The 1046205-nt window shown below is 37.8% G+C and overlaps 2 protein-coding genes, 2 long non-coding RNA genes, 1 other non-coding gene and 5 pseudogenes across 10 annotated transcripts; 5 read left to right on the forward strand and 5 right to left on the reverse strand.

The window, feature by feature from the left end:
• The first annotated feature begins 38528 nt into the window (after window positions 1-38528).
• Itgbl1 (integrin subunit beta like 1) lies at window positions 38529-306390 on the forward strand. 2 transcript variants are annotated; one of them, XR_015638141.1, is made up of 12 exons: window positions 38529-38818; window positions 39661-39878; window positions 157665-157811; window positions 164631-164753; window positions 168487-168627; window positions 171114-171254; window positions 188008-188154; window positions 282929-283045; window positions 295537-295683; window positions 300701-300814; window positions 301915-302291; window positions 304456-306390. XR_015638141.1 is itself a non-coding variant. In NM_001017505.1 (11 exon segments), coding segments are annotated over 11 exon segments (1485 nt in total). In that variant the 5' UTR covers window positions 38629-38720; the 3' UTR covers window positions 302007-302718.
• Window positions 91725-91852, forward strand: LOC120097275 (U6atac minor spliceosomal RNA). Its single transcript, XR_015639222.1, has one exon. It is a non-coding gene; the product is annotated as a U6atac minor spliceosomal RNA (small nuclear RNA).
• LOC120097264 (small nucleolar RNA SNORA17) lies at window positions 260743-260861 on the forward strand (annotated as a pseudogene).
• Window positions 306036-936592, reverse strand: Fgf14 (fibroblast growth factor 14). Of its 2 annotated transcripts, none has more exon segments than NM_001411965.1 (5): window positions 306036-309115; window positions 312300-312498; window positions 463294-463397; window positions 466942-467052; window positions 935582-936592. In NM_001411965.1, coding segments are annotated over 5 exon segments (759 nt in total). In that variant the 5' UTR covers window positions 935790-936592; the 3' UTR covers window positions 306036-308978.
• LOC148001168 (RNA polymerase II subunit A C-terminal domain phosphatase SSU72 pseudogene) lies at window positions 313693-314481 on the reverse strand (annotated as a pseudogene).
• LOC120097280 (U2 spliceosomal RNA) lies at window positions 550180-550274 on the reverse strand (annotated as a pseudogene).
• On the forward strand, window positions 694451-762027 carry LOC120097183 (uncharacterized). Of its 3 annotated transcripts, XR_015638586.1 has the most exons (8): window positions 694451-694542; window positions 718374-718448; window positions 738514-738696; window positions 739604-739710; window positions 740362-741745; window positions 742004-742124; window positions 759187-759417; window positions 761873-762015. It is a non-coding gene; the product is annotated as an uncharacterized LOC120097183 (long non-coding RNA). The 3 variants fall into 3 exon arrangements; XR_015638587.1 differs by lacking the exon at window positions 694451-694542 and having other exon boundaries at window positions 718366-718448; window positions 740362-740467; window positions 761873-762027; XR_015638585.1 differs by lacking the exon at window positions 694451-694542 and having other exon boundaries at window positions 718366-718448.
• On the reverse strand, window positions 695695-697779 carry LOC148001169 (uncharacterized). 2 transcript variants are annotated; one of them, XR_015638583.1, is made up of 3 exons: window positions 697710-697779; window positions 697143-697262; window positions 695695-695864 (listed from the first exon to the last, which is right to left on the reverse strand). It is a non-coding gene; the product is annotated as an uncharacterized LOC148001169 (long non-coding RNA). The 2 variants fall into 2 exon arrangements; XR_015638584.1 differs by having other exon boundaries at window positions 697143-697258; window positions 697710-697778.
• Olr1647-ps (olfactory receptor pseudogene 1647) lies at window positions 855311-855589 on the forward strand (annotated as a pseudogene).
• Window positions 936593-985580: 48988 nt separating the features above from the next.
• Window positions 985581-987132, reverse strand: Pkm-ps16 (pyruvate kinase M1/2, pseudogene 16; annotated as a pseudogene).
• Between the last annotated feature and the right edge of the window lie 59073 nt (window positions 987133-1046205).

Genomic DNA, 1046205 nt, shown 5'->3' on the forward strand with positions numbered 1-1046205 from the left:
AGTAGAATACGTGTAGGGCATTTTGCATCTCAGCCACCATGTTTAGGCCCCAGAGATGCTGTCCACTGCATTCTCACTCCTAAATGTTTACTTGCAGGCAGTCGGCCGCAACAGTCATGCAGGAGTTCCCAGCCTATGATTTCACCATCATATATACTCAAAAGTATGCCTTTTGCAGTTGGATTTGCAGCACTAAGGATCAGATGAAGCTTCTCTAAAAGTAATAAGTGAAAACAACTGCCCATCACAAAATAACCAGAGTAACCAGAGTAAAACCGTGCGCGCGTGCGCACACACACACACTAAGCATGCATTTTCTAGCTTTATATATTTAAATTGCCACCTTTATAAACAAACCAATCTTCACAATCCTGTTGGGTTGTTTATGGAGTGTTTGTTTCTGTTGTTGTTTTGTATGTTTTTGTTGTTGTTTCCTTAAAGGGACATGTTAATAACCAGTGTTTCACAATATATAGAAATGTGAGATTGTTTTTCCATCAAATTTCTAGAATATTCAGAATGACCAACTATATAAAAAGTTGCATTTTAGACAAGGGGTTAGGGGTTGGGGATTTAGCTCAGTGGTAGAGCGCTTGCCTAGGAAGCGCAAGGCCCTGGGTTCGGTCCCCAGCTCCGAAAAAAGGAAAAAAAAAAAAAAAGACCTTAGACAAGGGGTTAAAACATTTTCATAATAAAATTAAAAATAGTTTCAATATTGATAAATGCACAAATAATTTATTTTCTACTGGTTCTTTTCCTCATCTCTGTCGCCTCTTCCTTTTTTCTTTTTTAACCTAAATAGTACTTTATTGCTAGTGTTAAAATACATACTGGTATTTCACTCATGGGGTTGTGATTATAAATTAGAATTATAGAAAAACATGATCAGGAAACATTTTAACGCCAAGATTTTGATAAAAATTTGAACCGCATGGGCCAGTGGTGGTTTCACCTATCAGCAATACTCTATGTCAGACAGGCACTTTAGACTCCCCTCTGTAATTATCATATCTCCACTGACAAATCTGATTCCCGCTTAGAAGCCGCACTAGTCCCATGGATGATGCAGGAACCGGATGTAGATCTCTCCTGAGAGACACAGCCAGAATACAGCAAATACATAGGCGAATGCCAACAGCAAACCACTGAACTGAGAACGGGACCCCCGTTGAAGGAATCTTAGAAAGGACTGAAAGAGCTTGAAGGGGCTCGAGACTCCATATGTACAACAATGCCAAGCAACCAGAGCTTCCAGGGACTAAGCCACTACCTAAAGACTATACATGGACTGACCCTGGACTCTGATCTCATAGGTAGCAATGAATATCCTAGTATGAGCACCAGTGGAAGGGGAAGCCCTGGGTCCTGCCAAGACTGAAGACCCAGCAAATGTGATTGTTGGGGGGAAGGTGGTAATGGGGGGAGGATGGGGAGGGAACACTCATATAGAAGAGGAAGGGGAGGGGCTAGGGGATGTTGGTCCGGAAACCGGGAAAGGGAGTAACAATCGAAACGTAAATAAGAAATACTCAAGTTAATAAAGATGGAAGAAGAAAAAAAGAGTCTATGGGATCCAAGCAAAGTTCATGGGATTCGGGGATGCACGGAGAAGCCCAGCACATCCATTCTGGAACCTAGAAATTCACTGTATAAAGAAACTATCATTACAGAAGCACACACTTGATTTTGAAATGCTTTATTACTCCATTCTATCTCATTATTCCTTTAATTGTCTTTCAGTCAAAATGGGAAAATATGGAAAAATGTCTTCTCCAGAATGGCTCTTCTGTGAGTTCATATGATTCATAGATCCTTTTCATGTATTGCAACCTGTTTTTGACAAATTAACTTCAATTTCCAACATTTGAGTACTTTGAGATTTTCAGTTTATTATACAATGTGGAGCTATCTGATCAGGACATATCTGTAACCCAGATAGTAAGAAGCTTCTGGGAATACCCTTATAGGTATGCACAGTCTCCACTGGTCTCCTCTTGCTTCAGTTCCTGGTCCTAGAAAGAGAAGTTTCCATGTGTAAGATGTAGGGTTGACTCTGTATTAGACATTGGAAATGGAAGAGAAAGCAGGGTAGTTTCAGGAAGTTGTGCAGTACAGCAGGAGAAGTCAAAGCTATATGCAACTTATATTGAAATCTATAGCTTTCAGGGAAGTTGTATTCAGAGCCTAAACTGTGCTTGGGAATCACAAGACAGGAAGAACTGATGCGAACAGGATGCTTGCTTCTTTTTTTTTTTTTTTTTTTGGTTCTTTTTTTCAGAGCTGGGGACCGAACCCAGGGACTTGTGCTTCCTAGGCAAGCGCCCTACCACTGAGCTAAATCCCCAACCCCGGATGCTTGCTTCTTAATAACTCATCTGTTCCCACAGTTTAGGTCCACCAAACACCGTTATTCCCCTTGAACTACTAAGTGAATTACTAAGAAAAGAAATTACCATGGTAAAGGAGCAAGCTTTGGATCCTTGGGAGGAATGTTGTGGGAGCTATGGAAATATGGCCACCCAATTCTACTGGAGAAGAATTCTAATGGAGTACAGTTCAATTAGATCTGATTTATAGGAATCTTTTGCTTAGGTAATTGCTCAAGGATCTTTGAATGGCTCTTTTCAGAAATGGTCTAAATCAGTACACACTTATTTGTGTGATATGATTTCAAGACTTACTTGCCTTTCGTTATTGATAGGATAATTTTTCTATTAGAGTTCTATTAGAGACTCTTGGCATATGAAAATAAAGTTTAAACAGACCCACTCAAAAACTCACTGATAACGTTTTTGTGGATACAAATGTTGGTCTAGGCAGAAGTATATCTAAACGAGCAGGGCTTAGAGAAGCTAACACAATGTGCGGCAGGATTCATCACTGCTGGAGAAAGGAGCGGTGTAGTCTTATTGCTTAGTTGTGTGATCTCAGTCATCGAGTCTAGATTGGATGTTTAGGAAGTCAGTTTGAAGAGTTTCTGTGGGGAAAACATTTCTGGTTAGTGGTTGTACTGGTTAGTTTTAACTGTGGACATCTTAAAGTTACATTCAAAGAGAATCTTAACGAGCAATATCTCTGTTAGTCAAGTCTGTGGGCATATCTGTGAAGATTGTCTTGGTTGTTAATTGAGGTGGAGAGATCCTCTCAGAATGTAGGTGTTGGCATATTTTTTAAAACTATTTCATTGTATTCTCATACCTCTCACCTTTCTTTTCTTATTCCACCCTAATCTCTCCCTACTCCACAAAGCTAGGTAGGAAAGAAGTTAAATAGTGAAAGGAACATAGACCTCTTTCCGTTAGAGGCATTGAGTTTCTTGGGGCCAGTCCAATCTTCACTGTCAGTATATCCAACAACTTCTTCTTGTCTCTTTACTCAGGAACACTTAACAAAATGCAACAACTGCAACAAGAGCAACCAGGAGCAGCAGGAAGAAGCAACCACCTCCTTAGAGGTGGTTCTCTCAGAGCTCTGGCACTTATACCCTCTTCGGAGTTCTCAGAATTAAACTATTTGCAGCTGGCAAAGACCACGCCCTGAGGCAAATCATAATCACATGCTGTGAAGCAGTCGCTTATTCCACACCCGAAGTGGAAGTTTTTGGTTGTGTTATGTGATGCATTTTCACATAACATTTTACTGAGGCAAGATCCGTGAAAGGACATGCGATGTCTGGAGAGTGTATAAACAGGACTCAATGGACAGTAACAGGATGCTTGCATAGCTAGCCTGCCAAGGCATCATTGGTCTTGTGTCTTCCTATTTCTTCACTTCATTGGGAGAGGCACAGCAGAGCACTCCTGGTATTCCAGCTGGCCCTGGTTGCTCTTGCTGCCAATTTGCCGGAGGCCTGGCTGTTTCTGCTGTCATTCCACCATTGCTGATTCATGTTTGGTGACACTTTTAAATAAGACTGGTGGTATCCTGACAAACAGAGATTGGAATCGCCCTAAAGAACTACTTCTAAAGAGGTCTGTATCCCCTTGTCTTATTTACCATCTTTCTCCCCTACCTTTGGATGGTGGTCTAGAAGTGGCAGGGGTCAAAGCATTTGAGAACCCTTATTAAAGTAGGTTTTGAAAATTTAAACTTACGCACGCCTGGGATTAAAGCAAAAACATAATCACGTAACATGCCTGGATTTCTAAGAAACCAAATTCTCACTACATGAAGGTAGTGGGCTGGGACAGGAAGTATGGAAGAATGTAAAGTCAGCTGGGCATGAGGAGCAGCATCAACAGCAGCAGCAGGAGGAGACAGGGAGAGGGAAGGGAAGAGGAAAAGAGAGGGACAGAGAGAGTGAAAGGGGGAGGGTGGCACAAATGCACTCATTTCTGCCTTTGACTATGGATGTGATATGACTGGCTCTCTTGCAGTGATGGACTGTAATCTGTAATCTTCTCTAAATTGCTTTGGTCGGGATATTTTATCACAGCAACAGAAATAAAACTTGAACTATAGTCCACCCTTGTCCTGAATATTCTAGATAGAGACCTTGAATAGCTCCTTACCTTTTTATGGGTTCACATCTCCAATCATTTATTTATAAGTTAAATACTGCCAAGGTTTTTTAAAAAATTTTTATTACTTTTATTTTTTTTTTTTACAGTCTAGTCATTGCCCGCATCCTGGTCTGCCCTCCCACAGTTCCTTATCCTATTTGTCCTCCCCTGTCTCCAAGAGGATGTCCACCCACCCCTACCACACCTCCCTACTCCCTGGGGCCTCGAGTCTCTCAAGGGTCAGGCATCTTTTCCCACTGAGGCCAGACCAGGCAGTCCTCTGCTGTATATGTGTCAGAGCCTTGGAACAGCTCATGTGTGTCATCTGGTTTTTGGCTCAGTGTCTGAGAGTTTTTGGGGTTCTGTGTTAGTTGAAAGTGCTGCAGTCACCCTCCTCAGCTTCTTCTAGCCTTTCCCAATTGAACCATAGGGCTCCCTGACTTCCGTCCAATGGTTGGATGTTAAGTATCTGTGTCTGTCTCAGTCATCTGCTTTTTGGGCCTCTCAGAGGACAGCCATTCTAGGCTCCTGTCTGCAAGCACACCATAGCAGCAGTAATAGTGTCAGACCTCGGAACTTCCCCTTGAGATGGATTCCAAGTTGGGCTAGTCACTGGACCATCTTTCCCTCAGACTCTTCTCCATGTTTTGTTCCTGAAGTTCTTTTAGACAGGAACAATTCTGGGTCAGAGTTTTTATCTATAAATTGGCAACCCCATCCCTCCATTTGATGCCTGTCATTCTATTGGAGGTGGACTCTTTGAGTTCCCTCTCCCACTGTTGAGCATTTCATCTAAGGTCCCTCCTTTTGAATCCTGAGAGGCTCTCACCTCTCAGGTCTCTAGTACTTTATAGAGGGTTCACCCATACTCACCCCACCAAGTGTTGCATCTTTCCATTCATTCTGCTGGCCCTCGGGGCTTCTTTCCTGTTCTCTCCCCATACCTCATCATGTACCCCTTTCCCCCTCTCACTCCCGTCTCCCACCTAAACCCCTCCCTCCCTCTGCCTCCCATGATCATCTTCTTCTCCCTCCCAAGTGGGACCAAAATATCCTTACTTGGGCCCTTCTGCTTGTTAACCTTCTTGAGTTCTGTGTATTATATCCTAAATATTCTGTACTTTTTGGGGCTAATATCCACTCACGAGTGAGTACACACCATGTATGTCCTTTTGGGTCTGAGTTACCTCACTCAGGATGATATTTTCTAGTTCCATCCATTCACCTGCAAAACTCATGATGTCCTCATTCTTAATAACTTAATAGTATTCCATTGTGTAAATGAATCACATTTTCTGTGATTCCACACTTCCACTGTGGGACATATGGGTTGTTTCCAGCTTCTGGCCATCACAGACAAGGACATGCTCCTGTGGTATGGTGAAGCATCTTTTGAAGACATCACATATCATATATTTTCCTTTGTGTTAATTTCCTAGTAGGCTATCACTTAGGGTATCTTAAATATTTCTACTATGATTCTGGCTAGAAACACCTAGAATGAGATGGTAACTATGGAGTAGCTCTAAATTAAATAAGCATCTGGAGAGCAAGTCTGTCCCAATTCCACATGCGGCCCTTCTGAGCAGGCTCCAGTGGACTTTCCACTCACTTCTTTCTCTACAAGTCTCATATGGCTGCATTATCATTATTGTACCAGATCAATTCTGGCATCAGAGTTCTCAGGCAGATTTCTCTATGGCTTCCCACTGCCCAGGTTTGCAGAGTCTAATGGAAGTCCCAGGGCATCTTTTCTATTCCCCTCCTCTGAGAGGAATACAGTCGTCTGTTAGTACCATATATTTATGAATAATCAGAAAAGCAACACTCAAACATAAGGTAAGGAGATGATATTATCTTGATTTGAGTGATACAATATGCATAGATATATGGATATATTGAAATACTGTGCTGTACTCATGGATGTATAAAATGCTTGTTTTATGTGCCAGTAAAAAGGTCTTAAAAATGCTTCAACAGAAACAAAGCAAACAAAATCTAGACCTTCTTATCACCAGAAACACCAGTCCACAAAGTCCTTGAACATGTTTTCAATATCATAAAGTGATTTATTCTAAGCACTGTGTGTGTGTGTTGATGTTCTTATAGACCTGGCTAATCAAAATATATTTAGATGTTGAAAATTCCTTTCAATTAGTGGTACACCATTATTTAAAAGCAAAATCCACGATTTGTACAGTATGTAATTAAGTAAAATGTTTGTAATTTAGCGATATTCAGATTCTTACAATTTTTACTAATTAAGAATTAAGCTTTTTACAAGAAAAGAAAGTGGTAAATAGCATTTGAAAGTCATGTGTGTGTTCTGTCTGTTTTTTATTCTCCTGGCAATGAGGCACTATTTGGTCTGTGTATCTATGGCAAGGTTCTTATGCTAAGCCCCAAATGGCTGATTTGTTTTCAGTGATATTAGTTTCATGTTAAGCTTCGGTCTCCAAGGAAGTACAGATAGACAGCTAGAGAAAGCAAACTTAAAAAGAGTTTTCTTCACTATTACCAGCAAGCACTTTTCTGGATCAAACCACAATATTATGGCTTTTATCTTCAAAGTAAAATCTGATTAGGTGATTAAGACTAATTATCAGGTACAGTGATGTGTGTGAAGTCATCTGAAACAAAATGTTTGTCAGTTATGAGACGCTGGAGGGCCATTTTATAAGAGGCTGTCTGTATGTATCACTTTTCAACTTGTCTATGCCTTAGCTGCTTCTTTGTAGACCTTGAAATCTGTAGTGAGAATTTCAGTTTCTTCAAAATCATAGAAATGCTTTGTGAATATATTTTTGTTTTAATCTCAGGTGTGGGATATGGGGCTGCTTCAGATTGCCCACAGCAGCTGACTGTGATTTGCCTCGTCCTCTGGCAGGGGCATGGTTTTGCCAGCTGCAGGTAGCTTCTGCACACAAACAACAATGTTTGGGATTCTGAGGACTCTTGAGAAGGTACAAAAATGTTTGAGCCCTGAGAGAGACTGCTGCTGCTCTTTATCCTTCTCCTGCTGCTCCTGTTCCTCCTGCTCCTGCTCCTGCCTCTGCCCCTGCTCCTCCTCCTCCACTTCCTCCTCCTGCTGCTGCTCCTCCTCCTGCTCCTCCTCCTGCTCCTCCTCCTCCTGCTGCTCCTGCTCCTCCTGCTCCTCCTCCTCCTGCTCCTGCCCCTGCTCCTGCCTCTGCCCCTGCTCCTCCTCCTGCTCCTCCTCCTGCTGCTGCTCCTCCTCCTCCTGCTCCTCCTCCTGCTGCTGCTCCTCCTCCTGCTCCTCCTCCTGCTGCTGCTCCTCCTCCTCCTGCTCCTCCTCCTGCTGCTGCTCCTCCTCATCCTCCTGCTGCTGCTCCTCCTCCTCCTGCTGCTGCTGCTCCTGCTCCTCCTCCTCCTCCTGCTCCTCCTCCTGCTCCTCCTCCTCCTGCTGCTGCTGCTCCTCCTCCTGCTCCTCCTCCTGCTATTGCTCCTCCCCCTCCTCCTCCTGCTGCTCCTGCTCCTCCTCCTGCTCCTGCTGCTCCTGCTCCTCCTGCTTCTCCTATTCCTCCTCCTCCTGCTACTGCTCCTGCAGCTCCTGCTGCTCCTGCTGCTCCTGCTGCTCCTGCTGCTCCTGCTGCTGCTTCTGCTTCTAGAAGTTGCTGGTTGGAGATACCCTGATGATAAAGATCAATCAGCAGGAAATAACCTAAAAATGATGAACCCACTTTTCCCTCCTAACCTTCTTCCTTACCTACCTAGTATTGGGGAGTTGGAATGGAGAAGGGTGGTAGAAAAGGGGACCCACAAAGTAGTCAAAAGTCCAGCTATAAGAATCTTCATCATAAAACCTGAAATTGGGACTTTTAAAAATGTTTATTGGATATTATATTTATTTACATTTCAAATGTTATCCCCTTCCCCAGTTTTCCCTCTGGAAACTCCCTATCCCATCCTCCCTTTCCCTACCTCTATGAGGATGCTCCCCCACTCACCCACCCACCCACCCCTGCTTTCCTGCCCTGGCATTTCCTTACACTGGGCCATTGAGCCTTCCCTAGGACAAAGGGCCTCCCCTCCCATTGATGTCTAACAAGGCCTTCCTCTGCTATATATGTGGCTAGAGCCATGAGTCACTCCATGTATTCTCTTTGTTTAGTGGTGCAGTCCCTGGAAGCTCTGCAGTGGTGGTGGGGAGGTCTGATTGTTTGGCATTGTTCTTCCTATGGGTTGCAAACTCCTTCAGCTTCTTCAGTCCTTCCTCTGACTCCTCCATTGGGGACGCCATCTTCAGTCCAATGATTGGCTGCAAGCATATGCCTCTGTATTTGTCAGACTCTGGCAAAGCCTCTCAGGAGACAGCTGTAACAGGCTCCTGTCAGCAAGCACTTCTTGACATCTGCAATAGCATCTGGGTTTGGTGTCTGTATATGGGATGGATACCTATGATGGGCAGTCTCTGGATGGCCTTTCCTTCAGTCTCTGCTCCACTCTTTGTCTCTGTATTTCCTCCCATTAGTATTTTGTTCCCCCTTCTAAGAAGGACTGAAGCATCTTCACTTCTGCCTTCCTTCTTGAGCTTCATGTGGTCTGTGAATTGTATCTTGGTGGACATCCTACCATTTGTTTCTTAAACAATTCATTCTACTTCAAAGTGAAGCATTAATGAAGGTCAAACAAGGAGAGTTCTTTTCTACATTAGATCCTGCAGTTACTTAGAGCAGGGAGACTTCTGATGGGAAATGAAACATGATCCTAGTCCTCAAGAGTCTCCTAAACCTTGTTTTCAAGAGTTTATCTGCTTCTATCTCTCTCTTCCTCCTTTCCTTTTAATAAAGAATATTGGAGAGGCTGATGAGATGGCTTAATGATAAAGTACTTGCAACTCAAATATGAAGACTAGAGTTTGGATTCCCAGAATCTATGTACTTCCATTTCTCAAGAAGTGGAGATAGAGGATTCTTGGGAAAAGCTGCCTAGTTGGACAGCTAGCTCTAGAGTCAAGTGGAAGACCTTGCTTTTGTGTGTGTGTGTGTGTGTGTGTGTGTGTGTGTGTGTGTGTGTGTGTAGAAATTGGTCAAGGAAAATACTCCCAAAATCAACCTTGTGCCTCTGAGATATATGTATAAACACTTCTACCTTTCGTATTCATGCACAAACTTATATACAAACACATATGTACCACATATATACACATGAAATCAAAAAGGGACACTAAAAATAAAATAGCTGGTAAAACAATGAGGATATTGGCCAGGTTAGAGCCATGGTTAGGAAATGCCATGTGCTCTTTGTTAAGATCCCAGAAGGGTATAAGTTAATGCCATAAAACCTGAGGTGTTTTTAATAACCAATGACTGATACAAGTCTCAACTCTGGTGTTTGTTTCTAGAAAACAATGAACAGCTTCACATATGCCAACCAAATGTATCAAATCTGCTTGAGAATTAGAAATTCTCTTGTAATTGAGTTATTCTAATCTAAAATTTTGAAATGTATTTAAGAGAATGAATTATTGGTATATGCCACATATCTGAGACTTTCCAGGATCCTGAAAAGCCTTATCCAAAAGCATTGATAATATATGACTTAGTTAAGCAACATTTTTTAATTGGAAACAATAGTGTTGAAAAAAGGCAAAAATAGTATTTGACTTGGGTAGCTGGTAAATTGACTAGGAAGGAAATGAGAAAACTGGCAACGAAGGTAATATTTCAAATACTGAAATGAGTTATTTTATTCAAACTTTATGTAAAATAGACCACAAATAAATTGAGATACAGTTGATATGCCTGCTGAATTATTTTGGCAGACGGGTAGAAATGTTAGCAATCTTGAGATTCATAGAAACTTTAGAATTGGTGGAGGGATGAAGGAAACTTGAGGTGGATGAATATGCAATATGATAATAAACTGTTACAGGAGCACAACATGGCAGTAAATCTGAGTCTTTGTGGTTTCATTAGATAATTGTCACATTTTTTATGTCTAAAATGTTTTGTAATAAACATGTATAAACTGTGGTCAGATCTGACTGCTTGCTCTGCCCTTCCTGAAGCCCTTCCCATGGTTACTTCTATGTCTTAACTGGTAGCCCTGCTGCTACTGACCTGTGACTTGCATTCTGTTATGGCAATTAGTGAGAGTAGATGCAATCATTTTAACCTAGCCATGCCTGTTCTCAGAACACAGTAGTAATGTTCCATAATTCTTAGGGAGCTTAATCTGACTTCCTGCATCCAACATGATGTAGCCCCCTTAACGTCTGGAACACTTTCTCTTCTTGTACCCTGCTTTCTGAGTCCTAATGCAGGCCTGGTTCTGTTTCTGCCCTTGGGTTATCCAGGCAACATAGAGCACTGGAACAGACTGGAAGGTACAAAGCTTATCTGGGCAGGTGGGTTCCATAGACTCTTGGTGTGTATAAGTTTTGGAGAAATAGCCTTCAGCTCTCCTTTACTGGGGATAACAAGGTTTGTATAAACCTTGGGGAGTGGGTAGGGGTTTGGGGGTGTGAGTGTACATTATTAGTGGGTGCCAAGGTGCTAGGAATTCTTCATTTGCATGAAGAGGAATTCTAGGTGCTTTCTGGTCATGACCTTATAGGGAGAGTGGAAGGTTAAGCTGTAATTTGGCCACCAGGTTATTTGACTTCCTCAAGGGTGGTAGACGTGGTGGTTGTAAGGCCTGTTTGCCCTGGGACATGCAGGTCCAGAGCAAGGAGGAAAACAGTCTTACTCCTGCTGGTCTTGGGACAAGATTTTCAGGGTTGCATAGAACTTGTGGGAGTGGCCAACCAATGACTGGTCAAACTTCAGGCCCATGCTGGGAGAAGCAACTGATATCTGACAGTTTACCAGCCCAGAGATCTAAGACAGAACCAAACACAACTGGCCAAGAAAAAGAAATGAAAGAACAAATGAAAGGAAGGAAGGAAGGAAGAAAAGAAGAAGAAAGCAAGAAAGAAGAAAGAAACTAAGAAAGAAACAAAGAGAAAAGATCAATGGTATGGTTTCTTATGATATTCTGCTATACTTATAAATTGGAGCCTAGCCCAGTCCTCATCAGAGAGGCATCATCCAGTAGTTGATGGGAGCAGATTCAGAAACCCACAGCCAAACATTAAGCAGAGCTCAGAGAACCCCAAAGAGAGGGAGGGAGTATTGTAGGAACTGGAGGGGCTAAGGACACCAAGAAAATATGGCTCACAAAATCAACCAAGTAGGGCTTAAAGGGGCTCACAAAGACGGAACTGTCAGTCACAGAGCCTTCATGGATCTGCACTAGGTCTTTTGAATATATGTTATGGTTGTGTAGCTTGTGATTTGTGTGGAACTTCTACTAGTGTTAGTAGGGATGTCCTGACTCTTTTGTATGATCTAGAGAACTTTTGCCACTTTCTGAGTTGTCTCCTCCAGTATTGTTGACATGAGGGTTTGTGGCTAGTTTTATTGTAACTTGTTATGGTAGTTTGGTTGATAACTCTGGGAGGCATGCTCTTTTCTGAAGAAAACAGAGGAGAAGTGAATCTTGGGGAGAGGAAAGATCCGGGACATGGAAAGGAGTGGAGGGAGGCATCCTTCATTATGTAATGTAAGAAAGAAAATAAACAGAATGAAAGGCATTATTCGAAGGATTTATTCTCTCATACTTGGTTTTTAAAATATAAGTATAAAATATATAAAATATATTTGAGAGGGTTTCTCTTCTTTTAGTTTATTGTATCTCCTATCTCCAAGTAGAGCCAGATATTATACTCAATATTTACTTTTTGTTTTGTTTGTTTATTTTAATAATCCAGATTTTTACCTCCCAGTCCATTAATAATTGAACTTATAAATATGATATTGCCATGGTTAAAATATAAATATAGTTATGTCTGATAAAAGCATGACCAACTTAGCGAAGTCATTTTGGGGGCTGGTCAGCAGAAAATATGACTTAGTTATATATCTCATAGGTTGATGGAATCCAACTATCAATGAATAACACATATAGAAAATTTTATTTGGATGTCAATGTAAAAGCTGTTGATATAATCATCTTTGAGTCTTTGTATGTCTGGGATAATTTGAGAAAAGTCCCTATAAATAACTTATTGTGGTAAATGGATATTTGATATTATATTTGGATGGAACAACTAAATTTTAAGTTTTGCATGCAGAAAACATAATTTTTATAGAACTATGATTTAGTACTTTGCAGAGATCCTTGTGAGGACAAGTGGGGTGAGACCTGAATATCAGTGAGCTCCATAAATTGGATCATCCAGGAGCCTTGTGCAGAGAGAACATAATGTGCACTGTCAGATATGGGGCATGGATGCAGGCTCCTTTCTGAATTTTAGAGCAGTCAGACACACCTGCCCCACCCCATTACTGTCTGCAAAATTTCCCAAACCAAATGATGGGAAGTTGTGCTGTCTCTTTTAGTTTCTTTTTATATTTCTTGGGTCACTTAGCAGTCTTGTGTCTTTTTTTTTATGTATCAAAATCTACAATGAAATTTACTAATCACAAGTCAATATGATGAAAGAGAAACAGAACACATGTTTTCCCAAACATAGCCTTTAAGCATAGCCTAGATACAAAGAAACATGTTGGATACTGAAGGAAATATTGGGGGAAAAAGCTAAGATTATGAAGCACTGATGCTAGAATTTAGCCCTGCTGTTTCTTTTCTTTTTTTTTTTTTATTAACTTGAGTATTTCTTATATACATTTCAAGTGTTATTCCCTTTCCCGGTTTCCGGACAAACATCCCCCTCCCCCCTCCCCCCTCCCCTTCCTTATGGGTGTTCCCCTCCAAACCCTCCCACCATTGCCGCCCTCCCCCCATAGTCTAGTTCACTGGGGGTTCAGTCTTAGCAGGACCCAGGGCTTCCCCTTCCACTGGTGCTCTTACTAGGATATTCATTGCTACCTATGGGGTCAGAGTCCAGGGTCAGTCCATGTATTGTCTTTAGGGAGTGGCTTACTCCCTGGAAGCTCTGGTTGCTTGGCATTGTTGTACTTTTGGGGTCTCGAGCCCCTTCAAGCTCTTCCAGTTCTTTCTCTGATTCCTTCAACAGGGGACCTATTCTCAGTTGAGTGGTTTGCTGCTGGCATTTGCCTCTGTATCTGCTGTATTCTGGCTGTGTCTCTCAGGAGCGATCTACATCCGGCTCCTGTCGGTCTGCACTTCTTTGCTTCATCCATCTTGTCTAATTGGGTGGCTGTATATGTATGGGCCACATGTGGGGCAGGTTCTGAATGGGTGTTCCTTCAGTCTCTGTTTTAATCTTTGCCTCTCTCTACCCTGCCAAGGGTATTCTTGTACCCCTTTTACAGGAGTGAAGCATTCACATTTTGATCATCCGTCTTGAGTTTCGTTTGTTCTAGGGATCTAGGGTAATTCAAGCATTTGGGCTAATAGCCACTTATCAATGAGTGCATACCATGTATGTCTTTCTGTGATTGGGTTAGCTCACTCAGGATGATATTTTCGAGTTCCAACCATTTGCCTACGAATTTCATAAAGTCGTTGTTTTTGATAGCTGAGTAATATTCCATTGTGTAGATGTACCACATTTTCTGTATCCATTCCTCTGTTGAAGGGCATCTGGGTTCTTTCCATTTTCTGGCTATTATAAATAAGGCTGCGATGAACATAGTGGAGCACGTGTCTCTTTTATATTTTGAGGCATCTTTTGGGTATATGCCCAAGAGAGGTATAGCTGGATCCTCAGGCAGTTCAATGTCCAATTTTCTGAGGAACCTCCAGACTGATTTCCAGAATGGTTTTACCAGTCTGCAATCCCACCAACAATGGAGGAGTGTTCCTCTTTCTCCACATCCTCGCCAGCATCTGCTGTCACCTGAGTTTTTGATCTTAGCCAATCGCACTGGTGTGAGGTGAAATCTCAGGGTTGTTTTGATTTGCATTTCCCTTATGACTAAAGATGTTGAACATTTCTTTAGGTGTTTCTCAGCCATTCGGCATTCCTCAGCTGTGAATTCTTTGTTTAGCTCTGAACCCCATTTTTTAATAGGGTTATTTGTTTCCCTGCGGTCTAACTTCTTGAGTTCTTTGTATATTTTGGATATAAGGCCTCTATCTGTTGTAGGATTGGTAAAGATCTTTTCCCAATCTGTTGGTTGCCGTTTTGTCCTAACCACCGTGTCCTTTGCCTTACAGAAGCTTTGCAGTTTTATGAGATCCCATTTGTCGATTCTTGATCTTAGAGCATAAGCCATTGGTGTTTTGTTCAGGAAATTTTTTCCAGTGCCCATGTGTTCCAGATGCTTCCCTAGTTTTTCTTCTATTAGTTTGAGTGTGTCTGGTTTGATGTGGAGGTCCTTGATCCACTTGGACTTAAGCTTTGTGCAGGGTGATAAGCATGGATCGATCTGCATTCTTCTACATGTTGCCCTCCAGTTGAACCAGCACCATTTGCTGAAAATGCTATCTTTTTTCCATTGGATGGTTTTGGCTTCTTTGTCAAAAATCAAGTGACCATAGGTGTGTGGGTTCATTTCTGGGTCTTCAATTCTATTCCATTGGTCTATCTGTCTGTCTCTGTACCAATACCATTCAGTTTTTATCACTATTGCTCTGTAATACTGCTTGAGTTCAGGGATAGTGATTCCCCCTGAAGTCCTTTCATTGTTGAGGATAGCTTTAGCTATCCTGGGTTTTTTGTTATTCCAGATGAATTTGCAAATTGTTCTGTCTAACTCTTTGAAGAATTGGATTGGTATTTTGATGGGGATTGCATTGAATCTGTAGATTGCTTTTGGTAAAATGGCCATTTTTACTGTATTAATCCTGCCAATCCATGAGCATGGGAGATCTTTCCATCTTCTGAGGTCTTCTTCAATTTCTTTCCTCAGTGTCTTGAAGTTCTTATTGTACAGATCTTTTACTTGCTTGGTTAAAGTCACACCGAGGTACTTTATATTATTTGGGTCTATTATGAAGGGTGTCGTTTCCCTAATTTCTTTCTCGGCTTGTTTCTCTTTTGTATAGAGGAAGGCAACTGATTTATTTGAGTTAATTTTATACCCAGCCACTTTGCTGAAGTTGTTTATCAGCTTTAGTAGTTCTCTGGTGGAACTTTTGGGATCACTTAAATATACTATCATGTCGTCTGCAAATAGTGATATTTTGACCTCTTCTTTTCCGATCTGTATCCCCTTGATCTCCTTTTGTTGTCTGATTGCTCTGGCTAGAACTTCAAGAACTATATTGAATAAGTAGGGAGAGAGTGGGCAGCCTTGTCTAGTCCCTGATTTTAGTGGGATTGCTTCAAGTTTCTCTCCATGTAGTTTAATGTTAGCAACTTATGTATATGGCTTTTACTATGTTTAGGTATGGGCCTTGAATTCCTATTCTTTCCAGGACTTTTATCATGAAGGGGTGTTGAATTTTGTCAAATGCTTTCTCAGCATCTAATGAAATGATCATGTGGTTCTGTTCTTTCAGTTTGTTTATATGATGGATCATGTTGATGGTTTTCCGTATATTAAACCATCCCTGCACACCTGGGATGAAGCCTACTTGATCATGGTGGATGATTGTTTTGATGTGCTCTTGAATTCGGTTTGCCAGAATTTTATTGAGTATTTTTGCGTCGATATTCATAAGGGAAATTGGTCTGAAGTTCTCTTTCTTTGTTGGGTCTTTGTGTGGTTTAGGTATAAGAGTAATTGTGGCTTCGTAGAAGGAATTCGGTAGCGCTCCATCTGTTTCAATTTTGTGGAATAGTTTGGATAATACTGGTATGAGGTCTTCTATGAAGGTTTGATAGAATTCTGCACTAAACCCGTCTGGACCTGGGCTCTTTTTGGTTGGGAGATCTTTAATGACTGCTTCTATTTCCTTAGGAGTTATGGGGTTGTTTAACTGGTTTATTTGTTCCTGATTTAACTTCGATACCTGGTATCTGTCTAGGAAATTGTCCATTTCCTGAAGATTTTCAAGTTTTGTTGAATATAGGTTTTTATAGTAAGATCTGATGATTTTTTGAATTTCCTCTGAATCTGTAGTTATGTCTCCCTTTTCATTTCTGATTTTGTTAATTTGGACGCACTCTCTGTGTCCTCTCGTTAGTCTGGCTAAGGGTTTATCTATCTTGTTGATTTTCTCAAAGAACCAACTTTTGGTTCTGTTGATTCTTTCTATGGTCCTTTTTGTTTCTACTTGGTTGATTTCAGCTCTGAGTTTGATTATTTCCTGCCTTCTACTCCTCCTGGGTGTATTTGCTTCTTTTTGTTCTAGAGCTTTTAGGTGTGCTGTCAAGCTGCTGACATATGCTCTTTCCTGTTTCTTTCTGCAGGCACTCAGCGCTATGAGTTTTCCTCTTAGCACAGCTTTCATTGTTTCCCATAAGTTTGGGTATGTTGTACCTTCATTTTCATTAAATTCTAAAAAGTTTTTAATTTCTTTCTTTATTTCTTCCTTGACCAGGTTATCATTGAGTAGAGCATTGTTCAATTTCCACGTATATGTGGGCATTCTTCCCTTATTGTTATTGAAGACCAGTTTTAGGCCGTGGTGGTCTGATAGCACACATGGGATTATTTCTATCTTTTTGTACCTGTTGAGGCCCGTTTTTTGACCAATTATATGGTCAATTTTGGAGAAAGTACCATGAGGAGCTGAGAAGAAGGTATATCCTTTTGCTGTAGGATAGAATGTTCTATAAATATCCGTTAAGTCCATTTGGCTCATGACTTCTCTTAGTCTGTCTACATCTCTGTTTAATTTCTGTTTCCATGATCTGTCCATTGATGAGAGTGGGGTGTTGAAATCTCCCACTATTATTGTGTGAGGTCCAATGTGTGTTTTGAGCTTTAGTAAGGTTTCTTTTACATATGTAGGTGCCCTTGTATTTGGGGCATAGATATTTAGGATTGAGACTTCATCTTGGTGGATTTTTCCTTTGATGAATATGAAGTGTCCTTCCTTATCTTTTTTGATGACTTTTAGTTGAAAATTGATTTTATTTGATATTAGAATGGCTACTCCAGCTTGCTTCTTCTGACCATTTGCTTGGAAAGTTGTTTTCCAGCCTTTCACTCTGAGGTAGTGTCTGTCTTTGTCTCTGAGGTGTGTTTCCTGTAGGCAGCAGAATGCAGGGTCCTCGTTGCGTATCCAGTTTGTTAATCTATGTCTTTTTATTGGGGAGTTGAGGCCATTGATATTGAGAGATATTAAGGAATAGTGATTATTGCCTCCCGTTATATTCATATTTGGAAGTGAGGTTATGTTTGTGTGCTTTCATTCTCTTTGTTTTGTTGCCAAGACGATTAGTTTCTTGCTTCTTCTAGGGTATAGCTTGCCTCCTTATGTTGGGCTTTACCATTTATTATCCTTTGTAGTGCTGGATTTGTAGAAATATATTGTGTAAATTTGGTTTTGTCATTGAATATCTTGGTTTCTCCATCAATGTTAATTGAGAGTTTTGCTGGATACAGTAACCTGGGCTGGCATTTGTGTTCTCTTAGGGTCTGTATGACATCAGTCCAGGATCTTCTGGCCTTCATAGTTTCTGGCGAGAAGTATGGTGTGATTCTGATAGGTCTGCCTTTATATGTTACTTGACCTTTTTCCCTTACTGCTTTTAATATTCTTTCTTTATTTTGTGCGTTTGGTGTTTTGACAATTATGTGACGGGAGGTGTTTCTTTTCTGGTCCAATCTATTTGGAGTTCTGTAGGCTTCTTGTATGTCTATGGGTATCTCTTTTTTTAGGTTAGGGTAGTTTTCTTCTATGATTTTGTTGAAGATATTTACTGGTCCTTTGAGCTGGGAGTCTTCACTCTCTTCTATACCTATTATCCTTAGGTTTGATCTTCTCATTGAGTCCTGGATTTCCTGTATGTTTTGGACCAGTAGCTTTTTCCGTTTTACATTATCTTTGACAGTTGAGTCAATGATTTCTATGGAATCTTCTGCTCCTGAGATTCTCTCTTCCATCTCTTGTATTCTGTTGGTAAAGCTTGTATCTACAGCTCCTTGTCTCTTCTTTTGGTTTTCTATATCCAGGGTTGTTTCCATGTGTTCTTTCTTGATTGCTTCTATTTCCATTTTTAATTCCTTCAACTGTTTGATTGTGTTTTCCTGGAATTCTTTCAGGGATTTTTGTGTCTCCTCTCTATGGGCTTCTACTTGTTTATTTATGTTTTCCTGGAATTCTTTCAGGGATTTTTGTGTCTCCTCTCTATGGGCTTCTACTTGTTTATTTATGTTTTCCTGGAATTCTTTCAGGGATTTTTGTGTCTCCTCTCTATGGGCTTCTACTTGTTTATTTATGTTTTCCTGGAATTCTTTCAGGCATTTTTGCGATTCCTCTCTGTAGGCTTCTACTTGTTCTCTAAGGGAGTTCTTCACGTCTTTCTTGAAGTCCTCCAGCATCATGATAAAAAATGATTTTGAAACTAGATCTTGCTTTTCTGGTGTGTTTGGATATTCCATGTTTGTTTTGATGGGAGAATTGGGCTCCGATGGTGCCATGTAGTCTTGTTTTCTGTTGCTTGGGTTCCTGCGCTTGCCTCTCGCCATCAGATTATCCCTAGTGTTACTTTGTTCTGCTATTTCTGACAGTGGCTAGACTGTCCTATAAGCCTGTGTGTCAGGAGTGCTGTAGACCTGTTTTCCTCTCTTTCAGTCAGTTATGGGGACAGAGTGTTCTGCTTTCGGGCGTGTAGTTTTTCCTCTCTACAGGTCTTCAGCTGTTCTTGTGGGCCTGTGTCTTGAGTTCACCAGGCAGCTTTCTTGCAGCAGAAAAGTTGGTCTTACCTGTGGTCCGGAGGCTCAAGTTTGCTCGTGGGGTGCTGCCCACGGGCTCTCTGCAGCGGCAGCAACCAGGAAGACCTGTGCCGCCCCTTCCTGGAGCTTCAGTGCACCAGGGTTCCAGATGGTCTTTGGCTTTTTCTTCTGGCGTCCGAGATGTGTGTGCAGAGAGCAGTCTCTTCTGGTTTCCCAGGCTTGTCTGCCTCTCTGAAGGTTTAGCTCTCCCTCCCACGGGATTTGGGTGCAGAGAACTGTATATCTGGTCTGTTTCCTTCAGGCTCTGGCGGTGTCTCAGGCAGGGGTCCTGCCGCTCCTGGGCCCTCCCCCACGGGAGCCCAGAGGCCTTTACAGTTTCCTCTTGGGCCAGGGATGTGGGCAGGGGTGAGCAGTGTTGGTGGTCTCTTCCGCTCTGCAGCCTCAGGAGTGCCCACCTGACCAGGCGGTTGGGTCTCTCTCTCTCTCACGGGGTCTGGGAGCAGAGCGCAGTCTTGTGTCTTTAAGCTCTGTGTGTACAAGTTCTTATTAAATGACTTATGACTTTGGTATAATTTGTGCATTTTCATTGAATATTAGCATTTGTTTGTGGATTTACAGGAATTTTAATCCAGCAACATGGCTAATCTGGCAAGGGGTTACATCCAAAGATATGGTGTGGACAGAATGCAGACTCACCCTTAGTACACCTTTAATCCCTAACAATGAAGGTAAGGTTAGTTTGCAGAAGGAAGATGCTATGTTTGAAAGTGAAATCTACTTGAGGTGCAAAGTAAGGAATCAGAGAAAGATTTGACAGAATAATTCAGAGATTGGATGCACCAAACTCATACAAGAACAGCACAGGGAAGAGAAGCTACTTAAGAATATCAAGAAAGAGTAAAGGGCATGGTAATGCATAGTGTGTGCCTAGGGCAGTTTTACAGAGACAGGTTCTGGGGAAACAAGCTAGACATAGGTGAAGGAGAGAATGGGCCAAAGAATGAGAAGAAGCCAGAAGACTAGAACATACTGCAAAAGTTATTAGGAGACCAAGCAGAGCAATTCAGTCAGAAGCTGAGAGAAGCCAGATTGAATCAGTCAGCTTGGAAGATTAGATGATATGAAGGCTAAAAGCTTCTAATCTTAGGTCTAGGGATAGTTAGAACAGAGAAAGAAATGCTCTGGGCTTGGTCCCAACCATGTATTTGCACAGCTTGGATATGGCTCTTGTCTCATTCCTTCGTCAGAGGAAATAGACCATTTACAATGAATTAGTAAAGCTTGATCAGATATATGCTGCTATAATATATGATGGTATATTGCTTTGATGAATTGAATATGATAAATAAAAGAATACAAGTCTTTTTCTTTAATTATACTAATATTTCTAAGTTCTTATAATAGAACTAATTTCTAAAATTTTAAAAGTTTATTAATAGTTTTCATAAGTCCAGCCTTAGCTCCTGAGAAAATGCTCTGACCCTGACCAATTAGTTTTGGGGTGTGCATTCAATAAACCAGCCCTGTTTAACTGAGACCAGAGTCTGAGTGGTTTAAGTGGTAATTCCTGAACACCTCCCTCTCCAAAAGGGGGAGGGGAGCAGTGAATCCTATCAGGATTTCTTTTGTGAATTTTTTCAAATGAGCCCTTCTTATAAGTTTATGCCTGTTTTTGTTCCAGCTAGAATTTAGTTAGGTACCCAATGAAGAATTTACTATCTTGATTTTAGTTTTGTTGGAATGACTGAAGGTCATTTTTCTCTTATTTTTTAAAAGTGATTGACAAAATATTCAGCTTTACCCTAAAATGATTGAAATTTGAATGGACATTCTGATCTGGGGTTATCATTTCTTTGGTGTGATATAAATGTCTACTCATGGATAAAATCCATCACTTCTGACTTTTTTCCTTATAACACATGCCAAATAGTTTTTGGGGAAAAGTCCATATGTCAGCTTCCATTATTAAACTCCTTTTCTATTTTTGAAAATTAATTTTAGTCCCATTTTATGTTGTCCAAAAATGTAACACTTGAAGATTTTGAATGGCATTCCATTAAGTTCTGGTGTTACTGTGTGAGCAGCTGACATCTTTGCAATATTTCATCAATCTATCCAGAATTATGACACAGCCTGTTTCATTGATGTCTAATTTGATGGTTTGTACTAAATTTATGAATTTTCTCTGAAATAGCTTTCATAAATATCATGCAGAGGCCATTCTTAAGAATTTTAAATATTGGATAATATTCACTTCATGAGTGTTCCTATTATTTATGTCCAAGTTCATTACTGTTATGGGTAGGAGAAAATCACCTGGTTTTGAAAGGCTATCTTATATGTTGCTGCATTTCTGAAGTTTTGTTGATTCTATTAATATTTATTCTTTCTTCCTTTACATATGTTATTATTTTGACATGCTTAATGTGATGCACATACACACACATACAAATGAACAATTATTTCTTCATTCTGAGTGGTTCTAATTAGATATAATTCAGGTACATCAGATTTTGCAGAGACTTCCATGAACCCATGGGTGTGGAATGACTGACAGAAAGTATATTACCACCTTCATGTCTGTTATAAATGAACTCAACCGAGGAGTACCAGAGAAGAAGTCCTGGTGAACTATTTTCACAAGAAAAAAAATCATTATAAGGCTCCCAAGACTCAGTGGGGGGTGAGCTTAGCCAAAATGCCCAACAGTGGGGAGCTGGAACCTGAAGCAACCCATCTCCATTAGTAAAACACAGTGGAGGGATGGGGATACCATCCCATCTTCAAAATTTTTGGCCCAGAATTGTTCCTGTCTAAAAGAAATGCAGGGACAAAAATGGAGCAGAGACTAAAGAATGGCAGATCATTGACTGGCCCAACTTAGGATCCATCCCACAGGCATGCACCAAACTCTGACACTATTATTGATCCTGTGCTGTGCTTGTAGACAGGAGCCTCACATGTCTGTCCTCTGAGAGCCTATACCAGCAACTGACTTAAACAGAAGAATATACTTACAGTCGACCATTAGACTGATGTCGGGGACCCTTATGGAGGAGTTAAGGAAAGGATTGAAGGAACTGAAGCAGATGACAACCCCATAGGAAGACCAACAGTCTCAACTAACCTGGAACCGCCCCCCAAAGACTAAGCCACCAACCAAAGTGCATACATGGTCTGGTCTGAAGCCCCTAACATATATGAAGCAGAGACTGTCTTGTCCAGCCTCAGTGAGAAAGGATGTGTGAAATCCTGTAGAGACTTGATGCATCCAGAGGCAAAGGGAAGACTGGGTGAAGAACTCTGGGAGAGGGAACTGGGAGTGGGTAACATTTAGGATTATAAATAAATAATAAATAAATAATAAAATAATCAATTAATTAGTAATAAAAAAGTTCCAGTTCTCCAACCTAGAAAGGTTATCAGAAATAAGTTAAACTTTGGACAAAACAGTTTTCAATTTATTTTGTGTTAGTTTCTTACAAGCAGCCATTAAGGATACTTCTGTTCAATTTTGTATTCCCAGGATGTAAAATAAGATTAGCAAATGACAGCACCATGCAAATATTTGATTGCTGTTGAATAAAACAAAACTGCAGAAATACATTTATCTATAAGAGAAAAGTGATGTCAAAGTAAACAAATCTATAGGTTTTAGAATTAGCCTTATCCAAATTTCTCTATTAGCAAATGCCAGTCATGTCTACTCTTCAATTATGTATGTTTTCTCTCTTTGCCACATGTTCAACATGAGGGCCAGGCACACATTCCATTTCCATGTCTAGTAGTTGGCTAGAACAAGACATGGGCATGGACAGCTTCCTGCCCAATGAGTCTTGTAAACAAGATTGTCTTAATTTGTACTTAACCTAGAACAAGTCTATAGTCAACATCATGAGGATTATAGATCAAGAGCAAAGGAAGGCAGTGGCTTCAAGATGCCTTTAGTGAGTTTCTGAAATAACCTTAAATTTTCCAACCTGGAGGTTTAGTGTGCTCTACACTAGTACTTATATGACTTATTAGGTTTCTAGTACTAACTGTGGGATGCGAGCCATGAATCCATTGCAGCAAAAGAGTTTTAAAAATACATGGTAACATAGTCTAGTGCACCAAATAAAAGAATTTTATGTGCTTCATATTCTTTTAAAGTACCATATGTCAGAAGAATATACTGGATTGTGGGGCTTAGCTTTCCCAGGGATTGAGTGAAGTGCTCATGGCAGTCTTCAGGAAGAATGAAGAGTTCAAAGTACCTGGAAATGAGAGAAGGGAAAGAGATGGTAAGTGGATGCAAGCAAATCATGTGAGGGTCTGCAGGTTATTGAAATAAGAAGCTTTTCAGCAGTGGAGTGCAATAACCCACTTGTGATTTAGTAATTGCTTTGGCCTAGGTGCTGGCTGAGGTACAAAAATGAGGGTAGATCCAAGGAAGCTTTACTCTTGGTCTTATGCAGTCCTGGCATGTGAAAGGGCTGATGCAGATTAGAGTGACAACAATCAAAATGGCGAAATGTACGATTTCAGCCTCTGAATTTTAATTAAACAGTCTGCCAGAACTTGCTGGTAGATAGGATGTGGTCCATGAGAAACAGAAAAGAGTAGAGTTGAAATGTGTCATAAAAGAGGAAAAGCGTAAAATCTTTGTGGATTCCTTAAGAAATATGGCGTGTGTTTGTGTGTGCGTGTGTTCTATATAGTTCTTTTTGTTTGTTTTTCATCTTTAGTTTCTTTTTGTTGGATATTTTATGTATTTACATTTTAAATGTTATCCCCCTTCCCGGTTCCCCCTTCTCCCATCCCCCTCCCCCTGCTTCAATGAGGATGTTCCTATTCCCACCCACCCACTCCCACTTCAAGACCCTGGCATTTTCCTGCACTGGGGAAACAAACCTTCCCATGACCAAGGGCTTTTCCTCCCATTGTTGCCCAACAAGTCATCCTCTGCTACATATGCAGCTGGAGCCATGAGTCCCTCCACGTGTACTCTTTGGTTGGTGGTTTAATCCCTGTGATCTCTGGGAGTCTGGTCATTAGACGCTAGTAATCTGAATGGTCATGTGCATGACTGATTTTGTGGTATGTAGTCGGTTGATTTATAGTTATAACCAAACAAAAATTAAGATGAAACACCAACTATTGAATACTACAAACAGTTGAGAAGAAACTTCTGGAAGATATGGGAACCATTCACCTCAGATACTGTTTTACATTAACATTTTCCTATGGGAAAATCTGAAGCTGTCACTCAGTATTGTCTCTTAGTAGTTTTTTGTAAATACATATTTTATTTAGATTTTGAACCCCTTAAGTAGCCTAATCTTATAATAATATGCATTTATACTGTTATATCTCATGTTTTATCTAAAAAGCTGTTCAATCAGTGTTTCCATAATAAAGGAAGTGAATATTAAGTAGTTCACAACTTCAGTGGCTTAAGATTTAAATACTTTGTATGAGCAGTATGTCCTTTTGAGGCAATGGACATTTTTAGTGAGACAAACAAGCATTTTTATATTGGGAGCTGATGATTTTCCTTTGCCAGGCCAAAGCTCAGTTTCAAAACACAGCCATGATAATGTCTAATTACTAAACCACCAGGAGACTGAGAATTCCAATTTTAGTGTGAAAATGAAATGGAAGATGATATTGAATAAGAATGTCCTCATTAGTCTTCAAAACGTCCTCATTGAAAGGACGGCAAAGTCTTAGAACACTGGACTGACTTCCAGGAAATAGCCTGAATAAGTCAGAAATATTGTTGTCTTTCTTAAATAAGAGTCTTCAGTGGAAAGCAATTTTTATAAGTTTCTTTATCTGTAAGTTTTTATGATGTTCTATAACAAGATAAAATTATATTACATGATTTTTTGTTTTATAACATTAAACACATGATGCGGTGAAATCTTTATAACTACAGTTTTAGAAACGGGCAATGGCTTTTTTGCTAGAAATGCTCTCATAGTTTCGAATCCCCCAAATCAGACTCGGCGATAATGTTTCTGTTCATCCTTGCAGTGAATATTAAAATATTTATTTCCAAGAGTGACCGACATAGAAGTAGGTTAATGGCAGAGAGGGGAAAATGATATACAACTGTGCAATTTCAGTTGGCACACAAAAAAGAGAGGAGATTTAAAACAACATGTAGGGAAACTTTAGATTATGATTTACCTTATGTGTAAACCTCAGACAAGTTGCTAGGTTTCATCAAACTGTCATCCGTTAGCTGATCAAGAGAGTGTGTAGGGATTGGAAGGTAAAGATATAAGAATAGAAGCAATATCCAGGCTGCAGAAGTAGCCATACAAGCTTGAGGACAGTGACCTGAGATTTGAAGGAACTGGTTTCAAAAGTACATCAAAGAACTTGGCTTCATCTACACCAAGGGAAACTGAATTTAAAGGAATTGGAGTAGTGCTACATAGATGTCAGCCTCCTGTGGGACGCACCTTCAAGATTCAAGGAAGTATAGCTAACAGCAATAAAGCAGGTATAGTATCATACAACAATTAAATGATACAATAATAAACGTTATTTTAAGAGCAGAATTTTCTGAGTTCATTGGACTGAAGGTCATTTAAGATATCAATAGAAGATAGTAAACTTAACTTGGTCTTTAAAGATGTGGAAGGTTTAATTATGAGAAGTGATGCCCTTTGAAAGAGATTTAAAAGTAAGATTTTGCAGTAATACACATACAAGATTGGAGAGAGTGAGGGGGAAAGGGAGTGGGAGGGGGTGGGGGAGGGGGAGAGGGAGAGCTAGAGAGAGATTGGGATAGAATGAAAAGTACTGAAGGGTTGCTTGGAATAAATCTCCAGGAAAGAGAAAGGGAGAAAGGCAAAATGGGAGGAGACCACACCAATCTCTTAAACTCACTGCCTTTTTTCTCTCTGTGAGCCTCATAGGAAACTCTTGAACCAAAATTTTAAAGCTAGACACTGTCAAACAGAGCTTGCTGCATCTTTGTACCATTGTCTTATCCAATGACTGACAGGTTGTCTGGAAATGACCATGACTAAGACAAGCTAAGACAGTGTCTGAAGAGAGCAGTAGGTGATGGCTACTTCTATTTCTTTCCTGACTGGTTCACAAGTGCTCTCTTGAAGGTGATTCTAAGTGAAATGGTTTCTTCAATGCACTCATGAATAAATGCAAGATTTAGTTTATAAAGGCATGGGAGACAATGGTAGTATAATAGGACTAGAAGAGGAACCACCTTTGTCACAGTTGATGAGAAACATCCTTTAGTTCTCTGGAGTCTAACTTCTTGAGTTCTTTGTATATATTGGATATTAACCCTCTATAAGATGTAGGATTGGTAAAGATCTTTTCCCAATTTGTTGGTTGCTGAAACACAGAGGTGCTTCTGGCTAAAGGAAATACAGGGACAAAGTGTGGAGCAGAGACTGAAGGAAAGGCCATCCACAGACTGCCCCACCTGGGGGATATACAGTCCCATATACAGACACCAAACCTAGACACTATTGTGGATGCCAAGAAATGCTTGCTGACAGGAGTCTATTATAGCTGTCTCCTGAGAGACTTTGGTAGCATCTGACAAATACTAGGTAGCTCACAGCTAACCATTTGATTGAGCACAGGGACGCCAATGGAGGAGTTAGAGAAAGGGCTAAAGGAGCTAAAGGGGTTTGCAACCCCATAGGAAGAACAACAATATCAACCGACCAGACCCCCCCCCCCGCCAGAGCTCCCAAGGACTAAACCACCAACCAAAGAGGGACCCTTGACTCCAGCCATATATGTAGCAGAGGATGGCTTTGTATGGCATCAATGGGAAGAGAAGACCTTGGTCCTGTGATTTTCCCAGTGTAGGGGAATGCCAGGGCAGAGAGGTGGGAGTGGTTGGATGGGAGGTATGCACCCTCATAGAAGCAGGGGGAGGGAGTATGGGAGAGGGGCATTCCAGAGATCAACCCAGGAGAGGGGATAACATTTGAAATGTAAATATAGAAAAAATAAATAGTAATAAAAACAGAAAAGAAAAAGCAGAAATATTCTTTAGTTTTGTGGCCATTTCTCTTTGGATCCAAACACCTGGGATTATTCCTGATAACAGCCTTGGATGTATGCCAATTTAAAATGTTTTAAGTAGTTATACCCAAGCAACTTAATTATTCATTCAGACACATGTTGCCAAAGAAGGGGATGGAACAGATTTGATGATGCTCAGGTTCAACTGAAGGAAAATGAGTTGCCTGAAACAAGAGATGAGGGAGGAGAGAGAAGTAACTGAAATGGAAAATGACCGGGTGCAGAGTGCAACTTTCCGTTATTAGTAGACCTAAAGATGATTCTGTTCCAACATAATCAATTGACTTTATTCACGAATGACTTCTTTGTGTCTTCATTTTTGTTCTCTACATTATTTATGTTCTTTAGTAAGTACTACATTTTGAACTCATGAAGTTACTGTTAGGACTGAATAACATAACAAGGTAACATCTTTTTTTATTCTAAGAGGCAGCTATTTTTTTCACAGTTTTTTAAACAAAGCTGAAGCTGGATCAATGCATCCAACAGCACCCTGCAACCAGAATTGACTAAGGCAGTTATGGTTCTGCCAAAGCATCCAAAGCATGGTCCTGGAAACCTGCAATAGAATCAATAGGTTGGGAAGCATTGCCAATGACAGGAGTGGAGTGACTCTTGGGAAACAGGTGTACGTGTGTGTGTGTGTGTGTGTGTGTGTGTGTGTGTGTGTGTGAGAGAGAGAGAGAGAGAGAGAGAGAGAGAGAGAGAGAGAGAGAGAGAGAGAGACTGTAGTTGGGGTGAGGAGCACATTACCTGTCCATTTCAGCCAGAGCTTCAGAGGCAAATGTGAGTCTGATGAGTTTAGCAGAGTTCTAGCTAGGTGTTTGAATGCAAACTGTCCACTCATAGATATAGACAAGCAACAAGCAACTCAGTTCTAAAGGGGTCTGATTTCTTTCATAGATTATTTTAAGGAGAACTAAGTTATAATCTGAAGATGATGCATAACATGGCATGTTGTTGTGCTATTTGATATGTATAGTGATGAGCTAGATTTCCCATAATGCTTTAGGTTTATTGCAACCAATATAATTATAAAATAATCACATTGTTTATCTCCCCTTTTGCCTCCCCCTAACCTTAGGAGGTGTACTGACAAATGAAGACATTTCTAAGCAAGCCTGAATACTTTTTCCAATAAATGTAAAATTAAAGATCAGTTAGCTACATTTTCCTGTCTCTGAGGTCCATAAAACGATGATGAATCTCAGAGCAGACTCTTATATTTGAAGACTTCTGGCATTAAACATGATTGGCACATCATAACTTTAAATGAAATGAATAGCCCAGTTCTCTATATTGGAAAACTTGGGCATGTGAATCATTGAAAATTATTTTTGGAACAATAAATAGCATGAAAATGGAAATAAAGATATGGAATTAAATTATAGCAGTTTTTTGGTTCTATGTTGTAGTTTCATCGCTAAGTATTTGCTATTTTTACTATTCACAATTATATTCTATCAATTATAAAAAAAACCAGAAAGATGATTAATTTTTAAAAATGACAGTAATGAGGCAATGAATTTGGTTTTCATCATATATTAAACAGAATTTCTGCATACCAGGACACTGATAGTAATATTTAGGTTTTCAAGAGCTGTGTATCATAAAGTTTCATGGGGCTCCACAATGACAATGGGGCCAAGTTATAGGCTAATTTGGGGAAAGGAACACATAATATGACCATTTCAGCTAGGATTTAAAGGGCAAATGTGATTTGTGGTGTTGCTAATGTGAACGAAGCAGAGAAAAAGAGGCGATAATCTTGTTACATTAAATAAAAATCTGTGTGAAGTTCTGTTATTGATCTTCTTTGTGATGAGACATTATCTATGACAATAATTTTTAGTCAAACACACTCTAGACAAGCTTAGAAAATGCCTCTGAACTGTCATCTTATTTCAGATTATAGTACATATATTTTATGTAGAAATGTTTAGTTTTTAAGTAGATCCTTTCAGTATGCTCTTTATTCCTAACTTCTTTTTTTTTTTCTTTTCTTTTTTTTCGGAGCTGGGGACCGAACCCAGGGCTTTGCGCTTGCTAGGCAAGCACTCTACCACTGAGCTAAATCCCCAACCCCTATTCCTAACTTCTACTGGTATCTCAATATGATTAGAATAAAGCAGCCTAAATAGCCATGGTATACAAGTTGTCTGGCTTCTGATCCACAACGTAACCCAGCTTTATATTCTGACTCATAGCATGATTTGCATAGAGTGAATCTTACTCATACCTGGAGTAATAGTGGAAAACACCAAAATAGCAGTGAATGGAAAGTGTCAACCATAGCAGTGTGTGGTACACACCATATTAAACAACAACAACAACAACAACAACAACAACAACAACATCAAAAACATCAAAAACAAAGGCCAAACAAAACCCTAGAAGAGCTACAAAGTGGAGGGAGTTGAGGGCTTTAGTTCCTGAGTGTAGCCAGTGGATGAGGCTCCCCAGTGGGGAACGCCTTGGCTCAGAGATTAAAGAAAAATAGACATGAATGGGTAACTGTTTCATTTCTGGAAACATATAAAAGGGCTCTATATGATGCCTCCAGCCAGTAGACTAAATACTATTTCTACCATTTAGGCCTCTAATATATTTCCATGACTACTATTTATCTGTACTCTTCCAGCCCTTTAACTGCAACATAATCACAGAAGTTTGGAGTTAGAATGAACTAAGACTCTCTCATCCTGCTGTTGTGAAAGCTGGGATCCAGCAACTAAAGCAGACCTGGCAAGGTCGTAGCCTGTCAGGTAAATATCACTGCACAAACATTCCCCTGTCTATCTTTGCTGCTCCTGGTTAATCCACTTTCATCAGCCACGAAATAAAAAAATCTATTATTTGTGATGGAAATTATATTTAAGTGACAGTAGACTCCTTTCAGCTTATGAAGCCAGTGAAAATGACTTCTAGATTATTTTCTCTAAATTCTCCCTTCACCACAAAGTACAACTGCAAAAGTACTCACCGGAGTAAACGAATATTTCTTCTTCCAGAGACTTCTAATATTTCCAGGTGTTTTTCCCACGTGGGAGGGAAAAATGCCCTCTGGTCTTGGGCTCACATCTGGAAAAGATGTTAACCACACACCATTTTTTTCTATTCCACAGCTCTGGCCCAGGACAAAGTTCTACTTTTTCTTGGAATTGCAAGCTTATTTTTTATTGCTGCTTAGAAATATTTTGCCTTTATGAATGCTCCTGTGTACAGTCCACTACTTGGAATTTTGAAAGGTGCCCTAGGTTACAAATATTATCCATGTGGGCTTTGAGTAAAATCAAGATTATTTTCGTCACCTTGGAGCTTTACTGAATCATGGGAAAGATTCTTTGTGTTGTTCACACACCTAGTGTTCAATGGGTGATGTTAAAATTTTAAACTTGAGATCAGTTCCTTGATGTTTTCATGATAGAATTTTCTCACTAACTTTTCATTATCTTTATCTGAACTCACCTTTTCAATGCGTGTGCTTGTCTTTCTTCTATGCTTTAGTTAAAACTGCTTATTTTATCAAGGTACAATAAAAATTTAGAAGTCATTATCTGAGAAAATCTTTTTGGGGTGGATTTTTCTAGTCAAGACCCTGAGATTTCAACAAAGGATATAAAAGAAAAAGCAAATCCTCAAATCTCATCAAACTTGCATTGAAATAGAGGACAGTATACTACACAGAAGAAGATAAAGCAATACAAACAGCGATTTTTTAGATCTTAGTGAAGTCCTTTTAAAACCTAAACAGGGTAAAAGATGCTGGGATAGGCACACAGTTTTAGACTGTGGTCAGCAATGGGCTCTCCAAGTTCTTTGTCTTGAAACAGAAAAAGGGGGAATTAAAGGCGAGAACATTATACCACATCCAGGAGAGTAGTGTGCTTGGTTTTTTTCCTCACCTTTAATTTCCTCTTCTTCCTAACATTCTCACTGACCGAGAGTCAGGAATTTGGAAGCAGCCTGCAAAGGACTATCTGTATTCCCTTTTCTGAGAAACATCTTACAAACAGGACTATGAATGGAATTGAATGTCAAACACATGCATGGACCTCCTTGAGACCTATGTGCAATAAGAATTCTTTGACCTTTTAAAATCTGTTTTAATCTAATTCTCTTGTGCACAATGCACTTCAAATCCTACTAGAACCTCTTGATAAAGGATAGTTCATTAAATAAAAGTATGTTTGTATGAAAATAGTATATATGTATATATGGAATCTAAAGAGGGTACAATGTCCTAGCTAGAAATCTCATGCCACATGTAAAACTTCCAATGATAGGAAAGGGTTGTATCTTGATGAGTTGTTTTCTCAAAGGGTCCTAGGGAATGTTCCAAACGTCCTAGGATACAGCCAAGGCTATTTTTTGCTCTCTACAATCTGAAGACAACATTTGTCATTGAGCTCAGAGAACTGATCTGTTTCTTAACTGGAAGCTTCATTCCCTACTGATGAGCATTCATGATTCTGAAAGGTACTCTTCATGCTAATCATCAATATAATCCAACTACAAACCCTCCAACCTATGACAGTGACCTGCCTACAAGATATACTGGTGTAATAGTGGTACAACTGGTAAAGGAGTAGCAAACTTCTTTTTTGGTTGAATTTAAGGCATATTTAATGAGGTTGAACCCGTACTGGGCACTGCTAACCTAGCAAAGAACCTGAGACTTCCTGGGTCTAGGGGAAAACCTAACACTATTGCTCTGCTAACGGAACATAACAAAACATGACTCATAATGATATACAGCTATACCTCTGGATTAGTGCCCTACTCAGTTCTTATCGGATAATCTTCTTTTATCAGTAGATGGAAATTATCACAAGCCCAACAGTTAGACAATGTACAGACAGTGAGAGACTTTGAAACTTAATCCTAAATGGGATGTCTTCCTCAAAGCTCTCATCAAGACTCAGGGTTCTGTAGGAAAAAGGAGAAGGAAAGACTATAAGAGCTACCAGGTAAAGTGTTCTCCAGACACATCAGAACTGATGTACATGTGAACTCACAGAGATTGTGGCACTGTACACAAAAGCCTGATGGGGCTCCAGCACTGAGATGGAGCAGGAAACATATAATCTCCTAGTGAAGAAAGTATCTGCAATCCAGGCAGTATGATACATGACTTTAGCACACTTTAGCTGGTAGCACATGGGATGCAGAGGCAGATGAATTTATGAGGCCATCCTGGTCTAAAAAGTGAATTCCAGAACAACCACCTGGAGCTACATAGAAAAACTCTGTCTCAGAAAAGAAGAAGGAAGAACAGGGGGAAGGTGAAGAGTAGGAGGAGGAGAAAGAAGAAGAGGAAAAAGAAGACACAATTTGCAATTGATTCCTCCAATGAAATGTCATTAGATAATTTCAACCCAAATGGCAGGTCCCATACCCAGGAATGGGAACTCATACAAATCAGAGATATTTTGTCTTGTTGGTGTTTCACATTTTTGTTTGATTCTTGTGTTTGTAATTTTTATGGATCTTTTTGTTTGTTTTTGTTGGGGGACAGAGAGAGACAGAGACAGACAGACAGACAGACAGAGAGAGAGAGAGAGAGAGAGAGGGAGAGAGAGAGAGAGAGAGAGAGAGAGAGAGAATTTTAAAAAAACAAAAATACAAAACAAACAAACACAACACCCTGTTTATACCTGAGTGCAAGTCCCTAGATAATCTGGACTACACAGCATTGAGTTGTACTCCTTCTGCTTATGACATCTACAGGTCCCCACTCCTTTTGTCATAAGCCAGAATTAACATTACTGCCTCATCCTGAATTCTCAGATCTTGTAGTCAAGTGGTATCTGCTTACTGTATTTAATGCATTAATTGCATATTGATAGATATGTAGTAATATTAGGGAATGTTTTTCATGGTGGTAATAAAAGGGTAGGAAAAATTCTTAAAATAAAAGTATACAGCAAGTAATAGATTTTTTCAGGAAATTCTTATGAAAAGATTAATCACATTTAAGTCAGTAACTGGAGAGAGTCTCAGTCAGTGTGTGCTTCTTGAACTAAGCCATTATTGTTTTGAAAGAAGAGGTTGTCTAAGTGTGATCCATTCATCAACTTTATCAACTCTGATCTGTTACTTGTAAAGTGATGCACAGGTGTGTTCATCTCCTGAGAGGCTCTGCCAGAATCTTACTGATACAGCTGAGAATGCTTGCAGCTAACCACCAGACTGAGCATGTGGACTCCAATTGAGGAGTTAGAGAAAGGACTGAAGGAGCTGAAGGGGTTTGCAACCTCATAGGAAGAACAACAATATCAACCTACCAGACCTTCCCAAAACTCCCAGGGACTAAACCACCAACCAAAGAGTACACATGGAGGGACCCATGGCTCCAGTTGCATATGTAGCAGAGGATAGCACTGTCTGGCATCAATAGGAGGAGAGGCCCTTGGTTAAGAGAGGAGAGGCCCATTGTGAAGGCTCAATGCCCCAGTGTAGGGGAATGCCAGGGCATTGAGGTGGGAATAGGTGGGTGGGAGTGGAAGCATGTTCATAGAATCAGGAGGAAAGAGGGACATGGGAGGGGGGAAGGGATAACATTTGAAATGTAAATACATAAAATATCCAATAAAAAAGAGTGAGAGAAATATGACACAATGTCTACAGTGAATTTTACTGCCTGGGTAAAAACCTTAGGGTAGGAAAGTTTTTAAAGAGGTAGGTGTTCTTGTGGAATATACTTGTAGCAGCCATACACAATTGGAATGATCATGGATGAAGTTAGAGTATCAGTGCCCTGAAGCTGTAATTTGTAATTTGTGAGTCAGATGTGAAAGACATGGGGTGCTTGCCTTTATGAAGTATAGAATTATTGGGGAAATAAATGTGTAGGCTCTAACCCTGGGAAAGACACTTTCATGCCTTTAAACCTCTGAACCCAGCCTATTTTTCAGGTCATTATTTTAATGACCTCTTGGAATAACATGGAGTCAAAGGTTCAAGACCTAGGAGCAGCTTTCAAAGACAAGCACTGCTAGCTTTTGCCTCATTGTTTGGCAAGTGTACTGTTAGCAAGTTTAATTTAGAAGTAAACAGTCTTAAGAAAGGCATTACGTCTTTAAATTCTATAGTTTTGTGACCCAAAGATTTAAGGACTACAGTCAACTACGGAGGTCCTTCCATTCTCGTTGAGTCTGGTTCTACATGCATGGCTTATTGTCTCTCTACTGCTTTGAGCCCTACATGATTTAGGGTCTTTCTTCATGTCTCAAAAATTTAGGAATACAGGACATGTATACAAAGCATAAGAGGTGAGGAAATGGATATTTGATAATAAGGCAGGAAAAAAAGAAGTAACTTTGCTTAAAACCAGAGCAAACGTAAACTTATCATTTCATTTTGACAGAGTTTCTGTGGTTCTAAGATATTTTACTGAGTCACCTAGTCAACCACAATGTAATTTCTGAAACCTTGTAATGTAATGATCCAAATGTTTAAAATCTCCTCAGCCACCGAGTACATACTGTCTTTACTACGCAGTTCCACACTCTGTAAACTGGTAGGGTCAAAGATGTGAGTCTGTATTCCAGCTACTTTGGAGGCAAAGGTAGAAGCATCACATGTTTAAGACCTGTCAGGATTATTAGAGTATCAGCTGTCAGGAGTATATCATGAGTTTAGGCCAAGACAATTCCATGAGAACCTATCTTAAAACAAACAAACAAACAAACAAAAACAAAAAGAGGAATGGAGATGTAACCCAGTGGTAGAGCTTTTGCACAGCATGCTTAAGGCTCTGAGTTCAATAATATATATTCTCATTCTTCCGTTTAAATTATTTTAAATATACTTCATGGTTCAGTTGAGCTTGGAGAAGAGCCTAGAAATACATAGTTGTAATAATACACATACACACACACACACACACACACACACACCACACTCACACACACCACACATACACACACACACACACACACTCAAATGTTACACTAAATGAGAGCGAGAAAACAATAGCCTCAAAACACCATTTTAATCCACAAAATAAATATTCAAAATGTTCAAAATCAGTTCTCTGTTTTATAATAAGTCTTTTTTGCTTTGGGGGGAAAAAGCCAAGAGGATAAATAATGCATGCTTCACACAAAAGCTTTGTGTTTTCACTGCAATTTCCTACTCAAGCTTTGAGATAGATGCTTCTGTAATTTCATCTTTCTTTCATCTGCAAGGTTCCTTGTTGTTTGCAGGAAAGTCTATCCACATATCTCCGTTGTCATAGGTATGGGAAGGAAGGAAGGAAATGCTAAAGCTTGTACTAGGAGTGGGAAGACCACTCCTATATGCAGACATCCTTAGCCTCAACCTTGTGTTCTATACATTGCAAGGCATCTCCATTCATTTTGTAAAGTCAATTTCTTGCGGCACCACTGAAAATATAGCTCATGATTCAGTTGGTTTGATGAAGAAGCCTGAAGATGCACGTTTCTAGTAAGTCTCCAGGTGGTGCTAATGCTGCCGATCCACGGACCCCACTTGGGAACTAAATTCCCATTCTGTCTCTCAACTACTGAGCTCCCTGATCAGTCTCTCTTTCCAAACAATATTGTTGATGCCAAGAAGGGCTTGCTGGCAGAAGCCTGATGTAGCTGTCTTCTGAGAGGCTCTGCCAGAGCCTGACCAATACAGTTGAGAATGCTTGCAGCCAACCATCTGATTAAGCACAGGACTACAATGGAGGAGTTAGGGGAAGGACTGAAGGATTAAAGGGATTTGCAACCCCATAGGAAGAACAACAAATCAACCAACCAGACACCCCAGAGCTCCCAGAGACTAAACCACCAACCAAAGAGTACACATGTGTGGGCCTACGTTCTGGAGGTTTTCTACAGAGATCTCTGGTCGGGCTAGGTACACGGGTCTAGGAGAAAGGAAGAGAACTCAGGAAGGTATTGTTCCGCCTCTGTTTCAGGCGGGGCTTAGCCAGCAGGAGACAAGATTCCCATCGAGGAGTGCAGGAGGGCTTCTAGCGGTGATTTTGGGAGAGCAGATCTCTTCCCCAAGTGAAGGTGTTACAGCTCTTATGACAGAAGCTCTCAGATGACAGAGAGATTCTTGTACACCTTTAATTCTGAACTCGAACCTTAAATACAGTTTTTTGGGAGGGTCACCTCATCTACATATTCGTGGGCGTGGGCCTGTCTCTATGACTAATCTTCTTAAGCCTATGTAACCTGTGGTCACTTCCTCACCTGTGGAGGAGGGGCTTGGGGCATTGCTCTATGTGACTTGGTCTGTCTCAAACTTCTCTATAGGGGTTTATGGAGGTTGGGGGCTGCAGCTAGTGAGACCCTGATCTGGGAGGCTGGGAATGCACCTGTGGTCCATTTTAGGGTCCCTTGGGATTTGACCTGTCTAGACCAGGAATTAGGGTACCTTTTACAACTCACTGCCCCCCACATATGGAAAGACCCATGACTCTAGCCACATATGTAGCCGAGGATGGCCTTATCCAGCATCAGTGGGAGGAGAGACCCTTGGTACTGGTGAACGCTTGATGCCCCCGCATAGGGGGAAATACTAGGGCAGTGAGGCAGGAGTGGGTGGGTAGGTGGGGGAGCACCCTCATAGAAGCAGGGCAAGGGGGTGGAATAGGTGGTTTGCAGAGGGGAAATGTAAATAAATAAAATAAACAATAAAAAATTCCTTTCTACCGGAAGAGAAGGTCATTTGGTTCAGGGAACCTGCCAACTTGGAGCCCAGGTTTTTCTTTCTGGGTCACGCTCTGGTACCGGTATCTCAGAATTCCCTCCTCCGAAAGCCTCCAATATCACTCCGTGTACTGTATACCTATTACAAGTCTATCTCCTGATGGATCTAAGGACTGACAAAGGTCAACTGTTTACTAGCATCCATGCAAAGCTCCTTTTGCTACAGATCCAGCGGGAGGGAGAAATAGAAAGGGAATAAGGCCATTTCTGTTCCTTCTTGCTCCAGCAGTCAGTGTTGGGATGGGTTGTACTCTTAAGCACTTGTGCAAATGCCAGAGGAAATTCTACCCTGGGGGAACTTGTGCTGAACCTTAAGGCTCACAAAGCCATGGGTGATTTCTGGGATCATCAACACAAGAAGGAACCAATACACATAAAGTACTCTTCATGGGGTGAAGACTTTCCTCTGTCTGCACTCTCTCCCACATGGCCATACAGTGTGGTTGGCCATGAGCAAACGTGGGAGTCCCACTGTTTTCAACTGAAACCTCACTTTAACTTCCAGTGGACTCCAGTGAGTCATCAGTTCATTCCTTGGATCTCAGTTTTTTATCTTTAAAGTAGGAATAAAATAAAATCGCATCTCTTTTCTCTTCCACCCCCACACTTATTATCGAGGTTAAATCTTCCTTCAGCCTTCAGCTCAGTTCCTCCCTTCTTAGTTATGCTTGTTACCTGTATATAATCAGGAAGTAATTTTCCATTGCATCCCCTGGTTCTCCGGAATTGGTGTTTTTGTTTTGATTGACAGTTTACTAGTCCTCTGCCTTCCCAGAAAGGAAGATGTCCCCTTTGCCCTTTGCATCTCTCTTCCATGTGCCACAGAGTCTGGTGCCTGATAGAAGTGTAATTATCAAAACAATGTGTGATCATTCTCACAATCAGAATTAATATCAGAGGCTGGCGCCAAGTAGGTGACTAAAAAACACCGCTGATTTTTTTTTTTTTTAGTGCAAATCACACCTTAAACAGATATTTTATTTTGTTTCTGAATACTGAAATCACGGGAAAGAATAGAGTGGATTTGGAACAACTTTAGTTTGGACTGTCCAAGTCAAGAAAAAAAAATGTGGCTGTGATAAGAAACTGGCTTGAATAACTGGAAGAAAATGCACTTTTTGGAAATTTAAGAAATTAAATACCCACGGTTAAACACAAAGCTTAATAAATATAAAGTTGTGATCCTCAGCTTTGTTCGTCTGCATCACTCATGCTGCCAATGGGACTTCTTTTATAAAGCTGGTGAAGGCGATTCCCTTCCGTGTTTACCATAGCCCTCCCCTTCCTTTTCACAATTCAGGAATTATTTGAACGGTGCCTTTCCTATCAGCCAGTCCAAATATCCTCTTGTTAAATATTTCTGGGGCCTGTACTTGAAGAAAGACATGATTTTCTCAAATCTGTGAACAGGACACTTTTTTAAAATGTCAAAATAAACCATCTGCTTGTACAACTGTTTCTAATTACTTCCCTGCCTAGACTCTCCACTGGAGGAGTTTGGCACCCGCACCCCGCCCAGAGCGGATCCACTGCCCAAGTGTTCGCAGGCAATTGAGCCTCCAGGAGGAGCCCAGAACCTGTGAGCTCCGGTATCCCAAGTCCTTCTGCCTGGACATCTGCTGGTGACACTTCTTCCTCCTGCTGCCTCGGGTGGAAGCCCCACCTAGCAGCAGTGCAGCTGGTCTGCCCTCCCGCCTGCACAGCTCAGCATGCATCCCCCAGGCTTTAAGAACTTCTTGTTGCTGGTGTCCTCCCTTCTCTTCATTGGGCTGTCAGCTGCACCTCAAAGCTTCTCACCATCTCTGAGGTAAGTTTGGTTTATTGTTGTTTGAGACCTGCCCTGCTGTGGGTGGCAGAACTCAAGCTTACAGATGACTGTCCTAAGCCAAGAGCAGTTACTAAGTGGGACGCGAGATAAACAGTTTTCAACCTGTTCTGCCTTTTCTTTCCTTATTATCTAACCTTAATCTTGCTTCGTATCTGTTCATTCACTTTTCCTTTGGAATAAAACAAGGATCATTTCTCCCTCTGCAAATACGTGTTAGGGTTGTTTGTTTTTGTTGTTTTACCTCAAATCAAAGATGAGCACACTCGTCTCACCTCATAGCCTGTAAGGCAGTTTTATTTCCACTTTCTAATATAGCACCTGCTTGGTGGTCCTGTCACATCTTTTATTGCATTTTGTAAGAGACAAGTTCCGTTCCAACTTTTTAAGCGTAGACTTCTTAAGGTCTGCTTCAAACACAATTTAAAAGCATTACTTCCTATCATATATATCATACGTTAAACTTCTATATATCCCTCTATTTTTACAAAATAATCTCCCTCTAGCTATTAGATAGCAATGGGCACTTTTTAAAGAGAAAGAACAAAAAGCCAGCCAAGTATCATACTTCAGACTAATTTACATTTAATCAAAATGTGCATTTAAGATTCAACGGCAATCCGCCAAGGAGCAAGAGGCCGTCGCCTCTACTTGGAAGGTGCTATTTTTAGTCATGTTTAAAACAGCCCTTCAGAGGCTTGCTTGGCCCACAGAGAAATGAGTGAGGCTGCAGGCCTCTGCTCCATGGAGTGTGGGCTGGGAGTAAAAGGGGCGGTGTCTGTGTCTGACTGTGGCCTAGCTGTGGCCTTTCTTATCTCCTGCAGAAGCCTGTCGGGCGCCCCCTGCAGGCTGTCCCGGGCAGAGTCCGAGCGCAGATGTCGTGCACCTGGGCAGCCCCCAGGGAGCGCTCTATGCCATGACCGTGGCCGGTGCGAGTGTGGGGTGTGCATCTGTCACGTGACTGAACCTGGCACCTACTTTGGGCCACTGTGTGAGTGCCATGACTGGGTCTGCGAGACCTACGACGGGAAAACCTGTGCAGGTAAGGCAGAGGCACTGCCCGCTTGGGAGTCACCTGCCTCCAGACAGTTATTGCTATCAGAAGTCACGCTTCTATGAAATTTCAGTATCATTTATTACAATATTTCTTCTCTGGAGCATTCACTTAAGTGAAAATTATAAATATAAGTGTATATTATAAGCATATAATTATATATAAATGTATTTGATATAAACATATATTTAAATACATATAAATATATTATATATGCATACTTATATAATTCTACACTTCACTTCCCTCTCCTGTGGCCCCTTATCATGGACTGGATTCTTCACAGCCTCACCACTAGGGTTACTTTGATGGACTCCCTTATCTCTCTTGTGCATGTTAATCATATTTGAAGATTCTGATCCTCATCTTATAGGAAATATAATCTGGCAGATTTGCCTTTGAGGTCAGATTTGCCTTTCACTCCTAGGATGAGCTTCACAGACAGAGAGAGAGGAACATATCTAAAACCACAACAAAAAAAAATTACAAAGTCGCATACTTACTTGGATGAGTTTTGTTTTAACTTCTGGGAATTCAGTGCAGTCAGAATGGAGGGAAAGTATATTTATTTCTCTTGCACAATTGAAAGCATATTTCAAGTTCATCAGAAAGTGTCACTGAAAAGGGACAGAACCTTTAACCTCTTTAACAATTGTGTGTAAAATGGGGCCATTTACTTGTGGCTAGCAGCCTGCCTCAGTTAATTTATTGTGACCAATACAGGAAACTCACTAGCAAAGCCAGCATAATGCGTGACAAACAGGGCTTGGTCCATTAATAGGAAAACAAAGCAAGTTATTTTACCCTTGAGGCTGCTAGGACTTAGGTGTCCAACAATAACATCAAGAGACCAAAACTAAATTTATAACAACAATGTTTCCACTCAGAATCTGGGCCTAAGAGTACATTGGGAGAGTTCTAATAATTGGGTTGTGTGGGTCTTAAAGAAATAACCCTAGAAGGTACTCCAAGGAGCTTGGGTACTTCTGGGTGGTTTGTTTGTGGGACCTTGTGAGCAGTATGACTCAACCCTTGTCATATAACTACAATAGCTTCAAGCTTGAATTATTAGGGGTGGCTCCTTGAAATGAAAGCAAAGCTTTATCTGCATTCCATTCCAAATTCAACGATCACCCAGTCTGTAATCATGCTTTTGTGCATGCTTTATTGGGGTCTTTTATCCGCTTTCCTACTCCACCCTTATCCCTTCCAACACCCCAACACTAGGTAGGAGAAAAAGAAGGATAAAGGGGAAAGAGAGTGTTGATCTCCTTAGATTACTTCCTGCTGATTAGAGGCATCTAGTCCCTTGAGGCAAGTTTGAACTTCATCATCAGTATATCCAATTCCTTCTTCTTATCTCTGCTCACAACCACTTCAGCAAACAGCAGCAGCAGGGAAGCGGCAACATCCTCTCTCGGGGCTCTGGCATTTGTAGGCCCTCTGAAGAGTCCCCAGAATTCCAAATGAAATCTCTCTTCATCTGGTAAAATCATACCCCTTCCTGAGCATGAGACAAGTCATACTTAGCTGCTATGGTCAATCTGAAGCAGCCCCATATACTATACCTGGAATTAAAACAAAAACATATTCCCATAACATTTTTGTGTTTTTAAAGAAACCAAAATTCTTGTTATACCAGTCTCCCTGCCTTTACTGTCTCTGGTAAGGCTTTCAAAATAGTGTGAGTTTTGAAAAATAATTCCAGGACTTTTAGTGTTCTTGTTTGTTTAAAAAAAATATAGTGGTGAGATCTAGCCTGTAGCTAGTAAAACTAGCAATGATGGCTCAAGGCCATCACATAAGCTTTCCTGCTAAGGGTCCTGGCTGGTGCTTTGCTGTGAATCTGGCTTGTGATGCTGTGGGCTTTTGAGTTCCTTCTTTCTTGGAGGAATTGGTTGTTTACTTATGACATCTTAGTCACTGAATTCTTTCCTTCTTGATTCTAAACGCAGGACCAAGTCACATGTTTTCTGTGCCTTTCTGTAAATGGCAAAATCCTTGTTTGTTCACAGCTGAGTGAAATGCTTGCACTCATTTGACATTCTTGCACTGCAGAGGAATGTACACACTTAGGCTGGCCACTGAGATTTCCCTTTAGGGTCTTGTATGGTGTCTGCCCCTGACACTGCTGTGAACACATTTGCCAGGCGCAGAAGGAATCTGCACGGGAAGCCCAGAGCTGCCTTGCCAGCTCACCCTCCTGTTCTGTGCTTTCAGATTTAGCTTCTCCATTCTACTTTCGATTTCATAATCAGGATGAAAATCTTGTAAAATAACGTTTTCGTTTGTTTTGTGAATCCATCTGATATTTGACTCAGTAAACTCCTGTAAGTTATTTGTGGAAATATAATAATTGGCAGAGACTTCCTTTCAATTTTGAAGAAAACAAATCCTGCCTCTCTATATCACAGAGATACAAATCTGTCAGAAAATTTCAGACTTCAAATCTTAGTCCATCTACTATTTGAAATTGGATGTTACCTAAACATCCAAGCCTTCATTTCTTCATCTGAAAAAAAAAAGAGAAATCTTTAAAAAATATTTTGATCATTTTACATGTATAAATATTTTTGCTGCATGCTTTCATGACCACATGTCTGTCTGGTTCCTGTAGAGCTCAAAGGCAGGTGTCCAATCCCCTGGATCTGGAGGTATAGATGTTTGTGAGCCACCATGTGGATGCTGGGAACTAACTTAGGTCTTTCTTAAAAGTAACAGTTGCTTTGGACTACCGAGTCACCTCTCTAATACCACAAAATGAGCATCTTAACAGTAATGACCTTATAGGACTGTTGTAAAGTTTAGTATGGGCAAAACATTTCATATAGTGTCTGACAGGTAGTGAATGCTCAAAGAATACTAATGTTTTGAAGTGTGGAGCATTGTGGGTGGACAGGTAAAAAGATAAGTAGGTAGGCTTGGCCTTATGGTTGTTGGGTGTTTGTGGCTGAGATCGATCTAATTTTCTTCATGTAGTCAGGGCCTGTTATTGATTTGAAGCTCAAAAGGTCAAGCAAGGATAGCAGTTTTGGCCTAGCCTCAAAACATCTGCATTATGCACACTCTGCCCTTTCAAAGCATAGTCAGTTAGGATTCTTATACCATGAATCATAAGAACTGTGCTTATTTTAGCTTGAGCTCCTTGAAAATGTCCACACTATCACAAATACCTTTCTTCCAATGCCCAATGTGTTCATGGTACCTGAATCTATCTCTCATTTCTACAGCATACGGAATCTGGCCAGTGACAGTTTCTGTGGGTGTGATGGTTTATTGTGGGATAAACTAATTTTGGTAAATCATATCTCTGACAGCAGCAGCATTTTTCTTTGCATGAAAATAAACTTTAGTTTGGTATTTCTAAAGCATCCCTGGACAAATCCCATGAGTAGCAATGATGCGCTTTATTAAAATAAAAAATAGGTTTCCTGAAAACGTTTTAGAGTTGCTTTTGAAATGTGTCACTTAAAATTGGTCAGTGTTTCTTTCGTGGGCACAGATCTCCACAAAAACATAAAGAAGTAAGGTAGGGTGTTTGAAAGATGGTTCATAGTTAAGAGCACTTGTTCTTATAGAAGACCCAAGTTCAGTTCCCAGCACACATGTCAAGTAGCTCACAGTACCTTGTAAGTTCAGCTCTAGAAGAACCTGACACCTTTGGCATCTTAAAAAGATATATATCTATCTCTCTCTCTCTCTCTCTCTATATATATATATATATATATATAGAGAGAGAGAGAGTTGTTAGGGGGAAAAAGACGTGGGATTCCAAGTAAAAAAGAAATCAAGTACCAGATGAGATTTGGGAAGACATACAGGTGCACTAGGAATAAGGAAAGGCACACAGACTCCGCTTGGCTAGCACCATAGGCAAAGTAGCAGGGGACCTGTTGAAAGAAGTTACAGATGAAGGGGTTTTTGTTTTGTTTTGTTTTGGTTTGGTTTTTGGTTATTTTATTTGTTTACATCTCAAATGTTGCCCCCCTCCTGGTTTCCCCTTTGCTATCCCCTTATCCCATCCCCTTCCCTCCTTCCTCTGAGGGTTCTTCCTTTCCCTCCCCCACTCCCAACTCACTGGGCTATCTAGCCTTCACAAAACCAAGGGCCTCCCCTCCCACTGATGCCAGATATGGCTATCCTCTGCTACATCTGCTGCTGGAGCCGCGGGGTCCCTCGATGTGTATTCTTTGGTTGATGGATTTGTCCCTGGGAGCTCTGTGGGGTCTAGTTAGTTGGTATTGTTGTTCTTCCTATGGGGTTGCAAACCCCTTCAGCTCCCTAACTCTTCCTGTGCGGTCCCCCATGCTCAGTCTCATGGTTGGCTGCAAGCATCCCCATCTCTTGGGATCAACAACAGTATCTGGGTTTAGTATCTGCAGATGGGATGTATCCCTAAGTGGAACAATCTTTGGATGGCCTTTCCTTCAGTCTCTGTTCCACTTTTAGTCTCTGTATTTTCTTTAGACAGGAGCAATACTGGGTTAATATTTTTGAGATGGATAGGTGGCCCCATCCCTCAACCTGGGGTCGAGCCTTACATCTGGATATGGTCTCTACAGGTTATCTCTCTCTCCTTTGTTGGGCATTTCAGCTAATGTCATCCCTCCTGCTTCCCTGGCATCTGGGACTTTCTAGTGGCTACCACCAGTTTCCCATGCCCCAATGCTACACACTTCCATTCAATTTCCTGACCCCCTGTACTTCTCCCCTGTTTTCTCTCACATCTGATCTTCCCCCCTTTTATCCCCCCTCCTCTCATCCCTTCAGATCCCTCCCTCCCTTTACTTCCCATAATTAGTTTGTTCCCCCTTTTAACCAGGACTAAAGCATCTGCACTGTTGAAGAAGTTAAATAGATCAATAAACCTTGATGCAGTTTGTGCCTCTTACACAACAGATTAGAGCAACTGATTTCTGGACTATAGGAATGATGGCTTGTGCTGTGGTTCACAGACATGAGATGGTACACAAGGGCATGGTGTGGTGTGCAGATTCAATGGACAAGAATTTAGTTTAAATGCTGAGTTCATTTGCATCCCAAGGGAGAGAGAACAAGACAGAATTGGGATGATTTTTAAAAGAGCGTTGTTCTTGTGATTGGGCACTCAGGGGTAAGTGAGATAATGGATGGAATCCGAGGGAGGTATGAGTGGATGGGAATGGGATAGAGCAATGGGATAAATGGGTTGGGGAAGAGCTAGATAACTCTTAACCAATAGCTTACAGCCCTTATTAAAGACCAGTGGTTTTTATGTAAAGATGCCATGGAGGACAGAACTATTACTTGAGGAATGAGACTCTATTCCGTTAAACAATAATCCTGGGACTGGATGGAAATCTTGCCTGAACTGTTAACTGGTTTGAATAGACAACTGTGAACTAGATATTAAATTTCACTGAATTCAATGTCTTTATGGAGAAACTTGTATAAGGTATGATATTCCAAATAATTTCCATGTTTACATATAAATATATTTGTTATATAATATGTGCATTTATTCAGACTATTTATCATTCTTATATACGTTAGTTTTATCCACAAACATACAAAAAGTAGTGAAAATCACATTAAATATCCTAGGCATATGTGATTTTTTTGCACAGGGTAGTTAAATAATCACCATTGAGTGACAAAACTTTGTAAAAAATATTATACTTTCTGGATTTTTATAACCTGAGGACTATTTAACCTGATTTTCTGCCCCACAGTTATTATGTTTTCTACTAGCCTATTGAGTAATTAATTTCTTTCCAAGCCTATTTTTATCCCATACTTTGGTTTTTCCTCTCTTAATCATTTTTTATTCTCCATTTCCTTTCTTAAAGACTTGCCTAGTGTTCCTTGTCCACTCTTTTGCCTTTGTCTAGCTTTGCTTGGGCTTAGCCTTCTTTTCTTTATTTACATTTAAAATGTTATCCTCTTTTCCAGGTTTCCCCTCCAAAAACCCCTCACCCCATGCCCAGACCCCTTGCCTCCCTTCCCTGGCATTTCCCTACACTGGGGCATGGAGCCTTCACAGGATCAAGGACCTTTCCTCCCACTGATGCCCAACAAGGCCATCCTCTGCTACATATGCGGCTGGAATCATGGGTCCCTCCATGTGTACTCTTTGGTTGGTGGTTTAGTCTCTGGGAGCTCTGGTCTTATAGATAACCCGCTTCCTGGTTATTTGTTGTTGAGAGAATTTAGTTCCCTGTGCTTATATTCCTGAGGTGCTTGTTTTACTAAAGTTGGTCTACTTTGTTTCTAGGAGTCTTTTCTGCAGACTTTCTGTCAACCTCTGACAATGTCTCAATTATCAACAGGATATTTGGCCATTCTCATGCTGCCCTATTTGAAAGTCCTCTGTTGTTTGTCCCTCATAGATTCATGTCTCTGGTCATTATGTTGAGTCAGCTCTCCACCTTTAATGACCATTAGGCCAAACTCACTTAAAATAAACCAAAGTAAACTATTTATCTCAAGACCCTCCTTTGCCATTTAAGGTGTAAAGTAATCTAGTTATACACTTGAAGACTTTCTTATCTAATCACCCCACTGTAAATTTCTGTGCATGTGAATGGCAAGGAGAAGGTTCTGTGTCTATCAACACCTTAGTCTATGTAGGTAAGACAAATTGTAGGCCAAAGATTTTGTGGCTGGTTTTATATGTATGGTGGTTTGAATAGGTTTGATCCCCACAGATTCACATTTGAATTCTTGGTCAGGGAGTAGCACTATTAGAAGTTAGGACCTTATCGAATGAAGTATGTCACTGTGACGATCATTTATGTTCAAGCTACTCTCAGTGTGAAACAGAGTCACCTTCTGCTGCCTGTGAACTCTCAACTCCTCCAGAACTACTTGAGAAACTACTCCTTGTTTTCTTACATTCCACTACGTTTACCACCATTACTATGAAAGATTAAACCTCTAAAGCTGTAAGCCAGCTCCAATGAAATGTTTTCCTTTATTAGAGTTGCCTTGGTCATATTGCCCCTTCATAGCAAAAAAAGCCCAAGACAGTGTCCCAGTCCCTCCATCAGAAATCTTGCCTGGTTAAAGGCGGTGGCTGATTCAGATTCCATATCCCCAGTTGCTAGGAGTCTTAGCATGACCAACCATAGATTCCTAGGAATTTCCATTGCCCTAAGTTTCTAGCTTATCCCAGAAATGACCTCCCCATTCTAATTGTCTCTCCCAGTATTCTCTCCCTCCGTCCTCCCCACACCTGATACCTTCTATTTCCATCCCCACACCTACTGCTGTCCACTGTCCTCTCTGGGTTCACTCATGATGCTATTTTATTCCCTCCTTTAGTAAGATTCACTAGTCTATCCTTGTTACTTAGCTTTTTTGGGTTTGTGGATTGAAGCACGGTTGTTATTTTTCTTTACTTTATAGCCAATATACACTTATAAGTGAGTACATACCATGTTTGTCTTTCTGGGTCTGGGTTATCTGACAAAGGGATCATTTCAAATTCCACTCATTTTCATACAAATTTCATGATGCCATTGTTTTAGTGCCTGAGTTATACTCCATGGCATAAATCTACCACATTTTCTTTATCCATTCTTTGGTTGAGGGACATCTAGGCTTTTACACTTTCTAGTTATTATGAATCCTCATGGTATGGTGACACATTTTTTTTTTCTTTTTTTGCGGGGTATAGCTGGGTCTTGAGGGAGGTTAATTCTCAACTTTCTGAGAAAACCCCAAATAAATTCCCAAACTGGCTGGCTGTACAAGGTTTCACTCTACCAGCAATGGCGGATGTTTCCCTTGCTCCACTCCTTGACAGCATGAGCTATCTCTTGAGTTTTTTATCTTACCTATTCTGATGGGTATAAAACAGAGACTTAAAGGAGTTTTGATTTGCATTTTTCTGATCACTAAAGATGCTGAACATTTCTTTAAGTGTTTCTTCTCCATTAGATATTCCTCTGTTGAGAATTCTCTGATTAGATCTGTGCCACATTTTAAAATTGGATTACTTGGTTTGTTGATGACTAATCTCTTGAATTCCTTACATATTTTGGATATTGGCCCTCTGTCAGATGTGAGGTTGGTTGACAGAGGCCATCCTGGGAAGGCTAAGGCAAGCAAATGAGTTTTCTGACAATGGCCCACCATTCCATAAGACGGTGATGAGTGAGCACTGAGAATGCAGGTCCTTAGAGACTTCATTCCAAGATTGCTTCTTGTTGCTGATATTCCTTTCCTGTCACTGGTACATAGCCTAATCATTCCTGGGCATTAGCCCACCCTATTGGACAGATTTTCTGCAGATTAATATGAAGAGGCACTTTCATGTACTAATGTTGTTCAGATGAACTGATGATTTCCTAATTCCTGATAGTGATTCTATAGAGTTCGTAAATTGATACAAGTAATCTCAAGCTTCCTATAGAATAAAAGCTGCAAATAGAGCTCTACAAACCTTCATATGTCAATGGCTAATTGCACTAGGAAAAGAAAGCAAGCTTAGAAAAAAATTATGATCAAGGAAATAGTCTCTCTAGGTTAGTTGTGAGACCATTATCTGTCAACTTTAGACAATTTATTGTAGGTACAAGGACAGAAAATAAAATATTGACTAGTTTATCTGTATAAAATTTCCAAAGACACCAGGCAGATGATTTGTCTCTGGACAAAACTGTGCTAGCTTTATCGTGCTAAAATTGTTTTAAACTTATAATGAAGTTAGAACTCTGGGAGATAGATAATGAATATTTAATCAGGTACTAGTCTTGATGGAATGAGATGTAAACAATTCTTTTGTAATTCCTTAAGTCTTATGGATCTATGACATATATTGTTGCCTTAAACCTACTATGGACTTATTGGAATGTAAAATTATTTAGAAAACCATGTAATCAAGTATCCTGTTGTAATAGTTTTATCTGAAAATTGTATGAGGTAATTTTTAAGAATAAGTATAATACTGAGAACAGAAATAAAGGTCTGTTGGAGCTTCTTTTCTCCACTTCCTCCAGAGTGAGTGTTTTTCTGCATGCCTATCTCTTTTTCTTTCTCTCTGTCTCACAAAGAGTGAATAAACTCACCTGATTAGCAAGGGGCCTGAGAGTTAAAAGAACAAAGAGCCCTAATGACTAACTTCTAAATCTCTGGCTGCTAAGAGTGGAAGTCAAATTACCAAAAGGCAGCAGCTTTTGGCCATATAATAGCAAAGAATTAAACAAAAGAAAATTTTCCAAAAGCAAGCTACTTTTGCTCCCACAATTGCAACTTTTGCCCTGGCAACTGCCAACAACACTCATCACTGCCTGCCGCAGTCTACCCTGGATGCTGGGCTGGTCACTGGCAGTGGTGAATATCATTTCCTCTTCTGTGGACTGCCATTTTGTCCTCTTGATAGTATCCTTTTCCTTACAGAAAAGTTTCAGTTTCATGAGGTCTTTCTCTCTCTCTCTCTCTCTCTCTCTCTCCTTCTTTCTTTCTTTGATATCTTATGTATTTACATTTCAAATGTTATCTACTTTCCATCTTCTCCAATCCCCCCTTCCTCTGCTTCTATGAAGATGTTCCCATTCCCAGCCACCCACTGCCACCTCAATACCCTCGCATTCCCCTACACTGGGGAAATGAGCCTTCACAGGACCAAGGATTTTCCTCCTATTGATGCCAGACAATGCCATCCTCCCCTACATATGCGGCTGGCGCCATGGGTTCCTCCATGTGTACTCTTTCGTTGGTGGTTTTGTTCCCAGGAGTTCTGGGGGGGGGGTCTTGTTGTTCTTCCTATGGGGTTGCTTCTTCAGTACTTTCTCTAACTCCTCCATTGGGGACCCCATGCTCAGTATGATGGTTATAGCAGCAAGCATCCTCATTTGTATCAGTAAAACTCTGGCAGAGCCTCTCAAGAGACATCCATATCAGGCTCCTGTCAGCAAGCACTTCTTGGCATCAGCAATAGTGACTGGGTTTGGTGACTGCATATGGGATGGATCCCCAGGTTAATTGTTAATCTTAATGCCTGAGCTGTGGGTTTTCTGTTCAAAAAGTTATCTCCTGTATTAATGCATTCATGGTTATTCACTGCTTTCTCTTCTATCATGTTTAGTCTGCCTGATTTTATGTTGAGGTTTTTGATCCACTTAAACGTGAGTGTTGTGAAGAGTGACTGATATAGATCTATTTGCATTCTTCTACTTGCAAACATCCAGTTAGATTAACACCATTTATTGAAGATGCTTTCTTTTTTCCATTGTATAATTTTGGCTTCTTTGTCAAAAAAATCAAGTGTCCATAGGTGTTTGGATTTGCTTCTGGGTCTTCAATTTGATTCCATTGAAAACCATTTCTGTTTTTATTCCAAAACCATGCAGTTTTTATTATAGCTCTGTAGTAAAGCTTGCAATCAGGGATGGTGGTGCCTCCAAAAATTCTCTTATTGCTGTTGTTTTGTTTTCATATAAAGTTGAATATTATTCTTTCAACATCTGTAAAGGATTGTGTTGGAATTTTTATGATAATTGCATTGAATCTGTAGGTTGCTTTTGCTAAGATGACCATTTTTACTATGTTAATACTAAGATCCAAGAACATGACAGATTTTTCCATCTTTTGATATCTTCTTAAATTTCTTTCTTCAAAGTCTTGAAGTTCTTTCCATATAGGTCTTTCATTTGCTTGGTTAGAGTTACACAAAGATATTTTGCATTATCTATGGCTATCTGAGAGTTTCATTTCCCTGATTTCTTTCTTAGCCTATTTATAATTTGTATATAGGATGGTGTGATGGTTTGCATATGCTTGGCCCAGGGAGTGACACTATAAGAAGGTGTGGTCTTGTTGGAGGAAGTGTGTCACTGGGGGGTGGGCTTGGAGACCCTCCTCCTAGCTGCCTGGGGATGCTCAGTCTGTTCCTGGCTTCCTTCGGGTGAAGATGTAGAACTCAGCTCCTCCTGCACCATGCCTGCCTGGATGCTGCCATGCTCCTGCCTTGATGTTAATGGACTGGACCTGTAAACCAGCCCCAATTAAATGTTGTTTCTTATAAAACTTACATTGTCATGGTATTTGTTCACAGCAATAAGACCCTAACTAAGTGGGTTCAGTCCTCACCTCCCCCGCCCCGAAAAAAAAAAAAAACTCTAACTAAGACAGAAGGCTACTGATTTTTTTTTTGAGATAATTTTGTGTACAGCCACTTCACTGAAGGTGTTTATCAGCTGTAAGAGTTTCCTGGTAGAACTTCTGGGGTTCCTTATATATGCTATCATGTAATCTGTGAATAGTAATATTTTGACTTCTTCCTTTCCAACTTGTATCATCTTGATCTCCTTTAGTTGTCTTAATGCTCTAGCTAAAACTTCAAATGCTACACTGAATTGATATGGAGAAAGTGAAAAGCCATTTTAGTGAAATTGCTTTAAGCCTCTCTTCATTTAATTTGATGTTGGCTATTGGCTTGCAATATATTGCCTTTATTATGTTTAGGTATGTGCTTGTAACATTGACCTTTCTTTCATCTTGAAGAGGTGTTGGATCTTGCCAAAGATTTTTTTTCAGCATCTAATTAGATGATCATTTGATTGTTTCTCCCAGTTTGTTTATATAGTGAATTATATTGACAGATTTTTGTAAATTGAACCATCCCTGCATCTCTGGGATGAAGCTTCCCTGGTCACGGTGGATGATCCTTTTGATGTGTGCTTAGATTCAGTTTGCAAGTATTTTATTAAGTATTTTTATAGCTTATAATATTCTTTCTTTATACTGTACATTTAGTGTTTTTTTTTTTTTATTAACTTGAGTATTTCTTATATACATTTCAAGTGTTATTCCCTTTCCCGGTTTCCGGGCAAAATTCCCCTCCCCCCTCCCCTTCCATATGGGTGTTCCCCTCCCAACCCTCCCCCCATTGCCGCCCTCCCCCCATAGTCTAGTTCACTGGGGGTTCAGTCTTAGCAGGACCCAGGGCTTCCCCTTCCACTGGTGCTCTTACTAGGATATTCATTGCTACCTATGGGGTCAGAGTCCAGGGTCAGTCCATATATAGTCTTTAGGTAGTGGCTTAGTCTCTGGAAGCTCTGGTTGCTTGACATTGTTGTACTTTTGGGGTCTCGAGCCCCTTCAAGCTCTTCCAGTTCTTTCTCTGATTCCTTCAACGGGGGACCTATTCTCAGCTCAGTGGTTTGCTGCTGGCATTCGCCTCTGTATTTGCTGTATTCTGGCTGTGTCTCTCAGGAGCGATCTACATCCGGCTCCTGTCGGTCTGCACTTCTTTGCTTCATCCATCTTGTCCAATTGGGTGGCTGTATATGTATGGGCCACCTGTGGGGCAGGCTCTGAATGGGTGTTCCTTCAGTCTCTGTTTTAATCTTTGCCTCTCCCTTCCCAGCCAAGGGTATTCTTTTTCCTCATTTAAAGAAGGAGTGAAGCATTCACATTTTGATCATCCGTCTTGAGTTTCGTTTGTTCTAGGGATCTAGGGTAATTCAAGCATTTGGGCTAATAGCCACTTATCAATGAGTGCATACCATGTATGTCTTTCTGTGATTGGGTTAGCTCACTCAGGATGATATTTTCCAGTTCCAACCATTTGCCTACGAATTTCATAGACTCGTTGTTTTTGATAGCTGAGTAATATTCCATTGTGTAGATGTACCACATTTTCTGTATCCATTCCTCTGTTGAAGGGCATCTCGGTTCTTTCCATTTTCTGGCTATTATAAATAAGGCTGCGATGAACATAGTGGAGCACGTGTATCTTTTATATGTTGAGGCATCTTTTGGGTATATGCCCAAGAGAGGTATAGCTGGATCCTCAGGCAGTTCAATGTCCAATTTTCTGAGGAACCTCCAGACTGATTTCCAGAATGGTTTTACCAGTCTGCAATCCCACCAACAATGGAGGAGTGTTCCTCTTTCTCCACATCCTCGCCAGCATCTGCTGTCACCTGAGTTTTTGATCTTAGCCATTCTCACTGGTGTGAGGTGAAATCTCAGGGTTGTTTTGATTTGCATTTCCCTTATGACTAAAGATGTTGAACATTTCTTTAGGTGTTTCTCAGCCATTCGGCATTCCTCAGCTGTGAATTCTTTGTTTAGCTCTGAACCCCATTTTTTAATAGGGTTATTTGTTTCCCTGCGGTCTAACTTCTTGAGTTCTTTGTATATTTTGGATATAAGGCCTCTATCTGTTGTAGGATTGGTAAAGATCTTTTCCCAATCTGTTGGTTGCCGTTTTGTCCTAACCACCGTGTCCTTTGCCTTACAGAAGCTTTGCAGTTTTATGAGATCCCATTTGTCGATTCTTGATCTTAGAGCATAAGCCATTGGTGTTTTGTTCAGGAAATTTTTTCCAGTGCCCATGTGTTCCAGATGCTTCCCTAGTTTTTCTTCTATTAGTTTGAGTGTGTCTGGTTTGATGTGGAGGTCCTTGATCCACTTGGACTTCAGCTTTGTACAGGGTGATAAGCATGGATCGATCTGCATTCTTCTACATGTTGCCCTCCAGTTGAACCAGCACCATTTGCTGAAAATGCTATCTTTTTTCCATTGGATGGTTTTGGCTCCTTTGTCAAAAATCAAGTGACCATAGGTGTGTGGGTTCATTTCTGGGTCTTCAATTCTATTCCATTGGTCTATCTGTCTGTCTCTGTACCAATACCATGCAGTTTTTATCACTATTGCTCTGTAATACTGCTTGAGTTCAGGGATAGTGATTCCCCCTGAAGTCCTTTTATTGTTGAGGATAGCTTTAGCTATCCTGGGTTTTTTGTTATTCCAGATGAATTTGCAAATTGTTCTGTCTAACTCTTTGAAGAATTGGATTGGTATTTTGATGGGGATTGCATTGAATCTGTAGATTGCTTTTGGTAAAATGGCCATTTTTACTATATTAATCCTGCCAATCCATGAGCATGGGAGATCTTTCCATCTTCTGAGGTCTTCTTCAATTTCTTTCCTCAGTGTCTTGAAGTTCTTATTGTACAGATCTTTTACTTGCTTGGTTAAAGTCACACCGAGGTACTTTATATTATTTGGGTCTATTATGAAGGGTGTCATTTCCCTAATTTCTTTCTCGGCTTGTTTCTCTTTTGTATAGAGGAAAGCAACTGATTTATTTGAGTTAATTTTATACCCAGCCACTTTGCTGAAGTTGTTTATCAGCTTTAGTAGTTCTCTGGTGGAACTTTTGGGATCACTTAAATATACTATCATGTCATCTGCAAATAGTGATATTTTGACCTTTTCTTTTCCGATCTGTATCCCCTTGATCTCCTTTTGTTGTCTGACTGCTCTGGCTAGAACTTCAAGAACTATATTGAATAAGTAGGGAGAGAGTGGGCAGCCTTGTCTAGTCCCTGATTTTAGTGGGATTGCTTCAAGTTTCTCTCCATTTAGTTTAATGTTAGCAACTGGTTTGCTGTATATGGCTTTTACTATGTTTAGGTATGGGCCTTGAATTCCTATTGTTTCCAGGACCTTTATCATGAAGGGGTGTTGAATTTTGTCAAATGCTTTCTCAGCATCTAATGAAATGATCATGTGGTTCTGTTCTTTCAGTTTGTTTATATAATGGATCACATTGATGGTTTTCCGTATATTAAACCATCCCTGCATGCCTGGGATGAAGCCTACTTGGTCATGGTGGATGATTGTTTTGATGTGCTCTTGAATTCGGTTTGCCAGAATTTTATTGAGTATTTTTGCATCGATATTCATAAGGGAAATTGGTCTGAAGTTCTCTTTCTTTGTTGTGTCTTTGTGTGGTTTAGGTATAAGAGTAATTGTGGCTTCGTAGAAGGAATTCGGTAGTGCTCCATCTGTTTCAATTTTGTGGAATAGTTTGGATAATATTGGTATGAGGTCTTCTATGAAGGTTTGATAGAATTCTGCACTAAACCCGTCTGGACCTGGGCTCTTTTTGGTTGGGAGACCTTTAATGACTGCTTCTATTTCCTTAGGAGTTATGGGGTTGTTTAACTGGTTTATCTGTTCCTGATTTAACTTCGATACCTGGTATCTGTCTAGGAAATTGTCCATTTCCTGAAGATTTTCAAATTTTGTTGAATATAGGTTTTTATAGTAAGATCTGATGATTTTTTGAATTTCCTCTGAATCTGTAGTTATGTCTCCCTTTTCATTTCTGATTTTGTTAATTTGGACGCACTCTCTGTGTCCTCTCGTTAGTCTGGCTAAGGGTTTATCTATCTTGTTGATTTTCTCAAAGAACCAACTTTTAGTTCTGTTGATTCTTTCTATGGTCCTTTTTGTTTCTACTTGGTTGATTTCAGCTCTGAGTTTGATTATTTCCTGCCTTCTACTCCTCCTGGGTGTATGTGCTTCTTTTTGTTCTAGAGCTTTTAGGTGTGCTGTCAAGCTGCTGACATATGCTCTTTCCTGTTTCTTTCTGCAGGCACTCAGCGCTATGAGTTTTCCTCTTAGCACAGCTTTCATTGTGTCCCATAAGTTTGGGTATGTTGTATCTTCATTTTCATTAAATTCTAAAAAGTTTTTAATTTCTTTCTTTATTTCTTCCTTGACCAGGTTATCATTGAGTAGAGCATTGTTCAATTTCCACGTATATGTGGGCATTCTTCCCTTATTGTTATTGAAGACCAGTTTTAGGCCGTGGTGGTCCGATAGCACGCATGGGATTATTTCTATCTTTGTGTACCTGTTGAGGCCCGTTTTTTGACCAATTATATGGTCAATTTTGGAGAAAGTACCATGAGGAGCTGAGAAGAAGGTATATCCTTTTGCTTTAGGATAGAATGTTCTATAAATATCCGTTAAGTCCATTTGGCTCATGACTTCTCTTAGTCTGTCGACATCACTGTTTAATTTCTGTTTCCATGATCTGTCCATTGATGAGAGTGGGGTGTTGAAGTCTCCCACTATTATTGTGTGAGGTGCAATGTGTGTTTTGAGCTTTAGTAAGGTTTCTTTTACGTATGTAGGTGCCCTTGTATTTGGGGCATAGATATTTAGGATTGAGAGTTCATCTTGGTGGATTTTTCCTTTGATGAATATGAAGTGTCCTTCCTTATCTTTTTTGATGACTTTTAGTTGGAAATTGATTTTATTTGATATTAGAATGGCTACTCCAGCTTGCTTCTTCTGACCATTTGCTTGGAAAGTTGTTTTCCAGCCTTTCACTCTGAGGTAGTGTCTGTCTTTGTCTCTGAGGTGTGTTTCCTGTAGGCAGCAGAATGCAGGGTCCTCATTGCGTATCCAGTTTGTTAATCTATGTCTTTTTATTGGGGAGTTGAGGCCATTGATATTGAGAGATATTAAGGAATAGTGATTATTGCTTCCCTTTATATTCATATTTGGATGTGAGGTTATGTTTGTGTGCTTTCATTCTCTTTGTTTTGTTGCCAAGACGATTAGTTTCTTGCTTCTTCTAGGGTATAGTTTGCCTCCTTATGTTGGGCTTTACCATTTATTATCCTTTGTAGTGCTGGATTTGTAGAAAGATATTGTGTAAATTTGGTTTTGTCATGGAATATCTTGGTTTCTCCATCAATGTTAATTGAGAGTTTTGCTGGATACAGTAACCTGGGCTGGCATTTGTGTTCTCTTAGGGTCTGTATGACATCAGTCCAGGATCTTCTGGCCTTCATAGTTTCTGGCGAGAAGTCTGGTGTGATTCTGATAGGTCTGCCTTTATATGTTACTTGACCTTTTTCCCTTACTGCTTTTAATATTCTTTCTTTATTTTGTGCGTTTGGTGTTTTGACAATTATGTGACGGGAGGTGTTTCTTTTCTGGTCCAATCTATTTGGAGTTCTGTAGGCTTCCTGTATGTCTATGGGTATCTCTTTTTTTAGGTTAGGGAAGTTTTCTTCTATGATTTTGTTGAAGATATTTACTGGTCCTTTGAGCTGGGAGTCTTCACTCTCTTCTATACCTATTATCCTTAGGTTTGATCTTCTCATTGAGTCCTGGATTTCCTGTATGTTTTGGACCAGTAGCTTTTTCCGTTTTACATTATCTTTGACAGTTGAGTCAATGATTTCTATGGAATCTTCTGCTCCTGAGATTCTCTCTTCCATCTCTTGAATTCTGTTGGTGAGGCTTGTATCTACAGCTCCTTGTCTCTTCTTTTGGTTTTCTATATCCAGGGTTGTTTCCATGTGTTCTTTCTTGATTGCTTCTATTTCCATTTTTAATTCCTTCAACTGTTTGATTGTGTTTTCCTGGAATTCTTTCAGGGATTTTTGTGATTCCTCTCTGTAGGCTTTTACTTGTTTATTAATGTTTTCCTGTGCTTCCCTAAGTGTGTTCATGTCTTTCTTGAAGTCCTCCAGCATCATGATCAAATATGATTTTGTAACTAGATCTTGCTTTTCTGGTGTGTTTGGATATTCCATGTTTGTTTTGGTGGGAGAATTGGGCTCCGATGATGGCATGTAGTCTTGGTTTCTGTTGCTTGGGTTCCTGCGCTTGCCTCTCGCCATCAGATTATCTCTAGTGTTACTTTGTTCTGCTATTTCTGACAGTGGCTAGACTGTCCTATAAGCCTGTGTGACAGGAGTGCTGTAGACCTGTTTTCCTCTCTTTCAGTCAGTTATGGGGACAGAGTGTTCTGCTTTCTGGCGTGTAGTTTTTCCTCTCTACAGGTCTTCAGCTGTTCCTGTGGGCCTGTGTCTTGAGTTCACCAGGCAGCTTTCTTGCAGCAGAAAATTTGGTCTTACCTGTGGTCCCGAGGCTCAGGTTCGCTCGTGGGGTGCTGCCCACGGGCTCTCTGCAGCAGCAGCAACCAGGAAGACCTGTGCCGCCCCTTCCGGGAGCTTCAGTGCACCAGGGTTCCAGATGGTCTTTGGCTTTTTCCTCTGGCGTCCGAGATGTGTGTGCAGGGAGCAGTCACTTCTGGTTTCCCAGGCTTGTCTGCCTCTCTGAAGGTTTAGCTCTCCCTCCCACGGGATTTGGGTGCAGAGAACTGTTTATCCGGTCTGTTTCTTTCAGGTTCCGGTGGTGTCTCAGGCACAGGGGTCCTGCCGCTCCTGGGCCCTTCCCCACGGGAGCCCAGAGGCCTTATACAGTTTCCTCTTGGGCTAGGGATGTGGGCAGGGGTGAGCAGAGTTGGTGGTCTCTTCCGCTCTGCAGCCTCAGGAGTGCCCACCTGACCAGGCGGTTGGGTCTCTCTCTCACCGGGTCTGGGAGCAGAGAGCTGCTGCGGGCCGGGATCCGCGGGTGTGGGACTTCCGGTAAACACAGAACGTGTCCGGTCCTAGAGAAATTCTGCTTTCCTGTGTCCCAAGCTCACCAGGCAGCTTTCTTGCAGCAGAAAATTTTGTCTTACCTGTGGTCCCGAGGCTCAGGTTCGCTCGTGGGGTGCTCCCCACGGGCTCTCTGCAGCGGCAGCCTAGTGTTTTTATTATTATGTGGCAAGGGGACTTTGTTTTCTGGTCCAATCTAATTGGTGTTATATAAGATTCTTGTATGTTTATAGACATGATTTTATTTAATTTAGGGATTTTTTTCTATGAGTTTGTTGAAAATATTTTCTGGTCTTTGAGTTGGGAATATTCTTCTGTTTCTTTTATTTGTAGGTTTGGTTTTTTCATAGTGTCCCAAATTTCCTGGATAATTTGTATTAAGAGTTTCTTATAGTTCACATTTTCTTTGACTGACATATACGTTTCTTCTATCATATCATCACTGCCTGAGATTCTCTCTTCTATTCCTTGTATTCTGTTGGTGATGCTTGTGTCTGTAGTTTCTGTTCTCTTACCTAGGTTTTCTATCTCCAGGATTCCATCACTTTGTGTTTTCTTTATTGATTCCATTTTCATGTCTTCAACAGTTTTATTTATTTTCTTCTCCTACTGGCATTTTTCTGGATTTCTTCAAGGGATTTATTCATTTCCTTATTAAGGGCCTCTATAATCTTCATAAGACTGTATTTAAGGTTAGTTTCTTGTGCTTCAGCTGTGTTGGAATATCCAGGGCTTTCTGTAGTAGAATAGCTGGGCTCTGGTTGTGCCATACTGCTCTGGCTGTTGTAAATTGTTTATATGCTGGCCTCTGTCAGCTGGGGTTGGAGTTATAGTTTATCTTTGTTAGGCGAATGGTTTATTTATTTTGTTTTTGGGGTCTTCTTTTTGTTTATTTGTTTGTCTTTGTTTTTTGTTTGTTTGTTTGTTTGTTTGTTTCTTCTCTGGTATTCCGGCCTGAATTTGGCTGGGGTTCTGGTAACCTAGTAGGATGTCTCTGCTGGGATTTTTGTGGGCTGCATGATTAGTGAGGTTTTGGGTGCCAACATTGCCTCTAGGGTCTCTAGAACCAGTGGCCTCCAGGAAAGAAAGAAGAAGTCTTCTTATAAAATTGCAGGCCAGAATTTGGAGCTCAGGGGATGGGGTGCAGTTTAGGGGTATTGGTTGTGCTTTTCTAGGAGTTCGCAGGCAGAGGATGGAGTATCATCTGGGGTGCCTAGTGTAGTTGTGGTATCTGGGAAAGCAGCTAGGGTTTTGTGCCCAGGGGATGGGGTTGATTTCTAAATAATCTTATTATGACCCTTACTTTGTACTAGTAATATTTTGGCACTCTGGATTTTGTACATTCTTATAGACATTTCCATGAGCATGAGCTAGTCTTTCAGACATACAAGGAAGTGATGTTACAGCTGCCTTCTGATCTTAGCTGAAAGGAGTTTTAGACCAGAGGCACTAGGAGAGCAACTGCTTTTGTCCTTTGGGAAATTTAGTTCTCAAGGTTAGTCTAGGATTCAAGGGGCAGACTCATCCCTGAGAGAGTGGAGTTTTGTACATCTGGGACCAGGGTGCTGAAGAGATTGTCTGTGGTGTTCTTAGGCCTCTTCACAGGTGAATTCTCAAGCTATTTTCCATTAACTCTTAAATTGTTAAAGATAGAGAGCTGGAAGAAGGTTACAAATCTCATTTTCTCTGGAAAAAGAGTGCTTTGTCTTTTCAAGAATCACATTTCCTGGCAAATAAGAAACTGTATCTTGTAATAGAAATCACTCTTTCATCTATTCCAAAAAATCTTACTTAGGGTTGGGTTGAAGAATGATGGCTTTATAAAGGGAACAGAAGAAAAGGGCTTTATAAGGGCAGTGCCCTGACCTTAGACCACCCCAGTCTTTTCTTGTGCTGTTAAATAAGCGTCACTGCTCCAAGAGCTATCATAGTAATTGTCTATGAGAGTTACTGCTTCAAATACCAAATTATTCCAAGTAGGTAGTTAACCACCAGAGTTTCCTGACTTGTTATTTTATCAGAATTTAAGCACATTTTAAGAGTTCAATGAGTCTGAGCATTACTTCAAATTTCTCATATGTCAAAGCAGTAACTGTACATTCATTTCTAAGTTCATGGGGAAGAGTGAGGAGCCAAGATCAGAAAATCAAAACATGATAAGTCTATTTCTTAATTGATGATTAATATGTTCTCAAAGCTAATATTAAGTGCTGTGCTGAATAGTTACACAAAACTAGTTATTCTTCTAAAAAAATGACTTGGCTGTTTAAGCATTTTTTTCTACAAAATACAAAGCACAAGTTATAGACTTTTTTATTTTATTTTATTTTATTTTTTATTTTCTCAGTCAATATCAGTAGTTACATAAGCTCTAACAGCTGTTTGACCTAAAAATAATCCATTTGTTTCGAAAAAGAAAATATTTGATATAGCGGAAAAAATTCTTTCGATTGCCTGCTTGAGTGGATTGGAGCTTTGGATTTAATGCTGAGATGGTAACACAAAAGAATATTGAAAATAATCAACTTACATTTTCATATGCTTTTTTGGACATAGATATTCAATTTTTGTAACTTTTAAGAAGTGGCAAATACAGTCATTTGACAGTTAAACTGAGAATTACTGAGTAGAAATTTGCCCTTCTTAAGACCAATATAAAGATTATCTTGAAGCGCATTATTAAAGTGAAATTACATATTTGGGAAAATATTTACACAGAGTTTAGAAGAACCAAAATACAGACAAATCTTCAGGGGTTCTCATTTTACATTTTAAGATCCAATGTGTCATTTTTTTTTCTCTAGAAAATCAAATGTCGATTCTCATTTCTGCCTTTGTTAGAGAATGTACATAAAAGCTTAAATACTGAGAAGGAATCCCTTTTGGATGTGATGTTCAAAGAAGTTCAAAGAATAACAGAAATTACTGATACATGATTTCTTGGTCTATCAAGGCAGAACACTTTCTTAGTTATAATTGAAATCCCTCAAGGGAATGTATTCTGCATTAACTATTACCCAAATACGAAAAAAATTCTCCTGAGTCATTAATGGAAGAAACCCTGCAATCTGCAGTCTATAAAAGTAAAATAAATAAATTAATAAATAAGATAATGTAGGTGGGGTGTTGAATCTATGTACTTGTTATTCTCGTGAACAAATTATCTGTGATGGATTTTTAGCTTTTATGAATGACACATTGAAAATGTCCTCTAGCTCTCATAATATTAAAGTAGTCATAAAGGGAACCTAAAAGTTCAACCACACCAGTTTCAATATATATGTGACCTTTTTGATATGAAAGTGTGGGACTGAGGAGTCCTGGGAGTGGGAGTAGGAGTCAAACCAGAGCAAGAGTGCAAGAGTGGGGTCTAGGCATGTTCAAACCATAGAAATTTTACCCTGAGATAGGCAGGAATAGGATTGCTCCCTGCCCCTCTTCTGTGGCCTGGCTAGTAGCCCTGTACCCCTACGTTTTCCCCTTGAAGAAGGTTATGTAGCCTAGTAGCCAGGTTAAACTTCCTCTCCCCTTACAAGGTCATGGCCACCAGCACCTGTAATTCTTCCTTATATAAATGAGGCATCCCCAGCACCCAGGCCCTGTGATGCACACTTACCCTGAAAGGCCCTACCCACCCCCAAAAAGTTTAAGTAGCCTTTGTTTACCCCCCTCTCTCCAATTAAAGGAGTTCTCTCACTGATGCTGGGTTCTTCAGCTCTCACCAGTTCCTGCCTCACTTCCCCTCTCAGGATCCACAGGTTGTGAACTCTGGCTCATTGTGTAGCTACAGGCAGGAAGTGGAGTCTGAATGATGTGAAAGCAATGAGAACCCAGAGAAATGCAGAATGAGGGACATCCATGGAGAACTGAAAGTTGATTCACACAGGGGTGGGAGGAGTGGGGAGGTTGGGGGCCATTAGCTTTATCCATTGCATGCATGTGCTGGGCTTTGGGTCTTGATATAAAGTGTCTGGCAGAGCATGCTGAATAATGCCACTCTTGGAAACTGTCCTCCTGCATTTCAAATGGCTCTGCTGACAGCTGACATAGCACTTTAAGACACAAGTGACAGAATAATGACCTATCATAGCATAGACTTCACTGAGCTAAATAAGTTTTCCCTCCATTGGGAAGCTGAGAGGCTGATTTGGATAGGACAGAAACATCAAGGCAGAATGCCAACAATAGTGCATAGGAACAGGAAATAATAAAACATGCTCTGTTTCCACCAAGTTTGTTCCTTGTTGTGGGACTTTCTGAAGACACTTAAATTCTTTGAGACTCTGTTGAGTTGAAACCATGAAGCATTTATTACACATTTATGATGGGTTATAATGGAAGGATGGGGACATCTTAGGTTTGGACTGTGTTTTGTTCCATGCAGAGATGCTGTGGGAGGGGGCCTGGATCTGGTGATTCTGGGTTGCATAGAGGAGTGGGACACACCCACTTACCTGCATCTGTGTTGAGGAGGGAGATCCTGTGACCTTCAGCGCATCTGAAAGCTCTACGTTCATTGAGGGTTTTAAGAACTTTTCTTCCGCTTGAAGGGGCTCGAGACCCCATATGAACAACAATGCCAACCAACCAGAGCTTCCAGGGACTAAGCCACTACCCAAAGACTATACATGGACTGACCCTGAACTCTGACCTCATAGGTAGCAATGAATATCCTAGTAAGAGCACCAGTGGAAGGGGAAGCCCTGGGTCCTGCCAAGACTGAACCCCCAGTGAACGAGATTGTTGGGGGGAGGGCGGTAATGGGGGGAGGATGGGGAAGGGAACACCCATAAAGAAGGGGAGGGAGAGGGGTTAGGGGGATGTTGGCCTGGAAACCGGGAAAGGGAATAACATTCGAAATGTAAATAAGAAATACTCAAGTTAATTTAAAAAAAACTTTTTTCACTGATAATTATTGTTGTGTGTGTCTTTCAGTTCTCTTTCTGTGTGAATAGAACCAAACATGGAACCACAACTTATTCAGGAAAAAGGTGTTCCTATTGCTAAATTCTGTTGTTTTTTTGAAAAATACAGAATGACCACTATTGATGTATCATTTATATTTATTGTATTGTATCATGTTGGATGCACTATAGAGAGGATTTGAAGTTTATGAAAAGATATGTACTTGCTATATGCAAATACTATGCACTTCATGTATAGATTTGAGTATTCGGTTATTTGTGTCCACATAAGATCCTGAAACAGTTTCTTACAAATACCAAGAAAGAATACTTAGTTGTAACACAGGCAGCACTATTTTATAAAATTGATTCCTTAATTTCCCAAATAATTCAATTTGACTCCTTTATAAACACAAGTTACCTTGTAGCTGTGTGGTTATCAAGAACTGAGTAGTCTGCATTTCTCACTGTGTACCCTACAGATAAGGTGTGGAAGATGATAACCCTAAGCTGAATGGTGCTGTTTGGCAGCACTAGGAAGAGAATAACAGATTCTTTTTCTAAAATGAATAAAAAAATATAAAGCAACTTTATATGGAGTATGGTTATTTGGATGAAAATGGAGTTATATGTTTCAATGTTTAGTTCTCTGTTGGTGGAACTATTTGGAAAGGATTGGGAGGGGTGGGATTGTTAGAGGAGGTATATTACTTGAGGATGGACTTTGAGGCTTCCAAAGCTAATGCCGGCCTCAGTATCTCTCTTTGCCTGCTGCCTATGGGTCAGGATGTAGCTCTTACCTACCTCTCTAGTACCACGCCTGCCCAGCTGCCTACTTTTGCCAAAGTTGATGATGAGAATAAACACTCTGCAGCTTTAAGCAAGCCCCTAGTTAGATATTTTCTTCTATATGTTGCCTTGGTCATGGTGTCTCTTCATAGTAGTAGAATAGTTACTCAGACATGACACAAACTTAAGAAAGAAAGAAAGAAAGAAAGAAAGAAAGGAAGAAAGAAAGAAGGAAGGAAGGAAGGAAGGAAGGAAGGAAGGAAGAAAGAAAGAAGGAAGGAAGGAAGGAAAGAGAGAAAGGTTAATAGCAATAACAGAACTTGTAAGCTTATTATGAGTTTTAAATAAGACATTGATAATTCTTTTCACACTTAGTGTTTGCTGTATTTATTTTACATAGAGTTAAAATCTTGTAAATCATCTCATCACACTAAAGATGAAGACAAGCATCTGTGAGCGATTAAATGAAGTGTTTAAGATCCACATTATCTGATGACCAAACTGCATAATCCTTTATTCTTATTAGGTTAACCATTCCAAGTGATGCACCAATAACAGATGCATAAAATTATTAAATACCCTCTCTGAAATTTTGAATGGCCACATGCAGTATCAGGCTAAAATTATTAAATACTGTTTTCATGCATGGCATTTTAAGAGGCAGATTAGTGAGAAAATGGAAAAAGAAGTGCCTGAGTCAAAAAGCTGGTTCTGTTTATTGTGAACTGTGTGATTTGAGGAAATAAACTGATTTTCTTGTGCATCGACTTCATCCTCATATGGTTATTGTGTGTATAAGGACTCAGAAAAAAAAACCCCTGGCATGCAACAAGGGTTCAACAAAAGGTACTCTTACTACTGTTGTCAATTTTATAAACTCATTCCCATATCTGATTATGTCGTATACTCCTCAAGCACAGTAAAATATTCTATTATATTGTCTTTGTGCACCACTCCCAATTCAGTGACTTATAAATAATGAGTATTTATATCTCATTGTTGAGGATGCATTCCAACTACATCAAAGCCAGGGTCCAGGTTTCAGGCTGGCTTAGATTTATATATGATTCACATGAGCTTGCTTTCATCGTTGAAGATGACTAGAAGGTCGAAGCAAGAAGAAATATGAGTGGTCTTTCAGAACTCTGACTCAGAACGCCTTACCTTACTTTTACTCTACAACACTATATCCATGGGCAAAAAGAATCACCAGGTAAATCCAGATACCTGTGCTGGGTATGAGAGTATGGCTCAAGTAAGTATTCTATCAGTCAAATGATATTTCGCAAGGCCGTATATTTAGATAAAGCAATACTGCCAACAAATAGCTATTTAGAGAGGGACAGTCTTCTCCAGATACAAGCCAATTCCAAGTGGTTATCCAATTCCAAGTGGTCAGTCCTAAACACATACCAGTAACACTAAGTGGACTCTGTAGGGTGTGTGTGTGTGTGTGTGTGTGTGTGTGTGTGTGTGTGTGTGTGTATTTAACAATAATAATTTTAGTGAGGTCATGAAGTGAATATGGAGTTGTGAGGTAGACAGGACAGAAGATGAAGGAGAGAAAAAGTCCTGTTATTTAAAAGAAACTTTACCTACCTTCTATGTGATCCTTCTGCATATGTGCCGAAGATACCACAAAGCGTAGAAGCAGATAATTCCAATTACTGGCACATGTCAGAGTCCAGATGCCATTCACTAACTCATGTATTCTTTTTTAAGTTATTATCGAATATTCATTCACACATTTTCTACCTTAAAAGAATTTCCTTCTTTAAAGGTGATCCTTTCACTTTCTTACTAATATCACATATTTTTCAAAATAAAAGTCATTGTTCTTACATATCCCTTTAAGTAGAATGATATTCTTTATTATTATTATTATTATTATTAGATATGTTTATTTACGTACATTTCAAATGTTATTCCCTTTCCTGGTTTCCTGTCCATAAGTCCCTCCCCCTCCCCCATATGGGTGTTCCCCTACCCATCTCCCTTACCCCGCCCCCCACATTCCCCTGCACTGGGGGGGTCTAACCTTGCCCAAGGGCTTTCCCTTCCACTGGTGCCCCAACAAGGCTATTCTCTGCTACATATGCAATTGGAGCCCTGGGTCAGTCTGTGCATCATAGTCTTTTGGTAGTCGTTTAATCCCTGGAAGCTCTGGTTGGTTGGCATTGTTGTTCTTATGGGGTTGCAAGCTCCTTCAGCTCTTTCAATCCTTCCTCTAATTCCCCCCAAGGGGGTCCTGTTCTCAGTTCAGTGGTTTGCTGCTAGCATTGACCTCTGTATTGGACATGCTCTGGATGTGTCTCTCCGGAGAGATCAATATCCGGTCCCTTTCAGCAGGTAATTTTTAGCTTCATCAATTTTATCTAGTTTTGGCGGCTGTATACACACACACACACACACACACACACACACACACACACACACACACACATATATATATACCACATGTGGGGCAGGTTCTGAATGTCCGTTCCTTCAGTTGTTGCTCTAAACTTTGCTTCCATATCCCCTCCTAGCTATCAAAAACAATGACTTAATGAAGTTCATAGGCAAATGGAATGAACTAGAAAATATCCTGAGTGAGGTAACCCAATCACAGAAAAACACACTTGGTATGCACTCATTGATAAGTGGATATTAGCCAAAAAGCTTGAATTACCCAAGATACAATCCACAGACCACAGGAAGCTCAAGAAGGATGACCAAAATGCAGATGCTCCCACTCCTTCTTAAAATGGGAAAAAAATATCCAAAGGAGTGTAGGTGATCATTTTATCCAAATGGTTTCTTGAAAAAGTGGGTAATGAGACATGCAGGTAAATGGGAAAATGAGAAGGCCCCAGTGTAGACTGTATCCTGTCCTCTCTATCATTTTTTCCATTTCTTCATCACCGCCTTTTCAAAAGAAAGCTGAGATAATTCAGGAACTCTGTGCCCCACATAGCCTAGTCTCAAATGGAAAGACTTTCTCAATGGAAAGCGGATTGCCGTTCTGATGACTTCCCTCTGTCTTCATCAATCACTATTCTTTCATAAAGTGGCACACTTGTGTTTATTGATATCTGCTTTTTGTCCGTGTATTTTTTGAAATTGCAAAGGCAAATAAAGAAGTTTGCAGGATTTTCTAAGGATCATTTTAACTACTTTGCTTCAAGTATTTTCCCGAACTTTATTTTTCTTTTCATAGCAAAATAAAATACACAAAATGTCTTCTCCAATGTCCAAGGAAAACATGAAAGGAATCAGACAATATCCAGAGTCAAAAGATAACAATCTCTGGTTTCATATATTCTGTACTGTGGACTTAGTTTTGTAGCGGTAGACTTTTTAACTGAAGTCATGTTTTCTTTAATTTTTAAAAAATTTCAGTCATTTTGGTCTGCTAGTGTTGCCAATTGGCCCACGTTGCATTTTAGATATGAAAACCAAAACATCTGTCATGAATAAAAAACGGAGCAAGAAGTCAATGGCAAACTAAATTGCTGAAAAATAAAGTTAGTGGATTCGAAGATAGAGGATCAGAAACAGTGCAAATTTAAAGTTTGCATTGTTTAAAAGAAGGAATAAAGCGATGGTTATGTGCAAAGAACTTTTAAAAGACTGCATAGTCTCACAAGTATATCATTTAGTCTGTGGGGAGCAGATGATGTATTTGAATAAATAATAGCTGAAAACATTTCAAATTTGAAGAAAATAGCACAGATAAATCACAATAAATCTAAAAGCAAAGAAAGGCTGAAGAAAACTTCATGGACTCACACTATAAAAAAATACAAAGATTAGTAGCAAGCAGAAAAATATTTAAACTAGCTAGAGCAGGAATCTGTTTCACATACAGAGAGCATTTATAAAGATAACAGAAGAATTCTTTGTGAGAAGAAAAAGTGCAGCTTCAAAGTGCTAAAAAGTAAGGTAACATATATCTAGAAGTTTAGACTCAGCGAAGCAGGGATGTGTTCTGTTTTTAAATAAAATCAAATTTATTATTGCTACATCATAAGTATGTTTGTATGTGTGTGTGTATCTATGATGTTTCTATGGGCAAACATGCATGTTCTATGACACTCATGTGGACATCAGAGGAAAACTTTTAAGAATTGGTTCTGTGATATTCTTGATATCAGACTTAGGTTGTTATTGTCAGAGTTGCAGCACAAGCAATTTGGAAACACGAAACTGTCTCTCTTTGGCCCTTGGAGAAGTATCCTTGAAAAATAAATGTGAAGTAAAACGTTTGTCCGACTTAACAAAGGCTGAAAATTTACTGGCTGACTCAACCTACAAGAAAAACTAGAGGTCATGTCATGGAAGTTGTGCAAGCACGCAAGATAGTTTTCATATATTAGACCTAGAACTCTTACAGAATTAAAGTTTTTAAAGTGATTTGAACGTTGTGTTTAGCACTGCAAATTGCACTTATTTTAATCATTAATGGTAATTGTTATTGTTTTAGGCGCCATTCATTTATTTACTAAGTACATGGGTTTTTAATACTTCAGATGATATAAACATGTCTAAGCTGTGTGCATTTTAGTCGATTTGAGTTTATATAGAAGACTATCCTATAAATATTAAACATTAGCTGTTTTGAAAAAATCATTCGCAGTGGCATCATTCAAATGAAAAAAAAATTTTTGAAAGCAGGTGGGAAAATTATGAGTCCATCCCCTGTTCTTGTCAACTTGGTAATTAGCTGTAATTAGGTCAGAACCCTGACCAACACAGCCCAGTGTTCTGTAACAGTTTTGTCTTACTATCTCTTAAACCTCGAAATGGGCTTATTGCTTGTAGGTTCTAGCAGTGATCTTGCTGACCTGTATTATTCTGACTGCTGCATGTTTAGTTACACATGCCTGTGCTTGGTGGATTAGCTGAGTATCTGACATTTCCCAAGAGACAGGTGGCCTTGTAGACGTTATGGCCGTGTCTGATTGCTTTTATGTCACCTCAGTTGCTGAAAAAGACTGAGGTGTAGAAAGTGATATATGGAGCCTGCCGTTAACAAGTCATGTTTGATGGTGACATAAAATCAAACCAAATTCTCTCCAGTACCATCCCTGATATAGGAATGAATCGGTTACCTTGAATATTTACATTGATGTCACTAGTAAGAGAAAGTTACAATTAAAGATCGTAGCTGTTTTGCTGACATGTTGGCAAGTGCAAACAAGGTGAAACTGGAATTGAGGCAGATAAAATTAATTTTCTGTAATATATGAATGTTACAGCTTCATGATTTTAACTAACTTCTGTGAAGACCCATTGGAGAGGCCAAAAAGTGGTGCAACTTTAAAATTTTTCACACTAGAGGAAAAACCCCTAATGTTCTGCTAGGGATGAGGTCACTTTTATGAAAGGACACTGTACTGCTGATGCGCACTGAAAACACCACCTTCAGTCTGTCTGACTCACTGTGAAAAAATAGAAATGATTGGGAGGTGGACCAAGGTCTTGGTGGGATGATTGTTAGCTTTCAGAACAAGTAAAAGGCAAAATGTTTTCATGTTAACTTTGTCTCACAAGCTTAGTTGTAGGGTGGAAACACTTCAGGGAAAACAGCCTTAGTGTTCAATTTACCCAGCACTTTGAACTGCTGAATTCTGCTCCCTTAAGATTCATGTTTGGAAGCCTGCGCCCCATTCTGATGGCGTTTGTAGATGAAGCTTTTGAAAAATCTGCAGGATAGGAAGCAGTTCTTTATCCAGAACCTATTCCACTGATTTTTCAGTCTCCAAAATTAGGAGAAGGAAGGAAGTTTTAAGCCACCAGAGCTGTGGTATTTCTATGCTAGCAGGCTATGCTGCATGTTTTATGCTTGTGTGTCACTTAGCACTCCTTTCTTTGAAAGGTTAAATTTTTTATTTTAGGCAAATTTATCATATTAAAAATTTCGAGTAATCCAAATGGGCATTGCCTTTCACAGAAAACACTTAGAACATGTACTGCTCTTTCTTTTAGAATTTCATATGCTTTAGATAAATATGTGACTGCATTTGTGGAACCCTTGATGGTTACCCACATAGGAGTTGATGTTGCCATTTTGTTAAGAGAAGGGAAATGGAGTATAAGAGGGGATGCTTTTAGAATCCAGGAAACCATTTGGTTCCATGGTGCTGAGATTTTATGGCAGTTTTCAGGGCCTTTTTATAACTTCAGTGGATACAAATTTCCTGCTCAGCTTTCTTATGGTAAATAGTAGTGAATTTGAAATAAGACAGACTTGGAAGCATCCTGTGGAGTCCCTGAGAGGATGATCAGCCTCCCTTCTGTGGGTCTGTGCCTTACCCTTCCTCCCTCTGCCCTTGACCTTTCTTCTCCCCGAGTTCTCCCATATTTGAAAGGGTATAATGCCATTCTCCTCCTTCAAGTCCTCCTAAGAATTCAACTAGATGATTCATTGATGTATAATTTGCTGCACTTGGCTATTATTGGGTTAACTGGAGGCTACAAGAGGAAGTTAGAGGGTCTTTGTCTTTTGGACAATGCCTGGTACTACAGTATGTTCAGTGTCTTCCTTTGCAGTTCTATTTCAAATTTTAGAAGCTGAAAATCAAGCTCTTCTTTTACTTTGCCTTGACTCTATGATAGTTCTAACCTTTTAGACTGCCTTCTTTCAAATTTAAGAGAAGAAGCCTCAGGTTTGTGGAAGACAAACATGTTTATGAAGACTCCTCTAAGGCAGCATAAGTATATTATAAATTAAAATGTATTTCACACAGGTAGATGATAGATGTTAAATAGAAGATAGTTAAATGGATAGAAAGAAAAAAGATAGATAGATTTTTTGTATATATAGATAGATGAATAATAGATAGATAGATAGATAGATAGATAGATAGATAGATAGATAGATAGATGATAATAGATAATAGAATAGATAAAATAGTTGAATGGGTAGAATAATAGATTTTAGTGATATAAGAGATTTCAAGCTATCAGTGCTATTTACAAGTTTCTATTCTTTGCAGTTGATGTAAGAGGTCAGGGGTAACCTCTAGGAGTTGAGTTAGAAAGTGGCTAAGTTGGAAGACTTCCTTCCTTGGCAGAATATTGTTTTTTTCTTTCCAACTTTAACTTTTAGCCCAAAGATTTATTTAAAGTCAATGTACTACAGAAGGGTGGAAGAAATTCTTATGAGATAATATTAGTGTTACTTCCTGTATAAAATAAAGCTATCTTATCATACATTTAAAATATTTTGTATTTGTTAGGGCATGGTGACACAAGCCTTCTTTTTTTTTTTTTTTTTTTTTTTCGGAGCTGGGGATCGAACCCAGGGCCTTGCGCTTGCTAGGCAAGTGCTCTACCACGGAGCTAAATCCCCTGCTTTGACTTTTTTTTTTTTTTTTTTTTGGTTCTTTTTTTCGGAGCTGGGGACCGAACCCAGGGCCTTGCGCTTCCTAGGTAAGCGCTCTACCACTGAGCTAAATCCCCAGCCCACAAGCCTTCAATCCAAGCATTTGGGAATCAGAAGCAGATGAATCTCTATGAGTTTGAGGCCAGCATGGTCTAGATAGGGAGTTTCAGTCAGCCAGGGCTGTATAGTGAGACCCTGTCTCAAACAAACAAACAAACAAACAAACAAACAATAAAGCCCCCATTATATTATTTATTTATCTATTTGTAAACATATGCTTGTATATGCCCTATCTTCATACACTTATGCCATGGTACATGCTTGAAGGCAGAGGACAACTTGCAAAGTTAATTCTTCCTTCAATCACATGTGCTCCTGATTGAGCTCAGATCATGAGATTTGGAAGAAGGTGCTTTTATCCATGGAGCCAGTTTTGTAGCCCTACTAAACCTTTTCAATTATCCTCATGTCCCTTTCTCATTTTGATTCTTAGTATACAATCAGTCCTTTTTGTTTTGCGAATGTGATTCAGGTGGCATCTAGCATTCTCTGTCATGGTCTGGAGTGATTGATCAGTGGTGGAAAAATTGTACCTGTCAAGATCTACTTTTTCCTTGCATTCTTCAGGTGCACCATGCTCGGTTCCTGAGTGATGTGCCCTTTACCATCACCTGTGATTCCTGACAGTACACTTCCACATGTGCCCTTTTTGTCTGAAGATTTATTCCATAGGCCTGATGACAAAATGTCCTTCCTCTGGGGACCGAAGCCTGTAAACATCGATCTCATTTTCTCTTTGTTGACACAAGTCCATTAGCTTCATCTGTCTTGAGGACAATCCAGGCTGAAAGCCTATCTGATTTTTCTTCTTTGGAGACCTTTCAGAATTTCAAGGTTATGAGAAACTTGGCTTTCAAAAAAGTGCGTTGCCATCTGTTGCTAGTTTCTAATCTGAGATCCATTTACTAGATTTTCCAGGTTCACTTATATAGACATTAAAACTAATTGTGTTTCTTTTAACATGACCCAAGAATGCATAGTTAAATGTTTCCTTTCAATTTTTCTTACCTAAATAGCTCACTGTTCAGGCATTTTGAAGGAATGTGGTTTTCATGTGGTTTTTACAGTGATGACACAGTATCCAACATTTCTTTATTAGGTCTGTAAAACCATATCACATATAGTAGAGAGCAATGAAGCAGAAAGCCATTTAGAGACCTCCTGTAGTGCCAGGGAAGAATTGAACCCATCACCCCCCCCCAAACAGACAGGAGCTGATCTGATGCAAGTCACAGCACGGCATTTAATTTGTGCTAGCATGGGCCCCTCAGCTCACTACCAACATGTAGGATGGTCTTTGGTGGAGACGAACCCCAAGTATCAAATGGGGCAAAGCTTTATAGTAAGCAGCAATGGAAGCCAGGATGGGTAAACGTGCAAGCATCTAATTGGACAGCGACTATAGACTTTAACATAATTGACTGGTCCTAGGAGTCAAACTGTAAACTTGATTTCTCTTTCTTTCTGCATTGGTGGTCATTAAGCGAGAGGTGGGCTTGAAACCTGGGGGTGCAGATCTGATGAGGTAATAACCTGGAGATGGTGGTCTTGTTGGGTGTGTAACCTGGAGATGCAGGTCTTGTTGTGGGTGAGCTTAGAGACTGGAACTAGGCTTGGGATTTTGTGGAGGTAATTTTGTTTGGAAATGCTAGGTACCTTCCTGTTTACCTAAATAAAAATTTAGGTGAGGTTCTCTAAAACAAAGTCTGAACTTAAATGATTTGGCCTCTCACTGCCTTTTGTTTTATTGAAGTCTACAGAGGTGGGGTTTTTCTTTTTCTTTTTTCTTTTTTGTTTGTTTTAATTTCAAAATTGGCTCAGATTTCTCCTGAAATTTGTTTTCAATTTGTAAATTAATTTTTGTTGTGGTAAATATTAAAAGAAGAATCTCTACTATCCTGCACTACTGCTGGCTCTAGTGGGCCACATGGCATCTGCGGGGTATTTTCATCTCAGTCTGCAAAGCATCTCACCCACTAAGCTCCCAATCTCCTAACTACCCTGTCACAGCTACTATTACTATTACTATTGTAACTCTATCATCTAGTTCCCAAAGAGGGTCGCCGCCATGCCAGTTCCATACAGAGTCCACCTATCTTGTGGCTCTCTTACTGTGGACTCTGTTCACATTCCTAGCATCTGCCCTCTAATGGTTATCGTCACAATTTCCCAGTAACCCGATAAAACCAAAAATCAATAAGCTTGTAATTTAGCAATCAGGTTTATATCTTAAATTCTCATTCCACAAAATGTCTACACAATAAACTCAGAACCAATTGATAATGCTATAAACTGTCCACCTAGATAAGATAAATTGTTCTATAAAAATCCATCCCTTATGAAATATTCATAACTACCTGTGTCCATTTAAGGACACACAGACCTGGGTTGTCCTTCTCCTCCATTTTGGTTCTTTTCCTCCTTCCCTCCTCCTGCCATACCAAAACTCTGTCCCCACCTAACTTTTCACTGCCCAATCACAGGCCTTGCTTTATCTTGCGCCTGTCTTCACCTGCATAAAGACAACAATCTACAAATTATATAGCACTACATTTTGGTGGTCATTTATTTTCTAGGTAGATTTTATAACTTCCTTGTCAAAAAGTGACTCTATTTTTGGCTGTGAACCTAGCCTTTAATGGCTGAGCCAACAGAGTCAGATGTTCTCAGCCAACCATTGGACTGAAAACAGGGCCCTCAATGGAGGAGTTAGAAAAAGGACTGAAGGAGCTGAAGGGGTTTTCAACCCCGTAGGAAGAACAACAATATCAACCAACCAGATTCTCCAGAGCTCCCAGAGACTAAACTACCAACTAAAGAGTACACATGAAGGGACCCATGGGTCCAGCCACATATGTAGCAGAGGATGGCCTTATCTGGCATCAATGAGAGGAGAGGCCCTTGGCTCTATGAAGGCTCAGTGACCCTGTGTAGGGGAAAGCCAGGGCGGGGAGATGGGAGGAAGTGAGTGGCTGAGTGGGAAACATTCTCATAGAGGCAGTGGGGAGTGGGAAGAAGGGATAGGGGGATTCCAGAGGGAAAATTGGGAAAGGGGATAACATTTGAAATGTAAATAAAGAAAATATCCAATTAAAAACCTGATTCTATTAAAAGGATAAAATTATTTCTAGTAATATTGTCTCAAAAATTTTAAACTTAAGAATTTTAAAATAATTAAAAATGTGACACTGAAATCAGAATGCATAGCCACATAGAAATGCACGATGCACACCTCCCTAAAGTGAACATTTATTGAATATATATATTATATTATTACATGATCATATAAACCTTTTATATACAGCTTTTACCTCAGATCATTCTTGTTGGAAATAATTTAAGAGAAGAAAAATACTGTGCATGTATGGAATTTTTAAGACTTTAAATATTCTTTGAGTATGTGTGAATATCTGGGTATTTGAGTATAAACCAGTAGAGGACATTAGACCTCCTGGAATTGGAGTTACAGGTGGTTGTAAGTTGCCCAATGTAGATTCTGGAGACTGAAGTCTGATGTTTTTGAAGAATAGCAAATATTCCTCACCATAGTGCTGTTTTCCCAGACTTCACAGAACATTTTTTTCAGAGAAAAATGTATGAGAATTATTTGTACATGCATTAAATCATATTAATTTGAAGCATAATTTTTAGTCATTAAGACAACAAGCAAAGTAATTCATTATATTGAAAATAATCAAGTTTTAAAAATCACCAAAATCTCACTCTGCTTTCTTATAGAACATAGAACCAGCACCCTAGGGATGGCAATACCCACATTGGACTGGGACCTCCTCTATCAATCATTAAGAGAATGTCCCTAACTTTGTCCCTAACAGCTCTCTCTTTTAGAGGCATTTTCTCAATTGAGATTCCCTTCTCTCAGATGACTTTAGCTCATGTCAAGTTGACATAAAACTATCAAGAACACCATCCCAGAAGCAAAAACACAGGCATGCTTTCTGCTCTCATCCTAGAGTTCAACTTAGAATGGAAACATTCTGTCCTCATCTCATCCTCTCAAGGCTGGGTTTGAGAGAACTAACTCCCAGGACCAAGACCCTGCCTGGGAAGATCTCCACACTGGCACTGTACAACAATTCTTTCACAAACACTTTCACAAAAGTAGAAATAGGAAGATTTTTTTCAAACATGATCTGAGATATGTCTCAAATCATACATTAGTGTGGGGTGCCTACTTTATAGGAAAGCACACTTGGACAAAAGACCGAAGAGGCTCAAGAAATAATTTTCTGGGAACTTCCAGGAAGGTATATGCAAGTTCATACTGTTTGACTGGTACATGGTTATATACCTAGAGATGGCAATACCCACAGTGTACTGGGACCTCCTCTATCAATCACTAAGAAAATGCTCCAAAGCTTCCTTACAGCTCTATTTTTTGGAGGCATTTTCTCAATTGAGGTTCCCTTCCCTCAAATAGCCTTTTGCATTTTAGCAGGTAAATAGAGCATGGTTTTTCTTTATCCTGGCAAGTCTCTATATTGAGATACCATGGCATCTTTAAGTTGCTTCTTGCCACACACTTGAAGAAATACAGGGATTCTATGTAACTCACTGAAATGAAAATTACTATTATGTAGCATATGTTATATTATATAATGTATAATAAAATATGACTGCTACTTTCAGATCTTTGTCTTATATTGGCTTTTAAAATATCCTTTGTTACCCATCAATTTCAATTTCCACATTTGATCTATACACAGATTCCTTCTTACCTCCTTGGTCCACTCCATTTCTCCTAGCTCACATATATTTTCCAATCTACTTTATATAGTTTGCATTTCTCAGATTATGATTACTTGAGGAAATCTGTCACCAACTGAAAACACACAGTGAAATCAGACTTGAACCCTATTTAGGCTCCAAAACAGCAAAATATGTTCAGAGTGGAATTTAACTCATCATGCATGGATAGATGAACTCACTGGTAGACTAGTGTGTCTGTAGGGACAACCCTCTAAGATGGCAGTCAGGAGGCCAGGGCTTGCATTAACTCTGTTAGAGCATGGTTTCGGTTACTAGAAAGTCACACATGAAGCCTCCCGTTTCTGAAACTTCATCAGTAACAAGAGTGCCTTGAGCTAGGTGTTCTCTGAAGTCTCTTCTGGTTCTGTGTTTTTTATTGTTTAACAATATGCATAATTGTGCTTTGCTGTATGAAAATCAATCATGAGTGAAAAGTGGCTTGATATTAATGTCTGTTCTTGATTTTAAGTCTTTCATGACTTACTGATCTTTCCTCAAAATATCCATAATGAATATCAGTGGCCTTTGATTTTCCCTTGAAAGCTTAAATTCTCTTATCAATAGCATCCTCTACTTCCTTCTTGTCATTATTCTCTCATTGCAAGGTCATATGAACAAATCCATAAAATAAATGCTATTATATTGAATATGAATTCCAATTTACCTGAACATCCTTTTTTTCAATTAGTGTACCAAATACATGATATTATCAACTTATAAGAGAAATGTTTGTATTGCTTATAATGTTGGAGTTCCAGTCTTTGATTGGTTGATGTCATTGCTTTTAAATCCACAACAGACAACGTATAGTCAGAGCATATGATTGGGTGAGCCACATACTTCATAGTCAGCAAGCCATATAACATGAGAAGCAGAAACTAGATTCCCACAATCCCCTGTAAGGTCATATTCATTGTGTTTAAGTATAGCTCAAGTTTGTAGCTTAAAGACCTTTTAAAGACACTCTACCATAGCAATAGTATTATTAATGAGGGTGCCTAGAACAAAGACATCCTTAAAAAACTCCTGAGACAAGAATTGGGATATTAAGAAAATAGGATCTATAAACCAAGAGCTTATAGGCAGGTATGGTTTAGATATCCAGCACCCAGCTTATGGTTCAAGGGAGTCCAGGAACCAGGCAGGTTAGGGAGCATAGCTGAGGGCCAATTCCACAGCAAGACAGGTTATGGAACTACTTTCCTGACAGTAGACTCTTATGTGAGACAAAAGACAAAAAGGCCACAGATTTTCTTATGAGATAGGAGAAGCCAGACTTGCGGTCAACTGATTCTGTAGTGATCTGACCTGACAATAATTACTTCTTATTTCTGCTCACAGCATCTGGCCGTTGGATTGTGTTATTTCTTACTTGATTCTTCAATGCTTTATATGCCCTATATCTGACAACCAAATTTAGAGAATTAATTTCAATGGCATAGGTAGCAGGAGATACAGTTTTAGATAGAGAAATTTTTTTCTTTCCCCCTTTACTGACTTTATCCTTAAAATACACAATCACATGTAAACTCTTTGTGTGCTGCTAGGCTTAGACATATAGGAAGCTGTAGGCAAGCCATATATGGACTTTTTCATATAGGAAAACACTGAACATCCAAAAGTTCTCTCTAGTTCGGCAAGGTAAGGAAAGAGTGAATTCAGAAAGACAAGCTGAATTTGTTTAATGTGTATGAACCTAAATGAGCCATGTTGAATTTCTGTAAATAAGGGCTCAATTTCTAGAGTGGTCTGATACCTTTTCCCAGGAGTTAGATGCTCATTGCATCTCTACTTTCTGAGTGACTGTGAAGCTCTCCTTAAGGGAAATTAATCTATGTGACCGAGTAGTCTCTAGAAATTACCTGGAAATTTAGTTTAAGGCTGAGAGGCCAATGAGACAAATAGCATTGATCCCCCTTTATTCTAGGGAATTCAGATGAAATGTGTTTTCCTTCTGGGTAAGTACAAAATTCCCCCACTGTCAGACTCAAATGCAAATATTCCTTCTGTGGGGTTGAACACTTTGACAGTTTCCAAGGAGATGTGGGGAGATTTTGATGCCAGCTCCTGGCCAGCACTTTTCCAATCATAGGTATGTCCTGAGACTCTTCTAAGGTTTCAGTTTGTAAGATTTTCCAGTCCAGTCAGTCTGATGAATGGAGACTCTTGGAATGCAGGAATTCAACACATTTGACACTTCTTCTTTCCTTCTAATTTTGTAAAAGAGAAAGGCTCTCTACTGTGATTTTGTACAGTTTCTTCGGGAGCTGTCTCCACTGTCAACTTACATTTCCTTTGAAACCCCAGCGGCTGACCCAAGTTCCTATGTCAAAATTTATTAGATCAAAATTAATATCGAAAAATATTAGAATAATCTTATACAATGACGTGTTTCAGGGTAGAAATTTTGACATATTTTCCCATTGAACTATGTATTACAATAACTTTATTGCATATAGTTTCATATAGGTGTGAAACTCTTTCCACAGATTGATTTGACTGCTTAGGACTTTTGGAAGGCAGCACTACCATGTGTGTGATATGCCTAGAAATCTACAACGCGTTGCTTTAGTTTCAAAAGATTTTGTTTGGCTCAATAAGGCTTCAGGATTTTAAAACAAATGAAAGAATTAGTTAATGCAGGGTAAAACTTCACTTAGCATTAAATTTACAAAGGTAATTAAGCATGCACTGCGAAACACGAGTGTGTTCTGTAAGTCAGCTCATTGAACCTCTAATCTGTTAAATTAGTTGCAAGACCAGTTATATTTAGGGGGTTCCTTATTGATTTCTAGTTGCTCTTCTCTAGTGCTACCTGGCTGTCTTTGTGATTTCATAAAGTGTTCCCTGGTATGGTGGTTTGAATAAGAAATGTCCCTTATAGATAAATGCACCTGAACACTTGGTCCCCAGTTGGTGGCACTGTTTAGGGAAGTGGTCACAGCCTTTCTGGAGGAAGTATATTACTGGTGATGGATTTTGAGATGTATAGCCTTATACCACTTCTTGTTTACTATCTGCCTCATGCTTGTGGTTAAAGATGTGATCTCTCAGCTTCCTGTTCCTGCCACCATGCCTTCTAATTATTGCCAGGCCTCTATCCCGTCATGATGGACTCTTAACCCTCTGGAACCTTAAGCCAAAAAAATTCCTGTCTCTTAAGTTGTCTTTGTCATGGTGTTTTATAATAACAACAAAAAATAATTAATACACATGAATACCTGTTATAAAGAGCTTCACACATCTGCCTTCACCATATATTCACTTTGTGGATGAGAACTTTATCTCAGCCATGGTTAGACAACTGCTTTTATGTTCCCATTGTTCTGCTTAACTCTGCCAAGCTCTGTCTCATGCGCAAATATACATTAACTTTAAAGACATATTTGGTGTAGAATATATTGCACCAGCAATTTAGATGGTTGCAGTTCTGACTGCAGAAAGTATTACAGACCATTTGTTTGCTCCAAGAGAAAGGAGACTATGTGGTAACATCCAAATATTTCTCATTAAGATAATTTTCCTTCTCTAACTTCCACTGTAGTACTCCCTGGGCTCAATTTTGGAACAGGATAAAAGGAACAGGAGAAGTATAAAGTTGCCACTTTTGGCTAGGGCAAATCATTCCTCATGTCTTCCCTGTCCTCTTTTTGTGGGCACTTAGAAATGAACAGACTTTGGCACTTTATTTTCACTAGTAATCAGATAACCCCATAGAGGGTAATGCTTGATGATTCTGACTTGGAAATGAAAAACATTTTATGTCTAAATAATAATAATAATAATAATAATAATAATAATAATAATAATAATTAGTGGAAAAGAGAAAAAATACAAAAGGAACAGGGTGTAGGTTATGGCTTGGATGACTGTGCTTCCTGATTGCTCCTGAGAAAGAACAGGAGGTCTGGAGCAGACTTTTCCAGCTTCAGTTTCCTTCATTTGACACTTCACACCCCTCTTCCTCTCTGTTTGGTTTCTTGACTTGGTTACTAGTTGGATCAAAATCGTGGTCACAGCTGTCACCCATCTTCTACTGTCTCTATAGTCTGCAGTACTGCTCTACAGCACCAGTGTGCCTTAGGGAAACTGTCACCCTTATCTCCCACATTCTCTGTGTTCTCAGTACAATTAACCCTCCATTTATTCATAAGTTACATACCTAACCACTTCAGATAGGTTAGAAAAGAAATAATAACTTTGTGCTAATACGTACATTCCCTTGTACTTGTCATTAGTCCTATGAAACACACAGAACAACTAAATTCATAGCATTTATGTTACATTTCTATTGTACATAATCTGAAAATAATTGAAGTGTACAGGATGCCAGAGAACTCCTAAACCTGATAAACAACTTCAGCAATGTGGCTGGATATAAAATTAACTCAAACAGATAAGTTTCCTCTACTCAAATGATAAACAGTCTGAGAAAGAAATTAGGGAAACAACACCCTTCACAATAGTCACAAATAATATAAAATACTTTGGTGTGACTCTAACCAAGCAAGTGAAAGATCTGTATGACAATAAGTTCAAGTCTTTGAAGAAAGAAATTGAAGAAGATCTCAGAAGATGGAAAGATCTCTCACGCTCATGGATTAGCAGGATTAATATTGTAAAAATGGCCATCTTGCCAAAAGCAATCTACAGATTCAATGCAACTCCCATCAAAATTCCAACTCAATTCTTCATAGAGTTAGAAAGAGCATTTTTCAAATTCATTTAGAATAACAAAAAGTCTCTGATAGCTAAAACTATTCTAAACAATAAAAGAACTTCTGGGGGGATCACCATCCCTGACCTCAAGCTGTCTTACAGAGCAATCATGATATTAAAAAAAAAAAAAGAACAACAACAACAACAAAAAAACCCAAAACAAAACAAAACAAACTGTATGGTATTGGTACAGAGAAAGACAGGTAGATCAATGGAATTGAAGACCCAGAAATGAACTCACACACTTATAGTCACTTAATTTTTGACAAAGGAGCTAAAACCATCCAGTGGAAAAAAGACAGCATTTTCAACAAATGACAAATGGTGCTGATTCAGTTGGTGGTCAGCATGTAGAAAAATGCCAATCGATCCATTCTTATCTCTTTGTACAAAGCTCAAGACCAAGTGGATCAAGGATCTTTACATAAAACCAGATACACTGAAACTAATAGAAGAAAAAGTGGGGAAGTGCCTCAAATACATGGGCACTGGGGAAAATTTCCTGAACAGAGTAGAAATGGCTTATGCTCTAAGATCAACACTTGACAAATGAGACCTCATAAAATTGCAAAGATTCTGTAAGGCTAAGGACACTGTCATTAGGACAAAAGGGCAACCAACAAATTGGCAAAAGGTCTTTACCAATCCTACATCTGATGGAGGGCTAATATCCAATTTATACAAAGAACGCAGGAAGTTAAATTCCAGAGGATCAAATAACCCTATTAAAATTGGAGTACAGAGCTAAATAAAGAATTCTCAACTGAGGAATATCAAATGGCCGTGAAACACCTAAAGAAATGTTCAATGTCCTTAGTCATCAGGGAAATGAAAATCAAAATAACCCTGAGATTTCACCTCACACCAGTGAGAATGGTTAAGATCAAAAACTCAGGTGACAGCAGATGCTGATGAGGATGTGGGAAAAGAGGAACACTCCTCCATTGTTGGTGGGATTGCAGACTGGTACAACCATTCTGGAAATCAGTCTGGAGGTTCCTCAGAAAATTGGACATTGCACTACCTGAGGATCCAGCTATTCCACTCCTGGGCATATACCCAAAAGATGCTACAGCATATAAAAAGGACCCATGCTCCACTATGTTCAAAGCAGCCTTATTTATAATAGCCAGAAGCTGGAAAGGACACAGATGCCCTTCAACAGAGGAATGGATACAGAAAATGTGGTACATCTACACAATGGAGTACTACTCAGCTATTAAAAATAATAACTTCATGAAATTCTTAGGCAAATGGATGGAACTATAAAATATCATTCTGAGTAAAGCAACCCAATCACAAAAGGACACACATGGTATGCACTCACTAATAAGTGAATATTAGCCCCAAAGCTCAGAATATCCAAGGTACAATTTACACACCACATGAGGCTCAAGAAGAAGGAAGACCAAAGTGTGGATGCTTCAGTCCTTCTTAGAAGGTGGAACAAAATACTCACAGGAGGAAATAGGAAGACAAAGTTCAGGTCAGAGACTGAAGGAAATGTGATCCAGAGACTGCCCCACCTGGGGATCCATCCCACATACAGTCACCAAACCCAGACACTATTTCAGATGTCAAGAAGTGCACGCTGATAGGAGCCTGATATAGCTTTCTCCTGAGAGGCTCTGCTAGAGCCTGACAAATACAGAGGCAAATGCTGGCAGCCAACCACTGAAATGAGAACAGGGTCCCCAATGGAGGAGTTAGAAAAAGGACTGAAGTAGCTGAAGGGGTTTGCGACTCTATAGGAAGAACAACAATATCAACCAACCAGACACCCCAGAGTTCCCAAGGACTAAACCATCAAACAAAGAGTACACACGGTGGGACTGATGGCTCCAGCTGCATGTGCAGCAGAGGATGGTCTTATTGGTCATCAGTTGGAGGAGAAGCCCTTGGTCCTGTGAAGGCTAGATTCCCCAGTGCGGGGAAATGCCAAGGCAGGAAGGCAGGAGGGATTCGGTGGGTGGGGGTACACCCTTCATAGAATCAGGGGGAGAGGGAGATGATAGGTAGTTTCCAGAGGGGAAACTGGGAACAAGGATAACATTTGAAATGTAAATAAATAAAATATGCAATAAAAAGAAAAATGTACAGGACAGTATTCACACATTATATACAAACAGCATATCTGTGGGCCTTTATATTTTCAGGTGAGGAGGTCTTGCAACCCATCCCCTACATATTCAAAATATCCTCTGTATGATGCCTTATATTAGGATTATTTTTGTCCATTGTCTATTTCAGCTAGTCAAAGTCCAGGAAGTTATGTCACAAAGTATTTTTTAAAAAAAATATTATTCCTGATTATGGGCATTTTCCACTGGGTTCCTTTCTTATCACACTGAGATTAATGTGGGATAAATCCTGCTGAACAGTGTTGGAAACAAAATCGTCCTTTGTAGGGATGCAATTAAAGTACCACTATGTTAAAAATGTCATGTTGCTCTTTGTCAGGGAGGCTTATTATGCTCTATCGTTATATTTGAGTGAATCTTCTCTTCTAGGGAACTCAATGTTCTTTTTGAATATTAACCAAATGCTAGAAAATACTTGTGAGATTATGATTCTTCCAAATCACATCAAATTTAACAATCTTTAATTAAGCCTCTGAATTTTTCAGAAGTAGGAATAACTGGAACATATTTATCCACCTGTAAAAAATACATCTCATATACAACATTAGGTTGGTGAATACCTATACTAATTTATATGTAAGTAGGCCGTGGGTGCACAGAGACATTGTATGAGACATTTCTCATTTCTGTGACCAAATTACTTAAGAAAAGAAGTGTAAGGAATGAAGAGCTTAGTTTTATCTGGCTGGAGTCTACAATCCATCAGGACTGGATGGTATTGCAACAGTAGTATAAGGGTGCTCACATTGTGTCTATAGTCAAGAAGTGGATGTTTATGCTCTACTCATTTTCTCTCTGTAAATTCACTCTGGAAATCTAGACTGTGGAATGCTACCACCCACATCTAAAGTGGGACTTTACATTTCACTTAATATATAACTTTAATTTCTTCTGTATACCCTCACAAATATCCTCATTAAGTTTGTCTTGTACATGACTTCTCTAATCTGCCAACTTGACAATCATGACTAGAGTACTAGAGGCATCTTAGTAGGAAATACCATTTTATAGTCTTCAAACAGTTTTTTTTCTGATTGAATAATAATAAAAAAACTCTTTTGCTACATAGTCTAAGTTCTTTGTGAATAGCATCTATCAGCATCATCTTGAATATCTAGTTGAAATGTCTTAAACCCTTCTAGGACAAATGGCATCAAGCTTAGAATTTTACTCCAATTTTATTACCCACTGGAGTCCCAGGCAATGTACCTAACTTCATTATTTTTCCAACTTTCTCTTGACAATAAATAAAGTGGCATGTCATTTCTTAACAGCAAAATTTTATGTTTGTGCGATGGGAAGATTATTCATTCGGTAGAATAACAGTGCGATATTGAGGATGTGAGTTTAGATTTCTAGCATCCATGTTAGTATAACAGCATGCATTCGTATTCCTGTTGCTAGATGGACAGAGACAGAAAGATCCCCAGAGACAGAAAGATCCTGTCTATCCAGCCTAATTGAATTTGTGAATTCTAGGTTCACTGATAGAACATGTCTCAAAAACCATGGTGGAGAACTATGGAAGAAGACATTTGACATCAATTATTAGACTCCACATGTACCCATGAAGAGCACATAAACACATATACAACAACACATACACACACACAAATATCTATCTCTTAGCTATTGTCACTCTTATACCATGTCTTATGTCACGTCTCTTGCTCTGTTGTGCAAGCGAGTAGAGGGCTCTGCTTGTTTGTTTGGAAGTATTTGTTTGGTTTTGACTTGATTTTAATTTCTGACTCCTGTTCCTTGGCTCAATTTAATCTCTGATGTCCTAGGTTTGTCCCTATATGGCCAAAAGTCCCAATTTTTGTCCCTGGGAGAATTTGAATAATTTAAAGTGTTTTTTAGCCTGGAGAAAGGAAGGACAACATGAACAAATGGCAGGGAATTCTCTCATGATTTTTGGTCTTTATGTGGTGGCCCAGTCATTGAAGATTCCCTGAATTGCAGTTCCCTACAGCTCCCTTACAGAGTGGCAGGATATTGTCAGACAGTGATCTGTCCCTACTGATGACAATTTATGCTGTAGGCTTCTTCCTTAGATCTCCGTGACCTAACATGCACAGCTATGCTGTACCCTTCACTCTTCAAGTGATTCTATTTCTAGGGAGAGCTTTTCCACTAAGAGTTCAGTGGTCCAGTGATAACATTCTCATTAGAAATATATTGGCTTCAGTGGACCAAAATGAAATCATTCATATATATACTTGATATTACCCAGAGGACAAGCCATAGTAAAGTATGATTTCATGTCCCATGATAGCTCTTATAGTTTCTCAACAATAGATATTATTTGATTGATATATCTTAAAATTCTCTATGGGCCAGTGAAATCAGCTTCTTTCAAATATTATATGTTGAATGGTCACTGTGCTCCCATAAAGTCCAGATTTCTTCAAAGTCTGTCCTGGTGGATAAATTTTTGGACCAGTAGTAAACAAACTATAGCAGGTACAACATTTGGTGCCCAATAAGCATCCTAATGTAAATCCTTATTAATATTTATAAATCTCATGCCTTAAAGATAAAAGACCTGAAGAAGTAATCCAATACATTCATACCCTAAATATATTCATTTCCCTGATAGAGTCAGAAAGGAGAACCTGGAATGGATTTCATCAGTGAAATTCAGAGGGATGCAAACAAACCACCATGAGACTATACCTTATTCCCTCCAAGAGCTCAGAGATTTAGGATCAAATGGGCATTGTATGCATAAGTGCAATGTTTTAAAACCTAGTGTTTTATGAAAGTTTAGAATTTTGTATTCAAAGATTTAAAATAATTAATAATTTTTAGTGTTAAGCACATATATATCTAATTCTCTAAAAGGTTGTATTGCTAAATCAAATATTGATTGGGGGGTCTGGGTTTATAACAATAAGTTCAAATAGTACCAATGTCGAACTCTCTTTTGTGTACATCAGGGCTAAGAAATTGAAGTCTGTGCCGAGCCCTTCCAAAGGGCTGACCCTAACTTTGTCCATCAAAGTATTCATTGTCTGGTTATTTGTTTTTAATTCATTATTTAATTCACTTACTTGGCAAGCATTTGAGAGTGATTAGCCTAGACTAGTCTTTCCTCTTGCATCTGACACAATTATAATTAAATCTTAATTAACAAGGCATCATTCTAAATAAATTTGAATCTTGTCCTTACTGATTCATTCTCTACAATTTCTGTTCTATGGATGTTTTGATAGTCAGGGCCCAGATAGAACTTGTTTATATATTTACCAATTAAATAGATTTTCACTAAGAATTTGTAATGTTTTATGTCTTATGTTGGTAATTAGGAAAGACATGCATGTAAACAAATACGTCTTTGTTTCCACAATGTTTTTCTTTTGTGAATACACTGTAGAAAAGCACAGTAGAAATGCTATTAGTTAATAATCTGAAAGGCTGCAATTCCCTCGGTTCTTTTATGACTGCTTAAAGGCTAGTACTAATTGAGATAAGAGGGGAAATGATTTAGTATGTTTCTTTTCTACACTAGTCATTTCCTCAGAGAGAAGAAAGAATTTGAAAGATAAATTGTATTTTTTGTCCGTCTTTCCCCACAACACCTTCAAATTTACAGCTGTGGCTTCTAACTAATTCAAATACAGTGCTCCTGGGAGCTCATTTCATGTGTAGCCATTAAGACGGCCCTAACCTGATAGTTGTTTGTTCACATGTGCAAAAGTTGAATTAAGTTGTTTGTCTCATCAATCAGAGGTCATATTAGGTAAAAAAAAAAAGCAAGACAATCAATTTAAAAGTCCTTTAGGTCTTTCTGTTGTGAGAAAGGTTAAAATTAGGATTTAGGCAGAATATGGCACAGCCAAAGAAATCTGGCATTTTACTTTCATTTCTGTTGCGTCGATAAATATTCCTGCATAAAACAACCTAAGGTCAAAAGAGTTTACTTTAGTTCACATTCTGGGGTTACAGTTCATCATCATCAGAAAGCCAATGGAGGAACTTGAAACAAGTAGTCACATCACATCCAGGCAAGAGGAGAGAGAAATTAATGCAGGAATGTCTCCTGCTTAGCTTTCAATCTCCATTCTTATAGAGTTCAGAATGGAAACCAGGTAATGATGCAGTCTACTTTTATGCTGGGTCTTTCCACATTAATTCATATAATCAAGACAATTTCTCAAAGACATGGTCATAAGCCAAGCATGGTCTAGGCACTCCCCACCCCTGCAAGACTCTCTTCTTAGATAATTCCGGAGTGTGTCAAATTGACAAATAAAACCAACCAATACATCTAGTTGCACATTTTATCCAGATATCTAAATATTCATCTGAATAGTGAACACAGGAAGCTTTCTTAAGGCTATTTGAAATCACAGTGATGACTGAAGAGCTAATCTGAATGGCCACATCAAACATCTTGTACCTGTGGAAAAAATGGTGACAAAAATAAGAGCGAAGAATCCTCTTTAGGGTGACAGGACAAAGCATTCTGAAATAACAAAGCAAAACAAAGCACAGTCCTACCTTCAGGCTAAGGACAAAGAAGGATGGCTGGGTAAATCAGGACCTCACCCATGGGCTAGATCTGCACAATATCCATCTTGGTTAATACCATGCCTGCCTTTGAACATGACACTGATGGACAACTCTGAATGGTCTTCAACACAACCCCTGGGGTAGGCGATCCTGAATTCTAAAATAAATAGTTACTAAAATTGAGAGCATTAGTTTCTTTGAGGCATCTATATTCCCTGGAAGTAAAGAATCTTTCCTCAGCCACAGCAACTAAAGTTAATGACGTGATTAACAACAGAGCTGAGATTGTCTTCTTTCAAATGATAGAAGAGCCTGTATGGGTGCCAACAAAGGGCAGTGTGTGATAAGGTAAGGGTCTGTGATCACTGGAAGAAGACAGGTTAGACTGGAGTATGTGAATCTGTAAATTCTCTAATCCTAGGGGGTTATTTCATGCTAATGTGATCTGAAAACTGATGGGTTACTTTTAATTTTACCATGTGAGAATAAGGCCACCAACACAATTTTGAGTCAAATTTAAAACAGACTTTGATTAAATACTGGCCAGTATGATGGACTCTGGCCAGCTACATTCCTGGGTTCCCAGAAAATGGCGACGACTCACATTTTGCAGAGGCTTTAAAAGACAAACCCATAAGGCCATCATCTTTTCTACTAGGTCCAATCAAGGACAACTATATATCCTGAAGAATTTTCTGCTTCCGTACCTAACACCTACATTTGATCAAGCACATCTGGTGCAGTTGGCTCAAACAAATTTCTTTAGAGGATCAAAAACATGGCTTATTATCTTCTATACACAATGGCCTCCAGCACTTCAGGAAGTAATTGTCCTTCTGCAAAGGGCTTTGCAAATGTCTGTAAAGGTTGGAGACATTTTTGTTTTATGGATCTCTTAAAACAGTAATTAAAGCTTAAAACATAACTTTGGCTCTCACAGTGCATGATAAAATATGGCCGCTCCCATTAACCTGTAAATGATAGGAGAAATTACCAAATAAGACTATGCAATAAATATTATTTTGCAAAATACTATAATACTTTTTAGATTACAATTAGCTTATAAGATATATGCCTAGGAGGTTTATCAGACACCTCGTGATTAGGATAGATTATGTTTCTAAAATCTAACCTTTATTATTGATCTTCATCTCTCCTGTTTTATGCATAGTTTTAGACATGCAAAGTGGATGGAAAAGGAGTTGTGTCCTTTGAAAGAGTTATAACCCAGTGAGGGGTTAGAATGTAACTCAAGTCTCTGCATCCTGCAATTCATATTTGCTTTGCAGATTAAATAAGGTAAAAAGTGTATGCTGTAATTTCACCCGCAGGCAGGACAGCATGACTTAATAGTAAAACAAATGCTCTACGAATTTTCATAAATATCTTCATCAAAGTACAATTTCCCTTCATAGTACTCATGCTCACAATTAACACATTAATACTTGCATTTATTTTGTGTGTCCATGCATATGTTTGTGTAGGAACAAATCTGTGGCAGGACCCACATGTGAAGGTTAGAAGACTATGTGCAGGAGTCAGTTCTCTCCTTCCATATTGTGGGTACCAGCGATGGTGCTCAGATCCTGAGACTTGGCAGCAAGCCTTTCAGATTCATATGTCTAAGCATATCCTGTGACAATCCCATATTATCTAAAAGCTTTTTGTACTGTACTTGAAAGGAGCTGAAACAGTACCTGGCAAATGACTGACTGACTCTTTTGCCTTGGTTGTTGCTCCTTCTGTCTTGCCTGTTTTAGGGAGAAAATAGACCTGCCAGAATCTTCTAAGGCATATCCACTAAACTGAGAGAAAACGACATCCTCACATAATGCCAGAGGAGGGAAAAGTACCTCAGAGCCTTTTTGCACAATTAGAGATAATTCTACCTAAGTGGAAGAAGGTGAGGGTAAAAGAGAGTGTTCAGTGGGTCATCTCTCCATGAAGTGTTTAATGCTGGGGCATTTGGGATGTCCATGCTGTGCTCTAAGATGTCATTCATTCCCAAGCTTACCTACTTATTTATTATAAACATTTAAAGCTGAAACCTTCACAAAAGGCCAAGATTAACAGCGAATGCATCACACACACACACACACACACACACACACACACACACACACACACACAAAACCCTTAATGGGGTTTCTGTACCATGAAATGGACTGTCAGTAGAATTGTCTAAAAGGGTCTTTGTGTCTCTGTGAAAGGCATTTGAACAGGAAGATCCTTGTTGTAGAAGTGTGTACTTATTTGACTTTTCTGCTCCCATTTTACTATCATTCCTTAAGTACCTATTGTGTACTTGATATCTGTACCCTTAAAGAGTTTGTGGTCATGGTCTAATGAGATAAAAGTAAGCAAATGGGTCTATAGTGTAGGATGCAATGAAAGTTTTGAAAGAAGGGTGATACCTTGGTCCTGGATACCCTTAACAGGATTTGACTTGTCTAGCTAGAGAGATGAGAGGATTAACAGGAGCAACATAATCAATAAACAAATTCCCCAGGTGGTTTAATATTTGCCAGGCACTTGGCATGGGGTGGTGTTTTGGTTTTTCAAAACCTACTTTTAATAAGGGTTCTTAAATGCTTTAACCTCCCTTCTAGCCGAATGCCCACCAGAGATAGTGGAAAAGAAAGCTTATTAGAATATGAGGGGAAGTGAACTTATTTAGAAATTGTTCTTTGGGGGCAAATCCAATCTGTGTTGTCAGGAAATCAGCAGTTTATTTCATAGGAATCAGCAGCGGCAGCTTGATCCACTAGCAAATACTTCACAAATATACCAGCAGTCCAGTTCAGTAATGTCAGGAAAGCAAACCAAATCAGCATCTGTGGCATGACCCAGCAGAAACTGCCAGGCCACCACTGAATTGTCATAAGTCAGTGGGAGTAACCAGGACCAGTAAGGATCCTCTCTCAATGAAGAGAAGATCAGCAAAGAATCAAGACCAAGGAAGCATTGCAAAGCTAGCTATGCAAGCCCCACCACTGTCCATTGAGTACTATTTATACTCCCTACAAACATCATGTGTCTTTCCATGGTGTTGCCTCAGCAAATTGCCATGTGAGTCTTTCTAAGCAAACGTCCACATGAGCCTGTATCAGCTGACATCACTCTGCAAATTGGCCCAAGTCTGAAGAACTGGCAAGAAACTGCCAGAAGACCATGAGAAGATATTTGGTATGTTTCTTTCTATGAAGTCATGACAAATAATGTCCGTTAAGAAATGGCAAGTCATACTACTACCATCCAGAGTATTCTACTATATGTTGGGTTCTTCTTAACATTATGCATCCTTTCACCTGTGTCTGCTTCAGCAAAACGTTCTTTGATCTAACTGACTTTTCAAGGAAACCAGAAGTTTCCACTTCAGTTGGGCATGCATTGATGACGAACAATGACATCAAAAACTGAGAGCGTTTAAGAATTTTTCTCTAATCAGCTTTGTGTTTTCCTGGTACTGAAAGAAGAAAAGTTAGCATTTGACTATATCCATGTTTGTATGCCTTTGAATGCTCACAAAGCAAATATAGCACTGGTTGAATGGACCCCCAGTCAACTGGATTGGGTAGTTTCAGGAAGCAGGTTTTCTATTCTAAGGAAACCAACTAACAACAGAAGCGAACATGGACTTGATGGAAGTAGGCATGTGGATTACAGACCTGCTCAGGCCACTAAGCCACAGCAATACTGCAGTGTTATGAGAAACAGATCTACTAGCAAGAGACTCTGTGGCCACTGAAGGTGGGATTTCTCACCAAGTGAATATTCTTTTGATGCCTACTGCAATGTGCTCAATGTGGAACTAATCTATGCATGGTTTTTTTTTTTTTTTTTTTGAAGCTAGATTTTTTTTTATTAACTTCAGTATTTCTTATATACATTTCGAGTGTTATTCCCTTTCCCGGTTTCCGGGCAAACATCCCCCTCCCCCCTCCCCTTCCTTATGTGTGTTCCCCTCCCAACCCTCCCCCCATTGCCGCCCTCCCCCCAACAGTCTAGTTCACTGGGGGTTCAGTCTTAGCAGGACCCAGGGCTTCCCCTTCCACTGGTTCTATGCATGTTTTTTAACACTTCAGATGTCCTAAAGTGTGACAATGAACTGCTGAGCTAAACAAGGTGACCCAGATGTGCAGAATTTTAGACTTGTCTTAATTCAGGACAAACTTCCAGGAGACAAAGCGTTCTCTTTTTCATTGTACGTGTGTCACTGAAAAGAAGGGAACTGTTAAACAAAATGGTTATAGATAAAGTGTCAATCATAATGAGCTAATTAATCAATCTTCTTTATTATAGGATAAATTTCTAGTTGTGTATGTGTGTCTAGCAATAGGGTTTTGAATGTAATGTTTTTTCTTTCAATGTTGGGAATCGTGTTGTATGAAAGAAGAGAAGGTTAGCACTCCCCTTGACAAGGATGGAAGGAGGCCCTTGGGCCTAACAACACGCATACGATCGATGTTGGGGATCAAACCTTGCGGATGCTAGACCAGTGTTCTGAACTACAACCCCACCCTTCCCACTGTAATTGTGAAAGACTATATACAAAAAGGTACTGAGATATGAGCAAGATGTTTTAAATATTCAGAGTGAAGTAAGAAGAGGTGCATAAACGAGCAAACACAACAATGTTCAGGCAGTGCCTGGATGTGGCCCAGGCTGGCTCTCACACGGACCACTTATCTTTGACCTTCAGGCTATACAGAGCATTTCTAAGGCAGAAGCAGTTTTGACCTTGGAGGAAGTGCTTGGGAAATATTAACAGAGATCAGATTTGCTTCAGCAAAAAGATATCGTTTTCTTTTTTTCTTTTGTCTTGCATTTGATATCCTTTGACACTTGGAACATTCAGGATTCTTGTCTCCTGGGGCTCTGACTCTGAACTGACTATCCAGTAGAACATGAAAAAGTAAAATGCTTCCAGTTTTTAAGGACTATGGATTTTAAGGAGTCATTAGTAAAGCAGAGAGTGGTTTTGAAGATGTAAGTGTAAGAAAAGCTTTCCTCCACAGGAGTGGCAAGTAGGACCTCAGTGGGAAGGTCTTCCCACAACACCAAGGGGAAGTAAAAAAGCAAAGAATCAAAAGAAGCAAAGATCACTGAAGAGGGACTAGACTGAAGCTCATTCTCTCTCCACGACTCTCCACAGTAAAGTCTTTCTATATAACACAAAGTAAAGTCTTTAGGGATGGGGAGACCATGGCTTCTCATTTGTCCATTGTGAAATTTGACCTACTTAATTATTCTCCACCTTTACCACAGAAGTTCCTGAAGAAAAAGAAGACAATATCTTTTCTCTGCTTGAACTGCAACAAGGAGGACTCTGCTTTACAGATTGTACACATAGAACATTTGTGAACAGATAACTTACTTTCAAATAAATGATTATAACTTTATGATTGTGTTGAACAAATAATTGTTCTTTCTTATTATACTTCAAAATGGTATATCTTAGTGAACATTTTACTTTTGATAATTATAAAAAATAATCCTATATATTTCAAAGTAGAGAAATTTGTGATAGAATAACAAATGCATTTTATCTTTTAAAAAGAATATATTAGTTCTTTCACTTTGCTTTTGTAGTCATTATAGGAATTTTTATGTAGCTACCATTAACTACAACTATTAATAATTGCTTCTAGCTAATGTTTTAAAACAGGATCAACATACTGAACTCATGGAAGTCATTAGCACAGTTAAAAGAAATGATTTTAGGAATGAGCCTATAGGAAAAAGCCCACTTTGATCCCGTGGTTATTCTGAATTTTTACCATATGCAAATTTCCTGGACTGCTTCTTGCAAAGGAGTTTGGGGACTGGCATTTTCAGCATTTAGAACTCTTTCCTGGGTATTTCCTATATTTGTGTTTCCTCTGATCAGAGGTTGTCCCCACAGGCTCATAACTGACTTACTGACATGCTTCAAGTCTAAGCACAGAAGTTATTTCTGGGACTTGATAAATGGCTGAGTGATTGGGAATTCTTGCTGCTCTTGCAAAGTACTCAGCTACAGTTCCCAACACGCACATCAGGTGATTCACAACCTGTAGCTCCAAGGAATACAGTGCTCACTTCTGGATTCTGGGCATTTTCACTCATAGACAAAAATACATAACTAAAATATTAAAATTAAAACAAATATTTCTTAATAAACTTACTTATAAACCTGACCATCGAAACATGCTAACTCTCTTTGTGATAGTTCTGGTAATCCATAATTAGTTTCTTGCACCCTCTCTTCTACTAGAATTAAAATTCCACACTGGTTTTGTGTTTTTTTATGACAATATCAGTAGTACCTAGCACTTTTAAACTTTTACAGTTTTGATGAACATTGTTACATTGTCGGATGACACGTGTTTTATACTCAGTTTATTCCCAATTTCCAACATCTTTACACCAAACTCTTTTCTCTGTATCTTTGGCAATTTTCCCAGGAAATGTGACAAGGGAGGAGTTCCCAGATGAATAAGCATGGGCTCTCTTTTTTCCTGAAATTCCAACCTGCCTCATAAGAACATTGTTCTTCTTGACTTTCCTGCCTGGGGTTTGTGAGAACTCTAACCTTATCATTTCACTATGAAGACTACAACTTTCATGTTTAAGCCTGTGATTTTCCCATGACACTTAAAAGTTATTTTTTCTGTAAAATATTTACCAACTTTATATGTAAACTTGGCTATAGTTTTTTTTTTAATTTTTTTTAAATCTTGTTGGAAGAGAGAATGCACCAAGCAAGGCAGATCTAAGTGGGATCTAAATTTTTAGAGAAAACTCCCCATATTGTTCCTGAAATTAGTCTGCAAATCAGATGAGACCCTTTCCTTCTCTTCCTGGATTTGAAGATGTAAAGTCCTATAAACCTTACAGACACAAGGAAGTGAGGGCAGAGCCTTAGCCAGGAAGCACTCTCTGTCTGAACCTCCTTGTGAGAATGTAGCCAGGTGCCACCACAAAGCAAAGCACCCAGCTATGTTGCGCTGAGTCTTTTGACTCATAGAACTGGGATATACACAATGGAAGCCATTTTAAGCATCTGCACTTCTGTGGATTAGTTAGTTATGCTGAGGTAGAAAGTGAAATCAAGCTGTCCCCTTGGCCTGTGTGGTGGGAAAAGGGATTCCTTCTCTCAGTCATGCCCAAAGAGTAGTCCTATCTCAGTGGGCCGTTCATTGTCTTTCTAATTTACATTATATTCATTCTGAAGAACTTCTGTGTTCCCTTTACCCCTCTCTTTGTAATTTTTGGACATTATTTATTATCAATATATATGTATATTTTTAATCAAATCCCCTTCCCTCCAATTTCTTCCATATTCCCACACCACTTTTCCAAATTTTGCTATTCTTTTTTAATTTTAAAATTGTTTAAAAAAGAACTGTTGAATCCATTAAGGGCTGGCATGCTCATGAATGCACGCACATGTGCACACACCTGAGAAAACACACACACACACACACACACACACACACACACACACACACAGAGTGTGCGGCCACCTCCTGGATCACGAGAAACCTCTCAGAGCTCTCATTGCTCCCCCAGTAGTATGGATTGCAGCTGTATCTTCAGATGGCTCTGGGATTCATTAGTTTCTCCCGGTTTTGAGGGCTAGTTTGGTGATGTAAACATCGTGTGGATGTAGTAACAGCTGCACTGAGTTCATTTGTGCAAATACAGTTTTGCTGTGGACATCTACTCCCTCTGGTTCTGACAATAGATTTGCTCTCACTTCTTTTATGGTCCCTGAGCTTTAGGGGAAATGTGCTATGATATAAATGTTCTATTCAGAGCTGAATTATCTAAATTCACTTATTTTCTACTTATTGACCAATTAATATAGAGTCTATATATTAATTACCATATAGTGCAAATGAAAGAATCTCTAATGGGCACTGAGAGATTCACTAATTTATGGGTATAATGATGAGAATTTAGGGGGCAGTTTAGAGCTGTGATTCCCTGTAGAAGTTAAACCTGGTTCTTCCTCACAGCCCAATGCTCCCAGAAACAAGACTCAGACTCAAAATATATTTAAAAATACCTGAACCATATAGCTAGGCTCTACTCTGACTAGATCAAAACTTAGATGACCCAATTATTTTAATCTACATTCTGCCAACTATCTCATTACTTATGCTCAGGTAATGTATGTCCACCACTCTCTCCTCACAGAAGATCTGAATCTCCTGCCTGAATTCTTTCTGCTTCCCGGATGCCCCACCTCTATTCCTAAGCCATAGGCCATAGCCTTTTTAATTGAGAGGTGATGTATCCATACAGTACACAAGATTCTCTCCCTACTGTTATCTTCTAGGATCTAGGACCTAGACAAACATTCTTTCCTCAGCTGATGGTATGGACTTTGAATTCTGTCATGTGGACCGTGCTTTAAATCAACACAGAGAGTGGCTGATTGCTTTCATAATAGTCAGTGCACTTTTAAATCTTAGGATGCTGAAAAAAAATATAAAAGGATCTATTAAAGTAACATAGCAGTAAAAAGAATCCTAATGGCATTCTGCTATACACAGATCACTAATGCTTCACTGATCCCTCTTCTGAGAAGCTCCTTTATATAATAAATGGGAACTTAACACTGAAACCTACAAGTGGACAATGTGCAGGGAGAGACCTGGAACATTCAGTACTAAATGAGATGTCTTCATCAAAACCTTCTCAAGGCTCAGGGAGTTCTGTGGAAGAAGAGCCACAGGGGATGAATGACCTAGGGAACAGTCTGTCAGATACAGCAGGGCCCATACACATGAGAACTCAGTCTGTGGCACTCACACAAGCCTGCACTGGTGTAAGTCATATGGAAACCCAGACCTGAGGGGCGAAAGTAGACATCTGGTCCATTATCTAACCAAACAGTTATTTGCAATTCAAACCTAGTAACAAAAGGAAAGTTATTTTTCTTCAATGCTCTGTCACTAGGTATATTGACTAAGCTCCAGTGAGGCCTCATGCACAGGAATGAGAAAACAAACTCAATGTGTTTCCCCTCCCCTGTGGGCTTTTGCTTTATTATGCTTTGTTTTGCCATTTTAATTTGTTCGTATACTTTTAAAGAAAGTGCATGAATGTGGAATAAGATGGGCAAGAAGGTGGTGAGGATATAGGAATAGTGGATAGGGAAAACATGTTTAAAATATATAAAAATTTAAATAAAAATAAAAATGCAGGACATTTGAAATAATATACCCTTTGGTTAATAATAGTATGCATTCTTGTGAATCTTTCATTCCCTATGATCTCACCTCTCCCCTCACTTTTCTCAAATGAGTCAATTGACTTCCAAGCTCATTTTTTAAAAATTTTTATTAGATATATTTCTTTACTTACATTTCAAATGTTATTCCCCTTCCTGGTTTCCTGTCCATAAGCCCCCAACCCTTTCCCTCCCCCTCCCCCATATGGGTATTCCCCCATATATCCGCCTTACTGCCCCTTATATTCCTCTATCCTGGGGGTCCAGCCTTGGCAGGACCAAGAGCTTCCCCTTCCACTGGTGCTCCAACAAGGCTATACTCTGCTACATATGCAGTTGGAGCCCTGGGTCAGTCCGTGTATAGTCTTTGGGTAGTGGTTTAGTCCTTGGAAGCTCTGGTTGGTTGCCATTGTTGTTCTTATGGGGCTGCAAGCTCCTTCAACTCTTTCAATACTTCCTCTAATTCCCTCTAAGGGGGTCCTGTTCTCAGTTCAGTGATTTTCTGCTAGCATTGACCTCTATATTGGACATGCTCTGAATATGTCTCTCAGGAGAGATCTATATCCGGTCCCTTTCAGCATGCATTTTTTTAGCTTCATCAATCTTATCTAGTTTTGGTAGGTGTATATATATGGGCCACATGTGAGGCAGGCTCTGAATGGCCTTTCCTTGAGGCGCTGCTCTAAACTTTGCTTCCATATCTCCTCCTATGGATATTTTTTCCCCTTTTAAGAAGGCGTAGGAGCATCTGCATCTTTCTTCTTGAGCTTCCTGTGGTCTGTGGATTGCATCTTGGGTAATTCGAGCTTTTTGGCTAATATCAACTTATCAATGAGTGCATACCAAGTATGTTTTTCTGTGATTGAGTAACCTTACTCAGGATGATATTTTCTAGTTCCATCCATTTGCCTATGAATTTCATGAACTCATTGTTTCTGATAGCTGAATAGTACTCTATTGTGTAGATGTACCATATATTTTGAATCCATTCCTCTGTTGAATGACATCTGGGTTCTTTCCAGCTTCTAGCTATTATAAATAAGGCTGCTATGAACATAGTGGAGGATGTGTCTTTGTCGTATGTTGGAACATCTTTGGGGTATATGCCCAGGAGAGGAATAGCTGGATCCTCAGGTAATGGAATGTCCAATTTTCTGAGGAAACTCCGGACTGATTTCCAGAGTGATTGTACCAGTTTGCAATTCCACCAACAATGGAGGAGTGTTCCTTTTTCTCCACATCCTTGCCAGCATCTGCTGTCACCTGAGTTTTTTATCTTAGCCATTCTGACTGGTGTGAAGTGGAATCTCAGTGTTGCTTTGATTTGCATTTCCCTGATGACTAAGGATGTTGAACATTTCTTTAGGTGCTTTTTGACCATTCAATAATCCTCAGCTGAGAATATTTTGTTGAGCTCTGTACCCCATTTTAATTGGGATATTTGGCTCTCTGGAGTCTAACTTCTTGAGTTCTTTGTATAATTTGGATATTAGCCCTCTATCAGATTTAGGATTGGTAAAGATCTTTTCCCAGTCTTTTGTTGCCAATTTGTTCTAATGACAAAGTCTTTTGCCTTACAGAAGCTTTGCAGTTTTATGAGGTCCCATTTGTCAATTCTTGATCTTAGAGCATAAGCCATTGGTGTTTTGTTCAGGAAATTTCTCCCAGTGCCCATGTATTCCCTACTCTTCCCAACTTTTTCTTCTATTAGTTTAAGTGTATCTGGTTTGATGTGGAGGTCCTTGATCCACTTGGACATGGTGATAAAAATGGATCAATTTGCATTCTTCTACATGCTGACCACCAGTTGAACCAGCACCATTTGTTGGAAATACTATCTTTCTTCCATTGGATGGTTTTAGCTCCTTTGTCAAAGATCAAGTGATCATAGGTGCATGGGTTAATTTCTGGGGCTTCAATTCTGTTCCATTGATCTATTTGCCTGTCTTTATATCAATACCATACAGTTTTTATGACTATTGCTCTGTAATACTGCTTGAAGTCAGGGATGGTGATTCTCCCAGAAGTTCTTTTATTGTTGAGGATAGTTTTAGCTATTCTGGGTTTTTTGTTATCCCAAATTAATTTGCAAATTGCTTTTTCTATCTCTATAAAGAATTGAGTAGGAATTTTGATGGGGATTGCACTGAATCTGTAGATTGCTTTTGGCAAAATGGTCATCTTTACTATATTAATCCTGCCACTCTATGAGCATGGAAGATATTTCAATCTTCTGAGATCTTCCTCAATTTCTTTCTTCAGAAGCTTAAAGTTCTTATCATACAGATCTTTCCCTTGCTTGTTAAAGTCACACCAAGATATTTTATATTATTTGGGACTATTTTGAAGTTGTCATTTCTCTAATTTCTTTCTCAGCCTGTTTATCCTTTGTGTAGAGGAAGGCTACTGATTTGTTTGAGTTAATTTTATACCCTGACACTTTGGTGGAGTTGTTTATCACGTTAAGTAGTTCTCTTGCGGAACTTTTGGGGTCACTTAAGTACACTATGATATCATCTACAAATAGTGATATTTTGATTTCTTCCCTTCCAATTTGTATCCCTTTGACCTCCTTTTGTTGTCTGATTGCTCTGGCTAGGACTTTGAGTACTATATTGAATAAGTAGGGAGAGAGTGGGCAGCCTTGTCTAGTCCCTGATTTTAGTGGGATTGCTTCAAGTTTCTCTCCATTTAGTTTGATGTTGGCTAATGGTTTGCTGTATATTGCTTTTACTATATTTAGATATGGGCCTTGAATTCCTGATCTTTCCAGGACTTTTATCATGAAGGGGTGTTGACTTTTGTCAAACGCTTTCTCAGCATCTAATGAAATGATCATGTGGTTCTTATCTTTGAGTTTGTTTATATAGTGGGTTACATTGATGGATTTTCATATATTAAACCATCCCTGCATCCCTGGGATGAAGCCTACTTGATCATGATGGATCAAGATTTTGATGTGTTCTTGGATTCGGTTTGCAAGTATTTTATAGAGTATTTTTGCATCAATGTTCATAAGGGAAATTGGTCTGAAGTTCTCTTTCTTTGTTGGGTCTTTGTGTGGTTTAGGTATAAGAGTAATTGTGGCTTCATGGAAGGAATTCGGTAGTGCTCTGTTTGTTTCTATCTTTTGGAATAGTTTGGACAGAACTGGTATGAGCAAAGAATCAACAAAGTAAGGAGCTGGTTCTTTGAGAAAATCAGACTAACCAAAGGGCATCGAGAGTGTGTTCAAATTAACAAAATCAGAAATGAAAAGGTAGACATAACAACAGAATCTGAAGAAAATAAAAAAAATCATCAGATCCTACTACAAAAGCCTATATTCAACCAAACTGGAACATCTGGAGGAAATGGACAATTTTCTAGACAATACCAAGTATAAGTGTTAAATCAGGAACAAATAAATCATCTAAACAACCCCATAACTCCTAAAGAAATAGAAGCAATTATTAAAGTCTCCAAACCAAAAAGAGCCCAGGACCAGATGGGTTGGTGCAGAATTCTATCAGGCCTGGAACCATTCTTTACTTGACCACTACTTGCTTGTTAGCTCGTCCTTTCCGTTCTCTCCCTTTCAGGGCCCTCATTTCATCTCCCATTCCTACATCTTCCCCATTTAACTCAGTGCCTAAGTAACTGCTTCATGTTTCTCTGAAGAGAAAATACTTAAACACTTTCCATGTTCTGTTTTCTAAGTTCCAAAATGTAAAAAAAAAATTGGGGTTCGTATTCTTCTTTTGTGAGGTTCAGGTTTGTTTTCCTTGAGAGGTGAATACATGAAGCATTTGGTGTTTCATTATTGTGTACAGATCACATATAATTGCCTCATCCAAAGTGAATGATTGTGGGGTTAGTTGCTGTAGGCTGTGAGTGAGCCCGAAAGCCCCTCCTGGGCAATGAACAATGCTTTGTTTTGAGCATCAAAAAATTTTAGGTTCTTGGCAATGGACCTCTTCTCTACACTGCTATAGGACAATTTACTACTCATCTATGAAGACCTGCCTTCAAACCGATCTCTGGACCAGGGCATCAAACAGATTCCAACATCTGTGCCTCTCCAAAACTTGGATTCAGAATATACTACATGAGAACAGAGAGGAAAGATTGTTGATTTTTTTCCTGTATCTGGGTGTGGCAATCGTTTAGTGTTCTGCCCATTTGTGTGTCAGGAAATACTTTTGTTTGTGCTGGTGAAATTGTTTTGTCTAAGATTTCTTTCATCAAAGCTCTTGCATTGTTTTACTTAATACACATTTAGTAAGTAATTATGATATCACAGGTAGTGTTCAGAAGGGAATGGATGGGTAAAGACACAAAGGAATTTCCTTCACTGTCTATAGCAAAGCTTTCCAGACTGCAAAGTGAGTTGAAGTATTGGGAAGAACTGTGAAGGTGAGGCTGCTGAGTTAGGTAGGTACCCAACTGTTTGAAACACAAGGTAGATGCTCAGGGAACTTAATTAAAATATGCATATAGAGCACAGGAATTCTGTAAGCCTCTCAAGTCATTTTTGTGCATGCCGAAATTTGAGGATATTATGTCCTGGTTTTAAAATAATAATGTCAATGGAATTATATCAAAAATTTCTTATAAGTTCTTGTGATTTATAAAGAACAAAATATCTTAAAAGTAGAAATGATAGTCTCGTAAAATTGTTTTTATATAATCAAAATTAGCAGGCAGAGTGTAATTAGAATCCCTCTGCCTTTACAATTCCCTTGTAAGTCTAAATCTTGTAATGTGGCCATTCATAATTATACTTCAAATTAATGAGGAACCATTGACCCTGTAAAATCAAGTTCTCAAATTGACCTACAGTAATGAGTTCTTAATAAGGATATATTACTCACGTCTATAGTCATTATTTTGGGCTAATAATATTTCTAGGTTAAATTATGTTGGAAAACATCTTATATATAAAAAATAGTTATGATCTCAAAGCACAGTGTATTAATGAGTAGTGTAGAAATATTTGATTTTTTCTGCTACAACTAAGAAAGGTACATAAAAACACATATTGCACACATATAGCTATATAATATATATGCATTATATATGATTGATATGTATATCATCTTTACATTTATAGCATAAATTTAATCACATGAAATTAATGCTTTAACTTGGAACTCTTTTTCATTACTAATTACTTTGTGTAGTAAGAATCAAGGTGCTTCTAATGTCTAAAGATACTCTGTTTTCAGAGTTGTTTAATTAGAGACAAATGGCTTATACCTTAATTATTCCACCATATACGTTACCTTTGTATTAAATGAGGAGATGGTTTATTGTACATAAGCTTCATGGTTATATTCATTGCTTGATTGAAATGGAGGGACTTGGATTTGAAGATGTTCCAAATGTCAGCATCTATTAAAATTATGTTAAATTTTATCATTAAAAATGCTGTGACTTAATCACCCAGGGCATATAAATTTCTCCCATGGAACATAATCACTTCTGAAAGTGCGTGAACTTTTCCAGATCAGCAAGGTGTTCTTTAGTGGAGCACGTTTAATTATTATATTTTTATTTTAAAAATCATTTAGGAGTTGATTTGTTTTCTAAGGTCTTTTGTTTTCTTTTTATGTTCCCTTGTGTCATAAATTATATTGTCTTTTAAATTATTATCTATTATTTATTTTATTTTTTGTACATTAATCATACAAATAATGGATTTATTATGATGTTGTCACATGTGCACATAATAACTTTGACTATATTCTCCCTTGTTACCCCATCCTGGGAGATATTAACAATATTCAAAGTTTAGATGGCTCAGCCGGGTGTGATGGAATACAGCTTTAATCCTAGCATTTGAGTGTGAGCAGAGGCAGAGGCAGGCAGATCTCTGTGAGTTCCACTTCTCAGTGAGACCCGGTAGGAAAAAAATTATGCAAATAAAAACAATTGCATCACTAAGAAAATAACTCTACAATTACTGTGAAAGTTCCACTTTTATCTCCTTGCTCTTGTCAAAACCTACCCCATTTAATATGTAGGTTTTGACTCTCTTGCTATCTTTTTAACACCTTATTTTACATATGAATTTAGATTATTTTGTTCCTGACCTAACCACTGAGTAAATTTCCTGAGAAATGGAAGAATAAAGTATGATATATACACTCTGCTGCCTGACCCAGGAGACATCCATTCTTTTCACTCCCTTGGGCTCCCAGGCCCTCAGGTTAGGGCTGTACCAAAAAGCACTTTAATATCGGCCACCAGAGGGCTCTCTTAAGCCTTCCATCTAAGTATCAAACTACAAGTACTGCTAATAGAAAGTTCACCATTGAATGAGAAGTATTGTAATTTATACTACAGACCTTATGGGAGAGGGCAAAATTTCTAAAACCATTCTGCCCTTATGCAACAATGCTTTTAGTATGCAAGCTTAGAGTTAAGTAATTAGATTGTGTGGATGAATTTTATTTTAGTTTCTGCAAGCTCTAAAGTTACTACACTTAATGATTGCTTATGCCCTACTTTAACTACTTACGCAAGTAAACGTGAATCTGCATTTATATTCTATAATTTGTAAACAAATGATGTGAAGTAGAACTGATTGTGGTTTGAGTAATGTAGTTGTATTTATTTTTTCAATCAGAGTAAAATGTAGGGAGAATCCATCGCTATAATGCTAGCTGCTTTTCCAATTCAAAGCCTATCTGGGGGCAAGGAGGTATGGCTCAGAACATCATAGAACAAGAGCACCAAGTGTTCTTGTATGGGCATATTAGACACAAGACGAGAGATGCCACAAACTAATATCTACACAGAGATCACCAGTGATTTTGCTTCTGTGGCTCTTCTCATTGATTCTGCACTGGCGAGTCAATGCAGCCTCCGTTTCAAGGAAAACTCTGGAGGCAGAAACTGCACTTGCCATTTGTCTTTTGAATGGATGAAATTTTGTCTAGTCTTGGCAACCCAGATACCTTCTGTAGTGTTTCATACACAGTGGGATCCTACCATGATGAAGAGATTAGGCATCACAGCAAAGGGAAATAAACATACATTTTTCAGAACAATCTTTGAAAAGGAGATTTTTTTAGGAACATTTAAAATCCAGGTGAATCTACTCCAATGAGTCATCAGATTGATCTCTGAGATGTGCTGTAAGCCATATTCAGTTATCACTGCAATTGAAGACGGTTGCTCTGCCTTTTCAAGTTGCCCTTTTCCCCTAAAATGTTACTATTTCTGCACTTAAATGTGCATCAAGAAGAGTAACTACATAGAGGTCCCTTTAACTAATTATACACCCACACCTAGATCTTGCCTTCCTGACTGTAAGATTGAAATATTGTATTATAGAAGAAAATAGAACAATCTGTCCTTTTTTATCTTTTACATTTTTTTGGTCTGAGAATTATTGATTGTGTTTTTCTTTAGAGAAAGAAAATACCATTAGAACAAATCGCGTGTATCTTGTGTCCATGAAAATAATTTTAAAGCACTATTTGAATTACGTTTTAAACTAGGGCTTCAAATGGTGTTTTTCCTGCAGGCTTCCTCCATTTCAAATTCTCTTCTAGCTCAGTGTTGCTTTCTGTTCATGAGAGTGATTAAGAAGCACTCCAGTGTTTTGTTTTAAATTACCGTACTTGACGGAAACATGAATATAAAATCGTCAGAACGTGAAGTTGGGTTTTATACTCAAAAAGCATTTGTTCATCCGTAGTCACCTGGTAAAAGACCTAGTCTAGTTGTCCCTGTGATTCACTGGGATTTTTGTTTGAAAATGTTCACCAAGAAATGTTTCCGTTTCTGTTCAAAGGAAATACAAAACATTCCTCATATCAACTAAGTACTTTTAAAAATGATACCTCATGTCGAGTTAAAAACATGCACAACAGCATTAAGCATTAAAGAAAAACAGTATTGCTAGTGATCAGATATATACTACACCACAAGTTGCATTTTATTTTATGCTTCTCATCTGGGGATGAAGTTGTAGTTTGGCAGTTAAAAGTGCTTACTATTTTTGTAAAATCCAGAGTTGGGTTCCCAGAGTAAACATGTATACCCATAATCCTTTGCAACTACAGTTCCTGGGGATCTGACACTCTCTTCTCGTCTCCATGCATATACACACAGAAACACACACACACACACACACACACACACACACACACAATTTAAAAAAAATACGTTTAAAAAGATGTTTTTAAAATCAAATTAGTTTCGAGAGTAGGCAAATTTCATTCAGAGAACTATTTGCATATTTTCATACTATTTTAAAGCTTATATTACCTAGGATTAACGCTCTAAAATGTTCTAATTGATATTTCCAAACAATTTCATGCTAAGTGACATACGATCTCAAGGTTTCTGGTTCAGCTTTGAACTTCAGGATGTCTAGACACTGGTCCGATTGTATGTGTTTACCATTTAGAGAGATGTGTTACTACCCACATTATGTGAAATTGAATTGGCAGAAAATGTGCTCGGACTTAAGGTTTATTTGCAAAGGTTTCCATGGCCAATATTCTTTCAGCAGAGATTACATTATGCTACCTTGATCACCTAGGAGAAGTGTATTTTCCTCCTCACTCATTCTGGATGCGAGAAGACTACTTAGAATTTACCAAACTACCCTTATCCCTTTCTTGCCCTGGCAATGCTGGATATTTATGAAGCAATCAAAAGACCAAACTAAATTCCCAATGCAAAGAAACAGTGATGGAGAGAGTCTGTATCACTCAATCTCAAATCTGATAAGCACATGTTCCTAGAGCCATCCAGGGTAGTTAGAGATCTTTGCGCGCGCGCACGCACACACACACACACACACACACACACACACACACACACACACACACACACACATTCTGTTTGGTTGCAGATGATGCTCATCTGCTTGTGATCTTTAAGTCTGAGAGCAATGGCTCCATCCCAAGCTAATTAAATATGAATGGCTGGTTTGAACCAGACATCACTAGTTTTTTAAGCTTACCAGGTGATTAAACTTGCAGAGTGAGCCAAGTTCAAGAATCATTGCCATAAAAAACATTACTGACAAATAGTACTCTAACCCTACATTTGGCATGTATAATATACGCAAGTCTATCTGTGTACAAAGTATTATATGTTGGTACAGAGTGATTACTAGTTATGCTCTCTAATGCCTGAAAGGATTACTTTCCTTGATATCACAAGTTTCACGAAATTGTAGTGCCCCACGCTACATCTCGCCAGCAAGAACACGCGTGGGACACAAAGGATCCTTCTGCAGAAAAGCTTTTGATGCATCTTGAGAGTGAGAGCATAAGCTTACAATACGGAGACCTCGAGTGAGGGAAAAACCATCCCTTATATAGGAAACTATCCTCGCCTAGGACATGTCACTCTCTGCCTGGTCGCTGCCAAACATGCCAGATGACGTACCACAGCATACGTGTCCCCCTGAGTGAGGAATTTACCAGGCGCTTGCGTATTGCCCTTTTACTAGGTGCATCCTGCCGGATATCGGCGCCATCATACAATGGAGAATGTGAGGGCGGCCCTCCACATTGTAGAGTCTAATATTTTGGGTTCAGGTAGAGATAGGAGAAAGTTCTGTCTCAGGTCCCTATGTTTTATGTCAGCCGATTTTGCTAATGAACACATGGGATCCAAGGCAGGGTACTTCATACAGCTCTGCCCCTCTGCTGATCTGACCTGGAATAATCTTCATGCTGAATGTTTTCCTGTCTCTAGTCTTCTCTACTCTTGGAAACATGGATACATAGTTGCTGCTCTGAGATATTAGTGCAACCTTAGTATTTGGGGATGAATCTTTGACAGAGGCTGTAGATCTGCAAAATTGATGCTTGATCTTGTTCGTTAGAAACTCTTCACATTCCCTTTGAGTTTATAAAGAACCATGGAGTCCATGTCCTTGGTCTTGAATTCACCTCTCTTCAGCATGAGGTAGCTTGATTACATTATCACTAAAATGTATATTCATCTAAACTGCTCAGTTCCCAGTTCTTTTGCTGGGTAAGGCGAATTTGTTTCTGTCGTCCCCTGGTGCTTTTGTCATTTGTCTAAGCAGTATGAATCACACACAAAATTGTATCCATTGGCTCCACCATGTGCTACTTTAATCCTGTTAACAACATCTTCTTATCATTCTGAGCCTCTCCTTAATTATTTATTTGGATTAATACAAATTAATTATTTATTTGGATTAATACAAATTATTTATTTGGATTAATCACTTCATTTTAATGAACACTTGAAGCCAATTCGAGGGGGAAGAAAAAACAGTTTATCAATTAGTACCAATACTCAATGTATCTTTCCAGTTTGTTTAACTTTAGGATTCCCAGGCTTTAAATAATGTTGCCCTAATTTACAATGTCCAAGTCAAATAATGGTGATATTTTCATAGTTATTATATGTTATATAATACACTTGGTATAAGTATTGCTTATTAGCTTTCGGCTTTTAATCTTTTCAAAAAATTTGTACTGAAGATTGAACTTAGAACCTTATATATATTAAGCAAGCATTATACCACCAAGCTACATCCGCAGCCCTAACATTGACTTTTGTAGACCAATACTCTTATAGGGTTTCTGCTATTTCATTTCCATTATAAAAATGGGAGAAGGTCTTCAAATAACTTGCCCTAATTTATTTAGGGTATTTGTAATTTATTTGTAATCAACAGTTAAAATTTGCATGAAATACTTAACTACTATACCAAGTCATGTGAATTGAAAGTACTTATCAGTTCTCAATAGTTGAAACAGATAATTGGGAACACACACACACACACACACACACACACACACACACACACTCATATATAGTGCAATATCCCATTGCCTAATGGGCATTAAACTGACAAAATATAAAGTGAGTGTGATGCACTCAAAATAAATGTTTGGATTTATAAAGGAAAAGCAGAGGGAGCTGGAAACATTTTGGAAGTAAATGCTTGAGTGGGATATGAAAAGCAGTTTGCAGGTCTTCATGCAAATGTTTTGACACCCGAGTTAGAGAGAAGGTGCTGTGCTAGTCTTACCATGTTCTAACCTGAGTCTGCTTGCTAGAGCGATGTTTGTATTTGTACAGAACAGAAGCTCGGGGAGCACTTGGGATGAAGACACAGCAAATAAATAATTGAAGCTTTAATTTTATTATATGAACTAACTAGCAATACAGAAAAAAAAACAGTTGCTTTATTATATAGTACAGAATGCCCTCCTCCAGGAATTAAAAGAATACACACAAAGTTTAGAATTAGAAACATGAAAGTTCAATTCCTGATAATATCAATCTGGGTAACACAACCGAATTGTCTCTTTCTAAATGCAAAGGGTAAATAGTATCTGCTCCTTTATTTGGTAGTTTATTTTAGGATTGATGGGACATATGTGAGTAGGTACTTCTGGATATTTTTAGGATTAATGAGACAATCTGTGAGAAGCATCTAGCAGAGTACCTGCTTTAAGTGATGATCTGTTGATGAGGATAATGGTTATGATGATGGTGATGCTGATTTAGCAAATGGGATGCAAGGGAGACTTCATTTCCACATTAGTGTTGCATGTGCCCACCTCTGTCAACTCACTGCTATAGTAACACTTCAGAGTGTTACTAAATCCACAAGTGGAGACCGTAGTCTGTGAACATGAGATAATGGCTTATGCATATGTGTGCCTGCATATGATCATTGTGGCCAGATCTTAAGTATTAAGCTTAGATTGCTAACAATCTATTAAAAAAAACAGAGAAAGGAGCATTTGTTAAATACTGCCCAGGATTTACACCTCAAAGCTCACTTTCTTTTTCTCTCTACTTCTTTTTATACCTACATTCTACATTAGTGATACAAAAAATATAAATAAAATAATTTCAGCACTGTATTATGAAACTCCATTACAATATTTTCTTACCAAATAAGCCAATAACATGTCAGGTTTGGTGTTTGGTGCATATGAAAATTCCAGATGCAACTGTTGCCTTCTTTTTTTATACCCCTGTGAGCAGCATTTCTAACAGAGCAGCATTTGTTTTGTTTAACTGTGCAGTTGGAAAATTTCAGACCAAGTCCTTGAAATGGGTGCAATAGTAGTGAGTTGTAGACAAACCCTGTGTTCTTTGTGGATAGTAGTGGAAGAAATAATCCTGGCAGGAAACAGACCAACTACCCTATGGTTATCTGTCTTCCATTGTTGGGGTGATTCCATGGAGGCAAAAGTATCTAATCTGGGCTTAAAGGCTATACTGTTCCTTCCATCAAGAATAAAACAAGATGTGGAGTATAACAAGTCTATCTCACAGAAACCAAGGGATTTATGAGGAATTATTTAGAAAGGAAAACACCCATAAGACGAGAGTTTAAGTGCTGCCCGGGAATGACCAAGCACCAAGAGTGAGAGCAGAGGTTTATGGGTACATTAATAACCCATTATCCCTGGGGTATTTGAAGACACAGAGTATGTAAAGGACAATGTGGGTTTCTAATAGGGCACTTGGGGAAAAGACCCTTGAGAAGGAAATGGCTGTGAGTGATGAATGTATTGATAAAGGAGTTAACTCACTTCCTTCAGACAGGGAGGACAAGCCTTTTGTGGCCAATTTCTATCTTCAATCAATTTGACACCAGTGATAGTATTTTCACAGGAATAAAATGAGAGTGATTAAATGAAGCAATATTAAAGCCTGATAGAATGAGGTATTATGTGTTATATTTATAAACTTCAGGTAGACTCTGAATTACATACAGAATTTTGAGTCAGTAATGGTAGAGTCTGGTTACCTGGAGATAATACTGTAAAGCTGTTTCTCATTTTTATCCACTTCTTAATTCTTCCATTCATTCATTCCAAGGCATTATTCTAGGAAAAGGGGTAGCAGTGAATACAGTTGTTAAAATCCTTTCCTCATCTGTAGCTTTCATTGCAATTATGGCAAACAGTCAATGAATTTAAAAGAATCAAGAGGTAATGTGTGTTATAGATGATCACCAACAAAACATAAAGGTTACATGCCAAGGGGAATGTGGACTGTTGTTCTGAGGCAAGCTTCACTTTAAACTGGGGAAAAGGTGCCTGCAGATGCCACTGATTTTGCTTTTGTCATAGAAAACAAAACAAAGAACACTGGTGCTGGGGTGGAGGGAGGAGAGAGCAGATGAGATCAAGTTAGCAATGTTCAGGGTCTAAGAAGATAGTAGGGTCTCACAAAAGCCAATCAGAGGACCTCACATCTTCTGAGGTAGAATTCAGAAATCTTTCCGTCAGTCCACAGGGACAAGTAGGGGCCTCTTTTCCAGACATTATTAATCTGTGATTAGTTCAAACACAATCCCCAAATCAAATACTGTATTTTACTCATGGCAGTTACTCTTCCACACATGTTACCTTTCCTTCTAACATACAATGTGACTTAATGTCATCCTTCTGAGCGCTAGGGGCTTGAGTTAGAGGCTCTGGTGCCCTCTGAGTTGGCTTGCAGATGGTACTTTCTGTGTCCTACCTGCTCACTTCTATATGATCTGAAAAGGACGAGAGCTCTGTTGTCTTCCTTCTCTTTTAAGGACACCAGTTCTTTTAGATCAGAATCCCACCTGTGATCCCATTTAACATACTTTCCATGTTAAAGTCTGTCTTCATATTGAGGTCATTTTTTCCACATACTTATACTAGGTAGACTCAGTACAGTCTGTGGCAAAGTGTGATCAAAATTTGTAGCTGATAAAGACCTTGGAGACTTATTACTTTCCAGGAAGGAAATGGCATAGTAAGAGCAGGGTCTGGAAACAAAAAGAGGCAGAGGCAGTGGGGGAGAGTGGGAAAAGGGAGAAGAGAAAGAGTATTTATACTGTTTTAGCCATTTGCTTCCATTGTCCTCATTCTGGAGATTATAACCTCTGTACTCCAAAATGGACTCACAAAAGAGTCTGAGTTTAGCTGCAAGTAGTATCTGGATCCTTTTGTGATGACCTGCATTTTATTACGATTTAAACTCAAATTGCAGCAGCTGCTTTGTGATAAGCAGGAAGATTTGTAGCAGAGGGACCAATCATCTGGGTTTTGGAGAATTCTGCAAATGATGATTCTCATCAGTAGGACATAGACAGAGGTATACTCAGTGAGCAATAGCTCTTGAATGTCTCTCCATGCCAGTGGCTACTGTGCCTTATTTGTGCAGTTGTGTAGGTGTGAGAGTCAAGAACAAACTGGGGGTCTTACACTCATGATGTTTGTATCCTATGAAAAGTCAGATTGCAGAAATCAGAACCTCAGACAAAGGGAGATTTATTTCTTATTGATGCAGGCGGGTAAATGGAAAAGAGAAGGAGCAATAAGGAATGATGGGAACTTGAGTTAGGAAAATATAGTATCTTCAAAGGAAAAAAGGTTTGTTTATGTGGTTGCAGACTGAATTATGCAGTAACGGCTATCTATGTGTGCATATTCTTCTACCCAGCAGCTTTATCTCAGGCCATTCAGGGATGTTTACCCTCTGTGCAAACTTAATTCTCCCTCAATGGAAATGATTCTGTTCTCTTGCTTAACACACACCTGTCCTCTGAAACAAAACTCATAATATATCTTAGGTCCCTTTCCTTGAAATAAATGCTTATTGTGAGGTCTAAGATTTCTTGAGGAGCTGATCTTACATTTCAGCTATCTGTCAATGCCCCAAACTACCTATTTCTAAGAGATAAAGTCAAGCCTGGATGACAAGGTAGCATTTTCATTCTTCCCAAGACTTCTTCTCCTTTGCACAATAGCTAAATCCTCTTTAAAAGAACCTCAGCTTGGTGTTGGCTCAGATGATGTCCTGAAGTGTAGCTTACCACCCACAGTATTGGAAGCCGAAAATGTTTTTGCTAAGTGAATATCGTATTAATGAGCTTTTTGTCTCTAGGTGACATACTGTGACTATACTACTGTGTACCTTTGGTGACAGTGAGCCTTCTACTCTGGACTCGCACTGATTCAACATTGCTTGTTTTCCATGTTAGAAAATCATATGCTTCCTATTAATGCAGGTGACTTCTAAAATGCCAAGCTAGGACTCTGCTTATTCACTAGTGGAGTATGTGTTAGAATGATTATTTTGTTCTCTTGACAATATTTGTCACCTGAGCATCGGACGGTTTCTTGAACGCTTGTAACTAAGAAGAAAATAACATCACGTGTTCATGTATTGCTTCATCATAATGATCCCAAATTGTGTCACAGAATCACTTTGTCACTTCCAGTGATTCAGGACCAGCTGGTAGGAAGGTCGGGCTGCCCTTAGCAACTGCTGCGTGGACCACAATGATTCTTCTACCAGATTCGCTTGCTGTGCCTCAGACCAAGTCTGTTGTGGAGGGTAGAGCGTGATGGCTGTGAGGGCTATGGATGACGGCCAAATGAGTTGTTGCTCCCTGGTTCAGCGTGGGCGAAAGAGAGATGGTGGCAGAATCATTTTCACTGCTGCTAAGTGTGATTAATGTACACCTTCCTAATGAGATTAAGGGGGAAAACAGTTTTCAGCTTAAAACCAGCTCTCTTTCACACTGCAAGTTAAATGACCTGTCCTGCATAAGCTTTGGAGATAAGAACTATGTTCTGCGTTTGATGAAAATTCTTTCTACTAGGGTTATCCTTCATAGTATAATTAATGTCATTGATATGTCTGTTTGTATATATTAGCGTCGCATTGCCCCATTAAGACTTACTTTATAAAAGGAAATAATTTACTTCTTTTGTGTATATGTGTGTATTGATACACATGAATACATGTGTGTTTGTGGACATATGTATATGTGTGAGGACCAGAGATTGACTTCTGGTGTCTTCTTCAATTACTCTCTGCCTTCTGTTTTTGAAATGGGTTTTTCTCTAAATTTGTAGCTTCTATATTTGGCTAGGCCAGCTGCTCAGTAAGTTTCAGGGGTCTACCTGTCCCTGCTCCCTCAGCACTAGGTTACAGGTGTATCACACTTTCTGGCTCTTATGTCATTGTTTGGAGTCCAATCTCAGTATTCATGTTTGTGTAGCGGATACTTACCAACGAAGCCATCTCTACACCATTTCAGTTCATTTTATTGATGAGAGATTTTATTTCTGAAAGACTTATGAATGTGCAAGGAATTAAAATATAGGAAAAATTTTTTAACAACGATTCTACTGAAAGAGAGCCAAAGGGCAAGGAATCCAGGCAGAATACACAGAAATACAAGGATGATGTGTTGGTGATGACCAAACACAGCAGACACTGCAGACACACTGTGAATAGTAATGCCCACTGATAGATAATTTATTTTGATGTGCATAGAAACATCCTTGTATTGACAAGGAACTTGATAATTGAAACGTTCAGAAAAATGTTATTAAACAAATTTATTTTTAATAGCTACCACCACTCATACAAACTTACTTTGTCTCATTCTTCATTTCCGATTTGTTTTCTGTAGTACAGTGTATGGGCTATAGGGACAGTTACCATGAGTACATAAGTCATCACTCTTTGGAGGGCCTAACACAAATGTCATATATTATTTACACCCCACATGAGTATTTAATGACCTGAAGAATGAGGTCATTCACAAAGAGCTAAATAATTGTAACCTGTTAGTACAGGTGATTTTAAAGTCATTGATCAGATAGTTTTGAATATGGCACTGCCATATCTCTAAGCAGAGAGATTATCTTCCTTCTTAAATGTTTACTGCTTCTTAAGCAGATGAACGTGTAAGAAGTCAGTCCTTGGGGTTGGGGATTTAGCTCAGTGGTAGAGCGCTTGCCTAGAAAGCGCAAGGCCCTGTGTTCGGTCCCCAGCTCCGAAAAAACAAAGAAAAAAGAAAAAAAAAAGAAGTCAGTCTTTGCACTGAGCTGAAATATACTATTTGTGGATTTTACTATTCAAAGGAAATCAATGTATCACATTGACTGCAACGATTGGCATTTTGGGATTATTGCTTTATAATTTGTATCTAATTAATAAATTTCTGTTTTCATATTCATCCTATCACTCAAGTACTATCCACAGAAGCTTGAGCAATAGATAATTACAATTTGATAAACTATTTTAAGGAAGAATTTTGTTGAAAAATATGGGATCTATATAAGTTGGGGATACCTATCTGTAATTAAAATTAAGTTGTCTTACATCTGTATTTCCTAAGAATTTCTTACCTCTTTACTGAAAACCTTATTCCATTACCAAGATTATACTTCAAATCTCACAAAACCATTTTTATTACCTAGAAAAGAAGTTAAGTCTTCATTCTATTGTTCCCGTTTCAGATGCAATCTAAATCCAAGTAGGCATGCTTACACATAGACACACATATATGTACCAATTGTTATTTTAGTTACTTATTTATATTTATTTTTAAATAAATGAGACATTTTAACATAAAATTTGAAAATCTCATTCATGGTGTGTTTAGTCTTCTGCCAACTTAAGACAAATTAGAGTTATCTGAAAAGAAGAAACTTCAACTGAGAAAATGCTATCATAAGACTTTCCAGTAGGCAAGTCTGTAGACATTTTCTTGCTCAATGGTTGACGTGGGAGGGTACAACTTATTGTTGGCAGTGACACTCCTGGAGAGGTAGTCATGGCAGAAATGTAGTTGAATATGAGGCAGAGGAGCAAACCAGTTGGTAGTATTTCTCCATGGTCTTTGCTTTAGTCCTTGTCTGCAGATTCCCATCCTATTGGAATTCCTGCCTTGGCTTCCTTTCCTAATGAATTGTGGTTGGGACAAATTAGCTCTCCTAGGCTGTTTTGGGTCTTGGCCTTACGTCACAGTAATAGATAGTGAAGTAAGGCAAGTGGATACAATATATTTTGATCATATTCACTCACTCCTTCCCCTTTAAATCCCCCATAACTTGTGAATGAAACCCCAACTTGATGTTATGAAGAAAAATATGACTCTGGTAAGACAAACTCTTATGTCCTCCTTTTGTTCCTGTGTCATCTCGATCAGGTATCCAGAAACAAACTATATAGGATGTGGCAATCACATGTTTGAAATTATGCTGAAGTTATTTTCTTTTGTTGTTATTGTCTTGCTATCCTATTGGAACTACTAGACAGGTTATAATAAATCTTAAAAAAAAACTTTTAATGGTGTTCAAAGTCATTAAATTTAGCTTAAATGTGCAAACTGATTATAAATTGGTTCCATACAGAAAGCTTCAATACTACTCTATGTAATTAAAAGGTGACTTCAAAAGTTCTCAGATAAAAGAAAATAAATGGTATTTGATATTTCTGCTCCTGTTCCCTGAACTAAAATTATCTTCTTGGTAGTTTGAAGTTTCTATTAATGTTTTTGATGATCATTAATATTCATTCACTTAATCAGTTGTTAAATACTTATCAAAGCATGCCTGCTCTTTATAGTTTAAATACTGTGCTGTTTCAAAGGAATGTTCTAGAAGAGATATGAGATGAAAATTAGTAACTGCTGTATTATGAGGTCAAGGTCAGTAGACAAACTTCTTAGCACAGGTATTGTTGGCTCTGGGAAATGGCCAAATATTCACTTCCTTGCCATGCTCAGAGTCTATACTAAGAAATAGGTGTTTTCTTAGTGCTTTTGAGTTTTTCCAAATATTATTTTATTTCAACTAAATAAAATATACATCTTAAATCATGTACACATTTTCATTTAAAGAATTAATTTTTTTCATGTTACAGGTAGCATTTGAGTTGTTTGAAGATATAATATTAAATAAGTGCATAAAAATACTTTCAAAGATTTTTTCACTTAATTCATCTTTTGTGAATATGCAGTACATTATCTGACGTAGTTTGTTCTTTGCAAGTCAAAAGAAAAAGGAAGTCCAGAAATATTTTGTTTAATAGGTACTTCAATAAATTTTAGAAGATTCAAAATATATCTTAACACATATCTTTGGAATTAGGTATCCAAGTATGTAGGCAATGATTGAATATTACTGTTTCTTTCTACAACGAGAATTCCATAGGTCATAAGGAACAAGCCAACTCAAGGTTTGGTGACTAGTATCTCTATTGGCAATCTTTAATCCCTAGTACTTAAGTTAATAATGAGAAAAGAAAAACAGTTGAATAAAAGTCTTGTCTGAACATAGGCTTATAACATGAATGTAGCACATGAAAAATAAATTTGAATATTAACTTTGCAAACTTATGTTTTCTAAAACTCTGTTTTGATTTAGTAAAAGGACTAAGAAACATTGTGAACCAAAATGATAGCATTTCAGCAGCAATAGGAAAATTGTACTAATTGTGGAAATCTAGGAGCAATTGGTCTTCACTGTTAACATTATGTATTTTATTAAACATTTATTTAAGTGCATGCCATGTAACTGACCTAGGATTATTTGGAATAAAAAACAAAGAAACTCCAGTTGAATGCAAAACCAGCAACACGTAATTGGGTGTCATTTCCAAGTGGTCAGGTCTCAAAATCAATGTGTAGCTGACCTTAGCACACCACCACCATTACCATGTATTTTCTTATAGACATTTTGTCAGAGACACATTTCTAGATACAAGAATGCATTTTCTGAAAGTTGACTAGCACCAATATTTTTTGTGTATTTTTAGCGCCAAAACTTTTGTAGTCAATTTCAAAATCTTGAAGCAGTGCAAGAATGGTGATTCTTTAACATTTGTCTGCCTGTCTCTGTCACAACTCTGCCACAATCTATCCCTCTACACAGATGCTGGTTTTCTTTTCTTTTTTTTTTTTTTAACACATGGAAGATCCAGCTTCATCTTTACTGGTGTTCAATATCGCTTTCAGGATGGTTCTAACAAAGTTGTTAAATTTTTTTCCTTCCTCAAAAAAATTAAAATAATAAACCCCCAAACAACAACAACGACAATAACAACAACAGCAACAAAAATGCACCACTACCACCACCAACAATAACAACAATGGCAACAAAACAATAAACAAACCTCAAAAACCAAAAACCAAAAAAGTCCTAAACCAAAACAACAAAACAAAGGTTCATTCAAGTAATAATTTCTTGTCAACCCTGGAACACTGCTCTCAATAAAGCAGACTTTAAATTATTCCATGATTTCTTAAGTTTTCTATTAAGACTTTTGTATTTTCCTCAGAAATTTGAAAAGTATTCATGTCTGAGTTCTTATTTTTATTTGTTGTTAAACAAACGTTAAATGCATTAAGACTTTTAATTAGAAGGTAAAAGTAAATATAAACACTAAATCTTGATCATATATATTACCAACCATCACATTTTAGGCATTGTGGACAAAATATTTAGAAAGGAAGAGGAAGATTCTGTTGGTCTTCCTATGGAGTTCCTATCCCCTTCCCGGCCCTCAATCCTAACTTGGATTCTTCCATTAGAGTCCCCAAGCTTCATCCCCTCTTTGTCTATGGGTGTCTGCATCTGTCTGAGTCAGCTGCTGGGTGGAGCCTCTCAAAGGACAGCCATGCTAGACTCCTGTCTGCAGGCATCACAGAGTAACATGAACAGTGTTAGGGGTTGGTGCTTGCTCATGGGATGAGTCTCAAGTTGAGCCGGTTATTGTTTGGCCATTTCCCCAGTCTCTGCTCTATCCCTCAAACCTACATTTCTTATAGACAGGATAAATTTTGGATTCAAATTTTGTGAATGGGTTAGTGTCTCTATTGCTCCACTAGGGTTTCTGCCTGGTTGCGGGAGGTGGCCTCTTCCAGCTCCATATCCCCAATTCCATGAGTCATTGCTAAGATCACCCGCATTGACTTGTAGGTGCATCCCTTATCCCAGCTTTTTGTTCTGGTGATGCCTCTCACCTCTCTTCTCCTGTCAGTCGCAGATTTCCTAATCCAGACCCTTGGGCCTTTCAGAGACTGAACCACTAATCAAAGAACACACAGGAGCTGGACCTAGGCCTCTCCACACATATGTAGCAGATGTGCAGCTTGATGGGACTTCATGTGGGACCCAAGCAGCTGGAACAGAGGCTATCCCAAAAGCTGTTTCCTGTAGGTGGGACATTTTCTTCTAGCTAGGCTGCCTTGTCTGGCCTCAGTGGAAGTCGAAGCACCTAGCCTCATGGAGATTTGATGTGCCAGAGTAGATTGTACTCAGGGGATCCCTCCACCCTCTCAGAGGAGAAGGGAATGAGGGATGGGGGAATGATTGTGGTAGGGGGTTATTGGAAGAGGGGGGCAGTGAGTGGGATGTAAAGTGAATAAGTTAAAAACAATAAATAAATAAATAAATAAAAAATAAATAAATAAAAATAAATATACAGAAAGGTGGAAGAGATTTGGTAGCACTCACTCAGATGCTCCCATCGCAAAGCTGAACCTCAATAACAGAGTAGAGGTTGTTGCTTATTTAGTAGAGAGTTTTCCCACCATGAACGAGGTTCCCTGTTTAATCCCCAGTGCTGCACACATCAAGTTCTGTGGCTTATTTTCTAAGTTTAAAAGGGAAGAAGCTGTGTCTCTCAGGAGAGGTCTATCTCTGGTTCCTGTCAGCATGTACTTAGCTTTGTCCATCTTATCTAGTTTGGTGGTTGTATATATATATGGGCCACATGTGAGGCAGGCTCTAAATGACCATTCCTTCAGTCTCTGCTCTAAACTTTACCTCCCTATCCCTTCCTATGGATGTTTTTGTTCCCCTTTGTAGGAAGGAGTCAAGCATCCGCATTTTGGTCATCCTTCTTGAGTTTCATGTGGTGCGTGTATTGCATCTTGGGTAATTTGAGCTTTTGGGCTAATATCCACTTATCGGTGAGTGCATGGCATGTGTGTTTTCCTGTGATTGTGTTACTTCACTAAAGATGATATTTTCTAGTTCCATCCATTTGCCACACCCTTATAAAAGGGGAGGGGGAGGGGTTGGGAGACTGATGGACAGGAAACCGGGAAAGGGAATAACATTTGAAATAAGAAATATCCAATTTTTAAAAAATGGAAAAAATTAAATAAATAAAAGAGGAAAAAAGGGAAGAAGCTATAAAAATAGGAATGAAGCAGAGAGAGAAAAGAATTCAGGATCCATATTATCAGGGACATCAGTTTTTGTTTTCTTTTCTGTTTTCTGATTTTAAACAATCAATAACTGATTGACAGCATCCTCTTTGGCATTTTGCGATCAAACGAAGGTGTGGTGTTGTGCTTCTAATTGTAACACAGATGTCACTGTAAATATTGCAAAGAGCTGGTGCTTAAAGTAAGGGAGGAAAGAGATAGAATCATTGCTCATCTACACATAGATACAAATAAGGGGAAAGAAGGAAAGAAGGTGTAAGATATTCTTTCAGAAACCTGTTTAGTAAGGGTGACAGGAGAAATAGTTACACATGTCCCAGATGAGAGAGTTTTGTTTTTATCTTGGATTTTTCTCAGAGAGATAATAATCAGGTGTGCTTTTAAGTTAATAGAAAATATAAAAATATACGGGAGTGTGAGAGTACAGAAGAAATGTGGATAGCAATTCGTGAGAGACAATTCGTGAGGCAAAAGGCCTCATCAATAGTAAGCTGGAACATTCATGGAAAGCTTGGTACAGAGAATGAACATTATAACTCACAGGATGACTAAGGCAGGAACTTAGATCCTGCTGGCATTCACCTTTCTGGAAAAAAAATAAGGTTGTCTGTTAGGAATGGAAGGGATATAATTCAAAAAGAACATTCAAGAAGCTCAAAAAATCATAAAGATGATGGAAGATATCAGAGTTCAAAAGGACAACTCTTACTAAGTAGCATTGAAGAGTCAGAGGAATCTAGACACCATGGGTGTAAAGGCGTCCCAAAAGACAGGTTTTCGTAATATTAATTATTATTCAAATAGAGAGTCTGAGGAGTGGCTTCACAATGAGGGCAGATAGGCACCTTTGAAGATGATATTATCATCATGATTACTGCCTTAATCTGGTAGCTCTTGTTTGTAGTATTCCTCTTGCCTTCCCTCCTCCTCACTAGATATATCAATGCTTTTGCTATACTCACATTGGCTTTTCTGAATTGTCTATAGCCAGTGATTAGACAATAAAAGAGACTCTTTAATTCATGGTGGTCAGGAAGCAGAGATAGAAGAAAAGATCAGGAACTAGATATAGCCTTTCAAGGCTTTCCTTCAGTGACTGAACCTTTCCAGCTACCACCTATTTTCTAATATTTCTAAATCCTCCCCAAATATATAGCACGAAATATTCAATGTCATGAGCCTGTGGAGGACATGCCATGTCATATTTTTAAAAAATGCTCATGATTAGTGATTAAAATTAAACCTTCAAGTATCTTTCAGAAACTGTAATATCGTTTGTTAATCTGTGCTGTAATTCCCATGTAACACGGATGAGTTGGTACATGCTCTGACTTGAGCACACATTTTATGATGATATTCCATCAGTTTTCACAATAAGGTGAGGCCCTACCTTCCCAAGAATGATTGGTGTTAGTGCTCTAACTTTGAAAATAAAATGGTACCCGGCAAAGACATCTTTATTTAGGAACTTTAGCTTAAGTGTTTAGCTTCTTTTTAAACATCTTGGAAGTCCTAATGGAGTCAAGGTTTGAGAAAATTCTTTAGTGTTCACTTCATATGCTAGAATTTAGACTTATTTGGAGCATGAGTCTATGTAAATTTTCTTAAAATTTTATCCAGAGGCAGTTTTTTCCCGATCACTTAAAACTTAAACAAAAATCTGTACACACACACACACACACACACACACACACACACACACACACACAGGTACACTCATATGCACATGTGTGCGTATGTGTGTGTTCATGTTTGCATGGATGCAGGTGCTCATGCCCGCATATTCATGTCATATAGAGAGCAGAAGGTGGTTTGGGGTGTCAAGCTGAAGAATCTCACTTAACCCTATAGAGATAGAATATTTTATTGTCCTTTAAGTCACCAATTAGGCTAAACTGTGTGGCCTGCAAACCACAGGGATCCTCCTGTCTCTGGTGCCCCACAATTAGAAATATGTCGTTCATTTCACATTACTTCTGGGGATTGAAACCAGGCCCTAATGTTCATAAGGCAAGCACTTTGCTAACCCAGGGTTGGGGATTTAGCTCAGCTGTAGAGCGCTTGCTTAGCAAGCACACGGTCCTGGGTTCAGTCCTCAGCTCCAAAGGGGGAAAAAAAAGATTCAGGAACACTTTGCTAACCCATCCATCTCCTCAGCCAACAGCTGATTGTTTTTTTCAGAACTGTAAACTTGTAAAGACTAATTGTCACCTCTGCCATGAACAAGGACAGTAGCATGCTTTTAAGATACCCAGAGGTCATTTAATCCCTCAGAATTTTATTTCAGACCTACAAAAACACTTTCTTATGCGATTTCCTTATCCAAACCACTTGTTCATAATCAACCTACTCAAAGTTCCAGGTGAATACTTTTTGCTTGGGTTTTAGGAATTTAACCTAGACATTGTCTGATTTCAAAATATTTTTCTCATGGTTAAATCTTCAATTTAAATTTTTGTATTTGATCTTGTACTTGTTCCATGAATTATTTCTCTTTCTTTAAATAACCAGGGAAACTTGGTGGTGCTTAGTATAAAAGGATTGTCTGGCAAATGATCAGAAGGACAGATTATATTTATTTTCTTCAAGAAGAGTATCATCTGCATATCTTCCACAAATTGGGCTTCTTGTCAGAAAGTGATTGCTTTTTCAAATTCTAGAGACATTAGAAAGTGGAAAAAAATTGAGACAACATCTAGATTTCTTAGGATAAATTATCTCAGAAAGAGTATTTAATAACACACATAAGCAGATAAAAATCTAAGGTAACTAACCACACGGCCATGGACTTTCCTGAAAATTACGTTAGAAAGAAGTAAAATTGAAAGGGACTGTGAATACTGAGAGTTGTGCCAGAGGAGAGGTCATGGATGTTAGGATTTAATCCAAAATATAATTTCAGGTAATTCAGTTAGTCTCCCTGTCTAAATGTTGCTTTGTCTTTCACAACTCACAGTGTTAATAATTAGCTGTGATGGTGAATGCCCTGGCCCTAGTAGGCATTATGTCAATCTCAACGTCTTCCTTTATTAGTGTTGTTGTTTTAAACCTGTATTTGTATCACATAAACTTTTGAATTAATCGATACCAACAATTCGTTATTTTAGTATATTTATTCCACTGGCTAATAGTGTTTTGAACCCAATGGATAGGTTCTAATTGGATTACTTTATTATAATCTCAAGTTAATCTGAAAATTGTTCTATGGAAAATATAGAGGGTGCATGTCATTTGCACAAACTCAAGAAGTAAATGACATTTGGGCATTTAATTTTAAACATTTGCAATTCTACCCTGTACTTTTTAACATAAGTATGTCTTACCTAGTGAATAAAATATTCAAAATGTATATATAATATGTTTTAAATATTCTTCTTTTAAGAAGGATATTTTTGTCTACCATACAGACTATATTTTAAAATAAGTATGTGGTAGAGAAGTAATGAGAATAAAGCAAAATGACAAATTTATATGAAAATATAGCGATACCCATTTCTTTGAAGACTAGTCTAGACATTGAGAATATTGTATCTTTTATTTTTCTTGGATATTTTATGTATTTACATTTCAAATGTTATCCTTTTTTCCTCCTTTCCCCTACACCCTCTACTTCTATGAGGATGCTCCCACTCCCACCCACTCACTCCAAACTCAACAGCCTGGCATTGCTCTACATTGGGGAAATAAGCCTTCACAGGATCAAGGGCTTTTCCTCCTATTGATGCTGGACAAGGCCATTCTCTCTTACATATGTGACTGGAGTCATGGTTCCATCCATGTGTACTCATTGGTTGGTGATTTAGTCCCTGGGAACTCTGGTGGGGTTTGCTTGGATGATATTGTTGTTCTACCTATGGTATTGCAGACCCCTTAAGCTCCTTCAGTCTTTAACTCCTCTATTGGAGTCCCCTTGTTCAATCTAATGGTTAGTTGCAACCATTCTCATCTGTATCACTAGTGCTCGGGTATAGCCTCTCAGGAGACACCCATATCTGACTTCTTGGCATCAGCAATAGTGACTGGGTTTGGTGGCTGCATATGTGATGGATCCCCACGTGGGGCAGTCTCTGGATTACTTTTTCTTCAGTCCCTGTTCCACTCTTTGTCTCTGTATTTCTTCCCATGAGTATTTTGTTCTCCCTTCTAAGAAGGAATGAAGCATCCACATTTTGATCTTCCTTTTTGGGTTTCACATGATCTGTGAATTTTTCCTTAGGTAATCCAAGCTTTTGGGGTAATATCCATTTATCAGGGGGTGCATACCATGTGTGTTATTTAGTGCCTGGGTTACCTTACTTGGGATGATATTTTCTAGTTCCATCCATTTGTCTAAGAATTTCATGAAGTTTTTGATAGCTCGGTAGGACTCCATTGTGTAAATGTATCACATTTTCTGTATCCATTCCTCTGTTGAAGGGCATCTGTGTTCTTTCCAGCTTCTGGCTATTATAAATAAGGATGTTATGAACATAGTGAAGCATGTGTCTTTGTTATATGTTGGAGCATCTTTTGGATGTATGACCAGGAGTGGTATAGCTGAGTCCTCAGGTAGTACTATATCCAATTTTCTGAGGAGCCTCCAGACTGATTTCCAGAGTTGTTGTACCAGTTTGCAATCCCACCAACAGTGGAGTAGTGTTTCTATTTCAATACATCTTTGTCAGCATCTACTGTCACTTGAGTTTTTTTATCTTAGCCATTCTTACTGGTGTGAGGTGGAATCTCAGGGCTGTTTTGATTTGCATTTCCTTGATGACTAAGCATGTTGAACATTACTTTAGGTGCTTCTCAGAATTCGGTATTCCTCAGTTGAGAATTCTTTATTTAGCTCTGTAACCCATTTTTAATAGGATTCTTTGATTCTTTGGAGTCTAACTTCTTGAGTTCTTTGTATATATTAGATATTAGCCCTTTATCGGATGTAGGATTGATAAAGACCTTTTCCCAATCTGTTGGTTCCTGTTTTGTCCTATGGACAGTGTCCTTTGCCTTACAGAAGCTTTGCGATTTTATGAGGTCCCATTTGTCAATTGTTGATCTTAGAGCATAAGCCATTGGTATTCTGTTCAAGAAAATTTATCCTGTGGCTATGTGTTGGAGGCTTTTCCCCACTATCTCTTCTATTAGTTTCAGTGTATCTGGTTTTATGTGGAGGTCCTTGATCCACTTGGACTTGAGCTTTGTACAAAGAGACAAGAATGTGTCAATTTGCATTCTTCTACATGCTGACCTCTAGTTGAACCAGCACCATTTGTTGAAAATGTTGTCTTTTTTTCCTTTGGATAGTTTTAGCTCCTTTCTCAAAGATCAAGTGACCATAGGTGTTTGGGTCCATTTCTGGGTCTTCAATTCTATTTCATTGTGGTAGTAGTGTCTTATTATTTATGCATCTTTGTACTAGCACTAATTAGCTGGAACATGTGGGGAAACAATTTATTTTGTAAATCTAACTTGACACTCATTGTTTCTCTTACTTAAATAAACATAAGGATAGAGTTAACAATGTAAGAGCAGGATAATTTCCTTCATTCTGTGATTTAGTCTGCTGGGGAATAATATTCTTAACTAACTGTGTGTTGTACTTCCTGAAACATGAATGGAGTCACTTTGTGCTAACCCAAGCCACATCTTGGCTGTCAGACATGGCCTTTTAGTTCATTCTGTCTATTTGTGAAGACCAAAAACTGAAAAGAATTTTATCCAGAAATCTCAAACAATATTTTTAACATAATTCATTTCTTCAGTGGAAACAATGAATGAAATTAAAATAGTTTTACATGAAATTTATTCCTTATAGAAAGTTAACAACTCATACTACAGTTCTGGATTTAGTTGTTAAGCCTAATGATACACAGGAATCTGAGATGTTTCTATTCAGTGGGTTGACAAGAGTTGAGTAGATAGGTATGGCAGTTTTTATGACGATGGCTCCCACAGGCTCAGGAATTTTGACATTTGGTTACCAGGTGGTGGCACTGTTTCCAGCAGTTTCGGAAGTGCAGCTTTGTTAGAGAAAGTAAGTCACTTGGGGCAGCAATTGAGAGTGTGTAGTTCTGCCCTACTTTCAGTTAACACCCTCCCTGTTCTGTGCTTGTGACTGAGATGTAATAATCAGCTTTTTGATCCTCTTACCATGCCTCCCATCATGATGGACTCTATTCCTCTTTAACAAACAAAAACACACTTGTTCATAAATCATTTTTGTTTAGGTGTGTTTCATAGCAATGGAAAAATAACTAATACAACAATAACATATAAGTTCTGTGGATGAGAGATTTTATTTTCCTTAGCCCACAGAACAGTATATCGCCACTAAATTTCCTATATCCATGGTTGGTACAGTAATTCCAATTAAGCTAAATTATTAATTTTTTAAACATACATATTTTTCATGTAGAGTAAAAACTGCCCCTTTCTTTCCCAGAAACAGAAAGTTTTCATGTATACCCCATGAAATTACTGTAATCATTTCTCAGTCACCTTCTCTTTAGCCTCCAAAGATTGCCTATTTCTTCACTTGAGGGCAAAACCAAGGAGTTATTTGCATGAACAGTAATTGGATTTAATCTTAATCATTTATAATTGGTTAGTTGCAGCTTAATCAACTAGTCAGAGGATTATGCAACACTTTCAAGAGAATTTATTAGTCCTGTGTCAAATTTTGGTTATGTAGATATATACTGCCACTTGAGTCAAGCTTTAAAATTTCACATGAATTAAACCTTGTTATTAATATCTATGCAAATGCTACACTGCAATTTTCCCAGTATTAAGATGAATAAGAGTTATTTGCAGGAGTCATTGTAGGATAATTATACCTTAAAGTGTGTAAAACAGGTTTTTGACCTAGACCTGGACTTTTCAGTTTATGTTGCTGTAACTAAGACTGTCATATTTCAAAAGTGAGATTTGCAGATAGGAAGAAAGGTTTTACATTATATTTTGACCATTTGTTAGCAGCATAGCAATTTTAAGTTGTTTTCATATTCCTGTATTTGTCAAACATTATTTCTTCTTGTTGTTGTTAATTACTACATGCCAAAATATAGATAGAAAGTGAGGATGAAAAGAAAGATACTCACCAACCTAAAGAGGCTAGCGGGTTTGCAGGGGACTCAGGCAAATGCATCATTATGGATGAATAAGGAGATGGGTTTGCATGTGGTGTATTGAAATTCTAGGAAACATTCAAGTAGATTGGAAATTTAAACAGAAGAGAGTCAGGATATGTTTGTGGGTGGAAAGAACATTTCTTACAGACATTTTAAAGTCTATCACAACTAATTCTCATACTTACATTGATATGTGAGAAAACAGATTGAGTTTTACAAACTGATAGGACAATATTTACACATATGTGAAAAATAATATTCATGAGGTTAACTCATCTGGTCATGCACCACATTATAGTTCAGAAATAATTGTTCCAGGAACGAAGTCATTTCTACCCAGCGATTAATACTAATTATAAAATTAGGAAAATTAGTATAAAATATAATACAACAAAGAGTCTAGAACATGAATCCAACAAGCTAAGCTCAGATAAAATCAGCACCTCTATGATCCTAGTGTGGAGTCAATTAAAATCATGAGCCATTTTTTTGCCATAAAATATTTTAAAAGTTCTTTTATCTGAAACTCATGGATATATTGCTTCTAGAAGATAAAAGGTCAAAGAAGAGATGTCAAGTAGCCAAAGAAATTTAAGTAGTATAGACAGTAATTATATACATATATCTCTTGTGCTATCCATGTGGGAATAGGCATATGTGTGTGCCCCCATGTGCTTGAGTATGATGTGAAGGCCAGAGGTCACCCTTGATTGTTGTTCATCTGGAATCAATTATCTTGTTTTTAAGATCGGACCTCTCATTGGGTCCCAGCTAACTGTGTAGGTTAAACTGAGGCCAGGAGAGAAATTGCAGGAATTGCATCTCTCTTTCTGCCACATGGATTCTAGAGCTCAAATTCTGGGTCTTAGGCTTGGCAGCTCTTTTAGGTTTTGGCCATCTTGTCAGCCAAAACGTTACATTCTAATAAAATAAGTTAATCAACATGTATGTTATTGCTATCATATGGTAGATATTTCCAAACACCATACATATATTACCTGATTTAATTCTTACGAAAGCCTCATAATACAAACAGAATTCCCTGTATTATACACAAGAAAGTTCTGAGACTGACTAGCTAAATCAACTGTCTCATTTACTGCCCCAAAACTACATGTTGGGTACATGTACAATAGTTGCAGAAACTAGGTAAATTACTCTTGTAATATTTGGGATAAGGAATACAAGATAAGAATAAAATTATTACAAATGGCAAAGAAAAGTAGATTTTCCAAAATCAATCAGTAATATGGAACACAAGTTAAAAATAATTAGAATGAAGAATATGACTATTTCATCAAATAGATGAATAATATCTGAAGAAAAAATATTAAACATAACTGGTATGCCTACAATATAGAAAAGGAAAAATGGGACAAAATGGTACCTGGAGATGTTTATTTAGATCAGTTTATTTCAAATACATGCATGTTAATTTGTTGAAAGCAAGACAAACAAACAAAACAGCAATGAAAATAAAACAAACAAACAACAGCAACAAAAATGTGTGCCACTCAAACGCAGATTGCCAGTAGCAAAATCAAAGATGGTAAAAGTTGGAAGGCTTGACAGAGAACATCACTTTACTTAGGGAAAGTCTGGTCAACCACTAGATACTCTCACAAAGGGGACATTTTCACTGTAAAGAGTGGCATGTGATACTGTTTGAATCAGCCCTTGGAGAAACTATTGAATGGGAGTTATACATGGGTATGTTTAATGAGCATCTTTTTGGGCATGGTAGGTACAGTTAACAGGACACAACTGTTTTGGTTCTAGTTGCATTGGACTTCTAGCTAGAATGCTATATAGAAAAATATATCAGAGAATAGAAACACTAGAAAACATTCAAAATGTGTATGGCTGGGGTCATATCCACCTGGTTATGCCGACTGAATTATTGTAGTTGTTAATATTGAAAGACTTCACAAATGGCTGGTATAAAATTTGCCTTGACTTTTTGAAGATCCTCAAGCTTTTTTATTATGAAGCCCAGGGATTGGTCTAATAACTAAAGTGAGAAAAGAGCACAACAGTGAGAGTCTTGGCCATCATGTTTTCTGATGGATTACTTCAATTTAATGAATATTTTAAAATCACTCCTGCCTAGACTCTTATTCTTGACATTGACAACCACTAGATATAAATCCAAATTCTGGCATTATAAAAAACAAATTTTTATTTTTTTTTCTGAGATGTTTTTCTAGTTTGGGGCCCAAGATAGTCTGGACCTAATGGCAGCTAGCTTTCCAAATGCAGGGTGTATAGGTGGGAGCTACAACACTTGGCCCATATTGGAAAATAATTGTACAGGATTCACTAAATCAAAATGACTGAGGAACATTGAGTATTACCAAACTACGTGGGACTGATCAAGGTAATATTGTTTACAAATATTATGATCAAATAATGATTAGTTTTGAATAGAGTGAGAGATAGAATACAGTAGAAGTTCCTTTAGTATTTCAGAAAAAATAAGTGAAAATAAACCACGCTTTATATATTACACAAACATGATGCAATATAAAGTCAGGATTCAATGTGGCTTGTGCAATTGAATGAGGAATGAGGGGTCTTAGTTTGATTAAATATTTTACCAAAGACACTACCGAAGGAAGTTAAAATGATATAAGCATTTGATAAAAATGATTATGTAATCATACTATAGTTTGTGTAAGGGCTGTCATGCTGTTATATTAGACAGATTAGAACACAGAAAAGGTCCTACTTATTGTAAGCTTTGGAATGGAATTTTTCTCAGAACTCTGACAAAAAAGAATAAAAGGAAATTTGAACTACAGGGCACTGATCATGGAGTTTAAGAACATCAGAGAATATCAGATATGTAACTCATTCAGTTATGTACTGTTAAAATAGTTCATGATTTTTCTCTAATTATTTTATTTTCCCATTTTTGGAACATCTATCTTCATTTTATCTGTATGTATTATGATAGGTAATGTCATCCATTTTGTTAGGTATTGACGTCTAGACTCATGCAATTACATTTATTAATTTTTGCATTTATCTAGAATCAATCTATACTTTTTTTGTTGCAGTGCTCAAATAACTCTACTCAAATCGTCCCTGCAGTGGAGGTTCCTGAATGAAGCATGCCACACACACACACACACACACACACACACACACACACACACACACACACACACCATTATATTTTAATATGTGTTAAACAACTCAATGGCTAGACCACTTCCTAACCTAGACATAGATGATGTACTTTTCGATAATCCCAACTCATCACTTAGTAAAACCAATATTCCATCTTGGTTGCCCCAGCTCCAGACCAGCAGCTCTCCTAGGCCATGATTCCATGCTCTTACATGTTGGCTGTCTTTCTGTCCTGTGCTTCTCATGTGTGGCAGCAACTCCACCATGATAGCTACATCCTTCCTACTCCCTTGGTCCCTTGTCTGAGAATCCCTAAAGTTCCTCTGTCTCTCTTTCCAACCACTGGCCACCAGCAACTTTATTTTCCAATCAAAACCAACTGGAAGACAGGAACTCTCATCATCTTAAGAGTCTCATGCAATTTTGAGGACCCAATTAACATAATACAACGGTTAGACAAAACCATAACATTTGACCCTTTTTGTCAATTAAAATTGCCTTTTCTCTCAGATATACAATGAACATTGTTATAACAGTTATGTAAGCTTTAAGGTATGATATATGCTAATAACTTCTAGTCCATCAATTTGGCCAATTTAGGTACATTATTCTAAAATCTATCCTAACCTAAAGAATTTACAATTCTACATCTGAAATATGTTTTGATTTTAACTTGTATTATCGTATGAAAACCATTCTTGCAAATCTAGATCATCTTCTTTAATGCCAAGCAACTTAAGTTTGATTATAATAATATAACTAGTCTACAACCCCAACAGATCTCAGAACAAATAAAATATTACATAAATATATAGAAAGCACAAAAACATAGGTTCCAAAACTTAAACAATTTGTAAAGACAGCTGACTGCCTGGCAATCCCCTATTCCTCAAAACATTAAAGTATCTGTCTTCAGCTTCTGTCCCAGAACTATCTGACAGACGCTAAATGAAGAGGAATTATTAAGGACTAGTTTACTCTGTTTTGACAGAGCTAAGCTGTCACCTACCCCTCATTGTGGTTATACTTTCCTGGACAGTATTTGTTTGTTTGTTTATTGGTCTGCAGATGAATTAGGGCAATTCTTGCCCAGTGGCTACCTTGCCATTTAGACCAACTCTATATGGAGATTATGGTGCTAAATTTCTTCTTTGAACTGTTAAGAGGTTACTTTCAGTAACAGACATGTCTCCTGGTCAAAAGATTTATTAAAAATGAAATTATTTTAAGTGCCATATTCTGTGAATTTCTGATGTTTTTGAAGAACACACACACACAATATCTGAACTGCTAAACCTTGACAACTCAGCTATTTCTATTAGAATAAGATTGAAAACACTTTATTATAATTAAATCAGAATCTAATATAACCATTACTTCAGTACTTCACTATCTGGCCCTTAACTTTCATTACGTAATCGTTCTAAACAGTTTGCAATAGTACTTATTAGAAGGACTGGGACTAAACCTTGTATTCTTAAATGAGTTCATAGGCACAATACCTATCTAAGAGTAACAAAATTAATTTTGAATCAATATACAAAGATTTATACCAATGAAAACTTTAAACCTGTATCAATATATAAATTCTGCTTCTATATAATAAATTATAACTTCAATTTTGCATCCAGAATTACAAATTACATTATAAATGTAAGAGTATGGCTCTATAGTGCTTTGTTTAAGAACAAATTTAGTAGTCTAAATTCGTTATAACATTTCTTCTAATATTATTTTATCATTCTTTTCCTTTTCAATCCCCTTCCTTTACCCTAAGAAATTATAGAGAAGAGGAAATGAAAGGCAGAAATCCCCAAGTCTGTGTTCTCTATTTAGTTTCCTCTTGTTCAAAATTATGATCATTTTCAAATTATTCCTTAAAATGACCTATCTATGATAAATAAAATAACCATAACCACGGCAATTCTCCATGGCTTCTTCCTGTAGAATAGGGGCGATGAATATATATGTATATATATTCATATATGTATATACAATATATATGGGTGGGAGGGATAGAATAATTGGAAAAAATTGGTTAGACTAAAGAAAGCTAGCTTTAGCATGTTATCCAGTCTCTGTATGCTTATAAGACTCAGTGCTTCACTGAAGTTCTGACTGGATGCATCTATGTCTGAAAGTCTAGGTGAACTGAGGTCATTGGGAATCACTAGATATTCTTGAAGCTGTTCTGGAAGCAAGTCTCTGGAAACACCATCAGGAGGCAGGGAGCTGGAACAGCAGGTCTTTTCAGTGTCCCCAAGGATGAATTTTGTCAGAGCTGTACATTCTGCAAAATATGAATCTTACAGCCAAAGTTTTAGTAATATATAGATTATTTATAAGGATTGTTCAGGGTGCACAGAACAGTTAAGAATGAGTTTTTTGTTGTTCCTTCTTTGAGCAGGTGAAAGACAACTGTCATTTTTTATGAGTTACTTTGATCAACAACCAATTATAATAAATCTCTGTTCATGCCATGTGAAGGATGGCATGATGAAGCTTAAGAATTTCATAACCAACAGAATTTATTGTCTAATTTTAGCTGAATTTTTTAGATAGAGACATTTTTATTTCACCAAAAAGTATCATTTATGCTTTTGTTCATTTTTAAATTAAAAGTTTCACAATGTTTCCCCAGTTTACAAATAAAAACATATTTAAGAAGACTTACTTTTCATTTACTCTCCTAAGAATCTGACAATATTGAAAAATAATATTTATGTATATAAGATTTAAATCTGGTATGTAATTAATGGTTTTCTAAAAATATTTCCCAATAAGAACACAAGAAGAAACGAAGCAACTTTTATATTAACAATAGTTAAAATCTAGATGTTTTATCATTGTTGAGTAATTAAAGAGGACAAATATTTCACAGATAAAAATAGAAATTTTTAAGGACAGGTCCAGATCTGAAAAATTTTAGCAATGTACAAATTATGGCATCTTAAAACCATCTGTCACACTCCCTGCATTGCAAAATTTTTAAATAATGCCCTAGTAAGTGGGATGAGGGCCATGTATAAGAATATAACATCGTGATTCATGGTATCTGCAGAAGAATATGACAACCTTAGTGGATTCTAATGCCCCTTATCATAGATAAAGGCTAATTAGGAAAAGTATGCAATATTTATACAGAGCTTTAACAGACATTTGAAAATTATATATGATCATTTCTGCCAGAAATAATAAGAAAAATGTAGTAAGAGGTAATAATGAGCAGAAGCCAGTGAGAATGTCCAATGTCATGTTCAATACAATGCAGATAATAATTTATTTATTTCAAAAGAATGTGAGTACAATACTCCCAATATAACATTAATGTCAATGTGTTAAATAACATATAGCCAGTCTTGTTACCATTTAAAGCAGAGTCCATGCACAGAACACCAGCAAACCCTCAAAACAATGATGTAACTGATTATCATTAATTCAATGAAACTTTTATTACATTTATAAAATAAAAAGATAGTACATAAATGAGTATTACTATTAACAAGATATTACTGTAGTTCAATTGTTGAAATTGACTCCTTAATTTTATCTAATGCACTACTATTTATCTATATGTTGTTTACTATACACATATGTTGAAATATCTCACTTTTCTTAAGAAGTTTAATATTTATTTTTGAAACAACAAAAAAATTTTAGTGTAAGGATAAAAACTGAAGACAAAGAGCAGACTAGCCAGGTTAAGTGACTAGTTTAAAAAGTACCGTTTATCCAAATATTTCAAGTGGTTTGACATTTACACATGAAGTTACAAATGTATTATTATGAGATTATACAGATTAAAGGGAAAAGTGACTTGCAGATATAAATAAAATATTTAGTAAAACTCTTTGAAACCAATGAGAAAGAAATCCTTTGTTAATGATGCATCAGACATGTTTATGGGCCTAGAAAAATTAATGTGAGCATTTGTTTTAAAAGATTTAGGAGGCTTGGTCATATATGCTTTAGGAATCTGAAAGCCTATGTTTATCATAGACTCAGAATTATTAAAGAAAATAATGCATAATCAACATTTTAAAAATTTATTAATTTTTAATTTAAAATGTTATCTATAAAGTAAAATAATCAACATATCATAAGAAATAGCTTCCAATATAATGAAAAGAGAAAATGGCTAAATTTTCTATTTTATTAAAATCTTATGCTCATAAAAGACACAAAATCTTCAATAATCCAATAGAAAATAGGCAAATATATACAGAATTAAAAAATGAAAATTTCTTTTATTATTAAACAAAATAATTGCTATGAAAAGATGTTGAGTATCTTCATAGTAGACACATTGCCACTAAGACCAACCAGTATTGTATTCAGTACTCAGATGGATGCAGGTTGTTTGATAATATTTTGCTACGTCCTGGCAAGCATGTCTTTTTATATTATTCAGTAAAGTGTATTTAATGCACCTACACATTTGCTTTTAGCATTGAAATTGTATTGCTACATACATGCATGTATACATACATACATACATACATACATACATATGTATGTCCCACTAACTGAGTTGGCAGATCCATTCATACCTTTGCAGAAAGGTATTGGTAAAGAATTATGCTTGCTAACTCTGGTGGTGCAAAACTATTGACTCAACCATGCTGAGACTGAGACAGGAAGACTGAGATTTCAAAGTCTGCCCAAGCTGCAGATTTAGTTTAAAGTCAGGCTGGCAACTTATTAAAATTCTGTCTCCAGGAAAAAAATAAAAAGAAGGCTAGGGATTGTATCTCAGTGGTAGAGTGCCTGCCTAGCACCTAAGAGTCCTCATTTCAATCCCCAGTGGTATAAGCAAAGGAGCAAACAAATTCGTGACAGCATTATTTGTAGTTATAAATGATCAGAACCCATGTAAGTGCACATTAATGGAGGACTGCTCAAGAATTGAAGCTATGTATTGTGGAGCATTATCAACCAGCAACAAGCAGCAAAGCAGTTCTTCATGGCTTAAAGCATTGCTATGAGCCAGTATCAGGATATAATTCTCCTGGGTCTCTTAGGTTTCCATAATTATTTGCAACACAGACTCTGATATTATTGTCTTATGCTGTCTTATGCATGCAGCAATGTTGTAACACTATAAGGTTTGCATGTTACTTAACGTAACACAATACTATTTCCTTCTGTGTCAAGATTCAGAACATTTCTCTCCTTCTGAGAAGTGGTGATGACCCCTGATCTGGGGTGTCTGTTCTATAACACAACTAAGTGGGGGTGTAAGCATGGCCTGTCTGTCTCTCTCATTCTTTGTGCTGTCCTCAGGAGTTTGATAATTGTTTCATAAGGATGGTAAAGTTATTATTCTTGTAGCGTGCAATTAGTGATATTGACCCCAGCATCTCATGTCTTCTGTGGCCATAGATGAACTTGGACCATGTGAATTTTTTAGCTTAAAGTAGGGTAAAATACAACTTCTGTCTTCCTTTGCAGTTCTTGATGAAAATCAAAATGTATTTTATGGGGGAAAATAAACCATGGTTCAGAATGGTGTCATGGTACATTAGTAAAGATATGAATAATAGTGTGTGTGTGTGTGTGTGTGTGTGTGTGTGTGTGTGTGTGTGTAAGAAAGATGTGGGGGGAGATTAAGCATTGCTTTAAAAAGTAATCTGGGTAGGCAAAGGAAACAAGGCTTTTAATTAAAAAAAGAAAAAATCCACTGGTACACATGATCTTTCAATGCCCCAACTGCTAGTGGATACCCAGAAAAAACAAACAGCTCCAGCTGTTTGAAATCTAATGAGATACAGTAGTGTAAAGACTATCTTTAGATTTAATAACTCTCTCCTTAATGAATTTTGTTGCTCATTTTACTGCTTTGATTGACTTTACCTTTTATATGCAGTGGGATGTCTGGGTTTGCTGTCCTCTTGTCTGTAGGCATGATAGATGAGGGTGAGGATGCAAAGAAGGGCAGGAGGAGTGGGTGAAAAAAAAAGAGGTTGCCAGGAGAGGCAGCCTATCAGGTAAGGATCTAAATGTCAATCGAATTAAGTGGAAAGGGGGTATTAGTCATCTCAGAAAAACAACCATGGCAGTATTGAATCTTGATTGTAAGTAATAGACAAGATCCTGAGTGAAAACTGACTTTCTGAACAGAAAAAGTAGGATTAAATTGAAATAGAGACTAAAAGCAGGGATCTGTGTTTCACTGAGGAAAGAACAGGGAGGTGGGGTTACTTTTGATTAACTTCAGGGTATGAAGAGGAGATGCTAATAAAACCACGAGGTTTGATCTGGAGGAGAGAAAGGAATTAGGGATCTCTGAGAACCAGAGAAAATGAAATCTGGTACTTCTCCTGAGATGGAGGAGACATGGACTCTGGGCCTCAGAAGCTAGGCGGGTGAGAGAAAGGAAGAGCAGCAGGGACGAACTTCATTCTTCACCCTCCACCATTGGTATTGACAGTAAAGTGCTCAACCATTTGCACGAATCACTTCTAGACTCTATCCAAGAATTTCCTCTTCTGTTAGGTTGTTTTCCATGTCACGCACCACTTCAATAATCCAAGTTATTTGTAGCTTAACATGTATTTTTGTTATTTCATGCGTTATAGGTTTGGTACAGCTATTTTCCCAAGGAAATATCAGTGTGCTTGGTGAAAAGTGGAAGTTAAAATCCATCAACTAGAATGAGTGAAAAATATTTGTTTAAATGTAAAATTAGAGGAAGTTATCTAGCATGAATTATATGTATTATAATTATGGGTTGTTGGAGTAGTAAAGAATAACACATGGGTCCTGAGCAGGGGTGGAGGGCATTTTGGACAGAGTTGAGAATGTTGAAAGCTAATCATATTGCTGCAAATCCATTATTGGAGCATCAGCTCCTCTTTTGCTACACACTTTTTTCAATATCCAAGAGCCTTGCATTTCAGCAGTTTCTACACAGAGTGCCCTGGCTGCTATGGCAACCTGTGCTTTCCTTTTTGGTCACCTGAATACACACATGACTATCCCTCTTATTGCCAGTCTATGAACTCTGTTTGCTGAGTGACCTGTATCCAGATTTCATTCTTCAAGAAAGTAGGTGGGTGCATCAGAACAGAGGTAGTGTGATATCCTAAAATGCATTGCCTGCCATGTGGCTTTATCTCTAATTTAATTTTTCTGTCTACTGATCTGGAAGTCTTATCTTTTCAAAAAGGAAATCAAAAGTGACACTTTATTTTTAATATATTTTATCTTATCCATGAATTGCTTTTCAAATTCTGTGAAATATTTCATAAGTGATTAAAAACTTAAGAGAATGAATGAGAACTAGCTCAAATTAGTTTCCATGCCAACTGCAGACATATATTTTCCTGGTGGCTGATTTTGTACTGCAGAAACAGTCATGCTTTAAAGTACTCTTACCACATGGAAGTGAATGATTTTCTTTCTCTTTGAAAATCAAGGCAGCCAAGCCGTTGATTGCTTTCATTAAGCGCCTACCTCATGCCAGCTTATAGTAGATGTCTCCTAGGGAGCCAGAGTTAAGAAGAAAACATTGCAATTAGAGGATTAGTAATACACTTAATGCAAAATGTGTAAATGCTTAATTTCTTAACTGAAGTGGAAATGAAAAAGAAATTGTCATCCATTCTTTTGTAGTTGAGGTAGGGAAACAATCATTCTAAAGATCATCTTACAGTAATGGTGCTATTTAACTTACCCTACAGAAATATAACTTAATTGGCAACAAGACACTTGTATTGCAATCGTACCTCATAGGTCCAATTTGCAGACTATGTTTGCAGAAGGGGACTTCCAACAGCCCATTGAAACCAGAAGTGTTATAGAGTTGGTGGGTGTGGTGGCTATTTCTGGTTGTCAACTTGACTGTATCTGGAATGAACTACAATCCAGAATTGGAGGACACACCTGTGATTCAGATCTTGAGGCTGGAAGACACAAATTTCTGACCTAGATCTTGCAATGGAAATCTTGACATACAGTGGCCATGAAATGCTTAGGCCAAGGGAAGGTAGTACACACCTTTAACCCCAGGAGACAAAGCCAAGCAGATCTCTGCTTTCAAAGTCAGCCTGGGACAAAGCAAGTCCCAGATGCAGGCATGGTAGTACACACCTATATCTGGGCCGACATAAGGACATTGGAAGAAGGAAGAGTCACTCTTTTTCCACTGCTTGTACTTAGTTGCATCACATCTGTTGGAATCTATTTCCACAGATGACCAACATAAACAACTAGCCTCTTGGGAATGAGCAACTACTAGGTTCTTGGACTTCCCATCCACAGCTGACCATTGCTGGGTTAGTTGATGACAGACTATAAGTCATCCCAAGAAATTCCCTTAATATATAGAGACATCCCATAAGTTCTATAACTCTAGAGAATACTGGATAAGAGAGTGGAAGAGGCTTGATTTTGCTTTCAAAGATGATCTTGTTTTTTAAAACAACGAGGTTTGGGGACTGGAGGAATCTTGAGTCCAGTGATCAGAAAGATGTAGCAGAGTCATTTCACCTTTTTCCTTTCCCTCAGTGCTTGTCTAAGTGAGTTTACTTAATGGGGGATTTCTTTTCCTTCATTTTTACCTATCGAGTGTAGACTCAACTAACAAAGAGAAATACTCTTTTGTTTAGAAGTTTCGACCTTCTGTTGTGTGAATTTTCCTGAAAATAGTTAGATAAACGTATGTTTACCAAGTAGGACATTAACAATTACTTGATTAATTAATTAATTACTTAATTAATTAATCAGAGTGAAACAAAGACTACACCATAGCACCTGATTTTAGCTTGGAGAACCAATGAGTTTGTTGAGGTCATTGAAAGGAACACGGATGACTCACATCAGCTCCATTAACAGAAAGCTTGCCCCAATGCTGATGCTGATTTATGAAAATTGATTCCCTAGAACTCTCTGCCCAACTTGCAAAAACCCACACTGAAGGAAACCCCTTCACTCCTGCCCACAATTGTTCACTACTTATGTAATATTGGGGGAGGCTATGTGATTTTTGTTAAGTTTTCAGAGTTTCATGAGTCTTTTAAATTGAGATAGTCCTTGAGATTTATAAACCTTTTTCCTCCTTCCACATGGAATATTTTAATCTGAAGGAACACCTAAGAAAAACTTCTAATATGATATGAAGAATGCCTCTGGATATATATTAGCACAGTGTTCAGAGTTTATGATTCCCCATGAAGCAGATTAACCCCACCTCTTGAACACACAGGTTATAACTTAATGATGCCAATGCATGGCAGTTAAATTTAATGGCACAAACTCACAAAAGTATAGTGTTATACCTCCATACCCTCTAATTTCTTTTAACTAGCAGTTCTCAATCTGTGGATTAAGGCACCTTTGTTAAGCCTCTGTCTCCAAAAAGTTTACATTATGTTTCATAACAGTAACAAATATACAGTTATGAAGTATCACCAAAAATAATTTTATGGTTGGGGGTTGCCAGAACATGAGGAAGTGTATTAAAAGGTTGGAAAACCTTTTAATTAGGAAGGTTTAGAATCATTGCAAACTGTACCTCAAATACTTGTAAGGGTTGTTGTAAAGGAGTACACACAGTAGCTGCTGTATGTTACAGAAATTCATTTGACTTACACCTTTGGGGATCAAAAGTCTGATATCAAGGTAGTGGCTTGGTTTGGTATTTGTGAGGAGCAATGAAATTACCTAGGCCTCTGTTCTAAGCATTGGCAGTTGTTTACTGGGTTTTTGATGATCTGCAGACTGTGGACAGAATACACTAGCCTTTACTTTCATTGTATCAGGCATCTTTTCTATGCATGGGGTTCTCTGTTCAGATTGTTCTTGTTCATAAGGAAACCATCTTCTATAGATTAAGGATCTATCCTACCCTAGCATCACTTTATTTTTACCTGAATGTATCTGCAACGATCCTACTTTCAAATAACATGGTATTTGAAGTTCTGGTAGTCAGAAATTCAACATACCAATGAAAAGGACACACATAACCTGTAATGGTCCTAATTCTATTGATGGAAACATATGATTTTATTCTGGAAGTACTCAGCCTACTTGGGATTTCCTCTGGAGTAAAAAAAGTAATGCAAACGCAGAGTCTCACAGGATTTTATTGCTCTCTCAGTGTTTCTTCTAGACTCTGGATCCCCTATTGCTTTTTGTTCTACCACATCTATGTTTCTCACTTAGTAAGATGTCAGCAGTTCTCACGAAACCATCTACCCATTCTAAACACAAGTTCTCCTTAAGTGTAGCTGTCCATTTAAAGAGAACTGGGATTTCCCTCTTGTGTCCTGCTGGACTTGCAAGATATCAAGTGACCTTGAGAGCCACTTCACTTTCCACTTCTATTGCAACTGTCCCAAGATAGTACTAAAAAAAAAATTTCAAATCTTCCCAAGGGTCATGCAGGGTAGATCGCCAATGTTCTCCTTCTGTATCTATATACCATCATCCTTGATACGGTAGAAGGCTTTTTCCTAACTACCTAGACAGTTTATTCCTCTTTGGTAGAAATCTCATCCAGGCTCAGGATGGACAAGAAGTATGAAAAATACCCAAAGTACCCATAATGTCTCTCCTTCATCTGGCTTAGAATACTTCTTACAAACTTTGCAAATCTATTTGTAACTCAATTGCCTTAAAACTGAATTACACATAAAAATGGAAAAATCCTATACAAATTATATTAAAATTTGTGATTTTATACATCTTTTAAATCAATATTATATATATAATAAACAAAATAAATGTTTCTAAACATATAAAATATAAGTATTAATTCTACTGTTTCCTTCTTGTCATGTTCCTTGAAAGAATGTTAATGCTTTCTAAACACTACTTATGTTAGAATCTTGATTAACATTAATAGAGAGGACAATATGAATTCAGACATTTATTTATTTATTATGTTTTGAGGTATTTAAAAGGCAGTCAATCACAAGGCCTATTATTAATGTAGAAGAATTTTTAAGAAGAATAGGAAAAATATAAACTCAAGCAACACACTGAAACACATGCACATGCATGGTTTGACATGGTTCTAATTTTGTTAGCATAGTGGCTAACACAGGGTCAGGAAATTGAAGGTAGTTATGTAGCAGTGGAGTATGGGGAACTGAGGTTAGCTACTAGAAAGTCCCAGATGCCAGGAAACCAAGAGGTTGCCATGACCCAACAGGGATTACATTAGCCAAAATACCCAACAAAGGGGAGATAGAACCTGTAGAGACCATATCCTGTGGATAGGCAAGGCTCCTGGTTGACAGATGGGGCCACCCACCCATCTCAAAAATATTAATCCAGAATTACTCCTATCAAAGGGAAATGAGGGGGCAAAGAGTGAAGCAGAGGTTGAAGAAAGGCCATCGATATATTCTCCCACCTAGGAATTCATCCAATCTGCAGACAACAAACCCAGACACTATTCCTGTGCCAAGAAGTGCTTGCTAACAGGAGCCTGGTATAGCTGGCCCCTGAGAGGCTGTGCCAGAGCATGGTGAATGCATGCAGCCAACCATAGTACTAAGAATGAGGACCCCAATGGGGGAGTTAGGGGAAGGACTAAAGGGGCCGAAGGGGTTAACAACCCCGCAGGAAGAACAACAATATCAACCAACCAGACCTCCCAAAGCTCCCGGGAACTAAACCACCAACCAAAGAGTACACATGGAGCAACTAATGACTCCAGCTGCATATGTAGCAGAGAAATGCCTTATCTGGCATCAGTGGGAGGAAAGGCCCTTGATCCTGTGGAGGCTGGATGCCCTAGCATAGGTGACTGCTGGAGCAGTGAGGAGGGAGTGGGTGAGTGGGTGGGGGAGCACCTTCATAGAAGCACTTGGGACTGGGGAGGGTATAGGGGGTTTAACTGGGAAGGGGGGTAACATTTGAAATATAAATAAATGAAATAACCAAAAAAGTCAGCATCCAAAACATCAGTTTTTAAAATCAAAAAAGTAAAAATGTATAAAAACATCCAGTAAGTGATTTTCCAGCTTGAATTGGCTAATAGCCTAAATTAAGGCTTTTCCATTATATAAACATAAACTGTAGCCTGTCTCATAATCCATGTGCACTATTACCAGTTGGTTGGGTATACTTTTGTATATGCCCTAAAACAAAGAGGACAGATGATGCTGAATGTGTTTGTACTTTATGTCATTAAAATTAACTGTAAAAATAATTTATTCTCTTAAGCTTAGGATTGTGGTTATTAGGTCAGTGTGTTAGAACACGTATTTTTCAAAGCTTTTGGTCTAGGTGGATGTTGTCTAGCATTGTTATCACACAGTTTCCATTTTTAGCAATCATCTTAGAGACATTTATTACTTACTAACTTACATATATGTGAATGCTGATGTCCATATAAAATGCACATATGATTACATGTATGCATGCATGTCATGATCAGAGGACAACCTCAAGATATCTTTCTCATCTTCCATTTAGTTTAAAGGGGCCTCTTGTTCACCACTGTATATGCCAGGCTAGCTAGCTCAGGAAGTTCCCAGGATTCTCCTACCTCTGCCCTCTGTCTTGCCATGGGAGTGCTGAGATTACAGACAAATGTAATCAGGATCTGGCTTTATGTGCATTCTGGGGACTTGAACTTACATTTTCATGTTTATGTGACGTGTACTTTAACCACTGAGCCATCTCTCTGGAGCATTCTGGGATTTTTTTTTAGATTAATCTGATAAGGTTTCTCTACACAAAACATATGTGTTTTCTGATAGAGTCTTAGGATTTGAAATTAGAAGGGAAAGATACCCAGGAAGATCTGTCCCCAGATTTCTGAGTCTTCCTCTTTCTGTTTCCTATCTTGTTTGACTGGGCACACAAGGCACACCTCCTTATTGTAATACAAACAGGCCACATACTGCTTGGGGTTTATAAGTATTAAACAGAGTCAGGGGATAATTTTAATGTGCTCACACAGACATATTCCCTGCATACTGTAAGAAATAATGAATGCATATATATTTTTATTTTACTACTCTTCTCCTGAATAAGTTGAAGGAAGTGAGAAGGTTAATTATATAACATATCAAAGCTCACAGTTAACTGTAGCAGAACTTGTAAATTTTCTGAATCCTTAAAGTAATACTTGTGTGTTTGTGCATAATAATGCACAAACATTTAATGCATGAATGTATTTGACTTTATGCAACTTATTACCTGATTTCTTCCCAAATACCCTCTTTACTATAATACATTATTTATATTTCAATCTCTTTACCAAAATTTCTAATTTCAGTCCCAATTTTATCAGGATTAACCAATGTCCACTTTACATACAATCAAATTGGCAAATGCAATATTTTTAATGTGTACTTTGACTAAAAAAATAGAATTTTAACTTTTCATTTTGAGTAGCAAATATAACTTAATAACAATTATTTGATTTTTAGATGCCAACCAGTATCTATTTTCAATTGTTTGTTTTGTCCTTGCTTTTGAAGAGTCTGCTTTGCTTTGCTATGAGGAAGTTTCCTTTTTCTGCCCTAAAGTCATAAAAACAGGATTGCTGGTCTTCCTGCTCACTGGCAGCAACAGGACAGCCTGCACTGCAGGTCACCTAGGCAGCGTAGTAGAGCTGGCTCTGATTGTGTGATTTGTTGCTGATGAGCCAGCGAGGAGGGTGTGAGAGTGGGAGAGCTGGCCCAGCCCTGTGCCAGCTGTAGCACTCAGAAGAGTGGTTCGTGAATCTCATCTGGGCAACAGTAGTGCTGGCCTTGCTGTTGTATGCTTTTGTGAGTCAGCCCAGAGGGCATGAGAATTCATAGAGCTGGCTCTAAGCTAGCTAGGGCAATACTGGAGAGGTTGCCCTGATGGTGTGGGTGCCGTAGAGCTGGTAGCTGGTTGATCCAGGCCCAGATCCAGGGCTGTGAGCCTCAACGTCTACCCGTTCATGAACTGCTGGAGAATGTGAAGGGGTTGGTCCTGCAGATCCAAAGCTTCAGGATCTCCATAGCATAGGGCAACAATAGCAGAAGCCAGAGGCCTTGAACCAGACCAATGACTCATTACAATGAGTCACTGCAATTCACGAGTAAAACGTGTTGAAAAAAAGCATATACCGTGGATCATACTGTGACACACTACAGCTTCCACAATGAGGTTTTTTTTCCCTTTGAGGAACCAGGTTGCAAGGGCAGATGGCAGGTACAAAAGGATTAGAAAATGAGTGAGGTTGGGGGTACATGATGTGAAATTCACAAAGAATTAATAAAAAGTTAAATAAAAATTAAATAATTTTCTCTAGTCTATAGTGTCAAATATTTCAAATAAATTGAACCTTAGAGTTATTTACTCTAATCTCTTATTTTTGCAAACAAAAATAAAAGATCTAGAGATATTAGGTGACTGGACTTCTGGGTTTCTACCTGTTTTAGTCTAGCCCAATTTCTAAAAAAAAAAAAAAAAAAAAAAAAAAAAAACATGGAAAATGGAGGCTTTGGTGTCAAGTCCCAGTCCCAGTTTACACAGCTGTTCTTCATGCTACTTTTCCAGGAACAATGACCAACTCTAGTCCACTCATTTCAACTTCTAAGCAGAGGATATGGGCAGAAGCATTTTGAGCACAGGGGATACATAAACATTGGCCTTTTGTCCCCTCACCTGCAAAAACCAAATAACAAAATCTCTTATTGGCTTATTATGACAATTAATGGACTAACCTGCATAAAGTACTTGCCCCAGTGTCAGAAGCCAATAATTATCACATTCATTTTCCTTTGCTTTTCTACTTTCCAAGATCATGTGACTTACTAATGTCATGGCAACACTAAAATGAAAAGACCATTTAATTTTGAGGCAAAAGACTTTTTATATGGAATTTTCCCATTGCTCACATTGAAATGTTCTCAAAAATGAAAAGCAGAAATATCTAAAAGTTAATCGTTTGCTAGTCTGAAAAACTTATTATGGCCAGTGACTGACCCTGTGCTAAAAAAAATACCAAGTTTCTACTTCAAAGTATGAACTAATTGTTATATTAGAAAATGAAGCTTTACAGTGTTGATCAATTCTTGAGTTTTTGGAAGTGCTGAATGTCATGGAATCAACAGTGTCTCAAAAAGACTAGGAGAAAATTGAGTGTGTCCAAATAAGTATGTTATAACTATTCTTATGATAAGGTTATTGTCAGTAAAAATCATAGATAGTGTTGTATAAATTTAAGTAAACAGATATTTTAGTTTTTTAATTATTGCAATTAAATAACTTACACATAAACAAATTATATATTATATACATATGGTATGATTTCAAAATTTAAAATAAGCAAGCATTACTGACAATGGTTAAGAATGCCTGAGTTACTGAAGTGACTAAAGTTATTCTTGTTCATATTTATCGTCTCTGTTTAAATATTGGCTACATAGCCTTGTAAGATCTGGGAAAGCAAGCTACAATTACAATACTTCTTTGATGAGCTTAGCCCCCAAAGAAAATTATGATTTTCCTTTCCATCTGGTCTACAGAGAGCTAGAAAGTGTGGTTTATACCCTAACAATGGAGAAAAGTAGAAAAACTGCTGATTCTCATGTGTTCTCAAATTCCTCTGAAATAACAGAAGAAGCAGTGAGGCCCCAATATGGGAAAAGACAACATCTGGGCTGGAGACAAGGAGAGCACTGACTTTCCTGGAGTCACAACCAAATCCTCACAGGACATAGTTGGAAGCCAAGTATGCCGTAAAGAATATGTAGCTTAAAAATTTCAAGATTTCCTTCAGTCCCTGCTGTATAACTTGTCCCTGTATTTCCTTCCATGAGTATTTTGTTCCTCCTCTGAGAAGGAATGAAGTGTCCACATTTTGGTCTTCCTTCTTCTTGAGCTTCATATGGTCTCTGAATTGTTTCTTGAATATTCAAAGCTTTTGGGCTAATATGCACTTATCAGTAAGTACATACCACATGTGTTCTTTTGTGACTGGGTTCCCTCACTCAGGATGATAGTTCTAGTTCCATCCAATCACCTAAGAATTTCATGTAGTCATTGTTTTTAATAGCCGAGTAGTACTCCATTGTGTAAATGTAGCACATTTTCTATATCCATTCCTCTGTTGAAGGGCATCTAAGTTTTTTCCAGCTTCTGGCTATTATAAATAAGGTTTCTATGAACATAGTGGAACATGTGTCCTTGTTATATTAGAACATCTTTTGGGTATATGCCCAGGAGTGGTATAGCTGGGTCCTCAGGTAGTGCAATGCCCAATTTTCTGAGGAACCTCCAGACTAATTTTCCAGAGTGGTTGTACCATCTTGCAATCTCACCAACAATGGAGGAGTGTTCCACTTTCTACACATCCTCACCAGCATCTGTTGTCACTGGAATTTTTGATCTTAGCCATTCTGACAGGTATGAGGTGAAATCTCAGGGTTGTTTTGATTTGCATGTCCCTGATGACTAAGGATGTTGAATATTTCTTCAGGTACTTCTCAGTCATTCGATATTCCTCAGCTGATAATTCTTTGTTTAGCTCTGTAACCCATTTTTAATAGGATTATTTGGTTCTTTGGAGTCTAACTTCTTGAGTTCTTTGTATATATTAGATATTAGCCCTCTATCAGATGTAGAATTGTTAAAGATCTTTTCCCAATCTGTTGGTTACTGCTTTGTCCTATTGACAGTGTCCTTTGCCTTACAGAAGCTTTGCAATTTATGAGGTCCCATTTGTTAATTCTTGATCTTAAAGCATAAGCTATTGGTGTTCTGTTCAAGAAAATTGCCCCTGTGCCTCTGTGTTTGAGGCTTTTCCCCACTTTCTCTTCTATTAGTTTCACTGTATCTGGTTTTATGTAAAGGTCTTTGATCCACTTGGACTTGAGCTCTGTACAAAGAGATAAGAATTTGTTAATTTGCATTCTTCTACATGCTGAACCAGCACATTTTGTTGAAAATGCTGTCCTTTTTCCATTGGATGATTTTAGCTCCTTTGTCAAAGATTAAGTGACCATAGGTATGTGAGTTCATTTCTGGGTCTTCGATTCTGCTCCATTGATCTATGTGCCCCTCTTTGCATTAATACCATGCAGTTTCTATCATGATTGCTCTATAATACAGCTTGACATCTAGGATGGTGATTCTACCAGTTCTTTTATTGTTGAGAATAGCTTTTGCTATCCTCAGTTTTTTGTTATTCCAAATGAATTTGCAAAGTGCTCTTTCTAATACTATGAAGATTTGAGTTGGAATTTTGATGGGGATTGAATCTGTCGATTGCTTTCAGCAAGATGGCCATTTTTACTATATTAATCCTGACAACCCATGAGCATGGGAGGTCTTTCCATCTTCTGAGGTTTTCAATTTCTTTCTTCAGAGACTTGAAGTTCTTGTCATACACATCATTCACTTGCTTGATTATGGTCACACAAAGGTATTTTATATTATTTATGACTTTTGTGTAGGGGACCAGCCCCACTTGGGGATCCATTCCATATGCAGCCACAAAATCCAGTCACTATAGCCGAGGCCAAGAAGTGCTTGCTGACAGGAGCCTGATATGGATGTCTCTTGAGAGGCTTTGCCACAGCCTTACTGAAACAGATAGGGGTCCTTGTAGCTAACCATCAGATTGAGCCCAGGGACCCCAATGGAAGAGTTAGAGAAAGGACTGGAGGAGCTAAAGGGGTTTGTTTTTGTGAGTGGGAGGAGGGGCAGAGGAGGGAGTATTCTACACAGTTTTCACACTTGTCTCCTGTAACTCCAACTGCATGCTTATAGAAGAGATTGGAAATTACTTTTCAAAGTGATTCATGAACTGGGGACCTTAGGGAGGTCACCAAACTTTTATGGTTATGAGAACTTCCATATGCACTGTCCTGATTTCCCTACAGAACAAAGCTTTCCTCTCTGCTTGGTAAAGACAAGCAAACACTGTTTTCTAGGGTACCAATTGCACCTGGGGGAAAGACAGAAATATTTGCTCAAAGTGAAGACAGAAAAACTTGGAATGACAGGGGAATAAAGATACATTAAATGCAGAAGAACAAAGATAATAATTAGAAGAGACTTCTTGTCAGAAATCATACAAGCATGAGGAAAATGGAGTGACATTTTTAAAGCACAGAAAGGAATGATAAAGCAACGTTGTATTCAGCAAAAGTACTTTTTAAAATAAAAATGAAGGACTTTTCATAAAAGAATATTTATCACAGCAGCTTTACTCTAAAGAAATGTAAACCTCCTCAGGTAAAAGAATATGACGCTGGAAATCACTCGGGCTACCAGAAAAATGAAGATGGCTAGACAATGAAAGAAATTATCATGAAATAGCACTCAAATTCACCTAATTTTACTTGTTCTAGATTGAAGATAACTGTCTAATTCAAAACGAAAGAACAGCATATTGTATTATTATAGTTAATGTGAGGTATGATTATGCAAAAACAAAAACAGCATAGAGAATGAGAGGAAGGAATTAAGTACATGCCCTGTTTTGTCTCTAACACCACACATAAAGTGGTAAAAATTTGGAAGTAAATTCTGATTAATTAAAGGAGTAGAGTGTACATCCAGGACATCCACTCGAACATACAATGTAGTCCTGGTTAACAGAGGAAAACTTGGGGTTGTAAATACTGCTCAACTAACAAAAGAGATGGGAATGTAGAAGTTAAATGGAAACTACAAAATGTTGTATGTATGATTATGCATGAATCCAACAGTAAAAACTACTCAGAACTGTGATCAGAGAATGCTAGTTAAAAAATGGGGTAAAAGTGGAGACTATTAGTTAAGAAGATCCAACTTCATGCCATGTATGAAACCAGATAAAATGTAAGATATGAGTAAGTCAAAAGTAAAAGAATGAACATTTACTTTATTAAAATACTCATAGTCAAAGATGGAACAGCCATCCTAATTTGGAGTGTGTGGACTTTAAGGAAGGGCTTAACATCCAGGTAAGGACACCACATAATGAACCAGTTATGATTCTCTACCAAGGTGAGCAAGCCAAACTGTGTGCACTTAGTGTAGTATCAAAGACATCAAGAATAAAATGGCCCAACTGAAATGGAGACTGAGAATCAATAATCACAGTTGGAGATGTGAATGTTTCCTTGTCAGCAATTGACAGAGCAGGCAGATATACAGTAGATGAGGAAATGAAAAGCCTAAATTAAACCATTTCCAACCCGACTGGTTTACATCATGGAACAAAGTGCAGAAGAGAAATTAAATATGATGGGAACTCTAAGACATAAAATAAACCTCTAGAAATTTAAAATAGACACTATAGTAATATCATACTGGAATGAATAAAACATGTAAAGATCTACTTCTGACAAATCACTAGAAAAACACTGTACCATACATAGTGCATTTTTATGTAACCTATAAGTTAGAGAAATCCTCATGGGTTATTAAAACATATAGTACATTTTTATGTAACTCATAGGTTAGAGAAATCATCCTGGGGTATTTAAATCTTAACCTAAGTGAAAACAAAAATATGATACAGAAAACTTTGTGCATTATAAGAAAAATAGTAGTTAAAGAAAAATGTACAGCATCAAAAATTTATAATGGGACAGAAGAAAGTACTTAACATTAATTGTCACAATCATCAGGGAAATGAAAGTATGATCTAATTAAACTCAAAGTGGAGAATGAATGATTTGATAATACATTCATGTAGAAATTAAAGAAATTTTTTTAAAAGGAAGAAAAAGTCAATAATGTCAATTGGCAATTCTTTGAAAATATCAATGAAATTGCTAGAAATAGCTCTTGAGGGAGCAAATAAAGTCCATGAAGAGATTCAATGCATCAACATAAAATAAGGTAGTTCAGAGCTAGTATTGCTAGTGTTAAAGGATAGCCTGCTGTATTATGAATGCAGATTCAACAGCTTCAATGAAATGGGCTTATTTACTGGAAGTCACAACCTACAAAACAATAATAAAATTAAAAAATCCTTATTGTCCTATTACAGGTGAAAGACATTAAGTCATAACTAACATTTGAAAAAAAAGGTTGTACAGAGTAATGATTTTGCTAGAAAATTCTACGAAACCTTGTGAACAATATACTGCTGATTCCATACAAATTATCTCCAAAAATGGAAAATTGAAAACCACATCTCAGATCATTTTGTTAATATTTTCTGTAAATTAAAATTAGAAAATGTCGTGACAACAAAGAAAACTTAACCACTGAACTGAGAACAGGACCCCCTTTGGGGGAATTAGAGGAAGTATTGAAAGAGCTGAAAGGGCTTGCAACCCCATAAGAGCAACAATGCTAACCAATCAGAGCTTCCAGGGACTAAACCACTACCAAAAGTCTATACATGGAATGACCCAGGGCTCCAACTGCATATGTAGCAGAGAATAGCTTTGTTGGGGCACCAGTGGAAGGGAAGACCTTGGTCCTACCAAGGTTGGACCCCCAGTGCAGGGGAATGTTGGGGGCGCAGTAAGAGGGGTAAATGGGGGGAGGAACACCCATATGAGGGAGGGGGAGGTTATGGGAGGCTTGTGGATAGGAAACCAGGAAAGGGAATAACATTTGAAATGTAAATAAAGAAATATATCTAATTAAAAAAAGAGGAAAAAAAAGAACATGGACACAGAAATCTTCAATGACTATTAGAAGATACATCTAGGGGCTGGGGATTTAGCTCAGTGGTAGAGCTCTTACCTAGGAAGCGCAAGGCCCTGGGTTCGGTCCCCAGCTCCGAAAAAAAAGAACCAAAAAAAAAAAAAAAAAAAAAAAAGAAGATACATCTAAGCCACAAGAGAATATGCTGAAATATAACTTCTGAGAACAAAATGTAATGTGTCTTAAAACATAGTCTGGTACAACATTAAACACTCATAGTTTTTTATTACATTTATAAACTGAGTAATGTTAATATAGCTATTCTTCACTTTTGTAGGTCCATAGGCTCTATGAGATCCTAGTAAAATCTTTGAAAGTATTTTTCTCTTATTTTGTGATTATCAACAGAACAATTTTGAATTTTACACAGAAAACCAAAGTAATTATATTATGCAGCCTAAACATTTTTAAGAACATAAATATGGTTCTAATACAATCAAAATTTTATATTTTGCGAGATACAGGAAATGTAACACTTAGAGAAAAATTTACAGCATAAATAATTATCAAGTTGCATTAAATCTGCAAGTTGCAGGGCCCAATATTATTTATTAATAACAATAAAATAAACTTAACATTATAAGTTGTTGTTAAAATGAAAAATTGATAAAATACATTTGAATAAAACGAAACCCAGTTTCTCTCTGCTTGACGTTGTTAAAGAGAATGAAAATTAAGACACAAAGGAAATATTCTCAAATCACATTTATGACAGAGATGCGTCTAAGATCTAAAAACTTCAAATTCCATTAACAGGGTAAAAGAACTCAAAAATGAGCAAAAGAAAATGCATAGATTGCAAAATAAAGTCTATTGAGAAATTATATCAGACTCATTTGGGAAATGCAAATTAAATCACAATAATGTTTTACAACAGATCTATTAGTATGAATAAAAGGGAAATGGAAAGGAACTAAAGGGCAAAAGGAAAGAAAGTTCTGTTCCCAGTAGTTAGTGGTTGTGAGATTTGGGCCAATTGGATCGTGTACACTTCTCATAAAATGCATGTTGCACGGTCCTACATGTGACTCCATAGTAAAGAGTTTGGTTAACATTTAAGAAGCCTTGAATTCCATCTCCAAAATACAATACACACATGCACGCATGCACACACTCACGCAGACACACATACACTCTTAAATGTTAGTTTCATTGGAAAACACTTTTATGAGTTTAAAAATACAATTTTGTTTTTATGTCTCATTGATACTGCAATCCCATTCCAAAATAAACACAATAAAAATGTACAGCCATTAAAAACCTGCACTCAAATATGAAAATCTGTTTAATTAACAAGTGCTATGAATTTCAAGCCAACACACATGCCATTCAGCCTGTAAATGGACAAATTCTTTTAAACCTGTACAGTGGAGTATTAGTCAGAAAATTAAACACACACACAAAAAAATCTCTGAGTGAATAGCAATTCATTCCCACACAAGATGAACTTAAATGTGTCTTGCCAAGTGGAAGAAGCCCATCCTAAAAAGCTGTTTAGGATGTTATTTTACTTACACTGAAAAACATGCACGGCCTGGAGAACAGAGATACAGACTAGCTTAGTTACTGTGAAAGGACAGGAAAAGGATTCTTCTACAGAGACCATGGAACACTCTGTGGAGTGTTGCAATTGGTATGTAAACACTACATTTAAGAGTCTTTGGTCTCTGCCAAAATCCACTGAGCTGTAACCCACAAAAATAAGTGTGCTGTAGGTAAAATTTAAAACAAATCATCCAGAATGTAGGTAGAATTCAAAAGGAATTTAAAGTGTGACAAATGAATGTAATTGTATTACAAAGAAGTGTCATGACCTCCCCGTTGAGACAAGAGAGGAGAGAGAGAGAGAGAGAGAGAGAGAGAGAGAGAGAGAGAGAGAGAGAGAGAGAGAGAGAAGAAGGAGAAGGAGGAGGAGGAGGAGGAGGAGGAGGAGGAGGAGGAGGAGAAGGAGAAGGAGAAGGAGAAGGAGAAGGAGAAGGAGAAGAAGAAGAAGAAGAAGAAGAAGAAGAAGAAGAAGAAGAAGAAGAAGAAGAAGAAGAAGAAGAAGAAGAAGAAGAAGAAGAGTGGGGTGCTCCAGGGAGTCTGTGAGGATGACTTTAGCTGAGACTCGTAGAAGTGGTGGATATAAAGCTTGAAGTGGCCACCTCCTGTAGCCAAGTAGGGCTCTCAGTGGAAGGATGACAACAACCTACTCACAAAACCTTTTACTCAATATTTGTCCTGCCCACAAGAAGTGCAGCGTCAAGGAGGGAGCACAGAAGGAGGGACTAGCCAATCAATGGCTGGTTCAACTTGAGACCCATCTCATGGGCAAAGACTAATCCCTGACACAAATAATAACACTCTGCTATACTTGCAGACAGGAGCCTAGCATAACGGTCTTCTGAGAGACTCCACCCAGCAGCTGACCAAAACACATGCAGAGACCCACACCCAAACATTAGATGGAGTTCTTGTGGAAGAGTTGGGGGAAGGATTGAGGGAGTCAATAGAGTAAATAGCTCTACAAGAAGACCAACAGAGTCAACTAACCTTGACCTTTGGTGGTTCTCAGTAACAGAACCACCAACCAAAGAGCATAAGGCCTCCCTGCACATATGTAACAGATGTGCAGCTTGGTCTTCATGTAGGTCCCCCAACAACTGAAATAAGGGCTGTCCCTGACTGGTTCCTACTTGGGGATCCTGGTCCTCTGACAGGGCTGCCTTTTCTAACCTATGACATTCTGTGCCAGAGTAGATTAGAATCCAATAGGGAGAAGGGAAGGGGCATACAAGGAAGGACTGGGTGAGGAGGAGACTGGAAGGAGAGGCGTGCAGCTGCAATCAGGATGTAAAGTGAATGAATGAATGAATGAATGAATGAATGAGTGAGTGAATGAATAAATAAATAAATGAATAAAAACAGCATTTTACAGAGGAAAAAGAGATCTATGTACAAGCATTTGCCATAGTTGACCTGTTTCAAGGCAATTCTGGAAATATTTGATGTGTACAGTAGTATGAATAAATCTGTAAGTATTTTAATGATAAAGGGGAGGTCCTTACTGTTGTAGAGTTAAGTGATGCTTCATAGGAAAGAAACATCAGTGTGATCTACGTGTTTGTTGGTTTGAATTTGTATGTGTTGAGTAATAATATACGCACAATATCCATATGCACACATGTGCATTTGGTATGTGAGCATGTATTATCTGTTCCATTTATTGAGAGAGTTGAGAAGTAGTGACACCTGAAGAAAAGTCAGATCACTCAGTGCTCAGTGTCCACCTCTTAATAGGATAGATTTTATTTCATTGTGCATTTGCTAGTGACTTCTCCTGGATAGACATGAAACAGTAACAGAATGGCAAATGTAAAAGAAACTATTTTATACAGCTGTAGCTTGATGAACTGTTGAGTTTATGAGTTACTTGCAAGAGGAATGACTGGTCATGTCTAGGAGCATGGCTGACTCAAGGGTACTAAAAAGTCTTTTCCAGCACAAGAAATAATTCACAAAAGCTGTGTCACTGAAGTCCCTTGCACAACTTGCAAGAAGTTTTCTTTCTTCCAGCATCTGTTTACTATGCATGTAACACTGAGAAGGTGCCTTGTGAGTCTTGTGACCATCATGAGCTTCTGTGGTCTTATATGTTTCTTTTGTTTCCTCAGTCTGATGAGTCTCTCTTGTTTCTCCAGGAATATATTCTTCACTGCAGAGAAAATAACTGCACAAAAAGTTCTACTTAAATAAAAACAGACAGAGATCTTTAGAAAACCCATGAAATCTTAAGTTCAGGATATAAGCAGCATAACATGAGAGTATATTGTAAATACATAGTATATGAAATCTACCTTTATTGATCTACCAAAAGTCTACATAAGAAATGTAAAAAAATTTGTTAATGTTCAAAAGGAGCAGAACTTTAATAATATTATTTTCTCTTTGTTATATGATTAACTAAATAATAGTAGTATTAGATTTACTATGAAAAGTGAAATAATATACAAAGTATGTATTGAAATGAAAAATTATAAGTAAATGAAGAGAAGGAACAATTCTATGATTAGAGAAATTAATGTTGGGAATAAAGGAAATAGAAAAATGCCACTGAATTACCCCAAAGTGTTGTAAATAAGGCTCCATGATAAATGCTAAAGATAAAAGTGAAAATATTAGATTGAAGCAGGGCATTTGCAGGCCCACAAAGTATTCCCTCAAGCTCTCCCACATGCAAGGAGGTGAGTGGAAAATCCTAGTTAACATTGCAGGGAATTCCTGCATCTGTTGACACAGATACCTACCTCTATAAAAAGTCCTTCTGGTAACAGGTGGTTTTACCACACTCACTATACACTGTTAAAAATAATAAATTCAAACAATAATAAAATAACAACAGTAAAATTATCACTATATTTAAGAATTCTGAACATCCTGAGTATGAGGAGGGTTTAGGAATTGTCGCGGATTAGAGACCAGAACTTTTATCATTAGACAATTGTTACTAGTTTCAGGAAAACACCTCCCTTGAAACAAATTCTTTGTTGGCTTACATGTAGCAGCCTCTACCTGTGATAAAGTATGTGTTCATATGCTCCAAATTCACATACATATAGTACATATTACTTAATAAATCTTGACTTTTGGTTAAAGTTATTTCTAAGAACCTCAGTTATAAATTAGGCTCCATTACATACAGAGTGTTCATGCTTTTATACATTGGATTATGAGATAATTTTAGATTCCCAGAAAAGCAGAAAACACATTTCAGCCTCTTGCACACTCTTCATCCTGCTTTATCTACGGTCAACATCCTATGTAGCTACAATGCTATTAGAAGAAAAAAACATTACCTTTTAAAGTCGAATGCAGACGTTTCTGGTTTCATCGCTTTCCCACAGATGTCCGGTTTGGATTTAAGGCCTCCTCCAGGTCTCATGCTGTGCTTGTCAGGCAGTTTTCGTCTCTTCCATACATGTCCTCACATCTTTGCTTCTGATTTACTTCTTTGGAGCCTCCAACACCATAGAAGATTTGGTTGCTCATTGTCCTGGGATACTTGTGGTGGACTTGCTTATCACTAAACATGATCATTGCTGTGTGTATTTCGAGTATCTATTTCTCTACAGGATATTAGTAGATATGAGAGAAGTAAAAGCTACCCTTTTATCATGTTCTCTCCTTTTGTTTAGCAGATGGAAATATAGTAACTTTTCATTGGTATGTACAGATGATTAATTAATTCTAAAATCTTAGAGGTCTTCTAGCATCCACCAAGAAGTGATAAGCTAGTGGTAGCTTGTTTACTTTCTCTCAAAGTCCTTTCAGCATCATTATAGAAGCAAGGAGTTAGCTCACCCAGGAGATTGGGTCTAAAATAATTGTTCCCTAGTATAGAAGTTCTGATTCATATTCTACTGCAACTTGTCTTCATTTTATTGACTGATCCAATCATGGCTAAGCCTGCAAAGAATGAAAGTAACATTGCACATACCATTCCCATTGTATTGGCTGGGACTTATTTTGCTTTGCTCTGACAGTTTCTGATTTGTCCTGACTCTTTTAGCACTTACTTGAAGGTCAGTGGGCCTGTTCTCAAGTATGTTGGATTATTCATTTACATACTGAGATTCAGAGTTGTGGAAATTAAAGTTTTAGAAAAGAAACAACAATAATGCCTATTCCATAGAGTCCAGCTTGGAGACTTCTTTCCTAGCTAGGACTCAACATAGCCATGGGCTAGCTAAATCCACCCTTATTGAGATCCTGGTTCTGGTTCACATGGATTAGGTAGCAAACTCTGACTCACAGAAATGTGTTATCATGGAGAGGCATGAGTGGCATGCTTGAGAGACAAAAGAAGATTGTGTGGGTATTGTACACTGTGGGCACTGTACACTGTGGGGATGTTGTATATTGTGTGACCTGTAGATTGTAGGGGTGCTATACAATATGTTTGCTGTACATTGTGTGTGCTATACACTGTGGGGTGCTATACATTGTGGTGGTGCTGAACTTTGTGCGTGTGGGCTATACATTGTGGGGTGTTGCTCATTGTAGGGGTGGTGTACATTGTGCTGTATATTGTATATGCTATACAATGTGCGGTGCTGTAAACTGTGGGAGTGCTGTACATTATGAGGAGTGGTATACATTGTGGGTTGAGCAAAACAGTAGATGGAACCCTAACATTTGTTTCTATAAATGTCACACAATATTGCCTAGAATTGAGATCTCAAGGTAGAACTGGTTAAGAAGAAATTATGCTGGAGTAGAACCTGGGTCTCCCATGACCACTGTGAGGAATAAGCACCTTATAACCTTGCTTCCACTAATGATCCATGGGTTCAGTTTGGTGTCGACTCTCCCTATCCTGTGTACATTTCCTTTATTTCTATTTTTAAGTGGTATGAATCTTTGATTCAGAAAAATTGTTAAATGTTCTCTCTCTCTGTCTGTCTGTCTGTCTCTCTCTCTCTCTCACACACACACACACACACACATCTTTAAATTAGAATATATAGTGTTCTGTGTAATATAATAAAATCATGTATTTGTTTTATTCTTGAATCAAAAATCACTAACACCACAGTTATTTAGCTTCTAGGTAAATCTTATGTACTTTGCTATTGATATGAACCACTTCTCATCGTGATCAGGCATCAGAAGTGGCTCGAACACAACCAAGAGAAGTGTGGTTGAAGAGTCAATACAATGCAAAGATTATTCACCAACTGAAAGAAGCATGATCACTTCAAGAATTTAGCTTAACAGTTGTATCAGCAGACTGCATGTCAGACAGGCACAATGGCTCATGCTTATAAATGACTCCAAGGTAGCTAAGATGGTGTGGCTAAATAGAATACAAAGTAATACATTTGAATAAAATTACTTTTACCTGGGGTTCTAATTTGACAAATGCAATAGAAATATGAACATGTATATAGTCTGGATCCCATGAAGAGGCACAGCCAGACATAATTTCAGGGTCTGCCGAACATAGCCAAATGGACAGTCCATGAGCCACGCATTCCAAATGACTTTGTGGATGCTCCCTTAGCATATCCACCTAATAAGGTCTGTGTAACCTCAAGCTTTTCTACTCTGCCTCTCTGTTTCCAGAATAATGACTCTGAGACTTATTATTTATGAATAAATGCCTAGGCCATAGATTTGTTCATTTTCTGACTGGCTCTTAACATATACAGCTTACTTATTCTATTCTGTGTCTGCCACAGGGTTAGTTATTTCTCAGTTTCATGTTTCTATTTTCCTCAGAGTTTGGGGCAAATATCTTATTCTTGGCTCTTTCCCAGAATCCTATCTCTCTCTGCCTTCTATTTACTGCCTCAGCTAATGGGATATCAGATTTTGATTGACAAGTCATGCTTCCACACAGTCCATAAGAGATTCTTTCTATACATCTATGATAACAGATACTAAACATAGTGCTATTATCTTGAATATGTAGGGATGTACTTCCAAAACACATCAAAATTTTTCTCAACTTTCGAAGCCCAGTTTAAGGTCAAGGAAGTGTCACATCTTACTCCCAGGAGTTTAAACTATATTCCTCCACATAGGGTGACAAACAGTGGCAAATGAAAATCTCAGCAACCTCTATCACATCAGCTTGAGTTTAAAATCTGTATGTTTTTGGGTCAAGCATTTTATGTATTATAAACTTAAGCTTTGCTTAATGTACAGTCAACAAAAATATTAATAGCTTTCTCAAATCAGACTTAATAAAGCCTGTACTCATAACCATTTAAATGGCATCATCTAAAAGCAAAATGATGATTGAAAACAGAGAGGATTGAGACAATTCTGTGAAGATGTGGCTTTTCTCTTCTTCATGATGGAGTCAAATTTCTTCATTAATTAAAAATGCACACTTTAACATTTATGACAATTCCATGGTAATAGTTCATATCTTTATAAAAGAAATACCAGTCCACTGTACCATGTAGTGATGTCTCATAAGAGTTTGTTTGGGGACTGTGGTGTTAGGTATTGTAAAGTACAGTTAAATAGAAATATTTAATTTTTTAATGTTAGTTATTAGTCTTCCTTTCATTTTTCTGTGTCTCTGTAAATTGACTTAATATTTGTGTTATTAAAGTTGATTATTAAAATAAAGATATCATATTCTTTCTGAAGAATAATATTTCTCCCCAGCCACGCTCAGATACAAGTATTTGATTTTATCATACCACTGTCTTGAAGCAACACCTTCTTGGGAGTCTTTGTTAACATAGTCTCTTTCTTGGGAAAACCATCTGAATCTCACCAGATGTTGTTGATCCTTCAGGCCACGGTACTTGTGACTGCGGCAAGTGTAAGTGTGATGTGGGATGGTCTGGGGAAGCTTGCCAGTACCCGACCAAGTGCGACCTGACCAAAAAAATAAGCAACCAGATGTGCAAGAACTCTCAAGATGTCATCTGCTCCAACGCAGGTAAGAACTACATCCCCGGAGAGTTCTTGATTAAAATAATAAACACTTTGATTTTAATGAAATTTTATAGTCCTATAGAAATGGTGAACATCTGAATGAGACTACTTATGCATTTTTATTTTAAAAATGAAATTTAGATAAATCAATAAGGAAAGAATGTCATGTTGCTGGGACTTGCAGGTTTGATATTCTCCAGTTGTTTCGGATGCCTCCTTTGAGCAAGATATTCACCGGAAATAAAACTAGGGCGGAGGGGTTTGTGTAAATGGAGAACCATGATATTGAGTGCTGGATTAAGGCATATGACTGACTTAGTTATTGTAATCAGAGATTAAAAGTACTTTCAATTTACACATTAGCAGCGAATGGGGCCTAAAATTTTAACTTAATGGAAGTTTCAGATACTGCATATGAACTTCATTGAGGATATAGGGATAGCAAAGTTTGTTTGTTTGTTTGTTTGAGTGCCTGTGCGTGTTTTGACAAAATTTTTGTATATTTCATAGGAGTCATTTAGAAATCTTGCTTAGGAATTACAGGGAAGCTATTCAAATAATTAGCAAAATCACAAAAATCATAATACTTACAGTTTAGACTACAATGATAGTTAGATACTCTTAATTGTAATAGCTTCAACAAGTGCGCATAGGGAACCTCTAAGTCACTTTTCTCACCATATTCAACCTATGCATCCAAAGGAAAGTATTAAAATTTCAGTCTCTTGTGCTGCCCTGGAGGTTCAGCTTCAATTGTTTTGATATGTAGCGTGAACTCTTCTGTTGTTGTTGTTGTTGTTTAGTTTTGGTTTTGTGATTTTTTTTAAGTGACTATGAGAGCATGAATTATTTCATTTTTTTAGAGCGTTGTTTGGTATCAAGTCACTTTCTTTTTATCATAGCCTTTGTTTGCTTCTACATCATCAAGAGAATGAGCAACTCAAACTAGTGAAGAAGCTCTGTGGGTTTTCAGTAACCCCACAGCAAGCCAACAAATCCACATAACAGGCTCTTGAGAGCAGATGTTTGTCTCTGGCTTACTTTTCTGTTTGGGTTTTGAAGCTATTTCGTTGGTCAGTTTCAGAGGAACAAGATTTGTTTCACCTGGTAAAGGCAAACCTTTGACAATTTAGACTTATGACCCACCAAGAAGTTTCCATTCTCTTCTATAATCAGAGCTAGGACTTTTTCACAATCAGATTTCAACAAACTGCTTTGTATAGATTAAGCTCAGTCAGAGTGTTTTGCTAATGGAATCTGGACTGCGTGCAAAGTGAGGGGTGTTAGGATGTGCAGAGTGAGCAGTTATAACCTCATTTCTCCTCATAGTCTCCTCATTTCTCTGCTCACTATAGTGTTTCTCTCAGTAAGATTTCCAAGACTCACAATCATCCATCAAGACACATACACACAGGTATACATGTACACAACCATGTGCACACAGAAACATACAGGTAAAACACACATGCTCACATATTAAAAACCCACACAAACACATTCCTGAAGGTTCATTCCTTAGTAAATGTGACTTGGCACATCAATATTGCACAAAAAAGAAATATGCAAACCTGTCTTTTTCCCCCTTGAGAGAGAATGTCTTACTCTCTGGGTGTTCTGGAATTCATTATACCAGTAGTTCTCAGTCTTCCTAATACTATGGACCCTATAGAACAGTACCTCACGTTGTGATGAGCCAAAACCACGAAACTAGTTCATTGCTATTTCATAACTGCAATTTTGCTCCTGTTATGAATTGTAATATAAATATCTGATATGTGACCCCTGTGAGATCATAACCCATGGTTTGTATACCATTGGACTATGAAGACCAAGCTAGTTTCAGTTCCACAGAGTTCAGCCTGCCTCTGCTTTGCAAGTGCTAAGGTTAAAGTTATGCATTAACATGCCTGGCACAGAATAGTCTTGATAGATGATAAATCATACTTGACAAATCATAAAGTATAAGATATTTGACCCTCTTTTGTAAGATTGATAAATAATTTTATAGAAAATATAGTTCTGGTCCCCTGTTGTCCACGACTCAATGGTGTCCTTCATAACACCAATCCTTTTTCACTAGATCTAATCTAGGGACAGGGTTATGTTGTTATCTCTCCTGTTTTCCCTTGCTTCTACTATTTTCATAGTACCAATAATTTTGAATAACCATAAGCAAAATCTGTACTATAGCCCCCCTTTATTTTATTTCATTTATTTTATTTGGTATGGGGGTGTTAATGTTGTTACTGCTGTTTTAGATTTTTGAAGTAAAGTGTCACTGTGTAGCACAGGCTATCTTAGCTTCCCCTACATTCCCAATTAGACTACACTATTCCTGCCTCTGTCCCTTCTGCTGAGATCACAAGCATGGACCGCTATGCCTATTGTCCATTTATCAATTATCTTCAGTGAAATGTTGCTCAGTTTGGACCTCTATGAAGCCTCCCCACAACATCCATACATTTGCTCATTTGTTCTATTCTATACTACCTACATCTAAAATTGTTTAATGATTTTTCTGAGATATAACTACATGAAATAAATGTAGAAAACCAAAAAGGATTTGGTTCTAATTCAAGCCATCCATTGTCACCCCACCCTAATCATGCTTCAGATTAAGTCAAAGCTATAGATAAGTTGCCTGGCTTCCTTAATCTCTTTGTAGAGTAGACATGTAGCTCATTTGAAATATAATTGATCTTATTTATATTGGTTTAATTTTATTTTTAGGGGTTTTGTTAGCCTTTCTTCCCTTTATTATTAATAAGATTGTTATGTAGATTATGAAGTAGGGTCCAAAGTTAACACTATGCAAAAGGCATACTTAGAGATTCTTCACAGTCACACAGAGAATCCATCTCATCTGGTAAGTATTAACTTTGTATGGAATGAACTTTGCTGGTTTGGGCTTAGTCAAATTTACATTTATTCATTATCTTAAATGAATCTCGTAGTTTGATTTGGCAATCTTGGGTCTCACCACATCTTCATTAATAATAACTTCCACCAACAAGTTTCAAGACTAGTCCCTTAAAACGGTATTATTTCCCCCTGTTGGCTAGTTTTATGTCATCTTGACACATTGGAATGGAAGGAACCTCAATTGAGAAAATGTCTTTATAATATCTGATTGTGAGGCATTTTCTTAATTAGTGATTGGTAGGGAAGGGCCCAGCCCAATCAGTAAGCAGGCTAAACAAACCATGGGAAGCAACATAGTAAATAGAACTCCTCCATACCTCTGCATCAGCTCCTGTCTCCAGACCTCTGCCTTGTTTGAGTTCTGTGCTAACTTCCTTTGATGATGAACAGTGATATGTATGTATAAGATGAATAAACCCTTTTCTCCACAGATTTTGGTCATGGTGTTTCATAACAGCAATAGAAACGTGAACTATATCTTCTTTGGTGGATCTGTCCTCCCTTAGAATTCAGTTCTACGGTAGTAGCTTGGATATACAAGAGGGAAAGGAGGTAACCATTGTAGGGCATAAAATGAAAGGCATGTTTAGAAGGAACTGAGAACAGAGAACTTCCAGAAGCTTCCTCTTTAATGGATTGAGAAAGGTAAAAATGTGCAGACCCCAGCACCTTAGAACAGAGGGTGCTGAAGTCTGGTAAGTCACCATAGAGAACCAACTATGTTAGACAGCAGGAAACCTAGAGCTAAAATAATCAAGTGCAAAGCTACCCATCCTGGAGTGTGATTGACTGGCAACCCAGAGCGAGAAGTAGGACGACACAGCGGGAACACAGGAGTCTGGCACCTTTGCTTGGGCTCCCATCTGCCATGTCTTTGAGGATCAGATGTGATTTATGCTGGATGGTGAGATAGGAAGTCTCTGAACTGTTGTAAACTTTCCACTGTGGTGAGGAATAGGAATGGTTCACATGTGTGAATGGGAGTGAGCCTGCCAGTAGAACTCGTCAGTCATCAAAGTTGGATGCAGTGACAGTTCCTGCCCATCGTTCTGGAGGGAGAATGACTATGTGTATGCATCTCCCACCAAGTTATTCTCTTCTGCCAAACTGTGGCAGGCTCCTGGTATTCCAAGAGATAATTTAAAATCCTTGGCCAATGTTCTTCATCTTTGCCATCTGTATTCCCCACACCCTTTCATCCAAACTTAACTCAGTCTCTTACCTAAACTGTTATTTTCCACCATAATTTTCTACTCATTTTCCTCAACACCACAAATCTTCATGGTATCTCAATTCATTTGTTGCCATTCTTTCTATTTATTAGCAGTACATTAAGGATTCTCTTCTTCCTGATGCCTTTGCACCCTCACCTAACCTTCTGAGGGTTATCTTTTTTGTGAAGAATTTTCTTTGTATCTGTTATGAATAACTTTTTGTTGTTTCTTCTTTCTATTCTCTGACTTACTTAATTTTCTTTATTTTATTATCTTCTATAGTACCTTGACAATAGCATAATAGGTCGTAAGAAAGTTTAATGATTAAACATGTGGGTGGTTGAGAGACAGAAAGAAGAGATGTGAAAGTAAAAGAGAAAGGTGATAATGAGATAAAAAATAATGAAGCAGTTCCACAAATTATAGCATTATATTTCAAGTAAGATTATAACTTAAAATAGGTTCTAGAAAAAAATAACACAAGAGAATTGCACTTAATATATGCCAGATTCACAGGAGTACCCTCAAGGTATAAAACAACAAAATCAGATTTTGCAAAATCCCTTTCCTTTGTGATTTTGTGAGAGGAGGCCCTCTTATAGTAACAGCAAATTATAGGTGGTCTGGGTAACAGAAGGACCTAGAAGGTGTGAAAATGAGAATGTTCTCAGGGTCTATTGATTAAGGTGAGTCTGGAGGAAGTATTTGGAATATGATTAATGTACTAATCTTTAAAGAAAGATGAGGAAAGTTTCATGGTTTTTTGAAAGACTCCTATATACCAGGTACAGCAGTGCCTTCAGAGGTAAATGGCTTCTAGATTTGTCAATTGATCTCATGGTTATCCTGTGAACAGGAGATTGTGTGAACACATAGAATCTGAGAAAGAGATGTGGACATGATCTCAATCTAAACAATTCTTCACCAATCTTTGACTGTAATTGTACCTGAACACAAAGTCTATGTTCTTCCCCGTGTAGCATGCGCAGAATAACTACTATGCCATTACTCAAGCCAAATATCATACCTGAAATTTCCCCTTTATACTCATCTGACCATGAAATTCTGTCTGTTTCTGCTCTCAACAATCTTCTCACATATTCTTTCACTTCTCTGTCATCATTCATCTAACCTGTGTCGTTGTGAAGTAGCCTCCTTATTCATTTCTTAACAGCCAATTTCCCAGTTTCAGTTCATGTTCCTGAAAACAAGTACAAGTCCATATGTACTCTTCTTGTGGTCATTTGATGAGAATGCAGGAGATGTTTAGTACCAACTACACAGATACCAGAAGATACTATCTAATAGTTTTATTAATGTGATGCTATTTTTCAGTCCTGCTGTATTTGTTCTTCTTCAACCAGTGACTGAGGCTTTGCTTTTGTGTCTTAATATTTGTTTGTTTGTTTATCTATTTATCTATTTGCTTATTTCACTTAGCTTGGCTTTCAGTCCTTGGACATGTCCTCAGGGCTCTCTTTGACCTACAGCTCTCAACTAAATTTCCTTGCTTTTACAGTATTTTGAACTTCTCTGTTTTAGCACATTTGTTTTTTATGAATGACTTGATTGCCTATTGGATTTCAAGAATTTATGACCATCCTGTTGACTCATAAAGTCTTAGCTTTCACTGTCAATTGGCAATTGCTAATGACTACTAAAAATAATCAATTGCTGTGAGGATCAATTAAAAATGGAAAATGATTTAGTAGAACAGGTAGAGATCTGACTTGTTAGTATCATTTGGATAAAATATTACTTTCAATAAAATCACTCTTACAGGGTGTAGTCAACCCTAATGTAAGGTGAGTATGTGGCTTTTGGGAGATCTAATATCTCCAGGATCTCTAACATTCTCTGAGCTGCTTTGAGAGTCTATTGAGGTCCCAAGAATTTGTGCCTAAGAAAACTTGTGGCAGTCCTGTAATCCTTAGAACAAGGATGTCAGCTAATATTAAGATGTGACACTCTCAGGCATACATATATTTTTATTTGCTTATTTATTAATGAAACATTTTTAAGTATTTATTATATAAACAGTATGTTTAAACATGTGGTAAAACATTGGAATGGTGCAGAAGATGAGAAGATTCCCTTAGAAAGCTGAAAAGTGCTTTAGCTCTCTTTAGAAACAGTTCATCTGCATATGTAGCAGAGGGTGGCCACCCCAGTGTAGGGGAATGTCAGGGGTGGGGGCAAGAAGGGGGTGCTTGGGGAGGGGAGCACCTTTATAGAAGAAGGAGAGGGGGATGAGATAGAGGGCTTATGTCCTGGAAACCAGGAAAAGGAAGGAATAACACTTGAAATGTAAATTTTAAAAAAATCCAGTAAAAAATAAGTAGGATAAGATAGTATGCTGGGGAAAAAAACAGATCATCAGAATATATTCATTCACAACCTACTTTGAAAGATACATATCAGGACCTCTGCGTTTTGTGAGGGTTACACTGATGCTAATTTAACTATCAAAGGCAACAGCAATAACTGTGAAGTACATATTATAATTCTTGTACCATAATCGTCTCAAAAATGAGTAACTTCCCCTCCATCTCACCATGGCCATAGAAATGTGTAATTTCAGCATTAAATTGATTTGAGTTCTCTACTTACCTGGAAGAAATAGGGAAGGGCATTATTAATGATGATTTCTAGTGTGTAATGTTCTTGTCTTTGTTTCCCTGCTTTAGGTACATGTCACTGTGGCAGGTGTAAGTGTGATAATTCAGATGGACATGGACTCATTTACGGTAAATTTTGTGAGTGTGATGATAGAGAATGCATAGATGATGAAACAGAAGAAATATGTGGAGGTATGTATGCTAAGTGTGGAGCATAAAAGCTTCTGTTTTTCACTTATTTTATTGTATTCTTTCCTTTATATAAACTTCTATTTTAACCTGTGTTGTAAAACATATCATGTAAAAACTTGTGTCAAGATCTTCAGATCATTCTAGAATATTTAATAAACAGAAAACTAGGTTTTAGGTAGAAGTTTAGACAGCGTGCCCCTAGACTGTTATCCTATACCTGCACTGTGCTTCTGACTCTTTATAATTTACATTGCATGCCTGCCTTGGAGTTTCCAGTTTTCTTAGAAGATTACATCCTTACCACACATCCTATAATTTTCCTTCTACTTATCTATTGCTAAGTGCTTGCCCAGAATGTCCATTTGTAACCTTCATTGACGTAATTAAATGGCAGTAGAGAGCTATGAGAGTCACTTTGATTGAGTACACTCTCCTTTGATGTTTCCGAAAGGATTCTAATCTACTTAATATGCTCTGGCATATCCTAGCAAGATCAGTGATACTAGGACCCAAAGGAATCAGAGAACTACAAAAAGCCACCACAACTATGTAACAAGTTGCCAATTTCCTAATATCACTGTGGCTTCCAGCTTGTCTTGTAGTGTTATCCAAGTGTTCTTATTTTATTTTTTAATTATTCATTTTATATCCCATTCACTGCCCCCTTCCCTGTCACCCCCTCCCACAATCCTTGCCCCATTCACTCCTTTCCTGAGTAGATGGGATCCTCTTGTATATCACCCCCATTGGCAATTCAAATCTCTGGGATGCTAGGTGCATCCTCCTGCACTGAGACCAGACAAGGCAGCCCAGCTAGAAAAGCATATCCCATATCTAGGCAATAGCTTTTGGGAGAGCCCCCATTCCAGTTGTTTGGGACCCACAAGCTGCACATCTGTAACATATATGCAAGAGGCTTAGGTTCAGACAGTGTATGTTCTTTGGTTGGTGGTGTAGACTTTGAGAGACCCAATGGTCCAGGTTAGTTGACTCTGTTTGTCTTCTGATGGAGTTCCTATCCCTTCAGAGCCCACAATACTTCCTCCTTTTCTTCTGTAAGAGTCCCCAAACTCCATCCACTGTTTGGGTGTGGGTGACTGCCTCTGTCTGAGTCAGCTGTTGGGTAGAGCCTCTTTGAGGACAGTTAAACATCTGCAAACATAACAGAGTATCATTAATAGTGTCAGGATTGGTGCTTGCCCATGGGTCTCAAATTGGGCTGGTTATTGGTTGGCAATTCCCTAAATCTGCATTAGTTGTAAACAGGATAAATGTGGGATTGAAAGTTTTGAGGGTAGATTGGTGTCTCTACTGCTCCACTGGGGTTCCTGCCTGGCTAGAGGAGGTGCCTTCTTCAGGTTCCATATCTCCAAAGTTGTGAGTCATAGCTAAGGTCACCCTCATTGAGCTCCTCTTAGGCTTATCCTAAGTTCTTATTTTAAACTGGAATGAACTCTGACCCTAGTCTCTTGAGTATACCACCAGTCTAAAACAAATGTCAAGGAAGCTCTTCTGAGCCCGTGTTCTAGGTCAGACTCTATTTAGCACATTCTTCGACAGGGTTTTGTTCAAAAGACTTACAATGAAAACCCTATGTAATTACAATCCTTTTTTCTATTAATTTTTTTTCCTTTTTTAAAAAATTAATCATTCCATTTGTTTACATCTCAAGTGATATCCCACTTTCCTTTTACTTCTCTACCAACCCCCCATCCCACGTTTGCCCTTTCCTCCATCCCTTTGCCTGTAAGAGAGTGCTCTCCCCACCCACCTACACTCTCCTGTCCCACAGCTCCAGTATCCCCCTATGCATCCCCCTTGATATTTTATTTCCAGTCAATGAGCAGAAAAGAGTAAAATGAAAAAGTTTTGAGACCAATGAGTTTTGATATACATCACTGAGGCAAGGCTTACACATGTGCAGACAGAAAAAATGTAACTTGAAACAATGCAGTAGGAAATGTTTAACTTTATTCATTTTTATTTGGTGTTTCCAGGTGTTTGGGTCTTAGGAATTTCATGGTGCAGCATCTCTGACCACAGATACCAGTATCCAATAACACTGTGGGAATGCTATTGCTTAGAATCCTAAGGCTTTTCATGTGTCATTCATATGAAAACCATCCCTTGAGAGATGTTTCTTTAGTCTATCATTGATACTACACAGTAAAAGAGAATTTTCCTCCACGAGTTTAAACACACCATAGAAAGTTATGTTTGTTGCCTGGGATATACATTGTACTGAAGGTTACATTTTTTTTAAGAAAACCTTTTATTTATTTTTTTAGTGGCTAATTTTTTTTATTAACTTGAGTATTTCTTTTTTTTTATTAACTTGAGTATTTCTTATATACATTTCAAGTGTTATCTTAATAGACTTCTGTTGTCCTGATGATGTTTTTCTTACCCTTTCATTTAAATTACTTTTCCTGTCTTCATTAAAGTCTAGCTTTACATTAGTTTTCTTTTCTACTTAACCTCTATCTTTTTAAAATTGAAAATAGATTCGTCTCTCATACAATATAGTGAACCACATTTTCTCTTCCCGCTACGTCTTCTAGCTCTCCATGACCTTCCCTATCACTGAAATTTATCTCTCTCTGTTTTATTTCAGGATTAATCCCTTATATTAATGATTATTTTAAATCAAATACTTTTTGAATTTTATAGGTTTTTAGGAACTTTCACATAAAGTATAAATATTTATGAGACTTAATTAATGAAGGGATACCATAATTGTACAATGGAAAATGTACTAGTAAGCAATTAAAACATGGCCACACTGTCACATTTCCATGACTACCCCAGAATTATGGCCCTAGAAGAAGGAATTGGAAGAATAAATATGAGTCTCACAAATTGTAAACTTTTATGATTGGAAAGTCTAGAATATGAAATAAATAGAACATTCATCTGTATTTGTGTGGAATAACTATAAAGAAAAGAGCATGCAGAAAGTGAACTTAAAGGTAAATTCTATTTTGGAGAAGGCCAGCTAGACATGCAGGATGGAAGTAGAGTGATAGCAGTTTGTTACAGATAGCTTGTTGGGTTGTAGAATTAAAAATGAAAAATATGGGAAGGTGGACAAATGCTGAAGCTTGGCATTTTGGCTCTAGGTGAGGGGCATCATTAACTCTCATTTGTATTCTCTGGACATAGACTTGGAGTTTGGTTATGAGGCCAATAGTGCATTACATTTTACCAATTTAACTCAGAACTTTCTACATGGTAAAACACAACAGCTCGTGGAACACAAAGGAATGAGAAGATGAAACATTTCCTCTGGTTTGATAGTACTTCAGCCATTAATAAAACATGTCTAAATAAATACAAACTGCTACTTTCTCAATAACTAATTTCAAATAAACAATATTAATTAGTTTCAGGAAACATCCACATGGTAAGACCTGTTCAAGTAATGCATGCACTTCAGATGGTAGAGAAATGGACTTTTATAGTCAGTCTTATAATTTCTTTGCAAATGCTTTCATCCTAATCACTTTCCTTGTAGGCTGAGGCAACAGATCTATTAGCTGCCTTTATTTGTATAATTATGTAGATGTAAGCTCAAGTCTTATATTTTGGGAGGAAAAAACCCCCACAAGTTGATTAATTTTAGCAAGGGTCTGGGAACCCTTTGTTATTTCCAAATGGTTGTGAGAGGTAGAAAGGTAATGCTGCTTTGAAAAGTTGCTTTTTTCCTCACTGTATAAAATTCTTTTGGGTAAAGGCCATGGGAAGTGTTACTGTGGAAACTGTTACTGCGAGGCTGGTTGGCATGGAGATAAATGCGAGTTCCAGTGTGACATCACCCCCTGGGAAAGCAAGCGAAGATGCACATCTCCAGATGGCAAAGTCTGTAGCAACAGAGGTGCGTCACCCATCCATGCTACTACATGACCCAGTGGTTTACAAGGATCATTATGATTAAGACCTATCTTCTTGATGTATTTCCTTCAGTGTAGGACAAAGTCATCATCCATAATTAGTGGAAATCCACACTGACACCAACAATCTTTCATTTCCTGTTTCTTACTGAGTAGATAAGGGAAAATAAATTTGTTATTATTCTTTAAGCTTTACTGAGCAAATAGAGCATGGGGGCTAGAATTTCTTTGTTATCTTTCCAAAACTGTTACAGCACAACTAAAAGGTGATTCCTGGAGACACTGTGTTAGAAACATCTCTTGATTTACAGGACCTCGGGAAGCATGAGTATCTGATTGTCCTGAGGGCAGTCAGACAACCTTCCAGTCTTAATCAAGGAAATGAAAGGCTGAATTCTGAAGTGCAGAATTGATATAAATGACCTCAAATTCTGAATGCAGTGCTGAAAAATACATTGAACAAAATAGACAACTTAAACCATGCATCAAATTGTAGAATGACCTTAAAGAGAAATTTTAAATGTCTATCAAATATAATTTAAAGTTAATAACTACTAATATAAAATCAAATTTAAAATTCATTTCATTAGTGTATTTGTATGCTCATACATATATGTGTCTGTGCATACATTTGTCATTGCATGCCTGTGGATGTCAGAAACAACTTGTTACAGTCAGTTCTGTCTTACACTGTGGGCCCTGGGGATCAGACTCAGGTGTCAGGCTTGGCTGATTTACTCACTGAACCATCTCATCAGCAGAGTTTAAGTGCTTTTTCTTCACTTTCGAGGTTTATTTTTTTTGGATTATTTATTTGTTTGTTTTTATTATTTTAAATACCTGATATTTTTTCTTTTCTGTGTCAAAAGGTTGCTCAAAAAGACCCAATCTTACCAAGTTTGTAATATAAATGAGTGCCTTTTTTTCTTTCTTTAAAGCCATTAAAATAGAAAACTGGATAAGTTTTGTTTTTCATATCTATAAAGGTGCAAGTCATTTTAATAAACTATTCTCATACAGTATCCCCTGACAGCATTTTAAATATTGATAAATAAAGACTTAAGAATCTATACAAGAAGAAAGGTAAAATTCTGGACTTACCACACCCCCCAAAAATAATAATTGGAAGGGAAATCCTCTGTTCATGTGAACTGTATTCTATTACATATCACACTAACTTATCTTGTGTTCATAAGCACTTCTCTGCCTAAATCTTTTATATTCAATTGCTACAGAGGCAGCAGTTGTAGTACATCTAGCCATTTCCACAAAGCCTCTGGATTCTGCATGCTTCTATACCAGTGACAATCTAACATCCAAAACAACTTTAATTCATTATTATGTTTTTACTGCTTCCTTCCCCCAGATCTTAACAATCTCTTCATAGTCAACCCTGGTCATGGTTATTATTGATTCCCTATGATACTTCTTGTTCTCTGTCTTTGCCTGTGTTATGTTGGGTATATTTAAACTTTAGGTCTTGATGCCTAAGAGTTGGTTGTATGTTTGTGGGTGCACTTTTGCCTTCTACATGCATAAATACAGATAACGTGCTTCAGCTCCTGTAGTCGTTTGGGTATTCTTAGACTGCTTTGGTCCCAATCTGAATTTCAAATTTTCATGTAGTTGAGTATATTTCATTTTTTCTTTTAGTAATTTTGTTTCAGATATTTTGAATAAAAATGTGAATTTGTTCATATCCTATGGCTTTATTTTGAACATTTGAATTTTTAGTCAAATTGCTACTTACTTTAATTTAAGGAAGCAAGGAAAAGATGTCTTTTAGTTCCTAAATAATTTGTCTTTACTTACCATAAAGGCTGACTGCCTATTTAAAGAAAATATTACTTTCCAACACAAACTCTTCCCCTGATGAGGTCAGACCTTTCAATTTTGTCTCTAACACCTTCTCTAATCCAGCTTTGTCTCACTTAATGGAATTTACTTAGTCCCTTCACAGGCATTAAAGGACCCCACCATCCTCATCATCCTATTTAGTTTCCTTAGATTCTACCTTTAAAGTTGGGTAAGACAGTCCTCCCTCCTCGATACATCCATATTATCTACTCCAGTTGCTCCATCCACACTGCACTTCTCCAGTTCTTAAGATACATACACCTCACTTCACAAAATGTTGTTGATAAAAAATTTTGAGTTTCCTAGAACTTCTATTACCTTTGTCTTCACTTTTTGGTCAAGTTGTTTCTAAATTTCTTGTGGACAAACATTACATATTGTTTTAATATTATCTTTGAGAATCTCACATAGTTATAGATACTTTTTATTTGCTGAGAAATCTCTTCCATCAACTTTAGATGATGTTTCTTTTTAGAATATTTTTATACTAAAATGCATAATTCTAAAATGTAAAAGGATCAGTATTTTGAATAAGAAATATACAAGATGCTTCCTTTTAAACTTGTTGTCTTGTGTGAACCCCATAAGATTCCTTTATATTTTTCCTTTCTAGGAACATGTGTATGTGGTGAATGTTCTTGCCATGATGTTGATCCAACTGGCGACTGGGGAGACATTCATGGAGACACATGCGAGTGTGATGAAAGGGACTGCAGAGCTGTTTATGATCGATACTCTGATGATTTCTGTTCAGGTAAAGCAGCTTCTTATTCTTATCTTTATATAAAAGATTAACTTTCCTGTTGTTCAGGGTCATTCAGTTTGTCACATACATGGAGACAAACTGAACTTGTATCCCTAGGCCTTCTATATTCTGCAGTGCTCTTACCAGTAATATGGGCAACCTCAAGAGATTTCAGACATTCTGCAAAGACTCAAGATGAACCCACATACATTCTTTAAATTAGCCTGATCCCTTGCTGAGGAGATGCATTAACTCCAAATATCTCTTCAACTCAACTCGGAGACTGCAGAACTAATACACCTGCTAGCTATCAGCAAAGGACTGAAAGAAAGAGAAATATATGCCAAAAGTTAGGGCAATACAGTTCTAGGAGAACATAATCTAGTAGACAGTTTCACAAAAGAATTCAATGGTATATTCTAGAATTAAATATTTGTTAATGAACTCAAATATTTTATATTTTAAATATTTATGGAGGAGATACTAGCTTATGGACACAGCCTATAGGTTGTGTCTGGGTTAAGGAGTCCAGCAGTGAAGTAAACAAACATGACCTGGGACTGTACAGAGTTCAGAATATGTAGATCAAGAAGAAAATATCTGGGGACTAGAGAAGTTATTCAGTAGGTAACAGCACTTAGCATATAAACATGAGGCCATAAGTGGGGTCCCAGAGCCCACATAGAAGCTGAACACCACTGTATGCATGTCTGTAAGAACAGTAAAAAGGCATATACAGGATGATGGACTTGCTGCTCACCAGCCTAGCTTAAGAGAATCCATCTCAAGAAACAAGGCAGGGAGCTATAGGAAAAGATACCTGATATCATCTTCTGGATACCAAGCATACAAGTAAAGAAATGTACACTTATACACAAATGTGCACACCACTCCTCCAGACTGAAGTTACAGATTCAAAGTCATTTTCCTTAATAATCCAGAAGATAGGGATATTTATGCGCATGAACCTTTTCAGCCTGATTGGTTGGTTGGTACTTGAAGGCAGACAGAAAGCTCCCCAAGCTTTCTCTGGAAAGTTTGCCAGCAAAAGGAGATAAAAAAGTTGTCCTACATAATCATGATTGTGTAACTTCGGCTTGGGGGGAGCCTGCTTCTAAAACTTTCTCCTGAAGGACACCTTTCTAAAATACCCCAAACAGAACACATTTTACTCATAGTATTTTAGAGAATGTGAGTATTCTCCTGTATCATATTATCACTACATTGGTTTTGTCTTTAAGTTAATAGTTGTTGAGTTATTCTTACATGTTAAGGAACACAAAGACTGTGGGGACCTGAGCTTGTTTAGTATTCTAATTAGGGAGATGTGGCTATTCACAGAGGTGGGTATACATGAAAGGATGCTGCTGGATTACAGAGGTGGAATTCTGTCTTAAAAGTAGGCTTTCAGTTAATGAAATATAAAGAGTAAACCCCAGACAGGAGGAAGAGAGGATATGATTCTTTCTTGGAACAAGAGGGAAACAAACAGAATATAGGAGAAAGGAAGTAGACTACTAAGGGAGTGCTGACTTGTTATAGAACCATAATGGTCTACAGGCAGTGGAGAGCTTGTGATATATGCAGGCAGAAGACTTCCACCATCCTCACATTTCTAGCCTTGTTTTCTGAGTAAATGCTGGGGCCATTTACGGGGGTCATCTATAGAAGCAAATTTTCAAGTTAATTTTGGGACATTGTGAGCATACAAGACAGATAGCAAGTCAAAGTTGGTACCTTCTGAAGCTCTTTGAATATGATAATTTAAGGCTGTGAATACCTTTAAGTTTTTAATGTTTTCTAGAGGTAAATATGAATTAAGGCAATTTAAAATGAGAAAACAAGGTAAGTGATCAAACAGGATTATATATGCATATATATATATATATATATATATATATGAATATGAGGGGGAGAGTGAGAGAGAAAGATGAAGTTAGCTTTTGATAGGTTGTTATGATGTCTAAGGATTTTTTCCCATGAGTTTTCTCTCCTTTGTTAGATCTATATCTGGTCTCAATCCTAATATCTCTATGGGCTTGTTTGTTTATGATTTCTGCATCTTAGTCATTATTCAGGGTCTTGTGAATTGGTCTATCCCACTGTAAGGAGATGGGTATATGGATGAACATTAGAAATGATCCCACAATGAACCCTTTGGGCTTTTATAGTTCAGGTCCTACAGCATGTTTCTCAAGCTTAGAGCTACTATTGTTAACTAAGCAGGTAGAATGTCACCAGGAGTTCACATTTTCTTGACTTACCCTTTTTAATCTTACCTTCTTTCTCTTCCCATTTCTTACCTGACCCGTAGATTCCAGGAAAAGGTGGTTGATTAGTTATGGCTACCTGGCTGGTAGGATTGGAATGGGGAGAGAGAGAATGATTCATCTCTTATATGTGACCTCATGCTGTGGGTACAGAGGTAGGAAGAAGCGATGACGGTTAGCTGTGATGTGAGCAACAAGATATTAATGTGGAATTATTTTTTTTTGTTTCTTCGGCTAGAGTGGTTTGAACATGGCCAGTGCGGTTACAACACTTGGAAGAATTTAAATAGAAGAAACTCACGTGAATGTAGATCTTTAGTTGGTCAGACCCTTGCAGAGTGCTACAATTACATCTTATTCCATTTTATTTTTTCACCAACTCATAAAAGGCAATAATTTCATGGAATTAAGCACTTTGACAGTGTTTGCCATGTCACTGTCTTCTAAACATTCATGTACCTCAAGCACTGATGTACTTTAGTCTGCAAGAGATACAAATGCAAGTGTTCAGTTTACTTATTTTAGTGGGAAGAACTGCTTTACAGATGCTCAACTTCTTAGTTTGTTTTTTTTTAACTTCCTGATGATATAGGGCATTAGTTGCTGGAAGATTTTGGGATCCTGACTATGTCTGTTGAATTCTGTATAATATGCTGAGAGCCATTAGACTTCGAAGATTTACTAATTACCTCTTTCACCCATAATGTAGAAAAGGTGGCATACATTTGATTATCGAGTATGTTAATACCTTTGTTTGATGACACAGAAAGAAGCCAGCATCAATATTCTCCAGCGATTTTTGCAAAACAAGAATGTAATAAGGCTTGGATAGAATGTAGTTTGTATTTCGTTGTCATCTTGCTCTCCTGAGAATATTAGTCTTATTTAAGTCTAACAGAAATATATAAGTGCATTAGCTCAAGTCAGTGCTTTTACTTGACATTCTTATTTCATTCATCCCCTCCAACTCTGCCCACCTGTTCACTGTATCAACAGTACACTCAAGTGTAAACTGTATTAAAAGTACACTGAAGTGTATAAATCTTATATTTATATTTAGTAATTCACAGGTACAGGGGTACAGATGTATTGGAATATAATACTTGCCTCTAAATTAATTAGTTCCAATCAATTCTTTCATTTCTAGGTGATATTTTAACACAGTATAAAACTGTGTGTATCCTTTCAAAACCATCCTACATGCTCCCCCACACATAGAAATACATTCAGAACAAAATACTGTATGACAATATCTGAACTCGATTGAACTAAAAAGGGTACAACTGAAAATCCAAAGTAGTGTGTGTGTGTGTGTGTGTGTGTGTGTGTGTACGTGTGTGTGTGTGTGTGTACGTGTGTGTGTGTGTACGTGTGTAAAAGTTATCCTTGAAGACCAGAATAGTTCACTGTATCCTCTGGAGCTGGAGTTACATGAAATTATGAAGTGCCCAAAATGGGTACTAGGAACTGAATACTGATCTCCTGGAAGAGCAGTAATTGCTCTGAAACACAGAGTCACCTCTGCCACCCCCATGATTCTGAATAACTATTTACCATTCTATATTCTAAACTCCAGAATTAGAATAATATACTCCAGGACGACCTTCACATTTTTCCTTCTTGTCCAATATACCAAAATGATGAGAGCGTAAGGTGGGCTCCATCAATTTGGAAAATGGAATAGTACGATAAAACAATATTACATGGGGAACTTTGTAATGATATATTACTAAAGCATAAAGAAAAATATGGAAGAAAATTGCTAAATATAACCATCCTGCCTTGTTTGAATGAAAGAATCAGTATAAAATATATTAAAAAAATAACTAGTTATATAAATAATTAGCTAAGTAAAACTTATTCCCTGAAGTTTTTCCTGTTCATGGTCTTTACGTCAATTTTAAGTAGGTACTTGTAATCATCAGATTTGTATCCATGTGTATTTTTTATCATTTTAAAAAAACGGGCATTTTTTCCAGGAGAAAATAACTGAAATGCATGTAACTAGATTTATCCTAGACTGATATTTTTTAGGGTTTAGCCATTGTAACTCAAGGGAGCACAATCCATACATGAAGCACAATTTTGGGTGTCACACTCATCCTAAAATAGCTAGGAGATCTGTGGTGCCTTCCTGGGATGAACACCACACTACTGCATTGCAAGTAATGCTGTGAACCTTCTTGCCCATGTGAGATAGCCTGGGCAGCAGTCCCATTTGCAGTATGTAGATTATACCAAGACCTATCTGTGTTGAATACGTGTGGATTCATGTATTTGTATGTGCATTGTGTACATGTTTATGTGTGTAGGGGGGAGTGTGTGTGCGCATGTGCACATGTGAGCACATGTGTGCAGGCTATTTCTTATTTGAATACTTTAGATGTGGAGATCAGGGGAAAAGAGCATTCTATGTCTTTCATCACAATTTTGTTGAACTGCCTATGCAGTTTAAAGAGCCCTTGTTAGAGGAAATGAGATCAGCTCCTACTGGTTTAAAATACATCTGGATTTGACAAACCAAGCTGGGAACATTACATTCAGATAGATCAGTGTGGCCAGGGTGCCTTTTGCTTCTCACCACTTGAAAGATTAAATTCTGATGAGGCTTAGAAAAGATCAGTGGCTCATCTAAGTAAAGTAAAAACACCTAATTTTGTTTATCTTATACCTTTCTCCCTCATTTCCTTTAAAAAAAAAAAAGATCAATAGCATATTTAAATGTGGTAGACAAACATGTTCTCATGCTAAACAGATCTTTTTCCCTAAATTCTTTTTTATCTTCCTGACTTTACTTCTACTCAGTGATCACTTTCTTTTGAGCTGGGATTTTAGTTTGGAATTGAGGAACTAGTAACTTCAGAAGAGACCACAGTGTTATTTTGTAGTTTCCTGTCTCCTCTTTAGGACTCAGTGCCTGCTTCAGAAATCGTATCAATCGCTTACACTTCCAAGTGCTTCTCTGACTCAGCCACTTCCTGGCAATCTGTTGTCAATACTTTACACTTCTAAATGAGTTTCTGACTAAATGGATTAAAAATCTTTTGTAGGAAATGCAGTTTTATTTAAAATGGAATCGCTAACATTCTGAAATTTATTTTGACAGCATAGAGAGGACTTCTTGAAATCAAGATGTAACACGAGTTTTCACTACTGAGAAAGGAAAAAAAACATGGTTAAAAATTCTGACAGGGGGGGTTGGGGATTTAGCTCAGTGGTAGAGTGCTTGCCTAGGAAGCGCAAGGCCCTGGGTTCAGTCCCTAGCTCCGAAAAAAAAAACAAAAAAAAAAACAAAAAAAAAATAAATCTGACAGAGTTGAATAAATGTTTAAATTGATCAACAGTATTTAAAAATCTATTTATTTATCTTGAGACAGCTTTATCCCATGTGCAGGTAAGGCTCAGCACTAATTGTGTAGCTTAGACGACAGCAAGCTAGAAGCAGTCATCTTGTCTCAGCCTCTGGAGTGCTGGGGTTACAGACTGAAATCATTCAACACAGTCTAACACTGCCAATGTTAATGCTACTTTTCAGCATTGTGGATTGGAAACTTTCCTGTGACTCTTGTATTTCCTCATTGGTATATTTGACTTAGGAAATATTGCTTCTTTCTCATTAAAAATATGCCATTTTGTGGTTTCTCCAGCTGTGGAGTGCTCACATCTTGTGTGACTTACGCACCACCCTCCTTTTTTAGTGTCTCCCGGATTAAAAGTTATGGGCTGATACTGAATGCTTTTGGGAAAATTGAAAAAAGAAACATACACAGGAATGATTCAGGAATAAGAGCAGTCATCTTGATACAGACAGTATCCTCCCACCTTGGTACTTCCTGTCCTACAGCAGTGTCTCTGATCTCTGAGCCAGTTACATCCATCTCACAGTCTCTTATCCCATACTAATCAGTAAACTACTGATTATAGAGGTCTTTGACTAGCTAAAAGCTATGGTTGAGGTACAACACTGAAGCAGAAATCAAGAGCAAATTAAGGGTCATCACGAAGTTGACAAAAGTGAAGAAATGTGTCCCCAGCTTTGCTGGGAGTTAGCATGCTTGGAGGTGAAATTAAAAATTCACAGGAATCATCCTCAAGAACTTCATATTACATGTGCACAGAAAACTATGGTGCAGATCATAGGCTGTACCCTCCTCCGTCTTGTGAAGGACACAGAAGTAACAATGGCATAGAGAGACATCACTATTATAACACAAAGGTGGAAAAGGCTTAGAGGATTTAAAAATGAATAAAATGACTCAGAAACCGAAAGTGAGGGCTGGAGAGATGGCTCAGCGGTTAAGAGCACCCGACTGCTCTTCCAGAGGTCATGAGTTCAATTCCCAGCAACCACATGGTGGCTCACAACCATCTGTAAAGAGATCTGATGCCCTCTTCTGGTGTATCTGAAGACAGCTACAGTGTACTTATATATAATAAATAAATCTTTAAAAAAAAAAAAAACCGAAAGTTAATATGAGGACTTAAAACAAAATTCTGAAGATGATTTCTTCTAGGCTAAGAGCATATGTGTCTTATTAGACACCATTAGGTGCCAGAAACAGGACTCTGTGGGGAATGGCACTTGCAAGCAAGCCTGACATTAGTTTCAGTCCTGAGACCCACATTATGAAAGAAAAAATAAAGACTCTTTGTAAGTTGGCTTCTGACCTGCATGTGTATTGTACACTGTGGTATACACATCCACCCCCTCCCACACACAAACTAAATTTAAAATAATTTAAAATGTGAAAAAATAGCCTTAAGCCCACCATAATTAATTTCTTTCGAATAGTGCTTAACAAGATTCTAGCTCTAAAATTCTCTTCTTATCTCTTGATAACTACAACTGTCTTTTATGCACAGCCCCCTCCCTAATCTGGCAGACAGGGTCTTTTTGTAGCCCTGCTTGATCAATAACTCACTATGAAGACCAAGTTGGCTTTGAATTTAGAGACTTGCTTGTCTCTAACTTTGCCTCTCTGTGCTGGGATTAAAAATGGGTGTCAATATACCTGAATCTTTTTTATTAGTGTTTCCATGCAAATGAGCTTCAGATAGATAATAACCATTACAAAATTTAAGCTTGTGTTCTGACTTCAGCTTGATAACGTTATCTCTCTGCATTTCTTGGTTTCTAACTATCCCTGTCTCCCCAGCTTTTTTTCCTATGGCAGAATACAATATTGTGACATGGAGGTGTTACCCTGATTATGAATTTGTGAATCCCTATGAGTCACAACAACAGGAGGTGCACTCTTGGGGTAAAGGGGGATTTTATAACATTCTCATCTGCTAGATGTTCTTCTCAGACATGTATGGCTTTAAAACCTCCAAGAATAAATAAGACTTTTCTTCCTTCAATCTAACCATTCCTCTAGTTTTGCTGTTAAGAATGTTGACTAAGCTGCTGCAAATGCAGCATGTCCCGTACTGTACTGTGTCCTTACAGATCTGACAGTTTCTGAACTGATTCTCTTGCCTGGCTCTAAGGATTTTAAAACCACTAGCTCGTGTAAAAGAGCAGAATGAATTGTGCTTTAAATGTTAAAGCTTTTTGTTTCAAAAATAGTTATTTATACTTACATTTCTGATGTAGATTTACTTGAAGTGTGTTCTTATTTTCAGGGGGGCTGAGTAGGATGGTGTTCTAGTTTCATTCTGTTACTGTGACAAATGCCATGATCAAAGCAATTTATATGGTGAGAAGGATTTGTTTCACTTGCTTCAGGTCACAGCCCCCTATTGAGGGGAATCTTGGTAGTAACTCAAGTAGGAACTTGGATTAGAATCATGGAGGAAGGCTTCTTGCTAGTACCCTCATAGGCCCACAATTAGCCATCTTTTTCATACAGCTAAGGACCATTGCCCAGGGATTGGTGATGACCAAGTGCGATAAGACTTCCTATATCAATTAAAAATCAAGACTGTCCCCCACAGATATACTGCACAAACCAATCTATTTAGAAAGTCCTTCAATTGAGACTCCCTTCTTATGTGACACTAGGCTTAGTTAAGTCGACAGTTAAAAATAATCACTAAAACAAATAATTAGTTAATTAATAATTTCTGAAACTGATATATATATATATATATATATATATATATATATATATATATATATATATAGCAAAAGGCCAGAGAAATATGTGATTTATAAAATGCTACAATCATAAGTAAAATTCTCATATTGGAAGGTCTAAAAGAGCATACTCATGTAAGTATTTATCAACAATACAACTTCTCCCACTATAGAGAATTAGTGGTGAAAGCACCTTGTAGAATAGACTATTATGTAACAGGGACTTGAGAAATGTTTGTTGAATTCAATTCATTAGTTAAAATATTTATATTTAAAGACCATTATATCATTTCACTCTGACCTTTAATATTATTATTGTAAAAACCATGTGAACAGGGACAACTGAAAGTCAGCCCTGAGGAGCAACTTCAGACTGAAACCAGAGGTAAGATCAACTTTTCTGCTCCAAGTGACCTGACTGCTGGACTCAGGACACGCAAAGGCAAAATTCCTCTGGGACTAGACACTTCTGGCTTGTAGCTGGTGCCTGGACCTCGGTGATCCCAGCCCACAGTTACATTCTCCCAAACCCCATGGGAGAGAAAGCAGATCGTCCAGAAGTGTGGGTAATACTGAGACTGCAGGGCAGGAGAGACCACAACTTCTGCCCACATATGCCCACATCATTGGCCCAAGAGGAAACTGTATACTGCCTCTGGGCGTGGGAAGATTGTAGCTGTCAAGCTAAAGGAGCCCTGCAGACCAGACTGTGCCAGATCTGAAAGGACCCTGTCAAACAGCTTCCTGCACCCAAATCCCGTGGGAGGGAGAGCTAGAACTTCAGAGGGGAAGACACACCTGGAAAACCAGAGGAGATAACTCTCTAGAGGAAAACACCTAGCGCCATCTGGGCCCGCTGTGCAAAGGGAACTAGGAGAAGTAGGGGCATGCCCTTCTGGCTCCCATACACAGGGACAGGTGAAAGGCAGTGGACAGGAATGACTACACATCAGAGAGGAGAACACTCTGTTCCCATAACTGGCTGAAAGAAATCAGGAAAACAGGTCTACAGCACTCCTGAAACACAGGCCTATAGGAAGGTCAAGCGACTGTTAGAAATAGCAAAAAAAAAAAAAAAAAAAAAAAAAAAAGTAACACCAGAGACAACCTGATGGTCAGAAACAAGTGAAGGAACCCAAGCAATAGAAACCAAGACTACATGGCATCATCAGAGCTCATTTCTCCCACCAAAGACAACACTAAGTATCCAAACACAACAGAAAAGCAAGATGAAGATTTAAAATCACATTTGATCATGATGATGGAAGACTTTAAGAAAAACATAAAGAACTTTCTTAGAAAAATGCAGGAAAACACAAGTAAACAAGTAAAAAGCCTTAGAGAGGAAACAAAAAATCCCTGAATGATTACAGGAAAACACATTCAAACAGGTGAAGGAATTGAAAATGGAAATAGAAACAATAGAGAAAGCACAAAGAGAGACAACCCTGGATATAGAAAACCAAAGGAAGAGACAAGGAGCCATAGATACAAGCATTACCAACAGAATACAAGAGATAGAAGAGAGAATCTCAGGAACAGAAAATTCCATAGAAGTCATCGACACAACTGTCAAAAATAATGGAAAACAGAAAAAGCTACTGGCCCAAAACATACAGGAAATCCAGGACACAATGAGAAGATCAAACCTAGAGGATAATAGGTATAGAAGAGAGTGAAGACTCTCAACTCAAAGGACCAGTAAATATCTTCAACAAAATCATAGAAAATTTCCCTAACCTAAAGAAAGAGATGCCCATAAACCTATGAGAAGCCCACAGAACTCCAAGTAGTTTGGACCAGAAAAGAAACTCCTCCTGTCACATAATAGTCAAAACACCAAGTGCACAAAACAAAGAAAGAATATTAAAAGCAGTAAGGGAAAAAGGTCAAGTAACATATAAAGGCTGGCCTATCAGAATTACACCACAATTCTCACCAGAGACTATGAAAGCCAGAAGATCCTGGACAGATGTCATACAGACCCAAAGAAAACACAAATACCAGCCCAGGTTACTAAATCCAGAAAAACTCTCAATTAACATGGATGGAGAAACCAAGATATCCCATGACAAAACCAAATTTACACAATATCTTTCTACAAATCTATCCCTACAAAGGATAATAAATGCTAAAGCCCAACAAAAGGAGGCAAGCTACACCCTAGAAAAAGCAAGAAACTAATCATTTTGCAACAAAACAAAGAGAAGACAAGCACACAAACATGATCTCATCTCCAAGTACGAAGATAACAGGAAGCAACAATCACTATTCCTTAATATCTCTCAACATCAATGGACTCAATTCCCCAATAATAAGACACAGATTAAGAAACTGGATACATAATGAGGACCCAGCATTTTGCTGCCTATAGGAAACAAAGACAAAGACAGGCACTACTTCAGAGTAAAATGCTGGAAAACAAATTTCCAAGCAAATGTTCTGAAGAAGGAAGCTGGAGTAGCCATTCTAATATCAAATAAAATCGATTTTGAACCAAAAGTCATCAAAAAAGACAGGAAAGGACATTTCATATTCATCAAAGGAAAAATTCAAGAAGGTGAACTCTCAATCCTAAATATCTATGCTCCAAATAAAAGGGCATGTACATACATAAAAGAAACCTTACTAAATCTCATAGCACACAATGCACCTCACACAATAATAGTAGGAGATTTCAACACCCCACTCTCATCAATGGACAGATCAGGCAAACAGAAAATAAACAGAGATATAGACAAGCTAACAGAAGTTATGAAACAAATGGACTTAACAGTTATTTATAGAACATTCTATCCTAAAACAAAAGGATATACCTTCTTCTCACGACATCATGGTATTTTCTCCAATATTTAACATATAATTGGGCACAAAACAGGCCTCAACAGATACAGAAAAATAGAAATATCCCATGCGTCCTATCAGACCACCACGGGCTATAAAGCTGGTCTTCAAAAACAATAAGGAAAGAACGCCCACATATACATGGAAGTTGAACAATGCTCTACTCAATGATAACCTGGTCAAGGAAGAAATGAAGAAAGAAATTAAAGACATAGTAGAATTTAATGAAAATGAAGGTACAACATACCCAAACTTATGGGACACAATGAAAGCTGTGTTAAGAGGAAAACTCACAGCTCTGAGTGCCTGCAGAAAGAAACAGGAGAGAGCATATATCAGCAGCTTGACAGCACACATAAAAGTTCTAGAACAGAAAGAAGCAAATACACCCAGGAGGAGTAGAAGGCAGGAAATAATCAAATTCAGAGCTGAAATCAACTAAGTAGAAACAAAAAGGACTATACAAAAATCAACAGAACCAAAAGTTCGTTCTTTGAGAAAATCAACAAGATAGATAAACCCTTAGTCAGACTAACCAGGGGACACAGAGAGTGTGTCCAATATAACAAAATCAGAAATGAAAAGGGAGACATAACAACAGAATCAGAGGAAATTTAAAAAAATCATCAGATCCTACTACAAAAGGATATATTCAACAAAGCTTGAAAATCTGGAGGAAATGGACAATTTCCTAGACAGATACCAGGTACTGAAGTTAAATCAGGAACAGATAAACCATTTAAACAAGCCCATAACACCTGAAGAAATAGAAGCAGTCATTAAAGGTCTCCCAACCAGAAAGAGCCCAGATCCTGATGGGTTCAGTGCAGAATTCTATCAGACCTTCATAGAAGACCTTATATCAATACTATCCAAACTATTCCACAAAATTGAAACAGAGGGAGTGCTACCGAATTCCTTCTATGAAGCCACAATTACTCTTATACCTAAACCACACAAAGACCCAACAAAGAAAAAGAACTTCAGACCCATTTCCCTTATGAATATTGTGCAAAATACTCATTAAATTCTTGCAAACCGAATCCAAGAACATATCAAAACAATCATCCATCATGATCAAGTATGCTTCATCCCAGATATGCAGGGGTGGTTTAATATATGGAAAACCATCAACATAATCCACTATATAAACAAACTGTAAATTAAAAACCACATGATCACTTATTTAGATGCTGGGAAAACATTTGACAAATAAAATACCCCTTCATGATAAAAGTCCTGGAAAGAACAGGAATTGAAGGCCCATACCTAAACAGTAAAAGCCATATACAGCAAACCAGCAGCTAACAATAAACTAAATGGAGAGAAACTTGAAGCAATTCCACTAAATTCAGGAAATAGACAACGCTGCTCACTCTCTCCCTACGTATTCAATATAGTTCTCAAAGTCCTAGTCATAGCAATTAGACAACAAAAGGAGATCAAAGGGATACAGATTGGAAAGGAAGAAGTCAAAATATCACTATTTGCAGATGATATGATAGTATATTTAAGTTATCCCAAAAGTTCCATAAGAAAACTACCAAACCTGATAAACACCTTCAGCAAAGTGGCTGCATATAAAATTAACTCAAATAAATCAGCAACCTTCCTCTACACAAAGAAAAACAAGCTGAGAATAAATTAGGGAAATGACACCCTTCACAATAATCCCAAATAATATAAAATACTTTGGTGTGACTTTAACCAAGCTAGCGAAAGATTTGTATGATAAGAACTTCAAGCCTCTGAAGATAGAATTTGAAGATCTCAGAAGATGGAAAGATCTCCCATGCTCATGTATTGGCAAGATTAATATAGTAAAAATGGCCATTTTACCAAAAGTGATCTACAGATTCAATGCAATCCCCATCAAAATTCCAATCCAATTCTTCAGAGAGTTAGGCAGAAAAATCTGCAATTTCATCTGGAATAACAAAAACTCAGAATAGCTAAAACTATCCTCAACAATAAAAGGACTTCCTGTGAAATCAGTATCCCTGAACTCAAGCAGTATTACAGAGCAATAGTGATAAAAAACTGTATGGTATTGGTACAGAGACAGACAGATAGACCAATGGAACAGAATTGAAGACCCAGAAATGAACCCACACACCTATTGTCACTTGATTTTTGACAAAAGAGCCAAACCATCAAATGGAAAAAAGATAGCATTTTCAGCAAATGGTGCTGATTCAACTGGAGGTCAGCATGTAGAACATTGCAGAGTAATCCATTCTTATCACTCTGTATAAAGCTTAAATCCATATGGATCAAGGATCTCCACATCAAACCAGATACACTCAAACTTATAGAAGATAAAGTGGGGAAGAATCACGAACACATGGGCACTGGAGAAAATTTCCTGAACAAAACACCAATGGCTTATTCTCTAAGATCAAGAATCGACAAATGGGATCTCATGAAGCTACAAAGCTTCTGTAAGGCAAAGGACACTGTCATTAGGGCAAAATGGCAACCATCAGATTGGGAAAAGATCTTTACCAATACTACAACTGATAGAGTGCTTATATCTAAAATATACAAAGAACTCATGAGGTTAGACTGCAGGGAGACAAATAACCCTATTAAAAATGGGGTTCAGAGCTAAGCAAAGAATTCTCAGCTGAGGAATGTCAAATGGGTTAGAAGCACTAAAGAAATGTTCAACATCTTTAGTCATAAGGGAAATGCAAATCAAAACAACCCTGATACTCCACATCACACCAGTGAGAATGGCTTAGATAAAAATCTCTGGTGAGAGCAGAGGCTGACAAGGATGTGGAGAAAGAGGAACACTCCTCCATTGTTGGTGATATTGCAGACTGGTAGAGCCAATCTGGAAATCAATCTGGGGGTTCCTCAAAAAATTGGACATTGTACTACCTGAGAACCTAGCTATACCTCTCTTGGGCATATACCCAAAAGATGCTCCAACATGCAGCAAAGACATTCTCCACTATATTCATAGCAGGCTTATTTATAATAGCCTGAAGGTGGAAAGAACCCTGATGCTCTTCAGCATAGGAATGGATACAGAAAATATAGTACCTCAACACAATGGCATACTATTCAGCTATCAAAAACAATGACTTTATGGAATTCATAGGCAAATGGAGGGAACTGGAAAATATCTTCCTGGGAGGTAACCCAATCACAGAAAAACACACATGGTATGCACTCATTGATAAGTGATTATCAGCCCAAATGCTCGAATTAACCAAGTTGCACAGAACACATGAAACTCAAGAAGGATGACAAAAGTGCAGATCATTCTTTAAAATGGGAACAAGAACACCCTTAGGAGGGTATAGGGAGGCAAAGCTTAGAACAAAGGCTGAAGGAATGCCCATTCAGTGCCTGCCCCACATATAGCCCATCCATATACAGCCACCAAACTAGATAAGATGGATGAAGCAAAGAAGTGCAGGCTGTGAAGAACCAGATGTAGATCTCTCCTGAGAGACACAGCTGGAATATGGCAAATATATAGGTGAATGCCAGCAACAAACCACTGAAGTGAGAACGGGACCCCCATTGAAGGAATCAGAGAAAGGACTGAAAGAGGTGAAGGGGCTTGAGATCCCATATGAACAACAATGCCAACCAACCAGAGCTTCCAGGACTAAGCCACTACCCAAAGACTATACATGGCCTGACCCTGGGCTCCAATTCATAGGTAACAATGAATTGCCTAGTAAGAGCACCAGTGGAAGGGGAAGCCCTTGTTCCTGCCAAGACTGAACCTCCAGTGAACATGATTGTTGCAGGTTGGGCAGTAATGGGGGTAGGATGGGGAGGGGAACACCCACATAGAAGGGGAGAACGAGGGGTTAGAGGGATGTTGGCCTGGAAACCAGAAAAGGGAATACCATTTGAAATGTAAATAAGTAATACCCAATTTAATGGAGATGGAAAAAAAAACCATGTGAATCGAACTAAAATAAACAAACAAACAAAAAAATTTGCAATGTGGATTATATAGTTTCTGAAGATAGCTTAGCAGATAAGGACACTGACTACTCTTCCAGAAGTCCTGAGTTCAATTCCCTGCATCCACATGGTGACTCACAACCATCTGTAATTGGATTTGGTGCCCTCATCTGGTGTGTCTGAAGACAGCTACAGTGTACTCACATAAATAAAATAAACAAATCTTTTAAAAAAGATGGCGTCAGGAATTTTAAGAAGAATAGAGGCAGGTATATTTGAAGGTTTTCAAGGGAGGGAAGGAAGGAATTTCTTGGTATATTTACAAAAAATACAATCATTATCCTAAAGTTTTATCCTTGTTACCTGCTTTCATGCTGTTTTTCAAAATAGTCAAAGTTTAGAAAAAAGTGGCTATGGCTAGATGAGTGTGTGAAGAACATATGCATAGAATAGAATTCTGAATAGAATTCTTCATGAAAGAAATTTGACATTTGCAATAGCATGATAAAACCATAAGGACATTATCATATCTGGAAAAGAGCAGCCATGCATCATAATTATATGGAATCTAAAAGTGTTAGGTTATCCATGTTTATTTTATGTGAGAGTGTTTTGTACATATGCTCATTATTCGCATTCATGGCACACACAGAGGTCTGAGAGGGCACTGAATCCCCTGGGACTGGAAGTACAGAGATTTGTGAATGACAGTACACTTGCTGAAACTCTAACCCAGGTCACAGAATGGGGTCGAGCCCGAGATGTTCTTAAAAACAGAGTAGAAGGAAAGATCCTGAGCACTGGGGGTGGGAGATGCTGATCAAAACAAACTTTCAATATTACAGGTGAATAAGTCCCAGAATCCATAACATTCAGCATGGTGAATATAATTACTGTGCTCTGTATACTTTAGATGTGTGAGAAAGGTGTTTAGATTTGTGCGATAAGTGTTGGTAACACAAACAGGCACTTGTGTGGGGTGAAAGATCTGCTCATTAGTGTGATTGTGACAGCTATTTCACTCCTGTGTATTTTCAATATACACATTTTCATAAATTAAAAAATTAAATTATAATATAGGTACATAATTCAGTCCCTTCCCTTTGATGCTTTCAATCACTCCCTCTATATGTATACTTTATAATTTAATAAAGCTTGGGAATAGGGAAGTCTCCCTATTTCTAGATTTTATTGCTTTGTTGTCAGTTTGTGACTCCTTACTTCTTTTAACTAGATAAAAGTCAGTTGAATACCTAGAAATACCAGAAAACCTACTTGAAAAATATGATTGTTTTCTATTTCCTATAGTTCTTCACATTAAGTAATTGCCAGATCCATTAAATACTATACTTACTTCCCAGCAGATCAATACCATCTCATTTATCTAGAATTTGATAGAGTTCAATTAAAAACCTTATTAAACCATACTTGCTGCTTTTATTTGTCCTTTTTGCTCCATTAATAAACATTGGTTGTTTAATTTTTTATGGAAAAGGATGGTTCTCCACTTTGATGGTTAATGCTGTATACAATAAGATCCTGACATACTTCTGAAAGTCACTCTTAGAATAAAGGCTATGAACTACCTCTGGTTACATAATGTTCATGTAATCTCCCCCTCCTCCTTACTCTGTAGGTCACGGGCAGTGTAACTGTGGAAGATGTGACTGCAGAGCAGGCTGGTATGGGAAGAAGTGTGAGCACCCAAAGAACTGCCCATTGTCAGCTGAGGAGAGCACCAGAAAGTGCCAGGGTAGCTCTGATCTGCCTTGTTCTGGAAGGGGTGAGTGAAGCCACTTGTCTGATCATGGCTTTCTAACAGTATGAGTCAAATGAATACCACCACCACCACCACCACCACCACCACCACCACCACCACCACCACCACCGCATGCACCTTATACAGAAGGTGCCTGAAATCTTTGAAAAAGGAAAAATTGTTGCTTTTTCAGAATTGGTAAGCTACAGTCTGATCAGGGAATGTACCTCGGCAAAGAAAATTATCTCTTTCTGTCTCCTTTTTTTCTCTTCATGTGGGTACACACACACACACACACACACACACACACACACCATTTTCTCTACTTCGACTCATTCAATTTCCATTTAGCTTCATCCAGTTCAATACATTAAAAACAACAAAGCACAGTTAAAATGTTTGCGTAAAGCTTTCTGAACTTGAGCATCTAATTGCCCACTGACATTTATGGAATCCAATACCATTGTTTATTGGGTATTGTTCACTTGGAAAAGCATTGTATAAACATGCATGAATAAGCTGCTTCTACGGAAGTTGTTTAGCCTTTGGTGTGTTCTTGCTCTCTCAGATCAGGGAAAAAATTTAGAATACAGAAAAAGTCATCTGGAAGAACATTGTTTTTGATCTATCAAAGTAAGAATATAAATTCATACCTCCCTTGAGAATAGCAATGTCAATCTGACACGTTTTTTAGAATCGCTGCTTGTTGAATCTACTAGAAATGTTCGGAACAGAACAAGGAAAGGGCCTTGAATTTTAGATGAAAAATTTGATTTTCCATTATGTTGTTTTTTTTAAAATGTGCTTTATTTATTAAGATATAGTTCATATAGCATAAATTTTAAACTTTAAGTGTTTAAAAGCCTGGTGTTTTAACTGTGATACAGTTGTGAATGCTAATTCTACACATATCATGAGTAGGCTAGTGGAGTATGAATCAGAAAATTTTAATTTCACATACTTCTGAAGATTCTGCCGTCTACCAATAACCCAGACAGAAGACTCTGCTCCGTCCAATTTAAAATATTCCCAGGTAGAATGCCAAATGGCTGAGAAACACCTAAAGAAATGTTCAACATCTTTAGTCATAAGGGAAATGCAAATCAAAACAACCCTGAGATTTCACCTCACACCAGTGAGAATGGCTATGATCAAAAACTCAGGGGACAACAGATGCTGGCGAGGATGTGGAGAAAGAGGAACACTCCTCCATTGTTGGTGGGATTGCAAACTGGTACAACCATTCTGGAAATCAGTCTGGAGATTCCTCAGAAAATTGGACATTGAACTGCCTGAGGATCCAGCTATACCTCTCTTGGGCATATACCCAAAAGATGCCCCAACATATAAAAAAGACACGTGCTCCACTATGTTCATTGCAGCCTTATTTATAATAGCCAGAAGCTGGAAAGAACCCAGATGCCCTTCAACAGAGGAATGGATACAGAAAATGTGGTACATCTACACAATGGAATATTACTCAGCTATCAAAAACAACGACTTTATGAAATTTGTAGGCAAATGGTTGGAACTGGAAAATATCATCCTGAGTGAGCTAACCCAATCACAGAAAGACATACATGGTATGCACTCATTGATAAGTGGCTATTAGCCCAAATGCTTGAATTACCCTAGATACCTAGAACAAATGAAACTCAAGACGGATGATCAAAATGTGAATGCTTCACTCCTTCTTTAAAAGGGGAACAAGAATACCCTTGGCAGGGAAGAGAGAGGCAAAGATTAAAACAGAGAATGAAGGAACACCCATTCAGAGCCTGCCCCACATGTGGCCCATACATATACAGCTACCCAATTAGACAAGATGGATGAAGCAAAGAAGTGCAGACCAACAGGAGCCGGATGTAGATCGCTCCTGAGAGACACAGCCAGAATACAGCAAATACAGAGGCGAATGCCAGCAGCAAACCACTGAACTGAGAATAGGACCCCCGTTGAAGAAATCAGAGAAAGAACTGGAAGAGCTTGAAGGGGCTCGAGACCCCATATGTACAACAATGCCAAGCAACCAGAGCTTCCAGGGACTAAGCCACTACCTAACGACTATACATGGACTGACCCTGGACTCTGACCTCATAGGTAGCAATGAATATCCTAGTAAGAGCACCAGTGGAAGGGGAAGCCCTGGGTCCTGCTAAGACTGAACCCCCAGTGAACCAGACTGTTGGGGGGAGGGCGGCAATGGGGGGAGGGTTGGGAGGGGAACACCCATAAGGAAGGGGAGGGGGGAGGGGGTGTTTGCCCGGATACCGGGAAAGGGAATAACACTCGAAATGTATATAAGAAATACTCAAGTTAATAAAAAAATGTAAAAAAAATCACATTTGATCATAATGATGGAAGACTTTAAGAAAAACATAAAGAACATTCTTAGAAAAATGCAGGAAAACACAAGTAAACAAGTAGAAAGCCTTAGAGAGGAAACACAAAAATCACAGAAAGAATTACAGGAAAACACATTCAAATAGGTGAAGGAATTGAAAATGGAAATAGAAACAATAGAGAAAGCACAAAGGGAGACAACCCTGGATATAGAAAACCAAAGGAAGAGACAAGGAGCCATAGATACAAGCATCACCAACAGGATACAAGAGATAGAAGAGAGAATCTCAGGAAGAGAAGGTTCCATAGAAATCATCAACACAACTGTCAAAGATAATGGAAAACGGAAAAAGCTACTGGCCCAAAACATACAGGAAATCCAGGACACAATGAGAAGATCAAACCTAGAAGATAATAAGTATAGAAGAGAGTGAAGACTCCCAACTAAAAGGACCAGTAAATATCTTCAACAAAATCATAGAAGAAAACTTCCCTAACCTAAAGAAAGAGATGCCCATAAACATATGAGAAGCCTACAGAACTCCAAGTAGATTGGACCAGAAAAGAAACTCCTCCTGTCACATAATAGTCAAAACACCAAGTGCACAAAACAAAGAAAGAATATTAAAAGCAGTAAGGGGAAAAGGTCAAGTAACACATAATGGCAGACCTATCAGTATTACACCACAATTCTCAGCAGAGACTATGAAAGCCAGATGATTAGCATTTTCAGCAAATGGTGCTGCTTCAAATGGAGGTCAGCATGTAGAAGAATACAAATCGACCCATTCTTATCACCCTGCACAAAGCTTAAGTCCAAGTGGATCAAGGACCTCCACATCAAACCAGATGCACTAAAACTAATAGAAGAAAAAGTGGGGAAGAATCTCGAACACATGGGCACTGGAGAAAATTTCCTGAACAAAACACCAATGGCATATTCTCTAAGATCAAGAATTGACAAATGGGATCTCATAAAACTGCAAAGCTTCTGTAAGGCAAAGGACACTGTGGTTAGGACAAAACGGCAACCAACAGATTGGGAAAAGATCTTTACCAATCCTACAACAGATAGAGAGCTTATATCCAAAATATACAAAGAACTCATAAAGTTAGACTGCAGGGAGACAAGTAACCCTATTTAAAAAATGGGGTTCAGAGCTAAACAAAGAATTCACAGCTGAGGAATGCCAAATGGCTGAGAAACACCTAAAGAAATGTTCAACATCTTTAGTCATAAGGGAAATGCAAATCAAAACAACCCTGAGTTTTCACCTCACACCAGTGAGAATGGCTTAGATCAAAAACTCCTGCGACAGCAGATGCTGGCAAGGATGTGGAGATAGAGGAACACTCCTCCATTGTTCGTGATATTGCAGACTGGTATAACCAATCTAGAAATCAATCTCGGGGTTCCTCAGAAAATTGGACATTGCACTACCTGAGATCCTAGCTTTACCTCTCTTGGGCATATAGCCAAAAGATGCTCCAACATATAAGAAAGACACGTGCTCCACTATAGTCATAGCAGGCTTATTTATAATAGCCAGAAGGTGGAAAGAACGCTGATGCCCTTCAACAGAGGGATGGATACAGAAAATGTGGTACATCTACACAATGGAATACTACTCAGCTATCAAAAAAATGACTTTATGAAATTCATAGGCAAATGGATGGAACTGGAAAATATCATCCTGAGTGAGGTAACCCAATCACAGAAAAACACACATGGTATTCACTCATTGATAAGTGGCTATTAGCCCAAATGCTTGAATTACCCTAGATGCACAGAACATAGGAAACTCAAGAAGGATCACCAAAATTTGAATGCTTCTCTCCTTCTTTAAAAGGGGAACAAGAATACCCTTGGGAGGGAATAGGGAGGCAAAGTTTAGAACAGAGGCAGAAGGAACACCCATTCAGAGCCTTCCCCACATGTGGCCCACACACATACAGACACCAAACTAGATAAGATGATTGAAGCAAGGAAGTGCAGGCTGACAGGAAATGGACAGATATCTCTCCTGAGAGACACAACCAGAATTCAGCAGATACATTGGCGAATGCCAGCAGCAAAGCACTGAAGTGAGAACGGGACCCCTGTTGAAGAAATCAGAGAAAGGACTGAAAGAGCTTGAAGGGGCTTGAGACCCCATATGAACAATGCCTACCAATCAGAGCTTCCAGGGACTAAGCCACTACCCAAAGACTATACATGGACTGACCCTGGGCTCCAACCACATAGGTAGCAACGAATAGCCTAGTAAGAGCACCAGTGGAAGCCCTTGGTTCTGCAAAGACTGAACCCCAGGTGAATGTGATTGTTGGGGGGAGGGCGGTAATGTGGGGAGGATGGGGAGTGGAACACCCATATAGAAGGGGAGGGGAAGGGGTTAGGGGGATGTTGGCCCGGAAACTGGGATAGGGAATAACAATTGAAATGTAAATAAGAAATACCCAAGTTCATAAAGATGGGGGGAAAAAAGAAAGAAATGTTCAACATCTTTAGTCATTAGGGAAATGCAAATCAAAACAACCCTGAGATTTCACCTCACACCAGTGAGAATGCCTAAGATCAACAACTCAGGTGACAGCAGATGCTGGCAAGGATGTGGAGAAAGAGGAACACTCCTCCATTGTTGGTGGGATTGCAGACTGGTACAACCATTCTGGAAATCAGTCTGGAGGTTCTTCAGAAAATTGGACATTGCACTACCTGAGGACCCAGCTATACTTCTCTTGGGCATATACCCAAAAGATGCTCCAAAATACAACAAAGACACATTCACCACTATGTTCATAGCAGCCTTATTCATAATAGCCAGAGGCTTGAAAAAAAGGCAGATGCCATTCAACAGAGGAATGGATAAAGGAAATGTAGTACCTCAACACAATGGCATACTATTCAGCTATTAAAAACAATTACTTTATGCAATTTGTAGGAAAATGAATGGAACTGGAAAATATCTTCCTGAGTTAGTTAACCCAATCACAGAAAAACACACATGGTATGCACTCATTGATAAGTGGATATTAGAGCAAATTCTTGAATTATTCAAGATGCCCAGAACACATGAAACTCAAGAAGGATGACCAAAATGCAAATGCTTCACTCCTTCTTTAAAAGGGGAACAAGAATAACCTTGGGAGGGGATAGGGTGACAAAGTTTAGAACAGAGTCTGAAGGAATGCCCATTCAGAGCTTGCCCCACATGTGGCACATACATATATAGCCACCAAACTAAATAAGATGGATGAAGCAAAGAAGTGCAGGCTGTGAAGAACCGGATGTAGATCTCTCCTGAGAGACACAGCTAGAATACGGCAAATATATAGGCGAATGCCAGCAGCAAACCACCGAAGTGAGAACGGGACCCCCGTTGAAGGAATCAGAGAAAGGACTTAAAGAGCTGAAGGGGCTTGAGATCCCATATGAACAACAATGCCAACTAACCAGAGCTTCCAGGACTAAGCCACTACCCAAAGACTATACATGGCCTGACCCTGGGCTCCAACTGCATAGGTAGCAATGAATAGCCTATTAAGGTCACCAATGGAAAGGGAAGCCCTTGGTCCTGCCAAGGCTAGACCCCCAGCGAATGGGATTCTTGGGGGGAGGGCGGTAATGTGGGGAGAATTTGGAGGGGAACAACCATATAGAAGGGGAAGGGGAGGGTTAGGGGGATGTTAGCCTGGAAACTGCTAAAGGGAATAACATTTTTAGGGTAAGTAAGAAATACCCAATTCAATAAAGATGGGGAAAAAAACGACTAAGACTCACTTGATATTTGAACAAGAACCCAGCATTTTGCTGCATACAAGAAACATACCTCAGTGACATAGACACTACCTTGTTTGCCTTCATTCTGAAGGTTTTCCACAGAGATTTCTGGCTCAGCCAGGTGTGAGGGTTCAGATAAAGGGCAGAGAATTTGAGCAGGGAGGGGGAATCTCCTCCACTGCCTCACTGCTGCAGCGGCCCCACCTCCAACTCTACCTCTGCTTCTTCAGTTGCTCCAAGACATCAGCTCAGCTGAGCCAGCAAGAAGCTGGTTAGCCAGTGAAGGGTGCAGGGGAATTTCTGGAGAGTAGATCTCTTTCCCAAGCAGCAGGGTTACAGCTCTTATGACAGAAGGTTTCAGACGATGGAGAAGTTCTCACTCACCTTTAATCCTTCTGGATCGGATTCTTATATACAGTTTTGGGGCAGGTCACGGTCTGACAGCAGGTACTTCCTATTGCCTTTGTCTGAGTGTTTGGGAATACCTTATCTACATGTGGGAGGGTGTGATCCTGCTTCTACATTACTGATGGCCACAAGCCTATCTACAGGGGTCTGTTGGGGGTAGGGCCATAGCTATGTGAGAGGGGCCTGGCCTCCTGGGAGTTTAGGGAAACTCATACTGTCCCTTAGGGTCACTGGGGTTTCAATCTTATCTCAACTTAGAAACAGGCTTCCTTTCACAGCCTATGTGCCCACACTACCTCAAAGTTTAAGGTTGGAAAAAAATTCCAAACAAATGATCCCAAGAAACAAGCTGGAGTAGCCATTCTAATATCGAATAAAATTGACTTTCAACCAAAAGTTATCAAAAAAAGATAAGGATGGACACTTTGTACTCATGAAAGATAAAAATCTAAGATGAACTTAATTCTGAACATCGATGCTCCAAATTCAAGGGTGCCCACATTCATAAAAGAAACTTTACTAGAGCTCAAAGCATACATTGCATCTCACACAGTAATAGTGGGAAACTTCAATACCCTACTCTCATCAATGGACAGATAATGAAAACAGAAACTATACAGATACACAGTGAAACAAAAAATGTTATGAACCAAATGGATTTAACAGATATCTATAGAATATTTCATTCTAAAACAAAAGAATATGCCTTCTTCTTAGCACCTCATGGTACCTTCTCCAAAGTTTACCTTATAATCAGTCACAAAACAGCCTCAATAGTTACAAGATGATAGAAATAATCCTATGCATCCTATCAGATCACTACAGACTAAGGCTCATCTTCAATAATGAAAAAAAGAAAAAGAGAGAAAGCCCACATACACATGGGAGCTAAACAACACTCAAGTCAATGATAACTTGGTCAAGGAAGAAATAAAGAAATTAAAGACTTTTTAGAATTTAATGAAAACGAAGGCATAACAAACCCAAACTTATGGGACACGATGAAAGTAATGCTAAGAGGAAAACCCACAGCTCTGAGTGCCTCCCAAAACAAACAGGAGAGAGCATATAGTAGCAGCTTGACAACACACCTGAAAGTTGTAGACCAAAAAGAAGCAAATACAACCAAGAGGAGTAGATAGCAGGAAATAATCAAACTCAGGACTGAAATCAACTAAGTAGAAGCCAAAAGAACTATACAAAGAATCAACAGAACCAGGAGTTGGTTCTTTGAGAAAATCAACAAGATAGATAAACCGTTAGCCAGACTAACCAGAAGGCACAGAGACAGTATCCAAATTAACAAAATCAGAAATGACAAGGAAGACATAACAGAAACTGAGGACATTCAAAATATTATTAGATCCTAATGCAAAAGCTGGAAAATTTGGATGAAATGAACAATTTTCTAGATAGATATCATGTACCAAAGTCAAATCAGGGCCAGATAAACCATCTAAACAGTCCCAAAACACCTAAGGAAATAGAAGCAGTCAGTAAGTCTCCCAACCAAAAAAACAAAAACAAAAACAACAAAAAAAAAACAAACAAACTGAAAGATCCCACGCAGAGAGACCCTTACCCAAGTCTTGGGAAATCGCGGACCCCAGACACAGAGAGACCATTTTGGATGTAATAAGCAAAGGCGAGGTTTATTACGGAGACCTATTACAGAGATCTCCGGGCCGACACGTATCCCGCGCAGGAGACAGAGGTGTCGATGCCGAGAGGCTGGGAAAAAGAGTATTTAAAGGCAGAGGCTGTGAGCACCAGGGGATGGGGGATGTCAAAGGGGAATGCACCGCAAGTTACAGGATTGTTTTATGGCTCCAGGAGATAAGGGGACGCCAGAAGGTTTTATGGCCCCCTGGTTCCTGGAACAGAGCTACTAAATCAGGAGAAGGGTAGGGTCTTCAGGTCCTCATTATTTTTAAAAGTTTGTCAAAATTGATGGAGCATTTGTATTTGAAACACCTCTGGTTAGGCTTGGGCTGCCCGGTTTCTTGGAGTGCTCTCTGCAGGACACAATGGCTGAAAAGCACAAGTAGGGGCTTATCAGGGTCTGGAGGACATCTGGTTAAAGTATGACTCTGAGTAAGCTGGGGGGATGTCTGTGGATGGTTTATGGCTCAGTCCTCGATAGCCTGAGCTGGATCTTGCATTCCTTTTCTTTATCTTTATGGCCTGCTATTCTTGGCGGCAGGGCTTAGCCCTGAGTTTGTGGCTTTTGGGGCTAACCCTTTTAATTTTATATTTTTAAACCTAGAATTTGTATAATTTTCTTTTCAAAACAAACAAAAAAAAAAAAAAACAAATCTCAGGACCAGATGGCTTTAGTGCAGAATTACATCAGGACTCCAAAGAAGACCTAATACCAATACTCTTCAAACTATTCCAGAAAAGAGAAAGAAACCAAAGATGTAATAGCCCATCCAGCATTTGAATCTGTGGTCAGCTCACTCTCCTTTTCTATGGGGCTACATTTGTGATTGCAACTGGGATCTCTGAAGTAAACATCTCATAGGAAAGCTTTGAAAGGATTAGTTTTGCAATTTTGAATGAATACCCACCATGGCTGTAATTACGAGAGTGAAGAAAAATTACAAGCACCATCAGTTCTCAAGCTTCAGAGCTTCATTTGCCCATAAACTGGGGTAGAATTCACTGGTAGACTATTCTACTTGGCAGGTATATCCTACAGAAATCAAATCATATTGCTTGCTTTTGATAGTGGTAAGTATGTGGAGTCCTTCTGTGTCAAGGATAGAGATCCTTGAATCCTTGAAAGGATTGGGGATTCTTAAATACTCTATGCATAGAATTTCTTGATTTCTAGGCTCTATTGCCTCTAGATCCTATTTTATTCAACTAGATGTTTTCTCTGTAAGTTGATTTGTTTATAAACTTATTCATCTTGGCTTTTGCTTCTCAGTAGCAGTGGGGAGCTACTTTTTCATTTCTTACATTTGTGTTCTTTATTTAAAAGGTTAAAAAAGCTAAGGATATAGTAAGAGCACCAGTGGAAGGGGAAGCCCTGGGTCCTGCTAAGACTGAACCCCCAGTAAACTAGATTGTTGGGGGGTGGGAGGCAATGGGGGGAGGATGGGGAGGGGAACACCCATAAAGAAGGGGAGAGGGAGGGATTAGGGGGATGTTTGCCCGGAAACCCGGAAAGGGAATAACACTCGAAATGTAAATAAGAAATACTCAAGTTAATAATAATAAAAAAAAAGACTGAGAAAAGAGATGGGTAGTTAGAGATAAAGGCTAATGGAGAATAGAGAAAGGAAATGTACTCCTCCAAAGCAAGAATGTTTTCTTATTGGTCCAATAATCTCTAGTTTTCTGAAATCTGCTCTCATGAGCAAGAAAATGAGGGCTTGAAAAAGTGTGTCGAGACACAGCTGTAGAGAGCACCACTGCTACCAAAGGGAAAGACTCACAGGATGTAGCCAAGGATAACCCACTGGTTTTCTGTTATTTGCAACCTCACTACCCCCAAGCATTTGTGATATACATGTGAAAAATAATAAAAGAATTCAAGTAAAAAAAAAAAAAGCTAAGGATAGTCTACACGTTAGGTTTTAACTCTTTAGTTAAAAAAATACTGCATTTTAAAAAATCATTATTGATAATGCTTGCTCCTTCCAAGCAGAAGCTCAGAGAGGCATTGTGTTTGCCATTTCCTCCTTCCCTGAAGATGTGCTAGAGGACAGATGCTTGTCCCTAGGCTTAGCTCTCAGAGTGACTGTATTTAGCAGTCAGCTCTGCTACCTCCCATGATGTTTAATGTGGATGAAAACTCCACTTGTTTAAGTAACTAATATTTGAAGCATGTTAGTTATTGTCTACAAACTCCTATTTAATACAGTTTTCTCCAATCAAACTTTAGGAAGTACAGCTAGGCCAAAATAAATAAGTAATCAGAACAAAATTTCACACACACCTAAACACATGGCTGTTCAAATGATTAAGGTTTTTAACTCTATGTTTGTTATCAGCAACAACATCTAGATCAAAATAAACACAATTATGTGAACATTCTTAACTTACTTGAACAAAGAAAGTGGTAAGAAAAAATGTTAAATGCATTTTCAATGTAACTTCCCTAAAACACAATGGAATTTGGAGAAATATAGTTATTCTGCTTGAAAATAAGTGAAGTGAAACTTGAAGTGTTTATTTTATATGGTAAAAAGTATGTATAGTTTGCTTGTTTATATGATAAGTTCTAGGCCTTCAGGTGTCATGTAACCTCTTAATGCTCTGAACGTCAGAGCTATTGTTCAAAATAGATTAATTCTTTACCATGCTAATTTGCTAAACAATGCATACTAAATGTGTTTTTTTTTGTTATAGTGATAATCTTGAAAATTATTGTCTGGTTACACAATAGTACATTATCTGGTTGCACATGATTTTTGGTTATTGCAAAATAATTGTTTTTTATAAATACTATGGCTGTTTATTCTATCTGATGCCATAAATTACACTCTTGGAGCATAATGTGCACATAAATCCTTAGTTCCACTTCTACATATCGGATAAAGAATGAAAGTCTTTTGGGTAAAATTGTAGACAAACAATTTGTATTCTCTAGAAAAATTGCACTAATCGGCTTTCCTATTGGGAACACAAGAAAGATCTTTTTGCCCACCAATAGAGGTGATTTAGAAAGCTCTTTTTTAAATATTTTGCTGTTTTTGTTATAAACTCCCACCATTATTCAAATTTCTTGTATTGTCTTCTATAACCATCAAAATAAATTATCTATCTGTGGCCATTACTATTCAGTGTGTCTGCAGTGTCTGCTGTCTGTGGTCATCACCAACTCATCGTCCTTGTATCTCTGTCCCTTGTGCATTCTGCCTGGATTTCTTGCCCTTTGTTTCTCTTTAAGTAGAATTGTTGTTAAAATTTTCCTATGTCTTAGTTCCTTGGACATTCTTAAATACATACCTCTAAGTGAAATGGTGCAAAATGTAAGAAAAAATGGTATGGGGAAACTAGTTATTTCATTTTACATTTTATCATGTAGAAAATGGAAATGGTATCCTCATTTTTTTCAATTAAAATGCTTTAATTAATGAATTAATCAAGTGTTTTTCAATTTCCCTATTAAGGAAAGACTTTTCAAAGAATAATAGCATGTCATATTCTTGCCATCTGTAGATTTTTTTTCCAATTGAAGTCATAATTTATCTCTCTTTTACCAGCAAACCACAGTTTCAAATTGTCTTGCTTCATTTATCAGAGTAGCACCCATAAAAATTGTTCCTTTTAAAACCTGTGCAATTTGTATGTCATGTGGCTTGGAGACCGTTGAATCATTCCTTTGAAAATTTATATTTAGAGATGTGTTATTTCTTTGAAACAGAAAGTTGCAAAATTAGAAACCCTCCAAACATTTTCAATTAAGCAGAATACCACATGTAGTGTCTCTGATTATATTTACTCTGTTGATTAATTATGATGCTGTAAGTTAACTGCAGTAGGGAGTTCACTGAGTGTCAAGTGACAAAGACTCAGTTGTGTTTCTACCAGAACTTTTAAAGAGAGCAAATAGGGCCCAGTTTATTCCACTTGAATGCCCTGAGACACAGATGTACAAGTAAGTGCTCAGGGACCCTGAAATGGCAGGCACTGAACAGTGCCATTTCAAATCTAGTCTCAATGAACTGTAGTTAAGAATGAAGAAGAAGCAGTTCTGACAAACTTCTTAGCTCTGCTTTACCTGGAAAAATGGTTCTGTATTTAACCCTCTCAGTGTTCACCAATGGATAGGAAATGAGAGAGGAGTGGTGACTGAGGTCAGAAGGCCAAGTGTGGACTCTTATAAGGAACATGATGACGATGATTATGAGTTAATTGTGGTCCACCTGGGAAGTTTCTGTGCAATGCTGAGCACACTGAACTTGCAATACTGTTTTATGTTTTATGTCCTCTGTTATCATGTAGTGATACATTCTGTGGTTTCCAGGCAGAAAGAAGCCTATTCATTACTTCTTTCTCTGTACTCTGAAGAATTCATTAGCAAGCTTTAAGCTATGCATGTGTCCTATATTTAGTGAAACTTTGGGAATATAATTGTTATATATTGTAACATGATTAAGAATACTCCAGAAAGGAAAAGATTAAGACCTAACAAAAACTATAGAAGATGTGATCAGCCTCCTTTCCATGTTTTCAAAAAGTACATGAATTTCTTTTGGAATGCTGTATAATCTCATAATTATGGACACAGGTGAAGGTGCCCAGAAATGTCAGTCCACATGAATGGTTTGACAAATCCAGTATTGTTTTTCTTTTTCTTTTCTTTTCTTTTTTTCAGAGCTGGGGACCGAACCCAGGGCCTTGCGCTTGCTAGGCAAGCGCTCTACCACTGAGCTAAATCCCCAACCCCCATTATTGTCTTTCATATTATAATGCATCATTTATTAAAATGAAGGCATAATATATGTCCCTGAAAATGAGTGCTTAAAAGATTAGCAAAGATGCATGTTGAATACAAGACAAAGTGTCTATTCAGGGATCCCTCCCCAGATGAAAATTATTTATATTTTCATCCCTTTTCTTTTTATCTTGCTTTTTCCTCTGTTAAACAACAGAAAGGAAAAGAAGATATTAGGAAGCATATTTTCATGGTTTAAATGTAATGTAAAACATTGTAATAGGTTTCTGAGACAAAAATATCAGACAGAAAGAACTTAAGGGGGAGGACTTTATGCTAAGAGCTCCGTACAACATAAAGAGATGTCGCAGTGGAGCCATGCAGTTCACAGCATTGAGGAAGCAGGAAAAGTGAAAACCAAAGTTAAGCTAACTTTAGTCTTTCTTCCTTTTATTACCAGGTCAGCCCACAGAATGGGTGATATTTGGGATATATCTTTCCTTGACTTTTTTTTGGAAACACCCTCACAAACAGATTAATCAGTGTGGCTTGCCAATCATCTAGATGATTCTGAGTCAACTGGACAATGAGTATTAACTATCAAGAGTATTTTACTAGGCAAATAGCAAACAGTATTTTTAATTACCTGAGGTTTTCTTAATCTGCATCCTCTAAAATTGTACCACTACCAAGCAAGACACACTGAACATTTTTTCTGTAAGTTCCAGCCACTAATCTTGTTTAAATGTTTTATCTATGGCGACAGAATATTTTGTACCAAAGATGAAATTGATTCAAATAAATAGATATTTTTATTGCATTTCAAATCATTTTCATATGGTAAATTGAAAACCTGTGAAATTCTCTGGCTAAGAGAATTTTTTAGGGAAGACTGTAGCAAATATTGTCAGAACTTATTTGAAATGGAAATAGAAAATTGGACAGTAATCCAATTCCAATTTCTTTAAGCAAGCTTAAAATGAAACATATAACAGCTAGGACCACACTGTTACTGTATTTATTTACATATTTATTTGTAGGAAAACACTAAAATAATAATGGGGTCCTGATTGTGGTTCTCGGGAGTTGTTTTCTATATTTTATTTAAAATAAATGGGCAAAGCTAGCTGTTTTCAGTGGGTAAAATCTCATCTGATTATCAGTCATGCTCTTGAGGACATTTTAGTCTCAGTATATGTTATTTTTAATAGAAAATCAATGGGGCAGCATGTCATCTCTTTGTCTAAGCATTAGGTCATCCAGCTGGTCAGGACCCTATGATTCCCTTCTTTGGATACACACAATGTTATTAAAAATTAATAGCCCAGTCATTGTGTTGGGTTTGCAAATGGATTCAAAGATTCAGTAGACCATGTAGTCTATAGCATAGGCAGCAGATGAGTCATTTATTCAGTTTTATTGCTTTCAAATTGAACCAATCTAGCATTTATTGATTACCTGATTTTTTATTTATTACCTATGGTAGTGGTGAGGCAATGAGATCTACTGGGTTGAGACTCTGCTTTGTAAAGGAAGGTTTATTGAAAACAGTCATTGTCTTAATTACATGTGGCTACTGCCTCTTTCCTACAAAGGTCAGTTTCAGAAGTAGGCATAGAAACCATATGGCTTATAAATCCTGAAATAATTCCTGTTTATACCTATATAAGACAAACTACAATGCCCTGTGTTATGCTTTTGTGATAAATAACAAGTGGTAATTGATAAGCACAAGTGTTGACAGAAATTATGGTATTTTGAATATTTTATTTAATATTCATACATGCATCTCATGCTCTCTCTTATCATCCTGATCATTTGTTTTCTCCAGACATTATGTGCTGGCTCTCTATTTTTAAATTCTCTGGTCTGATTGATTGGAGACCATATGCTAGAGCATGGCTAGCCTCTCAGTGACTGCATCACTGAAGAAAACTAATACTTCCCTAGCAGCCATCAATGGCCAGGACTTCCTGGTGCAAAGAGAAGTTAGTGCAGCAGGCTGTCCTGTGACCTCTGTACACAGGCAATTTCTGTGGGTCAAACATACAAAATAAAGACATACATAGAACCAAACAGACAACAAACAAACAAAGAAAAACCAGAAATCTAACTTCCAATTGACATCAGATAAAAGAGAGAACATGACCTATGTTCTGACAGATTGGAGGCAAAGAAAACTCTCCCTGTCTCTCTGTCTCTGTCTCTGTCTCTGTCTCTGTCTCTCACTCTCTCTCTCTCTCTCTCTCTCTCTCGTGTGTGTGTGGGGGTGGATGGGTGGGTGCACAGTCCCTCTGGCTAGCCATATAAGTCTGGGATAAGAGCTCACTTTGAAGATGAATCAGAAATAACAGTTTGGAGTATATGCGAACAGACATACAGACATACTATCTAGGGGTCTGTTAAATTCTCTTACGGTCTTGCTATTAAGAAAAAAATCATATTATAATTTAATTTTAATGTTGGCATTGGAACACTAAGATTCCAATTTATTACATCATTGCTAAAATACCAAAGGTCACTTGGGCTATTAATGTCCAAATCCATCCACAAACAAAACAATTAATTAGCCCCTCTTCTTCTTTCCTATATATCAAGTTATATCATCCTGTGTGCTGACATGTGTGTGTAAAAAGCACGTGCAATATAAGCAGTGTATTAATATGACAACCATTAGCTAGGTGGTACATACACATTAATTACATCTACTTGACAGGTTTAGGCAGAAGGATCCCAAGTTCAAGACCTGTCTGACTGTAGAGCAACTTGAAGTCAATGCTGAGCAACTTAGTAAAGGCCTATTTTTGAAATATAAGTAAATTAAAAATAATTTTTTAAGAAAGAAACTGGGAATGTGGTTCAGTAGAGTATACTCACCTAGAATATACAAGACAATAGATTTAATCAATTTACACATTCACATACAAAACACACACACAGAGAGAGAGAGAGAGAGAGAGAGAGAGAGAGAGAGAGAGAGAGAGAGAGAGAGAGGAAGCCATTCTATTTATTGGAATTCAAATTAGTATTTTGAGAGTCCTATCTACATATTAGAAATAACAACCTCTCCAATATGTTTCATCTTGGGATACTGTTTCATCTCTGGGACTACCCAAGACTTACAAATCTGGCTGTTGCACTGTCAGACCATTTGATATTATTTACCAACATGGCATGAATATTATAACTAGCAATGAGGTTAGAATTATTTAAAAATCTTAAATAGGATGCCGAAGATTCCTTCCTTTGTGTGAGATACTTAGACACTGGTATGAGATTAAACTGCCTGTATTTTAAGCTGGATCTTCTATGAGAGAAGTATAAACTTATCAATAAGCAAAAGTAGCTTATTGCAGCTCATATGCTGGCTTTCCTCATCTTTGACTGTTCTATGCTGTGTATGAGCTTAGCTCTGTGCTCTCCTTTTTGGACCTCTCGGTTCTATTACTGCTCCCATTGACCCTCTGCTTGTTACTTCTTGCTCATCTTCAAACTTAGCTCCAAGCCTAGACTTGTATAGCCAGACAGAAGGACTAAGAGCTCACAACCATCCCCCATCCTTCCCGCCGCTTCCCTGGAATCCTGTCTCAGGCACATGAGCTTCTCATCTCTGCCTTTTACCACGTATTTGTTTGGAGTTGAGAGTAATGCATTCTTTTATGCAACAGCCTTTCATTTGGAATGTAGCAATTAAGATAGATGAGACTTGGCTTTTCCATAAATATTTATTTATCGTGTGGTGCCTTTTATTTGGAGAAGGGAAGAGGGAATTGGCTTCCTATTAAAGATTTTAAATATTTTAGCCTCATTACTATTCATAATATTCATGCCATGTGGGTTCTGGTAAATAATACCAAATGGTCTGGCATAGTGCAACAGCCAGACTTGTAAGGCTTAGGTAGTCCCAGAGATGAAACAACAAAGATCCCAAGGTCCTATGCAGTCTTTGACAAGCACATTAACAGCTTTGTCAGGTTTCCAGTCAAAAGTCTGTATTGTATGAGAGTATCCAAAAATCTTGAGAATGTGAGATGAAACAAAATCTGAACTGGTACCCTGAAAAGCTTCTCATGCTGCTGCCTTTAGACAAATTTCAGGAAGGCTGTGTGTGGTTATTGTGAATGAGCATTTCTATTGTGATGAGGAGACAATCTCAGAACTTATACTCTTGTGTATAGTTTTTGTTATTATAGAGACAGCTACAAAACTCAAGTGACCTAATTCATGTTCCTGTCCAGACACTTTCTCCAGATAATTGTTTTACATAACGAGGTAAGTCCAGAGGGATTGCAGTCCTCAGGTAATGCTTACTAGCAAGGAAGATCTTGGAAGGATTATAAATTTGCATGGGGTATGATACAGCACATGCTGACATTGCAGTTATTCTATCACGACTGGTGGGGACTCCAGCTTCTCACTGGGGAACCCTGTAAACATTGTCTGCAGAACTCTATTTCCAATTTGGGTAAAACAAACAACTGGATCATACTACTAGTATTGAATTTTCTCCATAGGGAGTGTATAACCTACACAAACAGCTTACAATTCTAATGGTGTTTACGTCAAAGGTGGCAAGAATGTGGGGAAAGGATGCCGGGCACTAAAGTGCCCTCTAAGAGTTCTTGTCCTCTACCACCTATTGTTTGTGTGACCCTAGACAGTTTTTTTTTTCCATTTTTGATATTTGGAAACTTCAATTTTGTTCTTTTTCAAAACAGCATTCTATTAACTGATGTTTCCTTTCCTCTAAGGTGATGTTGTAGCTACAATTAGAAAATTCCCATGAAATTTCTTTGCAAGCTTCAAACCGATACTGAAATTGTAAGGTGCAATTACAAGAGTGCAAGTACATCATTTACCTATGACCTCAAGGACATAGAATTTAGAAGAAAGAAGATTCATATTCTCTCATTCACTTGTCATCTTTCCAGCCATCATATGTTTATTAGTGTTCTATGATATGAGGTACTAATATCATAGATGTCTAGTGTACATTGGTAAGAACATTCAAACAAAAATCAAATAATTGAAGCAAAACTAGATTACTTGACAGAATGAACATAGTAAAATTAGGCAACTGCTCTAGAAAGAGCTATCAAGCCCTAGCTGAAGAGGAGAAATGGAGAACGAAGGGGAGATAGTCAGAGGAAAAACCAAAAGATTTTTTACAAAAATTTCAGACTCAAGTGATAGAAACTCTCTGGAAGATTTCTAGGTGATGAGTTTTTGTTATTGTTGTTGTGGGTTTTGTTTGTTTGTTTGTTTGTTTTTTGTCTGAAGAAAATTCATAAAGTGTGTGAGGAATCAGTCTATGTAGAACTGCTCTTAAGATGCCAGGGCCACGTTTCAGGAGCATTTACTAGGTCTGTTGTGCTTTCTGGACATTGAGGACTTTTATAGTTCCCTGGGTGACCATATTATGCACCTCAATTAAGAATCGTGACTCTGCAGAGTTGTGTAGTGGGCAAAAGCTGGCTGCACAGGATGGTGTTGAAGTGTTTGCCCTACTTTCAGTTGAGCTGGTAAGACTAACGGGATTGCTTAAATGTTGCATGGGACTTTAATGTCTTCTGGGATTTTTTTCTCATGGTTCATTAAATATGTAGAAAAATGAGTCAGGGGAATGGGAAAGAAAAAGGGGAGGGGGCAGAAACAGAAACACAGAGAGACAGAGACACATCAGCACAAGGGGAATCTTGAACAACAAATTGCCAGGCAATTCTAACCCTCACAACAAACACATGGCAATGATAGTTTGCTCAAACAGTAGATAATTGAGATGATAGATTGTTTTTCCTTTGTTTGTTTTTCCAGGAAAATACTTTGGATTTTCTCCAGAGGTAATTGTAGAACAGAGGTACATAGTTACTGAAACAGTCATCCTAATATTTATTAATAATACTCTATTTTCTTCTGTACATGCTCATAAGCAGATGTATATTTCTGTATTGTTTTATCTCTATATATTTTCTCAAGTTGTAAATAAGGGCCTGATTCCTTTTCATTATTAAACTGAGATTTTGTGGATAATTCTGACTGAACTCATCCTCCTTTATTTAGTTAAACATGTGACTAGCTGAATCTAACAATCAACTTAGGGATGTTCCCTTCCCACCCTCTGCATCTGATTAGCTGCTTGCCTCAGGATGTGCCAGGATCATAGCTAATTTTTTAGTGTTTTTTTCTTTTTTTTTTTTAAAGACGATATGAGACATTACCGAGAAGTGATCCCCATGCTCATGGGAGCAGTTAACCTACTTTGGGCTTGCAGTGGTATTAGGGAACATTGTTCAAATGCTAAATGGGAGTTCAAAGGCTACAGTGCAAGAAAGAGAATAACTTAGATGAGCCCTACTTGTCCTTAGATGCCTTCCCAGAAACCTGCTCCATGCTTATGGTCGCCTAGATTTATCTTTCTCCAAGGTACCCTCTTCCCTCTTAGGTGCTGTCAACTGCTTCTATTCTATCCCAGCTCACCTCTATGAGCCATTCCTAGAGATGCTGAAATAAGAAGAAACAAATTTAACAGCAGTAACAGAAATTTGTTGTCTCAAAATTCTGGAGATGATGAATCTGAAATTAAAAGAACTCAATCTTTTCACAGAATAGAATGGCAGTCCCTACCTTCTTTCCTTTCTTTTTCTAGCTCAAATTGTCTCCTGATGTTCCTTGATGGATGGCAGAATTATTCTAACATTAATCTTTGTTGTTACTGAGTTGTTTTCTATGCCCATTTTGGTATAAATATCTTTTCCAAGCCCTTTCTCCTTCTTAATATGGAGACACTATCATAGGATTTATAGAGTGCACGAAATCCAGGCCTGTTCCTCTCTATGTCCTTAATTAATTACATCTTCAAAGACAATTCCCAATAAGGTAACATTCTAAAGTATAGAGTAGGCATACATATTTTTTCATCTTTATTAACTTGAGTATTTCTTATTTACACTTTGATTGTTATTCCCCTGCCCGGTTTCCAGGCCAACATCCCCCTAACCCTCTCCTTCCCCTTCTATATGGGCTTCCCCTCCCCATCCTCCCCCCAACACCACTCTCCCCATAACAATCACGTTCACTAGGTGTTCAGTCTTGGCAGGACCAAGGGCTTCCCCTTCCACTGGTGCTCTTACTAGGCTATTGATTGCTACGTATGCAGCTGGAGTCCAGGGTCAGTCCACGTATAGTCTTTGGGTAGTGGCTTAGTCCCTGGAAGCTCTGGTTGGTTGTCATTGTTGTTCATATGGGGTCTCAAGCCCCTTCAAGCTCTTTCAGTCCTTTCTAACATCCCTTCAACGGGGGGGCAGGGGTCCCGTTCTCAGTTCAGTGATTTTTTTATATAAAATTATTTATTGTCAATAAATTTTTATTTAAGGGATTGGTTTGATTCCTTTGCCATTAGCCCTTTTTCAAGGTCATCCAGTTGTGCTTTCAGCCCTTTTTTTTAATTATTATTATTAACTTGAGTATTTCTTATTTACATTTCGAGTGTTATTCCCTTTCCCGGTTTCAGGGCAAACATCCCCCTAATCCCTCCCCCTCCCCTTCTTTATGGGTATTCCCCTCCCCATCCTCCCCAAATTGCCACCCTACCCCCAACAATCTAGTTTACTGGGGGTTCAGTCTTAGTAGGACCAAGGGCTTCCCCTTCCACTGGTGATCTTACTAGAATATTCATTGCTACCTATGAGGTCAGAGTCCAGGGTCAGTCCATGTATAGTCTTTTTTTTTTTTCATTAACTTGAGTATTTCTTATTTACATTTCGAGTGTTATTCCCTTTCCCGGTTTCCTGGTAAACATCCCCCTAATCCCTCCCCCTCCCCTTCTTTATATTCCCCTCCCCATCCTCCCCCCATTGCCGCCCTCCCCCCAACAATCTAGTTCACTGGGGGTTCAGTCTTAGCAGGACCCAGGACTTCCCCTTCCACTGGTGCTCTTACTAGGATATTCATTGCTACCTATGAGGTCAGAGTCCAGGGTCAGTCCATGTATAGTCTTTAGGTAGTGGCTTAGTCCCTGGAAGCTCTGGTTGCTTGGCATTGTTGTACATATGGGGTCTCGAGCCCCTTCAAGATCTTCCAGTTCTTTCTCTGATTCCTTCAATGGGGGTCCTATTCTCAGTTCAGTGGTTTGCTGCTGGCATTCGCCTCTGTATTTGCTGTATTCTGGCTGTGTCTCTCAGGAGAGATCTACATCCGGCTCCTGTCGGCCTGCACTTCTTTGCTTCATCCATCTTGTCTAATTGGATGGCTGTATATGTATAGTCTTTAGGTAGTGGCTTAGTCCCTGGAAGCTCTGGTTGCTCGGCATTGTTGTTCATAAGGGGTCTCAAGCTCCTTCGAGCTCTTCCAGTTCTTTCTCTGATTCCTTCAACGGGGGTCCTATTCTCAGTTCAGTGGTTTAATGATGGCATTCACCTATGTATTTGCTGTATTCTGGCTTTGTCTCTCAGGAGAGATCTACATCCGGTTTCTGTAGGCGTGCACTTCTTTGCTTTATCCATCTTATCTAATTGGGTGGCTGTATATGTATGGGCCACATGTGGGGCAGGCTCTGAATGGGTGTTCCTTCTGCCTCTGTTCTAAACTTGTAGGCATACATCTTATATGAGATATATTGAACAACCTAGAAGACCCTGTTAGTGGAAATCAAGCCTATATCTGCTCCAGATATTTGTTTGTAAAAGGAGTATGAATTTCTAATCTAATGTGTGTTAATTTCTGTACTGAGTGATGTGCTTGGCTGTGGTCTGAATAATTGTTTCTGTCCTAACTCATGTATTCAAGCCCAGCTGCCCAGGTGATGGTCCCAGGATATGGAACTTTGTGAGGTGGTTAAGAAACAATAGTAGAGTCCTTATAAATGACATTAGTGCTCTTATAAAAGAGGTTCCAATGTGTTAGCTGGACATGCTTATACCTGAAGACACAGCAAAATGTTACTTCTTAGCTAGGAAATATATGTCCCTTTGTCACAGTTTTGAACATGCTTCAACTTCTTTTTTTATTGTTGCCAAATCATCTAATCTTTTTAGGTACTTTTCTATTGCTATGATAAAATAAACTTAGTGACCAAGACCACTAATGAGGAAAGGTATGTTCTGGTTTACAGTTCTGTGGGAATGCAGCCCATTACAAATGAGATGGAATGGTAGCAAGAATATGAGGTAGGGGTATTACATTGTATGGCCAACCTAGAAGTAGAGAAAAAACAAGAAGTGAACAGAGTTATAAACACCTCAAAGGGGACATACTGCCTGTAGCCTGGCTGCAACTTTTAAAGGTTTTTACAACCTTCACAAACAGCACCACCCACTATGTACCAAGTGTTCCAACACATGTATCTGTGGAGGACATTTCACATTCAATTCCCAACAGAGCTAAAATGATTTATACAATCAGTAAAGTTGCATCAGGCATAGCATAGAACATGCACAGATCACTACCACCACCACCACCACCATCACCACCATCACCACCACCACCACCATCACCACCACCACCATCACCACCACCACCACCACCACCACCACCACCACCACCACCACCACCACCACCACCACCACCACCATCAGTAGAATGTAATCTGTTTGTTATGAGAATCCCAGGCTATTGTGTTTAAGAGGATAGTAATTGCTGCCTGGAGAATTGAGAGAGTAGGTAAGGGAGGTCTGGATAAGTCATTTATTTACTTTGGGAGGAAATAGAAAGATAATTTTTATAATTCATCATAAGGTATAGAAAGACAAAGAAAAATCCATATAATCAGTAAAGGCATATATTGGAATAGAACCCAGTGTTGACCAAACGAAGGTAGGAGTAAAATGTTACCTCTTAAAACAGATCTCCAGAGTGATTATCAAACATCTGGACATGCATGCTAAAGGTGCATGTTCCAGGAAATTGCCCTTTCATTATTTTTAATCACTCAAGCCTTTATATTTGACTTGAGTTTTCATGGATATTTTCCTGTCTGCTGATCTGTGAGATGATTTCTTGGGCACAGTAATTTGTATTGTGATAAAGATTTTTTACATAATATATCAAAGATACTTAACTGGGATTTATGCAACATTAGAATATGTGCACTAGGAATGAATGATCCTTAAACATGGAACAAATATAGCATACACACTTTCCAGCATTTTTATGGAAAAAGAGTCCATTGTTCGGTTTTACTGATTGTAAAAGAACCTTTGATGTTAATCAAAAGTAACTGATCATGAGAACATAGTATTAAAGTAGATATTTAAGAATTGTATCAACTTATGAAGCAACATATTTTGAGATAGGTAAGTTCTAATTATTTAGCATATAAATTATGGACTAAATTAGTACATTGTCCAAATTACAAACAATTTTAGAAATACCCTGTAAAATCTATCTTTGTAGATACCTTTTGATCTTCTCTTTTAGAAATATCTGCACAAAATTCTATGGTAGATTGAAAACAGATTAAGTCCCAAGTTATTTGATTATATATCTGGAGATAGATGGGGCTTTTCTTTTATTCAGATAATTGGAAAGACCATAAAGTTTCAGGCAGAATGAATCAATTTCTGATATGTTCTTGGAGAAGAGATTTCATTGTTCTCTATGGTTTCAGGTTTCAGTGTTAGCTATAACAAGAGTTTTGCTTCTCAGTACTAAAAGTTCAAACTTTGGATACTCACATAAATATAACCTGATTTTTTAAAGATGCTAAGAAAATAAGAACAAGAAGAGATTGATGTTTAATTTGTATGCTAAAAATAGTTTTATTTAAAACATACACATTAAATAATAAAATAACTGGTGTTTTATATACTTACATAACTATATAATTACCTATTCTATAAACATTTTTAATAAAAACTAAGTTGTGTTATTAGTGCTTTACCTTTGGCTAGAGCATGTCTCAGAAATCTTGAAAATAGGTGGACATGTCCAAATGAAGTATAATTTCCATAGGTACATAACCTCAGGCAATGTAAGTACAGATGGACTCATGGGTCATGAACCAGCATTACCAGTGCATTGTGCTGTTACTTAATTCATATGCTACCTTCTGGGCTTATACTTATTTGTATTAATGTATTAAACATGTATTGATTTACTTATTCATTCATTTGATACAATTTATTGCAATGGCAATAAAAGATGTCAACAGGATCTCTCTGCAACATTCTTGGATATATAATTTGGGTTTTATTATTATATCTTTTTATACTTTATACATATACTTCTTATGCTTTCTGATTGAAGCCAAAGTTTTGATTTCTATGCCATTATGTAGTTACAGACAGCAAGGGAAATGATATTCTGTGCCTGATACATCTAGAAAGCATCCAGGAAACTGTCATTAAAGATAATAAAATGCATTAGCTTTGACACTACCAGATTATACTAATAGGAAGCCCCATTTTGGACATCTAACAAATTGTTCTTTGATTGTAGCCTGAAGGAACTACCTTTCTTGATTGTGTTTTTAATTGCCATTAATTACAATTCTGGGCACATACCAACTTATACAGCATCTACTGTAGTTCAGAATGAAAGTGAAGATTTCCAATTGAGGTGACCATAAACAAGTAAATGTTCTGTGTTACTCATCAGACACATAAATGCAGAAGGATATTAATAACATCTGGTCATTCTCTCTAGTCCTTCAATCATGCAACTATTCACATGTGCACACACTCAACAGTGGCACACATGTTTCTATTCTGTCAGCAGTTTGATTTTACTTTGGCCTGCTACATATGTGTTTTTCTCTAAGGGGGAGAGTTTAACAAATCTTCAGGTTGTTTTCTAAGACAGATGAGCATTTCTTCCCTGGCAGCTCAAAAAAGGAAAACAAAACCTAAAATGAATTTAGTGTAAAACACTGACTTGGAAAACTTGGACCAAATAATCAATTTTGAATTAATAAATTGTGCCTAAACTGCGGAATAGGGAAGTCCTAAGTTCTCTTTCCCTAGCAGTTGGGTTGGAGCAGTTAGATGTAAGGTCATATGACTTTAAAGAACTCCTCTGAGCATAAAATGGTTTGTATTTTTTGGAAGTGCATTGGAATTGTACTGTTCTTGAGAATTGTTGATCACATGTAGAGCACCCTTCTTTGGTATAAGGAAGATGATTTATACCTTGTTATCAGATTTATAGGCAAAGGATTATAAAACCAATGCATTAATCAAAGTTCAATCCTTAATGATTGTGGTAATAGCCATCTAAAAATCTATAGTTCCCACTCTCTAGAATTTGTAATATATTGGGTTATATTACAAGGAACAACTATGACTGTCAATCAAAAGGCTATACTGGATTACTAAAAGGGCCTGATATAATGACAAGAGTCTATGTGTGTGGAAAAAGAAAAACAGTGACTCATAGTGACAACACACACAGATCTTAACTTTATCTTGCTGACTCCCTATATGAAGAACTGTAGATTTGGGAGGACAAGAGGATAGCAAGGGCTTGCTGGCAGCTAGTCTAGTTTCGGATTCAATGAGAGACCCTGTCTAGAAGGAGAAAGATGAGCCATGATACAGAAGACACCAGGAAGCCTCTGACTTCTGCACATGCTGAGACGTTATGAAAACCTACTCACCCCACACTAAAATAAAATAAGTGCCCAGATTCACTGATCTCTTGATTTCCAGAGCAGATACAGGTTTTCCTAAGTTCTAATGTGACCTCAATTGAGACCAGTTTAAGCTTCTATTTTGGAGAATTAAAGATAGTATATTTGTATTGTTTTGTCACAAAAATTGCAGTAACTTGTGATAGTAACAGGAAACAAGTACAGTGACTTTTGGAACACATCTTTGGTATAATCATAAATACCAGAATATAAAAAGAATTTGTTTTTAATGAATTGTATATTTTGAAATTTTTCTTATATAAGAACAAAAAAGAACAGTGTTGAAAACATTAGTCCTTTTACTATTAATATCAAACATTCAAGAATACATATAGAGATTAGCTAGGGTATAAATTTCATCTTGATTTTCTCCTTGAATTATTTTAAAATAATGAAAACTAGTTTTTAAACACTACTTTATATCTTACATTTTCACTTACTGGATGTTGTAATATAATCATGATCCATTATTTTTAATGGTTTCATTTAAGGTATTTTGACCAAGCATAATATGCATTATTAGTCCATCATTTGATCTACTATTTTATATAAATTGCCCATGAACATAATTATAAGATCTCAGCATTGTGTGGGTTTTCTTGTCTCTGTAATCTGTATTGCACATGGCTGAGCACATATCTTTCCATCATCTACAAGTTATGATTTGAATGTGCAATTTCCTCCATATGTTCCAGTGTTTGAACACCAGATTCAGGCTGGTGATGCTGGTTGATATAGAACTTGCTGGTGTGATGCATGGTGGGCAAAAGTGGTCTCTGAAGATGGTTTTAAGGATAAGAGCCCAAACACACTTGCATCACAACCACCTTTTCTGATCCAACAGTATGAGGGGAGCTTCCTCTGTATGCTTCAGCTACTAAGAAACTCTACCAAACTTTTCCCACTGTGATGGACTGAAACTATGGATCAAAATAACTCTGCCTTCCTATAATTTTCTACTATCAGATATGTTGTTGCAATAGTGAGAAAAATAACATTAAATACCTGGGGATGTACCTAAAGTATAGAAGAGTGTCTTTCTCCATCTCAACTCTTATTGACATTTCAACAGAATAGTAAGCCAAACACCTGTCATTGTGGAACAGGTGATGTTCATCGGGCCTTTTTTGTCCCTATTCTAGGTGGGGTCCATATATAGTTGTGAACACATTACATCCTGACATAATGGGAGTGTTACTATCAAGACCAGGGCTGAATGTTTAACAGCAAAGTATCTCTGATACTTTTGTCCAGGCTGACCTTAGCAGAGACATCCTTCCATGCCATGACCATGTATAAGGGTGGAGATATTTGTCAAATTATCAGCTGTCAACATATTTTTCTGCCCAGAGATATTTAGCCTGGGTCTCCAGCATGTCTGTTTTGTTGGTTATATAGAATGCTACTTCTTATCTGAATCCCTTGCAGATATTCCACCAAGATGAAGCTATAAATCTGAGTCTTAGTTTCACAGTCCACAAAAGCTAAACTTTTAGTTTAAAAATGCGGAACTGGAGTACTCCGAATGACTTTTCTCTCATTTAAAAAGGGATAAGGAATCTGATCCAGCCAGGATCTTTGCTAAGCCTGAGGTGATCCTTGCATACTCATTGAAATGAGTTCCCAACTTTGAACATCTTTCTTCCACGTTTTAAAATGCTTTTGTCCATCTCTTCATAAGACCTTGGCTGCAAGAGGCTTCTAGACTTTGAGCACTGGAATAAAGATAATACAAAAAAGAAAGCTGCTTCAATTCTTTAAAACTCTCTGGACTTCTCTTGGGGAAAGGTGGATCTTTATCTTAGTCAAAGGGAATAAGTGTGTCAGCAACGACAAATTAAGGTTTGAGGGGATAATTGAAATAAGGAAGATGGAAAGTTAGGTAGCTTATCCCCAAATCCTGGATCAGACAAAAATAAGACAGCAGCAGCATAGACTTCAGTGTAGATGTGTGTGAGCCCTCAGGTCAAGCACTGAGATGATGCAGCAAATGACAGAACAAAGAGAAATGGAAAGGGATGTTTTCATTGGTTGATAACTGTGGCATGTAAACAGACAAGCAGAGTTTATGTTTTCTGTTTCCCTGTGTTCCCTTCGTCTATGCAATCTCTAGGTGTTTAATAGATGCTTATCATTGATTAAATCAGTCTTTTCTCACACATAAGAAGTTATATGATCAAACGTTTTTGTGCAATTTTTCTATTACACTGCAGATTTAATAAGTAATAGTACTTAATATTTAAAGAGTACTTATTTGGTCCTAGGCACTGTACTAAGGTTTTTTTTTAATACTTATCAAGCCTTATTTAACGCTCACCAATTTCATGACAGTGGTATCATGAACATCTCTCAACAGCTAATCTTGAAATTCGTCTGACTGTCTAAATGCAATCATTTATTTCTATTTTCATCAACACTAAGTTATTCATGAAAGTTAATCTTCACAGTCATAATGTAATAGCTCACTCTATAAAATGCTTGCTAAGAAAATATAAGGAACTCAGCAGGATCCCTTATTCATTTAATAGACTGGCATGGGAGAGTAGGTCTGTAATTCCAGTGTTAAGGAGATAGCGAGAAGAGGATTCCTAGGGCTTGCTTGACAGCCCACCTAGTCAGTCAATAAGCTCCACATTCAGTTTGAGATCCTGTCTTAGACAAAAAGGAAAGGCATCGAGAAAGACATTGACCTCTGACCTACACACAAACATGTACACATATACAAAAAGAAATAAAACCTTCACATGAATGTATAATCACATTCATTTTCTTTCAAGCTGCTACTATATCTATGAACAAATGCCTAATTTTGTTCATACACACACACTACTTTACCTTCATCACTTATGTTTGATCTTCTTAAGTTTCATCCAATGAGCAGTGATTTTTCTGTTTGTAATTTTAGAATTAAGGATGGAGGGAACACTTTTCTCAGAGTCAAAAGTTATATCCATTCAACAACTGATCATGTGCATTGGTATATAAATTCTTTATTAGTAGTAGTAATAGTATTACTATTATAGAAATTATAATTTAATTATAATATTTTTCTTTTCTTTTCCTTCCTAAACCCTCTCATATGCCCTTCCTAGCTCTTCTACAAATTCATGGATGGCCTCTGTTTTCACTAACAACAATTATTAGCAATTATAGATATGTGTAATAACATATAAATATATGTACTGTTTGTTTGTATAATGCTACTTGTATGTGTGTTTTTAGAGCTATTTGGCATTGGACAACAAATTAGTGTGCACTTTCCTTGAAAAGGTCAAATTTTATTGTACTAAAAGGTTCCATGCAAGATCAATCACTTTTAATTAAGAATCACTTGAAGGGAATCCAAGACCTGGTTCACAGCATGGGTTCTTCTAGATCTTTGAATGAAAAATACTCTTGGGAGTTGTCCCATGAGTTAAGTTCTAGGTTCAGCAGCAGTAGTCTGTAAAGGAAAAAGAAAATTGAATCTGAAATGAGGCCAAAGTGTATGTGTTTATGTGTGTGTTTTCTCTGAACTTGTGGGCTAATGCCAAAAGTAATGTGGGTGTTTTCATTATTTATACTACTTTATTGAATGACAATATACCATATTCACATTTTACAGACAATGCTTTCATTCATTAATAATCTTTAATTTTGTAAGTCACCGAGGTTTGCTATTATTCTCAAGGTGAATGTTATTCTCCAATTAATTTTCCTGTGTTCAATTTTTTAATCAAAATAAATTACTGAAAAATCAGAAAAATACAAAAATGAAGATAATAATATGATCTATTGTTAATTATTTCTACTTGATCCTATGACAAAGCAAGCCAATATTGGTATATAATCAGTTTCTTATGAGACTATTTCAAGGGTTACTTCTTATATTTTTCTAGACTAATAAAAATTTTAAATATAAAGCCTCTCATTTATCAAGTTTTTTTTGAGACATGGTTCATAGCCTAGGCTAGCATAAAACTCATTAAGTTGGGCCTCGTCTTGAACTCCTTACACCTATGCCTCCCCAATCAAAGCACTGGGGTTATAAGCATAGTACTACACATGTATAGATTCTTTACAGGGAAATCATATAATATTTTATATGCTCATTGTGTGGCTGATTTTTTCTGAGGAATAATAAGGTCACCAAAAGATATCAGATACAGATGAAACTGACATCCACACACAAGGATTTAAAAAATGATGTGTGCTTTGGTCATTTATAATTAACACAAAAACTTTTTTCCTTTGCTTACATTATCATAACACTGTAGTGAATATGCAGATTGTAAATATTTTTGAATGAAATAAATTTCATTTGGAGGACATACACAAGTTTTCCATGTCTGTTTTAATCTTATTTTTAAATGTAAAAGATTCCCATATCTATCTAAAATCATAAATATGCTCTCCATTATATCTGTTTATGGTAATGACTTTACAGGATAACTTGGAGCCTCCAAAGCATCCTAGAGGTGGCTTTATAGGTTGAGAACAAAATGGCCCTGTTACAACTTAACTCCCCAGGCCTCTGCTTCCTACAGGCAGATTTTACTTAAGCTTGTTTTAATTAACAACAATATGTGACTAATTTCATTTTGGAACAAGAGCTTTTGTTATTTTTTCCTAATTGTCCAGCTGTATTAGCTTCCCTTAGTAAAAGCAGACACCATTATTTCTTGGATCACATCCCCTAGCTAACAATTCATCCCTAGTTGAACATTTATATTCTATGCTCCAGTAACTACAGTTCTATTTATTTACCCCAACTCTGAGCCTTGAAATGTTCCCTTGAAAGGATTTTAAAAGCCCATAACTCTAATTGAAACAATCATCCATTGAAAGGACTAAGGATGGCTTCCACACAGATTTACCTGATGATCTTGCATTGAATATTAAAAGCAACATGAGGAAAAATGAGCAGAGTGTAAGAGGGAGTAGGTACACATCTGTGCTTTTCCTTTGGCTAGCCCTCACTCACCACCCATAACCTACCATTTTATTTATGTGGAATTGCTGTTTTTACTCAGTTAACCAGTACAGCCTAGCATCAGAGACTTTCACTTTCCAGGTCTGGTGTCTGAAGCCAACTATTGTACTCCACAAATTCTCTTTAAAGGTATGTGTTCAGAACGGAAGAGAGCTTCCTTATCAGATGTGGCTTCAAGCGAACCGAATGTGAGCTTAGTTCAGAATAGGATGTCTTATCTGAATTTTGTAGGGTGGAAAAAGGCATTTTTTTGCATCAATAATGTGCTTATGCCAATCCTATCTGCCATGTTAAAGGAAGTTTTGCATGCATGGCATTCTAGAGAGAGAAGAAGCAGTTGACTGAAGATTGATGTTTCTGAAACAAAGCACTGTCTGCCTAACAGGTTGCACTAGTAGATAAACACAGAGGGAAAGGCAGCATATTCATTTTTAAAGCAAGAAACCTCTTCTAGTGATGCCATGGTGGCCTGGCATTTTACCAAAGAAAGATTGTAGATTTAATAAGCATGTCTAATAGAGGAGCTTAAAATAACTGTTCTCAGTTAAACGCTAGCTAGCCAGTATCAAATGAGAGGATAGATTTGATATCAGAGTACAACATTCCCTCCTGTGGAAGTGAGTTACCTGAGCATGAATGATTCTATAACTTACTGTTTGTGAAGGCTCACTAGACTCTACACTATTCATACACAGTAAAGAAAATAGCTAAGCTCTGTTGGACATTTGCCATGTGTTAGTCATGTTGTTCTAAGGATTTCAAATAAAGTTTGCAACAATCTCAGAATGTTAAAAAATAAAAACTGAGGCCAGTTTGTTTATTTGATTTTTTTCATATGACATATTTTGATGATGAGAACATCCAACTCCTCCAAGATCCTTCCCACTTTCATATCCACTCAACTTCTAGCCCTCCTCTTAAAAATAACAAAGCAAAAAAAAAGACAAAACATTATAAAACAAAACAAAATGTCTCCCCAAAACAAACATATATTTTTTGTTTGTTTGTTGGACAACTACTCCCAGGAATGAGGCCTGCCTTGAAGTGTGGTTAATGTACTTAGCAAGACTCCATTAGAGAAAACTAATTTTCCCTTTGCAGAGAGTTTCTTGACTAGAAGGGGTCCCCTGTATACATGCACCTTCTCAGTACTGGGACTCCATGTGGCTTAAAACTGTGCAGGTCTTGTGCATGTTACTGAAGTCTCTGTGAGTTCATATGTGTATCAGCCCTGTATCTAAAAAACATTATTTCTTTTGATATCCACCATTCTAGATCCTATAATCATTGTGCCTCTTCTTCTGCATATCTCTCTGGACCTTGGGGTAAACAAATGATTATTCAGGAAAAGTTAGAAATCTAGAATTGTAAGATCGCATAGGTAATAAACAATGGGGCTTTGACTCAGTCATGCAAAACTTCAGTATCAATCCTGTTCATCATTGTCTCTTTGCTGTTTGATTTGTGGTCTTTGGGACAATGTTAATAGCCACTTATCAATGAGTGCATACCATGTGTGTTTTTCTGTGATTGGGTTACCTCACTCAGGATGATATTTTCCAGTTCCAACCATTTGTCTATAAATTACATAAAGGCATTGTTTTTGATAGCTGAGTAATATTCCATTGTGTAGATGTACCACATTTTCTGTTGCCATTCCTCTGTTGAAGGGCATCTGGGTTCTTTCCAGCTTCTGGCTATTATAAATAAGGCTGCTATGAACATAGTGGAGCACGTGTCTTTTTTATATGTTGGGGCATCTTGTGGGTATATGCCCAGGAGAGTTATAGCTGGATCCTTAGGTAATTCAAGGTCCAATTTTCTGAGGAACCTCCAGACTGATTTCCAGAATGGTTGTACCAGTCTGCAATCCCACCAACAATGGAGGAGTGTTCCTCTTTCTCCACATCCTCGCCAGCATTTGTTGTCACCTGAGTTTTGATCTTAGCCATTCTCACTGGTGTGAGGTGAAATCTCAGGGTTTTTTGATTTTGATTTGCATTTCCCTTATGACTAAAGATGTTGAACATTTCTTTAGGTGTTTCTCAGCCATTCGGCATTCCTCAGCTGTGAATTCTTTGTTTAGTTCTGAACCCCATTTTTAATAGGGTTATTTGACTCCCTGCATTCTAACTTCTTGAGTTCTTTGTATATTTTGGATATAAGCCCTCTATCTGTTGTAGGATTGGTAAAGATCTTTTCCCAATCTGTTGGTTGCCGTTTTGTCCTAATCACAGTGTCCTTTGCCTTACAGAAGCTTTGCAGTTTTATGAGATCCCATTTGTCGATTCTTGATCTTAGAGCATAAGCCATTGGTGTTTTGTTTAGGAAATTTTTTCCAGTGCCCATGTGTTCCAGATGCTTCCCTAGTTTTTCTTCTATTAGTTTGAGTGTATCTGGTTTGATGTGAAATCTTTTTGTTATTGACCACGCTATTCATGTGCTGGCTATGGGAGACACATTAATAGATCACTATGAAAATGTGATATTTAAGACTGATAAAGCCAAATTCGTAACTAGATTCAAATAAGTAATAATGTTAATAGGCAATTCAAATTTATAAAAATTACACAAGTGATACACTTAATCTTCACAAGTTGTGAAATATTTTCTTAACAGGAAACAATGTTAGTATTTATGTGTTTGACAATTTTACATTTAAAATGAAATTACTTTTTTTATTTGTTTGTTTGAATGTTTACATTAGTTTATCAATAGAGACTGGAAGTGCATTGAGGATGATTTTCTGTCATCAGGCAGTGTTTCACTTCAATATTAATAGCAAATCCTAGAAGATATATGACAGCAAAAACCCAAGTCCTGAAAATAGAACTAATTACTTTTATTATGCTTTGTATATAACTTTAGATGTTAACTTTAATTATTTGCTTGTAAATGGAAATGAAGTTGATACTGAAGGCTGAATAATGCCTGTCAACTTTAATAACAACACCTTTAAAAAATTAATCTGAATTGGAGGGTTTAGCCAAAAACCAACAGAGTTTGGGAAGAGGTAGAAATTTACTTAACTCTTCATCCCTGTGATAAAAGCTTGTGTTGCTTTTGATGAGAAAAAGGTTATTTTTTGGTCATTGTTATGGGATTCCATAATAAGTTGGATCCATTTTATTTAGAAATTGGAAGGGGAGCCAGGAGGCAACATCACAAGGATAATTCAGCAAAAGAAAGCTCACCTTTGGCATGAAAGTTGAAGAGAAAAACAACAGACAGGTTTCACAGCACAGGTTTCACAACCTTTTTGAAGGTGTATACCTGACATCCCATAGGCCTCACCTCCTATTAGCACCACTTTGAGGACAAAGCCTTCTGCACATTGACTTCTAATACAGGCTAAGAATGCTGAAAGGACATTGGTGAGTTCTAAATTTACCTACTCAACTTAACCCTCTCTCAAAATAAAAAGAGCCTGGGGAAGTGTAGCTCAGTGATAGGAGATTCTCATTGCCATGAACAAAGAAGAAAAATTCCAAACTACAATAGATACCAGTTTATTTGTGGGCGATAGTTGTCTTGCCATGGGCCTTTGTGAAGAGTCATGTTCTTCACATACTCGAGTTCCCAACTTCAATCACTAGCTTTGCAAAACCAAAACGAAGAAAACAGGATCAAACAAAATCTCCCAATTAATTAAATGGACATATTCCAGAAAGCCTGGACATTTCCTCTATCTTCACTTCCTCACTCTTCTTAGGAAAATTAATTTGGCGACACTGGCCCTGCAATGTCACAATCATTTTGAGCCTCCATACTTTGTAGACATATCTAAGTACAAAGTGAAAATCCAAGTGTACACTGTATTAATAAAGTTAATACTTTAATTCAGTCTATTTGGTGGATAATTTATACTGATGTTATTTTGAATATTTAGAGAATGGTAATTCTCTCTGCCTCTCTCTCTCTCTCTCTCTCTCTCTCTCTCTCTCTCTCTCTCTCTCGTGTGTGTGTGTGTGTCCACAGTGTATATATATATATATATATATATATATATATATATATAGAGAGAGAGAGAGAGAGAGAGAGAGAGAGGAGAGAGAGAGAGAGAGAGAGAGAGAGAGAGAGAGAGAGGATCTTTATACATTTGGGATTGGGCTTATGTACATGCTCCCAGAAGTTACAGTGATTGTCACTCTGCCCTATTCATGTGGGTTCTGGGATCTGAACTCAGCTTCTCATGCTTATGTAGCTAACTATTGAAACATACATATTTCTAGTCTCATTATCTCTTCTTCTAAGAAAATATTTTAACATACACCCTAGTACAGAATACTGTAGAGGCAAATAATTGTTGTTAAGTGTTCTCCAACTATCACATGAATTTATTGTATAGAAAAAAATCTGTCTTGACCACCTGTGGAAGACCACATGTCTTGGTTCTGCTAGTTATGAGCTATGTGACACCATAGCTTATTCAACCTTTCAGAGTCTTCCCATATTATCTTCAGAGGAGGGAAAAGCTTTAGGATCAGCAGAAGATTAATTACTGAAATTTTCTGCTTCTCTAATCCCCATGAAAATTGTCATGCTTTGTTTTCCTTTCCACTGGTTCTTACAGTGAAGCTTGACTTTCCAGGCTTCACTTAAATGTACATTTTTGACATTTCTTTCTAGTTGTATAGCTTGTAGAAGTTGTACAGTGAGCGACAATGAGTGTAAAGTAAGGGAGTCTGCATGTTTACTTTAGAGCTTACTCTTGGTGTACATTCTGTGCCTTTGGATATAGTGTGAGAATGTCATACAGAATACTTGCACTGACCAAGTCCAATGTCCTCCCTGCTCATTTGTCCCTCCCCTAACAACTGTCTGATCATAGTTTTGTATTTCATTCTGGCATATAGATGGAATCATATAATTGAAAGCTTTTCAGATCAGCTTTTTTTCTTTGCAATATGCACTTGAGTGCATCTGATGTATGTTCATGGTTTGGTGGCTCGTTTGTCTCTGGCATTCTATACAGTTGCATTTCATGGATGTAACTGTTAATTTTTCCATGTTCTGAAGGAAAAAGTAGTTGTTTGCTTCTATCTTATAACAACTATGAATAAACACCTCTGTGAGAATGTTTTGTAGGGTCACAATGTCAACTCCTTTGGGTCAGCATGTGGTTGGTTGATAATATAGTGTGCACAGTTACATAACCAGCAGCAACAAACTGTCTTCCAGAGTTGCTGTGTTTGTTTCCATTCATATGCACAGTAGTCATCTACGCCAGCATGTCTTCTGTTAGGTATTTTGCCATATGTATATCTTCTTTAGTATAAAGTTTGTACATCATCTTTGTTTAAATTTAGGTTTAAGTGTGCTTGAGTGATTGATCTTCTCAGATACGTATTTTAAATGTATATACTATCAATTCCTGCTTTCTCTTTTTATTTTCTTGTGGTATTAATATTTATTGTAATATACACATATGACACACGATTAATTTTGGTAAATGTTCTATGGATGCTCTAAAGAAGGCTAATTACAGCAGAAGACAACATGCTTATTATCCCTATGAATTTATCTTGTTGAAACCCTGTATCCAACCTGGATCTTATCTATCCAAGAGAGAAGTAGAATGCTGAACATTCTTATGAGCATAATGAATTTCTTATTTGGTTTCTAATAGGTTTTCTGGAATTGATTATGCCTAAGGCTGAACAAAAATTTACTATTTCAAATTTTTGTTAATATTCAAATTATAGCAGACCAAAACCCAAGATTTTCTTATTTAATTAGGTTTTGTGTTAAGTTCTATGGGGCCTGGAATTTATGTGTTAAATGTCTTCTCTATGCTTGATAATACTTTGCCATACCTTTCACCTTATTATTTCTTTGATCTATCATCTGCATTATTCTCCAGAATTCTGGTGAAAATTATTTTTTGAATATCACAGTTCGATATTTGGTTTCGTTTCTTACCCTAATATGATTTTTACAGTGAGGTATTTGTGTTTACAATATTTGACAACACTGATTTAATTTCTTCCAACTTCCTATATCCTTTCTTAATCCCAGTTTTTCTGTACTCTTTCATATGTCTGCTTAAAAATTTTTGTGTAAATATTTTTCTCAAGTACTTTAAAAATAAACATGTCCTTTTTCTTACTCCTAAGTTTTTATCTTAAAGTGTTTTATTTAATTTTGTAACAGGATCTCACTATATAGTTCTGATTGGCATGGAACTTGCTGAGACCCACCTTTCTCTGCTTCCAGAATACAAGTATTTGAATTAGAAGGATATTATATTATACCTGGACTACCTTGTGATATTTAAAAACATTGTTAATATTTTTCAATTATAAAAATCTAGCTATACCTCTCTTGGGCATATACCCAAAAGATGCCTCAACATATAAAAGAGACACGTGCTCCACTATGTTCATCGCAGCCTTATTTATAATAGCCAGAAAATGGAAAGAACCCAGATGCCCTTCAACAGAGGAATGGATACAGAAAATGTGGTACATCTACACAATGGAATATTACTCAGCTATCAAAAACAACGAGTTTATGAAATTCGTAGGCAAATGGTTGGAACTGGAAAATATCATCCTGAGTGAGCTAACTCAATCACAGAAAGACATACATGGTATGCACTCATTGATAAGTGGCTATTAGCCCAAATGCTTGAATTACCCTAGATCCCTAGAACAAACGAAACTCAAGACGGATGATCAAAATGTGAATGCTTCACTCCTTCTTTAAATGAGGAAAAAGAATACCCTTGGCAGGGAAGGGAGAGGCAAAGATTAAAACAGAGACTGAAGGAACACCCATTCAGAGCCTGCCCCACATGTGGCCCATACATATACAGCCACCCAATTAGACAAGATGGATGAAGCAAAGAAGTGCAGACCGACAGGAGCCGGATGTAGATCGCTCCTGAGACACAGCCAGAATACAGCAAATATAGAGGCGAATGCCAGCAGCAAACCACTGAACTGAGAATAGGACCCCTATTGAAGGAATCAGAGAAAGAACTGGAAGAGCTTGAAGGGGCTCGAGACCCCAAAAGTACAACAATGCCAAGCAACCAGAGCTTCCAGGGACTAAGCCACTACCTAAAGACTATACATGGACTGACCCTGGACTCTGACCCCATAGGTAGCAATGAATATCCTAGTAAGAGCACCAGTGGAAGGGGAAGCCCTGGGTCCTGCTAAGACTGAACCCCCAGTGAACTAGTCTATGGGGGGAGGGCGGCAATGGGGGGAGGGTTGGGAGGGGAACACCCATAAGGAAGGGGAGGGGGGAGGGGGATGTTTGCCCGGAAACCGGGAAAGGGAATAACACTCGAAATGTATATAAGAAATACTCAAGTTAATAAAAAAAAAATCTCAAATTAAATGTAATTTAGCCTTCATCTACTTAAAATGAAATAGCATCCTTTCTCTCATTTTACTTAACTATAATTAATGCAATTGTTTCTAAAGATGACTTGGTTTAAATCAAACACTCTCTAGCTTCCATGTCTTTTTATACTCATTCTTGAATTATTTACTTCAAAATAGATAACGTAAAGTGTCAATGAGAGGAGTATAAATACTGGAACCATTACCCAGAATTCATTAGATAAATACTGTAAATGCAGTTCCAAAACTCAGTGAAAATGTTAAAAATCATGTTTGAGGTAGCATTATAAGGTGACCATAATTTAATTTTATTTATCTAATTCTGTACATCAAAAATTCTGTTAGATTGCTCATGTGCATTTCATGTGGTGTAACCAATCTAACTGATCCTTCCATAGAGCATAGTAAGTTGTTTTTACACTGTCAAGTTGACATTGACATCAGTAGATGTAGAGCATAATTAGTCCAGAGTTACTTCTGGTACTGGTGAGCTCAGCCCTTCCTGTGGAATGCGCATGGGTCAGGATGAATGTTTCCCTATCCATCATTATCTCCTGTGGGTTTTTCTCTACCGAATTCCTGCTCCATGTAAATGTTGCATTGCCATCTGTAAGCGCTGCTTACAGGTTTCAGTACAAATTTTACTTTAGAATACTCACTTGGTTTGCTCTCTGTCACGTCTTGTCTTCAAATAGTTCTAGCTCTCTCTCTCCCTCCCTCCCCCTCCCTCCTCTGGATGATATATTTTTGTTACTTAATTGAAGCAATATCTCTTCTATAATCAATAAGAAAAAGTAATTTATAGTGAGTTATATATTTTCTCAAACTAGATTTCTCAAGTTGCCAGTTCTATAGTTGCTCTAAATTTCTAAAGAATTCACCTGGAGTTAGCATTTGCTTAAAGATATGGAGTACTACTATCTGGTGAAGACATACCGAGAAATTCTGTGGCCGTGTCCAGAACAGTTTTCTCTAAAAATTAAGTAATTTTAAATCAAACATATATCTCCCCACAAATATCTCAGAGAATTACTGTTATAAAATAATATTTGACCACAATGTTGTCTTATAATGGATAAGTAACAACAGGAAGTCTTTGCTATAATAATAATAATCAAATGTTCATTTAAATTAGGAAGCCAGATTACTTTTTCATTTTTAATTATACATCAAAAATTATGAAAACAAAGTATGATTTACAGTTCCAGAATTGTTGCTGTAATACAGAAATAACATGAACTATTTAGCATATGTTACAGTTCTTTAAATATATAATAAATTAGTTAATTAGCTTTTAGACGACATATACCCAGATTCTACAAAGATTTTGCAGAAGAAAAGTCAAATAATATCTGTGCTACTTCCACTATTACAAATTCTGACATAATATCACAAGAATATGTTAAAGTAACATTGCAAGATGTGAAATCACGTTTTTGCCTAAAATCCAGTTTTAAAAACTTCACAAGGCTTATTGCAGTGTCAATGAATAATTTGTGTATATTGTAAAACCTATCTGTTTTTAAAACCATATGGAATATAAAAAGATGTTTATACCAAGCATGCAAGAGAATGATGATGGTTTCAACAGCTGCTGCTGGTCCCTAGGGCACACGAAACAGGAAAGGAAACCTTTAAACAAATGATGCTGGGATAAGTAATAAGTGTTTGGAGAAAAAGATGGTCCCTTCACACCCAATATACACAGCTAAATGTAGTGGATAAACCTAAAAATAATGTGGAGGAAAATGGGGCACAGTACTCTTTTGCTCTTGAGTTAAGCTGAGATTTATATAGGGCAAACAAAAGATACAACTCATAAGATAAACTGGACTTCTTTGAAAGGATGATATACTTCTGTCTCTCAAAGAACACTACTAAAAAAATGAACCTGCCATATATTACGACAGAATATTCTCAGTACATATTTCAGTTTGCACCTTACATTATAGACAACCTTTTCTCTTCAATCATAATATAAATATCTCAATTAAATGAGAAAAGGAAAGATATCACAAAAGAACTGGTTGGTCAGTAACCACATGGCACTGCTTGATACCATGATCAAGAAAGTAGAAATTTAAAGCTCAGTAAGTTATCTCTGCATAGTCATTAGAATGAAGAAAATTCATGAGAATAAAACCACTGTATGCTGCTGAAGTTTTAAAGCCTGGAACTCTTGTACATTTCTATTGGAAGTTAAAAGGTAGAAAAAGGATTCACCTAGTCCATGACCAGCAGCACCATTTAGAGATGAACCCAAGAACCAAGTTTGCAAATACATACACACTGGTCTCTGGGGGCTATCTCTCAAGCACTTTTTAAAAACTGGACTTTTTAATTTACATTTCAAATGTTATCCCATATCCCTGTTTCCTGTCTATAAACCCCCTTTCCCATCTCAAACCCCTGCTTCTATGAGGGTGTTCTCCTACCCACCCACCCACCCCTTCCTTCCTTCCTTCCTTCCCACACCGACATTCCCCTACACTGGGTCATCCAGCCTAGGCAAGACCAAGGGCTTCTCCTCCCATTAATATCCAACAAGGCTACATATGCAGCTGGAGCTATGGGGTCTGTCCATGTGTACTCTTTGGATGGTGGTTTAGTACCTGGGAGCTCTGTTTGGTTAGTATTGTTGTACTTATGGGGTTGTAAAACCCTTAAACTCCTTCAGTCCTTTCTCTAATTCCTCCATTAGGAGGAGTTCTCAGTTCAGTGGTTGTCTGTGAGCATCCACCTCTGTATTTGTCATGCTCTGGCAGAGACTCTCAGGAGACAGCTATATCAGGCTCCTGTCATCATGCACTTCTTAGCATCAGCAATACTGGCTGGATCCCCATGTGGGGCAGTCTCTGGTTGGCCTTTCTTTCAGTCTCTCTTTCAAAATTTGTCTCTGCATTTCCTCCTATGAATATTTTTGTTCCCCCTTCTAAGAAGAATCAAAGCATCCACACTTTGGTCCTCCTTCCAGAGCTTCATGTGGTCTTTGGATTGTTTGGGTAATTCAAGTTTTTAGGCTAATATCCACTTATCAGTGAGTGCACACTATGTGTGTTTTTTGGTGATTGGGTTACCTCACTATACTGGCTAATTTTGTATGTCAACTTGACACAAGCTGGAGTTGTCACAGAAAAAGGAGCATCAGTTGTGGAAACACCTTCATGAGACCCAGCTTTAAGGCATTTTCTCAATTAGTGATCAAGTGGAGAGGACCCTGCCCATTGTGTGTGGTGCAGTCCCTGGGCTGATGGTCTTGGGTTCTATAAGAAAGCAGGGTGAGCAAGCCAGGGGAAGCAAGCCAGTAAGACACATCCCTCCATGGCCTCTGCATCAGCTGACTTCCTTTGCTGATGATCAGCATAGAAGTAAGCTGAATAAACCCTTTCCTCCCCACTTGCTTCTTGGTCACGGTGTTTGTGCAGGAATAGAAGCCCTGATCTTTTCTAGTTCCATCCATTTGCCTATGAATTTCATGAAATCATTGGTTTTAATAGATGAATAGTACTCCATTGTGTAAATGTACCACGTTTTCTGTATCCATTCCTCTGTTGAAGGACATCTTGGTTCTTTCCAGCTTCTGGCTATTGTAAATAAGGCTGCTATGAACATAGTGGAGCATGTGTCCTTGGTATATGTTGGAGCATCTTTTAGACTATGGTTAAGCACTTTTATGCCTTGCATAAGACACCAGGTTCAGTTTCTGTTATTACTAAAAGACTTTAAATTTTTTAAATTATTCATGTGCAAATATATAATGGAATTCCATAGAGTATAATGTCACTCAATATTAAACACAAATAAGTGACATGTACAACACTCTGGATTTAGACAAGCGTTATATTAAATTCATTTGTCCATATGTACCAAAGTTTGTGTGGAGATGCCTGCCTTCCTTCTTTCCCTTAGTATTTCTTCAACAAGATGGTCAGGTTTCTAGGATTGGAAACAGGAATGCTATGCTTCTGAAGTTGTGTTTCACAAAAAATAAAAAACTCCCGAATCAAAGCTAAATTCAATCTTAAGCTTCATCTGGTAGCATTGTTTCATCTGAGAACTGCCATTAATGCTGAGCCTCTGTGTTCAACAGGGTCTCTGAGTTTTGACATGGGAGGACAGGACTGGAGCCTGTGAGTGTTCTTTCCTTTCAATCTTCCTGGTTAATGTTAATGGTGACTGCTGATGACAATACTATATGATGGCCTTTGTGGTAGCAGCTGATAGAATAAGGATGGTAGTTGACTCCATGTTCTGTGTTTTAAAGAATAATATAAGAATAGCAGGCTAAGGTGCAATTTCTTGTTCAGTACTCTCCTTGATGGTGTATCACAGATCTGACTACTGCTTGAGTTTTTTTCTTACTCTACTACTGACCCCATGCACACTTTGTTCCTAAATCAACTTGTATATTTATTTGGATATAATCATGAAATAATTAAGTAGGACAAAGACAATTCCTATATTATGCAGAAATTATTTGACATTCAGCTTTCCTAAAGTATGTGTGTTATTTAACCCTGAATCTAATTTCTTGATACAGCTAGGGTAGTATATATCTTATTACTGTGCCCAATTCGTCTACCTTATGTCTTATTATGGGATTGATAAAACAATATGAGCTGGAAGGAGGTAAATGAGGATATTTTCCCACCTGAAAACAAGCTTAGCCTTGGGAGTGTTTTTGGACAAGGAAACATAAGTAAAATGAGAGTGAGACTTCTAAGAAACTTTGGGAGCCTCCTGCATTCTCCCAAACTGCTTTGTCTTAATTTCTTCATAAGAAAATACGTCACACAAAGCAACTATTCTTCAGCTCAAAAACTGAAGCACTGCAGAACAGTGGTAACCAATTTGCTGCCTGAGCAGGAAACAAATGCTATTGCATTGTTGAGAGAGCATCGCAACAAGACATTCCCTGTACATGATGCAGGCCTTGGGCTACATTGTGTATACTGTTTGTGTTACTCATCAAGGTAATTCTATCTGCCAGATACTATTTTTCTCACAATATATGGAAGAAAATACATTTTACAACAAACTGTTTGCTAATTCTGAAAGAGATTTCTTTCTATTATATCATGGACTGACAACTTATTAAATAGTGAATGAAAGAAAACAGATTTTGTTAAAAGGAAAGCAGAAAAAAATCTATTAAAATATTGTTAGTTTATTTTTCTCAAAAGCAGCCATTTTGTTCACAGAGACTACTTCTTACCATAATTTTTTCCCACAAAGTTGATTTAATATATCTTTATATTGAGCAAAATCTACCTAAAAATTCTTCTTTTTTTTCTTTTTTTCAGAGCTGGGGACCGAACCCAGGGCCTTGTGCTTGCTAGGCAAGCGCTCTACCACTGAGCTAAATCCCCAACCCCTAAAAATTCTTCTTATACAGAACTCTGGGTATAGTTTAACTAGGGTTGTTAAAGTAGATAGGATCCATTTTTGATGTTTGAAATTTGAAAATGATATACTTCAGAGGGGAGATGAGGATGATGGTTAAATTTATACCTATTAAGGAAATGTTTGTTGTGCATCTCCCCCCTCCCCTGCTTCTATAAGGGTGTTCCTTCACCACCCACCACTCCCTACCACCTCCCTGCCTTGACATTCCCCTACATTGGGGCATCCAGCCTTGACAGCACCAAGGGGCTCCCTGCTACATATGTGGATGGAGCCGTAGATCCATCCCAGTGTTCTCTTAGGATGGTGGTTTAGCCCCTGGGAGTTCTGGGGTGTCTGCTTAGTTGATATTATTGTTCTTCTTATGGGGTTGCAAACCCCTTCAGTTTTGTCCCTTCCCTAACTCCTCCATTGGAAACCCTGTTTTCGGTTCAATGGCTGGCTGCTAGCATCCACCTCTGTATTTCTAAGGCTCTGGAAGAACCTCTCAGCAGACAGCTGGATCAGGTCAGCATGCACTTCTTGGCAGTTGCAATACTGCCTGACTTGGTGGTTGTGTATGGGATGCATCCCTATGTGGGGCAGGCTCTGGATGGTCTTGCAGTCTCTCCTCCACACTTTGCCCTTCTGTGAGTATGTTTGTTCCCCCTAATAAGAAGGTATGAGCATCCACACTCTGGTGTTCCTTCTTTTTGAGGTTCATATGGCTTGTGAAATGCATCTTGAGAAATCCGAGCTTTTAGGCTAATATCCACTTATCAGTGAGTACATACCATGTGTGTTCTTTTGTGAGTGGATTACCTCACTCAAGATGATATTTTCAAGTTCCTTTCAGTTGCCTATGAATTTCATGAAGTCATTGTTTTTAATAGATTAGTAGTATTCCACTGCATAAATGTACCACATATTTGGTATTCATTCCTCTGTTGAAGGACATCTGGGTTCTTTCCAGCTTCTGGCTATTGTAAATAAGGCTGCTATGAACATAGTGGAGCATGTGTCTTTGTTATATGTTGGAGCATCTTTTGGGTATATGCCCAGGAGTGGTATAGCTGTGTCCTCAGGTAGTGCAATGTCCAATTTTCTGAGGAACCTCCAGACTGATTTCCAGAGTGGTTGTACCAGCTTGCAATCCCACCAACAACGGCAGAGTGTTCCTCTTTCCACATCCTCACCAGCATCTGCTATCACCTGAGTTTTTTATCTTAGCCATTCTGACTGGTGTGAGGTGGAATATCAGAGTTGTTCTGATTTCCATTTCCCTGATGACTAAGGATGTTGAACATTTCTTTGGGTATTTCTCAGTCATTCAATATTCCTCAGTTGAGAATTCATTGTTCAACTCTGTACCCTATTTTTAAAAAGGGTTATTTGATTCTCTGGAGTCTAACTTTTTTAGTTCTTTATATATTTTAGATATTAGCCCTCTATAGGATGTTGGATTGGTAAAGATTTTTTCCTATTGGCAGTGTCTTCTACCTTACAGAAGCCTTGCAATTTTTTGAGGCTCTATTTGTCAATTCTTGATCTCAGAGTTTGAGCCATTGGTGTTCTGTTCAGGAAATTTTCCCCTGTGTTTGAGACGCTTATCCACTTTCTCTTCTATTAGTTTCAGTGTATCTAGTTTTATGTGGATGTCCAAGATCCACTTGGACTTGATGTTTGTACAAGTCTGTAAGAATGAATCAATTTGCATTCTTCTACATGCTGCTCTCCAGTTGAACTAGCACTATTTGTTGAAAATAACTTCCTGTTTCATTGAATGGGTTTAGCTCCTTTGTCAAAGATCAAATGACCTTAAATGTGTTAGTTCATTTCTGAGTCTGTAAGAATACCATGCAGTTTTTATCACTATTGCTCTGTAATACAGCTGGAGGTTAGGGATGGTGATTCCCCTAGAAGTTCTTTTATTGTTGAGGATTGCTTGGTTAATCTGGGTTTGTTTGTTTTTTTTTTGTTATTCTAAATAAATTTGCAAATTTCTCTTTCTAACTCTGTGAAGAATTGATTTGGGATTTTGATGGGGATTGTATTGAATCTGTATTGAATCTTCCTGGTTTTGGCGTTTTACATATATTATCCTTTGTAGGCCTGGATTTGTGGAAATATATTGTGTAAATTTGGTGTTGTCCTGGAATATCTTGGTTTCTCCATCTATGGTAATGGAGAGTTTTGCTGAATATAGTAGCCTTGGCTGACTTTGTGTTCTCTTGGGGTTTTTATGACATCTGCTCAAAATCTAGCTTTCATAGTCTCTGTTGAGAAGTCTGATGTAATTCTGATAGTTTTGTCCTTATATGTTACTTGAACTTTATCTCTTACTGCTTTTAATATTCTTTCTTTGTATAGTGCATTTTGTGTTTTGACTATTATGTAATGGGAGGAATTTCTTTTCTGGTCCAATCTATTTGGAGTTCAGTGGGCTTCTTGTATGTTTATGGGCATCTCTTTTTTATAGAAGTTTTCTTCTATAATTTTTTGAAAATATTTACTGGCCCTTTAAGTTGAAAAATCTTCTTTCTCTTCTATACCTATTATTCTTAGGTTTGATGTTCTCATTGTGTTCTGGATTTCCTGGATGTTTTTGGTTAGGCTTTTTTTTTTTGCGTTTTGCATTTTTTTTTTGACTGCTGTGTCAATGTTTTCTATGGTATTTTCTGCCCCTGAGATTCTCTCTTCAATGTTTTGTATTCTGTTGGTGATGATTGCATCTATGACTTCTGATCTCTTTACTAGGCTTTCTATCCCAAGGTTGTCTCCCTTTGTGATTTATTTATTGTTTCTATTTCCATCTTTAGATCCTGGACACTTTGTTCAATTTCTTCACCTGTTTGGTTTTGTTTTCCTGTAACTCTTTAAGGGAATTTTGTGTTTCCTCTTTAAGGGCTTCTACCTGTTTACCTTTGTTCACCTCTCACGATCTGGTTTTCTCTGGTATTAGTTGATCTTTCTCTCTTTGATAGTGGCTTGACTTTTCTTAAAGTCAACTAATAGTCTCATAAGATGTGATTTTAAATCATAATCTTGCTTTTCTGGTGTGTTGGGTGTATTCTGGACTTGCTGTGGTGAGTGAACTGAGTTCTTTAAGATGCTAAGTGTCCTTGGCTTCTGTTGCTCATGTTCTTGCACTTTCTTCTCACCATCTGGTTTTTTCTTTGATAGTGGCTCGACCCTCCTGTATGCCTGTGTTTCAGCACTCCTAGGAGACTAGCTCTCTCCTGGTGGGCTTTGGGTACTAAGAACAGTGGCATAGGCTCAGCACTGGGCACAGACAGGAACTGGAACCTATTCCTTTCTTCCTTAAAAAGTTTTTTTTTTATCAACACTTGATCTGTATCAAGTCTCAGATGAGGGTGTAGGCAAGAAACAGGAAATGAGGATCTTCTCAAAAATTGCTTATGTTTTTAAAATTGCTTATGCTTTTTTTATTTTTTTTATTTATTTTTTTATTAACTTGAGTATTTCTTATATACATTTCGAGTGTTATTCCCTTTCCCGGTTTCTGGGCAAACATCCCCCTAATCCCTCCCCCTCTCCTTCTTGATGGGTGCTCCCCTCCCCATCCTCCCCCCATTGCCGCCCTCCCCCAACAATAACGTTCACTGGGGGTTCAGTCTTAGCAGGACCCAGGGCTTCCCCTTCCTGGTGCTCTTACTAGGATATTCATTGCTACCTATGGGGTCAGAGTCCAGGGTCAGTCCATGTATAGTCTTTAGGTAGTGGCTTAGTCCCTGGAAGCTCTGGTTGCTTGGCATTGTTGTACATATGGGGTCTCGAGCCCCTTCAAGCTCTTCCAGTTCTTTCGCTTATGTTTCAGTGGAAAACAAACAATAATCATCTTCTTTTGGAAATCATAGTGCAGGGAGGAATTGTTAATCCCAGTGATTTGAGGAGAAAGAACACTGCCACCAAACAATCACAGCAAAATTAGTTAAAGTCAGCAATGAATTAATGAAAGAATTTTAAGTTTATGTACACAGGTTGCCTCCCACTAAGACTGGGCTTGAGAAGTCAGCATTGGACATGAAGTAAACAAGGTTTTTATAGTTCAGGGGTAGAGGTTTCTCAATGGAGGATTTGATGGGAAAAATAGGCATGGTTACAGAAACATATCATACAAGGTAATTTTAACAAGGTAGTCATAACAAACTTTTGAAACAAAAGTAGAGTTGCAAGATGGTCATTACAACATTTTGAAACAAAGTCGTAATTGCAAGGTGGTTGTTAGTCAATCATAACTACACATGGTCATAACAACAGCTGGCCATAATAACCTTTTGAAAAAGGTATGGCTGCTGTTCTGCTGTTTCCTGAAACAGTCAGAACAGAGTCATTTATAGTTAAGGCTATGGATGGACATGGCTGAATCTTGGAGAAACAGAGGTTTAATGATAAACAAGAATGAACTACTTAGTCTTTAAGATGATTTTTAAGGCTAAGATGGAGGTAGGCCAAGTCATCAGAAGACGCATGGGAAAAAGAGTTTGAGTGTTGATTTGAAGCAGGGAGAGGTGGCGATTGTTATGAGAAGGGCAGATGAGATGATCAGAAAATAGAGCTGGTGAGTATCTTATGTTTGATAGGAGACTATAGCATAAAATAAAAATACACATCGCTCCTGAGAGACACAGCCAGAATACAGCAAATACAGAGGCGAATGCCAGCAGCAAACCACTGAACTGAGAACGGGACTCCCGTTGAAGGAATCAGAGAAAGAACTGGAAGAGCTTGAAGGGGCTCGAGACCCCATATGTACAACAATGCCAAGCAACCAGAGCTTCCAGGGACTAAGCCAATACCCAAAGACTATACATGGACTGACCCTGTGCTCCAACCTCATAGGTAGCAATGAATATCCTAGTAAGAGCACCAGTGGAAGGGGAAGCCCTGGGTCCTGCTAAGACTGAACCCCCAGTGAACTAGACTGTTGGGGGGAGGGTGGCAATGGGGGGAGGGTTGGGAGGGGAATACCCATAAGGAAGGGGACGGGGGAGGGGGATGTTTGTCCGGAAACCGGGAAAGGGAATAACACTCGAAATGTATATAAGAAATACTCAAGTTAATAAAAAAAAAAGAAAGAAAGAAAGAAAAAAAATACACAAATATTCTTTGTAAGATAGGAAAAGTATGTGTGTGTTTCTGGTATTGTACTTTTTTAATTTAACTTGGCAGGCAGGTATACTCCATTTCAATTTTAAATTTTCAATTTAATAAATAAGTTTCTCATTTTAATTCATTATTTTAGTTTAATTTAATCAGACATTTAAATATTATTGATCCAGAAGAAAATGGAAATGTACAATGACCTGCAGTATTTCATATTAATTTTGTGGAATTTTTTTGGAAAAAAGCACCAATGACATTTTATAATTTCTTAATCATGTGAGACATAGAATATTTTATGGAGAAAAATATTAGTTAGCAGCTTATTACCACCTTTGTTTCTCCTATCATGTTTTCTATCTGGCTACATTAAATAACCAAATAGAACAACTATTTCAAGAGAATAAATAAACATATGGTCTCTTCAAACTCCAAATCACTCATAATCAAATTGTTTATATGAGCCCAAACAATAGTCCATACTGTGGCCTAATGGAATGAAAAGTATCCCTCTCAAAGATCATTAAAAGGGATACATTAGTTGTTTGTTCAAAGGATTAGACATATGTAAAATATGGCCCTGTTTCAACAGAGATTTGTAGTAGTTTTGGTGGAGAAAATATGAATGTGCTCAGAGAAGACTAAGCACTCAGTTCTGGTAATGAGATTGTTAACCAAGTGTATATCTGTCATTGTGCACAGACTAAGTTGTTCAAAACACTCTTCTTCCTGGAGGTAATTTTCCTCTTTTGTGAGAAACTAAAAAAGACTATAAGTTATTTCACCATTTATATCCATCATAGCTCAATTTTTGTATAATTCAACAAATATCTAAAGAAAACAGAGAGGAATAAAAGGTATTTGCCTGACTAGATCTACAAAATTAACTTATCTATGATTGTAAATGACTTATTTTCCAATGTTCTGAAAACACAACTCAGGAAGAATTCTAAGAATTAAAATTTCCCCAAACAAAACAAAACACCTTCCGTGTTCAAGAGACCATCTTTGATGGTTTTCTTCCAATTTTCTCTTGCCCACAATACCTTCTGAAAATGTCAGAGTGTGTTCTGCTTTTTCAGTTTGTCTTAAATGTCAACCACAAAATTGACAATGGCTACTCAGAATAGAATAATATCAGGATTCAGAAATATGATTGAGCAATCTTGTACAAATAGTTTTTAGAGTAAGGCTTCTTTCTAATTAGACAGTGACAAGAGTCCAGGAGAATCATCAGACATAGCAAAGAGTGGGAATGTATTACCATTTAATATTATGATTCACGTCAAGCAGACTGCATTAGAAAAATTACATGACATAATTTTCAGGACTAATGAAATTACTAAGAATACAATCTTTATATTTGTTAAAAATATTTTCATATATCTACAGTTTACTTTGTTTAAAAGTGCTGAGTTCTAGTCCTAGATGATGGTTTTAAGGGTCTTGCTTTATTTGAAAATAGCCTCAGTTCATCCCTCAGAGAAAAGAAAAAGGAATGCTAGGGAATATGATTGTCTCTTACTCTCAGTTTGTTATTAAGTATTGACCATACTTCCCATCCGTTCAATGTCTTGGTACCTCTGAATTTTCCCAAGTTGAGTTAATTATCTTATGTTAAAAGTATCCCATGTGCTTAGATTCCAAAGACTTTCTACTGCTTTGATTTTGATCTAGATTATTATATTAAAATTTTTTGGGAGAATTTAATTAAATTTTATATTGGTATAATCAGGTAATTGTATCCACTTTATTATGAGATTAGTTTTTACTGGTTTAACTCTACTAATCTAGAGAATCTATGGTAGCATCTATCTAACCCTGTTCATATCATATTTATGTAGTTTGACCCCAAACAACAAAATATAAGTTCCATGGAGCAAACTTTATTAACTAAATTTTTAACATTTTCAATAATTTAAATGATACAAAATCACCTCAACCCAATGATCGTTGAATATATACTCATGAGCATATTTACTTATAAACACAGGTTCACTTGGCAAAGCATGCATTTGCTTTGGAATCAAATCAATTATGGGTCAGTAAAACCAAAAGTACTGTAATTGTGTGTGTGTGTGTGTGTGTGTGTGTGTGTGTTTACTATTCTTTCATACAGTACATCCCAACTGCATCTTCTTTTCCTACTATGCTTTCAGTACCCCCATTTCCAAGATCTACTTTTTTTCTTCTGTTCAGAAAAACGCTATGGTCCCCTCCAAGGATATCAAACCAAACAAGTAATGAGATGACTAGGCACAAACCCTCATATCAAGGCTGCACAAGGCAATGCAGCAGGAGGTAAAGGGTCCTAAGAACAGACAAAAAGTCAGAGACAGCCCCTACTTCCACATTAGGAATCCCCCAAGACACCAAGCTACACAACTGCAAAATATATGCAGAGGTTCTAGCACAGACAGAGTTTGGCCTGCTATTGTCACTTCAGGTTCTGTGAGCACCTATGAGCCCTGCTTAGTTGATTCTGTAGACCATGTTTCCCTGGTATCCTCAATTTTTTTCATCTACTACAATCTTTCCTTAGCTTCTTCAGTGGAATTCCTTCAGCTTTGTCTAATGTTTACATGTCTGTGCATCTGCTCCTCAATTGTTGGATGAAGTCTCTCTGATGACTATTGGCTAGACACCAATCTATGAGTGCAGCAGAATATTATTAGAAATCATTTCATTGACTCTTTTCATTTACTTACTTACTTACTTAACTTACTTACTTACTCACTCACTCACTTTCATTACCAGTCATGCTTCATTCTGCCTTAGGTCTGTGGGCCATCTGACTTCTACTTCCTGATTAACAAGGCATGGACTTCCTCTTGTGGCATGGGCCTCATGCAATCATTGGTCGGCCACTCCCACAAGTTCTGTATTACCATTACCCTAGCCCATCTTTCAGACAGGACAAGATGTAGGTGGAAGTTTTGTACCTGAGTTTGGTATCTCAGTACCATCTTTGGGAGAAAGCCTTGCCTAGTTATGGAAGATGACTTGTTCGGTTTCTGTATCCCCGATTGCTAGGAAACCTCAATTCCAGGGGAATTTCAATGTACTAGGTTTCCACATCACCACCCAAATGCCACCCCCATTCAATTCATCTTTTTCTGTAGTCTCCCTCTAACCCAACACCTGATCTTTCTTGACTGTTCTCATTCCTTTAACATGGTCCCACTCCACGCTAGCCCCAAGCATTCTGTAGCCTAGCATGGCATCCATGCACAGACTCTTTTCTCACTCCCAACAATCTAGTAAAGACATAAATCAACAAATTGGAACCCAGCAACCAGATTTATATGTTAAAAACTCAATGTAAAATACATTTACACAATTAACTTACATCCAATTGATAAGGATATAAATCACCCACCTAGATAAGAGAGTTTGTTCATCTAGACATACAAAATCCTGTCCACATCTATCCCTTAAGAATAATCATAACAACAGGTAAATATGTAGAGAGAAATCTTAACTTCTGCCTCCATGTTCTCTTGGCTGCCCTCTCCTCTTGCTCTTGTCTCCTCCTCTCTAAAACTTTTTTCCCATCCATCCTTCCTTCTTGTCCAATGACAGGTCTTGTTCTATCCTGTACCTGCCTTCACTTGTATAATGACATCAACCTACATCCACTTACAAGTAAGTACATATCATATTGTCTTCTGGGATCTGAATTGCATCACTCAGAATGATTTTTTCTATGTCTGTCCATTTACTTGCAAATGTTATAATGTCATTGTTTTTATCAGCTTAGTAATACTCCTTGTATTACTCCATTTTTAATCCATTTTTGGTTGAAGAACATTAGGTAGTTTTCGATTTCTGATTATTATACATAAAGTTACTATGCACATAGTTGTTCAAGAGTTCTTTTAGTAGGATGAGGCATCCATTATGTATATGTCTAAAGGTGGTATAGCTGGATCTTGAGGTAGATTGATTTTCATTTTTCCAAGGAACCTCCATATTGATTTCCATAGTGACTAAGTTTGCACTCCTACCAGCAACGGACACCACATTTTTGCCAACATGAGCTGTCATTTGTGGTTTTGATCTCAGCTAGTCTAATAGGTGTACGATGGAATTTTAAAGGAGTTTTGATTTGCATTTCCCTTATTGCTAAAGGTGTTGAATATTTCTTTAAGTGCTGTTTCTCGGCCATTTTTGATTTCTTTCTTGCAAATTCTTTGTTTAGATTGTACCCCATTTCTAAATAGAATTATGTGGTTTGGTGATATCTACTTTCTTGAGTTCTTTACATATTTTGGACATTATCCCTCTGAGATGTGTCATTGGTAAAAACTTTTTTCCATTATATAGACAGTTGACAGTGTCTTTTGCCTTACAGAGATATTCAGTTTCAAGAGATACAATTTATTAATTGTTGATCTTAGTGCCTGAACTGTTGTATTCTATTCATGTAGTTGTCTCCTGTGCCAAATATTCTCAAGGAAGTTTCCTACTGTTTATTATATTAGTTTCAATGTATCTGGTTTTATGTTGAGGTCTTTGATCCACTTATACTTGAGTTTTGTATGAAAGATATGGATATAATTGGATTCTCCTACACGCAGACATACAGTGAAACCAGTACCATATATTGAAGGTGCTTCTTTTTGTTCTGTGGTGTCCTTCTGGCTTCTTTATTAAAATCAGATGTTAGTAGGTATGTGAATTTATTCCTGGGTCATTAATTTGATTCCATTGATCTGTAGTACAGCTTGAAATTGGGATGATGATAACTCCAGAAGTTCTTTTATTGTACAGGATTGTTAAACTATCTTATGTTTTTCTGTTTTCCATATGCATATGAAGTTGGTTATTGTCTTTTAAAGGTTTGAATAAAATTGTGTTGGAATTTTTATGGAGATTGCTTTTGACAGGATTATCATTTTCACTATGTTAATCTTCTTGATCCAAGAGCATAAGAAATCTTTCTATCTTTTGATATCTTCTTCAATTTCTTTCTTTAAATATTAAATATTTGAAGTTTTAATTGTAGAAGTCTTTCACTTGCTTGATCATAGTTACCCCAAGACACTTTATGTTATTTGTGGTTATGAAGAATGTTGTTTCACAGATTTCATTTCAACCCATTTGACATTGTTTATAGATGGTCTACTGATATTGTTGAGATAATCCTGTATTTAGACACTTTAGTGAATGTGTTTGTCAGCTGTAGGAGTTCCCTGGTAGAATTTTGGGGGTCATTTATGTATTCTAACATATTACTTCTTTGCTATTTGTATCCTCTCGATTTCCTCCAATTGTCTTATTGCTCAACCTAAAACTATCAAATAAATATGGAGAGAATAGACATCCTTGTCTTGTTCCTGACTTTAGTGGAATTGCTTTGAGTTTCTCACCATTTAATTTATGTTGGCTATAGGGCCACTGTTGAATGGTCCTTTTGATGTGTTCTTAGATTCAGTTTGGGAGTATTTTATTGAGTACTTGTACATCTGTGATCATGAGGAAAATTTTTCTGTAATTCTCTTTGTTAAATCTTTTTTGATTTGGATATCAGGGTGATTGTGGCCTCAAACAAAGAATTTTTTATGTTCATTCTGTTTTTATTTTCGTGAATAATTTGAGGAGTATTGGTGTTAGCTCTTCTGTAAATGCTTGGTAGAATTCTGTGCCAAAATGATCTGTGCCTGGCTTTTATTTTGGTTGGGAAACTTTTAATGAGTACTTAAATTTCCTTAGAGTTTATGGGTTTATTTAAATTGTTTGCTTAATCTTGATTTAACTTAGGTAAGTGGTATCTATTGACAAAATTATTCATTTCTTTTAGATTTTCTAATTTTGTGGAGTACAGGTTTTTGGGTTTTTTTTTTATATTTTTTCTTTATTAACTTGAGTATTTCTTACTTACATTTTGATTGTTATTCCCTTTCCCGGTTTCTGGACCAACATCCCCCTAATCCCTCCCCTCCCCTTCTATATTGGTGTCCCCCCCCCATCCTCCCCCCATTACCGCCCTTTCCCCAACAATCACATTCACTGGGGGTTCAGTCTTAGCAGGACCAAGGCCTTCCCCTTCCACTGGTGCTCTTACTAGGCTATTCATTGCTACCTATGAGGTTGGAACCCAGGGTCAGTCCCTGTATAATCTTTGGGTAGTGGCTTAGTCCCTGGATGCTCTGGTTGGTCGGCATTGTTGTTCATATGGGGTCTCGAGCCCCTTCAAGCTCTTCCAGTCCTTTCTCTGATTCCTTCAACGGGGATCCCGTTCTCAGTTCAGTGGTTTGCTGCTGGCATTCGCCTCTGTATTTGCTGTATTCTGGCTGTGTCTCTCAGGAGCGAACTACATCCGGCTCCTGTCGACCTGCACTTCTTTGCTTCATCCATCTTGTCTAATTGTGTGGCTGTATATGTATGGGCCACATGTGGAGCAGGCTCCGAATGGGTGTTCCTTCTGCCTCTGTTTTAAACTTTGCCTCCCTATTCCCTGCCAAGGGTATTCTTGTTCCCCTTTTAAAGAAGGAGTGAAGCATTCACATTTTGATCATCCATCTTGAGTTTCATGTGTTCTGTGCATCTAGGGCAATTCAAGCATTTGGGCTAATAGCCACTTATCAATGAGTGCATACCATGTGTGTTTTTCTGTGATTGGGTTACCTCACTCAGGATGATATTTTCCAGTTCACTCCATTTGCCTATGAATTTCATAAAGTCATTGTGTTTGACAGCTGAGTAATATTCCATTGTGTAGATGTACCAGGAGTACAAGTTTTTAAAGCATAACCAATTATTCTTTGGATTTCCTGGGGGTATGTTGTTTATCTCCCTTTTCATTTCTGATTTTGTGAATTTGAATATATTTTCTTCTCTGGAGAAGGGTTTGTCTGCAAAATACCTCCTGATTCATAGTTAAATTCAACCTTTTAGTAAGCTTCAAGCTATCAAGCTTCATTTCTTACAATTATTTGTTTGTCCCCACTTTATTTAAGGGATTTGTTTACTTCATCTTTAAGGACCTTATCATCATCAGGAAATTGGTTTTAAGGTCATTATATTGTGCTTCATCTATGTTGTAATATTCAGGGCTTGCTGTAGTCACAGAGCTGGGCTCTGCTGACAACGCATTTCTCTTGTTGATTGTGTTCTTATGCTAGTGTTTAGGCATCTTGGCTTGGGGTGATTATAGTTCTAGGTGCCATTTTCTGAGTTTGTCTTGTTGCATGAATTTTTTGTTTCTTAATTTCTGGTTTTTCTCTGGTCTTCTGGTCTAAGGAGCCTATAATCAAACAGGGATTCTCAGCCTGAGTTAGAAGATGGAATTTCTGAAAACCAACATGGCCTCTTGTTCAGCATGAGTTCATTGTCTAAGTTGAGGTCTGGGACATGGTGATGAGCAGGGAGAGGACAGTGGGAATAGTGTAGGAGACCATTGAGAGACTGGAGAGGAGAGTTCTGTAGGCAGGCAGCTCAACTGTTCTGGTTGGGTTGGCATGTTATTCTGACTGGAATAGCCTGCTCTTTAGCAGGGAATATTTGCCCTAGTTGGTGACTGAGACACGGCAACCAGTTTGTACAGTAATTTACAGTTAGTAAATCAGTTATTGTTACTGTGACTAAATCACACATCCAGAAAAAATATTCCCATCATTGTGTAAGCAAGTGTCTCTTTATCCTGGGTGTACCTGGAAATACCATATGGGGCTATCTAGCTTAGGAAACATATTTCTAAGACTTAGTATTGCACTTTTTACAATGCTACAGAAGTAATTTTACTAATCTAATGTTAATCAATGATTAATTTTTATTGAGGAAGCCTTAGGTCTAGATCTAAAATAAATCCTTTCTTGTGTTGCCCCAATTTATTAGCACATTTTTAAATGTAAATTCATTTTAATTAAACATCTTTTACATTTGTTTTTTGAGAATTTCATATATGAATATATTTTTGCATTATTTTCCCTATCTTCTTCTCTCCTCCTACCAACTCTTCCCGACTTTCTAATTTACCTCAAATTCACTATATTTTATTCTCTAAGTAGTATTGCTGTGTGTGTGTGCATGTGTGTATGTGCATGTGTAAGTGTGTGTATATAAATTTATAAATACAACATACTGAGTTCATGGACTTATATGTCAGGGATGATGGATTGAGACTGTATAACCTATCATGGAACTTGTCCTTGGAGAAAGATTATTCTCCTTTTTCTCAGCAACCTACAGCTACCTACAGTTCTAAATCTAGCTTTATATGGGTTTGGGATCTCATGGTATTTCCTTATCCATATTGGCATATCAATTTGTGTTACTATTTTTCAGAAGTAGAATTAGACTTTATTTGAAAGGAGAATTCAGGGTAATATAATATATTAACATAAAGGTGAAAGAATGAAAGCATATCTAATAAAAGTATGTCCAAAAAGCATTTATTTGTCATTAAACATGGCTTTAGAGTGTTTTGAGTGTCTAATTGAAATGTACCAGCCATCTTTTAGAAGCTCAGTTCTTCCTCTTCTTTTTTTTTTTGCATTTTATTGGCTATTTTATGCATTTACATTTCAAATGTTATTCCCTTTCCCAGTTTTCCCCTCTTCCATTCCCCCTCCTCCTGCTTATATGAGGATACTCCCCCTCCCACCCACCCACATCCACCTTACCACTTTGCCACTTCCCTACACTGGGGAAATGAGCCTTCTCAGGACCAAGAGCTTCTCCTCCTATTGATGCCAGACAATGCTGTCCACTGCTATGTATGTGGCTGGAGCCATGGGTCCCTCCATGTGAACTCTTTGATTGGTATTTTAGTCCTTGGGAGCTCTGGGGGAGCTGGTTAGTTGATATTGCTGTTCTTCCTATGGTGTTACAAACCCCTTCAGCTCCTTCAGTCCTTTCTCTACCTCCTTCATTGAAGTCCCTGTGCTCAGTCTGATGGTTAGCTGCAAGCATCCTCATCTGTATCAGTAAGGCTCTGACAGTTCTTCTAAAACAAAGTTAATGACATAATCTTTAAATAGTTTGACAGAAACAAAATGAAATTCACTATAAGGAGATGTAATAAGTTATTACCTTATAAAATCTAAGGCATCCTTTTTATGATCACTACATATGGTGTTTGCTGCAGGTTGGTGTTGCCCTTAAGTGCCAGTACTTTAAATGCAAAGGGAAGATGCACCCTACTACTTTTAGATATGGCCTTAGTATTAAATACTTGAAATATTCCAGGATTTTTAATATTTGTTAATTTGCTTTATTAAAAACAAACAAAATACCTTTGTTATTATTTGATATAGGGAGCATAGCTTTAAACAAACATTGGAAAATCATGATTGTCAATCACACTGGCCTATTTTCCTCAAGGAAAGGAAATAAATGATGTCTATTCACTTGGAATGCCAGAGTGAAAAGTGGGCAGTCAACTTAGTGATTCTTTGCTATTCTGTTAGGAACCAGCCTCCACCTGAATTATCCAAAATCCTGAGGAATGTTGAGGCCCTAATTCTTCAGTGAATAGAACATAACCCTATGAATGAAGCCCATGTACTTTATAGTCTTCATCAATATAATTTATGTCAATGCTTATTACAGATCCTTCCTTTAGGCCTTAGCCTGTTTATCAATCAATAGAATTCTTATCATAAAGGTCACAGTTCCCAAGTTTTACTATTTTTAAATGTGTAAGAAAAAACAAAAGGTCAGGTTCTGAAAATATGAACTAGTGTTTGTAAAGATGGCACTGTGCTTGGTTTCATCCTTCACCATCTGTGGATCAATTTTTCCTGCTTGTTGGGGGGTATTTTGTGAGGGGATGAGGTCCCTAACAATTCAGAATAATTATTATCAAATACAAGCAGAAGTAGAAGTCAAGATGACTCAGCTATTTGCATTGATGAAGTTGTATTTTTTTTCTTTTCATAATCAACTGAGATTCTAATGTTGCCTATTGTGTTATCAGAGTTCTCTAGAGTGACAGAAATTATGGGTAGTTTCTATATGGTAAGGAGATTATTAATGACTTACAGTCTATAGTCCAACTCTCCAACAATGGAGCAGAATCTGTGAATGGAAGTCCAAGGATATAACAGTTGCTCAATATCAAAAGGCAAGCAGATGAAGAAGAAAGGATCTTTCTTCTTCCATTGTCCTTATGTGTCTCCAGCAGAAGGTTTGGCCCAGATTAAAGGTGTGAACCACCACGCCTGGATCCAGGACTTGCTTTGTCCCAGATGATCTTGAACTCAGAGATCTCCTTGCTTGGGATTCATAGCCACTGTGCCTCTAGTTCTCAATGCCAAGATCCAGGTCAGAAACTTGTATGTCCCAGACTCAAGATCAGGATCACAGGTGAGCCTTCCAATTCTAGATTGTAGTTCATTCCAGATATTGTCAAATTGACATCCAGGAATTGCCACTACACCTATTTTAGATAAGTGATTTGTACGTGTGTGTGTGTGTGTGTGTGTGTGTGTGTGTGTGTATGCCATAGCATTTATGTGGAGGTAAAAAGACAATATATAGGATTCTTCTTCTTCTTCCTCCTCCTCTTCCTCCTCCACTACTATTACTACTACTACTACTACTACTGCTGCTGCTGCTGCTGTTGCTGCTGCTGCTGCTACTACTACTACTACTACTACTACTACTACTACTACTACTTTTTCTTCTACAATGTCTGTTCCTGGAATTAAGTTCAGCTCCTTGGGGATTTGCTGCAAGAGCCTTTACTCACTGAGCCATCTCTTCTGCTCCTGGTTTCCACTAGTCCTTTGGAACATTAAAAAAAAAAAAACAATGGATATGAAAAAAGGAGAAAATCCTTAAATACCATGTTCTTTACAAGTTGATGAACTGCTTCTAGTAAAAGATTGCCTGTAACCTCCTCAGATTATATTTCCACTTCTCCCAAGGTCCCATACACAAGCTTCTTTTTTCCTCAAGTCAGGACACCAAGTGGCTGTTTACATTAGAAAGATGGTGTTTTAAGTATTCATTTTAAAGGTGATAGTCAAAAATGGAAAGGTGATATGTTCTAAATTAATTTGGACATCTCATAGATGTTTATATTCTATATTTCTCCTGGTGATCAACAGAATCTTAAGACCAAATATTTTTTTTGTTCTAAAATTGTAGAGTAAAGTGATTTGAATAAGCATTCTTTGAACATACTGAAAACATTTCAAAAGAAGCAAAAATACACATATGCCATTGTCATTTGGAGTTGGTGAGTCATTTCCAAATGATTTCATTTGGAATAAAATCTAGCCAGTTATTTAAATTACAGCCCACAAAAATTCTTGAAATCACTATACTTTCAAATATTTTTTAAAAGTACTCAAATATTTACTTTAAAGATTTTTTCTATAACCAACTGGTTTACTACAAATGCAAGATTTCAATTGGAGTTTTAAATATAAGGAAGCCTTTTCTCTTTCATTTTAAATGTATTTTGTCATGCCTTAGTCTTTATTATCATGCTCAAAGCCTCTGTTTCTAATTACATGGTGTCATTCTTTTCATTCTTTAGCCTTTTACAGCATTTTGTTTTCATTTTTGAAATGTTCTGTGCTTGCCTTGACTCTAAAAGACATTAATGCAATTTCCTTTAAACTTCGGATCATCCAATTACCAGAATAGCACTATGTAGACAACACATGAAAAAAAAATGACTCATCTGTCCATTTTCTGTCTTTTGTTTTCTTTCCTGATTGAAGAGTTCAATAAATTGCTTCAGCTCATAACGACTATAAAAGTTAAATACTATTTTTATCCATTCAGCTGGGTTTTAAATGCAGCATGTGGACCCATCATTTTGTCATGGGCAGAAACTCTGAAGATTCTTGACAGCTTATAATCTTCTTTGCTCATATTCGCAAGTGAAAATGAGTGTATTTGAAGGCAGGAACTTTACACACTAATTGTTGAATCAGCTTTCAAAAAGACAACAACTCGAAGATAATCAGTGCACTCTATTCTTTAAAATGACATCTGGCCAATGAGTATATAGGCAACACAGATTTATTCCTTAGTCTGTTATAGTAATGTCTGCTGCATTTGTACTCCTTAAAGTTTATGTATTTACTTTTAAATGCATGTTTCACCTCTTCAAATGAAATTATAGACTAAAGTGGAATTTAACCATTTATCTCCATAAGCTTATGCCTTATTGTGTATGAATTACTATGATATCTTAGTGAATAATTGATGACTATCTGATTGATTGAATAAAATCTAGAGTTACTTGGTGTGTTTAATTTTGCACTTATGTTACTACCAAGCACCATCTGTGGTGTTTTTGATGACTTATTTGGCAATCACTGCAGGACTTTCCACTACAAGACTTTTTGCCAGGAAAGATATTTTCTTTTCTTTTTAAAAAATTTTCCTTTTATTGAAAAGTTTTTCCTTACATAATAAATTCTGATTATGGTCTCTTCTCCCACTGTTCTACCAGTTTCTTCTTCCTCTCCACTCCCATCTAGGTCTGTCTACTTTCTATATATCATAAGAAAATAAACAGGCTTCTAAGAAATAATAATAAAGCAATACCATTAAATTAAGTAATAAAATACATTTTTAAAAGACAAACAAAAACTAACACATTGGAATAGGACAAAATAAACAGAAGGGAAAAAGCCAAGAATGGAGGCCTACTCATTCACAACTTCAGGAATCCTGATAAAAACATTAAACTAGAAGCCATAAAATACTCAAAAGATCTATAGGCTGGGGGGGGCAGGGAGCAAGAGAGAATATGTGTGTATTCACATATATGAATAAATAAAAATAATAAGATAAAAAAATACACAGTAGAATTCCTGGCAGAATATTATAAGACAAGAAACCTCCAAAATGACCTTAAGTTTCTTTTCTGTTGACCATCTGGCTGGGCATGCAGCCTACCCTTGAAAGTAATTTGTTTTCTCAGTGGCATTCCCTTGTAGAAAACCAAATATTCATTTATATGTGGTTATCAATTAGAGATTATTTATAGACTAGGGATGGGGGCATGTGTTCATGTCTCCTCTCAGGCCCTGTGCATGCTGCCTCAGACTCTGTGAGCTCATATGAACTTCGATGATGTTGGTTTAGAGGACTTTGCTTTCTAGGTGTCCTCCTCCCTTCTGGCTCTTAAACTCCTTCAACCACCTCTTCCACGGAGTTCCCTGAACCCTGAGGGTGGGTATTTAATGGAGATATTCCATTTAGGACAGCGTGATCCCAGGTCTCATGTTCTGTGTATTCTGTCTGACTGTGTTTCTCTGTTTTGGTTCCCATCTGCTAGAGATGAAGTATCTCTGATTATGACTGAGCAAAACACTGATCTATGAGATTAGAAGAATGTCAGTAAGAGTCATTTTATTGTTATTTTCTTTAACGAACCATAGTATTTGGTTTCACCCAGGGTTCCTGTGCTATCTAGTCTCAGGTTCTTGGTCACCCAAATACTGTCAGATATGAATTCCAGTTCATGGAGTAGGACTTAAGTCAATAAGACATTGGTTGATCACTCCCACAAGCATTGTGTAACTATTGTATTAACATATTTTGCAGGCAGGACACCATTGCAAATCAAAGGGTTTGTTTCTGTGTTAGTGTTTACATTTCTCATTTGGTATCATGCAGAATACCTTTCTGTACCAAAGACACTAGTATGCAAGGGTGAAGGCTTTATGTAGATCTACTCAACTTCTCCAAGTTCAATGAATTGTGCAGATGCTGTCTTCAGTAGTGAGGTCTTGCTGTCAGTTTATGGAGAACAACCCATAGTCTTAGCAAAAGCCCAGGTTGTTTGAGAATTCTCATGGACTCCCTCTGACCAACATCTTAATAAGATGTAACCCAGTCCCAGAATTGGAACTTTTATTTGGTTTGTAGTTTATATGGATAAAGGTCTTTTATTTTTCTCAAAAAAACATGTCTTTGTTTCACTCTTTCTTTGTCTTGTTTTGTTGTCATTTCTATTTTATTTCTTTCAGCCCTGAATTTGATTATTTCTTTCTATCTATGCCTTTTTGGATGAGAGTTTTTTTTCTTTTGTTCTACAGCTTTAGGATATACTATTAAGTTATTAGAATGAGCTCTTTCCAATTTTTTTATGAAGGTACTTAGTGCTGTGAACTTGACTTTCAGAACTGCCTTCATTGTGTTCCATAAGTTTTGCGTTATTATGTATTCATTTCTATTCAATTCTAGAAAGTTTTAATTCCTTTACTAACTTATGACTTACCACATTTTTTTCATTCCATAGTGAGTTGTTCAGTATCCATGTATTTATGAGCTTTCTTTTGTTTCTATTGTTAATACCCAGTTTTAATCCATGGTGGTCAGGTAGGATACAGAGTGTTATTTCAATGTTTTTGTGTTTTTTTGAGACTTGCTTTGAGTCTGAGTATGTTTTTAGTTGGGGAGAAAGTGCCATGAGTTCTGATAAAAATTATAATCTTTGTGTTTGGTCAAGTGCTCTATAAATATAGGTTAGGTCCATTTGGTTTATAAAGTCAGTTAGTTACAGCTTCTCTGTTTAATTTTTGTCTAGATGACCTGTCTGTTAGCAATATTGAGGTATTGATGTCTCCCAATATCATTGTTTGAGGGACAAAATTTGATTTAAGCTGCTCATTATTTCTTTTATGAATTTGTGTACTCTTGTGTTTGCTGCATAGATGCTAAGAATTTCAATGCCCTCTTGGTGGATTTTTTTTCTTTGTGACTGTATAGAGTTATTCTCTGTCTCTCCTGATTAGTTTTGGTTTGAAGTATATTTTGTCAGATGTTAAAATAGCTTGCTTTTTAGGGTACACAGGCTTGCTTTTTAGGGTCATTTGCTTGGAATATTGTTTTCCCAATTCTTTTAACCTAAGGTATCATTTATTCCTGATGTAAAAGGGTGTTTGTTTTTTTTGGGGGGGGAGTTGGTTTTTTTTCATGCAGCAGAAGAATAGATTCTGTTTTTACTTCCATTCTGTTAATCTGTGTCTTTTTTTATTGAGAAATTAATACTATTGATATTGAGAGATACAATAAGTGGTATTTTTTTATTCTTTTTATTTTGATGTTGATATTGTAGTTTGTAATGTTGGTGGTGGTGGTGGTGGTGGTGGTGGTGGTGTGTGTATGCTTGTTTCATCTCTTTTGATTTGCTAGTTGAGGAATTTTTTAAAACTGTTTTACTAATTCTTAGTGAATTTTTCATCATTCCCCCCCCGATCCCACTCATCTCCCTGTCCTTCAAATCTGCTCTCCACCATTGCAACCTCTAGCCCCTCAATAAATAAGCAAAAAACAAACAAGAAAAGAAAAACTTTGGAAGTATAACAATGTGTCACACACTATTACCCCTTTGCCCAAACAGCTTTTCTTGCAAATATTCATTGCAGTGAGTTATTGGTCTGTTTGAAGCCTCTAGCTTCCAATACACCATCAATTTTAGATCCTCACTGGGACTCCTCTCAGATATACTGTTGTTGTCCTGTGTCTTAGAGCTCTTGCAGCTTTGATTCTGAATAACTGGCCTCTTCACATGCTCCAGCAGTTCATAGATGGTGCAGATGTTGGGGTGGCCAACTCAAAGTCCTGGATCTGGGTCTGGGTGGTAGCTGAGTTCATCAGGCTGACAGCTTTCCACTACTGAGGTGGAGAGTATAGCCAACTCACTTGAGTACAACAGCTGGCAAGGAGTGAGGCCAGCTCTCCAGCTCTCCAGCTCTCCCACATCCAGAGAGGCTCACTCTTGTCTATACTATCAAATCTAACTCTACTGTGATGCCCAGGTGAGGTCCAGGACTGGCTCTCGTAAATGCTGCAGCTGGTGAAGAGCTGGTGAAGCCACCTCACTGGCTCTTATGCTCTTATGCCCTCAGGGCCAGCTTCCCCAAGTTATCCAAGTGAGAGATGCAGCCATCTTGGTCAGAAACATGGCCTTAGGCTGCATTCCTAGTCTGGGATTATTCATTCCCTGTGTTTTCTTTAGTGTGACTAAATTGTTTAGGTTGAATTGTTTTCTTCTAGCACAATGGGTTTCAACCTCCTTAAATGCTGTAGTCCTTTAGCACAGTTTCTCATATTCCAGTGACCAAACAATAAAATTATTTTCATTGCTACTGTATAACAGTAATTTTGCTACTGTTATGAATTATAAATATTTGATATGCAGGAAAGGGGTTGGGACCCAGAGTTTGAGAAATAGTATTCTATTGCCTTTGTAGATAGATATTGTGACACAAGCCATTTAGGAAAGGCTATAGTCAGCAAGTGAGTTTCTAGGAGAGGGCCCACCATTTTGCATGGATTTGATTGGTGCACTCTGGAGGAACACAGCCCAGAAACTTTATCCTAGGATTGCTTTTCGCTGTTTATAAGTCTTTTCTGCCACTATCACATTCCCTAATGATTCTTAGGCATCAGATTACCGTATTAGGCAAATTTTCTTCAGATCAACATGAAGATGAACTTTTATAAATTAAAGCTATTTAGATGAATTAATGACTTCATAGCATTCCTGATTTGATTTGAATACTTTTAGGAAGAAAGTTTAAGGAGATGGTTTTAGGTGTTTTGCCAGAAAGATATAATAAAGTTAGAATCAAGAATAGAATTTGCCCCCTCATAGAATAGTAAGTAAAGACTACATAGTAAGGAATACAATGAGCTTTCATAAATTGCATTAAGAAGAGAATTAGGCTTGGGACAAATTTGTTAACAAGGAAAAACATTCATTCTAGGTCAGGTCAAAGAATGAAGGCACAAATATGCACTATAATAAAGCAAGGTCATGTGAAAATGTTGCTTTGAACTTATAATGAGCTTACAAAATGAAACGAATGCTTTGAACTTCCTATTGACATCCTCCTGTAAATCCCCTTCTGTGTAACATTTTATCTACGAGGTAATTTTTTTCCTTTTTTTTTTTTTTATTAACTTGAGTATTTCTTATTTACATTTCGAGTGTTATTCCCTTTCCCGGTTTCCGGGCAAATATCCCCCTAATCCCTCCCCCTCCCCTTCTTCATGGGTGTTCCCCTCCCCATCCTCCCCCCATTGCCGCCCTCCCCCCAACAATAACGTTCACTGGGGGTTCAGTCTTAGCAGGACCCAGGGCTTCCCCTTCCACTGGTGCTCTTACTAGGATATTCATTGCTACCTATGAGGTCAGAGTCCAGGGTCAGTCCATGTATAGTCTTTAGGTAGTGGCTTAGTCCCTGGAAGCTCTGGTTGCTTGGCATTGTTGTTCATAAGGGGTCTCGAGCCCCTTCGAGCTCTTCCAGTTCTTTCTCTGATTCCTTCAATGGGGTCCTATTCTCAGTTCAGTGGTTTGCTGCTGGCATTCGCCTCTGTATTTGCTGTATTCTGGCTGTGTCTCTCAGGAGAGATCTACATCTGGTTCCTGTCAGCCTGCCCTTCTTTGCTTCATCCATCTTGTCTAATTGGATGGCTGTATATGTATGGGCCACATGTGGGGCAGGCTCTGAATGGGTGTTCCTTCTGCCTCTGTTTTAATCTTTGCCTCTCTATTCCCTGCCAAGAGTATTCTTGTTCCCCTTTTAAAGAAGGAGTGAAGCATTCACATTTTGATCATCTGTCTTGAGTTTCATTTGTTCTAGGCATCTAGGGTAATTCAAGCATTTGGGCTAATAGCCACTTATCAATGAGTGCATACCATGTGTGTTTTTCTGCGATTGGGTTACCTCACTCAGGATGATATTTTCTAGTTCCAACCATTTGCCTACGAATTTCATAAAGTCATTGTTTTTGATAGCTGAGTAATATTCCATTGTGTAGATGTACCACATTTTCTGTATCCATTCCTCTGTTGAAGGGCATCTGGGTTCTTTCCAGCTTCTGGCTATTATAAATAAGGCTGCGATGAACATAGTGGAGCACGTGTCTTTTTTATATGTTGGGGCATCTTTTGGGTATATGCCCAAGAGAGGTATAGCTGGATCCTCAGGCAGTTCAATGTCCAATATCCTGAGGAACCTCCAGACTGATTTCCAGAATGGTTTTACCAGTCTGCAATCTCTATGAGGTAATTTTATAGAGAACTTTTGTCTATGAAGGTGAGTTTGGGACTTGGCTCCATCCCATATATACATATATATATATATAATCTTTGTCTATATGTATGTATATACATATGTATGTAGGCATATGTATATTATGTAAGTAGTATGCATGTGCATTTGTAAAGCTGATGAAACAGGTGGTTGGTTGGGTCCATGCAAGGTGTGTGTGAGTGTGTGCATGCGTGTGTGCATATGTGTGCGTGTCCGAGTGTGCCTGTGTGTCTGTGCATGACTTTCTTTCTTCCTTTCTTTCTTTTCCTTTCTCTCTAGCTCAAGAAGAGTTAGCAAGCTCTGAATCTTTAGCCTTGTCAGTAAGGAGCCCATGAGTCAGTGTTAAAAGATTCCAGATAAATACATCTATTTTTTTAATCCCCTGCTGCTATCATTAAGAGTTAAATTGTCAGAGCCAGCAGCTTTCCAACACAGAACATCAGAGTTAAGGAAAAGGTTAAATTGCCAGGAGTAAGCAGCCTTAGGCCATGAAATCACTGACTCCATACCCTTCAGCTGCTTTCCTCAGGGAACTAGATTCCAGAAGTCCCCCAGTAATATTGCTTAAATTTGGCTTTATTACAGAATGCCTATTTTCTTCAGACATTGTTACTGAAAGTTTTGCTAGATACAGAAGTCTGGGGTTGCATCTATGGTCTCTTAGAGTCTACAGAACATCTGGCAAGGCCTTTCTAATTTTTAGAGTCTTTATTGAAAAAAAATCAGATGTTATTCTAGTAGGTATGCTTTTATATACTACATGGTCTTTTCCCCTTGCTGCTTTTGATATGATTTCTTTGTTTTGTATGTTTAATGTTTTGATTATTATATACTGAGAGGAATTTCTTTTCTAGTCCAGTATTTTTGGTGTTCTGTATGCTTCTTGTACCTTGATAGACATCTTCTTCTTTATTTTCTTCCATTATTTTGTTGAAAATATTCTGGATTTTGACCTGGCTTTTATCTCTTCCCTCTATTCCTAGTATTCTTGGTTTTAGTCTTTTCCTAGTGTCCCAGATTTATTAGATGTTTTTCTTCCAGGATTATTTTCTACTTAACATTTTTGACCGAGATATCCATTTATTCTATTGTATCTTCAATGCCTAGGATGTTTTTCTTCCTCTTCGGTATTCTGTTAGTGAGGCTTGCCTCTGAATTTCCTATTCAAGTAGCAAAATTTTTCATTACCAAATTTTCTTTGGTTTGAATCTTCCTTATTTGTTCTATTTCTACTTTCAGGTCTTTAGCTGTTTTATTCATTTCCTTTTTCTATTTGTTTGTGTTTTCATAGATTTCTTTAAATTATTCATTTTCTCTTTAAAGACTGATATCACATTCATGAAGGCTATTTTCAGGTCTTTGTCTTGTGCTTCAACTCAGGACCTGCTGTGGTAGTGATGCTGAGCTCTAGGGGAGACACTGTCTTGAGTGTTGATGATTGTGTTTTTACACTGGTATCTAGGAATCTGTATTTGAAACTATTATAATTCTAGGTGCTGATATCTAGTCCTATCCTTGTTGGGTTTGTGTTGTGAGAGAAAGAGAGCAAATATGAAACTCGGTTGGTCTTCTGGTTTCTCTGTGAGGCTTGGCTGGCAAATTACCAGGGAATGACTGCTGGTGTCATAGGCTGGGATAATGAGACGAATGGTAGGGGGAGGGGAGGTTGAAAAATAAGATGCACATGATTCATTGGAAAATGGAGTCAGAGAGAAAGGGTAGATTATAGTGTGTTTTCTGCTACAGAGCTAGGGATGAGACCAGGTGATTGGATTTGGAGAAAAGGAGAGGTAAGTAAAGATTTGTTGTTAACCTCTCTTCTTTCCGGAAAGACCTGAGTGGTTTTCAGATTTCCAGGAATACCTGCTAGTGTTGGGAACCACAGTAAATGAAAGAATGGGGAGATGATTTGAAATGGAAGATTTTTATGAACCATTGGAAATAGGGGTAGGGGAGAAAGGAGGCTGCAACAGGCTCTCTTCTGAAAATCTGTTGATGAGACTGGTGTATTGGATTAATGGGAGCAGAGGGTTAAGTGAAAATTTTCAGTTATCATGCCAGCTTTCCTGAGTAAAATAAAGAAATTTTCATGTCTTCTTGTTCCTGTCTTCTGGATATAATCATCACCATTGTTTCAGTGCACCTCTTAACTAGAATGTAAGCCTAACAATAGCAGGAGGTCACAATGTCACCATCCTTTAAATTTTCTGATGTCCGACATAGACCAGAGATTGCGTACTTGTATGTATAATGACAGAGTGATGAAAAATGCAGTAGTATGCAATGAATATCCAATGATGGCTAGGAAATAAGTGTATCAGTTTAATAGTAATTTTAAAACACTAAAAAATCATGTGTGTAGTAAAGTTTTAAAATGTTCATATTTTAAAGATGTGTGTTGGTAAAGCCTGTGTGTTCCATGGTAGACATGTGGAAATGTGTGCCTGAGGACATATTTGCCCTCATATTTTAAGGATATTACTGGATTCATATGCATGTCTTGGGGAGGAAAAAGTGAAATAATGTAAGCAAATAATATTCATTTGCCTTGTACAGAAAGAATGTAAATTCCTTAAAGAAATTTACAGTTGCCCCATCACTGGCTGCCCATTTTTCTCATTTACTTTTGCTGTGTCCAGAAGAATGGTTGCTACCTTCCCGTGCACCAGGTTTTTACAATACAGTTTTTATTTGTATGTATTTTGAACTTGAATAAAACAAAAGTTTGGTCCCTAGGAAATAAAGGGATCAATGTATAGTTGTGCAGAGTTTAGCTCTCTTCCTCGGAAAAAATTATCTGCAATCATTCCTTGATGTTATAGGCTCATAAAAATTATCTGCAATAATTCCTCGATGTTACAGGCTCTTACATGAACTGCATCAGGATAAAATCTGAAAGCTTCTATATAAGTACAGCAGGGACTTTGGACCCAGGTACTCTGGAATGAAGCAATATAGGCCAGGCATAGAAATAAACATGCCCACTTCTTGATGTATACAGCAAGTATACATCAGTAAACGAAGTATAGATCAGTACAGCAAGAAATATAGTATTGTTTACTTCATGACAGAATTCCTAAGGAAAGTGAATTTAGAAAAGAATCATAAATGAATCTGTTTTTCTCTTATTTTATTTGCTGAGATTTCTCTTCACTGTAAGATAATTAAGTGGGGGAAACTGAGTGTGTATGATGAAGGTAAACAGAACTGACTCGAGGTTGGGGATTTAGCGCAGTGGTAGAGCGCTTGCCTAGCAAGCACAAGGTCCTGGGTTCGGTCCCCAGCTCCGAAAAAAAGAAAAAAAGAAAAAAAAAAAAAAACAGAACTGACTCCATAGTGGCCTCCACTGTCCATAATATTGAAGTGTCACTTTGGTATGGACCCTCTACTGTTTCTTTGTATTACCACAGTATAAGCCACTGGGTGTCAGGAAAAGAATTCTTTGTGGGGTAATGCACTGGGTTCCTTGATTTCCACCTCTTTGCTGAGTTTCTGTATGAATAAAGCCCTAGGGTAACACTCTTTAATGTATAATTTTATGCAATATTTAATTTAAAATAGTTCTTAATATGAAGATATCTGTGGCTTATATGGACGACACATTAAGGATTATTGGAGAGTTTTAACAAATAACTAACTCAGGTGAAAACTCCACTTGTTAAAAATTTAGAGGTATAGTTGTAGGTGATTGCTTGTTTGCTTGACAAGAGGTAGACTGGCCTGAAACTAGTCATCCTCCTGCCTTGGACTCAAGCATGGTCAATTTAAAGTTTTACATATTAATTAGATGAATGATTTTTACAATAGTTTAGTGTTAGTGAAGATTTGCCATGAAGAACACACTTGTACTGGCTGGTTTTGTGTGTCAACTTGACAGAAGCTGGAGTTATCACAGAGAAAGGAGCCTCAGTTGAGGAAATGGCTCCATGAGACCCAACTGTAAGGCATTTTCTCAGTTAGTGATCAAGGTTAGAAGAGCCCATTGTGAGTGGTGCCAACCTGGGCTAATAGTCTTGGTTTCTATAAGAGAGCAGGTATAAAAGCCAGAGAGATCAAGTTAGTAAGTAAAATCCTTCCATGGCCTCTGCATCAGCTCCTGCTTCCTGACCTGCTTGAGTTTCAGTCCTGACTTCCTTTGGTGATGAACAGCAATGTGGAAGTGTAAACTGAATAAACCCTTTCCTCCCCAACTTGCTTCTTGGTCATGATGTTTATGCAGGAATGGAAACCCTGACTAAAACAACATTCTAGTTTGTTGTTTTATTTGTGTCAGTGTGAACCAAATAACCATAAAAAATTTATACCATGGGAACCAGTAGATTAATTTCTTTTAACTAGTCAAACATTAAAATGTAAATATTTTATACCTAGTTTTTCCTTTTGAGTTCTAATGTGGAAATATTATTGGATTGCAAATAAAGTTGGATGCTAAGCTAATATAGAAACAAGAACTGTTCAATGATCAGTGAAAGATATGAGCAACTCTCATGCTCTAACATGGTCTGTTTTCAGTTCAGCCAATGCACATGGCTTCTCTCCTTGTTTCTAGATTCCCTGCTGGAATTATCACACAGAATAAGAGTCAACAAGGGAAAAGCTTCCTGTACCACCAATACTTGAGGTTGCATATTCATTGAGAGAGGAGATGTGGGAAAGAGTCAAATAACCAAAGGTACCACATTATGAGGAGAAAAAAAGTTGTCATAAGAAGTAACTAGCATGGTTATTAGAACATTGAACATGAGGTAATTTGGTGAGCTTGGAAGTCAAAATTGAATATCAAATTTGAATTTGAGGGAGTATGGATCCCATTGTCAAAAAAGTTGGAGATACATTGCTATTCAGAGACTGATCAATCCTAACAAAGACAACAGTTTAGTTGTAGTCACCTACTTGTGGACGGCAGAGAAGAGATCTAAACTTAAGTTTGGTGTTTACCATAGACTGAGGTCAACAATTGCAAGAGAATCATTGAACAATCAAGATACTTATAGTATCCTACATTCAATCACAGTAAGTACGAGTTGAAAAAAACAAACAAGGCAAAACCCTGCTAAGCCTGTTAAGATATTAGAAACAGACACATGTGTTTCTTAAATGTTTCAATTATCACGTGTGCACAATTACTATTTGAATAAACAAACAGCTTTAGAACTTGAACAGATATTTAGAATCGATGCGAATAAGGTGAGATTTGGGTCATGCAGGAAGAACTCGAGTTAGATTTTAAAGCAGATTGACCATATGGGAAGAAAAATCATTAAGAATATAGACGACACAGCAAGAATACAGCAAATATAGAGGCGAATGCCAGCAGCAAACCACTGAACTGAGAATAGGTCCCCTATTGAAGGAATCAGAGAAAGAACTGGAAGAGCTTGAAGGGGCTCGAGACCCCAAAAGTACAACAATGCCAAGCAACCAGAGCTTCCAGGGACTAAGCCACTACCTAAAGACTATACATGGACTGACCCTGGACTCTGACCCCATAGGTAGCAATGAATATCCTAGTAAGAGCACCAATGGAAGGGGAAGCCCTGGGTCCTGCTAAGACTGAACCCACAGTGAACTAGTCTATGGGGGGAGGGCGGCAATGGGGGGAGGGTTGGGAGGGGAACACCCATAAGGAAGGGGAGGGGGGAGGGGGATGTTTGCCCGGAAACCGGGAAAGGGAATAACACTCGAAATGTATATAAGAAATACTCAAGTTAATAAAAAAAAAAAAAAAAGAAATGTAAATAAAAAATATCTAATAAAAATGCAAAAAAAAGAAAGAAAATATAATTCAAACTTATAACTTTTATCACAAAATCATCATAGAATTAGAATCATACAATAATAAGAATTAATAGTATATTATATTAATGAAGAAATTCTACTGTACCTACTTCTGATTAGTTATTTAGACATTTTTTCCTTGACATGCATGTAACTGGAACCATGACTTATTTATTATTGTTAGGTATTTGTTAAACAATTATGCTGGATTTTATTTCAATGGTTCTGAAATGAATTATATAAACAACTTTTCCAACAAAATCATGTCTAATAATCAAATAGCATTTATGTCTTTGGAGAGAATGTCCATGAAGGTATAAATTAGGTAAACCTGCTTTGAAGTCATTAAAGTTCAATATTTTTTAGAAAATGAAAAAAAAAAGAATATAGACATATTTAGTTGTAAATATTAAAAAGCTTTCTTGCAAGAAATAAAACTACCCGAGAAGTGTTGTCTGCTGTGTCACATGCACATCAAAAGGTGAAACAGAGAGATGCTATATTTATATTTAGTGTTCTGACTATGGACATCTCAATGATTAGTAGTTTACCACTCCTTGAAAAAAGTGAGCTCAAGATGACCATCAGACCTGTGTCATGGGATCCAAACTGGGAGTTAGCAGTCTGGTGCTGTGTATGCCTGGGAGAGGGGCAGACCATACCCAAGATGACCCCTGTCCAGTGCCATAAGGCATGAGCAGGCTATAGCACACCTGATTACTCCTGGCATATCCCCAGATACTCAGAGACCTTGAGCTAAGAAGGTCAAGACTGTTGTCTTGACTCTAAGAAGAGCAAGTAAGTGATAGAAAAATAGAAGAGAAACAGAAGGATATGTGAACAATATAGAGAAGCAGAACTGGATATTTGAGGGTAGTGAGGAAAATCTTGATGTGAGTAGTTAGAGATGCCACCTGGGACCATGGTGGGGTCATAGCCTGTGCTGACACCTAAGGCCACCTCTGGGTCCCAAAGGCAAGGCAGATGCTCCTGGACTCTGCTGCCACTTGGAGACCTACAGATGTCTGAGGGTGGTACAGAAGTGGCCCCATACCTCGAGTGGACATCATAGGAGAGCCAGCTCTGGCGTCATGAGGACAGGAGAGCTGACCTAACCAGCTTTAGTACTCCAGAGAGCAGCCTTGCACATTTCAGGAGTTGTGAGTGAGCTGGCCCTGCCACTTGTTGTCTGTTGTAAATGTGTGTATCTTTAGATTAGCATGTTAGAAATGAGACAACTATCTAAAATTTAAAGACTTTAAGATGAAACATGACTAAAATTATGACTCACATATTTACCTCTTAATGATAATTTCCACTTTTGGGATATTGTTGGCTTTCGTACATCTGCTCATGTCTGTTGTTTATAGTTTTTTTTTTAATTTTTATTGAAATTCAAATCTGAAAACATCTGTTTCCCTAATACATATTTTCATTGTGAAATAGGAGAGAATTCAGAACTCCAGGAGGTATCTTTGTTTCAAAGAAAGAGCTCATTGAAGTTCTGGAATCAGAATCTTGAGTTGTGCTTGCATATACAAGAAATTATGTTAAATATTTACTTTTGTATTCTTGATTATTCCTTTTTCAGTTACACTACGGGACTCATGTAAGTAAATTCTGCAAAGAAATGATTGCAGAAATTTAAGAGTACCAACCTTGGTTACCTTTAGAATTAGAATTTTTAAAAATTATTTTCAAGGTTGTGGCCTTGTGGATGATATTTCTCATGGGCATCTGCACTTGTTTAGACACAGTCTTTTTCAGTCAAATGAGGTAATGTCTGATCTCCTGCTCACTTTTGCCACAACCTCATTGCAGATCTTTGCCTCCCAGTCTCCTGGCTCCAAGAACATCACAGTTTGTCCTCCAGGTCAATCTTTCCACTGCACCTCCTGTGAGCTTTGATCTATGTATTCTCCAAATTGCTTCCAAGATAATATTGACAAAAATCAAAATTCTATTTTATAACTTTTCAACTTAAGGTTTACGAAGGCTTAGGAATAATTACATTCCTACTGGTCATCTATCACACCCACTTCAATCAGCTTCAACTCGTTGAGGGATCTTTGTTTCAAGAAACTGTGAAAACTTGTTACCTAGAGCTCTATTCTACACTTTGATTTTACTCTTATCAAATTGTTCCCTGCCAGGAAGAATGATTTGTTTGCTCTGCCCAGTGAAGTATCTGTTGCACCAAAAAGAGTGAGTAAGAGTGAGAGTGCTAGGGGGAGGAGATTCTATGATGTTATTTTGTTTTGTTTTGTTAATTGCATGTCCTCTGATGTGCAAGCATAATTAAGTATCAAGTTTCTCATTAGATAATTAAGTGCCCAAATGTGTTTTAGTTAAAATAAATATACCTGAGGCCTCAAACCACCCTTTATGTTTTATTAGATATATACCAGTAATATTTGATGTATCTAAATTTTAAATGGGGTACAAAGAGTCCATTTGTAGTTACAGGGTAAGCAATTAAATGATCGTAAAGGCTGAGGCCAAGGAGTAGAGAGAGATGAGTTCAGACCTTGATCTCAGACCACCAAAGTAGGGTCTCGAAGAACAAATTTTATTTTCTAAATTAAATAAGGTTGCTAGTAGCTTTAAAGCAATGAGGGGAAGGTAGTAGACTAATTTTGTTTCCTTTGAAAGGTCACTGGCTATCACAGTGTATGAAGCAAAAGTAGAAAAAGCACCAGAGCAGGAACATAATGAAGGCTCAGGAAGGGGGCCATAGATAGGGAGTTGTTCAAACGGTATAATTCTTTTTTCCTGGGATCTACTTTGCTAAAAGTTTGTTTTGGTAATTTGAGTCAAAGAAAAGGGATAACTTATTATGAGTTATTAGGTTTGTATGTGTATAATTATAAAAGAAAGAAGGGCTTTGAGGGTCAGTTTAAACAGTAGAGTGAATGAGTATATGTTATTCCAGTTTAGTTCCTCATGACACAAATTGGTAAGACAACTTAAGCACAAATCTGGGAGAGAGTTGCAGACAGACAGGAGGTCCTGAGATTTGATGAAACCAAAGACTGTGTAAAGTTGTAAGTAAAAGGTGGTAATTTGAGATGACCAATGAAACCAGGAGGAAAAGATGTGAGGGTTCTCCAGAGAAATTAGATTGCATTTAGAGCAAGAAGCAAAATGGTTCAGAGAAAAGCATATGGTTAAATGTAAACTGTCAAACACAAATTTCACTCCAAAAATGTCAGGTAGTGCTCCAGGGATGATGGAAGCATGATGCACAAAGTAGAATACATATAAGTTTTTCTTCATGTCATATGACCTTTAAACTTGGATTTCTGCAAATGATTTTAGTGTAAGTGGGTTTGTTCAAAAGCAAAAGAGTTGGGATTCTTGGCAAAGAGGTGAAAGTTCACCAAAATCCCCTTTTCATGTGAAATGCCAGCACACTGCTGCTGTATCCCAGCTGTACTGAGGACATAAAATAGGTGTTTTCTTTTTCTTATCTGTTTTCTTGTGTGGGAGGAGTGGACATATTGCAAAAAGCAGTTGCTAGACATGCCTATGTAAATACGGCAAAAATCTAGGTGGTAGACAAGATAAATTTAGTCAAATTAATGCACTAATAATTTTTCCTCAGGAGATGCAAATTCCTGTTGTAATTCTTTCTCACATATGTAAGCACATTGATAATACAGCAAAAACACAAGACTAGAAACCAAGAGCTAGTTGGCATAAGCAGAAAGAAGCATTGATAATTTAATATGCTCTTTCTCTGTGGTTAATATTTCATAACTGTAAACCCAACCTCCATTTCTCTTACTATGAAGTCCATATTAGACTTTGTGTCTTTAACAGCACTTAAAGCAGTAGTGTTATCAAGCAAAAGCAACCCACCAAACAACAATCATAACAATAACAAAGAAGGTGACATATTATTGGGATGGGGGCATGTTGGAAAGTAGTCAGCTAAGTGGGAAAAGGTATTCATTTTGATATGAGGCTCCAGAAGAACTGTCCATAATGATAGAAGAGGTATGGCGGCAGGAAGCAGAGAGAGCGAACAGGAAGTTGGACAAGACCACAAACACTCACAGCCACCCCTAGTGACATATTTCCTCTAGCAAGGCTGCACCTTGGTGGTGCACCATTAGTTCCATAACTTCTCCAAACCGCCACCAAATAGACTGAGGATTCATATCGTAGAGATGATGAAATTTAATGAAGTTTGTGAATAAACCAGTATTCTTTCTTCACTGGGGAAGAAAGTCAAGTGTTAAGTAAATTGATGTGTACTTGAAATTCTGTTGGCAGGCCAGGCTCAGCAGAACTTGAGCAGGCACTAGAATTACTTGATCATTTTAAGAAATCTCCATATTTGAAGGTAAAGTCAAGCCACAATTCTGGTTCTGAAGAGGAATAGTTGAAGAATTGATTAAATCTGATCTTCAGAGTTCTCCTCACTAGAACAGTTTTCTCAAGTTTAGGTAAATATATGCTGCATTATTTTCTAATAATTACATATGTAGTTCTAGATAAAAAGATGATTGGAAATCATTAACACATTAACAATACTTTTCTCTGAAGTTGAATTTAATTGGGAGAATATTGTGCCTTTTTATTGGATATGTATTTATTTATATTTCAAATGTTATCCCTTTCCCAGTTTCCCCTCTGGAAACCCCTATCCCATCCTCAGTCCCCCTGTTTCTATGAGGGTGCTCTCCCACCTTTACACCCACTCCTGCCTCCCTGCCCTGGAATTCCCCTACACTGGGACATCGAGCCTTCCCAGGACCAAGGGCCTCTCCTCTCATTGAAGGAGGCCATCCTCTGCTACACATGCAGTCGGAGCCATGGGTCCCTCCACATGTATTCTTTGGTTGGTGGTTTATTCTTGTATTTTTTCCAGTTTTTACAGTTTATAGTGATCTTTTATTGCTTTAGTATTGTTTACATATTGTGTTAATAATAATTCATGAACTGAACTGTCATTTATACATGCTGAGAGAGGGGAAATCAGTTTTCTCCAATGGTGTGACATTGGATTTATCAAATACTCAAATACTCTAGGGCAGACTTCATGTTCAAGAGTAGTTGAACATAGTTTTTGTTCATTTACCTGTTTAATTTTTTGTATGTTTGCATTTGTGTGTGTGTGATGGAATTTTTGAAAAATAGAATAAAATAATATACTGGTATAATCATTGATTTCAAGATACAAGTTGAAAGTCTAGATTAATATGTATATGTTTAATATGTAAGACTATAATAAATATTTTATTAAATGAACTTTGAAACAATAAAACACATTTAAGATTCGTTGATACTTCTTAGACCAGAGCATTACCAAATTTCTATCTTAAGCATTGCAATGATAACTACCTGTCACTAAAGTGGTGATTAAGTACAAGGATAGAAAAAGTGCTTTTTAGATGGGATAGAAATGATTAATTTCAAAGAACAAAGAGATTTGATGAGGTAGGTTTCACATGAGCATTGTGCATGCACATTTCAGCCTCTTTAAACACTTACTGGATAAATTAAGGCAATCTATGCTCACTTGTCTCAGGGTGGTCCAACAGCAGAATGGTTAATGTTTGGGCCTGACAGTAACCTCTGAAAGAACTGCCCTTTTAAGTGTAGAATGTTGAATGGCAGTTACTTATTGCATGGTAGTAGCCTATCTCTCCCATTGTTGTATCTAACAGTGTCTCAAGATATTAACAAAGATCTTAGGCAGTGAGTGAGGCTTTTCCTCAACCAAGACACACTGCTTTGCCTGCTTTTAAGAAGAGAAACATGTTAGGGAAAGATTACAATCTGATGGATTAATGACTATTTCTTATACTATTTCTGAGATCCACTAAGAGAAAGAAGGAGACAGGAAAAGAGAGAGAGAGAGAGAGAGAGAGAGAGAGAGAGAGAGAGAGAGAGAGAGAGAGAGAGCAAGACAGAGAGGGGAGGGGAAGAGAAAAGACTAAAGGTAACACCAACAGATTTCTACTGGCTATAAATGAGCAAGTTATTTACATATAAAGAATGCATAAAATGGTATAAACAACATTACTAAGAGAAATTTGACAAGATACACTATTAGTCAATACCCTGTGTAAACATGGAGAACTGAAAGATTGCTATTTCTGCTGACTTTGACTCTTGGTGATTTGTTTCCTTTGCATGCCTCTGTTAATCTTTTACTCTAATCTGTGTATGATGTCTACTAAATGCTAAATGCCATTGAGGCTCAGTCTCTTTTCTGCAATGATAACACTTAATTTTGAGAGTAAAATTTCTGGTCTCAGGCCCCTTTCTCCGGGTTTACTCATATAGACACAGCTGTATCTTTTCTACTGACAATGCTTGAATCACCTGTATAGGATTTTACCTTTGGGGCAACCTTTTCAATGGTTTGTTGTATTTCTCTTGTTTCGTCTCAGATTTTGCATCTAGGGATTCTAAAGAATTGTATTACTTCCCATAAGAACAATATTGAAGGTAATTTAGATATAGCAAATTATTTGAGTTTCGAGTTGCTAGAAGCTAAAACATAAATATTACATATTTTGTTTTAACCTATTTTCATGTTATTTTAAAAAGTGGAAATTATTAAAAACCTCATATTCAAAGTCATACCCCTATTTGCCATTGTGTCTAAGGATTTGGGTGTTGAGTCAGAAGGAATATAAGTTCAAAGTCATCTTATATAGTCAACAACACCTAAAACAATAAAAATGTCATGTTTCTGGAGTAAAATTAATAAATTAAAGTGGAAGATAAATAAGAAACTTAGAAGATATTATGTTTAGAATGTTTATTAGTTATTCTTTCCACAAAGCAGTTGTTGTTTTATAAGGGAAATAAGTGAATCTGCAAATTAAATTTCCCACTGGAGTTATTGCATGACTCATCACTAGCATCTTATGGGTAAGAAGTACATTCTGGGATTTTCAGGCAATCAGATGAGTTTAAACTGAAGATGATTCAAGACAAAAGTAATCAGGCTTTATCCAACACTGCTTTGTGTAATATAGAGTCATCATTGTGTAAAGCATTTGGGCATTTAGCCTTTCTCTGTTCTCTACTAATATATTCATTTCATTTTCTAAATTCTTTTACAGGATGATGTTAGTGTCATTATTTAGAGTGAATGGTCTATTCATTTTGATAAGCATCAGGTAAAAGCAACTCTTTTTACCCAGGAACCAATGTCATTCTTTCCTTTGGAAATATACATTACATTTCAAGCAATGACAGAAACTCTGGAGAAACCATGTTTCCATGTAATTTGTTCTGGTTTTCCTTGTTTTTATTTTATTTTATGATATTAAATCCTGTGATTTTTTAGAAGATATGATTGTTACACATAGTACAGTTAATCTCAAAATATAATGGGCCCAGCATTCCCTTTCATTTCAAGGAAATGGCCATGCATTTTCTGTGGTGAGGATGATGTGAAAACTTACCTGAGGTAGTGCAAGGTCCTTCTCAGCCAACATGTTAACACATTTTCCCATCTGAAGGCCTCAACCATGTCCTTAAATTTAAGCTTATCAGGTTCCTGACATTTCTAAGATCCTGGGCTTGAGGTGTGATTGATGACATTCTTCATTGAATAAGAACAAAACCCAAAACCAGCCTTCAGCTTGGATATTATGTGAAGGGTAATTTTTCAAAATTGGACGTAAAGTACATAGTATGTTATAAACCTGACAGTTATCTACAATTATGTTCACAATGATATTTAAATACTGGATAAATTACATACAGACTTTAATTTTATATTTTTAAGTTGTGATTTTTTTCTTACTCTTAAAATAGGAGCTGAAGAAATAGTTCAGTGGTTAAGAGCACTTGTCCTTCTAGAGGAAGAAGTTCCCAGCACTGATCACTTGTGTCATGTAGCCTATGAGCATCTGTAACTCCAGTCTCACATGTTAATACCTACCTGCAGTCACACATATCTACACATAATTAAAAATAGTAAGAATAAATGTTTTTAAACAATTTATTCCAAAACCCAGAATATTTACGAATGTTACAAAGACATTTTTTTGAATTTTCATTAAAGACTTTATTTTTATTCATGTGTATGTGAGTGTATCTGTTTGAATGTATGCCACATGTGTGCAAGTGCCCACAGAGACTTAAGGTAGGCGTTGGATCACTTGGAACTGAAATTAAAGATGCTTGCAGTCTATCTGACCTGGGTGTTGGGTGCTCCTAAGTGCTAAGCTGTCTCACCAGACCTGACAAAAAGCTTTTGACATGAACTGCTTGAAGAGTCCCACTCTTTCTAAAGTTGTCTACATTTCCACATGTGCTCTTCTGCATGTGGTCACTTTCACATAGGCAATGTCCTTTCTGGTTTTAGGATATGGGGACTTGATGCTGGTAGACCCTAAAACAAAGCCTAAGATCATTAGAGCACACTGATTTATAATGTCTTATCTTCTACAAACATGCTTGCTAGCCACTCCTGAGGTGAAAAGTCCACACTCGCTCTGTATATGGTCACTCGAGACTACAGAGATGTATGTGTATTAAGGGGTAATACCTTCACTCATACTTTTTAATTTTGTGTCAAAATCACAAATTGAATGTGACTCAGACCTGAGTTTGCTCCACTCCTTCTCTGAACAAATAAGTTTAACTGCAAGAAGCATTTGTCTATCATTTCCATTGTTACAGCAACTCCCCATTAGGCAGCAGCATTCGTTCCTTGTACCCTGGCCTTGGTATTCATCCCATAGGCCATACTATGGTAAACTACAGTTGCACATGCTCTTTCTGGAATCCATGGTGTCAAAGAGGTCATGAAATACAAATACCTCATGTGTGTAGATACCTCAAACCTAAATACTGTAAAGAATCATCTCCAATGGCCCACACCAACTAAGCAGGAGATTTACACTGATCACTGTTACAAGCCAGACCTTGCATGTGACAACGATTTGCCTGCTCTGACCCATGTCTTCTACAATAATCAGGTGAGGCATGGTTTTTTGGTTTTGATTTTTGTTAATATGTGTGTTTTTTCATTTTTGTGGTTTTGGTGATCAACAAAGCATTCTCTGCAATCTGATATACCTCCAGTCTGCCCATTCTTTAGTATTCATAATTTGTCAGGCATGACACATGGACAGGCTATGTTTGTTCTAGAGATTTACAGAACTGAGCAATATCTCATGCCTATGCGTTTAGGATCAGAAATATGTCATTTGGTTGCATATCACCACCTGTGGGATATCCTCCTCCAACTGGCACTGGCATTCACCATCTCTTACACAAATACCCATTCAATAATAGCCATCTTCCAAGCAGCTTGCTATTTTATTGTGTTAAGGTTCTCACCTTACCTAAATTATATCACTGCCCCTTGACCAAGCGGCTTCTGCCCTCCAGTGAGCAGAATACAGAATACTGCTTCCGGGCAATGACAGTCCCATCTGAATTTTATGGGTTACTTTATGGTGAGTTACACTTCTTGATTAAACTCCACAGTTCCTGATTTATTCATTCCTAACATTTAACCTTGTGCCCACAAGTTTTAAGGTACCTTTGTGTGAGTGAGTCATTACTACCCAATATCTAAGGTTTTAGTTAGGAAACGAGACTTAAATAATAATTTGTTATTTTTAGAAACTACATAAGGTTGAAGTAGTGAGATAGCATTCTTTGTAGGGCTAGATGATTGCCCCTGTGATGTTTTTCTTGATGCCTTAAAAAAATTCAACATGAGTAAGGCCTTTTACTCCGTTCTCAGTTTTCTATTTTAGAGAGATTAGGGAAGATGCAGAAAATCCTAGTAATAAAGCATTTATTAAGTTGCCTAATTTCTTTACATGGCAACTTCATTATCTTGTTCTAAGGATGAATGTCCAAATAGAAGGACTGGCATGATTTATACTTTAAGATCAGGAGTAAGTTTCCTTGTGTAAAAATTGATGTGTGATGCCAACGTGGGTGGAATTCAAAGGGTTTTTTTCTGCTTATTTTGAAATGAAAAGCAGCTGTACTATTTCACCTTCAAATCTCTGAAGCAAGACTACTTCATTTCCCCCAGAAAAAAAAATATTTGTACTTACATGAAATTGTACAGAATATTATAGTTCTCCAATGCTTAATTTCTTCTCATAGAAATTTCGAGGGAACTTAGGATGTATTTGGCAGCCACTTTTTTTGTGTGTGCAATCAGGTTGCTATGGTAAACCTATTATTTTAGGCAGAGCAGGACTATGTTAGTGAAGTGCTAATCTCTTTTCTGTTTTATGTGAGCCTCTAATTACTCTCCAACTATTGAGCATGTACTGCAAGCATGGTTTACACCATTTTATAAAAGGAGAAAAATAAGGTCATAGACAGTGTGCTTGCTGTTACCATCCTGGCAGGTGCAGTCGGCACAAAGGACCTCTTCTTAAATAATCTTATTCTAGAGCAGAAAGTGCAAATTTTGGTTGGTTTAACTGAAAAGTATAGTAAGGAAAGAAATGAACAAATTATATCTAAGTAAATGAAATATTTGCCCTCAACATGTTTTATTATTAAAAGAGTATGCAATGATAATGGTACTGTAATATAATGATAATATGTGATGATGTGGAACAGTCATTAGATCCATGGAAATATAGATCGGATCCATTACACATTTTAACTTTTACAGTAGTTCTCAGTAATGTGCCCATTTTGAAAATGGTGATGAATGAGGTCTAACTTACTCTTCTAAATAATCCTGTTTACTGGCAGATATGTCAAGATCAAAATCCAGCCCTATTTAAAGTTAAAAGTTTGACTGTTGTGGACTCACAAGTGCTTGTTAACTCAACCTGCAGGAGATACAGTGGTCTTTTATGACTTCTAAAATCACCTGTATTCATGGGCACATACCTACCTACACATAAACACACAGTGACAGATAATCTTTATCTATCTATCTATCTATCTATCTATCTATCTATCTATCTATCTATCATCTACCTATCTACCTATGTATCTATCTTTATCTCTAACTCTATATTTTTAATTGTGTCCCTTCCTAACACTTGACTCAACACTGTAAAGCTCAACCATGCATTAAAAGAAGCTTTTGCTAGCCCTGCAGAGTGTGCCTACTCATACATATTGCCTTTATTTCCTGATTATTGCTGATATTTAAACATCTTTCTTAATATTGTGTCTTTAGTAGCTGATATATTAGCTGATATTCTTGAGTGTTGCCCTAACAACAAAGTTGTAATCATTTGATTCCTGATACTCAAGAGTGTTGAGTGTTGAGTGTCGAGCCCATCCCTGAATAAGATCACAGGTATTCTCTATGTCATACTGTCTTAAGGAAGATAATCACACAAAAACCATGTGAAATGAGGGGTAGAAATTGTACGTGGGTTTATATGCACAAGTATTTGGGTGCCAGGGAGAGTTACTACAAGAACAACTAAGAGAACAAAGAATCAAAAGGAATTGCAGAGGAGGAGGAAGGAAAGAAAGAAAGAATGAGGGACTATAGGCTGGAAAACAAAATTTTCTTTCATAGTTTCACAGTCAGCCTTGTGCAAGTTTTAGACTACTAGCTTCTGAGGTGAACTTGGCAAGAGCAATATTTCCAGGCAGCTCTTCTTTTTCAGCAGGTGGAATTATTGCTGCTGACTCTCCCCCTCTTTTGTTCACTAGTCATCATTTAGTTTGATCTTATATATATTTTCATGAAATCGTATATATGTACATATTTATAATATTTCTTGCTTATGTTAAGGTTTGCTTTAAATAAAGTAGTGACATTTTAAAATCCAATTTATCAATACTTTTCTTTACCTTTCTAGTTTGGAAATCTATACATGTCATGTTTGGAACAGCCTTTTCTATCTAATGTTTAGGAAAATTCCATCCTATTCTCCTCTCAATATTTTGTGATTCAAACTATTAGATTTAAATGCTGAGTCTACTTGATTAATTGATTTTAGTTAAAGGTTGTTCAATAAAGGAACTGAACATTTTAAAAGATGACTTAGGCTGTAACAAACTTAAAAAAATAACCTATTAAGAGCTGGAGAGATGGAGCCTTGGTTAAAAGCATTTGCTACTTTTATAGAAGTTCTGGGTTTGGTTCTGAGCACCCACATGGCAGATCAAAACCTGTTTGCATAGCTAGTTGCAGAAGAACTGATGCTCTCTTCTAGCCTCTAAGTAGACTTCTACCAAGCCCATGAGTTTTAAACATACACAAATGCAGTCAAACAGTCTTACTCTTAAAAGTAATTTTTAATTTAAAAATGAAATATTAAGCCCATAAGACATACAGTATTTACTTAAGGGACTGTGAATTAGTATAATTACACACTTAGGTCTGGAAATACAATAATACCTCCATGCTATTAAGTCCTTTCTCTCTGCTCCCAGGAGCATGCTTCCTCCCCTGTGAAGATATCATTTCTTTACAGTAATCCCAAGTATGTTTTCATTTAAGTTTTCCTCCTAAGCCTATGTTTAAGTACTGCAATATTTATATTTGCTTATTTGGGAAGGAATGTATCAAAGTGGATGTGTGATTTTATAGGTGACTTCTTGCTTTAAAGATATTTATGTTACCTTATGCTAGTTACAGTGTTTACCTATTATTCCTGCACAGGATACAAGTTGGGTTCTCAGAACTCACACTAGGCAGCTCACAACTACTGTGACAGCTTCTTTGGACTCTGATTCTTCTGGTTTCCATGGACACTTGCATTCCTGTGTGTGTGTGTGTGTGTGTGTGTGTGTGTGTGTGTGTGTGTGTGTGTGGTGTGTGTGTGTGTGTGTAGACAAGTTTCATATATTATATCTATCAGTAATTTGTTTAATTTCTCTTTGATGTTACATTTAAGGTGTGTCTATAGTTAGAGAACATTTGGGCTATTTCTCATTTGTGGTTTTGTTGGTATCTCTCACTGTGTGGTTCTCTTTTGATCTACCAATATTTTTTTTAGTTAATATAAGACTCCTAATCAAATTGCTAATATTTTCTTTACTAAAGAAAATTTACCCACATAGCATGTGTGTGGAAGATTAGCTTTTCTTTATGCTGCTCCACAGTGCCATTTAATCCTAACAGAATGTTCGATGTCCTAGACTTTGCTTCTCTATTCTTTGTACTGTTTCTGTTGGTCTTCAGCTTCCTTTAAACGAGCCATAGCATATTAAAAAAGGGTTTTCTGCATTCTTGTTCAACGGTGTTCTTATTGTTTTTATGAATACTTCTTATTCATAAAAATATCTTGGTTTACAATATATATAGAAGTCCTGGTGAGATTTTGTTTATGATTAAAAAAAAGGAATAAGTCAACACAGGCTAACTGAAATTGTCAATAGTATTGAATATTGTATTATTTCTTTACTTTTAAAATACTACTTAAGGAGTTTGGTTTTTTATTAGATATTTTATTTATTTACATTTCAAATGTTATCCCCTTTCCTGGTTTCCCCTCTGCAAATCCCCTACCCTATCCCCTGTTGCCCCCCTTTGCCATGGGGGTGCTCCACAACCCAGTTACCACTTCTCATGTCACTCACTGCCCTGGTATTCCCCTACACTGTGGCAGTGAGCCTTCACAGGACCAAAGGCATCTCCACTTATTGATGCCAGATAAGGCCATCTTCTGTTACATATGCAGCTGAAGCTATGGGTCCCTCCATGTGTACTCTGGTTGGTAACTTAGTCTCTGGGAGCTCTGAAGGGTCTGGTTGGTTGATATTGTTTTTCTTCTATGGGGTAGCAAACCCATTCAGCTCCTTCAGTACTTCCTCTAACTCCTCAACTGGAGTTTGTTTTTTAAGCTAATTTGTAACTTATTTTTATGAAAGTCTGATTGAATAGTAACTGATATATTCTGTTCATAATCAAAATTATTTCAGTAGTGTTTTGCATGTCTTATATTTCTGCCTTTTCTATCCCACGAAGCAATACTATTTGTTTTGGTGTGTGTGTGTGTGTGTGTGTGTGTGTGTGTGTGTGTGTATTTCTCATGTTTTTTTCTTTCATACCATATTTCACTAGCAAAGTGTGAATTTGAGCAAAACTGATGTGATGTTTATCTTTCTAATAGTCTTAGAGTTCTTTAAGTTTAATTTGTAGTATTAAGCAATTATTGTGATTAAGTTAATATATTTTGTTTATTAGTTTTCCTCTTGTTTATTAATTTCCAATATTAATAGTTCATTTACTACAGTAGGGGACATTGCATTTAAATTATATCTCATTTGATGATGTATGATTTATATGGTTTCATATGACTCGTATAGGAGGCTACTCTATTTACTCTTTTCACAAGAAGCACATATGAACACAGTTATCTATTTTGTTTCATAGGACACCTGAAAATTTACTTGAAAATAATTTTGTGTTTAAACAAATCTATCACATTTCAACTTGCACCACATTAATTTATCTTATTCATGAAAATTCCTTCCTTGCAATTCTGCAATTAAACATGTCCTTTATAAAATAAGAAACTCTAAGGGTCTTCAAGATGATTCTATGCATTAATACAGTTTTAAGTTGGTTCATTTTGTGTTAATATTACTGTATATAAGACAATTTCCATTATGATAGATTTGATTATTATTGGAATACAAAAAAATACTCATTGATATGTGTTTTTGCCATATGTCTTTGTATTTCAATAAAATTATAATTTTATTTTTATATAAAACATACCATTTGATAATTTTAGGCTTAGCGTTATGGAGAGCAACTGGGATGTAAATAAATAAATAAAATATTTTATTTAAAACAAAGAAAAATGGTCTTTGAGAACATGGTATCATGCTTTTCTCTGTAAATAAGTAGGCTGTGGGAAGGATTGAATATCAAAGTCAGGAGAAGAATGAACCAATATCTTCTTAGGAGAATGTAAGCCTGGAATTGTGTTTGGGAGGAATATGTAGGAGCTATGAGAAAATGTAGATGAGTGGGAGACAGAAAGCATCTTGGGCTGCAAATGAGGAGCTCAGCAGTGCAAGGCAGAGCAAGAAACTCAAAAGAGATTGTTGTTCCTGTAATTCCGTTCTCATCTTGACCTGCTGCAATTCTCTTGACACATCACTAATTAGCAATCTCTTCAGTCACCAAACTGGTTCATTTCCTGGATCATTCTGTACTGTAGCTCAGATGTCATAGAGAGTCAGCTCTCTTTCTCTCTCTCTCTCTCTTTCTTTTTATATTTCCAAGAGCTCTTGCTAGGTTTGTCCTGTTTTGCTCAATATATCCTGGTAGCTTTTTATCTTTATACAGATGCTGAATGTTAGTATATCTCATATCCATTCTTGAAAATGTCTTTCTTCTGTATGTTCCCAAATACCACCTCTCCTCCTGTATTTTAAAACTATCTCACATGAAGAACTTGCAAGACATGGAACTAGACCCCGCCCCTGTGAAGACTCTTGTATTCCTTGATAAAACAATAATTCGATTAGTTCTATAAAATGATCCACTCAAACTAAATAATATCCTACATCATGCTTAATAAGGAGTATCATGGTTAATAAGGAGTAATAAAAATCAGAGAGTAGACAGAAGCATGCTTGTTATAGCCTGTGTTAATAAAAGTGCAAATGAAAAAAATAAAATCATACAGAAAGGGAAAGTTAGTTTTATATATAGTTGGACCTAAAGAGAAAGAAAGCCCTAGAAAAATTCAACTCTCTATTTAATAAAGCAACTAATGAAAACATTTGACTTTCCATATACAAATATTAATCAAATGAGTCTCATACTAATGGTCATTTTTAGAGTCAGAAGAGATGATCCAAAATTATTTAATATTTGGTAATATACTCCTTCTCCAACTATTTTATTTGTAGTCAATATTTAGTGAAGTGAGGCAAACTCTAGAAAAGCAGAACATTTAGACTTGACTTTTTGGGAAAATATTACCATATTTAACTAGGAACCTTACGGAAAACAAATCTCAGTAGATATTTGGTAATTTATTAGAGCATACTAGACTTCTATTTTATATTGTGGTGCTGTTATTATGAATGCTAGGTAAATTTTTCCCAGGAAGCTCCATAAACAGCCTAAATCATTGTCTTTCTGTACATCTTTCAAAGAGTTTTATATCTTGATGTTATAGGAGAAGCAAAAAGTCCAAAATTTAATTTAAATGAGATATATTTAAAAATTTTAAATAATTAGTTATACATAGACCTATGAGCTGTACATTTTTTCAGTATCTGAATTACACTATTTCTTGGTTTTATATGTTAGAAGTGAAAAGCATAAAGCCTATTTTTATCTGAACTCTTTAATATCTTTGTTCTTTCATTATTATTCTTTACTAAGGTTTAATAAGCCATAAAACACTGAGTAGTGTTTTGTATACTATATAATACTGTCTTATATAGAAAACATTACTAGACTGGCTTTTTGTAAATGTTAATAACTATGCTATCTATATTTAAGAGTAGGTAGTTCTATTTTTTGGAGGGTTTGTTGAGAGAAGACTAGTTGCTCAGGATCCAACAGGGAGGACATTAGCCGAAATACCCAACAGAGTGGGGAAGAACCTGTAGAGACCATATCCAGTGGATAGGTACCGCCCCTGGTTGAGGGATGGGGTCACCCACCTACCTCAAAAATAGAAATTCAGAATTCCCCTTGTCAAAAGGAAATGCAGGTACAAAGAGTGGAGGAGAAACTGAAGGAAAGGCCATCCAGAGACTACCACACCTAGGGATCCATCCCCTATGCAGCCACCAAATCCAGACATTATTACAGATGCCAATAAGTGCTTGCTGACAGGAGTCCTGTATAGCTGTCCCTTGAGAGGCTCTTCCAGAGTCAATACAGATGCAGGTATACACAGTCAAACATCAGACTGAGCACGGGGACCCCAATGGAGAAGTTAGGGCAAGGACTGTAGAAGCCGAAGGGGTGTGTAACCCATAAGAAGAACAACAATATCAACCAATCTGACACCCCAAAGCTCTCAGGGACTAAACACCAACCAAAGTGGACACAGGTCACTCCAACTGGATAAGTAGCAGAGGATTGCCTTCTCTGACATCACTGGGAGGGGAGCTCCTTGGTCCTGTGGAAGCTTGATGACCCAGGATATGAGAATGCTAGGGTGCTGAGGCAGGAGTGAGTGGGTGAGCATCCTCACAGAGGCAGGGGGAGGGACAGGGGATTGTGAAGGGAAAATGGGAAAGGGGATAACATTGGAAATGTAAATAAATAAAATAACCAATAAAAAAAGTAGGTAGTTCAAATTAGTGTAGAATATACTTTGGATATGTTTTGGTACGATAATATTGATTTTATTGATTCAATTAACTTCTTATCACATAGGTATTTCTATTTGTTTCTGAGTTGTCTTATTTTATTTTCTTTATTTATATTTCAAATGTTATCCCCTTTCCCTGTTTCCCCTCCAGAAACCCACCAGCCTATCCCCCCTGTCACCATGAAGGTGCTCCCCAACTAACCTGCCCTCTCCTCCTGGCTCCCTGCTCTGGCATTCCCCTATACTGGAGGATTGAGCCTTCACAGAACCAAGGGCCTCTCCTCCCATTGATGTCTAACAAGGCCCATCCTCTGCTACATATGTGGCTGGAGCCATGGGTACTGTTTGGTTGGTGGTTTAGTCCCTAGGAGCTCTGTGGTGTCTCTGTGGTAATATTGTTGTTCTTCCTATGGGGTTGCAAGCCCCATCAGTAACCTCAGTCCTTTCTCTAATTCCTCCATTGGGGACCCCATTCTCAGTTCAATGGTTGGCTGTGAATATTTGCCTTGGTATTTGTCAGGTTCTGCCAGAACTTCTCAGGAGACAGCTATATCAGGCTCCTGTCGGCATGTACCTTTTGTTATCCCCAGTAGTGACTGGGTTTGGTAACTGCATGTGGAATGGATCCCCATGTGTCAAAGTCTCTGGATATCCTTTCCTAATCTTCCTATAAACTAACTATTTCTTTCATTTGGCAATTGATTGAATTTATTGTTTTGATTGTCAATATGTCACAATAGCACTTATTAGAAGTAGACATATTATTCTCTTTAGTTATTTATGATAATTTTAATTTTATAATAGTTGGTGAATCACATTCATATCTTCATAACTTTAGAAGAATCTGTGAAATAATATCATTTCTTAAGTGAATGAAACAAATCCAACTTCCTTTTCATTAAGGACAATAAATCTACATATCTTGTCTTTCTCCTTCAAATAGCCGAGATCTTTCTCACTGCCAACACAATCAAAAAATCTTTAGTCACAAGAGAAACGCAAATCAAAACAACCCTGAGATTTCACCTCACACCAGTGAGAATGGCTAAGATCAAAAACTCAGGTGACAGCAAATGCTGGCAAGGATGTGGAGAAAGAGGAACACTCCTCCATTGTTGGTGGGATTACAGACTGGTACAACCATTCTGGAAATCAGTCTGGAGGTTCCTCAGAAAATTGGACATTGAACTACCTGAGGACCCAGCTATACCTCTCTTGGGCATATACCCAAAAGATGCCCCAACATATAACAAAGCCACATGCTCCACTATGTTCATCGCAGCCTTATTTATAATAGGCAGAAGCTGGAAAGAACCCAGATGCCCTTCAACAGAGGAATGGATACAGAAAATGTGGTACATCTACACAATGGAATATTACTCAGCTATCAAAAACAACGACTTTATGAAATTCATAGGCAAATGGATGGAACTGGAAAATATCATCCTGAGTGAGGTAACCCAATCACAGAAAAAGACACATGGTATGCACTCATTGATAAGTGGCTATTAACCCAAATGCTTGAATTACCCTAGATGCACATAACACATGAAGGATGACCAAAATGCAAATGCTTCACTCCTTCTTTAAAAGGGGAACAAGAATACCCTTGGGAGGGAATAGGGAGGCAAAGATTAGAACAGAGGCAGAAGGAACACCCATTCAGAGCCTGCTCCACATGTGGCCCATACATATACAGCCACCAAACTAGATAAGATGGATGAAGCAAAGAAGTGCAGACCGACAGGAACTGGATGTAGATCTATCCTGAGAGACACACCCAGAATATAGCAAATACATAGGCGAATGCCAGCAGCAGTCCACTGAACTGAGAACGGGACCCCCGTTGAAAGAATCAGAGAAAGGACTGGAAGAGTTTGAAGGGGCTCGAGACCCCATATGAACAACAATGCCAACCAACCAGAGCTTCCAGGGACTAAGCCACTACCCAAAGACTATACATGGACTGAACCTGAGCTCCAACCTCATAGGTAGCAATGAATAGCCTAGTAAGAGCACCAGTGTAAAGGGAAGCCCTTGGCCCTGCCAAGGCTGGACCCCCAGTGAATGTGATTGTTGCAGGGAGGGCAGTAGTCGGGGGAGGATAGGGAGGGGAACACCCACATAGAAGGGGAGAAGGAGGAGTTAGAGGGATGTTGGCCTGGAAACCTGGAAGGGGAATAACAATCGAAATGTAAATAAGAAATACTCAAGTTCACACCAGTGAGAATGGCTAAGATCAAAAACTCAGGTGACAGCAGATGCTGTCCAGGATGCGGAGAAAGAGGAACACTCCTCCATTGTTGGTGGGGTTGCAGACTGGTACAACCATTCTGGAAATCAGTCTGGAGGTTCCTCAGAAAATTGGACATTGAACTGCCTGAGGATCCAGCTATACCTCTCTTGGGCATATACCCAAAAGATGCCCCAAAATATAAAAAAGACACGTGCTCCACTATGTTCATCGCAGCCTTATTTATAATAGGCAGAAGCTGGAAAGAACCCAGATGCCCTTCAACAGAGGAATGGATACAGAAAATGTGGTACATCTACACAATGGAATATTACTCAGCTATCAAAAACAATGACTTCATGAAATTCGTAGGCAAATGGTTGGAACTGGAAAATATCATCCTGAGTGAGCTAACCCAATCACAGAAAGACATACATGGTATGCACTCATTGATAAGTGGCTATTAGCCCAAATGCTTGAATTACCCTAGATGCCTAGAACAAATGAAACTGAAGACGGATGATCAAAATGTGAATGCTTCACTCCTTCTTTAAAAGGGGTACAAGAATACCCTTGGCAGGGTAGAGAGAGGCAAAGATTAAAACAGAGACTGAAGGAACACCCATTCAGAGCCTGCCCCACATGTGGCCCATACATATACAGCCACCCAATTAGACAAGATGGATGAAGCAAAGAAGGGCAGGCTGACAGGAACCAGATGTAGATTTCTCCTGAGAGACACAGCCAGAATACAGCAAATACAGAGGCGAATGCCAGCAGCAAACCACTGAACTGAGAATAGGACCCTCGTTGAAGGAATCAGAGAAAGAACTGGAAGAGCTTGAAGGGGCTCGAGACCCCATATGTACAACAATGCCAAGGAACCAGAGCTTCCAGGGACTAAGCCACTACCTAAGGACTATACATGGACTGACCCTGGACTCTGACCTCATAGGTAGCAATGAATATCCTAGTAAGAGCACCAGTGGAAGGGGAAGCCCTGGGTCCTGCTAAGACTGAACCCCCAGTGAACTAGACTGTTGGGGGGAGGGCGGCAATGGGGGGAGGGTTGGGAGGGGAACACCCATAAGGAAGGGGAGGGGGGAGGGGGATTTTTGCCCAGAAACCGGGAAAGGGAATAACACTCGAAATGTATATAAGAAATACTCAAGTTAATAAAAAAAAAAGAATAAAAAAATACTCAAGTTAATAAAGATCAAAAAGAAAGAAAGAAGAAAGAAAGAAAGAAAGAAAAGAAAGAAAGAAAGAAAGAAAGAAAGAAAGAAAGAAAGAAAGAAAGAAAGAAAGAGGAAAAAATCACTGGTGCTTTGCACTGGAAAGATCTTGTTGTCTTGATAAGATTTAAGCACTGTTTATCTAATATAAAATTGTACTTAGTGCTTTAGTAGTGAAGGGATACTAGGTGAGAGTCAAGGAGCAATTCTGCCATCTAATCAAGCATGAAAGAAAAGATAGTGTCTTAGAGAGCTCAGATTTTCACTGGCTTCTAACCATTGGTGGTATTCTATAGAGGAGATTGTATAAAGTACAAAATTAGGATGAAATAATGTACATGAGTGATGTCTGTGTCTTCAGTGAATATCCAACATTGACTATAAACTTCATTAATGGGAGAAAATACATTTTATAAGGAGTTCATGATTGTAATTCACTTGGATCATCAGCGTCTGCAACAGGCTGGATAAGGGGAACACACAGGACACAGGTTGCTGGTGCTATATGCTGGGCTAAGCTCTCTGTTTCATCTTGGATCCTGCACCTTTGCTTGAGAACCAGAACTCTAGCAAGAGGTTCTCCTGTGTCTCCATTCTGGTCCTCAATGGCCAAGAAGAACTGTCATTCAGAGAGAGATCCTTCTCTGTTGTTATAGTTACAGCTACTAGCAAGTAGAAAAAGAAGTTATTCAGAAGACCGGGAAAAAGCCTTGTTGAAAGTGTCTCATCTTTCACAGTATTCTAAGGCAACACTGACCCTACACTCCTGCCAGAATGACTGAATCATTGCAAATTAGATCATCTGTAATTTCAGCTCTAAGACTGTATGAGTCTAAATAATGTTTTTCCTCCACCACTGCCAATGCTGAATTTCTTTAACAAGATACAAGTTACAGCAACAGCATTGTTGGGCTAGCCCTGAAGCATCATAGGATCATTTCAGTGGGTGTGTAATTATGATAGTTAGGCTAATGACTAGGAGTAACAGCTGTCTTGAAGTCCTGTCACCAGATGAATTTCTGGCAAATGAGTCTGATTTCTCAGACAAAGGGAAGTTTCTTCCTGTTCAGTCTTATGATGCCATATTAAAATGCAATATTACTTAATAGGTGAACAAGCTTCAAGGTCAATGAGAATGGATGTGAATTTTGATTCTAATCTTAACTAGCAGGTTCACCACCAACAAGTACTTAGTCTCAATGATATCGCAATTTCTTGTCTTGTCAATTGGGCATAATCTGGTAGTCAATATGTAATATTTTAAAAACAAAATGAGACAAAGCAAGGAATCAACGATTAGCAGCTAGGTACAGCTGAAGAAATAATGATGTCAATTTTCATCTCACAAGCTGAGGGGCTTCACATGAATCAAACTCATTCTGCAATACATTCATAGTTTGAGGTTTAGGGCTAAGTATTTGAAGGTCGTGGTTTTTTGTGTTTGTTCCATATTAAAATGATTTTTATGAACTAGGAAATCAGCCACGAAAATCACTAAATTATCAAACAGAAATGTACCTATGATTACTTTTTTTTCTCATGTGATACTCCATCTCCAATTAAAAGAACTTTTACATAACCAAAGTATGTTGAATTAGATGAAAATGTATACTGATATATGAGCATTTTATGTATATTACACATGATGCTTTGATGCAATTATTTTTAATGGCACATTTGAACTAGGTGTTAAACAGTTTCATCATGGAATTATCCCTCAGAGTTGATTAAAATGTGGCATAACAAATGTGGCCAACTTCTCAGCCATTGTCCTTTCCACTCCATAGTTTCTTGGCATTTATGTTTGAATTTCAGAGTGTTGTAGGAAAGGTGGAGAAAGTATTTGTTGGACACTTTGGGATATTTGGGTTTTGAATGTGCTTGTTTCTCTGAAAGCCCTGATAAACCTTGCTCTCTCTGGTTACCTTGTAGGCAGATGCGAATGTGGCAGATGTACCTGTTACCCTCCCGGGGACAGCAGAGTATATGGCAAGACCTGTGAGTGTGATGACCGGCGCTGTGAAGACCTAGACGGTGTGGTCTGTGGAGGTAGTTACTGTTCTCTCAGCTTTACTTCATCTGACCTTCTTCATTGTTTAGGCCATTTAAAGATTCTGTTCAAAAAAAGTAGTTAAATACACCATTATATCAAAAAGCAATATAGCTTTATTACCACTTTTATAAACAAGAACACTTGACTTGTGGATATGTGAAAATATTGTCTAATCTAAATCAATTTCTTTTTTTTTTTTTTTGTTCTTTTTTTCGGAGCTGGGGACCGAACCCAGGGCCTTGCGCTTCCTAGGTAAGCGCTCTACCACTGAGCTAAATCCCCAGCCCCCTAAATCAATTTCTAAGTTCCATGCTAGTTGGTGGCAAGTGAAAGGTTTCCATTGCATGCCAATACCTGTTCATGATTTCTATTATTTCACTCAGAAATACTGATTCAGAAATGAAATATCACCAAAACCTGGGAAAGTAACTGTAAGATTACAGTCCAAGTTCACTACAGAATCAGAACACATAGAAACTCAGCTCCTTGCCTTACATTTGGATACCAAAATTAACCTGAAAATCAATTACCCAGATAAAGAGAAAGGTAGGGCAATGATAGATGGAAAAGTAAAATGAGAAGATTAAAGTCCAAGAGATGAAATGCTGAGATGAATACCATCCAGGAGAGGGAATATAGATCTGAATTACTCTAGATCTGTCAGTCTTAAAATGCTTTGTATTGTCCAGAATGATGTTGCTGGTGTCTTTTGACCATCATCTGGCAACTCTCTTCTTACTCTATCATCACTATGCATCTGTCTATCTTTACAGTTCACTTCTACCTTCTTGTGAATTTTGATCACCTCTACTTTCTGTAACATACTCTGAGACATTTATAATTTTACCACTTATATTGAACAATGGGCAAGTGCTTTGAAGTATTTACTATATCTGATGCTTTCTTGCTCTATAATCGTGGAGGTTATTCTAAAATAGAATTTCTACTTTCTTCATTCTCAGGGTAAGACATGGAGGGAGGTTGATTGAGTTAGCAACCAAAAATTACAAACGGCAGAAACGTGTGTGAGCCTGCACGTTCAGTTTACAGATTTTTCCTCATGCTATGGAGTTCCTCAGAGGGCCATCAAATTATTTCCCCGTTTCAATGTTGCTTTTAGGTTAGCTCTTCTCTTCACTAATATTAGTTGCTAGCATTATCTAAAAGATTATTGTCACTTAGTTTATATATAATTTACATATATATATATATATATACATATATACATAGCTAGTATCTAGAAAGTTCCTTCCATATGGACCTTACTATTCTTATTAACATAATCTTGTTGCTTGGTTAAGGACAGTGCCTATAGACTGGGATCTTCTCACAATGGTCTGGTCATGTTTGTTGTCCTTTCCTTTCTGACATCCAGTGTTCACCAAACATGATCCTCCTTGTACAGCATAATTGGATGATTTATTTGAAGTATTTGATTTCTTACACATCTATTAAATCTCTACGTACATTAAATTGTGTATTTTTTCTCCATGAACATTTCTATCAAAAACCAAAACAGATTTTTTACCTGTCACATAAGAGCAAGTGCTTATTGGGTGAGTGAAACAACCTATGGAAGGGTTTTGCTTGAAAAATTCTCAGGATTGCATGTGATCCGTATTGTCCATCTACACAAAGTTGACTCTGTCTCTAAGAGAACAGACTTACATGATCCAAATTAGTAAAATCCCCATGAACAAACCAGGGCAGCAATTCTTCCAGGAGCAATGAGAAATGGAGTTGTCCCAGAGCTCAGAACAGGTTCTGAAGAAATATATTTGGTTGTTGTTTGTTGAAAAATGTAATGAGAACTGGAAGTCGTGTTAGGAAAGAAAAGGCATTTGATAAAAGCTATTTGATTTGAATAACATATAGGTTCTATTAAAACTTTATTCTAGCACAAGAAATGAAGGTCTAGAATCATGCAAAACACAATTCTCATGTATTAACCAATTGTTCCCTAATGTCTACTTCTTGCAATTATTTTCTTACTACATCAGCATGACTCACATGGTGTGTGATCACAAGGTGTGTGATCAGTTCCCATGACTGAAAGAAACCTTCAGACAGTAAAACTCAACATAAGCAACAAGGAGGAAAGAATGTCAGTGAGTATCTGTTATGGCTAACAACACAGATACCACTTCAAAACTTACATACACTTTACAAGAACAAGATCTTAGTACAATGGCTTGGTCATGTTATAAGTAAGAATAAAGAGCCAAAAACATTATACATAACTAACTAGCCATGCCTGGTACTCTGTGTAATAACATACCCCAACATATGTATGGCATATGTCCTTTGTATGTATGGCAGCTATGTTCTACAAGACAACCCTGAACACTGAATTAACAAATGCAGAATCACCAGACTCAGGAGAAATGTGTAATTAGATTCTTTCTTTGGCCACAATATTTTCAATGACTATTCAATACACAACTTTATTTTATTTATTTTGCTCAAAAACACTTCATTTAAATATAATTGATCCATTAATATTGAGCTCAAGATCTGATCATGTCTAATCAAACTTAATCTAGCATGTATATTTGTATATAAGACATATATCCTTCTTGTACTCAGAAAAACAAACAAAAGCAAAAGAATTTTCAGCACTGTACCAGACAGTCTTTGAATCATCAAATGTGACACTGAAGAGACCATGTAAGAGACACTTGTTTAGGATATGAAAGCTAAAAATGAAAGAAAATAATGACATTCTTTGACCTTAGCTGGATCTACAAATCTGAAGCATGGTACTTTCTACCATTGCACATATATGCTCCCATTGCTCTGAATGCACTGAGATTGGAGCGCTAAATAAATATAGAAATAAGTGAGTCTGGAAAAAGAAACAAGGATCAGTGCAAATTATCTCTAGTTTGTTTTAAATGCTACAAGAAGGGTGAACAATGGTTCCCACTTAGCTTTGCACTGATCTTCACATACAGGTTTCATTAAAGAGGTGAGGAAAATTAATGTTTTAATTCCTGTATTTTCTGTTTATGCTTTGTGGAAGAGATTACATGGGTGGTGGCTGTTTTATTATCATGGTTTTCTATTTCTTCACTGATCTTAAAATACAGAAGACCTTCCATTGTAGAAGACATTTGAACCTGAACCAGTTGTGGTAATAAAGTACACAGTGTAGCAAGCACTCTGTAAGGAAGTCAAAAGCTCTCATGACTTTTACAACTCATAAAAGAACCTCTCTGGAGTACATAAAATCATCTGTGTGTCTGGCCTATGATCTGCAGAGAAGACAGTCATATGAGTATATAAACCCCTGTGAAGCAGAATGCCCATGTTTGATGATGCCAAGGTGTTGGTTTCTGACCCATGTTCTTGTAAGGAAGCTGGTAAACATTTAATTGAGTCAAATAAAAGCTCTAACTCTGGAGGATAAGCAGAACTTATAAACATTCCTGATATAATGAATGATATTAGTGATAGCTAAAGTCAGCCCTGGTGGCTCCCAGATTTCTTTGCAGTATTAGATGGATGGAAAAATTTATACTTTGCATTTAACAGTTATCTCCTTTTTGAAGAGAATAGGTTTTACATAGAGGTCAATGGGATGGAAAAGCTAAGATATATCATGATTCTACCTAGTATTCTGCTCTTTATTTTTTTTTTACATTCTTCTAAATAATCTCACCAGATCTGCTCCCAGATACCTCGTCTGAGGAGCTGTTGTACATTCCCTCTGTATGTATTGCTTCCAAGGATTACATGACTCAGTGAGATGCCATGAATGTGGATATAATCAAACTCTCTTCCTCTCTTCTCCATCATCATAATCCACACTTCAAGCTTTTTTCAAACTTAGCATAAAGAGCATCCTTTAAATAAATTAGAAGTTAAGGGAGTCTCAGAATTTGTGAGCATAGAATTATGGAGTATAGAATTCTTCAAGTTGGAGTAGATGTGGATTGGATTTACAACAGCTTTGGGTGTGTGGTGTTTAATATGAAAGTATTTAGGTCTGAGAAGTCTAACAAAATCATAGTAAATAAAAATATTTGTTGAGGAAAGATATTTTATTTTATTGTGTCTTCTAAAAGTATTTATTTATTTTATGTATATGTGAGTATGCCTGAGTGTATGTATATACACTCAGTACATGCAGATACTAACAGTTACCAGAAGAAGGCATCAGATCCTTGGGTTCCAGAGTTGTAGGTAGTTATTAGGTTTGACCTGGGTGCTCTGAACCAAACCTAGGTCGTTAACAAGAGCAGTGAGTGCTCTTAACTTCTGAGCTATGCTGACAGCCACATTTTCTTGTATCCTTAAGTAATTCTAAGTTGATCCTGAACATGTTGGGAGGGCTTTATTTGGAGCCTCTATCTGTTATACCTTGTCACAGGTATTGCTATTTGTGGTGGAAACAAGGATGTTTTCCCTTTCAACTAATTTTTTAATCAGCCTGCAAAGCAATCTTGCAGCATCTTTATACATACTTAGTACTTTTGTTGAGCTCCTTCTTTCTGCTCCATTCTTTCACCCTCAATATTTCTACTCCCACATTTTTTCCTACTTAGCCTGTGTTATTTTATTCTTCCTAATTCATCCCCTAAAATTTTCCCATCTAGTAGACCCATTTTTAGTTGTTTCTGAGCTTATACTGATACTCACTCTCACAAAAAAACACACTTATGCAAAAGTTAGAAGCTAACAACATAAAGGAGAAAAATATTATATATATATGTATATACATACATATGTATACATACACACACATGTGTTAACTCATTAATATAATAATATACTTCCGTTCCATTTGTTGCCTGCAGATTTCATTATTCATTTTTCCAACAAATAATGGATACTAAAATTATTTTAATTTGATCATTTCCTCTGAAACACTTAATTAAAGAATAGAGCAAAAACCAAAACAAAATTCATTGATAAAAAATATCACCAAGTTTGATAGTGGTGGCTTGCTTATACCTTTAATTCCAGTACTTGGAATTAAATTTGGAATTAAATCACAGGTAGGCAGATCTCTGAGCTTGAGACCAGTGTGGTCTACAGAGTGAGTTCCAAGACAAGCTACACAGTGAAACCCATAAAAGACATAAAGACGTGTGTGTGTGTGTGTGTGTGTGTGTGTGTGTGTGTGTGTGTCCCAAAATAATATCTGATGACATTCTATTGTATTTCTTTCTAAATTTCCTTTAAGAGATAGAATTCTTTTCAAATATAAGTTCATTAGCACTGTTGAAATAGTTTGGTAATATAGCTATGGAAAGTTCAAATTCTCCAGTACATTAAATTGCACTGATTATACAAATAGGCCCTCTTGCATCAATTAAAAGTCAAGACAACTCCCATAGACAAGCTCATGGGCCAGTCTGATCTTGATAATCCTTTTATTGAGGCTTCCCTCTCAGATGAGCTTTGACTGTGCCAAGTTGAGAGTTAAGGTTAATGCTTCTCTGTTATAGGAAGCCAGTGATGGGTAAACCATTACTAAGTAAGTATAAAACATTTGGATAATCTTCTTCTAAGTTAGACATAAAATAGAATAAATTGAACATTTCGAATGTGGATCACGCACTCAGTTTACCACCACACTGATTTGTGGGTTCACCTTGACATTTAGTTAGAATTCTACATATTCGTGCTGTGGCCAGAGAACTAAATACAGCTTCTAACTCAAAAGCAGGGACTGTTTGAGAATATTATCCAACAAATATGTAAATCCAAAGCATCTACATGTCACTTAATCAGAAAGCATGTAAAACCCAAGAGCCAATATTGTTTATCCACTTTCCTAACAATAAAACTGAAGATGATTAAACCCATTTTGGCAGGTTAAGATAAATTTGCAATTGTACTCAAAGGTGAATGTAACTAATTTCATAATTTTAAACAGTTCAGTTTTGATTGAACCAAAATTGCAACCTTAAAACGAGTCACAAAAATGGCAAAAAGAAAATCAGTGTGAAGTAGGACTATTCTTCATTTAATTAGCTTCTGTGTGAGTCATGTTCCCTCACCACACAGGGTTTGCAGATTTTCTCTAAACAATTTTTGTTAACAAATAAAATGCATGTAACTGATAATTGGCATGATTTTTTTCAAATAAATAACTATTTAAAAGTGCTTTGTCTGAGGGATAGTTCCTAAGATTTATTCATTTTCAGCACTGTAGACTTTTTCTAATTTCATAAAGAGAATATACTCAGATGCTCTTTCACATGTGTTTAATTATTCTAGTGAATATAAGCTTAATCAGAGGCTTCCCTCCTACATGCCCTATACCTAGGGTGAGAATGAGAAATAGACTGTAGGCTGCTTTTTCTCATTCCCCCTTGCTCCTGGAATAGCTACCCAGGAGTCCAATTTAAGAAGCGAGAAAGGATAATGAAGAGCCACCTCTTAATTACACAATCAGTTCCCATTTCTTCTGGGATTTCTCCAGCTCATGGCTGCAATTTGAAGGAAATCATATATCTATGGTTGTAAATTCAGAAATGACAATGCTTTATAGTGTTAAATTTAATCAATAAATGATAAAATGAATTAGTTTACCAATTAAGAAACTCAGTCCAATGGTTTAAGGAGCAATTTGCATTGGGAAAGATTATTATCTTAAGTAGACACATTCAACAAATCTTGCATAGTTGGCAGAAGTTTCTGAGATCTGAGTTATTTACAATACCCACAGACCTAAGTGACTATTGGGTACTCGAGTACTTGTCCTATTCCTAACAAGATCAAGAAACTAATTTTTAAAAATTACCTAGTTTAACTAAATGCAAATACTCACCTGCAGTGAGTATTGAATTACACTAGACAGCGAGGTACAGATCATTCTCAGTGCATATTTCAGTGTGAAAATGAAAGCAATGTGAAGATGTGAACATGACAAGACGAATGGTTTTTTTGCTTATAAAAAGTTGGTTATCTGTAAAAAGTCTAAGGAAGGAAGGAAGGCAAAAGCAGTTTCAGAGCCATGTGAATAGTCATAAAGCTCAATTCCTAGAGATAATTCCAGAATGTCCCTTCCATGAAGGTGACATCACTACTATTCTTAACACTAAGAGTGACAATCTCAGTGAGCTATCAGCATAGATTATTTTTCTAGAGTTCTGCTGGCTGTGGCTACTTTACTCTGTAATCTTCAATGGCAATGTAGTAAGGCTCACTAGATAAAAGTTGACTTGAAGGCAATTGTCTACTTTTATGCTTTTATTTCTTTTAACTAAAATTTTCAGAAACTGTGCTCAGTAGGCTACATTTCTGAGACACTCCCTTTTGTTATAGTATTTTCCTCCTTTGCTGGATTTTACTCCTTGTCTGGCTTTCCTTTTTGTATTATAGCCTTAAAGCTTAGAGTTTGTCAGAATTTATTCTCCCTGGGTTGACTCATTCATTTCTAAAACTCAGAATGTTGTGCACTATTGTAAACATCAGTGTGTGTTTGCCTAGAATCATCCCCAACCTGCTCTCTGAGCTCTGATATGGATGCAGTTCAGTGTCTTAAGGGTTTTCAAACACAGGATATTCAAGAAAGAGCTGATGTTGTTCCTTTAACTTCCTGAAACTTCTTTACTTGATAAAATACATTTTACTCTGGATTTCTGGGCAGAAAATCAATATTTTTTCCCATATGTGCAACCTCCAGGCCCACAGTTTATCCCATAGGCCCATGTTCTACCATCAAGACAGAACTCAAATAGCAGTATCCTCATTTTTCCCTGACTTGATCATTAATAGCATTCTACATTCTCCAAAGTCATGTACCCCAACATAGCCAGCCACACTCAGTTACTTAAATGAAATTGCAAATTGTTAATTATGCCGTATCATCTGGCTTAATGTCTTCTGTCATTCCTCTATTCCTCTCAGGACAGATTTAAATTTTTTACTCAAAATAAGAAACTAGCTATGTGCTCATTTCTGAACTTCACTCCCATTTGATTAATCATTCAAACAGTTGGCTTTCACTGCCTAAAACATGCCAGCTAAGGTGGGCATATATTTCTTGTCCCAAGGATTTCTAGGCTCTGTTCCTAGAACATTGACTGCCTGGCTCCTTCTCATGCCTGGTTTTGATGACTACGTTTGTGAGTACCCTTGTTCGCCCTGCTTTCACCATTGAATATAGTAACAGACTCTTCAAGCTCTAGTAACTCAAGTGTACTTTTTCCTGTAACTTGTATTCATCCCTGGTGCCATGAAAATAGGGCCAACCCATACTTTATTCTACTGTATTCCAAACTGCTAATAAAATACCCAGTACTTAACAAATATTTCTTGAGTTGATGACTGATTTATAGTTACTTGTAAAGAATATGCTATTAAAATTGATTCACATTTTAAATAAAGAGAAGTTGTGTATAAATGACAAATCAAAATGTAAATATTGATGCATTTTGATGGTTGTCTGGTATAGTTGACAATTTTACTTTGTAAAAGGATTTGATAAATGAGCTAATGAATGGCAAATATGGACTTGCTCCCTCCCAAACAAATTTGATATTATATTATTTGTTGTGAGGAGCCATTGATTCTTTCAGTAATAGCAGAATGCCTTCCCTCACACTAAAGATTCCCATGCAAAGTGAGAAATAAAATTGTATAGAAGTTTCAAGATGTAGTTCAGATTAAAGTAAAATGTTACAAAGTATGCACAAGCCTTGGATTTGAACCTGAGTAACACAAACATGCAAACATCCAAATACAAACACAAGAGGGAGAGAGAGAGACAGAGACAAAGAGAGACAGAGACAGAGACAACAGAGATAGAGAGAAAGAGAGAGACAGAGAGAGATACAGAGACAGAGAGAGACAGAATAAATTCAAAGGGGATTAAATGAGTTCTACTTGGAGATATCAAAAAATTCTTTATGGAAGGATACTCCGTCACTTGCTGAAATTTGTACATTGGCAGGACTGGAATATATTGAGAGAGAAACGTATTCCACTTCAGCAAGTATATGAAATGCACAGGAATCTTGGGTCAGTGAAGTAAAAGAGAGAAGAGGAGTAATAAAATTAGAAAAAGAAGCTTGAAGCTCTACCACTTAGGAATCTATAGCATATCCAAGACCTCCTGGTTGATCAAAAGAAAAGCTCACACAACTAGGAAGAAAGATATGATGTGAGAAGTAAAGGATAGGGCAGTGTGAACAAGTATGTGAGAGACCCGACAGGAAAGTATCTTAAAGGTTTATGATGATATGTTGCACGTAGTACTAACAGGAATTGACAGCTCCCTCAGTGGGGGGAGTTGAACAGATTCAATCACTATTCAAAACATTTTGCCGCAACATATAAAAGAGACACGTGCTCCACTATGTTCATCGCAGCCTTATTTATAATAGCCAGAAGCTGGAAAGAACCCAGATGCCCTTCAACAGAGGAATGGATACAGAAAATGTGGTACATCTACACAATGGAATATTACTCAGCTATCAAAAACAACGAGTTTATGAAATTAGTAGGCAAATGGTTGGAACTGGAAAATATCATCCTGAGTGAGCTAACCCAATCACAGAAAGACATACATGGTATGCACTCATTGATAAGTGGCTATTAGCCCAAATGCTTGAATTACCCTAGATGCCTAGAACAAATGAAACTCAAGACGCATGATCAAAATGTGAATGCTTCACTCCTTCTCTAAATGAGGAAAAAGAATACTCTTGGCAGGGAAGGGAGAGGCAAAGATTAAAACAGAGACTGAAGGAACACCCATTCAGAGCCTGCCCCACATGTGGCCCATACATATACAGCCACCCAATTAGACAAGATGGATGAAGCAAAGAAGTGCAGACCGACAGGAGCCGGATGTAGATCGCTCCTGAGAGACACAGCCAGAATACAGCAAATACAGAGGCGAATGCCAGCAGCAAACCACTGAACTGAGAACAGGACCCCCGTTGAAGGAATCAGAGAAAGAACTGGAAGAGCTTGAAGGGGCCCGAGACCCCAAAAGTACAACAATGCCAAGCAACCAGAGCTTCCAGGGACTAAGCCACTACCTAAAGACTATACATGGACTGACCCTGGACTCTGACCCCATAGGTAGCAATGAATATCCTAGTAAGAGCACCAGTGGAAGGGGAAGCCCTTGGTCCTGCTAAGACTGAACCCCCAGTGAACGTTATTGTTGGGGGGAGGGTGGGGAGGGGAACACCCATAAAGAAGGGGAGGGGGAGGGATTAGGGGGATGTTTGCCCGGAAACCGGGAAAGGGAAAGCACTCAAAATGTAACACTCAAGTTAATTATAAAAAAAAAAAAAAATTGAACTGAATGACTACAGCAGTTGTACATTTAAAAGAAATGGAAAAACACCAAAGGATCACTTTTGGAAAGAAAGATATGTGGTAAGATTAAGAAGGTTCCAATTATGAGGATGACAGAAAAGCAAACAGAGTGTCAGAGGTACAGGCCTTGGGAGATTTATGTACAGGAAGCACAGCCCTGAAATCTTTATAGTTAACAGAAATCTCATGATTTGGGCTGAAGACATGGCTCCACGGATGAAGCATTTGCTGTGAGAAAAGACACAGTGGCATATACCATTTATGAAAGTCAAAGACAGAGGGATCACTGTGCTTTCTGGGCCAACAGACTAGCCAAGTAAATCACCCCCAGGGTTGGTGTGAAATCCTGTCTCAAAAGTAAGGTACAGGTATGGATGATGGTTCACTAGTTAAAAGTACTCTTCTAGGGGACCAGATATTGTTGTCAACACTTCACAAGTGCAGGTAACTCTATCTCCGGGTGATCTAATGCCCTTTTCCAGCGTCTTCAGGCATAACACATAACAGAGAGAGAGAGAGAGAGAGAGAGAGAGAGAGAGAGAGAGAGAGAGAGAGAGAGAGAGAGAGAGAGGACAGAGACAATGGCAGAGAGAAAGAGACAGTCAGATAACTGGAAATGACTAAAGAAAGGAGTGGGGATTGTAGGTCATAAAAAAAAGCAGGAGGATAAAATCAATTATCAAAGGACACAAGTAAACTAGTTGTGAAGAGGAAAGAGCTCAAAGAAGGGGAAAGAAATGAGAACAAGCCTGCAGACGAAGGAGTTAAAAAGACAAATATTAAGAAATTATTATTATGCAGCTCCTTTCCCAAAATGAGAGGTGCTGTGCTACTATGGAAGGCATGTGGACCTTGAAATCAGAGGAACTAGAGCCATGTTCTGGTCCTGTGTCTGAACTACAGGATTTGAAGTGCAACTTGAAGCCCTCAGAAGTTCAGCTTCCTGTATGTAAGGTGGAGACAACACCAAACATCACTGACTGTGACAATGCAGCATTTAATGCATGAGGAAAGGCTTTTTGGAATAGGTACATTTATTTAGTTTTTTAAATTGTTCTCTCATCTGCTTTTTATTGATTTCCAGATTGTCATATGTTATGGAAAATCACTACGTGGATTCATGAATGGTTATGTTAAATTGACAATAATGAGTTCTAAAGAATGGAGTCAAGTCCATTAGCCTTTTCATGTGCAGAGATGAGTCAAGAGAGAATGGTGGTCACAGTGCCAGAAGCACTGGGTCAGTGTAGATGACAATAATACATGTTCTTAGAAACATGTGAGGATCGCGTTGTCCATCATCTTCCATTTCCTATGCTTGGTTTCTGGTAATTCATTCTGTTTACCATATTGTACTTGAGAAATTCCAGTCAAATAACTAAGTGAGAGAGTGATCAAGCTGTAAGAAAGCGTGACTATCAGAAAAAACAAACAAACAAAAAAACAAAAAACAAAGCACTAAGTAGAACCAGAAAACTAAATTCGAAAATTTAGAAATCTAGTAGTTGGCAGTTTGTACAGTCAAACAGTGTATACACCATACATAAACTATATACCCCCATATAACTGTCACAAATACAGTTGCATATCACAGAATAAGCATCTCAAAAACAAAAAGACAAAAACAAAAGGTCAAATGTGAACACAAACCTCATGCAAGTTTTAATTTTTACATACCGATAAAGGGCACGAGTACTTACACTCCATTCCTCTATCCGCTGTTGTTCATGAAGAGGAAAGGACAAAGGTAAAATCCTTAGGAATGCCATATGTTATTATTAGTAAGCCCCAGGAGAGCAATTAATAAATGCTGCCAGCAGTGACAACGTGACTAGCCTTCAAGATTGAACTGGGTGTTGTAGTGTGCACATGAAGAATGACAGCAGCACATGCTGCTGACAGAAATGCAGTGAGAAGGGACCAATATCCGGACAGGAGCCATAATGTCATTTCAAATAATTCCAATATTTCTTTCTTGCGAGCTTATTTTCTACATCACATCCAAATGTGCCATGCTAAGCTAGATCTCTCTTGGGACACTGTTTTAAATAAAGATGTGACAGAATGATTGTATGTGTAAGGAAAGTATGTCTAGCGGGAGGTGAGACACTGTGATTTGCATTTTCTATCTTACAAACTCTGATTTTTCTGGCTACTTATTCATATCCTCCCCTTACCTCATCCTATGGTTGCTACACAGGCCGTGGCACGTGCTCCTGTGGTCGTTGTGTTTGTGAGAAAGGATGGTTTGGTAAGCTCTGCCAACACCCTCGGAAGTGTAATATGACCGAAGAACAAAGCAGGAGTCTGTGTGAGTCAGCAGATGGCACATTGTGCTCGGGGAAGGGTGAGTATCACTGCCACAGCCTGGACTGGATCTCTGCTCAGACTTGTGGTTCCTCAGAACAGCAGGTAGCAAACAGTTCCTCCAGAATAAACTTTGTCTGAGGAAAGGCACTCAGCTTGTGTGTGAACCCTGAAAGCTGAGCAGCAGCAGCAGGAGATATGGGAGCTGAGATTCTGTCCGTGCAAAAGATGAAAGGAAATCTTCCCTGAGTTTACACAAATGCTTTACCAAATGAAGACTTCATTCATGCTAAAACACGGGTGTGGTTTTTAAAATATATTTTGTTTAGGACCTCATTGTGAATAGGCTTTTGCTGAGTCATGCCCAGTTGCAAATACGGTAAGAATGCACAAAGCTATATTCACCTGCACATGGAGTTACAGTTCATTTATTCCCTAACCTGACTTTTATGCAAAATTACTCCCTAAAAGCTATAAAGATTGAGTCCTCATTAGAGTTGCAGAATTTTCAGAATATAGGCAATTTGCATATAGAAAATGCAAAACAAAACAAAACAAAAAAATCAAAACAAAAAAACCCCCCGCAGTTGAGGGATTCTGGAGAGAGGACTCAGCAAATTAAGAGCATTTGCTGTCTCTAACACCCACATTGAGTGGCTCACAACTGCAACAGCTACACTAGATAGAGGGGATCAAATACTTTCTTCTTACTTGAGTGGCACTTGGTCTCCTGTGCACAGAATCTGCACGTACACAATACTTAATGAAATAAATCTTTCCTAAACAACTAAAAAGTGCAAAAATTGATTAAAAATTGACACAAATGTATTTCCTCATAACAAAAGCAAACACAAATTGCTATTTAATGTTTTCCCAGTTATCTGCTTTGGGTGGTGGGATTACAATGACAGACCAAAGAAGGTTGAAAATCTAAATTTTCTAAGGGGATAGAATGCTTGGGTATGGCTAAATTCAGGGAAATATAAAGGCTTCCCAAGGCTTTGCATTTTGAATTTCATAGCTTACATTAATGAAGGGCAGCAAGTGGTTGAAGATTATTTCTTTTCCTTTCTGGTGGCATCCATCCTGGTTTGTAGAAGAAAGGGTTGAGGCTGAGCTCTTGCAACTGTAATTTGTCTTCATTATAGAGGATAACAAGGATGCTATTCCTGGTCTCCATGGAGAGCATCATCCCACAGCTCACCCCAAGAACTACAATAAAAATGTAGCATGTAAGAGATTGGGGGATTTCAGCATGGTAAATGAGAAAGATGTTCTCACATGCTTCTACTCTGTATCCTTGATAAATCCCATGGACTTGCTGAATTTTGTATAATTTTTCTAAAATCTGTATAGGAAAACCATCATCCCAGTGATCTGAAAGTGTAGTGAGAATTTCCCCTCTTATCATGGAACAGATGTGAGTCAGAGATTGGTTTGTGACTGCATACCATGATACTTTGTAACCCACCCCCACTAAAATGACAAGTGTGAACTCTTCGCTTGCTAGGGACTGTGAATAAAGCCATCACTTCAGGAGACGATGAGGAAATAGCATTTTATTTCTTACAAATTTATAGCCAAGACAATAAATCACTCCATAGAAAAATTTAAAACAAGATACATTGTTGTGACCTTCATAACAGATGGTGTCATTAGTACAATAGTGAAAACTGCCTGCTGGGGTGTCAGGTTGCAGCATTTTGTCAGGCTTGATGTATGAAGAATAAAGTCAGTAATGGAATGGGGGCTTTAACCCCAGACAGAAATTGTTTTTGTAAATGACCAAGAGAGATATGCTTAGTGGCCATGTTGCCCCTAAGTTTAGCTACCATTGCAGAATATATGGTGAAACTTATATTGATTTATGTTTATTTGTTGACTTAGGGATTTATTTATTTATTTGTTTATTTAGCTCCGTGGTGACACAATAATGTGTTCATCTTAACAACGTTACCCTAGATCCAACTAGTCACTTCGTATTTTTAGAGATAGAATTATGGAACATATCTTTAAATGTATCTTTAAACTGTCACGTTAATATTGCTGCATCCATGTCATTAGTAAATTTATGGTACCCTCTTTCATTCATCTGTTTCTCAGCTACCTCCTTTTTGTCTGTTCAGAAAAGAGAATGGGAAAATGTTATACTTTTCAAGACCAACCTTAACCTAGTATTCTAATTGCCATTCCCAGACAGCTGTTAGCCAAATCTGTAGGCAAGAATTTCTCATTTATAAAACTATATTCGTGTTTTTGCTGTGACAGTCATCACAGATATATAGGTGAATAGGTGATGAATGAAGTCAGATTAAGATAGTCTGTTAGCTGTTTTTGGAAAGTGGTCTGAGGCAATTCTCCCATCCTCTCTGCTATTCCATTGTCATCTTCAAGGAAAGTTTTTGTTTGTTTCCTCCTCCTTAGATCTTTGGAATGTTCTTCAAATAGATGAAAAAAAGAATTGCCCAATAATAAAAGCCAGAGAAACAGAGATATTGTTAAAGGTCCTTTTGGAGAATGAAAACAAATGGATTAGTGACGTTGTTTTTCCAGGTGTTAACACTCTAGGGTTCTGACAGGATGGGCCAACTGCAGCCTATGGCTGGGCTGGTCCCCCATGGGAATGGGTGTGAGTCTGCTGAGTTGAATAGTTGCTCATTTCTAGTGTTCAGGAAGCTTACATTTGTTAGACAGAACTGTCTCTTCATGATTTTCCCTTTTCTAGAGAGGGATAATCCACCCCTGTTTTTGTAAGAACAGCCAGAGCTCTCTATAATAAAGGTCTATGATAGGTCCGAATGACTACATACACTGTGTTAGTACTACATGGTATACTGTTCCTATTTGTGTAGGAAGAAGAAAATTTTCCTATTTACCATCAACAAACAGAAAAACAACACACCCACTATTATGGTGACCATGAAGATTGCTTCCATGACATACCCAAATCAAATCTCACTTCTATTCTAACTGTTTCATGACATCTACTATATTTGGAGCTAGAACTCCAAAGTGTCAAATACTCAGTCCACATAAACCAAATTAACTTTAACTAATTTCAGGAAAATACTTTATTCTTTGCAGCTGAGTAGTCCAGAAACAAAAGAACTAATAAGAATCACTTCTAGGCAAGAGATAAGTTCAAAGATGAAGTGTAAACTCTTTATAAGAATTATGATAAACATAAAAAAGCATCCGAGATATGATATATTAATATCATTAGTATATAAAATCATTTATTTCTATTGTAGAAGTAACTTCATGATTTAAGATATACTATGTTAGAAACAAATAAAAACACTTAATTCTTCAAATAGTTAATCCTTCACTGATGGAAATCAGTCACAAATGTGATGTTCTTTGGGGAATATCTCTATGATAGACAATTAAGTTCCCATGTAGGTGTTTCATAAACCATTTGTTAAACAAGTAATCGATTGATAATATTTCTGTGCCTAGAAATTTTAAAGAAGATATTTAAATTTAGGAAAAAGTAAATTCTAAAATGAGGATACACTCTGTGTTGATGAGGATGCAAAGCACTTTTTATCTCTTTCTCACTAGACCAACAGTAAGGGCCTGAGTAACTACTAGGTTGTCAATTACATCTCAAAACTGAAAAGTCTCCATATATTGCCCTAAAGAGCCTGAAAGTACAGGCTATCAGTAAAACAAGATTAATCGAATGTGTGCTGCACTGAACAATTAAGTAAAACAAATATAATGCAGTTGTTATCTCTTAACTGGTTCTGACTACTTGCTTGCCTTGGGATATGTGATGAGAAATGACAAAAGTGAAATTTTGTTGTGGGAGATTCTTTTACCTAAAATAAATGTACCTGTTTCCATGGCATGAGCTTACAAATGCTTAAGACACTTTATCTTGAATTCTTTCATGATATACGTGACAGTATCATAGCCTTCCATTACCCAAAACTGAGGACTTCTGCTATATTCACACAAGTCGTTGATCATTTGTCAATCACCAGAAGTACTCAGAATTTATCCCTGACTCTACTGTATGTATTTAAAGTTTAATGAGTTTGGAGTTTTTCTAACTGCATTAAAAAGTTTATTATTTCATATTTTCTCAAGGTGATTGGTTACTTGAGTAGCTTAGCAATAACTACCAGCATCTTGTAGTAAAAGAAAATTGTGTCCAACAAAAAAGCCAAAGAAAGAAATGCAAGATTTCTTTTGAATTCTGTATTTGTTCTGTAGCAAAACTAGCTTATCCAGGTGATTTTTCAAGCCTGTCTTGAAAGGCATTTACATCAAGAGACATGATAAAAACTATTTTTTTATTTTAAGTGTGCCATTAGTAAGAGTCTCAGTTACCACAAAATATTTTAATTACTAAATAGTTTTTTAAATAAATTGGAGGGTAACCACAAAGGAAGTTTGTAAGGGGTGGGAAAATTACTAGACCCTCTTCAGGATTTTCTAGAACTCATGTTGATTATAGCTAATCCTAAAGGGCAAGACTGAGACAGCAATCAGACATAAGGGATTAAGTCTGCATTTTTAGCACTTCAACCTGCAACTCAGTTTGAAGTTTGTGTGTTCCTATTTCAAGAAAAGCATTTAAATAAAACTCTAAAATGATGAGCTCAATAATTTAGTAATTATTTAATTATAAAATGAATCTTTATTTGATATAATTTAGTAGTATGTTCCTTTAGAGAATAGGGACCTTAAAATGCAATTCAATTGAAAAGGAAAGAAACAAATAAAACATCTATTTTGAGTACTTTTGAAGAGAGCATCTCTAAGGATGAGCCACATCCTGTTTCATTGACATTTCAACCAGACTGGACCGAGGAACATTTGCTCAAGGCTAATTGCAACTGTCTAGATCTATAATGAAGGCTTTCCTGGATGACCTTTATGTATTACAGTAAGTAAAGCTCCCCTCTGAGAAGCAGCTATTCAATAAACTTTTTTCCTTTAGAAGATAGGTTATTACAAGTCTATTGTCAGCATGTCAATGATACTTTCTTCTTGATGGAAGCCTTTATTTCTCTGGTGACAGTGAATAACACCCTTTGTGATTTCAGGTTCTTGTCATTGTGGAAAGTGCATTTGTTCTGGAGAAGAGTGGTATATTTCAGGGGAGTTTTGTGACTGTGATGACAGAGACTGTGACAAACACGACGGTCTCATTTGCACAGGTGCAGTATTGAACTACACTAATTGTTTTGGGCCACAAATGACAATTGAGTGAAATGACACCCACAACACACAGCTTTAGATAGGGCAGAGAGGGCAGCTCCCACACACTCAAATGAACAATGCCCATGTGTAGTAATTCTGAAAGGAAAAGTGAACATCTGTGAATACACACCAACATTTTCCCTAGAAGAATGCAAAGATATGAAGCCAGATTACATGAGTGTTGGAATATTTCTACAAGATAACCTGTTCTATAAACTCACACAAAGACAGTTATATGAAAAAAGAATTCTCTTGACAACCATTTCATCTTAATATGGTCCAGATGGGGTATTATTTAAAGCAGCACTTGCATGCCACAAGTTGGTGAATTAGATGTTTTGGGAAACTGGACATATGTATGAATGTGTGTATAGTATGAGAGATATCAACAGAGTATACTAAATATTTAACTGTGTAATGGTCATTACAAACCTAATTTATTGAGTTCTAATAGTTGGCTATAAATAATATTGAACCAAGTTAAATTATTATGTATATCTTCTCCTGAAGTTCTTATTTTATTTATAAAAGTATAAGCCCATTTATTAGACTTCTAGCTGATTCAATATACCACTGATAAAATTTGCAGTAACACAAAATATTTTTGTAATCAAACATTTTCAGTTTAGTTAAAGATGATTGTTTTGTCATAACATTAAATTAAATAATCACTTTCTCTGCACCTTGCTAGACAAGGATTTTTCTAGCTCTCAGGCCTGCCTAATTTCATATCAAGGGGTTTTATGCTTTTCAGTGTTTATTTGTAAGTCATATATGGTTTGCCTACTAACAGAAGATAGAATTATGATATGGGAGCCCAGCTGGGTGATGAAAGTTGGGTACTGTTCAATTAATATATTATGGGATCAAAGAGATGTCATTAAGTATCTTAAAGATGGATTTCTCTCAGATGTCTAATAATATAATAATATTGTTGTATGGTAAGATGCTTTAGAGAGGATAAATGGTTTTCTTATGAACAGCTATGGTTCACAGTTATATATTCTAATTGTATATTCTGATCATAATCATGATTTCTGTGTTTACTTTATTGCAGGGAATGGAATCTGTAGCTGTGGAAACTGTGAATGCTGGGATGGATGGAATGGAAATGCATGTGAAATCTGGCTTGGTACCGAATATCCTTAATGATGCCAAGGGAGACAACTGGATTCTTATTTCTAGGCCATTTTAGAAATTCAGAGGAAAGCATGTTACACAGCACTAGGACAGACTTTTGTGTATTTTTCTATTTCTGACTGCCCAAGTGAAGCATGGGTCTTCATTAGAAATGAATTTAGCAAACTGATGTAAGTTACACCATAAAGAATTGTTCTCCCATGACTAATATCAGTGTTTCACAACTGAAGAGGACAATTTTGTAACGCACAAGACAATTGGTGGTGTCTACAGAGAATTTGGTTGTCAGACTTGGTAGGTAGGAGTATTTGTGTTATGGGAATATTAGAGGTAGTGACCACAGACAATGCTGAACACCCTACAGAACATAGAAAGGCCCTTACAACAAAGTATTTTCTGACATCCAATGTTTAACAAGATGTAGTAGAAAAATGCTAAGTCTCATGGTATTTTGTACTCCACATCCCAAAACCAGAAACACTGTATCAGAATATAAGGATAATATTTATTCTCACATAAACCAACCAGTCAGATTTTTCCAGGATTCCATATGACTCTGAAATTGTATATGGAATGATAATGACAGACACATATGAGGTGTAATGATGTAGGCTGGGGGCTTACCAGATCACAAGGGCTTTAAACTCACAAGAATCTCTTACAGGAAGAAATGAAAAATGCACAATTTGACATTTTAATAAATAATGACATAAGTTGTTTATATTCTGCGTCAATATCTATTTACTCATGGAAAACAAACACGCTAGAAAAGAATGAATTGGAATAACCACTTAAGATCCCAAGAACTAGCAGATTTTGCTTTTAAGACTAGGCATGGGTTACATATACAGGAAATCAGATTTTTCTTATTTAAATTATTTCATGTAATTTATCCTCTGAAGAAGACAGTGTCTAGTTAGAAACACGAGGATCTTCATATTGCATTCATTGCCCTTAAATGGCTCTCTTCTCTTCAAAGAAATGGTGGAGTCAACAAGGATGACATCAATTTTACAAGTTCAGGAGTGGACCCCAAAATTCTAGAAATGGTTTAAATCAAAATTACAAATATTCACTCAATGATACAAACAAAATGTTTATTTTTTTGGTGAAATTTTGCTCTGTATGAAATTCACATTGAATTATGAAAATGTACAATATTCGGGGTTCTCTTGCATATTTACAGTTTTTTCTACTTATACACATAGTTGAATCAACCATTATTTAGAGCTAAAAAAATACCTTTTCCCTAAATGTGAATTATTCGTAAAATCCAAAATAACATAGCAAAATCATTTCCGTTTTAAGATGAAATTTTTACTTGCAAATTTTATATTAATAATGCAAATATTTTAGAATCATGGCTTGGACTTTATCAGTCAAGTCTCCAAATGTAAAGAAAACACACCTCCACTGTGTTACTTAAAAACTAAATACTGAGAAGTATTTGAAGGTCATTTATACTGGTGCTGGTTTTATAATAATAATAAGGTTCTCGGAATTTAACGTATTTATAAAATTGTTGCCTCTATCCTGAGATTAGGGGACCCAGCCATACTGGTTTTATATCTATTACTGAGCTGGTAATCAATGTCAGTTTTGTAAAATGAGGGAAATATAAGGAGTTACGGTATAATGTGGATGATTGCATTATTTTTCTATATATATTTTCTATCTCTCCAAATACATTTTAAACCAGAAAAAGCAATCATAATAATCCAATCCCATTTCTGATGAGGTGTTTGGTGACTTCCAAACAGTAAGAGTCACTGACATTTCCATCATGCTACAATGGCTTTTATCTTTTCTTACTATAGGACTCAGCCTTCTATAAAGATCTGGACAATTCCTATTAGAGAAACCACTGAGAGATTGTCTCTTTTAATTGACTAATATTTTAAAACTGTAACAAATAAATAGAATCTATCCTGAACTCTCAGGCCACACACAAAGAGACTGACTTTAATCACAGCCATGTGTAGTGGTTTGCCCGAATGTGCTTCCCTGGAATTACTTTCAGTTCCTTATGGTCCCTTTCATTAAGTGTGTCCTTTTTATTATTATTATAATGCCCTCTCTAGTTTTTATCTTTTCTATAAGTGGAATCTATTCTAAAAGTATGTGTTACTTTTCTTATATTTTCATAAGAAAAAGTGTTGAAGTATCTTTACCATTTAAGTGTTCTCAGAATAGAGTTTAGACATTGGAGAAATGATTTTCCATGAAGATCAAAATGTACTATGTCCTGAATATTGGACAACATGAAAATATGTTGTAGGTCACCATGTTCTGGGGTGCATGGTGTTACAGACTATGGAAGAAAGCTGTAGAATATGCCTCACAGTAACCTAAACTCTATTCAGTTCTTTTTCTTGGAAAACTGACTTTTAAAAAAAAAGATTAATTTTATTTGCTATAATCTGTGTCTGTCTGTCTTTCTATCTGTATGTGACCCTAGCCATGACAACATCAGTATATCTATAAAGAAGTAGATTTCACACACTTTTATAGAAGAAGAAGAAGAAGAAGAAGAAGAAGAAGAAGAAGAAGAAGAAGAAGAAGAAGAAGAAGAAGAAGAAGAAGAAGAAAACAAACCCAAACCAAAAACATGGTGATAGGCAAAAATATAACCTATCTCCTATATAAATCTGTTTCTATACTTTGACTCCAAGACAGAAGTTACCTTTTGAGAATGTTAAGCAATGACAAATTTGTAAAGAGTAGAAGAAAATAAACAAATCTCTTTGGCTTGCTTGTGGTTTTCAAAAACTACACTGGGATACGTGATAATTGAAAGGGAGACATTAAGTTCATCAATTTTGATGATCTTCATCCTGCTTATTTAGCAAACTATAGCTGAAGAATTCCTCCAGAGGACTTGTAAAAGTCAACAAAAATCTAAATTTTGGAAGAGAACCATTGTTCCTACTGACTTTCGGGAATCCTGAGTTCATCTGGATTCTAGCAGCACCAGGGGAGAAATGAATTATGTCTATCAGCTCTCCAGTAAATATCAGAATTAAACTAAATGAGAACCTAGAAAAAAAGAAAAAAAATACAGTGTAGTCTTAAAATTTGTAAGCTCAACTGTCACAAATTTTCTGAAAGCTACTCAGTATTCTAGACACTCACCCAGTCTTATGTGTCACTGTATAAAACTCTTAAACTATGTATGTCTCTTAATTCAGAATAACACAATTTACATTCTGGATTTCACTAGGCCTGTGCTTTAGAAAATATTTAGACATTTGGCCTAATTGTTGCCCTAAAATATAGGGTTTTTTCCTAAAATAAAATTGAAAATCATTTCCCACTATTTTCTATTTTTTCTAATTTTAACCTTGGTCAGTTTAGTCTAACAATCCTTCACTGACAAATATCAAACACATATTATACATGTAATATTTGGAAAAAAATTTTAACAAGGTAATACATATTCACTTTAAGAAACAACAAAGGGTTTGTGGTGGTTGTTGTTTTAGTTTTTGCTTAAAGAACCAAATCTGATATTGGTCATTCTAGAGAGAGAAAAAAGAGATGGTTTAGTAGTTGAATCATTAACTAGATGGTTAGGTGTGATATATTTTGCTTACTTTCTAAAAAACCAATAACTAGAAACACTAGAGAAAACGTCGTGGTGTCCATTGTGGATCTATTCCTCACCCAAAGCACCCAGAACAAGCAAACACTTAAAGCAAGACTCCAAATTCTCCAGAATAATAAGAAAAGTGCTCAATTCCCTTTACTCTTCACATAGGACAAATCATCATAATGATTTTCAAGAATGTAGTAAGAAATTTCAGGAACTAAACTTATTTGAAAAAAAATGTTGTTACTTGAATTATGCAAAGGACAGACATTGAGCACTGTCGATGGATAAGCAAAGCAATTAGGTATCATAAGAAAGTGATCAAACTAACCCTCCCCCACCAGATATGCATGCAGAAGGAATGGGTCATCTATAGACTTGGTACAATGAACATACATACAGGAAAGTATAAAACACACAGTCTATAAATACAAATGTGTTCCATCAGATTTACTATTCAGAACATCAGTGATGACAGATTGCATTTAATGATAGCAAACTTAATTTCTGAGGGAAGGATTGTTGACCTTGTTCCAGAAAATTAGCAAGAGAGGTATCATAAAGGAGCTAAAATTTTCTTTGGCATGGTAAAGGGGGAACTTGAGTTTATCAACTTATTTACATGAGAGTTCTCTATATATGGGGCGATACAATGCTATTTTGTTACACAAAATTATTTTATGCTTTCCATATGCCTTCATATAAGTATTTGATTTGATATGTCATAGCTATGAACATAACAAATGATAAGAAACACAAATTGTACAATACAGACAATCCCTCTGTTATAAATTGAATAATACATACCAGTACTTCTGGATACATGAGTCCTAGTACATGCAGATCATTTGGTGCTTTCCTCTTCCCATGCAACAGGTGAGACCAGACACAAAGGAAATGGTCTAACTAAATCAAAGATAACAAGAACCCCATTGCAATGTGTCTAATCATATATTAGAATAAACCACTCGAATACCTACTTACACTAATAAATGCTCTTATAGACAACTCTTGGGAAAGGAAACAGAAAGAAACATTAACATAAATCTTAATCATTTACAAAAATAAATCTTGCCTCAATTGTAACCACTAAATAGGTCTTGAGAACAGAAATCTCAAGTAGTGTTGATTATCAAAAACAGAAAGGTAGGCTGGCTTGGGATGTGTATGCATACAGAGGGGTATAAGCTATGTCTATAAGCCCAACTAATAGGAATTACAAGCTATTCATTTTACCACATACTATGAATGTATGTCTTCCATAATGAGTTTTATCTAATTATGCATAACAGCAAATGAGGAATGGTCAAAGGGGTCATTTTGTTGTATTTGCAGTTTAGCATTATTAACAATAAATCTACTCAAAGATTTTGCTAATGTTTATTTATTGAAATGGAATCTAGTATGAAATGAAATGAGCATAAACACTTAAATTTATACTGAATCTTTAATTAGCTAAGCAGGCCAAAATTTTTCTATGCTGGGCAAAGGCTGACTTCATGGAGATTCATGAAAGCAATGAGAAAATGATTTCCCAGTAAGTACAGTGCAAAGGGGAACAGTGGCAAGTGGGTCATCCTGCCACATGGAAATAATAACAAGAGGACAGTACATTGATCCCACATCGATTGTTTTCTATAAAAGAGGTTCAGTTTGGTCTCAATGAACTCTTCTGAGAAGAAAACATAGAATTTTATTAAGTTACATACAGTTAACAAATATTTTTCCAAACAGTTTAGTACTAAACATTTTGAAGCTTTTTTTTGTATCTGATATTAAACATTTTGCATGAAATCTTCAAGGTGTATCTCCAGCATTTCACAGCCTTTCTAAGTATCCCTAAACTTGGAGCTCTACAGAATTCAATTCAAAATGAAATTAAAGCAATAAAAGAAAATTAAATAAATCAAATGGTCCAAACCCCTAAGGCTGGAGTATGTTAGGTTGTCTTTAGTTTTATTTAGGGTACTCAACAAACCATATTCTGAAACCTTGACAAGTCATCTCTAACCCAACCTGTTGGGCCCAACAGTGATGAGTTAGAGGTGTATACTGATGATATCCAGGATACTAGGCCCCATGCTGAGCTAAAACCAAAACCAAAACCAAACCAAAACAAAACAAAAAACAAAAAAAAACCCAAAACCCAAAAACCAAAACGCAAACAAAACTCCTAATATGTCCAGTTTTAAAACTTGCCATTAAATACCAAAAATGTTAAAGTCTAATTTATACTAACGTGTGCATTGCTGCTTCAGGAAAGAACACAACAGCCACCTTGCCCATGCTTGGCTGAGGATGAGGATAACTGGAATGCAGCCCAAATCAGGTGTGACACTGAGTTATCTTCATTAAAAACAGGAAGGAGTGGGCCGGAAATGGATTTAGGTAGCATATTTCTTATAGGTTGTAATGATTTGGGTTTTTATTTTTTTCCCAATAATGAGGATTAATTGATGAAAATAAAATGAACCTTAATCAGGCCTACAAGGCCTACAGAATTCTTTGGACCCACTTTCTCAAAAACTAAGTGGGTCTTGCTCGCTGGGCAAGGCAAATGTTACCATTACCAGTAAGCTTGTGATATGTATAAAACACACACACATATTGAAACTAAGAGGGAATGCCAAACACCTATCATAGAGGATACTTTCCATGGATTGTGTTTGACCCTTGTTCCACCCAGGCAATGCCTACCTCGGGAGCACAGCATCTCCTACTAGACAGAGCGTATATGTGTGTTTGATCAATAATGTGAGCCAAAGACAACAATCTTAATCTTTATATATACTATTTGTAGTAATAGGTTTAGAAGGCTTCCTGATTCCCTAATTGTTCTTCTAAGCAAACCAACTGCAACACTGAAGATCAGAGGAACACAATCCCTGCTAAAGGTCACAGACAGTGGAGCGAGCAGCCCTGTAAAAATGGAAAGAATAGAAATCCATGATAGCACAGGTTTACAGCATCTAACTAGAAATTACTCAATATTATTTGTGTGCTACAAAATTGAACTTAAACACATGGATTTCGCTGAAACAGGACTCAAAAAGGATTATGGGTAGCTGTCAGCAGGCAAGGTATTGAGTGTACTTGTGAAGTATGTCATTCACATGAAGTGTCACAGTCACAGAAAAGATATTAAAAAGGCATTCCATATCTGGTAGGGCATTCCATGGTCTGAGTTTAGCTGGTTTGTCCAGGTGTCTTCTTGGTGTAGGGGGGCCACAGGTTGAGATTTATCCACTTGCAACGAAGGAGGTCTGAGAGAGCATAGGACAAGCGTCAGCTTGCTTGCTGGGGCTTTTCCGCCACAGGAGCAGGAATGTCTAGTAAGGATAAATCACTCCACTGTGCTCGGGATAAGTCAGTCAGGACACCTGAGGATCTGGCTATGTGGTCTTGCACTTGTTGACTGGTTTGCCTCCATTCATTATTGCAGATGCACTTGTACTTTTGCTTGGTGTCACCCCAGCTTTCGGGACTGTTTCACCAACATCATGCAAAGATGGTTCTCGGTACATGGCAACTAGGGTTGTAAAGAAAGGGAGAGGAAAGGAATAGTTGCCTGGTTACTATGCAAGAATGGCACAACACATTTTGCACAGACATTGGCCAGTCTGTGTCAGTTTTCCACAAATGGACCCAATACCATCGATAAGTGGACAACAGTTGTAAGGCAGCCATTCCCAGTCCATGAGTTAAGACATCACGTTCAATGCAGCTCTAAGGTATACAATGAAGTGTGTGCATGTATATGTACTTAGATTTTTGTCTAGGAAAGTTTAAATAAAAGCTTATGGCCTCTTGGCAGAACTATAGAGCAAAGCACACATAATATTTAAGCATTCATGAGCAGGCACACGCATGCCTCTCTCCAGGAGAAAACTCATTTGACTTAATTCTATTTTCACCTGAGATGACTAAGCTATTTTCCTCTCCAATGGTTTAAAAGATATACAGTCATGCTGTGTTCCACTTGAAAGCTACACACATTAGTAATAAAAGGCTTCCTTTGCTTAAACCAGAGCATTCTATGAATTGTTTCTATCCCTTTCCCACCATCCTAATAAAGGACTTTACAAGTGAAAGTAACTGTGTGGCATTTATATACTTATATCTAGTTTTGATTCATTATTTAAAAATTGAATAATTAGGAGGATGGGGGTATAAAACAGTAACAACTGAGATTAATGCCTGAGAAAAATTTGAGGAACTGGCTGAGTTGTGCCGGGTGACGTGAGAACCACGCTTCACGTCACATATTTAGAAAATACTTTTACAGAGTCCCAGGAGAGAATATTTAAGAGTATCTGACATTTGGAAAAATTAATTGACATAAAATCATTTGCCACCAGAAATATAATTACAATTGAACTGTTCAGCAAGCTGCTTGGTTTTTGGAAAGCTTGGTTTTGGAAAGTTTTAGAAAAGAACCTAGGTGCAGTCGGGATCAATTTCACGAGTGCCATAGAGGGATCTTGCATACACATCGATATATCTCATGGTTTTTCTTAGCATACTTACAAAAGTAAATGTACACTGAGGTAAATAACTTGGGGGAGTAAGTAAAAGTTGCCAGTCTCTAACCCAGGCAGCTGTGTCCAATTGATAGCGCCTCACAAATGAAAAATTAGTTTTCTCCAATCAAGTCTCCCTGGCTATACAAACCACTCCTAAGGCCTAACCCCATGCTCAGCAGTAGATGGCTAACACAAAATAAACTCAGTGGTGTTTATTAGAGGTTCTTTGTCTCGTAATGGTTTTTCGGGGCTTGAGGCTTTTTGTTGCTTTGTTTTCTTACAGGTCCTTTGTATATATGTGCTAGTTTCTGGTCTTGTGTTTTTATGGAGTTTCTGAGTGTGTGTGAATGCGTGTGTCCCTGCATCTGTATGTGTATCTTGAACTCTTTCTTTGGCTTTTTGTGTTTGCTTGCTTGTTTCCTAATTTGGTTTATTTTATTTTATTTTATTTTATTTTATCTAATTCTTTATTTTAGAAGACTTTCTTTTCTAAGGATAGAGAGGAAGGAAAGTGTATATGTGGGTAGGAAAGTGTATGTGTGGGTAGGAAAGTGAGGAGGAGTTGGGGGAAGGGAAACAATAATCAGAATACATTGTAATAAAATCTATTTTTACTTTAAAGAGAAAAAGAGTTGTCATTCTTGAAGCACCTCCAGTGTCTCACTCGCCCTCAAATCAGGGCCCAATAGTATCAAAGTTTTGACTTACATCACATATGAACTAAGGCTGGGTGGGAGCTATGACTGCACAGAGAATCCGGAAGCATCGTAGTCCCATGGAAATGTCTGTACTTGTCCTAAAGCATTCAGTTATATAATTTATACCCTATTGGAGCTTGTAAAGTTTGAAACTCATATCCCTCTAATAATCTTGTCTATTAAGCACCGTGTTTTAGAAGTAACGTTTTAAAAGAATAAAGCACACCACCTTGTTTTGGTTAGAGTACCTCTGTTCAGGAATTATTTTAAAACATGATAAGATAGTACTTTTCTCTCCTTTATATCTACACATCATACTCACACAACAGTTCAGCTTAGAGCTGGAATTCCAAGAGATAGGATATATTGTGATCATACTGTTTATGCTGTAGTGAAAGAATCTTTGATGGGGGTAATAGTGAGGAACTCCATATCATCACACTTGAAGAACAAACTGACATTCTCTATAGCTTGACTAGGTTACAACCTTCACAAAGTCCCTGCCAGTACCGTGTCAGTCTCTAGAGGGACCTGGTCACTTTTTCTTTTATCCCAGGAAGACAGACCACCACTGCAAGCTTGCTGGTTCTGTTATTTTCCTCATTCACTTCTTCAGAAAACTTCGAAATAGCCTTTTTTTTCAGTTCCAATTTTTAACATAAATAACGGTAAATAGCCCTTCTAGCAGAATCATTAATGATCAAGGTACACGTCTATACTTTTTAATTAATCGATAGAATGTGTTAGCTTGTGCCTTAGGACTGCTCAAAATAAATGTAAATGAGCTATTATTTAGAGTTGAAGGCAGATAAGTTCCTTTAATACAAGGGAAATAATCTAATAAAAGGAAAATGATTTCTGTAGCATGGGACTTTGTAGAATTCTTTAAGGGTTATCTTCAAAAATTATAATAATTCAAAAGAAATTTTACCTAAATATTCTGAAAATAGGCCCACCCTTAAAGTTCCATGTGAAAATCGTTTTCTCATATATGTATCATTATATATTCATTAGAACACAAATTTTTACTTTTCAAATAATTGAAAGTCATGAAGTACTTAGAGCATTGGGAATGATGAGGATTTGTGACACTGAAAGTTTTCTGCTACATGTATGCATACACGGGTATGCACACACACACACACACACACAGACACGCATACGTGTTCGTATGCAGGCAGCACATACACAAAGTCAAGGATATAGAAGAGAGACATTTTTTTCTTTTCTTTTCTTTTCCCTCTCTTTGGTGCCGAGAACTGAAAATCCTTCCTCCTACACAGGTTAAGCACATGTTCTACCATAAACCTGCATTTGGCAGCCCCACGAACCTTAGCAAAACAGCATAAGAAGAAATCTGTGTGAACACCACTCCAATAAAAGAACATCTCTATCAGTCACTGGGAGGTTCCTGTGGCCATGCCAAATATGTCCATGTGAAAATTAAAGTCCGTAGCAGCACCCAAAAGAACGGTTCATGTGATATACTCACCTTCCAATGGCTTGGGTAGAAAATGAGCTGCTGGTTTGGTTTTCTTTACTCTGTTTCCTTTCATAACTTGCCCTTCCTTATTTAATCCCAAAAACCAGGCTCTGCCAGACTCCTGTTGCCTGTACAGCATGGATGAGTAGATTACATAATAGTTTTCAAAAACAGACTCTTTAAACTTGCATTCAGGAGTAAAAAGTTCCTATTGGGAGAAAAGAAGAGAAGAGTGTTAAAGTGTAGAGCAGAAGCTTCCAGTTTTCACTTGTTCTTCATGGATTTCTCTGAGGAATGAACCCTCATACTCATACTCAGGGGTGGCTGGAACTGAGTCCTCCTGCATGCAGAAGCTCTTTATACATAATTTTCAATACCAAAGGAATTTGGAGAGTCAGTAATTGGTGAAAATATATATGCAAGGATGTATCTCCTTTAATAAGAACATCAAAAATGTAAGCCAGGCATGGTAGCTCATGCTTGTAATTTGAACAGAAAGATAAGGAAGGAGGATTGCTGTGGGTTTAAGGACAGCCTGAGCACAGTGAGCTCCAGTTCCTACATAGCAAGATCCTGTTTCAAATCATAAAAACCCAGTGAAAAATTAATCATACAGTTCTTTCACTTAGTCGAAGCCCAATTTAATTACCATCTAACCACTTACCGCATTAGTGTAGCGTTATCCATTTCTGCTAAAGTTTACAGAACTCTTTAAGATACCGTATGTGTTATGTTATTTTCACAGAAATAACTTTGCAATATTGTAACAGTAAGTAGACAGTTGTTACAATAAGTAACATTAGTTGTAAGTAGATTAGTGTTACAGAGTGACAAATTTATAGTACTGAGGAATAGACTAAAACCTCAAACTAAAGTTATGATAACCAGATGGCACCAGAGCCATTGGCCTGTGACAAGCTGAGGCCAGACATCCTGTTAGCTGAAAAAAGCTGGAAATAATCACCCAATTTCATGGTTTTGAACTCTACTGAAACTCTTGAAGATCAACAGCAAAACCCTGCCCTGACTAAAAAACCACCCAACAGTTTTGAAAAGAGTACAGAGTGTTAAATAGATTTAAGCTCATGCCATCATCCTCATTCAACAGTGAGCAGCACAAAGCTTTAGTATTATTATAAATATCACGAATATTTCATAGATGATTTTATATCTTTAAATTAAATTTATTTTAAAATAAATAATAATGAATATGACTTCGTGCTTATCCATAAGAGTGCATAATACTACAACTTTAAAGCATTTCTGACAGCATCCAATTGCGTAGAACTTTAAAGAACCCTTTTTTTTTTTGTTTTGGTGGGGAGAATGTAGAATAAACCATCATTATTTCTTTTGGTTAAAAACAGTGGAACTGAATCTGGCATTTCTGTGTACTGCTCATTCCATATGTTTAGTACACTGGTGATGTACAACTAGCAGGGGAAACACATTGAAAAAGTGGCTTCAACAGGTCAGGCCATGCACCAAGCAGGGGTGGCTGAGTAGAAGCAGACAATATGCAGAAAGGCCTGGCCAGTCTTTTCCTCGAACTCCTGCAGCAGCTCTTCCATTTCCTCCTCCATATCCTCAGTGTACTGGATACACTGGCAGAGCTCCCAGATAAGGTACATTCCCAGAGTAGCCTCGTCATGGTGGCCTAGATGTACATCTTGACCACAAGTACTGGCTTGCAGTTCTCCTGATCTCTGGAGTTCAGATCTTCTATAACCTGGTCATAGACTTTCTCTTCACAAGTGAAGATTAGGTCAAACAGGTCTGTGCGACTCTGGAATCTTTCTGGATTGGGGCTTGATCCTTTATTTCTGTCAACATATGCAAAATTCCATTTTGCGTAGAGAGTTCTTTACCTTCCCTGAGATCATTGTATATCTGGTCATATGTGGTTTTGAGGTCATAAACATTGGACTTGTTAGGTCCTGGTCCTAGGAGCTGCACATGAGTTTCTCTCCCAAAGGAGCAGACACCACAGTTGCTGAGGCTGTCGTGTCCTTCCATGCTCCGATTCTGGTTACTTGAGCATACCACTGTCACCCTTGGCATTGAAGATGGTATGGCACCTACCAAACTACCCTCTGCACTCGAGAACTTTAACATTCCAACCTCCTAGTGGCAAACAATGTAAGATGTTTAACTAGTTTTTGTAACAGTTATGAATACGCTATGGTCTGTGCTATTTTGTTTTATTTTAGAAACACATATATATGCGTGCTTCTAAAATAAAATATATATTACAATTCTTCAAGTAAAAAAAGAAAATCTCTAAAGGTTGATTTATTTTGAATAATCATAAGAAATGTATCATGATTGCATATGGAAAATGCCTTCCAACAGAGGTGAGTTATCAAATGATAGTTTCTGATAGTTTAAATTTATTCAGTGTGCTCCATATATTTGCTTCGCCAGAAGTTAATTTCCCAAGGAGCAATAGATTTTTATTAAATCAGATGCTTTACATGAAAAAGATGACAGATGCAGTGATCAATAAAAGACATTAGCAAAACAAAAGGCAGGGTGAGCCCCTCCCACAGGGATATGTGAGGTCCTCCAACATGATACTACCTCAGATTTTAACAAGAACCTGCCCAATTAAATATCCTGGCCTTCTACTAAATTCCTGTTCTCCAAATACCCTCCTTTTAGTTCTCTCATTAATGAATGGAGTTCCATTGACTCAGGGCCTAAGAGGTGCCACAGACGAAAGTAGATAAAGTGGTGGGAAAAGCAAAATGGAATGCTCCAAACCTAGCTTGTTCCCTGTGCTTGCCCCCTGTGTTTTCTTTGTCAGCTTTACATGACTGCAGATTACTCAGGAGGATAGTCTCAATTAGGGATATCCTATGGGCATGTCTGTGAGGGATTGTCTTAATTAAGTTAATAGATGTGGGAAAAACAGCCTACTGTGGGTGGCAACATCCCCTACAGAGTTTGTCCTGAACTATATTAGGATGAAGAAATTGGAGAAATCAAGCTAGAACAAGCAAGCTAGTGAACTTACATGCATTCATTTCTCTCTGTTCTTGGCTGTGTGAAGTTACTGCATTGACCTCTCTGTTATAACCATGGACTCGTACGATGAAATAAACTTCTTGTTTCTCTAAGTTGCTTTTAGTTAGTATGTTTTATCCCAGCAACACAATAAAAACAGACCAACAAATCTGACATCTTTATTGAAACTAAGCCTTCTAGGTCCAATACATTAGACTTTGGCATGTCACATATACCTCTCAGATACTTTAAGACACAAAATCATGTCATCTGCTAGTAAAAGCCTGTCTCAAAATCATCAAAAAGTACAATGCTAATAGCTGACCTGCTAGGCCACTTAATGGGGTTGAAGTAGCTAGCATTTGACTTTAGGGACACTGGATTTTTAGCCAGATCATGGCTCACAGATGGCTGTCTCATATCTATTTACAACCTCTTCCACATTGTGAATGTAGATCATTCCTTATTCTTATCTCATCACCTCTGCCAAAATATCTAAAACAAGTCATTATTAAGGAGGGTCTCTGCTCTGAATTGATTGATATAAACATGAAAGAAAATGAGATTTTCAATGTATAAGAGCTAATTTATGCAGTGGACACATTAATTCCTCCAAACAATACTTTTTAACATCTTTTGTGTTTGTGTGTGCTTGGTATAAACATGTGCTGGTATGTGCATACGTGTGTATAGGTCTACATTAGGTGTCTTCCTCTATGACTCTCTATTTTATTTTTAAAGACTGGGTCTTCATTTAACCATTGCTCATTGTCTTAGCTATATTGGTTGCCACCTGCAAGATCTCCCCATCTCTGCCTTCCTAGCATTAGAGTTACAGGTATACATTAGCATGGCTAGCTTTTACTATGGGTGTTGGGATCTAAACTCAGATCCTCCTGTTTGCATGGCAAGTACGCTGATCATTAAATCTTTTCTGTAGCTCCTGTTTAATATTACTTTGTGAGCTTTGCCTGTGACTTAAGAAACTTATGTGTGTTCTCTCTTTAATCTGAGCACTTGGGAGACAGAGGAAAGTAGATCTCTGAGAATTAAAGGCCAGCTTGATTTACATTGTGAGTTCTAGGACAACCAGGAAGACCCTATCTCAAAAACCAAAACAAAAACAAAGCAAACAAAACAACAATAACAACAACAACAAAAACAGAAAACATCAAGAGAGAACTATGTAATACTTGTGAAGACTGGTTGGGATATTCTGGGCCATTTTATTTCTGGCTAAATAATAAAAGTGAATACATATACATACAATATTCCAGGATGTTCTTATCTAACACAGTTTTCTTAAGACTTTAAAAGAACATAATCTATTCTTTAAATGTTATAGTCAAAAGTAATGTTAGCATTCTCAGGAGAAATGCTAAAACTATACAAAGGAGGTCCTAGTTATTATGTATTAAGTATCATTTGTTATAAATGTACTTTCGATGTATAAATGGAAATCAATGGAACAGAGGATTATGATCTGTATATCCAGACAGATAAGGTTCAATCAGGGTTTGATATCATTTTAGCTGAGTGTTCTTGGGAAAATGGTTTTATCTCCCTGGCTTTCAGTCTACATTTCTAAACAAAGTTGAAATTATAGAACAAAAACTGTCTGGGAGAACTGGTATGAATTAACTAATTTTAGAATGCTAAAATAATAAGTACTCAATAATTGTTATGAAATACATTATTCATTATATAGTATAACTTTTCTGTATCAATTATTTCAGTATTTCAATCCTATCATATCCCCACACTTTAAAATTCAATCGCATGATTAGCCTAGGAACACGCTTTACATCAAGTATTGAGTTGACCACCAAATATGACAAAAATGAATAAAATTATTCATTTCATTTTAAGAGATCATATAATTACATGTTATTATGGAAAGCTGGTGTGTTGGATGAGAGAAGGATTATAGGTGTAGTATATAGCATTGTGACAAACCAGAGACAAAAAATGCCACTGTGCATCAGGAGAATTATGAGCAGTTTGTAATGATATAGGCACTACAGAGAAGAAACAAACTCATGTGGGTGGAAAGGCAGGCTAGCATTTGTGATAAAGGTTTAATATGCTGTCCAGATAATGAATCCTATTGTGAGAAAATGGTACTCTTGAATAAGCAACAGAGTAAACACAAAGTGACTGTCGGTGTCCAAGACAATTTTGTAATATTAGTTATGTTTCAACACTAGTGTGCTGATTTCTAATCTCTGGAGAAATTGATTGGCAAGTGTTAGGTAGGGCAATGCCCTTTTATGAAGTTCTTTCCTTTTGATGAAATTTATAATTCTGGAAAGTAAGGTACTTTGGTTTCCAGAACTAATTTCAGTTGTTTCTCTAGGTTTGTGTCTTTCCTGACCCATCAGCCTCAAGTTACAGCCAGCTAGGAAAGCTGATGGCCCATTAGACACTTGACATTCTTTAACTGACTACTCACTGGTTGACCTTACCAATGGCAAACTGCAGGCCACAAACAAAACTTCATAATCTACCCCCCCTTCCTCTAAAATGTATGAAAACAGACCTTCACTCTGCCATGGGAGCCTGAACTGTACTCAACATCCTTGCTGCCATTGGTCTATAGCTTTAATTACTTTTAATAAATCTCTTACTAAAAAGATAATCCACCCCAATGTCCCCTTTAAACCTAAAACATGAAATCTTTCAGGAAGTTGTCTGTCAAAGATGTACATTTATGTTCACTCCAGTAGTTAATATGAATACAATGCGCAAAGCATAGAAAAGAGCTATCCAAATTGTAAGCTACTAAGCTGATTTCTCAATTTTGTGATATTCAGTAAATAGGGGAAAAACATGCTATGCAAATTATTCAAGGGGTAAAATCATGTGGGCACTGGGGGCTGTAGTAAGCAGAGCAAAGCAAGCTGGCAAACAGGATTCGTTGATGAGGATAAATGTCCAGCTCCAGACCTGTACTGGGGAAAAGGTGGTGGGAACAAACTGAAGAGGCTATGCATTGCATGAAAAATTAAAACCTTACATCTTGAGAAGATCTGAGTTTTCAGAAAAAAATAACGTTTTTGGTTTTGGTTATAACACCTTTTCATCTTGACTGCTTCTTTGGCGTATTTCTCAACACGGAGGTCAAGGGCTGGGATGGACCAGTACACTTCCCCTTTGATACCTTCAATGGACTGAAAAGGCAGGGATTCCAGGCTATCTCTGAAGCTCTAATTTATGTTTCTTATTTAGTCAACTAAAAGGACTACTGTGACAGAATACTGGCAGTGGTAATACAAGACTGCTTATTTAAATTTAAGCTTAAATATAAACTCTTTGAAAGTGCCAAAGCGAGATAGATAAGGAATTTGATGTGTCTTTTTCTCCCCTTGCCTACCTATATTTAGAACTGCCACCCTGACAACAAGCACAGCAGTCAAGTTCCAGTAGAAGATTAAGTATTTATTTGCACCAAAGCCAAATTAAACCGTCAAATTATAAAATAGGAAAAAAAAAAAGGCACACCACAATGCAGACAGAAGTTTCATCTCTCCCTTTCTGTTGTGGTTGTTCTGGTATGAAAGCACCATCTGCATTATGTGTATTATCTTGACAGTGGCAGCAAAATCCCTCGTCTTTATTCAGGAAAACCCCTGAGGGTCTATTTGCATGTGCAGAGATAGGCTTCTGGGCTGTAGATGTAAGGAGAGGATGATGGGAAGAGACTGTCCACATTCTACAACTCTTAAGGAATGAATAAGCCACAAACCCAGAAGATTTGGTGTAAACACAACATAAGCTCAGTACCAACATGACCTTGACATGTGCAGTAGGCTATGGTCTTCAGACTGTCTACTCAAAAAACAGGTTTTGTTCTGAAGCCATGAGTCACCACAGCCTGGCAACTCACATTTAGGTTAGCCAAATTCCATGTCCCTTTTTGAAGACTTTGTAGTGACAAATAAAGTCATAAATTGAGGCACTTTTCAAATATGGTGGTGGAGTCATCAAAATAACAGCAAAGCAAGAGCATTCTCAGCTACTGGTCTCAGATGCCATCTGATGACAGTTTTAGACTTTTGATTGGTGGGAAAGAGTGTTTTTTTTTTACTTTTGAAAGTTAATAAATCCCAAAGATTTTTATCTGTTAGTCACAAGGATGTTAGGTCAGATGCAGAGGTGAACAAGAAATGGCTACTTAGGTGGGGAAAGACAGCCCAAGATAAATTGTAATTAGGCTCTGGACCTGTAACATCCCAATCTCTCCATAATATTGGAAGTTCTTATCAATTCAAGTTTAACCTTGTAAAAAGTTCAAAGCAAGCACAGTTATTATTACTATTATTATTATTATTATTATTATTTCAGAAACTTTTTTATTTTCACAAGATCAAGTTCAACTCTTGTGGAGTGAATACAGATCCCTGTCCAAAGGTGATAAGAGCTTTTACTTTGAGTCAAATGTTAGCAATTATGGTTGAAAACATAGATTCAGGTTGCCCTGAAAGAAAGGTTCCAGTATGAAGTCAGTTAAATAAACTTCCAGAGTCACAGAATAAAAGATGGTCATAAGCAATGTATTCTGAACCTAGTCAGAAATGACAGACTTAAAGGATCTTCAGGGAGGACTCCTCTTTTCTATAATTACTGGCTTGTAAAACCAGAAAGTATTGTTGCAGGAATCTGATAACTAGTTAAAAGAATTAAATCTGAATGGTATCTCTTGCTCTGGATGGGGCCATGACATCTTAAATTGCCCAAAAGATCATAAGATAATTTAGCAGAAGGCTTAATGATTAATAATAAAGACCTATTGTTACCAGAGAAATTTGAGGAACCCCAAATTGAATGTTATATTCTACTTACAAAATCTAAAACTCTTTCTCATTTCTAGTTTAACAAATAAGAGAATTTTAAGATAAAATAAAAGGAAAATTGAGAGCAATTTTACTAAAGTTTAAGAGAAAAATAGTAAGACAGCTGACCTTTAAATGATACATTTATATTGATAGATGATGGGAGAAAAAAGAAAGCAACAATATGTTGTTAGGATATGGCATGAACAGCAATGAAGTTCAGAAAGAGTGGGGAACTGAACTCACACAACCAAAGTGAGAAAGCCCAGAACATAAGAAAAAGTCTACTACAAAAGGAAAAGACAGAAAAAAGGGTAGAAAGAACAGAGCTGTATGCTTCTCTGGGTTAGTACTCAGAAAGTAGACTGGCCAGTGCTTTCTCTAAGTGTCTGCACTACAAGGGGAAGGTTACGGGGAAAGAAAAACACATTACTAATTAGAATATAAATTCCCCTACCCAATTATGTAGCTGAGAATATTTTTGCCTCAGTCCAAGTCTAGACAATAGCTCAGGTTCTAGTCTTTTGACCTTAATGGGCCTCAAAAGGGCCCCCAGTCTTCCATCTTTTTATATGCTGCTTTAAGTCCTCAAGAGAAACTTATTTTCTGGCAAAAAGGAGATGGAGTCCACTCTCTACAAAGGAGAGGATGCTCCCTAGGACCTGTAGGGTAGCTTGCTAACATCTGAGTAGTCTCTCCCTTAAGAGTTCATTCAAATCATTCTTTCAATCCTTCTGGAAACCTGATGCTATAAGGAGTTAAATACCAAGAATCATCCCTAAATATGCAGATCAGCACAACAGAGTCTCTTGCACTGGCCTTTGCCACCTTTTGAAATGTTTCTTCCTTTTGGTCCCTTGGGCCACTGCACACTGTCATCCCTTGAAGCTTCAGCATTCTATTTGGCCATAAACTCTCTCCCTTTTGTGGTATATTTTATCCTTCTCTCTTTTCTGTCAAGGAGCCAGGGGTCCCAGCAGAAGCAAAAATTAAATGCATTTAATGAAAATACTGGTAAGGATATCAGGTACGCAGTGGAATGGGGTTCTGTTACAGGTTTATCTGGTGATTTTCTTAGAGTCTGAGGTTTTAGAAATAGATAGTTAATACTCTAGTTAATGTATTTGGATGTTTTTTATCTCCTAGTTAAAGAGATGTTTTATGAGAATCTGAGAGCTATATCCCTACTAACAGGGCTAAAAGGCAAGCCAGGTAACTTTGGCTCAAGATTTGTAACATTCAAACTCTCCACAATCACAGTTTTGAATCAGTTTTTAGAACCTTCAGCAGAGGTGTGGCTTTTTCAAGAAACTCCAATGTTCAAATCTTGGGAACTAAGATAAAGATAAAGTATACATCTACTTCCAGAGTCATCAAAACATACATCACCTTCCCATTCAGAGTCTAGTAATGACACTGACTCTGGACTTTCAGAAATTTTATTCCTAAGAATTGAGTGGAAGTCTCAAATTCTTAAATGAAAGGTAATGACAAATCACAACAACAATTTATAAATATCAAATGCATTAGCTATCAACTATATAGAAATGAAAAAATAATTTTAAACTATAAGTTTAGTAATAAAGTATACTAATTTATAACTATAAATGAAACCGAAAAATGCTGTCAAATGTTAATTGTTATCAGGAGCAAAGTGTCATTTAATTATTTATAATAGTTTTCAGATTAATTGGGCAGACTTTAGCTGGAATCCTAATGGCCTGTTCAACTTGAAATCTCCATTTTCTCCTCCCACATCTCCTTTGTTGGAGATGTGACCTACTGAAGGTTTAAATGAGGTCAGCAGAGATTTGTCTCAATCTCTGTCACCCTCTGCAGTTTATGATCAATCAGTTATATTCCTGAATGCTACTCTTCTGACAGCACCAGCTTCAAAATGGAGTACAGAATGTTCTTACCACCACTAACAAAGGCAAAATATAGTCTGACTGCTCAAAAAGTGTTGTAATCATGAAATCTGAAGCAGAAAATATCCAAAATCAAGACTTTAAAGCTTCCATTTAAGTTGATTGTTGTGTTTCATTTCTCTGGAATGCTATATACTCAAAATGTATACTATAGAGCTTTGAATAGCATATGGAGTTAAAACTAGTAAAGCCTGTATATGTGTGTGGTATATATGTATATATGTACACTTTAAACAAATGTACAATCTCATATCTACTACATGATTCGATTCATAGCTTTGATTTGAAAATAAGACCCAGTGAATATAAGTGAATAATTAGTAACAAACCAGGTGGTTTTTGTTTTTACTTTTACTTAAGTAAAAATTGCAAATAATAGTTTTGTTTTTTCAGTTGAAAAGGCAAAACTTGTTATTTAGATGTGATAATATCTTAAATATATATTAATTTACTTATTACATGTTATATTTTGGCTATTATATTATATAGGTACAAAAAAATTGAAATAACCTTTTGTGTCCTTCAAGATCACCAAAGATTAAGGCTGGATTTCAACAACAATAGAAACAGAAATATTACAATTTCATGGAAACTGAACATGGAAACTCTACTGGATGACTATTGAGTCAAGACAAAGAAATTAAAGACTTTTTACAATTCAATGAAAATGAATGTACAACATACCCAAACTCATGAGATACAATGAAAATGGTGATAAGAAGAAAATTCATGAATTATTACCTCCATTGGGAAAAAAAGGGGGAGAGATCATATACCAGCAACTTAAGAGCAAACCTAAAAGCTTCAAAGCAAAAAGAACCAAGCACTCCCAAAAGGAGTAGATGGCAAGAAATAATCAAACAAGTACTGAAATCAATAAAATAGAAACAAAAAGAACAATACAAAGAAGTAATGAATCAAAAGAGTTGGTTCTTTGAGCAAATCAATAAAATAGGAAAACCTCTATGAAAACTAACTAAAATATTATCAGAGAATATTTAAATTAACAAAATCAAGGATAAAGGCATGGGGGGATGACAACAGACAGGAAATCCAAAGGATTATCAGATCATTCTTTTAAAACCTGAACTCCAACAAACTGAAAAAAAAATCTAAAAGAAATGGATCATTTTCTTAATGGAAACCACTTGCCAAAGTTTAGTCAAGATCAAATAAACATTTAATACATCTATAACCCCTATTGAAATAGAAGCAGTCACTAAAAGAAACCTCCAACCCCAGAAAAGCACAGGGCCAGACTGTTTTGACACACAATTTTACCAAACTTTCAGAGTTAATGTCAATAATTCTCAAATTATTCCACAAATCAGAAGCAGAAGAAATGTTGTCAGTTCATCCCATGAGGGAAGCTACCTTGATATCTAAACTATGCAAAAGTTGAACAAGAAAATTGCAGACCAATTTTCTGAGTAAACATAGTTGCAAAAATAGTCAACAAAACAACCAGAAACTGCGTCTAAGAACATATCAAAAACATTGTCTACCATGATCAATCAGCTTTGATCCTAGAGATATAGGAATGGTTCTACATATAAAAATCAATCAATGTAATCCACCATTTAAACAAACCAAAAGGAAAAATAAAAGCATACATGATCATCACACTAGATGCTGAAAAGCCTCTGACAAAGTCCAACATGCCTTCATAATAAAACTCTTGGAGCCAAGGGAAATACCTAAACATAATAAAGACAATTTACAGCAAGCGTATAGTCAACATCAAATTGAATGGAAAGAAACTCAAAGCACTTTCATTAAATCAGGAACAACACAAGGTTGTCTACTTTCTCCATATCTATTCAGTATAGTTCTTAAAATTCTCCCTAAAGCAGTAAGACAACTGAAGGAGATCAAGGAGATATAAATTGGAAGGAAAGAAGTCAAAGTATGGCTATTTGTAGATGATATGATAGTGTATACCCCCAAAAGCTATCAAGGAGGTCCTATGGCCAATAAATTCCATCAGTAAAGTGACTCTGTATAAGATTAATTAAAAATAAAAATCAGTAGCCCACCTATATGCACATGATAAATGGACTGAGAAAGAAATTAGGGGAAAAACATGCTTCACAATAACCATATAAGATAAAATATCTTGGGTAACTCTAACTAAGCAAGTGAAGAATTTATATAACAAAATCAAGTCTTTGAAGAAAGAAATTGAAGAAGATATCAGAAGATAAAAGGATTGGTAGAATTAAATAGTGAAAATGACTTATAGACCTTGAAAAAATAAGCCTCAAATTAATATGGAAAACCAAAATCCCAGCATAGTTAAAACTATCCTGAACAATAAAAGAAATTCCAAAGGTATCACCATCCCTTATTTCAAGCTGTACTACAGAGCTATAAGAGTTAAAAAGTGGTGTTGGAAGAAAAACAGACATATTGATTAATGTCGGGAGCCATAACAAGACAAGCTAATAACTAGCAGGTGATCATCTTGAGATGGCCAGTCTCAGATATAATAATATATAATAATAATCTGTAACTGGTTCACCCTTATTAAGCAAGACTGTAAAGGATTCATTTTAGGAAAGATTTCTGATATTCAAATGCGTTTCCTCTTGTTATTATTAGACATATATAACAATCATTAAGTAATAACACACACCCTTTTGGAGCAGATCTCTGCAGACCTACGAAGATGTACTGTCTCATAGTGATGCCTTATAGACAAATAGATGATTTCTTAAGTCTAACTAGGATCCTATAAGAATTCCTAAAATTGTATCAATGATTATTAAACTCTTTTATACTGGGACTGTTATTAAGTCTCTTTCTGATAGTCAAAACTGCAGTGAGAACTCCGCCAGTCTCCCAAGTGTCACAAGTTAATTGCTGTTAGATAGTAACCAGACTTTCTCCTACTCAGAGCACATTCCAAGAGGCTGTAAAACAATTAACCAAAGGTCATAAAGAGGGAACTAATGATGTGCTAAGACAGGATAAAATATTGACTGGGTTTATCTATACAAAACTTCACTTATAACTTAGTTATGGTTTTAAACCTTCAGTGAACCTGTGGAGCTGTGACAGGTGATAAATGGTTAGCCAGATAATTACTCCTGATGGATATGCATGTAAACATTCACTGTTGTAAACTTCTATTTCGATTTATGATTTGATCTTTCATATGAACTTGTGATGGACTTTGTAACATGTGATTATGTATTCTGAAAGATGTTTAAGTGCTGAGGACAAAGAGAAGAAAGAGAGAAGAACAGATCTGGAGGGGACTGAGCTGAAGAGTCAAGACTGAGTGAAGGAGAACTGAGCTGAATTGAGCTAAGGAGAACTGAGCTAAAAAAAGATCTGGGCTGAGAAGAAATGCAGAGTGGAATAACTTAGAGACTATAGGTAACATAAGAGAGCAATGTGCAGAATACAGAGGGAAAGAGGAAAAAAGAAGAAGCTGGAAAGAGCAGAAGGAGCAGGCAGGTTTTTCCTTACCATAGGACAGAACAGGTCATTTCTTAATAACAAGGCAGGCTTAGTCTTATTAAAAGGAACAAGGCTTTTCTCTTACAAACTTGGGTTTAATTCATTTAGCATTAAAAGGGTTGAAGCTATTTCTTTCTCTATGCAATAAAGATCGGAGCTCATCCTTCATCCAGAATGAGTGAGTTCTTTCTGCACTGGTGCTTGGTCATTTGCTCCATATGCATATATAAGTATGGATATGTAAGAATGTGTGTAAGAATGTAATTGTGAGAATGTATGTGATCTGGACCCAACTGATTATGCGGGAATGTATAAATGTGCATTTATGAATCTGTGTATGAAATTATATACGTTTATGCATATTTGGCTATGTTAAAGTTTTTCCTTCTGTAATCGCTATTCACTTCTCTTGGTTCAATAGAAGTTTATTGCTCCAACCTTCCCCCTAGCCTGACAAGCAAGAGGCAAAGGGACAAAAGGGAAAAGGCTCTAACAATTAATCCCCTACTTTATCTCCTGCGGTTTTAGAATGAGGTGCTAAATGCCAGAAACTGCAGTTTCTGGCCTCAGAGGAACACAGAAGGCAGGTCAGTTACAGTCACAGAGCATACTGACTTAGACAGAGATAAGTAAATCAGCTACAGTAACATAGTAACTTAGACTTAGATAAGTAAACTTATTATTATATAGCAACCCTAAATATCTCGTAAGACAAAGCCTTACCCTCTGCTGGCACCCTTCCCCCCAGCTGCCTCAGGAAGAACCAACATGAGAAAGAATACTAATACTAATGCTGGGGCTGGCCCCCAGCAGATTAATGAAATTAAAGGTCTACACTTAAACTCATACATGTATGGACACCTGATTTTTGACAAAGAATCCAGAAATGCACAATAGAAAAAGGAAAGTATCTTCAATAAATGATGCTGGTCAAACTGGATATTTGCATGTAGAAAAGTGTAAATAGATTCATATCTATCACCCTGCTGCAAGCCCAAGAGGACCGAAGACTTTAACATAAGGCAAGGTACATTGAACCTTATATAAGACAAAGTGGAGAATAGTCTTGAGAACTTTAGCATAGGAAACAACTTACTAACCAGAGCATGATAGTGCAGGCACTAAGGTCAACATTTAATAAATGAGACCTCAGGAAACTAAAAAGTTTCTGTATGGCAAAGGATGCTCTCAAAAGGAAAAAAGGGCAGGCTACAGAATGGGAGAAGCTGTTCACCATTTCCATATCAAATAGAGGGCTAACACCCAAAAAATGTAAAGAACTCAAGAAACTAGACATCAAAAAATCCAATAATCCAATTAAAAATAGATTACAGATCCAAACAGAGAATTCTCAATAGCAGAATTACCAATAGCCAAAAACCACTTAAAGCAATGTTCAACATCCTTAGCCATCAGGGAAATGCATATCAAAACTACTTTGAGATTCCATCTTTTTGGTTTTTGTTGTTGTTGTTTTGTTTTGTCTTGTTTTTGAAACAGGGTTTCTCTGTGTAGCTTTGGCTGTACTGGCTCTCTCTAAATAGGTGAGATTGTCTTTGAACTCACAGAAATTGACCAAGTGCTGGAATTAAAGGCCTGTGCCACCACTGCCTGTCTTGAGGTTTCTTCTTTTTTTTTTTAATTTTTTTAGATCTATTTATTTATTATATACACAGTGTTCTGCATATATATGACAGACAAGGGCACCGGATCTTATTACAGATGGCTGTGAGCCACCATGTGGTTGCTGGGAATCAAACTCAGGACCTCTGGAAGAGCAGTTAGTGCTCTTAACCGCTGAGCCATCTCTCCAGCCCTTGAGGTTTCTTCTTACAGGCATCAAAATGGTTAAAGATCAATAACACAAGGAGTGCAAATTTGGACAGCTACTATGGAAATCAATATGGTAATTCCTCAGAAAATTGGGAACCAATGTACTTCAAGACCCGTCTATATCACTGTTTTAGTCAGGGTTTCTATTCCTGCACAAACATCATGACCAAGAAGCAAATTGGGGAGAAAAGGGTTTATTCAGCTTACTTGCATGCTGTTCATCACCAAAGAAAGTCAGGACTGAAATTCAAGCAGGTCAGGAAGCAGGCAGAAACTGATGCAGAGGCCATGGAGGCATGTTTCTTACTGGCTTGCTTCCCCCTGGCTTGCTCAGCTTGCTTTCTTATAGAACCCAAGACCATCAGCCCATGGACAGCACCACCCACAGTAGGTTGGGTCCTCCCACCTTGAACACTAATTGAGAAAATTCCTTACAGCTGGATCTCATGAAGGCATTTCCACAACTGAGCCTCCTTTTTCTGTGATAACTCCAGCTTGTGTCAAGTTGACACACAAAACTAGCCAGTAAAACCACTCTTGGGCTTATGCCCAAAAGATGCTCCATACTACAACAAGGAATTTTGCTCAACTATGTTCATAGTAGCATTTTTTAGTAATTGCCAGAAACTGGAAATAACCTAAATGTTCCTCAAATGAGAAGCTGATAAAGGAAATAAGGTACATTTACACAATGGAGTATTACTCAGCTGTTAAAAAATGACATCATGACAAAATTCAACACCCCTTCATGATAAAAGTCATGGAAAGAATAGGAATTCAAGGCCCATACCTAAACATAGTAAAAGCCATATACAGCAAACCAGTTGCTAACATTAAAGTAAATGGAGAGAAACTTGAAGCAATCCCACTAAAATCAGGGACTAGACAAGGCTGCCCACTCTCTCCCTACTTATTCAATATAGTTCTTGAAGTTCTAGCCAGAGCAATCAGACAACAAAAGGAGATCAAAGGGATACAGATCGGAAAAGAAGAGGTCAAAATATCACTATTTGCAGATGACATGATAGTATATTTAAGTGATCCCAAAAGTTCCACCAGAGAACTACTAAAGCTGATAAACAACTTCAGCAAAGTGGCTGGGTATAAAATTAACTCAAATAAATCAGTTGCCTTCCTCTATACAAAAGAGAAACAAGCCGAGAAAGAAATTAGGGAAACGACACCCTTCATAATAGACCCAAATAATATAAAGTACCTCGGTGTGACTTTAACCAAGCAAGTAAAAGATCTGTACAATAAGAACTACAAGACACTGAGGAAAGAAATTGAAGAAGACCTCAGAAGATGGAAAGATCTCCCATGCTCATGGATTGGCAGGATTAATATAGTAAAAATGGCCATTTTACCAAAAGCAATCTACAGATTCAATGCAATCCCCATCAAAATACCAATCCAATTCTTCAAAGAGTTAGACAGAACAATTTGCAAATTCATCTGGAATAACAAAAAACCCAGGATAGCTAAAGATATCCTCAACAATAAAAGGACTTCAGGGGGAATCACTATCCCTGAACTCAAGCAGTATTACAGAGCAATAGTGATAAAAACTGCATGGTATTGGTACAGAGACAGACAGATAGACCAATGGAATAGAATTGAAGACCCAGAAATTAACCCACACACCTATGGTCACTTGATTTTTGACAAAGGAGCCAAAACCATCCAATGGAAAAAAGATAGCATTTTCAGCAAAGGGTGCTGGTTCAACTGGAGGGCAACATGTAGAAGAATGCAGATCGATCCATGCTTATCACCCTGTACAAAGCTTAAGTCCAAGTGGATCAAGGACCTCCACATCAAACCAGACACACTCAAACTAATAGAAGAAAAACTAGGGAAGCATCTGGAACATATGGGCACTGGAAAAAATTTCCTGAACAAAACACCAATGGCTTATGCTCTAAGATCAAGAATCGACAAATGGGATCTCATAAAACTGCAAAGCTTCTGTAAGGCAAAGGACACTGTGGTTAGGACAAAACGGCAACCAACAGATTGGGAAAAGATCTTTACCAATCCTACAACAGATAGAGGCCTTATATCCAAAATATACAAAGAACTCAAGAAGTTAGACCGCAGGGAAACAAATAACCCTATTAAAAAATGGGGTTCAGAGCTAAACAAAGAATTCACAGCTGAGGAATGCCGAATGGCTGAGAAACACCTAAAGAAATGTTCAACATCTTTAGTCATAAGGGAAATGCAAATCAAAACAACCCTGAGATTTCACCTCACACCAGTGCGATTGGCTAAGATCAAAAACTCAGGTGACAGCAGATGCTGGCGAGGATGTGGAGAAAGAGGAACACTCCTCCATTGTTGGTGGGATTGCAGACTGGTAAAACCATTCTGGAAATCAGTCTGGAGGTTCCTCAGAAAATTGGACATTGAACTGCCTGAGGATCCAGCTATACCTCTCTTGGGCATATACCCAAAAGATGCCTCAACATATAAAAGAGACACGTGCTCCACTATGTTCATCGCAGCCTTATTTATAATAGCCAGAAGCTGGAAAGAACCCAGATGCCCTTCAACAGAGGAATGGATACAGAAAATGTGGTACATCTACACAATGGAATATTACTCAGCTATCAAAAACAACGAGTTTATGAAATTCGTAGGCAAATGGTTGGAACTGGAAAATATCATCCTGAGTGAGCTAACCCAATCACAGAAAGACATACATGGTATGCACTCATTGATAAGTGGCTATTAGCCCAAATGCTTGAATTACCCTAGATCCCCAGAACAAATGAAACTCAAGACGGATGATCAAAATGTGAATGCTTCACTCCTTCTTTAAATGAGGAAAAAGAATACCCTTGGCAGGGAAGGGAGAGGCAAAGATTAAAACAGAGACTGAAGGAACACCCATTCAGAGCCTGTCCCACATGTGGCCCATACATATACAGCCACCCAATTAGACAAGATGGATGAAGCCAAGAAGTGCAGACCGATAGGAGCCGGATGTAGATCGCTCCTGAGAGACACAGCCAGAATACAGCAAATACAGAGGCGAATGCCAGCAGCAAACCACTGAACTGAGAATAGGTCCCCTATTGAAGCAATCAGAGAAAGAACTGGAAGAGCTTGAAGGGGCTCGAGACCCCAAATGTACAACAATGCCAAGCAACCAGAGCTTCCAGGGACTAAGCCACTACCTAAAGACTATACATGGACTGACCCTGGACTCTGACCCCATAGGTAGCAATGAATATCCTAGTAAGAGCACCAGTGGAAGGGGAAGCCCTGGGTCCTGCTAAGACTGAACCCCCAGTGAACTAGTCTATGGGGGGAGGGCGGCAATGGGGGGAGGGTTGGGAGGGGGACACCCATAAGGAATGGGAGGGGGGAGGGGGATGTTTGCCCGGAAACCGGGAAAGGGAATAACACTCGAAATGTATATAAGAAATACTCAAGTTTATAAAAAAAAAAAGAAAAGAAAAAGAAAAACATATATATATAATTATCCAGAATAGAGAAAAATTGTAATAACAGTTAAAAAAATGACATCATAAAATTAGCAGGCTATTAGTGGAAATAATAACTCAAACCCAGAAAGACAAACATGGTATGTACTTACAAGTGGATATTAGTTTTTAACTACAAGGTAATTGTAGACCCAGCTAAATAACAAAAGGGCTCTAAGGAGAGACACATGAATTTCCCTAGGAAGAAATAGAATGGATTTTGCATGCTAGCTGGGGGGCAGTGGGAATGATTCTTGTTATTCTGAGTTTGGCTAATATTCTTGGGAGGCCTGCTCTTTTCTGAAGGAAAATGTATCAGCAGTGATTCTTGGAGAAGGGTGAGGTAGGAAAACAACTGGGAAGAGTGGAGGGAGAGGTAGCTGCATCTGAATGTATTATAGAAGTGAATAATTAATGAATATAAAAGAATGAAAAGTAGTATAAAAATACTTTTGTCTAATTATTTTTGTAAAATTATCCCCAACTGTTTTTCATTGCCCAAATCAATGGCTTTAGCTTGTCATTATCAATATGGTCTCTCACTGTGAGTCGGATTGAAGAAGGTGAAGGCTTTACAAATATTTGTTCCATGAATAAAAGCTTCTATCTTGTGCTTCCTTCGCTGCCCTGAGAAGATTCCAGGGAAAGCCTTGCTGGAATGAGATGACACAAGTGGAGTGGCCAAAGGCTCCCACTGAAATCTAATCTAATCCCAGTCATATCACCAAGTCCTGCCAGTATATGCAGAAACCTTACTTGGTTCTACTTGACTATATATGTAAAAGCAATGTGCACACTCTCTGAATCTGGGTTTTGTGGTTCTGTGTTATACACTCTCATTAAGTAATTACAAATTCAACACAATGGAAAGTATATATATATATATATGTATATATATATATATATATATATATATATATATAGTATTGTTGATCTCTGCACCTATATATACAGATGGGAAAATGTAATGGCATGCTGATAGCTGAAACATGTCTCTAAAGAAACAAAAAATGCAAGGATGAATAATATTAAACCAAAAAGGATATACTCTTTAAAATATTGTACTTTACAGTGTGAAGACAGTAGTGGGTCTGGTGATACAGGACTGATGCATCAAATGCTTGGAGTGTGGAGGCCAGAAGGCTAAGAATGCAAGGTCATTCTCTGCTGCATAGTTCAAAGCCAAACTGGGCTTCATAAGATCCTTGTAAACAGTAACAATAAAATGTATTTGCTCTCAAAATACATTTCTCCTCCTATTTATCAAATCTGCCCATATTTATTTCTTCCTAGTATATACAATAACAATATCAGGGCTGTAGTGATGGCTTGGCACCTGGAGTGTGCCTCTGAAGTGCTGAATTTAATGTATGAACCATGACATCTAACTTAATATTCTCTTATCTGTTTCCCTGTCCCTATCAATTAGACTGTTGATAGTCCCAAAGATTTGAGAAGACCACAGACCCAAATAATCTTGGCCAAATTAATTAAAGGAAGTAATGAATTAAAGCAAGATTTATTATTCATGTACACAGGCTGCCTCCCCCTAAGGCAGGGTTCAAGATGTCAGCACTGGACATGAGCGAGATAAGATTTTCATAATTCATAGATAGAAAGTTTCCAAATGAGGGATTTGGCATACAAATAATCCAGGTTGCAGAAGCAAAACATAACAGGTTGGTCAAAATAACCTCTTTTGAAATAAAGACATGATTGCAAGGTAGTCATAAGGTAGTCAAAGCAACAGGTGGTAGTAATAACCTTTTAAAACAAAGGCCTGGTTGATATTTCCTGGAACAGGCAGTACAAAACAGGCCGTAGTTAAGATTATAGGTAGAGCATGGATCATCCTTGAGAAAGAGAGGTTTAATTACAGACAGCAATGACCCTAGTTTTTCTTTATTATAAGATGGCTTTCAAGCCTAAGATGAACGCAAGTTGGTTCATCACATGAGTAACTAACTGAATATAAATTGACACATTTTGAAAATGTCAAAATTGAATATTTTGGGGAAAGAGAGTGGGGGAATCATAGCTCTATGACTCTGACTGCCAGACTCTTTGAATAAATATGGGCTGCTTTCATCCAAATTTCCCTCTACTTCCATCCCAGAATAATATTTTCATCTCATCTCTCTCCACTCCTCTAACATTTCTTTCTGTTTGCATTTATAGGCTGCCTCTTTTCTAGCTTCCTTTCTCTAAATTTCATTCTACACTAAACGTCTCCATAGAACTTTGCTGCATTTAGAGTGTGTTGTGGATTGCAAGTACAAATAATAAACGAGTCACACAAGGAAATGGATCAAAAATACTAGCTTTAAAATACACAAGGAAGTGGTAGATAAAATCTACAATACTTGTAAAATTCAATATTCATGAAATAGTAATAATAATTTCTATTTGTTCTGTGTTCTTAAAGACTGTTCATATTCATTTTATTCCAACCCACGAAGCTGTTAAGATGATGTAAGAGGCAAAACACTCACCACACGCCCTAGAGAGCAACAGTGAATTTAGCCGTGGAGATTCTGCAAATTCTAGCCGTGTGAAATTGCACGTGCATCATTCTACTACTTAGAGATTTACTTTCTTGTTTTGTTTTCTTTATGTGAATGTGTGTGTGTGTGTGTGTGTGTGTGTGTGTGTGTGAACGTATGTCACTTGTGTGCAGTTGCCCACAGAGCTCAGACATTGGTGTCAGATCCCCTGGAAGTGGAGTTACTGAAAGGTTTGAACAGTTTAGTGCTGGGAACTAAACTTTGCAAGAGCAGCAAACCTCTTGACAGTTATTTATTTTTCCGTCTGCAATGGTTTGTATACACTTGTCCCAGGCAGTGGCACTATTAGAAGGTGTGCCCTCATTGGAGTATGTGAGGCCTTGTTGGAGTAGATGTATCACTGTGTGTGTGGGCCTTAAGACCCTCATCCTATGAAGCAAAGAAGGGCAGGCTGACAGGAACCGGATGTAGAGCTCTCCTGAGAGACACAGCCAGAATACAGCAAATACAGAGGTGAATGCCAGCAGCAAACCACTGAACTGAGAATAGGACCCCATTGAAGGAATCAGAGAAAGAACTGGAAGAGCTCGAAGGGGCTCGAGACCCCTTATGAACAACAATGCCAAGCAACCAGAGCTTCCAGGGACTAAGCCACTACCTAAAGACTATACATGGATTGACCCTGGACTCTGACCTCATAGGTAGCAATGAATATCCTAGTAAGAGCACCAGTGGAAGGGGAAACCCTGGGTCCTGCCAAGACTGAACCCCCAGTGAACTAGACTGTTGGGGGGAGGGCAGCAATGGGGGGAGGATGGGGAGGGGAACACCCATAAAGAAGGGGAGGGGGAGGGATTAGGGGGATGATTGCCAGGAAACCGGGAAAGGGAATAACACTCGAAATGTAAATAAGAAATACTCAAGTTAATAAAAAAGAAAAAAAGAAAAAAAAAGAAAAAAAGACCCTCATCCTAGCTGCCTGGAAGCCAGTATTTTGCTAGCAACCTTCAGATGAAGATAGAGAACTCTCAGCTCCTCCTTCACTATGCCTGCTTGGATGCAGCCATGTTCCCTTCTGATGATAATGGACTGAAACTTTGAACCTGTAAGCCAGCCCCAATTAAATGTTGTCCTCTTGGTCATCGTGTCTGTTCATTGCAGTAAAATCCTAACTAAGATACCATCCCTCATTGAACTATTTTGTAAATAGGTATTTCTAATGATAGCAATAGACCCATAAAGGAAATAAAAAGGATTTAATTTTGTTTAGTGTCAAATAAAACATCTGATTGGGAACTAGAGCTTTAAGTGTCTTGTGTGAGGGACCAATGTGAGAGTGGAAACCACATGAAGTTCATGTATATCAGAATGAAATGTGGAGGGTAATTTTCCCCTTCACTTTGCTTTATTAGCCAGGAACACCTTGGCCATAATCCTCCAGACTCTAGCAACAACTTGTTTGATCATTTCAAAGGTTAACACAAAAGAGCAAACATCAAATAGTGAAGAGTGAATTCAGGAGAGTGGAGAGCCAGCACACCCTGAGGAGGCAACACTGAGAAGGAGGAATGTCAAATCCTTGGTTAAAGCAATCCACTCAGAATGAGTGAAGCCTTCAGGCTCGCTTTGCTGCAGATTCAATTCCCTTTAACTCAGCATGGCACAGGGTGATGTGTTAAAAGGATGGGGACTTATATTTTCTTATTTTTCAGATTGTGGGTGAGAATGTAAGACTGCAAGAAACAAAAATTAATTAAAATGGACTTCCTCCTCCAAAATTTAGCATACTTTTTAGCCCCATATAGTAGATAATAAATCTGAAAATCTGAATTAAGTGGATAGGTGGAGATAGTTTTCCATTTGCTTTATATTTAATGGCATAAAATTCATACATTCATTTAGCCAATAAGTATTTAATCAAACTTCTAGCATGTACTGCTTGCTGCACTCAGGATACTTCAGTAAGCACAAACTGATGTAATCTATCTTCTCTTAGAGAATATAAAATATGGATGGGTGGGACAAATGCTTATACTAAGAATCTTCTTGTTATATGAATTAACAAGAATTCTGAAAATTGAATGATTCCAATGAGATCACTTAAACTTAAACCAGCATCGATTGGTAAACAAAAGTGTTAAACTCTGAAGGGAACTTGAAACACCAGTGTGTTTTAAGTGGATTAAGAATAGAGTGAAAAATATTGCTCAAAAAGGTAGCAGCTTGTGCTTGTACTGAGACAGAGAGATGACATTTGAAATACAAAATACAAACAATGAAAACAGAAACCAAAATTATGAAGCTAGGGATTCTAAAGCTTGGATTGGAGCCCTAGACAAGAACTAAACAAGGCAGTTAATTTTAAAGGTTTTGAGTCTTTCCCTAGTAATGAGAAAAAGATGTTAAAAGTTTTAGGATAGGCACATTTTAAAAATCAACAGCAAATTTGGGAAGCTGTTTTGCTAGTCACGAAGAACAGAGAATAGACAGACTGGGCACAAGACATGGCTTGTGCAATGCCAGGGAGGAAATACTGTCGTGTGATGCAGGCCTACATCATCAATGGAGACAAGGAGAAATGCTGCGCTGGTGAGCTCAGTCAGTGCTGTGTGAGTCTATGCTGCTGCAGCAGTGTGGAAGTGGGGGGTGGGGCTTCAAGCACAGTGCACTGGGTCCTTGCTTGTGGGAATGGATGACATTTGGGATGTGCTCACCACTGTTTCTGAAAGGTCAAATACTCAGTCCTTGAGTTTGTGGGTAAAATAAAGCACATAACACAAAATAACCTGCTGTGTTCTATCTTTTAATAAAATATTACCTCAAATATGTGTAGAGTATTTTCCTACAGTTCAACATGCAAACTTTTGCTTCATATGTTTTATGGTGGGTTAGATTTCAATTCTGGATTAGTTTTAAAAATCAATGCACTTCTTAGTGAAGAAATATTGCAAATAGATAAATACTATTAGCTTAAAAATAATGAAGTTGAAATTTTAAAGGCTGAAATTTGAGAATGTTTTTGTAAATTTTTATGACTTGTTTTCTAAGAAAATTATCAATCAGTAAACAAAGCAGTTTCTTGATAACCTATGAGGTATACACCATGAACACTGACTGTATTTTCAAACTTTTAAAGTGTAGCTCCAATGTGGAATTATCTTTGGTTTATTAAGAACAGAAAGTGAAAGATTACTTGTTCCTATTTCTTCAAGGTAGCAAACTCATTGCTTCATTAGACAAATATTTGTGTCTATTGCGTTGTCTTTTTCTTGTTGCTGGAAGAAGGTGGGTAAGGAGCTATCATTCTAGGCCTCTGAGAGGTTTGTTATCACTTTAATAAGGGAGAACCTTGTGTCAGAATTGTACAGCACATGTCTAGACAGAAATAAGAAATCCAATTCTGGCTAAGATGAGGGGGATCTTTAAACTTGATGCTATTTAGATGAATCTTAGAGTGTGAGCAGGAGTCAGACAGAAAGTGACAGAAGGTTACAGCTTTCTATGTAGAAGGAAGAGATGATGTGATGTAGTATGAACCTTGGGTCTTGGAACAACATAATGGAAACTTGGATTTGTTCAATCAGCTGATGATGGAATATGGAGAGCCAGATTGGTGACCAGATGGAGGCAATTGCTAGTACTTAAGGAGATAACCTTAACAGGAGAATGTGGAACAAAGAAGACAAGTCAGACAATGGGCTATTACTCAGTGGTAAAAGGAACTATGAAGCCACCAGAACATGTGAAAAGTAAAATGAATATCACAAAGTGAAAGAATATGGTATGAAAAGGCCCATGATTCCAATCATAGATGTTCTGAGTACGGGAAAAGATGAAATGGCCAGTTCTTTTCAATTTTTGTGTAGGTGGAAGACTGTGACTGGGGATAGATAGGTGGAACTCAGGGGAGTTTTAGTTCTGGAACTCAAAACAGTGGTGGTCATGTGTCACTATGTTCTGATCCAAATTCATATAATGTTCAACAGTAGGACTGAACTCTACTGAAAACTGTGGGCTTCAGTTAATATCACTATGGCAATATTTACTGAGTAGTAGTAGTGTTTATGTTCCACTAGTGTGAGATATTGATAGTAAAACAACCTGGTAGGATAGAAGGGGGCAGGGGGGATAGTCACAAAGAGTTACATGACAACTCTAATTCCTGCTCAGTTTGCCTGTAAACTTCAGGCTTATTGAAAAGTCTACTCATTCAAAACACATTTTTAAAATGACAGTGTGACTCAAAGCGAGGAAGTTTGGGGTATGGCGGCTGAGCTATTTCAAACTCTGCATAAGTTCCCTGACTAATGTCTTAATGAACTCCACAGTGGGAAGTCTCTGTGGTTATGCATGAAGCAAGATATACCCATTAACCATTCTCCAGAACAGTACTTGAAAGACTAGGCTTGGGAAGCAAAAGTATAAATTTTAGATTAGAGAAAAGCAGGCCTCAGCTCCCAGGCCAAATGCAACTTATTATTTACACATGTAAATGAAATTTAATTGGCAAATGGCCAAGTCTTTGGGATGGTAGTATTTTTGTTGTTTGTTTTAGGTTTGATTTGGATTTTTGGTTACCTCCATACTTTGTTTTTTGTTTGTTTTCAATTTTTGGTTACCTCCATGCCTAAGCAGTAACAGCAGGAACTAGACCCATAAACTTAACCTACTTTCATCTTAGGCCTTTCCATAAAAAAAGAGTTGCCGGTCTTGTTGCATTTTAAGATTGGTGGTAGCTACACATAACATGCATAGCATTCTCTCAGTTAAAAAATAAAATACTTATACAAGGAAATAATACTTATACAGGGAGAACCTTGAGAATAAAGTGAAATTATTCCAACTGTTCCCAGATTGCCACGGCAATATCATAGAATTTGGAAAAGACATTAGAGACATTTCACAATTTCATCTGCAGCAGTAACTGTTCATATTGACTCATTAAGATAATCCAATTACAGAGCAGACAGCACAGCATCTTTCTCTACATATTTTATTCTTATTTTAATTATACACTTGATAATTAAATTGATAATAAATCCATTTTAATTTCTACCAGTGAATATGTAGAGCCACAATTCCAATGAAATGTATAATTAAAGGTATTAACTATTACCAGAAAATTTGAACCATTTGTTTTTAGTTAACTAGAAACCACATTTAATAGCAGATATATATGATATTTATCTTCCCAGAGATCTCATACACTGTTAAATTCTGAAGTAAAAATAAAATGGAGTTTAGTCAAACACTCACAGGAGGTAGAGGGTGGTAGGGAGTTGGGACGAAGAGAGGAGGAGGGTGGAAAGGGGCACAGAATCAGGTATGGGAGGAGATGGGGATGATATACAGAGGGTCAGGAAATTGGACAGAGGTGTGTAGCAATAGGAAACTCGGGGTAGCCACCAGAAAGTTCCAGATGCCAGGAAAGCAAGAGGCCCTCAGGATCCAACTGGGGATAAGATTAGATGAAATGTCCAACAAAGGGGAGGGAGAACATATAGAGACCATATCCAGAGATTAGGCAAGGCTCCCATTTGGGGAATGGGGTCACCCACCCATTTCCAAATTTTTAACCCAGAATTTCTACTGTCAAAAGTAAATACAGGGACAAAGTGTGGAGCAGAGACTGAAGGAAAGGCCATCCAGAGACTGCTCCACCTGAGGATCCACCTCATATACAGATACCAAAACCAGACACTATTGCTGATGCCAAGAAGGGCTTGTGGACAGGAGCCTGATATAGCTGTCTTCTGAGAGGCTCTGCTAGAGTCTGACCAATATGGATGTGGATGCTTGCAGCCAACCATTGGACTGAGCATGGGGATCCCAATGGAGGAGTTAGAGAAAGGACTGAGGAGCTGAAGGTATTTGCAACCACATTGGAAGAACAACAATATCAACCAACCAGACCCTCTACCCCACCCCCAGAGCTCCCAGGGACTAAAGCACCAACCCAAGAGTACACATGGAAGGACCCATGGCTCCAGCTGCTATGTGAAGAGTGGAAATCAGGAAAGGGGATAACATTTCAAATGTAAATAGATAAAATATACAATAAAAAAAGAAAAGACCTCTGTGGACCATGTGGAAGAAGACATAACATAGAAAGAAATTCTGTAATCACAGAATACAAGGAAAGAAATAATGTGGAAGGTTGAAATAACTAAACTATATAAATGTCTGAAACTATCCAACAATTGAAGAAATTGATGCAAGGCTTAAAATATTTGTTATGAGTTCATATGCAAAAAATATAAATGGAGGTAGAAAAATAACCACTAGCATGAATAACACTATATATATAGATAAAGCTTTGCGTGCTTTGATGTGCCAGAGTGGGATGATGGGGGTGGGGAGGCTCCTCCTTCTCAAAGGAGAAGAGGAGAGAGGAATGAGAGAGGAGCTGTGTGAGGGCAGGGAATGGGAGGAGAGAGGAGCTTCGATCAGGATGGAAGGTGAATAAATAAATTAATTAATGGCATAAAAGAGAGCTCAGATTTAATTACTGTAGTTTTACTTTGCTTAAGGTTAATTGCCTGCCCCACCCCATGCTTGGTGGAATAGCTATTTCATGCTCATTTAAATAGTGTTAGAAAAGAACCACTTATCAGTAGAGTCTACATTTATTTCATACAATTGACACTAGCCTATGTTATTATTATTTTTGTTAATATATTATTTGTTTTACATTTTTAAAATAATTCAGTTGTATAAACTTCTTTGTACTTTGTTTTTTATGACAGGAGAATAAAGTTCCGTTGAGAATTAAAATTAAAACATAATAATTTCTACAATTCAGATTTGCATTTAGTTTCTTTGGTTTTACCCAAAATTACAGAGAGAAGACACCACAAGAGAGATGGTCCTAGCAGATTAAACAAGTTATTTGGTAGTAGGAAGTTGTTCAGGTGTGAACCACTCCACAGTTCTTTTTCACCTTTAATAAATAACAACAGAAATCAATCCTGAAATGGCTGTGTGGATTCTGTTGGGGAAGAAATGTCACTTGTTATGCCTTTAAGTAAAAAAAAAAAAAAAAAGACTGATTTACAACAACCAAAAACAAGACCCACATTCAGAGATATAATGAAAATTTTTAAAAAATCTAAGTGTGGAACATTAAGAGGTACAGATTATTGTACTCAGCCTCCCAAACCTAAATTGTGAAATTTAAGGACCCATTAAGTTTATTAATGTCATGTTAAGGTTACCAAGAGACTAGAAAATTAGATACCCTGCCTGTATCTTTAAGACAGCACATAAAAAGTAGCTGTCTTTACCTATGTTGATCATCACAATTTTACAATTGGATCCCTTCTAGAAACTTCCGGTGAAACTTCTAACATGGTTGCTTATGTTATAGCAACCCATGTAGTCACTGACATTAGACAATAAGAAAGCCATCAGCCTTTAAAAATCTAACAGGTTCAGTTGTATTCTTAATTTCTGCATGAACACTTACATTGGTCAAAGTATATTTTTTGAAAAAATCTCAGTTTTATAATGAGGTTGGGATAGAGCAAAGGGTTACTGTAAGATACAAATTATTATTATTTTCATTATTATTATTACATGATAGGCAAGGAAATGGATGACTCAGAATAACAGATCTCAAACTACAGTAGGCATTAGAAACTCATGAATGGAAGCTGAACCACGTACCTATGAATGGAGTAAGCAAATGAGTTCTTAGACGATGCTGAGGGTACTTGGTTAAGGAAACACTCTGAAAACCACCACTCCAGGTTAAAATGTATACGTTGCCCTTCAGCACAAATCTGATAGGGCCATAGAAGCATTATAACATATTGAACTTATCTGCCTTCATAGTCATGGCAAAACAACACAGGGATAAATAAGTATCATAGACTCAGAGTGCCTGTAAAGACATAAAACCTAAAAAATACCACAGGATTCGAATGCAGGAATCTAAAACTAAGACTTTCTTAGATCTAGCACTATTTCTCTGTGTGAAGTGAACTAAGGTGGAGGATTTGATAAAAATGATGCAATGACCAATGCCTACAGAGTTGTGCCGTGACAATGGTTCCCAGAACTCAGTGTGTACCTCTGTCCAAGCGAGAAGGTACACATTTGCTGAGCAGTTTTGGGTTTGGGATTTGAAGTATATATTTCTACCATCAAACATAATAACTGAATCAGGGATGTTCCCATTGTTTTGGGAGGCTCTAACTTTAAAGACTCAACATTTTTAGTTGCTTCTTGGATTACAAAAATAGGAATAAAGAAATCACAGCAACCTTATTTATAATAGCCAGAAGCTGGAAAGAACCCAGATACCCTTCAACAGAGGAATGGATACAGAGAATGTGGTACATCTACACAATGGAGTATTACTCAGCTATCAAAAACAATGGCTTCATGAAATTCATAGATGGATGGAACTTCAAATATATGGAACTAGAAAATATCATCCTGAGTGAGGTAACCCAATCACAAAAAACACACATCGTATGCACCCATTGATAAGTGGATATTAGTCCAAAGGCTCAAATTACCCAAGATACAATCCACAGACCACATGAAGCTCAAGAAAAAGGACTACCAAAGTGCAGATGCTTCAGTCCTTCTTAAAAGGTGGAACAAAAATATTCATAAAAGGGAATATTGATACAATGTTTGGAATAGAGACTAAAGAAATGACCATTCAGAGCCTGTCCCACCTGGGAATGCAATATATATACAAAAACTAGACAATATTGATAAAGCCAAGAAGTGCGTGCTGACAGGAGCCTGATATAGCTGTCTCCTGAGAGGCTCAGCCAGAGTTTGACAAATACAGAGACCAGTGCTGGCAGCAAACCATTGAACTGAGAACGAGGCCCTTGTTGGAGTAGTTAGAGAAAAGATTGAAGGAGCTGAAGGGGCTTGCAACCCCATAAAAACAACAAAACCAACCAACCAGAGCTCCCAGGGACCCTACCCAAAGACTACAATGGACAGACCCATGGCTACAGCTGCATATGTAGCAGAGGTTAGCCTTGTTGTACATCAATGGGAGGGGAAGCCCTTGGTCCTACCAAGGCTGAACCCCCTAGAGTAGGGAAATGCCAGGGTGGGGAGGCAGGGAGGGAGGGTGGTTGAAGAGGGGGAACACCCTTATAGAAATAGGGGAGGGGGATGGGATAAGGGGCTTATGGACGGGAAACTGGGAAAGGGAATAATATTTGAAATATAAATAAAACATATCCAATAATATATACCTATACCTCTTTCTTTCTTTCTTTTTCCTTCCTTCCTTCCTTCCTTCCTTCCCTAACCCTTCCTTCCTTTCTTTTAAAAAGGAAATCACAATCGCTTCTCGGCCTTTTGGCTAAGATCAAGTGTAAAAAGGAAATCACAGAAAAATGTCTTTTTCTATTAAGGACGATTTCTGGCTACACCTTTCATAGCATAGCAGAGCAAAAAAGAGACAAGGAGGGATAAGACGGGAGTGGATGAGTGGGTGAAGGAACACTTAGAAACAAAGTGGAGGGGGAGGGTGTGGGTAAGTCATGGAGCGATGGACTTAGTGGGGAGAAATGCACCAAGGAACTTCTGTTATTTCAGTAGCTTCTTACTACTTTTGGCAGAGTCTAGAAGTTTCTTCTAGATTGAACTGCTGTTGAGATTTATGAATGGTGTTTGTGAGTGGATTGGGTTACTGCTGCCTATTCATGTAAACCAAACATATCCTGACAACAAAAAATGGAATTTTCCCAAAGAATTATTTCTAAACAGTTCTACATCTTTTTTTTCTTTTTTGCCTTATTAGCCTTCCTTTCTGTTACCTCTGGTGGGTGTGGGCTAGAAGGGAAGTTAAAGCATCTCTTAAGAACCCTTATTAAAGTAGGTTTTGAAAAATCTAAGTCTATGGAAAACACAACAATCTCTTCTGCACCCCTAGTCTTTGGTGGGTTCCTAACTCATTTAGCTCTAGAATTGACCTTAGGTAAAAGCTATAACTGTGGGAGTAAGAGGCCTGGATTTATCATCTACTTTTCTTTACAGGGGTTGAAATGGAATTTGATAAATAAAGGGATCTGCGTAGATGTTTCAGAGACTTTTAGGTTTCTCTTTTCTCTAAACCAAAATAAGCAGTAGCTAAGTAGCCTAATAAACTCATAAAGAAAAAAGGATTTCCAAGCTAACAGAACTCTCTGTCTCTTCATCCAATATAAACCCTTCAGCCTAAAACTAGGGGTCTCTCCAGTTTTTCCTTTAAACATAGTATTCATGCCTAAAAAGAAAAATCTACTTATTAAAAACATGTTGGGTCATAGAGAACTATTGTTGACAGAAATAAACGTGGATGAAATATGAACCAGTGCCTGAGTATGAAAGTCAAGACCATTTGTATTGAATTCTTCAGAAGTATTTTATTCCCTGTATCTGGAAAATTCAGTATACACATTTCGGGCAGTGTATTCACTTCTTCTTCTTCTTCTTCTTCTTCTTCTTCTTCTTCTTCTTCTTCTTCTTCTTCTTCTTCTTCTTCTTCTTCTTCCTTTTTTTTTTTTGGCTTTCACACTTTATCAAAAGTTCTTTGTCTAAGACTTCCATTTATTTGATGAATTAATATTCACCTTATCAATGCCTATGGTCAGATGTTGCCTAATAACATGATAATGTCTAAAGTCACAGATTATCATTTTAGGATAGCTAAATAAAATGGATGATACATAAGCATGAAGTGACGTTTTAGAATGGCTTTTTAGTGTTTCAAATGCTTAACATACTATGTATACTAGTTCCTTGACCAAAAGCCATCAGTGACTCCAATCACTTAAATATTTTTGGTATGTATGGCATGTGATACGTTGAAATTGCCTTAAATAGCCACTTTATCCATCCAAGTATTTGTCTAAATAACACACAGAATTTATTGAGTGTCTACTGTAGGCAACTTGCTGGTAATATTTATTGTTTTGTAAATTCTTCCCAATTTATATCTACTTCATAGCACAAGTGCTTTGTCATTATCATCTTTCCCTTCATGAAAAACACGATATCACTATTTTTATCTCCAATGTCACAAATACATGAACCTCCCTGTAATGTCTCAAGCATCATGAATATATGCTCTTGCTTCCCAATGTAAGCATTTATGACTATGTTATAATAAAGCTACATGTACTCTCAATGAAAATGTCTAGACTTTGCATATAATACTTGCAAATTCTGTTTCATTGCTAGGCACCTTTAAACAATCATCTCTTGATTGACAAGTTTCATAGAGTAACTGTAGAGTTAAATTTGTAATATTATAGCATTCTAATTCTCTCTATGCTTTCAATGCGCCTCTTTCTTAATTTTTCTTCATCGTCTAAGATTAATGTGATAATAAGAATTATAAAACAAATTCCTATCTATAAATTTATTTAAGAAAAGTTATGACTACCATCCATGCAGACTATTCAAAAAATATAAACACACAAAAAATCAAAGTCACTGGGAGTCAATGATACATTTTATGCATTATTATTTTAATTTACATTTAGCATAAAATTGTTTGAAGAAGCTGTAAAAGAAGTCTTCAAAATCTTACCTAATAATAGCAAGTGACAAGATTATATTTAATCTCATATTGTATTTTAAGGATATAATTCTTCCTTTTCCACACTACCATATTCTTTAAAGTTTTAGGAAATGTTAAAATCTATCAAATCCAAATGTTTCATGTCAACCATTTCTTGTTTTACAGGAATATAAATACTGCCACAGACTTTTGTAGATTTGACAACATTGATGATAGCTTTGAAAAATTGAGATGCCTATTTTGTTCAGTCAGGAGAAACATCAAAATGTTGAGCACTCTTGAATGTAAGCCTAGATAGCAAATGTTAAATTCCACTGCCTATATGAAGGCTGGACCCAGACAAATGTTTATAAAGACTTTCTGGTCAAGCTCACAGAAGTGAAAAAAATCTCGTGTGCATCATTCACAACTAACAGGTAGGCATTCCTCTGTGGATACTCAGTTCATATTTTTAAGCCTGGAAATCAGTAAGAGGCTCCCTCCTCTGGGGGAATAAACCTTCAGAGAAGTCAATGAGAAGGGGACTGCCAAGGAGTGAAAACTGAGGATAAACCAGCCCAAACCAATGCTTTTGGATTCTGCTGACTTCAATTGACATTTTGAACAAAAATCCAACATGGATAAATTATCTGTGTAGAAAAGACTGCCAGGCACTGCGGTGTATATGATAAACTGTGAGATTTTCCCCAGCAAAAGGATTTAAACAAACTCAGAGAAGTCAAAACTCAAATGATAACACCATTTGACATGCCTTGATAAACATTTACAAGGCTGAGTGCTTATGAGCAAAACAGTTAAATCATAGACCCCCCCACACATTAAATCATACTTGGTAACATGCCCCAAATTCAGAATCAGTGGCATTTGCTTGCACATTGGTAACTTTTCCCATTGAACTCTTCTATCTCTTGTAGAAAATACACACATTTTCAGGCTGATTTTGATATGCCTACAGCAAAAGCTCACCAACTTAGAATACCAAAACTAATGTTGTTAGGGGCATTGTGTTCAAGTAAAGCAAGCATCATTATAATTTTCCCCTCTCCTCTGCTTCCAGTTATCCATCAAAATACTACTAGAAAGACAATCTTAGGAATCAGAAACTGTGAGTGTAATTCAGGACATTATGGTCTTCTGTGTGATTACACCACTCTGGTAAAAACAAAGAATCAGGGAAACAAATAAACAAATAAAAATAAACAAAACTAAAATAAAATTAAAAATCAACAAAAATTAATAACACGGCAAAACAGAAACAGTGGTCAAAGAGGGACTACTGTTTGTTTTTCTCTAGTTAGAATGTAGGTGGCATAGCATAGTAAATAGAGTTTCAAAGTCATGATCTCTCTGTATTTGTGTGTTCGGATGTGTGTGTAAGTGCACACATATATACATCTGTGTGTGTGCACACATATGTGTGTGTATGAAAATTCAGAGACAGTCAGTAGTTGAACTACCACCACTCTTAACAGGTCATTTTAAAATACCTGTTGTAAACCTGAAGTACAGCAGTCCTCACTGAAATGAACGGTCTCAGCAGTTGTTGCATTTTGTTTTTATTAAATCAGTCTCATGTCAGCAATCCCTCCTGCCAAGTCCTGTTTTCCTTTTGCCCTGAGCTGTGTTGTCAAACTAGTCATCAAGTCATTCTCTAGCATGCTCTGACACAGCCATAGGTAATATCTTTTAGTTCTGCACCAAACACACACTGAGTCTAAGCCTCAAGCTACACCAATCCCATCACAGAAAGGTCATGGCAACTTTCAGACTACCAGCTGTCATTTCTCCTTTTCATCATAAGGACAGTCAAATTGTGGTATATAGAAGTGTCTAAGATGCACTAAGGAAGAATTGTGAACTGAGACTCCTAATGGGATAGTGTTAGTAAGTGGGAAAGGCTGACCGATTGTGGAGATCTGAAATATTTATTATAGGTTAGGAGCCAAAATTATTTTATACTATTGTTGACCCCTTAAATAACAATTTATTACCTAAGAATGTGTATTGCCTAACATCCTTCTGACTATTAGGTATATACCTTTAGAATATATAAACAAGCACCTAGCTTCCAACTCAGAAGATAAAACTGTCATTGGCTTCTGAGGTTTACAGAAGAGGCTTCCCAACACTGTAACCCATTTATCTCATATTTCTACCAAGGTGCTAGAAAAGTAACTTGATTTATGATTGTCTTTATCCTGCTAACATAAAACTCATTAAATTATTATTTCATTGGAATATGGCACTGAAGGTGACCTAAATCTTGGTTCCAAGACCATGTTCATTCATAGCTTCAGAATAAATTATACCTTATTTTCTTTACATGAAAGCTCTGCTTTCTGTATTGATAAAATATCTGTCCTAATAGTTCTGGTAGGTTCCAGATTAGAATGAATAATGAAGTAGATATTACCTGTGATTATGGTTTGACTACATTACCTGTCACAAAATCAGAGGAATATGAAGGTCTTTAGCCCTTGATTTTCCCCAGTGATCAAGATAGCAGGAAAGCCTTCCTGTGTCATTGATGGGTGTTAAAATGGTGACCACAAAATGGTGACACTGAGAAGCACTTTGAGTATGTATTCTGCTAAAGCAATGGGACCTCACAGCATTTTGAAGACTTATTCTTTCCTTCTGCAAATTGTTGTACTATTTAAATGTTAAATTAGATCAGATATTGGGGAAGAGCTTTGTCTAAAGAGATATGAAAGGAAGATTGGTTTATACCTATTCAATTTTTTCTTCTCTTGTTTTAATATGAATAAAATCCTAAACATTCCTAATGTGACCAGTCAAGGTAAGAAGAGACAGTATGAAGCTTATTCCTGGTGGCATAGTATATCAGCACTGATACTGGTACAGAAAGGAAATAAAAAACCTAGTATTCTTTAGTCAGCATACTATCATTATGTAACATTTCTCCTGAATTCACCCTTACAAACTTTTTCAGCCCTGACAATAACCCTCTCATGACAATAACCCACCTTATGTCTCTAAACTGTCTCCTAACTTTCACTACCTAATTTGCACATGGCAAAATCACATTGGTCCTCTTAAATCTGCACAATTGTGAAGATCAAAGATGATAGGGTGAGAGAGTGTCTGTAACTGTCAAGCAAACCTTGGAGGCTAAGACCTTAATTGTGCCTGATATGAGCCTAGTGGCAGAATTTAAAATTCTCTGGCATGTCCTAACTTCATTAGTTTAAATAGTTTTCTCTAAGCCAGAAGGCCTGAATTTCACCCAGGACCCAAAAAGTTAGGAGAGAATGGACACTTTTTTCTCCCACTTCTATAAGCAGACGGTAGTGTGCATCTCTTAACTCCAAATACATAGAACTATTTATTTTGTTTAATTAATTATTTTATTTTATTTGTTCATTTGTTTGTTTGAAACAGGGTCTTTCTATATGGTCATGGGTGTCCTGGGACTAACTATATATGCTGAGTGCCCTGGCACAACTGACATTTTGAAGCTGATTATTTTGTTTCAGGAGGTATCCTGTCCACTTTTCATTCAGTGGTATTACTGGTCTCTCTCTTTATAATATACCACTCTTCCCCTTTCTCCAAGATACTAAAGCAAAAAGTAGCTCTAAACACTACCTGAAGTCACTCTGAGGCAAAATTACCTAGGCTTAAGAACAGCCTTTCTAAAGGTCAAGCCAGTGTGTAGGAACAACAAAAAAAGAAAGGAAAGGAAAAAGGAAGAAGCAAGCCCAAAATTTCCAAAGCATATTATTTAATTTTGTGCAAATAAATTAGATTTAAAAAGGCAACTAATTCTGTAATCTTCAACTTCTTATGTAGAGTTAAAGAGATATCACAGCACTTTCACAAGGAGGGATTGACTAGTGGTCTTGTTACTGTAGCCTCAGGCTATTGATGTTTTGGAACCCCTGCCATTTCCCAGGAAACATTAGGAATATAAACATCAACTTTGCCATTGCTTGCAATTCAGATTACAATATGAAAAGGTAAAAGTAACTAGGCCCTGTTCTAAGGCACCTCTGCTCTAGAGACTTGGTGTCCAAACTACCGAAAAGGAAGGGTAGGAATTACTGTGTCAATGATACATGTTAATGCTACATGTTAATGGGTTTCTTAGTGAGGTGTGAGCAGAAATTTCTGCAGGTAGATCCTTCAGCTATGTTACAGGGCTAGCATGTTTACTTCCCAGATAGGGATCTACATTACATTATGCTGTTACTCTGCTTAGTCCATGAGTCCTTTCTCTTAATTTTTGCTTCAAATGGGAGTGAACTTAATCACTATAAAAACTTAGACAAAAGAAAATCTGAAAACTATATTTGATCCAAGGAATGAATTCATGATAGCATGATTCAAATTCTGAAGACCTAGGTCACTGGAATTAGGATAACAGCAAGAAAGGCTTTGCCGTCTGTCCCTCTGTGATTGTTTTAAAAGACAGCAATTGCTTCTCTCTTAGACATGCAGGTGAGTTATTTCTGTAGGTGAAGTCTAAAACCTGGCCCAAGGTACAACTTTCTATATTTTTTCTCATATGATCCCTATCTGTGGAATCATATCTTGTGGAACCTTGAAGCCTCTTATTTCTTGAACAAAGTTATGGAGATTTTGTTTCCAAACATTGGGACACAGTCATTTGATAAATATAGAGCCAATGCTCTGAACTATAATTTCATAAACAGAAACTATATTCGTTGGCACAGTTTATCTCATATGGGATGTTCATTAATGAAAAGGAGTAGCAGTATTTGAAAAGTGAACTGTAGAAGTCCACTGAGTTCATGCTTATACACTCTGGCAGATGTTCAGGAAGGTTTTGCTGCTGTGTGTAAGTGGGTATCCATACTTTCTTCCACCTCCCCCTCTTCCTCTTTCTTTCTTTTGGTGCTTAATGAAGGTTTACATGAGTTAGAATCTGTGTCAGGTGACTTGAAAAAGTCAATCTTCTGCTCACTAAAATTTCACAGACTATATGAGAAAAAAATCAAATTAACACACTTTACAAATATATACTTAGGGGCATAATGACAGAAGTAAGTAAAACTTACATAATATACACAGAATAAAAGAAATAACATACACACCCAAGCAGAAAGTCTGCCAAAGAGCATCCAAAGCTGAGGAGAAATCAGCAACACATCTAAAGTTAAACTAGTGATAAAGTTCCACTAAGGGAAAATTTCTTCTAGCCAAGAGGATAGAATCTCTGGCTTTGGTGAGGATGTAACATTCCATTTCGATCAAGTCAATCACTAGTCAAAGTCTGTCCCTAGAAAGCAATGGTATCCCATGCCAAATAGACAGGCAGAATACTCAGACCTTTAGTGAAACAATATACTTTTCCTTTCCAGAATTTTCACCCCTTAGGACAGTCTCTTACAAGAGCAAATCCTTGCTGCTGTGTAAATCTGCCTACTTTTCTGAGAAAAGTATAAACTTTTATTTTCTTCTATATTGTTTCATGGACTTTTTTTTCCTCTCTAAATTTCCCCCTATCAATGGTGGACATTCATGACAGCTTAATTTAAGAACCTTGGCCTTTCTTCTTCTCTTCTCCATTCTTTTACTCTGTACCGTGGTTGAAATTTATAGCTTGCCCACTCTGAAATGTTTTTCTTTTAAATCCTAATACAATTATTGTCAAGCTTTCATTTTAGTCTGTTCTTAAATTTGTCTATCAGTGAAATGAAGAAGTCAAAATGGGGAACCTGATTTCTTGAGTACCATCTGGTGACTTTGGCAGGACTGCCCAAATTTCTGGTAACAATGGATTCAATAGTGTACTCCCCAAATGCATGCCATGGAATGGATATTAGGATAATAGCAGTAAGGCTTTGCTTTTTAATGCAGCTGTAAGGTATATTCAAAACCAGCAATTGCTTTCTCCTTAGACATGCAGGTGAGTTATTTCTGTGGGTGAAGTCAGAATGAATTTCTTTAGAAGTGTTCTGTGCAGATATAATTAGTTGTGTTATAATACCATCCCCTAAATTTCAAGATGAAAGTAAACAGAGTTACAGATAAACAGAGGAGAAGCCAGAGGCAAGAGCGTCTATCTGCAAGCATAGGCTGCCAGCAACAGTCAGCAGGAAACCTGGAGAGGCAAGGAAAGATGATTCCTGAGGACCTTCAGGGAGAAGCAGTTTTGCTGGCTTTTCTTCACACGTAGGACTTCCTAAGTTATAAGATATCTTTTTGTAGTTGCCGCTGCTTTAAGACATCAAGATTATAGGAAATTCTTTGTTACAGTACAGGAAAACTAATAGGATTATAGAATCACCGGGAAAATCACTCTAGCTGCCCTATACACTAGCACACCATCCATAAAAGATAACTTTTCTGTGAATGACAGAGTTTAATCAGGACATAAATAAAATTTACTATTCTCCTGTAATTTTCATCTATTTATTCTTTCTGTGCATATGAGACAAAAACAACAGTAAAATGTACAATTACCAGTAGCAGAGTTACTAAAGGTTTTTTTTTATTCACGTTTTACAAGATATTCATAATGGAGCCATTCCCACCGCCTCTGTTGAATTAATCCTCAGCTTGCAACTTTTGGTGCCTTTGAGAATCTCCTGTAGAACTGCCTCAAGTATCTATGACAGAGCACCAACTTCCAGAGGCTCTGATTTAATTGATCTGGATTGATCTTAGACAATATGCCACACCTTCTCTTTTTATAACTCTAAAGATGCAGACGGTGTAGTCCAGATAGAAAACTACTGTTACATTTCTTTATGTGTTTCACAGACATTCTATATTCCTCAGTCGAGAATTCATTGTTTAACTCTACTTAGATTCTTAGGCAAATGGATGGAACTAGAAAATATCATCCTGAGTGAGGTTACCCAGTCACAAAAGAACACACACGGTATGCACTCACTGATAAGTGGATATTAACCCAAAGGCTCAGAATACCCAAGATACAATTCACAGACCACATAAAGCTCAAGAAGAAGGAAGACCAAAGTGTGGATTCTTTAGTTTTTCTTAGAAGGGAGAACAAAATACTCACTCGAGGAAATACTCACATGAGACAAAGTATTGAACAGAGTCTGAAGGAAAGGCCATCAAAAGACTGCCACACCTGGGGTTCTACTCCATATACAGACACTAAACCCAGACATTATTGTGGATGCCAAGATGTGCATGCTGACAGGAGCCTGATATAGCTAACTTTTGAGAGGCTCTGTCAGTACCTGACAAATACAGAGGCAAATGCTTACAGTCAACCATTGGACTGAACACAGGGTCCCCAATGGAGGAATTAGAGAAAGGATTGAAGGAATTTAAGGGGTTTGTAACCTTATAGGAAGAACAATAATATCAACCAACCAGACACTCCAGTGCTCCCATGGCTTCAGCCGCATATGTAGCAAAGGATGGACTTGTTGGGCATCAATTGGAGAAGAGACCTTTGGTCATGAGAAGGTTTGAAGCCCCAGTGTAGGGGAATGCCAGGGAGGGGAGGTGGGAATAGTTGGGGCAGCACCCTCATAGAAGAAAGGGGAGGAGGAATGGGATAGGGGTTTCCCCTCTGGAAACAGGGAAAGGAGATAACATTTAAATGTAAATAAATAAAATATCCAATTAAATAAAAAGAAAATTACTGGTACAAAGCAAAGCTTTACAGAATGCAGAACATAAAGTCATTTGTAAAGGCATGATAAAACAAATAAAATCTGAAAGTCAGCTCTAAACTTGTGGTTCTGTCTTATAAAGGTATGCAATATTTTGTCATGTTTGATTACAGTGGAAATTTGGGCAATATTGAAAATAATGTGATGTGATCTATGACTGAGCCAGTGCAGGATCTTCCTGAGCTGGGACAGAGAACAATGTTGGGTGGTAGACAGAATGGTCCAGCTCAAACAGTCTAAGTAAGAAGGTAAGTGTTTAAGGCCAAAAGAAAAATATGAATTGCTATTCTATCCTGCTTGGCAAAAAATTACTAGAATAAACCATTAACCAGGAAGGGGAAAACTGGTTAAATTAAACATAGGTGCCTGCCAGAAGTATGTTGTTTTTCCACAATTTTAACATGAATTTAAATTCAATTATTTTTCTAAAAAAATGAAATACCTTTGAGTATGGAGAAGAAAATATAATCTGTACAGCCTAAAATCACTTTGATGTTCATAATTCTCTTTCATTTCAAGCAAAGTAAAGTTTTTTAATTGAGATGAAAGGAACAAGTCAACATGTGAATATTTTAATAATAGCAAAATTTTACATTCAGATAAGATAAAATAGTTTTCATGATTAAAATCATACATTCTTAAAGATTTTATGCTCCAGAAAGACTAATACAAAAATTTTTAAAATGTTTATATTCCAAACCTCTATGAAGTAAATTCTAAAACTTTTAATTAAAATAAATTAAGAAGAATCAAATAAGTAAAAATATACTCCATGTTCAAGAATGAAAAATTTACTAGCATTTGATACAATATGTACCTACATTCTTTGTTGGTAGGAATACAGAACATTGGTCCCTTTACAAGACAGTGTGGTTGTTTCTTACAAATCTAACATCTTCTTACCATGCTTAATTATGTTTCTTTACTATTTAGTCAAAGGAGTTGAAAACATAACCAAACAAAAATGTTTATCCAGATATTTATTGCAGTGACATTTATAGTTTTCTAAACTTGGAAACAATGAAGGTGTCTTTTAGATGAATGAATAAATGGGAACCCAGACATTGTAATATTATTTATCACGAAAGTTAATGGGCTATCAAGCCATGAAGAAAACACAGAGGTGTGCACATTAAGTGAAAAAAGTCAATGCAAAGGATGATTTATTATGTGATTTAAGCTATAGGACACTGTGGAAAAAGACAAAACCTATAGACCAATATGAACAATGGCCACCTAGGATTAGTGAGAGCTAGGTGGGTGTAGCATAGAGAGTTCCACGATAGTAGAGAATCTCTGGATGATGCTATAACAGTGAAACTTTATTATGTTTCTGCTTAGAAAGGTATGACAGAACCCTAGTGTGATCATGAATTCTGGGTGATAATGTTGTATCGACCCAAGTTTAGAATCATAACAAAGGTGTCACTGGTGAAGAATGTTAAAAAATAAGATGGATATACCCATTTATGGACATGTACTGCATGGTAGGTCTCCATATTTTCCATTTTGCTATGAACTTAAAAAGAACTCTGAAAATAGTCGTTCTCCAATTGTGATTTCTTACCCTACTATTCCCTCTCTCTTTCCCCATCTCCCCATGACTAAGTCCATTTAGTGCTACTTTTATGTGCATGGGTGAAGAACTATCTACTGGAAAATGAGTTGCCTTTTAGGGACCACATCCCTGAAGAATATTCACTTTCTCTCCCTCAGCAATCATAAATTGCCAATAGCTGTTCAGAGAGGGATGGGATTTTATGAGTTCCTAACCTGTCCAAGAGTTTAGAGGGCTCAGTTCTAAATTACATTTTATCCAATGACTAGTAAAATAAATACTATATTTTTTTATAAATACTATATTTTAAAAAGCATATCCTGTAATCATTTTGTTAGCCACACTGTCAAATCTCAGATTTGAGAATTTTGAATTATTAAGATAAAATATACTCCTATACATTTTTCTTGTACAGTTTCTGAAAGAACAGAACATAGGAGAATAATTTTAATCACACATTAAAAAAGCACTACTATGAAATTATAGACTAAAATATCAAATAAAAACCTAAAAATACCTAAGTGGTTTAACATAATAATTCAATACTGAATCAGATGCTCTTAAATTTTTTGTCGATTTGGAAAGAAAGGTTGGAGCCCACACTTGTCAGACAGCTCATCAGTAGTGCTTGAGTAAGCATTGTACTATCTCGAAATATTACCTTCCTGTTAAAACACTGACACATAATTAATGGTTGAAGAACAGAGTGGATAAATACATTGCAGACAAGAAAAGAGGGACTAAAAACTACATGAAAACTATTTTTAAAAAGCCCATCAAAAACATTCCCAAACTGCAAATGCATTATACTGAATCAATCTGACATTTTAGAGAGTGCTTATAAATCTTGAAATATTGCATAATCTATCTATAAATGTCAACACCTATAAAGCATTTATTAAGCACATCTGTAGTGAAGGAAAATGTTTTGGCCCACATTCATATATATCGTCATACTTCTCTACCATCAAGGAATTTTCAAGACCCTACAGGAAATTTTATCCTCATGGGCAGCACATTAGTATTCTAGCTCCATAGGTACACAGAAAGTAAAACCAAACTAAAGACTCATGTGCCAAGTTACTTTAACATGTCTGTACTGTTTTTGTGTGTCAACTTGACACAATTTGGAGTTATCACAGAGGATCCTTGCAGAAATGCACCCCCTAAGATCCATCTGTAAAGCATTTTCTCAATTATTGATCAAGGGTGATCAAGAGTCCATTGTGGGTGGCACCATCCCTGGGCTCTATAAGAAAGCAAGCTCAGCAAATCAGGGAAGCAATCCAGCAAGCAGAACCCTTCCATGGCCTCTATATCAGCTCTTGCCTTCAAGTTCCTACCCTATGTGAGTTTCTGTCCTGACTTCCTTCAACAATGAACAGAATTATATGGAAGTGTAAGCTGAACAAAATCCTTTTCTCCCCAATTCTTTTATTGGTTACAGTGTTTTGCCACAGCTAGAAGTTCTGAGACAACGAGGAAGATGGTAAATTGAAGACTAATTCTAAATAACCAAACTGGTTTAGTGATTTGTAACCACTTACGGAAAACAGCTGAATCCAAATGGTAAGTGATATGGAAATAGCAAAAAGGATTTTGTCAAGGATTTTGAGTCATTGGTTAGATTAGGATAATGTTTGGCAGCTAGAATGCTTCTGTGCCTGTATCATATAGTTTTGGGCAGGCAGTTGCTCTGTTTCTTCAAAAAGAGCAAAGACGTGATGGCCATCAGTTCTTAGTGATGTACGCTCTTCCTTCTCTTCACCCTCATGTCCTCTCTCTGTTTTCATTGCATAGCAAGGTCTTAGAAGCTCTGTGGAAGAACATCTCACCTAATGTACAAGTAGTAGCAAGTTCCACGCTCTATACCAAACTTTTGTGGATGCTTTTGCTTCCCATAGATGAAGCAAATAAAGCCTGGAGAAGAAGCTCAGAGCAAGTGCTAGAGTGCAAAAGACAATAGAATAAGAATCCAAATGCAAGTAAGAATGAGGACAAGAAAATAATAAGACAGTATTAGATTGAAATCCATATAAACTTTCTGTAAGTGAAACTCCCACTTGGAGAGGGACTTATGTCACTGTAACTTGTTACCAAAGACACATCTAAATTGGCTTCACTAATATAAATGGGGGAGGGGCACTAGAGTGAAGACTACAAATCTGCTGAGATTAGTTGAAAGACAGACCTCTGCCATACTCCTAGTCCTGGGGCAGCTGCAATATCTGAATAATATATATCTTGATTAAAAACAATGTGTGCCTCTGATTTGTAAATGAAAACAGCATCATTTTGTGTTGACCTGTTATCTAATAAGTCCTTGTTGAACCAATTGTTAAACCATGTGACTTATCTTGGCTGAAACTCAGTTTTCTCATTTATAAATTCAAGAACCTAGAGTTGTTATTGTATAAGTATCTGGAAATATTCTTGAAAGAATGATGGTGAATGGGGTTCAGTGGGTAAAGACTTGCTTCGCAGTCATGAGAAGCTGAGTTTAAATTTCTATAGACCATGGAAAGCAAGTCATGGTAGTATGCATTGTAGTTCCAATGCTCCTATGATACATAGGAGACAGAGATAGGAGAATCCCTGTACTCTTATGGCAAGCTAACCTGATAGACACAGTAGCCAACGGCAGAAAAACCCTGTTTCAATGAATGTGGTTAGTGAGGACCAACACACAAAGTTGCCTCAGACCTCCATATGAATGGTGCTGATATGTATGTAATCATATTCATACATAAAGATATGTGTTTGGACACATACACACACACACACAGAGGGAAAGGGGGATTGCAGCAGGGAGATGAATTTATTTGCTGGAACTGTAATTCCCTTTTCAAGAGATCCTATTAAAGGGTGGCATGAATCACAAAGCCTAACACTGTTGGCTAACTGTTGAGGCTAACACCAACAGTTTAGTGAGACTTTGCTTTAATAATAAAAAATGAGGATCTAAAGATGACTCAGTGTTTAAGAGTACACATTACAGTCACAGAGGAGCTGAGTTTAATCTACAGTACCCACATTAGGCATCTCACAACAGCTTATAATGTCAGTTCCCATGCCTCTGACCTCCAGGGCACTATACTCATGTGTATACATGCAGAGTATGTACATACATATAATTAAAAATAAAAATAAATATTTAAAAATGGTTAAAATTGATAGCCAAGAATATAGCTTACCTTAGTAAGAAAGTGCTTACTCTAGTTTCACTAATAGTACTGCAAAATAATAAAATAAGAAAAACAACTGAAAAGAAAGAAACAATGACATGCATGGACATGAATTAAAGATGTCAAAGTACTATAGGTTAATCTAGACAACTGCTACTGCTGGTAATTATTTATTTAGCTGGCATAATGCTAAATAAATAAGAGCAAGTTATTCCGGGAAACCAAGATTAGTCCAATATTACAGTTTTCTCCAAACATTTTAAAGAGTATTTTATTTAAAAGGTTGACTCTAATACTGTTCCAGAGGAACAGACTAGGATACAGCTGTCTCCATGTAAGTCCTGTCAGCACTACAGCACATTCTGTATTTCTCTGTTTTTCAAAAGCATTGAGACTAGAATTTCTCTTCAGAGGGACTAGAACGCTATGACAAACACTAAAGGATTCAGCGTTCATCATGTGCATAGCAAGCTCAATGATGTTCGTTAAGTTTGTGTGGGTACACTTCACTTGGCTGAAGGATAATATGCTGGTTCTGAAGCTCTGTCTGTCACAACCCCATAGATTCCCACAGTGGTATTAATATTGAGAAGAGTGTCTATGAACAGCAGCTCTGATGACAGAAGTATATTGCATTGCATAGGACAGAAATTTTAAACATAAAGGTAATGCCCAGACACAAGTTGATAATTATGAGTGGGTAGATTAAGAATTTAAAAGATTCTAATGAATTTAAAAGAAAATTTTAAAGTAGGACTAGTGTGTACATTATGCTGAAAGACAGAGTGAGGGGATATTTTAAACAAGAGAGGGAACCATGGGAGATAAAAAGGAGCTCTTAAGGAAGTGCAGAAAGTTTTTTTTTAAAGAGCATAAAATGCATGTGATATGAAAGTGAAAGGGGGGAAGGGCATAAGTGAGGAGAGGCAGAAGATAGGGCAGAAGGACAGAAGGCAGGGATCAGTGAAATCCACACATGACAATCCTTTCATGAAGCCCGCTACTTTGTATCCTGATTTTAGAACAAAGAGCTGTAATTAAAGAATTCAGTAAAATTTTATCTAATAAAGCTTCTTTAGTAAAAAATGAGATTGCAAAGAAGATGTATTTGTTTCTCTTTTCACATCTAAAAAACAGAAAAGCAGAATTTAAGCAATAATTCATATTGTCTACACATCCCACCTTCCTTAACAATCTACATAGAAAACTACATAACACTCTATAGAGAACACAGATAAAGCAGTATCAGTTTACGCGTATAGTTTATTCGTGTAAAAAATAAACAAACATTTGTAGATGCTTCCACAGAGCAGTTCTTGATTTATTTTCACTTGGCACATGTGTGTATTTACTGCCATAGCCCAAAGATAACTTTCAGAGATTTTGTAAACTTTAAATTCATTTGGAATCTTTCTTCTGTGCTGGGCAGGAAAAAAAGTGAATGTTTTTAGAAGAAGAAAAAAAAAACTTGGCTCCAAAATGATGGAGGGAAATGCTCTTCTAATTTAAATGCCTGCTATTTTTATAAGTGGACTCATATCAAATTCTACGTAAGGTGAAAACACACTCCCTTGAGAAGCTGAGAAATTCAGAGATTCTGGGCCATGTGTATGTTATCACATATTTTTTTCTCTTGCTTTTAAGCAACCAATCTTAAGGAAGAACAAATACAAATGCTTTTAGAGTCATGTCTCTGTCTTTGTGCACACACAAAAAAGCAAAAGGTAAATGCCCAAGGAGAAGAAGGGCTCCTTGGGACAGTGCAATTATGCCTCAAGGGTTACCCAGAAGACCATTTGTAATGTGAAAAAAATTTGGCAAAGCAAGAGTGCTGAGGTTCCCTTGGTGCGAATGAGCTTTCGTTGGTATTACCAGTTCCTAGGACAAGAAGTAAACTCAACTTAACCCTCTCAAAATATTTATTACTACCAATTATACATGTGAACAAGAATAGTCAAGAAAACGTCTACAGAATATCTATACATTCTCTCAAATTGAGATTGTATATGTTTAATAGTAATTATGAAATGCTTTATGTCAATGGTTTTTTTAAGAAAAAACATTCAGGAAGGTATTTTACAACTTCATAAAATCAAAATGTAACAGAGTCTGCAGGGACTTCCTTCTAGAATTCGATTTTCTAATTCACAGGACACATTTAATGGTTCTCTTAATATAGGTGAAAATTACCCACAGGGGCCTGGAGAAGGTGTCTTAAGCCTTCTACACCTCCTTTTATCACTAAAACAAATATCTGAGGGCATCATTCTTTATTGCTTTCTCTCTCTTTCCCCCTCTCTCTCTGAGTAAAAGTTTATTATCTAACTGCAGTTACAGCAAGTCATCCAGGATGTGAAGATATTAAAGCTTAGAAAATGTGTCTAGAAGGGCACTTGGATTTTGAAACAGCAGGATGAAAGTTGGGCAGTGTAATAATGGCATCCTTCTTAGACCTTAAGCTAAGGGTAATCTCCAGGGAACCTTGAGGAACAACCAGACTTCTTTCTTCCTGATGTCTGCCATGCCGGGTCTCAGTTTTCTATTCCAGGATAATACATGAGCCCCCTTCCATTTTATCAAGATCTATGCTTGTCCTCACCTGGTAGCATGAGCTGGGCTGATATGTTCAGCCTGGAATGGATTTATAGGAGAATCTCTGCCACTGAACAAAACCCACACCTCTAATAGAGACACAATTCTGTGTCTGATTAGATCACATGCACCATTTTTAAAGCTATATTTGGGTGTCATTTGATCATTTCTGACATTATAAACAACAATAATAATTCCTCACAGGTCTGGTAGCTGAGAAGTCTAAGATCAAGGTCTGAGGGGCTCTGTTTTGGGTGGCAGTTTCTGGTTCATAGACAGTTCCTTCTCCTGAGATGGCTCTCAAGCCTCTGATGTAAGATCATTAATCTTTATGAATACTCCATATTTACCACCTAAAATCCACTCCAAAGATCTTAATTGCATAGGCTTTGTTTGCACACATTTTAAAAAGAGGAGAGATGAGCATTTCTAGGTTTTGTTAAAAACTGTGGTCTGAATGTCCTTGTCCATCTAAATTTATTTATGGAAGTCTTCATTCCACAGGGCGATGCCATTAGGAATGAGACAATAGTAACATATTCAATGTTTGTCATCATTTCTCTCAGTTCCAAATTCCTGGCTCAGGGTAACCTGCTTCTACCTAGGCTTCTCTCCGCTCCAGGTAGTAGATATTGCCTTTGTTATCAAAATGTTTTGTTCTGACACCACTGAAAAGGGGAGGGAAAATCATTAAGATTAGCCATTCATTAAGATGTCAGCTTTTGTAAGACTCTGTCTTTGTAGCATCGTAATTGGCAAAACTGAGAAATTGATGTGAGACCTAGTGTAACCATGTTACACTCCAGGGCTGTCACCAAAAGCCTGGATTGACATCTGAATTTAAGTGACATTGTTTGCTTTCTCTGAGGCTGCCTTTCCATTGTGTCTCTAACTGCAAATGAGAATGGCTCCCCCAGGGAGGCCTTTTGGATCACAAATGCATAAACATCTGGGACACAAATCTCTTTCAATTACATTAATTATATTCTATGTGCAGGAGAAAGTTTTGAATCTAAAACAATGTTAGAGTAATCTCTAGGTGAGAGAGGAAGGGAGGGAGGAAGGGAGAGGAGTGAGAAAGGGAGATTGATTTTAAATTTCCTTCTGACCTCAAATGCCCTTTAAGCCACCAGAGGAGAAATTTCTGCATGTCTGATGAAATGAAACTGTGATTAGACGTGTGGAGGGAAGCATGTCCTTGAGCTACATGTCGAGAGTAGCTGATAAATCAAATGGTTATGATTCTTGTTTTGGTATATGGAGTAAATTCCGGGCTGCCAGATGATTTACAGAGAGGTAGATAACATGTTTTTCTATCTAATTGGAGTTGTCTACCTGTATCTGTGCTCAGACAGAGTTCTACTCCATTGATCCTTCCTACGAATGTTACTTACACTTTCTCATCTAAATATGCCTGAAACTACTGAAGTGCACTTCTCTTCTCTAGCTCATACCACCCAGGTCCCCGGGAACCCCACGGTGTCACTTCAAGGATGGCTTATTAGAGCAAGCCTAGTCCAGCAGTCTGCCCTACTTCCTTATCTAGACACGTCTGTTTGCTTCTCATGAAACCTCTTCTTTCTCTGTCTCTCTCTTTGAGAGAGAGAGGAGGGGGAGGAGGAGAGAGGGGAGAGAGAGAAAGGGAGAGGGACAAGGAGAGGGAGAGGGAGAGGGGGAGGGGAAAGCCTGCTTTTTACCTGGTATCTGAGGATTCAGATCAGGTTTTCCTTGCTTGCATAGAAAGCACTTTTACTTATTAACCATCTCCCAGGCAGCGTTTAGACTTTTTCTGTCACCACGACCCTAATGGGAGCCAGCACATATAACTCCTGTGTTGTTGCCCAGTCTGTGCTTCTATCTGCAACAACTGTCTTGTTTAATTATGAAATACTTGTACTCCTATTGGTCCTGTTAATTTATTCTATCAATGAATCTTAGTTTTCCCAGACACATAGTCTCAGGTTTGTGAATATGATGATGTAACTTTGCATGTATGTGAGAATATGTGTATCACAGATAAATGATGACTTTAGTTTGTAAAATGAAACAGCTTCTACTGCTTTTGTAAAAGATCTGAGAAACTTTTGTGAATAAGTTCACTTCAAAAAATAAGTTTAACAATGACATATTCGCTATGTTCTACTTTCTTTCTAGTGACAACTGTCGATCATCAAGGTAGATGATTATAACACCACAGCTGTCAAAGCATTGTTAGACATAAAGCCTCTAACCTGTTATTTATGAATATATGATATAGACATATACAATATACATGTATATTATGCATATGTGTGCACATGTGTGTGTTTGTGTGTGTGTGTGTGTGTGTGTGTGTGTGTATAGGCCAGACAATGACACCATGTGTCATCTTCCATTGTTTTCCATTTTATTTTTTGAGATAAAGTCTTTCCCTAACCCTTGGCCTCACTGTGTCAGCTAGACTGTCTGGTCAGTAGACTCCTGGGATCCATCTGTCTCTGAGTTCCTCCAGCTCTGGGATTATGTGAATGAATTACCATATCACATTTTTGTGAAGAGGTGAAGCTCCAAGCTTACGTCTTCACACTTACTTGCACAGCAAACACTGTATTACTTAACATCTCCCTAGGCTTTGTCCCTTATCCCTTAGACCTAAAGCAGCTCCCCTAATTACTTCTATATAATATTTACAATAATGTTGGAAAGGCCAGAGCCTGCAGAAGGGACTGAAACCTGAGGTTCAGACACACAAAGATGCCATTTGTATGTATCAGCAGCATCAAAACTCCTTCCTCATTTAGAAATCAGAGCACAGCTTTGCTATAACAAACAACTGCAAGTTCAGAGACCGCAGAGGCCGCACACTCTTAATGCGTCAATCTATCTTAGGGACTAAGAACCATCTTAAAGAAAAACAGATTTAAGGGTAAAATGTGCCACTGAGATATTTTGAGATGAAATCTGTGCCTACATTTATATGAATTCTATTTTGAAATACTTCTTAGTTGTTTCTTAGAATGTAAAAAACAATCTCATAAAAGACACGTAAATTAGTGAATTTATATGTATCTAACCTGAAACTACAAATCCGTTGTGTTTAAACTGATAATCTGAACATAGTATCAAAACATTTTTAATATGTTCATATTTGCTATCCACAGGTAATTTTGCTTATCTGATATGTTCCATGGGCAGTTTGGTTTGGCTATTATGATTATGAAAGGAGAGCCAACACCTTGTCTCCCAGCAATGCATGGCCTGTAAGTAGTAATAAGATAAATTGTAAGAAAGAAATTTCTAATAATATTTTAGAAAAATATAAAGTAGCATGTTTTTCCATAAGTAAAATGTCCTGGCTATATGTATTTCTGCATTACTCCGTGGCCTTAGTGTAAGAAATCAAAGGCACAGGCTCTGGAAGCCAGCTCATCTGTCTTCGAATTTTGGCTCTGGCCCTTGTTTCCTGACTGGTGATGGGCAAGTCAAGTGAATCTCCTTGAGTTTTAGTTTCCACATATAGAAATGGGGAATGATTATACCATACCTGATCTTCAATGTTCAGGTAGAAACAACTAAATCGCCTTCCCAGCTTCTTGATAGGTATGGCTACTTGCAGTTGCTAGTTGAATATGAACATAGCACGAAACAGCATGAACAACACGGGGTGACAGGCTTTCCGAGTTCCTTTGCTTGCCTCTGCCTTCCAGTGCTGTTCTGCACAGTGCCTCAGCAGCTCGAGGCATTGCTGCTGACTTCATGATTTTCCTATCTGAAGTGTACCATGATCTGAGTTTTGTCTACACAAGTTAAACAACGTTTTCTTTCAAAATGGGGTTATTCAGAGGTCAATATACAGCATAAAGTCTTACTGCTTTTGTGCTTACCAGGACTGTAGTCTCAGTCCCAGAATTTCAATGCCCATGATGACTAAATGCTGGGGTACACAGAGCACATTCATTTGTATGTGGGTGTCTGAAGTAGCATATATGTTGTACTAGGCTTGTAGATTTTGTTTTACTTTTCTCTTATAAACCCAAACTCTTTTAGATAGTGCTCTCTTCTCTCTTCTCTCTCTCTCTCTCTCTCTCTCTCTCTCTCTCTCTCTCTCTCTCACACACACACACACACACACACACACACTGACGTCAAGACAAGACAGATTCTTTCACTGTCATATCCTCAGCATCAGGAACTGTGCCTGAACTCTGCAAAGACTCCATGAATATACAAGTGTGTATGCCAGTGCTGAGCAGTCAGTTACCAGCAGGAAAAGTAGAGAAGCATCAGGGACTAATATTTACTGAAATGGCAAGGATCTGACACAGATACCTTATCTGTATTTTTACATTAAATTATCAAAACAAATACTATGGAGGATCCTCTACCCTCTTACCTCTGAAGTCTCTGATGCTAGAAATAAGGAACTTGTTCAATTTGAAGTCATGTGCCAACAAGTGACTTATAGGAGTTAAGTTCCTTTTTTTTAATTCCCATATCAGCCTCAAGTTAGTTAAGTACTCTTTTTAATTTTATTTATTTTATTTTTATTGGATTTTTTAATTTACACTTCAAATGTTATCCCCTTCCCCTCACCCAACAACCTACCCTTCCCATCTTACTGCCCTGGCACTCCCTTACACTGGGGGTCCAGCGTTGGCAGGACCGTGGGCTTCTCCTTCCTTTAGTGCCCAACAAGGCTATCCTCTGCTACATATGCAGCTGGAACCATGGGTCTGTCCATGTGTACTCTTTGTATGGTGGTTTAGTCCCTGGGAGCTGTGGTTGGTTGGTATTGTTCTTATGGGGCTTGCAACCCTTCAGCTTCATCAATCCTTTCTCTAACTCCTCCAATGGGGACCTCATTCTCAGTTCAATGGTTAGCTGTGAGCATTTGCCTCTATATTTGTCTTGCTCTGGCAGAGCCTCTCAGGGGATAGCTATATCAGGATCCGTGGCATCAGCAATATTGTCTGGGTTTGGTGGCTGTGTGCATATGGGCTGGATGCTCAGGTGGGACAAGCTCTGAATGGCCATTCCTTCAGTCTCTGCTCCACACTTTGTCTTCATACCTCCTCCTACAAATATTTTTGTTCTTCTAAGAAGGGCTAAAGCATCTGCACCTTGGTCATCCTTCTTCTTGAGCTTCGTGTGGTCCGTGGATTGTATCTTGGGTAATCCAAGTTCCTTCTTAAAAACTACAATTTTGATGGTTGTTCGTTCTCTCTCTCTCTCTCTCTCTCTCTCTCTCTCTCTCTCTCTCTCTCTCTCTCTCTCTCCCCCTCTCTCTCTCTCTTTCTCTCTTTCCTATCTGTAGTTGCTATGCATATGAAATAAATTTCAAAGAAACTTAGAAATGTTTAAACTTTCTTAAATGTTAATGATTGGTTCGTTTTAGAAAGTATCTGAATGAGAAGTGGTGACATGGGCAGCTAATAAAATGGGTATTTACATAAATAAAACCTAGCAATCAAATTCCCTAACATTTTTTCCACACCTCTCCTCCATTCCCCTTACTTTTATTCTGCCCTGATATGTCTTATTATTTCCTTTGATAAGGATTTATCTGTAGCTCAAGCTTGTTGCCTGGAGCTACCTAAGCAGCCCACCCTCAAACTAACTTTAGCCTCTGGCCTTGCTTCTCTTCTCTTCTCTTCTCTTCTCTTCTCTTCTCTTCTCTTCTCTTCTCTTCTCTTCTCTTCTCTTCTCTTCTCCTCTCCTCTCCTCTCCTCTCCTCTCTTTTCTTTCTTTTCTTTCCTTTTCCTTTTCCTTTTCTTTCTTGTTTGTTTTCCATTCATTTTTTGTTTCTTTCCTCCTTTAAAGCTTCTTTGCAATGTAGACACCCCATATTGCTTATCATGTTTTCCTTTGTATCATATAAGGTTTCTTCACATGGCTTTGCAACCTTTTTTCTGTTTCTATGATAGAATCCATTTCAATTCTAGTCTTGTTTCTGAATGTCGACTAAACCCCTCACTTTGTGTTCTTATCATCAGTCGTCAAAGTCAGTACTTCTCTGTCTCCAGTTCGCTTTTTTTTTTTGCCCCAAACTTTCTCTTTGTTTTGAACTTAGAATGACATTTTTAGCTTGCATACCAAGGGTTAGCTGTGTTTGACTACTTTTTCAAAATGTCATTACATCGTATCGGCTCTTACCTAAATTATGTCTTCATCTTGTACTCTCTCTTTCCTATTCCCACTGCCAATCTCATATTTCAGTCCATGTGGATTTACACCTGGATTATTACAGTAGCATCTTAATTGTTCTCTATTTCCTCTGTCTCCCATTTAGAAGTCATCCTGCCACCTGTTCCAAATTAGTATTACACAAATTTCTCTCAGAAAGTCACTGCCCAAAATTTGAGTTTTAAACGATCTATCTTGCAAGCAGTCACCTGCAGTGTGCCTCCTGTGTGCATTTTCACCCCAACTTCCTTGTTTCTGTTTCTTCAAGGCCTCTGGTTCAGTCTTCCAAATGTGCTTTCACTCGCTGCCACTACTTTATCTGGACTCCAAGTATGTTTTGGGGTGCAGTCTCTTCTCAATTTATCCAGATCTGCAGAAGTCCAGTTTCTGACCTACCTCCCTGAAACAGTTGTAGTCAGGTCTCCACACCATGCAAGAGCAGCAGGCACCATGAGCATAATAGTGTTCCAGGGAAAGCACAATCTTTAAAAACCTACAAAGTCCTTAAAACTAATGTTGTAATTTAAAGGTTATAAATGTTACTGTGGGCTATAAAAATTGACTGCCTGCCTGAGACATGAAATGTTTAGACTAGACTCTAACCACACATTTTGAGAACAGGCATTGGATAGGATTAATTCAACCTTTAATCAAGCTGTCGCCTAGACAGATAGAAACACAGCTCATATCTGCCAACAGGCATCCTCCTCTGTGATGTTTCCTGGACATTCTTTCTATGCATGTTGAATGAGCATAGTCATCATATTCTCAATATAAGCACATCTCTCTCCAGTACATACATGCAATATGCACACAGACATGAAGTTGATGTGCCTTTTGAATTATACATTACTGAGTAATATGGTAGAAAGTAGGGAATATCCTGTTGTTCTGTTTTATAATACACATTCCAAAAAAAGTCAGGGCCCCAGCTTATGCTTTGTAAACGAAAGAAAACCCAGTAAAAAGTTATAAGACAAAGCAGTACTATTTGAGTGCTGGACAGTTTGATATATAAGACACAACTTTAAATACTACTTTCATTTATGCTGTGTGTGTGTGTGTGTGTGTGTGTGTGTGTGGTGTGTTCGCACACACATGTGCGTGCGCATGTGCTCATGCGCACGAACATATACCTTGTGTGCAGCCACCTGCAGTGTGCCCCAAGTGTGCATGTACAACAGTGCATTTGTGTATGAGTGCCAAAAGTTGGTGTTGAATATCTTCTTTGATCACTTTCTATATTATTTTATGAGACAGGATCTTTCACTGACCTGGAGCTCAAAAATTTAACGAAGCTGACCAGCAAGCCTTGGGGTCAGGAAGCTCCTTCCTCCACTGCCCAGTGTTGGAATTATATGCACAAGCTTCAGTGTTATTTTTGTTGTTGCTATTTGTTTGTTTAACTTGATATCTGGAGATAAAATTCAAATCCTGATCCATGGATGCTATAGTAGCTAAAAATTGACAATTTGATAGAAGGTTAAATCACTGGGCATGCCTGTGAGGATCATCTAGATTAGACCATCTAGTAGGGAAGATCTACCTTAACTGTGATTAAGGTATTCATGGTCTGTGGTACTGGATTGACTTAAAAGGAGAAAATAAGCATGTCATGAGCATTCCTTTCTCTTTGCTTCCTGACTGATGATGCAATGTGAACAACCAGCTTCTTTCTTCTGCCACCATGCTTTATCTGTTTTTATGAAATGTGTCAAGTCAAGCAGTGAACCCAAATTTACTCTTTCTCCTTTGAACTGATTTTATCACAGACTTACTGAGGATCTTTCTAGGTGCCCTATGATTGCTTTTTGTTCTTGTTCAATAGCCTGGCTCATATATCTGGTCACTTGATGTGCACCAATGGAATGAGGCCAGCTCCTCCTAGCATCATTAGGAGCTCTTAAGTGGTTTTGTAGGCTGGTGCCATGGTTCAGGACATGTTTCCTACCCTATGACAGGGATAAAGAAGTATAAGTTCTCACCAAATGTGCTTGAGATTTCACTTTTGTCTTTAAAAGTGAAATTTTTACATAGGCAGAGACTTAACTACTTTGAGTAGAGTGCCACTGATTTTTTTCCTCCTGTGCAGGAAAATGCTTTAACTCTTTGTTTGCTAGGATTGCTTTAACAAATACCACAATAATATACTTTTGACACTTCTGCAGGGTGGAAGTCTAAGACCAAGGTGAGGCAGTGTGGTACCTCCTGAAGCTTGTTGCCTTCACTTCTAGATGGCTGCTATCTCTCTGCCTTCATCTGATCGCCCCAATTCCTTGACCTTATAAAGAAAACAGTTGAACTGGATAGGGTCTAGCCTTTCTATTCTATTTTAACTGAGTTGCTGAGTTAAAGCCTTATCTCCCCAAACAATGATACTGGAAGCTGGGACTACAACATATAGATCTGGGGCAGGCAGAATACAATTTTGTAATTTGTCTTTTGTCTTTTGTCTTCTTCTTCTTCTTCTTCTTTTTTTCTTCTTCCTCTTCCTCTTCCTCTTCCTCTTCCTCTTCCTCTTCCTCTTCCTCTTCCTCCTCCTCCTCCTCCTCCTCCTCCTCCTCCTCCTCCTCCTCCTCCTCCTCCTCTTCTTCTTCTTCTTCTTCTTCTTCTTCTTCTTCTTCTTCTTCTTCTTCTTCTTCTTCTTCTTCTTCTTCTTCTTCCTCTTCCTCCTGTTCCTGTTCCTCTTTCTTGTTTTTTCAAGTAATTGATATTAAAACAAATGGAAATTATGTAAGATTTCTGGAAGGCAGATAGCGGTGCCAGTTTATATCTTTTAGGAACCTCAATACACACACACACACACACACACACACACACACACAAATCAATTGTCCTTTCATGGATTTTGTGGAAATGAAAGTCAGGGAGGTCAATAACCATACATTATATGATGCTTCCTATCCTCTCCTAATCTGTTCTCTGTTTTCCATTACACCATGTTACATATTATCTAAAGAATTATAAGTGTAACTTTAACCACTGCTTTACTGGATTACTTAAAATGTAGAACAAGTATTCTGGAAGTTTCATGAAACAAAAATCCATAAAAGTCAAGATATTAGTTTATAGTGTATCCTAAAACATACTGTCTGTAAGTATACAGTAGACACAGCTGAGTGATACTTTCACTTTATAAAAGCATTCATCAAAGAAGTTACCATCTCTATGAGGGCACTCTGAAAACCACATAGTCTCATGGTCATCAATGTCTGTGATTATTAGCATATCAATGAGTTATGATACTTGGCTTATGTCTCAGTGCCTTTCCTATAGAATATATCACTCTGACAATTCACTTTAATTATTATATTCATTAAACTATTAATTTTTCACATTTTTCATTTACTTGTAGGGGAAGAAAAGGGATATATGTGCTACAGCACACATGTGGAGAAATAATAAATTAACTCAGAAAATAATAAGTTAACTAATCACAGCACTCTGTCTCAAGATTGCTGCCTCCAACGATGTGAATTCCAGGCATTGAATTCAGGTTGTCAGGCTTAGGGTAAGCACTTTACTCACAGAGCTATCCTCTGGCCCCATATTCTGTATTTTAATTGCAGCTTTACTCATCTGCTTTCCTATTGATTACTATCTCATGAAGAACAGAGCAGTTCCAGCTCCTGGATGTGCTCTTCAATAGAAACAAACTGTGCTTTCAGCTATCTGACTGCTTATCAAAGCATGTCAGTCTGTGTTTCATCCTGAGACATGGTGTGCTCTCTTCAGGCTGCCCTCCCCACCTCACAGCATCAATCCACACACACACACATCCGTACACACTTTCCACTGCCCTCGCACTACCGCCCACATGGTGTGGAGCTGTTAATGGGTTTTCTGTCCCTTTCACCACATTACTCACCTCTCCACACCAAGAAGTTTAAACACGGGAAATATCTAGTTGGGGCTAGCTTCTTTTTCTTCTTTGCAGATCATCAGGGTGGTTCTGTTAGCCTGGCATAAATTCACTTGTGCTTCACTGATTTCAGCAAAACACCCAGCTAAATTAAAGTTGCTAAAATGTCTCAATTTTGATTTCCCTCTGTTGGATTAGAGCAACTAGCTGGTAATTAGGACTCTGAGTGGAAAAATATACTGGGGAGGGCACTGTAATTATTATCCCTCCTTCATAAATTAATACACTTGTGTAAGGAACTCCAAGGAAAATTCTGAACTGTCCGCTGGTAAAAGAAAAAGCAGCAATCTTAAGACAGAATGCTGTGATTAGTTAACTTATTAAAAATGTTTTCAGAGAGACAAAATTGATTTCTTAAATGTGACTTGGATGTTATATGATTGTCTCTTTTCTTTACATTGAATGTGATCAAGTTGGACACCCCAACCCAAAATCTAATAGAACACAGTGTGAAGTTGGAGAGTTAGAAGCACAGAGATCTGCGGCCTGTGCTAAGTTATTAGAAACCTAAGGCATGTTGTTCTCAGAGAGATGGGGGAAGAGAGGCAGACATTTAATTAAATTTATTTAGAGCACATTTTTCTCGTAATTCCATTTTGTGTTGGTCACACTAAGCAGAAGGCTGTGAATTTCAGCTCTGAAAGTATCAGCAGTTCTACTCAGGCTGTTCTGGAATACTGTTGTATTCTTCTTTGCCCAGGATGCTTTCTGACATGAGAAGGTCAGGTCCCATTGTTGTTGTCTTCATTCTGACTATAACCACTTTTCTTGCTATTTATTATAAGGCTCTCTTCTTTCCCCCTAGAGTATGACATGTGTCCAATTTTATTTTGTCTCACATATATCTTCTTTTGGGGTTTTCAGTTACCATAAGTCACAGATCTCTGTGGTTTATAACTCTCCTCATACCGCATTAAAGTTGTCACGTGCAGAATGTGCACAATTTAATTCAACATCAAAAACTAGTGTCTGGAATGTAGTTTTCTTACTTAAGAAATCCCTGTCTTTCTTTAAGCAACTCACCATTTCCATTTGTTCCATTTGTCTCAAAATGTATAATCAGGAAACACAATGAGGCTCTCGGTCCTATTGGCCACTGTGGTGGTTTGAATGAGCAATGCTTCTCGAACACTTATCTCTAGTTGTTTTACACTGTTTGAGGAAGTTATGGGATCTTCAGGGTGTGCAACCCTGCTGTAGTATATATGGTACTAGGGTTTGGGGACAAAAAGCCATGTGAATGAAGGAGCCAGTCCTGAGCAAGAGTGAGATGGAGATGTGTCCAAAACCTGAAAGTCTCCTGTGACTGGCAGGAAATGGACTGCTTCCTCCTGGTTCTGTGCCTGCATGACCCAGAACACGTCAGCTGTCAGCAGGTTTATGATCCATGTTTTTTCACTTCCAAGTCATCTCCATAACCAAGTTTTATAATTATTTCAACTTGTTCCTTATATGAAGGGCTAAATTAAATATTCTGTTTCTTCCATTTTCCTTTAGATTTCTCTAATCTTAAATGTTCCAAGCTTTGTTTGTTTAACATTAACACTCTTCCCCTATGTTATCTTAAGTCTATATTTTTTGTTTATAACCCAAGAGTTCCTTTATTTTTAATTATATTTAATAAGAATAACAGCAATAAAGAATCTAGCTGGTCCTAACTTCTGTAACACAGTCAGTCAAGTATATGAAGGAAGGAACTAGAACTTAAGAAAGTTCTTATCTGGCTTTATTTACCTTTCTTTTAACTCTCATGTCTACTCTAGAATTAAATGTAAAGTTACAAAATATACACTTTCCATAACTAAACCCTTGTTTTCAGATATCTGTTAGGGAATTTCACTGTGTCTTCTTCAAAACTGTTAAAATGTATATTCTAATGTCCTACTACACAGACATTGGTTAAATGGTTTTGGGGTCCATTAGTGTTTGATAGTGATCCAAGGTGGTTTTGATACAACTTGAATTTGAATCAGACTCTGATAAAAACTGGTAAAGAATAAGTAAGAGCAGTTAGATCTAAATCTTTAGAGTGTCTACATTTTTCATATTATAATGTGGATTTGTTATTCATATTTGTGCCAAAGTACATATCTATGCTTTTGTTAAGATGTGAAAGGTGTTTGGTTTTTCATTCATAAGCCATTTTTTCCTGATAAATAGAGGGACACAAGATAGTTCAGTGGGTAAACGTGCTTGCTGCCAAGCCTGAGAACTTGAATTAGAGGCCAGGATCCAAAAGGTGTAATGAGAGAAACACTCCTGCCAGGTGTTCTCTGACCTCCACAATATGTGTCCATCATGCACAAACAGCCACATACAACAAGAAAGCAAACAAATAAATTCAAAATGGAAATATTTAAAAATATTGGCAAAATTATTTTCTGGGATCAACATGGAGTTATCTACTCCTATATATACCTTGAGATGTTCTAGAGATGTGCAAAGCAATTCTAAACTCCATTTCTGGCTGCTCCCAGCTAGCCTTATTGGATGAACACAAAACCTCCTCAAACTGTGCTCCCTGAGTATAGTGAGGGTATGATGCTACTTGAAGCAATTGTGGGATTAAGTGAGAAGATTCTACAAGGTTCTTGGAGCTGGGACAGAAACTAGTTGACAGTCATATTTTAAGATGTGAAGCCCTGAAACCCATCAGGAAGGATCAAGTGTTGGGGCAGTAAAGCACTGACAATTTTGCATTCCCCTTATACTTAAGACATTCCAATACTTCTAAATTGCAATTTTTATTAAATTCAGTAACTTCATTTTACTTCTCTACAACTCTCTACATTTAGCAGTCTAGAAGTTGTTCGATATTTCAGGTGAGTGATTTTACAAGTATATCTATTTTTTCAGTAACATTTCACAGTTCCCAATTTCATCCAAGCCCTTTCTCCAACCTCTTCTGGCTAGCAAGAGGACCTTTTGTAGTGTGAGATCTCTCTGCTGGCCCCTGGAATAGGTTAGTATAAGTGACATGGGGAAATGTAAAAATCCTAAGACCATCATCTGGCCAACGTCTCTGGGCTTGCTACCTCTCCTCTGCCCATTGTCATTCATTCTGAACACTTTCATGGTCGACTTCAAATAAAGATAAATATACACTACAACATACAAAACACTGCCAAAATTCTCTAGTACTTGAAATGTGCATGAACTAAGGAAATTAGGTAGCAAAACTCCCTAAATATCTACTTAATATGTTTGTATACTTGTATATAAGTATAAAGCTAGAATATTACTTACTTTCCCTAGACAATGAGTATATTATACTATTAAAAATGTGAATAAAATAAAATAAAAACCTTAAAAATATTTTCCTTTGTGACATATAAGAATATAAAGCACGAAATGAAGTAATCTTACTAAGAAAGTTTGCCCAGAAAATAACATTTGATCAAAAAACTGTCTTATTAATGTTATAGAGTTAAGAAGAATTCTTCTTGATTAAGTAAGAGGATAACAAAGTAATTGAGATATGTGGCATCAAACTTGGAAATTCTGCTGAGATAAGAGGATTTTCCTAATGTCAAATGAAATCCTTACATGGGAAGTAGAGTTCTGATTCTTGATCCATACTCAATTGTCTCAGATTGTTACAAAAAAGGGAAATAAAACAAAGAGGTTTGGGATAAAAAATGTCTATTGTTCATTTCAGTAGCTCTCGGGTTGACTGTATGTCACAAATCATTACTAAATACATTATAGATTTAGGCTTTGGCAGTTTACAGAGAAAAAAAGTGAAAGACTAAAAACAGTAAAATTTCATTCATGGGATAAACTAATATCCAGGTCAATTTTTGTGAAGGAAAAATGATCAGCTCTGAAAACATGTACATTAATAAGAGTATTTGGACTCAATAGGTTATATTTGGGTATATAATAAAACAAATGCATATTTACATACAGTAACAAATAATTTTAAAAAGAGACCATGAATTTGAAAAATATTGGGAAGGGGTAGATGGTAGGGTTTGGTAGGAGGAAAGGAAAGAATGTAATTTAATTACAATTTTAAAAATTATCAATAACAAAAAAATCTCTGAAAAGGATTACTGGTCTATGTCCTGAAGAAAGTGTCACTGTGGGAAGGTTATCAAAAATCAGCCTCTTGGATCTGTGGAGTTGGCTCATTAAGTAAAATGCATGATGACCTGATTTCAAATCCCTAATAATCACTCAAAACATTACTCCTGGAGGTATATGTCTATAACTTCAGAATGGGTGGAGGCAGAGTCGGGGAACCTCAAGAGTTCTCTGCCAGCCAGCCTACTCAAAAAGGCTTTTCTGTTCAGCAAGAGACACAGTCTTGAGAAAATAAGGAAAAAAGTAGGGATATTGCTTGTTCTAACTTCCACATGTTTGTACAGATGAACACATGTGAACACCCATGTGAATGCAACAAGTATGCATATTTGTATATGTTTCTATATGCACATGCAAACACACATGCACACACACACACACACACACAAGCACACACACACTAAAACAGCCTGTTATTACTTGCATATATTAAATTATCAGGTCCTACTAATTACCTTAACCTGGTTATTCTTTTCTTTAAAGTCATTTGTCCTTCCACTTAAAACCTAGAACTCACATACAATTATAATTTCTAGCTGTTTTTGAAAAACAGCAGTTTAGGAATCAACCTCTGTAGCAGAGCCTTTAACTCCACATAGCTTGAGTTCAATCTATGCTACCTTTCTGTTTATCATTGCTTCTTATTGCTGTCCACACTCAGAATCACACACCATCCTCTTGCTTGGCTTCAGATATGTGGTAGCATTTTCAGAGCTGTGAATATGTTTTGGGATCCACTGCCTTTGACTTTTATTGTGAAACCTATCAGTCAGTCATACTTACTAGTGAAACTCTGATGTTTATGTCTCTGTTATGGGTAAGAAAGTTCTTTGCAATGGTAACTATATATGGTAAATAGGTAAATGATTTCAGAATAATTAGAGTACTTCTCTATGTCATTAAGCAACTCAAGTGGTTAGTTACATCCCTAGAAGTGAGTGAAAGGAATTTCTGATTATAGGGACCCAATCATTCTTCTGACTCAGTTTCTCCCTTGAGTCTTGTACCTACTAAGATTTTTCTATTTTTTTCTCCCTTTTCTGCTCCCATTCTCTCTTCCCTTTGCCCTCTCTCCTTCCTTCTCTCATGTTTTCTTTATAACTCCTGTATTTCTGCTTTTTCCCTATCCTCTTCCACTCCTTATTTCTTTGGCCTAGTAACAACTCCAAAGGCCTCTACTACCTGTGCCCTCTTTCTATCTTTAGTCATTGACTTCTCTTTCTATGTATAGTCTTCCTTCTATCTTGATCCAGTTCTTCATCTACCACATAAGGCTAGTGGACGATGAAAAGAGAATTCTCATGATGGGACAGTGATATGGAGCCAGGAGGGGCAGCTACCAGCTCAGCTACTAACCCTTGGTCCCAATCATAAGAGATAAATAGCTGTAGAATACAAACAGACCATGCCAAACAAGCACCTGTAGTTTTTCTCCCCGCTGTTAATTTTAACAAAGGAACATTGTTTCTCAGTTCAAAGCAACAGTTCAAAGCCAGAAGTTTCTGTTCTGTTCCTCACCTTTGAGTCCATGGAAGTTTAAGAAGAAAGAACTCAACAAGCAAATCAAAATTTGAAATAAACTCATCTATGCTTAATTGAATACTCTAACACCTTTTATTAAAAAGCCAGCTTTACTAATCCAGTATTGCTGGCAAGGCTGTACTACAATAGCATGAGCTACAATAGCATGAGCTACAATAGCATGTGTTGGAAATATGTTTTTACTATATAACGTTTACCAAAAGAATAATTTATACTATTTTTATAGTCCTGAATGCATTTCCAACATTTTATCCCATAAATGTACTTTCATGAATTGAATATGAAATATTTAACAGAGACTCAGAAGGTGAAAGTTTGTTCCTCATCTAGTGGCATTATTTTGGTGACTGGAGAAAAGGTAACCCTCTTTCTTCTGCTGTGCTCAAATAACCATCTTGTCTACCTCAACAAAGGTCCAAAGCCATGAGACAAGTTGACCATATACTGAAACTGTGAGCCACATAAATCTTTCTTTAAAGTTGCTCTTCTGGGTACTTACCACAATGCAAAAAAAGAACTAATGAGAATACTAACTTCATTGAGCAAAGCCAAAGAAAGTAAACAAGGAGGAAGACCCAAGCAAGAAAGCTTGACTCTCACTTAGAAGATGGAATAAAATAGTCAGAAGAGGCAATGGAGGGAAACAAACTGGGAGGGAAGGGGATGGGTATGGAAATGGAGAATTCAAGATCAGGTGTGGGGAAGGACAAGAGAGATGGCTAGATGACCATGGAAACCTGTACTTGACTGTGGTGAGGAGATGAGGGGTGGGGGGCATCTCCAGGATGAGATAGAGACCTGGGATAATGGAGGCAACCAAAATCAACTACCTCCTGTAGCCAGACAGGAACCCTAGTGGAGCAATAGAAACACCAACCTACCCACAAAATTTGTCTTGTTTACAAGTAATGCAGGCACAGGGCATGAAATGGAGAGAGTGAGGCAATGGCCAGTAAATAACAGCCTAACTTGAGACCCATGTCATGGGCAAGCACCAGTCCTTAACACTATTAATGCTGCTCTGTTATGCCTGCAGATTGGAGCATGTTGTCCTCTGAGAAGCTCCACATAGTGGTTGATTCAGACATATACCAACACCCACAGCCAACAATGGGTGGAGCTTGGGGACTTTATCGAAGAATAGGAGGAAGGACTGTGGCCCTGAGGGGAATAGAAACTCCATAGGAAGACCAACAGAGTCAACTAACCTGGACCCTTGAGACTCTCAGAGTCTGAACCACTAGTCAAAGAACATGCTCATATGTAGCATATGTGTAACTTCACCTTCATGTGGGTCCTGAACAACTGAGATGGGGCTATCCCAAAAGCTGTTGCCTATCTGAGGAATATGTTCTTGTAGCTGGGTTGCCTTGCTGCCCTCAGAGGAAGAAAAAGTACCTGGCTTTGCAGGAGCTTGAAGTGCCAGGGTGGGTTATGCTGGGGGTCACCTGCTCAGAGGAAAAGGGGATGGAGAAATGGGGGAAGGAATGTGGAATGGGGTAACCAGTAGGGAGGCAATGAGAGTAATGTAAAGTGAGTAAGTAAAAAAATTAAATTTAAAAATACTGACTTCATTTATATAACAAGTTTATCTAAATATCTGCAAGTTGTGACAGCATTTAGAATTAAGGTTATTCGCTCAAACACAATATTATGTACAATTGAAACTATGTTGTGTAATCAGGTTCAGAATTCCAGTAATTGAATATCTGAGGTCAAACAGCCTCTATGTATTCTTCTACATTGCCAGAGAAGGCATGGCCAACAGGCAGACACGTAAGTGATAGGACTATACAGTTTAGTTAGCCTTCAATCAAGAGGATGGCTAGAACTAGCCAGCAGCTAGAGCTTGCTCAGGGATACTTCACGTATTGCTGCTATTGTCTTCTCTCAAACAAGCTCATGTACTATTTTTGCTATTTTTACATTTAAAATGTTGATGAGCATGTAAAATTTTTATACATATTTATAGGATGAGCTGTTCTAGCTCAATATATGTAAACAAAACCCAGATCAAATCAAGGTAGCCAGTGTTGGTTCTTCTGAATTGTGATTGATGGTTAAACTATGAAGGTAAAACAGTTTGGGACTCCTTACAAGTAGTGCAGTGACAGGAAAATGAAATAGAAAATTCTTTTTGTTAAAAATAATCATCACCATTTTAGAATTATATATTTCATTTTGCTTAACTCATAACTAAGACTTCTAGTGTGGTGGTTGGGAAAGAAATCATTGTGAGTCTGTGAAGTTTGTTCCTGACTTCTCTAAGTCTGACTCTTGTCCCTGAGGATTGACACCAAGGTAGAAAGCACGCTAGAAGGAGAGAATAAAAAGAGCATTGGCAGCTGGGATAGTAGTAAATAGCCTCATGAAAATAAAAACGAAGCAGACTAAAAAGGCACATCCGCAATGATGATACCTCAGCAGTGTGGAACAAGCAGAAATTATTTCCTAGGATTCACACACAATCACTCAATGTGAACTAGATAAAGCTCGTGTAATACAGGGCAATAAATTTGTTCACATTTCATATGTGATGAACAGGTAGACCATAAAATTGAATTTTGTTATATACACAAATCATTGGGAAGCATTTTATAAGCATGGAAATAGTTTTACAATCCTTCAATCAACATGAGAGTGCAAATGTCTCTTTAGCATACTGATTTCATTTCCTTTAGATGTGTGCTCAGGCATATAAAGTGACTAGATCATACAGTAGTATTGCTTTTAGTGTTTTGAGGAACCTTCATATTAATTTCCATAATGGCTGTACTAATTTACATTGTTGCCAAGTATTTGCAAGGATTCTCTTTAACCACATCCTTTTATCACTTGTCAGCTTTTTATCATGAAGTAATTTTTACCTAAAGTATTACTAGAATGAGGGGAAAATGTTGTCTGATATACTGTAGCTTTACATAGCATTCATATAGACACTGAATGTAAGTGCCAAGTCTCATTAAAAATTTTTAAGGGTATAGGACTGGTGTCTAAAATTAATTGCAATTCCTAGATAAATATTCATATTATTTTTAGAAATGGGAAAGTATATAGTTACACAAAAGGTAGTTAATATCTTTTAGAATGTACAGCTAATTTAAATGAATGAGTTATCTATTTAAACACTTTCTCAAAGCTTGCTTTAACTTTCTATTATGATTTCCAAATGAAAGCCTAAGGTCTTTTTGGAGCTAAATATCTTGTGGATGCTAGCCAAGGCCCTTTTGCTGGGATTCTTCCAAATATTTTCTTCCTCAGTGATGAACTCCTAGTTGGTCTTGACCTTTCTCTGCCCTATATTTCAGCATGCCCTATATTTCAGCATGTGAGTGTTCATGTGATTTTGTTTTTACTCTGTGAACTTAACCATCAGTAGAAAACTCAGGTATTTTCCTTCCCAACGCAAATTCTATATTGATACCCGTTTTGTATTACTTCAGAATATCCTTAAACCAGGGTTGCTGAAGAGCTTATTGTGGTGAAAGGAGGTTACATAGATGAACCTTAATCTTAAATGACTGGTGTCATTAGAGAAAGAGATTAGGATACAGACATATATGAAGGAGAAAGAACATATGAGGACTATGTAGAAGTAAGACATTTGCAAGAGAAGGAATGAATGATCCCTGATAGACTTTCAGCCTACAGAATTCTGAGAATATGCATTTTTTGCTGTTCAAGTCACTTGTTACTGAAGGTGTTACAGATTAAGACATCCTCATGTCTTTTTTCCTACTCTAAGAGTATTGAAGCTTTTGCTGTACCTTCTGAGTCTAACTTTACAAATATCTCCTCATTAAGTCTTCACAGGACCTGGCCCCCCAAAGATACATACAGGACTATGTATCTCCACTCAGTGATACATGGTTTGGGATTAGAATTCTGAAAATTGGATCTCACCCCCAGCTCTGATGCTTACCAGTCCAGTAGACTCTGGGAAATAACTATCCTCCTAAGACTTAGACTTTCACCTCTACAGTTAGAATAAGTACTCGTCTTACAACATGAGTCAGAATTATGTGTGTGTGAGCAATTTTGATGCTCCTAAATAAGTCAACTGAACATATTTTTTCTTAATTTACAACTTCCTACCAGCTTTTGTGTCAAAGTGTATGGTTCCATTTCCTCTTCTGTTGTAAAGTATTGGAATGCAACTCTTGTAGTTATCTTTCTGAGCTCCTAGAACAGCTCTTGATCTATAGCATCTCAATGATTACTTGGCAGATAAAAAAATAAAATGACCGATCTATTTGTAACATGGAGTTTTCTCTTTTGTTTACTCACAAAGTGATTTGAATCATACACTTTAGCAAATCAGGTTTCCACATGATAGTCACAGAACATAAATGGTGGTGTTGGGATATAAGAAGGAACTACAACAATAGTTAACTGAACACACGCACACACACACACACACACACACACACAAATTGATTAATCAGGAGAAAAGACATGGCATTCACAGGCAAGTCATTGTTTATTTCAGTCTAGGCTGAAATAGTGATTCAGTGGTGTATACTGGTTTTGAAAATAGAAAAGATAGATACTAGTGTTTGGGGTTGGGATAAATCAGAGATAGAAAATGTGGGAATTAAGGAGGCAAAACTGGAGCAGTAACCAAAACAAAGGGCACATGGAAAAGCCATAAGGAAACCTACTACTTTGAAATTTAATTAAAAATATGAGAGTTAGAAGGAAGACAACCTGCATGACTGAATAATGATGCACTCAACACCCAGGGGTTAGTAAACTGAATCTCAGTGCTAGGGATCAACTACCTCCCTATGATTTGTTAAAGGCTTCCAAAATAATATGAGTTCTTGCCATTCCTTTTGGCTACTCATTAGGACAAGTTAAGAAGATACTATTACTAAAGATACAATATACCCTGAGTGCAAGATTTCAAGCTTGAATAGAGCTGTAAACTTCTCCCCTGCTGGAAGAAAAGCACAAAGTACTGGGTGAGGAAAGGCATCAGTGATCATACCTGTTAAGATCCCTACGAACTCTAATAACATTCTCCCAGGCAAGACATTCCCACTGTTGCGTGTAGTAGTAGAATAACTGTTATAGGGTCAATCAAGAGTTTACTCTGATGAACAAAAGAAAATTCATACCTGGTTCTTTCTCTAAACCTGGTTAAAAACCCATGGCCTAGGAGCTCTTAGGCTCTACTGTAATTTAAAGCTATTGTTCAGTTAAATTGACACAGTACCAACTTGCCTTAGAAATACATTTATACCCACAGATATATGTTACTCTCCTACTCTCACACTGTGAAGTGGCAAATACAGACACACGACTGATCAAGAAGGTGATTGTTGGGTGTTTAACCCTCAAAGAAACATTGATATTAAGGCCCAAGGAACAACATAGAAGAAGAGATAGTGTGGTGTTTTGAATGAGAATGCTCCCCATAGGCTTGTATGTTTGAATATTTGGTCCCCATTTGGTGGAACTGTTTGGAAAGGTTTAGGAGAAATGGCCTTGTTGGAGGAGGTATGTCACAGGGGTGAGTTTTGAGCTTCAATAGCTTACATTTCCTCCTAGTTAGTTTTCTCTCCATCTAGTTCTTATAGGTCAGGATCTAAGTTCTTAGCTACTGCCTGCCTGCCTGTATGTCTGCCTAACTCCCTGCCTGCCTGCCTGCCTGCCTGCCTGCCTGCCTGCCTGCCTGCCTGCCTGCCTGCCTCCCTGCCTGTATGTCTGCCTAACTCCCTGCCTGCCTGCCTGCCTGCCTGCCTGCCTGCCTGCCTGCCTGCCTGCCTGCCTCCCTGCCTGCCTGCCTGCCTGCCTGCCTGCCTGCCTGCCTGCCTACCTGCCTGCCTGCCTCCCTGCCTGTATGTCTGCCTAACTCCCTGCCTGCCTGCCTGCCTGCCTGCCTGCCTGCCTGTATGTCTGCCTAACTCCCTGCCTGCCTGCCTGCCTGCCTGCCTGCCTGCCTGCCTGCCTGCCTGCCTAACTCCCTGCCTGCCTGCCTGCCTGCCTGCCTGCCTGCCTGCCTGCCTGCCTGCCTGCCTGCCTGCCTGCCTGCCTGCCTGCCTAACTCCCTGCCTGCCTGCCTGCCTGCCTGCCTGCCTGCCTCCCTGCCTGTATGTCTGCCTAACTCCCTGCCTGCCTGCCTGCCTGCCTGCCTGCCTGCCTGCCTGCCTCCCTGCCTGTATGTCTGCCTAACTCCCTGCCTGCCTGCCTGCCTGCCTGCCTGCCTGCCTGCCTGTATGTCTGCCTAACTCCCTGCCTGCCTGCCTGCCTGCCTGCCTGCCTGCCTGCCTGCCTGCCTGCCTCCCTGCCTGTATGTCTGCCTAACTCCCTGCCTGCCTGCCTGCCTGCCTGCCTGCCTGCCTGCCTGCCTGCCTGCCTGCCTCCCTGCCTGTATGTCTGCCTAACTCCCTGCCTGCCTGCCTGCCTGCCTGCCTGCCTGCCTGCCTGCCTGCCTGCCTGCCTGCCTGCCTGCCTCCCTGGCTGTCTGCCTGCTGTAATGTTCCATGCTATGGTGGTCATAGGCTCTAACACTCTGAAACTGTAAGCCCCCACAAAGATGCTTTATTTTACAAGGTGCTTTGGCTGTGTTGCCTTATCATGACAACAGAAACTAATTAAGGTGAACATGAAGGATGTAAAAGCTGAATGATAGTGAGAAGAGCCGAGAAGTGCTATCATGAGTGTATTATGCAGATATTGCAAGCATAATTTCACAGTAGTAGCAGCTGTCAGCAATGAGTCTGTACTAGATTGGGTCTCTCAGTTATAGATTGGGGAGAAAATTCTGTGGCCCTGTATCTCCTTATTCTACTATGAGCTACTGGTAGATTCTAGAGGAAGGGTAGGCATTCTGTTTAGTTGTAAAGCCACAGAAGCAAACCACTCTCCCTAAGGTCGTTCAGATAGCTCTTGATAAACTCAATATGTCATAAAACAAAACAGAAATATGGCAAGGAGAATTACCAAAGGGGTTTTGAAAATGCCTATCTATGCATTTTGTGTAAATGGTTAGTGCAACTGAAGGGTACAGAATTGTTCTGCTTTTTATTTAACTTGAGTCTACTTGGGGAAGGAAGCCTGGAGAGAATTTTACTATTCTGATCTTTCTCATTTCAAATTCATGTTGTCCTCTCTGATTGTGTTTCCTCAAACCTGAAGTTTCTAGGAGCCCAAAGGATAAAGAAGTCACAGCAGTGCATTCTGGTGACATTGATGTGATATCTCGGAGGCTTCCCTCTCTCCTTGGCAGATTCTGTTCCCCTGATAAGTAAAAGGATGCCTTCAAGCATAGAAGGCAAGTGCACTGTGTGGAGATTATTGCCACAAAGGATCTAGCTGTATAGTCTGATACTAGGAGAATAAAAGGATTTAAAGCAGGAAAAAAACATGGCTGTGGGTCAACTTGAATAATGTATGCCACTGTCAGAAACACAGTACTGCCCTCTGTTGAGGAAATATTTATAAGAGGTTTTATTCTATTTCTTTTCTAGTGTCTTGATCTAAGCAGATTGATTCTGCTGCAACTAGCAGATCACTTTTCATACTCTTCACTAAGTGAATTGTTCTTAGGATAATTCTAACTAGTCTTTGGGTGACTACCCAAAGTTAAAAGAATTAAATCAGGAGAGGACAGTAACATAGTTAAACACGAGGAGCTGAACCTCTATGAAAATACTTTTTAAAAAATAACTAAAATGGAAGTGGATGGCTAACCACTTCAGCATGGCACACAGGCATAGTTTTATGAAAATTACAGTGGAGTCAATACAGTAGCATACAAAAGGCTGCACACAGACTTTATCAGTCTGAAGCCTACTGCAGGTAATCAGAGTAAGAGAGTCTTGAATTAAAAGACGAATCATTTAAAACAGCCTCATGGGTTAAATATTCACTTTTTTCTTCCAATAGGACTGCTATCCCCTTGGTGATTTAATTGGTTTTCAAAGGAAGTCATTGTGAGATAATTTATATTTAAAGCGTTTCATCAGCTCAAAAACTATTCAGAAATGGGAAATATAATAATTGATACTATTTACCAACTCAATAGATAACTATGATACGCCTGTATAATAACACATTAATAAGATAACATCAATAGCAACATCAGAAACTATACTAAACCAAAAGGGAGTTATCCTTCTGCTGTTTGTCTTAATCTGAATAATGGTTCTTAATTATCCAAAGATAGCAACTGACACTCTTATTCCTCCTGACCATAATAGAAAAAAGGTTCCACCTAAATATAAATATCTACATTTAAAATTTAATCAGATTAATGCACAGTTTCTGTACTCTGAATGTCTGCCACGCTGATTGGCAGATGTGGTGAGGTAGATAGCATAGCAACCTGACCAATGCAGTTTGGCTGCATGGATGGGGATGCCTCCTCCTTCTAGAAAGCTTTGGGTGTAGTGTGACCCTTGGTAGGACATCTTGCACAACCAAAGACAGAACACCACAAGCATTCAGGAATGTTGACTCAATAATGAGTCTACCTGAAGAATGACCTGCTACATGGTTCTAGAAAAATCTGAGATAACCCTTGGCATTCTCTATGAAATAATTAAAGGAATGTCAAATCTTGAAGGTAGTAAGTAGTTACCTAGTCAGGGATGGTTAGAAATTTACTGTTAAGACCACACGCTTCTCTCTCTCATCTTTTTTATAATTGATACTAAATGCACAATTCTCTCTCAAACCATTGAAGTCTGAACAGAACATAATGTCTGAGTGGAGCATTAGGTCTTAGTCATCAAAAAAACTTACAAAGGGTCAAGTACAATCACAGGATTCATATGGACCACATGGAGCATGCAGTGCTTAAAGACCACAATATAAAACAATCTATTTTATGTCCATTCAATAATTAATATGTGCTCAATGCAGGAATGGACATATTTGTGTCATATTCTGACAGTAGCCTCAGACAAAAAAAATGAGCAAATGAGTGTGGCTATGGGGATGTCTAGATTTGAAGCCAGGGTCATATCAACCATATTTTCGCTGTAATGGATCAATGGAACTATGGTGGGATCTCGGTGTTTACTGCAAAACTGAGTGATCAATTCATACTGAGTTTGACAGACTACCATTGTGCAATGTATGTAATAGCTCTAGAGTGGTGGATAAGTGAGGGTGGGGAACTACTACAGAATAGGTGTGCTCTGGGTAGCAATCAGGCTTTAGACCTGATGTTGTAGGCAAATCTTGCTGTATTTACTAAACCAGAAAATATGACTGAAGGTCAAATTTGAATAGAAGGACAGAAATTCAGCCTCAGACCTACTGTATTTTGGATATGTATGGAACACGGATATAAGATTTTTTTATAGAAAGGCAAGTATTATACAAGTTTGAAGTTCATAAGAGAGATCTAAGCTAGAACTACAAACACAGAAATGATTTGCTTTTGATTTGAGAATTTTAACCATGGACACAGGTGAATAAGATTAGACTGTCTTAAGAGCCACAATATTTAAAAATGTCTTAAAGAAGACATCAGAAAAAGGGTTAGAGAATATGGAGAAACATGAGAAAAGTATATTAGGAAGGTCCCCGTGATACAGTATGAGTGAGTAATGTCTGTCTAATGCTGCTTTAAAACAAAATATGTTAAGTATTTAATGATTTTTCAGTTCTTAGAAGCTCTGTATCCTTTTCCTCCTACCTGGACTGCCTATTTGAGCCTCAGTGAAAGAGGATGTGCCTAGTCCTGTTGATACTAGATGTCTCAGGGTGGAGTGGTACTCTGAGGAGATGAGAAGGAGGCAATGGGAGAAGGGTTTTGTAAAGGTGGAACTGGGAAGAGAGGAAGACTGTGATTCAGATGTAAAGTGAATAAAAAACCTTGAAAAAAATAAGGAGCTGTTAGTCAAAATCAACAACAGAGAATGAGTGGGGGATGAAAGAACAGAAACCATGCTTTTAAAAAAGTAGGTTTTAGACTACACAAAAAGTGATAGAGGAAATAGAGTCAGAAATATCACCAGTGAAAATTGAGAAAAACAGCAATGGTTTCTAAAGGCATCATGGACACTTTCTGCCATATAAGTACTGTTGGTATTTGCCACTGAAATGAAAGAATATTGTGTTCCAAAGTAGCTGAGATTCTGATGAATAAGAAAGACAACTCCATTTTTTAATTAGGTTATTTGGGTTGTTGGTATATAACTTCTCGAGTTCTTTATAAATTTTGAATATTAGCCCTCTGTTGGATATAGAGTTGGTGAAGAACTTTTCCTAATCTGTTGGCTGCTGCTTTGTCACATGACAGTGTCTTTTGTCTTAGAGAAGCTTTGCAGCTTCATGAGGTACCATTTATCAATTGTTTCTCTTAGAGCTAGAGCCATTGGTGTTCTGTTAAGGAAGTGGTCTTTGGTACCAATGTGTTCAAGGTTATTTCCCACTTTCTCTTCTATGAGATTTAGTGTATCAGGTTTTATGTTGAGATTGTTGATCCACTTGGACTTGACCCAAATAGCCCAATTAAAAATAGGCTACAGAGTTCAAGAGAAAATTCCTAATAGAGGAGGAATCTCAAATGACTGATGAACATGCAAAGAAATGTTCAAAGTCCTTAGAAATCAGGGAAATGCAAATCAAAACAGCTTTAAGATTCAGTCACACACCCATCAGAATAGCTAAGTACTCAAGAGATAGCACAAGCTGGCAATGATGTGGAGCAAGGGGAACTTGCTGGTGGGAATGCAAACTTGTACAACCATTTTGGAAATCAATTTGATGGTTTCCCAGAAAATGGGAATAGATCTACCTTGAGATATAGTCATACCATTTCTTGGCATATACCCAAAAGATGCTTCACTGTACCATAAAGACATTTGTTCAGCTATGTTCATAGTAGCTTTATCCATAATAGCCAGAAACAGGAATTAGCCTAGATGGCCCTCAACTGAAGAATAAATAAAGAAAATGAGGAATATTTACAAAATGGAATAGTATTCAGCTATGAAAAACAAAGACAGCATGAATTTTGCTGGTAACTGGAAGGAACTTGAGAATTTCATCCTGAGTAAGGTAGTCCAGTCCCAAAGGGACATGCATGGCATATACTCACTTATATGTGGATATTACTACAAAATCAAGATACCCATACTATATTCCATAGAACAAAAGAAGCTAAACGAAGAAGGAAGGCACAAGGGAGGATGCTGATCTTTCTTCAAAGGGGGAATGAAATACCCATAATAGGCAGATAGAAGAGTATGAGAAGATATCATTCACATTCTTTATTATGGGAAAGCTGTATGTGTAATATATTTTGTAAATGTTTACTAACAGTGGTTGTTTTAGTAAAAAAAAGTAAATGTTAATTATGAAAAGCTGTGGGTTATATTTCAAGGCTTTAAATACACATTAATTTTTGTATTTTTGATTTTCCTTAAAGTAAGAAGTCTAAGAATCCTAGTCAATTTCAGACCACAAAGTCAGATTAAATACCGGTAAATAATGAAAGGGCATTAAAGTCACTAGAGCTCCAGAGTACCTTTCTCAAGATAAGCTAAAGATGTTTGTGGCAGCCATGGCTTCCCATCTTGGCTAGTCTAGAACATGACTTCCCTTCTTTTGCCCAATAATATAAATACCAACATTTATAGCAAAATTGCATGGCAAACCAGAGCAACATATAAATTTGATTACCTCAAAATTGTATCTCAGTCACTTGAATGTTATGTTATAAAGTTTCTGTGCATGTAACCAACATAAATACAACTGAAATTAAAGAAGGCTATGCTAAACATGTTTTTAAAACCTGGTATTCCACACTATTTTTAAGCATGCATGTGAAGCAAGACAAATGTCTGCATTTTTTACTAATGCAAATTGAGTCTACATATATTATTTATATATAATTTGTGTATATGAAGTAAACATAATTAAATATTCATGTGTATCAAGTTATTAATATATATTAAATATATACATAATTAATAGGATGTATAAACATACACATATGTTTATATATAATGCAAATATGTAAAACATAGATAATGTGTAAAATTATTTAGGTCTATAAAATTCATGTACTGTAAATATAAATATATCATATTCACAAAATTAATACAATGTAGATGCATGTGTACATAGAGAAAACCATCATTTATTTTACTATCTATAACCTGAACACAATATTCTTCTAAAATTTATTTTTAAAACATTCCAATAAGTCCTACTTTATTCTCCTTTCCATTTTCCCAACTCTTCCCAGATATTCCTTTGTCCCTATTCACCTGATTTCATGTCGTGTTTTTTCCCTCACTCTCAAAATAAAACCAACACAAAAATGTACATAAAGATGAAGAGTATTTTATATTAGCTAACTACCCCTCTGCATGAGGCTTGCCCCGGAGTGTGATTGATGCAGTCAGGATGATTCCATGGGAAAAAAAAATTTCCTTTTCCCACGAGCTATCAATCCCAGATAACTAATCGGTTAGGGGTGGGATTTTGTGCCCACTTCTCCCTGCTGAAATTTTACCTGGTTTGAACTTAGATATGTCTTTGGTATGCTGACAAAGACTCTCTGAGTTCAGAATGGCATCATCCCTGTTGTGTCTGGAAAATGTTTTCCTTGGAATCATCCACTGCCTCTGACTCTTACTATTTTTCTGCCTCCTCCTCTGCACATGGCTCTGTGGCAAGGCCTATGAAAGATAAATCTCATTTGTGATTGTATCTTTCCAAAAGTCTTTCACTCTCTGCATGTTTTCTAGTTCAACCATAATATTCCTACTGGTCATCAAATTATATGGGGTGTATAAATGAAATTGTGGCTGAGATTGAGCAAAATGTGCTTTCCAATAAAAATATTATCTGGATATATAATAGTACTTGTTATTTGTAAGACACTTTACGTAACACTGTATATGTATTACTATATGTATACACAAATAGTAATCTATAAATTACTATTTTCATTTAAAGCACAAATGTCAATAGAAGCAATTAGTAAATATTTAGGATTCCAGAAGTTATAAACCAAACAAGTATTTGAAGACTGTCAAGGATGATGATAAATCATAGTTTGTATAATAGGAAAATAATTTGAAAATCATGTGGTTTAATTGTGGCATTTAGTCCTTAGCTGGCAGTAATTTACTTATGTGACAATGATAACTTTTAAATATTTTTACAATGCAAATATTTTAGTCATATTTTGTTTTAGAGTCAAATGATATATAAAGATGAAATGTAAAATGAACTTATTAAATGCAAAATAATCCGGATTCCAGGTGCTTATTTTTAGAAAATATCATTAAAATATTCAACTATATGTCTTTTTACCTTTTTACTATCCAAGAACCACTACATTATATGATACATATGATATATATATATATATATATATATATATATATATATATATATATATATATATTATCTGGTTCCAGATACAATTTGTAAAGAGCTCATCAGAAAATCTGAAAAACAAAACTCACTATAGTTAAAAGGAATTTAATATAAAAGTAGTTTTAAATAGTCTTGAATGTGCACCTAATGTCATTCCTAATTTATGCGACCCAAACTAATATAATTGAACAGATGGAAGGCATCAGTAGGCTGATAATAACATCACACCTTGATTCCAAGGGGGAGATCCAGTCATTAGGTCTGATGTACAAATGGACTGCCATACCTAAGCAAAGAAATTTCATTCAGCATTGCTAAGGATTCTTAAAGCTGCACTTCCCGAAGACTCTGCTCGCTCCACTCATAAGTCATGGTTTTGATTGATAGCTGTCAATCTAAGAGATTCAGCTCATTTAGCTTACACTACGAAACTAAGGTTTCTTCATGATTTATCCACATTTTATAAAAGAGACAAACTCTCTAATGAGTTAGTGAAATAGAGCTGGCACTGGGATTTGAAACAGGAGCTATAATTTCAAATAAATTACATTGTCAGTTTTGTAAACAGAATATATGCTTTGATCATTTTCCCTATAATATACAGAAGTTAGATGATCTCTGTTCATTGTACATAATTGTACTAAGTTATGTTTTCAAAGATCCCATGAAGTGATGGGATCCCAGTGAGATGGATCAGCAGATAGGGGAGCTTGCTGCCAGGCCTAATTATCTGACTTTAATTACCACATGGTGGAAGGAGAGAACTGACTCCAGTAACGTATCTTGTGTCTTCCACACATGTGCAGATATATATGCTTGTATGTATATCAGGAACAAATGTAATAAATATTTTTTAAAAAATTTGTATTTTGCCATTACCTTTTAATGTAACAGTAACAAGTGGTGTGTATGGTGCTTTACTCATAAAAGAGGGGAAGGTACAGAGATTTCCATGTGTTTGACTCTGTGTGTGTGTGTGTGTGTGTGTGTGTGTGTGTGTGTGTGTGTGCGCGTGCTGTTGTTGTTGTTGTTGCAGCTGTTGCTGTTGCTCCTACTATCTGTACCATATACACTAACATACATTGACACATCATTGTTACCAAGAACCCATAGTTACATTAGGGTACTCTCTTGATGTTGGACATTCTTTGGGTTTTAACAGATGTATCCTCATATTCAGTAATAGTGTATCCACTTTACTGAAACATACAGAATTGTTCTTACCTTTAAAACCCTTCATGCTTCATCTGTTCATTGTTTTCTACCATAACTCTGCAGTGACCGTTACTCCTGATTCTGTTACTGTCCACAAAGTTTTCTCTTTTCAGAATGGCATATTGTCTGAGTTGAGTAGTAGAAATCTTTTCTTTCTTTTTTTTTTCTTTATTAACTTGAGTATTTCTTATTTACATTTCGATTGTTATTCACTTTCCCGGTTTCCAGGCCAACACCCCCCTAACCCTCCACCTCCCCTTCTATATGTGCGTTCCCCTCCCCATCCTCCTCCCATTATCGCCCTCCCCCCAACAATCACGTTCACTGTGGGTTCAGTCTTAGCAGGACCCAGGGCTTTCCCTTCCACCGGTGCTCTTACCAGGCTTTTCATTGCTACCTATGAGGTTGGAGCCCAGGGTCAGTCCATGTATAGTCTTTGGGTAGTGGCTTAGTTCCTGGAAGCTCTGGTTGGTTGGCATTGTTGTTCATATGGGGTCTCGAGCCCCTTCAAGCTCTTCCAGTTCTTTCTCCGATTGCTTCAATGGGGGTCCTATTCTCAGTTCAGTGGTTTGCTGCTGGCATTCGCCTATGTATTTGCTGTATTCGGGCTGTGTCTCTCAGGAAAGATCTACATCCGGTTCCTGTCAGCCTGCACTTCTTTGCTTCATCCATCTTGTCTAGTTGGCCACCCAATTAGAAATCTTTTCATAGGTAGCAATGAATATCCTAGTAAGAGCACCAGTGGAAGGGGAAGCCCTGGGTCCTGCTAAGACTGAACCCCCAGTGAACTAGACTGTTGGGGGGAGGGCGGTAATGGGGGGAGGGTTGGGAGGGGAACACCGATAAAGAAGGGGAGGGGGGAGGGGGATGTTTGCCCGGAAACTGGGAAAGGGAATAACACTCGAAATGTATATAAGAAATACTCAAGTTAATAAAAAAAAAAGAAAGAAAGAAAAAAAAAAGAAATCTTTTCAAAATGGCTTCTTTCACTTAATACTTTCCACTTAACGTTCCTCCACGATTTTGCAGGACTTAGTAATTCAATCTCTTTTAGCAACAAATGTTATTCCATTATTTGGATATACCACATTTTGCTCATCTATAGTTCCACTGAATGACATGTTGGTTGCTACCATGATTTATCCAATTATGAATACAGGTACTACATACATGTTTATGCAGATTTTATGTATACAACTTTGAACCAAAGCAAATATTTTCTTCTTTTAAAACAAAAATCTGTATCATGAAAGAATTGGCTGAAATATTGAAGCTTGTCTTTTTTGGTATAAGGTCTAAATAAATCTCCAGTAAGTAATTTTGTTAATAGTCAAGTTATATAGAGAAAGCTAGATGAGTAAATTCAAGTGTTTCATTTTCTAAATTTGGAAGATAATATGAAAAGGAGTCTCAGAAACCGTTATGTCTTGTTCTTAGGTTTTACTAATCAATTACACATCTTTTGTTCAACCACATCAACTTTAAGTTTCCTTTTCTATGATAAGACAGATTAATGACACTGTTCTTATCCAGTGTGGAAATATGCCATATATTCTAATTACTTAAACACTGCACAGGATTTCCAAATTATTACTGCAACCATCACCACTTAGCTGCCAGGATTTTCATCTTTCAGAGTGAAGATGATCTTAATCTAGGGACTGGTGAGTCTCAAATTGTAAGTGAGATCTAGATGATCAGCAAACTCCATGGGAAGGAGTGTGTGTATTTCATCAATCTCCTACTGAACTTCAGCATTTTCTTCAGCTATAAAAGTGAGCAGCAAACCACAATGGTAGCGTGACTGTGTAATATTTTTGTCTCAGAAATGCGTGTATCTTCACATGTTATTTGATTGTTACAAACATCTCAAAGTATTTATATTTATCAATATTAAGTATCTTAGAATTGTTGCCACATCTTATTTAATGTGTTACTCAGAAAACCATGCATATAACTATATCTTTGTGTGTGTGTGTGTGTGTGTGTGTGTGTGTGTGTGTTTCTATGTGTGTGGTATATGAGCACTTGTGTGTGCAGGTATGTACATATGTTCTTTTGTATAAGGCCAGATGAGGATATTATAAAGAAAGACAATGTCTGTCCTGCTTTATCATACCTCACCTTATTCCCCTGAGACAGTTTCTTCACTTAACTTGGAGACAGGATGGCGGACAAGAAGCTCCAGTAATCAGGTGTTCTAAACATTGGAATCATAGTTACATGTGACTATTGTGGTTCCTGGCATTTGAACTCATCATTAAGCTTTATCCAATGACCTACCACTTAAGTTTCAGTGTATATTTTAAGATTATCTTTTGAAAATTGCATTTAAAAATAATATTTTCTTTGTAGCAAAAATACTGCTTTTATGTATGTTATTTTTTTCTACAAATGCTGAAGTCAGATATTTCACTACACTTCAAGAATTAAGGTCCAGCTCAAAATGTTTCCAGCTTATAGTGAAGAGAGATGTGAGTATCCTGACAATTTTCCTGGGCAGGGAGGAACAACTCTATTTGCAGATAGATTTTCTAAATTTCAGGCCAATGTCCTTCCTACACTATTTCTGAGACTCTTACTGTCTTTGCCATGCCCCTAGATTAGTGGATTATAACTTAATTACCATAAAATAGTATTGAGTAAGACCATTGTGGAATGATCGAAGTATAAGGGATTAAGGGTGTTGACACCCTTGATGTTTGGATTTCAAACATCCAGAATTGCAGTGAATGAATTCTTGTTCCTTATACATGACCAAAGTGTAGGCATTTTACTTCAGAACTGCAAGCTAAGCAAAATGGGTCATCATTTACAAAAGCATTAAACCTTTAAGGTCAAAAGATTATTAGGACAAGAAAAAAGAAGCAAGGAAACAAAAATAACAACGAAAAGCTACTGCTTCATATACTTACTATAAATAAACATATACATATACAAAAAGAGTTTAAATATATATAATGGGGAAACAATCCTTCTATAAACACAAGTTAAGAAAGTATGCTAGCTAGTTTAGTTTTCCTTCCTTTCTTTTTTTTCTCCCCCATCTGCGTGTGTGTGTGTGTGTGTGTGTGTGTGTGTGTGTGTGTGTGTGTGACCTGCATGGCAAGACATGCCGCGTGGTGAAATAGTGGCACAATGGCATGGGCAGGGCTAACTAAGCACATTCAGATTAGATTCAAAGCTCTCCCCACAACATGGAATCCAGACCAGACAGTTAATGGGCCCCAAGAACCTATAGCTTGACACTAGCCCTAGAATAGAAGTTACTCTAGCACTCTCATAATGGGAACTATTATTAAAATGATTCCTAAAGTCTTCTCATTATATCCATAGAGTTTTGTTTATCTCAACCTTTATCCAAGAAGCTTATTTTAATAGATGGTAATTAAGACAGAGACCAACAACTGGTTTAAGTGCTAAGAATAAATGACTACGGAGTGTTCACCCCTAAATGGGACATCTGTATCCTATTCTTCTCCACCCAAAGCTCAGGGATCATTGGGGGAAGAAGAAGCAGAAAGAGTGTAAGAGTCAGAGACTGACTACAAGGACTGAAAACAAAGAAGCAGTGTTTACTGGACACAATGGGGCACTTGTACATATAAACTCACAGTGGTTCCGATAGCATACAGCAGACCTGCTTAAGTTCAAACAAGACAAAAAATCTCAGCAAAAAGGAATGAGGTGGGCACAAATTTCATAGCTGAGATGTAGATTTATACCTGCAAGGGAAGGAAGAGGTTTTGGGTTTTTTTTAAGGGTGTGTCTTTTGTAAGTCTAATACTCTCAAGTGATTTGTTACATATCTAAGAATATATAGGCACTAATGATGAGGTTCCATGAATTTAAAAAGAATAAGGACATAATATTTGGTGGTTCAGGAATGAGAAAGGTATTTTTCAAGAGATGGTGATTAATGTACAAAATTCTAAAATATTAGTGAAAGAGTATTTCAAATAGAGATAATGAAAGTCTTCTTGAAATAGATGTATTTTAAAAACAAAAGCATTGGTTATTTGATTTATGTTGCCCCTAAGGAAAAAGTTTATGATGATGATATGCTTCTTTAGAGTCCTATATTCTAGACATCTGTGCTTAAGACCATATGAATAACTTTTATCTATTTACTTATCTTGTTTTTTTTCTATCAGTATATGGAATTAAGTCCAGGATGCTTTGGTATACTAGGCAAGTGATCTATTGCTGAACTACCTTCTCAGCACCATTTTCCACTTATTTGTAATAGAAGTCAAGCAACTCCTCTGTCGATACCTGTGAGAGATTTCCTTGATTGGTGATTGATGACGGAGGGCTCAGCCCACTGAGGATGGATCTTGGTTATATGTACCTGAGGTTCAGCAGTTAAGAGCCATAGTTGTTCTTCCAGAAGACTCAAGTTCAATTTACAGTTGAGACGGTTCTCAATTATCTATAGCTCCAGTTATAGACAGGAGACAGGATGACATCTTTTGGACTTTGTGAGCACTGAGCATAGAGGTAGTACAGATGCACATATAATCAAAATACCCACTCACATCCATTAAAATAATAATAAAAATGAACTTGACTGAGCATAAAGCTGTGAGTCAGTAAACAGTATTCTTTATGGTTTCCGCTCAATGGTTCATGCCTCAGTTCCTTCCCCAACCTCCCTCAGTGATAGACTGTTATCTTGGAATTGTGAGATAAAACATCCTTATCTCTTCCAAATTGCTTTTGGCTATGATGTTTATCATAGTAACAGGAAAGCAACTAGAATACTTGTATGAGCTCACACAATGTAGAAAACTTAATTGCTGCTACAAAATTATGATTCCAGTATCAACTGGGACAAAACATATTAGCTATTTAGACATAGAGAATATTATTTCTAGCTCAGAAAACTGAATCAGAATCTCACTTTAACTACAATCACAAGAGGACCCATGTGTATTAAAGTTTAAGAGATCTCATTTAGAGCTCATGATGTAGAGAGGGGAGTGGAGAAGGGAATTTGGTTTGGAGACTACAGTGAGATGTATTCACACCTTTACTGGTTACAGAAACTATGCTTTCCAGGAGTGATCACATGCTACTCTGAACATGCAATCTCCCATCTGATCTCTGAATCTAAGAAGGATTGACCTGGGTTATTACTTGGTTAGGAGAAACTATTAGATCTTTAAAGAATGGTCAAGAGTATATTATGTGGCAGCTCCATGGGTCCCATCACAGACATTGTCTACCAAGCCATTGATACCAGTTTGAGATTCCTTCATGGCTCTGTAAGCACCAGAAATTTGAGAGCGTCTTTTGGCTCAACTTGTAAGCACCAAAAACAAATAAACAAACAAACAAAAAGTAGGTTGAAGATACTGTGGCAACAGGCAGAAGGCAAACAGAAGACATGGCAATGATTTTTCCTTCATTCCAATGACTGAAAAGGGTGCTATTTACCTCTCCAGTGGCCCTTGGAGGAAGATAAAAGGTAGCTTTTTGAAAACATTTCCTTATTCAAGCTTTACTTAAATACCCTCCCAAACAAAGAATTAGAACTCTAAATGCTTCTGTACACCCATCACAGATGACATGAGAGAATATAGCTGAAAAGTAGATGGTCACTAGTAAGAGGAAGTCACATGCAAGAGGACTTTCATTAAAACAAACACATTTCAATTAGTGCCCTATTAGTCTGGGACCGCTCTGAAGGTGATTGATCTTAAATCTTATAAATAAAGGTAGGTTTAAGGTTTAGAAGATTTATTTAACATTTACTATATTTATCTCAAAATTTCTTCTTTCCCCCTCTTTACCCAACAAGGTTAAAAAAGAAGGGGGAGTATGAAAAAGTCACTTAAAGCTACATGATGGGCTAACAACAGAATATCTAAATTCCTTTTATTAAAATTATCTATGTCTCTCTTTTAATGTAAGTCCTTTAATAAATCAAAATTGTTTTAAAAGCCCCATGGTAAGAAATTGAAAGGAAATTACAGATCACAAACAATATTTTACTGAAGTCATTGGTCCTGTGGATGCTCGATGCCCAGGTGTAGGGAAATGCTAGAAAAGTGAGGTAGGAGTGTGTGGGTGGGCTGAGCACCATCATAGAAGCAGGGGAGAGGGGGGAGGATAGGATGGGGGTTGTGGAGGGGAAACCAGGAAAGGGATAACATTTGAAATGTAAGTAAATAAAATAACCAATAAAAATAAAAATAATATTAAAAAATACAGAAAAAATATTCTAGTTTTATAGTTCACTTACTTTCTTATATTCTCACAGGTAGACATCAATCTATTGAGTAGAGGCATGATTATAAAACTTGATAAAAACAGAAAAATTTATCATAAATGGAGCATAGAAAACATATATGTTCACATAAAAACACATTTCTAGTAGACAAAGATAATCAATAATAGCCATGGTAAAAATCTTCTCTATTATCATGTGATCTAACTGCTACTTTAATAAACCCATTCATAAAAGAAATTTAGCTAAATGGGAAGGTTTTTAAAACACATATAGTTTTTTTTCTTCTTTCATAATCTCATTTGCCTCTTTCTCTTCCTTCATTTGTAAATCCTTTGTGAGAGATCAGCTGCTGCTGTCTGCACAAGACCTGCAGGAGATCACATAGTTGTTTTCAAAATTCCAATATGACTTCAAGGGAGGCACCTGAGACCCCACTGGAATCTATTTTCTTCAGGGGTGTCACCCTTTGTAGGTTGACCGCACTCCAGTGGATGTCCCCACACCCATGCATGTATGGACAGCACTAATTGGACTCTGTGGGTATTAAAAGGGAAGAGGATGTGAAGTGGAGAAAGGGTTCTTAGGGGTATCCAGGAGAAATGGGAGGCACGAAGAGAGGAATGAATATTATTAGAGAAAATTGCATGCATGAAAGAAATTCATGAGGGATAAAATACTATTTAAATTTTTGAGAGAGGACAAAAAGCATTCTTCTGACAGGATTCTGAGAACTTAAATATGTAGCTACTTCCAGAAACTTACAGGAGCTAACTTCTGGTTGTAATCCTGTCATCGACTGGAAGACTGGTTTCCTAATGAGTTACTGCAATGGTGACACTCAGGTTTTACCCATCCCCAGTCCCTTTCTTTTTCTCACATCTCATTACTCTAATAATTAGAGATGAAACGGTACTTTTAATGAATTAACAAAGGAAACTTTGGAGGGATTCAAGCATAAATAAACAAATAAATAAGACCCTAAACAAGCCCCAAATACAAAATGTACATTACAATGCAAATGTTAAGTATTTATTTGGGACTGATCTTTAAATGAAAAATAGTGTAGGTTATCAACAGAGCAAAGTACAGCAGTATGGCTATTATGGTTATAGACTTTTTGTCTGACATCTCTTGAAGTCATATATATATATATATGTAAATATATGTATATGTATATATGTATATAAAAGTTGCCTCAAAAAATAATGATACTAGAAATATCTGTACCCTGATACATTGAGGATTTTAGCCAAAGATATAGTAATCAAGGCAACAAGGGAAACAAACAGTGGATACCAATGTTTGGTGAATAATTGGACTGTAGTCAACATATTGAAATGGTAAGTAAAACTACATGATCTCCTGTAGGTCTTGTGCCAACAACAACAGCTGAACTCTCACGAAAGTTTTAAGGATGAAAGGAAGAGAAAGAGTCAAATGAGATGTATTTTTAAATGCTGTTTATGAAAGAGGAAAAATAAGTATTTTACATAGCTTTTAAAACCTTCACATTTAACTAAAGTTCTTCTTTAAAATAGGTTTAGAAAAATAGCAATTATATTTAACATAACAATAGAGAAGATTTTATCCTGGCTATCATTGATTATCTTGTATTATCCATGTGTAATTAGAACAAAGAAGATGCAGCCAAATTGCAGGTTATTCTCATTCTTTTTCACTCATTTCCCATTTATTAAATCAGTTAAGACATGTGTGTGCAAAGCTTATTTTGCAGGCTTGGAATTGCATGCAAGGGTCATGAAAAGTTGAATTGTCTAAGACGGAAACCCCCAGCATACATGAGGCTTCTAGTCAAGAGGAAAACACATGCTGACACATGAATCCTTTAAAATATTCATGGGAGATTAAATCCATAGAGAATATTCCTTATCTTGCTGCCAATAGTGAGATGAGTTTTTTCCTTTCATTGTTTTCTCACAACTTTTGATGGAAATTTTCCTGGACCCTAATGAAATTCAGCAATTCAAATTCTCACCTGCATTCCTAATTCCTATCCTTATGTCCACAGGTAAATAGAACTCCTATCCTCATCAAAGAAACCTTTATCCCCAGAGGATGGCAACTACTACAGAAATCCATGATTGGTCAAAATAGAAAAACTGACCGTGTGTGCCAATTCCCACTTAATACATTACAACATACACTTTACAACTAAGGCTCAGAGAATATTATGGAAGTGTGTGTGTGTGTGTGTGTGTGTGTGTGTGTGTGTGTGTGTAGTGAGTGAAACAGCCAGAGGCCCAGGTGCCTTCTACAAGACAGTAGAATTACAAATCAATCATATCTATATCTATATCTATGTCTATGTCTTTATCTATCTATGTCTATCTATCTATCTATCTATTACACATACATTATACATATATATATATATATATATATATATATATATATGACAAGGAAGCTGCAAACATAAAAATCTTAACAATATAGCCAGCTAAACACGACAATACTAGTTCACATCAAGTAAAGATGGAGGATCTCTAACAAGGCCTCAACCTTTGATAAAGAGCTGCAGCTTACAGGCAAGGGAAAATCAGTCTTCTCCAGGCATGAGGTCTTGACAGGTTATCCTAACCAAAGTTTTCATCTCTAAAAAATGTATACTTATATGAATATCACTAAATGGAATTAGCAGGTATAGATAGATATATAGATACATAGATGGATAGATAGAGATATAAATATATAGATGACATATAGATATATGGATATATTGATATATCTATATTGGTGAATAGATAAAGTGTGTACATATGTATATATGAATATGTATATATTAATGAAAAAGAGGTCATGAATTTGTGAGGGTTACAGAAAGAGCTGGCATGGTAATTATATAAATATAATATTTATGTGTGATATTCTAAAAATAATAAAAGCAATGTTAAAAGGAAATGATTACTAGACATTCATTGTATCTTTGAAACAGCTTATGCTATAAAGTGCCTGGGATTGTCAGAGTAGGTCTTTCCTCTGCCTTGAGGAATTTACTGGATAAGATGCTTCCCTCTGGCTTCTGCCAGTCTAACTTTCTTATGATAAGAAAATGTCTTGGGAACACTACAACATTATTGCACACTCTCCATGGCCTCTTTTGGAAGTCAAATCTATTTTCTTAAATGTTTTGGTGGATTCAAGTGTTAAATTCATTTATGAGAAAGTGAATTACAAAAGAAACCCAGTAAGAAAACAGGAGAAAGGCTGAGGGGGTGGCTTAGTGGGTAAATTGATTTCTGCAGCTGAGTAAAGATATCCAGTATCCATGTAAAAATTGGGTAGCATTTAGTATCGTCCTGTAGCTTTAGTGCTGGGGATGATCGAAGAGACATATAGATCTAGAGAACTCACTAAGTAGCTACTCTGTCCAAAATGACAAAACTTCATGTTCATTGAAGGAATACTATGTAAATATGTAGACTGATGAACACACTCAATGGTTAGTTCTGTCCTTTACAAGTGCATACACAGGTGAGTGTGCCCCACAAACAAAGTGAAAAGAAAGAGAAAGCTAAGACAGAAACAAAAAAGACTCTTTCTTTTATAAACCAAACCATGAAGCTTATACAGGTTCTCAGAGCTGCACCATGATGCCCAGGAGTGACAGTGAAGGATCTTTTATTAAAATAAGGTTTCCAGACTGGATTTAAGTAGGAAAGACCCTTTTCCTGTAAAGAAATAGCTATGCTAATCTTTATTTTATACATATTGATAGTTTAAAATCATCCTTGATTGTGAATAAATAGAAAAACAATAATGTGATCATTTTCTCTCTCATTTTCTCTGTGTGCACATGTGTGTGAGTGATTGAAAGTGAGGGTAAGTGCTTATACGTGTTCATATGCATGTGCATGTGGAAACCTTGAGCAGACTGTCTCACTGGCTTGGGAGTTCCTCAATTAGGCTATTCTGGCTGGCTTGGGTGCCCCATGGATTTGCAGGTCTTGAGAACCCCAGAAGCTGCATAACAAATGCATACTATCATTCCATCCTTTAAACAACAACAACAACAACGACAAAAACAACAGGTTGTAAGTAAATCCTAGCAATGGTATAATATCAACTTGAAGCTAGGACTTAAAATTGCATAGCTTATGTTTTACTGAAAATAAGCATGTTGGCAGCCACCTTTTTTGGTTCTCTAAGAAACTGAAGATGCTTCTTTTTACATACTGCCTGATATTCATTCCCAGTTCAATACTAATGTGGACATTAGGATTATGAAGACAGATAATAGATGAACTACAGCATTTAGTATGAAAAGGAAAACCTGCCAATCATTGTCCATCTCAAGACTTTAATGCCTCACTTCCCTACATTTTTGTTCGGCCTGACACACTTAACTGACAGGTAGTCATACTCTCTAATTAGAACAAATGGGTAGAGCCTGAGCCTGAACTTCATATCCACCATTATGTCAACAAACCTAAAAGCTTTTAGGAAATAATTTTCTCCTACTTATTTTTGGGGGTAACAGCAGATGAAAAGATTCAAAGATGAGAATTAATTACATTGATATGATGCTACCTGCTATTAAGAGAAGTTCTATATTTCCATTGACATGGATCATTGGTCCCAAAAGACATAAAACATCAGAGAAACAGCACAACAATGTATTAATATGCCGAATTTCTGAAGCTTGACAAAATACATTCTATCAGTGAAAGACATCGTGTTGTTTGATGAGATATAAGAAAATGAAAATTCACATTTTTTAGTACAGATCACTTTAGCTAGGGTTTTTTAATAATAACAATGGCTTAATCTTCTATGATTCTAGTATGTTGTTAAAAATTCAGGGAATAAATGAAAATAATAAAGTTAACGTACAATTAAATTGAAAGTATCATGGCTAAAGGCCAATCACGGACAATTTGTGATTCTTAGCCAAGTGCAGTCAATTTATGATAGGAATTTAAGAAAAGTTAAATTTGAAATGGGAAGACACTGGGTTTTGCATACAATATTTCTCAAAACCTATAATGTAATACAGTTTTTGTAAAGAGAGCATCTATGACAATGCAAATGTGATTGTGAAAAAGAATGTGGAGGGTGCTTTTCTTTTTTAAAAAAGATTTATTTATTTACTTACTTATTTATTATATATAAGTACACTCTAGCTGTCTTCACACACACCAGAAGGCATCAGATTTCATTACAGATGCTTGTGAGCCACCATGTGGTTGCTGGAAATTGAATTCAGGACCTCAGGAAGAGCAGTCAGTGCTCTTAACCACTGAGCCATCTCTCCAGCCCATGGACGGTGCTTTTCAATGGCAGCCTCCACCACTTCTTTCTGTTCCGCTGAGGTATAACTAGGCAAATATGTTTATATATAGTATATATATTACATATATAATATATAATAGTAACTGTGCACACAGTTTTACCTATGAAAGCATTTTTAGGATTTTATCCACTTATACCCCTTCTTAGGATCCTTTTCTATGTAGAAATAACACTGTTGATGGAACATCTTTTCATTGAACATGGTTCCATTACTGGAGGATGAAGTGGTGGTTTTATCCTGATTCAGGAAATCACATATTAGTCCAATAGTCTTAAATGCCAATAGTGTGATCACACTCGAAAACTGGTCAGTACTAATACTGAAGGTACCAACTCTCTATAGCCCAGGAAGAGCTTGAACTTGCTGTGTCGGTTTCTGAAGCAGAGTAACAGGCTAGCAACAGTAACTTCAATTTAAACCTAGGGTTTCAAAGGGAGTTGTCACATCTCTTTTGTCCTATCTCCTTCAAATTTATCTTTTAATATCATTGACTTCCCCATAAATTTTAGAGTTAGCTTGTGAATGAAAAATTTCACTAGGATTCCAGCCTGACTTCTAATGAGTCTTCGGGTCATTTTGAGGGAAGGTCCCATCTAACATCATCTAATAATGTTCTATGCATTTTCTTAATCTTGGATCTACATTTTCAATGTTAAGTAGTTATTCTTTCACTGCTTTAAAGTAAGAAAAAGATTAGCTTCTGTCATAATATCTAATTAACCACTTTCTTTGATTTACTTATTAATAAATTACAATATTTTTAAACCCCATTTTATTTTTTTATATTAAAATATGTCATCTGCAGTCAACACTAAGCCCTACATTCTCTCGTGTGTAGTGTATCTGGGTTTATGCTAAAGTCTTTGAACCACCTGGATTTGAGTTTTGTGCAGAGTGATAAATATAGTTCTATTCACATTCTTCTACTTACAGCCGTACAGTTAGACCAGCACCATTTGTTGAAGAAACTTTCTTTTTCCATCGTATGGTTTTGGCTTCTTTGTCAAAACACAAGTATGTGTAGGTATGTTCATTTCAGAGTCTTCAACTTGATTATATTGATCACATCATCTGTTTTTATACCAGAGTCGTACAGTTTTTATTACAGTCGTTCTGTAGTACAGCTTGAAATCAGAGATGGCGATACTTCCAGAAGTTCCCTTATTGTACAGAATTGTTTAAGCTATCCTGAGCTTCTGAGTTTTTAGTTTTTCCATATGAAGTTGAGAATTGTGCTCTCAAAGCCTGTAAAGAATTTTATTGGAATTTTAATGGAAGGTGGCCATTTTCACTGTTTTAATCCTACTTATCCATGAGCATGGGAGATTTTTTTTCTCATCTTCTGATAGCTTCTTAAATGTCCTTCTTCAAAGACTTGAAGTTCTTGTCTCATACAGGTCTTTTCCTTGGTTGTTAAGAGTTACACCAAGTTATTTTATATTATTTGTGGCTAATCCTAACCATGACACACCAACCAAAAAAGCATGCAGGGCTGGTCATAGACCCACTGCACATGTGTAGCAGATGTGCGGTTTGGTCTTCATGCAGATCCCTGAACAATTGAAGTGGGAACTTACCCTGACTCTGTGGCCTGCCTGAGGATCCTGTTGCCCTTACTGAGCTGCCCTGTCTGACCTCACTGGGGGAGAATTTGTCTAGTCCTGCTGTGACTTGAGGTGTGAGAGTGGGTTGATATCCAGGGGTGGGGATCTTCCCCTTCTCAGAGCTGAAGAAGAGGGGACGGGGGGGGGGGGGGACATATGAGGGAGACTGGGAGCAAATGGGGCTGTGACTGGATATAATGAAAGAGAGAAGGAAAGAAGGAAAGAAAGAAATGGAAAAACTCAAAAGGTTATATCATCTGCAAACAGGTGCCCAATCTTTTATCATTTTAATTGATTTGTAATCCCTTTAGCATACAGTAAAGACAATTAAACACAGAACTGAAAAAAGTGGTTGTATTAGAAAACTTTGATCTTTTTCCTAGTGGCTCATAGGATAATGACAGTAATGTTTCAGCATGTAAATATTTTAATCATATGAAAAATTCTTTTTAGTCATCCTGTAACTTTTGTTTAAATTGATATCAATGTGGTTTGATTATTACTTTCTCTTATATATGTTTTTGATTCCATTGGCTTTTTGAACAGCTTTGAAATAACTGAATATTCCATAAAACTCTCCCACTTACAATTTAGGAGTTTTAAGACATGTATAATCGTGGTAACAATCAACTTTAGACTCGGATTGGAAGCTTTACCTTTTTCAGCTAGACCCTCCTCCTATTCTTAAGCAAGCACCACTTAATTTCCTTCCTATTTGAATTCCTAGCTCTGGGCTTTAATATGACTATATGCTAAGCTTTGTAATATGACTGTATACTAATTTGATGTTTCACTTAACTTAATGTTTCCAGGTTTCAGTATCGCAACATACTTTGGTATTTTAATTCTTCTTGAGAGCTCAATAATATTTCATTGTATACAAATCTAAATTTTACTTATCCATTTATCTCTTGATGGACATTTGGGTTGTTTCCACTTTTTAGTGATTATAAATAAATCTGTTATAAATACTCATGTACAATTATTTTGTGTGTGCACATATGTTTGCAATTATCCTTGGAAAAATGCCTGGGAGTAGAATAGCTGCATCATATGGTAATTTTATATTTAATTATTTGAAGAATTGGCAAGTTGTTTGAAAGCAGCTGTTCATGCTATTGCTTGCTTCTGTCTCTCTAACAAATAGATACATATTATATATTTATATCAAAATTTCCTCAAAATATTGCTTTCTATAAACTTCTTACAAATTGCTGCTACTTTTTCCATGTTGAGTCTTATTGTAGAAGTTTATGAGTAGATTCTAAAATTATGCCAGTTTTATTAATGATCAAATTTGAGAGAGAGAGACAGAGAGAGAGAGAGAGAGAGAGAGAGAGAGAGAGACAGAGAGAGAGAGAGAGAGAGAGAGAGGCAACTCTAGGGCTTACATATATAGACTGTGTTACATCACACACATATTTGCGACACGTTGTCCCCATAACTGTTTTTACATATGCCTTATTTTCATTCTGTACTTCATTTTTAGTAATTATCTTTTATCCTGACAATTTTATATACTGTCCTTTTCAGTACAAATTTGATGATAATTTTTCCTGTAAAATTTGCACAATTTATTATTCAAAACTTAATTTTGAAGTTCTAGATTAATCTTTTCACACTTCACCTCTTTATTTTTAGGATTCCACTTTCCTTTCGACTCACCTTAAGTCTCCTTTCTGACACTCTCTTTTCAAGGAGCCCCTAAGTTCTTCTCTGCTTTGCTTTTGAATGTTTGAACACAACAAACACAGATCTGATTGCTTCTGGACTTCTACTTCTTATTTTTCTTTGAGCTCCCTTCTGATCTTGTGTTTTAGTTTCTTTAACCAACCTTTTTCATAGTGACTCCTTCATCTTTTCCTTTCTCTGCATTGACCTGATATCTCTAATATCATGTCCTTTTACCGTAAGTGGATGGTTGGTATTAAAATCATATAAATAATTCTAGTATTGTGATTTACAATAAAAATATATCTAGTTTTAGTCTCAGTTTCTTGGCACATTTAGTTTCTAAATGCTTTGAGTCCCCAAAGTGATGCATCTAATTTTGTGTGTGTAACTGAAATAACTGATTTGGGGAGATATCTTTGGGTGTGGTTTGTTGCTATGGGAATGAACCATGTGTTAAATAGTTATAGATTCCAGCCTTACCCCAGTCTCTAAGCTATGGACAGAGGCAGAGGTTATGTATATCATGGGTCCATGATTTTATCAATCATGCCTACATTCAGGAGACTCCATAAAAACACAAGACATGGTGTGGAAAGTTTATACTGCATACATACAGTGAAGACCAATGCCACTCAGCTCCCCAGAGACAGAAAATCTTAATTAGTAGTTAATGTGTATCTTTTCATGTGGATGTTCATTTGTATCTTTTAAATCTTCTTAATGCTAAGTTATTAGTAATAAATAGAAAGCTTATTTGAATTCTGTGAATCACTCAAATATAAGATTGAATTCACTATGTTTATTACATTTGTATTATTACATTTGTAATAAATATACTGTTTACTAAGTCATAATCTAGTTATAATCTAGTAAATTTAATAATTATATATTCTTCCATTCTTTTTTAGAATACACAATGTATGAAACAGGAAATAATTTGTTCCATTTGTCCATTTTGTTTCATTTGTTCCATTCGTACCACTTTAATTGCTAAATATCCATGTTGACAACAACCAAATTTTGAGTGGCCAGACAAGAAGCAGATAACCAACGAGCTATATTTCCAATAGAAATCCAAAGACTTCACAAGTTAATTGGTACTTAATACAAACCAAATTCTTACATACAATATGTAAAGATCTCTATTTTTTCATGTAATGTAATATATACAAAATGGAAAAAACAAATCATATAATATTTGTTCCAAAAAAAATAGAATTGTGTCATTTTCTTATAGAATACCACTCTATCCATTGGTAGTTTGAGCTCTAAGAGTATGTGTAATTTGATATAAATAAATAGACTTTGCATTTAAATAAATAATACCTCTTAAATTATTCTAGATTTACCCTACATACAGAAGTATATATAAAGTTTTAAGGTATTAGAAATATCTGAAAATAGTCTTAGAATATATACGAGTTTAGTTTGGTAAAAGTCATACTGGTGGATGCAGAGCAAATTCACATTCCAGATTCTCTGTTATGTAGTGTTTCAAAGTATTTAGCTTTCAAATACTCAATTTTCTTTTTTGCTGTCACAGATACAGTGGTAGTATCATGTTATGAGTAATTATTAAAATACTAAATCCTATTATAAAGAAGGAAAATAACATGTTTTTATGTTATATAGTCATTTCTACTCTTCTTCCCCCCCCCCCACCGGAGCTGGGGACCGAACCCAGGGCCTTGCGCTCTCTAGGCAAGCGCTCTACGGCTGAGCTAAATCCCCAACCCCGTCATTCCTACTCTTAACATAACAACCTCTAAAGACAAAGAAATTTCAAGTTTTGTATATAATATATAATAATATTAAAGTATATAATAATATTAAAGTTGGAGTTTGTATTTTAAACATTAAATTTTAGAGAGTTGATGGTTAATATGTAGGTGTTAGTTATTTTTAATTTCTAAAGATGATCTTATTTGTATTTTATTTGATTGGTATTTGCTTTCATGTATGTCTGTGTGAAGATGCCAAATCCCCTAGAACTGGAGCTGCAAACAGTTATGAGCTGCCATGTGGATGCTGGGAATTGAACCTGGGTTCTGTGGAAGAGCAGTCAGTGCTCTTAACCACTGAGCCATTCCTTTAGCCCCTAGGTGTTGGATTTTTAAAAAAAAAAGCCTTCACATATTACTAGAAAATGAACTTTTCTTTAAGCTGCATATACTGGGACTTCCGAAGCTCACTAGGTAGACTATGTTAATGAGCAGTCATCTGCATAAATGTTAGGATCATGCTGATGTGTGATCCTCCCATTGGTTTTAATCATATAACGTTCCAGAATAGATGGAAATTGTTATATTTATGTTTTAAAATATAGAGCACTTCTTCTGAACACATTTCTGACCTTCTATAAAGTCTCTTACAAGTATTTTAAAAATATGTTTTTAATTTCAAAAAAGAATCTTTTCACAAAATATTTATAAAAAAAATAATACCTGTGAGTGCTTATGCCAACATTCTTTATTCAAATTATTTTTGTAATTTATGTATAAAGAAATATTTAATAAGAAAAATATTGATTTTTCCGGAAGTTGTGACACATTCTTACAACATCAGCATGCAGGAGTAAGACAAGAGGACAAGAAGTTCAAGATCATCTTTCAGGTACACAGTGAGTTGGAGTTCAGTCTAGACTGCAGGAGACTCTGTCTCTAATAAACCAAACAAGCTTTTACACCTAAGCTTTTTACATAATTCTAATTGCCCATGTGCCTAGAACCATTGATAGGAAATAAAACTCTTAATTCTAAAATGTAACCATGATTCTCCTAAACTTACTGAAGATAATGAATTTATTTTATTTATGTGCCCAAGAAGGAAAGGCAGACAGAGCCATCTAACTCATTTTGACTCTTGCTTCACTGTCATTGAATGAAACACATCAATTTGGAGCTGAACTATGATAACGTATCTTCAACTACTGAATTGAAGATAATGAGATACATATAACATTCTAGATATTATTTATGGAAATCATGGGAATTCTAACATATTTTGAATATATCAACACACCAGAAGAACATGCCACCAAGTCAACTAAGGACTCACATGGGCTCAAAGAGACTGAAACATCAAGCACAAAGCCTGCATGCATCTGTACCAGGTCCTTTGAATTTATGTTATAGTTGTCAGCTTAGTGTTCTTGTGGGACTACTAACAATGGGAACAGGTGCTTCACTAACTTTTTTTACCTGCCCTTGAGACTATTTTCCTCCTATTGGTTTGCCTTGTCTAATCTTGATTCAAATTCTTTTGCCCTGTCTTATTGTATCTTGTTTGGTTTTGCTTGGAGTGGATCCGGGGATAGAGCTATGGAGGGAAGGGAAACTGTGGTTGGGATGTTATTGTATGAGAGAAGAATCTATTTTCAATTTTTTTTAAAAAAGAAAAAATCAACATACAGATTTCACTGTAATTTCCAAATTATTATAAAATTGATTATTTTATTTTCTCATCATAAAGATAACTCATTCAGATCCAAAGTTTTCTCATATACATATGTGTATATGTATACATATGTTTATATATATCATATATTATAAATGCATGGAGTTGTAGTACTTTCAAAAGACATAAATCTACGTCTAGTCTGAACTCTAATTCATCAGTCTCTGGGAGCCCATGTGAGTCCTTCTTAGTTGACTTGGTGGCATGTTCTTTTGGTGTGTTGATATATCCAAAATATGTTAGAATTCCCATTATCTCCATAAATCTATGCAAGAGACATGAGTTTGGGAAAGAGAAAGGAGGGATAATATTAAAGGATTTGGAAGGAAACAAGGGAAGAGGGATAATATGTAATTACATTATAATTTCAAATAATAAAAGCAGTTATAAAAAATAACACTGTGGGTTTATAGTTGATTTGAGTTCAGTTCAAAGAATCAGTTGTATGTATCTGCTCAGTAAACATCCATTTCATTAGGTGTATCCTTCTATCTCCATGCCTTTCAAAAGATGTTTGTAGCAACTACTCCTGTTGGACTAGGAATTGATGTCAAATGTTTCATGTGGCCATTACAAGGATTTTAAAAAATACATTTATAGGGGTTGGGAATTTGGCTCAGTGGTAGAGCGCTTGCCTAGTAAGTGCAAGGCCCTGGGTTCGGTCCCCAGCTCCGAAAAAAAATATATTTATTATTGTTATTATCATTAGTAGTAGTATTACTAATCATTGTATGAGTAGGCAAGCTGGTAAGGGAAAACATGACTCATAGTAATTGTTTACTAGTTTATCTACTGATTGATGTATCATGAAGTTACCTCCAAATTAAGGGCTAATATGACATTCTATATATTTAATGAATATTAAATTAGAGGGTGGCCAATACTAATATTTAAAGTAGAATTACAGTAACCATTGATAAATGGATAGGATTAGTTCAATGGTTTTACATGTTTTGCTTTATCCTAATTATTTATACTGCGTTGTGATTAAAAAAAAAAAAAACCTCTGGATTTTAGGGAAAGTTGTAATCAGGGTATATTGTATAAAAACAAATTTGTTTTTGAAGAAAGGAAAAAAATCTCTGAATTTAAACCAGAATAATTTATTTAAAAAAAAACTTCCTGCTTTATGCTTTGCTTGCATTCATTTTTTAAAATGCATGGATATTAAGAAGGAAAAACAGAGAGAATGGCTTAGCTCTTTCTCACCTTCCTTTCCTGATGGCTCATTAGAAACTCATTACAAGAGTCACACTTGGTAATGGAAACTCCTGCTGGCCATCTACATCTCAAGGTCAGGGAACACATTTGTGAGCTCTGCCTCTCTGTCTACACACTGGGTTTCTCTTCCCTTCAATTCAAAGTTTTTCTGCTTATTTACAGGCTGTAAGATGAACCTCCTGGTTATGAGTATTGCTATCCAGGGAATAAATTCTAGAATTGAGCAATGATACTGTGATCAACCTAAAGTCTTCTTGGAAATACAAATAAAATGAAATAGAAAACAAAGAAACAACATCAAAAAACAAAAACAAGCAAACAACAACAACAACAAAATAAAAAAACTAGCTGGCTCATAACCAGCTTTGTCCTCTCATGTCCCAGAGACAAAAGCACAGGTGTTAAAGAACCAGAATAATGATTAGGGTCAGATTGGTGGCACCTGTCCCAGGCAGGGTCATAAAGTACCACCTAGGTTTTGGTTGTCTGATTTACAAAGAAGCAAAAACTACCACAGGAGAGGAAAAAAGTGAATGATAACGGTGAGTGAGTGCCTGACAGGAATTTTAACAATGGTTAAAGGGAGATGAATTACATCTATTCTGCTTTGTGGAAGGGTGTACAAGTCAGTCAGCAATGTCAAAAACTTCAAAACAATTGCTTTCCAGCTGTAAAACAAATAAAAATACACCCCACTGAAAACTCAATTCCACCATCGTCTTTAAAATAATCTCATAGGTTCATAATCTTAAAGAAATTGATGAGTCAGATCTAAATTAAACTCCACTATTCCCCACGCACAAATAGTGAGATCCCCAGTGGATGCTTGAACCTGCTGACAGTAGCAGATTCTATAATGCAAAATCTTTCATATTTAAATTCATATTGCCCATAGTGTTCATATATCTTCGACAGCAAGACCAGGATACGATTTTGGTGGGGGTTTTTTTTGTTTTGTTTTTTTGCTTTTTGGGTTTTTTTTTTTTTTTTTTGGTACTTACTTATGAACCAATAGAAGGTTCATTCCATATGTAACCTCAGCATACAATATTATCTAATTTTTTTGCACTTTTTATTTGATAAAGTACTTTATGGGTTCCCTCTGGCTTATCTGAATTTATACAATTACTACTCTGTTCTTTGTAGCCATAATTAAGTGAAATAACAACTACGGAACACAACCACTATGGTAGCTCAGTGGTATGTCTGATACATAAATGACTTCTAATTGACTCACAATTAGCACATGCAGAGGGAGCCATTGAACAAAGTATGATCTTGCACATCCCTGAAAGGAGGCATGACCTCTCTCCATGCCACTCAGAATGCTATACCATTTAAACCTTATGCTTGTTAGATCTAGAAATTCCCAATTAATTTCTAACATGATTGAACATGGTAACTGAAACTACAGAGAAATTAAACCATAGGTGAAAGCTAACTGCATATTTTAGGTCTTTGGGGATGGAAGGATTTCAATAATATCTTTCTTGGCAGGATGACAATATCTGAAATATAAAGTAAACTAACTTTACCCCAAATTCACTAGTGATTACAATAGTTACTAACATTTATTTAACTTTATCAAGAGAAAAATATTTAGCACAGCATCCTCTATAAGACTCAGAACAAACATACGAGGTGAGAACTTTGCCCATCTCTAGCTGGTTTTGTTAAATGAAGTTTATACGGTGAATGGGTATTTCTGGGATCTGTGGGTTAATAAACACTGTGCTTTATAATCAAACAAAGCTCATGGTCTTCTTCATGCCATGATGACACTAGATACAGGCCAGACACTGCTGTCACACTTCCTAGAAAATATTAGGCAACCTTGTGAACCTTCTTAGTCAATAATCATCTTATACACTAGTCTTATACCAAAGAGAACATTATCTACTTTCTGAATAGTGTTACTATGTTTGAAGTGAAGCAAGGGCTGTCACATAAACCCAAGACATCACAAACACAGCTACATAGAATTATAGTATTATGGTGTCATTTTCTTTCTCCACTATACCATCGCCTTTGAAGAAGCTCTGGAGGTGTCTAAGGATTGGAGGAGGAGTAGTCAGCAGTGAGAATCATTGTTATGAATGATACATAGGGAAAGAAGCAGAGAATCTAGGTCAGAACCATGAACTTGTGGATAATTTCTATTATTTATCAAATACACTGGGGTTACAGGTTCCTGGTGAACCAAGATTTCACAGCCTTAGCAAATATTTCCACCTTGAGACAAATTTGATACTTGTTTATATGTAGATAAAGAGGTTTTTAAAAGTTATCTCCATAAACAGGCTTCCTTACCTCAATAACTCCTCTACCATTTGACTGCTTAATCCTAGCCAAGTCGCTAACACCATGTAGTATGTGTAATCCTTATTTTCACTCAGGTAAATGAGTCATCATTTGTATTCATCTCTTATTTGGGACACAAAGCAACATACAGCTGTTTTGCATCTTTGAAACTCTTAAATCTAATGATGGTCCTTCTGAATAAAGCCAAGGTTTTGGCACATGTATGTTCCCTTTTGGAGACAAGGGGAATGATGCAGCTTGTTGATTTTTCTACCTTCTTTAGACTGTATATATTCAGGAACTCCAATGCCAGCAATGATAATTGAGTCCTAGAACATTACATCATTCTGACTTCATCCTCTGGTTTCTTTAGTGCTATGAATTCTTGCAATCACATTTGGTCTACTGGAATAATTCAAGAAGAATTCATGTCAGGGTCTTTAGCCGAATGACACATTCTGTCTAGCTTCTCTTATGATTTAATGTGATATAGTCATAGACCTTAGAAATCACAGTGTAAACAGCTTGAGCAGACATTATTATGCCTCATAGAATTTGTAACAATTGAATTAAATGGAAAATGCTAAAGAATTAGAGAAGCATTGGGTGTAATATATAATATTAAATATAATGTATAATATTAATTATAATATACAATAATATTAATATTATTGTATTAATAATATAAAATTAATTATACCATATATAATATATTATATACTTATATAGTATATTATATAATATAGATGGTAACTCACATAGCATATATAATATATTTACTAATGAGTTATCTCTTGATAACTGTAGTGAGTTAGAGATTATTATATGAATTGCAACTACTACAGAGTTTTTTGTGAATATTTACTGTTCAGAAATGTAGGCTAATGAAGTGCATGCAGTTTGAAGACTGCCATATACATGCAGGAAAGGTTTTTAAGTTTGAGACAAAATTGGAACACTAACTAGGTCATTGAAGTTCAATTTTTTTCAGAGATGGGATATATAATTTGCTTAACAAGCTAAAGGAATTAATATATAAAGTCTTGGATTAAAGCAAGCTCAAGCACCAACTCATTCTATCTTTGAACTTAAATAGGAAGACCTGGTCTACACTGGAGGGAAATCTTTAAGACTATAGGTGAATAGGGAACACTTTCATGATGTCCAAGGAAGCTTTGTTGGAATTAAATATCCAGAAGTGAGCATGATAGTGTTTCATTGAAACATATTGTGGCATAGTAATGGACATCAAAGTGAGATTGTCTAAATATCTAACACATATAAACTTTGTAAGAAAGACACAAGATTTGAAGATAAGATTACATTAAGGATCTCGACATTAGAAGATTTTCTCAGATTCTGGTCAGTTCTATGTAAGTGAATTAAGTATAACTTTGCCTAATCTTTTAGTTACTGCTGCCAGAATGAACTACAGACATGGAAGCCAGAATTCTTCTGCCCTGGGAAACTTACAGATGAGACTGTTTTCTAACCCTTGCATTCACTTAGGTCAATGTGGAAATGGGTATAGACAATCTACAGAGCCTTTTATATTTTTCCAAACAGGTATGGCATTATAAGGTTGTTCTTTAAAGTAGCAGAGCAGGTACAATGATAAAGACTTTGATACAAAGACTTCCAAATGGTAAGTTCTTGTGTTATGTTTATTATTCATGATAAATGCTTATTATCTATCTATCTATCTATCTATCTATCTATTTATCTATCTATCTATTGGATATTTTATTTATTTACATTTCAGATGTCATCCCCTTTTCCGGTTTCCCCTCTGGAAACCCCCTATCCTATCCTCTTCCCCTGCTTCTATGAGGGTGTTCCCCCACCCATCCACTCCTGACTCCCAGTTCTGGCATTCCCCTTCATAGGACCAAGGGCCTCTCCTCCCATTGATTTCTGACAGGGCCATCCTCTACTACATATGTGACTAGAGTCATGGGTTTTTCCATGTGTACTCTTTGGTTGGTGGTTTGGAACTCTGGGAGTGGGGGGGTCGGGTGCTAGCAACCAATCATTGCACTGGGGACTGGGTCCCCAACAGAGGTTATTAGAGAAAGGACTGAAGGAGCTGAAGGGGTTTGCAATCCTATAGGAAGATAAATGCTTATTAATAGAAATCCTTAAAAGCTTTGTGACTCTTTTATATACCTTTGTTTTTAAGTTTTGAGGGAAATGGAGTTGAATTTAAATTTAAGAATAATTATTAAGGCTGTTGTGGGGGCAATTAGCTTCTCTTTGGGTTTAAGCAGGAAGGAAAGTATGACTGGGTCCGTAAACCCAGTCCCAAAAATCATGGCAAGTGAGGCTATGCAATGTACTGGGAACTACTGCTAATATATAATTAAATTGACATCATGTCAAATGATTTTATACATGTCTATGCTTATCCCATAGTCCAGTGTTACTCACAGGATTAAGCATAGAATATTCCCTACCAATTATTTTTGTTTACACAAGGTGCTGAGAATTAAGGGTCCTCTGTTCACTAGGCCCTAAATAGGACATTTATAGTGCCTCATCTATGTTCAGGAAATGTATCAGAAGAGGTGGAAAGAATATAGAAGCTGGAAGACAGGGAGTAGAGCTCCTGAATGTTGCCTTCTGGGCATAGCACAGCTGTTGTTTATGAACACATGGCGGTTATGTCTGTTTGGACTAGGCCTGCACAAAACTGTACTTATTGAGTTATGAGTCTGGAAAAGGCTCCTGGCATCCCACCCCTTCTGCTTAACTAATGAAGATATAAATGAAGAATACTAGGAGAAGTGGAATCATTATCTTCAGATGTGTACCTGTTAAAGATTATATTATCACTAAATAGTGATGCTCCAGGAGCAAGACTTTGCCTTATGGAACTTTGGGAAGCATTCACAATTTAAAGTATAGCACATGAAATAATAAAGATGACAAAATATGACTTTCATTCTTCACAGGGGGAAAATGGTCTCTATGTTTAGCCAATGTATAACCTGGAGATTGAAAGATAATTTCTTACAAATAGTCCAGGATTTAAGATTTCTGCATCATTAAAAATGTTTATATAGAAATATTTCTAGTATGTAAATATATGTGTATATATATTCATGTGTATAACTATATACATGCATGAATATGTACATATGTGAATATATATGTATAAACATGTGATGGTTTGAGTAAAAATGGCCCCCAGAAACTCATAGAGAGTAGCACATTTAGGAACCATGGTCTTGTTGGAATAGGTTTGGCCTTCCTGGGGGAAGTAGGACACCAGGGGTGGACTTTGAGGTTCAGAAGCTCAACCTAGGCCCTATGGCTCACTCTTCCTTACTACTGCCTGAGAATGCAGTTATAGAATTCTCAGCCCCATTCCAGCACTTCGTCTGCTTCTACTTGACCATGCTTCCAGCCATGATGATAATGCAGTCTACCTCTGAACTGTAAGCCAATTAACTATGTTCCTTTATAAGAGTCTCTGTGATTATAGTGACTTTGGATTAGAAAATTAGTCAGACACTTTAAGTAGAGATTAATGACCATACAAGTAGGCATGTGGAAGATAGTGATGCAGAGGGTGATTTAAACTGTGGGGGCCCAGATCAAGAGGTTTCAGAGAAGAATATTAACACATGGCTTAAAGACAATTTTGATATTTTGGCTAAGATGTGACTGCTTTCTGCCCTTGTCCAAAAAGTCTGCCTGAGGGCTAATTGAAGAGCCATGGATTAACAGCTTTGGCAGAGGACATTTCAAAACAACCTAATATTGACTGTGTTGATTGGTTATTAGTGGCTAGTATTATGAAGATCTATAGTGAAATGGAGAAAGCTGAGCAAGAAAAGACACAAAATGCACAATTGAAGGAGAAAATGAGCACCAGGAAGTGTAAACAAATTAAAGGGAGGTTTAATGCTAAGTGGATTGAAGGGAGTGGTGAACTTAGAGCAAGACGCCACCCAGCTCAGCTTCCAACCTTTGAAAAGAAATTAAAGAAAAGCGAAAAGGAATCAAAGAAAAATTTCTGCCCTAGGAGGAACTCAGGTAGAACAACTACCACTGCAAATTAACTTAGACTTAAGACAGGTAAACGTTTTATTATTAAAAGGCAACCCTAAGTATCTTACAAGACCAAGTAAGTCTTGCCCCTGCCAAAACTTTTCCCCAACACTCTTTCCCCATTAGTGACCTTCAAGAGGGAGCCAGAACCGAGCAGCTTCTGACATTTACAAAATGCATACACACAGAAACACATAAAATAATTCAATGTAAAAAATTAAATTATATGTAGATGAATGTTGTCTGCTTAGTCATGTTCAAAAACACGTACTTCCAATCTTGATTCCACTGGCCCTATTTTAATTTCTCCTTCCTCCCTCCTTTCCTCTTTCTTTTTCTCCCTCAGCAGATACTCATTCAACCCTATTTTCTGACTGGTTTTTTATTTCACATTCTTATTACTTCTACAGGTGTTTGCTACTACTTTCTAAGTATAAGATTTTCTATTAAACTAATTTGGAAATCCTATGGGTATTTATGGTTACTCAATTACATCTTACCTGTGATCTTAATTCAGTCTTAATTATTACTAAGTTAAATGTTCTATAACATACACCCACACTCTGAATTTCTTTATTCTGCTTACTAACCTATTTATTTACATTGAATAAAATGGCATATCACATTGCTCTACAGTGAAATACTAGTAAGTTGCATTAGCAGAGACTATGCAAACTTTTATGTACTTTATAATAAAGGATTTCATAAATACTAATCCATAAACTTCCAGTAAATTTTGTGATGGGAGTTCATAATGGTTTTTCTCTATTTTTTCTTTTATTGAAAATATTTTTTTATTAAATATATTTTGACTACAGTTTCCCCTCCCCCAAATACTTCAAGATCCTTGTTTGCCACCTGAATCCATACACTTTATGTCTCAGAAAACAAACAAACATCTAAAGAATAATAATAGAAAAAAGTAAATACAATTTGGACTAGGACAAACAAAACAATCCAAAGGAAAAGCACAAGAAACATACATACATGTAGAGACATGATTGTTCACACTCATAATAATCTCATAAAGACTCAAATCCCGAGTAAGTAATATACTTAGCAAAGTATGCTAAGACATCTAATCATAAATTCTACACCAATAAAGACCACAGTGTATGCTTAAACATGTATAGAATGTCAATGAAAACTCTGAGTATTCCTAACACTAAAGTAATCAGAAATCTGAGGGGCCCTCTGTGACTGTCAGCTGAGGACAGTGATTGTCTCTAGGTTCTAAACATGGCTCAGTCTCACATCTCACAAAAGTATGTAGCAAAATGTCTAGCTTTATAAAGCTTGCCAGTATTCTTAGTTAAAATTGAAATTATTGATCTTTAACACAGTTTACAAGAAAATCAGATCATTTCTCCATTGCATTCTCTTAAGCAAAATTTGATTAGTAATATTATGTAAAACATACTTGTGGTTCAAACTCCCCCTTTTAACCAACTCTACATTTTAATAATATGTATTTTAATAAAAACTAATTTCAAAGTACCCAATGCTTTCAAAATGTTTTTTCCCAGTTGTAACAGCCTAACAGGAAGGTGAATTAAGAAATAATTAAAAAAAAATTTACTCTCCTCATAAAAAGCAATATTGAAATAAAAAACCTACATATGCACACAAAAACAAAACAAAAAGTAAGGAAATACAAAGGAATTATAAAACCTTTCATGTTAGAACAAGGATCCACATCAATTCGTTCTCTTGATTTATAATTTCTTTGTTTTGCTGAAGTATTTAGTCATTTTTACTTATAGACTCACAATGGTGTATATATATATATATATATATATATATATATATATATATACCATATATATAATGTTAGAGTTAAATAATTATAGAAGAACACAGGTTAACACCTTCATTTGGGGATTATGAATGTGCTAGATATATCCAGGTATATATCCAGAGATTTCTGTATAGCAACTTTCCTCATTCTGCAAACATAGAGGCAGTAACACACAAAAGCTAGTCAGCATTTCAGTTTGCAGACTAGTAATCTATGCCACTGCCTCACTGAAAACACATCTTAGAGATAGCTATGAACTCCAGCCATCTAGCCAGGTATGGTAATGCATAACTGTAATCACCTGTAATTCCCGCATTTGAGAAGATAAAGTAAGAGAATCAAAGCTCAAGGTCAGCATGGAATGCATAGCTAGACTCTGAAAAAAAAATCCACTTTTTAACAGACAAGTAAAACTTAGTTGTTGAAAGCTACATCACAAAGAACCTCTGAAACAAACTTTCCGATAAGATCCAAGACATTCACCATAGCACTTCAGTAAGTACCTAAACCCTGTCATGCTATTTAAGAGCAGGTGGATATAAATATAGCTCCAGATATATGAATTTACTGCAAGCAAAAACTGTGAAATTAAGAACAGTGTTGTATAATAAAAGAATTAAACACTCTTGGAACAAAAATCTCACATAGCAAATCTAGTGGTTGCCAAAGGTTAGTGTGTGTAAAGAGCACCCAGCATGTTATTAAAATGCAAATATAAGATTCATATCTATCTGAAGGTCTCAATTCAATAGGTTGATTAAAAGTAAAATGCACCAAATATTCCTATATGTGAGCATTATCTCGCGATTTTCATTTTTACCCAGATTTCAGCATAATGGAATGTACTTATATATCAAATAATTAAAATTAGAAATTAAGCATTTAAATAATTAAATTTTACCACAAAGTTGATATATCAGAATACTGAAGCACCAGCATTTTAAAAGTATTCCACCCTAACCAATATACAAATGTATTGCTTCGAATAAAAATAAAGAGAATTTCACTTATGATTACAGAATAGTTCATTTTGATGTAACTTTTCAATTAAAATACAATCTATGAGACATTGTATATAGGGACATAAGTTAACCAGTGCTTTATTGATACTGAACATAGATTTGCTCTTGAAGGCAGTGTTGTAATAACTAGTACATTCAGTTTTATTTTATTTTATTTTTATACAGTTAGTTCAAAGAACTGAAATTGCTGGGGTAGACAAGATGTCTCTGCAGGTAAAGGTAGTTCTGCAGCTTATTATCAAACCTCTAAACCCAGAATAAATGCCTGGAACCACACAGTAGAGGAAGAAAACCAATTCCTGTACCATAGTTTACATGTACCTCCCATTTCCTCCTCACTCACTCAGTCAAATTAATCAATGTAAAAGAAAAGAAGGAAAGTTTAATTCAAAGACATCTGCATTTTAAACGAAACTGAAAAAACGCTTTCAAAATATATTGTATCAATTTCCAGAAAATTGTTTAAAAGAGTCATTGGGCTCATAAAATTTTGACATTGTATGACTTCAAATATTTTTCAAATATTTAACTTTTATACCTTTTAACAAGTGTCATGTTATCATGCCTGTATTTTAACTGTAATTTTTGTGTTTTATTAATCAAATCTGTTGTTTGACAGTTATACAAGTGTACATTGTGCATACTGACCAGTCTTATCTCCTACCTTTCCCCATATCCTTGCTGCCTCTGCTTACAAAATTTTCTTTCATTAACTCTCTCTCTCTCTCTCTCTCTCTCTCTCTCTCTCTTTCTCTCTCTGTCTGTCACAGAGAGAGAAAGAGAGAGAGAGGCTGTACTACGTCTGTGTCCCAGAGTTTACCTAGGAACTGTCTGTGTGACCATAGGTTTGGAGCTATCTATTTATTGTTCCACTGGACTCAGCTCTGGGCATAACTGAAAACTGAGGACAACGACTGCTTCTCTCCCAAAAGATATTAATAGCTAATAGTTCAATAACCCCACAAGTCCCTCTCATATCCATGACGGGTTATGATTATTGTCAAGGTCAGTCTTTTCTGTGATTGTAGTGATTGTGTGGAATCCTGAGGATGTTCTATTGCTATGATTTTTTTAAGGAGAAATGATTGCTTTTGTTGAACACACCCATTTAGTAACTAGTTGATATAATGATGAGCTTTTATTCATTATGTTTTAAAATATAATGTTGAGCTACTAAATGGAAGTAAGTCCTACCTTATACATGCCATGCTAACTATTCAATAAATTACTAGAACTAGTTGAAGTGTTCAAGTGTGACTTTTCTGCTGTGTGTGTGTGTGTGTGTGTGTGTGTGTGTGTGTGTGTGTGTGTGTGTGGTGTGCCATTTTAGTCATGGTATTAATGGAATTAATATGCTTATTTTTAACAGTTTTTCAGTTATTTACTAATTATGCATGGGATTTCTCAGTTAAAGAAACAAATGGGCTCTGGTCTATGACTTATTGTATGTGCATGAGTATGGGGAATGGTACTACTACAAGTTGCAGATTCCTGCATGGATGAGAGTAAGTATGAATCCCCAATGAGAGAGCTAGGTGCTTCACAGCTGCACTAAACAAAGCCACTCTAAATTATCTCAACAGAAAGATAAGAGTACCTAGAAACCTTGTCGTTGACAAAATCCTTCATATTGATGTTTGAAAGGCCCCTCTTTCCAAAACAGTGGCTTTATAAACTCCAAAATACCTCCACTTACAGCTCTCAAACTTATGAACAACAAGCTCCCAAGTCAAATGTCCTTTAAAGAAAAGAAAATACAAAACTTAAACCCTATAACTTTCACTTTCAAATCTTCAATTTGTTCTGAAATATATTTTCATCATGTTCAACATAATTTGCTTCCTGACTGTTCATATCAAGAAAATTAGAATAAGATGAAATGAAAATGGGGTTGTGGAAAAGGGATCTTATTTCTGACTCTGTTACTTTTTGCACTTCTCAGAGTTCTTTTCTCTGATGTGGTATCCTTTCCTTAAGAGCTGACCTAGGTACAGATGGCTCTAAACTCAAGTGGCTCCTTCAAATTCTCTCCTTCATCCTTGACAATGCTCTTGCTCCAGGCATAGCGATTCATTTCGTAGCTTGAAGCCAAACATGGATGAAAATTGCTACTCAAAGATTAAAATTTATGTTTGAAAGAGAACCACTGATCAAAATAATGAGTGCAAAGAATTATGGTCACCTGGCAGTAACTTGCATAAGTAGTCTTTTGAGAAAAATGTATGTTTCACCCTTCTCTCCTTTCAAAAAATCTAAAGTAAATAAGCAAGAGAAGTTTTGGCATTGTGCATAGGAGGCAATAAAATAGAATAAAATTGTTGCATAAATGAACTTTGGTAGAATGAAAACTTGACCAAAATGGTATTTTAAAAAAGAAATGCAGAAGCACACATGATTTTTCCTAATTAATACTTTCAAATTACAAAGAAGTTGCTGAACAAAGCACAAGTGATATTTCCATAGGGTAACGTTGATCAACAAGGCAAAATTTTATATTTTTCACTCATTTACAAAGAATTTTCCCATTTCCCCCACTTTTGTTGGAAATACTGATAGACAATTGCCTAGGATACTTTAAAAAAATTTGGCACAGGCATCCATCCCAGATCCATCCCCATTCCAGACCACAATATCAGAATCAGAAATATCAACAAACAATGACTACAGCATATTCCAGGTCCAAATCCACTGCTTTAAAATAATATGACAGACATGATACTACAGTAAGAAATATATATATATATATATATATGCCAGTAATTTCAAGATTCAATCATTTCCTTGTGCTGTTTCATGTCTGATGAAATGTAAAATGTTTTTATGATCTATTCAAAGACCCTGTATATTAAATGAAATGAAAAGTTTGTGTCCTTGATTCACTTTGTCCGTAGTTGCTGTGAATTTACAAGCAGTTTTTATAAGTATGGTCCTGAGGAAAACCATGAACTTCAGCTTCTATTTGCACAAGGGTGTGTGTGTGTGTGTGTGTGTGTGTGTGTGTGTGTGTGAGAGAGAGAGAGAGAGAGAGAGAGAGAGAGAGAGAGATGTGATTTGCATGTGTATAAACATGTCTTTGTGTGCATGTTTGTGCAGGTATGTTTGTGTCTAAAGCTTATGTGTGTGGAGACATGAATTTGACATTGGGTATGTTCCTTCATCACTATAAAAGTTATTTACTGAGACAAGGTCTCTGTCTGAACTTAAAACATTCTGATTCCCAGAGATCCATGCTCATCTACACACACTAGCCAGCTCCCCTCAGGATCCCCATTCTCCACTTCACAAACTCTGGATTTACTTGTGGCAGTCATGTCTGCCTTGCATTTATATGTGTTCTGGAGATCTGAATCTGGTCCTCATATTTGCTTGGCAAGCACTTTATCCATTGAGCCATCTCCCAAACCCAGACTTAGGTTTTAAAAGAACAAAAAAACTTGCTATTTGAAAAAACATTTAAAAATAAAACGTCAGATCAGTTTTTGGACCCTTATGACTCTAACCAAAGAACAAATTTGAGCTATATTTCCTATCAGCATTTTAAAGGTCACAGAAAACAGGAAAATGGCTGGTAGATTTCCAAAACCTAATTTGAATATACAGTTTTCTGTATATATGAGGTCTGTCTACTATGTTACCCAATTGTTGGTTGTTTGAATTAAATGTGGGCTCACAGAATATAAAGTCCCAAGTTAAAACACAGGTAATTTAGAATATTAGTCTTTGTAAATAGACTCAAAATGAAAATAGTAACTGAAATCATGATGATCCACCATGCTTTGTGAATGTTGTAAAAGTAAGAGTAGAATCTGAGTTTGCTAGCAAGGAGGTAAATGAATGCTGCTCAGGGGAAAAAAAATTATGCTTTCTTTTTTCTTTCTCCTTTTTTCTTCCTCCCTTCCTTTCTTCCCTCCTTTCTTTTCTTAACACTGATAGTTTAACAATTTCTTATAATTCAGTGTCCAGTGAAGTCATTATTGGAAAAAATCCAGGCCCCAATCTTCCCTTGTCAAATTAGTAGAAATAGCTTAAAGCTTAAATGCCAGTTCAATTAATGCCAGAGTAAAGTGGATCCCTGCTGCTGTTTCAATTGGCTCATCCAGAAGAAGGGCTATTTCTGTTTTTAAGAGATTCTGGTTTTGCTTGAGATTATGAAATGATGTACAGTTCTTCACACCTACTTTCAATTCACTGAGACTTAATATTGTCATTTTAAATATGTCATTTGTTCCTTATGCTTTTGCACAGTATAGAATTCTTTAATTTAAACAACTTAATATTTTAAGACACTTTATCCTTATTTTCAATTACAATAAATATTCATATTAAGTATCCAGTTATTTTATTTTCTTTATTTTATATATTTATGAATGCTACTATTAATATAAAGATATACTTTTACTAATGTACTGGTCTTTATTAGATAAATTGATGGTCACAATATGTATGTTTATAAGCTTATATTCTAACGTAAAAAGAGGCCATTATTCAAGTAATACCAGAGAAAAGGAATATTTAAATATTTCATGCAAAATAGCAATGAAGTTTTTGCATAGGCATAATAAGCAAACAGTATAACACAAAGGGAGTTAGTTATATGCACACAGTAATCCTTTTTTAGTTTTACTAAAAAGTGCATAAGCATTTTTCTTGCCCATTAATGATTGAATCCTGTCATTTATGAGCATCAAATAAAACCAAGAAGATAAGATTTGTTTAGCTCATTTAATAGATTATTTGTTTACCACATTTGCAGCCCTGAGTTAAATGCTCAGCACTTCATAGATTGTGTGTGGCAGTGCATGACTGAGATTCCAGCACTCAGGAGGTAGAGACAAGGAGATCAGAAGTTCTATGCCATCCTCAGCTACAGAGTAAGTTCAGAGATAGCCTAGAGCCTGTCTCAAAAAACAAAAAGCAAGTGAAACCCTAAACAATGTATACTTCTACAATAGTTTAGTGAGTATTTTAAGGAGAGTTCAATAGTTTTAATTTCCTTCCTTATATAAAATATGGGCTGATAAAATAACATACTTACTGGGACAATCACCTTGTTTTTCTTATAAGGGAATTTTATACTGTTAAGTAGGGGGTTATTTGTAATTTCAAATATAGAAGTTAATAAAAAAAGCTTCCTTTAAGTAGCATAATTATTAATTATATTTTCTTATGAACCCTCTGAAATCATATAAATTCAGACAATATGTGGAGATATGTAAGCCCGCTGTACCTAAAATGAGAATTGAGAACTCTATTCTTGGTAGTATCATCTTTTTCAAGATAATTTTATTTGTACATTAAATACAATATGGAGGCAATGATTAAAAGATTATACAAGCCCTGTGAGAGAGAGACCCAACCGCCTGGTCAGGTGGGCACTCCTGAGGCTGCAGAGCGGAAGAGACCACCAACACTGCTCACCCCTGCCCACATCCCTGGCCCAAGAGGAAACTGTATAAGGCCTCTGGGCTCCCGTGGGGGAGGGCCCAGGAGCGGCAGGACCCCTGCCTGAGACACCACCAGAATCTGAAGGAAACAGACCAGATAAACAGTTCTCTGCACCCAAATCCCATGGGAGGGAGAGCTGAACCTTCAGAGAGGCAGACAAGCCTGGGAAACCAGAAGAGACTGCTCTCTGCACACACATCTCGGACGCCAGAGGAAAAAGCCAAAGACCATCTGGAACACTGGTGCACTGAAGCTCCCGGAAACGGCGGCACAGGTCTTCCTGGTTGCTGCCGCTGCAGAGAGCCCGTGGGCAGCACCCCACGAGCGAACTTGAGCCCCGGGACCACAGGTAAGACCAACTTTTCTGCTGCAAGAAAGCTGCCTGGTGAACTCAAGACACAGGCCCACAGGAACAGCTGAAGACCTGTAGAGAGGAAAAACTACACGCCCAAAAGCAGAACACTCTGTCCCCATAACTGACTGAAAGAGAGGAAAACAGGTCTACAGCACTCCTGACACACAGGCTTATAGGACAGTCTAGCCACTGTCAGAAATAGCAGAACAAAGTAACACTAGAGATAATCTGATGGCGAGAGGCAAGCGCAGGAACCCAAGCAACAGAAACCAAGACTACATGGCACCATCGGAGCCCAATTCTCCCATCAAAACAAACATGGAATATCCAAACACACCAGAAAAGCAAGATCTAGTTTCAAAATCATATTTGATCATGATGCTGGAGGACTTCAAGAAAGACGTGAAGAACTCCCTTAGAGAACAAGTAGAAGCCTACAGAGAGGAATCGCAAAAATGCCTGAAAGAATCGCAAAAATCCCTGAAAGAAATCCAGGAAAACATAAACAAGTAGAAGCCCATAGAGAGGAGACACAAAAATCCCTGAAAGAATTCCAGGAAAACATAAATAAACAAGTAGAAGCCCATAGAGAGGAGACACAAAAATCCCTGAAAGAATTCCAGGAAAACAAAATCAAACAGTTGAAGGAATTAAAAATGGAAATAGAAGCAATCAAGAAAGAACACATGGAAACAACCCTGGATATAGAAAACCAAAAGAAGAGACAAGGAGCTGTAGATACAAGCTTCACCAACAGAATACAATAGATGGAAGAGAGAATCTCAGGAGCAGAAGATTCCATAGAAATCATTGACTCAACTGTCAAAGATAATGTAAAGCGGAAAAAGCTACTAGTCCAAAACATACAGGAAATCCAGGACTCAATGAGAAGATCAAACCTAAGGATAATAGGTATAGAAGAGAGTGAAGACTACCAGCTCAAAGGACCAGTAAATATCTTCAACAAAATCATAGAAGAAAACTTCCCTAACCTAAAAAAAGAGATACCCATAGACATACAAGAAGCCTACAGAACTCCAAATAGATTGGACCAGAAAAGAAACACCTCCCGTCACATAATTGTCAAAACACCAAACGCACAAAATAAAGAAAGAATATTAAAAGCAGTAAGGGAAAAAGGTCAAGTAACATATAAAGGCAGACCTATCAGAATCACACCAGACTTCTCGCCAGAAACTATGAAGGCCAGAACATCCTGGACTGATGTCATACAGACCCTAAGAGAACACAAATGCCAGCCCAGGTTACTGTATCCAGAAAAACTCTCAATTAACATTGATGGAGAAACCAAGATATTCCATGACAAAACCAAATTTACACAATATCTTTCTACAAATCCAGCACTACAAAGGATAATAAATGGTAAAGCCCAACATAAGGAGGAAAGCTATACCCTAGAAGAAGCAAGAAACTAATCGTCTTGGCAACAAAACAAAGAGAATGAAGGCACACAAACATAACCTCACATCCAAATATGAATATAACGGGAAGCAATAATCACTATTCCTTAATATCTCTCAATATCAATGGCCTCAACTCCCCAATAAAAAGACATAGATTAACAAACTGGATACGCAACGAGGACCCTGCATTCTGCTGCCTACAGGAAACACACCTCAGAGACAAAGACAGACACTACCTCAGAGTGAACGGCTGGAAAACAACTTTCCAAGCAAATGGTCAGAAGAAGCAAGCTGGAGTAGCCATTCTAATATCAAATAAAATCAATTTCCAACTAAAAGTCATCAAAAAAGATAAGGAAGGACACTTCATATTCATCAAAGGAAAAATCCACCAAGATGAACTCTCAATCCTAAATATCTATGCCCCAAATACAAGGGCACCTACATACGTAAAAGAAACCTTACTAAAGCTCAAAACACACATTGCACCTCACACAATAATAGTGGGAGATTTCAACACCCCACTCTCATCAATGGACAGATCATGGAAACAGAAATTAAACAGTGATGTCGACAGACTAAGAGAAGTCATGAGCCAAATGGACTTAACGGATATTTATAGAACATTCTATCCTAAAGCAAAAGGATATACCTTCTTCTCAGCTCCTCATGGTACTTTCTCCAAAACTGACCATATAATTGGTCAAAAAACGGGCCTCAACAGGTACAGAAAGATAGAAATAATCCCATGAGTGCTATCGGACCACCACGGCCTAAAACTGGTCTTCAATAACAATAAGGGAAGAATGCCCACATATACGTGGAAATTGAACAATACTCTACTCAATGATAACCTGGTCAAGGAAGAAATAAAGAAAGAAATTAAAAACTTTTTAGAATTTAATGAAAATGAAGATACAACATACCCAAACTTATGGGACACAATGAAAGCTGTGCTAAGAGGAAAACTCATAGCGCTGAGTGCCTGCAGAAAGAAACAGGAAAGAGCATATGTCAGCAGCTTGACAGCACACCTAAAAGCTCTAGAACAAAAAGAAGCAAATACACCCAGGAGGAGTAGAAGGCAGGAAATAATCAAACTCAGAGCTGAAATCAACCAAGTAGAAACAAAAAGGATCATAGAAAGAATCAACAGAACCAAAAGTTGGTTCTTTGAGAAAATCAACAAGATAGATAAACCCTTAGCCAGACTAACGAGAGGACACAGAGAGTGCGTCCAAATTAACAAAATCAGAAATGAAAAGGGAGACATAACTACAGATTCAGAGGAAATTCAAAAAATCATCAGATCTTACTATAAAAACCTATATTCAACAAAACTTGAAAATCTTCAGGAAATGGACAATTTCCTAGACAGATACCAGGTATCGAAGTTAAATCAGGAACAGATAAACCAGTTAAACAACCCCATAACTCCTAAGGAAATAGAAGCAGTCATTAAAGGTCTCCCAACCAAAAAGAGCCCAGGTCCAGACGGGTTTAGTGCAGAATTCTATCAAACCTTCATAAAAGACCTCATACCAATATTATCCAAACTATTCCACAAAATTGAAACAGATGGAGCACTACCGAATTCCTTCTACGAAGCCACAATTACTCTTATACCTAAACCACACAAAGACACAACAAAGAAAGAGAACTTCAGACCAATTTCCCTTATGAATATCGACGCAAAAATACTCAATAAAATTCTGGCAAACCGAATTCAAGAGCACATCAAAACAATCATCCACCATCATCAAGTAGGCTTCATCCCAGGCATGCAGGGATGGTTTAATATACGGAAAACCATCAACGTGATCCATCATATAAACAAACTGAAAGAACAAAACCACATGATCATTTCATTAGATGCTGAGAAAGCATTTGACAAAATTCAACACCCCTTCATGATAAAAGTCCTGGAAAGAGTAGGAATTCAAGGCCCATACCTAAACATAGTAAAAGCCATATACAGCAAACCAGTTGCTAACATTAAACTAAATGGAGAGAAACTTGAAGCAATCCCACTAAAATCAGGGACTAGACAAGGCTGCCCACTCTCTCCCTACTTATTCAATATAGTTCTTGAAGTTCTAGCCAGAGCAACCAGACAACAAAAGGAGATCAAGGGGATACAGATCGGAAAAGAAGAGGTCAAAATATCACTATTTGCAGATGACATGATAGTATATTTAAGTGATCCCAAAAGTTCCACCAGAGAACTACTAAAGCTGATAGACAACTTCAGCAAAGTGGCTGGGTATAAAATTAACTCAAATAAATCAGTTGCCTTCCTCTATACAAAAGAGAAACAAGCCGAGAAAGAAATTAGGGAAACGACACCCTTCATAATAGACCCAAATAATATAAAGTACCTCGGTGTGACTTTAACCAAGCAAGTAAAAGATCTGTACAATAAGAACTTCAAGAATCTGAGGAAAGAAATTGAAGAAGACCTCAGAAGATGGAAAGATCTCCCATGCTCATGGATTGGCAGGATTAATATAGTAAAAATGGCCATTTTACCAAAAGCAATCTACAGATTCAATGCAATCCCCATCAAAATACCAATCCAATTCTTCAAAGAGTTAGACAGAACAATTTGCAAATTCATCTGGAATAACAAAAAACCCAGGATAGCTAAAGCTATCCTCAACAATAAAAGGACTTCAGGGGGAATCACTATCCCTGAACTCAAGCAGTATTACAGAGCAATAGTGATAAAAACTGCATGGTATTCGTACAGAGACAGACAGATAGACCAATGGAATAGAATTGAAGACCCAGAAATGAACCCACACACCTATGGTCACTTGATTTTTGACAAAGGAGCCAAAACCATCCAATGGAAAAAAGATAGCATCTTCAGCAAATGGTGCTGGTTCAACTGGAGGGCAACATGTAGAAGAATGCAGATCGATCCATCCTTATCACCCTGTACAAAGCTTAAGTCCAAGTGGATCAAGGACCTCCACATCAAACCAGACACACTCAAACTAATAGAAGAAAAACTAGGGAAGCATCTGGAACACATGGGCACTGGAAAAAATTTCCTGAACAAAACACCAATGGCTTATGCTCTAAGATCAAGAATCGACAAATGGGATCTCATAAAACTGCAAAGCTTCTGTAAGGCAAAGGACACGGTGGTTAGGACAAAACGGCAACCAACAGATTGGGAAAAGATCTTTACCAATCCTACAACAGATAGAGGTCTTATATCCAAAATATACAAAGAACTCAAGAAGTTAGATCGCAGGGAAACAAATAACCCTATTAAAAAATGGGGTTCAGAGCTAAACAAAGAATTCACAGCTGAGGAATGCCGAATGGCTGAGAAACACCTAAAGAAATGTTCAACATCTTTAGTCATAAGGGAAATGCAAATCAAAACAACCCTGAGATTTCACCTCACACCAGTGAGAATGGCTAAGATCAAATACTCAGGTGACAGCAGATGCTGGTGAGGATGTGGAGAAAGAGGAACACTCCTCCATTGTTGGTGGGATTGCAGACTGGTAAAACCATTCTGGAAATCAGTCTGGAGGTTCCTCAGAAAATTGGACATTGAACTGCCTGAGGATCCAGCTATACCTCTCTTGGGCATATACCCAAAGGATGCCTCAACATATAAAAGAGACACGTGCTCCACTATGTTCATCGCAGCCTTATTTATAATAGCCAGAAAATGGAAAGAACCCAGATGCCCTTCAACAGAGGAATGGATACAGAAAATGTGGTACATCTACACAATGGAATATTACTCAGCTATCAAAAACAACGAGTTTATGAAATTCATAGGCAAATGGTTGGAACTGGAAAATATCATCCTGAGTGAGCTAACCCAATCACAGAAAGACATACATGGTATGCACTCATTGATAAGTGGCTTTTAGCCCAAATGCTTGAATTACCCTAGATCCCTAGAACAAACAAAACTCAAGACGGATGATCAAAATGTGAATGCTTCACTCCTTCTTTAAATGAGGAAAAAGAATACCCTTGGCAGGGAAGGGAGAGGCAAAGATTAAAACAGAGACTGAAGGAACACCCATTCAGAACCTGCCCCACATGTGGCCCATACATATACAGCCACCCAATTAGACAAGATGGATGAAGCAAAGAAGTGCAGACCGACAGGAGCCGGATGTAGATCGCTCCTGAGAGACACAGCCAGAATACAGCAAATACAGAGGCGAATGCCAGCAGCAAACCACTGAACTGAGAATAAGTCCCCCGTTGAAGGAATCAGAGAAAGAGCCGGAAGAGCTTGAAGAGGCTCGAGACCCCAAAAGTACAACAATGTCAAGCAACCAGAGCTTCCAGGGACTAAGCCACTACCTAAATACTATACATGGACTGACCCTGGACTCTGACCCCATAGGTAGCAATGAATATCCTAGTAAGAGCACCAGTGGAAAGGGAAGCCCTGGGTCCTGCTAAGTCTGAACCCCCAGTGAACTAGACTATGGGGGGAGGGCGGCAATGGGGGGAGGGTTGGGAGGGGAACACCCATAAGGAAGGGGAGGGGGGAGGGGGATGTTTGCCCGGAAACCGGGAAAGGGAATAACACTTGAAATGTATATAAGAAATACTCAAGTTAATAAAAAAAAAAACAAACAAACAAAAAAAAAGATTATACAAATTGTCTCATTACATGTTTTTTAATGCATAATACATTCTAATCATGACATCTATGGGTTGCAGTTTACCAAGAGACAAACCAAACATCCAATTGCAATTTTATTGAAATTGTCGTTAATGAAACCAAGAACCTGAGACTAGATAGATAAGGAGGTCTTAGAGCAAAACATGCCACTATTATTCAGCTAAACAGACATGACGAAAACCTAAGCCTATAGATTAGAACATCATTCAGCCCCATCAGGGAAGCTTTTTCTTGTAATGGACACAAATTAATAAAGGGTCTTATAACTGGTCAATGGAGAGAGAGAGAGAGAGAGAGAGAGAGAGAGAGAGAGAGAGGCAGAGACAGAGACAGAGAGAGACAGAGAGACAGAGAGAGACAGAGACTTTGGAACTTTCAGCCCTAAATTGAATGTTTATCAAACCACTCTAAAGTCTCAGGAATCTATGTAGAAGATGAGGCAGAAATTTAAGAGTCAGACATGATAGATGATGCCAAGGAAAAAGAATCAACCCAGCACAACAACACTGATACACATATGGACTCAGAGCATGCACGAACTTGTACAACCTCGTGTCAGACAAAATCCCAGTACAGAGAAAGGAAAGCAGACACAAAGCCTCACACATTCAAGAAGGCATTTGTGGTTGATAGCTGTTAGGAGAGGGAAAATCAATTTTCTTCAATAGAGTGACAGTTGGTCTATCAATCATACTTCTGGGAAGACGTCACACTCAAGAGTAGTTGGCCATGGCAAAATGGAATCCATGATTGTGTGTGTGTGTGTGTGTGTGTGTGTGTGTGTGTGTGTGTGCTTTTGTTTGTTTTATATTGTTTCTGAGAGAGTAAAAAACATTGAATTGGTAGGCAGAGGGCAGTAATTAGGAGGAGTTGGGGGAGGAGAGAGGTATGATCAAAGTATTTTATGAAAATGTGTGTATATATATATATAATTTCTATATTTATTGACAAGATTGAATTCCTGCTCCTGAGAGAAACATGACACTTTCTATATTAAAATTATATTTCCTAAGGAAGTAAAATGTCTAACTGCATTCTAAATATGCATTATTATATCCACAGAGAAGTATAGCTTTCACTCTCATTAAATTATTTTTTCATTTTTATTGGTTATTTTATTTATTTACATTTTAAATGTTATCCTCATTTCCAGTTTTCCCTCCACAAACCCCTTATAACCTCCCTTCTCCCCCTTCCTCTATGAAGGTACTCCTCCACCTGCCCACCCTCTCCTGCCTCAGCACCCTAGCATTCCCCTACTCTGGGTCATCAAGACTCCACATGACCATGGGGCTCCCCTCCAAGTGATGCCAGATGAGGCAATCCTTTGCTACATTTCTAGCTGGAACCATGACCCTTCCCACCCACCCCCCACCCACACACACAGTGTACTCTTTGGTTGGTATTTTAGTCCCTGGGAGCTTTCCAGGGGAAGGGCGTCTAGTTGTTTAATATTGTTGTTCCTTCTATGGGTTTGCAAACCCCTTCAGCTCCTTCACTCCTTGCCCTAACTTCTCCGCTGGGGTCCCTGCGCTCAGTCCAATGTTGGGCTGTGTACATCCGCGTCTGCTTTGGTTTGGCTCTGGCACAGACTCAAGGAGACTACTATACCAGAGTCCTGTCAGCAAGTGCTTCTTGGCATCAGGATTAGCGTCTGGGTTTGGTGTCTGTAGATGAGATGTATCCCTAGGTAGGGTAGTCTCTGGATGGCCTTTCCTTCAGTTTCTGCTCCATTCTTTGTTCCTGCATTTTCTTTGACAGGAAGAATTCTGGATTAATATTTTTGAGTTAGGTGGGTGGCCCAATTCCTTAATTGGGGACCATGCCTATCCATTGGATGTGGTCTCTACAGGTTATACCTCCCATTTGTTGGATATTTCGGCTAATATCCTCCCTTCTGGGTCCTGAGAACTTCTTGGGTCCCTGGCATCTGAGACTTTCTAGTGGTTACCTCCAGTCCCCCCTTCCATCACTGCTATACACCTACTTTCAAATTCCTGACCCTCTGTACTTCTCCCCCATCTCCTTCCATAGCTTTTGCAATCAATGGAGATCTTTACAGAAAGCCACAACTCTTCAGAATGCAGAGACCAACTGATCTTGAGGTATCTATCCCCGATTAATGCAGCTACATGACTCCTGAATTTAAGGCTCAGGAACATTGCAGAAGAGGCGCAGAAAGTTCGTATGGCTAGAGGATGAGGACAGCTGTTGTGAGTTATGTCTTCGAAAACAACAACAACAAGACATGAAATGAATGGGGAGAGGAAGGGTGGGTCTGGGAGGAGTAGTCATGGTTAGGAGAGAGGAAAGAAAGATAGAATGGATAGATTACAGAGAGAGTAGAGTCGAGGGAAGTTAATCACATGTAAAATGGGCTCTCTCAAACTCTACGTGATCTATAAGCTAAACAAATGCATGAATAAAATCAAACCAGTTACTGAGGCCTTTCTGTTTTTAGTTATTATAAAATTAGGTCTTTAGTATGTGTCACAAAATTTGCACACAGCATCATATTGTAAAACCACATCATCTATATTCCAGGAAAGCAGTTTAAATGAATAATAAGGGACATGGTCAGTTTCAAAGATGTACATTTTCCACTATAAAAATAGCTCTGTTTGTTTGTTCTTTATTTCTAAAAATATCAGGTCCCAAACTGAAATCCTTAAAATAAAAATAATTCAAACCACAATGAGACATAGAAAGCGATGTCTGTGTTTCTGTCAATTTAGGAAATATATTAAAATGGGGGAAGCAGGCATATTATAACAGTAGCATCCTTACTGCATTTTTTCACTTATCGCTTATCAATAGACTTTGTGTGCCTGAACATTAAAGTCTTGAGCTGCTGGTCCTTTAAAAGACATCATTGTATGAAATTGCATATAAGCTCACGTATAAGAATATTATCCTCCAAAAAGACCATAAATGTTAGAGCTCCACTAAATAAAATACGTAATTCAAAGTTTGTTTATCACAATAGCCATATGTTAAAGGTGCTATAATTTTATGTAGTTACATTTAATCATAGTTCAGAAATATTTTCAGTATGGGTAAGTTTCATCTGAGTTTTAATTTTTTGTTCTGTAGCAGAATCTAAACACTCATGTTATAAAATACAGTGTTCCTGGATTGACATAGGCAACCGTTACAACTTCTGGATTTTATAATTCCCAGATATGGGTATAAGAAATTGACCCAACCATTAAAGTGCTTGGCATGCAAATGTGTGGATCCATGCCTGTAGTTTCAGCACTCTCCAAAAGCTGAATGTGACAGAACACATGACTTTAATCCTAGTGCTGAAGAGGTAAATCTCTGGAGCTCACCGGTCAATTAAAACTCCAGGCTACTGAGAGCCCTTGTCTCAAAATTAAGGAGGGGAGTGATTGAAGAAGATACCATACATTGATCTCTTGCTTCCACATGCACATGTGCATGCAGAAATGTGTATATGCACATGCATAGACACAACATGAAAACTATGTTCAAATAACGAGATCAAGTATGATGATTAAATACAGTTTTAGTACTCATTCTTGCTAACATTTGTTTTAAGAAGTATCTAATTGCCCTCTGTTATCTATAGCTATTTGCTTCCGAGATATTTTTGTAGCAAGACATACTCTAATCAATTCAAAATTAGTAAACAAGAGTATATGCTGAAGAATGGTACTGTGTAATTGTCCAATATTCCTAGCATTATAAAAACTTTCAAAAACAGAGTTAAACCCAGTAGGGTTTGGACTGTGTCAGGGGCCATCTATGAGAGGCTAAAGCTAGCCGATGAATTTCCTGTAGATGGATCACTGTTGCATGGTCTGCAATGTGTAAATCTTGGAAGGCAGGGCCCCTAGAGACTTCATACCAGGATTGCTTCTTGATATTAATATGCCTCTCCTATCACTATAGTCTAAAATTCCTGGGTATCATCCCAGCATATTGGGCAAGTTTCCTTCAGATCGACATGAAGATGGCCTTCCAGGGACTAATACTGTTTAGATAAATTAATGTTTTTAAGAACTCCTGGATTTGACTCAAATAATTTTAAGAAGAAAGTTTTAAGAGACGGTTTGAGTTGTTTTGCTAGAAAGATGTAATAAAGTTAAAATCAAGAATAGAATGTACCCATTCTTAATAATAGTAAGTAAAGGCTGCATAATAAATACAATGAGCTTTCATAATTGCACTAAGAAGAGAAATAGGCTTGGGACAAGGTTATGACAAGGTAAAACATTCATATCCAATGATGAAACCACAAGTACGCACTATGATAATGCAAGGCCATGTAAAAACTGTTACTGTGAGCCTACAGAAAAAAAAAAAACACTGTTTTGAACTTTTATTGATATTCCTCTTTTACTCCTCTTTTATGTAACATTTTCTCTATGACGCAATTCTTTCTTACATAGAGAACCTTTTTGTCTTAAGGCTATAAAAAGCTGAAAGCAATAAAGAAAGGTAATGTATGTTCTGCTTCATCTGGTGCATGTGCTTTCTGTATAAGTGACTCTTTCTGGTTCACAAAGAGTTAATGACTTCTGAGCCTCTCCCCTAGCCAGTGAGGGGCTCCTGGCTGACTCACCTGAGAAACACTACCACTAAATTCTTTATGTAACTCCCCACTGTTCAAGAACATGTGTTAATTGCCAAAGCCAGCCTCTATCAGCCACAGAATAAGCAAGAGAGTGTTAAGTTTCCAGAAGCGCCCAATACAGCTAGAGAAAGTTACAAGTAAAAGATCATCAGTCTTTTGGCCTTCAACCAACTCCACATCCCACCTCAACTTGTTCCCCTATGGCCAAGCAGGAATGATTATTTCTGTTCCTTTATAGAATCACTGTAAATCTTCATGATCTCCTTTAAATAAATGTAGCTCAGAAGGAAGAATTTTTCTACAATATAATCATCATCAATCTATCATGATTATTTTACAATTTTCATATCATAGCAGCAATACAGGAAACCGTCAAAAAGAAGTATGTAATGTATTAAAAGAAAACCCTTTTTTATTAATACATATAATTACAAGGAGTTTGGGAATATTTAAATTCCTAACTTGTTAACTATTTGGGCTAAAAAAAATGGCTGTGTTAGTTGTAGCTAACACAGTATGTCTTTTTTTTTTTTTTTATTAACTTGAGTATTTCTTATATACATTTCGAGTGTTATTCCCTTTCCCGGTTTCCGGGCAAACATCCCCCTCCCCCCTCCCCTTCCTTATGGGTGTTCCCCTCCCAACCCTCCCCCCATTGCCGCCCTCCCCCCATAGTCTAGTTCACTGGGGGTTCAGACTTAGCAGGACCCAGGGCTTCCCCTTCCACTGGTGCTCTTACTAGGATATTCATTGCTACCTATGGGGTCAGAGTCCAGGGTCAGTCCATGTATAGTATTTAGGTAGTGGCTTAGTCCCTGGAAGCTCTGGTTGCTTGACATTGTTGTACTTTTGGGGTCTCGAGCCTCTTCAAGCTCTTCCGGTTCTTTCTCTGATTCCTTCAACGGGGGACTTATTCTCAGTTCAGTGGTTTGCTGCTGGCATTCGCCTCTGTATTTGCTGTATTCTGGCTGTGTCTCTCAGGAGCGATCTACATCCGGCTCCTGTCGGTCTGCACTTCTTTGCTTCATCCATCTTGTCTAATTGGGTGGCTGTATATGTATGGGCCACATGTGGGGCAGGTTCTGAATGGGTGTTCCTTCAGTCTCTGTTTTAATCTTTGCCTCTCCCTTCCCTGCCAAGGGTATTCTTTTTCCTCATTTAAAGAAGGAGTGAAGCATTCACATTTTGATCATCCATCTTGAGTTTCGTTTGTTCTAGGGATTTAGGGTAATTCAAGCATTTGGGCTAAAAGCCACTTATCAATGACTGCATGCCATGTATGTCTTTCTGTGATTGGGTTAGTATGTCTTCATGATGATAGTAGTCTCTTAAATTTAAAGGAAAGTGAAATCTAGAGATTTGCTGGAGGTTTCAATAGTCATTACAAGTTACCACAGCTTTTGTCTGCATGCTGAAAGAATTTCTAATCGTAGACCACGGATTGTTTTTTGAACTTATCTCTTTTTTTGTGTAGAACTGCTAAAGTAACAGTTCAGATCTGATATAGAAACTTGTAAAGTTATTTCCTCAGATCTACAGACTGTACAGGGAGAATTCTCTTGGTATGAGTAAAAGAGAAGTTCTAAAATGTATGTATATACCTTAATTTAAAAATATTACTAAAATATTAGTGAGATTCTGGAACTCTAGGAAGATATAATCTTCTGCCTGTGCAGAATCTTATCTTGATACCGATGGCTGCTATTATATATGTAGTTTCACTAAGGCTGCAATGGACTTAGTAACTTCTTTTGGGTTTTTTTGTTTGTTTTTGTTTTTGTTTTCGGAGCTGGGAACCGAACCCAGGACCTTGTGCTTGCTAGGCAAGCGCTCTACCACTGAGCCAAATCCCCAACCCCGGACTTAGTAACTTCTTAAAATAAGACAAATCATGATGTTTTTCACCATTTTTGTCATAATTTTTTCTTTAGCACATGATACTGTTCGATAACACTATATCCACAGAACCCCTATCTTTCAAATTTGGAGTCAGTCTTATCAGACCCTAATGCTAATTTTATCAATTGAGTTTCTGTAACTTTTTTAGATTCTTCATTGTCACTTAGTCACATGCATACCATGACTCAGGAAACATTCTTAAAAAACTAACTCTTCCATAGACACAACTCCTTAACAGTAATTTCTACTGTAACTCTTGAGCAATCCAGACACATCTTCAGACCCCACTTTTAATTCTCATTATCTTTGTTTCCTCTATAGCTGTAGGTGCTGCCTTCTCTGAAATACTGGATTCTATGGGAATTAGAAGAATCCAATTTTTTCAAATTCCCATTCTTCTTGGTTTTCTGGCCTTCTTCCAGCAGTCACAAATGTTCTTGTTGACATCTACAGTAATATAGCTTTTACTAAGGGTTTTCCGTTTATATTATTATAAACGGTATATGGTAGCCTATAATAGCATTGGACACAACCTAGAATCACTCAGAAAGAGAGTTTCGATGAAAGACTGTCTGCATGAAGTTAGCCAGTGGGCATGCCTGTGGGGGAATTCTCTTAAGTTAATTGATGTTAGAAGATCCAGCCTACAGTGGAAAGTACCATTCCTTAAGCAGGTGATTTTGAAGTAGCAAACTCCAGCTAAGTAGAGCAAGCAAGGATATACACATTGATTTCACTGCTCTTTATTCAGCAAGCCAAACTAAACTAGAGCACAGCTGTAGCCTTGCAAAATACATTTCTTAAGTAGTAAGACTTGAAAATCAGAATCACTCCATAATCCTTGGACTGCTGAATAGATATTATACTGCCAGACATAAAAATGACATTAATAGTGTATATCTTCATCACAGCCCTTACATGACCACAGGCGTTGCCAGCAAACAGTAAAACTTTAAAAGGTATTGCTTTCTGAGCTATGGAAACCATGTTGGAAGCAGGTGTGCTGTCACCAGGCTTTGTTGTAGCACATACACAGCACCAAGAGTGTAGGTTTAGTAAAGTTTTCAACTTCTCCATGAATTTCAGAATAGAAAACAGGCATCAACTTCAAGTTACCAGCTTCGTTAGTCTTGAATGAGGGAGTCATCCTATCCTTGCCATATTTTCAGTATTTTAAAAGATTATACTAGTTCATCTTGAAGTAATGTGCATTGCATGTAAAATCCTTAACCTAAACTAAAAATCATCATAACTATAATGCTTTATTTAATTTTTAAAATATTAAAAAATCAATATTATGAAAGTAAAGTTTGAGAGATGCCATCATTTTAAAGATTGTATTGTCAGTCCTGAAAATATACATACAAGTAACATTATACAGACTGAGCTATTATATTTAGAAATACAGAGAGAGAGAGAGAGAGAGAGAGAGAGAGAGAGAGAGAGAGAGAAAGTCATGTAGCAACAATTAATGAAGAAAGGGACCATGAATTTGACAAAAGCCAGGGGGAATATATGGGAGTGTTTGGAGAGGAAATGGAAGGAAGGAATGATATAATTTATCATAATCTCAAAACAAAAAGAAATAAATTGAAAAGAAAAATTATTTTAAAATACATTGAAGTGAGTTAATTTTAAAGTAAATAAATTTAAAAGCAGTATGTTTCCCTTAGATGATAAAATCAAATATTTTAGTTTTATGAAAATAATATTTTTTACTACATCTGTATTTTATCTGGTTTTAGAAAACTGAAAGTGTGAGTTTCATGAAACCTGTTTCAGGGATAGTTTAGAGGTCATTTCAATAACAGAATGAAAATAATTTCATGGTGACACAAAAATACTAACAGTAATTAGTTGCAGACCTGAAATAATATCTCAAACTGAATTGAACCGAATTGAAAATAGTAAGAAAAGAAGGAAAAACTTTGACCCAAAAGACCCAGATTTTTCTTCCCCAGGGGGCTTGTTACTTTGCTAATTGGAATACTACATAAGAAAAGTTATTATACTCCTCTTTAAAAGTCCTTAGACTTTATGAAAGTGAGAAAAACACACATTTTTTGTGAATTATTCAATAGTATGCGAGCAAAATAAGAGCCACCAAAAATGGGCTGGAGAGATGGCTCAGCCGTTAAAGGCTAGGCTCACAACCAAATATATATGAGCCACCAAAAATGTAGGCATTTCCCACTTCCATAAACTAATTCCTTCTCTGGAATAGCATATCCTGGAATAGTCTGTCTTGCCCTGACCACACACTTGGCTCACTGAACTTTTGCCTAAACCCACTTGAACCTTCCATTTTCCCCACTAAAATATGAGCTAATGGGATTCTTCAGTGGTACCAAACTGATCTGGGTAATAAAATGTGGAATCTTTAGGACAGCCTCAGCATGCTCAATATTAATTTCACCTTTATTTATTAGATTTTCTTATTCATTTTTTGAGTGTGTATGTTCCATCTGCATGTATATATGTGCACTGTGTTTATGCCTGGTATATGCAGAGGTTAGATAAGGGTGTCAGTTATCCTTGAAACGGGGTTACACATAGTTTAAGCCACTATGTGAGAGCTGAGAGCCAAGCCCTCTGCAAGAGCAGCAAATGATTTCTCCAGCACCATCAATGTTGGTTTTAAAATTCATATCTTTATACATTTCTCTGAAATGACATTACCGATGTCAATAAATCAAGATTACGAGAGTGGCTTTTTTATGAATTTACCATACTTATGCCTTTAGTCCTGGTCAAATCCTCTCTAGCGGATTTCAGTTCAGTCTAAATTCAGTGAATTCAAAAGTGTCCAAGAGATGCTGAGTGTGTTTAGTTGATAATCAAATTAGAATTAAAAGATTGTTATGAGGAAAGAAAAAAAGGATGGAAATCTGGCAGATAGATTTTTTTTTTAATCATCAATTAGCCTGGAGAAGAAGGTGTGCATTGTAACAGAAAGGCATCCACCTTTTAGTCTCAACTCTTTCACTGGGTCTTTGAACATATCAATCACCCTTCTTAGTCCTTGGAGTTTTTTTAAAAAAAATCTCTACACTGAAAAAATTGTAATAGTTCATTTATAGCTTCTCTCTCAGTTTTAAAGTTCTGCTTTTCTACTCAGTTAACTTTGTAATAGAACATAAGAAAACATTCTCCCTTGAAAAGAATACTAGACTTAGAAATTAAGAGGAAGCACTCACATGAGATGGCAGAGTTGAGAAAATTCTATAGATCTCCACAAAGCAGTAGCCCCTCTTTATGCTGAAATAATTGTTGGGGTATATTAAGGAGATGATTGACTTTCAACCTTGATCAGCTCTTCTTCTCTCAAAGGTCAACTTACCAAGTCAGTTTAGATTTTAAAATTAAGCAGAAATCCTCTTCTGCATCAGAAACTACTGAATTTTAAAATGAGATGACCAACACAAGTGCATTTTTGTTACTATTTTGTTTCACTTTGTGACAACAAATAGGCATCCACATCCTTTCACAGAAACCCCAGTTCTTGACATCATCAGATTCACAATGCCCAAGGAATACAACAGACTTTGCTTTAGAATTTCTTTAACAAAGCCCTATGTATATTGTGAAAAGCAGAATTCACCTTATCTCAGACTGAATGAGGCAGGTGAAATCAAAACCTTTTGAAAGCATTTTTAAAAGAAAACTCTCAATAAAATGTGTAAATCAGAAAGAATTATGAGGTATTCCATATGATTAAAATATAGTTTATCTTATCTTTAGTGTGTAACAGAAACTGCCAGGAGTCAATGTGGTAGAAAAACTTTTTCAATAGGAAGCAGGTAAATCTCACATTTATTAATAACATTAAAAGGGCTTAGACAGAAAAACTATTTCAGCATTTCTAATTTAATATTTCATTGTGGGAAACAGCTACTTAATCACTATCTGAGGACACCACATTTTGTATAAAATAATCACAAACATGAAGTCTAATACACATCATTTCTTTAATGATATTTATGCAGACATTTCACTCCTTTTCTTTGTTTTGTTTTGTTCTCCCTGTAAAACCCAGGTTGTACTTTAATTCATAATCTCCCCTCTCAGCTTTCTGGATCCCAGGATTATAGGTATGTGCTGTCAGATCCAGTTGCATTTTATCTGTTGTATTATTGAATATACTTCAAGAAAGACTTAAAAGCCATGCCAATTAGGGAAGCAATAAAATAATTTGAACCCACAAGTAAAAAAGAATATAGGTAACTGTGAAGGGCTCTGATCAATGAGATTTACTATGCATGTGCTTGTGGAGGATCTGCAGTACCTGTAAATAATACCTTAACCACTATTTAAATAACACTGCTGGCCTATTTATAAGGCAACATATGGATAAGCAGGATCAAATCTAATTATTATATAAAACATGGCCATTTTAGTTTCTTCTCTATTGCTTTGAACAGACACTATGATCAAGGCAACTTACATTAGAGATTATCTCAAAGCTTAAAGTTTCAGAGAAATAGAGTCTATGGCTGTCATGGCAGGGAACATGGCAGCAAGTAGGCAGGCATAGCACTGAAGCAGTAGCCGAGAGCTTATATCTTGATATATGGGGTTGAAGCTGAATGAACTGAGTCTAGCATGGACTTTTGAAACCTCAAAGCCAACCCCCAATGAAGCAACTTCTCCAACAAAGCCATACTTCCCAATCCTTCCTTTAAATAGCTGGGGATGGAATATTCAAATACATGAGCCTAAAGGGTTCATTGTCGTTTAAATTACCACAATGGCTAACTGAGGTGAATATTATGTGTCAGGTCAATGCTTCCTTGGACAGGGCTGAGAGGTTTCTTTTTTTTTTTTCCCCGGTTCCAGGAAATTGACTTCTAGAGAGCTGATATCTGGCTCCAGATTTTCCCTTAGCTCATTATGTGGTCTTGAAGAACTCATTCAGGATTTTTGAAATGTAAGTCATAGAAAAGGGGTCAAATAATTTAGTCTTCAGAGCCCTGACAATTGCAGAGTGCTCCCAACCAAACATATACACTAGAATTCTATATAAAGTTGATGCTTTAATGGACAGTTGAAATCAGTGAGGTGGGTTTTGAGTAAAGAAACTGAGAAAGACAGAAAAAGAGCAGGGCCAGAAGGAGGTGCTGAAGAATACACAATGTAGGAGCAACAGGAGAAAACAATAGAAATTCAATTAGAAATGTTATCTATAAATTATCAAAAGCTGGGGCCATTTTCTGACACATCTCAGCTCAACACGAGATGCTGACAATATTGAGGACAGTTTTTCTCTTCACCTTTTAGTTGGGATGTTTCAGCAAACTCAGAATTATATTGATTCCATCATCTTCCCCACATGGTTTTGGGTCTCCTAGCTACATGGTTCTATGTTTCATTAGAGATAGACAGTTTTGCAAGACTCTTTGCATCGTAGGTTGTTCTGTTTGGAGTAGTCCCTAAAGACACTGTAATTTTTACTTTTTGAGTCTATGTAAAAATAAGTCTAGGTTGGACATTTATCTTTTTAAAGGGGTATTTGAGTTTATATGAGTTATTAGACAAGACCTAATATAAAAAGGAAAAATATAGAGACAGAAATATGTACACAGGGAAATGCCATCTTGCCATGACATCAGATCAGTATGACATTTCCATAAAAGAGACTAAAACAAAGATTTTTGGCAGCTCCTTCAGCAAAGGAAATGGGAGAGACCTAATCATGTTTTTCACAGGAACCCAACCCTATCCATACTATCACTTGAGACATCTTACCTATAGAAGAGTAAACAAATTTATTTCTGCTGTTTAAGCTATGAAATTTAGAATACTTTGTTGAAGAAGCTCTAGCAAGCTGGCAAGGCACACTGTCTAAATTCAATCACTTTACAATAAAGAAAAGAAAATCATAGAGAATTACCAAATGTGATTACTAATCTTTGTGGTCAACATAATTGGATTGAGAAGTGCCTAAATATACCATTGGGAGAATATGTGTGTATATATACATTTATATATTATATACATATATATGTGTGTATATTTATATTTATATTTATATTCCTATCTGAAGTTTGACGATAGCATTAAGTAGGGAAAGAAGGCCATCTCTGAGTGTAGGAAGTGCCAGCCTATGGTGTAGTAGGTAGAATAAAAGAGGTAAAAGGAGAAATCAAGAGAATTCAAACATTCTTTCTTTCTCTGATTCCTGCTCACTGTGATATGAACTGATTTGCTCTTGTATACCTTCCTGCCTGGACAGAATGCAATTGTGAGCCAAATTAAGTGTGTTCTCCCTTAAGTAGCTATCACACCAAGAAATATTGTACAGCAATTACTTTAAAAATGATTAAACATGATGAGTCAAGAGCAGAAGATTTGAACCTCTACTTAGTGCTTCTCCTCCTTTCCTTTCTCCTTCTGACTTTCCTCATAATTATCATCACTGACATCTGATGAGTGCCTGCTAAGGTTTAGAGAGGTTTCCCAGTGCTTGTTTGCTTAATCAGCTCAACACTCACAGCTTAAAAATCCCTACTCGTAACAAAACAAAATAAAAAGTTAGAGACAGAAAACTAAAATTTTCACATAGTCAAGTCATTATTCTGCTTCCAGGTTGTAGATTGTTTTCTTTATGCAGGTGAGGGCTGACACAAGATAAGGCAAGGCTTGTGATTGGACAATGAAAAAGTAAGGCGGGGACAGAGATTTGGTAAGGTGGGAGAGAAAAAAACGGAGAAGAACCAACATGGAGGCAAAGAAGGATGACCCAGAAACACATGGCCTTAAATGGCCTCAGGTAGTTATGAATATTTCATAAGAGATGGATTTTTATAGGGCAATTTGTCTTATCTAGGTGGGCAGTTTATATCGTTATCAATTGGTTGTGAGTTTATTGTGTAGACATTTTGTGGATTGAGTATTTAAGATATAAATCTGATTGCTAAATTACAAGCTTATTGAGTTTTGATTTTAATGGGTTACTGTGAGTTGAGACTATAACCACAGGGGGTAGATGCTGGGAATGTAAACAGAGTCAACAGTAAGAGAGCCACTAGATAGGTGGTCTCTGAATGAAACTGGTGTGGCAATGACCTACCTTGGGAAATAAATGGATGGAGAAATTGCTGCCTGGCTCAGTAGCCAGCGGTAGTGTGGGATAAAGAATGGGAGCTTAGTGGATAAGACGCGTTGCTGACTGAGATGAAAATACCCTGCAGATGTCCTGTGGCTCACTGGTGCCGGCAATAGCATGGGATGGTACAATTTTTTTATTAATATTTACCTCCAGGCTACTAAAATGCATGTTAGATGTTTTCTGGATAAGCTCAGATTTTTGCTAGATATTTTCTATGGTTAGAAGGACTTTCTCAACGTACAAAATAAAGTCGCATTCAGAATGACACTTATAATGCTCAACTGTCTATTTTGGTGAACCAATTACATTATAGGCCTGTTGATATATTGAACAATATCACTGCCAATCTGAGATGCCTGACATCACACTATATGTAGCTCTTATTTTTTTTAAGTTTGAAATTAACAAAATGCGAGGCTACATATTTTGACATTAGCAGTGTCACTTTAAATTTTGTCCCAAGACATTAATAGAGACCATGCTTAATTCATCATTGTTCTTAAGATGACAATGCTTCTAATTGTAGAATTTTCTTATAAAACATTTTTTGTGTATGTGTGTAGATGTGTTTTTGTGAATTTATATGACTACATGTATTCAGGATTCTATAAAGGCCAGACATGAACACAGATCTTCCGGAACTAGAGTTATGGAAAAGCCACCATTCTGGGAACTTGATGGATTTTTTTCTTTGATGAGTATGAAGTGTCCTTCCCTATCTCTTTTGATAACTTTTAGTTGAAAGTCTATTTTATTGGACATTAGAATGGCTACTCCAGCTTGCTTCTTAAGACCATTTGCTTGGAAAATTTTTCCATCCTTTTAGTCTGAGCTAGTGTCTGTGTTTGTCATGGGGGTTGTGTTCCCTGTATGCTGCAAAATGTTGGGTCCTGTTTATGTATCCAATCTGTCTTTTTATTGGGAAATTGAATACACTGATGTTAAGAGGTACTAAGACAGATGATTGTTGGTTCCTTTATTTTTGTTGTTAGAGGTGATATTATGTTTGTGTGGTTCTCTTCTTTGGCATCTGTTGTGAGATGATTAATTTCTTGGTTTTCCTTGGTTGCAGTTTCCCTCCTTGTTTAGGAGTTTTCCTTCTATTATCCTATGTAGAGCTGGATTAGTGGAAAGATAGTGTTTAAAATTTGGTTTTCTAATGGGATATCTTGGTTTCTCCATCTATGGTGACTGAGAGTTTTGCTTGGTATAGTAGCCTAGGCTGGCATTTGTGTTCTCTTAGGGCATGCATGACACCTGTCTAAGATCTCCTGGCTTTTAGAGTCTCTGGTAAAATCTGGTATAATTCTGATAGATCTGCCTTTATCGGTTACTTGGTCTTTTCTCCTTACCACATTTAATATTCTTTCTTTTTGCTGTGTACTTAGTGTTTTGATTATTATGTGATGGGAGAAATTTCTTTTCTGGTCCACTCTATTTGGTGTTCTGACTGCTTCTTGTACATTTATGGGCATCTCTCTCTCTCTCTTTAGGTTTTCTTCTCTGATTTTGTTAAAGATGTTTTCAGGCCTTTTGAATTAGGAATCTTCATGTTTGGTCTTTTCACTGTGTCCTGGATTTCCTGGATGTTTTGGTTTAGGAACTTTTTGCACTTTGCATTTTCAATATTTTCTATGGTATCTTTTATGCCTGAGATTCTCTCTTCTATCTCTTGTACTATTTTGGTGATGCATGCATTGTAACTCCAGATCTCTTTCCTGGAAACTGAACTCCCCAGGACTTCTGCAAAAGTAATAAATACTTGTAATAGATGAACTGTCACTGTGACATGTAATTGTAGAATTTTTAAATGATCCTTTTGTAGTGAAAAATTGAATTTTACTTTGTATATAATCTACTTATCTTATTGCTGAAGGGAAGACCAATTTCATTGGTTCCTGAAATTGCAGTGGGAAGATGCTTTCAAATAGAAACACTACACAAAACCTTTACATTCTTCCTCTACCTAGCCTGGGCCCACCTTTCATATGATAATGACCCCTGGTAAACATTTTTCCAATAGCAATGCAAAGAGATGCCTTGCTTAATTCATATTCCTTTACATATCTTAAATATGTATTAGAATCAAAATTCACTTACAAATGTTAAACCAGTGCCTATAGTTTAAAGTCATTAGTAATTTCTTTGAATGTGTTTCAGGTCTTCAGTATCTTGGTCCTACTACGGGAGAGGAAATGAAGGAGGAGTTTTGTAGAGGAACTTTAATCCAGCATCATGACTGCTCTGACTAGGGTCCATATCCAAAGACCTTCTAGGTATCCTTGTTAGTATCCCTCTGGCTGAAATACAGACAGGTCCTTAATAAACACCAATTCCAAACAAAGAAGATAAAGTTAGTTTGTAGACTGATGAAGCCGTATTTGAACATGGCATCTAAATAAGGAACAGTGACAATTCAGAGAAAGATTTGACAAATGAATCAGAGATGAGATTGGCCCAACTCTCAAGAGAATAAATAGGAAAGAGAGGCAACAAGAGAGTCTAGAGTGAGTCAAGAGAAGAAAGCAGTTCAGTTGAGTTCAGGCAATGCAGTGGAGTTCAGATGAGTTCAGTGCAGTGGAGTTCATCTTGGTGCAGTTCAGTTGAATGCAGTTGAGTTCAGTTGAGTTTGTGCAATTCTGATCAGTTCTGTTCAGTTCATATAGTCAGTGAAGACAGTGCAGTTCAGTTCTTGGAATTCAGAGGCAGTTTTCTCAAGCAGAGAAATTCTGTCAGAAGCTAAAAGAAGCCAATCAACTTGGAGAGGAGTTTGAGCCAAAATTGCTGAGTTGAACTCAGCCAGAGAGCTCAGAAAGAGGTAGAAAGAATGAGTTCATTCAGCAGTAAGCCTTGAGATGAAGATTATGTCTGGCAAATAAAAGGAACTTCTACGGAGGTTTCTGATTTCTGTGACCTCTAGACAACCGGCAGCATGCAGCACAACCAAAATCATTCTGTTTGCATGTGTCCCCCACCATTAAAAGCTCTTTTCTGCCACCCTGCACTTCATCCTCCTGGCTCTTAGGGAAAGGTCTTGCCTCTGTATTTCTTCTGGAGAGTTAATAAAGGGAATGATAGCCACTCTTAAATTTCATCTCCCTAGAAAGTAAATGTACAAATATATAATAAAATTTCCCACATATTTAGCCCTCACAATTGTATTTTGGGAATAGTTCTTTTGGATTCTTGTTCAAAAATGTTTTTTCATAGACACTTTAATTTCCCACTGTAATTCTCTTTCAAACTCATTAGGCTACTTTAAATGGAGACGGGTTTAACATTGATGGCACAAATTTGAATTCAGTCTCAAACACCTCTGCACCACCATAATATGTGTTGTTTTTAAAGAACAGCCAGAATCATTGTTCAATAATATAAGATAAATTCAAGTATTTTAACCACGTAGTTTACTACTATGAGTAGTGTTTAAGGTAACCAAATACAGTGTTAGGAATTATTGCACTGGCAAACCTCTGGAACTATTCAAATTGTGTTAGCACTATTTGGAAAACTCACACCACATGTAAATATTATCTTTATATGATATTATAAAACATATGTTCACATACTCGTGCCTCAAAGTAAATGCCGGTGAAATTTTAATCATTGCAATTTTCCCCAAATTTCTTTAAGGTGCTACTGGAATATAATAGAAGGAAAGAAAGAACACTATTCATCTTCACTACACTAGTGTCTCTTCACTAAGGTCTCTGTATGGGGAAAAAGGCTTCAGTGAAGGAAAGCATGGCAACAGGCAGGATGCTCATCAGTCTAACTGTACACTTCTGAGAGTTTGAACAGTTCTCATGGATGCAAGAAATATTGCAATGTTTGCTGACCTAATGAAATTCATTGTTACCATCCTGCCAGAAGATAGTTAGTGTCTAAATATTATACAAAACATAATGAGTGTTTCATCTTTTTTCTAAACAACCAAATATTGCCATCAGGTTGTAAAAAAACATTCAAAATTCTCAGGGTCAATCAAAAGTCCCAATGAATTGACTCAATGCTAGTAGACTGCCAGCTTTTTTAATTACTTTAAAAAATTAAATTAGTATACTTTCTAATAATTTCTTATTTTAATTGTAAGATAGTAACAGAAAAGTTAAAGGTATTAATGAGGCATTATATAGTGTTTTCACACATGAGTTCTATTCATGTTTCAATAGCCTTAAATGTATCTGCCTCCTCAAACACTAATTTATTTTAGGAACAAATATTCAAAATAATTCTAATTCTATTTAAAGTATATAGCACATTATCAGAACCTGTGTCCATCTTACTGTCCAAAGTATGTTAGAAATTCTGCTTTATGCAACTGGGACATACCCATTGATCAACCTTTACTATCTTTACCCTGCCTTTGCCACTTTGGTAACCACTATTCTATTCCCAGCTTTTATGAAGTCACCTGTTATGAGAATCCATATATGAGTGAAATTATATTTCTTTCTCTTTTCATACATGTGTGTGTGAGAGAGAGATAGAGACAAAGAGAGAAAATGAGTTAGAGAGAATATGTGTGTTTATGTATATCATGTTGTGTATGTAGAAATTGGCAGACAACCTCAGGTATATGTCTTATACCTTATTTGAGACAGAATTTCTTGCTGTTTGCTGCTCAGACACCAGACTAAGTGGCCCAGGGGCTTCTGGAAATTACTTTCTTTATCTCCTAGCTCATCATAGGGTATTGGATTCTTATGTATAGTACTGCTTCTGTCTTTTTGTGAATTCTGAGGATTGAGCTTGGGTTGTCAAACTATGCAACAAGCATTTTACCCACTAAGCCACTTCCTACTTTGGAATTTTAATGCCTGGCTTATTTTATTGAGTATAATAATATTTAATAACATTCATGTTGTCTCAAATGAAAGGATTTAATTCTTTATAATGGGTGAATAATTATCTACTGTATACCTGCACTGAATTTGTCTCTAGGGATTCATTTCAGTTGTTTGTATTTCTTGGCTATTTTGAACAGTGTTGCAGCAAGTATAAAAATACAGACTATTCCATTCACTCTGAAAATATGTAGTGAAATTGTTAGATCATACTATTGCAATGTTTTTTAATTTTTGAGGTAACTCTATATTGTTTTCCATAATTACTATACTATTTACATTCTTTCTAAAAGTACACATGAATTCTCCTCTACTGTATCTTCATTGATACTTGTCATCTTTTGTTGTTGTTGCTGTTGTTGTTGTTGTTGCTGCTGTTTTCATGTTAGGATCTCACTATTTAGCTCTGGCTGTCCTGGAACTCACTATTTGACCTTGAACTCATAAAGATCTGCCTGCCTCTGCCCACTGGGTGATACAATTAAAGGTATGTGCCACTAAGCCTAGTTACTGTAGTTTTTATCTTTGGTCTTTATAATAATAACAATTTTTAGGCTGGGGGTGGTGGTGCATGCCTCTGATTACAGCACTTGGGAGGCAGAGGCAGGCAGAACTGAGTTCCAGGCTGTCCTGGTCTACAGATAAGGTTCCAGGACAGCCAGGGCTTCACAGAGAAACCCTACCTTGTAAACCAAATAAGATTAGATAGATAGATAGATAGATAGATAGATAGATAGATAGATAGATAGATAGATAGATAGATAGATATTCTGGCTAGAATGATCTGATATCTTATTATGGGTTTAATTTTCATTACCTAGCTAATTTTTGCTGATAACCTTCATGTGACTATTAGGCATAATCTTTTCTGAAAAATGTCTATTGTTCATTTTTATTTCATTAATTTACTTTTAATACTGGTGTGTGTGTACACGTGTGTGTGTGTGTGTGTGAGTGTGTGTGTGTGTGTGTGCACGCGCACATGTGTGTACACACTAAGGCAAGAAGAAAACTTGGTGGTGTCTGTCTTCCCTTTTATGCATGTTTCAGAGAATCAAACTCAGGTCACCAGGTTTGCAATGTAAGTTTGTTTACCTGCTGAGCCTGTTCCTCATACTTAGATAGTTGTTTGGGTTTCTACTATTGAATTTTCTGAGTCCTTTATATACTATGAATATTAACCCCTTTGTTTGTATTTTCTATATTCTTTTAGTTGTCACTTTTCTGTGTTGATAGCTTTGTTGTGAAGCTTTTTAAAATAACACAATCTCATTTCCCTATTTTTCCTGATACTGTGCCCAAATAACTTTGTCCATCCCACCCAATGCTGTTAGCAAGATAAGTAAAAATATTTTGGATAGCTTCAAAATCATTTTGTATGACTTGAAATAATACAATGCTTACAAGATCGGAACCAGCCATGAGGCAGTTCCTGAGCCAAGCCTCAGGTAGGTTTTGATGGGCTAGTGAACCAATCACAATGTGGCTTTGATATTTTAGTGAACCAGTTAGTTCTAAACTATGAACCCCGATAGCACTAAATTACTGTACACTGGACAATTTAAAATACTGGATATGGAGGTGACCGTAAAGTAGAGCATCTTAAGTCTGTGCTGGTCCCCACTGGTAACACGACTTGGAGACTGGCCTCTACGTGACTCTGGCTTTGGAGACCAGTAGTTGCCTGCATCTTTGTTGAGTTCACATACGTCCTGTTAGGATTGGTGGGTTGGTGGGGACTATCAGGATTCTTAGCTGCAAAAGAAACAACCTCTGTAGGATTGAACACTAACAGCTTCCTAGAAGCTCTTTTTGTTGTTACATGAAAGGCAACTTTAGCAAGACAATTTCTGCATACCAAAACTTATCTGACATAGGGGCTATCTTGAAACACCCATCACCTAAGTAATTTTCAGCAAAGGGAGGCTTTCTAGTGTGTGTGCCAAGCCTGTCTCTGGACCAAGATAATCAAAGGTTCTGAGAAACCTTCAAAAGAATAACCCTGTAAAATATCAGATAACAATCACTTAAAAAGGACTACTTCAAAGTTTAGGTGCCATCACTGCAGATTCCTGCCGGATACAACAGCTCTGCTAAAATTCTGTAACAGTCAACACTAACTGACTTTGACAGATATTCTCATGGACCTTTTGGAACTTCCAGAACAACAGTACCACCCTCCCAGCCTTCCACAGCTGAAGGTCCTAACAGAAGACAAGGATAGTGGATTGAGCTTGCTCCAATAGTGTTCTCACCAGAGTGGATTCCCCAACGGAAACCTGAAGCATTTTCTGCCTGGTGGAGCATTCCTGCCAGGTGAGATGTCCATTTACATGAGATTACCATAATCTTTATTAATAGCTTGATCCTGTAAGGAATGTTTGTGTGAATGAACCAAGAATATTTGAATTGTTTATATCCTAATTGCTGAGCACCTTACAGTCCATCAGTCATGTACTCTTAAATGTCTTAAAATTTCTTCACTGTATTTTTTTTTCTTTCTTGAAGTTTCATAGCTTCCAGTTTTCCATTTGAGACTTTAATACATTCTGAGTAGATTTTTGTAAGTGGTGAGAAACAAGTCTATCTCCTTCTGTATGTGAATATCCCTTCCTGCATCAGTAACACCTTTACCGAAAGGAACTTGGCAGTGGATGTGTGGGGTTACTTTGGGGATCTCTATAATGTTCCTTCAGTTTCTATCTATCTAATGTCAGTTTATGCTGTTTGCATGGTTACAACTTTGCAGTATGTGTTGAAGTTAAGTAGGGTAATGCCTCCTGCTCTGTTCCCCTCCCCCAAGATTGCTTTGGCTATTAAATATTTTTCTGATTCCATATACATGTTAAGATTTTGTTTTATACTATATATATATATATATATATATATATATATATATATATATATATATACACTGTGATGCACTAAACTAGTATGTAGATCACTTTGGGCAGAAGAAGCCTTTTAACAATACCAAGTTTTCTGATCCATGAAGATACAAAGTCTTTCTGGCTTGGTCATCTTTAATTTCTTCTATCAATATTTTATAGTTTTCGGTGGAGAAACCCTTTGCCTCTTTAGTTAAATTTATTGTTAGCCATCTTATTTTTTTTCTCTAGCCAATGTCAAGGTAATTTATTTTCTTGGTGTTCGATTCATATAATTTATTGTAGACATATAATAATAATACCAATTTTAACATGTGGATGCTCAGAAACTTTGTTAAGTTTCTTTATTAATTCTAACACAGTTTTGGATAACTTTGGGGGCTTAACCATTTGTTTGTCTATTTAGTTATTTGTTTACTTATTTTGAGACAGAGTCTTATATATCCAGACTGGTCTCCAACTTTCTATATGGCCAAGAATCGCCTTGACCTTCTGTTATTTTTGCCTTTATTTCTCAAGTGCAGGAACTTCAGGTGAGCACAATTACACAAACTCAGAGCCTCACATGAATATCAAGTAATCATTCTAACAGTGCTCTATGTTTCTGATGCCCTTTGAGGAAACTTTAGGCATTATGTAGAATTAAGTGATGGATGTGAGCATTCTTGCCTTTAATTATTTATTTTTATTTATTTATTTATTTATTTATTTATCTTGTGAGCAAATTTGAGCTTCTCCTCTGTTATATAATGTCAGCTGTTGGATTATTATATGTGTTTCCTATTATGGTTGACACGCACCCCTTCCACACTTAATTTGTGTAGCATTTTCATCACAAATGGGCTGAGTTCTATCAAATGTCTCTGCAGCTCTTGCAAAAATCTTAGGTTCTTGTTCTTCACCTTGCTCATACAATACATCATACTTACTACTCATTCATTTGAACTGAGCCTTCTCTATATTATGCTTCTCCCCCTACCATTCCACTATGCAACAGAAATTAATTCCCCATCCTTTGCCTTTGAGAGACTACAAATGGCATGACCTGTGAGGTACAGGTATTACTCCATATTACTGAAAGAGGATTTTATTTCCATAACACTTCATATGGGGAAGAAAAAATATACCTACATATATCTGTGAGAAATTATTGCTTAGTGTGTTATTTCCATTCTAAAGAAAAGATGCACTTACTAGCTTGTGATTATAAAACTGCTACATACAAGCCTATACATAATATGTAATTAAGTGATTGTATGTTTCTCTCTTTAAGTTATAAAATTATGGTTAACAAGCTCACTTGGGAGGATAATTAGCTAGAATAATCCAACAATACATTAAAAACAACTTGGAGGCTTTAGGTATGTGCATCGGTCAAACTCAGGCATATTTTATTCGTTTATGTTGCTATTTTTACCATCACTTCCTCAAATGTAAAGCCACTGCAAGTGGTCAATATCAATTTATCACTTTTAACAAATTCATAAATTACTTTAAAGCACCAGAGGTTCAGGTGAAGTGTAATACCAATAAAAATTATAAAAGAATAGTGAACATATGCTTATCATAACAATGACTATGGAATCTAGATACCCAGTGTTTCAATAATCTCACAGGCATATAACTTGTAATGCAAAATATTGGAATGTCTTGTCAATAAAATTAAGTGTAATATTGTATTCCATATTACATAGTATTTTCTCTAACTCCTATTAGGAACATATTGTCAAATGAAATTTATACTCCTAAATAATTACAGAACTGGATTTTGTGACCCAGAAAACCAAAGTGTGTTGGTACATCCTATGCACTAACCACTGTGACCCATTAATAACTTTTACTTATTAAACTTTTTCTGATCACTATTTTTGATAAATTATGCATAAAATTAATATGAATTTTGTATTCATCCAAAACACCACATTGTATTTGAGTTTTTGATGTAAGTTCTTGTGTACACAAGAACTTTTGTTCAATGCAATTCTTCTGTCTGTCCATTTCAATGTTCAAAGCTTTATTGTGCACTGTAATTTTAAATTAAATAAAGGGTTTACTTCTATATTGCCTAGGTAGGCAATTGGTTCTGCTAACTCAATAAAACTATTTTTCAAATGGCTCAAATTGCATTATAAAGATAGTTAAATCATTTATGGCACCTTGAAATTATTTCTTAATAGTTTCCTCTTTCAGTTTAATGATATTTTATACTAACATTATTTCTCCACCGATATTTTTTTAAACACCTCTTTCTTATTCCCCAGCTAAACTTAAGACTTTTAGGCTATTTAAAAGTCTATTTTTCTACTATTCTTGCTGTGAAAAATACAGATAGATAGATAGATAGATAGATAGATAGATAGATAGATAGATAGATAGATAGATTTAAAACTGAAAGAAAAAACATACAAAAATATTTATTCATACCCACAGTCTTATCTAATTTGTGGCATATCTATTTGTTTCCATACACTGAAACAAACACTTTCTAGTAATCGTAGGTGATAAATCTTAACCTCAAAATTTCTAGGCAAGCATCTTATAATCTGAGCATGTAGGATGTGTAAACAAGAATAAGAGGAGCTCAATCTATTTCTGCCACATTGTAAATTCTCTACCATCCTGGGCTACATGAGGAGCTATTTTCTAAAATATTAAAACTAAAAGAATTTTCATATTTATACAGTTAACTACAGTCTTAAAATAGGAAATATTAAATATCAATATTTAAATGATAATATCTTAGTAGATGTGAGAATACCTTATACAGTTACATATTTCAGCTATCATTTATAATTTAGCATAACTATATAGTTAATATAAATCATAATATTTATTAATATTAAACATAATATAAATCTTAATTACATATAAATATTTGCAAAGTAATTTGAGCATTTGGAATATGAACACTTCATGTGACTTCTAATAAAATATACTGTTTTCAGGCCATAATAATATGCATTTCTCAAGGGACATATCAATGTATGTCTAATTTATTCTTCATTATCTCTTAGCAAAGAATATATTGGTTTGCTCAGATTAATTAAGTAAATTCCAACCCAGGAAGCCAATACCCTTAACTGTAAGAAACAGAAACTCTTGCCAGAGAAAATTTGGTGTGCCAGGGACTGAGATTAAGGTAGAAGTTGAAACAATATTACAATAGTCCACAGGTAAAAGATGAGTTAATAGTAGATCTTTATATTAGTGGAAGAGTTATCAGTTTTTAAATGTGTGCTCTTATACCTTCATTGAGGGAATGTGGAGTTGATTTATTATGCAATGTCAATAAATGCTTCTCTCAGTATGTACACCAAAATCCATTCTTTGTTAGTTTGGTGCCATTAGGGAATAGATGTATTGACTTAAAAGTAAAGTTAAATAATATTTTTCCCTTTTTCCCACAGGGCAATTTCTACTAAGTAATGTAATGACCAGAACCATGGTAAATCATCAAATAAAATGCTTCCATCTTGTTGGAAGACAAAAACACAGTGATCCAAAGCTATAAGAGACTATCTTATTCCCATCTGGTCTCTAGTGTTATTGAAACAACAAATAGCTACCAACTAAGAGGCCTTCACATATATTGAGGAACGCTTAATAACTGTGATTCATCTCTCTTTGTCTAATACAAAGATTGGATCTTAAAGCCAGTGTCCAACCTCAGATAATACTCTTATAGGCTCTAATATGGCTTGCTCAGAAGCACATTGTGTTCCACCCAAAGAAATTGCATTCCTTATTGAGTGAATTATTTTAGGACAAACTGTCACTATTTAGTGAAACACTAACCATCTTATAGCACTTTTGCAACATAGGTAAATAATTCTGCTAAATCATAACCATCCATAGGGTTCATATCTATAGAAACTGTAAGTTTTATGGAGCCACATTTTTTTTTTATCATTTCTTCTTATCCACCTGTGTGCTGGGTCCATGCTAGTTAACAGGCAATGTTCTACTAAAATAAATAGTTACTCTTTCAAGAGAAGTATAGTTAAAAAAAAGTGTAAAAAGATAGAAGAACAAACAGAAGATGGATCACTTAAAAATTGTTTTGTGGGTATTCGTGTTTAACTTTATCAAGTGGATATTTTGGCTTGAGTTACTAGTATGAAATTTATAAAGATGCAATGTATGTAAGTTAATATTTTGTTGCTGTAGTTAAATAACATGGAAAAGGCAAGTTATGGAAGAAAGAGCTAATTTGGACTTATAGTTCCAGAGAGATGAATCCATCAGGGAAGGGAAGAACAGAATGAGATACTGGGGATGGCAACTGGAGCAGGATGCTGATAGAGTATATCCTCAATTAAAGCAGGAACACAGAGCAAGTGAATTGTAAAGGAAACAGGGCTATAAGCTGCCGAAACACACCTCAGTAATAAACTTCACTTTTTCCAGCAAGAATGTACGACTCACCACCTCCCTAAACATTGTGACCAAGTGAAGACTGAGTATGTAAGTACCTGAGTGTGTTAAAATACATTTCTCACTCAAACCACTACAGGTGGGCCCACACAGAATGAAATCATGTGTATACAGTCCATGGGATGTACTTTAGAGTATAGTCCGTCCCTTCTCATACACAAGAAACATAGTGATCCAACAGGAAAGAAAAAGAAAGTCTTTCCTCTAACTCCAGGAATGAGATGTGGGTGGAGCTGCCATTCTTTTTTTTTAAATTTTTTTATTATATATTTTTTTACTTATATTTCAGAGGTTATTCCCCTTCCCGGTTTTCTGTCCATAAGCCCCCATTCCTTTCCCTCCCCCTCCCCCTCCCCCATACGGGTATTCCCCCTATACATCCCCCTGATTGCCCTCCCCCATATTCCCCTGCACTGGGGGTCCAACCTTGGCAAGACCAAGGGCTTTCCCTTCCACTGGTGCCCCAACAAGGCTATTCTCTGCTAAAGATGCAGTTGGAGCCCTAGGTCAGTCTATGTATAGTCTCGGTAGTGGTTTAGTCCCTGGAAGCTCTGGTTGGTTGGCATTGTTGTTCTTATGGGGTTGCAAGCTCCTTCAGCTCTTTCAATCCTTCCTATAATTCCCCCTAAGGGGATCCTATTCTTAGTTCAGTGACTTGCCACTAGCATTGACCTCTGTATTGGACGTGCTCTGGATGTGTCTCTCAAGAGAGATCTATATCCACTCCCTTTCCGCATTCATTTTTAGATTCCTCAATCTTATCTAGTTTTGGTGGCTGTATATATGTGGGCCACATGTGTGTCAGGCTCTGAATGGCCATTCCTAGAGTCACTACTCTAAACTTTGCTTCCATATCCCCTCCTATGAATATTTTTCCCCTTTTAAGAAGGAGTGGGAGCATCTGCATTTTGGTCATCCTTCTTCTTGAGCTTCCTGTGGTCTGTAGATTGCATCTTGGGTAATTTGAGCTTTTTGGCTAATATCCACTTATGCATGAATGCATACCAAGTGTGTTTTTCTGTGACTGAGTAACCTCACTCAGGATGATATTTTCTAGTTTATTCCATTTGCCTATGAATTTCATGAAGTCATTGTTTTTGATAGATGAGTAGTACTCCATTGTGTAGATTGTGTACCACATTTTTTGAATCCATTCTTCTGTTGAAGGGCATCTAGGTTTTTTCCAGCTTCTGGCTATTATAAATAAGGCTGCTTTGAACATAGTGGATCATGTGTCTTTGAGGTATGTTGGAACATCTTTTGGGTATATGCCAAAGAGAAGTGTATGGAGCTGTCATTCTTAGCTACAAGTAAAATTCAACCTCATAGAAAATAAAGGGCTATACAAATAAATTTATAAAATATAGTTATATAAACTTTCATTTTCATTTGCATAAATCTCAAAAACATTAACTTCAAAAGCAACTCAGGTTTATTGATGTTGACAGCATTCTGCCCAGTATCACCAGCAGGTGCCAGGAAGCTGAAAAATACTCTTGATTTCTTAGACTGAGTTTCTTCTTGGGCTTTGCATGTTGTAGACTTCACAGTATTTGCAGAATTACATACCAGCTATTACTGGTTTGAACTCTCCCTCTCATTTTATTTTTTCTAGCCTAAGTCCTTGTCTTTCTTCTTGTTATCTTAGATCTTAGGGACACATTCCTTTTTAGCTTATTTGCTCAGATTGAGTGTAATGATCACAACTACCTTTGTGGCCTTTCTCAAGGGCCAACCTAATTTGGTTAAAGAAAACATTTAGCACTACCTATGAACACTCCATCTTCTTCACTCCACTGGACTTTAAACCAAGGCATACATCTATAGTCCATAGTCATTTATCAATTTCATCACCATCAATACCAAAACCAAAGTATGAAATATTAGAGTCATAGTAGGCTAGGTGTGATGAAGACTTTGCTTTTCAAACTGTTGTTCAGGCACTAGCTCTAGAGAGGATTATGCTATACAGTCAGACTTGTGATTCTTAAAACATGAGAACTTACTGAACTGGAGTCTAGGAAACTTCTGGGCTAATATTCTGAGGTCTGAATATATATAAAACATTCTACACAAGCCATATGCAAGTCTTCAAACCCTGTGTCAATACCTGGGATTTTCTTTCTCATATATTAGAATTATTTTATGAAAGCACAGGTTATGAATTTAAATCAGCTAGCTCTCTGCTTTCTTATCTGTAATGGATTCTGTGAATTAAGAAAAATATGTTGGGAAGACTTTTTAATAAGTAAGATGATTTACTAAGCTTCTTTCTACTTTCTTCCTTTACCATTATAAGGTTATCAATTTCATTTTTAAATCTTTGCCACAAGGCATGAGTAGAAGTAAAAGAAAACACCTTCCATCTGAGAAGAGTTCTATCTTTGCATGCTCCTCTTTTGAAATTTGTTCTTTAACAATTTCATAAACGATTATAATATATTATGATTATATTCACCCACATTGCCAACTTTTACATCCAAGCCCTCGACTCTGGATGACTTCTTCCCATGTTCTTCCTAGTATTTTCATATTTTTTATGCAAAAATCCGCTGATTTTCTTTAGGGTTGCCTGTTGAGGCTTTTTTAAAGAGAGGATATGCTACCAAATATTCCAACAGCCACTAACAACAACAGCTCCACATTAGGGATGGGGCCTCATGAGCCCCTGCACCATCCATAATGGAATGTTGATGGCCTCTTGATCTATTGGTCTTCTGCAGGTAAATACAACTTCTATGTGTCCGTGACTGTAATGACCAAGATGTATCTGGTGTTTCACAGCACTTCTCCCATTCTTTTTACTTCTACAACATCCCTTGAGCCTTGGATAGAGAACTTAGTTAGAATGATACAGATGACCCATTTAAGAACATGCATACAGTGCCCACAGAGTCTAGAAAAGGGAAACCTAAAACTGGAGTTACAGATACTTGTGAGATTCCATGAGGGTCCTACAAAAAAATGAAGATCTTCAAAACCAGTAAGTGCTTTTTAACTGCTAAGTCATCTTTCCAACCCCACAGGGAATTTCTTAGTCTTTTCAAAGTTGGTTGTTTGGTAAAACAAAACAATACACCTGACGGTTACTTTTGGTACAATAGGTAGTTCTAGCAATCTTAAACATACTTTATTTTTCCTTAAGCAGTATTTTAATGCATTTAATTCTTTAAAAAGTTTTTATCAATTTTTTGTTCTCTGATCTGAGAGTTGGTAATATACCTCCAACAAAAATATGACATTAAATCTCTTCAGATACTTATCAAATAACATAGTATAATCATTAGGACCATAAAAACAGCTGTTGTCATGTGAAAGAAAAATTTCCACAGGTAACAAGTCCTTCCAAATCTGAAAATGTGGTTATTCACTGGGATCAGTCAAGACAACAATTTTTGTATTCACAAGATAGAACTGTTGTTATTAGACATATTAAATATCTTTATCTGGATAGGGAGGGATTTCAAGAATATCCCTGAAATAGCAAAGTGTATTCCTAGAGTCCAATGTTCTTGTGAGGCCATGGAACACAATTCATTTGGAATGGCCTATTTAATTAACTACTTCCCCCTTAAAACATATTATTCATAAAATACATATACTGAAAAGGCATTGTGTTAAATTTCTATTTTAAAATATTTATTTGTGTATGTGTGTGTGTGTGTATGTGTGTGTGTGTGTGTGTGTATTTGTGTATCATCATATGTATATGGTGCCCTCAGAGGCCAGAAGACAAGGTCAGAGCTCCTGGAACTGGAGGTACTAGTGGTCTTCTATTACAGCAGTAAGTGCTCTTATTAACTGAGCAAACATGCAGGCCTGTCAAATTGTAGTTTTTCATTGACTATCCTGAAGTCAAGTTTATTCCCCCAAATATTCTATGCATTTCAGTGTTTGTTATAACATATACCAGGCTATATAATGAAAAAGAAAAAGCTCAAGTGGAGACAGAAGAGTTAAGCGTTAATAGCAGTGAATCAGACTATGCACTGATTCCATTGCTTCTCTCTACCACAGGAAGTTAAGACAAACTTTTATGCAATCTGTATATCAATCAGTGTCTTCATTTTATTCATATTAAATTATAATTTATTAATTAGATTATTATGTTAAAGATTTCTAAGAGGATCAAGTAAATTAGTACATAACTGGAATGCTGCACAATGAACAAACACTATTGCTATTATAATTTAATTATTATTACAAAGTAAAATAATTTGCACATCATGTTCTATGTTATTATCTTAGTAGGTGCTCGGTGACTTATATAATTAGTAATTATGGAAAAACATTTTCTCCACCAAAATATTTGAACTTCAAACTGAATTTAATTGAGATCAATGGACTACTTTAACTATAGAGTATGAGAAAAGACTTGAAATTCCTTCAGGTTTTTCTTGCAGTCTCTTTCCCAGATGATAAGAAAGATGACAGGCTTCTCCCCACCAATTTGGGCTAGGGAGACAGCTTAGGCTAGGAAACAGTCTGAGTTCACAGTACAGAAAGATGGGAAGAAGCAAAACCAAAATCTGTAAGTCAGACACTCAAGCCATCACATCAGATGTCAGAAGTTCATCCATCCAAAAAGACAGAAGAAGATAATGAATCAAGATCCTTCAATACTTACAGGTACAAACACTGTTTCCCACAGCAACTTGATGAGTTCTGAATCCTGAACAAGGAAGCCATGTTTATGGTGCTTAAAGTTAACCTGGGGGTAACTGCCTTGGTTCCATTTTTACTATACTGGTAGATTGCTCTAAACATGCTAGAATTTGGTATAGGCCAAGACACATATGCAAAAGTTCATAATCTGATCCAAAATATACAATAATTAAAAGCACCTCCAATTGTAGCCAAAAAGATAAAACAAACAGAAATGCTCTGATAATAGTACATGCACCAGAAAACAACCAAGTGGGAAAATTATTAATCAGTGAAATATAGATTATTCAAACACATTTCTTGGGGAAAGATAAACAAAATTAACAAAACAAATGTTAAATCAATAACATTGAGTAGTATCTGAAATGAGTCATCTCTAGAAATGAAATTTTATATATGTTTTCCTAGACAAGCTGTAAAAGGTTCTATCTTGATCTTGCTCACAGCATGCTGCATATTCATCTCCTGCAGCAGCACACAGTTTGCATAATATAAGACCCAGTTCTGTGCTTTAGAATACCCTTGGGTGAGCTTAGATAAGAGGGACTCTGATGTTGCTTTGCATTTCCCTTTGAAAGGGTTTCCAGATTTCCTGAAAAAATAGATTACCTGTTGTGGAAGACTGAAGAGATTTTTATTATATGTGATATGTGCATGAAGTCATATAACTGAATATTATAGTTATTTGCTGATAATATTGAATAACAACAAACATTCCAAGAATATATATGAAAATGCAAAGCAAATACAGAAGAGAATGTATTTTAAGGCATTTACATTTTAATCTATTGATTTATGATCAAGGAATAGTGGAAGAAAGCATTTCTTACCGAATTGTTATTTTTTGTTTTGCAATGGAATGAGATTCTAACTATTCATGAGCACAGCCTACCTAATGTAAAATAAGTTAAAGAAGAAATCATCCAGTGGAAGCTATATAGCAGAGAAACTGGTCAGTTTCTAATAAATACCAGAAAAACACAGAAAATCGTGCTTAGATTTGTGTGAGATATATACTTAATTACTAGAAATATTGTCTACCAAAATATATTCAGTGTTGTGATTTCCATTAAGACAAACATAGCTGTCTGTTCTTCTATATCCTTTTGTTCACTATACATACATTCAAACTAGCCACTCAAAAGCATTATAAAAACTTGTGCCTGTGTTGAGACCTTCTTGATGTGATTATTCCCAAAATAATACATAAAACAACTGCCTCATTATTTACATCATAAAGAATCATCAATAAAGCAGATATGGTATACATTAGGAAATGTAGACAATACACAAATATTGTACCATTTCCTAAAGATGACTTTAACTTCCTCAGATTGTAGTATCCACAAAGAATCTGAAAAGCCCTGCCTGTAGAGACTGAGGGATGACTGTGCCCCTTTCTGTTTCAAAATTCATATTTTAGCCTTTTAAGAAATACAAGCGTTTGGATTCCAAGTGTAAGTGAGATCATAAGCTGCACTTAAAATTACCTCATGGAAACACAGACTATGCCACTGCTTTCTAATAGATTGATGGTTAAGGAGGAGGCACTGATCAAGGAGAAATAAATCCCAGTGATCAATACATGTAAGATGCGAGATAATATGTATATTTCAAAATTCAGAACACATTTAAAACATCTTTTCTATTAAAAATTATGCTGGTGAACAGGTGACCGACATATTAATAAACTTGACTAAATCTCCAGTTAGAAAAATAATATGCAGCATTTTGTGTATATGTACACATACCAAATAAATATTCAGTTACTAAGCTGAGTAAAATGAATTACTAAAAGAAAATGTGGACAAATAGTACTTCTTTTGAAAGTCTCCAAAACATCTATAAAGAGAAATGAAAGCATAATAACACCACATTTTTCAATTCTACTTTGAACTAGGTTGTGCTTCAAAATGTGGCAAAGACATTTCCAGATACAAGATTACTATTTTTCCAGATGTGCCCATCACCAAACACTGATGAATAATTAATAACAGCTTCTGCAGTAGTGAAATAAGGACCAAATCTTAGTCAACACGTCAGAATCCAGGCACACACATCATTAGCTTTTGTTGCTACGCTTGCTATTTTACTATTACTACAGTAAGGGCCAATATCATTAATGTGATACTTACTGATGGGTAGAGGTAACCTTCTCCATTCATTGCTATGTACAACCCTGTCTTCACTCCCTGGATGGCAACAACACGCAGTCCCACTGGGATGAGGTTGAACAGAGCTGTTGAAGATAAAGGTAATCTGTCACTAAGCGGTAAATGGAGCAATGCATTTCAATAATACTTCCCCCTTTACTTTCTGTTATTTAAAAAACACATAATAGGGGTTGGGGATTTAGCTCAGTGGTAGAGCGCTTGCCTAGGAAGCACAAGGGCCTGGGTTCGATCCCCAGCTCCAAAAATAAGAACCAAAAAAAAAATCCATAATATTTCTATTTTACAAGTTGACTAAAGAATTTTATGATGAAGAAGCTTCTGCTAAATGAAAAAAAAAAAAGAGCATCTCAGTTTCAGGTTTCCCACAGAAGGCTTGCTCACAACATTTTGAAGGGTTTGGGGGACAGAACAGAATCAAGCCTGGAATTTTGCTTCTATTATCCAAGTCTCTGACCCTACTATATTTCAGGAAAAAAATCATCTGTGGATATTCTCAAGGCACAGAATTTAAAACTCCAACTTTAAAGTTGACTATCATTTTCTACACAGTATAACTAGGTATTTCAGTGCAGCATAGACCAGAAGTCCAGGAGTAATTCTCAAACTAAATTACTTTGGCAGAAGCTACATGAGACGCCAGAAAATCCAAGAAAAGATGTATACCTGCCCATGGGATAAGCTTAAAAGGTGTCAAGAAGATGAAATAGCATGTTATTTTCAAGAAAGACTTTTATTTATTGGTATTGTATAAAGCTATAAATAAACATAAAAGTATAATATGCTGTTTTATATTTCTGATAATTTAAAAATCCAGCTATATTTTTATGTTTTCTTCCCTTCTAATAAAGTATTTAATGTACTTTTATGAAGTATATTCAACAATATCATTTTAGATATTGTCAACCATAATATGTCTAGCATGCTTATACTACTCAATGAGGCTTGCATTAGTATTCTTAGTGCAAGTGTTATTGACAAGAAAGCTATTAATTAACTGCTCTCATTTAACTCCTTAACTTGATTTTACTTCTGAGCAATGGGAATAGGCATTAGCTCTTAACACAAATGTATGAATAAAATGTCTTATCTTTAAGTCTTCAACTTTTTTACAGAAGACATGTCACTTGAAAATGATATACAGTTTGATTTTATTCTAAGGCTACTCAGTACATAATTAAAAAGTAATTTTGAAGGTTTTGTTCTGTTTTTCTTTTTCAAGATCATACTACGTATGATGGAGAAAGCTAGGTTCTCTTTTGCAATAATTACATATTTCTATTCTCCAGATCATACCATATCTGCACCTCAAAGGAAAACAGCAGGACATGGTCGTGATAATTACCCATAGATTAATTTGCGGTCCCACAGGTGGATAGTTGAGTGTTGCTTACAATATACAAAGTAACACTGAACTGTCTTCAACTGGATTCTAGAAGGTTATGACATATAGAAAAAAGTTTTAGACCTTTTTATTTGTTATTTGGTGTTGAATATAGTATGGTGCCATTGAGAACTAGGCTTTGTCCTGGAAATTCTGTTTCTGTTTTGCATGTGAAACTTATGTTTGTTTTTATCTTTATTATCTCCCTAAAATTTGAAAGGAGGGACACTGTAGGATAATTCCTAAGCTCCATGCAGAATTTTAAGAGAGAACATAATCTTGTATATGTTTACCTAACCTGATAATTTCCAACCTATTTACTTTAATCTCTGTATCTTGATTTAAAAAAATGTTGTAGCTTTTGAATATGTCATGTCAACTATATGGTATAATTCCCAAAGGCAAGAGTAATATGAATATAATATAGTATAAGAAGTAGAAAAGTTCTAAAATATAGCCTAAAATAACCTTAATAAAAATTACACTATCTTTCTTTCCTTGGGATTTTGTCAGGGAAAATGCCAGCAATTATCATTTACAAATTAACAATGTGGAGCTGACCATGGAAAAAGAGTGGTACTAGTTAAGAACATAGATAAATTATTTTTCACTCTCCTTGAATTTTTATAATTACAAAGCAATGAGGCAAAACCTAGTGGAATAAAAATAAAGATGTCCCTGTGATTGTGTTTCTGTTGTAGAACTCTCTGGTCTGCAACTAGATTTCAACCCTGGCTGTACATGAAAATGGCTGCGTTTATGAAATAAAATGACCATACCCAGCCCTGAACCAAACAAGTCAGAATCTCTAGGGCTAGGTTAAGGACACAAGAAAAGTGTCTTAAGTGCTCCTCAAATGAACTTAGACTACAGTTCATGTGAGAACCCATTCTAAACCCTTTGAGGGGTGGGTGATGTGATGACGCTTGTATATTTCAGACAGTCAGATCTAACTATGCATTCACACTATGTATACCTCACACCCTCACATGTTGCCAGAAAAAGAAAAAAGCAAAGAGGAAGTTCTTTCCTTCAGGTGTAGTTATTTTTGTTTCTTTTCCTTTGAAAACTTTTGTTATGATTTGTGCAGATAATGACACTCAATATCTAATTCTATAAAAGAATTTTATTTATAAATCTCTACCAACAGCTGTTTCTTTTCTGTGTTGCCTGTGCCTGAATTATCTTTCTTCTCTTTTCCTAATAAGAAATAAAATATAAATAAATAAATAGGAAATAATATAGGGGTAATTTTTAAGACAAAAGTGGAAGAGACAATAGAGAGAAGGATTTTTTATTTATAAAAAAAGAAAAGGAAGATTAATAAGAAAAATGTATATATAATATTATTTGAAGGGAGTAAAGCAAGTTACCGAAAATTACCAGTATAAACACACTCTTCATAAAAGTCAGCTCACTTCAGATATAAGGATACCAAAAATACTAATATTTCACATAGAAGCATGATGTATAAAACAACTTATTTCATGTCATTAACTGTTCTCAGAATCTCTGCCTGAGAACCTGATGAGTGGAACTAAAACATGAAGAACTGATGATTCCATTACATGGAAAAGGTCTTCCTTTCTTTTCATGGAGTATAGTCTATTGTGAAGAGAATGTTAACTTGACAGGAAGTCATCATTGCTCATGACCTAAGGATTGTATGTATGTCCTGGAACTGAATCTATCAAAACCCATTTGGACATTTTTCTAAACCTAGCAATAAAAGGTGAGTGTGTGTGTGTGTGTGTTTGTGTGTATGTGTGTGTGTGTTAAAAGTAATGTGCAAATAGAGGAAATTACAGACCAGTATAGGAGAAAACTGTGAAAAATGTAACGAGTATAATATAAAAAATACCAAATAGAAGGGAAATATTAATATTACAAAAGATACATAGAGTTTTAATGTTCACAGACCCTATGGTATAAGACAAATGTTTTATACAATGTGTTTATACATACAGAGCCTGAAGAATGCCCTCTATGCAGAAGACATTAACTTTTATACTGATACATGTGTGTACCTAACTGTTATAATCAGATGAACAGTGATATTGTGGACATAACCATTGCTTGAAAAAAACAAAAACTCAGTTTAACACCACAGGTCTCAATGAAATGATGCACGCAATCTAGTGGGCAACTAGAACCAAGCCAACAGGACCAATCACTTCCAAACACATCTCACAAAGCCATTTGTGTAGCAGATTTGGTTGGTCACTTACTGGAATTGGTGCTGTCATCCTTAGTTCCATCGAGAGCTCCATCGGGGTGCATCTGCAAGTAGTAACCTTGCCTGCAATATAACCTGGTCACTATGCCCTTGAGCTGGGGATCTGAAAGGCAAACACAGGGGTAATCAGATTCACAGGGCTGCAAGGGAGAGTTGGATTGTTCTCCTTCTTTTAAAAAAAATTTCATGTTTCTTCTTCAGAAGATGACATTTTATAAAGGGTGCACATTTCCCCAGACTTGTCTGGGTCATGATAGCCAGATTACACAAACCACCACAATTAAAGCAAGCACAATAATAAGCTTCAGAAAATAGGGCATTTCATAAAACTAGCATGTGTATTTTCATTATTCATTAGATGGTTAAACTAATTAAATCATTAGTTTAATTACAACTTTAACCTCTAATTATTATAAACTAATTCTGTCATTCGGGGTGGCAATTCAAGAGTTTTGCAGTGGAGTGACTCAGAAACTTCGTTCAAGGTTTCAAATGAAGTTTTCATTTTACTTAAACTGACAACCTATAAGTGAGAGAAAACTGTATTTTAAAAAATTATGTTAAAATGTGATGTATATCTTTAATAAAATCCCCAGTTTGGACAATACCCCCTACCCTCAGCTTTCATGGAAGGATTTGTGGTGTTTATAAATGATATACAAAAGAGTCAGACATTTCACTTCTGAACTCAAAGTGAGACCTAGAATCAAAGGACACAGGAGATTGATTGGGCTTGGCTCAGCACTGCAGTGGATGCCTTGCATGTACAGGACCCAGCATTGCTGAAGCAAAACAAAATAAAACAAAACAAGAAAAGACAAGACAATACAGCAAAATATGACAATACATTAATCTACATAGGAATCAACTCTAGGACAATGTCCTGGTTAAGTTGTAAATGAAACAAGCAAGCTCTTTATTTATATAACTGAATAGAACAGCTGAGTTTTGTGTGTGTGTGTGTGTGTGTGTGTGTGTAAGTATGTATGTATGTATGTATGTATGTATGTATGTATGTATCATTCGATTCTTGGACATCATACATAGAAGTAAAGGGAGGTGGGCATTCACTATAACTAAAGGGGAAGCTATGTATTGGGGTCTTCTCACTTAAAGACTTTAAGAAAAGATAGCTGCCTGGTAATTCAGTGTTTCTCTAGAAGCTAAGAAAATAAATGTATTTAAGAAAATAAATATTTGCATGTGGCTTTGCAAAGGTCATGCTCATTTTGGAAGCATAGCTGATATGGGACATCATAACTCTCATGGCAACAGCCTTTTCTCCACAGCAGCTGAATGGAACATGGAAATTTGTTTGTACTGTCCAAATTGCAGGATGCAATGAGCAATCCGACACATAGTCTTTAACACAGACTAGCCAACAGGCAAACAGAAACAACGAACAGGCCAAACAGGCAGATTTGCCCACAACAGAACAGCTCTGGGATTTTGAACAGCTTTTCAGAAATGAAAAAAATAATCAATCCAAGTCATTGTTCTTATTCATACGGCTGCACCAAGAACATTTACTTTATAGATGAGATGATGAATTGGACACAAATAACATTCTGGAAAGTAAGCTAACATTGAGGTATGATAACGTCACTGTAACAAGCATGTTAGAAGACAGGTGTGTTTAAAATACTGATTAAAAAGGTGTGTAAAAAGGGGATATCTAAGTAATTATTAAGATTGTGTATATACCTGTTTGGTTTTGGACCCTGAGACAAGGTGCATGTTTTACACATCAAAGCAGACCTGGCCTCCACCTTCTACCAGCATCTCTCAGTCCCTACCTGGCTTCAACCCTGAACTTTCCAGTCCAGGAGCTGGACTGCCCTTTCCCCAGTAATCTAGTCATTTTTATTCCCCTTCTCTATTTCTCTCTCCTTTTCTTCTCTGCACATGAGCATTATCTCTTTCTTTTCTCTTCCTTCTTTCTCTTTCTCCCTCTCATGGCAACTCCTTAGGGCCAGTGAGCTCACCTAAGAGCAGCTTCCAATCAACTTGCATTTAGTATAAACTAATCTGGCTTGAGTTGGTTTATTTCACCAGTGGAGAAATAATTTATCAATACTTTCTTCTATAACAAATAATCTCAAAATTCATAATCCCATAATTCTGCTTTGTCTTTTTCATTCTTTTGTTCTGTCAGAACACTGAACCCATGGGATAATACGGCCTCCATTTAAAGTACTTGTTCCCCTGCAGTTAATCCTTTCTGGAAATTCCCCTCACAGATATAACCAGAGACATGCCCAACCAGTCTCCTAGATAAGTCAATCCAGTCAGGTTGAAATTAATGGTTAAGGTTAATATTAACCATTGCTTGACTCTTAATTGCCACTTTGTTGCTGTTGTTTGCTTGGTTGGTTTTGTTTTTATTAATGAAAATAAATGTTTCTCCATACAATATATTCTGATCATGTTTCCACTTCCTCAACTCTTTCCAAAATTTCATACTTCTGAGATAAGTTTAAAAGAATATAGCCCCCCATCCATCTCTTCAACATGCCCTGCCCACTGCAGTCCTGTACCTGGTATTGGTTGCATTTCTTACGCTCTTATCTGTACATTGGTAGCAAGAAAAATAATGAACAGTGATATTGCAGATATGGCATATGCCTTTAATCCCAGCACTCAGGAGGCAGAAACAGACAGTTCTCAGTGAGTTCAAATTTAGCCTGGTCTACATAGTGAATTCCAGGATAACTACATCTATATATAAGTATATATATATAGATGTATATATACTTATATAAGTATATATATATAGTGAGACCCTGTCTCAAAAATAAACAAAAATATAGCTAAAAGGATGGAAAAATTTATTAGTGCCTGTGAACATAAACAGAGAATTTTACAGTCCAGTTCTGTAAAATCCTTGTGTTCTGTCGGCATTTATTTTAAATAGTACCACATTCTAGCCGCTAGTTTTTCCAGAGTTTAGTTAAATAGATCAGTCAGGGCAGGAAGATCCTATAACCTAGCACACAGCTTCCCTTTACTCACACGGTGAGCCCTTATGAACCATACCTCATCCTTATTATGAGAATAACAATAAAACACAAAATTTTATTTTCTAGTGTTCATTTAATAATAAAAGCAATCTAATTTGAATGTACCTGTTTACACAGAACTTGGTATTTTTATTTTTAAAAACTAATAATTACATTTGTCCTTGGTTGTCAGGCATTGTTCTATAAAAACCTGATTCATTCATTAAATCTTCGCTATGGGTCTACTTCAGAGGAAACTGAATCAAAGATGAGGAAATTGGGAAAGAGAACAATAAAGTAATTTTACAAAAGGTACAGACTTTACAAGACTGGAGGTTGAGTATATATGAACACTCAGCCTGCCTTCTTAACAGTCAGGCTATGTGGTCTCTACAAAAAGAAGAAACTAAATTGCTTTATAGACTTCAAATAAAATGTAAATCAAACTGTTTAATAAAAAGGAAGTAAACAGAAGTTCTACCATTTCTATAATCATAAAAAGAAAAAATATAACTTTTCCTTTAAGACCAAAATATACCTGTGTCTCAACCCTACATACTCACAAGCAAATGGGAAAGGCAAAGCCGGAACGGAATTGTTAGAGTATCAAAGTCACTGAAAGTTTACATCCATACCACTCTGTAGCTGGACAAGTTCTTAAGTTTCCAGTTTCTGCCTAATCCCTGTGAATCCCTCACCAGATTTGTAAAGGCAGCACTACATTTCTAAATCTCCACCCATACCATTTTTTCCTATAATTTTCTCATCTTCAACTAGAGCTAAAAGGAGTTTCTACCCATGACTTGACTGTTATCTGAACACCATCACACCCATAACACCAAGTTGTTTTCATAGTCCACCTATTGAGATATTTGCCTCCAAAGAATTCTTCTTCACTGCCTAACGCTCTTCTCCCTTTATCATCTCACCAATGTGGGATTCTCACGCACTCTCACTAAATACAATGTCAACTAAACCATCTCTCGAGTTCTTCATCATTATTTTTTAAACATAGCAATTACTCACTTTTGAGCTTTAAGATGCATTAAAATATCCAGAAACATTTCAAGCCACATCTATGTACCCAACAGTACTTAAAACACACAGTAATAATTTGTCATAATTTATGATTAAAAACCATACACAAGTTCACATAAAGTGACATAAAGGTAAAGTGTGTGACATTGTTCATGATCTTTGCAGTGACGGTTTGTTAATTAAATACTGAAAAGGGGCTAGTAAAACATACAGCAACTTCATACATGGCTGACAAGAGTAAAGCTTGAACAGTGTGAAAAACCACAGTGACAATGACTACCAAATCTTTACATGTTACTCCATCGATTTAGCTATGCTTTCCAGACTTCTAACTTTAAGATAAACTCTGGCACAGAGCTTTGTACAAAACAAAGATTCTTAAAGAGGAATGTGGAAAAATAAAACTTACCACCTATTAGAAAAAAATTATAGAAAAAATACATTAAAATTCAAATATACTGAATTTTGAAAGTATTTATCAATATTTTAAATTTTTGCTAAATTCTATACAATGAAGGTATGCCAATTTTATAATGGAAATCTAGAGATTGTAATAAAGTCTGTTAATGGCTGATGAGTAATGAGTAAGAATATTTCATACATATTCACAATTAAAATTACAATCATATATACCAAAAATATAAATACTTTTTCTGTGTGCTAATTGGTCCAAATATTCAAAGTTAGCATTTGTCAGTTGATTTTGTGAAGCTCCTGATGCAGAGAGCTTCCTTATGACCCTTTGTTCCTTTTATTACTTGTAAAATTATTTATTGCTGATAAGGCCACTTAAAGTTTAATATCCATCTTTTAAACAATCATAAAAAGAAAAATATAGCTCTTCCTCTAAGGCCAAAATATACCTGGATGATCGTAGCAAAGCAAGAGAAGATGAAGAAGAGAACCATGTCAGTCATATGCCATGAAGAAAATAGAGCCGAGTTCCTAGACTTACCAGAAGAATGAGTGGAGAGCAACCACTACGACTCTGCCACAAATCTCAGTCTAGCATCTGCTCGGCCACACCCTACATGAATCTTCATGTCCGAATGAGAGGCGTGATTATCACTGGCATGTCAAGAAAACCTTACAGTCTCGAGCAGGATAGGACCCATTAAGCAGCCACAATAAAAACACAACTCTATAAAGTAAGGGTGTGCAAAGCAGGCTGCCTATAAGTGTCCAATGCACAGTGGTAATCCATTTGCATTTTATTATTTTCAAAAATGAGAATTAAATGTATACAAATTTATATTTTAATACACGGATGTGATATTGGTATTTCCATGCAGCTAAATGTTACATCAGGTCCTTGAGAAGCCTGAGGCAGGTGGACAGATCCTGTGATTCTGACGGGCTATCCCAAGGACACTGACTCTGAATTGGTTCTTCCCAATGAATATTTAACTATGTTTGAAATTCATGTTTTATAAGTAAAGCAGAGTAATATATTATATCATGTTTTTAACTAATATTAGGATAATTTAAAGGGAAAATACACTGATACAATGTGGATTGAAAATAAAACATACAATTAACATTGCCAAATGCCAAACATTTAGCTAAGATGATATGTCTTATACAGAGATTACATGTGTAAAATAGACACATAAAAATAAGCTGTCGGGAGGGAGAGCTAAACCTTCAGAGAGGCAGACAAGCCTGGGAAACCAGAAGAGACTGATCTCTGCACACACATCTCAGACGCCAGAGGAAAAAGCCAAAGACCATCTGGAACCCTGGTGCACTGAAGCTCCCGGAAGGGGCGGCACAGGTCTTCCTGGTTGCTGCCGCTGCAGAGAGCCCGTGGGCAGCACCCCACGAGCGAACTTGAGCCTCGGGACCACAGGTAAGACCAACTTTTCTGCTGCAAGAAAGCTGCCTGGTGAACTCAAGACACAGGCCCACAGGAACAGCTGAAGACCTGTAGAGAGGAAAAACTACACGCCCGAAAGCAGAACACTCTGTCCCCATAACTGACTGAAAGAGAGGAAAACAGGTCTACAGCACTCCTGACACACAGGCTTATAGGACAGTCTAGCCACTGTCAGAAATAGCAGAACAAAGTAACACTAGAGATAATCTGATGGCGAGAGGCAAGCGCAGGAACCCAAGCAACAGAAACCAAGACTACATGGCACCATCGGAGCCCAATTCTCCCATCAAAACAAACATGGAATATCCAAACACACCAGAAAAGCAAGATCTAGTTTCAAAATCATATTTGATCATGATGCTGGAGGACTTCAAGAAAGACATGAAGAACTCCCTTAGAGAACAAGTAGAAGCCTACAGAGAGGAATCGCAAAAATGCCTGAAAGAATTCCAGGAAAACATAAATAAACAAGTAGAAGCCCAAAGAGAGGAGACACAAAAATCCCTGAAAGAATTCCAGGAAAACATAAATAAACAAGTAGAAGCCCATAGAGAGGAGACACAAAAATCCCTGAAAGAATTCCAGGAAAACACAATCAAACAGTTGAAGGAATTAAAAATGGAAATAGAAGCAATCAAGAAAGAACACATGGAAACAACCCTGGATATAGAAAACCAAAAGAAGAGACAAGGAGCTGTAGATACAAGCTTCACCAACAGAATACAAGAGATGGAAGAGAGAATCTCAGGAGCAGAAGATTCCATAGAAATCATTGACTCAACTGTCAAAGATAATGTAAAGCGGAAAAAGCTACTGGTCCAAAAATACAGGAAATCCAGGACTCAATGAGAAGATCAAACCTAAGGATAATAGGTATAGAAGAGAGTGAAGACTCCCAGCTCAAAGGACCAGTAAATATCTTCAACAAAATCATAGAAGAAAACTTCCCTAACCTAAAAAAAGAGATACCCATAGACATACAAGAAGCCTACAGAACTCCAAATAGATTGGACCAGAAAAGAAACACCTCCCGTCACATAATTGTCAAAACACCAAACGCACAAAATAAAGAAAGAATATTAAAAGCAGTAAGGGAAAAAGGTCAAGTAACATATAAAGGGAGACCTATCAGAATCACACCAGACTTTTCGCCAGAAACTATGAAGGCCAGAAGATCCTGGACTGATGTCATACAGACCCTAAGAGAACACAAATGCCAGCCCAGGTTACTGTATCCAGCAAAACTCTCAATTAACATTGATGGAGAAACCAAGATATTCCATGACAAAACCAAATTTACACAATATCTTTCTACAAATCCAGCACTACAAAGGATAATAAATGGTAAAGCCCAACATAAGGAGGCAAGCTATACCCTAGAAGAAGCAAGAAACTAATCGTCTTGGCAACAAAACAAAGAGAATGAAAGCACACAAACATAACCTCACATCCAAATATGAATATAACGGGAAGCAATAATCACTATTCCTTAATATCTCTCAATATCAATGGCCTCAACTCCCCAATAAAAAGACATAGATTAACAAACTGGATACGCAACGAGGACCCTGCATTCTGCTGCCTACAGGAAACACACCTCAGAGACAAAGACAGACACTACCTCAGAGTGAACGGCTGGAAAACAACTTTCCAAGCAAATGGTCAGAAGAAGCAAGCTGGAGTAGCCATTCTAATATCAAATAAAATCAATTTCCAACTAAAAGTCATCAAAAAAGATGAGGAAGGACACTTCATATTCATCAAAGGAAAAATCCACCAAGATGAACTCTCAATCCTAAATATCTATGCCCCAAATACAAGGGCACCTACATACGTAAAAGAAACCTTACTAAAGCTCAAAACACACATTGCACCTCACACAATAATAGTGGGAGATTTCAACACCCCACTCTCATCAATGGACAGATCATGGAAACAGAAATTAAACAGTGATGTCGACAGACTAAGAGAAGTCATGAGCCAAATGGACTTAACGGATATTTATAGAACATTCTATCCTAAAGCAAAAGGATATACGTTCTTCTCAGCTCCTCATGGTACTTTCTCCAAAACTGACCATATAATTGGTCAAAAAACGGGCCTCAACAGGTACAGAAAGATAGAAATAATCCCATGCGTGCTATCGGACCACCACGGCCTAAAACTGGTCTTCAATAACAATAAGGGAAGAATGCCCACATATACGTGGAAATTGAACAATGCTCTACTCAATGATAACCTGGTCAAGGAAGAAATAAAGAAAGAAATTAAAAACTTTTTAGAATTTAATGAAAATGAAGATACAACATACCCAAACTTATGGGACACAATGAAAGCTGTGCTAAGAGGAAAACTCATAGCGCTGAGTGCCTGCAGAAAGAAACAGGAAAGAGCATATGTCAGCAGCTTGACAGCACACCTAAAAGCTCTAGAACAAAAAGAAGCAAATACACCCAGGAGGAGTAGAAGGCAGGAAATAATCAAACTCAGAGCTGAAATCAACCAAGTAGAAACAAAAAGGACCATAGAAAGAATCAACAGAACCAAAAGTTGGTTCTTTGAGAAAATCAACAAGATAGATAAACCCTTAGCCAGACTAACGAGAGGACACAGAGAGTGTGTCCAAATTAACAAAATCAGAAATGAAAAGGGAGACATAACTACAGATTCAGAGGAAATTAAAAAAATCATCAGATCTTACTATAAAAACCTATATTCAACAAAACTTGAAAATCTTCAGGAAATGGACAATTTCCTAGACAGATACCAGGTATCGAAGTTAAATCAGGAACAGATAAACCAGTTAAACAACCCCATAACTCCTAAGGAAATAGAAGCAGTCATTAAAGGTCTCCCAACCAAAAAGAGCCCAGGTCCAGACGGGTTTAGTGCAGAATTCTATCAAACCTTCATAGAAGACCTAATACCAATATTATCCAAACTATTCCACAAAATTGAAACAGATGGAGCACTACCGAATTCCTTCTACGAAACCACAATTACTCATACCTAAACCACACAAAGACACAACAAAGAAAGAGAACTTCAGACCAATTTCCCTTATGAATATCGACGCAAAAATACTCAATAAAATTCTGGCAAACCGAATTCAAGAGCACATCAAAACAATCATCCACCATGATCAAGTAGGCTTCATCCCAGGCATGCAGGGATGGTTTAATATACGGAAAACCATCAACGTGAGCCATTATATAAACAAACTGAAAGAACAGAACCACATGATCATTTCATTAGATGCTGAGAAAGCATTTGTCAAAATTCAACACCCCTTCATGATAAAAGTCCTGGAAAGAATAGGAATTCAAGGCCCATACCTAAACATAGTAAAAGCCATATACAGCAAACCAGTTGCTAACATTAAACTAAATGGAGAGAAACTTGAAGCAATCCCACTAAAATCAGGGACTAGACAAGGCTGACCACTCTCTCCCTACTTATTCAATATAGTTCTTGAAGTTCTAGCCAGAGCAATCAGACAACAAAAGGAGATCAAGGGGATACAGATCGGAAAAGAAGAGGTCAAAATATCACTATTTGCAGACGACATGATAGTATATTTAAGTGATCCCAAAAGTTCCACCAGAGAACTACTAAAGCTGATAAACAACTTCAGCAAAGTGGCTGGGTATAAAATTAACCCAAATAAATCAGTTGCCTTCCTCTATACAAAAGAGTAACAAGCCGAGAAAGAAATTAGGGAAACGACACCCTTCATAATAGACCCAAATAATATAAAGTACCTCGGTGTGACTTTAACCAAGCAAGTAAAAGATCTGTACAATAAGAACTTCAAGACACTGAGGAAAGAAATTGAAGAAGACCTCAGAAGATGGAAAGATCTCCCATGCTCATGGATTGGCAGGATTAATATAGTAAAAATGGCCATTTTACCAAAAGCGATCTACAGATTCAATGCAATCCCCATCAAAATACCAATCCAATTCTTCAAAGTGTTAGACAGAACAATTTGCAAATTCATCTGGAATAACAAAAAACCCAGGATAGCTAAAGCTATCCTCAACAATAAAAGGACTTCAGGGGGAATCACTATCCCTGAACTCAAGCAGTATTACAGAGCAATAGTGATAAAAACTGCATGGTATTGGTACAGAGACAGACAGATAGACCAATGGAATAGAATTGAAGACCCAGAAATGAACCCACACACCTATGGTCACTTGATTTTTGACAAAGGAGCCAAAACCATCCAATGGAAAAAGGATAGCATTTTCAGCAAATGGTGCTGGTTCAACTGGAGGGCAACATGTAGAAAAATGCAGATCGATCCATCCTTATCACCCTGTACAAAGCTTAAGTCCAAGTGGATCAAGGACCTCCACATCAAACCAGACACACTCAAACTAAGAGAAGAAAAACTAGGGAAGCATCTGGAACACATGGGCACTGGAAAAAATTTCCTGAACAAAACACCAATGGATTATGCTCTAAGATCAAGAATCGACAAATGGGATCTCATAAAACTGCAAAGCTTCTGTAAGGCAAAGAACACTGTGGTTAGGACAAAACGGCAACCAACAGATTGGGAAAAGATCTTTACCAATCCTACAACAGATAGAGGCCTTATATCCAAAATATACAAAGAACTCAAGAAGTTAGACCGCAGGGAGACCAATAACCCTATTAAAAATTGGGTTCAGAGCTAAACAAAGAATTCACAGCTGAGGAATCCCGAATGGCTGAGAAACACCTAAAGAAAGTTCAACATCTTTAGTCATAAGGGAAATGCAAATCAAAACAACCCTGAGATTTCACCTCACAGCAGTGAGAATGCCTAAGGTCAAAAACTCAGGTGACAGCAGATGCTGGCGAGGATGTGGAGAAAGAGGAACACTGCTCCATTGTTGGTGGGGTTGCAGACTGGTAAGACCATTCTGGAAATCAGTCTGGAGGTTCCTCAGAAAATTGGACATTGAATTGCCTGAGGATCCTGCTATACCTCTCTTGGGCATATACCCAAAAGATGCCTCAACATATAAAAGAGACACTATGTTCATCGCAGCCTTATTTATAATAGCCAGAAAATGGAAAGAACCCAGATGCCCTTCAACAGAGGAATGGATACAGAAAATGTGGTACATCTACACAATGGAATATTACTCAGCTATCAAAAACAACGAGTTTATGAAATTCGTAGGCAAATGGTTGGAACTGGAAAATATCATCCTGAGTGAGCTAACCCAATCACAGAAAGACATACATGGTATGCACTCATTGATAGGTGGCTATTAGCCCAAATGCTTGAATTACCCTAGATCCCTAGAACAAACGAAACTCAAGACGGATGATCAAAATGTGAATGCTTCACTCCTTCTTTAAATGAGGAAAAAGAATACCCTTGGCAGGGAAGGGAGAGGCAAAGATTAAAACAGAGACTGAAGGAACACCCATTCAGAGCCTGCCTCACATGTGGCCCATACATATACAGCCACCCAATTGGACAAGATGGATGAAGCAAAGAAGTGCAGACCGACAGGAGCCGGATGTAGATCGCTCCTGAGAGACACAGCCAGAATACAGCAAATACAGAGGCGAATACCAGCAGCAAACCACTGAGCTGAGAATAGGTCCCCCGTTGAAGGAATCAGAGAAAGAACTGGAAGAGCTTGAAGGGGCTCGAGACCCCAAAAGTACAACAATGTCAAGCAACCAGAGCTTCCAGGGACTAAGCCACTACCTAAAGACTATACATGGACTGACCCTGGACTCTGACCTCATAGGTAGCAATGAATATCCTAGTAAGAGCACCAGTGGAAGGGGAAGCCCTGGGTCCTGCTAAGACTGAACCCCCAGTGAACTAGACTATGGGGGGAGGGCGGCAATGGGGGGAGGGTTGAGAGGGGAACACCCATAAGGAAGGGGAGGGGGGAGGGGGATGTTTGCCCGGAAACCGGGAAAGGGAATAACACTTGAAATTTATATAAGAAATACTCAACTTAAAAAAAAAAATAAGCTGTCTACTCAAATCTAGCAGGCATTTAGCCAAAGTTTCAGTTATTCTTACCCTAAATAAATGTTGTGTCCTGATCTACAAAACAATGGAAACATTACTAATGAGAAACAAAAGGGTTCGTTTTGTGAATAGGTGCTCACATTTTTATTAAAATGATGAAGTTGTGTGACATTTTCCTAGTATTTTAAGTATAAACTCTTTAAGAACAAAGACTTTTGTTTTCAATAGCCATGTACCCCAAATTTTACAATTTAGAACCACAATTAATAACCAAAAACCAAATACAAGTAAGTTTTGAAGTCTAACATTTATTTTAACTATTCACGTAAAAAATTTCTATTCACAAGATTGGTAGTTAGTTCTTTGTCCTCTAAAAACTCTACATCCTCAGAATATCTAGTTTGTTTAAGGAAATATAAATAACTCAGTCTCTTCTTTTTGTCTCAGTTCTTTTTTCTTCTTTTCATTAATGTTCTATACATTTCCATTCCCTAAAACTGTTTTTGAAGATACCCTTTGCACAAAATTATGAACATTAAAACAGACACAATGTAAACTAATGTATCTACATCATGAAAAATCTTTTTGTACTGAATTTTTTCTCAATGTAAAGAATTGAAAAACATGCAAATGAATCTAAATGCCTGAACATAGAGTGGGGAAGTGCCCAATGCTTTTAATTAGAACAATTACTCTCTCAGAAGTGGCTTCATTTAAATCAATCACTATCATAAGCTCTTTTCTTACAATATGTATATTGACCAAAAAGTTGCCAGAACAAACCATTTGATGACATGCATGCTTTTAATTACTGTTCATAGTAGAAAATGTTCACTACATTGTACATTTTGTATAGTAAATACACTGATGTGTCAATTCACATGTCCTGGACTGATGTGTTATATATCTGGTTCTCGTTAATTGCCAGTAGAATTTCTTAAACATAACTCTTCCTTTAGCTATAAAAACATACACACATTTTTCTCCAGGATACAAACAGTTTCTAGAATATGTTTATGGGGGAAATGTGGCAAATCTAATTAGATTTTGGCACTCCTAGTAGCAGAAAAAAGAATTGAGTCTCTTCCCAAAACCTATAAATTATCAGATATCATGTCCTGAATACTTCTAGAAGGGTGATGAAGAAGGTATGTTAAAGATGTTAGAGGCACTAAGGACAACGATAGCTGTCAGTAAGTCACACGAAATTTCATATATCCTTCCACTTATTTCTTGGAATGATAGTCATTCTTTTCCACTTATAAACACAATGCTGCTGAGAGAATCCATTCCTTCTTCCAGCCATTCTAGCATGGTGCAGTTTACCTGGGAAATGCCCCCCATAAGCTCTTGTGCCTGAACTCTTGCTGCTCCTACCTTGTACTGCTGTTTGAGGTTATTGAACTTAGGAGGGGGAGCTCTTATGTTGACGAAAGTAAGTCATTGTGGGCAGGCTTTGAGGTGTGATAGACAGTCCAACTTCCTGCTTACTCTCTGAGAAGGACCCTGATACCTCAGACCCTTGAAATTGGCAAAGCCCTCCTCTAATCCACGTGCAAGTGTGACAGATACAGAAGCATTGACAACAGCTTTCTCCTTCTGGTAGCTTACAGACAGAGATTGCACTTATGGAGACCTACTGCCAAGACTAATCCTGCTTCCTGTGCTACAGGACTGAGGTTCTGAATTCTACAGCCCACCAGAGTCCCGCTTTACTGTACATTTCTTTGTGTGTTTGTTCTCCTTTCCCCAGTCGGGTCTACAAAAACAAGCCAGGCAGGGCATATTGGTTTTATTCTCAAAGGGCTTTGGGGAGGGGGCAGGGCAGGGACTCAGATTGGTTTTCATGTGTGTTACTTTGACAGAGTGAGTTCTTTTAGCTCTTTAACCTTCTCTAAAACTGCTATCTCCAGGTTTATTCTCCCTCAATGTGAATAATATAAACCAGAATTTCCCTTTCCTAAACTGGGTGGCAAAACCCAGAACCCTTTTTTCTACAAAGCAATCAACAGACCTTCAGATGATCGGATTCCTGTTTCCTCTAAACCTATCATTTCAGAGAAGTTTTAGATCACACACAGAAGGAATGAAAGCTACACTGAGAGGCCAAGATGACAAATCTTCACTGGACACCTCAGTTTATTGTCAGAAGAGTGTAACTTATTGTCCAGTCACATTCCTTTATCAATGTGAAAATAGGTTTTAATAGGTCTTCAGGTCTTCATGTCTGAAGATCCCGTGACAATAAGATATTAATTAAAAGTTTGTTTATGCTTTTCTCTTGTTAACATGATGTGTGTATAGAGATGTCAGCCTTGACCTCTAAGATGATTAAGAAAAGCTATTATTGTACCCTTTCATCTCTGTGCTGTGCATTGAATGTAAAAGACTCACTAGCACTATAAAAACCTATAAATCCTTTGATATCTGCATATTTCCGCATGGCTACCTAATAGTATGATTTTCACAGAATAGACGATCAGGGAATGCTTATTGAATCAAATATGCTTTCTGTTCATTTTAAAATATTTATACAAGCTCTAACTAGCTCTCTGGATAAAATATATTATTTTTAAGATCATTCTTGGGTATCTGAATAGAAAAGCCTATTTGATATAAAGATAAATGTGAAAATAAAAATGAAAACAGTTTTGCAAAACAAATGAAAACAGTTTTCCAAAACAATTGTGTTAAAAAGATAATATCTTTTTTTAAATTATAAGATGGTAAGAACTAGACACGAGAACCTTGGGCAAAGGGATATGCTTGAGGAAATCATTAGAGGGAAGGCAGACAGTTAGAATGCTGCTTTCAGTGTGTAAAAGATTTTTGTGTACAAGCATGAAGATGTGAGTTCAAATCCCCAGCAACAGGGGTTGGGGATTTAGCTCAGTGGTAGAGCGCTTGCCTAGGAAGCGCAAGGCCCTGGGTTCGGTCCCCAGCTCCGGAAAAAAAAAAAAAAACAAATCCCCAGCAACCACATAAAAGCTAGGTATAGTCAGGCAAACCCTCTTGAGGATGGGCACGGAATGAAGTTTGATAGCCACCAGTCTAGCCAAAAATATTGAGCTCTAGGCTCAGTGAGAGACACTGTTGGATAGGAAGAGGGTGAGAAGTGATAGAGCAAGACAGTTGCTGTTAATCTCTTATCTCAAGGGCACTCACACCTACATACACACCTGCATGTATGCCCACATAAGCAAGCTCTCACACCTGCATATATACATATATACCCATGACATTCAGGAATCCTGCTTAGCACATGATCCATATTTCTAAGACACAACCTAGATTATAACATTTCAAGGATCAAAAGCCTAATTCTCAAAAGCTGTCCAAATATCCAGTGTCTGGATGTGCCAAAGTAAAGAAGTCTTTGGAACTCTCCTAGGAAACACCCTTTTTCCAACATTAATTTCTACCAATATTCTATAACTGCAATATCCTAACATTTTAGAGACATATTAAAACTCTCAAAGCCCTTAGCATCCTCTTGATTTAGACAATATAATAGCCTCAATATGAGATTTTCTAAAACTTACTTCATCATCTTTGTAAAGATGAGATAAAATTGCATTAAAGTATTTTGTACTTTGTCCCAGTGATTTATTTCTTTTATAGTTTTGAATGTAAAGACATTAATTATAAATATTGATTATTTAAGTGAAAATATTCAGCACTCTTTGGCTCAGTTAAGTAAATGATAACTTATTCTTCAGTGACAACACTGAGAAATCAGGTACACCTATGTAGATGAGTATATTTCCAAGGACACTCTCCAAATGCTGCATTATGCCAGGATTTATTCCCAGTTTTTGAGTGATTCTATTCAGGCCTGACCTACACATTGGAGTGCACATGCAGAGCACAACAGTGTCCCACTTTGCCTTCCTCAGTGGGCTGATGCATCACACATATGTGCCTCAGCAATTGCAGCAGACACACAATTATTCACTCTCAGAGTCCGTGTTAGTGTGTCAACAACACCACATACTAAAACACTCAAGATTGCTGCAGGAGACCGACAGGAGCCGGATGTAGATCGCTCCTGAGAGACACAGCCAGAATACAGCAAATACAGAGGCGAATGCCAGCAGCAAACCACTGAACTGAGAATAGGTCCCCTATTGAAGGAATCAGAGAAAGAACTGGAAGAGCTTGAAGGGGCTCGAGACCCCAAAAGTACAACAATGCCAAGCAACCAGAGCTTCCAGGGACTAAGCCACTACCTAAAGACTATACATGGACTGACCCTGGACTCTGACCCCATAGGTAGCAATGAATATCCTAGTAAGAGCACCAGTGGAAGGGGAAGCCCTGGGTCCTGCTAAGACTGAACCCCCAGTGAACTAGTCTATGGGGGGAGGGCGGCAATGGTGGGAGGGTTGGGAGGGGAACACCCATAAGGAAGGGGAGGGGGGAGGGGGATGTTTGCCCGGAAACCGGGAAAGGGAATAACACTCGAAATGTATATAAGAAATACTCAAGTTAATAAAAAAAAAAAAAGATTGCTGCAGGAAACATTTATATTGACTCATACTAGCATAAATATTAGCGAGAACTATGCTGCAGTTAGTTAAGGGTAAGCCATCTCAGATGGATAAGCAAACAACTATGTGTGTTACTTAAATTTTTATGAAGAGTGTAGATTATAAGATATTTTAGTTGCTATTTAGCTGCTATTATAAAATTCTACATATACTGCTTAAAATAAATTTGGTGGCCAAATTAAAAAAAATTCTAGATATACATTTATTATGTGTGCCTGTACTGCCCTTTTTAGGTAAGAACTTAGATGGAGTATTCCACAGTGCCTCACAACCTTTGGTAGTAACCATCTTTTTAAATAATTATAGGAAAGACACCAGGGAGTGTAGATTTTGTGGTGATATATCAAATCATTGATGTGTATATAATATGAAAGTATAAGAGAAACTGTGTAGAGAAACAAGGAAACTAATGGAAGTGTTAACAGATGAGAAATGAGAGGGTAAAGGGGTTGGTACAAGATTAGTATAAGGTTATACTTAAAGTACATGATGCATATGTATGAAAGAGTGCCATGAAATTCAATACCATGCATAATGAATGTATGACCATAGGGGGAAGGAAGACAAAGGGGAGAAAGGAATGGGATGGGGAGGGAGGGAGTAGGAATGGGAAGAGGAGAAAAGAGGAGGAAGAGGAAGGAGGATAAAGGAGAGGAAGGGAAGAGAGAGGAAAGGGTAAGAACAGCAGTGTTCTTCCATACATAACATATAAACTCAAAAGGCTGAATGATAAAACCCATTGACCACTAGAAATAAAAGGTAGTCAACAATGGAGAAGCTGTGCAGAGAAGTCTTCTCTCCAAAGTGCAAGATTTTATGAATCCTGCAGGACATGCTGGATAGAAGCACACCCAGAAAGGGTTTGACATTCCTAGAGTGAGCAGATCAAAATGAGCATCTGTGGAGATGGGGGGGGGTGCTAACAAAGTAATAAAGAAGGAAAAATGTCTAAGACACAATATCCTCTCAAACACACAGCCGAGGATTAATAAGTCATAGCATTGAAAGAACCTGAGGCTGAGAAGAAGCATCGAATGTATGAGGGGTATTGGAGTCCCAGATGCACAGAACTGAGAATCACAGTCACACTGGAAATTTTCATAACTTACAGGGCTCTGAACAAAGAATAAATATGTCTTCCCTCAGTGTTAGGAAAAAAGCAACTTCAACCTTGAATCTGCCTCACATTATAAATCTTGAAAGCAAGATCTAAAATGAATGTATAGCTGGGAATTGCAGGGTAGCTTAGTCACTAAAATACTCACAAAGAAAACACTAAGTCCTTATTTGAATTCTGTTTATATTTGGTAGAAATAAAAATAACCCCAAAGGGGTTTCTAGGGATAAAGTCTACAACATGTCAGGAGTGATGGCTCAGTGGTTAAGAGCATGATTGCTTACAACCATGTGCACATTCAGTTTCTGGACAATCTAAGTCCTCTTCTGGTCTCCACATGTACTAGGTATGCATGTGGTATACAAACATACATGTAAGCAAAACATATACACACATAAATAAAGTATTTTTAAGTATCTACAACATAGAATAAACATATATGTATTGTATGAGATAAAAACTAGTTGTCAATTAAAGAATGAAAAATAATGAACTCTGGGCTGATGAGATGGCTCATCAGATAGGAGCATGGGCTCCTCTTCCAGAGGTCTTGAGTTCAATTCTCAACAAAGACATGGTGGCTTACCACCATCTATAAGTAGATCCGATGACCTCTCCTGGTCTGCGGATGTATATGAAATGTAGCACTAATACATTAAATAAATCAAATTTACAAAAAAATTATATACAAAATTAATGAACTCTAGAACAAAGAAGTGGTAATAGTTTTAAATGAAACACAAAGGAAAAATAATTTTTAGAAAAAAATTACCAAAGATTCAGGGAGTTTTGTTAGCAACTTTAAGAAAGTTGGTGTGTTTAATTAGAGTCTCAGTATGACTACATGGAAGGAAAGAAAAAGGAAGGAAGGAAGGAAGGAAGGAAGGAAGGAAGGAAGGGAGAGAGGGAGGGAGGGAGGAAGCAAGGAAGATCAAAAGAGAGGAAGGGAGGGAGAATAATAGCTTGGAAATGTCCAAATTTATGAAAAGTAGCAGCAGAAATATTTGAACAACTGTATAAATCCAAAAATAAGACAACTGAAGAAAACTGAGCCACAGCAGAAAATATAGTAGTTGAAGCCACAGATGAAGAGACCGTCTGCATTGTTTTCTGTTTTTACTTTTCCCTGGGGTTTATAGAGGGGACCTTGTTAAAAAGAAACAAAGATGGGAAGGGCAGGAGATTCTTGTTTATGGCAATTCAAACAAGATACAATGGAGCAACCTTTACTGTATTGAAAGAAAAAACAATGTTATAAGATTCTAAGCCCAGTAAAAATGTCACTTAAAATTCAAAGGTAAGGTGGACATTTTCACACAGCAGAATTTGTCTTCAGTAGACCTTCCACTCAAGAAATGTTACAGGAGCTCCCTTAGGACAAAGAATAGGACAACCAGATAACAACATGGATCCAAAAGAGACCAACAGATGACAAATGTGCAGGTCAATATATAGATGTTTTACTGTTACTCGCATCTCTTTAAAAACTGACAATTTAAGACAGAATAATAATTATGTGGAACCACATATAGCAGATTTAACAGCCAATCAAAATTGACAGTTCAATGGGACTTAAGACCACATGGGGACACTTTCTCTGGGTATGCCTGTCAATGCATTTATAGACAGTTTTAATGGACAATGGAGGATCCAGCCTAAGTCAATCTACATGTTGGGGTCTGAGACTGTGCAAAAAGATGAAAATTAGTCAAGCAGCAGCATTCATTTCTGTCTGCTTCCTGAATGAAGATTCAGTGTAACCAGCAGAAGTCATTGTCCTGCTGTCTTCTCAACCATGATGAACTGTACCCCCACACTGTGATCCCTGATGTACTATACCCTCATAGAATGAGTCATGATGAACCATGTACCCTCAGACTGTGAACCATGATAAATCATACCCTCATAAACTGTTAGCCATGATGAACTGTGTACCCTCAGACTGTAAGCCATGATGAACTGTACCCTCACACTGAGCCATGATGAACTTATACACTCCCACACTGAACCATGGTGAACTGCAACGTCACAAACTGTGAGCCAGCAGATATCTTGTCTTCAGCTGCTTGTGTCAGAAACTGACACAAATATTCAAAGCAAAATTTATAATAATAGTATAAGTATCAGGAGAAAAGAAAGGAAAAATGGCAATTTTACTGAAGTATATACTCTATATGCTGTCAAAAAAGGCCCACATCACATTAATGTTCTCATGACACAATCTTTTAAAATTTTAAATGTTTACCTATCCATATACCACAGATTCATCACAGTATCATTTAAGAAAAAGAGAATTTTTGTGTTTTTACTTTCCTTCTAAGTTTTATAGTACATATGCCTTCTTATCTCGTGGTGTATGTATGACATCTGAAACACAGTCCATTTATATAAATAATGATTTTTTATACATCATAAAATTTCTGAACTCCTCAAAAGGAACAAAATTTGTGAATGCAAACTGCCAACCACAGGCTGAGTAAAATATTACCACACTTTTTATCTTGTTCAAGCTTAAATGAAGAAACAAAGTATATGAAAACAAATAGATGGGCAAACGTAATGCAGTATTTTTACCAGACAATGTGCAGCAACAAAAAGGGAACAAATAAGGACTTGACATCTACCATGAAAATAAAAAGTAAAACCATGAGTGCTTCACAGAAAGGATGAGCTAGAACATTTTGTATAAAAATTTAAAAAACAAAAAAAGTGATGATCATATAGATGACTGACAAGATTATAGATAAATTGGAGCTTCATAGATAATGGGAAGAGTAGATTTCCTAATCACTTTGGAAATTTTTTTGTTTTTTTTAATTGGCTATTTCATTTATTTACATTCCAAATTTTATCCCCAACCCAGTTTCCCATCCACAAACTCCATCTCCTTCCCCTCCCCTGTCTGTATGAGGGTGCTCCCCTACCTGCCCACTTAGTCCTGCCTCAGCACACTAGCATTCCCCTGTCCTGGGTCATCAAGCCTCCACAGGACCAAGAGGCTCCCTTCCCAATTATGCCCCATAAGTCAATCCTCTGCTACATATCCAGCTGGAGCCAAGGATTCCTTTTATGTACTCTTTGGTCAGTGGTTTAGTCTCTGGGAACTTTGGGGTAAGGGGAGTCTGGTTGGTTGATATTGTTGTTCTTCCTATGGGGTTGCAAACCCTTCAGCTCCTTCAGTCTTTCCTCTAACTTCTTCACTAGGGTCTCCATGATCAGTTTAATGTTTGGCTGTGTATATCTGTTTCTGTATTGGTCAGGCTCTGGCAGAGCCTCTTAAGGGACAGCTATATCAGCTTCCTGTCAGTAAGCCCTTCTTGGCATCAACATTGGTGTCTGCAGATTGTCCTAGGTGGTGCAGTCTCTGTATGACCTTTCCTTCAGTCTCCACTCCACTATTTGTCCCTGTATTTCCTTTGGACAGGAGTTCAGGCTTAATATTTTTGAGGTGAGTAGACCCATCCCTCAACCGGAGGCCATGCCTATCCATTGGGTATGGTCCTTAAAGGTGTTATCTCCCCTTCATTGGGTACTTCAGCTAATGTCCTCTCTGTTAGGTCCTGGCAACCTCTTGGGTCCCTGGCATCTGGAACTTTATACTGGCTATCCCCAGCTCTTAGAGGAAAACTCAGCTCTGAGTGCTTCCATAAAGAAATTGGAGAGAACATATACTAGAAGCTTAACCACACACCTGAAAGCTCCAGAACAGAAAGAAGCAAATACACCCAAGAGGAGTAGATGGCAGGAAATAATCAAACTCAAGACTGAAATCAACCAAGTAGAAAGAAAAAGAACTATACTATACAAAGAATCAACAAAGCCAGGAGCTGGTTCTTTGAGAAAATCAACAAGATAGATAAACCCTTAGCCAGACTAACCACACGGCATAGTGACAGTATCCCAATTAACAAAATCAGGAATGAAAATGGAGACATAACAATAGAAACTGAAGAAATTCAAAAAATTATCAGATCCTACTACAAAAGCCTATACTCAACAAAACTGGAAAATCTAGGTGAAATGGTTAATTTTCTAGACCGATACCAGATACCAACATTAAATCAGGATCAGATAAACCACCTAAATAGTCCCATAACCCCTAAGGAAGTAGAAGTAGTCATTAAAAGTCTCCCAACCAAACAAATCCCCAGGACCAGATGGTTTTAGTACAGAATTCTATCAGACCTTCAAAGAAGACTTAATACCAATACTTCTCAAACTAATTTATAAAATAAAAACAAAAAGAATAGTACCCAATACATTTTATGAAGCCACAGTTACAGTGATACCTAAACCACACAAAGACCCAACAAGAAAAAAATTTTTGGGATGTTTAACATAACATATTATGTGATCATATACTATTTCTAGGTATTTAGCCCACATAAATAAATGCATAGGACGATACGTGAATGCTCATAGCAGCTTTATGCATAATCTATCTTTTTATGTTATGTTTATCTATCATCTATATGCACCATTAATCTCTCAAATGTTTTGAAATTATACATTTTACAGGATTGGAAACAATATACAATAATAACAATAATCTGTATTAATAAATTCATAATAATATAGTACATGTCTTACATGCCTAAGGCCCTAGGTATGACTCACAGCACCATAACTAAAATAAATAATGAAATAGTAAATAAAATGAGACATTTTTATTTATTTATTTATCTTTTTTTTTCCCCCGGAGCTGAGGACCAAACCCAGGGCCTTGCGCTGCTAGGCAAGCGCTCTACCACTGAGCTAAATCCCCAACCCCTGACATCTTTATTTTTTTAAAAATGACAAAACAGATTTCAAAGTAAAGTCCTGCTGCAATATACCAATAGAAATTAATTCTGGTTGATACTCGATCCATAAAAAATAGAAAAAAGGTGCAGAGCAATCTTTAGATATTTGTTCACTGCTGGTAACTTTAAACCCCAAAATCAGAAACTGAAGGAATTATAAGGATGAATATAAAATTTGGAGAATATACTAAGATATTTCTACTTTGTTCTCTATAACAAGAATATAAATAGAAAATCACTGAGGATAAATGAACAAGTCTGAGGCTTAAAGTATTAAATTTAATACAGAATGGCACCACTGACTTTTTTCAGAAACAAAAAGTGAGATTCCCTAAATTTAAAGAATTTGTAAAAAAAAGACATTTGATTCATTCATGGTATTTAATAGCTAGTCAGACCCATAGTAGGTCATCTTAAGAAATTCTCCAGGAAGATTTGCATGACCAAAGTGTTTAACACTAAAGCTTGAAAGCATCCACTGGAATTAAAATGTGCTATCATTTACTAAAATTCGGTACCAAAAGCCTTTTGGTAAAAAGTGATTTGGAACCAAGCTGTAAAGTTAACCAGAAAAGCCGGATGTAGATCTCTCCCGAGAGACATAGCCAGAATACAGCGAATACATAGGCGAATGCCAGCAGCAAACCACTGAACTAGACCCCCGTTGAAGGAATCTTAGAAAGGACTGAAAGAGCTTGAAGGGGCTTGAGACCCCATATGAACAACAATGCCAACCAACCAGAGCTTCCAGGGACTAAGCCACTACCCAAAGACTATACATGGACTGACCCTGGGCTCCAACCTCATAGGTAGCAATGAATAGCCTAGTAAGAGCACCAGTGGAAGGGGAAGCCCTTGGTCCTGCTAAGACTGAACCCCCAGTGAACTAGTCTATGGGGGGAGGGCGGCAATGGGGGGAGGGTTGGGAGGGGAACACCCATAAGGGAGGGGAGGGGGAGGGGGATGTTGGCCTGGAAACCGGGAAAGGGAATAACACTTGAAATGTAAATAAGAAATACCCAATTTAATAAAGATGAAAAAAAAGAAAAGCAGGAACAGTTGATGAATAGACTCATAGGTTTTCTTAAGAATAAATATGGGGCAATGAACTGGGACCAGGAAAACAGAGACATGAAAAGGATGTTGTCAAGTTTTGGGTACATGTTTTGCTTTAGGAATAAGAGGCTTGCTCCAGAATATATTTTGTCTAGATAATTATGCACAATAGTGGACAAGTTAAAACCTATAACTCCCTGTGACCAGAATGATCTGCACATTCCTAAGCACTGGGATCACATGTTTGAGTAACCTATCTCAGAGGAAGCCTCATGTTACCAGTTCATATCTGTAAATACTCAGAAGTCTCTACAGAGTTGGTGGAGTTGACTGTGCTGGCAATTGAAAGTGGTATTGATTAAAATTTCAAGGACATATAAACCAGGTATAGACATCTGAGTTCTGCTCCCCACCAAATTTCTTTCCTTAAGCTCCAAGCAGAAATTTGTGGGACAGAAACACACTGGTTAACTGGTGCCACTCCTTGCAGATTTATATATACATCTCAGAAATACAAAGCCTCTGTGTATCTTACTATTATAAAATAACCTTTCCACTATATTTATTTATTGAGACTTAAAATGAATTACAGGTCTTAACAATTTCCTCAGTCCTTCCTTTACAGAATATCAGCCACTAAAATTGCAAATACAGAGGCGAATGCCAGCAGCAAACCACTGAACTGAGAACGGGACCCCCATTGAAGGAATCAGAGAAAGAACTTGAAGAGCTTGAAGGAGCTTGAGACCCCTTATGAACAACAATGCCAAGCAACCAGAGCGTCCAGGGACTAAGCCACTACCTAAAGACTATACATGAACTGACCCTGGACTCTGACCTCATAGGTAGCAATGAATATTCTAGTAAGATCACCAGTGGAAGGGGAAGCCCTTGGTCCTGCTAAGACTGAACCCCCAGTGAACGTGATTGTTGCGGGGAGGGTGGCAATGGGGGAAGGATGGGGAGGCGAACACCCACAAAGAAGGGGAGGGAGAAGGAATAGGGGGATGTTTACCCGGAAACCGGGAAAGGTAATAACACTCGAAATGTAAAGAAGAAATACTCAAGTTAATAAAAAAAAATGTACTGTACAGTTTACAGGGGATAGGGCAGCTCACAGTGAAAAATAAGAGAAGTTCACTTCAGGTTTTAGTTATGGATATTTTCAGAAATTGTGGCATTTAACTTGATTGTTGAGTGAGAATGTGCTGTGCATCTACTTTTTCCAGGATGTTTACTAGATGCCAAAAGTAACTCATAGCCAGAGGATATTACTGACAATTGCTCCCAGCTTCAACCAACCATATGATGTCTTAAGACAATGAGGCAGCATAAACTGATAGGGACCTTCCAAAACTAATCAGTCAAAAGAACAATGTCTTTTATTTTCTGAGAACATAATTTGAGCCAGAAACTATTCTAGTTGTTTTATTGTCTATTAACTCACATAATACTCCCATCAGATTTTTTGTGGAAGGCAGTATGGTTTTCCTTACTATGAAGATGAGGAAACTGAGGCACAGCACCACTTACCTAAGAGCGACACAATAAGGGAATTGTGGTGTTTGTATTATAACGTGTAATTCAATTTTCTCTCAGCATACTCAGGATGTTAATAAACTAATGAAGGTACACAGTGATAAACACCAACAGACTGGAGAGAAATGACTTGGTATGGATAGTGTTGAAATAATTTCTCTAGAAAATGTTTACTTTGAAGATGGTAAAAGGTTGTCTTCAGATGTGTGGGGATGTCATGACAAGGGAAAGCAGAAGAAATTTTATGTTGCCCCAGAATACAGATTTAGGACAAATTTGAGTAGTATCAAGATCTGGGCAGTATCTTCTTTGATCATTGCTAACTCCAGGTGAAACTCATTCGGATAGACGCAGTACTCTGAGCTGTCCAATGAATAAAGAGCCACAAAGCAATAGATGCCCTAGTCCTGAGAGCATTCAAGAGAGAAATTGAGGAAAGAATCAATGATATGCCCACTTAATTTCGTGATTGTTTTTAAAAGAATGACCTACAGTTACTGTTGTGGTTTGAATGTAAAGTATCCTCATTGACTTATGTTTGAACACATGGTCTGCAGGTGGTGGCTCTGTTTAGCAAAGTCTTAGAAATATTCGAAGGGGGAGACTGGCTGGAGAAAGTACATCACTGGGTCACTTGGAGCAGACGTTGAACAACATAGCCTTCCTTTCTGTTCTCTTTCGGTGGCCACACTGCTGACACAAACGGTCTGGTTCTGTACTCATGAAGCCATACCTTCCTTGGTGAACTTCCTTCCATTACGAGCTGCATCCTTGCTAAAATTATTAGTTAAACTAAACCTTTTGTCCTCCTCAGTTGTTTTTCTAAGATATGTTATCATAGAGATAAACCTAAGACAGACACAGGACAAATCTGAGCCAAAAGCAGCTTTTACTTTAGAAGTGACATGATCTCAGGACATCTCAATAATTATGCCTCCAGCATCTCCATATACATACACATGCCTGCAGACTCTGTCTTTTTCCCCTTTAGGGGTTGTATCAGGAGGAATTTGCCATTTAAGAAGGGTGAAGAGAGGAAGGAATCAGGAGAAAAGACAACTATTTCTTGTCAAACTATCTGATAAAAACAGATAGATCTCACTTATTGAGCGAAGTTTCAAAATACATTAATCTGCAGCAGTTTAAAGTTTGAAACTATTTTGAGAACTCAACTGTAAGACCATGTCTGTGGCCATACCAGGCCCACTTTAGTGGGAGTTACATATGCTAAAATCTGGGAGACAATATGCACAAAACTGCATTCAATCTCCCCTTTAAATTTCCCTTTGCATTGTATCTAAATTGTGTATTTCAAATTTTGCTTTAGCTCATAGTAAGTTTAATAGGCAATCTCCTTGTATGGGTTATTTACAGGCTACAGGATTGAGGAAGAAAGAAAAGTGGGGAGTGAATTTAAATTTAAAAAACAACATCTTTTAGTTACAATACTTTTTCTGTAGCTCTACATATAGGGTGTGAACAATACCCCTGACAACTTATGTAATTCCAAGTCAGCCTTAAATGTATATGTGCACATATGTGCATGCCTGTGCATGTGGGCAGTATGCACAAGCACACACACAAATGCAAGCTATGATAATTAATAGACTATTTGCTCTAAATAGACTCAGCAGTCTATATTGACAAATACATGTGTGTATATATAACAATGATGATTGACGAAAAAAAAGGTTTTGAGGTTGAGAAGGAATTGGGAGAACATGGAAAGAATTGGAGGTTGGAGAATGTAAAATGGTTATGATGTAAATATTGTATTTGTGTGGGACATTCTCAGAAATATGTAAAAGCAAACAATACAGCAGTTCTTTCTGTTCTCCCTGCCTTGCATATATCTGACTTCATTGTCTTGACTTCCTTTTTTCATACTGAATTTACCATTTGTGTCTATGATATCACATTTATGTACTATTAAATTCTAAGTAAAGGATAATTCTAGGAAAAGTATCACTTGAAATGCTTATGTGGGCACACTCCTTTAGAAACAACAGGTGATTTATCTCTAAGGGCTTTTATATGTCTACATTTTTTAGCCATGTTTATGCCATTAAGTTCCTCTTTACCCAAAGCCTTTTTGATCTACAGTTAATGTCCCACAGATTTTAGAAAAAAATCAAGAATCTATAGAAGCCAGGAGGTCAAGAAAGCCTGGAGTTGACCCTCATCACAATGAAAAACAAAGTAGATAAATATAAAGGGTGAGACTTTTAATGCCACCTTCCAAAATACCTCTTAGCTTTGCCCACACCTGTCTCCTTTTCTTCTAAAACAGACTTCGAGAATTCAGTTTTCCTTTTTAACAGTTTTAAAATATCAAACCAATCTTTCAGCACCTGTGTACCATGAGTATCATGTAGTTAAAAAGTTTCCATTTAATTCAGGAACTTTCTGTTTAAAAAAAAGTGTTAAGACCCTTGCCGACTTGTGATTTTGAGGTATTTTGGTTTTAATAAATGTGACGTTTTATGTGGTTATCAAGTTGCATTCAAATAAAAACTAGATTAATAAAAACTACTTAATCATTTACATAATGTTACTGATCAAAGATGGCTATTTTTCAAGGGTAACTGTAGATCGTAAGACATAAGTATAGAAGTTGATCATTACAAACCAGGTGGTCAGTGGAAGGCTGCCTGAACTGAGACAGACCTGGCCAGTCTGTGGGTGGTAAAAAAAGGTAAACAGAGGCTTGTCAACTAAGCAGGTGTCTTTTATAGGAGGAGAGTTAGAGTATTTTTTGAGGACCATTTGGTCTGGATGGCAGATTTAGAGAGTTTCAGAAAATGGTAGACAAATCTCATAGCAGTCTGTACTCAGCCATTCTGGGCATCCATGAACATACTGAAAATAATTAAAGACTTTCTAGAAATTAACTAAAATGAAGGCATAGGATATCCAAACCTATAAAAAAATGAAAGCAAAGTACCTTCATAAAAAAATTGGAGATATCCTACACTAACAACTTAATAGCACATCTGAAAGTTCTAGAACAAAAGGAAGCAAGCACACCCAAGAGGAGTTAGACAGCAGAAAATAAACTCAGAACTGAAATAAACTGATAGGAAAGAAAAAGAACTATAAATAGAATTTAAAAAAGCAAACTAAGAGCTGGTTCTTTAAGAAAATCTACAAGATAGATAAATCCTTAGCTAACTAATTAAGAACATAAAAACAGTATCCAATTTAGCAAAATGAGAAATGGAAAGGAAGACATAACAGAAAGTGAGGAAATACAAAAAATTATCAGATTCTACAACAAAAGGTGATACTTCAAAAAGAAAACAGAAAATCTAGATGCAATAGATGATTTTCTAGACAGATACCAGGTATCAAAGTTAACTCAGAACCATATAAACTACCTAAACAATTCCATAATCCTTAAGGACATAGAAACAGTTATTAAAATCTCCCAACCCAAAAAAGCCCAGGGCCAGATGGTTTCACTACAGAACATCAAACCTTTACAGAAGAATACCAATACTTCTCAAACTATTCCACAAAATAGAAACAAAAGGAATATCACCAAATTCATTCCATGAAGCTATAGTTATGCTGATTTCTAAACTACACAAAGACCCAACAAAGAAAGAGGATTTCACACCAATCTGTCTTATGAATATCAGTGCAAAAATACTCAATAAAATTCTCACAAACACAATTCAAGAACACCTCAAACCATAGTGCCCCATAATCAAGCAGATTTCATCCCAGGGATGCAGGGGTGGTTCAATATATGGAAATCCATCAACGTAGTCCACTATATAAACAAACTAAAAAAAAATCATATGATAATCTCATTAGATGCTGAAAAGTCTTTGACAAAATACAACACATCTTCATGTTAAAAGTCTTGGAAAGATCAGGAGTTTCAAGGCACATCTTATACATAATAAAACCAATAAACAATAAATCAACAGCCAATATCAAATTAAATTGTGAGAAACAATACAATTCCACTAAAATCAGGGGCAAGACAAGACTGCCTACTCTTTCCCTATCTCTTCAATATAGTACTGGAAGTTCTAGCTAGAACAATTAGGCAACAAACAGAAGTTAAAGGGAAAAATTGGAAAGGAAGAAGTCAATGTACCACTATTTGTAGCTAATATGATAATATAAATATGCAACCTCAAAGACTCTACCAGAGAACTGCTACACCTGATAAACAACTTCAACAAAGTGGCTGGAATCATTCAGCTTTGTCATGCTGCTTCGTGTGTACATGTGACTTCTTAATTCAAACTATCCCCTAAATCTTCACACCTGCCAACACAGGACCCAGCATCAAGTTCCTGCTTCTGTATCTCCTGCTTATTCAATGATCACTTGTCATATTTGTTGGGAAAAAGGTATCATTTGGAGTTTTTTCATTTTATATTAATGTATATGTTTATGTATATGTAGAGAGAGAATATAAATGTACATTTGCTCATATGTGAATATTTGTTTGTACACATGTGCTCTTTTTTAGGTAAATACTGAAGATCCAACTCAGGTCCTTGTGTTTTCAAGGAACACATGATGAACTGTGCCATTTTCTCAGATCCTTTATTGTAGATTTTAACAAGCCATCTTTAATATTCTTGCATTAAATTATTTGTAGGCAATAAAATATGCAAGCAAAAATAGGGGGAAGTCATTGCTTTACTAATTATAAAACACTGTGTTAGAGTTCTGATAAACATCTTGATTTATGTCAGAACAATATTGATGTGTCAATTTCAGAACTTTTCTAAGAACTTTAGGCATTTTTGTTAGTATTCTAATCTGTGGATAGCTGTTCGATTACAAAAATCTCCTTCTCAAACAGTAGCACCAAGAAAACCAAGCTAGAGGACTAAAATAGTGCTTAGTGGAGAGGATTCTCATTAAACCTCTGTGTCTGTTTTGCTATTTAAAAAAATCAGAAAAAAAACAATGTGTTGGTTGTGGCTCATGGCAGCTCCTTCATGAAAAGGAGATGTGTTCATGAGGTCATTCCAGAAAGACAGCACTTAACAAAATTGGACTTCAAAGAAAATTTCAAATCTCTGAGAGGACAGAATAAAATAGGTTACAACAATATTGATGACAACAATGATGTACTCCCACATAACCTCTAAGTGGGAACAAAATGTTTCCTAGTCAGAGAATAGAATTGATACCTCTAAGCATTCACAAAAGTACATAGGCCAGTGGGTTCCTAGGAACCAAATACTGCCCTGGAGATATCAACCAGAACAAAAACAGCCTGGAAAGGTCTATGTGTCTATAAGTCTAAGAGTCACACAAACACAAATGTACATTTATACCATATATAGACACACATACATGAATTTAAAATGAAAAAAAAATCTCTAAATGATACCTTTTACCCCAATGTATATGACAAGTGATCACTGAATAAACAGGAGATACAGAAGCAGGACCTTGATGGCAGGGTCATGTTTTGTCAGGTGTGAAGACTTAAGGAATAGTTTGCATTATGAAGTCATGAGCACACACAAAGCAGCATGGCAGAGTTGGGTGAGTCTGGAACTGTAATATTTGGTACTTAGAACACACCAAGCAAGCCCTTACCAAGTGGATAATCACAGGCAAATCTAATCTTTTCTCAGACTTAGATACTTTTGTGATTTAGATGATATCGCGCATTGGAAACTCAGAGGCTAAATGAACACACAGCAAAGCCACCTATCCTTTTCTTTATTTCATCCCTGGATAGGATAGAGCTTGGGGATGGGGAGTGAGGAGCTTCAGGAAGGAAATGCGGGAATAGTTGCCTTCAGTTTTAGTTAGTTTCCTATTATTGTGAAGAAACACCATGGCCAACGCAAGTTAAAAAAAAAGAAAACATTTAATAAGGAGCTTGCTTATAGTTTCAGTAGGTGAATTAATTAATGATGGGAAGCAGGGCAGCAGATAGGTATGCATGGCTCTGAAGCAGTAGTAGAAAGTTTACATCTTGATCCATAAGTAGGAGGCCAAGAAACTACTAATTGGGACCGGCATGAGCTTTTGAAACCTCAAAGCCCACTCCCAGTGGCACACTCTTACCATTCTTTTCCAGATCTTCCTCAAAACAGTCCACCCACTTGTGTTTTGCCCCACGTTAAACCCCAGCTGTGGTATGTGTGTTAAAATCCAACTGTGGTTCCTTGTTCTCTGCGTTCTCCCTCTCACGGTGTCCAGATGCCACAGCACACCCTGCTGAAAGGATGAAATGGAATCCAGAATGGTTGGGATCTGCAGGATCTGGGTTGGACTGGGAATGAATGCTTGTAGGAGGTGGGGGCAGGGGTGGGGAGACGTGTTACAGTTCTTGTAGATGAAGGCCTTCTCCAAGGATCTTCAGTGAAACAGCTCTCTTAGACAAACATAGCTTGTATGTATACCTTTATTCTAGGTGGAAAATCACTATATATAAACTTTGGAAAGTGGGAAGGAGTTTTCACGGTGAATGAAAACATTGGCTTAAGTTTAAAGTACTATGAATGCCTCATTTTTACAGACAGGCATACAGGAATCCTAGGTTTTTGCTGGATGGGTTCTTTTTTTTTTTCTGCGTGGAGAGGTTTGATGGAAGGACAAAATAAGGGAGAGGGATGAGAGAGAGAAAAGAAGAGGAGAGGAGTAGAGGCCGGCCATGAGCTCGTGAAGGGAAGGGGGAAAGGGAATGTGTAGAGAAAGGGGGAAGGGGGAAGAAAGGAAGAGCAAGAGCAAGAGCTGCTGGCTGGGTTCCTATTGGGTAAGAGAGATTTGAACTTGTAGGTCTGACAAGGACTACTACAGGGTATGAGGATCAGGCTTCCTAGACAACGTCAGAGAATAGGAAGCCCTGATGGTAACAGAACTCATTCATTTTTCCAGGAGCTTAAAAAAGCGATCTGGACATGGTAGACTGCAGCCTTAACTAGCCGTGTTTCCCCCACACCAACTAGTGACTAAGTATTCCTATGTATGAGCTTATGAGGGTTACTCTCATTCAAAACACCACACCTTCCTATCACCTCAGTAAGTTAGATGAAGGATTCATATCTGTTTGACCTGTTTTATAATCTATAGAAGACAAAATGAAAGTTTCTTCCTCCAAATATAGTTGCTAAATCAAGGCATGACAACTGAATGAGATATAGTGCATACCAATGTGAAGCATATTTCCCCAAAGCAGGGGTTAAATTTTACTCATTTTTACCACATATTTATATAGTTTCCTTTACAGAGAATTAAATCAGAATTCTTTGTTTATTTTGTTCATTTGAAGTTTTCAATTAATTTTTGTTTAACGAAAAATAACAGGTTTCATTATAACATCCTCATACATAATTTTTACCATGTTTTTCCTTTTCTCATCGCTCTCTCTACCCCTTCTCCTTTCTACTATCTGGTTCCTCCACTGCCAAATAACTCCTTTCTGCTTTCTCTGTGTGTGTATTCATGGTGTGTGTGTGTGTGTGTGTGTGTGTGTGTGTGTGTGTGTGTGTGTGTGTGCATGTGTGTGTATGAGAGAGAGTGTATGTGTACTTAAATATAGATGAAATAAAACATACAATATTTTGTCCTTTCCATTCATTTACCTCTCTTGCCACTCCCTGTCCTTAGTTTTCTTTCCTTCTCATATCATAGTCCCCATACTATTTTCATTAAAAATATATAATTAAATCTCTACATCCAGATTCCACAAATGAAAGAACATATCACTCTCCAAGTCCTCTGTGCAATTGCCCATAACGACCCACTAAGTAGGAAAATTTTTGTAGGGAGACTATACACTGCCTTGCATTTCTTCCATGAACGACCACAAAGTAGACACTTGGGCTATCACAGTGAATTTTCCTGGTTTGATTCAATATGTTTATTCAGAATATGCATCCCCCTGTGTCCTATTGTTCATAGATGCCTTCTTCCAAAAAGTACACTCAAGCTAGCATCATACAGAGTACAATATCCTTTCTCCAGTCATCATGTACTGCTCAACATTGTACTATTCAGTAGTCACGCTACTCTATGATAACAGTGATGGCCATTATTCACTTGTATTCACTTCATAGCAAGCACCTTACTGTTTTGTAGATATAATTTGACATCCTTTGAATATATAAATAAAAGAATCAATGCTAAAGAACACATGGTACTTGAGTAACAGGAAAAGAAAACAATAAAGAATGGACAACTCAAAGCTAAACTTCAAAAGAATTACCCTTTATATATATATATATATATATATATATATATATATATATATATGAGATCTTGGTCTTTTTAAAAAGTGTGCCCTCCTGTAAACTATTACTTTTCTTCTAAAGCAAAGTGTCAGATATTACAGCAAGACACTGGATATAAAGTTTTTTTTGTAAATTCTTTAAAACATGTTTTGGAAGCAAAAGAAAATGTCCTCTCCCCCCTTGTTTACCATTTAACCACAATTTGGCAGTTAGAAAAGCCTAGTAAAACCTAATTAAGATCAAGACATTCTTAACATGGTAATTCTCTTACCAGCAGAGAGGAAATCCTTGCACTTTATAATTACATGGGCCATTGAACGTGTGAAGCACAAGGAATTAGACTTCTTATGACTCACTATCATGCCCCAGAAAACCCCCACTTCACAGTTAACTAGCTTAAGAGAAGATGAATTTGCAGAAAACTAGGAGGCAGTCCATCCCCAGATCTATCCTGTAGTCTCCAGGAACAAAACCTAACATTTGGCAGTGGGCTGCCTCCTGTAGCACAATGGGAAAAAAAACTGTAGTTGAGTCACACATTAGCTGGGTGGTTTGAGGTAAGTCACAGATTCTCTGTAAAGTGGATGTAAAAATACCTGCCAACTACCATCACAGGATATTATGAGAATCTCCCCAAGATTTTATAGGAGTGAGGAACATCATAAAAGAATGAAGCTAAAGCCTGTGGCAGGTACCCAAACAAAAATCTGATTTGTTCTTCTAGCATAGAGTCTAGTTGTGTGCTGAAAATGTAGTAGATCAATAAATTCAAGAAAGCAAGAGACAATGTAGTTGGTTTATGTTGGTGTTCTAGCTGCTGGATTGTTGGATATTATGAATGTGATTAAGATATGTAAGCATGCTGTACATAGCACAGCCTCTCTCTGAGGCGAAGTCAGTGGGACAGTAGTAAATGCATAGTCTGAGCTGTATAGGAGCTCGAAATTATGGGATGTAGTTTTTCAGAGGCTGACTGACTACATTAGCTACTTGCTGGGGGGGGGGAGGGGATGGCTATTTCTTCTTTAACCCTGGCATCATTCTGTCATCTCTGTGTTTGGTTATCTGACCATGGAGTTTTCCTGTCCTTGGTACTTGGAACTGCATGAAGCCAGTCTGCCTTGTTTCAATGTCACTGCAGCATTAACTGTGTCCTATTACTTGTGATTACCTCTCCCTGTGATTGTCTTGTTACAGTGGTCAAAATAATACTCTTTTAAGACGGCCTACATCCTAGTTCCTGATATCAACAAATATGTAACATTACAAGACCCAGGAGTCTTACTAGATAAATTGGAGGACTGGACTAGTGAGATTAGCATGGGTTGTTGAATCTCCCCAAGGATAATACAGAAAATTTGAAAGACTATAAAAAAGAATGTCCTAGTTTCATTTCTGTTGCTGTGATAAAATACCCTACAAAAAGCAACTTGAGGAAAAAGGGGTTAATTTTATCTCATAATTCCAAATTATGGCCTATTATAGCAGGAAAATCAAGGTAGCAAGAGTAAGTAGTAAGTCACATAACACCTACAGTCAAGAGCAGAGAGATGGGCTGTGGACATGGCTTCATGGTTGAAGCACTTGCCTTGTAGGTTCAGATACCCAGAACCTAAGTAAATACTGGTTAGGTGGAGTGCTTAGCTGTAATTCCAGCCTAAGGCAGACATGAGTGATTCTCCAAGAGCAAGGAGCATACCAACCCCAGCCATATTAGAGAGTTATGTGCTTGACTAAGAGACCCTATCTAATTGAACAATGTGACAGAGTGGTGGAGATGGATTCTAAACATCAGCTTTAGGTTTCCACCTGTATGCATGTGCATATATATGCATAGGTATGTTCATATTCATAGAAGCATGCACATACACACACAAACACATGCTCTTGGGGTGTGGGAGTGCAAAGCAAAGACACATGAATGCATGTATGTTTACTATTCAGCTAATCTACTCCACTTTGAAATAGTCCATATCTAAAACAGGGTAACAGTAACTTCATGTCATATTTTTGTGGTGATTATATGCATCAGAGATTTTGTTCCAAATTAATCAGCTAATGACTACTTAAGAATTATCAGATTACTTTTCACAAACATATTGACCAGTTGTAATAAAATCCTTGAGTTATCAGTTTTTTAAGCCAATGTGACCATTTAATTTGTTTCAGATGTCATACGTTCTTTAAAAATATAAAATAAGGGCATCCCCTTCAACATGCAATCTTATCCAATAACTCTTTACTGATTGTTTCTCTCCTTGTTCCTATATTTCACATAGTAGTTCATTTGTCTAAAGTTGATTTTGAGTAGTAAAAAGTAAATAAGAAATCAAAAGATTTTTTTTAACCTGGACAAATCATATTTTCTCAAATTATTCAAAGACTTGCTCAAAATTATAAACTATTTTAATCAGATAAAGAAATGACTGCTCTCATCACGTAACAGTGACATACACATACAACTTTTCAAGCTAAGTAACCAGCAAACACAAATGTGCAGGACACAGATGTATTAACATACAGAGGCAAATTTCTTAGTTCCAATATTGCACTAAGAAGTGGAAAGAATTTTACTGTTGATATGGGAAGGCCAAGCCCACAATGGGTAGCACCATTCTAGCTATTAAAGAAAGTTAGTTGAATATGAGCCAGAGAGTAAGTCAGTAAGCCGTACTCTGCCATGATTTCTGCTTCAGGTTCTGTTTGTCGCAAGGCACATTCCTCTCAGTTGTAGCATTCCCTTTTGACTGAAAATCATTTGCTCCAGGAAGAAATAAGATGGTTCCTAGACTCAGTTAGTAATCAGGACACACATGAAATGCCACAGTCTAAAAGAATAAACTCTTGGAAATTCCTTGAAGGCTCCTGCCAACAGCATAAAAGGATGAAAGGGTGTAAACGGTTTCCAAAAGTGGAGGCTGACCAGGCAAAATGCAGAAAGAAAGATGTTGAGCATATGGATCTGACTAAAAGCTGTGTGAAGGGCTCCTGTGTGGCAGTTTTCAGATTATCACCCATAGTGGATGGGCTTTCTAACAATATGGTGCTTTTGAATTAGCCCTTTTTATTTCTAAGTAACTGTTTATACCCCTGCTGATTACTTTGATCTGCGTTGGGCTAACTTTTTCAAATGTGTGTGTGTGTGTGTGTGTGTGTGTGTGTGTGTGTGTGTGTGTGTGCATGTGTGTGTGTCTGTCTATGTGTCTGCATGTGTATGTAAATCTTTAAATTTCTATGTGTATGTGTGTCTACATGTGTGTTTTGTATATACCTAGGAAAAGTATGTCATACAAAACTGTTTAAGTTTCTGCCTTACCTTTCTTTGGTGATATATTATGATCTGGAAGTATGAGTGGAATAAAACCTTTCCTCCCCTAAGTTACTTTCGTTTAGATTGTTTTATCATAGCAACAGAAAGAAAACTAAGCACCTAACCATAGGTGCTTGCTTGTTTTAAAGTTGTATTTACTAAAATTCCAGCTCAACTGCAATGACTTCTGAGCTATTATGCCATTCCTCTAGAGATCCATGACTCATATTGGATAATGTAGAAAAATGTGTTCACCCAAGGGATATAAACACCCTGGTCTAAGGAGGATATCTCAGTGGGAAAGAAGTGTGTTCTTATTTTACTTTAGAGATAGAGGAAGAGATGCAGAAAGAAGTGAAAATGTTTTTTAGTCAGCATGAGGAAAGCTGTCTTTCTTTATCCCTGTGTATTTGTGTGTCTAGATCAAAACACTGGCTTATTTCTGCGTGTGCTCTCTGAAAAGGCTTCTGCTGTATCATGTCACTGTAAGTCAATTTGTGAAAAGAAATCAAGATTCTTTCTTACCTACACACACACAATTACCAATAAATGCATAGCAAGAAAGTTCACATTGTTGCTATTTCATCTGTATTTTGGGGTTAAGGGACATATAAAATAAATCAATAATAGATAATTTTGAAATTTTGCCAAAAGAAATACTAAATTATATTATAGTTCAAATAAAGGTAAGAAGAAAAGAGGCAAATATCCAACAATCTTTACTTCTTTCTTCTAGCCTATATTTTCAAACTGAATGATATTAATATTTATGAGAATGAAATGAAAATATTTATGTGAAAGTATTATATTTGCGGTTTGTGGAACTGGTTGCTAAAAACACTGCATTTCTTTTTTTTTTACTTGTTACTCTTTTTTTATTATTATTAACTTGATTATTTCTTTTTTTTATTAATTTTTTTTATTAACTTGAGTATTTCTTATATACATTTCGAGTGTTATTCCCTTTCCCGGTATCCGGGCAAACATCCCCCTCCCCCCTCCCCTTCCTTATGGGTGTTCCCCTCCCAACCCTCCCCCATTGCCGCCCTCCCCCCCACAGTCTAGTTCACTGGGGGTTCAGTCTTAGCAGGACCCAGGGCTTCCCCTTCCACTGGTGCTCTTACTAGGATATTCATTGCTACCTATGGGGTCAGAGCCCAGGGTCAGTCCATGTATAGTCTTTAGGTAGTGGCTTAGTCCCTGGAAGCTCTGGTTGCTTGGCATTGTTGTTCATAAGGGGTCTCGAGCCCCTTCAAGCTCTTCCAGTTCTTTCTCTGATTCCTTCAACGGGGGTCCTATTCTCAGTTCAGTGGTTTGCTGCTGGCATACGCCTCTGTATATGCTGTATTCTGGCTGTGTCTCTCAGGAGCGATCTACATCCGGCTCCTGTCGGTCTGCACTTCTTTGCTTCATCCATCTTGTCTAATTGGGTGGCTGTATATGTATGGGCCACATGTGGGGCAGGCTCTGAATGGGTGTTCCTTCAGTCTCTGTTTTAATCTTTGCCTCTCCCTTCCCTGCCAAGGGTATTCTTGTTCCCCTTTTAAAGAAGGAGTGAAGCATTCACATTTTGATCATCCGTCTTCAGTTTCATTTGTTCTAGGCATCTAGGGTAATTCAAGCATTTGGGCTAATAGCCACTTATCAATGAGTGCATACCATGTATGTCTTTCTGTGATTGGGTTAGCTCACTCAGGATGATATTTTTCAGTTCCAACCATTTGCCCACGAATTTCATAAAGTCATTGTTTTTGATAGCTGAGTAATATTCCATTGTGTAGATGTACCACATTTTCTGTATCCGTTCCTCTGTTGAAGGGCATCTGGGTTCTTTCCAGCTTCTGGCTATTATAAATAAGGCTGCGATGAACATAGTGGAGCACGTGTCTTTTTTATATGTTGGGGCATCTTTTGGGTATATGCCCAAGAGAGGTATAGCTGGATCCTCAGGCAGTTCAATGTCCAATTTTCTGAGGAACCTCCAGACTGATTTCCAGAATGGTTGTACCAGTCTGCAACCCCACCAACAATGGAGGAGTGTTCCTCTTTCTCCGCATCCTCGCCAGCATTTGCTGTCACCTGAGTTTTTGATCTTAGCCATTCTCACTGGTGTGAGGTGAAATCTCAGGGTTGTTTTGATTTGCATTTCCCTTATGACTAAAGATGTTGAACATTTCTTTAGGTGTTTCTCAGCCATTCGGCATTCCTCAGCTGGGAATTCTTTGTTTAGCTCTGAACCCCATTTTTAATAGGGTTATTGGTCTCCCTGCGGTCTAACTTCTTGAGTTCTTTGTATATTTTGGATATAAAGCCTCTATCTGTTGTAGGATTGGTAAAGATCTTTTCCCAATCTGTTGGTTGCCGTTTTGTCCTAACCACAGTGTCCTTTGCCTTACAGAAGCTTTGCAGTTTTATGAGATCCCATTTGTCAATTCTTGATCTTAGAACGTACACCATTGGTGTTTTGTTCAGGAAATTTTTTCCAGTGCCCATGTGTTCCAGATGCTTCCCTAGTTCTTCTTCTATTAGTTTGAGTGTGTCTGGTTTGATGTGGAGGTCCTTGATCCACTTGGACTTAAGCTTTGTACAGGGTGATAAGCATGGATCGATCTGCATTCTTCTACATGTTGACCTCCAGTTGAACCAGCACCATTTGCTGAAGATGCTATCTTTTTTCCATTGGATGGTTTTGGCTCCTTTGTCAAAAATCAAGTGACCATAGGTGTGTGGGTTCATTTCTGGGTCTTCAATTCTATTCCATTGGTCTATCTGTCTGTCTCTGTACCAATACCATGCAGTTTTTATCACTATTGCCCTGTAATACTGCTTGAGTTCAGGGATAGTGATTCCCCCTGAAGTCCTTTTATTGTTGAGGATAGTTTTAGCTATCCTGGGTTTTTTGTTATTCCAGATGAATTTGCAAATTGTTCTGTCTAACTCTTTGAAGAATTGGATTGGTATTTTGATAGGGATTGCATTGAATCTGTAGATCGCTTTTGGTAAAACGGCCATTTTTACTATATTAATCCTGCCAATCCATGAGCATGGGAGATCTTTCCATCTTCTGAGGTCTTCTTCAATTTCTTTCTTCAGTGTCTTGAAGTTCTTATTGTACAAATATTTTACTTGGTTGGTTAAGGTCACACCGAGGTATTTTATATTATTTGGGTCTATTATGAAGGGTGTCGTTTCCCTAATTTTTTTCTCGGCTTGTTTCTCTTTTGTGTAGAGGAAGGCTACTGATTTATTTGAGTTAATTTTATACCCAGCCACTTTGCTGAAGTTGTTTATCAGCTTTAGTAGTTCTCTGGTGGAACTTTTGGGATCACTTAAATATACTATCATATCATCTGCAAATAGTGATATTTTGACTTCTTTTCTGATCTGTATCCCCTTGACCTCCTTTTGTTGTCTGATTGCTCTGGCTAGAACTTCAAGAACTATATTGAATAAGTAGGGAGAGAGTGGGCAGCCTTGTCTAGTCCCTGATTTTAACACTGCATTTCTTCCTTTTTTTTTTTTTGCTCCTACCTTGACATGGGCATGGAATTTGAAAGTTTATGAAATCACTCACATGTTTTATTTCATTGAGTCCTACTTTGTTCATTAACAAGTATAATACAAAGTGCAAATTAAGTTACTTGGAAAGTTAGTGGTCACTTGTGCAAGATAACGTAACTGTAACAAGAAAAACCTCTGAAAGATGCAGGTTATTGAGGGTGGTGCTTAAACTGGCATCCATCAAAATAACACAGTAAATAAATGTAAACTAACTTAATTGATTAACCAGGATAAAACATAAAGGAGCAGCAGCAAAAGAAGAATGAGGAGGAGGAGGAGGAGGAGGAGGAGGAGGAGGAGGAGGAGGAGGAGGAGGAGAAGCAGCAACAACAAGAAAGACTCAAGAGTGATACAAACTTGCTTATGACTCACATCTAAAAGGGCAGAGGGGAGAAAATGTGAGATAATAAATTTAGGTTTAAATATAGCACATCAAAATGCACTAGACAGAGCCCTACAACAGATAGCTGATATCTAAAGTATATAAAGAACTCAAGAAATTAGAAACTAGCAGAACAAAGAACCCAGTTAAAATGGAGTACAAAGCTAAACAGAGAATTCGCAACAGAAGAATCTCTAATGGATGAGAACTTAAAGAAATGTTCAATATCCTTAGTATCAGGAAAATACAAATCAAAATGACTCTGACCTTACAAAATGACCTTATACCCGACAGAATGGCTAAGATCAAATACTCGAGAGACAGCTCATGCTGGCAAGGATGAAGAACAAGAAGAGCACTCCTCCATTGATAGTAGGAATGCAAACTTATAAAAACCACTTTGGAAATCAATTTGGTGGTTTCTCAGAAATTTGGGAATAGTTCTACTTCAAGACCCATTTATACCACTCCTGGGCATATACTCAAAATATTCTCCACAAGAAGAGTTGCTCAACTATGTTCATAGCAGCTTTATTCATTATAGCTAGAAACTGGAAACCACCTAGATATCCCTCAACCAAAGTATGGATAAAGAAAATGTGGTACATTTACATAATGGAAAACTCCCCAGCTATTAAAAATAAGCATATCATGAAATGTTCAGGGAAATGGATGGAAATAGAAAATATCCTGACCCAAAAGATGCCTCAACATATAAAAGAGACACGTGCTCCACTATGTTCATCGCAGCCTTATTTATAATAGCCAGAAAATGGAAAGAACCCAGATGCCCTTCAACAGAGGAATGGATACAGAAAATGTGGTACATCTACACAATGGAATATTACTCAGCTATCAAAAACAACGAGTTTATGAAATTCGTAGGCAAATGGTTGGAACTGGAAAATATCATCCTGAGTGAGCTAACACAATCACAGAAAGACATACATGGTATGCACTCATTGATAAGTGGCTATTAGCCCAAATGCTTGAATTACCCTAGATCCCTAGAACAAACGAAACTCAAGACGGATGATCAAAATGTGAATGCTTCACTCCTTCTTTAAATGAGGAAAAAGAATACCCTTGGCAAGGAAGGGAGAGGCAAAGATTAAAACAAAGACTGAAGGAACACCCATTCAGAGCCTGCCCCACATGTGGCCCATACATATACAGCCACCCAATTAGACAAGATGGATGAAGCAAAGAAGTGCAGACCGACAGGAGCCGGATGTAGATCGCTCCTGAGAGACACAGCCAGAATACAGCAAATATAGAGGCGAATGCCAGCAGCAAACCACTGAACTGAGAATAGGTCCCCTATTGAAGGAATCAGAGAAAGAACTGGAAGAGCTTGAAGGGGCTCGAGACCCCAAAAGTACAACAATGCCAAGCAACCAGAGCTTCCAGGGACTAAGCCACTACCTAAAGACTATACATGGACTGACCCTGGACTCTGACCCCATAGGTAGCAATGAATATCCTAGTAAGAGCACCAGTGGAAGGGGAAGCCCTGGGTCCTGCTAAGACTGAACCCCCAGTGAACTAGTCTATGGGGGGAGGGCGGCAATGGGGGGAGGGTTGGGAGGGGAACACCCATAAGGAAGGGGAGGGGGGAGGGGGATGTTTGCCCGGAAACCGGGAAAGGGAATAACACTCGAAATGTATATAAGAAATACTCAAGTTAATAAAAAAAAATAAATATAAAAAAAAAGAAAAAAAAAAAAGAAAATATCCTGAGTGAGGTAGCCCAAACCCAGAAAGACAAACATGGTACATTCTCACTTATAGGCAGATGGTTATCCATAAAGGATATCCATAAAGGATAACTATGCTACAATCTGAAAACCAGAAGAAGTTAAATAACAAAGAAGGCCTAAAGAAGAATGCTTGAATCTCAATGAGAAGGGGAAATACATAGACATCAGGAGTAGACAGAGGGAGAAAACTGGGTGGGAGAGGGTTCTGGAGGAGAACAGGAAAGATCAAATGTGGGAAGGACTAAGGGAGAGAACTAGGAGACAGAACTGGGATTGGTGGCTTGAGGGTGGGGATCTCAGAACCAAACTAGAAAGCTAGGGCAAGGGATACTCTCAGAAACCCATGAAGGAAGGTAAAACTAGCTAGGACTCTTAGCAATAGGGTATATAGAACCTAAAACACCCACCTTCTGTAACCAGGTAAGGTTTCCAGTGTAGGAATAAAGACACCAACTCATCCACAATTTGCCCTGCCTAGAAAATGTACAGGGATAAAGATGGAGCAGAAATTGAGAAAATTGTCAACCAGTGACTGGCTCAACCTGAGACCCATGCCACAAGAGAGAGCCTGCCCATGACACTATTAATGATATTCTCCTATACTTGAGGACAGGAACATAGCATACATGTTCTTTGACAGGCCTTACCTAGTAGCTGATGGAAGCAGATACAGAGAAATCCACAGTCAAAATGTTAGGTGGTGCTCAGGGAATATTGTAGTAGAGGTAGAAGAAAGATTGAAGGAGTGAAGGGATCAAGAATACCACAAGAAAAGCTACAGAATCAATTAACCTGGGCCCATAGGGGCTCATAAAAAGTGAGCTACCATCCAAAGAATATGCCTGGGATGGATATAGCCCCCCTGTACATATGTAACAGATGTGAAGCTTGGAATTCATATGAAGTGGTCTAAAGGCAGGCAATAGTAAGTGTAGCAGGGACTGTCTCTTCTTTGTTACCTGCCTTTAGACAATTTCACTTCACTGGGCCTTCTTTTCTAGGTTCAATAGGAGAAGAAGTGCATAATCCTATTGTAACTTGATATGCCAGGGCTGGTTGATATCCAGAGGAAGCCTCATCTTCTCAGAAGAAAGGGAAGGAGAGATGGCGAAGAGGAGAGGACAGGGCAGGATTGGGAGGAAGGGAGAGAGAGGAAGATGCGATAGGAATGTAAAGTAAATAAATTTAAAAAAAAGATGATAGATGAGAGACAGACACACAGACAGATAGTAGATATATGTAGAACAACAAAATGTACTGTAAAAGTTCTAGTGAGAATGTTTGGATTTCTTGTTAGGACTATTGCAGTTTCTCATGAGTGCTTGGACTTAGAAAAAAGTTGTTGCCTAGATTGGTAGCAGATCTGTTATTCCCTCTTCCTTGTAAGCTTCAAGAGGTAAGCCAAAATTAAATCACAACAAATCTCTGCAACTGCCAGAAAATAGAAGAGCTAAAGAATAACTCAGTTTTTGAAACATAACACAAAAGGCTTAAAATAATCTCAGCTGGCAATGGCAGCAGCGTAATAGCACGAAACACGCAACGCACAAAAGATATACACCCAGAAACAATTGTTGACAAAAATATCTTTCTTTGCCCCAGATATTATCAAAATTTACAATTGAATGTGGATTCAGTAGGTGTATTAAAAAAAGATTGAGTAGAATCAAAACCTGGCCAAGATCTTTCTTCCTAAAGCTTCTGAAGGCTTAATCATTACTGGCATTATACAAAACTCTCAACTTTTGTCACTACACTGGTTTTCTTTCCTTAACCAGGAAGTGCAGACCAAAATTACCTCCTGATGACCACATCTTGAAGTTACAATTTAAAGTTAGTAAATTAATTTTACTATTACTAATAAACAATTATATCAGTATTAGAAATTCTCCAGTCACAACTGAAAAATATGATACACACAGCCTGGGAAGTGAGGTGAGAGGACTTGAGAGGGACCAGTGCCCAGGAGGAAAGGAAAAGTAAGAGAGACAGTAAGCCACAGTCCCCTGTGTTGAGGAACCAGTGCCCAGGAGGAGAAGAAAGTAAGAGGGACAGCAAGCTGTTAGGGGTGTGTACGCTGTGTTGTACATTATTCTTTCAAGGATGCCCTACACCTAAGATGCAAAAAAGCTAAGGAAAGTGAGTAATAGGAAGAGGGGTTGTGAGGTGAGACTGGGTGGAGAGGAGGGAAACAGGGCTGTGATCAGGGTGTAAAATGAATAGATAAATAAATTAGTGAAAAAGGTGAAAATCTAGAGCAATGCTTTTTTGTGCTATATAATACTAAGACAAAAATTGGAGTTTAAAGCAGAGATGATAAAAAACCAAGGTTCTTTGTCATAATGTTTATAAACATATAAATCAACCAAAAGCAAACAGAAAGATACAAGTTAATGAAGACATACAAACACACCCCTAACAGAATTTATAACAAATGGACTTTATTGAAATAACTAACTAAACACTAAAAATGTTAAACAATAACTTTGATTCTAAGGTTTCAAAATAGAAATGAAAGCATGATAATAAATAAAAAGGAAAGAGATTGTGACTAACTGTATTTAGTTGCAAGTGTACTGAAAAATGAAGTATATTCACATTTAGGTAGACTCTAACTATTTTGTATGGTGATAGAAGATAATTTTGAACATATTTTATACTGACTTAACAACCACATGTTAATAATTGTATAGAATGGAATATAATCCGATATCCTTCATAAATTAAACAAAGCAAATGAGCAGAGTTGAAGACAGAGCAAATGAGTTATCAAATGTTAGACTTAAAATTCAAGTGCACCAGTAAATTGATGAAGCGATAAGTAGACTTGTCTAACTAGACTTCAGAGGGTATTTCATACTTGAAAATACAGAAAATTGAAAATGTGAAAGATGAGCTCATAGAAACACTAAATGACAGATCCAAGACTAATAGCAAGGTAAATCTTAAAATAAAAGACAAGTTTGATAAAACATGGCATTCCTATTGGTAACTGGATGATCTTATACCAATTTAGAAAATAAGAAAGAAAAAACTTGAAGAATCAAATGAGACACAGAAAATTATTCTAATTTCCATTGATATTTTCCCTTGAACTAATTATTATTTATAAATCCCATATATATATATACATGTATATATATACATACAGATATATGTATATATATGCATATATATGCATTATCTAAGTCACTGTGTTTCTTATTTTTACAGTTATCTCAGAACTGACAAAAATGGAGATAAGAACATAATTTAAGTCTGTGGAGACAGTTCAGTAGTTTTTCTGCAAATATGAGGGCCTGACTTAGAAATCCCAGCACCCAGTTGAAATACCAGGCATAGCTGCAGGTGCCTGACCCCTTGGTGCAGAGCAGTAGAGCTACTATTCAGATAAAACCTTAGAGCAAACAAACTAGTAAGCTTAGCTAAAGTAACTAGCTTCTGGTTTTGTGAGAGACCATGTACAAAGGATGGAGAATGTCCTAGTGGAGCACTTCATGTCCCACTCTTGCCTCCAAACACACACACACACACACACACACACACACACACACACACACATACCCCTCCCTACACAAACACACACACTCACACACACTATAGACATACACAGACATACACATGTACTCACATACACACACTCAGTAGAAAAACACACACACAAGAAATAAGTTTTTTAAATGATCAATATAATTGACAGACTTGATAGAATTAACACAGAAAACATTTTCCCAGTCACTGAAAAGTAAACATTTTGTTTCATTATCACATTTCATTTGTTCCCTAATTACCTTAGACTTCACCTTGAAATATAGTAATTTACTGTTATAAAAAGATAAGTAGAAAATTACTAGATATATATAAAATAAACAACTGCTTCTAAATAATCATGGTTCAAAGAAGAAATCACAATGGGAAATAGGAGATAATTTATCTAGCTGATTAAACTGTAACCCAGCAATGTTCAGCAATTTGACCAAAGCCATGATTACAGCTGAACTGCACGTGTACTTAAATTCTTCAACAACTTTGACTCAGAGAACATCACTTTGTGTTCCAGAAGATTTAAAAGTGAGTTTTCTCTAAAGAAAATACAAGAGAATATTAAATTTAAGAAATAGAAATATACAGAGTGCAAAATCCTAGGAGAAAATAAATCAACTGAGCTGGAAGTAGTTTTTTTTGGAAAAGACTAATAAAATTTCATACCTCTCCACAAAACTGTGCAAGAGAAAAGCTAAAATTACTAATATCAGAAAAAACAGGGACATCTTTACAAATCTTATAAAATATAACCAACGATAACATGAATGAATCCCTAAATATAACAGCAGGTTAAAGAGTCAGGCAAAGTATATACACTATGAGATTATTTATACAAAACTTCAAACAGAAAAAACTCATCTACTGTATTAATGGTCAAGAGGGTACTTGTTTCTAGGGTTTAGTGATGTGGGTCTTCTTGAGGACATACTGGTCAGTTTTTCATCTTGGTTATATTTATATAAACATAATGTTCACTTGTGTGAATGTTCATTAGGTTCTATGTGGTTATTTCTATTCTTGTGATGGGCCTTACATTTCAATAATATTATATTTTAAGCAGACATTTTTTAATCTAGAAACTTCCACAATATTTACAAAATGGAATGAGGTGTAATACCTATCTTCTTCAATATACTGCACAACAAAGCAAAAGAAAAAAATACTGGCTAATTAAGCAATTTACTATTTTATTTTATTTTATTTTATTTTTGTACCTAGAGGAGATTCTAGATCTTTCAAGAACAATAAATAAATACTTCAAATTTATTTCTAAATTTCGTGTCAGGATATGCAACATGTAGTCCACCCATATATTTCCTCATGAAACAGTACTCTTGCAGCCAATACTGCTACAGTCAGTTGCTTCATACCTTTAACAAACACGGGTATATAATGCTCTCCACATGGAATCACCTTGGATGCAAGTGCCAACACAGAAGAATTCCCTAGAACCACGAATACTCCTCTTGACTCATAATTATTTTCTTCTCTCGGGAAATTACCATTTACTGAGACTTTTACCCAAGGATGCTCTCCAAGCTTGTCATGGTTTTGAGAATCTGTCTTCAGTTGCTTATTGCTAATGAGAATTATATTAATCTGGCTTCCCTTCAAAAGCATCACATTTAATAAAAAACACATAGCGTGAGTCCTCCGTTTAACTAATTTGACTTATTGACTTGAACTTCACATACTGCTTCCCCACCTCCCAGAAGTTAGCTGCTGTAGGCAGGTTCAACTGTGTATCATCCAATGGTCCCAGCCCTCAGGTTTATCTACTGCTGCCTTATAGTTGACATTTTGCCAGTTTTGTACATCATTATTTTCTCTAACACCCTTTTCAAATGCATTCCAGTGCTATTTAGGAGCTTGATATGCTGCTCTTGAGGAATATATTCCAATACATTAACAAGACCAAAACCTGAAGATTAAGTCCTTAGGAGACAATTTGCATTTATTGAAGTTACAGACAACATTTTATGGGTGTGTGTGTGTGTGTGTGTGTGTGTGTGTGTGTATGTGTGTCTGTGTCTGTGTCTCTGTGTGTGTGCGCGCACACGCGCATGCGTGAGAGAGAGAGAGAGAGAGAGAGAGAGAGAGAGAGAGAGAGAGAGAGAGAGAGGACAGGATATGGATTCACATAGGTGACAAACCCCTGGGTATGTCTATGAGAGATTATCTAGGTTGGTTAATTTAGGTAGAAAGACCCCATTTAATGTGGGCAGCACTAACGATAACCTTAAGATGAGGAAAGTTAAGTAGACTCATTTATCAATTTCTACTTTCTGGCTGTGCACTTTAATGTGACAAGTGGCCTCAAGTTTTTTGCTGCTGAAATTTCTTCACCATGATGTACTACTTCCCCCTCTCTTCCAACAGAGCTGATTGCTTCTGTATTCTCGAACTGTGAGCACAAATAAACCCTTCCTTTAGTAGCCTTTGTTGAGTTATTTCACAAGACAACAGGAAGTATACTTAGTTCTGTGTGTAATCATTCTTTCCTCAAGCTTGATACTATCTTAATATGTATGTGTCTTTCCTATGTATTTGTGTGACTGGATTTTATGTATACAACTTTTACTTTTAAAAAAAGTCTTGTGTAGATTGTAATCTTGGAATAATAAAGCAAAGCTTGCTAAGATTTAAATAATAAAGGTACATGGCAGAATGCAATGAATAATAGGAGACATTAACTTGTCTTTTGGGAGGTACATGGATAGACATCTATATTTTCTTATTTTAGTATCCATATCTGTGCATATAAGTGAATTGTTACTTTTGTAGGTAGAAGGAGCACGTAGGAGACAGGGAGAAAGTGTCAAGCTTGGTACAATAAACACAAAAATAAATATATGGAGTTGAACATTTTAGGAATTGGTTGGATTTTATGCCTTATCTTCACCTCACAATATGCTTCATTTTAACTTTTTATCCACATATACAGTATACAGATGCTGATAACAAAAGTATTAACTGCATGTGTGTTTTTTTTTATATTTTTTTATTAACTTGAGTATTTCTTATATACATTTCAAGTGTTATTCCCTTTCCCGGTATCCGGGCAAACATCCCCCTCCCCGCTCCCCTTCCTTATGGGTGTTCCCCTCCCAACCCTCCCCCCATTGCCGCCCTCCCCCCACCAGTCTAGTTCACTGGGGGTTCAGTCTTAGCAGGACCCAGGGCTTCCCCTTCCACTGGTGCTCTTACTAGGATAACTGCATGTGTTTTAAATGATAGATTACAAGAGATGAGATCCTAACCTCATCTATAACCCTGTTTGGGTTATGAAAAACTGATAGCTACAATGTAAATGTAACACACACACACACACACACACACACACACACACACACACACACAATGCTAATGACCAAATGACTTCCAGTGTTCAGGATGCACTTGTTGAGAAGACAACAGGAAATACAGTCCTACCTAATCCCAATCATGGAGGAAAAGCAAACATGAGTAGGTGGGTCTTGTACTGTGGCAAGAGTCAGACACTGGCACTGATGAGAGATACTTACATCCTGTAAACAGCCTTTTAATGTAAAGTGTCTTATTTATACCAAAGAAACACAGTTCTGTGTCAACTTTCCAGGGCTGACATAAAGGAAGATAAAAAAAGAAAGAAAGAAAGAAAGGAAGGAAGGAAGGAAGGAAGGAAGGAAGGAAGGAAGGAAGGAAGGAAGGAAGAAAGAAAACCACAAATCATCCTTCGCATCATCTTGTTTAGCCTGCTCACTGGCTGTCCTCTGCACATCAGTAAGTTTTCAGCTAGCTCACAGATGTGTGAGACCCAGAATCTTTCCAGTTTAAAATCAAAACTCCAAACAGGGCCTACAATTCTGCTAAGAGTTCTTCTGTAGACTGTTGGGTTGTGGAAGGAAAAGGGTAAGATGGCAGAGACTATGAACAAGGAGAAACAGAGGTTATTGGACATTCTCTTTTAACGAAGAAAATCAATAAGCTTGCATAGGGTGGTGACAATAGGAATCCTCTTGGTAATTCAAAAGAAGCTGCAGTGAATAGTCTGGAGGATGCATTTGTGAATTAACTTCCCAGGTGCTAGATGGTAACAGTAGCATATTTTATGTCCTTTTAAGGTTCATCCTTATCAACCACAATGTTGTCTATTCTTACAGACTAATTACAGCAACGCTTTTGTTAGTATTTACAAACTGTGTTTCAAGTAAACAAGCAGGACTTTATGGTGCAAACTAATAATATTACAACACTTAGAAAATAAAAATTCAAGCATATAAGAAAATGTTTGCACACCAGAGACATTTCTAGTGATGGGAATTGTACCAGCTCAGAAGCATTAGTGAAATAACAAAAAGACCTTTGTTCATTAGTCTTGTATTCATGAAATTTCAGCAACCTAATATAACTTCTGTAATTTTCCAAAAAAAATCCAAAGGGCTTAGAATGAATTTTTAAAAGTTGAATGAATATTTAATACTCTGCATCTTACAGACAAACCCTAACATTGCCCACATGCCTCTGGTGGTACACTCAAAAGATAAATCAGATTCCAGAACATCTATACTGATGTTCTGCCTCCCTGTTTAGGTGTTAACCTATTGTCCTTTGTTGGAAAGAAATGGAAACCTATACAGAGAGTTACAAACATCACTCTTCTGTACAGTGTTTGTGTGTGTTCAAGCACTTCACTGAGCACAGTTGCCACACTAGCACCCATGTCATCTTATAACAATCCTGTAATAAAGAACAGATATCATTATGTTTAATAGTCTAGATGAAGCCATGTCTATAAAGACATGGGATGTGTTGCTAACTACTGGAACCATCTAGCATCTACAAACTAATTCTCAAACTGCATCTGTACCGGGGCAGAGGTACTTTCCACGACTGCCTCTACCAAATGAGTCCCGGGAAAAAGTACTTCACTCCCCCTCAACCAGGAAAATGAAATTAATACCACCTACTTTCTGTAGTAAGGTACAGGATTTCATCTAGTGCCTGAAATCCTGGCAAATGTAGCAATGATACTTTGGTTACTTTCCCTACATTTTCTTTAAGTTTTTCAGGTGTAAAGTCACCAAGCACTTCTTCCTTGCACAAATGTGCCTGATTTCCTTTTCTTTTCATTCAAGGCGTCCCCACCTTAGAGAGAAAGAGGGAACAGCTGCTGTGAGGCTTCCTCCCCCAAGTCAGGCCTCTACATGAAATTCTTCTCATGAAAACATCAGTCATCTCATTTGCTGGAATAAAGATGAGGTAATTATTGAATGCTCTGAGCCACAGAAATGATTAAAGTTCTGGTGGCATTTACTTATGCAGAAAGATAAGTAGAGTTAAACAGTTGTAACTTGACCAAATGATAAGAAGGATAAAAAAGCCATGAACAAATATTTAAAGGGCAAGATGTATCCGAGGATGGGCAGGAATTATTTACAGAAATTTATAGAGATGAAACGAGGCATGTGAGGGAATAAAAAGATGTTAAGCAATGAGGTTCTGTTTTAAAGACATTTTCAAGGGGTGGATTGTTGGGTTCTGGGGACATCATGTAAATAAACAATCTCTTGTCTAACATTCAAAGCACCCCGAGAAAAGACTCTTCACTTACATTTCAGCAGTGGAGCATAGTTGTCCCCCACCACTCTTGGAGGATCTAACAAGAATGCACAATAGAACTGCGCCTGCAGATTTATTGCTACACTTCAGCTGCAGCTTTGTGCCATCTCTCATACCTGAAGAGCCCTTTGTCATTCTGACAGGAATTAAAATAAAAAAATGGAAAACACAAAAGCAAAACCATTACCTTAATTTCCTCACCAGAGCTCACAATTATAGATCTGTATGTATTAGATAGGTCCAGAGGAGAGCATATGTTCTTGAAAATGTTTAGATGCAAAAGGGAGCAAAAGTGTCCTTGAAAACATTCTACAGAAAGATCACTCTTGTCTCCTATTTCTTTCTACATGATACTTGAATCTGAGCAATAGTTTTTACTAAGTATATAAAACAGTATTTTAACTTGCCAAATAATTATTTGCAGTGATAGTAAATAAGGAGTTTAAAGCAGTCCCTGCTTAAGGAAAATATTTTATATTTGAAAATAAAGACAAATAATTTAGGTTAACTCTTTAAAAGTCCATTCAGAATTTTCTCAATATAATGAAGAGAAACCATTCAATGCAAAACAAATGTACTCTACAGAATGGTTTCCCCACATTCGGAAATACTGCTGTGTTTTAATGGCACCGCTGAATTAGCAATGGTGTTTGACAGAAACCCAGACACATATTGGCAATAGATAACCCATTAACACACCCAGATAGAAAGTCACCTAGAGCCAGGCTTGGTGGTGTATACTTATAATTCAAGCATATTAGAGGCTGAGGTATGAGTGTTGCCATGAATTTGAGGGCAGCCTGGGCTCTACACAGAGTTCTAGGAAGCCAAAGCTACATAACAGGACATTGCCTAAAAATCATATCATAACTATGAAATTGCAATCATATGAAAGGTTAAGATAGTATAAGTGGTAAGTTCTAAATATTTTTGTGTTAACATTAGATGCTACTAAAAATACAAATTTATTGTGAAAATCAAAATGTTCAAGTCTGTGCAGGTGTGATAAGATCAGACAGCAGAACCCAGAACATCTGTAGCTCATCAGTGATGTTGACAAATAAAGTTCATGATGAGAAAAAGTAATGTAAGATTTATTAGAAAAATGGATCTGGGGAGAGGACTAGATTTCCTTTCAACCAGTGGTCAATAAAAGAAAATTCCATAGAAACCCATGATCGAGAGGGGATTCCTTTTCAAATAGGAACTTATTATCACATGCTTACATGCAACTGAGATTATGTGCTGATAGTTACATTGTGATTTAGAAAAGATAAAAATTATTCCAATGATGAGCCTAAATAGGATGGAGATATGTGATTCAGTTTAAGGTCTTCATAAGATTGGAGCACTAAGGACTATCCCCAGTGAGGCATGAAAATGGATCAAGCCGATAGATGTACAGATTGGCTTCTTGAAGCCACAAGACTCTGTAAAAACATATTGTTTATTATTGCTTTTTTTCAGAGAATCAGAAGCTAATATTGAGCATATAGAGATAAGAAGCACTTGGAGGATCTTTTAAGAGGAAAAAGATAAGAAATCCTACTTAGCTTAAGAGAAATAGATTTTTTTAAAATTCACAAGGGGGCTGCTCGAAGTTATTGACTCCAAACTTGAAGTAGGACCAATTCATATGTCTGTAGGTTTTTCTCTCCAGCCATAATCAGCCATGTTGATGCAAGCATAAAATGTATTGGCCATTGGATTAAGCAATTAGTTTTTCCCTGCCATGAAAACAACAAGAAAAGGCCAAATATTTCAATCAAATCTCATGTAACTAAATGAATAAGCAGTTGCAGACTTAAACATTTACCTATGGACAATGTATATAAAGTGTGCAATTACAAGTTGTTTTACTACAAGATGTACTTGACTAGATCATATTTTATAGACAGTATTAAGAATAAAATATAAGAACTTATTTAAAAAGGACTATTAGTCAAGGAGATGATTAAAAACCAGAAAAACACAGTAGACTTCTAACCATCTGTAATTTTCATGATTAATTTTTAATCCTCTAACCTCAGTGGCTTAACTTCATTTTATCATTTAAAATAAGGCCAATGACAAATATAATCAATAACACATCTTAATGAGTATAAAAGGAGTTTAGAATACATTCCATGACAAGTAATAAAATATTTAACACAGAATTCGTTATAATAATGGAAACTCTTCAGTTTATTAAGGAGATCGCACCTCTATTAGTTATTTATCTTGTTAATACAGCAAAATACCTGACACAAACAGCATAGGGAAGGAAGAGGTTGTTTGGGCTCACAGGTATAATCATCATGGTGGGTAAGTTGTAGAGGAAGAGCTAAAGCAGATGGTGATACTGTGTCTGTAGTCAGAAAGCAGAAATCATGATAGATGCTCTGCTCAGCTCTCCTTTTCATTTGTATTCAGTCCAGAATCTCAACCCTTGAAATGCTTTCCCAACAGTTAAGATGGGTCTTTCCACTTCAGTTAACCAAATCTATACAATCCCTCACAGGCATAGTCAGAAGCTAACCTAATTTAGATAATTCCTCACAGCATGCCCAGAGGCTTGACTCCTAGGTTATTCCAGATCTATGAAGGTAACAATTATTAATTCCCATAGCATTATTGTACATGACATCCAACTATGCTAAAACCTAAGTTGCCTTCCTATATCAAAAGTGGGTTGGTGAATCACAGAACTTTTTTTTTCTTTATTCTTTTTACAAAGCTCACACTCTTTCCTTTGAGGTAAGTTTGCTTCTGGCTTTAGTCTTAAAGTTAATAATGCAGTGTTAGAATGATTTGTAATTAGATTCCTGTTGGAGAAACAGCAAATAGATGACAGTTAATCTCATCCACAGATTTACATATTGTGTCTTCTATTATTACCTGAAGTAATGTGACTTCCATTAATAAAGAACTTAAAATGTCACAAAGGACTATAAAGAAGGAGAAGGTAGAAGAGTCAGGAAGTTGTATACTAGCCACAGTTGAGGCCCTGACTCCTGATTGACTGTCTCCTATTCTTGCACCAATATCTATCAACATGACAGATATATGAAACACAGGGTGAAACATATTTTGTAAAAAGTATTTCAAAATTGAATGACCTTATGAAAAAAGATATGTTCCCCAACCATAAACAAGTAATTTTGATAAAATAGCTTAGAAAAACATGTCTAGTTTCTTGCCATTCCCTGTAGCCTTTTATCCCAAGGGATAGTAAATAAAGACATTGGCATGAGACCTGAGTTTCTTAATAAAGAGAGGAGTCATTGCAGATATTACCACTCAATATCTGGTTCAGAGAGCAATGTGATTTGCTTTCTAGTAACCTCCCTAAAGTGATCTCTTATATATTTACCATTATTGTTCTATTTCTCTAGCTTCTGAGTATTAAAATTACAATATTGAGACTATCATATGAAATTTAGATTGTACAACTGTCATAGTCCTTTTAGACAAAATTTCTCATCATGAAGAGTATAAACAAAGAAAAAACAATTTCAAAACCAAAAAAGGTAAATCATATTGAAAAAACCCACTTTTAATTTCTGTCACTTTTAAAATTAAGCAAATGAAACATCAAATTGTAATTTTGCATGGAGTTGGGGAAGATTTATGATTGGTTTGAATAACAATATTCTCAAAATGAGATTAGGAAGAATAAAAGACAAATGTATATGTGTTGTCACTCTATCCATAGAAATTAAGAAACTGAAACAACCCATGCCCATTACCGATGTGAATAAAGAAAATGAAGTATGTATATTAAATGAAAAGCTATTCATCCATAAAAATGAAGGCATCTTAGATAGAACTGGAGATAATTAAATTAACTAACCATACATATAGTGGCATAGATTATAGGATCTTAGCCCATGAAAAGTAAAAATATTTACTTCATAAAGGCTGAGACAATGAGGATGGAGAATAAAGAAAAACTGTTCCTTGGGTATTAAGCTGCAGCCAGACACTAGCAAAAACTCAGGTGAACTATAGCATAGCAGGGTGAGTATAGATTAAATGATAAAGTACTGCAAATTCAAAGTTAGCAGAAAAGATTTTAATATCTTCACAATAAAGAATATATGTTTGAGGAGTTCAATATTCTTAATATAACTTAAACAATGTTCATATGTATCAAAGTATCAAAGGGGCTAGACATGTTCTTTCCAGACTATGATCCCAGACTTGGTCAGCTTAGACAGGAAACAGCAAGTCCAAAACCATTCAGACCTAGAGAATGAGTTCAAAGCCAACCTGAACAACATAGGGAGAGTTTATCTCAAACCAAAAGCATAAATACTGTACTAGAGATGTAGTTAGGAATAGATTGCTTGCCCAGCATGTGATGGTCCCTCAGTTCAATAATCAGTACCACACTACCTCCAAAGAAAAAATGGTTTTCCAATAATCTTAATATTATGTCTATCATAAAAAGAAAATAAATTGAAAAAATAAAATATAAGTATAAAACTAGAATTACTAATGACAACAAAACCCCACAGAAGTTATCAAATACATGTAACATCATCCAGAATTTTTCACAAAGTTGAAATATAAAGAGAAATCTGTAGTTGATTATAAATTCCATGGGTATACAAGCAGAGGTGTTCTGGTGCTTCTTGAGTGGACTTCATGTTAAAAAAAAATCAACAAACATGACCATGACAAATTAATTACTTAAGTATGTAGAAGCTAAACTCTATGAATATAATTCAACCCAGAACAAACCATAGTTTGAATATCTACCTTAATCTAGTAATTACTTTGACTTCATTAGACATTTTAATTTATTGTACCACCAAAGCAATGATTACTTTTAAAAACCCACAATAAACATGGATTATTGAAACCAAAACAAGAAAAATCAGTGGAGAAATATAATTCAATAGTATTTCTATGAGATATTTAAATGTCCATTTAAAAATAAAATTAAACATTTCAATTAAGAAACAGCGTGATTTTTATAGTCATACTATAATTAACAAAAGATAGAACTCCAGTTATTAAATAGCAACAAGTTATCAAAATGTGTGTGGAAAGATTCCAGTGGTCTCGGAAAAGGAAAACATAAATAGTAACAATAAAAGCAAAACATGCTTTAAACATTTCATAAAAGGAAAAAAAAAAGAAATGTACTTCAGAGGGAAAGGGTTCTTTTACTTTAGTTTCCATGAGCACTTTCATAAGCCTGTGTGCCTATGACCTGTGCCCTGTGACCTTTAGCCCATAACAGCTCTGAGGTAGCAGCACAAACATGGAAGTCCAGTGTTATTGTTTCTGGTGATAATGTCTTGAGACGCTAGTTTTCTTTTACATCGTGCTTTGCAAGAGGGAAGGCTCTTCTCATGCCTCAGAAGCTGGAGGCTTTGCACTGCCACTTGAGGATAGTTGTTTTGACTCTGCAGATATACATGTATCTCTGCCATTTAGAACACAGATTAACTTGAAAACATAATTTATGTAGCATATTTTTCATTTCTCAAATTTTAGGCTACCCTGCAATTTGTTTTAGGCAAAATGTGTTGCTAGCAAACCTACTCCTACCGCCTAAACACAAACAGTATATACTTCAGTGGCTCCTGTGATCCTAGGTAAAAGTGCAAAGAAAATATTAACCTGCAAAAAACAATTATACAGGCCTCAGAGATTTTTTTGAAGGGCTACTATTCCACAAACAGACAAGCTCTTGCTTGTTGCATTACATGTTATTTTAACAGAGATAAGCACCCAGGGCCCAGACAATGCTCTATCAAGATTTAAAAGGTGAAAAAAAGCAGACCTTTCTTCTCAAACACAATAGACTTAAGGTGTGTGCTGAATAATTTTTATCATGTATACACAACTATGAGAAATTGCAAAATGCCACTGAGGGTTGTTTTAACAAGAGGCAGTGAGTGAAGACTTCTCAGAAGGCATTTTCTCTGAGCTTTCAGAAATAAGATTAATTCTAGTATGCAACTATAGAAGTAGAGAAAACATTCCAGGCACAAAGCAAAACATGAATACACACACACACACACACACACACACACACACACACACACATACACATACACTCACACCCACACACACAATTATTCATACACAAATACACACATACACATAAATATACATACATGTAAGAAACCCATTCACATTGCTAATTTTCAGGATGCTAACTTTTATTTAAAGTAAAAGGAGGTGAGAAGGCAGAAGTAGAGGAATCTGAAAAGCTGGAACCTTCACAGGACTTACAATACAGCCAGCCTGCAGAATGCTCAGGGGCAAAGCAAAGCGAACAAAGAGTTTTTGGGTGGTGGGTCTCTAGTTTAATCCATTGGACAATACAGAAATTGAAATTGCTATCTAATAAAGCATTAGTTCTTTGCTTTCTGTTCTTTTGAGGCAAGATTTCACATAGTAGGGTTGGCCTTAAACTCTTGATCTTCCTGCCCCACCCACCAAGTTCTGTTTACAGGTATGTGTTACTATAACCAGCTAAAATTTTTTAAAAAGGGAAAAATCAATTCGCTAAGCTTAAGAAATATTTGTGGTCTTTCTTCAAAACACAAAATTTAAATCTATTGTTTTGTCTTGTTTTAAAGAGTCAATGTGTATTATATTTGAAGGTGTACTTCAAGAGTTTCTATACCTGCTTTCTTTCTCTGTGTGAATTAAGATTTTTTTCCTGTCGGCAGGCCTTTGCATGCATTTTTTTACCAGCTTCTGTGCCCTTAAACCCTCATAACCAGGCAGTCCTCAATGTGGGCATCATCTTCCCTCATCTTCACTAAACTCAGTCCTCAGCTAACCTTCCTCCTAGTTCTGCATTCTCCTCTACTCTACAGGTTTGTAGAACTATGGACATATTTCTCATCCATTTGTTTTGTTCCGTGCAGTAACTCTGTAGCCTCTGTGTGTGAGCTCCATGAAGGGAGAAAGAGACTCTTTTAGTTATCAGTCTAGTTATCTATAAGATCTGTAGTAAAGCTGATCACACTATAAACTTTCAATACTCTTGTCAGGTTATGTTATTGATTTTCAAGTATTAAGAATATATGAAACTATCACACTTAAAGATTATGTCTACCTATTGGCAAATCAGATTTTAAAAGCTTTCTAGGGGCAATTCAGATGTAAACAGTAGGTTAAGAAAGGCATATATATCCCTAAATAATATTTAAGCAATGAATCAATTCTATTTACTATATATAATCATAGCCATACTATCTTTCAGTATACAATATACATAACAAAGTTTTAATGTTTCTTTGGTTTAAAGTCATACTAAGAAGTTTAGTTCTCCCTGATACCCAATAACTAGCTGTATCTGTGGGTTTTTTTACTAAAGAAAATAATTTTTATGTGATGAAATAGGAACAAAAGAAAATATTCTGTATAAATTAATATTTTTCTTACACTCTCTCATTAAAAGACATAGTGACAACATGGTCCTAAATGTAATTTCCTTGCAGACAATTGAGAGGTGTGTGTGTGTGTGTGTGTGTGTGTGTGTGTGTGTGCTCAGACTTAAGAATATTAAGAAATATTAGAGTCGACATTAAACAGAAAAATTGACTATTAGAAAGCCCAGATATCTTTCTAGACTAGGAAAAAATTATCTTGAAATTCCTCACATGTCAAGTAACCCCTCCCTCATCACCCAATATAGCACAAAAGATCCACTGTGTTTATAAAATAATCTAATTGTTGCACATTTTAAGAATGTACATTGTCACCTTTAGTATTGTTCAGCAGTGTTTGCACTAAGATAATCCTATTCAGGAGCGAATATACCCGTTCTTGCCATTTAACTAGATGGCAAGTTCAGAACTCTGTCCTGTGAAAGATGTGCTCCAATGAATTATCTGATAAAGTAGGAAGCAGACACTGTAGTGATGATGGATACTGGTATGGACGGTGACCAGAACACTGACCTTAAACATCTCCTGAATAAGGTTCCTATATAAAGTGTAAATGACACGTTAATTATTCTTCATAGCTGTCACTGCTCTGAAATCTCCTTGCCCCATCGTCTTTATAAGGAAGTTTCTCCTGTTACAGATATACAACTGCATTTTCATTAGAACGTGCATGAGGACGTATCTTATTTGTGTTCTTTTCAACTTGATGGCAACAAACAGGAAGTTAGCTAAACTTTGTCATTACCACAATCGGTTATCGACCCTTTCACATTTAGCATTATTTTTTAAAAGACGTTAAAACTTTTGATCATAGATGGGAAAGGCGTGGACTCATACAAATCCACACAGAAACTACAGCTTCTCAAGAGTGCCTCTTCCTTGTCTTTGCAACAGGACTGAAAGCAAACACAGCTGGGCTGGGAGAATGTATTGTGCTGGGCAAACACAGATAACCATTAATGTAAATATGTTGTTTCCTGCCCACCTGGTTAGATATAGCAAGCATCCCTATATTGTCTTCTGAAGGCCTCACATGCTCCTAAAAGAGTCAGCCTTTGTAACTGGGTGTGGAGAGGGGACAGCTGACCAGCCTCTGTCTCCCGAGTAAAGACTGGCATTTTACAAGCAGAAGGTCATGAGGGGCACTAACTCTATATGAAAATATCATAGTAATATCACATAGTAAAGGCTCTATGCTGGCCATGTTTGTGTAATAACTGTCCATGCTTCCTATAATTTGCTAGTTTATCAGTTAAAAGCAGATAAAATAGGAATACATCCTTCCCTAACAGGCCCAGTCAGATTCATTCTGAGGGTAACTCTGTATTCACCCAAGATTTGGCTACAGGACGCAGAGGCCAGTGGACAGGACGGATCAGAGCCCCTTAATAACCAGTTCTCCATTAACTCTCCCCTGAGCTAACCCCTTAATTCATGCTCTCCCAGCTGCTCATTTCTTATACAATAGTCCCAGCAGAGGGTCTCTTCCACCAAGAGATATGAACCAAGGGGTTTGCAGGAGACTAAACATACCAGGTGAAGCAAGGCACACACCAATACTTGACATCTCCTATTTTACTAGCGGTGGAGGAGGGAGTGGGTGGGTCGGGGGACAACATACATGACCTGAGGCACTGCAGAAGGCAGACCCTCATCCTATATTCTAGAGCGGATACTGTTCTCTGGGGAGCCCTAACATCTGGAAGAAGAGTGAAAACAGATTTTCTGGAGCTCCTCATGCAGGAGAATCAGGAAGCAAGAGCAGGCTAAGATCTAGCCAATTTGAGGGCTCTGGGCGGGCTGAGTTCCCAGTGGCTGGCTACAGGTTGCTTGGGAGCAGATTCGCAGCTACACTGGGAAGGCGCTCTGGCGCGCTGGAGGGAGATCAGAGGGTTGGAGATGGGTGGACAGAAAGAAACACGAGGAACGAAGCAGCAAGGGGAGCCTGAGCGGTTCTATTCAGGTAGTGAAATGCCAGCCACCCCATCCGAGGCGCACCTCCCCACCGTGACCCACACAGACCTTGGCGCCGCAACCTGCGCTTCTTGAGGCCGAAGATGCGCACTTTGGAGAAGATATCCACTAGGTTGCCATTGCAAAGCCCGCGGTTCTTGCTGGGGCTGCTCCGCCTCCTGCTGGCAGAGGGCCGGTCCCAGTGCTGCTCCCGCGCCTGCCGCTTCTGACGGATCAAGCCGCTGGCGATGGCCGCGGCCATGGTGGCCCAGGGAATGGGTCCCGGGGAGGGAGGGACAGAAGCAAGGGGAGCAGGGGCACTGGAGAGGAAAGGGGCGGCGCAGACAGACGCTCGCCCCAAGGGAAGCAGAGGGAGGGGCGGTCTGGAGGGGTTGGAGACAGAGGTGAGGGTGGTCAGTCCCCACTAGGACCCATCGCCCAATCTCCTGTGTTCGGACCAGGCAAACGGATGCTCCCGGGACACAGCAGAGCCTGCACGGGGAACTGGAGGTCGCAGCTGCTTCGGAGTCCAGAGGGCTGTGGCTGACGGTCACCTCGTGTCGCTGGAGCCCTCTCGGGGTCGTCACCACCAGCAGCTCTGCTTTCTTGTCCTGTCTGCCTCCCGTGTGAAAGGTTGGCAGATCTGTGGGCTTCCTTCCTGGGCACAGGATGGAGGGGCGGAGGACAGGTCGCGGCTGTGTATCAGCGCATTTGTGGGTCCCCGGGCGCGATGGGCAGGTCTCAGTGCCCTGCTCAAACTGCCCTCGGGCAGGTGCGGCCACAGCGGTCTGCTCTTGGCTTCTGCCTGTGATTGTCAAGTGCTTTGGAAATCAGCATCTGGAGAGAGCAATCTTCTCCCCTGAGCTCTCTAATCAAAGCGCTCCATTCCCACCCCACTATCCCCTCCCAACTATGTGGTCCCCATCCGATGTGTCTACACACACACACACACACACACACACACACACACACACACACACACACACACAAATAAAAAGTATATGCAGTGACGATTTAAAATAATAATAAAAAGAGAAAGGTAAAATGAATTGCACGGGGTGGGATGCCAAGACGCTAGCCTAAGGAGGTTGAATTGAAGGCATATCGGTGCGCTTTGGCTCAAATGAAACTATCGTGTTTCCGAGGCTGTCACAGCTTAGCTAGGGTTCTAGACAGCACAGAAAACTCTCAACAGAAGCTGAAGGGTGAGATGGTTTCTGCTCTCTGGTTAATCCCTCTAGCACGGAAGCAATCCCCACACTGTGGAGGAAGAAAGTGGAGAGTTAGCCCTGGGGAGAGAGGTGCTTCCACTTCTCACCTAGTCACTCAAACTTGTTGGACTCTCTTTTGCTTCCAAGAAGGGTAGGCTTATCACTTTGAACTATCAACACTCAGCAAAAAGAAGGACCAGAGGAGAGCACATAGATAATCTGTTCTAATATAGAATGGAGGTAATAGCTTCCAGCTCTATTCCCCAAACCGTGGAAGAGGAGCAGCTAGGGGCTGCACAGGTTCTACACAGGGAGCTAGATTAGAATAAGCGCCTGGGAGAATACTGAGGAAGCCTTAGCACAATGATTAGCACAGTGCAGAGAAAGGGTGTCTGTCGAAGCACTCAGGGATAGCAAAAACCAGTCAGACTAAGGGCATATCACTATGAGCTCTGCTTTTCTTTGGTTTGCCTGCATGGAAAAGCACCATCAGAGAGCTAAGCCACTTGAGCTGGATCTGAAATTCAAATACAATACTGTATGTCTCTTCCCTTCGGTGTTCTGCCTGTGACCTAACGATGTTCTCTCTTAGATGATTAAACATATGAAGGGACAAGAAAGGGAGGGCAGCTAGGAAAAGGAAGACTGGGGAAAAGCTCTTCAGGCTTTGGAGGAACAGTTAGTGGTTGTAGTTGATTCAAGCACCAGATTCCCCACCCCATGCCTAATTTTGCTTATCATCCCAGGAAGACAAAGAGAAAGGAATGCAAAAGTCAAACTTCTCATCGTCCAATATGGACACAGACGAAGCATGATTTGGCAGTCATCGACAGGGTTTTACAAATCTTCTCCAAGCACTACATGAGAACTGGAAAGAAGGGGTAAGGAAGACAGATAGTCTCTGGAGCAGTGTTCAACAAAAATGTACTATTTCCTTTGTTCTGGGGAATAGTCAGAAAGTAATACAAAGATACCACTAGGCAAATGAGGGAAGTGTAGCCTAGGAGGCACTCCAGGGAAGCTGAACTTCTGCTCTCTACAACTCATCCATATCTTCCCTTTGTAAGAAGTTTCACTTCTTCCACTGCTCTTCCTTTAGCATTCTCCTTTCTTACTAGAGAAGTGGAGAACATCCGCTGAAATGGTAGTGTGCAGATTTGGATCTAGTGCAGGTAATATTAGGTTTAGGATAATATTACTTCTAATTTGAGGTATGCCCTGTAAGGTTATTCCTATCACTTGGCTGTTATATCTACAAACACCACAATGATTAAGAGGAATATTTTAAAGTTACCTTGTTAGAAATGTGTACTGCTTTGTCACTCATGAGTTTAAAGAGAAAACTGAGAAAAGGAGAGCACCAATGTATTTAGAGTGTGTATTTGTGAGGCAGTGTCATGGTTCACAAAAGAGAAGGTGGTCTACAGAGAGATGGGAAACCCTAATAAAAACACTGATTAAAGAGTATGACTGTTCTTTTGTTAAATTACGGGGATAAAGAACCCCAATTAGAGCCATTACAGAAAAGAAGCCATTTGGACATATGAAAAAGTTCTAGTTTCGAATTGCTGAATGACTTCGTGAAGAAATCAAACATATTTACCTAAAGGTTTTTGTAGTGGTTTTTTTTCAGGGAGCGAGATGAAATGTGAAGCATAATGACCTTTTAAATTAACTACAACTCTACCAGCCAAGACATCATGATATTAACTTAAATAGGATTGAGCTCCTTGTCATCGAAGCTGTGTTCCTGCTTTTTATCTCGTGTTTCAGTCATATTTCCCAATCTTTGACTGAAGGGAAATCAGACTTTGGGCTCCATATGTTACCCCTCTCCACTATTTACTGCACCTCAAGCTTCTGCTTGTTTGAGGTTCAGCACCGTGGACAGTGACCCTTGGACCCCCCACCCTTAGTTGAAGAAGCCAGCATGAAGTGCTGTCTGGCAGTCTGTAAAGGTCTCCTAGACTATATCTTCTCTTAAAGGCAGTGTTTCACTTCTTCTTCTTTTTTAAGGTATAAAGGAAATTAACCACTACAGCTTCCACGGACTGTAATAACACACCTTGAGGCAGAAGCTTTTCAACTGTTCAATATCAGAGAAGCAACCTACCTCAATTTTTCTATTAGGACCCCTGATGAAGTGCGGAGAAGGACTCTTGGATCTATTCAGACAGCGAAATTTCTCAAATCTCCAGAGGCCCATTCTATTCGCTGTGACTTAATATTTCAGGGGAACCTGAAGAGGGGAGCAGTATCAGGGTCTTTTAGATTAATCCTCGCGTTTTCCTATTTCCTCTCCCAAAGGCTACTAGGCTGTTTACAGATAGAGATAAGTGAAAGAAAACGCAAGAGAGCCATCTGCTGTCTTAAGCTGTGATAAAAAGGCAGCGCGGAGCTGGAGAGAAACCTCATTTAGGAAAGGTGCAGAGGAAACCAGGCATAAGGACGATACAGACAAGGTTTCTTCAGGCCTCAGAATCTCTTCAGATTATTAATTTTTCCTTTGACTATATATAAAGAAACAAGAAAAATGGGAGGGAGAGACGAGAGGAGAAAGGAGGTGGGAAGAGGAAGGAGACGGGAGGAGAGGGAGGAGAGGGGATGGAGGAGAGGGGAGGGGAGGGGAGGGGAGAGGAGAGGAGAGGGGAGGGGAGGGGAGGGGAGAGGAGAGGAGAGGAGAGGAGAGGGGAGGGGAGGGGAGGGGAGGAGAGGGGAGGGGAGGGGAGGAGAGGAGAGGAGAGGAGAGGGGAGGGGAGGGGAGGAGAGGAGAGAGACTATTTAGGAAGAGGGTTTTCTGACTAAGCTCTTAGGAGTGTGAACTCCAGTTTCAAGTACTATTGGTTCTTGATTTCTAGTTCTTTCCTTTCCTTCCCTTCCCTTCCCTTCCCTTCCCTTCCCTTCCCTTCCCTTCCCTTCCCTTCCCTTCCCTTCCCTTCCCTTCCCTTCCCTTCCCTTCCCTTCCCTTCCCTTCCCTTCCCTTCCCTTTCTTTCTTTCTTTCTTTCTTTCTTTCTTCTTTCTTTCTTTCTTCCTTCCTCCTTTTTTTTTATTTTTTTGAGTATGCAACTTCTTAAGGTGATCGCCAAAGTCATTTTAGTTTTTTCTGCCTCAAGTTTTGCATCTTTTAAACAGAGATAGAGAATTTGTCCAGTTCTAACCAAAGTACAGACTTTATGACAATATCTTAGACTACACCACAAATGTCAGCTGTTTAGTAACATCCCCTAGACTAAGTACTCGTATCTTACCTATTCTTTTCCAATTTCAAAGCTTTAGTATCACAGCATATATTCTCAGGTACAGTTTTCTCTTTCTGATAATAGACTTATGAATTTACCCCTGTATTTCCATGCCTCCAAACTGCTGATCTAAATATCATCCTGCCTCTCAGGTGTTATTGAGTTTGTGAGCAATGAATAGTCCTAGCATGTCAAGTGTCATAGAAACACCACTCTGAGGGAAGACAAAGAATTGTTCCACCATTTGCTATATGTTAGGGTTTCTGGAAGATGCATGGTTCCCATGGGTCTATCAGTCTAGACTTGTTATTCTCTCTAACTGGTAGATCCTCACATAAAGTATTAACTAAAATCAAAACTCAAGTGAGGGAAATCTACTGTATAAAATCTTCAGCCCCTGCTTTCAGGCTGCATATTGACAAATTGCAATAAATATATTTGTAATTTTGCATATGTTGCTAAATACAGCTCTTCACAGAAATTTAACCAGATGAACTTTTAAAAGTAATCTATAGATATGAAAGTAAATGTATCTTAAAGGAGGAGTGTATAAACATGAGAACATCCTTGTCAATAGTGACTGTATTATTTAAGGAATTCTCACAAGTCGTTTCGAGTTTCTACGGTGTTTTAGGTGATTATGCATGGGTGACTTCAATTTCAAGCAAGTAAATTTCTCTGTGGTATAAGAAACATGAATAGGTTTTGCTTATAATTCTTTAAAACAGAATTTTGTTCAAAATTCTGAGGAAAGGAATCAGGCCACAGAGCTGCTCCGAGGAGCTAAGAGACCCATGGAAGCTTCAAGGGTAGATGCTGTGGAGAAGGATGAATTTGCAGAGTGTGTAATATTTCTGTAACAACTTTTTATTTTAAGGCAGACCTTAGGGGACTATACTTTTAAAATATTCTTTCTCAGAATTGGAAGTAAAAAAGATGGCAGAGAAAATGTAGACCCCAGCAGACAAAGAACCATTGTTGCCAGGTAGGGTTGGCACGCTGCCCCAACAGCCCAGCCTGCAGCATGGAACCACTGCTGCTGAAGCTTAGAAGCCCTGCTCCTGGAGGAAAGTCTCAGGTCTCAGCATTGCCTAAGGGCTGCAAGCATGATGACCATGCTGGGTGAGCCCACGGGGGCACCAGCACTGAGGACAGGAGTGCTGCAACCTGGAGCTCTTGAGGATAAAATTTTATCCCTATTTTGTATATTAAGAAGAGGGATAAGCATGTTATGAAGCCATGTCATCCTAAAGCTGATAATGCATTTGCTAATTACTTTAGTGTTTGTATATAAAAATTTTCAACATAGGGTCAATAAAATGTGGGAAAGTGGCATTAAAGAAGTTATATATGGTCATACACATGTTAGTCCTTTTATACTGTGTATTTTACTTAGATTTGCAAAACTTTCAGTAAAAATATTTTTATTCCTTCATCTCTTTTGTGGCTGAAATTTATCTCCTAGAAGTTCAGGATTGAGAGACTCACAGAGTGTAAGTGAATAAATATCCCACAAATATTTCCAGAGTCTATATTTGGTCTACTTTATACTGAGAATGACTCTCCATTCTATGGCATGATTGACTTAGCTTTCTTTTAAATCACTTTTCACACTCTTAAGCATTTTCTAAATTGTGAGCAAAGTAAGATACACAATTTTTTTATTAACAATTTGATGTCAACTAATTAATGGTGAGGTTGTTCAGGGTTACAAATGACATATTGGCATTTGCTTTTTCATTCTAGTTAAATGAGTTCTAGTTGAAAATGTTTGCAATACTTCTGGAAATGTACAGATTATTGATGTATTTTTTTCTTTTTAGAAAAAAATCAAAAAGCAGTATCAATATGTATTTGGGACCTGTTTTCAACTATTTAACTAATATTGGGCATTTATATACTCATACTAACTCACATTTTTTCCATGACAAAATTATTGCTCTTTATTTTAGATTCAAAGAGTAAAATGCAAAAAAACAAAACAAAACAAAACAAAAAAACCTCTCACAGTATTTTTTTAGTCAGAGCCTTACTGATACAGATGAGGATGTTTACAGCTAACCATCAGACTGAGCATGGGGACCCCAATGGAGGAGTTAGGGAAAAGACTGAAGGAGCTGAAGGCATTTGCAACCCCATAGGAAGAACAACAATATCAACCAACCAGACTCCCCAAAGCTCCCAGGGACTAAACCACCAACCAAAGAGTGCACATGGAGGAACCTATGGCTCCAGCCACATATGTAGCAGAGGATGCCATTGTCTGGCGTCAGTAGGAGGAGAAGTCCTTGGTCCTGTGAAAGCTCGTTTCCCCAGTGTGGGAGAATGCCAGGGAGGAGTAGTGGGTCGGAAGGAGAGCATCCTTAAAGAAGCAGGGGGAAGGAGGATGGGAGACGGAGGAACAGGGAAAGGTGATAACATACACAAAATATCCAATAAAAATGCAAAAAAGACCTGCATTTATAGTAATTAAATAGGCACAATCTTAGTAATTATGTGTTCTAGATCAACATTGCCACCTTTGTGTTTATTATAAATCGGTAAAATAGACCCAAACATCTAAAATAGACATAAACATACAAATGTGCACACAAAAGCATACTAGTTAACTTCTGATACTTTCAAGATAATTATAAAGTATTAGGGACTATTGGAGAAAAATGTTCCTCAATCTTTCTGTTTTATATTAATGGGTATAGTTCCACTACCACCTCAAGAATCGAAGCATTATTTTTAATACTGTAATAGGGGACTCAAAAAATTACAGCAGGAAAACTCAAATGACTTCTTTCAAAGAGGATAATTATATGATTACATATTTCTCAGAATAAAAAAGGAATTATCAAAAAATATATTAATCAATGGTTAATAGGGAAATGTAAAAGAGAAACACAATAATATATGATCTCAGCACAGCCAGAGAAACTACTGTCATGACAGCAAATAATAACCAATGTTGGTATTAGTGTTGAAAAATAGCACTTTTGGGGCATACAATATCAGTAGAATCATTTAAGAGAACTTAGGGAAACTGCTAAAAGTGTGATACCAGTCTTAAAGTGAGAACCAGTTTTCCACTAGTTAACTAATATTGGATATTTATATCCTTGTGACAAAGTATTAAGTCACATTTTTCCCCTGACAGAATTATTGCTCTTTATTTAAGAGCATGTCATCCAACTACACCTTGCTAATACACAAGGGAAATTAAGTAAATGCATCTAATAGATATCTGCACTACCATGTTTATAGGGCACTATACATAATAATCACTAAATTATGGAAATTACATTTAAAATTCTCATATGCACTTTTATGAGAAGATGAATAGATAAGTCACACATGCAACATAGGATATTAATTTTTCATAAAAATGAAATCCTGTCATTTGTGGCATGGTGGATAGAACTGGAAGACAATGTGCTAAATGAAATAAGACAGACACAGAAAGAAATAATGCATGCTCTCAATATCCTCTAAGAAGGAAGCATTCTACTGCATGGTAGAGTAATTATAACCTCCAGCAGTCTATTATATTCTTTACAAAGAGGTCACGAGCTCCAAACACAGAGATTTCACAAGTGAAAAAAGGAGAGAGGGACATAGATTACCCTGGCTAGATCATTGCACACTCTCCATGTATTATACAATCACACTGTGCCTCACTAGTATGTATAAATATTCTCCTAATTTAAAAAAGAGGAAATGTATCTTTTTAATGCAATGTTTAAGTGGAAATCAGTAGTAAATTAGAAGATGTATACCAGCTGTAATTCTTTTGATTTATGCCTCTTGATTTATGAAACCTAAATAGTGTCTGAGCCATATTTGTGAAGAGCCTTTAGATTTAGTGAACTGTGTGTCCTGATCCTAGCTTAATAGTAGAGAGAATTCAAGGATATTAAATGATCATCAAATCTTCTCTGTTGGGAAGTCACAGAGCAGAAGGCTTTTTTTTTCTTCCTACAGTATCCAACAATCAAAAGTCAGCTACTTGAAATCAAACCATCTGTCATAGAATCGAGTACAGAATAGGGCCTTACATCAAGAAGCTTATGATTCTTGACATCCTTGTGGTAGGCATTATAAATATGCATTTTCTTCTGAATTTTATATGGACATACTTGTGTGTATTTTTGTAGTATCAAATTAAAGGAGTAGGTAAAGAAAAAATGGACATATAGCACCTAATACAATGGTTTCTCACTCTGCAAGTGATACATATTCATTGAGAGAAAATATAAAATGCAATGATAAATGCAGAATCCTTTAATCTCAACAATAAATGTTTTAGTACTACTTTATCTAGTATTTTTAAAAGTGACATCAAAATTTTTATAACTTGTTTTGACATAACAAGAGCAAAGAATTTACAGTTGAGGTAAGAAGCCATTATGTGAAAGATCACACACTTTAAGAATATGATCTGAAGTCCATGGGACTAGCGTTCTATACAATCTCTAAAATCTCTGTTACTCAAAGACCTCTTCCTTCGGTCTTTCCCCCAGGTATTCCATAAGGGTCCCATAGCTCTGTCCACTGTTTAGCTGTGGGTATCTGCATATGATTCAGTCAGCTGCTAGGTGGAGCCACTCAGAGGACAGTTATGCTAGGCTCCTGTCTGTAAGCATACCAGAGGATCTAAGGCCCTGAAGGAGATAGGAACAGGGTCAAGGGGCGGGGGCAGGGGGAGGATACCCAGGAGATTCCACCCTCTCAGAGGGAAAGGAGAGGGAATATAGGGGAGTGACTCTAAGGAGGGACTATAAGAGGGGCAGTATTTGGGATGTAAATAAATAAGTTTTCAAAAAATACCCCAAATAATATTCTGACTGCTCTAAACTAAATCCTTTCCTTAGTGTACAGGGCTTCAGGAAATCTAGCTAAATACCAGAAGCCTCAGGACTCTGAAAATTTTGTTATTAATCTGCCTTGATCTTGTGAGCTCCTTCTGATATGTGTGAAAGTAGCTTTCAAAGCATATACACACAGGAAATGTTACAATCATGAACTGATGGATGCCTTGTCCCTAATCCTAGTTGCTACCTCGTTTCAAGCACTGAAAAAAGCAGAATACATCTTTAAATCCCATCTCCATGTCCTTATAAAGTATTTTATTTTATATTTTTAAGAAAAAGTGTTCATTGTGTACTTCTGTTTGGAAGCATGAGCACATGAATCCGTTTCCCATGGGGGCCAGAAGAGGGGGTCTGATTGCCAAGTGTTTTTTGAGCTGTAACATGGGTAGTGGGAATCAAAGAGCAGTGTATTCTCTTTATCATGGAGCTGTTGCTCCTTTTATTAATCTACAGTCTTAGTTTCCCATTGGATCTTTAAAGACCTCATACAATCTTAGCTGCTTAAACAATAGCATGGATATTTTCTTACAGTTCTGGGGTAGAGTCAGTTTTACTCGACTAAATCAAGATATTAGCTATGACTTGAAAACCCCAAGGGGAAATTGAGCTGTTCTTGTTTTCTGAACAATCCTCTTAATATCATCATTATTTTGTATCTCATGGACCATTCTTTGTATCACACCAACTTCTTGGTTTCTGTGTCACATCCCTATTATTGACTTTGATCCTATTGTCTCTTTTATTATGCAAACATTAACTGTTTCATTTGGCTCCTCTGCTCAATCCAGGATCCCCATCTTAAGATCTTTAACACAGTTACACTTAATAAACATTTAAAAACATTCCTACAGTTTATTTTACCATATAGTTACTATATGTTTCAGAGGAATGGGTGTGTACAAATTTGAGAGGCTGTTCTCCAGTCTACCACAGCTACCTTTTACCAGTCATATGTGAAAATATGACTTGGCTTAGCACCATACAGTCACTGGCTCACTACCATGGACAGCCCCAGAGTGCCTTTGCCTTTTATAAGTGCAAATTTATGATTCTTACCTACTCTGTTATTTGCTGTTCATTTTATTGAATCGCTATCATTTGCCCTGTCTTTCTGTGTGTTTTACTCCTTGCCCAGAACATCTTGGGGTCATTTGCTCTGACCTCTTTAGAAACAACTGATTAGCAGAATATCTCTTGAAGTTTATCAGATCTTTTTGTGGGGAAAAGGAGTTGGGATACAGCAATTCTCTGCTGTGGTGGAAACAAAAAACATTGTGCTCTCCTGAGAATTGTGAAAGCACATCTTTCTGAGTGCTACAGAAATCAACCCAGGAAGAATCTAATTTCTTGAATTTATAACATGACTTTCTTGAGATTTAGGGCCATAGAATTGAGCTAAATAAAACTAAAAGTAAATGTGGTGCTCTACAAGATGAGATTTGGAGCCTAAGGCTATCATCAAATGAAAGCGATCGATTCAGAACGTCCTTTTTCTGTTTTCCATTTTTATTTCTTTTTAATGTAGTTTTAGGAATTGTAGTATATAATCTTCCTTCTCAGAAATTTAGACTATATCTTGGGTAAGGATTTGCCTTAACTACATAGTTAGACTTGAAGACAAATGAAAGTTATCATTTGAGATAGTTATAAAGGAATGAGAGTTATTTCTTAGATTGTGCATGCCTATGTGTATACTTGTGTGTGTGCACTTGTGTGTATTCATTCACCACACACACACATATGAGTGTGGGAGTTGTGCCCCTGTGTGTGTGTGTGTGTGTGTGTGTGTGTGTGTGTGTGTGTGTGTGTTTGTGGTAGAGGGGAGCTGCACAAAAATTGTAATTTCAGGAAAAGAACACCACAGGAGTCCTAAGTAAACAAGCTTCAATATTTTTTGCTCACCCCTACCTACATTCCTCTGGCTCTTTATGTGTTATTCTCTGTTCTTTCTTTTGAGGTCCACATATATCTGAACCTGGCTTCCATAGATAACAAGAAAACATGCTTCAAAGATACCTTTGGTTATGAGTTGGAAATGGTAGTCATTTTGTTTCGCTGGTTTTCTTTCATATATACATTTCCTGCATACTTAAAGCATTTGAAGTCACAGACATATCAGTCAATGGATCTCTCCTAGCTCACAGGGAGAAAATATTCAAGCAAAGCTTTTCATCAAGATGCCTCATAGATACCGTTAACTATGCTAAAGCAGCTTGGCTGCATTTAGCTTGTGCTCTTTTCTCCATGAAATGAGCTTAGTGATGCTTTCAAGACATTTAATTCTAGCAGACTAATTTATGTCGGGAATATTTTACTTCACACAGCAAAGTTTAGAATTTACTTGTACTCAGCTAATAGTCCGGGCAGACAGTCAGAAACAGAGGTCTTAATTTTATAACCCTCCAGATCTGGCTTTTGTGATTATACAGCTTTTTAAAACATATTTTACATTTCAAAAGGTTGTTCTTATCCTCAGTTACTACATTCATGCTTGCCAATGAGAACTGTTTTTCTGCCTCTGAGGATCATCTTTCTGGTTCCAAATGCTCCCAGCCTCTCCTGCTCAAAGCTTCCCACTGTAGTTCCTCTACCTTCCTGGGCCTGAAAATCTATGTGCATAGTTCAATTGTTTGTGCCACTGCTGAAAGGAAGAAAGTAATGCTAGCTAAAGTGCTTGACTGAGGCCCCATGAGACTCCACCTGCAAAACCTATGGGATTTTAATTTCATTTCTATTCATTATCTCAGAAATTCACTTTTCAAAGCCACATAAAGCAACAGGCCTTTAAAAGATAGGTAATTGATAATATATATTTTCTTATATATAGTGCTCATACTCTCTGCTTACTAACAGGTACAAGAGGTAGCAGCTTGGAGACTTTCAGATGATGAGCTGGGATACATTGTGCGTGAGAGAAAGTAGAGATGTCACTGTCCCAATGGGTCTCCTACTATTTTAATAAAATGAGTAATATGAAAAAGGCAGGAAGTGGGAAATGTCACCCAAACACAAGTCTTCTGTTTTATCAATAATAATGAAGCCGAATATAAAATCAAATCTCAGTACCTATCACAAAAATAACAATTGAGGGACTTTTTTTCTATTAAATTACTTAAAGCTAATAAAAGTTGCAAACTTAATATAAAAGTCCAACATCCTAATATGCGTTTTTGTGTGAATGCCTATATGTGAACATATAATTTATGATTTTAAGAAAGAGAAAAATCACCATGTAACTTAGCTCCATTTTTTTCAATTTTAATAAATTAAAATTCTGAATTGAAATCTTAATCTGTTTCATTACAGTATCCTTCCCCATTTAAATGAGGACTTTAGTTATAATCTGGTCCAACAGCCTAATCTTCCTGATCTACAAACTTAAGGGTGCAGGGTAATTAATTTGCTAAAGTCACAAAGCTAAGTGGAAGCAGACACAAGTCTAAGTTCAACATCTGAGATCCTGGATGTATGCATGCCTCTGTGTCACAACTCCATACTTCTGACTTTAGTTGCACAATGATAGAGTTGCCATTGTAAGCTTCCTAGAATACTTTGTAGGCTTAGAATTTTCTAAACTTACTTTATTTAGGGTACTAGAATGCTTTAACCTCCCTTCTAACCCACCAACCAGAGGTAGGAAAAGAAGAAGGTTTATAGAAGAAGAGTTGTGGTCCTCGGGGAACTAGGGGCAACTTTACTGTTTGTTATCAGGATACTAGTAGTCCAGTCCTATAGCAAACACCAAACACAAACCAGTAGTAGCTGCTCAATCCTGCAGACACCACAAGGCTCTGCCTACTCAGCACGAGTCAGCAGAAGCAGCAAGAATCAGAAGTTCTTTGGCACAATTCTCTCTATGAAGTGAAGATCAGTGAAGACCAGCAAAGACCAATGAAGTGTTGCATGCCAATGAAGACCAACGAGATATAGCGATGCACGACTGTCCTTTCACTGTCTGTGGAGTTCTACCTATACACTTTTTAAACATCATGGGCCTTCTTAAGTGTTGGTTCCAGTCTCACATGATATACATTGCATGACAAATGAGTGGTCAAAAAACAAAAACAAAACAAACAAACAAACAAAATTTCCCACTTCAGTATTTCTATGATTTTTCATATATATATATATATATATATATATATATATATATATATATATATATATATCTCCATGCTATTCTTAAACTACTTTAGGTGATAAATGATTGCATCTGATATTTACAAAGTCATCCTCTCTCAATCAATATAGTCATGATACACATCTTATTAATATACTGTCAATTTTCTCATCCATTCATTAATTTATTGTGTTATACAGTATAACAAGCATTGCTTCATCATCCCTGAGCCGAGTATTCAAAGAATATTAAGAAAAAATGGAGGAGATATATACATGTTATGGTAAGACTAAGCATCAGAGAGGCAGCCTAAGAAGAATGCCACATCTCCCTGCTGCAGCCAAGAAAAAAGTCTCAGGGAAGCAATGCCACATGGTGCTAAGATTCAGTAGATGAGAGGAAGTTGCCAGATAGACAAAGGAATGCAGGAACTTCAAGTAGAAATATTAAGTAAAGGAAATCCCAAGCTATAACATATACAACAGTTTTCTAAAACAAAAATAAACTTGGAATATTCATTAATACCTACCATTGTTCTCATATGTTAGGAATGAGATTCTTACTTGACTCCTACTATCATATTATCTCACTGTTCTCAGAATGATCTTCCATTACACATTTTCTCTTAATATTTTAAATGTATCAACTGCACGTAAACACACAAAATCTAACAATAAGTGTTAAATATAATTACATATGTGACAAAGTTAGAAGAGAAGTATAAATAATATTTATCAGTGGATAGTAACCTATAGCTTTCTTTATTTTACCATTTGCATATTTCCCCTGATCCTTCAACAGAACATATGCTACCTATATAATCACATATGTTGACATTTTAAAACAAAGATGTTGAGCTAGAAGGACCCGAAGAGGGTAACATGCATAAAGCACTCACCAGTGAGCTGTGCATACTCTCATAGCTGATAAGAAATTCTAAATTTTATGTAATAGTATTACCAACTTAATGTGAGATAGTATTTCATTTATATGGTCTCAAAAGCTTTGCACTGAGATTTCTCAAACATTAGAATTCTTCATTTACCCATTCTGCCTTCACAGAGGTAAAAAGAATTGCTTCAGTGAAATATTTCTTTAAAATAAACCAAAGGAGAAGGAAACAATAAGATAATTTTATTCTTAAATACTTAAAAAAGGCAAAGTTGGAATTAGTTGAGAGAACCTTTAGTCTGCCTGTGTATAAATCTGAATAATATGATTCATGGGATGGGAATATTTACAAGGTCTCCTATCAGAGAGAGCAAAATTAATTTCCTGTGATAAAATATTACTCTACATATAGTTATACCTCAGGTCCTAAGCAAACAAGTTCCATTTTATTTCTGTCACTCCTATGTCACCATATTCTGGTAAAAATGCTTTACTGATAATTGTAGAAATAAACCTGTATTTCTGTGATAGCTTATTTTGGTAATATTCCTTGTATAGTTAGAAAAGCATTTGGTGATTGTCCTTTATCTTAGGAAAGGAGCCACTTGCTGAGTGTTCCTGCTCCTTCCCTGAATGGTAAATGGCAAACAGAACTTTACTAAGTTCATAGAAACAAAGTATTTTACATGACAGGAATGTTTACATTTGGTATAAATTGAAATACATGTACACAGAAAATTAAGCCAATATGGCTAAACTCCCTGAGTCTATCAAGGGCAATAACTGTAGCATCTAATAGAAGGCCAGATCCTGGTTTGTTAAAGTCACAGTAATAGTTTCTGATTTGTTTCAGAAGATAAATAAAGACTGACCAGTTTGCCCCTTGAAGATTCCAGGGACTTAACACTAAACAAAACAACCCCTCCTCTATTTTAGATGCTTCGACTTATAAGATTCCTTTTATAGAATTGGGCCTAATCTTTGCTTTTCCGGAATTTTTCTCATCTTACAATGGCCTTTAGAACATATTTTTTTCATTATCCACGTGAAAACATTTAAATATGTTTTTATAAAATCTATACGGTTTATTTCTAAACTGCTAGTTTATTAGTCTTTTGATGTCTCATATTGATGTACCCTAAGAACTGACATCAAGATGTAAAATCTGCTAGACACCAGTCTCTGGCATCTAAATGAGTGTACTGATTTATATGGCGAGCATACTTTATTTAACATGTTTCTTCATTTATATTTAAAGATTTGTTTACTGGAAAGCAGTCTTTCTGGTTCCAGCAGCATAAGTGTCCCACATGTCCTGTAAAGCGCATTTCTTGACTATATCCAAAAGCCATGTGGAAGCAGGCAACACATGCAATATTGGCTGCTACATACACTCTATGATGCCCACAAAATCACAGTTACCTAGTGATGTGTTTTTCATCACTTGTCCTCATCATTTACAGATGCACATATGTACATCCAGGTCAAGAAATACATGCACACTTTAATTTCAAAATTTAGTTTTGATTATACTCATTAGTAGAGCACAAAGATGTAAACTCCCATATATAAGTCAGCTATTGTTCTCAAGTGATAACTTTTTTAATCAACAAAAATAATGGAAGACTAAAACTCACTTTAAGTACTTGTTAGTTTCAAACTTATAATTATAGTTATCACCACTGACAAGAAGACTTTGAACAAACAAGTGATTCATAAGATGAAAGACCTTGAACTAGTGAGTGAATATGGTTATTGTGAGATCAGAAAATATTTCTAGTGGCAGAGACCCTCAAAACTCAAGGGACATAAATAAGCCATATACCCCTCCCCCAATAAGACAGTGCAAGCATAGCATAACCATATTCAATTATACTGTTTGTTTATAAAGAAAAAAATCACTGGAATATAAAATACCAAGAATATGCCTCATAAACATTAATTGGAACAGTTGTGAAGACATGGAGACGAGAATACTGATCAGAAAGAATCAAAATGGAAGTTGGTGTTGAAAATAGCATCTGCTGACCTGAACAATAATCACAGGATATACACACGTGCTACAAACTGATGCTGACATCTTAATAAGTTGCATTTTACTTTAATGTATTTAATCCCACAAATTATAGTTAGAAGAAAAATTATGGTCTTAAATAAAGACCATGCCAAAAGCATCAACTTGAATTTCCCAGTTGACCTGTTCAGAGCTTCAGCACAAGAAAATGACCTGGAGGTCATGTCCACTCTAAGCACCTTAATTATCTACACAAAAGCCAGTCTGATAGCTGATGGAATCTAGGGAAAAGCAACATCCTACCAGAGAAAGGTCCCTTCTTGGATATGTTAGAAAGGAAGCTTGGTTCAGGTTTCTTGATTTTATTTAATTCATTTCATTAGTTTTAAAAAAGACATTATTTTTCAAGTAAAGAGTATTTAAAACGAGATTTTCCTTTTATCATATTTTTAAGTTGAATAGCATAGTATTGTTATCTCTAGCCATAACTGTGGACTGCTGATTTCTAGAGCTTGCTCTTTTTATCTAACTTTTTATATTCACAAAGATCTAAATGGAGATTATGAAATTATAGCTATAGCACACTCAAGTAAAAGGAAAGGCTAGCAGAACAAAATTATTTCTAAGAGTATATTTTAATCAAATATTTCACATCAAAGTCGAAGTGATTTGAGGCAGATCATCAGTTCATAAATTAGGGTTAGGATCATTGTGAGTGAACTGAGAAATGCCCTCACTTATACCTTTCAGGCACACTTCTAAGACAGAAGGTCCAGGGCCCCTGTCAAACACTATGCAATGTTTATCAGCCAAATAAGGCTCCTACTCTTTCTACAGTCATTCTGTGTGCCTCTTGGTCACCATTTTTCTACTGACCCCACTCTCAACTATAAGAAATACATACAAAACAGAGCAAAATACACAGAGGCATCCTTTTAACCCATAAAACTGTATCTTTTATCCACAAAGCTCTAAAGTCAGTAGTTCTCAACCTTCATAATGTTGTGACACTTAAAAACAATTCCTCATGTTATGGTTACCTCCCTATCATAAAATCATTTTGTTCCTATTTCATAACTTTAATTTTGATACTGTTATGGATCATAATGTAAAATTTTTGGAGTTAGAGATTTACCGAAGGTGTCACAACCTACAGGTTCTAAGTAGTAGTACAGCTACTGTGGCCAATGAGTCTAAGGATATGTTCATTGCATTGTATATTTCCCTACTCAGGTAAGATATCTTTAATTTTTAACAAGAGATTTGTAAATGTACTATTAATCTCAAAAGGGGAATTATCAACGATCCTGTGGCACATTGCCGAGGAGGGGAACATTGAAAGTGTTAGTTTTAGACCTGAAATATATACATGATCTACCATCTACTGTGCCAATCATAGAAATAGGTTTCCAGCATGTCTCATCCAAAATTTCAGACTAGGGAGGGAGGCTGCTTTAGAAAGTCAATACCTAAAATTCACACGTTGGGAACTCAGTATGCCTGTCTTCCAGAACAGTCTTGTTAGTTCACCATCACCTTCTCCATACTTATGATGTGGTATGTATATATATATATATATATATATATATATATATATATATATATATATAGTATGTATATATACATATATATACACATACATACATATACATAATTTTTCAAGTGAAAATAAAAATAATGAATGCATAGGAGAAAATCATTTAAAAACTGTCAGATTGAATGGAGAACTTGAAACACCAGCAGAAAGAAGTCTTATGTTTTATTAAAAGTCATGTCTCTAATAAATGTATGGTACTTTATAATTGGTCAGAGCACTTCTGAGCCTACCTACCTGTGAAAGGCATGTAAGAAGTAATCAAATCTACTGTTAGTATGGAAAACATTCTCTCTGTACATCCATGATCTTGTTTGCATTAATGGAATCCACTTGAAATAATGCTTGGGTTAGTAGATTCCCTCTCATCTTGTCATTAGCATACAGGCTACTTGTTGAATTAAACAGACTTGATTATATTTTCTCTTTTAAATCTTTCAGATTTGTATGTTGATCTCCTAGATCTATTACCTCAGAATATAGTCTAGTTGGAGATAGTATAAGTTCAAATTAGGCTGTTTTGATGGTCATAAATTAATTCGACTGATATCTAGATTAGGAGAAGTATAGACATAAGAGAGACACTAGGGATGTTTCCACACAAAGGAAACAACATGGAAAAACAGGGAGACAACAGCAATCCACAGGTTGAAGAGATGAACCTTGAGGAAACTAGCCCTGAAAATAGCGATATTGACCTTCCAGTCATTAAGCATATGAGAAAATCAATTTTTGTTGGAAAATGTACTTAGTTGCTCATATTTTTTAAATCAGGTTGAGTAAAGTAATATGCTATTTACTAAAGCAATGTCATTTTAAAAAATCCACCTTTATGCTTGAACCACTGTTCAGGTAAGCCATTACTTCCTATAGGTTCTCATTAGAAAATAAAGAAACAAAAAATATAAAACAAGCAAACAAACAAACAAAATCACTGAGGCCAGTTCCCTGAAGGGTGAGTCCCACGGTGTGCTGCTGTATGGATTCTGGTGGGTGTAACTAAAGATAACTCCCTAAACTTCTGCTGACAACTTCATGTTTGGTTTTGGGTACTCAACCCACTAGTAAATATGAAGTTGCTACCCCTTTCAGGCAGAAAGAGATGTTCACCATCTGCTCACAATACAAGGAAGAATTTCATAGACACAGAGAGAAAGCCTTGCACATATATCCATCTCTTTTTCTCACGTTAGGAAATGTAATTCAAGTGAATGTCTGATGAAAGCATCTTCATTTCATGCAATTGGTATTTATAATTATTTCCTCTGCTTTTATACTTTGGGTTCTAAGCAGAAAGAAATATAAGAAGAATATTAATTTTATTCCTAATGAAAATTGTTATTAAAACACCATGGGGCTACATTTGTCCTGATAATAATCCAGGTGAAAGAGAAATTTTCAAACTTGTTAAGCTGGTATTCAGATCTAGACATATAGCTCAATGGTAGAGTTTTCCTAGCATACCCAAATCCCTGGCTTTTCTCCATTAAACAAACAAACAAATACAGTGTCTTCTAAACATCTCTCAGTTAATACGAATGAGATTATTTATTTTCTTTTAAAATTGGTCCTTTTGCAGTGCCAAAACAGTGTCTTCTTTAGATAGAATTGCTACACTGACATTTATATTTTCTTTAACTTTCATTATGTAATCTAATAAACATACCAAACAGCATCTTTGTTCCCCCAAGTCTTCTATGACTCATTTAAGAAAACTGGTAAGGCATAAATAATCATTCTGATTCTTCAGAGTGAAATAAAAACACCTTCATCACAAGCTGCATTTCTCCAGGGGAAGGGGATATTTGGACCCCAGAGGAACTTCAGCAATGCCTAAAGACTTGGTTTGATTTTCAGAAATAAGAGCAGAAGATGGGCTGGTGTTATTGGCATCTAGTTGACAGAGGCCTGGGATGCTACAGAACATTATACATTGCAATGCACAGGCCTTTCTCCACCAATGAATATTTAACTCAAAATGAAGAATTAAGTTAGAGAGACCCTGTCTTGGTAGCACACTGAGATTAAGAAGGTTGGTAAGATAATAGGGGATGAATGAATGAGACCTGTAAAGTTCAAGTTTTCTGATGCTCTCAAACTCTTCTTATGTTCTAATTCTGTGAATTGTGTTTGTGTTCTGGGTTCAGTCTCTTTTTCCCTGATTGTAAGTGGCAGGGTTTCTCCAGTCCTCCTGGAAATTGATTTAAATTTATCAACAGCATCATTAGACACAATCATTTATATGATAATTATAAATACTTTTGGACAGCTATAGTCTTTTTATTCACTATTTAATTTTTGTCTGCATATTCTTGGCCCTAGGAGTTAAAGCACACCATCTCCCTGATGATAAATGCATCCTCCATTTTAAATCAGCTTAAGAGATAAAGTTGTATTAGGTAGGAAGGCCCTTAAGTGGGTCTGATTAGGCCAGAATTTTGAGCACGGTAAGCTTTGCGTCTTGAACACTAAACCTTCTAATAATGGAATCATGCAGGCTTTCCTCCTCTTCCTGTCTTTAGTTCATGGAATGCAAATTCTGATCTACTTTATATAACATCCTTATGCATGGAAAGCAGCCCTGTTAGGCATAGGATATAACGCATCTAGCTTCATTATTTGTATTTTGTCTAGACTTTTAGAAACAAAACCAGGAAATAAAAGCCTACAAAATTCACCTCTTATATTAAAAAGCATTGTCCAGGAAGTAGTCAGATAAATGGAAGTTGACGAAAGTGAGAGAACCAGGTGATCCAAAAAAGGATGGAGCAAAGAGAAAAGTGGTTTGGCGGTAAAATGGAAGTTTTCAGAGAAATTAGTACTGCAGGTATATATATCAAGGTCATTCAAATAACCGAGAGTGTGCAGATATTTTTGCTTCCTATTCTTCATTTAGCAAATATGCCTTGGCCAATCTGTGGCCCTACAAAGAAGACAACTTGAATCACCTAAAAGTCCATCAAAACAGTAACTGGAAAGCACATTTACTTATGCAAGCAGTGCCCAGATAGATGGGCTTTTACACTTACATCTAGGGTGAGGATTTTTAAAGTGTGATTGGCTAGTGTTCCAAATGAGAGGACCTCTTCCTCTGGAAACACCTGAGAGGCAGTGGTGAAAGCAAGAGAAGGATGGGTAGAGGCACTTCAGTGTAGCCATAATTTTCTTTCTTTTGGTTCTTTTTTTTTTTTTAATTTTCTAGTAGGACACAGAGAAGGAAAACATTTCCCAACTCATTTCTCCTTTTCAAGGTGAAATGAAAACACTGCAGGGAAGCAGAGTGGCCTACTTTCCATTCTTCAGACTAGAAACACCTGTGAAGTCTTGAAGCAATTTTGTAAAAATTTGCTTTTGACTATCTGTAATGCTTACAGGGCTGACTGTTTTCTGTCATTCAAATTCCTTCTTCAATCCCGCCTCTTCAGAAAAGCATTCCCTGCCCGTCAGTCTAAAGCAACTGTCAATCTAAAGTAACTGCCATAAACATTTCAGATGCTTTGTATCTTCTCAGATTTTTTCCTCGACATTCTTTCTTGATTTCTGTCTCTATATGTCTAATGATTTATCCCCAACATTAGAAAACAGATTCCATAAGAATAGAAGCCCAATATTTGGCACCTCATAAAATTCAATAAACATTTGTTAAAAGAAAAAGTAAGTACATAAGAAAGTCTAAAAATGAAATGCGCAAGTAGAGAGACCTGGAGGGCAGAGATTGGAAACAGTGCTAAGGACAGATAAAGTCCTCATGGAGCCTACAGTTCCAAATCATGAAAGGAAAAATCACTCATCAGATGGCAAGTGCAAACTGAGCAGAGACTACCCAGGCATTTCCATATATTTACAACCTTCATCAATATGCATAGACTTCACATATGGTGGATGCTTGCGGCTGGAGCTGTAATTACCCAATCTCAAAGCTAATCAACCCTGAAATGCCACACAAGCTTTTGACTTTCCTAACTAGAATTCTATAACTAGAATAAATAACTACGTGTGGATTTCAAAAATTATATCAACATAAGATTGTTTCACCCATGCAGCCCCCTTTATTTCTTTTCCATGGCAGGGAAACTGCAGCCTTTGCAATTCACAAGCACAGACTTCACAAGGGTTAAATTTGTTATCCATTTTAGGAAGTCTCTGGACAGCTAAATTTGCAGGGCCCTCTGCTGCCTGCTTTTGGCATTGAAGCTAGCAAGCGTTTCTAAGGCATTAGAAATCCTGGAGAAGCCATTTCCAGTTAAAGCCAAATACTTTAGAAATGCCAATAGAAAATAATAAATCCTTAGATAACAGAAAACTATTTCAATGCTCTAATAAATTAAAATATTCTCAACTATTTTGTAATAAAGTCAAGGCAAAAATCCTAACTATATTAATCTGTTCTTCTCTCAAACCTGTGATGAATGTTTTATAAAGCAATGAATCTACAAAAATGTTGGTGGATTAATATTTTAAATGATTAAAAGAAGGTTATGTCATTCTATGGTGATCATTAATTTTAAGTGATATCACTAATTAAAATTTCTCTGTATGAAAGTATGCTTTAATATTTTAAACCTCAATTATTTTATCATAGGAAGTGTTACTATGTTTGGGGTTTCTATAGATACATTGGTTATTCATAAATAACGAATTGATTCATAACTAATATTACACTTGATCTTAGCCAAAAGGCCGAGAAGCGATCATAGCTAATATTAAATGAGCATTTCTTTAACCCATAGTTGTATCCATCCAGATAATATGTTTTTAAACTCCCTGAAAACTGCTTCAGGAGATTAATGTTTGTGCCACACACAGCAGCGAGAGAAAAGTGATGCAGTTATCTGATTGGACACTAGTGGCCACTGTTACTCCAGTTATTATGATAGAGAAGAATGGAAAGCCTGCTTCGAGTCTCAAGAAATGCCTGCTCTTTATTACCTTAAGTAGAGCAGACATCGGTAATGTACATGACTGTACTGGAGAAGCAAACTTTAGAAAAATATCAATATGACTGTTGGAAGGCAAAGGATTATTAACAGATTATATTTATATCTTAAGATACATTGCTCTTTGAATTTTTTTCAGTATATAGGAAATAGTGGATAAACTGCCAAGTATCCAGTCACCCGCATACTCACATGTCTCTGATGAATCTACAAAATTGTCTCCCCAGTAAAAGGCTGATATTCAGTTTCAGAATCACTCTGATCTGGGGGAAAATGACTGAAATCTTCAGCCCTAGCTTCCTACGATGGTGTGGCTCTGCACAGACACTCCTCATCCCTGATCTAAGTCTTTATACTCAGGTTTATACAACAACTTTCCATGTGGGAATTGAGTTAAAATTCCCAAAAGATATTTAAAAGTCTAAGTCATGCCTTAGAAAATCATGACTCTTAGTCTAAATCTGCCCTGTTTTTCAGTTTAATGAGGTTTTATTAGAACATAGCCTTGACCATTTCTTTACTTGTTGTAAAGTTTCATATATATCATAGTTTGAATTGTGCATATGTTAACATCGTGGACCACAGATGTTACCGAGACATCGTGGACCACGAGGCTTGGAGTATCGATTCTCTGGCTTTTAAGACAAAAATTTTGCTAAATTTCAGTCTGTGATATTTGAAGGGCAAAAATTTTAATTGGCCTCCTGTGGCACTTGCTGCTCACATTCCCTTCCTACTTCTAATTATCCAGCTACAAGATGAGAAAGTAAATTCTTTAAATTATAGTTTGGCATTCCACCCTAGTGTCCAATGATATCTGAAGATTGATTTCAAGTAACCGTTCTGAGTATGAGGGATTCTAAAAATGGCAAACCCCATCTTCAGCTGTCAATCATTCCATGCAGCTTCTGTTTGCCAGACAGCAAGCTCTGTACTGTTAGAGAATTGAAATCACTGTAGGTTGAAAGAAAACTGCAGAACTACTGTAAAGTGCTCTATAGCAGAGTTCCCTGGACAAACAACATTCAGTGGCCAGCAGATGCCATCACTTGTTGTTCAGATGCTACTAAATTGTCTGAAGGTTAACTTTACAAATATTTTCTCTATTACAGCTACTGAAATATTATATATTATATATTTTTATCTGCAAAGAATTCCCTAATGACAGAGTTTTGAATTACTAGATACTGAACTCTTTGACATAAAACATACTTAGAAATTATTCTCCCTTTAAAACGAATTGCCTTTAAAAATTAAAGGAAAAGGAAAAGACAGTAACAATAATAGTATATAAGAGGTGAATTAATGATAGAAAATTTTTAAATAGGAGAATCCTTTCAGGGCAATGAGAACTGTTTAATGGTTCCACAAGAACTAAAAAGTTCAAGAAAGAGGAAAGAAACAGAAGACACACAGAGATAGAAATGAGAGGAAAGATCTGGGGAGAAGCTGTCATATTTGAAATAGTTGTATAACACTTTTACTATAACAAGTAGGCTTAGAGGTCTATCTAATGAAGCTGGCTTAATCACAAATGAAGATATTAAAATGAGCTCATTAACAAGGATATTAAATAGGTTCCCAATGCACAAACCTCATTAATGAAAAAGAAGAAAAGTGAGAGCTGTTTTCCATTTTAAGGTGCAAACAAAGGAGGAGTTTGACACAGTGTTTTCATCTGGGAAGGTTTTAAAACTCATGCAATAATCAAACATTCCCGGGGTAGGGCACCTGCCAGGTCTAATTTTCTTCTGAAGTTCTGAAATAGGACTTCTCAGAAATTCTGCATTTGCTTTACTTTGTAATTCAAGTTATTTCCCCTCTCAGTAAATCTGTAAATCTGGCTCAAGTATCTATGACGGCTTAGCAGGAATTTGAAGGGGGACCATCGTTACTGGATCTGTCTCATGGCCCATAAGGCTATAACAATACCTCTCCTTCCTTTTTCCCTTGGTTCTCTATTTTACATTAAGACAAACAAGTCTGTGGCTGGTGGACTCCGTGTTGAGGAGATTAAATTCTGGTCATGTTAAGAGTTAAGAAGGCAAATTACCATTTTATTTTCTCTCAGGAACCTTTCATGGCAACACTCCAACATTTATCCTACTCTCTATGAAGCCCCTGCTCAATGTGGGCTTCAGGAATGAGCATGTTCTGATGAAGGCTGTTGAACAACATGGTCTAGTTGCAGAATTTAATACTCTCCTTGGGGGCAGGGACAGCTGCTTCTATGTGCTTGCTCATTTGAGGAATTAAATAATTCTTTGGAGGTGTCTAGGGTATTGTTTAGTGAATAAATGCTGTTTAAAATATGATTAATTTGATATTCAACTAATAACTCAAAAGAAGCAGAAAAATTGAGTCAAGGCACATTTGTGATTAGAGATACAAGCCGTTTGCTGCTGTGTCTTAAGAATTTAAAGACTGCGTGCATTCTCTCAATATTAACATTTACATAAAAGCATGTCAACTTACTGAAAGGGGCCTGAAGAAGAATTAGAAAGTGATTTTAAGAATTAGAAAGTGATTTAATAAACAAACATTTATTGAAGAGAGCTCCACCCATATTTGTCAAGAGAGCCCCAGTTTTATTCACTGTTACAATACACTCAAATCAGACAAATGAATCCCAGGTGCTCTACACCAGCCTATGGCCCACTCACTTTTCTGCTCTAGAAACTCACTTCTCTTGCTTCCAGTGCAGATATTTGAAGCTGTAGGGAACCGTTCTTGCTACGTGATGTATAATGGAAGGACAGATAGGAGAGATGTTAAAGATTCTTATTTTCCTCCTTATCAAAAGGAAATGCATTTCTATCCAAGCGCTTTCTTTTTCTTTAGACCCTTTCTACAAAGAACTGATGTTTGCAGCTAGGGAAGTTTATCTTGCATCTATGAGATATATTCCTAATAAAACTAGGGAAACCTCAAGTTTCTAAGTCATTACTGAGCAAGCTTTATGCAGACATCACAAATTAAAAGCCATCAACCCTAATGTATACTAATGATTAAATTATTAGTATGTAGCATCTACTGTAGTAGTTATAAACGACTATGTTCTTGTTGACACACTTGGTTATTTTCCAGGTGATTAAAAGATTGCCTTAGTTACACTGAGAGGAGCTTAACACAGGACCTTTAGGGACAAGATGACTGTCGATTTACTTAAGTTTTTATTTTGTCCCACTTTAGTTTTCTTCTTTCATTAGTAAAGTCCTCAGTGATTGAAAGCATGTCTTTCATTGTCTTTAGTGGCTTATCTCTATACTTAGAGTCAAGTGCTAGAAAATACCCAAATAAGTTTAAGTAATTGCCAAATGTAATCTCAAAGTATTTAGGAGCACAGAACCAGCTCCTCAGAGATATCTTTTATGTAATTGCACCTCAACTCACCTTTTAATCCAAAAAGGAAACATTTATTAGGCAATGCCTTTGCTCACAACCCACTTAGCTTTTTAATGTTAAATTCTAATTCAATATTTTAAGCTGATTATCAAGTTTTTTTTAAAATCTGATCATTTAGCTATTTTCTTTTAGGAGCCTGGAAGCAGCAAACAGTTGTAGTTGAAAGTAAATGATGAATTTTAAAAAAAGAAACTACTTTTAAGCTGTCAGGAAGAGAGGGGGCGTTACTACAATGTTCCTACACCCTTTAGAGAAAAGATAAGAGCTTCACTCTAAAAGATGATATATAAAATATATATTTGGGAATGAAGAATAAGTATTTGTATTGTGAAATACAGAAAAGTGTTTTCAATGTAATGCACGCTATGAAGAATGGAATAGGATATACAATTTAAGATTGTGTCATACAAGATCCTACAGTTTAGATTCTAGTTATTTTTTCTGTATTGAGAAGGGATATAAAGTTACTTAAAGTTAATCTGGTCAGGCGCACACGTTGAGCACAGCCAAGATAACAAGACAGAGCATAGCAAGATGAGGTAGAAAGTCAGGAAGGAGGTGATGAAATTCTAAGCCAGACAAAGCCAACAGATGTGGGGAAGACTTCTTTAGCCCCTATAGCTACAATTTGAAGGTGAAATATTTCCAAAATTCATCAAGAAATAATTGTTTCTATGCATGAGATAGAATTTAGAAACATTGTGGACGAGGTAGAAGAATTACAGTGAACCTGTTTTCTCTTTTCTTATAAGTAGACCTCCACACTTCCTCATTATCTTTGTCAATATGTAGCCTCAGTGGTTTTCAAAGTAGTAATTTTCAAGATTTTTATCCCTCTAGAATTTATCTCATCTTCAAGAAATAAGATGAGTCTTAACAAGATGCCTAGATTGAAATTACCCTGATGAAATGAAGTGTGTGCAGCATCATAGTTCATTTATTCTCACAGTTGATAACAGTAATAACCCAAACTATCCTAACCACTTTCAGTCCTTACAATGGTTAGTACCATGCAATGTTAAATGATTGCATTGATCATAATTTTACAACTCTGTTAGTACAATGAGATTTTCTGTTTAATAATTTGTGCTCCATATTTGCGCAATACAATTTAATTTAATCTACCCAACGCTTATTGGGTCCATACTATGTTAAATATCAAAAACCATTTCACAGAAGCACTTTCACTTTATCTTAAAAGATAAAATTACTCACTACGTGGGATTGAATAACTTGTTGGAGGGCTCAACCTTGGAGAAAATCCATTCACCTGCTTCCATTGACTACCTATATCTCTTCATGTAGGAGTAAACACACTGTGAAATTTTCCTGAACAACATTGGCATATCAACTGGTGTTATTACTATTTGTATATTGCTTATATACCTGTACTGTTGATATTTTATGGGTGCAACTTCCTTTTCATGTGGCCTTCCCAAAACTAGACAATATTGATGAAGCCAAGAAGTGCATGCTGACAGGAGCCTGGTATAGCTATCTCCTGAGAGGCTCAGCCAGAGCCTGAAAAATACAGAGGCGAATGCTAGCAGCAAACCATTGAACTGAGAACGGGATCCCCTTTGGAGGAGTTAGAGAAAGGGTTAAAGGAGTTTAAGGAGCTTGCAACCCCATAAGAACAAGAATACCACCCAACCAGAGCTCCCAGGGACTAAATCACTACCCAAAGACTATACATGGACTGATCCATGGCTCCAGTAGCAAAGGATGGCCTTGTTGGGCACCAATGGAAGGAGAAGCCCTTGGTCCTGCCAAGGCTGGATGCCCCAGGGTAGGGGAATGTCAGGCCAGGGAGGTGGGAAGGGGGTGTGGTTTGGAGAAGAGGAATAACCTTATAGAACCTTATAGAGGGGGAGGGGAAGGGGATAGAGGACTTATGGATGGGAAAACGAAAAAGAGAATAACATTTAAAATGTAAATAAAAAATACCCTGAGAACCCAGCTATACCTCTTTTGGGTATATACCCAAAAGATGCTCCAACATACAACAAAGATACATGCTCCACTATGTTCATAGCAGCCTTATTTATAATAGCCAGAAGCTGGAAAGAACCCAGATGCCCTTCAACAGAGGAATGGGTTCAGAAAATGTACTATATCTACACAGTGGAGTACTACTCATCTATCAAAAACAATGACTTCATGAAATTCATAGGCAAATGGAATGAACTAGAAAATATCATCCTGAGTGAGGTTACTCAATCACAGAAAAACACACTTGGTATGCACTCATTGATAAGTGGATATTAGCCAAAAAGCTCAAATTACCCAAGATGCAATCTACAGACCACAGGAATCTCAAGAAGGATGACCAAAATGCAGATGCTCCCACTCCTTCGTAAAACGGGGAAAAATATTCATAGGAGGAGATATGGAAGCAAAGCTTAGAGCAGTGACTCAAGGAATGGCCATTCAGAGCCTGACACACATGTGGCCCATATATATAACCACCAAAACTAGATAAGATTGATGAATCTAAAAATGCAGCGGAAAGGGACTGGATATAGATCTCTTCTGAAAGACACATCCAGAGCACGTCCAATACAGAGGTCAATGCTAGCAGCAAATCACCGAACTGAGAATAGGACCCTCTTAGAGGGAATTAGAGGAAATATTGAAAGAGTTGAAGGAGCTTGCAACCCCATAAAAACAATGCCAACAACCAGAGCTTCCAGGGACTAAACCACTACCAAAAACTATACATGAACTGACCCAGGGCTCCAACTGCATCTTTAGCAGAGAATAGCCTTGTTGGGGCACCAGTGGAAGGGAAAGCCCTTGGTCTTGCCAAGGTTGGACCCCAGTGCAAGGGAATATGGGGCAATAAGGAGGATATATAGAGGGAAATACCCATATGGGGGAGGGGGAGAGAGGGAATGGGGGCTTATGGACAGAAAACCAGAAAAGGGAATAACCTTTGAAATGTAAGTAAAAAATATATAATAAAAATTTTTTAAAAATACCCAATAAAAATATCCAAAAAATAAATTTAAAAAATTAAATAAAAGAAAACATTCTTAAGCATCCTGAGTGCTGGTCCTCTGGATTCTTCAATGATGTTTTATGCCTTAGGTGTAGGAAGGACATTGTATATGTATCAGTCAGGGCTGGGTATTCACAAGCATTCTCTGAGTTTTGATTTCATTAAGTCTAGAGCCTTATTTCTCCCACAATTTTGTCTATCCTTACAACTTGGTTCCTATCTCTTTAATCTATTTTACATTCTGTCACAAGAATCAGAAAGAAAATAGTATGAAACCAAGTTAATTTGCTCTCAGGAGAACAGCAAATTACAAAGGAATAATCAATTTGAATGACAGAATGATGCACCTGGAAGAAAAACATCTCTTTGTGACACATGAAGAATGTGCCTCCAGGGGAAAATTTCCTGAAATATCAATGGCTTATGCCCTAAGATCAACAATTGACAAATGAGACATCATAAAATTGCAAAGCTTCTATAAAGTAAAAGACACTGTCAATAGGACAAAACAGCAACCAGCAGATTGGGAAAAGATCTTTACCTGTCCTACATCTGATAGAGGGCTAATATCTAATACATACAAAGAACTCAAGAAGTTAGACTCCAGAGAACCAAATAATTCAATTAAAAAATTGGGTACAGAGTTAAACAAAGAATTCTCAGCTGAGAAATACCAAATGGCTGAGAAGCACCTAAAGAAATGTTCAACATCCTTAGTCATCAGGGAAATGCAAATTAAAAAAAATACCAAGATTCCACCTCACACCAATTAGAATGGCTGATTAAAAAAAAAAACTCAGGTGACAGCAGTTGCTAATGAGGATATGAAGAAAAAGGAACAGTCCTCCATTGATGGTGGGATTGTAAGCTGGTACAACCACTCTGGACATCAGTCTAGAGAGTCCTCAGAAAATTGGACATAATACTACCACCTGAGGACCCGGTTATACCACTACTGGACATATACCCCAAAAATGCTCCAAAATATAACAAGGATACATGTTCCACTATGTTCATAGCAGCCTTACTTATAATACCCAGAAGCTGGAAAGAACACAGATGTCCTTCAACAGAGGAATGGATATAGAAAATGTGGCACATTTGCACAATGGAGTACTACTCAACTATTAAAAACAGTGAATTCTTGAAATTCTTAGGCAAATGGATGGAACTAGAAAATACCATCCCGAGTGAAGTAACCCCATCACAAAAGAACACACATAGTAGGAACTCAAGTGATAAGTGGATATTAGCCCAAAAGCTCAGAATACCCAAGATACAATTCACAGATCATATGAAGCTCAAGAAGAAGGAAGATCAAAATGTGAATGATTCAGTCCTTCTTAGAAGGAGGAACAAAATATGGGAGGAAATACAGGGACAAAGAGTGGAGCAGGGACGGAAGGAAAGGTCATCCAGACACTGCCCCACCTGGGGATCCAACACACACACACACACACACACACACACACACACACACACACACACACACACACACATTGATGAAGCCAAGAAGTGCATGCTAGCAGGAACCTGATATAGCTGTCTCTTGAGAGGCTCAGCCAGAATCTTACTGATACAAATGAGGATGTTTGCAGCTAACCATCAGACTGAGCAATGGAGGAGTTAGAGAAACGACTGAAGGAGCTGAAAGGGTTTGCAACCCCATAGGATAAAGAAAAATATCAATCAACCAGGACCCCCAGAGCTCCCAGGGAATAAACCACTAACCAAAGAGTACACATGGAGGAACCCATGGCTCCAGCTGCATATGTAGCAGAGGATGGCACTGTCTGGCATAAATAGGAGAGGAAGCCCTTGTTCCTGTAAAGGCTTGTTTCTTCAGTGTAGGGGAATGCCAGGGTGTTGAGGTGGGAGTGGGTGGGTGGGAGGGGGAGCATCCTCATAGAAGCAGGGGGAGGGGGAGGGGAGAGGGGGAACTTGGAAAGGGGATAATATTTAAAATGTAAATACATAAAATATTCAATAAAATTAGAATGTGCTTCTATGTAGCTCATATTATTTTTCTTCCTGACATGTAAAAAAACACTCAGGTTTCCAGAAGCAGACAGCAGTAAGTGTGGTCTTACCAGAATGTCTGTCTCAGAGAATAATAGGATAAAGCCAGAGATAATCTCCTACTGGAGAAGACATCTTAGCTATCATACACAGGAAAAAGCTTATTGGATGGATATTGGTTTAGATTTCATCATCATCCTAAATACTCAGTGTTACTACATTGAAATCTGACTTTCATAACAAATAATTCATTTTAGTTTTTTTATTTTTAATTAATAATAAACGTTGGCCCTATAGAACATCCATGCCTAAGTGCAGGGAAGAAATCATCCATCTTACTGGTAAAACCTAGTATGGAGACCAGAGACTGAAGCTTTCACCAGCCTTTGTTTCAGCCTGATAACAATCTAGACACTTTCTAGCACGTTAAAGAAGCAGATGAAGAAAAAGTGTGAGGCATGTTGATAACTTACATATTTCTATTAGTTAGAAGTATAGAATTCAATGAATAAATCATAACGCCCCTACGTATAGTAAAGCATGCTTATATAGTCCCTAAGGAACTCAGTAGAACTTGCAGTATCCCCCCCCACTTTGTGTGTGTGTGTGTGTGTGTGCATGTGTCTGTGTGTGTTTCTTTCTGTCTGTCTGCAAACATTCAGAGGCATGTTCTTATTTCCATAATCTTTGAAGCAAGAAATGTTAACACTAGCCAAATAGTGACCTATTACAGCTATGGAGGTTAAAAGGGTAAAGACAATCACTTGTTGATTTAGCTGTTATGCTTCTCAGCTAATAGATCCAGCCTGCAGGAGGGTATGTAAAGTTGGAAACACAGATTAAATTACTTCTACCCCATGGGCTGACTATCCACCATTCTTCAAGTTTAATCTGAGTAGTCTGCTTCCAAAATAAAAGTAAATGACAGACATCTGGCTGTGACTCTGAGCTTCAATTCCTTCATTTGAACAAAACTTGCCCAGAGCTCTCTACCTATGGGTGGTACTAATGGCGTACATCCCAATGGAGACTAGAGGTAAATCTAGCAAGTCAGAAATAACAATATCACAGTTCACTGCAGCCTAGCCACTTTCATTTAGATGTCTGAATACTGTAGCAATACTGCAAAGTTGTTTTCCACTCGGGACTCACTCTTCAGGATCAGTTTTGAGCAGGAAGGCAATTGTGCGGAAACCATACTGCATTGCAATTAGATTTAGCTTATAAATTGCAAATCTAAGGTAGCTTCAATTATTCTCACACAGCAGTCCCACAGTCTTCTTCATGACTACAGCTAGCTGTGTTTTATGCTTTGCTTTCTCAGCCATGAATAAGAAGACTTCTTGTGACACTACAAAGGCCCAGAAATAAGCACACAAATTCAGGAAAAATTAGTGTTCAAAAAGTCCACCCTTATTTCACTTCGATTCTTTATAAAAATGGCTTAACAAATTATAAAATGTATATTTATTTAAATGGGGGGATTATGTATGTGTGCTATGTTCCTGGGCAGTGTTGTATGTATCAGACTGTTACCTTCAAGCTCAAGATTACTCAGTGAAGGGTAAGATCTGAGTGTGTAACACTCAGCAGAAGTACACAGACAGCCCCTTTTACCATACTCTTTATGGTTGATTTTAATCACATCTACATTTCTGAAATTATTCCTTTAGAATGGAGGCCCTTTCGTTACACATGACAGGAAGTACACAGTGGTTTAAGAAACAGTTACATGAGCACCAAGAACATGTTAACTGAACTTTCACACAAAAATAAACATCACATTGAACTGCTATTCAAACCAGCTACTGTTATCCAGACTAGTGGGAAGGAATGACTCGGATTTTCTTTTTCTTTTTCTTTTTTTTTTTTAAGTTTTTGAATGTTTGAGAATTTCTTTTCTATTGGATATATTATGTATTTACATTTCTAAAGTTATCACCTTTCCTGGTTACCCCCCCTCTCCCATCCCCTTCCCTCTGCTTCTTTGAGGATGCTCCCCTCCCTTTCACCCACTCCGACCTCAACAGCCTGGCATTCCCCTGCACTGGGGAAACAAACCTTCACAGGAACAAGGGCTTCTCCTCCTATTGATAGCAGACAATGCCATTCTCTGTTACATATGCAGCTGGAGCCATGGTTCCCTCCATGTTTACTCTTTGGTTGGTGGTTTAGTCCCTGGAAGCTCTGAGGGGCCTGGTTGGTTGTTATTGTTATTCTTCCTATGAGATTGCAAATCCCTTCAGCCCCTTCAGTCCTTTCTCTAACTCCTCCACTGGGGTCCCATGGCTCAGTCTATGGTTAGCTGCAAGCATTTGTATCAGTAAGGCTCTGGCTGAGCCTCTCAGGAGACAGTTATATCAGGCTCCTGTCAGCAAGCACTTCTTGGCATCAGCAATTTTGACTGGGTAGCTACATATAGGATGGATCCCCAGGTGGTGCAGTCTCTGAATGGCCTTTCCTTCAGTCTCTGCTCCACTCTTTGTCCCTGCATTTCCTTCTGTGAGTATTTTGTTCTAAGAAAGACTGAAGCATCCACATCTTTTGTGTTTGCCATTCAAGTGTTGACAAATAGGTTCACTGATAAAGACCCAGAGGGAAATAAGGATAAAATAAGTAGTTTGTAATGGAATTGTAACTTCATCATCTAATACTTCAATTTTCACTTATTCAGTCCCTAAAATTCTCCAAGGGAGCAAGTTTACTCTACTAACTACTGAAACATAAGAGAAATATTCATAAAAGAAAAATCTCTAGCCAGAGGAACCAAATTACCCATTTGGGTCACAAACTCTTATCATAAATTATCATGCTGACATAAACCTTGGATGTCACATTTATGTATGTGCAGCCTTTCATACTATCATCTAATGCCTTTCCAATTTTAATTAACTGCTTTCTAATATAATTCGCTTTAGAAACAAGTTGAGAAAAGCCTATAATTTTTCAGAAGTTCCATAAGGAACAGATCATTCCATTCTCTGGCAGTGTTAACAATTGGATTCTGTTCTTATCTGCTAGAGTCTCAGAAAGGCTTTCTGTGAGTTTTCAGTTTTAATTCTCAACAATGTTCTTACAACAAAGAGGCCCAACCTACATTTCTGCAGAGATGAGGAGGCAAAGCTGTATGCTACCTCAGCCATTTAAATGGTGGAACTCAATAAAGATTAACTTCTATCACTTTTTATTTGATTTGCAAAAGGAGCCAAACTGTTTGGTGGTATTAAATGGAAAGATTCCTAGTGAACTTCATCTATTATTTAGTTTACCAGGAAAAAAGAAATAAGGAAATAAAAGGAGAAAAATGCTTTTATTGGCAGCCTTTGTGACTAAATAGAAACATCCTGCTGAGTCTCTCCTTTCATTATTTCATTTTAAATGTAGAAAACTGAACCCTGGCTATGATAAGACAATTAATTAGGAGGATAATGAGACCATAAATAAATGTAATCAAAAGATCAAGATCATCAGAGAATGTGCAGAAATGTAATCAAGTGCTATGAATCCAAATAGTCTCCAAATATAAAGCAAACGCTAAACTCACAGGAAGACCTGCATTTGCAGGTTCTCAGGAAACCGAATTTGAATTTACACAGAAGACTGGTATGCAGAGAATTTAAAACAAAGAGATATTGTCAGTTGATGCTTCACCTTTGCGGTCTGATTTTAAAATTTAGATATAGTTTTTAAAAATAAAGGACAAAAGTAACTGAATTATTAAGATTTTTCTTTGGGGGAAAAAAGGGAAGTGAGAAGAGAAGAAAAACTGAAGAGAGACTATGTATGTCAAGCAAAACACAGAGAATAGAAAAACAAATTTAAAACTATCTATCTTGATCACATTCTAATCTAGACCCTTCTGCCAAATCATGGAACCAAACTCAAATCTTTCTAACACTTATCTACAGTTACAGCTACATTTCCCAGGTTCTACATTCTCTCTCTCTCTCTCTCTCTCTCTCTCTCTCTCTCTCTCTCTCTCTCTCTCTCTCTCTCTCACACACACACACACACACACACACACACACACACAGGGACACGGACACGGACACGGACACGGACACACACACACTGTGTTCTGTACTACTGAGATGCATTTAATGTTTACTCTATGCCTGGAGATCACTGACTAAAAGACATTGGAAATTTCTGTATAATGCTGAATGCTCTACTAGACCCAGGGTTGCAGTTTTTAGTGTCCCATGTACCTCACTGAATAACATCTGTTTCAATGAGATCTGTCTTTTAGGTCTTGTAGAGGTGAACTGTTTACCCCAGTTTTCTTTCAATTGCCAACTTATATTTTAAAGTATAGGTTAAACACTACTAGTATGTAAACCATGTATTTATGTACTCAAAACTTATCACCATCTCCTTAGTGATTTGCTCAGGCATAGTTTTCAACATTCCTTCTATTTTATTTTCATTGCATTTCCTCCTCACCAAATGGAGAGTTCATTGGGAATTCTGATGATGTATAATCTATCACTCTTTGCTCTTGTATTTTCCTAGCTCTCTGCTACATATGATAAAATTTTAATTGATATTGGTTATACTATATTTGGAACTTCAGTCTCAAGTTTCTGTACTAAAACTGAATTTTCTGAGAAGTAAATTCATGTAGTAATCTCAGATGAACCAGTTAAAACCTCTTAATCCTGTTTTTATAGCAATGAAGTAGAACTTCATTAGATTTAAAATATCAAGGCGCTGTCTATTTATTGACATAATTCAACTCCACTTGCCTCAACTTAACATATTTTCTAGCCTTCCCCTAGCATATGATTAACTACCCACCAGCCATATCCAAGAAGAGTGATGTTCCCTCTCCTAGTATCTACCAATTGTTAATAACTTTTAGCTAAGAGTTAGAATTTGTGCCCACCTTTCCTCTTCATAATGGGATTTTCTCTGGTTTGAGCTTGCACAAGTCTTCTTTTATGTTGTCACAATTATTCTGAATTCATTTGTGTAGTTGCCCATTGTCTACCCAAAAACATATCTTCCCTTTCATGTCTAGTTCTACTAATCTTTCTAAAACCTCTTCTGCAATGATTCCTTAGCCTAGAGAGGGGGTAGAGTGGGATGTACAAAACATACTTTGATTATGTGCATCTACTATTAACTCCCATTAACTCTCCTAACCCATCACCCCTATTAACTTCATATCATTCTTTTTGTGGTTAATAACTCCCGATTTTCTCACCTATGTTACAAACTTATACTTCCTTAACAGTTTCCATACCTCCTTGGAATTTTATGTAAGATACAATGAAAATATTTTTTAAATATATGTACTCATTTTTAAAATTTGGGTATTTTCTTTATTTACATTTCAAATGTTATCCCTTTTCCTGGCTTCCTCCTCTCCCACACCCCATTCCCCTGCTTCTTTAAGGGTGCTCCCCCTCCCACCCACTCACCTCCCACCTCAACACCCTGGCATTCCCCTACACTGAGGAATAAGCCTTCACAGGACCAAGGGCTTCTCCTCTTATTGATGACAGACTATGCCATCCTCTGCTACATATGAAGCTGGAGCCATGAGTCCCTCCATGTGTACTCTTTGGCTGGTGGTTTATTCCCTGGGAGCTCTGGGGGATCTGGTTGGTTGATATCTTTGTTCTTCCTATGTGGCTGCAAACCCCATCAGTTCCTTCAGTCCTTTCTCTAACTCCTCTATTGGGGACCATTGCTCAATCCAATGGTTGGCTGTGAGCATCTGCCTCTGTATTTGTCAGGCTCTGACAGAGCCTCTCAGGAGACATCTATATCAGGCTCCTGTCAGCATGTATACTTCTTGGCATCCGCAATAGTATCTGGATTTGGTAACTGTATGTGGAATGGATCTCCAGGTTGGGCAGTCTCTCAATGGCCTTTCCTTCAGTCTTTGCTTGACGCTTTGTCTCTGTATTTCCTCCTGTGAGTATTTTGTTCCCTTCTAAGAAGGAACTCACAACCATGGTATCCAAGAATACCCACAATATGAACGTCTTTATCTTTCATCACTGTATGGTATAAATTAATGTTTTCAGCCATCATTTATATAATACATTATATAATATGTAATTATATATTATATATAAACATTAGTATACACAAATATATAAAATAGATACTATATAAAAATATATATGATATATGGTAAATGATATATATAGTATTATGGTATATGATTGATAAATGATATAGTAGCTGGTAGCCATAACAATAATTTATAACATATTTATAATTATATAATAAAATTATAAATAAATATATTTATATTCACAGAAAATTATAGGAATTTTAAATTTTCTTACTAATTATGACTTGAACTTCTTAGTAACCAAAGGATTAATTAAAATTGATAGCATAGCCACTGGATAACTTGACATATTTTATTTTAATACAAATGCAGAAGAGGTGAAATATTTCCCATGATCTAATGTCATAATAAATAGGAAATCTTACAAAAGATTCTGAGTTGAGCTTTTTATAGTAGTCAGAGAGACAGAAACCAATACCTGAGAGAAAAATATAGAGAGAAGAAAGTCAATTTTCTCAAAAGAATATAGAAATGTTTCATATATAAGCCATATCAGTGGAAAGACATTTGTTTCTAAATCCAGAAGCCCAGGAGAGATTTCTTCTGTAGGCTTTTGCAGGAATAGAGTTGCACATATATTTGACTTTGAGGTTCTCACCCTCCAAAACAAGTAGTACATGTTTCTTATTTAACGTGCACATTTTACAAGACTTCAATAGCATGCCTAAGAAGACAATCCAGAGGCCTATGCCTGGCCCTTTACTTTTATCATAGTCTGCCTAACACATTCTAAGAGTAGAGTTGAAAAGTGTCATCTCAGAAAAAATGATGTTTTGCCTTTCTTTCTTTCTTTCTTTCTTTCTTCCTTCCTTCCTTCCTTCCTTCCTTCCTTTCTCCCTATCTTTCTCCCTTTCTTTCTTCCTTCCTTCCTTCCTTTCTTTCTTTCTTCCTTCCTTTCTTCCTTCCTTCCTTCCTTCCTTCCTTCTTTCTTTCTTTTTTGTAGTCACGAGTTACACAAACCTCAGTCATTAGAAATACAACTCAAATTATTATTCTATCAATTTCTGAGTGTTAAAATGTACTTACAACATAAGTAAGGGAGAAAGGGGTATTGTGGATAAAATTATCTTGCCCACTCCAGAAGTAGAAAGAAAGAAGATATGCTGAATTCTTGAAGCCATTAATGAAAATCACCTCTATTGCTAAAGTAGGTCTTTATAGGGATAATCAAGTTAAAGTGAGTTCATGACAGTGGGTTCTAATCAATATAATTGGTTTCCTTATAAAAAGAGAAAGTTCAAATGCAAAGTAGCATGCATGCACAGAGAATGCTATGTGAAAATTAAGAGAAACATGAAGGTGATGATTTGCAAAAGAAATGCTAAGGTCTGCCAAGGATTATCAGAAGCCAGAAAGTATTGTCCTCCGAAGACTTTTGCAGGATCAGGTTTCCACAGACACTGAAATTCTCACCATACAAAATGTATATAAACATATACATCATACACACACACACACACACACACACACATATATATGTATATATATATATACACACACATACACATAATATATATATATATATAATTTAAAGCACACATTTTGTGACACTTTGTGAGCAGATCTAAGAGGAGAACTCAAAGAGCTCATGAGAGTAAATTGTAAATTGAGGCAGCATTTCAGATTAGATAAGAAAAGAAATTTATAAGGATATTTGGGAAATTATTCAAGCATTGTAATCAAACTCTGATTCACAGCTCTCTAAGCCAGGCTTTGACTAATTAAATCAAAAACTCACACAATTCTATAAAGTCCAGCACATTGAAACAGGGTTAGCCTAATACTGCTGTGGTCATCAGCAGCTTCCTCTAGAGTACAAAACCTCAATGTGTGGGCTTATGCTTTGCACGACTAAATAAACTAGAACCATAACTCCAACTTTCTAGGCCTAAATTAAGAGACAAGATGTTGAAAGTTGAATCCAAATATATAAAATCACTTTTAAAGAATTCCAGATAATCTTTGCACACATTATATGTGAGTCAAACACTTTTATACTTCCTTGACTGTTTTCCTTTCTGGCTGTGGTTAAGTTAAATGGCTGACCTATGCTAACATTGGTTTCTTCTGCATTACAATACAAATTCTTCTGCAACAAGAGATTATTTCGAGGTCATGAAGTAAGAACATTTATACTGTGTAGGATGGACCTCTTACTCCTTTTCATGAGTAACAAACATGAATTTTGAGGAAAACAATAAAAGCACTGGAGCTTTTGAATAGGAAAATGTATTCCTTAAATACTTTCATTTTGTGGCTTTCCTAAATTAAGACTATGCATTAATCTTTTATGTTCATGTGCTTTATGGTTTATAACACTGAACATTCTTTGGGGATATGAATGATATCATCTGCATGTCTATATTATTTAGGTATGCGTGCAAGTATGAGTGTGTGTGAGTGTGTGTATGTGTGATTATGGGCATACAGCACAGGATGTTTGTGAAAGTCAGAAAATAACTTGCAGGAATTGATTCTCTTCTTCCAACACATGGATTCTAGGAATAAAGCTAAGGTCATTAGGGCTGCCAGCATGTACTCATGGAGCTACGTTTGCCAAACATTTTACATTCTTAAGCATGTTAAGAGCCTGATAAACTTTTATTGCCTCATTAAAAGGAAGTAAATCTGATGCATGAACACTCAAGATCAAGGGGTGATAGCTTAGACACATTGATGAGAGAAGACACAATTTTCTGTTTCTCTGAGATGCTCAATCTAGACAATTTGTAGCTCTCTGCTAATGCCTTAGGTAATATTTAAAACAATCGTCTTGTAGTTTTAGCTAAGATTGATGAATTGGAAGAAAAACTATAATGGAATGTATTCTATAACTAATTTCTGTTCAAGAAAAGCAGGAAGAATAAGAACGTAAATATTGTCTGCTAGTTGAAGATAAATTAATGTAAATGAACAAAGGTGAAACTATGATGTAATGATAATGTTCGATTTATTACGCATGTCATCACAAATCTGACGAAAGGCTAAAAAATATGTCTTCATTTGTGCAGCTCATCAAACAGCAATAAAATATGTAAGCTATTAGCTACATAAAACCCCTTTCTCTTAAACAGTTACTAGGCAATTTTATTTGATCTTTACTTTCAGTAGTATTTTGTATTTAAAATTACCACAATCCTCTTGCTCTTTCTTCTCTCGCTCCCTGCTCTTCCCCTCTTCCCCTTTGTCCCTTCTCTCCCCATTCCCCTTCCCCCTTCCCTCCATATGCTCATGGCCGGCCTCTATGTCCTCTATTCCTTGCCTCTTCTACTCTTCTCTCATTAAACCTTTCCACGTGGAACCAGAAAAAAAAAATTTAAATTAAAAAAAATCAATAAATAAAATTACCACAATGATCAAAAAGTTAAAGCACACATTTTATGGTTTTTCCCCTGCAGACCCTTTCTTCTTTTCTCATTTCACTCATTTATTTCATCAGCATATGTTTTTATCTTTTTTGATGCCTGAGTTGTTTGTTTAGGAAGAACTAGGAACTTTTTACACTTTGAAGTGTAACAAGCAGAAAGGTCCAAGAGAGGAGGCTTCAATCTCACTTAGAAGGCAGAAGGGAGTAATCAGAGGAGGTGGAGGGAGGGAGGGACCTGAGTAGGAGAAGGCAGGGGAAGAGAAGAGTGGGAACAGGGTCAGACATTAGGGCGGGGGAGGGGCATGAGAGAAGCCAAGAAGGCCAAGAGAATGAATGGAAATCAGCAGCCTTAGGGATGGAAAGTGTTACTTATGAGTATAGATGAGAAAATAGCACAATATTTATTGTTCAGTGTTCATTAATTATGTCTCTAGGTGTCTAATGGGGCGTACACATTTTTTCTGTGGAAAGTTAAATTTTAATTCAGTTTATTTTTTTTTAAATCTTCATAGAACTTTTAGGTTCAGAATGAACAAATGGAGAATTCTGTCAGGGAAAAGATACATAAGAAGATATATTGTTAATTTATATTTTCTTTATGTCTGTAGGTTTAAAGTTCTTGAAAACTCATTCATCCAGATGGTCTGGTATATAGCGGGGACTGAATAATACACAGGATTGTTTAAATAAAGTTAGCCCCTTCCTACAGGGGCCATAGCTATGGAAACCTTCTGGTGCCTTAAAATAAAATATATTCATTTTGCCAACACAACACTGTGTACCATGATAAATATTTTATGAAATAATGCAAGTTGAAGATAGTCTCCCGAGTCACAGTAACTGTGGTAATTATTTCACTTTCTCTTTTGTGTTTGATAAAGAGATTCCCACTAGGCAGAGGAGATCTTTCAGTGAACTTACTACCTATAGTTTGACTTCCTTCCTTATATATTCTCTTAAAAGTCTGAACTTTTACTTTAACATGTTTGAATAAAAGATCAACTTCAGGTTCATCCAAACCAGTCATGGACAGTTGACTATTGACAGTCCCAAAGTTTAATTAAAGAATACTTTGTATTATTAATCCATTTTCATTTGATTTAGCATCTTCTACTCAGGCAAATAATATATAACCTTAGACAGAAATAACATAGTATTAATCAAGCAGGTCCCTGTTAAAATTCTAAAAGGTGTAAAAGACACCTCATATAAAATTTCAATGGCAAATAATAATGATTTTAATATGGTCTGCCTTAATATTATAAATCCCTGCTATGTGAAGTAGGGCCACCTCACTGTTTCATTCTAAGGCCTATGATTTTCACTAAATTCTGTAAGAATAGTCCCTTTTAGCATCAGCTATTCTGTACCCTGCTCAACTAATCAAGGAATAAGGTCTCAGGAATTAAGATTCCCTGACTCCTCAGATAAGAATTAATTTCCCTGGCAGTGAAAATAGTGAACAATGTATGGTACTTCCCATTTTTCTTTGGATTATTCACAAGTTCACAGCTACATAGATTCATAATAAATTCCTGTAGAATGTGCACCTAGGTCCTAGCCAGAAATAACAGGCGTTTTGTTAAATAGTGTATAAAGAAACACATCTTCCTGAGGTCAAAATTGAGAATTGTGTCAGGAAGGCAATCCTAAAGCACAGAAGTAGCAAAGTAGGTCAAAGAGGGGAGAAGAAAATAATAAAATGGCTAAGAAAAAAATAAAGGGATGAGTGAGGACATCTTTTAATGCGCCCTTAGTACCCATCCTGAACACTCAACTTTCATGACTGCTAAAGCCTTTCCTGGTCGGACGCAAAACATCAACTATAGACTCTAGCTCTCTTTCTAGGAAATAAAGGTGAATATCAACCCCAATCTTCTCAGGTTGTATTACAGACTTGTCTCCTTTCTTCTTTCTGCTGTGACTGCTTCGCGTCCCTCTGCATCAGTGCAGATTTTCTGACACTCAAACCACCCCTTCTTCAGCCAGAAGACCTCACTGGCCCTTTTCCCTATAGGTAAACTATGTCCAACTTTACCTTTGCCTAGTGCAAACGCTCATGCATTAAGGTCCCACTGGGAATGCCATTTTCACCATAAGCATTTTACAGTCCTTTCTTTCAGAAATTAACCTTTCTTTTTCCATTGCATTTCAAATCTCCAGCATCTTCTTGCTGCCTCTGTTTCTGAGCTATGGCCTAGTTCGTGTTATACATGCTGTTGCTTCTTAAAGATAGACAAAATTTGCTTTGTGGTTTTGCCTCCTTAGGCAAAGAGGAGAAACAATGTTGACAAATTTTAAATAGGATACTGATAGTATTTTAAAACTGCTCAAAATGGGTTAAGATTTCTGCCAAGCAATGCACATTGAAACATGTTGTACCTTCTTGGCCTCAGGGATGCTAAGCTTCTGAGACTCAACTTCATAAAACACAAAATCCACATGGGGACCAAAATCCTAGCTCAAAGATTTAAGAGCTAGTGGCCTCCCATTCCTTTCTCCTGTTTTTTTCTGACAGAAGAAAAGAAAAACCAGCCGAACACAATGGAAACCTGTTAATATGACTCCAAAACATATTTATAACAGCTGTAACATGAAGCCTTGTGTGGTCCCTAACTAAGGCCTTTCAAGAACAGTGGGTTCTTCAGAGAAGCACCTAGAATCTTGAGCAACTGAGTTCAGAACTGTGTGCCTGAGTTATGGAAGAAAAATTACCCATTAAATATGCTCTATTTAAAAGACAGAGCATTGCAAATTGCTTCATTGATTCCTTTAGTCTCTTAACTTCTGACCTGAATTAAACAATTGTAGGTAACTGACCAATCAAAAAAGAGTATAAGTAGTTATTTCAAAATTTAATCAACTCATAGCATTCACTACCATACGGGCTTTTTCATTACATCTAAACCACAGAAATAGATTGCAATTACGTGTATGAAGTAAGTACACCTAAGCAACTGGCTGATATCCAACTTAACAGCCCACTGACTAAATTAACTCAACACCATATTTACTAACTTTTCAATAGGCATAATTTTCAGAAGATTATATTTCCTTCTGGGTACTACACAATTTCTTAAACTTTTGAAGTATGTTAGATGTTGTACTGCCTGTACCTCCCAACCAGTTTTGTTAAAATAGCATTTGCAGAAAAATAAAATCAGGCTTTCAAATGTAAACCTCAACATGATATAGCCTGAGGTCAAATAAAAGGTATGAACTACCCCAACTACAGTGTGCATAAAACTATAATGATCAGCAGATGCTGCATATCCCTGCTTCCTTCAATGTTTGAAGATATGTCCTGTCCTCACCATTTTGCTGAGACATCCCATGGTGTCTCAGTGCTCTGTATGAACCAAGGGGTACAGCTATCACATTTCATTTATGTAAGTTATTGTGCACAGACGACTGGGCAACTTTATACTCTCACTTAGTTTTACTTTTACTAGTGGAAGAGTAATTAGGAGAGAAAAGTATTTATATCAATAATATGTAGCTGGGTGAATTCTAAAAATGTGAAAAGACCCATGATATACCAACGAGATACAGGAAGAAAACTTTATCCTATCTCATGAGGATCCAGCATGCCATGCCTCCACACTCCCTGCCCACAGCCCTGCCTACAGTTAATCTTAATCTGACTGCTGAAACCACAGGGGAGATTTTCCTGTTTGCTAGCAAAAAGAAAAAAAGGGGGGGGAATTTTTTTTTTAGCTTCAGGGAATAAAAATGGGTGGTTCCTAATTGCTTTTCCGCCTTTTGTATCATAAAGTCACATGATAATAGGAACCTTCATCCTAGATTGTTTTAAATAGTCAGGAATGAATTTCCAGCCTCAGTTTGAACAATCCACTCTGTCATTTTTTTCCTGGTGAGAGTGACTGGATGACCCAAGGTAACTGAGTAAGAGAGGTCAAAGGAAGGTCCTTTCCTCCTCCTCTCACTTCTTTCTTTTTCCTTCTTTCCTCATCCCTCTCCATTCCCTCTCCCCTTCTTTCCCACCCCTTCCTTTTCCCTTAAAAATATGACACTTTAAGCTACCCAAGAGAGCCAAAGAAATAAAGGCAGGAAGCTTTCAAGTTTTGGACACAACCTATACCAGAGAAGGCAATTTCTAGTAAAGAGACCAGATGAACTGGGATGTTCCCTGTGAGCTAAGACCTAAGTCCAGATTTACATTCATGGGTTCAGTACATCTAAGTCACATGCCAGTCAACTTGAGTTTGTATTTCCCTCAGATTTCATACTTATTCATTTGTAAGATCTGCTAAACAGTGATTAAGTGGGAACTTCAGGAATGTGAAACAACTGAGTTCCTGATGTAAAGGGGTTGGGATGTAATTTCCACAACAGAAATGAAAACAGAAGTTAGTTGACATTCCTATTTGAATGAAAAAAAAATCACTCAGGCTAGTTTTTAATCATGATAACTTTTGCTTTCTCTGTGATATCCTCATCAAGAAAGAAACTTAAGCAGGTTAGCAAATGTCAGGGTGCTTTGTGGCTGTTTTTAAGTTGTTCTGTTTAATGCACACTATCTGCTGTAAATGACCAATTTTAATAGAGTTGCATTTCAAAGAAGATTTTCCTTGCTGGCCCAGTCTTGCTAATGAAGTTTTACACTCACCTATAGTGGGGGATATTTGATGTGACATTTTCTTGACATTTCTATCCTTCTATAATCACACTGTTTAATTGTCTCTTCCTCATCTGTATAGGAGAGTTGCTGTTTCAGCATAGCCTCTGATTTTAATCATAACACCGTGTAGCTAGAAGCACCACTAAATGGCACCCAGAAAACAGTTATCAAAGACATTTTTTGCTAATGTTTTTAAAATGCCAATGTAAATGATAAAATGTGGTAATTTGCATATGTTGTAAAGGGGGAAGGCAGCTTTCAAAACAAATGCTAAGTGTGATTTTTAAGTATTTAAGTAAGTCTAAAACCAAATAGAAGTGGTTCTCCTAAGCCTATGATGAGAACATCATCTGAATTCACTAGGTGTCTATGGAAAACAGAGATGATCCTAGTAAATGCCAGTTGTATTTATATAGCAAGTTCATTACATCACATAAATTAAGAAGAAAGTGGAGGGTTTGCCTAGTGGATGAATCAGCCCTTGTATAGTAAGGTGGACAACCATTTTCCCAGGTCTGTCAGTCCCATTCTCATTCTGTATCACACTACTCATGATAAAATGATGGGGGCTTTCTTGGTACAATAGCCAACTTGGGGTAGAATCCTAGAAAGAGGCAGCACAGCAAAGAGCCAATGGGAAGCCTAGGAGTAAAATAGAAGCTAGGAGAAAATTCCTAGTCCCTAAATAACAACCTGTATCTCCATAAATCCCACATACTTTAATATCAAGGAAAGAGTAGTCATGGTGGTGTTAAGATTATGGCACGGTGGCCTGACTCATGACTAAAATATGCCCTAGGACAAAGACCGGCTGTGTGGGCTTTGCACTAACACTTAACTCTTCAGAGGTTGAATTTCTTTGAGTGTGGTAGATGCATACAACAGTTGCATTTATTTGTATGGAAGCAGACTTATGAAAAAGTATATCTCTAAAGTTCTTAGGACAATATTAGCATCACATTCTTTGATAAACAAAAAAATGGAATGAATATTTCTGTGGCGATGTATTGCCCCCTTTATCTAACACTGGGGAAATAAATGTGTATTTTACCTTCTTTGTCTTCCCGTAATAAGCTGCTACAAGGTAGGCATTATCATCTTTCTTTTAAAGATAAGATATCTAAGTTCAGAGTGTATATTTATCCATCCCACCAGGCCCAGTGATTTTCAACCTGGTCCTTATTTTACTCAACTGTAATATGTTGCTTGTTTGTACATCTTCCCATTTCTCAGCCTTATATCTAGAAGATAGAATTGGATAATAAAGGATTAGAGCTAGAATTAAAAGACTAGAAAATACATGAAGCAGATGGAGATGTATAAATGCTGAGTACAGTAGGGCAAACACCCCAGGTTTTTCCCAACTGTATTGTCACACTCAAATACAGTAGTACACTCTATGGAATAACAGTAGAGACAGCTTGGCATGAAATCTATTAGGATAAAAAGATAACAAAAAGAAAACAATGTAGAATTTCCCTCCTATGGTAAGGCAGACTTTCTATAAGAAACAAAAGATATTAGAATTTCAGAAACGATTATATTCCAATCTAGGCGATAAATCAACATTTAAGATAGGCCACAAGGGACATGGCATCTATGGTTGGTCTTAAGGCCACCCAATGCCCTGTAAATTCACCTTTTATTACCTAGAAGTCAAGACTCAGAGCATCATTACTACTTTTTAAAACTAAATAACGAAAGAAATAATTAACTTAAAATAAAGCATCTCCTTACTTCTGGCATCCTATAGTATAAGAAACAACTGCTATTTAATAAACAGGTAGATGCGCAGCAAAGCCTATTAATTAAGTAAAATTACAGAAAGGTCAGATGAGCTAGTTTAATGTCATCCTTTACGACACCAACCAAAAAGTATAAATACAGACCTAACCAGTATATTTATCCTGACTTATATGGATTTAGGAATTGACTTTGCAACACTATTCATTAGAAAACAGAGTGATGGTGAGTGTCAAGGAGCTTGCTACACAGTCATGGGCATGAGATTCAAATCCCAGGACTATCATAACAAGTCAGGTTTATCCCAAATATTTATAGCTCTGATGAAGCCCATGGCTTCTTTTGGCCTCTATAGTTGCACAGGTGCACCACCACCCTCATACACAGAGAGATAAAATAAAGATAAATTAAATTAACTAAATTTAGAAATAAAAACGAGTTGAGACAATATACAAGTCTTGCGTGTGGGGATGCTTTAAATTATCTGCATATAGAGAAATTGAAAATAAGCCTAAAGTTAATGGGAAAATGATAAAAATTTATACCAAAGAATCATGATTTTAGAAAAATTTCTACTGGTAACTAGTTGGAGAAAATTACATCTGTGGGTGGAATTATGTTTGATTTGTCTAAAAGTTGCAGGGCTGATAAATGGCAACCTCCAGAAATATGTCACTGGATCTCTGAAACATTCTGATATGATTGTTGTAGTAGGCAATTCATTTTCTAACCACAGCACCTCTCCTGACCAAGTGCCTACTGTCTACTAGGGAGTGTTAACACATTATTCCATGGTTCCCCGTAGAACATGTAAATTGTTAGTACAAAGCTCAAAATAAGTAAGGTAATGACAACCGTGTTTTATTGGAGAAAATTTCTTCAGAACATGTGTTATGGTCTGAATGGTGGTATATACTGATACTGGTACCTCAGGTGATAGAGACAGGAGTATCATAGCTTTGATGGCTGGTCTACATGGTGAGTTATTAGGTATCCATGGATGGCTACATAGTGAGACCCTTTCTCAAATAAAAAACAAACCAAAAATGTACATGTTGTAACATTACCTAGCAAGTGAGGTATTAGGAGGAAAGACCCTTGTGAGGTGATTAAGTCAGGAGTGTAGAGGGATGCTTCCCTGTCAGGGACACAGCAAGGAAGGTGCCTACTATGAGTCATAAAGGGACTTGCCCAACATCCCAAATCTGCTGGCATCTTGATCTCGGTCTTTTTAATCTCCAGAAGAGTAGAAATAAACTACTTTCGTTACATGACCTTCCCAGTCTGTGATATTTTGTTGTAACAGCTCAAATGAACTAAAATAACATGGCATAGAGAGGGAACATTCATAGTGTGGAGACCAATCAGCACTCTAGTAAGACAGGCAGCCACTGTGAGACTACTAAGTAGGTGGAGAGAGATCAGAAGATGATGATCATAGGTGAGCGGGATATTGTGGTGCACACTTGAAATTACAGCACTTGACAGGCAGAGGCAGAAGGACCAAGAGTTTAAGACAACCTTTGACATAAGAGGCCTGGGATTCATGAACATAGTTTCAGAAAACCATAGCAGAGAAAATTACTACCTTTAAAAGGAAAAAATTAAATTATAAGGAAGTGGTAGAGGGCACATAACATAGCGATTCTCTGACTTTTCCTACTTAGAGTGTCACTGGAAGGTAAGAAATCTCCTCCAAGACCAAATTCATTCTCTCTCTCTCTCTCTCTCTCTCTCTCTCTCTCTCTCTCTCTCTCTTTCTCTCTCTGTCTCTCTCTCTCTCTCTCTCTCACACACACACACACACACAAACACACACACACAAGCAACACTAAGTGGGCTCAATAGTGTGTGTGCATTGAGGAATTGGATAACTTATCAGATACTTTATCAATGGAGAAAACTGATTCTCCATACCTCAACAGTCATTGATTGCTTGTATTTCCCATGAAACACACACACACACACACACACACACACACACACACACACACACATATATATATATATATATATATATCATTAATTGATTTTAAAATTATAATTTCCATGATGTACAATGGGGTTCAGATTTAAGCTTTCAGAATTCAATTCATTCTCCACTGTAGAGTAATTTAGAATATCTGTCACTGTTAAGTTTCATAAAAGTATGACACCACATGAAACAGCATTGTGAGAGAAGACTACCTGCAGGGCTCTGAGTACCTCAGCGAAAGAGAACAAAGGGGTTCACACCACACCACCCTGTAAAATGATGAATTGAATGGTGACATCTTTTGTATGCTTTCCTGGTTTACGAAATATGCTTTCAAAGTATATCATAACAATTCATAAATTATCTTAAAGTGCAAATTTGCATTTTAAAGATGTTTAGAAACTGCTATACTGTATGACAGAAGAAAATCTAAGGAGCTGTTTTATAGGGATTCAGAGCCTTTATTCATCTTTCCTAGAGTATCCTATGATTAGAGTTTCCTTGTCTGTCTCTCAAGACACAAAGATAAACTGAAAAAACGAATTCTTTAGTATCTGGTGAAAGAATTTTGCCTTGTACAAATATGCACTAAAGCACCTGATGTATTTCACATAAGTCAAGCTTCCAGCATACAAATGGAAAAACAGGAAAGAATGACTTAGTGTCCAAACTCATCCATCAGGTTGAACCTCAGAACCCTCAGAACAACATAAAGATAGAAAGAGGAGACCGACCTCCGATCTCCATATGTGTGTCATGGCATGTGCATACCTCCACACATACCTCATACACAGTATAATAATTTAAAATTTCAATCTGGCTTACTATTTGTGATAGCTTCTCACCTATAATTTGTAGTCAGAATGAATTATACTCAAATCCAAGACTAACCTAGTTCCACTGAACTTGGATATATTCTCTAGCTTCTCTTTTATTTACCCACACGGGAATATTACCAGACTTCGTGACATTTCTGTGGTCACTAAAGGAAATAATGTGTGTAATTTAACTGCTTCGTAAGAGGTTTATTAACATATAACTATCTTCTATAATCATCTCATAAACTGCCCAATAGAGAGTCTCAGAATTGGCTTTGTAATACTTGCCTATATTTCACAACTAAAATATAAAAAACTAAACTATATCTTGAAGCCATTAATTAAATGTCGTAATTTATCATTGTTTAGCATTAAGTCAGTCTTTTATCTATTATCACCATGAACAATAAAAAATATAGATAAGCTAAGATTTAAATACCTAAAACTTAATTCTATTTCATATTCATTACATTTTATTATAAGATGCAGACCTTAGTGGAATTAATACTTCCTAAAATTTATTTAAATATAAATGTATCAAATGTAAATAGGACCTAATGAAACCGAAAAGCTTTTGTAAGGGAAAGGACACTGTCAATAGGACAAAACAGCCATCTACAGATTTGGAAAAGATTTTCAGTAACCCTACATCCCATAGGAGACTAATATCCAAAATATATTAAGAATTCAAGAAGTTAGACTCCAAAAAACCAAATACCCCAATTTAAACATGGGATACAGAGCTAAACACAGAATTCTCAACAAAGGAATCTCAAATGGTGGAGAAGCACTTAAAGAAATGTTCAAAGTCCCTAGTAATCAGGGAAATGCAAATCAAAATGACCCTAAGATTCCACCTCACACCAGTCAGAATTACAAAGATCAAAAACTCAAATGTCAGCATATGCTGGCAAGGATGTGGAGAAAGAACACTTTGACTTTGCTGGATTACAAACTGGTACAACCACTCTGAAAATCAATCTGGTGGTTCCTAAGAAAATTGGAAATAGTTCTACCCAAAGACCCTGCTATACCACTCCTGGGCATATATCCAAAAGATGTTCCAACATATAACAAGGCCATGTACTCCACTATGTTCATACCCAGCTCATTCCTAACTGAATTTTTGAGAATACTTGATGTGATTATTCAGTTTTACATTTTTGGACTATTCACTAGGGTTACCCAGGTGAATTTTTAAGGCTACTTGAATGATCAATTCCAGGAAAAATGTGGTCCCTCTACAAGCAGAGGCTTATTTTAGGGGTTTGGATTTTTTTTCTAAAGATTTTTACTTGCATTGAAAACTAATTGTGCACCGAAGATACATGCTTATAAAACCCAAAGAAATGATTTATAGAAAAAAAACAGCTTGTGACTATTATAACCTTGTAGGAAGTACATAAGATCAAAGCAGGAAAAGCTTAGCGATATTCTTAAAATCAAAATGTTTATGTCTCATTTAATTTGTGGTTTTAAAGTTAAGAAACACAAACACTTTAAATACAATAAAATAACCATTATAGGAACATGAGGAACTGACTATGAATATATAACTTTCAGCAAAAGAATAAAATTGTCTCATTTTTTTCTTTAGAAAAGAGGCAATTTGAAATTGATGCAAATAAATAAACTGATTAAAGTCTCATGTGTCTGTATAATTTCTACTTAGAAAAGGAAAGAATTACACATATGTGTGTTCTATTAGTTTCTCAGAGTTCATTATGTTGCCATGTTAAATGACATTTAAAATAAAAAGTAAGTCAATGCATATTAAAATGCGCTATGGACCACGTGTTAAGATGATGATATCCCTAAAGTGCAGAGAAGTATCATTAAATCAGTATCTTGTATGTGTCACTGAGTCGTCAGCATTAATCATAGTTGACATATTCCTAATGCATCCTTTATGGTGTAAGAATCTATTAGTTAACTAGCTATTTTCTGTTGAATAAAAAAAATCTGGGTTTCAGATGAAAAAACTAAAAATACATGTTTTTGTCTTTATTTCTAACTCGTTTTGGAAACTCCAAATGACATTCTATATGATATGCAATAGAAAAATTTTACAAGCCCTAATATCCAGTTGATAATAAAAACTTACTCAAAATATAATCTGGATAAGCACAGTGTCTTTGATGTTCCTTAGGCAAGGTAGAAGAGAAATAAAATGAGTTCCTATTTTTTTTCCAAAGTAGATACTTAGACTGTATTGATTTCATTCAACCCACTAAGTTTGTAAGGTTCAGAAAAAAGCCCTCATATGCAAAGGATACTTTCATTTTGCAATTTAACTCTTAGTGATTGGCATGTGTGAATAACAGAATGAAGTCAGGAAAAACCTATTTGCAAGGCTATGACATTAATTTTACATGGAGGAAAACACTCATTTTGATACTTCATGTTGACTATCATTTAGAAATATTAACCATGAGTATCTGGGGAAAGCACACTCAGTGTTAAATATAATTCTTATTCTTCCTCTTTTCATGATGTGAGTAATGTATTGTTTTTTCAGTTATATTTCCATGGATTTCTTTTATGAAAAACTGAAAGATCCCTTCTGATCTTTCTGCTGGTGTGTGCCATTTCTTACTCAAGAACTAGGACATAATAATAACAAAATACTTCCTTGTTTCTTAAATGTACAGCAGTTCAGAACTGGAGTTGTTACCCTTTTCATGAATATTCTGACTCCTCATCTTCCTAACTAGTAGTATTTAGTGAAATGCTTATGATCCCCTAAGGGAAAGGAATGATCTGCATCAGATAGGAAAAGGAACTGAGCTGAAGTAAAACAGGCCTCTGTCATTCATTTTCTTGTTTCTGAGAACAATTAAGATGCAGCTTAGAAAACATTTTCAAAAGAATACATCTAGTTTAGAGCTCAGAAGCAAGTGGAATTTTGGAGATTTTAAAGTAATATTAGTCAAATACTAATCTAGAATCCATAAAGTCTTCACTGAATGTCTAACAGAAGTATAAAAGTCTGTCAAAATCCAACCTCTGGAAACTACCCCCTGAACCCCATCTATATCTAAATCTTTTTTAGCTCACTATATATCAACAGTATTATTTTTGCAGATTCCAGGTAAATTTTTTAGAAATAGATAATTTTCCTACTTGTTCTCTTTCCCAACCAACATATATACACATACAGATACATACATACACACACACACACACACACACACACACACTACAGTCTGTTGTGAAATTCTGTTAGTTTTATCGTTATCATTCATGCTTTATAACTCTTACTGCTTCAACTGTTGCCAACTTATCAAAGACATTCCTACCTATGGCCCACATTGCCAAGACCTCTACTTATTGTGTCTACTTCCTGCCAACTACAATATAATCTCCATAGGGCATATACTTCCTTTTATGATATAATTCCATTTATATTACCCTCCTAATAAAACTCCTCCAACACTTGCTATCCCATCCAGGTTGCAAACTCCCTATTTTGTTTTTTTCATAACTCTGATGGCTTCTTAGTGATGTCATCCTTAGGACACTAGCCAGCTTAACAAGTAGCATCTGTTTCTGTGTGGCTTCTCCTAAGATTGATGCATCCTTAATTTTTCACAGTGAATTTTGGGTTTAATTTTTATATTTTTATTTTGATTAGTTAATTTTCTGGTCCCTCCTCTAGAATACTGACCTTGCAATAACATGATGCTGTCTGCTTTTGTATTTCAGTTATCCAGACCAAGAGCAAAACTTTTTATTTGGACATTCAATAGATGTGTTGCATTAAGCAGTGTTTCACAGAATTTAGTATATTTCATGGAAAGTTTTTAAATCTGTTCACTGTAGTACTTTAGTGGACAATTCACAGTTTATTTCACTGAAGTCATTGGTCAAGTGATCTCCCTCCATGATAGCACAATACCAGAAGAACAGAGCTAGGGTTTGTTGTGTTCCTAAATCTATTGCCAGTTCCCTCAAATGACTGCTACACTTATCTAATGTTTGTTAAGTGAAATAGATCGGATTCATTTTCTTATCTATTCTAGAACTATGAATGAACTGTACAAAGCAATATTTCTTACATTATAAGCCAAAAGAATGCATCTCTGAAATATTAACTCTTTTACAGAGTTAGGAAGATGAAAAGTTAGAAGTTATTTGCAAAGATAGATGAACCATGATTTTAGATAATTGTACCAATAATGGTAACAAACAACAATCCAATGAACATATTATTCTTGGTGTTAATGAAAGACCAACAAGATGAAACAAGAGGTACAGAGGTGGTTACCACAGCTAGGAGGACATAAACGGAAATTATTCTACTTCTCTAGATGATGACTGCTGACCAGAATAATTCTAACAGCAGAATGAAGGAAATGCTAGTACTGTGAACATAGTTGAAGCAGACCCCATTGCTGTTAGCACAAGGCAATGCAAAACTTACTTTTTAGCTCCTATGCGGACAGTTCATACTTGAGATATTGCTCTTAACCACCTGAATTTAAAATACTACATCTGATTTCCTTGTATCTGACAAAATTCAGAGGTTCACTGACTACTCCAAAAATGATTTTACAAAAACTTTTTAAGTCTTTCAATCTCTTCAAATTACAGTTAATTAGAATCTTAAAAGTAGCTTCTGTCATTTATAAAATATTTTTTTCTAAAACTCTTTAAATGCTTGAGATCATTAAGAGTCTTTAAGACAATTGATAAATGCATGGCCTTCTGTTAGACATATATTATTTATAAGATTAATTTTATATAGATGTTTTCTATTTTAATTAACAACTGTATAAAGCCCCACGTTGCAAATAAATTGTCAAGTGCAGTGTTACATCCTTCATCTTCCTATCTCAAATGAAAATTAATCATCTATGAGCTTTATAAAAAAATGTAAAGAAACCAAAATTGTGGATAACAGAGGATGGTGTGTGTTTGGTTTCCAATATCATGAGATGTTGTCTTCTACTGAACAAATAGCAACTATTTTTACTCAACTCTAAAGTGACTACTTCTTCAATAAATAGACAGAGATAATAAATAAGTCAGTGAAATTTTACAGCCCTTCCTTCAATAAGGCTCATGTAGATTCTCTTATAGATATGTGTATAGATTTTTATTTAAAAACATAAAACTGTATAAATCTTCCAAACAGATCAATTATGTTTGTAGAGTCTATAATTTTTAATTAATAAATATTTTAGTCTAATAATTATTGGAAAACACATAAAAGAACATTATGCTTATTCAATTTTTACTATTATTACTTAATTATATATTAAGATTACACATTATTCTTCTGTTATGTATTATTATCTTAATATCCATAGTTATACTGGGTCCTCCTACACTGACATCTCCTGTAGGATGAAATAAATATCTTTCTCAACATACAACGCTTTTATTCCTTTGGACAGCATCCTGAAGTTATTACTGTGAGGTCTTTAACTATAAATTATAAATTATAAATTTGCCAGTTTCTCCTATTAGTTACACTAAAGAAAGGCTAAATTTATTATGAATGTAGTAACTTATCACAAACAAATCATTCCACAGTATCTTTAAACATTTTAATCTGTCTTTTTATCGAAGAATAACTTTCCAAAATTCTACAGGTCATGGCCCTCACAAAAATAGTAGTCAAAGCTCAGAACACTCAAATGGAAATGTCCACATTTCACAAAACATGGTTTTCTTTGAATATGACTGGAAAGCATAGGACCTGTGTAGTCATACTTTAATATCGCAAGTGTGGCAATCATAGTTCATCAGTTACAAACACGACAACCATGTTCCACCTAATAATAGCCATTCTTCTTTAAATTTTGTATTGGAGACTGATTTTTTTAGTCTCATATAATAGTTGTCTTCTAACAACTATTATAAATGGATTTTGGCTTTAAGATACAGAAAAGCCATCAGCTACTGGTCATAAACAAATAAGTCACAGTAGTACAATTCTATCTTTACTTCCTAAGTCAATATAGTTGTATATCAAGAAGTAATTTGAAGTTCATAGGAACTGCAGGAAACAAAATTAGTAGGATATAAAATTAAAATGAGCTAATAAACAAATGTTGCTGCATTTACAACAGCATTCCACTCTATTCCTTAATGTAAATCTTCTGGTTGTGTGAAATGTAGCAATAGGCTGCAATTCATTCTAGACACAATTAAAGGACCTTCATGGTACGACTATGAACTGTGTTATTTATTAGGCATTAGTATGGCTACTCAAACCACAAGGCAATGATAAATAATTGTCTTCCTTACTTACATGCTTTGCACTGGCATAGCAATCACAAGATAAAAATAATTACAGCAATTTGAATAGGACATCTGCTAGTTAAAACAAGAACCATAATGTGTGCTATCAAATGCCGTAAGTGGTCACAAAAATATCCAAAGGGCAGCAATTTTCTAAAACAACATTGAAAGCCTCATTTTTTGCTTTTGCAGTTTTGCTTGAAAGAATTATATTTGCATGTGTGTGGGTTCATGCGTGGGTGTATGTGTATGTGTGCTGTTACTCAATATAAGATGAAGATATGTGAATGTCTCTAAGCAGTATGGTCCTAAACCAAAATGCATTATATCTTAAGAAAGTAAGAGTTTCTAGTTTCTAGGAGTTTAGAAATAGGAAGTGAATGTGGTTTTGAAAAATGTAATGGATTTTTTTTTCAGTTTTATGATAACAGGGGTGTGGCAATGAGTCACACTCTGCATAAGGAAGAGCTAATTTATTTATTTACAACACAAACTAGGCCAATGTCTGGCAATTAATTGAATACAATTTAACAAGTGCTTATGTGCATCCATTGCTTGAAGAATTGGAGTGAAACAAACATGACAAACTGACTCCAAAGAGTCATTAGGTCTCAATTGCTTCTAATTTGTTTGAAAATAGATTAGATATAATGGGCAATCATCTAGTAGTGCTATATCTAGAATTGACTTCCCACAGTACATCAGAGAATAAAAACCCTCCTTCATCATAAAATCAGTGAGTTCTCCATGGTGCAGTTGGCTGTGGAGTGGAAATGGTGGCCATGGTGAAGGGGAGAAAGAGAAAGGCCAGTCATAGGAATTGCTAAGACATATAAGTAATAAAACAACTTAGATATTAAGGACAGATGAAGAAAGCATGGGACAGTAATAGCTTAAGGTTTTGGCAGTTTAGAACTCTTACTCCTGCCTCAGAACATAGGTTAGAATAGGTATGAGAGTAAGGAGCTGAGAACTGTGAGATCTTGTGTCTGCCATGTGAGCCAGGTTCACAGTGGAAGTTTGTAACAGGAAGTCTGTAACAGGAAGCTGCTTCTGATTCTTCATGAAATCTCCTATTATATCTACACTGTCATTTTCCTTCCAAATGAATGACTACAAAAAAGCTGGTTTATAAAGTTTTATTGCATAGAACAATTGATTTATCACCTCCCAAATACAGAGAGGGAATGACACAGACCAAAAGTCTGTCAGCATATAAAATACAACAGTAGATATTTTCTGATGTCTAGCATTTTTTTTTTGATTCATGGCATTTTCATCTGCAATCCCCTCTGATGAGGATATTTAGTTATCTTGAAGGACTGCTTTTCACTTCATTTGTGTAGACCCTCACCAAAAAGACTCTATAACCAGAATCGGTGGACCTCCCTTGCTGACACAACTCTCTTATTTTATCCAACTTATCTTGATAAAATATTGATGCAATCTTGTCTATTGTCTATCTTCCTTCATTAGGAAAACAGAACCAAATTCTTCCGTGATGCTCTAGAGAACCCTGACTTCAGAATTCAGGCTTGAGGAAACACTGGAAACACTTGCCTGACTCAGATTCGATCATGGAGATTCCAGTGCAGATCCATGTTGTAAAAAGCAATCTTAACAGTTAACAAAAGATAGCAGCCAGCTCCTTTCTCCTTATTGGAGGACACCAGCACTGCTCAAATTACAACCTGTCAGTGCCATAAACCACGGCTTCTTTCCATTCTCTGCATCACATAATGATATAATGCATCCCTTTTCGTGACCTTCCTTTTATACCCGCTGTGTCTTATCCTGTGTATTAGTTAATTTTGCATAGCTGTTACCAAAATACATAACAGAAAACAATTTATTGCTTAAAATTAAATAGATGTATTTATTTTAGCTCATGATTTATAAGCATTAGTGTACCATGGCGGGGAATATATAGTATAGAAGAGAGTCCATACTATGACAGCTTGGAAACAGAAAAATATGAATAAAGTTCCAGGGTAAGATATCCTTTCCAAGAGCATGTCTTTGAATGGGTGTGTCTTCCTATTTAAGATATACATATCAGAGCTGGGGAGACAGCTCAGTTAATAAAGTAGCTTCAATATGAGCACAGGGACATGAGCTTAGATTCTCAGAATTTACTTGAAAAGATAAACATGGTTCATTAGGCTGTAACCTCACCCTAATTAAGAGGTATTAGTTGGATCCCTAACATTCATTGGTCAGATAGGCTAGATGAATCTATGTGCCTCTTGCTCAGTTAGAGATCCTGTCTAAAGAACAAACAACACAGTTGTAGAATGATGGACAAATGACACGTGGTTTTCAGGCTTCCACAAGCATGTGTACACATGTCTATGTACATTTGCATATATATAAAATCCCCCCTAAAACCCATGCATAAGGACTGTTCTACAGTATACCTGTAACCCACATCTGAATATAGGATCAAAGTACGTTTCTCAAAGAAGTGTAAGAAAAACATTTCCCATGATATGGGTCACACCAAGGTGAGTTTTTCTACAACCAATAATAAGTATTAGATAGAACATCTGAAATGATTTATGAATGCTCTGAATGCTGTTCATCAAGATGTGACGGAAAAGCTAATAAAAGACTCACTCCACATAATGGGAACTTAAAAGTATAATTGTACATGCTAAGTTTAACCAGATATTGATCATTTTAAAAACTTTATCTATTTCTTTTTTAAGATAATTTTTAAAATATACTCTCATATATTACATCCCAATTGCAGTGTCCCCTCCTTCCTATCCTTCCAGTCTCTCCCCACCTCTTCTTCTCTTCCTGCAATTCACTCTTTATCAGCTTCCCTTCAGAAAAAGGCGGGCCTCTCAAGAATATCAACCAAACATGACATATAAAGTTACGTTACATGATTCTGTGGATTTCCTTTTTATGTTCTTGACCCCTCCGGCTTCTACAATTCTTCCTCCCAGTCTTCTGCAGGATTCCGACTTTTTAATGTTTGGCTGTGGATTTCTGCATCTTTTTCCATCAGTTACTGGACGAAGCCTCTCTGATAACAATTATGCAAGGCTCTATTCTATGAATATAGCAGACTATCACTGTGAATCATTTTCATTGACTTTTTTCTGGTTGTATTTGAGTCCATCCTACATCTCTGGGCTTATCCATTCTCTGATTCCCAACCCTCCCAGCAATGTCAGGCTTGGGCCCCATCTAGTGGCATAGGTCTCTTCAGTTGGCCACTCCTTCAATTTCTGCATTACCCCACCACATCTAGCAGGCAGGACAATTGTAGGTGGTTTTGTGGCTGGATTGTGTCTCAATCCCTCTCCTGGAAGTCTTGCCTCGGAACAGGAGATGGCAGATTCAGGTTCCATGTTCCTTGTTACTAGATGTTTTATCTGGGGCACCCTCATAGATTCCCGAGAGTTTCCATTTTGCTAGGTTTCTACCTCTCCCCCCATATACCTCCCAATTCCAGTTATCTCTTCTAGTACCCTTTCCCTCCATCCTACTCTCACCTGATCCCTCTTGCACCCATCTCCACCCAACTCCCTTTGCCCACAATATTCACTCTATTTTCCCTTCTCTGGAAGAGTCATGCATCGTGCCCTCCACACATACACACTTGAGCCCTCCTTGTTTCTTATCCTCTCTGAGTCTGTAGATTGCAGCATGATTGCCTTATACTTTACAACTAATATAAGTGAGTACATACCATGTTTGTCTTTCTGAGTCATGGTTACCTCACTCAGGATGATTTTCTGTTCCTAGTTTCATCCATTTACCTGCAAATTTCATGATGTCAATTTAAAAAAGAAAAAGCGGCCTAGTAATACTTAGGTAAATACCACATTTTCTTTATTCTTTAATTGAGGAACATCTAGGTTGTTTCCAGTTTCTGGCTATTAATTATGACTAAGGCTGCTATGTACATAACTGAGCAAGTAAGTGTCCCTGTGGTATGATGGAACATCCATTGGATATATGCTCAGTAGTGCTCAGCTGAGTCCTGAGGGAGGCCAATAACAATTTTTCTCAGAAAGCAATAAGATACTGCTTATCATTTTGCATTGTTACCTAGGACTGGAATATCCATCTTTATTTTTTTAATTGCATAATTCTTACCACAGGACCAGGGAGTATACTGTCACTTATAGCATACCTTCCTATCAAGTACCTCCAAAAAACTTTCCATTCTCATCTGTAAAGTGCTAACAAATGCTGTTGCTAGGGAATGTCAAATTAAACTTTCGGTTTAATGAAGATAAAATCGATAATCTCACTAAATTAAAAACAGAAAATGAGATTACATTTTCTGGAATAAACAACAAAGCTGAAGAAACTTGGAGTAGATTCATGGCAAACTTTCAATGTTTAATACACTTGCTTATCTCTTACCTTTCTTTCTTTCTTTCTTCCTTCCTTCCTTCCTTCCTTCCTCTCTCTCTCTCTCTCCCTCTCCCTCTCTTTCTCTCTTTCTCTCTTTCTCTCTCTCTCTTTCTCTCTTTCAATAGAGTTTCTCTGTGTAGCCCTTGTTGTGTTAGAAATCATTCTGCAGACCACACTGGCATCTAACTCAGAGATCTGCCTTCCTTTGCCTCTCAATTGCTGGGACCACCACCACCTGGAGGAAACATTTGCCTTAGTGTTTTATATTAATGGTACCAGCTGGGAATCAAAGTAGCCATAGTAGTAAAGCACAGAATAGTTTAACCCTGTGATATTGGATCCCAAAATTGTTGGTATTGTTTGTGATGAGTTCATGTTTAACAAGAATGTTTTACCCAATTAAGAGCACTATAATAACAAATGTCCAGAAATCCATGACTAAACGATAAACAGAATGATTTTCATGAAAACCAAAAGGAATTAGTGTGATTGCAAATATATATCTTACTTCTAGGTTTCAATGAGAAATCAACAATCTGAAAGTTATAAAAGATAGTTTTTTTGCTTAGTGGCTGAAAAACATTTGATGCAGCTGAATGGTTGGGGAATTATTTGTCTTATGATGGCATGTGAATTTAGGAGCTGAGCTGACCCAAAAACCATGTCTCCATTTCTATAGAAATACAATGCCTATAATTTAGACCACAGGCAAGCTTATTTATACCAAAGATGTCTCCATCATGGCTTTCATTGGTTTGTTTGTTTTGTTGTTGTTGTTGTTGTTGTTGGTTTTGGTTTTTTGGGTTTCTTTGTTTTGTTTTTGTTTTTTTAATATAGATATGGGAACAATTTTTATAGAAAATGCATTCTCTTACAAACCTCTAATCCAGAGACAGAGGCAGAATTGCCACGATATAAGATCACCCTGGTGGGGTTGGGAATTTAGCTTAGTGGTAGAGCGCTTGCCTAGCGAGCGCAAGGCCCTGGGTTCGGTCCCCAGCTCTGAAAAAAAGAAAAAAGAAAAAAAAGGAAAAAAAGAAAAAAAAAAATCACCCTGGTCTACGTAGGAAGTTGAGGCCATGTAGTATTACAAATTCTTAAATGAACAAACAAAGTATCCAAAAGTACAGTGGATTTGATTTGCTAGGCCTCTTTTGGTTTCAAAGTAATAATGTCTACATGGGAAAATGGATCTGTTAAATATGTTTAATGCTCATACACTAATCCAGATGAATGAATAATAAATGTTACCCAAAAGTTGCAGTTTCATGTACTTAGTGGTTATATGAAAACACGGTCCCCAGACTTTAAATTCACTATGTAGTCTGTCTTGTCAGAAATGCCCCCTCTGTTCTCCCACGGTGATAACTGGGATACTTGGACAGAGGAGCTGCCAAGGCTAGCAAGTGCACATAAGTCCTTGGTTTCATTGTGGACTTGTTATTTCCTGCACCTCTACTAACCAGTGTTATACATGCAAAAGAACAAAAGTGAAACAAAATTTGTCTGTGCTGTGTTAGTCTCACTATCTTGTTCAGTAAGACCTAGCTGATTCACCTGGAGCCTCCTATATGTGTTACATTTATATTGTTGGGATGAAATACCTGGCAGAAAAGGCATAAAGACAGGTTTTTTTGGCTCGTTATCCCAGAGGGCACGTCCTTGCCTGTTTGGCTACATACTCCTAGACAGAACATCATGGTTCCTAGAATACGTGGTGAAGAAGAGCTCTTCATTACATGGCTGATATGGAAGGAGAGAAGGAAATAGCCAGAGAGAAAAAAACTCAAGGGCAGTTCCCCAGTAACTGCTTACTCCCTCTGGGCTCCATTTCTAGGTGTCTACAACCTTTAAATAGTTTATTATTTATTATTACTATTATTATTAATGTGTGGGTGGACACATACATGTGCCTGCAGATACTGGAAGATGGTATCAGGTTCCTTAGAGTAGGAGTAAAAATGGTTGTGAACAGCCAGAAGTGGGTGTTGGAAACCAAACTTGGATCTTCTGGAAGAGCAGCAAATGTTCTTAATCACTGAGCACTCTCCAGTCTTCTACAAACTTTCAAAGTATCATCACCCTCTGGAGACCAGATTACCACCATTTAAACCATTGACTCTTTAGACTAAAGTTTTCTCTGTAGGTATTGAAGCAACCTAATTTCCAAGGAAAAAAGCTTGTGAACTCTTTCCCATACTCCTCTTATAATCATCCACCTCAAGTCATAATTACCTGTTGAATATCTGGACCTGTCTAGGGTAATTTCACACCTCAGTAACTGTGTCCACCTTGTCTGTGGAGAAACAAGTATCCTCCCAGAACCACCAATTCCCTTCCACAGAAATGAGTTTATAAGAAATGTCAGGCAATGAGTGATATTTGGACATTTATCTTAATTCCAGGATCTGTTCTAAGGAAGCAATCTAAAATTTAATACAAACTGTGAACATTTTGCTTTAATATCTACTTTATACAAAGAAAACTTTTTCATACGGTATCCATTTAATGATGCTGTTACAAAAATCTCTATATAGATAATCACAGGCAAATAAGCATGAGACAACTATTTTGCTTTTATTACAACATTATGAAAATAGCAGCTTTAAAACTTCAAGTTTTCTCTGTGCAATGCCAGCACTATTCAGCAGATCTCAATGTGACCTAGGCTTAATATTTATTGCTTATAAATTCTTTATGTCACCCAAGAATAATGTCAATATATTGATGTCTTTAGTATGCCATACTTGTTTTTCTGGTTAGGTCTTGAAGTTCATTGTATAGCACATGTATACTATGTATAGTGTTTTCAGAGATGACCTCTAGAAAATCCACAGTCATTTTGGAAAGGATCTTTGGGGACATATATTTAAGGATTCTTCATTGCTAATCAAATGTGGAAGAGCCTGATTTTATATAACTAGCTTTTAAAATAACCAACGCTAAAGTGAAAAGCAGTTATTGTTGAAGTGATTAGTGATAAACTAATGATTTAATGATTGGATTGATAGTGATTTGGAGAGCAAACCAACTTTGTCTCTCCCACATTTCTGCATTAAATTATGTAAAATCTTAGAAAGATTTGAAGTCACTATTATAATTTGGGGAATAGCATGGGTAATCAATGGCTTCTTACAGAAATTTCAAGCACACTGGGTGTGCTTCTATTAAATAGCGTTTATCTATACTAAATGTATACATCACTAAAATATCTTCTCTGTCATCTAGCTGTACATAATTTCTTGCAATGTAGTGAAGTGAGGATTGGATATAAGAAAATGGACATTGTCATTAAGAACTTTAATGTCTTAATGGGAAACTGTTAACAATAAAGGATGCCAAGAGGGTATAGAAACTGTATGCTTTATCATATCTGGTTTTGTATAAAACAGCAAAATTTCTAAAATTATTGCCCTATCCCTGAATTTTATTAATAAATTGTATTAGTAAAATATAGTTCTACATAATTATAGATAGGTGATAAAATTGATGAATCATAATTCTATCTAAAATGACTTTAATATATATTAGTTGAATTTAATGCTGTGACTTACTAAAGCTCCAAGATCAACTCAAAAGGAGGAGTCCCTTATTTTGGCTCATATTTCCAGAGGTATTGGCTCACCTGAAGAATTACAAAGTAACACGAACTGGGTGCAGATATGGAATACAGGAAGAGTGTATGTAAGACATACCTCCAAGGACACACTGAAGGTGACCAACTTCCTTCAATTAAGCCTCATTCCCAACTTTTCATCAATATATTTCAAAGGCTTAATTCGTCTAATCAAGGGTTGGTTCATTAATCTAACCACCTCTGAAAATGTGGTCCTAGACACACAAGGGTATTTTATTGAGCTAGCCATTAAAATTACTATCAACACTCCTGACAAGACAATTGAATCTGGAAGAACTCAATGTAAGCCGGCAGGGAGTCACTAGGTAGGTTTGGTGAGAATGCTTCAAGGTGAGACTTCTTAATTTTCATCTATTGTTACCATTTGGCAAGATACTGAATGCAAATTGATTTTACAAGTACTGCTGATACTATAGAAATCCCTAACCTTTAATGAAAGGGGACTCTCTTTCTTTATATGCATATAGGAGATAAATGAACTCAAAACATCAACACTAAGTTTTAAAATATATCAATAACCAAAAAGTAAGCCACGTATATTATCCAGAAGCCTTGGAAAATGTCAATGTCTGAGCCATGAGACTCAGGACCTGATTGTCGAGAAAAATCAAAGGAACAAAGAAAAGACTATTTTCTAGGGAGAAATGACATTTTAAAAAATAAAGAGTTTAGTTAAAATGTTGAGCATAGTCATTTTTACTCTGTGCTCCTCAAAATGTATTTTAAAGGCATGAGAAGGAACTGAAGAAAAGGACAAAAAAGGGGAGGGAAGAAAATAGGAGGGGGATTCATGAATGAGGTTGTCAGGATTTCATTCTGTTCAATTATAAAATGATCCAAAGTTAATTAGATGCAGTACATAGTGTATTTAATGAAGTAAACTTGACACTTTATTAACAAGTTTTATTTTGAAGCAAAAATATTCAATAATCAAAATTCTAGGAATATCCAGATGTGATGACACAAGCTTGCAGTCTAGATACTCAGGAGGCAAATGCCTAAGAGTCTCTGCAAATCCAAGGTCACTCTTGCCTACAGGGCTACCTAGTGAGTAGTAATTTTTTCTCAAAACAAACAAACCAAAGCCACTCACACAGGTATAATATATGTCACCTACTCTTATATTTATAATATTGATGCAAAAAATAAGGTACAACCAGAGTATGAAGAGTATAAAACTATCAATATATTTCTTAACCTTAGAAGTCAGTAAGTTGCTCATCAAGAGAAAGGACAAAGATATGAGCCCTAGACAGACTCTGACACTACCTATCTTGAGTCCCTTGTTGACTCTGTAAATCTCCTCATTTCTCTGTCCACCCAAGGACAGTTAGACTTGTTCTTTGGAGAAATGCTGAGTTCATCCCTCCTGAAAATTGGGATATAGGCAGAGCTGTGACAATGCCTATGGTTTTCATCAGTATAACAATTTAGTTTACTGAACTCCCTCAGTATTATTATGTTCTGAGACCATACTTCTTCTGGCAACTGGTATATTGTTTCTATAATGGTCAGGCTAAAATGGGGCAATACTCTGCCCAAATATTCATTACGTGTTATTTTAGAATAAAGTAGATGAAGTAAATGGAATCAGAGGATATAGGTCTAAAATAGGGAATCTCTGATTGCACAAGAGAGAAAGATGGCAAGTCATAGCTCTATTAGTAATTCAGATGAAAATCATCATAGAAATGACAAATGTTAGCTTTATAGGCACTCAGATATCCTCTAACTCTACCTTCTTATACAATGCTTGTTTAAACATCAAAAGAAAAGGTAAAGAACATCAATGAGCAATTGCTTCTTCATTACCAGATAGCCATCATGAGAATATCTCTCGCTGAGTGTGGCAAAACTTTCATAGATGGAAATCTTGAATGGTCTTTTTATTTGCTTGCCAAACAGGCATGCCATACTGCCTATACTTGTTAGATTTATCCTGTCCAAGTATACATGACATCTCTGAAACTCTCTGTCATTATTAAGTGGTTTACACAGACACCCACTTGATGCAGAGACCTCAGAGAGGAACTGTTCTTCACTTCCTAAGACATTTTGAGGGTTTGGAGTCACATGAGTTCTTGCTGTAAAATATGTGTGTTTCAGGCCAGATTCTAGAAAGAATGACATTCTGTACCCAGAAACGCTATAATACTGGTATTTACTCATGTGACTAACTGTTCTCTTTGGATAAAACATTCAGGTAAGTTAAGATCTGTAAACAAGATGATAGATACATGTCTTCATGACCTTTGTGTGATGCTTTTAATGTTCCCTTGAGAAGAGACAGTATGTATATGATATGAAGGTCAATGCTTTTTAATTTGTTACCATAATTCAACTATTCAGTATTAATCAGACACTGATTAATTAATTCTCACTGGATATTTTTTATTACCAGTGAAATTGACACCCAATCCATACCCTCTCCAGCCCCAAATATTGTTAAACAGAAAAAAAATTAAAAAATAGTAGTTTGTTGTTAGATAGAAATTTCTCTCCTTGACTAATTTGATCATCTCTAAGCCTACATCTGTGAGGATTAACTATAACCAGCATGAATCAGAGAAAGTTACACATTTGAGCCAAACAGCATAGTTTTGTTTGTGAGGAGAGGGAAGAAAATATTCTTTCTTAATATAATACACATAGGTTTTGAAAAAACAATAGAAGAATGCAGATCGATCCATGCTTATCACCCTGTACAAAGCTTAAGTCCAAGTGGATCAAGGACCTCCACATCAAACCAGACACACTCAAACTAATAGAAGAAAAACTAGGGAAGCATCTGGAACACATGGGCACTGGAAAAAATTTCCTGAACAAAACACCAATGGCTTATGCTCTAAGATCAAGAATCGACAAATGGGATCTCATAAAACTGCAAAGCTTCTGTAAGGCAAAGGACACGGTGGTTAGGACAAAACGGCAACCAACAGATTGGGAAAAGATCTTTACCAATCCTACAACAGATAGAGGCCTTATATCCAAAATATACAAAGAACTCAAGAAGTTAGACCGCAGGGAAACAAATAACCCTATTAAAAAATGGGGTTCAGAGCTAAACAAAGAATTCACAGCTGAGGAATGCCGAATGGCTGAGAAACACCTAAAGAAATGTTCAACATCTTTAGTCATAAGGGAAATGCAAATCAAAACAACCCTGAGATTTCACCTCACACCAGTGAGAATGGCTAAGATCAAAAACTCAGGTGACAGCAGATGCTGGCGAGGATGTGGAGAAAGAGGAACACTCCTCCATTGTTGGTGGGATTGCAGACTGGTAAAACCATTCTGGAAATCAGTCTGGAGGTTCCTCAGAAAATTGGACATTGAACTGCCTGAGGATCCAGCTATACCTCTCTTGGGCATATACCCAAAAGATGCCTCAACATATAAAAGAGACACGTGCTCCACTATGTTCATTGCAGCCTTATTTATAATAGCCAGAAGCTGGAAAGAACCCAGATGCCCTTCAACAGAGGAATGGATACAGAAAATGTGGTACATCTACACAATGGAATATTACTCAGCTATCAAAAACAACGAGTCTATGAAATTCGTAGGCAAATGGTTGGAACTGGAAAATATCATCCTGAGTGAGCTAACCCAATCACAGAAAGACATACATGGTATGCACTCATTGATAAGTGGCTATTAGCCCAAATGCTTGAATTACCCTAGATCCCTAGAACAAACGAAACTCAAGACGGATGATCAAAATGTGAATGCTTCACTCCTTCTTTAAATGAGGAAAAAGAATACCCTTGGCTGGGAAGGGAGAGGCAAAGATTAAAACAGAGACTGAAGGAACACCCATTCAGAGCCTGCCCCACAGGTGGCCCATACATATACAGCCACCCAATTGGACAAGATGGATGAAGCAAAGAAGTGCAGACCGACAGGAGCCGGATGTAGATCGCTCCTGAGAGACACAGCCAGAATACAGCAAATACAGAGGCGAATGCCAGCAGCAAACCACTGAGCTGAGAATAGGTCCCCCGTTGAAGGAATCAGAGAAAGAACTGGAAGAGCTTGAAGGGGCTCGAGACCCCAAAAGTACAACAATGTCAAGCAACCAGAGCTTCCAGGGACTAAGCCACTACCTAAAGACTATATATGGACTGACCCTGGACTCTGACCCCATAGGTAGCAATGAATATCCTAGTAAGAGCACCAGTGCAAGGGGAAGCCCTGGGTCCTGCTAAGACTGAACCCCCAGTGAACTAGACTATGGGGGGAGGGCGGCAATGGGGGGAGGGTTGGGAGGGGAACACCCATAAGGAATGGGAGGGGGGAGGGGGATTTTGCCCGGAAACCGGGAAAGGGAATAACACTTGAAATGTATATAAGAAATACTCAAGTTAATAAAAAAAAAAAAAGAAACAGTAAAAAAAAATAAAAAAAAAAAATAAAAAACATATGTATTATTTTTCTATCTTAATACCTTGTATGCTGTCTCTCAGACTTTATGATGAGCAAATATGTTTTCTACAGTATGTGGATAATTTAATAGTTAAATTATATCTGTAATAGACTTTATTAGATAATACATTGGTGCACCTTACTACTTAGGTTGTAGTCTAGCTCCTATGAGCTCCATGAAAAATGGGACTCCCTTTTCTTAGAAGAACCTCCTCTTCTCTGACTCCTTATCCTGATCCCCAATCAGGAATGTTGCATAGTACTTGGCAAACTTACAAGTTCAATTTCCTCTTTCCCCAATAAGAACCACTAAGTACCTGGAATTCCTCGAATGCCTCTCCAAACAAATGAGGCATTCGCAGTAAACTCTGGCCAATAAAACTTTATTTTAAGAAGAACCCTTCCCCACTCTCTAAGGTTCATATATAGCTCTTGTTTTCCCTGGAAAAAAAAGAAGTGTATGCATACAAGCCCATACTGAATGAAGGTACTTGCACAGCTAAGATCAACTAAGTGAGCTGTTTCATTAAAATCCTTCTCTATCCCCCAATCCCTATTGCACTCACTTCCAGCCAGACCGGGATCCTAAAGACCCCCCACTGACTCTGGACTCAGGATTCATTCTTCCAGGCCAGTGTGCAGCTAGCAGCAGTTGGACATGCTGACAGAGAGGAAACAAAGGTCATGGAACAATAGCTGGTCCCTGCATGCAGAGACAATATATTGTAACCACTTTTCTATGTAAGCAGCTTAGATAGGCAGCTGATAGAGGTAAGAAGTTATAAATTAATGTTATCAAGTACATGGTAATTCTTTCAGTTAAATTTTTAACCAGTCTTTTATTGTGAATTGGCTGAAGTTAGTTGTTTCTGAGTTTGGTGTGTAAGAGTTTGTGGTTTCATTCTGCATTATAACCAACATACATGCCTTGCCTGTACACATTGAAGGACTCTGGCCAGCTTGAGCATGATGAGAATAGCTCTGGCAGACCTTTTCCTTCTCTCTCTTTCCTTCTGCCTTGCTAAAAAAATCGTTTAGATTACATCCCTAAAGCTAACCCCCAAGGTCTATTTCTTTTGGGGGCTACTTCCTCTTCTTGAGGCTGACTATCAAGGTCCAGCTATCCAAGTATTGTAGTATAACGAACAAATCCCTCTTTGCTTTACCTAATTAACATGCCCAATCAAAGCGTTCCACCAAATCCTAGACCATTCTAACACAGACCTTCCCCTTTATCCTCTTAAAAGTTACACATGCAAAGTCATTTGCTGCTGTTTTTCTTCCTGAGTCAGAGAGAAGCACTTTACTATTTCTTCCCCTGTTAATAATGAATCTGTCAGTGAAAACAGGTGTTTGTGTATGGCTTGTGCCTAACTGGAGATTCTAGGAGGGAATTCCCCACTCTACAGGGGTCTCCTTCACATACATTATCAATTACTTTAATAGGATATGTCTTATAGGAAAAATAAATTTGAGCCTAAATACATACTCCCATAAATATTTTATAGAGGTTTCCAGAGTTCTCTTTAATAATTATGTACTTCATTATAGGCCTGTCACCAGACTATAAGGTTACTTTTTGCATATCTTCATAATTCTTTGGTATGTTTGGACACAATGGTTTTATCGTACTTGACATCCATGCTTCCGAACAAAATTAAAGTAGCATATACACAGGCCTTCCCTCCTCTAGTTCCTCAGCACAGGTAGCACTGTACTGTAATAGAGCATCCTATTCAAAACTTTCTAGAACCACCAGAGGTGAGACAAAGCTCACGAATTCTTTCTCTCTAGAAGCTCTGCCAACATTGACCACAACACATCATGAGTCCCAAAATCTTAAAGTTTGTCTGGAGAAAAAAACAATCAGAAATGAGGATTCTGCTGCTAAGTCTGGGCCCTTTTTAGTTATTTTCACACTTTAATGCAACTATTCTCTTTTTACTAAGTAAGTGGTTGAATTTTCACTTTAGAAACAGAACATTCTCTCACAGTGGGTTTGTGTTATGTAAATGGTTTGCAAGAGAAAATAAAGTTGATGTAGAGCCATTAAGTCAAGTCATTAAAGTGGCAGCATATGGTGCCAGTGGCAGGAAGGCAGGGGATATTCCTGAGAGGGGAAAGGAGCCTGCAGGACAAATGCAGCCTAGTTTAGTCCCCAATTTAGAATGCTGAGATGTTCCTGTTAGGTAACACAACTGAGATTAGCCACTTTGACCCCAAATTTGCTTCTTTTCTTGAGTTTAAACAGCAAAGCAAAGCAAAGTGCTTTCTTTTAAAAAGAGAGATACATATATGCATGTAACAATAATTAATGAAGAAAGAGGCCACAAATTTAGCAAAAAACAAAGAGGTGTATATGAGAGAGTTTTGAAGGTGAAAAGGAAAGAGTATAATGTAATTCAATAACAAAGAATGTTTTAAAAAAGACAATCACATTCGTTTATTTACAAGATAAGCAACAGTAAAAATTTTTATTTGTGACCTATACTAAATAAATCCTAGGAAGATAATCATAGCTCAGTTTCTTTAAAAATCAAATCTTTAAATTTTTTAGACTTATTTATATTATGTATATGGGTATTTTGCTTGCATCCATGTGTAATCACCACATGCATGAGGTCAGAAGAAAGTATTAGATACCCTGGAACTGGAGTTCTGAATGGTTGAGAGCTGAAAAATGAACTCAGATCCTCTGAAAGAACAACAATTGCTCCTAACCACTGAGGAATATTCCCAGCCCTGAATGTAGTGCTCAGTTCAAAATCCACCTTCATCGCTTATCGACTTGGCTATTTGGACAGACTAATCCCTGTCAATTTTAACTTTCTCTTCTGCAGAATAAAGGTGATAGCAGCACTCTTGGTCACCAGGTCATAGGATACTGAACTGTAGATGATGCTCGAACACATAGTAGAATTGTCAAAGATGAGAACTGGTGATAAGTTATCAAATATGTGCTCATTTTCAGTCATCTGTGGGTAGAGACGAAGAATAAGGGAATGTGACAAAAACTGAGTTAAGAAAATCAATGTGGGATTTTATACTAACTCTGCATATGTAAAATCACTAAATTTAAGTAGTGACTATGCTTGGGCTTTGTCTTCTATTTTAATAATGCCATTGTTCATTTTGTGTATTATTTTAGTAGTGTGTCCTTATGAAAATCTGAGAGTTCTATTTCCATGGGAACATTATTTTTAAGATTCAAAGATATTATCTTTGTTATATTTTGTTACTTTGAGAATCATTTTAGTATAGTATTGTTATAACATTTTATTAATTGCCTAATTTCCCATGATAGCCTTCCAAACTACATGGAGACAATTACTATGGTAACATACTTTCATCCTTCTCTCATGGAGCTTCTGATAAAATGTACCCAACATGTTAAAAAGAAAATTGAAATCAAGGGCTTTCAAAACTGATGAGAGAGAGAGAGAGAGAGAGAGAGAGAGAGAGAGAGAGAGAGAGAGAGAGAGAGAATATGTACCCAAGCAGGGGATTCTGAGTATAGAATTCAGTAGGAGCACAATCCCCTCGATATTTGACCTGCCTGATTTGAAGTATTGATGGCTTTAATTGTGTGACCAGTTATCCATTCAAAGGGCCCCCACCCTCTTCACTCTTTTTACCTTTCTCTTTCTGTCTCTTTCTCACTCTGCTAGATGGATCTAGGTAAATTGAAAAAAAAAAGTTAAATTTTAAATGGTAAAATGTCATTTGCTTATCTGAATAACTCTATGGTACACAATGCAATCTTACATATGTATAACTGATTATACCTTGCAGAGTGCATGTGAAAACTTTCATCCTGAAAATACTAGCACAGAACAAATTCCTTCTCTGTAATGGAAAGGACCAGGGGAGACAGGAAATAATAGAACATAGCAGCAATACTCTCTTTTGTAAATGTAAGAGTCCCTGGGCTAGAAAATGCTGTGTTCCAGGTAATACAACCAATCACTAGCTGAAAATTCTTTCTAATGTCCGGTTCTTCTCTGAGCATTATCATTCTCTGCAGGATACCAACAAAACCACGAAGTTGCTGCGAAAATAATATATGTGTGTGTTTATGCACTTATATATGTATATAGAGAGAGACTGAGATTAGATGTAGTAGACAGTGATAGATATTCATACATGTGACTATTCCTATATATTCAACAGTTAAATATACTCATATATGCTGTCAAAAACCATAATATAATAACAGTACTTACAAAATACTGTTGTTAAGTATTAATCTGGTCTCTTACAATGTTCAAAATATTTTCTATGAAAGAATAAAATCAACTCTAATAGACAAGAGCTGTAAGCAGTTCACTTTTGAATTAACATGTTCTGCTAGATGATAAATTCATATCAGAAATTATAACTATGTGAACTAGACTGTTGGGGGGAGGGCAGCAATGGGGGGAGGGTTGGGAGGGGAACACCCATAAGGAAGGGGAGGGGGGAGGGGGATGTTTGCCCAGAAACCGGGAAAGGGAATAACATTCGAAATGTATATAAGAAATACTCAAGTTAATAAAAAAAAAGAAATTATAACTATGGCTACTGTCATCTGTTAAGGATATTAAAGTCAATATATCATGGAATAGGAAGAAAATGTAAGAGAATTATATATAATTTGTATCCCAAATCCCTAGTAACACAAAAATGTCATATTTCAAATAGGCTGACTGTTTTAAATCTCTAGATCTCTGATCTCATTAGTTGAATTTCAAAATTAACAGAGACAAAGAGGATGACCATGGAGCACAAGAAGAAGAGGATAGGCATAAAAGAGAAAGAGGGGAAAGAAAAGAAGGGGGGATGCTAGATATGGTATGCATCAATTCTAAACTCTCACACTAGAATCCATGGAGGATCATTAGCAATGAATGTAGTTAAGTAAAATTGTGTCTAAATAGCTAAGTTTAAGAAATAGGAAAGAAATCATGAAGGTTTTGCAACATTGTATAGCATATCAAGTATGATGACTTGGATCCCAGATTAACTGAAGCAACTTGAAATATGATCCAGTCTGATTGACTAATTTAAACTTTTTATTCTTTTAAAATTTTTATTATATATTTCTTTACTTACATTTCAAAGGTTATTCCCCTTCCCAGTTTCCTGCCCATAAGCCCCCATCCCCTCCCCCTCCCCCTCCCACATACAGGTATTCCCCCTATAAATCCCCCTTATTGCCCTCCCTCATATTCCCCTGCACTGGGGATCCAACCTTGACAGGACCAAGGGCTTTCCCTTCCACTGGTGCCCCAACAAGGCTATTCTCTGCTACATATGCAGTTGGAGCCCTGGGTCAGTTCATAGTCTTTCGGTAGTGGTTTAGTCCCTGAGTACTCATTTTCTATTCTTTCACAATTCATTTCATGTGGCAGAAGATTGTTATATCCATGCATAAAATAGCCAAAAGCCATAATAAATAAATATAACCTTCTTCTTAAAAATATAATCATCATTATTCTTATGACAAAATAATTAAAAGGATAAGTATTCATGAATGAAATTCATATAGTTCATGGCTACATAGATCCATTCAACTACTATTCTCTCCAGTTAAAAGTTATAACAAGGGCCTGCAACTAAATTGTCTTTTTTCCAGTGATGGTCGCTTTACTCACTACAGTTTTATTCTTTTTTCTATTTAGGTAAAGAGAGAAGTTGTTTTTTCTTTCATGTCAGCACAAGAGTATATTAGTCTGCTAACCTTCTGTCATGACAAGCCCAGTCTAAGCAAAGGCTTTGGATGTTAGGGAGTCATCGAAGAACAAGTTCAAACATCAGTCACCTTTAAGACCAGCAGTGAAAGAACACACTACCAATTACACTTTAATCACTCATATTTGCTATCCTTTGTGTACATGAAAGGTATCAAGGAAAAACAGTTCTGAGAAGAATTTGAAAGAGACTGTTTCTAAGTCTTCTGTGCATGGATATGGTGTCTGAACTGCTCATCCCAGAGTTTTCACTCACAACAGATACACCACTCTGTGCTATGCTGCCAGAGGACCTAAAGCATCACTATTAATAAGATTAAGAGTTTAATGAATGTTGTTGTCCACATGGACCTCCAGGTTCACAACTTGTATTCTTTTTCCAGGTTTACAAAGGAAGCTGTTTTGTTTTGTTTTGTTTTGTTTTCAGTTTTACTTTTCTAGCTTCAATAGAGTTCTCAGCAAATAGTGTTTAAAAGTAACTTCCAAAAAATGCAGAAAGATTCACTGAAATTTGAAACATCATTTGTCACCAAAACACAGCTGAAAGATATGGCACCATTAGTTCCAATTCTGAAGTTTCCTTGCAAGATAGTTATGCAAATTTTTAGATAAGCATCATCTTTCATTCAGTAAAAAAGTAAAATTCATCTGTTCTCATGATTCACAACTGATTCTTCAGTGACCAATATAAGGCATTTAAAATATGTTTAAAAAATTCAACGATCAGCTTTTCTAGATGCCTGTCAGCCCCAGAGTCACCAGATAAGCCCCTGCCTTCCCTTGTCCCCTGGCTCCCAACTCCCTGGAAAATGACCCAAATAGCAGTAAATTACATCAAATACCCTGCATCTCATTTCCTGCCCCACAACCCTGCCTGGTTTCCCTGAAGGTCTATAATCACAAGGGACAAATCCTTCCCCAAGCCCTTGGCACCGTATTCCCCTAAAACACCTATCAGCTTTAAACTACATCTCATCACTTGGACTTCATTTTCCAGCCAACAGCCTGGCTTGATTTCCTGGAGGCCTACAAGCAACAAAAACCCCAGACCACACAGGTACCATGGAGCACAGGGTCAAAGATAGCACCCTAAACTCCACAGGACACAAAAGCCACAAAAACCCAAGGGGAGACACCCTACTGGACCCGAGAACTATCTAGTCATCAGAACTCCAGGCCACTCAGGTGAATATACAGAGAAAAAAAAACATAAACAAAAAGGAAAACATTCAAAAACCAAAATGAAACAAAACAAATATAAAATCAAACAAAAAACACCCATCCAACGAAGGTAAACTCTGAAGTTAGCATCTAAACCTGTAATAACTGAAAAGCCACAGATAGCTAAAGGCCAACATAAAAATATATTAAACAATAGTCAAGGCAATATGGCACCACCAGAACCCAGCTATCCTACTACAACAAGCCCTGGATGTCTTAACAGCTGAAGCACAAGAAAATGATCTTAAGTCCAATCTTACAAACATGAGAGAGGCCTCTAAATAGGAAATAGATAAATACTTTAAATGAATACAGGATAATATAATCAAACAGGTGAAGGAAATGAATAAATTGTTCAAAACCTGAAAATGGAAATAAAAGCAATAAAGTAAACCTAAACAGAAACTACAAATCCAAGCTTCACCAACAGGATTCAAGAGATGGAGGAAAGAATCTCAGGTATTGGAGATACAATAGAAGAAATCAATATATTTGTCATATAAAATGTTAAATCTACTAACAGTACATCCAGGAAATCTGAGACACTATTACAAGATCAAACCTAAGAATAATACTGAAGGAAGGAGAAAATTCCCAGATCAAAGGTCCAGAAAATAGTTTCAATAACATCATAGAAGAAAATCTTCCTAAATTAAACAAAGAGATGTCCAAACAATAAGCATACAGAATACCAAATAGAGTGGACCAGAAAAGAAAATCCTCCTACCACATAATAATCAAATAATAATCAAAACACTAAATGTACAAAACAAAGAAATAATATTAAAAGCTTCAAGGGAAAAAAGCAAGTAACATATAAAGTCAGACCTATCAGAATTACACCTGACTTCTCAACAGAGAATGTAAAAGCCAGAAGGGCCTGGGCAGATGCTATGCAATTTCTAAGAGATCACGGATGCTAGCACCCAGCAACACTTTCAGTCACTTAATGGAGAAAGCAAGGTATTTCATGAGAAAACCAAATTTAAATAATATCTATTCACAAATCCAGTCCTACAAAAGATACTAGAAAGTAAACACCATCCCTAACCTTACACTGTACTACCAAGCAAAAGTGATTAAAAAATATATGGTACTGGCACAGAGATAGACAGGTAGATCAATGGAATAGAACTGAAGAACCAAAAATGAACCCACACACCTATGGTTACTTGATCTTTGACAAAGGAGCTAAAACCATCCTGTGGGGGGGGGGAAGATAGCATTTTCAACAAATGGTGCTGGTTCAACTGGAGGTCAGCATGTAGAAGAATGCAAATCAATCCATTCTTGTCTCCTTGTACAAAGCTCAAATCCAAGTGGATCCAGGACCTCCACATAAAACCAGATACACTAAAACTTACAGAAGAGAAAATAGGGAAGAGCCTCTAACACATGGGCACAGGGGAAATTTTCCTTAACAGAACACCAATTCCTTCTGCTGTAAGATCAACAGTAGACAAATGGGACCTCATGAAATTGCAAAGCTTCTGTAAGTCAAAGGACACTGTCAATAAGACAAATTGGCAACTAAAAGATTGGGAAAAGATCTTTACTAATCCTACATCCAATAGAGGCCTAATATCCAATACATACAAAAAACTCAAGAAGTTAGACTCTGGGGAAATAAATAACCCTATTTAAAATGGAGTACAGAGCTAAACAAAGATTCTCAACTGAGAAATGGCTGAAAAGCACCTAAAGAGTTGTTCAACACCCTTAGTCATCAGGGAAATGCAAAACAAAACAATCATGAGAATCCACCTCACACTAGTCAGAATGGCTAAAATCAAAAACTCAGGTGACAGTAGATGCTGGCAAGGATGTAGAGAAAAAGGAATACTCCTACATTGTTAGTGGGATTGCAAGCTGATACAACCACTATGGAAATCAGTCTGGCAGTTCTTCAGAAAATTGGACATAGTCCACCTGTGAACCCAGTTATACCACTCTGGGCATATACCCAAAAGATGCTCCAACATAATACAAGGACACATGCTCCACTTTATAGCAGCCTTATTTATAATAGCCTGAGGCTAGAAAAAGCCCAGATATCCTTCAACAGAGGAATGGATAAAAAAATGGGGTACATTTACACAATGGAGTAAGTACTACTGGGGTATTAAAAAACAATGACTTCATGAAATTCTTAGGCAAATGGAATTAGAAAATATCATCTTGAGTGATGTAACCCAGTTACAAAAGAACAAGCATGCTATGCACTCACTGATAAGTGAATATTACCCCAAAAGCTCAGATTACCCAAGATAAAATTCACAGACCATATGAAACTCAAGAAGGAAGACCAAAATGTAGATGTTTCAGTCCTTCTTAGAAGGTGGAACAAAATATCAAGGGAAAAAATATGGAGACAACGCGTGGAATAGAGACTGAAGGAAAGGCCATCCAGAGACTGGCCCACCTGGAGATCCATCCCATGTACAGACACCAAATTCAGACACTATTGCTGATGCCAAGAAGTGCTTGCCGACAGGAGCCTGATATAGCTATCTCCTGAGAGGCTTTGCCAGAGTCTGACAAATATAGAGGTAGATACTCAGAACATGGACTGAGCATGGGGTCATCCATGGAGAAGTTAGAGAAAGGACTGAAGGAGGTGAAGGGATTTGTAACCCATAGGAAGAACAGCAATATCAACCAACTGTGCCCCCAGAACTTCCAGGGACTAAACTACCAACCAAAGAGTACATATTAGGGACCTATGGCTCCAGTCTTATATGTAGCAGAGAATGTCATTGTCTGCCATCAATAGGAAGAGAAGTCCTTTGTCCTGTGAAGGCTTATTCCTCAGTGTAGGGGAATGCCAGGGTGCTGAGGTGGGCATGGGTGGGTTGGAGAGGAAGCATCCTTACAGAAGTAGGAGTAGGGGATGAGAGAGGGGAGAACTGGGAAAAGGGATAACAGGAATTAAAAATCTTTGGTCATTGATATTTTTCAACTTGAATGGACTCAATTCTCAAATAAAAAGTCACAGGCTAAGAGAATGGGTGTGAAAGCAGAATCTATCATTCTCTTGTATACAAAAATGATATCTTAGCAAAATGATAGACATTCCTCATAGTAAAGGACTGAAAAAATATTTTCCAAGCAAATAGGCCCAAGAATCAAGCCAAGTAACCATTCTAATTTCTAACAAAATAGACTTTCAGCCAAAATGCATCAAAAGAGATGGGCAAGGACACTTTATACTGACCAAATGAAAAATCCACCAAGATGACATCTCTGCTCTGAATATCTATACCCCAAATATAAAAGAAACATTACTAAAGCTTAAATCATACATTGAACCCTACACATTAATAGCAAGAGACTTTAATGCCCCAATCACTCCAATGGACAGGTCACCTAAACCAAAACTACACAGAGAAATATTCAAAGTAACAGATGTTATAAATTGAATGGATATCTATAGATAACTACAAACATTTCACTCAAATGTAGAAGAATATACCTTCTTCTCAGCACCTGAGGAAACCTTCTCCATAATTGACCATATGCTTGGACACAAAGCAAATATCCATAGATAGACAAAACTTTAAATACCACGTGTATCTTATCAGACTATGCCAGATTAAACCACAGCACAAACAGGAAGTCTACAAATCCTTAATAATGGGACAACGTTCTACTCAATGACTACCAGATCAAGAAAGAAATCAGACTTTCTAGATTTCAACAAAGAGGAATTCACAACATCCTCAAACTTATGGGACACAATGAAAGCAGTGCTAAGAATGCCTTTCAATACTAAGTGCCTTCATAAAGAAATCAATGAGAGCTCATATTAGTTACTTAAGAGCACATGTGAAAGATTTAGAAAACAACAACAAAAGCAGACACACCCAAGAAGAGTAAATGTCAAGAAATAATCAAACTCAGGGACAGGACAAAATCAATAAATGAGAAAGAAAAGCACTATACTTCATGGTTAATTTTTGATAACACTAGAAGTTCTATTTATCAAGATATAATAGCTTCATGAAAATTATATTCTTTAACAAATTGAACATATTTTTGCATGTAGGTAGATTATTTTTAGACAAATTTATTGGGAGACAATGTAAAATTTGGCTCTACAAAGCACTGAGGCAGTAAAATTTTTAAACTTTTCTATTTTATACTAACTCATATTTCAAAATATCAGAGACTTTGTTAGGTTATGCCCCAGCAGGTCTTCAGTGATGGAATAAGGAAACCACAGAGGCAGTTTATGTATACACAACCATGGGAGTCAACAAGTGATGTAACAGCAACCAAGCAGTTTTAACAGAAAACGTTGACTGATATAGTGGAGAGAACTTAAGATGGGTGGTCACCAGTCAGCAAGAGTGGGCCCATATTAAGATATTCAGGGAAAGATAAATGTAAACGTCATAGATAGTGACATAAAATAGAAGAACCACTTCAAAGAAATTGTTGGCTTCTGGCTTTAACCACAGTCAATCCTGAAAATAGCCCCTGGAATACGAAGAAGCCAGGAGATCTAATGATGACCATGACAGAAACAGGAGTAAAACTCATCAATGAACATTCCCATCCTATTGTTTCTCCCTGATTGATTGGTTTACTTTCATCCTACAGTAATTCCACAGGATCCCAAGGCAATTCTCAATTTTAAAAAAATGTATATAAGAAATACTCAAGTTAATAAAAAAAAAATCAAAAAAAAATGTGGCTTGTGTGAACTTGCTGACATCACATTGTAATTAAAATTTTATAGAGAAACAGTCAGATCCTCAGATTACATAGAAATGGGCCAGTCATTACTATCTCTATGTGAATTCTGACTTAAACATAGGTGTCTGGTAACAGCTTTATGATCAAAATAAAACCGGTTTCTATGTCTCCCAAATAGTCACATAAAGAACCTAAGGAGCACTCACATTCAGGTTTTACATTTTGGCTTTACCAAGTTCTTTGTGCATTGAGACATTATGTAACCACCCACAAGGAATGTGTAACTTGTTAAGTTTCCTCCCTTGCAACATATTCATGTTGTGTCATTTATAACTGGAGTCCAGGGAACTGGAAAATATTCAGGCACAAAATGCTTTCTAGGGTGGAATGAAAATTAAACCATAGTATTATAGAAGGCAGCAGATACAGCTTATAGTGGGTAGTATATTATAGGTAATTTGCTTCACACAGTGAGGTAAGTATTCATATGCACTTACGATACTTGGGGTTAAAAATGATGTCCTTTTTCAACACTTTATAGCTAGTATGCAAGTCTTAGGTACCAGGAGGCCCACATTCACTTCCCTCAAAGTTTCTCCTCTTCTTGTCAATTTAATAGCAGTTTGCAAATTTTAGCACCTTCATCTCACAATTGTATGAAATCACAATTGTAAATATCTCTTCAGACAAAGGACTGAAATTGTGAATTTCATATTGATTTAGATATCACTGAGATCACAGGAAAGATAACGAAGACATAATATATCAAAGCAGTCCATTTGGATCTATTTCAAGAACTTTAAACTCATGAAAGGCTCTCATAGCAGCTTTAACATTTTTATAAAACAAAAGAATATACACAGCCCATGACAAAAATCTACAGAAAAACCTGTTCATGTGGCATTTGATGAAATAGTTTATAATGGAATGAAACTTCAGTTTAAAGATCAAAGGCATGAGTTTTACATTCATTTGAACTATCAATTTTTAAAAGAGTAACAACAAAATTAGTATTTCTAAAAGTAAACATCTACTTCACTATCTATTCCAGAAAGCTGGAAATAGAACCATAAAATGAGAGGATGGAGCTTGAATTTCTAATCATACCATGAAAGTCATAGATGTGATAGTGAAGTTAGTAATCTCTAAGCCCGAAACTTGCAGGCCACCTGCTCCCTATATGTTAAGCAAGCACAGCCAAGCTAACACCCTCTGAAAGCTTAAAGCAATAGCAAAACAAACCATACAGAAACTTAGCTCTTTTCAGCCTTACTACACAGTTAACTCCATAGGGCTTCTATTTAACTGTCTCATCCTTTCCCTTTCCTTCTCCCCAGTGTCTGGATTTGTCTAGCTCCTGTGGTTGAAAACTATAAAGAAATATAAAGAGAAAGAAAACAACATGAAAGGTCATAAATGACAGAGGGAGAGAGAGAGAGAGAGAGAGAGAGAGAGAGAGAGAGAGAGAGAGAGAGAGGAGATTTACAGGGAAAATATTACCAAAGTTTAGAAGCAAGATGAGATAAAAACCTCAGTGTGGGAAGGTTGGGTGTGGGAGAGATAGTTCACAAGGCTGTCAGATACTTTGAGATTACTTATTTTCCTTTTCCTTTCACAGAATAATGGAACTAAGAAATTCTGTATAGTTCTTGAGTTATTTCGAAATATGCTGGCTACATTGGTTGAATTACATATTAGATCTTAATGCTTTAGAGGTGAGATATGTAGGTCACGCTGTGTGTGTGTGTGTGTGTGTGTGTGTGTGTGTGTGTCTGCCTGTTTGTATGTATGCATCCATAAGTTATAAATGCATGTAGACATGTATACATACATCTATATTTAAGGTATATAAAGTGTTTCACAGTTGCATAAAAATCTATACATGACACAGACTGCTACAAATTACCTGTCTTTTCTCCAGAAACAATGCTGTCACTTGTAATTACATTGTGATAGCCAAATCAGGAAGGCATCCTTCCATAGACACCCAGAGGAAAAGTCCCAGAATAAGACACCTCAAATCCCAGTGTGTGTTCTTTACACTACCAACCAAATATTTCATTCCCTGGGAGTTCTTTCTACAAAATTTTTGCAAGAAGGAATAAATTATAAATATGAACCTATGGAAGACAAAGTGGGCCGAAAACTCTTCAAAATAATAAACTTAGTGGCAAGAGCCTCATCATCAATTGATCCTAAACATGGAACTAATTTCTAGATTCCTCCATACACTAGCAAAATGTCTTAAAGTATGAAAATATTCAAATACTATATGTATAGATTTTAAATGTTAGGATCGTAAATCAAATCTCATGAATGCATTTGCTAGTATTTATAATCTTTCCACTATCTGGATTACTTTCTGATGGCATTTCAAGTATGTGATAGATTACGGAATATTTAAAACCACATCTGTCTGTAACTTACCATATAAAAAAACTACAATGTGTCAAATAATAGCAAGTTTCTAGTAGAACAGAAGTGAAATGAAGTAATATGCAGTAGAATCATCATGAGGAATGAAAAGCTATTAGATCAGACCAGATCAGTCCAAGGGAGACAAAGCATACTATTTTAGTAGAACATTAAGTTTAACATATTAGTGTAAATTACTTGCTCTCTCCGTGAATGCACAATTCCACTGTGCAGTTTAGAGGGACTTAAATCCACCTTAGCACTTCTCAGCTCAACATCACTCTCTTCTGATTTATAGCACTCCTCTCAGAACAAGATCCAAGCTATCCACTCTGAAATACATTCTCGGAGAGTACAGAATCTAACATTTAGCTATACTAAAATGCAATATCTATTCAGCACAGCATACTTATTCTAAGGCATGTTTATCACTTTTAAGTTTTTTTTTCTAAAAATCATGTAGACTCAGCAAAGCACAGACATGGAAACAGCTTCACTGAATTGCAGTCAACACTAACACTTTCCATCAGCTCTGTTCATCAGCATAGAGATGTGATGTGTGGCAAGGTGGGCTGTGTATATTGCACAGTGTCAGCATGCCATCTGTCTGAAAAGCCTTTCATAGCAAAATGCTGAATCTCCAGAGGATGAATCTAGGAGCATGAGGCCCACATATCAGAGAAATATGCAAGCATGGTTTTTACCATGACTTCAACAGCTGTGCCTCCCATAATTTCTGGGATCTATTCACTATTTTATCTAATAGGGGAAAGAAAACTCTTTAGTGTGACATCTGATACAAAAGAAGAGAATGTTAATCCAAAGGCTCAGTTTCTTTAGAGATTCTCCCTTCCTCCCTCCCTCCCTCCCTTCCTCCTTGCCTTCCTCCCTCTCGCCCTCTCTCCCCACCCCTCTATATCTCTGTCTCTCTGTTCTGTGTCTGTCTCTCTGTTCTGTGTCTGTCTCTGTATCCGTCTGTCTCTCTGTCTCTGTCTCTCTCTCTTTCTCTCTCTTTCTCTCTCTGTCTCTCTCTGTCTCTCTCTGTCTCTGTTTCTGTCTCTCTCTCTCTCTCTCTCTCTCTCTCTCTCTCACACACACACACACACACACACACACACACACATGGCCCATGCAGTTCATAAAATGAGACAGATCTGACTAGTAGACTAGGACATGCCATCCCTTTAGCAGTCAGCTGGAACACTGGGTAGAAACACAGAGTTTCCTCACTGAGGGAAAAGTGATGACTAAGAAGGCTTATATGACCTGAGTGAGGTAACCCAATCACAGAAAAACACACATGGTATGCACTCATTGATAAGTGGCTATTAGCCCAAATGCTTGGATTACCCTAGATGCACAGAACACATGAAACTCAAGAAGGATGACCAAAATGCGAACGCTTCACTCCTTCTTTAAAAGGGGAACAAGAATACCCTTGGCAGAGAATAGGGAGGCAAAGTTTAGAACAGAGGCAGAAGGTACACCCATTCAGAGCCTGCCCCACATGTGGCCCATACATATACAGCCACCCAATTAGATAAGATGGATGAAGCAAAGATGTGCAAGCCGACAGGAACCGGATATAGATCTCTACCGAGAGACACAGCCAGAATACAGCAAATACATAGGCGAATGCCAGCAGCAAACCACTGAACTGAGAATGGGACCCTCGTTGAAGGAATCAGAGAAAGAACTGGAAGAGCTTGAAGGGGTTCGAGACTCCATATGAACAACAATGCCGACCAACCAGAGCTTCCAGGGACTAAGCTTTCCACTACCCAAAGACTATACATGGACTGACCCTGGGTTCCAACCTCATAGGTAGCAATGAATAGCCTAGTAAGGGCACCAGTGGAAGGGGAAGCCCTTGGTCCTGCCAAGACTGAACCCCCAATGAATGTGATTGTTGGGGGGGAGGGCGATAATGGGGAGAGAAGGGGAGAGAAAGGGGTTAGGAGGATGTTGGCCCGGAAACCGGGAAGGGGAATAACAATCGAAATGTAAATAAGAAATACTCAAGTTAATAAAGATGGAAAAATAAATAAATAAATATAAATAAATAAATAAATAAATAAATAAATAAATAAATAAATAAAAGAAGGCTTGGATGAACAGGAAACTGAGCTGCGGGGTAGCAACTTGTAAACCTTGCATCTTTGTAATCCTGGCTATTTAGTAGATGAAGGGTTACTCAAAACATCATTGTTCATAGCATCTATAGTTTCTATCTATGAAATAAGTAGAACCCTCTTCTATCTCTTCCCTCCCTAATGATGCAGGAAAAGCTTATAAGCAAGCCAATAATCAAGATATTTCCAATATAACACTTATAACAATAGGAACTAATGCAAAAATAGTCATCATGAACAAAACCTCTCTACATCTGCCATCCAATCCATCCATCTACTCACTCACTCACCTATCTACCCCTTCTCTCTGTGTAGGTGTTTGTGTCTGCATGTAGTCTGTAATACTTGGGATAGTACTTAGAACCTTTTACTGGCTACATAAGTGTCCTATGACTGAACCATCTCCGAGCAATTTTAAATGACTTTTGCTATGAGACAGGAATCACTAAGTTGAACAAGCTGATTTGAGTTTGTGATCTCCCTACCTCAGACTCCCAATACCTCAGGTTACATGTGTATGACACAAGGTTTAATTCAAAATTTCTAATGTTTTAGTTAAAAACTGTCCTGTACTTGTATCACACTGCCAGTCAGCTTATCAGCCTTGTCAAGGCCTGTTCCTGTTCCTCAGAGGGCTGTTGGAGCAGTACATCAAAGTTTACAAGCTTTATAAAAAGGAGAACACCACTGCTCCACAGAAAGAGTAAAGTCCATACAGTACAGGCCAGAACTGTAATCACTGTTTTGTTTTATTCTTAGAAACCTTTGAGGCAAATGTTACTGTTTTATTTTTTTAGCAAACAATGTTCTCATAAACAGATCTTTACCAAGAGTTCGGACCTCAAAATCTAAGGCCACCTCCTAATCATGGAGCTTGTATTGATGTACAGCTGGAACTGAAGTATGAAAAGGAGTCAGATTGGGGCTTTCCAATACTTAAGTGGATGATTTTAAAACCATGTTCTGTTTTGTTTTGTTTTTAAACTTTATTTTCCAAAATTTAAGCCTACAGTGAAACCCATATCAAAATTAATATTCTGAGGATAGTTACATAGGCATCTAAACTGGGCACAGGAAGAGGAATCAAAGAAAAATATAGCATTCTATATTCATATTGCTTACTTAGTTATTTGAAGCCACCTGTTTCTACTTAAATTGATCCACCAGGCAGCTTTATTTCTACATGAACCTACCACAAAGGGGCTCTCCATATCATAGATGTTCCACTAGATGATATTCTTCATGTGTATAACTCCTGCGGTAGCTATAATATCTTGAAATACTTTTCAATAGAGATCAATTATGATCAAGTTTTCTATGTACTTAATCTCTATATATCCCAACTGCACATACCTGAAGAGATAAATGTGACTCTAAAATGAACATGACCATAAAATAAGCACTAAGAACCAAGTGGGTGTTGGTTTTACCACTATTTCTTTAATATCATTGTGCCAGGCCCCCTAGTTGACCCAGGACAGTCAATTCAGCAATATCTGCCCAAGACATTCACCTGCATTTGAGATTGTACTGCTACCTTTCATTCTCAAGCTAGTCTTATAATCTTTATTTCCACAGAAAAGAAGAATAGATAGTTCCAATAACTTCAGAGCATTTTGGTCAAAAGTTCTTTTACTCTACAACTTTCCTCCTGAATCAGTTAGATACAGTACGCCCTTCTCTGGCAATTGCTGTGTTTGTGCAAACTTATTATCAGCTTCCCTGATAGACACCTCTAGTCTTCCATTTGTATGCCTAGGGAAATGCTCTACAAATATGACATGAACACTCATGGGACAGACAGAGTAAATTAGTTTTAAAAAATTCTTCAGATAATTCCAATCCTTTTTCAGGTCTGAGAACTACTGGACTAAAACACAGTATCCTTTATTTTCTTTTAAAATGTCAGCACTAAATTACTCATATAATCAATAAAATTACTATAATGGATTCAAAGAACTCTAAGAACAGCTAAGATCATAGAGGAGCATTAAGAAGATGGGAATGTGATAGTATCTTCCACATCAATACCCATGTTTCTAGGACTGTGGTAGGTTTGTGATACAGAACTGTCTGTTCCAGGAATTGGATTCTTCTTGGCAAAAGGAGACACAAAGTTGACTTCTGACTACTAGAAGAGCTCTCATAGGAGAATAAAGGGATGTGACTGAGTTCAATATATATTGACTGTGGTGAGGAGAGGCAACGGTGGAAATTATGTACAACTATGGTATTATAGCTTACTGAATATACCAGAAGTTCCTAGAGAGATGAGGAAATTAGCGTAATAAACAAAAAAGAGAGAGGAAAAAAAATTTTCTCGTATTTTCTTTGACAAAAAGAATTGACATGTGAGTCCCAGCTCCAAGCTATGGCCATCTACATTTTGCTTCTGAGAAATGTGGATTTCTATGTGGCAAAAATAAATGAGAGTAAAGGACAATGTTAATTTCTATAAAGAAAAGAATATTCTAATATTTATTTTCCCTTCTGACATATTAGGTATTGAATATAGAGCTTTATGCATATTATGAAAGCACTGCACACTGAGCTATATTCTCAACTCACTGATGTTTATGCATATGCTTTAATGATTTCAGAGAGGATCTTAAGGATGAAAAGTCCCTATTCTTCCTCCTTCACAGTCTCTAAGTGACCACAGCTGAACACAAATAAATGTGTTTTCTGAGGAGTCATGTCTAAGCTGTTTATACTCTTATTCAGATATGTTGAGCAACATACTATACATTAACAAAACCCTTTGTTGTGTAAGATAACCTAAAGAGGGCTACAGGCTCACAAAACAGGAACATGGATACTTTTATCTTCAGAGGCACCACATACAACTCTTTTTATTTATATTGATGATATATTGTATAAGTATAGATATAGATATAGATATGTGCATGTGTGTATATGTATATATACATATATAGTCATGTGACCTTTTTGTAAATACTATTTTGAACATGAACAAAATAATTTTAAAACACAGCTTAAGATGTCACAAACTAGACATTACTGAAGATTTTTATCTTTGAATAAATATAGACAGGGTGAAGAAAGACTACACACACACACACACACACACACACACACACCCCAAAATAAAAAAGCAAACATGTTCATTATTATAACTGAATGAATGCTTGAATACTTAGTCTATGCCATAATCTTTATACATTAAATAGCATGAAATATTGTTCTAAAAATGTTAAATAATAGTTTTTTAAAATTTTAATTGGACATTGAACACCTACAGACTGAAAACTGAACTGGGCTAATGTGGTATTCATATCCTCAGTACGTGATGCACATCATACTTTCTAAGAACAGCAAGTCAAGTCACCTGGCTCCCTGCAAAGGGTGTAAGATAACCTAAGCAGAACTATGGGTTCACAGGATCAGAACATGAATACTTTTGACTTCAGAGGGATTACATACAACCATATATATATATATATATATATATATATATATATATATATCATATATCAAATATATGTCTTTGTGTGTATGTATGTGTATATATATAATCATGTGACATTAAGTAAACACCATTTTCAACATGAACAAAATACTTTAAAATGCAGTGTAAAATGTCACTAACTGGACATTCTATAATTTCAAATATTTGTTGACTCTAGGTTATGCCTCCAGTGTCAATAAACAAATGTGATAGGAATGAGAGATATCTTGAATGAGTCAGAAACATTAACAAAACTGATGGTTTGTGTTAGTATAAGTAAGTGTGAAATAAGGATAAAAACAATGAGATAGATAGGTGATAGATGACAGATAGATAGATAGATAGATAGACAGACAGACAGACAGATGACTGAGAAGGTATACCTTTAAGTTGAAATATATTGAAAGATGTTTTTTAGTAATTAATATAATAACGAAGTTTAGAGCTGTTTCTGTTGAAGCAAATGGCCATAAAGTAATTCAAAAGATAAACATGAATTATTAGGACCTACTATTACTGAAAGCTTCTTAACTTCTCTTGTTCCCATTAGAAGTTGATGGAAAGGTATTAACGAGAAGCATCTTGAAAGGAAATATCACCTCCCATTCTAAAATTATCTTTACAATATCATGGTTCCTCATGTATGTTCACTATCAGAGGAAGCTGGAGTCCCGCTCTTGAGAAATCTGAGAAATCAACACAGAATATAATTGCCTGAGATATTTGAATTTTTAACAAAATTTCTCTGTGAGATTACCCTACTTCCATAAAACTCTTCATTTTGGCTCTCTTGTACATTGTTTTCTCTCTTACAATTTCTACAGTCAAACCTTTCTTCCATATTATCTCCTATGTTTTTGGTTGTAGGCATGGTAGCTTTGGACTGTAATATTTCCATCTGTACACTGCTAGTTTTGTAGAGACTAACAAGAGTCTTTTACAAATTGACAGATTTTCACAATGACAGCTGATATAGAAACAGTAACAAAAACTCTAGTGTCAATTTAAAAAATTGTTGATCCAAGATCACACATCTAAACCTATAAAATGTAGATAGTCAAAACTACTTAACACAGATACCATAAAGATATGAGAGACACAGGGAGACCTTCCACAGGGTGTGCTACGCATGCTAACTTTTGCTTAAATATCTGTTGGCTATCATTGTGTTTATTTCGTTTATTTCCTTGCTGTTTTGTTAAATCTCTGGACATTCTAAAGTCTTTGCTAAAGCATGTAAGTGAGAAGCCTTAGTGTATATTCTGGATATTTTATTTTTCTAAGCAGTAGATCCAGGTAGACTTAAGTAAAATATAATTCACATTTCCTGCTTCTGTCGGGATCAAAGGCCATTCATATTTATTAATTTAAACCCTGACTTGTTTCCTAAAGGCTAGACTTGTTTCCTGGTCCTTCATTAAAACTGTCTCCCATACTGCCCATCCATGGTAATAAAATCTGTATCTAAACACAGATGGTTATACTTACTTAAGAAGACATAATATTTGCTGAACCTATTTATTACTAAATGCAACAGGTATTCAATCAATGATGGCTTCAGTTCAGTCATATCCACTTAACATTGTGGTTCCTGTTAAGACTAGTACCTCCTTTCAAAATCAAATGTTGAATATTGTTCCTAATTGGTCACCTGAAATTACTTACCTTCAGATTTTTTCAAACACAAAATCAATATAATTCCTTAAGTGCAATACAAAGACACAAAGAAAGAATAAATACTTAAAATGAGAGTATATGCAATTTAGCACATAACCTATACTAGAAAAAAACACTATCCTCTCAAGCTATATGGCCTATAATACAATTTTAGTACAGATGTCAGAACATGAAGGCAGTGTGAAATTACATGCATATAATCTGTTAAAAGAATCTGGGTGACCATGACAGTTACCACTTGAAGTTGAAACTCTAAGTTCTAGTTCACTTGCTACTTGCTAAGACTTTCCAAAGTGAGGCCCTGACAAAGTGCTCCACAAATACATTCCTTCTGATTCATAGTAGAGGAATGTTCTTGAAACTTTTGGTTTATATTTAATAGTAAAAAATCATTTGTACTATTTTGTATATTAAAAAATGCTTGAATTACCCTAGATGCCTAGAACAAATGAAACTCAAGACGGATGATCAAAATGTGAATGCTTCACTCCTTCTTTAAAAGGGGAACAAGAATACCCTTGGCAGGGAAGAGAGAGGCAAAGATTAAAACAGAGACTGAAGGAACACCCATTCAGAGCCTGCCCCACATGTGGCCCATACATATACAGCAACCCAATTAGACAAGATGGATGAAGCAAAGAAGTGCAGACCTACAGGAGCCGGATGTAGATCGCTCCTGAGAGACACAGCCAGAATACAGCAAATACAGAGGCAAATGCCAGCAGCAAACCACTGAACTGAGAATAGGACCCCCGTTGAAGGAATCAGAGAAAGAACTGGAAGATCTTGAAGGGGCTCGAACCCCCATATGTACAACAATGCTAAGCAACCAGAGCTTCCAGGGACTAAGCCACTACCTAAAGACTATACATGGACTGACCCTGGACTCTGACCTCATAGGTAGCAATGAATATCCTAGTAAGAGCACCAGTGGAAGGAGAAGCCCTGGGTCCTACTAAGACTGAACCCCCAGTGAACTAGACTGTTGGGGGGAGGGCGGCAATGGGGGGAGGGCTGGGAGGGGAACACCCATAAGGAAGGGGAGGGGGGAGGGGGATGTTTGCCCGGATACCGGGAAAGGGAATAACACTCGAAATGTATATAAGAAATACTCAAGTTAATAAAAAAATATATATAAGAAACAGAAAAAAAAGTTAAATTTCAAAACCCAACAGACTGAGAAGCTGAAAGGACAGAAACACCTTTCACAGCTCGAGAAAATTGGAGTCCAAGATTAAACCCCGGCTTGTAGACAGCCCCACATCCTCACATATAAAAGAAAGCAAGTTGAGTGTGTCCTAGTGTTCTATTGCAGCGAAAAGATGCCATAGCCACGGCAACTCTGATAAAGGAAACCAAGGCTGGCTTATGGCTTCAGAGGTTTAGTCCATTCTGATCATGCCAAGGAGCATGACAGCGTGCAAGCAGACATGATGCTGGAGAAGCAGCTAAGAGTTCTAAATCTGGACCTGTGAGCAGCAGAAAGACAGGAAGAAGCACTACGCCTGTTTCAGTCTTTTGACATCTCAAAGCCCGCCCCCAGTGACAGACTTCCTCCAACAAGGCTAAGCCAACTCCTGTTGGAATGTTCCCCAACAAGGACACACCTCCGAATCCTTCTAACTAGTGCCATTCCCTGATAACACATGCTAATATATGAGCCTATGGGAGCCATTCTTATTCAACCTCCTGTCCCCCCATAGGCTTATAGCCTTTTCATAATGCAAAACTGAATTCAGTCCAACTTCCAAAGTCCCAATGGTCTATAACAGTCTCAACATTATTTAAAAGTCCAAAGTCTCTTCTGAGACTCATGGCAGTCTCTTACCTGTAACTCCTGTAAAACTCAAAATCAAAAGACAGATCACATACTTCCCACATACGTTGGCACAGAATATACATTACCATCCCAAAAGGGAGCACAGTGAGGAAATACTGGACCAAAGCAAGACTGGCAACCAGCTGGGAAAATTCCAAACTCTGCATCTCCATGTCTGATGTCAAAGCGCTCTTCAGATCTCCAACTCCCTTTAGCCTTGTTGACTGCAGCACACTTCATTCTCTCTGGCTGATACCACTCCCTGTTAGCAGCTTTTCTCAGCAACTCGACTCGGACATCCCTTGACTTGGACAACTCCAACATCTTAGAGTCTCCAAGGGAATCCGGGCTTCACCTCAACAGCTTTATACAATGGCTTCTCAGAACCTCTATGCAGGGACATCCATGACACAAGCCTGTGCTCAGAGGTTTTCCTTAGAGGAAGATTCCATAACCCCTTTTTTGCATCCTTGACTCTAAAGCCAAAATCTCTTGGCTGAAGCTTCCTAATTCTATTACTTGCAGGGGCTGGAACGTGTCCCCCTCACTCAAGTACATCGTCACCAGTTTTTTGCTTCTCGTGGTTTCCTTACTGCTTAAGCCTTTCTTCAGTTCCTTTCCACAAGTTGGAAAGTTAGCTGAGTAGAGTCTTGCCCTGAGGTCACCACTCCATTTCTTCCATTTAACGTCAGGTTTTTCTTTAAACTTTTTATCTCCTTGAACACAGGACTTAACTATATTACACAACCTGGGGCTTCTTTTCTTCTCAAACTGTACCTTTTGTATATGATCTTGATCAACTTGCTCCTCTTCATTATAGATCTGCGTAAGAATGGCCACTAATAACCACACAGCAGAGTCAATATTAGGCTGTCTTAAAATCTCCTCTGCCCGGACAGGAGCCGGATGTAGATCGCTCCTGAGAGGCACAGCCAGAATACAGCAAATACAGAGGCGAATGCCAGCAGCAAACCACTGAACTGAGAATAGGAACCCCGTTGAAGGAATCAGAGAAAGAACTGGAAGAGCTTGAAGGGGCTCGAGACCCCATATGTACAACAATGCCAAGCAACCAGAGCTTCCAGGGACTAAGCCACTACCTAAAGACTATACATGGACTGACCCTGGACTCTGACCTCATAGGTAGCAATGAATATCCTAGTAAGAGCACCAGTGGAAGGGGAAGCCCTGGGTCCTGCTAAGACTGAACCCCCAGTGAACTAGACTGTTGGGGGGAGGGCGGCAATGGGGGGAGGGTTGGGAGGGGAACACCCATAAGGAAGGGGAGGGGGGAGGGGGATGTTTGCCCGGATACCGGGAAAGGGAATAACACTCGAAATGTATATAAGAAATACTCAAGTTAATAAAAAAAAATAGACAGCCACAGAAGAGAAAGCTTATTTTTCAAAGCCATATCCTTTCAGATTTTTTCCCTCAAAAATAGAATAAGCATTGTGTCAACAATTGTGAAGCACAAATTAGGAAGCCACGGTTTTCGTTAAAGACTGATGTCAAGAGAGTTGAAATTTGTGGGATGGCTGACATGGAATGTAAGTAAAGAATGGCATCATTTAGTAGGACAGAGCTTCTGTGTGTGATACTCAGATATGAAATGTGTGACAATGAATCTCATTACCAGACCATTCCTGAGATTTCTCATATTTCTCATTTATTAGGCACTGCAGCCTAGCTCATTCAATTTGTGAAGGTCAAATTTTTGTTTTTTCCTGACCTTGTCTATCCTTGTGTAAAATGTTGTCTAAGTGGCATGCCACACAGTAAGTGCTCTAAAGTGGATAGAAAATAAATTACAACAAAAATAATTTTGCTTTTACATTACATTCAATGATGTATCCCAAGAATAAAGAGCATGTCTAGCACTTACTAATAAATTTCAATCCTGGATTAAGTGGAAGAACACTGTACAACATCAGAACAACTGGCACATTTCATCTCACTGTTAGACTGTTCTTGTGGATAGACCATGGCCATCAGAAAGATTTCTGAGCTTCCAATGCACATGTTCTGTTAAGTTCTGATTCCATATTCATGGGCATTCACTGCATAGAAAGGGCATTCTCAAGTGAAAGCCAAAGTTGAAGGCAGACCCTAACCCTAACCCTAACCCTAACCCTAACCCTAACCCTAACCCTAACCCTAACCCTAACCCTAACCCTAACCCTAACCCTAACCCTAACCCTAACCCTAACCCTATCTGTACTGGGTGATCTTTGAAACCTCCCCTTTGCTAGGGCAGTACTTCCTCAACAATAGTGAGCCTCACTTGAGCCGCATTCAGGATAGCTAGCTGATTGGCACCTAATACTCATTAAACTGTAAAGGAGATGCACTTGAGGTGCATTTTAATGGATCCTCCACTTCCAAAGAAGCCTCCTCCCTCAATCCCTTCTGCCGTAATTGCTAGACATCTAAGAGGATATCTAATCAAAACACTTTTTTCCTTCTTACTCCAATTGCCAACATGAAAACTGCTGTTTTTCCAAGAAAATATATATGGAGAAAAGCAGAAGCCAAAACACATCTGTGCTATTTGTACATCCTAGAGTAGAAATTGCCCTTGAGAAATGAATCCTATTGAATGACAAAAGAAAGCAATGACTCCCTTCCTTTTTTAAAACACATCAAGGTATCTTTTCTAGGTTTTAGGTGGCATGGAGATGCTTGAGAAAAGAAAGCTAAGCATGGTTTATAAAGGACCTACTGAGTTACTACTGCATGAACTATTTGCTAACCAAAGTTTGTACAAAGGTATATAATTGTTCCTTTAATGGAAAGAATGTCATATGAAAATATTCACCAGCATTGATGAAAAGGGAGAAAATGCCTTGTTTGCCTCTTTCCATTTTCCCACGACAAACTTCAAGCATATTAGTTGATCAGACACAAGATTATCTTCAGTTTAAGGAAAATTTTAATAGAGTATATCAAGCAAATATTCTAAAGTCTTCTAGGTAAATGTTATCACCACATTTCACAAAAACAAGCAGCAGTGAGAAGACAAACACCTGTAGCTGTATCTTCATTTGCATTCCTCATTCACTTCATTGGGTTTCCTACATCTAATGATGTTGAGATTAAATTTAGGTAACTAGATAGACTCGGACACTTTTTCAGTCAAACACCTAGGTGAGTTCATAAATGTAAAGATGTCACATCAGATAAGAAAATTTCTGTGCAGGTGAGAGACAGGCAACAAATAGACTGTGCTACATGATACACAGAACTCATTTCCATAAGCAGCAAGTTTTCAGAATTTCATAAAAAGTAATGAAAATTTTCTAAATATGATAGAATGTTAGGTTAGGATTCAGATAAGATTCATGACTCATATTTCTGATGGTGATTACTGTGCTCCAACTGTAATTAACAAACATGAAAAATTTTTAAAAGATGGAGGAGAATGAAAATGGCCCCACAGGGGCAGGATAATAGAGATATAGAACACATATGTCTTACACAGAGATATAGGAAAAGGACGATCTGCAAACTATATCTGTTCACTAACAATATTTTAATCAGTATACAGTTTAAGTTACATGCAATGGACATCCATCTGTCCTACAATGGATTTGGTTGCATTTTAAAATTGAGTAAATAAACAAGACCATTGAAGTATTTTGAACTTTGACCTTGACCTCTAGGGTAGTCTTCCCGTACTAGTTGGAGGCAACACTGCATCAAAACTAGCACTGATGTAGAAGAGAACAAAGTTTGACCATTGTAGTAGGTGATGGCAAAAATAAAGTGGAACACTGGCTTCTCAGTAGCCACAAAATCACTGCAATTTCATCCCTCTTCACAAATTATTCAAATCTATTATACGCACAAACAAAAGCATAGCAGGGGATCACACGATAAGGAGTATATCCGTGTTATCTTATTAATAATGTTATGTGTAAACCTTCCCAAAAGAGAGAGGCATTGATTTCAGGAACCCTTGTGTCCAGAATTAAGGTTGTCCTGAGTTTCACAGTAATACCTTAAAATCTTTGTTTGAGAATTCTATACATGCACATGTTTTGATCAAATCCACCCTCCTTATTTTCCTCCATCTCTTCCATATCCACTACCACTTTTCCCTCCCAACCTCACTTACTCATGTAAAGACACAGTGAGTTTGATTAGTATTACCTGTATGTACAAGGAGGTAGGGAAATCTGGTAGAGCAGCCTCTCAAGGACCACATCTAAAGGAAACTGATTCTTCTATCCCCATCAACTGCTTGTCATCTACAGGTGAGGCTTTATAAGTCCATTCCCACTCTGATTTACAGTATTTTTAAGTCTGTGCATCATGCTTATTCATTTTTATAGATTCATCTTATTAGTTGATTAAAGATTAAGTTTTTTCTTTGATATTGCCTTCTTTTAGCTGATAATGGGAACATGATGTCCATGGGAGAGCAACAAAATTTACGATGAGTAATAAAAATTGAAACTATTTCCTGAAGAAAATGTTTAATGTTAGTAGCCAAATAAAAGTTTTCAAATGTTAACAAGTAACATTTCAGGAGAAAAATACAATCACTATAACTCAGTGAAGCCATATTCATATCAGTAAATCCTAAGGCCACAAATAACTTTTAATGAAACACACACTTCAACTTGCATTATTAAATGTTTTTATGCCCACATTCTTGATTGTTATTAATCAATAAATGTACACATTTCCTACCTAAATGTATCTGAATATCCAATTCCTTATTGATTTTAAAAATATTGTTCCAAGATGGAGCCCTCATCTACATAATTATCCCTGGGCCTTGGCATTGCTATGAGACTCAGAGTTTTGTTTGGGTTCAGTTTACTCTTAATGTGTTCAGCTTTAAGACAAAACTAAAGTAATCAGGAGACAAAGAAACTAGATAAAAGTATGACTCATTATTAAGGATTTATTGTTGATTTGCCTGAATATTATGGTTTTCTCTATGTCCCTCTAAAATTTATACACTGAATTTCTAACTTCTATAACCTAGAATGTGACCTCATTTGGAAATGAGGACAAGGAAGATATAATTAGTTAAATTAAGGTGAAATCCCACTGTGTGTGGGGACAGCAGATTTAACTGATTTACTATATCTAATATCCTATAGTGTGTGTATATAATATGTATATATATGTATACATTTTTGTCATATATATTCTATAGAACACTAGGCATATATATAGCATATTATGCACACACACACACACACACACACACACACACACGAAAGGCCACATACTAAAATTCTCTTTTGACACCTTGTGAGCCCCCACAGTTCAAACCACCTCAGCCCACTGTCTTCCATGCTCTTATTAGTGTGGCCCATTAAGCCCCATTTAAATCATTCACCTGCTTTCCTTATTTACATTTCTTTTGTTCCATTTTTATTAAGTTGGGTATTTCCTGTCCATCAGTCCCCTAACCACTCTCCCTTCCCTTCTATAAGGGTGTTCCCCTCTCCATCCACCCCCATTACTGCCCCTCCATAATCCTCTACACTGGGGGTCCAGCCTTGGCAGGACCAAGGGCTTCCCTTTCCACTGGTGCCCCAACAAGGCTATTCTCTGCTACATAAGCAGTTGGAGCCCAGAGTCAGTCCATGTATAGTCTTTGGTTATGATTTAGTCCCTGGAAGCTCTGGTTGACTGCCATTGTTGTTCTTTTGGGGTTGCAAGCCCCTGCAGCTCTTTCAACACTTCCTCTAATTCCCCCCAAGGGGGTCCTATTCTCAGTTCAGTGATTTTCTGCTAGCATTCGCCTCTGTATTTGACATATTCTGTCTGTGTCTCTCAGGAAAGATCTATATCCAGTTCCTATCAGCATGCACTTCTTAGCTTCATCCATCTTATCTAGTTTTGGTGGATATATAAATAAAAGCATTTAATTGGGGCTGGCTTACACTTCAGATGTTTGGTCCACTGTCTTTATGTTGGGAAGCATGGTGGGAAGCAGGCAAATATGGTGCTGGAGAGGAAGTTCTAAATCTGGATTTATAGACATCAAGAAAAGAGTGAGACACTGAGCCTAGCTTGACCATGTGAGACCCCAAAAACCACCAACAGTGATGTATTTCTTCAAACAAGGCCATATCCACTTCAACAAGGCCACACCTCCAACAATGCCATTCTCTGAGTCTGCAGCAAACATATATTCAAACCACTACATGAAAAAAAAAGTATGTATGTACGTGTGTGTGTGTATATATATATATGTGTGTGTATATGCGTGTGTGTGTATGTGTTTGTGTGTGTGTCTGTATGTGTATATGCATGTATATGTGTGTATGTGTGTATGTATGTATGTATATGTGTGTGTGTGTGTGTGTGTGTGTGTGTGTGTGCATTTACAAAATGAACCCAGAAAGAAACATGACCATGAAAAACCTATGGAACATGACAAATAGAGCCCTCAGTGTGAAGTGACACAGCTTTACTGTACTTACTGCAGTATATACACAGCTATACTATACTATACTATACTATACTATACTATACTATACTTAAATAACTATACTTAAAAGTTAGAACAGCTTAAGCATATTCCAAGAGTCAGATGCTTGCCCCAACAGCAGATATAAATCTTACATCTCACAAACCCCCCCCCAAAAAAAAACAAAAAACAAATCAAACAAACAAGAAGACTAGAGAAGTTAATTCAACATATATAAGGACCTAGATTTCTTGCAGATTACCATCAAGATTATGAAGTGATTATCTTTTCATAAGAAAGCAAACAAAACTTCAAAATTCTGTTTGTTTTGTTTTCTTTTGGTTGTACTGGAGCACTAGTCGCCTGTGAAAAGGCTCACCAACTTCACTATTTATATCATGTGCAAGTATTCAATTCAGACCTATAGTATAGTTTTAACTTGTGCTTTAAATGAATTAAAGAAGAAAATTTCATTGCACAAGTTTCCTTAAACCAGACACATGAGCAGCATTTGTTACTGGTTTGCAGAAATACCCATGTGGTTATAGACATTTACTGTGCTTTATGAAACATCTTTGGGAACAGAGATAGGGAGAATTGGCTAAATTAAGAGAAGAAAAACCAATCTGTTGTCACTTATGTAAGGGAATACTGAGTAACATCTTTAAAGGTGTAGGTTAACAAGTACATTTGTATCTTTTGAAATAATAAACACAATGCTCTAAGGCCTTAACTTTATAGCTACCTTAATGAACAATACAACTTATTCTCAATATTATTTCATATATTCTTCACAATTTCATATGCATACACATGTACATTGATTATATTTACCCAAAATTATCCTCTTATCTCCCTCCCACTTCCACCTAACACCTTCTTCTCTCCAAAATGGCTTTCATTCTATTTTCATGGATTTTACTCTCTTTCTTTCTCTCTGACTTGCTGTCTCTCTCTGTCTCTTTCTCTTTCTCCATGTGTGTGCTTGTGCACGTGTGTGTGTGGGGGGGAGAGAGAGATCTGCTGCATTTAATTAATATTGGTTTCATGAGCCTGAGTTTTAAAGAATAGATATATATATATATAAATATGGTCTTTCCAAGAATTCTTCCTCGGGGCTGGAGAGATGGCTCAGCGGTTAAGAGCATCTGACTGCTCTTTCAGAGGTCATGAGTTCAATTCCCAGCAACCACATGGTGGCTCACAACCATCTGTAAAGAGATCCGATGCCCTCTTCTGGTGTGTCTGAGGACAGCTACAGTGTGCTTGTATATAATAAATGAATAAATCTTTAAAAAAAAAGAATTCTTCCTCCTCTTTTATAATGGCTGCACTTTTAAAATATGCATTCACTTGCACTTAAAATATCTGGAGTGTGCAAGTGATGCTGCTGTGATGCTGCCTGGTCACTCTCTTGTCATTGAGGAAATACAGTGGTGTTCCAGTGATACTCTTACAGTTAGAAACCTTCTACTTCTTTGATGTTTCTCTTCAGTCTACTTCATGGGCTAATGCAAATTACATTGCCATTCTCTGTTGTTTTCCTGATCTTCAAGGTTTCTCCTGGGTGTTTTCAGCTCTCGGCAAGACACCACTTACTACTTATAGCTCTAAATTCCAAAATATTTCTGTATCTCTTGTTTTCCGCATCTTAATAGACGTTGGCCTTACATATCCTAATACAAGTTCAAAAATGTGTCTAATTATGGTCATTATATCTCTCTACTTTCTCCTCCAATACAAATGACAGTTATTTTTGCATTCTCTAGTAGTCATCCCTGTATTCCCTCCTGTAACCTGAGTATGAACAAAAAAGTAAAACCAAATAGTAGCTACCATCAGTGTTGTATGCACAACCTTCTCAGACCAATTCCCCTCTTTCTTTCTACCCCCATATATCCTGTCCCCTTCACATCACTATTCTTTGGGATGGCCAGGGTCAGTTCCGTCTACTGAAGGTTATTTTCTACTCTCCTAACACCTGTTTTCTTTCTAATAATAAAAGTTCACTACCACCACTCAAATACTTTGCTGGCTCGATGGTTATTTCTCACAGTTCAGTGTGGATTTGTATAAGAATCAAACTTAGTTTCTAAGTCTCCAATCACCTATCTCATGTAAGTTCTATTCAATTAGAGTTTTTAAAAATCATCTTCAACATTTGCTGGTCCTTTTTACATCTTTAGTTCTACACATATATTTCCTCCTGTGTGGAATATGTTTTCTTGAGTCAATGCCTAGCCAAGTGCAATTCATCTCTCATGATCCAGATCAAATACCATCTGCTCTCTTAAGCATGTACTGTCCCCCCCCAGAAGTATCAAACTCATTTCCCACTCTAGCAGTATATTATTCATTTTTCAAACTGCTTTAAGTGAGCCTTAAGTCCAAAGACTTCATGTTTTTCTTTTTCTTTTGAATACCCTCTAAGGAACTCTGATTGCATAGAATGAATATAAACTATTTTCTCATCTTACTAGTCAAGCTTCCTTTAAGAATATAGTGGTCTCAAGTTGGACCAGTCATTGGTTGGCCATTCCCTTGGTCTCTATTACATCTTTGTCCTTGCACTTCTTGTAGGCAGGACACATTTTGGTCAAAGACTTTGTGGGGTGAGTTGGTGTTCTTATCCCTCCACTGGGACTTCTGCCTTGCTACAGGAGGTGGCCACTTCCACATTGCTAGAAATCTTAGTCAGAGTCATCCCCATAGACTCCCTGGAGCCTCCCCCATTCCAGGTCTCTGGCACATCCTAGAGATTCTCTTCCACCAATTTCTGTTCACTCTCTGGACCCTTTCTTCTCATCTCTCCCTATTCCTTAACCCTGTGATCTCCTCTCCCACCCAGTTCCTTCTCTCCATACACCACTGATGGTGGTGACTATATTATTTCCCCTTCAGAATGAGAGTCAAGCATCTTCTCTTGGGTCCTCCTTATTATTTATCTTCTTTGGGTCTGTGGAGTGTAGCATGAGTATCCTGTACTTTATGGCTAACATCCACTTATAACTAAGTACAGACCATAATGTCCTTTTGGATCTGAGTTACCTCACTCAGGATGGAGTTTTCTAGTTCCATCCATTTGCCTGCAAATTTCTTGATGCTAGAACCAATCTCTTACTTGCAGATACTCTGTTATGCCTGCAGTCAGGAGCCTAGCATAACTGTCCTCTGAGAAGACACACAGTAGCTGACCAAAACAGATGAAGAGACACACAACTAAACATTACATTGAGTTCAGGAAGTCTTGTGGAACAGTTGGGGGGAGGATTGAGAGACCTATGGACTCCACAAGAAGACCAACAAAGTCAACTAATCTGGACCACTGGGGGCTCCCAGAGACTAAACCACCAACCAAATAGCATGCATGGGCTGGGTCTATGCCTCCATGCACATATGTAGCAGATACGCCCCTTGGCCTTCATTCAGATCCCCCAAAAGCTAGAGTAGGGGCTGTCCCTGATTCTGTTGCCTGACTAAGGATCCTGTTTCCCTGAGTGGTCTGCCTTGTCTGGCCTCAGTGGAAGATGTGCCTAGTTCTGCAGTGGCTTGAAAATACAGTTAAAAGCCAAGTGAATTGCCTCAAATGACCTAGCACCAAGGTCACATGTCATTGTCATCTTGTTCTGTTCATTGAAGTGATGATAAAGTTTCATCATGACCTAGAACATATGAAATAGGAAAAACTAATTTTTTATTTCCCCTCTCTTGTTTATTCAATTAAAACTATATTTTTACTGAAGTGAACACAAATATCAAAAATTATGAGGTATTAGCAGCTTCATCACACTTTAAAACTTGTGTTGGAGTTTATTTCTTTCTATTAATTTCTTTCTATCCTTGATAACTTGATTGGTTGGTTGATTGATTGATTGATTGATTGATTGAATTTACTTCATCTTTTATCAGGCACAGAATGTCTTGTCTAGGACATATGTTTTCTAAGTCTCTTAATGATTTATTGCTTACTGTTGTTTTCTATGCTCCTTTATAGTTACATGTCTCTTCATAAAAATCTTTGAGTTCCTAAGCTTCACTTTAGGGACACCTGCCTTTCACTTTAATTGGTGTGAACATTCATACCAGAATTGAGTTCATACCAGAAGTAGGCTGAGTCCTCTCTGAAGCAGGGAAAAAGCTGACAGAACATTGATATTGTGCGATATTAAGGTTGCTTTGGATAATAATGTTTACCTGTCTTCATACTAAGTTACTCTGAAGCCAAAAGCCACAGATCTCTGGGCAAATTAGCATCCATCCCTTAACAGTGGGGTTGGTGTTGAGGTGGGTTAAGTAAAGGATTAATTGCTGATGCTCCTTTCTGTCTTTGCCAAGCCTTGCCTCCTGCTTGCCAGATGGGAGGAAGGTTTGGAACAATGAACTTTTATTGAATAAGGAGGAGAGAGGCACTCTCACAGAAGGAAAGAGCTTTACACAAGCAATATGCACGAATACACATACATTCATAAACACATTCACGCACATACATTCATACATCTTCATACACTCCTGTCAGAGTACTCAGCTACTTATCTCACAGTTACACTAACACACACATATCCATACCTACATATGCACGTGGAGCACTAGTGCAAAAAGAACTCACTCATTCTGTATGAAAAATAAACTCCAAGCCTTTTTTGCACAGAGAAAAAAAAAAGCTTTTACCCTATTATTGCTAAATGAATTAAGCCCAAGTCTACAAGAAAAAAAGGTTTGCCCTCTTTAGTAAGACTGAACCTGCCTTGCTGTTAAGAAAAAAGCCTGTTCTGACCCATGGTAAGGAGTAAACTGCCTGCTCTTTTTTGCTCTCTCTGCAACTTCTTTGTCTCTCTTCATCTCTCTTATGCTCTGATATATTTTACTATGTTCTGCTATCTCTCCACCTTCTGCTTAGTTTCTAATTACCTTTCTGCATTCTGTTCTCTCCTTATGCCTCCTAATTCTATTTTCTCCTCCTGCCATCTAATGTCATTGTTTCTAGGTTTTTGTACTTTATTTAGGAGAATAGATAACAAGGTTTTTCTAAGCATTTTTTTTAACAAAAGTTCTCTCAAAATTCAAGCAAATTCAAGTCATAAACTGAGTAAGAAGTTTACAACGAAGATGTTTACATGTGTTTTCATTTAGACTAGTTAACTAGCTAGACATTCATTATCTGTCATTAGTGCTACAGCTTTATTGAGAATCTAAAACTATAATTTTTGTGTCTAACTTAACATTGAAGTTTTATATAGGTAAATGCAGCCAGTATTTCATCTTCTGTCCTTGATCCTACAATAAACCATTCATTCTCAGTTTATGGCCCTTAGTTAATTATTTTAAAATTAATGTATTCTTTAATTGTGAGTCTGTTTTCTATCTTCCCATGACACATGAAGACTCAAAAAGTTCTAGTTTCAGTAATCATATCACAGAAGGCCATAACTGCGGTTCTATTATAAAATGACCTAATAATTAATAGTATAATTTTAGAAATTCATATGAATCATCATTCAGAATTAAGAAATCATCTATATAGCATCATGACAAGACAGTGCCTTTTAGTTGATTTGTAGAAGATCTGCCCACTAGGGTGGACTAATGTCAAGGAATTATGTATTAATTCAATATCAACAGGAAAGGCATATCAAGAGCAGGAATCGATCCTGAAAATATTATTCATTGGGCCTTGCCTACAAGGGCTCATTCATCACAGTCCACAGTCCATGGTGAAGCCATCTTAGGAAGATGACCTGCTAGCAGTTAGCCTTTCCTAGATGGCTTCTGACAGAAGCATGAGTGATATGCTCTCTATAAAAACTCTAGTGTTTAGAGTTAAAAGATGCTAAACTGTGCTACTATTTTCCAGAAGACTTTTTACATGTCTACCTCCTGTAAGAATATGTGCCTACAGATACATCTGATTATGCCCTAGACAGTCTAGACTTTTAGAAGATTGGGTTTAGTTGCCTCTTTAAATTGCATTTGTTGGCTTTGTTTAATCCCATCCAAAAAATCCCTCTACTCAGAACTGGTTCCAACATGTAAAATAACATTATCTTTACTGTTCCTTATAATTAAGAGACAAAATTCTTAGCTTCCTTAGCAATTTAGTTTTTTTTTAAATATGATTAAAAAGCATTGCCAAGGTCCAGCAGCTAGAACAATTCATAATCCTTCATTGTTTCCCAATTAAGTAACAGTTGAAATTTTGGGAGAAATTAAGGTCCAATGTTAAATGACATAACAATTTATTAAAATGGAAATTAAGTTCATTTTTATTGAAAAACTTACAAAACAAAACAATGCAATCTGTTCTCTTGCTTTGAAAAATGCATGTATTTTATCTGTTTTATCTGTTAAGAGTGATACCTAGAATCCAAATGTTGGAAACAGAAAACCAACTCTCTAGTTTTCCTCTGACCTCCACATTCATATATATATATTCATATATATATATATATATATATATAGAGAGAGAGAGAGAGAGAGAGAGAGAGAGTAAGAAATGACTAAATAAAGTAAAATGATTAGACATTAGTCCTTTGTTTTAAACAAATAAAAAGAAAAATTTTTGCTTATATTAATAAAATGTCAAGACCACACTAATATTTATACATTTTGACTGGTGCTGTCAGAGCACCTTGAATTCCTAATAGCAATGCATTGTTATTGATTATGTCCTTCAAAACACATGCTAACTGTTATCAGAAAATACCACATATTTCATTTCTGCTTTGAACATTCTCTTGGCAAATCAAATGCCCTTAGTTAATGACTAGGACACAGCATTGGAATGGCATTTGCTTGGCTAAGCACTTATTTCTTCGAGAAATACCTGTTAGTGTGGTTGGATTAAGCTAGAAGGACTTACTATTGATCCAGAAGAATTCATAGCACAAGATAATTATGATACCTAAATTAAATATGTGTTCAACAAAGTAGATTATCATTGAACATCTTTGTTTTCCTATGCATATGGTTACTTTTCTATTGCTATGATAAGAAATCACAACCAAGGTAACTTTTAAAAGTGTGTGTTTAAATTTGAATTATGATTTCAGAGAGTTATAATTTATGATGTCAGAGAAAATGTATGACTACAGGAACATCTGAAAGCTCACACCTCGATCCATAAATAGCAGAGAAAAAAGACATTGAGAATGGCAAATTTTGACAAGTTTTTCTTTGGGTCTAGATAATTACAGTAGCTGAATTTAGAGAAAAGATTTATATTAGGGTCTGACAATGCCAGCTATTTTTAGCTCTCAATACTATAGTGTTTATAAGGACTAAAAAACGTTGTCACTGCAGTGAAAAGCAAGTTTGGGAAATATACAAATGAGAGGGTGTGGCTATGTTCTAATAAAGCTTTATAAATGTTGAGGATGACTCTGGCATTGACTATGGTTTTCTACTCTCTACCTTGGCTGTGCTATCACTGAAGGTGGCTCTCACATGGAGACACAGTATTATCTCATATATTTGATATGGATGTGGTTTCTATGTGTTGATGACTGGTGACAGGAAAGAGGTCCCACTACCTACCCTTATTCACTCATTCATTCATTCATTCATTCACTTTATATCCTGATCACAGCCCCCTCCCTTCTCCCCCTTCAGGTCCACCCTCACAAACACATCCCTCTAGTACCTCCTCCACTTCTCAGAAAAGGGTAAGCCCCTCTTGGGTATCATCCTACCAAGAGAAATCAAGTCTCAACAAGACTGAGTAATTCCTCTTTCATTGAGACCCTAGGATTTAGTGAGTTAATCAAGGACATCACTTTCTAATCTAGTCTTTTTCTGCATTTATTTATTTATTTATTTATTTATTTATTTATTTATTTACTCATTCATTCATTCATTCATTCATTCATACGTTCGTTTTATATCCTGATCATAGTACCCCCTCCCAGTGAATTAATTAGTTAATTAATTAATCAATCACCATCCTCCCTCCCCTTCTCCTCTGATAAGGGATAGCACCCTGCCCCCAGGTACCAACTCACGCTGGTTCATCAAAATCACTGCAGGACTAGGCACATCCTTTTCCACTGAAGACACTCAAGGCAGAACACTTAGGAAAACAGGATTCTCAGGCAGGCAACAGAGTCAGAGACAGCCCTGCTCTAATACCTTTGTCCCAATCAGACTGTTACTTTATTACTACAGATTTCTTGATTTTGTCCTTTATTTTATCCAAGTAATGTGAGAAGTTCTTTGTCCTCATCTCATGTATACATGGATGATGATTTTCAACTTGAACTCAAACACCACTGAGTCAGTGATACACTGAGATATACTTGACTGATGATAGACTTAAATGATATAAGGAAGCTTCTACAAATAATGTCTAAAGTTGAAGTCATTCTTCTAAACATCTTAATTTAAAGACTCAAGTAAAGAATAATTAATTTACATAGGCACTCAGACTAGTAGCAAAGTGCTGAATAATTATGCTGAATATGCAATGATTCAAGAAAAAAATAGATATGTGAAGTAGGTTAAAGAAAATACATATTTTTTCAAATGCTTTGAAGACAGTGTGCTTTATATGGGTTCAAAAGATGTTCACATCCTTTTAAAGTTCCAAATGTGTTTTATTGCTTAGATTAACTTTAAGACATATATTCTTAACACATATATTCATATTTAACACATATATTCTTGGATTCCATTATCAGAAAGACAGCTATGTCTAAGTTGCATTTTCTTACATCACATTGAGGTCTTTCAACACAATTTTTGAAGAATTCAAAAGAAGAAAACATATTACCTCACAATACAGATTGTAAAAAGGTAAACACACAAGTATATATTTATGAAAAATCTTGTCTTAAAGTCAGATAATTTTATAAAACATACAATTCAAATATTTGTGATTAATTCCATTTATAGCATGTAAGAGGCTAAAGGTTATGGAATGCAGTTTCTGTCATGTATATCTGGTGACATTTTGCTGTTCTCTTTTAAATTAAAACCTTTCCACAAAATAGAGCTCCAAAAGTTCAAGTACTATCCTTTGTTCCAAGTAAAACATTATAGAAATGATTAGCCAGGCTGTGCTCAAGCCAAGAGGTTCATCATCATTTGTTGAGCCTGGATATATTTCATATGAAGGAAAAGGGAAGCAGGACTTTCAGTAGAAATTTCCAGCATAGAAATAACTCTTTCCCCAAAGAGTTATGCGCCATCACTGTGAAAATGAACTTAATCTGAGGGCAGACTACTCAGGAAGCATCCCTTATACTCTGTTCTAGGAGATGAGTGAGGTCAATAGATCCTATGAATGATCTGTGCTTCTACAGCTACACACTTAATTCAGCAATGATAGTCTCTGTGTGGACAGTGATCCAGGTTAATACATTCTTAAAACATCTTACCTTCTCTTTAACTATGAAGATCAGCTACAAAGACCTAAGGGATAGTTCCATTGAAAATAAATGACAGTACATGGGCACTGTGGTACATCCCTAAAATCCTCACACTCAGAAAAGGGAGGCAGGAGGACTATAGAAAGAAGATATAGCACATACTTGAGATACACAGGCATATAGATATATTAAACACTTAATTTGTTGATAAAGTTTGTTCTCTCAAGTTAAAATATAATTACACCAGTTCCCCCATCACTTTCCTTTCATAATACCTCAACAATATGGATATCTAACCAAGATATGAATAAGGACAAAACCATCAGACTTGCTAAAGTGGAAAGAAGAAATTTTACAGGACAATAACTCTACACTAAGAACTACCAACAAGTAGTGACTACTGACAGAAGGAGGATTAGTCTTCTCCAGGAATGAGTCCCTTTATGTAGTCAGGACTGAAATAATACATATTGAGTTTAAATGACTTAACTATGGGTGCTGAATCACACTAGTTAGGGAATGCTACCTCCAACATAAAAAGGGAGCCATTTTTGAGATACATACAGTGATTAGATTGTAACTCCAAGTTCTGTTTAACTGTGTTTAATGTACAAGTGTAGTCTCAGCACATAAGAGTGCACACAATGCGTTAATAATAGCATTCAGCTTAAAACACACCCTGCTTTTAACAGGGGTTATTAAGGGTTATTAATGTGTTATGACTCCATAATTACCATGGTAGAATGCTCCCAATTTAAAATAGATGGCTAATTCATAATAGTAACTTTGAGAAATTAATCTCTGCTTGATGTCTAATAAGTGCTGAGAGTTCTCTATCATTGTTACCAGTGTGTGATCCAAGAACAACTTAAAACATTACTGTTTTTTTCTGACAGTTATTTTGCATCTGGTTCTTAATTTTCTACTAGAAACAAATTAGGTACTCAAACACAGGAAAACCAGTGAACTAAACTTATTAATAGATACTATTTTATTAAAGACTGTAAACAGAAACAACAGTGACTTGCATGAGTATTTTATCACCAAATATGAGTTATTCCTATAAATTCACATTTACAAAATTCTTTTCTAGTACATCATAGTGGTAAACTATTATATAGTTTACTTCCTCCAATATGCTTCTGAATTTCTGAATTATACACTCAATGTTTATAAAGATTCTAACAGAAAAGTTGCTTAACATAGTTCTCTACTAGGTTTTTGTGGTTGTTGTTTATTATTTTTTCTCTGAAACCCTGAGTCTGAGTAACTTTCTCTAACTAAGAAATAGTTCTTATTTGACAAAAGCCCAAATTTCTTTTCAAAGGAGCTCTAGGCAGTTAAATGCTGCAAGGTCTGGACGTTATATTACTCTAGAGTACAGTTACTGATACATTGATCCTACTCATGTAAATAATGTCCCCCAAAGCATGCTCATACAGCAACACTAATAAATGCAATGAATAACAGAAGAAAAATGATGTGAAAATAGGAGGGGAACCTGGAGCATGAGAAGAAAGGATTTTTGTGGGAGGAAAAGAAAATTGAAGGGGATAATGGAATAAATTTGACAAAAGCATTGCATATCTTTATATCTGTGTAGGTATATGAACATATTCAGGAGTAAATAAACTTTAAAATTCTCTCCTTCGTCAGCAAGCACCCAACTTCCTTTTCATCTTCCTGCCCCTTGTTGCATATCACAGCTTTCCACAGCATGACACAGCTTGGCTCTTACCATGTGTTAACTGCTTACCAACAAGTGCTATGTCTTCTTTCTACCCCAAATCTCGAATACATATTCTAGAGTAGCTTTACTTAAAGGTAAACTGTTCCTACTGTCAATTCTTCTCCAGCTGAAGTTGGTTAAAACTTCAATGCAAGTGTGAGATTCACATTTATTTTAAGTTACAGTAAAGTCTAAAGGGCAGTAAGATCGAAATTTAATAAATAGGACCTCATTAAAGCTTCTGTAAAACAAAGAATACTATCAATAAAATTGGCAACCTATCTAAGAGGAAAATATTTTCACCAATTCCACAATATCCAAAATATATAAAGAACACAAGAAATCAAACATCAATAAACCAAATAATCAAATTTAAATGGAATAATAATCTAAACAGAAAATTATCAACAGAGAAATTTCAAATGGCTGAGAAACACTTAAAGAAAGGTTTAACATTATCCTTAACCATCAGAGGAAAGCAAATGCAACACCTTTGAGATTCCATCTTGTACCTATCAGAATGTTGAAGACACAAGTCACAACTTATGCTGTCTAGGGTGTGGAGCAAGGGGGAACACTCCTCCATTGGTGGTGAGAGTACAAACTTGTTCAAGCATGTTGAAAATCAATATACGTTTCTCGGGAAATTGGGATATGATCTACCCCAAAATCTAGCTAGACCATTCCTAGACACACTCAAAGGGCACTACATTCTACCACAAAGAAACTTGCTCAACTATATTCATAACAGCTTTATTCATAGTAGCCAGAAATTGGACATAACCTAGACATCCCCCAATCAAAGACTGGATCAGGAAAATGTGGTGCATTTACACGATAGGATATTACTGTTTAAAAAAAAGTGACATGAAATTTGCATGCAAATGGATGAAGCTTGAAAAATAATCCTGAGTGAGGTAACCCAGATACAAAAAGACAAACATGGTCTGTATTCACTTATAAGTGGATATTAGCCACAAAGTAAAAGATAACAGTGCTACAGTCCACAGATCCAGAGAGGCTAAGTAACGAGGATGGTTCAGGGGGGAGTTCCTGGATATTGTAGGTGGACTGGAGGTGGTTGGAGATAGAAACAGGAGTGATCAGTTGGAGGGTTGTGGGGAGAGAATACTGGGAGAGACAACTACAATTATGGGGCATTTCAGAGGCAAGGTGGAAACCTTGTGCAACTCCCTGGAACCTATGATGGTAAACCTAGTTAAGACTTCTGATAAGTGGGGATACAGAGTCTGATCCTGCCATCTTTTGTAACTAGGCAAAGTTTCCAGTGGAGAGTTTGGGACACCAAACCAGCCATAAAAACTTTGACCTACAATTTGCATGGCCTACAAGATGTGTTGGGGGTAAAGGTGAAACAGAAATTGTGAGATTGGCCAACTAATGACTGATCCAACTTGAGAACCAAACCACAAGAGGGAGTGCACACCTGACACTGCCAAGATAATCAGGAACCAGAGGCTAGATAGCCCAGAGACCTAGGATAGAAACTAATAGGTTTGAAAAAGTGTCAATGAAATGATTCCTAGTGATATTCATGTAGACTGGAGCCTAGTATAGTAATCACCAGAGGAGCTCATCTATCAACTGATAGGTTGATAAAGAAACAGATGCAGAGACCCATGGCCAAACCTTAGAGTGAGCATGGGGAATCCCGCAGAAGACAGAGAGGAAGGATTTTAGGAAGCAGAGGGGTCAAGGATATCTCAAGAATCAACTAACCATGGTTCCTAGGAGCTCACAGAGATGGCCATGATAGTCAGGAAGCCTATATGGATCTGTGCTAAGCCCTCTTCATATAAATTACAGTTGTGTAGATTGGTATCCTGTGGGACTTCCAACAATGTGAGCAGGGGCTGTCTCTGACTCTTTTGGCCTCTTTTGGGGATACATTTTCTCCTACTGGGTTCCATTATCCACCCTTGATATGAACCTAGTCTTATTGTAACTTGTTATGCCATGTTTGGTTGATAAAACTTGGAGGCCTTCTCTTTTCTGAAGGGAAACAAAGTGGTGTGGATCTAGAATAGAAGTAAGATGGTGAGGAGGGACTGAGAGAGAGGACGGAGGGAAAACTGTTGTTGAGATATAATGCATGAGAGAATCAATCGATAAATAAAAAGCGGGTCACCCTACAAGAAACAAAGTGAATAGGTACGTAGGTAGGTAGGCAGATGACTAGATAGATAGATAGATAGATAGATAGATAGATAGATAGATAGGCAGACAGACAGACAGACAGACAGACATTACTGCCTGCAATAAGTGAGAGAGTTGGTCCAGGGGTCGTGACAGCAAGAAGCTGGCCCTACCCCGTGCCAGCTATAACACCAGAGAAAGTTGCCCCTCGTCTGGGCAGCACAGTAGAGCTGGCCCTGATAGCCTGGCATTGGAGCAGGTGAGGTGGTCAGAGGACATGAGAGTGGGAGAGTTGGCTCTGTCCTTTGTGTCTGGGCAAACTGTGTCACTGATTTTGAAGGGTGTTCTGCACTTCCCATAGAATCTACAGAAAGATTTTAAAAAATCCATTTGTAAACACAGTGACAGCAAAGAATACAAGAGGGATGAGTCAGGGAAAGCCACTCTAGAAGCAATCATTATTATGTTTCGCAAATAAACATTTTAAAGAAACAGAAACCATTTGGTGTCCAGCCTCTTACAAACCTACAGCATAGATAGGGAACTTGTACAGGACAAAGGTCTGAAAGAACAGTTTTAATTAAAAAACAAACAAAAGCTCGTATGATTTATTAATCCCCACCCACAATCAAGTTGCTTTTTCTGTTGGAGGAAACAGAAAGACATATTTTGTATACGAAAGGTGACCTCCATATTACTCCTTCATATTTCCTGAGTAAACACTACTCAAAATGTCACTAAACTAAATGGGAAAGTAAAAACAAAGAATGGGGATATTGAAGTTGGAAACTGAGGTTTCTACATAGAATGTCATATAGCAGAAGTTAGTAATAAAACATGTAAAGCAGCAGAAAGCAGGGTTATCTGCAAGGAACCAGAGAATTTGGAACCCATTTGAGGCTTTAAAACAAGATGTGCCTAAAACACAGCTGACTCTGCACCACCAGAGGGCTGATGCTTTTTGAACTCTCCCTTTCTCAAATTTATTCTGCAATCTCTACAGGTGATCTGGACTATCAAGCAGACTTCAGGCCCATGAAAGCATTCAATTTTACAGTGTGTATCCAGTAAAGCTGTAAATCACAGCTGTTGCAGTATTTTCCATGCAGCAAGCCACAGATTTTACCACACAGACCATGTGAGTTTAGCACTGCCTTGGTGGTGAGTTAAAACAACTACAACTCATATTCTCTTGCAGTACCAGCGAGCAAACACTGAACAAAGGGACTAAAATTAAGACACTTAAAAATCAGTGATTTATGAATCTTTCATATCCATTGTCAAAATCAATGACTTTCAAAGGTTTTGTCATGTGATGTTTTTATCTCAGAGTCCTGTGTTTAAAATTTCATGTTTAAAAATTAATATTTACATCCAGGTATCCAGGTGTGATGGAGCATGTTAAAAGTCACAGCACTCAGGAAACTAAAACTGGAAGAGTGTGGTTTGGAAGCCAGCCTGATCTATACAAGAAATTTAGGACTAGTATAGGATACTCTGTATATAGAAATTCATATTTATACTTGAACTTGTATTAAATTAATTAAAACACTATATGAATACAAGAAAATATTTTATGTCATTGTAGATTTTTATACCAATATTTATTACATTAAAATTCTACAAGAAAAATTAATATTTATGCCTAAGCCTGTAATAAAATTGAGAGGCTGAAAAGATGGTTCTGTTATTAAAGGTACCTTTCATCAGGCCTGACAATCTGAGCTTCATCACTGTAAAAAAATTAACTTATTTGTTGGGTGTGTGCATGTATGTGTGTACAGATATATGTGTACACACCCAATAAATAAGTTAATTTTTTAAATCACAAAACCTGAGGGCTGAAGAGATATCTTTGCTCTTATGAGTTCTGGGGCTGCCAAGCACACACATGATCCATTTAACAGACATGTAGGCAAAAAACACTTTAAAATAAAATAAAATAAACCTAATTTTAAAAAGTGAACTAAAACTAAAAAATGAAATTTACAAAAATAAAAGGCCATGATGTGACATTATGAAGTAACGTACCTCCAAAGACACTGTTGAGTTTATTATTTTGGCCATTTGCTGCTGTGCAGGTGGCCTACACTTAAAAGTAGTTACCCCAGTGAGACCCCTCTGGAAAAAGCTAAACTTTCATTTATAAAGGGTTATCAATTGGAGATAGCTTCTGGATTAGGGAGGAGGGCCATGTGTCCTCTTCTCTGTTTGCTGTAGAACCCCATCTGGTGGAGACCCTTGTAAACCCTATGCTGCTGCCTCAGAATCTGTGAGTTCATGTTAGCTTTGATCATGCTGATTTAGAGGGTCTTGTTTTGGTGTCCTCCTTTCCCTCTTGATCTTTCAGTCATTCTTCTTTCTTTTCACAGGGTTCCCTGAGTCTTGAGGGGAGGGATTTGATAGAGACATCCTGTTTAGGAATGAGTGTATTCTAAGTCTTTCACTCTCATCAGACTTTCTGGCTATGGATTTCTGTATTTGTTTGCATCTGGTGCAGGAGGAAGTTTTGTAATAGATATATGAGAGGAAAAATTCATTTTTTTATTAACTTGAGTATTTCTTATATACATTTTGAGTGTTATTCCCTTTCCCGGTTTCCGGGCAAACATCCCCCTCCCCCTCCCCTTCCTTATGGGTGTTCCCCTCCCCATCCTCCCCCCATTGCCGCCCTCCCCCTAACAGTCTAGTTCACTGGGAGTTCAGTCTTAGCAGGACCCAGGGCTTCCCCTTCCACTGGTGCTCTTACTAGGATATTCATTGCTACCTATGAGGTCAGAGTCCAGGGTCAGTCCATGTATAGTCTTTAGGTAGTGGCTTAGTCCCTGGAAGCTCTGGTTGCTTGGTATTGTTGTACATATGGGGTCTTGAGCCCCTTCAAGCTCTTCCAGTTCTTTCTCTGATTCCTTCAACGGGGGTCCTATTCTCAGTTCAGTGGTTTGCTGCTGGCATTCGCCTCTGTGTTTGCTGTATTCTGGCTGTGTCTCTCAGGAGCGATCGACATCCGGCTCCTGTTGGCCTGCACTTCTTTGCTTCATCCATCTTGTCTAATTGGGTGGCTGTATATGTATGGGCCACATGTGGCCCTATTAAAAAATGGGGCTCAGAGCTAAACAAAGAAAAATTCATTTTTAATAAGAGGAAAATAAATATAGGATATACACATCTTATACCAATTTGATGTTATAAAAGATATGATTTTTCTCCCCCTTCTGCTTTTCAATATTTTCTAGATGCACCTTAAATATTTTTATGAAGTTAATAAAAATGCTAAGAGTATGAAAAATTATTTTAAAATTTAGGAAAGTATTTTATTGCATGACAAGATATTTGATATTGATACAACATATATTTCAAACACAAAATTTGAAATTTATATTGTATAGAAAATTTGAAACATACATTGTATTAATTTAGGGCAGATATTGGATTCTGGTGGAGGGTATGTCATTTTCTTTAGAGATGTGGCTCTCAGAAAGTCAGCCATGCTCTAGTTGATGGTACTACACTCATATGAATAACACAAATTAGAGTTGATGGATCACTAAATGAAAACTAAGTTTAAAGTAAGGAGGTAGGGATCAATCTGAAAGGTAATGAGGAAAGGAGTTGGATGATTATTATCAGCATTCCTTATTTCAAAATTTCAAGAAATTAATCAAAATATTTATTTTTAAATTATTAAAAATTTCTAAAACCATATGACATTTTATTACTAATAAAAGCAAATTAAGTTTTAAGTTTTGCCCTAAATTTGTGTTAATTAGTGTAGATAACCATTCTGGAATGTTATCTTTAAAAAATTGTTCATAATGTCTATAAAACTATAGTATAACAAAGTTCTAAACTTATCGTTAGACCTGCAGACTCATCACTTTGAGAAAATGTTAGTCTGAATTAATGAAATAATGGATTGATATACATAGTCCAAGCTTTGGCACCAATTAATAAAGTAAAAGTTATTTTGTTAAAGATTATTTTATAAAAGCCACTAATGAAATAGAATATTAAGGTTAGCACTTGCCTTAAGCCTTTTTTCAATACTAAATTTGAAGTTAAGATGCAAAATGTTAAAATGAATTATTTGAAAAGATGCCTCAGTAAACATGTATGTGCCAAATCACACAATGTAGCAGGAACAGAAGGAAAGAATAAAGGGAGCAAATTCCAATAAACTATAACTGTGAAAAACTGTTAATTGCTAGCTAAAACTCTACTGAACAATATGACACATTCCAACAGAAAAACATAGATAAGACATAATTTACATGCATACCAATAAGAAATTCAATTAAACAATAATTTAGTCTTTTCAAAATACTTTCTTGGAAAATGAATAATAAAGGATGTAAAAACTGGTAAAACCAGTAGTTTAATTTTTAAATCTTTGAAAGAAAGGGATTTTTTTTTCATGAAAACAATGTACCATGAAAAGTTTCATTTTTTTAAATACATTGCTTTGATTTAACAATTCCACATCAATGAGATTATATTGAAACATCAAACGTAATCAGGAAATAATTTGTATATATGAGCCAGGATGTCCACAGCACTCATGTATACAGATTGAAGGAAATAAATCTCACTAAAATAACATAGTGATTAAATTCACTACTCCAGTAGCCTCTAAGTTGATGTATTATATAGCCATCAGCAATGTGTTTTCAAAAAAGTTGAATAATGGAAAATCCTCACAATAAAATGTTCACATTACAATAAGAGTTTGCCTACATAAACAAATGTAGCAAAGTATCTATCACAGAATTCAATGAGTTCTGCTTGCAAATGTTCATTATTTTGTGTCTAGGTGTTTAATAAATCAGCAATCTTAATTATAACAGAATTGCCTGAAATTAAAAAAAAAGAGCTGTGAAAAGCAGCAGTAGTAGAAGGTTGAAATAGGAATGTGGCTTGAGTTGAGGAGCTTGAAATCAGCCTGGAAAACACTAAATCAATCAATCTCTCTCTCTCTCTCTCTCTCTCTCTCTCTCTCTCTCTCTCTCTCTCTCTCTCTCTTGTGCACATGTGTGTGTGTGTTCATGTGTGTGTGTATATGAGAGAGAGAACCAAATAAATGACATGAATAGTACTTGTCATTCTAGCATATAAATGCATTCAAACATCACACAGCAGTTAAAGTGAATGAGTACAAACGCTTGTTATAGTATTCGGCACAGATAGATCTTACTTTAACTATCCACTCCAAACAAAATTAATTATTTTTACTCTTTTAAGCACACTGTAGGGAAAGCATTATTGAATAAGTTGATGGGGGGGCTGTTGTTGTTACAGTAAACTCTAATTTTAAATGGTTTCATCCATTAAAAATTTTCACTGGTCAAAGTGAAGATCACTAGAAACTTCCAGGTCTCATAAAAAGTGCCCAAGAACTCTTTCACGGTATCTCAAAACAGGTGGCTTATACTGGTTGTCTGGCTAGTCTTTTCTTCCAAATATAATTAATTATCCACCAAAAATGCTACAGATGAAAAGATCCTAACCAGCTGCACCTCCACTGTTTGCCAAGATGAACTCTCCAGAGGTCAGGCAAAGGTTTCTCTAGTAATTGGAGATGCTGAGACTTGAAGTACTTCTATGGATGAGACCATTTCTCAGACTTGGTCTAACTCCTTAATTTTTGGTGCCCTTGTTTCTGTTCCCTGAGAACAAATTGTGGTGCTCACATATGTGTGTATGTACTTACGCTCACAATTTAGGTCATTTACTCAATATAAATTCGACAATTGAATTACAACTGATTGTGATTCAAATCACAATTGTATATTTTTTTCTGGAAGTTGACTATTAAGAAAAATACCTTGATAAATCATTCAGGGGAGCATCAAGTTGCAAAGCTTTCTCTGCATGTCTTCTAACCTTGTTGAATGGATGTTCTATCTTGTGAATGGCAAAACCTGAACAAAGTGTTACCCAATTATCATGATATAACCATCTCTTGAATCTCTTCTTTATGTAGGATCACAAATAGAAACCAGGACTGTCATACAAAAGTAAATGCCAGTCATAGAATGAAACATTTCTAGTTTTAGGATGCCCTAGTGATAACCTGGCAATCCCATCAAGATAACATCTCTAGTTTAAAAGGGACTCTGTGATAAGAAGTCTCCTTGGTCCTAGATTTTTGGAAACTGTATCTGAACTGTGTCATTTAGGGCTACCTGGCCTTGGGTAAAATATTTAGTGTTGCAGGAAGCAACAGTGGTCTCTACCAGTTTATTATATTCAGTTCCTGCAAAAATACTGTGTTCTAAAAGTAAAAGCAGGAGCTTAGCCTTTGGGGCATGATGTCTGCTCAGCTGGTTATAGGTCTGTCTTGTTGCTTATAAACCAGCTGTACCTGATAATCTAGATTAACCAGAACTCTGGGTGGGAAAACTGTACTTAAGTCATGACTAGTAACAAATCGGGTAGAGAGGTTCCTGAAAAAAGGAGGAAACAAAGGTTACTCTGGAAAAGAAATTCAAAAAACGATATTTAAATTTTCATAGACCAGCTTATAAGCCTAAGAATAATCTAGGGTTGGGGGGATAGAACATGCACCCAAAAGTTGTTCATGAGAATTCAGATGCTTGTCTATTCTAAACTTGATCTCTCCACACTTAGTATCACCCACCATCCTTTCTTATCTTTGTTTTCTGTATGCCAGAGTAGAATATGCATCGTTGCCTACAGGCTGAAGCACCTAGCACTTGTCCACAATTCCTAGTTGGGTTTGACAAATGAGAGACAGTTGGAGGAGATCAGAGTATACTGAAAAGGAGTGACCAGGCAATTTTTTCTCCAGATACCTACTTGTTTATGCTTTGACAGTGAGGTATTTCTCCTATAATCATTCTTTCTATAAGGTAACTCTCTCCCATGTCACCAGTTTTCAATGGACTCTTTGAAGCAGCATGCTTCAGATATAAGGGGTAAAGGTTCCCCTTTTTGGTGGTGCTGGGGTGCCTTCTATCCATTATCTGTTCCCTCAGCAGCATTCACACTTCCTCGAACAATCTATTCTTCACAGATTTAAGGTTGGTGTAGAATTAGCTACTATTTTGTTGCTCAAAACATTATCAGGACACTATTCTGATAGATACCCTGATCAAAGGGCTGCTGGAGTGTTCCTAAAGCCAAAGAAACATCCTGACAAAAGTGGTTTTGAAGAGAGAACAAATATTTTTATCACTCTTGCATTTAATCTTTGTCTCCCAAACCAACAAAGTCTAAGAAAAGGTTTTTTGGTTTTTTGTTTTGTTTTGTTTTGTTTTGTTTTTTTGTTTGTTTGTTTTTCTTTATAAAAGCTAATTCTTTTTTTAAAATTTTTTTTTATTAACTTGAGTATTTCTTATTTACATTTCGATTGTTATTCCCTTTCCCGGTTTCCCGGCCAACATCCCCCTAACCCCTCCCCCTCCCCTCCTATATCTGTGTTCCCCTCCCCATCCTCCCCCCATTACAGCCCGCCCCCCAACAATCACGTTCACTGGGGGTTCAGTCTTAGCAGGACCAAGGGCTTCCCCTTCCACTGGTGATCTTACTAGGCTATTCATTGCTACCTATGAGGTCAGAGTCCAGGGTCAGTCTATGTATAGTCTTTAGGTAGTGGCTTAGTCCCTGGAAGCTCTGGTTGCTTGGCATTGTTGTTCATATGTGGTCTCGAGCCCTTTCAAGCTCTTCCAGTTCTTTCTCTGATTCCTTCAATGGGGGTCCCGTTCTCAGTTCAGTGGTTTGCTGCTGGCATTCGCCTATGTATTTGCTATATTCTGGCTGTGTCTCTCAGGAGAGATCTACATCCGGCTCCTGTCAGCCTGCACTTCTTTGCTTCATCCATCTTGTCTAATTGGGTGGCTGTATATGTATGGGCCACCTGTGGGGCAGGCTCTGAATGGGTGTTCCTTCTGTCTCTGTTTTAATCTTTGCCTCTCTATTCCCTGCCAAGGGTATTCTTGTTCCCCCTTTTAAAGAAGGAGTGAAGCATTTTGGAAAGGTTTTACTGATGGATATGTTTATTTACAAGTCCCTGTTCAACACATTTGTTTGCATCTGAATAAAAAAGTCTTATTTTTTAAATGAATGCTTTAGTTGGGCAATATTATTCCTAACTTCCAAATGCTGGCATCTAGAGAACTGTAACTATTCATTCAACAGAACTTAATAGTCTAATATGAAATAGAAATTGCATTAGGTATCAGAAACACATACATCAGAGAAATTTAGTCCATAACTTTCAAAAATACTAAAAAAAGAAGGAATACTTCCAAACTCAATTGATACCAGTCAACTTTTATTTGCCAGATGTAACTGTCATCTCAAAGTCTTACTACCGAGTAAACTCGTGGTTTCTAGTTCTTTCTTAACTCTGGCTGCCTGGTTTAACTCAGCTGTTCTGGCTCAACCTCCTCTCCAAGCTGACTGATTCAATCTGACTTCTCTCAATTTCGGACTGAATTGCTCTGCTGGGTCTCAAACTAACTCTAGCAATGTGTTTTAATCTTCTGGCTCTTCATTCTCTAGCTCATTATGTCTTTACCTACAACCTGTCTTTGTAAAACTGTCCTGGCAAAACTGTCTCTACCGACCTGTATGGAACTGAAAAGACTCAGGAACAAACTCAAGTTCACTGAACTGACTGAATGGAATTCAACTGTTCTCCACACTGAACTGAACTGCAGAAAGCTCTTCCTCCCTCTGTACTGTTCTCTTAAGTCACCTCTCTTTTCTGTGCTGTTCTTATGTGAGTTGGACATATCTTATCTCTGATTTATTCTGTCAAATCTTTCTCTAATTCATCATTGTGTTCTGCCCCTCAGAAAGATATCACTTTCAAATATGGCTGCTTCCTTCTCTAAGTTAACCTTACCTATTTGGTTGGGATTGAAGAGGGGTACTAAGTGCATGTCTGTATTATTGCCAGAGGGATTAAAGGTGTGTAACATGTCTGCATTCTAGCCAGATTACACAGACCTAGATCTTTGGATGTAATCCCTTGCCAAAGCAACCATGTTGCTGGATTACATTCCCCCTATAGACATTTAAGACTGTAGCAATTTAAAAAAATAGATCCATATTTATCACCCTGAGTAAAACTCAAGTCAAAGTGGATCAAAGACCTCAATGTAAAACCAGATAGGGTAAATCTAGTAGAACTGAAAGTAAGGAATAGCCTTAAATGCATTGGTACATGAGACAACTTCCTGAAGAGAACACCAATGGCTCAGGGATATAGATTAACAATTAATAAATTGGACCTAATGAAACTGAAAAGGTTTTGTAAGGCAAAGGACACTGTCAATAGGATACATCGATAGTCTACAGATTATGAAAAGGTCTTCACCAACCCTATATCTGACTAGGACTAATATCCAAAAATGAATACAAGATGTTAGATACCAGCAAACCAAATAACCCAATTTACAAAATGGGTTACAGAGCTAAACAGAGAATTCAAAACAGAAGACACTCTAATGGCCAAGAAACACATAAGAAAGGTACAAGATCTTCAGTCATCATGGAAATGTAAATCAAAACGACTCTGAGATTCCACCTTGTACCCATCAGAATGGCTAAGATCAAAAACTCAAGGAACAGCACATACTGGTGAAGATGAGAAGCAAGAGAAACACTCCTACATTGCTGGTGAGAGTGAAAACGTGTACAATGATTCTGGAAATCAACTTGATGATTTCTTAGAAAGTTGGAAATAGTTCTATCTTAAAACCTAGCTATACCACTCCTGGGCATATACACAAAAGATGCTCTAACATTTCACAAGGACACTTGCTCAATTATGTTCGTAGCAACCTTATTCATAATAGCCAGAAATTGGAAACAACCTAGATGTCGCTCAACAAAGAATGGATAAAGAAAATGTGGTTCATTTATACAATGGAATACTACTTAGCTGTTAAAAACTAAAGACAACATAAATTTTACAGGCAAATTGATGGAAAATATCATTCTGAGTGAGGTAACCCATACCCAATAGGACATGCATGACATGTACTCATAGTGTACATTAGTCATAAGGTACAGCATAACTATGCTACAGTCCACAGACCCAAAGAAGCCAAATAAGGAGGATCCAAATGAGGGTGGTTGAATCTTTCCCAGAAGGGAAAATAAATTAGATATTAGAGGTGGATAAAGGGAGGGAACTACATGAGAAAGGGGAGGGAAGTGGGGCAGGGGGGACCAGGTATAGAGAGAATGGAAGTCCACAGTCAGGGATAGCACCTCTAGAACTTGCTAGAAACCTGGGACAGAGCTGGAGTGTAGGCCCCAGGGTGTCTATGCAGGCAACTCCCTGAGACTCTAGCAGTAAGTGATAAGGAGCCTGAAGAGACCACTTCCTATAGCCAGACAGGACTCTCTCTGGTGGGATATGGACAGCAACTTACCCACAAAACCTTTGGTCTAAAATGTGTCCTGACTATAAGATGTGCAGGGACAAAGAAAGAGCAGACATAGAAGGAATGGCTAACCAATGACTAGCTCAACGTGAGACCCATTCCATGGGAAAGAACCAATCCATGACACTATTAATAACACTCTGTTATGCTCGCAATTAGGAGCTTAGCATAACTGTTCTCTGAGCTGCTCCACCCATCAACCAATGGAAACAGATACAGAGACCCACAGTCAAATGTTAGGTGGAGCTTGGGGACTCTTGTAGAAGAGTTGGGGGGAAGATTGAGGGATCTGAAGAGGACAGGGACTGCACAGGAAGACTAACAGACTCAATCAATTTGGACTCTTGGGTGCTCCCAACTGAACCACAAAGGAAAGAGCCAGCATGGGCTCTCCTACTCTCTGCCCTCCAAACATATGTAGCAGAAGTATAAGCTTGGTCTTCATATGGGTCCCCGACAACTGGAGATGGGGCTGACCCTGAATCTGTTGCCTACCTGTGGATCCCATTTCCCTAACTAGGCTAGCAGTATAGTCCTGCAGTGACTTGATGCATAGGGGTTGGGAAGAAGGGTGAGCTCCTTCTCAGACAAAAAGGGGAGTATAGAATGGTGGGAAGATCTGTGTGAGAGTGTATTGGGAGGAGAAGGGGCTGATATTGGGATGAAAAGTGAATAAATTAATTAATAATAAGAAAGTTTTGTTTTAACCAAAGTCTTCACAGTGACAATGCTTGTTTACTTAAGATATCCAAAATTAAGAAAATAGATATAATTACTTAAACAACTAATACAGATAGTGGATCTTAAATTCTATGGTGTTTAGAACTTACACATTATATCATTATCATAAATACTACATTTAAAATTATCATCCTAGCCAACATCAAATTAAGTGGAGAGAAACTAGATGCAATTCCACTAAAATCAAGGACAAGATAAGGTTGCCCACTTTCTCTTTATCTATTCAATATAGTACTCAGAGTTCTAGCCAAAACAATTAGACAACAAAAGGCAGTCACAGGGATACAAATACAAAGAAGTCAAAGTATGGTATAATAATATACATAAGCGACTCCAAAAATTCTTCCAGAGAACCCCTATAGCTGATAAACAACTTCAGCAAAGTGGTGGGATAAAAAATTAACTCAAATCAGTAACGTTCCTTTATACAAATGATAAACAAGCTAAGAAAGAAATTAGAAAAACAACATTTTTCACAATAGCCACAAATAGTATAAAATATCTTGGTGTAACTCTTACCAAGCAAACGAAAGATCTGTGTGACAAGAACTTCAAATCCCTGAAAAAAGAAATTGAAGAAGATCTCAGAAGACGGAAAGATCTCCCATGCTCTTGGATTGGTAGGATAAACATAGTGAAAATAGCCCTCTTACCAAAAGCAATCTACAGATTCAGTGCAATCCCCATCAAATTTCAACACAATTCTTCACAGATATGGAAAGAGCAATTCTCAACTTCATATGGAAAAACAAAAAAAAAAAAAAACAGAATAGCCAAAACAAGTCTCAACAAAAGACCTGACCTCAAGCTATACTACAAAACAACAGTGATATAAAAATCACATGGTGTTGATACAGTGACAGACAGGTCGTTCAATGAAATAGAACTGAAAATCCAAAAGTAAATCTGCATACCTATGGACACTTGCTCTTTGACAAAGCCAAAACACACAGTGGAAAAAAGAAAGCATCTTCAATAAAAAGTTCTGGCCTAACTGTCAGTCTATATGTAGAAAAATTAAAATAGATGCATATTTATCACTTGCACAAAGCTCAAGTTCAAGTGGATCAAGGGCCTCAACATATAAATAGATACACTGAATTGAATAGGTGAGAAACTAGTAAAGAACCTTGAACTCTCTGGCACAGGGGGAAATTTCCTGAACAGAACACCAATGGATCAGGCTCTAAGATCAACAATTGAATAAAAGGCACCTCACAAAACTGAAAAGCTTCTGTGAGGCAAAAAAAAGATGCCATCAATAAGACAAATCAGCAACCTATAGAGTGGGAAAAAAATCTTCACTAACCCTACATCCAATATAATCCAAAATATATAAAGAACTCAAGAAGTTAACCTCCACAAAACCAAATAACCCAATTAAAAAATGGGGTATAGAGCTCAACAGAGGATTTACAACAGAAGAATCTCAAAATGGTTGAGAAGCACTTAAAGAAGTATTCAAAGTTCTTAATCATCAGAGAAATGCAAATCAAAATGACTCTGTGATTTCACCTCACACCAATCAGAGTAGCCAAGACCCAAAACACAAGTGACAGCACATGCTGGCAAAGATTGGAGAAAGACAATCACCTCTATTGCTGGTGTGATTGCAAACTAGTACAACAACTTTGGAAATCAGTCTGGCAGTTCCTCAAAAAAAAATTGAAAATAGTTCTACCCGAAGACCCAGCTCTACTAGTCTTGGGCATATCCCCAAAAGATGCCTCACCATACTACAAGGGCATGTACTCCAAGATGTTCACAGCAACCCTATTTGTAATAGCCAGAAGCTGGAAATAACCCAGATGTCCCTCAACCAAAGAATGAATAAAGAAAATGTGGTTCGTTTACACAATGGAGTACTATTCAGCTATTAAAATTGAGGACATCATGAATTTTGCAGGCAAATGGATGGAACCAGAAAATATCATCCTGAATGAGGTAACTCAAATCTAAAAGGGCATGCATGGCATATACTCACTGATATATGTATTAGCCAAAATGTACAGAATACCTAAGGATACAACCCACAGACCATAAGAAATGTAACAAGCAGAAAGGCCCAATTGAGGATGCTTCAATCCCACTTAGAAGGTAGAAGAAAATAGTCACAGGAGGCAGAGGGAAGGATGGAGCTAGGTGAGGGAGGGGAGGGGGAAAGAAAAGGGGGAATAGCATCAGGTATGGGGAGGGGGATAGGAGAGAAACCCAGAGAGCTAGGAAAATGAAATAGCCTGTTGGGGGGGTCTCTAGAAAATATTAGAGACCAGGGAGGGAAGAGATTCTCAGGATTCGATGGGCATTCGATGGGATTCGTTGGCCAAATTGCCCAACATTGGAGAAAGGGAATTTGAAGAGTTCACCTCCAGTAGATAGGGCCTCAAGTGAAAGGACTAAGTTACTAACTCACAGTCACAATTTCTGATCTGGAATTGTTCCTGTCTAAAAGAACTGCAAGGAGAAAAATGGAGAAGAACCTGAAGAAAGGGGAGTCCAATGACAGGCCTAACTTGGGATCCATCTAATAAGGGCCTGACACTATCAGTGATGCTATGAAGTGCTTACAGACAGGAGCCTGGCATGGCTGTCCTCTGAGAAGCCCTACCAGCAGCTGACTGAGATAGGAGTAGACATTTACACCCAACCATTGGACTGAAGTCGAGGACCCCTGTGATTGAATTAGGGAAAGGCTGAAAGAAGCTGATAGGGAGGGAGACCCCCATAGAAAGACCAGCAGACTTAACTAACCCAGACCCCATGAAGCTCCCAAAGACTGAGCCACCAACCAAGAGTATACATGTGGCAGGTCCAAGGCCCTGGCACATATATAGCAGAGGTCTGCCTGGTCTGGCCTCATCCCTCATTGAGAGATGTGCTTAGTCGTTGAGAGACTTGAGGCCCCAGGGAAGTGAAAGACTTGGTAGGGGGAGGAGTACCCTCTTGGAGGCAAGAGGGAGGAGAAATGGGATGAGGAACTATGGGAGGGCAAACCAGGGTTGGGGGGAGTAACTGGAATGTAAGTAAATAAAATAATAAAAAATAAATAAAAATAAAATTATCCTCCCAAAATTCATGGTTCAACCTAAAAAGGAAAAGGACAAATTAAGAGTGTGACACTTTTCCCAACACTTTCTAAAGAATTTTGATACTAATAAGTGTTAAAATCATTATGAAGTTCTATGCTCTCAGAGAAGGATGCTAAAATCCAGTAATATATTTTACTCCAGTTGGAATGTAGCAAGCCTTCTAATGTGTTTGTCTTGTTATAACAAAGTCTTGAAACCACATCTCCTCACGACTGGGTGTTCATTGTTGATTAGAACGTTGTAAAAGCAGGTAACACTGGTTAAGTCTTTGGACAGTGCTATAGGAAATAATGTCATCAATCAATAAGCAGATAGATAAATCTTTGAATGATAAGTAGAATATTCTAAATTTGAATTAATGGTCTGTTTCTTGCTGAGTACCTCAGAAACCCCAATTAATTACTCAAGGAAACTCTGTCCTATACAGTAACTTGTTTCAGGTTCTTTACCCACTCTAGAGAATATTTCATCTCTTCAACTAAGAAATCATAATTAATCCCTGATCTTTTTAATTCTCTCAATATCACCAGAAATTTTACCAGCTTCCTTTAAACAAATCAGTACCCCATATCAGTAACACTATTGCCTTGCCTCATACTTTTCACATCTTTTGCTTCAATTACTGAAGCGAAAAGCCTTGCTACTGTGGTTTCTTCATCTGTAACACCAGAGTATGGAGACCAATGTAATAGAAGTTGTTTTTGTCCTTACACAGTGCTGCCTCTTATCCAAGCTGGGAAGGGAAACAAAACAAAATAAAACAAACAAACAAAAACAAACAAACAAAAAATGGGGTGGCATGCATGTCCAGTAAGTGAACTTCCTCTTGCTTACGCAAGCCCTTTGCTTGCTTTTAGTCTGTTCTGAATTTTAAGACCTTTTTTTTTCCCACACTCATTTAAACAAATCAATTTAACACTATATTCAACACACGTGTCAAGGTCATGGTTGTTGCCTTTCAAATCCTATATAGTGTGTCTCTCACACCTCTCACAGTTCATCTCCCACTTTTCTTCCTCTCTTCACTCTAGGAACTGGCCGCTGTTCCCACAGGGCTCACATTTCTGGCCTCTCCTCATGAGGACACCCTCCCATCCCAGAATATTCTTTGTTCACACACATGAAGTAAGCTTCCTCTTGAACTCCAAGTATTTCCTTAAACACCATTTTGGACAATGGGGCCCCTGCAGCAGACTGCTCCTCTATTCCTGTGTCCAGAGGCACAATGCAGTTACCTCTTGGGTCAGGGATGTAGGCAAAGGTGGTCAGAAGTGGCAGTCTGTCCTGTCCTGCAGTCTCAGGATTGCCTGCACTTCTGGGTGTTCAGTTCTCTCTCTCCCACCGGATTTGGGAGCAGGGAGCTGTGGGCTGGGATCAGAGAAGTTCCAGCCAGAGCCCTTTTTATCAAAGAAACTAATATAAAATTGCAACTGCCTTCAGTCTTCCCAAAAACCTCCCTCTATTACATTTGTCCCCATACTCATAATTTTATTAAATTCTACCTGGTATTATTTGCTGTCATCTTTCCTGCCCAACTAGAATACAAATATTTATTTCTAATGAACATTGGTCTGTTTGGATTCACAGATTTATTTCTTTTATCAAGAACTATTTGGGTGTAAATGTCTGTTGAGAAACAATTCAGATTTGCCTTATTCTTAATGTTATACTGTTCTTAATTTTCCCATTGATGTTATTTCTTAATCTTTCCTATCAGCAATGTATTTCAATTTCTGTATTTCCAATCTGTTACAGAAACATAAGAAGAAATATTGGCTATAGACTAATCATCAAGACGCCTAAGGCTATGTCTGTTGATCATTTAAAGCATAAATTCAAGTTCAGCTACAGCATAGAGATGTAAGCATCACTGTATTAATAGTGATATATATATATAATAGTGATAATACACACACACACACATATATATATGTATATATATATTCAGAAGAAGCAGGAAACTATTAAGGCAATCACAGAGAAAAAAAGCAAGCACTAACAAATTCTTTGCAGAATATTCCTCAAGTACCTTCTTCCCTAATCATCCCTTGGGAAGTGAGTTCTTGTCCAGGTGTGCTGTGCACTTTCCTTAGGGTGTCTAATTGCTTCTTAAAGGGCGATACAGTTATGGTTTGAAGCAGTTTGCTGCAAAGGGCTTAACAGTCAGGAATGTCTTCTCCAAATACTGTTTAATACTGATTCCTTTTGCCTCCCAGTAATACAGATTCTGTTGCTGCTTTTTATTCTTTAAATGGAAATTTTTCTCCAACTCCTGACAATTACCACCTTATTATACCTTAAGTTCACATAGAAATGGCCAATGACAAAATGTAAGGCAACACAAAGTTAAAGAAAGAAAGTTAATAGTAGCAGAATCGCCCTCAGTATTCTCTGTCACTCCTTTATGTCATATAATGTCTATAAACTTTTCTAATTAAAGTCGGTCCTACTGAGTGTGTGTCTTCTGGACATGACCTAATGTTGCACACATTAATTAATAGCAGATTAGTTATCTTCACAAGAATTGCACAATACTGGGTCTTCTTCCATTATGGATAGCCAGGGACATAGTCATCATTTTGGAAGTGCTACAGGCAGTTCAAAGTTGTAGGGATAAGGAAAGCCATGTTCCTCAGTGTTGTAGTAACTACTAATTACTTAAACCAAATTTTTATAGTTTCTAGGTATTAAATTCCTCTAGTTTAAAAATGGGAAAATTGAATTCAGCCATCTCCCAGTACTAACATGTTTTTCTCGACAATGTCAATTTTCTCAAAACAGATGAATTTAGTGGAATAATGTCTGAAGTACTTTTTAAATTGTTTATTATTATTATTAACTACTTTATTTGCTTCATTTTATCTTGGTCTGTGCCTGAGTATGTGCATGTGCACACAGGAGTCCCTGGAAGTCAGAAGAGGCATCAGATCACTGGTAACTAGAGTTACAGATGTCGGTGAGTGGCTGTGTGGGTGCTTGGAATTAAGTCAAGGTCCTTGCAAGAGCAGCAAGTACTTTTAATCACTGAGTCATCTCTCCAACCCTTGAGTATCAATTTAATTTGACTTGAAACTGACTAGAAAATTACATTAATAATTAAGACCAAATCCTCAGTACTCATGTAAAAGCTGGGCAAGTCTGTACATGCTTATTTTTACAGCATTGGTGTATGTTTTCAGCTGATTCTGAGAGTTTACTGGACACCCAACCTAGCCAGAATAATTAATTTAAGATCCAGTGAGACCCTGTCTCAAAACATAACGTGGAAAGAAATAACAGAAGACCCTCACTGTCCTCCCCTATCCTCCATATGATGTGTGCATGCATCCCCCCCATACACACACACATTAACTTACACCCACGCAAGTACACACACCCACAGAGAGAGACAGAGAAAGTATAAATTTAAAAATTTAAAAAAACAAAACCTTGTCCTCAATCCCAATCTTGGAAGATTGTATATTAGGAGTGAGGAGTCTTCATAATTGCTTATTTTATTTCCACTTATTCTGTATTCCAGGAACTAAAGAATCTATGCTATTTGGAAAGAAGAAGGAATTAAAATTCACTAGACAAATTCTGTCTACCATTAAAAACAGGTTTATACATATGTAACTGAATATCAAGTTTTTAAGAACATCCTGTTATTATGTAGGCCAAATCATGATAATTCAGTAGGGAATGGGTGAGAAGAGAACCACATCATTCCAAAGACTCCTTAGCCAACCTATGACAAACAGAGGTACCCTGAGTGCTTGATAGAGAGGATGTGAGACAGAAAGCCCCATCACTATTTTTATGACACAAATGTATCATTGTCAGGAGAAAATCAAATATAAAAATAACTGAGCGATAATTCACTTAACTGGATGAGCTGTCTCGTTAAATAGGATCCAGGGCGGATGCAACTTGAGTTATGACAGGTCATGGGGTAATTTAGATAGTTATATACCAGGATTGTCTGGAAGATAAAAGGTCTGTGTAATACAGTGTAGCATACAGCCCTGAGCAAAGTAACTGAAGCATTGATAAGGGAAGAACAATCAAGTTAAAGGCTTCCAAACAGTGTGACCTTAGACAAGCTACCTTTTATCTCCTTTGACAACAAATATAGAAGTAGCGATTAACTCATGTTTTGAGTGTGTGTGTGCGTGCATGCGTGTGTGTGTGTGTGTGTATTTCTATACAAGTGTATGATGAGGTAGACATTTGTATGTGGGTGGTTTTACACATGTGCAGGTCAGAAGACAGCTTCAGGACCCATCTATCTCAGCCTTCCAGTGCATGCCATCACCTCACATGGCTTTTTGCACATGGATTCTAGGGTTTGAACTCAAGTCCTTGTATTTGCATGGTAAACACTTTACCAACTGAACCACTGCTCCAGCCTGTAGTGATTGTAACTCTCAATATAGGTTCTGGCATAAATCAACTATTGGCAAGAGCGATATTGGATGAGAAATTGTATCTGTTTGTCCCAATCTGAACTTCCTGTAGCTCAGATACTACACTAGACATTTTGTGCACATCAACTGATTTGAAACAACTGCAACCTTACAGGTTGCAAATGCAAATTGTAGAAATAACTTTGGAAGATGGCATTCATGCAGGGCTTCACGTGCTTTCAAAGCCTATGGTTTGTCTGCTTTTCAATGAGTCTTTAAACATATCACTGGGGATGATTTACCATGGGCACATAACTTTGTATTAGTTTTTTCACATAAAACTTACAAATAACCTATGAATTTGCAGAAGGCTTTTCATGTGTCACAGAAAGTGTCTGTTGTGACAAAATCCCACTATTACTTAAATCCTTAGTGAGCTCACTTCTCTAAACTATCAAATCAACAAACACATAAAAGCTTAACTTTTTATTATTTTTTATTAGATAGCTTTGTATTTACATTTCAAATGATAATGCTTAGTTTTTTTTAATCTTTATTAACTTGATTATTTCTTATTTACATTTCGATTGTTATTCCCTTTCCCGGTTTCCTGGCCAACATCCCCCTAACCCCTCCCCCTCCCCTCCTATATGGGTGTTCCCCTCCCCATCCACCCCCCATTACAGCCCGCCCCCCAACAATCACGTTCACTGGGGGTTCAGTCTTGGCAGGACCAAGGGCTTCCCCTTCCACTGGTGCTCTTACTAGGCTATCCATTGCTACCTATGAGGTTGGAGCCCAGGATCAGTCCATGGAAGGGTAGTGGCTTAGTCCCTGGAAGCTCTGGTTGGTTGGCATTGTTGTTCATATGGGGTCTCAAGCCCCTTCAAGCTCTTCCAGTCCTTTCTTCCTTCAACGGGGGTCCCGTTCTCAGTTCAGTGGTTTGCTGCTGGCATTCGCCTCTGTATTTGCTGTATTCTGGCTGTGTCTCTCAGGAGAGATCTACATCTGGTTCCTGTAGGACTGCACTTCTTTGTTTCATCCATCTTATCTAGTTTGGTGACTGTATATGTATGGGCCACATGTGGGGCAGGCTCTGAATGGGTGTTCCTTCTGCCTCTGTTTTAAACTTTGCCTCCCTATTCCCTGCCAAGGGTATTCTTGTTCCCCTTTTAAAGAAGGAGTGAAGCATTCGCATTTTGGTCATCCCTCTTGGATAATGCTTAGTTTTTAAATTAGCTTTCAAGTTGCTCTTGATGTTTGATCAAGTTCTACAATAGCCATACTTGATAAAAGTCATTCTGAGGACAATTGGCCAGACATAATTCACAATATAAATTCATGAGGACAGTAAATAGTTTGTATTAGAAATATTAGAAATATCATGCTACATATTATGAAACATGTTCTTAAATAAAATTATATAATATAAGAATTTATTAAAACTTATATTCTTTCATTCTTCAAGGTATGAAATATTATTTAGGTCACAAGTGTGTGTTTTAGATCTTCATGGTAAAAATACTTCATTACCATCTCTTGGCAAGTCAAGATCTGTAGATCTGATATGTGATATAGCAAGTGGGAAATATCAATATGATTTTACTAGAAAAATTACAGGGGTTAAATTCTACATAATCTAATAATATAAATGAAGGTTTTTGCCAATTTAAAGCCCTTATATATTGAAGTGCATGTGTATGTTTACAAATGCTTATTTCAAAACATGTAGTAGAAAAATACTAGCCATTTGACAGGCAAGATTATGAATGCCTGCACTTAACCCTTAAGACTGGTCTATAGAGTAGGTGCAGTTCTTCATCCAAGAAGTGTAGCTTAGGAAATGAATGTACTGGCCTGAATTTAGACCATAATGACATCATTTCAAGATTAGACTTCTGTGCACAAAGAAGATGCATGCTAAAGGAAAGTCTCTGTTACTTTATTTATAAAATCTAGTTTTCTGTCTTCACAGATATGGAAACCAGAATTGAACCTTAATTTTTGAGCGAAGGAACACTAAGTAAGTATCAAGAGAATATGTTCTAAACATTTCTCCACATTCCTGTGAGTATAGCACATATTTTCTGCACACAATCTAGTAAACTATGATTTATTATTGATGCTTTTCAATTCTCTGAGGTCAAGGAGAAATTGCTTATGTCAAAATATGTAAGGGTAAGTAAGGTCTAAAAATATGTCATATTGCATCTGGAAGAGGGCACTGAGAACATTCAACTCAGTGATATTTTAGACAAGTAGAATATAATAAATACCTTTTGGGATAAAGTGTGCTTCCTTTCATGCTTTGCAAAGTGAATATAAGAAGTATTAGTCCTCTGTAAAATGATGTTTGAAATGTGACACTAGAATTTTAGCAGCTTCCTAATAAAACTTATTTTATCTTATACATGTGTGATTACATATATGTGTGTTCATTATATGCATGCCTGGTGCCTACAGAGACCAGAATAGGGTGTTTTATCCCTTAGGGATGGAATTACAAGTGGTTGTGCGCTTCCTAATGTTGGTGTTGAGAATGGAACCTTAATCTTTGCTATAATAGCAAGTGCTCTTAATTGCTGAGTAATCAACCTAGCCCCCAGCTTCCTAATTTTTACAGCCCACCTAATGTGTGTTTCTAATCTGCACTTCCTAAGGATGCCACATTCTTTAACATTTATATTTATGGAAATTTACATTTAGCATTTGATTATATTTTAAAAACCTACTAAGAAGAACATAGGTTATATAGAATGGCTATAAACAAACTGTTTCCTGTGCCATTAAGCCTTCCAAAGCAACCTGCTTCATCAAATCTTAGAAGGCATAAAAAGAGAAACAATGGTGGTTTTGATGAATCTCCTTTTCCAAATGGCTGAGACAAATACTTATTCACCATATAACTGGGTCTCGTTGGGTCTCTTACTCCTGATTGTGCCTTCCAAGTACTTCTTCAAAGGAAGGAACTTCACTTCACTTAGGAAGCTTGTATGTGGAAGATTATACTGATTAGTTAACTAAATTTGGAAGCCTATACTCAGTGAAGACAGGAGAAGAAAGGCAATTCCACCTGAAAGGTCCTGGACTGAATAAGAAGGAGCTTAAATACTGTTTCTCTGTTTCCTGGATGTGAATACAGTGTGACAAGCTGCCCCTTGCTCCTGCTGTATCTTCTCTACTACAGTTGTTTACATCCTCTGCAACTCTGAACCAAAATCAACCCCTTTTACATTAAGTTACTGTTATGAGATATTTGTCACAGCAATGAAGCCAAAAGCTAAAGTTAGGTAAATAGCATTACTGTGTATACAATAGAAACACTACTAACTGTACTCAAGATCAGAATTGGTCATCTAGTCAATTATCCGTATAACAAAAATTTGTTATGGATATACTTACAAATATAACAGTAGATTCTAATATATACCTAATGTTGTTATAGATGTATGTTAATAATAATGAATCTCTTCATAAATCACTGTCAGATAACTATATAATTACAAAAATAATGTAGCATAAAAGTAGGTTTTTATGTATGTATATGTTACTTTTGAAGGCAGAGTGATAGGGAGTTATGTCAATAAAGTCAGGAAATGTGAAGCTCTGTTCTCACTAGCTAGTACTGCGATCTTAGATTAATGGCAGAGTCTCTGCAGTCAGGGACCACATCTGTTAGAATAAGCGTTAGATACATTTGTAAATTGTATATATGATCCCTCTCCAAGTACCTAGTTGCTGCAGAATTAAACAATATTGAATAGTGTTCCTTAATGTGATTTTCATAAAAAGCTCAGGGCCTGTCCATGATGGTAACAAAGATCACCACCATCCTCCAGGGAAACTGTGCAGATTGTACCTGTACAGAAGGTAATCTACCTTGTGCGTTTTCAGAGCCTGCAGAGTGGGGCTGAACATCATGAAGGGAGACTCCGATAGCATGGAAGCTCTTTCTGGTTGAGACAATACAATGTATCCTTGTCCTGGACAGCTCAAACATAGCTACATCTACCTAACCTACTGATTAACTAACTTAGTGTTTTAAAATGATTATAATTTTTAAATGATTTATACTTTTTTAAATATTTAAGACTATCTTTCATATGGCCACTCTCACTTCTGTTGCCTTACTAGCGTCATAAGAACAGAAAGGCTTTAGCATAGCCAGTTCTTATCACTGCTGTCCTACTTATCCGTCCCGTAGCATATGCTATGTATCTTTCTGGATCCTCCTACTCATATCTCACATACCAGGTAAGCCAGGAACAACTGAGATAGTGCCTCAGTGTCTCCATTGACTGAATGAAGCACTCAGTCATGCTTGCCTGAGGAAATTTCCTTAAAAGTACTACCCAGCTATCAAAAACAATGATTTCATGAAATTCATAGGCAAATGGATGGAACTAGAAAATATTATCCTGAGTGAGGTAACCCAATCACAGAAAAACTCACATGGTATGCACTCGTTGAATGGATATTAGCTCAAATGCTCGAATTACCGAAGATGCACAGACCACATGGACCTCAAGAAGAATGACCAAAGTGCGGATGCTTCGCTCCTTCTTTAAAGGGGAAACAAAAACATCAATAGGCAGGGATAGGGAGGCAAAGTTTAGAGCAGAGACTAAAGGAGTGGCCATTCAGAGCCTGCCCCACTTGTGGCCCAAATATATACAGCCACCAAAACTAGATAAGATGGATAAATCTAAGAAGTGCATGCTGACAGGAAACAGATATAGGTCTCTCCTAAGAGACACAGCCAGAATATGTCAAATTCAGAGGTGAATGCTAGCATCAAACCACTGAACTGAGAATGGGACTCCCATTGGAGGAATTGAGAAAGGACTGAAAGAGCTGAAGGGGCTTGTGACCCCATAAGAACAACAGTGCCAACCAACCAGAGCTTCCAGGGACTAAACCACTACCCAAAGACTATACATTGACTAACCCTGGGCTCCAACTGCATACGTAGCAGTGAATAGCCTTGTTGGGGCATCAGCGGAAGGGGAAGTCCTTGGACCTGCCAAGGTGGGACCCCCAGTGCCGGGGATTGTTGGGGGTGGTAATGGGGGGTGGATGGGGAGGGGAACACCCATATAGAAGGGGAGAGGGAGGAGTTAGGGGGCTGATGGACAGGAAACCAGGAAAGGGAATAACATTTGAAATGTAAATAAGAAATATCCAATTTAATAAAAGTGGGAAAAATATGTCATGTTCATTACGTTCAGGAAACTGCCAGACTTAAGCTCACCCCAGTAACTGATACAAAGACTATCTCTTCCTCTGTCTAGAGGCAGCCATTTATTATCTATAGCACTCTCCAACCCTTATCAATTCTTTGGATGTGTTAGTAAAATGCCATTGTTTTTAATTTGAATATGTGAAAAAGGGAGTTAAAAAATGAGTGTTTACAACCACATTAAAAAAAAACTACTCATAATGGATGACACATTGCTAACTAGCAAGTCACCCCCAGCATTGTCACTCATGACTTGATAGAGTTATTTTCAAAAACAGTGACTAGTCATAAACAAAAAATTGAATGAACAAAATAAAGCAGTCTCTTCTTATTTATAGGTTTGTTCTCAGTACACTTATTCAATTGTTGAAATAAGCCTTTGTATTTTTGTGTACTAGGTAACCAAGGAATACAGGAAAAGATTCCTTGAACAAGACAGTCCCATGTGTTTATATCTCAGAAAAGATTCTGACTTCTTCCCACTGTGTGTAAACTTATCTTGATCAAGCTACCTGTATATCCTCTAAAATCACACGGTGTACAGACTGAGAACTCCAATCCAAAAATCTGATGTGCTCCAAAATCTGGTCCTTTTCTGCATCAGCAACAACTCATTGGTAGAACCCTTTAAACAATAATGAGGAGGAGGAAGAGGAGGAGGAGGGGGAGGAGGGGAGGAGGAAGAGAAGTGGAATTCCAAACTGACTTTGTATAACAACTTGAAGAGGCACACAAAACACGTTATTAGTGCTAGAGAGATTGTTCAGTGGCTGGATGCATTTGTTGCTTTGAGAAAGGACCTACATTCTGTTAACAGAACCCATATCACATTGCTCACAACCACCTATAGCTTCAATTCTAGGGAATTCAATGTCCTTTTCTTAATTGTGTGGACACTTGCACTCATATCTGCACGTTCTTGCTCCTACATATACGTAATTTAGAAATTTTCTAAAACATTGTACTAAATAGCCTTTAGGCTACAAATAAAGATATGTATTAAAAATAAAGAATAATTGCATTTGGGGTTTCTTCCTAACGACTAACATCCAAAAAAAAGATCAAAAATTCAAAAAACGAAACAATCTGGTTCTAATCATTTTGAATAAAGGGTACTCAGTGTGTGTACTTTAAATTTGAATCAAGTAATAACAGGGCAATAAAAGTCATTTCTTCTATGAATTAAGAAACAGGTTACACTTATGTGGAGGTTAGTTCTGTTGCTATATACTGTAATGCTAAATACTGGCGCCCAAGGTCTGGTTGCCTTCAGAGACAAGAAATTCCTCATGTACACGAAGGAAAGCTATATGACCTTGATCCTTAATTTAAAACTATTGGCTGAATAAAGATGTCTACAGCCTATAGCTGAGCAGAAAAGAGTAAGTGGGGTTTGGGTTTCCAGGCTTGAGGTCTGAGAAGAACTATGAGGGACAGAGAGAGAGAGAGAGAGAGAGAGAGAGAGAGAGAGAGAGAGAGAGAGAGAGAGAGAGAGAGAGAGAGAAGTTAGAAAGAAAAGATGCCAAAAGGCAAACAAACATGAGAACTGGTCATGAATGCTAGCCGGTCTGAGAAAGATTCTGACAGAATATGGCAAGTCATATCTCTGGGTTATTGGCATATGGAAGTAGACATAATAGCACAGACGGTGGATATTTCACCAACTCTGGTGCTGATTAAGGCTTATTGTAAAAGTTTTATGTTTTATATCTGGGAGCAGAATGATAAAAGGCAGGGTAGAAACCCCTGATGGAGATTAATTACGACTATAACAATCCCGTTTTTCCACACTGGCAGAGCATCTCCTTGGATTTCTTGTCACTTGTAAAACATTTGAAGATTTTAAATGGAATGAAGAAATGTTTCCTGATAGTTAACACAGTAAAGTGAATTATTAGCCTCTGTAAACATATGTTTGTGTGTATATTCATGCGTATGCAGATGCCAGAGGAAAACCTTAGTTGCCAGAAATGTCATCTACATCCTTTGAGACATCGGCCTGGGACTCACTAACCAAACTAGAATTGTTGTTCAGTAAACCTTAGGGACCCTCCTATCTCTGCTTCCCCAGTGCGGAGATTACAAAAACATCCACGACCCAGTTTTACATCAGTTCTAATGATAAAACTCAGGTCTTCATAAGGCAAACATTTCACAAATTTCACACCATGCCCATGAAGACATATTTTAATATCATAACAGTAGAATAAACAAGCAAATAAAAAATAAGTAAAATATACATGTGTGTATGTATGTATGTATTAACAAAATACTATTAGTGTATAATAATAATGTAATATGCGTCACTACACAAATGTAATGTAATATACTATGTCATTGCTTAAGCAATAAACTACACTAGACTCTAAGACTGAATATGATTATCATCTAATCACTATGGATGACCTTGACACATATTCTGGAGCGACAATTGTGGTTTGAGAACAGCAAGCACTGTTGGGGTTGGGAAGTGCTTAGAATGTAACAGGAATAAAGAGAGAACACATATATGCAATATACATTTGAGTTTTTTATCTTGGAAACTATTGTTGTAGAAAGAGACATATACCTATATGAATACAAATTACATTATTATCTTTGCTGCAGTTATGAAAATAGATTCTCTATTTCAGTCTCTATTTCAACCTTAATTAACTGTCAGCATTTGGAGACATTATTTGGAATATTCAGCATATCAAAGACGAGCCATTGGTTTACCAGTAACAAAAGTCACCTCAATAAATATCTGTAAAGTTAGGAATGAATGACAAGTTATATGAGACAAGGATAATCAACTGTAAAGAAAATTATAAATGCTAATGATCATTTACACTCTACCTAAATGAGCAGCCAAGGCAACTATATAATGAATTTATGACCTTATTTAAGCATTAAAATTGTGGACTAGGCCTCAAAAATAATAATCTGTATTGTGTTATGACATGAGAAGTCAAGAATTAACTTTTTTTGATGTTTAGTAACTTGGATGATGGTCATTTGACTAACAAACACTTGAAAAAATTATGTTTCATAAGAACAATCAAATCCATTGAAAATGTAATTTGCATCGTCGATTCTATTCCTGAGTCCTAACATAAAAGTTTATGTTCTCAGTGTGTGATTAAGAAGAAATGGGGCTGTTTTATGCCTTAGAAATCTGAGACCCCAGACACTTGAATTTTCAAGGATGCTCACTTTCTTCCCTCACACTTTATTTCCAACTGCTATGTAACTTCCTGTATTGCCTTTTCTGAAGAAAGATTAATGAAAGTAAGTAGGAATCATAGACATTTTAGGCAGTCATGAAGGGCTGAGGCAAGTTCAAGTTAGGACTTTGGTGTAATCATGGACAATTCAACATCTAAGAAATCATTAATTTTGAGATTAATTTCTGCTCCTGCCCATCCCTAAAACTGCCTTGAATGCAGTCCTCAAATGATTGAGGCTATAAAGTGGGAAGATTCAGAAATTAACATCTTTCCAAATCTCTAGTGATAGCCATACTTACAAAAGCATTTGGCCTTAGATAGAAATTGAAAGTTCTTGGTGAATTTGTCAAGGATAAATATTCTCCCAGTGTGCTTCCAGATTAATTTATGGTCATTTTAATGAATTCTTTTGTCTACCTAAGCCTTAACAAGTCAGACATACTTATTATGCTCCCAGAACTAGTCAGAAGTTGTGTCTCCAGGTTTGGCACCCAGTACAGTATCCTGTGCAGTCTGAATGATTAAGCATCTATAGTCTTAGATCTGTTCAATAGCATCCATGCATAAAAGCAGTGAGGGAACTGAGAACCAAATTAACATCAAAGAGGGCAACATGGGTGTGCAACATGATTGAAAGTCTTTTCTGCTTTTCTCTTTCCAAATCAGCAGCCTCACATCCTTTTCAGGGAAGTTGCTTTTGTCCTAATGCACATCTGCCAAACAATACTCTGAGTGGTGTTTGAAGCCTCTCTCCATGAAAAGAGATAAGCTGATCAGAAAGAAAAGCTGTCAAGAATGTGTTATGCTTCTCCTGAGCACTGGTACATTGACAGTGAACTACAGTTCTGCTCTTTGTCACAATGAGTATTCACTGAAGGAAAGCATAGTGTTAGCCTGGCCTGGCACATGGCTGCTTATTGGAATCATCAGCTCACGGTGCAACCCAGATACATCTCTATTACATGTTGCTCTCCTCTGCAATTACCTATTTCCCATTTCTAGTGTTACTTAGATTCCCATGTCTCATTCTGCACATTTGTTGAGCCAATCTGAAAATCCCACCATCCAGCTCTGGATACCACCACTAACAATTAACAAGAGCATCTTTTCCTCCTCATGATCCCTGAACCTATAGTCTGTGACCAGTTTACTTTTTTACCTTGAACCTCATTTCTATAAAATCTTTTTCCTAGATTTTTACACTTAGAATGACCCTGAGAACTATTTCTTGGTGCATGTAATGCATAGCTAATCTCCTAATCTCTAAATATTCATTTCTTTTTCCCAAGCCCACTCTAAGGATTATGTGTATTCATTTGAAGCAATTCATATGTAAGTTTCATATTGTTTTATGCAAAGTTATTTGCTATGGAGTTTAGAAAGATGTTCCACAGAGGGCAATTAATAATTTACTATTGCTTCACTCTACTGAAATATTTATAGAAGTACACTTGTTTGCTCCATAATTGGTTTCTTTAGATATACATTCCAAGATACAGAAAAAGCAAAAAAAAATCGTTCAGAAAACAGTAGAGATCAGAGACTGGTGAGTAAAATCCTATGCTCTGTGCACTTGGGGTTTGTCAGACCTCATTTGGAAAGAGACTGCCAAGAACATTCCTTTTTTTAATTTAATTTTATTTTGAGTTGTTCACTTTTCTTACCGCTCACTGCCCCCTCCAGGTCACCCCCTTACACAATCCATCCCCTATCCCCCCTCACCTCTCCTCCGAGTGGGTGGGACGCCCTTGAGTATCCCCTGAAATTAATGTCTCTATAAGTCTAGGCGTTTCCTCTTCCACTGAGGCCAGACAAGGCAGTCCAGTTAGTAGAACATATCCTAAGTACAGGCAACAGCTTTTGAGATAGCCTTGCTCCAGTTGTTTGGGACCCACAAGAAGACTAAGCTGCTCATCTGCTACATATGTGTGGCGAGGCCTAGGTCCAGCCTGTTTATGTTCTTTGGTTGATAGTGCAGACTCTGAGAGCCCTAAAGTCCAGCTTAGTTGACTCTGTTGGTCTTTCTGTGGAGTTCCTATCTCCTTCAGTACCCTCAATCCTTCCTTCTATTTTCCCATAAAAGTCCACAAGCTCCATCCACTGTTTGGCTGTGTCTGTATCTGTCTGAAGCTGGGTGGAGCTTCTCAGAAGGCAACTAGTTCCTGTCTGCAAGCATAACAGAGTATCATTAATAATGTTAGGAATTGATGCTTTCCCATAGGATGTTTCTCAAGTAAGGCCTGTTATTGTTTATCCACTCTTTCAGTCTCTACTCCAACCCCCTGCCTGCATTTCTTGTAGACAGAATAAATTTGGGGTTGAACGTTTTGTGGGTGGGTTGGGGTCTCTATCACTCTACTGTGGTTCATGCCTGACTATAGGAGTTGGCCTTTTCAGATTGCATATTGCCATTGTAATGAATTTCAGCTAAGGTCACAACCCTACTTTTGACAGAGGGCTAATATCCAAAATTTACAAAGAACTCAAGAAGTTAGACACTAACAACCCAATTTAAAAATGGGTATAGAACTAAACAGAAAATTCTTGAATGGCTGAGAATCACTTTAAGAAATGTTTACTCAGCATATTTTCTAGTTCCATCACTTGCCTATAATTTTCATGCAGTCATTGTTTTTGATAGCTGAGTAGGACTCCATTGTGTAAATGTACCACATTTTCTGTATCCATTCCTCTGTTGAGGGAAATCTGGGTTCTTTCCAGCTTCTGGCTATTATAAATAAGGCTGCTATGAACATAGTGGAGCATGTGTCCTTGTTATATGTAGGAGCATATTTTGGGTATATGCCCAGAAGTGGTATAGCTGGGTCCTCAGGTATTACAATGTCCAATTTTCTGAGGAACCTCCAGACTGATTTCCAGAGTAGTTGTACCAGTTTATAACCCCACAAACAATGGAGGAGTGTTCCTCTTTCTCCATATTCTCGCCAGCATTTATTGTCACCCGAATTTTTTTTTCTTTGATTTCTTTTTTTTTTTTTTTTATTTTTTTTTTTCCTTTTTTTTTTTTTTATTAACTTGAGTATTTCTTATATACATTTCGAGTGTTATTCCCTTTCCCGGTTTCCGGGCAAACATCCCCCTCCCCCCTCCCCTTCCTTATGGGTGTTCCCCTCCCAACCCTCCCCCCATTGCCGCCCTCCCCCCATAGACTAGTTCACTGTGGGTTCAGTCTTAGCAGGACCCAGGGCTTCCCCTTCCACTGGTGCTCTTACTAGGATATTCATTGCTACCTATGGGGTCAGAGTCCAGGGTCAGTCCATGTATAGTCTTTAGGTAGTGGCTTAGTCCCTGGAAGCTCTGGTTGCTTGGCATTGTTGTACTTTTGGGGTCTCGAGCCCCTTCAAGCTCTTCCAGTTCTTTCTCTGATTCCTTCAATAGGGGACCTATTCTCAGTTCAGTGGTTTGCTGCTGGCATTCGCCTCTATATTTGCTGTATTCTGGCTGTGTCTCTCAGGAGCGATCTACATCCGGCTCCTGTCGGTCTGCACTTCTTTGCTTCATCCATCTTGTCTAATTGGGTGGCTGTATATGTATGGGCCACATGTGGGGCAGGCTCTGAATGGGTGTTCCTTCAGTCTCTGTTTTAATCTTTGCCTCTCCCTTCCCTGCCAAGGGTATTCTTTTTCCTCATTTAAAGAAGGAGTGAAGCATTCACATTTTGATCATCCGTCTTGAGTTTCGTTTGTTCTAGGGATCTAGGGTAATTCAAGCATTTGGGCTAATAGCCACTTATCAATGAGTGCATACCATGTATGTCTTTCTGTGATTGGGTTAGCTCACTCAGGATGATATTTTCCAGTTCCAACCATTTGCCTACGAATTTCATAAACTCGTTGTTTTTGATAGCTGAGTAATATTCCATTGTGTAGATGTACCACATTTTCTGTATCCATTCCTCTGTTGAAGGGCATCTGGGTTCTTTCCAGCTTCTGGCTATTATAAATAAGGCTGCGATGAACATAGTGGAGCACGTGTCTCTTTTATATGTTGAGGCATCTTTTGGGTATATGCCCAAGAGAGGTATAGCTGGATCATCAGGCAGTTCAATGTCCAATTTTCTGAGGAACCTCCAGACTGATTTCCAGAATGGTTTTACCAGTCTGCAATCCCACCAACAATGGAGGAGTGTTCCTCTTTCTCCACATCCTCGCCAGCATCTGCTGTCACCTGAGTTTTTTATCTTAGCCAATCGCACTGGTGTGAGGTGAAATCTCAGGGTTGTTTTGATTTGCATTTCCCTTATGACTAAAGATGTTGAACATTTCTTTAGGTGTTTCTCAGCCATTCGGCATTCCTCAGCTGTGAATTCTTTGTTTAGCTCTGAACCCCATTTTTTAATAGGGTTATTTGTTTCCCTGCGGTCTAACTTCTTGAGTTCTTTGTATATTTTGGAAATAAGGCCTCTATCTGTTGTAGGATTGGTAAAGATCTTTTCCCAATCTGTTGGTTGCCGTTTTGTCCTAACCACAGTGTCCTTTGCCTTACAGAAGCTTTGCAGTTTTATGAGATCCCATTTGTCGATTCTTGATCTTAGAGCATAAGCCATTGGTGTTTTGTTCAGGAAATTTTTTCCAGTGCCCATGTGTCACCCGAATTTTTGATCTTAGCCATTCTGACTGGTGTGAGGTGGAATTTCAGGGTTGTTTTGAATTGCATTTCCCTGATGACTAAGGATGTTGAACATTTCCTTAGGTGTTTCTCAGCCATTAGATATTCCTCAGTTGAGAATTCTTTGTTTAGCTCTGTACTTCATTTTTTAATATGGGTCTTTGGCTCTCTGGAGTCTAACTTTTTGAGTTCTTTGTATGTATTGGATATTAGCCCTCTATCAAATGTAAGATTGGTAAAGACCTTTTCCCAATCTATTGGTTGCCGTTTTGTCCTAGTGACAGTGTCCTTTGCCTTAACAGAAACTTTGCAGTTTTATGAAGTCCCATTTGTCAATTCTTGATCTTAGAGCGTAAGCCATTGGTGTTCTGCTCAGGAAATTTTCCCCAGTGCCCATGTGTTGGAGGCTTTTCCCCACTTATTCTTCTATTAGTTTGAGTGTTTCTGGTTTTATGTGGAGGTCCTTGATCTTGATCTACTTGGACCTGAGCTTTGTACAGTGGGATAAGAATGAATCAAGGACTAGAAAATGTCATCCTGAGTGATGTAACCCAAACACAAAAAAAATCACACCTGGTATGCACTCACTGATAAGTGGATATTAGCCCAAAAGCTAGGATTACCCAAGATACAATCCACAGACCACATGAAGCTCAAGAAGAAGGATGACAAAAGTGTGGATGCTTCAGTCAAAATATTCACAGGAGAAAATACGGAGACAAAGTTTGGAGCAGAGATTGAAGGAAAAGCCATCCAGAGACTGGCCCCACCTGGGGATCCAGCCCATATACAGCCACCAAACCCAAACAATATTGTTGACGCCAAGAAGTACAAACTGACAGGAGTCTGATATAGCTGTCTCCTGAGAGGCTCTGCCAGAGCATGACAAATACAGAGGTGGATGCTTGCACCTAACCATTGAACTGAGAACAAGGTCCCCAATGGAGGAGTTAGAGAAAGGATTGAAGGAGCTGAAGGGGCTTGCAACATAAGAACAACAATACCAACCAATCAGAGCTCCCAGGGACTAAAACGATCCAAAGAGTACACATGGACAGATCCATGACTCCAGCTGCATATGTAGCAGAGGATGGCCTTGTTGGCATCGATTGGAGGAGAAGCCCTTGGTCCTGCCAAGGCTAGATGTCCCAGTGTTGGGGAATGTCAGGGCGGGGAGGTGGGAAGGTATGGGGGTAGGAAACACCCTAACAGAAGCAGGGGCAGGGGACATGGGATAGGGGATTTATAGACAGGAAACCGAGAAAGGGGATAACATTTGAAATGTAAATAAAAAATCCAATAAAATATATATGTAAAAAAATAAGCAAAGTTCAAAAAAAAAAGAAAAAGAAATGTTCAAAGCCCCTTTTCGGGGTTGGGGATTTAGCTCAGCGGTAGAGCGCTTGCCTAGCAAGTGCAAGGCCCTGGGTTCGGTCCCCAGCTCCAAAAAAAAAAAGCCCCTTTTTATCAGGGAAAAGCAAATCAAAACATCTCTGAGGTTCCATATTATACTCATCAGAATGGCTAAGATCAAAAACTCAATCGACAGCACATTCTGGCAAGAATGTGGAGCAAGGGGAACACTTCATCATTGTTGGCGGTAGTGCAAACTTGTACAACCATTTTGGAAATCCGTTTGGCAGTTTCGTAGAAAACTGGGAATACTTCTACCTCAACACCCAGCTATATCATCCTTTGGTGTATACCCAAAAGATGCTCCAATATCCTACAAAGACACTTGCCCAACTATGTTCATAGCAGCTTTATTCATAATAGCCAGAAACTGGAAACAACCTAAATGTTCCTCCACTGAAGAATAGATAAATAAAATGTGGTTCATCTACAAATGGAATACTACTCAGCTTTTTAAAACAAGGACATCATGAATTTTGAAGGCAAATAGATGGAATTTGAGAATACTATCCTGAGTGAGATAACCCAGTCCCAAAAGGACATGCATGGTGTGTAATATTAGCCACAAAATACAGGCACCATGTTACACTCCACAGACCCAAAGAAGCTGAGCAAAAAGGAGGGCCCAAGCTAGGAAGCTTGAACCTCATTTAGAAGGAGGAATAAAATAGTCATAAGAGGCAGATGGAGGGAGGGAACAGAGAAGGAAATGGGGATGGGAATGGGGGTTCAGGATTAGATGTGGGGAAGGACAGCAGAGATGGCTAGTCATGAAAATTAATGGAAATCTGCAACTGATGGAGATGAGGAGTTTAGAGGGCATCTCCAGGTTAAGACAGAGACCTGGGATGAGGGAGCCACCCAAGAATCAATGGGAGTGACCAAGGACATTCTTCAGTGAGCTCTGAGGTCAGAAAAGTCTACCCTACTGCCAGGATTACCTCCAATTCACCTGTAGTATAAAATGAGTTCAGCAAGGGCAAAACCTTTTATATCAAGTTAAACTCAGACTCCACAATATAAATACTTTAAGAGAGAGAAGCATACTGGCTTGAGTACAAACTAATACTGAAAAGACAGAAACTGATTTTCTTTCATAGAGGAAGAGGGAAGGAATAGAGGATTTGTGGAGGGAAAACAGGGAAGGGGAAAAACCTTTTGAACGTCAATAAATAAAATAACCAAAAAAAAAAAAAAAAAGCTAAGCTAGCATAATCCAATTAAATCTATGAAGCTTAACTTAAAAAGTACTACAGTTCAGAGCAAATGTAAATATTTTAATAATTCTGAACACCTTAAGAGCTGTTAATAGTGCAACAAATGTATATATTTATAAAGGGAGGTTCTTGTTATTTTTATTTAAAAAATTTATCATTTAAAAAGAAGAAAGGTACCATAAGTAACCACAGGCTAAGTAAGATTGACAGTAACCCCTACCTATAGAAAATAGAACACAGAAGGTATATTTCCTGCAAATAGCAAATAGCATAACTTCTTCTTTATGGCTAAAGGTATCCCATTGGACAGAGTACACATATTTTTAGCTATCCCTCTGTTGTTTGACACCTAGGTTGGTTCCAATCATTGTGAGTTAATATGGAACTATTTCCAAAATGGTTCCTTTAGATAGGTTCTGAAGCCTTCTAAGAAACATAGCCTGGCTCATATTTTAAACCAAGATCCAGAAAAATATAAACAATCTTGATGATCTGTGATGAGGTTTAGCATAGAAAATTAAAAGCCAGGTTCTACTAATGTTTTAAAAAGAGAATTCATCATCATAAAAAAAAAAAGAATGAGCCGTTATAGCCCACACTCAGGATCTAAAACAGTGACTCTCCTGGCAGGCAGCCTTTTATGTAACAATGGTACTGTGCCCATTCTTGTTTTCAAACATACTTTGCATTTATACCTAAGCCAAATGCATTTCTAAAGAGCCTAAAATTATGAAGCCAATTAAGAATCGAGTATGCATCACACATTTCTTCAGTGTAGAGGCCTTATTATTCTACCTTTATTTCCTATATGGAAGTCAGTATTGAGCAGAGATAAGAAGCTAAATATCAGCAGCATGCGGCAGCAGTTGAAAATTGATCCAATCAACTTGGCAGGTGTGATTAGTTTTGTACAAATGATAGCACATACCTCAGATATTTCCCAAGTCATCCTAATTAAACTTGAATCAGTAACAAAAAAGCAATGTGTTGGAGAAAATAAATGCAAGTGGCATTTTCCTGCCCAATGGTTTACAAGATATGTTAGATAATGGCTGTTTATCATTCGGGAAAGGTACTGATTTCATGTTTAACACAGGGTAATGGAAATCAGAATACGGAGGTGCCCTTTTAGATAATTCAATTTCACTTTCATATCAAAAGTGAGAAAATATCATGTTCTCGTTATTAATAGCAAAGTTGAGAAGTAGAAGCTATTGCCTCGCTTCCTCAGCAGGAGAAATCTTGAGGAGAAATATCCAGCATTTCATCAATGATTTTATCAGCCTTGAGGGTCACTAAACACCTTATGAATCCCTAACCCTGCCATTAAATATCCAAGTCAGGGAGTCAGTGACTGAGAGATCCACTGCATAAACTAAATGCTTTCACTATTAATTGGTGAACATGCTGGTGAAGAATGCTCATAATGAACTCATCACAGCATTCTTCTATGGCTTATATAAATAAACAAATATATTTTGTGGGTTGGGTAACAAGTCAAACCATAGCAAAGAAATCCTGAGCCCTTGGATCCTTATCGACTAGTCCTCTAAGCACTTCCATTTGATCAGTCATATCATACATTCTTCTCACCTTTATTGGAAATACTTAGGCCATGTTGTAAGCCTACATGCTCTCTACTTTAAATGCACAGCCAAGAAAAAAAAAGAAAGAAATGAAGGGAAAAAATCTGTTTCAAAAGGGAACTGCTATGAAATCTTTGTGGCACAACGTTAGTGTTCCAGAAAGCCAACTTTTCAGAGATGGCTTGAAGGTCAAACAGCCTGCCTTTCTTAAAACTCTGATGTTTACTGAGAAGAGGGCATGGGTAGGAGATAATGACAGGATGAATATATAGAAGGATCGAGTCAAACTCTCTATGAAACAATCCAGTCCCAGTACAAATATCGACTATATGTAAATCATAGGCACACAGCTCCAGATCTGCTAAAAATCATCTCTACTAAGGAAAAGGGTGAAAGTTCTAGAAGTATAGATGTCTCAGCATTCTCAGCCAGTTATGCAAATAATCACCTGGTGTCAGGCCAGGAGTCCCATGGAGAAAAGCAAAAGTATTGGCTCACAATACACTCAAAGCATCTTCACTATTTTTTGGTTGTTTATTTGTTTTTATTTTTGTTTGTTGTTGCTTTTTTTTTTTGTGAACACTGCTACTTTGGTCCTCCGCAAGTACATGAATATGATTTTGCAGCTATTAACTGCATTCATGTCCTTGTTTTCTAAGGGTGTAAGGTGAATGCACCTTAAGAGTTTATAAATAAAATCATCTTTTTATTCCCTTTTAGATTTAGTTGGCTCTCAACTAATGATTAAAGCACTAGCCATTAGCTATGTGACTGTCACACAGATAGCCACAGCACCACCTGAGAACACATTAGATGTACATATAGTGAACCCAAACACGACTTCTTCAGTGAAGATCTGCATTGGAGCAGGTCTCCTGATGAAACATGTACACACTGAGTATTTGACAAACTCTCCGGGATTTCACTAGAGTAGAGATGACTTGCTTCTGTTCCCTGTACTCGTTCTCTGCCAGGGGATAATGTACAAGTCACAAAATGTACAAATCACCAAAATGTTTGAGTAAAGCATTATTCACCCTGAATTGATCTCGGAATAGTCCTTGCTGTAACCTCATTTGGATTCCAAAAACACATGTGGCTTTTGATTTAATCACTCAGTGATACCTGTGTGCAATTTGGGCATTGGCATAGACCTTGTGATTTCAGTGGCACAGTGAGGTCTTACAGTTTGTGTCAGCTTCAACTTTACTCAGCAGCGCCCCTTCTCACAAGAATTATTAGTTTTTCAGAATGCAGTTGCCTTTGGCAGGGAGAATTCTTAGAGCATTTATACCTGACAGGTGAGGATAAATAAATAAATGTCAATGACATGTGACAGATGATTCCATTCCCTCAGTTTTCGTATGCATGCTACTGATATGAAACTTTTAATAGGGCTAAATGGTTAGAATGGTTAGCTCAGTGCAAGATAAGAGGTATGCAAAGAAAATATCAATTTTCTAATACAAAATATTTCTACACCAGCATACCACCGTGAGTTGGTTTGACTAACAGGCATTTCTTAAGGAACTTGGTAAGAAAACTGAGGCTACTTAGTTGTTCTTAACACTAAGACATATGCCCTCCAGGTAGTATGTGGTCTTCTAGGGGCAGTTAGAATTCAACTTTTTGACTGAATGTGGAGTGTTTTACCATTGTTTCATTCAACGTCTTCATTTTTTGGAGAGAAAATTGATGTCAGGACTAAATAGGTTTAGAGGCATAATTAGGTATTTTATCCTGATCGTTTCATTAATCAAAGTTGACCTCTATTAGAGACATTTTTTAAATGAGGAACCACTGACCTGTTTTATTCCATTTTAATACCTTTCCCAGTATTTGACAAGATGAGGAACAAAGTCTAATTGGTCATAAATTTTTATGATTTTTCCTATTGCTGGAAATTCCAAGGTACCACTGGTATCACTATTTCCAATTGAGGCTTTGTTCTGCTAAGAAGTAGGTTTGCAAAGGCACGAGCTAAGTGGGACAGAAAACCCCCTGCATTTATTCTGTTTTTTTTCTCTGTGTGGCTTAGCTGGCATACTATTCTCAAAGTGCATTAATGATTCAGAAACAGCAACACTGTAAGTGGAAAATGTTAATCAGGAGCAGCCTACCACTCCGTGAGATGAACTTTCAAAATGCTTTGTGAACTCTACAAATAGGCACTCAGAATCTTGTGGGATAGTGAATTAAACATGCAATGTGTTTTGTCCTAGATAATCAATACCACCAGCCAATAGTTGTTATGAATTTTAACATATTACATACTAAAAATAATATTTTTCCCAGTCAATACTCATGCATCAATAATGGTGATGAGTTCAGACTATAGCTAATATATTGATTAGTGAATATTGATTTAAAACAGTTTAGATTTTGGGAAAAGAACTAACAAAAATGCATTCCCAGGTCATAACAGTCTTCAGTTTCAGATCTGATGCCCTCTTTTGGCCTCTGTGTAAACATGTACTCATGTGGCATAAACACAGAGACACATAATATAGATAAAAGTAAAAAAAGGAAAAAGTTAAAGTAGTTTAAAGAGAAAATAAGCCAACACAATTTTTTCATTTTCTTTTCTTTTTTTATTGGCTATTTTTTAATTTACATTTTATATATCCCTTTTTCTGGGGCTTTAAGAATGGTTCAACTTCAAATTTTGTTTTTCAAGATAAATATATTTCCTTTTATAAAATTATATTTTGCTTGAATAATTTTATCTTCAGTAAAATTACTGTTGAGTGGTTGAAACCCCAATATCCAAAAGAATTTAAGGGTTCTGATAAGATGTAAAAGTTCTCACAGCAAATAACCCTTAAATTTTAGTAACTACAAAAGCTTTAGCCTGAAAAAGCACAATCACAAGTCAAGCAGTCACATGCAAGCATTTCTAACTTCTTAAGATTCACATAGTTCTGACAAGGATGGCTTAAAGGAACATGCTCTGTGTGCTTTCTAGAAGAAATAAGGAACCATGTGCTCAGAATTTTAGTTGTTGCTATACTTCTTTCATCTTTACTTAAACTAAATGTATTTTGTAAGTGATTTAAAAAGCAAGTAACCCACACAGAGTGATGTCAACAGGAGAAGCTCACAGAACCACTAGAATGTCATTGTCTCAAAGGTGAGCTGTTAGATATGTGAACACGCAGAAAATCTTCAGAAGTAGCTAGCAGATCAAATCCCTTAAAATCAGAAATTTATAAAGTCCACTAAAGATTAAAGATTAAAAATAAAAGAACTAAGAACTTAGGATATATTTAGCTCCGCGGTAGGATACTTACTTAGCCTGCATAGGGAATTGGTTCAATCCTCAGTACTGAAAAATATTGTAAAGCTGGGCATTGGTAACACATTAACACCAGTACTTTGGAAAGTCTACAGAGTGAGTTCCAGGACAGCCAGGGCTACAGAGAAACCTTGTCTCAAAAAAAATTAAATAAATAAATTTTAAAAAAATTAAAAAAAAGGTTTAGCTCACTGTTTTTAAAGTAGTTCTTATAATTTATAATCTGTATTTTATTGTATCACTCCATGTACAAGCAGAAATGAGCTTCCAAATATATGTGATATAATAAAAAGAGCAGTTGAGGCTTAGTATATTGCTCAGTATGTAGTATATTTGCTATGCAAGCATGAGGATAAGCGGTAATGCTTATGACTCAAAAAATAAAAAATAAAAAAAAAAAGAACTGGCCACAAAAACACAAAAACTCATGTACTATGTAATCCTAGCCCTCTTATGATAGAATGAGAAACAGAGTTGAAAGATGTCTTTGAATATTGGAATCTTGGTGAACAAATTGGAACAAACTGTCTGAAAAAAGGAGGGAGAAACTGACACCTGAATTTGTTCTGAAAACCTATTGTGGTATGAATGTACCCACTCAAAAACTTAAACACACACACACACACACACACACACACACACACACACCATACAACAATCATAATACACAATAAATAATGTAAGGTAATGAGAGAGGGACTAACTGGAAACCTTTGTCACTCTTCCTTTCTAAATATTCTGTCTTTTAGTTTTTTTTTTTAAAATATAAGTTATAGACTTCAATCCTAAATTTTGTAATACACATATGCCAAACATACATACAGACACACACACACACACACACACACACACACACACACACATACATATACACACAAGATTACAAATTTGCACAGAAGAAAGGCAAACATCTATTATTTTCAAAATTCAATACAAGTATTAGATACTTTATAGATAAGGTAAAGGGTATAATTTTTAAAAGTTCAGCCTTTTGTAAATGTATAGTAAGTACTCTAATAAAATTAAATATGGGGTTTATATTTGTTTCATTTAAAAAAAGAAAAGAAAGAACTTCTTGTGGGTGGAACCACCTGTCAAAGTCATAATCAACAGAAATGACAGGATACATGCAGTGAACAGAAGGCCATGGGTTTAACTGTCACTCACAGGACTAGGAAAGGAGAGACTTTTGCCTTACTCATCAATATAGATAGCCTAATTATATAGGAGTATCAGAAAGAATTAATCTAATTTTGAAGCTTATTATATGTACAAAATATTCTCAATGACTTTAATGGGTTATATTATTACATTTTCTAGCATTTTAAAACCAAATAATGATATGAAATTAAATTACATTAAGTAAAACCCATTAAACATGCAGTCATAAATTATAAATTATATTGTTTATATGATTTTTAATCTTTGATGATTTAAATTAATGTTTTGTATATTGATTTTTATCTATTGTACGATTTGGTGGTAAATCCGTACAGTTGTCTTTATCTTCTATTTATGCCATTACCTATGTTTCTTATTTATATTTCTTATGATCTTTCTAATTAGCCTTGTCTATTTTCTTCCAGTGATCTGCTCTTAGTACTCTATCTTGAAGACAGAGGACCCAATCAGGCAAACAACAGATTAGAAATAAAAAGAAGAGATTTTGTTCAAGGAATCAAATCTGGAATCAGATTGAACTGAGACATTTACAGCAACTCTTATAAGAATTTCTTAGTTCTTGAAAATAGTTGTGGCAATTTCTCATTTTTCAAAGAGATTATTTACTTTTTACTCTGACTTGCCTAGTAAAACAGGAAACATGTAAGGCCAAAGAATTTTTTAAAAGAGGGTCATTTGGGCTTTTAAAAGTTTATATAAGAGGTTCACCCTGATCCCTAGCCCCCACTGCTGCATACTTAGATTAATTCTCCTGACCCTCTGGGCATCCTTCCTGTCTCTCCTCATACCTGATCCTGTCCCTCCTTTTCCCCTTCTACCTCCACTCTCCCAACCCAGTTTCCTCCCTCCTCTGCCTCCCATGATTATTTTGTTCTTCTAAGTGGATTTTAGGTATCCACACTTGGGCCTTCCTTCTTGTTAAGCTTCCTAGGAGGAACCTCTTGAAAGTCACAGAGACCTAGGATATGAAAGGCTACTAGGACTCAATGGGAATGACATTAGCTGAAATGCCCAACAGTGGGACAATGGAACCAGAAGCAGCCACCTCCATTAGATATACATGGTCCCCAGTTGAGGCAGAAGACCACCCACCCATCTTCAAAAATTTTAACCCAGAATTGTTCTTGTCTAAAGGAAATGCAGAGACAAAAATGGAATAGAGACTGGAAGAAAGGCCACCCAGTGACCAGCCCAACTTGGAATCCATCCCATGCTGAGTCCATGTTGTATGTGCAGACAGGAGCCTGGCATGGCTGTCCTCTGAGAGGCTCTACCAGCAACTGACTAAGACAAATGCAGATACTTACAGCCAACCATTGGATTGAGGTTGGGGACCAATATGGAGGAGTTAGAGGAAGTAGTGAAGAAGCTGAAAGGGATTGCAACTCCATAGAAAGAACAACAGTGTCAACTAATCTGGATCCCTCAGAGCTCCCTGAGACTAAGCCAAACATCAAGAAACATACATGGACCGGTTCACGGTCCCAGGCACGTGTGTAGCAGAGGACTGCCTTGTATGGCCTCAATGAAAAGGATGCACTTAATCCTGTGGAAACTTGATGCCGCAGGGAAGAGGGATGCTGATTGGGGGTAAGGTGGGAATGGGTGGGGGCACCCTTTCAGAGGCAGGAGAGGTGGAGGGATGAAGAACTTGGAGAAGGGGACCTGGAAGGAGGCAACTTTTGGGAGGTAAATAAATAAAATAATATAATTACATAATAATCATGTTAATGAAGATAGATAATCATAATTTCAAATCAATTTCTACAACCATTAATGAAAGAAAAGAACCATTGTAATTAGATGTGGAAGTCTTAAACCAAATGGATATAGCCATTATTGCCTTTATTATGACTAGCAATGACATTATGTGTTTCTACTGTGTTAATAAATGTAGTCCACAGCATAAAGTATGGGCATTTTTGATGACAAGGTCTAAGCTGAATCTATTAAAAAATAAATTAGCCTTAATGTCCTTTTTCTGGAGACTATATAGGTCAGGGAAACATATTAGTTAACACTTGTACTTTAATAATCCTTGATATTAGGTACTCTAAAAGACAAGGGTCTTAATTATCATTTGATGAAGAAGTAAGGAAATCAGAGACACTGGTTTAGATTTGGAAATGAATGAGACATGTAACCAATGCATGAAAAAGAATTAGCACATAAAAGTGCTTTATAATACAAATGTGTGTGTTTTCATGCGTGAGTGCAAAGGCACTAACTACAGCAAAATATTACAACTGATGAAGCGGGGGAGTCGATAACTTATTGCTTGAATTCATTTTTATACATTTGAACATTTTTATTACAAAATCCAGAAAATTAGCACAGGCCAACCCACAAAGCTTTCAATTATCCAGGCCAAGACTTGGGCACTGGTATTCTTAATGAATCACCAGGTGGTATTGATGAATATTCAAGGTACTATATTCTTCTATTCCCCCAGCCAGCCAACTTCATTAAATTCTGGCAACCTAAGCAATCCAGGCCCTCCCTGATTTAAACTTTCATGTTCTCATGGGGGAGCTATTTCACCACAAAGTGCTTTTGAATATGTCAGGAAAAATAATCCCATCAGTAAGACATTCATCAAGAAATGAGGTGTCATGGAAAATTGCCAGGCACAAGTATGAAAGGCTTAATCTGCAGCACTAAATGAAGCAGTAGTCAGTTGAGTAAAAAGACTCAAATTGGAGAATTGCAAAGAGACAAGAAGATGCCTAAGATGTGAGGTCTGAAGGATTCAAAAATGGAATCCAGTGGAACAGATAAAATTCTGTTACCAGGAGAGAAGTTTGGCAGCTGTTTGTCTCTAAATGACTTATCTCACATGCCTCTGCAAAAGAGGTCCTTCAACTACGAAATGTAGGCTAGAGTACACAGGAACACGTTGCAAAGTGCTCAGAATAGTCCAAGAGAACATATTGCAAGTCCTCAGCCTCGTGGTGAAGTCTTTTCTTACATGGATTTTTCTGGAATTAGCATTGCTGGTAAGGTCTTGTGTTCTTTCTGATGCTGTTCCCACTGTTACTTCCCCAATGAGTTCCTACCCCTTCACAGTGGAAAGGATTACCTCACACTGATCAGGTATTATAGTATAAACAATTTATATGTGTGACAATTTGTCAAGGGGCAACTGAAGATGTTTGGTGCTGGAAAATTTCTTACCCAACACAGAAACTATACTGTTTTGCCATTCATTACACATCCATCAAGCTCAGTAAGTGACAAATATCTGAAAAACCTATTTTCTAGAGTTAATAATTCAGGCTCAGGAACCATTACAGAAGAAGAAGCCAAAACATTTTACAAGCCAGACTATGAAGCAAAACACTGTTTTCTAGACATAATATAACCTCTGAACTCATAAACTCACAGGAGCTGGAGTTTATTTCACAAGATCAAGCCAGCCAACATTCCAGCATGGGAAAGAGCTTCATGATCCCCTACCTATAACTGAGAAGCTATGGATCAGTATAGCCTTCTTTGGGAGGGAAAGTCAGTTTTCTTTAAGAGTGTGTCTCCTGCTAGTCAACCATACTCAACTTATGGTCTCACACCAAGGTGTGTATGGGCAGCATGAGTAGGAATCAATGAGTTATTAAATTTTAAGAAGGTTGAAGAGAGAAGACACAAAATTGAAGTAGGTAAGTGTAGGTGAAACTGGGAGTAGTTGGGGGTATATATCATCAAAATATGTTATATGAAATTCTTGTAAACGGTCATAAAAATCTATTAAAAATTTTAAAGGATGTTAATTATTGCTTACTACTAATACAATAAAATGCCATGCAGAAGAATATTTTAAGCTTCAAAACATTACCTCTTAGAAAAATACTTTAATACATGCTACCCTGACTTTATTGGTACAGAACTATACATCTTATTCCTATGCTCTACCACTATATGATTTTGGTGTCAATATATTTGGGTTTATAAACTTCCTAGCATTTATGTGGATTTATAGATTAATGAGTTTATTACTTAAATACTATAGAATATAAATGTACTGTCTTTATAGAGTTTTTTGAGATTTATTCATTTTCAAGTTACATGTTTTATAAGTGCCTGAATGTATATATGTAGATATAACAAATGTGCCCTTATAAACCAGAAGAAGGTGTTAGTTCCCCTGTAACTGGTCTTACAGATGATTGTGAGCCACTAGGTGGATGTTGGGAACTAAATCCACATCCTCCGGAAGAGCACAAGTACTCTTAAGCACTGAGCCACTTTTCCAACCCCCTAACAAAAATTTCAATAACCTTTTAAAAATACAAATCCACATATTCATCATTACCAAAGGGGTTTATACATCATGAAGCCTTACATCCATGTCTAGCTTAACCTTAATTTCCACTTAAAATTCATTTTTATTTGTCATCACATTTGCTGCTAAGAACTATGTACTATACACTTTAAAATATCTGGGTGAAACTATTTGCTTCCATCATTTGAATGCTTTTGTTTTGATCTAAAATATTTTAGAGTGGGCTGGATAGTTTTATGTCAACTTGACCAAGGCTAATAAAAGTATCTGAGAGGAGGGAATCTCAACTGAGAAAGCACCTTAATAAGATAGGACTTCAGGCATAATTTCTTAATTAATGATGAATAGGGAGGCAGCCCTTTGTGGGTGGTATCATCTCTCAGCTTGGTGGTCCTGAGTTCTAAGAAAGCAGGCTGAGCAAGCCATGATCACCAAGCCAGTACGCAGTTCCCCTTCATGGCCTCTGCATTAGTTCTTAACGTAAGGTTCCATCCTTGCTTGAGTTCCTGCCCTCACATCCTTCAGTGATAGTCTATGGTATGAAAGTGCAAGCCAAATGATCCCTTTCTTCCACAACTTGCTTGTGGTCATGGTGTTCAATCAGAGCAACCCTAAGTAAGGCATTAGAGTTATAAATTATGCACAAATAATTTCTATAAGGCTTAGGACTTCTTTGAATTGGAGTAAAAATGTCATAGCATGTTTGTGTTTGGAACACAGCTAATGGAAACCATCACTAGGTTTTGAATCAAATGTTTACTCAATTTGGCATAAGTGCAATTAAACATGAGAAGCAACATAAAAAATAAGTGAAAATAGCCTAAGAAAACCCTAGTTTTCTTAGCAGAAAATAGTTTCTCCAAAGGGAACCCCATTTTGACATTCAAAAGTAGTATGTCAATTGAGTGTAATAAATGCAAATTGACCAAGACAAAATAAGTGGACACACATGTTTATAATTACTACCAAGCCACAGGATATTTTTGAAGCATAAGTCTTATTCCTCGGGGGGTTTTGTATTTAAAAGTGACAAATTAAAGAGCTAATAATTTTTCTCACAAAGACATCCAAGAAAAATGGCATGTAATACATACACTGTGAAGTTTCATTTATTCAGAAATTTGATAATTCCCAGGTTGGTAGTGTCATAAAACAATAATATCCACATGTGAGTATATGACCTTTTGAACCTTCCTGAAGCTCTCTCCTGCTGTGCAAATGTTCCAACTTCAGTATCCAAGGACCCACATTGCATTCAGAATGCTACTCTACTCTCGTTGATACCTTAAAATTATAGTTCATGGTTCTCTTCAGGAAAGCCTCTAGACTACACTCACTGCATCTAATTATAAGTCCAACTTAAAGAACTCATTCACTCAATGTTAGACTGGTTTGTGGAGACACTGATTAAATGTTGAAGCAGAAACTTTCATTAATAATTGCACTGTGGTGTGCCTCTATAGCTTCTTGAAAAATTCCACAATGTAGCAGAACACTGATCCTGGCATAAATTATCTCCTTTTACCAGTTCTGAAGAGAATGTTGGTATTAAAATGCTACCCTTTTCATAATCTCTGGAATAATAATCAGTGTATATTGCATGAGTATGTTGATCCCTGAATCATTTATAATGTATGCAATATTACACATGTTAACATTTCTTTAGGAAAATGGCAGAGTGATGTAATATTTACAAAAAATGATGACTGGCCAGGACTAGTGGCACAGACCTATTGCTCCAGCTACTTCAGAGGCTAATGTTAAAGGATTTTAACTGCAATTCTACCTTGGGAAGTTTAGTGAGGCACTATCTCAAAATTTAAAAAAAAATTGAAGGGCTGAAAATATTTTTCAGTGGTACAGCGTTGGTTAAGCCTGTATGGGGCCCTAGGTTCAATCTCCAGTCCTACTTGCCCTCCCCTATAAAATATTGTGGAAAAATTAAATAATAACCTTGTACATTGAAGATCATCATTTTATAACTGATCCTTTGGATTTTAAAACTTTCTTTACTTCATATCCCCAAATAATCAAGTATTCAATGTAAGTACATGTATTATTTTCCTCTCATAAATCATTACAGTGATTTAAAATTTAAGAGTTGTTATTTTGCCATTTGGGAGGATAGGAGTACATGATAGGATCTGCTGGTTTTCCTTGCCTTTCTTAGTTTCCAGAGACTACCTCCATTTGAGATTTATGTCCCTTTCCTCTCCTTTTTCCAAAATGTTTTGTGGAATAGAACTCTTAACCATGGCATCACTCTGACCTACTCTGTACCCTTCTGTTCAAGCAACTTTGTGGTTACATTGAGTCTATCTGAGATGTTGGGAGTAACCCTTCCTATTTTCATTCCATCAGATCAGCAACCTTAATTCTATAAGCAAAATATATTCTCTCTTGTGCTCATAAACTTTGGGAACTAGATCATACACACAGTTGATGTGCCATTATCCCATACAACATGTGTAAGAAACAAGAAATAAGGTAAAGAAGTCAAATGCTCTAAAATATCACCTTCAAATATCACATATGCCTACCTTGATCTAAGCTATGGAAGTGAAGAAAAATGCTTACCATATTGAATGTCTATGCTTCTGTAGTGAAAGGCATGTACTTATAAGCCTCAGATATGAACCCCACTATATCAACAAGTTATAATTACAGAAGAAATGCTTCAAGGTTTTTCTCTGAAAGTCTACAGGAAGGATACATATGACCTAATGGCAATAAATTTTGAATGGCTTCTTTTTCTGCTTGTTTAGAAAGAACGTCTACCAAGTGAACAAATTCATAGCAAAGCTATAGATTGAGTAGCCAATTCATTTTAAGTGGGCAACTCAAAATCTACTGAAAGCAAGAATAAAATTCTGCAACTAATGCGTTTCAGGCATTGCCACATAATTACGAATTTTCTCATTGCCTCTTCGTAAACTGGTTCTCAAAGCAGCAGGAAATGAAATGTTAAAGCCTAAAGTTCTGCTTATCTGAACAGCTGACACATTGTGCTGTAAAGCTGATAGATGCCCACAGGAATATATCCTAGAGATGCTCTCAACCAGATCAACCAGAACATATCTCAGGGACATTGGTCTAGGCAATCTTTCTCACTTATTTGGATGAAACTCAGAAGACAGGGAATCAAGAAAGGGGTTTTGTTATATTGTTAATACACTGCAAGGGAGCACATGCATCAGAGAGAGGCAACAAATGGAGACCATAGATACATAATACCAAAGGAAAAGGAACAGCACACCTTTATAGAATGCAGGACTTTTATCATTTTAGGGCTATATACAAAACGCTATATACTTCTACATCTTAAGACATGTAATATGTATTTAAAAAATAAGCATAAGAGAGAGAACTCTGAAACTTGGAACCTTAAATGATAATTTCTAGCATAATGTATTCAACTGGAAGTGTCATTAACTCAATTGGAGGTCTAAACTAAGGAAGCAGATGGCAAACAAATGAGGGCACACAGACAATGAGGGTGTCTTTATTTTAAATGCCCTGACTTGATCCTGATGCATTAAATGCACTGAAAAAAATCACTCCATATCCTAGTGCAGGCCAAATAATTTTAATTAATAAAATAAGAGAAAAATTATAAGCAGATATCATTTTTAAAAGCAGATTTTTTTTTAACTTTGGAGGATATTACTTCTCCAGTGTTTAAATCTAAAATGGACTAGTTAACATTCTGTAGAACTTTTCAAGAGATTTTCAGGTGTTTCGTTCACCTGAATAAAGGCATTTCAGCAACTTCCTTGATCCCTGCAAACACAGACAGCAGAGAACTTTGAAATATATGCCTTAAAACCCATCAACACCAAAGCTAACCTTTATTATTAGAAAAGTAATGAATTTCTGGCCATTTTCCACCCTTGGCATATTTATTTTTCATCAACAATTTCCAGCTAACACATAACCATGATATTTTACCAGAAAAGTTATTCTAAATTAATTATTTTTACTATTGTGATTTTATATCTCTGCTACATTTGATCTAGAAGCTATTTCAAATAGTTCTGTAATCATGAACTACATAAATTTGGAGTTATTTATGACCAAGTAAAAGTTGTTTCTCTCAGTTAAACAAGAATGTGGTTGCTTATGTTGTAAAAAAATGTAGCCTTTTAAAAATGGGTGGGCTGAGGATATTCCTGTGGAGACAGGAGAGGGGAGTGTAGGAGAGGGGGAGAGGAGGAATGGGATGTGGAACCCTCTTGGAGGGGAGGTGGACCAGGAGAGGAAAGAATATGGAATGTAAAAACAAAAAAAGTGTCACTGAAGTGGGCTGTCATTCAGATAATGTCACATCAATTCTTTATAATATGTGCCTGCTTACCTGTCTGTGTATATACACTAACATATGCAGCACAGCTACGTTCCAAATATATATGCTATATAGACCTAGATAAATTGTATATATGTATTTTATAAAATACTACATGTGATAAAATATCTTCTACAAAAAATAATACATGAGCTAAAAGATATTTACACATGGAGATTGAGAAAGTGTTATTTGCTAAGAATGTAGAAAACACTCATTGCAGTGTTTAATAACAAAGTCAGGTGAAAATGTAGTTAATTCAGTCCTAGTGTTTTTGATCAGTTAGTCTTTAATTGACAATTCACTTCCATAAGGGGTATCGCTTAGCAAGCAGCTTCATTGGCACTTCTTTTTTTTTTTCCAGTTTTATATCCATTTATGAAAGCGTGCTGGATCCAGAATGTATATTTTTTTATTAACTTGAGTATTTCTTATATACATTTCGAGTGTTATTCCCTTTCCCGGTTTCCGGGCAAACATCCCCCTCAAGCATGCTTTTGGCTTCTATTTGTCGACAACAGAGTGGCCATGGACTGCTTGGCTCTAAATTCCCTAGTCTTTGTTCTGAAGAGATCAATGCTATATTAGGAGCCTGGTTTGTGTGCTTGGTAGGGGAATGTTGGCATGTTTTCTTGTGTTGTATTCTGGTACAATTTGCTACACTACACTTTGCTTCTTTTCACTTCTTTCTTATAGAAACACACAAATTCAGCAAATATCTAAAATAAAAGCAAAAGCAATAATCTAAAAGAGTTTTCATTTTTTTTGTCATTTGTCTTCCTCTTACACAGGATGACACATTAAGGGACATATGCCTTGTGTATGCTTTGGACAAGATGCTAGGCTGATGACGTTGTGCCCTAAACAGCAAAAACAACAAAAATGAAGATGCCATGCACTCTACAGTTGGTCACAAGTCCTGGTAGAGAACAGCATTTAGTGGTGATCTGAGTGACTTCAGTCCTAAATTTCATGCCTTCTTAGTTCCTTTTAAAATTTATTTTGTAAACTTTTGTGCAATATAGACTACAAGTTGAGTATTCCACCCCTCACACGCATGCTTAGAAACTCAGGCAACATTTCCTGAGAGAAGTTCTGTGAATTCTTCCTCAAGGTGCTTAAAAGAATAGAACAGGAATACTTTGCCCTTGTACCCTTGGATTAGAAGGACTTAGTCCATGAAACTCTGTGTTGTGATTGGTATCCAGCCTCACTCACACAAGTAAACGCTTCAACTGCATGAGTGTTATTAGCAAAAACAATTATGAATATCAAATATTTTAGTTTATTAGGGCTTGGATCTTTGCACACAATAAACTTAATTATCTTAGTCATCTTGGCATGAAAATTGAGGAAAAATTCCAGAGTAAACTCAAACTCACAGGTTTCTTCATAGTGACAGTCAATCTGGCCTTACCGATTGTGGTGCTGAACATCCATTAATGACAGGTGAAATGGCACCTTGAACTAGAGAAGTTTGAAACTATTGATCGTAAACTATTGATTTGTAAAGTGGCTAACTCAAGGTTTTTGTGGGTTTTTTTAAATTAAATTTAACAAAGATTCCCATCGGTACATGTTTTAATGGTGATTCTCTAGATTTTTAAGAAGAAACCTTTTTAAAATACCATTAGGGTCTTTCTTTAAACTACAAAGTCTCCCTGGAAGTCTCCACACACACATTAGGAAAACGTGTCAGTTTTTTGATGATCCTGGTATTTCCCTGACCTATGGAAAATCCAGGATCAGCTCATTTAGACAAACATTTTTCCCTTTGCACTGGAAAAAAAGCCCAAAAGTACTTAGTCTCCACCACACACCAGCAAATACCACAATTACAGGAAAATTATTATTAGTATTAAAAATGTTATCTTGTAGGGAGAGGCAAAGATTAAAACAGAGACTGAAGGAACACCCATTCAGAGCCTGCCCCACATGTGGCCCATACATATACAGCCACCCAATTAGACAAGATGGATGAAGCAAAGAAGTGCAGACCGACAGGAGCCGGATGTAGATCGCTCCTGAGAGACACAGCCAGAATACAGCAAATATAGAGGCGAATGCCAGCAGCAAACCACTGAACTGAGAATAGGTCCCCTATTGAAGGAATCAGAGAAAGAACTGGAAGAGCTTGAAGGGGCTCGAGACCCCAAAAGTACAACAATGCCAAGCAACCAGAGCTTCCAGGGACTAAGCCACTACCTAAAGACTATACATGGACTGACCCTGGACTCTGACCCCATAGGTAGCAATGAATATCCTAGTAAGAGCACCAGTGGAAGGGGAAGCCCTGGGTCCTGCTAAGACTGAACCCCCAGTGAACTAGACTGTGGGGGGGGGAGGGCGGCAATAGGGGGAGGGTTGGGAGGGGAACACCCATAAGGAAGGGGAGGGGGGAGGGGGATGTTTGCCCGGAAACCGGGAAAGGGAATAACACTCGAAATGTATATAAGAAATACTCAAGTTAATAAAAAAAAAAATAAATAAAAAAAAATGTTATCTTGTTAAGTTTTGGCTTTTTTTTTAGAAATGTCTGAGTTTGTGTTTCTATTAAAAGTAACATTCAAAGAGTTAAAATGAACAAGAATCAGGACTTTGGATGAGACTCTGGAACCCAGTGAGTGACATCTGGAAGACTGGCTATAAATAGAATTTGTCTACATGTGGGACTTTAAGCTTAATTCCAGTGAGATTTAAAAATGTCTGCATCTTTACATGATTTAGATGCCTCAGCTTCTCTGTTTTGAAGATATGGAGAATATTTCAATGGGATGAAGCAATATTTCAAAACAGAAAATATGTCTTACCCAGAACTCTTCCGACAATGATAGACTTTTTTTTTTTTTATTAACTTGAGTATTTCTTATATACATTTCGAGTGTTATTCCCTTTCCCGGTTTCCGGGCAAACATCCCCCTCCCCCCTCCCCTTCCTTATGGGTGTTCCCCTCCCAACCCTCCCCCCATTGCCGCCCTCCCCCCATAGACTAGTTCACTGGGGGTTCAGTCTTAGCAGGACCCAGGGCTTCCCCTTCCACTGGTGCTCTTACTAGGATATTCATTGCTACCTATGAGGTCAGAGTCCAGGGTCAGTCCATGTATAGTCTTTAGGTAGTGGCTTAGTCCCTGGAAGCTCTGGTTGCTTGGCATTGTTGTACTTTTGGGGTCTCGAGCCCCTTCAAGCTCTTCCGGTTCTTTCTCTGATTCCTTCAACGGGGGTCCTATTCTCAGTTCAGTGGTTTGCTGCTGGCATTCGCCTCTATATTTGCTGTATTCTGGCTGTGTCTCTCAGGAGAGATCTACATCCGGCTCCTGTCGGTCTGCACTTCTTTGCTTCATCCATCTTGTCTAATTGGGTGGCTGTATATGTATGGGCCACATGTGGGGCAGGCTCTGAATAGACTTTTAAATTCAACCATTATGTCCTTTTGAAAAGATTTTTTGAGTGAGGAAGACAGAAAGACAGAGACAGAGAAAGATGCACATACATGAAGGGTGGGGGACAGTTCTTCCACATGTAGCCCCTGAAGATGGAATTAAGGTCTTAGGCTTAGTGACAAGTAACTTATCCAGTGAGAAAATGTTATTCTATTCCTAACCATAATAATGCCATTCATTTCTGGAGTGAAAAACTGATAGCTTACATTTATTATATATTTAATATATATAATAAGTTAACTTTTGTTTAGGTATTATATGTCTTGTCACATAATCCTCATTACCATTTTGTGAAAGATGTAGCATTATCATCATAATATTTATTGGGCAGATAAGGAAATTAAAGGACAGGTTTTTTGGGGGGGGGCATCCTATTTTGTAAGGATACAAGATCATCCTTAAGTAGCAGAGAAAGAAGCTGACGTGAGGTACTGTTCTTACAAGCTTGAGCTCGCAACTGCTGTACTGTTCTCTCCCCATATTAGCAACAACAAAAACAAAATCTATTAAAATAGTATGCTCCCACATAAACAAAATCTATTGAAAAGTAGTGAGCTTCTACATATCCACACACAGCATTCCTTTTAAAGTGGGTTCCCTATGCAAAATTATCTAATTAAAAAAAGCACTATAGCAACCAGAATGGACTTCTTAGAAATATCTCCTAGGGAAGCCCTTGGTCCTGCCAAGACTGAACACCTAGTGAACGTGATTGTTGTGGGGAGGGTGGTAATTGGGGGAGGATGGGGAGGGGAAGCCCATATAGAAGGAGAGGGGGAGGGGTTAGGGGGATGTTGGCCCGGAAACCGGGAAGGGGAATAATAATCGAAATGTAAATAAGAAATACTCAAGTTAATAAGATAGAAAAAAAAAGAAATATCTCCTAGGACCAACATAAGAACCATGTTTGGCTATAAAACAGCCCACAAAATAAGTAATATATATAAATTTTAAATATAAATAAATAAATAAATAAATAAATTACAATTTAAAATGCCCTGGGACTTATAAAATAATACAGGCTTGAATACATGATATAAAACAAAGTAAACGCAATTCATATTAAATTAATATTTACCACTTATAGATAGAAAAGAATAAAAACACCTATCCCCATATCTGTCATCTCAACTTGTGCAGATATGTGGTTTATTGCATGTGCATGCACGCACGCGCGCACACACACACACACACACACACACACACACACACACACACAGAACCAGTCCTTCTCTTCCTGTCTGCCATGTGTCCCTAGTGGGCCAGAACAGCACTTTTAAACAAAGAAATGATGAAATCCAGAATACTATGTCATTTAGTCAACACTTAACAAACTATGTAACAGTTACAAGACTCTAAAATGAGGTAATTCTGCCCATTGTATTTTAGAAGTGTCAATGAAGTGACCTCTAAACTATGCCAAGTTTGGGGTGCTAATGTGGCCTTAGTGCTCACTGATTTACTGTGTGTTACACAATCACATGACCCTTCAGCACCAACTGTTTTCCAGATACTTTTAATAAAATTGGTTTTGACTTTCCCCTCAGTGGTCATAGTGTATTTATACTGCAATCACCCCTCTTCAATGATGTCCATCAGAAACACTGAGACATTTGACAAAGGTTAAAAGCCAAAATCTATGACTAAGGAGTGTTTCCTGTCTTTATAAAATTAATTTTCCTCTGGAGACATACTCTGGATAAGCAAAATTTTCTGAGAAAAAAAGTGTAACTGGAGACAATTTGTCTAAACACGGCAAAATTGGATTCTTTCACAATACTCAAGTAAGACACAGCCAAGGCATTTAGTTGTATTTGCTGTGTCTTCAAATAATGAGACACCAACATTTTAAAACTAGAAGAGACATCAGTGGAAAATAATGAACCTAAGTTTCTTGTAACTCAAGCTACTTGTGCAGTGTTAATATCCCAGATGTGTCATTGTCTGAGAGCCATCAGATAAGTCATTCCCTTTAAGTGGATGATGTTTTTTGATGGTCCCATAGCAAACAACAAACGATATGAGTCTGTAGAATTAAAACAATTAATAAATAAAGCCTGATGACTGGTTCACTGCCCACCTCAATGGTTTATATTTCTGAATGAAAGACACACACCCAGCCTTCATATTTTATATGCCCTACACAGCACAATAGCCAGGGCACTGCCTAACCTCCAGTACCTCCAGTCAATAATTCTGAGCTACTACTTAATAAATTTGCATTCTATCTTGGCTGTCCTGGACCCAGTTGGGCAGCCATCTTGGCCATGCTCTCCTGGCTCCCTTCACATGGCAGCTACGCCTCTCTGTCCTCTACTGTTCTCAGCATGGCATCTCTCCTCTATTCCACATTCTTCCAGCATAGTGAATCTCTCTTCTTCCTCTTCCTCTTCCCACATCAGGGAATCCTAAAATACTGCCAGAATGTCTTATCCAGCTATTGGCTGTTGGCTCTTTTATTGACCAATCAAAACCAACTGGGGGCAAGTGTCTAGAAGCTACATAAAGAAGTACTTGTGCAAACAGTTTTTGGGCTAACATAATTAGCATTAGAATACAAGCAGCTAAATGGCTCCAGAGATAGGAGATGGTAACTTAGGAGAATGGCCTTTGTCTAAGGTGATAGGAGAGAAAAACAGCCTGGCCTTGGAATTTTAGTTTGACCTGGACTCTGATGAACTGAAATCTTCATAGCAAAGTGGGATGTCCCTTTCCAGATAAAGTCAAGATGTGAGGTGAGGGGTAAAGCCAAATAAAACTGTACGCTAGCCTCTGTGTGGCACTCTGCCCCATTATCCTTTCAGTCTGCTGTAATTTCTCATCATCTATTGTGATGTCAGGAAAAGGATAGAGTCCACATTTCCATGGAAAACGCAGTGCATAGGTGAATGCCTGCTGTCAAGATCTGGAGTGACAACAGTGGTAGTGATCTCTAGAGAGAGCTGGAGTTGTGAGGAGGATTCTACAACCTCTCAAGTGTGAGCCAGACCTTCCGCACATTGAACAGAATAGAGAGATGTTGCTTGTTTCTAAGGAGAAGTAGCTGGTTATATGTCTAAGGGTGTTAATCTCTGGTCATGAATGTAATGGCTTATTACTCTAGCTAAACATTTATTGTACACTATGAAAGCTATTCCTAAGTGGTTAGCAGCTTACACAAATAATTGTTATTATCTTCTACACAATGAAATAACTGCTCCCGGTATTCATTCTCACTATGTAGATACTTTGAGATCTATGACCAAATTTAAAACCTACACTTTTCCTGAGTGCCACTTGTTTCTAAATTATTGATGACTATGCACACTGTAAGATGAAAGTCATATTTCTTATTGCCCCAATATATGGAATTCCTTTGACATTCAGGTTGTGTGTGCTGCATCTATGCGATGTATCTATGTGTCCTTGAGGCCTTTTTAAAAGCAGACGTTTAGAGTGTTCTCTGACTTCTTTATAGTTTAACATTATCTGGTTCCCATAAAAGAAAGTGAGGAGCTAGAACAAAGAAAAGTATATAAGAGATGATGCTTCTGAAAAGGAATGTATGAAATAGTAGAAACTAAAAAACTCTTCAGAAAGAAGATAAAAGAGGTCACGAACCTCGCTGATCTCGGCCCACAGCTCCCTGCTCCCAAACCCTGTGGGAGAGAGATCTCATTGCCCAGACCTGTGAGCAATCCTGAGACTGCAGGGGAAGAGAGACTGCCACTTCTGCCCACCTTTATCCACATCCCTGGCCCAAGAGGAAACTGTACAGGGCCTCTGAGAACAGGAAGATAGGGACAGTCAAATTGCAGGAGCCCAGCAGTTCAGACTGCGCCCGGATCTGAAGAGACCCAGTCAAACAGCTCCCTGCACCCAAATCCCATGATAGGGAGGGCTAGAACTTCAGAGGGGCAGACATGAGTGGGAAACCAGAGGAGACTACTCTCTGCCCACATTTCTTTTTTTTTTCTTTTTTTTTGCTCTGATATAATAATTTATTGTATTTGTAAAAATCCATAGATTGTTTTATGTCTGAATGTCATCCATGAGCTAGATTACAGTCCTAGAGAGTAAGACTCTGTATTATACAATAGAATTAGAGTTCTAATTGCACAGAAACAAAAACCCATGACTTGAACCACATATGTAATCCATAACACATTCTCCTTAAATTTTATTATTTAAAAAAGTTTAAAGATTTATTTTGTTTATTTCATGTATATGAGTACATTGTAGCTGTCTTCAGACACACCAGAAGGGGACATCAGATAGTTGTGAGCCATCATGTGGTTTCTGGGAATTGAACATAGGACCTCTGAAAGAACAGGCAATGTTTGTTACTGTTGAGCCATCTCTCCAGCCCTATTTAAAAAATTTTAAGTACCCAATATCTTAATCATATTGTGTATTTTAAGAATCAAATAATACATCAAGATATTTCATTCACCTTTTATATTTATACCTTTTAGTACCATAAAATATCAGCACATAATTAACACTATCCATAACTTAGGATCCTATTTGTTTTTTTAAAGATTTATTTATTTTATATATGTGAGTATACTGTCACTATCTTCTGACATACCAGAAGAAGGCATCAGAGCCAATTACAGATATTTGCGAACCTCCATGTGGTTGCTGGAGAGTGAACTCAGGACATCTGGAAGAACAGTTAGCACTCTTAACCACTGAGCCATCAGGATCCTATTTCTAATTCTAAAGTACTAAATTATGTTTCAAAACATACAGGATATTGTTTGGAATTGAAACATAGTAAATAACAAAGTATTAAAGAGTAAATTATTAAGAAATATATTCAAAGCCATTATATGATACTATCTGACATAGAATATTCAAAATGCAATATATATATAGTCTAACAGTTTCCTTAAAAATTTATTCATGAGAGAATTTCTTTTTTTTTACTGCTATATTGTTCAGAGTAGCCTTCCAGACTATCTTAGACTTTCATAGTCTTTTTTTTTTATTTATTTAATACTTAATAATAATTCTTTGGTTTCCGGGCAAACATCCCCCTCCCCCTTCCCCTTCCTTATGGGTGTTCTCCTCCCAACCCTCCCCCCATTGCCGCCCTCCCCCCAACAGTCTAGTTCACTGGGGGTTCAGTCTTAGCAGGACCCAGGACTTCCCCTTCCACTGGTGCTCTTACTAGGATATTCATTGCTACCTATGAGGTCAGAGTCCAGGGTCAGTCCATGTATAGTCTTTAGGTAGTGGCTTAGTCCCTGGAAGCTCTGGTTGCTTGGCATTGTTGTACATATGGGGTCTCAAGCCCCTTCAAGCTCTTCTAGTTCTTTCTCTGATTCCTTCAACGGGGGTCCTATTCTCAGTTCAGTGGTTTGCTGTTGGCATTCGCCTCTGTATTTGCTGTATTCTGGCTGTGTCTCTCAGGAGCGATCTACATCCTCTGCCCACATTTCTGACTCTAGAGGAAAACACCTAGCGCCATGAGGGCCCTCTGCACACAGGGACCCAGAAGTAGGGGCAGGGCCTTCTGGTGGCTGCCCTCAGAGAGAGCTGAAACCCAGCCCTGAGGAGCGACTTCAAGCCCAAGACCAGAGGTAGGACCAACCTGTCTGCTCCAAGTGATCTGCCTGGTGGACTCAGGACACATGCCCACAGGAACAGCTGAAAGCCAGTGGAGAAGAATGACTACACGCCTGAAAGCAGAACACTCTGTTCCCATAACTGGCTGAAAAAAAAAAAACAGGAAAACGAGTCTATAGCACTCCTGACACACAGGCCTATAGGATGTTCTAGCCACTGTCAGAAATAGCAGAACAAGGTAACACCAGAGACAACCTGATGGCGAGAGGCAAGCACAGAAACCCAAGGAACAGAAATCAAGACTACATGGCATCATCACAGCCCAATTCTCCCACCAAAGCAAACACTGAATATCCAAATACACAAGAAAAGCAAGATCTAGATTTTAAATCACATTTGATCATGATTATGGAGGACTTTAAGAAAGACATAAAGAACTCCCTTAGAGAAAGGCAGGAAAACAGAAGTAAACAAGTAGAAGCCCTTAGAGAGGAAACACAAAAATCCCTGAAAGAATTACAGGAAAACACAAACAGGTGAAGGAATTGAAAATGGAAATAGAAACAATAAAGAAAGCACAAAGGTAGACAACCTTGAATAAAGAAAACCAAAGGGAGAGACAAGGAGCCGGAAGTACAAGCATCACCAACAGAATACAAGAGATAGAAGAGAGAATATCAGGAGAAGTTTCCATAGAAACCATCAACACAACGGTCAAAGATAATGTAAAACAGAAAAAGCTACTGGCCCAAAACATACAGGAAATCAGGACACAATGAGAAGATCAAACTTAAGGATAATAGGTATAGGAGAGAGTGAAGACTCCCAACTCAAAGGACCAGTAAATATCTTCAACAAAATTATAGAAGTAAACTTCCCTAACCTAAAGAAAGAGATGCCCATAAACATACAAGAAGCCTACAGAACTCCAAATAGATTGGACCAGAAAAGAAACTCCTTCCATCACATAATAGTCAAAACACCAAATGCACAAAACAAAGAATATTAAAAGCAGTAAGGGAAAAAGGTCAAGTAACATATAAAGGCAGACCTATCAGAAATACACCAGACTTCTCACCAGAGACTATGGAAGTCAGAAGATCCTAGGCAGATGTCATATAGACCCTAAGAGAACACAAATACCAGCCCAGGTTACTGTATCCAGCAAAACTCTCAATTAACATAGATGCAGAAGCCAAGATAGTCTATGACAAAACCAAATTAATACAGTATCTTTCTACAAATCCAGTCCTACAAAGGATAATAAATGGTAAAGCCCAACACAAGGAGACAAGATAAACCCTAGACAAAGCAAGAAACTAATCATTTAGCAACAAAGCAAAGAGAAGAGAAGCTCAAAAGCATAATCCCACCTCCAAATAAGAAGATAACAGGAAGCAACTATCACTATTCCTTAATATCTCTCAAATCAAAGGACTCAATTCCCCAATAAAAAGACACAGATTAACAAACTGGACACATAATGAGGACCCAGCATTTTGTTGCCTACAGGAAGCACACCTCAGAGACAAAGACAGACACTATCTCAAAGTAAAAGTCTGAAAAACAAATTTCTAAGCAAATGGCCTGAAGAAGCAAGCTGGAGTAGCCATTCTAATATCGAATAAAATCGATTTTCAACCAAAAGTCATCAAAAAAGATAAGGAAGGACACTTCATATTCATCAAAGGAAAAATCCACCATGATGAATTTTTAATCCTAAATATCTATGCTCCAAATACAAGGGCACCTATATACACAAAAGAAACCTTAATAAAGCTCAACGCACACATTACACCTCATACAATAATAGTAGGAGATTTCAACACCCAACTCTCATCAATGGACAGATCATGGAAACAGAAATTAAATAGAGACATAGACAAACTAACAGAAGTTAGGAACCAAATGGTCTTAACAGATATATATATATAGAACATTCTATCCTAAAACAAAAGGATATACCTTCTTCTCACCACCTCATGGTACTTTCTCCAAATTTGACCATATATTCGGGCACAAAACAGGCCTCAACAGATACAGAAAGATAGAAATAATCCCATGTGTCCTATCAGACCACCTTGGACTAAAGCTGTTCTTCAATAACAATAAGGAAATAACGCCAACATATACATGGAAGTTGAACAAAGCTCTACTCAATGATAACCTGGTCAAGGAAGAAACAAAGAAAGAAATTAAAGACTTCTTAGAATTTAATGAAAATGAAGGTACAACATACCCAAACAAATGAGACATAATGAAAGCTGTGCTAAGAGGAAAACTCATAGCTCTGAGAGCCTGCAGAAAGAAACAGGAGAGAGCATATATCAGTAGCTTAACAGCATACCTAAAAGTTTTAGAAAAAAAAGAAGCAAATACACCCAGGAGGGGTAGAAGGCAGGAAATAATCAAATTCAGAGTTGAAATCAACCAAGTAGAAACAAAAAGGACTATACAAAAATCAACAGAACCAAAAGCTGGTTCTTTGAGAAAATCAACAAGATAGATAAACACTTAGCCAGACTAACCAGGGGACACAGAGATTAACAAAATCAGAAATGAAAAGGGAGACATAACAACAGAATCAGAGGAAATTCAAAAAATCATCAGATCCTACTACAAAAGCCTATATTCAACAAAGCTGGAAAATCTGAAGGAAATGGACAATTTCCTAGACAGATACCAGGTACTGAAGTTAAATCAGCAACAGGTAAACCATTTTAACAACCCCATAACTCCTAAAGAAATAGAAGCAGTCATTAAAAGTCTCCCAACCACAAAGAGCCCAGGTCCAGATGGGTTCAGTGCAGAATTCTATCAGACCTACATAGATGACCTCATACCAATACAATCCAAACTATTCCACAAAATTGAAACCGATGGAGCACTACTGAATTCCTTCTATGAAGCCACAATTACTCTTATACCTAAACCACACAAAGTGAACTTCAGACCAATTTCCCTTATGAATATTGACGCAAAAGTACTCAATAAAATTCTTACAAACCGAATCCAAGAACACATCAAAATAATCATGAAACATGATCAAGAAGGCTTCATCCCAGGCATGCAGGGATGGTTTAATATATGGAAAACCATCAACATAATCCACTATATAAACAAACTGAAAGATAAAAACCACATGATCATTTCACTAGTTGCTGAGAAAGCATTTGACAAAATTTAACACCCCTTCATGATAAAAGTACTGGAAAGAACAGGAATTCAAGACCCATACCTAAACATAGTAAAAGCCATATACAGCAAACTAGTAGCTAATATTAAACTAAATGGAGAGAAACTTGAAGAAATCCCACTAAAATCAGGGACTAGACGAGGCTGCCCACTCTTTCCCTACTTACTCAATATAGTTCTTGAAGTCCTAGCCAGGGCAATCAGACAACAAAAGGAGATCAAAGGGATACAGATTGGAAAGGAAGAAGTCAAAATATCACTATTTGCAGATGATATGATAGTATATTTAAGTGATCCCAAAAGTTCCACCCGAGAACTACTAAACCTGATAAACACCTTCAGCAAAGTGACTAGGTATAAAATTAACTCAAATAAATCAGTAGCCTTCCTCTGCACAAAAGAGAAACAAGCCTCGAAAGAAATTAGGGAAATGACACCCTTCATAATAGTCCCAAGTAATATAAAATACCTTGGTGTGACTTTAACCAAGCAAGTGAAAGATTTGTATGATAAGAACTTCAAGTCTCTGAAGAATGAAATTGAAGAAGATCTCAGAGGATGGAAAGACCTCCCATGCTCACGGATTGGCGGGATTAATATAGTAAAAATGGTCATTTTACCTAAAGCAATCTACAGATTCAATGCAATCCCCATCAAAATTCCAATCCAATTCTTCATAGAGTTAGACAAAACAATTTGCAAATTCATCTGGAATAACATATAACCCAGGATAGCTAAAACTATCCTCAACAATAAAAAGACTTCAGGGGGAATCACCATCCCTGACGTCAAGAAGTATTACAGAGCAATAGTGTTAAAAAAAAAAACCTGCATGGTATTGGTACAGAGCCAGGCAGATAGACCAGTGGAATAGAATCGAAGACCCAGAAATGAACCTACATACCTGTGGTCACTTGATTTTTGACAAAGGAGCCAAAACCATCCAATGGAAAAAAGAGCATTTTCAGCAAATGGTGCTGGTTCAACTGGAAGTCAACATGTAGAAGAATGCAGATCGATCCATGCTTATCACCCTGTACAAAGCTTAAGTCCAAGTGGATCAAGGACCTCCACATCAAACCAGATACACTCAAACTTATAGAAGAAAAAGTGGGGAAGAATCTTGAACACATGGGCACTGGAGAAAATTTCCTGAACAAAACACCAATGGCTTCTGCTCTAAGATCAAGAATCGACAAATGGGATCTCATAAAACTGCAAAACTTCTGTAAGGCAAAGGACACTGTCGTTAGAACAAAACAGCAACCAACAGATTGGGAAAAGATTTTTACCAATCCTACAACTGATAGAGGACTTATATCCAAAATATACAAAGAACTCAAGAAGTTAGACTGCAGGGAGACAAATAACCCTTATTAAAAAATGGGATTCAGAGCTAAACAAAGCATTCACATCTAAGGAATGTCAAATGGCTGAGAAACACCTAAAGAAATGTTCAACATCTTTAGTCATAAGCGAAATGCAAATGAAAACAACCCTAAGATTCCACCTCACACCAGTCAGAATGGCTAAGATCAAAAACTCAGGTGACAGCAGATGCTGGCGAGGATGCGGAGAAAGAGGAACACTCTTCCATTGTTGGTAGGATTGCAGACTGGTACAACCATTCTGGAAATCAGTCTGGAGGTTCCTCAGAATATTGGACATTCCACTACCTGAGGACCCAGGTATACCTCTCTTGGGCATATACCCAAAAGATGCTCCAACATACAACAAAGACACATACTCTACTATATTCATAGCAGCCTTATTTATAATAGCCAGAAGCTGGAAAGAACCCAGATGTCCTTCAACAGAGGAATGGATACAGAAAATGTGGTACATCTACACAATGGAATACTACTTAGCTATCAAAAGCAATGACTTTATGAAATTCACAGGCAAATGGATGGAACTGGAAAATATCATCCTGAGTGAGGTAACCCAATCACAGAAAAGCCCACATGGTATGCACTCACTGATAAGTAGATATTAGCCCAAATGCTCAAATTACCCTAGATGCACAGAACACATGAAACTGAAGAAGGATGACCAAAATACTGATGCTTCACTCCTTCTTTAAAAGGGGAAAAAGGATAACTTTAGGAGGGGATACGGAAGCAAAGTTCAGAACAGAGTCTGAATAAATGCCCATTCAGAGCCTGCCCTACATGTGGCCCATATATATACAGCCACCAAACTAGGTAAGATGGATGAAGCAAAGAAGTACATGCTGACAGGAACAGGATATATTTCTCTCCTGAGAGACACAGTCAGAATATGGCAAATACAGAGGCGAATGCCAACAGCAAACCACTGAACTGAGAATAGGACCCCCGTTGAAGGAATCAGAGAAAGGACTGAAAGAGGTGAAGGGGCTTGAGACCCCATATGAACAACAATGCCAAGCAACCATAGCTTCCAGGGTCTAAGCCACTACCCAAAGACTATACATGGACTGACCCTGGGCTCCAACCTCATAGGTAGCAATGAATAGCCTTGTAAGGGCACCAGTGGAAGGGGAAGCCCTGGGTCCTGCCAAGACTGAACCCCCAGTGATTATTGTTGGGATTGTTGGGAGGAGGGTTGCTATGGGGGAAGGACGGAGAGGGGAACACCCATGTAGAAGGGGAGCGAGAGGGGTTAGGGGGATGTTGGCCTGGAAACCGGGAAAGGATATAACATTTGAAATGTAAATAAGAAATACCCAATTTAATAAGGATAAAAAAAAGAGGTCACAATTTTGTGAGATGAACAACCTAACATATTAACAAGTAGAACAATTCTTCGAGAGTTTTCCGCTATAAATTGAGCTGTGAAAATATTTGGCAATAATGGATGGCATAGCATGAAATATTTTGTGTGAATTTTATTTTTTAAAAAACAATGAAAAGCTCAAGTTAACCCTGGACAATCTCAGAATGTATTGGTTCCACCATTGATGGCTTAAAAAATATCAGCATAGATTGACAAAGGTGATCGAAATTATCTTCTATTGTGTGATGTCACATATCTTGTAAATGCCGGCAGTAAACATAGTCAACAGTAGGTGCAGATGGAGATAGAGAGAGAAAGAAAGAGAGATAGAGGAGAGCAGAAAGTAGCGTAGATACTGGGGTTGCTATATTTACAGTAGATTATTTTCTTTCTCATCTCATCTTAGGTTCAAAGGTCCGAAAGTAAGATTCTAATTGGCTTTGTTAGATAAGGAGTCCATTCTTAGCCCAGTTAACTTTGGTCATACAAGAAAATAGATGCGTCCAATATACCTAGCAGTTACTTTAAAAGGGAGAAAAAAGTGGATATTAAGGCAGGAGATATCCAGTGTGGCCTTGAGGCCAAGATCCACTATTCCTGGGACATTTTCTATCAGAATTAATTCTTGGTGTGTTGAGAAAGATAATCTTCAATTACTTGCAGCTTTTGTTGTTGTTGTTGGTTTTGTTTTATTTTGTTGTATCAAATTTGTATTATTTCTTTTAATTTATTCTTCTCTCATACATCATATCTCAACTGGTTTCCCCACCCTCTACTCCTTCTAGCTACCCTCCACCTCCCCACACCCTACACTTGTCCATTTTCTTTCATAAAAAAGCAGGCCTCACATGGATTTCCACTGAACATGGTCTAACAAGATTCTATAAGATTGGCACAAACCTCATATCAAGGCTATATGACTCAATTCGGGCAGAGGGTTCCCCTAAACAGGCAAAAGGGTCAGAGACACCTCCGCTCCCACTGTTAGGACTTCCACAAGAACACTAAGCTACACGACCATAACATATATGCAGAGAACCTTGCTCATACCCCTAACAGGCTTCATGGTTGCCACTTCCGTCTCTATGAGCCCCTATTAGCCCTGGTTAGTTGATTCTGTCAGCCTTGTTCTCCCAATGTTCTTGATCCCTCTGACTTTCTCCCTGTCATCCATGGGGTTCTCAAGGTTCTGCCTAATGTTCGGCTATGTGTCTCTGCATCTGTTCCTATCAGTTGCTGGATGAAACCTCTCTGATGATTATTGGACTAGGCACCTGTCTATGTGTATGTAACCATGCAAGGCTTCCAGTGAACGGACAGGGACATCGACTCAGCCACAAAATCTTTGACCTACCATTTGTCCTGCCTGCAACAAGTGCTGGATAATGGTGGTGCAGAACTTTCGAGGGTGGCCTAACAATAACTGGTCCAATTTGAGACCCAAGACAGGAGATGAAGCCCATGTCAGACACTGCCTGGATGGCATAAACCAGAGGCTGGATAGGCCAGAGAACTAGTATAGAAGCAAACACAACTGGTTTAAAAAAAAGTCAATGAAATTATTCCATCCAGCTTTGTAATAGGATTGAAGTAAATGGTATGTTGATTGACAGTAGCAATTTAAGGGGTCTCATAAAACTGATTTATGGGAGAAAAACGCATTTGTGGAAAACGTGAATATTTTCTTTAAGAATTATCAGAAAATTGCTGGGCAAATGGATCACTAAATTCATAAAAATACATACTTCTGCTACGTAAGAACCTTAGCTGCCCTAGAGTCAAAATTCATGTTTCAATAGAAATTCCAATGCATTTGAAAATTATGCTGAGCAAACTTACATACACTTTTTCTCTGTGCATATTTATGTTTTGCATTATCATCATTAAGGGGCTGAATCATTATGTACCAAAAAGAGGACTTGTGTTGTTGGCCAGGGTTTTCTAGCTTGCCAAACATATTCCTGCTTCTACCACTAGAGGGCACAAATAAAGCTGGCTTGGAGAAAAACAGGCTTTGAAAATGGCAACATTCCTATTAGGAAGACTGAGTTTGGCTACTTAGATATGTGTGTTTTCTTTAAGTCAGAAGAAAAATCAAACATTCACACTTAGGCGTGTACTTTCATTCTTTTCTCTCTCAAATTCACACACACACAAAGCGTGTACATTTGAAAGGAGCAAGAAGCACAAATTACTCATAAGAATGCAGAATATATAAAATGATTGAAGTTAAACGACCATCGGAAACAGAAAAACATATAAAATACTGTCCCACCTACAGTTCTTAAAAGCATGTTCCTATTTGTCTGGTCTACAGTGTGAACTTCGGAGTCAATAGCCTTTAAAACCATGAGATACTTGTTTTTAGCTCACAAAACTGATTATCTTGTAGATACCAAGCATATATCATGCCTACGTTTTTTTTCTTTTTTTCAGAGCTGGGGACCGAACCCAGGGCCTTGCGCTTGCTAGGCAAGCGCTCTACCACTGAGCTAAATCCCCAACCTCATGCCTACTTTTTAACAGATACAGCACTGTGGATAAAAACTTGGTCCTGTCATCTTGTGGACTCCCTATCCCTTCTGGGTCTTCCCAACTCCTCCACAAGACTTCCCAGGCTGCTTCTAATGTTTGGCTGTGGGTCTCTGCATCTGTCAGCCGCTGAGTGGAGCCTCTCAGAGGACAGTTATGCTAGATCCTGCCTGTAAGCATAACTGAATGTCATTAACAGTGTCAGGGTTGGTTCTTGCCCTTGGAATGGGTCTCAGGTTGCGTCAGTTATTTGTTGGCCATTCCTTTGGTCTCTGCTCCATTTTGTCCCTGAGCTCCTTGGAGGCAGGACCAATTTGGGTGGAAGATTTTGTGAGTAGGTCGCTGTCCTTATCCCTCTTCTGGGAGTCCTATCTGGCTATAGGAGGTGACCACTTTAGGCTCTTTATCCTCCCTCTGCTAGGATTCTCAGCTAGAGTCACCCTCATAGACTCCCTGGAGTCTCCGGCATCTCAGATATTTGGCCCATCCTAGAGATTGCACCCCCCAACCCCATCCCTGTGCTATTTAGCTTCTTTGGGTCCCAGAAACCGAATCACCAAAGAGCATATATGGGCTACCCTTAGGCTCTCAAGACATATTTAGCAGATCTGCAGCTTGGTCTTAATGCGGGTTCCCCAACAACTGGAATGGAGTCTGTCCTGACTTTGCTGAATGCTTGTGGATCCTGTTCCTCGAACTAGGCTGCTTTGTCTGCCTCAGTGGGAGAGGATGTGCCTAGTCCTGCAGGGACTGGATAAGCTAGGAGGGGACGGACATTCCTCCTTCTCAAAAAAGAAGGGGAGAGGTAATGGGGACGAGGGAGGAATTTGTGAGAAGAACTGGGAGGGTGGGAAGCTGAATAAATAAATAAATGAATGAAGAGAAAAGAAAAAATGCAAGACATAGTTTGGTTGCTCTTTTCACAGAGTGGCGCACCAGAGTTACAATTGGAGAGTACCTTCCTCTTCAACAGCTCTTTTGCCTTTTATAAAGAAGAAAAGGAGGGGGGATGGGAGGCCTGGATTCTTCCTAATAAGCAAATGATTCTCAATTTTGTCAGCCTGAGTGTCTGGCAAACTCTCAAACGTGCAATCACATTTGATCACTACCTTGGTTTATTTACATGTACTTTATAAAGTCCTTTCCAGAGTCAAGAATCATAAAAATAAAACCAAAGCAGCGCACTGTTTACTAAGATGCCTTTAAAGGCAAAGAAAGGATGATGTAATTTGATTTTGGTGTCTATGAAAGTGAAAAAAATGACTGGGAACAGAAAAGTAGTGTCAAGATGTAAAATGTTGATTGCCCTCAGTTTTCTGAGGCTTCTCTAAAACTCTAATCTTAAAGATTATAAACCAGGGTCTGTAGATTTTCAGTCACTCAGCATAGTCTTTCTCAATGTCTTTTTTAAAAATCACTTTAAAAGATTTAAAATTCATTTTTATTATATGTGTCTGTGTCTGCTTGTGTTGTGGTGTGTGCACATGAGTGCAGTGGCCATGGAGACACTACACCTCCTGAGGCTGGAGTAACTAACCCTGGTGAGCCACCCAAAGTGAGTCCTGAAAACTGAATCAGGTACTCCACAAGAACAATGTGTGCACTTAAACTCCCAAGCCATTTCTCCATCCCTGAGAATGTATGTTTTTTAATTTCTTTTTGGATAATTTATTAAATCTGTATACCTTCCACGGAAACAAATCTGCCCCTTTCTGTAAAAGTCATACTACTTAGAAGATATCTATTTTTTGATCCAGTTTTTAACTCTTGAGATGCCACCAGAGTTCATTGCTATACATAAAATACACTTAGGCTGCTGATGGCCATGTATTCATCTGTGAGCATTCACAGGTAGCAAGCATTGTTTTGAAGAAATTCATAGCTCTGGAGACCCGAGCCAGAGTTTACCTCTTCTTCCACTCAAATTCTGTCAAACAGTGTTCTGTAGAATAATCCTTCAGTATTGTCTTAGTTAGGGTCTTATTGCTGTGAACAGACACCATGACCAATGTAAGTTTTATAAAGGACAACATTTAATTGGAGCTGGCTTACAGGTTCAGAGGTTCAGTCCATTATCATCAAGGCAGGAGCATGGCAGCATCCAGGCAGGCATGGTGCAGGAGGAGCTAAGTTCTACATCTTCACCTGAACGAAGCCAGGAAGAGACTGAGTATCCTCAGGCAGCTAGGAGGAGGGTCTGCAAGCCCACCTGACAGTGACACACTTCCTTCAACATGGTCACACCTTCTAATAGTGCTACTCCCACTATTGAAAGGGCCAAACATATGCAAACCATCACAAATATTGAAGGCGTTCACAGGAGCTGATGAACTGCTTCCTTATAGCAATAGTATATTTTCTATACTTTTGACTTACATGTGTATATGATATATATACATATATATTAATATATTATTTTAGTAACTATTAAATTATGATACCAAAAACCTGTACAAGTGAAACTATAATAGGTATGATATCTGCAACTAATCACAGATATCAACTATAGCACAATTCACTCTCTTCTGAGAAAAGAACATAGCTGTTTTTCATCTTACATATTATTATACAAAAATCAACACATTTACTAGAGAAAAAAACAACATTTACATTTTCTCACCAGTTCCTAGATTTGAGAATCAGTTTTCATTTTTCAAACTTTAATCACTGTTTCCACAGAATTGGTAGTGTTAAATTGATTTCAAAATTATTTTTTAACACCAAAGATGTGTTTTAGATCTATTTTGAAAATCAAGGGCAATAAAATTGACTTGTCTAGGACAGTGTAGCTCTTACAGGGAAGTAGATCTTTTGGAAAAACAGAGAGGAAAGCTAGAGAGATGGCTCAATAGTTAAGAGCATTGACTGTTCTTCCAGAGGTCCTGAGTTCCCAGCAACCACATGGTGGCTCACAACCATCTGTTATGGGATCCAGTGCGCTCCTCTGATGTGTCTGAAGACGGTGACTGTACTCACATAAAATAAATTAATCTTTTTAGAAGGAAGGAAGGAAGGGGGGAAGGAAGGAAGGAAAGAAAGAAGGAAAGAAGGAAAGAAGGGAAGAATGAAGGAAAAGAAAAACAAGGAGGAAGGAGCTTAGTGACCAATTTCACCGCCAAACAACAGTGCATGAGAAGAAAAGGACAGAGTGTAGTAGACAGCAAGGATGTCACTTTAAAGTGCAACCTATAACAGCAACACGGTTCCTTTCAGATCATTGTCTAGCCTGGCAGATGCTTGTAGCCCTTCATATTATTTCAACTGTCATATGTAGAGGATATGAGTTTACAGATTACTAAAGGTTTACCTGTTATCATCAGTACTTACTGTGATGCAGTATCCTAAAGCGAGACATAAATAAAATCCTCATGAAAAATGTTCTTAACTCCTAAAGCCAAAATACTACACCTCAAAATGTGATTAAGGAATTAAATAACCCAAGCGAGGTGTGCTGTCACCTATTGTATGAATGGTTGTATTATAGATGTCTTTTCCTGTAATTGTACTCCTGAAACATTTAATGAGACCCATAATTTCACACTGAACCATTTATTCAAAAATAACAAATTAGATGAGTATGCTAATTATTAAAGTAATGTTTTATTAACATAAATTTAGTATATGGAAACTAGAAAATAAGTCAATGAGAATGAGTCCATATTTATCCAAAGAATAAAAGTAATGAATCATCTCTCAGTTATTCCAGTAAATTTTCATGTTATACCTCAACAGTAAGTCTGAAAATCATTGAAGTAAATAGTTGTGAAGGTAACTGCTTTTTAGTATTTCTCCACACAAGAAAAAAAACTTCAATTTCCTTGATTTAGGAGCATCAGAGAAGACTGGCAGTTGTTTAATTTTTGAATCAGAATACAACCACCAAAGTACTCTGTTTTCTGATCAAACCCTTTACCATCTTCTGTAGACTGGGGATTTGAGTTTCCAGAACTCACATATTGAAGACCTAACCTTAAAATGTGGAGGCTGTATTTGGAGGCAAGCCATTGTGAGGCAGCTAGAACTATAGAGAATTAACAGGATAGTATCTGGAGATGGGATTCATCTGTATAAAGTGACAGAAAATGTATTTTCTTTCCCTCACCATGAAGGGACACAGCAAAAAAGAAGCCCTGTTCAAAATTTGCACCTTGACCTTGAACTTCAACTACAGCATTGTGTTAAGTATATTTTTACTATTTAATTTACCTAGACTATAATAACTAAATATTTATTAATTCTTTGCAAATTACAAACATTATATTCTGATCATGTTTACTCTCAGTACCTTTCTCTCTTCTTGGAGACATTTTTACATCCCCACATCCCCACTACACGTCTTCTTTTTAAAATAACCATTGACTATAATTTGTGTTATCCTCATTCTTCCGGGTGTGGGACTGTTCCTGGAGCATGATTGACCTACCAAGAATCACACCATAAGAGAAAATTGAATCTCTTTCCCTGAGAAACTGTCAACTATCAATAGCTCCTTAGTTAAGGGTGTGCCTTTGAGCCCCTCCTCCTCTACATTGCAGTGTCTTGTACAGGCAGCCACAGCTGTTGTGAGTTCATAAGTATAGTGCTCCTGCCATGCCCAGAAGATACTGTTTCACTCTAGTCCTCCCTGACCTCTAGCTCTCACAATATTCCTGGTCCCATTTTTGGCAGTATTTTCTGAGCCTTGTAGGTAAGGGTTATGATATACATGTTCCATTTCTGGCTAAGCACTCCACAGACATGTATTCACCATACTCTAAACAATTGCTACCTAAACTCTTAAATAACCCCATAGCCACTTAAACTGCAACACTGTCCTGATGTGTGCATTGGTTATGCCACACCACAGAGTTCCTCAACCTTGCTTGGCATTCAACTCAGTGAGGTTTCCACACTTTACAGAATTCCATAGGCATGAGCATAGGCAAGCCTAAATTAAGAAGAGTGAGCCCGGCATAGAATCATAACTTCTACAAGAGTTTACAAGAAAATTAAGCTTGTATAGCTATGTCTGGAATAATTCATTGTTTCCCTACATAACAACTGGCATGCATATATACATATACATATACATATACATATACATATACATATACATATACATATACATATACATATACATATACATATACATATACATGGTATTTATTATAGTTTATAATAGATTTTAGGATATACTTTAAAGTAACCCAGTCTTCTGGATGTAACTTGAATGTTGCACATATGAACTCACATGAGCAGAAGTTACCTATACAACATTAAGCCAGTAGGGATGAGAGAGGAGTTACCAATGTCTTATCTCTAGTGGAGGAACTATTGGCAGTTGATGACTTGCTGATGGAAAAAGGAAATTTATCTTTCTTTAGGAAGGAGTACATTAATAGGTTTCCCATACCACAGTGAATGATTCTACACCCATGCCCATGTGGACAGCACTGATTGGACTCAATGGTTTAAAATACTAATACTAAGAAAAATTAAAAGGGGAACACGAATTTAGTGGGGAGACAAGTCAATGGTTGTCAAGGGCATTGGGGAAAATAGCAAAGTAGATAAGATCAATACACATTTTTATGCTATATGAATTCTCAAAAATATTAGAAAATAATAATTCCAAATACTATATTAATAGAATTGCTAAAGCACTCCATCAAGTTTTTGTTACTTCTTGAGTCATAATTTAAACAATCTCTGGGTGAGATGATAAATTTTTGCCCTATTGTTACTAGACACTCAACAAAGAACAATGCCAATTTCCATCCCCATATTTTTGGATCACATGTTTTTTTTTTTTTTGTGAGTGCAGCACTCATATTGTGGTAACTCTTTCTAACTTTTATGAAATGCTCTATTAAGCCTATGCCTATTCCTCTTGATAAGTTTGCACCACAAATATCACATGCAATGATCTTCTAGCAATTTCCTCTGAAGGAATAGAACACAAAAGAGAGAAGAGAGTAAAGGAATAAGGCTTTTAGAAATATCTAAATCTTATGTCGAATTATTTCAAGGATGGTTTTTATTGTCCTTTTAGTACCTGTTGATCTATCAATTTTAACCAAATTGGATAAAGATGTTATACCCAAGTAATTATCTGTTTATGGTTGATACATAAATTTCAAAAAAAACTTCCTATTTGATTATCATGAAAGATGACCTTGCTTTATAACACTCATTAGCTCCTTTCTTCAACTCTAGCAGAGCCTCAATTTGTTGTAGATACTTGGATAGCAGTATGGATCATGCTACTTACAGGAAGGTGGACTCTTTGTCACTACTATTTCCTAATATCATGAATGCCATGGTAAATTGCTGTAGATACTGTGGATAGCAGTATGAATCATGCTACTTACAGGAAGGTGGACTCTTTGTCACTACTATTTCCTAATATCATGAATGCCATGGTAAATGTTTTTTCTTTGTCAATGACTGATTTAGAAATGTGCTGGAACCCAATTCCGTTTAGTTGATCATCCAAGGTTGCTTGAAAACTGTTGGACCAGTCGCAACTCTAATCAGGAGGTCAGAAGCCAATTCACTCATTAGTAGAATGGTAATGGTGAAAAAATATAAGTAGTGTGAACATTAATAAGTTACTGGGTAAACCAACTCTAGAATTATCCTACATCAAGACTCCTTACTTACAGTTAAGAAAAAAATTTTTTCATCTTTATTAACTTGGGTATTTCTTATTTACATTTCGATTGTTATTCCCTTTCCTGGTTTCTGGGCCAACATCCCCCTAACCCCAACCCCTCCCCTTCTATATGGGTGTTCCCTTCCCCATCCTCCCCCCATTACCGCCCTCCCCCCAACAATCACGTTCACTGGGGGTTCAGTATTGGCAGGACCAAGGGCTTCTCCTTCCACCGGTGCTCTTACTAGGCTATTCATTGCTACCTATGAGGTTGGAGCCCAGGGTCAGTCCATGTATATAGTCTTTGGGTAGTGGCTTAGGCCAAGAAAATTTTAATTCAGTTTGGTGAGGAGGGGTTCATAATAAAAATATTGCTTATTATAAATATGTACCAATCTTCAGTGGAAACAGTTAATAACAGTTTTTATCTAACAAATTATGCTTTTAGTTTTCATACCACACATGAATAGCCAATGATATACCACATTTTCTTCCAAGAGCTACATTGGTTATAAAGTCATCTCAGGAAATTAGTGAGCATTAGTATATTAAGCAGTGTATCTAATTATCCAGACACACTCAAAATGTGAAATTCTGCCAAGAGGGAGAAAATGTATGGGGATTAATATAAATATTGCTATTTGACAATATTTTTTGTCAAAATTTGAATGTAAGAGAAATGAAACATCTTTACAATAAAAAAATCAAGGCAGAAACCACTATTATAAAATATTTTCTGTTTATTTTCAAAACTGCTCTATTTACACCCCAGAACTATATATTAACAAGAGATAGCCATAGCCCAATATAACAGAAGTAATTTGATTGAAGGTCCCTCTTCCCAGACATGTCAAGTTAACAAAATCTGTAGTTGTGTGCAGCCCATGTTGCTTAAACTGGTTCTTGTTACTCTAAGTAACCTTTTCTTTTCTAAGTAACTAGCTGATGAAGGTTGTGTGATATTAGGACCAAAGTAACAAAGGACAAAATCTCAGACAGGCACTAAGAAATTGTGTCCTGATATCGTATCTACCCAAGTGATGACAGCAAATATGATTTGTATTTGCCAAAGTGGTTAAATGTGATCATAAAATACACTTCTTCATTTACCAAATGCTTCACAGATTGCCTCTGCAGCTGGATTATAAAATAATAAAGACCACTCAGAAAGATATTATTCTCTGATGAGTTGATATTAGTAATGATACCAGAGGGGTTTTGATCGTTAACCTCCCAGGATTCTTCACTTTGGGACACACCATGCAGTTTTACACAGAAATGGCGCTCACATTTTTTTTGTACACCCTATTTTGATTTTGGGAATTCAAATAATGTAGTACAAGATTTTGAGTATTAGGCAGAAAGGTATCAGCTCTAGAGGACTCGCAGAAAAGGAGATAGTCAACAAGAGGCCACAAATGGCAGAGAAGCCAAAGCTCATTAATTTACATTTGGGGCAGTGGTCTGGTGCTTCCCCCCTTGGAAACCAGTTCTCATGTTGAATTTTAATAGGAAAAAATCCTACAGGTGTTAGTCAGTTCTATATGTTAGGTCACACTTACAGATAACTTCTTATAAGAGGCATAGCATAAAGAATAATTATCTTCGAAAGATTGATTAAAGTCCAAAATGCAACAAAATCCTCACTTCTGACTATTGTGTAATAGACAATTATTTGCTTACTAATGTTACTCAAAGTATTTTTCCAAGTTCACAGGCTCAGAGACTATAGTAGATAATACATCAAAAGTCATTTTATCAACAATGAAATACTTATGCCACTTAAAATGTTCATCTGTCTTCTCTCCTGTTACTCTGTATAATTTTATATTTAAGTTCAACAACTTAGAGGAGACAAAAATTTTAATATTTTATGCTTATAATTTGGTTAAGGAATCAGAATTGCTTTTGTAAAAAAGTTATAAAATCTCTTTAGCATGTTGATTATAAAAAATTTCAATCTAAATTATCTCTTCTATGTGTCTATCATCTTCTTTTAATTTGAGTCAATGTTGATCTTTTAAATATTCGTAGTATGTATAGATATGTATACTATTAAGGACACATAACCTCAGGAAGGAAAACCTGATATGCTCTCAGAGATCAGCTCTGTTCTCTAACCCACTGTGACACAGACTCTCATGCGGACATCATGGCGAGATGACCCTTTAGTTTGCTGTAGTAGTATTCTCTCAAGGACATACAGAGAGACAAACAGAAAGCCTTCATGACCTGAGATCTGCAGAAAAGCTTATATTTATATCCTATTTCCTTCCAAAAATCTATAGAAAATACTGTGATACAAGGTGTTAGAACTGACCCGAGGAGTTAATGTACACAAAAGACCAACATTAATGTAAATAGGTCTATTTCATCTCTAAACATGATGAGGTTGGCTCTGGATTTTCCATGCGTCCACCATTCTCATGGTCTTCACATTACAACTCACAAACCATGCATATTTATCCATCATTAATTCTACTGCTTTCTTGAACAGGATAATTCAAGGAGCAAGAAAAAGGATGATTAACAACTTAAGTGTGAATACAGGGTTTTTTCTCATGCTGATGGTGAGGTGTTTGTCTTATTCACACATTTTTCTCAGTGTCTTCAAAGTATTCTTCCGGGGCTGGGGATTTAGCTCAGTGGTAGAGCGCTTACCTAGGAAGCGCAAGGCCCTGGGTTCGGTCCCCAGCTCCGAAAAAAAGAACAAAAAAGAAAAAAAAGAAAAAAAAACAAAGTATTCTTCCATCAAAGTACATGATTCTCAAGATTTTCCCAAGAATATTTAGCAAAAAGCAAGAATTTTTGGTGGTTACAACTTAGGGGACTTGGATGAACCAGTATTTTGCAGAGACTAGGGACTCCTTAATAAACCTCAGCAGAGCATAGCGCCTCCCAAAGTAATTATCTAGCTACAGGATGAAATTGATGTTGAGGTTAGTAAACCTATGACCTGGTTGGGGTTTACATTTTAGAAAAGGTGTCCAAGGGAATACAAATAAAAGACCCTAACAGTCAGTAGTAAAATTTTGAGTGCTATAATTCATAAAGAAAAACAAACAAAAATTCTCTTTTGGCTCTTTTGTGTTTTAAAAGAATTTTCAATGAACTTACATTACTTTAAAACTCCTTTTAAAATGGGGTGACTAAACAAAGAGGAAATGTGATTACAAAATTCAACTATTTTTGAAGTTTTATTGTTTATGATATAGCACCAAGGGGCAGTTCACTGTAATACTAATTTTCAAGCCCTTAGATTTCATTATGCTGTAATGAGCTGTTTCATGTCATGGAGAAAACGTAAACCCCTATAGAAATACTAGTTGTGGGGTCATTTGATAGCCTAAGGCTAAGGGGTCCAACACACCCAAATACAACTGTGACCCTATTTTCTCATCTTTTCTGAGCAACTTCCAGTATCTTAAGCCTTATCTTAAAGCTACCTCCTATAAAAGGATAAATTCTATCAAAGCTCAAATGTATGTGGAAGGTGAGCTGGATTCTACATTTTGCCATTTGACTTCAAGAAAAGGGAAAGAGTCAAGTTGAAATAGTGACCCATGTTTGAATATAGCACTTGTATTACTTATAGAACAAATACATGGCCTTATTTTCATGGGTAGTTAGTTCACTACCCATGGGTCTGTTATGATGAGGTATTTTGCAATAAATATTTCCTGAGATTCTCAGTCTTTGAGCTAATTGTGACTTCCCAATGGCCACTTTCACCATTTCTTTTTTTTTTCTTTTTTTTTCTTTTTTTTTTTTCCGGAGCTGGGGACCGAACCCAGGGCCTTGCGGTTGCTAGGCAAGCTCTCTACCACTGAGCCAAATTCCCAACCCCCTCACCATTTCTAACATAAAGCAAACTACTGGTACTTGTAGCACTTCCTTTCACAGTCATGGATGGAAATGTCGGTTCTCCACTTCTGAAAATTAAAATGGTGGTTTTATTTATCAAGCCTTATTTACTATTACCAAAGATAGTGTGTCATTTCACTGGAAATGTAAGACCTGTCAAAAGCTTTTAACAGCATGAATGCTTCATGGAGTAACTCTACAATGAGACTCCTGTTTTGGAGTTTAAGTTTTACTTACTTGTAGGTTCTAGATCTAAGCTCTAGCAAATCCCTTGATACTAATGTTACCCTAAATTCATAGGTTTGTGTCCTGTCAGCTAAAACTATAGAGTGTCACTATAATTGAGTATAGGGTAATTACAGAGAGGAATATGTTCAAATGTCATTAACTCATCAGGCCCTTAATAATTGCGTTAACCTACCATAACCAAATGCTACTTGGTGACTAGCTCAAACTACAGGTTCACTTTCTCATAGTTAAGAGGTTCAAGCCCAAGAACAAGATTGGCTTTTTCTGAATACCCCAACTCCTGCTTTGAGTTAATCATCTTGTCTCTCTCTCTACACAATCTTCCCTCTTCCTGGTTTGGTCATGATCTTGCAAGAACAACATCACATTGAGTGAAAGCCCACTCTGAGGACCCACTTAACTCAATATTGGCTCTCAGCTACAAATAAAATTACAGTCTAGTGTTCTGAGGATTATAACTTCAACTGTGAATTTAGAGGGACTTGACTCTAACCTGTAATACTGATGTCAAAGAATTTTCTATGTCTCAGATATGGATTCTGTGAGTAACTAAAGCCTCAGTTCCAAAATAGCTCTTTTTAGAGTTATGCCATCCTCTGCTATACCTATAATTTTTATATCTCTTTTAAAAATGCCTAAACAGTACGCTTTATTCTTGGAACTTACCTTTCTGCAGTGATGTGGAAAATGTATTGACATGTTAATCTACTAATGTCTCAAGTTCTGCTGAACATTTAATTTTAAAGATGTGAGGGGGCTGATCCAGAGGTCTGTTTTTGGCTGCTTGGGAAGCTACTTTTTTGACTTTCTAAGTGACTTCATTCTCCTCCCACATGGTGGCAGACCCAAGTCTCTGCTCACATCAGGCAGTGTGCAGCTTTAGTGCAGCTGCTGGGAGCTGAGAGGTCCCAGCTCTTTTGCATGCCAAGTATATTAACTTGAGGTTTTCCTATAAAATGAAGTGATTAACTGATAACTGATTCAGAGACACCTCAAATAAGACAAAGCTTTTTTGGGTGTGACTGACACTTTTTAAAGTTGGAAACAGCTTGGAAGAGAGAGAAATAGGATCACAGAGAAGGGAACTAATCTCCAAGGTTAGCTGCTGCAATACTGATAAAGAACAAGAAGGAACAAGAATTTTATATATAGATTTCCCCAAAAGTTATGTGTATTTTTTAGTTGATGCTGATAGCAACTGATCTATTGAAAATTATATCGAATAAAAATCCTGGGGCTAGGGTTATAACTCAATGGTTAAAGGCTGTTGCCATATAAGAATAAGGACTAGAGTTGGGACCCTGAGAACCCATGTAAATTTCAAGCAGGAATGAAATCCTGAGATGGAGATAGAAAATCCTCAGGTCAAGCTGGCTAGTTAAATTGGGCAAATAAGCAAGTTGCCTGTGCAGTGATACTTAGTGTCACAATATATAAGGGAGAAAGTTAAAGAAGAAAGAATGTGATGTCAATTTCTGGTCTCTATATGCATGTATATACATATGCATACTTGCATATGAATACAAAAATTCTCAAGACTCTGAGTCTTATTTAGCTCATAAAGTCTGGATTATATATTTATGTCTTATAACGTGTTTTTTGCATAGTGTTGAAGAGAATTTTCTCCTTTGAGGCCCTTTTCCATTTTCCACACAGTAATAATGACCTCATTATTGTCTATTTTATAGTTTTGTATGGATCCAAAGAGGCAGAATAGATGAAATGATAATGTTGTCCATTAACATTCTGAAAAAATTTGTTTCATTGTGTATTTCTGAAAAGACTTTAGTTAATGTTGTATAGTTATCTATTCATTTTCTTGCATGTTAACCAGTCTAAAATAAGGAACAAATAGGTCAAGATTTTAATGATCAATCAAACCCCAGCAGTAGGCTAAAGTTTAAATGAAACTCATGTCTTTATAATAGGATGCTGGGAGACTTGGCACTTATATAACCAAAGAGTTTACCTTTGTGTTGCAAAAGGTTTCAATCCTCTCATGGCTTTTAATTTCCTTTTGTTAAGGGGACTGAGAAGATGTGAAAGTGGCAGGAGCTCAAGTTTGAAAACAGCACACCTTTTCCAACCATTTACTCTGAGGTAGTGTCTATCTTTATTACTGAAGTGTTTCTTGTATGCAGCAGGATGATGGATCCTGTTTACATATCCACTATGTTAGCCTTTTTCATTTTATAGAAGTGAGTCTATTGATGTTAAGAGATATTAATGAACAATGATCATTAGTTCCTGTTATTTTGTTCATGGTTGTAGTGCTGTGTGTGTGTGTGTGTGTGTGTGTGTGTGTGTGTGTGTGTGTGTGTGTGTGTTTCTCTTCTATTGGGTTTGTTGTAAGATGATTAATTATCCCCTTTGTGTTGGAGTTTCCCTTCTAGTATCTTCTATAGGGCTGAATTAGTAGACAGATATTTTTTAAATTTGGTGTCATGGAATATCTTGGATTCTTCATCTATGGTGATTGAGTGTTTTGCTGGATATAGCAGTCTGGGTTGGGATTTCTGGTCTCTTAGGGTCTGCAGGACATCTGTACAGGACCTTCTGGCTTTTAGGGTATCTGTTGAGAAATCAAGCGTAATTCTGATAGGTCTGCCTCTACAAGTTACTTGGCCTTTTCCCATTGCAGCTTTTAATATTCTTTCTCTGTTCTGCACATTTACTGCTTTGATTATTATGTGGCAGGAGGATTTTCTTTTCTGGTCCAATCTTTTTGGTGTTCTAGAGGTTTCTTGTACATTTATTATGACTGTCTCTTTCTTTAGGTTGGGGAAGTTTACTTCTAGGATTTTGTTGAAGATGGTTTCTGTCCCTCTGAATTGGGAATCTTCAGTCTCTTCTATTCCTATTATTCTTAGGTTTGCTATTTTCATTGTGTCCAAGCACCCTGTGTGAGAGCTGCATGAAGATATTGTATACAGTTGATTATGTTGCAAATTACAACATATAGTCAGTGGTAGCTAGATTTCTGTCAAGAATTCTTTTCATTTTTCATGATGTCCCTGGAAGAAATTTTACAATTAATTTATTCCTGTCAGATAACAAAAAATTAGCATTTGTAACTGGTTTATTAATGTCATCTTACTGAAATATACCATGGATGCAGTTTTTATTTCAATATACTTAAATGTTCTATGCTACGTTTTCCTGTCATGCTATCCAGGATGGATATTTGTCCATTACAAGTAAATGGTGTAGGCCCATGTAAACAAATTTTTACTAATCTTTCCTTTCCAGGAGGGAAATGTATTTTTGCCTAAGATGCTCTGCCCAAGCACACTCCTTTCTCCTCAGTTTTCTAGGCATTCAGCTAAAGTTATAAGTGTTAGGATAAGTAGATGGCAAAATGCTTGTCATGATAGCACGAAGACCAGAGTTTTGATGCCCAGCTCCCATGTAAAAGGCTGGTTTTGCAGTACCATGTACCTGTAACCTCAGTGCTGGAGGTAGGTGGAAACAAGAACCCAGCAGTGTTGACCAACCATTCTATTGTGTTCCTCAGAATGTGTAAATATCGACATACATACATCAAATTGTTTATAATTTTTTTTTGGTTGATGGAAAAGCTGTAGGTGGAAAAACAACTATCTTTTCACCCAACCTTCCCATCCAGTTACAATCCAATTCCAACTGATTGACTCAACAAAAGAACACAAAAGTTATAATCAACACTTCATAATCTCAAAGCCCCTTCAAATCATGTACTCATTTCTGCTTGAATAATATTAAAATAATACTGATAGATAAACAAAAGTCACTGGAGGAGAACAGAGTTTTCCTATGAGAAAGAAAGAGGATGAAGTCTTGGTATAAAGTACATCACTGTTACCAACAAAATTTAATTGTCTTGTACAATGTACTAGGCATATGACAAACATTTTGAAGGAGTCAATCTATAAGAAAAAGAAGAAGAAAAGAAATAAAACATGCTGCAAAGGAAAGAAAAAAACAAAAAGGAAATATGGTTCCAGAACTCTGTATTTATGTTTTATTGAAAATTTCCTTGTGGTAGACAAGAATTGTCATGATCATAAGAGAAAAGTGATCCTCTTGTTTCAGTTATCACTGGTTTGGTTATGACTATTTGTTACCCCCTCTGCCTACCATGTCTTCTGGAAAAAAGTCTCTGAAACAGCGGAACACCCAGACAACAAATGATAGGAAACAATTATGATCAAGGTAAGATTGTTCTTTTGGCAAAAAGGGAACAATCAGAAGGAACACTTTTTGGAACCCTTTATAAAATATTTTCATTACAAGTGTGAATGTTCTTTGTGCAGCCAAATTTCCACTATTCTTATTATGAAAAGACAAAGAAATTATTTAATAGAAGTGTATGTGTGGTTTATCACTGAATTTCCATCATGCTGTACCAAAAAGACATTGCAAAAAAGTACAGAAAATGAGTAAATGAATGAGTGATAATGCTCCCTTGGACATGACTTTAACACTCTTACAATATGTGTACCCTTTACTGACTTCTGTCATACATTCTCAGATCAATATTTGTAAAGAGTCTGATGAGTCTGAATGCAATACTCTGATGTTAAACAGAAAACAGCTCAATCTAGATGACCAGAAGACACCTGATCAGTTCAAAAGTTCACAGAGGTAATCTAATTCAGATTTTTAAGAGGCACCAAAGAAAATGTGTTGGAATCTGTTACCAATCTCATAGCTAAATCCAGGAATGAAACTTCTAAACAAAATTTCAATGAAAAATGAAGCTTCAGCAAGCCTTTTTTTTCTTGGTCAGAGATTAATAATGACAGGCTGCTATTTCCAACATTTTGTGATAAATTGCAAGAGTGGATCATAGTAATAAATTTACTGGAAAGCATTTTAAAGGGAAGGTTCTTAGTAAAAGTTTCTTTTTGGTGGGCAAAAAACTCCCACGAGCTATTCTGTTCCTTGTTACTATGAAGCCCAAATTTTTTAAATGCAATTAATATATGTGAACACTACATTAAAAAGAAAGCCATAATTGATAAGATACAAGGCAAAGAACAGTTCCAGGATTACAAATGAGCTGTTTGCAGCATTAAGATAATCAAAAGTAGTGAATCAAGGAACAAAAGTGCCAAGTTTATATTAATATTAGTCCATGTCTTTTGGGCAGATGCCCCCATTTTCAGGTCAATATGTCCATTATATGTTAACTGAAAGTGAACTGAAGGACTGGAGACAGGGCTCACTGGTAGAACACTTTTTTGGCATGTGTGAGGCAGGGGTACATGTTCCACTATGTTCATAGTGGTCTTACTTTTGATAGCCAGAAGCTGGAAACAACTTAGATGTCCCATGACAGAAGAATGGACACAAAAAAATGTGGTTCCTATATATAATGGAATACTACTCAGCTATGAAGAACGAGGGCATTTTGAGTTTTGTGGGCAAATGGATGGAACTAGAAAATATCATCCTGAGTGAGGTAACTCAGACCCAAAAGGACATGCAGGGACTTCAGGGATGGAAATGAAGAAAAGCCTGAGGAAAAGAAGATACAGCAACAGGCCCAAAGTTGGATCCACCTCAAGGGGAGGCCCTAAGGCCTGACACTAGTACTGAGTCTATGGAGCACTCATAAAAAGCGACCTATCATGACTTCCCTTAAAAGACCCAACAGGGAGCTGAAAGAGTCCGATGCAGATATTTGCACCTAACAAATGAACAGAAGCTGCTGACCACTGTGGCTGAATTAGGGAAAAGCTTGAAGAAGCTGAGGAGGAGGGCGACCTCATAGGAGGACCAGCAGTCTCAATTAACCTGAACTCTCAAGATCTCTCAGACATTAGATCGTCAAGCAGACAACATACACCAGATCACATGAGGCCCCCAACACATATTCATCAAGGATGCTGGTTGGGTTTCAGTCAGAGAAAATGCACCTAACCCTTAAGAGACTGGAGGTCCCAAGGAGTTTAGAGGTCTAGAGGGGTAGTTTGGGTGGGGACATCCTTGTGGAGACAGGGGCTGGGGGTGGTATGGGATGTAAAACAGTCGGAGGGTGGACCAGGAGGGGAATAAAATCTGGATTATAAGGAAAAAAAGAAGAAAAGAAGGAAAGAAGACCATGAACTGTAATTTAAAGATAAAATAATTGAGATAGAAAAGTATCTAAGGAGCCAAAACAGGAGTTCACTGGGTAGAAGGTCATTGAAACTGGGTCTTTCTGTGTAAGAAGCTTCCAGATTTTTTCCCATTGTATGTTTACTAACTATTTTAGAGAAGAATATTATAACTCTTGGTGATCTTCCCATGGTCAATAGCAGCGGTTTGTATATTCCTATAGCTATGAACATTAATGGGAAAAAACAATTAAAAAGATAAATAGTATTTCCAGTTTCTGGAAACACATCTGATTTAAAAATGCCTCAAAATACACAACTATGCTATAAAACACATCCATGTAGTTCATGTAGATTATATAACTTATAAAAGTTTTCTCAAATTTATAAAATGTTTGATTTTATTTTTAAAGGATAGTGCAAGATTCATAGTAAATAATCTGTAAGCATAAATGCTTCTAAATGTATTCTGCCTAACTCAATTAACTCTTTAATTAAAAAAATTTATCTGTGGTGGTAAAATTTTTTAAGAAAAATTACGGGTACTATACTTTGCCTTTCTAGTTTTATCATATGCATTGTTTGGGGGCAAAGAGGTATTGCACACTAAATGTGAAATTTCCATTCCTTCAAGAGTTTTGTTCTTCATTCTGTATAGAGGAAAATTCATAAGACACAGATATCATGGGTGTGACACCAGGTTCCAAAGTTTCTAATATGGGCAAAAATCTATCAAGGTTCTGTAATTCATAAAGTTCTATCAAGCAGATGAACAATTGTAAAACCCTACAAATATTATGAGGTCAAAAAGTTATGTTCCTCTCAGAAAATCTTTGCCTAATGTGGGACACCTGTCTATGAGTCAAAGGAACCTCAGATGTCTCCTGAACAGTACAGGCTATTGTGCTTGACCTTGGTTTCTCATGGTAACTACCTAGTAAGATCCAACAGAAGACACAACACACTGGTTTCAAGACATAGACAATATCACACTAGCCAGGATCATTCTTCCTGCTGGGTAGATTTCATAGTGCTAGAAGGTGCTACATAGGCTGTTAGAGGAGAAAATACATCAATGAACTTATCAAGTGCTACAATCCCAATCTGCCAGACAAAAATGTACCCAATAGTACAATAGTGACATGATTGTCATGAATAAATAGCTACTTTCTGATTAAATATGAGGATTACACAACAGGATGAAATCCATGACTGGTATGTTAATCTTTGACAAAATCCATGACTGGTAACACAATAATACTAAAAGTAGAACCAATGTCACTTGACATCACTATAAACCAGTTCTCCTGCTATAAGAAGGTATTGCACACTAACACACCAGAAAAGCAAGATTCTGACCAAAAGTCCCATCTCATGAAGATGATAGAAGACCTTAAGGAGGACATAAATAGCTCCCTTAAAGAAATACAGGAGAACACAGATAAACAGGTAGATGCTCTTAGAAGAAACATATAAATCCCTTAAAGAATTACAGAGGAACACAATCAAACAGGTGAAGGAATTGAAAAAAAAAATCAGGATCAAAAAATGGAAATAGAAACAATCATAAAGAGATGGAAAACCTAGAAAAAAGATCAGGAGTTACAGATATAAGTATCATACAAGATACAGAAGAGAGAATCTCAGGCATATAAGATATTAACACAGCAATCAGTGAAAATATAAAGTGCAAAAAGCTCCTACCCAAAAACATCCAGGAAATTCAGGACACAATGAAAAGACCAAACCTAAGAGTAATAGGAATAGAAGAGACACAAGATTCCCAATTCAGAGGGCCAGAAACCATCGTCAACAAGATCATAGAAGAAAACTTCCCCAACCTAGAGAAAGAGATGACTATAAATATACATAAAGTCTATAGAACCCCAAACAGATTGAACCAGAAAAGAAATTCCTCTCACCACATTATAATAAAAATACTAAATACACAGTAACAAAAAATATTAAAAGCTATAAGAGAAAAAGGCCAAGTAACATATAAAGGCACATCTATCAGAATTACAGCAGACTTCTCAACAGAGACTCTAAAAGCCAGAGGATATTGGATAGATGTCATGCAAATCCTAAAAGAACAAAAATGCCAGCCCAGGCTACCATACCCAGCAAAATTCTCAATCACTATATATGGAGAAACCAAGATATTCCATGACAAAACCAAGTTTAAATAGTATCTTTCCACTAATCCAGCCCTATAGAGGAAAAGAGAAGGAAAACTCCAAAACGAGGAAAACTACACCCAATGAAAACCAAAATATTAATAATCTTAGAACCAACCAAAAGGAAGAGAACCATATAAATATAAAAAGAATGAACAATTATTGCTCTTTAATCTCTCTCACCATCGATGGACTCAGTTCCCCCATAAAAAGATATAGGCTAACAGACTAGATACATAAATAGTACCCAGTATTTTGCTGCATACAGGAAACAGTGACAAAGACAGAAACTGCTTCAATTAAAGGCTGGGAAATTCTTTTCTAAGCATATGGTCCCAAGAAACAAGCTGGAGTAGCCATATCCAATAAATAGATTAACAATATCCAATAAAATAGATTAACAAAAAGAAATCAAAAGGGATGTGGGAAGACACTTCATACTTGGCAAAGAATAAAGCCACCAATATGAACTCTCAATTCTGAAAATCTATGCCACAAATGCAAGGAACACTCATTTGTAAAATTAATATTACTAAAGCTCAAAACGCACATTGAACCTCACACAATAATAGTGAGAGACTTTAATCCCATGCTCTCACTATGGAAACAACAGAGACACAGTTAAACTAACAGAAGTTATGAAGCAAATGGTTTAACAGATATCTACAGAACATGTCTCCCTAAAACAAAAGAATATACCTTCTTCTCAGCACCTCATGGTACCTTCTCCAAAATCGACCAAATAATTGGACACAAAACAAGCCTTAATATATAAAGAATATTGAAATAATTTTATGCATTCTATCAAATCAGCATGAGCTAAGACTGGTCTTCAATAACAACAAAAACAACAGAAAACCACATGAAAACTGAACAACTCTCTGCTCAATGATATCTTGATCAGGGAAGAAATAAAGAAAGAAATTAACTTTCTAGAATTTAATGAAAATGAAAGCACAGCATACCCAAACTTGTGGGACACAATGAAAGCAGTAATAAGAGGAAAACTCATAGCTCCAGAAAGAAACAGGAGAGACCATACACTAGCAGCTTGACAGCACACCTAAAAGCTCTAGAACAAAAAGAAGCAAATGAACCCAAGAGGAATAGAAGGCAGGAAATAATCAAACCCAGGGACAAAAAAAAAAAAAAACAATTAGAAAGAGAACTATACAAAGAATCGACAAAACTAAGAGCTGTTTCTTTTTTTAAAAAGTCAACAAAATAGATAAACCCTTAGCCAAACTAACTAAAGGGCACAGAGACAATATCCAAAATAACAAAATCAGAAGGGAAAAGAGAGATAAAACAACCAAAACTGAGGAAATTCAAAAAATCATCAGATGCTACAACAAAAGCCTATACTCAAAAAAACTGGAAAACCTAGATGAAATGGATGATTTTTTAGATAGATACCAGATACCAAAGTTAAATCAGGACCAGATAAACTATCTAATTGATACCATAACCCCTAAGGAAATAGGAGCAGTCATTAAAATACTCCCTACCAAAAAAGTCCAGGGTCAGATGACTTTAGGACATAATTCTATCAGACCTTCAAAGACGACCTAATACCAACACTTATACTATTCCACAAAATAGAAACAGAAGGATCACTACCAAATTTGTTCTATGAAGCCATAGTTATGCTGATACATAAACTACAGAAAGATCCAACAAAGAAAGAGAACTTTAGACCAATTTCCCTTATACATATCCGTGCAAAAATGCTCAATAAAATTCTCGCAAACTGAATCAAAGAACACATCAAAACCATCATTCATCACAATCATGTAGGCTTTTTTCCAGGTATATAGGGATGGTTCACTATATTGAAATCCATCAACATAACCCACTATAAAACAAAGTCAAAGAAAAAGTTATGTGATTATCTCATTGACAGAATACAACACCTTTCATGTCGAAAGTCTTGGAAAGATCATGAATTTAAGGCACATACATACTTATTATAAAAGCAACATACAACAAGCCAGCAGTCAACATCAAATTAAATGGAGAGAAGCTTGAAGCAATCCCACAAAAACAGAGACAAGACAAGACTGCCCCATCTCTCCCTATTTATTCAATATAGTACTTGAAGATCTAGCTAGAGCAATTAGAAAACAAAAGCAGGTCAAATGGATACAAATTGGAGAGGAAGAAGTCAAGGTATAACTATTTGCAGATGACCTTCAAAATTCTGACAGAGAACTCCTACAACTGATAAACAACTTCAGCAAAGTGGATGGACATAAAATTAACTCAAACAAATCAAACAAATCAGTAGCCTTCCTCTACACAAAAATGAATGGGCTAAGAAACAAACTAGGGAAACAACACCCTTCACAATAGTCACAAATAATATGAAGTATCTTGGCTTAACTCTAACTAAGCAAGTGAAGGATCTGTATAGGAACTTCAAGTCTCTGACGAAAGAAATTGAAGAAGACCTCAGAGGATGGAAAGATCTCCCATGCTCATGAATGGTTAGGATTAACATAGTAAAAATAGTCATCTTACCAAAAGCAATCTACAGCTTCAATGCAATCCACATCACTCAGTTCTTCACAGAGACAGAAAAAGCAATTCTGAATTTCATCTGGAATAACAAAAAAACCAGGATACCAAAAACAATTCTAAACAGTAAAAGAACTTCTAGGGGACTCACCATCTCTGACCTCAAGCTGAATTACAGAGCAATAGTGATAAAAAAAACTGCATGGTATTGGTACAGAGACAGACAGGAAGATCAGTGGAATAAAATTGAAGACCTAGAAATAAGCCCACACACCTATGGACACTTGATCTTTGACGAAGAAGTCAAAACCATACAGTGGGGGAGAAAAGCATTTATAGCAAATGGTACTGGTATAACTGGAGGTCTGCATGTAGAAGAATTTGAATTGATCCATATTTATCTCCTTGTACAAATTTCCAGTCCAAGTGAATCGAAGGCCTCCATATAAAACCAGTTATATTGAATCTAATGGAAAAGCAAGTGAGAAAGAACCTTAAACACATCAAGACAGAGAAATTATTTCTGAACAGAACACCAATGGCTCAGGCTCTAAGAGCAACAATTGACAAATGGGACCTCAGGAAACTGAAAGGCTTCTGTAAGGAAAAGTTCACTGCCAATAGGACAAAGCAGCAACCTACAGATTGAGAAAAGACCTTTGCAAGCCCTACATAGAGGCTTGATAGAGGGCTAATATCCAAAATATCCAAAGAATTCAAGAGTTAGACTCCAAAAAAAAACAAATAATCTGATTAAAAATGGGGTATAGAACTAAAAAAATTCTCAACTGAGGAATCTCAAATGGCCAAGAGGCATCTGAAGAAATGTTCAACTTCCTTAGACATCAGTGAATTTCAAATCAAAATGGCCCTGAGATTCTATCTTACACCAATCTGGATGACTAAGATCATAAACTTAGGCATCAGCAGATGCTGGCAAGGATGTGAAGAAAGAGGACTACTCCTCCGTTCCTGATGGGATTGCAGGGTGGTACGTTTACTTTCAAAATCAATCTGGCAGTTCCTCAGAAATTTTGAAATAATTCTACCTGAAGACCCAGCTGTACAACTAACAGGCACATGCCCAATAGATGCTCCTACCTATAACAAGGACACATGCTCCACTAGGTTCATAGCACACTTATTTATAATAAGCCAGAAGCTGTAAACAACCCAGATTTCCCTCCTTGAAAGAATGGATACAGAAAATGTGATTCATTTATACAATGTAACACTACTTAGCTATTAAAAATGAAGACTTCATGAATTTTTTTAAGCAAATGAATGGAACTAGAAAACATCATCCCAAGTGTAGTAACCCAGACCCAAAAGAGCATACTTGATATGTACTCACTGATAGGTGGATATGGTTCCTAGGACCCAATGGGAATGACATTAGCCGAAATACCCAACAGCAGGGAGATAGAACCTGAAGAGTCCACCTCCAGTACGTAGACCTGGACCCCACTGGAGAGATAGGACCGCCCACCCATCTCAAAAATTTTAACCCATTATTGTTCCTGTGTAAAGGAAATGGGAGGAAGGACAAAAATAGAGCAGAGACTGAAAGAAAGGCCATCCAGAGACCAACCAACCTCAGGATCCATCCCATCAGCCGATACCAAACCCAGACACTATTGCTGATGCCAAGAAGTGCTTGCAGACAGACGCCTGGTATGGTTGTCCTTTGAGAGGCTTTGCTAGCAGTGACTAATACAGATGCAGATAGTCACAGCCAACCATCAGACTGAACCCGGGGACCCCAATGGAAGGGTTTGGAGAAAGACAGAGAGGAGCTAAAGGGGATTGCAACCCTCCCCTAGAGCTCCCTGGGACTAAACAACCAACCGCCGAGTATACACGGATGGGTCCATGACTTCAGCCTCATCAGTGGGAGGGGAGATCCTTGGTCCTGTGGAAGCCTGATGCCCCAACAGAGGGGGATGCTACAGCAGTGAGAAGGGAGTGGATGGGTGGGTGTGGCAGTACCCTCTTAGAGCAAAGGAAGGATGGGATAGGGGTTTTTCGGAGGGGACTCCAGGAAAGGGGACAACATTTGAAATGAAATTAATAAAATAACTAATAAAAGGTGTAAATAATTGTAAAAAAATGTAAATACTTGTAAGAAATGTAAATAAATAAAACAATTAACTAAAAAGAAAAAATAGAACCAAAATAAAAATAAAATATGAAATGGCACAAACTCTTGTATGGTTTGCCTAAGTAAAAGAAGATCATGATACCCTCATACAACAGGCTAGTTTTATTAAGGGATGAGTCATAGATCTACTGGCCATGACTTAAATATTAACAGATTTACACTGTGTATTAAATAGAACCTGATTTTTTTTAAGGAAAATGTAACCAAGAGATCATAAAACCCTAACCCTGTATTTCCCTAAGTACTTGCTAATTCACTGTTTTGGGTGACTTAAGAGGATATAAATATTGAGAATTTCTGTTTTCTAGTGACATTGCAGAGAGAGATAACAGAAGCGAGGAAGTAAGTGGTTGATAAAGATGAAAAAACACTAATGTTTGCTTCCATTAACACATGTCAAAACAACATGACCAAAGACCAAACCAGGATTCCTTTTTGACTATCACATAAAATTTGTTCAGAACCATAGAAAATAAGACACTTGTAACTATACTTCCTTTAAATCATGTATCTCAGAAAATCCAAATAATAAACTTGTAAATGAATTAAAATAAGTACCTATGAGCCTGAAAAATGTCTCAGCACTTAAAAATCCTGGCTACTATTCTAGAGGACTTGGGTTCAGTTTCCTGCACCATGTGATGGTTCACAACCATCCATAATTCCAGTTCTAGGAGATCCTATGCCCTCTTCTGTCCTCCACGGGCATCAGATGTGCATATGGTACACAGACATACATACAGATAAAACAATCATATTCAAAAAATAAAATAAATTTTAATTTAACTACTTAACACAAAAGTTTTAATCTCTGTGTTTCTACATAAATAAGTCTATGTGAATTTTCATCCCATTTCTCTAAATAATAAATCAGGAGTCTTAGGACTAAGGGATGCACTAAGCCTATTGAATGAACAACTGTCTGCATACGGGAATTTAGGCTTTGAAAATTTCATTAGAGGTCCTCACTAAGATGATAGTAACAGGGATATTAGACATTTAAACACATGATTTGAACTATCCTCGGTAAACTTAAGAAAGACTCAACTTACAAAATAAGAAAAATACCAGTTACTATCGTCCATGAGGAAATGGATTAAAAACAATTAATAAAGAAAAACTACCAGACATTTATACATGCACATAATCTTTAATTCAATTTCCTTCCTTTTTTGTCATGGCTTTGGAGGCATATAGTCATTGAACCACAACAAATAAAACAAATTGTACCTTCAATTTCCTGAACTATATATTTCTGATTTGTCAGACTGGGGAAACGTGAGGCAAAATGAGGACAACTAATCCTGAACCTCTCCACTATCCTCATTAAACATGAATTTTGATGTTTTTTAGTACTGCTGATTACTGAGCATTACTGTCCTCTGAGCAGTTCCTAAAGAGTAAAGGAATGTGTACCTCAGAGCCAGGCAGATACCAATTCCTTACTGTCTTAACAGACTTCACCCATACTTCCAGATCTGCATCCAGGGTTGGAGAAATAGCTCAGTGCTTTGGAGCACCTGTTGTTCTCTTGGAGTATCAGGTTTATATTCTCAGCACTCACATAGTGACTCACAATTATGAGTACAATTTCAGGAAATCTGATGCCCTTCCCTAAGTGCCACAGGCACAGGATACAAACAAGCAGGCAAGCACTCATATACAAAAATTAAACTAAAAAAAGTTTAGTTTTAAAAACGTTCAGTCTCAATTTGGTTCTATCCCAGTAAATTAAGATTTGATTTTTTTTCACCTGAAAAAAGTATGACTCTTCATTATTGGTCATAGTTAAAATAACATGTTTATTTAAGCCAATGAAGCCATGAGGTCAGTAAATGACTGTCACTGAGAACTGAAAGGTATGTTCTTGAGAGTCCATGTTCAAGCCTTGACTTCAACATGACTCAAGCCACCACTGATTACAAAAATCTCTGTGGGATCTCCAAACTCTGCATCTCCACGTCTAATATAAAAGTGATCTTCATATCTCCAACTTCTTTCATCTTTGTGAACTGCAAGGAACATCTTTCTCTTCGGCTGGTTCTACTCCCTGTGTTCCCCAGCAGGTATCCCACAGCTCCAGCATTTCTAGATGGGTCAGAACAATTCAGCTGAACCAGCCAGCCAGAGTTCAGAAAGAATTAGAAAGGAGATACTTATTCAACATTAAGCCTCTCCGATGATAATTACATCTGCTGAATAAAAGTTACTTTTACATTCAAGTGCTTGAAATAAACTAAAATATAAATAACAATGTCCTCCATGTAAGCCATATATGACCCCTTATAATGAAAGTATATGAAGATATGATGGTTCTTTTCACCCTCCATCATAACTGTCTAGACACTGCCATTGCTGTGTACTGACATTAGATACTATTGCTAATGCTAACACAGTCTGGATATATTATAGCAGATAAAAGGAGTCTTTCTCCTCCCCCCTCTTCCTCCTCATCCTCCTCCTTCTCTTTCTCCTCCTCCCCCTCCTCCTCCTCATCCTTCTCCTTCTCTTTCTCCTCCTCCTCCTCCTCATCCCCTTCCCTCTCCTCATCCTCCTGCTCCTCCTTGTGTGACCCAGTTTTTCACACCATAACAGTTTTCCCTTCATGGAGGCCTTTCCTTCAAAGATTGAACTGAAGGCTTCAGATCAAATAATCAATATGGTTCTCTCCTAGGAGAACTATGCCGTAAAGAGTGAGGGGTTTACTCTCCAAGGTACTGGTGGAAAATAAATTCCAAATATCTGACTTGTCTAAACTGGCAACAGAAATAGTCCTGTCAGAAAAGCAACCGAAATAATAAAGTAAGGCCAGAAAAAGAGCAATGGAAAACTCACAAAGTGACATGTATTTCCTTTCTTAGGAAAAAAGCAGCCTGTAAGAAGGAAAGGAGAGAAGGAAAAGAAGGGAAAGAGATAATACAGGGAGATAGAGATAGGATGAGAAAAGGAGAAATAAAGAAGGAGAGAAATGAGGATTTGAATGAAAATTAGCCCCAAAGTTCTCTCATGGTATTATTTGTGGAAGTGTTGAACATATGTTCACTATAACCTCCCAGGTATAGCAGTAGGAAGTGATGATATAAGTCAGCTAATTCCATTCTTGTGCAACCATTTACTGAATATATTCAATGAACTTTAGATGCAACCATCCTTTATAGGTGATACAGCAGTCTGTAAGAACTGTAAACAACTTCAAGAAACTACACTAGAAATATGGTTTTATCAATACAAGTTGGTATTGTAGTAGTTCGATCTTTCTTCCTTTCTTTCTTTCTTTCTTTCCTTACTCCCTTCTTTCTTTCTACCTATCTTTTTGTATTTGTTTACGGTGAACCATGTACTTATGGGTTAATTTTTAAAACATTCATTAATATTTTCCTGTTTTGGGAATGTTTACCTAAAATTGGCTTAGGTGGGAAGATAAGCACCACCTGTTTTTGTCTCTGAAAATGCTCTCCTGAGCTAGTGTCAGTGTTGCAGTTAGAAGGAATGAGAAGAGAGGAAAAGAGAGAAGATGGAAGCGAAGGGAAGGAAAGGAAGACTGGGTAGAGGAGAGGGTAACCCAAGGTATGTTATTTCTCAAGTTCACTCAGGATAATTGTCTTATGTAGAGGAATTTAAGCTATCAACATGGCTGCTTTGTCAAGGGATCATATCCAAAAATCCTTCTAGCTCTGTGTAATCTGGATAGAATGATACTTTTAATACCTCTGGCTGGAATACACACACACCTTAGTATCCACCTTTAATCTCAAACAATAAAAGTAAAGTTTGAAGAGGGAAGCAACTATGTTGGAAAGTGACATCTAATTGAGAGGCAGACAAAATGATGAATCAGAGAAGGATTTGACAGAATGAGTCAGAGATCAGATACACCCAACTCTCACAGGAACAGGGAGGAAAGAAGCTAATTATGAGCAGCAACAGCAGCAGGAGAGAGAGAGAGAGAGAGAGAGAGAGAGAGAGAGAGAGAGAGAGAGAGAGAGAGAGATTGAGAGAAGCAGTTTTACTGTAACAGTTTTACAGAGACAGGAAAAGACAGAATGAGCCAGAGAACAAAAAGGAGCCAAAAGATTACAAGACAATTGGAATCAGTCAGCTTGGAGAGGAGTTTGAGCCAAAACAACTGAGTTGAACAATCCAGTCACAGTTCAGAATCAACTAGAAAGAATGAGCTTATTAGTCTTAGCTTCTGATTATAGCTGAGGTCCTCGGCAAGGCCATACAGCTGCTTAAAGCAGGAACTCTCTGTCCACAGCAGAGATAGATAAAGGAGGAGAGGCCTCCAAGAGAAGAAAAGGTCAACAAAATCAAGACCCAGAGAAAATACAGTGGAAATTCTTAGACATAAAAACCTCTGAATAAATGTCTACCCTAGAAAACAGGAAAAACCTCTCTAGATGCCCAAGGCAAGATGGGAAGACATGAAAAAGAAACCACAAATGCAGTCCAAATTCCAGTCCTGGATTTGGATCTGTGAGCCTTTGTAAGCCATGGCATCCTTGGATTCCCACAAACATGGATGTACTTTACAGACTACTTATTCACAACCTTCCTGGTGGAGATACTTTGACTTATTTTTTTTCTTACATTTTCTATGTTTCTAGTATTGTAGACATTTCTGTCCCCTTCTAGCTACTACCTGGTCCCTTCCTAGATTCTCTTGGAAAACTAACTGTACTAGTTCAGTAGCTGTTTCCTTACAGGACCCTGAAAACAGAACTCAAAGCTATTCTATATGTGGATTCCAGAAGAGAGGGAATAAGGAAGGGAGGGAGGGAGAGTAGGCAGGAGAGAGATTTATCACTAGTATAGAAAATTTTTAGAGCTTGACTCTTATAGACCCATCCCTCTGAAGTCAAGCAGTGTCTAGAAGGAACCAAACTAGAAGCAAATAATATGCACTGAGGCAAATGGCTTCAGCCATTTGTCCTCCTCGTGGTCTTCTGGAAGTTCTGATATTTCTGTAGAATGCAGGGTCTTGTTTTTACACGTATAATAGTGTCCATGCTCATTTACTTAAGAAAAATCAACTTTTCAATTAGTATGCTTCACAATCTCCACTACTTCTTAGAATCTCCTTTTCTTTGCCACGTGGTCTTTGATCTTGTGGCTGTTGGTCTTTGTGTACCAATGTTGTCTTGTCAGCAATTATTTTCGATGGGGAAAGAAGCAACATTCTCAAAGGCTGCTTGAGAACTTTGTGACTCATTGAAGTTTGTGCAATGGGGAGCCTATTACCAAGAGTCCATTAAGGCAAATGTAATACAGAAAAACTAGAAAGAAAAACATATTTCCTATCTAAAAAAAAAGTTCCCCTTACTTAATGATTTCTACCTAAAATCTGATTTCACTGCAAATTCATGGCTACACAGCTTATTAGAACCAGCATACAATACCCACCTTTCTCAACATATGATCCATGCCTGCATAATCACAGCACAGGATCTCCATAAAACACCGGAAATTCTTCAACACTGAATCATCATCTCCAGCAAAAATGCAGTACTAATGTATCCCCAACCAGCTTCTACAACCACATTGGTATTTCAGATGGTATTCCCCAACCCAGTTGCTACTGCATCCTAGAATAACCATATCCTAATGTTTCTTCTCTGCTTTCAAGGCTTAAAAATATTGAATATGAATTAAAGAAGGAAGTGAAGGACCAGGTGCTGTCAACAGGGGATGAAAAAACATCACTTTTGCTTAGTAAATTGAAAAAGCAAAATTCTCCAACTGGAGTCGTAACGCTTCAGCCATGTAAGACATTATTTCTACAGCTACTAAAAACAGGCTTTGCTGATTGAGGTCACCAATTTCATTGTAATCCCCAGCTCTACCATATAACTACTGAATATTTTCCACTATTTAGTTTAGCTTTAATTTGGAATGGCATTTACCACCAACTCAACTCAAATGCAAAGATTTGCTGTTTGTAGTCATGCCTTTATATCTCTTTTGAGGGTACTAGTATTATAGAAACAGTGATGAGGAAGATATTCCCAGGAAAGCATGTTAGGGAAAGAAAACACATGGAAAAAACAATATTGAAAACAAAGAAAGGACAGCTCCAAGAAATCCTATTGTTATCCTACAAATTGAAATTCAGTTACACAGCTTGCAGCAATCATGCAGCCATGCAAAAAATAACATTGAAATAAATTTGTGACATGAGGCTCTCCCTTGCTCTCCAGCTTATTTTAAGCAAGTAGGAAGAGGTTTTAAAACAAAAACAAAAACAATCAAACAAACAGGAAAAAAAAACAACAACAAAAGGGGAATACCTTGAGGTGGGATGCCAACTAGTAGCTACCCAGGAACACAAAGTTTCTGCTTCCTTATTCTTGTCCAACAAGTTCTGCACTGACAGTGACCTTCATCTTGAGATATAACCTTCAGTCCAGGTCCAAGTGTTTCTGAGACAATCTGCGGTCTCATCCCTATCAAATCACATCTAAATTATTTGTGGATTCTACAGTCTTTTGAGAGTCCCAAGTGCATATGTTCCTTCGTACATTGGCTCAGAAGTAGAGGGTACATTATCACCAACACTACCAAATGATAGTAATACTAAAATGAGTTAATAGTATGTATATAATGCTCATTATGTACCAAGAACTATCACTATCACTTTGTGTGTGCTACTTTTTAAAGCAAAGCATTGCAAGGAAGTTTTATTATGGGGCAAACGTATACATTTTTTAAAGGAATTGGGGTCTTTTCAGAAAAGCTTTCTACAGGTACTGAATTTGAGCACATAAAAAGAAAAGGAAATTGAGATTTCAAAAGTCAGTGTGAGCTCTAAGAGGTAGTAGATCTGAGATTTGAACTCAGATGTTAGGAAATGCTTATCAGAGATTTAAAGCCATGCTGTCTGGCTTCCACAGTCGTACTGTTTATCACCATTCCATGCCAGTCTTCAAGATGGAAGACCTGATAATGAAGGAATCGATATCAATAACAAAAACTTCGAATATAATTCTACTCTTGTACAGAAATTTTGATAGGCTTCAGCTTCATAGTCCTGCCATCTCCTTTCAAAAACATCTGTAGTCAGTTACTTTATTTAATACAAATATTGAAACTTATTCACCAGTGAAAATCAGATTTTGAAATGTGACAATTCTGTGTTCCTATGTAACCATGGGCTGACCTGACTAGACCTCCATAATTTCATATGTTATTGCTATTTTTTTGATACTCTGTGAATAATGAGTATATCTGTAAAAAGCAATCAAGAGAAAAGTTAATATCGGTTTCTAAAACAAGACCATGCTATAACCAGTTAAATTTCAACAGATATTATATCCTTCTCTGAAGGATGTGCTATTTGAAATTGGTGATGTTTTCCTCTTGACAGTATAAATGTTAATTATTAGGATAATTTGCTACCATTTCTACATTATAATTCTATCCAAACACTGAAATTTGTCAATACCAATTAAAATGGACAATTTTTTATTAATGATACATATTTTCAATTAGTATTGTTCTAAGGGTGAAGACTAGCAATATTTTCCTGCTTCTGGAGAATCGACTAGGATAAATGTATTTGTGGTATCCATAGTTAAGATGTTCATGAGCTAAAGAAACACACACATATAATAGCAGTATAAACCCAGTAGTCATTTGAAATAAATTAGTAAAAAAATATTGATCCCTAAGTCTATCAAACCTTTTTCAAATTATCCAAAATTCTCTTTTAACTACATGATTGGCTTCTATATTTCAGACCAACTGAGAGTTATTTCTAATATAATTTTAAATCATTTTTATAGTATACTAAATGGTATTTCTATCAACACTTTCCTGGTTTTTTTTCTAAATAAGATTCCATAGGAAGACTGAGCAAACTATAACCTATAGGACAAATACAACTCTACATGTGTTTTTGTATGATCCAAACCTGAAAGTGACTTTTTAAGATTTTTAAGTAATTTGATGATATGGAATGTTATTCTGGATACTAATAACATAGAATGTTATTTCAAAAGAGAATAAAGGAATATAACTTAAATATTCTTTTTCTGTCTAGAAATATTAGACAAAGCCACTAAACCTATGAAATGGCACATTGTAAAAGAAATTTGGCAGGGACGATAGAGACTATGGACTATAATGAGTTGGATCATGTTCTCTGAAAAGATGTGGCAAAGCCTGAATTTCTGACACTTCATTTGATAATATGGTCTCTGCAAATGTAATGCAATTATGATGAAGCCATTAGAGCCCTTACTCAGTGTGGTAGTTATTCACAGCAAAGGAGAAGAGATAGCAGGATGTGGAGTGGAAGTCATAAGGAGGCAGAAGTAGAGACTGGAGCAATGCAGTGAGGCACAGAGCTCCATGGACTGAGAGTCCCACCAGAAACTACAGAGAAAGGAAAGAATCTCTCTGGATTCTCAGCTTGGGACCTTAATTTTGGATTTTTAGCCCCTAGCACCTTGAAAAAAATTAATCATTGTGGTCTCACTAGCAAATTGGTGGTCCTCCATATTTTGTAGTCTAAGAACTGGGTTTGAAAGTTAGCCTGAGTGTTCCAGTGATTCCAGGATAATCAATTGCATGAAGCAAAGAATTGGAGCACCTTTCCAGGCAATGGCAAAGAAAGATATATAATAATGGGAACATAATTTTCTGTAATTGAGTACAGAGGATGGGACCCAGAGCTACCCAGTGCACACTGTCTGTGGCATCTACATAAGATAAAAAATCATATTATTCTCATAATCTCCTCTAATAACAAGCCCTGCACAGCCATGCCAACATTTTGACTTCAGTACAGTGAGAACTTTATTGAATTTTTAAGCCCCAGATTATACAACAAGAAAACATATGTATTATGAATTTTGTTTGATTTTTGTAGATAGATATGTGTAATAACCTTGAATTATGAAATATGTAGCTACGCTCCGTTGTTATCATTATTATTGTTCTCTTGAGATAATGTTCTCAATTTTGTATCTCGACCCACATAGCCTAAAATGTTTGCTGTCTGATGCAAAGTGCTTTGACTTATGGTTCTAAATGCTAGCAATTTTTAAATTTGTTGAAAGGAAAATGTTTAAAATTATCTTCTATCTTTGAATATTTCATGTAAAATGATATTCATCTTACTGAGGATGCTGATTGTAAACTTTATAGTGAAGATCTTAAAAAGAATTAGGATAAAGGTACCCATCTTCACAGTGACTGTACCTATTAATCTCTGAACTTGATTTTTTCAGTTTGTGTATGCTATCACAGGACACCTGGAACATCAAACACTTGCTTGTTGAACATCTAGAATAGAATTTTAGAAAACTGAGGACTGACATAAACATGAATATTTATTTCCAAAAACAAAACAAACAAAAACCAAGAGAATCTCCTCATCTCCTGGAAATGGAAGGACCCAACTCTACCTACAGGTAACTTCAGAGCATGGGTATGTATGTGCAGTATTATATCAAAACCAGAGGTCGAGTAGAAATTTTGAAAAACAAAATGGGAAAATAAATATTTTCCTATTTTATAAAGACTGTGATTTTCTGTGTTCAGAATCCATTCCTCAAAGAATTCTTTAGCATTCAGAAATTGTGACCAGATATCCAGTAAAAATGAATTAAACATCGTTATTTGTTAATTGTGAATTAAATATATTCAAGCTTTCAGCTGCTCTACCTGGAGCTTAGAACCATCATTTTGAAGAATGGAAAGTTAAATAGGAAATGAAACAGTAAAGCGGGGGCATCAGTATTGCCAGAAAACCCTGGATCTACAGAGGAGTGCATGCTTCTTTTGTGTGAGATGAACTGGTAGCTCAAAGAAAGCATCTTTCATTCAGCGTTTACAGTTGTTAAATGCACCACATGCTGGGAACTGGCAATTCAGACTAGTCCCTAGAAAACTCAAGGCATTTGCTGTTAAAACAGAAAATATATTTAGTATTTGCTTTGCTACTGACCTCAGTCCCATGAATCCATTTGCGAGACACAAGCTGGTGTGTCTGCATACACAGCCAGATAATCAAAGAAGCAAAGATAGATGCTAGATGTAGCCTTCAGAGATAGAAACAATGACATGAAATTCACTGCCCATCTTAACTTCATGTTGTAGAGGGAAGAGCGTCACATATGTAGGGCATGGTTTTCTAGATCTCAGATATAAAACAGATACCACAACAGCTCTTGGTGTTGTCATAAGACTAAGAAGAAAAGACAGTCAATCATCTGACATCTTAATGCACAATATTCACAGTGAATTTAACCATGAATGTTTTTGAGGAGCTCAAGCTAATATAAGACAATACGTTAATACTTGGCATTCTTTTCACAGGTCTCTTGCTGACTTGCAAGTTTCAACCTTGCAATGGTTTGAGTCATGGTGTTTGTGCTATAATATTAGGCACACTTCTTTGGACAGAGAGAAGTTACAGTGAGCAGGTAAAAATGAAACAGAAGTAGTAATTGAATTCCATGCTAGCTTCATGTGAGTCTTAGTGTCACCTGAAAATAAGAGTAACATGATGGTTTGAATAAGAATGCCCCCCATAGGCTTATATATTTGAATATTTAGTCTTCCAGCAAATAAACAAGTCTGGTTGGCAGGGTTAAAATGTTGGATGTTTGCCTAATCCACTCATGCATTTGCTCTGCTACCTTTCCTTGTTGTCTTTAAGCTAATTAATCCTTCTCTCAGCCTGATCAGCACAAGGGTTTGGCCTATGAAGACCAGGTATTAATGAGTGTACAACTGTGTAACTACCTGCCCCACTTATTCTGAGGCCAAGTTGATTTATAGCCCGGTTCAGGACTAATACCTAGACACTCCCTTGCCTATACTTCAAGTATGGAGGCCTATCTTGGAGTAATTTTGAATTCCAAGTTCTTGGTAAAAGACTTTTCTCCCCATGGAAGCACACATTGTAGCAGCTTAGGTAATGTACCACCATCTCTACCCTTCACCAATGTGTATAAGCAGCTGCTATTCACTTAAGATCATATTAAAAGTTTGTCGAAGCTAGAGGCTCTGTCTCAGCTGTGGAAAAGAATATCAAATTCGGGTAATGGTTCTTCTGATTAAATTTGTTGCAGACAGACAGAAGACGGAATTAAATCAGTAGTGGCATCACAGACAGCATCAGCAACCAGCAAGAAATTGAATCTCCAAATGTCATTTTGGAAGGAGGAAGCAAGATGAGTATTTCATCTCTTAATAGATTAATCAGGGTAAACGAAACAGCATGTTCAAAAGTTTGTAGGATTGGCAAATTGTGTTTTGGAAAGGCCATCAGAAAGCAGCCAGAGCCATTATGATAAGAATTTACAGCGTGACAATTGTCTAGACAAGAGAATTAAGACACTCCTTGTTCTAATTTTAATTTGAAATAAAGCTGACCATATCACACTGAGTTAAGTGTCCTGGACTGTAGGTCTGCTGCCATTGGATAAAAATCTAAACTTGGTCATTTCTTCCAGGATAGCTGATGGAAAGAAAAGGGAATAGGGAGCATGCCAACAGCAAAGAAATTTGGATTCAAGTGAAGGGACACACCATGGTTAAAGAAAGGAAACATAGGATTCAATGAGACATTCTGAGACATTTTTACAGTGTAAAATGACTAAATCCAGATAATTAAAAAAAAAGTCCTTAACATTATTTGTGGTGAAAACATTTTTAAAAACATTTTTCAGCAATTTTGAAGTGCAAAATATATTGCTCCTTATTATAATTACCATACTTTGGCATTGAGCACTAAAGGTATTTTTCCTCTTCTCCAACTGAAACTCGTACCATTTGATCAGAACCCCTCCTCATCTACCCAAATGGATAGAGAGTAAAATTATGGCTATTGGGGGTTTTCTTTGCAAAGAGATGACTGAGCCCAGACTTTCTCTCTTGTGCTTACAGTGTAAACTTTTTGACCCGAATTCCAAGTACAAAACAAGCCACACCCATGTTGAAAATTTTACAAGGCTGATTGACTGATTAGAAATGGATTGTACTCCCTACCTATTCCACATAGTACTGAAAGACCTAGCCAGACAACAAAAGGAGTTGGTCAAAGGGATACAAATTGGAAAAGAAGAATTCAAAAAAAAAAAAAAACTGGATTGTGGAGAGTGAGAATGTTGCGATCTAGAATTAAATTATCTCCTGCTATCTTTTGTTCCTTTAATAGCCATCAGTGGCCAATTCTTGTGTCAGACATAACATCCTTGGGACTATTATGCCTAAAATGTTAGCCATTTATAAATTGACCAGTACCTCCCACTAACCCAAAAGCTAAGAGTCACGGGTAACATCTGAGGACTGTAGCACATTCCCTGCTTTGTTGCAACCACTTTGTTTGGTGTATCTACCAATAACAATTGTCTCGTATTGTGTTCTCTTTTACTCTGTATCCAGTCATGAGACTCTTCGCATGTAATGTGGAGCACATTACATAGGCAATTGAATCTCTGTTCCAATGCCTAGGTAAGATCTGTATTTTCATATGCAGTGTAGAGCAAACGGGAGAACATAGTTTCATGATGAGCAGATAAAATGCAATAGACAACCCATTTCTATGAGTGGTGCACACTGGGAAAGTTTTTGAAAGTTCTTTATTCCATAGGAAGGACAAGTGTCCATCTGTTATGAAGGAAGTTAATGTCTTTGAGCATTTATGCTGTTTGTTGTAAAGAAACTGCTTCTTGTGTTTCCACCTTTTGGTTCCTCCCCCTCTGAAAAAAGGTCAAAGTAAGGAGTGAGACACTTCACAGTCACAGACTACAGTTTCTCCCGGAGGCCTCCCTTGCCAGCATCCTGCAAGAGACACGGTGCTGCCTTGGAGAGGAAAGCACATGAGCTACAGGTGGGATTTTTCCTCCCCCCACCCTGAGAACTTCTCCAAGTTGTTGCTACTTTTCTGAAGCTTCTATATCTGTAAAAGTAGCTTAGCCATTTGAACACTGTTGAACCTTTGAAATTTTGTAATTTTAGATGCTCATACCCTGTGAAATATTTTTTCAATTCCTTAAAAATAAATAATGTAATACATTTGTATATAAATAGGCATATAATGAAACAATATAAACTTACATAATAAATTTATACAAATGCATACATGAAATAATGATATTATTTACATGTTAATTATTAGCCAACATTGCATATATCTGTAAACACATTCGATGTAGACAAAATTTATTATAATAAAATTATTTTTCAAATGTCTTCAAAAATCCATCTAAAGTGACTTCAGTATTTCAGTATAAAATTCCTTTAGGAGAAAAACTCTGAAAAGATTCATGTGTCTAATGACCCATTTCTGACTCCAACAAAACTCTTCAATGAGGAGCAGCCCTGCTTAGCAGACATGGCCTCAGATGGTGCTTGAATCAAGTTTTTATTTTTCTCTCTCATTCTCCACTTTTCTGTGATCTTCATAAAAGTCACTCAGTGCAAAAAGCCTATCAGGATGCAGACATAGATTAGTAAGGCAGTAGAGAGATTGGGAATGCTTGCTAGGCCTGAAAGAAAGGAGACTTGTTAGTAAGAACCAAGGTTGTGGTGCAATGCAGAGTCAATGGGCTCGACTGATGACAACTGTAGGAGGAGCTATACAACCTCTTTAGTCATCACGAGCTGCTGTTAATAGTACATAGAAAGCATTCTGTTGATGTCAAACTGTATGCTGCTGTTTTAAGGGGGTAATCTCACATAAGTGGTTCACAGAATAATCCATCCTCTTCCCAGCCCTGCATCTGCTGCTGATTAACAAGCTTCATGATGAGGGAAGGTTTGTCTTAGAAAAGCTATGACCAGGTGTATTTGGAGTGGCCAATTTTCCTCTTCATTACAAACTTTTTTTTTTTGCAAAAAAGAGCTATTCTTAGATTGTACATTACTTGGTAGGAGCTTCCATCCCTAAATTCTACTGTATTGCTCTGACCAAGAGCAAAAAAGGACCCCAGATTTAGAACTACAGTTTCTAGGATCCATCCAGGATCATCTATGAGGTGGTCGGGAATCAACCAGTGGGACTTTGAGTGGGTGTTTTGAAGACAGTGATGACTCAGACTTATCATTGCCATCTCTGGATCACTTTAAGTTGAGCACAGATAAAACAATATAAAATGAGAGTTTATCTGTGTCCATCAGAAACAGAAATCATGTAATCTATAGCCCCACTCAGAGTAGTTATGAAGAGATACAAGAAGTTAGGTCAGAATGTGTTTCTCTATTTGAGTTTGACTGTGCACACACTCTGTACTTCCCTTTGCTTTGATGGAGTATTGTTTCCTTCTGAACATTTGACTATGCAAATGCTACAATAAATCAGTTTGTATTTGCCAAGTACAGACCAGTAACTAACAAAGTAAGGACGCTTTCAGAGTAGTGGTGACAAAGGAGAATCGACTTCTTAAAGACAAATTTATAAATAACAAATCTGGTTGTAATATGATGCAGATATTTTTGTATTTTTATAAAAAATTAACTCCAAATAACTCTGGAATGGTGTTATAACAACTAGATAGTCATTTCTGCAGTTAGTTACTGAATAGCTATGACTAGGGACACACATGAAGCTGCCTTTCCTTATGTTATTCAAACTAAAAAGAGATTTATCTGATCTCTTTTTGAAAGTAAATTATATAATTTATTGATTTTCAAAACTCAATATGAAGAAATTAGCAAAATGTTATTGTTTTTATTATATTTAAAATTAGCAGTCTCAAATATGAGGCAATAATGCTAAGAAAAACAAGTTTAAATATGTTCAAATACTTTGCCTCTGTTCTACTGAGTATACTTCCTGAAATCTAATTGTTCAGCTTGGAATTGGGTTGCAATTTCTAGTTTTACTCTTGCTTTTAATTTTTGATTCATTCTTTGTTGATTCCATACATATATATGCTGTGTTTTGATCATATCCACCCCTCACTCTTTGCTTCCAAGCCTATTACAGAGCACCATCATATTTCCCAACTAAATTCATATCCTCTTTCCGTTATTTATTTATTCATTCATTTACTTATTTATTTATTTATACTTTTAATGTACTGAGTCCAGTCATGTTGCAAATTCAATTCTTTTTTCCCAGTCAGCACAACTTTTGACACTAACTTATATTATAGCAAAACAATTTAACTTAGTAAGACCATTTGTTCCTCCTCTATTGACATTTTACTGTTTAGTTGGAAACAACTGCTAATTGAAGATTGTTACCTACTGTGCGTTTTTCACTTAATTAGGAAGTGTCTTCTCTTAGAACAAATAGCTAGATTATACTCAGTGGAGAAAACTGTGTGGTCAGCCACTGTGTTACTAGAGGTTTCCAGGCTTATAGAATAGGATTTTGTGTGTTCCCACTCTCCACAAACATTGCTAAAGACAGCACCTCCAAAACTCACTGAACATAAAGAAGTCAAGCTTGTGCCTCCATAGAGCCTTCAAGCCTACATGCTAGCATCTTTGATACATATTCTATATACTACCAAAGGAGAAAAACACAGCATATACACAGACCAAGCCACCTTTGATCTGCAGCGTCATCCTGCCTATAAAATATGTTACTGCAAAGCTAATGCAAAATATGTAGGAGTAGCCAAGCAATATCTAATTTGACTGAAGGTTGACTCACAAAATGGTCTGACACTGCTTGGGTGACTAAGAACCGGAAACTAGATAGACCAGGAACCTAAGGCAAAATCCAAATACTACTTTCCTAAAATAATAGCAATAAAATAATTCTGCTATACAATTCTGACATTTTCAAATTGTGGTGAAGCACACTATACTTTGTTGTAAATGAGATAAATTACTAATCACAAAAGAAAAAAGTATTTCAATTCTTTAACATTCTATTCTGATGATTAAAAAACAAAAACAAAACCAGTGGCAGCCAGTTTTAGCCTTCTTTGGCTACAAGTAGCCCTGAGTGAATTCTGGTACAATAGTGGCTGAGGCTCATTTCCTAATCAATCAATGCCATAGGGTAGGTGTGAAATTTCATGATTTTCCTAGTTCACTTTCTTATTTCTCACTGCAAGAGACACAGTGCTACCCTGGATTGAAAAGCACACAAGAGCTCTGCACCCAAATCCCGTGGGAGGGAGAGCTAAACCTTCAGAGAGGCAGACAAGCCTGGGAAACCAGAAGATACTGCTCCCTGCACACACATCTCGGACGCCAGAGGAAAAAGCCAAAGACCATCTGGAACCCTGGTGCACTGAAGCTCCCGGAAGGGGCGGCACAGGTCTTCCTGGTTGCTGCCGCTGAAGAGAGCCCTTGGGGAGCACCCCACGAGCGAACCTGAGCCTCGGGACCACAGGTAAGACCAAATTTTCTGCTGCAAGAAAGCTGCCTGGTGAGCTTGGGACACAGGAAAGCAGAATTTCTCTAGGACCGGGCACGTTCTGTGTTTACCGGAAGTCCCACACCCGCGGATCCCGGCCCGCAGCAGCTCTCTGCTCCCAGACCCGGTGAGAGAGAGACCCAACCACCTGGTCAGGTGGGCACTCCTGAGGCTGCAGAGCGGAAGAGACCACCAACTCTGCTCACCCCTGCCCACATCCCTGGCCCAAGAGGAAACTGTATAAGGCCTCTGGGCTCCCGTGGGGAAGGGCCCAGGAGCGGCAGGACCCCTGTGCCTGAGACACCGCCGGAACCTGAAAGAAACAGACTGGATAAACAGTTCTCTGCACCCAAATCCCGTGGGAGGGAGAGCTAAACCTTCAGAGAGGCAGACAAGCCTGGGAAACCAGAAGTGACTGCTCCCTGCACACACATCTCGGACGCCAGAGGAAAAAGCCAAAGACCATCTGGAACCCTGGTGCACTGAAGTTCCCGGAAACGGCGGCACAGGTCTTCCTGGTTGCTGCCGCTGCAGAGAGCCCGTGGGGAGCACCCCACGAGCGAACCTGAGCCTCGGGACCACAGGTAAGACCAAATTTTCTGCTGCAAGAAAGCTGCCTGGTGAACTCAAGACACAGGCCCACAGGAACAGCTGAAGACCTGTAGAGAGGAAAAACTACACGCCAGAAAGCAGAACACTCTGTCCCCATAACTGACTGAAAGAGAGGAAAACAGGTCTACAGCACTCCTGTCACACAGGCTTATAGGACAGTCTAGCCACTGTCAGAAATAGCAGAACAAAGTAACACTGGAGATAATCTGATGGCGAGAGGCAAGCGCAGGAACCCAAGCAACAGAAACCAAGACTACATGCCATCATCGGAGCCCAATTCTCCCACCAAAACAAACATGGAATATCCAAACACACCAGAAAAGCAAGATCTAGTTACAAAATCATATTTGATCATGATGCTGGAGGACTACAAGAAAGACATGAACACACTTAGGGAAGCACAGGAAAACATTAATAAACAAGTAAAAGCCTACAGAGAGGAATTGCAAAAATCCCTGAAAGAATTCCAGGAAAACACAATCAAACAGTTGAAGGAATTAAAAATGGAAATAGAAGCAATCAAGAAAGAACACATGGAAACAACCCTGGATATAGAAAACCAAAAGAAGAGACAAGGAGCTGTAGATACAAGCCTCACCAACAGAATTCAAGAGATGGAAGAGAGAATCTCAGGAGCAGAAGATTCCATAGAAATCATTGACTCAACTGTCAAAGATAATGTAAAGCGGAAAAAGCTACTGGTCCAAAACATACAGGAAATCCAGGACTCAATGAGAAGATCAAACCTAAGGATAATAGGTATAGAAGAGAGTGAAGACTCCCAGCTCAAAGGACTAGTAAATATCTTCAACAAAATCATAGAAGAAAACTTCCCTAACCTAAAAAAAGAGATACCCATAGACATACAAGAAGCCTACAGAACTCCAAATAGATTGGACCAGAAAAGAAACACCTCCCGTCACATAATTGTCAAAACACCAAACGCACAAAATAAAGAAAGAATATTAAAAGCAGTAAGGGAAAAAGGTCAAGTAACATATAAAGGCAGACCTATCAGAATCACACCAGACTTCTCGCCAGAAACTATGAAGGCCAGAAGATCCTGGACTGATGTCATACAGACCCTAAGAGAACACAAATGCCAGCCCAGGTTACTGTATCCAGCAAAACTCTCAATTAACATTGATGGAGAAACCAAGATATTCCATGACAAAACCAAATTTACACAATATCTTTCTACAAATCCAGCACTACAAAGGATAATAAATGGTAAAGCCCAACATAAGGAGGCAAGCTATACCCTAGAAGAAGCAAGAAACTAATCGTCTTGGCAACAAAACAAAGAGAATGAAAGCACACAAATATAACCTCACATCCAAATATGAATATAAAGGGAAGCAATAATCACTATTCCTTAATATCTCTCAATATCAATGGCCTCAACTCCCCAATAAAAAGACATAGATTAACAAACTGGATACGCAATGAGGACCCTGCATTCTGCTGCCTACAGGAAACACACCTCAGAGACAAAGACAGACACTACCTCAGAGTGAAAGGCTGGAAAACAACTTTCCAAGCAAATGGTCAGAAGAAGCAAGCTGGAGTAGCCATTCTAATATCAAATAAAATCAATTTCCAACTAAAAGTCATCAAAAAAGATAAGGAAGGACACTTCATATTCATCAAAGGAAAAATCCACCAAGATGAACTCTCAATCCTCAATATCTATGCCCCAAATACAAGGGCACCTACATACGTAAAAGAAACCTTACTAAAGCTCAAAACACACATTGCACCTCACACAATAATAGTGGGAGACTTCAACACCCCACTCTCATCAATGGACAGATCATGGAAACAGAAATTAAACAGTGATGTCGACAGACTAAGAGAAGTCATGAGCCAAATGGACTTAACGGATATTTATAGAACATTCTATCCTAAAGCAAAAGGATATACCTTCTTCTCAGCTCCTCATGGTACTTTCTCCAAAATTGACCAAATAATTGGTCAAAAAACGGGCCTCAACAGGTACAGAAAGATAGAGATAATCCCATGCATGCTATCGGACCACCACGGCCTAAAACTGGTCTTCAATAACAATAAGGGAAGAATGCCCACATATACGTGGAAATTGAACAATGCTCTACTCAATGATAACCTGGTCAAGGAAGAAATAAAGAAAGAAATTAAAAACTTTTTAGAATTTAATGAAAATGAAGATACAACATACCCAAACTTATGGGACACAATGTAAGCTGTGCTAAGAGGAAAACTCATAGCTCTGAGTGCCTGCAGAAAGAAACAGGAAAGAGCATATGTCAGCAGCTTGACAGCACACCTAAAAGCTCTAGAACAAAAAGAAGCAAATACACCCAGGAGGAGTAGAAGGCAGGAAATAATCAAACTCAGAGCTGAAATCAACCAAGTAGAAACAAAAAGGACCATAGAAAGAATCAACAGAACCAAAAGTTGGTTCTTTGAGAAAATCAACAAGATAGATAAACCCTTAGCCAGACTAACGAGAGGACACAGAGAGTGCGTCCAAATTAACAAAATCAGAAATGAAAAGGGAGACATAACTACAGATTCAGAGGAAATTCAAAAAATCATCAGATCTTACTATAAAAACCTATATTCAAAAAAATTTGAAAATCTTCAGGAAATGGACAATTTCCTAGACAGATACCAGGTATCGAAGTTAAATCAGGAACAGATAAACCAGTTAAACAACCCCATAACTCCTAAGGAAATAGAAGCAGTCATTAAAGGTCTTCCAACCAAAAAGAGCCCAGGTCCAGACGGGTTTAGTGCAGAATTCTATCAAACCTTCATAGAAGACCTCATACCAATATTATCCAAACTATTCCACAAAATTGAAACAGATGGAGCACTACCGAATTCCTTCTACGAAGCCACAATTACTCTTATACCTAAACCACACAAAGACACAACAAAGAAAGAGAACTTCAGACCAATTTCCCTTATGAATATCGACGCAAAAATACTCAATAAAATTCTGGCAAACCGAATTCAAGAGCACATCAAAACAATCATCCACCATGATCAAGTAGGCTTCATCCCAGGCATGCAGGGATGGTTTAATATACGGAAAACCATCAACGTGATCCATTATATAAACAAACTGAAAGAACAAAACCACATGATCATTTCATTAGATGCTGAGAAAGCATTTGACAAAATTCAACACCCCTTCATGATAAAAGTCCTGGAAAGAATAGGAATTCAAGGCCCATACCTAAACATAGTAAAAGCCATATACAGCAAACCAGTTGCTAACATTAAACTAAATGGAGAGAAACTCGAAGCAATCCCACTAAAATCAGGGACTAGACAAGGCTGCCCACTCTCTCCCTACTTATTCAATATAGTTCTTGAAGTTCTAGCCAGAGCAATCAGACAACAAAAGGAGATCAAGGGGATACAGATCGGAAAAGAAGAAGTCAAAATATCACTATTTGCAGATGACATGATAGTATATTTAAGTGATCCCAAAAGTTCCACCAGAGAACTACTAAAGCTGATAAACAACTTCAGCAAAGTGGCTGGGTATAAAATTAACTCAAATACATCAGTTGCCTTCCTCTATACAAAAGAGAAACAAGCCGAGAAAGAAATTAGGGAAACGACACCCTTCATAATAGACCCAAATAATATAAAGTACCTCGGTGTGACTTTAACCAAGCAAGTAAAAGATCTGTACAATAAGAACTTCAAGACACTGAGGAAAGAAATTGAAGAAGACCTCAGAAGATGGAAAGATCTCCCATGCTCATGGATTGGCAGGATTAATATAGTAAAAATGGCCATTTTACCAAAAGCAATCTACAGATTCAATGCAATCCCCATCAAAATACCAATCCAATTCTTTAAAGAGTTAGACAGAACAATTTGCAAATTCATCTGGCATAACAAAAAACCCAGGATAGCTAAAGCTATCCTCAACAATAAAAGGACTTCAGGGGGAATCACTATCCCTGAACTCAAGCAGTATTACAGAGCAATAGTGATAAAAACTGCATGGTATTGGTACAGAGACAGACAGATAGACCAATGGAATAGAATTGAAGACCCAGAAATGAACCCACACACCTATGGTCACTTGATTTTTGACAAAGGAGCCAAAACCATCCAATGGAAAAAAGATAGCATTTTCAGCAAATGGTGCTGGTTCAACTGGAGGGCAACATGTAGAAGAATGCAGATCGATCCATGCTTATCACCCTGTACAAAGCTTAAGTCCAAGTGGATCAAGGACCTCCACATCAAACCAGACACACTCAAACTAATAGAAGAAAAACTAGGGAAGCATCTGGAACACATGGGCACTGGAAAAAATTTCCTGAACAAAACACCAATGGCTTATGCTCTAAGATCAAGAATCGACAAATGGGATCTCATAAAACTGCAAAGCTTCTGTAAGGCAAAGGACACGGTGGTTAGGACAAAACGGCAACCAACAGATTGGGAAAAGATCTTTACCAATCCTACAACAGATAGAGGCCTTATATCCAAAATATACAAAGAACTCAAGAAGTTAGACCGCAGGGAAACAAATAACCCTATTAAAAAATGGGGTTCAGAGCTAAACAAAGAATTCACAGCTGAGGAATGCCGAATGGCTGAGAAACACCTAAAGAAATGTTCAACATCTTTAGTCATAAGGGAAATGCAAATCAAAACAACCCTGAGATTTCACCTCACACCAGTGAGAATGGCTAAGATCAAAAACTCAGTTGACAGCAGATGCTGGCGAGGATGTGGAGAAAGAGAAACACTCCTCCATTGTTGGTGGGATTGCAGACTGGTAAAACCATTCTGGAAATCAGTCTGGAGGTTCCTCAGAAAATTGGACATTGAACTGCCTGAGGATCCAGCTATACCTCTCTTGGGCATATACCCAAAAGATGCCTCAACATATAAAAGAGACACGTGCTCCACTATGTTCATCGCAGCCTTATTTATAATAGCCAGAAAATGGAAAGAACCGAGATGCCCTTCAACAGAGGAATGGATACAGAAAATGTGGTACATCTACACAATGGAATATTACTCAGCTATCAAAAACAACGAGTCTATGAAATTCGTAGGCAAATGGTTGGAACTGGAAAATATCATCCTGAGTGAGCTAACCCAATCACAGAAAGACATACATGGTATGCACTCATTGATAAGTGGCTATTAGCCCAAATGCTTGAATTACCCTAGATCCCTAGAACAAAGGAAACTCAAGACGGATGATCAAAATGTGAATGCTTCACTCCTTCTTTAAATGAGGAAAAAGAATACCCTTGGCTGGGAAGGGAGAGGCAAAGATTAAAACAGAGACTGAAGGAACACCCATTCAGAGCCTGCCCCACAGGTGGCCCATACATATACAGCCACCCAATTGGACAAGATGGATGAAGCAAAGAAGTGCCGACTGACAGAAGCTGGATGTAGATCGCTCCTGAGAGACACAGCCAGAATACAGCAAATACAGAGGCGAATGCCAGCAGCAAACCACTGAGCTGAGAATAGGTCCCCCGTTGAAGGAATCAGAGAAAGAACTGGAAGAGCTTAAAGGGGCTCGAGACCCCAAAAGTACAACAATGTCAAGCAACCAGAGCTTCCAGGGACTAAGCCACTACCTAAAGACTATATATGGACTGACCCTGGACTCTGACCCCATAGGTAGCAATGAATATCCTAGTAAGAGCACCAGTGGAAGGGGAAGCCCTGGGTCCTGCTAAGACTGAACCCCCAGTGAACTAGACTATGGGGGGAGGGCGGCAATGGGGGGAGGGTTGGGAGGGGAACACCCATAAGGAAGGGGAAGGGGGAGGGGGATTTTGCCCGGAAACCGGGAAAGGGAATAACACTTGAAATGTATATAAGAAATACTCAAGTTAATAAAAAAAATAGTTTATATTAAAAAAAAAAAAAGAAAAGCACACAAGAAGAGTTCTGTTGAAGGGAGGGAATGGTAGGAAGAGATAAAGCAGGAAATTGTGGTCATGGCATTAACAAAATCTAGTTACAAGATTGACCATAGGGAAAATAGAATTACCCTCCCCATCAAAAGAAAAGACATCTCTGGTAAATCTCTCACCACAAGCAAAGCAGCTGAAACAAGGAGGTCTCCACCAGTACTACCAAGCCTTTATTCCATAGACTCCACAGCATAACTAAGCCCAATGAAACCTGAAGCTCTACCCACGACAGAGCAAAGTGTTCCATGACAGGAACAGAAAAACCTTCAGAACGCTGCCAGCTGTCAGTGCCTTTTTTACTTATTTTGCAACAGCCACTTTGAAATTATTTAACACCTTGAAATAGTCAGTGAACTAGATAGAGATTCTTAGACGCAGACACTTAAGCAGCCTCACAAGCCAGAGATTCCTACCTGCAACCAGCATGCCCTGAGTCTGCATTTGCAATTTGAGGATGAAAATACACTAAATGAGGTGAACTGCCTGGGGATTTCTACCATCACCTTCACAAAGAACATACACAGAAGCAGATTTATGCTTCATTTCCATTAACGAATACTGTATGTTAATGTAACAAGTCGCTCTAGGGGAGGGGGGCAGAAAAACAAGTGAAAGAATTTAGAACCTTGTACTTGAAAATAACATCAGCCCTTCAAGAATATTCTTTTCCTCTGTGATTGTCCAAGATCTAGATTTTCCAGGTTCTGACCACACAAAAGATGAATCAGACTCATTTAAATGGCAAAAAAAAAAAAAGAGTTGTCTGGGAGGATCAGAATCTAGGCAATTTTCAGGAGGGTGGCAACAGACTCAAAAATCTGTTGGAGCATCTGCCAATAAATCAAGGCCTAGAGAAAAAGTTCTCTGGAAACCCTGAAATATTTTATTTATTTATATAATTATTGTTGTTGGTATAATGAGAAAAACAATAAATCAGAAGCCTGGCAATGGTGAATATAAAGAAACAGGCCCAATGACTTAAATGGAATTATTTCTTATCCCCCTCTAACTTTTTTTGACAAGGAGCTCAGCAGTGTCTTCTACCAATCACTTGGGGTGTAGAACCACTTTTCACACCCCAAGTACTAGAGACCTCTGCAGTCAGTCAGGACAATTCATGTTGTTCTAATGAGAAGCTGCCATGCAACATATCACCTTTAGTAGGGAAGCATTTCAATCTAAGATGCTAAGAAAGACTGTCCAGAATGTTCCAGCCACACAAAGGAAGAAGTGTGAGGCACTGTTCATCCAAGAAAGCTTCCAGATGAGAGCTCAACATAAAACATAGGTCCAAAAACGGCAACCAACAGATTGGGAAAAGATCTTTACCAATCCTACAACAGATAGAGGCCTTATATCCAAAATATACAAAGAACTCAAGAAGTTAGACCGCAGGGAGACAAATAACCCTATTAAAAATGGGGTTCACCAAACACAGAAAGACATACATGGTATGCACTCACTGATAAGTGGCTATTAGCCCAAATGCTTGAATTACCCTAGATGCCTAGAACAAATGAAACTCAAGACGGATGATCAAAATGTGAATGCTTCACTCCTTCTCTAAAAGTGGAACAAGAAAACCCTTGGCAGGGAACAGAGAGGCAAAGATTAAAACAGAGACTGAAGGAACACCCATTCAGAGCCTGCCCCACATGTGGCCCATACATATACAGCCACCCAATTAGACAAGATGGATGAAGCAAAGAAGTGCAGACCGACAGGAGCCAGATGTAGATCGCTCCTGAGAGACACAGCCAGAATACAGCAAATACAGAGGCGAATGCCAACAGCAAACCACTGAACTGAGAATAGGTCCCCTATTGAAGGAATCAGAGAAAGAACTGGAAGAGCTTGAAGGGGCTCGAGACCCCAAAAGTACAACAATGCCAAGCAACCAGAGCTTCCAGGGACTAAGCCACTACCTAAAGACTATACATGGACTGACCCTGGACTCTGACCCCATAGGTAGCAATGAATATCCTAGTAAGAGCACCAGTGGAAGGGGAAGCCCTGGGTCCTGCTAAGACTGAACCCCCAGTGAACTAGTCTATGGGGGGAGGGCGGCAATGGGGGGAGGGTTGGGAGGGGAACACCCATAAGGAAGGGGAGGGGGGAGGGGGATGTTTGCCCGGAAACCGGGAAAGGGAATAACACTCGAAATGTATATAAGAAATACTCAAGTTAATAAAAAAAAAAGAAAAAAAATGGGGTTCAGAGCTAAACAAAGAATTCACAGCTGAGGAATGCCGAATGGCTGAGAAACACCTAAAGAAATGTTCAACATCTTTAGTCATAAGGGAAATGCAAATCAAAACAACCCTGAGATTCCACCTCACACCAGTGAGAATGGCTAAGATCAAAAACTCAGGTGACAGCAGATGCTGGTGAGGATGCGGAGAAAGAGGAACACTCCTCCATTGTTGGTGGGATTGCAGACTGGTACAACCATTCTGGAAATCAGTCTGGAGGTTCCTCAGAAAATTGGACATTGAACTGCCTGAGGACCCAGCTATACCTCTCTTGGGAATATACTCAAAAGATGCCCCAAAATATAACAAAGACACGTGCTCCACTATGTTCATAGCAGCCTTATTTATAGTAGCCAGAAGCTGGAAAGAACCCAGATGCCCTTCAGCAGAGGAATGGATACAGAAAATGTGGTATATCTACACAATGGAATATTACTCAGCTATCAAAAACAATGACTGCTAAGACTGAACCCCCAGTGAACTAGATTGTTGGGGGGAGGGCGGCAAGGGGGGAGGATGGGGAGGGGAACACCCATAAGGAAGGGTAGGGGGGAGGGGGAGGTTTGCCCGGAAACCGGGAAAGGGAATAACACTCGAAATGTATATAAGAAATACTCAAAAAAAAAAAAAAAAAAAAGAAATACTCAAGTTAATAAAAAAAAGAAGAAAAAAAACTAAAAAAAAAAAAAAAAAACAACATAGGTCCAGAAGTATTAGACAAGTTAGAAAAACAGCATTAGGTCTGCCCATTACAGAGTGTTATTTATCCTTGACCTAGGTTTCTGACTCCTTCCTGAATTACAGGCCACCTGGTGAGATTAACAATACTACTCAATGCTTTTACCACTGGAGAAGACTCTTTCACTCTGGTCTTGTTTAGTAATTCCCCTTTTCTGCTATAAATTACTTACACCCAAATAGCAGAGAGGTGTTATTTGAAAGAAAAGAAAACTGTTTAGTTTGAACAATAGTTATGAGTCATTTCATTTGTTTCTTCTTTGTTTTTAGTTAGAGAATCTGACCAACCATTTAAGATTCAGAAGCTTAAAAGTCAAGAAAAAGTGAGTTTTACTTCCAGGGAATAAATTACTGAGTAGCCTGAAATTGTGTGAGCTTCTGAACTTGTGCTCAGATTTGTGTGAGCACAAGGAGGTTTATTAAGTTCCACCTTTAAGAAAAAAAAGTCACAATTCCTGGATTCAACTGACTTCCAATTCCCATCACTCTCTACTGAAGCTCTACATAGTTGTCTTCCTCTGAGCTGTTACTGTGTTCATTGTTCATAGACCTTCTCTCAGGAGCTATTGCTAGGACAGTTTTGGTTGGCAATAACTCAAAAGATTCTATTTGCATCTATGGTAAAGTGGTAAGAAATGCCACTAAATGTCTGACCATACACAGAGTTTTCCATCCGTGTGTGTGTGTGTGTGTGTGTGTGTGTGTGTGTGTGTGTGAAGGGTGAGGAACCTAACTCCTTATATCATTAGGTAAAAGGCCACTGTGCTCACCAGGGTTCACATAAATCCTATAGAATAACTCCCCTAGAACAGATATTCTTGTTAGTGACAGCTGAATGCCACCATCCAGATTCTGTGAAAGAGAAGCTCAAAGTTATTCACTCTTCTGGAAAATTAAGTATAAAATTTCATAATTTTTCACTGTTTTGTTCATATACAAATTATAATGTACCAAAAATGGGCAACATCGACAGGTTAATTTTTCTCTGGTCTAGCTGTCAGGCCTGACACTGGGAGGTCACAGAGTAGAAAGATCTCCTGAGATCAGCCTGCTCCTACCACTGGATGATTCGTCATCACCTCCTGAGTGTAGAGTGAGAGTGACTGACAGCATAGCACATACATATGAGGTCCATTTATCTGATCCAGCTTTAAAAGTAGATTCCATATATTCTAGCTTCTGATCAAAGGTGGGGCTTCTTTTTACTTCTTTTTCCTCTATACCTCTTAAAATAAAATATAAATGTAACATATGTTTCAAACAAGTTGGTTCAGAACTCAGAGAAGGTAAGAACTCTCCTAGACAGCCAATTCCTCCTTACAGATTCCATCTAGTCCCTGAACCTATTTCAAGCTTTTCTAAGTCTGTGTGTTCCCAGTATCTAGAGTAACATAGTAAATAGTGTCTTATCCTCAGGTCCCTTTACTGTGGCCAGCCACAGATTCACCATCCATGCTACTATGTTACCAGTTAGGCAGCTGATAAAAATAAACAGTATATCAGTCTTGTGGTGGGTGGCATGTTCTTTACAAGAAGAATGTCAGTTTGGGAATCATTTCAAATTCTACATTTTAGGCATTGGTCATATATATAATAACTCTCTAAGTTTTGTTGATAACTCTTGTCTTTGAGTGGAAGTAAGATAACAATGTTCTTAGTATCATTTTGTACACACCTCCTTGTTCATCTCTTCCTGTTCTTGTTCAATGTTGACTTAGACTTGACAGTGTATTTTTAAGAACCTAGAACAGATGGAGTGGGAGAAAGAAAAATCAGAAATGGAGGTCCACATAGACCAAAAAATGTGAAATGAAGTCACAAGAGAAACAGGAGAATATATATAGAAATGAGCCAGGACACTAAATGGAGAAGAACAAAGTTAAGAGGTGGGAGGAAGAAAAACCACAAAGCCTGTGGAGGCAAAAGAATAAAGAGGGTTTATGTTGCTAGGAGATACAGCCAGGCTTTATGTCAGAATTTGTACACACAACCCCAGTCTAGGATGTGCCTTATCCTAAGTTTCAGAGTTCTGAAATAAAGGAATAATAGGTCTGTGAAAATTTGTACCATTGATCCAAACATAACATGCTTCCCTAAGACCACACAACCTTAGCAAGTCACTTAGCTTTCCTCCGACTCCATTTACTCATCCTTAAAGGGAGGACACTCATCAATTCATGACTGAGCTGAGGAACATGCTCTAATTATTAGAAGCATTAGCAATGTGCATGCTTTAAATAGTAGAGACAAAGTATTGTAACCAAAAGTGTGAACAAGATCCAGACGTAAGGAATTTAAAACTGTGAGAGCTTTGCACTAATTCCTTATGGTAAAAATATTCTCTTATAAACATTTTAGAATTCTTAGAAACTTTGAAAAATTAAAGCTTAGGGTAGTGAGAGGGAAGGAAGGGGAGGGAGGAAAATGGAAGAAGGAGGAAGATAGGGGGAGAAGGAAAGATGGTTAATTTTTGTAATCTACCTATAAAGAAAAAGGCAAGGCTGGAAATTTTATTTCTGAAAAGCATTGCAATCTGGAAACTTCTATGGCAAACTTTGTGTTACAACTAGTAAAAATAACATCTATTTTATAAGATTACCTGCTAAAAATGTGATGAATAGACATTTCAGTAACCAAGAGATTATGTTTTATCTTGTTGATGAAGATCAAATAAAAGCCTACTCTGTCTGTTTAAAATTAATATGCCAGCACTCTGAAGGATAGTGAACTGAGAACTACAGAAAGAATGTATTGGCTCAAAAAGCTAAATGGCAATTGATAATTATGTCACCCCTTCTCTTTTGCACAGCTCTACAGAAAAAGTAACATATAACCCTCCTCAAGAACTGAAATGTGCTCTTACTCTGTTACTCTTATCCTCTTATTCTCTTCCCTCTCTGTCCCTTCTCTCCCCATCCCCCATGTGTTTCTCTCTCTCTCTCTCTCTCTCTCTCTCTCTCTCTCTCTCTCTCTCTCTCTCTCTCTCTCTCTCTCTCTCTCTCTCTCCTCCCTTCCCAACTCCCTTTCCTGTGCCCTAAACTATTCTATATGAAAAAACAAAAACAAACAAATAAACAAACAACAACAAAACCCTAAAATGTTCTCTGCCAATGTGGTTTGGTGGAGCTACTCTACAAAGCTCAGTGGTTCTTAGCTATAAGAACCACAAAGGAGGGTAAAGTTCAGGACCAACCTAAGCTTCTATGGAGGAAGCCATTGCTGCATAGGTGCAAATACACTCGAAAACGGCAACACAAAAACACCAAAGAATTATCATTTTAAATGCCTTTAGAGTTCCCCTAAGACACAAAATCCTGACCCAGTCTCTAGGGAGTGCTCCCTGGCACCCAAGTGATCCACCTCTCACTCACACAATCTACTTTTAGAGCCTCAGCAGCTCAACTTTCCCAGCTCTGCAAATGTAGTATTGATTCCTAGAGGAAATCAATCTCACCTCAAAGTAAAACCTTTCATCAAATCCCCATCTTTCTTCCCAAACCAGTGCCATATCTGAATGATACCTCAAAACAGATTTCTCTCTACCAGAGTTGTTCAGTAAATATTAACCAAAAGGTGGAGTGTAGAATCACCAGTGAAAAAGGAGGCGCCCCCAACTCACACAAAATTAGAGGTTATACAATAAGAATTGATCATGAAGCTATAAACTGGTTTATGTAGCATTTTAGCTGAATTTTGGAGAGTACAGGTCTTCTGGAAGTGTGTGTGCCTGCATGTGTGCTAGAAAATGCCTCATTCTGTAGCCCAGGTTGGCTTGGAATTCATTATGTAGCCAAGCTGGCTACATCACAGCCATGCTTCTGTCTCAGAGGGGAGTGCAGTCATGAGTCACTGTGCTCAGCTTGAAGGAGAGATACTTACTGGAAAATCCCATCATTAATGTGTCTACATTTTCTATGTGAAAGGGGCACTAGATTAAGCTAGAGCAGAGCAAAATAACAAGTTAATGTGGTAAGTTGCTAACTTTAAACCCATTTCTGTGTCTTTTTCATCAAAAAGGAACTAAAACATGAGAATGAATACATACACTAAGGAGCTAAACATCTGAAGAGACAGAAAACACACAATTGAGTGGAAAGGAATCTTCACATGGTTGAAGAAGAGAGAGCCACTTCAACTTTTAGAACATAGATCTGAGAGAGAACCAATAGGTATGAGACCCCACAGAAAAGTGGAAAAATGGACGGTGAAGACAATGTGACTGCCAGATTTCTTCACTAAGGAACAGAGGTGGGATAATGAGTTAGATACAAAGTTCAAGCAAAAGATATAAAATTATTTGCAAATATTTTATTAATTTTAGAATTTTTTTACTATATTTTTAAATTATTTGATGTTTTGCTTGCTTACCTATAGAGGTCTGAGAACTTAGTGACTAAAGTGTCTGCTGTACAAGTATGACATTCTGAATTGAGATCTCTACAATCCACATAAAAAGTTGGGCATGGTTGTATATGCTTACAATCTCCAAGGCAGATTGGAGGTGGACATTAGAAACAAGAGGATTACTGGAACTCAGTGACAAGCCCTGCCCAGAGAAATAAGGAGACTGCAATACAGGAGGATAAATATCCTTCTCCAGCCTCTATACACATGCATGCTTATGCACACCTGCACATATGATTGCACACACACACACACACACACACACACACACACACACACACACCACAGGAGATGGGGGAGAGATAGACAGAGGCAGACAGAAATAGAAATAGAGACAAACAGGCAGAGACAGTCAGACAGTCAGAGAGACAAGGGGATACACACAGAGACAGGGAGAGTCAGAGACAGAAAGACAGAAAGAGTCAGAGAGAATCTTTTGTGGTCACAGTACAGTGTACGCATTTCTCAATGTTCTCAAATATGAGTCCCCATGTCTGGTCACTGATCTGTTTTTAGGGTCCCCATTCATCAATTTAGGAAAGTGGTGAGGAACATACCCTTATCCCATTCATTCTGAATTTTGGTGAGGTTGTAGATTTTTGGTTTTAGCAATTTTCTAGGATGATTTTCCTCTAGATAATTTGAAAACTATATTTGGAACTGTAGAAAATGAGGTTTAAAACAAAATGGGAAGTAGCGTGTTCCAGAACAGATATCTGACCCAGATAGTACTCAACAAATGATAGAAAAGATTTTTGTCAGAAATTGGTCTGTAAATACTTCCCTAAAATATGGTGTGTTGAAATCATATTTTAGGTGAGTATTTAGAAATCATGCAAGTGATCAAATATGGGACACATGTGTGTCTAGGACCATGGAACGATACATAGAGCTTATCAATATAGGAAGTGTGTGTGTGGGGGGGGGTTGCCATAGCTACTACAGATCCCTCAGGAACTAAAATTATTTATAGTTTTATACTTTTCAAATGAATTCTGTTTCCAGTGCTGTACTAGCTTCACCAGCAAAAGCTACTGTCAGGCTTGTCCTTATCTAAGTTTGAAATAACAATTTCACTCTGATTATTTTTCCTCTGTACTATGACAGGTGTCTGTTGTGGCCTATCACTTTCAAACAAGCTCTACTCTGTTTTAAAGATTTAAAAGTTATCAGGAACTCATAAATCTTTCAGTATATCTCCAAAGCTGGCAAGGACCCTGTTTCAACCTCCACACATATTTATGCTGAGTTTCACTTCTATGGCCTACCAGCATCACTAAGAGCACATCCTACCTGGGATCTGAGGGACAGGAGGATCACTCATCAGATAAGGGTGATTTCAGTGAAAACATAAGGGGCTGAATTCAAATCTCCATCACACAGAAAAAGTCACACTCACTCATCTGCAAACCCATAAGCCATGCATTTCAAGCCAATTTCAAGGATAGGGAGACATAGAAGAGGAGGATAACTGGGGATTTCTGTCCACCAGTTTAACTACAAATCCAATTTTAGGCACTGTCTCAAGGAAATAAAGGGGGAAAGACAGAGCAGGATACTCAGCGTTCTTCTCTTGACTCTGTTCATGTACACATGTGTGCACATTTTTTTGTTTGACAATTTTGTACATGCTGATGTGTTTTGATCAAATAGTGGCATAGATGTTATGAAAGTAAACTCCTTTCTAATTGAGCTTAGGCTAACTCACACCTGGTACTGTTAATTGGGCCAAAACTCTTTAAGACTATAAGTTAAATATCCTACCTCAGAATATAACACTTTAGAATATTTTTGTATGTTCATTTTGTTGTTAGTGACAACACAATGCAATGGTTGTGAGAACTTGTATTGTTCAGCAGATTAATTAGATGAGTTGGCATTTCTGTACTCTTTGAAAGGATACATTTTAAAGTGCTCTCATATGGAAACATTTTGAAATTACTGAAGAGATTTGGCAGAAAAAATCTCTCCAAATTTACCACAATTAAATGGGAAAAAGTAGAATTCAGAAAACATAGCTCTCCAAATGTCTTTGGACATTCCTGAGCATTGTAATAATTTTTGGATAAAGGATGTTCACCTCTATATCATTTTGGTGGGACAGACTGTTTGTAAAGAAATTAATGCTTAAATATTATTTTAGTATCACTTCTGCAGGAGCATTCTTCCTGTAAATGATAAAGTGTTTTGATTGTACTGTGTCCAGGGTTCTTTGGGGTATTGACTCTAGTGTACCAGTGTGTGATAGGGTAGGTTGCTTCTATGTAGTGTTAATAGGTTTCATTTATCATTTCTACAGGTGGTTAAAAGAGGATGAAAAGAAGGCAATGTTCACGGTTGCCTACAATGAAACTGAACAAAACTTCAATTTTATGAGGAGCTGCAAAAGGAGTATTTCTACCATCATAAATGTGTTTTATGTGCTAAATAAATAAATTACATACCATCGGGAAAGCTGCTTTTATGTATCCTCATGTCTCTAAGTATAACCAACTGCAATGTGGAATATTTTCTCATCAGACTTAAGATTCATTGTATTTTTTTTCAAACAGTAGCTCAGCTGCAGCTTGATTGTTTGGAAGAAATGCATCGGTAGTTAATAATTATAGCTATTTTAAAATATGACCTGAAAAATTAATGTTTTAGTTCAATTTTAACATGTTTACCACATTTCACTGTATTTTATGCATAGTGCTTTCAGTAACTAAAAAAATACTATTCATTGCATGCACTCTGCTTCCCATTGCCCCATATGAAAAACATCACACATTGATCAACACATTATCTTGTAAGTTGGAACATTAGAATTGTATCTAGGTCTTTAATGCTGGGGAATAATATCTTAGTTCCTAATAGATCCCCTGTCTTCACAGCATCATTGTAATTCTCTTCCAGATCCTAAGCATGCATTTAGTTCCAGTGGAAGAGCTCGCTGTTCTTTGTCTGGATACCAAATCCTGGAACTGAGTAGCTCCACCAGCCTTCCAAACCAACACACCTTTGCCTGCATTTCAGGGCCACTTCTCTTCTCACTGGGCAAACCGATGGTTCCTGTGAGAATCACAGCACATATCTGCATCTCACCAGTATCTTCCTTCTCAACTAAGTACTTGCCCCAGAGAATTCCACCCCTTCTCAACATCAGAAACTGGAACTTCTCTCTCCTTATCTTTGCTGACCCTTCCCTCATGCCACAGACAGTCCTCCGAGTCTCACAGACTCTCCTTAACCTGCTTTCCCCATATTGCTAGCAGAGTTTACACACAAGCTTTTCCACGTTGCATTACAGTCACTACCTCCATTTCTCACCCCAGTCACTCACGGCTACACCAGACATGTGGGTACTCTGGGTGGGTTAATTATGTCCGGCCCTCTAGGCATTATTTTTGTTTTCTTTTATTTAATGATGCAGCATGAAAAAAAAACCAAGCTTCTATGAATGCAAATGGCATGCCTGTTTATCAATTTATAGTAAGAATTATTTAAAGTACTTAGGCCTGCTACAGGTAGCTGATTTACAACTCTCACTCTGCCTCTTTCTAATCAATTCTAACTAGATAATATCATTCTCCATGTGTACACACACAGGGTGGAGGATTAAGCTAAATGGATGGTTCAAAGTGTTGATAGAAAATGTTTTGATTTAAGAAAGCTTGCAAGCCACTCATCTTGTTTTCTCTTTTGGGGGAGCTATGCTACTACTTGGGGGTATCTTAAAGAAATGAGCATTCTGATAATAAAGCAAATTCCTTTTTCCCTTAAAAACAATTCTCTGCCTTGCTTGTTTACTTGTTTTCACAGAATTTACCAATTTAATAGCTAAACACTGTAGCTTTAAGACAAACCCTGAGTTAAGCCTGTGGCCTCATAATTATATGTTTTTATTTATAGAGGTATAGCTAGAAGTCTGTTTGGGTTTTCATTTATTATTGTTTGGTTTTACCTCCCAAGCTAGAATACACTCTGTAGCCAAAGCCACAGATATCCAGCAGTTCTCTGGGTCAGTCTCCTGAACATTAGATTACAGGCACCACATCCACCTAGGGGCGCTTTTATAGAGCCACTTGAAGTCCCTGTACAGGCTACAGATTCAATCCAGCCACTACGCGGTTATACTAGAATAATCATGTGCTCATGGGGCAACCAGCTGCCCCACCAAGCATGCTTGCTGACGCCACACTTAACTTAATCTAAGTTTCTTGAATAATTGTTCTCTGTGTCATTTATCAGATATGTGGATTCTGTTGCAGCATCAAGGATCCAATCTTGGGCTTCATACACGCATACAAGTCTTCTATCTATACATTCTGGAAGGAGCTTTGTACCTTTTTCTTACCTAACAACCTGGCATTTGAGGATTGGAGCAAATATATGAAGCATAAAGACAAGGTTCTAAATGTGTCACTGGTAGGTTTCCCATGCATAAGTGGAGAGCCCCACCACATGCACATGTGTGTGTAGCACTAACTGAACTAAGTGGGTTATCAAAAATTCTTTTTAAAGGAGACATGAAGTTGAAAAGGGGACATAGAGGTGGTCGGAGGGGGGACGTAGAGATGCATATGATCATATTTTCACACGTGTATGAATGTCTGAAGAAGAAAATTTATAGAAGCTCAATACAAAATAGTTACTTCAGCTTAAGCTTATACCACTTACTGCTTTAAGCTATTCTTACTACTATCTGATAGTATCTTCTTCAACATTCATTTCTCATCCTATTCAATTTCCTTGATAATAGGTAACATTTTGGAGTATAATAGTTTTGAAATGTTCTTCAACATTTCAGATTTAAAACTTCAGCAACAATGCTTCCTCATGTTTTTTTTTCTTCTGTTTTAAAACCTTATTCTGCCTCCCATTACAAAGTCTATTCTCATCTTTGAAATCTACTTATTCTTTCAGATTTTTATCTTTTTGTTCTCACTGTATCTGATCTCCCCAGGTGATGCTGTCTACTCTCATGCTTGCAATTACCGCTTTGATTCAGTTATTATCAAACCTCTGTCTTAAACCTTAAGCAAACAATTCATTTCTGATACTTTTAGCACATCTCTTCATGACCAGCCACCAGGATAAATTTATCTTTTTATATAATATTTTATTATTTTTGACAATTTCATATATGCATACAATGTACTTTGAACACGTTTACCTACTACTCCATCCCTACCCCCAACCACTTCCAATTTTGTGTTTAATTTTTTAAAGTAATTCAGTCTAATTTGTATTGTACATATATATTCATGGGTCAACAACAGAGCATCAGGAACCTAACAGGAGCTGTACCCTTAAAGAAGATACATTTTCCATGCTTTAAAAGCTATTAATTGTGAATAGATGCTGAGATAGGGGTAGTGACTTATGGACCCTTCTGTCCTCTATGCTGGAATTTTGATCGGCTTAATCTTGTGCAGGTCTTATGCAGCCAACCACAGGTTCTTTGGGTTCATTTGTTCAGTGAATTTATCATGTTCAGAAGATACTATTTTACTCTGGTCTTTCCTGACCTCTAGATTTTACAATCTTTATGATATCACTTCCATGGTGCTACCTGTGTCTTTAGAGGAGGGATATACATGTTCTATTTGTGGCTGAGAACTACACAAATACTTATTCTCTGTACTTTGACCAGTTATAAATTTCTGGGTTAACCAACCTCCACACTATCACAATCACTATTGTACACACAAATTATCTGATGCAGTCTGAGAACTATGCTCTGTATCAGTTACAGAGATACAAATTTAGAGGCCAATTTGATACAATGTTCATTTAACAAAATAATAGTAGTAGATTCAGCTATATGGGGCTTATGATATGAGCTTCTTAACTATTCTTAGAGAGATTGCAGTACTAGTCATGTGTTTCTATGGAGCAGGCCTTAAGTTCAATCAGAAAGTAGTTTGTTTTTTCTCACAACTGTCATGCTACTATTGCACCCATAGGCCTATCTTGCATTAACTGTTAGTAGGATACAAATTATATGAAAGAAAAAGGAATACTGGAGAGGGAGGTTTAAATGAAGAGAGGTATAGGTGAGTAAGGTATGGGAGAGGGTGGAGAGGGATCACTAACACTAAGGATGTTTGGAAAAGCTCCATGGAAACCTAATGTTTTGTATGTTTCATATCTATCTATCATCTATCTATCTACCTAACATCTATATGGATTTATAAGCTTTGGAGCTAAAAAAAAATAGGGTATGACAATGTTCCTCTTAAAAGCCATACATTTCTTGAGTATCTCAGAGACCTCCAAAACAATACAGGTTGTTGCCATTGCTCTTGGTTTCCAAGCAGAACTTGATGATAACATGCTGATGATATGACAAACTTTGGCTATTAAGAAATAAAGGTGATACAGACTAGCAAGCTGACTCTCATTGGCTGGCTTTCATAAAACTAAAAGGTGTCATGCAGGCTACAGGAGGTAAGTCATAAGTCTTAGGCAGTTCTAAAATTGTCATTTTAGCCACATATTCCCACTCATCCGCCCCTCACTCCCTTCTCTTTATGGTTGACGTCTCTTGATATAGAGCACTTACTTTAATTTTCAAAATCCAAGCAGGAACAATAGAATCCTTGTTCAATTTATATTGTTAATCATCTTCTCTCATCTACATGCATCTAGAGGCCTCCTCTCAGATATTCCCATTTGCACAATGTCAAGCTCTGGAGGTAGGAGTGTTTCTGAGTCTTACTCCAGCTTTGGTTATTGTTACTCTACTATTTAATAGAGTCTCATTTCTCAAACTAAAATCTGAATTGTGAGAATAACAGATGAAAATCTTCCAATTTATTCATTGTGTTTTCAGAAAAACAGGTGGGTGTTTTCCTGTACTGAGACCCATTTGCTCAAGTGCATATAATATCTACTATCTTGTGAGCTCACCCACATTAATAACCTATCTATTTTATATTATATATACTGCTTGTTCCATATTCCCAACTCTCATTCACACATAAGTTTCTTTGTTGGAAAAGTTTATTAAGGGAAATTCTGCAAATGACATGTTTTGCTCCTTGAGTAATGGCTACTTTTCTACCAGAACGTTTATGTAGAGTAACTCTCTCTGTCTTTTTACCAACTGCAAATGGATAGCTGGAAGATTGCTTCTGTGGTTTCCTCTTTATCATAGCTTTTCTTATTTTGGATTTGCTTCTATCCAAAATGAATGATGTAAATTTTACCTACTGTCTTTATCTTCCGATATTTGGAGAACTTTTTTTCTTGACTAACACAGGTTGTTTCCCAAGTACTCTACAGTAATTAAAAATGAGTGTTAAATGTATTATTGTGGCAGATACTCCCTTTTAGAAAACTTCAAACCAAAACTAATAGATATTAAGTCAGTTATAGCTCCCTTCTATTCTGACACCGAGGATGGCTTTTTCTGTCAACTCACACAGGCACAAACTTCTATAATCAGAATCACATAATTTGTACTTTACATGTATTTCACTGGAATTGAAACAATGGTTACATCACTTTCCACCTGCCTATATACTTATCCATCTATCATATTTTCACAATAACATCAATATGTATTGATCAGGTCTTCAATAACATTATCCATGATAAACTTAGAGAGTTAGCTACAATAATTCCCATTTTACAGATGAGAAGAATGATTTGTGAATAAATTAAGAAACTTCTTATTGTACAGCATGTAAATCTAGTTCTGGGATTTGATTGAGGTTTTTACTGATGGGAAACATGTTCTTGGGAGCTTTGTTAAACTGACTAATAATCAGAACAAGTCCTCTGTCCTCTCTAATGAAAACATTAAGTTTAAACCCTACCCTGTAATTAAAAAGCACTTTTTAGAACAGTATCAAAAACACTTTGGGTTGATTTAAAACCAAATTTCTCAAGATTCTGCTGAATTTTATTTTTAGTCTTCCACTGACTTCATTCTTTCTGTTTCCTACCTTGACTCAGTTCTATTTTGAGAATGAAAAAAAAAGTCTCTCTTTGCTGCTCCTACCCCCAGGAGATGTCAGCCAGCGTCCATCTTTAGAAGACAGGAAAGCTCCTGCACTGAGTGGGAGTTCTCAGCCGGAGGAAACATTGTGGGTTTTATGGATGCTCTTTGTTTGCTAGAATCAAGTCTTAGGCAGTGATACTATGTTCTGTTGTTTATTTTTTTAACTTTGAGGAATTACACAGCCAACTAAAAAATTGATAATGGGTGTTTATTTAGCACTTATACTGAGCCAGACGCTGCACAGGAAGTCATGTGACTTTCCCAACTTTATTCTCCAACAAGTCCCTAGCTTTAGGTTGGCAGAGGTTCAAGGCAGTGGGCTAGGAATGGGGACTCACAAGCTAAAAGGCTGTTGCTCTTTTTGTAGGTGTTGTCTTGCTACATTTGGTGGTAGCCAGAAGAGATTCTAAATGTTTAATTGATCTGAATTTACTGGCAGACCATGGGCAACCTCCCCTAAGATACATTGCTCCTTTGGCTTAAGATATAGAATTCTCTACCTCCATTAACCTTCTTTCCTGGATTTTTATTTTTAAATCTATCTCAGGGGTTCTCAAGACCTAGTCATAGTATAAGAAAATCATGTTTTCCCAGAGCTTCACCTGATATTTGGCTATGGCTCTCTGCATCTGATTCCATCAGTTGCTAGAGAAAGCTTCTTTAATCCATTGACCTTTTTTGCTGCTCATGTGTAGTTCTAATCCTAATAGATTAATATCTAATTAATATCTATCCTCTGGGATATTCAGGCACTGGTTCTTGGTCCTCCAGGCAGTGTCAAAAATGGGCTCCCATTGTAGGAGCCGGAGGTGTCAATGACATCACAAGGAAACCCATAAAATCCACTAACCTGGAGTCATAGGGTCTCACAGAGATGGAATCAACAATGAGGGAGCCTGCATAGGTTTGACCTAGGCCCTCAGAATATATGTTATGGTTGTATAACTTAGTCTTCTTCTGGGACTCCTAACAGTGGGAGCATGGGATTTCTCTGACTCATCTTTTTTCTTGTTAATGTATTTATTTATTCACTTTACATCTCTATTGAAGCCCTGTACCTTCCCAATCCCCCCTCACATAACCCCTCCCCAACCCTCCTCTCCCCTTATCCTCTAAGAAGAAGGAGGCCCTACTGGGTACCAACTCACCCTGGTACATCAAGTCACTGCAAGACTAGACACTTCTTCCACAGAGGCCAAACAAGGCAGCCCAGTTAGGGTAGCAGAATCCAGAGACACGAAACAGAGTCAGAGACAACCCCTACTCCAATTGTTGAGAGATGACTATGAAGACCAAGCTGTACATCTGTCAAACATGTGCAGGAGGGCTAGGTTCAACCCATGTATGCTCTTTGGTTGATGATTCAGTCTCTGGGAGCCCCCAAGGGTCCAGGTCAGGTGGCTCTGTTGATCTTCCCATGGAGTTCCTATCCCCTCCAGATCCCTCAGACCTTCCCCCAGATCTTCCAAAAGACTCCTCCAGCTCTGTCTAATGTTTGGCTGTGAGTCTGAACATCTGTTTCTGTCAACTGCTGGTTGGAGCCTCTTAAAGGACAGTGATGCTAGGCTCCTCCTGTCTGCAAGCATAACTAAGCATTATTATTAATGTCAGGGTTGGTGCTGACCCCTGGTTTCAAGTTGGGATGGTTATTTGTTGGCCATTTCCTCAGTCTCTGCTCCATCTTTGTCCTTGTACTTCTCGAAGGCAGGTCAAATTTTGGGTCAAACGTTTTGTGAGTGATTTGGTATCCTTATACCTACCCTGGCTACAGGAGGTGGTCACTTCAGGCTCCATATCCCCCACTGCTAGAGTCACCCTCTTAGACTCCCTGGAGCCATCACAATCCCATATCTTTGGCACATCCTAACCCATCCTATCCCCAACACACATTGATTACCATTCACTCTACTGGCCATCTCTCCCAGGTTCTCCCTACATCTGATCCCCTCCTCCTTTCCCCTTCTCATCCCCTCTCCCAACCGGTTCCCTCCCTCCAACCACCTCTGAGATCTATTTTATTTCTCTGTCTGAGAAAGGTTTAATGATCTTTCCTTGGGCTCTCCTTGTTTTTGGCTTCTTTGGGTTTGTGGATTGTAGCATAACTATATTATCCTACATAGATAATATGCACTTGCAAGTCCATGCATGTCCTTTTGGGTCTATGTTACTCACTCAGGATGATATTTTCTAGTTCCATCCATTTGCCTGCAAATTTCATGATGTCCTTGTTTTTAATATCTTAGTAATGTTCCACTATGTAAATGAACCCACATTTTCTTTATCCATTCTTTGGTTGAGGAACTCTAGGTTGTTTCATCTGGTTTTGGGACACTTTTCTTCCCATTGGATTGCCTCATCCAGGCATAAGAAGAGATGCCTAGTTTTATTGCAACTTGATATGTCATGCTTGGTTGATCGCCTTAGGAGGCCTGCTCTTTTCTGAAAGGAAATGATTGAGGAGTAGGGGCCATGGAGCATGGACTGGGAAGTTGAAATGTAACATATTTTCAGTTGTGAACCTAGCCTTTTCACAGCTGAATCATCTCTCCAGCATGGAATGTAATATATGAAAGAAGAATAAGAAATAAAAATAAAGATAATACTGACTGCAATCAATCAATCAATCAATCAATAATCTTTGCCATGTCAAAAGTAGTTTCCAGTGGCCATGTTTAAAATGATTGAAGATTTAGGACTGAATAAAAATGAGTAGTTTAAATTCAGATGACAGAAGCCCCCTTGTGGATCACCCCTCCAATGTCAAATCTGTAAGAAACTTAGCAAAGTAGATGGCTACTGGCAGGGGTAGGTTTAGAAAAGGACTCCCTTTTAGGAAAGGAGCTTGCCATCAGGAATTTGACTCCAGTGACTATATGGAAAACACAATTGGGTTTTGTTAGTTTCTTCTTTTTATTACTATTATTTTTAGTGGAGTAAGGTCACAAGATCGGGGAAGACCAAGGAGGACTGAGAAGTAATGGTTATTGGGGTGCATTATATGAAATTCCCAAATAATCAATAAAATATCTTGTTAAATAAAACATGTAAGTGGTGAAGGAATGAAAAAATTCAGACGAACTTTAGGCTGTGAGTATACACATCACAGATGAACTTGAGGTAAAAATTGTTGGAATGTGCTGTGGAAGGTGTTATTAAAGGAAGAAGACTGTTTCCAACTTGTGTTAATGAATATGCATTCTATAAGTGGCCTTCCTCGTGTAGCAAAATAAATAGCATATAATCTTCCTTAAGGAATGAACAGTATAACTGGGGATGTAAATAAATGCAAACTAGAGTTAAAAGGGCCTTTGTATTAGACCTTTATTAGAAGTTCATAGGTGACTAGTCTTGATTATTTTATGAAACCTGCATTGTCTAAGTTTGGGAGGCATGGAGCAGGTGGAACTCTACAGGGCACTTATTTGTGTGCCATTATCATTCTTGCAAAGAGTGATAATGATATCATGATCATATCAAAATGATACTAGCTCAAGCTCATTAAATAAATGCATACCAAACATTGCATAAAGCTTTTTTATTTTACACTTATTTAGTGTTTATATACATGCACAAGCGTGCCATAGCACATGTGTGGAAGTCGGAAGACAAGATGTGAAGTTGTTTTTTTATTCTCTACTAGTGGGACTGGGAATTAAACTCAGGTGGTTAATATTGGTAGCTAGTGCCTTTACCCACTGATCTATCTCACCAGTTCCTAGACCAGTTGTTCCCATTCTTCCTAATGCTAGGAACCTTTAATACAGGTCCTCACACTGTGGTAACTCCAAAACATAAATTTATTTTGCTTCTACTTTATAATTAATTGTACTACTGCTATGAATCATTATGTAAGTATCTGATATGTATGCCATGACTCACAGTTTGAGAACCACTGTTCTACAGCCACATTTTTTAAATACATTTATGTTCAACCCAATGAAAGAAAAACAGCAACATAAAAAAGTATCCTTAACAATTTGGTGAAGAATCAAGGTCTCAGAAGTAATACATGTAGATGCTTGAAACCAACCTCAAACATTTTGATTAAAAACCTTTCTGTAGGTGTACATGATCAATAGCTATGGCAATGCCACAGCAGAGGTAAGTAATGTGTGCAATGCATTTTGTTTGGGGATGTGCATGTGTGTATGTGCTCTTCATCTTCATTTCTGAGATGGCATCTCTCATCAAATCTGGAACTCGTCAATATAGCTAGATTGTCTAGCCAGTACGTTTCAGAGATCTGCCTACTTGCTGTCTTCTCTGTGCTAGGTTCACAGAACCATGCTACTATGCCTGGGTTGCACATGGGTACTGGAAATCCAAACTCATTTGCTCATGCTTGCATGGCATAGTGGTTTGAACCAGAAATGCCCTCTCTAAGCTCAGGTATGTGAATACTTGGTCTCAGGTTAGTGTGCTATATGGAAGATTGCAGACCATTCAGGATAAATCTTGCTAGAGGAAGTATTCACTAGTGGTGGGCGTTGAAAGTTTATAGTCTTACCCTACTTCCAATTCCTTCTTTGCTTCTTAAATGTGAATAGAGATGTGATCTCTCAGCTTCTTTCTTTGGCTACCTGCTGCCCTGCCATTAGGAACTCTCCCTAAGGAACTGTAAGCCCCAAATAAATTCTTCCTTCTACATGTGAAAAAAAATACTTCTTTCTACTGAACCATGTCCCCTTTCTTCTCCTGCAATGGCATATTTCAATTTCTGCTAGTCCGGAAAATAAAGTATCTTGTGTCATTTTCCCCTCTCAGACACAAATTTAAAATGCAGTAGAATGTATAAAGCATTTCTTAAATCCTGAATTTTAAATAAATGGGAAAAGAACGACACATGGAACAGCAGGTGACAGCCAACAGCTTATCAAGGTTACAGTATGACCAACAGGTTTTGCATTTTATCTGTTTATTTCTTTAAAAAGCAATCTTCTTAGCCTTTGGACCTCATGAACATAGCCGAATACTCTCTATGAGCAGCAGTGTCAGCAGAAGAACTGGCTACAAAAAGAAGTAGAAATGTTTAGACATGAGAAGACTGGATGCAAAGCCAGAGCAGACGGCAGCGTTCATGAGACAAGACATCTCTATACACAGAATCAGAGAACTGTAGGGCAAGCTCCTTGAGACTCATAATGTGAGCATCCCAATTATGTTGTGTTGGAATTGGGATGCTTCTTATGGCTATAGCAAGTGGCAAAACAGCTAAAAATGGAACACCCAGCTCCTTCTGTTGATCTCTGCCTAATCATTATCTCATTACTCATGAGAACCCGAAGAAAAAGCATAGAAGAAAAAGTTCTTAACAGTTCACTGACACTGGGAAAAGATATCACCTCTTTCTTACTGAAAGGCACTGAGTACATTACCTTGGCCTCAAAAATATTTTATCTCTGTAGTAAGCAGAGAGTGGGTCCTAAGCCCTACCTTACAGGACAATTGCAAGTATCAATGAGAAAAATGTAAGATGTAAATGTCCAATATTCATTATCACTATTGATATTAAATATTTTCTTTGAAAACAAGTCTCCATAGACTGAGTGTGAACTCATAGCCTTCAGTGGGCTTTGGTTCTTAATTCTACTCTTTCCACCCTTGTCTTGAGAGGAGGTATAGTGATGTAGAGCACTATCTATGTGAAACTCAATAAAGCTGTGGACTTTCAATCAAAGTCTTCCCATGGCCCTTGCATCTTTATAGATTAGTTGTCAAAAGGATCCAAGAAAAAAAGAAAGGTACACAATGACGATAAGTTATATTATAAAGTGACTGGAAGAGTAAAAACAAAAACAACTTTTGATGTTCACATCAATGTCAACTTTTCTCAAACAATATTAACATAATTTTAGAAGTTGTCTTCATATAAAATGCAAATAGATCCATATTTATTAACCTGCACAAAACTTGAGTTCAAGCGGATCAAAGACCTTATCATATAACCAGATACACTAAATGTAATAGAAAAGAAAGTGGAGAATAGCCTTGAATGCATTGGTACAGGAGACAACTTCCTGAACAGAACACCAGTGACTCAGGACTTAAGATTAACAATTATAAAATGGAACCTCATGAAACTGTAAAGCTTCTGTAAGGCAAAGGGCACTGTCAATAGGACAAAATGGCAGCCCACAGATATGGAAAAGATCCTCACCAACCCCACATGACTGAGGGCCAATATCCAAAATATATAAAGAACTCAAAAGATTAGAAAACAACAAACCAAATAACCCAATTTAAAAATGGAGTAGAGAGCTAAACAGAGAATTCTCAACAGAGGAATCTCAAATGGCAGAGAAGCACTTAACCAAATGTTCAAAGTCCTTAGTCATCAGGGAAATGCAAATCAAAACAATCCTGAGACTCCACCTTATACCCATCAGAATGACTAAGATCAAAGATTCAAGCCACAGCACATTCTGGCAAGGATGTGGAGGAACTGGATCACTCCTCCATTGCAGGTGGGAGTGCAAACTTGTGCAAACACTATGAAAATCAATTTAGTGATTCCTCAGAAAATTTGGAATAGGGCTTCTCAGGGACTAGCTGGAGACCTGAGATGGAGGAGAATCTTTGTAAGTGATCCTAGCTGAGACTGCTGGTAACTGGGGATATGGTGACTAAAGTGATCACTTCCTGTGGCCAGGTGGGACTTACAGTGGAGAGAGGAGGACATCGACCCACCTACAAAAGCCTTCAACCTGAAATTTGTCCTGCCTACAAGATGGGAAGGCCAACCAATGACTGGCCCAATTTGAGACCTATCCCATGGGAGAGAGCCAATCCCTGACACTACTAATGATACTTTGTTATGCTTACAGACAGTAGAACAACAACATAAAAATATAAAGACTGTACTTTCAAGTATGATGTTACTTTTTACATGACATAATTTTGAAATCATAGTTATCGACAATTTTCTTCAAATATCTAAACACTGTAGTATTATCTTCAATGAACTCAGACTAAGTCCAAGAAATATACCCATTTTATTGACATATGCGTGTCTTTATGAGATATTAGATGTACACTATTGGCAGAAAATCCTGAGAGCTCAGGGGAGACCACCACTTCTGCACACATTCCTGGGCCAAGAGGAACCCTCCTAGTGCTCTCTGTGTCCCCCCCAACCCCCCTACCCGGGGCACAGGAACCTAAGAGGAGTCAGGGGCAGGACCCTTCTGGTTTCTGCCTGTGCTTGGAGCTGAAAGCCAGTAGGCAGTAGGGCTGACACACCTGAGAACAGAGATAAGATCAGCTTTCTGCTCTGAGCGACCTGCCTGGAAAGCAGGCACAAACCCAGGATCACTCTGGGGCAGAACCCATCCGGTTTCTGCCTGCACCCGGAGTTGACCTGGTCCCATAGCTCTCTGTACCCAGATCCAACTGAAAGAAAACAGGGCTACAGGAGTGCTGACACACAGGTTTACAGGAGGGTCAAGCCACTGTCAGAGACAGCAAAACAAGCTAACACCAGAGACAACCTGATGTGGAGAGGCAAACTCAGGAAGCTAAGCAACAGAAACCAAGACTACTTGGCATCATCAGAGCCCAGTTATCCCACCAATGCAAATACTGGATATCCAAACTCACAAGAAAAGCAGATTTGGATTTAAAATCACATCCTATGATGATGATAGAGGACTTTAAGAAGGACATAAATAACTCCCTTAAAGAAATACAGGACAACACAGGTAAACATGTAGAAGTCCTTAAAGAGGAAACGTAAATGTACATTATTAATGAATTACATGTGAGTTCATTAAAACTAAGCATTTTGTATCCCCCACAGGGAAAATTTTGATAAATTGAAACCTAAAGTCACATTCACATTCTGAAAATGGAGAACTAGTATATTTTAAAAAGCTGTAAGAATTTCTAAAGATTTATGTGTATTGAAATAAAGTAATTTTTTAACTAGTAAGACATGAGACCCGTACTATATGCTTATCAGTGTCTGGATTCATATATAATAATAGACTTCCCATGTTCATACTCAAAATCACACTAAGAAAATAAGATTCTACTATGTGGTCAGGTCAAATAGTATTTAGGTTTGATGACTTCTAAATATGGTTTATTCACCGGTGCTATAGCATATACTCTCAGTAAACGTCTAGCACCAAAACAAACACTAGAGTCTTGGAAGAATTTATTACTCTAGAAATTATATTTCTGGAGTAATGACTATTTTCTTGTACTGCTTAATTAATGATCCAAAATAATATGGATCATTAGTCATAGAGAGTAATATTAAAATTCCAGGATATCATTAAAGATTTACAAATGAATAAATTAGAAATCATCAGTGATCCTTATATATAAGCTCTACTCAGCTATCAAGATACCTGAAAGAATTTATTGAAATTTATTTGCTTTTGGTCTTTGCTACTCAGAGTTTGGATCATTGGCAAGCAGCACTGAGGTCAGCTGAAAATTATTAGATATAAAGTATCACAGATTCCACCAAACATTTAATCCTTCTGAATGCTGGGTGCACATTAAAGTTTGAGAAGAACTGTGTAGGAGTAGGTATGCAAGGATAAACAATAAACATTTTCCAAATTGATGATCAATCAGGATTAGATCATGACAGAACATTGACTCATCTTTCTGATGTTTTGGTCTCTCCACTTAAATAATAAAATGAGAATAGACATTTCTTCTCATGAGAAATAAATTTTACCATAAGACACCTATTCTTTAATTTTTTCAGAGAGGAGATAAGTAATAACAATTTGGGGTGGCTTAAAATAACAGGTATCTCCAGAAGGAAAATCCTCCAACTACCTTGGGAAGCACTAATTCTTCAGTAAATAACAACAGGGCTTGATTATCCAGTCTACAAGTAGACAGAGTTCTCACAGTAAGTCATTTCTTTCACATCTTTGTGGTAACTCCACAAAGTGCCTAATCCTGTCAGAACTGTAACAAGCAGGAGCAAATTATAGCATAGTGTATCTCCTTGGGAATGAGCCACAGTCTGAGAACTTCAAGGTGCTGTAAGAAGAGCTTTGCTTGGGCCTCTCAACCAGCCTTCAGGGCATTAGCATAGCAAGGCACCCAGTACCAGAGCTGTGCCTTTTCACTTGCCAAGCAAGAAACTCTAGAATCTGAGTAAGAAGTCAGCATGGGCAACGAGAACAGACAGTGGATGCTATAGATGGGAGATACAGTGTGGACCTTTCCTTGGGATCTGTGGATTACAGGGTAGCAATCTGAAGATAGTCAATGTAGAGACTACATTTAGAAGCAAACCTTAAAAAGTATCTGCCCAGACTCTATCTCTTCCCACAAAATGACAATAGACAGTTCTTAATGTACAAACCTGAAACATACCCTAAAGATAAAACTGTTGAATTCAATAGAAAGGTGATTTTAATTCACTGTCATGAAGTCACATGTAGAGTTTTGGAAGATATTTAAGAAGTAAATCAGTATCCTTTCATTTAGTGTGAGCTGGTAGTAGGAACACTTAATGCTGCATATTAATCGTGCTTTTAGATTTATTTAAGTTTTAATTATGTAGTTATTTGTAGTCCCAAATCTACTTAATTACCACTTATGTATCCAGCATGCACTTAATAGGCTATATTTTCTTTATCATCATTAAATTTGTCTTTTAACTAAATTGACATGCTTGCTTACTACAGGAAATAATTAGAACATAAGAAATTTGTAAAGGTTGCATTGAGTTAAAGCATATAAAAATCTATTGAAGAATTGCTTAGCAAAAAATAACAAAGTATCAGCTTTAGGAAAATACAGTAAAGTTGAATGCAGTGGTTAACAAAACCTTAATTTAAAGTAAAACATGTTGTACACACTTCTCCAGGGATGATTTAAAATCTGCAGGATATGGGAATGGAGAGAGCATGCATTAATATTACAGTGGACACAGATTCAGCTCACCTGACCTAAATAGTAGCTTACAATGGTCTGTAAATTCAGTTCCAGAGGATCCTATGCCCTCTCTGGTCTCTGTGGTATTGTAAGAATTTTATGCAGTGCATGCATATGCTGATAGACAAAAATAAAATGTATAGAATATAGTTTTTTCATCCTCTATCCTATCATTGGTGTTTCTTCCTGAACCTTTATCACAGGTAGATTTTCGGAAGGGTGTAATTAAGAGATATTCTGAATTATAAAATAAGTATATGTCACAAACAAATAGCGTTATATCTTTTTCAATTAAAAGTCATTTACATGTGCCCTTACACCTCTTACAAATGCTATTTCAGAGAAAGACTTGACTTCTCTTGTCCCATCTAAAATATGTCTATGGATTCCAACTGGAATTATACACATATCTAATTTTGTCTCTGTTTCACAGCATCATATTGTCATTAGCAAATTTCCCATACTGTTATAATCCAGAGGTCAGATAAAAAAGTACAAGTAGCATGGTAGCCAGCCAAAGCCATTGATTCATCTTTACAACCAATTAGATGGAGACTTTTTAATGTTAATTTTAAAATTATTAATTTTAATCCAACTATTAAAATAATCTAGTGAGGCTTTTAAACGTCCCTTCAATTTCCCTTGCTCATAGCTCAATTATATTTTTATGTGTCTGATTTACATATCCTCCCTGCAAAAGGCAGTTCATACAAAACTAGACAGAATTTTCTGACAATAAGAGCTTTTCTGAGCATCAGTCTCCACACCCACAAACTGTTTTGCTGATACAATCAGTGCAGTGAAAGTGCAATGGAATCGAGGGCTGTGGCTCCAGGACTCAAAATCTTATATTCAGCTATGGTAGAAGGCAGTTAGATAACCTACTAAACAGATTCATGGAAAATCCAAACTTTATGTCCAAATCTACTCCATAACACGATGCTACTCTCCAGCTTACACTTCATATAATAAAGATGCTTGTTACTTTACAGAGGATGTGTTCTCTACCTACTCTCCTTCAATGTCATCTAACTAAAAGTAAATTTTTAACAATTTTGGGAGATGATATTTTCATCTTTAAAAGATTATGAACAGATCCATGTTCTCCACTGTTTCTGAGTCCCAGTTAGCCTCAGCTACAGAGCAGCATTATAAAAAACATACTTTATATATTTCCCAGTCACTGTCTCAGTTGAGCAAGTGTTACTGAGGCAAATAACTACAAGAAATAAGGATCTAAAAAGATTGGCAGAATAACATTTATAAACTCAAGAAGGATCAAAACTGTGAATATTGATAGGAAAAATAAAATTAAAAGAGACACTATAAAAAACTCATTTTTACCTGTTGACTTGAAAAAATAGCTGGGATGGAAACTAGACCTACAACACACACAGTGCATCTACAACTCATTAAGTGGAAAGAAAAACACCCAAAAAGGAATAAGTAAGAATCCAATAAGGAAGGTCCAATCAACATTAGAGGTCCAGTCTTGTTAGTGTTATGAGGAAAATACAAATTTAAATAATTGGTATTTACATTTGATATCTGCTTAATGACAAATTTGAGTGGTTGCAGAGAAAGGGCCAGACTTGTACATCATAAATACTAGAGTTTTTGCTACCAGCACCAATTTGTGTTTGTGTGTGTGTGTGTGTGTGTGTGTGTGTGTGTGCGTGTGTGTATTTATAGAAAGGATGAGCCCAAATTATGCATTGTCCACCCTGTAGAAAGAAAGAGAGAGAGAGAGAGAGAGAGAGAGAGAGAGAGAGAGAGAGAGAAAATAGAACACCATGCCAAAGTCGTATATCCCCTTGTTCTAATAAAATAAACATCTTGTAAATGTCTCTTTGATATCTTCACCTTCTCCCGATGGCTTAGGATCATACCCTATATAACCTGTACAGACAAATAAGTAGCTGTTATTTCCCATTTCACTGTAAAATAACCCTTTAGAAGAAACACCAGTGAAGTTAAAAGACGTACATTTCTTTGTTGAGTCTGAGTCAGAAGGAACTAGGACAAGTACCAAAAACAGCTCAGAACCCCCTGGAGTTATGCTTCTGAGAAGACATGATCCATCTACCTGCCTAGCTCATTTGGTCTCGAGAACTTTGGCATCAAGACTGTCTATTTCTCCATTATTTTAAAAAAAAAACTTCTCCATGAGTAGCAGCCAAACCGTCATCTTATTACCTACAGAGATATCCACTTAACAAAGAAAGAAATTGTTTAGAGTACAATGAGGAGAGACAAACCACTGGAGACAAAGTTTTGCCAGTGAAAAGCCCTAAAGCTCTGATCCAGCAAATAGTCCCTGCCAGAAAGTCTTATTTTTAGTTAGGCAATGATTCTCAACAAGCCATGCAAGTTCTCCTTGTTCTGTATTTAAGACTTAAAGGAACCATAGGACAGAACATAAACTAAATACCTTCTTTAGGCTTAAAGGTTCCAAAGTCAGGGTAGTGACAAGTACAATGGCTTTTCCTTACAGAAAACTAACAACCCCTACTTTTTCCCTCATCCATATGAATTTTAAGTATAATACAATTGTATAATGAGCATGGTCATAATAACTTGCTTGGTGAGGATAAAATGAAATAAAACACATATTAAGGATTTTTAAATTGCATAATTAAGCCATTAGCTTCAAGAGGTCTGGGCTGATCCAACTTTTACTCCCTTTCTCTGGTATTCCTCAGGCATTTGGGGAAATATTCCATTTAAATTGTACTTTTTATGATAATCACAAAAAAGAATCTAATGCATGGGAAAGTCCAATCCCTGGCTACATTTTGAAGTAAAATGGTTCCTATTTCCTTTGTCTGGCTATAACAAAATACTCAAGGCAACATCATTTATATTAGACAGAAACATATGGATCCCCTTTATGGAGGATAGGAGTCAATAGTTAGGGAAAGAATCTGGAAAGAGCCTTCACACTATATCATCTTGTTATTAAAAAAGGAGGGGGAGAAGAAGAAGAAAAAGAGAAGAAAAAGAATAAAACAGAAGAATCAGATTAAAGGAAGAAAAGAAGCCCACTCATTCAGTAATGAAGCTGAACTCTGGCTGGCTAGTTTAACTCCCATCAAAACTGATTGATTCAATCTCTTAGCCTCTGACTTAATTACTCTCAAACTAACTCTAGAAATCTGTTCTGATCTTCTGGCTCCTTCTCTGGCTTGTTTGGTCTTCACCTAACTTTTTCTCTTCAACCTGTCTGTAAAACTCTCCTGGAAAAACTCCCTACTTTCTGTGCACTGCTCTCTTAAGTCATTTCTCCTTCCTGTTTCTTTTTGTGTGAGTTGGGCATATCCCATTCTGTCAGATTTTTATCTGATTCATCCCTTTTCCTCTCAATTAGACAGCACTTTCAAACATGGTTACTTCCTTCTATCAACTGACTTTACCTCCATTGTTTGTGATTAAAAGGTATTCCAGCCAGAGCAACCATGTTGCTGGATTTAAAATCCTAGCCTTCTATGCAATTAGGCATAGATAGCCACGTGTCTAAGTCACTATCAGTGAATGCGACTCTAAAATGATGCTACTCCCATTTTAGCCACAACATTTTGACCATTCAGGTTACTGTTCTCTCTCATCTTCCCACAGACTGGAAGAGAGATATAACAGTAACCAAGTAAACATCATGGAGAAGAGGACAGAGTCTAAAGGATATAAAATCAATGATAGAAAGTTATTCTAAGTGTAGGAATGAATCACAAAACAGAGTTATATGGTCTGTTAGATGAGCAATATATTCTTTAAGTGATTGCCATTAGTTATGTGCTATTTTATCACAGCTTAACTTTTCCCATAACAAATACAGAAAAAGTAAATATACTAAACTAAATTTTGCCTTTTAGAATGCTCTTTCCCAGTAGTGGTTCTTAAATGTGTTTTTGTATTTTAAGGTTAAGTCTAAAATAAATCATCTAAATTTAATAACTTAAATCACTGATGACAAATAGATGTCTATATTACCTTCTTGGTTCTAGTAATAGTAGAAGAGCTTAATTTCCAGTTGTGACTATAAAATAATTTGAGGTGCCAGAGTAGTTAGAGGTTGGTGAAATGGAAAGGAAGCAAAGAAAGCACAGTTCAAGTATAAGAACATGCAATTAATAGCAAAAGGACTTGAAATGTTTTCTTTACTTTTTCTGTACCCAAAGATAGTACAATGCACAGAATATGGGCTTAGATCATCAAATGATGGAGCAGCTGTGTTTAGTCAGCAAGAGCACAGTTTCTGTTTTAGTTAGCAGCCTTTAGTTACAGAATACATGTGCATGCTATGAGGAGCACCAATACTGTCTCAAGCACAGGTAATTGCTTTGCAGCTATGTTAAGAATTTTCATTTTCTAGTTTCAAGGAGCCTCTATTTGGGTGATGTAAGACAATGCTTTCAAAAGCTCTTATGACTCTCAACCACATTTTTCTACAAGGGATGTTTTTCATGCCAACTAAGTCCCTCCAACATTGTTATACTTAGTAAATGTTAATTCTATCCAAGAAATATTGGGTTCTGAGTTTTTTGTTTTTTGGGTTTTTTTTATCTTTATTAACTTGAGTATTTCTTATTTACATTTCGATTGTTATTCCCCTTCCCAGTTTCCAGGCCAACAGCGCCCTAACCCCTCCCCGTCCGCTTCTATAAGGGTGTTCCCCTCCCCATCCTCCCCCCATTGCCGCCCTCCCCCCAACAATCACGTTCACTGGGGGTTCAGTCTTGGCAGGACCAAGGGCTTCCCCTTCCACTGGTGCTCTTACTAGGCTATTCATTGCTACCTATGAGGTTGGAGCCCAGGGTCAGTCCATGTATAGTCTTTGGGTAGTGGCTTAGTCCCTGGAAGCTCTGGTTGCTTAGCATTGTTGTTCATATGGGGTCTCGAGGGTTCTGAGTTTTAATTGAGGTTTCCAGTAAGGAGGGTTATATCTCCTCTGTGCCTTGAAAACCCAAACTGACCTTGGGCTATTCTTTGAGTATACTTTTTCTGTGGAATACCTAGCTCTGTGCGGTGTCAGAATTCTGTGGTTTTATGTTCTGTTATAGTTTCTGAGTTCTTTCTTAAACTTATTATTTCTAATAAAAAATTCATCATTGATGAATGGGTGCAATGATCATTTTTACACACTTCCCAAATTCTGCATTCTTTGACCACTTCATACAAATAACTGTGTAGAGGGAGTGATACAGATGTATGTGGGTGGGTAGAGAAACAGTATTTTAGATAAAAATCTTCAATGTTGTATTATTATATCCATCAGACTACAGACTCTTATGAAAAAGTGGGTTATAGAGTTGATAACAGAAATACTAGGTATATACAAATAGATCTAGCCCTCCAGTGAATTTTGTGCTATTATATGTAATAAACTGAATATCTTATTGGGTGGGAAGTTCATTGATTATTTAGTCACAACTGTTTCTAGACAACAAATAGATCTTAACAAATAAAAGATGCAGAAATAGATACTGAGTGGTGCCTGATTTAGGAGACCATGAACAAACATGCTTCTGTGAACACAATAAAACGGTGCAGAGAAGTAACAAAACAAAAAAAAAATGAGATTCCTTATGTCTGAACCATAGAATGATGTAACTTCACAATAATAGTTCATTAAAAAATAGTTCTTTAATAGTGGGACAGGAAAAAAAACTAATTTGTTCTTATTACATAAAATGTAGAAACTATCAACTACCTCTGATCAATGTCAAAAAAAGGAAGAAAGGCAGTTGCTCTACACATAAAATGTATAAATGACAGATGAAATATTTATCTCTCCTCTTCAGAAATCCCAACTAATTAGAAATTCAGCCCCATCCTGTCCCTTATTAAAAGGATCTTAAATCCTATTAGTTGCCTACTGGTGCTTGGGTAAGTTATTGAACTGGAAAAGTACATGATGGACTCTAGTTAGACTCTAAATGTTTGATAGTTTAGGCTAGATGTTAATTCTTTCCCAGAAGCTCCTGTGTTAAAAGCTTGGTCCCAAAATGGTACTTGGGTCATCAGTTGGTTAAAACACTGAAGAGTCAATAACTGGGTGTCTAGTACTAGTTCCTTCCTAGCCACTATGAGGTGGTCTTCTCTGTTCTTACACACATACATTGTGTTCTGCTTCACAAAACTCTGGGAACAGCAGAGTCAAAAGAATATGAACCAAAACTTCTAAGACAATGAGCCAAATTAATCTTGTATTCTTCAAATTACCTTTTGTCCCAGTTATTTTGTCATAGCCACAAAAGCGACAGACACAGTTACTTTAAGAATTTAGGCTAAGAACAGGACTGTGTATATGCTAGGCAGTGTTCAACATCCTTACTCATCAGGGAAATGCAAATCAAAAAAACCCTGAGATTCTACCTCACACCAGTCAGAATGGCTAAGATCAAAAACTCAGGTGACAACAGATGCTGGTGAGGATGTAGAGAAAGAGGAACACTCCTCCATTGTTGGTGGGATTGCAAGCTGGTACAACCACTCTGGAAATCAGTCTGGAGGTTCCTCAGAAAATTGGACATAGTGCTACCTGAGGAACCAGCTCTACCACTCCTGGGTATATACCCAAAAGATGCTCCAACATACAATAAAGACACATGCTCCACTATATTCATAGCAGCCTTATTTATTATAGCCAGAAGCTGGAAAGAACCCAGATGCCCTTCAGCAGAGGAATTGATACAAAAAATGTGGTACATTTACACAATGAAGTACTACTCAGCTATCAAAAACAATGACTTCATGAAATTTAAAGACAAATGGATGAAACTAGAAAATATCCTGAGTGAGGTAACCCAATCTCACACACACACACACACACACACACACACACACACACACACACACACACACACAAAATACAATAAAAATAAAAAAAACCAAAATACGAAAAAAAGAAAAAGAAAAACCCACACACGGTATGCACTCACTGATAAGTGGATAATAGCCCAAAAGCTTGAATTACCCAGATACAATCCACAGAACACATGAAGCTCAAGAAGGATGATGAAAGTGAGGATGCTTCAGCCCTTCTTAAAAGAAGGGACAAAAATATTCATAGGAGGAGATATAAAGTTGGAGAAAAGACTAAAAGAATGGTCATTCAGAGCCTGCCCCACCTGGGGATCTAGTATATATATATATATATATATATATATATATATATATATATATATATATATATATATATCCACAAAATCTAGACAATGTTGAAGAAGTGCATGCTGACAGGAGCCTGATATAGGCATCTCTGAGAGGCTCAGGCAAAGGGTGACAAATACAAAGGCTAATGATAGCAGCAAAACATTAAACTGAGAATGAGGTCCCAATTGGATGAGTTAGAGAAAGGATTGAAGGAGCTGAAGGGGCTTGAAATCCTGTAAGAACAACAATACCAACCAACCAGATCTCCCAGGGACTAAAATACTACTCTAAGACTACACATGGACTGACCCATGGCTCCAGCTGCATATGTAGCTGAGGATGGCCTGTTTGGGCACCAATGGGAGGAGAACCCCTTGGTCCTGCCAAAGCTGAACCCCCAAGTGTAGGGTAATGTCAGGGCAGGGAAGTGGGAAGGGGGGCTGGTTGTGGAGGGTGAACACCTTTATAGAAGAAGGGGGAGTGGGGATGGGATGGGGGCTTGTGGACAGGAAACTGGAAAAAGGAATAACATTTGAAATGTGCATAAAAAAATAAAAAAATAACAATTAGGAAGACAGTGATGGTGGAAGTTTCATAACTCCTGAACCCTTAGTGAGGCTAAATGATGAGAAGAAATTTCTTTGAAGTGAAATATCATTATTTTATTTATCTTACGAAAAACTTCTAGGGATTCTAGAACCAGTTAATATAAGCTAGGAGAAGACAGGTTTCTTGTGAACTATAGGTGCATAAAGGCTTTGGGACCCCACCCTGGAGCAGGTTTGAAACTTTTAGAGAGGTAGCTGATTTGGTCCTGTCCATGGATATCAAATAGATAAGGAAACTTTGAATAAATCAGAAAACTTGGAGGATACTGGCCTGGTGATAAAGAGGTCTATGTTCCCTGTCAATGGCTCCAGGGATACGGGGAACTCTGAAAACCCTACTAGGAGGAAAGAGGAAGTTTTAACGCTGGTTAGAATGAACAGAATGACAGAGAGCGGTCAGTTATCTCACCCATTATCTCACCTATGTCTTATCAACGATTTTAGTAGCAGCCACCAAAAGGGATAAGCAAGCAACAGTAGGATAAACAATCTTCCTTGGGGCATAGGTTTCTAACCTGAGCCACACTTGATCTGGGAGAAATTCTATCTTTTATTACTGTGTTTTATTCAAATTTTTACTATTATATAAAATGTTGTGTCTGTGTTTTCTGAATTCTGGTTTTCTTTATATGCCAAAAGAAGTGTCTTAATCTCAGAGTTATCAAATATTATTGCTTTATTCAAATCTCTAAACAAGGAAAAGGAAAACACATCACCAAATGTGTAAAGAGTTCATGTAAGTAGAATGGAATATTAATGATGAATTTACATATAACTGTGGCAGGCATTGCATATGGTATTTCTCTCTAGGGGAAACTCATTTATGAGAAAATGTAAACTTCCCCCTTGAAGTCTTGCCATAAAGACATCTGCCTACTTTTGCAATGCTGCTCTTTCTTTTCAAGTATTTATCAGAGTTACTTTTGAGAATACCGATATCCTAGTAAGCTAATATTTTACTGAACATGTTTTAAAAAGCAACATTCCAGACATTTGACAAGTTACTTGGTCTATCCTACAATCTATACATTAGAGTACTTTTTTAACATTAGGATGAGTTATTATATCCACATTCTCTCAGCAACACTCTTAGGGCTGGTAAGTCTTGATACTTTAGTGAAAATCAGATGTATCTCCTTTGTGTGACTCTCTTTGGACATTTCTTCCAAATACTATTACCAATCTACTCTTCTACCAAGACTCACTTGATCCCCAAATGACACTTCCAATATTAGCAAAATCACTCCATTATTTGACTATCATTGTTGTTTTAAATTATATTTACCAATGACAAAAATCACTTCATTTCTTCATCTATGTCTTAGCCTATACAGGCTAGAAGCCACAAATGGCTAAAAATTAAGTCAAAATATGTTATGCCAGTCCAGTTACAACCTAATACTGACCCAGACACCTGTAAAATATTTATGTCTGGACCATAGTAGCAGAGTAGAGACTTATAAAGGACCTTATGCACATTTTGCAATGTGATAGAACAGAAAATAACATAAAAATTTAGAAATAATAAAACACATTTTTCAAGTGTTTAGAAAATTATCCAAGATTCCAGTTCAGTAAGTGGGCACAATACTCATTCAAACTCTAAATTTGGATACAAGAGTTATTTAAGAGGGTGAAAAGTTAAAATAAGTAGAGACTGTATAATATATATTAAAGAAAAATTATGAAAAGATGTTGAGAAGGCTAAATCAGGAATGCCCAGAATTTGGTCAAATTTGTTGTAATGGTTCCCAAAGTCTCTTTGTAGCTACTAGGTTTATATGTCCTAAAGAATTAACACATCTTCTGATATTACACACATCTTATATAGAACTTAATTTCTTAAAAAAAAAAAGACTGCTCTTGAGCACAAGAGATGGCTCAGAGGACAGGATATCTGCTGCTCTTGCAGAGGACATGGTTCATTGCCAGCACCAATGCTGCAGCTGCAATCAATACCAGTTAAAGATCAGTTACAGAAGAGAGTCAGGTGTGCTCTTCTTGGCCTCTTTGGACACTGCATGCATATGGAACACATATGTTCAGGCAGGTAAAACCCTTATAGACATAAACAATCTTTTTTTTTCTTTTTTCTTTTTTTCGGAGCTGGGGACCGAACCCAGGGCCTTCCGCTTGCTAGGCAAGCGCTCTACCACTGAGCTAAATCCCCAACCCCAACAATCTTTTAAAAATAATTAAAATATTCTCTAAAATATCACATACTAGGAATTATTTACAAAGGAAATAGTAAATGGATGCATTGCATGATTTAAAAGTAAGAGTATATGTGATTCGTGTAGAGAACGGATCTATGTAGGATACAGTTTGCCTTTAAGATGGGTGATATGCAATATCATCTTTATAAATCAAATCTAGGCAGTTTGAATTACACGACAGAGTATTAAATGAGAAAAATTCCCAAAGCATATTATTTGTCTGGCCTAGCAAGACATGCCCAAGTTCTGCTCCACAAGATGAAACCCATACTTGGCACCATTATCAGATCTAGAACCTGTGCCTAGACATGCTGTATGTCCTATAGGAGAGCCAACCATGGATGTAGTATTAAATTAATTCCTAATGACGTATCCCTATACTCATAAAGCAATGTATCTTTCAACTGTTATCAGAGAAGCTTCTATTAACAGTAAATGGTGATTTTCCCATAACTGATCAAACAGACATCAGAATGTTCAGCCTTAAATCTAACGTATATACTTCACCGCTTTTCACTAAGGCTCAGAAATCACTGTGGAAAGTTAGGGTAGAAATAGTGTAAGATCCTAAGGGAGTAAACGACTACAAGGAAACAGTATCTTTTGTATATACCAAAGCAGCTATACATACGAACTACTAGCAGTTGTGACAACATTTACAAGACCTGTGCAAGCCCCAGCCAGACCAAATCCCAGTATGTAAAGGAGAGTTGGGAAGAAAGGCCCAAACCCTAGCCTTTGGAGTATTGGCAGTTGCTAGCTGCTGAAGTAAAGATATTTTTCCTCTAAGAATAAGAATGTAGACCTTGCCACTTGATCATACTCCAATGGAAAACCACACATCCAAGAATATTTGGGCAGCAAAATTTGGTGATGATTGGTTTAATTTTTTGTTAGTAGGGTGGGTAGACAAATGGAGGCATCTGGGGAAAACAGGTGAATTAGATTAAAACATGTTATATAAAATTATGAAAGACTCAATAATTTTAAATATATTGAGTTAGTGAGATGGCATAATTAAAGGTGTTTATTGCCAAGCTTAATGACCTGAGCTCAATATCCAGGACCTATGTGGTAGAAGACTATTAACTCATGAAGAGAAAACTAACTCATGAAAGTTATCCAAGGTGTTGTCTGCCTTCCAGACATATGCACATGTGTATATGTGCACATACACAATAAAAAACAAATACCTATAATTTAAAATTATTGTAAAACATGACCTTTAAATAAAAAATAATACCTATTTGCCTTTGATTTTCAAGTGATTACCAAAATTATTGCAAATGATAATTTGCTTTGAAACTGATTAGTATATCAAAAACAGAGGATTGATTTTCATATTTGGTTTAACACAGCAATAAGATAACTATAAAATAAAATAGCTGAATTAAATTTAATGTCAGTCTCATAATGGTCTTGAGAATAAGTAGTGGTGGATACATGCAATTAATTTCTCATGAAAAAAATTATATATAACACTCCCCCAAAATAAATGAGTGCAGGTGTCCACCAAAGCAGGAAGAGGGCTTTGGATGTCCTGGAGCTGCAGTTACTGGTAATTATGAGCTGAAGATGTGAGTGCCGAGACCCTGAAATCGGGTCCTATATCAGAGCAACAGTACTCATGACCACTGAGCACCATTTCAGTCCCCTAAGAATAAGCTTTTTGTCTCACTGGAAAAGAGGAGGGTATTCTGGGGATCAAACTCAGAGCTATGCAAATACTCCACTACAGATCTCCTTCCCCAGTCCTCTTTTAGTCCCACACTTTTACTGTCATGTGGGGTTTTCCCCACATACTTGTATATAAGTGCGTTTGTATTTAGTAAAACCCTCTGTACTTTGTTTATCAATACTTCTGCCTTGCCTGCTTATACCTTCTTGTATTCTAATGCTAATTGGGCTCCACAAAATTGTTTGCAGGAGAGGGTCTGCGAGAAGCTTCTGGGAACCTGCCCCCCAGTTAATTCTGATTGGTAAATAAAGATGCCCACAGCCACTAGATGGGGAGGAGAGATTTAGGCAGAGTTTTAGGTTTCCAGGACTTGGGAACGCCAATAAAGCAGAAAGGAGAATGGACATGCCTTAGGAGAGGTGCAGGAGAAGAAAGAGGAGAGCGGCGATGGGAGAAGAATAACATACAGGAGGGAGAAGGAGAACTGCATTGTAAAGGGACCAAGAGACCTAGACCCATAGGGCTGCTCAACTGGGCCAAGAGCAGCCAAGATGAAACATAAAAATTAGTAAGTAGTAACTCAGAGTTACTGGTGGGAGGTAAATTCTAACAACATGGAAGTTAAACAATTGCCCAGCTATTGTGCTGCCCAAGGCATATTGTGTGTGTGTGTGTGTGTGTGTGTGTGTGTGTGTGTGTGTGTGTCTTTCATTTGTGAGCATAAACCATTGAGGGAAGTAGTAACCTCATGCCAGGATTTTTATTTTTTTAATGTTATAAATACCACACCTACTGCTTCTACCAAGCCAGAGAATAAACAAATGTTCTCTAAGAAGTGAAGAGTTTTACAAGGCTCTCTGTTGTCCAGTGTTTGTGGAAGATCTACTATTATTTCAAATGATTGAGTCCTCTTCTGTCTTTTCTGCTTCAAATTTTTCAAGCTGAGATAACCAATGTCCTTCCATGTCACTATTCCTCAGCCAGATATATTACAGCTGGAAAAGCAATGTGAACAAGCCCATGCTAACAGTGGCTTATCCATTTTTCCTGCCTGTGATAGCTATTTTTGGTTGTGAACTTGACTACATCTGGAATTAACTAAAATTTTTAAAGTGTTGGACATACTTGTGAGAGATTTTTGCTTAATTTGAAGTAGGAAGATTCATTTCTAATCTAGATCTTGAAGTAGAAAGACACACCTTCTGTGTGAAGACTATATGAGGACACAAAAGAAAGAAGCATTTCCTTTTGCCCTCTGGCTGCTTGTTCTCACCTTGCTAGCAAGTCTACTCCTTCACTGGCATTAGAGTCTACTTCTTCCAGATCCTGGGGGATACTAAAGACTAAACTGAGATATCTAGCTTTGGAGACTGATCAACTATGGGATTCTTGGACTTTCCATTTATAGACAGTCACTGTTAGATTATCTAGATCAAGGTCTAGAAATCATTCTAATAAATCCTTTTTTGATGTATAGAGATTCATTCGGTAGGTTCTGTTACTCTAGAAAACCCTAACCAATACACTGCCCACTGCCCTTTCTACAAAAGTTAGAAGGCCTAGAATCCATAACGATACTTGCCTTTACATGCTCTTTATTGCCAGTGTCCTTCCTGGTATCTATAGGGTTTCCCAGCCTGGAAGGCAACAATGGGGTGTTGGTAGTTGTGGTGGTAGAAGTTGTTATTGCTGGAGGGAAAGTAGCTTACTTTTGGTAATATTTACCTTTCTTAAAATATTTGCTATCCTAAGGCCAAAGGTAATTAACTCCTGCTGTGTAGCAGCTGGGAATTAAGTAAAAGGATTTACTGTTAGTGCTCAGCCAGGGAGCTCTTTTTGAACCAGAGAGGAAAAAAGGAAAGAAGTCACTCACACAGACACATACACACTAGGTGAAGCAGAAAATGGCTACACCACCTTTCTTTATTGCTTTCAACTTTTTATAGCTTTTAAACAAAAAGTTCTCTATGTAGGAAAAAATTACCTCAGAGATAAAAATGTTACATAAAAGGAGAGTAACAGGAGGATACCAATATCAAGTTCAAAGCAGTGTTTCATCTATATAAATGAATTGTAACTTCATTTATACTTATATATTAAATGAATATATAAGCTCATTATAAGTTCAAAGCAACAGTTTCACATGCCTTGTCTTATCATAGAGCACACCTGTGGCTTCATCCTTTGACATGGATGTTCTTCCTTGAACACAAATTTGTTCTGAGTCTATTTCTCTTTTTAGTGCAATTATGAAAGCTCGTTGTATTTCTCGTTATCCAGCCTTTACTTAAGAGACACATTATATTGATTGTAACTTGGTTCCAATGATTGTTACATCTTTCTAGCAAAGCAGCTAAAAACATCTCTTAAAGCTGTATTCCTAAAATTATCTGAGTCCAATCAGGAGTTCTACAAAGTCATTAATTCATCTAAAGAGCATTAATTCAGAGAAATTCATCTTCATGTTGATCTGCAGGAAATTTGCCCATTAGGGTGGGCTGATGCTCAGGAATTGTTAGACTATGTAATAGTGATAGAAGAGGCATATCAATGGCAAGAAGCATTTCTGGGATGAAGCCTCTTGGGGCCTTACTTCCCAGAGCTCATCTATCGCAGATCATACAAAATAGTGGATCATCTCTAGGAAAGTCATCTCCTAGTCTCAGGCTCTCCTAGATGGGTTCTAACACTTTAAGTCCCTCTCAGCTCAAATATCCTTGTTATATCCTCCTCTTAAGATTGTCCTGGACATAGCCCAGTTCTGTATGGTTTGAGCAGCCCTTTCTTTAGTAGTCATCTTTTTTCCCTATACCTCCATTGTGAGGAATGGAAACATAGGGAGAATAAAATAGCAGGTGGCAGAAGATGGAAGATACCCCTGAATCAAGGTCACCAGAGTCACAACTATCTAAATGATTGCTCTATTCTGCCTACTTTATACTGTACATGACGCCAAAACAAGAACTGGTGATGAGCTCTCAAATGTGTTATCTGAATAGTGCATAGTGAAACTGCCAGAATCAGCTCAGCAATTAGGCAAACACCCCTGATCTGAACTTTAGAAGAGACTAAACATAGAGAAATATGAATGGGACATTACCAAGCTGTGACCTATGGATAGATGTTGAGGGTTTTCACAACCCTGAAATTCCACATGTAATGTTACCCATAGAGATGATCTTCTAAAGAGGGACTTTATCTAGAACTTAGAGATCATCACAATCATCTGCTCATTTTCTACATAGGAAAACTACAGTCAGGTAGTCTCAAAATGTAAATATAACCATCTCATCCTTTATAGGAAAGGCTTCACTGGCTCCCAACAGTTCTAGGCAAGAGACAAACTATTATAAACAGGAAGTAAGGGGTCTGGCTCAGCCAAGTTTCCAGTACCATGTTTACCAAGCATTAACACTCGTGCCCTTTACAGCTGGTTATTTACTCCCAGTTCCTAAATGGTCCATACTTCCCTTTGGACCACTTATCCCTCACATCACCTAGATAATTTCAATGCACTGTGACCCTCTAATGCCTCTTCCCTTTTAAAAATGTCCTTCTACACAGACTTGACACTTAGTTTCTACTAGATGATATGTTGTCTTGATAGCTACCTATGTACACCTGTCTATATCTCCCCACTGTTGTTTCGTGTTTGCTCCTCTACGGAGAAGTCAATACCGTGTAAGTGTCCTGCCCTCCCCCAGTTCTTCTTTGAAAGTCAGATTCTCATGTTCCTTGGAGCCTAGTTGTAGTTTGAACATGAATGTTCCCTATAGGCTCATGTATTTGAGACATTTAGTCTCAAATTGGTGCTATATTTTCAGAAGGCTATGGAATATTTATAAAGGAGTATCCTGAAGAGACAATAATGGAGAAAATGAAATAGCTTCAACAGTCCAGATGCTGTGTACCATTGATGTACTAGTACATCTAGGATATCATGGAGCTAGTGGAGACAGAGGCAGACATAGACCCTTCCACTGGTCCCAGTGATCTTCTCCCTGTGCTCATTATTTTACATTGTCCCTGAAATAATAGCAAAAAGGACTGCTTTTTTACTTTCTGTTCTTGATTTTTATTTTGCTTCATGTCTGTAAAAACATAAGTATAAATATTACTTCCATCGACCTCACTGGCCAGAGGAATTGGTCCCTGCCCCCACCCTCTTCTGCATTACTCTCTGCCTATTTTCACAAAATCCCTGATTTGTATACTAGTTCACAGTAAACATGTGACAAAAGCTGGCGAGTGGGTCATGAAAAGTAAGAGGAGAAGTGGGAGGAAAAGGAAGAAGAGTAGAAGGAGAATAATTTTTATATAAATTCTCTTTAAGGCACAGTTGAAGACTATTATTACCTCCTGAGCTACTCATATGGCTCAAATAAAAATTTAAACAATTATCTCATTTAAAAGAAACAAAAACAAGCCCAGAGAACCATACAAACACATTATAAATTTTGGGAATCTGACTTGATTTTCTGGGGAGCAAAGTCAGTTTCTGTATCGGTGGAAGACTGAGCAAGCCCAGATGAAGTGGCAACTGGAGGTCCTGTGTCTTGACAAGCCACCTGACAGCAGCCTCTGAGCCTCTCTGCACTGAGTGTTCAGGACGGTTCCAAAGGGAGTATCAGTGGTTGCCATGCTTCGATTTCCTCTACAAACCTGCAGCTTCTCCCCTTCTCTGGTTCACTACAACATAGTAATAGGGTAAGCACAAACACAAAGTACTTCTCTATTGCATTGACTTGTGCTCATTGCATTAAGATGTGCTAGAATGTGATCATATGTGGTGGTTCAGGCTTAAGTCCACACTAGAGAGGAAGAAGAAGGAAGACCATAAGTTCAAAGCTAACCTGGGCTTAAAGCCCATGTCTTAAGAAAAAAAAGAGGGGGGCGAACAGAAAGCAAAATAAACCCTAGAACTGAGAGTCAGACAGGCAGTTTCAAAACCCTCTGGAAGAAGCTTGAATTAGTCCTTGGGGCCTTCACCCTACCAAAGTCTCACTCGTTGTTAGACACAGATTCCCTCTGCTAATTTCTTTTTATCAGGTATAATCTATGTGCTTCAGCAGAGAACTTGCCTCCTGAATGAGAATCTTCTCCCAAACTGCTCAAATGGTACTTATTCTGCTGACTGGTCTTCCCTTGTTTCTTCCTACCAAACTCTCAGTTTCCTACTGGTAGACAAAACTCAGATATTCAAGAAGTGAAAAACTCAACCTGTTTTTATCGAAACAAAACCACATGGTTTTCTTTTGGAACAATATCTGCGGTAAATGATGCCAGCCCTGCATTGAAAACTGCGGTAAGATCCACCCTGACTGTCTCACAGTAGACACAGCCAAGCACCAAAAACAAAGCAAAAAGATCAGGAGAGGCAATTAACCCAGTTTGGGAGATGTACCCATAGTTTCGGGGCCTTTTAATGACGAATTCAGCTTGTGACATCTAGTAGAGGGAAACCTTTGAGGCCAACAGCAGTGTTCCCAGTTTTAAAGAAATGGGGAGGAGGGTGAGAGTAAATGCAAAGCTACATAGATATAGCATCGTTAAAAAATTATAAATCAGCTGGGAAGCACTATCCAAATAGCAGCTTCCAAGATGGTGCTATATAATTATAACTCATCAGCATGTCTTGCATGTTCCAAAATAACCTGCTATACTTCCCTTGTTTTCCTAGACTAACGAAAAGATGACAGCAGGTCTCAAAGATGATAGCAAACTCCTTCTTAGCACAGAGAGCCTATTAGCTTTGCATATTCCTAGAATTCATTTTAGCTAAAATCTACCTTCAACGTTGAAGTGCTAAATAAACAAAATTATTTTCCCTATTACATCTCAAATGGAGAAGAGATTGTGACCCTAAAAATAGAGGGCATCATATGGGTTTTATGGAACTGTAGCTATATGGGAGTCTTTTACCCACTGTCTCCTTTTTGGTGTGACACTCCAATATGATTCAGAGTCAAATGGTTTCATTAGCTAAGGTGTCAGGAATGGAAAGGTTGAAGACCATCTCAGGTCCCTGATGATTAGACACACAATCTACCCTAGAACCATTGGGCTTGTGCATTCATTCAACACCATCTGTGACCAGAGAGAGATTCAGGAAATTCCACCGGATAAATAGACATGGCCTTTCTAAAGCAGAGGTCAAAATCCAATATCACATAGTGAAAAATATGTTTTATTTATGGTGCCTATAACTAACACTTGCGAAATTCCTAATCTTATAAATGTGGAATACGAGACATTCCAATGTCTTTGCCCTTAAAATAGATATCGCAGATGTTTAAGGTAAAAGCTTAAGTTAAACACATTAAGTTTTTTCTTATTTTTGCCTATTGGAAAGAAAATTCCAAACCATTGTACTATATCCACTCTCTTTTGACTATATTTTCCCACAGTCAAACTCAGCTTTCCAGTATTTTTTTTGAGTGTTAGGATGCAAAGTCACTTCTTATTTCATGTTAATACTGTCCCTGGGAGAAGATTTATGAAGAAGGATGCCACTCTAGTTCCTATCGGTGGGACTTTTTCCTATTTGTTCTTTCTGGCTGGGCAGGTAGTCTTCCTAAAGCTCTTATCAGAAACAATCGTTCATAATAGAATTATATATATATATATATATATATATATATATATATATATATGTGTGTGTGTGTGTGTGTGTGTGTGTGTGTGTGTATATATATATATATTACAAGACAACTCCACTCATTCATGTATCTCATGCAGTGATGATCCAATGCAGATAAGATGAAGCCAAATTTACTGCCTATTTCCACATAAGCAAAATAAGCCATGAAAATCTCCGTTGCTAAGAAGAAACCACATGGATCTTAAGTAGTTTGGTGCTTTCAACAAGGCCCTAAAAGCTCCTTTTTGCTTGTATTTTATTGATGCCTTCATTTTACATTATGTTAAAAATCAGTGAATTTTTTATTGATTATTTTATTTATTCACACTTCAAATGTTGTCCTCCTTCCTGGCTTCCCCTCTGCAACCCCCCCAATCCCATCTCCTTCCCCTTTGCCTCTACGAGGGTACTCTTCTACCTACCCTTCCACTCCTGCCTCCGCCCTCTAGCATCCCCCTTCACTGGGACAACAAACCTCCACAGACAATGAATTATTTTTCATGAGAAAAATTGACACCTTTCAGTTTAAATTAGGCAGAGTTTTTCCTACTTTAAAGATAGTAAAATGGAGCAGTAAGTAGTGAAAAATTATGTGGTGTTATGGCTGGATGAACGTAACTAAGATCTATTCACAGAAGCTAAAAGCCTAATATTTGCTTGAACCCCGGAACCTTAACAACCCACAATAGAGATAGTATCTATTGTGCACAAAATTTAGAAAGATTTTTAAATACTAATGCTCTTATTTTCTGTTAAATTATCTTTCAAATACTCTAATAGGTTTTATTTCATTGATACTGGTAATTTAGTCTTTATATATTTTATGGCATTGTGAACAACGGTATATTTTTAGTTAATAAATATTGTTAAAGATACAATGTTTCTAGAAAAGGTATTTAGTATTTATCCATAATTGCATTTGATTCATACACAATTGCTAAAATTCTTAGTTTAAAAAGAAAGTGACCTAGAAAGAAAATCATAATAAACACTCTTAGCAATGCAATTTACTTTCTACTGTTGAAAATAATAAAAATACCAGAATCAGGCAAATGTTCTTGTGTTCATTTGACAAACAAATCAAATCTCTTATTCTCATAACACTTATTTTAAAATGAGGGAAAATATAACCTTCTTACTGGGATTACATCAGTTGAGAAGTGTTGAAAACTGCTAATATCACAAAGAGGATGCTCAAAACACTTTACATATTTCACTAAAATTACTACTATTGACCTTGAATCTATTACAACTTAGTGTCCATGTATTGTACAAACAATGACTCGAATTAAATGTGTTGTTCCTTTTAGCTAATTGAGCTATCTGACAAGTAAGCCACCTCTGGGGAAATGCCAGACATTGAAAAGATGCTTTAGTTAACAGGTAAACGGGAAGTTTACCTAAATTCTTGTAAAACCCTTGGCTCTAGTTGAAAACAACACACTACACTCAGTAAACCTAGAAGGAAATTCTTGAAAAAGATCATTGATAAGAGTCTGTGGTGGTTGTACAGAAATTACAGGGACAGCAATAGCATCCTGGAGGTATATAAGCAGGCAAGATAGGACACACGACTCCTGAGTAAAAATGGCAAAAGAGAAAAAGCCTGGAATTAGAAAAGGCTCCTTGTACAAAATGCAGGGAGGGTCGTCAGAGACAAAGACTGTGCTCCCAGCCTCTGCTTTCTTTGTTGCTGTTGCAATGATCAAAGTCAAGGTCGGCTTCCAAGCGCATGGCAGTGATGGGACAGAAAGGACACTGAGGGAGAAACAGAAGTGCCTCACATAAGGCTGATGTCATTTGATACTGCAAAGGAACACAATCCAAAAAAAAAAAAAAGAATAGTACTAATTGATCACTATGTCTTTTGAAAACATGAAAAGAAGCAACACACAATTTAAAATCAATAAATTAAGTCCTTTTATGAGCCATGACTTAGGTTTATTAGACTTGTAAAATGTAAATATTGATTGTACCTAACACATACACTGAAGCTGGTAGCATTCCAAGCTTTCTTGTGTTATTTTGTTAGAGTTTCATAAAACAGCCTGTGAAGCAAGTAGGAATTTTTATCCCCTTAAGGCTGAGAAAAATCAAATGACTAAACAGAAGAATCACAGCTGGTGAGTGGAGAAGTCAAAATTAGAATCCAGAGTATTTTTAACATAAATTTATTTATCCCTATGAATTGAAAACATTTTCCTTAAAAGTTAACTAAAAATTCTTTTTAAAAATGTGTTTTATGGAGGGAGGGAGTATGGGAGAGAGGGGGACAGGGGATAATATTTAAAATATAAATACATAAAATGTCCAAGAAAAATAAAATTTAAAAAAGTGTGTTTTGATAATGCAACTATTTTAAAAGTCAGTACAAATATTCGGGTTTCTCTGTTTTAATGGAGATTTCTGAAAAATATGTAAGAAAAATATTTGCTTGTTTCCTACATTACCATTTAAAATCATTAATGAAAACTGCGGTTAAGAAGCTATAAAAATATTTATTAATAAGACTAAGAACACACAATGCAGAAATTTGAAGAAATGAGAAGATAATATGGGCAACTCATCTCTCTAGATCTTGACCGAGATATAGACTGTGTTAAGATGCCTCAGCATGTACCCTGCAAGCCTGATGAGTTCAATCACTGGATCCCACAATGGAAGAAAGGAATTGGCTCCCGAACTTTTCTTCTGACCTCTATGTATATGCTGTGGCATCCACACATTCTTTCTCACACACAATAATAATTAAGTTTTTTTAATTCTAACTGCAATTTTAAGTGACTGGTAAATTCATAAAAGACCCCTAAGGTGGTTTGAATGACCCCATAGGCTCATATTTTTGTTTATTGCCCAACTGACTAACTGTCAGGGAAGGATAAGGAGTAATCTTATTGGACATGATGTGTCACAGACAGGGTGTGGCTTTGGGTTTCAAAGGTCCACACCAAGCCTAGTGCCATTCTCCGTCTGCTGCCTGAAAATTAGTGTGTAGCCATTATCTTCTGTTGCAGCACTATGCTCCCTGCCATGATGAAAATAGACTAACCCTCTGAAACTGTAAGCTAAATGCTTTCTTTTATAAAAATTGCCTTGGTCGAGGTGTTTCTTCACAACAGTGACTATGACAGACTGATTTGTGAACCTTTACTTATGATGAAACATAAGACAAAGGTTGATTCTCACCTCCCAGAAGACAAAGAAATGAAAGCAGAAGAAGGTACACAAGGACATTTCTGTGGTTTCTCACAGAGATATCAGGCAATAAAAACGAAAGCAGGATGGAAGGTAGGAACATTCTAGAAGAGGATCAATGCTGCTGTAGTTGCTGACAAAATTCAATAGATCAATGACAGAATATGAACTGTGAAATGCACACTCTAATTATCCAGTGCCATGTAGAATCTTGGTGAAAGATCTGATTCTTCCAAAAGGAAAAGAAAGGTCAGATGAGCACTAAACTTTATGAACAAATTACTCTCGGTAAACAGAAGAAATGTGTACCAAATAATTATTTTAAAGACTCTGAAGTGAAACAGATTTTAGATAAGGAACTTGGGGTGGGGAGTAAGGCAAAAGGGAAATGAGAAGTGAGAAGTAAGAGAACAGTAGTGAATTTAGGATTTCAGTAAGGAAATGTAGGGCAGCTGTTTCTTAGATTAAAAACTACATTAGCACAAGAGAGCAAAATAATTTATAGCTTTGAAACCAATAAGAAATAGCAGCCTTCAAAGTAAATCAAACAAAACAAAAGCAAAAATATGAACAACTCACTAGAGAAAAAATACCTACAGAAGACAAGATGGGATGAAATGTTTAGGACTGACAATCCTGAGAGGAAAAGAAAGAAAAACCCACAAAAGTAGAAAAGGAAAACTTTCAAAGATATAGCAAACAAATTTTTCATAAGATATAGACTTGAATCAAATTAAATCCGGAGAAACAGAAAGCCATTCTGTAGGTTGGTGTCTATAAGTAGGTAAGGGCTGGCACAAGTCAAGCCAAGGCCTGTAATTGGACAGTGAGAAAGTGGGGCAGGCACAGAGTTTTGGTAAGGAGAGAGAGAGAAAAGAGGAGAAGAACCAAGATGAAGGCAGAAAAGGGCGACCTTAAATGGCCATAGGTAACTATGAGTATTTCTTAAGAGATGGATTTCTACAGGTCAATTTATCTTATCTAGGTGGGAGGATTATATCTTTATCGATTGGTTGTGAGTTTATTGTGCGGATATACTGAGAATTTAACATATAAAACTTATTGCTAAATTACAGCTTATTGAGTTGATTTTAATGGGTTGCTGGGAGTTTATACTATAACTACCAGGGGCAGTTGCCAGGAGTGTGGACAGAGTCCCCGATAGGAAGCCGTGATAGGGAGCCACTGCTGGACCTCTAGAGTCCTGATTTTTACCGGTTAACTGGGACCAGAGAGTTCCTGGCCAGCCAGGAGAAGGCAGCTAGCAATGGGGGCCGAGAACTGCTGGGACTAGAGGATAGCTAGAGATAACATGGCATGGTACCATACTGGAACTGACCGGCACTGAGATGAAGATACTCCACATATGCCATGTGGTTCTACAGTGCCGGTACTAGCGCGGGATAAAAGAAATCTTTATTTAATAATTACCGCAACACAGTTCCATTAAAACCAGTGACATGACAAGATTGTCTGCCCTCTATGAATCTCCACAGCAATCTAACAGCTAAGAAAGATATTATCCGGAGTAAACTAATCTAGACCCAAAATCACATGCATGGTATGTACTCACTTGTAAGTGGATATATCCAGGATAGTGAAGCTATAGTCCACAGACCCAAAGAAACTAAATATCAAGGAAGGCCCAAGGAAGCATGTTTGAATCTCACTCAGAAGGGGAAATAAATTTGTCATCCAAAGTGGATGAAGGGAGAGGTCTGGGTAGAAACGGGGATAGGAAGGGAATGCATGGGAGGAGGTATCAGATTTAGGGAGAGCTAGGGAAAGAGGGCCAGGAGAGTACATTGAAAACAGTGGGGGTGAGGAGAAGCATCTCTAGGATGTGTCAGAAACCTAGGATGGGGAAGTCTCCAGAGTGTAAGAGCGTAACTCTAGCAGTGATGGAATAGGGAGCCTTAAGTGCCAGGCGGGACTCCCAGTGGATGAATAAGGACTTCAACCCACCCACACAACCTTCAACCCAAAATTTATCCTTCCTACAAGAAATGCAGGGACAAAGATGTCACAGAGACTGATGTCCAACCACTGACTGGTCCAAATTGAGAGCCATCCCACGGGCAATAATCAACCCTGACACTATTAGTGCTACTGTTATTCTCTTTTTTTTTTAGAAATAGTATTCCTCTTTAATCAAGTTTTAAATAAAAATAAAAATTACATAACAATCAAAATACCAAAAACACACAGACATGCACTGACATGCATACAGATATAGAGATAGAAATGGAGACAGAGAGGGAGACAGGGAGAGAGAGAAAGGCGTTGCCAGAATCTTTTTTTTTTTATTAACTTGAGTATTTCTTATTTACATTTCGAGTGTTATTCCCTTTCCCGGTTTCCGGGCAAACATCCCCCTCCCCCCTCCCCTTCTTTATGGGTGTTCCCCTCCCCATCCTCCCCCCCTTGCCGCCCTCCCCCCCGCAACAATCTAGTTCACTGGGGGTTCAGTCTTAGCAGGACCCAGGGCTTCCCCTTCCACTGGTGCTCTTACTAGGATATTCATTGCTACCTATGAGGTCAGAGTCCAGGGTCAGTCCATGTATAGTCTTTAGGTAGTGGCTTAGTCCCTGGAAGCTCTGGCTACTGTTATTCTTACAGGCATGAGCCTAACTGTCCTCTGAGAGACTTCACTTAGTAGCTGACTGAAACAGATGCAAAGACCTACAACCAAACATTATACTGAGCTCAGGAAGTTTTATGGAAGAGTTCAGAGAAGGATTGAGGAACCCAAAGGGGATAGAAATTCCACAGGAAAATAACAGTCAACTAGCCTGTACCCTTGGGGATCCCAGAGGCTGAACCACCCACCAAAGAGCATACAAGGGCTGGACATACTTCCCCAGACCGCCATGAATATGTAGCGGTTGTACAGCTTGTTCTTCATTCAGTTTCCTCAACAACTGGAGCAGGGGCTTATCTTGACTCTGTTGCCTGGTTGTAGATCCTGCTCCCACAACTGAGCTTTTGTTCTGCTCTCAGTGAGAGAGGATATACCTAGACTTACAGTGATGAGATGCCAGGATCTATTTTGCAATAAATATACCAGGTGTCTCTTAATGTCTTGCCAAAACAGTTCTATGCTCAGGGGTTTCTCACAAGACAACAATTGTTGCTTAGACATAGCCAATACTTTGGACAAAAACTGAAGATCTAAAAGACCCTTGCCACTCCAGTCCCTGCCAAAGAATTGCCACTTGTGTGAATAGCCCTGGACAAAGGGGCTTCCTGTGTCAATGTCCTTGTGGTGACTGACTTGTGAAACTGCCACTAATTCCTGTAGAGGGAACATCTGGCAACACAGAGGCACATTCCATAAAGACTCTGAGCACCCTGTCTGTAATCTATCCTGCTGGATATGCTGAAAGGTTCAGTAAGACGGATCAAATGAGTGGCTCCCAGTGCTTACCACAATGGGCTTGTGTTCCAGGGTAAAATCAATGGCTACTCATACTTCTGTGTGTCTAGATACCAAGGCAGGCATTGTGACTTAGAAGTGGATGAACATCTTTTTTATCCCTGCATGAGTGAAGCTATGTGCCTTAATGAGATAGGAAGATACATGTGTCTATCCTCAAAAGTATTCTGGTATGAACTGTGAGCTGGATATTGAAGTGGGTGGATCCCAGCTGTGTCTACATGGTACCGAGGTACCACAGGTCAGTACGCTCTTGGGGCTTAACTTTTAACTGTGCACCATAATTCTCCAAGGAATTATGGGATTCCTTGGAGACCACTGTGAACTCAACTTCGATGAATATGCCAGTCAGCCATGTCTCCTTGGAGGTTTATGTAAGACAGACATAAATGAATGCAGTAGCACCCAGGCCAATTTGAGGGAGAATGTGCTGAGCTGTTCTCAAATGATCTTTATGGACACTGCCTTCTTCCTTCACCTACCTTAGAGCCTAGCATAAATGTCTTCTGAGAGGCTCCACTCAGCAGCTGACAAAAACAGATGAGCAGACACATAGCCAAAAATTAAACAGAACTAGGGAGTCTTGTAGAAAAGTTGGGAAAAGGATTGAGGAACTCAGAGAGACAGGGACTCCACAAGAAGACCAACAGAGTCAACTAACCTGAACCCTTGGGGCTCTGAGAGACTGAACCACCAACCAAAAAGCATACAAGGGCTGGGCCTAGCCCTTTCCCCATATATATAGCAGATGAGCAGCTTGGTCTTCATGCGAGTCCCATAACAACTGGAGTGGGGGCTTACTTTGACTCTGTTCCCTGACTGTGGATACTGGTCCCCTAACTGGGCTGTATTGTTTGGCCTTAAGGGGAGAGGATGTACCTAGTCCTGAAATGACTTGAGGTGCCAGGGAGGGGTACCCAGGGGTAACTCCCCTTTCTTGGAGAGAAAAGAGAGGGGTGTAGGTGGAAGGATTATTTAAGAGGAGGAGATGAGGACTGTGATCAGGATGCAAAGTAAATAAATAAATTAATTAATGAAAAATATAGACTTGAAGCCAAACAATTACACTTTATTAACTAAGAAAAATACAAAATATTAATAACATTAGTAACATTCCAATGAAGTTGAATGACAGACAACTTCAAATCAGGAGTTGAACAGACTTCAACTCAAGAGATGAACTTTCTTTTCAAAAGCATTGGGTCAGAAGGATGCCTGTGAGACATGTAATTGATGTTGACTCTATATAAATTCCTCTGGGAACTTCTCAATGAAGAGACATAGAATTCATCCATCCTGTACTTCTAGTTCCTAGCATTCTTCCTTGCACCCTGTGGGGTAGGAAACCATATGCAAACCTTTCATGCCAGCCTTAGACATATGGTACCAATGTACAATGACCAACATAGTACAGAAACACCTGCTAATTTCTATTAGAAAAGGATGAGCCTTAAGGTTATCCTGAGTTAAGATTTTTAAGTCAAGATCATAAAAAAATACATTTAAAATTTTTTAAATGTATGAAATTATTTATTATACCCCCATATACAAAACAAATGATAATTCAAAATAATATGACCAAATCATAATAGAATGCTAGTTCTGAGTTAGCATGATAAATGAAAATTAGGGGAAAAAAGCATGAGAATTATAATCCTATACAGACTGCAAACATTATGGTCTTCAATACTATAAAAATAACCAGGTTAAAACTAAAATATTTTCAAGGAAGCCAGAAATTGTAAGGTGAGTTAAAGGTATATTATCTAAGGTTATTAAGAAAACTATTAAAAGAAACTGGTTAGTTCAGATGGCATTTTTTGTATCTTAAAAAGTAAAACACAGCATACTCAAAAATCTTGAGCTACTCTTCTCTTCCACAACATTAGGATACAACTAACCATGTTTCTGAAATCACTATATAGAGAAAAATCAACTGTTAATAGAAAGAGTGTTATAATAATGATAATTGGATACCATCTTGCAGGGCGACACACAAGTGTCACAGAAGTATGAATGTTTAAAATGTCTTGTCTCTGACTGCTGCATGTATTTTCCACATGTTACAGGAATTTACAAGTTCACTCTTCATGAGTTTTGGAAATAATTCACAGTTACCCATGCAATGGAAAATTGTGAAGCTGTGAAAATGATAAGGAAGTTCCAAAACTGATTGAAATGAAAAATTCTGCAAGATATTTTATTAAGAGACTATGATGTCACATAAAAATCGCATAGTTTTACAAAATGCATAAGTACAATGTGCATATTCTTCTACCTGCATGTATGAGGGTATGCAGAGTGATGTACACAATTACATCAAAAATTCGGTAAAGATTTTAATGCATGAACTGGGAAATGATTGAAAATGGAGAGGTTTTTTTTTTTTATTAACGAGTATTTCTTATATACATTTCAAGTGTTATTCCCTTTCCCGGTTTCCGGGCAAACATCGCCTCCCCCCTCCCCTTCCTTATGAGTGTCCCCCTCCCAACCCTCCCCCCATTGCCGCCCTCCCCCCAACAATCTAGTTCACTGGGGGTTCAGTCTTAGCAGGACCCAGGGCTTCCCCTTCCACTGGTGCTCTTACTAGGATATTCATTGCTACCTATGGGGTCAGAGTCCAGGGTCAGTCCATGTATAGTCTTTAGGTAGTGGCTTAGTCCCTGGAAGCTCTGGTTGCTTGACATTGTTGTACTTTTGGGGTCTCGAGCCCTTTCAAGCTCTTCCAGTTCTTTCTCTGATTCCTTCAACGGGGGACCTATTCTCAGTTCAGTGGTTTGCTGCTGGCATTCGCCTCTGTATTTGCTGTATTCTGGCTGTGTCTCTCAGGAGTGATCTACATCCGGCTGAAAATGGAGAGTTTTATGTCTTCTTTTTAACCTGTCTGTTAGGTTTTACTTTTATAGCATATTAATTTTGTAATTTAAATCATCTAAACTGAAAATAAACAAAGCCTACACATATAATCTTGAAATTTATAACATTGATCCTTTCATTTATATTTCTGAAATGTATGGGAAAATACAAGCTACATTATTCAAATAGATGCAAATTAAGGAAAATATTTACATAAAAAGTCTGACTCATTTCATGCTAAGCTTAATGAAAAACTCTCCATGGTAACCCACTCATCTATCTCAGAAAGATGGTGCAATAAGTCATTGAGAAATACCATTTGTAAGTGTTTGATTTTGAAACATGTCACCTATTTATTAGCAATCTGGGACACTCTAGCCTTCTTATAATGTGTTCAAACAGCATTTAAATGAGAAAAACACAATTTAAGATTAATAGTATACTAATACAGGGAAATGTATCCAAGGACAGGCCATAAGAGAATTGTTAAGCAGCAGTGTATATAAAAACAAAAAGCAACATATGAAAAACCAAAGCCCTTAACATACTAAGAGGTAGAATCTGGACATTTATGCATGCGACAAGAAAGGAAATGCCCATAAATTATCTCAGAAACTACATAACCAGCAGTAGTCCACAACTATAAAACAAAAACCTGTTGTTAGCTTCAACTCTATCTCTCAGCATGAGCATCAGAAAAGGTTACCTGCCAAGACTAGAGAATGCAATTGTATATATGCATCTCATGGATTATTATACAAACAATCTCTTGTGAAGACACCATCTTTTAAAATGATCTTATACTATATAAATCAGGGGAAAGATAATTAATTTCTTCGGCAAATCAACTCTATCAAACCAGTAATGTTCAAAATATGAATAGATTACATCCATTTAGATTCCATGCATTTATGGTGTTGACCATGGCATGACCAAGGCTTTATAGATGACCAGATATGAGTCTAGAATCAGGAACCAGGTCTCCCATTACTGAAAATCTCTACCACTGGCTATAAACTGGACTGCATACCTCTTTAAAGTAATATGAAAAAAATTCGTTGTGACTTTTAAGAGAGGTTCTTGCTATATTGCTCAAATTAGTCTCAATTCATTATTCCCTTGCCATACCTGGCTATGTAAAAAATTTAAACCTGGAACAAATGTACTTTTATTTAACACAATGGTCAGACCAAGGAGATTTTTACAAATAGGGCAGTTTACATTGCAACTGTGGACACTATTTTAGGACACACACACACACACACACACACACACACACACACACACACAAAGTAAATTAAGTAAAAGATCTTTCCTAGGGAAAAAAGCAGAGACTTCCTTCCCCCTCCACAAGAAGAAACATGCAGGACCTTGAAGCATTGCATCATTTGCTCAAATGTAGCAACACTGGCCATATGGCATGGTTCAAGCCATGCTGAGTGACTTTTGGACAGGGCCACTAACAAATACACACAACCTAGTTAATTATAGCTAGCCACTGATCTGTCAGCCAATGGTGTTTATAGGAAATAGGAATTGTGAGGATAAGAAATAGCAGCATGGGAGAGAATTAATCTGCAACATGTAATTTCCTTCCCTTCATACAGCTTCACTGAGAGGAAACCTGAGGACTCACCACCTGTTCAGAGGTTTGGTTTCTGGGAGATTTAGGATGGTCCACAGCCATAATGAAAGTGGCATTTTGTGTCACACAGTAATATAACCCTAACCCTGATTATATATATATATATATATATATATATATATATATATATATATATATATATGGATGAAGCGAAGTAAACTTTGTGATCAAAGAATGAAGTGGTAAAAATAGTTACATTCTCTAGCTCAATTTTAGTAACATACATTTTGTGTGTACTAAGAACACCTGAAATTTAATAAGCATCATATAGTGTTCTTTCATATGCTACTTCATGACCAGTCTGCTTTCCATAGTAAACATTTTCATTCTCTTTATGGCCTTTAACTATTTTTTTCAATAAGTATAATTTTAATGCCTCTTTCATCCAAGTATCTCTTTCTCTTGTTTTCCTCTATTATTTGGTTTTCTTATTTATTCATGACTAGTTATTAAAATGTTGATCTAGTCACTAGTTATTTTGACTTTAATCCAAATCTGATCCAAGTTCCTTCCATTTGACTTTCAGTAAATTGAGCTTCATTTTATTCTATGATATAAAGAAGAAAGGAAGGAGAGGGAGGAGGAAGGAAGGGAGGGAGGAAAGAAAGAAAAGAAAAGAAAGAAAGACAGACAGACAGAAAGACAGACAGACAGACTACATGGGGGGATAGTTTTCAAGGACTGTGCTATAGAAACATTACAAACAAAAGGCATCATGTTTATCTGAAACTACATAGGTCATAGATCTGGAGAACACATACTATTATTATTCTTCTAAAGAAAAATAGTTGTAAAATGATTCCTAGAGACACAATTCTATACCCAAATATCAGAGTCTTGCTCAGACCTCATCAGAGAAACCTCTTTTTGCAGTAGATAGGAAATAACACAAAGACCCACCACCGGACAACATGCAGAGAGTAGGAGGTTTTGAATGACTCAGCCTTAAGTGAATTGTCTATATTTCATCCCCTCAAGGCTCATGAATCTAGGAAAAAGAGGAAGTGGGAAAATTATAAGAGTCAGAGGTAACTTCAAAAACAACATCTTCCGGATACAACAAGACTCATATACATATGAACTCTGAGAGACTGTAATGCACACACAAGACCTACCCAGGTTAGATCAGAAAAATCCCAGCACTGAGAAAAGATAGTAGACACAAAGTTCCATCCTAACCAAGAAGCTATTTGCAACTGATACCTACCAGGAAAGGAAAAATCCCTTTTCTTCATTGGGTCTATCAACCCCACAGCCAAGGTCAGTCCCCATGCCCAGGAGTGATTGGTCAACTTAAATTGGACCTCATATGTTTTAATGTGTGTGTATGTTTTGTTTTGTCTTATTTTGTTATTTTTGTCTTAGAATTTTGCTTGGTTGTTTTATTTTCCTTTTTGGGGGGGGGTTTATTATGATTTTGAGAGCGATGGAGGGAAGAAAGAGAGAAGAGAGAAGATGGAAAGAAATGAAGATGAAGTGGGAGAGGGAAAGGAATATAATCAAAATACAGTGTAAGGATACGGTGTAAGGAAATTTGTGAATAAAAAGGGAATTTTTAAAAGCCTCAGATTCTTAGAAAATTCTCAACCAGTGGTGCTTGGACCCATCCCATTTATATACAAGACAGATACTTTGTCCTTTCTTTCACTGGACATTCCCTCAAAATATGTTTTATTATATTTTATTATATCCCTGAGTTGGTGCAGTGATATCCTCAATTCTTAGTTGTTATAGTATTGTGAATCCCATATCATTCACTTGTCCTTCTGTGAGTAAAAATTTATTCTTAATTTCTAAAGCCCTATGGAATTACTACATATATCTAAGGCAAGCTCACTAAAATGTTCTCTTTTTTTAATAAATTTGGAGTTCAATTAAGCATTTATTAATATCACACATGCTTACTATGATGCTCATTTAAGCAATAAAGATTATTTATTTATTGTAAGCTTAGTGTGATATGTTTTCAAGTGTGTGTGTGTGTGTGTGTGTGTGTGTGTGTTACTAGTAACTATTTCTAGCTCATCTATCTGATAAGTACATTACCACTAGCAACATTCCCCAGCCATGTTTGCTTGAATTGTTGAGGAATGTGTCTAGCAAGATTTTGCAAATTGTTAAGTAAAGAACTAACATGATAAGTTTACAGGGCGGCTTAGAAGTTTTCCCTAACCCTTAATGACAGATATAACAGATCCTTTCATCTGAGTACAGCTTATTAAGAAGGTAATGCTTATCTGACCAAGAATGTATATACAAATATACATGGGGTGTTTGGTGATTAACAAAAGAAATGTTAAGACTACAGGTACAGTTGTACACCAGCTATGTCTCATATAGCAGGTTCTGTTTTATCACTAACTTGATAAATTATGCTTACATCTCATGGTCAGCACAAAGATTGTCTTTTGTTCATAAGTATAAATAGATTGCTCAAACAATAGTAATACAATTCAACAGAAAAATACACAAAATTCACAATAACTAAAGGAATATTAATCTTACATGAAATATCAATATTTTATATTGCTTATTCCAGAATCATTGTACAAATTTCCAGCATTTTCTCCTAAATATATTCTATTATACCTGAGATTAACTGTGATCTCTCTCAGTTTGACATGTGGGAAATACTTCCCATAATGCCATGCACAAAGTTATCATCTTCCCCTTAAGATAATAGCCCTTTATTCTAAATCTAGAATTTTATAATCTATCTTTGGTATAGTTTAAACATCCAAAAATACTAATAAAAATTTAAAACATGATGTTTGTATTAGGTAGTGTTTATTTTTACAAACTCTAAAAATTTTCATTTAAACATAGAGGGATTCTTCTATGAATTTTCACTTTAAAATAACTCTTAATTTTTTTAAAGGAAATTAGAGGTGAAAATGATTTCAGAATAATTAAAATGAACTTCAGAACAATGAAAATAAATTTCAGAATAATGAGCTAGCTGTCCAAATATGTGAATTTCACTGAGGAATAACTTGCCCCCAAATCCAGTAGATTTCAAGTCCTTGAAAAGAACTACAGAGTTTCAGAGATGGCTTGGCAGTTAAGGGTGCTTATTGCTCTTGCAGAGTACTAGAGTCAGTTAATAGCACCCAATTCCAGTAGTTCAAAATTACCTATATTTCCAGCTCTAGGAGTTCCAGTGCTATCTTCTGGACTTCATGGGCACCTGCACAAATGAATGTACATTCATTTAAAAATAATTTGTATCTCAGACTTGTATTTCTGATGAACTTATAGACTTCAGAACATCAGTGTATTCTAAATCTTGTTCTCTAACTATCATGAGTCTACAAGGTTCTAAGTACTCAAAAAAATTTTTTCCCAGTTTCTATGACTAATCAGCCCCATAAACTACTCTAGCTCCATGGTAATTCTTTCTAAAAATCTTTCCAAGAGTAGCAGAAAATAGAATTACTTGGAAAAAAAAGACACAAGGCAAAATGTGAATCTGACTGTTTATCTGTAATAATCTTAGGCTGAATTTATTAACAATAATAGACGGAAATTGTAAGAAAGAACTTTTACCAAAAAACTTAAGCTACTTTCTTTTTACTGTGCATAGTTTAAAGTGGTAGCTGCTTTTGAATTGCTAAAGAAAAGGAAATGGCCACCAATTTTTCAGTCAGATCCCATAGAATGTATTTCAGTAAACTATCAAGTCTGACACTTAATGTTCCTATCATTAGTAAGGATACAAAAATGCATTTAGAGAATCTGTATTAGAAAAATGAAAATAGATCCATATTTGTCACCTTGCACAAAGCTCAAGTTCAAGCGAATCAAGAACCTCAACAATCAAGATGTCCCACAACAGAAGAATGGATACAGAAAATGTGGTTCATTTACTCAATGAACCACTTACTACTCAGCTATTAAGAATGAGAACATCAGAGGATGGGGAGGGGAACACCCATATAGAAGGGGAGGGGAGGGGTTAGGGGGATGTTGGCCCGGAAACCGGGAAAGGGAATAACAATCGAAATGTAAATAAGAAATACTCAAGTTAATAAAGAAAAAAAAGAATGAGAACATCATGAATTTTGCAGACAAATGGATAAGAACTAGAAAACATCATCCTGAGTGATATACTTCACAACCAAAAGAACATGCATGTTATGTACTCACTAATAAGTGGATATTAGCCAAAAAAAAAAAAAGTACACAATACTTAGGATATAATCCACAGAACTCAAGAATGTTAACAAGCCAAATGGCCCAAGTGAGAATGGGTCAATCCTACTTGGGAGGGAGAAAAAATCCTACAGGGAGGGGAAGGGAAGGACATGAGTGGGAAAGAGGACAGGGAGGGTAAGAGGTGAATGCGATCAGGTATTGGGCGGTGGGAACAGGACTGAAGCCCTGAGGGCCTACATAAAGAATGGAAACAGGCAACCTCAGGAGGTAGGAGGTTGGGAGAGACTCTCAGGACTCAAAGGAAGGGACCTTAGATGAAATGCCTTACAGTGGAGAGTGGGAACCTGCAGAGGCCACCTCGAGTAGGAAGATAGAGTATGAAATGGAGGGATGGTGTTGCATCCCACAGTCAAAACCTCTGACCCAAAATTGTTTCCATCTGAAAGAACCTCAGGGACAAAAGTGGAGAGCCTGATAAAAAGGATGTCCAGTGAAGGCCCAAATTGGGAGCCAGCTCAAGGGGTGGCCCCAGGCCTGACACTATTACTGATGCTGTGGTGTGCTTACAAACAGGAGCCTAGCATGACTGCCATGTGTAAGACCCAGGGAGCAGCTCAAAGGGTCAGCTGCAGATATTTACACCAGGGCAGAAGCTGGTGACCCCTACAGTTGAATTAGGGAAAAGATGGAGGCTGAAGAGAAGGGTGACCCTGTAAGAAGACCAGCATCTCAACTAATATGGACTCCTGAGACAGAGCTCAGACACTGAGCCAACCACCAGGCAGCATACACCAGCTGATATGAGGCCCCCAACACATATACAGCAGACTTCTGGGTCTGAACTCATTAGAGAAGATGCACCTAACCCTCAAGAGATTTGAGGCCCCACGGAGTGGGGTGGTTTGGTGAAGTGGTGGTGGGAGGTTGGGACATCCTCTTGGAGATAGGGGTGGGGAGTGGGTGAGGAGGTATGAGATGAGGAAGAGTCAGAGAGCAAACCAGGAGGAGGATAAAGACTGGACTGTAAAAGAAGATTTAAATTTTTTTTTAAAAAAAGATAATGTTTACTACAATAAATGAACACTATTGCAGAGCTCTGGTCTCTCTTAACTAATTAACCACTGAATAGTATTACCGATAGAACTGTGGGAATTTCTTTGGCCTAGCTTAAAGATTAATGTACATAGCAAAAGCACCTTAGCTAATGTCTCAGGAAATCTTCTCCAAGTTACTGACAATTTATAGCTTATTGCATTTGACACAGGACATCAAACAAAAAAGTTGTACCTTCAAAAATCATAATTTATTCACTGTCAGTTCAAAGAGCTATTTTTTCTTTTAAGAAGAGTTTTTTTTAATGCCTTTGAGGTATTATTCAAGCTGCCTAAACACCTCATAACTGTCATGACATAAAACAATCTTCATTCTGAACACTGCAGAAATGTGTAGGTTTTATACATCTTAGTGCTATTGGGTTCTTTTAAGAAAAATTTAATCTAAGCAGTATCATATATAGGCAGGCAAAAGCACATATGATATGCTACTAACATGACAGTATTACCTTGACTAATTTGACAGTAAACAATGCAAAAAATTAGAGGTTGCAAGGTCTGAGTGTCATCATAAATAATAGGAAAAAATGACTGAGGCTGATTTGGTATGTTGATGGGCATCTGTGCTGATTTTCACTTTTTATAAAATTGATAGAGATAAAAATGTAACTGTTATCAAGACAAGCTACAAGCAGCACCACCTAAAAATTGATACAAGGCTTAACAATATGTATGAATTCTTCTATTTTTATTTCTATTATTTTATCTGTATACTGTGCGTTAAATTTGCCAACTGCTACATTTCCATAATATAGCAAATTTAACCACTTTATTTTTAAATGAATAATAGGCAATGAAAAGATAATGACTGATAAAAATCTAATTTATAAAGATTGCCAAGAATCCCTATTCTAGAAATCAATGTTGACTTTATATTCCATTTAAAACAATGCAGTGGGTCTTGAGTCCAATTAGAGCACTGTTGGTTACTGCCAAGATATGTGGGCCACGACTGCACCCTTGGGTTGCTGTGTCGTGCTGGTCATTGATGTGACTCCTAAGTATCATGATCAAATAGGATGGTTGGTTGCCTCCCTCCTTTGGAATCTTGTATGGTGCTTTCTGTTACCATGAAAGCTGGTCCTCGGGGAGAAGACATCAGGTCACTTTCAGCATAGGGCCCTCTGGGTCATGTTTATCTTCAGCAACAGGGACTTCAACTTCTGAAGAACAACCAAAGACGATAGTAATAGCTTATAATGTTTTGGGAATCTCTTGGATAACTCTGGTTAACAACTCAAGAGAGTGTTTCTTGTGCCTGCTATTGTGGTTTTTGTTGTGTGGTCTTTAGCTTTCGGAGGGAGTATTGTTAGCCAAGATAAGAAATTTTCATTTAAAATATGTATGCACATTTGTCCATAGACTTACATGTATTATGCATATACATATATGTATGTAACAATAATTAATGACAAAAGAGGCCATGAATTTGAAAAAGAGAAAGGAGGGACAAATGAGATGATCTGGAGGAATAAAAGGAAACAGAAAATTACATAATTATCTAAAAAGATAAAATAATTTGTAAAATAATGAAATGTCTCTTGGATTTAAATTTATACATTTCTAACCAATTATCAAGTTGTGCACAAACTGAAAGTCATTCTAGAGTTAGAAAAACAATATCTTCTTGCCCTACAGGGAAAAATGCACTCCAGTTAACTCTCTGTATCAAACCCCTGTCTTACCTCTAGGGATTCTCCATAGACACAAAGCCCTCTGTATCTGTGGGAACAGCTGTGTGACCCCTTGTGAGTCACTAGGGTTATTGAAAGAGTTCTTCATGCACTTATTTTGCTAATTCATATCTTCCAATCCCAGTCAAGGTTCTGGTAGACCCACCCCAGGAACACACTTTGCCACCATCCTTGACCCTGAGGGGAAATTCCACTGGGAACATGAGGCCAGAAGAGAGAGAACATCACAATTTTCTCACTCACTGGATCTCACTGTGAAAATGGGAAGAAGTCTGAATTCTGAACCGTTTTTCCACTAAGCTTACAGCTGGCTCACTCCTCTTCTGTCCCATATTGACCTCATGAGAAGCGCTACATGCCTAATTTTTCATCTGCCTTATAAGACTGTGCTAACTGCATGAATTTATTTAGTTTGCATCCTTATTATCCCTGTCCAGTTCATTATTAACTATCTGCAACTAAAAATTGTGTACATCTGGGATTAACTATCTTTTCAGAGTGATTGGCCTCAAACCAAATATAAATCCTCAATGAAATGTTTCTCTCAGGATGGTGAGGGTGCTTTGGAAAGACCATTAGAAAATGCAGCCCAAGCGGGAGACTCTCAATCAGATGAAACAGATCCACAACCAGGTTCTGCAGTTGAAGTATAATGAAATGACACAGCATCCACTTGAAATCTTTCAAAGTATCCTATTGCCACCAAAACTCTATAAACAAAATCCACATGAGTCATGGGCTAGGGCTTCCAGAGAATCTCTATATTCCCAGAAGACAAAGAAAAACCCCAGAGAGGTGAAATGATTTGCAAAGAATTAAATGACAGCTCTCCCATAAAGCTCAGGATGATCTACTCCCAGGAAGGCAAAGACAAATAGATAGTGATGTCAACCACTTCCATCCCCATAGTCACTCTGTTCTAAGCTGATGCATTTAATCAATTGACTGCATAAATTAATCTGGAGACATCAAATACGAGTTAAACCTACGCCATTTTTTCAGAAAGTCAGTTTGCCCTAAAACTTAGGATTTAAGCGTGTAAGCATATAAGTAGACATATAAGCATATAATAGACATCTAAGCAACAAAATAAACCTCAATAAAATATATACTGTGTAAGAAGAAAAATTTAATATTGTGTATTGCTCTGATGCATTCTCTCTGTTGTTACCATAATGTTCACTCTTTAAATTGAAAAGTAAATGATGAAAGCAAACAATGACTGTGAAAAAGGAAATCAGAATCCACATAATACAGAAGATCAAATACTATCTGCTTAGTGCAGAGATGAAATGTAAACACAGAGGGCACCTGAAACACCCTTCTTTTTTTAAGATTTTTTTTTTATTATATATAAGTACACTGTAGCTGTCTTCAGACACACCAGAAGAGGGCATCAGATCTCATTGCAAATGGTTGTGAGCCACCATGTGGCTGCTGGAATTTGAACTCAGGGCCTCTGGAAGAGCAGACAGTGCCCTTAACCGCTGAGCCATCTCTCCAGCCCCCTGAAACACCCTTCAAGCAGACACTATGCAACTATATTTATTGTTTTTCCCATACTATAAATTAATAAAATTAATAGCATTTGTCTTATTTCAATGCTATTTTATGGTTATAAATGTACTCAGGAAAAGAACTTAGGACAAAAAATTAAATTCTGCATAATATTTAAATATTTAAATTCCAGCAATATATTATAATTAATATATAGTGATATTTATTGCTGGTCCTTCTGTATCCACAGGTGTGTGGATGGTCCGATGGGTAGACGGACATGAATGGAATGGATGGAATGAATAGATAGGGGGAAAGACAGATGATGACTTTAGACAGGCTAACGAAATGTCACCATCCTGTCCATGTGATTTTAATGGGAACTGAGTAAAGCATCATATTTGAGAGTTGTCACTGTGTTTGACTGCATATATTTATTCATCTCTTGTCAAGAGTTTAGACCAATTTTCTTCTTGGCTGATAAAATAATGCTACAATTAGCAAAAAGAATTCACAAAGTGTACGTTTTATGCTGCATCCGTTTAGCTGCCAACGTTTTTGTCTAAATGCTCCAACCTTGAGTTTCTCTTGATATCTATTGTGCCCTACCCCATCCATAATACTACAGTCAATTTTATATATCATGTATTTGTATAATAAATTCCATCCTAAACATTTTCCATATTTTCACAGTAATTTACATGGTATAGCACTATTGTTGTCTGTTATCTTCAAAAATAAAACTCAACCCACTACAGTTTCCTAGGGTTACAATCAGACAGTTAAAACCAGACATGTGGTTGCCTAGGCCCTGATCTGAATCGCTAGAGCATTTCATTTCTCCAAGGATATGATCCCGTGTTTACTAAGTATGTTAGTTAAATCTAAGCCCCATCGTTTAAACTGCATGTTTTGAAATATTGATACAGTTGGATAACCAATCAGAAGATAACCATCTACAAGGAAAATAGTTGCTGCCCTGACTCAACTGTCACTGAAACAGCTTCACTCTCTCCTTCTGCACAAGACAATTGTCCTACTCCTCTTTTAAAAATACAGAGTTCTGGTCATATTTTTAGGAAAAATAATTCAGCATGCAGTCATGTATTTAAGAAAGGAATAATGGAGAGTTGTAATGTGCTGGAATCAGAATGACTGCAATTGTTACCCATTGACGATGTGCCCCCAGAACAATGCATGCACTTCTCTCACTGCTGCAGCCATAATCTTAAAATAGAAATATTGATCTTTTTCTCAGCATTATGTGCCAAAGCCAAATACCACACATACACACACACACAAATAACTTTTACCTACATTTTGCTCTCCCAAACAAGCAAATAAGCAAGTAAGTAAGATGCTTCTTAGAAACAAATGCAGTCTAAAAGTCTAAGACTTCAGAATTATTAACAGTTTGTGCAGAAAATGGAAATTCAGTGACATTGATGGTGCCAGCAGCACCCCCTCTTCTGGTGACTGCAGACATGCATTTGGGGACTGTGATGCTGCTTAGGCACAGGTTTAGCCCTGTAGATTACGTGATTTAATAAATCAGGAGATTGCTGTGTACATGGTAAATGGAAATTACCTGCACAGTTAAGTACATCATAGATTCAGTTTGAACATATTAAGTAATAATTATTTCCTTTCTTTACTCCATTCAAATAATAGTCCAGACTTAGATCACAGGCAGTAGGAAAAACGGGCAATTATTTTTGCAGAAATGTCAGTCACTGAGGATTAAATAACATATTTATCTTTTTAAAAAGGCACATTAGAGAAAATGCCACTTTCGCAGCTGGCACCAGAGTTTCCCTGAGGAGGAAAAAATGTCTTTGCTTAAAAAAAATACCTGTGTAGACTGTTTTAAGGAAGGGCGTATGACCCAAGGGAATATGTCCTGTGAAAACTGGAAAACCCAGAGACAGCTTAACTACCTATGAAGTGCAGAGGCTTGGAGAAGGTTCCAAGAGAGGAGAGAGATGACTGTGTAGAGAGTGTAGTGGCTACCTACACGTAGTCGGTCCATCAGGCAGACAAGGAAGAAAACAATACAAACAGAAATAAACCTCCTAGTTAACAATTCAAAGGACATTAACTGGGTGGGAGTATAATCCCTCGACCTTTTACAGGGTTAGATGGTCCATATCAGTTCAATATTGGAAGACGCCTAAAGTGAACACGAGAGACACCTGAGGCAAAGGGGCTCCTGTTTGGAGTAACAGCTCAACAAGTGCTAACAGCTTAAGGCAATTTACCAATTTAATTCAATTGCATTTATGTTTTTCAGGCTCTATCATTTGTGATTTCTGTTTATTCCACATATGGTTTATTCTTAAACTGTCTTTGAACATATTCTGTAGTATTTCTCTAGATTTCTGGTATCTCCCCACTCTGAATCTCTATTTCCCTGATTGTGTTATCACATATCACCAAATATCATAGAGCTCATGTTAACAAACAGAGGCCACAGAAATAAACATAATTAAGATTTATCCTGTCTCCACCATGTAACACCCACAACTACAGAAAACAAAAAAGAATGTTTGTTTAGTAAATAAAGTACCTCCTTCTAGGCCAAGAATGGCCAAAGCCCCACCTATATGTAAGTTCAGAAGATTCTATGTAATTCACCCTTGCCCTTCCTCCTATCTTGTTACTAGCTATCATATAAGCAATCTTAGCCCATTTTTGTTTCAAAATTACTTCAAATATCTCAGTGTCATTATTAATTGATTATATGTAATGAATAAATTTTCCCATCTAAGGATACATATCTTAACCTTCAGGAAACTTGTACTTCATAATTTTATATTGCCTGGGTTTCCTAGATAATGCCCCTCCTATCTATGCCCAACATTCATCATTAATCTCACACTCAGCCCATAAGAAAGCTGGGCTTTCAGCATACACTGTTTTCAAAATGAGAGCCTGATACAGCTGCCTACTGAGAGGATCAGCCAAAGGGAGACAAATACAGAGGTGAATGCTAGCAGCAAATCAGTGAGCTGAGAACAGGTTCCCCATTGGAGGAGTTAGAGAAAGGATTGAAGGAGCTGAAAGGACTTTTGACCCCATAAGAACAACAATACCAACCAACCAGAGCTCCCAGGGACTAAACCACTACCCGAAGACTATACATGGACTAACCCATGGCTCCAGCTGCATATGTAGCAGAGGATGACCTAGTGTAGGGGAAATTAGGGCAGGGAAGCAGGAAGGGGTGGTGGTTGGGGAGGGAGAACACCCCTATAGAAGAAGAGGAGGGGGTGGGATAGGGGGCTTATGGACGGGAAGCCAGGAAAGAGAATAACATTTGAAACGTAAATAAAAAAATATCCAATAAAAAAGAAGTTGAAAAGAAAAAAGCTACTTGCTTATGTGAATATCTGAAAAAAGAAAGAAAAAAAGAAAATGCGTGCTATGAGCATCAAGCCCAGAAACAATGTTTTATATTTTCATTTTTAACACGGAGTCTCACTCTGTAGCCTAGGCTGTCTCAGAACTCACTATGTAGCTTGGATGTCATCAAACTTTCAGTAATCATCCTGCCTCAACTTCTCTAGTGCAGGGATTACAGATGTTAATCACAACACCCCAATAGCCAAGATGTGAAGTGTGCCTAGATATCTATCAACTGAAGAGTGGATAAAAAAAATGTGGTATATCTTCAAATGAAATGTCCTTCAGCTATAAAGAAAAGCTAAATTATCTTTAGCAAAAACGTGGATAGGACAGGAGATCATTGTGTTGAAGTTAAAAATCCAGACTCATGAAGACAAACATAATGTTTTTTTCTCATATGCAGAATATCAATTTAAGTTTATATGTACATCCATGGGGAAAGGAAGAGGAAAGAGAAATAAGGGATGGTAATTTCAATGACATATCAGGAGAAAAACCATTGGTGAGGGGACCAGCAAGAGGTGTGGGAAGGGAATGGGACAGAACAGTGGGGGAGATGAATAAAAAGATAGTATAGTGTGTGTGTGTGTGTGTGTGTGTGTGTGTGTGTGTGTGTGTGTGTGTAAGAGAGAGAGAGAGGAGAGAGAGAGAGAGAGAGAGAGAGAGAGAGAGAGAGAGAGAGAGAGGGAGAGAGAGAGGATTCAAATGTCACAATGAACTCTCTTTGCTTAGGATGGGAACTAAAAATAAACTAAAATGTACAGATAATCATATGGCTTCTTAACTCCGTCTGTCTATGCACTGTCTTTTCATGAAGAGCTCTGTGAATTCAGTTGTCATTTCATACACTAGCTAAGAGAATGATTGCATGTGGCTAGAAAAATATTAATAGGACAGAAGCTGGTGAGGTTATAAATGCAACCAGGCTTAAAAGAGAAAGCCATGAGCAAACTGTATTTTGGTTTAAATATGGCCTTTCTAGAATATGAAAAGAAAGACCAAGCAGTGACATCTAGCTCCAGTTTCTCAGAAACAATGGACTAGATGCTTTGTGAAATATTTTGCTTTCAATTTTTAAGAAATTGAGTTTTGATATTGATTTGTGTGAACATGTTTTAGATTAAATAAAATTTCACCCATTGAGTATAAGTACAGAGAGGCATTTGAGCAAGTCATTTACAGGATAACACCAGACTGAATCATTGCAGTTGAATATCAAACACTTATTTGCAGTTCTAAGGTAAATGAAGCCATACAAGAGAAATGGATTTCTCAGCAACTTCTGAGCAAAGCAAACACTAATACAACAATTGTTTCTGAAGGCACAGATTCTAACACTTGAGTCTGCACTCTGACTCTCTCAAACTCTTTCTTCCCTTTTACCTATCCCCTTGCTTGAGCTATACATATTATCATTTTTTTACAAAAGTAAACGGAAAGTGAGTTGCCAAAGGCATAAAAGAAATGAAAGAAAAAAAGAATGGATCTCAGAAAGCCATATACCAGGGACATGTTTATTCACTTAGAAATTGTTACAGGAACCTATCCTGTTATCCTATCCTAATGCCAGAAGATAATTTTTGGAGTTATGGAGGCATTCATAGCTCCATAATAATTTGGTGAATGTTCTTAGAACACATATTGGTTCTAATCACTTGGTTATATGTGCTCTGTCAAAGAATATCTCATTTCTTCTTTAAGAACAGAATCCAAAATGAAGTAATTTCATTATTTCATTAAAAAACAGAGTGTTTCTCTATAGAACAAAATATATTTCAGGTAGCTGTGTTTCTGGAGATAATAAAAGTTGTAAAAAATAAATTTACTACAATGATTTGCATGTGTGGATTTTAAAATTCAGAATGAACTTACAGTTTATGGAATGAGGGAGAGCTGGTCCTTTACCACACCAACACCAAACAAGATTCTTCACTAACCTGAGAGGATACAGAGTAAAGACCACCCAATCTTTGTTCTCTATGCTGACATTAAACTTTTGGAAAAAACCTAATCCCAGGATTTCTAATGATTTTCCTTTCCTCCACAAACTCTTATTTTGTTGTTGAATCAGTTCATAAAGATGTCAAATTCTTGTAAGTGAGTCACAATAATACTCTAATTGTTTTTAATTATTCTTAAGACTTAATTAGTATTTGTCACTGCTAAATATTCTAAACTCATCTTTCAAAGAGGTAGACGCTGTTTTTCTCAAATTTGAAGGTAGAGACAGCTATCACTCTATTACAACTGCTAGTAACACAAGGCATGGAGCCATGATAGACACCTCAAAACAAAGGTAGTATAATTTCAGAGACTATACCGTACAATGTAGGGGGGGCAAAGACAAAGGTTAAGTAGAGAGCCTTTTGTGAAACTGTGGACCATGACAAAAGAGTGTCAAAATGATGGAAAACTAACTTGAGCTTTTATCTCTGAGCCACCGGTATGAGATTCCAAAAATATGCTCTGCTTGAAAACAAAACACGTCCCGTAGCTTAAAACAGATACCTGTCTATGTTGGGGAAAATAGTCCACAGATGTTTCTTATCTGAGAGATCGGGGTTGATAATAAGTTGCTGCCACCAGGCAAATCTTCAACCACTCTCCTGATTGGACATGGAACACTTACATATCAGCATCACTGCCCCCACTTCTTCACTTCTTTAATAAAAACTCTCTACTACTTAAAGCTTGCCCATTACAAAAGAACTGGTCCGGTTTTTCTTCTTCCACAAAGCCTTCCTCTTTTCTTAAAGAATGACATAACTATAATATTTAATGTCAGTATATTGCATTCAGTCACATAGCATGGGCATTTTTCTGCTATTTTGTATGGGTGATTTTCCTGTAAGTTTACATTCTAGAAAAATATTAATAGGACAGAAGCTAGTGAGGTTATAAGTGCAACCAGGCTTAAAAGAGAAAGCCATGAGCAAACTGTATTTTGGTTTAAATACGGCCTTTCTAGAAAGTATTATGATTTCTGTTTATAATTCACATGTGCTTATGAAAGTACCTACAGTCTATTTGTTATTTGACTCATCAAAAAGACCATTGTTCATGTTTTATATGAAGTCTTCCATCAAGCCATTATTCTTTGCACAAATAAAAATATCCAGTATATTCTCATTAACTAACTGTTCCACTAGAGGGTCAGAACTACTATAAAATACCATGATCATGTTATTGTGTTATTTTAATAATAACTATGATGATGGTGATGATAAATAAAAAGGAAAGTGAAAGGCATTTAAGTGTGGGCACAATCCCTAGAATTCCTTAGAAGACAAGCATATCCTTCCCTCCAACCTTGTTCTCACAGCCAGTCCTCCTGTCTCTGATTCATTGTTCACAGTAGTTGTAGAGTCTGGATTTTTATAGTGATAGCTGCTATAATTGTCAGTGTACTATTGCTCTGATGAAACCCCATGACAAAGTGTTCCTCCACAAAGCAACTTGGGCAGGGGGCAGATTTTAATTGGCTTATACTTCCATAGAATTGTTTATCATTGAAGGAAGTTAGGAAAGGAATTCGAACAGGGCAGGAATCTGGAGACAGGAGCTGAAGAAGAGGTCATGGGAGGAGTGCTGCTTCCTGGCTTGTCTCCCGTGGCTTACTCATCTGACTTTTTCAGAGAAGCCAGGACCATCAGCCTCAAGACCACCCTCAATGAGCTGGGCCCTCCAATATCTATTACTAGTTAGAAAATGTTGTATAGTCCTCCTCCAGCCTGATCTTATGAAGGCATTTTCTTAACTGTCACTTCTTCCTCTGAGACTTCGGCTTGAGTCAAGTTGACATAAGACTATCCAACACAGCTACCAGGAGGAAGGCTGGAAACTCAAGGCTAGAATCTTTATCTCATTTTATTCCAGGTTTGCTTAGACAATCTGTAAATCTTGGGAGTTGACACAGTACATCTGTGCATGCCATCCAGTTTCACATGGTAAGTGTGACATTGAATAAGACTGGAACCTAGATATCAGAGCCCCCTAAATTTATGATATTATTTGGGATATAAATAATGTTTTTCAACATATCTATTAGATTAAAATTGCTTAGAAAGATGGCAGGTTTTTTTAATCTTTATATTTTTTCCTCCATCTTTATTAACTTGAGTATTTCTTATTTACATTTCAATTGTTATTCCCATTCCCGGTTTCCGGGCCAACATCCCCCTAACCCGTCCCCCTCCCCTTCTATGTGGGTGTTCCCCTCCCCATCCTCCCCCCATTACCGCCCTCCTCCCAACAATCACGTTCATTGGGGGTTCAGTCTTCGCAGGACCAAGGGCTTCCCCTTCCACTGGTGCTGAAAGATGGCAGTTTTAAGGTGTCAAATCTGTGTTATTGTGATCAAATGCCTGGGGAAAACACACAAAAGTAATGGCTTCTTTTAACTCATCTTCACAAGTGTCAGTTTATTGTGTGGGAAAGGTGTAGCAAAGCAGAACAGCCCACTTCCTGGTGGCTAACAATCAGAGACAACATGCCCGCGTGTACTGGCTTTCTCTCTTGTCCTTTATTTCCATTCAGGTCAATGGCCACATGGGATAATAGTTCCCACATTCTGTACAGGCCTTGCCCCCTTGACTAACCACTTTTAGAAACATCCTCAGCCACACATCAAGGGACATAGTATTCTCCTGCATGGTTCTCAATGCAGTCAAGCTGACAATCAAAATCAACCATGGCATAGACTTAATTCTTTGTGAAGTTACCTCTACTGAAGCCATGTCTACTTTTAAGTAGAAAATGTTTTCTATTTGTGTTTTAACTAATTTACAGACAAACCCATAAGGCAGATAAAATAACCCATAAGGCAGTTTATATCTCTAGATTGAGAAGATGCTTTTGTTAATCAAATGTATAATGAATGGTTAGTCTTTTCAGTATTTTTGCTTTATACAAGAATTCTAAGAAAACATAATAAGACGTTTCCACTGGGTTTTAATTTTTACTTTTTAATCAGCTTTAAAATTAGCAGATTTCTTTATAAAATTTTCTCACACACTTAGTTTTGGTTGACTATATCCTTCCTTTCATCTCCCCATCTTTCATGGCTCCCATTCCTTCAATAAGAGACAGAAAATTACCAGTTATAAAACATGTCTACATTTTTGTGCCCTCCCCACTGCCCGAGTCCATCACAGAAACACAGCTTGTGAGGAACAGTTTGTCCATCACAGTACAACTTTCTACCGTTGTCTGGAACACTTTTGGTTGCATTACTATTCTAATCATCTGACACAGTCCCTGGCACACAGTAGGTACTCTATAATTCTTTGGCTAATGAGAGCTTTATGAAGTATGAAAATACACTGAACTCTCCTGAGAATGAATGATTTAAAACAGTCTGCATCAGAGGACAGCCTTTTAGGTTGAATCTGTCTGCAATACTAAACTTTCAAAAGCTTCTACATACATAGTACTCTTACATTTTGTTTACATTGATACAACTCTGAAACTCTGATTTTTCTTGAACCAGTATTTTTTATTGGATATTTTTTATTTACATTTCAAATGTTATTCCCTTTCCCAGAATCCCAGCCATAAGCCACCTTTCCCTTCTTCTATGAGGGTGTCCCCCTCCCCAACCACCCTCCTGACATTCCCCTACACTGCGGGAGGGGGTGGTCCAACCGGGGCAGGACCAAGGGCTTCTCCTCCCATTGGTGCCCAACAAGGCCGCCTTCTCCTACATATGCAGCTGGAGCCATGTTGAACCCAGTTTTTTACCTCTTTCATTCATTGTCCTCAAATACCAAGAAAGTACATCACGCTGTAACATGAAATTCAAGTACTACAAACTAATGTAAATTATCACATCTGAGTGAGGGTTACATCACCATAGAGACTTTTATTTATAGTAATTATATGGGAAGCTGATTCAAATGTCCAGATTTGTATTAATTATGAAGGTAGAATAAAATATTGACTTTTAATTTTGTTTAACCATTTCATTTGATTGTTCAGAAAACTAGACACAGTACAACTGAGCAGGAGGAAGAGTTGGAAGTCTCTTGATCTGAGTTCCATTCCCAAGAACCAAATAGTAGAAGAAGAGAACATGTTCCTGAAAGATGTCCTCTGACATAAACGCGCGAGCGCGCACACACACACACACACGCAAATTCAGAGAAATTCTTAAAAGTCCTTTCACTCTTCCTCACGTGTTACTATGATAAAATTTAAGTCAATTCTTTCTGATACAACACATTCTTTTTTATGAATTACGAAATAGTTCTATAATTTTACTGATTTGTATAGGCGATGTCCTTTCTCATTTTTGTTTGTGGTCTCTGATATTTTCCTCTATACTCTGGAAAATACATTTACTTTTCATATTTCTAGATTCAAGAATTCAAATATCAGTCAGGGCACCAGAACCTTGAAAACAAGGCTCCCTTGAGGCTGATAGGATGCCTTATTCTGTATTCTAATGTAGCAGAAGAGACCTCTGTTGGCCAGCTGCCTGGCATTTCTCTTAGACGAGATTAATCTTATTTATGAGTTTCAATCCTCATGACCTAATCACTTCCCACAGGCTCTATATTTATTCATTCATTCATTCACTTTATCCTGCTCACTTTCTCCTTCTTGGTCACCCCCTCTCGCAATCCTTCCCCTAACTCCCTTTCCCCTAGGTATCCCTTACAGAGTCTTGAAGTGCCAGAATAGAGGGATATTTTAAAGAACCTAGCATTTTTAAATCCTTGTCTTTGTCTCTGTGTGTGTGTTTCTCTGTGTCTCTATGTGTCTCTCTGTCTCTGTCTGTCTCTGACTCTCTGTCTCTCTGTATCTCTCTGTCTTTCTCTCTCTCTGTGTGCGTGTGTGTGTGTGTGTGTGTGTGTGTGTGTGTGTGTGTGTGTAAGTACAGGCACAAGCATGCCATGATGCATGTATGGATATCAGAAGACAACATCTGGTGTTGTTCCTCATTGTTCATCTGTTTTATAACCTGAGTCTTTTGTTCATCATGGATAGGCCAGACTAGCTAATCCATAAACTCCAAGAGATTGCCTTTTCTATGTTTCCCATCTCACCAGAAGACCACTGGGATTATAGGTATGCCCGACTGAGCCAGGTTTTACATGAGTTCTGGGCATCTGAATTCAAATGGCAGCAAGCACTGTACCCATTGAGTTGTCTTCCCAGTATAAATTGATAGCATTTAAAAACATTATTTCTTTGCATTTACCATTTTCTTGTTAAGGAATCAAAATAAAGCCATCATTGAAATTGAGCAATGGTCGTTTTTGTAAGTAGTGAGCTGTGTAATTTTTTTGTATAAGTTTCTAAAAGCTGTGAAAAATGTTTTGCTAAAAGCACAATTGATACAGATTTTCTAACTTTGAGTTACAAACTGTCACAAAACAATCTCATATTTTATCACATGTTTTCTTCTAGTAAATCCTCCTTTGTCTTGTATTCTTTTGGCTACATAATATGCAAAAGAGAACAGAACAATGGCTGTAAATTCTGCTCCTGTGATTTGGAGTGCTCTCACTTGCATGCTGAGAAGTGTTACAATGAATATTTTTGGCATCCACTGCTGATAGCAGCTTGGAAACGGCAACACTTGACTCAAAATATAACAAGATATAATAACACATAAATTGAATGCACTAAGGGGATGAGTACAACCTGTCATAGGTTCAGAAATGTTTCATGAGTACTTGGGAGTAAAAGTATACATGTTGAAACCTACACTATAAACAGATAAACACATAACATCCACAAGCATCATGTGATTAAAAAAACTGGAACAAAGCTGTTTTTATCTAACTAATCATTACAAAGGTGTCTTCTTTAGGAAAAAAAATCTATGAAGGATTTGGCCCAAATAAGATACTCAAGTCAGTTAAAGGCACGTCCTTAGACACCATCAACTCTCCTTCATACTCATTTTCAGCAATTAATTTTATTATAGTGATAGGGGCTCATTTGCCATTGTTTAATGTTTTTGCTTTTATAAGTCTTTCTCTGTGACATTTTTAAAGCTGTATATTCTGAATACTTATAATATTAGAAATTCCTTATTTAAAATATTTCTGTCTTAGCAGTGAATTATCTCACTTTCTTTTTGTTATTTTGTCTTTTTTTTTCAGAGCTGAGGACTGAACCCAGGGCCTTGTGCTTGCTAGGCAAGTGTTCTACCACTGAGCTAAATCCCCAACCCCTTCATTTTCTTTTTAAGAGACACATCACAAGTATCAATTATAAGAACTACCCTCAAGTTCCACAGCTGGCCCTGTGTTGCACCTTAATGTGCTATCTCATTTTCTTCCTGTTAACAAACTAGTTATTGATTTTTCTCCTTGACTACTGATGATATCGTCCTATTTTAATTGTTCTCTGATATTGAATAATGTACTGTTTTCCAGTTTCTGGCATTCTCACAACCATCTGCACAACATCTATCAAACAATACTTTCATTCTGAGCCTCGGTTGTCTTACCTACCTCCTAAGAATCCTAAGATCATTAAGTGTGTCACCGCAGCACATGGAACAATGACTGGGATAAAATAAATTCCCTTTTTTGTGTTTTCATCCAGAAATGTAAATGTGATTTAAATGTTCACACAGTATCGATTAAAAATGTCTAAAAATACCTATGCCTGTGTAGTTTTTGGTTTTATTTGTCTATAGATGTCTTTAGCTTAAGTAGTTGACAATTTCAAGTTATCTTTAAAGATAGAAGGAATACTAGAAATCAAATCATGCAGCATCTACATGCCTATACCATGTTCTTCTGCACTGCAGCAACCATCATTGGACATTTCATGACTGGTCACACAGTTTGTGGATCACAGATCATGGGAGCTTTGGAATACGATATTCTGGACATTAACTCTCTTTTCTGTACCTTTACCCACTATGTTAAACAGTACAGATTTTCACCCTATTCTACATTAGCAGCTCCTGTGAATACAAAAGGAATCTGCTACTGCTGTAGATTTTCACTGCTTAGGGTAGCCTCAAGGCCATCCCTGTGACTTACACAATACTTTATGGTTTAGAACACATTTATATAGCATTATATAGGATCCTAAAACTACCTTCCTAGAGGTAGACAAGATAATCACAACTGTCCCATGATATTCATTGGAGACACTGAGGACCGAAGGACCTTTACAGAGGTCACAGAATTATAGATGCTAGTAAAACATATTGCCCAGGTACTAGGATTCACCTCCAAGATTTCATCATAGCTCCTCTTTGCTTCTCCCTAGAGCACATTGTTTTACATCATTGTTTCAATGGACAGAGAACCAAAGGCAACTGCATGGCAATAATACATAATACATAGCAGACAGTAATGTATTTGCCCATTCAGCAGCTCCATATTAAACTCATACCAGGACTCCTTACATGATAGAGATAAGGAAGAAACAGATGATCAAAATCTGTATTCATCCAAAGTGAGACAGAAAATAATTTTTTAGAACACACATAAGTCAAAACCAAAATATTTGGACACTCGTTTTCAATTCATATCAATTAGGTAATGTCAGTTTAAATTATCAGGAGTCAATTTCTGTACATTTGTGGAATTAGAGAAATCAATATCATTTAAGTGAGGTAACTAATTTCTCTTTGATATCTCCCTTCACAGATATTTATATACAAAGAAGCTTTTGTGGCATCTTTATTTCCAGGCACAAAGGCAGCAGATGTTCTCTGAAAGAGATCTCTTTCTGTTCTATATTAAAATCTTTTCCAATAGATAGACATAGTGTAGGTGTCTGGCTGTATATTAAAGATGGTTTAGGATCTGTGTAACTTCTCCCATAAAGTATAGAATTATGAAGTGTCAGTTTTTAGCTTGGTATACAGATCCCCTGTTTGTAACATGTCAAAGTTGTATTTCAGCTGAGATATGGTCTGCTAGGAAAAGGATACAGGATTGACCTTAGTCACATGATGATATTATGTAAGACAATTATCTAATGAATTTTGTCAAGTGCACTCATTGCATAACCACAATGATATGTTTCCTCCAAAGTACACCTAGACAATAGAGCATGTCTATTATTAAGCTCAAGAAAGAAACAGGAGCCACACAGGAAAGGTAGAATTCAATAAGATGATAAAACAAACTTTTTAGCTTTACAGAAAATTCTCATAAGAAACCAAACTATGAAACATCATGAAGAGAGTGTAGAGAAAGAAGCCATTTGTTCAGTGAAGTAAGCCATCCCATTATAGAAACCATGTAATGGCAGTGGCTCTCTACAACCAGTATCAGAGCATGTTTTCAGGAGGGAAGATTCAGCCAGATGATAAGAGACAGCACCAATACCATTTGACAGGCTGGTAAAACTGTATACGTCACTGATATATGGAAAGTAGCATTTATCTGAACCAAGATAGCATAGTATCTTATATGAGTTCCTGGAGAAGAATGGGGACACTGAGTATAAACTAAGAGAATGCTAAGGAACGTTCATTAGTAATGATATATCTATTTTTCGCTCATTAGTTGACACAAACAAACCATTATTGTACAATGTTTAAATGAGATTTAATTATAGCTTACTGCACTATTTTTGCAATATTTATACAAATCTAAAGTAATTCTGAGATAAGTTTAAAATAAGAAATTCCATACATATTACTGATTTCTATGTGTCAGAATCATTCAACTAATCAAAACATTCTCCTACTTCTGTTTTATACAGAAATGTGGAAGTGGTCATAGTAAGCCAGACTGGTAGCTAAGACACATGTATGTATGTAACACTTGTCCTTTTAATTACATAATTGGTTTATCTTTAAAATAATGTAATTGTTAAGGGGCATTGTTACTTTTACTGAAAATAGATAATTTGAAAAAACTTGAAAAATAAAAATTACTAAAAACATTTATTTTAATATATATGTCCTTGTCCCATAAAAGATGGGGGTGCCTTGAAATTCAAGAAAGATTTGTACTGGGTTTCCCTACTTCTTTCAAGTTCCATTTTATTTAAAAGTACCAGAATCATAATTGATCATCCAAAGATATTATTCTTTCAGGAGCTCAAATCAGGTCAACCATATCAAAGAACACACCATCAAGATAACTCAGAGTACAAGTGCATATACATATTCAATATGAAATAAAACCTTTAAGGTATATATGTATCTATTTTAATAATTATTGTGTTTTATTCCCTTTTGTTAACTTTTCAGTTAACAAATTACTAGTGATCCCAATGGACAAAAGACATCCATTGGAGGTGATTTTTAATTTTGTCTTTCATGCATCAAAATTCTTTAGACTACTTTCTGAAACTTCCTTTCAGAAAGGCAGTTCAAAAACTTCCTTGCCAAGTCCAGACTTTTTTGTATTGTTTGATTCTGTCACTATCTTTCCTTCATGGATCTAAACACAAGGGTGATTTTCTAATTGTGCTGTGTTTCTTGGAAGAATTGAAATTTGAGGGTAGCTTCTCATAGAACAATGTGGTGGGGTGGGCTAGGTGGATGCTATAGGGAAAACTCCTAAGGAACAAAGGAGATGAAAGGTGTTTTTAAATTTAGTGTCTAGGAAAACAACATCATTTCCTTAAATTTAAGTGACTCTATTTTAAAAAGACTCTAAGAAGGAGTCTTAGTTGAAAACTAAGTAACATCTCTCTCAGTAGTAAATTCTGTACCCGACATATTACCTTTGATGTGAATCTGTTTATTTCATATTAAAAGTAAAAGTATCTCCCATTTTACCTTCCCGAACAGAATCCATCTTTCTCAATGATGGTGACAGTATTGGTTTCTCCATGTGCAGTAAACTTATCCTATTTAGTTGAGTAGTACCAAGTGGTTAGTATTTTCTAACTTAAAACAAAAACAGCAAGGATTTCTAGCAATACAATGAGCAGATTTAACTGTTTATTTACAAACACTGGTGTTCACCAAAAGAGAAGAAATGCCCACATAAAATGGTATGTCTCTGTCTGATCAATGTTTAGGAGGGATAATTTTTAAAATAGGTCACTTACAAAAATATTGAAATACAAATCCAGTGGAAGAAAATGAAAGCTAACTTTCCATTGAGCATATAGAACAGTGTGGACAATGCAAACTCAGTCCATTTTAGGATTTAGCAATGAGAGTCTTTGTTATGTGCATAGTTTGGCTGAACTGTTTATTTTTCCATAGCAACAGTCTATTGCCAGGACCACAGATTGGCAAATACACAATAGAGCAGGAGAAGAATAAGTAAGGTGGAAAGCACTGAAACTGGCTGTAGTTTTTACACCTGGCATTTTGAATTGCTCCCAGCATAGGTGAGGGTAAATGTGACTGACAGTAGGAAGAAGGGTTCTGACACGTCAAAGATAAAACCTCAAGACTTCAATACCCCTTTCCTCCTTCCTCTGCTTTACTTCCCCAGGCATTATCCATGAGGCTGAAAGGACAGCAGTATGGAAAAGAAAAACAAGTTGAGACAGAGCATGTAGAAATTCTCTAAGATGGGAGGAAGGTTAGGATGAGAATACTGCAACTTGGGTGACACTGAAAATGAATAATAGCCTGCAGGTCTATTTTAGGAACATAAGAAAGAAAAGCCAGTATGTACACTAAACCAAAAAATGACCTAAGCCTTTAGAAGTTCACCAACATTATCCCTAAACAAACTTGGGTTTGTAAATGTATTCCACCATTCATGCACTGAAAACTAAATTTTATTAATGGATATTTTAAATCTATGTGGATTCACTGAACCTGAAATGCTGGCATATTCTATTCATTGCTATAGTCTTATAATTTCAACTTTGATACGTGAGTGAAAATGTTTCAATATTCATCATTTAAAATTATAATCAATTGCACAGACAAATATAAATTGTGATTTTTCCATTAATGAGCAACAGACAGAATTTTTATCTTTAAAACCTGGATCTTAACTAGTTGTTCCCTCCAACATTTTTGTTTCTTCTTTAAATCTCCCCTTTCCTCCACTTGGAAATTTTAGCATCTATCCCAATTAGCTTTAACAGTCAACTTGACACAGGCTAGAGTCAACTGAGAAGGGAAGCTTAAACATGGTCTACCTCACCCAGCTTTTACATGGGGACCAGGAATCTGAACTCAGGCCCTCATGCTCACTAGCAAGTTCTTTTACTCATTGAATCATCTCAAATCTATGAGATTCTGATATTTCTCTCTAACTCTGTATGTTTATTCAGTTACCAATATCTGAATAATCTATCTATAAGGATTCTACTATATAGGTCCATCAGAGATTCAGCCCCATTATGTCAGGAATCTTTAATTTGTTTGTGTGTCTCAAATTTCTCATCCACCCCTTATGATATTAGTCAACACACTTGTTGAATTGATTTACTTGTTAAAATACCTCGGGATAATTAGTTCAGTTAAGGCTTTCATGTTTGCTATAATTACAAGAGAAGATATTTTTAGAGAGTCTTTGTCAATCAGTGACTCCTGACTTGACTTTTCATTAGTCCATGTTCCCTTCCTGACCCCAGTAATGTCTGCTCACAGCCATATATCTCATTTCCATTAAAGTTTAAAGTGATAGTCAGCATACAGAGATTATTTTAAAGAAAAAAAAGTGATTGTCCTTTTCTTCATTATTTGAGATTTCCTAAAAATAAAATGGGAAATTGGCAAGCACCAGCTCAATCTGACAAAATGTGAACAGTCAAATCAAATAGTTCAAGCCAATTTTTCCATTGGGTTTTGTGTTTCATCCATCTACTTAATTGAAAAAACTGTCCATATTGATAAAATTCTTATTTACCTCAACTTTGTGGACACATCTATAATCAAAAGTAGCATTCTGGAACAGAGTAGCTTTGTATTTATGTGGTGCTGACTTTTTAAAAAGAAGTTTCAATAGAGCTTTACATAATGTAAGTGATGCAGAATGACTTAAGAAAAATATGAAACACAATCCAATTGACAGTTACTGATTTCCTGTTTTGCAAGAAAACAAAACTTGCAACAAACTGTGTTGAAAAGATTAAAAGACTAAGACATGGGTTCATAGCTACTGAAAGAGACAGAGAAAAGTATAATTTACTAGAAGAGGTAGTCTTCATCTATGACAAGATGGTAAAAGGAAAGCTTTGATTTCTAATCTCTCTCATCTCTGGTCATCTTGGATTGCTTTACTCAACACCTAACTCACTGACTTTCTGTTCTAACCTACTTCATAGCTGCACTCACAGGAACGAACATAAAACTAAAGAAAGCCACTCTGAGTCTCTAGGCCCTTTCTCACAGTCAAGGTCTACTATCTTCAAGAGGGCTTTACAGAAGGAAAGCAGTCTTTTAGCAGCACTGGAAAATATTTCATGCTTTCATTCTCCTTGGAACCCTTGTTCATATACCACCAAGACCCTGCTGTCTGATTTTACTGAGAATAAAGAACTCATTAGATTCCTACAACCACACTTTCTAACGACCTGATAGTCTAACAACCAAGGTGGGATGTATTTCTTTAGTTCCTTTATCGAAATATCTACATTTTTAGCTTCCACAGAAAGTCATATCTACTCCCAATCATCTGGGAAGCTAAAAGCAAGGACTACCTTATCCAGTCTACGAAATGTAACAATCATCCTACAATTATAACAGTTGTTTTCCTTTCCTCTGTTTTATTTTCTTCATAGAATTAATCAATATCTTGCATACCTTAGGTGCTTAGTTTATGGTCATGAGCATTGTACCATGAGAACAGAGAGGGTTTGACTCTTTGTTTTTACTTCCAAGACTCTCTAAAGAAAACTAGTATGAAAAGAAAATAATAAATATTCATTAAATTAGTAATCGAGTTAAAACTTTTAGAAGGGAGTTTATGGGAATAAAAAAAGCTAACATGTACTGGGCACTTAGTACCCATAAGTACCCATATTACATAAGTAATATAACACAAGTTCTTTCAATCCTCCACTTTACCAATGAGAAAATTAGGGCTAAGGGGTCCCAATTTCCCACAGCCACAATAAGCATGAGGTACACTTAAGATAGACACTCTAGCCAGTTTCACTGCAGTAGCTTGTTGTTTTTCTAAACTGACTCAGCATATCTTATTGTTGCTATAACAGTGAGCCTAGATATTGATTTTTATGTCATTTAAATACTTAATAAGTATTTACAATAATTATTATTAAAAATCAAAATCTACACAATAGGCAAAAGCCTGAAAGAAAGCTCATATTCAAACACATAGAAATTATTTGGTACAACAACAGAGATATTTACTGATCATCCTTTGTTGCTTGAGAAATGGATGATATCTGTCCTATCAGTGGAATGGTCATTGTCTTAACTTAGCTCCACAAAACTAGTTGGCATATGTTAAGGTTAATGTTCAAGTTGTTAAAATCTATTGAAATTCGTAGGCAAATGGTTGGAACTGGAAAATATCATCCTGAGTGAGCTAACCCATTCACAGAAAGATATACATGGTATGCACTCATTGATAAGTGGCTATTAGCCCAAATGCTTGAATTACCCTAGATCCCTAGAACAAACGAAACTCAAGACGGATGATCAAAATGTGAATGCTTCACTCCTTCTTTAAATGAGGAAAAAGAATACCCTTGGCAGGGAAGGGAGAGGCAAAGATTAAAACAGAGACTGAAGGAACACCCATTCAGAGCCTGCCCCACATATGACCCATACATATACAGCCACCCAATTAGAGAAGATGGACGAAGCAAAGAAGTGCAGGCCTACAGGAACCGAATGTAGATCGCTCCTGAGAGACACAGCCAGAATACAGCAAATACAGAGGTGAATGCCAGCAGCAAACCACTGAACTGAGAATAGGCCCCCGTTGAAGGAATCAGAGAAAGAACTGGAAGAGCTTGAAGGGGCTCGAGACCCCAAAAGTACAACAATGTCAAGCAACCAGAGCTTCCAGGGACTAAGCCACTACCTAAAGACTATACATGGACTGACCCTGGACTCTGACCCCATAGGTAGCAATGAATATCCTAGTAAGAGCACCAGTGGAAGGGGAAGCCCTGGGTCCTGCTAAGACTGAACCCCCAGTGAACTAGATTGTTGGGGGGAGGGCGGCAATGGGGGGAGGGTTGGGAGGGGAACACCCATAAGGAAAGGGAGGGGGGAGGGGGATGTTTGCCCGGAAACCGGGAAAGGGAATAACACTTGAAATGTATATAAGAAATACTCAAGTTAATAATAAAAAAAAAAATCTATTTGCCAAGATACTGGCTCACCGTCATCAACTACACAAACCAGGAAAAAATTCTATCACATCTCCAAAGATAAAAGTAAAAATAAAAAAATAAGAATGTTGTTGTTAGTGGCCCTTTTCTCTGGAACCTATCCCCATGTTTATATTCTTCTCAAACCTAGCAAACCCTTGCTTAAAGGACAAAGCTGCCAGACGTACTGTGTGGTTGAGTACCTGCTCTTTTTTGGACCTGTCTTCCTGACCCAGATTCTTGCTGCTGCTCTGATTCTAAATCCAGACCTACAATTTCCAATATTATTAACCCTATGTGCTGCCACCTCTGGATCTTACCTAATGGTTCGCATGTCAAGCCCAAATAAATCTTAAAATGTATTTTCAAAGTATGCAAAATTAGAATTCTACGGGATAGACTAAGAAGTAAAGGACTAGATGGTGATCAACCACGTTCCAGAGAAACTCCATAGATTTTTGCTTCCAGTTATTCATGTTGCTTAATATTCCCCTCCTCTATCAAATAAAATTGGCCTTAAAGCTGAAGCAGAACTACATAGGACACTGTAGGAGCCGCCTTGTGCTCTTGGTCATTCTCTCATGTCATGAGACCAGCAAGCCATCCCTGTGAAGAAATCTACTTAGCACAAGGAATTGAAGCATCATACACCATCCAGGAATGGCCTGATACACAGGAGCAGAGGCTGTCCTTCGCACAAGCAATCCAAAGAGGGCACCTTACTTTCAGCTTCCACTGGAATCCCCAACTATAGGAAGAGTAAGATCTAGATTGTCAGAATGAGATAAGCAGAGATACACATAAATTCTTGACCCACAGAAACTATTTAAAATGCTAAGAATTTATTCTTCCTTGATGCCACTGAGTTTTATGGAGGTGACTGAGGCACCAACAGATGACTGAAGCAAGGCTCCTACAAAACCTATTACCAGGAAGATAAGACTAAAGGATCATGGGCAAGGAGATTCTACAGCGAGGAGAATTATGTACAAATTTTCAACCCAACTCCATCAAGATGACTTACAAGTAAAGGCCCATCCTGCCAAGCCTGACAGCCTGAATTCAATCCCTTGTACCCAGATGTTAGGAGGTGAGAACCAACTTCTGCAAGTTGCTCTGACCTCTACCCACTCCCATGGCACACAGACACCCATACTCACATAAATAAAAATAGCTAGCTTGAGTTTACTTTCATTGCTATGATAAATATCATGACCAAAAGCAATTTGGGGAGGAAAAGGTTTATTTCGGCTTATACCTCCAGCTCATGGTTCATCATGAGGAAGTAAGTACAGGAATTCAAGCAGGAGCAGAAGCAGAAAGCATGGGTGAAAGCTGTTACTGGCTTGCTCCCAGACTCATGTTCAACTAGCTTTCCATCACAGCCTAGGCTATGCCTACGGATGGTACTGTCTTAAGTGGACTGGGCCCTCTTACATCAATAAGCAGTGAATAAAATGCCCCAAAGATATGACCACAGGTCAATATGATTAAGCCAATCCCCATTGAACATTTCTCAGATAACACGAACTCTATCAATTTGACACCTGAAGCTTTCTGGGAAATATGTTAAAAAAAATTCAGCATAGCATCTAAAATTGATTTGATATATGAATTTGATATATAAAACAGATCGATAAGGACTGGTCATTTTATTAATCCTATAATGTTTATGTGAGTTTCCTCATAAGCAGTTTTCTAATTCATTCTGGCCTTCAGTAAATGAAGCTGATGCATTTAAGTAAGTTTGTGAAATAATCAAGCTATGAAAAAAATGACAATTCTGAACTCTGAAAAACATTAAGAAACATGATTCTAACACACTAACAACAATTTAAAATATAATGGTTATCACTTAAATGTGGGTTGCTTGGAGTATAAAGTGGTGTGTGCTTACAGAAGCTGCAAAATGAAGGTCAGGATACAGCTGTGAAAGAAAACAGCTTCATCAAGTCTACCATAAAAAACATTCACCTTAAGGTTGAAATCTTGGTGCTTATGCTAGGATGCCACTGAAAGGGAAGTCTGTGCTGTTTTTTCTTATGTGGTGATAAGTTTTCTCCAAGAAGCTAATTGAATAGAAATATGAATAGCCCTTCTTTAGAGAACTGTACCACTCTCAGCAAATCCTTTTCTTTCCTGGCTAGCAGCATCCTCCAAGAGGTGGTTTTAAGTGAAGCAACTCAAGGACTGGGATGATGGTTCAGTCAATAAAGAACTTGACTGGCAAGGCAAGCTTAGCATACCAGATGTGGTAGCAGCAACCTGAGATCCTACAGCTAGGTAGAAAAGAGACATCAGTGTTGCTGGAGCTTTCTGGCCATTCATCCCATTTGATGAGCTCCAGGGCAGGGAGAGATTCTGACTCAAAGGAGGTAGATGGTGTTCTTGAGGATGACACCTAATAGTATTTTCTGGCTTCTAGTCACATGTGGACATGCAACACATTCATATGTGCCTCTATTTGTGCACATGTACATACATACTAGATTTCAAAAAAAATCACCAGAAAAATGATATAAGCCAAATAAACTAGAGTACCAATCTCAATCAGTATTCAAATCTTCAAGAGAAATAAAGTGCTATGTGCCCAATATATAGAGGTGCCTGAATTTCATCAGCATTTGCTTTGCTCTTGATATGTCACACATTTTAGGAAGTAGAGTTATAAATTCAAATTGGAAGATAGGAAAAAATAGAATAATATTTGGCTTCTCTTTGGAAGCTCAGGGGAAACATTTAGAAGATAAAAGTTAAATAATTTCAATAGCCTGGCCTGTCCTCAAATAAAGCACTTATCATTCATCTCCTCCTGCAGGATGCACACTCGTTTTGTCAAAGATGTGTTACCTTGATGCTTCCCTAGAAATTAGGTTTTAAACCCCCAAGGGAGTAACTGTGTCTATTTATGGCTATGCCTTTGACCATAAGTTATTTTATCCTGTGTTTGATGGATAGACAACCACTGAATGACAGATTAGATAATGAGAGAAATATTCATTTTCTAGCCCATACATTACAACCAACAACCTATCATGCTCATCTTCAGTCAGGTAATGTATTAGGCTCCAGGAATGTACAACTCTGTACATTCTGTAGAGGAGCATGTAGTCAGCCGATGTACACAACAATACTTAAATGAGGAAAGCTATCATGACTGAGACAAGACAGAGAACTGAATACTCTGAAAAGAAGTAAGAATAACTGAACAGAGTGCTATCTGAAAAGCTACTGTTTAAAATGATGACCTTTGATTTTGGTTATTAGGTAAATAGTCATCTGAAAGACTATGTAAGAGAGAGCCCAATGCTGCAAGCTTGTATTTTATATAAAATGAGACTGTGCACCAGAAATACTGCCAAAAAGTTAATAGTAGGTGTATCTCCATGTGCTCAGGAGACCAAAGCTGAACAGAGAAAAGCTAAACATCAAAAGATGAATACAGGAGCTGGAGATTTAGCTTAGTGGTTAAAACCACTTACTGTTCTTCCACAGGACCTGAGATTAAATACCAGCATAAATATCTTTCAAGTGGATAGAGAAGACACCATCTAGAATATGTCCTATCTAACCTTCTGGACCTCACTGCCTCCCAGAGAAGCCTATTGCTGTTCCTCAGACATCAGTTCTAGACCTTTAGTCTCAAATCCCTTGTAGAAATCTCAGTGAGTAGCCTTCTTCTGCCTGCTGAAGCTTCTCCTATAAGCAGTGAGCAGGCCAGCTCACCCCCACCATCTCAGATGCCTCAACCCAGTCAAGAGCAAGAGCCTCACTTTTGTCAAAATTGCCAATGAGTCTCATACCCCCCTCTCAGCAAAGGCTGATGAAAAACAGAGCATAAAGGATGGATTGGAGTAGACTGCCTACCTGGACAAGTTTAAAGGAGAAATTCATGATGGAAAAGAGGACTTTCTATCACATGGCATCACTTGTGCCTCAAATCCACTGAGCTGTCAGGAGCATTTGTTTGCCTAGGTATCCAGGACTAAGGTCAAAGCCAGAGCCTAACCATTTGCTTAGATGACCTCAAAATGTCTTACCTTTCTCATGGCAGTGGAAACCATAGCAAAGCTCAGTACCCACAGATAAATTCACACCTAGTCTCAGGAAGATTGTTCTGCCCATCATGTAGACTTTTATTTTCAGAAAGTCTTATTCAACAAAACTTTAACAGCAGGAAATTTTTGTGTACTTGTTTACTAAAAAGTTTGTTTATAAAATTATACTGAAACAAAACAAAACAACAGAAAACCTAAATACTGTATAACACTTTAAAATACTGCTATAATTCGTCATTAATTTATGGATGAGTTCCACTAAAGAACAAGGAATAAAAGTGGTAATAAGAGCCATTCTTTCATGGCTAAGATCAAAAACTCAGGTGACAGCAGATGCTGGCGAGAATGCGGAGAAAGAGGAACACTCCTCCATTGTTGGTGGGATTGCAGACTGGTACAACCATTCTGGAAATCAGTCTGGAGGTTCCTCAGAAAATTGGACATTGAACTGCCTGAGGATCCAGCTATACCTCTCTTGGGCATATACCCAAAAGATGCCCCAACATATAAAAAAGACACGTGCTCCACTATATTCATCGCAGCCTTATTTATAATAGCCAGAAGCTGGAAAGAACCCAGATGCCCTTCAACAGAGGAATGGATACAGAAAATGTGGTATATCTACACAATGGAATATTACTCAGCTATCAAAAACAACGGCTTTATGAAATTCGTAGGCAAATGGTTGGAACTGGAAAATATCATCCTGAGTGAGCTAACCCAATCACAGAAAGACATACATGGTATGCACTCATTGATAAGTGGCTATTAGCCCAAACGCTTGAATTACCCTAGATGCCTAGAACAAATGAAACTCAAGATGGATGATCAAAATGTGAATGCTTCACTCCTTCTCTAAAAGGGGAACAAGAATACCCTTGGCAGGGAAGAAAGAGGCAAAGATTAAAACAGAGACTGAAGGAACTCCCATTCAGAGCCTGCCCCACATGTGGCCCATACATATACAGCCATCCAATTAGACAAGATGGATGAAGCAAAGAAGTGCAGACCGACAGGAGCCGGATGTAGATCGCTCCTGAGAGACACAGCCAGAATACAGCAAATACAGAGGTGAATGCCAGCAGCAAACCACTGAACTGAGAATAGGACCCCTGTTGAAGGAATCAGAGAAAGAACTGGAAGAGCTTGAAGGGGCTCGAGACCCCATATGTACAACAATGCCAAGCAACCAGAGCTTCCAGGGACTAAGCCACTACCTAAAGACTATACATGGACTGACCCTGGACTCTGACCTCATAGGTAGCAATGAATATCCTTTTAAGAGCACCAGTGGAAGGGGAAGCCCTGGGTCCTGCTAAGACTGAACCCCCAGTGAACTAGACTGTTGGGGGGAGGGCGGCAATGGGGGGAGGGTTGGGAGGGGAACACCCATAAGGAAGGGGAGGGGGAGGGGGATGTTTGCCCGGAAATCAAAGAATTATTATTAAAAAAAAGCCATTCTTTCTTGAGAAGTTGCTATTTATTATGTAAAATGTTCCACACAGTAATAATATCTGTTAATATTTCAAGCACATGTAAATTATATTAACATCTGATAGGTACTCCACATTTTTGTATAAAGGGAGTCACTTCACCTTAACAATACCTTATAAGGCAACATCTATTGTTATCCCCATTTCAAAGATAAGGATACTGAGACTGAAATGAGGAATGCCAAGATCTTATAGATAGGGATCACTTAACCCTATACTAGCAGACTCATAGACACAGGCATTTATGGGGAGTATGCAACATTACAGGTACTGTGGCAAGCACTTCCCACTTTCTAGCATACACATTGCCTCTGTGGCCCTCCATTTTTCAAGAAGATAAGCCTGTAGATGTTAGTGATTTGCTCAGAATTTCACAATGATTACATAGTATAGCTAAAGCTGGAACTGACTCATGGTAGGTGCTCACAGCTGGTTAGTTTGTTCTAAAGACAAGAAAGGCTAGACTTCTTCAGCAAAACATAGGATCATGTCTTACTCTTTAAAGGCATATTTCAGTCCACCTAATCATGTCAGGACATTGGAGACCCTCTTCTCTGCCAGTGAGCAGCTGCATATGCCAACTAGAAACTCAGAATATGTGTTCCACCAACAAAAATCCAATATCACCTACTCTTTTACAAATACAATCCTGATTACAAAACTAATTAAAGATATATTGAACACCTACTTTGTGCAGATAAATATGATGAACATTCACAATTACTGAATGTAATTTTCAAGAGAAAACAAAATAGCTTCAGTCATCTATTGGATAAAAGAAGTCTTTAAAAATAAAACTCAAGGAATTTATAAAGGGTTAAAATTTTAAAAACTTTAAAAATCCAATCAACCTATCATGATGTTCTAAAAACAAAAGAATCAGAATGATGATATCAGCAAAGAGGAATTAGACCAAAAGTGAGCAGTTCCCCCATGTAGCACCTGCTCATTCTGAGTGGCCTGAACAAATCTCTTCATGGGTTGGTGTCCATTTTCTTATTTATAAAACAAAAAGTTTAAGCTGCAAAATATCGATTATCTTCCTAACACTCATTTTTATGTCACTGTGCATCAAATTCTGCCAACCTACCTTTGCATCAGGAGGGTGTTAGGTTCAGGCAATGTGGTAGACAGACATTAACAGAATTGGTGTGAGGTCAGGAATAAAGGATGGTACCAGGTGCAGAAAAGTGCAAATATCCAACCCCCAGAGCCAATTATTTAAATAGATAGATGATAGAGATAGATAGATAGATAGAGAATATATTCAGAGATTTTGATAGTCACATATATTTCTTATACATAATAAAAGCAAACCCTAAAAAAAGGAGCACTCCAAAATATCAACAAAAGAATAGTGAGTTTTCCAAGACCTGAATTAAAAAGGAACACCAGAAATAGTAATCTTGCTAAGTAAAGGCAGATGTACTTGATAGTTAATGTGGTTTAAATAAAGTAAATATGCACCCACATAAATGCATGCATGAATATAATATTCATACAGTTATGAGCCAGGGCTTCCATTCTTTCAAATGGAGCATTGAGTCTGTCTACCTGGCTCTATTACACAAGCTTGCTGCACTGCAGCAAACTCACCAAGTACACAGCAAGCCTGAAAACATTACCAAGCTTGAAACATCTCCAAGCATGAGAGCAACCTGGAACTCTTCCAAACCCTGAAGCTGTTATCAGCTAAGTTTTCACTTAACAGGTTGAAATGGAGGAGTGTCAGCCTACATTAGGTGGTCCTAGGAAGGCTGGTCCAGAGCCTACACTGCAGTGGCAAGGAACACAGGGGATTCTGCCTAGATTCTACTAAAAACAAAATCGAACAAACAAACAAAAAAACAATAGCAAGAAAGTTGTCTTTTGTTTTTTATAAGTGATGCCTTTTAAACAAAAGGACCATTAAGTTTGGTGACAGAGCACAGGATCACGGGAGAAAAAAAAACCTCAATATCGAACTGCAGAAATCAGGCAAACACAGCAATGTACATGAGAAAGTGGCTGAAATTAGTGTTGTTATGTACAGGACCACATCAAAGATAGCAGCTACAAGTTCATCTGTGAATAAACTTATGCTAATGAAAATTCTACAGAATGTAGTAAATCTCTTCCTAGCAGGCATATCCTGGGCAGCTTTTACTTTGCTCTCCTTCTCCATATAAGATGATAGCAACCAGTCTGAATCTTTCTCCTGCCTTGGGATGAGTCTTTGAATCTCCATTACTCTTGAATCAGTTCTATTTGCACTTAGTCATAGTCAAGTACATTCCTCTGACGAGGTATACAATTTTCTGACTATTCACAAACATCTCTCAGTGACATTAATCTGTCATTTCAACAATTTAGGCCTCGTATTCTCACCCTATAAATAAGAGAGCTTCCTTGCTTCTAGATCTGGAGTTCTATGATCAGTTTACTTTAGAATGGCATAGTTTTAAACTAGGGAAACTTTGGGAGGGTTTTCATTTTAAGAGCAGCACAGAGTATGAAAAGAAGATAGAGTAAGAGTTTATTCTTGCCTTATTTTATGTGAGTTAAATTGAGGACCACAAATAGAATCTGTTCTACCTTTCTGTATTAGTATTCTCGATTTTCTTTATTTAAATTACAACTATTGAAAGTTAAAAATACCAACAGAATCTACAAATGTGCAAAGCACAGGCAGAATGGAGCTGATAAATATTAAAAGAGAGAAAATTTGATCATTTAAGTTAAAATACTCTTTTCTCTTCAAGAGTGACTGTTGGCAAATGGGGCTGAAAAGATATCTTTCTGGGTTAGAAAGTGAGAAAAACAAGAAATAGAGAGAGAGAGAGAGAGAGAGAGAGAGAGAGAGAGAGAGTTATAAATATGCCTTCATCAATATACAAAGTAATAAGACTTGAGGGCTTGAATAAGAAAGCCAGTTATTCACAAAACCTGGTGTCCATAATCTCGAGAGTGAATTAATAATTTGGAGTCAAATCCTAGGCCAGATTGTTCCCCCTTGGAGGCAGAAAGGGACTGCCAGGGTCTCATCTTTAGGAGCTGGAGTTGCACCTGGAGCTTGACCTAATTCCAGCCGTGTCCCTTCATGATGCCAGCATTACCTCTGTTTGACTTCTATTTTATATTTATACATACATATTTACATGCACACACATACACACACACAAGATATGGCCAGCTATTTAGCTAGGCTATTTCTCTGTACTCTCATTCACTGTTCTATTCACTAGGTTCTATACAGCCCAAGAGGAGAAGACGCTTCTGCAGTGTGGGAGACAGGATGCCTATGAATTCAGTCTTCAGAGAGTATGGGATGTTCTTTTCTAAGAAGGTCGTGAACAGATCATATTGCATTAGGAGTTTCTTGTGTCCTGGTTTCTGGACTCTGGAGAATTGAGCTGTATGATCTACAAGATTCAATTATTTGAAGAGTGCTGGGAAAAACAATTCTCCTATGTAAGCTCTTTAAAGAAAAAATATGTTTTGTCAGTGATGCTAAGAAAGAATTGTGCAATTGTGCCTTAGTATAAACGACGATGCCTTTGCTTACAATTGTCACTCATATCCAAAGCTGAGTCTGCCAAATTTTAGTTACCTCATGTATTTGGGACAGGTTGGGGCTGTGGAAAACCACACTACAGCCAAGCATTACAGATCTTGTCTGTAATCCCAGTATTTGGGAGCCTCAAACAGGTTTACTGCTATGGGTTCAAGACCAGCCTGAGCTTACAGCCGTACTATGTCTCAAAACAAAAACAAAACTAAACAAAAGTTTCCAAACAAAAAAGAACAATAGTCCCAGATGTGCTTTCACACTACCAATAAATGAAACTAGAGCAACTTGAAGGAGTAGAGGACAAGGAAATTATCAGAAAGTCTAAAGTTAACAAGGAATTTAAAGTCCAAAAAATAAAATAAAATAAACTTTGTTGATTTGTACAATAAACATAGTGTAGTATAACCCTGAAGCACAGCTACTATAATATTCTCAAATCCCTTTGATCAAAGGTAAGAGTAAAACAATCTGTCACCTTTCCTGGGTGATGGGAATATAAAAGGCATGCCACATTTGCCAAACAAAAATAGCAGTATGTACACTAAAAATCTCTTACAAACATTGGGGTAAACCTTACAGAAATGAATTTGTCTCATTTGTCTCCCACTATTTGTGTAATTTAGTTTATACAATGTACTATTTAATTCTTACAGGTCAATGAAGTTTGCATGTAGTAACCAAGCAACCTGAGCTGCTGTTTGGACTTTGTACTGAGTAGATAAGTTATGTGCTCAGATTTTTAGCATCCCATTCACTAAATAAAGAACCTCATTCTCTCTTTGAGGTGGTCTGTGAACGTTATAGAAAAATTAAAGCCAAAAGTTATGGAAACAAAAGATGGAACCCATCTTTTGTAGTATGGAGTTTCCATCATACAAAGATCAATGTACAAGACTCAGCAAAGAGCAGTAAAATTGCTTACTAACATGAATGAAAGCAAAAATGAATGTGTAAAGTTGGAGAGAACTTGTATCAGAAACTCCAGTCTGACCAGTATTCAGAACTTATTTCCAAAGGGTTTCATCTGCATAATCTCCACTATCCTAACCACAGACTTCAGAGGTTCATTATATTTATCAGCATTTTGGTCATCCAAAGTACTTCTCAAAAACAAAAAGATAAATTGGATTGACACTCAATCAATGGTATAAAATATCTAATTCTGCTAGAGATATAACTCAGTGGTAGAATGTTTGCCTAGCAAGCATGAGGTCCTAGGTTCAATGCTCCCATATAAAATCAAACAACAAAATCTTAGACTTTCTATATAATGTTATTAATCAAATCTACCAGAAATTGTATTTCTCAAGATAACCTACTAATGGCAATATGCACTCTCAATCTAACTATTAGCAAATAACTTCTGTGTGTCTTAAATAGAAAAATATACTCAATGCCAGTCCTGCATAAACACAATACAATAATTGTACTATTCTTTGAGAAGCACGTATTTGGAAATTCCTAAGCTAGAGGCTCCTGTTGATAATTTTGTATCATCAACTACATCCTCAAAATATATAAAAATACCAAGAAACTAAGCCTTTACATCCTAGCTTTGATTCTGGTCTGAGTATACACTTCCAGGTCCTTTAGGTACAGAGATATCCTGATGTTGACTCAGGGCTCTGTGAAAAAAAAAAATGGAGTAAAAAGGAAATGCAGTGTGAATAAAGGTAAGGGAATCCTCCCCCTCAGCCAGGAGACTTGTAGGCCAGCCAACCCTTCCTGAGCTTCAGCTAAAGAAATCTAGTCCAAGGACAACAAAACCTCTTCAGGACCTTCAGAAGCTAATAGTTCTGTGAGAAGAAATCAAATAAGGTTCAAGTCCATCTTATTCCACAATAAGTTAACTCCTACCTCTAAACAGGGTCATGAACATCAACAGTACTATACAATTTAAAATAAATCCTGATACTGGAAGGTCACATAAAGAGAGGATATAGAAATAGCATTTTAGTTGTAGACTAAGGTTCTTCATAAATAACTACAGAAGCAGAAAAACTGTCTGTGTATTAGAAGGTACTATTCCCACTTCACCTCAAAAGCTGAAGAGTGAATTGCTGAAAAAAATATCATTAGATCTGGTAGAAAATCACTCTAGCCATGGATAACATGTGAGAAAGTGTGCCACCACTTATGAAAGAACTTAGTAATCATAAGGATGTCAGTATAGAAACTAAAATTAAAGACCCAGCCCCCAAAAATACATCTCCAGAGTTCTCCCAAAAATATAGCAGCTGAGCCCCACATGTGGCCCATACATATACAGCCACCCAATTAGACAAGATGGATGAAGCAAAGAAGTGCAGACCGACAGGAGCCGGATGTAGATCGCTCCTGAGAGACACAGCCAGAATACAGCAAATACAGAGGCGAATGCCAGCAGCAAACTACTGAACTGAGAATAGGACCCCCGTTGAAGGAATCAGAGAAAGAACTGGAAGAGCTTGAAGGGGCTCGAGACCCAATATGTACAACAATGCCAAGCAACCAGAGCTTCCAGGGACTAAGCCACTACCTAAAGACTATACATGGACTGACCCTGGACTCTGACCTCATAGGTAGCAATGAATATCCTTTTAAGAGCACCAGTGGAAGGGGAAGCCCTGGGTCCTGCTAAGACTGAACCCCCAGTGAACTAGACTGTTGGGGGGAGGGTGGCAATGGGGGGAGGGTTGGGAGGGGAACACCCATAAGGAAGGGGAGGGGGGAGGGGGACGTTTGCCCGGAAACCAAAGAATTATTATTAAGTATTAAATAAATTTAAAAAAAAATATAGCAGCTGAGCAGAAAACATAAAACACATTAAGAACTAAAAAAAATCTTTATGCCCCCTCAAATGTCACCCCAACCCTTCCAAAATGGCTCACAAACTAATATATTTTCTAAAACTGCCAGACCTGTTTTTCATCACTGAACTAGAAAATGCAGTAAATTTCTCTACTCCACTCAAAGAAATATATGCAAGCACTCAGGGGGCATGCAAACCATCTTCATGAAATATCATCTGATAAGAACTGACTTGTTTTCTGAAAGGTCAATTGAAAAAAAGAGTATTAGGAATAGAATTCCTTTCTATAACTTGTACCTTAATAAAAAACCTATATTGAACCGAAGTCGTTTACAACTGAAACCATTAAGGGGATGTTTTGAACACTACTGAGAGGCCAATATTTCTCTTTCCACTGACCTAAGACATGTATTATATATATATATATATATATATATATATATATATATATATATATCAATCAAGTAGCAGATATCCTGTATTGATCTCTTACCTGCAGAATATTTCCTCAATCATGTTGAATACATCTTCTTAACTAAAGGTGGCATTTATGTGACTTTACAGAACAAAGAACTTCAGCAAGCCCAGAATAGATGAACGTCTACATTGTCCAATCATTGTGCCTGTGTATGCCAGCTCATAAGAAACTATTCCTAACCTCAGAGAGCTAGCAATCTGGTTTTAGAATCACCAGTGTAATTTGCAAGGTAAATATTCAGGAAAATACTCAGGTAATACTTGGTGAATAAACAGATAGATGAATATACAAATAAATACCAAGCACTCTTTTTCCAAGTTTTAATGCAGGGCCTTTACTCCATTTTTTGGCTTTTAGAGGATTAATTTATTATACCAAACAAACTACTCTCAGGCTCCTACATTGACAATGAACTAGGTAACATTCTGATACACATTAATGGTTATGCACACCTAAAATTTTGAACCAATAGTAAGAAAAATTAATTAAGCTTCTGGTTTCTGCCTGTGCCCTGAGCATTCTGTGCCACAGCTCTCTGTAACCAGATCTCACAGGGAGAAAGCAGGTTTCCCAGAAGTGCTGACATACCTGAGAGCACAGGTGAGACCACCATTTCTGCTCACATTCTTGGCCCAAGAGAAACCTGTCCTGAGCCCTCAGGACACAAGAACCAAGGAGCAGTCTGGAGCAGAGTACTTCCAGTTTCTACCTGTACCCAGAACTGACACTGTGCCACAGCTCTTTGTGCCTAGATCCCATAGGGAGAGAGCTAATCTCCCAGTAGTGCTTAGAGAAGGATCAAGCCACAGTCGGAGACAGCAAGACCAGCTAACACCAGAGATAAACAGATAGCAAGAGGCAAGCACAAGAACCTAAGCAAGAGAAACCAAGGCCACTTGGTATCATCAGAACCAGATACCCCCAACACAGTAAGCCGTGGATACTCAAACACACTGGAAAAGGAAGATTTTGATTTAAAATTACAACTCATAATGGTGTAAAAGGACTTTAAGAAGGACATAAATAACTTCCTTAAAGAAATACAAAACAACAAAGGTAAAAACAGAGAAGCCCTTAAAGATGAAACATAAAAATCAATCAAAAAGGGGAAGAAATTTAATTAAATTATCCGGAATCTAAAAACAGAAGTAGAAACAATAAAGAAATCACAAAGAGAGACAACCCTGGAAATTGAAAACCTAGGAAAGAGATCAGGAGTCATAAACACAAACATTACCAACAGATTACAAGAGAGAGAAGAATCTCAGAGGCAGAAGATACCATAGAAAACATTGAAACAATAGTCAAAAAATGTAAAAAGCAAAAATCTCCTAACCCAAAATATCCAGGAAATTCAGGACACAATGAGAAGACCAAACCTAAGAATAATAGGTATAGAAGAGAACGAAGATCCCCAACTTAAAGGACCAGTAAATATCTTCAACAAAATTATAGAAGAAAATTTCCCTAATCAAAAGAAAGAAATGCCCATGACATACAAGAAGTCCACAGAACTCCAAATAGATTAGACCAGAGAGGAAATTTCTCTTGTCAAACAATAGTCAAAACACAAAATTCACAAAACAAAGAAAGAATATTAAAAGCAGTAGTGGAAAAGGTCAAGTAACATAAAGGCAGACCTATCAGATTCACACCAGACTTCTCAACAGAGACTATGAAAGCCAGAAGATCCTACGAGGAAGTCATACAGACCTTAAGAGAACACAAATGCCAGCCCAGGCTACTATATCTAGCAAAACCCACAATTAACAGATGAAGAAACCAAAATATTCCATGACAAAAACCAAGCTTACACAATATCTTTCCACAAATCCAGTCCTACAAAAGATAATAGATGGAAAACTACAACACAAGGAAGGAAACTCCACCCTAGAAAAGGCAAGAAAGTAATCTCCTTGCAAGACACCCAAAAGAAGAAAGTTACAAAAACATAATTACACCTTTAAAAACAAAAATAACAGGAAACAACAGCCATTAGTCCCTAATATCTTTCAACATCAATGGACTCAATTCCCCAATATAGAGACGTAGACAAACAGACTGAATATGTAAAGAGGACCAAGCATTTTGCTGCATACAGGAAACACACCTCAGTGACAAAGACAGAAAACTTCAGAGTAAAAGGCACTCACTGATAAGTGGATATTAGCCCAAAAGCTCAGACAATCCACAGACTACTTGAAGCTCAAGAAGAATGATGACCAAAGTGTGGATGCTTCAGCCCTTCATAGAATGGGGAACAAAAATATTCATAGAAGGAAATACAGAGACAAAGTTTGGAGCAGAGACTGAAGGAAAGGCCATCAAGAGACTGCCCCACTTGGGGACCTATCCCATATGCATACATCCACCAAACCCAAATAATATTGCAGATGCCAAGAATTGCATGCTGACAAGAGGCTGATATAGCTGTCTCCTGAGAGGCTATGAGCATGACAAATACAGAGGCCAATACTAGCAGCCAACCATTGAACTAAGAATGGGGTCCCCATTGGAGGAGTTAGAGAAAAGATTGAAGGAGCTGAAGGGGTTTGCAACCCAAAAGGAACAACAATACCAACCAACCAGAGCTCCCAGGTACTAAAGCACCATCTAAAGAGTACACATGGACAGACTCATAGCTCCAGCTGCATATGTAGTAGAAGATGGCCTTGGACACCAATGGGAGGAGAAGCCCTTGGTCCTACCAAGGCTCAATGCCCCAGTATAGGGGAAAGTCAGGATGGGGAGGTGGGAGGGGTGGGTGGATGAGTTGGGGAACACCCTCATATAAAAAGGGGAAGGGTGGATAGGTTAGGGGTTTTATGAATGGGAAACTGGGAAAGGGGATAACACTTGAAATGTAAATTTTAAAATATCCGATAAAAAAAAACAGATCTCCTAACCAAAAAGAGCCCAGATCCAGAAGGGTTTATTGCAGAATTTTATCAGACCTTCATAGAAGACCTAATACCAATACTGTCCAAACTATTCCACCAAATAGAAACATAAGGAACACTACAAATTCCTTCTATGAAGCCATAATTTCATTTATACCTAAACCACACAAAGACCCAAGAAAGAAAACTTCATACCAATTTCCCTTATGAATATCAAGGCAAAATTACTCAATAAAGTTCTCACAAATTGAATCCAAGAACACACTGAAGAAACAATCATCCATCATGATCAAGTAGGCTACAGCCCAGGGATGCACGGATGGTTCAATGTAAGGAAATCCATCAACGTAATCCACTGGGTAAATAAACTCAAAGAACAAAAACCACATGATCATCTCATTAGATGCTGAGAAAGAATTTGACAAAATTCACCTTCCTTCATGTTAAAAGTCTTGGAAAGTTCAGGAAATCAAGACCCATACTGGAACATAGTAAAGCAATATACAGCAAACCAGTGGCCAACATCAAAATAATGGAGAGAAATTTGAAGCAATCCCACTAAAATCAGAGACTAGACATGGCTACCCATTCTCTACCTACCTATTCAATATAGTACTGGAAATCCTAGCCAGACCAATCAGACATCAAAAAGAGGTCAAAGGGATACAAATTAGAAAGGAAGAAGTCAAAATATCACTATTTGCAGATGATATGATAGTACACGTAAGTGACCCAAAAATTTCCACCAAAGAACTCCTAAGCCTGATAAACAACTTCAGCAAAGTGACTGAATATAAAATTAACTCAAACAAACCAGTAGCCTTCCTCTACTCAAGGATAAACAGGCTAAGAAAGAAAAATGACACCCTTCACAATATTCACAAACAATATAAAATATCTCAGTGTGACTCTAACCAAGGAAGCAAAAGATCTGTATGACAAGAACTTCAAGGCACTGAAGAAAGAAACTGAAGATCTCAGAAAATGGAAAGATCTCCCATGCGCATGGATTGGCAGAAATAATATAGTAAAAATGACCATCTTGTCAAAATCAATCTACAGATTCAATGAAATCCCCATCAAAATTCTAACTCAATTCTTCATAGAGACAGAAAGAGCCATTTGCAAATTCATCTGGAATAACAAAAAACCCAGGAGAACTGAAACTATCCTCAACAATAAAAGAACTTCTCAGGGAATCACCATCCCTGACCTCAAACAGTATTACAGAGCAATAGTGATAAAACTTTATTGTATTGGTACAGAGACAGGCAGGTAGATCAATGGAATAGAATTGAAGACCCAGAAATGAACCCACACACCTATGGACACTTAATCTTTGACAAAGGAGCTAAAACCATCCAATGGAAAAAAGATAATGGTGCTGATTTGGCTGGAAGTCAGCATGTAGAAGAATGCAAATTGAACCACTCTTATTACCCTGTACAAAGTTCAAGTCCAAGTGAATGAAGAACCTTCATGTAAAAGCAGATACACTCAAACTAACAGAAGAAAAAGTGGGGAAGAGCTTTGAACACATGGGCACTGAGAAACATTTCCTGAACAAAACACCAATGGCTTATGCTCTAAGATCAAGAATCGACAAATGGAACTTCATAAAATTGCAAAGCTTCTGTAAGGCAAAGGACACTGCCATTAGGACAACACTGCAACTAACAGATTGGGAAAAGATCTTTACCAACCCTACATCTGAGGGAGGGCTAATATCCAAACTATACAAAGAACTCAAAAAGTTATATTCCAGAGAGCCAAAAACCCTATTAAAAATGGGGTACAGAGCTAAACAGAATTCTCAACTGAGGAGTATTGAATGACTGGAAGAGCCTAAAAAAATGTTCCACATCCTAAGTCATCAGGGAAATGCAAATCAAAACAACCCTGAGATTCCACCTCATACTAGTCAAAATGGCTAAGATCAAAATCCCTGGTGACAAGAGATGCTGGTGAGGTTGTGGAGAAAGAGGAACACTCCTCCACTATTGGTGGGATTGCAAATTGGTACAACAACTCTGGAAATCAGTCTGTAGGTTCCTCAGAAAACTGGACATAGTACTACCCAAGGACCCAGTTATACCTCTCTTGGGTGTATACCTGAATGCTCCAACATATAACAAGGACACATCCTCCACTATGTTCATAGCAGTCTTATTTATAATAGCTCTAAGGTGGAAAGAACCCAGATGACCCTAAACAGAGCAATGGATACAGAAAATGTGGTACATTTATACAATGAAGTACTACTCAGCTATTGAAAACAATGATTTCATGAAATTATTAGGCAAATGGATAGAACTAGAAGATATCATCCTGAGTGAGGTAACCCAGCCACAAAAGAACACACATGGTACGCACTCACTGATAAGTGGATATTAGCCAAAAGCTTGGAATACCCAAGATACAATCCACAGACTACATGAACCTCAAAAAGGACAAGAAAAGTGCAGATGCTTCAGTCCTTCTTAGAAGGGAGAACAAAATTATTCAGAGGAAATACAGGGACAAAGTTTGGAGCAGGGACTGAAGAAAAGGTCATCAAGAGTCTGCTTCACCTGGGGATTCGTCCCATATGCAGCCACCAAACCCAGACACTATTGCTGATGCCAAGAAGTGCTTGCTGACAGGAGACTGATATGGATGTCTCCTGAGACGCTCTGCCAGAGCCCTACTGATACAGATGAGGATGCTTGCAGCTAACCACTAGATTGAGCATGGAGTCCCCAATGGAGGAGTTAGAGAGAAGACTGAAGGGGTTTGCAACCCCATAGGAAGAACAATAATATCAACCAACTAGAGTCCACCAGAGTTCCCAGGGACTAAACCACCAACTGATGTGTACACATGGAGGGACCCATGGTTCCAGCCACATATGTAGCAGAGGATGGCATTTTCCAGCATCAATAGAAGTAATTTTTGAGAGGTGATGTGATTTTCATGAAACACTATTGGAAAGAGAAGCTGATGTAGCAGACAGTGTCCTGAGGCTTTCTTGAAAGATTGAAGCCCTCCTTGCTGTCTGATTATAGCAGTAAACTTCAAATTTGACACTGAAATTCTATAATAGCATTTAATCTTATCCTTCAAAATGCCACATGTACTTCTAAAAAAAAGATTTAGATATCGTATAAAAGTCCCTGAGTAATTCAATTTATAGAAAAGGAAGTCTAAAGAGAACTAACTATATGATAATTAACTACATATTCAAAGGGCAGAGTAAATTTAGCTTCACAATAACGGGTCACAGTCGGCAAAGGTTGAAAATCACACTTTTAGACTGAAGGGTAAGCCCCCTGCCTGGATCAGTGCTCAAACACATCAGGAATCTCACAAATACCTGGGAATATAATATCTGAGAATAGGATCCTGCAAGCACTGAGGTTGCTCAGTGCCAGAGCTTGAGATACCCTTCAGCCTCTGGGGCTCAACCTCGCTCTTGAAAAGCGAAGTCATAACACAATATGGAAGTTCTGAGGTAAACACAGCCAGAGTAAAGGATGCTGGCAACTACCTGGACCATGTCGTAGGGAGGATACAACAATTTACTGTCACTGTTGCAAGGTGGACATGGTTGTGATGGACTTTTGTTGCTTCTTAAATGTAAGCAAGGCAAGAAAGTCTAGATGTGTACTGACAGTGTGGTGCTTTTCTTCCCTCCGTTCTAAAACGATTAGCTTTATAAGCTAGTGTTTCAGGATCAGTGTCTATTTTCTGAAGACACTTGGTGTACTAGCTAGGAATAATGACTGGCATATAGAATCTATATATACAGACATTGACAGAGATGTAAATATAGATGTCAATGGCTATGTGAACACATGTGCATGAGTGTACATGTATAAACAAATTAAAACTAATTTGTTTATAACTCCAGTTGTCATTGAAATATAAGTTTGAAGATTGCGAAGCATATTATTGAGGTCATTTTTGAGAGAACATGACAAAGTGTATGTGCAGACACACTTCTATATGGCTTACATAAAATGCATGCATATGTCTGTATCTGTAAGTATTTTATGTGTGTGCTCTCAAAGCAGCTGCAGAGACCACAAAACATAGCAGTTTATAAATTCACTAGAAGTCCTTGGTTTGAGTTCCATTCCTGTAACTAATAAAAAATTGAAGAAATTGTATGATAACCAAAATATGAAGATAAAAATGAAAGCTAATATGTGAGAGTACCTTATAAACTATAGAGAAATAATAGAACATTCATGAGAAAAGGTAGTATCACATGCCACCTGTGCTTGTCTATATGAAGACATGACTGGTTGTTGCGACCCTGAAGACATCTTGGGTACCTTCCCAGCACCACTAGGCAGTGGGTACTGCTCTAGAACCAACTTGTAAATTCTTTTCACTTAATCAGAGTCATCCTACAACAAAACAATGATGAGGGACTAGTGCCTCTTCAGTGACCAGACTTAGTCGTCCCCTACCACTCCCTCTTTAATGGAGACTCATCCTCTCACACAATGTCAAAAGAAAGGGATCTGGGTTGCTTGTTCCCAAGTGGAGGTTGCTGACAGAGACAAGGTGACATTTCTCTCAGGAGTATGTGAACGTTGAAAGGAAATCAGGACAATTCTGGGAACATGAGGAAAGGCCTCTTACAAGCCTCTTATTTTCACCTCTATGCCCCACAGCTATGTCACTAAATTTCTCTTTGGTAAAATTAAAAATGGAATGTGTGGTGCTAAAATCCAGAAACACTGGACACATAAAGGGGTTATCATTATTTTATTTTGAGCACCTAGAAGAGAGAATTTACTTTCATTCCCCCTTCCTCTTCTCCTTTCACTTCCCTTTCCACTTCCCTTCATGCAGCGCTCTCACACAGCTTTGGGCGACATAGACTCCCTATGAACTACTATCATCACACTTTAAACAGCCTTTAAAGAATAGGGTCATCTACTGAAGAAATGCTAATAAAACACACACACACACACACACACACACACACACACACACGATGTGAAAGTACAAAGAGGACACTGGGAAGAAGGGTTTCAGAAGGAGAAGGAAACTGAGGATAAGAAAACAAAAGATAAAACTACTAAAATTAATTATATAAATGTATGCACTCTAAGATTCCCCTCTGCCCAGCAAAGGTAAAAGGCCTTTTCCACTTGTTCTCATATGATTATAGTTGCAATAATCACCTATGGAAGCTGTATTTTCATTTACATCAACCCTTCGGCAAAGTAATTGGTGGCTATCAATAAAGATGCAGCAGTTCTGATAACATCAATTACTCCCATGTTGAACCCATTCATTTATACTCTATGAAATAAGCAAGTTAGACAAGCCTTCAGTGATTCCTTCAAAAAATTGCTAAGATCTAAATGAAGAAAGAGAATGTTCAAATATAGAAATAAAATATTAATTAAGCATAAAAATTATATAAATGCATATGTAGTGGTTTGTATATGCTCAGCCCAGGGATTGGCATTATTAGAGGGTGTGGCCTGCTAGAGTAGGTATAGCCTTGTTGAAGTTGACCACGGGGTGTCACCGTGAGTGTGGGCTTTAAGATCCTCATCCTAACTACCTGGAAGCCAGTATTCTGCTAGCAGCCTTCAGATAAAGATGTAGAACTCTCAAGTTCCCCCTGAACCATGCCTGCCTGGATGCTACCATGTTCCTGCCTTGATGATAATGGACTAAACCTCTGAACCTGTAAGCCAGCCCCAATTGAATGTTCTTTATAAGAGTTGTCTGTTCACAGCAGCAAAACCCTAACTAAGACAGTATGGAGCCGTCAATATTTTAAAAGAATAGAAGTCGTTATAACCTGGGTACTTGGTACGGCTCAGACTTAGAGAAATGCAGGTCACCCAAAAATTGTTGGAATGTCTGATTCCTGCAAGACAGCTGCAAAGCTAAGTGCACCAATTTTTAAGTCAAAAGGCAAAACTACAATCTCTTCTTGACTCAAGTAGCCATTCCCTCTAGGATAAACCCTTTGATTGTAGCAGATCATGGTGTTTCTTCAATAAAATTCGGAGCAGAAATCTACACCTCTAACTCCTTGTCTCTGTCATTGAGCTGGTTAAACAGACTGAGGTTGACTGGTAACCATGTATACAAAGATATAAAGAAAGATAGAAGAGAGAGAAAAAGAATGCTTAAATTCATAATTATAATCTCCACAAAATCATATAAGACAAACAATATCAGGATTTTTGGTTGTGATTATTTTGATGTTATCAGATAACTTCACATATGAAATTTATTTAATTTTAAATTTCAAAGTATCAATATGAATATATTTAATAACATAATCACAACAAATATAACATTTTAATGAACTTGAATAGTTCTCAAGTACATTATAAACTCAAATTTTTATTTAGCTAAGGATTCTTTTTTTTCTTTTTTTCAGAGCTGGGGACCGAACCCAGGGCCTTGTGCTTGCTAGGCAAGAGCTCTACCACTGAGCTAAGTCCCTAACCCCTTAGCTAAGGATTCTTAAAATACTAGTTAGTAAGACTTTTTGATGAAGTCTCCTAATCTGACTTCTATATATTGAGTGTATACTTGGCCATTCACACATTAGGACAACAGACAAAATGTGCTTACATTTTGCTAATTTTAATTAGATCTTAATGTATTTTCTAAATTTTGGCTGGGCATGAATGAAAACACAACATAGTTAAATTCTATGTCTGGTTTTCAAATATAGGCATTAAATTCATAATTATCTCCAGGTTTTCACTAGCTTGTGATTATGTAACTAGAAAAGAACCATGATGATTCACTGGATCAGATTCTCTCTGTCTCTCTCTCTGTCTCTCTGTCTCTCTGTCTCTCTCTATCTATCTCTCCTGTCTGTCTCTGCCTATCTGTCTCAATGCCTGCATGTACACACACACACACACACACACACACACACACACACACACAATACACTTTCTTCAACTTCACATCTTATTTTCAAACCCCAAAATTCATCTTTTATTCCTCCTAAATTATACAGAAAACAGACCAAATTTCATTAGGTGGATCCAGTCCAAACTGGTCTGATTTAGAAAGGCATAGATTGATCCTGAAAGGTAGAGTCAGACCTGAGAGAAGTGCCCAAACACTGGAACATGAAAAGGAAAACTCACCAAGCCCTTTTGCTCCAGGGTTGACTGAAATGAAAATTAATGTGCTAGAACTGCCTTCTGGGTAGAGCTGAAGTGGTAATTTACTAAACACACCTACACATAGCCTTCTCAGTGTCACACTGTGATGTGTAGAGTATTACCTTGAACTACTTGAGCAGTAAACTCAACAGTTTAATACTTGTAACTTAGCAGCACTGTGTTGCAATGACCTAAGGCAACCTCTCCCACAAGATTGAAACTAACATGGTGCTATAGGGACTACATAATACATTTATCTCTTGGGTAGAAAAGACAGGGTGCACATCACAATGCCGATGTTAAATTTGTCGTGCATCTTTAGGGAATACCATAACAGTTGTCATTTTAGTGACTGATGTGACTCATCAGCATTTATGAAGATAGAGTTGTTCTGTGACTCTTGATAGAAATATTAAGATGTTCAGAATCTTACAAAATATTATCAAAGTTTACCTGGAATTTGAAATCCATTTGTAGTTATAAATAAAGTTTTTGTTATTATCTTGTTTCCTGTACTCTGAGTAAGTTCCCTTTGGTAAATTATCATCATTAACTTTACAAAAGTAGTATCAAACACATGCCAACATGGAACACTGATAACTTCAGAGGATTTAGTACATTTGAATTTCACTGAAGTGTTAATAAATCATTCCCAAGACATGTTGTGCTCATTAAAGATACAGACTTGCTTCCTCCTTTCTCATCCTGACTAGCCTCTATCTCCTTCTATTGGACTGAATTTGAAAGAATTCATATTTATAAGAATATATTTTTATAGCTCATTAAATCTATTTTTCTGCTGTTTTGTGTTTGTTAGTATGAATAACTGCTGTCTACTGTGTAAGAAGCATCTCTGATAAAGGATGGCACTGCACTACTTTATGGGTACAAATATAATGATTTAGAAGGCAGTTTGACAATGTGACCTTTTTTTTTTATTAACTTGAGTATTTCTTATATACATTTCAAGTGTTATTCCCTTTCCCGGTATCCGGGCAAACATCCCCCTCCCCCCTCCCCTTCCTTATGGGTGTTCCCCTCCCAACCCTCCCCCCATTGCCGCCCTCCCCCCAACAGTCTAGTTCACTGGGGGTTCAGTCTTAGCAGGACCCAGGGCTTCCCCTTCCACTGGTGCTCTTACTAGGATATTCATTGCTACCTATGAGGTCAGAGTCCAGGGTCAGTCCATGTATAGTCTTTGGGTAGGGGCTTAGTCCCTGGAAGCTCTGGTTGCTTGGCATTGTTGTACATATGGAGTCTCGAGCCCCTTCAAGCTCTTCCAGTTCTTTCTCTGATTCCTTCAACGGGGGTCCTATTCTCAGTTCAGTGATTTGCTGCTGGCATTCGCCTCTGTATTTGCTGTATTCTGGCTGTGTCTCTTAGGAGCGATCTACATCCGGCTCCTGTCGGTCTGCACTTCTTTGCTTCATCCATCTTGTCTAATTGGGTGGCTATATATGTATGGGCCACATGTGGGGCAGACTCTGAATGGGTGTTCCTTCAGTCTCTGTTTTAATCTTTGCCTCTCTCTTCCCTGCCAAGGGTATTCTTGTTCCCCTTTTAAAGAAGGAGTGAAGCATTCACATTTTGATCATCTGTCTTGAGTTTCATTTGCTCTAGGCATCTAGGGTAATTCAAGCATTTGGGCTAATAGCCACTTATCAATGAGTGCATACCATGTATGTCTTTCTGTGATTGGGTTAGCTCACTCAGGATGATGTTTTCCAGTTCCAACCATTTGCCTACGAATTTCATAAAGTCGTTGTTTTTGATAGCTGAGTAATATTCCATTGTGTAGATGTACCACATTTTCTGTATCCATTCCTCTGTTGAAGGGCATCTGGGTTCTTTCCAGCTTCTGGCTATTATAAATAAGGCTGCAATGAACATAGTGGAGCACGTGTCTTTTTTATATGTTGGGGCATCTTTTGGGTATATGCCCAAGAGAGGTATAGCTGGATCCTCAGGCAGTTCAATGACAATGTGACCTTTTAATAAATCAATATTTATAGGTTCTCCTTTGAGGCTTAAGACCTCCCCAGACACAGGCTTTGACCTGGTTTACAGAACCAGATATGAGTTTGGAAGGGTCTTCAACCAAAAACAGTTGGCTATTCACATAATAGTCATGCCAGTATTGTACTCGAGGAACTATTGTGTTTGAGGTTCCTTTGTTATTATTGTTTAATATATTTGCCTTTGCTCCGAAATATATATGAGCTAAATGGAAGTATAGGTTTTTTTTATTTGTGTTTATCCACTGATGTGCCATGGATGTGTGTATAAATAATCATTGATATGAGCAAACAAAAAGTGTTGGCTCAATAAGTTGAACATGCCAGTAATTCTTTGTCTTACTATAAAATAAAAACACAGCAAAAATTTTCTTGGTAGCTGTATCAAAAGAATAAGAAAGCATTTGTGCTCCTAGTTGGGCATGTTTAAGAGAAAATGTATGAGGTGAAAATAGGAATGAATCACTGTCACCACGAGCATTATCCAAGTTGTAAAACTTAATCTCAAATAGGAAGGAACTGAAAACAGAGTAAACAACCCAGAAACAATAACTAGACATCAAATGTAAGCAACCAGAAACAAGAAATTTCTCCACTGAAATATGGCAGCTAAATATTTCAGTGCCATCATATACCCCATAGGCATAAACTGCATGATGGCAAACAAGACTGTCAAGATAATTAGGTCAAGCATAGTAGATAATTATTCCATTGCCTATGTTCAATTTAAATAAATTAAACCAAGGAGATACTGACCTCCTTCTTAGGATATTTTTCAGCCTTGTAAACTCTTTCCCTGGCACAAACTACTGATTAGTAAATACACAAAGAGTTACATCAATATGCAGCACTTCCTTATTACAGAAAAAAGTATTTGTTTCTTAGTTATGAGGTGGTATTTCAAATACTATGACTGGCATGTACAAAAAAAAACTGATCATGATGATTTGGCACTTCGAAATTTGAAGTCACTTCATACCTATATTATTAAATAAATAAATAAATAAATAAATAAATCAAAATAGCATGTGGAAAAAGGAACTATCCAGGGTTCTGGAGATTTTTTAATAAAATAGAAGTCCTTGGAAACTAAAATACGTAGACTACATAAAATACATAGAATACATAAGCAACTTATGACTGTCACAAAAAAATCAAGATAACCCAAAAACTCCTAGAGAAGAGGAACGTGAGGGAAGATATTGATTCACATGTTAGAACAAGTCCAGAGCAAATGTAGTACAAACTCAAAAGCTTAAAACACGAGATTTAAGTAAATAACTAACTTCCTGTCTTCTGTTTCCATAGTTCAAGGCATTGTCGCCTAAACAAACAGTAGCATGCCATGCCTAGGAAAGGCTTTCTGATCCTCCAAATTTGCAAAATCCGTTTAAGTACCTGTGCATCTATATAATAATAAGGACAATGACTCACATGTGACTTCTTTGTGACATAGCTGTTAGAGTTAAAGGATCAGATTGTTTGAAAATGCAGAGGACAGAAAAAGTCCCAGAACTGATAAGGATAGGTATCATACACATTATGCTCTTATGTCAATGAATCTATGATGTGTTAGAGTGGGTTTGAAATTACTCTGGATACACTAGGGTGGCATATTCCTTCATAATATTATCTATTATGAAAAGTTAACTGTACTACTGTCCTAAAAACAGGAAAGGCTCATGATTATATTGTTTTAAAAAATAAAATACAACAAAATTGTGTGTGTGTGTGTGTGTGTGTGTGTGTGTGTGTGTGTGTGTGTGTATCAGCAAAAGGGGACATATCACAAATCAAAAGGAACAATAACAAAAAATTATTGTGTTCTGAGGATCTCATGACTGGGAAAGTTCTCGCTTCACTACTATAGGGAATAAGTGAAGAAAGGGAAGTAAAATTCTCAAGTCATGGTGTCCTCTCCAACAATGTACTTCTTGTAATTGAAGGTAATGAACAATAACTGTATGATTTTGTTCTAAATATTGTCTAATTTTTATCATTTGGATTTTTATAATTTTTTGGTTTATATTTTATATTTACTTTTATTGGATATTTTATTTATTTATATTTCAAATGTTGTCCCCCTTCCCAGTCTCCCCTCCGAAATCCCCCCATTCCTATCCTCCCTCTGCCTCTAAGAGGGTTCTCCCCCTCCCACCTACCCACTCCCTCCTCGATGCTGTAGCATCCCCCTTCACTGGGGCTTCCAGCTCCACAGGACCAAGGGCCTCCCCTCCCATTGATGCCAGAAAAGCCAGTCCTCTGCTATATATGGAGCTGGAGCCTTGGACCCAAACATGTATACTCTTTGGTTGGTTGTTTAGTTCCAAGGAGCTCTGGGGGTAGGGGCTTCTGGTTAGTTGATGTTGTTCTTCCTATGGTGTTGCAATCCTCTTCAGCCCCTTTCTGTCCTTCCCCAAACTCTTCCATTGGAGTCCCCAGGCTCAGTCTGATGGTTGACTGGGAGTATCTGCAACTGTATTAGTCAGGTGCTGGCAGAGCTTCTCAGAAGACAGCTATACCAGGCTCCTATCTGCAAGCACTGCTTGGCACCAGTAAAAATGTCTGGGTTTGGTGTGTGCACGTGGGATGGATCCCACCGTGGGATGGTCTGTAGATGGCTTTTCCTTCAGTACCTTGTTTTGTTGTTGATGTTGTTGTTATTGTTGTTGTTCCTGCATTTCTTTTAAACAGGAACAATTCTAGGTTAAATTTTGAAATGAGTCTATGGTACCATCCCTCAACTGGGGCCATGCCTATTTACTAGTGGTGATCCATTCTGACTCTATCTCTCCATTGTTGTGTACTCCAGCTAATGTCATCCCTGTTGGGTCCTGGGAGTCTCTTGCTTCCCTGGTATCTGAACTTTCTAGTTGATTTCCCCACCTTGTTCCCCACCTCCCACTGCTATGTATTTCTATTCATTTTCCTAACTCTCTAGACTTCTCTCCTGTCTCTTCCCACACCTGATCCTGCCCACTCCCCTTTTTTTTAACCTCCCCATCCTCTCTCCCTCCAAGGTCGCTTCCTCTCTCTACTTCTCATTATTTTGTTCCCCCTTCTAAGTAAGACTGAAGCATCCACACTTTGGTCTTCCTTCTTGTTAAGCTTCATATGGTCTGTGAGTTGTACCATGCATATTCTGAGCTTTTGGGCTAATATCCACTTATCAGTGAATAAATACCATGTGTGCTGTTTTGGCTCTGGACTACCTCACTCAGGATGGTATTTTATAGTTTCATCCATTTGCCTGCAAATTTGATGAAGTCGTTGTTTTTAATAGCTGAGGAGTACTCCATCATATAAATATACCACTTTTTCTGTATCCATTCTTCTGTTGAGGGACATCTGGGTTGCTTCCAGCTTCTGGCTTTCATACATAAGACTGCTATGAACATAGTGGAATACATATCCTTGTTATATGTTGGAGCATCTTTAGGGTATATGACCAGTAGAGGTATATCTGGGTTTTCAGATAGAACTATTTCCAATTTTCTGAAGAACTGCCATATTGTCTTCCAAAGTGATTTTACTAGCTTGCAATCCTACCAGCATCTGCTGTCACCTGAGTTTTTAATCTTAGCCATTCTGGCTGGTGTGAGGTCTCTGGGTCATTTTGATTTGCATTTCTAAGATGACTAAAGATGTTGGACATTTCTTTAGGTGCTTCTCCACCATTCAAGATTTCTCAGTTGAGAATTCTCTGTTTAGCTCTGTACCCCAATTTTAATAGGGTTATTTTGTTCTTTGGAGTCTAACTTCTTGAGTTCTTTGTATATTTTGGATATTAGCCCTCTATCAGATTGGTAAAGATCTTCTCCCAATCTGTAGGTTGCCATTTTGTCTTATTGACAGTGTCCTTTGCCTTACAGAACCTTTTCAACTTTATGAGATCCCATTTGTCAATTGTTGATCTTAGAGCCTGAGTCATTGGTGTTCTGTTCAGGAAATCTTCCTCTGTGCCGATGTGTTTGAGGCTCTTTCCCACTTTCTCTTCTATTAGTGTCAACATATTTGGTTTTATGTGGAGGGTCTTGATCCACTTGGACTTGAGTTTTGTACAAGGAGATAAAAATGAATCGATTTGCATTCTTCTACATGCTGACAGCCAGTTGAAGCAACACCATTTGTTGAAAATGTAGTTCGTTTTCCACTGAATGGTTTTGGCTTCTTTGTCAAAAAAATCAAATGACCATATGTTTCTGTCTCTTCAATTCTATTTTATTGATTGGCCAGTCTCTCTCTGGTTTTTATTGATCAATTTTGTTGTTTGACAATGAAATACATGTGTATGATGTGTTCTGAATCTCACCCCTCCACATCTTGTCGTATCTTCTTTCTGTCCCTATCAATTACCTCCTAGAATCCTACTTTTACCATGTTCATGATTTGAATTTGTGGTTTGGTTTAACCAGGACAATTTGTATAACTATTGGATTAGAAATGTCCATTAGAAACATCATCAGTAAGATGGATGAAGCAAAGAAGTGCAGACCTACAGGAGCCGGATGTAGATCTCTCCTGAGAGACACAGCCAGAATACAGCAAATACAGAGGCGAATGCCAGCAGCAATCCACTGAACTGAGAACCGGACCCCCGTTGAAGGAATTAGAGAAAGAGCTTGAAGGGGCTCGAGACCCCATATGAACAACAATGCCAAGCAACCAGAGCTTCCAGGGACTAAGCCACTACTCAAAGACTATACGTGGACTGACCCTGGGCTCCAACCTCATAGGTAGCAATGAATAGACTAGTAAGAGCACCAGTGGAAGGGGAAGCCCTTGGTCCTGCCAAGACTGAACCCCCAGTGAACGTGATTGTTGGGGGAGGGTGGAAATGGGGGGAGGGTGGGGAGGAGAACACCCATAGGGAAGGGAGGAGGGTTAGGGGGATGTTGGCCTGGAAACTGGGAAGGGGAATAACAATCAAAATGTATATAAAAAATACCCAAGTTAATAAAGATTTAAAAAAGAAAAGAAACATCATCAATTAATGCATAACTTAAGGGAAGTATTTCCCCACTCCCTAAGCCTACAAATACCAAATAGTTCAACAGTGAGGAATAAGGCTCCCTAACCCCACCTTCACTTATGCCTGATTGTTCACAAGCCCATTTTACATACTCAGTGTAGGCATCTGTACTTGTTGTGAGTTCATGACTTCCATAGCTGTGTTTTGCAAACATAACAAGAACAAGAACAGCAGTGTTCTGTGTTTATAGGTCATTCTCATCCCTTGTAAATAATAAACTTGCTGTTCACTACATTGTTCCAAACATGGATGTCTGTCCTCTGCATAATTAACTTCTAATAAATTTTCCTGACCTTCTAGTCTCTAAATTAGCCTGAAAGAATTATTCCATCCATTCATGGAGTCACTCTTCACTTCAAGATCTCATACACTGCTTTGGTTCATTATGAATCTTAGACTATAGCTATATGGATGATATAATAGAGAATAACAATAACAGACTAAGGTAAAAATAAATCATGGTTTCATAGCTGAGCATCCTCATGTAAAAGAGTGAGCACCTAAGTATAAATATCTTGTATAATTGAAGACAGCACTGCTCATATTCTAGGAGTTAGACAAGCTTTTCACATATCTTGGTATTCCCAGGGAAAATGATACCATCATAAACAAAAAGGATCATCCTGAAGCTCCTCTGCTCTTGACAAGTTTCTCAACCTCCTCTCCTCTCATCACATACATCTTTGTCATAATTTCTACCAAAAAAAACAAGGCTACATTTACTTTTCATCGTTAAGAAGCTTGAGAGTTCTATTTCATTCCTTTACTGTGAGAGTGGCAACCTCTATGGTTCTGCCTACTTGTTTGACTATATCTACCACAACTCAATTTCTCCAATTTCTTCTACTGTGTCCATCAAGCTCACAGCCACCTATGCATCCCTACAAATGCTCTACCTTCCTTGACTCTTGCTTTCACACTCCTTTTCCAATGCTGAGGCTCATGTGCTTTCCTTTGAGGAATCAAGTTTCATCTTGACCCCATGAGTGATAGCTGCTGTTTTCTCATTTCACTCAAATGATGGGGCTTGAATGTGAAGTAGATAATCCCTCTCCTCTTTCCCAGATTATCTTCCTCCTTCCTTACTCCCTCAGAAAGATTTGTGCCTTCTCAGTTCTGACTATGAGCAAGAATTCATTGTGGGTTTACCATTCTAATTCCTCCTATAAAACCCATTTTCAACTTGCAACATATGCAAATATCACCTGAGCTTGAGCTCTCCTTTATTTCAGTGGAATTCTTTAATTTTTTAATTCATTGTTGATAATGTCTCTAAGAACAGACAAAAATTAGGTCTGGATATTTATACATTGCTTGCCTAATATATATGAAGCCATGTTAGAACACTCCAGAATAGAATAAGCCAAGAATAGTGACACTTATCTATAACCCTAGCACTTGGGTGGTTGTAGAGGTAAGAGAATCAGGACATCAAGGTCATCTTCAGAGCCCCATTGCAAATTTGAAGCTAGCCCATGACACACGATAACCCCATTTGAGAGGAAAGCACCTTTTTATTTTTAAGGTGATAATCAGGAGAGATGGCTTCACAGTTAACTGGTCTTGCAGAGGCCTCAGGTTTTATTCCCAGCACTCACACAGTGGCTCACAGGCACCTATAACTCCTGTTCCAGGGCATCTGATCCCCTTTTCTGACCTCCAAAGTATCCAGGAACACATGTAATGAACAGACATTTATGCAAGTAAAATATTAATACAATAAAAAGAAAGATAAAATTTAAGACAGACAGAGAAAGAATATGGATGTCATTTAAATTTTTTCTTTAAAAAAAAGGGTGATTACCTAAATTATCCTTAGTAAGGTCCCTGTACAATAAATAAATGGTGGCCTTGAAATTCCTTATAAAAATCTTCTTTCAATGGTGTATCCTATCTTCCGCTTAGCTGCTCATACTTACAGGACATTGCCCCCTGAGTTTCCTCACTATCAAGCATACCTCTAGTCATTATCTTTTCTTCTCACCTTCCTCTCTCATTCTTGAGCAAGTCATAATACGTATAATCTCATTACTCTTCATTTAGTCTAATTCATTCTTTATGTCCCTAATTCTCAACCCACCAGCCCAAATCAATTCCATGATTTTCATCTCATTATTACATTCTTCCTGGAAAATCATGATCATAAATTAAACTCAATTTCTCCCAATCTACTTTGTGACTAGTAAGCCTGGCTTAAATATCTTCAACCTTGAACTTGATTCTATAAGCACATCTGTTGCTCTCATTTTAAACATATGTCAACTGATCCAAATGAGCCCTCAATGCTGACAGACCAGAAATCAGAGACATGTTCTAGACACTCAATTCTGCATTTCCTATTTTGATTTCAAACACAGCCTCCTCTACTTGTATGCACTGATCAGGATGAAAGTCTGTTTTTTAGTGAGAACAAGGAGCCACCAGAATGAATGCTCACAGCCCTTTCCTCTTCACACAGCAGTGTCTGTGCTCTGACTCTCTGCCTTCCCTCAACTTATTTTTTCTTTTATTAATTACCTCATTTACATTTCAAATGTTGTCACCCTTCCCATCCCCCTCCATGAGCTCCTCATCCCATCACCTACCTCTTTGCCTCTAAGAGGGTGCTCCCCCGTCCACCCACTCCTACCTTACCCCTCTAGCATCCCCCTTCTCTGGGGCATTAAGCCTCCACTAGACCAAGAGCATCCCCTCCCACTGAGACCAGACAGGGCAGTCCTCTGCTACATATGTAGCAAGGGCCATGGACCACTCCATGTATGCTTCTTGGTTGGTGGCTCCATCCCTGGGAGCTCTGGGGGTTAGTTGATAATGTTGTTCTTCTTATGGGGTTGCAATCTCCTTCATCTCCTTCAGTCCTTTCCCTAATTTTTCCATAGGGGTCCCCAGGCTCGGTCCAATGTTTGGCTGTAAGTTTCTGCATCTGTCTCAGTTAGGTGCTGATAAAGCCTCTCAGAGGACAACCATGCCAGGCTCCTGTCTGCAAGCACAACAGGGTGTAAGCAATAGTGTCCGGGTTTGGTGCCTGTGAATGGGATGGATCCAAAGTTGGGGCAGATGTAACTAGAAAATATCATCCTGAGTGAGGTAACCCAGATCCAAAAGGACATACATACTCACTGATAAGGGGCTATTAGCCAAAAAGTTCAGAATACCCATCATGCAACTCACGGACTCTATGAAACTTAAAAAGAAGGAAGACCCAAGACTAGATGTTTCAATCCCACTTAGAAGGGGGAACTAAATAATCATGGGAGGCAGAGGGAGGGAGGACTCTGGGTGAGAGAGGGGAGGGGAGGGATAAAGGGAACAGGATAAGGTATGGGGGTAAACAGGAGAGAAGACCAGAGGAACAGGAGAATAAATAGAAATATTCAGCAGTGTAGGGTTTGGGATCGAGGGGGAACCACTAGAAAATCCCAGACAAAGGGATCTGAGAGGTTCCCAAGACTCAATCTGGATGACATAGCCAAGATGTCCAACAGTGGGGAGATAGAACCTGAAGAGGTCACCTCCAGTAGATAGACATGACCCCCAGTTGAGGGATGGGGCCACCCACACATCTCAAAAGTTTTGAGCTAGAATTGTTTTCCATCTAAAGGAAATGCATGGACAAAAAATGGAGCAGAGATTGAAGGAAATGCCATCCAGAGACCACCCCAACTTAGGATTTCCTCAGTTTATAACATTCCTAAGTAACTGTCCTACTCAAGAATATGGCTGTATCTCTTCTCCTCTCCTTTCCTTCTTCTTCCTCCTCCTCTTCATTCAACTTCTTTCATAATTTTCTTCTCTAATACTTCATAATGGTTTACCAATAAACCATGTTGAATGTTGAAACTGGGTAAAATTAAAGTACCTTCTTAACATAGAATAATACTTTTAATACCCAACTCTCCAATTCCTTCCTCTAAAAAATCATGGAGTTAGTCTGGTCTAGCTTCCTTGAGAGGCATGTGTCATATACTTTTCTATGGTTTCTGGGGCACTGTGTGCCTTTCAGTTCCTGAGAAACTGGAGAACTCCCTCAGACAGTGAAAACATTCAGATAACATTTGTATCATTGTATTCCCTAGAAGTCAGAGAACCATATAAAAGTTTGATGTGACAATTATTCTGAGACATTGATCTTGTATTCCCTGTATAGTTTGTAAATGTCACTGTATTCTGACAACTACCACTGTATTCTTCCTGGTAATCACCATTGTATTCTGGTTTTGGTAAGGTTGTAAAAAGTCTAATTGCTTGCAATAAACTTGCCACAGTCTCATTTTTGCTGTGACTCCTTGGACTGGTGCCTAAAAGATGGCATTCTCTCTGAATATAATCAGGTAGCCCTGGCTTGGTAAATGCTGGTGCTAATCCCTTCCCTTTTTTAAATTATTTTGAATTAAAACCATCAATTGAAACCCTGTTGGAATGTTTCCAACAGGGTTTCCATTGCACTGAACCCACCTAGGCCTATGCCTTTGATCAAATGTGACCTTCTTGACCAAGCCTTCCTGACCATTCTACTCAAAGCTTCTATTCTTCTCCTTTCCCTGTCTTATTGCTCTTTAAAGCTCCAGCCACCATGGCATCCCATGAAATTTCCTCACAGCCTCACCTCCTGTCTCCCCTATAATCACAACAGTTCTATGAGATAAGGTTATTTATTTTTATTCTCTGTTGTTTTCCTGAAATCTAAAATAGTAATGCAAATATGCCTTAAGTATATGGAGAATGAGTGCATGCACATAGAAGGAGGAATTGGTTTGTGGTGATTTATGAGCACTGAGGCTTTGGAATCAAATGGTCTTCCAGGAGGTGAACATCAACTATGCATGATTAGGTAGGTCAAATAAAACTCTCTCAACTCAGCTTTCTTGCCTTCTTAATGTGAATAGTAACCACAATGTAAAATTATTAAAATAATTTTACAAAGTTTCTTGGAACACACCAAACTACCAACAATGTAGTCATTTTAATTTTATCCTAGGTTAGATGATACTGAGCACTTTTAAGAATTACATCCCAAACTTCATCCATTTTCTAATATTTTATAAAATTCTAAAATATATAGTTCATACTTCAACAATCTTGAGGATACCACAGATATTGGTATAATATCATTCTCACTGACTCACACTGATAATGCTGTTTAATTCTACTGTATATGTATGGTTAGCTTGCCTTATCATTGTGCAAAGTAGCTCACAATGCTGCTGTGTTGATGGATACACAGATTTCCAAAAATAAGACAGCACCATCACAGTTGTATGAAAACTTAAAAACTTAAAGTGAAGATTTAAAAGCCAAAGTTAATTATTGAGTTAAATTAACAGAACCCTTCTCTTAAGTCCTTTTATACAACTACATTTCATCACAACTTAAAAAAGTATGGTGGTAAAGTGGAAAAAGATGCCCTTCAACAGAGGAATGGATACAGAAAATGTGGTACATCTACACAATGGAATATTACTCAGCTATCAAAAACAATGACTTTATGAAATTCGTAGGCAAATGGTTGGAACTGGAAAATATCATCCTGAGTGAGCTAACCCAATCACAGAAAAACACACATGGTATGCACTCATTGATAAGTGGCTATTAGCCCAAATGCTTGAATTACCCTAGATGCCTAGAACAAATGAAACTCAAGACGGATGATCAAAATGTGAATGTTTCACTCCTTCTTTAAAAGGGGAACAAGAATACCCTTGGCAGGGAATAGAGAGGCAAAGATTAAAACAGACACAGAAGGAACTCCCATTCAGAGCCTGCCCCACATGTGGCCCATACATATACAGCCATCGAATTAGACAAGATGGATCAAGCAAAGAAGTGCAGGCCGACAGGAGCCGGATGTAGATCGCTCCTGAGAGACACAGCCAGAATACAGCAAATACAGAGGCGAATGCCAGCAGCAAACCACTGAACTGAGAATAGGACCCCCGTTGAAGGAATCAGAGAAAGAACTGGAAGAGCTTAAAGGGGCTTGAGACCCCATATGTACAACAATGCCAAGCAACCAGAGCTTCCAGGGACTAAGCCACTACCTAAAGACTATACATGGACTGACCCTGGACTCTGACCTCATAGGTAGCAATGAATATCCTTTTAAGAGCACCAGTGGAAGGGGAAGCCCTGGGTCCTGCTAAGACTGAACCCCCAGTGAACTAGATTGTTGGGGGGAGGGCGGCAATGGGGGGAGGATGGGGAGGGGAACAGCCATAAAGAAGGGGAGGGGGAGGGATTAGGGGGATGTTTGCCCGGAAACCGGGAAAGGGAATAACACTCGAAATGTATATAAGAAATACTCAAGTTAATAAAAAAAAAAAGATAAACATTGGAACCAACTATAGTACCAATCTACAAAGGGGTGGATAAGAAAATGTAAGTGTACATTGGAATATTATCCAACCATGAAGAACAAAAATTATGGTATTTGAGGCTAACAGGTGTAACTGGAGATCACCTGTATAACATGAAACAAGACAGACTCAGAAAGACAGATACCAGGAGTTTTATCTAAGGCAGAGTCTTGATTTTATGTAAGTACATAAAGTGGGTCTATATAAGGCATGAAAGTAGAAGTAAAAATGCCCAGGGAAACAAAGGAACTAACAGGAGAGAGGAGGAAAAACAAAGAAGATGTGGATAAGTAGATTATAGGCTTCTGTGAAAATATCCCTATAATTTCCAATATTATATATAATGACTACATGTCAATAAAATAGCTAAACGAATAAGTAAAATACAACTTGGTGAATATGAGCTACATGAAATACAGAAGGATATATATTCAAGGTTCAAGTTCAGTTTTCAGGTATACTTGATAAAAAGGGTGACAGGCTAATCAAAGTTTAGACTTGTCATATGATTTCACCATAAAAAATTAGGTAATTGGAGTAAAAACAGTGAGCTTATAGAGAAGCATTTTGCTAGGAAAGAAAGTACCTGTTTGCAAGCAAATCTCACATAGGGAAACAGACGTCTTGTCAGACTAGAAAAGACTCAAAGGTATCTATCAACATAGCAGAGCAAATATGTATTGCATGAATTGAATCGGCCCTGTAGTGGCCTGGACTCTGGTTGTGGTTCTGCCCCAGCTCTGCTTGGTTACTTTCTCTTTCTGATTTCATTTCCTTCACTTTTGTACTTAATGCCCATCTCAGTTAATCTACCCATTTAAGGCACGTTAAGTAGATGATTATAATTGCTTTTCTTTTTTATTTATTTATTCACTTTACAATGTGATTACGGCTCCTTGTACCTCTTTTCCTCCCAATCCCACCTCTACAAATCCTATTACTCCCTCCCCTTCTCTTCAGAGAAGGGGAAGTCTCCCTCTGGTACTGCACCATCCTGGGACTTCCAGTCATAGTAGGCCTAAGCACATCCTCTCCCATTGAGACCCAACCAAACAATACAGTTAGAGAAAGAGGATCCAATGGCAGACAGCAAAGTCAGAGACAGCCTATGTTCCAATTTGTAAGGGTATTAAAAGATAACAAATTTTAAAGTTTTTGTGCTAAGGCTTCCAGAATTATCATATGATACTGGAACCTAAGGATCCTAGTCTATTCAGAGGCTAAAAACCACCTTTTTAGAGGTAAAATATGAGCAAGCAGTTGGATGTTCTTCTCCCCAAGAAAGCCACAGATTTGAAACAGCAGGAAGATCATTTCTTCCCAAAAATGCCATCATCTATGAATATTTTAAATATACCTTAACTCTGAATAGGATTTATGATAACCACAGTTCTCACTGAATCTGGGTGTGTAAGATAATATATTAATGCAAATTTTAAAAAATTTGTAAAGCTGAGAGAAAATTCCATTTCCCAGCATATAAAGCTTCAGTCCATGATTCCTCTCAAAGGAACTTTTTCAACAATCTCCTTGTATTTTACATCAGTGTGTCATATATTCAAATGCATCATCTACAAAAGATGACTAACTCGTAGCAGGCCTGTCTTCTCTCCAGGACTGGTTGAAACATTGCCATCCTTCCTGATGAGTCTATGTGTTTCAGTCATTAATAACTAGTTACATGTTTTCCAACATTTATAAAAGAATCCCATCCAAAACATACAAGTTAGATTGATTGATGCCACATACATATTTTAAATCATCAGTGAGGAGCCATGATGATGTCTCTCAAAAAAAAGTTCAATCATGTTCAAACCAGAAATGAGACCAGCTGTCTGCCTGTCAGTTTGTCAACCTAACTATCCTTTGATACTTCTAGTTAACTAATGAAAGTCAACTGAAGACAGACCAAAACATAGAACCCTTCTGAATATATTTCTACCAGTGATATTTCTAGAAACATTACAAATTCTAGGTGTTAAACTATGTAAAATTTGGGAACTAGATTACCATACTGCGCTAAGTAAATCTTGGGATCTCCAACTGCCACCCACAAGCCATATGAAACTTCCAAAATTGAAGAATCTTTGGAACACATGCATACATACATATATATGAGTATATATATATATATGTATGTATATATAATCATATATATATGTATATGTAAAGTAAAATGTTTCTTTCCATCTCAACCCGACATAGCTGTCATATATGTGGGATGTTTACTGTTTGAAAACATGTCAGATGCCCTTGATTTATAACTGGAAAGTCAGTTTGCATCTGTGAGAATGAGTCATGTGTTGGTAAGCGAGGTAGGAAGGGGTTCTTTATTCCAAACAAAAAGCAGCTGATATCAACTCTTCATCTGAAGATTAAATGTGTGTTAAAGCTTATGCTATTCTCCTAAACTGAACCCCAGTTTTGTTTTGTAAGAATCAAAGTTCTGAATGTCACCCAAGAAGAGGATCCTGAGATTTACATACAGCCGGGATGCAAAGACATTGTCAGGGGTGTTCAGCAAGGTTTCTGTTTGTGATTTTCTGTGTTCTTATGATGAAATATGCAAACAGTCACCAACTAGTTACCAAAAATACTTAATCCAGTGATAAAGTAGAATATCTAAGAGTGAATTAAAAAAATACTTCCTCTAAACCTGCTTCTGTCCATCCAGTGCCAAAATTTGGTCCCTGGCAACACACTTACACACGTAGCTTTTCTTAGGCATGACTTGGCCATTTGTTCCATGACTTCCCATAGTATGAAGGGCTCCTCCTACCAAAGAAAACAGTCAACAGCTGCCACAGGATGTTGCTTATTTGATGACTGAAAGGTATATGCTGGGTTGGAGGGAAGCAGCCATTGTTTTATTTTCACTTCTTCCCCTGGCTGACAGCAATTCAAAAGAGAAAGAACAAGCCAGATCACCACTTGGCATGCCTGGTAGTCATGGGAGCCCATATTGAGGCCATCTGCTCAGGTCCCATGCTCTCCAAACACACACAGAAAGATGATGTCAAAAAGAGTGTGCTCCAGCTCTGGGAAAGAGCCACCTGAAGTGAACCATAAGACCCAGCAGAGCAACGCACCCATTCAGCTGCTCTTTTAACATCCAGAACTAATTAGGCCATGGATTGATGCCCATGCAATTGTTTTGAGGTTGATTTTCCTAGGCAAAGTTTAAGTTGATTTGAACCTGTCGGTTTTGTTCTGATAGTCACCCAGGTAGATAGTGCCAGTGAGTCAATGCAAATACGCATTGCAAAGCAATCCTGCCAAGAGAAACTGGCCTCAACATTGTGCTCATGCCTCCCTAATGAAATGTTAGTGTCCCTTCAAAATCAGCTGTCTGTGGGAATGCATGCCAGTGAATACACCCTCCAAAAATAGCAGAGTCATGTATCTTTGCTCAGTGAAATAAAGCCAAATGAGATGTTCTGTTTCACCTCAACATCACCCTCTTGTGCAAAACGATTCATGATCTGTTGCAGAGAACTGCCAGTCACGACAGAGAAGGTTGGAATTACAGCACACATTCCTATAAGTCTTCTTTGAACAGAATTCTAACTTCATGTTTCACATACAGCATTTACTTATAAATTCTGTGCAGGTGACTTAGCTTCAGAAGATACTCCAAAGTTTGGTTTTTGGTGCCTGAAATTGTTTTCTTTTCACAGATAGCTTTGATGTGATCATGTCAAGGATAGACTACAGCTTTTCACAGTAACACATATGATAATAAAAGAACATTAGGCATTAGGGCCACTTGGGTAGTTATGTTAGTGATACACCCTCCCATTCCCAACAAAGTACCTGTTTTCAACCTATACTAAAATCTAAAGAGACCAGGTAGTGCTCTATTTGAAACCAGACTCAGAGCCATTAATACCCGTGTTCTTCACTTCCTACATCCTTTATAGTGTAAATCTACATTCCCATGCATGTGAGCCCATGTCCATGTAAACTAATATATGACTTGATAATAGTTTTATTTTTATTAAGTTATTTATTTATTTATTTATTTAATGGAAATGGTATTATGTATATGTTTCTTTGTATATGTCTTCTTTTGGGTTTGTTATGAAATGATTAATTTCTTGTGTTTTCTTGGATGTAGTTATTCTCCTTGTGTTGGAGTTTCTCTTCTAACATCCTCTGTAGGGCTGGATTAATAGAAAAATATTATTTGAATTTGATTTTGTCATGGAATATCTTGGTTTCTCCATCTATGGTAATTAAAAGTTTTTCTGGATATAGTAGCCTAGGCTTCTGTGGCTTCTTAGAGTCTGCAAGACATCTGTCCAGGACCTAGATGGGCTTTGAAGTCTCAGATGCTGAGTTCATGCCTAGTGTGGCAGTCTCTTCCTGCTGCCTGATGATCAAGATGTAGAACTCTCAGTTCCTTTTCAGCACCATCTCTGCTTTTATGCTGCCATACTCCCAGCAATGCTGATAATGGACTAAACCTCTGAACTGTAGGCCAGCCCCAATTAAGTATTTTTCTTTGTAATAGTTGCTGTGGTCATGGTGTTCTCTTCACAGCAATAAAACCCTAAGTAAGACACATTGTCTCAGTTTCCCCTCAGTTTCTCTAGAAATCATCATAGTAAGAGCTAGCATTAAGTCCTAGAGCTAGGTGGTCTCATGTTCTAAAACATGATAGAAATTTTCAGCATGGGCTACATGATTCACAACACTTCCTACAAAGCAGAATTAATGTCTATCTGAAGCCCTTTTCCATTTTTTGCTTAGATAGGGTGGAGGTGAAAAAAAGGTTAATGACTGTTTAATTCACTTAAAAATGAAAAAAAAAACCTGTAAAACAACACTGTCCTCAAATCCCTACCATGTTCTACTCTTAGACAGATTCCATAGAACATAGTTCATTTACCATCATGCCCTATACGGAAAAGATCCTTCTTGTCAATTATATTGGTTTTAATGCTAATTGACCCAGGCCCACTTCTGCAATTTCGACAAAATCCATTAGAGAAGAAACATGAGGTTTGGAGTTAGATGCAATCATGGACCATCAAATTTTTCTTTGAGAGAATCAAAGAAAGGAAAACATAGTGCAAATATTAATATTTATTCCCTTAATTTTACTTTGGGCTATAGCTAGGATTGTTATCAACATTTGTTCTCACAGAATAAATTCTGTGTGTGTGTCTGTCTGTCTCTTTGTCTCTTCCTCTCTCTTCCTCTCTCTCTCTCTCTCTCTCTCTCTCTCTCTCTCTCTCTCACACACACACACACACACACACACACACACCACCCACAAAAAGAGGTTCATCATCTCATCATAGATGTCTTAATAAAATCTGCAAGGTTTTTATATTAGAACCTTGCAATATATACCAAAACACCTTGGAATTTAAAACCAATAATGCAGTATCATAATATTGGTCTATATAAAAAAATGATCATTTCTAGCTCTAAAATAGTAACTTGAATCTTGCATTATCCTTTATTTGTGAAGAGGAATAAAGTATAACGTTCAACAAACAAACCTTAAAATCAATACACAGGTCAAAAAAGCAATTGTAAAGATTCAAAGATTTTCATATTATCATAGCTGAAGTTTCTTCAAGAAGATAAGATATTTTCTTAAATTACTATGATGAGTATACGTCTATGAGCATTTGGAATATCTATTAAAATGGTAATGGCAATCAGGCAGACTCAAAAGAATATGTGTACTTCATATGCATATAACAATTAGATTCATCAAAAATCATGTACTAGTTAACTAGCCATTGACTATTAGTAATTAATGAACTAATTCTACATAATCATTTGTGTCTTGTTACATTTTTTCTTATAATTACAGTAAAAATTAGTTTACATAACTAGAAGCTAAGGTAGATGACCAGTGGGAACTGCCTTTTTCTTGTGTCTTTGAGGTAAATTTTTACAAAGCAAAACTGGCAAAGAAAGATTCTTCAAGCCTGAAGAGGAATAAACATTTGTTTCTAATAATTATCTGAAAAATCATCATATTTGAAGAAAGTATTCATCAACTGTATCAGCTCATAAGAGACTACTCAAAGATATTTTTGTGTGGAATATTATTTTTACTCAACAAAAGAAATGGTCATCTTTAAAGGATTTAAGCTAAGCTATAAAGGGATAAGAAGTGAAGTAGAGGCCGAGAGTGAGGGTATCTCTAGGCCACGCCAAGGACCTGGGACAGAGAGGGAATCCCCAGGGAGTCTATGGGGGTATTCTAGCTGAGACTCCTGGGGGGGATATGGACCCAGAAGTGGTCACCTCCAGTAGCTAGGCTGGACTCCCAGGGGATGGATAAGGACCCCAATCCACCCACGAAACCTTCCAGCCAAAATGTGTTCTGCATACAAGAGGTGTAGGAACAAAGATGGAGCAGAGATTCAGGGTATGGCTAACCAATGCCTGGCCCACTTGAAACCCATCCCACGGTCTAGAATCAATCTCTGACATTGCTAATGATACTCTCTTGTACTTGAAGAAAGGAGCCCAGCACAACTGTCCTCTGAGAGCTCCACAGAGCAGCCAATTGAAACAGATGCAGAGGCCAACAGCCAAACATTAGACAAAACTTGCGAAGTCTTGTGGAAGAGTTGGGGGAAGGGTTGAGGGACCCAAAAGGGATAGAAACTCCACAAGAAGGTTAACAGAGTCAATCAGACCCATCGGGGCTCCCAGAGACTGACCCACCACACAGAGCAAGCATTGGCTGGGCCTAGAACCCCTGAACATATGGAACAGATGTGTAGCTTGGTCTTCATGTGGGTTCCCCAACAACTGAGGCTGTCCCTGAATCTATTGCCTGACTGTGGATCCTATTCCCCTAACTGGGCTGCCTTTTCCAGCCTAATTGGGATCCTAAAGTGATTTCATGTATCAGGGTAGGTGATACCCAGGGGATACTTCCCACTTCTCAAAGAAGGGGAAGGAGGATAGGGAGCTGTGTGAGGGGGAACAGGGAGTAGGGGGAGGGCTGCAATTGGGATATGAAGTGAAGTCATAAATTAATAAAGAAAATAAAATAAAATACACTGAATAAATAGAGAATAGTTACCTGGTTTAAAAAACAGAAAAGAAAAGGAGGAAGAGAAGAAAGAGGAGGAAGAGGAGGAGAAGCAAAGCACCAGGCACTTCCCATACTTGAAGGAGCAGAGCATTAAAGGAAAGGAAAAGCATGGCAGAGTAAGAGACTCCATGGGGCAGTAGGGAACAACGCACTGAAAGCTAGAGAGGTGAATATAGGTCCCAAAGACATAAAAAGGAATATTACCCTATCAGCTACCCATTCAACAAGCCCTTTATGTGTAAATTGTATGTTTAAGAAGATAACAAACTTTGAAAGACACAAGTACATATGGTTTCTCTCTGAAAGTGCTGCTGGTGTGTAATTTAAGGCTGTTCTTTCCCTTTCCCCACCCTCCCACTCTCTACATGATGAGCTTTAAGTAAAAGAAGTGACTAAATTGCTGTTGGAAATAGTTTCATAATAGTGATGGTTACAGTTCCAAGCCCTTTTCATGTCCTTCTTACTATTAAATAAAAGACAAAACTGACACAACAATGTGGTTGCTATGGTTTGAATCTGAAATATCTGAAGATTTAAATAACCTCTTGCACCCTATCATATCACCATGGATTAAGGCTGGTCTTCAATACCAATGAAAATGACAGAAATCCCACAAACACATGGAAGGTAAACAACACTCTACTACTCAGTGATAACTTGGTCAAGAAGAAATAAAGAATTAAAGACTACTTAGAATTTAATGAAAATTAAGGCACAACATACCCAAATTTATGTGATAAAATAAAAGCAGTGCTAAGAGGAAAACTCATAGCTCTGAGTGTCTCCAAAAAGAAACTGGCGAGAACATACTCTAAAAGCTTAACAGCACACCTGAAAGCTCTAGAACAAAAATCACATACACCCAAGAGTAGCAAGCAGCAGGAAATAATCAAACTCAGAGTTGAAATTAACCAAGTATAAACAAAAAGAACTATACACTCAACAAAACCAGGAGCCGGTTCTTTGAGAAAATCAACAACATAGATTAAACCCTTATCAGACTAACCAGAGGGCAGAGAGACAGTATCCAAATTAACAAAATCAGAAATGAAAAGGGAGACATAACAACAGAAACTGAAAAAATTCAAACAATAATCAGATCCTACTACAAAAGCCTATACTCAACAAAACTAGAAAATTTGGATTAAGTGGACAATTTTCTAGACAGATACAAGGTACCAAAGTTAAATCAGGATCAGATAAATCATCTAAACAATCCCATAACACCTAAAGAAATAGAAGCAGTTACTAAAAGTCTCCCAACCAAAAGAAGCCCAGATAGGTTTAGTGTAGAATTCTATCAGACCATCAAAGAAGATATAATACCAATACTCTTCAAACTATTCCACAAAATAGAAAAAGAAGGAATGCTACCCAATTTGTTCTTTGAAGCCACAATTATGCTTATAACTAAACCACACAAAGATGTACAAAGAAAGAGAACTTCAGACCAATTCCCCTCATGACTATTGATGCAAAAATACTCAATAAAATTCTGGCAAACTGAATCCAAGAACACATCAAAGCAATCATTCACCATGATGAAGTAGGCTTCATCCAGGGATGCAGAGATGGTTCAATATATGGTAATCCATCCATGTAATCCACTATGTAAACCACTCAAAGAAAAACCCTACATTATCATCTCATTTGATACTGAGAAAGCATTTGACAAAATTCAACACCCCTTCATGATAAAAGTCTTGGAAAGATCAGGAATTCAAGACCCATACCTAAACATAATAAAAGCAATATACAGTAAACATCAAGCTAAATAGAGAGAAACTTGAAGCAATCCCACTAAAATCAGGGACTAGACAAGGCTGCCCACTCTCTCCCTACTTATTCAATATAGTACTAGAAGTCCTAGCCAGAGCAAGTAAACAACAAAAAGAGATCAAAGGAATACAAATTGGAAAGGAAGAAGTCAAACTATCACTATTTGCAGATGATATGATAGTATACTTAAGTGATCCCAAAAGTTCCACCACAGAATTCCTAAACATGATAAACAACTTCAGCAAAATGGCAGGATATAAAATTAACTCAAACAAATTAGTATCCTTCCTCTACTCAAAGAATAAACAGACTAAGAAAGAAATTAGGGAAATGACACCCTTCACAATAGTCACAAATAATATAAAATACCTAATATATCTAATATATACAAAGACCTCAAGAAGTTAGACTCCAGACAACCAAATAATCCTATTTAAAATGTGGTACAGAGCTTAATAAAGAATTCTCAGCTGAGGAATATCAAATGGTTGAGAAGCACCTAAAGAAATGTTCAACATCCTTAGTCATCAGGGAAATGCAAATCAAAACAACCTTGAGATTCCACATCACACCAGTCAGAATGGCTAAGGTAAAAAACTCAGGTGACAACAGATGCTGGCAAGAATGTGGAGAAAGAGGAACACAGCAGATGCTCATGAGGATGTGTAATTAGAGGAATACTCCTCCATTGATGATGGAATTGCAAGCTGGTACAACCACTCTGGAAATTACTCTGGGGGGGGTCCTCAGAAAATGGGACATAATACTACCATCTGAGGATCCAGCTATACCACTCCTGGGCATAATCCCCAAAGATGCTCCAATATATAACTAGGACACATGTTCCACTATGTTCACAGCAGCCTTATTTATAATAGCCAGAAACTGGAAAGAATCCAGGTTTCCTTCAACATAGATAAGGATACAGAAGATGTGGTACATTTACACAGCTATTATCTGCTATTAAAAACAATGATTTCATGAAATTATTAGGCAAATGGATGGAGCTAGATAATATTATCCTGAGTGATGTAACCCAGTCACAAAAGAACACACATGGTATGCATTCACTGATAAGTGGATATTAACCTAAAACCTCAAAATACCCAAGAAACAATCCACAAACCACATGAAGCTCAAGAAGAGGGATGGGCAAAGTGTGGATGCTTCAGTCCTTCTAAGAAGGGAGAACAGAAATATTCATAGGAGGAAATACAGAGACAAAATTTGGAGCAGGTACTGAAGAAAATGTCATCCAGAGACTGCTTCACCTGGGGATATATCCCATACGCAGCCACCAAACCCAGACACTATTGCTGATGCCAAGAAGTGCTTGCTGACTGATATGGATGTCTCCTGAGACACTCTGCCAGAACCCTACTGATACAGAAGAGGATACTTGTAGCTAACCACTAGACTGAGCACGGGTCCCCAGTGGAGGAGTTAGAGAAAAGACTGAAGGAGTTTGCAACCCCATAGGAAGAACAATAATATCAACCAACCTGAGTCCACCAGAGTTCCCAGGGATGAAACCACCAACCAATGAGTACACATGGAGGGACCCATGACTCCAGCCGCATATGTAGCAGAGGATGGCATTGTCTGGCATCAATAGGAGGAGATGACCTTGGTCCTACAAAGGCTCATTTCCCCAGTGTAAGGGAATCCCAAGGTGTTTAGGTGGGAGTGGGTGGGTGTGAGTTGGAACATCTTCATAGAAGCAGGGGTACGGAGGGGCAGGATGGTAGGGAGGAAGGGGATAACCTTTGAAATGTAAATACATAAAATATCCAATAAAAATGTTTTTAAAAAATTATATATCATACCTACTTGTGTTCATGATGCCATTCATATAAAGTCAGTAAATACAACAAGAGAAGCTCAAGAACAATCAAAATAAAGGCAATTTATTGTCAAATTGCTGGCAAAACATTGATAGAGGATACTGTTTTTGAGAATGGAAACATTCAAAAGTCTCTCACATTTCGCCTTTCAAACTAAATTTAAGTGACTTCTTTCTGAAAATTTTATGGGTCAAACTTTCTACTTAACAAAGCCCTCATGGGGGGTTGGGGATTTAGCTCAGTGGTAGAGCGCTTGCCTAGCAAGCGCAAGGCCCTGGGTTCAGTCCCCAGCTCCGGAAAAAGAAAAAAAAAAAACAAAACAAAAAAAAAAACAAAAAAAAAAAAAACAAAGCCCTCATGGAGGATAGCATTGTTTTTTACAAATAGTAACTTTTGGCAGTCTGTCACACATCACCCGGTCCACTTACAAATAGACTTAACTAAGTGCCTCTCAGAATGTCTCATTGGAAAAGAACCATACAAGATAATAAAAATTTGGAAGACTAATTAAATATATAAACTCCTAGAAGTGGCTTGACATGACAGTGATGTTGACAGAGATTGTAAATACAGAGAAAGGAGGTCTCAGTTACTCTATGACAGAAGAGACCATGAATTACAAGCAAACGGAGCTGGTTGGGAAATAATAGTAAGTAGCAAATGCCGAGGTGGTCAGAATTCCAACATGGATTTCTAGGGCACATGGTACAGTCTCTGCTGAGGGATGATCTGTCCACAAAAGTAAGACACCGACACCTACCTTCCACCACTACAGAGCTTTTAACAGATCAAATGCATAATTAGGTTTGCTTTTAGAATGATAAGTGCACCAGCTGTGTGGAGAATGGATTGAGGGATATGATATTCAAGACTGTCATTGAGGAGTGTTGCCTTTCAAACTAAATTTAAGTGACCTCTTTCTGCAAATACTATGGGTCAAACTTTCTGCTTAACATAGCTCTCATGGTCATAGCGCTTCTTTAGAAGCAGAATAAAATTCAAACATATTTTGAAAGTTAACTTTTTTTATTATTCTATTAGATTTTCATAGCTGGAAAAAGAAAAGCTACTCAAGACTGGTGTGGAATTACATTTCTTGAGTGACTGTTTTGATCATTCTAACCCATGTTTTCCCTAACTATATTGTGAAATACAATGTCATTAAACCTTTTGTAAGGAAAAATTATATAATAATCACATTCTCTGCCTTTGTTTTCCATACCGTGCCGTAGAAAGGATATGCAATGTTTTTTAAATTAGCTATGTAACTCATGGCAACATCTTACTTATCAGTAAAATTATCAAGTTAGTAAAAGTAATCCACATACCTTTTTCTATGTGTACTAAAACAGAAAAGAATAAAACTCATCACTTATTAAATGATCCTCCACAAACAAATTATCCTGTGAGTAAAATTTTATAAATTCCTTCATATCTATTAAAAACTAAATAAATTAAGTAAGGTAGGAATAGAAAGAAAAAAAGTAGATTGTCAAAATGCTACAATTCGTACTAAATAGTCCTCCAATCTCTGAGGGAATCATGTAGCCCAGGCTAGTCTCGAACTCACTATGTAGCTATGGGCGACTTTGAACTTCTGCTCTCTCTGCATTGCCTTCTGAGTGCATCATGCCTTCCGTATTCAGTGCTGGAGTTCAAACCCAGGGCTTAATATACACTGGGCAAATATTCTACCAAGTAAGCTATATATTTAGCCCCTAGGGAATTTGAATTTAAGTAGAATCACTACTTAAAGAGCCTTACCAACCCCAATAGTCATTAAGAATGTACTACACCTCATTAATTTTAAAAAAATGTAATTTGGCCTGGCATAGTGGAACACATTCTTAATCTCAGTGCTGGGGAAGCAGAGGCAGATGGAGCCATATGAGTGCAGGGTAGGCTTGGTCTACATAGAGAGTTCTAGTCTAACCAGGACTTCATAAAATGAGTCTGTCTCGAAAATGGAAATTTAAGAAAAAAGTTATATTAAAACACAAATCATTTCCTCATCAGTGGGACTCTGCCCAAGAGTTTTGTAATCTGGTCTTTGATTTGTGTTTTCTCACTAATCCTGTTTGACAAAACTCATCTTCTAAAACACTTAATCCCTGATCTATCAAACAAGATAAAATTCTGCTTATCAGGTCTGTATATCTCACAGATACAAGAGATTGAAATTTAAACATGGTTCAAAATTATTCAAAACCTGAAATAATTGGATTGAAATTGGAAAGAAATTTTAAGAATCACGAAAATATCAAATTCAGCTTTTAAAACTCAAAAGGTTTAACTATAGGATGAGGAAGAACTAATTTAAAGATCCTCTAAGTAGATTTACCCATGAAATGGAATGTTTTACAGCTATTTAAATGTTGTATAACTATGCATGAAGTAATTATTTAACTATAAATAACTGTATAATTATAGTTTTAGTTGATAAGCCATATATCCTCAGGCAAAACAGTTACTAAGCATTGAGGTGTGGATAAAAGGTTGATCTGAACTCAAGCACTAAATTCTAATCAGTGTCTCATTAATTCCCAAGGAAGAATAGAACTCTGTGTGTTGACATAATTTGACATCAAAAGACAGTGTGCAGAGCTACAAATAAAAAAGAGATCATCAACAAAGGGCAAATGTATGTACATGCATACACATGCACACATATGAGTGCATGGCTCATAGTTAAAGTCTTTTCATATGTAAATTAACACTGGGTATTTGTAGATGACAATGTATTATTTAGAAATTTTTAAAATTATTTTGGGGAGGCTGTGAAAATGATTTGCTGGGTAAAGCGATTGCTGCACAAACAAGATGACCTAAGAAGTTCCTATCCCTATCAGACACGATGCTCGGTATCTATAATTCCAGCCCTGGGATAAAATAAAGATAGGATGATCCTAGAAGCTCAGTGGTCAGCAAGCCTAGCTGCATCAGTGAATTCCAGATTGAGTGAGAAATCCTGTCTCAAAAAATACGGTATTAAGGCACAGAGGATGACACCCTATGTCATACATACTCTACATACATATACACAAGCACACACACACACACACACACACACACAGGCATTTGGACACTATAGTACTCATACACAGAATGATACACACATAAAAATAATTTTTATCTGAATTTTTGAGTACTTTATAATGGCCACGTAGCACTGATAAACTGTAATAACTGGAACCTTGTAGTCTTTGTCATTTAGTAAGAATCAGAAGAATAGCTTGGGTGCTAAAGTCATTATACTGGCTGGTTTTGTGTGTTAACTTGACACAAGCTAGAGTCATCAGAGATGAAGGAGCCTCAGTTGAAGAAATGTCTTCATGACATACAGAAATAAGGCCTTTTCTCAATCAGTGATCAATGAAGGGAGCCCAGCCCATTGTAGGTGGTGCCATCTCTAGACTGATATTCATGTGTTCTATAAGAAAGCTACCTAAAGACTATACATGGACTGACCATGGACTCTGACCTCATAGGTAGTAATGAATATCCTAGTAAGAGCACCAGTGGAAGGGGAAGCCTTGCTAAGACTGAACCCCCAGTGAACTAGACTGGTGGGGGGAAGGCGGCAATGGGGGGAGGGTTGGGAGGGGAACACCCATAAGGAAGGGGAGGGGGAGGGGGATGTTTGCCCGGATACCGGGAAAGGGAATAACACTCGAAGTGTATATAAGAAATACTCAAGTTAATAAAAAAAAAAAAAGAAAGAAAGAAAGCAGGCTGAGCAAGTCACGTAAAGCAAGCCAATAAGCAAAACTCCTTCAAAGACTCTGCATCAGCTCCTCCTTTCAGGTTCCTGCCCTGCTTGAGTTCCTGTCCTGACTTACTTTTAGTGATGAACAGCCATGTAAAAATATAAATTGTCTCAGCTAAAGTTACCCCCCCATAGACCCCTGGGAGCCTCCCCCATCCCAGGTCTCTAGCACATCCTAAAGAAGCCTCTAAGCCCTACCCCCACCAGATTCTGATTTCCATTCATTCTCCTGACCCTCTACCCCTCTGTCCTATCTCTCCCCATACCTGATCCTGAACCCTTCCCTCATTTCCTTCCCCATCCCCTCTCTCACTCAATTTCCTCCTTCCATCTACCTCCTAGGACTGTTTTATTCTCCCTTCTAAGTGAAATTCAAGAATCCTCCCTTGGGCCTTCCTTCTTGTTTAGCTTCTTTCAGTCTACGGAATGTAATATGGGTATCCTGGACTTTATGACTAATATCCACTTTAAGTGATTACATACTATCTATGTCTTTTTGGGTCTGGGTTACCTCACTCAGGATGATATTTTCTATTTCCATCCATTTGCCTACAAAATTTATGATGTCTTTGTTTCTAATAGCTGAATAGTATTCCGTGGTGTAAATAAACCACATTTTTTAATCCATTCTTTGGTTGAGGGACATATAGCTTGTTTCTACTTTCTGGTTAGTACAAATAAAGCTGCTATGTACATAGTAGAGCACATGTCCTTGTAGTAGTCCATCTTTTGGGTATATGCCTAGGAGCATTCAGGTAGAACTATTTCCAATTTTCTGATTTCCAGATTTCCAGAGTGGTTGTACAAGTTTGCACTCCCACCAGCAGTAGAGGAGTATTCCCCTTTCTCCACATCCTCACCAGCGTGTGCTATCACTTGAGTTTAGGATCTTAACCATTCTGATGGGGGTAAGCTGGGTCCTTTTAATTTGCATTTCCCTGATGACTAAGGACATTGAACATTTCTTTATGTGTTTCTCGGTCATTCAAAAACCCTCTATTGAGAATTCTCTGTTTAGCTCTGGATGTTTTTTTCGGAGCTGGGGACCGAACCCAGGGCCTTGTGCTTGCTAGGCAAGCGCTCTACCGCTGAGCTAAATCCCCAACCCTTGGATTTCATTTTTTAAATTGGGATTTTGTGTTGTTGTTGTTGTTGTTGTTGTTGTTGTTGTTGTTGCCTAACCTCTTGAGTTCCTTATATATTTTGGATATTAGTTCTCTGTTAGATGTAGAGTTGCACAGATCTTATCCCAGTCTGTAAGCTGTCATTTTATGCTATTAACAGTGTCCTTTGGCTTACAGGATCATTTCAGTTTCGTGAGGTACCATTTACCCTGTAGCCAGGAAGGACCACCCAATGGAGGGATAAGGACACCAACACACATACACACAAATGTTCAACCCAAAATTTGTCCGAACTACAAGAAATGCAGGGACAAAAAAGGAGCAAAGATTGAGGCCCAACTTGAGACTCATCACATGGGCAATCAGCAGTTTCTTTTGTTTTTGTTTTTGGTGGTGATGGTAGTGGTGGTAATTGTTTTGAGTTTTGTTTGTTTTGTTGTTGTTGTTGTTGTTTACTGTTGCTGTTGTTACTCAAGACATCAAACTGAATTAACTATTTAGGTCCATCCAAGCACCATGGATTTACAAGGACCTGAGAAGTCATCACAGTCCTCAGAGAACTCAGAAGCAAATGAGTCACCAAGTTACTAAAAATGATTAATTACACCATGAGAAGCACCTTGAAGATCAGGCTCAGAGGCATAGCATGGGCATCATGGAAGACCTACTGAAGTGAAGTGGAATAGAATGTTTTCTAGTAAAGAAAGCATGTGCTTTCAGTCAGAAGATTTTAGAGAACGAGTAGATTGGAAGGGCTAGAACCACCACAGAAACCAAAGACTTCACACGTAATACTGCATAAAGAGAAATTGTCCCAGCAGTTGATTGTAATCCAGTGGGGCCTGACCATGAAGCACAATTCATATGAGTGGACTTCAAGATCCAGAGTGATAGTACAGGGATCTTTGGAGTAAGACACCAGGTTCAGCTCCATAAGATAAATCAGGCCTGCAAATCCCAAGTGGCAAGAGGGAGCAAATAGTCTACTTTTGAGGCAAAATTGGAATGTGAATCTCATTTGTCATGGTTCTGGAATTATACAGCAACATTAACCCAAGAAAATGAACACAAAAGTAATTCTAGGCTGGGAAGGTGCTCACTATGAAGAGCTTGCATGTAAGCATAAGCACACCCATTCCATTCTCAGCACACCCCCCTTTTTTTTCCCGAAAGTCAGTAGCCACAGCAGTTGCCTATAATCTCAGAGGTAGGGAGACAAGTAGGATTCATGGGAATCACTAATCAGTCCAACTGAATTGATTCAGTGATAAAACATGCCAGCAAGATGGCTCAATATTAAGTTGCTTTCTGTGCAATGGTGACCACAGTTCAATCTCTGGCCTATGACACACTCATCTCCCCAACACACACACACACACACACACACACACACACACACAAACAAACAAAACAATGATAGCTTCCCAGGAGTCAATCTACAGCTGTTTTAAAAATTAATGAAAAGATAAGCTACAATGCCATCTCTAAGAACACATGCTGCCCTGAATTTTCTTTCCCCAGCAATAAAATGCAGTTTGATAAGGATGTCACATGGAAATGTGTGAGTGGGCATGAAATTCACAGATAAGTTTGATGTGGGCAAGTGTAAAAATATACATTTATGTAAAATAATTCAAATATCCCCTGTAGAAAAATAAGTTCTAAGAAACCACTTACTGCTCAGAGGAGGGCCTACATGGCATATATTCCCTTAAAAACCTGTTACTATGTTCCAATCAGCCGTCAATCACTGCCCCAAATGATTGATGTCTGTGTCTGGAGATAGCCCACCATTAGGAAACAAGTTTCCATTTAAAAAAAAGAGGCAGGTGTAAAAGGTGGTAGCAGTCTCAGTATGAGGGAAAGTGGGTTTGATAGATGTTGAAATAAAGAAAAAAATATGCCCAGTGTGAAATGAAAAGGGGGAGGGAGAGGCATTTCCCCTTGGAATAAAGGAACTATAAAAGTCAAGTGATACAAACCTTACATAAAAGAGAATTCCTAAGATCATATAGAGAAAGCAAGTCAGAACATAAACATAACAGTAATAAAGAAATTTCAATGTCAGGTAGTGCCAAGGAGAGAAAGAGATGGTTCTAGAACAATGTTTCTCAAAGTGTGGTCTCTTGGACAAGCCTTATATTCACATAGCAGCTAGGTAGAGATGTGTCATCCTTCTTAAGCTATACAGTTTACGGGACCTAGTTTATGAGTACTAGTATATGCTTTGGATTCATGAGCCATCTGGGTGATTCTGATGCCACACAAGTTCAGAACCCATCACTTCTGAAGATATCCATGAAGAAAGACACCATGAAACTTATGAGATGCCCGAGAGCTGAGAAATGTAATATCTTGAAGGTGGGTCTGTGTAGATGACCTCATTAAAAAGTTTCTTTTCTCTAGCCATTTTTTTCATTCCTTTAGCAGAGTGGTTCTCACCCTTCCTAATGCTGTGACCCTTTAATACAGTTCCCCATGTGGTGACCCCCAAGCATGAAATCATTCTGTTGGTACTCCCTAGCTGTAATTTTGCTACTGTTATGAGTTAAATGTAAATATCTGATATGCAGGATATCTGATATGTAGCCCTCAAAGAGGTTGCAACCCACAGGTTAAGCAACCCTGCTTTAGCAAATGCTATGTCTCACCCAGAAATCGCCTCTCCCTGTGAACATAAAGACAGTATTTACCCTTAATCTAGTAGCTATAGGTTAGGAGTTGGGGATTCTGTTAAATGTTCTAAGATTGACAGGACAGACTCTTCCAATGAAGATCTCTCCTGATCAAATTGTCAATAGTACTAAGAAAACAAACCTGGAGCTATTATAATGGTGATCAAGGGTGTTCTTTGGTTCCTCCAGACAAAATAGGTTCCACCTGTGCTTGTAAAATTGCAGTTGCTGTGATAAAGTCAATTTCCCTTCATGATCAGAACACTTAATATCTTTGATTCTTCATAAGAAAAATAACCCATCTCTATTGGTTGTTTTCTCCCTGTGAACCCTGCATATCATCAAAGTCCCCCAGAGAACTGATGCTGTGTTCCTAAAAGCTGATGTAACATGTTGAACAAACTGATAAGATCGTTTCCATAACAATGCCACTTGGTGGAGAATTACAAAATGTACAAATTTTAGTTCTGCCAAGATGGGAAAAATATGTATTTCTATAGAAACAGTTCTATCTATCTATCTATCTATCTATTTTTCTTTCTTTCTTTCTTTATATCTTTCTTTCCTTCCTTCTTTCCTCCTCCTATTCTTTCTCTTCTTTTGTATCAATAAAAATTTCAATGCTAGAAAACAGGAAGTTGACTTTATCTAGGGAGACATTTTAAAACCTTGAATATGATTGATTCATAGTTTTACTTAAATATAGTATATTACGAAGACACAGCTCTGAGTGAAACTAAGACAGGTTCTCATTACTTAATGAAAACATGTTAAGTATTTTCAAATGAATACTTTCACTAATCAGTTTTCTCATAGAATAAATAGACTGTTTGCCTCCTTCAGAGTCAAGTTTCCTTACTAATATGTAAGGAGGGCAAAAACAAAACCAACCCAAAAAAGTAAATAAATAAATCAAATATTCACGTTGAATTACACCCTGCTATTTTCAAATATGCACATGAAAAATCAAAGGAAGGCAGGTATGAATGTGGGCTAGAATAACTTTCTAAAAGTAAACACATAGAAAAATATTGAGTAGTAATAATTTGATACCATAATTACCAGAGTTCTGAGTGACAGCAACACAGCAGGCAGTCTAATTCAGACAACTATGTGGCTGCCTCTAGTGCCACCAAAGCCATACTCAAAAATTCCTCTCTCCAAAGGGTGGAAAGAAATAAGCTCCAGGCATCTTAAAGATCATGCAGAGAACAAAGACAGGCTTGCCTCTCTATGCTTCCAAATAGGATTGAATTCTATTTCTGTTTGTTTGTTTGTTTGTTTGTTTGTTTGTTATTTCTTGGAACAAGGTAACGATCAGTAGCCCAGGCCTGTCATGGAAACTCACTATGTAGGTCAGCATGGCATCAGCCTTGCAGCAATATTTCTGCCCTAACCTTCCAAGCTCTAGGAGCAAGTGAGAATTGTAAATGCATCTCTTTTTATCAGATCTACTTTTCTTTCTTAGGTAATTAATTTTATACCCATTTTAACAAATCCAAGAACTTATGGAGATCATAGAATGTGGCAAAAATCAAGCTTCCTTCCCTGGATGTTATTCAGAGACAGGTATTTATTGACCATCCTCATGTGCTCAGTTTCAAAAACAAAGGTAGAGGAACTGAAAAACTTCAAGACAGATATATCAAAGTGTATATAATCAAATTAAGGACTAGCTTATGCTCCAGCCATTTTTGTACAAATCTCCCTCTAATGCATCCTCAGCTCCTTTGTGCTCCAATGGACAGAGGTTGATGCCAGGTAATTCCAATCTACCTTTTTTCAGAGAGATTCTCCTTTCCTATGAAGGATGCTTCTCCATCAGTACCACCTCCACTCCTTTGCAGAGAGTGGGCCACCTATAATCACACCCACCCCCATGCTCACGGACTGCTATTAATAGCACTGTCCCAAAACTTCTTGGCAGGGATCAACTCTCAGAAAAACTATTGTTCTCACTCTCCTGTCATTGTATTTCTTCATGCTGTGAATCCAAAGAAGACTATGTTTTAAGAAAGGGGGGGAATCACTTTCTACAGAGATATGGACCAAGACCCTCCAGTGGATACCTGAAACCATAGATAATATCAAATCTTAAATATACTCTAGGTACACATACCTATTACAAAGTTAAACTTTATATATAGCAAGAACAAAATAGCTAAGAATAAAATAGAAATTATTATAACATCCTGTACTAAAAGTTTAATAAATGTGGTCTTTCCTCACTCTCCCTCTTTTCTTCACATCACTTTTTCAAAACACTGTCCCTTTTCTTTTTCACTTATAGAAAGCACTTCACAGTTTCTCATTGGCATACTTAAACTTCAGTACAAGTCTTGTGCTATGCAGGTAATAAAGGATTATAAAGAGATATAAAGTAATGGGAATTTTAACACAAGCACTATGATAAAATTGTGATTGGTCACATAATTAAAATAACTATGGACTAAATAATAGCAAGAAAGCATATATAGTGTGCATGCCAAAGGGACGATTTGCTCATATTATTAGCAAGACATAGCAAAATAGGAAATCATTAAATATATACAGTGAAAATCTTGTGGATTGGTTATTTCTTGAATTTCTCACAGTATTTTCAGACTTCAGTTGATCTTAGGTAACTAAAATCACAAAGGGCAAAATTTTAGATTTTGATGGTATCATGTCTTAGGTATGATCAAATTAAATCCAAGTTTAAAATAAAATCAAATTCCCATACAGAGCCTTATAGCAATTCATGTGGTAAGAAGACAATGGCATCTTTGGTGAGCCATAAATTCAAGCTCAGACGAGCTGAGCAGTTCTGACTTGATTCCCATGAAGGTGCTATGGGTTATTCACAGGGACAGATATCGGGGCTTTAAGCAGCTCACTCACAGGTGTTTTAGCAGGAAGATTATTTTCTCCTCCTTGTGGACCCTTCCCAAGATGACCTTAATGACTTCAAGACAGGACAACTGGCTTCTTCTGTGCCAGTGATCCAGGAAAAAGGAAGAAAAGAGAGCAGAGATAAGGCATTTTTAATCCAGTCTCTGGGGGTCACTCAGTCACTTCTTTTATTGCTTCTGTTTGTGAGAAGTCACTATATCCAGCCCACAGTGAAGAGAGGAGAATCTGCTTCATCATTCAAAAGACAGATATGCCAAAAAATCTCAGGAAACACACCAAACCACTATGAGGAGTAATATAAGTTCTAGTGACATCCAGATGGGGAAAAAACTGTTCTATGGTCTACCTACATGCTAATACTCAAAATACATTATTTCTGCAAGGCAATATTGTACTTCAGCATTTATTAAAAGCTATATGTTTAAAGATTCTACAATTATGAAACAATAAGAATCTATCTTTATACACACTTGTGTACACACACATGAACACACATTCACACTTGCATACCACCAACTAGTTAGAAATTTTAAATATCCATAGAATACCTGCATGGTTATAAACAGAGTAGTGTAATCAAATGACTCATTGATAAAAAGTTGGGGGAAATTTTAGCTATTCAGGATACAAGTAGTTTTAATGGCTTGCAACTCTTAATAAAGAAAGCCATCAGCAACCAGTAGCCATCACACAACATAAAGTATGGATACAGGGAGGGAACAATGGTCTTTCAGAGATAAATATTTCCTCTCAAAATATTCTATTTCATAATAGATCACTCTAAAGCTTGTCTTTCATTCCCCTGCCTTTGCAAGTCTTTGTTTATCCTGAAAGAACAGTGTCTTGAACCATTCCTTTTTCTCCATAATTGATGCCACATGAAAATGCAGAGTCCACATTTTAAAGAATCTTATCTGAAATAATTGGTATCTAATATGTGGTCCACAAAGCACTGAAATATAACACCTGAAATACAGTAGCCATTAGTCATGGAAAGTTCAAGGCCAGCTAGGTATGTTGCTTGTTCTACCTTTCCTGCATCTCTTCTTGGTGTCTTTGCTGGCTTACCTCCACTATGCAGCACCTCACCCCTGCTATCAGGAAGGTTCTGTATATGCTCCTACTGTGTTCCTGTGATATTCTCTTCATAGTGATCTCATCAGTTGTGATAATTCCAATGCTAGGCCCTAGATCAGGTTTCTCTCCTGGACTCTAGTTATCCAATAGAAAACTCTGACCTCTCCTCAGAGTTACTTCAATTTCAAAATGTCCTGAACAAAAAGTCCTCTCCCCTATTCCTTCTCAGAAAATTTTGGGCACAATTACATCACATTCAATCTTCCATTCCTATTACTACTCTTTCCATACTGAGTCAGTAACTTATACACTCCCATTCTTTCATCTTGCAAAGCACATCCCTATTTCCTGGACTCCCACGTAGACTACCAATTGTAATAAACTCTTAACTAACTGTTCCCTTCCTACACTCCTGACACCTGAGCTCCTTTCTTCATCTTAGAGATGAAGTGCTTTTCCTGAATGTAAGCCATTTGTTTCAAACCCTTCTTGGACTTCCACTTCTACCAACAGGCAGAGACTAAACTTACTTTCTTCATTACACGAGGCTTAAATTTTATTCTGTTTTGATGTCATTCTATTTTCTTTCCTCCTAGAATATTCCTGCCCATAGAACAACATCCCAAATGACCTTAACTGGCATCAGTAGGAAGGGAGGCTCTTGCACCTGTGGAGGCTGGATGCCCCAGCATAGGAGAATGCCAGGGCAGGGAGGCCGGAATGAGTGGGTGGGTGGGTGTGGAAGCACCTTCATAGAAGCTTGGAGGAGGGGGAAGGGGTAGGGAGTTTGCAGAGGGGAAACTGGGAAAGGGGATAACATTTGAAATGTAAATGAATAAAATAACCAATAAAAAGTTCAAATTGAAAAAATAAAAGAACAGCATCCCAATTATGTGCAATGTATACAATTCACTATTAGTGTGCAAAGAATAATTTGTCATTCCCCTAACATACAGAGTAAACACACACCTGTGTCTGTTTTTTAGAGGGAACAATCTTTCTTCTCATTTGTGTGTAAATTGTGTTCATCATCAGGACCTAAGAGTTAACCCATAAACTTTCATGTTACTATGCCTATCTGGGTACCTTCCTGGCCCATTGCTTCATAACCAGCGCAGTGCTTTTCTCATTCCTTGTCTTTGTGACTATCTTGAAAGAAATAAACAAACATATCTTGTCCACTTTGTAAACCTCAGTATACAAGACCTTCTTGCTCAAAAGGAGCAAACAAATGCTGAATAAGGGATGAATGGTGGAAGTGGTGAGTTGCAGTACAGAAACAATAGGAAAACAAAAACCTAACCTACTTCCTGACATAGACTTTCATGAAGCATAGTCAGTGACCAAGGAGCACATGCATCTAGCACCTTAGATACAGTTAACATAGTACTTAAAATAGTGTGTGCTGCCCTTGAATTTCACATCTATTACAATGACAATGGCCTCTGTGTAATGTTGCCTAGATTCTGTGCTATGGGTGGATTAATTAGAAATCCAGATATAGACCTTAGAGACTCTCTTATGCATGGATGACAGAAGCTGAGAGTCTTGATAAAGAAAAAAATACTTCTTTAACACCCATTTAAGTTGATGACTATTGTATAGAGAAAGATGTGCTAAATCACTGTCCAAACAAATACAGTTCCCTAAATTTAGTCAAATCATATGAATTATTTTGAGGAAATAAAAGAACTATACATGGCCCACTCTGTTGATACACACTTACACTTTGTGCTAACATGTTATAGTTTATGTTTTCATGATACGAAAGACTTGTGCAGAAAATTAAATATATTATTTATACTAATTATTAAGATTTTATAAAGATTCTAAAATGTCTTTATCCCTATGCAACAAAAATGCAGTGAAAAGTATGTTGAGACAAATCTAGTCCTAAGATTTCTGTTCTTTGTCAAGTGCAATCTACATTGCTAATGCTTCACGAAGCTTTATACTCATAGTAACCATGGAGTTAGCATAGGCCTCCATCTCTCTAGCACATCAATTACAGTGCCACTTTGAAGTGACTTGCTCAGGATTATTATTTTTAGAACTTTTCACAGAATAAGTTCACTATCTGGCAATAAGTCATAACAGATGTTTAAGCAGCAAACAAAAAAGAAAGAAAATGATAAATATATCAACCAAGGTCAAAGAAGGAGACATTAATGAGTCTGCCAAGAAGCTACAGACTGTCCTGGCCATCTCTGCTGAATGCAAACCCAGATGCAAAAAGCAGTCTCCTTTAGCATAACACTATACTCTTCTGAAGTGAAAAGTTTTAAGACCCAACCAAACGACCTTATATAAGGTGGGAGAAAGCGTCCCTTCAAAAGTGGAAATAACTCTAAAGCAGTTAGGCATAAATTTAGAACCTTTGTATTTTCTCATCTTTAAAACACAGAATTTAGAAAATTTATTCTCACCTCTCAACTGATAAAGAATATAGTGGGATAATGAATCAATCAACAACATAATGTTCACTAAGCTGAACCATTGACAAACTTGTAAATTACAGAAAATTTGTCATTAGTACGGGTAAACCTGAAGAATTTGCTGCATGGGTAAAAGTATAGCATTCCATGAAGCAAGATAAATAGAAGTCCAAGCATATACCAAGTAATGTTTCCTTCACCTGATCATCTCAGGTAGATACTGCCCACTCTCCCAGTGTGTCATACTGCTAGGACAGAAACCAAAAAATATCCTTATGGGAGAGGATCCTCCAAAATTATTTATTACATTAAGTAGGACTTATTATTTCTATTTCAAAGATTCATTTGTAGATTATTGAGTGGTTGCTTTCTAAAATGAGATATTTCTCAATATTTCAACACAGACTTCTAAAATAGAGATAATTGTGAAAATTTCCAGAACACATCAGATGTGACCTTAGCCTATAATATCTGTTTATGTGTCCAAAGTATGCAAAGTATGCACATATGTGAAGACCAAAAGTGATTCATCCATATAGATTGTGAATATATGAAAAGATCCATTTATTAGTAGAAGTTCCCTATAGAATGCAATAGAGGAACAAGGACCAACATACACTTTAAATCACAAAACTTGGGTGGTGAGTGGACTCTGATTACCACAATGATCTTTTTTAAGTAGTATACCTAATTCATGATTACAGAAAATTCTCCACATTCAAGCAAGGCTACTTATCGGGTACATGGGTATAGAACATGTATCACACAGTCCTTCACTGTGGCCATGTGAGTCAAATGGTCAACCAAGTATGCATATCAAGGTCCACATCAGTATCCACTGGGGGCCAGAAACAGCTAGATATTCAAGAATTTTTATTCTTTCTAAAAAACAAAAACAAAAACCCCAGCACTTTTGATTGTCACACTGCCTAAATTCCAATCTTGACCCACCAGCTATAAGCTAAGCAAGGTTATTTATATCATTCTCCCTGCTTCAATTTGAGAGCCTGTAAAATGGGAACAGTAAGAGAGACATTGAAGAACTGAAGTGAATTGGTGCTATAACGTGCTTTCAGAAGTGTCTGAAATATGTGTTTGATAAATGACACTTTTGTGTTACTATTCTTGTCTCTACATGAGAAGACTGTGGGGTATATAACAGAAAATGGGTTCAGAACAGAATGTGCACATGCCCTCAATATCTGATTCTTCATTTTCTAGAGGAAGATCTTTAGGTGAACAGTAGTTATACCACAATTATAGACCAAACAATTAGATAAGCAGCACACTAAAATGGAAAGGGTTTGCACCAAGGGCAGCCCATTGGCTTACTTGTCAACAGGAAGTTCTCAAGCTAGGAAAAATCTGACTTCTATTGGACAAAATTAAATGGTGTTTTAAAAAAATACAGAGCTATTTGCGTTTGAAAGTGCTACGTTAACCATAACTTAAAACCTTGGTTTCCTAGTGGCTATGTGTAAAACAGAAAGAATACTAAGCATAACCCAAATGTGATTCATGGATGTTCCAGGGACACATTACTCACAGATGTTCTTTGATTTACAAAGGAGTCCCATTCCTAAAAACCCACCATAGAGTGAAAATATGATGATCCAAATGTACACTAAACACCACTAAGTTCTGGAATATGATAGCTTGGCACCATAGCATACCACAGTAAGGCAGTTGCTTCCCTCAATTGTGGAACTGCATGGTTTCTCCATATGTTGCCAGGCTAGAAAAATATCAAAATTCAAAATTTTCAAGTTTTGTTATAACTTAGCATTTTTCACACCCACAGCATTGTAAAGCCATAACATATTGAACTGGATCCTATGTGAGTCAGAGGCCATCTACGTCAAGCACAGGAAGCTCCTACTGTAGCATCTTTACTGAAGACCACTTTAAACTAGGCCTTGACATTTGTTAATCATTGAAATCATCATCATAAGGACTTTATATCCCAGACATATGTATACCCTCAGAGAACTTACAGAGTTTCATAATATAGCTTAACTAAATGCTACCTTGCCAGGAAAGTTAAAAGTAGTGTGGTGGTAACAAACTATCAAAGGTCAAGGGGCACAGCGAGGGCTGTGCATTAGCTGCCAATGCCTAATTCATTTAGAATTTGATGTTATCAGTCAGTCTACTGATGGCATAGTGTGTGTGTGTGTGTGTGTGTGTGTGTGTGTGTGTGTGTGTGTGTGTTCTTACCTCTCTTCCACCTAAAACACAGCTGGAATATTTGAGCAAATATTCCATGACACAAAACCAATCTATACACAGTTTATAGAAATATTTCTTACAAATCAGTTGTTTACTGCAACTGTCACAGTCTGCACTAGTATTTTCCAAATGCCAGTGTATAAAAGCCTTAATTTCTGGACCACTGAGTGGTTGAGAAGTGATAAAACCCTTAGGAGGTGAACATAAATTGTATGAGTGGTAGCAGGTACTTGGTAATGGGACCTCAGCTCCTTCTTCTTTTTCCTCTCTGTTTTCAGACCATCATAAGATGACCATCTCCACTGTAGCAAGTACTCCCTAAGAATATAGGCTGCCTCACTACAGCCCTAAGATTAATAAGATCAGCAGACCATCAACTGAAACTATAACTAAAACAAACCTTTTCATCTTAAGTTCATTATATACATCATTCTGTTACAGGAATAGGAAGGTGACTAACACAATAATGAAGATATTAAAAAGGATTCAAATGATAGCATTTCACAGTTCATGTAAATATTCATCTGATATTATACAATGGATGTCAATTGAGGCACAATTTTTTCATTTGAAAAAGAATGGCTGCCATTGGTTAATAGATTTGAATGCTTGGTCACCAAGAGTGATACAGCCTTATTAGAGTAGATATGGCCTTCTTGGAGAAAGTATGCCACTGTGAGGTCAGCTTTGGGGTTTCTAAAGCTCAAGCCAGGCTCAGTGTATCTCTCTCTTCCTGCTTCCTGCTGATCTGGATATAGAACTCTCAGCTCCCTCTGAAGCACCATGTCTGCCTACAAACCACCATGCTTCCCACAATGATGACAATGAACTAAATCTCTGAATCTGTAAGAAAGCTCCAATTAAATACTTTCCCTTCTAAAAGTTACCATGGTCATGCTGTCTCTTCACATAGCAATAGAATGTTGACTAAAATAGAAGTTGGTATCAAGAGTGGAGTATTGCTGTGATAGGCCTGAATATGCTTTAGTTGGAAGAATATAAAATACTTTGGGAAATTGGACTAGAAAATCAAGTAGACACATTAAGTGAGTCTTAAAGAACCATACTAGTAGGATCATGAAAGAGGGTGGTACTGAAAACCACTGATTTTTATGGCCTCGATCAAGAGTTTTAAGAGGAGAAGACTATTAGTAAGTGGCATTGTTGATCATTCTTGTGATTTTTGATGAAGAATATGGCTCTTTTCTTTCATTGTTCCAAAAAATCTGCCTAGGGTCTAGAGAAATGGTTCAGGAGTTAAGAACACTAGCTGTCTTCCAGAGGACCTGGGTTCAATTTCCAGAACCCACAAAGTAACTCAGAACAGTGTTTAACTCCAGTTTCTGAGGATCCAACTCCCTCATATAGACTTATATGCATACAAAATACCAACACACACACGAAAGAAAAAAATCTGCCTAAAGCCAAGTTGAAGAGTTTTGGACTAACAGCAGCAGCAGATGAGATTTTGGATCAGCCTCATATTGACTCTGTCATGTGGCTAGTGGAAACCCTTCTGTATATCTATAATAAAGCAAGTTAACCAAGGAAAACTACAAAATATACAATTTGAGAAAAAGAGCACCAGTAAATGTGACAAAGCCAAGTCTTATGCTCAAGGAGATAAAATGCTTAAAAGAAAACATGACCCTAAATGGGATAAATGGAGTAGCCTCAGATCAAGACCTCAAATAGTTAAGAATCCAACTTGTGAATAAGAGTTAAAGAAAAGCTTTGGGGCAGGTGTGGTGGCATGTAACTTTACTTTCAATACTAGAGAGGAGGGGACAAGTGGATCTCTGAATTAGAAGCCAGCCTAGTCTGCAGAGTGAATCCCAGGACCAGTTTAGGCAGTGGAGGAAAACATTGAAAATAGAAAGCTAATGACAATGTATTTAAATGAAGGGGACATTTCCAGCCACAGCAAGCAGAACTGGTCAGCTTCGGCCATGTGGTTCTGACTTTACAATCAAGGATGCAAGAAAGACGTTATGGAATCTTCCTCCATGGAGGCCCAGTGAGGACACTGTGGTTTGAAAACGCCAAGATGTCAGAGGTGCCAGAGTCTCGGGATGCATGCCGAGGAAAGCTGCAGTCTAGATGTGGAGCCAGCCCAAGAGAAAGAAGTGAATCGAATCGCAGTCAATAAAGCTGAAAAGAGCTTAAATCTAAAGAGAACTTTGACAACACACATGGATATGTAGAGTTTGAAATTTTCTCTGCTGGCTTTTGCTCTTGCTTTTGTCTTCACTGTGCACCATTTCATCTATTTTGGAATGGTAATGCATATCCACTGCTATTATATGTTGAAAATATGTGATCTGCTTTTTGTTTTGATTTTATAAGAGGTTACATTTAAGAGATTGTCATGAATCTCAGAAGAGACTTTGAATTTGTGACTTGTAAACTGTGCTGAGACTGTTATAGACTATGAGGACTTTTGAAACTAGACTGAATCCATTTTTACATTATGAAACGACTATAAGCCTATGTGAGTCAGAAAGCAGAGTGTGATGGTTTGAATAGGAATAGCCTCCATAGGTTCATAGTTTTGAATGCTTGGTCACTAGGAATGACACTATTAGGAGGAGTTGCTTTGTTAGAGTAGATATGGAATTTTTGGAGGAAGTGTGCCACTGGGAGGTCAGCATTGGGGTTTCAAGTGCTTAAGCCAGGCTCAGTTTATCTGTCTTCCTGATTCCTGCCAATGCACATACAGAACTCTCAGCTACATCTGAAGTACCTATTTGCTTGCATGCCACCATGTTTCCCACCATGATGACAACGGATTAAACCTCTGACTGTTAGCAAGTCCCAATGAAATGCTTTTCTTTATAAGAATTACCATGGTCATAGAATATTGACAAATAGAATATGTCAATAGAACACTGACAATTAGTTGACAAATGGAACTAAGACAATTAGTCAGATCTGAATAAGATTTTTTCACCTGATACATTCCAAACATCATAAAAATGTGCTTTGCATAGAACCAAAAACTGCTGCTTGACCTAAACCTTAATCTCCATCTTCGCATAGCTGTGAGACACAGACTTCCTGTATTTTCATTTGATCTGTCAACCAGGAAATGCATTTACATATCTGTTGCTAGTTTTCACTTTTGCATTCCCCTCTTTTTCTAAAACACAACTCTTATTGACACTCAGTTTACCTCAGACAGAAAAAAGTGATAAGTTAGAAGTTGGCCAAAATACATTTGAAAAAAGAAATAGCTTAAAGTTACACACTGCCTTTCATATTAAAGCTTCATTTCAGTTCTGCATGAAATCCTCCTGTGAAATGAAATGTCTGCATTAGGTAGGCTGGGAGGAAGAAAATTCACTATCTCTGTATGTTCAATTTCTGAAAGCCTAAACTTAAATCCATTGGAAAATGCTATAGTAGTTAAGAAGGGAAATAAACCAAAATTAGCTTTATGTTTAGAAACACAAGCCATCTTCGGGGAGAACAATTTACTTTCTATATTTACCATTTTTCTTGGACTTAAATATAATAGAGAAAATGTTATAATATATGGAAAACACACAGAATGAGTAGACTGCATTCGGGGTAAAAATATCATGTAGACCAAAAATATTATGGTGCCTTTAAAACCCAACTAAAACAAAATTTAAAAAGCTATATGTTACTAGAGCAGCCATAGCAATACAAATACTGATTGGTTATTCATTGTTTTCTTTTCTGTGCAATAATTAATAGTACTTGGCACTGTGTCTTAGCATCTCACGCAAATGAGATGAGCTGTATACAATATCCTCACTGGAAGAGGTCTAGATCTTGCCTTTTTTCAAACCTTGCAGTGACATTAAAATAGAGTTAGGGAAGGCAACATGGAGAAGGCAGGAAATTTACTTAGTTTTAAGAAAGATATTCAAAATTCTAAAAGCATAAAAAGTTTCAAAATGGGCTAAGAAAGGAGACCAGATTACACAGGCTAGCCACCAGTATTAAAGCAGAGATGAGTTTTGTTTGTGAATTTCCTGTCCTAGCACACCTGAAGGCACATGTATTATGAATATGTAGCTGGGTCTACAAGAAGAGGAGACTGAAAAGATCTTGGGTTAGACGAGATAGATGGAATTCACAAGACACTCAGTGTTGAATGTGAAGTAAACTAGAAAATGTGGTTAAAGATAATGTTCTTGTTTCAAAGGCCAACCAGAGCAAGGGGAAAACAGGTAGAGAAAGAGTAGGAGGGCTGGAACATCAGATACTATGGCAGCCATTTCTACTAACCTCGGCTTCAAGTTCTACTAGAAGATAATATATAAGACAGGGAGGACTGGCAGAACATCAAACCCAACTTCAGAATCCATGAAGGACACAGAAGATAAAAGGATGATCTTCAACTTTGATTCAGTCCTCAATTAAATACAAAGTTTCTTCTTGAAAAGACAATGGAATGGGATGCACCTGGGTTTAATTTTTAGCCCTTCTCTGTAATTTAAAATGTTGATATATTTCATTCTAATTTTGAACTCCCAGTCCATCGCCAGAGAGAAATAAATAAAATATAAAACTGGACAGACTGGAGTTGGGCAAATGATCTCATGAGCTGTGTAAACACTTTTAAAAAGTAACCTCTGAGAAGTTGAGACACATTTAAGAAATTACAAGGAAGGGGTGGGAAGATGGGATAGGAGGTTTATGAGTAGGAAAACTGAGAAAGAGGATAACATTTGAAACGTAAATTAAAAATATAAAAGAAAAATTAAAAAGAAGAAGAAAAAGAAGTTACAAGGAACTTTAAGACAACTGTTAAGACTTTTTCCACCACATGACCTATTTTCAGGAAGTAACCTACACAGTGATAGAGGAATAAAACAGGATGATAACCAGAACACTAAAGAATAGCTATAGACCATGAACAGCTGATTCTGATTTCCAGTGCTAGCTTCTAAGGTCCTAGTGAGAGTTGGATTATATTTCCAACTTTTTTCCCTAGTGTTTTGTATGTTGAATGATTAAACACAGTGTGTGACTTAAAGAATAAAAATGAATTCTTTTTCTGGCTTCTGCTAATGTAATGGCAGAGATGGGCTCTTAATAACAAAGCTAGCTTGCATCAAAAATCACCTGTCCTCTCAAGACCCACAAGATTCCCAAAGTCATTGCTCAGAAACCATAAAATCTACACTGTTCTCTATTTAAAGAAAGTGCAAAATCAATTTCCATAATTGTCCAAATAAGTCAGAAACCCTCTGTATGCAGTGAAGTCCAATGCCTTTGCTTATTTGTAACATTTGTGTATCCAAGGTTTAAAATCTTCCCTTCTTCCTAACTAGGATTAGAATAAAGAGCTATCCCAAACTCTTCCAATTTTACCTAAAATCTACACTTTTACTTTTTTCTCTTAGTTCTATAGTCAGTATTCCTGACCCAGGTGAGTGCAGTTTTCCATTATCTGCATATAAAGTAGACTCTTCCCTTCCACATCATCATCCTTTTAGTCACAAGAGTCTGGCAGTCATCAACAATAAAAAAAGTCCTTAAACTCTTTAGTCCTGACTCCTGTAGAACATAAGTATGGGTCTTCAGATCAGAAAAGATCACATATAAGCATTTGTGTCCATGCAGCATTACAAGGGTCCTGTGGGCCCCATAGTTAAAGAATTCCTAAAACTGGGAAAATCCCTAATCATGTCTAAAGTCAGACCCTCCAGATTCTATCTTGTCCTTTATGAATGGTATGACCCTTAGAAAATTATTACAAGTATTATTTTAAAATTATGCTTATCACTCAACAAGAAAACTTCTCTTTGCAAATGAACAGAGAACATTACAGAAAACACTAATTAAGACACAGAATTGTAGAGCTCAGTTACAATCGATATATCTCCTGAATGTGAGGCCCAGGGAAGAGAGAGAAGAAAGACTGTAAAGGCTAGAGGAACATAGAGTTTTCTATGACAGCGTCTCCTAGGAATGTTAGAAGCTAGCCCCATAAAGTCTCACCAATAAGACTTTCTGAACAAGACATGCCCATGACCATAAATAAAGACAACACCAATAGATATGCTAACATGAAAGGCAGAAAGCTCAAAGAACTGCAGGCAACTATGAAAGCTGAGAGAGAGAGAGAGAGAGAGAGAGAGAGAGAGAGAGAGAGAGAGAGAGAGAACAGTCTTTTCCAGGTAAGATCACACCAATTGATTATCCAGTACTAAATGCTCAGCCTTGAAAACATATCCATGAGTAACATTAAACAAACTTATGTATGTGTGTGTGTGTAGATATATGTATGTACTTATCTATGTGCTCTGCATATATATACATATACATGTATTTTCTAATTATATTTTTCTGTGCAAAATAGCACGTATATATAGTCAGAAACCTTGAAATTGTCCTTGAGTCTAAGGTTTTCTTAGTCTTTCAAAGTCTGCTAGATGTTCCTTTAATGTAAACAATCAAATCTCACTGTCATAATCACCTTGCTAAATTCCATAATCTGAGCCATAGTTGTCTTTAGAGGTCTCCCTATTCCTGGTTGATTATAAAGATTCACTGTATAAATGGAAATTTACAATATCTATGTTTTTGTACATCTAAATATATAACATTTGTATATATGAATGTGATGCATATTTCATCACCCTCCTGAGTTGGCTAGGTTTCCATGAGATGATCGTGTTTCTAGGAATAATATTTGTCAATGTAAATTTTGTTCTTTCTGTCATTTGTTACCAGAAAAAGTAAGCCAATATAAAAAGTTAGGAGCATATACCAAACAGAGAGCATTTGCTAAAGGGAAAAAGGAACACACGAGCACAGAAAGCCAAAGAAAAGTTCTTATTAAGAAAATGTTATGCTGTCCATTACAGCAAACATTTTGAAAGAGATAATAAGCCAAAGTCATGGAGCAGGAACAATATCCTGACATCTTTTACATAGACAATTGATTCTGACCACAGTTGGTCCAAGCCTCTTTCACTGCGACCCTAGGAAGTAAGAATCCCAAAGCCAGCATTTATGTCAGAAAGATATACCATATTCAGGAGTAAAGCAGGAATGACTTAAAATTTTAAAGAACTGCCTGAGGATCCAGCTATACCTCTCTTGGGCATATACCCAAAAGATTCCCCAACATATAAAAAAGACACGTGCTCCACTATGTTCATTGCAGCCTTATTTATAATAGCCAGAAGCTGGAAAGAACCCAGATGCCCTTCAACAGAGGAATGGATACAGAAAATGTGGTACATCTACACAATGGAATATTACTCAGCTATCAAAAACAACGAGTTTATGAAATTCGTAGGCAAATGGTTGGAACTGGAAAACATCATCCTGAGTGAGCTAACCCAATCACAGAAAGACATACATGGTATGCACTCATTGATAAGTGGCTATTAGCCCAAATGCTTGAATTACCCTAGATGCCTAGAACAAATGAAGCTCAAGACGGATGATCAAAATGTGAATGCTTCACTCCTTCTTTAAAAGGGGAACAAGAATACCCTTGGCAGGGAAGAGAGAGGCAAAGATTAAAACAGAGACTGAAGGAACACCCATTCAGAGTCTGCCCCACATGTGGCCCATACATATACAGCCACCCAATTAGACAAGATGGATGAAGCAAAGAAGTGCAGACCGACAGGAGCCGGATGTAGATCGCTCCTGAGAGACACAGCCAGAATACAGCAAATACAGAGGCGAATGCCAGCAGCAAACCACTGAACTGAGAATAGGACCCCCGTTGAAGGAATCAGAGAAAGAACTGGAAGAGCTTGAAGGGGCTCGAGACCCCATATGTACAACAATGCCAAGCAACCAGAGCTTCCAGGGACTAAGCCCCTACCCAAAGACTATACATGGACTGACCCTGGACTCTGACCTCATAGGTAGCAATGCATATCCTAGTAAGAGCACCAGTGGAAGGGGAAGCCCCGGGTCCTGCTAAGACTGAACCCCCAGTGAACTAGACTGTGGGGGGAGGGCGGCAATGGGGGGAGGGTTGGGAGGGGAACACCCATAAGGAAGGGGAGGGGGGAGGGGGATGTTTGCCCGGATACCGGGAAAGGGAATAACACTCGAAATGTATATAAGAAATACTCAAGTTAATTAAAAAAAAATAAGTTCATAAGCACAAAAAAAATTTTAAAGCACTATATGTACTAGCTGTGCTGGTGCATCATCTTGACACAAGCTGGAGTTATCCCAGAGAAAGGAGCCTCTCTTGAGGAAATGCCTCCATGAGCTCCAGCTGTAAGGCATTTTCTCAATTAGTGATCAAGGGGGGATGGTTAGGGTTAGGGTTAGGATTATAGAACCCTGGGCTGGTAGTCCTGGGTTCTATAAAAAGTCAAGCTTAGCAAGCCAGGGGAAGTAAGACAGTAAGCAGCACCCTCCATGGCCTCTGCATCAGCTTCTGCCTCCAAGTTCCTGTCCTGTGTGAGTTCCTGTCCTGTGTGAGTTCTTGTCCTGACTACCTTTGGTGATCAATAGCAATGTGGAAGAGTAAGCTAAATCAACCCTTTCCTCCCCAACTTGCATCATGGTCATGATATTTTGTGCAAGAATACAAACCCTGACTAAGACACTGTATATTAATAAAGATCCTACAACTATTTGATAAACTGAATTATAATATGTCAGAAAATCGTTGTATGCAATTATAGTCTTTTAGTACCAACAAAAGTATTTTAGTATCTAGGACCTCAGCTAGCAATGCTGAGGCCTAGCTCTCAGGACAGAGAGAAGTCTATGGTGCAAGAGTGGAAGACCATCAAGGAACCAATGGTAATGAGGCTATTGCTCTCTGTTGCAAAATTTTGCTTTTCATACAGTCCATTATCCTGCCTAAGAGATAACATTAAAAACATTTCATATATACCAATAAACAGACATTCCTTATTTTGTCTTTCTGCTGAAAATGAACTATTAATAAAAATGTTCCTCAAAACATCACAATGTAATTTAAAATATAAGATAATCTCAAACAGGCAATATCTCAAAACAGAAAAATATAGGTTTTTTTGGAAAGTAAATTTTAGAATTTCTCTCCTCATGAGTAGTAGAGTATGAAATGTTTTAATACAGACCATGATATAGAGCAGGTCCACAACCACTATAGCAGGTAGCAAAACATAGCCAACTAAAATTGTATAACATACTGGTGGTAATCTTCTCTGGGAGGCACCTGATTACTTTAGGATGTATTGGAAACCAGTGTTTTCATTTTTAGTATATTGTTTAATAAATTGGCATTTGCAATACTTTGCTAGAAAACAGACTTGTTATTAGATTATCCTATCCAATTATAAGCTAATGTGAGTGTTCTGAACATGCTTTAGGAAGGCTGAGCTAAGTTTTGTAGGATAAGTATTTTAAAGCATTTTTAAGTTGGGATATATTCAATTTACAAAGCATCTGTTAGGGCATTCATAACCCCATTACAAGTCAAAACTCATTTGTCTGGAAAAAAACACACTAAGCAATCAAAATAGAGTTGATATTATTATCCATTAACAAATTTGTTAGTCATATTTCATCTGAGTAAATCAACTTACAAATGTTTGTTTATATCATAAATTTTAAGGTTTTGGTGCTTCATCCATTAGCCTTGCTGGTTTGGATCTCTGATGAGTCAGCACACTGAGGCAGGAGGGCAAAGAAAAGCAAATCATGGCCTCATGACCAAGAAGGAAGAGAGGAAAAGAAGTGGCCAAGATCTCATATTATATTTCAAGTGCATGGCTCTAAATATTTCTCACTGGGTCTTACACAAAGTTTCCACTATCTCCCAAGTAACACAGAACAGATTTATTTTGACTTCCAGTTTCAGAAGGATTGAGAACAGTCCCATCATTACAGGGGAAATTGCACAGGTCATGGTAGCAGAAGCATGTGGCAAAGGCTTATTCATGTGGTGACTGACCAGGAAAAAGAAACACCAGGCCAAAACTAGGAGCAGATTTATCCTTCAAAGGCCTGCTGTAACCTACATCCACTTAAACCATATGTCCCAAAGATTCTACAACCTATAAATAGCAGAACAAGCTACAAATCAGTCGTTCAAATACAAGAGCCTGTAAAGGATTTCACAGTCAAACTACACTATAACCCTTCGATACATGAGCCTTTAGGGGGACATGGAGAATTTAAAGCATAAATACAGAACAAGTGATTCTATAAAGTCAATTAAAACAGCAGTACGTGTTGGTCATCTCATACAGTTCTGTGGCCAAAAAGCATTCAATAGCAACTTAAGTAAGTGGCTATAACTTGGCTCTTGGGACTTGGCTGTCCAAGTCCATCAGATCAATCTGAGCTCAGTCATCTGGAAGCTGATGTTGATGGCTCTCCTTTCAAGATGACTCACTCTCACAGATGGAATGCTGTCTCTTCATGCTAGCGGGAGGCCTCCACTTCTTGCCTCCACTTCTTCACAGGACTGCTCTTAGCATCTTCAGAGTGAGTGATACAATAGAGAGCAAAGTGAAGCAACTATCTGTCATTACTGGCTCAAAGTCATACCACTATTTCTAAAATACTTTATTTAATACACTGGAGGTCAAATCATAGAAACCACACTAATGATTGACTCTTCAGGCTTAGAGCAACCTATAGTAACTAAATTTATCAATTAATAAGCATAAAATGGAATAGTACAATCTAAAATGTCTGAATTTATTCTTTCCATCTTTAAAGCCCGGGCCCAGTGATAGTCACCTCTACACATGTGGCTCTAATGATTCCCAGCCTGAGGATGGAAAAGTAGTTCCTCGTAGGCAGAGCTCCAACAGATAGATAGGCTATGAAGATAACTGTGTATGGCTTCTCATCTGAAGCCTTGCAAACTCATGTGCTAGTCTCTGCTTGCATTTTTTTGTCCACTCTATGGGACTACATTCTGAGAAGCATAGCTGTCACTACAGAGCTATGACACTTCCATTAACTCCACTGTGGAGGTCATGGACACCATAGTGATCTTGATAAGAGCAACAGTAAAATGTCTTGTTCCTAAGCCATGGTGATTTTGGATCTACTTGTTATAACAATGTAACCAAGAATATTCTAACTCTCAGATGTAAAAGAATGGTATCTCTTTTGAGAATAAGTTCATAACGATACATAACACATGACTATTGGTCCCTGAATCTTCTGAATGCCACCCATCTCCTCAGTAGCAAGAAACTAGATTCAAATTTAGTTCACGGAATCACTTCAAGGTGAAGGAGACAAAAGTTATGAAAATTCTCACAACACATAATAAGAAGCAAATAAATATTTAGGTTTTCCCTCCTTCCCAATTGTGATCATAAGTGATTCAAAATATCTTTTTTCTCTCATAGGAACCATGGTGTCTTTATACTCGAAGTTCAGTATCCCTGGAAAATTGATAGGCTGAACTTATTTGCTAGTTCCAGCAAAAATAACATGTTTTCTACTTAATAAATGCAACAGCATGTCAGTAATGAAGATAGCTTCATTAAAAGACATAAATTCTGAAAATGATGTCATCTCAGAATTACCTTCATTATTTGCCTACAAATAAAGAAAATGTACTTTACCTCTTTATATATGGGGGAAGGGTATATGTTTCTATAAGTGTAGTGTATAGGTGCACATGTATATACCTGCGCACTTGCTCAGGCATGTATGTGTGGAAGTCAGAAGCATCTGACATTAAGTGTCTTCCTCAATCACTACTCCATATTATTTTTTTGAAATAGGATCTCTCACTAACTTATCAATTAGACTAAACTGACTGCCCAGCAAGTCCTTAGGTTCCAACTGCCTCTGCCCTCCACCATCCAGCCAACAGGAGCCTGCCTCCATGCTCAGTTGTTCACATGGGTGCTAGAGATCTGACACTGGTCCTTCCTGCCTTCTCTGAGGGCACTCACCCACTAAGCCATTTGTCTCCCTATCTCATTTGCCTCCTATTTAATGTTATCCAGTCATCTTTTTTCAGTCATCTCTTTTATCTCACAAAAAGAACTATGTGCAATGAGCACTGTGTAGTCTCTAAATCTAATAATTTAAAAGGCTGGCATATAACTATGTCTGTTAAGCAAATGAGTAAGAGGCAAATAGTGAGAATCATTTCCTGTAAAAGAATCCAGCTGCTTTGTATGGCAGTAGTCATCACATTTCTAACTCCTGAGAGATTCCATCATAGGTTTGTAATGTGCTCCTAACAGACTAGTACAACTCATCCATACCTCATTGAAAAGCTTGTCAAAATTCACCTGCCCAAGTCACATAGTCTAGCACCATGTCAGAGAAATGTGGCTTTTCAGACACATGGTGGATTGCAATAATCAGGTGGTTTTTAATCACTGTCTTTCATTGATGGGCTCCCAGCAATGGCCAGTATGTGGCATTTAAAAAAAATAGAATAGCATGCGTTTTCTTGTTCTCTCCCTTTCTTCAGTACAGGTGAGGAAATAAATTTCCAGCACCCATTCTGTCTTCCTTAATGTAGTCAAAGATGAAGAGAAGTAAGAGTCAGGTACCACTGACAATACATATGTTTGTTTCCAATGGGTTGCCACCTGATAGCCCAGACCACTCTCCTGTGTGTAGAATCAACCTCTGAGTGTAACTGAGTCATGATAAACAGCATCCTACTGCCATCAGCAGCCAAGGGGAATATCACGTCAAATTCTCCCTCCACTGTAGCTATGAGGTTACCTGTTCAAGGTTAAGTACTGTGCTCCAGGATCTCAACAAGATCTCACCAACTGATGCACCTGACGATTCACTTACATAAAACTATACTCATAGTCAAACAATATTTTAAATAAGCTTCAAATGTCATAGAAGTTAAAAGATTATACATAAAAATAAAGCACATGAATTTAACACATAGTATATCAATTCTCCTGTATAAAGTTGTCCTCCTTTTGAAGCATGAGATTGTTGTGGAAGCAAGGGAGGGAAAGTTGGGCTTGACAGCATTTCTGATGCCTCCAACTCAGAGAGTATAAGGTGAATCATCCATGTAATCCTTGTATAGTTTGCATTGCATCAAACCTGAAGTTTCTTTGTATAGAAACTTCAAAGTAATTATTGAAGTCATATTGTTTTCCTAGGTGACGTTTTAAAGAACAAAGAGAATGTCTCTGATTTGCATTTCTTCCCCAGGTTCTGATCATATACTGAAGAGGTCAAAGTTGACTCCTTTTGTATGCTCATCTTCTATCTACTGATCCTCTACTATACTCCTATAAGGCATTGGATAATCAATTAATTAAACAGTGCCTCACAGCTTGTTGGAATTTGTAGATTAATAGGTATATAGGGATAAACCCTGAGATTATATCCAGACAGAAAAGGAGTCAGGAGGTAGAATTAATTTTTTTATTTCAGCACAAAAGTCTGACTAAATAAGACAAAGCATCTGGTCAGCCATTTCAGTTGAATATACCCAAATGGAAGTAGGAATGCAGAGTGACAATAAAGGTCGATTATGGTGCTGAAAAGTAACATCCCTGCCACCCTGTTTTCATGCTTATGCCCCTCAATGAAATCGACACCCTAGAAATGGAGTTATTCTCCATTACTAGGTTCAGGATTGATTCTAGGCAGCTGCTATTCTAGAAGCAGGATTAAATTTTCGTGTTCCTTGTCCCCTGATCCCCTTGTCCCCTAACACTAAGTGTAATAATAACTAGGATACAGTTAGAGCCAGTGTTCAGTGTGATAATAAATTGTGGTACTTAGAGGCATTAAAGTCTACAGAGTCAACTGTTTGACCCAATATACAATTATATAATAATAATGTAAGTGAGACAAGGCTTTAAAAGATTGTGTGTGTCTGTGTGTCTGTGTGTGTGTGTGTGTGTGTGTGTGTGTGTGTTCCACTGTATGCAGCCTACTTTTTTAAATAAATACTTGAATTTCAGACAATGAAACTACTTATCTGGGAAGCTGTATTTCTTAGTATAAACTCTTGTTTCTACTTTGAGATTATATCTTCCAAATTCCACCTGTGGAAACCTGGTTTGCTCCCCTACAAGATGGTCAGTTGTTAGTTTTGAGGAAAGCCAATCTCAAATTAACAAAATGTCAATGTCATCCACCTTAGTGTGTGTGAACACAGGTACACACCTGTGGAGGTCAGAGAACAAATTTCTGGACTGTATCTTTTTTGTCCACTGTAGGAGTCCTGGGGATAGAATTCAGGTTGCAAGGATTAAAAGGCAAGCACTTCTACAAACCTCCATCCCACCAGCCCCTATCTGTCTGTTTATCTTGAGACCCACCCCACAGGAGAGTGATAACTCCTGACACTATTAATGATACTCTCCTATGCTCGCAGACAGGAACCTAACACAACTGTCATTTAGAGGCTCCATCAAGCAGGTAATGGGAGCAGATGAATAGACCCATAGCAGCCAAACATTAGACAGAGCTAAGTGAGTTTGTGAAAGAGTCTGGAAAGATTGAGGGAGCCATAGGGGTCAAGAACACCATAAGAAGACCTACAGAGCCAACTAACCTGAGCTCATGGGGTCTCACAGAACCTGAACCACCAACCAAAGAACATGCATAGACAGAGATCAGGACCCTTACACAAATGTAGCAGATGTGCAGCTTGGTCTTCATGTGGGTCCCCCACAATTTGAGCAGGGGTCTATCTCTGACTTGGACTCTGTTGCCTGACTCTGGATCCTTTCCCCTAGCTGGGCTGCCTTGACTGCCTCAATGGAAGTGGATGTGCTTAGTCCTAATGAGACTTGACTTCCAGGTCATGTTGGTAGACTTGGGGGTGAAGGGAGGCTTCCCTTCTCCCCAGAGAAAAGGAGGGGGTACTGGAAGAAGGGAAATGGGAGGGTGGGACTGGGATGAGAGGAGAGAGGGGAGCTTCAATCAGGATGTAAAGTGAATAAATAAATAAATTTTTAAAAAGTGAGCTGATTGTGTTGTGGATACAATTAACCGTTCCAAGGACACTCTTCTGAACTTGTTTATCTTTCTAATTCTCTTCTCTAAGATCTCACACTTTCCAAAAATTCTCACTAGTAGTTCTGCTCTATTTTGTGTAGCACAAACTCTCTTCTGAATAGATGACATACAATTGCTTAGTCTTGCATTCTCTTAGAATTTATCTCCTCTTCGTAACCTTTCCTGGAAAAGCAATAATATAGAATTATAGTAAGTAAATCAGTTCAATAGTCAAAAAAGTAATAAATACCTTCTTAGAATTAAACGTAATAGTGAGAAATCAGAAGTTAGACTCCCTGTTAGCCACACAGGGATAAGAACCATTGCTAGGTAATAAAGGTGGTGATTTTCTAAGAGAGCTTTTTCCTCAACCTCCTGCCAGGCTTTTGTCTCCTACCATATGTGACCCCCCACACCTGCCTGCCTATACACCAATACATCCATTCAACAAGTTTTCCTGGCCTGATTAGGACTCATCACACAGCAGCAGTTCTGGGCAAATCAGTCATCTTAGCTGTCTTCAAACTGACCTGCCCTAAATTTGGAGAGAAAAACTCTTCAGAGACCTTAGAAACCCTAGCTCTGGATAAGAGGCTGAATTTTTTTTTTGATTCCTGAGTTACCTCTCTGTTTCACAGAGGGTCTCTGCGTGTTTGATGCTTGTGTGTATTCCCTCAACCCCAATAAATGCCTTTCTTAATTGATCATTCTGTCTGCAGTGCTAGAGATTTCCCTTGTTGCTGCCTGTTGCCCTTCATATTTTCCTGCCTTTTAATTCTTTCACTAGCAGAGAAAATGAATCCAATCCAGTCCAGACTATACCAATTGACTCCAAAAACTTGTATAAGATTAGTTCCTAAGTCAACTATTTAATACATTGACTAACGTTTTGAATCAGACGATCATGACATGTACCATATAAATCATATTTTTCTTGGGATGAAAGTTACACACACGTGTGTGTGCATGCATTGTGTGCATGCATATGTAGAGGTCAATCACCAGAATCATTCCTCCTATACCATCCATCTTGTTTTGAAGATAGACTGTAATCACCAAGTAGACTAGGTTAGCTGGCAGAGACTCTCAGGATTCTCCTGTCCTCACTGCCTTACTTTGTGATTACAAGTATACACACCATACCTGTCCTTTTAAAATGTGGTCTATGGGAATGAAATTCAGGTCCTTACATTCACAAAGGCATTACTATACCGACTGAATTATCTGCATAGCTTTAAATAATATTAGCTAACAATGGCTAATTAATAGAATGCCTCCCAATGATATTTCTAAAAATTGATGCATATTGCTATACATATAGTTAGTAGTAGTAGTAGTAGTAGTAGTAGTAGTAGTAGTAGCAGCAGCAGCAATAGTAGTAGTAGTATCTATCTATTGTCATCTCTAAGCAATTAGCACCCATCATAAGCCCAGGGATACCAGCTGTGAATAACAATCCCTGTAGCCAGAAACTAAAATGAGAATTACATTCACAAAGACCAACCTATTTCCTATCATGATGGAATGTTCATGTATGCCATAAGAGTCTTTCCGCACAAGCTGTGAAACAGGCAATTCAAGCTAGACTTCATATATCTATATAGCTTATCCGGATTCCCACTACATCCTCCACCACCACCACCACCACCACCACCACCACCACCAACACGGCCAACAACAACAACAACAACAACAACAACAACAATGACAACAATGGAAAAGAAATAAATAGCAGAGCCCAAAATAGGTAAGAATAAAGAGAATGACTAAAAATTGGATAAATAATTGAAAAAGAATCTGATGGTATGAGCAACATTACTAGTAGCAAGAGTTAGGCAGAAACAGGAGCCATTGAGGGAAATTTAAAAAAACAAAAGAGCTCAAAGCCATAAATGAGATTCTTTCTGATCCAATGATGAAAGAAAATAAGAATCTCTCATATGGCAAAATAATGATAAAAAAGATTACTTTAAATGTGCTTCGTTAATCTGTAACTAGAAAAAAGTCATCAGAAAAAAAGGAATTATCCATGTAGTTTACCTCAGTACCTGAGGTTATTTCTGTTAGGCCAGAGTATTTATGGAATATGGATGATGAAGATAACAGTACAGGAAAGATACAAATGTGTAGATACCTATTGAAAGCCTCAAATTTTGTCATTTTGGCATGCATGCATGACAAATATATGTCTTGAAAATATATATGAAAAGAGCATATGTATGAATATTCTAGCACATACATTTGACAATTTCTTTAAAAGGTCAGAAACAATATTAGAAAAATTGTCTGCTTACAGCAAGTCCACTGGGACCAACAAAACACAGATGCAGTAAGTCTTTACAGGTGAAAAACCAGTTAAGCCTAAAAAGTAGAAAATGAGATTCAGTGAAAGAGCATGAACTTTCTTAAGCCTCTAATCTGTCTACCTTTAACCTTTGTTTAGACATTTTTGTAAGTGTAAGAATTTTTAAGGCAGTGAAGAAAACTCTACATATATTACAATGGTGAAGACTTTATGTGGTTGTCCAAACCCACAGAGTACATAATGCCATGAATAAACTCAAATGTGAGCGCTGGACTCTGTATGATGATTCTTCAATACACTTTCTTCACTTGCAATGTTGAATCACTCTGATGGAGGATGTCAACACATGTGCTGGCACAGAGAATATGAAAAATCTTTGTCCTCAGTTTTGCTGTGAGCTTAAAACTATTCTTTAAATTTTTATTTAAAAGTAAATTTACTGGACTGTTGGTGTATTTCTAACATACACAAAGCTTTTGATCCAACCCCCAGAATAAAAAGCAAGTCATTAGAAATAAATTTATTTTCTATAGTCATTACTTACTATAGCACTAATTGCGGGTAAAAGGCTTTAAAATATCAATTTAATGCTAATTTTAGCATAAGCTTCATTCTTACCATAAAATACAAGAAAAATCTATTATTATTGACAAGAAAATAGGGAGAAAAGTGTTAGTAAATAAAGATCTACATGCTAGGTGTTATATTAGTTACTCTATGTATATGTATTCCCTGCTGATCACTGCAAATTGGTAAAGTAGCTCTCTCTCTCTCTCTCTCTCTCTCTCTCTCTCTCTCTCTCTCTCTCTCTCCCCCTGTCAAAAGTAAAACAAACAAAAAGGACCCTGAGGCACAGACAAATCACAAATAGAATTTTAAACTTTAACTCCAAAGACTGTTTTATCAGTGAAAGTAAAAGGAATAAAACTTGATTTTTGAAATGCATACCATCCAAAAAAATTATCTAAAGAAGACATTAGTGGCTCAAAAAGAAAGTCTGGCAAATCTAACCCATAATGCTAGGGACATTTTGGCAAGTACAAGACAAAGAAAAATACAGCATAGAGGTAGAAGTTGCTTCAAAAGACTTATCTATAGCATGGGGAAAAAGTGCTGAATCTTTTATCTACTCTACAGCACATTCTCTGTTAATGCAAAGTCAAACTTCAGATTTTTTTAAGTGTCTTATTCTTCAGTATTTTATCAGCATCATCAAAAAACATCATTAAAGTATTTATTTGGACTTTCAGCTCTGCTCCTAAGTTTATGTTGTACATATGTAAAGTAATTTACAGTTACTTTCAAGAAAATCAAATATACCATATTAATTAAGCAAACCTACTCAATGTTAGGAAACTTGATACAGGAAAAATAGAATTAGAAAGAAGAGGTACCCCTTGCTTGTTCTCTAATCTACCAATACTCTTAGTGGATTCTCTTCCTCTCTCTCTTAAACACACACATGCACACACAAATTCAATGTTCAAATTATGTACTCCATGTTTCTTGATGCTAAATGCACACGTAGATTAACACAAAGACACCAACAACATGTGGACATACTCATCTAATCTATACCATTCTAAAATTTGGGAGGTGTGTTCCTTGTTTAAGAAGTAAATTGCGATGTCAAGTTTATACTTTTAATCTTGTCAATCAGAAAGCTAAGACAGGAAAAATCTGAATTTGAGGCTAGATTATAAAGTGCCTTCCAAACGAGATCTTCTCACAAAGAAAAAACAAACTCAGGGGTCAAGTGAGTGAATAAATCAAAACAGTAGAGTGAAAGTCATCTAACACCATGATACTCATCTCTAGTGATGTAATTGAAAAAAATTAACATCATAAAACAAGAAATCTGCCTTGGAGAGCTCATTTGTCAAACTCCTTAAGAAAATCAAACTAAGGTTAGTGAGACCTCTCCCAGCTTTATCTCCCATCCCATTTGTATATTTCAAAGATGTTGAGGCTATGAATTAAGTACTATGGCTCAAATAACAGTAAATGTCCCTTCTCTGGATTCCCCACAGCATAGCTAAAGGCAACCAAGTATTTTTATACATAATACAAGAGAAATCAACATATAATAACATGATACGTCTGCACAATCATCAACTGATGGTGCTTGAGACTATCAGCTGCATTCAGGAGGGTCTTCCTAGTAATGACACGGCCTTGATCTCCTGCATAGCAGTGGATTTTTTTTCTATTCACAAAGCACAGTAATCTAGCAGAAGATACAACTTAAATAACATTTCATATCAAGGAATATACATGTCTTACATGAGATAATTATTAAGTGAATTAAGATAAATTCAAGTACAGAAAGTGTGATTTATAGCTCATTGAATCTTGACCTTCATGGCTCAGTCTTTAAAGCTAGAAAAATTAAATGTAAACATAATATACTATTATCAGTGAACAAATGAAATGCCCATCCCTTGAAAACAAATATGAGCAAGAACAACCAGAGCAATTTTGAATCACAGATTTGGCTATAAAAAGTGTTTATTCCTAGTAACTTGCTACAAATAGCCTAAGCATTTGTGACAGTGTTTGTGTTATCTCAGAATTCTAATTCCCAGTTCAGTAGTAGGAAGAGGTAGAACTTTTAGGAGATGATCAGATAGCAATCAGGTCTTGTGCCTCCAAGACAGAGATCTCTACCTTTATAAAAGAAACAGAATGATGCTTGATCTTTCTTTATATCATGTTATGATTCAGCTAACAAGGTTTCATCTATAAATTCTAGATAAAGCCTTCATGAGACAATGCAACTTTGACATTTTCAACCTTGGATTTTTCCACTTGTAGAACTCTAGAAATGAATTTCTGTTGCTCATAAACACCTAGTCTAAGATATGTTCTTTTAGAACCCTGAATGGACTTAAGCGTGTGTTACTTGACTTCTTGAAAATACTTGCACACTGCATGTGGCTGCTGGTGTTAAATGCTCCTGTGAAATAGGATACAATAAAAGTAGACATGCACTTCCATAAAAATTTCCACAGTATCTCTACTGTAGGTCCATTAGACATATTATAATTTATTTGAAATACTGAGACATACTGTTAGATCATTTTTTGATAAAAATTAGTTAAAAGTGGTTTTAGAAATAAAGAAAAATTCTTTGGTTTATATCAACTCAGAATAAGATTTCCAAATACTATAGTGAAATATTTTTTCAAACATTCCTTAAACAAGTGAATGCTAATGTGTAAAAGAAATGTATTCATAGTTCATCCTATGTGCAAAAACTTACTCACAACAGATTCTAGACTTAAATGTAAAGTTAACACATCTCCAAAGCAAACTTAGAGCTAAATCTTTGTTAAATTGGAGTTAGGAAATGGTTTCTTAGCTATAAATAGCATATGTTAATAGCATATATGTGAGTGATTTTAAAAAAAAATGATAAATTATACCTCACTGAATCAAGATGCTTTAAAGGACACCACCAAGAATGTGGAAATAAAATAAGCAGAAAGGAAAAATAAATAAATAAATCATAAGCCTTATAAGAAATCTGTGTCTGTGATCTATAATGGCATCCTACAATTAAAAACTAAAAGAATAAATAACTCTATTAAAAATGTCAAAACATATAACTGGATATTTTTCCAAAGAAGATACACAAAAGGCCAATAAGAACAGTGATTAAGAAAATACGAAGAAAAAAAAAAGAAAATACGAAGAAACACCACAGAGACATACAAATTCACACTCACTAAAATTACTAGAATCAAAAAGACAGTAACAAATGTCATCAAAGATATAGAGGAAACAGAATCCTCAGATGGTGTTGTTCTAGGCAAACAAATTTAAACAACAAAAAAACGCTACAGACGTAGGTCAGTGGTAGAGTCCATCATGTGAGGCCCTGGTTCTACTGTCAGCATCATGAGTGACAGCCCCCACAGATGTTGTCAGTCAGCTTTGTGAAATATAAATCATTTTCTGGTCATAACCTGTATTTAACTATTTATTGCCTCATTTTCCTTTAGAAATGGGCCCAGCTGCTATAGTTTGGAACTTAGTGTTTTCCAAAGGTTTAAGTAATAAAGGTTTAATCCTCAGGAAGGTACAATCGGAAAGAGGTAGAATCTTTAAGAGGGGGTCCCTAACAGGCAGTCTTTGTGTCACTGGGACATTAAAAGAAAAGATAATGTGATTCCAACTCCTTCCTCTTTTCTTGTACTTGTCCTAACACTGAAGTGAGTATCTCTGGTTCACCTTCTTCTGCCTCAGTCAGATGCCTCACAAAAGAGAAACAAGTCTGATCAGCCATGGCCTGAAAGCTCCAAACAGTGAACCAGAATAAACCTTTTCTCTTAATAAGTTGACTGTCATTGATTATCTCAAATATTTGTTACAGTGGGAGAAAGTTGACACATGAATTTATTCTCAGATTTCAAGAGTAGCCATGAGCTCTTGATTTAGTCCAAATCCACCTCTAATTTAATTCAAAGAATAGGGTCTCGTGACATTACTGTTAATGAGGTGAAGGGGAGTGGGGAAGAACAAAGAAGGAGATCAGTTTATCCCTTCACTGCTACATAAAAAGATGCTGTCTCAACACAAGAGCTTTAGCAAAAGTAAGTTTAGAGACTTGGGACATTTTGCACAGTGAATCCTCTATCAAACTGCAGGTAGAACACCTAAAAGAACAAAGAATTACCAGGTATGGTAGCACACATCCATAATGTATGCATCCAGGAGGTTAAGACAAGAGGATTGCTAGTTCAAGACCAGCTTGAGTTACATAGTAAATCCCTGCCTTTAAAACAAAACAAAACTCAGGAATAGCTGAGAGCCACAAAACTATCTAGTACAACTATTACAGTTTTTCATAATCATAAGTTTTAGAACTGAAAATATCAACAGTTGCACCAATCTATATCCAAGATTTACTTTTTTTTTCTTTTAAATTACTGTTACTACAGACCCCATATCAGTGGTTCTGTTGGGTAAAAGATTGTGATGGCCAGCAGACAAGATGAGAACACAAGTGACCAAGTGCAATATCTACTGCACAGTCATATTTATAAGTTCATTTAATTCCCTAGTGTTTCTCTAAATCTTAGAAAAGTTCAAACCACAATTTAATCTGTGAGGGGTTATGTTAGCATGTCACTGCTCATTATATATTTATGGCCGGTTTTGCCATAATATAATATAACAAGAAATAAACATGCTGTATTGTTACCTGAAAATCACTTCTTTTTGAACTGTACTTGTTACATTATTAATTACATTATTACATTATCAGCAGCAAATTCTATTTTTCCATAATATTTCATAATTTTAAGGTATAAACTGATTAAAAATCATCCATAACAAAAAGCACAATTGCATTTAAACCATTTGACTGTGTTAAAAATATAAGAGAAGTACAAAGATTCGTCTTACATTGAAATATTAGCATTATAATGAAAACTATAGTTAAGCAAAAGCTGATAACAAGGTGCACAGAGATAGACACTGCCTCTGTCTGTTTTGACTATGAAGCATGAAAAAGAAAAGCTGTAAGTCTCAGAGTTAACTGAACGACCTTAAGTATCCTTACTTGGGCTCTCACGAGTCAGTGGGCACCTGAGGGAATGGGCGAGGTGACACAGATGACACAGATTAGTACATGATCTGATGTGGCCTCTTTACCTGCACAAAATGCACATTATATTTTCTATTCAGTTATACTTAGGTAAAACAATCGGGCACTTTTCTTAATGTCTCAGCACCTAGTTGTGTGGCGTTATGAAGTTAGTTGTCTATTCCTCTCTCTCTCATTTAAAACAAAAAGTAAAATGAAAGTTTGATTCAATCACTACTCACTCACCCACCCAACAGAGAATTTGGATTTAAGTTTCATTGGCTCCCAACACATTGTTCTACCACCATCACCACCTAAAAGGAACGTATTCTCACACACACGTGTGTGTGTGTGTGTGTGTGTGTGTGTGTTTGTGTGTGTGTGTGTGTGTGTGTGTGTGTGTGTGTGTGTGTGTGTAGTCATGTGCATACCAGTCTTGGAAACTCAGATTCTAGCTTCAAATTAAAGAGATTACAACTTCTAATTTAAAGCCTCATTTTTAGATACTCATAAGATTTGCTTTTTAATACAAGTTATAATTCTTAAAATATCATGTTATAAATTTTGTACCATTTCAAACAATAAAACAAAGATACTGATCCCCCTAATACACAATTCAAATTTGTAACAGAAAGTGTTTCAAACAAATACTGATTCCCAAAAGTGTGCCTGTGGTAAACTGTTTCTTAATGTACGCCTCCACTAACAATAGCCAGCACTATTGGAGCCACAAGAGCACCTTAAATCACTACAGAGAAAAGGATGCCTGTGATGATTAATAATGTCAGATTGATGGACTTAAGAATCACCTACTATATACATCTCTGTGTCCAGAAAAGTTTTTCAGGGGGTTTAACTGAGGGGGAAGATCCACTGTGAAAGAGGGAAACACCATCCCATAGGGTAGCGTCTCAGATTAAGTAGCCATAAGAGAATAAGCACCATTAGCATTCATTCCCCTCTGCTGCAGATACATTATGTTGCACATCCTCACTTTCCCCACTATGATGCCCCTCAAATGATGAGCCACAATGAACATTTTCTCCATTAAGTTGCTTCTTTTCAGATATTTTGTCACATTAATAAGAAAAGCACTAAAACAGTGTACTACAAGTTGGTGAAAGGGTGGTTGTGTTCAAATAACCTGTTCAAATTTTTACTTCTTCCCTGTTAAGTGTTTCAGTAGAAAACATCTTGCCAAGAAGCAGGTGACTACCAGAGGGGTAAGTACATAGTAGCGCATTCCACATTGTGAAGAATCAAAGTTCCATCTCCCTTTATTTAGAAAGCTGTCAGACAGCAGATGCTGGCGAAGATGTGGAGAAAGAGGAACACTCCTCCACTGCTGGTGGGATTGCAAGCTGGTACAACCATTCGAAAGCGGTCTGGTGGGTCCTCAGAAAATTGGACATAGTGTTACCTGAACATCCAACTATTTCATTCCTGGGCATATACCCAAAAGATGCTTCAATATATAGCAAAAATACATGCTCCACAGTGTTCATAGCAGCCTCATTTATAATAATCAGAAGCTGGAAATAACTCAAATGTCTCTCAGCCAAAGAATGGATAGAGAAAATGTGATTCATTTACACAGTGAAATACTACTCAGCTATTAAAAATTATGACTTCATGAATTTTGTAGGCAAATGGATAGAACTAGAAAATACCATCCTGAGTGAGGTAACCCAGACACAAAAGGATATTTATGGTATGCACTCACGGATAAGAGAGTATTAGCCCAAAAGCTCAGAAAATCTACAATACAACTCACAGACCACATGAAGCTTAACAAGAAGGAAGGCCAAATGCTTCAATCTTACTTAGAAGGGGGAACAAAATAATCAAGGGGGCAGAAGGAGAAATGAATCTGGGTGGGATAGGGGAGAAAGAGGGAAAAAGCAGGGGCAGGATCAGGTATGAGAAGAGACGGGAGAGCAGTACAAAGGGCCAGGAGAATAGAAATAAGTAGTAGGGGTGGGGACAGGGGAAACCACTAGAAAGTCCCAGATGCCAGAGATTTGAGAAACTCCCAGGACCCAGTGGGGAGAACATTAGCCAAAATATCCAAAAGCAGGGAGATAGAACCTGAAGAGACCACCTTCAGTAGATAAGCATGGCCCCAGTTGAAGGATTGGGCCATCCACCTTCTCAAAATCTTTATCCCAGAATTGTTCCTGTCTAAAGGACAGGGACAAAAACTGGAGCAGAGATTGAAGGAAAATGCCATCCAGAGAACACCCCGCCTTGGGATCCATCCCATCTGCAGACACCAAACCCTAACACTATTGCTGATGCCAAGAAATACTTGCAAACTGGAGCCTTGTATAGCTGTCCTCTGCGGTTCTGCCAGCACCTAAGACAGATGCAGTTACTCACAGCCAACCATCAGTCAGAGCCTGGGGACCCCAATGGAAGAGTTAGAGGAAGGAGTGAAAGGAGCTGAAGGGGATTGCAACCCCATAGGAAGAACTATAATATCAATTAACTGGACCCCAGAGTTCCCAGGGACTAAACCACCAATCAACGAGTGTACATAAGTTGGTCCATGGCTCCCACTTCATATGTAGCAGAGGACCGCCTTATCTGACATCAGTAGGAGGGGAGGTGCTAGGTCCTGGGGAGGCTTGTTGCCCCAGAGAAGGGGGATACTAGAGGGGTGAGACAGGAGTTGGGGTGGCAGAGGGGAAACTAGGAAGGGAGACAACATTTGAAATGTAAATAAGTAAAATAATTAATGGTAAAAATAGCTGTCAGACCTAGAGATATGTCATAACATACATAACCAGCTTTCAGCTTCTTGACTGTGAAGGACATGAATCCAGCCACTTGCTACAGAGCTCATCATGATTTCAATGGGAATATGGCTTCAATGTATGCTTTAAAAGCATAAAGAATGACATAAAGGTCTTGCAAATCACAGACATGGAAGAGTTCCCTTATGAAAACAGTTTAAAGACAAGATACCCAGCCAATCTCTCCAAGCTTCATGACAGCTTCTGTACCGAACAATCTTTGCAAGGATATATCAGGCAAACCATCTTGGAATTTAGGGACAGTCTCTTCCCCATGATGTGAGGACATAAGTGTTTCTTCGCTAGGATAATAAGCATGGTGCCTTCCTAAGATAAGGCTTTTGTTAGAAGCCTCTTAAAATCCTGGGGTTTTCCAAATATATCCTAGCTGCTACACAAATCCACCTTGTACAGGTGTCTACTGAGCCACTGAACATTGCCTCTAAGGAACTGGAGACCATGTAGAACACCATGAGATGATGAGGACATAAATCCCAGCCTGCCTGTTATTCCAGAGTAATAACGTCCTTTTTATGTGTCCCAAGAGTCTCCTGTCTTGCACTGTGTCCTGTGATAAGATTAAAAATTCCATACACTTTGACTCTTGGTGGTTCCTAACAACTTATGGATCTTAACTTCAATCTGTTCAATTAGAAGATTCCGGTTTACAAAGTAAAAACCAAAGCTTTCCTCTTCAAACCTACCAGTATAACAGCAACAACACAGGTGAATCTCAAAAGCATACACTGTTGCTCTCTGAAGAAGCTACTCTTAGCTGGAGATCCTGCAGAGTAATTAATCCCTAGAACTTCTATCATTGATCACTATGACAACTGAGATTGTTACAGATGGAGCTAAAGTCATCTTTGGCTACTTTTAAGCCCATCTATTAGCCATTTACTTTCAACATTTGTATCTGACCTAACACCCTTGTTACTTGTAAAACTTTTCAAATGTTTAGCAGACTACTAGTTTCCACCAGCCCTAAAGCTAAAAATGTTGTAACATCCAAAACTTGATTTCATCCACTGATCCAGTATTTGCTAAATAAACTAACATGATTTTCTCCTTTTATGTGATTATAAAAGTTAATATAATCTTTTCCACAAGTGAACAAGTTACTTGGGGTCACCAGAATCCCTGTTCTCAGGCCTTGATCACTTGTATTCAGCACTAAAACTGCAACTTCTAAACACAAATAAATAAAATATTTATAGGAGAAAAAAAGAAAAGAGTCCTCAATTCATTTGGATTATAGGCTATGTTCTGCCTTCTGAAGAAACGAACTATGTAATGTGAGGGTTTTGTAATTCAGTCATGGGTTTTTTGACTGTAACTTAAATTAAAGACAGAGAAGTCAGAACACTTCTGAAAGAGAAAAGAAAATTTTTTCTGGAGTGATCAGTGATGGTCTAAATCCTGATTAGATTGTCGGTTATGATTATAACTCACAACTGTAAAACTTCATCAAGATATAAATAAATTTCATTTTAATCAACTTAAAATAACTATCAAAAATAACATTAAATTCTTCAGGTTTCTAAAGTTTGAATTTTAGCAGTTACTTTTAGCTTTATGTCAAAATGACTGACAAAAACACAAAGGCATATATACATATCCTACCATGCTTACAAAGAGGCAGCTACAGCATAGATACTTAAGGGTATTTGGTTTGGAGTTAAATCACTTCGGTGTACACTCAGACTGTTTACCTACCAGCCTGAAGACTTGTAAACTATTTATTCTGGAGCTCTATAATTTCTATTATATTTTTTCATTCTTTGAGAATTTAACATATGTATATAACAAAAATTAATATTAAGCCCTTATCTCCTGCCTCTAAATTCTATTTTCCCTTCATCATGCTCCCCCAACTTTGTATCTTTTTCTTTCTCTTTCTGATAGCCTACTAAGCTGTCCATATGTATACAGGTGGAGGCCCATCTACTGGAGCATGGGAAGCCTACCAGTGGCCATACCCTAAAGAGTGAATAATATTTCCTCCCCCAAACAGCCATCAATTGCCAACTTCTCCTCAGTAAATTACTTGGTTTCATATGGTTATAGCAATAGAAGATAAACAAGAATATCCCACATTAAATTGGTTACTATACCTATTTATTCTAACATTTATCATCTACTTCATTTACAGTATCTCCTACATTATAGCATATATTTGTCAAAACATCCCATAGTACCCCCTAAAATGTATACTTTTATATTTTTATTTAATTAACGTCTAAAATGTCTCTTCCACTTAATGTCTATTATTTTATATGTGATGTGCAAAGAATATTACTTCATTCAGTTACAATTTGTAAATGAGAAAATATTTTTGAGCTAAGAAAAACTCTAAAAACCTAAGTATTTTATTGGATATTTTATCTATTTACAGTTCAAATATTGTTCTCTTTCCTTGGTTTCCCCTTCTCAAACCCATCCCCCCTCCCCTGCTTCTATGCGGTGCTCCCCCACCTGCCCACTTCCTCCCACCTCACTGCCCTGGCATTCCCCTACACTGGGGCATTAAGCCTTCACTCTCCTCCCACTGGTGCCAGACAAGGCCATCCTCTGCTACATATGCAGCTGGAGCCATGGGTCCTTCCATGTGTACTCTTCGGTTGGTAGTTTAGTCCCTGAGAATTCTGGGAGGTCTGATTGGTTAATATTGTTCTTTCTGTGGGGTTGCAAACCCCGTCAGCTCCTTCAGTTCTTTCCTTAACTCCTCCACTGGGGTCCCCGTGCTCAGTCCAATGGTTGGCTTCGAGTATCTCTATCTGTATTTTCAGGCTCTGGTAGAGCCTCTCAGGGGACAGCTGTACCAGGTTCCTGTCAGCATGCACTTCTTGGCATCTGCAATAGCGTCTGGGTTTGATGTCTGTATATGGGGCAGTCTCTGGATGGCCTTTCCTTCAGTCTCTGCTTCACACTATGTTTCTGCATTTCCTTTAGACAGGGGCAATATGAGCCATGCTAATCATAAAAGGGGACACTTAGAATATACTGGGTTACTTCTCTCAATTCACCTGAGAATAAAAGTGTAATGCAGAATGATGGTGACTGTTGAGTGTATAATTAACAAACTAAGTAAGGTGTCCTAGCAAACATAGTCTTTCTTTGCTTAATACTTAGAACATGTATTGTTCAACAGGAACACAATGAAGGAAGACAAGGTTCAGACTGTCCTCATTGTAACCCCACAATTAAGGAATGTTATTTTTGTTTTAGTCTTTGGGCCCTCTTATTGTTGCATGTTTAAAGTACAATTCAGTCCTGTATTTCATATAGGAAATGTAAAGAATAGAGATGGTGAATCCTCCTAAGTTATACCCTATTTAAGAGACAGCTTTACAGAAAAGGTTAAGGCTCACTTCAGTGATCCACTGTAATTGCTCAGACAACAAAATGTTACAGAAGGGGAAAGACATTTTAATTACAAGCACTTTCATTTGCATATGGGAAGCAAGAATACACCACGTATATAAATCCAACAAGGTTTTTACTTCCTTCTCCTTTCCTGCTAACTTGGAACAATCCATCTCAAAACCTGGCTTTTACTTGTGCTACTTGGCTTCTCATATTAGAAAATATGTGCAAAAAATGACTGCTATTAACAAAAACTGTATAACCATAAAACCATAAAAGACAGTTGACTTCATTATAAAGCATGTTTTCATCCCTAAGATTTTCAGGGAAAAAAAGTCTATCTAATATAAAAAATTCTATCCTATAGAATTATTTCCAGAAGTGTTTGAATTTTTATTTACAATCCTGTCAAAGTTTTTGACTTGTTACTTAGTTCCTTGGATCTTCAGTAGGGCAGTTTTGACAGCTTTTACGGGTTCCAAAGTGAAGATAATATACTAATGGCAAATTACCAAAGGATTAAAGCCTGCGAGCAGAAAGTTCTAGGCTCCAACTTCCTCTCCTAAAACGTTTCCCTCAAACTGACTCTACTCCCTCTCCAGACCTCTTGGGACCACAGCATCTCATAAAAGAATAGTTTATTCCTCTGTGCTCTATCTCCAGTCTTGTTTTCCACACTGTGGCAGGAGAGTTGCCTGAAGAGTACATCTCAGTCACATTTGTACGTGATCTGTTCTTCTTTACCTTCTAAGTGCTCTGCTTGCCTCTCCCTCCTGACAACGTCTATCCTCAGCTTATTTCTTGGTATGTGCAACCCTTGGGTACCTCCCTTATCCCAGGTCTCTGTCTCATCCTGGAGATGTCCCCACCTCCTCATCCCAGCAGTTGCAGATTTCCATTCACTTTCATGGCCATCTAGCCATCTCTTCTATCCTTCCCCAGTCCCTTCCCTCCATCTGTCTTTCACTACTCTCATGTGCTCAACGTTTAAAACATGCTGCTGAGTTTTCCTTACCAATCCACCACTTTCTCTGGTGACTAACTCCTAGCTAGTCATCAGAGTTCAGCATTGTTCTCCAGCAAGCCTTCTATTTCCTTTTTGTTGAACATTAGCTTATCCTTCTCTGCCTAAAGCTCCCAGCTAGTATTGAACCCTCTGAACCAACCCAATTCTTTATGTCTACTCCAAAGCTTGTCACACAACAGCTCATTACCCTGCTCCTGCAACAACACCTAGGGCACAGAAGATTTTCATTCTCTTAAGTTTAGAAAAGAGCTGGAGCTGGTGGGCACCTCTCTCTAATGCCAGTATTCTGCATACTGAGGGGAAAGAAAGCTGAGTATAGACCACACTGGAATACATGGCAAAATAAAGAGAGGGATGGGGGTAGGGGTGGGTGTGTGGGGGTGGGAATAATGTGTACTTGACAAAAAGCCTGTGGTCCTGAAAGACTTCATAAATTTCAGAGTTAGAAATGAACCTGAAAAGTTTTTAAACTTAAGACTGAGTTTGGGGTTTGGGGGGTTGTGTTTTGGTTTTGTTTACTTTTTTGGTTTGGTTCGGTTTGGTTGGTTTTGGTTTGGATTTTTGTTTTTTAACTTAGTGTGATTATTATCAATAACCCCAAGAGGATGGAGGGTAGGGGGAAAGCCAATGTATACATCCCATCCTCCAAAAATGCTTAGCAGTCCCCTAGGAAAATGAATCTAAAGACAAAAAGGTCAACTGTAAAACCATCTCAACAGCAAATACACAGCTCTAAGAAATGCTTGAAAAGTTCTCTGCAGTTTATTCCTCTAGGCCTGAGGACTGTGCCTGTTTGTGCCTACAGCTATGAACCAGCTTTTGCGACAGTCACTAGTATTCTGAAGGAGGAGTTGTCACTAGGAAGAGGAGAAAGCAGTTCATGAGCTTCAAGGTGGTCCCACCTCTGATAATCACTAATTTTAAAGCGCAGCTTAAATACAGTCAACATAGTCTAGGAAAGACACAGGGAAGCAGACAAGGAGTGGAGTAAATATAAAGGTTTCAGAACTAAAAACTATACTAAGTGGATATGCACTGAAATTTTTAATCAAAATCCTTCGGATTGCACCCTAGACTGGAGCACAGAAAAGTTCAAGAATGTACATGCTTCTCCCAGAAACTGAGGTCAGAACTGGGCTCCAAGAAAGGCTCTGGAGTCCTAGTCCCTGTCAAAGAGCAAGCAGCCCAGCCCCTTTCTGAAGCACATTCTCTTTAAAGCAGCCTGTGTGAGCAGCAGGAAGAGGCAGACACTTGTAGGTTGGGACTATAGTTGCCTGCTAGGGGTCCACAGGGCAACCATGCTCCAGTCCTAGAAGAAGGCATGGTGGCTGCTCCTTGGCCCTTGCTCCCAAGTTGCTCCAGCGCCAGGATCCTGGCCACTGCAGTTCCCATAGCAACCAAGGCATCCCGCAAAGGAGCCACTCACGCTCTCGGGGTCAGAGGTCATCTCCATGGCAACAGAAACATTCCCCTGCGATGGTGGCTCTGGCAGGCTGCTTCCACTGCATTGCCCTGCCTAACAGAGCCCTCTAGGATGAATATGAAAGTAACTGCACCCCCATTCTCCCCTCCCACCTCGCAAGATCAAGCCTAGGAGGGATGAGACTGCTGGGTCAGGCTGGGAGGAAACCTGCCTCTTATATCCTGTTCTGGTAGCCAACTTCAGCTAGATCTCCAAAGGGTTTCCATGTTGTGAGCAGATCAGAGCTACAGTTTTAAGACTAGGCTTTGCACAGAATGTTAACAGTTATCTAGAGGCCTGGGGCCTCTACCCAAAGCTATAGATTCGGCCAAACTTTGTTGTCCCTGATACAGACTCCAAGCCTCTCATTCCAAAGGCACAGTGGCCCAGTATCCTCCACCCTATTAAAGTGGTTCCTGACTAAAGAAAGCAAAAGTAATTTGATGGTGGGAAGTATATAGAGCCAAAGGATTGGAAAACTACTGCTTTTTAAACTGCAGAAGAATGAAATGCTAGAAGTGAGAAAGCTTCATTAGAGATTGCTGCCAAATCAATAACAAAGAAAGAAAAGAAAAGAAGGAAGGAAGGGAGGAAGGAAGGAAGGAAGTCAGGTCATAAAAGAGGATCCCAGATATTGTCTTAGAGAAAGAAACAAATCACTTTTCTAACTCAAGAAAGAAACAAGGAAGGATCAGATGATAAAATGAAACTAGTCCTCCTGCATAGGAACCAGGTGGGGCCTTCAGCCTTCATTCGTGATTTTAAGAGCAAGCTTGACATGATGAGTATGATTAACCCTTGGCTTGGTTTTCTTAGAAAATGCATGGGTGTGAGGAGTAGACCACAGGTTTCTGTAAAACCAACCAGGTGCACAAAGAGCCAGACTGACGCTGTTGCCATGTGTGCTCCCCTACTTACATTGTGTGTTTAGTTTTGTTTTTGGCATTCAGGAACGAACACCAAATGAACTTAACCAATTACGATACCCAGAGTGGCACAATGCTGTGGATGAGCTTTTTAGAGCCATCAACTTTTCACTATTCACCTTACTGTAACATTTTATTCAAAAGTGCTGTCCATCACTAGCAGAAGCTTTGTCAGGAAACAGGAAATGTAGCATTGTCCAACACCACTGTCAGAAATCTCTATAAAACAGGCTGTCTGTAAACATGTGCTCCTTCTTCTTCCTTTTGACTTCCATGTTTAAAAGAAAAAATTCTAGTAGTTCTTCCCTTTGACTTCCCAATCATCCTATATGACTAAAGTAGAAGCATTATTTTGTAGCAACTGGAAAAATAGACACACACACACAAAAAAAAAAATTAAACTGCAGTAGCCCTTCCAAAATAGAATACCAAAGAACTGGAATTGCATGTCAGGAAATAAATTGTGAAATTGAACTATCTTCCTTAGAAAATCCCTCACTCCCCAATGCCCAGATTTAACTCACACCTGTGTATGTTACATGGTGCAGCAACTATGAATCTAAGGGAGAATGTATGGACTAAGCACTAGCAGGTGGATGAACAGGTTGATCTATCTCTGACCCACACGGACCCGAGGATATGGCTATGTTGGGCTCAATGGTGTATGTTTGTTTGCTTTTCGATCCTATGCATAATGCAATGACTGGTTTAAACTTCACAGAGGCAAAGTTTCTGCCACACTGTTCAAGTGTCTTAACTGTTTCCCCCTAAGGCATGAGGAACTATTTGGAACAAATGCTTTCATTTTGATACATACACATGGCATTTGCATAAAATTTATGAGTCAGTATGAATGAAGTATAAACCTGTATAAAAGAGTAAAAGCATTGGTTCTTGTCCTTGTTACCATTTGTATGAAAACACAAAAGTTTCCACTTGCTAAAGTGTGGAAAGCTGGGTTCAAACATAAAGGGATATAATTTGCCACTGTGGGAAACGCAAAGCACAGTATAGAGTTAGCCTTAGTACATTCATATAGAAATGCATCATTTGAATATCATCTACATTGTTAAAGGTGAGTTTATTAAACATTGACTTGATACTTGTTAGCTTGGACGTCAGCCTAAAGAAAAGAAAATTTCAACTCTTCTAGCAATTCAGAACTTAGCCTAGCTGGAAATGCCACCTTTGGTCCATAAAGTGGTGCTGCTCTGTGTAACTCACTTTACCTCAATAACTAAAACTTTCTGGATGGAGTCCAGACCCAACTCAGTTTTAAAATGTTACAAGAACCTTCCACCTGTTTCCTGTTCTAGCCATGCTATCTGAATTTGATGTTTTCATTTTCTGTGCACTTGGTGTTTAGAACTGCCAATTTGTGGACGTCCCAGCGCTATAGAACCCCAGGATAAGACTGCAGACTGAGAAAAAGGGGAAAGGGGGTGCTTACTAGTATTTCCTTTCCTGTCTCCCTATTTCTCACTTCAAAATGATGTGACACTCCTATATGCAAGAACTTTTTAAAATGTAGCGAATTTCTGTTAACGTACCAGGTGTTTGGGACACCTAAAACAATTGTTTTTTTTTTTTTTTTAAGTGGGGCTTGGATACAAATGACAGTAGGAATCAGAACTTGCTAATGGCTGCGATCAACCTCTGCTGGTTCTGTGGCTAAGTTACTCAGCAGATGAGTCTGAGTTCAGAAAAGGCAACACCAAAGGCAATGAGTCTATGGAATGGGAAGCTATGTCTAGGTAATAATCTGCTTCCTATATATCCTCCCACCACAATTACCTGTACTCAAAAAGACTTTCACACATTGTAATGTATCTTAAAATCTGAGTTTTCCAAAATTTCCAAAACTAATAAGGAGGCTTGGGGATCTTGTGTGTGGCATATTAGATGCAGCATGTGAAAGAGTCCCTGACTCTGTTACTGGTTTTAGGAATCTGGACAGACAGCAATGACACAACCTTAGTACTCATCAACCGTATTTATTACCTTATCACTCTTTGCTTCAAGAACAGTAGCCTAGTTTATTTCCTAAACAAGCCTGATAAATACATTGGTCATTGTAAACTATTATACTGGTTCAAGAAAACATAACAAGCCTCCTCCGGGGAGGCCGGGGGTGGGGGAGACACCTTGTACTTACTATTCGTACTTAATGATTTGCCTAAAATACAGTCACCTTGCATGACTCACACAGCAAAAGCTACAGCAGGTAACATTCCTTCTAAATGCACAGCTATTGCTGTGCTAGGAAAATAACAGAAAGTGGGACATTTGAGCACATGCATACATCCAAATGTGTTCTCTGATGATCACTGTGCTGTAAAATACTAGGTATTCTCATGAAATTAGTAGTTTTACTTTACATCCAAAAAGTTTAAGCTGTTGTGATTTTTTTAATGTAGCCCAAATGCATGCTGCATGTTCTTTTCTCGTTGGATTATCACATAATGCAACTACAGGACGATGTAATACTATGGAGTTGGTTATTAAGTTCTGAGTTGACGAATAAATTTCACCTTTAAATCCATGCTTCTGAAATTCTCAGGAAACTTTAACCCAACTCCCCCCAATTGTTGAGGATTTCAAAGCTGAAAACAATCAGCAAATTATTTCAAAACTTGCAAATTTTGGGAAGAAGAACCAACCTAAAATCTGCCTCTGAAAAATTAAGAAATGCTTTGCAACAAATTCCCTAGTGCTTGGCAGCATTCTGTCAAGCTTTTTAGTTTGAAACAAGTTAATTGTCTTCCTTGTAGATTTAAGATAACATAATAGGTGGTAGCCAATCTGTTCTTTTTGTTTTTAACAGTTAAGAGGATTTTGGTCCTTATTTTATTTTAATTACCCAATTAAATTCTTAGCTGTACTGCTACCTTGGGATCAAAAAGTTGCAAATGATTATAGGCTTCATGTTAATATCAGGAGAATAGACCTCACCAAGTACAATATTCAAAGAAAATGTCAGGCATGGGTTTGAGTCCAGCCTTCTGAAGGTGAACTACACAGTTTAACACACGAATTTCTTTTCTTTCTTTCTTTTTCTTTCTTTCTTTTCCTTTCTTTCTTTTTTTCTGGAACTAAATGCTCTGACTTCCAGTTTAGACTCAAATCCCTGGCAATCTGAGCCTCAACTATGCTATTAGAATAGTGGTCTATATTGTCAGACACATCATGGGTTAACCCATCCATTTCACCACTCAAGTACATATATAAGCTGCAAAATAAATTGCTCTTAAAATAAATAATCATTTGTTTAACAACATCCAAAGCACTTTGGAAAGAGGATATTATTCTAGAGAGATGAAAGTGGATGGAAAGGGGGAAGTCTAATAAAAAGATACTGAACTGAGCAGGGGTTGTCAGCATTTCCAGTGAAATTGTTTACAATAAAAACATAAAGGCCTTGAAAACAAGCTTACTGTTTGTCCACCTCTGAGTTATTTCCCACTCACCAATATTATAGAAGGGCTAAGTTCGAGGTCCCTAAACAAATGGCCAACTCTCAAAAAAGAAAGACTTTTCACTGTGTTCCGTTCTCAGAAGAGAACTAAATCTTTTCACAGAACACAAGAAGGCTTCAAAAGGCTACTATTTTTACTGTGTGAAGTAGTAGCCCCTCCCATGTAACTACAGCCTTTGACCTGTCCCACTTTGGGAAGTCCCGCAGACAACTATTTTCTGTCCAGGCCGTGAACAGTTGCTGCAGATGTAGCTGGCTATTATTTGAACCAGGCATCGTTGGTGTCAGGCTAGATGCCAGTGGCTAGAGGTACACCTCAGGGCTGAATCAGTAATGTAAGATTACGCCCTTGGACAAATCTCAGGATGGGAACTTCATTTCAGAGTTCCTAAACGCTGGGTAGTTAAAGAACAGAAGGATAAAAAGACGGGGAAGAGTGACGGAGGCTGGTAGACAAGGAGTGGATTTAGAACACAGGGACTAGGGTTGTAGGACAGAGGCAACAACTCCACTGCGGTAGGGAGTCCTCCTGGAAGCCAAGAGGTGCCTCCTCCCAGAGCCTGCACAGTCCCTAAGCGTCCCAGCTAGGGACAACTTCCCTTGGTCTGAGCACAGGAACATCTGCCCTTTTTGGACACTCTTAACTCGCAGGCACCTTGCCTTTTGCTGCAGAAGTGGTGGCAGCAAAGCGCCCTCGACCTCCACACCCACTGCCTCCATCCCCGCCCACCCACGCTCCTCTGTTCTCCCTGCATCCACGGACTGCAGCCCCCTCCAAGCGCGTCATCCAGGCGATGCTACATTTGCTGGGTTCAGAGGCTGGGAGACAGCAGCCACTTGATGCCCAGCCGTGGGAGTTCTAGATGCTGTGGCCGGCTGTGAGCTCCAGGTGTCAGGGAGGCCGCGGAGAGCTATGATCTAGTGCACCGCAGTGCTAGCTTCAGCAGCCTCCATCGCCTGCTGTCACTGCAGGACAGCGGATCCCCCGCCCCTCCAGCATAACTCCAGACACAAAAACCGCTCCAGGTCTTTTCCCACTGTATCCCAGCCCGGGGATAATGCACAGTCCTGGATGATAGCGGGAATGATTTGAGGAAAGGCTGCACCCAGGCTCCTTTGCCACAGCTGCCACCACCAGGCAGCCCTCCGGCCTGACTGCCTGAGGGTTGCTCGCCCACTTGGCTGCTCCCAAATGCCTCAGACTAGATAGACACTGGAAAGTAAACCCCTGGGACCAGGCTCCCCGAATCACCTGCATTTGCATTTCTTATGTAATATACTGCAAGTTTCCCTGGTTGGAGCCCTTTGTAATGGGGCGCATGATTGCCAGGACGCATAAGGCAGGGACCCTCTGTTCATCTCCACACACATAGCGTGGGACCCACACATAAGATTTCCACGCCGGTTTTTTAAAGGGGAAGGGACTTAAATGGCATATACTAGAGGGGCTGGGCTTGTCCTCTGGGTCCTGGTTCCCCCGGCACAAGCCCTGCTCCGGTGTTCAGTGTTCTCAGGCTGGATGTGTCAGAGGCAGACTAAGGAATGAGTTAATAGCACCCAGAGCTAGACGGGGGAGGGAGGCGGGGGCTGACGGAGGATCCAGGCCGTGAAGGAGGGGGCGCTTTTACTTTGCTAAAGGTGATGGGGTGGTGAATATTGTGCAAGCTAATCAGAAAGTCTAAAGCTATGTCCCTGGAGGAACAGAAGTAAGGCGAGCTCTTGGCTCTTTCTCCTGGCACATTCATAAGCCATAAGCCCTTCGATATTCCACCAGACATCCACTTAGTAGGGGGGGGGGATAAAAAAAGTTTCCTCCTCCCTCCTAATGATGGATTGTGTCACAGCTAAGAGCTGTTGATCACGGTTTTCGGGTCGGGAGGACGCAGATCCGGCGGTGGCTACTTGTTTATTCATGCAACACCTCTGTATGCAACACTGTCCGGGTTCTTTGCATGTTCCCCGGCCTCCTGCATAGCAAAACTGCAGACCTAGCTCCGTGAGCAACAGACGGATATTACCAGGAAAAACAGAATATGATGCATGCTTTGCTTACCAGTTGGGTTCTTGTTTTTCTTAAGACTCTTGCCACAAAGACACTGCAGCATATGCGTTCCTTTGCTGAAAATGTTCCAAAGAAACCACATTGATTTGGGCGAAAAGCAACCCAGCAGCTTAGACACCCTGAGAAAGAAGAGGCCCTTGTGGTTGCATAATAATAACTTGAAATCAGTTCTCCTGAAGAGGGGCACCGGTTTTACCATAGGAAAAACGTTAATATTCCGGATCTTCTCCCAGTTTTTTCCCCTCACGTGGTATATCTCTTTGAGACTTCTCAGCGATTGTTTTTTCTCGGCCAGGGTGAATGATTTATCCCCTCTTGATCACCACTGGATCATGACCAAAGGGTTGGAGAGAAAAAAATCCGTTTTCACATGAAGCCAAACAAAAAATAGCAAAGAAATCCCAACCGAGACCAGAACTAACCAGGGAGAACAGTAATGCACAAAAGATCCCCAAAGAGAAAATCATAGCCTTTTACTAAATGGAACTGAGGATGGGCGGATCTGCAGAAGGCAAAGCCGGATTCATCTTAGCGAGAGAAGACTGCCATTGTGTAGCCCCTAGGAGAGAAGGGGAGAAAAAAGAAAAAAGAAAGAAAGAAAGAAAAAATAAAAAGAAAGAAAAAAGGAAGAAAAAATAAAACACCACCGCACACACTCACACACCAATACCACCTCCAAGACGAGTCTGGCTGCCAAAAACTGAGCCTTCTTTCTCCCGCGGTCAATTTTTTTTCTTTCTTTCTTTCTTTTCTTTTTTAAATAAGCAATCGCCAGAGCTCCGTAGGGTCGGACTGAACCTGCAGTTCTCAATCACGAAGAGACGATGTAATGTAGGTGCCCCCTCCCCTTTTCAGTCTCGTAGTAGGTAGAAAGCGCCACAAATCTCCTTCCTCCTTCCCTACACTCTTGCTTCCAGTCTCCAGCCACCGAGAGCATGAGGAAAAGCTCCCCTCCGGATTCCTCGCCCAGTCTCGGCTGTGAGTTACAGGCATTAGAGGGAGGAGGAGGAGTTGAAGTTTGCATTGAAAAGACTGGCTTTCCATGACGTAGCCACGTGCTTTCAGACCCGTCACCAGTGAGGTGCCTCAACCAGCCCTGGGAGGGACTGTCACTGCAGTGTGTGCCACCCCTCCGAAGCGCTTCCCTCCACCAACCCCAGCCCTGCTCCAGCCCAACCCCAGAGACCCTCTTCCTCCTCGCCAAGCTCATAGGCCTGCTGCCTTCTCTTAGAGCCAGCCTCATACCCTTCTGCTAACAGCACATTTTAAAATTATAATTAACAATCGTAATGAGTAAACCTTAGAAAATATATAGAGGAGGAGTTTAATGCCATTACACACAGCCAGAACCAATTCCACTCTCCATCCTCCAAAGTAGCATGAACTCTTCTTAGATATTAAGGAAAACTCAGGTCCCTTTCTTTTTTTGGGATGTGACTCCCACTTACTACGCTCATGGAAAAATATAAGCCAGGTGGATTGCAAGTGCATATTTCTAGAAACAGTCGAGTAAAAGAACAAGCACAAAATTCTAGATGGAAAAGCATATTTTAGTGGAGAGGGTCATGTGTACAGGACAATATTTATGCCTTTTCTAGACAGTCCATTCCCTTGAAATACTTTTCTGGACAGAAGTATTCTGATTAGCTCATGATCTAACCAGTGGCTTATTTCTGTCTGCTAATTGAATCAGCATCAAAATCACCCTTTTCAGTTCTCTATGCCTGTCACACAGACTACAGTATCTCCTGACAAAGTGGGTACAATCTAATTCACCATTCTATCTACACAGAAAATCTAAGGATTTGGGTCAGAGCTGTTTTTGTTTGTTTGTTTTGTTTTTTGTTTGTTTTTCCAGGGTGGACAGGATAATGTGCAAAGCTGATACAAAGCACAATATAACAAGCAGCAGTGTTACTGCTAAGAATTATAGGAGTTGGCGCCAATTCCTTTGTTTGAGCTGAGAATTTAGGACCAGAGAAACTGACCACTCTCACGCTCCTTTAAGCATGTTAAAGTTATGCCAGTTTGATTCCACTTCAACAGAAAAACTAGCATTAAAAAGTTAATCCTATCTTTAGTTGTTAGCTTAGAAATTCCAGCTTATTTGTTTAAAAAAATTAAAACTACTACCTTTACCATCAAACCATCTTTTAAGTAGTAAGTGTGTCATAGATAAATCTTTATGGAATTGGAGATTGTTTGAAGAGACTAGCTTATAAAATAAATCTCTTTATTATTATTGTCCAGAAAAAATGACAAACATCTTCCATATTCCTTAGTGTTCTGATAATTATGAAGTATTTCCAAATGCTAAAATTTGTTAGAAATATTTTTAGGAAACATTAATAAATCTTACACTAGCATAGAAGAAGAATTTAAGATAAGTAAATGCTATTAAAGAGAAGAAATTAGGGGAACAAATGCCAGTGCTTTTATGCGTCAAAAAATAATCAAGTTTTACAGTTTAAATCAATTGCTAAGATTAAATACAATCTAAACCTCTTTGGGAGACAGAGAAAGATAACACATGTGTCTACTGCCAAATGACTGACTGTAAAGAAAAGTGAAGAGTGGAATTATTTTTTAAAGGAAGAAGAATGAGATAACCAATACCAAGCAATTAAATTAAATTTTGCATGAATCAGAGACAGATATTTCCAGCTGTTTCCATAATACTTATTGTCTTCCTGGAGTGGGAATATTCTTCAGAATATCCCATAAAATGCCACTGGTCAAAAGCCAGAGAAATAATCAAGTAAAAAGCATTGTTCATCAGGGTCCTGCAAACTCACCAGCTGTAAGGTTCTGCAAAAATTGATTGAGTTACTTGTTTGAAAATAGAATAATTGGGAAATTATTAAAATTTATGTTGTCTGTATAAATGGTATTTTTCAAATCAATATTTCTTGAAATTACAAATTCTACCGTCTTCTCTGAATTATGAATCAGAAATATTTCCATAGAATAAGTAATTTATGACTAAAATAAAGAATGGCCACCAGATATCTAAAGTCTCCTTTGTTACCTATCGATGAAAAACTTATTTCTTTGTTCCACTCTTACTGAGAATTTATTATGCTAGGTACTATTTAGGTTTAAAAGAGATATACTTTTGAAGATCTAAAAATTCTTCACTATGTTTATTAATGCATTATTATTTATTCATTTGAAATAAAATGTAACATTGTTGGGTGAATATCAACAAAGACTCGTTTTTATCTAGGACAGAGAAGATTAACAGAGCTCTTAAGGGCCCTGGCTGTCATCAATCATGTAACCGGTATCAACTGAGCATCCACTATGAAAGAAGCTTTAGAGGGCACCATGTTCGATACTAAGGTATGAAGTGAAACAGATTTCCAGTGACAGAAGAGAGACAAAGGTAGTCTAGGAGTTCGGTCGTATTTTGGGAAGTTTATATCTCAGATCAGGAAAGCCATATAGATTTGTTTCATGTTGACCCAAGTTCCAGACTCTTATTTAGGTTTCATTTCGGAAGTTTGTCAAATTCTTGCTCATTCACACGAAATTTAAATCAATACTATTTGGCAAAAATGAAAATTAATATGAAAAGGCATACAGGCCTCGGAAGTCTGTGAATAAGGTAAGGAGATACTAAACTTATAGGACTGATAGTAAAATCTGTAATGAATTGCTTTAAAAGCCATCTTACTGTGTTTTCATGAAGCACCAGTAAAATTGTGCAGTATTCATTATCAAATTCACTTTGAAGTTAAACTTAGCCTCAGTTTATCATAGTAAAATGACAAAATAGTAAAATACAAAAGTAAGTATAATAATCAGGATTTCAGAACACGACTAATACATTTATTTAAATATGAGAGAACTTTTATAAATCAGTCAACAAGGCTTGACAAGCTGAAATTGGCATCTTTTTTCTGTCAATTCCAATACTTTCTCCTTTATTTCACCTTTTAGTAATAAACTTCACCACCGCAGTTTTGGAAGGACACAGAAGTAGTCTTTGACAGAGAATATAATTTCCAGCCTTCATTAATAGTTTTAAACATGATTACATGAGTAAATTCTGACCTGTGATTATGTGAGGAGAGTGATATGGCAAACGTCCCCCTCACAATCTTCAAAAGAGCTTGCATAGCTCCCGCTTCCCAGTCCCATCCGTGCTAAGAGCTGGAAGGTAAGACGCAGCCACTGTGACAGCAAGCACAGGATCGCATGCTGAGAGCTGTGGGATTCCTGAGACTCAGTCTAGGACCTTGGACAACCGCCTGCCTGTGAACTATGAAAAAGAAAGAAACTTTTACACTCTTGATTCCTTTGCATTGCTATAACAAAAATTTATGAGCTGGTAACTTTAAAACAACAGAAACTTGTTTTTAGATTTGGAAGCTGAGAGTTCCCATTGAGGATTCCTTAGAACCTTCTGACTGTTACTGAAAGAGAACAGTGAGCCTCCTTGGGCCTCTTGAATGAGAGCACTAATGGCACTCATCAGGTTCCACCTTCAGTGTCCCCTTAAAACTGTATCCGCTGCTGTTATCCTGAGTATTGGTTTCCTGTAACGATTCTGGGGGAGCATCAACATTCTAGACACAGCAGAGTCACTACATTTTCATTAGAACTTGTTACAGCAGTTTATCATTCTTGCTCCCTTAGATGCAGAGCTCATATTAATAATATTATTAATAATAACGTACAGATGTGAGTTATTTTAGCAAGATAAAAGATTGGCATATATACTACATAACCTGTGGCTTTATCCAGTCTGCTGTTCTCCCTTCTCCTTGCCATAGCTTCAGCTTATCTCTTTCCTGCCTCCAGCAAACCACCCTTGATCATTCTCAACACCAGCAGAAAGCACTCCACCATCAAATCTAACCACCCTGACTTCCTTCTCTGTTCTGCTCCGAGCCCGTCAACTGCAACCTATATAAGATAGGAATTTGGGGACATGATGCTCATGATGATAAAACCTTGTTTCCAGGAAGAAGAGCTCAGAGAGAAGAAATTGAAAGAGTTGGTCACATAAAAAGATCAATATGTATACAGAGGCATTATTCTCCTCATCATGCAAACGTCTTCCAGAATTATGAAAACTTTTGTTGTGTAAATGCTTGTTTCTTTATTATTATCAGTGACAATTATCGTTACATTTAAATTAAAAATTCTAAATCTCACATTTTCATTGTAGTCATGAAGAACTGGTTTCTCCCCCCTTGTTATTACATTGATCCTTCCCAAAGTAAACCTTACCATTTCCTAAAGGGATCATTCTGGGATGGTCCTTCAAGTTACTCACTTTGCCCTTCCCTAGTGTCCAAGAAATTACTTCAGAACTCATCTGTCTGACTCCCCTTTCTTTTCTTCCTCTATGACACATCTATCAAAAAAAAATTAAAGGCTTCCCTGCTTGTTCTGCTTCATCTGTAAGCAGCAGGTCCAGATCAAGAGCCCATTACTAATCTGTAAAATAATCTCCCTCTAAACACTCTGTAGGCTTGTAGCAGACATCAGTCCCTAAACACATCATATTTATTGTCTGTTGTGGTTGACCTTTAGTCATAAGTATCTCCACCTCTTAGCCTGAAGTATTTTTGTCCAAACCACAGACATTCCCTGTTCCTCTGAGACACTCACAACAAAGCCTTAGAATGAATTCTCCCTTAAAGAATTTCCCCACCATTAAATACTCTAGCTCCCTTGTCTCTTGGGAGGGATAATGATGAAACATGTGTTTTATATCCCTTCTAGAATTTCCCTAAGAGACCAAGACACATTTTCTCACTGGAATATCTGACTTATCACCATGCTATTGTCTGTTTCCTCTTTGTCTTTTTCATACATAAACTATTTTTCTTATATTCTTTATTTTTTAGTGACAACCAAACGAAGACAGAGCTGAATGTGGACATTAGAGTCTGGGTTCCCTAGACCAAAACTTTGTAAGCTTCAAACAGAAGGAAGCCAATTCTTTTTTTTTTCTTTATTAGCTTGAGTATTTCTTATTTACATTTCGATTGTTATTCCCTTTCCCAGTTTCCAGGCCAACATCCCCCAACCCCTCCCCCTCCCCTTCTTTATGGGTGTTCCCCTCCCCATCCTCCTCCCATTACCGCCCTCCCCCCAACAATCTCATTCACTGGGGGTTCAGTTTTGGCAGGACCAAGGGCTTCCCCTTCCACTGGTGCTCTTACTAGGCTATTCATTGCTACCTATGAGGTTGGAGCCCAGGGTCAGTCCAGGTATAGTCTTTGGGTGGTAAGCCAATTCTTTTATACAGAATTCTATCCATTAAAAAAAAATCTTTTCAGTAAAATATCAATGATTTTATTTCCATCTTTCTCTCTAATATGGCCATTTTTCTTAATTGCATCTAAATTCAGAGTGTAGAGGGGGAAAGGAAGAATTAATTATTACTTCCTTTGACTACATGTATAGAAAATAATATAAGAAAAATTTTCTTTTTGTTCCCATTATGTTCAAAGAATGTGTTAATAAAACCATGAAAAACATGTCAGGAGATACAAAGGAAAGCAGGAATTTCATGAGTCTCTAGAAATATATGCTTCTTTTGTCAAAATGGCACAAGGCTTCATTTCCCACCAAAATGGATGTTATCCTGGCCCACACATCTGTGGGAGACAACGGAGCCTGAATTCTATATCCAACCTAACAAGAATCTCAAGGACCCATTTTGTGCCCTCTAAGGTAGATGGAAGATAACTGCTCACGACTGGCTCTGAGCAGTCTCCGGGCCTATGAGACACGACCCATCATATAAATATTCTAAACCTTTGTTATCCATGCCTCCAATTAAAAAATACATTAAATCTTTTTTAAATCTGTGTAAATTTCAATATTAATTAAGTATGCTGACAAAGAACAAATCAAAATAATGGTAACTTTCTGTAGACTACTTCAAGCTATACTATTATTGCCCTAGTAATACAATTTTGTTGTATCTTATTCTAGGAAGCATGTCCTGTGCTGCAAATCATTATTCTCTAGATTTGAAGTATACTAAAAAATGACATTTTTCTGTATATAAAATCAATTTCTTAATTTCTGTGGTTTTTGAATAAAACAGTTTCAGATCTGGCATTTTAAATTACAAGGGAAATTAAGTTTCAACAATGTCTAATATGTGCTTCTTTCTGTATAGTTATGTGTAGAGATGATTACCTAGTACCTGTGTGCCTGTTTCTCTCTCTCTCTCTCTCTCTCTCTCTCTCTCTCTCTCTCTCTCTCTCTCTGTGTGTGTGTGTGTGTGTGTGTGTGTGTGTGTGTGTGTGTGTGTGTGTGTAAAAGCTAGAGGTAGAAATCATGCCTCATTCTTGACAGTCTCAATCTTATTTTTGAAGTAGGGTCTCTCACTAGAACTTAACAATTTGCCTAGACTGGGTGTCCCGAGAGACCTGGAGATCTTCGTCTCTATCTCCCCATTTGTGTTGGGATTAGAGTCATGTCATATGGGTGCCTGGGAACATGGGATCTTAACTCTTCATTCTTGTACAGCAAGCATTTTTACCAACTGAAAATCATATCAGCCATCTGAATCTTTTTAGAGAATTTATATAGAGATGTGTATATTCTAAAATTAATAGTATTTACCCTGAATACTAGGGTTTTTAAATGGTTTAATTAGGGATAAAAACATTACTGTATAGGTACATACATAGAAGTGGACTGTCCCTCCATATGATGACCTCCTGTAGCCAGCTCAACATCACTAATTCCAAGCTCACTGAAGGAGACCAGAAGTAGATTTGCCTAGATGTCATATCTGTGTGGTAACATGTTAGCTCTCTCCAATAAGAAACCCTTATTGGAGAATTTGAGTGTAGAAGAGGAAAGACTTGACTCTATGCATTGCTTCTGTTTATGTGATGGTCACAGCAGTCTTTTTCAAAACTGAATGGAATTTATTTCATTGTATTTATTTTTCACATTTCCTTAAAAAGCTTACGAAATCAGATTGAACTCTCACATGATTACCTGACCTATAACCTAAGATTTCCTGTCTTGAAGCTAAAATATGCCATTTATAAATCATTTTTCCAAAATTAGCATGAAAGTTGTGAACCAAAAATATGTCAAACATTTTTACATATAGCTCACAAAAATGAAGAAAATACCAAATAGGAAAGAATTCATATTCAAAAGAATAAATAGTAAAAATCTGGTGCACCGAGTTTTCTAATGTTGTATAACTGGGTTTTGTAGCAGTTTACAATTCTTATTTTACATACATCTTTAATTGTTCATGCACTGATATACTGGCTGGTTCTGTGTGTCAACTTGACACAAGCTGGAGTTATCACAGAGAAAGGAGTCTCCCTTGAGAAAATGCCTCATGAGATCCAGCTGTAAGGCATTGTCTCAATTAGTGATCAAGAGTGGAGGGTCCCGCCCATTGTGGATGGCGCCATCCCTGGACTGGTGGTCTTGGATTCTATAAGAGAGCAAGCTGAGCAAGCCAGGGGCAGCAAGCCAGTAAGACACATCCCTCCATGGCCTCTGCATCAGCTCCTGCTTCCTGACCTGCGTGAGTTCCTGTCCTGACTTCCTTTGGTGATGAACAGCAATGTGAAAATATAAACTGAATAAATCCTTTCATCACCAACTTGCTTCATGATGTTTGTGCAGGAATAGAAACTCTGACTAAAACAACTGAATTTCTATTTTTATGTGAATTCAATCATTGGAGATTATATCTTGAAGGAAGAAACTTTCTTCATATCAATAGGCAATCTCATGAACATTAATTTTAGATTTAAGTTCACATAATTAAATTGCTGTAAAAATGTTTAGAATATATTTTAACATTGATTTGGTTCATTATTAGCACCAGAACAATAATCTACTTTATTACTTGTCTGAAATAAATGATTTACAGATTATACACATATATATAATGGCCTCAGCACAATTTTTTACTTAGCATTAACTGTTTTAATACTTTAATAAATACAAAAGTTAGTCAATCACCCTAAGATTATTGTTTAAGGTCATGTTTAATTAACTCATAGAGAAAACAGATATACAAAAATTACATTTAGCCTTATCATCAATCATTCTTCTTTAATCAATACATATTTTCAAAACTCTGGTACACATTAACGTAGTTTGCTTTTATCTTTTAGTATATTCATACAAGTATCTCTAGGATTTTGGATGCATCTGATTAAAGGTCCACTAGTAAATTTAATCTGAAATTATTCTGTTAAGTTAGTACTTTTCACATAAGACTTTCAAATAAGGTTTGGTTCAAGAAGTTGGAAAGTCATGATGCTAAATACATGAGAAACGACGCTATTACATAAAACTTCTATTTAACATAACTTAGTGATAAACTTACAATATTTTATATGAATATTAACAGCAGCAGGAACCAATGCATTCAGAAGAATTTAGGAGAAATAAAGCTGAAATTAACATTTTAACCCCATCAACTATTTTTCTGCAATATGGAGGATACAGTTGCATTTCAGCAAGGCATTGTTCTGTAACCTCAGAATACAAAAAAGATGTAAAAGCAACAGTTGATCCAAATAGATCTTAAGCTGAGGTGTAGTTAGTCCTCCACTTGCTAAGCTGGAACCCTAGGAAAAGCATCCTTTCCTAATTAGTCTAGTTTGAGGGATGCTGTTTGTCTCTTGTAGATTATCTGTACTGACTGATCAGGCCAAAAATTATTAATTTTCTGATGAACCAACTTAAAATAGTCGCCTTTTTTACTCGGTACATGCTTGTCCTTCCTGCCTATGAACCTATAGAGAAGCCTCTTAAGATGTGCATAGGACCAAGAAGAAACAACCACAAAGAACTGTTGACATAAATAAGCTGAATCACAGACGACAGACTGAAGTTCTAAAGGAAAGGTAACTTCTAAACATAATATAAAATATGAAATACACTGATAGAAACCTTTTTATGAAGGAGGAAGACTGAAGAGATACAGACATTGTTTTCTTTTTAACTCTGTTTTCATACAAATCACAAGAAGTCAGTTTTATTCAGAAGAGCTTAACAACTCTTTACTTAATAATTTATTGAAGACATTATTTATAATTATAGAGATAAATTTAAAACACTATCTGGTGATAAAGTTCCTAGACACTAGCAAAAGTGATAAAATAATGTCACTGCATATGTGGGTGGAAATGAGGGAGCCAAAATAAAGGGTGAATCCAACATCATGGCCATTTGAATCATGGGAAGACGCTAACTCTCAAGACCAAAGTCCAGAATCACGGATGGGGGTGGCTGGTGGGAAAGGGGAGAGGTTAGGGAAGAGGGAAACATGATCAGGGATTGGGAGGGGAGCAGGACTGAAACACTGATGGCCAGCAGAAAGAATGGAAACAGCAACCTCGGGAGGTAGGAGTGGGAGGAACCTTCTAGAATACACCAGAGACCTGGGAGGTGAGAGACTCTCAGGACTCAAGGGAAGGGATCCTGGATGAAATGTTCTACGGTGGGAAGAAGGAACTTGTAGAGTCCACCTCCAGTAGGAAGACAGAGCATCAACTGGAGGAATGGGGTTGCCATCCCACAGTCAAAACCTCTGACCCAGAATTGTTCCTGTCTGAAAGAACTTCAGGGACAAAAATGGAGAAGAGCCTGAGGAAAAGGATGTCCAGGGACAGCCAAACTGGGGAACCAGCTCAAGGGGAGGCCCCGACACTATTACTATGCTATGGTGTGCTTACAAACAAGAGCCTAGCATGACTGCCATATGAAAGATCCAACAAGCAGCTGAAAGAGTCAGATGCAGATATTTACACCCAACCAATGGACCGAAGCTGGTGGTAGAATTAGGGGAAAGCTGGAAGAAGCTGAAGAGGAAGGCGACCCTACAGGAAGACCAGCAGTCTCAACTAACCTGGACCCCCTTTGATGTCTCAGACACTGAGCCACCAATCAGGCAGCGTACATCAGCTGATATGAGGCCCTCAACACATATACGGCAGAGAACTGCTTGGTCTAGCCTCAGTGAGAGAAGACGCACCTAACTCTCAAGAGACTTGAGGTCCCAGGGAGTAAAGTGGGCTCATGAGGTGGGGCTGGTGGGGCATGGGGTCATCATCTTGGGGATGTGGAGGGTGGGAGGAGGTATGGTAAGAGGAACAGTCAGAGAGTGGTCCAGGAGGGGGATAAAGACTGGACTGCAAAAAAAAAAAATTAAAGACAAGAGAAGAAAAAGACAGAGGCAGAAATTTCTTAATTCTCCTCTTTCTCTCCCCCATGCTCCAGCTGCTACTTCTCATTGCCATTCCCAACTGAAATGGAGAACAGAAGAGTGCAGGTGATGCTGCCAAAGATGTTATGTGTGGTCACAACAGCAACAGTGATGAAGAGAATAGATTTACTGATCCCCAAATTGTGGTATGTCTTCCTCACAACCTTATGAGGTGAGTAATCCTTACCACCCCTGTTTTACAAATAAGAAAGTTGAGGCAGAGAAGCCAAGCAACTGACTCGATGTAGTATTTTGCACGTACACAGTGTGGCACAAATCTGGGGAACAGCATATCACCTTCCTTAAGGAAATACAACATAGTCTTGGTTTATTTATAATGTCAATAGTAGCTTGGTCTTTATAGGAATGAAAGAATTTCCCTTAACATCACACATCTTACCAAAGCAAAAAGCAAACAAAAGTTATATCTAAGTGTGTTGCTCCTTACAGCCGCTTTGAAAGGATACCAAGATTCCTAAGAATTTCCCTGCACATATGATACTTAGCTGGTTGCAGTCTGAGTAAGAAATATCCCCCATAGATTTGCAAATTTAAGTACTTGTCCCCTGGTTGATGGTACTCTGAGAAAGGTATGGAACATTCAAGAAGTGGAGCATCACTGAAGAAAACGAGCGATGAGACTGGGCCTTGAGACTTTACAGCTCAGCTCCACCCTTATTCGATTTCCGTTCTGAGTGTAGATTCAGTATAACTAGCCAGTTTCCCGCTCTAGCTATCATCATCTTCCCTGCCTGGTGTATATATTCCTCACCATGATGGGGTCTATTTCTCTGAAACTCTAAGTTAAAATAAACCTTATTCTCCCTTATGTTGGATGATAAAATAACTATGACAGACTCAAACAACTATTGAGCTGAGAAGATAACTCAGTCAATAAAGTTCTTGCCTTGAAAGCATGAGGACCTGAATTCAATTCCAAGAATTTACATAAGAAATTGGGCACAGTGGTACCTTGGTAATCCCAGAGATGAGAAGGTAGGGATAGAAGGATTCTTGGAGTTCATTTGCCAGCCAGACAGTAAATTGCAGAGCAGAGAGAGAACCTGCTTCAAAAGAGAAAACGATGTAGATAGCACTGGAGTAAATATACTCAAAGTTATCTTCTGCCTCCCCCATGTACACATGCATATACACTACATACACATTTGTAAGCACACTTGCACATACATGTACCAAATATTCACAAATAAAGCATTTTCAATGAGGTAGGTATTTTAGAAGTAACCTTTCAAAATTGGTCTTAAAGTTAAACATAGAGTACAGATCAAGCACTTACTTAAAATACGTGTGTGTGTGTGTGTGTGTGTGTGTGTGTGTGTGTGTGTGTGTGTAAAACAATTGCAGAGAAAGAGTCTATCATGGTAAAAAAAATGCATGCTCTAGGCAGGGAGGACATGGTAGCTACCTAGTCATACTGAATCTACACTCAGACTGAAGGGAGTGAATACATATGGACATATTCATATACACATTAATATACATATACAATCATTCCTTTAAAATGGAGTGCTAGTCACTGTAGAGATTTAAGCTTTTTGTATGTTTATCTTGTTGGCCACCACATCTTTAACCTACATCTGGCATCTTCAGCACGTGAGCAGTATTTATGGCAAACGTACCAAAGTCAGCACTGAATGGCATTCAACCCAAAACAGCATAAATCACTGATCTGTAGCTAATGTACTTAAGGATTAATTGTTCTGTTTATTAAAAAATATTTTCAAGTCTATATCACACGTGCTTGTTCAATTTTATTTCTGGCACTCATCCAGATGACTCATTAGAATTTGGCAAGTCTGTAAGATTGTGAAGAAATCTGTTTTCTGAGTCTTTAAAAGATTCATCTTTGTCTAAGTGCCTGAACTACCATGGCAACCTACTGAAACTGGGTGGATTAGGGAGAACAATTTTATTTTCACCCTGTCTGTAGGTTAGGAAGTCTTAGATCAAAGTTCCAACAGGCTTTGCTTCCGATGAGGGTTTCCTTCCTGACTTAGTAACATTATTTGTACTCACTCCCTTCTAGTATATAGGGACTGTGCAGGGAAAGGTAGCACTCTGTTCTTCTTCTTTTAAGGGCTGTATGCCACCCACCATGCGATCCCCCCCCATGCCACCATAGGCCTCACTTACCTCTCAAAGGCTCAACCTCCAAATATCATTGTACTAGGAGTTAGGACTTCAAGATATGAACTTTGGAAAGTCACAGATCCCGTCCATAATTTCAACAAATAGAAACCCTAAGATTCAAAATATCCTAGTTTTCCTCTATCTTCTCTAATATTATTAAGATAATAATTGCTTGTAATTAATTTTGTTTTAATTCATTGTAGATTTTTGTCTTCTTTAAATAAAGAAAAAGACAGGGCCCTACCCACAAAAAGGACTTCTGTGGACAACTCTTAAAACCACGCTCATTAGGGACATAAGGATGGGTAAAATTTCAAAGCTCTGCCATAAAATCTTTATTGTTTAGCTTTTAAATAGTTTCAAAAAGATTAAAAAATTGTTCATTGCTTTCTGTTTACCACCTTTACCCATATTAGAATTATAGAAAGTTTAAAAGTCAACAAAAATAGAAGACAAATGCTTCATTAATCCTTTGTACTCACCAAAATAACATTTGTCTATCAAATATTATATTCATTATTAGGAAATATCTGTAAGGTATATTTAAGCTGTTGAGAGTAGTGTATAAAATCTCTATTTTAGCTATGCCATAATTACTCTTATTTTTCATATTTTTGATAAATATACCATTGTCTTTTTATTGTTATTTTCATTTAAAGTTTAATTTATTACAACCAGAGATATGAAGTTCTAAGACATTTGTAGGGATTAATATACAATTAAGGGCTGGAGGAAATGGATCAATAAGGTGGAAACCATTTGAAGAGACATATTGCATAGACCTATGGCCTACACACACACACACACACACACACACACACACACACACACACACACACACAGAGTACTTAATTCAATAGTTTTGGTAAGCATTTTATTGAATAATAATCATGGAAAATGTATACATGGTAATGCTAGTATCAGTGAATTTTCACAGGTAGCATCTTTATCAAGAAATGGAATTTTAATTATATCCAAAAAGTGTATATACCACAATTAATCATGACACTGTCAGAGATAACTACTATTATGACTTCTACCTCCTGATGAACACCTGCTAAGCTCAATACTCATTTCTTTCCGACCACAGACTCCTTCTGACTTTTTCACTCAGTTGTTTGTGGTACTTCACCACGTGGTTGTGTGAATCAGTAATTCATTAATTATGTCTGCTCAGTATTGCATTCTAAAAACAACATATGGCCTATTTTTGCAAATATCTTATGTGTACTTAAGAATTGTATATTTGTCTCTTTTAAAAACATAGATAAAATTTACATGTGTAGCAGAACAAACTATCATTCAGTGCACGCAGGTTTATGATTTTGACAGTTTTCAAATGCTTTTTCATTTAAGAATGTTGGGCCACCACCCTTGGGAGGGAATAGGGAGGCAAAGTTTAGAACAGAGGCAGAAGGAACACCCATTCAGAGCCTGCCCCACATGTGCCCCATACAAATACAGTCACACAATTAGACAAGATGGATGAAGCAAAGAAGTGCAGGCCGACAGGAACCGGATGTAGATCTCTCCTGAGAGACACAGCCAGAATACAGCAAATACAGAGGCGAATGCCAGCAGCAAACCACTGAACTGAGAACCAGACCCCCGTTGAAGGAATCAGAGAAAGGACTGGAAGAGCTTGAAGGGGCTCGAGACCCCATATGAACAACAATGCCAAGCAACCAGAGCTTCCAGGGACTAAGCCACTACCTAAAGACTATACATGGACTGACCCTGGACTCTGACCTCATAGGTAGCAATAAATATCCTAGTAAGATTACCAGTGGAAGGGGAAGCCCTTGGTCCTGCCAAGACTGAACCCCCAGTGAACGTGATTGTTGGGGGGAGGGCAGTAATGGGAGGAGGATGGGGAGGGGAACGCACATATAGAAGGGGAGTGGGAGGGGTTAGGGGGATGTTGGCCCGGAAACCGGGAAAGGGAATAACACTCGAAATGTATATAAGAAATACTCAAGTTAATAAAGACAAGTGCTACCTTATCTGTTACCATTGATCCAATGTTTTTCTAGATTAATATTTTTACACTCTGTATTCTAACTGAAATTCTCTCTTTTAACATCTTTGTGTGGTTTTATACAAAGTGCACATATATTCTAAGTAGCATGATATATATTTTATTAGATTTGTCTGTTTCAACTGTGTAATTTCACATACAATGAAATCCTGACATATGTACAATTATTTCTGTTGGGTTATATGGTTTCTATTTATTATCCTTTAACATGATGGTTTTTGGTTTTGACCTTCTGCTGATTCATAAAGTGTCTTCTTTTGTATTTAATTTTAATTAATAAATTTGTTTATATTTATCATGTACAATATGTTTTTCTGAAATGGGTACATTTTAGAATGAATAAACAAAAACTAATTAACTTAGTAGTTGTCTCCCATGCTTGTTTCTTGTGGAGTATTCACTTAATACCTACTGCTCTTAGCAACTTTCAAGAATGCAGTACATTATTAACTATAATCGTTGTATTGTATGATATATTTCTTGAATGTACTTCTATATAAACAAAATTTTCTGTCATTTTTTAAATCTTTAATCTATCTTAAGATGAATTTTATATATGATATAAAAACCTAATCTGTCCTACACATGGCTATACATTTTGTCTCAACACCATTAATTAAAGCAACTATTCTTTATTGTGTACATTTACTAAAACTCAGATGGCTGTATAGGCCTGAATTTATTTCTGAACTTTCTTCATTTCTCTTACAAATTTCCATGTGTCTATTTTAACACCAGGACCACACTGTTTAGATTTCCTCCACTCTGCAGTGTATTTTGAGGTCTCCAGCTTTATTCTTTCTACTCAATGCTGAGTTGGTTACTGATGGTAGTTTACAGTTCTACACTGTTTTTAAGAATCATTTTATATCATAAAATGTCATTGGAACTTTTATAGAGATTTTATTCAATATTTAAATCACTCTCGATATACACATTTTAACAATATTAGTTTTTCCCATTCATGCACATGGGATGCATTTAAAATCATTTGCATTTTCTTCAGCTTCTATCATTGTGTTTCTTAAATGCACATTGTTCTTTTAATAAATTTGTTCTGAAGTATTGTTTTAAGAAGCCAGTAGAAGTAGAATCGCTTTCTTAATTTCCTTTTCAGGTATTACCATATAGAAACATTACTACTTCATGTTGGAAGGCGCTGCTATAAGTCTTGCAATCCATCATGTCCAGGTAAGCTCTCCCAGCTCTGCACGAAATGGAGGCCTCTCTTTCTCAGCAGTGCTTCCTCCTCTCCGCTTTGTCCTGTGGAGAGTCTCTCAAAGCTCAGGTGCAGGACGACCCTGCACAAAGCTTCCTGCAAGTATGATTCAGCACTTAAATTCCATGCAGCCCTTCCCACCATTATGACCAATCAGCCCTTCCGGCCTATAATCCCAAAAGGTCCTCTGAGGAAAGTCTCATAACCTGTGGCCAGATTGCAGGTTTAATTTCTTCCTGATACGAACCTGATTCTTGGAATTCCTTCACATAAACAAACCATCCCCACACTAGCCAATAATGTATATTCATTCTGGAAATTCCTACTCACTCCTCAAAGTCTGTATAACCCTTGTTGACTGCGAATCAGGCGAGTTGTCTGACTGAAGCTGGTCCTGAAAGTTAATCCGTCTCTTCTGCTCCCTCACAGAGAGCTGACAGCCCCTGGGGAGAAGGGAGGCTCGCAGTTTAGCACCAGCTTGGGTTGTTTGGGGATTTCCATGGCACTCTTTTGTCAACAACTTGATTGAATGCAATCTAGTCCTACCATAAGAGGTGGCCAGTTGAGACTCCATATCTCCATTACTAGGAGTCCTCATTAGGGTCACCATCATAGAATCCAGTAAGTTTTCACTGCACTAGATGTCTACACTAACCCCCAAGTAACCCCCAAATCCACCCATTTCTCCTCCCATTCTCTCCCTCCATCCTATCTCCCAACATCTGATCCTGCCCAAACCCATCGTCACTCACTTCGAGTCCACTCGGGAAAATAAAATCTACTTCCCCTTCCCAGGAAGATCTATACTTTTCCTGCTAGACTCTTCCTCTTTACCTAACTTCTCTGGGTCTATAGATCATAACTTAGTTATCATTTACTTCATGGCTAATATATAGTTAATACATACCATATTTGTCTTTCTGAGTCTAGGTTGCCTCACTCAAAATGATTTTTTTCTAGTTCCATACATTTTTATTGGATTTTTTTATTTACATTTCAAATGTTATTCCCTTTCCCAGTTTCTCGTCCATAAACCCTCCTATCGCACCCCTCTTCCCCCTTCTTCTATGAGGGTGTTCCCCTCCCCTCCCACACCCACTTCCCGACCTCATCCCCAACATTCCCTTACACTGGGGGTCCAAACTTGGCAGAACCAAAGGCTTCTCCTCCCATTGGTGCCCAAAAGGCCATCCTCTGCTACATATGCAGCTGGAGCCATGGGTCTGTCCATGTGTAGTCTTAGGGAACTAGTTTAGTCCCTGGGAGCTCTGGTTGGTTGGTATTGTTGCTCTTATGGGGCTGCAAGCCCCTTCAACTCCTTCAATCCTTTCTCTAATTCCTCCAATGGGAACCCCATTCCCAGTTCAATGATTTGCTGTAGCTTTTGTCTCAGTATTTGTCATGTACTGGCAGAACCTCTCAGGAGACAGCTATATCAGGCTCCTGTCAGCATAGACTTTCTGGTTCAGAAATATTGTCTAGGTTTGATTATTGAATGTATAAGGGCTGGATACCCAGGTGGGGCAAGCTCTGCTCCATACTTTGTCTTCATATCTCTTCCTATGAATATTTTTCTTTCCTCTTCTAAGAATGACTGAGGCATCAGCACTTTGGTCGTCATTGAGCTTCATGTGGTCTGTGGATCGTATCTTGGGTAATTCGAGCTTTTGGGCTAATATCCACTTATCAGTGAGTGCATACTATGTGTGTTTTTTGTTTGATTGGTTTCCTCACTCAGGATATTTTCTAGTTCTTTCCATTTGCCTATAAATTTCATGAAGTCATTGTTTTTGATAGCTGAGTAGTATTCCATTGTGTAGATGTACCACATTTTCTGTATCCATTCCTCTGTTGAAGGGCATCTGGGTTCTTCCCTACTTCTGGCTATTATAAAAAAGGCTGCTGTGAACATAGTGGAGCATGTATCCTTGTTATATGTTGGAGCATCATATGGATATATGCCCAGGAGTGGTATAGCTGGGTCCTCCGGTAGTACTATATTCAGTTTTCTCAGCAACCTCCACACTAATTTTCAGAGTGGTCGTATTAACTTGCAATCCCACCAACAGTGGAGGAGTGTTCCTCTTTCTCCACATCCTCGCCAGAATCTGCTGTCACCTGAGTTTTTGATCTTAGCCATTCTGACTGGTGTGAGGTGGAATCTCAGGGTTGTTTTGATTTGGATTTCCCAGATGACTAAGGATGTTGAACATTTCTTTAGGTGCTTCTCAGCCATTTGATATTCCACAGTTGAGAATTCTTTATTAAGCTCTGTACCCCATATTTTAAGAGGGTTATTTGACTCTGCAGTCTACAGTCTAACTTATTGATATATATATATATATATATATATATATATATATATATATATATATATATATATATATATTCTGGATCTGCAATTCTATTCCATTGATCTACCTGCCTGTCTCTGTACCAATATCATCCAGATTTTATCACTATTGCTCTGTAATACAGCTTGAGATCAGGGACGGTGATTTCCCCAGAAGTTCTTTTATTGTTGAGGATAGTTTTTGCTATCCTGAGCATTTTGTTATTCCAATTGAATTTGAAAATTGCTCTTTCTAATTCTATGAAGAATGAGTTGAAATTTTGATATGGATTGTATTGAATCTGTAGATTTCTTTGGGCAAAATGGCCATTTTTTCCAAGTTAATCCAGCCAAACCATGAGTGTGGGAGATCTTTCCATCTTCTGAGATCTTCTTTAATTTCCTTTTTTAGAGACTTGAATTTCTTGTCATATAGATCTTTCACTTCTTTGGTTAGAGTCACACTGAGGTATTTTATGCTATTTGTGGCTATTGTGAATGGTATCATTTCCTTAATTTCTTTCTCAGCCTGTTTATCCTTTGAGTAGAAGGCTCATATTTTGTTTGAGTTATTCTTACATCCAGCCACTTTGCTGAAGTTGTTTATCAGGCTTAGTAGTTCTCTGGTGAAACTTTTGGGGTCACTTAAGTACACTATCATATCATCTTCAAATAATGACATTTTGACTTCTTCCTTTCCAATTTGTATCCCTTTGACCTCTGTTTGTTGTCTGATTGCTCTGTCTAGGACTTTGAGTACTGTATTGAATAAACAGAGAGAGAGAGAGTGGGCCTTGTCTACCTCCTTATTTTAGTGGGATTTCTTCAAGTTTCTCTCCATTAAGTTTGATGTTAGCTACTGGTTTGCTGTATATTGCTTTTACGATGTTTAGGTATGGGCCTTGAATTCCTGATCTTTCCAATACTTTTAACATGAAGGGGTGTTGAATTTTGGCAAATGGTTTCTCAGCATCTAATAAAATGATCATGTGGTGTTTTCCTTTGAGTTTGTTTACATAGTGGATTACATTGATGGATTTCCATATATTGAACCATCCCTGCATCCCTGGGATGAAGCCTTCTTGATCATAATGGATGATTGTTTTGATGACTCTTGGATTCGGATTGTGAGAATTTTATTGAGTATTTTTGTGTCGATATTCATAAGGGTGGATAATCTGAAGTTCTCTTTCATTGTTAGGTCTTTGTGTGGTTTAGGTATAAGCGTAATTGTGAATTCATAGAAGGAATTGGGTTTTGCTCCTTCTGTTTCTATTTTGGGGAATAGTTTGGACAGTATTGGTATTAGGTCTTCTATGAAGATATGGTAGAATTCTGCACTAAACCCATCTGGTCATGGGCTTTTTTTTTTTTTTTTTTTTTTTTTTTTTTTTTTTTTTTTTTTTTTTTTTGGTTAGGAGACTTTTAATAAATGCTTCTATTTCTTTAGGAATTATGGGACTGTTTAGATGGTTTATCTGGATCTGATTTAACTTTGGTACCTGGTATTTGTCTAGAAAATTGTACATTTCATCCAGATTTTCCAATTTTGTTGAATAAAGGCTTTCGTAGTAGGATCTGATGATTTTTTGAATTTCCTCAGATTCTCTTGTTATGTCTCCCTTTCATTTCTGATTTTGTTAATTTGGATTCTCTCTCTCTCTCTCTCTCTCTCTCTCTCTCTTTCTCTTTCTTCCCTCCCCACCCCCCGGTTAGTCTGGCTAAGGGTTTATCTATCTTGATTTCTCTCAATGAATTACCTCCTGGATTGATTGAATCTTTGTATATTTCATTGTGTTTCTACTTGGTTGATTTCAGCCCTAAGTTAAGTATTTCCTGCTGTCTACTCCTACTTGGGTGTATTTGCTTGGTTTTGTTCTAGAGCTTTTAGGTGTGCTATCAAGCTGCTGATGTATGCTCTCTCATTTCTTTTTGGAGGAGCCCAGAGATATGAGTTTTACTCTTAGCACTGATTTCATTGTGTCCCATAATTTCGGGTGTGTTGTACCTTCATTTTTACTAAATTCTAAAAAGTCTTTAATTTCTTCCTTCACCAACTTATCATTGAATAGAGCATTGTTCCACTTCCATGTGTACATAGGCTTTCTGTTGCTTTTGTTTTTATTGAAGACCAGCCTTATGCTGTGGTGATCTGATAGGATGCATGGAATTATTTGATCTTCTCCTATCTGATGAGGCCTGTTTTGTGACCCATCATATGGTCAATTTTGGAGAAAGTACCATGAGGTGCTGAGAAGAAGGTATATTCTTTTGTTTTAGGATAAAATGTTCTATAGATATCTGTTAAATCCATTTGGTTCAAAACTTCTGTTAGTTTCTCTACGTCTCTGATTAATTTCTGTTTCCATGATCTGCCCATTAATGAGATGGGGTGATGAAATCTCCCACCATTATTGTGTTAGGTGCCATTTATGCTTTGAGCTTTAGTAAGGTTGCTTTTCTGAATTTAGGTGCCCTTGCATTTGGAGCATAGATATTCAGGATTGAGAGTTCATCATGATGAATTTTTCCTTGGACGAATATGAAGTGTCCTTCTTTACCTTTTTGATAACTTTTGGTTGAAAACGTATTTTATTCAATATTATAATGGCTACTCCAGCTTGTTTCTTAGGACCATTTGCTTGGAAAATTGTTTTCCAGCCTTTTACTCTGAGGTAGTATCTGTCTTTGTCACTGAGGTGTGTTTCCTGTAGGCAGCAAAATGCTGGGTCCTCTTTACATATCCAGGCTGTTAGTCTATGTCTTTTTATTGGAGAATTGAGTCTATTGATGCTAAGAGATATTAAGGAATAGTGATTGTTGTTTCCTGTTATTTTTGTTGTTAGAGGTGGAATTATGTTTTTGTGGCTATCTTCTTTTGGATTAGTTGAAATTAGAGAACTTTCTTGCTTTTTCTAGCATGTAGTTCCCTCCTTATATTGATGTTTTCTATCTATTATCCTTTGTAGGGCTGGATTTGTGGAAAGGTATTGTGTAAATTTGGTTTTGTCATGGATTATCTTGGTTTCTCCATCTATGCTAATTGAGAGTTTTGCTGGATACAGTAGCCTGGGCTGAGATTTGTGTTCTCTTGGGGTCTATATGACATCAGTCCAGGATCTTCTGGCTTTCACAGTCTCTGATGAGAAGTCTGGTGTAATTCTGTTAGGTCTGCCTTTATATGGTACTTGACCTTTTTCCCTTATGCTTTTAATATTCTTTCTTTGTTTTGAGGGTTTGGTGTTTTGACTATTATGTGACGGGAGGAATTTCTTTTCTGGTCCAATCTACTTGGAATTCTATAGGCTTCTTATATGTTCATGGTCATCTCTTTCTTTAGGTTACGGAAGTTTTCTTCTATAATTTTGTTGAAGATATTTACTGGTCTTTTGAGTTGGGAGTCTTCACTCTCTTCTATACCTATTATCCTTAGGTTTGATCTTCTCATTGTGTCCTGGATTTCCTGAATGTTTTGTTTTAGGAGTTTTTGTGTTTTCCATTATCTTTGATGACTTTATCAATGTTTTCTATGGTATCTTCTGCCCCTGAGATTCTCTCTTCTATCTCTTGTATTCTTTTGGTGAGGTTTGCATCTATGCCTCCTGATCTCTTTCCTAGGTTTTCTATCTCCACAGTTGTCTCCCTTTGTGATTTATTTATTGTTTCTATTTCCTTTTTTAAGTCCTGTATGGTTTTGTTCAATTCCTTCTCCTGTTTGGTTGTGTTTTCCTGTAATACTTTAAGGGGTTTTTGTGTTTCCTCTTTAAGGGCTTCTACTTGTTTACCTGTATTGACCTGTATTTCTTTAAGGGAGTTATTTATGTTCTTCTTTAAGTCCTCTAACATCATCAGAGATGTGATTTTTAAATCCAAATCTTGCTTTCCCGGTGTGTTGGGATATTCAGTGTTTGCTTTGGTGGGAAAACTGGACCCTGATGATGCTATGTAGTCTTTGTTTCTGTTGCTTAGTTTCCTGTGCTTGCCTTAGCCATCAGGTTGTCTCTGGTCTTGTGGTCTCTGACAGTGGTTTGACCCACCTGTAAGCCTGTGTGTCAGCACTTCTGTAGACCTGTTTTCTCCCAGTGGGATCTGGGTACAGAGAGTTGAAGGACTGAGTCTTCTCCAGGTGCAGGAAGAAACCTGAATGGTCGTGTCCTAGACTGCTCCTGGGTTTGTGTGTCCATAGGGCTCCAGGAGGATTGCCTAGAGCAGAAGAGTTGGTCTTACCTCTGCTTTCAGGTACGTCAGCACTCCTGGTGACTGGCTTTCAGCTCTGTGTGCAGGCAGAAACAGGAATTGTCTTGCCTCTTACAGCTCCTAGGTTCCTGTGTCCAGAGGCCACCAGATGGGTTCCTCTTGGGTCAAGGATATGTGCAGAAGTAGTGGTCTCCCCTGAGCTCTCAGGATTGTCTGCACTTCTGAGGGTTTGGCTCCCTCCCCCATGGGATCGGACACAAAGAGCTGTGGGATCAGGTCAGCTCTGGGCATAGGCAGAAACTGCAAGGCAGTTCCATACATTTACTTGCAAATTTCATGGTGTCATTTTATTTTTTAACAGCTGAGTAATACTCCATTGTGCAAATGTATGTTTTTAATCCATTCTTTTGTTAAGGGACATTTAGGTTGTTTTCAGTCACTGCCTATTATAAATTAAGCAACAATGAACGTATCCTTGTGATAGAATGGAATGCCCTTTGAATATATACCCAAGAGTGGTATAGCTATATCTTGAGGTGTATCAATTCCCAAATGTCTGAAGAACTGACATACTGATAGCCATAATGGCTGTACACATTTACGTTCCTACCATCAATGGAGAGCTGTACTCTACAAACTAACAGTGGAGTTCCATTGCTGAGGACAACATCCACATAACTAATTAAACATAGAGAAATTGAGCGAGTGCCTACGTGGAGCATTCATCCCTATGTTCTATTTCTTTGGTACTCTGTCGGTCACTGAGAAAGAAACATGGATACCAACCCAGCCATAAAACTTTTCTTTTTAATTTTTTTTTGCCATAAAACTTTTGACTGACTATCTGTCCTACTTAGAAAATATGCTAGGGCAATGGTGACACAGAAGTTGTGAGAATAACCAACCAACTTCTGATTTGACCTGAGGCTCACTCCACAATGGGATCTCATAAAACTACAATGCTTCTGTAAGGCAAAGGACACTGTGGTTAGGACAAAACGGCAACCAACAGATTGGGAAAAGATCTTTACCAATCCTACAACAGATAGAGGCCTTATATCCAAAATATACAAAGAACTCAAGAAGTTAGACCGCAGGGAAACAAATAACCCTATTAAAAAATGGGGTTCAGAGCTAAACAAAGAATTCACAGCTGAGGAATGCCGAATGGCTGAGAAACACCTAAAGAAATGTTCAACATCTTTAGTCATAAGGGAAATGCAAATCAAAACAACCCTGAGATTTCACCTCACACCAGTGAGAATGGCTAAGATCAAAAACTCAGGGGACAACAGATGCTGGCGAGGATGTGGAGAAAGAGGAACACTCCTCCATTGTTGGTGGGATTGCAGACTGGTAAAACCATTCTGGAAATCAGTCTGGAGGTTCCTCAGAAAATTGGACATTGAACTGCCTGAGGATCCAGCTATACCTCTCTTGGGCATATACCCAAAAGATGCCTCAACATATAAAAGAGACACGTGCTCCACTATGTTCATCACAACCTTATTTATAATAGCCAGAAACTGGAAAGAACCCAGATGCCCTTCAACAGAGGAATGGATACAGAAAATGTGGTACATCTACACAATGGAATATTACTCAGCTATCAAAAACAACGACTTTATGAAATTCGTAGGCAAATGGTTGGAACCAGAAAATATCATCCTGAGTGAGCTAACCCAATCACAGAAAGACATACATGGTATGCACTCATTGATAAGTGGCTATTAGCCCAAATGCTTGAATTACCCTAGATGCCTAGAACAAACGAAACTCAAGACGGATGATCAAAATGTGAATGCTTCACTCCTTCTTTAAAAGGGGAACAAGAATACCCTTGGCAGGGAAGAGAGAGGCAAAGATTAAAACAGAGACTGAAGGAACACCCATTCAGAGCCTGCCCCACATGTGGCCCATACATATACAGCCACCCAATTAGACAAGATGGATGAAGCAAAGAAGTGCAGACTGACAGGAGCCGGATGTAGATCGCTCCTGAGAGACACAGCCAGAATACAGCAAATACAGAGGCGAATGCCAGCAGCAAACCACTGAACTGAGAACGGGACCCCCATTGAAAGAATCAGAGAAAGAACTGGAAGAGCTTGAAGGGGCTCGAGACCCCATATGAACAACAATGCCGAGCAACCAGAGCTTCCAGGGACTAAGCCACTACCTAAAGACTATACATGGACTGACCCTGGACTCTGACCTCATAGGTAGCAATGAATATCCTAGTAAGATCACCAGTGGAAGGGGAAGCCCTGGATCCTGCTAAGACTGAACTCCCAGTGAACTAGACTGTGGGGGGAGGGCGGCAATGGGGGGAGGGTTGGGAGGGGAACACCCATAAGGAAGGGGGTGGGGGAGGGGGATGTTTGCCCGGAAACCGGGAAAGGGAATAACACTCGAAATGTATATAAGAAATACTCAAGTTAATAAAAAAAAAAAGAAATATGGTATATCTTCACTTTTATGTAGATGTTTTGCACAGTCGTATCTAGTGGGAACAGCAAAAGTCCTAAAGACAGCACAGCTGCTTGACAAAGATCCAGCAAAGCTGAGCCTAGTGATGCAAGCACTGCCATTTAGTCTTCCACTTTTCATCTTGACCTTCATTTGTTGCACGCTTGGAGAGTAGTTGGGGATGTTTAATATTTATACAACTTGTAAAACTTAGTTACCCAACTAGCACTGCTTGGGTAACTAAGAACCACAGACTAGATGCCCAGGAAAAACCAATCATGACTGGTATTAAAAAATATCAATAAAGTAATTCCTAATGATACTCTGATATATTCATAAATTACTGCCGTATCCAGTCAATAGAGAGTATTCCTCTAAAAGCAGATGGGAACATATACAGACACACATATCCAGACCTTATACAGAGAGGCAAAAATTGTAAGAGGATGGAGAACATCAGGAGAACAAGATCATCTGAATCAACTGAACAAGATGAATATGAGCTCACAGAGACTAAAGCAAGCACAGGACCTATTGGTCTACACCAGGTGCTCTGTGCATTAACGTAGTATTTTTATTAAACTCCTGACAGTAAGACAAGGTGGCTCTCTGACTCTTTTGACTGCTCTCAGAATCCTTTTTCTCCTGTTGGATTGCCACATCCAACTTTGGTATAAAAGTTTTGTTTCATGTTATTATACTTTATTTTGTCATGTTTGGTTGCTATCTCTTAGAGTCTTTTTCTTTTCTAATAATATAAAGAAAGGGAATGGATCCAGACTGGAGTGGAGACAGGGAGTAACTGGGAGGAGTAGAGGGAGGAGAACTATAATCAGGAAATATTATATGAGGAAAGAATCTATTTTAATAGAAAAAATAAATATTACTACTATCTGTTGATTTTATATCTTGTAATCTTAATTTTAACAATTTTCATGTTCTGGTGATTTTTACTGAGTAGTACTTTATACAAATAAAATTATATTGAATATAGGGATTTTTTAAATCTATGCTAGTCTGAACGTCTTTTATTTCTTTTTCTTAACATATTGTTATTGCTAGACCTTTTGATCAGTGGGTTGAATCTCTTTTTAACTGATTCAAATCCATAGACTGTGTTTTTCTTTGCATTAATCTGTGCTATATATGTGCATATGTGATATGTATTCATACTATATATGTAAATATGTTGCATATATATGCAGTGTAGTATGTATACACTTTTGTAAATGGTTTGCACAGTCATATCTAATGGGAGCAACACAAGTTTACAAAGATCCAGCAAAGCTGAGTCCAGTGATATAATCACTGTCATGCAGTCTTCCACTTTTCATCTTGATCTCCATATATTGCATGATTTGGGATTTTAATACTTGTACAACCTGGGATATTGAATTGATGGAAATTTTCTTATAAATCATTTATACCTTCTCCCAGGAGTACTGCCCCTAAGCTTTCCTGGGAAAGTCCTAAGCACATTACCCCTTTTACTTTATCCTTAACTGATATCCTTAACTGGCCTACCTGAATGTCTTCCTTATGCCCTGGAGGTTGTGACTTAAATGAAGACACAAGAGATCTTTTTGTGAGGCTCTGACTCCAAGATACTCTTAGAACATCTGCCCCTATACTTACTCAGAAACAAGATAATCAGAACAAATAAAAAGAAGATAAACAAGACTTGGTGGGCTAGTGAAGGTGGCAGCAGATCAAATTAAAAGCCTCTTTCAACTATAAAGTCAGGCAATTGTGTGGCATATAAAACTGAGGGCTGTGTATGATATGCCCCTCAGAAAAAAGATGCAGCAACAAAGTTAGATTGGCTGGCGTTATCTTTGCCCTACACGAAGAGGCTTATAGTAATGGGCAAAGAATGATGAGGACAAAATATAAAAGAATAAAATATTAAGGCCTCCCTTCTTAGAAATGGTAGCTTGTAGAAATGGCCACTGTAGTGTCTTATGACCAAGGGACAAAAGAATACCAAAATTAGACATATAAATAAATTCTACAAAAATATAAACATTGTATCATGGCCTGAAGATTTTTCTTGGGTCTAATGATAAATAGCACTGACCATTAAAAGTTGATACTTTAGGACTCCATGTCTTGAGACATGACCATCTGTTGAGGCTGACTTGGAGATTTTCTGTCTTAATGATCTTGAAACTACAAGAGATACTGGACTGAGAATAGGCTGTCATGCTTTGGCAAAATAAGTCTTTAGATTCTTAAAAGCTGAGTTGTGGATTGATGAGGCAAAATGATTGTAAAAGATAACTCTGTTCTGTCACTTTATCAATAGTGACTAAACCTATGACCAAGAGGAAGTTAAAACACATGATCTATGTTTTGGAACAACATTAATTTATCCTTGCTCACTGAATTCTGTATAAATAAAGAAGCACCTGATTGCCAGTTATTCAGGCTAATGTGTTCCTCTAAACACCCATGCCTGACTCACTCCTTTACTGACTCCGTATCTCCTCTGCGAAACCTGGTCATTGCCAGGACTGGCACCTGGAAGATGTTAGCTTTTAAGCAAGCTACAGTCCATATAACCACAGAGGTTATGTATAATGTAAGGGAATAGGGGAAGGGATGGCTCTTCCGAGGGGAAATGGAATAGATAATTATGGATGGACGGGACAGGGAATTGGAAAAGGAGGATCAAACAAAGAGGAAGAAAAGGTAAGAAAATAGGGGGCCAGGGAGAGGATACAGGGAGGAACATCTAAAATTAAAAGCTACTTGAGGGTTTGATTGGAAAGCTAATATAGTAGAAGTTTCCTAAAATATGTACACGTATGAAGGCAATCTAAATGAAATTCTCAAATATCAAGGAGATGGAGACCCAAGTGGATGTCTCTTCTACCAAACAAAGCTTCAGTGCTGGAAATAGATTGCATCTGATTGAGTTGTTGACCAAAGGGTCCCCCTTGGAACCCTAAAACAACCTGGGTTAATGCTAAGTCACTCTTCACAAACTAATGGTAATGCCCAATTGCTGAACACAACACCTACACAACTCACTGAACAGAGAAGCTGAGCTGGTGCCTACATTGAGTCTTCAGCCCTAGGAACTTCATGGTTCTTGAAGGTACTCTGCGAGCTACCAAAGAAGAAAGGTAAACCCAGCACCAATGTCTTTAATCTACAATGATGACCTACCTGCAACATGTACTTGCTGAAATAGTGGCACAAAGTTTGTGGGAGTAACTAACCAATTTCTAACTGGATTTATGGCCCACTCTATCAGATATAACCTATTAGATGGAACACTACTAGATGTCAGGCCTGTATGAGTCTGCCATACAGAGTCCAGTGCTATGAACACAAGCCCCAATCCTTAACCCTGAAATATGCCTGGTTGATAACCATTACAAATAAAAGAAATCATTTCTCTCCAACAGAGTCTCATTGGGAAAACAAACCACTCTTAAGGTCAGGTCCCATGCCCAGTGGTAGATGGCCTGTTTGGAGGTTCTTTGTCTCATAAGGTTTTGACAGGGTATATTTTTCTTACTTTTAATAGTTCTGTAGTCTACATATTAAGGTTTCTACTTTTGTGTTTTAAAGGACTCCTGTGTATACGAACATGAATATTTCTGCATCTGCATGGATATCTCATGGTTTTTCTTTGGCTCTCTTCTTCTGCTTGTTTTTGTCCTCTTCGGTTTGTCTGTTTTGTCTTTTATTATCATTCTTTAGATATCTCTTTCTTTTCTATTGAAAAAGAGTAAGGGTGTAGATTCTGATGGAAGGAAAGGTGTGGGGAATCTCAGAGGAGCTGGGGGAGAGGAAAAGATGATCAGAATATAGTTTATTAAATATCTATTTTAATAAAAGTGTGTGTGTATGCATGCACACACATGCTTAAGTGAGTCATAGTCTTGGATGTATTACTAAATTTAACTATATAAGTTTGAATAAGTTTTATTTTTAAAAAACTAACATGTGAACAATGGTATAGATAAACAATAAAATGCAGTTGAAGTAACATTAGAGTCATGCCCAATCTCTAGGCCTGGAGTCAGAGGGAAAAGTCATCAGAACTGAGCTAACATCAGAGTCAGAAGCTGTGATCCCTGACCTCACTCTTCTCTCTGATTTTCTGAGGAGAGCTTCACTGACACTGCACACATAGAAGCCAGAGACCTAAGGACGAATGTGTACCTTTTCCTCTTGCTGTGGGAAATATCATCTTTCTCTTGTACATTTTAGTTACCTCTGTGACTATGAACTCATTTTCCTGCAAAGGACTGGCATTCAAGTATTTACCAATTGCAGACTAGCTTGAGAGAGAACATCATAAGTGTGAGAAAAGTAAACATTTCAGTCATTCCCAGGACTAACAGAAAGGAAGCTCCAGCTGCTTATTCAGCTCTCAGTGTATCAGCATTACAATACCAGAGCAACAGATGCCAGGACAGGGAAACATCTGCTGGGGGTTTTTAGGCTCTGTAACTCACATATTTACATGCAGAGAAAGGTTGAGGTATATATTCCAGACTCACATTAAAAATTCCAGGGAAACAACTTAATTGATTCAGCTTGTCAATTGGCTATCCTGGGCTGATTAAAAGTGCTTATGTGTGAAATAATATAACAATATTCTCCCAAATAAATATGGAGATAGATTCTGGGAAAGAAAATGCTATCTTGGACAGATAAAAAAATTGATTTCTGTCATGGCTCTGAAATAAACATGAGCATATTACACAGAAAACATTAGCATTTGAACAGAAAGAGAAATTATTAGAAATGAGTTAAGTACTCATCAAAACATATTGCTTTTCTCCCTGGAATAGAAAAACAAAGAATCTTAAAACTCAGAATCACAAAAGGCCTCCAGAAACTAAAGCAATGGTGATCATAAGGAACAAAGCTGTAGACAGAAGAATATCTGATTACAACTCATACTATAGGGCTTCCCTAATCAATACAGCATGGTTTTGGCTTAAAACCCAACATAAAGACTTTAAACAGATTAAAGAACCCAGAAACAAATCCATGCATCTACAGAAAAGTGATTTTCAATGACTACTCCAAGAATACACATTAGATAAGGAACGCCTTCTTCAATAAGTAGTTCAAGGGAAATAGAATATACTTATGCATTAAAATAAATCTAGAATCCATCCCTTCACCATATATCAGGATAAGTACTCAAAACACCTAAACTAAATGAAAGACATGAAAATACTAAAATAAAATATGGAGAAAAATACTTAAAGACATGAGCATAGACATACTCTGCAAAGGAAATAATCAACAGAGTGAAGAAACAGGTACAGATTATCAATAAACATATGACAAAATGTCTAGTGTCACCAAAATCGAGAAAATGCATATTTAGACCACAATAAGTTATCATCTCACTCCTCTCATAATAGATATTATCTACAAATGCTAATAGATATTATCAATAAACATGCTGTTGCAATTTTAAAGGAAAATGTATATGCTGTTGGTGGGAATATAAACTAGTATCACTACTGCAGACAATAACGTGCTCAAATATACATATATATATATATATACATACTTAAAGAAAATAAAGCATACCAAAGAAGTAGCTATATTTCATTGCAACACTGTTCACAATGTCCAAGGTGTCCATTAGAAAATGAATGGATATAATGAGTTACTAAAACACAATGGAGTATTGCTCAATCACAAAAAAGACAATTCTATTATAACGGGCAAAAGTAGAAGGCAGTATGTTAGGTGAAGTAATCAGGCACAGAAAGATAAATATGGTGTCTTCTTACTTACATGTAGAAGCTTTAAAATGCTGATCCCAAGCAAGAGACTAAAATGGCATTAGACATATAGATATTAGACAAGTATGGGGTAAGAGAAAAGGATATTGAGTAACAAAATGGAGTCAAGTTCTAGCTCTCTACAGAAACAAGGACACGTTTCTCCACCTTTGTATATTAGAGATTCTATGAATCCAACTGCTTTTAGCACTGGGAATAGCAATAAGGAGCATAGCTCATATACCTCAAATAAGACGTTGTGGTGACCATGATTGTTATGGAGAGGGCTACCGTTTTTCATAAATTGCTAATTTAACCTGAAAAAATTAAAGTAGCTAGAGAAATATCACATAAGCCTAAATAAGAAGAGTAGATACTGACATAAATATAAGAGACATTAAAATTTACCAAAATTTTATCATCTCAATAAACACTATGAATTAGAGAAACAGGAAGATTATTTATAAAATGTCATCAATTTTTGGAAATTGTCTATATTGAAGATATGAAATTATGCTTATCATTTGTGCCAAATCAAATTTAGTGGGGAATTGATGACTAGGAAGCCTTTAAAAAAAAGATTTTTATAATGCTGTGTCCTCTTCAGCTAGAGAACAGTGAAGGCACTGAACTCTTAGAAAAATTACGTTTCTCCCTCTATAAAGACAGAAGACATCAGCTTAGGTGCAGGTAGATTTCTGGACTTGGCATGAAACAGTGAAGAAATTCCACATTTGTCATTACAATGTTCAACTGAATAAGCAATGTTAAGATATGAACATTCAGGAAGGAGAATGAAAAGTAAATGAAGAAAGAGAACATAAAACACTGAGAAAAGCAGCTACCAAGACAACGTCCGTTGAGGTGTTAATCAGAGATGAATGGATCCACAGAGTTCTCCACAGTTTATTTAACAGAAAGCCAACCTGACTGGCCATGTTTCTTTCTTGCTGTCACATCCAGCTGTCTACATTTAAGCACTGGGCATACAGTAAGATGGTTGAGTCATTACAGCTTTACAAGGGGCAGAAAAGCAAAAAATAAATAAATAAATAAATAAATAAATAAATAAATAAATAAATAAATACTTAAGAGAGTAATAGTAAAAAAAAATAATAAAAAATAAAAATGTGGTTTTCTGAATTAGACAGGGAAGAAGATTCCAGTAAGGCAGTCTGCTAGGCAAGAAGGATGTGCTGAGGTAGAATATGTAAATATTTTAAGTGGTGTTTATAGTTATAGTTTTACAGATAATTAGAGTCTGTGGCCTGTTTGGAATGGAAGTGGTCACCTAGTTTAGATAAATGGAAACCTTTAAAGCCAATGCAATTTCTGCCTTGGTCAAGTTGCAGGGAGGATATATACAGGGAAAATGATTGCTAAACAAACAACAAACAAACACACCAGAAAACCAAGATTTCCGTTTATTTGGTGGGACGGGCACTGGGATATCGATGTCACTGAAAAAGAAGGTTTGAGTTTTAAAAAGGGCAAAAGTTATGCAAAAGACACCATCACTGAATGGTGGAAAGAAGGCACGATTCCAGTCGATTATAGCAGTAAAAGGAGGATATGACTGTCCTTGACTGTATCCACGTGCCTATCAATTAATTCTGCTCCCTGTCTATGCCCCCCAGTCTTTCAAATGAAAGGTTTTGAGGGTTCATTCAGAGTGGTCCTTCAGAGTAGACTGAAAGGACAAGTTTCTTCATGTTTATTTCCCAAACCGCTTCAAGTTGCTTTCCTTGAATGAAGACAACTGATTGCTGGATGGAGCCTACCCCATTAGTAGGCTCTTGTTATGGAATTCCCTAGTAACTCTCTGGTCTTTCCCCTGAGGGGAAGAATCACACTCCTCCACTTCTTAAGGTCTACTTATGTCTTTGCAAATGACGGTTTTAAAACACAACTTCAGTTTTTCTTACTTTGAGTATGCCATGGCTTTGCTGCTGGGACTGACTGATAATCTGATGAAAATCAGATTCTGTGAAAATTCTCAGAAGCTTAATGATTCAAAAGTAGTGATAAGAGATAAGAATTTACCCTAACACCTGGCTCTGAAGCCTGCGGTGCACAGTATGAAAACAATACCTTCAATTAAAGGATGGGGCTTCAGTTAAAAGCCATAAATAGACTGGCCAAAGAGGATTAAGAATAGGTCCCCCGTTGAAGGAATCAGAGAAAGAACTGGAAGAGCTTGAAGGGGCTCGAGACCCCAAAAGTACAACAATGTCAAGCAACCAGAGCTTCCAGGGACTAAGCCACTACCTAAAGACTATACATGGACAGACCCTGGACTCTGACCTCATAGGTAGCAATGAATATCCTAGTAAGAGCACCAGTGGAAGGGGAAGCCCTGGGTCCTGCTAAGACTGAACCCCCAGTGAACTAGACTATGGGGGGAGGGCGGCAATGGGGGGAGGGTTGGGAGGGGAACACCCATAAGGAAGGGGAGGGGGGAGGGGGATTTTGCCCGGAAACCGGGAAAGGGAATAACACTTGAAATGTATATAAGAAATACTCAAGTTAATAAAAAAAAAAAAAAAAAAAAAGAATGGGGCTGGAAAGCAACCAGAGCTTCCAGGGACTAAGCCACTACCTAAATACTATACATGGACTGACCCTGGACTCTGACCTCATAGGTAGCAATGAATATCCTAGTAAGATCATCAATGGAAGGGGAAGCCCTGGGTCCTGCCAAGACTGAACCCACAGTGAACGTGATTGTTGGGGGGAGGGCGGCAATCGGGGGAGGGTGGGGAGGGGAACACCCATAGAGAAGGGGAGGGGGAGGGGTTAGGGGGATGTTGGCCCGGAAACCCGGGAAGGGAATAACACTCGAAATGTAAATAAGAAATACTCAAGTTGGCTGCCGCTGCAGAGAGCCCCTGGGCAGCACCCCACGAGCGAACTTGAGCCTCGGGATCACAGGTAAGACCAAATTTTCTGCTGCAAGAAAGCTGCCTGGTGAGCTTGGGACACATGGAAGCAGAATTTCTCTAGAACCGGGCACGTTCTATGTTTACCGGAAGTCCCACACCCGCGGATCCCGGCCCGCAGCAGCTCTCTGCTCCCAGACCCGGTGAGAGAGAGACCCAACCGCCTGGTCAGGTGGGCACTCCTGAGGCTGCAGAGCGGAAGAGACCACCAACACTGCTCACCCCTGCCCACATCCCTGGCCCAAGAGGAAACTGTATAAGGCCTCTGGGCTCCCGTGGGGGAGGGCCCAGGAGCGGCAGGACCCCTGCCAGAGACACCGCCGGACCCTGAAGGAAACAGACCGGATAAACAGTTCTCTGCACCCAAATCCCGTGGGAGGGAGAGCTAAACCTTCAGAGAGGCAGACAGGCCTGGGAAACCAGAAGAGACTGCTCCCTGCACACACATCTCGGACGCCAGAGGAAAAAGCCAAAGACCATCTGGAACCCTGGTGCACTGAAGCTCCCGGAAGGGGCGGCACAGGTCTTCCTGGTTGCTGCCGCTGCAGAGAGCCCCTGGGCAGCACCCCACGAGCGAACTTGAGCCTCGGGATCACAGGTAAGACCAAATTTTCTGCTGCAAGAAAGCTGCCTGGTGAGCTTGGGACACACGGAAGCAGAATTTCTCTAGAACCGGGCACGTTCTGTGTTTACCGGAAGTCCCACACCCGCGGATCCCGGCCCGCAGCAGCTCTCTGCTCCCAGACCCGGTGAGAGAGAGAGACCCAACCGCCTGGTCAGGTGGGCACTCCTGAGGCTGCAGAGCGGAAGAGACCACCAACACTGCTCACCCCTGCCCACATCCCTGGCCCAAGAGGAAACTGTATAAGGCCTCTGGGCTCCCGTGGGGGAGGGCCCAGGAGCGGCAGGACCCCTGCCACAGACACCGCCGGACCCTGAAGGAAACAGACCGGATAAACAGTTCTCTGCACCCAAATCCCGTGGGAGGGAGAGCTAAACCTTCAGAGAGGCAGACAGGCCTGGGAAACCAGAAGAGACTGCTCCCTGCACACACATCTCGGACGCCAGAGGAAAAAGCCAAAGACCATCTGGAACCCTGGTGCACTGAAGCTCCCGGAAGGGGCGGCACAGGTCTTCCTGGTTGCTGCCGCTGCAGAGAGCCCCTGGGCAGCACCCCACGAGCGAACTTGAGCCTCGGGATCACAGGTAAGACCAAATTTTCTGCTGCAAGAAAGCTGCCTGGTGAGCTTGGGACACACAGAAGCAGAATTTCTCTAGAACCGGGCACGTTCTGTGTTTACCGGAAGTCCCACACCCGCGGATCCCAGCCCGCAGCAGCTCTCTGCTCCCAGACCCGGTGAGAGAGAGAGACCCAACCGCCTGGTCAGGTGGGCACTCCTGAGGCTGCAGAGCGGAAGAGACCACCAACACTGCTCACCCCTGCCCACATCCCTGGCCCAAGAGGAAACTGTATAAGGCCTCTGGGCTCCCGTGGGGGAGGGCCCAGGAGCGGCAGGACCCCTGCCACAGACACCGCCGGACCCTGAAGGAAACAGACCGGATAAACAGTTCTCTGCACCCAAATCCCGTGGGAGGGAGAGCTAAACCTTCAGAGAGGCAGACAGGCCTGGGAAACCAGAAGAGACTGCTCCCTGCACACACATCTCGGACGCCAGAGGAAAAAGCCAAAGACCATCTGGAACCCTGGTGCACTGAAGCTCCCGGAAGGGGCGGCACAGGTCTTCCTGGTTGCTGCCGCTGCAGAGAGCCCCTGGGCAGCACCCCACGAGCGAACTTGAGCCTCGGGATCACAGGTAAGACCAAATTTTCTGCTGCAAGAAAGCTGCCTGGTGAGCTTGGGACACACGGAAGCAGAATTTCTCTAGAACCGGGCACGTTCTGTGTTTACCGGAAGTCCCACACCCGCGGATCCCGGCCCGCAGCAGCTCTCTACTCCCAGACCCGGTGAGAGAGAGAGACCCAACCGCCTGGTCAGGTGGGCACTCCTGAGGCTGCAGAGCGGAAGAGACCACCAACACTGCTCACCCCTGCCCACATCCCTGGCCCAAGAGGAAACTGTATAAGGCCTCTGGGCTCCCGTGGGGGAGGGCCCAGGAGCGGCAGGACCCCTGCCAGAGACACCGCCGGACCCTGAAGGAAACAGACCGGATAAACAGTTCTCTGCACCCAAATCCCGTGGGAGGGAGAGCTAAACCTTCAGAGAGGCAGACAGGCCTGGGAAACCAGAAGAGACTGCTCCCTGCACACACATCTCGGACGCCAGAGGAAAAAGCCAAAGACCATCTGGAACCCTGGTGCACTGAAGCTCCCGGAAGGGGCGGCACAGGTCTTCCTGGTTGCTGCCGCTGCAGAGAGCCCCTGGGCAGCACCCCACGAGCGAACTTGAGCCTCGGGATCACAGGTAAGACCAAATTTTCTGCTGCAAGAAAGCTGCCTGGTGAGCTTGGGACACACGGAAGCAGAATTTCTCTAGAACCAGGCACGTTCTGTGTTTACCGGAAGTCCCACACCCGCGGATCCCGGCCCGCAGCAGCTCTCTGCTCCCAGACCCGGTGAGAGAGAGACCCAACCGCCTGGTCAGGTGGGCACTCCTGAGGCTGCAGAGCGGAAGAGACCACCAACACTGCTCACCCCTGCCCACATCCCTGGCCCAAGAGGAAACTGTATAAGGCCTCTGGGCTCCCGTGGGGGAGGGCCCAGGAGCGGCAGGACCCCTGCCACAGACACCGCCGGACCCTGAAGGAAACAGACCGGATAAACAGTTCTCTGCACCCAAATCCCGTGGGAGGGAGAGCTAAACCTTCAGAGAGGCAGACAGGCCTGGGAAACCAGAAGAGACTGCTCCCTGCACACACATCTCGGACGCCAGAGGAAAAAGCCAAAGACCATCTGGAACCCTGGTGCACTGAAGCTCCCGGAAGGGGCGGCATAGGTCTTCCTGGTTGCTGCCGCTGCAGAGAGCCCCTGGGCAGCACCCCACGAGCGAACTTGAGCCTCGGGATCACAGGTAAGACCAAATTTTCTGCTGCAAGAAAGCTGCCTGGTGAGCTTGGGACACACGGAAGCAGAATTTCTCTAGAACCGGGCACGTTCTGTGTTTACCGGAAGTCCCACACCTGCGGATCCCGGCCCGCAGCAGCTCTCTGCTCCCAGACCCGGTGAGAGAGAGACCCAACCGCCTGGTCAGGTGGGCACTCCTGAGGCTGCAGAGCGGAAGAGACCACCAACACTGCTCACCCCTGCCCACATCCCTGGCCCAAGAGGAAACTGTATAAGGCCTCTGGGCTCCCGTGGGGGAGGGCCCAGGAGCGGCAGGACCCCTGCCAGAGACACCGCCGGACCCTGAAGGAAACAGACCGGATAAACAGTTCTCTGCACCCAAATCCCGTGGGAGGGAGAGCTAAACCTTCAGAGAGGCAGACAGGCCTGGGAAACCAGAAGAGACTGCTCCCTGCACACACATCTCGGACGCCAGAGGAAAAAGCCAAAGACCATCTGGAACCCTGGTGCACTGAAGCTCCCGGAAGGGGCGGCACAGGTCTTCCTGGTTGCTGCCGCTGCAGAGAGCCCCTGGGCAGCACCCCACGAGCGAACTTGAGCCTCGGGATCACAGGTAAGACCAAATTTTCTGCTGCAAGAAAGCTGCCTGGTGAGCTTGGGACACACGGAAGCAGAATTTCTCTAGAACCGGGCACGTTCTGTGTTTACCGGAAGTCCCACACCCGCGGATCCCGGCCCGCAGCAGCTCTCTGCTCCCAGACCCGGTGAGAGAGAGACCCAACCGCCTGGTCAGGTGGGCACTCCTGAGGCTGCAGAGCGGAAGAGACCACCAACACTGCTCACCCCTGCCCACATCCCTGGCCCAAGAGGAAACTGTATAAGGCCTCTGGGCTCCCGTGGGGGAGGGCCCAGTAGCGGCAGGACCCCTGCCAGAGACACCGCCGGACCCTGAAGGAAACAGACCAGATAAACAGTTCTCTGCACCCAAATCCCGTGGGAGGGAGAGCTAAACCTTCAGAGAGGCAGACAGGCCTGGGAAACCAGAAGAGACTGCTCCCTGCACACACATCTCGGACGCCAGAGGAAAAAGCCAAAGACCATCTGGAACCCTGGTGCACTGAAGCTCCCGGAAAAGGCGGCACAGGTCTTCCTGGTTGCTACCGCTGCAGAGAGCCCCTGGACAGCACCCCACGAGCAAACCTGAGCCTCGGGACCACAGGTAAGACCAAATTTTCTGCTGCAAGAAAGCTGCCTGGTGAACTCAAGACACAGGCCCACAGGAACAGCTGAAGACCTGTAGAGAGGAAAAACTACACGCCCGAAAGCAGAACACTCTGTCCCCATAACTGACTGAAAGAGAGGAAAACAGGTCTACAGCACTCCTGACACACAGGCTTATAGGACAGTCTAGCCACTGTCAGAAATAGCAGAACAAAGTAACACTAGAGATAATCTGATGGCAAGAGGCAAGCGCAGGAACCCAAGCAACAGAAACCAAGACTACATGCCATCATCGGAGCCCAATGCTCCCACCAAAACAAACATGGAATATCCAAACACACCAGAAAAGCAAGATCTAGTTTCAAAATCATATTTGATCATGATGCTGCAGGACTTCAGGAAAGACCTGAACACACTTAGGGAAGCACAGGAAAACATTAATAAACAAGTAAAAGCCTACAGAGAGGAATCGCAAAAATCCCTGAAAGAATTCCAGGAAAACACAATCAAACAGTTGAAGGAATTAAAAATGGAAATAGAAGCAATCAAGAAAGAACACATGGAAACAACCCTGGATATAGAAAACCAAAAGAAGAGACAAGGAGCTGTAGATACAAGCTTCACCAACAGAATACAAGAGATGGAAGAGAGAATCTCAGGAGCAGAAGATTCCATAGAAATCATTGACTCAACTGTCAAAGATAATGTAAAGCGGAAAAAGCTACTGGTCCAAAACATACAGGAAATCCAGGACTCAATGAGAAGATCAAACCTAAGGATAATAGGTATAGAAGAGAGTGAAGACTCCCAGCTCAAAGGACCAGTAAATATCTTCAACAAAATCATAGAAGAAAACTTCCCTAACCTAAAAAAAGAGATACCCATAGACATACAGGAAGCCTACAGAACTCCAAATAGATTGGACCAGAAAAGAAACACCTCCCGTCACATAATTGTCAAAACACCAAACGCACAAAATAAAGAAAGAATATTAAAAGCAGTAAGGGAAAAAGGTCAAGTAACATATAAAGGGAGACCTATCAGAATCACACCAGACTTCTCGCCAGAAACTATGAAGGCCAGAAGATCCTGGACTGATGTTATACAGACCCTAAGAGAACACAAATGCCAGCCCAGATTACTGTATCCAGCAAAACTCTCAATTAACATTGATGGAGAAACCAAGATATTCCATGACAAAACCAAATTTACACAATATCTTTCTACAAATCCAGTACTACAAAGGATAATAAATGGTAAAGCCCAACATAAGGAGGCAAGCTATACCCTAGAAGAAGCAAGAAACTAATCGTCTTGGCAACAAAACAAAGAGAATGAAAGCACACAAACATAACCTCACATCAAATATGAATATAACGGGAAGCAATAATCACTATTCCTTAATATCTCTCAATATCAATGGCCTCAACTCCCCAATAAAAAGACATAGATTAACAAACTGGATACGCAACGAGGACCCTGCATTCTGCTGCCTACAGGAAACACACCTCAGAGACAAAGACAGACACTATCTCAGAGTGAAAGGCTGGAAAACAACTTTCCAAGCAAATGGTCAGAAGAAGCAAGCTGGAGTAGCCATTCTAATATCAAATAAAATCAATTTCCAACTAAAAGTCATCAAAAAAGATAAGGAAGGACACTTCATATTCATCAAAGGAAAAATCAACCAAGATGAACTCTCAATCCTAAATATCTATGCCCCAAATACAAGGGCACCTACATATGTAAAAGAAACCTTACTAAAGCTCAAAACACACATTGCACCTCACACAATAATAGTGGGAGATTTCAACACCCCACTCTCATCAATGGACAGATCATGGAAACAGAAATTAAACAGTGATGTAGACAGACTAAGAGAAGTCATGAGCCAAATGGACTTAACGGATATTTATAGAACATTCTATCCTAAAGCAAAAGGATATACCTTCTTCTCAGCTCCTCATGGTACTTTCTCCAAAATTGACCATATAATTGGTCAAAAAACGGGCCTCAACAGGTACAGAAAGATAGAAATAATCCCATGCGTGCTATCGGACCACCACGGCCTAAAACTGGTCTTCAATAACAATAAGGGAAGAATGCCCACATATACGTGGAAATTGAACAATGCTCTACTCAATGATAACCTGGTCAAGGAAGAAATAAAGAAAGAAATTAAAAACTTTTTAGAATTTAATGAAAATGAAGATACAACATACTCAAACTTATGGGACACAATGAAAGCTGTGCTAAGAGGAAAACTCATAGCGCTGAGTGCCTGCAGAAAGAAACAGGAAAGAGCATATGTCAGCAGCTTGACAGCACACCTAAAAGCTCTAGAACAAAAAGAAGCAAATACACCCAGGAGGAGTAGAAGGCAGGAAATAATCAAACTCAGAGCTGAAATCAACCAAGTAGAAACAAAAAGGACCATAGAAAGAATCAACAGAACCAAAAGTTGGTTCTTTGAGAAAATCAACAAGATAGATAAACCCTTAGCCAGACTAACGAGAGGACACAGAGAGTGTGTCCAAATTAACAAAATCAGAAATGAAAAGGGAGACATAACTACAGATTCGGAGGAAATTCAAAAAATCATCAGATCTTACTATAAAAACCTATATTCAACAAAATTTGAAAATCTTCAGGAAATGGACAATTTCCTAGACAGATACCAGGTATCGAAGTTAAATCAGGAACAGATAAACCAGTTAAACAACCCCATAACTCCTAAGGAAATAGAAGCAGTCATTAAAGGTCTCCCAACCAAAAAGAGCCCAGGTCCAGACGGGTTTACTGCAGAATTCTATCAAACCTTCATAGAAGACCTCATACCAATATTATCCAAACTATTCCACAAAATTGAAACAGATGGAGCCCTACCGAATTCCTTCTATGAAGCCACAATTACTCTTATACCTAAACCACACAAAGACACAACAAAGAAAGAGAACTTCAGACCAATTTCCCTTATGAATATCGACGCAAAAATACTCAATAAAATTCTGGCAAACCGAATTCAAGAGCACATCAAAACAATCATCCACCATGATCAAGTAGGCTTCATCCCAGGCATGCAGGGATGGTTTAATATACGGAAAACCATCAACGTGATCCATTATATAAACAAACTGAAAGAACAGAACCACATGATCATTTCATTAGATGCTGAGAAAGCATTTGACAAAATTCAACACCCCTTCATGATAAAAGTCCTGGAAAGAATAGGAATTCAAGGCCCATACCTAAACATAGTAAAAGCCATATACAGCAAACCAGTTGCTAACATTAAACTAAATGGAGAGAAACTTGAAGCAATCCCACTAAAATCAGGGACTAGACAAGGCTGCTCACTCTCTCCCTACTTATTCAATATAGTTCTTGAAGTTCTAGCCAGAGCAATCAGACAACAAAAGGAGATCAAAGGGATACAGATCGGAAAAGAAGAGGTCAAAATATCACTATTTGCAGATGACATGATAGTATATTTAAGTGATCCCAAAAGTTCCACCAGAGAACTACTAAAGCTGATAAACAACTTCAGCAAAGTGGCTGGGTATAAAATTAACTCAAATAAATCAGTTGCCTTCCTCTATACAAAAGAGAAACAAGCCGAGAAAGAAATTAGGGAAACGACACCCTTCATAATAGACCCAAATAATATAAAGTACCTCGGTGTGACTTTAACCAAGCAAGTAAAAGATCTGTACAATAAGAACTTCAAGACACTGAGGAAAGAAATTGAAGAAGACCTCAGAAGATGGAAAGATCTCCCATGCTCATGGATTGGCAGGATTAATATGGTAAAAATGGCCATTTTACCAAAAGCAATCTACAGATTCAATGCAATCCCCATCAAAATACCAATCCAATTCTTCAAAGAGTTAGACAGAACAATTTGCAAATTCATCTGGAATAACAAAAAACCCAGGATAGCTAAAGCTATCCTCAACAATAAAAGGACTTCAGGGGGAATCACTATCCCTGAACTCAAGCAGTATTACAGAGCAATAGTGATAAAAACTGCATGGTATTGGTACAGAGACAGACAGATAGACCAATGGAATAGAATTGAAGACCCAGAAATGAACCCACACACCTATGGTCACTTGATTTTTGACAAAGGAGCCAAAACCATCCAATGGAAAAAAGATAGCATTTTCAGCAAATGGTGCTGGTTCAACTGGAGGGCAACATGTAGAAGAATGCAGATCGATCCATCCTTATCACCCTGTACAAAGCTTAAGTCCAAGTGGATCAAGGACCTCCACATCAAACCAGACACACTCAAACTAATAGAAGAAAAACTAGGGAAGCATCTGGAACACATGGGCACTGGAAAAAATTTCCTGAACAAAACACCAATGGCTTATGCTCTAAGATCAAGAATCGACAAATGGGATCTCATAAAACTGCAAAGCTTCTGTAAGGCAAAGGACACTGTGGTTAGGACAAAACGGCAACCAACAGATTGGGAAAAGATCTTTACCAATCCTACAACAGATAGAGGCCTTATTTCCAAAATATACAAAGAACTCAAGAAGTTAGACCGCAGGGAAACAAATAACCCTATTAAAAAATGGGGTTCAGAGCTAAACAAAGAATTCACAGCTGAGGAATGCCGAATGGCTGAGAAACACCTAAAGAAATGTTCAACATCTTTAGTCATAAGGGAAATGCAAATCAAAACAACCCTGAGATTTCACCTCACACCAGTGAGAATGGCTAAGATCAAAAACTCAGGTGACAGCAGATGCTGGCGAGGATGTGGAGAAAGAGGAACACTCCTCCATTGTTGGTGGGATTGCAGACTGGTAAAACCATTCTGGAAATCAGTCTGGAGGTTCCTCAGAAAATTGGACATTGAACTGCCTGAGGATCCAGCTATACCTCTCTTGGGCATATACCCAAAAGATGCCTCAACATATAAAAGAGACACGTGCTCCACTATGTTCATCGCAGCCTTATTTATAATAGCCAGAAAATGGAAAGAACCCAGATGCCCTTCAACAGAGGAATGGATACAGAAAATGTGGTACATCTACACAATGGAATATTACTCAGCTATCAAAAACAACGAGTTTATGAAATTCGTAGGCAAATGGTTGGAACTGGAAAATATCATCCTGAGTGAGCTAACCCAATCACAGAAAGACATACATGGTATGCACTCATTGATAAGTGGCTATTAGCCCAAATGCTTGAATTACCCTAGATCCCTAGAACAAACGAAACTCAAGACGGATGATCAAAATGTGAATGCTTCACTCCTTCTTTAAATGAGGAAAAAGAATACCCTTGGCAGGGAAGGGAGAGGCAAAGATTAAAACAGAGACTGAAGGAACACCCATTCAGAGCCTGCCCCACATGTGGCCCATACATATACAGCCACCCAATTAGACAAGATGGATGAAGCAAAGAAGTGCAGACCGACAGGAGCCGGATGTAGATCGCTCCTGAGAGACACAGCCAGAATACAGCAAATATAGAGGCGAATGCCAGCAGCAAACCACTGAACTGAGAATAGGTCCCCTATTGAAGGAATCAGAGAAAGAACTGGAAGAGCTTGAAGGGGCTCGAGACCCCAAAAGTACAACAATGCCAAGCAACCAGAGCTTCCAGGGACTAAGCCACTACCTAAAGACTATACATGGACTGACCCTGGACTCTGACCCCATAGGTAGCAATGAATATCCTAGTAAGAGCACCAGTGGAAGGGGAAGCCCTGGGTCCTGCTAAGACTGAACCCCCAGTGAACTAGTCTATGGGGGGAGGGCGGCAATGGGGGGAGGGTTGGGAGGGGAACACCCATAAGGAAGGGGAGGGGGGGAGGGGGATGTTTGCCCGGAAACCGGGAAAGGGAATAACACTCGAAATGTATATAAGAAATACTCAAGTAAATAAAAAAAAAAAAAAAGAAAACAAATGCCAGGCAATGGTGGCACATGCCTTTAATCCAGCACTCACTAGGCAGAGGCAGGCACATCTCTGTGAGTTTGAAACTATCATGGTCTACAGAATGAGGTCCAGGACAACCAGGGCTACATGGAAGGAAAGAAAGAAGGAAGGAGAAGAAAGAAAGATAAGGAAGGAAGGAAGGAAGGAAGGAAGGAAGGAAGGAAGGAAGGAGAGATAGACAGGCAGTGTGGCGCACATCTTTGACCCCAGCGCTTGGGAGGCAGAGGCCGGCAGTTAGAGGTCAACCTGATCTACAGAACAAGTTCCAGGACAGCCAGGACTACACAGCAAAACTCTATCTCAAAAAAAGAAAGAAAGAAGAAAGAAACAACAGATAGCCAGGTTGTATGGTTAACAACTTTAATCCCAGAACTCAGGAGGCAAAGGTAGGCAGATCTCTGTGAGTTTGAGGCCAGCCTAGACTGCAAAGTGAATTCCAGGAAGAACAGCTCTAAGTAGAGAGACCCTGTCTCATAAAAACAAAAGGAAACAGACTAGGAATAATGATGATAAGAAACTGAAGCAGTTGGAAGGGAGAGGAAACATGGTAGAGAAGGAAAATCAATGAAAATCAAGTATAATTTTATACATATTTATTATACATTTATATATATATTATATATAATTATATATCATGTATTTCATGAATATTTTTTTTTGGTTCTTTTTTTCCGGAGCTGGGGACCGAACCCAGGGCCTTGCGCTTCCTAGGTAAGCGCTCTACCACTGAGCTAAATCCCCAGCCCCTCATGAATATTTTATGTATAAACTCGCCATGATAAAACCCATTACTTCATAATCTACTGTAATTTTAACTAAAAAAATTAAAAACAAATACAAAACTTTCCAGAATTGGTAAAAAAAAAAAAAAAAAGAAATACTCAAGTTAATAAAAAAAATAGTCTTAAAAAAAAAAAAAAAGAATGGGGCTGGAGAGCTGGCTCAGTGGTTAAGAGCACTGACTACTCTTCCAGAGGTCCTGAGTTCAATTCCCAGCAATCACATGGTGGCTCACAACCATCTGTAAAGAGATCCGATGCCCCCTTCTGGTGTATCTGAAGACAGCTACAGTGTACTTATATATAATAAAGGAATAAAGAAAAAAAAGAAGATTAAGAATAAAAGGAAGATAGGAAAAAATAAAGACGGTCCAATTCATAAATCATGCAGAACTAGAACACAGAGCTAGTGGCTGCTCATATACTATTCTTCAATACATGAAAAGAACTACCAAGAAGCATATTCTAAGGAAAGCAGAATCTTATTCCTCAATTTCAGAGGACACCGGCTCCAAAGAATCATCTCAGTTTCAATCCTAGCAAACCAGACTGTGGCCATTAGAAGTCTTGGAGGAACTTCAGAGCTTGGGAGGCAGTAGCAGCTCCAGTGGGTTCTGAGGCAGGAACCCGGCTCAGAAACCAGAGTTTCAAGAGTAAGAGAATTGTCCTCTAGTTTTGATGTGCAAACATGCCAACTTACTGGGATTAGGACTTGTGGAGCACTAATCACCACGACTTCATTGCTTATGAGTTACCTAGTTTAAAATAGCTTTAAATCTAGAAAGATGGATTTTGCTTCAGGATGAATTTTACCCCAAGGGTTTCTTATGTCTGGTTTTAATATTTAGATGAGATAATGGGCTTGCGATTTGGGGTTGGGAATGTAACAGTAAATGTAGCAAGATAAAACTTCAAAGGCAAATCCCCTGACAGCTTAGCCCCTAACAAGCCCAGCAGCGATAAAGTCTGCCCCATCATTTCTGAGCTCCATCTTCCAGTCCTGCGAGTCTCTACCTGCAATCAAGTATCTGCACCCCACTCCACAGCCCACAGCTTCTGTCCCAGAAGGCCTGCCTCTACCTGGGACAACCAAGTGAGACACCCATGCCCCAAATCCCCTGCCTGCTTGGCCTCCTGGAAAGTCCAGCAGCCGAGAGCTCTGCCCCATGCTTTCTGTGCTCCATCTCTGGTCCACATCTCTACCTGCAATTGAGGATCTGCATTCCACCCTTCTGACCACAGCTCTGCCTCCCAGGAAACCTTCTTCCACCTTGGACTAGCAGGCCAACAAATACCAGTGACAACCAGATGGCTAAGAGCAATCGCAAGAACACAATCAACAAAGGCTAGTACAGTATGGCACCATCATAACTCAGCTCCCCTACATCAAACCCTAGATATCTTAACACAACTGAAGAGTAAGATTATGACTTTAAATCTCATCTTATGAAGATGATAGAGGTCTTTAAAGAGGAAATAAATAAGTCCCTTTAAAAAGACAATACAGGAAGATACAAGAAAATAGATAGAAGCTTTTAAAGAGGAAACAAATAAATTCCTCATAGAAATACGGGAAAATACAATCAAACAAGGGAAAGAAATGAACAAAACTGTTCAAGACCTTAAAAAAGAGAAAGAAAGAGAAGCAATAAAGAAAACACAAACAGAGGCAACCCTGGAGATGAAAAACCTAGGGATAAAACAGGGAGTGCAGATGCAAACATAACCAATAGAATACAAGAGATGAAAGTGAGAGTCTCAGGCTTAGAAGATATAATAAAAAAAAAAAAGATACATCAGTCAAAGAAAATGGCATATCTGAAAAGATTCTATACAAAATGTCCAGGAAATTCAGGACACTATGAAAAGAGCAAACTTAACAATAATAGGAATAGAAGAGGGAAAGTTTCTAGTTCAAAGACCCAGAAAATATCTTCGACAAAATCATATATGAGAACTACCCTAACCTAAAGAAAGAGATGGCTATAAATGTACAAGAAGCTTACAGAACACCAAATAAATTGGACCAGAAAAGAAAATCCTCCCACCACATAGTAATCAAAATACTAAATATACAGAACAACAACAACAACAAAAAGAATATTAAAAGCTGCCAGGGAAAAGTAACATATAAAGGCAGACCTATCAGAATTACACCTGATTTCTCAATAGAAACTCTAAAAGCCAGAAGGTCCTAGACAGATGTCTTGCAGACCCTAAGAAACCACAGATGTCAGCCTAGACAACTATATGCAGCAAAACTTTCAATTACCACAGATGAAGAAACCAAGGTATTCCATGACAAAACCAAATTTAAACAATATCTTTTTACTAATCCAGCCCTACAGAGGATATTAGAAAGAAAATTCCAACAGAAGCTGAGTAACTACACTCAAGAAAACACAAGAAATTAATCATCCCACAACAAAACCAAAAGAAGAGAAACACACACACACACACACACACACACACACACACACACACACACACGCATACACACACACAGTACCAAAATAAAGGGAACTATCAATAATTGATCAATAATATCTCTCAACATCAATGGACTCAATTCCCCAATAAATACTGGCTGGCTTTCGGTCTCCATCTGGACCCCAGAGTTTACCCTGTGGCACAGCTCTCTGGACCCAAAACCTACCCTGAGAGAGCTGTTCTCCCAGGAACGCTGGAAATCACAGGCTCACAAGAAGGATAGGCTCCAGTCAGAGACACAAAGACCAACTAACACCAGAGATAACCAGATGTCGAGAGGCAAACACAAGAACCTAAGCAGCAGAAACCAAGGCTATTTGGAATCATCAGAACTGAGTTCTCCCCCCTATGCAAGACCTGGATACCCCCAACACACCAGAACAGCAAGATTTGAATTAAAACCACATCTCATGATGATGATAGAGGACTTTGAGAAGAACATAAATAACTTCCTTTAAAAACTACAGGAGAACTCATGTAAACAGGTAGAAGCCCTTAAAGAGGAAACACAAAAATCCCTTAAGAGATTATAGAAAAACACAACCAAACAGGTGAAGGAATTGAACAAAACCATCCAGGATCTAAAAGTGGAAATAGAAGCAATAAAGAAATCACAAAGGGAGACAACCCTGGAGATAGAAAACCTAGGAAAGAGATCATGAGTCATAGATGCAAGCATCACCAACAGAATACAAGAGACAGAAGAGAGAATCTCAGATACAGAAGATACCATAAAAAAATGCAGTCAAAGAAAATGCAAAATGCAAAAACTCCTAACCCAAAATATCTAGGAAATCCAGGACACAACAAAAAGATCAAACCTAACAATAATAGGTAGAAAAGATAACAAAGCTTCCCAACTTAAAGGGCCAGTAAATATCTTTAACAAAATTATAGAAGAAAACTTCCCTAACCTAAAGAAAAAGATGATCATGAACATACATCTAAATAGACTGAACCAGAAAAGAAATTCCTCCCATCACATAATAATCAAATCACCAAATTCATAAAACAAAGAATATTAAAAGCAGTAAGAAAAAAAGGTCAAGTAACATATGAAGGCAGACCCATCAGAAATGCACCAAACTTCTCACCAGAAGATCCTCAGCAGATGTCATACAGACCCTAAGAGAACACAAATGCCAGCCCAGGCTACTATATCCAGCAAAATTCATTTAGCATAGATGGAGAAACCAAGATATTCCATGACAAACAGAAATTGACACAATATTTTTACACAAGTGTTAATAAATGGAAAACTACAACACAAGGAGAAAAGGCAGTAAAGCAATCTTTCAACAAACCCAGAAGAAGATGCCCACACAAATATAATTCCACCTCTAACAACAAAAATGACAGGCAGCAACAATCACTTTCCTTTAATATCTCTCAACATTATTGGACTCAATTCCCCAAAAAAGACATAGACAAACAGACTGGATACATAAACAGCACCCAGCATTCTGCTGCACACAGGAAACAAACCTCAGTGACAAAGACAGAAATTACTCAGGGCAAATGGTTCCAAGCAATAGGCTTGAGTAGCCATTCTAATATTGAATAAAATCTACTTTCAACAAAAATTATCCAAAAAAAAAAAAGATAAGGAAGGGCACTACATACTCACAAAGGAAAAAATTCTACCAAGATGAATTTTTTTCTTCAGCTGCTGTGTATTGACATTCAGGTGGGCACTGGGCCTAGAGACCCTGCAGAATACAAGGTGGAGAGTGGAGCATCTGCGGTGACAGGAGTGGAGTGCACAAGGAGGAGGGGGTAGGCCAAAGCTGTTGGGAAAGCAAGTCATGGCCAAGGCCAAAAGTCATCTACACTGGAACCCTGGGTCCCCCCGTCCCCAGCTCCTGCTCTTGCTCTCTCCTAATTTCAGGCTAGGGCTGGGAATTCTCTGGTCAACTTTCTACAGGAGCAAAGAACACAGAGATAATGCTGCCCTTCTGTGATAAAGTCAGAGGGTTTCCAATCCTGCATTCCTCCTTCACCCCTGGCTCAAGTAGGGCCATGAAAAATAACTGGGCTCTATTGCATGTTTCAGAGGCATTAATTTTCCCTGGTGTCCCAGGCCGCCAGCGCCACACTATGCCCCAGAGTGAGCACTATAAGCGTTGCTGGCCTAATGGATAGGATAGGAGAGGAGAAGGGAAAAGAAGCTCCAGAGGCCCATCAAGGTGCAGGCACTACATGTATGGTGTTGGTGAAGCCACAGCCAGGATGCCATCCGGTCAGCACTATGACCACATCTCGCTTCTTGAAGAAGCCTCGGGCCTTGCCAACATTCATGGCCAAGTTTACACGAAGGTCAACATCCTCAGCCCAGGCATCCTGTACGGCATCCTTACACAGCACAGGGAAGATGCCACGGTACAGATGGACCTGGTGAGCGTCTGAGGATTGCAATGATAGGAGCCCTCGGACCGTACCGGGCCACTTGGTGAGCACGATAATAGCACCACTGCAGCACTTGAAGGAGGCCTCCACAGCACCCACGGCGGCAGCTTCCCTGGGGTCTCTGGTAATGGGCTCCAAGCAGCGGAGTTCCTCGAATAACTGCAAGTGGTAGATGGCAGCCTCTACCTCTCCCAGGGGCTGTATGTGAACAGCCTCCAGAAGGTAGTCCCCTTTGGCTGTTTCTCCGGATAGCATGATGCAGTCTGCTCCATCTAGGACTGCATTGACCACATCACTGCCTTCAGCACGAATGGGGCGTGGTTTCTTGATCACGCTCTCCAGCAATCTGTGTGGTGCAGATGACAGGCTTCCCAAGTCGGTTGCATCGCCCAATCATCACCTTCTGAGCCAGGAAGACTTTCTATCAGGAATCTCAATGCTCAGGTCACCACGAGCCACCATGATCCCATCACTGGCCTCCCAAATCTCATCAAACCTACGCACACCTTCATGGTTCTCGATTTTGCTGATGATCTTGATGTTCTTGCCCTTCTCTCCCAGGACCTTCCTCACCTCATGCACATCGGCTGCCTTGCGGATGGAAGACATAAACACCATGTCCACATCCTGCTCCACCCCAAACTTCAGACCCTGGATGTCCTTTTCTGACACTGCGGGGAAGTCCACAGCAGTACTGGGCAGGTTCACGCCCTTCTTGCTGCCCAAGGAGCCACGATTCTCCACCTCCGACACCAGGTAGTCAGCACCTTTCTCCTCCACCTGCAGTGAGATGAGCCCATCATCCACGTAGATCTTGCTGGCCACCTCCACCACCTTGCAGATGTTCTTATAGTCCAGCCACAGGATGGACTTCTCCATGTAGGCGTTATCCAGGGTGATCTTCAGAGTGGCTCCCTTCTTCAGCTCCATTTCTGCAGGGCCACTGCCCTTGATGAGACCAATTCAGATCTTGGGTCCCTTTGTGTCCAGAACCACCACAACGGGAGGGTTGAGAATGGGATCAGAGCCAAAGATTTCTGTGGCTGCGTGGACATTCTTGATGGTCTCTGCATGGTACTCATGGGTTCCATGAGAGGAATTCAGCTGAGCCACATTCATCTCAGACTTAATCATCTTCAGCATCTCTACAGATCGGAAGCAGGGCCAATGGTACAAATGTTGCCAGGTTGCGGGCTGTGATGGGCACGGAGTCAATGTCCAGGCCGCACATGTGTACCAGGAAGGTGTCAGCCATGGATGCATGAAGCTGCTGTGTCTGAATGAAGGCAGTCCCTGCTTTGCTGCGTGGCTTCAGCATAGTTCCTGAGGTCCTCAGGCATACCTCGGATCCTGTTGCGATAACTAAAGAGGACATTTGTTGAGTCACTACTCCTTGCTGCTGTGCGGGGGCAAAGATGAACTCTCAATTCTGAACATCTCTGCTCCAAATGCAAGGGCAACCACATTCATAAAAGAAACCTTACTAAAGCACAAAGCACACATACAATAATAACTCAAACAATAATAGTGGGAGAGTTCAACACCCCACTCTCACCAAAAGACAGGTCATCGAAACAGAAACTAAACAAAGCCACAGTGAAACTAACAAAAGTTATGAACCAAATTGATTTAACAGATATCTATAGGACATTTCATCCTAAAACAAAAGAAGATACCTTCTTCTCCACACCTCATGGTACCTTCTCCAAAACTGACCATATGACGGGTCACAAAACAGGCCTCAACAGATAAAAGAAGATCAAATAATTCAATGCATCCTATCAGATTACCACAGAATAAGGCTGGTCTTCAATAAAAACAAAAATAACAGAAAGCCCATGTACACATGGAAGTGGAACAGTGCTCTACTCAATGACAACTTGGTCAAGAAAGAAACAAAGAAAGAAATTAAAGACTTTTTAGAATTAAATGAAAATGAAGGTACAGCATATTCTAAATTATAGAACACGATGAAAGCAGTGCTAAGAAGAAAACTTATAGAGCCTTGAGTGCCTCCCAAAAAGAAACGGGAGAGAGCATACACTAGTAGCTTGGCAAAACATCTGAGAGCTCTAGAATAAAACCAAGCAAATCCACCCAAGCAGAGTAGACAGCAGGAAATAATCAAACTCAGGGCTGAAATCAACCAAGTAGAAACACAAAGAACTATACAAAGAATCAACAGAACCAGGAGCTTGTGTTTTGAGAAAATCAACAAGACAGATAAACCCTTAGCCAGACTAACCAGAGGGCACACGAAAGTATATCCAAATTAACAAAATCAGAAAGGGAGGCATAACAACAGAATAATTCCCTTATAAATATCAATGAAAAAATACTCAATAAAATTCTCACAAACCGAATCCAAGAACACATCAAAAGGATCATCCATCATGATCAAGTAGGCTTCATCCCAGGTATGCAGGGATGGTTCAATATACAGAAATCCATCAATGTAATCCACTACATAAACAAACTCAAAGAAAAAAGACCACATGATCATTTCATTAGATGCTGAGAAAGCATTTGACAAAATTCAATATCCCTTCATGATAAAGTCTTGGAAAGATCAGACCCATACCTAAACATAGTAAAGGTAATATACAGTAAACTAGTAGACAAAATCAAACTAAGTGGAGAGAAACTTGAAGCAAACCCACTAAAATCACGTACTAGACAAGGCTGCCCAGTCTCTCCTTTCCGATGCAATATAGTACTCAAAGTCCTAGCCAGAACAATTAGACAACAAAAAGAGGTCAAAGGGATACAAATAGAAAGGAAGAAGTCAAAATATCACTATTTGCAGATGATATGATAGTATCCTTAAGTGACCTCAAAAACTCCACCAGAGATCTACTAAGCCTGATAAACAACTTCAGCAAAGTGGCTGGATGTAAGATTAACTCAAACAAATCAGCATCCTTCCTCTACTCAAAGGATAAACAGGCTGAGAAAGAAATGAGGGAAATGCTACCCTTCACAGTTGTCACAAACAATATAAAATAGCTTGGTGTGACTCTAATCAAGCAAGTGAAAAATGTGTATGACAAGAACTTCAAGTCTCTGAAGAAAGAAACTGAAGATCTCAGAAGATGGAAAGATCTTCATGGTCATGTATTGGCAGGATTAATACAGTAAAAATGGCCATCTTGCCAAAAGCAATCTACAGATTCAATGCAATCCTCATCAAAATTCCAACTCAATTCTTCATAGAGATAGAAACAGCAATTTCCAAATTCATTTGGAATAAAAAAATAAAACAGGATAGTGAAAACTATACTCAACAATAAAAGAACTTCAGGAGAAATCACCATCCCTGACCTCAAGCAGTATTACAGAGCAATAGTGATAAAAGAAACTGCATGGTATTGGTACAGAGACAGGCAGTGGAATAGAACTGAAGACCCAGAAATGAACCCACACACCTATGGGCACTTGATCTTTGACAAAGGAGCTAAAACCATCCAGTGGAAAAAAGATAGCATTTTCAACAAATGGTGCTGGTTCAACTGGAGGTCAGCATGTAGAAGAATGCAAATTCATCCATTCTTATCAAAGTTTAACTCCAAGTGCATCAAGGACCTCTACATCAAACCAGACACACTCAAACTAATAGAAGACAAAGTGGGGAAAAGCCTCAAATACATGGGCACTGGAGAAAATTTCCTGAACAGAACACCAATGGCTTATGCTCTAAGATCAAGAATCAATAAATCAGACCTTATAAAATTGCAAAGCCTCTGTACATCAAAGGACACTGTCATTAGGACAAAACATCAACCAACAGATTGAAAAAAAAAGGTCTTTACCAATCCTACATCCAATATAGGGCTAATATCTAATATATATATATATATATAAAGAACTCAAGAAGGTAGACTCCAGATAATCAAATAACCCTATTAAAAATGGGGTACAGAGCTAAACAAAGAATTCTCAGCTGAGGATTATTGAATGAATGAGAAGCACCTAAAGAAGTGTTCAATATCTTTAGTCATCAGAGAAATACCAACAAAACAACCCTAAGATTCCACCTCACAACAGTCAGAATGGCTAAGATAAAAAACTCAGGCGACAGCAGATGCTGGCGAGGATGTAGAGAAAGAGGAACACTCCTCCATTGTTGGTGGGATTGCAGACTGGTACAACCATTCTGGAAATCAGTCTGGAGGTTCCTCAGAAAACTGAACATTGAACTACCTGAGGACCCAGCTATACCACTCCTGGGCATATACCCAAAAGATGCTCCAAAATATAACAAGGACACATGCTCCACTATGTTCATATCAAACTTTTTTATAAAAATCAGAAGCTGGAAAGAACCCAGATGCCCTTCAACAAAGGAATGGATACAGAAAATGTGTCCATCTACACAATGGAGTACTACTCAGCTATCAAAAACAATGACATAATGAAATTCATAGCAAATGGATGGAACTAGAAAATATCACCCTGAGTGAGGTAACCCAATCACAAACACACACACACACACACACACACACACACACACACACACACACACACACGGTATGTACTCACTAATACGTGGATATTAGCCCAAAAGCTCAGCCAATCCACAGACCACATGAAGTCCAAAAAAGAATGACGACCGAAGTGCGGATGGTTCAGTCCTTCTTAGAAGGGGGAACAAAAATATTCATAGGAACAAGTATGGAGACAAACTTTGGAGCAGAGACTGAAGGAAAGGCCATTTAGAGACTGCCCCACCTGGGGATCCAGCCCTTATACAGACACCAAACCCAGACAATATTGTTGATGCCAAGAAGTGCATGCTGACAGGAGCCTGATATAGCTTTCTCCTGAAAGGTTCAATCAGAGCAAGACAAATACAGAGGTTGATGCTCATAGCCAACCATTGAACTGAGAAGGGGTCCCATTGGAAGAGTTAGAGAAAGGATTGAAGGAGCTAAAGGTGTTTGCAACCCCATAAGAACAACAATACCAACCAAACACAGCTCCCAGGGACTACACCACCATCCAAAGAGTAAACATAAACAGACCCATGGTTCCAGCTGCAAAGGATGGCCTTGTTTGACACCAATGGGAGGAGAAACCCTTGGTCCTGTCAAGGCTCAATGCTCCAGTGTAGGGGAAAGTCAAGGTGGGGGGGTGGGGGTGGGTAGATGGGTTGGGGAACACCCTCATATAAGAAGGGGGAGAGGTGATGGGATGGGGATTATGGAAGGGGAACCGAGAGGGAATAACATTTGAAATGTAAATAAATAAAAAAAATCTAAGAAAAAAAGAAAAAGGGGTTGGGGATTTAGCTCAGTGGTAGAGCACTTGCCTAGCAACCGCAAGGCTCTGGGTTCGGTCCCCAGCTCCAAAGAAAAGAAAAAAAAAGAAAAGAAATACAGGTCTAGCCTAAGAGTCTCATCTGTTCAAGTCAAAAAGTCTGCACTCAGCAAACCACTGAACTGAGAATGGGACTCCCGTTGAAGGAATCAGAGAAAGAACTGGAAGAGCTTGAAGGGGCTTGAGACCCCATATGAACAACAATACCAAGCAACCAGAGCTTCCAGGGACTAAGCCACTACCTAAAGACTATACATAGACTGACCCTGGACTCTGACCTCATAGGTAGCAATGAATATTCTAGTAAGATCACCAGTGGAAGGGGAAGCCCTGGGTCCTGCTAAGACTGAACCCCCAGTGAACTAGATTGTTGGGGGGAGGGCGGTAATGGGGGGAGGATGGGGAGGGGAACACCCATATAGAAGGGGAGGGGGAGAGGTTAGGGGGATGTTGGCCCGGAAACCCGGGAAGGGAATAACACTCGAAATGTAAATAAGAAATACTCAAATTAATAAAAAAAATTTTTAAAAAAAGTCTGCACTCTATGGATGAGAGAGGGGCTCTCATGCCCCCACCTCTATTGAAGGACTTGTGGAAAGTTAATTTAATAGCTGCTGAGGGACGGAGAGTCATTTTCCTTTGGCAATATGACCACTGATGAGCTGTTCATGTCACAGTAGATGGCCACATGCCCCATGTGCATATTGGAAACACTAATTAGATTCAGAGACATATTAATGTACATGAACAATATACATTACATAAATGTATGAAACATTTAAAGAATTAAAAGTTATTTTTAAAAAATAAAAGTGTTCATGCTTGGGGGGAGGGTGGTAATGGGGGTGGATGGGGAGGGGAAGCCCATATAGAAGGGGAGGGGGAGGGGTTAGGGGGATGTTGGCCCGGAAACCAGGAAAGTGAATAACAATCGAAATGTAAATAAGAAATACTCAAGTTAATAAAGATTAAAAAATAAAAAAAAGTGTTCATGCTGTGATGATGATGATATGCATCAAAACCTCCTGTGAATGGGGGTGGGGTATGCAAATCACCACACTTCAAATATTGTGCTCCGTTTCTCGCAGACTATGTTTAACATCCACCAGCACTACAAAGTAATAAGGCTATTAGTTACAATTGCTCCAGTAAAGTAGCATCCACAGAACACCAAGAAATTGATTAAAGACTCAAAATCCAAACAATCATGACAAAATAAAGTTCAGTAAAGAGAGATACTGCCCTAAAAAGTCTACAATAAGGGATCCAGTTCCAAGTAAAACCACACAGATCCCTCGCCCAAGCTGTAGCTCCAAGAGAGACAGGGTTGGATTCACAAGGAATATAAACTGAACAACTCTCTACCATCCAGAACCCGGAGAAATTAATCTAACCAGATATAAAACATAAACCAAAGAGAGCACAAAAGAACCATAAGGAATAAAGAAAAACTCTCATGATGTTCAAGTGTGAGGATTAGTTTTAACTGTCAACTTAACACAATGTAGAATCACTTGAGAAAGAAATTCCCAAGAAGGGATAGCTTGATCAGGTAAACTTTTGGCGTGTTTTTGAGATATTATACTAATTAGGTTAACTGATATAGAATTATCTATCCTGACTATAACAATATTTGATGACTGCATCCTAGACTCTATAGGAATAAGGAAAGGAATGAGTACTAGGAGTATATATCCATTTTCTTCTCTGCTCTTGACTGTGGCTGTAACCAGCTGCTTCAGTTCTCCACCTTGATTTGAAGTGGCTGTAATGGTGTCTTACAACCTTGCTGTAAGCTAAATAAACTTTTTAAATTGTTTCTGTCGATGTAAAGAGAAAAAGTGAAGCTTACCTGAGAGGAGACAGGTTTCCATATGACCTCAGAAGTCAGAAATACTAAATAGAAACTTTGAGACTGGTCCTACAGACTGATGGTCATGGTGGGGGACCTAGCCCTGAAGAGAGAATGTGTGCCTGGGAACAGTGCTAAATACTGTTAGGGCGTCGCTTCACATGGCTTAAAGTCTCCACAGTAAGAGTGATCGATCTTGGCATCCAAACGCCAGATGGGCACAAAGCCCATTCTGTTTTTAATATTTATTGTAGTTAATGTACAGTTGATGTACAATGGGTTTCAATAAGGCATTATACATGCATATATATACATATATATATATATATATATATACAGCATATAATCATTGTACTTTGCTCACTTGCTCATAGTCACCCTATTACCCTTTCTACTTCCTCTTCCTCTCTCTGCTGGTCCCCTATTATTCCCCAAATAGTACCTACTCTGCTTTCAGGATACATACATACATACATACATACATACATACATACATACATACACACACACACATTAGATAAATACATAAACAGATGATGCGCAGATCCATATGATAGAAAATATTGCATATTTTCACCTCCCTTACCCTCTCTTGCTGCCTCAATCCACTTTTGCTCACTTTGTCTTTCTCTTTAGCTCCTTTCTCCCTCCATAAAGCCCTCCTTCCATTTGTCTGTATGCATATATACATATGAATACATACATATATACCACAGATAATAAAAATTATATTTATTTATTTGAGTCTGGACAAAGCCTTTTCTTAATAAATTATGGAGTTTCCCACACTCCCTTGGATATTTGAAGAATCTGGGCATCTTCCATATCCCAACTGTGTCTTTCTCCAAATGTCCACTCTCAAGAAAGGAGGAGCCTTGGGTGTCAGTCTCTATGATCGCTCCCTCCTACTCTGTTATCCAACGTTCTCTTCCAATATTAACAAAATATAGCCATTGCCAGCTGAAGACGTGGGTCCACCTTGTCCTTCCAAACTGGTCTGTCTACCTTCTCAGCTGCAGAGCACCTATGCCTGGTTCACCAACTACAACTATTTAACAGCAATTCCCTGAGCCCGGGCCACAACAGTATTGCACTAGAGCCAACAAGTTCTTCTTCAATTATAAAAATCGTATCCTCCTTACCACTTCCCCTCCCCTTTCCCTAGGCATTTGGTAATATCTGTAAGGTTGGTTGCTTTGCTTTTCGACCCCTAAAATGTCAGCCCCCTTTTTCATGTTTCCCCAAGAGAAGACTGTAGACTTTTTAAGACACACACACACACACACACACACACACACACACACACACACAATTCAGCTCTAAAAACAAACAACAACAAAACATAAAGGCTTTAGCCCTTTTCCAGAATAGGTAGGGAGTAGAAGAAAGGAGTAATTTCCACCCTATCCATTCTGCATTACTAAACCAACTTTCTTGCATACTCAAAGGGAAAAATATTCTTTATGGCTGAGAGTTAAAAATAGATGAAGCTATCTTTAGTGCAGTGCACTTCACCCTCACTCCTTACCTAAACCCTGAGAAGCTATACCGGCAGCAGAGGGGAGCTCAGATCAGCAGGGTGTTAACTCCAGGAGGCCATTGGAGACAGGTAGCTTGAGCACCTGCGTGTCCTTCATATGTGTGTAAAGAAGGCTGGAGACTCTAACACAGATAGAAGTGTCTGGTAGGGGAGCTGAACCAGAGAGCAGTCAGCAGGATTCCAGGCCAACAGTGTGTGTAGTGAGGGGACAGGGCAAAGGGTTGAGGTCAAGAGGCCCACACCCTGGCTCAACCCAAGGCATGGGTCAGCCTATGCTTCAACAGTGACACCCTGTGGCGGCAGCAGTGACAAGGATAACAGATTATGACATTCACTTCTGGTTTATTATTGCAAGACTGTTGGCACTTCAGCTGAAAGAGGGTCCAATATCTTCACACATTGTGTTGCTCACGTGTGCACATGTGTATGTATGTAATTTTTATGTATATGTATATGTGTGTGCCCACTGAAGGTCAGAGTTGTCAAGAATAAGATGCCAGATAACAGCAAGGAAAACTTTCAAATTGTAAGAAAAGGATGGTGCTAGAAAGTTGGTGTAGAATGTGAAAGTACCTGCCACAGGGCTTGCCAACCTGGGTTTGAACTGCAGATGACTCTGTGTACACACACACACACACACACACACACACACACACACACACACACACGCACACACGCACACGCACACATAAAAAGGAAAGAAGGAAGGATATATATATATATATATATATATATATATATATATAGAGAGAGAGAGAGAGAGAGAGAGAGAGAGAGAGAGAGAAGCTGTAGAAGATGGGTTGACCTGGCTTAGCTTGCATAGTGACAGGGACATAACTAATCCATACTGCTGGTGCTGGTGAACACAATCATGCTAACTAAATCTTAAAGTCTGCTTGATGGAATACACCCAGAATGCCGATTTGTATCACTATTCCTTAAAATAGAAGTCAGAACAAGGAACAATCCAGACAGGAGGCCAACTTTGGTTTTAGGCAAGCTTCTCCCATTAAGGGTCTGCATCTTTACAGCACGATCTTCCACTCCGTGACTACCAATAATGATGGCATAGCGTTCTGACGGAATTACAGTTGAGTTGTGTCGCTATGTTGAAATTTTTCAGTTTCCATTATCCTTGAAACATGGTGACTTGATGATTAGGCTATCAGCATAAGACTTTCCAGTTAAGATCAGAATTGGCTACACATCTGATTTGTTTATGTAATGAAAATTTTAGGGAAAATTTAGGGAAAGCTTCACTGTATAAAAATGATTAAATTGGGGTGAATTCGTGTTAAGAAATGCTATGCAACACTTAAAATTGTTTGCAGTGAATTTCAATGATGTGCTAGTAAAATACGAACTGGAAGGGGAGCATATAAAATTTCATATCGTATGTAATTTAATCAAGATCCTGCCTTACATAAACTATGCATCATTCTAATTTGTGTCTTTTAGGAGCGCTGTTCTGTGGTTCTCTCAGTCTAACTTCACCCACTATCCTAAAAGATCAGAGTTTCATCTTCTCTCTTCTGTTTCGGTGCTTTTTAGATAATATAAAGTAGATGTTAAATCAGTGAAGGGGGACAGAAGTGGCGGAGGAGAGAACACATTGGTCTACCTGTGTCTGGTTGTGTTTGAACAGATGCTAAAGCTGGCTTTGAAATTTTTAGAGATTTCTTTTCTTTCTTTTGTATTTACTCACTAAAAACCATTAATGAAGCAGGACTTAGAATCTTATGCTCATCCTTTCCCTTGACAAGCAAGCTGTTGTGTTAGAAACAGATCAATCCATGTTTGTGTAAATGGTAATCATTCATTATCTTAAATAAAGGTAGCCGATATTTTTCAAACTTCCCCTTCTTACCCCTGAGTTAGCTTTTCCAAAACCTTCTTGTAAGCATATGTTTTTATCTACCACGTTTTTCAACTCTACTCTATTGTATGCAAGACTTATCAAACCACAGTGTGTGTGCATGTGTGTGTGTGTGCATGTGTGTGTGTGTGTGTGTGTGTGTGTGTGTGTGTGTGTAAGAGACAGGGGGCGTGGAGAGAGAGGCAGAAACTTCTATTTTCTTTGGAAAGTCAATTATATCAAATGATGTTTTCTGAGGCACACAAGTAAAAGGATGTCTTGGTAAATTAGACGCGTGAAAGAATGCTTTCCTGAAGCAGACACAGGTGAAAGGATGTTTTGCTATAGCAAACACGTGAAAGGACACATGATGAAGGAGTATAAATATGACTCCACGGACAGTGGGAGGGAGAACATTGGTTTAGTTTGCCCTGCCTTGCTATTCTTCACTAACGCATGTATTGATTCGCCTTACGTAGCATTGCTGAGACGCTCTTATGGTAATGCCTCCATTGAGTGAAACAACTGTTCGTGAGGTTGTGGGACTTCCTGCCACTTCTGCAGCCTCAGGTCAGTTGGTGAGCCCTGTGGTTTCTTCAGGGTTGAACGATAACTGCTGGTTTGTGTGTGATGTTTGCCTGCTGAGAGGAGTGTACTGTAGCTACTGATTCATACTTGGTGTTTGCCATGAGACTGAACTGCTGACCTCATGAGCTTGCCCCCCAAAAACTGTTGCTAAACAGGTTCACTTCCTCCATATCCTAATAACTTTTCTCTTCCACTACTCTGATGTGTGGTGGGCAGGAGAGGTTGAATGGTTATTAAGTGGTTTTGCCATAGGCTGCAAAAAAATGTATGCCTACATGTGTGTGTGCATACATGCACGCATGCTGCTCTGTCCTTTGCACAAGGCTTAACAATGAACAAAAAAGTACAATTAGACTTAATGCACAAGAAAACTAGAGGCTTCGAAGAAGGACACTGGTGAGAAGACTAGACACCTTAGGCGTTGCCAGTGTAATCAAACACTTTGAAACAGAGCTGTGGGAAGGTAAGGTGCATACATGCACTCCAACAGGGAGGAAGAAAAGCAATGTGTCCATTCGCAGGCTCAGATTCGAATCCTCAGAGGTTCAGGGCCCTGTCCCTTACAGCCGCCATAGGCTTAAGTCTCTCATAACTCCTTAGAGTTCACGCCCCCCTCAAAGCCACTTAAGAAAATGTGTGAGGCCACGGTCCTAAACTCTGGTCCTACCAAATGTTCTCATCTATTTTCTATCATTGGGCACATGTCAGAACACATTGTGTATCTGAACATCTGTAAATTGTCAGTGTGTTCCCTTTATGTAGGTTATGTGGGACTCCATTACTAGAAAGGCATAAGAACCGGTGAAATGGGGTGTGCTCAAACCCCAGGAATCTCAGAGGTCAGAGATGGTAGGAGAGTGCTGCTCTGAGACCACCAACTGAAAGGACATGGGCACTCAGACATGTAGTTCTTCTTGGTGCCAGAGAGGTATCTAGATAGACTTAGCCTTCACCCAGTGCCCTTCCCTTCCTGGATAGTCTCATGCCCTTCCCCTAAAAGAGCATATAATTCTGTTTCACCCCAGAATAAGGTGTACGCATCCACATCCACCCCCAGTAAAGAAGTATGAACAGGCTAGGATTGCCCTGGAGAGCTGCTTCATTAAAGATCACCCTGGGGAAAGCCTTCACCTAAAGGAGCCACTACACGAACACTCCTGGAAAGGAGGCCTTCCTCTTCTCCTACCTCTCTGGTACTACGCACTAGGTCCCAATTGGACCCAACCCTGCTCATCTTGGGCTCTGCTTTCCCCTTCCTGCTAGGCATGCAGACGCCCAGAGGGGAAATGTGGACTTTGGATATCTGTTCCTGACTTCCTCTCTGGGCCAGACACCATCGGTGCCCAAGTACCCAGAGGGGAGGCCGGGAACCACACCATTCATCTCAGATCCTACTCTCCAGGCCAGCATACTGGAGGCACCCCTGACGGAGAGGCAGAACTCAGTACCACACCTTTAGGCCCATTCAACCTTGGTTGGCTCTCCAAAGAAATGTATCTATTATTTATTTACTGACATTCATTTCATCCGTAGACTGAAGTTCTCCATGTCTGAAATTGTGCCATAAAGTAATATGTTGGAGAAAGGAACCTGAGCAGCGGCAAGTATCTCCCAGTTACAGATGTGATGTGGCCAAATGCTTTAAGCTCCTGCTGCCTTGGCTTCCCAGCCATGATGGAACTAAAAACTGAATAAATCCTTTCTCCCTTAAGTTGCTTCTGTCAGAGTGCTTTATACAGCAACAACAACAAAAACTTGGATACAATGAAAATAATAATATTGTGGTTATTTACAACCATATTGTTATTCTAATCAGATTGCACTCAGTGGCTTGGAGGTGAAGTCTTATGTTATCTATAACTTTATTTTTTCAAATTTTCAGAAAAATTATCATTCCTAACCTACAAAAAAACACATAATAAAATAGCAATGATTTATCTATCTTTTTACATACAGACTGATATTGTTTTTTAATTTATCTTTAAATTTTTGCTAAAACACAAAAATCAAAGTACAAGCCAAAAACACACAGACCTCACTTCAGTTACACCTACACATAAACATGCTCACACTCATGGATGAACGGCTACTAACTGCACTTGTGTTTGAATATCAGCCTGTTTAATAGTTCGTGATTTACTTCTTTAAAAGGGGAACAAGAATACCCTTGGGAGGGAATAGGGAGGCAAAGATTAAAACAGAGGCAGAAGGAACACCCATTCAGAGCCTGACCCACATGTGGCCCATACATATACAGCCACCCAATTAGACAAGATGGATGAAGCAAAGAAGTGCAGTCCTACAGGAACCAGATGTAGATCTCTCCTGAGAGACACAGCCAGAATACAAGAAATACAGAGGCGAATGCCAGAAGCAAACCACTGAACTGAGAACGGGACCCCCGTTGAAGGAATCAGAGAAAGAACTGGAAGAGCTTGAAGGGGCTCAAGACCCCATATGAACAACAATGCTTTCTCGGGATCTAATGAGATGATCATGTGGTTTTTTTCTTTGAGTTTGTTTATATAGTGGATTATTTTTGATGGATTTGCATATATTGAACCATCCCTGCATCCCTGGGATGAAGCCTTCTTGATCATAATGGATGATTGTTTTGATGACTTTTGTATTCAGATTGTGAGAATTTTATTGAGTATTTTTGTGTCGATATTCATAAAGGTAAATAATCTGAAGTTCTCTTTCATTGTTAGGTCTTTGTGTGGTTTACGTATAAGCATAATTGTGAATTCATAGAAGGAATTGGGTTGTGCTCCTTCTGTTTCTATTTTGGGGAATAGTTTGGACAGTATTGGTATTAGGTCTTCTATGAAGATATGATAGAATTCTGCACTGAACCCATCTGGTCATGGGCTTTTTTTTTTTTTTTTTTTTTTTTGGTTAGGAGACTTTTCATAACTGCTTCTATTTCTTTAAGAATTATGGGACTGTTTAGATGGTTTATCTGGATCTGATTTAACTTTGGAACCTGGTATTTATCTAGAAAATTGTATATTTCATCCAGATTTTCCAGTTTTGTTGAATAAAGGCTTTTGTAGTAGGATCTGATGATTTTTTGAATCTCCTCAGATTCTCTTGTTATGTCTCCCTTTCATTTCTGATTTTATTAATTTGGATTCTCTCTCTCTCTCTCTCTCTCTCTCTCTCTCTCTCTCTCTCTCTCTCTCTCTCCCTCCCCTCTCTCTCTCTCCGTCTGTTTCTCCCCCCCCCACACACACATACTGGTTAGTCTGGCTAAGGGTTTATCTATCTTGATTTTTCTCAATGAATTAGCTCCTGGTTTTGTTGAATCTTTGTATAGTTCGTTGTGTTTCTACTTGGTTGATTTCAACCCTAAGTTAAGTATTTCCTGCTGTCTACTCCTACTTGGGTGTATTTGCTTGGTTTTGTTCTAGAGTTTTGGGGTGTGCTGTCAAGTTGCTGATGTATGCTCTCTCTTACTTCTTTTTGGAGGTGCTCAGAGCTATGAGTTTTCCTCTTAGCACTGATTTCATTGTGTCCCATAATTTTGGGTGTGTTGTACCTTCATTTTCGCTAAATTCTAAAAAGTCTTTAATTTCTTCCTTCACCAAGTTATCATTGAGTAGAGCATTGTTCCACTTCCATGTGTACATAGGCTTTCTGTTGCTTTTGTTTTTATTGAAGATCAGCCTTATGCTGTGGTGATCTGATAGGATGCATGGAATTATTTGATCTTCTCCTATCTGATGAGGCCTGTTTTGTGACCCATCATATGGTCAATTTTGGAGAAAGTACCATGAGGTGCTGAGAAGAAGGTATATTCTTTTGTTTTAGGATAAAATATTCTATAGATATCTGTTAAATCCATTTAGTTCAAAACTTCTGTTAGTTTCTCTATGTCTCTGTTTAATTTCTGTTTCCATGACCTGTCCATTAATGAAAATGGGGTGATGAAATCTCCCACCATTATTGTGTTAGGTGCAATTTGTGTTTTGAGCTTTAGTAAAGTTTCTTTTATGTATGTAGGTGCCCTTGCATTTGGAGCATAGATATTCCGGATTGAAAGTTTATCTTGGTGGATATTTCTTTGGGTGAATATGAAATTTCCTTCCTTATCTTTTTTGATAACTTTTGGTTGAGAGTCGATTTTATTTGATATTATAATGGCTACTCCAGCTTGTTTCTTAGGACCATTTGCTTGGAAAATTGTTTTCCAGACTTTTACTCTCAGGTAGTATCTGTCTTTGTCACTGAGGTGTGTTTCCAGTATGCAGCAAAATGCTGGGTCCTCTTTACATATCCAGTCTGTTATTCTATGTCTTTTTTATTGGGGAATTGATTCTATTGATGCTAAGAGATATTAAGGAATAGTCATTGTTGTTTCCTGTTATTTTTGTTGTTAGAGGTAGAATTATGTTTTTGTGGCTTTCTTCTGGGTTAGTTGAAATTAGATTACTTTCTTGCTTTTTCCAGTGTTTACTTCAGTCCTTGTGTTGGAGTTTTCCATCTATTATCCTTGGTAGGGCTGGATTTGTAGAAAGATATCATGTAAATTTGTTTGTGTCGTGGGATATCTTCTTTCTTCCACCTATGGTAATTGAGGGTTTTGTTGAATATTATAGCCTGGGCTGGCATTTGTGTTCTCTTAGTATCTGTGTGACATCTGTCCAGGATCTTCTGGCTTTCATAGTCTCTGGTGAGAAGTCTGGTGTGGATCTGAGAGGTCTGCCTCTATATGTTACTTACCTTTTTCCCTTACTGCTTTTAATATTCTTTGTTTTGTGCATTTGGTGTTTTTACTATTATGTGACGGGAGGAGTTTCTTTTCTTGTCCAATCTATTTGGAGTTCTGTAGGCTTCTTATATGTTCATGCTCATCTCTTCCTTTAGGTTAGGGAAGTTTTCTTCTATAATTTTGTTGAAGATATTTTCTGGCCCTTCAAGTTTTGCTCTCATCTATGCCTATTATCCTTAGGTTTGATCTTCTTATTGTGTCCTGGATTTCCTGGATGTCTTGAGCTAGGAGCTTTTTGTGTTTTACATTATTTTGATAGTTGTGTCAATGTTTTCTATGGTATCTTCTGCCCCTGAGATTCTCTCTTCTATCTCTTGTATTCTGTCTTCGATGCTTGCATCTATGACTCCTGATCTCTTTCCTAGGTTTTCTATCTCCAGTGTTGTCTTCCTTTGTGATTTTTATTATTGTTTCTATTTCCATTTTTAGATCCTATGTGGTTTTGTTCAAGTTTTTCACCTGTTTGGTTGTGTTTTCCTATAATTCCTTAAGGGATTTTTGTGTTTCCTCTTTAAGGGCTTCTACTTGTTTACCTGTGTTGCCCTGTATTTCTTTAAAGGAGTTATTTATGTCCTTCTTAAAGCCCTCTAACATCATCATGAGTTGTGGTTTTAGATCCAAATTTTGCTTTTCCAGTGTGTTGGGGTATCCAGGGCTTGCTGTGGTGGGGGGTGCTGAGTTTTGACAATGCCAAGTGGCCTTGGTTTCTTTTACTTAGGTTCTTGCTCTTGCCTCTCTCCATCTGGTTAACTCTGGTGTTAGCTGGTCTTGCTGTCTCTGACAGTGACTTGACCCTCCTATAAGCCTGTGTGTCAGCACTCCTGTAAACCTGTTTTCTTTCAGCCAGATTTGGAGAGAGATCTAGAGAGCTGTAGGACTGGGTCAGCTCTGGGTGCTTGTAGAAACTGGAAAGGTCCTGTCCTATACTACTTCTAGGTTCCTTTGTCCTGAGGGCTCCAGGAAGGTCCCTCAGAGCAGAAGTGATGGTCTTACCTCTGCTCTCAGGTGTGTCAGTGCTCCTAGTGACTGTTTTTCAGCTCTTGGCGCAGGCAGAGACTGGAAGAATCCTCTCCCTGACTGCTAGGTTCCTGTGTCCAGAGGGCTCACAGGCAGGTTGCACTTCTCCCCTGAGCTCTCAAGATTGTCTGCACTTCTGAGAGTCCAGCTCTCTCCCTCACCAGATTAAGGTACAGAGGGCTCTGGGACCAGATCAGCTCCAGTTGCAGGCAGAAACCAGAAGCTCCTCTAGTTTTCTGAATGAGAGATGTGCATAGAAAACATTGCTAAGGAAACAAACTCTTGTTTTCCCCTGAGACTCAACCCAAATCTCTACATGACTACCTTGGTGTTGTCCAAATAATGTGGCATATCTTTAAGTTACTGACAACTCTGTAGCTCATTCTTCCTCCTGTAAATTCATATTTCATTTATATTTGATACCTGTTTGTTCTAAGATGCTATGATTAACCACATAGATTTTGAATCCATATTGCTTAGGTTTGAAATGTATCACTTAAAAATCCAAAGAATGCAGGTCAGTGATATTGTGCTTACCTAGCTAAAATATAACACACACAAAGCTCCTCTCTTTCTCTCTCTCTCTCTCTCTCTCTCTCTCTCTCTCTCTCTCTCTCTCCCCCCCCCTTGCTCTCTCTGGTGTGTGTGTGTGTGTGTGTGTGTGTGTGTGTGTGTGTGTGTGTGTGTGTGTGTTGGTGGCTAGATGAGAGATAATAGATGACTAATGACAGAAAAATAGATAATATGAATGAATGAATGAATGAATGAATGAATGAATGAATTTGGATAGACAAATTTAAATGACCAAGTTTGAGAACTTTTGAACTTAAAGGGGTAAAACTCACTTCTTTATGGAGGCAAGTATTCAATTATGAACTTCATTTCAATCTGTTAACTCCTTTTAGAGTATAAGCAGAGTACATCAGCAAAACTTTGGAATAGCAGAAAACATCAGAAACATAACAATGAATGTAATTTTTTATAGCTTCATGTATACCTTCAGTGTTAGACTCCATTCTTAAAATTTATGCCAATTAGTATAGCCATTCTCTCCCATGTTGAAGGCATAACAAAAACTTCTCCTTGCTAAAGAATCACATATAATTTGTATAGGTAAGAGTGGTAGTTTGAATATGCTTGGCCTAGGGAGTGATTGGCTCTATTAGGAGATGTGACCTTCTTGAAGTAGGTGTGGCCCTTTTGAAGAAAGTATGTCACTGTGGGGATGGGCTTTGAGACCCTCTTCTTAGCTGCTTGGAACCTATTTTTCTCCTGTTTGCCTTCAGAACAAGATGTAGAACTCTCAGCTCCTCCAGCACCATGCCTGGCTGGACATCGCCATGCTTCTTGCCATGATGACAATGGACTGAACCCCAGAACCAGTAAGCCAGCCCCAATTAAACATTGTCCTTTATAAAAGTTGCCTTGGTCATGGTGTCTGTTCACAGCAAGAAAACCCAGACTACGATGTGAGCAGGGAAAATAAAAAAACTACTTGGTTTATCAAGATCTTAATATTGGTCTACAAAATGATGTGCAGAGAATAAAGGAAGTTTTAGTAGACCTAATCATACATTTTTCTCTTGTCCCAACAAAGAAAGCCAATGGCAAAGGTTTGTTCTTTGTTCCTCAGCATCACATTATAGCAGATTCACTTTCAAAAATAATTGGCCTTTGATTAACTTCATCAAAACAAGATGAGTACTTGATAATTAGTAGTGACAATGCTTTGCGTAAATGCAAATGTGACAGTGAGTTTATAAAAGTGCCTTTTTTGCAGTGATACAGATATTCAGTCTTTTACTTTTTAATGCAAGATCCCAAGGTTTCTACATAACTATTTCCAGCTAGAGAATTAAAAGTGGATGAGGTGAAATTATTATGTGAAAAGTTAGCTCAAATTACATCAAATCCCTATGTATGTATGCCGAAATTACAGCTGAAAAGATGAGGAAGGAAAATGGGCTCCAGCTGAGTCAAAAGAAGTTTAGTTCCTGGTAAAATTGACCAAATCTTTATGCATGATATTTAAATTTTCAAAAACACTGAAGTGCCAAGATAATTATATGTTTATAACATTGAGTTGAGGTGGTATTATATATAACCAGATGTCTTCTATGATGTGCCTCAATTAATTTCTTTATTTTTTTACCCAGACCTTATCCATCCTTTATTTACTAGGAGTAGTCATTGTAATGAGTACTGAACATTGTGTGATACTTTTAGTGGTAAGCAAAGGCATGGTCTCTGCCTCTGTGAAATGTAAAGAAATGAAACCTGCATTCACATGATTAATATAGTGCAATTATGATAAACTCTATGATAAATAAATTTTATGGAAGCATTTGCAATACATACCTGATTTTGTGGGATTAAGGAGGGAATCTCTGTGAGTAAATATGAAAGATAATCAAGAGTTAATTAGAGTTATATAGGAAGAAAAGTGAATGTAAGAACATTGTTAAATTACTAAAGAAGGAAAACCAATTTAAAGAATGCTCAAAATTTTGGAGATGGGTGAGTGGCCCCATCCCTCAACTAGGGGCCATGTCTAACCTCTAGTTATGGTCTCCACAGGTTCTTCCTGTCCTTTGTGGGGTATTTCAGCTAATGCCATCCCCATGGGTCCTGGGAGGCTCCTGCTTTCCTGGCATCTGGGACTTTCTGGTTGCTACCCTCAGTTCCCCATCCCCCATTACTACACACCTCTGTTCAATTTCCTGACATCTTCTCCATCTCCTCCCATACCTGATTCTGCCCCTCTTTTCGCCTCCCCCTCCTCTCTTCTTCCCAAGTTCCTCCCACCCTCTACTTCCTTTGATTATTTTGTTCCCCCTTCTGACTAGAATTGAAGCATCCACTCTTTGGTCTTCCTTCCTCTTGAGCTTCATGTGGTCCATGAGTTGTATCTTGGGTATTCCAAGCTCTTTTCCTAATATCCACTTACCAGTGAGTGCATACCATGTGTGTTCTTTTGTGCCTGGGTTACATCACTCAGGATGATAATTTCTAGTTCCATCCATTTGCTTATGAATTTCATGAAGTCATTGTTTTTAACAGCTGTGTAGTATTCCACTATGTAAATGTACCACATTTTCTGTATCCATTCCTCTATTGAGGAACATCTGGGTTGTTTCCAGTTTCTGACTATTATAAATATGGTTGTTATGAACATAATGGCGCATATAACCCAGAGTTGCTCCTGTCTAAAGGAAATACAGGGACAAAGAGTGGAGCAGAGACTGAAGGAAAGGCCATTCAGAGATTGTCCCACCTAGGGATCCATCCCACATGCAGACACCAAACCCAGACACTTTTGCTGATGCCATAAACTGCTTGCTGACCGGAGCCTGATGCAGCTATCACCTGAGAGCTCTGCCAGATCCTGATCAACACAGATGTGGATGCTCAAAGCCAACCATTGGACTGATCACAGGGACCCCAATGGAGGAGTTAGGGGAAGGACCGAAGGAGCTGAAGGGGCCTTGTCTGGCATAAATGGGAGGAGAGGCACTTGGTCCTCTGAAGGCTTGATGTCCCAGTGTAGAGGAATGCTAGGGCAGTGAGGTAGGAGTGGGTGGATGGGTGAGGGAGCACCTTCATAGAAGCAGAGTAAGGGGCGATGGGATAGAGGGTTTGCAGAGGGAAAACCAGGAAAGGGGATAACATTTGAAATGTAAATAAATGAAATATCCAATTTTTTAAAGGGTGGTCAAAATCACCATAAGTTCAGAAAATCTATCAGAACATAGCATGTTACTTTAAGCCTTCTTAGCTGTTTCCTTGACTTTTGCTGGCATTTCTAATTGTGAATTAATATCTGTCCCATAAATCCTGTCCACTCCACCTGGAGATTAATATACATCCACTGTTTGATTCATTTAGCAATTAAGTGAAATAAAATTCAAATCAATTAAGTAAAAGATACAGCTGCAAAAGTATTTTTAGTGAGGCAACTTCAGTTAAGCTGACCTAATTTCCATTTCATGTTTCTGAAATCTTATTACACTTCCATTTCCTAGGATAAGATACCACAACCAATGTAGTATCTTATAAGAAGAAAGGGTTCCATAAGGTTAGCATCCATGACAGTCATGGTGGGGAGTACAGCACTCAGCAGGTAAGTGTGGTACTCACTAGAGTAGTAGCTTAGCGCTTACATCCTGATCCTCGCACAAAGCAAAGAGAGTTAGTTAATAATGGCTTAAGCTTTTGAAACTTCAAAGCCCACCCTCAATGACACAGCTCCTCTAAAATGCCACAACTCCTAACCCTTCTCAAACAGTTCCACCATCAAGTATTCAGATATATGAGCCTATATGAGCCATTCTCATTCAGACCAGCACAATCTACATGTATGTTTATGCACCATGGACAAGCTCAGAAGAGGGTGTCAGATCCCCTGGAACTAGCGGTCTGGATTGTTGTCAAGCACCATGTAAGTTCTGGGAACTAAACAGGTATTATACAAGAGTATCAAGTGCCCTCTCTCAAGCTCTTAAGTATTTTTAAAACATTTCATTTATATTAATGTGCATGTATGTATGTATATATGTATGTATGTGTGTATGCATGTATGTATGTACATATGTATGTAAGATAGGGTGCACAAGATTGCAGGCACCCACAAAACATGGCATCTGAATCTGATGGACCTGGAGTTTTAGATGGCTGTAAGCTGACCAATGTGGGTGATGCCAATCAAAATTGGGTCCTCTTAAAATCAACAAACACTCAACTGCCGAGCCATCTCTCTCTAGCCCCAGTATTTGAACATTTGAAGGCAATGTATAACCTTTTTCAAAATCAACAAACAAACAATAAGTAATAGTTTCATTGTGAAGACAAATACAGACCATGAACTATATCTTATCAAACGGATGGACTGTCTGGCCTGACTTTGATATGGAAATGTTTATGGTGCAGTGTGTTATGGGACGTGGCATCTTCCCATATACATGGTTCTGTAAATTTCTATTTCATATGAAAGTCAGTAGCATGTCTTTATAAAATACTGTCGTATGTCAGAAAGTTTTCCTCTCTGGTTTTTGTTTTCTGTTTGTTTGTTTTGTTTGTTTTCCTTTTTGGGGGGCAGTGAATGGGAGTTAACAAAAGCTATCCAAGCAAAATTCTAGAATCTGGAAATTACTCTATCATTTTACTTAACATTTTTTTTCTTTAAAATTTTAGAAAACCACAATTGAACTTGTTTTCTTAGAAATTTGAAGCTACTGTCTTCATGATAATATATCATTTTAAAATATCCTCATTTAGCTGGTTAACCTATTTATCTACCAGGAAACCCAATGAACCTGAAGCGATGAATCCACAGACGCTTCTGTGTTTCTCAAGAGCAAGCAGTTAGAAGCTCAGTCTGTTTCACTACAGAGCCAGGAGTCAGCAGCCTGTGAGATAAATGGAGCATGCTAGAACAGAACAGGCCTAAAAATAATGAAACACAAAAGACTTGGACATCTTTCTACATTTTGAGAAGATTGTTGTAGCAGTTGCTGCCAACAGCAGGACAGCATGTGATGAGTCTCCTCACCAACAAACTGAACTCTGGGCCTCAAAACTAACAGATGGCCTCAGCCCGAAGCCTGAGCTTTGCGTTACACATTGTGAGGAGCTCTGTCAGGTAACAGAATTCCTGTCACTAAAGCTATGTGAGTGACTCCCTCTGTGCAAAGATTCTCTTCCTGAAAGAAAAGGAAGGCTTAACAAAGGTAGTGAAGCATTTCCCTTTAACAGGAGATGTGAAGGACAAGCAGAAACACAATCAAAGGTTTTGATTAAAATATCTCCAGAAAATAATAACATAATCCATTTTTGGAGGTTTTCTTTAGTGTTATTGTTATCTTTTAAATAAATATGCTGGAGAATTTTTTCTCACCTCAAGGCTTTTGTCTTTATCTCATATTAATTAATTTATGGATTTATTGGTTTTTTTGAGGCAGTGTGTCATGTGACTTCCAACTCACTACATAGCTAAGGATGCCCTAACACTTTTTTCTTGCCTCCACTTCCATTTTACTGGGGTACAAGCATGAACCCCCATGCCCAGTTTTGAGTACTTGATGCATATCCACATATATTATAATTAAATTACATGTGTATCTAATTACATGTGTATTTAATCTCACCATACACAAAACCAACTCAGAATAAGTCAAAGAGCTTAGGATACAATGTAACTTTGAATGTGCTAGAAGGAAAACACTTCAAGAAATAGGATCAAGGGAGGACTCTCTACAAAGACTAGTAGAATAGAAAATAATTCTGAGAACTCACAGATGAGACTGAATGGCATTTTAAAGTTTCTGCATAGCAAAGGAGGCAATTACCAGAATGAAGAAACTCACTACAGAATAGTAAAGAAATTTTCAGAGATAGAGAAGGAATTAATGTTTAGAATATATAAAAACTCAAAATGTTAAACACATACATAAAAAATGAATAACAAGTCAATAAATTGCCAAATAAATTGAGCAGATATTTCAAAAGAGAATGATACAAATGGTCAATAAGTATATGAAAAAATGTTGACTACACTTAAATACCAGGGAAATGGAAGTGAAAACTGCATTGATATTTCATTCACTACAGTCAGAAGAACCAGAATAAAGATAATAAACAACAAATGCTATCGAGTATGCAAAGAAAAAGGAAGCCTTACACAGTCAATATGGATGAAGGAAAGAAGTGCAGACCGACAGGAGCCGGATGTAGATCTCTCCTGAGAGACACAGCCAGAATACAGCAAATACAGAGGCGAATGCCAGCAGCAAACCACTAAACTGAGAATAGGACCCCCGTTGAAGGAATCAGATAAAGAACTGGAAGAGCTTGAAGGGGCTCGAGACCCCATATGTACAACAATGTCAAGCAACCAGAGCTTCCAGGGACTAAGCCACTACCTAAAGACTATACATGGACTGACCCTGGACTCTGACCCCATAGGTAGCAATGAATATCCTAGTAAGAGCACCAGTGGAAGGGGAAGCCCTGGGTCCTGCTAAGACTGAACCCCCAGTGAACGTGATTGTTGGGGGGAGGGCGGCAATGGGGGGAGGGTTGGGAGGGGAACACCCATAAGGAAGGGGAGGGGGGAGGGGGATGTTTACCCGGAAACCAAAGAATTATTATTACGTATTAAATAAATTAAAAAAAAGATAATAAACAACAAATGCTATCGAGTATGCAAAGAAAAAGGAAGCCTTACACAGTCAATATGAGTGTGAATTAATGAAGACACTATGGAAATCAGTATGGCTCAGAAAACAACAACAACAACAACAACAACAACAACAAAGACTGAAACTACTATTTGATGTAGCCAAACCACTCCTAAGTATGTGCCAAAGATGTCTAAGTCAAAAGATAACTGTATCAATCAGTGTTTTCTAGAATCACAGAACTTACAGAATGAATACATATATAAAGGGAATTTACTGGAATGACTTACAGGATGCAGTCTAACTAACCCAACAATTGGCAGCCGTGAATGAGAAGTCCAAGACTCTAGTAATTGTCAGTCCCATGAAGCTGAGTGGTTCCGCTGGTCTTCTGTGTAAGCTGGAATACTGAAGGCTCCAATAGATGAGCAGCAAGTAAGTGCAAACATTGAAGAAGAGTGAACCTTTTCTTGTTCTATTGTCTTTATGTAGGCCTCCAACAGAAGGTGTGACCCAGATAAAAGCCGTGCACGAGCACACCTTGGCCTAAATCTTTTCTTTACTTGGAACTTGCTCTGTCCCTGGCTGGCCTTGAACTCAGAAATCTGCTTGCTTTTGTCTCCTGGGATTAAAGGTGTGTACCACCTTGCCTACACCCAAGTTCTTCATGATTACTATGCCTCAAGATCCAGATCAAAACCCCGTGTCTTTCAGCCTCAAGATCTTGATCACAGAGGGTGGGACAAAAAAATCTTTATCACAGCTGTGCACCCCATTTCTGAATTGTAGTTGGTTCCAGCTATAGTCAAGTTAACAATAGGAAATAGTCATCGCAATGCCAGGCACCTGCTTGCCCATGCTAAATAGTGCTATTCATAAAAGTCATATTTGGAATCAGTTGAACTGATCACAAGCAGAGAAAAGAAAGTAAAAATAATAATCACACACAGAGTGGGGGGGAAGGGATGGGAGGGAGAGAGGGAGAGAGGGGGAAAGGGAGAGAGGGGGAGAGGGAGAATTTTGTCAATTAAACAGCTGCGATCATGAGTTGGACAGAATGCTTTCAGTATCCAGCAGTAAAAGCCCTGTCTGACTGAGCTCAGGGACCCCGGTTGGGGATCTGGTGGAAGGACTAGTGGAGCAGAGGGGTATCACAACCCCATAGGAAGAACAATGTTGGTTGACCAAACCATCCAGTTCTCCCAGGAACCAAACCACCAACCAAGGAGAGTACAGGGAGGGATCCAGGGATCCAGATGCATAGGTAGCAGAGGATGGCCTTTCCGATATCAATGGGAGGGGAGGCCTTTGGTCCTGTAGAGGTTTGATGCCCCAGCTTAGGGGATGCTGGAGTGGTGGGGCTGGAGGGGGTGGGTGGGGGAGCTCCCTCATAGAGGCAAAGGGGAGGGGGGAGAGGGCAGATGTGGAATGGGGGTGTGTGGAGGAGCAACCAGAAAGGGGGATATCATTTGAGGTGTAAACAAATGGAATGATTAATAAAAAATTAAAATAAAAGTCCTGTCAGAGCAGTTAGAGTACACTCTTTCTCAGAAACATAACAATTCTAAAGTTCATCAGTTGTGTCATGATGATGTTCAATGTCCAAGGTTCTTCTGTCCTCTTGGGTGACTTCTCAACATGGCAGCCTGTTTCCTTATGATTCCTACAAGACACAAGTCTTTTTAAATGGTATATATACATGATATATTCTCTATTTTCTTATTTGGTATTTTTTATTTACATTTCAAATGTTACTCCCTTTCCCAGTTTCCTGGGCATCAGCCCCCTAACCCCTCTCCCTCCCCTTCTTCTATAACGGTGTTCCCATCCCCATCCACCCCCTTCTCCCCCCCCCACATTCTCCTACTCTGGGGGGGGGGGGTCCAGCCTTGGCAGAACCAAGGGATTCTCCTTCCATTGGTGCCCAACAAGGCCATGCTCTGCTACATATGCAGTGGAGCCCTGGGTCAGTCCATGTACAGTCTTTGGGTAGTGGTTTAGTCCCTGGAAGCTCTGGTTGGTTGGCATTGTTGTTCATATGAGGTTGCAAGCCCTGTCAGCTCTTTCAGTCCTTTCTCTAATTCCCCCAACGGGGGTCCCATTCTCAGTTCAGTGGTTTACTGTTAGCATCAACCTCTGTATTGTACGTGCTCTGGCTGTGTCTCTCAGGAGAGATCTACATCTGGTTCCTGTCAGCCTGCACTTTTTAGCTTCATCAATCTTAACTAGTTTGGTGACATTATATATATATATATATATATATATATATATATATATATATATATATATATATATGCCACATGTGGGGCAGGCTCTGAATGGCCACTCCTTCAGTGTCTGTTCTAAACTTTGCCTCCCTATTCCCTCCTATGGATATTTTTGTTTCCCCTTTTTAGAAGGAATAAAGCATCCGCACTTTGGTCGTCCTTCCTCTTGAGCTTCCTGTGGTCTGTGGATTGCATCTTGGGTGATTCGAGCTTTTGGGCTAATATCCATGTATCAATGAGTGCATACCGTGTGTGTGTGTGTGTGTGTGTGTGTGTGTGTGTGTGTGTGTGTGTGTGTGTGTTTGTGATTGGGTTACTTCACTCAGGATGATATTTTCCAGTTCCATCCATTTGCCTATAAATTTCATAAAGTCATTGTTTTTCATAGCTGAGTAATATTCCATTGTGTAAATGTACCACATTTTCTGTATCCATTCCTCTGTTGAAGGGCATCTGGGTTCTTTCCAGCTTCTGGCTATTATAAATAAGGCTGCTATGAACATAGTGGAGCATGTGTCTTTGTTCTATGTTGGGGCATCTTGTGGGTATATGCCCAAGAGAGGTATAGCTGGATCCTCAGGTAGTGCAATGTCCAATTTTCTGAGGAACCTCCAGACTGATTTCCAGAATGGTTGCACCAGTCTGCAATCCCACCAACAATGGAGGAGTGTTCCTCTTTCTCCACATCCTCGCCAGCATCTGCTGCCGCCTGAGTTTATGGTCTTAGCCATTCTCACTGGTGTGAGGTGGAATCTCAGGGTTGCTTTGATTTGCATTTCCCTGATGACTAAGGATGTTGAACATTTCTTTAGGTGCTTCTCAGTCATTCGATATTCCTCAGCTGAGAATTCTTTGGAATTTAGCTCTGTACCCCATTTTAATAGAGTTATTTGACTCTCTGGAGTCTAACTTCTTGAGTTCTTTGTATATTTTGGATGTATTCTCTACAGAGTAAAATAAATCATTTCTTCTCAAGCCCTTTTGTTAGAGCCAAATCTCTCCCAGAAGCCATAGTGGATGTCTCTCCTATCATTTGCCAGAATTTGGCTCATCATTCTTACATATAAATCAATCTGGAGTATTCCACGAATCCAGGGAGAAAACACTTCAGTATATAGATACACAAAGTAGTTGTACTAAAAAAAAATTCAGGATTAGCCACTGAAGAAAATGAGAACAGAAGCAAATGTATTTAACTGAGCCAACCCAGAATCACAAAATGAATCTCAACTAGTGAGTAACACATTCACCTACATTACTTTAAAAGATTCACTGGTGATATGGAAAGTTTATAAAATCTGGTGAAAAGAGTGATCTTGAGAAGAGGTAGGAGAAATGTCTCAGTGGACAAGTGAGGGTAGACACAAACAGGAGGACCTAGGTTTGAATCTCCAGACCAATGTAAAAGGATAACTGTATAAACCTATAACCACACCATTGCAAGGAAGAGATGGACCAATTCTAGTAACTCATTCAGCCAAATTAATACAATGAGTATCAGGTTTCATGGCAGTAGCTGGGCTTTATAACTCAGCACTGGACTGGCATGAAAGAGGTCCAATGCTCAGTACCAGCAAAATATTAAAAATAAGGTGGAAAACAATATAAGGAGACACCAAAAATTCCATGCTTCAACCCATGAATATATACACACATTTACACATTTAACACACACACACACACACACACACACACACACACACACACACACACACAGAGTTAGAAAGAAGGGGAAATGGGATAAAAATGTCCAGAGTTAACTTATACATCAGCATGGGAAACAGAAAGGAAGGTGGTTTTTAATGATAATTTAAAAGTACAATAAAATATTAAGTGATAAGTTGTTAGAAGTAAGAAACAGAAGAGAAATTTGTAGGTTGTCTCTAGAGAGTCATAGCTGTCTGCTATGGTTTTATTCCTTTATTTGAATGTTAATGTTTGTTTCCTTATTTGTACAAGAACGTAGGGATGTATTATCTTAATCATATTACACAAGTTTCATGTGCAATAGTTCATCACAAGCTCTCACTTTCCAGTTTTCAACAATGGCTTTTATGACCCATGTCTTAAAACTATATATTTATACTTTTAAATACAGAGAGCTTTGTGGTTGATTTCATTACATATTACTTGTTTCCTGAATTCCACCAGAGTAAGAGAAGATATTCTTTGTTTTTAAGTCTGTGTATATGAATGGGTGTGTTTTCATGTGCATGGGTGTTTGTGGTGGACATGTGTGTGAGGGTGTGTGAGTGCACACATGAACACACATATCCTACCTAGGACATGTGCATGTCAGAGGACTTCGTGACTTACATTCAGATTGGCTCTGTGAGACAGAATGCTTCTCTTTTTAATATATAAAGCATCTTGGCCAGCAAGAGGACTCAGGGGGTTAGAACACTTGCCACCAAGACCGGCAACCCGAGTTTAACCCATAGCAGCCACCTGGCAGAAGAGATCTTACTCTTTTAAGTTGTCCTCTGCTGTGTAATACCCTAAACAACAAACAAACAAATAGACTTTATGTGCAATTTAAAAATTAAATAAAGGTCTTAAATACATTTGTGGAAAATATGAGTCCTTTACTGTATCAGAGCTTTGTATCTATGCATCAGATGAAGTTCGTTCATTGATTACATTTTTAGGTACTACATATTGCTAATTTATTTTTCTTCATCAATTGCTATGAGAAATAATTTAATAAATTATACTAACACTTTTCTGTAACTTTTGTTTACCAATTCATACTCTATACATTTTGAGACTGTTATATGCATCGCTTAATGCATTGACAAACTGAAATTCTGATGGTTATGTTATACTTATTTGTTCTCTGAAGTGTATGCCATATGACACTATGTTTTGTTTAATTTGTACTTGCCTTCCAGCTCTTGTATATCCCTGTTTCTCAAACCTCATTGCCTATGCTTGGTACAACCTCTGAAAATATAAAAATGCAATTACTTTTAAATCTCATCTCTTTCCATTTTTCAATTAGTTTTAAATAGACTTAATTTTTCACCAAAGTTAAATAATTTGAAATGTACAACTGAGGGAGAAGTATCCAGGTTCCCTAAATCTATAACATTATGTCCAGACTAACATTGTTAAGTAGTAGACTGTGATCCTATGGTGCTTTTGAGCGTTCAAAATGTGACTATTTCTAATTAAAATGTACTGGGATGGGGGAGTTGTCTCCGTGGTTAACAGCTCTGGCTGCTCTTCAAGAGGACCTGGGTTCTACTCCCAGACCCCATGTGGTGTCTCACAACCAAATGTAATTCCAGTCCCAGAGGATCTGACACCTTCTGGCCTCCATGAACATCAAGTGAACACAGAAGTACATGCCAGCAAAACACCAACACATAAAAAAGGGAAAAGAAGTGAGTAAAGTACATTATACATGTAAAAGGGAAAGGACATGAAATTTCATACAGCACCAATATAAAAGAATATAAAATATTTCATGACATTGAAAAGGTGGTGTTTGGGATACAGTGAGTTAAAAAAATATTGCTAAAAATGTATAGATTAAGAAAACAATAAAAGAAAGATCAGATTGCATATTAGTCCCATATCCACATTGTTTTCATATAGTTTCTTTTCACTCTACATACCTGGCACTCAGTGCTATTCTGGCCTCTGGGTTCGTTTGGGTAGCAAACCTCTCTCCAGCCTGATAGGGCACAGGCTTTGTTGTTGTTCTTTGTTGTTGTTTCTTGCCTTCATGAATCATAACAAAGCTCTCAATAAACAGGTATTTTATCACATGGTCTCATCACATAATGGCAACAGACTTAGAAAACCATCCTACCTAATAGTTGAAGCAAATCAAATTAAATTACCCAGATAACATTTTACTAGTGCATGAGAAGCAAAAATGTTAGATAATATCCATTTGTGGGTTATTCAATTTTCTCTTCAATTAAAAACAAAACTGAAAAACAAGATTCTCACAGGACTCTTCCCACTTGTTCCCAAGAAAATAAGACTGGAGAATTTCAGTCTGTAATCCTTAGAAATGGAAGTAAAATCCAACCCAAATCCACTGTGTAATCATCATAATCACGTCACAGACTTTGCAATACCCTTCAAATTCTACTATTCTGAAATTCCTTGGCAATAGACAGACTGTTGTTCTTCCCTTCGGTGTCCCGTTATATTCTGCTTTCCTTAAATATACTTACTTGTAATACATATACTTACTTGGAGCCATTTTATAAAGAAGCTATGTTCCTTTTTCCTAATCTGTTTCTCTTTCAATTTGATGTTTTGTTATTTATCTGATAAAAGGAACTCACTTTGGACTTTTTTATTTTGTTTATATACGACTCATGATTTGTTTGCTGTCTGAAATATGAAGACATAGGTTCTTCAAACTTTGCTTTTACTCATTCCTTGCTATTCTCTTTTTATGTCAAATCTCCTCTTTATTTTATGTGTTTTGTTGTTCATTTTATATTTCTATGGATCTATGCTCCATTTTAATTGCACTTGTGTGCACATACATGTGAGTCTCTCTCTCTCTCTCTCTCTCTCTCTCTCTCTCTCTCTGTGTGTGTGTGTGTGTGTGTGTGTAAACCTCAGAAGTGTGTGTTGAGAGTAGAAGACAAGTCAAGGAAGTTATTTCTGTCTTTCCCCTGTATGTGTCCCAGGAATTGAATTCGGGTCATTAGACTTGGGGGCGAGTGGCTTTAGTTGAGCTTTCTTGCTGTCCCTGATTAAACACTTTACTGCACCAGGATTTTTGTTCCAAGACAGGATTTCACTGTGTAGCCTTGACTTCCTGGAACTTGCTTTGTAGAGCATGGTGGCCTCGAACTAGAGAGATCCACCTGCCTCTGCTTCTGCAGTGCTGGGATTAAAGCCATGCACCACATCACCTGGGTACAGCAGGAGTCTTAATTTTTTTGCTTACTTTGCAGCCAAAACATGACTCAGTTGCAAAGACTCACCTGATATGACATATACTTTATCACTAGAGTATATTTTATGCAGACAGGTACCGTAAAATGCTGACATAAATCTATGAGTCTATGACTTTAATGGGACTACTTGTTTCTTAGGGTTCACTCACTGAAGCCCATAGGAATCTTTTCTTGGAATATGTTAACCATTTCTAAAGTAGAGCTCTTTAGTTGTAGTTTTAAAAAGAATTTGAAAAGTATGAGTCTCCCTTTCCCATGCCTTGAAGCCTGATGAATACAATCATCACTAGAACATCAGTTCAAAAACTGTATGCACTACAACTTTCATAGAAGTAAAACATCTTGTCTTCTTTTAAACATGGCAGCATGAGACATGCACAAGCAACTTGACAAACCATGAATGAAATATTAGTTGTTGTTGGACAGCTTCACAACTGTTTTAAGTTTTGAAAGCAAGTGTTGTTTTGCCCTGTAATTTGAAGATGGATTCATTAAGAAACATTATCAAGGGCTGGAGAGACGGCTCAGGGGTTAGGAGCACTGACCTCTCTTCCAAAGGTCCTGAGTTCAATTCCCAGAAACCACATGGTGGCTCACACCATCTGTAATGGGATCTGATGCCCTCTCCTGGTGTCTCTGAAGACAGCAATAGTGTAGTCATATATACATAAAATAAATAAAAAAATTGTTCTTTTTAAAAAAGAAACATTATCAAACCTATTCTCAGAGTTATTTTGTGTCTAATAGTGGACTTAGTGCAGTTCTTTCTGTTCAAAAACTGTACCCCTGAACTTTAAAAGAAAAAAAAAACCTGCACTAAAACTTTGCCATTGGTAAGTCAGTGAGCTGCAGGGTAGAATCAATAGGGGTGACTGGAATTTCCCCTCTGTCCTCTGGAGGTTTGGTGGAATCAAATGTCTAGGATAAATTAAATGGGAGAAAAGTGTAGAGATGCATTCGTGTCCTTAAGTCCATGATTCAGAAGTTTTTGGGCACCGCTCTTTCTAGGAGAAGTGAAAGACAGGAAATGTCAGAAAACAGACAGCACGCTGGGGTTTTCTCTTGTTGTTGGGCTTTTTTGTTTCATTTTGTTTTGATTGCCGACCTTACACACATGAGGTTCATCTCCAAAGAGGACTTAAGGCCTCCATCAGACTGGCCTGCGAGCAAATACATTGGGCATTTTTTTTAATTAATTATTGATGTGAGAAAGACCAAGGAATCATGGGCAGTGTGACCCCTGGGTAGGTAGCCCTGGGTCATATAAAATAACAAGCTGAGCCAACCATGGGGAGCATGCAAATAAACAGCATTCCTCCGTGGTCTCTGTTATAATTCCTGCTTCCAGGTTGCTGCCCCGATTTCCCTTCATGATAGACTATAAGTTGTGAGACACAATAAATAAAACCCTCAAGTTGGTGTTGATTGCCACGTTTATCACAGCATAGGAAACAAATTAGAATAAACAGTAAAAATCATTCAATGGAAAGTCACCGGCTTAGGCTGAAGCATGGCTCAGTGGTTAAGAGCACAGACTGCCATTGAAGAGGACCAAGGCCTGGTTCCCAGCACCTTGGAAGGTTCACAGCTGATTCTAACTCCAGCTCCAGGGGACTAGACACTTCTAGTCTCTGAGGGGCCTCCCACACTCCCACACACATACCAAAAACAAAGAAATGGCTCAAAAAAGGAAAAAGTACTTGTCAGCTTGATTTAACATTGCATCATTATATATATATATATATATATATATATATATATATATATATATATATATATATAAAACAGATAAAAAGGTGGGTTGAAGATTAGCAAAGTTCAGAGTTAGCAAGACCAAGTGAAAAGGTGTCACTGCAATCAACATAAAATGCTAATTGCTAGAGTTGCTTAGTCTCAGTCTCTCATTGTTCCTAATGATTCGAAAAAACAAAACAAAACAGTTTACCAGTGTACACTCTGTTGTCACCTGCACAAGCTCTCTAATGACCAGTGACAAAAAGAGTAATTAATGTTTATTTAGTATCTATTAAGTGACAGGGCCAGCACAGTTTTCCATATTTCACCCCTAATTTTGCAGTAATCCTGAAAGGGATGGCTATTTAGTCAGTTTTGCAGATGAAGGTTCTAGGACGCTGCCCAGCACGCCATTGTTCTGGGACTCAGAGCTGGAATCTGAGTCACTCCACATCGAATGCTAAGTGTTTACTGCTCGTCCTGACTTGAGGCTGCTCGCCATCCTGGGAGTAATAGACTGATGTTTGTTACATGAAACTTCAGTCTAAGTATCTGAAGAAGCACCGAGCCTATCTTCTTATGCCGGCATGAATTTAAACGTCTCCCCACAGCCAAAGATGACGCAAACATTTAGTGAAGTGAAAATCCTTCATGTTGCCAGCCACCGCAAGTTCGCACACCCCAGCCTCAGAGACAAACCTTAAAATAAAGACATTTGTGGGTAAAGGAAGCATCGAATGCTGACTTCTTGTGAAAGTATGTGTGGTTCATCAACCCGAACGGAGAGGCGTAACATTTCATTCTGTGAAGTTCTATAAAGAAAAGTAAACTAATTAATTACTGCCTGGGAGTCAGTGCCGTGCAGAGCACGCGGGCTTCTCTGTTTCTGCCTCCTTCTCAGCACTTCACAGCCAACAGCTGCCTCCGTTACACCAAGTCACTCAAAGGAGTTTCCTTTCAGATTGCAACAGATACCTCAGAAAATGTTGCTTTATTTTTACGTCACACGTATATAAGGGCAGCCATACAGTTAGGAAACTGACCAGAGCGGATTAGCACGGCGGTTACTGAGCTGCAGCTGCACAGGACCCAGCCTCCCGATCACTTTATGGTGAGGAGGACCTTTCATTTATTATTCTTGTAAAATATACATAATATAAAAGTTCTCATTTTTATCTTTCTAAGTTGATAGTTGAGTGGCATGAAGTACATTCACAGTGGGGGGGATTATGATTCCTGTCCATCACCAGAAATCTTTTACCATTTCAAACCGAAATGCTATAACCAATAATTACTAACTCTTCGCTTCTCCCTCTCATAGCCCTTGGCAACCACCATGCTGTTTTCCATTGCTACCAATCTAATGTCTCTAGGCTCCCTGTGCAAATAAAATCATAGAATATTTGTCTCTTGGCAACTGTGTTATTTCTTTTTGTGTAAAATCCTTGGGGATCTATGTTCTGGCATGTGCCATGGCTTTTAGTCTGAATTATGTTCCGTTTGTATACAGTGTGTGTTCGTGTGTATTTGCATGCATCTCTTAACCAAATGTTGACCTTAGGTGTTGTTTCTCAGGTAATGTCCACTGTGTTTATGAAGACTGATCTCTCACTTGAGATCAATAATTTAGGCTCGGCTGTCTTGACAATGGATCCCCAGGCTCCACCTTTCTTCACCGCACCAGAGCTGGGATCACGGGCAGAACACCACATGCCTGACTGGTGTTTTGTAGTTTTGTCAAATTCGTGTGTAACACCTAAACTTCCTCATCATATCTCTCTGCACAGCAGGGTTGGATATCGGTGTAATCAGGCCCTTGGTGTCCGTCTGTCCTCTCCACACTGTTACGAGCTCCCTGACAAGAATATCCAGAGTCCTGGCCCGTGTACTGACAGGAACTGGGCAGACCATCGGGCAAGTGGCCCAGAAGGATCTGAAAAGGTTGACCACCTACCCTTCTAGGCAGGGAGAGGCTTTCTACATCATTAGTGAGATATTCACAAGAAAGAACTCAATATCGAGTGGGAAATAGTGGGTTGGAATAAGTACCTGTTGACTGTGGCAGCGCGGGGCAGCTGGCATAGGGAGCTTGGCTCACGCCAAAGGGGGAGATTTGGTCCAGACGCTCGCTCTTTCTTTCTTTCTTTCTTTCTTTCTTTCTTTCTTTCTTTCTTTCTTTCTTTCTTAAAATTTCTTCTTCTTCCTATTATTATTATTTTAACATTTCTTTTTTTATTAGATATATTTCTTTACTTACATTTCAAATGTTATTCTCCTTCCCGGTTTCCTGTCCATAAGCCTCCCTCCCCTCCTCCTCCCCTTCTCTATGGGTGTCCCCCCATCCATCCTCCCCCCACTGCCGCCCTCCCCCCAACAGTCTAGTTCACTGGGGGTTCAGTCTTAGCAGGACCCAGGGCTTCCCCTTCCACTGGTGCTCTTACTAGGATATTCATTGCTACCTATGGGGTCAGAGTCCAGGGTCAGTCCATGTATAGTCTTTAGGTAGTGGCTTAGTCCCTGGAAGCTCTGGTTGCTTGGCATTGTTGTACATATGGGGTCTCGAGCCCCTTCAAGCTCTTCCAGTTCTTTCTCTGATTCCTTCAACGGGGGTCCCATTCTCAGTTCAGTGGTTTGCTGCTGGCATTCGCCTCTGTGCTCTCGATGTCCAGACGCCATTTCTGATCCAGATGCGAATTCCTGGAAGGAGATAGCTAGCCTCCCGGTCCGGTGGACAAAAATGCTCCAAACAAACTGAACCCCGCAGTGAAGTTTAGACAGAAGCTGATGGAAGGCATTTACCCTGCGAGACCGTCTGAGGTGGTCAAGTGAGCTACATTCTCAGACTAAGCTGTGAATTGCTACAAATGAGGGTCTGGACAAGGCAAACTTTTCTCTGGATCAGGAGGATGCACTTATGAAAAGGGAACTTAACTAGACAGGGACTGCACTTGGTTTAATCCTGAGGAATGTGGTGACTGCCTCTTTCACCCAGTATTTGGGATTGAACCTCACAATCATTCATTCTGTGAGTGTGAAAGGAACTGGTGCATAGGAAGTGAAAGAGGAAGGGGAAGAGAGGCACTGCTTCAGGGAAGGAAGAATCATTGCCCCAGTCCATGAAACTCCTAGAATTCAGAAGCGGGTCTGGAATTGAACACTATTATGCTGGTTGCAGAAGGTACTGAGATTTGATACCATGTTATAGAAAAGATTCAGAGTTAAGTAGTTGATGGACTTTTAGTTAGTGAAAGTCCCACTCAGGGCGAGGTTCAGGGAGTCTTTCAGCTAAGTGTAGGTTCTTTGTAAGGAGACAACATGCCACACCGCTGCCAAGAAAACAAGTTTATTTGACCCAGAAAAACACTCAAATTCAGACAATGAAGCTATTTATGGTAAAAACAATATTAAAACAAAGATACTGTAGTGTTTAGAAATTGAAAAATCATAAAATTTCTGACTTCTGTTCACTTATAAAGAAGAGCAAATAGAACTGTTCATCTGAAGGAAGCATTCCCATTGCATTTAAGAATTGTTTTAATGCAGTCATATTATGGTTTATATATCTTTAAATTTGGGGCAAAAGGCTTGTCAAACCACAAAGTTCATTATAAATAACACTAATATGAATTGTGTAATATATAAACCAATGGAGTGAAATACTGTAAAAAGAAATTACAGGTGGCCAAAGATTCTACAACTTAAACACACACATACTTTCTTCTCTATTATATATACAATATATATATATATATATATATATATATGATACATTGCTAATGTGATTAAGAAAAACAATTGAATAAGCTTTAACACAAATATTGAGAAAAATAATTTAATGAACTTAAGCAAAGACAAAACTACATAGAAAGGGAAATGGCTAAATTAAAATGTAAGTGATAAGGCTGGCATGGTCGAGTAGAAAATGGCTTAGGAGGAACAGACAGAAGCACTGTTGCAAGTTCAAAACAAACCTAGTCAACATAGTAAGTTTCAGGCCAGCTATGGCTACAGAGAAATGCACTGTTTAAAAAGAAAACTAACACACAAAAGACCCCCTAAAAACATAAACTGTGTGATAGAATCACTCTAATTTTAAATCAGAAGAAAAATAATTGTGACTGGTGTAATAATCAATGGGTAAATGAATGATATGTAATGAATTCTTAAACTAACAAATAAAAAGACAGTTGAATTAATAATAGTGAACCATAAAATAAGTTATTATTAAAGAAGGAATAACAAACATATGGTAAAAACTTCAACCTTGCAAGTATTAAGAGATATGCAAATGAAGTGACATTGTCAATTTCCATAACGCTAAAATTTTTAGCACTCAATGTTGAGAAAATTTTGCTGACATATTTTGCTTGATGTACACAAGTAACAGAACCATAAAATTTAGTTGTGAAGATTTAAATTAAAATTTTAAGGTAATTTTTAATTAATTAGAAAAAATTTGAAGTATCTGGTAACATTCAAATTTACATAATGTTTTACATAAAAATATGACTTGGATAATATCTCTTCACAATGATTGTATAGACATAGGACATATAAATGATAGATATGAAGCATTTCTACCATAGGCATAAATGTAGAAATAATAAAGGAATTTGCCCACGGTTTAAATGTAGCCTTTAATCTACAATGAACAGAGGAAATCATTTCAGGCAGAATTGACAAAATAAATTAACAGTCTCCAGACTTTTCTGAAAATTAATCCATGGATTCTGAGATGGAAAAGAGTACTATTTAAAAATTTTTTATTGCTGTGTATATCCATTCTTTACTATTCCTTAATAAAAAGAAAACTAAATTCTGAACACTTTTTAAATGTCTGCATATGCTGCCAAGCTGTCTTAGACATGTAATCTTGGCAGTTGGGGAGACTGAGTCAGGAAGATTGCCAAGAGTTAATGCCTGGGCTACATAGTGAGACATATATATATATATATATATATATATATATATATATATATATTATGAGGACTCTGTATCTGTCTTCAGACACACCAGAAGCAGGCATCAGATCCCATTACAGATGGTTGTGAGCCACCATGTGGCTGCTGGGGATTGAACTCAGAACCTTTGGAAGAGCAGTCAGTGCTCTTAACTGCTGAGCCATCTCTCCAGCCCTAAATTTTTAAATTAAACTTTATATATGCTTTTTGGTGATCTTTATTTGATTTTATAGTCTTTTGCTGCTCATTTCTAAAGATATTTAAGGTATAAGTACATTTTGGAAGTACCAGAAACCTTCATATATAATAGTATTTCATGCTTGTGAAAAGCTAACTTTGATCAAGTATTAGTTATACTAAATTGTTAATAATTAAGTCTCTTTTCAAACACAGCTACTTTTAGGGCAAGATACTTTGTTTTCCTTTTTTTATACACATAAGAAGACTTTGACCAATTGAAGTTATGTCTTCATCATGTGGCATAAATATATTGTAAATATTTGCACATTAATTTCTACATTAGATGAAACACCTGAAGTGTGGACTGTATGAAAATTGCAGTAGTTTTTTTGAGGTATGAGTCATCAATGTCACCACAATTGATCTGTTGTTGTACAGGGAAGAAACAATATTTTCTTTTGGTGATGACCTTCACTTAAGAAAAGTCCCTAGTTATGAAATCAATCAATTCTGTAAGAGTTATGTAAATGCTTCACTCCTTCTTTAAAAGGGGAACAAGAATACCCTCAGCAGGGAATAGAGAGGCAAAGTTTAGAACAGAGGCAGAAGGAACACCCATTCAGAGCCTGCCCCACATGTGCCCCATACATATACAGTCACCAAACTAGATAAGATGGATGAAGCAAAGAAGTGCAGACCGACAGGAGCCGGATGTAGATCGCTCCTGAGAGACACAGCCAGAATACAGCAAATACAGAGGCGAATGCCAGCAGCAAACCACTGAACTGAGAATAGGACCCCCGTTGAAGGAATCAGAGAAAGAACTGGAAGAGCTTGAAGGGGCTCGAGACCCCATATGTACAACAATACCAAGCAACCAGAGCTTCCAGGGACTAAGCCACTACTTAAAGACTCTACATGGACTGACCCTGGACTCTGACCTCATAGGTAGCAATGAATATCCTAGTAAGAGCACCAGTGGAAGGGGAAGCCCTGGGTCCTGCTAAGACTGAACCCCCAGTGAACGTGATTGTTGGGGGGAGGGCGGTAATAGGGGGAGGATGGGGAGGGGAACACCCATAAAGAAGGGGAGGGGGAGGGATTAGGGGGATGTTGGCCCGGAAACCTGGAAGGGGAATAACAATCGAAATGTAAATAAGAAATACCCAAGTTAATAAAGATGAAAAAAAAGGGGGGGTATTTGTTAAAATTCTGAAGCTTATGATAGGGTCAATTTAAAAACTCGTCTTTCTTAGCCAATCTTAAGGGAGAAGCTTATGATTTGAGCTCATTTTCCAGTCAATGGAAGCTTGTGGTTTGAACTTGTTTTCTAGTTGGCACGGCCACAGCCTTCCCTAGGTCAGAACCAAAAGCCATGGACTTTAGAATGCTTGTAAGAGGCTCAACATTGACAGTAGAATTATAAAATACCTATAGCCAATAGTCACATGAAAAGTTAATATAAAACTTGAAGCAAAAACAGAAAAATTAATATTATTAAATGAATACAGTATTGCATGTGCTTTACGATACCATGTCAGTAAATCAGTAAACACATTTATTAATATTGTTGAGTTAAACATTACAAAATAAAATGACTTTAATATATGTATTTGCTTGTGTGGGTGGATGTGAGTACCACGGTGCACATGTAGAGACAAGAGGACAGCACTCAGAAGTTAGCTCTCTCCTTCCTCCATATTTATTCTAGAGCTAAAACTCAGACCATCAGCCCACTGAGACATTTCACTGGCCCTAAATAAATTCATTAAATTTATATTTATATCCCTCAAAGTTTCTGTACTCAAGTTGACTAGAAAACAAAAGATACTATCTTAGTTCATTTTCTTTAATTATAACTGCATGCCACAACCGGGGTAATTTTTTAAAGAAAGTAGACTTGTTGGACTCTTGACTGTGGAGACTTGGGGTTTCAAGAACGCAGCAACAGTGCCTGCTTAGGGCCCTCTTGCTGCATCATAACATGATGAGGGCATCACCTAGTGAGGCAGAGCAAATGATAATGAGGTTTCTCTACTTGTCCTTGTAAAGTCACCATGGGGATTCTATTCATGGTCGCATCTAAACACAAGTTACTGGGCAGGTATTGAAAACACTGGGCAAAAGCTCTGATTCTTAGTACACGGCAGTGGACGTTTTATTGCTTCAAATGGAAGAAATCTTGCTGCATCAGATCACAAATAGGCTGACCTACGACAAACAGGAGAAGTGGATCCCACCTCTCTTCCCAGGTCCTCCCTTGAAAAGTACTATTGTGCCTGTCCACCTCCTTGCCATTCAACAGAGCATCAGAACACGGGATCTGACACGGACACATGGAAGCGACTTCAGAAAGATCCCTGTTATGTGACTATTAGTTTTTGAAATGTTTAATTGCAAGTTTCTTCCGAATTTGGAAGGTTCGTAGGATGAATGTACAATATGTGCTTTTGGCTATGTTAGTGACGGACAGGGAAAGAAAAGTCTTGCAGTTTTTTTCTTTTTCTTTTTTTATAACATGACTCCAGCCAGTTCTGAGGCTGAAGTGGTTTTTTGTCTGCTTTTTTTCTTTTTATTTATTTTTGTATTTATTTACTTACTTAATTATTATAAGTACACCGTAGCTGTCTTCATGCACACAAGATGTCATTACAGATGGTTGTGAGCCACCATGTGGTTTCTGGGAATTGAACTCAGGACCTCTGGAAGAGCAGTCAGTGCTCTTAACCACTGAGCCATCTCTCCAGCCTTCCAGTCTACTTTTTTTTTTTTTTTTTGGAGCTGGGGACCGAACCCAGGGCCTTGCGCTTCCTAGGTAAGCGCTCTACCACTGAGCTAAATCCCCAGCCCCTCCAGTCTACTTTTATACCACTTTAAGTACATGCAAAATAATGAGATCAGTTCTGGGTCAAGGAACAAGCAAGATAATAAACAAAATCCTGCAAACATCTTTCTAGGGGCTGGTCAGAATGACCAAGACAAAAGGACTCACACACACACACACACACACACACACACACACACACACATGCGAGCCTCCACTGACCAGGCTCTGAGCTTCTCATTTTTTTTTTTTTTTTTTTTTTTTTTTTTTTTTGGAGCTGGGGACTGAACCCAGGGCCTTGCGCTTGCTAGGCAAGCACTCTACCACTGAGCCAAATCCCCAACCCCTCTGAGCTTCTCATTAACTCAAATGTAAATGTTCCCAATCTGGGCCTATTTCCTGAGTCCAAGCCCAAAGCCAGATTATTTCTTTTGTCCTGGCCAAATTCCTGCCAAGTGTCTAGAAGCAAGTGACCCTAAAGGGCTCTCCACATTTCCCCCTTATTTCATAAACAAGACTGCGCCCATCTTAGGTCGTTCTGACAAGAATGCCTTCCTCACCCATTGAGGAATATGCATCATCAAAAGCAATGCTCTTCTTCCTTAGGTGATCAGGCTCTGTGCCGAATCTTACCCGTCCTTGGCTTGCCAGCCTGTTAATTAATAACTCTTTCTGGGGGTCCAGTTTTAGTTTCAAGCCATGTATTTTCGTAGCCAGCATGTTGTTAGTAAAGGCAAATTTTACCCCAGTGGGCAGGAATAAAAGTATTCCCAGGGGCGCAAGGCCCTGGGTTCAGTCCCCAGCTCCGAAAAAAAGAACCAAAAAAAAATTATTCCCAGGGCAAAGCTATATAAACCATTCTCAAAGCTTGACCAAGATGGAAATACTGACCTCAGGCCACAAATTATTTTATCAACAACATCTGCAGGATCAAAGCTCAGTGGAGCAGCATTCTTTAAACTCATAATCTTGGCATGCAAAGTTAAAACATCCAGAGAGGTGTTAGAATTATGCCAAATAGCCCACAAGTGCCTGTGAGCTCTTTCCCAGATAGTGACTATCACATACATGTTAGAAGTAGCACAAATCCGTTGGTGTCTAGCATGACACTCGAGATGGCTTCTTACTCTTAAACTCTGAACCTTCTCTCCAGTATTTGAATGATATTATAAAGAGCATCAGTGCTGTGTTCCACACACCTATCTAAATCCTCAAATACTCAGACAGAGCGGTAGTAACATCATTTTGTTAAATGATTAATGAAAGTAGCTGTCGTAACTTCTTGTGTTAAAGCGATGGTAGAAGCAGCAGTGCTAGCTCCTAATGCGATTAAATCTGCTACAGCAGTAATAATCAATCCCACTGCCCTCTTCCTCCTGCTTAAAGTCTGGCTCGCCTCTTCCAGTAGCTGCAAACTTTGTTCAGAACACCAGGGTCCTGTGATACTCACAGGCAGTAGAACAAAGGCTGCTCGATAAACCACCATAACAGACACTCACATTTCAATACATTAACAAAGCTAGAAAGTGTACAATCAATACAACTTACGTTAACTATTGCAGAAGACACAAAAGTAATTTTAACATGACCAATTAATAAAAGATTAGGAGTTTTGACACTCACACTGACATTTGTTAGAAATCCAGATCCTGTGCCAATTTTATCCACTGCGGATGTAACGTCATACAAGGCAATGTAACAGTGTCATACAAGGCAATCGTGAATTTTTAAATGACTCTGAAAATGTCCAGAACCAGTCTTCCAAACGAAGACTGACATTCCTTTTTTCCACTATTGGATTGATTTGTAGGCCAGTCCATGATTAAGTCAGAATAACTGGTCACATTAAAGGTCATTATAACTTCTCTCATCTGATTAAAGTTCTGAAGGCAGTTTCCACTGTCTCCATGTTCTCTGTCTCACAGGGTCTAACAGCTTGAAGCAAGGCAGTTTGTCCAATCTGGGATATGGCGAGCAAAGGTGGGTCAGGAACATATGTCCAAGACAGCTTCCCAGTTACCATCGTCAAGGCACTCAACAAGGTCCCGGTCAGCACCATTCTTTGTCCAGTGTCAGCGTCTCTCACCGATCACTCTGGCAGCTAGCACGCTCCGGCAGCATCCTGCCGAAAAAACACAAACGTGCCCCCTTCCCCATATTAATACCTGATCAGGATCACGCCATATGCTAGTAAGTGGATCCTTCCATTTCATTTAGGCAGAAGTATGCCTAGTTGTAGGGTTCCATAGACACTCAGAGAGTTCCTTGGCATCCAAATTTTAAAGTTTAAAATAAAAAGAGCGGGGCTGGGGATTTAGCTCAGTGGTAGAGCGCTTACCTAGGAAGCGCAAGGCCCTGGGTTCGGTCCCCAGCTCCGAAAAAAAAGAACCAAAAAAATAAATAAATAAAAAGAGCATGATTTAAATAATTGACTGCTGTATGGGAATATAACTCCCCCTTTTTTATTTTATGAAGATATTATTTTAAAGTTCTGCAATACGTGTTTCACAATGCCTTTTCCTAGCAGATTATAAGGAATCCCAGTAATATGGGTAATATTAAATTGTCGACAAAAGGTCTCAGATGCTTGACTGCAATAAACAGTTCCATTATCTGTTTTAATCTGATTTGGAACATCATGCGTAGAAAAACAATGTAGGCAATGAGTAATTGCATTTTTAGTGGCTTCTCCTGTTAAAGTAGTTGCAACTAGAAAGCCTGAAAAGGTGTCAATAGTCACATGAACATATTTTAATTTTCTGCAATCAGAAATATGAGTAACATCCATTTGCCATAATTGATTAGATGTAAGTACTGGAGGAGTAACACCATTATGTCGTACAGGAAGACACTGAGGACACTGAGAACAAACCTTTACAATTTGATGTGCACATTGTCTAAAAATATCAAATTGTTGTGTTAAGCTATTACTATTTTGATGATGTAAAGAATGAGATTGCTTGGCTAATTGTTCCTGTGTAAGTCCTATGATCTGCTTGGCACACAAATCTGCTGTGGCATTGCCCTTACTAAGGGGTTCAGGCAATCCAGTATGAGCTCTTTTTTTTTTAAAGATTTATTTATTATATATAAGTACACTGTAGCTGTCTTCAGACACACCAGAAGAGGGCATCAGATCCCATTACAGATGGTTGAGAGCCACCATGTGGTGGTTGGGATTTGAACTCAGGACCTCTGGAAGAGCAGTCAGTGCTCTTAACCGCTGAGCCATCTCTCCAGCCCCCCAGTATGAGCTCTTAAATGTCCTATAAAGTATGGAACAGCTTCCTTAAGTTGAGTTGTATTTGCATAAGTAATTGTAAAATTTGAGAATTAGCAGTATCTAAAAAGGGAACAATTTCAAACAGTTGCAAACCGTAATCTATTTATTAGCTATCAGGATATAAATTAAAAGCTTGATTTTTTTCAACATTTCAAAAACAGTGGCTCAGGTTGGGGATTTAGCTCAGTGGTAGAGTGCTTGCCTAGCAAGCGCAAGGCCCTGGGTTCGGTCCCCAGCTCCAAAACAAAAAACAAAAAACAAAAAAAAACCCAAAAACAAGAAAAAAAAAGTGGTTACATCACGCAATTCAATAATTTGTGCTGAAACAGGGGAAATGCAAGAGAATAAACATGTGATCCAATTACATATGCTGCCTTCTCTTTAGATGAATATATAAATGCAGTAAGTGCATTTTCTATGGGCTGCATGCATAAATTTACAGGAACTACAAAAGCATGCATAGAGGAAAATTGAAACAACTTGTCTTTTGATGATTACAATTCTGCCTCAAAAGTTTGCACATGCATAGGCCAAGTATCAGTATTCTGTAATAACCAATTTAATTGCTGTTTGGAATAAGGAATAAATATCTCATCAGCTTCTTTTCCAAAATACTCTCTTGATTCTATCCTACAATTCTGTATTAATACAGCAACAGCTTCATAATAAGGTGTTAAAACTTCCTTTGGAGAAGAAGATGAATCCACATTAATGGTCCCTTTTGCCAAAGGACTGCTGTGGGTACAACCAACAAACAATTGGTCATAGTCTATATAATGTATCTGTTGTTGACTAATAGCTTCCTCTATTTTCTGCAAAGCTATTCTTCCCTCATCAATTAATTGTCAAGGAGAATTAGGATTTGCATCCCCCTTAAGAATATCAGAGGTTTAAGTTCTCCTGTGGTAAGTTTATGGTGAGATCTTAATCCAATTAATATCTCCTATCAGCTTTTGAAAATAATTTAAATTAAGTAAACTATCTTTTCTTACTTGAACTTTCTGTGCCACAATTTGTTTAGGATATAGCTGATGTCTCAAATATTGTAAAGGATATTGTCTTTGAATCTTTTCTGGAGCAACAATTATTCCAAATATTAAAAGCTCATTGTATAAGAGAAAAGGCTTGTAGTAAAAACTTCTTCAGAGGGATCAGGTAATAAAATTCCATGTATATAATGAATAATATACACTGGAAGATTCAGAGTCCTGACTTCCTGTATTGAAGCAGTGACAATTTTTTTACATAAGGTAGGGCTATTAGCCATTCCTTTGCAAAACTTTGCGATGATATCACTTCATGGGCTCTCCAAAATTACAAGCAAGCTCACTAAGTGCAAACTCCCCACAGTCACCAGGACGCAAAGGAACAGTATAAAAACAATCCTCCAAATCCTTAATAATTATTTCCTGAAATGGCAGTTGGAGTAAGCAAACAGGCTGTAATGTCTCACAAGTTCCATAGCCTCATCAATCCTTCGCAAACCCTGCAATAAACCCTACAACAGTCTCTAACTGCTTGATTTTTTCCTTAATTATCAATCAGTGTGAGCTAGAATCCTGAGCCTGTGATCGAACTGCAAACTGCAGCCAATGAAACACTGGTGATTCAACCACAATTTTGAAGTTTCCCTTGTAACACCAGAGCACAACCACAACTTTGGAAAGGACAACTCAACCTCCATACAATCCAGTCTCTTCAAAATCAACACCAAGTCCATCACCCTCAGGCTACAAAGTTTGATTGCCAATTCCTGCACATGAACGCACAGCGGAGCAGCCTCAGTACCTCACCAAAGAGACAGCGCCCTAAATCCTATCTCTTATAATTCTGGTTTCTCGGATAAGAATTACATAAAATATTACTCAGTTTGGAGGCATCTTTAGAGACCTGTTTCCCTGGGTTGGCTCATGCCAGGTGTTGTTATCTGGAACGACTCCCACTGAGTTACCAGTTTCAGGTAAACTTTCTATTACTAATGCTACAAAGTTTTAATCATTCCCAATAACTTATAAGCCAATAATCTATAGCCAAGACGTGCAGAACATATTTATACTTTTTAAACCAGTAGAAATAAAAATAAAGTGGCTACACACATCTTATATATTTAGACCAAACACAATTTTCTTACTTTTTGCTGTAATTTCAAGAGAGGAGCTCCTTGTCACTTGTTGAAGCCAACAAACACAACCACAGAGATTTTTCTAGGAAAACCAGCCATCAGCTTCCTTACCTTTGAAGCTTAGAAGCTGCTGTCCTAGCTACAGGTGCAGGGCTCCAGAGGTCAATTGAAATGGCCTTTTTTTTTTAAATGAGTTAAAAGTAAATCAAGGGGTGAATGACCAGCAGATAGTTTTAATCATTTTTTGAACATGAAACACAGAGCAACAAACAATCAAACAACAAAATGAAAACACAGACAAGGACAGATTGGTGCACAAGAACAGACAGTAGACACAGAGTGAAGAGAATTAGATGTCCCACCAAAGGGACCCAAAACCAGAGTGTAAGCCTTGCTCCTGTAGGACAGAGGAAGCCGGTTGTCTCCCAACCTCCCCCTGAGTCTAGGAGGCTCTGAAACAGCTTTTCATTTCCCTCCTCGTTGGCCACAGCATTCCCTGATACGAGGGGAGGATTGCTTTTCTCAAACCCATTTTCTCTCTCAAGTCTGGGGACTAAATTGTCTCTAATCGGGGTTCAAGGACTTAACTTCTATAAGAATTATCTTTGCTCTTCTAGACTTTTAGCATATCTCTAAACACACACACACACAAAGCATTTTACCAGTACCTTGTCCCTTTTTACAAGGTTGACTCACCACTGGCCCTAGTCTTTACTTTCCTTCCCACGGGCTATTAATTCCCCCAGTGTCTTCGCCGCATCCCACTTACTGGAGCTCCAACATTGAGGCCAAGCCAGCTCTGTCAGTCAAACAGGTTCTCCAGGGCAGGAGCGAGGATTAAAGAGGAAAAAAGACAATTAGACAACATTATAACATGACTCCAGCCAGTTCTGAGCTTAAGACGTGGGTAAAGCTTTCCCTCCCGTGTTCTTCGGCTTCATGCAAAGGAAGAACTGTGATTGTTCTCTGAGGTCTTGCGCCGTTTCTCTTTGGTAATGTTGCCTGATAATCAGGTATTGAGTTCTGGTCTTTAATGTGCATGCAGAGATCACAATCTCCTAATAAATTCAGTATGTTTTCTTAGAATTAACATTGTATTGAATATTGTAAAGTATCTAAACTGATTTACAGTATAGGGAGGATGTGTCTGGGTCCTATGCTGTTCCTACACAATTCTCTGTGCATTGAGTGTCGTTTAATTCAACTACATTGTTGGGGCTGCTCAGTATCACTTCCTGACCATCTAACTCCCAGGAAGCACAGTATACAGGAAAACCACCTTTTCAATTTGTTATTTCATAAAATTTGCACCAGCAAACATTAAATTAAAAAGTGTTTTCTCTCTAAAGTGTGCTCAGCAATTAATTTTGTATCAGAAATTAAGAGAGCAGCTTTCAGATGCACACATTCACAGTTAACAGAGTCTGCTTTTGAAAACTGTTGTCAAGTGTGATGCATATTTCTTCCATGTAGTCATCTTTTTTTAAGACAAATTTTTTTTAATATTTATTTATTTATTTTATGTATAGCATTCTGCCTGCATATGTGACTGCAGACCAGAAGAGGGCACCAGATCTCATTACAGATGGTTGTGAACCACCATGTGGTTGCTGGGAATTGAACTCATGACCTCTGGAAGAGCAGTCAGTGCTCTTAACCGCTGAACCATCTCTCCAGCCCTCCATGTAGTCATCTTGATCTACTATAAACCTGTTCGTTACCAGAAAATTAAAGTACATTAACTCAATTATGGATAAAGTGATACTGGGAAATTATATTAAGAATAAAAATGTACTGGAGAGATGACTCAGAGGTTGAGAGCACTGACTTTCCAGAGGTCCTGAGTTCAAGTCCCAGAAACCATCTGTAATGTGATCTTGGCGCCCCCTTCTGGTGTGCAAGCAGAACACTGTACATAATAAATAAAATCTTTAAGAAAATAGAATAAAAATGCAAAAAGAAAAAATGGGGGAGCATTCTCATCTCCCCTCCCTAAGATAGGTAAAATTTGTTTGACATGGCACAAGGCTCTATGGCTATTTGAAGAAGATGGTTTGTTTTCCAGATGCTTTAATTAGCACCTAAACGACAGATCAGAAGATTCCCTTTTGTGTGGGAGCACAGTCACATAAAATACATGTATTTGAGCAAGTTTGCACATCCTGTCCTCCAGCTAGATTACTCATCACATTGGGAATAAGCTACATCCGGAAACAGTTTCTCTTTTAAAATTAAAGACCATTGAAAACTTTTTGAAATTTAATTTTTAAGTCTTTAATTTTTAAATGTATTTATATATAATATGTAACTATTAAATTATTTATAAAAACTATTACAATTTTTTCTAATAAAATAAGCATCACATATGAACATTTGTTTAAAGGAAATTTACTGTACACTGTATAGCACCTTTTTCAGTGTTTTTCATCATCTCATTATATGAAATCAGTTCAGTAGAAGCCACCAGGGGGCGCCCTCAGCACTGTCTTCCACTTGTGTCCTATTTAATGTGCCCTAGACACAAGGTGACAGTAAAGTTGACTTCTCTAAAATGCTGCACCCTGTTAGGTAAGTTCAACAGGAAAAAAAAACCATAAACTTTAACAAAGAGGCAATGAGACAGTGGGGATGAGTCATTCAGTGCTGTGGGAGAAAACTAGAAATAGAGATCCTGGTGGGAACCAGAGACTGAGATTCTCGCACTCACTACCCCGATAGTCCCTTCTCCACATCCAGTCTGTGACTCCCTGTACCTATGTGCAGAGCGACGCCATGACAGGTCTGATACACCAGCTGCTGGTCTATGTCCTACGTGTGAAAATCTCCTTCAGTCACGAGGAAGAGTTTTCTTTAAAGTAACATCCTATTCTCCACTGGCAGCCACGGGGCCCTTCCTCCTTCCTGCCTGCGCCTGTGTGATATCGAAAGAATCAAATGTGTTTAGGTCTTTTCTCAGAAGATGTGATTAAAGGATATGGCTAAAAGAATAAGAGTTTTATGAGAGCAAAAAGCAATGCCCACAGGGTCCTGGGGCAATACCCGTTTGTCCCCAATTTCTTACCTCTTTTTAAAGATTTATTTGTTTGTTTCATGCATGTGAGTACACTGTAGCTGTCTTCAGACACACCAGAAGAGGGCATCAGATCCCATTACAGATGGTTGTGAGCCACCATGTGGTTGCTGAGATTTGAACTCAGGGCCTCTGGGAGAGCAGCAGTCAGTGTTCCTAACCACTGAGCCATCTCTCCAGCCCCCATTTTCATATTTCTAGCTCTACTCCTTCTAGTAGCTCTCCTGCTAAAGTGGAAGACACTATTTCTCTGTAACTATATTTCTGTTACTATATTCTTCCATCAGCTGTTTTTTCTTTAATTAAAAGAGCATTCTATCTTCAACTTTCAAATCAAACCAAATATTCTGAACTCAAAAAGAAAAGTAAATTTAACACAGGCCTTTATCTTACAAAGAACACCTTCCCCAAAAGGAACGAATAGAACAGTCAAATTATGTGTTCCCCAGACTTACCTCTATGGGTCTGAAGCATTACAGAAAAGCATTTTGCATTTCAAAAACATACAAGTAATCGTTACTGATACTTGTAAAATACAGCAGAGCCAGCTTGTTACAAGAAGTACGTGAGGTCAAACACAAGGCAAATTGCTTTTTTACATTCAAATCCCCAATCTTTATTTAGCTGTCATGTTCTTACCCTTTCTGTAGACTTTGGCACTGTTCAAAATGAATTTCAACCATTAATTTATAAGTGCTACCCCCACTTGAAGGCAATCTCCTTTCCTCCCATCTTCTTTCTTCCCTCTTTTGTCTCCTCTTTTCTTCTCTTTCTTTTTCACTTTTGAGACAAGGTCTCCATGTGTAGCTCAGGCTGGTCTCACACTCTCCACTCTTCTGCCTTAGCCTCCAAAGCCCTAGATTTTTAGGCTTGGCTACCACATGCGTGTGTGACAACTTTTTAATTCAAACAGATTCTCTTTTCTGTAGTCGTGATGGCTTTTCCTTTACATAATAGGCTAAACTTAACTTTCTTTCCCTTTCCTATTATTTTTAAGTTTTTAAATTATTAAATTACCTTATTTTTACAATTTCCTTCTATTCCCAGGGCCTCTCCTAGAAAAGACAGAACAAACCATGGTGCTCCCAGGATCAGAATGACTTACAGATGGAAAGTCCAAGAGTTTGCTGTGGCGTTCAAGGCCCTTCCATCCATCTGGAAGGGGCTTTTCTGTTTCCAGTTCATGTTTTCCACCCACATGGGGCTGCCTCCTCTGTCTGCCCAGAAGGAGCCTCCAGGCGCTGACATTCTTCCCCTGCTCATTCCTTCCTTCTTCTCCATCTGGACTTTCTCTCCTCTAAGCCCAGGAAGTCCTGTGAAGTCTCCCATCCTCTCTTATTTTCAGTAATTGCCCACCCACTGCACTCTCCTTTCCAACTCTCCCATCCTGAGCCAAGTCTATCCCTTGTTGTTGTTGTTGTAGTTGTTGTTCAGTCCTGATGTGGGTTGGCCTGAAGCTGTTTGCATTCTGATGTTAATTCTGCTTCCTCAGAGGGCTGCAGGAGCATCCATCAAGTACTCTGGTGATCTCATGTGAACCTTCTCCCTGTTTTAAGTGGTCAACAAAGGCTAGAGTCTGTGATTGGGCAGTGGAGGGGAAAGGTGGGACTGGAGGTTCAATAGTGGGGGCAGGTAGGGGAGGAGAAGAGGACAAGAAGGGAAGGAGAGAGGATGCAGGAGGAGGAAGCACGATGGACCAGAACCCTGTGGCCAGGAGAAACCGCAAGTAGGAAGGGGGTCTTGTAGCTGGGGAATAAGTTAGTGTCCTGTTGTATCTGCCCAATATAGACCTAGAGCTTATAATTCTAACAACTGGATTTTATTTTTTTATATGGTCTTATTGGGGTTGGAAATTCCAGCAGATCTTTCCATCTCAGGTTCTAGATGTCCTTTTTCCTACCTTCCTCAAAGGATTGTTGGCAGTGCCCCCTCCTTCCACTGCCCCTTGTTGCTTTGTAAGTCATAGATGTTTAAAACATTTTTGCTGGATCTGAAAGTCACCCAGCGTTATGGTTTAGAGAACCAGGCCCCAACTCAGTTCACAGAGTCTTTTAAGAATGAGAAGTTGAACTTACCAAAGTAGGCTGCCTTAATGAATTAACCTGGTCTTATTTTTTTTCCCTAAAGAGAAGGGTTCACATATGTATTATTGAAATAGCCTATTAGTGTAGAATATTACAAATATGGGAAAATCCAGTGTTTTCCAAATAAAACATATCTATCTATTCAAATAGAAATCATCTTGTCAGTTTAATGTAAGAGCTTAATACCATATATAGATCATATATAAAATATACCATATATATGTATACCATATATATATATATATATATATATATATATATAGAGAGAGAGAGAGAGAGAGAGAGAGAGACAGAGAGAGAGAGACATACAGACAGACAGAGAGACCGAGAGAGGCAGAGAGAGCTTTCATTGCAATACATTGATAATGGACTCAAGCTAGTAATGGATCATAGCAGTAGAAATTTTGTCTATACCCATTACTTGATATGCAATACCTCATTTATAGTATATGAATGACATCACACTGCTTGCTAGAGCAACAATGGATAAAGGTGAAAAGATCATGATGACAACAGATCAAGGTTGTATAATGCCCAAAATTAACCCCTATGCCTCACCTGCCCAGGGACCAGGTAACTTCCTGGAATGCTGGAAGCTGTAGCTCTTGGAAAATAACAAAGTCCCATGGGAAAATAAGGGTCCTATAGGTTTGTCCTTAAAACTCCTGCAACACATGGCTCGAGGCCATTCTCAGCTGGGAAATTCCAGGAAATGGTTCTGAGCTAAGTGTATCCCTTGGTCAATATTTACTATTTAAAGATATCTTTAAATTTGGCTCAAAACGTTTTTTTCTGGCCAATCTCAGGATTAACAGTTGATGTAGAATAGTTCTCCTACCATCATTACAATTGTTCACTTGATTACCAAAGATACCTAGGGCCATAGGTAAGGAGTTCTGTTATCAGGTGAAATGATCCTATGGGAGAATAACCCCAATTAAATGACTGCACAGGATAATGCACATCAAAAGGCCCAGGAGTCCTGAGAAAGGGGGAGGCCCAGCAGCAGCTCCCTGATCTCTCTGATTTTAAGTTTAGTGAGAACCAATCATCATTTACCTGAGTCTCAAGCACACCTGGGGTTTAGACAACGGAAGAGTGGCCATCTAGACAGTGAACAAAGCCATATCAGGGTCATGGCTTTTAGTCTGCCCCAAGAGCTGTGTTACAAAAGAACAAATAAGGCAAATGGCCCTGAAGGCAACCCCTGGTGCATTGTTTATTTTGAATAAAAATAACAATGCCATTTCTTGCTTGTGAATTATTGTGTCAGGCGCTTAACCATCCTCTCTCTGCATATAGTATACTGCAGCTTTAGTCATTCTTTTTAATAGATCACACCAACTTCTTGGAATCCATTTCTGTTTCAAAAAACAAAAGATAAAAAATAGATTATAACTGACAGGAACCATGGTCATATTCTCAATAATTGTGCTAGAAGCATTTTATAGTAAGTGGATTTTAATATGGAAGACTGTGTGAACTCTGGCTAAGTTGGGGTGAGATGACTTAATAGAGGGTGCTATGCACTCACATTTGAATCAACTCAAGGTCTGTCCCATAAAAATGTCCAAACCATGCCTGGGTTGCTTGGGTTTGAGTTGGACCCTCCCATTTTTCTGCTTGGGTTAGTCTTGAATGATAAGAAACCTCATGCAGTTTGGAAAGGCAGGCTTGTCAGAGGACACTGTCCTGGATGATGTGGCTCAGATGTGTACACAAGTTGCTCCACATTGCTGGCTGCATGCACAGAGAAGCTATAAAGCTTTCCTAGGAGCTCTCATTTTGTGGACACGGCAGAAATCTGGTACCCCCTACTGTTAGCCCACTTGGCCCTTCAGGCAGCCGTCCTGACCACTGTGCTCTCTGCTCGTGGCAACCGTGATCCCTGCTCTTGTAAAAGTCACAGAGTTTCTGATTTTATCTTAGACGCTTAAAACTCAGAATGTGCAGAATGACTACTGTTTTCCTCCTCAGATCCAGACAGGTCATACACATCTGTTTCTATACCCAAATTCACCCTACATCACACGCACTCTCACACACTCACACTCATACACACTCACACAACTCATGCACACTCACACCTCTATACACCTTATTGATTCTGTGAGACTGGTGTCCAGCCAGCTCTAAGATCTGTCTGTCTCCCTCATACTCCACAAGACTGAGGTTACAGACACATTGGCACCACGCCTAACTTGCAGGTGGGTTCTGGGCATTTGAACTCAGGTCCTCATGCTTGCACAAAAATCATTTCACCACTGAGCCATCTCTTCTATTCCTCTAATTTGTTGACCTTAGACAAAAGCCTGGCAGCTTAAAACAAAGGTTTTGTAAAATGCATTCTTCCACCAGCAGGCTGTCAAGATTTTTCCAGCCTTTTGATTCTTTAATTGGTAGAGAAAATGAAGCTGACTAAGTCTCCTAAATGGTAATGTAAGGGTGCTGCTTACTTCCTTGTTCGCTGTGGTCTGCTTAGCCTGCTTTTCTATAGCACAAGGGACCCCCAGCCCAGCCATGGCCCCATCCACAATGCCCTCCCACATCAATGGCTGATGAAGAAAAGGCCTTACAGGCTTTCCTGCAGCCCAGTCTTACGAAACAATCTTAAATTGTGGTTCTCTCCTCTGAGATGACTCCAGTTTGTGTCAAATTGACATAAAACTAGTCAGAACATGAATGTTGACAAAAAAAATTCTGAAGAATAAACTGATAATGAAAATCTGATTTCTTGGAGAGAGAAGAGACAGAGGAGAGGGTGAGAAACCATGGCAGGTGATGTTAAGATTCTGCTCTGTGTATTTACAGGTTGTTATTAATGTTCCTGAGGGATGGATGGTATCAGGCTTTGTATGTTTAAGTGGGCAATTATATCTTATCAATTGGATCTTATAAAAAAAAAGAAAGAAAATCTGATTTCTTAACTTCCGATCATAAGTACTAAAATTTTCATTTCTAATTCAATATTCTTGGACCTTAGCCTGGGAGTCTTTCAAGAAGGGATTTATAATATCTTTTATTAGTTTAGTGTTACACTGAGCCACATAAAAGTAATGTTTTTGAGAGTTAAAGACAGCTTATTATGCATAATGTATGGGTTATCCTATCACAGGTGACATAGTCTACATTGAACAGTTGTTGTACACGCAAGGCTCTGTGTAAGACTAAAGATGATGTTGGGATATTATAAAGACAGAATCAGGCATGAGGAGTTCATGAGAGTGAATGACAAGCTGCTCGGGTCTCCTATTTGAGGGTTGAGCTGCTTCCTCACAGATCTGCAGTGCAGAGGGGAGGCCAGTGTCAGTCTGTCCCTTTGACCTCCCCAAAAAGAAAGAGAGATTGGTCAATTAATTTATCAAAAGTGTGTTTTCAGTTTATATTCTTGTAGAATACAGGTTATATAAAATTTAAAATGATACATATGTACATACATACATACATGCATACAAGCATACATACACATACATACATACATACATACATACATACATACATACATACATACAGAGACAGGAAAAGCCACACTTAAAAAGATATTAGGAACTAAACTGGGGTGTCTTGTTACCACCCCATAGGCCCTGAAAACACACAGTAAGCTCCTTGGTTTAGATGAAGATGTTTTAAAATAACACAATAAGACCATAAAGGAACAAAAGAAAGATTTGAAGAAAAAACAGAACTCTTTTTCTCCTCTCCTCTCCTCTCTCAGTGCGCATTCTCATTTTTCTTTCTCTCTCTCCCCTACCCCACTCCCTTTCCCCATGGCAACTTCCCTGGCCTTGGTCCATGGGGCCAATGAACTTGCCCACCAGAAAGCATCTTCCCAATAGACCTGTTTTTAATAAAAAAAAAGAGAGAAATATTTGAAGAAGCAATTGTTGATAAATTTTGAAAATTAAGATTGATACCAACAACATAAGTTAAAAATTCATAAAATATTAAAAAGATAAGTAGATCTAGAAATTAAAAATATAAAGCCCTATAAATCTGAAATCCAACCAGCTACATCTGTAACCAAAAGAACAAGCCTGTCAAAAACCTATACACATCATTGTGCCATACTTGAATTTCTGAGAAGAAAAGATTTTGAAGGCAACCAGAGAAGCAATGGCAACATTAATGCAGAAAGTGGAAATAAAAATTATATTCATTGTCATACCAGATTCCGTAGTAGCTTGAAGATATCTTTAACATGGCCTACAGGAAGAAACTACTAATCCATAATTGCACATACAAAATAAAGAAAAGAAAGACTTGTGCAGGCAAACAAATGTTGAGTACATATCATCTGTGTACTTAATTTTATCAGTGGATCTACTCTGTGAAAAAATTTTTTTTCAGACAGGAAAGACTATGACATCAGAGAGAAACCAGGATCTATACTGTGCAAAAAACATACTAATAATCAAATAAATGAAAGTTCAAATAACTTTTATTTTAACATTCTGTACAAGAAAATTGGCAGTGGTAAAAATAGTATCAATCGCCTATTTGTTTACAGTACACACAGAGGTAAAATATGTGCTAACGCTAATAACAGCACCACCAAGTTAGGAAGGAAAATTGAGAATTTATTATGCTAAGGTCTTCATAGTGCACATAATTTGAAGGTAGACTCTGATTTGTTAAAAGTGTACAATGTAAACACTGGGACAACTAAAAGTATTAAACATAATTGTGAAGCTCTTTCATATGGGTACAACATGCCCTCCAGGACAAGGAAGACCTGGGGTTTTAGAACCATGAGGTCCTTTACTGCAGGGACAGCACTGGAGCCTCCTGGGAACTCAGAGTAGAGCTGTCTGGGGATGTAGGTCTGGCCTTGGAGGACGTGTGTCACTGTAGAGCTGGGCTTTGATGTCCTAAGCTTAAGCTCTGCCCAGGGTGGAAGACATCCCTTCCTGGCTGCCTTCAGATCAAGAACTCTGAGCTTTTTCTCCAGCACCGTGTCTGCCTGCAGCTGCCATGCTTCCTACTAAGATTATAATGGACTGAACATTATCTGAAACTGAAGGCAGCCCCAGTTCAATGTTCACCTTTGTAAGAATTGCCTTGGTCATGGATCGCTTCACAGCAATGAAACCCTAAATAAGACAGTGGTCTTGGTGGCTTGAAGTCTAATGTAGGGAAATTTATTAAATATTAACAAATGCTTTTCAAAGAGAATAACAAGGAATGAGTATTAATTCAACATTGGGATGAAGTGAATAAAAAATGTTCAATTTATAACTAGAAATGCCACAGATTTTAATATTCAACACATAAAAATACATAAATTATGAATTGTTTAAGCACACCAATTAAAAGACAGTGATTATTCAACTGGTTAAAAAGTAATATTAAACTTTGTACTGTCTACAGGAATGTTTATGGTGCATACCTTAACCAATAGAATTCTGAAGTCGCTCGTTATACTAATGTTGGACCAAGTAGAACTCAGAAGATAAAATTATGAAGAATGATGTTGCTTGGTAGGAAAAGGCTACTTACTAAGAATATATAGCAATTCAGAAAAGTATATGCATGGAATGTGAGAGTTTCTAAGGAGGTGGAATAAAGCCTCAAAAAGAGTCCAGGTGGTGGTGGCTCACGCCTGTAAACCCAGCACTTGGGAGGCAGAGGCAGGAGGATCCCTGCGAATTCCAGGCCAGCCTGGTCTGCAGAGACAGTTCCAGGACAGCCAGGACTACACAGAGAAACCCTGTCTCAACAAACAACAACTAAAGAAAAAAGCTAGAAAACAAAAAACAGAAGAAAATGTGCAAATCCACAAATGTAAATTCAGGACTCCATTTTTGAGCTGTGCATGGTGCTTTTCATAGCTGTAACCTCAGCATTCAGGAGTCAGAGGCAAGATGATTGCTTGTTTGACCCCAGGCTACCCTCATTCCCAACTGCATAGCCCCAGGCTTATGTGCAGCTGAGCCTTCAGGTTCCAGCTAAGACTAGAAAATGGACATTTTTGGGTTTAAATCTCTATTGGCAAACACTGCCAGGTGTATGCTGAGAAGTTTATCCAATTGGGTTTGTCTCAGACCTTGCTGGGACAGCTACGCCCAGGCTGGCAGGAGGAATGGTTTAAACAACACAGGGCTGGTTGCCATCTTGACTATGGGATAAAGAAGGAGGAGTCATAGCTTCACCACTGACTTAAGGCAGCCACATGGCTGGCAGCCATCTCTGCTATGGGTTGGAAAAAAGCAAAAGCAATGTACCTTGCCTGGTGGTCCTGACAGTCAAACCTTGTCACATAATAGTAACCCACTTGGTATTAATTGTGAAGGAGTTACATTGTTTTCTCTTGTCAGAACTTAGCTTTTGTCTTTCAAAAATTATGGTTATGCTCTGTCTGTACTCTTTAAAAGGTATTTATTTTACCACACAGAGACAGTTTAGAGCAGGCAACTAAAAACAGACAAAGGTTGTTTAACTCATATTCGCTTGGTAGGTAGCAACCCTCAAACCTGTCAGAGAACCTGCTGAACATGGAATTTAAGCTGCTTAAACTCACCATGACAGAGACCCCTAAATCCTAGCAGTGACCCCTTCAAGGTCTCCAAGAAGATGTGGGCATCGCGACAAAGGACTCCACGTGGATTGGGGTGCACTGACCACTAGGCGTTACTGCCCCAATGCCTTACCCACTGCCAGGACCTGCCCAAACAGTGGACAAATGGGGCACAGGACAGGCCTTGTGTTGCTTAAGACAGAGTCAGGTCGGTCTCCCGAGTTTCTCCCTCAGGAAGGTCAGGGTTGCCAGGCCTGGCAGCCAAGGCTGACCTTGCGGTGGGACCTTGGTCCCCAGTGAAGCCATCGACACTACAGGATCCCAGTCGGGTAGGCATCCGGGTAACCGATCAATCTCTGCCATTAAGTGAATTATACTCCCGCCTACTCAGGTAAAATTTACTCTCAGGTCTGAAGGTTTGAAGACTGAACGAGTTCCTTTACCTAAAGAAACTCGCTTTTCCGTAAGGGATCCCGGTTACCGACCTCCCGTGTCTCACGGTGAACAACCGGAAAGGAGGAAAGGGTAATGTTTACGGTCAGGTCTGAGGATACGAAAGCTCTGAGAAAGTGTTTTGGGTCTAAGGTGTTTTAGGGTTGGTAAATGCAGGGAATTCCCGCGTGCACAATGGGGGAGGGGGTGTCCTTGTCTCCAGTTGGTTTCTGATCGATCAATAACGAGCCCTGGACCAATGGCCGGGCAGGTGAGTGGGGCGGGGCTCGGAGGTTCGCGCAGGTGAGGAACTGGGAGAGGAAGGAGGCGCAGGTCGCCCTGACGGGGGAGAAGGTCAGACCCGAGGGCCTCAGTCACGGGAGAAGCAGGGTAAGTGGACGCGGGAACTGCCCCTGGGGTAGCAGAGGTGAAGTCCAGACTTTAAAAGATTGAGTTTCAGGGTTGTGGGTCCTGCGTCTGCTCCGCCTCAGTGCGTGGCCGCTCCGGGGCCCGAGCGCGGGAAACCTGACCGAGTTCACCCCGCGCTGTCACTCAGTGGGTGCTGGGCGGCGGGGAAGCCCCGGACCCCGCTCCAGGGGAGGGGAAGCTCAGTCTGCGGTGCAGGACAGGCGGAGCTGGCTCAGGGGTCCCGGGGCTGTAGGGAGGCCGGAGCCATCCGGGTCTCAGGCTCTTGGACATCCCGGCGCCACCGGGAGCCGCAGAGGAGCTGAGAACGGAGTGGGGGCCGCAGGTTGGGTCAGGCCCGGGGCTGGGGTGGGGAAGCGGGGAGCTCTGCCCGGGCCCTCGGGGAGGCTTCGGCTTGACGGTGGCAGCCGGCTTGGTGGTCACGGCTGGGAGCGCAGGGAGACCGTGTACCGATATCAGACGGCGTCTCAGTGGGCGGAGGCCTTCGTGCCTCCCCACGGATCGGGCTATAAAGCCCGCCCAGGTTCTGAGGCGTTTATTGTCATGGTGGAAAGTGCATGTGTAAAACCCTACCCCACTTCTCAGGGTGGACCTGAGATTAAATACCCTTTGCAGGGAGGGGTGTCTGGGAAGGAAAGCTCATTGGCTAGGCCTCCAGTCCTTTAGGTGCCTCATAAAATGTAGGTTTGTATTGAGCCTTCATGACCACTGGTCACACTTGTGGAGGGGCCTGGGGCGTTACGTCACTGATGGCCACAAATCTATGGGGGGGGGCGCTGCAGCTAGTGACGGGGCCTGGTGCGCGGGAACAGGGAAAGCTCCTACTCTGGTGCTTGGAGCCTTAGCTCAACCAGGGACCAAGCTACTGTTCATGGTCACACAGTTAACTCTGGGGTACGGGGTGGGGGGAGCTTGCTAGCAGCACTCAGCATTAAAGAGTCAAAGCGTATTAAAATTAAGTGTGTATGTGCATGCGTGCGTGCCTGAGTGTGTGCATGCATTCCTGAGTGCATGCGTGCGTGCATGCGTGTGTCTTTCATGAATCTCAGGCTGTTGCTCCTTCTGCAGCATGGCTTTCAGTACAGATTACACACAGTGGAAACACTAACAACTTTCCTCTTTGCTTGTGTCTTTCTGCCCCGCCCGTCCAGTGGAACAGTCTTCAGACCTCAGCAGTGCCTTCCCTCACCCATTACCTCCCGTGGGTGCAGCGGATGGAAGGAGCAGGGGTGGGGAAGTACAATGCATAGCAACTGTCTCCCTGGAGCAGACATGGCGGCCTATCCAGAGATAACTTTTGGGGATCCCCCTTTCAGTCTTGGGGAGGCGCCCTATTTAGGGAAGGGAGGACTTTCTACCTGTGGATGCTCGCACGTATCCTTTGATCGGTTTATCACTTCGGTTGTCATTTTACGGATAATGCGCAGTAAAGGGCGGGCACAGAAATCTTTCCAA

Source organism: Rattus norvegicus, chromosome 15, assembly GCF_021556685.1.
Source record: "Rattus norvegicus strain SHRSP/BbbUtx chromosome 15, alternate assembly SHRSP_T2T, whole genome shotgun sequence".
NCBI classification, from domain to species: domain Eukaryota; kingdom Metazoa; phylum Chordata; class Mammalia; order Rodentia; family Muridae; genus Rattus; species Rattus norvegicus.